Genomic DNA, 1,153,433 nt, shown 5'->3' on the forward strand with positions numbered 1-1,153,433 from the left:
AAGAAACTGATGGACTGAAATTTAAACTGGTTAACAAAGAAAAACACAAGAGGATCAAGTAAATGAAATAACCAGTCAAAGGGAGTCGTTGGGTAAAACGATAGAAATTGTGCAAAGGCCAAAAAGAGTGAGAAGACCAAATCAGAAATACAAGTCACCTGAGTGGACTTATATGATTTTGCCTCCAATAAGTGAAGTGAATAGCAGCCAAGAAAATTTGAGTTGCCAAAACGAAGAAAAAGAAAGTGAGTGTACTGTAACTCAAAAGAAAGAAAAAGAAGTACCTACATTGGGAAACTGTGAAAAGGAGAAAAAGGTGAAGGAACAAGAACTGTTGAAATTTCTGGTGATAAGGACACTTTAAGTGCAAAGAAAAGATTTAAAAGAGACAATATAAGGGCAGAAAGCATTGTGGAAAGCGCAGTGTAAAAAAAATGGCTACTAATGACGTAACAAAATCGAAATGTACCATTTATAGAAAATGGTGTAGAATGTGATTAATATGTACTGGATTATTAATGTTGGTATAGTTGATCTTAGCTATTATAATTCCTTTCAGGCCTGATTTTGAAAAAGCAAGGGCAAATGAGAGATTGAAAGAAAAGACCTATGAGGCAAAAGGTGAAATGTTGCATGTGTATAGACCTGAAGTACATCAAGATAACTCGATTAGCGATTTTTCTCGTAATTCATTTTCAAGATTTTTATCTGAATATGTGAGAACGATGGATGCGAGTGATTGTTATGTCTGTGTGAAATTACCAGTATCTGTATCAGAGGGTGTGACATACCATCATCTTCCATTAACATATGGAGTTACATGTAGTATATTAGCTAGTTTGATTTATAGAACAGGTAAATTGGAGTATTATTATTCTAATTCTGATGATGTTTTTGCAAAACTGAAAATTGTAGCTGAACTGAATCAAATCAAACCTGCAAAATTTTTTGGGGAATATTTTTGGGAAACACAAGAGTTGACCCATGATTATGCATTTAAACATAATTTGACCTGTAAAATGAGAAATGAAGAAAAAGCCTTTTTGGATATGGCAGAAGAAAGGAGAAATCAGTATAAAAGGAGGGAAAAAGCAAAGCAAACAAAATCTACAATGTGGACTATGAGGATGATAATATAGAAGGACATAATGTGAATGTGGCTATAAATATAGATACACCATTATTAGGGAAATTATGTATTCGAAGAGATAACATTGTGTATGATAATTATTTTGTGTGAGCAAGTCAATGAGAGGACATGTACATCATAAAAGGGGGTTGGGGATTTGAATGAGGTAATGACCCAGTCTTTCCTGGGATATATTTTCTGTGTGGGAACAAAGCTTATTATAGAACGCCTGATCACTGGTATGGGACCTGTTATATAGGCCTGGTCTTTCCTAAAATGTTCCATGTAGATAGAGGAACTAATGGAATTCATGAGATAGGTAAACCTTTAAGTCGTAGAAGAAGAGAAAGTGTGATAGAAATAATAGGTGATGTTTTTGGAGCATTGATACCAGCAGTGGGTATTTCCTTTAATGCAAACAGAATTCGAAAATTGTCAACGATAGTAGATCGTTTGTCAACAGATACAGCAGGAGGATTTCTAATGGTAAATACTGAAATGGTTGCTATGAGAGCTATGGTGATGCAAAATCGACTTGCACTTGATATAATTTTGGCAAAAGAAGGAGGAGTCTGTGGAATTTTGAAGGTACAACATTGTTGTACATACATTCCAGACAAAAGTCAAAACATTGAAACATATATTACAAATCTTACAGAGTTGCATAAAGAAATTAAGCCACTGGAGGTTGATGGTGTTCTTGAGAAACTTGGTAGAAGTTTTTCAGCAGTAAGAAATTGGTTTTATGAAATAGGTAGATCCATAATAGGGAAGGTACTAATTCCAGTAAAATTAATAATAGTAGTATTTTTGATTTTAAGATTAGGTTGTAAACTCCGAAAGAGAAGAAATATTAAAAAGTCTATAAAGAAAGCATTTGAAGAAAGACAAGAAAGGGTACGTGAAAAAGGTGACATTGAAATGGAAGAGTTCCAAGAGGAACTTCATCAAGATAGAAAGAAACTAGAGTATAACTCATACTAATTAAAAGAATTTGAAACATGTTGAGATAAAATTTACAAAATGTTGGGTGTTATTTTGTGATAAATCACCAAAGGAGGGAGTTGATGGAGCAAGGGTGAAAACAAACTTTTTGTATACCCCTCGTAAAGTCTCTTCCCCATAACAGTAATATGTATTAATCGTGTGGTTTTGAAATTAACCAACATAGAATAGAATGCACACACACAAATACACGTGGGATACTAACTTGCTTATGTTGCGAATAATAACTTAAGTGAAATTGTTATATTAATCGTGTACGCAAATGTCATGATCTAACCAAAATCTGTGTGTATTTGCTTTTTGTATGTCTAATTGTGGCAGAAATGATGGAGAATGGTAAGTAAAACATGCTTATTTGTGGCTAAACCGCTAGGTAATAACTAACAGGGTTACCTTAGAATGGGGGAGGTAAACAGAAGAGCTATACTTCGAAAATTAACGTTTAATTACGTTTGTTTCTATAATAGTTCCCATTTTGGCCCATGCGGCCTACATGAAAAATTGTGGTTTTGCGAGGCTCCGAGATTGTGATGATCTACGCATGCACGACTGTGCTCGAGAGAAATGCAAGCAGCTTGTGCCTGTACAGCGTGGGTCAAGGTCAGCGTGGTCTGTATGTTCGAGCTAGTGACAACAATTTGTATGTCCGCATCGTGAGCATGGGAAATCAGTCTGAAATAACAATTTAAAGGACACAAGTGAAAAAACTGTTAACGAATTGAGACTTTATTTTTTGATTATAACGATGACTTGGCAGAAATATGGACAATGAGGAGGTAAGGTTATGCTCATCCACCCTTCAATTCGACCAATGAGAATGAACGAGGACTAAAAGTTTCAAATCTTAGATAGATAAGTTAGGATGAAAGGTTATAAAAGAGGACGTTTAGAAGTAAGAAAAAAACGTGCTTTTGATTTTATTTTCGCACCACGACATGCTGTCGGACTAATGAACCTTTGATGGTGCATCGACTTTCACATTTTTCTGGTCTTTAACTTTTTGAATGGGTGAGGAGTCCTGAAGGGAGGTGTACTTCAAGAAAGAATAGAGAGGTGGTTTTTGGGAACTATGCTGTCCTTGCTCTGATGTCTGTGTCCTGAAATCTTGGTAATATCACTTTAATTTATTTTCCTAAACTGTTATGCTAATAAATATAAATGTTTGAATTTAACTTCTCTTTCTCTCTAGGTTATTGAATGTTTAAATGATTATTAAAATAGAGCGAATGAAGTAAGGTCATGCAAGATTTAATCTCTAAATAAAAATTGGTGTCCATTAGTTAAATTTTACTAGCAAATCCATTGATAAATTGGTGGGGTGTTTTAATGTTTTCTTAAGAATAAAACCATGGTAATATTGACAAACTTCAGATGTATATAGAGTATAAAATGTTAGTATGAAATAAGACACTCCGCTAAAATCCAGCAGCTCTCCTCTAGTCTTCACTAATCCTGGGAGCAGGGTGAATGTGTGTATAAATGACTTGCGGTGTTATGGGCCCCACTGACGAGTAATGTGTGAATAGCTCCTAGGAAGTATAGTGATGGGTTGCAGGTTTTGTTTGGAGCCACGCTGGGTCACTGCCCTAGAAGTTAGGTTAAACCAAAGTCTGTTCACGGGACTCCACTACTTGTGGTGAAAGACATCTATTGGCAGAAGTTTCCGAGTCTCTGATACTGATGGTTTTCTAAATGTGGTTACCTTTCATGTTAATACCAAAAGTGGACTGGGTCATCCTTGGCAGTCGCAGCCTTTGCAGGTAAGCGCGGTGCAGCGGTGGAGTGTGGTGGGGGAGGGTTGGTGGGAAGTTGACAGACGACGAAATAGGTTTGATTTATTTAATTTTACCTAATCTGTCCAATTCCACCCTCCCTCCTGCCCGCCCTTGCCACGCCTCACCGCGCTTACTTGCACTGATCCTTGGTAGTGTGAGTCCGGCATAGTAACGGGTTGGTGATCAGTCATCGATCGGGAAGAGACTTATTTATATCTAGGGACAAGGCCAATGATATTACCATGCTTTTTGTTAATTTTATGAAGCCCTAGTGACCACAGAGTAGAGTGATCTACCTAAAACCAGCGTGGTCGGTGTGTGGTGGTCTGAAGTTTTTGGGAACTGTGTAATGTGATCTAATGCACGCAAGACTGAAAAACCGCAGATGTGAAAATGAGGAAATGCTATATAATTTTCAGGGTTTCTTCCTTAAAGTGCCCACATTATCCGTTGCTGTGCAAGATGTAACAATGCAAAATGTCTTTAATGTGCAATGCACAAAGATCATCTGTGCACATAAAATCTGAACGAAAATATGAAATGCCCCCCTTTGTACATATGAAGACAGATGAATACTTCAGCGATACCCAACATGCCTCTTTATCCTCATGCACAGAGCACACCAAGGAGATCCCTGCTTCATAGAATCGCCCCCAACTCCACCCTAGCTCCGTCCCAAACTCACCCCCAGTCCATAGCACAATTTAGTGAGTACCTGTACTTATTTTTCCCACTTAAAGCATTGGCGTAAGTCGTTCTTACGTCTGCACAGTCTTTTTCTGTAGATACACATACACATAACTTTATGTTGCATGCGCTTCTCTTTCTTTCCGGGTTACCTTTCTCACAAACCATTCTTCCTCTGCTCCTCGCAAAGCAACCTCATGACCTTGAGCTAAACCCCTTCCCGATGTGGCTTAAGGGCAGGCTAGAGCGGCCGAGCTTGAAGCAGGTTCGAGTCTGGCGGATGCTCAAACATTCTCTCATTCTGGGCAAATTGCTTAATCTCCATGTGCCTAAAAATTAATGTATCCGTCTGTAATGCAACTGCTGCTCGTGTAAAGCGCTTTGATACCTTCAGATCGAGTTCGCGCTATATAAAACTGGAGAAGAAAAAACCCCAAAACAAAATGATTGATCCTACGCTACATCCATCACTTTCACTGGTCCTCCTCCCACCAATGCATAGTGCCTCCTGCTCCCCCCGCCCCTATTCAACACAAAACCTCCCACGTTTTATCCGACCGTCCTGCTTTCCTCCCACTTTCTGTAGCCCCGTCCCTTTTCCACAGGCTCGCGCCTTCTTTTCTCCCATCCTATCCAGATACTCCTTTTCCCAGTCCCAACCGTTTTCCCTCTCATTCTCGACAGGCCCTCCCTGTCTCTTCTCCCTTATACCCTCCCCTTCATCCGTCCACTGTCTTCCACGAACACAACACATGGCGCCGGGCTGGCAGGATCTGTCGGCCATGCCGGTATTGCCAAAGTAAACACACCGTGCAGACGAAGCTGCGACGAGTGGCCCACTTTTAGCCGTGGTTTTTAATTTAGAACTAACGTGCAGACATATTTTGTATTCGTGAATGCCTATGTACCACCGTGTGCAATAAAATGTTCAGGATAGCACATTTACTGTGCACACACATGCCATCTAGTGGTCTCTGAGGGGTCTCGCGTATTCCATTCATCTGCTCCCCCGGATTGTGGCAGGGTTGCTTCCGGTCTTTATCCAGCAGCACCTAATACAGGAAGTCAGACGTCTCTAATGTCCGAGTTGTTTATGAGAACGAGTCATGTTTACCACCACCAGGTCACACTGCTGGCAGATTCCGCCTCCTGGTTGTTTCCTGTCTGGGCTGTCTACCACTCGCTAGTTCTTGCCTGTGGAGAGTGCTGGTCAAGTAACACAGTTGTATAAAAAGTCACAGAATAGTTGAAGCGACCATGCTCCCCGGCAGAGTCGGATTGGAACAAAAAATAGGCCCGGGAGCCCCCAAAAAGTGGCCCACATGTTTTCACAAAACATTGCTTGGTTAGCATCCGGAGGCTCATTTTTTGAGAAATTTGTGGTACATTAAGCATTTATAAGCTTGAAGGGTCAGTAGTATTCAGGCGCGCAACACCCATTGGGCTCACCCCCCCCCCCCCCGCCACCCCCCTTCCATAGCATAACATTGCTGAACTCAGAAATTGACTTAAGTGTCTACTTTTTAAAGTGAAAAGAACGTATATCTAAAAAATATACTTACCTCAACTAGTTTACTCGAACACTAAAACATATATAAAGATACTTGCTATTTTTATAAATTGGTGTGGATCGCCTTCTTGAGTTGTGATGCAATGCATTAACCATTGCGTTTTTTGCAAATGTCTCACACACCTCTGTTTTAAGCCTAAGGATACTCAACCACACTACGCACCAATAGAGTACTTTGTCCATTAGTAGGGGAACTCATGGACTCTTTTTCCTGATATATCAACTTGATATACCTTGTAAAGAGCCAGCTTCCTACACATACTCATCCTTTAAACTAAACTACTCCCGTCACGCTTCCTAAATTACAACAGACACTGATAGTCTTGTTGGGAATAGTCTTGCTGCGCCACATAAAAGCTTGGCTGAAATGAAAGTGGACCCTATATAATCCCCCCACATCCCCAAAGGAACGTAACCTCATATCAGAAAATGTGGAAAACCTGAAGGGTTTATCAATAAAGACATCTGCCCCTCCAATAATGAGAGCCACAAGATGAATAGGAACAGAAATGGGGGGACTTTGGAGGTCATTTTTCTTAACCACTTGGATGCTAAGGCCCTGGAAAGATTTACTACCAATTTCCATTGAAATCAATGGAAACTCCATGACGAGCTGAGCTCGTCATGAGCGTCGAAGGGGTTAATGCACCATGAACAGGATTTTGAACTCTAGATCTGAAAGCACAGTGTTAAGTTCATATGCACACTAATACTAAAACAAAAGACTAAAAACGATTGGTCTAAAGAGTGCATTAAGATCTGCGACACACTCTACCCCTACTGTGATTACCCCTTCTCGCTTGGTAGAACCTAGTGTTCCGCAAACCCATGATGCAGACTAGAGGTTTATTCTATAACAGAAAAACCAACAAAGCATAAGCAACAAACAAGAGGAGTACAAGAAACCTAGACTATTTAACAGAAGGGACATCCGTCATGTTTGAAAACAAGAACAAGCTAGCGGGCTTGGTAAAAGTTGTCAACCAATACACAGCAGAGAGAGAAAAGAGCCTAGATCAGGACACGTCAATATAGCTGCATTTGTCAATATCTCTCCTCCTACCACTAAGCTATACCCTCCTGCCAAATCCTTTTGTGCAAAAGACGTGGCTCCCTTGGGTGACTTATGGGGCATCATTAGGGCAGCAGCCCTTGAGTTATACAGACAACACAACACCAAAACATTATATATTGTTAGATCTCACTGGTCTGTTTCCGGAATTTTCAAGGAAAAGGTCAGTGAATCGCTCAAATATTTCAGATATTTGTGCTTTGCCTCAGTTAAGTCTACTGCACATCTAGGACATAACTTTTGAGAACCCAATGCTAATACACAATGGTGAAAGCCGTGAACCGCTACTACTCATGTACAATTTAATAGCTACAATGTAGTTCGCTGGTGAGCTACAATGTCTATCAGTTGCGAATAATGGGTATTGATGTGGTCCCAAACTACCCCACTGTCATGAAGGTTTGCGATGTACCAGAGGCTTTACCTATGAATATCCAAGGCACAGAAAGCATCTGTTCTTGGCATGTAGAGCTGCAGAGTTACACACTGTTGCATAGATCGCCATCTAGTATTGGGCCCGGATGTTTGCACTTGTTTTTGTCCTGAAAAGTCTTTGGAAGTTACGAGATAGGTGACTCCTCCTTTGGATCACATTGTGCATGGGCATCGGCTCCATCCTTAGATTGTTTTTCGCCAGCAGGGAAATGATGTAGCTTTGTAAGAAACAGGAAGGATGCCCATGTAAGCTGTAACTAAGATAATACTGGAACAGATAAAGGTAGGTGGGCATGTGTAATTCTGCAGCTCTACATGCCAAGATCAGATGCATACTGGTAAATAGCATTTTCTGTTCGAGGCATATGAGCTGCAGATTACACACTGTTGCATAGATTATATAGCAGTAACCCCTCCTAGCGGTGACCACCAGTATCCGTTGCAGTAGTTTGAAATAGTGTTTTGAGTACAGCCTGACCCACAGTAGCTTGTTGTTTAGTTTGCACATCTACACAATAGCGTTTTGTGAATGTGTGCAGTGTAGACCATGTAGCTGCTCTGCAGATATCATCTAAGGGGATGTCCCCTAAAAATGCCATTGAAGCCCCTATCTTTCTTGTAGAGTGGGCTTAAGGAGGAACATATAACGTATGTTTAGCTTTTTGGTAGCAAATTTGTATGCATTTGACAATCCACCAGATTTTGATATGGGTTGCCTTTGTGTGGTGGTGGGAAAGACATTTTGTGGTGGTGAGAAAGACACGAAAAGTTGTTTGGTCTTACGAAAGGGTTGTGTTCTCTCGATGTAGTAAAGCAATGCTCTTTTGACATCTACGGTATGAAGAGCTCTTTCTGCGACTGTTTGTGGCTGCAAGAAAAATACGGGCAGGTCCACAGATTGATTTGAGGTGGAAGAGAGAACAACTTTCCATGTTAAGATGAACCAGAACCACCACCACCAGAACCACCACCACTAGAACCACCACCACTTGAACAACCACCAGAACCACCACCAGAACCACAACCCACCGCCACACCCCACCACCACAACAACCCACCACAACAACCTACCACAACAACCCACCACCACAAATCACCACCACAACAACCCACCACCACAGTTTGGATAACACCTCTGATGATAGAGGGGAGGGGGGGAGAGCAACACTTCTTGAATGGCGTCCTTCCCATGAGCCAGAAGATAAGGCCCAGGTAGGCCTTCGTTGACAACTGGAATCGAAGACTTCGAAGTTGTTGAGACTCGTGTCGATTGGGGTACGCGTTAGCGACAATACCGTCAAAAAGGGTGAAGGATTGCGTGCCGAAAGTAGATCAATTCCAAACCGGAGCGCAGGAAACATATCCGAGCCTGAATGCGGAAAAAAAAACAATCTAAGGATGGAGCCGATGCCCATGCGCAATGTGATCCAAAGGAGGAGTCATCCGGGCTCAACACTAGACGGCGATCTATGCAACAGTGTCTAATCTGCAGCTCATATGCCTCGAACAAAACCGGTTCTCAATCTATAGAAAACTTCAGCCTACTTAATGAGTTTATAGTAGATAGCAAGCGATTGGTGATGACCAGAACAGAGAAAAATCTAATATTGGTCTATTCAGGAAAAGGACACATTTACTTCTAGGCATAGCACAAATGTACATTATTGGTCTTCACTGCCTTAACTGACTACAGTAAACAAAAAAGTGATGGATTCAAAGCTGGATTTAATCTCAGCCACTGGTAATTACTCTGGGCTGCATCCCAGTCCACCATTATTTTGCACACCATGCCATCTCAGTGCAAGAGAAAAAGCGGCTCTGAAATTCCTCCTCGTGATGAAATACATACAAGTTTCATAGAAAAAACCTGTTATTTTCAGTAGTCCTCGCCCTTGTTTCGGCCCCCTTTTTCATAATACCAGTAATTAATAATAACTAGGGCTCCCAGTTTTATGGTTTTTAGTTTTTGGGATATTTCCGTCTGTATTTATCCATATTTATTTTTAGCCAACTTTATCTGTATTTATCTACATTTATTATGGGTTTTCAGAAAAAATAAGCTGAAACTGGGATATTTCCACATTTATTTAACCAATAAATATCCAGTTATGTTTGAATGCTTGCCGTTTTTCAGTGATAAGAACACCCACATAAGATAAATAAATGAACCTGTATGAAAATATGCACATTTCAATATCAGCCTTGTGCATATCTACTGCTGTTTAAGCCTCTGTACTAAAATTCCTTTTTTAACCCCCTTACCTATCATTCCACATAGTTATTGGCCTGGCAGTTATGGCAAAGTGAATTTAGAATCACTCAAAAAACACCCAATTTCCGTTTTTATCCGCGTTTAAAAATAAATACAGACAAGAAAATAAATGTTTTTCTGTCTGTATTTATCTTAAAAAATCTGTAAAACTGAAAACAGGGAGCCTTAATATTAACCTATTATTCACTAGTATAGTAAAAATATGCCCACCATTGCTGTGGCCTGAGGCAGAAAATCATGGCTGGCAAAGTTGCATTGAGGCACCTGAAATAATCAGCGAGATTGACCAGGAATAGCAAAGTCCTAGCCTCAGCCTCTGGATCCTGCTAGGCCTCAAGACCTTCCCCATAAATGGCATGCTCTAGTGTCACTGGTACAGGTAGTCCTGGGTGCTGTTGTGGTAATCCCTACTGTGCCCAGGGCTACCAGCAGTCATGCTGTCAGCGCATCCTCTCCCATCTCATCACAGGGAGAGGGGTTTGCATGAGACTCATTCTCCACACCATACCTTATGACAAGATGAGGTGAAAAAGCAAGGAACTGAAAGCTGGAGCACATGCATCACTGTGCAGACTCCAACTTTGTGCTTCAGTTCTCGAGGCTGGAAAAAGCTGTGTATCTTCCCTGAGAGTCTATCCAATACCATTATCTGAAGCACAACGGGCCAAGTAGTTGAAGTAAGTAAAATAAAACTCTGTGAAATGTTGTGCGAGTGTATGTGTGCTGTGTATATGAGTGATAGTGTAACTAAGTGAGATTGAGTGAGTCAGAGGGAGTGGAAATAATTGAGACTAAGTTAAAACTAGAGAGTGAGTTAAAGTGAGTGCAAGAGAGTGTGAGCTAGAGTGACTGGGTGAGGGAGGATGAAGGAGAGTCAAGGTGGTAATTCTTGCTAGATTGTGTACCTATTTAAAATGTAAACACACAAGCTGTAATTCCTTGCATATGGAACAGATGTGGCAAAATGCTGGTGCTGACATACTGGGCATAATTCTGGGTACAAGGGAAACTAAGGCAAAATACATGCACTAGCATATAGGAGGTAATTCGTGGCATATAGGATGCAGCACACATGGCAAAATGCTGGAGTGGTATCCATGGTGAACTGGGTGTTGCTGGTGAATTGACTTGCCATATCGCAGATGTAGGAGCAAAAATAGTATCCTTGCAGGGAGTCCCAAAATGAGAGGCAATCCGCCAAACACAGAGTGCACGAAGTTAGGAAATATTCCTAGGACTGCTTCAAAAGGTGCTAACAGTCCAGAAAATACAGTCTTAAATACATGTACAATACTGCTCGTATCAGACATGTTTAAGATACAACTTAACATTTCCGAGAAATGTGTAGGGCAATTTGTAGTTAAGAGTGCATGTATCTCCGCAGAAGTCCTTGCGACTTGCAGTTCATAGGTTTCTTTGGCCAAAGTCAGTGGCACAGTTTTTTGTAAAAGAATGGCTTTCATTCTGCTCAAAGTATCAATTTGTATAGAAGAGATGTTCAGTGAAGGCCATAAAGGCGACTCCCGGTCTGTCTTAGTTTTAGGAAGCAATACTTGCGTACAGCAAGTGACCCTGGCTGACACAGTTACAAGATATGGTATTCCTAGCAACATGCCACAGCAGCTGTGATCGTTCAACATAATGTAACTTCCATTTGAAAGCTGTCCAAAAAGTGGATCAATCACCGCAGCCGGAGAACCTTGCAGGTGGCAGGATAAGTTGTTAGAGGAACCACCGCCGGCCCCGTGTAGGCTTATGCCCTAACAAAGTAGGGAACCGCTTAGTGCGTTTTCACAGTTTTTCCTGCTAAGAAACACTTCACGACCCCCACTCCAACATCTGTAAGTGTATGGTAATTCCCAGGATGTCTTGATGTATTCTTTACCCAACCTTTCATATGTGCCCGCTGGTGTGTGTTTTAGGCAATACTGAAAATGAAAAATTATAACAGGCAGAGCGATTGTTCCATGTATAATCCATTCAGTAGCTGGCTTTTCAGATACAGTAAATGGCAATCTTTCCAGTTTTTTTAATGCTCAGCACCGTATAGTCTGCTCCCCTCTGTGCCAGTTTGATCTGTTTATCAGTGAGATTAAATTCTGAAAACAGTGACGTGGTATTAATTAGATGCCAAGGCACATAGCCTGAATGAAGGTTTTGTAACGTCCAGCCTAATAGCTTGATAGAACGCAATTGCGACTGACCATGTTGCAACATGACCAAGTCCTGTGCCATGATGTCTATGGCAGAAGATACTATGCTGTCCAAAGAATATATCCTGGACGACAGAGTCGTTACCCATTGTCAACTACAGAGAGAGATTTCTCTAAGTTAATACGATCAATTTCTCATATTCTTTCTGCAGTCTTTGATTGCGTACTCTTCCTATATACCGGCATATAAAAAAAATGTATGACTCGGTGTTCTTGGTCCTAGCAAGAATTCTCTAAGATCAGCACCATCTTTAAGTAAAGATAAGTGTTGTTTAACATCCTTAAGTGTAGATCTATGTAGCCAATCAAGGCACAGCTTCCCTACATTGTATGTTGTTACTATTCCTCGATGCTGTCTCTGAACATATCTTGGATCTGGCCTAGTGAATGTGAACCCCTGTGTCTTTTATAGGAATCTATCTTGACAGATGTGTGTGTCTGTGGGTCAGATTAACAATTTTTTCCATTCTGCATCTGTTCTGTTGTGATGCAAAATAGTATGTGCGTCAACCTCCCCCTCTGAAGTGTTATAACTAACAGGTGTAGGTGAAGGTACAGACAGAATGTTTAGGTCTTTTATCTTGGTTAACCCAAGACAAGACGTCTGTTGGACAGTGTCATTCAAAAACATAATTTTCTCAGGGATGATGCAGGCTCTAAATAAAGCTTCTATACCCTCCACCTGCCAATCTTTTGTGCCCCAGACAGTTTTTTGTCTCAATGTTGTCTTTCCAAAAGTCGAAACCTAGTGTAGACAGCTGAGCATAAAAGGCTGCAGAATAAATTTGTTTGGTATTTGTCAATTGGTATTTGAAACCTGAAAAGTATGAAAATGTTCCATTAAATGTTTTTGAGCTACCCTTTGGTGGCATAGGACAATGTTCCCATTGGTTATACATTAATACATTTCTAGGGTTTGCAGATTTGTGCAAGAAATGATGACCATAATGATTATAACAATACATTTGTAAATAATCTGATGAACCTTCTAAGTATTCATGATTTGTAAATACAGCAGACATTATATTATTAACAGTCACGAAGTCCCAATCATCAGAAAAGGTACTAGATGAAACAAAGTCATTTAATGAGTTCTTGAATTGGTGTGGCATCTTCAACAGCTCTACAGGGCCAAAAATGTCATAATCAGTTCTGTCCCAAGCTACACCCCCAGGTATAGGAATGGCTGTGATGTTCACTGACGACAAGTCTCTTTGTTCACGATGAGATGATTTGGGTGGCTTGAGGAGTAAGTTAATGTTCTTACTTGCTGTGTCCCTTTCTACATATCTTCCATTTATCAGCATTCTCAAAGTTATTACCAGAGTCAACCAAAGTAGAAGAAAAAGCACACCCAACACAATCCAAAGTTCAATCCATGATGAAACCAGATAAGTCTTTTCCAGGTGATGAAAAGGGTCTGTTGCTTGTTCTTTAAAAGTTCTTTTTACTTTTTCAGGTTTGCTTGGATCCTCAGAAAACATATCAAAGTTAATGAAATAGCCAGAGGCAGTTCTGTCAATTGTAGGGATTACATCAGGATTCGTTGAAATCACTGGAACCGCTTGATCACTTGTTACATTTGTGTAGTCGGATGCTACTTCGTTGGAGACAGGCGTTTCTTCACAAACTGTTATTTGGGTTTCAAGAGGTACAAGTTCTATAGCTTTGTTGCTTAGTCCTTCATTTCGCACTGCAGATTCTTCAAAGGTGATGAGTCTCTCAGTTTGAACCACTTGGATAGTAGCCAGAGCTGGGTGTCCACTTGGCCTACTGCTTATGATCGGCCACATGATGTGGTTTGACCAGGTCGATGGACACAAACCTGTTCTCCTTTTTACCAGCAAGGGGCGGCAGTAATACTGTTCTTGATATGTGGATTGCTAGGACAGGTACTGGTTGTCTGTAAGAAAGCCCAAATTCCTTCTTGTCCATGATCTTTTCTCTGACTAGATCACCAAGCTTTGGGATCCAGACAGACCTTGCTGGGACGGTCGGTTTCTCTTCAATGGTGGTTGGCTTCAGGAGCACGTTACTTTGTTTCGTTCTTATTTCATTTCAGTCCTGTAAAACAGCCAAACGGTCTTTGATATCAACGGGTTTTTGGTCTGCCACTGAAGTCTGACAATCGAGGTCCCCTACCATCATTATTGTCCCAAAAAGGACTTAATATGGAGTGATACCCCCTAGAGAACTTCTTGGCAGATTGTTAAGACTACGTTGGACACTTATTCGATGTTTGACCCACCCGTCACCCAAGCCTAATACCCTAGCTGTTATAGATTGCTTTATGTCCCGTTTTCTTCTCTCCACTACCGAATTTCCCTCAGATGGAATGGACTAGAGTACCGCAATGCAACACCCAGATTGGCCATTGCCTCCTTGTAAGCTCGAGAGCTAAACGCAGGACCTTAGTCAGAATGTAGCGTGCCGACTGCGTATGTGCCAATAAAGACTCGCAAATCTTTTATAACAGTTTGAGCGTCAGCCGAGCGCTGAGGCCACATCCAAATGAACCTTGAACACGAATCCACTGCGACCATGATATATTTATAGTTACCATCCCTTTGTAAGGGACCGGAGTGGTCCAGGTAAACGCAAGCTAGCGGTTTATCTGAAATTACCAGGGGTGTCTGCGCAGGACGTTTCACAGTAGAGACTTTCATCTTTTGGCATATTTCACATTCCAAAATGTAGTTTCTGGTTTGTTTCCTCATGCGTGACAACCAGTATCTCTGTTTTAATAATGACACTGTGGTGGAAACACCTGCATGTGCAGAGGCGAGCCCTTCATGTGCTGCCAAAATTAGTCCTAATATATGTTCCATGTTTGGAATTACCCTATCCCCCACTCCAGGGATTCGAGCAAACGGAACATTGTTCGCATCAGTTATGTACGAGTATTTGAGTGGAAACCCTTTAGGTAATGTTTTACCACTGTCTTTGCTTGAAGTATTGACAGCTAGCAATATTTCACCGTCTATTTTCGTTTTTGAACGAGTGATTGCAGCTACGGAAGCCGTTTGCACAGCTGCCTTTGCGGCTTCGTCAGCCAATGAATTCCCTACAATGTGAACGCCATCACGTTGATGACTCAGCATATGTATCACGTGAGTGTTTTGTAGTCCTTGTCGTAACTGAACTACTTGTTCCCAAAGCAACTTATGCTTGATTGTGCCACCTTTTGCATCTTCGTAATCGTTTTGAATCCTGTTCTGCAAGTATTCATTGTAAGATTGAACACAATAATATGAATCGCACACTATGAGTGTGGGGAATTCGCGGTTCGTATTTTCAAGTGCCATCTTGAACACTTGTAGTTCAGCTCGCTGAACTGTACAATCTCCTAGAGATTGAGTTTTAGTGACCATTGGTAGGAGTTTGCCATCGCGCTAACGACCTTTAACGATCGCGCATGCCGCACTATAGGCTTGTTTACCGGCCGTAGCGGGTTGAGCTGATCCGTCAGTATAAATTATACATTCATACTGTTCTAGAGGCAGAATTTCAGCAGGCACAGGACATTCTTGTTCATATTGTAGAAATGCTTGTGTTTTCAAATATGGATCAAAACCGTATTCAATGTCTGTTGCAGCAAGAGAATTAACTCATTGTATCCATCTTGGATGTTAACCTTTGTTAAAAGTTAAGTACGTGAATCCGCATTGTCCTGGAATGATTCGATCACTAAGTTGCCTATGTTTACGCAGGTTTGTAAATGTTTTGTTGCTAACATGTCTGTTTGCAATGAACGCAAAATTTTAGTGTGTTTTTGTGTCCAATTATTTGTTTTAAAATCAGTTTTGATTAATTTGTAGAGAGGTTTAACCCTTTCTGCGTAATTTAGAATGTATGTTCTTCCGAAGTTCAGAAAACCTAGAATTGACTGTAAGTTTTTCAGCATTTTTGGAGGTTGGAGCAGTGCACACTTTTCTAAAAAGTTGGCTGCCAGGCTTTTGCCTTCACTTGATAACTCATATCTCAGAAAAAGGATGTTGAGCTGGGCAATTCTCGATTTCTTAAAATTAAATTTAGACACTTCAGAGGCGAAGCCAAGTATGATGGTGTTCACCCTGTTCAACTGCCTGTTCAAGTCATCATCTGTTAGATAGATGTCATATACATATGACAATGCTTCATCATACGTTTGTAGTAACTCTGTTACCCTTGCTGAAAATAACCCAGGACTATTCTTGAATCCCTGAGGGAGACGACAGAAGTGAGGCTGAGTCCCCATCTTTGAGAAAGCGGTCAAATATCTACTTTCTGGTGCAATGTTTTGACAGAAGAAACCGTTAGCAATATCTCAAGTGGTTTTGTACTTTTTACGCACAATGTTATTCATTAATGCTGCACTGTGTGCATTTAGTACTGCAAATGTTTTGCAACAAGAGTTTAAATGTCTGTAATCCAAAACTAGATGATACGTATTGTCTGGTTTGGAGACAGGAAACAAAGGATTGTTCCTTGACGAGGTGCATGTTTTAATCACCCCTGGTATTCAAGTTGATCTAAGATCTCCCTGACCTGTTTTTTAGCTTCTTGCTTAACTGGGTACTGCCTTTGTGCAGTTGGTTGATTTTTCAACTGGATTTTATGGCGAGGAGAATCCTCATCCCATCCTACATGATTTTTGTATAATGCAGGAGCTTGGGCAACTGCCCATTTCCTGGCATAAGTATATTTTAAATGAATTCGAATGTAGTTGGAGAAGGCTGGCATAATGATTTCTTAGCCATGTTGCACTCCCTGACAAATTCTGGTGGCCAGTCTTGTTCAGCTAGAAGAAAGTCCTAACCCTTAGAAAGTTGCTCCCAAAAGAGTGCTCTCACTTTTCTTGGTATGTCTCCCTCCATCCGGAGTGTTACTTCATATAACTTATGTGGACAACTAACCCTGGTGTCTGCAGTTTCAACTTGAATGTATTAATTCAAGTCCACTGTCTCCGGATGATCCTTCAAGTTCTTGTGAGCTGTGGTGACTTCTGCTGCGATGTCTAACATTGTCTGAGCCCATTCCCCGTTCTTGAGTTGTGTCCTCAAGATCCTTGACATGTCGGATTTTTAGACCTGCTACCTTCTTCTTGGTAAATTGAGGTTTCTTGTTTTTGTGAACGTGTTGATCGTCTTTAGACTTCACACGCTCTTCCTTGTGTTCTGACCGTTCTCTTCTTTCTGATTTCTGTGACGAAGTCTGAAAGGTACGAGAGGAACGTGTATCAGTATCTTGATATCAGGTTTTCTCGAATTATCCCTATTCCTGAGGTTTTACCTCCATTCAGAGGGCTCCTCTGGAATGAGAACGCTTCTCTTTAGAAGTTTGTTTAGTGTTTTCCCACTTCTTTTTAGAAGGAGTAGGAGTGTTTTTAGTAAAGACCTGTTTAGGACTTTCAGACAGTAGGGGTTTCACTGGTTTCCCTCCCAGACTGTCTCTGCCTAATTCTTCATAGGCTTTTTCAATTATTCTGGCTAGTTCTTGTGGTTGCTCAGTTACATCAAATTCCCTTAATTTTTGGCAGATTGGCACAGACACTGCTTCACCTTTAATATTAGCTAATATTATTATTGGGACCTGTTTGAAATCTTTCAGTAGTTTCATACCTAAATTTAAAGCAGGCTCTGCCCCGTATTCATTTTGAATCTGTTTCAGGACGTTCGGTATAACCGCCATAGACGGAACACCATGTGTTTTAGTGTAGATTGCAGCAAAGACTGTACCCCAGGTGTCGCAGTCCTCAAGATGTGATGCAATCCCCATTGGTAAACAGATTGTTAAAATTCTGTGTTTCTCATGAGGGGTAGTATTAGGAAATACTGCTTCGATTTGAGTGATTTTTTGAGCTATCCAGAATGGAATTTGTTCCCGTTTTGCGGGTCATTTACCGATGACTGAGTGTAGTCTGTGGTTTAATGTTATGTGTGTCCCCCTGGTGAGGGGGATGTTGTGGAATCATTATTGCCGGTTGGACTGTAAAAGTCAGCATGACATACTGACCCAATTGTCTATAGATTTTGATTAGCTCTTTGAGTTGAGCTCGTAGTGTCACATCTGTTATTTCATTAATTTCAGGATGTGGTGTATAGCTGGCTAAAACCGGCCATGTTGCTCCTGGTGTACCTAGTAGACCGAGCCTGGTAATGTGATTTATATGTATTAGGGCACCTTTAAACCAGAGCGCATGCTCTTGGATGTTAGTGGAATTTCAATGTCCTCAAAAGGAATGTATTCCGTTGGTGGTTCATCTTCTTTGTAGAAGTGAAACCCATTTGTTCTTGGATCTGCTTCAGGGAAATTTATCCATGAGTAGAATACCTCTGTCTGGTGATATTCATGTGCCTCTATCACAAAAACTGCCCAACCACCTCTTGATGTTAGGCTATTTTTTATATGTTTTATAGTGATGGCTCTCCTTCAATTTGGAGGAATGATTATAGCATCATCGTCGGTTTCTTGGAAACCTGAATAGTTTAAAGCTGCACCGACTGGTTCAGCCGCAGCTCCACTGGCCCCAGGATTGTTCTCGTCGGCCATTTTGTTGACTGAAAGTTTGCACAGCAAGTTTCAAGGAAACAAAGATAAGATGCACAATATTTTGGAACACTGTATCCTTCAACGTTGGACAAACCAAAAAGCTAATACATAGGATTTTCGTCCTACTCAGCTATGGCGGATATTATCTCAGACCCTCCAGCATTTCGCGATTTCGCGATTCACGAAGAAAATCACGAAATCGGCAGATTAGCGCGATGGCCGCGATATTTGCTGATATGGCCGCTAAAAAGGGTCTCCCTCAAAAAAGGAAATAATAAAAGCTTCTTATTGGTTGCACGCGGCACACACGTCACTAGGTGTCGCTGTGCAGCCGTAAAATAGCTGCTACCTCTGCATAACTCTGTGTGAAGCTGTAATTTTAGAGCTCTAGGAATGGGGCAGATTTTCACCCACTGCGGAAACTGAACATATCAAAGTGCTGGTTTTCACTGTCTCTGAGTACTTGCTGCATCTGAGAAGTGCCAGTATGTTCTTTTAAAAGTGCTGCATTCCGGTTGAGAAGTTGAGGTTCTAAGTCACTGTGGCTACGCTTTGGCACTACCCGGGCGAGGCCTCCCGTGGCTTGGAGGCAACAGCAGTGAGCGGAACTGAGCCATTCTGTTCCATGCCTTAGAGAAGGTTGTTCCACACCCTTTTACAGCACCCGTGCCACGTCACTGTTTATCCAGCATGATGTGGGTGTATGTAACTTGACGAAGGTTGTGCATGCTGTGCCACGTCACTGTTATAGTGTGTGATATGTGTTATATACTTTGACGAAGGCTGTGCACGCCTGCCACGTCACTGTTTATTGTGTGCGATATGCGTGTATATATATATCTCTTGCCGAAAGTATGAACGCTGTTATATCACCTGAGTCACGTCATTGTTTATCATGTCTGTCATTAATTTCTTTATGTAGCCGAAGGTTGTGCCATGAAATTTTACGCCACCCTGGGCCGTTCCACGTCAATATTTACCATGCTTCTCCTTATCCTGATTGGAGGTTGTTCCATAAAATGTTATGTCACATACACTATATGTGATATGCCATCGTGAAGGATGTGCCATGCCATTTTATATCACGTGTTGCACGCAGTTGTAATGTGTGCCATGCATTTGCATACATCGATGAAGCCATGTCACATTGTTTATTCTATGTGCCATGCATATCAATTTTGATGAAGGTGGTGCTGTGTCATTGCATATCATATGTGCGTGCCATCATGTGGCTTTATGGACATTCCTTTCAAATCTTATTTTACTGATCACACGCCAGTTGTTTGCAACTGCTCAGTCTCATATTTCCCCAAGGCAGTGGCCTGGCAGCACTTCGTAGTCCCCTTGCAGAACAACACAGATATATCTAGGAAGCAAACCATCGCGTCAGCGTTCCAGTCTGATCTCTAAGCTTGCTGTGTTGTTTATCTCTGCCTTGTCTTAACTCAGCCCCTGTAAGCAAAGCACCCAGTGTATGCTTGCAAAAACGCAAAATTTGTAATTACGTGTCCCACAAAACTTTAAATAGTGCTAAAAGGAGGCAAAGTTCTTCCTTTTACCCATCTGGCCTTAACTTGGATTTGCATAACTGATAAAAAAAAATGTGCCCCTAAAATCGTAATGACTACAGCACCAGAGTCAAGAACGTCATAATTTAGTCACACGGTAGATAAATGTTCTTAGAACATTCCGGAAATGAGTGGGGTCATAATAACTTAATCGGCAGCCGTCTGCAAGATCTGGAAAATATTTAGATATTTTAGGAAATTTGCTTCGTGACATTTCTGACAATTACCCTGAGGTGAGAGGTATAAAAGCAACACATCCCTCTAGCGCCGTTTCATCTCCTGCTAATTAGTGGAAATATTTGCAGTATCCCAGAACAGGAAAATATTTCCGGTCAGTCGCCGCTCGCAATTCTCGTGGGGGGGGGGGGCAAGGGTGTCCCGCGGGTATGACACGGGGCGGGGTATGAGGTAGAATGTAACTAAAAATTACCTCGTCCCGGTCCTGTGCCGCCACTGCTCCTGGGCCGTCCAGAACAGGCATGCTCCCTCCCCTCCTGTAGCGAATCACAATGCTGCAATGACAGCGTTATGATAGGTGCGGAATCGCGGGCAGCGCCCCGCTGGGCTCCTGTAAGAATACCAATTTTTCTATGTAGGCAGCCTACATAGAGAAAATGTAGAGTTCGCATGACTGCTTTGGTTGGCCCCAGGGCCGACCAAGCAGTCAGGGCACTCAGAGCGGTGCAAGCCACTCCTCTCCGACCCACCCACTCGCCCACCCCCAACCAGACATATGCTCCCGCCCGACCCCAACCAGGCATACCCCTGACTGCTTTCTCGCAGCGCAAGAAACAGAAAATAAAATGGTATTTAAAATATCATTTTATTTTCTGCTTCTCGCACTGCGAGAAAGCAGTGGAGCTGTGCTTTTGTAGAGCTGCAGACACTTTAAACATGCCTATTGCAAAGTGGAATATTCTGCTATAGCATTTTCAATTGATTTCAGACTGAAAATTAATGATTATGAGTAAAATTAAGTGCCGCAAAAATGCCGCTAAATTTCCATATTTGTGCCGCTAAATTTCCATATTTGTGCCGCTAAATTTGCTAACCCATGCCGCTATATCCTGGGGGGTCTGATTATCCCTTACCCACTCCAGACGTCTATTGGAGTATCTGACAGGAAAAAGGGGGTCTCTGAGAAAAGCACGACTGAGTTACTTTAGTATCTAGCGTTAAATTAGTGCCTTACCAAACGTTGGGCGCCATGTAGTGTAGTTCCTATATTCCCCAATAGGCTCTGCGCATAGTAATAATATATCCTATAGATATGATGTAGGACTTAGGTCAATAGGTCTCTATCGAATATACTAAACTTAATAGTGAGTGCAGCTAGCTCAGAGGTCTCTAGAAACTTTCTCGAATACAAAAGAAGGGATTCGTTTCTGACAACAGCATAAACATGACAGCTTTGTTTCCCTAGGACTGGAATAACTATCTTCAGTGTCGTGGAAACAATAGATAACTTTTTTTACTTAGTCAATCGTGCATGCTTCGTTTCTACAGAGTTGCAGAGAAATAGTGAGACGGGTGTTTTCAATAAAAGGTTTATTGAAAAGTCTTCTTTCTAATGCAAGTGAGGTGAACTACTACAATCGTTAGACAGAATGTAAAGTATAATGCGTACAGCGTAAACAGTAATATGAAGTAATACTGTAATAGCATTGTATGGTTTCTAAGCCATATAAAAATACATACATAAATAACACAGGCTAAATCACTCAACTGGTGCTTCTAAAACACGCCTACCCAGGTACGAGGGAAGAAGTAAGTATGGTCTTTAGCATAGGTTTAGTTTTGCCTTTGCCAAGAATTTGCCAAAGGTTTTTCTAGGTTCTAATCAGCTCCATACCTTGGAATGAAGGAAGTCTGGTATCTCTGTCTCGGGACTCGATTTCCCAACACCCCGCAAGGGGAGTCAGAAACACTGGAGCTGGATTCTCGGCAGAGGAGGGCAGCTTCCTGATCAGTGCATCAGCTGGAGAGTTGGCTTCCTTCGGCACTTGCTGGAGCGAGCTGCGTCGGGCAAGTAGGTCGTCGAACTGCACCGAACCACACCGTGCTTTGCCATAGCAAGTGAAGGTATATTTATACCTTGAAGGTGTTTAGGAATGCCATGTTTGACGTAAAGTCGGGCATATGAACGTCATGAATGAACCCCTAAGGAATAGATGTTCATTGTAAACTGAGTTCTTGGAGAAATCAATATTCAAGCAAGGGGAAGTCCCTAACGGCTTAAGCTGGTTTTCCAAGCAATCGTGGTGACGTTTGGTGAACGGATGGAAGTAGCCATGCCTGTATTTGGACTGCATGGGCTATGTCCAAATAAGGGCTTGATTTCTATGCCTATATAAGGGCAATGTGAATTGTACCTATATATGGGCATGAATCGGGAAAATCCATTCGGAATCTAAAACGCCATACAACAAAACAATTCATGATGACTGGAAGGCATGTAATCTATCCAATCATACCACTCGCTAACACCGCTGTTTCAATAGCAAGTTTAGGAATAAGTTCACAAACACTACTCTTGAATAATGCTGACCTTTTAGCATGCCAAACCTTACCATCGCTCAACAGAGCAGAGTTACACAGAATTTGACTACTTTCATAGGTTCAGAATACCTACTCTCTCCTTTACCTACAAGACTGCCATTTTTTACCTTCACTAAGTCTCCCACTTTGAGGTTCACTTCCCTTGCCTCATGTAAAACATCACATTTTTGCTTGTATTTCTCCCGTCCTGATTCCAGACACCCTCTTTTCTCTATTAGCCGCCTAACTAACTTTCCGGGTGTTCCCTAACCAGCCCATGTTGTCCTTTGTACGTGGAGATCTCCCTCTCATCAACTCAAATGAACTATGATCAGTTGCTTCATGCCGGGTCACTCTGTAAGCACCTATGGTTTTCCTCAATTCATCCTCCCAATCCATACCATTACTGTTGGGCAGTTCAATTATGCCCTTTATCATCCTGCTAAAGCACTCAATGTTTCCATTCTCTTCAGGATGATAGAGGGCAGTAGTTAAATTCACAAACCCGGTTATCTTCAAGAAAGTTTGAATACATCTGAATTAAACTGATGCCCAATTGTCACTAACCTGGGGTAAGCCCTCTCGTCCAAACACCTCTTCCATGAAATTCACCACCGCCCAAATATCATCTTTATGTATAACTATGATCTCTGGCTATTTGAAAAAATGATCCACCAATACCTTGATAAGCCTGGGTAAACTGTTTACATCCTATTTAGGACCAAACACATCAACTCCAATCTTTTCCCACGGCATATGTGGTACCTCAAAAATGTAAAGGTGGTTTAAAAGTCACCATCGCCTTGTCATAGTTGGTACACTTGATACAATCCCTCACCAGTCTCTCAATCTCTTTATCAACACATGGCCACCAATAAGGTTGCTAAAGGTGTATAACCGGATGCAGAAGAAAGCCCGCTCGGGGAGAGGGGGATGTGTTTTCGCAAACTTGAGCAGACTTAGATGCAGTCTTTGCCCCTACTGTATGTAAAGCTATTGACCATTTTAATTTTTATCGCAGTAAACAAGGGGCTAACAAAAATATTAAAGACTGTGTTGCTGCACTAAGAAAGTTAGCCTTGTCTTGTAGATATGATGGGTTAGAAGACGAGTTAGTACTTCATTTTTGGAATGTTCTCATGACCCAGATACACCACTTTCTTTTCTGCAAATTTGCACTTTGAAGTCTCAGCAGTGAAATCTTTATCCTTAAGGATGCCCAGAACCTTCCTCAAGATCTCATCATGATAATTTGTGTTCTTCCCCAGCACCATAATGTCCACCCGAAAGAAAACAACTTCGAGTATATGCCCAAATAATTGAGACATTAGTCTTTGAAATACTGCTGCAGCTGATGCCAGTCCAAACAGCATATGCTTGAACTGGAAACAACCAAAGGGTGTACAGAATACACTGGCTCCCCGTCAGCAAGAGGATCACGTTCAGACTCCTCACCCACGCACACAAGGCTCTCCACGACATGGGCCCCGAATACCTCAACAACCGCCTCACGTTCTACACGCCAACCCGCCAGCTCCGCTCTGCCAGCCTCGCCCTCGCCACCGTCCCACGGATCCGCAGAACCACCACCGGAGGAAGATCCTTCACCTACCTGGCGGCCAAGACCTGGAACACCCTCCCCACCCACCTACGACTCACCCAGAACCATATCTCCTTCAGGAAGCAACTCAAGACCTGGATTTTCGAGCAGCAGCAGGCCCCCCAGCGCCTTGAGACCCTAGCGGGTGAGTAGCGCGCTTTACAAATACTCTTGATTGATTGATTTATTGAATGTGGTCAAATGTCTACACTCTGGTTCCAACAACACCTGATGATAAGCTGCTGACAAGTCCAGTGTGGAAAACCACCTAGCTTGCTTGGTCAACATTAGCATTTTGACGAATCTTGGCAATGGAAACTGATCAATTAATGATAATATTACCATTTAACCAGGGCAAGTCTATATAGCCGGACCTTGCTGTTGGGCTTCCGTACAACCACCAAAGAAGAAATCCATTTGGAGGCCTTCACTGACTCACAAATGTGTTAATTTCCAAAAGTTTTCTACCTCGTTCTTCACTTACGCCTTTACTATGAATGGAATGTTATGTGCCTTATGCACCTTGGGACTAGGCCCTTCTTTGAGTCATATTCTATGTAAAAATTCCTTAGGTTTTCCCATTCAACCACCAAACAGAGATGGATACTTCTGCAAAACCCACTCCCTAGGGTCCAAAATTATATTAAGACTATTCTGATACTTCCACCCCTGAAACGAAGGACCTTTTTAGCTACATACATTTTGCATGAGGCGTGTCTCTCCTTGAATCTAAATACTAAATGTCTGAATTCAACCATACCTATCCTCTCCCCGTGTACCTTTCTGGAGAAATATCTGGTGGTTACAATTGCCCACCAATTTGGCCAGCAAACAGCTTCTTACAAACTGCTTCAGCAACAATGGTGTTTGGTGAGCCTGCATCTGCAGCTACTTGTAACGTAACCCCACCAAATGTCACCCAGCAAAGAGGTTTAGAGGACCCCTCCTCAGAAATGTTCAAAACAACTGTACCACATGTGATATTCTTCGTTTCCACATCCTCAGCACTCATATCTGATGAGTCTCCCTCATCACTTTCCGTCACACAAAGCTACTTTATGAGAAGTCAATCTTTCTTTCTCTGTTTTCTTTTACAGACCCTAGCAAAAAGCCCATATATGCTACACTCCAAACATTTTGCAGACTTGACAGGACATCTTTCAGATTTTGCTGAATGTGAGAAACTCCCATTTCTAAAACAAATAATATTAGTGTTCTTCCCATGTTCAACACTGTCTCCATTCTTTTTAGGTCTCGACTATTCTATCACGTAAGTGATAAATAGACGAGAGTATTGAGGGCAAACCAAGCTCTGAAACCACCAGGCGGATTACGTCGAGTGCATGTGCTCGTGCACGCGCTTGCCATTTGCTCCCCGAGCCGCCTGCCTCCGAGAGCTTCACTTCAAAGGGATCCGCTCCCCCGCCCCCTGCTTCACACTTTTCACGGCCGCCAGGCCGTTTCTCGCATTTCTCCTCCCCCCTAATTATTCACCCCTGCTGTTGCTGCCCACGGCCTCCCCACAGCAATGCCAAGAGCTTGTGTGACTAGATTCTTGTTGTACTCGCTGCAGCGCCATAGTTTATCTTCAGTGCCAGAGGCTTTGGCACAGAACACGTATTTTGAACGCATGCAACTGTAGTTTCTCCAATATGTCTCAGTGAAGAAAAAGGAAACTGTGAGAAATAACCCATCTCCTAGAATCTCACAATTTAGAGAAACGAGCTTGCTCCGAAATGTTCTGGTTTTACTTTGTGGGATCCCGCCACTACATCGGCATTTGATTCCCTCTGCCTGCTTGCGTGACAGGCCTTGTCTTTAAATCTTGGCGCCTGCGTTTAGTGTGGGTGGCAGACAAGTCACATGTAAGCTCGGCTCGTTCAAGAGTACCCTGGGCAGAGCCAGAGCAAGGCATCTGGCTCGAGCTTGTATGGGCTCGCCCTCTACTTTTACTCCCCTGTCCCCCATGTGCAGTTCACTGCCCCAGAGCCTCTTTTTGCTTCCACCCAGTGTGCTCTTGGGTGCATCTTTGCGGCTGCTACATGTCCTATACGCCACATCTTTACAGTATTAACCTCTTGAATGGCCCCTAACATGTATCAGATTAGCGAGACTTTGCGTTTGTTTTTTGTTATTTTAGTTGGGTGAGCAAGCCTTGCTGTTTCTGTAATTTCACGATCGTGGTAAGCGCCATGCTCCCATCCCTCATGCTCATGATGTGAAAAATCCCATGGAACTGCTCCCTTTCAGAAAGGCCCTTAAGACCTTCTGTCATGATCTGCATCATCTGAGGGGCCTCTGCTTTTTCTTCTGCAGTACTGCCAGGTTGTAGCGCCTAGACGCCTTAAGGTATTAGTTCGCACTCTTTAAATATAAAATCAAATCAACACATTGCATCAGTGAAAGTGGCTGCTCGATGTTCCCGAACACGAGTGGCTAAGCTCACACTTGCCCTTGAAAGAAAGGGTTCAGGTCCGCTCGTGCGCTTTTGTCCACTGACACAAAGGAGGTAAAAGTCTGCCTGACAGGTCCTCTCAGCCTGCGTCAACCTCACCCTCAAATCCGTCGTTTCTGGACCGCTTTCACAAAAAAAAACACCACGCCTGTTCGCCCGAGGCGCAGCATTAAGACACATTCCTTTCTTAAACACTTTAAAGCAAAACCAATCATGTGTCAATTAACGGGGAGTTACACCCTCTTATTTCGCTAGGCTATGTTAGCAATTGTTGAAAAAAGGATCTTTTTCAAATAGCAGAATAGAACCGAAAGCAAGTGGAAAGATTGACTTCTATGAGCCAGTTAGTTATGCCCATAGACAAGCAGGCAACCACCCGACCGACTACAGACTTTCCAATAAATGCAATGTAGTCACTGCAGTCCAATCTCCATAGCTGTGTCACAGCATAATTTGTTTGATTCCAAAAAAGCAATAAACCTGTGGTCAAAGTATGTCATTAAAAATGTTAGGATTAAATAAATACACATTGGAAATATGCCATATTCACCAGACATGCAATCGAGCGGGGACTGTGACGATTTGTTGGTCGAACTCGTTGTGAAATCTCGGTGCCCCACCTCACTTGCGCAAAGTTTCTTTCATGGAGCCTCACTAGAATGGACAAAATATTGGAAGGGATCCCCATATCGGACAACACTCCCCAAAGGCGTTCTCTAGGCACGAGGTCAAAGGCAGTCTTTAGATCAATAAACGCCAGATAAAGACTGCCTTTGCCTATGACGACCACTTTCCAATCAATTAACAATAATCTAAAATCCTGCTCTATTGTCCCGGTACCAGCCCTGAAACCCGCTTGATAATCAGAGAGAATCTCGTTTTCTTTAGCCCATTGTAGGATTCTCTCAAGTACCACCTTCCCGACAACCTTCTGAGTGGAATCTATTAGGCTTATTGGGCGGTAATTAGAGGGGTCGTCCCCATGCCCCTTTTTAACAATACGGCAGACCTCAGCCCCCTTCCACGATTTGGGGATGGCGGCACCTTTATCAAAAGCGATAAGTAGAGTATGAATAAGCTTCCCCCATTTCGACAGATCGAAACGAAGCAGATCCCCCGGGATGCCATCCGGGCCAGCTGCCTTTTGGGGCACAATACAGCTAATCGCATATTCGACTTCCTTAATTGTAAACGGGGACAAGGTGTTTTCTCCTAAGGGTATATGGGGACTGCATGGAGCAGGATCGCTAGCAGCTCCTTGCTGGCAGGTGTACAATTTAGAAAAATGGTCGAACCATGCCTGACCGGTAATATTACATGTAATAAGGTCGCTAACAGGCCTATTCCTAGCTCTTATAGTGCTCCAAAAGAGACCCGCATCCCTCCCAGAGCTTGCCTCTTTTAGTGTTTGCCAATACAGGTCCTCCCACTCCTTTTTAGCATTTGCTGTCACTAATTTATACTCTTTCCTAGTGTGCTTGATCAAAGATTGTGATTTCGCCTTAACTGCCTTGATTAAAGCAGACTTCATTTGCCTGCATTTAGGTGTATACCACCCCTGCTATTAATTATTTAAAAAAATTAAAAGCCATTGTTATTTGTTGTAATATCAATACATCTAAGTCACGTAAATACAAAACATGTTGCATTACAAATGCTATAGGTGTCACATTTGCGAAAGTTATAACTATTGGCATTGTAAATGACAAAGCTATTAATGTAGCTATTTAAAAAAAACACATAAATAAAAAAATTGTCATTTACAAGACCAATAGCTCAAACTTTCCTAATGCGAGACCTATTGCATTGCAAATGCTTGTTTTCTCTTTCCTTTGGTCTTTGTGCATGTCAATGTTCAATCTATTCTTATGCTTGCTATCCAAGATCTTTCCCACCACTTCACCAACGTCTTTTACCAGTGACAGTGTAGCTTTGGAGCAACGATTTGATACTTCCGCCTTTCTTACCGTAGCTATTATCGCCCTAAGATTATTTTCTCCCTACCCTCAACCCATAACTTGCCGTGAATAGCTTTGTTTTTAGTATACATCACAATTTGGTCATGCACTAGCTCATCCTGCAAACTTCCAAATCTGCATCAACTAGTCAGATGCTTTAGAGCTGCAACATAATCCTCAATACTTTTATCCTGCTTCCTTTGAAAGAATGCATGTCTTGAAACAGATATGCTCAAATATGGAGTGAAATGATCATCCAAGCCCATCATGGCACTCCTAAATACATCAATGTCACTCTCAGCCGTCTCTGATTTATGTAACTGATTGTAAATGCGCAATCCTTCTGGCCCTAAGCAGTATATACAAATATTTTTTTTCTTTCTGCCAATAAAACACCACTAATGTCCTCCATATTAGCAATTTAAATTAAAAAATAGTCCTTCCATTCATTCCATTTGACCACAGGTTCACCAGGTGACGCTAGAAATTCCTTAGGAGGTGACAAATGTAAGTGCTGAGCATTGCTATGTGTTACACTTCTTTTAAGATAAAAGCAGAGCACACATAACAAACACAAGTGCAAACAAAAAGGAAAAATTACCTTAAATTTACATTAGCTATCTTGTGACTGATCGGAAAAATAGAAACTTTTTTTTCACATTTAGAGCAAAGAGCAGAACAACTCTCCTCGTAGGCAGATTATCGACAGTGTAAACACGTATTTGTGCAGTATTTCCTGTTTCTCCCAAGATGACCACACATAACATGCCTTCTGACTTCCTGGAAGTCACGTTGGGGTCGTGCACCCAGACACCGCTGTATTAGATGAAGAGGAAAGGCTCACAGACAATGCGCAAGCAGATACGACACTCAAATGTCTGCCCGTTGTCGTTGGACGTCCTTGAACACGGTGAGTACTTGCGGATCTATCCATAGCTCACCGCACTGTGTACCACGTAAAAAAAAAAAAAACACGGCAAAGGCAGACATCAAATTTGCCTAATTGGACTAATGCAATAATCCAGCAGTGTCTGTTCTTTTCTTTCTTCCTCTTCTGTTCCTTTTTTTTTTAAAGAGATGCAGGGAAACACTAAGAAATGAACGTCGGGTGTAAGATGAATCGATCCAAAACTCCCGCTTGTTGCCAAAAATTGTGTAGTAACTTCATGTTCAGCACCGGGACACTATTTAAGTAGCTGTGAGCGTTATAAAACCTGCTAACATAACATAACATGTAGTACACATTTATTCATGCTGCCCAGTACAAGGATGCAACAGCAATCAACTGTAATGACTCCTTCTATTCTCCCCCCCACTAGATTCATTACATCATATATATAACATGGAATCTCTGGCTCGAGAATGGAGCCTGGCATGAAAGAAATTCCATGTTAAAGGTGAAACTTACCATATACTACACTTGATTAAACCATTTACATCCTGTATAGGACCGAACACATCAACTCAATCCTTTCCCACGCCATGCGTGGAATTTCAAAAGGATGTAAAGGCGGTTTAAAAGTCACCATCGCCATGTCAGAATTGACACATTTGATACAATCTCTCACCGGTCTCTCAATTTCTTTATCAACACCCGGCCACCAATAGGATTACTAAAGGTGTATAACCGTATAGAGAAGAAAGCCCACTCATGAAGGGGGGGGATGCGTTTATGCAAGAGTTAGCAGACTTAGATGCGTACTTTGTTCCTAATGTATGTAGCGCTATTAACCATTTCAGTAGCCGCCCGTCCCCTGCCAAAGTGGGAGGGCGGGCCGGGCCGAAGAGGTAGGTGGGGAGAGTTTGGGGACAACAACAAAAAAAAATGTTCTATGAAAATAAATTTACCTTAACACCACGCTGCCGTCTCCCACCGTATCGCACTTTTCCCACTTCTGGCGCAGGCTCCCAGCCTGACCTGCGGCCAATCCTGAAGCTGCTATCGCATGAGAGCAGCTTCAGGATTTCCCTGAGCACCATCAACTTGCTCACCCAGGCGGACTGGGAGCCTGTGCCTGCTCTGTCTAGCCCCTACAATGCAGCTGGGGCTAAAGAGAGCTTCACTGCGCATGAGGGGTTTGGCCGGCCTAAGACGGCTGGCCAAACACCTTGGGCCTCAATTATGAAAAGTGACGCATCGCTGCGTGAAAACAGCGATGCGTCACTTTTCACTGCGCTCTCCCTGCGACATGATTGATGCGTCATATTTATAATATGACGCATCATGTCACAAGGAGTTACAGATACGTCAGTATTTCTGACGTATCTGTAGGCGCAAAAGTGACGCATTGCTGGAGTGTGTCACAAAAGTGACGCAACTCCAGCAATGCTTCCTTTCACATGGGGAAAGCCCCATGTGAAAGGGCTTGCGTCAGTCTTACGCCTGCTGTGAGGCAGGCGCAAGATTTTGATGCAACAGCATCCTAAAAGTGACGCAGTGAAATCTCATAGATTTCACTGCGTCACTATTACGAGGCTTTTTGCGGGTGAACGCCCCCTCTGCATACATTATACCTGATGCAGGTATAATGTAGCGCAGGGGTTTACAAAGTGACGCATCTGCTTAGATGCGTCACTTTGTAAATAGTGCGCATCAGGAGGCATGTTTTACGCCGCCGATGCGTCACAAAAAGTGACGCATCGGAAGCGCAAAACTCACGCACGGCCTCATAAATGAGGCCCCTTGTGCGCAGTGAAGGGAGTGCCCACCACTCTCCCACCAACAGTGTCATTACCCTGGACCCGCCTATAAGACTTGTCAGAGTCCTGGGCGAGGGGGTTCAGGGGATTATAATTAAAAGACATTAAAGCCCATTTTACTATCGTTTTATTAGCTGTGGTGACAGGGGGTGTTGCTCCTCTGCTCAAAGGGAGCAGCCGCCTCTGGACCATTAAAGATTTTATCACAGAAAACAAGGGGCTAACGAAAATGTTGAAGACTGTGTTGCTGCACTAAGAAAGTTAGCCTCGTCTTTTAGATTTGGTGGGTTAGAAGACGAGTTAGTAAGGGACCAAGTCATCATGCACTGTAACAACCCCAAATTACAGGACAAATTATAGGTTCATGGCGAATCCAATTTGAAGGAGGTTACTTTGATTATAATCAAATCGGAGCTCACTTCTAGATGCACTAGAGCAGTTATTTTATCCAGTAAAAAAGATGGGAGTGATGAAGTTATTAAAATGGTAAGGAAAATATTTCAAATGAAGAGTAAACAAGAACACAGTAGGATCGAGGTGAAGAATGTAGGGAAGCCTAACAAACCTTGTATAAAAGCGGAAGATTGTAGAGGCAGATATTACCGGTGTGGTGCAGTACTGCACTGTCATTTACAGACAGCACATTCTCCATTGAAATGGCCACTATATGTGCAAGTACATACAGGTTTACTGCAAAAACTATAGAGCCACAAACAATAATGTACGGATAACAGGTTTCAGAAAATATTTATCATTTGTGCATCACCAAGTATCTTGATTTGTTTTGATCCGATTAAAATCATTTTTTACATCATGCTACAGGATTTACAAATGTACTACATTTGTGCTTTTCTTCATGCTGATAGATTTTGAAATATTTGTACAGTTCATTTACAGGTATTTACTAACCCTGGGCTTAATACTACACTTGCACTTTGCTAGAGTACCAAAACTGTGCTGAATCACACAAGCAGCTAAATCAGCAATATCCTCAGATGCTTTGAAAAAGCAGTTTTACATGCTTAAAAGCTTATAACCAAATTCTCAAAAGTGATCTTTAACAAAGAAAGCATTAGGCAATGAGACAGCTGAGGATTTTGGGGTCCCCCCTAACCTAGGGGGAGGACCAAGCAGATGCCTTGAACACAAAGAGCATAAACAAAAAGCACATTTGTTGAACTTCAGTGGTGGTCCCATCATTTTAGGACCACCCCAAGTACAGTTATTGGCAAAAAAAACAATCCCAACCAAAGGCCCTGCAAAGCATTATGGGACAAGATTAGCAGTGGGCAGTGAATATTATAGTATCCAATATCAAAACAATTCTACAAAGAGCTGCAGTTCACCTAGTTGTTACTAGATGTCCCCCATGAGTCAAATTCAAAGCATTGAAATTATTCTTACATCAAGCTGCAGTTCCACAAGTCGTTCCTAGATGTCCCTCACCAGTCAAATGCAAAACCATTGAAACCCTTTCATCAAGTATTTGCATTTGACTCGTGAGGGACATCTAGTAACCACCAGTTGAACTGCAGCTCTTTGTAGAATTCTTTTGATATTGGATACTATATAATATTCACTGCCCACTGCTAATCTCATCCCATAATGCTTTGCAGGGCCTTTGGTTGGGAATGTTTTTTTGGCAATACTTGTGTTTGGGGTGGTCCTAAGAGGATGGGACCACCACCAAATCGTTCAATAAGATGTGCTTAATTTGTTTTCAAGGCATCTGTTTGGTACTCCCCCTAGGTTAGGGAGGATCCCAAAATCATCACATCTCCCACTGCTTACTAATTTCTCAAGTTCACAATTGTGAAAGTACTATATACACTTTAGCAAAAAAAGATAGAGATACTTATTGGCCCTGTACAGGATGCCATATGCAATTATTTTGCATTTTTTTCATAGTGCAGACAAGTACACAGTGACGTGAACTACGCCCAGCCTTAGTATTTACATTTTATATTGTGTTACAAAAAATTATATCCTACAGCATTTCCTATCTCAATTATTTTACTTCAGCAATATTGCCAAATCGTTCACTTCAAAATAATCTCTTACTTTGTTGTCAGAGAATGGAAAGTAGGCACCTGGTAAAACAAACATTGGCACCTCCTTAAACAGCGAGACCCCGTCCACGAGGAGAAAATAAATCATAAACGGGCCTTACCCTGACATCAGGCAGTAGTTTGTATTGACTGGAGCCTGCCTTCGGCAGCGACCGGCTCCTCTGCTCTGCTCTCTCTCTATTCAGTTGCAGGAAGACGCAGAAATGAAAGTGAAACTTTTGTATTTTTTATCGTATTTGCTTGTTGGTTAACAGGCCTCATGGTGGCGCTGTGCAGCAGGGCAAAGAATCGTTCTGAAGAGAAGTTTTTTTGCGGCGAAAAGGCAGATAGAGAGAGCGGAGAGGAAAAAAAACAAGCCCGCGAGTGGCTCGGGCGCGCAGCAAGGAATTTAAGGAATGCAGCTGGCACACTGCGCGCCGCTGCTCGCTCCCGAGACCAATAGGCCATGGGAGTGAAAGTTCACAGAAAAGGCGGGACATACCCCGCCTTTGGCCATTTGCGTGCTTTCATATTTGAAAGCCACACGCAAAGGTCAATGGAATGTGTGGGAGGAATCCGACCCACATGGAGAAGTCTCTTGGAAGTCTGAAGTGATTCCAAGAGGCTCTCTCCCAGAGCAGGGCATGTGCGCTGCACTAGGCTCGACCTAAAAATAAGCTGCAATTAGGCAGAAGTTATAGTCCAACGTTTGAGCTCTCTCATTGAACACTCAACAAATGTGACAAGATAAAAAACACATTTAAAGACATCTTTATTTCTCATTCACCTTTTAACACCAGCATAATTTGTTTTAGGGTGCTGCAGCACCCTCACACCCCTACTTCAAGCGTCTATGCATGATTGATGCTCTCGGGTCATCACTGATGATGATCTTGCATGGGGGCCCACTAAGGTGATCTTGTCGATGTGGTCACTATTAAAACACTTATGATATAAGTTGCTCAGGATGAATTTTATTGAACATACATAGCCCTTACTACAGAACAGGTTGGAGACCCCTGCTCTAGAATAACTAAGTTGTCAATGCAGCTTTTGGATTAGATGTACAAGGTACTTTATGTTCTTGGTACCCATAATAAAATAGCTGAGTTTAAGGTCTCGCCTGATCCACCGCATGCGCTGGCCTGGTCGAGACATTTAGTAGGTGAGTTTTCAAAGTGCTACTGGCTGGCTACTCGCTTGCATTCACGCGAGCGTGCATGTGCGCAGCCGCTATCTGTCTCCTCTGTCATGGGTCATTAAGTTGCTTGTTTTTGTTTCCCGTGCTTTCCCCTCTGCCTTCGTCGGATCACTTTCATTTTCGTTTGAATCCAAATGTAAATTACCATGGTGTGCAAACTTTTTCGAGTTGTATCAAAATAGTCTTAATATTATTAGTCTTATGAATAAACTTATTGGTCTCAAACTATGTAGTCTCTTCCGTGCACGACCACGTATTTACTCTGTTTGTCAATGCCTACCAACTATACAAATTGGTATTGGGCCTAATTAATTTTGCTCCTAACACGCAACTTGCATGGATTACAGTACGCACACACACACAACCACACACACACACACAGCCACGCACACACAACCACACCCACAACCACATAAACAACCACACCCACACCCACACACACAACCACACACTCAACCACACACACAACCATGCACTCAACCACACACACACACAACCACATACACACACAACCACACACACACAACCACAACCACACACAAACAACCACACATGTACAACCGCACACACACACAACCACACACACACACAACCACATACACACAACCACACAACCACAACCACACACACAACCACGCCCAACCACAGACACAACCACATACACAACCACACACACACAATCACACCCACACACCCACAACCACACACACAAACACATGCACACACAACTACACACAACCACACACACACACAACCACACACGCAACCACACACGCAACCACACACATCCACACACACAACCACACACAACAAACACAATCACATACACATCCACATCCACACACATAACCACACACCCATACACACAACCACACAACCAAACACACACAACCACAACCACACACACAACTACACACACAGCCACACACACAACCATAACCACATACAACCACACACACAAACACACAAACAACCATAACCACTCACACACACACACAACCACACAACCACACACACACACACAACCACACAACTAAACACACAACCACACACACAACCACACACACACAACCAGACAAACACAACCACACCCACACAACCACACACACACATCCACACACAACCACACCCACACACAACCACACCTAAACCCACACACACAGACCACACACACACACAACACTCAACCACACACACAACCAGACACAACCACAAACAAAACCACAACCACACACACACACAACCACACACACACACCACAGACACACAACCACACACACACATAACCACACACGCACAACCACACACACAACTACACTGTGAGAAAGTGAGTTTCTGTTGCAGTACCCCCCACTTTTTGCTTGATACCTGATGCACTTTTCCTTGGTGTGCACTGGGTCCCTGCCAATCAGGTACCCAGGGCCTGTGTTCCTGCCCAAACAACTATACTAAAGCCTAAACCCAATTGGCATCTCTGGCCACATGTCAGCCCCTAGTAAATGGTTTCCTAGGTACCCAGGGCATTGTGACCAGAGAAGACCCTAAGGGCTGCAGCACTTATTGTGCCACCCTTAGGGGCCCTGTACCTTGACACCCACACACTGCCTGTGTAGGCTGAGTGTCTAGGGACAGAACTAAGCAAAGATTCGACATGGCACACATCCCTGTGTGCTAATGGGGGTGGGGTCGCACACTACTCACACACCGGCGGTGTCGCCCCTAAGGACTCTGGTCAATGTAGTAAAGTGTTCGCGATGCATCATCTTTCGATCTTCTGCTATCTTCTCTGTCTTCGCCATCCCTGGACACGTGTTTCGGGGTATTACCCCTCATCAGCAGGGATAGGCCGTGTACTGGGGTTGCCGATGGCTGCCAATATCTGCCAGGTATAGTACCACTCAGGCGCGTAGGTGCGGGATCCCAGGCTCGTCAGCCCGCTGCTCAAGGGAGCTTTAAAGTTACAAATGGGGATGGGGTCGCAACTACTCACACACCGGCGGTGTCGCCCCTAAGGACTCTGGTCAATGTAGTAAAGTGTTCGCGATGCATCATCTTTCGATCTTCTGCTATCTTCGCCATCCCTGGACACGTGTTTCGAGGTATTACCCCTCATCAGCAGGGATAGGCCGTGTACTGGGGTTGCCGATGGCTGCCAATATCTGCCAGGTATAGTACCCCTCAGGCGCGTAGGTGCCGGATCCCAGGCTCATCAGCCCGCTGCTCAAGGGAGCTTTAAAGTTACAAATGGGGGTGGGGTCGCACACTACTCACACACCGGCGGTGTCGGCCCTAAGGACTCTGGTCAATGTAGTAAAGTGTTTGCGATGCATCATCTTTCGATCTTCTGCTATCTTCGCTGTCTTCGCCATCCCTGGACACGTGTTTCGGGGTATTACCCCTCATCAGCAGGGATAGGCCGTGTACTGGGGTTGCCGATGGCTGCCAATATCTGCCAGGTATAGTACCACTCAGGCGCGTAGGTGCGGGATCCCAGGCTCGTCAGCCCGCTGCTCAAGGGAGCTTTAAAATTACAAATGGGGGTGGGGTCGCACACTACTCACACACCGGCGATGTCGCCCCTAAGGACTCTGGTCAATGTAGTAAAGTGTTCGCGATGCATCATCTTTCGATCTTCTGCTATCTTCGCTGTCTTTGCCATCCCTGGACACGTGTTTCGGGGTATTACCCCTCATCAGCAGGGATAGGCCGTGTACTGGGGTTGCCGATGGCTGCCAATATCTGCCAGGTATAGTACCACTCAGGCGCGTAGGTGCGGGATCCCAGGCTCGTCAGCCCGCTGCTCAAGGGAGCTTTAAAGTTACAAATGGGGGTGGGGTCGCACACTACTCACACACCGGCGGTGTCGCCCCTAAGGACTCTGGTCAATGTAGTAAAGTGTTCGCGATGCATCATCTTTCGATCTTCTGCTATCTTCGCTGTCTTCGCCATCCCTGGACATGTGTTTCGGGGTATTACCCCTCATCAGCAGGGATAGGCCGTGTACTGGGGTTGCCGATGGCTGCCAATATCTGCCAGGTATAGTACCACTCAGGCGCGTAGGTGCGGGATCCCAGGCTCGTCAGCCCGCTGCTCAAGGGAGCTTTAACGTTACAAATGGGGGTGGGGTCGCACACTACTCACACACCGGCGGTGTCGCCCCTAAGGACTCTGGTCAATGTAGTAAAGTGTTGGCGATGCATCATCTTTCGATCTTCTGCTATCTTCGCTGTCTTCGCCATCCCTGGACACGTGTTTCGGGGTATTACCCCTCATCAGCAGGGATAGGCCGTGTACTGGGGTTGCCGATGGCTGCCAATATCTGCCAGGTATAGTACCACTCAGGCGCGTAGGTGCGGGAATCCAGGCTCGTCAGCCCGCTGCTCAAGGGAGCTTTAAAGTTACAAATGGGGGTGGGGTCGCACACTACTCACACACCGGCGGTGTCGCCCCTAAGGACTCTGGTCAATGTAGTAAAGTGTTCGCGATGCATCATCTTTCTATCTTCTGCTATCTTCGCTGTCTTCGCCATCCCTGGACACGTGTTTCGGGGTATTACCCCTCATCAGCAGGGATAGGCCGTGTACTGGGGTTGCCGATGGCTGCCAATATCTGCCAGGTATAGTACCACTCAGGCGCGTAGGTGCGGGATCCCAGGCTCGTCAGCCCGCTGCTCAAGGGAGCTTTAAAGTTACAAATGGGGGTGGGGTCGCACACTACTCACACACCGGCGGTGTCGCCCCTAAGGACTCTGGCCAATGTAGTAAAGTGTTCGCGATGCATCATCTTTCGATCTTCTGCTATCTTCGCTGTCTTCGCCATCCCTGGACACGTGTTTGCCCTGCCCACAAACCCACTGCCCTGGCATACATCAGCCACCCTTCTAGCTGGGTGCCCTACGCCAGTGGTGCCAGGTGCCTGAGCCCTGTGCCCCTACAGTGCCCAGGGCCATTCCTGGGCACTGTAAGTGCAGTGATGCCATTAAGAGTATACGGCGCTGGGAGGTTGCCATTACGAACTCCACTGCACCATAATGGCTACACTGAACCCTGACAAGTTTGATATCAAACTTCTCAGCACATTAAACCCACACTGATGTCAGTGTGGGATTTATTGTAAAATGCACTACAGAGGGCATCTTAGAGATGCCCCCTGAAACCTAACCTTCAATCCACATCTTGTCTGAGAGGCTGCCTAGGCTGCCACACAGCAGATATGTTGCTGGACCCCTGGGTGGAGAGCTCCCCACTCTCCTGGGCCTGCAACAATGCACATCTTGGGACGAGGTGCCAAGCCTCCTCCCCCAAGATGGGCAGGGGAAGCTTCAAAGGCATTCCGCCTTTGTGAGCTTCTACAGACCACTTGCTGTACTCAGCAAATGGCCCCCACCAGTTCTGAACCCCACTCTGGTGGGAAGACTAGCAGGAAAACCTACGTCAGAAAGGGGGGTGTGCCAGCCTGTGCCAACTCCACCCCTCAGGTGGGAGAGGCGAGGGGATGCACGACCTCGGGCTCCGGCCATCTAGAAGATGGGGAGCCCTGCCCAATCACAGCTAGGCTCCTGCCCCCTCCCACAGGAGGCTAGGTGGTGTACCCACCCCAGGACAGGGACCCATTGGTCCCTGCATTTGCCCTACCTGTAACGCCCCTAAATTTACTATTTAGGGGCATCCTGAACTATTTTCCACAGATCCAGATTACGAAACAAGAAAGAAGATCAAGGAACACGCAGTCCTGCCGTGCAGCTGCTGAAAAGAGGAAAACACCAACTGATTTGGCCCCAGCCCTACCGGCCTGTTGACCCTCGAATCTGCTCCTGTTAAACCCCGGCATCTCCAGTGGTTAGCAACCTCAAAAACCCTGGAGGACCTGACTGCCTTGTGACTATGACTACCTGGGTCTCCCAAGAGCAGTGGTACTGCTCAAAGCAAGTAACAAGCCCTGGCATCAGCCAGGAACCGCGAACCCTGAACACTCTGCACCCACCAAGCCTGGCCTGTGCTGGAGTGAATCAAGACCCTGATGACGTCCCCCCAGCGATTCTGACCTGGAATTCAGTGCCCATGGACCCTCCTCGACAACCCAGACGACGCCTGCAGCCTCAGGACAAAGGACCCCTCCGGCCGGGACCAGCAGGGGGTAAGATTTCCCGACCTCAAAAGACACCCCTGCACCCGGCGCCCCACGGCCCCCTGTGCCCAACTCCTGGGTGCCTACCTCCTCCAAGATCCCAACTTACCCCTCGAAGTGTTGGTCGCTCCAGAAGATCCACCATCCCCGAACCTGCAGCCTTTGTTCCCTTTTCAAGATCCTCATTGAATGACATTGAGCGCCCGACGGCTCAAAAGCACTCTGCACCCCGCCGCCCGAGTGCCCCTGGGAGTGCAACCTTTGTCCTATTCTACTTCCCCATTTGCCCTGAGCAAGTGACCAGGAGCCCAGCTCCCACAGCCGCGTGGCCTGCTAGCCAGCAGCCACCAACCGAAGGCCCCCTGCCTCTCATTGGATAACATTGGGCCTAACTGGCTGGCCGGTAGGGAGGAGGGACATGGCGGCAGCAGGCTAACGGCTGTCGCGGAGCTCTCCATCCAAATGCACCGGAAAATCGGCTGGGATGTCCCCGCACGGAAACCTGCGGTGAGAATGGGTGGCAAGGGAAACCGCAATGTAGTAACGCGGTAAAACAAGTTTTTTTTCCTCTTTCTTCGGTAAAACGAGCAGAGCTGCGGCGGCGGAGACGGCGTTAGGACCCAGGGGGAGATGGTAAACCTGAACGTACACCTGGAGGATGAGACGGGGCTGATTCATGTCAGGGGAGACGCCGGTTTGAAAACGGCCCCGGGAGCAGCAGCCGAGGTGTTGGTGACGGGTGCTTCGGTCTCCCCAAAGCAGGCACAGAAGATAAGTTTGAAATCTGGGACTGTGGTTTGGGGCTCGGGGTGTGTTAATTGGGAGTGAGAAGCGTGGCAGTGCACAAAAGGGGCGTTTCTACACCATTTCAGAGGTCCTGTGTGCTGGGGGCACCTTTTTGCTTCTAAATATTTAACCCCAGTCAAAGGGAGTGTTCGTATGGAGGCAGCCTTGCCTGTAGGAGCACCAGTTTTGTTTCGTCAGAGTCAAGCAAGCTCTGATATCTTGGCACCGGTAGAAACAAACTCTGCAGCAGGGATCTTAGAGACTGGAGGGAAAGAACAGACTGGTATTAAGCAAACTAAAAGTAGAGGGGAGGTGGTTAAAAATAGATACCAACTGAGGTCAAAGCAAGAATTAAAGCAGAAGGGGGTTTGGGACTCAGCTGAACTAGGCGAAAAAGTGAGACCCTCACCACTTACACCGCACAAGAGTAAGAGGAAGTGGTGCGCTAAGAAAAGTGTCAGTAGTAAACTCCCTCAGCAGATTTCAACACAAAAAAACACTCCCACTCTTAAAAGTTACTTTAAAGTGATCGAGAAAATGAATTCCATAAAAGAGGGAGTAAGTGCAGAAGTGGATACACAGTCTACCCAGATAACTCAGATCCCTTCTCTATCTGCTTTAGCCTTGGAGAACAGGTACTCCCCTATCGCGGAAATACAAGCCGAGGAGGTGTTAGAGGTTTCAGAGAGTCCAGTTAGTTTAGATAAAGACATTGCAATGAGCGGTAGTAATAGTGTGACTGGAAACCCTCCAACTCATCAAGACTCTACGATTACACAGATATCAGAAGGTGCAGTGTGTAACCACTCGGATAACACAATTAATTTAACTTCTCAAACTCACGCTAGGTCTAAAAAGGATACTGCTCAGCCTTCTACTTCCCCCCAGGAGCTTGATAAAATTGGGCTTTTATTTCATTCATTGAGGGATGATTTGCTTGAAAAGTTTGAAATCTCCGAGGCAAATCAAAAAAGACTACATGATAGGTTTGATCTTTTGGAAACCAAATTGGAAGGGATAGAGGCTCGGATGACCACACTGGAAAAGAAGGTCTCTACCCTCTCAGTCACTACGGCAGAGAACTCTGAGGATCTCTGCGCCTTAAAAAAGCAAAACAGGGCTTTAATGATGGACATGGAACGGTTGGAGACTCACTCACGACGAAACAATCTTCGCATATTGAAGATACCTGAGGGGGAAGAGGTAGGGGATATTAAAGCCTTTGTTTGCAGACTGCTTAGAGAGGGTGTTCTAAAAGATCGCTTAGATATAGATCTAGAAGCAGAAATACAGAGAGTCCATAGAGACCCTTTTAGACTACACCCAGACCGTAAGGGACCACACACAATCACCACCACACACAACCACACCCACCCACACCCACAACCACACAATCACACACAACCACACTCAACTACAAACACACAAAACCACACACACACACAACCACAACCAACCACAACCACACACACAACCGCAACAAAATGTTTTATGAAAAATTGACTTTTTAAAATTCTGATTCCACCAGATTCCGAGTCCTCCACAACACCCTGTTTTTTTGGCTGTCAGCTGTGAAAAGGAGACCAATATTGCCCCTATTTGTATTATTCTGTATCCTCGGTTCAATTCTGGGGTGCTTTTTAGGGCTCGGACTCCTCCCCAGTGAAACTGGGAGGAGTTTCGAGAACTAATGTTAAAGGAGCAAAAAAAGAAGTATCTCCTAGGGCCTTGGTGAGAGGAATTCCACACATTCCTTAGCGTTTTCTGTCATCTGGTCAGTGATTCGTCTTCCTTGTGTTTTCGTTTTAATAGGCTTGAAGTGATAGGGTAAATGTAGTTTTGTTCCGCCATTTTGGGCATATTTCGTTCGTGCTCGCGCAAAGAAGTACATAAATTATAATTAGGAGCTGTCAGGGTGGCCCGTTAGTGAATCCAGATGGCCGGGCGCGTTCACAATTCTGCAGCGCTCAGCGCGCAGCTTCCTTGTTTTTTTTTGGGAGCGGGCTTTTTTTTGCTTTCAGTGCAGCACCAGCACATGGATCTGTCATGCGGTTTCTTAGCTCACGCTGCTGTCGGTCCCCAGGATGCCGTATGGGGAGGATTGCCCACCCTACCGCTGCCTCGCTCTCTGTGTCTCCCCGGCCCCGTTCCCGCCCCCCTACCGCTGCCTCGGCTCCCGTTCCCGCCCCCCTACCGCTGCCTCGGCAACTTGCGCTTCCTGTTTCTAGTTTAACGTTCAGCAAGTGAGCAGTACAGATTACTTGCTATAAATAAAAGACGCTTTTGCGGGAGAAAAGCAGGCGGCGCTCGGGGCTTCGGGGCGTGCAGCACTCACGCATGTTTTAGCGCAAACCTCCGTGCAAGTGGGTCAGTTTCAAAGAGTCAGTGCACTCTGATTCCAACGCAGGCATACGTCACAAGATCATACATTTATATACTCGCTATACAGTGCCAACGTGCAAATTGACACCTTATGTCACCAACCTGACCACTCATCATTTTAAAGTACTCTGGCCCGAATAACCGGCATGGGCGTTTACAACACCAGATTAGTAAAAGCAGAGGGATTATTTGCGCAGGATCACATGTTTGTGTGGGGTGCAGCGGAAAAAGGGGATTCTAGTATTATCACGGAATTAGCCTATGATGTGCATTTGTAAAGCCCCAATCCTTGTGGCATCTTGACTCTAAATTACAGGTGTTTAAAGTGACCCAGCTCAACGGTACTCCTTTTAGCAACAGTGGAAAGGCTGAGCGGACCCCGGAATTTGAACCCGTGTCAAACACAGGTTTCTGGGGAAGATGCTTTAATTCAGTGAGCAGGCGGAGCCCGCTTGGAGTGAGAGCACCCGAGCCACATCAGTACTATGGGTACAGAGTCGCCTTAAAACACGCGAGCTTTTCATCCGTGTGTTTTCCCTGCAGCGAGTATAAATCCATTCTATCCCAGACCCCGTGACTTTCGCTGGGTGGTCACTACCGGAGTCCAGTCTGAGCACGGGGAAACCAAGTCAAGCCAAGCCTGGTAAATAACGCCCTGACCTGTATACCCGAATCCCGGCTAAGTAACGCCCCTGTCTCTATGCGTGTGATCCTGGGCAAACCCGTTGAGTCGTTGTGTGCCTCATGGGTTCCTCAAGCTTTAAACGTAAGGAGCCCTTGGAAATGAACCGAGTGCCCAACATTCGGCGCTATACAGACCAGAATGATAATGCGGAGCTCTCCGTGTAGTCTGAAGGCATCCATTTCGTGATCTGACTCGACTTGAACGGAAGTTGCCCAGCGTTATAAATAAAAAATAGAGGCAGGGGTGGGGGGAGGACTCCGGGAATCCCACACTGGCTGTCTTTACTGGGCTAGGGGGGGCTCCCTTAATGGCTGCCTGCAGTGCAGCATACATACTAGAGTCAATGAAACATAACCTAGGATCTGCATTGAAAACTATCCGTCAACTAATTACAATTCTAATTTGCGCGCCTCTCGCATCGCCCTCTCTTACTGTGCTAGGCGCTATGCCCCGAGATACGATGAAAGCACCCTCAACATGACATCCAAAACAGTGCCCACTAAAGCTGGAACCAAATATAATACTTTGCCAACCGGGCATTCCTGCCCAGTGTAGGTGCTGCACGTGAGAAAAATGCGATTCAGCAATCAGCACCTCATAACGGGCTACGAGGGACTAGATAAATACAAAACTACTATACAGTGCGTCCAGTGCAGTACCGCGGTCAAAGAGCACCGAACGGAGTGTTGTTGCAGTTTATTTATAGCGCAGATCTGACACGAACCCTGTCATTGGAGCGCTTTACATGAGCACCGGTTTACATTACACACGGACATGTTCAGGTTTTTTCTAGGCACGTCGAGATTTGTCCAGAATCGGGGATGTTAAACTGATGCCGCGACTAGAACCCCGTTCACCAGTTCCAAAATCGGCCATTATATTACGCACATCCTCCCCCAAACCCACTGTTTGTCCTGCTCAGGAGAGCACATGCCTCTCTATATTAGCCCCCATGAACTTGTACTCAGCACTTAGTTGTGGCGTGCAGTCTCGCAGCGTTTGTGAAAAGATGGAGCTGAGAACACGGACATTGAGTCATTTGCCCAGGATCACACGTTTTTACCAAGTGTAGAAAGTCAGGATTAGAACTCTGGCTCAATGTCTGCCTGTAATATTAAGGAGCCGTTCTGAGGGCATACAAGGTCGTGTTCATCGTCTCATTTGAATTAGACAATCACAGTTAATATGCGGAGATTAATCATATTAACGATTTAAACATTCGGAGCTTAAGGGATTCGCCACAAATAAATCGCGTCGTTTAAGCCCAAGTGCGGAGCTGAGATTGGAGCAGACCTGAAGCGGGCAGCTTTCGCTCTTAGACTTAGAGTCTTCCTTCAGCTCTTGCTATTTGATTCTCCCCTCTCCACCTTTCTCTTGCTTCCTTTCTCGACCACTCTCCAATCTCTCTCCCTCTTTTTTCCTCGCCCTCTTTTTCTCCCTGTCTATTACCCCTTTTCTCCCCCTTTATTCTATTATTACTCCCATATTCTTCTATCCCTTTTACTCAAATCCTCTCCTTTCATCTCTCCCATTCCCCCTCTGCTTGCCTTCTCAGTGGCCCTATTTTAACTCGTTCTCCTCAGTCCCCTCTTTTTTCTGTTGCTCTCTCCATTTGTTCTCACTCCACAGTTTTCCATTTTCATCTCCCGCTTCATGCACCATGTTTTACTCTGTTGGTCCTCCTTTCTCTTCCTCTCCCACTTTTCCTCCCTTTCTCCAGTCCCTGTTCTAGCCCATGTTTAATCTGGCTCTCCCTTTCTGTTTGTCCCATTCTCGCTCTCATTTTGTAATGTTCCTCTCTTTATTTCGCCTAGTTGCTCTCTCACCTTTACAGTGACTCTCCCTTTCACTAACTTCTTATCTGTTACACCATTTACCACGATTCTCCCATCTCTTTTTATTCTTTACATGATATCTCTAATTGTAGTCTGGCTTTCCTTTCTGCTGCTTCCCCCTTCCTTTTTTCTAGTTTACTTCCTCTGTTTAAGTGTACCTAATATCTACCTTTACCTTCCTCTCTCCTCCTTTATGCCGGTTCCCCCTAATTTTGAAAAGTCATCTTTCATCACCCTGTTTCACCTTCGTTCTCTTCACCTCTCTCTTTCTCCTATTTCTTAAAGTCTTTTGTCTCTTTCCAAATCCCCCTCTCTTCCTCCTGGCCCTGTTCTCCCTTTGTTTCGTTCTTTCCTGTCTCACCCTGAGCAATGGACTTCCATTTCACAGACTCCCCCCCCCCCACCTCTATTTACTCTTTATCCCGTCCTTCTCTCTTTTTAGGTTTTGCCTAGCAAATGCATGCGTACGAAGTACGCATGCGCTAGGAAAAATCTTATGATCTGTGTGTGGAGTCGGGTAACAGCCCCCTCCTCCCATTGGCTAGCTCCATAAATGGAGGCTAACCATTGGGAGTTGGCTCTGTCCGTCAATCCCGGACCAGATTCGGGGGCGTTCCCGAGATTTTTTGGCTTTTGGCTACGTCAGCCAAAAGCCGGTTCTCGGGAACGCCCCCGAATCTGGTCCGGCATTGAAGGCACCCGGAAGAAGTCCAGGTGAGTGCTTGCTTTTTTTTTTTGCTTTTTACCGCTGCCTCGGCTCCCGTTCCCGCCCCCCTACCGCTGCCTCGCTCTGTGTCTCCCCGGCCCCGTTCCCGCCCCCCTACCGCTGCCTCGGCTCCCGTTCCCGCCCCCCTACCGCTGCCTCGCTCTCTGTGTCTCCCCGGCCCCGTTCCCGCCACCCTACCGCTGCCTCGGCGCCCGTTCCCGCCCGCCTACCGCGAGAGGCTCGATATTTTAGTGGCAATCAGGGAGGCTGGCATCCAACTGATGGACCTCAAGAGATTGGCAGGACAGAATTCCCACTAAAGGTACTGAAGCAATCAGAGGGACTTCCGGCTAAGAAGACTCACGCAAAGGGGCAGGCTTCCAGGTTACGGGCAGAAAGGCCTGCACCTCATGAGGTGCTGGAAGGGGTGCATTACAGATGGACAACCGAAGGGCTGCAGGGTGAGGTGTAAGGGCAGGTGAACTAGATGCTGGGTAAGGCATTGCAGAATGGGGTGCACAGAAGAGGAGGTAAGGGGATTGTAATGGTGTACAGTGCATTCCGAATGACCGGTTGATGTGGTTGACACAGGCTGGTCATTTAATGGAGAGTTGAGAGATACAGAATGGCCGGTTAGTGGTGTGCTGTGGATGCAGCGTGGCTATTTAATGAGGAGTGGCAATCCAGAATGGCTGAGTAATGGGATTCCAAAAGACAAGGATAACCTACTCCTAGAATACCCATCAGCCCCTTTGTAACTGTCTGATGCGTGTGTATACAGGAGCAAACACATACTTTTAAAGCGCCTTACGAGATTGGTGTGCTTATATTTTACCGAAAATTGACATTACTGAATATTTATAATTATAATTTCACACCAGAGCCGGAGCGTCTCGTCTGAACCCAAAAACATGGCTTTTAATACAGCACCGTATGGAGGTCGGGAGTGTAACATTATAAAAAAATAGGTAAATTATAAAATAATCGATATAAGCCGAGGGTTGGACCACAACACGATGCCTTTGTTTACTAGAGACCAGAAAACATGGCTCCACATAGCGCCTTATGGAGGTTGGTGCATTTATTTGACTGAATATTGAAATTCTAATTTCATAAAATGCGACGTGCGCACTTATTGGGATGTGTTTGTTTAAATATAACCAGTATTTTCTAAACTCATCTATACGTTGTTGACTTTAGTAACAAAGAAGATTCAGAGTGCAGATTCAGACTGCAGAGGCAGATTCAGACTGCAGAGGCAGATTCAGAGTGCAGATTCAGAGTGCAGATTCAGAGTGCAGATTCAGAGTGCAGAGTGCAGATTCAGAGTGCAGAGTGCAGATTCAGAGTGCAGATTGTGTGGGTGACTCTGTGTGTGTGGGTGGCTTTGCGTGTGTGGCTCTGTGTGGGTGTAAAATGCAATAGGTCATGCATTCGCGAGCGATTAAGCTATTGGCATTGTAAATTGAATTGAATTGAATTGAAAATTCCATTTATATAGCGCATAACCACCCGAATGACAAGGCCATTTATTTAACGATTACGCTATTGGCAATGTAAATGACAATGCCATTTATTTATGATTTTTTTTTAAAAACACCCCCAAAAAAATGTCATGAGCAATGCCAATAGCTCTACCTTTAATATTGCCGAGACCATTGCATTGTAAATGCTTGTTTAACTTGTATCTAGTTCATAGCGAATCTTACCGTTACTAATTCAAATTGTGTTAGCTTTGGCTTATTTGCAATGCAAACTTTATCTCAAAAAGTGCTGTAACAAGCTGCAAGTCCGCTACAGAAGCCCATTCATTTGCTAATTATTTTCCACATAAGGTTGCAAGACCATAAAGTGGAGTATTCAGGATTTTGAATAGTTTCTTGTTTGAAGAGGTTACTCTTTCCTGCACACCCCACTCCTGTACTAAGGTTACGAGTGAACTGGCACCCACCTTTCAGATTGCTCATGATGAGAACTTCCATGGACTGCCTTTCATACAACATTCATGCAATCTCAAATTCAAAAATACCCATTCAAACCGTGAACCCACACTAGACATTCATCAAGAATTGTTATAACTGGTTCTGATACAAAATCCCTATACATGTGCAAAAATAGAACAATTATTTCTTTAATTAAGCAATCCGGTTGCTGGTGTGGAAGGCGCCTTGCATGCCCAACTGCTGCCAAGCCCCTTCTCTTCCATGAGAGGGGAAATGTGGGCATTGTAGTTTACCTGCCCCTCAAGCCACCAACAGTGTCCAAGGAGTGCCCTTGCACAGCGGGTGTAGAAAGGGCCTTAAATGTGCTGCTGCTGCCAAACCCCTCCTCTTCAAAAGGGGAAAGGTGGGCGATGTAGTTTGCCTGCCCCTCCAGCCACCAACAGAGTCCAAGAAAACACCTATGCAGCTAGTGTCGAAGGCACCTTAAATGCACTGCTGCTGCTAAGACCCTCTTCCACCTGGAAAGGGAAATGTGGGTAATGTAGTTTGTCTGCTACTCCGGCCACCAACAGTGTCCAAGCAGCATCTTGTGCAGCGGGAGTAGGAGGCGCCTTAAATGTGCTGCTGCTGCCAAGTCCCTCTTCCTGCTGGAGAGAGGAAATGTGAATGATGTAGTTTGCCTGCCCCTCCAGCTGCCAACAGTGTCCTTTTTACTGCCAGTGCTGTGTTTAAATACAGTTTATAGACTGAGCAGCATAGTTGCCAACTGTCCTGATTTTGCAGGGACAGTGCCAACAAGTTGTAGACTGTCCCGGGTAATATTGTAAAAAGAATAATTGATGGACAGAATGCAGAACAATTTCATACATTCACCCCAGTACAGAAATATGGGCCTAAATCCATTGTTTTTTGCTCAACATGCCCTTTCAGTTTTGACCCAGCCATATGCAAATCAGTCTTGACCCTGTGCCCAATGGGAACAGCCCAGCCCGAACTGCCAGGCCAGGTCCTCCCTGGACTGAAAACAAGCATGCTAGGACCGGTTTCAGGCTTTCAACTCTCATCAGACAGAATAGCTTGACTCCAGGGGAATGGAGAGCACGGGACCCACGTCGGGGCATACCCGTCCCACTCGGGGCGACAAATGCAAAAAGAACAATTGATGGACAGAATGCAGAACAATGCCATACATTCACCCCAGTACAGAGATCTGGGCCTAAATCCATCGTTTTTTGCTCACCATGCCATTCCAGTTTTGACCCAGCCATAAGCAAATCAGTCTTGACCCTGTGACCAATGGGAACAGCCTGGGACCCAGGTCTGGGCATACCCGTCGCACTCGGGTAATATTGTAGCTGAAACTGTTCCTCTAAGTTACACACAGGTACGCAAACAAGAACTTTCTATCTGCAGCAGCCCTGTGCTGCAAAATGTCACCGGATTTCATTTTCAAATGTTGCCAGCTATGGAGCAGATATGTGGGCAGAGAACTCCAGGCTCTTTTCCGAAGTCTCGGATGGTGAAGATGAAAATCTGATGTCTTAGTTGATGTATGAGGGCGTCAGGTTATGAAAGTCACCACACAAACAGAGGATCCTTCCACAGTTGCTGGAGCCGAAGAAATAGGGCTGGAAGTAGCTGCTTTCACTGCTGGTGCTGTCTCTGCCTTCGCTGACCTGGAAAAGGAAATCAATCACGTGCCTTATTCACACTTGACCAGTGTTCCACAGTTCAAACTCCTTTTAAGTTTTTGAAATGTTTTTATCTTTAGCTTTACATATTAACAGTTGCCTGACACCTGTCAGGATGTAGGCTGCATTGTTAGGTCTCGCCTGGCGACGCAGCGCGAAACGCTGTCGCCAGCGAGATTTAGTGTCACTGACTTGCCTCTTATGGGAGACAGGAGATGGGCACGCGCAGAACACACTGGAAATGTTCTGTCCTGGTTCCTTGCCCGTCTCTTGGCACGCGGCGGGGCTCTCCTCACCACTCAAGAGCCCTGTTTTGCCCCTGGTGCCATGTAGTCTGCCCTAGCTCTTCGCCCGGTCCCTCTGATGGGGCCGGGACTTCAGTATGGAGCCTGCAGGGTTCCGGACAACCTCCCTGGCGGTTCCTTCCTGTTTCTCTGGCAGGCCCCGCCCACGTCCAAACGAAGGCTGCCTGGTTTCCGGAGTGCGCCTCGCGATGTTGCCTCCGTTGTTCAGCTTGTTGTACAATCAAAATATGTGCGCTGTTTGCCTGTCTGGCATCCTGTATGCTCGTAACCAATGTCTACATGATGACGGTTTTCATTCCTTGCTGGAACTGTGTGAATTAAAATGGCTACATCTTGGTAGAACCACCTTTATCAATGTTATGTTGTCTCATTCCTTAGGGGTCGTGAAGGGCGGTTTCGGCGGGGGTGAGCAGCGACTTGCTCGTTGTGAGCGCACTAATACTGAATTGCTCCTGTAGATGCCTCAATGTTCCCAAATTCTTCATCGAGGCTAGGGAGTAGGCTGTGAAATCTTTCCGGGTAAGTTTGAAACTCAGAAGCTCACAACACAAATAATCACACCCCAATAAGAACCAGCAAAATGAACAGAAAAGACAGAGAAGAGGCCATTAATTGTATGCCTAGACTACGTGACAACGATGCACCAGTCACAGAAATTTAGACGGTAAAAACTATTTCCACATCAGGATTATGCACAAAAAAAAGTCACCTGCACTCCAAGGAGGCTTGTTCTATTTACAAGGGCATTCACAGTAAGCCGGCACCTAGATATAGAAAAAAGCAGATTGCCTGGAAGACTCTCCTAGTACAATCCCAGTCCATGTCATCACTCCCCGGCCTCCTCCCCTCGTCCCAGTCAGAGAGAAGTGCGAGCCTCGTCGGACACGCAGAGCAGGCACCTGCAGCCACAGCTATGGGGAACATGGTGGCGAGGAAGGATTTTGAATGGGTCTACACAGAACAGCAACATTCTGACAGAAGAAAGGAGATTTTAGGTGAGTTGGGGACTCTAAATATTTATGTGGGTAGTTATCTTCTGTTGTAAAGAGCTACCAGGTTACCCTGATTGTACCAGTCCACAATTGGTCCCCCTTGTTTTAGGTAAGATGTGAGTGAGGATTTATGATCTAAAAATCTGGCCTCGTTGAGGATACATAAATTAGTCAAATTAATATAACCATCTTGTTGGAGAGCGTTATTTGAAGGACTAGAATTAAATAAAGCTAATCGTTGTCAACTTTTAAATTGAATAATTGTTTTCATTCAATAATTGCTAGTTTACGAATTAAAACGTAGGCGTCGCAGCGCTTTACATAAGTGCACAAGCAGCAGTCACGTTACCGAAGGTCACAACTTATTTTTTTGTAGCAACACGAGTTGGCAGTCTGGTTGGCGTTAGTTGAATACATCGCTTTCCGGCTCAGAGTTTGCTGTTGCGGCTGCTACTTTTGTTCATCTTTCAGCGCTTGTTATTTTTACCGTTTTATATAGTGAGAAACCGACCTGAAGGCGTCGGTGCGCTTTACATAAGTGCACAAGCAGCAGTCGCGTTACAGACGGTTACAACTTCGTTTTTATGGCAACACGAGTTGGCCGTCTGGTTGGCGCCAGTTAAATAAATCGCATTCCAGTTCAGAGTTTGCTGTTATAGCTGCTACTTTTGTTGTTCTTTCAGCGCTTGTTTAATTATGTTTTCTCTCCCAGATGGAAGAGAATTCAGCACTCTGCAGTGGTCATTGTCTGTGTGCAGGTTATAGTGTGAGCAGTGCTGAAGTGCGAACTCATGGGAGGGGAACTCATTGTTACTGGGGCCGGAGCTGCTCTGGTCGGTTTGAGTCGGTTCTCTCGCAGCTTGTATCTCGAGTAGTGGGGTGTTTGAACTATCCCCTTGCTCTCCCCCCTCCGAGGTGGGCCTAAGGCCGTGAGAGGAGAGAGGGAGAGATTGATTGCAAACATCAGGAGTGCAGTAAGGGTTAAGCTCCTCCTTTCCACAGTCTTTTAAAAGTTGTCTCGTAGACTCAAAAGCGAGGAGGAAGACTAACCCCCTCAACCATACCCTACATCGACAAGCATTTGCAATGCAATAGTCTCGCATTGACGCGAGTTGAGCTATTGAAATTACATATGACAAAACCTTTTATTTTTGTTTTCGTTTTTAAAACATAACTTAAAGGCAGTCCTTTACAATGCCAATAGCTTAAAATTGTGTAAATGTGATACCTATTGCATTGCAAATGCCTGTTGTTTATTTGTCGTTAGATTGATTTTGCTTGATTAATACTGTTTTTATTTGCATAAATTGGGGTTCTGCCCAGCTCACATTTGACTGAAGTCTCAGTGGTTGTGAGCCACTTGTTAAAGCGCTGTAAAACTTGCTCATGGTTTCTTATTGTTGGTCATTGCGTTTATTCTCACAATTATAAAATGTTTTTGTTGAATACATTGCACTACGTTTAAACTTTGTGCCCTTTATTTTCAGTTACTAGCTTAATTTGTGTTGGTGCTTGAACCAACATGGACTTCACTTTGATAGGATAAATAGCCCTTATGGACTCAGTGCTGCAATGCTCAGTTTAAGGCCCTGCAGAAGACGTTTTAGTCATTTGTACAGACTATGCAACTTAGTTCACGCACTTTGAGGAATCAGAAGAATCTCATGTGGTTTGATGCCGGATTTTTTCATATAGGCATGGGCATCTATGTAGGCAGGAAAGATTATTAAAGAACGGAAGCTGCTCTGCCCAATGGGAACTTGAAGCTTTACATCTCACAAGGGAAGAGCCCAAAAAATGATATTTATTCAAAATCATGTGTGCATTCAGTTGGGGTACTGGGACAAAGAAAAATAGGCAAATGTTGGATCCTGTTGGAAAGAAATCTAAGCATGAAAATGCTGTACAGGTAAATACTTGGACTGCTTATTTATCTTCATTGTATGGGGAGTCTTCTCACACACAAGCCCCCTGTATTGAATTATAAAAATAATCTTTGAATTGTTTTGCTGCATAAATTGAAACCTTTAAATGAAAATTCAAAACTATCAAAGACTGTTGGCCTGGATGGTTGGTCGAATAATACCCTTAAATATGCTTTTTTATTGTGGTGCATTTTGCTATCCAGAATCGAGACTGTAAAACAAAGAGGTAATGTTAGTACAGCAAAATATGAACAAGCATTGAAAATGCAATAGGTCTCGTCTTCATTTAAGTTAAAGCAATTCTGTTTGTAATTAGGTTGCTTTTTAGCTTTGCTTTTATTTTGTATTTTTAAGTTTTCATGTACATAACAAGCATATGTATGCATATATGTATATGTATGCATGCATTCCTATTTGTATTTATATAGATATGCAGATGTATATATATATATATATATATATATATATATATATATATATATTATATATATGTTTATATATGTATGTATGTAAATATATATATATACATGCATACATATAAATGCATATGCATATATATATATATACATATATAAGTACATATGTGTGTGCGTATAGAGGTAGAGAGTAGTAGTGAGAGAGGTAGAGAGGGAGTGGATAGTGAGTAGTGGAGAGTGAGTAGAAGAGAGTGAGTAGTAGAGTGAATAGCAGTGAGTAGTAGAGAGTAGCAGAGAGTGAGTAGTAGAGAGTGAGTAGTAGAGAGTGAGTAGTTGAGAGTGAGTAGTTGAGAGTGAGTAGTTGAGAGTGAGTAGTAGAGAGTAGTAGAGAGGAGTAGAGGTGAAGTTTGTATTTCCTGTATGGGTTAGCTAGGGCCTAGAGTTGGAACTCCTGCCCTAGACCCTCAGTTACAATGTTCAACCTCTATCACTGTCTATCTTACCTCTTTGAGTGCCCACAGAAAGCTTATTGCATCCCTCAGGATTGACCACCGTAGACATCCACTCACCTAAACGTCGCCTTCCTAACAGAAACCTGGATGAATGCCTCATCAGCTCCGGACATCGCCATAGCCATCCCGGACGGCTACAAAATCATCCGTAAGGACCGCACCAAGCAAACAGGAGGAGGCATCGCCATCGTCCATAAGAACACCATACGCGTCTCAACCAGCTCAGAGGACATCCTTACTACCGCCGAACATCTCCACTTCCAGATCCACACCGACCCCAAGACCACACTAAGAAGCACCCTCCTCTACAAACCCCCAGGACCCCGCACACAATTCAGCGAAGACATCACCGACTTCATCACCCCACACGCCCTCCCCTCCGAGGAATACATTCTACTGGGAGACCTCAATTTCCATCTGGAAAAAAGCAACGACAGGAACACTACCACCCTCCTGGACAATCTCGCCAATCTCGGACTCAAACAACTTGTTAACACCCCCACCCACTACGCAGGACACACACTCGACCCTATCTTCACCTCCAGCAAGCATATCTCCTTTACCCACACCACAACCCTCCACTGGACGGACCACAGTTGCATCCACTTCATTTACAACAAGACCACAATCCACAGCCACCCTCAACCAACTCTGCGAAGAAATTGGAACAAAATCACAATCGACCAGATCTCCACATCTCTACTTCAAAAAACCCCTGCCTATTCGACGAACCCCAACGAAGCCGCCATCAACCTCACACAATGGTTAACCCAAACCGCCGATAAACTAGCACCCTTGAAAAAACATCAAATCAAGCAAGGAAGCAAGAACGCCCTCTGGTTCAATGATGACCTGAAGAAATCTAAGAAACTCTGTCGCTCCCTTGAAAAAACTTGGAAAAAAGACCCAAACACTAGCACCAGAGACGCCTTCAAAAACGCCACCCGCAAACACCACCAACTAATCCGGACAGCCAAGAAATCAGCTCTCAAAGACCGACTAGACAACAACGCACACCACAGCAAGGAACTTTTCAACATCATCAAAGAATTCACCAACCCCACCGCCAGCTCCAACGACATCACACCCTCTCAAGCCCTCTGCGACTCCCTCGCCTCATTCTTTCATGACAAAATCGCCGACATTCATAACAGCTTTGACAACCAACCCGTATACCAATCACCCCCTCTCACCTCCGAACCTGTACCTCCTCCGAATTACCTTCTCAACTGGAACCCAATCACCACAGAAGACACCATTCGCCTGATGAACTCCATCCACTCAGGATCCCCTACCGACCCATGCCCCCATCACATCTTCAACAAAGCAGACTCCATTATCGCACCCCATCTCCGAGAAGTCATCAACAACTCCCTCAACTCCGGAACATTCCCAGAAAAATGGAAACACACAGAACTCAGCGCCCTTCTGAAGAAACCCACTGTTGACCCCACAGAACTCAAAAACTACCGCCCCATCTCGCTCCTTCCATTCCCCGCCAAAGTCATTGAGAAAGCCGTCAACAACCAACTCGCCGCCTTCCTCGAAACCAATAAATCCCTCGACTTCTCACAGTCCGGCTTCCGAGCCAAACACAGCACCGAGACCGCCCTCATCGCAGCAACAGACGACATTCTAACACTACTAGACAACGGAGACACAGTCGCCCTCATCCTCCTTGACCTATCTGCAGCCTTCGACACAGTCTGTCATAGCACCCTGATACAACGCCTCAGCAACATCGGCATTCAAGGAAAAGCATTGGACTGGATCATCTCGTTCCTCGCTGGAAGAACTCAGAGAGTCCGCCTCCCCCCTTTTAAATCGGAGGCCACCGAAGTCATCTGCGGCATCCCACAAGGATCCTCACTCAGCCCCACCCTCTTCAACGTCTACATGAGCCCCCTCGCAACCATCGCACGTCAACACAACCTCAACATCATCTCCTACGCTGATGACACTCAGCTGATCCTCTCCCTCACCAAAGACCCAATCACCGCCAAAACCAACCTACATGAAGGGATGAAAGAAGTAGCCGAGTGGATGAAACACAGCCGTCTGAAAATGAACTCGGTCAAAACGGAAGTCCTCATCTTAGGAACATCCCCTTCCGCCTGGGACGACTCTTGGTGGCCAACGGCCCTAGGAAAAGCTCCCATACCAACGGACCACGCACGGAACTTGGGCATCATTCTGGACTCCTCTCTATCGATGACCAGACAAGTCAACGCCGTCTCATCATCATGCTTCAACATCCTACGCATGCTCAAAAAAACATTTTGCTGGATCCCCACCGAAACAAGAAAAACGGTCACCCATACACTAGTTACAAGCCATCTTGACTACGGAAACACCCTTTACGCCGGCAACACCGCAAAACTGCTGAAAAAACTCCAACGCATCCAAAACGCCTCAGCCAGACTCATACTAGACATCCCCCGCACAGACCACATTTCCAACCACCTGAAAGACCTTCACTGGCTTCCCGTCAACAAAAGGATAACGTTCCGTCTCCTCACCCACGCACACAAAGCCCTCTACGAACTAGGACCTGACTGCCTCAACACGCGCCTTTCCTTCTATTCCCCCACCCGTCAACTGCGTTCGTCCAACCAAGCCCTCGCCGCCATTCCGCGCATCCACAAAACCACCATGGGGGGAAGATCCTTCTCCTACTTAGCAGCCAAAACCTGGAATTTTCTTCCCATCCACCTCCGCCTTACCCAAAATCACCTAGCCTTCAGAAAACAGCTTAAAACCTGGATATTCGATAAGTAAACCTCCCTCCCCCCCTCCTCCAGCGCCTTGAGACCCTCTGGGTATGTAGTGCGCTATATAAATTCTGACTTGACTTGACTCGTAGCACTCCTGCTGTGGGTCATACCATCGCTGTCTCGGGTGACCCTAACAGATGCACTGTGATGGAAAGGGCTAGCCCACTGTCTGACCCATACCGGCAAGTCTCCTCCTCACAAAACTAACCACATTCTTTCCGGCAGAGCCGTAGACCTGTGTACAAATAGCGTTAATAGATTTTTTGAGGTGTAATATCTCAGACTTATGGTAGAGCCTTTAAACCCGCACATGGAAAGTGTCTGTTTACTTTCCTCAGGCTCAACGCTTTCCTCCGTGGGGTGAAGCATGTGGAGCCGTGTTAGAATGACACAAGTGTACTATCCTGGGGTCCAACATCTTCCGCTCCATGGTGAACTCCATAGAGATCCCGCCCTGGCAGAAACACTGCGCATCCGGAGAGCCAGAACGTTTGAAAGAGCCTTCTCCTACATCGCTGCCAAGACCTGGAACAAACTCCTAGTCTACATCAGATGCTCCCCCAACCTGCACACCTTCAGGAAAAGCCTAAAGACCTGGCTTTTCAGCTAATTCCGGAGCTGCACCCACCTCCCCCCTCAGCGCCTTGAGACCCTTACAGGTGAGTAGTGTGCTTTAAAATTCCCTGATTGATTGTATAGCATATTTGGTGTCTTGAATTCCGTGGCAATTTCTACAATCTTAACCTGGAATTTGGAGCTATTGTCAAAATTCTCTAATTTGTACATTCTGGATTGGCAAGGACTTTAAGGGGGAAGTCTGGTCCGTTGTAAGCATTTTTAGATGCTAGCCTGTTGCCATGGTTTTCGTTCTTCCTTTCAATTTGCGCCACATGGTCAGAACATTACATACAGTTATACATTTACCATGTCCTTAAGACATGTATGCATGTGAACTTCTTCCATATAGTGCAAGTTCCCTGTGCTTTGCATTCATTTCTCATGTTGTTTTTTTCTGTCACTTTGGATGACTGTGTCGGGTGTGATTCACCCATTGCTTATGTTATTTTATAGGGTATGGTTGTGGGTGCATATAAATGTATTTCTCACTGATGGTTGGTAGTGTATGTGTGAGAAGGCTTTTAGGTGCTAAGCCTTTCTGGTCTACTACCATTTTTGTGAGTATGAGTTGATTCAGGCAAATCACCTTGATTGTACGGTGTGCGTGTTGACTTTCAGGTGTTGAGTTACCCTAGATGACCACCATGGTGTGCTAGTGTGTGGCTATAAGTGAATCCCTCACTTTGGTCGTGTATGTGTGAGAAGGCTTTTAGGTGCTAAGCCTCTCTGGTCTTCCGCTATTTTTGTGGGTTTTGGATTGATTTGAGTAAGTCACCTTGTTCTTGTAGTGTTTGAGATGACTATTGGTGTTAAATCACTCTGGATTACCACCAATGTTGTGGTTGTGAGGGTAAGTGAATCCCTTACTGTTGGTGGTGTATGTGTAAGAAGGCTTTTAGGTGCTAAGCCTCTCTGATCTAACACTATTTTTGTGGGTGTGGAATTAGGCAGATCACCCTTTTGGAGTTGTGTTAGAGTTGACTGGCTAGGAGTCACTCGCGTCTGCCACCTTTTTGTTGTTGGTGGTTGGCTTCGGGTATCACCCACTTGCATTGGCATTGTGTTGAGTGGTGTATGTGTGCTTGTTCACGTATTCCTTCTACTTGTGTGGTTGGGGGATAGTCTCACGTTAGTGTATTTGTTTTGCTGTGGGGTGAGTTCTACTGCACCGTTGAGGTTTTTTCATCAATTCATATCTTATGTTGGCATTCAAGTCAAATGTTACATTCTTCTGTGCCTTCTTTGCATTTTGATGTTAACTTGCACAACTATTGTACTGTGCTTTCTTTGCTTTTGATCTTAACTGGCAGGCCCTTTTAGTCATCTTCACATCTTTGCAATGGGTCCTCATGCTTTTCTATGCATGTACCTTTTACCAATGCGCACTTTTCCTTGGACCATTGCATTGTGTTCTTGTTCACTGTAAAGAAGGGGGATGTGTTATACTTGCTGCTCAACCAGTGTGAGTGTCAGGCGCGCAACACCCATTGGGCTCACCGGGCTTCAGCCCCCCCCGTCGTCTTCTTCAGCCCGGGCTAATTGACACGCACTGAGATGACTGCGCATCGGAGCCGAGAATGTCATTGTTATTGATGCATTCTGAGAGGCCCGGCAGCCCGAGCCAGCCAGCCTCTGAACAGTATCAGTGAAGCCCCTGCCCCCACCTCTTGCTTTCCTTTACTAGCGCCGAGGTGATATCCTTGCCTGAAGGCAGGGATTTCACCTAAGCACTTGATGTGTTCAGCATGGGGTGGGAGTGGGAAGATGCACACAGCAGGGGGAAAGGGCTGGCCGGTGCAGGTGATGCTTTTCCTTTGTAAAGGAATTTCTGCTGGTGTCATATCCCAGGGTTTGCTGTCTGTGCACTTGTAAGGCTGTGTATTCCATACAAGTGCACAGACAGCAAACCCTGGGCTATGATGCCAGAAGGAATTAATTTACAAAGGAAAAGCTTCACTTGCACTGGACATCCCATTCCCCCTGCTGTCCATGCACTTGTAGGGAATTCACATCCACAGTGCACCTCACCAGATAAATGGTGAACAGGGCCATGTATCTTTCTCTAAAGAGGAGAGTCCCCTCCGAATATGAATATGTAGTGTACGTTTGTAGTGTTCATTTTTTGGGGTGCCAGGGGGTAATTGTAGGATTCTGAGTGGGTATGGGTTTTAGGGTGCCAGGGGTAATTTTAGGGTTCAGGGTGGGTATGGGAATTGGGGTGCCAGGGGGTAATTTTATGGTTTAGGGTGGTAATGGGTTTTAGGGGGCCATGGGGTTGTTAGGGTTCAGGGCAGGTATGAGTTTTAGGGTGTGAGTGGGTGGACATTTTAGAGTTTAGGGTGGGTGTGGTTTTCGGGTGTCGGGGGGCAATTTTAGGGTTCACGGTGGGTATGGGTTTTGGGGTGCCAGGGTGTAATTTTAAGGTTTAGGGTGGTTAAGGGTTTTGGGGTGCTATGGAGTTAATTTTAGGGTTCAGGGTGGGTATGGGTTTTCGGGTGTCAGGGGGGCACTTTTAGGATTCAGGGTGGGTATGGGTTTTGGGGTGCCATGGGGTTCATTTTAGGGTTCAGTGCGGGTATGGGTTTTGGGTTTGTGAGGGGGGGACATTTTAGGTTTCAGGGTGGGTGTGGGTTTTCGAGTGTCAGGGGAGCAGGGGGGCAGTTTTAGGGTTCAGGGTGGGTATGGGTTTTGGCAGTGGCGTCACTAGGTGGGTGCGGGGGGTGCGGACCGCACCGGGTGACACCAACACATGGGGTGACACCAATCTGCACTGCAGCCTCACATCTGCTCTCACCTTTACTGTCGCTCCCTGTGCAAGCTTGTTCTCATGCTGTTCACACTCGCCAGCGTCTCGCAGGAGATCTGCAATTCTTGACTGCAATTTTCTTTGCTCACAAGGCAACTCTATAGCAGCCTAGCTCACCTGAGGGTGCATGGTTTCCTATTTTTCAGTATCTTGCACAGTCTTCAGTTTTCCAGTGAACCAGTTCCAAATTTCAGCTTGCTTTTCACTACAGTGCAACCTGTTGCTCGCACTCTTGTTTATAGAAATCCAGGGAAGACAGATGGAGTAAGAGAGAGAGGGAGACAGAGGGAGCTAGAGGGAGTAATACAGAGAGAGGGCGCTAGAGAGAGAAAGACAGAGAGAGAGGGAGATAAAGGAGTAAGACAAAGAGAGAGGGAGCTAGAGGGAGTAAGACAGAGCGAGAGAGCTAGAGTGAGAAAGACAGGAAGAGAGGGAGCTAGAGGGACTAAGACAGAGAGAGATGGAGACAGAGGGAGCTAGAGGGAGCAAGACAGAGAAAGGGAGCTAGAGGGAGCTAGACAGAGAGGGGGCTAGAGGGAGTAAGACAGAGAGAGGGAGCTAGAGGGAGCTAGACAGAGAGAGGGAGCTAGAGGGAGTAAGACGGTGAGAGAGGGAGACAGAGGGAGTAAGACAGAGAGGGGGAGCTAGAGGAAGCTAGAAAGAGAGAGGGAGCTAGAGGGAGTAAGACAGAGAGAGAGGGAGCTAGAGGGAGCTAGACAGCGAGAGGGAGCTAGAGGGAGTAAGACAGAGAGATAGGGAGCTAGACAGAGAGAGGGAGCTAGAGGGAGTAAGACAGAGAGAGAGAGGGAGCTAGAGGGAGCTAGACAGAGAGAGAGAGGGAGCTAGAGAGAGAGGGAGCTAGAGGGAGTAAGACAGAGAGAGAGGGAGACAGAGGGAGCTAGAGGGCGTAAGACAGAGAGAGGGAGCTAGACAGAGAGAGAGGGAGCTAGAGGGAGCTAGACAGAGAGAGGGAGCTAGAGGGAGTAATACAGAGAGAGAGGGAGCTAGACAGAGAGAGGGAGCTAGAGGGAGTAAGACAGAGAGATAGGGAGCTAGAGGGAGCTAGACAGACAGAGGGAGCTAGAGGGAGTAAGACAGTGAGAGGGAGACAGAGGGAGCTAGAGGGAGCAAGACAGAGAGAGGGAGCTAGACAGAGAGAGAGGGAGCTAGAGGGAGTAAGACAGAGAGAGGGAGCTAGAGGGAGCTAGACAGAGGGAGCTAGAGGGAGTACGACAGAGAGAGAGGGAGCTAGAGGGAGTAATACAGAGAGAGAGGGAGCTAGACAGAGAGAGGGAGCTAGAGGGAGTAAGACAGAGAGAGGGAGCTAGAGGGAGCTAGACAGAGAGGGAGCTAGAGGGAGTAAGACAGTGAGAGAGGGAGACAGAGGGAGCTAGAAGGAGTAAGACGGAGAGAGAGAGGGAGCTAGACAGAGAGAGGGAGCTAGAGGGAGTAAGACAGAGAGAGAGGGAGCTAGAGGGAGCTAGACGGAGAGGGAGCTAGAGGGAGTAATACAGAGAGAGAGAGGGAGCTAGAGGGAGTAAGACAGAGAGAGGGAGCTAGAGGGAGCTAGACAGCGAGAGGGAGCTAGAGGGAGTAAGACAGAGATAGGGAGCTAGAGGGAGCTAGACAGAGAGAGGGAGCTAGAGGGAGTAAGACAGAGAGAGAGGGAGCTAGAGGGAGCTAGACTGCGAGAGGGAGCTAGAGGGAGTAAGACAGAGAGATAGGGAGCTAGAGGGAGCTAGACAGAGAGAGGGAGCTAGAGGGAGTAAGACAGAGAGAGAGGGAGCTAGAGGGAGCTAGACAGAGAGAGAGAGGGAGCTAGAGAGAGAGGGAGCTAGAGGGAGTAAGACAGAGAGAGAGGGAGACAGAGGGAGCTAGAGGGCGTAAGACAGAGAGGGAGCTAGACAGAGAGAGAGGGAGCTAGAGGGAGCTAGACAGAGAGAGGGAGCTAGAGGGAGTAATACAGAGAGAGAGGGAGCTAGACAGAGAGAGGGAGCTAGAGGGAGTAAGACAGAGAGATAGGGAGCTAGAGGGAGCTAGACAGACAGAGGGAGCTAGAGGGAGTAAGACAGAGAGAGAGGAAGCTAGAGAGAGTAAGACAGAGGGAGAGGGAGACAGAGGGAGCTAGAGGGAGTAAGACAGAGAGAGGGAGCTAGAGGGAGCAAGACAGAGTGAGAGGGAGCTAGAGGGTGTAAGACAGAGAGAGAGAGAGATCTAGAGGGAGTAAGACAGAGTGAGAGAGAGCTAGAGGGCGCTAGACAGGGAGAGGGAGCTAGAGGGAGTGAGAGAGAGAGAGGGAGCTAGAGGGAGTAAGAGAGGGGGCTAGAGGGAGTAAGAGAGAGAGAGAGGGAGCTAGAGGGAGTAAGACAGAGAGAGAGGGAACCAGAGGGAGCTAGAGGGAGTAAGACAGAGAGAGGGAGCTAGCGGGAGCTAGACAGAGAGAAGGAGCTAGAGGGAGTAAGACAGTACCTAGCGCCATACATTTCTGACAGAGGTGGTCCATGCGGTAAGTCGTGAGGGGGTGACACCATGAGTTACCCGCACCGGGTGACACCAACCCCAGTGACGCCACAGGGTTTTGGGGTGCCAGGGGAGAATTTAATGTTCAGCATGGGTATGGGTTTTAGGGTGCCAGGGGTAATTTTAAGGTTCAGTGTGGGTATGGGTTTGGGGGGGCAAGGGTGTAATTTTAGGGATCAGCGTGGGTATGAGTTTTGGGGCTCCAAGGGGGTGATTTTAGGGTCCAGAGTGGTAATGGGTTTTGGGGTGCCGGGGGGTAATTTTGGGGTTCAGGGTGGTAATGGATTTGGGGGGGCAAGGGTGTAATTTTAGGGATCAGTGCGGGTATGGGTTTTGGGGTGCCAGAGGTAATTTTAGGGTTCAGGGTGGGTATGGGTTTTGGGGGGTAAGGGTGTAATTTTAGGGATCGGTGTGGGTTTGGGGTTCTAGGTGGATGATTTCAGCTTTCAGGGTGGTAATGGGTTTTGGGGTGTGAGGGGGTAATTTTAGGGTTGCATGTTTTCTCCACTTGACCTGAGCATTAATCGATCCCGTTTATCTGACATTTTAGCCCCGCCCCATTGATTAACATTAGCCACGCCCCTTCATTTGCCATGTTAGCCCCCCCCGAAATTAAGACCTAGTTGCGCCCCTGGTGAGTGTGGTGTGGAATGTTGGTGCGTGATGATGCTGTGGAATGTTGGATGAGTGAGGGTGGCAGTTGGTGTATGGGCTGAGCAGCAGGAAGGCTGCTCCTGGTGTGGGCTCTCTGTACCCTGGAGTTGGATCTTCGTTTGATTACAACTGCTCTGATTTATTCATCCTAAAGTATCACTTAAAAGTAACCCACATATGCAATGAAATGTAGCACATAAATAAGCACACAAAAACAACCTGTAAACTTGGCACAGTGAAAATCCGAGCCTACTAAATTTTATAGGGTGTTATGGAATCAAACCAATTACGAGTTTTAGGGCCAGATGCATCAAAGGGTTTTGCCCATTCTGTGTCTATGGGAAAATGTGTTGATGCATATGGCCCTTAGGGAATAACTTGCCGATTGTTGGTGCTTATGGCACCAAAAACCGCAGGGTCGGTACAAATCTGGACTTGTTTGCCGATAAATAACCGCAGGTTTAACCTGCCGATATTTTTCTCGAAACTTATTTTTTTCACCCAAAACAAACCAATTACGAGTTTTTGGGAGAAGAATAACTTGTGGGTTGTTGGTGCTAATCGCACCAAAACCCGCGTGGTCGGAGAAAAATCTGGATTTTTTTGGTCTAAAAATAACCGCAGGTTTGACCTGACGATATTTTTCTTGAAACTTATTTTTTGCACCCCAAAAACAACCCATAATTTACGAACTAGTAGTCTATTTTCGTTTGTGGATTTATAGGGCTGCCCGCCTCCCGCAACACCCATTGGGTAATAATAAGCCGCGCCCTTCTCAAAGAATGTTCCCAGTGCCTGGCTGTGCTTGGGAGGAGGGGAGTCTTTCACGCCTGCCTTCTCGAGAACTCTTTTCGATTGCACAAGACGTCTCTTTCCTGCTCGCGAAAGAACACTGCGTGGCGCACGCTCAACTGTAACGTGTCCTTCCGGTGGCGGATGAATTCCAGTCCGACGTAGGACGGCGCGCGGCCTGAGGCCTGTCCTTTCTTTCTTGCTGCTGAAGATCCGGAGCGAGAACCCAGCCGGGGCTGGAGCGGAGAAGGCGCTCCGCCTGTTAAGGCCCGTAGTGGAGGCGTCACCGCTAGGTAAGGAGAGGTGCTTATCTATATACAAGCCAACCTAGAGCTTTGGGGCACGGGGAAGGCCTTCGAGCCTCAGCCCCCCGTGATAGGACAAACGCGGCCTTCGCGAGCGTGCAGTGTCGCATTGTAGTCCCCGGACTGCTTCAAATTCGGACCCACGCACTCGCAAAGAAAGCTCGCCGTTGCTATTTGCATCAATCGCCCTTCTCCCTGATTAGTTTTTTTTTAAGTGGCGTGTTGTAGTGAGTCCCCTTGTACCGCGTTAGAAGAGAAGCCCGGACCTCTCAAAAGACGTGCGTCTGCCTTTTTAAGTGTGTTGATATTGCGGGAGGCGAATCGATGATTCCCGTTTGCAACGCGCTGGGTTTCTATAGTGTGCGACTGCTCTTTTACTGCCTCCTCCTTTTCCGGTACATAGTGGCCGTTCCCCGGTGGGCCGGCTCCTGCCACCCACCAACAAAACAAATCCGTTTAGCGCGCGCACGAGATGTTTTTGTTGTTCCACTAGGTGAACCCAGTTAATCATTGTTCCATAACTGACAAAGTTACGCATGGTTTGCCGAGTAGCTTGCCTCATCAGAGGCAGTTTAAATACAATGTGTTCCACTCAACTTGTCCTTTGGTCTAGGTTTGGCCATTTCTGTGAAGCCCGGTAAGTGAGTGCGCATGATCCCTGCCAATAGTCTGTTGTAACTGCCAATAATGGCAATCTCGTTATTACGGAACACATTTGGCCAGATTTACGGACTGGTCTACCACGTCCGTCATTCACTGAAACCGCTTTAATCCCTGCATGCAATCCGTTCCTCAAGTGGATGTTGAGAAAAGCAAGCATGCCCTCTAGGCTCCTTTGGATGGCCCACTGTAAACGATGCAGGCTCTGTGCGAGCCGTGCCCTTTCCCTCGTGGGCGACTGGTTTCGTTTGGTTAGCAAGCGTTTTTTGTTGAGGTAGTTAGTTATACGTGCTCCGTTTGCTGTACCTTGTTGCCACACCATCTTCGGTACTGCGCGTGTCATGTATCCCGGATATTAGTCTGCATTGTCGAACCCCCCCACCTCACTTTTGGGAGTTGTACTCTTTGTTGGTAATTCTACTGTCTGCATACAATGGAGTAATGATTAAAAGAAACAAATGGCTGAAAGTTTATTTTTTGACCATAAACTCAGACCCCCGCCCCCCGAAAAACGGGGGGGGGGGGGGTGACGTATCTTCTCGTGATTAATCTAAACTGGCAACTCTGAACACGCATCAATTCAGACCTCGCTGATATGTTATCCCTTTTATAAATGTAACTGTTAACTGATCACCTTGTGGTCCTTTATTTTATTGGAAATGAGTAGTACTTTAACCCATTCCATCTCCACCTGCACACGCATGCACTTTGACACCCACTTCAAGCCAGGAAGTGAACTTAATTGCCCATCAGTAATAACTTTTTCCAGATTTGTTCACTGCCGTGCCGTTTTAATAAGGTTTGTGTATATTAATGAATGCTCCTCTTGATCAGCAGTTCCCTCTTCGCCCCAGCACACGTCAGACCTAAAAGTTTGCCAAAATGGACACAATTGTGTACTTAACAAAAACAAGCATTGCCAATAGGTCTCTCCTTTGGGACCTTATAAGTGTTTAGCCATGCAGCAGTTGATGTTGTTGCTCAAGGGATATTGAGCTGGATAACTAAACACTTATAAGGTCCCAAAGGCATGACCTATTGGCTATGCCAATGCTTGTTAAATCATTATAACGGACCTGTTTCACGGTAGCTACACCTGTTCTAAAAAGCACGTGACATTATGCTAAAACAAACTTGCCATCCTAAAATAGAAACAGTGAAAACAAGTGAACTAGCAACTGGAACCAGGTCACAGGACCCCTGAAGTGTAGAGCTTGTGGGCACTGCTGTGCCAGGGAAAGCCAAATGTCCTGATGCCCATTTTATTTGGTTCAGGTAATATTTTAGCAGATATCTCCTAACGGTGACCGTTTCAAGGCATATTTGTTCATGAAATGGTGTCTGGTCAGTAGAGTACACAAGGTGGAGTAAGTTTAAACCACTCTCTAGACAAAGACTGCCACTGATTGTAATTGCTTTTAGCTTTTATATGTTTATTCTTAAATTACTAATCCATTAATTACAATGAATAGGACAACCACAACTGGAACATTTGTGGGATATATAAATAGCTTACATCTCAAACAAAGTAGCACGTCTGTTACAGCCACCCACGCACCCCAACATCTTTATAACACAGCAGGCAGAAAAATGACACTTCTGCTATTGTAAAACGGCAATTTATTAAACCAAGGACTTGAACTCAGGCCATCGATTAATGTTGAAGCACAGTACGCTGGCCCATCACCCTCCTGCCCCATCACCCTCCTGCCCCATCTTCTGTGCATGTTAGGAGAAAGAACAACAGATTTACCATCACAAACTAGGAAAACAGACACTATTCACACCAGCAAAACCCTATCATGGCTTCTGCCTTCTCTCTTCATTGGCCGCACCTACTTGCTGGGTTCAGACACCGGAGGAGATGGGGACGAGATCAGAGATTCCCCTACAGTTAGCCTGAAAGATGAAGCCAATGAAAGGCGACGGAGACCAGGTCCTCCCTCTCAATTGAGAGAACCGGACAGAATAAGACTTAGCCAACAGGAAGATAAGGCAGCAGCCTTGATGGGTAATTTCAAGCCATCAATCCGTTTCCTTTTTTCCTTTCTGCCAAGATGCTCTGGTAAACTTGGAGTACCGATCTTGGCTCAGCGACTGTTCGTGTGAACAGAGATCCGAGTCGCTTAGTACTGCCATTCTCCAGCATTGGGCCTTTAATAGATTCATATGCTCGTATCTTTCCACGAAGTGGGAGTCCCACAGAAAACTCAAATAGCAGTAAATCAATTGGTTGTGGGGGAGGCTTCCGCAGTCTAAGGCCTGAGATTCTTTCTCTTCAGAAGATAGGTCAGAACAACAGAAACGTGCAGAACAAAAGGAAAGGCGGGCTGTAAGTGAAAACTCGAACGGGTTTATTCACGCTAGAGAACGGGGGTGTTGCGGTTTAAATTCTGGCAAATGCCAACGTAGTTGGTCTCCTGGGTCTGAAGTTTGAAACTTAAAAACAAAGAAAAAAACGCGGCGCGTAACAAAGTAGCAATCCGCTTGAAACGTAGAAACAAAAAAACACAGCCACGAAACTGAAAGCAACCGCACTGTCATTAGTACTGTGCTGAAAATAAGTTCTGACGGAGTTTATTTATTTATTTATTTTTATTTTGAGAGTTTTATACAGCGCGTACAAGATCTTTGCAGATATCAGAGCGCTTTACAAGTAAAAATACAAAGTAGAAATACAAAGTAATAAAGCGTATATACAAAGTGATATATGAGGTAGTTAGGTACAAGGTGCTAGTTACATAGGTAGGTCAAAGGACATGAGGTAGGTTACAGGTGTGGTAGTGTAGGTACACTGAGAGTAGACAAACAATTGCGTCAATAGCATAAAGTGCGATACCAAGGAGCATATACTTGCTTAAGCGTGTTTAGAGTATTTAGAGTTTAAAGGTGGGCCAAGTTGAGGTGGGTGTGTGCAGGATGTATAGTCCCACAGGTGCGACAGTAGAAGGGATGTAAAGATCGTTGAGGTGGAGAGGGTAAAGTGTGCAAAGTCAACCAGGTGCGTCAACACTATAACAATATACATAATCAACCAGGTGCAACGAGCATTATAACAAAATACAAAGAGTGAGCGTATACAATTACGTAATTCGATAATACGGGTGGTACAATAGGCCAAGGTCGGACAGGCCTTACAGAGCAGATTTATGAGTGATACGGAGTAATAGGTCATGTGTATTTTGCCATGAGGATCGCTTTAACTTCTTTCTTAAAGATTGTATTGGAGGAGATGAGTCTTGTTTCAGGAGGGAGTGAGTTCCAGATCCTGGGTGCCATTCCTGAAAAGGAACGTTTATACGTTTTTTCCTTCCGAAATCTTCGAGGTTTCAGCAAAAGATTGTTTGTGCTCCTAGTAGTTCGGGAGCCACCCGAAATTGTCAACTTTTGAGTGAGGTAGGCGGGTGAATTCAGATGCACAGCCTTGTGTGTCATGCATGCAATTTTCAGTTGAATTCTGGCTTCAAAAGGTAGCCAGTTCAGTGATTTAAAGTCCGGGGAGATATGCGAGTGTTTTTTTGAGCCTGTGACTAGTCTCGCTGCGGCGTTAAGGGACGCTCGTAGGGGTGCCGTTGTAGTTAGGGGGAGCCCGCAGAGGGCGGTGCTCCCGTATTCTATGTGCGGGATGACTATAGATTGAACTGCAGTTTGGAAGTCTTTGGCAGGAAGGAAAGGTTTAAGTTTTCTCAGGGTATTGATTTGGAAGTTCGCTCCTTTGGTTGCCTTGCTGATGTGCTGCTGCATGTTGAGATTGGTGTCAAGTGTTATGCCTAAAGATTTTGCTGAGTCTACTACGATGGGCTGTACATTTAGAGCCGTTAATTGCTTAAGCCATGTTTGAGCCGTGGATATTTTAGCGGGAGGTGAGATCAGGAGGAACTCGGTCTTCAGAGCATTGAGTTTGAGGTGATTCTCAGCAAGCCAGGATTGGGTGTTTCTGATCGTGGTGTTCAGCAGCATGATGTCCTTGGGAGATTGTATTTTGAGATAAAGTTGGGTGTCGTCGGCATACATGTGAAAGTGCACATTAGAAGCCTGTAACAACGTAGTGAGAGGTTCCATAACTAGGTTGAACAGTGTTGGGGAGAGGGAGGATCCTTGAGGGACGCCTAGCGATACAGGTACCGGAGAGGACAGCAGGTTGTTGCTTTTGATTCTTTGTGTCCGGTTGTGTAGAAATGAGGTGAACCACTTTAGAACAGTCCCAGATATGCCCATCCTTGTGTTTAACAGTTCGAGTAAGTTCTCATGTTTAACTGTATCAAATGCTGAGGAGAGATCCAGAAGGATGAGGAGACAGGTATCATTTTGGTCTAGGATTTGGAGGGCATCGTCCACTATGTGAGTCATGGCAGTTTCGGTACTGTACCCTGCTCGGAAGCCTGACTGAGCGTTTAGGAGGTCAAACTTATCTATGTGTTTAGTCAATTGTAGTTGTACACATTTTTCCAACAGTTTAGCGAGAGTGGGGATGTTTGTGATAGGTCGGTAATTGTTTAGATCAGTGGGGTCTGCTGTTGGTTTTTTTAGTAGCGGTGTGACTTGCCCTACTTTGAGGGCGTTGGGGATGGATCCTTGTTGAAGAGAGCTATTGATAATCTTAGACCAGAGTGGGAGAAGCCAGGGGGAAAAGTCTTTTACAGCGTTAGCAGGAAGGGGGTCAGAGAGGTGATTGGAAGGTTTCAGGGCGCTGAGCAGTCTGCCAATTTCTTCTACGGAGTAAGTGTCAAAGGATGACCAAGTAGCATTGTTCTTAGGTTGAGGCACTGCTGTGTGTCGGGGGTTGGAGTACAGGATAGCGTCATTGAGGAGATCGCTTCTTATTCTCTCAGTTTTTTGGATAAAGAAGGCAGAGAAGTCTTCGCAGGAAGGAGTAACGTCCATGGCCCTGATTGTCTGGGGTTGCTCTTTGGATTGTGTTCTGACTAACTCAAACAGTTTTCTTGGACGGTTTTTAGCTTGGGCGAGCTGGAGGCTGAAGAAGTCTCTTTTTGAGCGTTTTATTTTCCTGAAGTAGGCGTTTCTCAGTTTCTTTAGACTTTTTAGGTGCACTGCAGAGGGGGCTGACCTCCAGGTGCGCTCTGCCATTCGCATCGCCCGTCTATCCTCATTGAGGCTTCCGTCATACCATGGGTTGGAAGTCTTCTTGGGCGAGACTCTTTTTAGTTGCATGGGCGCCACCTCATCGATTATTGTGGACATAGTATTTAGATAGTGGTCAGTCAGAAGTTGAACGTCTGTAACGCCGGGAGGGGGAAGTAGCCTATTGCCGCTGTTGGGTGGTAGGGAGTTTGGGTTGAGTTTCCTCAAGTCTCTTTTCCACACTTTGTGCTTAGTGTGTTGAACTGAGTTAAGTCTGGTTTTTTCCTTGATGAGGAAGGAGACAATATGATGATCTGACCAGTCACAGGGTTGGATTGACTCCAGTTGAATAGCGCCCTCTTTGGAGATGATAAGGTCAAGGGTAGAGCCTCTCTTATGGGTCGGGCTGTTGCATATTTGGTTGAGATCAAGTGCGTTGAGAAAGCTTTTGAGGCTGTTATAGAGAGGATGTGTAACTCCACCAGTAAACGATCAAGTCCCGGTGGGCGGGGCCAAAGGTGGACAGGGTGGTAACTAGGCGGGACTATGAAGTTTCCTTTACAATAGAAAGCTAGAGTTTGACCTGAAATATGATGCAAGCCAATGGGAAGAGGGGGCGGGACTTCAAGTCCCCGTCCTCAACCGTTTTGATTACAAGAAGCCCTCGCATGGCGAGGGCAGCGCTGCTATCGCCAGGCAAGACCCAAAAATAGGCATGTTTTATTTGCTACCGTATGCTTTGTTTTTGGGCAACCTGGTGATCTAGCATAACAATGTTTAATATGCATCTGTTTAGATCACGTAGTCAAACGGTTAATCAAGAAATTGAATTATTTCGAATGTAAACATTTTTAGTGTCTAAAAAAGATTTAAGCAAGCACCCCAGTATTAGACGTGTTTTATCATTGGTAATTCGTTTCTTAGGTGTTGCAAATGCTTCTAGGTCTTTGGCTTGTAATTTCTCTTCTCTGCAGGCGACTTTTATCTGAGTCGCTGCTTATTGCTCTAGATGCATCATTATGTACTTGTCACTGTGTATCATAAGTACACCCTGTTTATGACAGTAACTGGTCCAGTTTGTCTCCTACGGTGCCTTGTCTGCTTTTCTTGATGTCTGCCCTGCGTTTTCGTTATTTCGTGAGCCCAAACAGGTGATCTATACAACTGTCACTGATGAGCAGGCAGTTATGATGTCAGTGTTCTTGTGGTAATTTTTGTTGTTAAATGAATGCTATTTCTTTTCCAACAGATTTCCACGATGACGCAGTTCCTACCCCCAAATTTGTTGGCTCTATTTGCACCAAGGGACCCTGTACCGTACCTGCCGCCGCTGGAGAAATTGCCACACGAAAAACACCACAACCAGCCGTATTGCGGTATTGCTCCTTACATCAGAGAGTTTGAGGTACTAATGTTATAATCGTGCTGCTTATCGCATAAAACAATCTATGCCAGAGAGCCGTTTTTCTACTAGTCACTGACTAGCCTACCGTACAAAATCATGGAATTACTGGTTTTGACACTTGACGTTTCATGAGCTCTTTTTTGGGTCACAAATTCATATTAATTTTGTAACCTCAACCTTAAAAATGTTTTTTTTTTAAATGTGGCCCCTTTTGCCTTGTGTAAGTCAGCAACCGTTCCCTCCCCTTTCCCGTACTAAGCTACCTGTACTTGATCCATGCATTTTAGGTCTGTTGCATCCGCCCGCCCACCCCCCCTCCGCACACTTACTTCTTGTCCCAGGGTGCCCCGATGTAGTGTAGCCCCTCTTTTGTGTGAAACCATTCTTACTTTACCGTTTGAGCCACGGTCGCATAAATAGCCCCGCTTTGATCAGATGTATAGGCTTTATCTGCAAATACACATAAAGTGAAGAGAAGTTCTGTTTAGTACAATGGGAATAAAAGTTATGTGAAAACGATACTGCGATGTATCACATCATGCCCCCCACTATACGTGCAGTAGAGACTCCACTTATTTCAAATTGCACTCCTTAACTTAGTGTCTGTTTTACTGGGAAGGAGAAGTCGAGAACCTGTCTCCTCACAGTTCTGCAGTTTGACCGGAAGCCTATGTGAATAGTTTGCCCTCTCTTGAGCACATAGATGAGAAGAGGAGGGCTGCCAGGTTTGGCCTGTCAAGAGATTAGAGTATTAGCATTGTCTGACACCCAGCTGCAGTCCGTTGTCTGGTAGAGCCTAGGCGGCGCTGCTCTGCGAGGTATGCTTTAATAAGGTATGGAATAGGTGCCCCATCCATTTCCCGTCCATCTTTTAATTTGGTTCTGTTACTGTCCTTTCGAAATCGTTGCTTCTGATTGATGAAACGGCTTAATAATCCCTCCTTGGTGTACCGCCTTGTCTACATTTGTACCTCCCATAAGGACTGTTTTTTTCCCTTGTTTTATTGCAGATTCTGCTTTATCTTGTCTGTCTTAAACAGTCAAACACATTTCCGCAAAATTATTTTGCTGATTTTAGACTGCGCACTACTGTCAAATGCAGGTGCTCTGGCGACCCATGCCCACCCCAAATAACATATAAAACTTAGCTAATCTCTGATTGGCATAACTAGTAGGTAGTGAAGAAATACATCCACGGCATGGAAAGTTAATTATCCCCACTGGATTGCAAATTATTGTGCCACCCAGTAGTGTGGCAAAAGAAGGTATGGCTTCATGCCTACCAATGAATACTACCAAAATTTTAACCTGCAGCATGACCTCTCAAAAATAACCATTGACCGGAAAACCCCTTTTTAGGTCTCGGCAACGAGAACTATTGTCGCCGAGTAAGCTCGCAAGGGAGTACAGAGCGGTGCACGAGCCGACCAGGGTCTGTGGACGCGCACACAGGCAGGCAGGCACACACCAGACAGACAGGCACACACACACACACACCCTCCCTCTCTGCCCACTCCCTCTCTGCCGCCCCCCTCTACCCCCACTCACCGGGCTCTTTCCCTCTGCAGCGGGTCAGTCACGGCAGCAGGCAGGCTCGGTGTCTTCTCCGGCGATCTTCAGCTGATGTGCACGCTCACGCTGCGTCTCCTGCGCGCCCACCACGCTGTTTCGCGCCCGTTGATCCTCAGCTTGTGATTACTACTCCTTCTAACCCGGATTCTAAATTACTATTTCTTGGTTCTCTAACTCCACTCTGTTGATTCGTAATAAACTGATATTCAGCACATTTCACAGTCTCGCTTTTGCTGCTCATAAATACAATAAGATTATTTTAAGCAATGTCTACCCTTCTTTTGGTTCTGTGCCTATTATGCTTCGGACTATAGAGTTTTAGAAAGTGTGGTGGACGATTCCATGATCAGTGGTGTGCACAGTGCAGAGTGAGTGTGCAGAGTGGTGAGTGTGCAGAGTGGTGAGTGTGCAGAGTGGTGAGTGTGCAGAGTGGTGAGTGTGCAGAGTGGTGAGTGTGCAGAGTGGTGAGTGTGCAGAGTGGTGAGTGTGCAGAGTGGTGAGTGTGTATTGACAATGTAAATGACAATGCCATTTATTTATGATTTAAAGAAAAAAAAAGTCATGAGCAATGCCAATAGCTCTACCTTTAATGATGCCGAGACCATTGCATTGTAAATGCTTGTTATTAAGTTGAGACATGCTGTATTCGGGTATTGACTAAAATTAGCACTGCCCATTTTACACCTGTCTTTCCAATTGACTCCTGTTAGTGTCCTTTGTAAATTGGTTTATGAAATTGGACAGCACCCTTCAAGAGTTAAGCACTGTTGCAAAACAATTGTCAAAAAAGAACATACATATGAGCAGAATATTGTTTTCCCAAGCGTACATAGAATACACACAATCTTGTAACTTTGATTTTCTTTTATTCAGTTATTATTCTTTATTTTCTTTTTTTGATAGTTGCAAATAGCCGACGCGTTTCGTCCGTGACCGGACTTCTTCAGGGCTTAAAACAATCTTTCTGATTTCTTTTTCTTTTTTTTCACATTAGTCCCGGTCAGGTTTTCCAAAAAATTTCTATTGTTAATTGGAAGGTCATAAACAGGATTACAAATCCTAGTAACAGTCAGTGTAGACAAAGGACAAGAGCAGGTCCACAGTCAGTTCAAAGAGTTCGGAAGTTCTGGAGCCTCGTATTGTGACCAGAAGGCCTGACCGGGACTAATGTGAAAAAAAGAAATCGGAAAGAATGTTTTAAGCCCTGAAGAAGTCCGGTAACGGACGAAACGCGTCGGCTGTTTGCAACTATCAAAAAAAGAAAATAAAGAATAATAACTGAATAAAAGAAAGAAAATCAAAGTTACAAGATTGTGTGTATTATATGTACGCTTGGGAAAAGAATATTCTGCTCATATGTATGTTCTTTTTTGACAATTGTTTTGCAACAGTGCTTAACTCTTGAAGGGTGCTGTCCAATTTCATAAATCAGTTTTCCTGGTTGATAGGTTGCCTATCTTCCGTAAGGCTCGTGTGGGGATCACGTGTCTGGACTTAGCACCTTCTGTTCCTACATAACGCATGGTACTTTAAGAGTAGTGCAGATTGTTCCTTTTATTCCCAGTTCTCTTGTCCTATTTCTCCTTTGTAAATTGGGGCTTTTGATTTGTCAATAGGCTTAGTAGTCACACTTTAGTACTACTTTTTAGGTTGAGCCTGGGCAGCGCATGTGCTGCTCTTCGGCATGCTGCATTGAAGTGTGGCATACACACTTTCCCCGTTTCCCAGCCCATCTTTTTAGGTGGCTCCTATTACTGTCCTTACTTTACATTTGTGAATGGGATTTAGTCCCTCCTTGGTACTGCCATGCCCTCATTTCTACCTCTCATAAGGACTAGGCTTTTTTTTTACTTTTAGTACACGTTCTGCTTTATCTCGTCTGTGAGCTCTATTTTCTTTAATGATCTTCCACTAGTCCACCCACAATGTTATTACTTACCTTCAAGACAGCACGCCACCCGCGTTTATATTTTTAATAGTACTGGCTGCGGGTCTGCTTTAATTATAGAGGCCACGCTGATTTAATTTGCGGGACTGCCCACTTTATAGGGGCTTTGCTTATTTATTTAATTTGCCATCGCAGTCCGCTTTAACTTTGGTGACCGCGCTACAGAACCTTTTGTTTGTTTTGGAGTGAAAGCACCCCATTCCACACTTTGACTTTAATGTTGGGCGCGCCCCTTACTTTAGATGCTGCTCACTGTAACCTGAATAAGGCGCGCAGCGTCTTAAAAGGGGCATGGCCACCATTCAAGTGGTCTCGCATTTGCAAGGGTTTAAGCTATTGGCATTATAATTCTTTTTGGTTTTAAAAGCTCTTGAATGAAAGGCTTTGTCATTTACAATGTAATAGCTTAAAGTCTTGCAAAGGAAATATGAACCCAACTGCTCAATGTCGTTTATGGTACCACTTTTTCCAATTGGGCGCGTGACGTGGGTCCTGCAATTTTCTCTCCTTTCAATCCGTTTCAAGTGGAAGAGATGCATGTTGCTTCCAGGCGCACTCAGAACAATGTATCAACCTAGTGAAACTGTAACATGTATCTCTCTTGTTATGAAGCTGGGATATATATACACTTAGCCAGGCTAGGTGCTAAATTGAAAAAAACACAGTTAAAACGTTTGAAGACAAATGACAGGCATGGTCCATAATATGAAAATGCTGATTCATACAAACATGTTTGGTCTAACTTCTTTTGAGACTTCTAAAACACATTGTTAGTTTTATCCTTCATAAATACTTAGTCCATGCTATTTTGAATATGGTTTCTACTCTGTGGTGCTAATTTCAGATTCGGTCTAAATGTCACCCTTATAAAAATGTCTTAAATGTGACTATTCACTTTACAGGATCCTCGCGATGCCCCCCCACCGACCCGAGCAGAGACCAGGGAGGAGCGAATGGAGAGGAAGGTAAGAGTAAAGTCAAAGAAAAGCATTCGCAAAGGGATCATGTTGCATTTCTTAAACATTATTGGATATATTTTCTGGTTACTCCCTCTGTAATGATAAACGTCTTTATTTGAGGACCAGAAGCACATGTTGACTTATTACTTTTAATGCAGAGTATCTGTGGCTTCGCATTCTTTTTGAACATTTTTCTGGTTTCTTTTCTCTTATCGCAGCTCCTTTTGTCGTTCACTGGTTCAGGGCCATCTAATAACATGCCCTACTGATCTTGAACATTTTCAACGTACCTTTCTTGTCTGTATTTACCTTTTACGCACTAGTGCCAGTTCTGACCAGATATTTAACATCCGCTTTTAGTACGCTGCCTGTTCAGTGTGGGGACGTGAATATCTGGGTATATATTGGGCACAGGCATCCGATAACAGGTTTCATGTTTTGTTTCGTATGTTTTTGCAGCTGCCAAAAATGGGGTCTTGATTATCTTGTATAGTTTCAGCAGACAGGGCCTATTTTCCGCTTAGCTTAAGTTACTGTGCGTTTCTGCTAGGGGAGTTTGTTTACTAGATTAATGCGCACTGAAGACTTAAAGCATTAAGCATACAGAAAACTACAAATGAATCTACATGGTACAGCTCACTAGGAACCCCGGTGCAAACCACTAACTTTTTGTGGATGGATGATGAATTGAGATAAAGTTAAATGAGCATTGCAAGTACTTCTATTTACTGTTATTTTCTGTTATCTTTATAGAGACGAGAGAAAATTGAACGAAGGCAGCAAGATGTGGAGAATGAACTTAAAATATGTAAGTACACTGTGCTGCCCACAAATGATTGGGTGGGTGAGTCTGCAATTCTCAATAGATCAAGGGTTGTGTAGTGTTTTTCCCTGACTTTAAAATTATTAACATGAACTATTTATCTATCTCAGGGGATCCTCACAATGACCCGAATGCACTGGGAGATGCTTTCCGGACCCTTTTTGTTGCTAGAGTTGTAAGTCTGAGATGCTTTAAATTCTTTGAGTTTCAGCCTTGAAAAATGTCTTTACTCTTTTGGCTTCTTTCTTTCCTGGGTGCCTCCTTGTCTTTCATCTGTTTCAGCAGATGTAATTGACCTTTATCTCCTGCCATTTTTTCCTAGAATTTAAAGATGCAGCTGTGTTGTGCGGCTCAACAAAGCGCACTGTGGTGGCAATTTTGAAAGCATTGTATTTGACATGATTATCATGATAGTATAACCTACTTTTGTTGTTGCTAAAACCAGCACTTTTTAATAGGTTATCACATTGCCAAAGCCAATAGCTGCTGCGAAAAATCATTTGCTGTGCCCTAGATGCTGCAGATACTGCCTCAAGGGCAATTAATACCAGCACCCTATGTAGACCTGCTTGGCTGCGTATCTCCGGTTTTAAACCTGAGGTACAAAACTCCAGCCATTTGATGAGACACATTTATTTCGCCTAAATGTTGACGTGTCTTTAGAAAAAATGAAATACACCGATACAGCAAAATCTGTGGGAGCTTTGCAGCAGCAAGCTCCCAGACGTTCTTTTTGTCGCTCATCATCTAGAGGCTACTCCTCCTAAAGTCCCTCCACCTCTTACAAAACCCCTAGCCAATCCACGTTCATTAAGGTACCAGGGTAACAAAGGCAGGCAAAACCAACAACTCCCACTCTGCCTCTACCCTTACCCAATGACTTTCCTCCCCTCCCCCTGATCATTCCACTCCTGTGGGGGAAGACTGCAACAATTCCTTACTGCCTGGACCAGCATCACGTCAGACCGGTGGGTGCGACAAATCATTCAATCAGGTTACTGTCTAGAACATCTACCCCCCAAACATACCAAACAGCGTCCAATGTCCCAAGAACATCTAGCACTGTTAAAGCAAGAAGTAGAATCCCTGCTGCAAAAAAGTGCAATAGAACCAGTTCCTCTGCACCAACAAAACCAAGGGGTTTACGCTCTATATTTTCGGATTCCAAAAAAGGACGGCTCTCTGAGGCCTATTCTGGACCTCAGACCGCTAAACATATACATACAGTCAGACCATTTTCACATTTGCACACCAAGTCCTTCCGCTCCTGTTACAAAGCTACTTCCTTGCTACTTTAGATCTCAAGGACGCATAGAAAGTATCTCAGATTTGTAATAGACGGGCAGCACTATCAATCCAAAGTACTCCCATTCGTAGTCGCAACAGCACCAAGAGTATTCACCAAGTGCTCAGCAGTAGTGGCAGCGCATTTATGAAGACAACACATCCATGTCTTTCCGTGCCTCGATGACTAGCTCATAAAAGCCAGCTCTGAAAACCAAGGCATGGAACATATTCATGCCACAATAAAACTGCTTTACGACTTGGGATTCACAATAAATCACGCCAAGTCCCATCTACAACCATCCAAAGTACAACAGTACCTCGGTGCCACATCAAGCACCTCAAATCCCACTCCAGCAAGGATAGCCAGCTTGCAAACTCTTCTAACAAGGTTTCAGCTACAACACTGCTTTCCAGCAAGAGTGTTCATGCAACTCGTAGGGATGATGGCCTCTTGCATTTTCATAGTGCCCCATGCAAGACTTCAAGTGCGTGCGCTACAAGATGCTTATCACGTCAGTGGAACCAGGCTCCAGGTCAATTGACAGACCAAGTGTTGGTAGACGGTCGGACTCCTCGCTCTCTGCAGAGGTGGAACACCAAAAACCTTTTCAAGGGACGACCGTTCCTAGAGCCAGTTCCTCAGATAATCTTAATTGCGGACACATCGCTCTCTGACTGGGGAGCCCACCTACTGCAACACACCATGCAAGGCAGGTGGACACCGCAACAAAAGTTACTCCACATCAATCATCTGGAGTTACTAGCAATATTCCTAGCACTAAAAGCTTTCCAAAAGCAAGTATCAAACAAAGCTGTGTTAGTCCGCGCAGACAACATGACAGCCATGTACCACATACAGAAGCACGCACTCCCTGCAGCTATCTCAACTAGCACAAAACATGGCCGTGGGCTATACCTCAAAACCTATTCCTTCTAGCCCAGCATGTTCTAGGAGTACAAAATACCATATACCATAGCGGATCTGTTCAGTTGTCAAACGCAACAGTCCCACGAGTGGGAACTTCATATGCAAGTTCTTCAGCCATTCTTTCATATGTGGGGACAACCTCAGATAGACCTCTTTGCCACCCAAGAAAATGCCCAAGCTTCGCCACCAGATATCCACACCCACTGTGGATGAACTGGTCAAACAGATTTGCGTACGCTTTTCCACCTCTACCACTCATGCCACTAGTAGTACGCAAACTACAGCAGCATTCTCTGACCCTCATCCTAGTTGCTCCAACATGGGCAAGACAACGGTGGTACACCACACTGCTACAACTGTCTGTGGCACCACACCAAAAACTGCACCTATCTCCACACCTCTTAACAAAGAACCGTGGAGAGATCAGACACCCAGCTCAGCTCAACTTACGATCTAGCATTCTGAAATCCTAGAATTTGGATATTTAAACCTTCCTCCAGACTATTAATGTCATAAAAGAAGCTAGACGTCCAACCACTAGAGCATGTTATGCAGCCGTGTGGAAACTATTTGTAATCTATTGTCACAACAACAATATTAATCCTTTGGATGTGTCTGTTTAACACATCATAGGATAGTTACTGCATCGCAAAATATGTAACTTAGCCTATACGTCTATTAGACTACATCTTGCCGCAATAGCAGCATATCTGTAAAACAGATATCTATCTCTATTTAGAGTGCCTGCCATTAAAACCTATAGGGAAGGCTTTTAAAAGAATAATTCCTCCCAGAGTACCACCTTCACCTGTGTGGAATTTTAACGTTGTTCTCACGCGGTTAATGGGACCTCCCTTCGAACCCTTACACAAATATGAATAACAATTCTTACTGTGGAAGGTTGCGTTCCTAGTAGCTATTACTTCTGCGGAGAGTTGGTGAACTACAAGCACTAACTATTCAAGAACCCAATCTAATCCAAAATTCTTGCCCAAAGTAATTTCTCCCTTCCATCTCAATCAATCTGTTGAACTGCCAGTTTTTTCCTCTCGCAACCACAGACCGTACCAGAAAGCTCTTCACACATTAGATGTCGAAAGAGCATTGCTATACTACATAGAGGACACAACCCTTTCGTAAAACAAAACAACTTTTTGTGTGTTTCTCGCCACCACACAAAGGTAATCTCTTTCAAAATCTGGGATAGCTAGATGGATTGTCAAATGCATACAGATTTGTTACCACAAAGCTAAACTCACGTGATCTATTCCTCCTAAAGCCCACTCTACAAGAAAAATAGGGGCTTCAATGGCATTTTTAGGGAACATTCCCCTAGATGACATCTGGAGAGCAGCTAAATGGTCTACACCGCACACATTCACAAAACACTATTGTGTAGATGTGCAAACCAAACAACAAGCTAATGTGGGCCAGGCTGTTCTCAAACATTATTCCAAACTACTGCAACAGATAGGGGTGGTCGCCGCTAAGAGTCGGTACTGCTATACAATCTATGCACAGTGTGCAATCTGCAGCTCATGCCTCGAACGGAAGATGCTACGTACCAGTATGCATCTGTTCTTGGCATGTAGAGCTGCAGAGTTGCACACACCCACCCGCCTCCCCGGCTACTCTTGTCTGTTTCAGTATCTTAATTAGATACAAATTACATGGGCATCCTTCCTTTTTCTTGCAAAGCTCCATTTCCCTAATGGCGAAAAACAATCTGGGAATGGAGCCCATGCGCAATGTGGTCCTAAGGAGGAGTCACCTATCTCATGACTTCCAAAGAACTTTTCAGGACAACAACAAACTGCAAACAAATCGAAACACTTTACTTGGTGAGCAAATTTTAATTATATTTACCTAAACCTGAATACCAAACATTGTTTATGCGCTATATACGAACGAGTAAAACTACATGTATCTATAAATGACAGTGCACTCACCACTACCAGATCATGCTTTAGTAAAATATTTATAAAGTTTTTAAACATGAACTGGGAAATATTACTGCTCCTGCCCAGATGACAATACTATTAGGGAACTAGGAGGCAAGGCAGGGATCTTGTGTACCCTTATTATACTTGTAGCAAACGTTTAGTCTAATATTTTTTTTTTTTTTTTTACAGCCGAAATCGTGACCTTGCATATTTGAATGTACTCTTAGGTGATGATAAACAAAAAGGCGGCTCCATGGGGCAAAATATTTGCCTAGGATTTCACTATTTGAGACCAGTTTACTGTCTTGTATATTGGTTGGGTAGTGTAGATTATTCAAGTTAGGAGACCTGCAGGTCTAGTAACATTTTTATGATTTCTCAAGCCCTTCCCTCATTCAAACCACTTTATGAACATGTGGAAGAACAGGGAGCTGACTGCAGTTGCTGGTGGAGACCTGTGAAGATTCCTTAAGCGTTGGGGCTTGCTCCCACCTGTTTCCAGGGCAAAGTAGACTTCAATGGTCAGATGGCTGACTACCTGTGTGGCTACAGGGCCCAAACATGATGCAAGAGGTCTTTTTCCTGAAGAACCCACCTGACCAGTTGCACCTGGACTGGGCCCTCCTGGTGTCATGTGCTAGTGACCCCTGACCCCTAAGTGTAACTGTCTGCAAATTGGTACATCGTTTTAAAAAAATATATATATTTAAACCATCAAGCCGATCTGACCAAGTTGCAGCTTGGTCAGATCTGGTTCCTCCTGTTTGGAACCCTTCTGCATCACCAGCTCTGTTTCAGCGGGCCTTTGAGAAGGTGACCTGCCTAGTGGAACCCTTTGTATAGCAGTCTGTCGCCTCCTCCCTCTGGAGGATTCTGAGCTCTGAAGAAAAGGCTCAAGTCTGAACATTGGAGTCTCAGCGGGGCTCCGTCCAGTGGTTTTTCTCTTTCAAGGGAACTTGCCTGCATCCAGGTCTGTTCTAGGGTTTAAACTTCCAGTTCTGAGAAGTCGTAAGGTTAAATCTGACTGGGATGAACTTGGGTGGCGTGCCTGACCTGTGCTCCATTTTGGTCACACCTAGGTCCTGATTCTCCACTAACCGTTACTACTGATTAGTGCTTTTTCTTTTTCATGGTGCTTGTGCTCTTAAATCTTTTAAAATTCAGATATCCATTTCCCCCGTTTGACTTTTTTCATAGTCATTTTTTTATTACATTTTACTCTTTTTATAAACTGAAGTAGTATTTTTATTGTTGTGATTTCAATATTAATTGTTTTGGCACTTCCTAGTGCGTTAACCTGTTTTGTTTAAAACCGGTCTGCTCTTTGCCATAGCTACCAGAGGTTGAGCTGAGGTTTATTACATTAATTAAACCTTTGCCTAGGAATAAAAGGCTAGTGACTTTTACTATTGGTGGATGGATTGCCACCCAGCGCAACTAATAATTCACTTTCTGACAGCCAGTACTTTGCTGTCGGTACTTTTACATTTACAGGGTAGGGCCATGGTGCATTAAATCACGTTAAAAACATTTCAGTATTAATTCAAGTCTTTTAATATACCAATTTTTGTTTTCTTCCCAGAACTACGATACAACTGAATCAAAGCTGAGAAGAGAGTTTGAGGTTTATGGGCCGATCAAAAGGGTATGAAGGAACTTATGATGCATTGTTAAACAAATATTTTTTTTGTAATGGGAGTTCAGTGGAATGATGTGTAGGCATATCTGCCCTCTTAAGGCACTTATTGTATCCTCTTCTTCCTCACACAGATTCACATTGTATTTAACAGGCGTTCAGGGAAGCCGCGTGGCTATGCTTTCATTGAGTATGAACATGAGAGAGACATGCACTGTAAGTTGCCCTTCCGGGGCAGGCCTTTAAATTTATTATGCATGTGTTTGTTCATAACGCAGTGAATATGAAGCCCAGTTTGGGGTAGGGGGTTGTTAAAACATTCAATTTTTTCCCTCAAGTTTGTGCTGTTCCTGAGCGGGTTACGTTGTCTCTACTATCCACAAGTGTGATGTCAGTTAGGCCCAAGCCGAAAACTGCATCCAAGTATGCTTTAGGCAAAGATGTGCCATAAAACTTATAACAGGATATCCCCTCTCCCCAACACGGCCTCTCTACCGAAGTTATAGGCTATTGCTATCTCCATCGAAGAACCTAGAAAGCAAGGCACTTGAATTCACCACTTTGCTGATGCGGTTTGCAGCTTGTCAAAGTTAGTAACGCCACCTCTAAGGGACCCTCCTGCATAGCATATTAACCGATCTGCCTAATCTTCTTCCTCCACTTCAAAACACCCAATGTAGTACTTTAGTGCATACAAAATTAGTAAATCTTAACACCTACCTCCGCCTCGCTGCACCAAATCCAGCCAGGTGGACCCTGGGCTGAGACTGATAATAAACACCTCTTTGTAGTGGAGCTAATTTAAATGCACAGTTTTCAGTGAAAAAGGTGGGTGTAGTGCAGGCCTGCATTACTTTTGCACTTTCTTGCATCATAAACTGCTGGTGCAGTTCTTTACCAATTGAGTGACTAAAGCACCACATATCCAAATTAAATGTGTCCAAAAATATCCGTATCACCTCCCCCTGTATTTGCGGTATAACCTGTACAAAACTCGCTCTGTGGTATAACTGCTTTTCCAAAACTAAATCCTGTTTCCGTAAGTGACATTGTTGAGATAATCTACATTTAGTTTACATTTGCACCGCTTCATATAAAGCACGAGATGCTGTTTTCAATGCTAAATATCTTAATCATTCAACCTCCACAATTACCCCTTTGAAAGTTAAGATACATTGCTTTTAAAGCAGTTTACATGGGCACGGTGTATACCCCACCCGTTTGCCTCACTGCACACGTACAAATTCTCCCATCTCCCCTAATACACGTACCCATCGTTGTGTTTAAGTCCACTGCTCACATTTATATTTTCTAATGACCACCCTCTTAATCCCCTTTTCTGAAAATCTTGAATTCTCCCCTGTAACTGTAGAGCTAAGACACTCGTGCTAGTGGCTTGGTTTATCCCCGAGGTAAGTTTTGACAATTCAGAATTGTAATGTTACTGGTCTTGGGTGGAGGACCCAGATTCCAATATGTGGCAGCTGTGTAATTGCGGTGGGGGGGTGTACTGGTAGCCTTTTGTAAACTAGGTTACTGGTGATCATCTGTTCCAGAGTTGGAAAGCAATTGCAGTCTGAAATTAAACTTCTATGTAGCTATAGTTTCTTTGAAGGACCAGTTCGAATGGGTCTGTTAATGTTGCCTGCATTTTTTACCTCTTTATTTAGCGGCCTGTTATTGTAATCCGGGTCCCACACCTGATATGCAGGAGATGGGCAACTGTCCTTTATAGCACAAGATGGTCTATTGTATCTTGTGTTCAGTCTAGCCTTTAAGTGCTAATAATCTCTTGGGCGGTGGGAGGGTCAAGGTAGTTAGCTGTTGCATTGGATATCTGTTGCCCAGCTCACATTTGTTTGTATAAATGAGCCTGTTAATGGATTACTGTTTAAGAACTGTACCCAAAGTGCAATATGAACGGGTGTATTAATTGTGTGTTCTTATTGTCACTGCAGCCACCATTGTGATGGCAATTGCCACTGCTGGCTTGCAGCTGATGCTAATGCTCCCCTTTACAACATCTCATTGTATGGTTGGTATATGGGTTTGTATGATGGGTAAGACTTTGCAGCACCAATGCACAAAATATATATATATATATATACACACCAAACACTTAACAGGGAGTGCAAGGTTGCAGTGCAGGCGAGATCCCACATTTCTTCCCCTAGCACAGTGAGCTGGGTAAGATCTGTATGCATGGAGGGATGGGCGACCTTTGGTACTCACAGGCTCCGCGTGTTGCTCTTTACACGGGTATGCGCAAGCCTTGGTGCTGATAAGAGGCTGGTGTGTGGAGCATACTGTTGGTGCTATGCTGAACCGTTAAGGGGGCAGTCTCTGAACTACTTGGTAGTAAGTCGGCTGGGGTTTTGGTGTTGAGGGATAGTTAGTTTAGATAGTGAGCGCATTTTCCAAGTCTTGGCACCCGTAATGCTTACTTTCAGATTGCAGAGCTCAAATGTGATTTACATGTGATCTCTCCCCACTAGTTGTGGTACTTAAAATTATCCTGCTGACTCCCAGAGCGCCACACACTTCTGACTCCTATCTCTGCAGTTTTGTGTTTCTATATCATCTGTAGAGGGAAGACTTTAAATCTAGCTAGTGGAATATCCTTTTAGGGTTCCCATTTTAAAACCACTCATTGCTCCTTTTATCTAACTAAGTTCCCTCCCTCGCGTGCACTTGTCTTCCAAAGAGCCATGCGGCCCCAGCACTCCCGATCAACTGAAATCTGCTTCATTATTAGTCATTGTGGTGACCTTTTCCAGGACTTGCTGTGAGCAAAGGACTGATTAAAGTGCCCTCGAATCGTTGAGTTTAGGAAGCTTTCCTCTTTCTCCTACACATGCTTTGTCATTGATCTGCTCTCCGCTGCACGTATGCTTTCTTAATTGATAGAAAGCATATACTTGGCTCGCATGCCATTTGAGCTCTGCAGTTTTAAGTTTGGTTACGGGTGGGTGGTGTTTGCGGTATTTTAAATCTCCCTGACGGTGAGGGTATATAGGCAGGCTGGGCATTCCCAGTTGCCTGTTCCGTTCGAGCTGCCCCCTGGTAGGTTGCAGTCATGGAAGCCGCCTCAGGATTCTGGTATCTAAGACTACAGATTAGTCTATTGCCAGTTCCCCTCCCACGCCCCAGAGGTTGGGTTCTCGAAAGGACTAGTTTAGGTTTAGAACAGTTGAGGATACTGGTGTAATCCATATTTGGAATCATGCAGTGGGATTTGTCGAGCGTAGTATATATATATATAGTTGTAGTTTAGCTTCCTTGAAGTACTTTATCACCACATACACTTATCTTTTTAATTTAGAAACGTTTGTTTATTAACATTTCTGCTCAGTTGTTGAGCGTTGCCCTTTAAGACTATCATGGTAGGGGCCATTTTCACACAGCCATAGGACTTCGGTCGGAGTGCAGCACAACATCCAAAATAGCTAAAGTAAAGAGTAAGGAAAAACGTGTGAACCCTTTTCAGGGGCGCATATTACTTTCCTGCACAGCAACTACATGTGCGTTGCAGTAACTCGTAAACAGCCAGTGACTGTAGAAAAGGCATTCCCTGCAAATTCTGTTGACGGTTAGCATAGTAAAACTAGGCTCTGCAGTGCCTTCAATGGCAAGAGGCTGTAATCTGCTTTGCTTGAGCAGATCACATAACGGGGACCTGGAGCCCTTACTTTAATCACTCGCTCAAAAGTTTGAGTAGGCAAGCTTACCTTTAAAAGGTAATGCTTATGACAGATGTTAGTCGTGGTCATACACAATATATAATAACGTTCAGTAGTGCCACCAAAGAGTGCTATGAGTACCGCTGACACTAGATTTTTTTTGTTTCGTAGAGGTAGGAAGATAAAAGGTGCACCTCCTAATTAGTGTAGGCTTTATAATTGGTTCCAATCCCAGAGAGTTCTATTCTAATAAAATGACGGCTTTGACCGGGGCTAGAAGTTCTTTAAGTTACTTAGCACCTACAGCACTGTGCAAGGTTCAAAACATATAGTCAACTTTACCTTTTGTTTATTTGTAGCAGCTTTCAAGTAGCATAGACAGGCTAGTTTACATCTTTTTATAAAACCAATTTGATGCTGGTTATAAAGGTGAAGGTAAGATTAAACGGGCTCAGGTAAGCTACCGATATCTGCCAGTGTGGGACATCTTGTCACCTCGCCACGACCTATGAAACACCACGCAAACGGAGGCTTGTATGGAGCAGAAACCAGTCGGCAGTGGTAAAATCCATCTTTTATTTCTGAAACTGCACCTGGAAAGTAAAGCTGTGCTCGGTGGGAGGTGGGCTTGGGAAGGATTGGAGTTTGTGCTACATTTGAAGCCCCAATGTACAATCGGGCTGTTTTCCTCCCTCCCTTTCCCTTCCTACTTGCCAAGGTGTTGTTTTTGGACCGTAATTGAACATCATTTATTCTTCTGAGTGGTTGTGATTTGAAGTGTCGCAATTGTTTTCACTGGATTGTACAAGAGTCCTGTGAGCAGACTTTTTTTATTTTAGAGATCTACTGTTTTCTAGTTTGTGCCTTCATCTTATTCCTTTTAACACTAGTAGTTTTTCTTGGCCTTAGATTGGGTCTTAGCTTAGTGTCTGGCTCTTGGATACGTTCTTTAGCTCCAATTGTAGCTGCCCTTCCTCTTTAAGCCTTTGTAAGTTGCCAATACACTGCTATCTGACTGTGGTTTATAACGACTCAAGGCTGTGGGACTTCCTGCTCCCTGTGCATACCAGCTTTTTTATCCTTTTCGTAAGTGTCGAGTGGTGATTTCTGCCCATCCAGATACTTGTTCATCTGGGACTCTGTAGGTTGGAAAACGATCATTTGGATTGCCTTGAAAGTGGGGAGTGAGGGTCCTTTCACCCCCTTCTGCTTTCCTGCAAGTCTCCTTTTTGCATATTGTGCTGGTAAGATTGGCAAAGGTGATCCTAGTCATTGGAGAATGTTAATGGCCATATCCTTGGGTTTGTCCTGGATAAGGTGAGTGTCAAAGAGGGTGTGGGAGGGGGGGGGGTAGATCTGTGGTTCAAGGGCTTTAGACCAGAATTACCTTCCTGTTAGTCCGTTGAGGCTGTTTGTCCCTTGGAAAGGAAGCTTTCCATTGGCTTTCTTTCCTGGCTGCATCATTCTGACGAGTGACTGCTGGTGAGCATAGGAACGGCCACTCCTTTCAACCCAGGCTGCCGGGGCAGCCCTTCGAACAGAAGGAACATGCTGGAGTCCGTGGCTTGATGTCTTGGAGCAGCAGGTTGTCCTGCCAACATTTCCATCAATCATCTGATATTGCAGTGAAAATAAAATAAACGCGAGCTTTGAAAGCCAGGTATTTAAAAGTAAAATCGTGGCAGCTGAGACAGGTAAGGCCAGCAGAACGTCTCGCTCAGCGGCCAAATATAAACCTCCAGCACCCAACGCTCAGAAACTTCTCTTGCCAAGATAGCATCCTGAATTCGTTTGGCCATAACATGACATTTTGTAAGTAGTTTATCAGGTAAATCTTTTTTGTTTTAGTGGTGCGCTGTTTTATTTTTTTTATTTTCCCCGCCCTTCAGTGTTTTATCAGTTTGAGGGACCTTTAATGGCTTGCTACAAGTCGGTGGGCGGGGGGGGTGCTAGGGATGTTGTCTGTGCGTTGTCTGGGAAGAAATGAGTGAGCGCTTTCCAGGAATAACACTACAATTGGAACTGCAGCCATTGTTAAATTCCATCGCAAAATTCTGTTTGTGTTTGGAACAGTTGTGTGCGTGTTTGAATGGGTCGTGATTTAATTGTGCGAAAGGCAAACTGGGTACGCAAAAAATAAAATGCTTTGCCGGGCGCCAATTGTTACCGGTTTATTGGCATTATAATGTTTGTATGGAAGTGAAGCCTGGCGAAGCCTATGGGCATTGCTCAGGAATGAAGTGTTCTTCCCTTCCTTGCTACTCCGTGTAATTTTTTAGGTTGTACAATTCGTTTCAAAGAAGCATTATGCCAGTTAACTAACTAACTCTTTTCTTGCAGCTGGGTTGTAACTGGGTGCATTCCATGTTTTGTGGGTAAATGATTGGGATGTCTGCCTTTTACTGTTCCTCCAAGTCTTTGTTTTTGGTTAACGCTGGGTACTCCCTTTGCTTGTGAAAAGACTCCAGCCCCGAAACTCCCTGGTTACAAGCATGGGCTTTTCTAACCTGTAAAGCCTTAGTGTTCCCATGCACCGATGCTCTTAAGTGAGTTTTCGATGGAATTGACATAGTTGTCACTTGCACTACAAATTGCCCTGTAGGGGGCGTAGATCTTGAATCATGTGTGCAGTTACGTTGACAAGTAGTGCATCGGTTGTATCATCCCAGCCACTTTTGGTAAATGGCTTTGGAAGCATTATTCATGCTGGTGTCACTTGAAGTGAGTACACTAGAGCGCTTCATCTCATTGGTGTTGCGGCTATTTAATCGCATAAGGCGAGCATTACCTAATGTAGCCTGTGCCTATCGCTGGGTATTTGGCTGCCCTTTTTTGTGCCCAAACCTTTAATGCTTCGCCATCACTCTGGAGGAGCCATGGTGGTTGGTGAGTGCTAGTGATTTTTTTTTTTTTTTTTTTTGCTTCCCTCGTTCATCAGACCTCCTCTGGGCCATTTCGCTTGTGTGATAGGTGTTTTCAGTGGCGATCTGTTTTGAATCACTGTGCCTTTGTTGCAATTTGCGATAGCCTTGGGAGACTGACTCTCTTGGTATCGCCCCACGTTTGTTTGGGTTTGGCGGGGTGGGAGGTGTTTCTCTACTCACTGGCTAATTTACTTCCCCATCCTTCTGGATGCAATCTTACAGCGGCATACAAGCATGCGGATGGCAAGAAAATTGATGGAAGGCGAGTGCTGGTTGATGTTGAAAGAGGGCGCACTGTAAAAGGCTGGCGGCCGCGCAGGCTCGGTAAGGATTTCCAGATTTAATACTTTATGGAACCACACGGTTTAACCTGTACAGGTGCGATTGTATTTCTTGGTTTACAAAGGCTTTTTGGGTTTATATGTTGCACAGTTCTCTACAGTGCAGTCTTCACTAGTGTGGCCTAACCATACAAGAGGTCTGGGACAGCCTTTCACAACTGCTACTAGCTGTATGCATTTTAACTTTTAAATGGGCTAATTTTACTACGGATTTTAAAAGTTCTTTGAAGAAAAAATCTCATGGATCTAGCCTCCGGGTAGAGGTCTTAAACCTCTGGCCTATAGTTTCTTATAGTGAAGAATTGGGTCTAATGTTTGCACAATTAAAATTCCAATTCAGCTAAAGGGTACGTTTACAAAGTCAAAACTTGAATTTGCAGAGTCTCGCACAAGTGGTAGCTTTCTTCAGATTAGCATGCTTAGGTGAGTTCTTTCTCGGCAGGGAGAGAGGGTTGGGACTATCTTTGGGGCGGGAAGGAAAAGCTGTGACTACGCTCGTTTTATATGTACCCCTTAGCACTGCGCCACCGGCGGGCCTACTAAGCGAACTTCTGTTGGCACAATGCTTACTTTTCGCCTTTGTTTTATAGGAGGCGGACTAGGTGGGACACGAAGAGGTGGTGCTGATGTTAACATAAGGCACTCCGGTCGAGATGACGCTTCTCGATATGATGAAAGGTAAGTCCTGTTATCCCTGCAAAAGAGTTTGTTGCACAAATGGTAACTAGAGTCGTCTGCCAGTAATGCACATGAGGCAACCAAACGAAGACTCATCTTGGCTCTTGTGAAAAACTGAAGTGTGGTCCGAAGTTTCAAAACAAGAATTTTCTTAAGTAAAACTACACTGAGCGTAATGGACACTACCTAGATCCTGTAGTATCTTATTGTGCTGAAATCCCAACTCGTTTTTGCCGCCTTGTGTTTAACAGTGTGTGCCATTTAGTTGTAGGATGCGGCCCTGTTGAGTCAGGATACCGAGGAAGGCTGGAAAGTTTTAGACTCTTACATTGAGTTGTTAAGCATGTCATCAAGGTTGTGTGGCTCTGCTTTGTGGATGCTGCTAGTTAAGGAAGCTGTTGACGTTCATAATAAAAGTACATCAAGGTGTAGCCATCCAGGTCTGCTCGCCGAAATGATTACGTGCATCTCCATGTTTGGCAGTAGTACGGATGATCTAAAATAGTAACTTTGTCAATATGATTTTCTATCAATATTTCTTACAAACCGAGATTAGATATGGAATGGAATTTGACTTGATAAGCCAGGCCCAGCAAAGGTCAGTAAAAAGCAAGAAAACTAAGCCATCTCATTTTAACTGGAAGCGAACCTATTGTCCGTATTGTAATAGTCAACCGCAGTGTCTAAAAAAGAAAAGCCTTGACCGCTGCACTCTAGTCGTTAAGGATTGAGTCTGTTAACACTTTAGTGGTTCATAGTGATTATATATTTTTTTATTTACGGTCTGCGAAATCTTTTTGGTAGGGCTGGATTGTAAACCTGGAACATAGATAAGCTATTTCTTTCTCTGCTGTAGAATATCCTTTAAGAGGGGTTGTCCTCAACATCCTGGCACTTCTGGTTAACTAGCGGTTCAACTGTACGAAGCAGGAAGCACCTAGTGACTACAGTAGTTTAACCAGCAGGGAAACTTGGTGTTCGGTTTTAACATACACTTCAAGTCTCTAGCTATTATAATGGTTAGCAAGAGTTCTTGAGTTGAGATGTTCTACCAGGCAATGGAGCCAGATTCTCTTGGATTACTAAATATTAGTCCTTCTGGGGTTTAGGGGGGACAGATGTAGGTATATGATGGATTGGCTTTGACAGTTACCTGCTCACAAAATGGCGAAATTACCACTTCACAGCCATAAGCGGGTCTTTGATCTTTTGGCCATCAGGACAGTGGAGGATTTTGTAGGTCCTGGGTGGTATATGGAAATATTCTCCTGAGAGCAAGGCTTTATTTTTTTAGGATTAGTACATTGCTCCTGGCAGGCACTGCCCTACTCCTCACGGAGGAAGGTAAACTTGGTGTCCACCAGTCATAGCAATGAGGCTTAATTCAGACCTTTTCATAGTGGTGTCAAAGGCAGGAAACCAGAGCTAACCAAGGTGCAGATGTAAAAAAACACCTCCTGTCTTTTGTAATAATAATACCATGTCCTGTGTGTTCGAAGTCTTTTAGATAAAGCAGTTTGAACTTTTGTGAATGCCAAGCTTAGTAGAGGGTCAGCGTTGCCCTGATGTTTGGCACCAGTGCAGCAAAGAAGTAGGAGGCGGAATTAAATCTCTGAGGGTTGGGCTAGTAAGAGCCTCATTCCTTCCCCCAGACTCCTGTAAAACAGAAGGGACAGGGATTGAGGTTTCTAGGAATACTTGTTGGAAAGTGGTTATTGGTACGGGCAAATGTTAGTCTGCCACTGGCAGTAACGGCACAAACACAGTAGAGGGCTCAGAATAGGTCTTAGAAAATTATTCCTATTCTCAACCCTTGGTAACGTTGCTGCGAGCAGGCTTAACTTCAGACAGGTTTGTAAAGCATTTAGAAACACTGATTCAGTAAATTTTAAGACTCAACACAAAATAAAAATCAAACACAAATTTATAAAAATAGAAAATATTTTGATCTTTTAAATGACACCAAAATAAATCCACTGTAGGGAGCCAGAGATATGAATGTTTTAAGATTAGTCACTTTCTAGTGCTTAGAAACCAACCATGCCCCTTTTAGTCATTTTGTTTGCTCCGACAGGGACACTTTCACCTTTATCAATTGTTTTGGAGAATTTCTCGCCACTCTTGGGCAGCCTCCTCCAGCAGGCTGGGTCCAATTAGAACAAAAACCTTACAAATCCACTGGTAGTACTCGAGGCTGGGGATTCTTTGTGGTGATGTCCAGGTGAGCTCTGTTAACCTGTTGCTTGCAGTCCACTCTTTAGTCCTTTTGAAGCAGGTTTGATGCACAGGGCTGTAGTTTCAAATGGTGCAAAAAGGTGCAGTCTTCAGATTCAGGCCTGTGGAAATGCACATAAAACTCTTTAGCGCAGACACTTCTGATTCTCTTAAGTTTCAAGTAACAGATCAGAGATGCACCGCCCCTCTCAGATACTTATTCAGTATTCTCTGGTTCCAAGCAGTGAGCTGCAGGGTCCCTCCCAAAACTCTGACCACTTCCTGCAAAATACTAACCTAGAAACCTCTATTCTTCCGAAACTCAATATGTCAGAATTTTCAGCAGGGAGTAAAGACCTGGCTAGACACACCCCTAGGATGGCTAGTTCCCCCTCCTTGCATTTTCGCATTCCTTCCTTAATCCTAGCATCTGGCTAGAGGAGAACAGGGGTCCTCCCCTTCTCTTGAAGTCCATGGTTTACGACTTCTCCCCCTGCTCTGGCATTCCTATGCCCAGCAACCTCTCCTCCTTGAGAGGCTTCCTAACACCAGGGGTCATTTATCACATCTTCAAAGCAGCCAGACTCACCCACTTATCTTTGACCAAGCAGGGCAGAGCAGTACAGGGTTGAATTTTGGCTTACAAAGTCTTATAACTTCTTGTCTGTACATTTTACAATACCATATTGTTGGATTTATCATTACCATTCTACTGAGTCCTTTAATTCTAGGTTTACAGCTTTTCTTTCTCCAGTTATTAACTAATAACCTTTCCCAATGTTAACCTATGGCACGGGATTTGCAATGGAAAAGTGACTTGGGCCAATTTTCCACCACCAGGGCTTATAAAAACCTCTTTTAGAAGTATGCCGCATTTATCTATAAGACCCCCACTCCAGGTACACCTAGGTGAGAATTTAGGGGTTCTAAATATGTAAAAATATTGCAGTTCCTACCAACAAAGTCGATTTTGGGCAGCTCTTTATCACAATGTGGGGAGTGAAATGTGCAATTTCACGTTACCCAGGGCATATAAAAGTCATTTTATATGATAGGTTACCTTTAATCAAGGCACAGCTAGACAGAAGGCAAGTTATCGGACGTAGGCCTACATAAATAATGACCAGTCGCGTATTTTAAAGAGCACCTCAAGCATTGAGGTTTTGGCATAAGATTTGAGAGCTTAAGGTGTTATATTGCACAAAGTTCAGGAAGCATTGTCTGATGTCCTATATGCCACATTTATTCAAACAAATGTTTCTTTTTGGAGATTGTTATATTCTTCAGTGGTTGACCAGTGCTGTAGTTGTCCATAGGCAGGTCTGTTCTGTGTCTGTACAATGCTTTTGTGGAATGTCCTCCTTAATCTGGTCTGTCTTTTATTAGGGATCGAGAGAGGGAGAGAGGGGAGAGAGATCGAGAGCGGCCAGGCATCGTCGAGCGTAGCCGTGACCGAGATAAGGAGCGCGAGCGCCGAAGAACTCGCTCACGAGAACGCCGACGAAGGACCCGCAGTCGGGAGAAGGAAGAACCTCGCAAGCGCAGCCGGGAAAAGAGCAGAGATAAGGATAAGGATAAGGATAAAGATAAAGATATTAAAGATAAGGATAAAGACAGAGACCGAAAGCGCAGGAGTCGCAGCAGAGATCGCAAGCGAGAAAGAGGAGACCGTGACAAGATTGTGAAGGAAGAGCGATTGGATGGAGAGTTATCTGAAGTGGGCGATGCTCCCCCTGAAGAGGTGCCCATTACAGAGATTGGGGTGGATGGCTTAGAATTGAAGGCTCCTTCTGAAGAGAAGTCTAGAGAGCGCGACAGGGAGCGGGATAGGGACAAAGAGAGGGAGCGAGACCGGGACAGGCGACGTAGCCACCGTGAAAGGGACAGAGACAAAGACAAAGACAAGGATAAGGACAAGGATAAGGATAAAGACAAGGACAAGGACAAAGACAAGGATAAGGATAAAGATAGAGACCGGGATCGAGACCGGGATCGGGACCGGAGACGTGACAGAGACCGAGATAGGGACAGGGAGCACAGAAGGGAGCGAGATCGGGGTGACCGTGTGGTGATTAAGATAGAGAGGGAGGATGAAGAGGAGGTGGCGGTTCCGGACAATGGGTTGACCATGGAACAGTTGGAAGAAGCAAGCCAGGACATGTTCATGGACCAGGAATCCATGCAGTCTGGAGACGGTTATCTGCTGCCAGAGAATGGCTTCCCAATGGAGCCACCTGTCGAGTGATCTCTCTATTTCACTGCTGCCCATTGGACTTACTCTGTTGCAGCTGGACCAATCTATGCTTGCCCAAGCCTTTCCATAGGAACAGTCCTTGCTTACAATTAAATTGTAAAAAGGATTCCTTGTGGATTTCCTAAAGGACTCTCCAATGTTCAAATTGAAGTTCAAATGGATTATGGTATGCATTTTTTTTATTTAGGTGGGTATGTTTTTATTTCTGTAGCTTATTAAAGTCCATCCTTCACTCTATTGTAAAGTTATATTGTTTCTTAATGTTTTGTGCAAAATAAACACATTTTAATGTTTTGCAGCCGTTGTGGTGAGTCTGAATTGCACCCTCAATTTTTTGCTTGCATATGTGCTGTTTGGGTGTGAAAAAAAGTAAGCAGAGAGTCCTTAAATGTTGCCAGTTTCTAGTACAAACAAATTGACAACCTCTCAGAAAAGAAGTTTCCTCCTGCAACTTCAAACCATCGTCCCCCTAAAATGCTATTTCGTCAGACTTCCAGCACCATTCCCAGGCCTTCCTGTTCAGAGGTGGAAAAGGTTCCTTGAAGTTCATTTTAACCCTTTGACTGTTAGACCTCCCAATTCCCGCTGCTCCTTCCCCTGTGCGAAGTCATTTTTTGGCTATTTGGGGTAGTTTACACTTGGGCCCCTGTAACTTTTTTTCCACATAAGGTATCAATGCTAAATTTGCATCCTTTTCTTCCAACATCCTGAGGATTTTGAAGGTACCCAGGGTTTGTGGATTCACTTGGAAGAGACTCAGAAATTAGCCAAAAGACAGCCACATTTTTTTTGTTTTTGTGGGGGAAAATGGGGGTAAAGTGATGTAAAAAAAAAAAAAGCGTCTGTTTTTTCCCCCCCCAAGCAATTGGTATCAACAAAGGGTTTGTGGTGCTGAAATCGCCAGCTTTCAAGGACATGCAGAATTTACCATAAACCCCACATTTTCTACAGTTTTTTTATTTTACTGGGACATAGCTTATTTGTATACCCTTTTTTTTGTGCTTTCAACCTCCTACCAGTTAGTGGTTGAAATCGGTGTGAAAGCAATATTGGATCCTGGAAAGCTCTACATTTCAGAAAAGACACAATTCTGAATTTAGCAACCGGTATTTTGTGTAGACCCTTCAAGGTTTTCCTATAGGAACAGTTGACATAAAATATTGAAATTGAGTTGAGAAAAATAGTTTGTGCCAACGGTTTAATGTCACTTCAAACTATGACAAATTTTTGAAAGCAATATAGTGTTACTTCTGTTGGGCCCTTCTGGTTGTGGTGATGTATAAGATTTGTAGGTTTACCAAGAACCAGGGGTACCCGGAGCCAATAGCTGACCTGCGCCTTGCTTTGGGTTCATTGTGTACCGGGTATGTAGCAATTCATTTTGGTAAAATAGTGAAAAACTTATCATGGACACGTATGTATTGGAACAAAATCCAGTTTAGAGCAGTAGTTCTTTGCACATCTCCAAAATTGTGGGTACCCATATCAGCATGTGAATTAGAGAATATTTTTCACACATTGTCTTGCATCTGAAGGGCAGAATGCATAGAAAGTCAATGGGTAATAGTTCTACAATTGTGTTTCAATAAGTCTCATGATAAAAATGGTACCTCATTAATGTGGTTAGGCCTAGTGCCTGTGACAGGAAACTGCCCGAAACGCAACATGGACATATCAAATTTTTTAGTAAGAACGGGCCCTTTGTTTGCAGTGTGCCTAGCTTGGATTTTGGACCCTAGCTCCCCCGGTACATGGGGAAACCTAGCAAACCTATACATTTTTTAAAACTAGACACTGGGGAATCCAGGATGGGGTGACTTGTGTGGCGCTCACCAGGGTCTATTATCCAGAATCCCTTGAAACCTCAAACTTTGTATTTAAAAAAAATTGGTTCAAATCTGTGATGGAAAGTTATGGAATCTGCAGGGAGCCACACATTTCCACCCAACCAGCATTACCCATAGTCTCATGATAACCAATGGTACCTCACTTATGTGGGTAGGACTAGTGCCCGCAACAGGAAACACCTCAAAACGTACTGTGGAGACTTCAAAATGATCTATTGCAAATCTACCTTGTTTTGTGAGGGAGTCGCCTGTATTTTTGGTCCCAGGCTCATGGGCCATCTATGGAATACCACCAAACCTTTCTGAAAACTAGACACTAGGGGAGTCCATGGAGGATCGGCTTGCGTGGATCTCCCAAAAAACAGGCGACTCCCTCGCAAGACCAAGTAGTTTTACGATCAATAATTTTAAAGTCTCCACAGTACGTTTTGGGCCACTTCCTGTTGTGGGCACTAGGTCTATCCACAAGTGTGGAACCATTTTTATCGAGAAACCTGGGGCAACGCTGGGTGCTAGGACGTTTGTGGAAGACCAGGGATCCCACCATTTACCCACACAGAAAAGAGGAAAAATTGATTTTGGGAGCTAAATTTGAAAAACCAGGTCGTTTGTGATGGGGAATCTGTGTATTTGGTCTTGGGCTTCCAGACCTCTAGGGGAACCTAAAAAGAAATTTATGAAAACTGGACACCCATGGGAGTCGAGGGAGCTGTGGCTTGCGTTGATTTATTTTTTTCCACCCCGCCCCCAACATTTTCCTCAAATTTAGCTAAAAAGTCAAATCTTGCCCATCCTTTTCAGATGACAATGTGAGGTTTGCGCAACTAATCACAAGGGCTGCACAGTATCATGGTGTACAATTGCACTCTAATCCCTTAGAGCAGGGGTCGTTAAACTGGGGACCGAGCCTGCCAGCGGGGCCGTGGAGTGAAACAAAGGGTCGTGCATTCCCACTTCTGCCCAGGACCAAGGGTTTCAGCCTGCTCCGCCCCCGTGTCTCTTAGCAAGGGCTGCTGCAGTGCAATTTGAGCTGCTAGGGGCTCGGCAGGGCAGTGTCTGCAGTCTTAACTCCAGCAGGCCAGAGTTCTTCACAGGTCTTTAAAGACCATTTGTATATTTATATGCCTTTGTAAACTGGTTACATAGGCTTAGTTTCTTTCTGGTTCCAGTACCACCTGGGCCCCCATTCTGCCTATTCCTTACATTTGTATTTTACATTTACTGCTGTAGTGTGAGAATGCATTTCATGAAAAGGAACAAAGTAGGGTTACCAAAAGAAAAATGCCTGCTGTGTTTTTAGGTCTCGCCTATTCCATTCAGCAGGAATGAATATGCGAGTCTAATGCCGCTAAACCAAGACTTGCACCCAAGGCTCTCAAAAGCGGATTTCCAACAGTTCATGAGAATCACGTGACCACAAGCACGCGCATTTCCCCACATGAAAGGCATCAGCCTCCCTCCCTCCCAGTTCTCCTCCCCCAATTATTCACTTCACTTTTCACGGACAAAGGCTGTGACTCCTAATTAACACACACTTCTTTCACGGCCGCGAGGCCGTGCTTCAAAGGGATCCGCTCCCCCGCCCCTAAAAGCTTCTTTCGGCGATGTTCTTTCATTGCTCTTGTTTGGATGGCATTTATGTTACGGCCGCCTTACTTTCCTTTCCTTTCAGTCATTGCTTCTATATTTCTGCCTTTCCCCCTCCCTCCTCGCGATAGCGGGCGCCTTATCTTTGCTTTCCGTCGCTGCTTCTATATTTCTGGCTATCCCCTTCTCTCCTCGCGATAGGAGCCCTCCCCCCACCCTCCGAGGACAAACGCAACTGTGGGTTTCTCGGTACACGTTGGAGAGCTGACACCCAGACCCTCTCAAAAGTGTAGCTGACTCCGAACCACTTGAATGCTCCTACTTGGAAGTGACTGAAGAACATAGAAACGGAAGTTGAATGCGTAGTTCGGACGATTGGTATGCTACTGCTAGTCCATACAGCAAGTAGATTTGTCCTTGGAGGAAGAAAGAAAGCTGATGCGTTTGTTGGGCTGTTATTTTATATTCCACATGTGCGTTTAAAGCATGCATATGCCTTCAAAATAGCACAGTCTATCGGCCATATCAGTTTGCTTATTTTGTTTTTATTCCTTAAAAGAAAAATCATGCTTTACAAGATCCGCTTTAATGTACAGCTTGTTCTTATCTCTCTCCTACTGCCTGATTTTTCTCACCCGCTCTTAGTCCCTCTCCCAGTCATCCTCGTTCTCCTGAACAGTCTTTAGATCTCCCACCCACTTTCTTCACTTGTTGAGCCTGCCTCACCCGTACTTGTTTCAGGAGTGGTTGCATGCACGGAAGTGGGTGGAGGACAGGAGAAACGGATACTATGAGCATGGTTGCCATTTCTGCCTTTTTGAAGGGGGCTCTCCCTCTTTAACCACCAGTGCCTCTCGGTCCTTCTTTTTCCCCTGTCTCCACTGACTCTTTCCTCCTCACCCCCTGTGTGTAGCTCATTTCTTTTCATGTCACTGCACTCCACTAAAGTGCTATAGAGTAGCCTTTCGGAAGTGTGAGCGTTATAGAGACTATCACCATTACCAGACTTAAAGATAGGAGTACAGTGGCAAAGGGAACAAGCATTTGCAATGCAATAGGACTCGCATTTGCGAGAGTTTGAGCTATTGGCATTGTAAACGACAATGCAGTTTTTATACGTTTGAAAACCTGCAAGCTGTGCGTAAACAAGCACTTTGTACTTATAGTCCTTGCCTATAAGAAGCAAAGCTGGCAGTCTCTTTTACTGACCGCCTTGCTTCTCGCAATGACTATACGTACAAAGTGCGTGTTTATGCACCGCTTGTAGGTTTTCAAAACAAATGAATAAAAGGCATTGTCATTTACAATGCCAATAGCTCCAACTCTCAAAAATGCGAGACCTATTGCATTGTAAATGCGTGTTTTAAAGAGCATGCAAAGACCTTGATACTAAATAGTGTTATAAATAAAAAAAAGTATGTTCATTTGTAATGTGACTTTTTGGTCTTTGTTCTCTTTAATTATCAGTCATGGATCATTGAGGCAGCCCTAGAACACAATTAAAAGTGCATTCTATTTATATTTGCTGTTCAAAGTATGCACAGATAAGTGCAGAGAATATGCTTTAGGTGCCTATTCATTTTTGTACTGTCTGGGACATCAAAATAATGAGCTGGCAACCCTAACCATAGGACTGTAAGTTTGTTGTAGGATCAGCACATTATTTATTTCCTCCACCCTTGATCTCTGATTAATGATATAATAGCAATAGTTTACCGTAGCATGTTATTGACGGCAGCGTAGGGTTTCAGATCGAAGTTACTTAGTGTCTGGGAATGCACCCTTCATTCAGACAACTCGTGCCTCATTCTCGCACTTCACTTTCACGCTCACCTTGCACTCAAAGCGATCATACTGCAGTTACTGATCACAATGCACTTGCACCATTCACCCGCTCACCCTGCACTCACAATGCACTTTCACTGTTCACCCTATACCTCACCCTGCGGTCTCCTGAACCCACTACTCACCCTGCACTCATGTGACACTTCACTCACCTGTCCCCCTCACTCCTCCATCTGCAATCTCATTGAAATAAGCCACTCATACATGCATTTATCCCATTCTGAGTTTACATCCGCACCCCAAATTCATATGGCCACCTCACTCACCCTGCAGTCACTCCTCTTACCTACTCTCACTGTTGCATCGCTCACTGTGCACTCACATGGGCCCTCTTGGCACTCACAGTGCAGAGGGTTGATGTGCCTGCTACAATGAATATGTACCATGCAGATCACAGAAATGAGTGCGAGTAAACGGAGTAGTGCTATAAAAAAATGAAATGTTTGTCAGAAAGGTGCTACAGAGAGAGACAAGGTGTTTTTCGTTGGTGAGGGAATTCATGGAGGAGGAAACAGGGGTCGGGGCACCAAAAAAGACTTGCACCGTGTGCGACCAGTGCTAGGGCTAGCCTGGCTGGGAGTGTTCACTCACCCCTGCCACCCTCAAGTTCTTGTCTGGTGGCTCTCTTGCTTCTGCCTATTTACATTTGTAGTGCGCTACTGTTACCAAAAGATGTCCTGGAGCTAATAACCATCTGCTGTCTGAGGGCAAATGAGAAACTCGCAGAAGGTAAAAGTACCAGCCAAATGGGGTAACCTACAGAGCATAGAGAGAGGTTTTGTTCGAGGCATATGAGCTGCAGATTCTACACCTTGCATTAGATCGCCCCCCTGGTGTTGGGCTCGGATGATTGCATGTTGTTGTCGCCTTGAAGCTTTTGTAGTCACGAGATAGGCGACTCCTCCCTTGGACGATGGTGCGCATGGGCATCGGCTCCATCCTTGGATTGTTTTTTTCCGCCACTGGGTTCGGATGAAATTTTTCCGCTCCGGCTCTATCTACTTTTCAAGTACTCCGAAGCACAAAAACGTATTTAAACTTCACCTAACTACTTTCGATATCAACAAACATTGTATCGACTGGGCCTATCCACGCCCTGAGGCCTACCCCTCATGGAAAGGACGCAGTTCAAAAAATGCCCAGAGTATGGAGCAAAGTTTCCATGCAGTGACCATCACGAGGTCTGTAACCTGTGCTTCTCGCCAGAACACGACGAATCCAGCTGCACAGCCTGCACGTCCTTTCGATCCAAGAAAACTATCAGAGATTGGAGGGCCCGTCGACATGACATGCAGAGATCCGCTCCGGAACCAGTGGATATCTTGGAGGAGGTTCCGCTTGTTCCAGAAGAAGATTCTGATCTCCAAATAGTCATATCAGAGGCAGACGACTCAGATGACTCCATACCATTGGGTCAGCGCGTGAGTACTTCTGCTCCTGCACCACACACAGCGCCCAAATTGAAGGCAAATGTCAAACCGCCTCCGGGGCCCAGTCGCGACCGAAAGAACACCTTGAAAGCCCTGCGATCGAGCCCGGCTCTGAAGAAAATAATTAAGCCTTCCGGTAGGTCCTTGCCGAGCAAGCTGCACGTGCCGATCCCACCAGCTCCATCGGCACCGAAACCCAAAGAAGTCTCGGCTCCGAAACAGACTTCTAAAGACAAAACGCAGCCAGCGTCGAACGCCTCGAAGCAGACGAGACCAGCTTCCACTCCGAAGCGATTGTCTTCGGTACTGAAACCTAAAAGGCCTGATTCCGATGCGCCCAAGCCCTCAAAACGGCCTACGACACCGAAAACAACACTGTCGGTGCCGAAAACTACGCCAAAGGACACTTAACACCTAAGGCTAAAGACAAGCAGCAACCTCGTCTGGAACCGAAAAGATTGGCGCTGACAAGTGTTCCACAAGGAAGAGAACTTTCCAACCTGATTCTCTACAAAAGAAGATCTACATTGACCCAGAAACAGGTCATGTATCCACCACACCTCACAAGAAGAGGAAAGCAGGCAAAGCACTTACACCTGTAGTGCCTGCCAAGAAGTAGGACTCTGCCACTTCTCCCATGCACCCATCTTCTCCTATACTTCCTTCTCCTTCATCTCCTCTTAACATTTCACCACAGGTTTCTCCTCCACATTCACCACAAAATGATGAGTATAGTCTAGGGAGAGGGATAGACCCAGATGAGCCTTTCCCATACCCTATAGATGATAAAGACTGGGAGTACCCAAACCCACAGGATGTACCAGATATTCCTGATCAACAGTCCTATCCATCAAAACCTTCTCCCCCAGAAGATAACATTAGTTTTGGGTTCTTGTTAAACAGAGCTGCTATTTACCAAGGGGTCACTATGCATTCTGATGAAGCAGAGGAAGATTTTCTGTTATGTACATTTGAACAATCGCAAAAGTCTGTTCAAATTCTTCCTATGATTAAAGGGGTCATTAAACATGCTCCAGAGGTATTCAAAGACCCTTTACGTGCTAGGATCCTAAAACCTAGAATAGAGAAAAAAATACAGGCCTGCACCTGGGGATCCGGCCTACATTAAAGGTCAACTACCATTAGGTTTACTAGTTGTATCAAATTCTAGGAAAAGGTCAAATTCACAGATGTCCGGTGAAGCACCCCCACCAGTTAAAGAATATGAGGTGATAGATGCTTCAGGCAAAAGAATAGCGTTGCAATCTACTAACATGGCGTATAGCTAATATGCACTCGTTTTTGCTGATGTTTTTTTTTAGTTTTCGTGGTTGCTTTTACTAAGGGCGCCACTCAGCACTGGCAGCATTGTTTGGCAGAGCAGCGCGCTCTTCACAGGCAGGCTCTCCCTGTTAGTGCACTTCATAGAGTTTCTTGTTGCTCAAATGGGTGTCATTTCTGATATTTATATGTTTCTCCATATGTTTCATGCTTGATTTTTGCTTCCGATAAAGTGTCACTCATAGTTGTTGAAGTGTCACTCGAAATTACAATGAAATTATGAAAATGTGACACATAGCAATTTGTGGCGTTTGAGGCTATGAGGGAGGGTGGGGTAGACTCTGGCCTTTTGTTTTAGTATTGCTGTTAATCAGAGCCCCTTCACAGGCTCTGATTAACAGTAATACTTAAACAAAAGGCCAGAGTCTTCCCCGCACTTTCCTAACAAAAGCGTAGGCAGTTTCCAAACACACGCTGTGTTTGGAAACTGTCTACTCTTTTGTTAGGAAAGCGCGGGGAAGACGCTGGCCTTTTGTTTAAGTATTATTGTTAATCGGAGCCCGGAAAGGGGCTACGATTAACAGCAATACTTAAACAAAAGGCCAGAGTCTACCCCGCCCTCCCTCATAGCCTCAAGCGCCTCAAGCCCTCCCACCCCCCACCTCCTTACCTGCACGCCTCACGACCGCTCCACTTCATTCGCGCCGCTCTCTTTCAAAGTGGCCGGCGGCTCGGCTTCCTGACCGTGTGCGCGCGCTCCACCCTAGGTGGTGCGCGGTGAGGTCAGGAGCGGTGCGCGCGCGCCTTAGAGGGAACGGTGCCTGCAACCCTCTCATATACATCAGTATCCAGGAGCTACAATAAACACGTCTACAGCTCTAGCGTATCCCAGCCCAGCAAGGATACAGAGTATTCAGGCCTTATTCACAGTCTTCCAACATCAACAATCTCCAAGCCAGAGTGTTCATGAGACTAATAGGCATGATGGCATATTGCATCTTCATCGTACCATATGCAAGACTGCAGATGCGTCCGTTACAGGAATGTCTAGCACAACAGTTGAATCAGGCTCAAGGGCAACAAACAGACATGGTGTTGGTAGACAGCTGCACACATCGCTCTCTGCAGTGGTGGAACACCAAAAACTTGACAAAAGGGCGGCCGTTCCTCGAACCTGTTCCACAAATAGTACTCGCAGCAGACACATCTCTCACAGAATGGGGAGCCCATCTCCTACATCATACAACTCAAGGGCAATGGACCATTCAACAAAGTTTCCATATCAACCATCTTGCTGCTTGCAATATTCTTAGCACTCAAAACATTCCAAGTACAAATACAAAGCGGTCTTAATCCGGACGAACAACATGACAGCTATGTATTATATACATAAATGGGTGGGTCACACTCTACAACTGTCCCAGCTTGCACAGAACATTTGGAGATGGGCCATTCCACAAAATATATATCTGCTAGCGGAGCACTTTCCAGGAGTTCACAATCAGATCGCAGATCTGTTGAGTCGGTAGACACAACAAATTCACGAATGGGAACTACATTCGCAAGTTTTTCAACCATTCTTTCACAAGTGGTGTCATCCTCACACATGAAAATGCAAAATTCCTAACCTTCGCTGCCAGGTTTCCACACCTGCTGTCCAAGGGCAATGCGATATGGATGAACTGGTCAGGCAGATTTGCATACACTTTTCCGCCACTACCACTAATGCCACTAATAGTACACCAGCTCAGACAAGTCTCAAATTAATCCTGGTAGCTCCCACATGGGCATGCCAACCATGGTTCACCACACTGCTAGAACTGTCTCTAGTTCCACACCAAAAGCTACTTCTCACACCATCCCTGCTAACGCAGAACCATGGAAACATCAGACATCCAGACCCAAATCGACTGAATCTGGCTCCTGAAGTCTTAGTTTAGTTATCCTAACCTACCATCAGACTGTATGAACATCATTAAAGAGGCCAGGAGACCTACTACCAGAGCTTGCTACGCTGCTAAATGGAAGAGATTTGACATTTATTGCAACAATAACCAAATTGATCCCCTGGCTGCTTCTATCCAGAATATCATTTGCTACCATCTGCATTTACAAAGATGTAACGTAGCATATTGATCTATATGCCTACATCTTGCATCAATTGCAGCATATTTACCAAACAGACAACATCTGTCTCTTTTTAGAGTGCCTGCTATTAAAGCATTTATGGAATGATTAAAGAGAATCATTCCCCCCAGGTTACCACCTTCTCCAGTGTGGAACCTAAACGTTGTTCTTACAAGGTTCATGGGACCACCTTTTGAACCTTTGCACAAATGTGAACTGCAATTCCTCACATGGAAAACAGCTTTCCTTATTGCTATTACCTCTCGTAGGAGAGTAAGTGAGATTCAAGCTGTCGCAATACAAAAACCATTCTTACAACTACATCGCAACAAGGTGGTTCTAAGAACTAATCCTAAATTCCTTCCAAAAGTCATTACTACTTTTCATTTAAACCAATCTGTAGTCACCTGTGTGTTTCCAAAACCCTGACTAGCAGAAAGAGCTCTACACACACTAGATGTTAAAAGAGCTCTTCTCTACTATATAGATAGGACTAAATCTTTTTGTAAAACAAAACAATTGTTTGTATCTTTCTCTCTACCTCTCTACTTCATAAAGGCAACCCCATCTCTAAAGCTGGAATTGCAAGGTGGATTGTAAAAAGTATACAAATATGCTATCAAAAAGCAAAGCGTACATTAACAGTTCCTCCTAGAGCGCACTCCACATGCAAACTAAGAGCCTCTATGGCTTTCTTAGGGAACATCCCGCTTGAAGACATATGCAAGGCAGCAACATGGTCTTCAACACACACCTTCATTAAACACTACTGTGTTGATGTGCGAGCAAAGCATCAAGCTGCAGTAGGCATCGTCCAAGGGAGGAGTCACCCATCTCGTGACTACAAAAGACTTCTTCCAAGATGATGACAACATGCAATCATCCAAGCCCAACACCAGGTGGTGATCTAATGCAAAGTGCAGTATTCTGCAGCTCTACATGCCAAGAACAGATGCATACTGGCAAGTAGCATTTTCCTTGTATCTTCTTAAAGGATAATAGATTCTTGGTGGAGCAAAGCAAAGGAGGGTGCAAGTTCCATAACTGTGAGGTCTGCACCAAAACAGCCAGACAGACAACTCATGCCTTCTTGAATTAGGGAACAATAAGCAGAGTGGCACAGGCCGAGAGGAGCATACGGGTCCGACCCATATGCTTGGTGAGGAGAAATGAGAGAGGACAGGCAGGGAGTGAGAAATTTCAATTGAAGAGGTCAGGGATGAGGAGAAATTTGAAGTGCCGAAGAGAAGTGTGGACACTCAAGAAGTGAGTGTGAGCCACAGGTGAGGGCTTCTGTTAGAACAAAGGGGAGATTTGAAAGATGAATGTGGGACTGGAGAGGTGTAAGATACAAATGGACAAACATTTGAATGGAGAGACTAGAGGTGAATGAGAAGTGCTGAGTGGCACGGGAGGGGACTGTGCCAGAGAGGCAATTACATAAATGCGAGAGACTGTTAGAAATGAGGGCAGTGAAAAGACAAAATGGCAAGAGGTGATACAAGGTGAAGAGAGAGGTTGAATGGGGAGTGTTTAGAAGTTGTAAAAAGTGGTGAAAGAAAATGGCCTGCAAAGTGAGAGAGGGATCCTGGGTTGAGAGAGGAGAGCGGGATGGAAGGGAGGGGGAGAGAGGAAAGTGGCATGGGTAAACTACTTAGCTCTGCACAAGACCCCCAGATTTTTTTTAAGGGACCCCTGCTGAGCTTTTAATGTGGCAGCATGTATTCCTGCGCAGTGGAAGGCCCTTCACAAAGGTTGACTAGACATCTGATGTTAATTGCTGTATTTTGGTTATAAACCGGTACTTATGGGGTGAAATATTTCCTCAGTGTTACGGAGTGTAAAGCATGTAATAATAATGAAGCAATGCTATCCCAAAATACGCGGCATCACATAACTTTATTTACATATTCTTCCCATACAATTTAGTCAAGACTTGTGTAATTTGGTCCTCACCTGTCTCATAATTCCAGTAGCCCTGCCTACAGTTCATTACGCCTCAAAATGTGGCCGGGGGGGGGGGGGTTCTCGGCATTCAAAAGTTTGAAGACCTCTGCCTTAGAGGAAGACTTCTTATTAGAAATTCTCGCTCCGCCACAAAAGTCCACATACACCCTACCAATGTTGAAGGGATTGCTTAGACACAAACCAGATGTATTTAAAGACCCGTTGTTTAATTTTTATTTATTTATTTAAACATTGAAGGGCTTGCTTAAACACACACCAGATTAGTTTAAAGACCCCGTCAGAGCCAGGGTTCTTAACCCTTGAATAGATTAAAAAAAATAAGGTAGCTCCCAATGACCCAATATACATCAAAGGTCAGGTCCCTCTAGACTCTGGTGGTGTCTAATGCACTTAAAAGGGCCAATTCACGTACAACAGTAAACACACTACTTCCTGACAAGGAATAGAAACCTTTAGACACATCCGGAAAACGTATTGCGTCACAAGCTGCAAATTATTGGAGAATTTCCTACACCCAAGCTTTGCTGGCAATAAATGACAGGGCTCACTGTGATGAACTTGAAAAGCTTATCCAGCATCTCCCAGACCAAGATAAGGACCAAGCAAATGACCTGATACAAGAAGGTAAAGCAATTACAAATACATCCATTAAGTGTGCTCTTGATGCAGCTGATTCCGCATCTCGTGCACTTAATACCGGCGTTCCATTACGCAGACACGCTTGGCTGTGGATATCTGTTTCAAACAAGAGGTGCAAACCAGTTTTCTCAAAAAGCCTTTTGACCAGGAACATCTTTGGACCTACAATCAACACATCTTTAGAAAAGATGAAAAAAGATAGACTGCAAAATCTATGGGGTCCTTGCAATTGCCTTCCCAGAGCGGTTCTTTTTGTTGCTCCTTTTAATAGGGAATGCTCCAAAACCAATGCATCAGAGCAGCCAGCCTTCTTCATCTTACAAAAGCTCCAATCAAAGTCCCTTTTCCAAAGGATCTTTTAGAGGAGGATACAGGGGTAACAACAATAAGGGAAGAGGACGCGGTAACACCCGCACCTCCTCTACCACCAAGTAATGACTTCCCTCCACTTCCCCACGATCACTCCACACCAGTCAGGGGATGCCTATTACAGTTCCTACCTGTCTGAAATTCCATCACCACAGACCAGTGGGTAAGACAAATATACAGTATGGTTACTGCCTGGAACGCACCTCCAATCCTCCACATATCCCTCCCAAACACAGCCCACTGTCCATGGAACATTTGAGCATTTTAAAACTAGAGGTTCTCTTACACAAAAAACGCAATAGAACCAATCCCCATGCATCATCAGGGCACAGGGGTGTACTCGCTCTTATTTCTAATCCCCCCCCCCAAAAGGACGGCTCTCTCAGACAAATACTGGACCTCAGACCCCTAAACCGTTCTATTCAATCAGACCACTTCCACATGGTCACTCTCCAATGGGTGCTCACACTACTTCAACAAGGCGACTTCCTCTCCACTTTGGATCTAAAGGACTCCTACTTTCGTATTCCTATTCATCCTTCTTACAAAAAAGACCTCTGATTCATAGTGGACGGTCAACCCTATCAATTCAAAGTCTTCCCATTCGGAGTGACCACAGGATCCAGAGTCTATACCAAATGCCTTGCAGTGGTGGCAGCTCACTTAGGAAGGCAACACATTCACATGTTCCCTTATTTGGACGGCTAGCTCATAAAAGCCAACTCTCACAGCTCTTGTGTACAACACACACACACACACAACTATTCAATTACTTCACGACTTTGGGGTTCACAGTAACCCTCACCAAGTCTCACCTTCAATCATCCAAAATACAACAGTATCTAGGGGCCACTTTAGACACCTCAAAGGTCCTAGCATACCCCAATCCAGTCAGGATCTCCACCATGCAGGCTCTAATATCCTGATTTCAGCCTCAACGCTCATTGCCAGCTCAAGTCTTCATGCAGCTAATTGGAATGATGGCATCTTGCATCCTCATAGTCCCTTCTGCAAGACTCTAGATACAGCCATTACAGGAATGTTTGGCACATCAGTGGAACCAGGCTCAAGGTCAGTTGACCGATCTGGTGTTGGTAGACAGCCGCACACTTCGCTATCTGCAGTGGTGGAACACAGAAAACCAGTACAAAGGGCGGCCGATCCTCGACACGATTCCGCAGATAGTGCTAACCCCGATGCATCGCTCACCGGCTGGGGAGCTCATCTACAAAACCAAACCATCCAGGGCTTGTGGACCCATCAACAAAAGCTTCCCATAAATCACCTGGAGTTACTAGCAATCTTTCTAGCACTAAAGTCTTTTCAACTCTTGCTAGTAGGCTAAGCTGTCTTCGTACGTACAGACCACATGACAGCAATGTACCACATACAAAAACGGGGGGACACTTTCTCTCCAGCTTTCACTTGTGCAAAGCATATAGAGGTGGGCTATTCCTCTAAACATATACCTCCTCGCGCAACATCTTCCCCCTGGGAGTACACCATTAGATTGCGGATCTGCTCAGTTGTGAAACGCAGTAGTTCTTCTTTCGTGCTTTCACATGTGGGGCTACCCAGAAATAGACCTGTTCACCACACACCAAAACGCAAAATGCCCAAGCTTCGCCTCCAGATATCCACACCCATTGTCCAAAGGCAATGCCCTATGGATGAACTGGTCTAGCAAATTTGTATATGCTTTTCCACTTCTCCCCCTCATTCCGCTAGTGGTTCGAAAGCTCAAACAACACTCCCTCCCAATTATCCTTATTGCTCCAACATGGGCACCCCAACCATGGTTCACAACCCTGTTGGAACGCTCAGTAATACCTCATCAAAAGCTACACCTATCCCCCAAGTTCCTCATTCAGAACCATGGAGAGATAAGGCATCCAGATCCCAATCAACTAAATCTTGCGATCTAGCTCCTGAAGTCCTAGAATTTGCTTGACGTCCTACCACTAGTGCATGCTATGCAGCAAAATGGAAACTATTTATCTACTGTACAAACGACAAATTCGATCCATTAGATGCTTCCATCCAAAACATTTTCTGTTATCTTTTGCCTCTACAACAATGTAACCTAGTATACACGTACGTCTATACAGCTACTTCTAGCTGCAATTGCTGCTTAACTCCTAAACAATTCAAAAGGGGGTGGTGATGGACAGAGTATCTGAATTAAGCAGAACACTCATACCCAGTCAAAAGATCAGGGCTTGATCCATCACCGTTTTTTAGCTCACTGCACCATCCCAGTTCAGAACCTGGCTACATGCAAATTAGTCTGACCCTGGCCCAGTGCATCATGGGAACAGGGCAGACCAAACTACCAAGCCAATTCTTTACTGGAAAGGAAACAAGCTTCCGGGGACCGGTTTCTGGCATTACAGCCGTCTTCGGCCCGGCTTGCTTGAATCCTGATGGTGCAGTGAGCAAGGGACTCACATCTGAGCATACCCTTCCACACTTGTGGTGGCCAAAACGATTCAAAAGGGGGTGGTGATGGACACCCCCTTTTTGTAATTAACTCCAAAACAGACATTTGTCTAGCTTTAGAGCACCAGCTATCAAAGTGTTTATGGGAGGACTTAAAAGAATAATTCCACCTGCTCCTGTATGAAATCTCAATGTAGTCCTTACCAGACTCATGGGTCATCCATTTGAACCTCTGCACAAATGCGAGAACTAGTTTCTTACTTGGAAAGTGGCCTTCCTAGTCGCTATTGCATCCCTTAGGAGAGTTAGTGAACTCCAGGCATTAACCATACAAGAACCATTTTTAAAAAGACACCATAGTAAAGTGGTTCTAAATTTCAACCTAAGGTAGTGTCTGCCTTCCACCTTAATCAGTTGTTTGAACTTCCAGTATTTTTCCCTCAACCAGACTGTGGCAGAACGCGCTCTCCACACCTTGGACGTTAAAAGAGCGAAACTACTACATCGAAAGAACTAAGTTGTTTAGAAACACAAAACAACTCTTTGTGGCTTTCTCCCCACCTCACAAAGGCAATCTCATTTCAAAAAGAGTAATTCCAAGGTGGATTGTAAAATGGGCAGATATGCTATCTTAAAGCTAAACGTACATTAACTATTCCTAGAGCTCTTTCCACATGCAAACTAGGGGCTTCTATGGCTTTCTTTAGGGAACATTCCCATAGATGACATCTGCAAAGCAGCAAATTAGTCTACACCACATACGTTCACTAAACACTATTTTGTAGATGTGTAAGCAAAACAAGCTACTGTAGGCCAGGCTGTACTAAGCACAGTTTTTAAAACCACTGCAACAGATTTGAGTTTCCACTGCTAGGGAGAAAAAACTGCTGTATAGTCTATGCTAAAGTATTCAATCTACAACTCGTATGCGGCAAACGGAAAATGCTACATGCCAGTATGCATCTGTTCTGGGCATGTAGAGCTGTAGAGTTGTATACGCCCACCCACCTCCCTGGGCACCTTTATCTGTTGCAGTATTTATCTTACTTAGATACATTACATGGACATCTTTTTCTCTTCTCTTACAAACTTCATCATCGCCCTTTATGGCGATGTAGTTGATGCCCATGCGCACTATCACCAGAAGGAGTCATCTATCTTGTGACTACTAAGACTTCTTAGACACCAACAAACTACAAACATCCGAGCCCAACACCAGATGGCGATCTATGCTAAAGTACACAACTCTACATGCCAAGAACAGATGCATACTGGTAAGCAGCATTTTCCTTTTATTAGTAGCAGGAACTTAGAAATCATACATTACTTCAGGGTAGGCACTTTCTTTGTAATAATGAGGGCAAAGAGAGCAGCAATTCTGACCTGTATGAGCCTGCATAGAGTTAATGTTGGCCCGGACTCCTGGCCTACAGTGACACCAGCTGGGCATGATTGAGGCTTAGCTAGTTAAGCTGCACAGTGGGATGTACTCTGCGGGCTGCGGAGTGAGGCACTCCAGCACCTGCTGATATGGTCCCTGGTTCACACAACCTCTGGGAATCACTAAGGTCTGGTCCCAGGATTAATTACTGCGGGGCGAGCTAGGTAGGGTACACCATTGCTTACAAGCAGCTAAAAACTTTATGTTCGAGGCATGTGAGCTATGCAGAGATCGTCATCTAGTGTTGGGTCTGGATGTTTGTACTTTGTTTTTATTCAAGGAAATCTTTCTGGTCACAAGGTAGGTGACTTCCTTTCAGTGATAGTGCGCATGGGCATCAACTCCAGCCTATGATTGTTTTTTTCCCGCCATCGGGTTCTGATGTGTATTGCTGTGTTCCGGTTCGGCACAGTTTCTCTGACCCCTTCGACAAGCAATCCATACCCTTGACGGTATTGTTATTGATCGCGGATCCCCATTCGTCGTGTATCATCTCAACTTTAGCATCTTTGATCGGAAAACTCGTGGAAGGCTGTCGGGCCTACCCACACCGACTGCTCTAGCAGTCGATGGAACGGACTCCCTTCAAGTTATGTCCCGGGTGTCGTGCTAAATTTTCAAGCACCGACTCGCACAAATTGTGCAATCTCCGTCTATCCCTGGACAAGAACGAAAGAGACTGCGAGGCGTGCCAATCATTCCGATCGAAAAAGACTCTTCGTGATCGTCTGGCTCAACGTCACAAGATGCAGCAGCAATGCCGCTCCGCACTGGACATCTTCGGAGAAGATTTCAACTCCGAACATCATGCCCAAGGAGCCGAAGAAGAACACTCAGACATCGACTAAGAGGAGCAAGTTACTCCGGGTCAGTGTACCGTGAGTAAAGACAACCCATTGCCCCCACCAACAACCTAAAACAAAGGCTCCGGTCCATCCTCTGCCTTCAGGCAAAGGTCGGCACCGACAAAGTTTCCAATGCCCCGCCCTCGGGCCAGGCTCCGAAACATAAAGAAAAGCCTTCTGGTTCGAGCTCGAACTGCCCCCCCCCCCTGCCAAACAGAAACACAAGTCCAAACCGACACCAGCCCCGAAAAGCCCTGAACTTAACCACTTCCATGCTGGGCCGATTCTGATCCTGTGCTGCAGATTTCAGCGCAGGTGCGGTCATGACGGCCCCCAGCCGTCATCAGCACACTAGCACTGTAGTGCATGACGGCTGGGGGCCGTCATCAGCATGCAAGGGGTTAAACCTTTGACACCGAAACAGTCAACCAAGACTAAAGACACTCAGTCGAAGGAGCCTTAGTCCAATCACTCTTATTTCGGATCCGAAGCAGAAAAGGTTGGTGATTCACCCTGATACAGAGCATATTCAGGACAAAAATAGACTTACCAGAGGACTACCACAATCCTCTAAAGAAGATCAGTGTGAGGGACTAACCCTTCTCCTCCTTACATCCCACCTACTTCTCCTATTAATCCAAATCTACTCATTTCACCTGAAAACTCACCATCACCAAATCCACAAGAAGATGGGGATGACAATCAGGATCCCCCACAGGACACTGATCCTTGGCAGGATTATCACACTGATCCAGATCAAGATAATGTTCCAGATTTGTACAACTCCAGGCCCTCCCCGCCAGATGACCACATTGGATAAGTAGAGCTTCTTAATAGGGCTGCTCAATATCACGGAGTGGAGTTACATTCAGAACCATTAGGGCAGGATTTCCCTTTTTTCCGACCCTTGGCTCCTCTTACAGTCACTCATACATTACCCTTGCTCAAAGGCATGTTAAAACACACTGACATTTTCAAAGACCTTGTCCGGGCAAGAATTAATACTCCTAGGATGAAGAAAAAATATAAGCCTGCACCCACCGACCCTACATGCATCAAAGGTCAATTACCTTTAGACTCTTGTAGTCTCTATTTGCAAGAGAGCCAACTCCCAAAGGTCAGGTGAAGCTCCTCCAGATAAGAAGTCCTAGCTCATGGACACCTCAGGCATAAGAGTGGCTTCACAAGCAGCTAACCGTTGGCTATTGCTAATACTCAAGCCTTGTTGGCTCTGTATGCCAGGGCTCACTATGAAGAGTTAGAGAAACTCATGCAGTTCTTACCCGATGAACACAAGACTGAGGCTAACTACCTTATTCAAGAGGGTAAGCTCATTACAAATACCTCTATCAGGTGTGCCCTAGATGCGGCAGACACAGCAGCCTGTACAATCTGAAAGAGACCCGTTGGTGATAGTCCTTAACTAAGAATATCCCCAGGCATCAGGCTGTATCTGGAAAGTTTTCTGCTTAGCAGTACCTCTGCGCGCCAGTAGATGGCATCCTGCAGCTTCGTGTCAGTCACTGGTGTCGTAGGTGGCAAGATGACGTCACGGAGAGTACTTAGGCGCCACCCATGCGTGCTGTCAGTTCTTTCTTTTTCCACGCCGAAAGCGCAGATCCGGATTAAGCACGTACCTCTGTCATTTTTTAACCACTTTTTAGAGACTTTTTGTCTCCTTTCTTTTCTCCTGGTACATGTAGGGATGCCTGGCTTTAAGTCTTGTGGGTCGTGCCACCGTAATATGCCGGTGGCGGGCCCCCATGATGTCTGCCTCTACTGCCTAGGACAGGCGGGTTTGCAGGCACTGCGGTCCCTTGTCCAGATCCTGTTGGTCCGGCGGCAACGCCTCTGGCACCAGCCCCAGAGCCACTGGATTCAGCGCCCTCGGCTCCGGCGCCACAAGGTGCAGCACCGCTGGCTCCAGCCCCGGCGCTGCCCTTGTCTCCGGCCCCAGCGCCGCCACAGGCGCCGCTTATCCCGCCACTGCCCTGGCTCCCGGACCATTTTGTTCCGGCTTGGGATGCATCTCCAGCTGGTGCCACTCCCCGCACTGTTTCTGGTACCGCTGGCCCCCTCTGGCTCTGGCCCTGCCGCCGCGGCCAGCTCCTTCTACCCCGGAGCCGGGCGAGGACTGGGACGTCTCTGAGGACCCCCTTGCGCGGCAGTGTGACTGAGCAGGATTGAGTGGATTACCTTCAAGATGCAGGTGAAATTTATTTGTCTTCGGACCCGGGGTTAGTATCACCTCCGCCTACTATGGAGGAGGACGCTTCATACACCATGGTGCTGCGTCGAGCTGCGGAGGCTCTCCACCTCGACCTCCCTACGGTGGCCCTGAAGACCAACCTCCTTACGGCGGTGCTCCAGACGGCGTCTGCGTCGTCTGAACCGCTGCTCCCTTTCAATGAGGCCCTTACCGACGTCCTCTTGGGTACTTGGTTGCGGCTGGCTTTGGGGGCACCGGTGGATAAGAACATCGCTAGGCGCCATCGTCTGGCGCCTGGTGATTTCCCCCCCCCCCCCTTCTTGACCACTCACCCCACACCTGAGAGCCTTGTCATTCAGGCCTCGACATCGCAGATCCGCCGGATAAGGACTCTAAGAGGATGGACCAATATGGCAAGAGGTTGTTCTCCTCAGCCAGTTTGGGGTTGAGATCAGTTAATACCGCCTGCTTATTGCCTTTACTCCCACGCAGTGTGGGATTCGGTGGTAGAGGTTCTGCCTCCGTTCTCTGAGGCGGTCCTGGCTGTCCTTTCCCAAGCGATTGCTGAGGGCAAGGATGCGGCGAAGTTTGCCATCAGATGTGGTTTGGACACTGCTGATTCGTTGGGCAGGGTAATTTCCACGACGGTGGCATTGCGCTGCCACCCCTGGTTGCGCTCCACTGGGTTTTTGCCTGATGTCCAGAGCTCGCTCATGGACATGCCCTTTGATGGTTCCCGTCTCTTTGGCAACAAGATGGACAATGCCCTGGAGCACTTTAAAGACTCACGCGCCACGGCCAAGTCTTTCGGTCTTGCCACGAAGGCCCCTGCCACATCCGGGTTTCGTTTATTTCGTGGCAGGGTAAGAGCACCCAAGCACACTTCTCCGCTAAGCCTGTACAGAACCTGCCCCAGCGTGGCCGCGATCGTGGCTTCCACAGGGGTGGGTCTGGGAACCAGAGAACGGGTCAGTCTACCTCCACCCCGCTGCTTCTGCCTCTAAGCTTTCCTAATCCGAGCTTCAGGGAGCACCCCACGCCAGTGGGTGGCAGGGTACGTCACCACCTCCACCACTAGCGTGCAATTACCTCAGACAAGTGGGAGCTGCAGATAATCTCTCACGGTTACTCACTCTCCTTTCGGTCCTCCTCTCCGGCCATGCCACCCCATTTCCACCGCAAGTCAGAGGACCATTCGGCTCTTCTCCGTCAGGAGGTCACGGCCCTCTTGGCCAAGGGGGCCATTGAGCCCGTTCCTGGTCAGGAAGTAGGGAGTGGTTGTTATTCCCACTACTTCCTGGTCCCCAAGAAGGACAAGGGGGGTCTACACCCCATCTTGGACCTCCGGGATGTCAATCAATTCCTCAGGAAGGAAAAAGTCAAGATGCTAACTCTGGCTCAGGTCCTGGCTGCCCTGGACCCTGGAGACTGGATGGTGGCGTTGAACTTGCAGGACGCCTATTTCCACATCCCCGTCCTGCCGGCCCACCGGCGCTACCTGCGGTTCATGGTAGGCCAGGAGCATTTTCAATTTACCGTGCTCCCCTTCGGCCTTACCAGTGCCCCTCGGGTGTTCACGACGGTGATGGCGGTGGTCGCAGCTCATCTGCGCAGGTCTGGGGTGTCAGTCTTCCCCCTACCTCAACGACTGGCTATTGAAGGCGGGCTCGCCCCAGGCAGTCGTCACCCACCTCCAGACTACGGCCGACCTCCTGCATTTGCTGGGGTTCTCCATCAATGTGCAGAAGTCGCACCTGAGCCCCTCTCAGAAGCTCCCCTTCATCGGAGCGGTTCTGGATTCAACGCTGTTTCGGGTTTATCCTCCCGAACAGCGAGTCCGGTATATTTGGGCTATGCCTCTATCCCGGGTTTCAGTCAGGATGACCCTTCGGCTTCTGAGCCTCATGGACTCCTGCATCCTGCTGGTGACACATGCAAGGTGGCATATGCAGGCTCTGCAGTGGGACCTGAAGTTCCAGTCGGCACAGCATCAGGGCAAACTGTCCGATCACGTCCAGATCTCGGAGGGAGCTGCGCGACAGTTGCAGTAGTGGCTCACGAATCGCGATTGGGTCTGTGGCAGGTCCCTCTCCCTTCCCCAACCGGAGCACACAGTGGTGACCGATGCGTCCCTCCTGGGATGGGGAGGCTACATGGGAGAGGCCGAGATCAGAGGCCTCTGGTTTCCGGCGGAGTCCTGGCTCCCTATCAACCTTCTGGAGCTGCGGGCGATCCGGCTTGCACTGAAAGCATTCCTTCCCTCTGTCCGGGAAAGTGTAGTGGAGATGTTCACGGACAACACCACCGCCATGTGGTATTGCAAAAAGCAGGGCGGGGTGGAGTCGTGGACCCTATGTCAGGAGGCTCTGCGCCTCTGGACATGGATGGAACATCAAGGCATTACCTTGGTGGTTCAATACCTGGCAGGTTCTCTGAACGCCAGGACGGACGAACTCAGCCGGCGGTGCATGGTGGACCACAAGTGGCGTCTGAACTTGGACGTGGTGCCTGAACTCGGACGTGGCGCAAGGTCTCTTTCTGCATTGGAGAGAGCCTTGGTTAGATCTATTCGCCAACGAAGAGAACGCGCAATGTCGTCGGTTCTGCACGTTGGAATTTCCAAGGCGGCACTCGCTCTGCGACGCTTTTCGTTGCGAGTGGAGCTGCGGTCTATTGTACGCATTTCCGCCTATACCACTTCTGCCCAGAGTGCTGAAGATCAGGCGCGACCGGGCCCAAGTCATTCTTTTGGCTCCAGACTGGGCTCGAAGAGTTTGGTATCCCGAGCTGCTCAGTATAAGCATCAAACCCCCCCCCCCCCCGATCCGTCTGCCTCTTCGGAAGGATCTTCTGTCGCAGCAGCAGGAGACTGTCCTCCACCCGAACCTGTCCGGCCTCCACTTCCATGCTTGGAGATTGAGCGGCGACAGTTGACACCTTTCGATCTTCCTCCCGAAGTCTGATGTCATTCTGGCAGCCAGGAGTCCCTCCACCAAAACAGTGTATGCCTGTAGGGGGAACAGATTTGTGGCATGGTGTACTGCTAAGACTGTGGATCCCCCCCCTTTCTGCTCCGCTTTCTGAGGTTCTTCTGTTCCTTCTCTCTTTGGCCCAGCAGGGCTCTGCTCTGGGCACTATCAAAGGCTAATTTTCGGCCCTCTCTGCCTTTCTACGGCTTCCAGATCAGCCTTCTCTTTTTAAGTCTCCGGGTGTTAACAGTTTTCTTAAAGGCATTACAGATACGTTTCCAACAGTACTCTTCATAATGCCTCAGTGGGACTTGAATCTTGTTTTGACTTTTCTGATGTGCGCTCCTTTGAGCCCCTTCATAACTGTCCCTTACGTCTTCTTACTCTCACGACGGCTTTCCTGGTAGCTATCACCTCTGCCAGGAGAGTGAGTGAGCTCCAGGCTCTTTCTTCCAAACCTCCTTTCCTTTCTGTTCATCCGGACAAGGTGGTTCTCAGGACCTGTCCTTCTTTCCTGCCAAAGGTTGTCACGCCCTTCCACATAGGCAGTCCATCAATTTGCCAACCTTCTTTCCGCCTCCGCATCCTTCAAGGGAATAGGAGAGGCTCCACTGTCTTGACCCAAAACGTGCGCTCGCATTCTATCTGCAGCGTACACAGCAGTTCCGGGTGGATGATCAACTCTTTGTTGGCTACGTGGGCGCCAAAAAAAGTCAAGCTGTGCACAAACGGACCATCTCCCGGTGGGTCGTTCTGTGCATCAAAGCATGTTACTCCTTGGCTAAGAAGGAGCCTCCTGTGCGGCTGCGTGCCCATTCGACCAGGGCAACAGCAGCCACTACTGCCTTGGGATGCGGTGTCCCAATGCAGGATATTTGTCAGGCAGCTACGTGGGCCTCGCTGCACACGTTTACCAAGCACTACTGCCTTGATAGTCCGGTCCAGAGAGACGGCTTCTTTGCCCGTTCTGTGCTCTGTGACTTTCTGGTGTAACCCTGTTCGCAGACCCACCACTGGGGTTGTTATTGCTGGGGTATCTATTCTAAGGTAAGTAATCTATCACAACGTGTCTCTTTCAGATGCACAAGTTACTTACTTGTGTAACGATATATCTATAAGAGACATTAGTTAGTGACAGATTCCTTACCGCCCGCCCATCCTCCCCGTTCTGCGAACTGGTTACTAGGGTTAAGGTCATCTCCCTTTTAGGGCCCTAGTTTTATGCATCACTTGTCAGTCTCTTGCATGGCTCTGCGTTTCGGCGTGGAATAGTTGTGTACAGAACTGATGTCAGCGCGCATGGGTGGCGACTAAGTACTCTCCGTGATGTCATCTCGGCACCTACGATGCCAGTGACGGACGCGGAGACGCAGGACGCCACATACTAGCGCGCCGAGGTACTGCTAAGCAGAAAACTTTCCGGATCCAGCCTGATGCCTGGGAATATTCTAAGGTAAGGAATCTATCACTAACTAATGTCTCTTACAGATATATCGTTACACAAGTAACTTGTGCATTAACACCAGTGTACTCTTACGGAGGCATGCTTGGTTGAGAATTTCAGATTTCAACCCCGAGGTACAAACCTCCATCCTCAACCAACCCTTTGATAGGGAACATCTCTTTGGACCAGCAGTTGAATCCTCGCTGGAAAAAATGAAACAAGATACAGAGGTCGCAAAGTCCATGAGGGCTTTGCCGTCACCAACCAATAGAGGTTCCTTTCGCCGCTCCTTTTTAATTTTGATTTATATCGTTATCATTGCAATAACAATACATAGTCACTTTTGGCATGTTCATTAAAAGGATAAAAAAAGACCACAAATGCTCATTCAACTGCCATGAATTTCCATATATAAATGTATTCCAACCTGCGTACCAAATGAACTATGCAGCTGGCAATATCACAATCTAAATATGAGCAGTAGCATTGGGGTCAGGCAACCTGTACATACAATAAATTCAGATGTCAAATCTTGTAAATACAGCATAATAACCTGCAAGCATATCGAGACATGAATCCCAAATGTGCACTACCCAATTTAGGGCCATCTAACCCACTCCAGATGGTAGAACTCCATCTGGCTGTTGCATGGTTGGGCCAGCATTCAACTCTAGGAGGTAGCTTTTTAAAGGGCCACGAATATCTTTTGGCCGAGAGGTCGGAGGCAGCCTGTTAGCAAATAGCTCACTATTTGTGTTACAGTATGCGAGACTGTGCAACCATGATTTGACCCTGGGAGAGGACCTGTGCCCCCAAACAAGTGCAATCTCTTTTTTTGCCAACAATAGCGCAATTGCTGTGAACTGACACACCCCCTTAGGAAATCCAGCCACATTACCCCATCAGTGCAACCTCTGGTAAGGGCTGTACGTCCAAGCCAATCATCTTCTCAATTTCTTTACAAACCGCACACCAGTAAGTCCCAATTTTGACACAATTCCAGACCAATTGTGAAAAGTCAGCATGGTATGCTCTACATTTAAGGCATGTGTGTGGTCTGGGTTAAGCCTATGCATTTTCTCGGGGGTCATGTAAATTCACCATAGAAACTTGAAATATAGTAATTTGTGCCTGCTGTTGTGGGAGTCTTCCTTAATTTGTGTACAGCAAAATTCCCAGTGCGATTCCTGGAGCAGGTGTCCTAGGTCGCGCTCCCATGCTTCTCTAATTTTGGCATCTCTACTGGGGACCAGGGTCATACACGCCCTGTACATTTTAAAGATCAAGTGTTCACCTGCAGAGTTGACAATAACAATGGACAACGGAGTAAGAGGAGCAGGCTCTAAGGGAAACCCAGGAATAACTGCTCGCAGTGCACTGCGGATCCTGTTAAAAATAAAGTGGTCCATGAATATTGCCTCACTAAACCTCCCCTTGTCGGTACTGGAGAAAATGTGTTGCGCTGCGAAAAGGCCCCCAATTGTCGTTATGGCATATTTACTGAGGGTGCGTTGCACTAATTTCTCGTGCATAATGGGGATCCATAGGTTGTTCAATAAAGGGATACCCGGTGAGCACAGTGCGGCTTCCTTGGTGACTTTCTGCAGCTTCCGCCAAGCCCAACTGGTAAAAGAAAGCGTTTGGATATCCCGTGGGTCCCTGGGGTATCCCTGTGGCAATACAATGTTTAAGGTGGCAGGCAAAACCAAGTCTGCCTGGCATAGGGGATCCGTGCATTGGGGTGGTCCCAGGAGCGCACATAGTTACAATGCACTAAAAAATAATAAATCTGTAAGTTAGAGACTGAATCGCCCTCTTGCGTATGGAAGAGTCATAGCATCCCAACAAACCCTGGGGTTCTTGCCCTCCCTCCCCCCTCCAAACCGAATGAGGTGAGAGTGTAGTTTTAAAAAGAAACTATTCGTGACGCGTATAGTGTGAAATAAGTATAAGAACTTGGGTAGTACGATCATTTTTATTAGCACGACTTGACTTGGAAGTCGCGTCTACCTGGTCTTAACGTTTGAGCATTGCAGGGCCGTAATTCAATTGAAGAATCTGTTCTGCATCTTTGTGAATGGGGATCCCAAGTACTTCGTGGAGTCCTCGCACCACTTTAGGGGAAGTTCACATTCACATCTCGTGGTGCCTGAGGTTAGAGGGAAAATTTCTGACTTACCCCAATTGATACCCAGGCCTGAGAAACCACTGTATCGCATAATCTCCCGTATCAGAGGCTCTAAGTTATCACAGGGGGTCCTCACATATAGAATGATATCATCTTCATAGAGGGATATGAGCAGGGGACCAGTCTGGTTTTGAAGGCCTCTGTGCAGATGTCGTTTCCTGAAACTGTCGAACCAGAGGATCCATTACTAAAATAAAAGGAAGCGGGCACCCCTGCCTGGTACCCCAGGAGGGGCTGAAAGAATGAGAAATCGCGTCATTCAGGCTCAATCGGCCACCGGGGGAGGAGTAGAGCAGCACTGTGAGGTTAATGTAGCCTCTCTGCATGCCTACCCTCTTCATCACCTCAAGAAACAAGCATTTACAATGCAATGGTCTCGGCAATATTATAGGTAGAGCTATTGGTATTGCTCATTATTTTTTTATCTTTTGTGTATCCCTAAATAAATGGCATTGTCATTTCAATTGGTATTAGCTTTTTTTTTGCATATGTGATACCTATTGCATTAGCAGAGAGAGAGTGAGGTAGTGAGAGAGAGAGAGAGAGTGAGGTATTGAAATAGAGAGAGAGTGAGGTAGTGAGAGAGAGTGAGGTAGATAGAGAGTGAGGTAGTGAGATAGAGAGTGAGGTAGTGAAAGAGTGAGGTAGTGAGGGAGAGGGATGTTGTGAGGTAGTGAGATATAAGCATAGAGTGATGTGATGTAGTGAGATAGAGAGAGGTAGTGAAAGAGAGTGAAGGTGAGTTAGTGAGATAGAAAGAGTGAGGTAGTGAGATAGAGAGTGATTGAGGTAGTGAGTTAGAGAGAGAGAGAGAAGTTGTGGGCTAGAGAGTGAGGTAGTGATGTTTTGAGAGAGAGAGGTTGTGAAATAGTGAGGTAGTGAGATAGATAGAGTGGAGTAGTGAGGTAGAGAGAGTTATGTAGAGAGAGGTAGATAGAGAGTGAGGTAGTGAGAGAGAGAGTGAGGTAGTGAAAGAGTGAGGTAGTGAGGGAGAGGGATGTTCTGAGGTAGTGAGATAGAAACAGTGAGTGAGTTTGTGAGGTAGTGAGATAGAGAGAGAGTGAGGTAGTGAAAGAGAGAGTGAAAGTGACTTAGTGAGATAGAAAGAGAGAGAGTGAGGTAGTGAGATAGAGAGAGAGTGAGCTATTGAGATAGAGAGAGAGTAAAGTTGTGAGGTAGTGTGTTCGAGAGTGATCTGGAATGCGTGCTAACAATAAGCAACAAACAAACATGCTACAAATACCTCCCACCCCAAGACCGGCACTTACCTCTCATGCCGCTGATCAGCACGCATAAGCTGTCAGGAGAAACAAGAACAATCTATCCCAGGCTCATTAGCGCTCGTTCAACTGCCCATGATGGACCTGGCATAAAAGGCAACAGTTTCCTGATACACTGCAAAACTCTCCAGGCACAAGAGAAACGAGAGCGGCGACCTCATCAGCGGGAGAGGGCGGGAAAAAGACACGGACAGCGGGAGGGGAGCACCCCTGGGAGTTGGTGGGCCCACTTTGGCCTGTCTCTATCGAGAGAGCCTGCTGTCACTTGGGAGCAGGCCTTGGGTTAGAGGGATCCCTCAGAGGCTGCAGCGACTTTTGTAAAGTGATCTCCTCCAAACACATTCCCAAAACCCCAAACAGGAGGTGAGGAAGGACCAGGGCACCACAGCGAACAGGCAAGGCCCAAGCTAGTTAATGGGGCTTTAACGGTCCCTCGACCTAAAAAGGAAAAGACAAAACTACAACCCCAGCATGCAAAATGTTAATTATAAAAGCACAAACAGAATAAAGGTGTCTCTAGCAAAATAAGAGCGGCTGGCTGTTATCCTTTTTCATACCCTATACAAGGGACAGACATTGCATAGGCCAGGACCGGCCAATCAAAAAAAAAAATCATTTTCTAGCTCCAGGAAAGTTGGTCGATGTCCGCTCAGGACAGAAGTCTCTGAAAATGAATATCTTTGAGTCGTGAGAGGAAGTGACAGGGCAAGTGATATTTTCTTTCACAGCTCTACTCACCTGGCCTCGATATGATGCAGTATCTACACCTAGGTCTATTGATCGCTTGTTATTCTCTTGCTTGTTGATCTATTGTTCTGGCCTCTGTGTTTGTCTCCTCCCTGACCTGATCTATTATTACATCTTGTACTGCTCTCGAGTATGCTGTTGTTTTCTCAGCCTGCTTCTCCTTCTTGGCCAATATTAAAGCGCTCTGATACCCGCTAGGATCATGTTCGCGCTATATAAAACCTGATACCTAAATAAATGGTGATGCCATTACTAATACCGTTCATGCTGACGTTTCAAAACACAGCGATGTAACCCTGTTGTTCCTGCACTCGTGCGTGTGGCTGTGCGTGCGTCTGTGCTTTGTCGCCTCGTGGCTCCCCACGCGCCAGGCGATGGGTTGGGTCATGTCTTGGTTGCGCAGCAGGTACGATAAGGTGCGAAGACTGTACGCACAGCTCAGCCGCGGTTGTCATGCATACTGTTTGGATATGCGGTGTTAAACATGTTGTTAGTGGTACGGTGCTATCGAAAAGATCCAAAGGCTGAAAGAAACATCTGCACGCTGCAACCAAGATAATTCTCTTCGAGAAGGCGTGGGAACAGCTGTCCTCAGACACCACAAACCCCGTGACGCAACGCGCTCCCCCTGCGAACACAGCGTGCTGCCCCCGAGGCGCTGAGGAGAAGGAAGAGGCGAGAAGCGGCCAGACTGCTGACTGATCAGGGCGAGGGAGCGAGAGCGGCAGTTGTTGTTTACAGAGATATTAATATCCTATCTCCTCAGTACAGAGTGGAAGCTTCCTCGGGGGAGCCCAAGACAGAGTGGAAACTTTTCTGCAAACGATCCAGTGAGATGCGAAGGCACGGTTTAGGAAAACAGAATTTATTATTTCACACATTTTAGAGTTCTATTGAAAACATAATACTTTGTGCGAGGAGGATAAAGCTATTAACAAATAAGATAGCCCAGCGATGTGTATTATGAATTAATCGTGTTTTAAGAAAATATAGGGGTGTTTATAATTATAGTGATTATGAAGATATATAAAATATGCCTCATATAATTCACATTTTATCTTATCTTGCACTCGCACGAGAATTTAAACACCTTCAACCAACACTTACCAGCTTCATCCGGGCATGTCCCGTTTCTCCAGCGCCACGTCCATTGGCAGCCCACTGAAATATAATCAGCTTGTTCTCGGTCACCTCAGACCCAGTGCAATTTCCACGCCAGTCAGCCCTGAGCACTTTCAGCTCCAAGTGTACCTTGTTACGACACATTTCCGAGTTGCAGCAGCACTCGGCGTTCAAGATACCAGCTGCGATGCTGAGATCCTGTGCAGGCGGGACACGGACAGCGGGAGGGGGCGGGAAAAAAGACGACGGGAACCGGGCGGGACACGGACAGCGGGAGGGGGCGGCAAAAAAGACGGCCACCACTGAATGATTTATTTAGCGGGAGGGGGGCGGGAAGAGACACGGACAGCGGGAGGGGGGTGGGAAAAAGAATACAACAGCACAGCGGCGGACCTAATTAGCGGGAGGAGGGCGGGAACAAACACGGACAGCGGGAGGGGGGCGGGAAAAAGACCACGGCAGGGAAAGAATACAACGGCCGACCTAATCAGCGGGAGGAGGGCGGAAACAGAGACGGACAGCGGGAGGGGGGCGGGAAAAAGACAGAGGGGAAACCAGGACAGCTAGCCTACCTCATCTTAAGGAGCCGTAAAATGGCGGCCGGAAGCTTTCGAATTTTTCGGAATCGGGGGCGTGGTTTTGTGGTTCTGAGTGACAGACAACGTCACTGTCTAAAGAACGCCAAAAATCATGCCCCCGAATCCGAAAAAGACGGAGCTTCTTTGGTGGGACGGCTCTCTCCTCCAATGGCTGGCCTCTGTTTAGGAAGCCAGCCAATGGGAGAGAGCCAAAATTAGAGGCGGGATAAAGAGCCCCACTAAGAAACATAGGATCTCTCTACTTCCGGTTCTGCCGAACCGGATAGTACCTCGACCTAAAAAGGCTCCAGGGAATCGAAGGCCTTTTTGGTATCTAAGAGAATTGCTGCTGCTGGTAATTCGGGTGAAATCCTGTGGATTACTGTGCCCAGCGTTCTCAGATTAAGGGCAGTCGATCTGTGTGGGGCAAAACCTGTTTGAGCTGGGTAGATAATGCAGTCCAGCAATAGGGCTAACCGTAGCGCTATCATCTTGACCAGAATTTTGTAGTCTAGGTTTAAAAGGGCTAGAGGTCTACACGATCCACAAACAAGCGGATCTTTTCCAGGCTTAGGTAGCAGTATTATTACAGCACCCATAGGGGGGAGGGTGGGAGGGGGGAGTAGGTGGGAGTTGCTGTCTCTCTAAAACCTCACTGTAAGCTTCTAAATGATGAGGTGCTAGCGGGTCTTTATATGCCTAATAGAAATCCTCGGTAAAGCCATCTAGGCCGGGGGCTTTGGAGCCTTTCACAGCATCTATGGTTCTAGTTATTTCCTCCGCCAGGAAATCCTGCTTGAACAGTTCCATATAAACCATAGCAAACTCATCAAAGGTGCTCCCAGTTTCTCTGTAGTGTAGGTCGCTTTGGATATGTATAACTTATTATAGTAGTCAAGAAACTCTTCTCCAATTTCTGGGATACTCGTGAGAGTTTGGCCCGTAGAGGACCGGATTTCAGAAATGCATGGTCTACCAGTGGAATACTTCAACAGGCGAGATAGTGTTCTGCCAGCTCTGTCCCCTTCACCATACTGCAGGACCAGGCCATGTTTAGTTAAGAAATGGGTTTCCCTCTCTGTGGCCTCCCTGAATTCTGCTAAAAGAGAAAGATGTTGACCAGGTCGGGCAGGGTTATGGTTGGCTATCTGTTAGCCATCTACCATCCTTAATTGCTGCTCAACATGGGCTATTGTGGCCCTGAGGTCTCTCAACACACCTGAATCCTTGCAGATACACACCACATGTAAATATGCCTTAAATGCTTCTCAGAGGACTGTCCAGGAATTTACAGAGCCAATATTGAGAGTGAAGTACTCTACTGTGTCACACAGCTCTGCCCTCATCCAGAAGGGCCCTTCCCGGGAATCTCCACTACCTCTCGCAACCTTCAGACCTGGGGGATCCTCACCTCCATAACCACCGGGGAGTGATCAGAATACGTTTTCGGCAGTGTTTGAGAGGATCTATGCCAAGTAGTTAGACCGGGGAGACTAACCAGTAGTCCAGTCTGGTCCAGGTGTTGAATTGGGCAGAATAATGGGAGTTCCCAGGGTCCGCCAGATGGTGTAATCACCAAATATCCGCCAAGGGAGTCGCACACATTTAGGAATGCCCGGTGTGCCCGTGGTTTGGAATCTGCGGAGCTAGATGAGCTGTCAAATGGTGAAGGTCACGAGAAAACTCTGGATTATCCACATTGGGGGCATAAACATTCACAAATGCTACTCTGGGACCCATTAGTAGCCTGACACCATTGTGTAGCCCCCGTCAGAATCAATACGTATGGTGTGTTGCTGGAAGGGGAGACGCGTATGTATTAGTATTGTGGTGCCACTGGCATAAGAGCTATAATTCTCGAAATGTCGGTGGGCACCCCAGCTAGATGCAAAAGAAGTGGCTTTAGTTTTGGGCAAGTGGGTTTCTTGAAGGAATGCAATGTCCCTTTCGAGCATTGAGACCTCTGACGTTCCATGTGATGAGACAGGTCGGCATAATTAGATAAGTCATCCAATCATGTCATTTGTAATGAAAAACAATATCAGCTGTTGAATGTCACAGCAAACATAAAAAATAGACAGTTGAGTACGCTACAAAGGCAACTACTGCAGTAAGTAATGAGATCAACCCTTCCCCCTCCCTGCACACCCGATTGCAGGGAAATTCCCAGTGAAATAGGCAACTGTATGTAACCTGCAAACAAAGCAACAAATTCAATAGTATGTAAATCGGGTACATTACCACCATGTTACATAGTGAACATGTTACACACATGTGGGGTGACAATGCCATGCCAGGGAAGCAACTTTACAATAGCTGTTGTGTTTAGGACATTAGGTCTGTCCCACTTCAAGGAAAAATCAAACCTTTAAATCAAAATAGTCCGGTGTGCAATCCAGACTCATTTAGAAGTAGAACAGTTTGACACTGGCCACCGAACCGCTATAAGGAGGAGAGTTAAGTAGAGCGTCTTTGGGTTTTTGATTACTAGAGATCCTATAGTCCCAGCAAAACTCCTGCACAAGCGCCGGGGAGTTAAAGATTTGCGTTCTGCCCTCGATGTCCACTCGGAGCCGAGCTGGGAATAGCATGCCATACCTGAGACCCAGATTCCAAAGAGTCGCCTTGACGCCATTGTATTTACACCTCGCCTCCTGAACCATTGCAGTAAAATCTGGAAATAAGGCCAGCGCAGAGCCCTGCCATGTGATAGCACTGGGCTCTCTTGCCAGCCGAAGCGCAGTATCCCTGTCTCGGAAATTGAGGAGACTAGCAATTATGGGGCAGATTTATGAAGGCCTTGCGCCGCCGGTGCGTCACTTTTTCCCATGTTAAAAATGACGCACCGGAGGCGCAAGGCCTTCATAAATCTGCCCCTATGTGTCTAAGGGGCAGCCTGAGTTCGGGCAGATCCCTAGGATCGGTGTGCACGCTCCACAGCAAAGCTAGTGGTGGAGTCCCTACTGAAGATGTCGACCGACAAGGTTTCTACAAACTGATCCATACGTTTCTGGCACACTCAAAATGCTAATATTATTGCGCCTGCTGTGCAATTCTAAATCTTTAATTTTTATGTGCGACATATTTAAAAATTCTTTCTACTCATTCGAAGCACTTAACTGCCTGGGCAGAGCCGTCCTCTAGGTCGGACACCCTACCTACCACCGTATCAAGCGCCTTTCATGTGAATCCAGCTTGGCACCCATACTGTCGAAGCGTTTATCCAGGGAGTCAAATTGGTTGTCTAGAGCACTAAAGCTAGCCCTCAACTCATAAAGCAATATGGCTGAATCCAACGAGGAGCCTCCTGTAGATGGCGCACCCAGCACACCCTCCGCTATGGTAGTTTCTGAGCCTGCTGATTTTCCAGTGGGTATGGTGAATTCCAGCAATCACTGTTTAGGGTCTTTACGGCCCATGCTACCCTGCAGGGGCCTCAAACAAGCAGCGTATGGCACAAATCCTCTCACATTTCAGGGGCAGGGTACATGCCTGATCAGGACAGGACTTGGGCTGCAAGATCTCCAGCTACCACACCAGCCGAGTGACATAAGGGATGTCAAGACACCGCCAGGGAGCCCCAAATCGTGGGTTAATTGCAGGAGGGATAACTGGGCACGACTTAGAGCTGCTGGATTTGGAGGCTGCTGTGAGCTGTATACTTTCTGCTGGCAATGAGGCAATCAATGGTAATGCTCTAAGTGCGCCATTGGGTGTGGAGCTCACGGTTGTAGTCCCTCTGCTCCATCGCCCAGGAGCTGCACGCAGATGGGGCGCGCCCGGGCCCCCAACCCCGTCGAACCTCTCCCCCAAACCAGTTAGCAGCCGGATGACTGCCTCCCAGGCTCTCCCATAGTCCCTATCACTGCGGGGCCTCCGGGAGCGAAACGGGAGGCACTCGCGCTCCAGGAGAGTTGCCAGGAGTAGAGTGCAATAGTGGGGCTGGGCGGGGGGAAGGCAGGGGTTTTATCCCGCTCACCTCGCAATCCAGGGCTCCCGGCACCATCCGGCTGGATACACCGCACTCCCAACATGGCGTGGATTCACTCCGGGCCCATACTCGTCGCGGTAGCAGGCTCCGCCCACGTATGTTCTATGGCGCTGAACTGGACAATCAGGGCGATTATGGTGGTGGCAAATAGCTCCGCTGGATCACAATCGCTGCCATCACATCGGCGACCGCATTACGGACGGGTTAAGTTGCAGTTGGCTAGGGACAGGATGATCATTTTGGAATCCCCTGGCGGAGCCTCAGTGCTGCCTGGACATCTTGGTCAGCTGCCTGGCCACGCTACCTGCCACTCCTTTTATAGGGGTGGTTCTAAAAACATATCCACAGATACTACCTCCTCCTCTTACAAAGGTAATTCTCAATCCCCCTCACCAAGAGACTATTTCAGGGGAGTTTTTAAAGGGAACAATGGTAAGGGAAGAAACGGAGGCAACTCCACACGCTCTTTCCCATCCAACAACAAACAGTGACGTCCATTCCGTACCCCCTGATCATTCCACTCCTGTCGGGGTGACGTCTCTCCCAATTTCTCCGAGTCTGGAACTCTATGACTTCAGACAAATGGGTACTGCAAATTATCCACTATGGTTACTGCCTGGAACTTACAGCAAGTCCCCCAAATATCCTTCCAAGACCACATGCAATGTCACTGGAAGATCTCTCACTATTAAAGCAAGAGGTTCTCTCGCTCCTAAAAAAACAAAAGCTATAGAACCAGCCCTGTTACAATACCAATGGACCGGGGTATACTCCTTGTACATCTTAATTGCCTAGATGGATGGCTCTTTAAGACCTTTATGAGACCTCTGACAACTAAATCTCTACATCCAATCAGAACACTTTCACATGGTCACACTTCAACAGGTTCTCACGCGCCTTCAGCAAGGCAACTTTCTGTCCACTCTGGATCTAAAGGACGCCTATTTCCATATTCCCATTCACCCAGCTCACTGCAAATAACTCTGGTTTATGGTCGATGGCCAACATTATCAATTCAAAGTCCTCCCATTTGGAGTAACTACAGCACACAGGGTTTTCACAAAGTGTCTAGCAGTAGCGGCGGCTCATCTAAGACAGCAGCACATTTATGTCACCCCCTACCTAGACAACTAGCTAATAAAAGCTATTTCGCAACAGAGCTGCCTACGCCACACTCGAAGAACAGTCTAACTGCTTCATGACCTTGGGTTCACTGTAAACCTCACCAAGTCTCATCTGCAACCATCCAACACACAGGTGTATCTAGGAGCCACAATAGACACTCAAAGCTCTAGCGTATCCCAACCCAGTCAGAATCTGCAACATGCAGACTCTAATATCAAAGTTTCAGCCTCAACACTCATTATCAGCTTGAGAGTTCTTGCAACTGCTAGGAATGATGGCATCCTGCATTTTAATCGTTCCTTACACAAGATTCAAAATGCCTCCCTTACAGGAATGCTTAGCACGACAGTGGAACCAGGCTCAAGGTCAGTTATCAGATCTATTGTTGGTGGGTGGCCGCACCCATCGCTCTCTGCAGTGGTGGAACATACAAAACCTTTCCAAAGGGCGGCCATTCGTCAACCCGGTTCCACAAATAGTGCTAACGGCAGATGCAGCGATCACTGGTTGGGGAGCTCATCTTCAAAAACATACCATTTAGTGCATGTGGACTCGGCAACATAAACCACTCCACATAAACCATCTAGAACTTTGAGCATTTTTTTCTAGCATTGAAAGCCTTTCAACTTCATCTAGTAGGCAAAGTACTACATACAATAACGGGGGTGTTTGAACCGGGGGTCTCTAGTTGGCAGAGGTAAGTACCTTAGACCAAGTAGGGACCCTTGCTTCTAGTCAGGGTGAAGGAATAACCCTCTGAGATAACCCCTGCTCACCCTCTAGGTAGCATGGCACGAGCAGTCTAGGCTAAACAGAGGCAATGTGTATAATAATTGCACTTAACACAACAATAATCCCCAATCCACCACAAACTGAGACCACACAGGTAAGTATATTTTATAAAAATATATAACTTTATCTTTATCTAGTTTCAGCAAGGTAAATCAAGCAGTTGCACGATAATTACTTCATTATAAAAATGTTGCACTTCTTCTTAATGGTTGCAGTTAAATTGTTAGGAAGTTCTTATGAAAAATGTCTCAAGTCTCTTTAATCAGTAATTAAAAATGATGCCACTGATTTATATTCAATTAGCTCTAAAAACGAGCATATTGCGCAATGCCAGAATTATTCCCAGCCCGCAAAGCAATGGGCCTCAAGCGCTGTGAAAACAATGCCAGCTTCTTAAAGTCGCCAAAAGAATCAGCCCCTAGCGTCAGGGGCCCTATGCGCTACAAGCGCGCCTCACCGGAATGCTGGGGGGGGGTTTCCCTTCCCCTCGTCCGGCACTTCGTCAGGCCTCAGACGCTCCCCGCCTTCCAGCGCTCACTCGCGCTCTGGCCCGGCCGGTCTCAGGAAGCTCTCCGCCCCCTCTCAGTCCTTCAGGGAGCAGCGGGGAGCAGAGACGGCAGGCCCGGGCTGGGAGCACTCGCTGGATTCCCTCGGCGAGGTCGGGTCCGTCTTCCCCGGTCCCGGCGGTGATCAGACGGCACTCGAAGAGGTCCCGATGACGGGGACCAATCCTGTCGCGGCAAATGGGGCGAGCCTCCAGCAGCACCCGGGAGTCAGCCAATGGCAGTGCGGCTCCCGGGACAGGCAAGCAATGACGCTCCCCTCCTCCGGCCAATCACGGCCCAACAACACTGATGACGCTGCGCCGCACGGGCCTATCCCGTCGCGGCGTTGGTGAGGGGGCTCGGCTCCTCCAACCAATGGGAGCGCGGCGGCTTCGTTCTTCGGCCCCGCAGCTCCGATCAGGACGGCACTTCGGGAAGAGGTTTTTCTGGCCCCGGGCAGCGGCGGTGATCAGGCGGCAGATGATTTTAGAGGGCGCGGGTCACGGACAGACTGCCCTCTTAGCCTCACAACCGCTCTTGAGTGAATTCCGCGAGGGGAGGCACCACAGACCTCCGACCCTCGCCGGGAATGTGCCGATGAGCACAACGATCCCTTCTTACACTCAGCAGTTGAGCACCACACGCTCCAGGTCCAAAACAACACGATCTTGCAGTAATTCTTGGCAAAGCTTTAGGAACCTTTAACCCTGGGTTCCCAACAGGAGGCCAGCTCTTCTCAGGCCCTTGGAGATTCAGTGGAGACACAGCACACAGCAAAGTCTCTATAGTTTCAATCAGGCAGGGTCACAGCACACAGCAAAGTCCCTTTCTCCTCCTCAGCTTTCAGTTGCACGGCAGAACGGGTCAGCCCTTAGAGCACACAGCAAGGCAATCTTCCTTTAGTTCTCCAGCAGTCCTTCTTCCAGCAGAGGTTCCTTCTTGATTGTAGGATCTTGGAATCTAATCTTCTGTAGTCAGGGGTCCTTTCCTTATACCCCTCAAAGTCTTTGAAGTCCTTTGAAGTCTTTGTGCAAGCGGCCCTGAGTCCGGTCTAAACCAGTTCTGGGGGTTGCTGAAGCACTGAGGTGTTTCTGGTTTTCTTCTTCCTGTCAGTTTCAGGGTCAGAGGTGTCAGTTGGCCGGCAGGGGAGGGAGCCAGCAGGGTGGGCAGGCAGGCACAGCCCGGCACTATCAGGCGCTTCTTCCTCCCACCTCCCTGGCAGCAGATGCGGCCTTTCACCCATGGGCTGACTCCTACCCCCTCCTCTGGGGCCTCTGCAGCCCCCTGTCACACCCAGACCAGACAGGCATTCCACAAACCCAGGCACACAGAAAGGTTTAGACAAGAGAACAGCCACTTTCTAAAAGTGCTATTCTCCATCACAGGATTTAAAAACACCCTTCACTAAAAGGTGTGTCATTAAATTCTGAGTTCAGGGATATCTTTCACTTATGTCCCATCTTGTTCCTATGGGAAGATAGGCTGGTATCCCATGGGACCAGCCTCCTCCATGTTACTCTATGGAGCAAGATAGCCTTACAGCAGTGAGCACATAAAATGGCTGCTGCCCACTACCAGAGCATGTGACCTGCACTAGTACATGCTCTACCTATTCCATACACTGCACCCTGCCCAGGGGGGTACCTTGAGCCTTCCATAGGGGTGACTGATGTGCACAGACAGGGAAGGGTTAGGCCCAGCCAGTGGAGACACTGGCCAGGGGGACAGGCAGTCACTGACTGCACACAGGCCCTGCGCTGGCAGGCCTGAGTCACCTTTTTAGGGCTACTCCTGTGGGTGGCGCAATCTGCGCTGCAGGCCCACTAGTAGCATCTGTTATCACCAGCCCTGGCACACACAGTGCACTTTACTAGGGACTTCATGGTGATGCAAATATGCCAATCAGGTATATTTAATCAATGGCAATTTACAGAGGGAGCACTTACACTCTGGCACTGATCAGCAGTGGCAGAGTGTCCAAAGCATCTAAACCAGCAAAAACGAAATCCAGCACAGCATCAAAAACACATGAGTCAGAGGCAAAAAGATGGGGGAAGAACCACGCCAAAGGTGTCAGGTCTAACACGTGTCCCCTCCAGCTGAAAGTGGGGAGAACTACCCAACCTCTTGGGAGTCCTCATCACTAAGGCGGAAGAATCTGGACAGACCGTCAGCATTGGCGTGTTCTGTACCAGGGCGGTGCTCCACCATAAAGTCCATCCCCTGTAGGGAAATGGACCACCTCAACAATTTTGGATTCTCACCCCTCATCTGCATTAACCATCTGAGGGGCCTGTGGTCGGTCTGAACACGGATGTGAGTCCCAAACAGGTAGGGCCTCAGCTTCTTCAGAGCCCAGACCACAGCGAAAGCTTCTCTTTCAATGGCACTCAATTTCTGTTCCCTGGGGATTAGCCTCCGGCTAATGAAAGCCACGGGTTGGTCTCCGCCCTCATCATTAATCTGTGAGAGTACTGCTCCCACGCCTTGCTCTGAAGCGTCAGTTTGCACAATGAACTCACTGGAAAAGTAAGGTGCCTTAAGCACCGGTGCTGTGCACATGGCAGCTTTGAGGGTGTCAAAAGCAGTTTGACAGGCCTCAGTCCAATTCACTTTCCTGGGCTGATTTCTAGATGTCAGCTCTGTCAAAGGGGCCACAATGGTGCCATAACCTTTGACAAACCGTCTGTAATACCCGGCGAGACCTAGAAAGGCTCTCACCTCCGTCTGGGTCTTGGGGGGCTCCCAAGCCAGAATGGTATCAATCTTCGCCTGTAGGGGCGCCACCCGGCCGCTCCCCACCTGGTGTCCCAAGTACACCACCGATCCCTGCCCTATCTGGCATTTACTGGCCTTGATAGTGAGGCCTGCCTTCTGCAGAGCCTTCAACACTTCAGTGAGGTGTTGCAGGTGTTCCTCCCAAGTGGAGCTGAACACAGCAATGTCATCCAGGTAGGCTGCGCTGAATTGCTCCAGCCCCGCCAGGACCTGGTTGACCAATCTCTGAAATGTGGCGGGGCATTTTTCAACCCAAAGGGCATGACACGGAACTGGAAGTGCCCCTCTGGTGTGGAAAATGCTGACCTCTCCTTTGCCTCCTCGGTTAAGGCAATCTACCAGTACCCTGAGGTCAAATCAAAAGTGCTCAGGTACTGGGCAGCTCCCAACCGATCCACCAGCTCATCAGCTCTGGGGATGGGGTGCGCGTCAGTCTTGGTGACCGCATTGAGCCCACGGTAGTCCACGCAGAACCGGAGTTCTGGGGTGCCACCGGGGGTAGCAGCTTTCTTAGGCACTAAGACCACTAGGCTAGCCCAGGGGCTGCTGGAGGGCTCAATAACCCCTAGCGCCAACATCTTGGAAACTTCTTCCTTGATGCTGGCTCTGACCTTGTCAGCCACTCTGTAAAACTTCTGTTTCACAGGCAGACTGTCTCCAGTGTCCACATCGTGGATGCACCACTTGGTGACACCTGGGGTCAGGGAGAACAGGGGGGCGAACTGACCCAAGACTTGGCGACAGTCCTCCTGCTGCTCTGGGGTCAGGGTGGGGGAGAGGACCACACCATCCACTGACCCATCTTGCTCCTTGACTGCCAGGAGGTCAGGGAGAGGATCACTATCCTCCTCCCCTCCAGCATCCGTAGCCATGAGCATAGTTACTTCGGTCCTCTCAAAGTGGGGCTTGAGGCGGTTCACATGTAGCACTCTCAGGGGCTGCCTGGCAGTTTTCAGGTTAACCAAATAGGTAACCTCGCTCTTGCGCTCCACCACCTCATATGGCCCAGACCACTTGTCACGGAGCGCACAAGGCTCCACTGGCGCCATCACCCACACTTTCTGACTAGGGTGGAACTCAACCAGAGAAGTGTTCTGGTCATAACACCTCTTCATTTCCTCCTGGCTAGCCTCCAGGTTCTCTTGAGCGAGCTTCCTGAAGCGCTTGGTCTGGTTGCGAATGGCCAGCACATAGCTGAACACATCCTTAGGGGTTTTCCCACGGGATTTCTCCCACCCCTCCTTCACCAGAGTAAGAGGCCCTCTGACAGGGTGGCCATACAGCAACTCAAAGGGACTGAACCCTAAGGATTTCTGAGGCACCTCCCTGTAGGCAAACAACAGGCATGGTAACAAGACGTCCCATTTTCGCCTCATGGGCTCTTCCAGGCCCATAATCATGCCCTTCAATGTGCGGTTGAATCTCTCAACCAACCCATTTCCTTGAGGGTGGTAAGGAGTGGTGAATTTGTATGTCACCCCACACTCACTCCACAGGGACTTCATATACCTAGAAATGAAGTTTGTCCCTCTGTCTGAGACCACCACCCTGGGAAATCCCACACGGGAAAAGATTCCCATCAAGGCACGGCCCACCACTGGGGCTGTGACTGTCCTGAGCGGGATGGCTTCCGGGTACCGAGTGGCATGGTCCACCAAGACCAGGATAAACCTGTTGCCTAGGGCTGTCTTGGGGTCCAGGGGCCCCACGATGTCAATGCCCACCTGCTCAAAAGGGGTGCTCACCACGGGAAAGGGTTGGAGGGGTGCCACGCTCTTCCCTCCGCTCTTGCCACTGGCCTGACAAGTCTGGCAAGATTTACAAAAGGCAGAGACGTGCTTCTTCATCTGGGGCCAGTAGAAATGGGTGACAAGCCTGTGATAGGTCTTGTCTTGCCCCAGATGTCCTGCGAGAGGCACGTCATGAGCCAGACCCAGTAGGAAGTTCCTGAAGCACTCCGGTACTACCAGCACACGGGCTGCACCGGGCTCAGCGAACTTAGGCTCACTATAAAGTAAGTCATCCTCCCAGTAGATCAAATGCTCCTTGGACCCCAGGCCTCCTGCCTGGTCTGCAGCCTGCTGCCGCACACCAATGAGAGAAGGGCACTCCTTCTGAGCCTGGCAGAATTCCTCCCTGGAGGGACCACCCTCTTGCTGCCACTGGGACAGCTCAGGCAATTTCCCCAGTTCGGCCACCTGCTCCCCTGTAGGTTCCAGGGCATCCCTCTCCGGGTCTGCTTCCTCCTGGACCGTGGGAACAGTGGGGGCCGGTTTCCCGCGCCCTCTACCCCTTCCTCTCTTGGCAGGTTCCTGGGCCATTGTTCCAGGCTCCAGTTCTGCTAGACCGCCCTCTCTGGCTGTCATTGCACGGGTGGACACACAGATCCACGCAGGCAAACCCAACATCTCCAAGTGAGTCCTGTGCTCCACCTCTTTCCATGGGGAGCTCTCCAGGTCATTACCTAATAGACAATCTACAGGCAAGGCATCACTTACAACAATCTCCAAAATACCGGAGACCCCTCCCCATTCAAATGGAACTTTCGCTAACTTGCAGTAGCGCACTGAACTGTCAGCTGCCACCACAGGTCGGAGTACCTCGGGAACAATTTGCTCTTCAGACACCCACCGACACCTGACAGATGTCACGCTGGCCCCTGTGTCTCTCAGAGCCTCTATCTCCTGTCCATTGATGGTCACCTTCTGCCCGTATTTCTTAGTGTTTTGGGGCAGCAAAGTTTCCTGGGCCATCTCTTGGTCTCCTAGAGAGACAAGGGTCATCAATGCTAACCCCTTCTCCCCACTAGAAATCAAATCCCCTCCCAAAGCTACACTGGCTAACGCCGGAGCTGGAGCTGGAGCACCAGTGGGTGCTGATTTCTTCTTTGGACATTTGGGAGCAATGTGCCCCACCTCCCTACATGAATAGCAAGTAAGTGGGGTCTTTTGTCCTGCGTGCCCTTATGGGGCCAGGACTTCTTAGGCTTGGGGGATTGAGACACCTTCTCTTGGGAACCATTTTGGGGCCCTTAAGGAGACTCCTTTTGATTACCCGTGTCCCCCCCACTCTTCTGCGGGGGACCCTGTCCACCTTTGGCTGGGGTACTTACCACCCCCTTGTGGACCCTGGTGCTAGTCCAGCGGTCCGCCTCTTTAGCAAGCTCACTGGGGTCAGTTAACTTGCTATCCAAAAGATGCTGGCGCAGCTCTGGAACACATAAACTACTTAAGTGCTCCCAACTAATCAAGTGACACAACCCCACATAATCAGTAACTTTGCTGCCCTTTATCCAACCTTCCAGTGCACGCGTGTACATACTCACACACTCCGCCCAAGTACTGGAATCAAGCTTCTTGAAGTTCCTAAACTTCTGGCGGTACTGTTCTGCAGTGAGCCCGTACCTGAGGCACAAAGCCTCCTTCATAGCGGGGTAGGATAAAGCGTCTGCTGCTTCGAAGGGTGCCAAAACATCCCTCCCAGAGGCCTCAAAATGCTTCCACAATCCTGCCCCCCAATTCTTCTCAGGCACTTCATTCATCCTTAAGGCAAGTTCATACGCTCTGAACCACGCATAAATATCCTCACCCCTCTGATAATTCTGTACCAGATCCTTTGGTATGTATACCTTACCCGCCTGTACTGGTTGTGCGCTGCCACCATTAGAACTGGACTCCACCTTTTTAAATTTAATGTCCAGCTCCTTCATGCTCAACTCATGAGCCAATTGGAGTTTCTTCTCCTCCAAAGCAAGAGTATGTCTTCTCTCCTGCGCCTCTCTCTCCTGCGCCTCTTTCTCAGCTTCAAGGCGCAGTCTCTTCTCATCTGCTTGCGCTCAGAGCTTGAAAAGCTCCATCTCATGGGCCCTAGCTCTCTGATTCTCCTCCACTTCCTCTGGAGAAATAATCCTACCGGAGTGGTTGCTGCCGGTCCTAGACGCTGGCTTCCCCACTGGCAATTCACTGGACACAAACGCATTCTCCTGTGTGCCTCCCTCTCCAGTAGTAGCTTCTGGATCACCATGTTTGGCCTCCCACCAGGCCCTCAGAGCTTTCCTTAGCTCTTCCTTGTTTGCGCTGCCCCTTACTGGGCATTCAAGCCGTTTGCAGAATTTTCTCAGTTGCTCCTTGTTATAGGTGAACACCTCCTGGATTTCAAATTCCACTTCTACTTCTCCATTCACGCTTGGCGTTTTCTGAGACATGATGCTTCCTAACCTTTTCAACTAAAAGGTTTCACCAAAAAGAAAAAAAATCTTGCGCAACCTGTGCCGCTAAACTAGACTAGTGATGTACAAGAAATCACTGCCGGTCAAGTGCAATTATTAGTTCAAAATCCGCACCGCTGTCCAACAATGTTAGAACCGGGGGTCTCTAGTTGGCAGAGGTAAGTACCTTAGACCAAGTAGGGACCCTTGCTTCTAGTCAGGGTGAAGGAATAACCCTCTGAGATAACCCCTGCTCACCCTCTAGGTAGCATGGCACGAGCAGTCTAGGCTAAACAGAGGCAATGTGTATAATAATTGCACTTAACACAACAATAATCCCCAATCCACCACAAACTGAGACCACACAGGTAAGTATATTTTATAAAAATATATAACTTTATCTTTATCTAGTTTCTGCAAGGTAAATCAAGCAGTTGCACGATAATTACTTCATTATAAAAATGTTGCACTTCTTCTTAATGGTTGCAGTTAAATTGTTAGGAAGTTTTTATGAAATATGTCTCAAGTCTCTTTAATCAGTAATTAAAAATGATGCCACTGATTTATATTCAATTAGCTCTAAAAACGAGCATATTGTGCAATGCCAGAATTATTCCCAGCCCGCAAAGCAATGGGCCTCAAGCGCTGTGAAAACAATGCCAGCTTCTTAAAGTCGCCAAAAGAATCAGCCCCTAGCGTCAGGGGCCCTATGCGCTACAAGCGCGCCTCACCGGAATGCTGGAGGGGGTTTCCCTTTCCCTCGTCCGGCACTTCGTCAGGCCTCAGACGCTCCCCGCCTTCCAGCGCTCACTCGCGCTCTGGCCCGGCCGGTCTCAGGAAGCTCTCCGCCCGCTCTCAGTCCTTCAGGGAGCAGCGGGGAGCAGAGACGGCAGGCTGGGGCTGGGAGCACTCGCTGGATTCCCTCGGCGAGGTCGGGTCCGTCTTCCCCGGTCCCGGCGGTGATCAGACGGCACTCGAAGAGGTCCCGATGACGGGGACCAATCCTGTTGCGGCAAATGGGGCGAGCCTCCAGCAGCACCCGGGAGTCAGCCAATGGCAGTGCGGCTCCCGGGACAGGCAAGCAATGACGCTCCGCTCCTCCGGCCAATCACGGCCCAACAACACTGATGACGCTGCGCCGCACGGGCCTATCCCGTCGCGGCGTTGGTGAGGGGGCTCGGCTCCTCCAACCAATGGGAGCGCGGCGGCTTCGTTCTTCGGCCCCGCAGCTCCGATCAGGACGGCACTTCGGGAAGAGGTTTTTCTGGCCCCCGGGCAGCGGCGGTGATCAGGCGGCAGATGATTTTAGAGGGCGCGGGTCACGGACAGACCGCCCTCTTAGCCTCACAACCGCTCTTGAGTGAATTCCGCGAGGGGAGGCACCACAGACCTCCGACCCTCGCCGGGAATGTGCCGATGAGCACAACGATCCCTTCTTACACTCAGCAGTTGAGCACCACACGCTCCAGGTCCAAAACAACACGATCTTGCAGTAATTCTTGGCAAAGCTTTAGGAACCTTTAACCCTGGGTTCCCAACAGGAGGCCAGCTCTTCTCAGGCCCTTGGAGATTCAGTGGAGACACAGCACACAGCAAAGTCTCTATAGTTTCAAGCAGGCAGGGTCACAGCACACAGCAAAGTCCCTTTCTCCTCCTCAGCTTTCAGTTGCACGGCAGAACGGGTCAGCCCTTAGAGCACACAGCAAGGCAATCTTCCTTTAGTTCTCCAGCAGTCCTTCTTCCAGCAGAGGTTCCTTCTTGATTGCAGGATCTTGGAATCTAATCTTCTGTAGTCAGGGGTCCTTTCCTTATACCCCTCAAAGTCTTTGAAGTCCTTTGAAGTCTTTGTGCAAGCGGCCCTGAGTCCGGTCTAAACCAGTTCTGGGGGTTGCTGAAGCACTGAGGTGTTTCTGGTTTTCTTCTTCCTGTCAGTTTCAGGGTCAGAGGTGTCAGTTGGCCGGCAGGGGAGGGAGCCAGCAGGGTGGGCAGGCAGGCACAGCCCGGCACTATCAGGCGCTTCTTCCTCCCACCTCCCTGGCAGCAGATGCGGCCTTTCACCCACGGGCTGACTCCTACCCCCTCCTCCGGGGCCTCTGCAGCCCCCTGTCACACCCAGACCAGACAGGCATTCCACAAACCCAGGCACACAGAAAGGTTTAGACAAGAGAACAGCCACTTTCTAAAAGTGCTATTCTCCATCACAGGATTTAAAAACACCCTTCACTAAAAGGTGTGTCATTAAATTCTGAGTTCAGGGATATCTTTCACTTATGTCCCATCTTGTTCCTATGGGAAGATAGGCTGGTATCCCATGGGACCAGCCTCCTCCATGTTACTCTATGGAGCAAGATAGCCTTACAGCAGTGAGCACATAAAATGGCTGCTGCCCACTACCAGAGCATGTGACCTGCACTAGTACATGCTCTACCTATTCCATACACTGCACCCTGCCCATGGGGGTACCTTGAGCCTTCCATAGGGGTGACTGATGTGCACAGACAGGGAAGGGTTAGGCCCAGCCAGTGGAGATACTGGCCAGGGGGACAGGCAGTCACTGACTGCACACAGGCCCTGCGCTGGCAGGCCTGAGTCACCTTTTTAGGGCTACTCCTGTGGGTGGCGCAATCTGCGCTGCAGGCCCACTAGTAGCATCTGTTATCACCAGCCCTGGCACACACAGTGCACTTTACTAGGGACTTCATGGTGATGCAAATATGCCAATCAGGTATATTTAATCAATGGCAATTTACAGAGGGAGCACTTACACTCTGGCACTGATCAGCAGTGGCAGAGTGTCCAGAGCATCTAAACCAGCAAAAACGAAATCCAGCACAGCATCAAAAACACATGAGTCAGAGGCAAAAAGAATGGGGGAAAACCCACGCCAAAGGTGTCAGGTCTAACACGGGGGCACACTCTCCAGCTAGCCCAGGGCATCTGGAGATGGGCCACACCTCAAAAAACGTATTTCTGTCATGATTGCCAGTCTCCAGACAGGTAAAGGACTAGTGTAATAGCGCAAAACATAACACTTTTCTCTGTTGTGCATGTGACACCCTTAGTTCACCGTTTGTCTTGGTGCACTACATCTCCCAGAAGGCTAAGGGGGCCCTTGCGAGGAAAAAAGAACCACGTGATTAAGACAAATCAGTTTCAATATAAGCCCCGCCTTTTCCGGAAGACTGGGCTTGACAAACGACTTCGACCGAGTAGCTGACGGTGCTTCCCCGCTGGATTACCTGGGCATTTCGTCAGAGATACGCTGTGTCTCTGTTTCCAGTGAAGCACGGATGTGCTTCAATTTAATGAACACCGAAGACAAGCCCAGACGCGAGTGATCAGCCAGCGCGTCATTAAGGTATGGTGGCAGCCCCTTGAGAGTGGAAGACTCTCCTCTCGGGGCTTTCTGGAGAGTGTGTTACCCTTTGAGAGTGGAAGACTGCGCCTGGAGGCGCTCTCCTCTCGGGGCTTTCTGGAGAGTGTGTATTTCAAGAAGCGGAAACCTGCGCCCAACGGCGCTCTCCGCTCGGTGCTCCCAGAACCTGTTTTCTTTAGTTGTGGTGTGACGTAGAAACTGATAGGATATTCTGGCTAACTCAGTGTACACGTTTATTTTATTAGGTTTGATACCGTGACACTATTATTGCCCCTATTCCGCAGTTCCGAATATTGGGCTGAAACGTAGTACTTTGGATTGTCGAACTGGTCTTGAGAACTACCATTTGTGAAGAAGCACGATATTAGTGCTAAACAAAGGGAATTGTTTGATACCGTATTTCCTTTATCGCCCTCCTGATTTTAGAAGGACAAGGAGTGTTTTGGCTTCTTCAAGGAAGGCTATTCTTGGAGTTTGTTTGTGTGTATCCTGATGTAAGGATTTCTGGAATTCTACTTAGATTCAAAGTGATTAAGGTACATACCAGTGTGATTGTAACCTGTCATATAAGATTGGTACGGAAGGAATGCTTGCGGGGTCTCTCACTGTCTTCTTACTTTCTCGTTACATACAGAAACCATCCAGAAGAAGATAGGAGAACTAGCCTAGACCAGACTTTGAAGCATACAGACGTTTGTTATTTTGTCCCCTTCCCTTTTCCCTCGGATACTTCTTTTTACTTTGCGCTTTGGACTATTTACAGTGCAGTGAGGGAAGTGTTTTGGGTAAGAAGGAAGTAACTCTTCACGGCATCGCTCCTGCTGGCTGCTGCAGTAGAAGTTAGTGTCGACTTGCTATCTTGCCCTGCTGACAACCGCGACAGATTGTCAAGCCCAAGTTAGACGCCCAGCCTGAGCGATGGATACGAATGTAGTGTTGACCTCAATGCTGGAAAGCCTCAACGCTTTGCAGCAAGAGGTGCAAACTGCACGCCTAGAAAACCAGGAACTTCGATAGGACATGAATACACTAAGAAGGGAGGTAGCGGGTATATCACGACAAGGCAAAGGGTCTTATATCAGAGAAGCCACGTTACCCCCACCTACAACAGGCCTACATACAACTACACCGACACAAACAGGGGGTTTCTTTGCAACTACTCCGGTACCTCCTACTACAAGTGATTCTGTTCCCACAGTCCATGTTGTTCAAAGCATGGGAATCCCTCTGCCCCCCCCCCCCCCAAACGCTTTTATGGAGAAGCCAAGAAATTTGAGACATTCCTGAACCAATATCGGTTACATTTCCTAAGCAAACCTGCAGTGTTTCAGGACAAGGCATCTAAGACCGCATTTATGATGTCCTATATGGGAGGCAATGCTGCCAATTGGACGATACCTTTGATGGAACACAACGATCCAGTGTTACATGACTTCAGTGAATTTTCCCTTGAACTGAGGAAGTTGTTTGACCGTAAATCACATATGATGACCCTAGATCGTGAGCTTATTACCCTTCGGCAGGGATCGCAGGATTTATTATCCTATATTACGATGTTTAACCGATTGATAGTCGAAACCGATTGACCACAGAATAAAAGAACCACCCTCTTTTACCAGGGATTAAGAGGAGAGCTAAAAGATGTCCTTGCTCAGGTGGTCCAGCTGCCACAAACATGCGAGGAACTTATTGATCTCACCGTTCAACTTGATTATAGGCTTCAAGAACGCAAAGGAGATAGGAATAAGGGAGACATGCGTTGTTTTATTCCCCGTCCTAAACCTCGTCCTGACGAACCATCTCAGCAGGTAGACAGACCAGAGCCAATGCAAATAGGAGGCATCAGAGGACCTCTAACCACCGAAGAAAAAGAAAAAAGGAGAAAAATGAAACTGTGGAAAAGGAGGCCACTTTATCAGAGAATGTCGAGCCAGAGCCCAACTCCCAGAACGAAGCATGGGAAGAGAGGGCAGCCTTCACTTGGAGCAATCGAAATGTCGGAAAACTAACAAGCCTGAGTCAGAACGAGGTCACTGACTCAGTAGGCGCTTGGAACACGATCTCGCCGGTAATTGCTAATACCACTCAACCTACAGTGGCTCAACTAACTGTTAGAATTCATTTAACATTCAATGAAAGACCTACCATTATGGTGGCAGCGTTATTGGATTCCGGAGCCACCGGTAAGTATATTGATTTGGGATATCCCAAGGCCATAGGAGTGGAGTGGGAAAAGAAAACGACGCCAACTCAGGTAAAAGCAGTGGATGGAACTTCGCTGACGTCTGGCCCAGTGTGGTATCATACAGTACCGATCCGGATGCAGTTTGGTAATGACCACTACGAACTCATACAGTTTGGTGTAATAGATGCTCCCCAATTTCGTCTCATCCTGGGTATGCCGTGGCTTACGTTACACGACCCCTTGGTCCGATGGGCTGATCGCATCGTGACATTGAATTCAGAGTACTGTAAAGAACACTGTCATCAGCCGGCACACCTTCCAACCAACTTCCACGTTACTGGCATCCGCTTGTAGGGTGCCTTCCTATTGTTGTGCCACATCATTGCCAAAAGAATACGATGAATACCAGTCTGTTTTCAATAAACAAAAAGCCACTCAGCTCCCTCCCCATCGAACCTTTGACTGCCGGATTTACCTAATCCCCGGAACCGAGATTCCTTGCAGTAGAGTGTACGTCCTAACAGAACCCGAGACACTCTATTTACGAAAATACCTAGATAAGAACCTGGCTTCTGGTTTCATACGACATTCTTCATCGCCTGCTTCCTCGCCTCTCTTTTTTATCACGAAAAAGGATTGTGATGAATTACGCACATGCATAGACTTCAGAGCTATTAACAGGGTCACCATAAAAAATCGCTACCCCTTGCCCTTAATTCCTGTCTCATTAGACCAGATAAAGGGGGCTAAATATTTCACCAAACTGGATTTTCGAGGAGCATACCATTTGGTCAGATGAGTGGAAGACCGCATTCAGAACAAAATTTGGGCTTTTCGAGTACAGAGTGATGCCCTTTGGGCTCTGTGACGCCCCAGCGGCGTTTCAATACTTTATGGATGAGGTACTTCGAGGATTGCTGGACACCATATGCGTTGTATACATCGACGATATCATGATTTATTCATCCAGCATTCAGGAACACATTCTTCATGTAAAATCCATCCTGGAACGATTGCAACAACATTCTCTTTACGCCAAATTGGAAAAGTGTTTATTTCACGTTCAAGAAGTAGCATTTCTGGGGTACATTATAAAAGCCAAATGGTTCCAGATGGGAAAATGGCAAGGTGGAGGCCATTACCCAATGGAAAAACCCCCAACACGTGAAATCCGTCCAAAGTTTCTTGGGGTTCGCGAATTACTATCGGCGTTTTATCAAAGACTTCTCCAAGATAATCCATCCCATCTCTAGTCTGTTAAGAAAGAATGCACCATTCATCTGGGGTGAAGAGGCAGAAAAATCCTTCAACCTACTGAAAGAACGATTCACTCAGGCACCTATTCTTCGACACCCCAATCCACGATTTCCTTTTATCATGGAAACGGATGCCTCAAGCAATGCCATAGGAGAAGTGTTGTCGCAACGCCATCCAACTACCGGAAAGATACATCCAGTGGCTTACTATTCAAAGAAACTCACCCTAAGTGAAGTCAATTGCACGATTACCGATAAGAAATTACTCGCCATCAAAAGGGGCTGCGAGGAATGGAGGCATTACCTTATGGGAGCTCATCACGTTATTGAGATCTACACTGATCATAAAAACCTGTTGTTCTTAAAGACTGCAAAAGCCCTCACACCACGTCAGTTGAGATGGACTCTTTTCTTTTCCAATTATGATTTTGTTAATAAGTACAGGCCCGGTCCACAGAATGGGAAAGCGGACGCATTGTCTCATATCCATGAATCCGAAACTGAGTTGTCACCTGAGGGAACATAGCCTTCAGTGATCTTGCCCGAGACATGTTTTCCTACCGAGACAGTAGCCTTAATAGATTCACACGATTTTCTTGAAGACGTCAAAGTTTCCCTGGCGGAGATCAATGTTATTTCCTGTATTCAAGAGCTACCTGAGTTTCGCATAGAAAAAGATGACCTACTATACTATTATCATGCTCTGTTCATCCCAACGTCAACGCTACAGAACTAGGTGTTAGCATGGGCGCATGACTACACGCTAGGAGGCCATCTGGGAAGATACAAGACTATTTCCAACATCGAAAGATCTTTTTGGTGGCCCACCTTGAGAAAAGACTCTAAACGTTACATTGAGAATTGCACTGTGTGTGTACAAGGAAAAGTAATCCACAAAAAACCAACGGGCCTCCTCCAACCTTTGCCTATTCCACCCAGACCATGGCACACAGTCTCAATGGATTTTATCGTCGAAATGCCACCCTGTGAAGGCTCAGTGGTTAGAGGCGGTAGATCCAGAAGCTGAGATTGGCCGTGGACCAGGGTTCGATTCCCCGCCTCGGCGGGTCTCGGGCTCAAAAATTCCACAGACTCGACAATTCTCGCTCCGGTGCCTACTCGACTCACGGGGTCACACTCTGCGACTCTGGGCAATAGCTTGCTTAATCTCCACTACCGCCCCTCGCGGCGGGATGCCTGGCTTTCACCTTGTGGACACCCTGCCGGGGTATCTCACAGGGGAATACCAGGACGGGTTCCCTAAGCAAGCGCTTAGATACCGTGTCGGTGATTTGCGCTATATAAATACATGTACATTTACATTTACATTTACAACCATATTGGTGGTTGTTGATCATTTGACAAAAATGGGACATTTCATACCACTCAAACAATTGCCTACTTCCTCTGAACTAGCCCTAGTGTTCCTACAGAATGTAATTAAGTTGCACGGCATTCCGAGTGTTCTTATCACGGATCGTGGATCACAGTTTACTTCTCGCTTTTGGAGGGCTCTATGCAAAACCATCCAGATAGAAGCTAAACTTTCCAGTAGCTATCATCCCCAGACTGATGGTAAAACTGAAAGGTTAAATCAGACTTTGGAGCAGTATCTCCGTTGCTTCACCCTTCAAAACACATCAAATTAGTATACTCTTTTATGGAAAGCTGAATTCACATACAACAACGCTGAACCCTCGACTCTATGGTGCTCGCCATTCTTTTGTTTAAATGGACATCATCCCAATATGCTTCCTTTTGAGTGGCCGGTCCAGTCCGGACTCCCAAGCATTGCGGAACACCATGCTCATCTCAGAGCGGTGTTACTGGATGCTAAGAAAAACCTCCTAGCAGCCCAACAAACACAGAAACACTTTGCAGATAGGAAACGATCTCCAGAACCCTGTTATCAAGTGGGGGACAAGGTATGGCTCTCCACCAAGAATCTACATCTTAAAGGGGTAAACAAACTAAAACCTAAATATATTGGTCCCTATGGTATAGAAGAGGTTATCAACCCCGTAGCCATGAGACTGTCCCTGCCTGAAGCATGGCACATACATCCTGTATTCCAGGTTTCATTACTCCAACCCTGTCCCACTAGTATGAGAACACCTAAACGACCCCTGCCTATCAAAATAGATGGACAGGATGAATACAAAGTTCAGGAACTCCTTGATTCTAAACTAGTGAGGGGACAAGTACAGTATCTGGTTGAATGGAAGGGGTATGGGGTGGAGGACAGGACATGGGAGCCAGTGCAGAACCTCCACTGCCCTGACCTGCTAGAACAGTTTCACGTGGCTCATCCAGGAAAACCTGGACAACCGCCGAGTCGGCGATCCTTGCAAGGGGATTCTGTCACGATTGCCAGTCTCCAGACAGGTAAATGAGCTAGTGTAATGGCACAAAACATAACACCTTTCTCTGTTCTGCTTGTGACACCCTTAGTTGTTATTGTTATTGTTATTGTTAACTGAAGCTTGTATAGCGCCAAATCACCGTCAGGTCTCTAGGCGCTCATGACAGATGGAGATAACAACAGCAGAGTAGGTGAAAAAAGAGCGTGTGACCGTGGCACTAAGCGGTGCTTAAGGCTTCCCTAAACAGGAGCGTTTTTAAAGACTTCCTGAAATGCAACAAATTTGATTCTTTGCGGAGAGACTCTGGAAGTTTGTTCCAGATCTGTGGAACCAACACAGAAAAGGATGTCCCTCCCTTGGTTGCCAATTTGTATCGAGGACAGGTCAGCAGCTGTGTGTTAGAGGATCTTAATGATCGTGTGGGGTTGTAAACCCCAAGGTGCTCTTTGATATAGGCAGGTGCTTGGCCATAGATTGCCTTATGGGCAACGCATAAGCTTTTAAACGCCACCCTTTGCTTTATGGGGAGCCAGTGTAATCTACACAGCAGTGGAGAAGCATGGGTCCGTTTAGGTAGCCTAAAGATTAACCTAGCTGCATCGTTTAAGACCACTTTTGTCTTAGTGCAATACATCTCCCAGAAGGCTAAGGGGGCCCTTGTGAGGAAAAAAGAACTACGTGATTAAGACAAATCAGTTTCAATATAAGCCCATCCTTTTCCGGAAGACGGGGCTTGACAAACGACTTTGACCGAGTAGCGGACGGTGCTTCCCTGCTTGATTACCTCGGTATTCCGTCAGAGATACTCTGTGTCTCTGTTTCCAGTGAAGCACGGATGTGCTTCAATTTAATGAACACCGAAGACAAGCCCAGACGCGAGTGATCAGCCAGCGCGTCATTCAGGTATGGTGGCAGCCCCTTGAGAGTGGAAGACTGCGCCTGGAGGCTCTCTCCTCTCGGGGATTTCTGGTGAGTGTGTTACCCTTTGAGAGTGGAAGACTGCACCTGGAGGCGCTCTCCTTTCGGGGCTTTCTGGAGAGTGTGTATTTCAAGAAGCGGAAACCTGCGCCCGACGGCGCTCTCCGCTCGGTGCTCCCAGAACCTGTTTTCTTTAGTTGTGGTGTGACGGAGAAACTGATAGGATATTCTGGCGAACTCCGTGTACACGTTTATTTTATTAGGTTTGATACCGTGACACCATTATTGCCCATATTTGACAGTCCCGAATATTGGGCAGAAACGTACTACTTTGGATTTTCGAACTGGTCTTGAGAACTACCATTTGTGAAGAAGCACGATATTAGTGCTAAACAAAGGGAATTGTTTGATACCGTATTTCCTTTATCGCCCTCCTGATTGTAGAAGGACAAGGAGTGTTTTGGCTTCTTCAAGGAAGGCTATTCTTGGAGTTTGTTTGTGTGTATCCTGATGTAAGGATTTCTGGAATTCTACTTAGTTTCAAAGTGATTAAGGTACATACCAGTGTGATTGTAACCTGTCATATAAGATTGGTACGGGAGGAATGCATGCGGGGTCTCTCACTGTATTCTTACTTTCTTATTACATACAGAAACCATCCCGAAGAAGATAGGAGAACTAGCCTAGACCAGACTTTGAAGCATACAGACGTTTGTTATTTTGTCCCCTTCCCTTTTCCCTTGGATACTTCTTTTTACTTTGCGCTGTGGACTATTTACAGTGCAGTGAGGGAAGTGTTTGTGGTAAGAAGGAAGTAACTCTTCACGGCATCGCTCCTGCTGCAGAAGAGGTTAATGGCGACTTGCTATCTTGCGCTGCTGACAACCGCGACATTCTCCTTGCAGAACACCTCGCAGGAGTAAACCACCAGATTGCAGATCTGCTCATTCGCCAACGATAGCAGATCCACGAGTGGGAACTTCTCCCTCAACTTCTCCTCCCAGTCTTCCAAATGTGGGGCTTCCCGGAGATAGACCTGTTGGTCACCCACCTAAACGCCAAATGCCCAAACTTTTGCATCCAGGTATCCACACCCATTGTCCTAAGGCAATACTCTATGGATGAACTGGTCAAGGATATTTGCTTACGCTTTTCTGCCTCTCCCACTCATTCCATTAGTGGTTCGGAAGCTCAGACAGCAGTCCCCGACACTAATCCTAGTTGCTCCCACATGAGCCCGTCAAACCCTGGTTCACAACCCTGTTGGAGCTATCGGTAGGTCCTCACCAAAAATTACACCGTACTCCAATCTTCTCACTCTGTGGAGAGATAAGGCATCCAGATCCCAGTCATCTCAACCTTGCAATCTGGCACCTGAAATCCTAGATTTTGGTTATCTTAATCTTCCGCCAGACTGCATGAATATTATCAAAGAGGCTAGATGTCCTACAACAAGACCATGCCATGCAGCAAAGTGGAAAAGTTTTGTCATTTACTGTAACAATAAAATAAATCTGCTAGATAATTCAATACAAAACATCATTTACTACCTACTACATCTACAGCGTTCCAGTTTAGCGTACACATCTATACGCTTACATCTTGCTGCAATAAATGCATATCTTCAAAACAGACATTAGTAAATCCACATTTGTAAATCTACATTTGTAAAGCGCACAATCACCCGTAAGGGTCTCTAGGCGCTGGGGACCGTCAGGAAGATTAAGCAAGCTATTGCCCAGAGTCACATGGTGCTGGGCTAATCTGCCGCCGGTGCCGGGATCGAACCGTGATCCCCAGATTCCGGAGTCAGTCGCCCTGGCCGCGGTGCCACACCTCTTCCTTTTGTCCATTTGTCTCTTTTTAGAGTGCCTGCTATTAAAGCATTTGTGGAAGGACTTAAAAGTCATTCCACCCAGACTTCCACCTGCTCCAGTGTGGAATCTCAACATTGTTCTTACAAGACTCACGGGTCCCCCTTTTGAGCCATTGCACAAATGTGAACTACAATTTCTGACATGGAAGGTAGCCTTCCTCATAGCCATCACATCTCTGAGGAGAGTAGGTGAGCTTCAGGCACGAACCATAGAAGAGACATTTGTACAAATACACCAAAACAGAGTGGTCTAAGGACTAACTCCAAATTTTTACCTAAAGTCATTTCTGCCTTTCATATCAACCAATCTATTGAGTTGCCTGTGTTCTTTCCTCAACCAGATTCAGTGGTAGAAGGTGCTCTTCACACCTTAGATGTCAAAAAAGCATTACTTTACTGTATAGAAAGGACAAAACCTTTCAGAAAAACCAAGCAACTTTTTGTTGCTTTTGCTCCACCACATAAAGGCAATCCAATATCAAAAGAAAGTATTACACGGTGGATAGTTAAGTGCATTCAGATATGCCACATCAAAGCTAAACGCACATTAACAATTCCCCCTAGAGCGCATTCTACACACAAACTGGGGTCCTCTACGGCATTCTTAGGAAATATACCCATAGATGATATCTGCAGAGCTGCAACAGGGTCTACGCCACACCCATTCACCAAACACTTTAGTGTAGATGTGTTAGCAAGACAACAAGCTAGTGTGGGCCAGGCAGTTTTACGTACACTATTTCAGACAGCTGCAACAGCTACAGGCTAGCCACCACTTTTGGAGATAGCTGCTATATAGTCTATGCAAAGCATGTGATTAACAGCTCACATGCTTCGAACTGAAAATGCTACTTACCACAGTATGCATCTGTTCTTGGCATGTAGAGCTGTAGAATCTCATGTGCCCGCCTGCCTACCCGGGTACCAATACCTGTTGCAGTACTATCTTAATTAGATACAATATACATAGACATCTCGCTTTACTACTCTTACTAACATCACCCTTTGCAGCAAAACAATCAAAGGATAGAGTCGATGCCCATGCGTACGATCACCGAAAGGAGGAGTCACCTACCTCATGACTGAAAAGGCTTATTCGAATAAAAACAAATTGCAAACATCTGGACCCAACACTAGATGGCAATCTATGCATAGCATGAGATTCTACAGCTCTAAATGCCAAGAACAGAAGCCTACAGTGGTAAGTAGCATTTTTCTCTTCCTCAAACTGCAGTTCGCCGCAAGACGTGCCTATGACCGTGAGTCAGACACTAAAGTCCTCAACTCAATGGTGGACGACGTTATCTCCTCCTTAGTAGCCAATGAGCACTGACTCCTGATGTCAGTGAAGTGTATTGTGGGGCATCTAAGTATGTTTTGTACTGCTTTGGCTCCCTCATGTGGCAAGCAGTGCAACAAATGTGAACAAGCATTGGCATAGCCAATAGGTCTTGCTTTTTTGAAAAAAAGTGTTTAGCCAGAGCTATTGGCTTTGGCAATGTGTTTAAACTATGTTGCAGAGCAGCAGTGAATGTTACCATCCAACTGAAGAGTAAAAATGTAATCGACCTGAAAAGGATAAACAGTTGAGTTTACACAAACTGAATAGAATTTGTATTAAGTAAACCTAAATCTCTACAGAAAATTATTTCAAAAGCTGGACTACTTGATCTGCAGATATCCCAGAAAGGCCGAATTCGCACAACTGCCTGCACGTTTGGGTTCTTGGAGAGGCCTCTCCCAGCCCTCTTTTACAAGACAGAGTGGTCCCCTTTCAGGATTGCCAAACAGAAGTTCAAAGAAGGAAAACTCTACTCCCTTCCGCGGCACTTCTCAGTAAGCGAAATGCAGGCATGGTAAGAGGACCTCCCATCTCCTTTTGAGCTTTTCAGGGAGCCCCATATTCATGCCTTTCAAGGTCTTGTTGAATCTCTCAAGAAGGCCATTGGTTTGTGGGTGATAGGGTGTAGTAAACTTGTACTGCACTCTACACTCTTTCCACATGTGTTTCAGGTAAGCAGACATGGAGTTGGAACCTCTGTCTGAAACCACCTCCTTAGGAAACCCTACCCTGGTGAAGACACCAATGAGGGCCTTGGCTACTGCAGGAGCTGTTGTAGTCCTAAGTGGAATTGCTTCAGGGTACCTAGTGGCATGATCCACTACCACTAGAATGAATTTGTTCCCTGAGGCTGTGGGAGGTTCAGGTGGACCCACTATGTCCACACCTACCCTTTCAAAGGGAACCCACACCACAGGCAGTGGGATCAGGGGTGCCTTTGGGTGGCCACCTGGCTTGACAGGTAACGCAGGAGCTGACAAACTCCTTTACCTTTTGGTGCATCTGGGGCCAGTAAAAGTGGCTAACTCGCCTTTCCCAAGTCTTGGTTTGGCCCAGATGTCCAGCTAGGGGGATGTCATGAGCTAATGTTCGGAGGAACTCCCTGTACTTCTGTGGCACTACCACTCTCCTGGTGGCTCCAGGATTGGGGTTTCTTGCCTCAGTGTACAGTAATCCCTCTTCCCAATAAACTCTACGAGTACCACTGACATATCCCTTTGCTTCTGAAACAGCTTGTTGCCTCAGGCTTTCAAGAGTGGGACAGTCTTGCTGAACCTGGTCCATCTCTACCCTAGAGGGTCCCCCTTGGCCCAAGAGTTCAACCTGGTAAGGGTCCAGCTCCATAGGCTCAGTTCCCTCAGGGGGTGTCCAAATCCTCTCCCTGAGGAGAGGGGTCTTGATCCTTGTGCTGTACAGAAGCTGGTACCCCAGTCTTCTTACCTTTTCTCTCGGTAGGTTGGGCCATACTTTCAGGCTCCAACACTATTTTGTCACCCTGCCTTTTGCTCTGTGCTCTTGTTTTTACACACACCAATTCCGGGATATCCAGCATTGCTGCATGGGGTTTTAGTTCACCCTCATCCCAGGCTGAGGTTTCCAGGTCATTTCTAAGCAGACATGCAGCTGGGAGCTTTGGAGAGACCACTACCTGTTTCAGGACAGTAAACCCCTCCCCCCCCCCTGTCTAATGTCACCCTAGCCATTGCATGATTAGTGGTAACACTGTTAGCATTGGTGACTGGGTAAGTACGCCCATTCAAATATTGCTCTGGGGAAACCAGTGTGTCGCTCACCTAGTGACACTGGCACCTGTATCCCTCAGAGCCTCTATCCTAGTTCCATTAATCCAAGGGTACTACAAGTATTCCTTTAAGTTGGGTGGCCATACAGCTACAGTGGCAAATTCAACTTCCCCCACTGAAACTAGAACTGCTTCAGTGAGCACCCTGATTTGCTCTGGGCACACTGTTGATCCCATCTGTAGACTTGCTACACCAGTAGTAGCTGTATTTGTAGAACTGGGGGGCTTATTGCTAGGGCAAGGCTTGTCTACGGTTAAGTGTCCCAACTTCTTACAGTTGTTACACCAGGCCTTTGAAGGATCAAAGTTCTTCCCCCTGTAGGGATGTGGAATATTAGGTCCCAGCCCATGTGCAGGTTTTTCGGGCCCTTTGGAAGACTCAGACTTTTTATCTTGGGGATTCTCACCACCTTTCCCCAGGGGAGGTTTTGTGACCACTTTATTTTGGTCATCCCCAGTGGTTGTCTTGGTCACCCTAGTCTTGACCTAATGGACTGCATTCTTTCCCAATTCTTGGGGTGAAATTAGACCAAGGTCTACCAAATTCTGATGTAACTTTTCATTCGTGCAATTACTTAATATATGTTCCTGCATAAACAAATTGTAAAGTCATGCACATTGTGTCCAGTTAACCAACCACCTAGTGTCTTTACTGAGTAGTCTACAAAATTAATCCTGGACTGGTTATGGGTTTTGTGAGCCACCCTGAATCTTATTCTGTACCCCTCAGTGGTGAGTCCAAATCCTTCAATCAGAGTTCTCTTCATGAGGTCATAGGACGCTGCATCTGGCCCGGAGAGGGTCAAAAGCCTGTCTCTGCAGTTACCAGAGAACAGTTCCCACAGGAGTGCCCCACAGAAAGGTTTCTTCACCTTTCTCATGTCACAAGCCCTCTCAAAGGCTGTGAACCATTTGGTGATGTCACCCCCTCCTCAAATCTAGGGCTACTCCCTTTGGGGATTCTAGGATCATATGCTCTTTATCCTTATTATTTGAATTGCTGCCACCATTGATGGGTGCTAAACCCATCTCCTTTCTTTCTTTCTCTAGAGCCAGGAGTCTAGACTCTAGATCCAATATTTTGGCCATCCTTGCTAAAAGGCTGTCCTCCTCATTGATGTTGTCCCCAATGTCCTCACTAGAGCCTGAGCCATCTGTGTGGCCCCCAGGCCCCCAGTGGTTGATTCTTGGAGTAAACGGTGTGGGGCCCTTTCCTCCTTAGGGATTATTGGGTGTGGGTTACCAGTCCCATCCTCCCCCTCCCTTTCCTCATCTGATGGGTCATCCCCGTTTTCAGATGGGTGGTCCTTGGCATACTCAGCCAGGAGCTCCTGGAGCCCTTGTTCGGTTGGATGCTGGCCCATTAGTATATTTTTAATTGTACATAAGGACCTTATCTCTTTGAAAGACAAGTGAAGATAAGGGGTGAGGCCGAGCTCCTCAGCCATGTCCTGCATGTTAGGGTTATTTTTACTAGTAGCTGGGTTCTGTTTGTGAGACATTCTAAACAAAAACATTCTAACCCCTCTACCCTTGACTATAGTGACTTTTATTTTCTAAAATTCTACAGGTACTTAAGCAAGGCCCAAACAAGACTTATAGTTGTTTGGAAAAAAAATGCCAATATTAAAGTTAGATAGAGCCTTACTCCCTAAAGTGGTATCTTGGTCAAGCAGTAAGGCAGTATCAGAGGACAGTGTTCAGCATTTGATGTACACACTCAGTCAGCAAATGAATTCACATTCTCAAGAACTGAACTCTAGGCCAATTGTTTTTGGATAAAAAAAATACTGTTTTATTTCTAGAACCAAGCAAGCTTGATACAGGTAAGCATACAAATACTTTTCAGATGGAAGATGCTGTTGTTGAATACTTTCAAAATACAGTAGGACTTTGTACCAATTCAAGTTTACAGGGGTTGCAATGCAATGCACAAACTTAGTAAGCTCAGTACATAGGAATTAATAGGCTTTTTAAGTAAAATGCATTTAATTACTTTTCGGATAACTTTTCTTACACAGTGCTGGATCCTAGATTCAGTACCGGGACATTTTCTGAAAACAGTTGAGAAAATTTGTTTTTGTTAGGTGTACGATTTTTTAAGAGCATTCTTGTATTACAAAAGTTGACACTTAGAAACTTTTTCATGTGGATCCACCAATGTTATCCTATGGAAGGAAAGTCAATTCACAGGTAAGTTACTTCTACGTTACTTTTGCTACTCAGTGCTGGATACCTAGATTCAGCACTGGGACCTTTCCTGTAAATAGTTGAGAACATTTGTTTAGATTATTTGTGCGATTTTTAAGGAATATTCTTAGTTTTCGAAAGTCAACACTTAGAAACTTTTGGGAGAAAAAGTGTCAATGTTATTGTCATACATTACTTGTTGCTATTCCTCTTCCCTAGCGTTGTCTTCCCTACTGCTCAGCCAGGATGAGTGCTGGAATGTGTGATGTCATGGAATGCTTTGGTGCTTGGTTATGTGTGGAAGTGTCAGTTGGTGCAAACAGGCTGAGGAGCAGGGAGGCTGCTCCTGGTGGGGCAATTCTACTATCTACTTATCTTCTTCTACAAAACGTACCTTAGAACTAAACCTGAATAAAGCTATCCTGTTTTGTATACCTGGTTCCTGGACTTTCTATTTACAACATTTTTGGCGACAACTTAAAGAACCTACAACGTGAAGAAAATAATTTGTACTTAAAGGACCTAAGGAACTACGGGAACTACTAAATTTACTAAACTAAAGTTACATTATCTGAAACTTTAAGCAAAAGGTAACTCAACTGAGAAGCAATGTCCTGGTCAGTCCCACCAGTATCCCTCATCACATAGACAGCCTGCAGCCCAGGGCGTTTGACTTTTCTTTACCAGTATTCGTGCCATCCTACTACCTTGTAGGACTTTACACTTGGAAAACGGGGAAAAGTCTGGTAGGAGTTTGACTTCCTCTCAGAACCACAAGGGTCCGTGTGTCTTACACACTCTGGGAGCGTTTTGAAGTTCCCCGAAAATACTTTGTCACCTGGCCATTTGGAAGATTTTTGCTGTTTAACACTTTCACTCGCTGTGGAGTATCGGCAGTGCTCAACTGATGGCATTGACAGTCAGTGCCTCTGGAGATATGTGGGCGTAATACTTTATGATAAAGACCGACACTCCTATGAGCCATTATGCTGATGTTAACAAGCAGATGATACCCCCGAACCTGCCTGTGTCACTTTTGGGTAGGTGCTGTACATATTGGATGTTGGCTTTTGGTGGTTTTCACAATTTTTATTTAGCTGCGCAGGAGCGGAGAGTTTAACTGTCATGTTTTTTTTTTTTTTAAAACAATGCGCGAGCTGCGTAATGCACTTGGAACTTAAGTAATGTCTCTGCCACAAGAAGGTGTCCTTATGACGTCCATCTTCTTGCGCCAGCATAGTTGTGCAGCAACACTGAATGCACATTTGTGCCGTGAGCCACCGCCTCGGCGCATATGGTCGGGTACTTACCTAGGACCCCTCTCAACAATTTTTAACCCCTGGTGCAAGGATAGCCCCGCCCCGGTCTTCCCCATGCCCCAGAGATTGGACAACCAAACTAGGTGTACGTTTTTTGGATTAGGGGGGGTGACCCCCCCCGGACGTATTTATTAACAATACAAAACAATATTCAAAACATTTCCATTTACAGAAAAAATAACGCCGAAAGTACAGTTTACATTGATAGACACATGTTGTTTCAAGAGCTAACCTTATCACATTCTAATACAGAAGGCACTCCTACTGTAAATCTAACAATGCATGATATGACTTTCTGCGTGTCCCTTTTAGAGCCTGACGGCAAAGTCAACGTCTGGCAAGCTTCTATCCCCTCCCTCTTTCAGTCCCAGGGTACTGCCACTACTACTCCTGGAGCAAGGTTGCGCAGTGGGTACAGCTTATCGGACGGATCTTTTTCCCCCGGGTCCCCCCTACGCCCTGGCCTTGAACTCCATTAAAGGGGGCCGCGGACGGCTGCGCATGCGCGTACAGGGGTGGCCCCAGGCCCACTGGGAAGGATGACTCCCCCGGCCCCCGACAGCCTACTTACCGGCTGTCACTACCCCCGGAGTTACATTGCTGACCGCTAAGACCGCAGACTATGCTTACCAGTGTTGACCTTACCGCCACAGGCCAGCATAGTTGACCGACTATCTGGCCCCCCTCCTGCAGCTAGAAAGGTCCTGTACTCTGTTTCAAACTCTCGAGCCTAGCTATGATGTCGTCCATAAATGCATGATTCCCCTTATGTGAAAGGTGCACCCGCCTGTAGAAAAAACTGTTCTCTCCTGATGTACCTGTGTGTTATGGTCCTTAATCTAGGGGTCCTAAACAATTTATCAAATTTATTGTTGAGCCGCTTTACCGCGTGATTCAATGCCCTGACTGATTCGCCCCCCCTCAACTGAAACCTCGGTATCTTGTGGGACCACGCTATTATGGACTGAGGACACTGCTTCGCCAGCCACCCCACTTCCCTAAGTAACTCTTCAGTCAGTCCTACCTATTTTTGCCAAATCATTACCCCCCAAGTGCAGGATCCAGATTGCTGGTGGTCCCGAGCTTGTGCATAAAGCATGGTTCACCAGCTCCCTGAATTGTCCCACGCACAAACCCCCCTGCCCAAAAAATGACATTTTTGACCCTAAGCTTGTCACCCTATCCTTGACGGATCCTGTAAAGAAAGAATTCAGACGGCGAACATAGGAGTGTCCTACCACCCAAATCTCCTGGTTCTTCTGGTGCGAAGAGTAAACTTGCGTCACCTCTTAAGTTACTTCGCTGCGAACAGCCACCTCTTGAACAGACGCACGCTTCTCCCCTGAGTCACAGGATGAAGAAACTGCAAGTAACGGAAAGTAAAAAGGCAGGGTCAGTGCAACGCCACGCCGGCATGTCATGCAAAGACTCCAACAATTCCACACAAAGAAGCATCTCATGTACCAACAAGCTTCCCTCCTTCTTGAGTCACAAGAAATCAGGTATAGGGCAAATGGGCCTAAACAAAACTGCTACCTTGATCCTAAAGCATGTGTAGCTGCGACTAGCTCACCCACCCTGAAAGCACCGTAAAATGCTAGGCAGAATGCCGCCTGGAAAAGGACGGCCTCACCAGGTGATGTACAAACCTGTGGTAAGGCCACTACTAGCTTTCCCAGTATTTCTAGGCCAACAGGCCTCCTAACATCAGGCTGGGTCCCCTGCAGGCGTTGCCACCCCTTCAAAACCTGCCGTATCACAAAATGTTTAGTGGGGTCACCTTTCCCATGCAACTTCGCAAAACAAGATATTGCTGCGATATGTCTCCTTGCTGCCGCTACTGTGCGGCCCTGTTCCCACATGAAAGCAAGGTACGCCACTACCGACTCATGATCTAACCATTTGCCGTCCCACTGATCCCCTAGAAAAAGACGAATAGAACCAAAAGCCCCTTCATAGGCACTCCTCGTCCTAGGCGCTAGGCTTGCAGCCACGAGGTGCGGTACTCTGGGGTACCAAGTTGCCAGAGTCGTTCAGAGTCGTTCTGGGAAAGGTGTCGGGTGGGGCGCTGCCTCTGGGATGTGTGCCCTGAATGCCTGTATTTTAAAACGAGACAATGCGTCAGCTGCGTGATTCAACACCCCTGGGACATGTTTTGCTCGGAAGAGCACATTCAACCTCATGCACTGCAACACTATCTCTTTCAGCAAGCGTAGCAACATCTCACGCTTGGCTGACTGGTTGTTTATGCATTCCACCACTCCCATGTTGTCAGACCAAAATATGACTGACTGATCCCTCAATGCGTCTGCCCAGACAACCAAAGCTACCAAAATCAGGAAGAGCTCGAGAAAAGTGATGTTGCTAGTGAGCCCTGAACTTTTCCACCACTCTGGCCAATGCTCCGCCACCCAGTTGTGCCCCAGAAAGGCTCCAAACCCTTCGCTGCCTGCGGCGTCGGTCATTAAACCTAACTCAGAGCTGGACACGGGCGGGCTAGGCCACACCACTTTGCCATTAAAATCACGCAGGAAAGTCCCCATATCTGCATGTCCTGCCTGACTTCCTTGGTCAACCTGGTGTGGTGATGCTTCTCCTTGAGACCAGACATAGCGTGAGCAATAGTGCGGGAGAAAGGACGCGCAATAGGAATGATACGCAACGCAAAGTTCAACTGGCCCCCCGCTTGCTGCAATTGGTGTAGTGTAACCTTCTCTCTGTTAATGCAGCATTACAAGGCGCGCCCAAACTCCCTAACCTTGTCATGTGGCAGTCTGGACACCCCCTGAACGGAGTCTAACTCAATCCCTAGAAATTCAATGAGGGTTGTTGGGCCCACTGTTTTATCAGGAGCCAATGGTACCCCAAATTCCTGCATGAGATCGCAAAATTCCTGCAAGGCTGTCCTGCATTCCCCCGAGCCCAGGGCCCCTAGAAAAAGAAAATCATCCAGGTAGTGGAGGACCCACTGGTGCCCGGACTTTTCCCTGAATGACCATTCTAAGAAGGAACTGAATTTTTCAAAATAGGCGCAGGACACTGAGCATCCCATTGGCATATACTTGTCCACATAGTACTTGCCCTCAAACTGAAATCCTAGGAGGTGACAATCAGCGGGGTGACCCGTGTTTTCCGACATGTAGAATCCTGGCACCGTCGGATTACGCTATTGTAACGCGGTTCAAGTCTATTTTGCCCGAGTCTGGTAAGAATCCTCTCGCGGTCACTCTCTCCACCTAGCTCACGATGGGTTTCCATATCTAACAACTCCCTCATTTTACAGGGCTCACCTGCCTTCATAGGCTAACACCGCCTTGCCAGCAACGGCTGACTGTATCGCCCTGGTAAGCCTGTTAATAAACTCACGCAATTCCACCTTAGCTTCACTCCAACTGCAGAAACCACCCCTCGCAATCACGGAAATCACTTCATCAACCACCCGCACTCGCCGCATTATTGTTCTATGTGCACATGCTCTCAGCTGTCCACACCATTCTCGGCCTCACTCGATCAGCCCAGACCACTGCACCGACCACAATATAGGCACAATTGAGGAATCACTTCTTCGCTCTGCCCGGATTACTGTCTGTACCACTGCGCCAACCACAATATCGGCATAATTTAGGAATCACTTCTTCGCTCTGCCCGGATTACTGCGTACTACTGCGCCACAATATCGGCACAATTAAGATATCACTTCCTCGCTCTGCTCGGAGTATTGAGCCGTCCACTATACCGACACAATTGAGGATTTTCCACACGGCCCTGATCATTAAATAAGTAGCGACCTACCCCCTTAAATCATGCTCTCACCGCACAGAGCGTAGCGACTCTAACGATCCACGTGTAAATAATGTAATATAGGCTCACTACTCACCTCAAGTCACCTTAAAAAGTATGTAAATAATTCTATGATTTTGTTTCTAAAATGTATATATGCTTTTCTCCCAATCTCTCCCTTAGGCAATTAGAGGCTTAATAACGTTAAGGCATTAAATAAATGTCCTGATGATGGTCCCCATGATTAAGTAGGGGGACCGAAACGCCGTCGACCTGTCTAGCACCCTATACAAAACTTGATTTATATCTGATGTAATGGTGCTTTCTTGATACTTCTGTACAATTGAATTTTAAACAGAAAACGTTACTTTTGCCTTAAAAAGCCCTTCTATGTTCTTAATCCACCTTCTGTATTTGATCTAATAGTGTTTGGGCACAGGCTTGTGCACCACACTGGTGAATTGTTGAAGGAATTCTGTATGAATCATTTGTTCATTGAGTAAATTTGAAGACCTCTGTCCGGCTGGATATGTCGCTCCAAATATAGATCTGACTCTGTCTATATTTATTGTTTCGTATATACTTACATGCATGGGACCGCTGTTGTTCTAAAAAGTATGTTCCCCGAGGTCCCCTGCTGACTGAATTGGGTTCCCTTTTTGTTGTTAACATAACTTTGCGCAATCGGTTGATTGCAAGGGCCTTGCCTGCCTTCCACTTCTCCTAAGTGGTTACTTGCCTCCCTACCTTGGCACTGCCAGGTCTTTACATTTTTTCACCCCCTGTCCTTTTTCCTTCACACTTGGCTACACATTGTAATGTCTGACTCAGCCCCCTTATATTCAGTTGAATATATTAAAAAGATTTGCGCAGGACCTTCCTTGTTCACAGACCAAGAAGAACATACTACCACTGGGAGCTCTAGTCTGACTGAAGATCTAGAAAAACAAAAGAAAAAATATGCACAACTTGAATTGATGACTCTTATGCTCACCCAATATTTGAAATCCAACACTATCCCCTTGGGGTTGCAAGTCAGAAATATCCCTGGGGTTTTTACCGACAATCCCAAGTACATCACTGGATTTAGCAGTATTGGAACCACTTGCTCTAGGCATTGGCTAGTTTTAGGAATAGAAACTGCAAGTGAAGAACTTAAAAAACTGGGTGACATCATTAAAGACCTTGAGAAACAAATAACTGATGACAACACGGTTACTGACGCTAAGGTCTTGCTTGAAAAGATTGAAAAAACAGTCCTAGAATTTCATCGCTTTGAACAAAACAAAAAGTCAAATAAAGTAAAGAAAGATATTAAAGCCTTCACTCTTGAACGGACTTACCCCTATCTACAGAAAGATTTTTACACGAATCGCAATTTCAACCCTCACCAACAGACCCCAAGGCCTTGGGGACGTTTCAATAGAAGAAACACTGGTGGGTTTCACTGATTCGTCTGCTGAATCATCGATAGCTCAGACCCTGGTGAGGGACCAAGCGGCCCTACACGTAATCAGAGCCATTTTTTAGCCAGAGGCAACTCCGAACCTCCAAAGAGAGGACGAGTGAAACAGCAACAGAGATGGCACAATCCTCCAGGAGAACGTCAGACAAGACACACGTTTTACCAATGGTAACAAATAGGACCAACATAGACACTATCCCTGTCTTTAATATATCCAACCACATTTTGTCCAATCAGGAGACATCCATCTTAAGTAAAGGCTTATCCTTTGTCCCAACGACCTATCCCAACTTTCTTGATCTTCAGTCCGAACTAATGGGCTTTTTCCGTAAGTTAAGACTTCGGGCTTTTTTTTAACTCAACCCCTCGGAGCCTAAAACAGTGGTTACACCGTTCAGACCCCCATCCACTTTTTCACCCACCTCTAACATGATCCCCAAAGAGATCATCACTTTTGAAAAGGTCATTCTAAAGGAAACTTCAGACCTGGCAAAATCACACCTTTTTATACCATACAACCTCTCGCTGGAAGAAAAATCTGCCATCACCACCTTAAAAAACAATACCAAACTGATTATTAAACCAGCGGATAAGGGGGGTGGAATAGTGCTACAAAATATTGCAAACTACAAAGATGAACTCCAACGTCAAGTCTCTAATACGGACCATTATTGCAAATTACCATGCAATCCTACCAAAGGTATACAAACTTTAATTAAACAACTTACCACGGAAGCCCTCGAGAATGGCTATCTAAGCAAACATGAGTACAACTTTCTCAATATCACTAACCCAAGAACTCCGGTCATTTACACGCTGCCCAAGATTCACAAAAGATTGGACAATCCCCCGGGTAGACCGATCGTTTCGGGGTGCGGTTCTGTCTTAGAACCGTTGGGCCATTATGTCAATTTTTTCTTGAAAGACTTTATGCCAGTAACCAAATGCTACATCCGAGACAGCATGCATATGATTAATCTCATCGAGAATCATCCCTTCAATCACGAAAACGAGACTCTATGTACCCTAGACGTGGAGTTTCTCTATACAAACATACCCCAGAGAGACTCGCTCCTTGTTATGGAAGGCATACTCAACACCAGATCACGCCCACACAGAGTACCCACTCTGTTTATAGTGCAACTCCTTGAGATTTGCCTCACCCAGAACTTCTTTATGTTTGATTCACAATACTACCAGCAGGTACGAGGCACGTCTATGGGTGCTATTTTTGCTCCAACCCTGGCGATCCTATACATGGACTGGTTAGAGTGTAATACAATTCTCTCCAACAGCAACCCATTCCATCTGGGGTTGCATACTTGGAAACGTTATATTGACGATATTTTCCTCATTTGGGGTGGGTCACCTGATGATTTCCCGGGACTCCTGCACTGGCTCAATAACAACTGTAATGGCCTCACATTCACTCTAACTCACAGCAAGACTAGCATTGCTTTCCTAGATCTGACTGTCCAACATCAAGATGGGGTACTCTACACATCCGTCTTCCGTAAACCGACGGAAAGAAACACCCTGCTCAGTTATGGTAGCTGTCACCCCAGGGCTCTGAGGGACAGCTTGCCATATTCGCAATTCCTTAGATTAAGGAGAAATTGCTTCAAGAAGGAAGATTATTTTATTGAGGCAAACACCCTTTCAGATAAACTAAGAACTAGAGGCTACCCAAGACGCCTAATAAAAAACTCAATGAAAAGGGCTTGGTACTGCCCTTGTGAGACCCTTTTGGAGCCAAAACCTAAACTAACCTCAGAAAAAATGGTATGTGTCACTACCTTTTCCACCATTTCCAATCGTGTCAAACAGAGTATAAAAAGGAATTGGCACATACTGAACTCGGGAACACTGAACTGGGAAGTTCCCCTCTTTGCCTTCAAAAAAAGCAAAAATCTTAAAGATCAGTTGGTTAGGGCAGCCCTGCCTCCCACAACCCCACTAAATACCACACTCCATGACCATTGGTCATTACCACCCCCTCGAGGCCACTCCAAGTGCGGATCATGTGTTGTGTGTGACTTTTCAATAGACTGCAAAGAGTTTGTATATAAAGAGGTAAAGAATGAATTAAGAACTTTTACTAACTGTAATATCTGTAACATCATCTATGCTATCTTTTGTCCCTGTGATTTAATTTATGTGGGTCAGACCAAACAGAAAATCAAGCTGCGAATATCCCAGCATCGGAGCCGGATCCGGTGCAGTACTCCTAATGCTCCCTTGGTCGAACATTTTGCCAACAAAGGGCATACAGAAAATGAAATTCGTTGGACTGTAATCACCCAAGTTATCATCCCACCCAGAGGTGGTGACTTGACCCGAATGCTCAACAGAGAAGAGCTCAAATGGATATTGAAAACGGACAGCCTGAATTCTGGACTAAATCTTCAGGAGGAATGGACTGCCCTTATCTGAAGTCTGACTCACTTTTGAACTGAAAAAAACTTTGACCTGGCTTAAATAGTCGCATACAATGTCACCCTTGTGATACTTTTTCTCTCTAGGTTAAATGGCTGTGTTGTTGATTGTTGAATCCATGTGATTTATGTTGAAGTCACTTTCACTATGCACTGTGCACCACTCACTTAGGCTAAGTGCACTCTGTCTCACCCAATATGGCCGCTTAGCAACTTGTCCGTCCTTTATTTCTATGCCCAAATACGTCCTGCGACCGTAGACCAATTAGTTTCCTCCCGTTCATTCATCACCAACCGCCTCCCCCCACCCGAGCACGCCAGGGAACAGACCGAACTACCGACTAACCCGGTAAGTTTCAAGCAGCGCGTGGCTCACCTAACTCGGTTTTCTAAACCCGCACATTTCTAATGACCCGTGTTTTCCGATAGGTAGAATCCTGGCACCGTCGGATTACGCTATTGTAACGCGGTTCAAGTCTATTTTGCCCGAGTCTGGTAAGAATCCTCTTGCGGTCACTCTCTCCGCCTAGCTCACGATGGGTTTCCATATCTAACAACTCCCTCATTTTACAGGGCTCACCTGCCTTCATAGGCTAACACCGCCTTGCCAGCAACGGCTGACTGTATCGCCCTGGTAAGCCTGTTAATAAACTCACACAATTCCACCTTAGCTTCACTCCAACTGCAGAAACCACCCCATCACTTCTTCGCTCTGCCCGGATTACTGTCTGTCTGTACCACTGCGCCGACCACAATATCGGCATAATTTAGGAATCACTTCTTCGCTCTGCCCGGATTACTGCGTACTACTGCGCCACAATATCGGCACAATTAAGGTATCACTTCCTCGCTCTGCTCGGAGTATTGAGCCGTCCACTATACCGACACAATTGAGGATTTTCCACACGGCCCTGATCATTAAATAGGTAGCGACCTACCCCCTTAAATCATGCTCTCACGGCACAGAGCGTAGCGACTCTAACGATCCACGTGTAAATAATGTAATATAGGCTCACTACTCACCTCAAGTCACCTGATTAAGTATGTAAATAATTCTATGATTTTGTTTCTAAAATGTATATATGCTTTTCTCCCAATCTCTCCCTTAGGCAATTAGAGGCTTAATAACGTTAAGGCATTAAATAAATGTCCTGATGATGGTCCCCATGATTAAGTAGGGGGACCGAGACGCCGTCGACCTGTCTAGCACCCTATACAAATCTGTATGAATCATTTGTTCATTGAGTAAATTTGAAGACCTCTGTCCGGCTGGATATGTCGCTCCAAATATAGATCTGACTCTGTCTATATTTATTGTTTCGTATATACTTACATGCATGGGACCGCTGTTGTTCTAAAAAGTGCTTTCAAGCAAAACCTCTCTGGCTGAGGCACTAGACCTAAGCAGAAGATAATTAGCAGGCTTATGGCGTGACAACCTCCCACACTGCGGCCACTTAATGGATGGATGCGGGCCCTGGGATGTGAGGTGAGTTCTCCTACGGGTACCAGACTTCCCCTTGAGCTGTAGTTCTTTGGTGGCCAAAAACACCTTGCCCCTCTTTAAAGGGGAAAAACAGCAGCCCAGAAACACCCGGGCAGGGGATCCCAAACTAGCAACTGCGGAACACAATTTAAAAAAATACCCAATGCGCACTAGCAGAGGCCTGATGCTTTAAATCGGGGTACAACAATGCTGCCAAGCTAATGAGGTCGCTTGCTTTGTTCGCGCCTTAGCCAGGTAAAATTGCCCTCACTGGGGAGCGGCTAATGGGCACAGGGTCTGTCGGCTAATGTTCCCTCTCAAACTGACGCACTGCGTCTCAGATCTCGGAAAAAACCTTGGTGACGAGCTGCCCGCCAGAGCGCGAAGGCGCTGAGCTGTGGGGAGAGAGCCTACTGCGCTATCAGGATACCTGCCGGTTGGAGGTATGACATTACAACGCATGGTTTTACATCGCATGCCTTTACAACGCGATTTTTACATCGCAAACCTTTACAACGCATAGCGCTTTGGGGTGCTGGATAGTGAAAAGTTTAATTTACTATTCCAACTCCAGTCCCCGTGGACACTAGGGAAGGTTGGCTGCCGGGTACGAGGGGGTCCGCGTCACTGATGACGCGGACCCCCCTCCCTCTCCTGTGGGTCCCGGGGTCTAGGGCGACCGCCATAATGGCGGCCCGTCCCATTCTGCTCCTGGCTCTTTCCAGGTGATATGCCTCCATTTTGCCTCACTCATACTGTGCAATTGTCGTTGTGCAGAACAACACTTGCTTATAAAGTTTTGTGAACGTACAAATACTCCGGTGGGCTGCAGTTTATGTCGAAGTCATTATCTGCCTTACGAGGATGTTACTGCAAGACAGGGGATTGCAAGAAGTCCGGAAGCAGTGTTTCAGTCATTATCTGCGTTACGTGGATGTTACAGTTAGCCAGAGGACTGCAGTGAAGTCAGAGAGCAGCTTTTCAGTCACTGACAAGAACATCGCTGTTCGAAGGAATGTGGTAAAAGTGGAAATAGCTTTCCGGTGCTCAAGCCAAGCATGAATGAGCCTTTAGTTTTCCGGTGCTCAGCCAAGGATGAATCAGCCTTTAACTGGGATTCCACGATGACTGATATTTTACTGATATTTTCATTTTGTTTTATTATTTTTTTTGCTCTAACTTCACAGTGACTGCCTGCATACAAACACGATCGGCAGTGACCACTTTATTTATTTCAGTTTCTTTTGTTGCAGATCCACTATTTCACAAATATAATAATTATTAAAACAGTCATGTGCAGAGGTGATATACATTAGTTACTAATGGGAAAGATTCAATTCGTGTAACAGGTACCTCTAGGTTATCTCCTATTGTACACTTTTCTTTTTTTTATGGATGTGTTCTTGAAATTTCTTACAGAACCCTGGGTTGCTATTTGCGGTGGAGAATGTTGCACTTTTGGTGTGTGTGTCGTTTCTGAGTGCATGTAAAGTTTTTCACCCTACTATGGGGTGGTTGTTTATTGTATCCTGCGCTTTTCACTTGTACTCACATTTTGGGTACTTTCTTATACCCTGTTTGGTTACGTTGAGATTGTGGGAGCGAAGTGTCCCAGTCCAGTTTTATGGTGAGGTTGTGGGAGCTTATTGCCCCAGTCCTGTTTTTCAGGGTGGTGTGTACCCTGACACTGTGAGGTTATGGGGTGGTGAGTGCTCCAGTTCTGTTCCTAGGGTGGTGTGTACCCTACTACGGTGAAGTTGTGGGAGCTTGATGCCCCAGTTCTGTTTCAAGGGTGTTTTAGGGATGTTTGTACTCTACTAGATTGAGGTTGTGGGTGGTTAGTACCCAATACTCTGAGACATAGGCTTGCTTGTGTTCTAAGCCATGGTCTTGCAATGCTCTTTTCCTTTACTTTCCCTAAGGGAGGGGGATAGGGCGTGTTTCATGCATATATATTCAGAATGGGAGTGTATTTTTACATGCATACATATTATATGTACATTTCATGCATGTATAGCTTGAAGTGTAACTTTTCATGCATGTATATTTTGGAACGTTCCTACCATCCCTTCTGATGTTATATTTATAATGATGTTTCCATTCTCGTGCTTCATTTTTGCTTTTGTTTCCCTAAGGAAGGCGGATGTGTCATAAATTACTTGTTGCCATTCCTCTTCCCTAGCTTTGTCTTCCCTACTGCTCAGCCAGGATGAGTGCTGGAAGGTGTGATGTCATGGAATGCTTGGGTGCTTGGTTATGTGTGGGAGTGTCAGTTGGTGCATGCAGGCTGAGCAGCAGGGAGGCTGCTCCTGGTGGGGCAATTCTACTATCTACTTATCTTCTTCTACCAAACTTACCTTGGAACTAAACCTGAATAAAGCTATCCTGTTTTGTATACCTGGCTCCTGGACTTTCTATTTACAAAAGTTATCCTATGAGGAAAAACAGGTTATCGGTTTCAAGGTAAGTACTCGGTCTTTGGAGTTAGGGTTCCAGGGTTAGACTTGGGGGTCTCCCAGGGTCAGTGATGCGCAGTTGTTGCACCCTCAGTGGCACTAGGGCGGCCAGGTGAAGAGTGTTGAGGTCCAATGTTCTCCTGTAGAGGATAGGGAGGCTCCGGTTGGTGGCAGCTGGCCACCAGGCCAAGGGGTTGTGGGAGCAAAGCTCCTAGGGTGTAGCTCAGGGCAAGTTGGGGACCAAGTTAGCACAAAAGGGGCACCCTCAGCAGCACTAGGGCGGCCGGGTGCAGGGTGCTGTTTTGAGGTCGGGTGCCCTGTTGATTTCAGTGTAGATTCTCCGGGACAAAGAAACCCTGCAGGCTCGGGGACGAGGATCTTCCAGGAGCGACCACCACTTCAAGGGGTAAGTTGTGACGTTGAGGATTGGTTAGTCAATGCTGGGTTGGGCACACAAGGCCGTGAGACGTCTGGTGCAGGGCTGCCTTGGGACGTCAGATTTTCTTACCCACTCTTGTCGCGGTAGGAGGGGGGGTCCTCTTGATTGAGGCTGCAGACGTCGCCAGGAGGCTGAGGCAGGTCAGGGATCGCCGGATCTCGGGTCAAGATTGCCCTTGGATTCTTTTTTTCAACTACTCAAAACTTTAATACTATTTTCTTTTTCAACTGCTCAAAACTTTAACAATATCACCAATCGCCCAGTCTTTCTACTGTGGCTGTCTACGCATCCTGCTTGAGACAGCGTGCACGCGCGCAGCGTGCTTCCTCTCTTAAAACGCGGCCCGCATACCTCGCGGATGACTTCCCCGTCGAGAGGATTCTACAGAACTCCAGTATGAGGCCGACTCTGACCGAGCTGGAAGGTATGTACTGCCCCAACCACAACTCTTGGTGCATCGCGACCCGATCGGACTCTCAATGCTATTTAACGAACAGTGTTCCCTCCGTGTCCCCCTTTTATCCTTCTTAGAATGTTGCTGACCTACTTGGCGGCTCGATTGTGCTGACCTTTGCGGCGGCTTTATTTATCCTGAATACAGTTTGGATTTTGATTCTATTTGATCCACGTGAGTGCAAGCGGTTTTGTTTCTGTTTTTGCTCTCTATTTGATGTATCCCCATTTTTGAGAGTCTGGAGCTTATGAGCCCACTTTTGTTTTCACAGAAAATTCCCGTTCTCGCTGTTTTGGAGCCGGCAGGCCCAGACTCATCCATGTAATTCCATGGTATAACCTTTTGCTTTAACTCATGTTGCGATTTTAAAAACACTAATTTGCTTTCCCTTTGTATTTACTATGTCCACTATATTTCCCCAGGTAACACTGCGCCACCACACCACCCCAGTCCTGAGGAAGATCCCTCCCTAATGTTCACGGACACCTAGCAGTGTATATGGGTCGAAACGTCGACAACTTACCCCTGCACCAGCTTGCGCCAATTTTTAGGAATAACCACCTAGGCGCTGGAAGCATGGTCTTGTTTAAATACCTAAAGGACATGTATTGTTTTCCCTGGCTCTGTAACAATGCCAGTGTATAACGCTAATGAGATATTGGATCTTATGACTAGCACTTGTTTACCCTTCAACCTTTCCTCGAATCTTTGCACATACTTCTGCACACCTTCCCTTGCTTCTCTCGCAGTCCTGTTCGGGGCACTAATGTTTTTTGAATTTATGATATTTGTATATGATGAATTGCACTTCTAAGGACATTGTGAATAAATAACACTGTACCTTGTAAAAATTGTTGTGTTTATATATATATATAAATAAGTTTCACCTTATCCTCGTTTCCTTAGACACATTTTGTTCTGGGACCCCTTTTTATGTACTAGATACATCACATGGACATCCTTTTCTATTCTCTTCCTAACTCCATCATCACCCTTTATGGCGAAAAACAATCTGGAGATGGAGTCGATGCTCATGCGCACTATCACCATAAGGACGAGTCACCTATCCTGTGACTACAAAGACTTCTTCGACAAAAACAAGGTGCAACCATCCGAGCCCAACACCAGATGACGATCTATGCTAAAGTATACAACTCTACATGCCAAGAACAGATGCATCCTGGTAAGTACCATTTTCCTTCAAGTCTTCCTCTCTTGTGCTTACACTCCCTTTAGCTATATATAAAAAAAACTGAGCCACCATATCAATAATATAGCATCAAGCAGAAAATGGGCACATACTGAATCCAAACGTTTTGCAAATATAACCAGTCCGCATTTACTCGTGGAGATTAACACGAAGATGAAAATGAGTTGCTGGCCTAAGACTCCCATCTCAAGCTCTCATTCCTATCAACTAAAGCTCTAACGCATGAAAAATGGCCTTCAATTCTTGCTCACATTTTAAAACACTGCACCACTGCAATGAAAATAACACAGAACCGTGTCAGTCTGTATTGTCTCAATAAGGAACAAAACGGGGAGTTAAGGGGTGGGTGCCTCTGAAAACGTAGGTAAAAGGACAACAAAATGCTGATCCTTTTTCTGACAGGATGTGCATAGGAGGTAGAGTGGCAGACTGGAACTGGGAATCCAGGTTTGAGCCTCTGCCTAGGCTCTTCCTGTGCCTTAAAAAAATCGCTGCGTGGAGATGGTGTAAAGAAAACATATGGGCACTAACGAAAGGGTCCAAGTAGCGAGGCCAGTCGCCAGGGCATAATCGAAACAGCCATGAGGCGGGATAGATGTACTGCATTAACCAAAGAAATCAATGGAATGCCTGAAGGCAGACCAAGCATCCAAGAAAAAAGTGCTGGGCATGTTCCAACACTGAGAAGATTACATCAAGCCTCGCAGTGCAGCGCATGCTCAGACGCTAGGCTCGACCTAAAAATCAGTGACACACTGTTTAAACTGAGTCAGCTGATTTTGGTCTGGTAGGGCACAATTGTGTTAAACTGTTTTCCGGACATCCTATAGATAACTTATGGACTCTTGGCATACCTGTCTCACTATGATGGTTCTCCTGCTGTAAAATCAATAGAAGCATGAACTGTACACCAAAGCCATGGTCGATACTGTCTGGGCCTGCAAAAAGACCTTCATTCTTTTTGCAGATTAGCTACTATAGGGTCAGTTTTAGTCCTGGAATGGGAATGTCTCCACGTATGGCAAGGATGCGTACCCCTTTGCTGATTGCCTTCATGTGACTTTTTGGCCTCTGTATGCGCAAAATACTGTGCGCGCATTGCAGGTTTGGACCTGAAATTGACTTTGGTTCCCAGCGTCTGACTCTGCTGGTCTTGGAGGGGGAGAAATTGTACCCTATGGCTGGCCATAAAGCTGAAGTCTGTTTTCCGGCCATGTACATGTGTGGGTTTCTTATTTGTCTAATGATATGAACACAATGCCTCGGGACAGTTTAGTAAAGTTTCCATGTGTCATTATAGATCCTACACTGATATCCCTGTGTGAATTTAGTGTATGTATATTGCATGGTAGCGGGACACCACGTTTGCAACTATGCATGAATGCTTTTACCTGTTAAATCCAATTTGGATTGGCACTAGGCTGAAACTGCACAAGATGGAGGTTATGAAACAGCCCCAAACAGTGGAAGTGTATTGCCTTAATTCCTGAAGTGGTTGTAAAGTGAGACCCATGTGTTGAGGGACGGAGGCAAGACTACCTGTTAGAAATTCTGTGACCTATTTAGCAAGGGCTTGTTGATTAGTCAATGGTGTGGGATATGAGAGCAGGTTAGCAGAGACCATTGTTAGTGTGAAGTCTCTAGGTGAGCCTTGGTCCTTCGTTTAAATGTGAGACCTCTTCTAGAAGGCTGATTTTCAGCCTGCTGTGAGGAGTCTACTCGTAGCATAAAGAACCTGTCTGCACAGCAGAGGAAAACATTGAACAGTGGGATTAGAAACCAGTTTGTCCTAGTATCCTTTCAAAAACGGTCTGCATCACATGTTTGAACACAGCGTATAAGTGGGTCCAAAACATCTGTTTAATTAAATTCAAGTTGTTGAGAGCAGCCAATGTGTTCCAGGACTGGTATTGCTCATCGCTAGTCTTCAGTAGGCAGGGGAACTATTCGCTTCAAGCCTTTTTGGGATCATTTGTGGGTCTGCAATAACCCTGGAAGCTACTTGTTGGGAAGGTAAAGGAGAGAGCCTTGTCCTGCAGTAGTGTGGGAGCAGAATCCAGGTGCCGAGCTCTGTGTGATGAGAGAGCAGAGGAAATGGGGTGCCAAGAAGACCTGTGAAGTGCCCAGATTCTCTCTGGTCTCCCAGGTGGAATCCCAAGTCGGATTTAAGTGTCCTCTTCGAAGTAAATAACTGATGGGGAGACTGCTGCAGAGAAGGAAAACATCCAGTGGTGATTACCTTTGTTGCACTTCAGCGCCGCAGAATGGAGTCCTCTTGCCCAGTCTACATGCACTTGGTAAATCCATATCCCTGGGAGACGGACTGTGAACACTAGGCTAACAGTTTCAATCAACAATTTTAGACATCGGTATCGGTCCACAAGAACCTGAATGGGTATTTGCTACAGACTTGTCTGAGTCCAGAGAAGGTAGGAAGCTGCTTTCTTCAACATAGTGAGTCTGCACCTGAGCTTTAATTATGATTACGTCCTGTAGGCCCCGTAGTTTTGCTTTCCCTGTATGTACTGTTAAGTCCCGCTGCAGCCTTAGCCTGAACACTCCGTTACTCGTATTGTATAGACACCAAAGCTCACAAAAGACCTCACATAGAGTAGAAGCACCAAACCCTTCAATGTTGGTAATGTGCAAACCGCAGTCTCGCCAGGCCTGCCACTGCCCTTGGGCCCTGGTTGGCACCGAGGAAAAGCATTAGAGCTGAGAATCCTTCCGTCTCTGAACATGGAGTCCCATTCTCTATGCTTCAGCAGGAGCGCAACGAAAGGCAACAGTGGAATAGTCACCCCGCACATGCAAGATGTCCGCTATCCCAGGGCAGACTTTGCCCGAGAGGAGGCTCACTTTCGAGGACACTCCATAACTGGATGCCCACCCCATCCTATGCCTTCTAGAAGAGTATTAGCCCTCCATTACCTCCTACACTGCCTTCACCTCTTCCAGGTTCCCCCCACAAGGCTCTCTGCAGTCCTTTTCGACCGCAGGCCCTTATTCCCCACTAGAGGACTAGCCCGTCTATCCACACCACACATGATGCATGGCAGGATTACAATGTAGAGTCCCTGGGGACCAAGGCTTCAAGCATGTGGGGGGATCACCTCCACGCCACAACGGCATACCACCAAGTAAATCAACCTGCAGCTGCCTACTGTATAGTACACATGCTCATTATGCCTGTGGATGATGAATTAACTAGTGTAGACACTATCCAGGACCGAGCGTTCCTTCAGTTCCTCATCGTGCTAAAGGGCAAGATTAAAACAGTCTTAGACATCCTTAGAGAGCCTGTAAATCTTGGGTTACAATACTCAAAAAGGAAATGTAAATCGTCACCCTCTTGCCCCTTATACATCAGAGGGCACATCTCCCTGGACTTCCTGGTGGCCTTTACCACCTGTAAGCGAGGTGTGGCCCAAGCTTCAGGCGACAATCCTCCCTTATAACAAGCAGAGTAAACACATTGGCACAGATGGCAAAAGGATAGCAGGCTTCCTGTCACAGTAGGACATTAACTAATGTGAGTAGATGGAAGCCCTACTGGTGCATTTCCGAGATGGTCACAAGAACACTGAGCAGAGAAGTGCAAAGTCATTTCTAACACCACTATATGGTTCGTTTTCGATTCAATTGATATAGCCGCAAAAGGGTAACCACCTCTATTATTCTGTCTCCACTCCAGACTGTATTTCATGTAGAAGTCAAGCAAAAACTCATCGACCTGCCTTTTGATGGCGAGCACCTCTTCTGCCTGCAAAAGAGGTGGGAGTGGCATGAGGGAGGTCCAAAATGTCCTCACTTGACCAACGTTAGTAATACCAGTGTCGACAGCAGGCCTACCACCAGCAAGGGGGAGTATATAGGATACATATTGGGGTACCTTCCGGGTAACGATTATTAAAGACTAAGCAGATGCACTACTCCCCAGGGAGCCTCTACCTCCTCCCTCTAAGGAATCCACTACCTAAAAGTATTGCCTCCCCCCCCTTATCACACAGCACCTGTAGGGAGAGGCTTCAGGAATTTCTTTCCCACTTTCCATACTGATATGGGAAATCACCTCAGATCGGTGAGATTCATCAGTCATCAAGCTCACCTCCACCGCCACCAAACATTCCACTTCAGGCCCCAGAGCAGCTGCTTCAATTACAAGAGGATTTAATGCTCTCCCTTAAAAGTGTCATAGAATCGGTTCTCGCAGCACCAAGAAAAAGGGGTCTACTCCCTATATTTCCTTATCCCCAAGAAGCCGTCCCTTAAGGCCAATACTAGATCTCTGGCCCCACAAGAGGTACATCCTTTTGGAACAGTTTCATATGACTACCCTACAGGATGTTATCGTGCTGCTGCGGCGGCAAGGTGACTTCATGACCACACTTGACTTCATGTCTGCTTCAATATTCCCACCCACCCACCCAGCTCATCTCTTCATTGTAATGGCCATTATTACCAATTCAAGGTGGTACCATTTGGGGCCATCAGAGCACCCAGGATGTTTACCAAATGCATAGCCTTGTTAGTTGACCACATCAGAAGGGGTGGGGGGGGGGGGGGGGGGGGGTTGGCACTATAGTGTTGCTGGCCCCCCGTCTCTACAAATGACTAGTCAAGAGTACAGGCAGCAGTGCTTAGCCCACACCCAGCTGTTATTTCCCTTTTATAAATCCTGGGTTTCAACACTAAGTCCCTCAAGCCACATCAGAGTCACCCTTTTCTAGGGTCCATCCTAAATGCCGTAATTGCCAAGACCTATCCCAATCACCGAAGTGTACAGGCATTCCAGCACCTCCTTTCTCTTCTCTTTTTCAGCACACCTTGTGCACGCTCATGCAGAACAGTGATGTGCCACGTGGGAATGATGGCTTCTTGTATAGTCAGTTCGTCATGCCAAGGTACACATGTATGGGGCAAATAATTTCTGGGCACTGGTCACAAGTGGAGGCTCACTGGGGAATCTAGTGTAAACCGGCACCAGCACCCACCGCTCTCTGCAGTGGTGGAACAACACCATGTGAAGGGTGGGCCCTTCCTGGACCCTTTTCCATAAGTTGAATTGCATGGACGGCTCATACTCAGGGTTGTGGGTTTCATTGTCAGGCTATTGCAATCCAAGGTACATGGTCACCTCACCAACCAGGTATCCACATTCATCACCTAGCTAGCTCTCCGAGTACTTTCAGGTTAAGGTATTTCTGAAGAACACACAACATAGAGGCCATGTACTCTGCACAAGGAGGATGGCATGCTCTCTCCACTGAACCAGCTCGTTTATCATTGAGTGATTCACTATCTGATATACCTCCTAGCTGAGTGCTTCCTTGACTTTCATGACCTGCCCTGGTTCTGTCGTTGGGGTGTTCATGACGTAGACTTCTTTGCCACTCCAGCAAGTGAAAAATACCAAACCTTCGCCTGTACCCTCCTGCCACTTGGGAGCTTGGTTGCATCACAACTCTCAATCGCCATCCCCAAGTCTCGTGCAACCAGTTTCTGGGGCCAAAGGCTGCACCACATCAGAGTTTCACATAGCTATACTCCAGCTCTGTGGATCCCTGCCCCAAGGAGCCTAGAGAAATGCGAATAACCTCAATCACTGGTATGTTTGTTTATCACAAAACATAGTTCATTATTCTTCCAACACCATTACTCTTGGTACTCCTACTTGGGGAAAACATGTATTAATAATCTTTTTTGACATATTACAACGCATATACCAAACATCATGGTGTTCACAAAAAATCAAAAAAATACTCAATCACAGTACTACTATGTGTACAGCAAATACATGAATGGCAGCCTACCTTCTCTTCATTCTGCCAATCACTTTGAACGTGTGTGGCTTTCTCTGTGCTTGAGCCAAAAGTCCACAACCTGAGATAGTCCTTAGAGGGATATATGCACAGAAGACACCTTTGTCCTCTATTCCTTTAGTTTAGGTCCCAAATATTACTCAAGGTCTATCCGCTTGAAAACTCCTCCGATTGAAAATGTTGACATGTTTTTTGGTGCTTATGAGTATGGGCCTCTTCAGGACAGAATGGAAGAAAGCAAAGTGCCTGATGGAATTATGTATACAAACTGTAAGGATATTTCCAGGCACAATACAAACTAAGGTGCACCCCAATAGATATTACATCCCAGGTACCTTAAAAAAAGTGAGAGGCAGACCAAAAAGTGCCACATGCAACCGAAATTACCTTATTAAAAAAAGAAGGAATAATCAAACTCCCTATAACGGTACCCATAGGCGTGTACCATAAAAATAAGCTTTTCGTCTCATCGTTCTAAACACTACCATAGGTGGATCATATGTAATGATGGAGAGGAACTGAGAGGCTCTCCATCTGGAGTACCGCTTTCAGTTTTCCCCTTGATGCCAGTTGGACCACCCAAGTCAGTCTTTCGTCCGGCTCCAGTCATGACTTTGCCTCCTGGCACCCCTACAGACCTCTTCTTAGCCTCTTCCATTTAATGAGGCACTGACAGATACCTTATTGGGGGCTCAGGCCGAACCTTGTTCTGGCACCCAAGTCATATGACAAAATTGCCAGGTGCCATCACCCTGCTTCAGATGACCCTGCTTTTTTCTTGCTGCACACCGTCTGGCAGTCCATGCTTCGAAGAGCGTGTCTAACCCGAACACTGCCCCTACCATTTCCTCAGGTGTGGAATATAAGCAGGTGGAAATGTTTGGGAAATGTGTTTTGCAGCCTGAATCTTTTTCTGAATTTACATGCTGTGCATTGTTCTGCCATCTAGTGGTCAATCGACATAATTGAGACAAGAGAATCTGTTTGGATGCGTATAGTTAACATAGGCAGGGCAGGCGTTATGTTTGGGCCTGTATCGTGACCCATCCACTGCAAAACCCATACGTGTCCAACCATCGTCCCTCCTCGAAGTTAGATTACGTGCATTTGGATAAAAATATGAGAGAGGGACCAGTTCAATAGAGGTATTACCTAAACTACCAAGCCAATTACAGATGTAGGTAGCAACCTGCGGACTCTTAAAACTAACAATTATACAGTCCCCCACACATTTCTTAACGGTAAGCCCAACCCATGGAACCCTTCTAACCATAAGAACTTCTCCTCTTAGGTTAGATGGTAATGGCCTATGGATGTTTAACCAACTGATTACCTTATTGCGTAAAGAATCATGCGATTCCATCACGCCACCAGTAAGCTCTGGTACCCCCATCAGAATCACGGTATAGGCTGCCGCCTCTGGGGGAAGATTTACTGCCTTGCGCCTGGTGTTGGGGCTGACCAACTGGTTAGAACCATTAACTGTCTCGTTGTTTGGTCTCTCCTGGCTGGGTAAAGTGGCCGGAGCAGGTTGCTTCGACCTTCTGGGCACTGGTACCGGAGGCAGTAACCTAGGTGGTGGTACCGGTACAGATTGAAGCGTAGGTACTACGGTATTGTTAGTATTTGTGTTTTCCCCAGGAGGGGTAATGAAGGAATCGGAGCCAAAATGGGTGCAGCAATAGAGGAATGGGTGATCCCAACACTGGCCCCGTGTGCCCCCCGTGTGCTTGCTCCTGTCCCTGACTCAGCGCCATTATTAACACTCAATCTTTCTATAGCCATTAGTCTGGACTCTATGGAATCCAGTTTGATGGTGAGGGGATTCAAAAGGCTTTTGAGGATGTCAGTGAGTGAACTAATAAGGAGCTCTGCGGTGTTAGGGGAGGTCCCACCAAAGATAAATGGCCCGGTGTACACAGGTATGGAGGAGACAGATGACATGCTCGATGTTTCCATATCATTTATCATAGGTGGTATACCAGACGCGCCTGTGTTATCTACAATATCTACCTGAGTGGGCATTATAGAATCAACTTTGGCCCTTTTAGCGCCTTTGGGCTTCCTCGATCTCTTCCTTTTCGATGCAAGATCCCCCCTACAACCCATATGTTCTATCGCTGTTGGGCCCTCCGCCAGAGCCTCAACCTGTACCAACTCAACGGCAGGAGAGAGATCTGCATCAGCAAGAGTGCAAGAGGAGTCTCTGTCCCTGTGCAAAGTCCATGGTGTCCTTAGTTGTTGGAGGACAGACTCTATGGTCTGGTCAATACTATCCATTAATGAGAAGATGGTTGGCATCAAGTAATAAAGGTGTGCTAGTATTGGTTGGTGAGGCCGGGGATGCCAGAGAGGAGTATTCTGCACCCTCTTCAGTTTGCTTATCTAGCAGAGTTAGACCATTGTTAACCACAGATTTTGCCTTATAAAGGAATTTGTCCAAAGTACCTGATACCGCATGAGCAGACTTGCTTCTTGATTCTCCACTGGCCATTATTTAGCAACCAGCGTCAGGACAACAAACAGTCAAACTAAGGTGACAGTGAAAATGAAGCGTTAGGGAGGTGGCCCGGCCCGGCCTCTTCCGTCCTCGAACGGCCTGGAACGGCCCGCCCTTTGCCCGGGCTTAGCCCGGCGCACTCCCGCGCGCGTCCCGCGTGCGCGGTGTAGGGAAGACCTATAAAGGAGTAGGCGTGGCGGGAAGAGTCTCCAGGTCTCCAGGTGCGGCCGGTTGGTCGCCGCACTGACCACTGGGACTCGCAGTCCCGCTTTCCCAAAGCGCCGGTCAGGTCTCTCAAAATGCCCAGGTTGTAGGAAAACAAGAGATTAGTCTCGCGCCTCTGCCCTCACGCCTCGACTGCGAGCGGCTCCTGCGGAGCGGGGGCCGCGAGTCGTGAAAAGGGCTCTGGAGGCGGGAAGAGTCTCCAGGTCTCCAGGTGCGGCCGGTTGGTCGCCGCACTGACCACTGGGACTCGCAGTCCCGCTTTCCAAAAGCGCCGGTCAGGTCTCTCAAAATGCCCAGGTTGCAGGAAAACAAGAGATTAGTCTCGCGCCTCTGCCCTCGCCTCGACAAGATTGTTGTCTTTTTTTTGTGGGCTGCGTCAACCACTATGTGGTGGTAAGTCCATCCCTTGCGTGACGTCAGACAGTGCCCCTGAAGCTCTGTGCGTTATCTTCAGATTCTTTTTTCTGCCGTTGGGTGAGGAAGCACGACCGAGGATCTCCAAAGAACCACAAGAGAAGAGTGAAAGACAAAAGCACAAAAAATCACTGAAGGCCATGAAGATCCAAGGAATGGAGAAGGGGTACCTTCTCAACCCTGAGGGGGAACCTCACCGGTAATACCCACGTGGCCGGAGAATGATGAGGGGAGAGGCAGTAAAGGATCATGGAAAATACCCCCTTTTAAGTTCCGACACCATAAATTTGCACAGACATACCTAAGAGGTATGCAACCTTTGCCTATCGAGGAGCCACAAAGATGAAGGCTGCGAGCCCTGAGCCTCGTGTACTGAAGACACAAGATATGAAGCTGACAGAGGCTAGAACACCACGCAATGGCTAGCACTCATAAGATGCAGAAATTCCAAGAGCTCCATTTATTAAGGGACGAGGAGGAAAACATTGAGGCCAAACCTGCACAGGGAGAGGAGTCTGAAATTGAAGACTCAGAAGCCTTTGCTGAAAAGAGGTAAGAGGCAATGAAATAGCAGAGAAAAAACTGCTAAAGGTGATGAAACCACCGAAAGCCACGGATGCTAACTCCTTGGACTGAATGTCCTCAATGGCAGCATCGGCATCGAAACACCCAAAGGTCCACACAAGCGCAGAGAGCCACACTGGTCCCTACCAGAGAATACTGATTGGGACAGGTCAACCGTAGATGCAAGCAAGTTTGAGGGAGAAGGGACAAGTTTCAGGGCCAGGAGAGCCCTCGAAGTCGAAAATGACACTGCCCATGATCAACGCCAAACAGTGTTCAAGGTTGAACGGAAGAAGAAAAGGCTCTAGGGCGAAATGCTGGCCCTAGTACAGAGGAAGGAGTGCGACGACTCCTTGAGGGAGTTTCACATCCCAACAAAACCTACAGTACACGGGTCGAAGACAAACTGGAATGGAAGCCCCAGCAACCCCAGATCCACACGAGGATTAACAAGTTTTACGAAGGCAAAGATGCAGCAGTCTGCGAGGAACACAGTTCGAGAACACATAGCAGGATGCCTAGTCCCCTGTGGAAGGGGTAGACAGTTACTCCTCAAGGCTTTCACCTCCTGACGACTTGTGCCTGTACAACAGCCTCATCAAAAGGGCTGCAGACACCAATGGGGTGCAACTAGAGGAGGAAGCATACTTGATTTTTGTGAAAAAGTGAACCTCTACCTACCTATGCTCCCCAGCATCCTCGATCAAGGGAAGGTGGCCTTCTGCGGGAATGGAAGACTGCATATGCACCCCTTACAGGAATGGATCTGCAATGGATGGTCACAAGCTGCTGTGACGTTCTAGTGGTTGTCATAACAAAGGTACAGAAGGAAATAGACCATTGGAACTCAGCAAATGTGCACATAGGGAGACCCTTCAAGACACCATCTTCCACTGTGACCTTAACAACAGATGCATCCCACAAGGGTTGGGGAGTACATCAGCAAAAGTTAAGGTCTGAGTACTTTTGAACTCTATGGATGCTTTGAAGCACATAAACTAAAATTGGAGATTTTGTTTTTGCCATGAAACCCTTCCAGGCGCATATAATGGGAAAGACCATATGGACAACACAACTATTCTACCTCAATAAACCACAGGGAATGAAGCCCTTCCATCTGTCCAAACTTGCACAAGAGATATGGAGTTGGGTGATCCTAAGGGAAATCAGGCTACAGACAATCCACCTACCAGGGAAGCAGAACATAAAGGCAGACAGCACATTGCACAAATGGGAGAAGACGCAGGAGGTACTGGACACAGTCTTCAAAATCTGGGGCACAACAAGCATAGACCTCTTCACAAACACGCAAAATGCCAAGATTCACCTCTAGGTTCTCACACTACCAAGGGAAATGCCTTGTTGATAAAGTGGTCGGGAAAATCTGCATACACCTTTTGACCAATTCTCCCTATCTCAAGGGTTCTGGACAAAGCCAGGCAGCCAGGGTCATCGCTCATCCTCCTAGCCCCACAATGGTCCAGACCAACCTGGTACTCTGACCTGCTTGAGACGTCTAAAGGGCAAATGATCTCAATAAGGTCAGAACAGGACCTGCTAACCATGCAAAACTGAAGTGTGTACCATCTGGAACCATCACTCTGTCTGGCAGCATGGCGCCTGAATTCCTAGAATTCAGTAATCTAAGGCTAACCCCCTATGATGGAAATCCTTAGGTATGCTAGTAAACCAAGCATAAGAAAATGCTACATGGAGAAGAGGAACAGTTAAATCTGCTGGTGCGCAGACAACAAGAGGATGCAAACAAGGACAGATTAGGAAACTGTACTAACACACCTCACTCGCCTGATAAATAACGGCCTGACCTATGCATCAGTAAAGGTTCACCTAGCCGGAATAGTAGTTTATCCCAGAGGTTCAGCAAAGAGCAGCCTCTTCGCAGTTCCAGTGAGGAAAAGATTCCTGGAAGGGTCAAAATCGGTGGTGCCACCAAGAGTGGTACAAGCTCCATTGTGGAATCCAAACACAGTACTAACACAATTGAGGAGAGCGTTTTGAACCAATGCACAAGATGGATATAAAACCTCCGACCCTAAAGACAAGTTTCATAAAAGCAATCCCATCCCTGCGCAGAGTCGGCGTGCTATAAACCATACCTGCAGACCCACAAGGACAAGGTGGTCCTTTAGAACAAATACACAGTTCCTAGCATAGGTGCTGGCACAATTCCATGTCAACCAAATTATACAACTATCGGCTTTTTTCCAAGAGCCTAAGAAAGTGCAGTGTACATGGAACATAGGGTTTTCGTAAAGGGTAACCCAATTATAGCCTCTTTTACCTGAGCAAGCAAGAGCTCACAAGTGATCAAGGGAACAATCTCATGATGGATAGAGACTGTAAAAACCTGCTACAACAGAGTGGAAACACATTACCCATACGCCACAGAACACACTCAACCAGAAAAAGGCGCATACTGTTCTCATTCCTAGCAAACGTACCCATTGACTAAATCTGCATGGCAGCAATGTGGTCATCTCCACACACCTTCAGAAAACCCTACTGCGTAGACATCCAAATGAACAAGGAAGCACAGGTGCGACAGAGTACTACAACACCTGTTTGCCAACACATCCACACATCAACCCAAAAAATGGGATAGCGCCACATATTCTGATGCACAGCATGTTAATCCAGATATGGATTCATGCTGCAAAACAACATGGTTACCTGTGTCTAGTATTTGTAAAGTGCACCCTCCTCCCCAAAGGGATATCCTGGAGCTAGATCATACTTTGCTGGTTCCAGTTAAGACCTTAACACACAGCAAAGTATTCGGGTTTCTCCAAAATACTAATAAATCTGGCACTGCGCATACATTCTGGGGAAGATTGTTCCAGTTGGTTGCTGCCAAAAAAATTCCAAGGTCTGCAGCCTATTTTAGGTTTTTTATTCTTCTGCAAGTTATTAAAGCTTGATTGGCTGATTGAAGATTTCGATCTGGCTTATAAAAATTGACTCTCTTCCTTAAAATTGCTGGGCCCTTATTATGGAGTGCTCTGTGCGTATGGCACATTAGCTTAAAGCTTGCTCTTTTTTGACCTGGGAGCCAGTGCAGCTGATTGACACAAGCTAAGGCTGAGCACCTGATCGATTTGTTGCAGATCAATTTTGCTGCAGCTCTCTGAATACTCTGGAGCCTTGTGCATAAATACTCAGCCCTGCTCACATACAGTGCATTTTCATAGTCCATCCTACTCCTAATCCAACTTGAACAATATTCCTTCTCCATGCCACTGGAATCTAGCGAACGTTTCCGCCGGGTATGTAAAAGAACCAAACTGATCCTGCATACTCTAGTTACTTGTTCTTGTAGGGAGAGCGAGTCATCAATTCAATTTGTGGTTCTAGAGCAGAGTCTAACAAAACTGGCAACCAAGAGTCATTCCAGACTTTGCCAGCTCACCAAGAAAGCAGTATTTGCTTTATCTGCATTAAGTTTTAGATAATAAGTCTGTAGCCAGCCAGCCACTTCTGAGAGGCAGTCAACCAGATTTCCCAGAGTCTCTGCCTGCTTATCAAGGGAGATGATCAACTGGATATCAGCGTACATAATCTCAAAACCCTATGCTCTCACAATGATTATTGACGGTGCCAAATAGATTAAATAAAGTGGGGCTCCACGAAGATACCTGAGGCACCCTACAATTCATGTTTCGAGAGCTAGATGGAAACGGGGGTATCTGCTCAGCAAAGGATCTATTACTTTGGAATGAACTAAACCACTGCAAAGTGGACGAGTGCAACTCCATTTCATGCTTTCTTTGAGGCAAACACAAGGAGATGATGGAGGGAGTGCTGAAACTTTTCAGACACTCACCTCCAGTCACAGATTTGGGTTGAATCCATTATCGTTCTTTAGCTCACTTCACCACCCCAGTTCAGACACAGCTTTATGCAAATCAGTCATCACATTGTGCCTCATGGGAACAGTCCTGCCCGAACTGCCAAGCCATGTCTTCCCTGGACTGGAAACAAGCATCCTTGGTCCGGTTTTGGGCTAACAGCCCTCATCAGCCAGGCTAGTTTTAATCCAGTGGCAAAGTGAGCAAGGGACCCACGTCTGGGCATACCCTGCCAACTTGGGTGGACAAAGCAAACACAAGGAGATGATGGACGGAGTGCTGAAACTTTTCAGACACTCACCCCCAGTCGCAGATCGGGGTTGAATCCATCATCATTCTTTGGCTCACTTCGCCACCCCAGTTCAGACACAGCTTTATGCAAATCAGTCTTGACCCTGTGCCTAATGGGAATAGTCCAGCCCAAACGGCTAAGCATTGTCTTCACTGGACCATAAACAAGCATCCTAGGACCGGTTTCGGGCCTACAGCCCTCATCGGCCAGGCTAGCTTGAATCCAGTGTCAAAGTGAGCAAGGGATTCACATCTGGACAAACCCTGCCAACTTAGGACGAACAAAGAAAACACAAGGAGATGATAGACGGAGTGCTGAAACTTTTCAGACTATCACCCCAAGTCACAGATCGAGTTTGAATCCATCATCGTTCTTTGGCTCACTTCGCCACCCCAGTTCAGACACAGCTTAATGCAAATCAGCCTTGACCCTATGCCTCATGGGAACAGTCCAGCCCGAACTGCCAAGCCTTGTCATCCCTAGACTGCAAACAAGTATCCTGGGACCGGTTTCAGGCTAACAGCCCTCATCAGCCAGGCTAACTTGAATCCAGTGGCAAAGTGAGCAAGGGACCCACGTCTGGGCATACCCTGCCATATTAGGGCAAACGCTGCTAGGATACTGTTGAATGCTGCTGACACATCTCAAAGAATTAGCGCAGCAGCTTTGCCATGGTCTACTAGTCCTAACACTGACCATCACTTGGATTCACTTGCGACGCCCCAACATCCCCAGAAATGGAAGATTAACTAAAACTGTGAGAAGAACAATACCTATATTAAAAAAAATAAAAATAAAATGGAAACTGGAAAAAAGTGAAATGAATCTGAAGATGATAACCAATCACCGGACTATCCAGGGCAATTGCTGATGTCACACAAGGGATGGACTTACCATCAAATGGTTGTCGACAGACACTAAAGTTTCCGGACCCAGCCTCTAGATGGAGGAATAACGCGCAGCTTCTGAATCCATAAAATTCTTCAAGCTGTAAAATTACTCCTACTGGTAAGCAACCCCTTCATTTTCCTCTACCAGTCTGGCACGCCAATCAGTTAATGCCAGCTGCTTGTTGGGCCTTTATTCTCACACCCTTTGGGACTCCGTGGCACAAGACTTCCCTTGTGTGCCTCAAGAATTCTGATTGGTTATCGCTCTGGCATTTCAAGACTATCGTGATGCGACCAAGTTCACAATTTAGTCTTTGTGAGGAAATGAGGGTGTACTCACCTTGTAGGACCCTCCAGTTTTGTTAGTTAACTCTTCAGCTCATCCCCAGGTAGCTGTGGCTCTGAGCAGCAAGGCTTACGCAAAGGAACACGTGTTAAGCATTTAAGCCACCAAAACAACTGAAGAATTTGAAAAGACAAAGAAATCAGACACTAGTTAAAACAAGCAATGGCATAGCCAATAGGTCTTGCTTTTGGCACCTTCTAAGTATTTAGTTATGCAGCACAATATCCTTGGTGCAACAACATCAACTGTTGTGTGGCTAAACACTTATAAGGTCCCAAAGGCGAGACCTATTGGCTATGCCAGTGTTTGTTATTTTTTGTTCTTGGGGGAAACCGGGCTAGTGCCAGGAGGGTCAAGGGTGAGTGGCAGGGAGGTGATGAGTGAATGCCAAGAGGGAAGGGGGTGACTGTCATTCCATGGGGGTGAAGGGTGGGTGCCAGAGAGGTGAGGAGTGAGAGCCAGGGAGATGAATCGTAAGAGTCAGGAGGGTCAAGGGTGAGTGCCAGGGAGGGGAAGGGTGAGTGCAGAGAAGGGGAAAGTATGAGTGCCAGGGGTGAGGGGTAGCTGCCAGGCCAGGGGGTGAAGGGTTAGTGCCACAGAGGTGAAGGTTGAGTGCAAGGTCAGGGGGATGAAGGGTGAGTGCCAGGGAGATGAAGGTTGAGTGCCATGGAGGTGAGACGTAAGAGTCAGGAGGGTCAAGGGTGAGTGCCAGGGAGGAGAAGGGTGAGTGCAAGGGGTGAAGGGTAGCTGCCAGACCAGGGAGATGAAGGGCTTGTGCCATGAAGGTGAAGGGTGAGTGCCAAGGGGGCGAGTAGTGAATGCCAGGAGGGACATGGGTGAGTGTCAGGGAGTTGACAGTTGAGTGTCACGCAGAGTCAATGCTGAGTGCCAGAGAGGGAGAAGGGTGAGTTTCAGGTGTGAGGAGTGACTGCCAGGCCTGAGGGGTGAAGGGTGACTGCCAGGGAGGTGAGGGGTGACTGCCAGACTGCAAACAGTAGTGAACTGGGGTCTAGAAGGTGGTGCGGAGATCATCACCCGGTGTGTGCCAGGCTGGGACGCACCAGTGCCAGGCCAGACTTGGGTGGATGCTAGAACCTCTGAAAGACGGGTGCCAAGTCACTCGTAACCTTAGTACAGGAGTGGGGTGCGCAGGAGAGAGTAACATCTTAAAACAAGAAACTATTCAAAATCCTGAACACTCCACTTTATGGTCTTGCAACGATCTTGCAACCTTAAGTGGAAAATAATTAGCAAATGAATGGGCTTCCGTAGCGGACTTGAAGCTTGTTACAGCAACTTATAGAGATAAAGTTTGCATTGCAAATAAGTCAAAGCTAGCACAATTTGAATTAGTAGTGGTAAGATTCGCAATGAACTAGAGACAAGTTAAAAAAGCATCCCAGAATTGAACCGAGGATACGGAATAATAAAAATGGGGGCAATATTGGTCTCCTTTTCACAGCTGACAGCCATAAAAACAGGGTGTTGTGGAGATCTCGGATTCTGTAGTAGGGGATCTCTTTAATAGTCATAATCTTGTGAATAGTCCCGCCCATGTGCGTGGACCCCGGCGCAATCAAAATAGTCTCTTAAGTTGTCTTCTTCTGCAGTCCTGCATAGACACTTAAGAGAAAATCAAAGACAAATAATGCAGCTTAAAACTACAAGGCTACATTGGCCAGCACTTCATCTCAAAGTGAAAAAGATAGCCAAATATTATTAAATTTTACACACTTTGTAAAATTTCACACCTAGATAAACTCCCCTTCACAAAATTCCTTTGTCATGATAGAAAGGAAGGGTTGGACAGACAAGCCCCATAGGCTGCCATTATGTGTCTGGAAAAGGGATACCGTGCCTTTAAGGAACTCTCCAGAGACCCTAGGTATCCCAGAATGCACAGCCAAAGGCAAGTTACTTTCAGTTCTTTTTTCCAGCTCCTGTTAGCAGGACCCTGGAGCATTGAGCACTACCCTTTTGGGTATATCTTAAATTTTTGGAGCTTTTCCAGTGATTTGAGTGTTTCACTCGATGTTTGGGGTCTTCCTCTTCCAGTTGCTGTCTTTTTTTTAATCAGTTTTGCCACCTCTATATTGTCGAAATGACAGCTTTATTCGACAAGTGTCCTGACTGTAGTAGGAAGAAGGCTAAATCTGACCCCCACAGAGTGTGCATACTCTGTCTCCCTTCTTCCAATGTCCCTGACTCCTGTGATATCTGTCACTCTTTCTCCAGGAGGACCCTGCATGACAGGGAGAAGATTTGTCTCCAAGGCCTGGAGCAGAGGAGGCATCAACAACCAGGTGGGACTTCTGGGCATGGAGGGGCTCAGTCATCATCCTCTGCCCATGCATCGGCCTCTGGGGGGCTTCCCAGTCAAGAAAAGGCCCAGAAAAGGCACCGGTCCCGGTCGACGTCGAGAGGTATGACTACCATCTGTTGCCCGTCGACCCAGGGATCTGGGTCAAAGCGACGTCGACGTTCAGCGTCAAGGGGTAGGACGTCGAGACCTCGGACGGGGTCGACGTCGAGGACTTCACCATTTATGTTGTGATGAGTCCCGAAGAGGCAGGAGCTCGCTGTCGAAGCGACACCGCCGTTCGCCATCAACGTCGACGCGAAGCTTGACGTTGAGGAGAGAAAGATCGACGTCAAGGCGAAAACACTCGACGTCGAGGAGTTCATCAACGTCAAGAAGAACGATGTCGAGAAGAGAGACGTCGAAGAGGGACAAGTCGATGTCGAAGAGGAAGTCGAGGCCCAGAACGGTGTCTAGTGCCTCTGTGGTTAGCGTGTCATCATCATCGGCGAGTCACTGGTCGCGGCGGCGCTGGCGCTCATCCTCAGTGAGGTCTACCTCCAGAGCATCCTGCCCAAGGCCTGCTCGTAAGAAGAGGTCACTGGACTCTGATTATTACCCGGCCTATTCGCCCTCATGGCCCAGAACTCCTACGCCTCCTGCTCTTTCACAACTTCCTCCTCCACCACCTCCTCCTCCTCCTCCTCCGCCTCCTCCTCCACCACCACCACCACCACCTTTTCCTCTTCCTCCTCCTCCACTGCCTCCACTACCGAAGCCTTTGGTCCCGTCTCAGCCTCTTCCGCAGCCTTCTGGGCCAGTGGTTCCTGCACGGCCCAGAAAGCCAAGGTCAAGATCCAGAGGGAGGCATTGCTCTCGCAGTGAGCGTTGATCTTCGACGAGGTCACGTCATCGTCGGCGGAGGGACAGGTCACGGTCCAGGTACACGGACTCGTCCAGTGACAGGAGGTATTCTCCCACTTTGTCGGACTCTCCTCGTACGAGAGTGTCGCCAGTGGATGACATTGTGAAGTTCCAGGATGTGCCGCTGAAGGGGGCAGCAAAGTTGGGAATCACACTGACGGGGCCCACCCCTTCCACCTCTGTGATATTTGAAACGTTGCAGCGCAGGCACCTCTCTCGCCCTTTGCTGCCTTTGGTGCCAGGACTGGTAGAACCGGCCATGGAGCTGTTTCTGACGCCGGCCTTGGTGAAGTAGGCACCTTCTCGGCTTCAAAAGAAGTACAGGCCCCCGGATTCGGATCCAGCGTTCTTTAGATCAGATCATGTCCCGGATTCTGTCATTGTGAGAGCGGCCAAGAAGCAGCATTCTATTTCCCCTTCGTCTACGGTTCCTCCCGACAAGGAGAGCCGTCAAATGGATTCGTCAGGGAGAAGAGTCTGCAGTACAGCTGCCATCGCTATGAAAGCTGCAAGTTCGTCAGCGCTTTTGGATTGGTATGACCGCTCCTTGTGGGAGGCCCTGCAGCAATTCATAGAGCTCCTCCCCAGGGACAGGAGAGAAGACTTCCAAGAGATCTTGAATGAGGGCATGATGGTCTCTAATCAGGTTGTTATGAGGAAAATTGAATTTTGCCCTGTCATGTGTCCCTACGTGTTCCCCATCGTATGTTATATGTGCATGATTAATATGCATATTTACCCCCTTGACCGAATAAAGACGCAATTATAGTTGTGTCCAACGTTAGTATGCCAGTTATCCAGTCCTCCTGAGAGCAACGTGATTTAGGCTTTTAGGCCTATGTTGCCAACGTCTTTACATTGTGCACGTTAAATCATCGAGTTGTCCCCGTTTCTAGGCCTCACAGGGCCCGGACACCAGATTCAAGCCTCAAGTCTCCTGAAACCACTCCGAGGAGCGATGCAGCCCCTCCCGCATCCCTGACCCTTCACTTACTTTCTGCCAAGCAGCGCGGTGCCCGGCCTGGCCTACCTGCCTGTCTGCCAAGAATATGTTATGCTTACAGTTATCAGTTCAGCTCCCCGGCTTCACATTCCTAGCTAACGAACTGCATAAACATCTTCATCTATAGTCTAGTCTTCCTGTCTCCATGCAAGAGAATTACTGAATTAATATCCATAGAAGATTCATAGCACACGCAATACATAAAGAAATATATGCATGCACTAGCCTTAGTGACAAGTAGCCTTTGCCCTGATGACTTTTAGATTCAAGCAACATGTACTCCAAACACAAGATATCAGATATGCTATAGGTACAGGTCGTTCTGACATCCCAGACTTTAGTCTCCTCTTCTAGTGCCAGAAGTCAGAGCCCCCAGCTCTCCCCAGTTACACGTCATGGCCCGTTTGCGCGCACCAGTAGGTTAAAGGTTCCAGCTGCCCAGGTAGCCCCCTCCATGTATCCACCCACTTATGACACTTCTGTGACGTTTACATCACATGTCTCCGTGCACGCCCTGTGCACGCCTTCTTTTTACGCCCATATGTTCTTATCTTCCGTTTGTCACTTGTTACGCCTACTGTATTCAATGCAATTATACTGTTTTACTATATATACTGTATGATGTTAATATGACATTGGGCTTTTCTTTTCCCTTTGTCCTGTGTCTGTCCCTTCCTGAACCTTTGCGGGTGATGGAACCCGATGGTCCATTGGCTCGAGCCATCTGATTAAAGCCCGTATGACTCAGATACCACGGATTCTGCCTCTTATTTATTGAGCTATCCTTTTCAGTTAATGCATAGAAAAATAGTACCGGTAATTATTTATTTATTTACCACATAATGGCGCCCGAACAGGGACGAGCCCCTTCCCCACGCGCCGGCGATGTAACGCAGGCCCCCTGACCCTTCTACAGCCGTGACGGACCCCTACTGTGCACGTGCAGATATTTCTGCTTCAAGTCTCCCTCAGGCCCACGGAGGAGACGGAGACTGCGGTCCGGCATCCAGACGAGGCGGTGAGGAAGGCGGATCGTCCCGACCAGAGCCCAAGCCGAGAGAGCAAGGTCCGAGGTATCCGGAGGCCCACCTGTTTCCGAAGCCCGAAGCCCGAGGCGCATGCGTAGTGCGTAGCAGTAACCAGACGTCGTAGCTGTCCAGTCCAGTCCAGTCCGAGGCCTTCAGTTTTGCTTCCCGGTGAGTACCGTTGCTGGGAACGTATCTAGACGGGTTCATTAATTTGTACCCGGTCCGACGGGTTTGGGTACACAGATCCGGTCCGACGTGTTCACCTAGGTGGATACGGTATGACGTGTCTCTTTAGGAGACCGGTATGTTCTGTACTGTTTTAGCAGTGCATCCAGTAATTCTAGTAAGTCTGTTCTCGAGAAATTCAAGTATTATGTTTTCAATGTATCAGGTAGTATTCTGTTCGAACTGTTATTAATGTGTTTTTGATGTCGTGGTATGAGTGATTTGTCTGCTATTCATTACTGTGTTCATTGTGTATTGTGTTCAAGTTCAAGTACGGTTCAAATATGCCTTTGTTTTCGAAGTTAAGTCAGATAAAAACCAGAAAAGGGTTACTCGAAGAATCAGTTCCTGTCCCTCCCAGGGACAGTCCTGGACATTTCATGTATCATAAGCATGGCTTAGATGCCATACTGTATCTAGATTTATGGGTGGACTACACCAAAGATCTCGAAGAGAAATATAGATGGCCTGTTTCAGGAACATGGGATGCCGAGTGCATCATGAGAGTAGAAGAAGCATTATGGAAAAAGAAAGCCAGACAATCCCAGAAAGATGCCATAGAATTGTGGCGTAAAGAATCGCATAAAAGAACTGAAAAGGAATTCAGAAAAGCAGAACTAAGTAGGGAATCCTCAGAAAAAGCCCAAGAAAGGGAATTACTAGAAGAAGGTGAACGAGTTAGAGCAGAACAATCAGACAGACAAAGAAATGCCCTTATTAAAGGTATGTATCCCCTTCTCGCCGAGGGTTTGCCTAAAGCGACCCCGGAAACACTCTGTAATTTACCGCCACCATTGGTCCCGACTAAGCTACGTCATAAACCGACTGCAGCTGAAATCTTCCTTTCTTCCTATCTAGATGACACTGTCCCAGAATATGCTAATCCGAATCCTACTCCGCCTGTTCAAGTTCAACCTCAGCACCCTGTTAATAACGTAATCACTGTGCCTCCAGACGTGGGTCCCGGGAATCCTGTCCATGTGCCAGTACCCCAGGACCAACCCACATTACGTACACCTACTTTACCAGTCACGGCACCAGCAGCCGCACACTCAGTATTAATTGACGATTCTAGTTCAGGAGGAGCAGGGGGAGGTATTCCTATCACCCCGCCTCAAACAAAGCGCCTGACGCTGAGAGATATTGCATTAACATTTAGACAGAATATATCATTTCATCCGAACAGGGGAGAAACCAGAAAGTATTCACGAAGCTATGGCACACAGGAAAGTCGAGATTCAAGACATGATTTTACAATTTCTAATAAATTGTTTAATAAGAGAACAGGATCGTCCTGATAAAAATCCAGAAGAGATGAAAGTCCTGATAAGATGGAGTGACAATATAGCAGACGGAAAACACAAGACACAGAATAGTATAGAAACGATGTACAGAAAGATTCGTAAAGAAATCATAGGTATACACGAGAGGGAGAAAGCAAGAATAATAGCAGAGAAAGAGAATGACTCTTCAGACGAAGATGTAGACAACGAGAATCCCACCAGAATAGCGTATGTAGGTAGGACGAGACCTTCTGATAGACACACACGCCTAGACTACAAGAAAGCTTTTCCTCCTCCCGTACCAGAACAGTGTTCTCTTGAACAATTATTCCAGGCTACCGATAAAGTTCTGAAACTACGAATAGGTTACAGTGAGCTTAATACCATGCATGAACAAGAACTAGCCCGATCAGCAGTTCGATGGACTAGTGATTCTACCACGTTTTCAGACGAAGTAGTGGCTCAAATGTTTCTGAAGCTGCCCCCAGCCGAGCAGCGACTGGTGGGTATGTACATGATCCAGCACCTCATTACACTGTATGAGGATCAGCATTCTGATCCAGGTCCCTTATATAATGTATTGAACGAGTTACTCCTAAACAGATGGAAAGGTCTAGGTACCGATTTAATTAGTGTCATTTTAGAACAGCGCCACAAATACAGAACGTTCCTGACTCCGCATTTTGTTCCTGTTTCACCCCCATTCTACATAGATAGACAGAATCCGTTGCGAGAAGTGCATCCTGTTAAGGGAACGGGGGGTGAGCTCGAACGAGTATTTGTTTACACCCCTATAACGAAAATAGAACTACTCGAAATGAAGAAGTTAGTGCCCTGTCACGATAAAGATCCAGCAGGGTTCCACCGAGAGTTAAAAGACATGCTCCGTATGGGAGAATACACGTATCCCGATATCATCAAAATGTTAAAGGTCCTGTTGCCTGCGGGCATATGTGAAAAACTCAAAGAAAAAGAATGGGAGGTGGGAGAGAAAAAGATTGACTGGACCGCGTTAGAGAACGAAGATAACACACGAGTCCCAGGTACTGGTCTTGGGGATAAAGCCAAAGAATTGCCCGAGTTGTTAATACAAGTCTTGCCAAGATTACTAGCCACGAAAAAGGAAGACTGGGATGCCATCTCAGCCTGTAAACAGAAACAAGACGAAGACACTAGTGATTTTTATTCCAGATTTGAGAAATGTTTCATTATTAATAGCGGTTTGAAAACAAGTAGTGAGTCGTATCCACATCTTTTTGTTACTAAACTAGTTGAGAATTCTTTACCACAAGTTAAAAATCGAGTATTAAAAGTCGAGAGTACCTGGCAAGCTAATACTCCGTCCCAAATGCTACAGATGTTACAGTATCACCAGAACAGAATCAGGGAAGAGCAAGAACACGAAAGGAGACGTATGAAAGACACAAAAATGAAAGTACTAGTTGCACAGTCTGTTCCAGCAGATAGTCAGAAGAGGGGTACGAATCAAACTAGTCATTCTGCAGCTCCCGTTAAAGGGACATGCAATTACTGTAAACAGCCAGGTCATTACATAAACGAATGTGCAGTTCTGAAACACAACATAGCTACTGATAAGACGAAAGAAAGACCGCGTCCTCCTAGACAGGAACATGTTCCGCAAAATTCGCAACCACCGCAGAACGCACAACAGACAGTTACAGTACCGCAGCCTATAGCTGCCACACAACACGTTACACAACAGATGTACCAGTACGCACAGTCAGATTATCCAGAATATCAGCAGTATTCATGAAACAGCCTAGAGAGGGAGGTTGGCTTGCCTCTCATCGAGGTTCCTGTAGATCAAGAGGGTCCCTATGTACACAGTCAAGTATTAGGGAAAGACAGAAAGTTTCTGATTGATACAGGGGCAAGTAGGACTACCATCAGTCATGACGAGGTTCCAGGGGCTCCACTCTCAGGCTCAAGAAATGTTTCCCTGGGATTTTCAGGAAAGCCTATTGTTAATGAAATATCGAAACCAGTTTCCCTAGAAGTTGGTCCATTGTCCCGAACTACAGACTTGTTACTTACGAAATCATGTCCAGAAAACTTACTTGGTATTAAAACATTGAAAGATTTAGGAGCTGTAATTTGCTGTTCTCCGGAAGGAGTGAGATTGTTTTTACGTGACTTTAAAGGTCATTATGTGTTACGAGATTTTGATCCACGATTACTGAATGTACCACAGCATTTATGGGCGCAAGGTCCAACTGATGTAGGTTGTATGCATATTACACCATATCGTGTCACTCTGAAGCAAGGTGTTGTATTACCACGAATTCGACAGTACAAATTGCCACCCGAGGCTGTAGCAGCCTTATCGAAAATCATTGACAAGCTCATTGCTCAAGGAGTAGTTGTAGAAACTGACTCCAATGTATGTAATTCTCCTATCATTCCGATTCTTAAACGTACTGACCCAAATGCACCTCCAGTTTATCGATTAGTGATTGACCTCCGAGAACTCAATAAATGTATCATACCTCAGTACCCAGTGGTTCCAGATATCTCTTCCCTATTGACTGCCATTGATTCCAAAGCTACGTTCTTTACTGTTATTGATCTCAAGAACGCATTCTTTAGTGTCCCCATTCATCCAGACAGCCAGTTCCTTTTCGGATTCTGTTTAAATGGAAGAAGCTATAAATTCACACGGGCTCCTCAAGGTTTCACAGAAAGTCCTAGTATTTACAGTCAAGCACTTAAAAGATAACTAGACAGTATTCACATGCCAACTGACACTGCCCTGCTCCAGTATGTCGATGATTTATTGATCACAGCCCGTACAGAACGTGACTGCGAACGTGCGTCACTGACAGTCTTGTATTTCCTGGCAGAGATGGGGCACAAGGTGTCCCCTTCGAAACTGCAATTCTGTGTCCAGCAAGTGGTATACCTTGGACACTTGCTGTCCAAGAGGGGTAGACAGTTGACACCTGACCGTATCCAGTTAATAGCACATCTTCCACAGCCCAAGACACAGAAGGAGGTACGAGCTTTTATCGGCCTCACTTCTTACTGCAGACAATGGATCCCTCAGTACGCATATCTAGCCAAACCACTGATACAGTTGACAACACAGGAGGCAGCCACATCGACTGTCCTCCCTTGGACCCAGGAACATACACTTGTTTTCAATGAGTTAAAGAAAGCTTTATGTAATGCACCTGTGTTAGCGACACCAAACTACAGTAAATCTTTTACACTTTTTGTTACTGAACGTGATGGTACAGCATTATCTGTTCTCACGCAAGATCAAGCAGGACAACACAAGCCTTGTGCTTATTTTTCTAGCACATTAGATCCAGTAGCCCAGGCTCTGCCTGCGTGCCTCAAGTCATTTGCCGCCACAGCTCTAGCTATCAGACAAAGTGATTCCATAGTGTTAGGACACTCCCTGACAGTACAAGTCCCACACTCCGTGGAAGTTCTGTTAAATCGAACACAGACTCAGCACTTGACAATTGCACGATTAACAGGATATGAACTGACACTGTTTCAGCCACACATAGAAATCAGACGCTGCAACATATTAAATCCTGCTACACTGTTACCTTCGATTACCTCAAATCCTGCCACACATGACTGTGTGGAAGTTATTAACACCATGACAAAGCCAAGACAAGACTTGACGGACATTGCATTACCTGACCCAGACCTGACACTTTACGTGGATGGGTCATGTATGAGAACAAGTACAGGAGAATTAGTAGCCGCGTATGCAGTAACTACCGAAACTGAAGTTATAGAAGCACATCGTATTGACACCCTGTCTGCTCAAGCAGCAGAGCTCATCGCTCTGACCCAAGCCTGCATACGAGCTAAGAACCTGAAAGTAAACATATATACAGATTCACGTTATGCATTCAGAGTCGTACACGACTTTGGAGTACTCTGGCAAGAAAGAGATTTCATGACCTCTCATGGAGCCAAGATTCAGCATGGCCCCCTCATTCAAGCTCTGTTAGAAGCAATACATTTACCGAAAGCCATTGCCATTATGAAGTGCAAAGCACATACGAAAGTCACTGACACCATTTCCCAAGGTAACGATCTAGCAGATCGAACAGCCAAGCTTACAGCTCAGACTCCAGACATCCCAGTTAACACAACAAAGACAGATGTTCCATATCAGACGACTTGTATGACAGTTAAGGACCCTACACAAGACGTACTAGACATCCAGACACATGCTACCCCAGACGAGATCAATAAATGGTCTGAACAAGGATGTGTATAGGCATTTATATAGCGCACTACTTACCCGTAGGGTCCCAAGGCGCTTCGACCGCTGCGAAACCCTTCCTGGCTTCCCTGAGAGATGGTCCCTTAATGGGTATCTCCAGGGTGAGACCAGGCATCCCCGGCGGTCTGGTGGGGCCGTTAGTGAAGATGAGGCAAGCTAATGCCCAGAGTTGCCGAGTGTGATCGCTGATCAGAGTGGCACCGAGGCGAGAGAATTATCGAGTCCGCTGACCCTGGTCCAGAAACCTGCCGCGCCGGGAATCGAACCCTGGTCGCGGGCCGTCCTCTGCTCTCGGGTCTGCCGCCTCTAACCAGTGAGCCACACTACTTCAGGAGGGGTCCAGACAGATCAGGGATGGTTGACGAAGGGAAAAGCCACATGGTTTCTCCCCGACTCTATGGTTCAAGTCATTATTAATACAGCACATAGTCCAGCACATTTAGGAGAAAAAGCCATGTTAGACAGTATCCAGAACCTTTGGTTTAACAAGCATTTACGAGCAGCAGTGAAGCAGAAAGTGCGTACCTGCATGATCTGTTGTCAGTTCAATCCAGGTAAAGGTGTTCCGGTGGAACAAGGTGGATTCCATCCTCCTGACCACCCTTTTGAAGTCCTCCAAATGGATTATATTCAGATGGATCGATGTCGAGGTTTCAAGTATGTCCTCGTAGTTGTATGCGCTTTGTCCAGATGGACAGAAGCATATCCAGTCCCAGATTACACTGCCGCGACCACTGCCAGGCAGTTGGTTCGTGAGTTTTTCCCACGCTATGGTTTACCCAGGGTCGTGTATTCAGACAACGGACAGCCATTCTCATCCGAACTCATGAAACAAGTATCTCTTCTGTTAGGGTACCAGTGGAAGTTCCACTGCGTACGACACCCCGAGGCAGCTGGCCTCGTCGAGAGACACAATCAGACTCTGAAAATACGTATAGCGAAGGTATGTGCATAGAAAGGTGTAGATTGGATGGTAGCCCTGCCGGTTGCCCTTTTCTATATGAGAATGGTCGCCCACTCCCGATCAGGTCTGTCACCTTTTGAAGTTGTGTTTGGTCGTCCCCCAAACATGTGGGGTACACCTATGCCACGTAAAATCACCGATATAGCGGAACCTGCTATACTCCTGAGGCGGAAGCCGGGAGCACCTGATCCTTGTTTTTAAAAATTACTTCACTTGTGTCACGAATAACTCTGTACCTTTTTTTAAAACTCACGCTGCTCCCTGGCAGTTGATAGAATCTCTGTGTGCACTCGAGCGCACCGCACAGCGGATCTTAGCGCTGTCAGCGGAGCCCAGGCACCACATTCATTTTCAATCGCCATTGCCGGCGAGGAAAGAGGCCACGCCCACTCCGAGGCCACGCCCCCCGACCTAACCAGTATAAAACACTGAACAACGAGTGTTTACATTGGAACCTGCTATACTCCTGAGGCGGAAGCCGGGAGCACCTGATCCTTGTTTTTAAAAATTACTTCACTTGTGTCACGAATAACTCTGTACCTTTTTTTAAAACTCACGCTGCTCCCTGGCAGTTGATAGAATCTCTGTGTGCACTCGAGCGCACCGCACAGCGGATCTTAGCGCTGTCAGCGGAGCCCAGGCACCACATTCATTTTCAATCGCCATTGCCGGCGAGGAAAGAGGCCACGCCCACTCCGAGGCCACGCCCCCCGACCTAACCAGTATAAAACACTGAACAACGAGGGGAAGCCGGGAGCACCTGATCCTTGTTTTTAAAAATTACTTCACTTGTGTCACGAATAACTCTGTACCTTTTTTTAAAACTCACGCTGCTCCCTGGCAGTTGATAGAATCTCTGTGTGCACTCGAGCGCACCGCACAGCGGATCTTAGCGCTGTCAGCGGAGCCCAGGCACCACATTCATTTTCAATCGCCATTGCCGGCGAGGAAAGAGGCCACGCCCACTCCGAGGCCACACCCCCCTCCCACTTTTTCTGGCTTAAATTATGTGCATCCATCGTACGCGCAGCGGACGGGCGCAGCGGGCGCGCCTAAGGCAAGCCCGTCTTCGCCCGTCCTCGCCAAGACCTCGCCTTTCGCCAGACCCCCTGCTCAAAAATTGTTTGTGTACGATAGGAACTTACTCGGCGCACTTAACCCAGGCCCTAGATGTTATAATGTAGAAGGACGCATCGGACATACCGCGCTTCAATGTAAAAACTGCAAGTGGGTTGCACCTGAGCCACGTCCAATCAGCCACAAAACGACCGGAAGAAGCCAAGCTTCACTTACCATCTCTCAGCTCAATGTTAGATCCCTGGTCAAACACAATGCGGAGTTAAGAACGCTTTTAATAGACGACAATCCTGATATTCTGTTTCTGAGTGAAACCTGGTTGAGAGACGATCTAACTACCATCCCCAATTTAGCATTACCGGATGGATACTCCATGACAAATATCAATAGGGACTCGAGAGGAGGTGGCATTGCTGCCATCTATAGATCTTCCTTTACCTGCTCCTTTCACAAAGAAAGCATAGCGGACAGTGAATGCGCACGTTTTAAAATAACCACGAGCCCGCAGTACTCTTTCTCGGGCCTGTTTATCTATAGACCCCCGGGGCCTTCCTCGAGATTTATGGAAGAACTCCTTGAGACATCTCATGCTCTAATTATTGGTTCAGCGAATTTTACCATTTTAGGGGACCTTAATCTCCATCTAGACAATACCACGGATATCAACATCAGCAACTTTTTAGCGGACCTAGCAGCCCTGCAACTGACCCCACTCGTTCAAACTCCTACACATATAGCTGGTCACCTACTTGACCCGGTGTTTACTAACATCTCAGAAGCCAGAGCTGATGAACCCAAACCCATGGTCTGGACAGACCACTCTCTAGTCACGGTCCATATTCCTAACGTCTCCCGTCCAGTTAAAATGACTTCCACCTCATGCATGAAGCGGCCCTGGCACAAACTCCAACACCTCAACCTTGCGGACAGCCTTGGTGAGCTTAACTTGGAGGGCAGTAACGACATTGAAACGTCGTATGCAGCCTTCCAGGACTGGCTCATCAAGGGACTGGACGCGATCATACCGGCTAAGTGGACGAAAGGACGTAACACTCCCTCCAACCCTTGGTACGATGACAATCTGAAAAATCTGAGGAAAGCATGTAAGAGGGCGGAACGTCAATGGAGGAAGGATTACACTTTGGAGGACAAAAATGCTTATTTAGACCAGCTCAAATCGTATCATAAAGCCATACGCACAGCCCGCGCAGACTTTTTCGCGAATGAGATCAAAATAAGCCCCAATCCTACAAAAACTATCTTTAAAATCGTAAAAAAATTACAGAATGGAGACAAACCCGCTTCTCACATCACTTCTACTCAACAATGTGAAGAGCTAGCCACCTTTTTCACGGAAAAAGTAAAGAAAATTTATAATTCCTTCAACTACAACCTTCCAGAGGACATTAATGTTCCCAAGGTAATTCTAGACGGCTCTAGGCTCTCCTGCATACCAGCTATCTTTTGCGAGGATCTAACTAAAATATGCAGGAAAGTAAAATCAGGCGCCCCCGCAGATCCTATGAGGCCAGTATACTTTCAGAGAGAACTGGAATTTTTCCTCCCTTATTTAACCTCACTCCTTAATCTCTCTTTTGCCACGGCCACGGTACCCATCTGCTGGAAGCAGGCTTGGATTACTCCGATTATAAAGAAACCCACCCTAGACCCCTCCAAACCGGAGAATTACCGGCCGGTATCATTGCTACCATGGGTAGCGAAACTAGCGGAGGCCCATGCAAACAAAGTGCTTAATAACCACATGGCGGCAAACAACATCCTGGACCCTTCCCAACACGGGTTCAGACCGGGTCACAGTACGGAGTCAGCCCTTCTTACCTCTACAGAACACCTGCGGAAAATCATGGATGCCGGTAAAAGTGCCGCGCTGATATTGCTCGACCTCAGCGCGGCCTTTGATACGGTATCCCATGATATCCTACTTCTACGCCTGGAAAACATCGGAATCACAGATTCGGCACTAGAATGGTTCCGGTCGTTTCTCTCGAACAGATCCTTCCAGGTATCTGCCCCCCCCATTAATTTCCCAACCCCAAGACATAGGACAAGGGGTGCCACAAGGCTCGGCCCTTAGCCCATCACTTTTTAACTTGTATATGCAACCTCTGGCGGAAGTTGCCAAAAAATGGGACCTCACAATGACATCGTATGCTGATGACACTCAGTTGGTCATCAGCCTTAACGAAGCCCCGTCCCCCGATGCCACTAGATTTAGGGATGGACTGACAGCAGTGGCCAATTGGATGACCGCGAATTGCCTCCAACTTAATGGAGGAAAAACTGAGGTGCTGCTCATGGGTAAAAACACCAACAACTGGAGTGACCTCTGGTGGCCCAGCTCATTGGGTCCGGCCCCCTCCCTAAAACTTTGGTAAAAAATCTAGGAGTATGGATGGACTCGACACTCAAGTTCCAGGCTCATACTATGAAAGTCGCCGCAACTTGCACTGGATTATTGAGAAGCCTTAATCCCATCTTAGGCTTCTTCGACTCAAAAACGAGGCAATTGATTGTTCAATCGACCATCCTAGCCAGGCTGGACTATGCCAGTGTGCTGCTATTAGGAGCCAATAAAGCTGAAATTAAGAGATTCCAACGGATTCAGAATTCCGCCGCCAGGGCAATAGTTGGCCTACCCAGAAAGTGCTCCGTAAAAGCTACCATCCATAAACTGCATTGGCTGCCTATGGAAGCTCGCATCCAATTCAAGGCCCTCATTTTTGCTTTTAAAATTCTGAATTTTGAAGGACCAGAGCCCCTGCGCCCGCTGCTCACACCCTACAACCCCCAACGCAACCTTCGCTCTAAAGGGCAAGGTTTAGTCGAGGTCCCCTATACCAAGTTCTGTCGCATAGGAGGTCGTTCCTTCAGACTGCTAGGAGCCAAGTTATGGAATTCCCTCCCCCCCCACATCCGCTGCATCGACAACCTCCTAGCTTTCCGCAAAGCTATCAAAACTCATCTTTCCCCCCCCCTGTAGGTCTTCTTCTTCCTCCTAGTTGGTTATGTTGGTTCTAGCGCCGGGACGCCCTGTTGCTTGGGCAGCTGTTGCGCTTTACAAAATGCTTAACATAACATAACATAACATAACATATGCTGACAGATTACCTAGCTTCCTTGATGTCTGCACTACTCTCTTGTCGTTCACAGGTCGCGGCTGCTTTTCCAGACAACACCCAGGTGACACCGCACGAGGTCGTTCCAAGCGACCTCGTCCTCGTTAGGAATTTTGATCGTTCAAGCCCGCTGGAGCCCCGCTGGAAGGAGCCGAAACTTGTTCTGATGACCACAAGGACCGCCGTAAAGCTGGAAGGCAGGAAGGGCTGGCCACACTCCAGCCACATCAAGCGTTTCCATGGACTCCGTCCAAAGACTTTTCTCAAGGACTGCCCCGATACTGACTCTAAACTTCCCCTGTTAGAGAAAACTCCGCAGCAGGAGTATAAACTCAAGTTGAGGTCTAGCAAGTCAGACAGTTTAATTGTTTAAGTCCCTCTCGGGTGAAGCGGTTAGACAGGTTCCTGACATGTATGAGATAGACCCCCATAGTGAGAGAGATAGAAACTCCAAGAAAATACGTTACTGTAAGAATCTGCGCAGCAGATGTGTTGTTACACTATTGTTTATGTTATTTCTGAGTCTTACGATCACATGTATAAGTTATGTTTTACATGTATTTTTTCCTCCTCTTGGTTCGCATGTACATTTTTCCTCTAATGATACAGTAGAGCACACATTTAGTGAACTACCCCCTCACGAGTTATCCTATCGACTTGCAATGCGCAACAATACTTTTATACGTATGTTACACTATTCACACCAGACCAGCAATGCCACTAATTGTTGGGTGTGTGGTCGACTCCCCCCTTACCAGACACCGAAGGGAGTTCTGCCACTCTTTCCCTATTCGTTTTCACACAATGGTTCGTGTGGAGCATGGTTTACGTTAACATCATCCTTAGACGATAAGTCCCTTTTGAATAGAACATGTTTCCCAGACAAGGAAGGTCTTTCCCATAGGACAGGGTTAGATCTAGAAAATGAAGTATATGATCTAGGTAACTTTTCCTCTAACCTCATGGTTTTGAATGTTCAGTCCGAGACTACTCCAGACTTGCCTTCTATAACAGTTCTACCAGTAAAAGGCGAATTATGTGTTAGAAGGAATGGTTCAGTACATCTAGGACACAGTGATTGTAATACTGTGGTAGAGTATAGTGACAGTGGGAAATCTACTTTCAAAGCATCACGTCATTCATATTTTGTGTGTGGTCAGACCGCATATGTACGCCTGCCCCTAGATTGGGATGGAACATGTTACATTGCCTTCCTACTGCCACCAGTTTTCCTAGCCCCATCCGATTATCACAGAAATACACATCTAGTACACATCAGACATAGAAGGGAGATCGAGTCCCCAATTGTCGATCAGACTGAAACTGCATTAGAACAGTATACAGATTTCAATAAAGGTTTCTTTTTCTTTATAGGTCCTGTCCAGAATAGTAAGCTAATACGTAGGTTAACCAGAACCCTTGAAGCAGTAGTGAATGAGACTACTTCCGCCCTAGGCAACTTAACAGAAGAGCAATCTGCTATGAGATTTGTTGTTCTTCAGAACCGCCTTGTTCTTGACGTCATACTGGCCGATAGGGGCGGAGCTTGTAGAGTCATCGGATCTAGTTGTTGCATTTTCATTCCTAATAACGCACCGTCTGTATATTCAGCAATAACAAGACTTCATAAAATAGCCCATCAGCTACACCAGAATCGAGGCACCTGGACATGGTCCGGTTGGTTCTGGAGTATAGTATCTGCCTGGGGATGGAAAGTACTGTCATTCCTAGGAATAGTAGTAATGATCATATTCAGTTGTTGTCTCTGTTTACAATGTGGCCCTGCGATTTGCGGCTTGTGCGCTACATCTTGTATTCCAAGTCCAAAGTCCCATTCCCAGAAGATAAGAGACGAGCAAATGATACTGTATGAACAGATAGATGGTATCATGAATATTGATGTTTCCTGAAGGAAACGTAGGGAATAAGGAGGGAATGAGGAAAATTGAATTTTGCCCTGTCATGTGTCCCTACGTGTTCCCCATCGTATGTTATATGTGCATGATTAATATGCATATTTACCCCCTTGACCGAATAAAGACGCAATTATAGTTGTGTCCAACGTTAGTATGCCAGTTATCCAGTCGTCCTGAGAGCAACGTGATTTAGGCTTTTAGGCCTATGTTGCCAACGTCTTTACATTGTGCACGTTAAATCATCGAGTTGTCCCCGTTTCTAGGCCTCACAGGGCCCGGACACCAGATTCGAGCCTCAAGTCTCCTGAAACCACTCCGAGGAGCGATGCAGCCCCTCCGCATCCCTGACCCTTCACTTACTTTCTGCCAAGCAGCGCGGTGCCCGGCCTGGCCTACCTGCCTGTCTGCCAAGAATATGTTATGCTTACAGTTATCAGTTCAGCTCCCCGGCTTCACATTCCTAGCTAACGAACTGCATAAACATCTTCATCTATAGTCTAGTCTTCCTGTCTCCATGCAAGAGAATTACTGAATTAATATCCATAGAAGATTCATAGCACACGCAATACATAAAGAAATATATGCATGCACTAGCCTTAGTGACAAGTAGCCTTTGCCCTGATGACTTTTAGATTCAAGCAACATGTACTCCAAACACAAGATATCAGATATGCTATAGGTACAGGTCGTTCTGACATCCCAGACTTTAGTCTCCTCTTCTAGTGCCAGAAGTCAGAGCCCCCAGCTCTCCCCAGTTACACGTCATGGCCCGTTTGCGCGCACCAGTAGGTTAAAGGTTCCAGCTGCCCAGGTAGCCCCCTCCATGTATCCACCCACTTATGACACTTCTGTGACGTTTACATCACATGTCTCCGTGCACGCCCTTTGCACGCCTTCTTTTTACGCCCATATGTTCTTATCTTCCGTTTGTCACTTGTTACGCCTACTGTATTCAATGCAATTATACTGTTTTACTATATATACTGTATGATGTTAATATGACATTGGGCTTTTCTTTTCCCTTTGTCCTGTGTCTGTCCCTTCCTGAACCTTTGCGGGTGATGGAACCCGATGGTCCATTGGCTCGAGCCATCTGATTAAAGCCCGTATGACTCAGATACCACGGATTTTGCCTCTTATTTATTGAGCTATCCTTTTCAGTTAATGCATAGAAAAATAGTACCGGTAATTATTTATTTATTTACCACAGTTAGAAAGGCGATTCCAGGGGAGACAGAAGATGTCTGACTGCCCGCCCCGAGAACCACCTCTCCGTATGGAATTGGCCGAGCGCCGTCGGGAGGCCTCCTTGGCGAGGCTCCTCTCCTACTATCGTAACAGCCGAGCAATCACACCACCACAGAGAGACACCACACGAGAGTAGATTTAAGAGTCTTTATATAAAGAATAAAGGCAAGTTTCCGCAGCAATATGTACAGGGGGATCGTGAGATCCTCAAAAAGTCTCAGTGTCCGGGGAAGGGGGTAGCGGGACAGTCTTGGTACCAACTGGTACTAGGATACCCTGCACACAGCTCTCAATCCTCGAGCTGGGGGGTGCAAGGAGCCGCGACGTCGTCAGCAGGGCTCTGAGGATGGTTCAGCTTGGTCGGGCCCCGACAGCATCAGCAGGGCTCCGAAGATGGTTCAACTTGGTCGAGCCGCGACAGCGTCAGCAGGGCTCCGAAGGTGGTTCAGCTTGGTCGAGCCGCGACAGCGTTAGCAGGGCTCAGAGGATGGTTCAGCTTGGTGGAGCCGCGACAGCGTCAGCAGGGCTCAGAGGATGGTTCAGCTTGGTGGAGCCGCGACAGCGTCAGCAGGGCTCAGAGGATGGGTCAGCTTGGTGGAGCCGCGACAGCGTCAGCAGGGCTCAGAGGTTCCAGGTTCCAGGCACAAGAGTTCTTATCAGGATCAGCCGCGACGAGGTCAGCAGGGCTTCGACCCCCAGATACAACTGACTTCCTGATCCAGGGCTGGCCCAGATATAGGACTGGAGTCCTTTGATGTCCGGACCCTCGCGCCTGGGGGGCAGAGGGGCCGGGATGAAGGTGTCCAGACACCCAGAAGGGGGGTGGAGCCAGCGCCCAGGGAGGCCGGAGGGCGATCGATACCAGGCATCCGGGGACGCCTGGAGGGCCATCGAAACTCCTCTCTTCTTGGATCCGTCAAGTGGCCACTTTACCACCTGGGTTGATCTTGGTGCCACGATGTCGGGGCTTCTGTGGTATATAAATAAATAATACCGGATCTAGGTTTGACTGGACATAGCAATAACAGATAGCTCAATAAATAAGAGTCAAGATTCGAGGTAGTAGGAGTTTGCAGGTTTAATACAGCATAAAGGACAGGAACAGGACAACCTGCACGAGAATGGGATGGCAGCGCTGCCTGGGACAGGATTGGACTGGCGTAACATTTAATAACAGTGTACAAGCATATATACTAAAACAGTTGCATTGCAATACATACAATAGGCGGAGCAGTGGGTGTGGTCAATAGCAGTCGCGAAAGATAAGGGTGAAAGTAGGTGTAACAGGAGGCGTATACATAGACATGTGATGTAAACGTAACAGAATATGTCATAAAGGGGGCGGAAACATGGAGGGGGCTACCTAAGGAGCCGGGACCTCTAACCTAGTGGTGCGCGCAAACTGACAATGACGTGTTACTAGGAGAAGCTGGGGGCTATGAACTCTGTGCTAGGAGCAGAGACTGAAGTCTGGAGAGTCAGGGCGACATGTGCCTAAACAATATCTAGTATCTGATGTTTAGAGAACATGTTGATAGAATCCAAAAGCTATTGGGGTAAAGGCTAACAGACTCTAAGACTGGTGCATGCATTATTCTACATGTAGTGCGTGATGAAGAATATTAGATGACCATTAATACAGTATTTCCCTTATGTGGAGACGTAAAGGCTAGACGATGACGGAAACTATTGATGCGATTCAGTAGCTTAGGAATGCAGAGAAGGAGGGCTGGACTGATAACTAGAATCATAACATACTCTTGGCAGACTAACAGGCAGAGCCAGGCTGGGCCGGGCACTGTGAGGCAGGAAGTAAGTGAAGGGTCGAGGATACAGGTGGGGGCTGTATCGCTCCTCAGCGAGGGCTCAGGAGACAGGAGCTGAATCTGGTGTCCGGGCCCTTTTGAGGCCTAGAAACGGGGACTTTACAATGGAATAACGTGCACACTGAGAAACGTGGCAACGTAACTTTACATAGGCCTGATATTCGTAGTATTCACGAGAACTGGGAACTGGCATACTAGGGATGGACCCAACTATAATTGCGTCTTTAATCGAACATGGGGAATACATATGCATATTAATCATGCACACATAACATAAGATGGGGAACACGTAGGGACACAGAACATGGCAAAATTTACTTTTCCACATTCCCTCCTTGTCACTACGTTTCCATCAGGAAACATCAATATTCATGATATCATCTATCATTTCATACAGTATCATTTGCTCGTCTCGAATTTTCTTGGAACGGGATTTAGAACGGGACTTGGGACTAGGAATACAAGAGGTAGCACAAATGCCGCAAATCGCAGGGCCACATTGTATACAGAGGCAGCAACTGAATATGATCGCTACTGCAATACCTAGAAAGGACAACACTTTCCATCCCCAGGCGGAAATTATATTCCAGAACCAACCGGACCATGTCCAGGTGCCTGGATCTTGGTGTAACATATGGGCAATCTTATGGAGTCTGGTTATAGCTGAATAAACAGACGGCGCGTTATTAGGAATGAAAATGCAGCAACTAGATCCGATGACTCTACATGCCCCGCCCCTATCGGCCAGTATGACGTCAAGGACGAGACGATTCTGGAGCACGACAATTCTCATAAAGGATTGCTCTTCGGTCAAGTTACCTAGAGCAGAGGTAGTCTCAATCACTACTGCCTCGAGTGTTCTGGTTAATCTACGTATCAGTTTACTATTCACAACAGTACCTAAATAGGGAAATACACCTTTATTGATATCTATGTATTGTTCTAGAGCAGTTTCAGTATAATCGACAATCGGGAGGTCTCTCTTGTGTCTAGTATGTACTAAGTGGGAATTCCTATGGTAGTCAGGTGGGGCTAGAAAAACTGGTGGCAGTAGGAAGGCAATGTAACAGGTTCCCTCCCAATCGAGGGGCAGACGAACATATGCGGTCTGACCACAAACAAAATAAGAATGACGTGAAGCTTTGAAAATAGATTTCCTACTGTCACTATACTTGACAATAGTAGTACAATCACTATGTCCTACATGTACGGAACCATTCTTTCGGACACATAATTCACCTTTTACTGGTAATACTGACATAGCAGGTAAGTCTGGAGTAGTATCAGACTGAACATTCAGGACCATGAAATTCGAAGAATAATTACCTAGATTATAAACTTCATTTTCTAGATCTAACCCTATTCTGTGGGGAAGACCTTGCTTGTCTGGAAAACATGTACTGTTAAGAAAAGACATATCTGTTGAGGATGACGTTAACGTGGACCATGCTCCACACGAACCATTATGTGAGAATGGATAAGGAAAGAGTGGCAGAACTCCCTTCGGTGTCTGGAAAGGGGGGAGTCGACCACACACCCAACAATTAGTGGCATTGCTGGTCTGGTGTGAATAATGTAACATGCGGATAAAGGAATTGTTACGCATAGCAAGACGATAAGATAGTTCATGAGGAGGCAGATCACTAAACGTGTGTTCTACTGTAGCATTAGAAGACTTATTTACATGAGAAACTGGAAAATATAAATACAATGCATAACTTATGCAGGTAATCATAAGGCTGAGATATAGCAGAAAACATAAAATAATAATGCAACTTCTAGAGTTCTCACTAACTCTCTCTCTATGGGGGTCTATTTTATACATGTCAGAAACCGGTCTAACCGTTTCACCTAGGGGAGGACTTAGACAATCAAACTGGCTGACTTATTTTACTAGACCTTAATTTTAGCTTATACTCCTGTTGCGGAGTTTTCTCTAACAGGGAGGGTTTTGTATCATTGTCTTTTGCGGGACAGTCCTTGAGAATAGTACTTTGGCAGTCTTTAAAATCCTCGGAAATGTTCTTGGAAACAGTCTTTAGTCCATAAAATTTCTTTACGTGAGACAGATGGACCCACCCCTTCCTGCCTTCCAGCTTGACGGCAGTACGGGTGGCCAGGAGGACCTGCTTTGGCTCCTTCCAGCGAGGCTCCAGCGGACTTGAACGATCAAAGTTCCTTACAAGGACCAAACTTCCGGGAACGATGTCATGCGGTGCCACCTCGGTATTGTCTGGAAATGCGGCGGAAACCTGTGAACGACAAGAGTGTAGGGCAGACATCAAGGAAGCTAGGTAATCTGTCAGCATATTACTTGAAACATCTGTAATACTTCGGGGTCTAGGTGTACCCCACATATTAGGGGGGCGGCCGAATACGACCTCATACGGGGACAGACCTGATCTGGAATGTGCGACCATGCGCATATAAAACAAGGCGACTGGCAGAGCTACTAACCAGTCCACACCTTTCTCTTTACATATTTTGGCAATACGGATTTTCAGGGTCTGGTTATGTCTCTCTACGAGTCCGGCTGCTTCAGGATGGCGTACACAATGGAACTTCCACTGGTACCCTAACAAAAGGGAGATGTGTTTCATCAATTCAGATGAGAATGGCTGGCCGTTATCAGAATATACGACTCTAGGGAGTCCGTAGCGGGGGAAGAATTCACGAACCAACTGCTTGGCAGTGGTCGTGGCTGTGTAATCTGGAACTGGATATGCCTCTGTCCACCTGGACAAAGCGCATACAACTACAAGGACATACTTGAAACCTCGACATCGCTCCATCTGAATATAATCCATCTGGAGGACTTCAAAAGGGTGGTCAGGGGGCTGGAATCCACCTTGTTCCACCGGGACACTTTTACCTGGATTAAACTGGCAACATATCATACAGGTACGGACTTTCTGCTTGGCTGCAGCTCGTAAATGCTTGTTGAACCAAATGTTCTGGATACTATCTAACATAGCTTTTTCTCCTAAATGTGCTGGACTATGTGCGGTATTGATAATGACTTGAACCATGGAGTCGGGGAGAAACCATGTGGCTCTACCCTTCGTTACCCATCCCTGATCTGTCTGGACCCCTCCTTGTTCGGACCATTTCTTGATTTCTTCGGGAGTAGCATGTAACTGGATATCTATGACATCTTGAGTAGGGTCCTTAACTGTCATACAGGTAGTCGGAGCTGGAGTATGTGTCTGTGTTGGATTAACTGGAATGTCTGGAGTCTGTGCTGTAAGCTTGGCGGTGCGATCTGCTAGATCATTACCTTGAGAAATAATGTCAGTAACTTTCGTATGTGCTTTGCACTTCATGATAGCAATAGATGTCGGTAAGTGTATGGCATCTAACAGAGCTTGAATAAGGAGACCATGCTGAATCTTTGTTCCATGAGAAGTCATGAAACCTCTCCTGCCAGAGCACTCCGAAGTCGTGTACAACTCCGAATGCGTAGCGTGAATCTGTATAAACATTAACTTTCAGGTTCTTAGCGTGTATGCAGGCTTGTGTCAGAGCAACTAGCTCTGCTGCTTGAGCAGACAGGGTGTCAATACGGTGTGTTTCTATAACTTCAGTGTCAGTAGTCACTGCATACGCGGCTACTATTTCTCCTGTACTTGTTCTCATACATGAACCATCCACATAAAGTGTCAGGTCAGGATTAGGTAATGGAATATCTGTCAGATCTTGTCTTGGCTTTGTCATAATGTTAACTACTTCCACACAGTCGTGTGTGGCAGGATTCGAATTAACTGACGGTAACAGTGTAGCAGGATTTAGAACGTTGCAGCGTCTGATTTCTATGTGTGGCTGGAACAGTGTCAATTCATAACCTGTTAAACGTGCAATTGTCAAGTGCTGAGTCTGTGTTCGGTTTAAAAGAACTTCCACGGAGTGTGGAACCTGTACTGTCAAGGAGTGTCCTAATACTATGGAATCACTTTGTCTGATAGCTAGTGCTGTGGCTGCAACTGACTTGAGGCACGCAGGCAGAGCCTGGGCTACTGGATCTAATGTGCTCGAAAAATAAGCACAGGGCTTGTATTGTCCTGCTTGATCTTGTGTGAGAACAGATAATGCTGTACCTTCGCGTTCTGTGACGAAAAGTGTAAAAGGCTTACTGTAGTTCGGTGTAGCTAGAACTGGAGCTTGGCATAGAGCTTTCTTCAACTCATTGAAACTAAGTGTATGTTCAGATGTCAAAGGGAGGACAGTCGATACGGCTGCCTCCTGTGTCGTTAACTGTATCAGTGGTTTAGCTAGAAATGCATACTGAGGAATCCATTGTCTGCAATAAGAAGTAAGGCCGATAAAAGCACGTACCTCCTTCTGGGTCTTGGGCTGAGGAAGACTCGCTATTAACTGGATACGGTCTGGTGTCAACTGCCTACCCCACTTGGACAGTAAGTGGCCTAAGTAGATCACTTGCTGGACACAGAATTGAAGCTTCGAAGGGGACACCTTGTGCCCCATCTCGGCGAGAAAATACAAGACTGTAAGTGATGCTCGCTCGCAAGCACGTTCAGAACGGGCTGTGATCAGTAGATCATCGACATACTGGAGCAGGGCAGTATCTGTTGGCATGTGAATGTTGTCTAGTTGTCTCTTAAGTGCTTGACTGTAAATGCTAGGACTTTCTGTGAAACCTTGAGGAGCTCGTGTGAATTTATAGCTCCTTCCATTTAAACAAAAACCGAAAAGGTACTGGCTGTCTGGATGAATGGGGACACTGAAAAACGCGTTCTTGAGGTCTATGACTGTGAAAAATGAGGCTTCGGAATCAATGGCTGTCAATAGGGAAGAAATATCTGGGACAACTGGGTACTGGGGAATAATACATTTATTGAGTTCTCGAAGGTCAATCACTAATCGATATACTGGGGGTGCATTTGGATCAGTACGTTTCATGACTGGAATGATCGGAGAATTACATACATTGGAGTCAGTTTCTACAACTACTCCTTGAGCGATGAGCTCGTCAATAATTTTGGATAAGGCTGCTACAGCCTCAGGTGGCAATCTGTACTGTCTGATTCGTGGTAACACTACACCTGGTTTGAGAGTCACACGATGGGGTGTGATTTGCATATAACCTACATCAGTTGGACCTTGCGCCCATAGATGCTGCGGAACATTAGACAATCTCGGATCAAAATCTCGTAATACATAGTGACCCTTGAAGTCACGTAGAAACAGTCGTATTCCCTCTGGGGAGCAGCAAATAACTGCACCTAATTCTTTCAGTGTCTTAATACCTAACAAATTTTCTGGACACGACTTCGTAAGTAACAGATCAGTAGTGCGGGACAATGGACCTACTTCTAGAGTAACTGGCTTAGATATCTCGTTTACAATAGGCTTTCCTGAAAATCCAAGGGAAACATTTCTAGAGCCTGAGAGCGGAGCCCCTGGAACTTCGGCGTGACTGATGGTAGTCCTACTTGCCCCTGTATCAATCAGAAACTTTCTGTCTTTCCATAGTACTTGACTATGAACATAGGGACCTTCTTGATCTACAGGAATCTCGATGAGAGGCAAGCCTACCTCCCTCTCTAGGCTGTTTCATGAGTACTGTTGATACTCTGGATACTCTGTCTGTGCGTACTGGTACATCTGCTGTGTAACATGCTGTGTTGCAGCAATAGGCTGCGGTGCTGGAACTGTCTGTTGTGCATTCTGTGGCTGAGAAGTCTGTGAAACCTGTTCTTGTCTAGGAGGACGTGGTCTTTCTTTAGTTTTACCAGTAGCTATATTGTGTTTCAGAACTGCACACTCGTTTATGAAATGACCTGGCTGTTTACAATAATTGCATGTCCCTTTAACGGGAGCTGCAGGATGACTGGCTTGATTCGGACTCCTCTTCTGACTGTCTTGTGGAACAGATTGTGCAACTAGTACTTTCATTTTCGTGTCTTTCATACGTTTCCTTTCATGATCTTGCTCTTCTCTGATTCTATTCTGGTGGTACTGGAGCATCTGTAACATCTGGGACGGGGTACTAGCTTGCCATGTACTTTCGACTTTCAAAACTCGATTCTTAACTTGTGGACTTGAATTCTCGACTAATTTAGTAACAAAAAGATGAGGGTACGACTCGCTACTCGTCTTCAAGCCACTGTTTATAATAAAGCATTTCTCGAATCTAGAATAAAAATCACTAGTGTCTTCATCTTGTTTCTGTTTACAGGCTGAGATTGCATCCCAGTCTTCCTTTTTAGTGGCTAATAATCTGGGCAAAACTTGTATTAACAATTCAGGTAATTCTTTACATTTCTCTCCAAGACCGGTACCTGGTACTCGTATCTTATCTTCAGCTTCTAGAACTGCCCAATCGATCTTTTTCTCTCCCACCTCCCATTCTTTTTCCTTGAGTTTCTCGTATACCCCTGCGGGCAACAGGACCTTTAGCATTTTAATAATATCTGGATACGTGTATTCTCCCATACGGAGCATGTCTTTTAATTCTCGGTGGAACCCTGCTGGATCTTTGTCATGGCAGGGAATTAATTTCTTCATTTCTAAGAGTTCCATCTTTGTAATCGGGGTGTAAACAAATACTCTTTGCATTTCACCATCTGCTGTCCTAACTGGGTGTACTTCTCGTAACGGATTCTGTCTATCTATGTAAAACGGTTTTCTTTCTGGAGGTGAGACATGAACAAAATGCGGGTTCAGGAACGTTCTATATTTATGGCGCTGTTCTAGAATGACACTAATTAAATCGGTACCTAAACCTTTCCATCTATACTGGAGTAACTCGTTCAGGACATCGTGTGACGGACCTGGATCAGAATGCTGACCCTCATACAATGTAATGAGGTGCTGGATCATATACATACCCACCAGTCGTTGCTCGGCTGGGGGCAGTTTCAGAAACATTTGTGCCACTATTTCGTCTGGAAAAGTGGTAGAATCAGTAATCCATCGGACTGCTGATCGGGCTAGTTCTTGTTCATGCATAGTACTTAACTTACTATAACCGATTCGTGATTTCAGAATGTGATCGGTAGCTTGAAATACTTGTTTTAGAGAACCTTGTTCTGGTGCTGGAAGATGAAAAACTGACTTGTGTTTTAGGCGTAAATGGCGATCTGGAAATCTAGATTTTCCTACATACGCTATTCTGGCGGGATTCTCGTCCTCTACCTCTTCAGTAGAAGAGTCATTCTCTTTCTCGCTTACTTGTGCTGCTTTACGTTGTTCGTGTAACTTTATTATTTCCTTACGAATTCTCTTGTACATACTCTCTATACTACTGATAGTTCTGTGTTTACCCTCGGCTATATTATCACTCCACCTTGTCAGGATTCTCATTTCGGCCGTATCTTTGGTCGGATAATCTTGTTCCCTTATTAAACAATTAATCAGAAACTTTAATAGCATGAGCTGGATCTCAGCTTTCCTTTGAGACATGGCTTCGCCAATACTTTCTGGATCATCCCCTGTACGGATGAAACGATATATTCTGTCTAGATCTTCTTTCATATTCGGTAGGGTGTCCAAATACCCGGTCACCCGTCTTACACGTATGGAATATATAACCGTACTATCATCACCTGCGACTGGATCATAGCGGCATTCAGTAAGAGCTCGTCGGATATCTGCAACGGACTTATATTTGGGCGTACGCTGTAACGCACATTCATGTAACTCGACTAACGTTACTCGTTGGTGTGGTGGCGGGGTACCAGGAGGACCTCCTCCTGCGGCCCCTAAACTAGAATCGTCGACTGATACTCTTCGTACTAGCGCGGCGGGAAATTGCAATGTAGGCTGGACCGGGGGTACCGTAGCAGGTACTCCGGTGTCTGGAGGAGCAGGAATTGCATGATTTACAGGGACTGGCGGAACAGGATTTGCATATTCTGGAACCGTGTCGTCCAAGTAGGACGAGATGAAAATATCAGCTGCGGTCGGTTTGTGACGTAGCTTGGTCGGAACTAATGGTGGCGGAAAATTACTGGATGCCTCCGGGGTTGCTTTTGGCAAGCCCTCGGCAAGAAGAGGATACATACCCTTAATGCGGGCATGTCTCTGTCTGTCTGACTGTTCGGTTTTGACTCGTTCACCTATCTCGATTAATTCCCTTTCTTGGGCTCGTTCTAAGGATTCTTTACTTAATTCTGACTTTCTGATTTCTTTTTCGGTTCTTTTATGAGATTCTTTGCGCCATAACTCGATGGCATCTTTCTGTGACTGTCTGGCTTTCTTTTTCCATAATGCTTCTTCTACTCGCATGATGCACTCGGCATCCCACGTACCTGATACGGGCCATCTATACTTTTCTTCTAACTCTTTGGTGTACTCCACCCATAAATCTAGATACAATATGGCACTTATGCCATGCTTTTGATACATAAAGTGACCTGGACTGTCCCTAGGCGGGACAGGAACTGCTGCTTCTAACAGACCTTTTCTGGTTTTTAACTGACGTAGTTTCGAGAACAACGGCATGACGGAACTGTAATCTAGACACAGTATAATACACAATGAACACGATAATTACACCACTTTCATACCACGACATTAAAATACATGAAGAACATTTAAAATAACAGTTCGAACAGAATACTACCTGGAATACGGAAAACAGAATACATGGATTTTCTCGGGAACAGAACTGACTAGAACAGGAACTAGATGCACTGCTGAAACAGTACGAAACTTACCGGTCTCATAAAGAGACACGTCAGGACCCGCATCCACCGAAGTGGACACTTCGTTTTGGGATCTGTGTACCACCAAACCCCTCGGACCAGAGACAATTAGATTGACCCTGTCTAGATACTACCCCAGCAACGGTACTCACCGGGCAGCAAGAACGGAAGGCCTCGGACTGGACTGCTTCGACGCCGGACGGACACACTTCGGACTTCTGTTACGGGTGGGCCTCCAGATACCTCGGACCTTGGACTCTCGGCTTGGGCTCTGGTCGGGACTCGCCGCGTTCCTCCACCGCCTCGTCTGGATGCTGGACCGCAACCTCCGTCTCCTCCGTGGGCCTGAGGGATACTTGAAGCAGAAATATCTGCACGTGCACGGTATGGTTCCGTCACGGCTGCAGAGGGTCAGGGGGCATACGTGGCTTCACCGGCGCGTGGGGAAAGGGCAAGTCCCTGTTCGGGCGCCATTATGTGGTATATAAATAAATAATACCGGATCTAGGTTTGACTGGACATAGCAATAACAGATAGCTCAATAAATAAGAGTCAAGATTCGAGGTAGTAGGAGTTTGCAGGTTTAATACAGCATAAAGGACATGCACGAGAATGGGATGGCAGCGCTGCCTGGGACAGGATTGGACTGGCGTAACATTTAATAACAGTGTACAAGCATATATACTAAAACAGTTGCATTGCAATACATACAATAGGCGGAGCAGTGGGTGTGGTCAATAGCAGTCGCGAAAGATAAGGGTGAAAGTAGGTGTAACAGGAGGCGTATACATAGACATGTGATGTAAACGTAACAGAATATGTCATAAAGGGGGCGGAAACATGGAGGGGGCTACCTAAGGAGCCGGGACCTCTAACCTAGTGGTGCGCGCAAACTGACAATGACGTGTTACTAGGAGAAGCTGGGGGCTATGAACTCTGTGCTAGGAGCAGAGACTGAAGTCTGGAGAGTCAGGGCGACATGTGCCTAAACAATATCTAGTATCTGATGTTTAGAGAACATGTTGATAGAATCCAAAAGCTATTGGGGTAAAGGCTAACAGACTCTAAGACTGGTGCATGCATTATTCTACATGTAGTGCGTGATGAAGAATATTAGATGACCATTAATACAGTATTTCCCTTATGTGGAGACGTAAAGGCTAGACGATGACGGAAACTATTGATGCGATTCAGTAGCTTAGGAATGCAGAGAAGGAGGGCTGGACTGATAACTAGAATCATAACATACTCTTGGCAGACTAACAGGCAGAGCCAGGCTGGGCCGGGCACTGTGAGGCAGGAAGTAAGTGAAGGGTCGAGGATACAGGTGAGGGCTGTATCGCTCCTCAGCGAGGGCTCAGGAGACAGGAGCTGAATCTGGTGTCCGGGCCCTTTTGAGGCCTAGAAACGGGGACTTTACAATGGAATAACGTGCACACTGAGAAACGTGGCAACGTAACTTTACATAGGCCTGATATTCGTAGTATTCACGAGAACTGGGAACTGGCATACTAGGGATGGACCCAACTATAATTGCGTCTTTAATCGAACATGGGGAATACATATGCATATTAATCATGCACACATAACATAAGATGGGGAACACGTAGGGACACAGAACATGGCAAAATTTACTTTTCCACACTTCGCTGGGGCCGCGGCCGGGGTCGGGCCGAGGCCACGTGCTCGGGACGCGATGGGCACAAGATTGAGTCGGGCCTGAAAGGGTGGCCCGGGGTGGTGACCGGACCTGCAGAGTTGGGGCGAGCCAGGTTCGCCGGGTTCCAGGGGGGGAGAGCCGGGGGTTGCCAGGGGGGCGGCTCTCGTCGAGAGTTCATTGAGGGTGGTGTCCGGGGGACGACAGCGGGTCGATGGAGGGCCGATGTCGTCCAGGGCCCGCCATGCGGGAGGGGTAGGACCACGCCACAAGGCCGGGTCCAACACAGGTCATCAGTTCTGCGGCAGACGCCTCTCTCCTGGCTGCTCATGGGTACTGCCATGGCATAAACTTGAGCCATCACTCCTGGTTGCGCTTTACTTCTCTTAAACCAGAGGTGCAACAGCGGATTGCTAACTAGCCCTTTTTGGGATCTACCCTCTTTGGGACTCATGCGGACGAAGAGATGGCCCGCATGAAGGCGGAAGTGGAAACGCTGAAAGCAGTAGGTGTGGAGAAACGAAAGGAACAGCGGAAGTCCTTCCGCAACTTCCAGAGGCGTTACTCTTCTCAGAGATTTCAGCAAGGGTAAGGTCACCAAGCTGGCCAACAGCAGCAGCAACAACAATACCAGCAACAACCCTTTCAGAAGCATCAGAGGGGCAGAGGCGGCCAGCAGGCCTCCTCGGCGAATAAGGGCCCGGCCGGGTCTAAGCCCTGAGGAGTTACTTCCCCCTTGTCCATTACCCGCTCCGGTGGGGGGATGCATACAGAATTACTTGGCAGAGTGGAGAAAAATTACTCTGGACAAGTGGGTGCTGAATATTGTTTGCAATGGATACAGTCTTCGTTTTGTCAGCCCTCCTCCAGCTATTCCACCGGTTCGTTCGCAATACCAGCTGCACGAACTTCAAGCGGAGGCCGATACCCTATTAAGAAAAAGGGCGATAGAAGACGTCCCTCTGTCTCAAAGGGGAAAGGGTCTATACTCCAGGTTCTATCTGGCACGCAAAAAGGACAAAAATGAGTTCTGGCCCATTCTGGATTTGCGACAAGCAAACAAATGGATTCGCAGGGAGAAATTTTGCATGCTGTCCTTACACCAGATTTACCCTCAGCTGCAACAAGGAGACTGGCTTTGCGCAATAGATCTGCAGGATGCGTACTTCCATGTGCCCATTGCACTGAAACACAGGATGTTCCTGCTCTTCCTGGTCGGCACCAATCACTATCAGTACACTGTACTACCATTTGGTCTGAAGTCTGCACCCAGGACTTTTTCAAGTCAGAGGTGGCAGCGCACCTAAAAAAGAACAAGGTGTTTGTCTACCCGTACCTGGACGACTGGTTGATCAAAGCCTCCACCTTCCAGGAAGTGCAATTGCATTTCAACAGGACGGCCGTTCTGTTGAATCAGAAGGGTTTGCATATCAACATGTCCAAGTCTGTTCCGACTCCTGTCCAGTGCATGCAGTACATGGGAGCTTCCATCAATACTCTCAGGGCAAGCGTGTCTCCTTCGGAGGAGCGACGCTTATCGATCCTTCGGAAGGCTCAGGCTCTCATGTCCTTTCCATCATGAGACTGCTGCAGGAATGTCTAGAAGATCAATGGGACCAGAAACGAGGGAGCTGGGACGAAAGGATACATCGGTCTCTACACGTGCAACAGTCCCTGAGATGGTGGTGTTCGGCAGAGAATCTCCTCAAGGGGGTTCTGTTCCACAAGGACATTCCCATACAGACTATTGTGACGGATGCCTCTCTCCACGGCTGAGAAGCGCATTGAGACCATCTGCAGATCCAAGGAATGTGGTCCCAGGCGGAAGCCACGTATCACATCAATTTTCTGGAACTCAGAGCTGTTCATTTGGCGCTGAAAGCCTTTCATCCGTCCTTCCAGACCAACTACTTGCTTGTACAGTTGGACAATACAACCACAATGTATTACCTCAACAAGCAAGGGGGCTCAACATTGCGCACACTGTCACAGGAAGCGCAGGCGATCTGGCACTGACTGCTAGCCAGAGGACTGACATTAACGGCTACCCATCTACCAGGTGTGCAGATGCTCAGGCGGACGCACTCAGCAGGCTGGTCCAGGAAAACCACGAGTGGGTCCTAAACGACGAGGTGCTAGGAAACATCTTCGAAAGATGGGGCACTTCAGAAATAGATCTGTTCACCACCGCAGAAAACAGAAAATGACGAGACTTCGCCTCCAGGTTTTACCAACCTGGGACTCTGGGGAATGCGCTATGGATCAGCTGGTCTAACAGCTTTCTGTACGGTTTCCCACCCATTTCTCTGATTCCGGCAGTACTCATCAAGCTGTCTCAGTCCACAGCACGAATGATCCTCATTGCTCCGGAGTGGCCTCGACAATGGTGGTTCACGGACCTGCTCCGCCGGTCTCTCCAACTCCATCTGCGGCTTCCATGTCGGCCGGACCTTCTCACGAAGTTCGGGGGGCAGATGGTACACCCCAACCTCTCATCGTTGAGTCTGGCGGCATGGCTCCTGAGATAGTACAATATGGACACTTGAACTTGCCTGACAACTGCATGGAAATACTCAAGGAGGCTAAGAGACCATCCACCAGGACTTCTTATGCCTAAAAGTGGAAAGGGTTCTGCATCTGGTGCACATCCAAGAATGCTGATCCTACCTCCTTCCATACCTCTTGCATTTAGCTCAATCTGGCCTTAATTTCCATTCTATTAAGGTTCACCTCGCAGCTTTAACTGCGTACAGGAAATGCCCTTCACAAACATCCTTTTTCCAGATACCAGTAATTAAAGATTTTTTGGAGGGTTTGAAGAAGGTGTTTCCCCCCGTTAGGCGTCCTTCGCCTTTGTGGGAGCTGAATGTGGTGCTGTCAAGGTTGATAAAGGAGCCTTTTGAGCCTATTCATAAGGCTTCTCTACAGCATTTATCCTGGAAGGCGGCCTTCCTTGTGGCTATAACATCGGCCCGCAGGGTGAGTGAGATCCAGGCCTTGTGTTGCCAAGAGCCTTATACTGTATTCCATGCTTCTAAGGTTGTTATGAGGACTCACCCTAAGTTCCTTCCTAAAGTGAGTTCTGATTTTCATGTCAATCAGACGATAACTTTACCTAGGTTCTTTCAACATCCTTCTTCTCCGGCGGAGAAGTCTCTTCATTCCCTGGATGTGAGAAGGGTGTTGAAGTTCTATTTAGATAAGACCAAGGACATTCGTAGGTCAGACCAATTGTTTGTCAATTATGGTTCGGTCAGGACGGGTCTTGCCACCTCTAAACAGTACATCTCTAGGTGGATTGTGTCCTGTATCTAGTTATGTTACCAAAAGGCTAACAAGACTTTAGGGGGTAAGCCTAAGGCTCATTCCACCAGGGGCAAAGCGGCTACAATGGCTTAGCTACGTAATGTTCCTATTGCAGATATCTGTAGGGCTGCCACTTGAATGTCGGTCCATACCTTTGCCAAACACTACTGCCTGGACTCTGATGCAAGGGCAGACGCTCAGGTTGGGCAGGCTTTGTTGAGAAATCTGTTTGCACAGTAGTGGTTTTGTCTGTTTCCTCCACCGCTGGTTTGGTTTGTTGGGATGGGCTTGCCATTCTATTTATAAGATTATGACTATACACAGAGATCCCCTACTACAGAAGGAGTAGTTTCTTACCTGTACACACACAATTCAATTCAAAACTGGGTAATACAGTTATAGATCAGGTCAGTACACCAATAAGTTATTGTCCACTTCTTCTTGTATGAGCAATTTTTTCTTTTATTGCTCGAGCTACGCGCCAGCCGACACGTGTTTCGTCAGAGTATAAATCGCTCTGACTCTTCAGGGCTGGAAATCAAACAAAATATATGCAGTACTAAATATTTTGTCAACAATTTTTTCAGTGCACGAAAATACGGTCTACCCATGTGCATGATTGATTCTCAGCGATTGATGTTTTTCTTTTCTGTAAACATGTAGAAAACGACGTTATATTGTAAATTATATTTGTCACGCTTAAGAGTTCGCCGTCACCGTGAATGATATTTCACAGCCACCTTTCCCATGCATGTGCATGCAATAGACACGAGTGCAATATGCAGCAGCACTACGGTTAGAGTGTTTTGTATGATTAGAGAACAACAAATACAATGAGAAATGTAATCTTTCTTATTAGAGACTCGGATGGTCCTCATGTTCCTCAAGACTTCCTTTAGGGCAGACCTTTTCGCCCAAAGATTTAAAACCACTAAAATTATGCACTTATGTATTTTGGGTAGCATCATTCCGCTATGTATAGAGGGATGATGCACTGAAAAAATTGTTGACAAAATATTTAGTACTCTCTATCATGACAAAGGATTTTTGTGAAGGGGAGTTTCTCTAGGTGTGAAACTTTACAAAGTGTGTAAAATGTAATATTATTTGGCTATCTTTTTCAATTTGAGATGAAGTGCTGGCCAATGTAGCCTTGTAGTTTTAGGCTGCATTATTTGTCTTTGATTTTCTCTTAAGTGTCTATGCAGGACTGCTGAAGAAGACAACTTAAGAGACTATTTTGATTGCTCTGGGGTCCACGCACGTGGGCGGGACTATTCACAAGATTATGACTATAACAGAGATACCCCTACTACAGAACTGGAGTTACAGGTAAGAAACTACTCCTTCTGGTGGAATCAGAATTTTTAAAAGAGTCAATTTTTCATAAAATTCTTTGTTGTGTGTTTGGTTGTGGTTGTGTGTGTTTGTGGGTGGTTGTGGTTGTGTGTGTGTGTGGTTGTATGTGTTGTTGTGTGTGGGTGGGTGTGGTTGTGTGTGGGTGTGTGGTTGTGTGTGGTTGTGATTGTGTGTGTGTGTGGTTGTGTGTGTGGTTGTGTGTGTGTGTGGTTTTGTGTGTGGTTGTGTGTGGATGTGTGTGGTTGTGTGTGGATATGTGTGGGTGTGGGTGGTGTGTGTGTGTGGTTGTGAGTGTGGTTGTGTCTGTGGCTTTGTGTGGTCGTGGGTTAGTGTGTGTGGTTGTGGGTGTGGTGTGTTAGTCTGTGTTGTGTGGTTGTGTCTGTGGTTGTGGCTGTGTGTGTTGTTGTGGGTGTGGTCGTGTGTGTTGTGTGAGGGTGTGTTTGGTTATGTGTGGTTGTGGATGTGGTTGTGTGTGTGGTTTTGTGTGTGTGTGTGGTTGTGTGTGTGATTATATATGGTTGTGTGTGTGTGTGTGTGTGGTTGTGTGTGGTTGGGTGTGGTTGGGTGTGGGTGGGTGTGTTTGCGATTGTGTGTGTGGTTGTGTGGGTGTGTGTGATTGTGTGTGTAGTTGGTTGTGGTTGTGTGTGTGTGTGGTTGTGTGTGGTTGGTTGTGTTTGTAGTTGGTTGTGTATGTGGTTATGTGTTTGTGTGTGTATTCAGTTGTGCGTTTGGGTGTGGTTGTGTGTGTGGTTGATGTGGTTGATGTGTGTGGTGTGTTGTGTGTGGGTGTGGATGTTTGAATGTGTGGTTGTCTGTGTGGTTGTGTTGTGTGTGTGGTGTGTGTGTGTATGGTTTTGTGTCTGTGTGTGGCGTGTGTCAGGGACATTGGAAGAAGGGACACAGAGTATGCACACTCTGTGGGGGTCAGATTTAGCATTCTTCCTACTACACTCAGGACACTTGTCGAATAAAGCTGTCATTTCGACAATATAGAAGTGGCAAAACTGGTAAAAAAAGACAGCAACTGGAAGAGGAAGGCCCCAAACATCAAGTGAAACACTCAAATCACTGGAAAAACTCCACAAATTGAAGATATACCCAAAAGGGTAGAGCTCAATGCTCCAGGGTCCTGTTAACAGGAGCTGGGAAAAAGAACTGAAAGTAACTTGCCTTTGGCTGTGCATTCTGGGATACCTAGGGTCTCTGGAGAGTTCCTTAAATGCACTGTATCCCTTTTCCAGACAAATAATGGCAGCCTATGGGGCTTGTCTACCCAAACCTTCCTCTCTATCATGACAAAGGATTTTTGTGAAGGGGAGTTTCTCTAGGTGTGAAATTTTACAAAGTGTGTAAAATGTAATATTATTTGGCTATCTTTTTCAATTTGAGATGAAGTGCTGGCCAATGTAGCCTTGTAGTTTTAGGCTGCATTATTTGTCTTTGATTTTCTCTTAAGTGTCTATGCAGGACTGCCGAAGAAGACAACTTAAGAGACTATTTTGATTGCTCTGCTCCCACACACATGGGCGGGACTATTCACAAGATTATGACTATAACAGAGATACCCCTACGTTACAGGTAAGAAACTACTCCTTCTGGTGGAATCAGAATTTTTAAAAGAGTCAATTTTTCATAAAATTCTTTGTTGTGTGTTTAGTTGTGGTTGTGTGTGTGGTTGTGTTAGTTTGTGGGTGGTTGTGGTTGTGGTTGTGTGTGTGTGTGGTTGTATGTGTGGTTGTGTCTGGGTGGGTGTGGTTGTGTCTGGGTGTGGGTGTGTGGTTGTGGTTGTGATTGTGTGTGCGTGGTTGTGTGTTTGGTTGTGTGTGGTTGGGTATGGTTGGGTGTGGGTGTGTGTGTTTGCGGTTGTGTGTGGTTGTGTGTGTGTGGTTGTGTGTGATTGTGTGTGTAGTTGGTTGTGGTTGTGTGTGTGTGGTTGTGTGTGTGTGGTTGGTTGTGTGTGTAGTTGGTTGTGTATGTGGTTGTGTGGCTGGTTGTGTGTGTAGTTGGTTGTGTATGTGGTTGTGTGTGTGTGTGTTCAGTTATGGGTTTGGGTATGGTTGTGTATGTGTGGTTGATGTGTGTGGTGTGTTGTGTATGGGTGTGGTTGTTTGAATGTGTGGTTGTGTGTGTGGTTGTGTTGTTGTGTGTGTGTGTGTATGGTTTTGTGTCTTTGTGTGGTGTGTGTCTGTGTGGTTGTGTGTGTGGTTGATGTGTGTGGTGTGTTTTGTGTGTGTGTGGTTGTGTATGTGGTCTGTGTGTGTCTGTGTGTGGTGTGTGTCTATGTGTGGTTGTGTGTGTGGCTGTGTGTGTGTGTGGTTGTGTGTGTGTGGTTGTGTGTGTGTGTGGGTGTGTCTGTGTGGTTGTGTGTGTGGTTGTGGCTGTGTGTGTTGTGGGTGTGGTTGTGTGTGAGGGTGTGTTTGGTTATGTATGGTTGTGGGTGTGGTTGTGGGTGTGGTTGTGGGCGTGGTTGTGTGTGTGGTTGTGTGTGTGGTTGTGTGTGGTTGTGTGTGTATGGTTGGGTGTGGGTGTGTGTTTGTGGTCGTGTGTGTGTGGTTGCGTGTGTGGTTGTGTGTGATTGTGTATGGTTGTGGTTGTGTGTGTGGTTGGTTGTGTGTGTGGTTGGTTGTGTATGTGGTTGTGTGTGTGTGTGTGTGTTCGGTTGTGGCTTTGGGTGTGGTTGTAGGTGTGGTTGTGTGTGTGGTTGATGTGTGTGGTGGGTTGTGTGTGGGTGTGGTTGTGTGTGTGGTTGTGTTGTGTGTGGTGTGTGTGTATGGTTTTGTGTCTGTGTGTGATGTGTGTCTGTGGGGTTGTGTGTGTGGTTGATGTGTGTGGTGTGTTGTGTGTGTGGTTGTTTGGGTGTGTGGTTGTGTGTGTGGTGTGTGTATGTGTGGCTGTGTGTGTGGTGTGTGGCGGGTGTCTGTGTGTGGTTGTGTGTGTGTGTGGTTGGGTGTGGGTGTACTTGTGTGTATGTGGTTGTGTGTGTGTGGTTGGGCATTGTCGTGTGTGTGGCTGTGTGTGTGGTTGTGTGTGTGCTTGTGTGTGGTTGTGTGTGTGTGTGTGGTTGTGTGTGTGTGTGTGTGTGTGTGGGTGTGGGTGTGTGTGTGTGGTTGTGTGTGTGGTTGGGCATGGTTGTGTGTGAGGTTGGGCATGGTTGTGTGTGTGGTTGTGTGTGTGGATGTGGTGTGTGTGTGGTTGTGGTGGGATGTGTGTGTATGGTTGTCTATGTGTGTGTAGTTGTGTGTGTGGTTGTGTGTGTGTGATTGTATGTGTGTGTGGGTGTGGTTGTGTGGGTGTGGGTGTGGCTGTGTGATAGTGGTTGTGTGTGTGTGTGGTTGTGTGTGTGTTGTGTGTGTATGGTTGTGTGTGAGTGTGGTTGTGTGTGTGTGTGTGTTGTGTGTGTGGTTGGGCGTGGTTGTGTGTGTGGTGGCTGTGTGGTAGTGTGTGTGTGGTTTTGTGTGGTTGTGGTTGTGTGTGGGGGGTTGTGTGGTTGTGTGTGGGTGTGGTTGGGTAATTGGGTGTGGTTGTGTGTGTGGTTGTGTGTGTGCGTTTGAGTGTGTGTGCTTGTATGTGGTTGTGTCTGTGTTTGTGTGTGCTTGGGGTTGTGTGTGTGGTTTTGTGTGTGTAGTTGTGTGTGTGTTTATGTGGTTGTGTGTGTGGGTGTGGGTATGGTTGTGTGTGGTGTGTGTGTGGTTCTGTGTGTGTGGTTGTGGGTGTGGTTGTGGGTGTGGTTGTGTGGGGGTGTGTGTGGTTGTGGGTGTGTGGTTGTGTGTGTGTGGTTGTGGTTGTGTTTGTGGTTGTGTGTGGTTGTGTTAGTGTGTTTGTAGTTGTGTGTAGTTGTGGTGGTGTGGTTGTGTGTGTGGTTGGTTGTGTGGATGTGTGGTTGGTTGTGTGTGTGTGGATGTGGGTATGGTTGTGGGTGTGTGTGTGGTTGTGTGTGTGGTTGGGTGTAGTTGTGGTTGGGTGCCATGTGGTTGTGTGTGTGTGGTTGTGTGTGTGTAGTTCGTTGTGTGTGTGTGGTTCGTTGTATGTGTGTGGTTGTGGGTGTGTGTGGTTGTGGGTGTGTAGTTGTATGTGTTGTGTGTGTGGTTTTGTGTGGCTGTGGGTGTGGTTGTGTGTGTGGTTGTGGTTGTGTGTGTGGTTGCGGGTGTGGTTGTGTGTGTGGGTGTGGTTGTGTGTGTAGTTGTGTGTGTGCGGTTGTGTGTGGGTGTGTTTGGTTGTGTTTGTGTGTGTGGTTGTGTGTGTGGGTGTGGTTGTGTGTGGTTGTGTGTGAGTGTGTGTGAGTGTGTGTGAGTGTGTGTGGTTGTGTGTGTGTGCGTACTGTAATCCATGTAAGTTGCGTGTTGGGAGCAATTAAATTAGGCCCGATACCAATTTGTATAGTTGGTAGGCATTGACGAGCAGAGTACGTGGTCGTGCACGGAAGAGACTACAAAGTTTGATCTCAATACGTTTATTCATAAGACTAATAATAATAAGAATATTTTGATGCAACTCACGAAAGTGAAAGTGATAGGACGGAGGCAGAGGGGAAAGCACGGGAAATAAAAAGAAGCAACTTAATGACCAGTGAGGAAGGAGACAGATGGCGGCAAAGGAGAGAGATGGCGGTTGCGCGCGTGCATACTGGCGTGCACTCAAGCTTTAGGACACAGGCAGCAATTTGAATATTCACCTACTAAATGTCTTGGCCAGCTTAGCGCATGCGCTGGATCAGGCGAGACCTAAAAAAAGCACAGTTTTTTATGCAGTTTCAGAAACAGTTTGAATGTGTGGTTGTGTGTGTTGTTGTGTGTGTGGTATGTGTGTGTATGGTTTTATGTCTGTGTGTGGTGTGTGTCTGTGTGATTGTGTGTGTGGTTGATGTGTGTGGTGTGTTGTGTGTGTGGTTGTGTGTGTGTGGTTGTTTGAGTGTGTGGTTGTGTGTGTGGTGTGTGTGTGTGGTTGTATGTGTACTAGGTTCCCTCCCACCCGATGACCACTTCTTGCGTAGTGTGGCATCTTGGCATCCCAGGATGCACCATTCTGGGATGGCCGGACCCCTCTCCTGGTGTTTGGAACTCCGTAGCCCAACACAAAGTTGTGGCTAACAAGGGGGGAGGCAAAAAGCCCCAGCAAAGCTAAATTGGCAACAGTTTCCCCTCCACCTTACCCCTCTCTCCTATTCCAAGTGCTAGCCTGTCTGTCTGAACAATTGAGCAGCCCCTCATCCATTTGCCCTTCAAAGGGGGCTTCTCCTTTGAAGCGCGCTATTTGGGCCAATACCTGTGTGGCTTCCTGTAGGAGGGAGGTGACACTTCTTCCAGAGCCGGCCCCTGTTGGATCCTTTCTGGGAGTCATTAGCACATCTCCTCAGGAGGGCAGAAAGCTGTCTCGCCCTCAGGACCCCATGTGCAACCAGTAAGGGCACAGGGGACTCTAGGCAGCAGAGTAGGAACTTCGCTAAAGTTGCACACATACATGTTCTGCCCATGAACTGTTGGCTCCTGCCTTTAGGACTTGCAAGGCCTGCCATAGGGGCACTAGGAGCTGCAAGGGGGCAGTTGTCCTGGGGGGGTTAAGAAAAAAAGAAATGTTCATTTACCTGCCGACCGTCATTTCTTTATCCTCATTAGTTGATGCATGAAGCAGACCCCCCTAGCCAGTCAAGACTCTGTTGTCACCAGAATTACAGCAGCGTTGTGATTGGTCTGAGTGCCGTGATTCGTCGCTCAGACAGGCAGTGCGAGCCTGTGCATGCTCTCCACCCAGCCTGTGCAATAGAGCTGGGTGGAGTACATGCTGAATGCGCATGTCTAGATGGCCCAAGACTGCTAGCCAAACCGTCATGTTCACTTAGACAGTGCTCACCACTACTCCCCCTGCTCTCTGGGCAGCCCCGCCTGCACCTTCAAAGCCTTCTAAAATATAAAATGATAACATGGTGTTTAATTTTTTCTGTGGAGCGACACTCCTCCGCCTTAGCAAAGGAGTTGCCGCTGCTGCATAGGGGTGACCTACACATATACCAAGGGGAGGTCAGGTTTTGTCATTGCTTTAAATGACAAAGTCGGGCAAGCAAGGAAACTGCTCTTCCAGCCTGTAAATGGCAGACTGGGATTCTCATTTACCTTGTGTCTCACCCAGGATGGCACCAGTGCTGCATTCCCTTTGGAGGGACCCTTAAGCTTACATGCCCGGGGTACTATTTAGTAGGGATTTGCAAGTAAGCTAGCTCAACCAATTAGGGAAGAACCAATTCAACATATCAGTTTTTGAGTGAGGGCACAGGTACTGAGGTTTGGTTAGCAGGCCTTTGTTCACTCTGAGTAGAAAAACCAGCAGCGTCATTCCAAAAGCCTGTGGGTGACGTACAAAAAGAGGCATTTCCTTCCAGTTGTCTTGGAGACCCCCAATTCCATTGGGCGAGCCAACGGCACCACTGTTTGCCTTTTTGGCTGCTATCAACTTTCCCTGGATGCACCATTTTTCTTTCTCCCAAGATTGCAGAACCCCTCTCCTGGCATCCAGAACTCCCTAGCACAACCAAGAGTGTGGCTCTTAAGGGTGCCATATGCCGCTGGAAAACTGGTTTGACAACAGGTTGACACTTCTTCCCCCGGTGCCAGCTAGTCTGTCTAAACAATGGGGCTGCCCCTCTCCCAAGTGTTCTCCATTATCCCTCCAAAGGCGGCTTCAGCTTTGAAGCTCGCCTTTTGGACCAACACCAGGGTGGCTTCCTGCAGGAGGGAGGTATACCTCCCTTCGGGCAGGCCCCTATTGTCTTCTTTCCTGGAAGTCGTTAGCACATCTCTACAGGAGGGCTGATCGCTGTCTCTGACTCAAGCTCCTTGTGTAACAGTTAAGGGCACAGGAGATTGAAGGCAAAAAAGTGGCAACTTTGCAAAAGTTGCACACTAACTTGTGGCATTTATTTCGGCTAGAGAACAAAGTCTGGCTTAATTTAACAAGTTGTTGGATACCTCAATTTTCAACTTTGGTCACACTGCTCAGGAGTTGGCACTGGACAACGGAGCAACCAAGTCTATCAACAGTAAAAACAGTTTGTTTTCACTGTCAGAACATGTAGAATACATGTTCTGCCCATGAAATATGCTGCCTTAGGGCTCGTAGGTCCTCCGTAGGGGTGACTTACACAGGTTTGAGGACAGTGGACTTTGCTATGGCTTTTAAATGGCAAAGTCTGGATAGCAGTTCGACTGTCCTTCCAATCTGGAATGGCAGAGTGGGAGACTTATTTTACTATTGGGTTGGCAGCAGGGCTTTAAGTAGGCCGGGTCTCACCGGGTCTGAGCATGAGCAGTTTTTTAAAGGGGGCCTCGAAACGGGTCTCTATCAGGCTCAGTTTTGTGCCCTGGAACAGGCGGTCCGTATTTTTTCGAGCGTATAGGGGAATGGGAAATTCTTTAAAGAGAGTCATTTTCTCTCTGGATTTCCCTTCTCTTTTTGAAACTCAAGAGCAGTAACATTGTCGTGGTGTCACCAGGGCTTTAAGTGGAAGCGTTTTCAGTATTATATACAAGCCACTGTTGCTGCATATGTATCGTATGCAACTAACAACCATTGACAAAGCCAATAGTCCTGACTTGTTGTAGGTATGCTGTTACTTGTGTCATATATCTGGATGCAATGACAGAAACAGCAAAATACCAGTCTGGCGGCACACTATGCTAAGCACACATTTTTAGACTATGTGTTTTTAAGCCACACCCTCAATTACATTGGCCAAGCTCCCTTGAGATGCCCCCCAGTTCTTTCATTCCACTTAAAGCCCTGGGTGGCACAATTAGTACTTCAATCCCTTGGGAGGTGGCTCCCTAACTTAGAGTACACTGGGTACCATATATGAGGGATTTACAGGTAAGTTAGCCTAAGCGAGTTGGTTATAGCCAATGTAACATACACATTTTGGGGTCAGGGTACTGCCACTGAAGTCTGGTTAGTAGGCCTCTGTGTGCACTCAGTCAAAATATCTAGGGGTGACCATACAAAGAGGCATTTCGGTATACCAGCTTTAACAAATGTTGGACCCGGGCTCGTGGCGTGGTCCTACCCTCCCACATGGCGGGCCCGGGACGACATCGGCCATCCATCGACCCGCTGTCGCCTCCACTGTCACTACTCTCCACGAACTCCCGACAAGAGCAGCCACCCTGACAACCCACGGCTCTCCCCCCTGGAACATGGCGAACCCTACTCGCCCCCAACTCTGCAGTTCCGACTGCCACCCCGGACCACCGTTTCAGGCCCGACTCCATCTTGGAGCCCATCACGTCCCGAGCACGTGGCCTCGGCCCGGCCACGGCCTCAGCGGAGCCCGACATCGAGGCACCAAGATCCACCCAGGTGGTAGAGTGGCCACTCGACGGATCTAGGAGGCGGGGAGTTTCGATGGCCCTCCAGCCGTCCCCGGACGCCTGGTATCGATCGCCCTCCGGCCTCCCTGGGCGCGGGCTCCACCCCCCTGCTGGGTGTCTGGACACACTCATCCCGGCCCCTCTGACCCCCAGGCGCGAGGGTCCGGACATCAAAGGACTCCAGTCCTATATCTGGGCAAGGCCTGGATTGGGACAGCAGTTGTATCCTGGAGTTGACGCCCTGCTGACCTCGTCGCGGCTGATCCTGATAAGAATTCTTGTACTTGGAACCTGGAACCTCGGAGCCCTGCTGACGCTGTCGCGGCCCGACATCGCTGAACCATCCTCGGAGCCCTGCTGACGCTGTCGCGGCCCGACATCGCTGAACCATCCTCGGAGCCCTGCTGACGCTGTCGCGGCCCGACATCGCTGAACTATCTCCAGAGCCCGTGCTGACGCTGTCGCGGCTCCTTGCACCCCCCAGCTCGAGGATTGAGAGCTGTGCGCAGGGTATCCTAATACCAGTTGGTACCCAAACTGTCCCGCTACCCCTTTTCCCCTGATACCGAGACTTTAAAGATCCCTCGATCCCTTTGTACCTATTGCTGCGAGAACTTGCCTTTATTCTTTATATAAAGACTCTCAAGCATCTACTTTCGTGTGGTGTCCCTTTGTAGTGGTATGTTTGCTCGTCAGGTACGATTGTACGAGAGGAACCTCGCCAAGGAGGCCTCTCGACGGCGCTCGGCCTATTCCATACGGATTGGTGGGTCTCAGGACAGTCAGTCAGACATCTTCTGTCTCCCCTGGGGTCGCCTTTCTAACATTGGTGGCAGCGGTGGGATTCAAACCCACGCCTCCTGAGAGACTGGAGATCAAGGCCAAGAGCGAAGAAGCTGGCGCCGCTGTGAACCGAAGCCCCCACCTCCTACCGACACAAAGGTCCACATCCCCAAGGATGTCGTCAAAGAGTACTATAAAAATGACGACATCCAGCAGTGGTTTAAGGCCTACGAAGTCGCCATGACTGCGCTCCGCATACCACGAAAAGATTGGGGTGCCGGCTTATGGGGAAAGTTCGTCAGCGAAGGAAGAGATACCCTGCTGGAACTGGCCGACGATGTGATGTCCTCCTATGATCACATGAAGGACGCCCTGTTCACCCGTTATGGTCTCACTCCTGAAATGTACCGGCAGAGATTCCGAGACTGTAAAAAGATCCCCGGTACCACATGGGTGGAGTACGTAAACTTTTATAGCCGGGCCCTGGAAGGGTGGATCAAGGGCAGCAAGGTGTCCACCTACGAGCAGCTGTTCGACCTCATCGTATGGGAACACCTCTCCAACAACTGCTTTGTCGAGCTCCAACAGCATCTACTCGACAGCAAACTGACCGAGCCACGGATGCTCGCCGTCGAGGCCAATCGATGGGTGAGCACCCGGGTCCCCCGGGCCCCGATAGGAGAATCAGGACGGAACGCCCAGGGGCACCCCCGCCAGCGAGGCGGCGGAGGAGGCCAGAACCGGAGCCGAGACTTCCCGTCTGCGCCACCCCGGAGTCCGCCCCGGGGGTCGCCCCAGAATAACACTTCGCCAACCCTGCTCAGAAGAGGGGCCCCCCCAGCCTGGCCGGGGCCCCGCCCGAACATCACATGCCACAGATGCCAGCGACCAGGTCACTTCTCCAGTGACCCCCACTGCCCACTGAACCAGCGTACCGGCACCACCGGACCTCCAACCCGCCAGATCGCGGCCGCCGCCCTGAGGGAAGGAGGGGAAGAAGAAGAAGAGGCCTACAATGAGGACCAGACTGAGTGGGAGCTGGCCGCCATGGCCCTAGTCTGTCTAGGCGAAAGAGACCTGATCCCCCGAGCTCCCCTCCCGAGCAACACCCAAAAATACCGTCAGTGGGTCAACATCAATGGGCGACGGACCGAAGCACTCCGTGACACTGGGGCTAGTGTGACGGCCGTCCGCTGCCACTTAGTGACCCCCGAACAGATCCTACCCAATGTGCTATGCCCCGTACTGGCTGCCGACAATTCCGAGACCCTGTGCCAGATGTCCCGTATCCCCTTCGAGTGGGGGGGTGTCGGGCACCCTTAAGGTGACCGTCCGGGACGACTCCCCCGTGGACTGCCTCCTTGGCAACGACCTCGAGAGCTCCCCCTGGGCCCAAGTCGAGCGGAGAGAACACCTGGGAATGTTGGGACTACCCGAGTGGGTCTGTGCCACCACCCGATCCATGGCAGCCCGGGCCCCACTGGCAACTGAGGCCGCCCCGACCGAAGAACAGGAGTGGCCCGCGCCGCCGCCTCCCGCCGTCGAGAACGAAACCGACCCTGAGTCCGGGCCGCCGGAGCCCCACCGCGACGACCTCCCCGGGCTCGGCGACATCCCCGAACTGGTCCAATGGCATCATGTAGGTGGTCCCACCCGAGAACAATTCCGGCAGGAACAGAAGACCTGCCCCTCCCTCGAGGGGATCCGGCAGCAAGCCGCCGCTCAAGCCGCTGGGGACACCCTAGGGTCCCACTGGGTCTACTGGGACCACGACCTCCTATACAGCGAACAGAAAATTGCCGAACTAGGGGCCAGCCGAGTGTTGGTGGTCCCCCTACGATTCAGAGACTTCCTCTTAAACCTGGCACACAAAGTGCCCCTCGCCGGGCACCTGGGGCAGGACAAAACCTACAGCCGCCTGGTGACCCATTTTTACTGGCCAAAAATGCGCAACGATGTGCACAATCACTGCAGAACCTGTCCGACCTGTCAAGCCAGCGGGAAGAGCGGGGAAAAAGGCAAGGCCCCGCTCCAACCCTTTCCCGTGGTAACCACCCCCTTCGAGCGAGTGGGGATCGACATAGTGGGACCCCTCGACCCCCGCACCTCTCAAGGACACCGCTTCATCCTCGTCCTGGTGGACCATGCCACCCGCTACCCAGAAGCCATCCCCCTCTGGACCATAACGGCCCCTGTGGTGGGCCGGGCGCTGATGGGGATCTTCTCCAGAGTAGGATTCCCCCGAGAGGTCGTGAGTGATCGGGGCACAAACTTTATATCCAAATATATGCGGTCCCTGTGGCAACAGTGCGGGGTCACATATAAGTTCACCACCCCGTATCACCCCCAAGGGAATGGACTTGTGGAGCGGTTTAACCGAACACTCAAGGGGATGATCTAGGGCCTGGAAGAGCCCCTATGCCGCAAATGGGACGTCCTGCTGCCCTGCCTCCTGTTTGCCTATCGGGAGGTGCCCCAGAAGTCCTTGGGGTTCAGCCCCTTTGAACTATTGTACGGACACCCTGTCCGAGGTCCCCTCAGCCTGGTCAAAGAAGGCTGGGAGACCGATGTCCGAGATGCTCCTCCTGATGTCTACCGGTACCTCCTGACCCTCCGCAACCAGACTCGGAAGTTCCGGGAACTTGCCGAGGCCAACCTTGAGGCCAGTCAGGAGGAGATGAAACGCTGGTATGACCGGAACGCCTCGTCAATAGAGTTCGAGCCGGGCCAACAGGTCTGGGTCATGTCCCCGGTCGAACCTTGTGCCCTCCAGGACAAATGGACGGGGCCCTTCAAAGTGGTGGAGCGCAAGAGCCCCGTAACCTATCTGGTGGACATGGAGTCCCCCCGGAACCCCCTCTGGGTTCTACACGCCAACCGGCTCAAGCCTCACTTTGCCCGCACGGAGCTGAGCCTGCTGTTGGCTACAGATGACGGAGCCGAAGATGACTCCGAGCCCCTGCCCGACCTCCTGAAGTGCTCCGAAAAGGACGGCTCTGTCGAGGGGATCCCCCTCTCCTCCGCCCTGACCCCCGAACAGCGCCAGGACTGCCGAAAACTGCTGAGACAATTCGCGGACCTGTTTTCACTCACTCCCGGGTCACCCAGTGGTGTGTCCACGATGTCGACACCGGGGACAGCCCACCCCTGCGCCACCGGACATACCGAGTTCCCGACCGAGTTCGGGCCTGCATCCGGTTCGAAGTTGCCAAGATGCTAGCCCTAGGGGTGGTCGAACCCTCAGACAGTCCCTGGGCCAGTCCAGTTGTCCTGGTCCCTAAAGCCGCTGCCCCCGGCACCGCCCCGGAACTCAGGTTTTGTGTCGACTACCAGGGGCTGAATGCCGTCACCAGGACCGACGCCCATCCCACCCCCCGGGCCGATGAACTGATCGATCGCCTGGGGGCCGCCAGATACCTCAGCACCTTCGACCCCACGGCCAGGTATTGGCAGATCGGCCTCACTCCTGGTGCCCAAGAGCGATCTGCCTTCTCGACCCCCGATGGCCACTTCCATTTCAAGGTGATGCCCTTCGGTATGAAAAACGCCCCGGCTACCTTCCAGAGACTAGTGAATAGGGTGCTGGCGGGGCTAGAAGAGTTCAGTACCGCATATCTGGACGATATTGCGGTGTACAGCCTCCACTGGGACGAGCACCTAACACATCTCTGGGAGGTCCAGACGGCCCTCCGCCGGGCCGGATTGACACTAAAAGCCAGCAAGTGCCAGATAGGCCAAGGATCTGTGACCTATCTGGGGCACCAAGTCGGGAGCGGCCAGGTAGTGCCCCTCCAACCAAAGATTGACGCCATCTTGGCCTGGGAGCCCCCGGTCACCCAGACAGCGGTCCGAGCCTTCCTGGGGCTCACTGGATTCTACCGGCGCTTCATAAAAGACTATGGGAGCATTGTGGGGCCCCTCACTGAGCTGACTTCCAAAAAGCAACCACAGAAGATACACTGGACCCCCCAGTGTCAAACGGCATTCGAGACTCTGACAACTGCCATGTGCACCGCCCCTGTGCTCCAAGCTCCCGACTACAGCCGAGAGTTTGTGGTACAGACCGACGCCTCGGAGCACGGCATCGGGGCGGTCCTATCGCAAGTTGACCCCGAGGGAATTGACCATCCGGTGGCCTTCATCAGCCGGCGCCTGCTGGCTAGAGAACAACGATGGAGCACCATCGAGAGAGAAGCCTTCGCCTTCGTGTGGGCCCTAAAGAAACTCCGGCCCTACCTTTTCGGCACCCACTTCCGGGTCCAGACCGACCACCGGCCCCTGCGGTGGCTGATGCAGATGCGGGGTGAGAACCCGAAGCTGCTGCGATGGTCCATCTCCCTCCAAGGAATGGACTTCACTGTGGAGCATCGCCCTGGCAACGACCACGCCAACGCCGACGGCCTGTCCTGGTTCTTCCGCCTCGGCGAGGAGACTCCCCAAGAAGATAGGTGACTCTCCCTGCCTTCAGCTGGAGGGGACGTGTGTTGGACCCGGCCTCGTGGCGTGGTCCTACCCCTCCCGCATAGCGGGCCCGGGACGACATCGGCCATCCATCGACCCGCTGTCGCCTCCACTGGCACTACTCTCCACGAACTCCCGACAAGAGCAGCCACCCTGACAACCCACGGCTCTCCCCCCTGGAACATGGCGAACCCTACTCGCCCCCAACTCTGCAGTTCCGACTGCCACCCCGGACCACCGTTTCAGGCCCGACTCCATCTTGGAGCCCATCACGTCCCGAGCACGTGGCCTTGGCCCGACCCTGGCCACGGCCTCAGCGGAGCCCGACATCGAGGCACCAAGATCCACCCAGGTGGTAGAGTGGCCACTCGACGGATCTAGGAGGCGGGGAGTTTCGATGGCCCTCCAGCCGTCCCCGGACGCCTGGTATCGATCGCCCTCCGGCCTCCCTGGGCGCGGGCTCCACCCCCCTGCTGGGTGTCTGGACACACTCATCCCGGCCCCTCTGACCCCCAGGCGCGAGGGTCCGGACATCAAAGGACTCCAGTCCTATATCTGGGCAAGGCCTGGATTGGGACAGCAGTTGTATCCTGGAGTTGACGCCCTGCTGACCTCGTCGCGGCTGATCCTGATCAAAATTCTTGTACTTGGAACCTGGAACCTCGGAGCCCTGCTGACGCTGTCGCGGCCCGACATCGCTGAACCATCCTCGGAGCCCTGCTGACGCTGTCGCGGCCCGACATCACTGAACCATCCTCGGAGCCCTGCTGACGCTGTCACGGCCCGACATCGCTGAACCATCCTCGAAGCCCTGCTGACGCTGTCGCGGCCCGACATCGCTGACCTATCTCTAGAGCCCTGCTGACGCTGTCGCGGCTCCTTGCACCCCCCAGCTCGAGGATTGAGAGCTGTGCGCAGGGTATCCTAGTACCAGTTGGTACCCAGACTGTCCCGCTACCCCTTTTCCCCTGATACCGAGACTTTAAGGATCCCTCGATCCCTTTGTACCTATTGCTGCGAGAACCTGCCTTTATTCTTTATATAAAGACTCTTAAGTATCTACTTTCGTGTGGTGTCCCTTTGTAGTGGTGTGTTTGCTCGTCAGGTACGATTGTACGAGAGGAACCTCGCCAAGGAGGCCTCTCGACGGTGCTCGGCCTATTCCATACGGATTGGTGGGTCTCAGGGCAGTCAGTCAGACATCTTCTGTCTCCCCTGGGGTCGCCTTTTTAACAACAAAGTATCCTGCATTTACGAGCCTGTGGTACCCACATCCCCTGCAGTCAAGGTCCTTGGGCCTCTGTCTACCTCTCACAGTCGCACCTACCAAACCTTTAGTGTGCCCCAACATCCACCTGGTGGGAAGCAGAATCCACAGATTTTTACCGGTTTGGCAGGCAATAATGTAGGACAAGTGGGTTCACCAGATCATTAGCAGGGGGTAGACACCTCTCCCCTCTTTCCGGTTACACAGTCCAGTGTCCCTCCAGCGACTGACTGAGGATTCCATTTTGTGGCAGGATGTGCACGCCCTTTTGGGAAAAAGAGCTGGCGAGAGGGTGCCAGCACCAGGAGGATACTGTGGTGGTTCCTACTACTTTCTGGTGTCCAAGAAGCACTGAAATCTTTGGCCTATTTCAGACCTGTGCCCTCACAACACCTTCCTCTTGAAGCTGAAATTCAAAACTATTACCCTAGCCTGTCTTCCCTCGACCTTGGAAACTGGTTGATGGTGTGGGCCCTGTATGACTCCTATTTCTATGTACCAGTCCTGCTGATCCACCGGCACCACCTACCATTTGTTTTGGGACATAGCTTTTTCCGTTTGTGGTGCCCTCTTAGTTCCCACTAGTGCACCTCGGGTGTTCACAAAAGTTATGGTGGTAGCTCTCCTTCAGAGGTCAACGTTGCCAGTATTGCCTTACCCTGATGACTGGCTGTTGATTGCGGTCTTGCCCCAGGCTGTAGTCAACCACCTCCAGACTCCGGTAAACTTCCTGTCATCCTTGGGGCTCACTATCAATGTGTCAAAGTCGCACCTGCCTCTTTCTCAGATGCTCCTTTTCATCTAAGCTATTCTGGAGACCACTTCTTTTAATGCCTTTTCCCCAGGAAAGAGTCAGGACATTCAGGCTATGATCCCGATCTTTCAGCCTTGGTCCTGATTTCAGGGAGCTTGGTTCTTAGAATACTGGGGCTGTTCTCCTGCAACTTGCTGGTCAAGCAGGCCAGCTGGCAAATGCAAGCTCCGCAGTGGGATCTAAAGTCTCACTGGGCACAACATCAAGGGACCCCTTCAACTACGTTTAGATTTCAGCGGATAATGAGAAAGACCTACAGTGATTGTTGCTGGACCTCAATTGGGTCAGCAGCAGACCTCTTTCTATGACACCCATAACTGACAGTGTTGACAGATGCTTCGTTTCTGGTTTTTGATGGCCGTTTAGGAGAGGTGGAGCTCAGAAGCCTTTGGTCTCTGGCGGAGTCTTGTCTCCACATCAACCTTCTGGAATGGAGGGCCACCTTTCTGATGGATACATCTGCCTGTGGATTCCTTATGAATATCCCCTGCACCAGCATTCCGCGGAAACTTTTTCCTAGCTCTCCATGCCGACGAGGTCGTTGTGGAATTTTAGTTCGTGTATTGAACATCATCTACGCCATCTTGCAGACCCACGTACGAGCATACACGACAGCCATTTTAGGTACCATGGTCTCCCTGTTCACGATCACCCGTCAGCACATTTCCCTGACCATGCAAGCCTTCCCCGCGCACCCTGGCTGCCCCCGCACTCGCATGCACAAGTCATGAACCCTCCCCTCCCATGACTCTGTCTCAGGGAATCGCACCCCGCGCCTGACCAACACCTCCTTTCCGTCCATGAATACCCCTCCTTTGATGACCCCTTCCTCTGAGCCTGAACGTCAGCACTGACTGCTGGTCATCCTTTAGCTCGAGGATACAGTTTATTGCCCATTACTGCATGCACTCGCCTCTCCTGAAAGAGGCCACTATTGATCATGACATCCCCAACCCCGGAGATTCGATCAGGCGCACACATTCCAAAGAGATCGGCAGAACACTCAGCTGCGTGATAGCCCCTCCCAATCATATGAGGGGAAAGGGTCTCTACTGTTGTCATGTGTTGGAAGGGGCCGGAACTGGGGGGGTGCCGGTGATGTCGTTCTCATGCTCTACAATGTCCCTGTTGTAATAAAGGACGTTCACATGTCTTAAACCAGTGTATAAAAGACCAGGTCTCAGAGAGGTTGAGAGAGCACCTCGAGACGATACCTTGTTGTCCGATCTGACGTGTTCTACTCCGTCGGAATAAAACTTGTTTCCTGTCTTCCAGTCTCCAGCGCCTGCCTCTTTATTGAATAACTTCGTATGGTATTAGAGGCGTTTTACGCCGGGCAAATTTAACTTAGGAAACAACTACTGAAATCGCCTGACCATTGTAAATTGATCTTTATCAATTGGCGCCCAACGTGGGGCCCATCAGCGACACGTGGATCCAGTGGGAGAGGTCCCGACGACAGAGTGAACGACTGCAACGATCGGAAGAGCTCCTGTCCGATAGACCCTCGTCTGACAGCCGATCATCTGAACTTCACTGATTCCGAGCAGACCTCTCCTGAGTGATCTACGGTCCTGACTGGGAACCACCAGGAGTGCCGCGATAACAACAGAGAATAGAGGACGATCGGGCGCTGGAAGCGGAAGACGAGAAACTGTCCATGCGGTCCGGGTAAGGTCGTGACACACGACAAATTGCGAAATTGATTGATTGATTGTTTGAAAATACTAGTATTACTTATTATCCGTTTCTGAGAAATTCTCTATTTGCAAACAAACACAGAATCACCATACTCTGTTTAGTCTTTGCAGATAGTGAAGGGTAGGCAACGCAAAACTTTAACACGTCGTGCCTATTCTTTTTTTCTCCCCATTGATTGATTGATTGAATCGAGCATTGAATTGTTCGAAGTTGGTTCTCTTAGGGATCTTCTCTGCCTGCAAACGGGGAAGAATAGGAATATTCTCTCTCCCTTTGCAGAGAGTGAAGGGTAGGTAACGCAAACCTTTAACACGTCGTACCTATTTCATTCCTCATTGATTGATTGTTTGTCCAAACATTGACTGTTTGGAATTGGTTCTTTCTGGAGGTATTCTCTGTTTGCAAATAGCGTAGAATAGAATATTCTGTCCAGTCTTTGCAAATAGTGAAAAGATAGGTAGTGCAGGCTTTTGCCCCCCATTGTAATCCGTCATGCCTATCTTTTCCCCATTGGCTCATAGTTGGGTCAACCCGGATCGCTTATTAGAGATGAACCATCCAGCTCCACTGGAGGGCACCCCTAATAAGGACATGTTTACTAAGCAAGGACTAGTCGCTATAGCTTATAGTAAGTTATGGCATAAATATACAAAAAGGGATCCTAAAAACCAGTGGCCACTGATAGGTTCTTTTGATGAAAATAAAATAAAAACACTAGAAGCAGCTGTAAAAATAAATAAGGTAACGCCCACTATGCTCGTTAGTATTGGCATGTGGCGCAAAGAAGCAGACCATCGCAGGAAAAGAGAGGAAGTAAAAACAGTGAAAGAATTACGAAAAGCAGCCCATCTAGCCGCAAAAGAACTAGACGAAGAAATAAGAAGAAGAGAGAAAGTTGAACAAACGCAAGAATCAGGACTGACAGGTCAATGCCCTGTCAGGACCACCGCTGCGCTCTACCCGGAGATTCCCTCCAAACAGCGAGCAAATGACGAGTTACTGCTCGGTCCTCCAATTATCTACATGCCTCCTCCTTATGCTCCCAGCCAACCTCTAGCACAACACTCACCAGTTCAAAATGCAGGTGTGAGTAACCCTAGCGCTAGTGCCCCGGCTCTTACGGCCTTCGCACCAACCGCGTTGGTAACAACAGCAGATGAGCATGAGATCAGCAGGCATCTAACAGCCAGACCAAACAGGTTGAGCAAGGATGAGCGGGATGGAATCGACCAAATAGCAAAAACCCTGGTATAACGAAAAGAGAGCGAAGAATATACGATGAATATGCACAACTCGCATGCCGGTAGTCACAGACGGCATTTTATTTTACGGTTCAGCTACCACACCCTGAACGCGTATGAGGATAGGTACCAGACTAAGGGTCCTGCTAAAGTGACGGCTCTATATAGAAGGGTTGATGTCGGAGATGGGGCTGAAAGCGATGTGACGGACCTCTTCATGCAAACGCTTGAGGTCTTCCGCCACCTCGCGGAACAGAAACCAGAGGTCAAGATCACAGTCCCTGAGACGATTGAGCCCTCATTAGAAGCAGCCAACACCATGATGCCTATCAGAGAAGCCGCCCCCTATTGGGTTCCCCCAAGAGGTCAGGGAACAAACGATGATATCAACCATGCAGATGCCAAAGGGAGGGTTGTGTACAACTGGGTTTACCAACCATGGGATCGGCAAGATATTTTAACTTTTAGACAAACCCTGCCCGATTTAAGAAAGAACCCTACAGCATTCTATACCGAATTAGGCACAGCCTTGGGCTCAACCATAATGACTCTAGCGGACATGGATTTGTTTTTCGGGTTGTGTCTGCCGGCTGATGTGTGGAAGCAAATCCGGAGAGCCGACCACACAGATCTGTTCGGACACACCTGGACAAAACTCGATGAACTAGATAGGCAGCGAGAGCCCGGAAAGAAACCTGTAAAAGACATATTGGAACTCCCCGACAAAATAGTGCAGAAGCTAAAAACGTTGATCCCAGAAAAGAAGGTAGACTGGTCGATAGTCACAGCCTGCCGCCAGAAACCTCAGGAGGACGTATCAGAATACTTCTCACGATTTGAAACAGTGTTCTCCGACTACAGTGGCCAAGACATGACCACCGCAACCGGACAACACCTATTCATGCAGAACTACGTAAAGGGGCTATCGCAAGAGGTCTCCCAAAAGTTACAGACTAGCGAAAGTAGTTTGGGAGCCTCTAAACCTGCAGCTATCCTTCAGATGGCTCAGTATTACGAACACCAAAAGAACGAGAACGAAAGGGCAACTGAGAAAAAGAAAAAAGACCTAAAGGAACGAGTAATGATTGCACAACTACAGGGAGTGACCACAGGGAGGGAACGGTATAGGGGAAACTACCAGTCAAATGCCCCTAGGAATTCGACCCCTAGAGACCGCAACCCCACCCCTGGCGCTCCACGAACCGACCTTGATGAGAACCAATGTGCATTTTGTAAAGAATTTGGACATTGGAAGTCTCAATGCCTAGCCCTTCGGGAACTGATTAAAAATAAAGAGACAAGGGACATGGCAAATGGCCCCAAAACTGGAGGGCAGGGACGAGGACAGACCCACGACACCACCAATGACCGATCTGGTAGACCAAACACATTTGACCGCCCCCGACAGAATCAGTGCCAACAGTCCGATGGCTACAATGATCACGACTCTGCATAGGACTGCCAGGGGCAAGGGAGGGATCCAGTCGAGCTCTGTGTTGACCAGCAAGGTCCTTATGTCACTGCTAAGGTCCTGGGTACAAAGTCTCCATTTTTGGTAGACACTGGAGCGACACGTAGTGTGTTATCAAATCGACTGGTTCCAAGGGCACCCTTGTCTGGCTCACACATTACCTCGATAGGTTTCGATGGGACGCCCTCCACTAATCCCCTGTCTGTACCTATCTCCTTTGACCTAGGAAACAATCCCACTGACACGACGTTTCTGCTCTCCTCCAACTCCCCTGACGCTATTATGGGTATTGATTTACTGAAACATTTCCGAGCTACTATTAGGTGTTCCCCGGAAGGAGTCCGAGTTATCCTGTACGACAACCCGAACATGTCCGGACCCTACCCCGCACGACATATGTACATTTTAACAGATGCTGACCTATCCTTGCTCGATTCGCTACCCCTGCACCTATGGGCCAGAAACGACTCGGATGTAGGACGAATGATGATCGATCCTGTACACATAACTGTTCGACCAGATGCAATACTCCCGAAACTCCCACAGTACCGGATATCGCCCGAAGGCGAGAAGGCATTGGTAGCGATTATTCAGTCCTTGGTAAATGCAGGAGTGGTAGAGGAAGTGGTTAGTAATGTCTGCAATAGTCCTATCCTACCCATTGTTAAGAAGCAAGGTGAGGGGGATGAGAAAGCGTACCGCTTCATCATCGACCTGCGAGAAGTCAACAAAGTGGTGGTGCCACAGTACCCCGTAGTCTCAGACATCGCCACCATTCTGACCCTCATCCCGTCCACTGCCACCACCTTCACCGTTATAGATCTTAAAAATGCATTTTTCTCTATCCCCATCCATCCAGACAGCCGTTATCTCTTCGGCTTCACTTTAAAAAACCGTTCATACCGATTTTGTAGAGCTCCCCAGGGCTACACTGAAAGTCCCAGCATTTACAGCCAGGCCCTAAAAAGGCAGCTGGACGCCGTCCAGCTACCAGATGGAGTGGTGTTGATCCAATATGTCGATGATATCCTTTTGGCGGCCGACACCACTCCACTTGCAATCACAGCCACTGTCCAACTCTTGCACTTTCTCGCGGAGAATGGCCACAAAGTCTCCAAAAAGAAACTGCAGTTCTGTCAGTCCCAAGTAACATACCTAGGTCATCTCCTGTCCAAAGAAGGGAGAAAACTTACACCCGACCGAATCCAAACCATCCTAGACACCCCTATTCCAAAAACACAGAAGCAAGTCCATCCATTAGTAGGCCTTACTTCTTTCTGCCGACAATGGCTACCAAATTTCAGTCTCATTATAAAACCCCTACTTTCCCTGTTGGCCAAAGATGTTACGTTCCCACTCCCGTGGACCCCCGAATGCCAAGCATCCTTTAAGGAGTTGCGAGATGCCCTTTGCTCGGCACCCGTTCTAGGAACACCAGATTACTCCAAGCCCTTCTCCCTCTACACTCACGAAAGGGAGGGATGCGCATTGTCCGTTCTAACCCAGCCCATCGGCACCAAACAGCGCCCTTGTGCCTACTTCTCTGCCACTCTTGATCCAGTCGCCAGAGCTCTACCAGCCTGCCTTCGAGCAGTAGCCGCTGCTGCTGTCTCTATCCGACAGAGTGAGGGAATTGTACTCTCTCACAGTATTAGTACCCCATGCAGTTGACACACTTTTGAACCAGACAAAGACTCAACACCTGACTAGTGCACGACTGACAGGATACGAATTGACTTTGCTTGCGCCCCACATCACTCTGAAGAGATGCACGACATTAAATCCTGCTACACTGTTACCCTTGCCCGAAAATGACCCCGATGTGCCCCCTATACACGACTGCGTGACTCTCACAGACGAGCAGACTAGGAGTAGAATTGACCTCCGAGACGTTGCTTTCACAGATCCTGACGGAGAACTATGGGTAGATGGCTCTTGCATCAAAATCCCAGACGGCACCACTTCTGCTGCCTATGCGGTAACAACTGCTCGAACAGTAGTTGAAACTGCTTGCATCACACAACGATCCGCACAGGCAGCAGAACTAATTGCCCTCACACGAGCATGTATCATAGCAGCAGGAACCACGGCGAACATTTACACGGACAGCCAGTACGCCTTCGGGGTAGTTCATCATTTTGGGATCCTGTGGAGGGAAAGGGGATTCCTGACGTCCCATGGTACACCCATCCTTCACTGAGATTTAGTCTCCGCCCTGATTGAAGCAGTCCTTCTCCCCACACGATTAGCTGTGATCAAATGTCAGGCACACAAGAAGGTGACAGATTTAGTTGGACAGGGAAACGCACTAGCCGACATCACTGCCCGAACCACAGCTGAGAATAGGGCCATGACACGCATGTATGTGACCAGGTCACAAGCAGAAAAATGGACCAACGCTAGGGAAACGATCAGGGATATCCAATCGACCAGCACACCACACAAACTGACTGAGTGGGCACGGGTGGGTCTAAGGGACGATGAAGGCTGCTGGCGGACAAAGGACACAAACAAATGGTTGCTGCCTGATGCATACTTGATCCCCATACTGACAATGGCACATTCCCCTGCACACATAGGTTCTGCCCCCATGATCGAACTCATTTCCAAAGTCTGGCACAACGGCAAGATCCCCGACTCAGCCAAACGCCTAGTCCAACAGTGCCTTATCTGCTTACAACACAACCCCGGGAAAGGAACTGTGGTACCCCGGGGAGGGTTTGGGATCCCCGACCACCCCTTTGAGGTCCTCCAGATGGATTACATCCAATTAGAGAGGTGCCAAGGCTTGAAGTACGTATTAGTCATTGTATGTGCCTTCAGCAAATGGGTGGAAGCCTATCCGACCCGTGATAACACTGCCATGACTACTGCTAAAGTACTACTGAAGGAGTTTTTCCCTCGCTACGGCCTTTGTCGAATTTTATGGAGCGACAATGGCCCCCACTTCATAGCTGAAGTTATCCAACTTATCCTGAAGGGGTTGGGGGTCAAACAAAGGTTCCATGCGGTCTTCCACCCCCAATCCGCTGGCCTGGTTGAACGACACAACGCTACACTGAAACTGAAACTGTCAAAAATAGTGGCCACCACAGGGCTTAAGTGGCCAGATGCCCTTCCACTGGCATTACTATCGATGCGCTCCACCCCCACTAAGCATCACTTGACCCCCTACGAAGTTGTGTTTGGACGGCATATGAACCTCTGGACTGCCCCCAAACCAACCTCCATTCATGACGTCCCGACGTCCTGCTGTCAGATTATTTGTACAAGTTAACTAAGACATTGTCTGTCATTCATCAACAGGTGCAGCAGGCCATCCCCGATACTTCCAGGGGTCCCGGTCACAATATCCAACCGGGGGACTATATCCTGATCCGGAACTTTCAACGAGCGAAGAGTCTGGAACCCCGGTGGACGGGCCCCTGGCAAGTACTGATCACCACTCGGACGGCTCTTCGAGTGGAGGGGAAAAAGAATTGGCTGCATGCGCACCACTGCAAGAAGATTTCCTCGACCCTGGCCACGACAGACAACATCAGCACCCAGGAAGAGCTCCTGAACAAAGACCGACCATCATTGAACTGCTATCCTGATACCGAGGCACTTGAACTTTCAAAACACTCTGATCCCACTGTGCCATCTCGAGAAGGGTATTTCCTGCGTCGAAAGGAGGGAGCTTCGGCTAAGTAGGCCACTGACTAAGTTAAAAATCTCAGAACGGTGACCCAAAGCAACCAAGGGTTACCTGGAGAGAAGCTAAACTAAGTCTGTGGTTCTGCCCACTACCGAGCACCTTGAAGATGAAGATGATGGAAGCGCCAGATAAGAAGATGATGGAAGCGCCAGATAAGAAGACGTCGGAAGCAACAGGAAATACCCACTATAGGAATCCAAAAACTGACAATTTGCACAAATCAAAGACAATCGCCTTCTTCATTATCTCCCTGTTCTGCCTCCTCCTCATGACTTCCTTCTGGATCCTGGAGGAAAGCACACCCGCTCACCAAATGTTGCCAACCACTGTCCAGCCAACCACCGTGAAAGAGCACCACCTGATCACCCTTTCACCTCAGCTTCGAGAAAGGCGTAGGGAATTCTGGAACAATTCCTTTGTACAACTGTTGCATCAGCACAACCTTGCTGCAAATGCCACAAACTGCTGGATCTGTGGGTTGCTCCCACATGCTACCGGACACTCCATCCCCTTTATTCCCTCACCTTTCTCAGTTCACGGCTCTTGCCTCGCCTGGTTGATCCTCATGCAAGAAAGCCACAAGGACAACGATGCTTCTGGTCAGACAGTGTCACACTTCTACTATGGGTTCTGGCTGAACAACACAGGAAAGCCCTTTTGTCCCGCAATTTCAGGTTCAACCTTCCTTACGAACATCCCTGCCAAAGAAAGGGTCGAAATGCAGGTGCTCCACAATCCAGCCAGATCCACCTTCTCCCACCTGCGGAAACAAACGGCTGCCACCCTGACTGCGGCCCTGTCTGTCATCAATGTCACAGGACTCGTATGCCTCGAAGGACAAGGAACGCAGCTGGTGGGTCACAGTTCTTGCCGCATCACCAAAACATTGGCCTCAGCTGACCCCCCTCCTTTGTTGCTTCCCCGAATATGTACTTTGTTTGTGGCACCAAAGCTTACACGTGGCTCCCAAAAGGCTGGAAGGGTACGTGCTACATCGCCTTCATTCTTCCTCCCACGTATGTGGCTCCAGCCAACCACCACCGGCAAAAGCGCGCTGGAGATGTTGAACAAGCCGACTCCACCGGAGCACAGTTCCTGGATGCAGCAAAGGGACTTGTTCCTCTGTGGGGACCAATGGCCAATAGCCGCGCAATCCGACACCTAACTCAGGCATTAGAAACAACCATTAATATCACCGCTGGCATCCTCGCCAACAACACGGCTGAACTTCAGGCAGTTCGCCTGGTGGCTCTTCAAAACCGTCTTGTTCTAGATGTGGTTCTGGCCGACCGTGGAGGTGCATGCCGTATCATCGGCTCCAGCTGTTGCACCTACGTGCCAGATAACTCACCTTCAGTCTACAAAGCAATCGAACACCTCCACAGACTGTCCTCGGAGGTTCACCAGGAACAGGAAGGATGGTCGCTTGGAGGCTGGTTCTGGGACACTTTAAAGAACTGGGGATGGAGACTGTCCACGTTTTTACTAATACCAATCATGATACTATGTGGGTGTTGTTTAGGTATTCAATGTTTACCATCTTTATGTGCACTCATTTCCAACTGTATGTGCCCGAAGACTTTGAACTTTAAACCTGAGCACATGAGTCCCCTATACGAGGTAGAGGTGCGTGGTCTCATGGGGATCGATCCGAACTGACAAGCTGGCGAGACATGTTAAAGGGAGGACTGTGGAATTTTAGTTCGTGTATTGAACATCATCTACGCCATCTTGCAGACCCACGTACGAGCATACACGACAGCCATTTTAGGTACCATGGTCTCCCTGTTCACGATCACCCGTCAGCACATTTCCCTGACCATGCAAGCCTTCCCCGCGCACCCTGGCTGCCCCCGCACTCGCATGCACAAGTCATGAACCCTCCCCTCCCATGACTCTGTCTCAGGGAATCGCACCCCGCGCCTGACCAACACCTCCTTTCCGTCCATGAATACCCCTCCTTTGATGACCCCTTCCTCTGAGCCTGAACGTCAGCACTGACTGCTGGTCATCCTTTAGCCCGAGGATACAGTTTATTGCCCATTACTGCATGCACTCGCCTCTCCTGAAAGAGGCCACTATTGATCATGACATCCCCAACCCCGGAGATTCGATCAGGCGCACACATTCCAAAGAGATCGGCAGAACACTCAGCTGCGTGATAGCCCCTCCCAATCATATGAGGGGAAAGGGTCTCTACTGTTGTCATGTGTTGGAAGGGGCCGGAACTGGGGGGGTGCCGGTGATGTCGTTCTCATGCTCTACAATGTCCCTGTTGTAATAAAGGACGTTCACATGTCTTAAACCAGTGTATAAAAGACCAGGTCTCAGAGAGGTTGAGAGAGCACCTCGAGACGATACCTTGTTGTCCGATCTGACGTGTTCTACTCCGTCAGAATAAAACTTGTTTCCTGTCTTCCCGTCTCCAGCGCCTGCCTCTTTATTGAATAACTTCGTATGGTATTAGAGGCGTTTTACGCCGGGCAAATTTAACTTAGGAAACAACTACTGAAATCGCCTGACCATTGTAAATTGATCTTTATCATCGTCACCATGCTATGGCTCCGCACGCGGCTCCACATGACGGTACTGGAGCCATAAAAGAGCCACGTCGGCGTGATGAGGTCAGTTCCCAGTCATATGTCGACTGTCTGTGGTGTTTATCATCAGATCATGACGTCGAGGGCTGTTTTTGCTGTAGAAAAATGAACCCGAAGGCCTTGAAGGAACGGGAAGCCAAGCTGTACATAGCTAACGTGAGAAAAGAAAAAAGGGGTCAAAAACGTTCGAAGTCGAGGTCGTCGACTTTACATGACTCGAAGAGGAAGCACAAGAAGAAGAAGAGGCATGGATCTCAGCGCCATTTGTAGAAGGCTGAGGTTTCAAGGTCGCCTTCTCCGGGTCCTCGGCATCATGAAAAGGACGTAGGGCCATATGTAGGTAATTTGTGTTTTGCGATTCTCAAATTGCGATTTTTAGGGTTTACAATTAGAGAATCACAAAATGCAATGTAGGTAGGATTAGCAAATTTTTTTGTGAATCCCACTTAGTCCCTATTTGCGACCCGTGGGTCCTCTGGCATTTAATTTGGGTGTGCCTCACCAATATCCAAGGGCACCGTTCGTACCATTCATGCCGACGACACAGCCCCGGATTGGCCAAGAAGGGTGTCGTACACGGACCTTCTTCACCTCTCATTGTACCCTCTGCTCCATCTCCCTCTCAGGATAGACCTCATCTTGCAGTCGGAGGAGCAGGTTCTACACCCCCACCTCCAGCGGGATGTATGACGGTACAACGCGTGCTTTCACAACGCATACCGTTATCACACAGGTTTTACAACGCAAGTCGTTACAACGACTTGCGTTGGGGGGCGCTGGATAGTGAATAGTTTAATTTACTATTCCAACTCCAGTCCCCGTGGATAGTAGGGAAGGTGTTGGATAGTAAATTAAACTATTCCCTATCCTCCAGCGCAAGTCGTTGTAACGACTTGCGTTGTAGAACCTGCGTGGTAATGGTACCGCGTTGTGAAAGTTTCGTCTTAAAGGATGTTTCCCCCTCCAGAGCCTACACCTTCATGCCTGGAGGTTCAACGGGGCAACCTGAATTCTTTCTCTCTCATGCCTGACGTGGTGGATGTTATTTTATCAGCCAGGCGACACTCCACCAAGTCTATTTACTCCTACAGGTGGTCAAGATTTGTTAAATGGTATGGCGAGAGGTCTATTGATCCCTTAAAAGCAAATCTTTCTGATGTTCTTTGTTTTTCGCTACTGTTACAGGTTATTTGTCTGCTTTATCGAAATGTCTTTGTTTGCCTGATCAACCATCTCTTTTTAAATCTCCGATTGTTTTAAAGTTTATTAAGGGCCTTACTAATATGTTTCTGCCCACTCCCTTGGTTATGCCTTAGTGGGATTTAAATCTAGTTTTAACGTTCTTGATGGGTTCCCCATTTGAACTTATGCATAGTTGTCCTTTGAGACTGCTGTCATTCAAAACGTTCTTTCTTGTGGCTATCACCTCTGCCAGGAGGGTGAGTGAACTTCAGGCTTTGAGGTCTAAGCCTCAGTTTCTGACTATTCATGCTGAAAGGATGGTTCTCAGGACCAGGGCTGCTTTTCTGCCTAAGGTGGTAACTCCCTTCCATCTAGGGCAGTCCATTAGCCTGCCTACTTTCTATCCCCCCCTCACCCCTCCAAGGAGGAGGAGAGGCTTCACTGCTTGGATCCCAAGGGGGCGGTTTATTTTTATCTGGATAGAACGAAAGACTTGCGACTGGATGATCAGTTCTTTGTGGGCTACGTTGAACACATGAAGGGAAAGGTGGTGCACAAGCGCACTCTATCCAGGTGGATTATCTTGTGCATCAAGATCTACTACTCTCTGGCTGGTAAGGATCCTCCTTAAGGCATTAGAGCTCATTCCACTAGGGCTAAATCATCTACATCTGCCTTGTCCAGAGGTGTTCCTGTGTTGGACATCTGTAGGGCCGCAACTTGGGCCTCCCTCAACACTTTCGCGAAGCATTACTGCTTAGATTCCGAGGTGAGTAGGGACGGCCATTTTGCGCGCTCTGTTTTGCAATACTTTTTGGTATAGAAGGGTGAACACCCTCCTCTGGAGGTTGGACTGCTGTGGGAGTTACTTACCTTCGGTAACGCTTTTTCTGGTGGATACAGTATCTGCCAGTGGATTCCTCACTTACCCACCCGCCTCCCCATTGTCCACCCTTTTATACCTTAAAAGAGGTATTGGTTAATATGGTTGTTTCATATTGTCATTTTGTATTGCCTCTGTTTGCCTTTGTGTAGGCTTATAGGTAATGTTTGCTTTCTTTTGCTTAGCTATTTCACTTTACACTGTATATATTTGTGTGAATACTGTGTACTATGTATGCATTGTCTCTATGGTCGGTCCGCCCGTTCGCCTCGGAGGCATGGAAAAAATGGGTGGAACTGACGACATCACGCTGACGTGGCTCTCTTATGGCTCCAGTGACGTCATGCAGAGCCGTGTGAGGAGCCATTGCATTGTGACCACCACGTTGGCGTGGAAAGCTAGGAAAAAGTTTCAGCAGAATGCTGGCGTAGGGGATATTCATAAGGAATCCACAGGCAGATGTATCCATCAGAAAGCTGGCCCTCCATTCCAGAAGGTTGATGTGGAGACAAGACTCCGCCAGAGACCAAAGGCTTCTGAGCTCCACCTCTCCTAAACGGCTATCCAAAACCAGAAGCGAAGCATCTGTCAACACTGTCAGTTCAGGAATCCACAGGCAGATACTTTATCCACCAGAAAAAGCGTTACAGAAGGTATGTAACTTGTTCGTTTGGCACTGAAAGCCTTCCTTCTATCCATCATGGGAGACTGGTTGAGGTGCTAACGGACAGTGCCACCTGTGCTAGAAGGCGCTGTGCCACTGTAAATGACTGACTCACCAGGGAGTTTGTTGAAGAACTGCAGAGCACTCGAGAAAACTTGGCGCAGAGACCCAACACCGGACAACATGACTGCCCTCAAGCTCGCCACCCGAAAACACCACCAACTGATCCACGCCACCAAGAAAACCGCATTCAAGGAACGACTGGACAACAACGCACACAATAGCAAGGAGCTCTTCAACATCGTTAAAGAGCTCTCCAACCCCAACGCCGGAAACAACGACATCACCCCTTCGCAAGACCTCTGCAACTCCCTCGCCTCCTACTTCCACAACAAGATCGCGGACATACACAACAGCTTCTGCACTCAACCGACGCACGCCACGATCGAACCACCGCCCCCCACCACCACCCTCCACGCCTGGACCCCGATCAGCACCGAAGAGACCGTCCGCACGATGAACTCCATCCACTCCGGATCTCCGACCGACCCCTGCCCTCACCACGTCTTCAACAAGGCCGACGCTGTCATCGCACCCCTTCTACGGGACATCATCAACACCTCCTTCGACACCGCCACCTTCCCGGAGAGCTGTAAGCACGCCGAACTCAGCGCTCTACTAAAGAAGCCATCAGCCGACCCCACCGACCTCAAGAATTACCGCCCCATCTCGCTGCTCCCGTTTCCAGCTAAAGTCATCGAGAAGACCGTCAACAAGCAGCTGGCCGCCTTCCTCGAGACGAACGGATCCCTCGACTCCTCGCAGTCTGGCTTCCGGGCCAACCACAGCACCGAGACCGCCCTGATCGCAGTGACCGATGACATCCGAGCCCTGCTCGACAACGGAGAAACAGCGGCCCTCATCCTCCTAGACCTCTCCGCGGCCTTCGACACTGTCTGCCACCGCACCCTAGTGCAGCGCCTCAGCAACATCGGAATCCAGGAGAAGGCACTGGAGTGGATCATCTCCTTCCTCGCCGGAAGGACACAGAGAGTCCGCCTCCCCCCGTTCAGATCAGAAGCCACCGAAGTCATCTGCGGCGTCCCTCAAGGCTCCTCGCTCAGCCCAACCCTCTTCAACTTCTACATGAGCCCCCTCGCAGCCATCGCACGCCAGCACAACCTCAACATCATCTCCTACGCCGACGACACCCAGCTGATCCTCTCCCTCACCAACGACCCCGCCACCGCCAGAGCCAACCTTCACGAAGGGATGAAAGAGGTAGCCGAATGGATGAAGAACAGCCGCCTGAAACTGAACTCGGACAAGACGGAAGTCCTCATCCTGGGATCTTCACCCTCCGCCTGGGACGACTCCTGGTGGCCCTCCGCCCTAGGCAACACACCCAAACCAACAGACCACGCACGCAACCTGGGCTTCATCCTGGACTCCTCCCTCTCCATGACCGGACAAGTCAACGCCGTCTTCTCGTCGTGCTTCAACATCCTGCGTATGCTACGTAAGATCTTCCGGTGGATTCCCACCGAGACAAGGAAGACGGTCACCCAGGCCCTCGTCACCAGCCGTCTGGACTACGGCAACGCCCTCTACGCCGGAACCACCGCCAAACTCCAGAAGAGACTCCAGCGGATTCAGAACGCCTCAGCCCGACTCATCCTGGACATCCCCCGTCGCAACCACATCTCCAGACACCTGAAAGACCTGCACTGGCTCCCGGTCAACAAGAGAATCACCTTCCGCCTCCTCACCCACGCACACAAAGCCCTACACAACGAAGGCCCAGGATACCTCAACTACCGCCTCAACTTCTACGCTCCCAAACGCCAGCTTCGATCGACCGGCCACGCCCTCGCCACAGTCCCCCGCATCCGAAGAGCCACCACAGGGGGAAGGTCCTACTCCTACCTCGCCGCCAAGACCTGGAACTCCCTCCCGACCCACCTCTGCCTGACCCAGGACCACCTCGCCTTCAGGAAGCAGCTCAAGACCTGGCTGTTCGAGCAGTAGCGGACCCCCCCTAGCGCCTTGAGACCCCCCGGGTGAGTAGTGCGCTATATAAATGCTTTGATTGATTGATTGATTGATGGCCTCTTTGAATGCCAGGGTGGACAAACTCAGCTTTTGGTGCCTAGCAGATCACAAGTGACAATTATACTGGGAGGTGGTGCAAGTCGCTTCCTCAATGGGGAGAACCTTGACTCAAACTATTCACCATTGTTGAGAAAGAGCAATGTCATCACTTCTACATGTTAAAGTTTGCACAGCATCTCTCGGTCAGATGCCTCTGTTTGCCTTTCTGCTGATACCACTCCTGCCATGAATTCTCAAGACGATCAGGATTGACTGGGTTCAAGTGCTAATGGCTCTGGATTAGGAACAGAGTTTATGGTACCCAGAACTCCTGCACTTGAGACTGTCCTCCGATCACACTGCCCCTAGAGGAGGACCTTCTGTTGCAGCAACAGGGTTGGTTTTTGCACCCAGGCCTTTGCAATCTCTACCTTCAAGCTTGGAGATTGAGCGGTGACAGCTGAACACCTTCGACATTTCTCTGAAGGTGTTTGTCATCTTCACATCCAGGTGTCCTTTTACACAAACTGTGTAGCCTTTAATTAGGACAAATTTGTGGTTTTGTCTCTTGATCAGCAACGCCTTGCTTTGGGGGCAGTTATGGGTTATCTTTAGGCCCGTTGGCTTTCTTATGGTTTCCACATTAGCCTTCCTTATTTGTCACCAGTTGTGATGTGCTTTTTGAAAGGCCAAGTGCTTGTTTCTCCCTAATGGGACCTTCATCTGGTCCTCACTTATTTGATATGTACTCTGTTTGAGCCGCTTCACAGCTGTTCCTTACACCTCCTTACTATTAAGGATATCTTCCTTGTCGATTTCATCTCGGCAGAGCATGTGAGTGAGCTACAGGCTCTTTCTGTCAATCCACCATACACTGCAGTTTTGGGCACAAAAATTGTGACAAAATCAGAGACACTCTGAATCTACTTGCCTCAAATGTCGGTTTTGAGTTTTCAAGCATAGGATTAGCAAGACCCATCCGTGCTGAGCTGAAAATTGATAAAAGCCTTTTATAGCTTGTAGGAGAGTAGGGTCTGCAATCCTATGATCACCCAGATTTTTTGCTTTTTGCTGCACTGGTTTACGACTTTCCCTGGCTGTGGGCCTGCTAATCAGACCCACAGCCTAGCTGTTCTCTCTATCCAAATTGTACTCAGGTACTGAATTGGCACTGGGCCCTCTCCAAGTCCCTGTACCCAGGGCTGAGGTGTACCCAGAAGTCTCCCAGGGGCTGAAGCATGTATTATGCCACCCCTGGGCTGACTAACTAAAACTGACACAACTGGCTGCACGACAGCTGGGGCAAGGTGGTGTACTCACCCTTTGCTTTAGATATAGTATACCTATATCTAACCCTAAAATGGACACACAGATCCCCTATCAGTCACTCCTATGGCAGGCCTTAACAATCCTGAAGGCAGAGTGCTTGGAATCGTGTGAGATGGTGCTCTGGCATGAGCTGAGCCTGTCTGCGGCTTTCGGGATCCATCCCTTAGCCGTTTCCATGATATCGCATACCATATACTCTTAAGTGCCTTATAATCCTCGCGGTTATATGCCAACTCTGGTATCGCTTTATCAAAACATGTCGAGTAAGGTGTCATACGAATTGGAATACTAACCCCTCGCCAATTCTGGCGACGGGGTTAGCATTCCACCCTTCTAGAGGGACACGACATGTATGTAACCCCTAACCCCGGTTAAAGTCAAACAGAGCCTCAGCTCCACAAAATGGATGCTGCCACCGAGACACAAGTCTGCCCTCCTGCTGCTGGGAGTCCTCCCAGAGCAGGAGATAAGGACAAAGGGTTTCCTGCCAGGGGCGGTGCCAGCACCGTCCCAGACAGGGTTTTGTGTATTGTAGGTAGGCAGGGCTTTAGAGGAAGGTGACTGCACGTGGCACCCCGGTGCTCACTGTGCATAGGCTGGCTGGAACCAGTTCCAGGGTCACTCCAGACCCTGTGCTGGGGAAAAGCCCGCCAAGGAAGTGGGTGTAACCACCCCCCTCCTAGTCCCACCCATAGGGCAGGACTTAGTCGCGTGCCAGCCCCTTTTTACAGGATAAAGGTAGGAACTGGCCCCCTTCCAAATCAGATCATCTTTGAATCCTGAAACTACTTTCCACGAAAGGAACTCAAGACTTCTTCCTAAGATTTCTCCCTTGTGACTAAGGAGTAGTCACCCTGCATCCGCAGGCACCATCTTAAGAACACTGCGGTCTGCTGCAAGTCTCTCCTCCGGATCAAGACTGCCCAGCTCGACGAGAACCGGCTTCCCTGGCACCTCTGACCTCTACCTACATCATCAGTCACGCTGAGATTCGTGGGTGTGACGAGACCTCGAGGGACCGGCCATCTTCAAGACTGCACGACTTCTTTCCAGCAAGCCCGCCGAGTAATTTCCTGGTGAGTGCTTTGGGGTCCGAGAAGCCCCGACCCTGAGCAGCTCCAGCACCGAAGTGCAGCCTCCCAGCATCTCCACGATCTGCGTGGGGCCCTTCTGCTTTTTGCTGCTCACCGCGTTGTTTGGCTACTAGCCCGCTGGCTTGTGGCCTTCTGAACGACGCCCGACGACATTTCTGCTGCTGGTCTGGTTGCTCCAGGCTGGCCCTTGCTCCCTTTCAAAAGAGGAGCACCCCGGACCCTCCTGGTCCACTCAAGACGCCATTTTGAGTCCACCGCGTGGGCTTGAATTAGCCAAGGCTTGTTGCCCAATCCTGGGTAACTTCGACGCCGACAGCTTCATCCATCGTGGGACAGCTCGCCTCTCCATCCTGGTCGCCGACAACGCCTCCTGGTCCGTGAGATCTGCAGAGCCAGCGTCGCCCACTCACCTAGTCGAGGTGACTTCGCCCGGTGCCATCCTGGTGCCCACTTAATCACTGGCTAGTGATTCAAGAACTTGGTCCCCTCTGCTTTCAGGTTGTCTTCTTCCTTGATCCAGGCTTGGATCCATCGAACTTTTCTTAACTGGTCGCCTGCCAGCAACTTCCTTCTTCCAGGCTCCTGGTCCGGCACCGAGATCCCCGACGTCTTTTCAGACCTATGCAGCTGCAGCCCCTGGGCTAGGTAACTTCGGCACTTCGGTGTCCCAGCATAGCCTCACTATCCTAGGGTCAGGATCCACTGTCGTTTTCTTCCTACCAGGTCGGGTTCGCCCGTGAACACTAACTTTGCCTTTACTAGCTTCCATAGACTTTGTCCCGCATCCCGCGTGAGAGTGCACACTCTGCACCCGAGTCCCCTGGGCCTCCTAGTAGTAATCTAACGATTCCCTAGTCAAGTCCTAGCGATTCCAAAGCCTATTAGTACTGTTACTTACCTGCTAGTAATTCGCATTCCACTTTTAGAGTATATGGTTTTTCGTGCCCCTCGGGCATTTGTGTATAACGTGCTAACTTAAGTATTTTCATAAGAGTTTTGTTGTGTGCTTAGCACCCTGTCCTCATAAAGAGTACAGGGTTGTTGTGATTCTAATAAATACATTGTTTATTTTCATAACACTTGTGTGGTGTCCTTTCACTGGGTGTTCAAGGGGTAATGTGATGGTAAAACAGCTGGCTTAACACGCCCTCTAGAGTCTTAGCCTTAGACTGCTCGTATCCATGCTACTAGGATAGCTGGTCTATAAGGTTGACTTACAACCAATCATCAATAAGGGTTGTTTGGACTGATATATAGTGATCACTAGAATAGTGAGCACTGCACATCAGGCCAACTTCTCACATAGCTCCAACCACAGTATTACAGCTTTGGATTGTCAAGATACTATCCAAGCCACCTATGGAATGAATAAAACCAACCCCATCAAAACGTAAAAGCTCTGCTAGAAAAACAGACATTTGAGGGGAGCAGATTCAGTGTTGGTGGTGTTGTAGGGTACTCAATATTATGGAGCTGCTCTCCACCGAAACCTGGGAACTACTCGGAATCCCCTCCTTCCTTTTTTGCATGATTTATGTGGTACTCTAAGGCTGAAATTGTATTGTCGTAAGTATACATATGTATTTTTGTGGTTTATGTAGCCATAGATGCTGTACATAGTTGTAACAAAAGCATGGGCACCCCTAACGTTTTTATACTGGTGCTACGAGTCCTTCAGCTCTAAGTGCACTGAGGCCTGCTAACCAGACCTCTGTGCTAGTACCCTGACACTTAAACCTATATATTTAGTTGGCCTATACCCAATTGACATTAAGTAGCTTACTTATAAGTCCCTAGCTTACGGTACCAGGGTTACCTAGGAAAGGAAAGTGAACCTTTTTGCCTGGTTACCCCCCACTTTTTGCCTGACACCTATTGCCTTTTGACCTGCTGTGCCCTGGGTCTCTGCCAATCAGATTCCCAGGGCCTGTGTTCTTTCCCAAAACTGTACCTTTGTACCCACGATTGGCTCCTCTCTGGCCACAGGTAAGCCCCTTGTAAAAGGTGTAGGAAGGTAGATCCCTGACTATGGTTGCCCCCAACTTTTTGCCTGGTGTTTTGCTGGTTTTCTTACTTAGTTGACCTGAGGCCCTGCTATTCAGGACCTCAGGCCCACTGCTCTCTCTGTTAAAATGGATTCCATGTACCCTAGGTACATATCCAATTGGATACTGAGTCACCTTATCAGTCCCTGTACAGTGTACCTTAGGTACCCAGGGCATAGGTGTACCCAGGGCCTACCAGGGGCTGCAGCATGTATTATGCCACCCCTGGCTGGCCATCCAAATCTGACACAACTGGCTGCTTGACAGCTGGGGCAAGGTGGTGTAATCACCCTTTGCTTTAGATATAGTATACCTATATCTAACCCTAAAATGGACACACAGATCTCCTATCAGTCACTCCTATGGCAGGCCTTGACAATCCCGAAGGCAGAGTGCTTGGAATCGTGTGAGATAGTGCTCTGGCATGAGCTGAGCCTGTCTGCTGCTTTCGGGATCCATCCCTTAGCCGTTTCCATGATATTGCATACCATATACTCTTAAGTGCATTATAATCCTCGCGGTTATATGCCAACTCTGGTATCGCTTTATCAAAACATGTCGAATAAGGTGTCATACGAATTGGAATACTAACCCCTCGCCAATCCTGGCGACGGGGTTAGCATTCCACCCTTCTAGAGGGACACGCATGTTGGTAACCTATAACCCCGGTTAAAGTCAGACAGAGCCTTAGCTCCACAAAATGGATGCTGCCACCGAGACACAAGTCTGCCCTCCTGCTGCTGGGAGTCCTCCCAGCCCTGGAGGCAAGGACAAAGGGTTTCCTGCCAGGGGCGGTGCCAGCACCGTCCCAGACAGGATTTTGTGTTTCTCCAGTATTAGGGGTGTCTTTCATAGATTCACATGCTTGAATATTCCCCGTCGTCGAAGTGGGAGTCCCACGGTATATAAAAATAGCAATAATGCTAATATAACATAAATGATAACATCATATATAATAAAAATAGAGATAATACATACTGTAAAACCACTACAATGGTAACTTCCATAGGAAGACATTATAAAGAGAAAAACTCATTTGTAACATATCAGTGTCATTATGTTAGTCCAAACTGCAGCCAATCAGGCTCAAGCACCCTCTAGAACCTTCTCCTCAGAAGCTCAAGCCCTCAGATTTTCTACCGCACGTCGTGTGAAGGGAGTCTCCCTGAGCTCTGCTCAGTTTTCTTCAAGTATTTCACTTCAGTTGTTTTTCTACAAGAATGTCAAGTAAGAAGTCTTTGTTTAGACCTTGCTCTTCCTGTGGGAAGCTACGTTTGTTTGAGAAGGATCCCCACCAAAAGTGTATTTACTGTTTGTATCCTGAACACAAGGTGGATGACTGTAAATTCTGTAGAGCTTTTCCAGCTAAGACTCTCAGAGACAGGGAAGGTCGTCTTCTTCTATGGTTGAAGCGCCTCCAGGATAAAGAGGATGTTTTGTCAGACGCAGAAAGTTTCCAGTCAGGCTGTTCTACTGTTGCTTCCAAGCGTGGAAGTGTTCAGGAGTTACCTTCTCCTTTTTTGAAGAAGAAAAAGATGGCTTTAACAGTGGCACAAGTTCAACCACCAGCTCCTCTGGTTTCTGTGTCTACGCCCACGAGACCTGGCTCTCAGGCGTCATTTCCAGCCTCTATAAGTGTTGTAACAGTTCTGACACCGCGGTCGTCGACGGGCTCGTCGACGACCGTTCCATCAACGAGATTGGCTGTGGTGTCTTCGTCGACGACTTCAGTGACGACGACGTCTGCTTCCTCGTCGTCGACGATGGTTATGTCGACGTCTTCTACGTCGACGAGAGCTTCTATCTCCTCTATCTCGTCGACGATCCCGATTGTCTCGTCGGCGACGAAATTACCGTCGACGAAGAAATCCTCGTCGACGTCGAAGAGTTCATCGTCGACAAAGGTCCCGTCGACGCTGACCGCTCCGTCGACCAGCTCGTCGACGACGGCTTCGTCGACGAAGAAAATGACGACCGTTCCGTCGACGAAGATCCCGTCGACGAAGGTACCGTCGACGAAGGTACCGTCGACGAAGGTACCGTCGACGAAGGTACCGTCGACGAAGGTTCCGTCGACGAAGGTTCCGTCGACGAAGATTCCGTCGACGACGGCACCGTCGACGGTAGAGCCTAAACGCTCATCGACGTCTACTGCTACATCGTCGACGCCTGCCGTGGAAACAACTGCCTCGTCGACGGCGACAGCTACAGCTGCGGCAGTTTCACAGGGATCACGGTCGGAACATGCAGGATCCACGTCAGGAGTGGGTTCTTTCGCCACTATGCCTCTAGTGCCTCTGCCTTCCATGGCCTCTGGCAAGGAATCTACTCTCCACTTGCCACCTCCTACTCTCCAGCTACCATCACCAATGATGGCTACTGATCATGAAACGGAATCTATTGGGGACGACGATGTCCTTGACGATGCACATAGTCCATCGGAATTAATAATTAAATGTCAGGACACAAGTTCTGAGGGCGAGGAGGAGGAGGAAGTTGACCAACAGGACGAACAATATGTACAGGTTCCTATGGCAACATTTCCAGTATCTTTGTTTTCTAACCTCCAGCATATGCTGGACGACTACAATCGAAGATTTCCGCCAACCCCTCAGGGTACACCAGGCCCCGCTCCATCAGACACACCAGGCCCTGCAAACCATCAGCATTCTTCGGAGCACACTGTTCAACCAGAGCGACCCCGTCCTACTATCCCCACGAATCCGCAACCTGTTGCGCAAGAGGAGGAGGAGTCGGACAGAGAAGAAGGGGAAGTACCCCAGGATACTGATGAAGACCAGGACCAAAATATGGCGGATTTCGATGACTATCGGATACAGATACCCTCTCCTCAGCAAGCAGATGCTGGTGATTCACCTCCGGTTGACATCGCAAGCTTCCATGTGCTGATGAATAAAGCGGCGGACCGCTTTAAATTACCGAGAGCACAACGACAGGAAGACTGTTTTCTCTATGATTTCAAAAACCAACCGTACAAACAAATTCACACCATACCTATTATAGAATTTGTATGGAAAGAGGGTATAAAGATCATGCATGCTCCTAACTCCTTGCCTGCACAAGTCCCTCGCCTGGAAAAGAAATATAAAGCTCCGGCTGGTTCCCCCGCTTGTTTGCTCTCGCATCCTAAGCCAGATTCAGTGGTCACGCAGGCAGCGCAGCGACGGTCCCGTAACCCGGCGACTCCTATCACCGCTCCGCCTGATCGAGAGGGTCGACGTTTGGACGCAATTGGGAAAAAATTTTCAACCATGTCGTCTATGTCCGTTCGTGCTGCAAATGCATTGGCCATTTTGGGTCGTTTCGACCGGCAAATGTGGTCGGATATTTCTGCACTGGTTTCGCTGATACCAGAAGCGTCCAGAGCAGAGGCGCAACAGATCCTTCAAGATGGCATGAGGGCATCAGAAGAAATGATCGACTGTGCGATTGACGTGGCAAGCACTGGTTTTCGTATCCTTGCCAGTGCTGCGGCGCTCCGCCGTCAGGGTTGGCTTAAATCCACTTCATTTCGGCAGGAGGTCCAGTCGAAGATACTCGACATGCCATATGACCGTGAGTCTCTCTTCGGCGCTCACATTGATGAAGCGCTTGAATCAATAAAGAAAGACACCGATACAGCAAAATCGCTAGGATCCTTGCAATTTAAAAAGCAGCCCTTTCGTGGCGCACGTGGACGAGGCTCGTCTTCAACCACTTTTCGAGGAGGACACACTCAGTACCGCCAGTACAATCAAGGAAATCAGCGTTACTCCAACCAACAGTCTAATCGCCAGCCACAGTCGAAACCCTATAGAGGAAAGTCAAATTATAGGGGTTCCACCAACAAACGTCAATGACTCTCAAGTTGCGCAAGGAGTTGGAGGGAGAATCTCGCAGTTTTATTCCCAATGGTCTCTGATAACATCGGACCAATGGGTATTAGACATTGTTCGCAAGGGTCATGCCTTGGAGTTCACAGACTTTCCTCCTCATTCTCCACCATCAGGCCCGCCACCTCCCCATTTCAGGGAATTGCAACATCAAGTTCGTCTTCTAATACTAAAAGGTGCAGTCGAAGTGGTTCCTATATCTCAACAAGGGACGGTTTCTACTCACGTTTTTTCCTCATTGCCAAGAAGACAGGAGAGTGGCGGCCCATACTGGATTTGAGGGCACTCAATTTCTTTCTGAAACAACAATCTTTCCGCATGCTGACGTTATCGGAAGTCTTACGGCTTCTCTGCAGCGGAGATTTCCTAACAACAATAGATCTACAAGACGCCTATTTTCATGTGCCGATTCTCCAACACCATCGCCAATTTCTGAGGTTCAAGGTGGGCAATATGCATTACCAGTTCAAGGTGCTGCCTTTTGGCCTGCGATCGGCACCTCGTGTTTTCACGAAGGTCTTGGCCCCTGTCATGGCTTATCTACGTCTTCAGGGAGTGCAAATCTTTCCTTATCTAGACGATTGCCTTCTAAAATCTCCATCCCCCCTACAGCTGGCTCACGACACAAGTCTCTGCCTGCAGACATTCGAGTCACTGGGGTTGACCATCAACAGGGAGAAGTCACATTTTGCACCATTGCAAAGGAGAAACTTCCTGGGAGCAATTCTAGACACGAGCATATCAAAAGCCTTCATCTCCCAAGAACGACAGAGGAAGATAGAACGTCTGGTCACCACCATCCGTTCAAAACAGTCAGTTTCTGTGCGGACGTTGAAGTCATTTCTGGGGACGGCGTCGTCCTGCATCGCTCTGCTCCCGAACTGCAGGCTACGCACTCGTCCTATACAGGAAGAACTAGACCTGCAATGGCGCCAAGTGTCAGGGTCCTTCAACGACCTAGTGCGAGTCTCGTCTCGCATGAAGGACAGTCTGCTTTGGTGGAAAGAACCATCCAACCTGGACGAAGGAGTTTCGTTTCTGGCCCATTCTCCGGATCTAACACTGACTACAGATGCGTCCATGGAGGGTTGGGGTGCTCATCTCCTGGACCTTTCAATCAAGGGCAAGTGGACGGCGACACAACGAACCTGGCATATCAACAGACTGGAGTTGATGGTGATTTTCCTTGCTCTCAGATCCTTTTTGCCCGTAGTGCAAGGGGAGTCCGTGCTGGTTCAAACGGACAACACAACCAGCATGCACTACATGAACAAACAGGGCGGCACAAGCTCTCAGCCATTGTCTCGGCTAGCTCAAAGGATCTGGAATTGGGCTCTTCGTCATCAAATTTCCTTAACGGCGGTCCATCTGCCGGGGGTTTCAAACATCCTAGCGGATTCGTTGAGCAGGTCTGCGTCATCGACCCACGAGCGGGAACTTCATCAGCCTACTCTGGACATGGTCTTCCGCCGTTGGGGACATCCCATGATAGACCTTTTTGCCACTCCACTGAATCGGAAGTGTCCCGCCTTTGCGAGCTGGCATCCTCATTTAGAGTCCAGCGGAAATGCCCTTCTCATGGATTGGAGCGGCCTGTTCGCCTATGCATTTCCTCCAATACCGTTGGTACCGAGAACGTTGTGGAAGATGTGCAGGCAACCCTGCCACTTGATACTGATCGCCCCTCGTTGGCCCAGACAGGCTTGGTTCTCAGAACTTCTTCTGTTATCCCAATGCGCTCCCATTCATCTGCATCCACATCCAGATCTCCTGTCAATGGACGAGGGTCAAATTTGCCATCCAGACCCGACCAAGCTTCAGTTATGGGCATGGAACCTGAATACCTCGAATTCGCAAATTTAAATATGCCCCAGGAATGCAGAGACATTCTGGCTTCTGCTAGAGCTTCCTCAACCATCAAAACGTACAAGCTAAAGTGGAAACATTTTTGCCATTGGTGCGCTGCATCAGATATCCATCCACTCACTTCTGCTCCGGAGCAGCTTTTGCCTTTCTTTCTGAGCCTTGCTCAGTCTGGCCTCTCTCATGCCACCTTGAGAGTCTTTCTGGCAGCTATTTCGCGTTTCAGACACGATGGTTCGACGTCTCTCTGCTCATCCAGAATAATCCGACAATTCTTTAAAGGTCTCTTCAGAAAGTTTCCTCCTGTTAGACGCCCTCCTCCAGCATGGCAGCTCAACGTGGTATTGTCACAGCTCATGAAGCCTCCTTTTGAGCCAATTCACAGGGCAGACACCAAATTTCTTACCTGGAAGGTTGTATTGCTTTTAGCCCTAACATCCTCTCGTCGTGTAAGCGATCTTCACGCTTTCACAATCAAGCCTCCATATTTGCAATTTAAGCCCGATGGCGTGTCTCTTCATACCAATCCCTCGTTTTTGCCAAAAGTGCCTACTGATTTCCATCTGAACGAACCTGTCTTCTTAAAGACTTTTTTCCCGGATCCAAAATCACCGGCAGAACAACGACTTCATTCTTTAGACGTCAGACGTTGTCTAAAGTTTTACATTTCAAGGACTACCCCTTTCCGCAAATCCGATCAACTTTTTGTGGCATATGGAAGGATGCGGAGGGGATATTCAGTGACGAAACAAACACTTGCAAGGTGGCTCTCAGCAGCCATATCCTTCTGTCACCAACAAGCTGGCAAGCCTTTACAGTGTCCAGTAAAGGCGCATTCGACGAGAGCGATGGCGTCCTCCACCGCCTTGTTTGCTGGAGTGCCTCTACACCAGATTTGCCGGGCGGCAACATGGTCAAGTAGGCACACCTTTACCAGACATTACTGTTTGGATTCCATCAATGAAGCGGATACCGCAGTGGGGCAAGCAGTGCTTCGCCATCTCTTTAAATAAGGTGAGCCTCTGTTCCCTCCTCCTTTTCTTTCTGTGATTGCTATATGCTTTTAAACTATATGTTTGCCTTCATTTTAAGAATCTATTAGCAATCCCAGTTCTAAGGAGTTACTGCTATCTATTCTATTCAAGCATGTGAATCTATGAAAGACACCCCTAATACTGGAGAAGAACAATTGTTACTTACCTGTAAACAGGTGGTTCTCCAGTATTGGTGTCTTTCATAGATTCACATGCGACCCACCCTTCCTCCCCTCAGAGGCTCTCTTCTCCTCATGCGCTATTATTACTAGTGCTACGAAAATCTGAGGGCTTGAGCTTCTGAGGAGAAGGTTCTAGAGGGTGCTTGAGCCTGATTGGCTGCAGTTTGGACTAACATAATGACACTGATATGTTACAAATGAGTTTTTCTCTTTATAATGTCTTCCTATGGAAGTTACCATTGTAGAGGTTTTACAGTATGTATTATCTCTATTTTTATTATATATGATGTTATCATTTATGTTATATTAGCATTATTGCTATTTTTATATACCGTGGGACTCCCACTTCGACGACGGGGAATATTCAAGCATGTGAATCTATGAAAGACACCAATACTGGAGAACCACCTGTTTACAGGTAAGTAACAATTGTTCATTCTAGGTAGGCAGGGCTTTAGAGGAAGGTGACTGCAAGTGGCACCCCGGTGCTCACTATGCATAGGCCGGCTTGAACCAGTTCCAGGGACACTCCAGACCCTGAGCTGGGGGAAAGCCCGCCAAAGGAGAGGGGTGTAACCACCCCCTCCTAGTCCCACCCATAGGGCAGGACTTAGTCGCGTGCCAGCCCCCTTTTTCAGGATAAAGGTAGGAACTGGCCCCCTTCCAAATGAGATCATCTTTGAATCCTGAAACTACTTTCCACGAAAGGAACTCAAGACTTCTTCCCAAGATTCTCCCTTGTGACTAAGGAGTAGTCACCCTGCAGCAGCAGGCACCAACCAAGTATCGCGGTTTGTTGCCAGTCTCTCCTTCGGATCAAGACTGCTCCAGCACGACGAGAACCGGCTTCCCTGGCACCTCTGACCTCAACCTACATCATCAGCCCAGCTGTGAACCGTGGGTGTGACGAGATCTCGAGGGACCGGCCATCTTCAGAACTGCCCGACGCTTGTCCAGCACGACTCCCGAGTGACCCTCGACCGAGTGCTTTGGGGTAAAAGAAGCCCCGACCCTGAGCAGCTCCAGCACCGAAGTCCAGCCCCCCTGCATCCACGAGATCGGCGTGGGGCCCTTCTGCTTTTTGCTGCTCACCGCGTAGTCCAGGTCGCTTGCCCGTTGGCTAGTGGCCCTCTCACGACGCTCCACGACAACTAACACTGCTGGTCTGGTTGCTCCAGACTAGCCCGTGCTCCCCTCCACCAGAGGAGCACCCTGGACCCTCCTGGTCCACTCAAGACGCCATTTTAGGTCCACCGCGTGGGCCTTGCATTTGCCAAGACTTGTTGCCTAATCCTGGGTCCAGCGACGTCGACAGCAGAGACCTTCGTGGGACAGCTCGCCCCTCTATCCTGGTCGCCGACAACGCCTCCTGGTCCGAGAGACTGCAGAGCCCAGCAGCGCCCACTCACCTGGTCGAGGTGACTTCGCCCGGTGCCACTCTGGTGCCCATCTAATCCATGGCTAGTGATTCAGAACTTGGTCCCCTCTGCTTTCAGGTTTTCTTCTCCCCTGATCCAGGCTTGGATCACTCCGAACTTTCTTCACTGGCCGCCTGCCAGCAACTCTTTCTTCAGGCTCCTGGATCTTCAACGAGGGTTTCCGACGCAACTTCAACCCCATGCAGCCGCAGCCCCTGGGCTAGGTAACCTGAGTACTCCGGTGCTCCAGCATAGTCCAACACTATAAGTGTTCGGATCCACTCCCGATTTTGATCCACCTAGTCGGGTTCGCCCGAGAACAGTAACTTTGCAACTGCTAGCCTCCATAGACTTTGTCCCGCTTTACGCGTGAGAGTTCCCACTCTGCACACGACGTCCACAGGCCTCCTGCATCTAATCCCAGTGTTTAGAATTGTAGTTCTAGCGATTCCTGAGTCTAGAAAAGTATTACTTACCTGCTAGCACGTTCGCATTCCACTTACTGTGTATATGGTTTTTCGTGCCCCTAGGGCATTTGTGTAAATTGTGCGACTTACAGTATTTTCTTAAGAGTTTTGTATTGTGCTTAGCTCCCTGACTCATAAAGAGTTCAGGGTAGTCTTGTTAGAAATAAATATACATTTATTTTCATAACAACTTGTGTGGTGTCCTTTCACTTGGTGTTCAAGGGGTAATGTGATGGTAAAACAGCTGGCTTAACACGCCCTCTAGAGTTTAGCCTTAGACTGCTCATATCCATGCTACTAGGATAGCTGGTCTATAAGGTTGACTTACAACCAATCATCAATAAGGGTTGTTTGGACTGATACATAGTGATCACTAGAATAGTGAGCACTGCATATCAGGCCAACTTCTCACATTAGTGAGCAGCGGTTGGGATTTGAGCTTGCTGTTGTTTTGCCACACATATCCTAAGAATATCATTTGAAAGATCACATAAGTACTGAGGTACATATAACTTAGCTTAGAATACTCTGAGTTCTACTGAACCAGCTGTTGTAGCTCCTAGGGCCTAGCACACCCTAAACTACAACTCTAGCAAGGGATCAGTAGGTAAACATATAGTGTAGGTAAGTGCACCACTTACACCTCACTAGAAAAGCATGTCTACCCAGGGAGAGTCTACTGAGACCCCCCTTGTGGTTATTGACCCTCCACAGGTCAAATCAAGATATGCAGCTCTCAGTTTCCAGGAGATGAGACAAGTGTGTACCTCCAGGAAACTGAAACAGGGGTCTAACCCCACCATTCCCTTTCTGATAGGTCTCTTAGAGACTTATGATGCTAGGAAAGCATCTCAGGGAGAGGGGAATATGCCAGCCTTAGAGGGTACCAGTGGTGATCCAGACCTCCTTGACACTGAAAATGCAGTTGAGGAGGAGGATCAAGAGGAACTCTCTGAGGGTGAGGCATACAAGGGTCCTGAGTTAGTCAGCAGACTCACTAGGGCCAACTTAGACCTACTTGGGCAAGGATCTGGGGGACCCCCAGTACTGACCCTAATTAGGCCTAACCTTGGAGTTAGGAGAAATAGATCTCTTTCTAGGGACTCCATTAGATCTCTGCACTCTAATGCCTCTTCTCAGGGGAGAAGGAACTCTCCCCAGAGGAGATTGACTTCCCCTCAGAGAAGAGAGCATGAAGCAAGGATGAGACAAGCTAGACTGAGGATTGAAAGGGAAGAACTTGCCCTGGCCAAAGAAAAGCTTGCCTTTGCTAGAGAGCAGCAGATGAGTGGGATAATTCGCACTGGTGGCAGCAATATCCCAAGAGATAAGGAAAGGGGTTTAGATACTAAACACCTGACAAAGATAGTGCCCCCCTTTAAACAAGGGGATGACATCCAGAAATGGATGGCTGCTTTGGAGAGGGCCTGCACTGTGCAGTGCATTCCCCAGAGTCAGTGGGCAGCTATACTGTGGCTCTCCTTGGATGGCAAAGGTAGAGATAAGCTCCTCACTACTAGAGTTGAGGTTGCTAACAATTACCAAGTCCTGAAAAATGCACTGGTTGATGGGTTTGGCTTAACCACTGAGCAGTACAGGTTGCTGTTCAGGGATACCCAGAAAACTCAGTCTCAGGATTGGGCTGACTTTGTTGATTGTGCCACTAAGGCTTTGGAAGGCTGGCTACTGGGTAGCAAGGTTACTGACTTCACAGGATTGTATAATCTTATTATGAGAGAGCAAGTCTTAAATAATTGTCAGAACCAGTTATTACACCAGCACCTGGTAGACTCTGATCTGACCTCTCCACAAGAATTGGGTAAGAGGGCAGACAAATGGGTCAGAACCAGGATTAGGCCTAAGAACCAAGGTGGTGACCAGAAAAAGGAATCAACCAAGCCTCAAGAGAAGGGTGGGAATAAATCTTCAGATCAAACCACAGCAGGGCCCCAAAAGTCCTCTGAGGGGGGTGGGTCCCAGAATCCTTCCAATGCCCAGAAGAAGCCTTATTGCTATCCCTGTAAACAGGTGGGTCATTTGAAAACTGACACCAGTTGCCCAAAGAATAACAATAAGGAGAACATACCCCCAAGTAACATTCCCAAACCTCCTGTTACTACTAGTAGTAATCCCCCAGGTGGTGGGAATGCCCCCAAGAATTTGGGTGCATTTACTTTGGGAGTTCCTGGGGACTCTGGCCTAACCAGGTCCCCTGACTTAGATACTCTTGTCTGTGAAACTGGCATGGGGTTTGCCAACTTCACCACTTGTCCCAACACTTTGAGCAAGTACAGACAGGAGCCCCTCATCAATGGTATAAAAGTTGAGGCCTATCGAGATACAGGGGCTAGCATCACCATGGTGACTGAGAGTCTAGTCCCCTCAAGGCAACTTTTACCTGGTGCCACATACCAGGTGACCAATATTGATGGAGTACAGAGAAATCATCCCATGGCAGTGGTAAATCTCAGCTGGGGAGGTGTCACTGGCCACAAGAAAGTGGCAGTGTCACCAAACTTGCCTGTAGATTGCCTACTGGGGAATGATTTAGAGCTCTCAGCCTGGGCTGAGATAGAGCAAGAAACCCATTTTAAAATGGTGAACCTCCATGGAAAGGTTAGTGGGGCAGTGATAGCCACAGCCCCAGTCCAAGATGTCCTCCCTGAACAGGTCAGGAGGGCTGTGCCAGTCACAGCCCAATCTCAGACAGCTTCTTTCCCAGAAAAGGTTAGCAGGGCTGTGATGGTCACAGCCCATACCCAAACTGAGCCCCCTCCTGAAAAGGTTGGGAGAGTTGTGATGGCCACAGCTCAAACTCAGACAGATGATAGTGTTGTGAAGCCTGAAACTATGGATCACTCCACTCAAACAGAGAGCATTGAGGAGGAAGAGAAATCTCCCTCCCACCAGACTTTAGGAAAGGATCAGCCTCCTCAGGGAACTGACCTGACCCCTTGTGAAGAAACTGCCCCAGAGGTAGTCAGGCCTAGCCTGGCAGAGCCTCTGATGCCAGTGGACCCTTCCAAGGTGGGACCCAGTCTGGAGCAGGTAACCTGCCCCTCTCTACCCTGCATCAGCCAGCCCAAGGCTGTAGAGGTCAGGGAGGCCAGTGTTGGACCCCAAAGGGCCCCCTGTCCAAAAGAATTCCCCAATCAGCAGATTAAGGGCACTGAAGCTAGTAGTCCTAGCCAAGTGAAAATAAAACCAACTCATGAGGGATCCCCCTTAAATTTAGTTAGGGACCTCCCACAGATGGACACTGGTGGGCACAGCCAAACCTGGGACCTGAGGGCCCCAAACCTGACCTGTCCCTCCAGTAAGCCAAACAGAGGGACCCAACCTCCAGCTGTAGGTAGCCAGAGGTTGACCCTGAGAGCCCAAAACAACTCAGTCTTGGAAAGAAAGGCCTCTGTGGTGAATAATGATTGGAGGAAGCTGAGCCCAAAATTAGTGGAGCCTCACTTCAGTACTCCATCTCAGCACCAGCCTTTTTCTTTGACAAAACACACCACAGGTAGAGATGCCCTATGGTGGAGACCCTCAGATACCCTCAGATACCCTTAGGGTGAGGGATTGCTTAGTGGACCATGAGATAGGGGGTAACAATGCCAGTGCTGGTACTTCCTTATATGGCCACTCAGGCAATATAGGCTTACCTGGCAAGGATAGCCTTATCTCCTTTCGTTTGGGGGGGGGGTTATGTAGGAAGGTAGATCCCTGACTATGGTTGCCCCCAATTTTTTGCCTGGTGTTTTGCTGGTTTTCTGACTTAGTTGACCTGAGGCCCTGCTATTCAGGACCTCAGGCCCACTGCTCTCTCTGTTAAAATGGATTCCATGTACCCTAGGTACATATCCAATTGGATACTGAGTCACCTTATCAGTCCCTGTACAGTGTACCTTAGGTACCCAGGGCATAGGTGTACCCAGGGCCTACCAGGGGCTGCAGCATGTATTATGCCACCCCTGGCTAGCCATCCAAATCTGACACAACTGCCTGCTTGACAGCTGGGGCAAGGTGGTGTAATCACCCTTTGCTTTAGATATAGTATACCTATATCTAACCCTAAAATGGACACACAGATCTCCTATCAGTCACTCCTATGGCAGGCCTTGACAATCCCGAAGGCAGAGTGCTTGGAATCGTGTGAGATAGTGCTCTGGCATGAGCTGAGCCTGTCTGCGGCTTTCGGGATCCATCCCTTAGCCGTTTCCATGATATCGCATACCATATACTCTTAAGTGCATTATAATCCTCGCGGTTATATGCCAACTCTGGTATCGCTTTATCAAAACATGTTGAGTAAGGTGTCATACGAATTGGAATACTAACCCCTCGCCAATCCTGGCGACGGGGTTAGCATTCCACCCTTCTAGAGGGACACGACATGTTGGTAACCTATAACCCCGGTTAAAGTCAGACAGAGCCTTAGCTCCACAAAATGGATGCTGCCACCGAGACACAAGTCTGCCCTCCTGCTGCTGGGAGTCCTCCCAGCCCAGGAGGCAAGGACAAAGGGTTTCCTGCCAGGGGCGATGCCAGCACCGTCCCAGACAGGATTTTGTGTATTCTAGGTAGGCAGGGCTTTAGAGGAAGGTGACTGCAAGTGGCACCCCGGTGCTCACTATGCATAGGCCGGCTTGAACCAGTTCCAGGGACACTCCAGACCCTGAGCTGGGGAAAAGCCCGCCAAAGGAGAGGGGTGTAACCACCCCCCTCCTAGTCCCACCCATAGGGCAGGACTTAGTCGCGTGCCAGCCCCCTTTTTCAGGATAAAGGTAGGAACTGGCCCCCTTCCAAATGAGATAATCTTTGAATCCTGAAACTACTTTCCACGAAAGGAACTCAAGACTTCTTCCCAAGATTCTCCCTTGTGACTAAGGAGTAGTCACCCTGCAGCAGCAGGCACCAACCAAGTATCGCGGTTTGTTGCCAGTCTCTCCTTCGGATCAAGACTGCTCCAGCACGACGAGAACCGGCTTCCCTGGCACCTCTGACCTCAACCTACATCATCAGCCCAGCTGTGAACCGTGGGTGTGACGAGACCTCGAGGGACCGGCCATCTTCAGAACTGCCCGAGGCTTGTCCAGCACGACTCCCGAGTGACCCTCGACCGAGTGCTTTGGGGTAAGAGAAGCCCCGACCCTGAGCAGCTCCAGCACCGAAGTCCAGCCCCCCTGCATCCACGAGATCGGCGTGGGGCCCTTCTGCTTTTTGCTGCTCACCGCGTTGTCCAGGTCGCTTGCCCGTTGGCTAGTGGCCCTCTCACAACGCTCCACCACAACTAACACTGCTGGTCTGGTTGCTCCAGACTAGCCCGTGCTCCCCTCCACCAGAGGAGCACCCTGGACCCTCCTGGTCCACTCAAGACGCCATTTTAGGTCCACCGCGTGGGCCTTGCATTTGCCAAGACTTGTTGCCCAATCCTGGGTCCAGCGACGTCGACAGCAGAGACCTTCGTGGGACAGCTCGCCCCTCCATCCTGGTCGCCGACAACGCCTCCTGGTCCGAGAGACTGCAGAGCCCAGCAGCGCCCACTCACCTGGTCGAGGTGACTTTGCCCGGTGCCACTCTGGTGCCCATCTAATCACTGGCTAGTGATTCAGAACTTGGTCCCCTCTGCTTTCAGGTTTTCTTCTCCCCTGATCCAGGCTTGGATCACTCCGAACTTTCTTCACTGGCCGCCTGCCAGCAACTCTTTCTTCAGGCTCCTGGATCTTCAACGAGGGTTTCCGACGCAACTTCAACCCTATGCAGCCGCAGCCCCTGGGCTAGGTAACCTGAGTACTCCGGTGCTCCAGCATAGTCCAACACCCTAAGTGTTCAGATCCACTCCCGTTTTTGATCCACCTAGTCGGGTTCGCCCGAGAACAGTAACTTTGCAACTGCTAGCCTTCATAGACTTTGTCCCGCTTTACGCGTGAGAGTTCCCACTCTGCACACGACGTCCACAGGCCTCCTGCATCTAATCCCAGTGTTTAGAATTGTAGGCCTAGCGATTCCTGAGTCTAGAAAAGTATTACTTACCTGCTAGCACGTTCGCATTCCACTTACTGTGTATATGGTTTTTCGTGCCCCTAGGGCATTTGTGTAAATTGTGCGACTTAAAGTATTTTCTTAAGAGTTTTGTATTGTGCTTAGCTCCCTGACTCATAAAGAGTTCAGGGTAGTCTTGTTAGAAATAAATATACATTTATTTTCATAACAACTTGTGTGGTGTCCTTTCACTTGGTGTTCAAGGGGTAATGTGATGGTAAAACAGCTGGCTTAACACGCCCTCTAGAGTTTAGCCTTAGACTGCTCGTATCCATGCTACTAGGATAGCTGGTCTATAAGGTTGACTTACAACCAATCATCAATAAGGGTTGTTTGGACTGATACATAGTGATCACTAGAATAGTGAGCACTGCATATCAGGCCAACTTCTCACATTGGTGAGCAGCGGTTGGGATTTGAGGTTGCTGTTGTTTTGCCACACATATCCTAAGAATATCATTTGAAAGATCACATAAGTACTGAGCTACATATAACTTAGCTTAGAATACTCTGAGTTCTACTGAACCAGCTGTTGTAGCTCCTAGGGCCTAGCACACCCTAAACTACAACTCTAGCAAGGGATCAGTAGGTAAACATATAGTATAGGTAAGTGCACCACTTACACCTCACTAGAAAAGCATGTCTACCCAGGGAGAGTCTACTGAGACCCCCCTTGTGGTTATTGACCCTCCACAGGTCAAATCAAGATATGCAGCTCTCAGTTTCCAGGAGATGAGACAAGTGTGTACCTCCAGGAAACTGAAACAGGGGTCTAACCCCACCATTCCCTTTCTGATAGGTCTCTTAGAGACTTATGATGCTAGGAAAGCATCTCAGGGAGAGGGGAATATGCCAGCCTTAGAGGGTACCAGTGGTGATCCAGACCTCCTTGACACTGAAAATGCAGTTGAGGAGGAGGATCAAGAGGAACTCTCTGAGGGTGAGGCAAATAAGGGTCCTGAGTTAGTCAGCAGACTCACTAGGGCCAACTTAGACCTACTTGGGCAAGGATCTGGGGGACCCCCAGTACTGACCCTAATTAGGCCTAACCCTGGAGTTAGGAGAAATAGATCTCTTTCTAGGGACTCCATTAGATCTCTGCACTCTAATGCCTCTTCTCAGGGGAGAAGGAACTCTCCCCAGAGGAGATTGACTTCCCCTCAGAGAAGAGAGCATGAAGCAAGGATGAGACAAGCTAGACTGAGGATTGAAAGGGAAGAACTTGCCCTGGCCAAAGAAAAGCTTGCCTTTGCTAGAGAGCAGCAGATGAGTGGGATAATTCGCACTGGTGGCAGCAATATCCCAAGAGATAAGGAAAGGGGTTTAGATACTAAACACCTGACAAAGATAGTGCCCCCCTTTAAACAAGGGGATGACATCCAGAAATGGATGGCTGCTTTGGAGAGGGCCTGCACTGTGCAGTGCATTCCCCAGAGTCAGTGGGCAGCTATACTGTGGCTCTCCTTGGATGGCAAAGGTAGAGATAAGCTCCTCACTACTAGAGTTGAGGATGCTAACAATTACCAAGTCCTGAAAAATGCACTGGTTGATGGGTTTGGCTTAACCACTGAGCAGTACAGGTTGCTGTTCAGGGATACCCAGAAAACTCAGTCTCAGGATTGGGCTGACTTTGTTGATTGTGCCACTAAGGCTTTGGAAGGCTGGCTACTGGGTAGCAAGGTTACTGACTTCACAGGATTGTATAATCTTATTATGAGAGAGCAAGTCTTAAATAATTGTCAGAACCAGTTATTACACCAGCACCTGGTAGACTCTGATCTGACCTCTCCACAAGAATTGGGTAAGAGGGCAGACAAATGGGTCAGAACCAGGATTAGGCCTAAGAACCAAGGTGGTGACCAGAAAAAGGAATCAACCAAGCCTCAAGAGAAGGGTGGGAATAAATCTTCAGATCAAACCACAGCAGGGCCCCAAAATTCCTCTGAGGGGGGTGGGTCCCAGAATCCTTCCAATGCCCAGAAGAAGCCTTATTGCTATCCCTGTAAACAGGTGGGTCATTTGAAAACTGACACCAGTTGCCCAAAGAATAACAATAAGGAGAACATACCCCCAAGTAACATTCCCAAACCTCCTGTTACTACTAGTAGTAATCCCCCAGGTGGTGGGAATGCCCACAAGAATTTGGGTGCATTTACTTTGGGAGTTCCTGGGGACTCTGGCCTAACCAGGTCCCCTGACTTAGATACTCTTGTCTGTGAAACTGGCATGGGGTTTGCCAACTTCACCACTTGTCCCAACACTTTGAGCAAGTACAGACAGGAGCCCCTCATCAATGGTATAAAAGTTGAGGCCTATAGAGATACAGGGGCTAGCATCACCATGGTGACTTAGAGTCTAGTCCCCTCAAGGCAACTTTTACCTGGTGCCACATACCAGGTGACCAATATTGATGGAGTACAGAGAAATCATCCCATGGCAGTGGTAAATCTCAGCTGGGGAGGTGTCACTGGCCACAAGAGAGTGGCAGTGTCACCAAACTTGCCTGTAGATTGCCTACTGGGGAATGATTTAGAGCTCTCAGCCTGGGCTGAGATAGAGCAAGAAACCCATTTTAAAATGGTGAACCTCCATGGAAAGGTTAGTGGGGCAGTGATAGCCACAGCCCCAGTCCAAGATGTCCTCCCTGAACAGGTCAGGAGGGCTGTGCCAGTCACAGCCCAATCTCAGACAGCTTCTTTCCCAGAAAAGGTTAGCAGGGCTGTGATGGTCACAGCCCATACCCAAACTGAGCCCCCTCCTGAAAAGGTTGGGAGAGTTGTGATGGCCACAGCTCAAACTCAGACAGATGATAGTGTTGTGAAGCCTGAAACTATGGATCACTCCACTCAAACAGAGAGCATTGAGGAGGAAGAGAAATCTCCCTCCCACCAGACTTTAGGAAAGGATCAGCCTCCTCAGGGAACTGACCTGACCCCTTGTGAAGAAACTGCCCCAGAGGTAGTCAGGCCTAGCCTGGCAGAGCCTCTGATGTCAGTGGACCCTTCCAAGGTGGGACCCAGTCTGGAGCAGGTAACCTGCCCCTCTCTACCCTGCATCAGCCAGCCCAAGGCTGTAGAGGTCAGGGAGGCCAGTGTTGGACCCCAAAGGGCCCCCTGTCCAAAAGAATTCCCCAATCAGCAGATTAAGGGCACTGAAGCTAGTAGTCCTAGCCAAGTGAAAATAAAACCAACTCATGAGGGATCCCCCTTAAATTTAGTTAGGGACCTCCCACAGATGGACACTGGTGGGCACAGCCAAACCTGGGACCTGAGGGCCCCAAACCTGACCTGTCCCTCCAGTAAGCCAAACAGAGGGACCCAACCTCCAGCTGTAGGTAGCCAGAGGTTGACCCTGAGAGCCCAAAACAACTCAGTCTTGGAAAGAAAGGCCTCTGTGGTGAATAATGATTGGAGGAAGCTGAGCCCAAAATTAGTGGAGCCTCACTTCAGTACTCCATCTCAGCACCAGCCTTTTTCTTTGACAAAACACACCACAGGTAGAGATGCCCTATGGTGGAGACCCTCAGATACCCTTAGGGTGAGGGATTGCTTAGTGGACCATGAGATAGGGGGTAACAATGCCAGTGCTGGTACTTCCTTATATGGCCACTCAGGCAATATAGGCTTACCTGGCAAGGATAGCCTTATCTCCTTTCGTTTGGGGGGGGTTATGTAGGAAGGTAGATCCCTGACTATGGTTGCCCCCAATTTTTTGCCTGGTGTTTTGCTGGTTTTCTGACTTAGTTGACCTAAGGCCCTGCTATTCAGGACCTCAGGCCCACTGCTCTCTCTGTTAAAATGGATTCCATGTACCCTAGGTACATATCCAATTGGATACTGAGTCACCTTATCAGTCCCTGTACAGTGTACCTTAGGTACCCAGGGCATAGGTGTACCCAGGGCCTACCAGGGGCTGCAGCATGTATTATGCCACCCCTGGCTAGCCATCCAAATCTGACACAACTGGCTGCTTGACAGCTGGGGCAAGGTGGTGTAATCACCCTTTGCTTTAGATATAGTATACCTATATCTAACCCTAAAATGGACACACAGATCTCCTATCAGTCACTCCTATGGCAGGCCTTGACAATCCCGAAGGCAGAGTGCTTGGAATCGTGTGAGATAGTGCTCTGGCATGAGCTGAGCCTGTCTGCGGCTTTCGGGATCCATCCCTTAGCCGTTTCCATGATATCGCATACCATATACTCTTAAGTGCATTATAATCCTCGCGGTTATATGCCAACTCTGGTATCGCTTTATCAAAACATGTTGAGTAAGGTGTCATACGAATTGGAATACTAACCCCTCGCCAATCCTGGCGACGGGGTTAGCATTCCACCCTTCTAGAGGGACACGACATGTTGGTAACCTATAACCCCGGTTAAAGTCAGACAGAGCCTTAGCTCCACAAAATGGATGCTGCCACCGAGACACAAGTCTGCCCTCCTGCTGCTGGGAGTCCTCCCAGCCCAGGAGGCAAGGACAAAGGGTTTCCTGCCAGGGGCGATGCCAGCACCGTCCCAGACAGGATTTTGTGTATTCTAGGTAGGCAGGGCTTTAGAGGAAGGTGACTGCAAGTGGCACCCCGGTGCTCACTATGCATAGGCCGGCTTGAACCAGTTCCAGGGACACTCCAGACCCTGAGCTGGGGAAAAGCCCGCCAAAGGAGAGGGGTGTAACCACCCCCCTCCTAGTCCCACCCATAGGGCAGGACTTAGTCGCGTGCCAGCCCCCTTTTTCAGGATAAAGGTAGGAACTGGCCCCCTTCCAAATGAGATAATCTTTGAATCCTGAAACTACTTTCCACGAAAGGAACTCAAGACTTCTTCCCAAGATTCTCCCTTGTGACTAAGGAGTAGTCACCCTGCAGCAGCAGGCACCAACCAAGTATCGCGGTTTGTTGCCAGTCTCTCCTTCGGATCAAGACTGCTCCAGCACGACGAGAACCGGCTTCCCTGGCACCTCTGACCTCAACCTACATCATCAGCCCAGCTGTGAACCGTGGGTGTGACGAGACCTCGAGGGACCGGCCATCTTCAGAACTGCCCGAGGCTTGTCCAGCACGACTCCCGAGTGACCCTCGACCGAGTGCTTTGGGGTAAGAGAAGCCCCGACCCTGAGCAGCTCCAGCACCGAAGTCCAGCCCCCCTGCATCCACGAGATCGGCGTGGGGCCCTTCTGCTTTTTGCTGCTCACCGCGTTGTCCAGGTCGCTTGCCCGTTGGCTAGTGGCCCTCTCACAACGCTCCACCACAACTAACACTGCTGGTCTGGTTGCTCCAGACTAGCCCGTGCTCCCCTCCACCAGAGGAGCACCCTGGACCCTCCTGGTCCACTCAAGACGCCATTTTAGGTCCGCCGCGTGGGCCTTGCATTTGCCAAGACTTGTTGCCCAATCCTGGGTCCAGCGACATCGACAGCAGAGACCTTCGTGGGACAGCTCGCCCCTCCATCCTGGTCGCCGACAACGCCTCCTGGTCCGAGAGACTGCAGAGCCCAGCAGCGCCCACTCACCTGGTCGAGGTGACTTTGCCCGGTGCCACTCTGGTGCCCATCTAATCACTGGCTAGTGATTCAGAACTTGGTCCCCTCTGCTTTCAGGTTTTCTTCTCCCCTGATCCAGGCTTGGATCACTCCGAACTTTCTTCACTGGCCGCCTGCCAGCAACTCTTTCTTCAGGCTCCTGGATCTTCAACGAGGGTTTCCGACGCAACTTCAACCCTATGCAGCCGCAGCCCCTGGGCTAGGTAACCTGAGTACTCCGGTGCTCCAGCATAGTCCAACACCCTAAGTGTTCAGATCCACTCCCGTTTTTGATCCACCTAGTCGGGTTCGCCCGAGAACAGTAACTTTGCAACTGCTAGCCTTCATAGACTTTGTCCCGCTTTACGCGTGAGAGTTCCCACTCTGCACACGACGTCCACAGGCCTCCTGCATCTAATCCCAGTGTTTAGAATTGTAGGCCTAGCGATTCCTGAGTCTAGAAAAGTATTACTTACCTGCTAGCACGTTCGCATTCCACTTACTGTGTATATGGTTTTTCGTGCCCCTAGGGCATTTGTGTAAATTGTGCGACTTAAAGTATTTTCTTAAGAGTTTTGTATTGTGCTTAGCTCCCTGACTCATAAAGAGTTCAGGGTAGTCTTGTTAGAAATAAATATACATTTATTTTCATAACAACTTGTGTGGTGTCCTTTCACTTGGTGTTCAAGGGGTAATGTGATGGTAAAACAGCTGGCTTAACACGCCCTCTAGAGTTTAGCCTTAGACTGCTCGTATCCATGCTACTAGGATAGCTGGTCTATAAGGTTGACTTACAACCAATCATCAATAAGGGTTGTTTGGACTGATACATAGTGATCACTAGAATAGTGAGCACTGCATATCAGGCCAACTTCTCACATTGGTGAGCAGCGGTTGGGATTTGAGGTTGCTGTTGTTTTGCCACACATATCCTAAGAATATCATTTGAAAGATCACATAAGTACTGAGGTACATATAACTTAGCTTAGAATACTCTGAGTTCTACTGAACCAGCTGTTGTAGCTCCTAGGGCCTAGCACACCCTAAACTACAACTCTAGCAAGGGATCAGTAGGTAAACATATAGTATAGGTAAGTGCACCACTTACACCTCACTAGAAAAGCATGTCTACCCAGGGAGAGTCTACTGAGACCCCCCTTGTGGTTATTGACCCTCCACAGGTCAAATCAAGATATGCAGCTCTCAGTTTCCAGGAGATGAGACAAGTGTGTACCTCCAGGAAACTGAAACAGGGGTCTAACCCCACCATTCCCTTTCTGATAGGTCTCTTAGAGACTTATGATGCTAGGAAAGCATCTCAGGGAGAGGGGAATATGCCAGCCTTAGAGGGTACCAGTGGTGATCCAGACCTCCTTGACACTGAAAATGCAGTTGAGGAGGAGGATCAAGAGGAACTCTCTGAGGGTGAGGCAAATAAGGGTCCTGAGTTAGTCAGCAGACTCACTAGGGCCAACTTAGACCTACTTGGGCAAGGATCTGGGGGACCCCCAGTACTGGCCCTAATTAGGCCTAACCCTGGAGTTAGGAGAAATAGATCTCTTTCTAGGGACTCCATTAGATCTCTGCACTCTAATGCCTCTTCTCAGGGGAGAAGGAACTCTCCCCAGAGGAGATTGACTTCCCCTCAGAGAAGAGAGCATGAAGCAAGGATGAGACAAGCTAGACTGAGGATTGAAAGGGAAGAACTTGCCCTGGCCAAAGAAAAGCTTGCCTTTGCTAGAGAGCAGCAGATGAGTGGGATAATTCGCACTGGTGGCAGCAATATCCCAAGAGATAAGGAAAGGGGTTTAGATACTAAACACCTGACAAAGATAGTGCCCCCCTTTAAACAAGGGGATGACATCCAGAAATGGATGGCTGCTTTGGAGAGGGCCTGCACTGTGCAGTGCATTCCCCAGAGTCAGTGGGCAGCTATACTGTGGCTCTCCTTGGATGGCAAAGGTAGAGATAAGCTCCTCACTACTAGAGTTGAGGATGCTAACAATTACCAAGTCCTGAAAAATGCACTGGTTGATGGGTTTGGCTTAACCACTGAGCAGTACAGGTTGCTGTTCAGGGATACCCAGAAAACTCAGTCTCAGGATTGGGCTGACTTTGTTGATTGTGCCACTAAGGCTTTGGAAGGCTGGCTACTGGGTAGCAAGGTTACTGACTTCACAGGATTGTATAATCTTATTATGAGAGAGCAAGTCTTAAATAATTGTCAGAACCAGTTATTACACCAGCACCTGGTAGACTCTGATCTGACCTCTCCACAAGAATTGGGTAAGAGGGCAGACAAATGGGTCAGAACCAGGATTAGGCCTAAGAACCAAGGTGGTGACCAGAAAAAGGAATCAACCAAGCCTCAAGAGAAGGGTGGGAATAAATCTTCAGATCAAACCACAGCAGGGCCCCAAAATTCCTCTGAGGGGGGTGGGTCCCAGAATCCTTCCAATGCCCAGAAGAAGCCTTATTGCTATCCCTGTAAACAGGTGGGTCATTTGAAAACTGACACCAGTTGCCCAAAGAATAACAATAAGGAGAACATACCCCCAAGTAACATTCCCAAACCTCCTGTTACTACTAGTAGTAATCCCCCAGGTGGTGGGAATGCCCACAAGAATTTGGGTGCATTTACTTTGGGAGTTCCTGGGGACTCTGGCCTAACCAGGTCCCCTGACTTAGATACTCTTGTCTGTGAAACTGGCATGGGGTTTGCCAACTTCACCACTTGTCCCAACACTTTGAGCAAGTACAGACAGGAGCCCCTCATCAATGGTATAAAAGTTGAGGCCTATAGAGATACAGGGGCTAGCATCACCATGGTGACTTAGAGTCTAGTCCCCTCAAGGCAACTTTTACCTGGTGCCACATACCAGGTGACCAATATTGATGGAGTACAGAGAAATCATCCCATGGCAGTGGTAAATCTCAGCTGGGGAGGTGTCACTGGCCACAAGAGAGTGGCAGTGTCACCAAACTTGCCTGTAGATTGCCTACTGGGGAATGATTTAGAGCTCTCAGCCTGGGCTGAGATAGAGCAAGAAACCCATTTTAAAATGGTGAACCTCCATGGAAAGGTTAGTGGGGCAGTGATAGCCACAGCCCCAGTCCAAGATGTCCTCCCTGAACAGGTCAGGAGGGCTGTGCCAGTCACAGCCCAATCTCAGACAGCTTCTTTCCCAGAAAAGGTTAGCAGGGCTGTGATGGTCACAGCCCATACCCAAACTGAGCCCCCTCCTGAAAAGGTTGGGAGAGTTGTGATGGCCACAGCTCAAACTCAGACAGATGATAGTGTTGTGAAGCCTGAAACTATGGATCACTCCACTCAAACAGAGAGCATTGAGGAGGAAGAGAAATCTCCCTCCCACCAGACTTTAGGAAAGGATCAGCCTCCTCAGGGAACTGACCTGACCCCTTGTGAAGAAACTGCCCCAGAGGTAGTCAGGCCTAGCCTGGCAGAGCCTCTGATGTCAGTGGACCCTTCCAAGGTGGGACCCAGTCTGGAGCAGGTAACCTGCCCCTCTCTACCCTGCATCAGCCAGCCCAAGGCTGTAGAGGTCAGGGAGGCCAGTGTTGGACCCCAAAGGGCCCCCTGTCCAAAAGAATTCCCCAATCAGCAGATTAAGGGCACTGAAGCTAGTAGTCCTAGCCAAGTGAAAATAAAACCAACTCATGAGGGATCCCCCTTAAATTTAGTTAGGGACCTCCCACAGATGGACACTGGTGGGCACAGCCAAACCTGGGACCTGAGGGCCCCAAACCTGACCTGTCCCTCCAGTAAGCCAAACAGAGGGACCCAACCTCCAGCTGTAGGTAGCCAGAGGTTGACCCTGAGAGCCCAAAACAACTCAGTCTTGGAAAGAAAGGCCTCTGTGGTGAATAATGATTGGAGGAAGCTGAGCCCAAAATTAGTGGAGCCTCACTTCAGTACTCCATCTCAGCACCAGCCTTTTTCTTTGACAAAACACACCACAGGTAGAGATGCCCTATGGTGGAGACCCTCAGATACCCTCAGATACCCTTAGGGTGAGGGATTGCTTAGTGGACCATGAGATAGGGGGTAACAATGCCAGTGCTGGTACTTCCTTATATGGCCACTCAGGCAATATAGGCTTACCTGGCAAGGATAGCCTTATCTCCTTTCGTTTGGGGGGGGTTATGTAGGAAGGTAGATCCCTGACTATGGTTGCCCCCAATTTTTTGCCTGGTGTTTTGCTGGTTTTCTGACTTAGTTGACCTAAGGCCCTGCTATTCAGGACCTCAGGCCCACTGCTCTCTCTGTTAAAATGGATTCCATGTACCCTAGGTACATATCCAATTGGATACTGAGTCACCTTATCAGTCCCTGTACAGTGTACCTTAGGTACCCAGGGCATAGGTGTACCCAGGGCCTACCAGGGGCTGCAGCATGTATTATGCCACCCCTGGCTAGCCATCCAAATCTGACACAACTGGCTGCTTGACAGCTGGGGCAAGGTGGTGTAATCACCCTTTGCTTTAGATATAGTATACCTATATCTAACCCTAAAATGGACACACAGATCTCCTATCAGTCACTCCTATGGCAGGCCTTGACAATCCCGAAGGCAGAGTGCTTGGAATCGTGTGAGATAGTGCTCTGGCATGAGCTGAGCCTGTCTGCGGCTTTCGGGATCCATCCCTTAGCCGTTTCCATGATATCGCATACCATATACTCTTAAGTGCATTATAATCCTCGCGGTTATATGCCAACTCTGGTATCGCTTTATCAAAACATGTCGAGTAAGGTGTCATACGAATTGGAATACTAACCCCTCGCCAATCCTGGCGACGGGGTTAGCATTCCACCCTTCTAGAGGGACACGACATGTTGGTAACCTATAACCCCGGTTAAAGTCAGACAGAGCCTTAGCTCCACAAAATGGATGCTGCCACCGAGACACAAGTCTGCCCTCCTGCTGCTGGGAGTCCTCCCAGCCCAGGAGGCAAGGACAAAGGGTTTCCTGCCAGGGGCGATGCCAGCACCGTCCCAGACAGGATTTTGTGTATTCTAGGTAGGCAGGGCTTTAGAGGAAGGTGACTGCAAGTGGCACCCCGGTGCTCACTATGCATAGGCCGGCTTGAACCAGTTCCAGGGACACTCCAGACCCTGAGCTGGGGAAAAGCCCGCCAAAGGAGAGGGGTGTAACCACCCCCCTCCTAGTCCCACCCATAGGGCAGGACTTAGTCGCGTGCCAGCCCCCTTTTTCAGGATAAAGGTAGGAACTGGCCCCCTTCCAAATGAGATAATCTTTGAATCCTGAAACTACTTTCCACGAAAGGAACTCAAGACTTCTTCCCAAGATTCTCCCTTGTGACTAAGGAGTAGTCACCCTGCAGCAGCAGGCACCAACCAAGTATCGCGGTTTGTTGCCAGTCTCTCCTTCGGATCAAGACTGCTCCAGCACGACGAGAACCGGCTTCCCTGGCACCTCTGACCTCAACCTACATCATCAGCCCAGCTGTGAACCGTGGGTGTGACGAGACCTCGAGGGACCGGCCATCTTCAGAACTGCCCGAGGCTTGTCCAGCACGACTCCCGAGTGACCCTCGACCGAGTGCTTTGGGGTAAGAGAAGCCCCGACCCTGAGCAGCTCCAGCACCGAAGTCCAGCCCCCCTGCATCCACGAGATCGGCGTGGGGCCCTTCTGCTTTTTGCTGCTCACCGCGTTGTCCAGGTCGCTTGCCCGTTGGCTAGTGGCCCTCTCACAACGCTCCACCACAACTAACACTGCTGGTCTGGTTGCTCCAGACTAGCCCGTGCTCCCCTCCACCAGAGGAGCACCCTGGACCCTCCTGGTCCACTCAAGACGCCATTTTAGGTCCACCGCGTGGGCCTTGCATTTGCCAAGACTTGTTGCCCAATCCTGGGTCCAGCGACGTCGACAGCAGAGACCTTCGTGGGACAGCTCGCCCCTCCATCCTGGTCGCCGACAACGCCTCCTGGTCCGAGAGACTGCAGAGCCCAGCAGCGCCCACTCACCTGGTCGAGGTGACTTTGCCCGGTGCCACTCTGGTGCCCATCTAATCACTGGCTAGTGATTCAGAACTTGGTCCCCTCTGCTTTCAGGTTTTCTTCTCCCCTGATCCAGGCTTGGATCACTCCGAACTTTCTTCACTGGCCGCCTGCCAGCAACTCTTTCTTCAGGCTCCTGGATCTTCAACGAGGGTTTCCGACGCAACTTCAACCCTATGCAGCCGCAGCCCCTGGGCTAGGTAACCTGAGTACTCCGGTGCTCCAGCATAGTCCAACACCCTAAGTGTTCAGATCCACTCCCGTTTTTGATCCACCTAGTCGGGTTCGCCCGAGAACAGTAACTTTGCAACTGCTAGCCTTCATAGACTTTGTCCCGCTTTACGCGTGAGAGTTCCCACTCTGCACACGACGTCCACAGGCCTCCTGCATCTAATCCCAGTGTTTAGAATTGTAGGCCTAGCGATTCCTGAGTCTAGAAAAGTATTACTTACCTGCTAGCACGTTCGCATTCCACTTACTGTGTATATGGTTTTTCGTGCCCCTAGGGCATTTGTGTAAATTGTGCGACTTAAAGTATTTTCTTAAGAGTTTTGTATTGTGCTTAGCTCCCTGACTCATAAAGAGTTCAGGGTAGTCTTGTTAGAAATAAATATACATTTATTTTCATAACAACTTGTGTGGTGTCCTTTCACTTGGTGTTCAAGGGGTAATGTGATGGTAAAACAGCTGGCTTAACACGCCCTCTAGAGTTTAGCCTTAGACTGCTCGTATCCATGCTACTAGGATAGCTGGTCTATAAGGTTGACTTACAACCAATCATCAATAAGGGTTGTTTGGACTGATACATAGTGATCACTAGAATAGTGAGCACTGCATATCAGGCCAACTTCTCACATTGGTGAGCAGCGGTTGGGATTTGAGGTTGCTGTTGTTTTGCCACACATATCCTAAGAATATCATTTGAAAGATCACATAAGTACTGAGGTACATATAACTTAGCTTAGAATACTCTGAGTTCTACTGAACCAGCTGTTGTAGCTCCTAGGGCCTAGCACACCCTAAACTACAACTCTAGCAAGGGATCAGTAGGTAAACATATAGTATAGGTAAGTGCACCACTTACACCTCACTAGAAAAGCATGTCTACCCAGGGAGAGTCTACTGAGACCCCCCTTGTGGTTATTGACCCTCCACAGGTCAAATCAAGATATGCAGCTCTCAGTTTCCAGGAGATGAGACAAGTGTGTACCTCCAGGAAACTGAAACAGGGGTCTAACCCCACCATTCCCTTTCTGATAGGTCTCTTAGAGACTTATGATGCTAGGAAAGCATCTCAGGGAGAGGGGAATATGCCAGCCTTAGAGGGTACCAGTGGTGATCCAGACCTCCTTGACACTGAAAATGCAGTTGAGGAGGAGGATCAAGAGGAACTCTCTGAGGGTGAGGCAAATAAGGGTCCTGAGTTAGTCAGCAGACTCACTAGGGCCAACTTAGACCTACTTGGGCAAGGATCTGGGGGACCCCCAGTACTGGCCCTAATTAGGCCTAACCCTGGAGTTAGGAGAAATAGATCTCTTTCTAGGGACTCCATTAGATCTCTGCACTCTAATGCCTCTTCTCAGGGGAGAAGGAACTCTCCCCAGAGGAGATTGACTTCCCCTCAGAGAAGAGAGCATGAAGCAAGGATGAGACAAGCTAGACTGAGGATTGAAAGGGAAGAACTTGCCCTGGCCAAAGAAAAGCTTGCCTTTGCTAGAGAGCAGCAGATGAGTGGGATAATTCGCACTGGTGGCAGCAATATCCCAAGAGATAAGGAAAGGGGTTTAGATACTAAACACCTGACAAAGATAGTGCCCCCCTTTAAACAAGGGGATGACATCCAGAAATGGATGGCTGCTTTGGAGAGGGCCTGCACTGTGCAGTGCATTCCCCAGAGTCAGTGGGCAGCTATACTGTGGCTCTCCTTGGATGGCAAAGGTAGAGATAAGCTCCTCACTACTAGAGTTGAGGATGCTAACAATTACCAAGTCCTGAAAAATGCACTGGTTGATGGGTTTGGCTTAACCACTGAGCAGTACAGGTTGCTGTTCAGGGATACCCAGAAAACTCAGTCTCAGGATTGGGCTGACTTTGTTGATTGTGCCACTAAGGCTTTGGAAGGCTGGCTACTGGGTAGCAAGGTTACTGACTTCACAGGATTGTATAATCTTATTATGAGAGAGCAAGTCTTAAATAATTGTCAGAACCAGTTATTACACCAGCACCTGGTAGACTCTGATCTGACCTCTCCACAAGAATTGGGTAAGAGGGCAGACAAATGGGTCAGAACCAGGATTAGGCCTAAGAACCAAGGTGGTGACCAGAAAAAGGAATCAACCAAGCCTCAAGAGAAGGGTGGGAATAAATCTTCAGATCAAACCACAGCAGGGCCCCAAAATTCCTCTGAGGGGGGTGGGTCCCAGAATCCTTCCAATGCCCAGAAGAAGCCTTATTGCTATCCCTGTAAACAGGTGGGTCATTTGAAAACTGACACCAGTTGCCCAAAGAATAACAATAAGGAGAACATACCCCCAAGTAACATTCCCAAACCTCCTGTTACTACTAGTAGTAATCCCCCAGGTGGTGGGAATGCCCACAAGAATTTGGGTGCATTTACTTTGGGAGTTCCTGGGGACTCTGGCCTAACCAGGTCCCCTGACTTAGATACTCTTGTCTGTGAAACTGGCATGGGGTTTGCCAACTTCACCACTTGTCCCAACACTTTGAGCAAGTACAGACAGGAGCCCCTCATCAATGGTATAAAAGTTGAGGCCTATAGAGATACAGGGGCTAGCATCACCATGGTGACTTAGAGTCTAGTCCCCTCAAGGCAACTTTTACCTGGTGCCACATACCAGGTGACCAATATTGATGGAGTACAGAGAAATCATCCCATGGCAGTGGTAAATCTCAGCTGGGGAGGTGTCACTGGCCACAAGAGAGTGGCAGTGTCACCAAACTTGCCTGTAGATTGCCTACTGGGGAATGATTTAGAGCTCTCAGCCTGGGCTGAGATAGAGCAAGAAACCCATTTTAAAATGGTGAACCTCCATGGAAAGGTTAGTGGGGCAGTGATAGCCACAGCCCCAGTCCAAGATGTCCTCCCTGAACAGGTCAGGAGGGCTGTGCCAGTCACAGCCCAATCTCAGACAGCTTCTTTCCCAGAAAAGGTTAGCAGGGCTGTGATGGTCACAGCCTATACCCAAACTGAGCCCCCTCCTGAAAAGGTTGGGAGAGTTGTGATGGCCACAGCTCAAACTCAGACAGATGATAGTGTTGTGAAGCCTGAAACTATGGATCACTCCACTCAAACAGAGAGCATTGAGGAGGAAGAGAAATCTCCCTCCCACCAGACTTTAGGAAAGGATCAGCCTCCTCAGGGAACTGACCTGACCCCTTGTGAAGAAACTGCCCCAGAGGTAGTCAGGCCTAGCCTGGCAGAGCCTCTGATGTCAGTGGACCCTTCCAAGGTGGGACCCAGTCTGGAGCAGGTAACCTGCCCCTCTCTACCCTGCATCAGCCAGCCCAAGGCTGTAGAGGTCAGGGAGGCCAGTGTTGGACCCCAAAGGGCCCCCTGTCCAAAAGAATTCCCCAATCAGCAGATTAAGGGCACTGAAGCTAGTAGTCCTAGCCAAGTGAAAATAAAACCAACTCATGAGGGATCCCCCTTAAATTTAGTTAGGGACCTCCCACAGATGGACACTGGTGGGCACAGCCAAACCTGGGACCTGAGGGCCCCAAACCTGACCTGTCCCTCCAGTAAGCCAAACAGAGGGACCCAACCTCCAGCTGTAGGTAGCCAGAGGTTGACCCTGAGAGCCCAAAACAACTCAGTCTTGGAAAGAAAGGCCTCTGTGGTGAATAATGATTGGAGGAAGCTGAGCCCAAAATTAGTGGAGCCTCACTTCAGTACTCCATCTCAGCACCAGCCTTTTTCTTTGACAAAACACACCACAGGTAGAGATGCCCTATGGTGGAGACCCTCAGATACCCTCAGATACCCTTAGGGTGAGGGATTGCTTAGTGGACCATGAGATAGGGGGTAACAATGCCAGTGCTGGTACTTCCTTATATGGCCACTCAGGCAATATAGGCTTACCTGGCAAGGATAGCCTTATCTCCTTTCGTTTGGGGGGGGTTATGTAGGAAGGTAGATCCCTGACTATGGTTGCCCCCAATTTTTTGCCTGGTGTTTTGCTGGTTTTCTGACTTAGTTGACCTAAGGCCCTGCTATTCAGGACCTCAGGCCCACTGCTCTCTCTGTTAAAATGGATTCCATGTACCCTAGGTACATATCCAATTGGATACTGAGTCACCTTATCAGTCCCTGTACAGTGTACCTTAGGTACCCAGGGCATAGGTGTACCCAGGGCCTACCAGGGGCTGCAGCATGTATTATGCCACCCCTGGCTAGCCATCCAAATCTGACACAACTGGCTGCTTGACAGCTGGGGCAAGGTGGTGTAATCACCCTTTGCTTTAGATATAGTATACCTATATCTAACCCTAAAATGGACACACAGATCTCCTATCAGTCACTCCTATGGCAGGCCTTGACAATCCTGAAGGCAGAGTGCTTGGAATCGTGTGAGATAGTGCTCTGGCATGAGCTGAGCCTGTCTGCGGCTTTCGGAATCCATCCCTTAGCCGTTTCCATGATATCGCATACCATATACTCTTAAGTGCATTATAATCCTCGCGGTTATATGCCAACTCTGGTATCGCTTTATCAAAACATGTCGAGTAAGGTGTCATACGAATTGGAATACTAACCCCTCGCCAATCCTGGCGACGGGGTTAGCATTCCACCCTTCTAGAGGGACACGACATGTTGGTAACCTATAACCCCGGTTAAAGTCAGACAGAGCCTTAGCTCCACAAAATGGATGCTGCCACCGAGACACAAGTCTGCCCTCCTGCTGCTGGGAGTCCTCCCAGCCCAGGAGGCAAGGACAAAGGGTTTCCTGCCAGGGGCGATGCCAGCACCGTCCCAGACAGGATTTTGTGTATTCTAGGTAGGCAGGGCTTTAGAGGAAGGTGACTGCAAGTGGCACCCCGGTGCTCACTATGCATAGGCCGGCTTGAACCAGTTCCAGGGACACTCCAGACCCTGAGCTGGGGAAAAGCCCACCAAAGGAGAGGGGTGTAACCACCCCCCTCCTAGTCCCACCCATAGGGCAGGACTTAGTCGCGTGCCAGCCCCCTTTTTCAGGATAAAGGTAGGAACTGGCCCCCTTCCAAATGAGATCATCTTTGAATCCTGAAACTACTTTCCACGAAAGGAACTCAAGACTTCTTCCCAAGATTCTCCCTTGTGACTAAGGAGTAGTCACCCTGCAGCAGCAGGCACCAACCAAGTATCGCGGTTTGTTGCCAGTCTCTCCTTCGGATCAAGACTGCTCCAGCACGACGAGAACCGGCTTCCCTGGCACCTCTGACCTCAACCTACATCATCAGCCCAGCTGTGAACCGTGGGTGTGACGAGACCTCGAGGGACCGGCCATCTTCAGAACTGCCCGACGCTTGTCCAGCACGACTCCCGAGTGACCCTCGACCGAGTGCTTTGGGGTAAGAGAAGCCCCGACCCTGAGCAGCTCCAGCACCGAAGTCCAGCCCCCCTGCATCCACGAGATCGGCGTGGGGCCCTTCTGCTTTTTGCTGCTCACCGCGTTGTCCAGGTCGCTTGCCCGTTGGCTAGTGGCCCTCTCACAACGCTCCACCACAACTAACACTGCTGGTCTGGTTGCTCCAGACTAGCCCGTGCTCCCCTCCACCAGAGGAGCACCCTGGACCCTCCTGGTCCACTCAAGACGCCATTTTAGGTCCACCGCGTGGGCCTTGCATTTGCCAAGACTTGTTGCCCAATCCTGGGTCCAGCGACGTCGACAGCAGAGACCTTCGTGGGACAGCTCGCCCCTCCATCCTGGTCGCCGACAACGCCTCCTGGTCCGAGAGACTGCAGAGCCCAGCAGCGCCCACTCACCTGGTCGAGGTGACTTTGCCCGGTGCCACTCTGGTGCCCATCTAATCACTGGCTAGTGATTCAGAACTTGGTCCCCTCTGCTTTCAGGTTTTCTTCTCCCCTGATCCAGGCTTGGATCACTCCGAACTTTCTTCACTGGCCGCCTGCCAGCAACTCTTTCTTCAGGCTCCTGGATCTTCAACGAGGGTTTCCGACGCAACTTCAACCCTATGCAGCCGCAGCCCCTGGGCTAGGTAACCTGAGTACTCCGGTGCTCCAGCATAGTCCAACACCCTAAGTGTTCAGATCCACTCCCGTTTTTGATCCACCTAGTCGGGTTCGCCCGAGAACAGTAACTTTGCAACTGCTAGCCTCCATAGACTTTGTCCCGCTTTACGCGTGATAGTTCCCACTCTGCACACGACGTCCACAGGCCTCCTGCATCTAATCCCAGTGTTTAGAATTGTAGGCCTAGCGGTTCCTGAGTCTAGAAAAGTATTACTTACCTGCTAGCACGTTCGCATTCCACTTACTGTGTATATGGTTTTTCGTGCCCCTAGGGCATTTGTGTAAATTGTGCGACTTAAAGTATTTTCTTAAGAGTTTTGTATTGTGCTTAGCTCCCTGACTCATAAAGAGTTCAGGGTAGTCTTGTTAGAAATAAATATACATTTATTTTCATAACAACTTGTGTGGTGTCCTTTCACTTGGTGTTCAAGGGGTTATGTGATGGTAAAACAGCTGGCTTAACACGCCCTCTAGAGTTTAGCCTTAGACTGCTCGTATCCATGCTACTAGGATAGCTGGTCTATAAGGTTGACTTACAACCAATCATCAATAAGGGTTGTTTGGACTGATACATAGTGATCACTAGAATAGTGAGCACTGCATATCAGGCCAACTTCTCACAAAAGGTACCATGGGTACCAAAGGCACTTTGACCATGGAAGGCCTCTTAGGGCTGCAGCACCTATTGTGCCACCCTTAGGGGCCTGGTACCTTAACACCCACACACTGCCATTGCAGTCTGCTTGTTTTGGTGCAGAGAAAAGTGAAGAGTCGACATGGCACACATCTCTGTGTGCCTTGCCTGCAATTCACTGCCTTTGGCCTAGGTAAGCCACCCTTCTAGCAGGGTGCACTAGATCACAGGTGAGGGTACAGTTGCATGAGCATTGTACCCATACAGTGTGTAAGTCCATTCTAAGATGTAAGTGCAGTAAAGCCATGAAGATGATATGGTCTGGGAGTTGATCATTACGGTCTCCACAGCACCATAATGCCTATAAGGAACACTGGGAAGTTTGGTAGCAAACTTCTCAGCATATTAAACCCACACGGATGCCAGTGTAGGATTGCATATAAAATGCACACAAAGGGCATCTTAGAGATGCCCTTGAAAAACAACCAGCCTTGGTGTGGTTCCTGAATGGTTGTCTGCCTACCATTTGCCACCACCAGACCACTTTCTGGACCCCTGGGTAAAGAGCCTCTACTCTCTGGGTCCAGAAACAAAGCCTCCCTGGGCAGAGGTGTCATGCCTTCTCCCCCAGGATGGGTTGGGACCATGAAGGGAAAGCTTCAAAGGCCTACCGCCTATTATAAGCTGTCCCTTTTTGCTGCCCCCAGCAACTGGCTCCCACCGGTTCTGACCCCCAACTTTGGGCGGAAGAATCATCGAAAAAACTGAGTTAGGAGGAGAGGTGGACCCACCTTTGCCAACCCCACCCCTCAGGTGGGGGAGGCGAGGTAAAGCACACATCTGAATCCCCTCCATCTTGAAGGTGAGGAGACCCAGCCAATTAGGAAGTGGCTCATGCCCCCTCCTACTGCAGGGTGGCATAATAGGGAGTGTACTCACCCCAAAGAAGGGACTTATTGGTCCCGACCTGCACACCTCTGTGAACACCTCTAAATTTAGTATTTAGTGGCAACCCTGAACCTTGCCTCCTCAGATTCGAGGAAAAAGATAAAGGACTGAAGAGCCATTCTGACCCACGAAGAAGAGGACACCACCTGCTTTGGCCCCAGCCCTTCCAGCCTGTCCCAACACCGACCTGCCTACAGCGGACCATGGCGTAGCCAGCAGCCCCCCCAGAGCCTGGCAGAAGTGCCCTGCACCCATCTTAAAGACTGTCTACCGTGAGCACCAGATTTGCTCAACAAAGACTGACCCACAGAATCTGATTGCAGACAATTGTGAGATTTTGAACCACTTTGCACCCGACGCCCATGGCCCGAGTTAGAGTGGCCCAACACCACAAGGAGGTCTCCCCAGCGATCCTGCTTGGGGATCTAGTGACCCCTAACCTCGGTCAAGCTTCAAGGTGACGCCTTTAGCTTAAACTTGAATGGTCCCCCCAACCAGAGCTGGTAAGAAGACCCAACACCAAAAGAAATCCCTGCACCCAACACACCACACGGCCTTGGGTGGCCCAACCGACTGTGTATAGGTATCCCCCAAGTACCCAACTCACCAGCCAGTGGTCGCCTTCAGGAAGTCTACATGGCGGAGCCTGCAGCATATTTTCCAAACTGGAGATCGATATTAAAAACCACAGGGTCTCCTACGCTTCCTTGACCCCCTGCCTCCGTCCGCCCCTGTGGCACTGGTGTTGCAACTCCTGTGTTGATTGTTGGCCCCTGTAGTGCTGATCCTATCCCAAGGAGCTTTGCTCCCACAGCCATGTGGCCTGCTCGCAAGCAGTCCCTGACCGAAGGCCCCATTAGTTAATATTGGGTCCCTGCACTCTGCACCCAGCTGCCCTAGTGCCACTGGTGGAGCAAATTGAGTGCACAACTGGGCCTTGGGGAACCTTGGTCCTAGTCCCAAAAACTCCTACTCGTAAGTCATTTACTTACCTGAGAACCATTAACATGCAGTATGTTTATCTAGGGACCTGTATCGATACTCCTATTTCTGACCCTTGTCCGGTTATAAATCACTAATATCCCTACAACGGCACAGAAACCCGTTTCATAAATTAGTCATAGCGCATGCTGTCACATTAAGCAAGCACTATTCCTCCAGCCCCCTAGAAAGCACACCGAGTTCTTTAACAAATCCAAGCCTCGAGCAACCTGGGAAATCCCCGCCTGCTATGTTTTGATTTTGTCCGAGAACTCCTGTAAAGCACTGCAAGAACGATCAGTTCTTAGTGACATCTTTATTGACGTCTTATGTCCATCCTTATGTCAAACCCAGCACCTCTCAGGTATAAATATACCAACGCTGCCCTAAGCAGAGACACGGTGGTGATGACCCTGGAGCAGCGACTACTTGCCGGAGAGCCCAGCTGATGCGAGAGCCCACGGACGCTGCCCCTCCCCTTTTGACGCGCTGACAAAGACGCTGTCTTTTCTCCTGCCGAGAAATCCAGCTTCCAGCGTTTCCAGCCCACCTTCGCGGGTGACTGGGATACCGAGTCCTGAGAAAGAGATACCAGCCCTCCTGCCTTCTAAATCCCAGGTACTGAACTGACTAAACCCTTACAGAGAATTCTTGAGTCAGATTCTTGGCAAAACAAACTTAACTTAAACTGCTACTTACTTACTCCTTCCCACGTATTAGGCTTAGGTCAGGTACACCGGGGTAGGCGTAGTTAGAAGCACCAGTTGAGTACGATTAGTCAATGTATATATGTATGTATATCTTTTATCCATTTTAAAGTATCAAATGGCTAAGAAACCATATCAAGGCTTTTACAGTATTATTTTATAATCCTGCTTTTACTATATGCATTCTACTTAACCCTAAGTATTGCAATTGTAGCGATTCATTTCTCTTGTATGAGAAAAGAGACTGATCAATAAATAACACCTTTTATTGAAAACGCCCGTCTCTTCTTTTCTCTACAATCTGGTGAAACTAAGTATGCACGTATTGACTGAGTAAAATAGCTGTCTTTTGTTTTCACACGACTCTAGAGATATACTCTTGATCAGGGAGAGAAAAGTTGTCATGTTCTATGGTTGTCAGAAACTAAATCCCTTCTTGTCTATCCAGGGAGGTTAAACTCCTCCTCGCCTATTCGAGAAAGTTTCTAGTGAACTCTGAGCTAGCTGGCACACAAAACTTAAGTCTAATATAGTCAGTAAAAGACCTAGTTAACCTCTGTCCTACGTCTATACTACTGAAGATATTATTCCAATGCGCAGAGCCTATTGGGAATATAGGAACTACACTACATGGCGCCCAACGTTTTGGTAAGGCGATAAATCTAACGCAAGACATTAGAGTAACTCAGTCGTGCTTTTTCACACAGACCCTTTCTCCCGTAAATACTCCAAAGACGTCTGGAGTGGGTAAAAGGTTAAAATCCGCCAGAACTTAGTAGAAAGAGATTTCTATGTATAGTTTTTGGTTTATTCAACGTTGAAGGATACAGTGTTCCAAAATATTGTGCACCTAATCTTTGTTTCCTTGGAAACCTGATCTGCAACAAAAAAACCTTCCTGTCAGTAAAATGTCAGACAACGAAGAAGAAAGGGAGGCAGCTAGAATAGCAGCTCAACTCCTAGCGGATGACACAAGTCTCCTGCAGACTGACCCGGACGCAATACTCATCCCGGTAAACATAAGAAAAACTATAACACTTAAACTTATAGAAAATGGACTAACACCAAGAGGTGGTACAGTCATATTCGTAATAGAGGCACATGAATATCGGCAGACAGAGGTATTCTATTCAAGGATAAACTTTCCAGCAGCAAACGCTGTCACAAAAGAATTCCACTATTATAAAATAGAGGAACCTCCGGATGCGTACACTCCTTTCGAGGAGGTGGAAATCCCATTAAAATACCAAGAGCACCTGCTCTGGTTTAAAGGCGCCCTAAAACATAATGATCACATCACCAGGCTCGGTCCACTAGGTAGACCAGGAGCAACGTGGCCAGTTCTAGCCAGCTACACATCACATCCTGACATTAATAGAATGTCAAGCGAAGAACTCTTAGTTAAAATAAATGAATTAACACAGGCATATAGAGACTTACTTCAATTGGCAACTGAGGATATAACTTTCCTCCAGAAGTTGAAAGAAACATATATAGCAGAACAACCATTTGAACTTGCCAGAATCATAGAAAAATCCTATGAAGAACTAGGAAGAGATAGTTTGGGTGGGAAACCAGTAAAACCCCAAGTAACTGAAAATCCTGAAAAGATATTTATTAAAAATAATCTAAACACTCCAAAAAAGAGCTGGGATGGAAATAAACAATCCACTCCCAAAGAAAAAAAGATTCCAGTCCAGAGGAAGGTCTCCTCGGCGGAGAGAAAGATCTCCGGACCGAGGACACAAGTCTCCCCAGAGGGAGCCCTCTGAGAAAACATACAACCTTAGAAATAGGGATAATTTAAAGAAACCTGATAGATATCAAGATATTGATACACGTCCCTCTCGATCTTTTCAGACTTCCTCGCAGAAATAGGAAAGAAGAGGACGGTCAGAACACAGGGAAGAGCACGTCACGTCCAAAGACAAGGAACCTGCTCATCAAAGTAAAAAATTACAATTTCCAAAAAAGAAGGTAGCCAGTATTAAAATAATCAAACATGCCGAGGATACTGAGGACACAGCTGAAAAACGGAGAGTGGGCTCAGACAATGCTAGACAGTGCAGCAGAAGTGAGCATAGCTCGCAAGATCCTGATGAATCATCTGGAGAAAGTGGACACGAATGAATACATTCAGGTGGAAACTGCAGACACCAGAGTTAGCAAACCTCATAAAATATACGAAATAACATTACGTATAGAGGGAGATAAGACTAGGAAAATAAGGGGTCTATTTTGGGATAACCTCTCCAAAGGCTATGACATCCTTTTAGCTGAAAAAGACTGGCCACCGGAGTTTGTCAGGGAGTGCCCTCATGGCGAAGAAATGATTATGCCTGCCTTCTCAAATAACATTCCAATTCATAAAAAATATACACTTGGAAGAAAGTGGGCAGTAGCCCAGGCTCCTGCATTATATAAAAACCATGTGGGATGGGATGAGGACTCTTTTCCTCACAAAATCCAGTTAAAATCTCAACCAACTGCACAAAGGCAGTACCCAATTAAGCAAGAAGCTAAAAAACAGGTCAGGGAGATCTTAGATCAATTTGAATACCAAGGGGTGATTGAAACATGCACCTCACAAATGAACAATCCTTTGATTCCTGTCTCCAAGCCAGACAATTCATATCGTCTAGTTTTGGACTACAGACATCTAAACTCATGTTGCAAAACTTTTGCAGTACAAAACTCACACAGTGCAGCACTAATGAATAACATAGTGTGCAAAAAATACAAAACAACATTAGACATTTCTAATGGATTCTTTTGTCAAAATATAGCACCTGAAAGCAGATATTTGACCGCTTTCTCAATAAATGGCTCGCAGGAAAATTTCTGTCGTTTGCCAAGGGGGTTCAAAAACAGCCCAGGATTATTCTCAGCGAGAGTAACAGAGTTACTACAAATGTATGATGATGAGGCATTATCTTATGTCGATGACATCTATCTAACAGATGATGACTTGGATACTCACTTGAAAAGAGTGAACACCATAATACTTGGGTTCGCAGCAGAGGGTTACAAATTCAACTTCAAAAAGTCAAGAATTGCCCATCTAACTGTCCTGTTTTTAGGATATGAATTATCAAGTGAAGGCAAAAGCCTGGCTGACAATTTCTTAGAGAAATGCGCTGTAATCCAAGCACCAAGAACGCTGAAAAACTTACAATCAATTCTAGGTTTCCTGAATTTCGGAACAACTTACATTCTAAATTATGCATAGAGGGTTAAACCTATCTATGAACTAATAAAACCAGATTTTAAAATAATCAATTGGACTCAAAAACACACAGAGATTTTGAGATCATTGCAAACAGACATGTTAGCTAAAACAAAATTGCAAACACGCGATAACACACGCAACCTTGTGATTCGGGTCATCCCAGGAAGATGCAGATTCACATACCTGATCTCTAATGAGGGAGAAAAGGTACCAATAGCATACAAATCACATTTGTACACAGAAGCTGAAAAAACATTCAGCATTAAGGAAAACATTGTTCATGCGGTTCAAACAGTTATAGCAAAAGAAAGAGCCCAGGCCCAAGGCAGACGGATTACTGTGTTAACAGCAGAATCAGCCTTTGAGGCATTAACAAGCCCATGTAATTTACCTACTGTGGCACTAAATCCAAAATGGATACAATGGGAAAATTCTCTTGCTACAGACAAAGTGAAATACTATTTTGACCCGGAAATGAAAAAATTAAAAAATCTAGAATATGAAAGAGAATATCCTCTGCCAATCGACATTCGGCCCATACGACAGTACGCCTGTGTAATATATACAGACGGACATGCACAACCCTCAGTTTGGGGAAAACATGCCTATAACGCCACATGCGAAATTGTTAAATACGTGTGGCGCGGAGGGAAATTGAGACCTCTGGTACCTAAAACACATTCAGTGGAAAATAATTCAGAACAACAAACTGAAATAATAGCGTTAAAAATGGCGCTGGATAATACGGATCGCGAATTCCCGACACTAATAGTGTGCGATTCATATTACTGCGTCAAATCATACAATAACGACTTGCAGAAATGGGTTCAAAACGGTTACAAAGATGACACAGGTGCCACAATAAAGCAAAAATCGCTTTGGGAACAAGTAGTTCTTTTACAGAAAGAACTACAAAAGACTCACGTGATACATACACTGAGTCATGAACGTGATGGCGTTCACGTTTCAGGGAATTCATTGGCTGAGACAGCCACAGCGGAAGCAACTAAATCGGCTTCCATAGCTACAAAAAAGCGTTCAGAAAAATACATTGACGGGGAAACAATGCTGGTGATGAAAACGTCATCGAAAGGCGACTGCTCAGCACTACCCATCAACTATCCACTCAATTATACATACATAATAGATGCAAACTCCGTTCCTTTTGCTCAAATCCCTGGAGTGGGGGATAGAGTAATTCCAAACACGAACAGGAAAAACTTATTAGTGGCAGACACACATATGGGTGAGGGTCTAAGACACCTTAAGATCTTGGAATCTCTGAAAGAATTACAATCAATATACTGGTGTCCGGGAATGAGCCTGCAAAACTAAACTACAAATTTGCATTTTACTGTCAAAACTGCAACAAAGACCGCAGTGGCGAAATGCCCGGAGTAGTACCAATGCCCTTCTTTTAGATATCATAAGAATAACAATGAAAAATACCCAGGAAAAATGCGTCCCTATAATAATTATTTGAGACTAGCTTCACTTAAAATGTAGACCCCAGCTCTCGGCTGACGCCAGAACTGTTATAAAAAGATTTGCGAGTCTAAAACTGCACATACGCAATGGGCATGCTACATTCTGACCAGTGTCCTGCTTCTAAGCTCAAGCTTGGGGGGAGGCAATGGCCAGCATGGGCATTGCATTGCGGGACTCTTATCACTTCCTTCCTGAGGGAAACGGGATGGTGGAAAGAAAAAACCGAGGCATAGAGCAATCTATAACGGCAAAGGTATTAGGTTCGGGGGCTGGGTGGGTCAAACATTTAATAAGTGTCCAACGTAGTCTTAATAATCTGCCAAGAAATTCTCTAAAAGGTCTCAGTCCGTATGAACTATTGTTCGGGACTAGAATGCTAATCCAGGACCTCGATAGTCAAACTTCAGTGGTGAAAGAAAAATGCTTTGATATCAAAGATCGTTTGGCTATTTTACAGGACTTAAATGAAACAAGAAAAGACCTGAGCAACATAAAGTTGAAACATCAGCCAACAGCCACTGAAGAGAAACCACCTGTCCCAGCAAGGCCTGTCTGGATTCCAAAGATTGGGGATCTGGTCAGAGAGAAAATCGCGGTGAAGAAGGAATTTGGGCCTTCTTATAGAAAAGCAGTACCTGTCTTAGCTATCAACGGAACAAGATCAGTTGTACTACCGCCCCTTGCTGGTAAAAAGGAGAACCGAGTTGTATCCATCGACCTGGTTAAACCACAATCATGTGGCCGATAATAAGTAGTAGGCCAAGTGGACTCCCAAGAAGTAGCAGAACACCAAAGTTTGCTACAAACTCAGAGGTTCAAACTGAGAGACTAATCACATTTGATAATCCTACAGTAAATCAACAAGGACTATGCAACAAAGCCATGGAACTTAAACCTCTTGAAACCCAAATCGCAATAATGCATCAAGAAACACCAGTCTACAATGATGTAACCACTGACTATGCTAATGAAACAAAGAAAATTCCAAAAGCAAAAAGAAATCCAGAAGCAATTGAAACAATTGACAGAACTGCATCAGGCTATTTCATCAACTTCGATGACTTTTCTGAGGATCTGAGCGAACCTGAGGAACAGCCGACAGCATCAAAGACTTTTAAAGACAAAGCAAAAGAACTCTTTCATCAACTACAAGAAACCTATCTGATTTCTCCATGGATTGAATTTTGGGTGACACAAGGTGAATTTGTCCTCATACTTTGGCTCATCATGGTACTATGCTTGAGACATTTCATTGAGGGAAAATATGTTACAATGGACACAGCAAGTCAGAAAATCAACTTGGTCCTAAAACCACACAAGTCTTCACACATTGAGAAAAGAGAACTTTCTTCAGTAAACTTCACAGCCAATCCTATACCCGGTGGGGTAGCATGGGACAAAACTGATTCCGACATATATGATCCGGTCGAACTCTTGAAGTATCCTCATCAAGTTAAGGTTTCATTAAGTGACTTTGTAAAATCGAGCACATTTTCTGATGATTGGGACTTTGAAAGTATTAATGATATGATGTCAGACCTAGTTATGTCAGCTAAATTTACAGAACATGATTATTTACAGAGTTCATCAAATTATGACCAGATGTACTGTTACAACCACTATGGTAACCATTATCTGCATAAATCTGCTCAACCTAGAAATGTTTTTAATTGTAATCAATGGGAACATTGTGCAACTCTGCCAAAAGGCAGTTCAAAAACATTTTATGATAAATTCTCATACTTCTCTGGGTTTAACACAAGTGATGCAGAAACGTTTTATTTCAAACTGTTAAATAGGACAGGAATGAAAACCATGCTGACAAACACAAAATTAATCTATTCAGAAACATTTTTTGAAAAAATGAATACATTCGGTTTTGATTTCTGGAACAATAATATTGAAACGAAAACAATCTGGGGTACAAAAGATTGGCAGGTCAAAGGTATAGAATCATTATTTAGAGCCTGCATGATCCCAGAACAAATTATATTTTTGAATGACACAATTCAACAGACATCCTGTCTTGGCCTAGCCAAAATTAAAGACTTAAACAAACCGTCCATTCCAAAGCCAACACATGAAAGTAATAGCACTACAGATATTGAGATAGACGTAGCCCATATTTTTAACCAAAACAGAACACATCCTGCTGGAAAAAATGGTTGATCTGCCCCACAGACACAAATAACTGTCAAGATAGATTCCTGAATAAAATACAGGGGTTCAAATTGACCAGGCCAGACCCAAGATACTCCCAGAGACAACATCCAGGGATTGTAACAACATACAGTGTAGGAAAACTCTGCCTCGAATGGCTACGAACATCCACACTGGCAGAAATTAAGCAACACTTGACTTTACTTAAAGAAGGTGCTGACTTGCGTGATTTCATTATGGGACCACGCAAACAGCGTCAAAAACGTTTCATAGCGGCCTCTATATATGCAGCTTACAACGAAGCTTGGAAAGTAACTCAAATTGAGACAGCAGAGAGAATACGGGAAATTGACCGTAGTAATTTGGAAAAATCACTTTCTGTTGTGGACAATGGGTTAATGACTCTGTCTTCCAGAATATATTCACTGGACAGTATTGTATCCTCTGCAATCGATATAATAGAGCAGGACTTACTAATGTTACAACATGGTCAGTCTCAATTGCGTTCTATTGTACAGCTTGGCTGGATGTTACAAAATCTGCGTTCAGGCTATGTGCCTTGGCGTTTAATCAACACAACGTCATTATTCACTATCTTTAACCTTACTGATACACAAATCAGCTTGGCACAAAAGGGAGCAGAATATACAATTCTGAGCATTGAAAAACTTGAGAGATTACCATTGACAATGTCAGAACGACCTGTCATTGAATGGATAATACACGGAATCATAACTATTCCGATAACGACTTTCCAATTTTGATACTGCCAAAAGTATATACAGGCAGGCCAGTATGAAAGGTTGGGTAAAGGATACATTAAGTCAACATGGAACCTACCTTATACACACACATGTTATAGTAAAAAAGGACAGAGTGTATTCCTTAGTGGAAATAATTGTGAAAAATCACTAAGTGGTATACTTCTGTGCCAGGGTATTAATTTGCATGGGGCCTGTGAAGGGACTTCAAATAACCTTTCATGTCACCAGCTCGGCAGACCTGCAACTCGAATAGAGCCATTCTTTAGACGGCTTTCTAACGGGAGCTACATTCTAATTGTGGATCACAGATGTTGTGGCTTGCTGCCAGGAAAACCTTATCTGGTAAGCGTGAGTTCCATGGTCACTTGCTGTGAGCGAGTATTGTTTCCAAATGACACTCCAGACAGGGAGGGAAAAAATTGGCCAAGTTTGAATATCTCTCCTATTCGAATTGATACTTTAAGCAGAATGCAGACTGTGCTTCTACAGACGCCAGTACACTTGACGTCATCAAAAGAAACGTATGATCTCCAAGTTGCAAGGACAACGGCAGAGATACATGCATTATTATCAACAAATTGCCCCCTACACTTCGCAGAAATGCTAAACGAAATCTTAAACATTTCTGATACGAATGGTATCGCAAGTGTATTTAAGCCAATTTTTTCAGGACTACTGACACCGTTCAAAGCAGTCCTGGGTATTTTTCCTAATTTTGTCCATTCTGTCTTTGGCAGACTTCCACTCCTGTTGGGACTTGTAGCAGGCATCTTATTTTTGCTACTCCTGCTTCGTTATGGCAAGCCATGTCATAGACAAGACTCCAGCAACAATGGAAGAAACGATCCTAGCTATACGCTATCGGGACCGCATAACTAAAGTCCTTGGATTAGCCCGGCTACGAGATCTGAATATGACCTGGTTTCTTTCATTCAGACCCATATGGCAGAACTGTCTCTTACCTCTGTTAAGATGTATGCTATGCGGCGAGGAATGCGTGTTGGACACCTGTCTTACACTACAATCAGAAGTACCATTGGATACAGATACTTTGTTGGGTCCAGTAAAGGCTCATGCATCGTGTTGTCCCCAGCGGTTACCTATCCTGATGACGGCATTCGTGGAAACTTCACCACTGCGATTAAAGGGTAGTGAAGTACAAGATGAGAGCAGCATCAGCCAGGTACGACCTTCTGTAAGCAATACTGCTCGAAACATCATTGAAAGCGATCATGCGCACGACTGCATGGTAGCGACATTCTCCAACTTGGTCGAACTTTCACCTGAGACAGTAGACTGTTTTTTTGAAAGTCTGTCTGAAATGATGTTTTCCCCAGAACAAAAGGAATAACTTTAAGCAAACGAGCACACAGCGTTCCCTGAACTCTGAATTTGGCCTTCAGCTTTGAAAAACAAAAGCTACCGGGACTATTTTATTTCCACTTCCCTTGAAAACGAAAACTATTTTCTCGATTCCAAAATATTTACCTTTTTTTTTTGGCACTCATCCTCTGCTTAAAGTAGAACTATTCTTAGAGAACAGAGCTTCTATTTTTAGGAACTCTAGAGACAATACATTACCTCAGCCTCTAGCATATTTACAAATAACTGTATTTACATGTGATTAAGTGGTCTCGCACTTTTCTTCTGTATTAAGAGCCATTTCATGTGTTATTTTCGCAAATCATTCTTGCTGATATAAATGTGCATCTTTTTTGAATGATTACACTGCTTGAAAGCATACAGTACCTATACTCATTTTCGTGTATTTCGCATATGCCATTTTTCAAATGCAAATAATGTATTTTGGGGTGGTATGGTATACACATGCACTATTAGTTATGTTTACTACTGCTTAGGTTAGTAACTATGGACATGAATGCGTGGAGTGGGTGTAGTATGTTTATCTAGGGACCTGTATCGATACTCCTATTTCTGACCCTTGTCCAGTTATAAATCACTAATATCCCTACAACGGCACAGAAACCCGTTTCATAAATTAGTCATAGCGCATGCTGTCACATTAAGCAAGCACTATTCCTACAGCCCCCTAGAAAGCACACCGAGTTCTTAAACAAATCCAAGCCTCGAGCAACCTGGGAAATCCCCGCCTGCTATGTTTTGATTTTTTCCGAGAACTCCTGTAAAGCACTGCAAGAACGATCAGTTCTTAGTGACATCTTTACTGACGTCTTATGTCCATCCTTACGTCAAACCCAGCACCTCTCAGGTATAAATATACCAATGCTGCCCTAAGCAGAGACACAGTGGTGATGACCCTGGAGCAGCGACTACTTGCCGGAGAGCCCAGCTGATGCGAGAGCCCACGGACGCTGCCCCTCCCCTTTTGACGCGCTGAGAAAGACACTGTCTTTTCTCCTGCCGAGAAATCCAGCTTCCAGCGTTTCCAGCCCACCTTCGCGGGTGACTGGGATACCGAGTCCTGAGAAAGAGATACCAGCCCTCCTGCCTTCTAAATCCCAGGTACTGAACTGACTAAACCCTTACAGAGAATTCTTGAGTCAGATTCTTGGCAAAACAAACTTAACTTAAACTGCTACTTACTTACTCCTTCCCACGTATTAGGCTTAGGTCAGGTACACCGGGGTAGGCATAGTTAGAAGCACCAGTTGAGTACGATTAGTCAATGTATATATGTATGTATATCTTTTATCCATTTTAAAGTATCATATGGCTAAGAAACCATATCAAGGCTTTTACAGTATTATTTTATAATCCTGCTTTTACTATATGTATTCTACTTAACCCTAAGTATTGCAATTGTAGCGATTCATTTCTCTTGTATGAGAAAAGAGACTGATCAATAAATAACACCTTTTATTGAAAACGCCTGTCTCTTCTTTTCTCTACAATCTGGTGAAACTAAGTATGCACGTATTGACTGAGTAAAATAGCTGTCTTTTGTTTTCACACGACTCTAGAGATATACTCCTGATTAGGGAGAGCAAAGTTGTCATGTTCTATGGTTGTCAGAAACTAAATCCCTTCTTGTCTATCCAGGGAGGTTAAACTCCTCCTCGCCTATTCGAGAAAGTTTCTAGTGAACTCTGAGCTAGCTGGCACACAAAACTTAAGTCTAATATAGTCAGTAAAAGACCTAGTTAACCTCTGTCCTACGTCTATACTACTGAAGATATTATTCCAATGCGCAGAGCCTATTGGGAATATAGGAACTACACTACAAACACTATTTCTCCTATAGGACCAATGTTACAAGTTTTGCTCCTAAAATATGCCTGTTGACCAACTATTTTGTATGAAAAGAAACTAACTATGCTTTAACTTAAGAATTGTCGTACTTGCCTGTAAGTGACAACCTCCAGTGGTGTGATATCTCAGCATATCATCTCAAGTGCTGAAAGTAACTAAAAAGTCATCAAAAGTAATCTTACTGTATTTTAAAAGTAATACAAACCTGTAAAACTATTCCAATTCAACCCACTATTATAATGTAATGTAATGTAAAAATTACTTATAAAGCGCGGCATACACCGGACGGTTTCTTGGCGCTGTTCAACTTATTTGGTGAGAGGCAGAGGGGGAAGTGAGAAGAGCTTAAGTATAAACACTACGGAAAAGATGGGTTTTAAGGAGAGACCTAAATTGAGAGTAAGAGGAAGTGAGCCTGAGTTCCAGTGGGAGAGAGTTCTAAAATGAGGGGGCCAGAAAAGAAAATCTGAGCCCTCCGTGTTTTTTGCGCCTGAATCTGGGTGCCTGGAGGAGTGCATGGTCAGAGGATCGGAGGTGCCTGGAAGGGACATAGCGATGTAGGAGGGAAGAGATGAAGGAAGGGCCGATACCGGCCAGAGATTTATAAGTAAGACAACCTAGTTTAAACTTGCAGCGCTCTGATACAGGAAGCCAATGAAGGGCTTTAAGCAGGGGGTGGACATGATGATATTTAGGTTGACGATAGATCAGGCGAGCTGCCTGATTCTGTATCAACTGCAGTCGTTTGATTTGATATTGAGGGATGCCTGCATACAAAGCGTTAGCATAGTCGATCCGAGAGATGACTAGGGCCAGCAGTGCCAGAGTGAGGGCTTCGGTGGTCAAGAAGTGGGCTATTTTTCGGATCTTCCTAAGCTGAAAAGAGCAGGAGGATACAGTGGCACTGACCTGATGCTTCATAGAGAGATCGTGGGAGATATAAACCCCCAGGCTTTTCACTTTATCAGCGGGGCAGGGAGGGGGACCGAGTGAAAGGGGCCAGAAAGTGGAGTTCCAAGGGTTGGATGGGCCTCCGACAAGAACAAGCTCCGTCTTGTCGGGATTAAGTTTGAGATGGTGGGCGCCCATCCAATTACTAATATGGCAGAGGGTGGATTGGAAATTTTGGGCCGATTCATCAGAGGAGTCAAGGTTGAAGACAAGCTGAATGTAAACCCCCAGGCTTTTCACTTTATCAGCGGGGCAGGGAGGGGGACCGAGTGAAAGGGGCCAGAAAGTGGAGTTCCAAGGGTTGGATGGGCCTCCGACAAGAACAAGCTCCGTCTTGTCGGGATTAAGTTTGAGATGGTGGGCGCCCATCCAATTACTAATATGGCAGAGGGTGGATTGGAAATTTTGGGCCGATTCATCAGAGGAGTCAAGGTTGAAGACAAGCTGAATGTCGTCTGCATAATTAAATGCAGAGACATTCCTTCCCCGGAGGGAGCGGATCAGAGGGGTGAGGTACAGACTAAAAAGAAGTGGTGACAAGGACGAACCCTGCGGAACACCGCAGGTAAGCATCCTTCTGTCAGCCGAAAACTGAGAGAGACGGACGGATTGGTGACGGTTCGTCAGAAAGGAACGGACCCAGTTAAGGGCCGTCCCGCCGATGCCCGCTTCTTTGACACGGTCGACCAAGATGGTGTGGTCGACCGTGTCAAAGGCCGCCGATAGATCCAGAAGGACCAAGGCTTGGCTGATGTTGGAATCAGCGCCTCTACGGAGTTCCTCCATGACTGAGAGGATAACCGCCTCTGTCGAATGGCAGGTCTAAACCCGGCTTGCTGGGAATCCAAGAAGTTAGAGTCTTCAATAAAGGAGCTGAGGATGCTGGTCACGTGAGTCTCAAGTACCTTACTCAGGTAAGGGAGAAGGGAGATGGGACGAAAATTACCCATAACCCCGGAGTCAGCGTTGGGTTTCTTTAATATAGGAACCACCTCAGCGTTCTTGAACTGGCTGGGGACCTCACCGAGCAATAAGGAGTTGTTCAGGAGGGCCAGCGGAGGGGCGGGGCAAGCCGAGAAGGCTGCCCGGAGAGTCGCAGGAGGGCAACAGTCTGTAGGGGAACCAGATGAAACTTTATTGAGTAGGGAGAGAAAATCATCCTCTAGTATGGGGGGGAGCTGAGTGAGGGAATGGGGATTAAAAGAGGGGATGACCTCAGAGAAGGGCATCGCCGGCAATCCGGAGGAAATACTGTTTTTAATTTTGCTGATTTTTTCTATAAAAAAACAGTTGAGGGAGTCGCAGAGAGCCTGGGACGGAAGGGGTTTAATAGTCACCCTGTCCGGATGTGAGAGCTCCTCCACAATGGCAAAAATTTCTTTGGATTTTTGCGCAGAGTTAAGAATTTTTGAGGAGAAGTAGGCGGTTTTAGCTGCTGAGATAGCCTGTTTATATTCTCCAGAAAGTTTTAGGAAATGAAGTTTCTCTAAAGGGTCGTAATTTCTGCGCCAATGACGCTCGGCTTGGCGAAGTCCCCGTCTTAGGGATTTGAGGCTATCTGAGAACCACCGATGTGCGTCATGGGGACGCTTGGCTCTGATTAGTTTGAGGGGAGCGACCTTGTCGCTGGCGGACTTTAACCATTCCGTTATTGCGGCTTCTTGAGAGTCTTTGGAGCCTAGGCAGGGCAGAGCCGAGGATGTTAAAGAAGTGAGGAAGAGGTCGAGGTCTGCTTTATTCCAATTGCGAGCCAGAAGGCTAGGGCCTCGGCTGTGGGGGGGGGGGGCGATGGAGGGACCAGAAGACAAAAAGAGATTAAAAAGTGGTCCGACCAGTGGCAAGGTAATATCGTGAGCGATTTGATTTCCAGATTATAGGTCCACACCTGATCTAGGATGTGGCCTTTAGAATGCGTGGCTGTATGAATATGTTGAGAGCCATTGAGCCCACTTAGTAGGTCAGTGAAAGCCAAGGAATGAAGGCTTTCATTTGCATCTGATGGCCAGTAATTAAAATCACCTAGGACCAGTATTTTGGAGTTATTAATAGTGAGCTGAGAGAGTAGATCACCAAAAAGGGAGGGAAAGTTGGGCATGGGTTGAGGGGGGCGGTATACCAAAACACAGATAAAAGAGGACACCGAGGATTCAAATCTAATTGCTAGGCAGTCGACCTGGGGGATGCTGAATAGAGAAAGGGAACTGAACCTGAGATTAAATTTGATAATGGCGGCTACGCCGCCTCCTGGTTTACCAGCCGGCCAGTTGGCTTGGAGGATGTAATAACCCGATGGAATGGCTGCCAAAATATCGGGGAGGGAGTCGTCATTCAGCCAAGTCTCCGTTAAAAGGAGAATATCAGGTCGGACTGAGTCCAGGAGGTGGTATATGTCATGTTGATGCCTGACTAGCGACCGGGTGTTGAGATACGTGATTGCTAGTTCCATATTAGCAAGTGCTTGAGCGAACAGGGGTTTAGAAAGGGGGGGGGTGATTGTGAGTTCAGGGGTGAGGGAGGATAGGAGGGTCCCGATCTCGGGAAAAGAAGTGCGGGCTTGGTAGACGCCAAGCTGTTGTAATTTTTGGGAGCTGGCGGAATCCAGCGGCCAGGGTGAGTGTAGAGCAATCAGGTCCCTGGGGGCATAGGATGTGAGTTGGGCAGAGTGGCAGGCCCCAGGCCCCGGCCGGCCGCGGACGGGCGCAGACGGGCTTGCCTTAGGCGCACCTTCGGCGCGCAATCGTCGCGCCCGCTGCGCTCGTCCGCTGCGCTTCCGGTAGGGGCACATCCTATGTACAGGTGAGGTTGGGAAAGGGGCGTGGCCAGCGCCGGTGGGCGTGTCCAGGAAAGTGCGGAAATGGCGGCAAATGTCAATACAAACACCTCGCCCGCACCAGCGCTAAATCCGCCGTGCAGGGGTGTCAGGAATCCAATGAAATGCGCGATGCCAAAAGCAGGTGAGCATGTAGTTTAAAAACACAAATTTCAAGCAGTTTTTAAAAGCACAAACAATTCGAACTCCCGGCTGAGCCTCAGGAGAAATAAATGAACAAAGCCGCGCTAGTGATCAGCGCTTTAATAGGCTTTGGCAAGAAAGGGGCGTGGCCAGCGCCGGTGGGCGTGTCCAGGAAAGTGCGGAAATGGCGGCAAATGTCAACACAAACACCTCGCCCGCACCAGCGCTAAATCCGCCGTGCAGGGGTGTCAGGAATCCAATGAAATGCACGATGCCAAAAGCAGGTGAGCATGTAGTTTAAAAACACAAATTTCAAGCAGTTTTTAAAAGCACAAACAATTCGAACTCCCGGCTGAGCCTCAGGAGAAATAAATGAACAAAGCCGCGCTAGTGATCAGCGCTTTAATAGGCTTTGGCAAAAAAGGGGCGTGGCCAGCGCCGGTGGGCGTGTCCAGGAAAGTGCGGAAATGGCGGCAAATGTCAACACAAACACCTCGCCCGCACCAGCGCTAAATCCGCCGTGCAGGGGTGTCAGGAATCCAATGAAATGCGCGATGCCAAAAGCAGGTGAGCATGTAGTTTAAAAACACAAATTTCAAGCAGTTTTTAAAAGCACAAACAATTCGAACTCCCGGCTGAGCCTCAGGAGAAATAAATGAACAAAGCCGCGCTAGTGATCAGCGCTTTAATAGGCTTTGGCAAGAAAGGGGCGTGGCCAGCGCCAGTGGGCGTGTCCAGGAAAGTGCGGAAATGGCGGCAAATGTCAATACAAACACCTCGCCCGCACCAGCGCTAAATCCGCCGTGCAGGGGTGTCAGGAATCCAATGAAATGCGCGATGCCAAAAGCAGGTGAGCATGTAGTTTAAAAACACAAATTTCAAGCAGTTTTTAAAAGCACAAACAATTCGAACTCCCGGCTGAGCCTCAGGAGAAATAAATGAACAAAGCCGCGCTAGTGATCAGCGCTTTAATAGGCTTTGGCAAGAAAGGGGCGTGGCCAGCGCCGGTGGGCGTGTCCAGGAAAGTGCGGAAATGGCGGCAAATGTCAACACAAACACCTCGCCCGCACCAGCGCTAAATCCGCCGTGCAGGGGTGTCAGGAATCCAATGAAATGCGCGATGCAAAAAGCAGGTGAGCATGTAGTTTAAAAACACAAATTTCAAGCAGTTTTTAAAAGCACAAACAATTCGAACTCCCGGCTGAGCCTCAGGAGAAATAAATGAACTATTGCATTCCTGTGTACAGCTTTGCATTTGAAAGTGTTTCTTTTTTTGCCTGTGCTGAGTCCTGCTTGGTTCAACAAAACAAAATATAAGTATATCTTTTTATACGTTCCCAATTGGTCTGGATTTTGTGTGTGCCATCGGCCTTGATTGAGTGAATACAGTAAATGCCTAACACACCTTCTGGACAAGCCTATCTGCTTGCCCACACTACCACAAAGATAGCTGTTAGTACTTACCTAATTTAGCCTCTGGGGACTCCTTGCACTCTGTTCACCCTATACCTTACTTTAGTATAGTACAATACATACAGAGCCAGCTTCCTACATTGGTGGTTCAGCGGTGGGATGTAAAGCCTTGCATTTATTGGACTAACTTAGTCAACCACACAACAAGAACCCAAAAATTGACTTTAGTACAACATATTTTTTTAAATTGACAATTTTTTTCAAATTTCTAAAAGTCTAGGAAGGGCCTTGTGTTAAGTCCCTGTAGTATTTTCTTTTAGAAACATAATAGTCCCTGAAGACGGGGGTAGAAGTACTTAGACTTGTTGTAAGAATCAACCAAAATGCTGCATCCCCTCGCCAACGTGCATCATGCGTCAACGTAGGCAGAATGACTCGGTTCTTAAACCTCCCGGGTTTCACCGTGATCCCGGAAGAGATGTATGAGTAGGTAAGTCAACAAGTGGCTGACCTTGATGCAGTGAGTAACTAAATAAGAATACTGCTCACTCGGGGGCGTGGCCAAGAGCCGGACGAAGATGGGCACGTAAGACCTCGGCTCCGTCGAGACCATCTCCCCGACACCCATATCCTGCCAATCATCCTGATGCTTGGTTCCCCAATCGACCACGGACAGGGAGCGGTGCCGATCCTCGCAAGTCTGGGCTTCGGGCGGCGCCCGGAGCCGGAGTTACGGGTCCCGTCCTTTTGGGCCTACATATGAGCTCTACGCCGGGGGCTGTAGTGCGGGGACTGGCCACGGCAGTGTGGAGTGTGGCCGGCCGCTCGGGCCACAAATCGCCGGTCGGTGGGCAGCGAGCCCGCTTGCTCCTTTTAAGGGCGTGTCGCTGCCCTCATACAATCCCCCAGGGCTCCCCACAGAAGTGTCAGCACGGCCGGTGCGCGAATCGAACCCTGCCCGGTGACTGGTGTGTCCTCTGGTGAAGAACTTTGTGACGCCGCTCTGCCTGGCCTGGGTGTGAGGACTGCCCGCTGCGTTTCTCGCGCTAACCCACAATGTCAATTGACGAGCCGCGTCCCGGAGCTAGAGGGGTGCCGCTCCCCACCTGCCCTCACCTGCCGGTTCCTGTGAGCCCGTGGCGGCCGGACGCATATCCCTGAAGCTCTGGTGTGCAACGGAGTAAACTTCTCCTCGCCCAGGGATCTGTCTGTGCCGCCTCTGGTGAATGCCAGCACTGGTGGGCTATACCCACAGTAAGTGGCAGCGACGAACTGGTGAGTGCATATCATTGCCCCTGTTGTCCTGCCGGTGGCCACCTCCTGCTCGTCCGCGTGACCCCTTCATCCTCGCAAGCTGCCAGCGGAGCCTGCCACGCGCGCCCTTCGCTCCCTGCATGCTTGACTTTCGCACCTATGTGAGGTAGGCAGCTGTAAGTGGCAACCTTTTCCCCCCTTCTATTCCCCCCGCACCCACAGAGTGACGATCAGCTTGGGTGCAGGCAGCGTGTTTTGCAGCTTGGGTGCGCGATGGTGGGGAGGAAAAGGCCCGGTCAGGGGTCCCAGAAATGCAAAACAAGTCCAGTCGAATAAACTTGACCGGTACACTCTCGCCAAGGGCTCACCGGCGGACCTGCGCCATACCCCTAAGACGGTGGAGGAGCTTGAGGGCGCCACCCCGGACCTGACACTGCAAGACGTTCTGGCAGCCGTTAATGGAGTCAAATCATCCCTGGAACATAAAATGGATACTATTTCCATCGATGTTAACCTCATTAGGGCCGATCTCACAAAAATGAATGAGAAAGTCAAAACTTTGGATATAAAGAAGGCCAGTCTGATAGACCATTTATCCCTACTCCAAGTGTAGGAAGTGCAGGATCTTAAATCCTCCTGTGAGACAAATAAGCGCAAACTGGATGACTATGAAGGTTGTGCGGATCGCAACAAAGTCTGCATCCTAGGTGTGCCCGAAAGAGCGGAGGGACAAGCGCCGGACCTGTTTGTCGAGGACCTCATCCTGAACCATCTCAAACCTAAAGGACTGGGGAAATTTTTTACCATCAAGCGTGCACAAAGAATCCCGAGTGGATGACCCAAACCTGATGCACCTCCGCGCCCACTCATAGCACGTGTACTGAACTTCAGGGACGCAATCCTGCAACACGCGTGGTCTGCAGCCCCTTTGCACTATGAAAATGCTGATATTTCCTTTTCTCTGACTTTGTTCAACGCTGTCTTTGCACCAGTTGCGTATTCATGGCCGTCAAGAAGAGGCTCAGGGAGAGGGGCTTTAAATATGCAATGATGTTTCCAGCTCGTCTCCACGTGGAGGTGGAGGGATGGGCATGGTTCTTCGACAATCCAGCTGTGGCTTTGGACTGGTTGGACAGCAGAGTTGGTGGCAGACCTGGAGGGAGGAGCGGGGAAGGCGATCTGGAGTCACAAGACAGAGGATGAACATTACTGGGGACCGTTATCTTCCATGCAGACCCACTCAGGTAACGGGGTCCGAGTGGCCCCACAGCTGGACGGGATTTCACCATGTTTGATATCATATTATTGACTGGCCGATTGGGGACAAGGGATTCACAGAATATCGGGGGGGGGCGGAGTGTTGGCACCCCTCCTCTTTTCTACTTTTAGTTGTTTTCTCTAGTATTAGATTTTGGGCGGCAGGCACTCTGCCGGTGTGGTATGGGCAGTTCAGAGTCCAGAGAGCAGGGAAGCACGGAGGGGGGTGGGTGGTGGGGGGGGGGGGTTTGAAGTTAGTTTTTCTTGTTATTGTTTTTTTTTTCATTGACACATGATTGCAGGCACAGCGAATGCACAAAAGACTTCTCATATTGCCAATGCACACACACTGGGATAAAAGCGTTAACATTTTAAGTTGGAACGTCAACGGGCTTGGGGACAAAGTTAAGCAGAGCCTTGTCCTGCAATATATTAGGAGACAGGCCCCTGATGTTGTGCTTCTCCAAGAGACAAACCTTATGGGTCAATCCTGCAGAGCGATGAGTAGGAGTTGGTACAAGCTAGTGGCACATGCAGGCTTCACGTCTGGTTCCAGGGGGGTGGGCATTATGGTAAAGACTACGCTCCCTCTTAGGAGCCTAGACTCCACCTTGACGGACGACAGGGGTCGATATGTTGGCATCACCGGGTCTTGGGAGGGACGGGTCCTCACACTGCTCTCTGTTTACGTCCCACCGGGCCTCCAAATCACCACGCTTCCAGACCTCTGTACTACCTTTCTCTCTCTTCCAGAGGGTCTATTAGTGCTGGGGGGTGACTGTTTGATTCTGCTGGCTCGGGGAGCTTGGACCGACATCCCCCTTATGCTCTGGGACCCACTTCCTGCTGGCTACCTGACTTCTTAGAGGCCATGGGGCTCATGGACACCTGGCGTGCGTTCAACCCAGAGACACAGCAATACACGTTCCACTCAGGAGCCCACCACAGCTTCTCCCGCCTAGATTACATTTTGGTCCCCAGATCCCACATCTCACATGTTCACAAGGCCCGGCATTTGGTTAGGGGCATCTCCGATCACTTACCGTTATGGGTACACCTACTTCTGGATCATAATCGTTTCGGCAGAATCGCTCCCATTAGCCCTTGGTATCTCCGGAACCCCAAAATACGTAAAGGTCTTCTAGCTACAATGGATAACTATTTCAAAGAAAACGTGGGTACCGTGACCTCTGATCTTACACTTTGGGAGGCCTTTAAAATGACGATTAGGGGGGAAGCCTAATCTCTAATATCAGGTCATAAACAGGAACAACATAAAGTGGTTTCCGACCTCGAAGACGACATTCACAGACTTAAGGGGGAGCTGGAGGGGCAGGATACTCATGAGACACTCCACCTCCTGCGACTTGAACAAGACTAATATAACTCACTAGTCACAGAGGCAGCTCGGACACTGGAGATAGGGAAATTCGGGAGAATTTATGATCTGGGTTACAAGGCTGGAAAATTGTTAGCTTGGCTAGACAAACGGGAAAGGGCAAGTAGGCTGGTCCCAGTCCTTCACAATGCTACTAATGCTGGCATGGCGAACCTCCAGGACATAGCTCGCCAATTCACCACCCATTTTGAGGCAGTGTATACAACTGGGGTGTCCTATACTGAAGATGACTCAGCCGAACTGTTGAGAGACTCTGTCTTGCCCACCCTCTCCTCGGCCGACAAGCAGCTAATGGACAGCCCTCACACTACGGATGAAATAGCTCAGGCAATCCGATCGCTCCAATCGGGTAAGGCCTCTGGCCCTAATGATATACCTATACAACTGTATAAACTCGACCCAGATCAAATGGCGGTCCACATTAAAGAAATATCTGAGGAGAGCAGGGAGTCAGGTGAATTACCGCTGGATCAGCGCATAGCAAACATTGTCGTCATCCACAAAGACGGCAAACCCAAAAAGGCCTGTACCTTGTATCGACCTATCTCTCTTCTAAATGCCAAACCCAAAATCCTTGTGAAGGTCCTTGCCAACCGCCTCGTTAAAATCATACCTAATCTCACTCACCCCGATCAGACTGGCTTTATTCCACGCCGGAATACAGCATTGAACCTGCACCGTGTTCGTGGGGTCCTTGGTAGGGCGGACACCATACGCGAACCGGCGGTTTTGGTCTCCCTTGATGCAACTATGGCGTTCGACATGGTCGAATGGCCTTATCTCTTTGCTGTGCTCCAGAAGCTGGGGTTTGGCACTGATTTCGTCCGATGGGTCCGCCTCCTATATGTGGCGCCATTGGCAAAAGTCGTAGTTAACAACAACAGTCGAACACCACTTTGAGTCGGGGCACCCCCCAGGGCTGCCCGCTTTCCCCTCTTTTATTTGCTTTAGCACTGGAACCGTTAGCGGCCTGGATCTGGCAGGATCTGATGATCCATGGATTCCGCTGGTCACAAGACTGGGAAGACCGGATATCACTCTATTGCTCTATCTCACAGACCCCAAGAAATCTTTAACTGTTTTACCAGACATCCCGTCTTTGGTTGGGAGATATTCTGGGTTCAAGATTAACTGGACCAAGTCCCGTTTATATCCCCTTCATGGGGGCATACCAGCCTTGCCCCATAACTGCCCAATCCAAGTCAGTACGTTTATTTTATTTATTTATTTTATTTATTTAGCTTATATAGCGCAACAGCTACCCAACAAAGGGTTTCCCGGCGCTATGATTCAGTGGTAGCTGACAGGACAACTGACTTAGATGTTGAATAGCCAGGTTTTTAAGGCTTTTCTGAATTTCATGTAGTTCACCTCAGAACGTAGAGCCTGTGGCATAGCATTCCACAGTGAGGGTCCAAGAAAAGCAAAGGATTTGCCACCCATGCGTGATAGTTTTATTTTAGGGATAACAAAATTGTTGGCTGTTGCCGATCTTAGGGTCCGAGAGGGATGGTAACGGCGGACCAGATTTTGTAGGTACTTAGGGGCTTTTTTGGTGGAAATCTTGTGCATGAAACATAGGGATTTGAATTTGATCCTGTTCTCCATTCTCAGCCAATGTAGCTCACGGATAAATTTAGCAGTGGATGAGAAAATGGGAATTTTACCTAACAATCTTGCAGCTGCGTTCTGCACAGTTTGCAGTCTGCGGAACGTAGCCTTTTTTGCCCCCAGATATAACACATTGCTGTAATCCAGCCTAGATGTTATTAAGGTATTGATGACCGTTTTTTTGTGTGTTCTGGTAGCATCCAGCATATTTTTTTTAGCCATTTTAGAATAGCAAAACAAGTGGCCGATGTTTTCACAGCTTGTTGGTGCATATTCAACGAGTCATCCACGATGAAACCTAGATTACGGGCCTGTGTAGTTGGAGTCGGGGGAATACCCATTTCTGATGGCCAATGTTGGGGTCCCCAAAGTTCTTTATTTTTCCCCAGGACAATTAGCTCGGTTTTATCACCGTTTAATTTCAGGAAGTTTTTTTGCATCCACCCTGCAATTTTTCCCAATCCTAGCTTTAATGTGGAGGGATTATTATTTTCCGACGAGGAGAGAGAGAAGAGAAGCTGAGAGTCGTCAGCGTAGGAGAACATCAGCAAACCAGTCTCTTCTACTACTTTTGCGAGTGGACTCATATACAAATTAAAAAGTAACGGGCTTAAAATCGAGCCTTGTGGTACTCCGTGTTTGAAGGTGAGGGTTTCAGAGCAGGCAGATTGAGAAAAGACTTGGAACGTTCAATTTCCTAGCAATGATTTGATCCAATTTAAGGCAGCACCACAAATGCCTATTGAATGGAGAGTCCGCATTAGTACCGCATGTGACACCGTATCAAATGTGGCACTGAGGTCAAGAAGCACAAGTGCCACCGTTTCTCCTCTGTCTATCATAGTGCGGATATTCTCTGTAACACCTGATAAAGTAGTCTCAGTTGAGAAGCCTGCACGAAAGCCTGACTGATGGGAGGGCAACAAGTCTATGCCGCTCGCCATAGAGGTTGTTGTTTGGAACAGACTTGCCAGCGCTGTTAAAGCCCTATTTGCCAGAGCTGCAGGAGCAGCCTTCATTTGTTAAATCAGCCTGAGACCCTGAGCGAGGCCGCAGAGGAGGCGAGAGGCGCGGCCCCGGGACTGCGAGGGACAGCGTCAGTAACACCAGCTGTTCCCTCTTCCCGCGTGAGCCGCGCCCCCTCCCAGTGCCCCGCCCCCTACAAGGCGTTGAAAACCTCTCGCGGCCCCCGCTCCGCGGGTGCCGCTCGCCATAGAGGTTGTTGTTTGGAACAGACTTGCCAGCGCTGTTAAAGCCCTATTTGCCAGAGCTGCAGGAGCAGCCTTCATTTGTTAAATCAGCCTGAGACCCTGAGCGAGGCCGCAGAGGAGGCGAGAGGCGCGGCCCTGGGACTGCGAGGGACAACGTCAGTAACACCAGCTGTTCCCTCTTCCCGCGTGAGCCGCGCCCCCTCCCAGTGCCCCGCCCTCTACAAGGCATTGAAAACCTCTCGCGGCCCCCGCTCCGCGGGTGCCGCTCGCCATAGAGGTTGTTGTTTGGAACAGACTTGCCAGCGCTGTTAAAGCCCTATTTGCCAGAGCTGCAGGAGCAGCCTTCATTTGTTAAATCAGCCTGAGACCCTGAGCGAGGCCGCAGAGGAGGCGAGAGGCGCGGCCCCGGGACTGCGAGGGACAGTGTCAGTAACACCAGCTGTTCCCTCTTCCCGCGTGAGCCGCGCCCCCTCCCAGTGCCCCGCCCTTTTCCTACACTTAATTTACTTAAACTGGGGCCATAACGCGCATCGCGGGACGCGCGCGGGCTAAGCCCGGGCAAAGGGCGGGCCCTCTGTGGCCCTCTAGGGGCCCGAAGTGGCCGGGTCGGGCCACCCCCCTAAGTACACCCTACGGAAGCCATAAGTCAATCCTACGCTACACTCAGAGGAAAGTGGCTGTAAACACTGCTTAAAGATGACTAAAACCTGCAAAACCCCGATGGCCACACGATCAACCAGCAGATCAAAAACAGTGAGTACACCTTTGCCCACTATTACTGCTATAGATAAAATGCTCCAAAAAACGATTAATGTTGTGGCGGATGCTATCCAGAACACTGAGAGGAGGCTCTCTTTGACGCCTAACTTATGTTTCCCAGACTTGTCCTCACATACCAGTACAGAAGACCCAAATATGGAGGACACAGCCTCATCACAGGAGTCCCTTTTAATGCAATCATTTTCAGAACTACCAAGATCACACATCAAGGAAAAACCTTCTAATTCATCTTCCATCGATCTAGTAGCGAACACCCTGGACAACAGCCTTATGATTTTAACTAGTAGTGCAAATAACATCCAGCAAGAAAAGGATTTTGCTTCCGCACTGGAAGTTCACACCATGGACACTGCCCCATTAGCTACTGCTGTAACTGAAACCCAACCATCTAAACAAAGCAACCCTTCAAATTCCAAGAGAAAAAAGCCCAGATTCTTACTTCCTAAAAGGAAAGTTCATCACATATCAGGCAAACCCAAGCGATCGCTCAAAGACATCTGGCAGAAGAATAGATTAGAGAAACTCCCTGTTATAATGCGGGATGGACCCATATCAATTTCCCCACTAGTCTACGATGCATGTGGGAATATCAATCCCAAAACTGGTATCTCTCTAGTTAATGAGGAAACAGGGCATATCGAGAAGCAGAGTAGTGCAATCTTGCCAACAATGAGAGAGATTGAAGCCTTAATTAAAACAACTCTACAACCCATCAGCCACCAGATTGATAATATAGAAAGGGCGTTGAGTAAATTTGAGAGGGCACAAAATGATATATCCTCTAGTATCCTCAGATTGCTCAAAACAACTAACACGCCTACCACCTTTGTTCCATCTTCATCAACCCTTAATGTGAAAAATTCAAAAACATTGAAAAAAGTAGATAACACTTTAAAGAATACAGGAAAGCTAAACAATCCTCAACTTCAGAGCCTACCCTTAACTGTTCAAACACCAAATTCACAATTAGCTTCCATTACCTCTGTGAACATAACCACACCTATGCTTAACACACCTAACACTCAAACAGATGAGGACGATAGCGAGTGGGCGGCAGAGAGTCACCTGCCTAGTACCAACGTAGGCACACCCGAGGATAAAAGTCGTACGGCCCCTCCCAAAGGTAACACTCAACTCAAAGATACAGGGACACAGCCCCCTAGACCTATTACAACACGTCCACTAACACATATTAACTTGCCACCACAGTCCAACCTTCATACAATAGTGATGATTGGGGTGCCAAAAATTGCTGTTAACAGGGAAGAAACACGAGAGGAACTGAGCAACAAAGTAACGCAATGGCTTACTATACATAGGCCCCTCCCGCCAAACATAATAGGTACCATCCAACAGGTCAAAAGAGTAGAGTGGGTGGGCACTCGCTTTAAATCCACAGAGGGTGACTGTATCGTGGTTACCTTCAAATACCTAGGACCGGCGAAATTCATCGCAGGATGGAGAACCACTGGGACAAAAAGCTTGATTCGAACCATGGGACTTAGCTACTTCTATCCAGTCCGTTCAGATACCCACAGGAACAAATTAAATTACAATCATACCCAAGAAGGATCTTACAGGACACAGCAGAATAATCAACCCTGGCTGGCCTTTGTCCCACCCCGCCCAGATACACCAATGGCCCTAGACCAACATCCATATTCTCATTCATGGGGAAATAAAGTCCATAACTACCAACCGATAGAAATAGCTGAACGTCATGGGCATGGTCACTACCGAGCCTTTAACCATGCCACCTTACAATACAATGATTACGGGTTTCCTACATCTAATCGTTACGATGCTCTTCTCAGCCACGACCAACTGGAAGAGGTCGACTGACTGCCATCTGACCTGTTCCCCGTCTCACTTTCTGTGAAAACAAACAGCCATGTAGAAAATATGAGGACCCCACCAAAAACATCTAATTCCCCAGTGGACAATCCATCCAATACTATCTTCATGACGAAATCAAGACACTCAGTCAGCCCTAAAGCAAATCAAGCCCAGCCCCTCTTAGTGGACGAGGCAGGCATCTTTCCCTTACCAACAGTTTGCCAACCTCATGTATCACCTGCAACTCCAAGGACGAACCCTGTGATAAGGGACAATCTAGATCTGTGCTCTCTATCTGTTATAACACCTGCTTCAAACTTAGTACACTATGTCCCTAATATAATCAAGATATTGTCTTGGAACGTCGCAGGATTGGCCTCAAAAATTATTGACCCGTCGTGGGAAGTTTTTGTTAAAAATTACACCGTTCCTGTGCTTCCAAGAAACATGGCTAATAGATAACAACACCTTCATTGAGGGATATCAAAGATTTTTTGTCCCCGCATCACCCTCCCCGTGCGGCAGAGCAAAGGGGGGGCCTGGCAATATTCACTAGTCTGTCTCTTAAAATGAAGATTAACCAAGTGCAGCTGGATAACAGGAACATGCAGATACTGACTCTTAGTAGGGGTAAGAAAGCTATAACCCTAATTAACTTTTATAACTCTGTCGCAAATTCGAACGATTGTAACCTTGCCAGACTGGAAAGTTACCTAAATGAATCTGGCTCAAAACTACCACAGGACAAAATTCTTCTTGGTGACTTTAACACACACATTTGTGGTAATCCTCTCTTAACCACTTTGGGATCCCTGGGCTGTGGACTCAGAACAGGTCCCCACTTCACACATTGCCACCGTGGAACCAAACTAAATACTCTAACGGATACTATGAACTTGACCATGGCACTATCTATAAAAGACGACTCCTTTTCCTTCAAAGATCCAACCTACAAAGGATCGGAGTCAGGGTCTTTTATAGATCATATTCTCCTTTCTGCTGGAGTTGCCCAACAGGTTTTAAACTTTGACATTCTTGAAAGCATTTATAGTGATCACAATCCTTTGCTCCTTGAACTGCAATGCGGCCCCTCAGTGCTCCATAAAAATATTGAGGACCCTGGGACACTTAAGCTGGTTAATAATAACCGCCGCTTAAAATGGAACCTGGTAAACAGCGACAAATTGTATGAGGCCGTTGCTTTACACTGCGAACATGAACTTAAGCTCTGTGCTACAAATTCTGCACCTCCAGAATCTATTTTATCCGCCTTTGCTGTAGTGTCCAAAAGAATAGAACAACTATTGACGGTAACAACCAAGGGATCTACTACTCAACACCCCCGCTGGTTTGACCATGCTTGTTCTTCTGCAAACCGCAAATTAAAAGCTGCTCTTAAAAACAAACCGAGAGACTCTGCACTTATTAAGGCCCTTCGAGCAGACTACAAAAATGCCCTTGCCTCACGCAAAATGTCAATTAAAACTAAAACATGGGAATCTTTGCTCGACCCCTCTACCTTGGGCAACAGTTCAAAATTCTGGAGTATAATAAATAGACCACTTTTTGGTGACCCAAATGATGAGAGTCTCGGTACAGTTATACCGGAGGATGAATGGATCACTCACTTTGGAGCTATCTTCGAGAGCGACGCCCCACAGTCCTCAGAACCTTTTCATCTCCCTGAGAGCAGCCCGCTACACTTTTCAACTAAAGAAATTGAACTAGGGATACTTGGTCTCTCTAGTAACAAAGCCCCGGGCCCCGATGGTCTTCCACCTGACCTATTCAAATCCAATATCACCTTATGGGCTCCCATTCTCACATCTGTCATCAATGCCGGGGTCGAAGTGGGGGCTCCTAAATCTTGGGGAGCATCTACTATCGTCCCTGTTTACAAAAAGGGGGACAGAACAAAAGCGGCCTGCTACAGACCAATCTCCCTGATAAACTCCGTTGCGAAGGTAGTGGGTGGGATTCTACTAAAGAGACTGAACGCATGGGCCAAACAACACAACATAATGACCCCTGCACAGTATGGATTCCGACCAGGTCATGCAACAACTACACAGTGTCTGAATCTATATCTAATAAGTGGTAAATACACCCAAGCAAGAGAGGGAACTTTGTATATGGCCTTTATGGACCTTTCCTCGGCGTTTGACTGTGTCGATAGGAGCAAATTATGGGAAGTCCTGCAAAATATGGGCGTAGAAAATAACTTGATCAACTTTCTGGCTGACTTACACAACGACACCCGTGCAAATGTGCGTTTTACAAGAGACATGAAAGTAACGAGAGATTTTAATGTTAACCGAGGGGTCAGACAGGGCTGTATTTTAGCACCTTTTCTTTTTAATTTATATATAAATGGACTTGAAGATCATCTGGTAAAAACAGACACGGATTACCCTCGAATTGGGAAAACAGGCGTACCGGTCCTGTTGTACGCGGACGACGCCGTTCTTTTATCCAGAACCGCACTCGGACTCCAAAAATTACTGGTTTCTTTTTTTCAATTCATGTCCTCACGTGGCCTAAATATTAACAATTCCAAATCTTTTATCATGACGGTTGGATTAACTCCCAAAAAACAATACCCCTTCTCACTTAATGGGGAAAACATACCACTAACAAAAACTTTTTCGTATTTGGGAGTACTGTTTGACCACAAACTCAGATGGGGCCCTGCCATAACAAAAAAGAAAGGCGAAATATTGAGGACCAACTCTGGTATAATGGATTTTGCTCGAAAATTGGGTAACACTCCAGTGTCCGCCATATTGAAGCTCTATCAGGCAAAAAGTGTTGCGGTGGCAAGTTACGGAAGTGAACTGTGGGGGTTCTTACCGGTTGATACCCTAGTAACTCTTGAAAATAACTTTCTGAAACAGGTCATGAGCTTGCCAAAGAGTACCGCAAATTTCTCCGTACATGAGGAACTGGGCACCCCATATTTAGCTGACAAAATCGCTGTAAATCCTTTGCTCTGCTGGTTAAGCTGTTGGCGAAATACATCTATTCCATTGACTCATAACATCCTAGCTGAAGCACTTACTTGGGAAGGACAACTCAAGTTACCCTGGCTGAAATACATTCGAAATTGCTGTAAAGATCTGGGCAGATTAGATCTTTACGTAACACCCCAGAATACTACTAAGCAAGATGTCAATTTCGTAAAAAACACTTTTTATCTGAAACGACAACTCGACAGGGAAGAAACTGAGTTTAAAAAGTCCAGCGTAAGGAGCCACGCACTAACAAAGACCTGTGTGTTTTCTGAACCTTATTTATCGTGGAATATATCCAGATATGAACGCTTCCTGCTGAGCAGATTTCGATTTGATCTCTACCATCTACTCTTAGCTGTGCCAAGTGGAGCCCATAGAGGTCAAGTGTTGCCAGCTTGCAGCTGCGACAACATGTCTCCGCAAGACCTGGCTCACTTTTTATTTCTATGTTCTTATTACTCAAGTCCACGCAATATGTTTTTAAAACCGTTGCTTAAAAAGATGAATTTTATACAAATTAAGCCTGCACTTCTATATCTTCAAATGTTGCATGAAGACAGTACTTTTTTTATCTGCAAGTTTTTAAAAACAGCCTTGAAGTATAGATTAAGCATGGAAGGATGACTCCAAACTGAATTACATTACAGATCCAAGTTTGTCTTGATTAAGTAATTGTATATGGGTCCACTGTATTGTGTCTTTCTCTCGCAAAATTGCTTATTACTTTTTTTTATATGTGGTCATGGAAGATAATTCTTTTCTATGATTGAACTGTATATTACTGTATTATGTGCTTTTATGACTGCTCCTCTGTCAGTCGAATAAAGAAACTTTGATTGATTGATTGAAGTAGTCTCAGTTGAGAAGCCTGCACGAAAGCCTGACTGATGGGAGGGCAACAAGTCATGCGTGGTTATAAAATTCGTGAGGGAACGGTGAACGTGTTTCTCCAAAATCTTAGCAAAAATGGGGAGGAGAGAAATTGGCCAGAAGTTAGAGGGCAAGTTTGGATCAGCATCGGCTTTTTTTAACAGTGGATGGATCATTGCATGTTTCCATTCATCTGGCACATGTTCTTCCTGTAAGGATGTATTTAAAAGGTTGGTGATAATGGACATGGCTTTCCTACTAAGTAGTTTTAGGATGGAGCATGATAGTGGGTCTCTTGGTGAGCCTGATTTGATCGTATTAATTAGGTCTATGACAGTATCAATATTGAGCATGGGCCAATTTTCTAGAGAGACGGTATGAGTGTCGCAGACACTGAGGTCTAGGATGTCAGTAAGGTTGCTCGGTCTGTCAAGGGTGCCGCAGACACTGGGGTCTAGGATGTCAGTGGGGTTGCTCGGTCTGTCAGGGGAGGAGTTAAGAACATCCATATGAGCTTCGTTTTGTTCATTCTGTTCTTTTTCGATGCTCTGATATATTTTGTCTACTTTGTTTACAAAGAAGGTAGCTAATTGGTCACATTGTATTTTATTAAGGTCAGGTGGAGTTTGTGAGGTATTTGAGCCAGCCAGCTCTTTCACTATTTTAAAAAGTGTTTTAGATTGATTTAAGGCTGCAGTAATTTTGGTACATACAAATTCGGCTTTAGCTTTGCTACACATCTTTTGATAGTGTTTTAGTTGTATTTTATATTCCTTCTTGGCTTCTATGGAGTAAGACTCGCTCCACTGACGTTCAACATTTTTACATTTTGATTTTTCTTGCTTTAAAGAATCATTGAACCAAGGGGCAGGGGGACGCTGATTTTGACCCTTTAGCTTCGTTTTGGGCAGACATGAGTCAATGGCTGTCATAAGCCATGTTTGGACAGATGTCGAAAGATTTTGCACTCTTGATTTAGTGCAAGGTGTAGTGTCTTCTAGAAAAGTATTCAGAATGTTTAAGTCTAATCTTTTCCATTTTCTAACAACATAAGTTGAAACCAACGATGTGTCCTTATTTGACAGTTGTACTCGAAAATGAAAATTTAATGGGAACTTGGTCTGACCAAGGAATAGGCAAGGCAGGAAAGGTGTCCATATTAGTAATATTGGAAAAAATTGGGTCCAGTAAATGACCAGCGATATGCGTGGGACCAGAGTTCTTCAGGTTTAGGTTAAGAGACGCAAGATCAGCAATAAGTTCGGTGGCATTTATACACTGAACATTGTCCAGGTGTAGATTCAAATCACCAATAATTGTGAAGTTAGCAGCCTTCATTACTAAGGGGCCAATAAGTTCTGGCATATTGGTCAGCCAGTTTGACGTCAATCTCGGCACCTTACAGGTATAAATATTACCGATATTGCCTAAAGCAAACACACGCGGTGGTGACGAGATCGGAGCAGCCAGACTTGCCGAAGCCCAACACAGAGCGGACCCCGCTGGCGCAGCCCCGCCTTCCTGACGCGCTGAGGACGAGACGCTGCTTTCTCCTGCCGAGAAAATCCAGCTCCGGCGCTTCCAAGCAGCCCTTGCAGGCAGCCTGGAATATCGAGACCTCAGACGAGAGATACCATCCCTCAACCATCCTAGATTCAAGGTACAGAACTGAATAACCCCTTGCAGAGAATTCTTGAGTCAGTCACTTGGCAAAACAAACTTAACTTAAACTGCTACTTTCTTTTCCCGCCCACGTATTAGGCTTAGGTCAGGTACACTGGGGTAGGCGTAGTTAGAAGCACCAGTTGAGTACGATTAGTCAAAAGTTTATATGTATGTATCTATTTTATCCATTTTAAACCACCATATGGCTTAGAAACCATATAAATGTTTTTACAGTATTATTTTATAATTCTCCTTTTATTGTATGCACTTTACTTAACCATAAGTATTGCGATAATATCCATTTCTCTACGAGAAAAGAGACTGATCAATAAATAACATCTTTTATTGAACACGCCCGTCTCTTCCTTTTCTCTACAAACTGGTGAAACTAAGAATGCACGTACTGACTGAGTAAAATAAGTTGTCTTTTGTTTTCACACGACTCTAGAGATACACTCTTGATTAGGGGAGAGCAAAGTTGTCATGTTCTATGGTTGTCAGAAACTAAATCCCTTCTTGTCTACCCAGGGAGGTTCAACTCCTCCTTGCCTATTCGAGAAAGTTTCTAGTGAACTCTGAGCTAGCTGGCAAACCCAAAACTTTAAGTCTAATATCGACAGTAGAAGACCTAGTTAACGTCTGGTCTAGGTCTATACTATTGGAGGTATTATTCCAATGCGCAGAGCCTATTGAGATAATAGGAACTACACTACATGGCGCCCAAACGTTTGGAAAGGCGATAAAACTAACGCAAGACATTAGAGTAACTCAGTCGTGCTTTTTCACTCAGACCCCTTTTTTCCCATAATACTCCAAAGACATCTGGAGTGGGTGAAAGGTCATATCCGCCAAACCTCGCAGGAGGAAACTCCTATGTATGGTTCTTGGTTTAGTCAACGTTGAAGGATACACTGTTCCAAAATATTGTGCATCTAATCTTTGTTTCCATAAGAAACCTGATCTGCAAACAAACGGTAAAACCTTCCTGTCGGTAAAATGGTAGACAGTGATGAAGAAAGAGAGACAGCTAGATTAGCAGCTGATAATACTATGCAAGAAGCAGACCCGGATATAATACTCATCCCGGTCAACATAAGAAAATCTATAACTTTAAAACTTATAGAAAATGGACTGACACCTAGAGGTGGCACAGTCATATTCGTAATAGAGGCACACGAATATCGGCAGACAGAGGTATTCTATTCATGGATAAACTTTCCAGCAGCAAACGCTGTAACAAAAGAGTTCCACTATTATAAAATAGAGGAACCACCGGATACCTACACTCCTTTCGAGGAGGTGGAAGTACCACTCAAATTCCAAGAGCACCTGCTCTTGTTTAATGGCGCCCTAAAACATAATAATCACATCACCAGGCTCGGTCCACTAGGTAGACCAGGAGCAACATGGCCGGTCCTAGCCGGACACACACCACATCCAGACATCGAAAGAATGTCTGCAGCAGATGTTTTAGTACAACTAAAACAATTAATTAAAATATATAGACAACTAGTCCAATATGTAATGCGGACTTCAACCATCCAACCTGTAGTTAAAATTCCACAGCAGACCCCACATCAGGGGAACACAAATAAAATTACACCACAGAACATACAGTCCTGCCTAGGTAAAGTACCAGCTAAACGGGAACAAATCCCATTCTGGTTGGCACAGGAAATCACCCAAATAGAGGCGGTGTTTCCAGACACCACCCCTGTGGATAAACACAGGATTCTGACTATCTGTCTTCCAATGGGAATCGCACCACACGTGGAGGACTGTGACACTTGGGGTACAGTCTTTGCTTCCATATACACAAAAACACATGGTGTACCATCCATGTCAGTAATACCAGATGTGCTAAAACAAATTCAAGATGAATATGGTCCAGAACCCGCTTTAACTCTCGGTATGAAACTACTAAAAGACTTCAAGCAGGTCTCGGCAATATTACTAGCCAACATAAAAGGAGAAGCAGCGAATGTGGCGATCCGCCAGAGGTTAAAAGAGACAGATATAGCTGACCAACCAGCTGAAATTGCCAGAATTATAGAAAAATCCTATGAAGAACTAGGTAGAGATAGTTTGGGTGGAATACCAGTGAAGCCCCAACTAATTGAAAGTCCTGAAAAAATATTTATTAAAAATAATCTAAACAGTCAAAAAAAGAACTGGGATGGAAACAAACAATCCAATCCAAAAGAAAAAAGATTCCAGACCAGAGGAAGGTCTCCTCGGCGGAGAGAAAGATCTCCTGACCAAGGACGCAAGTCTCCCCAAATGGAGCCCTCTGTGAAAAAATACAACCTTAGAAATAGGGATAATATAAAGAAACCTGATAGATATCAAGATAATGATACACGTCCCTCTCAATCTTTTCAGACTTCCTCGCAGAAATCGGAAAGAAGAGGACGATCAGAACACAGGGAAGGGCACATCAAGTCCAAAGACAAGGAACCTGCTCATCCAAATAAAAAATTACAGTTGTCAAAGAAGAAGGTAGCCAGTATTAAAGTAATCAACAATGCCGAGAATACTGAGGACACAGCTGAAAAACGGAGAGTGGGCTCAGACAATGCTAGACAGCGCAGCAGCAGTGAGCATAGCTCGCAAAGTCCTTATGAATCATCTGGAGACAGTGGACACGAATGAATACATTCAAGTGGAAACTGCAGACACCAGAGTTAGCAAACCTCACAAAATATATGAAATAACTTTACGTATAGAAGGGGATAAGACTAGAAAAATAAGGGGCCTTTTTTGGGATAATCTCTCCAAGGGCTATGACATCCTTCTAGCTGAAAAAGATTGGCCACCAGAGTTTGTCAGGGAGTGCCCACATGGCGAAGAAATAATTATGCCTGCCTTCTCAAATCATATTCCAATTCATAAAAAATATACACTTGCAAGAAAGTGGGCAGTAGCTCAGGCTCCTGCTTTATATAAAAATCATGTGGGATGGGATGAGGAATCTCCTCCACACAAAATCCAGTTAAAATCACAACCGACTGCACAAAGGCAGTACCCAATTAAGCAAGAAGCTAAAAAACAGGTAAAAGAAATTCTAGATCAACTTGAATACCAGGGGGTGATTGAAACTTGCACCTCACAAATGAACAACCCTTTGTTTCATGTCTCCAAACCAGACAATTCATATCGTCTAGTTTTGGATTACAGACACCTTAACTCATGTTGCAAAACTTTTGCAGTACAAAACTCGCATAGTGCTGCACTAATGAATAACATAGTGCGCAAAAAATACAAAACAACATTAGACATCTCTAATGGATTCTTTTGTCAGAATATAGCACCAGAGAGCAGATACTTGTCTGCGTTCTCAACAAATGGCGCTCAAAAACAATTCTGTCGGTTACCCCAGGGGTACAAGAACAGCCCAGGATTATTCTCAGCGAGGGTAACAGAGTTACTACAAACCTATGATGACGAAGCATTATCGTTTGTCGACGACATATACCTAACAGACGATGACTTGGATACTCACTTGAAGAGAGTGAACACCATAATACTTGGGTTCGCGGCAGAGGGTTACAAATTCAACTTTAAAAAATCTAGAATTGCCCATCTAACAGTCCTGTTTTTAGGATATGAATTATCAAGTGAAGGCAAAAGCCTGGCTGACAATTTCCTAGAGAAATGTGCCGTACTCCAAGCACCTAGAACACTAAAAAACCTACAATCAATTCTAGGATTCCTAAATTTCGGAAGAACATACATTGCAAATTACGCAGAAAGGGTCAAACCCCTTTATGATCTAATAAAACCAGATTTTTAAAAAACCAATTGGACTCAAAAACACACAGAAATTCTGAGATCCTTACAAACAGATATGTTAATTAAAACAAAATTAGAAACATGTGATAACACACGCAACCTTGTGATTCGAGTCATCCCAGGAAGATGCGGATTCACATACCTGACCTCTAATGAGGGAGAAAAGGTACCAATTGCATTCAAATCACACTTATACACTAAAGCTGAAATGAAATTTAGCCCAACGGAAAAATTTCTTACTGCAACACAGACAGCTATAGCAAAAGAACGAGCCCTTTCACAAGGTAAACGAATAATCATCGTGAAACCAATACCAGCCCTGGAGGCGGTAACAAAGGCAAGCATTCCGAATGCTAAAGCACTCCATCCGAGATGGATACAATGGGCTAATTCTCTTGCTGCAACAGACGTGGCATACGAATTTGATCCTAACTTAAAAACACAAGAGTTTCTCCAATACGAATTTGAATGTTCACCGCCGACCGAAATTCTGCCTCTAGAACATTACGGCTGTTTAATATATACAGACGGATCAGCACAACCCGCAGTAGGGGGTAAACAAGCTTACAGTGCTGCATGTGCGATTGTAAAAGGTCGCTGGCACGATGGGAAATTCAAACCAGCGGTCACTAAAACACAATCTCTAGGAGATTGTACAGCTCAGCGAGCAGAACTACTGGCATTTAAGATGGCGCTTGAAAATACCGATCAGGAATTCCCCACACTCATAGTGTGTGATTCGTATTATTGCATTCAGTCTTACAATGAATACTTACAGATCTGGCTTCAGAATGGTTTTAAGGATGCAAAAGGAGGCACAATCAAGCATAAAATGCTTTGGGAACAAGTAGTTCTTTTACAAAAAGAACTACCAAAGACTCACGTGATACATACACTGAGTCATCAACGTGATGGCGTTCACGTTGCAGGGAATTCATTGGCTGATGAAGCAGCGAAGGCAGCTGTACAAACGGCTTCCGTAGCTGCCATCACCCGGTCAAAAACAAAAATAGACAGCGATATATTACAAGTTGTGAGCGCGACAGTAAAAGATGGGATAGAAACACTCCCGAAAGGCTTTCCAGTAAAGTACTCATACATAACTGATGCGAATAATGTTCCATTTGCTCGAATCCCTGGAGTGGGGGATAGGGCAATTCCAAACATGGAACATAGGTTAGGACTTATCATAGCGGCACACGAAGGACTCGCTTCTGTACATGCTGGCGTCTCAGCCACAGTATTGTTATTAAAACAGAGATACTGGTGGCCACAAATGAGAAGACAAACACGGAACTATGTTCTAGAATGTGAAATATGTCAAAAAATAAAAGTATCAACAGTGAGACGACCAGCACAGACGCCCCTTCTAATCTCGGATAAACCGTTAGCCTGTGTTTACCTGGACCACTGTGGTCCCTTACAAAGGGATGGTAACTATAAATATATCTTGGTCGCAGTGGATTCATGCACGAGATTCATATGGATGTGGCCCCAGCGAGCGGCTGACGCCAGAACTGTTATAAAAGATTTGCGAGTCTTTATCGGCACATACGCAATTGGCGTGCTGCATTCTGACCAGGGTCCCGCTTTTAGCTCTAGAGCTTATAAGGAGGCCATGGCCAGCATGGGCATTGCATTGCGGTATTCTTGTCCATTTCATCCCGAGGGAAACGGAATTGTTGAAAGAAAAAACCGTGACATAAAGCAATCTATAACAGCAAAGGTATTAGGTTCGGGAGCTGGGTGGGTCAAACATCTAATAAGTGTCCAACGTAGTCTAAACAACTTGCCAAGAAATTCTCTGAAGGGATTCAGTCCGTACGAATTATTGTTTGGGACTAGGATGCTAGTCTTAGATCTTGACAGTCAGACTTCAGTGGTGAAAGAAAAAAGCTTTGATATCAAAGATCGTTTGGCTATTTTACAGGACTTAAACGAAACAAGAAAAGACCTGAGCAACATAAAGTTGAAACAGCAGCCAACAACCACTGAAGAACCACCACCTGTCCCAGCAAGACCTGTCTGGATTCCAAAAATCGGGGATCTGGTCAGAGAAAAGATTGCGGTAAAGAAGGAATTTGGGCCTTCTTACAGAAAAGCAGTTCCTGTCTTGTCCATCAACGGGACAAGATCAGTTGTACTACCGCCACTTGCTGGTAAAAAGGAGAACCGAGTTGTATCCATCGACCTGGTAAAACCACAATCATGTGGCCGATAACAAACAGTAGGCCAAGTGGACTCCCGATAAGTAGTAGAACACCGAGGTTTGCTACAAGTACAGAGGTGCTAACTAAAAGGCTAATCACATTCGAAACGCCTACAGAACAACAACAAGGACTATGCAACAAAGCAATGGAACTCACACCTCTGAAAACCCAAATAAAAAAATTTAGTAGAGACACACCAACCTACAATGAAGTAACAAATGAATATGCTGAAGCTGCAAGAAACAGTAATCCTGAAGCAATTGGAACAATAGACAGAACGGCATCCGGCTACTTCATCAACTTCGAAGATTCTTCTGAAGATCTAAGTGAATCAAAGACACAGCCATCAACAAAAACTTTTAAAGATAAAGCTAAGGAACTTTTGAAACAACTGAAAGAAACCTATCTGATTTCTCCATGGATTGAATTTTGGGTGTCCTTTGGTGTATTTATCCTTATACTTTGGCTCATCATGATACTATGTTTGGGACGCTTCATTGAGGGAAAATATACTAAAATGGACACAGCAAGCCAGAAAATCAACTTGATCCTCAAGCCACACACGTCTTCACACGTCAGGAAAAGAGAACTTTCTTCAGTCAACTTCACAGCCAATCCTATACCGGGTGGGGTAGCATGGGACAACACTGACTATGAAATTTATGGTCCGGTTGAAATCCTCAAATATCCACACCAAATTAAGATCTCGTTAAGTGACTTTGTAAAACCAAACTCATTTGCTGATGATTGGGACTTTGAAAGTATCAATGACATGATGTCTGACCTAGTGATGTCTGCTAAATTTACCAAACATGATTATTTGCAGGGTTCGTCTAATTATGATAGTATGTACTGCTACAACCACTATGGTAACCATTTTTTACATAAATCAGCACAACCTAGAAATGTTTTAAATTATAATCAATGGGAACATTGTGCAACCCCTCCAAAAGGAAGCTCAAGAACCTTTTATGACAAATATTCATACTTTTCAGGGTTCAACACAAGTAATGCTGAAACATTTTATTTCAAATTGTCAAATAAGACAGGAACAAAAACCATGCTTACAAACACGAAATTGATATATTCGGACTCATTTTTTGAACAAATGAATACATTTGGTTTTGATTATTGGGACAAAAATGTTGAAGTAAAAAGTGTTTGGGGTACAAAAGAATGGCAAGTACAAGGTATAGAATCATTGTTTAGAGCCTGCATGATCCCAGAACAAATCATATTCTTGAATGACACTATTCAACAAACTACCTGTCTTGGATTAGCCAAAATCAAAGACTTAAATAAACCGTCTATTCCAAAGCCAGCAATGAACAGCAATAGCTCTACAGATGAGGAGATAGACGTAAACTATGTATTAAACCAAAACAGAACACATCCTGATTGGAAACAATGGTTAATCTGGCCCACAGATACTAATAACGGTCAAGACAGATTCCTGAACAAAACACAGGGGTTCAAATTGACCAGGCCAGACCCTAGATATTCCCAAAGACAACACCCAGGGATAATCACCACCTACAGTGTGGGCAAACTCTGCCTTCAATGGCTAAAAACTTCCACACTGACAGAAATTAAGCAACACCTAACTTTACTTACTGATGGTGCTGACTTGCGTGATTTCATTATGGGACCGCGCAAACAGCGTCAAAAACGCTTCATAGCAGCCTCTATATATGGAGCTTACAACGAGGCCTGGAAGATAACTCAAATTGAGACAGCAGAAAGTATACGGGAAATTGACCGTATTAATTTGGAAAAATCGCTTTCTGTAGTGGACAATGGGTTAATGACTCTGTCCTCCAGAATTTTTTCATTGGACAGTATTGTGTCTTCAGCAATCGACATAATATCGCAAGACTTACTGTTGTTACAACACGGTCAGTCTCAATTGCGTTCTATTGTACAGCTTGGCTGGACGTTACAAAATCTGCGTTCAGGCTATGTGCCTTGGCGTTTAATCATCACAACGTCACTATTCAATATCTTTAACCTTACTGATAAACAAATCAGTATGGCACAGAAGGGTGCTGATTATACAATCCTGAGCATTGAGAAACTCGAGAGATTACCATTGACAATGTCAGAACGACCTGTCATTGAATGGATAATACATGGGATAATTAATATTCCAATATCGACTTTCAGGTTTCAATACTGCCAAAAATATATACAGGCTGGCATGTACGAAAAATTGGGAAAAGGGTACATTAAGACAACGTGGAACTTGCCCTATTCACATGCATGTGTCAGTAATAAAGGACAGAAAGTGTTTCTTAGTGGCAATAATTGTGCGATGTCACTAAGCGGTACACTTCTGTGTAATGAAATTAGTTTGCATGGAGCCTGTGAAGGGAACTCAAATAACCTTTCATGTCACCAGCTAGGCGCACCTGCAACAGAGATAGAACCATTCTTTAAAAGACTCTATAACGGGAGTTACATTCTAATTGTGGATCACAGATGTTGTAGTCTACTGCCCGGGGTTCCTTATCTCGTAAGTACGACTGCGAAGGTCATGTGCTGTGGACGCTTATTGTTCCCCAGCTCCTTTCCAGACAGGGAGGCAAGGGCATGGCCTAACTTGAAAATTACTTCTATTCGAATTGATACTTTAAGCAGAATGAAAACAGTGCTTCTTCAGACGCCGACCAGGCTCACGTCATCAAAAGAAACGTATGATCTCCTAGTCGCAAGGACGACTGCAGAGATTCACTCATTGTTATCAACTAATTCCCCCATACATTTCGCAGAAATCCTGAATGAAATCTTAAATATTTCTGATACCAGTGGAGTCTCAAAAGTTTTTAAGACAGTATTTTCGATGGCATTAACACCATTCAAAGCCATACTGGGTATTTTTCCAGACTTCGTCCATTCGATTTTTGGCGGACTTCCCCTCATTTTGGGACTAATTGCAGGAATCCTATTCTTGGTCCTTATATTTCGTTATGGCAAACCATGTCACAGACAAAACACCAGCGACAAGGGAAGAAACAATCCGAGCCATTGGATACCGGGACCGGATATCAAAAATCCTGGGACTTTCCCGGCTTAGAGACCTAAACATGACCTGGTTTCTTTCATTTCGACCAATGTGGCATCGATGTGTTTTACCTGTATTGAGGTGCTTGCTGTGCGGAGAAGAATGCGTGTTGGACACCTGTCTGACGCTACAATCAGATGCGCCAATGGATGCAGAAACATTGTTGGGTCCGGTAACGGCTCATGCATTGTGCTGCCCTCAACGGCTGCCAATCCTGATGACGGCATTCGTGGAAACTTCACCACTACGATTAAGGGGTAGTGAAGTTCAAGATGAAAGCAGCATCGATCAGGTACGACCTTCTGTCAGCAATACTAATCAAAACGTCAATGGAGACAATCATGCACACGAATGCATAGTTACATCTTTTCCCGAGTTAGTGGAACTTTCACAGGAAGCTGTTGACAGCTTTTTCGACAGTCTCAATGATATGATGTTCTCACCAGAGCAGAAATAATGACTCTTGAGCAAGCTAGCACACGGCGTTCCCAACACCCTGAATTTGGCCTTCAACTTTAATAATAAAGTAGCATGAACAATTTTCCCTCCAGTTCACGGACAGCAATTTTTTCAGCGGCCCCAAAATATTTTTTACGATTTTTTCGGGACACTTATCTTCTGCTTAAAGTAAGAACTATTCTTAGAGAACTAAATTTTTAGTTTTAGAAACTTTATAGACATTAGCTGCCCGCTGGTATGTTCATAATTATTTTATTCTGTGATGAAATGGTCTCGAACTTTTCTTCTGTATTAAGAGCCATTTTCATGTGTAATTCTCATATTTGATTAATAATAATGTATACATATGCGTGATTACTTTAGCATTATTCTACAGCTTGAGTGCATATAATACATGTGACTGTTTTTCCGTATATTACATAATTTCGAAATGCATTATATGTATTTTGGGGTGGTAAGGTATACACGATACTCTACAGTGTGTTTTACTATGCCTAGATTCGTAAATATGGCCATAGTTAGCGTGGAGTGGGTGTGATGTATTCCTATAGGTTCTGTATCGATCCCCCTATTCCTGACCCTATTCTGGTTAACAAGTTAACTAGCAGCCATCCCATGATGCAGAAACCGTTATCTGATTACGCCAGACCACGGCACAGGAGCGCGTTATCTGATTAGGTCATAACGCTTGCCATCTAATTAGGCAAAGTAATATTCCTCCAGCCCCTGATAAGGCATACGGAGTTCTCAAAACAAATCAAACCTATGACAACCTGGGAAAAACCCTGCGGCCATTGTTTTGATTTCACCGAGAACTTCAGCAAAAGAATGTGCTAACGACCAGTTCGTATGACATCCTTATTGACGTATCTATGTCCATCCTTACGTCAATCTCGGCACCTTACAGGTATAAATATTACCGATATTGCCTTAAGCAAACACACGCGGTGGTGACGAGATCGGAGCAGCCAGACTTGCCGAAGCCCAACACAGAGCGGACCCCGCTGGCGCAGCCCCGCCTTCCTGACGCGCTGAGAACGAGATGCTGCTTTCTCCTGCCGAGAAAATCCAGCTCCGGCGCTTCCAAGCAGCCCTTGCAGGCAGCCTGGAATATCGAGACCTCAGACGAGAGATACCATCCCTCAACCATCCTAGATTCAAGGTACAGAACTGAATAACCCCTTGCAGAGAATTCTTGAGTCAGTCACTTGGCAAAACAAACTTAACTTAAACTGCTACTTTCTTTTCCCGCCCACGTATTAGGCTTAGGTCAGGTACACTGGGGTAGGCGTAGTTAGAAGCACCAGTTGAGTACGATTAGTCAAAAGTTAATATGTATGTATCTATTTTATCCATTTTAAACCACCATATGGCTTAGAAACCATATAAATGTTTTTACAGTATTATTTTATAATTCTACTTTTATTGTATGCACTTTACTTAACCATAAGTATTGCGATAATATCGATCCATTTCTCTTGTACGAGAAAAGAGACTGATCAATAAATAACATCTTTTATTGAACACGCCCGTCTCTTCCTTTTCTCTACAAACTGGTGAAACTAAGAATGCACGTACTGACTGAGTAAAATAAGTTGTCTTTTGTTTTCACACGACTCTAGAGATACACTCTTGATTAGGGGAGAGCAAAGTTGTCATGTTCTATGGTTGTCAGAAACTAAATCCCTTCTTGTCTACCCAGGGAGGTTCAACTCCTCCTTGCCTATTCGAGAAAGTTTCTAGTGAACTCTAGAGACTGATCAATAAATAACATCTTTTATTGAACACGCCCGTCTCTTCCTTTTCTCTACAAACTGGTGAAACTAAGAATGCACGTACTGACTGAGTAAAATAAGTTGTCTTTTGTTTTCACATGACTCTAGAGATACACTCTTGATTAGGGGAGAGCAAATTATTGGGATAATAGGAACTACACTACACTACACTACTACGCCATGTAGTGTAGTTCCTATTATCCCAATAGGCTCTGCGCATTGGAATAATACCTCCAATAGTATAGACCTAGACCAGACGTTAACTAGGTCTTCTACTGTCGATATTAGACTTAAAGTTTTGGGTTTGCCAGCTAGCTCAGAGTTCACTAGAAACTTTCTCGAATAGGCAAGGAGGAGTTGAACCTCCCTGGGTAGACAAGAAGGGATTTAGTTTCTGACAACCATAGAACATGACAACTTTGCTCTACCCTAATCAAGAGTGTATCTCTAGACCTAAGCCTAATACGTGGGCGGGAAAAGAAAGTAGCAGTTTAAGTTAAGTTTGTTTTGCCAAGTGACTGACTCAAGAATTCTCTGCAAGGGGTTATTCAGTTCTGTACCTTGAATCTAGGATGGTTGAGGGATGGTATCTCTCGTCTGAGGTCTCGATATTCCAGGCTGCCTGCAAGGGCTGCTTGGAAGCGCCGGAGCTGGATTTTCTCGGCAGGAGAAAGCAGCGTCTCGTTCTCAGCGCGTCAGGAAGGCGGGGCTGCGCCAGCGGGGTCCGCTCTGTGTTGGGCTTTGGCAAGTCTGGCTGCTCCGATCTCGTCACCACCGCGTGTGTTATCACGTGTTTCTAATTTTGTTTTAATTAACATATCTGTTTGTAAGGATCTCAGAATTTCTGTGTGTTTTTGAGTCCAATTGTTTTTTTTTAAATCTGGTTTTATTAGATCATAAAGGGGTTTGACCCTTTCTGCGTAATTTGCAATGTATGTTCTTCCGAAATTTAGGAATCCTAGAATTGACTGTAGGTTTTTTAGTGTTCTAGGTGCTTGGAGTACGGCACATTTCTCTAGGAAATTGTCAGCCAGGCTTTTGCCTTCACTTGATAATTCATATCCGAAAAACAGGACATGTTAGATGGGCAATTCTAGATTTTTTAAAGTTGAATTTGTAACCCTCTGCCGCGAACCCAAGTATTATGGTGTTCACTCTTTTCAAGTGAGTATCCAAGTCATCGGCTGTTAGGTATATGTCGTCGACATACGATAATGCTTCGTCATCATAGGTTTGTAGTAACTCTGTTACCCTCGCTGAGAATAATCCTGGGCTGTTCTTGTACCCCTGGGGTAACCGACAGAATTGTTTTTGAGCGCCATTTATTGAGAACGCAGACAAGTATCTGCTCTCTGGTGCTATATTCTGACAAAAGAATCCATTAGAGATGTCTAATGTTGTTTTGTATTTTTTGCGCACTATGTTATTCATTAGTGCAGCACTATGCGAGTTTTGTATTGCAAAAGTTTTGCAACATGAGTTAAGGTGTCTGTAATCCAAAACTAGACGCTATGAATTGTTTGGTTTGGAGACAGGAAACAAAGGGTTGTTCATTTGTGAGGTGCAAGTTTCAATCACCCCCTGGTATTCAAGTTGATCTAGAATTTCTTTTACCTGTTTTTTAGCTTCTTGCTTAATTGGGTACTGCCTTTGTGCAGTCGGTTGTGATTTTAACTGGATTTTGTGTGGAGGAGATTCCTCATCCCATCCCACATGATTTTTATATACAGCAGGAGCCTGAGCTACTGCCCACTTTCTTGCAAGTGTATATTTTGTATGAATTGGAATATGATTTGAGAAGGCAGGCATAATTATTTCTTCGCCATGTGGGCACTCCCTGACAAACTCTGGTGGCCAATCTTTTTCAGCTAGAAGGATGTCATAGCCCTTGGAGAGATTATCCCAAAAAGGCCCCTTATTTTTCTAGTCTTATCCCCTTCTATACGTAAAGTTATTTCATATATTTTGTGAGGTTTGCTAACTCTGGTGTCTGCAGTTTCCACTTGAATGTATTCATTCGTGTCCACTGTCTCCAGATGATTCATAAGGACTTTGCGTGCTATGCTCACTTCTGCTGCGCTGTCTAGCATTGTCTGAGCCCACTCTCTGTTTTTCAGCTGTGTCCTCAGTATTCTCGGCATTGTTGAATACTTTAATACTGGCTACCTTCTTCTTTGGAAACTGTAATTTTTTATTTGGATGAGCAGGTTCCTTGTCTTTGGACTTGACGTGCCCTTCCCTGTGTTCTGATCGTCCTCTTCTTTCCGATTTCTGCGAGGAAGTCTGAAAAGATTGAGAGAGACGTGTATCATTATCTTGATATCTATCAGGTTTCTTTATATTATCCCTATTTCTAAGGTTGTATTTTTTCACAGAGGGCTCCATTTGGGGAGACTTGCGTCCTTGGTCAGGAGATCTTTCTCTCCGCCGAGGAGACCTTCCTCTGGTCTGGAATCTTTTTTCTTTTGGATTGGATTGTTTGTTTCCATCCCAGTTCTTTTTTTGACTGTTTAGATTATTTTTAATAAATATTTTTTCAGGACTTTCAATTAGTTGGGGCTTCACTGGTATTCCACCCAAACTATCTCTACCTAGTTCTTCATAGGATTTTTCTATAATTCTGGCAATTTCAGCTGGTTGGTCAGCTATATCTGTCTCTTTTAACCTCTGGCGGATCGCCACATTCGCTGCTTCTCCTTTTATGTTGGCTAGTAATATTGCCGAGACCTGCTTGAAGTCTTTTAGTAGTTTCATACCGAGAGTTAAAGCGGGTTCTGGACCATATTCATCTTGAATTTGTTTTAGCACATCTGGTATTACTGACATGGATGGTACACCATGTGTTTTTGTGTATATGGAAGCAAAGACTGTACCCCAAGTGTCACAGTCCTCCACGTGTGGTGCGATTCCCATTGGAAGACAGATAGTCAGAATCCTGTGTTTATCCACAGGGGTCGTGTCTGGAAACACCGCCTCTATTTGGGTGATTTTCTGTGCTAACCAGAATGGTATTTGTTCCCGTTTAGCTGGTACTTTACCTAGGCAGGACTGTATGTTCTGTGGTGTAATTTTATTTGTGTTCCCCTGATGTGGGGTCTGCTGTGGAATTTTAACTACAGGTTGGATGGTTGAAGTCCGCATTACATATTGGACTAGTTGTCTATATATTTAATTAATTGTTTTAGTTGTACTAAAACATCTGCTGCAGACATTCTTTCGATGTCTGGATGTGGTGTGTATCCGGCTAGGACCGGCCATGTTGCTCCTGGTCTACCTAGTGGACCGAGCCTGGTGATGTGATTATTATGTTTTAGGGCGCCATTAAACAAGAGCAGGTGCTCTTGGAATTTAAGTGGTACTTCCACCTCCTCGAAAGGAGTGTACTCATCAGGAGGTTCCTCTGTTTTGTAATAGTGGAAGACCTTTGTTACAGCATTAGCTGCTGGAAAGTTTATCCCTGAATAGAATACCTCTGTCTGCCGATATTCGTGTGCCTCTATTACGAATATGACTGTGCCACCTCTAGCTGTCAGTCCATTTTCTATAAGTTTTAAAGTAATAGATTTTCTTATGTTGACCGGGATGAGTATTATATTCGGGTCTGCTTCTTGCATAGTATTATCAGCTGCTACGAGTTCAGCTGCTAATCTAGCTGTCTCTCTTTCTTCATCACTGTCTACCATTTTACCGACAGGAAGGTTTTACCGTTTGTTTGCAGATCAGGTTTCTTATGGAAACAAAGATTAGATGCACAATATTTTGGAACAGTGTATCCTTCAACGTTGACTAAACCAAGAACCATACATAGGAGTTTCCTCCTGCGAGGTTTGGCGGATATGACCTTTCACCCACTCCAGACGTCTTTGGAGTATTATGGGAAAAAAGGGGTCTGAGTGAAAAAGCACGACTGAGTTACTCTAATGTCTTGCGTTAGTTTTATCACCTTTCCAAACGTTTGGGCGCCATGTAGTGTAAGTACCTGTGATGGGCATCTGGGAGGCAAAGGATTCTGAGCCATGGCCGTCGGGCTCGTCCGAGGCGCGGACGGGCGCAGACGGGCTGACTCTGGCATGACTCCGGCGCTGACGCAGGCGCGTCCACAAATCGCGACCGCTATCGCGGAAGATTGCCGTTTCCTTATGTAGGGCTGGCTAGAGCGCTGTTGAAGCTCACGCCTCCCACCTAAGATGTCTGCCGTTTACGAGTGAATTCCCTTGGACTCGGTGTTCAGCCCGCAAATCGGCTGTTACCGTTAATGTGCAGGGTAAAGGTCTGGTGAGGGCAGAATTCTGGTAGGTGCAGAAAATAAAATTAAATGTTTTAAAAATCGCCGTTTAAAATGCTCACATTCAGCAAGTTAACAAGCAAACACAGTTCAGTACGTTGGGGTTTAAATACTTAGGGATATTTGTCTGCTTAGACCCCATGCTCCGCTACAATAATAGTCTTCTTCCCCCACTCCAGTGCCTAAAACGTGACATAGCCAGCTGGAGGACCCTCCCCTTGTCCCTCCTCGGGAGGGCCGCACTTTTCAAAATGATGTCCCTCCCCGCTTCCTCTACGTCCTGCAAAACTTGCTTGATGCTGTCCCCATGGTTTATTTCAAGGAAATTGAACAACTCCAGAGAGAGCTATTATGGAATGGACCTCCCCGTAAACCCCTCAGCAAACTAACCTTGAAATGGTATCATGGAGGCATTGCTCTACCTGACATTAAAAAATACTATTGGGCTGCTCACCTAGCGGTCATCAACCAGGGCACATATGGGGCCCCTGACGATCCAGGCTATTGTATGGACAGGTGGCTTCTCCCGGGTGGGAACTACAATAGGACATTGTTCTTCAGACCGGCTCGACCTCCATTGTCTGGCCCTACAGGGCACTCAATAACAGTTTGGCACGCTGCCAACAGATCCCTGGGATGGGAAGGTAAACTGACGTTAGCCACCCCCTTATAGGATTCCGAAAAGCTGGGAAACCTGTGGCAAACAAAGGGATTCGACAAGTGGGGCATGATTGGTATCTCTTGCATCCAGGACCTTTCGGAGAAGGGCGACATAAAAACGTTTTCGTCCCTCCAGGATCACCATGAACTGGCTGACACGGAACACTTCCGCTACATACAAATACGACATGCCTTGCGCTCGGTCTTCCCTACGGGCTCCTCTCCCCCCAAGTCCTCTCCACTGGAAAGTAGGATCTGGGATGGATCACTTTCCAGAAAGACTATTTCCCTGATTTACAATAAATTAATTCATAACATGGACGACCCTCTTACACAGCTACGACACAAATGGGAGGCGGACGGTATTGAATTGGACAACGAAGACTGGCAGGAGGCTGTGTCATCTCCCAGGGTGGTATCTATACCAGCAAGACTATGACTGGTCCAACTTAAAACCCGATGTTGACAGCTGGGCACATTCCTGCACATCATTTGAGAATGCCCTCTCATCCAGTCATACTGGAGGGAGATACATGGAGTCATGGGGACGGTCCTGGGAGTGCCTCTACTCTTGGAGGCGCGCAGGTGCTTATTGAATATATGGGAACCATCCGACCTAAACACACACCAAGCACACTGGGCCACACTTGGGTTTATGGTGACAAAAAGGAACATAGCCCAGACCTGGGAAGCAGCAGCCCCTCCTACTTTGGATGCATGGAGGACGAGCATGGATTGGTGCATGTTCCGCAAAAAATCTGTATATGTAACTCGAGGCTGCCCTAAGAAGTGGTCCCGGATATTGGGCCCTGGACCTCCTACAGAGGGAACATTTGTGCCCACCACAACATCTTGCCCACGAAGACTTGCCTTCTCCCTGATATGTTCCAGATGTGTATAATGTGCATTACTTTTATTGTCAAATTTGAATGTGCCTGACCAGAAAGATAATATCACTCCTATGCATATTTGTAGTCGATGTTTGTTAATAAAAAGAGTTTAAAAAAGAAAAGAATACTGCTCACTCGAAAAGCCACTTTATAGGTACCTTTTGTGGTGATACCTTTTCCTTCTTTTCTTTTTCTTTTTATCCCTGTTAACATGCACAGTGTGACTATAGGCACCACCTCCCACAGGGATCAATGTTATGAAAAATATTTGTTCATTAAGGAGGTGGTATCTATGCTTATAATCATTTGCGCACACTTGCTGAACTGCATTTTGACAGTCTGCAATATCGTCGAGCACCTCCTTGCCTTTTTAATTGACGTGCCGGCACTTTGTGAGATTTCACCTTTTAATCTACAGTAATGGGCTAACTCCTAGTCGGATGACTCCACCATCCATCATAATACCCAGAATATTCACGCTTACTCTATCGATGTCAGAGGATGAAGCAACGCCAGTTGTGTTCTCTGAGTCGGCGCCATCTTGACCTTGACTGAGGTTCTGAGTCCATGGAGCCGCAGCCCTTGCCTACTCCAAATGAGCCTCTCACGGTCCTGGTTCCACAGGATACTCCTCATATGCTGCATTCCCAATTTCGGGACAGACACTGACAATGAGAATAAGGCCGAAGATGAAGTTGGGCAACCCTACAATGAAGTCTATCGGTATGAGGACCTCCAAGAGCCAGTGGCCTCGACACCTCTCCTGATACTAAGACCTTTCTCCCATTTAGACCCAAACCATACAAGATGGCCTTGACGCTGCAAAGTTTACTATCTGTTGTGGCCTGGATAACGCATATTCTATTGGTCAAGCTGTTCGCACTGGCATCTTTATCTGTCGCCACGCCTGGTCGAGATGTACAGTTTTCTCTGGCTATGTACAGCCGTCTCATATGGATGTGTGCTTTGACGGTACCCTTTTGTAGACATAGCAGACTCCCCCCAAGTTTTTCAAAGAAAGCAGGGTCACAGCACAACCCTTGGGCTTTTGTGTCTCACAAACTGCACCAGATTTTTCGACCCTCAACCACTTCAGCTGCGTTCCCTGCCCTTTTGTGACTGTGGCTGTGGCACTACCGATCCCGTTGTCAGGGAAGGTGTGCCGGTCAGTCTACTATTCCCCCTCCCCCTCCAAACTCGTTTAGTGTGCCCTTAGTGGAGCATAGCCATCCGGTTGAAGGCAGTATCCATGAATTTTTACCGGGCTGGCAAGCCTTAAAATCAGACAGTTGGTTCCTGCAAATTATATCGAAGGAATATGCCCTACCCTTCCTGGCTGCTCAGCCACACCTTCAATTATCCTCGGAACAACTGACGGAGGAACATCTGCCATCTTGCAGCAGGAAGTGCAAGCCCTTTTGGCCTCAGGGGCGTTTGAGAGGGTGGCACATTGGAAGTGGGTCAGGGCTGTTTCTCCAACTACTTCCTGTTGCCGAAGAAGGTCTGAGGTCTATGTCCCATTTTAGACCTGTGCCCTCTCAACACCTTCCTTCAGAAGGAGAAAAATCAAGAACAAATTCAAGATGCCCCCCCTACCCAAGTCCTGTCTGCCCTCGACCTTGGAGACTGGATGGTAGCGTTGTATCTGCAGGACACCTATTTTCACATCCTTGTCCTGCAAGCCCACAAGCGCTATCTGCTGTTCATTATTAATAGTTCACTGTGCTCCCCTTTGGTCTCACTGCTGCTTTGTGGGTGTTCACAAACGTGTTGGAGGTTGTGGCAGCACATCTTGGGCCAGATGTAGGTGTCTAAATACCGGTCGGAAACGGCCGAAAATACCGATTTTCGGCCGTTTCCGACCGGTATTTGGACATTGGTATGTAGGGCATTGAAAAACAAACAGATTCGGTAATTTTACCGAATCGGTAATTTTACAGATTCGGTAAAATTACCGATCGGTAAAATTACAGAATCTGTATTTTCTTATGTAGGTAGCACTTTAAACAGTGCTACAGGGCCTTTAGAATTCGTTATTTACCATGGAATACTATTCCATGGTAAATAACGAATTCCAGTGTACATGCACATCTGTGCATATACACCTGTGCCATGTGGCACACAGACATGCCCTAAAGGCATGTCTGTGTGTCACATGGCACACAAGCCAGGAACAGGGGTGCAACAGGGTGTCAAAGTGACACCCTGTCACCCTTGCAAACTCGGTAATTTTACCGATTCTGTAATTACAGAATCGGTATTTTCCATTGATTCCTATGGGCTTCAAAGCCCATAGGAATCAATGGGCAATACCAATTCGGTATTTACAGAATCGGTAAATACCGAATCTTAACAATTCGGTATTTACAGATTCTGAAATACCTACATCTCCCCCCTTCATATTTACCACTTCTTAAATACCAAATCGGTAAAATTCGGTATTTAAGAAGTGGTAAATAAGAATTACCTACATCGGGCCCCAAGAGAGGTCAGAGTCCTAGTCTTCCTCCTACCTCAGCGACTGGCTGCTGACGGCAGACTCGCCCAAAGCAGTTGTCGCCCTCCAGACTACGGCAAACCTGTTATCTTTGGGGTTCACTATAAGTGTGCCAAAGTCACAGCAGACTCCTCAGACATTCCCTTTTACTGTGGCCATTCTGGATACAGTCCAGTTTCATGCTTTTACTCCAGGAAAGGAAAAGTCCAACACATTCAGGCTATGATTCTGATCTTGCAACCTCGGCCCTGGATTTCATTGAGACTGCTCAACATAGTTGGATTCTGTTTCTATCAAATATGTTAATAGTCATTTTTTGATCACAGTAGGGCTCTGAGAATGTCTTTTAATATGCCAGTGGTTTGAATATAGCGGTGTTCATGACATATCATTCTTCTAAATGTACTATTGTGAATGCTTTGCTAAAATTACATTTAAGCATTCACTTGCTTACACAAAATGTTACTGTAAATAAACTTAGATTATATGTGCGATACAGTGCTTAAGATGCCATCTGAGGATCAACTAGACCACTCAGTCTACCCATTTCAGCACATTGTTTAATCCTGGCAAATCGCTTCCTCTCTCTGTGCCTCCGTTTCCTTATTTGCCCAAATTGAGAGCAAATACCAAGTCCTAGATAAATCACTGATCTACATTTACAACTAGATGAACACTGCAAGTTATTGTCCAAGTTGAAACTTTATGGGCTTGATGTGGCAAATGTAGCTTACTCATGCAAAAGTTGGATTTACATTCATAAAACGATTTTAATGTGAGAAAAGTTGCTCACAAGGGCTGAAAGAGGTGTGTAGTGGTCGTCATGGGCAGGAAAGCCCTATGAGTTTGTGAATGTCCTCAGACCTCCATGTTCAAGGGTATTTACTAATTCCTATAAAACTGTACTGAGATGGCTGCTTAGGACAGAGTTCATCGAGGAACATGGCGGCGGCAGGCTGACGGCTGCTGCGGGGCTCCGTAGCCTGAAGCACCACAATAGCGTACGGGATGGTTCTTTCCCCCATTAAAGAGCGGAATTTCCAAAATTAATGCGGTGAGGACGGGTAGGCTTGCTTTTTTTGCTAACGTTTTGGGCATTATTAAGTCTTTTCCTCGTTCTTTTGTCTCTGGAGGTCGGGCGACTTCTGACGAGCGCTCCTGGGCACTAGGACCCCGTGGGATGCCTGAGCGGTGTTACGTCAGGAGACCTGAGACGGGAGAGCTGAGCCTTGGAAACAGCGGGTCACGGAAGTTTGCTCCTGTCGGTGTTTGGATTGCTGAAGATAAGTGCAACCAACGAGAGACTCAAGTCACCCGCAGGAGTCTCTGGCTTCGCTCCAGGGGGGCGCTCGTTTTCCGGACAAGAGGTCCGGTTTGCTGGGGTGTTTCTGCAGCTTTCACTAGCGGTAAGGTGGTCTCAAGAGGGGAGGACTGCATGGAGGCTGTCATATCGGGTGTATGCTCAACTACAATTTGTCAAACAAAATCCGGCAAAACAAACCAAGCCTGTGTCTTCAGGGGTAGCAGTGTAGAAGGAAGAGCGTCACCAAATCCGGAGAGCCCCATTGCTGATTCCTGTCAAGCAGAGGGCTCTGCAGTTAAAGGAAGAAGGGGAGAGATAAGGATCAGATACCAGCTCCACTCTAAGCAAGACCTGAGGAGGCAGGGGGTTTGGGACCTTGCTGAGATTACCGAAAAAGGGGGACCAACACCCTTGTCTCCTTACAATCAGAAGAAAGGGGGACTAAGGAAGGGCAGGATAGCAAAGGTAGTTAAGCAACCCCAAGCGCAGAAAAGTACTCCCTCGCTTAAAAGCTATTTCAATATAATTGAGCGAGCTGTAAATTCCAAGGGGGGTCTGAGAGATAATCCAGGACCAAAGCAGGGTGACATCGAAACTGTGGAGAAAGAGACCGTAGAGAAAGGGAGCGAAAGGGCAGAAGAAGAAGAAGAAGGGGCCACCTCCCAACCTTATACAGCGTCTACTCTCTCTACGGTACACCCGGAGAATAGGTATGCAGCACTGGAGTTGGCTCCTAATGAGGGGGACCCAGAGATTCCTGTTTACACTAATCTGGAGAGTGGCCCTATCCTCGGGGTGCCATCACTAGAGACGCCACTCGTGCCACAGGTGTCCCCTGTTTCAATTACTCCAGGAGCATCGTTACCTATGTTGACTGATGTCCAGGTCTCGGCTTCACAGAGCTCTGTGGCTCAATCCTCCCCCTCTATGTCCCACATAATTCCCATTGAACCCCTATCTCAACCCCCATCTCGGTCCCCCCCCCTCTACTAGTGCTGTACATAGTTTCGTCCTTCATCCTGGGGGTAGTGGTAGGTCGGGTGAGGCTGAGATGGAGAGGGACAGACTGAGTCTATTGCTTCAAACATTGAGAGAGGACTTGCTGGGCAAGTTCGAGATCTCCGAGAGAAACCAAAGGGGGCTACATGATAGATTCGATATTTTAGAGACTAAGCTAGAGGGAATAGCGGCCCGAACCAGTGTGCTGGAAAGCAAAGTCACCACGCTCTCAGAAATCTCAACGGGGAACTCCAAGGATATAGACGCTATCAAAGCCCAAAACCAAACCCTTATGATGGATCTAGAGAGGTTAGAAACGCAGAGTCGGCGGAACAACCTCAGAATCCTCAAAATACCAGAAGGGGCAGAAGTAGAGGACATAAAGGGATTTGTCTGTAGGCTACTTCGGGAGGACATACTAAAGGATCATCCAGACATCGACCTAGAAGCCGAGATCCAGCGGGTGCACAGAGACCCTTTTAGGCTTCATCCTGATCGTAAAGCACCAAGGAAGATTCTGGTTTACTTTCAAACATACAGGGTCAAGGAACTAATTCTAAGTAGATGTCTTGCACGTTCTTCTCTCCATTTTCGTGCCAATCCTTATCAAATCAGATCCGACATAGGAGGAAATACGGCTCAAAGGCAGTGGGAGTTGGGTTCTAGGATGCCAGAACTTCGCTCACTGGGAGCCCAAGTCCAGATGAAGTTTCCTGCTCTACTTTAAATTATGTGGAATAACAAGATGTTCACCTGCAACTACCCAGAGGAAGTTGATGATCTACTATCTAAAATGAGGAAATAGTTCACCCTGCTAGAATTAGTTGCAAGGTTTAAAAAAAAAAAAAGAAAAAATATTTAACTCAAGAAGGTGTACGTACCACACGCCCTTAACTACTAGATGGTTAGTAGAAGAGACAGAACACTCACATATATGACAAGTTTGTTTTCTGAAAAAATGGGGGGGAAAGGGAAAAAAAGAAATATATATATATATATATATATTCCAAACAGCTTAGCGAAAATCACCGGCGCCTCTTCGTTTGTGGCGGGCCTCGACGGGGTTTCGCCACACCCCTTTCAATCCAAACAAATTACCGTCTTTGCTTCACAGACAGAGAGTCGAGGCCCAGATTAGCTTTTCAAGTGTTTTTATTCCGCAACACTAGCACTCAACGCGTTTCGCAGCCTCCGCCGCTTTCTCACGAGTGAATAGCAGTGTAATACAATAAAGTTTTATACAATAACAAAAAGGCTCATCATGTGACTTTTCAAGTGAAAGTGAAAACATACTCTTTTATCTCGTTTTAAACTTTTTGCATATTAAGTCACGAGTTGATTAAATTAACTAAACATAAACGTAAAACATATTTAGTAATTTAGCAGTACATTTCGGGAAATTCAGTCCGTTTACCATTCACGGACTACTGTTCCCACAAGTCAGTGTTTCTAGAGGTTTGCTCGCCTCACAAAGTAATTATTCCTGAATTTCCTCATTCAGAATTAAAACTGTAAATTTGCTGAGTATTGTGCATTTATTTACGCAGTACCTCAAACGTTCGCATTGGCGGATAAACGGTATAGCTTTTCATTTACTCATGAACGCATGGTACCCGTTTCTTCGCGTGGGACTAGATTGAGTTCTACCACCCATTCTGCACACACTGTAACTACACTGATATTTCGTCTCAGTGGGTTAACTTTCTAGTGGTGTTGGCTTCTTGCATAAAGCCCCAGTGGGCATAATCTGCTAAATGCTGCTGCTGCGCGCACATAATTCTCACTAATGATTACCAGTTCATAATCACACCATCATAGGGTAGTGTCCTCTTGCATAAAGCCCAAGTGGGCTTGATCCATCGGTATACTGCTATTACATTTAATGCTTGAATCATTCCATGTTGTGCTTGTAACTTTCATTACATTCATGCCATTTGCTCACCCCTCGTGACCTGCAAAATAAGAGAGCATATTCATTAAAATCATAACCTCGGTTATCATACGTGCATTAAAACAAACATATGTCATAGAATACTCTGTAGGCTTAAAGATTAGATTTAACATCAGTTTCAACTAGACGCTTCTTAATGTCCTAAGTGAGATGCCAGTCCTTCATCAATATTGTGCCCTAAAGGAGACAATGTCTGGAATCCAATTATAAATCTGGATTCAAGTCTACGTAATTCTTTCATCCTGTCTCCCCCTCTCTCTCTTTTGGGAACACAATCCAACACCATAAATGACAGGAGGTTCGTATTTTGGTTGTGCTCACTAAAAAAGTGACGGGCAATGGGGTATTGTTGGTCATGGTGGTTAATGGCCCTCAGGTGTTCAAGTACTCTTTTCTTTGCTTTGTGAATCGTACTCCCTATGTAAAACAATTCACACGGGCATTTGAGGGCATACACTGCGTATTCTGTCTCGCATGATAAATGTTTCTGAATCCTGAAAGGCTTAGTGTTCTTGGATAACCTGACACTTTTGCAATTCTTGCTGTTTTTACAAGCTTTGCACTTGCCACAAATAAAAAACCCCTGAACTGGATTCATTTTTTTGGGTACAAGTTTGGGCAGGTTGGCTGGGCTTACTAGGTCCCTGATCGATTTACCTTTTCTGAAAGTAATTTGAGGATAATCTCTAACTGACTTCCCAATCTCAAGGTCTGTTTGTAAAATGCTCCAATGTTTTTCTAGGCATTTCCTAACTTCATGGGACTTATTGCTGTATGTGGTAACAAATCTGATTGTTTCCTCACTGGATATGCTGCCTACTGCTGATTCTTTTGTTAGTAAATCATTTCTGGTTCTTAATTTCACTTTGGAACAAGCTGTTGATATATTTTGGTCACTGTATCCCCTTTCCTTAAACCTTTTAGTCATCACTCTGCACTCTTCTTCATATCCCTCTATCGTGCTACAATTGCGTTTAGCACGCAGCAACTCTCCATATGGGATACTTTCTATAAGGCTTTTAGGGTGGCAGCTCCACGCATGCAACATACTGTTGCCAGCCGTGGCTTTGCGATGTAGTACAGTCTCAATATTGCCATTCTGTACTTTCAACAATGCATCTAAAAATTCCATCTGGGTTGGGTGCACCTGATGTGTGAATGATAGATTCAATTGGTTATCATTCAAATTTTTCACAAAGGTGTCTGCTTCATCTGCTGTGCCTTCCCACACACAGAACACGTCATCAATAAATCGTGCCCATTTTTTGACATGTTTTTTGTATAAGGTCTGGGGTCTCACAAATTGTTCCTCCCACCATCCCAAGAAGAGGCAGGCAAAACTCGGGGCAAAACAAGTGCCCATCGAGGTCCCCATCAATTGCCTATACACCTGATTGTCAAACAGAAAATAATTTTCCGTTAAGCATGTGTTAATCATGCTTAACAGAACTTCTGTGTGCCTCAGGTAGGAGATGGATCTTTCATTCAAATAATGTCTGCAGGCCTGCAATCCTAAATCATGAGGGATGCTAGTGTAAAGACTAGTAACGTCTAAACTTAACATCAAATAATTGTCATTCCACACAAACTCATTCATCATTCTCAAGAAATCGCCTGTGTCCTTAATATATGAGGGTAATTCTTTCATATATTGTTGTAAAAAATAATCTGCATACCTAGATGTGTTTTCAAGGCTGGACCCTCTGGATGACACTATAGGTCTCCCTGGTGGATTGTCCTTATCTTTGTGGACTTTTGGTAACAAATACAGTACCGGCAGTTTCGGATATTTACAAAATAAATAATCATATTCATTCTGCTCAAGTAAGCCCTTTTGTTTCCATTCAAATAATTCATCAAAATATTTTTTGTTAGACTCTTCAAAACATTTCTTGGAACTTTTTTCATATTGCCTAACATTGCTCAATTGTCTCAAACCTTCCATCACATACCTGTCTCTTCCCCATACCACCACATTACCCCCCTTATCAGATTTTTTTATCACAATGTTGAGGTCATTCTGTAATGTCTCGATGGCTGAGGTCTGTTCCTTGGTCAGGTTTCTCCTTGCTTTGGAGGTCATGCCGCTTATTTTTTTGAGGCCATTTTTTACTCCTTTCTCAAAGACATCTAATGCCTCATTCATTATTGTATTACACTGCTATTCACTCGTGAGAAAGCGGCGGAGGCTGCGAAACGCGTTGAGTGCTAGTGTTGCGGAATAAAAACACTTGAAAAGCTAATCTGGGCCTCGACTCTCTGTCTGTGAAGCAAAGACGGTAATTTGTTTGGATATATATATATATATACAACAACAATAAAAAACAAAAAGTGCAATTGTTAAAACAATACCCAAAAAAAACAAATTTAAAACACATGGAAAATGTAAAAGTGGGAGTTTTTAAGAATAAATAGGGGGGAAAAACCTTCATTTTTTCTCACTTAGGGTGGTGGTGTTCTAAGGGCGCGGGCCCCCTAAGGCGTGTTAACGCCAGACAGGACGGGAGGGTTCCTCGGGGGGTGGCTGGGGTGGGGTCACAGGGGGGAGGGGAAAAAAACAATTTAAATGTCCTCATATGCCATAGGTTTTAATGTCTTTAGGTTTAGTTGTTGTTTTAGGCCACTACAGGTACTATTTGATAAATGGCCCTAAGTACGATACCTAGTAGTAAATTCCTTTCCTGGAATTTGAATGGTTTAGGAAGCCGAAAGAAGCAACAAAGAGTTTGTGAATTCTTAAAAAATACTGAGGCTTATGTATACCTCCTACAAGAGACCCACCTGGAAGCAGAAGTATGTAGTCAAGTATTCGCTAAACTCAGCTGGGTTCAGGAAATTCTGTGTTCCAAGCAAAAGGGCTCCACTAGAGGGGTAGCCATAATAGTACGCGCAAATAAGGGAATCAGGGTGCACAACTGGGGAACTGATCAGTCTGGGCGGTGGCTGGCGGCAGTCCTCTCTATTGGTAGCTCATGTTTTCTATGTGCAGTTTATCACGGCCCTAACGAAGACAACTCCGGCTTTCTTCAAAAGTTGGAGCAGTATATGATACAACACACAGCTCCAGCAATACTAGGAGGAGATTTTAACCTTATTTTGGATCCCCAATTAGATCGTACCTCTAAAGCTAAATATAATTCTCCAAATAAATCGCTTCTAGCTCTTAAGAACATAATGAAGGATTTTACATTACAGGATGCTTGGAGAGTTAAGCACGGTAACCTTAGGGAATACTCCTTTTATAGTAAAAAGTACAGTCAGTTTTCCAGAATAGATTTTTTTCTTTTAGACCAAACATTTCTGTCTGATATTGTTTCAATCTCGCATATTCCAGTAGGACTGTCGGATCACTCTGTAGTCGAACTGAAAATTATTTTTAAGCCTTCAGAGTACAGGTGGACCCTTGATAGAACTATCCTCCTAAACGACGAGATTAAAACCAAAATTAGGGGGAGTTTGTTGGAGTTTTTTCAATTTAATGATGGAACAGCTTCAGAACAAACAGTATGGGACACACTTAAGTCCTATTTAAGGGGAATTTTTGGCTCGCACATGGCATTAAATAGGAAACTTAGGAAAGAAAAAGATATTCACGAGCTTGACTTAATTAAAAAGAAGGAGCAACAACTGCAGCTACCAGCTCTTGAAGATAGAAATAGAATTTTGGCCCTTGAAAAAGAACTTTTAAAGCTACTTTAAAGCTAGAGCTGACAAGTTGAGTAAGGATAGGTGGGAAGTGAGCAAGCTCCGTAATTTCGAATATGGAGAGAAGTGTGGCTCTTTGTTAGCCTGGAAGGCAAGAACGGAGAGAAGTAGGAACAATATCAGCTCATTGATACAGCGAGGTTCAGGGCAGCTTCTTACAGAAGATGCAGAGATCAGGAGAGAGGCTAGAAGTTTCATGGAGGAACTGTATCAAGAGGAGAATAGTCCAAGGCTGGAAGAGCTGGTAAAATGGTGGGCCTTGAGAGAATTACCTCAGCTGAGTGAATCTGACAAGGCCTTTTTAGTCACTGAGATTACGGAGGGGGAGGTACGGGCTCAGCTGAGAAAAATGTCCAGGAATAAAGCCTCCGGTCCGGACGGATTACCGAATGAGGTATATAAAGACAATCTAGAAGAAGTCCTAGCCCCATTACTGAGACTCTTTAATAAAATATTCTTGAAGGGGGAACATACACCAGCCTCTTGGTCAGACGCCACAATTTCTTTATAGCAAAACCTAATAAAGATCTGAAAAAAATAGAGTCATATCGGCCCATTTCGCTCCTTAATTCAGACTTGAAAATTTACTCCGGCATACTCACATCTAGGCTGGCGAAAATAATCAAGTCTTTAATTCACCCAGATCAGAGGGGGTTAATACCGGGTCGCCAATTGAACGAACTTACGTTTCCAAGTCATAGGAGCTATAGACATAGCAACAGAGAGGGGGCTGCCGCTAGCCATTGTCGTGATCGACGCAGCAAAAGCGTTTGATCTAGTGAACTGGTCATTCTTATGGAAGACTATGGCACAGTTCGGGTTCCCGGATATATTTATCGAGGGGATTGAGACATTGTACAGGGGTCCCCGGGCCAAAGTATTGGTTAACGGTGGCCTGACTGAATGGTTGAACATCTCAAGGGGAACGAGGCAGGGATGTCCCCTGTCTCCTCTTCTCTTCGATATTTATATCGAACCCTTTGTTTTCTCACTGAGACAAGATCCTGCAATTACACCATTTAAAATTGGAAACCTGGAGCTTAAGACGGCTCTTTATGCCGACGACCTTCTTCTCTATACATCTAACCCGGTCGAGGCTATCCCCAGGCTATTCGAACTGGCCGAAGAGTTTGGCACAGTGTCGGGGTATAGAATCAACAAAGATAAAACTGACATAATGAGCTGGAACAACCCAACCCCGATACCAGAAGCTAAATCCAAAATTAGGTATCTGGGGATTTATCTCACTCACAACATAGAAGAAGTCTCCAAAACCAGTTGGCTAACGGTTGTAAAGGAAGTTAGGAAGCTTTTGACCAGATGGAACACTCTACCTCTTAACATCTATGGTAGAGTGAATCTAGTAAAGATGATAATCTTGCCCAAGATAACCTTCCTATTTAATTCAATCCCTTTAAACTTCAATAAAAAGGATATTTCAAATCTTCAAGGGAGGATTGGCTCTTTCATCTGGGCTACCAAGTACCCCAGGATTGCCTGGAGGAAATTGAGAAGGGGATTAAAATTGGGTGGGCTGGCTCTCCCTGATTTACTCTTTTACTGTTACGCCTTTCAGTTCAAAAACTTCAGACTCCTGGCAAATAAGTTGGACTCTACTTCACATGATAGACTATTTCGGGCTATGCTATCAGACCTGCCATATGGCCCTGATTTTTTCCTTTATAAATTTGGAGATCAGAAGTTTTTTAAGAAGGTACGTCTGAAGCTCCTGCGGACAGCCTTAAATATTTGGCAATCAATACGTAGAATTTTGGACATTCCTTACTATCATCATCAGGCCCCAATATGGGATTCCCCGGGCACACCAGACTGCTTATTAGATCGGCTGGCCCTCCCACTAAGATCAGCTGGCCTTACGAAGTGGGGGTACTTGTGTAACAACTCAGTACTACTAAGTTGGGAATCCCTGTCAAACCTTACAGAAGGCTCTATTACAAGATTTTAATTTTATCAACTATCTTCCTGGTGGGGGAGGCAGCGTTGGGTCAAGGATGATGAGAGCCATATTTTGGAACATATCAGTAGAGGGATGGGACTGAAGGGGGAGGTTGCACTTTGGTATAACATACTGGTGGGAGCAAAAGACAATCTGGGAGCTGAAATCATTAAGCTTTGGGATAATTCTTTAGTTCGGGACCCTGATGAGATGCTAAAGGTCTGGACGGATTCTTTCACACTTTCCCCAAAAATTATAAAACCATCTAACCTTAGAAGAAACCACCTGTTCACGGCATACAGGGCCTATTGGACTCCAGCGAAACTCTCCAAGATCTCAGCAGAAAATTATTTCTGTCCCAGATGTGGGTTTCCAGCAGCAGACGACGGACATATGTTTGTTGACTGCCCTGAAATCGCTAGTTACTGGAGACAGGTGTGCGGGTTCTTAGAAGAGGTTGTGTTATCACCAATAACCTGTAGTCCCAGATTGGTTCTTTTCGGTCTTCCCCAGGACTATGACATCAGACATAGTACCTCTCAGTTTATTTTTTACGTTATTGTTATTGCTAGGAGGGAGATATGTAGGGAGTGGAAGTCGGTAAACCCGCCTAAATTTGCTGACTGCTTAAGGAACATCATGGCAGTGAGTTGTCTAGACACAATGTGCGGTGGGGAAAATACTATCAAGGTTTGGTCCGCATTGAAGGCATGGTGCGAAAAATAATCCCAAATGAGTCCAATGATTATGCCAGAGGTTGAGTGGTCCTGTCCTCCCTAAGGGGTAAGCTACATCGAAACTGGGAGTTGGATTTGGAAAACAACCTACCTCTGGGTGATCTCTGTCGGCTATCCACAAACTCCAGGGCGGGAACAGCTAGTTTGTGTCAGTGGCCCAGAGAAAGCCTATCTAGAGTTGACATTTTCTGGTGGATTAAAAAAAAAAAAAGATAATGCAAGAGCAAAATTATAAAGAGATAAAAAAAGAAAAAAAGAAGAAAAAAACGGTACTGAGACAGAATATCGAGTAGGAAATGTCAACTTACACAAATATCGAGTCTGAAATATCATGATTCAGAAATATCAATTTGCAAGAATCTCGTGGGCAAGAATATCGAGTTTAAGGTAAGAAATATTGTTTAAAAAAATATAGAAGTCATTAATATTGTTTGCAAAAATATAGTTGTTTAAAATATTGATTTTCTAATTAGTTATGTATTTTAGTTGGTTTTAAATGTATGTGATGTATGTTTTTTTACATAAGTATTGTTTATCTTTTTCATGTATGTCTTACATTTTTAGTAGTTATCAATTTTATTTTAATTCAATGTAGCATTTTTTAGTCCCATAGCAGGTTGTGGGTTTATGGGGGAATAATTAAATTACAATAAATTATTATTTGTTATTTATTACATTTAGATTTTATAGTGTTAATTGTGGGAAGTAAATTATTTGTAATTAATTATTATTTGGTTGTTAATTAATATTGATTAATTAACTAATTGATAACTAATTATGGTAATTGTGTAAAAACAATTAGGTGCGGGTTGTGGGGTTTATGGGGTAAAGGGTGGGAAGTAATGTATTATTAATTATTTAATATTTGGTTGTTAATTTATATTGATGAATTAATTGAAAATTAAATATGGAATTTGAGTAATTAATTTTAGATGTAGGTTATGGGTTTTATAGGGGTGAGAAGTAATTTATGTTTAAATAATAATTGGTTAATCATTAATGTTAATTAATTAATTGACATTTAATTAGGGTAGTTGTTTATATTTTTTTGTGTGTGGGTTTTACTTTTTTAGGGGCAAAGGGTGGGGAATAAAATTATTTTGCTTACTTTACAATTAGTTTTTTTTATACTATTAGTTTTTTAATTCAAAATACGTTTTAATTGTGTAATTCATTTCTTTACAGTTTAATTTTACCAGTGGATTGTGGGGAATATATGGGTAAAGTGTGGTAAGTTTATTAATGTTTATTAATTAATATTTCTTTAATTGGTAATTAATTATGTTAATTATGTAAGTAAATTGTTTAAAATAGAATTTAGATGTGGGTTGCGAATTGTGGGGTGTTATAGGTTAGGAAATAAAAAAAGTATATTTATGTAATAATTAATGTTTTTGATTCTAAATAATTAAAAATATGTATTTGTTTGAAAATGATTTTTTAAATGTATTTAATATAATATTTGTAGGTATTTGTCATATGCAGTGAACATTATAATATGTTTTTTTTTAATTTGTAATATTAATATATATTTGTATTTTAATTTTCAATATATTTATATATTTGTTTATTTATTTTGTTGTTTAAATATTTTTGTTGGTAATATTTTTTTTGTTTTTGTTTTTGAACTGACTGGAGAGAGAATATTAATTGGTACCCCTTTGAGATCCAACCCTTTCCCTACTGTTGCACTGACTGGAGTGGGAATAGTAAGTTCTACCTCTCCGGTTATCCAACACATTCCCTACTGTTGCACTGGTTGGAGTGGGAATAGTAAATTTTACCCCGCCACTATCCAACACTTTCCCAACTGTTGCACTCATTGGAGTGGAAATAGTAATTTTTACCTCTCCACTATCCAATACTTTCCATACAGTTACAATTATTGGAGTGGGAATAATACATTTGATCTCTCCGCAATCCATCAATTGCTCTACTGTTCCACTTACTGAAGTGGGAATAGTAATTTTTACCCCTCCCCTATCTAACACATTCCCTACTGTTGCACTCATTTGAGGGGTAATAGTAATTTTTACCCCTCCACTATCCAACATTTTCCCTACTCTTGCACTTGTTGGAGTGGGAATATAACATTTTATCCCTCCGCTATCCAACACTTTCCCTACTGTTGAACTCACTGGCGTGGGAATAGTAATTTTTTACTTCTCCGCTATCCAACACTTTCCCTATTGTTGCACTCACTGGAGTGGGAATAGTAATTTTTTACCCCTCTGCTATCAAACACTTTCCCTACTGTTGCACTCATTGGAGTGGGAATAGTAATTTTTCCCGTCCGCTATCCAACACTTTCCATACTGTTACACTCACTGGAGTAGAAATAGTAATTTTTACCCCTCCGCTATGCAACATCTAATAATATAATAATAATGTCATTTATAAAGCGCCTGCATACACCAAATGGTGTGCCTCCGTTCTGTACTCTGCAAATTCGAAGAAATAAAAGTATAGAGGAATTCAGGGAATATACTACATGGAGCTGACTAGATTAGAAGGCAGGTGCTGTAGATCCAAGTTTTCAGTCTTTTTCTGAAATCAGATCCCCCCAGGATATAACGGCATGGATTAGCAAATTTAGCGGCACAAACATGGAAATTTAGCGGCACAAATATTGAAATTTAGCTGCATTTTTGCGGCACTTTATTGTACTCATAATTGTTCTTTTTCAACCATAAATCAATTAAACTGTTTTAGCAGAGTATTTCAAGTTGAAATAGGCATGTTTAAAGTGTCAGAGAGTGTTTGTTTACTATATTCTCCTGTGTGGTAACATTTTGAAGCATAGTTTAATCCAAGCACAATAGCACAGACTAGCTGTTAATCCTGCTGCCTCTGTGGGAGTGAGTCCTAACCCCAAGGGCTGTCCTTGAGGTCCTGGATCCTTGCTTCAAGTTAGAGTGTACTCTCCCGGCTGACCTGAGGGTTTCACCATTTCCCCCGCAGATTGATGCAGAGCCATACATCACAGCACTGCGTGGCTCCTCATTGGTGGCTTCACCAAATCCAACATAGAACCTTGATTTCAGTACACCTCAGCTCCTGATTGGCGACTGCACAGGGCCCAATGCAGAGCAATGCAAAGACTTGCTTCACGGCACTGTGTAGTCCCTAATTGATCAGCGGCTTCAACGGATTGCAGCACCAAAAAAAACAGACAAGAATCCAAGGCAGGCATAGTTACAACAAAGAGAGACATGCAGACATCCAAGTTGTGCCATGTGCCCTAATACCTTAAGTGCCTCAAAGAGTAAAAATGAAAAATAGTGAAAGACCCTATATCAGGCTGGGATTGCCAAGGATGAAAGGGAGCGAACACTAGTGGCCATCCTAGTGATAGTAGGAGGGCCATTTGGAGATAGAAACACATTGAGCTAAATAAAGCTCTTATACACTGGTAAAGAGCAAGTAGCCCAACCATAAAACAGATTACTGTTGAAAGAGACAATCAGCACAAAAGGAAGCAAGCCCATGGTGTGCCAAGTGCACTTGGCTTGTTAAGAAATAAAGAGTGGCCCTGCAGAAGTGAGCTTTTGGCTAATAATTTACTGCGAGACAGCAAAAGGCACAAAGATGATGGACGGAATGGCGAGCTAATCAAACATTCACCCCCGGTCAAGAGATCTGTGTTAAATCCATTGTTTATCGTAGTGGACGTAAGCCAATTCAAAGAGATGTATGGTATTGTTCCAAATGCCCACTGTAATGAATAACGGGACTCCAGCAGAATGCCTGTGAACATGAACATTACATGAAAAGAGAGGGCAGACTAAATACATTTATTTGAAGCCGAAAAAAAGACTCACTGACTCAACAACAAAATCATCACTCTGGAAGGAACAAATGACGCGCGCCACTTCGTAATGTTAAATTGTCTATAATGTCTGGTATTTGAATAAATATCCCAGATACCTATTATTCTGAATAACAGAGCCCGCAAAAAGCCTGTGAAAATGAACATTGTAAAGAGAAGCAGAATGCACGGGAGCAGACTGATTTAAGCCTATGGGGATGGACATTATATAAAAGGCAACACAAAGGTAAACTGATTGAAATTATATAAATTCGGAAAGGAGGTCAACGGGTCAACAAGAGCATACAGCATTCTGAGACTGGTACTTGCTAAGCCTCGCAAAAAATATTCTGAGTGAATTAGATACAACCATGTGAAAACTCACAAGCCCTTCAATAATGCCATACTGAAAGAGTCAAATGTTTGGTGCCAAATACGCCAAACGTCAAGAACACAACCACGATGTAAGTACGCCTGAAGAAAAGTTAAAAACGAATAATCCCTATTAATAATCAACTAAACATAAAGGGTCCATACTATCCTTATTAGAAACGTGGGGTATACATTTACCTGTTCATAACAGATGCAGAAGAGGCAGAACCACTCCGAGCTGTAAAAACACGCCGTCTGCGAAGAGAAAGGGAGTATCATAATCTCAGTGTAGGCTTCAAACTTTCGGGGCTGTAAATCACTGCCCACGAGTGTGCGAAAGATGGTTGATTAATGCACTGCTAAACTCAAATGATTTCTGTAGACTGAATGTCTTTCTAACAGCGTCAAAACGAAAACAGACACGTGGCAAGAAGCACAAAAAAAAACACTTTTGGACAAATGTAAAAAACACCACTTTCTTATCTTATTATGCAAGCTGCATCCAACCAGACCTACCACGTGCCCAGATTATGTCCACAATACCATTTAACAGTGGCTTAAAACTATCGGTTTCGAAACCCTTCCTGCTCCCAGTGACTCCTGGTGTCCTCTTATCACAGCGGTCTCTTTGATGTGAACTGGAGGCGCTGGGTCCTGAGGTATGTTAACAATTGACGCCGATTACCACTAATCAGCCCCCAGAGGTGCTTGCAACACCCGATTTCGCTGGCACTTTTGTAAAAAGTGCAGCCTTTTTGCAAAAGTGCAGATTTCGTGATTATTTTGCAATTCGCGAAATCGCAAAATTCTGGAGGGTCTGTGAAATCCATTTTGGAAAGGGAGTCTCTGAGAGCCCTTGGGAGAGAGTTCCACAGTTTGGGTGCTAAATGGATAAAGGATTTTGCTCCCATTCTGGCCCTATTAACCTTAGGCACCCAAGCTAAATTCGCATCCGAGGATCTAAGACTGGGCATGGGCACATACATTTGCACCAGGACGCAGAGGTAGCTAGGACCCTGTTTCTTTAAGATTTGTCGGCAAATGCATGAAGCTTTAAAATTGATTATTTTCGTCACTGGAAGCCAGTGAAGTGAATTAAAAGCATTAAAAGCTGATGATCTTTTTGTGAGGTTTAAGACTAGTCCAGCTGCTTCATTCTGAACTCATTGCAGCAGTTTAAGGGTCCTCTTGGGAGCACCTAGATAAAATACAGCCTATAGTCCAGCTGTGAGATTATAAGAGCATGAACTATAGGTTTTCCTGATTTGGTGGGAATTAGATCAAGAATTTTCCTTTAAACCTTCCATTTCCCTGCTTGCTACCTAATTTGATCTTCAAAGGTTAACTTTGAGTCAAAGATTTCTCCCAAGTTCTTAACCTAAGATTTAGGAGCAGGGGGATCGCTCAAATATGCTGGCCATCAAGCTGATGTCCCTATAGTTGCCCTCATTGGAGTGGGAATAGTAATTTTTACCTCTCTGCTATCCAACACTTACCCTACTGTTGCACTGACTGTAGTGGTAAATTTAAGTTGTAAGATTTTTAAATAGTTTAATGTTTTAATTTATAATAGAATATGTTTCTTAAAATAAATGTTATGTTATTGGTGTATATAGAAGAGACAATGTCCCAATAGGTAGCAAATTGATAGGCAGTTTAGTTGTGTATGCAAAAAACATTACATAGGAAGGAAACAAAGAGTCTCAATTTGTCAGTACTTAGCTTGTAATTCACAAATTAGTTGAAATATTTACACATGGGAATACAGTTGAAAGCAGCACTGTACAAGAAAAATCATGTGACAACCCAAAGGGCACTTGGTGACAAGGTGATAGGTGCAAGTGAAAGAGTGACGACGCAAGTGATGGAAGTGAACAGCGTGGACGGCGCAATGTGACAAATTTATATACAGTGATGGCTCAATGAAAAATACGTTTTAGTCATTCAAAACACAATAGATCCTAGTTATGAGCCAAACGCTAAAGTGCGCCAAACAGTTACGCTGTAGTGTCGACGGCGTTTCGATCCACAATGGATTGGGATCTTCTTCAGGACTGGGCTGACGAGTAGGTATAGTGCTGGGTTTATGAAGGACGCTGGTCTACAAGGTACCGACGGCGTCAGGGAGCAGTTGAATCCATGGTTAAATCAATATAGTAAGCTGCACGGTTTCTCAGGACAACGTTATTGATTCATGTTCGGCATATCTGAATTCGAAGGGCGTCACTGCCGGGATGGACGAGGAGCAGCGTCTGAATATATCCGCGTTGCTCCCGGGAAATAAATCACCCGATGTCGTTCCGATTGATGCAATGGTGTATATATATATTTTTATCTAATTCAAAAATGATAAAATACATTAAAATTAATAGTTTAATAATTGTTTTAAAGTAAATATATATATATTTATTATGTATGTGTTTAACTTTTTTAATTATGTTTATTTGTTATTTTTGTTCAAATGTATATTAAATCTACTTTAATTTAAAAAAAGTAATTTTATTATTTAATATATTTAATATTTATTTTTTTCATATATATATATTCGATATTTTGAACAACTATATTTTTAACATCAATATTTTTTAGATCAATATTTTTGTACTTACCTGTTTAAGTTTAGGGAGTCAATATTTTTTGCGCTCTATATTTTTTCATCTATATTTTTTAGATCAATATTTTGTCCGTGAACCCTATAAAATACATTCCCACCCTGGAAAGGTCCTCTGGACAAGGACAGGAGCAAAATGTTCACCTAAAAAATGAAAATAAGGTTGAGATGTGGGGAAGGGAGTTTCTCCATGGAGGAAAATATATTCCCTAACAATTGAAATTGCGCTTGCTCTGGAGTTTTTGTTCAGGAAAAGTTTGTGTATATTTTCTCATGTCAAAATTGAATTCACAAGTTTCCTTCTTCTATAAACTCTTGTGAATGTTTTCAAGTCCTAATTCTGCACCAATGTAAGGCGATAGAACTGCGGCTGTACTTTTGTGACTTTCCTTAAAGATATGCCCCCACATGCATCAACCTATTTAGGAAGTGCAAACGGTGCGAATCGGTAAATTCGGCCGTTTGCGCTTCCTAAATACGTTTTTGGATGCATGAAACATTTTTTCAAAATTCGTTTTTTTTTTGCATTTCCTACAAATGCAAATGCATTTAAGGAATCGCATTTGTGCGATTCCTTAAATGCAATGCATCAATTTTTAAAAAAATGCGAATTTTGAAATAGGAAGTGCAAATTAACACGAGGTTGACCCTCGTGTTAATTTGCGAAATTGTTTAAAAAAGCACAAAAATGCATTTTGAAAAGTGTCATGTTACAGACACACATGTCCTTAGGACATGTGTGTGTGAAACATGCACTTTAAAATACATTTCAGGGGTGCAGGGGGGGGTCCTTTGGACCCCCCTCTGCAACCTTGCAATGCATCAACAAATTGCGATTTCCTAAAAAAAGAAATGCAAAACGGCATTGATTCCAATGGGCCTCTAGGCCCATAGGAATCAATGTAATGCCATTCCTTAATTGCGATTCGCAATTAAGGAATCGCAAATTCCGAAATTTAAGAAATCCTAAAAAACTTTAGGATTTCTTGATGCATAGGATTTTGAAATTCCTAAATAGCGATTCCTTAATTTTCGCTATTTAGGAAATGCAAAATCCTAGATTGATGCATGTGGCCGATGGCCCCTAGTTACATTCTCTACCATCTTAATGGTTTTACTGATTCTAGCATTATTTTTCAGCTGATGTCAGTTGATGTCATGGATCAAGTATGCATTATGGGCTGATGCCTTCGAGAAATTTTATTTAAAGTTGTGTTTTTAAAATTGCATGATCGTTTAGCAAAACTGCCTGTGACTTTTTCTGTTTTTATCAAACTGCAAATATTTCTTGGATATGTTTTTTATCAATATTGCTTTCATTCTTCGGCATGCGATCACAATTTCTCAAATTTTAACAAGCATTAGCAATGCCAAAAGTTTTTTTGTGACTTGTAGTGTTACTTTGTATCCTTTCCCGTAGTTCCCTCTTCCCTGCTGCTCAGCCAGTATGAATGTGATATGTGTAGAATGTTGGAATGCTTGATGAGGCAGTGGAATGCTGGAGTGCCTATTGTAGTGGACAGAGAGACATTTGGGGTGTGTGGGCTGAGCAGCAAGGATGCTGCTGTTGGAGGGGCTGAACTCCTTAGCTTACTTACTTCCCATCTGTATATCCTGTAACTAAGCTTAGTAAATCTCTTACTTATAACCTACTTCATGGCTACCTTTGAACTTCCTTTGGACTGTAACAGTTTCCCCTACGCAAGAGCTATTGGCTTTGCCAATGTGTTTTAGCCATGTTGTATACCAGCGTGACTGCTGTTCAGCATGGTTAAAAGTTAGTGAAGTGGCGAAGAGTGGAGTGTTGTAGAATATCATGGACTGGAGGGTTATAGAGTGGAATAAAGTGTCAGAGAGGTGTAGACAGGAGTGGCGTAGTTTCATGCGTTGAGTGAACTATTATGGAGTAAAGTACTGTGTCAGAGTGGAGGGATGTTAAATGAAGAGACGTAAAGTGCGGTGGAGTGGTATAGAGCGGAGTTGCATAGTGTAGAGTGGAGTGGCATAGCGTAGAGTAGAGTAAAGTGTCACAGAGTGAAGTAGATTGAAGTAGGGTGGCCTAGAGTGAAGTGGCATAGGGTGGAGGGGAGTGTGGTGGAATAGACGGTTGTGCGTAGAGTAGAGTGAAGTAGCTTAGAGTTGAGTATACATGGTGTGTTAATGCACTGCCATTACAGACAACACATTTTCAATTGAAATGACTTTTACAATTGGACATACAGGTTTTGTCAGGAACTGATGCGGGCCGTCACCGCGCCTACCTAATTTGAGGAACTACAAGTCCCACAATGCTGAGGAAGGAGGCGGGGACAATAAAATGAACGCTCACCCGGTACTCAGGTTGTATTGGATTTTGGAAATCAGTATCAAGCTCACCCGGTACTCAGGTTGTATTGGATTTTGGAAATCAGTATCAAGCGGTGCGGCTGCCCGCTAGTTCGTTCTTGGGCCTGTGGTGCTTCGCTGTTCTTAGCGAAGACACGGGCGGCTTGTGTGGGTTTTTGGCGTTTCTGTGTGTACCCGCTCCGGAAGTATGCGGCGGCTGCTGCATACTGCTTGCCGTGGTGCTTCGCAAAACTAGTTCGCGAAGACACAGAAGCATTTTTGCTTTTGCTTAAGGTCCGGACCCGGGGCAGATCGTCGGACGTGAAGCTGCGGCCATAATCAAACCGTGTTTTTGTGGTGCTTCGCGTTCCTATTTGCGAAGACACAAACACTCGGCCATGAGGCAGGCGTATTGTCAGAGGAGGTAAGACTGAAGCTTCCCTGAGGTTCAGGCGTCTCCATGGGGGAGAAGAACTTTGCGCCCACGAATTCTATCAAGAGGCTATTGTTTGGAAGAAGTTAATTATAGTCTACGGTTGGAGAGGGTTATCCAGCTGTTCCGGTTTCATGGCATTTTCTCTAAGACAAATAAACACGCGCTACGAACCTCTAGGAGCCCAGTTGAATTGTTGACTCCTTTGCTAGAGGTGGGCGCGCTGTGTTAGGAAAGGCCTTGGTTTGGCGAACATTTTTGTTTGTTTAATCCTTGGGACATTATCGTTTTTCTTTGGGCTCTGGTGCTGAGCTGAAGGAGGAGGTCTTGAGCTTCTGTGACTTAACAGAGGCAGACAGTCTGGAACTTGGTATATTTTTGTCTCTTCTTTTATAGAGAAGACTGGCCATTCCTTGGGGTCTCGTGTGTGAAACCTGGTACGTGATTGTTAAGTAATCAGGAGACAGACATTGAATGGAACATGGTATGGTGTGTAATCTGTGTTTGTGTCTTGTAGGTCGATCGCAATTAGTTCTTCACCTGAGAGGCCATGTGGTGACCCCTTCAGTCCTACACTAAGGTGATGGTAGCAAGGTATGTGACTCGTTACCAGAGAGTAGTGATAGTAATAGACAGCAAGGGTCTAGCTCGTTTTAACGAGTTGTTCCTTTGTCTTTCAGGTTGCCTGACACCCGAACAGCATCATCCTGGCCCCTCCTTTTTTCCCTCACCTGATCTCCTCTAAGCTCTGGGTACTCCTTAGAACCGAGCTTGGGGAGATCTGGAGGTGGACCCCTCTTGAGCATCACCCGGATCCCGGAGAGCATTGTGATTCCTGACAGAATCCAATACCCAAGATATATTGCTCTTCCCGGTCTGGTTGATCCGTCAAGATGGCAACGATGGATGATGTCTTACAGGCTTTGTTGTTAGTTCAACAGGAGCTGGCCGCTTCTAAAGCAGAAACGGCAGCTCTGAGGGAGAGGGTGGACAGACAGGCTCGTAATCCATTCGATGCCTCGTCCTCCACCCCCCAGATTCACGTTACGGTGCCCCCACCGGTTCCCTTGGCGTCACCGGAACGTTATTCGGGGGATCCGCATAAGATACAGACGTTTCTTACACAGATAGCCCTACACTTCTCTTGCAGGCCCGCGTCTTTCCCTAATAATCTTTCAATGGTCGCTTTTGCGATTTCGTATCTTACAGGGGATGCGGCTGATTGGGCTGTTCAATTGGTTCGGAACGATGACCCTTTACTTTCTGATTGGGAGGAGTTTAGAAATGAGTTCGAACGGGTGTTCGACCGCAGGGCTACCACGTTCAGCGCAGATAGGGAACTCCTAGAGCTGAAACAGGGAAAAAGGGATCTAGTGTCCTACATGACGGCTTTCAATCGCCTAATAGTAGAGACCGCATGGCCAGCGGAGAAGAGGATGTCGCTCTATTATCAGGGCCTGAGCGAAGAGATGAAAGATGTATTGGCGCAGATTGACCCTCAACCCACGTCTTGCATTGACTTAATCAATCTCACAATGCGTTTGGACCATCGCATCACCGAAAGGCATGGGGGAAGTCGAAGGGGGGATCGGTCTTTACTAATGAAGAACAAGAGCATCGTTCTCTGGCAAACCCCAAGGATGTAGGGTCTGATCCGATGGATGTAGGGGCTGTTAGACCACCCCTAACACGGTCAGAAAGGGAGACCCGCAGAGCCCAGGGGCTCTGTATGTATTGTGGCAAAAAGGGCCATTATGTTCGTGAGTGTCCGGCCAAACCCAAGAAAAGGAACACCTATTTTCCTGGGAAGAAGTTGGCAGTGAGCGTGGTGGGGGACATTGAAAAGGGCTCGTCGTCCATGGCAGACAGTGGAAGAGAGATACAGAGACCGGAGTGGCAAAATCCTTCCTTGACTACCCCAGAGCAAAAGAATACCGAATCCCATGTAGTGTTAGATATGTTGTTGTCAGACCAGCGAACAACTTATCCTGTTAAGTCCATGATAGACTCCGGTGCTACGGGGAATTTCATAGATCATGGTTTGGTACAGCGAATGGGGTTGATGCGGGTGCGTAGTGAAAAACCTGAACCAGTCCTGGCAGTGGATGGCACCCCACTGAAGTCCGGCCCCATAACTGAACATACCGAAATGCTGGAGTTAACGCTTCCTGGTGATCCACATGATCACGTGGAAAATGTTGTCCTTAACATCATTGAGGCTCCCCAGTATGAACTCATTCTGGGTATGCCGTGGTTGTGGCGACATTGCCCCTCTATGGATTAGAGACAGAAAACAATCCATTTCCAGTCACAGGAATGCCTAACGCAATGTATGAAAGAACACCAGTCCATTGCTTTGTCTCTTGCCATGGTACAACACATGGCCACAGCCGCTGAGAAAGAGGTTGTACTACCTGCAGAATATGCAGGGTATAAGGATGTCTTTAGTGAGGTAAAGGCAGAAACCTTACCACCACATCGCGAATATGATTGCAGGATCGATTTGGTGGATGGAGCTGTCATTCCGTCCTGCAGGGTATATGCTTTATCCGAACCAGAGAATAAACACCTCTGTGTATATTTAGATCATTACTGTGCCATAGGGTTTATTCGTCCCTCTCGTTCTCCTGCAGCGTCTCCCCTTTTCTTTATTTCGAAGGCGAATGGAGATCTACGAACGTACATAGACTTTCGCGTCTTGAACAAGAACACCGTGAGGAACCGATACCCGCTACCACTTATCCCCATATTGTTGGACCAGGTGTGAGAAGCTAACATCTATACTCGCCTCGATCTTCGAGGAGCCTACCACCTGGTCCGTATACGGTAAACAGACATAATATCGACTACAAAATATCGAATGGACATAATATCGAGTACAAAATATAGTCTGGACAAAATATCGAATGGACAGAATATAGTCATCAAATATATCGTTTTGAAGGTAAGTAATGTAATATCGAATGTTAAAAATATAGTAAGTTAAAATATCGAAGTATATAATATAGGTTATAAAAATTATCGAATTGTAATAATATCGAATTTTTTATAGTGTTTGGTATGTTATTATGTGTGTGAATAGTGTGTATTTATGTTATAATTAATTTTAATTATTGAATTTAGTTTATTTATTTTTTGCGTAATTTAATTCTGTAGCGGGTTGTGGGTTTATAGGGGAATAGGGTGGGAAGTAATTTAATTATAATTAATTAAATATGGAAATTTATATATTGGTATTCATTTTTAATTAATTGTTAATTAATTTATATTTGGTAATTAATTACATTTTAATTGGCAATTAATTTTAATTAATTGATTAATTGCTAATTATGTTAATTTTTCTAATTCATTTTCTGTAGCGGGTTGTGGATTTATAGGGGAATTGGGTGGGAAGTAATTTATTTATAATTAATTAAATATGTAAATAATATGTATTGGTATTTTTTTAGAATTAATTGTTAATTTTTTATGGGTAATTAATTACATTTTAATTGCCAATTAATTTTATTTAATTGATTAATTGCTAATTATGTTCATTTTACTAATTTATTTTCTGTAGTGGGTTGTGATTTTATAGGGGAATAGGGTGGGAAGTAATATATTCATAATTAATTAAATAATTCAATTTATTTAATTGTATTAAATTAGAATTAATTGTTAATTAATTTTTAATTGTTAATTAATTAATTGTTAATTTGTAATTAATTTGAATAGGTAACTAATAGTAAAAATTAATTTTAATTTGTAATTTTAATTGATTAATTATTATATTATATTAAATTGGTAATTACTTTTCATTATTTTTTATAGATATTAATTAATATTTTTTTAAATAATATGAGAAGTTTTTACTTTCCCTACTGTTGCACTCTGGAGTGGGAATAGTAATTTTAACCCCTACGCTATCCAATGCTTTCCCTACTGTTGCACTCTTTGGAGTGGGAATAGCAATTTTAACCCCTACGCTATCCAACGCTTTCCCTACTGTTGTACTCTTTGGAGTGGGAATAGTAATTTTTACCCCTACGCTATCCAACGCTTTCCCTACTGTTGCACTCACTGGAGTGGGAATAGTAATTTTTACCCCTACGCTATCCAACGCTTTCCCTACTGTTGCACTCTTTGCAGTGGGAATAGTAATTTTCACCCCTACGCTATCCAACGCTTTCCCTACTGTTGCACCCACTGGAGTGGGAATAGTAATTTTTACCCCTACGCTATCCAACGCATTCCCTACTGTTGCACTCTTTGGAGTGGGAATAGTAATTTTTACCCCTACGCTATCCAACGCTTTCCCTACTGTTGCACTCTTTGGAGTTGGAATAGTAATTTTTACCTCTACGCTATCCAACCCTTTCCCTACTGTTGCACTCACTGGAGTGGGAATAGTCATTTTTAACCCTACGCTATCCAACGCTTTCCCTACTGTTGCACTCTCTGGAGTGGGAATAGTAATTTTTACACTTCCGCTATCTTACGGTAATAATATTGATTATTATTTAATTATATTATGTTACTATATATATCTGTTTTAACAAATATGATTGTAATTTTTTTTATATAACTTTCATTAATTATTTAATTATTATAAAGTAATTTAAGTATTTTTAAGTATATTTTAGTAATTAATTTTTAATATTAATTTAATTTAACATGGTTTTTAATAAAGTCGATATTTTTATAAACTATATTTTTGTAAACGATATTTTGTACTCGATATTTTTGTACTTACCTGTTTGTAGATACAAAGTCGATATTCTGTCTGTCGATATTTTGTCAACGATATTTTTGATACTCGATAATATGTCCGTCGATATTATGTCCGATCCCCGTATACGTAGCGGAGATGAGTGGAAGACGGCGTTCAAGACGCGATACGGACTCTATGAATATTTGGTGATGCCGTTCGGGCTATGTAATGCCCCCGCGGCATTCCAGTACTTCTTGAATGACGTTCTGAAGGAATACCTGGACCGCATAGCGGTCGTATATATAGACGACATACTTATTTATTCAGCTTCCCCCGCTCAACACACTACACACGTGTGCATGATCTTACAACGGTTGCAGGAGAATAACTTATACTGCAAACTGAGCAAGTGTGAGTTTGGTGTACAACAGGTGGAATTTCTGGGAGTGGTTTTGTGTCCCCAGGGGTTCAGTATGGCTGAAAGGAAAGTGGCAGCGGTGCAGGAGTGGCCTATACCAAGGAATGTGCGTGAAGTACAACGGTTTCGTGATTTCGCCAACTACTATCGGCGATTCATATCACACTTCTCACAGTTGGCAACCCCTATAACCAGGTTGTTGAGAAAAGGCGTTCCTTATGTTTGGACCCCTGAGGCTACGAAAGCCTTTGAACAACTCAAGGAGGCTTTCTGTACTGCTCCAATCTTGCACCATCCTCAAGTGGATATCCCTTTCGTGGTTGAAGCTGATGCAGCCATAGGTGCAGTTCTGTCCCAAAGAGAGTGGGAAACAGGACAGTTACACCCGGTGGCATTTCTGTCCAAAAATCTGAACCCAGCGGAAAACAATTATACCGTAGCGGAGAAGGAACTTTTGGCCATAAAAAAAGCCTTCCAGGAGTGGAGACACTACCTGTGGGGGGCTCAACATCCCGTTACGGTATGTACGGACCATCGCAACCTTCAGTACATGAAGACAGCGAGACATCTAACGCAGAGGCAGATGCGATGGACATTGTTTTTTGCTGAATATAACTTTGTTATAACTTTTCGTCCCGGCTCTGATAACAGGAAGGCTGACTCGCTGTCCAGGCAGAGCGACAAAGGTGTTGTGCAGTCAGCCACTCCCGAGGCCATTGTCTCTCCTGAGAAGGTTCTGTGTGTAGTCACTGTGGGTAGGAGATTTTGGAAAAGCAAGAAACTGGTAAGTGGCCTTATCAGGAATGACAATGATGGTCTGGTGATTGGCCGTCAATGGGACGTTGGAGGGCTAACATAGAAAAAGTTTGTGTATTGCTGGACAAGATAAAGATTTGTAGGTCAGCAGTCGATGCTGTAAGTCAGACAGTGGCTGGATGTACGGCTTTGGTGTGGGCCCGACCCTAAAGAAAGGTGAGGAAAGCATTGACAAGGTGTAATCTTTGGGGGTTGGGGGACAAGGTTGGAGAACATGGGGCTGCTTCTCTGTGGAAGGGGAAATACGCGGTGGACAAACGGTACAGGCATGGACATTAATGAGGAAAATTTGGAAACCATTGATAACGCAGTAAAACAAAGAGAAATAAAAGGTTCGAGGGACAACAAGGAAGGTCAAGAACAGGAAGGGTGAGGGAGAGCAAGAAAAGCTGGAGAGTAAGGAAGTTAAATATAGAAAACTCCCTTATATGAGAATTTCAAACCCTCTGAAGCACAATTGATGATTAACACCAAAGAGAAAATTATGGAAAAGGGGAGTACATGGAAGTTTTAAAGTTATTACAAAGAGAGGTAAGGGCGATGAAAGGGTCCAAAGAGGAAGAATTCAAGTTGGCAAGATGTCCTCAGTTACCAGTGACTATTGAAAACTGGACAGTCGTCTTTTTAATTTATGCCAGTGTGTATTATGAGACATATCCACAAAGATGCATAGCACTTTCAAGTATATGGATGTTATTAGGAAGGCACAGATTATGTTTGGGGGGTTCGGTGTGGCTTAGTCAAGATGAGGGATTCCAGGCGAGGCTCTCAGCAGATGCAGAGGGTAAATGGGGAGAGCTGGACAATGATCTTTGGCTACTTACGATGGCTCCTAGTAGACCTGCGCCTACAATTTACACAGCAAGCAGATTACCATTGATTTGCCATCCTTTTCCAGTGTGTCTCACCCTAGCAGGGGTGCATTCTAATTTTGATTTACAGGGTAATGCAGGACCGCAAGGGATGTGCTGGAGCTACAACCAAGGCTACTTCATTTGGGAATATTGCAGTTTCTGACATGACTGTTACCGTTGTGGTAGCAAACACCAGTTACACATTGTGGATTTCGAGCAAACACATGCTCCACAAACCAAGGAGGTCAGAACGCAGCAACGATTCAGTGATGCCCAGAGCAGGGAGGTCACCATCAGTTGGAGGGAAATGTGCATACAGCAATTAAATTGGACAGGTGGTGGGTGTGGTTGCAGCACTATGGGGAGAGGGAGGAGGCAGACAGATTTTAGCAGGGTTTCATAGATTGCTTCAGACAAGGCAGGGTATGAGGGACAGAGGGAAACTAAGTGGTCAGAAAATCTGCGTTCAGCGAAAGCAATACCTGGCGTGGTTTGGACAAAGAGTTGAAAGAGGTAAGTGAAGGGAGGATGGCAGGCACATTTTTGGAATGGCTGACACAGAACCTTATCATTTCTCTGAGTAGGATGGTACCTACAAAAAGAAAACGCTGAATACAGGCTAATACAATATCTCTCATGGCCAGAGCGTAATTCGATCAATTACTACATCTCTGAGGCGTTAACAACTGTCTCGTATGCTACTATTGATATTGCATTCCCTTTGGTGGTACAGGCGATTAGCGCGGCTTACCTAAATCGGATATAAAATCTGTATTTCGGTTACTACTAGTGTATCCAGAAGACTTTTCACTACTGGGAATTCAGTATCAAGGTTTTTTCTTTTTTGATAAAACATTGCCTATGTGCTGTTCAGTTTCTTGTGCATTATTTGAGAAGTTCGGTTGTTTCTTACTGTGGGCGTTTGAACAGTTTTCAGGGAGCAGGGCAGTGACACACTATTTAGATGACTTTTTACTGGTGTGTACACAAGAGCCTCAAGACTGTGCCGCGTTTCTGGCGAACTTTAAGACAGTGGAGCCTCAACATGTGTTATTGTAGTTGGGCAATAAACTTGCCATAGACAGGATAGAAGCTAGGTTACAGAAGGCAAGAAAGACACTATTGCAATTGATAGATTGCATGCTGTCGAGAAGGAAGGCCACAATGAGAAAGCTGCAAGTGGTACTGGAACACTTCTACTTTGCCTGCAAGGTTGTTCGAGCAGGATGGACATTAAGCAGAAGATTGGATTTAGTTCTATTGGGAAAATAGTTTCCACACCACAGAGTACGACTCGGTAAAGGAGTGAAGTGTGGAACATTTTCTGAATAGATTCTATGGTGTGCCATTGAAAGGCATAGGAGAAAAAACTGAATGGTTCATTCCGATATTTTCAGCTTGAGCTGAAGGTTTTGGACTCTATTGACAGGGGAGATGGTGGGCTGAAGAGTGGACAGAAGTTTGGAACCATAGTGGCGGCTCATAACAAATTTTTTAAACTCTTTTTATTCGTTTTCAGATTACATATAAGAATCACAAAACAATACGCATAACATTGCTGCAACAAACCCGAACCCCAAAATGCCTAACAGGAGAAATAACAAAAATGTGCTTTATAAGAGCTAGATTTCAGGTGATAGAGTCTCCGAGTATGCCAACAAACCATCACATACTTGATGGTCCTTTTCTAGGCAACCCCTAGATTTTTATACAAATCTCTCTGGTGCGGCAGCATCATCCATCTCCCGGGCCCATTCAATAAATGGCAGGGCAGGCCTTGAGTCCCAGTGTCGGGTGAAGTCCCTTTTTGTGATGATTAGGCATAGCTAAACCAGGCGTCTGGTATGACGATTCCTCCCATACCTCCAGCATGCCTAGGAGAGTTAGTTTAAGATCCGAGGTACTGTCTGTTTATAATCTGGGAAAAGGGTGTTTTCAATTTGCTCCCATTAAGCTTGGATAATCGAACATTCACAGACCACGTGGAAAAAGGTGCCCGCTGGATATCGGCATCGTCAGCACCTCAGTGGTAGGTCGCCCTTCATCCTGTTTAGCCGTGAGGGACTTTAGTACACATGATGTAAGTATTTCAACTGGATGAGGTGAAGTTTCGTAGAGATTGCCATTGACCTAGGGGCCATTCTGGCCTCCATTTAGTCGTCCTCATCCAGGGGCCCACATTGAATTAATGAAATCTGATTTGTATCTCGCTACTAGGCCCAATGGGCGTCAAGGCGCCTAACCAAAAAGATGCTAGCTGGAGAAAAATACTCTCTTACTGGTAGGCCTTGACAAAGCACCAAGTTTTGAGCGCCTTTTTAAAAAGGGACAGAGACGGTTGGGCCTTAATCTCCAGTGGAAGGGCATTCCACAACTTAGGGGCAACAATGGAAAATGCTCTGCTGCCCCATCTAGCCTTCCTTGTGCGGGGGACTACAAGCAGATTCATCTCCGACGATCTAAGGGTCCTACAGGGAACATGGCGAGTTAAAAGGGAGCCCAGAGGGTCCAAAGAACCCGCCGTGAGAGCTCTATAAGCCAGGCACAAGATCTTAAATGAGATCCTCTGTTGGATAGGAAGCCAATGCAGGCTCTTCCTGGCCATTGTAGCAGAGGATGCATTGGGTAGAGCCAGAACGAATCTCGCTGCCGCGTTCTGAACGACCTGGAGCCGCTGGATGAGGCCCTTGTTGGAGTCTGCATAAAGTGCATTGCAGTAGTCCAACCTGGAACCCACTAATGCAACCACAATCTGCTTACGTGCTTGGGTAGAGAGGTAGTGCAGGATTCTTTTAAGAATCTTGATGAACCCCCAGCAAGTGGCCACCGTTCTGTTGACCTGTAGAGTCATGGACAGTGATGTGTCAAATATAACGCCGAGGTTCCTGGCCGATTGGGAGGGTGATGGACAAGTTCCCAGAGATGGAGGCCACCACTCGCTAGACCAGATGTCCTGGTCTTTACCAAAGACCAGGATCTCTGTTTTGTCGCCGTTCAACTTTAGGGAGTTTTGGATCATCCACTCCGAGACTGTCTGCATACAAGTCCTAAAGTTGACGGCAGAAGTAGTAACAGAGTGCGCCAGGGACACCATGATTTGGGTGTCATCGGCGTATGACACAACCTCCATCCCCTGCGATTTTACTAGCCTGGCAAGGGGAGCCACATAGATGTTGAAAAGGGTCGGACTCAAGGCCGACCCCTGTGGCACCCCATATTGCAAGGATTTAGCAGGGGAGAGGAACTCTCCGAGCATGACTCTCTGCTCTCTTAGATGTAAGAAGGAGTGCAGAAGGCTCAGGGCCGGACCCGCAATCCCTGCCTCCCTCAAACGAGATGTTAAAGTGGAGGGAGACAAGGTGTCAAACGCTGCTGTGAGGTCAAGTAAGACCAACACAGTTCAGGCGGATGTTATTCACCACCATAGTAAGTGCCGATTCCGTACTATGGGATTTTCTAAATCCATGCTGGGAGCTATCTAAGAACCCAGAAGAATCCAGAAAAGTAGATAGATGTAAGTTCAGATGTGACTCGAGCATTTTTGCTGGGGCAGGTAGTAAGGAGATGGGTCTAAAGTTCTTAAGCTAGTCGGGGTCCAAGGTGGGTTTCTTCAGAAGGGGCTTCACTATCGCCTTTTTCCAAACCGAAGGGAAGGTACCCTGAGCCATGGCACCATTCATCACTTCAAGAAGAGGCGGAAGAAGAATATGCCTACATTCCTTCAGAACCTTCAAAGGACATGGGTCCAAAGGTGAGGCCGATTTTGTCCTGTCCAACAGGAGATCAAGCCCGTCCAGAGAGAGCGGCGGAAAATGAGTGAGGGTCTTGGAGGGGTCTCTCAACCAAAACTCCAAATTAACTAGAGTTTCAGAGGAAGAGTCCCCCAAAGTATTCCTCTGAGTTTCCAGAGTGAGATAAATATCCTCTATTTTTTTATGGAAAAACTCTGAGATGTTGTTACACAATTCCTGCGAGCCCACAACTGGATCAGGCACTTGAAGGGAACAAAGAGAGTCCATGATCTTAAAAAGTTCCCTGGATGTAGTAAGGGATGTAGTGAGATTTGAAAAAAACGTCTGTTTTTCCCCAACTACACTAGCCTTATATTCTCGCAACAGGCGTTTGTATGCCTCTCTTTCAATGGGATCCCAAGCCTTCCTTTATCTTCTCTCCTGTCTCCTGCAACTCTGTCTCAGAAGTCTTAACGTCTCCGTGAACCAGGGAGCAGAAGGTTTACGCCGTGCCGAGTATCGAAGAGATGCAGGGGCTAGCTCATCAACCGCTTTGATGATGGAGTTAGCAAGCTCTTGGGCAGCCTCATCGGCTTCTCTCGGGAAGGAATGCTCGCTAGCATTTATATAAGGAGCATGGGCTTCGTTGGTGATATTCCTATAGCTCCTTTTGGGACCTCTATTAAAAGCAACCGGAAAGGACAGCTCTGGCGGGGCAGATGCTAATTCAAGGGGCACTGCCAAGTGGTCTGACCAGACTAAAGGCATCGGAGGGCCAGCTGAAAGTCTAGGGTCATTAGTGAACACGCCATCCAGAATGTGACCCGCCCGGTGGCTTGGGCTATGCACCAATTGGATAAGCTCACAAGCTCCAAGTGAGTCCACCAACATGGCAGTGTCAATGGCCCCCAAATCATCCAAATGGAAATTAAAATCCCCTAGGATGGTAAGATGGGGTTTGCCAAAATAGGGTTCCAGAATTCTCAGAAGTTCGCCGCTAAAACAGGCTCTCGGGCCAGGCGGCCTATAGATGAGAATACCAGTAAAAGAGACCGAGGGAGCACATAGAATAGAAAAGTACAATGCCTCAAAAGGGTCCGAGGCCTCAGACAGAGCTTTTATAGTACAGGGCAGAGAGGCTATACAGAGAACGGCCAGCCCCCCCCTCTGCGTTTAAATCTATCCTGTCTAAGCAATTTAAAGCCATCGGGAATTGCCAACAATAGATCATGGCCAGACGAGTCAGAGGCCCACGTTTCCGTCACAAACACCCAGTCGGGTTGTCTATCCATCACCAACTCGTGAAAGGCGATGTTGTTTTTGACAAGAGACCTAGCGTTGACCAGAAAACCCTTTCTAAATGGGATGGTACCCTGTGACATCGATGAGGTCTGAGGACTACTCCTAGAGGCATCAGAGGGCAGAAAAGCCGACTTGCAGGTATGGCAAAGGGAGGAGTGTAATAATCCCTCCGGAGAAAATCTATGGTGACAGGGCAGAAGGGCCGGTTTACAGGCCAATAACTCCAGAGAAGTGTAAAAACAGGTTACCTGTGAGATAGGAAGAGAGGGTCCTGCGTCCAGCCCGTCCTTGGCGCAGACGGGCTGAACTCAGGCGTAACTCCGGCGGAGATCCGGCATACCCGCTGCGCGTGACCGCTGCGCGTCAGCATGACCTCCTTTTCAAGACGTCTAGCGTCCTTATGACGACTAGAACGTCAGAGCTCCCAAATGGCGCCGGCAGGCGTCCCAAAGTACACCCAATATGGCCGCCACGGAATCAATACGAACCGGGAAGAGGGCCCGCCCAACAGCGGTGGGTTTCAACTTATTATAGTGCAAGTGGGGGGCTGGAGGCTAAAAACAGGGGATAATGCACAAATAAAATTATTAACGCAAATACCCAACTAGGAACTTTAAAATCTCAAGGACGACAACTATTCAATCAAGAACAACATGCAGCGCGCAGGTAACGCTCTGGGTGAGCTAGCAAGACTGAGCACCTAATTTTCCCTCCTTTTCAAGACGTCTAGCGTCCTTATGACGACTAGAACGTCAGAGCTCCCAAATGGCGCGGCAGGCGTCCCAAAGTACACCCAATATGGCCGCCACAGAATCAATACCATCTCTCCCTCAGTGTCGTCAAGGGGTCTGGGGTATTATTAACTAATGAGCGATACAAACAAGAGATGTCCTTTCTGTCTAGCCATGATCCCAGCAGGTTTGCTTCCAACAGGTTATATTGGGGAAAGGGCTCTGAGGGGTCGAGGGAGGGTTTAAGGGCATTCTGCAATTGTGAAAAATAATAAAATTGTGTCTTGTGCATAGTGTACGTTTCCAGAAGGTGTTGAAGCGTGCACATAGACATGCCTGTCCAGACGTCCCCAACAGTTGAGATGCCTATGGAGGCCCACGACCCTAAGCCCTCCAAGGTGGCTATGTGACTAAGCCAGGACCTGGCCCAAATCGGCGTCAGTACTGTTGCCACTTCTTGCCACTCAATCCACGTCAGCTCCTGGTGCCGACCAGGTAGAGAGCAGTAGAGTTGCGGGGACATTGCATCCCTTGAGAAGGCTTTGTATGCCATGGCAGTCCAACTCACCGAGTTCCACTGCTTTGGAGGGGTTGTCTCGGCTGCAAATAACCAGTCGGTGACGGGAATAAGGTGGTTGGCCCAGTAAACCTCCTGCCCATACAAAGTACGCCACGTCAGATTGTAGCCTGCGGAAGAAGGTGGGTGGAAAGGGATATGGGTAGTTCTGAAAAGTGTAAAGAAACTGCGGTAGCACAACCATTTTGAACAGCGCTTGCTGTCATACGCCTTCTACTTTCTCAGTAGGAACTGTGTGTTTGTTGGACAACATAAACATTGGGAAGGTGCAAGACTGATTCTGTGCACCCCCTAAGGGTATGATGGCCTAGAGTCCTGCTAGCTCACAGTGCAACCATAAGCACCCTTAGACCGAGGAAAGTATCAAATGTATTGTGCAACCCCAGAACATGACAACCCTGACTCCCCAAGGAATCATGGTAACAGATCTAGAACCTCTTCTCTCAGCCACACATGTCTACCCAAAGATATATACATGAAATTCACAAGGAATATTTATGGATTCATTGCAAGTCTTGTATAAAATATATGTACTGCAATGATTAATAAACAAAATCAGATGAGGGTTATAAGCATCACAATAACAATGAAAAGGATTAACATTTCCACCATTGTGCTAAAGCAGTCTATCTATGCTGGCATATAAGTAATTTGTATAGTGTACTCCTACTACGCATTACCTAACCTAGCTGCCTAGGGTGGGGTGATCTGCCAAAATCCCCTGCTGGGTGATCTGACTCCACATTACGTGAGGGTAAGTGTCTTCAGGGGCCCATCTTGGTCACAAATTGGACATCCCTCCTCGCAGAAGGAAACAGGAACAGCAAGGCTGGAATTCCAAACAGCAACTTCGCAGTGACAGCAGAGTGCTTCTCTGATCTGAACACAGAAGTACTCTTGTTTATATAATTACCAGATACATGCTACCGTCCCGAGACCTCAGCCAGGCTGTTGTTGTTTATCCAATTATGATAGCTATGTCACCTAATGGATGATCAACAAATAACTTTGCGCAGCAAACTTTATTCCTTGTACTAAATGATCAAGGTGTTGTAGTAATATTTTGATGAAGTTGAAATGTAAGTAAATGTTGTTTCTAAGAACCATATTCAGCACAGTCACGGAAGCAAATGTGTGTCAAAACTAAGTCAACGTGTAGAAAAGAAGGCAACTTAAGAAATGTGTGTATGTAAAATAACAGCTTTCTCCCGGGCCTAGTCCAGCCATGTGACATTACCACGGTGAGCGGGAGTGTTGCCTGGTGAGCCATATCCTTTCCGGCCCCGGCAAACAGAGGCGTCACATTGAGGTCCCAGGCCTGCAGCTGGGGGAAGGCGACGTGCATCTCTAAATACCTACAGTGTCAGGAGAACCATTGGAGCGGGGTTGCTGCCTTGATGTTCTTGTGAGAGCCTCGGAGGGGGATATATTTGGATTTGGGACAGTTCACCGTGAGGCCAGAGGCCTCTGCTTAAGTTTATAACGTGGTTGAGAGGTTTGGGACAGAGGACTCAGGCTCTTTTATATAAATCAGTAGATCATTCATGTACAGCTAAACTCGATCGTCACATCAAACTGGCCAGCTGAATACATAGAGTTGCATGTCTTGCCGGATCCATTCCACCATAGGCTCAATGGCAAGCGGAAATAATAATCTAGGAAGTTATTCCATTCACCCGGACTCTTGCTAAGGGCCCTGAGTAGAGCGTTTGGACCCAGCGGCAGAAGAGGGGGCCAAAGTTCATGCATTCCAAAAGATGGAACATGAACTGCCATTGAACTGAGCCAAAGACATTCTCAAAGTTAATCGAGATGAGAGCCCGGTGGTCCCTGCTGGCGTTGGACAAGGTGATCATGTTATGTACCTTTCAGAGGCAATGGCGTGTGCTGCATCCCAGTATGAACCCATTCTGGTGGGATTAGGGAAGTGATGACTTTCACCAGTCGGTTTGGCCAGGATTTTAGGCTCCATGTTTAAGATGGAGATAGGTCTGTATGAGCTACAGTGTTCCAGGAGTTTCCGTGGTTTCAAAATGACAGAAGTATTTGCTCCCCGTATATAATAAGAGAACTTGCCCACCTTCAATGATTCTTCTTATATTGCGAGCAAGGGGGATTTTAAGAGGGAGGCATTTTATTTTAGACTTCAGTGGGAAGCTGTTAGGTCCCGGCGTCTTCCTGATGGGGAGCCCCCTGTGGCCTCTGCAATCTCCACTGTTGTAATGGGTTTGTCACTTCCCTGTCTGTCAGTGTTGGACAGGCTGGGGAGGAGCAAATCCTCCACAATGGGATTAAGGTGCTCAGCCTCGGGCACTGGGTGACTGGTATAGAGGTGTGTGAAGTAGAGTGCAAATTCCAGGGCAATTAGTTGAGGGTCTGATACCTCACAGCCCACGGCGGAGGGCTAAATCCCTGCTCAACAGCCAGTGTAAGAGTTTCCCGGCCTTGGACAACATTTCGTAGATCCTGCCCTGTGAGGCAAGGTGTGCTGAGGTTGCCGTGGAGCTGCTTTTGGTGAAGCATCAGCCTTCTCAGGTCCACCATGTTTTTCGACTGTGCGGTAGGATGTCCTCCGCAGTGTGCAATTAGTGATTGAGGGACAAAACCTCCTTGAAACTGCGGATCTGGCAGCTGTCTGGTAAGATATTATCAGGCCACAGAGGGCTGCTTTTAGGGTCTCCCATAGTGTGGTAGGGGAGTAAGCATGGGCGGATTTTGCGAATTGGCAATCCGCGAAATTGCGTATTTACGGATTCGCAATCCGCAAAATCCGCGAACTCTCGCAAATTTTGCGGATTCTTTCTTTTTGTGTGTTCGCAAGTGTTTCTGCCATTTCGCAAGGGTTTTTTACCAGTTCGCAAACGCAAACTTACTTGTCGGGTAGCAACGGTCGCGACCATGTTGTTTCTACGTCTGGTTCATCACAGCACCCTCTGTTTCACCACTGCCACCCTCTGTTTCACCACTGCCACCCTCTGGCTCACCCATGCCACCCTCTGGTCTCACCCATGCCACCCTCTAGTTCATCACTGTGTTTATGGGGGGAAAAGCACACCTGCCCTGCCTCCACTGACATGAATGAATTAGGGGCTGATTAATGTGTCACTGAATTTGAACTTCCAGGCTGGAACCTGCTTCCTTATCTGTAATTGCTTTCTGTTGAGGGTCAGAGCAGGGTCATAGAATAGTTGCAAGTAGGCAACTGTACTCTGAAGGGGCCCCTCAGGAAGCACTACAGGGAATGGTTACTAATGATAAGATTGAACTTTTGCACCTGCTGAGTGCTTTCAGTTTTGTCTGTAATTGCTTTCTGATGCAGTGTAATTTCTTTAACAGGACCTTTGTTGTATACTTGTAGCTATTCTCTGAGCCTGCTGTGAGGGTCAGAGCAGGGTCATAGAATAGTTGCAAGTAGGCAACTGAAATCTGAAGGGGCCCCTGAGGAAGCACTACAGGGAATGGTTACTAATGATAAGATTGAACTTTTGCACCTGCTGAGTGCTTTCAGTTTTGTAAAATTCCAAATATCCAGCAGCATCCACAAAAAGTAATCTTTCCAGGTCAAGATCCAAATCAAAGTGACCAGCACATGAAGAAAGCACTGGGAGGAGCCTGCTGGACAGGATCAGGAAGTTGGAGACTGTGGGGCACTTCCTTCCGACCACCCCACCCCCCAAAATGGACTCCTTGCAAAAGAAAAGTGCAGGCAAATGTCAACCTGAGGAGTTATTCTGATAAAAATCATAATTTTAAAGGTTTATGCTGCCTGCTGGTGGATTTCTTGTGCGAAATTGCAAATTTTGCAATCTCGCAATTGCGAGCTTGTCGCTGCCCGCCGCATCTACGTGTTCGCAAGTATTTACTCCCGCGAAATTGTATAGTATTCTAGTTGGCAAGTGCGACCAAGCAAAAAATCCGCTTCGCACGGATTTACGGATTCTCGGCAAGTTTGCGAGAGTTCGGGGATTGCGAATTTGCCTAAAATCCGCAAAATCCGCGAGCAGAACGGATTTTACGCCCATGCTTATAGGGGAGTCGACCGATTGTTTATTGGTGTCAAAGTAGTATGAGATCTGTTTACGAAGGACATCTGCAAAGTCAGCAACAGTCAGCCACCATGTGCCAGTGGAGCATTTGCTGATGCCTGGAAGACTTGAGGGCAAGGTTGATGGGAGCGTGGTCTGCCAGTGCGAATGGGAGGATATGTGAGTTGATCAACCCAGCCATATCCATGAAGGGTATAAATAGATAATCAAGTGGAGCATAGGAGTTATGAGAGTGGGATTATAAAGTATATTCCTTAGCCTTGGGGTGGAGTAAGTGCCTTATGTCGGACAGAGCCGCAGAGGAGGCCCTAGCCACCAATATGTATGTACAGCATGTAGAAGGGTTGCTGGAGTCTATTTGAGGATCCAGCACAGAGTTAGTCACCCCCAGGAGGTTAGGACCAAGAAGGGACTGAAGGAGTAGGGGTGCAAGCGCATGTAGTGGAGGGGACACATGGGGAGGAAGGGCATAGACGGAGGCAATTGTCCAGTAAATGCCCCCCCATATCGCCCTCCCCGATGTCAAAGTGGCCCAGGGCATCGTTATGGGACCCCATATCCAGCAGGGGGAGCCATTTATGTAGTAGGATGGCCGTGCTCTGGGAGGTGGCAGTATAGCCAGCATGGTAAACCCGGGCTTAGCCCCCACGCTGCAGTACTGGCCAGTGATTGCCTAGCTGGAGCAACACAAGAGTGGAGTGGTGTTTCAGGTACCAGAATACAGAACCTCATTTGAGTTTATTATTGAGGCTATTTACATTCCAGGAGAGGACAATGAGCAAGTCAATAGAGTTTGTCATGGAGGATGAGCTCTAAAGGGACAGGCAAGGGGATCAGATGGGAAGTGCAGCGATCAATTGGGAGCCAAAGCAGAACAGAAAACAAAACCAGTGTAACACTAGAACACCCCAACATAACTCCCCCCACCCCACACTTCCACCCCAGAAGCATCTGTTGCCCCACTACACAACAACCAGGAGCTAGGTGGAAAGCAAGCCAAAAACTCAGAGGGCCAACCAACCGAACCAGATCTGATAAAAGGATATAGTGGCCCTGGCAATAACAAGTGAGGAAAAGAGACAGTAAAGACTGCCAGGTCGGATAACAGCTGTAGGACCCTGGTCATCCAGGAGCGGCAAGCCTAGGAAGGTGACATGATCCGAAAGGTGGTAGAGGACACCCTCACGCATCCCTTCTCCCTTCGAGGTATGAAGAAGGGCCCCACCGGGGCTTCTGGCTTCCCCGTCGTGTCAATCTTCTGTGATTCTTGGGAGGGAGACCAGATTCCGACCCCCCCACATCAGTCGAGCCCCATGTGGGTGGAGTGCTGCATTTAAATAACAGTTGTTCCATAGCTCAGTTGGGAAGTCCAGCGATCAATTGGGAGCTAGAGCAGAACAGAAAACAAAACCAGTGTAACACTAGAACACCCCAACATAACTCTCCCCACCCCACACTTCCACCCCAGAAGCATCTGTTGCCCCACTACACAACAACCAGGAGCTAGGTGGAAAGCAAGCCAAAAACTCAGAGGGCCAACCCAACCGAACCAGATCTGATAAAAGGATATAGTGGCCCTGGCAATAACAAGTGAGGAAAAGAGACAGTAAAGACTGCCAGGTCGGATAACAGTTGTAGGACCCTGGTCATCCAGGAGCGGCAAGCCTAGGAAGGTGGCATGATCCGAAAGGTGGTAGAGGACACCCTCACGCATCCCTTCTCCCTTCGAGGTATGAAGAAGGGCCCCACCGGGGCTTCTGGCTTCCCCGTCGTGTCAATCTTCTGTGATTCTTGGGAGGGAGACCAGATTCCGACCCCCCCACATCAGTCGAGCCCCATGTGGGTGGAGTGCTGCATTTAAATAACAGTTGTTCCATAGCTCAGTTGAGGGCCTCCTCCGAAGTCTCAATAAAACAAGATTTGGCGTTGTAGAGCACCTTGAGCCACCCCGGGAAAAGGAGCATGTAGTGAATCCCCCCGGACCAAAGTTGTTTGACTCCCATCATATGTTCTGGCCCATTGCAGAACCGTGTGGGTGTAGTCCGGGAAGATAATTACATGGCTTCCCTAAAAGTGAAGCACACCGCCCCCAGGCTTTTCGGAGTATGGTGTCCTGGTCTCAGTAGTTCAGGAATTTGGCTATCATAGGGCTCGGTGGGCTCCCTAGGCGGAGGCCGCTGGGTAAGGGAGCAGTGCATCCTCTCCACCACAAAGCAAGGTGACAATGAGGAAGCAAACATCCAGGAGGTCAGCCAAGTATCCAGGAATTGCTTGGGGGATTGCCCCTCCTTTACCTTCAAGAACCCCACAAGGTGTAAGTTGCAGTGGTGGGCCCGGCCCTTGACGTCCTCAGCACGGGCTTCTAATGCCGCTGATATCATCGAATGGCATTGAACCGCCAACTTGAGTTCCCTGACTCTGTCCTCTAATATAGAGATCCGGCCTTCCATTTCTGTGACCCTGTCTGTCACCCTCCTAAGGTTCTGGCGCAAAAAGGAGAAATCCAATCCCACCTAGCCAATCTTGGATTCTAGTGCAGATCGGGAGGCTTAGAGGGTCTGTAAAATGGCGTCAGTGCTATCCGGGGCTGGAGTCAAGGGAGGTCGGTCTGGCGGGCCCGAGGATCCCTTAGAGGCCATGGTGGGGGCTGTGTATTGGTCGATCTTGGTCTGCGACTGGGAGGTCATGTGCTTGTCACGTCCCATGGTGACTGTAAGAGGCTGGCTTCGTATATGGTGCACACTTACTTAAGTGAAGCACCCAGCACTAATCCAGACAACCCTTATAGTGATTTTATTGGTCTTTGACAACCATACAAAACTCTCTAAGTGGTAGCTGTGGAGAGCTGCCTTCAGGCCTAGTCCAGAAGGACTGTTAAGCAGCTTGTTTTACCAGAACCAACCATGTAGTGTAGGTTAAACAAAAAAGAACCGCACAGTGTAGTAATAAAAATAGTTATATTTATTATACACACTCACTAACACATTGGTATATCTCCTACCCGGAGATATGAAAACAATTCACACAATATTTCAAAAGGAAACTGGTAATTAAGCACAAATACACAGTGGTCTCCAGGGGGAGCCCAAACCATAGACTAAGGAAGTGGAATGTGAACTGCGCCCGAAGTTAAGACTTGACCCCGAAGACTCAGAAGAGTTGGGGACCCAAGGAACCAGCCATGGTAAGTACCCAGGAAACCCATGGAGGCTGTGTGCAGAGTGGAAACACAGCTGAGTACTCAATGCAAATCAACGAGAAAGCCGCGGTTGCAGTTTTGAAGAAGAAGGACCCTTCCCAGTGGACCCTGAAGAAACCTCATGGAAAATAGAAGATTGTAGAGTCATCCCACCCGTGGATACCCTAGGAACCAGGATACCTACTTGAGGGAAGCTAGTGCATAGGTGCGAAGTGATTTTGGAAACCGCCGTAGACCACAAAGGAGGACTTCAGTGAAGAAGGTGAAAGAGTCCGGTGGAATCCAAGGATGGATTCTTGAAGAAGAGTACCTGCAAGCAGAGGGGACAGAGTCTATGCCACTCGGGAGTGACCAGGAGTCACGAAAGACCAATGACCACCGATGAAGGAAGATGCAGAAGAGTTGACGGTGACCTTGTCGCTACCGCTGTGAGGACCAGGCGGCAGTGTGGAAGACCAGGAGCTTTTAGCATGCTGTCGCACGCCGGAAGTCGAGAACCAGGGAGTCATGTCCGGCGGGAGCACCATCAAGCCTTGGCAGCAGCAACAGACGTAAATGTAGTCACGGTTTACGTGATCTTTCTCTCATAGGTGGCATAATACATGCTGCAGCCCATGAGAGAACCCTGGTGTACCTATGCCCTGGGTACCTTAGTACCATATACTAGCGACTTAGACTTAGGTACACCAGTGACCAATTGGGAAGGTACCAAAGTACTTACCATAGTCAAATGTAAGGAGAGAGCACAGTGACTGGAGTCCTGAATAGCAGGATCCCAGTCAGACTAGTCAGAACATAAGATGACACCAGCAAAAAGTGAGGGTAACCATGAAATCAGATCCTACTTTCCTACAGTGGCCATTCAAGATAGAGGAGGTGAATCTAGGCAGCAATTGAGTCCGCAGGTAAATGTCTCAAGGGGGTTTTCCCCCGTGGAAGAGGAGGGCAAGAAGAAAAATGGGGAATATACTCCCCTCAAGTCAGATGATTGGCCGCACCGAGCAGTAGAAGGGGTGGACCACCAGGTGGCACGTGCGGGCTGTGATGGATCTCACCCTTGTCCCAGCCCACTTGCCCCACCAGAAATCCAGAGGGGACAGCACGAGCAGCCAGGCTACAGTTCCCAGGGAGCAAAGGGTTGAAGAAGAACTGAGGAGGGAGAAGAAGGGCAAGTCAGCATCCTCCAGGGGGTCCGTGTCTTAGGACCCCGTGGCACAGGGTAATATGTGGACCCTTTTTACCTCTCTGGCCCCGGCCTGCAGAGGGCAATGTAGGAGAACGCCGTTGACAAGGCATGTGGTCAACGTGACATTGACCGAGCCTCAGTGTGTGCAGGCACGGTTTCCGCCCTCCGGCCATGTAAAGGGTGGGAGAGGGAGCCTGGTCCAGGGAGAAGGTCCACTGGTGCCTCGGGCGCACCCCGCTGCCCCAACTGCAAGCCCACCCTTTATTTCACCTGCACCACGGCGAAATTCGCGCCGCGGTAAACGGGTTAAAGGAAACAAAGACAGAAAAGCATGCCTAATCTCCACAACGGCCCCAACAGCGCTGGGATGCCTGGCTTCACCTTGGGGGTGCCCAGGAGTGGACATTTCACAGGGAAAAGCCAGGAAGGGTTCCACAGCGGTATGAGTACAGCGCCAGGACTCCCCATTGCTGGGGCAGCAGTGCGCTTTACAAGTAGAAATTAATTTCATTTCATTTAATTTCATGTTTCAAATGAATACATACCATTTTATTTACAGCCCTATTTAGTGTCAAAGCCAGGCCTTTGCAGATTCCTTAAACAACAAATGACTGGTATTTTTCTATAGGAAAGGTGGTATCCCTATTCCTGAGATGCCTTTTCACGAAATGCATTCTCCTTCTGTGGCAGTAAAAATAAAATACAAATGATTTGATTTGATTTGATTATAGAATTTATAGAGCGCGCGAATGCCCAAGGGAGTCTTGGCGCTTTATCTGATGTTTGACTATAGGCTGTAGTGGAAAGGTTACTGAGTGGTGAAAAGCCATGTCTTTAGTGCTTTTCGTAACAGTAGCAGCGATGGCATGTTTTTTATAGATAGTGGAATTTGGTTCCATGTCTTTGCTGCATGCAGCAGGAAACTTCTCCCTCCCCATCTGAGCTGTTTTACTCTGGGGGTTCTGATCAGCTTTGCATTACCTGATCTAAGATTCCTGATTGGTACGTATTGTCTGAGGTTAGTTTTCAGAAATTGGGAGCCTATCCCTTGGGAGGCCTTGTATGACAGGCAGGCTGATTTGAATTTTACTCTTTTCTCCATATTGAGCCAGTGGAGATTTTTGAGTCTGTGAGTCACCGACTCAGACCTGGGGATGTCCAGCACTAGCCTGGCTGCAGCATTTTGAAGGCGCTGTAATTTTGCCATCAGTTGGTTTTGTAGCCCGGCATACAGTGCATTCCCGTAATCTAGCCTAGATAAGGCCAGCATGGTTACCAGTGTTTTGCGCATTTCTATGGGAACAAATGGTGATAGTTTTTTTATTAATTTCAAGATATACCACATTGATGATGAGATTTTATTGATCTGGTCACGAAAAGTTAATTTAGAGTCAAATACAAAGCCCAGATTCCTAACTTTGTCCACTGGTGACGGGCAGTTGCCCAGACTATCTGGCTACCACTTATGAGACCAGGTGTTGGGTTCCACCCCTAGCAGCATTACCTCGGTTTTCTCACCGTTCAACTTTAGGCAGTTTTGTTGCATCCACTTGTTGACTTGTTCCATGCAGTTGCGGAACTTGTCAGCTTGTCTGTGTTGTGGGAGATTGACACCACTATTTGGGTGTCGTCTGCGTAGGACGCGGGAAGGAACCCACAATTCCTAATGATGGTAGCTAGAGGGGCAACATAAACATTGAAAAGGGTGGGGCTCAGGGACGAGCCCTGAGGAACCCCCCATGGGGACTTAAAGGACTTGGAGGTGTAGTCCCCTATATTGACTGAGAAGGATCTCTCCTTCAAGTAAGATGAGAGTAGTTCCAAGGCAGATTCGTGTAGTCCAATTCCAGCTAGACGTGTCAGGAGTATGTCATGATTCACAGTGTCGAAGGCTGCCGATAGATCTAACAGACTCAAGGCAGCCTTCCCTCCTGCATCGACCACACTCCTGAGCTCTTCTGCTGACATGATAAGGGCAGTCTCAGTCCTATGTTCCTCTCTGAATCCATACTGTGAATAATCTAGCGCATGGGTAGATTCAAGGAATCCTGCTAGCTGTGTATTCAGGATTTTTTCTAGACCTTTCGCCTGAAAAAGTATTCTGGATATAGGCCTGAAGTTTGCTGGGTTTTGAGAATCCAGGCTTAGTTTCTTTAGTAGTGGCAGGACCGTTGTGGCTTTCCACACCTTTGGGAAGTGGTTATCCTGTAATATTTTCGAGAAGAGCCGATGAAGTTGTTCACTAAGCAACTCTGGGACAAGGTGTAGTATTTTGGGAGGGCATGGGTCTGACAGACCGCCTGGTTTGGTTGTCAATATTATTTGGCGAATTTGTTCCACTGGGGGGGTGGGTGGGGGGGGGGGGGGTGGGGTTAAACTGAAAAACTGGATTTGTGACCACTGTGGTTTTATTGGTTATGCTATTTATCTCAGTTTGCAGGTGATTCTGATTGTTGGCTATCGCAACTGAGTCGTACACTGATTTTACCTTGTCAATGAAGAATTGACCTAGCATATTATATAGTTTGGTGCTACCTTCTAATTGTTTGTTTGATGCAAGGGTAGATAGTTTTGTGACTGTCACGAACAGTTCTTTAGAGAGTTTTTAGCCTCATTTATTTTTTTTATGAAATAAGCAGATTTTTCTTTGATAATCAATTTTTTATAGGTCGCCAAGGTGTCACAGTAGGTTTCCTTAGTAGCTGCTTCATAGTTAGTTCTCCATTTTCTTTCAGCTCTCCTGCAAGCCTGCTTTTGGAGCCTCAAACGTTCGGAGAACCATGGTTGCGATCTGTTAATTCTTCTTGATTTAGAAATTTTTTCGGGGGCTACCACCGCGGCCGCCGATTTAATCCAAGTGTTAACTTGTTCTGTGGCTGTGTTAATATCTCCTAAATCCGGGATGGTCGCAGTGAGGTGTTGATGAAGTTGGGGGATATCGATTTTTGCCCAGTCTTGGTATGTGCAATGTCTTTCTAGGGTTGGCCTAAGTATTTTTGATTGTTCAGTTGTCAAAGCAAATTTTACAACTTTATGGTCTACAAATGTAGGGAATAGTCTGAGTGCGGACCTAGGGGGTACTGGAACTAGAAAAAAACACTAAGCTTCCTTAACTAGTTCATAAAGGCATGTAAATGTTCTCTTAAAGACCTGTGCAAAACTCGGGTGTGACGGAGGTAAGACTCCAGACACTGCCCAGCCGAGCCTCCCGGACTGAGATACACAACAGGGGGACTAAAGCCCTTTTAGCCCTATGGGAGTTACATGCTTCACACCTATCAGAATTGGCGATGGAGCTATATTTGCAACTAAGGGAGAGCTTTGCACAACTATTGAGTGAAAAAGTATTTTCATTGGATTGGTATATAATTTAGTTCTATGGAGTTTGAGTTGAATTAAGAAAGGTAGGTGGGGTAAGGGTGAAGAAGTCCATGAGAGGCTTTTTATGAGTGTCAGGTTTTTGCTGTAGGTAAGGGTACAAACAGGATTGATTTAACTGTGGCACGGGCTGATCAGCTTGAGGGTGGGTGTGTAGTGAGGTTACAGGCATACAGGTCACGTTGGCCACAACAGTTGGAGTAAGACAAACCAAAAATGGGTTCATTGTGGGGGGCATTTGAGAGGAACAAGGAGAACTTTTGGGTAGGGGAGTTGGGCGGGGTTTGTGCATAAACACAATGTATTTGACGCATCGTCAGGGGTAGTAAGCGCTAAATAAATGCAATTACATTTAGTGAGGTCTAGTTAATAAGTAGGATGTATTGGTTAAAGTATATATGTGATGTGCACCTGTCTCATTAAAGTGCCTTTTGAACACACTGTGTGTCAGTGGAAAACTGGTGTTGGCCCTCTCGCCCAATGTCATGTTTTACTGCAGAGTGGGAGCCCTAGTTGACAGAGCTAGATAGACATGTTGCTTGCCAGTCATTGCTCTTGTTGAGGTTCACATCGCAGAAGTGACTTGGGGCTTGGCTTCCAATTGTGATTGAGACTGTCGACAGTCTCGTCAACTCCATGAAAAAGTCACCTTTCTTAAGCAATATTTATTTAGCTCTGTGATAATGTTTTCTTAATGACTCATTGGAGCTGACGTTTTGGTTATGAATTGTATGCCCTAATTCAGTTGTACATCTCTGTCATAACTCTATCTGCTGATATTAACTGTGTTTAAATTGCACCCTTCTCAATTTTTTAAGTATATGTTAAAATCAGGTAAATAAAATTTCTATAACTAGAACCTTCCGTGTATTGTGTGTTTCTTTTTCTTTTCTCCTTCTTTCGCTATTGTAATTGGATTGCCTTTGGTTGTCCAGTAGGACACGTTTGAGTCTGATTTTTCTAACTAACTCCAAAGTTTTGTTAATTTACCAAAACAATGTTGGATAGCTAGTGAAATCCCTAGTAGACATCTTCACTTTGATTTGATTTATTGCCCAAGCCTACAAGGGTATATTGGGTCTACCATTCCTCTGAAACATCAGGGGCAGAAAGCATATGTCCTACGCGTCACCCCACTATTAATTTCCCCGCTAACTACTTTTTTCCAGCTGCAGATCAGACAGCTCTGACGGGTGTGAATCTCCTCCTGCAAGGTCTCTTTAACCATTCTCCGATAGAGCTGCACCTATGCTGCACCAGGGGAAGCCCCGAGGGTAGTATTGAACACCTGGTGTTGACCAGATGATGACTTTTCTGCATTTCTGCAAGAACACACCGTAGCCTACTTAAAACTAAACTTGGGTTTAGTCAAATTGGAAATCATGATATGCAGTAGTGGCCGGTGTGTGGATAGAGTGGAGAGGCAGGGGCGACGGACAGATGACGGAAACATAATTTTTTTGCCCTGAGCACCAATGATTTGGACTCCCAGTTAGACTGGGAGCCAGTGCCTGCTCTCTCCAACACAGCAATGCAGCTCGGGTCGGAGAGAGCTTCAGTGCACATGACATTTTAGTCAGCCTGATACGGCCAGCCAGACCGTCTTCCTCATGCACACTGATTAGCAGTGCAAAACACACCTCCACCAGCATGTCATCGTTCTGGCCCTGTCCCCAAGCCTCGACTCCAGAGCAAAAATAAAACGATATTAAACAAGGGTAAAATGATATTAAACAAGGGTTTATTATCGTTTTATTTTTATTTTTTTTAGCTGCTGGCAGGTGGGGTGATGCTTCTCCGCCATAGCGGAGGAGCCATTACTGATGATATGGGAGGTGCTGAAGACAGCTATCTGGAAACAGGCAACGTCTTTTCTTCACGGGCAATGTAGGGAATGGGACTGGCAGGTCACAATACAGTAGACAAGAATTTGCAGACTGGCGTGCCTATTCAAAAACTACCCAGGAGGTTAAGGTGACCTTGATAAGCCAAGTCTACTGTCCTTTCCCGGAGTGCTTGGGGTACGATGGTGCGCCACCCCGCATGATGATGAGCTCTGTGGTATCACTGAGATCATATCCTTCAGAGTTGGACATTATGGCCCAATTCTCTGGGGTCCAGTGCTTAGCCCTATTTAGTAATTTCTTCCATTGGTATCTCTGAAGTACTTGGATTACCTTTTGCAGGCAGCTGTCTTCAGCCGTAGCCGTAGCCTCTCTGATCTCTTCAATGGACAGGGCCTTTGGGTGGGCGGCTCGCAGGGCCACGTTAATGAATTCTTCAGCCGCATCGACATCTGGGTACTTCACTGCTTGGTAGGATGTGGGTTGCCTGGAGAGGTAATACACTGGGTTGCTGGCGCCACGTCGATAGCTCCCTGTATAGTCATAAGGTTGCAGCTGCACTACCCACCGCTCATTTAGCAGGGGCAAGTTCCGCGATACGCCCCCAAACAGGGCTACCAATGCATTGCTATCAGTCACAACTTAGAATTAGCCCCCCTTTTTCGCCTGGAAAATGATGGAAGTGCACAGGGTCCCTGCCACCGAGGTCCCTTGAGCCAGATCTCGTTCCCAAAACGGTCCCTGTTGTATCAACGATTGGCACCCATTTAGCTCACATGTAAGCCCCTAGTAAAAGGTTCCCCTGGTACCAAGGGCCCTGTGGTTAACGAAGGTTCCTAAGGACTGCAGCTCAAATTGTGCCATCCTAAGGGAATCCTCACCAAGCACATGCGCACTGCAACTACAGCTGCGTGTCTTGGTGCAGACAAAACTGAAGAGTTGACATAGCACACATCCGGTTGTGCCATGCTCATAGACTCTGCATGAGATATAGGTTAGACACCCCTCTAGCAGGCTTTAAACTTAAGGCAGGGTGCACTATATCTCCTGTGAGGGCATATCTGCATAAGCAGATATGCCCCTGCAATATCCTTGTCAATTCCTGGATATTCAAAGTGACCAGGGAAGCCATAGTAAGTACATGGGCTGGACACTTGTCATTACGAGCTCCCCAGCTCCATGATGGCTTAACTGAAATATGGGATGTTTGGTATCAAACATCTCAGCATAATAAACCTACACTGATTCCAGTGTCAGGTCTAATAAACATTGTACACAGAGGGCCCCTTAGAGGGGCCCCACGAAATCTAACAATCCTTAGTGTAGTCACTGACTGGCCTGAGCCAGCTTGTTACCACCAGACAGTGTTATGACCTCATTGGGAGAGGGCCTTCTCACTCTGAGGTCGAGAACAATGTCTTTGCTGGGTAGAGGTGCTCACACCTTCCCCTGGTCAGGAAGAAATATCCATGGCGGGGAGCTTCAAATGCCTTGCTGCCTTTAACATGCAACCACAGCCTCTCCTGTTAGATGGAGCAAGCTCTCTTCCTGTCCTCACCCCTTTTTGGCAGATAGACAGCCGGGGGAAAACATAGAAATAATAATGTGTGCCCCCCTCTGCCAACCCTCAGGTGCTGGAGTTGAGGTGAAGTTCACTTTTCAGTGTCCACCATCTTTAAAATTGTGAGATTTATCCAATCAGGGCTAGGACGGTATCTACATCCCTCAGGAAGTGAGCATAATTGAGGGTGTAGCCACTCCAGGGGAAGGGTCCATTGGCTACTACCTTGCAACGCCCCAAAATCTAGTATTTAGATAGCATCCCCAGACCCTGAACTTGAGTTCCTGATTACCTACGAAGAGACGGACACCACAGAGTGGCACTAGCAGAGAAGACTGCAGAGAACTACTGACCTGGCCCCAGCTCTACTGGCCTTTCTGCAGCCCTCGATGATCCTGCACTAAAAGAGGACTCGTCCTGCAGCCCAGCGACCTCCAGAACCTAGGGAGGACTGTCTGCCTTCGATAAAGACTAAGATCTCTAGAGAACAGCGCGCCTGTTCACATAGCAGCCATCTTCAAAGTAAAGGCTCTGCGACCTGAAGAACCGCGAACCCTGCCCCAGGTTCCACCTTTGCACCCGATGCCTCTAGCACAAGTCCGAGTGTCCCACTGGTCCAGCAAGGTTCCCCAGAGACTGAGTCTACCATGAGCTGAGCTCTCCCGGACTTCTTGACATCGCCGACAGCCTCTGCGCGAAGACCTTCCTCAGCAGCGACCTGCTCCGTTAAGCTGTTTCCCACACCAAAAGGCACACTTACTCCTGTCCGTCCTGGGCCTTGGTGAAGAGGACAAAATATGTCCCCACGCATCGCAAATTATCTCCACAGCTGTTGGTTTCCTTCAACCGGCCTCCTTGCATGAGCCTGCAGCCCTTTTCTGATTTGGACTGCCACCATTGTTTTTCATTGGGTACCCGATGCTGAGCTGGCACCTTGCACCTAGCCATCCCTTGTGCCACTGGTGATGTTGTGTTGGTGCTGCTTTGGGCCCTTTCCAATGTTGGCCTCATCCCCTGGAGACAAGTCCCCAAGCCACTGCTACTTACTTGTAAGCAGCCACTGTCCGATACCCCCAGTTCCCATTGATTTGTATTGGTTGCCCGATCTCGAACTTGCACCCTACACCCGGCTTCCCCTGTGCGGCTGGTGGTGTACTGTTAGTGCTGAACAAAAGTTTGTCCAATACTGACCTTAACTTCCGAAGACTGGTCTTGTAAGTCAATATTGCCTATACATATGTTGAAAGTTTTCTTCCTCCCGTAGGTTAACATTGCAAAATCTGAAAATTGCACTGTGTCCACTTTTTACATTGGAAAGTATTTCTATTACAAAATGTATTTACCTGAGATTATGTTCTGTGGTTCTACTAAATGAATATAAGCAAGTATTATTTTTATAAATTGGTCTTCGTTTTATTCATCGAGTGGTTGTCTCATTTATTGTTACTGTGTGTACAATAAATGCTTAACACTACCCTCTAAAAAGCCTACTGGTTCGCCCAAAGTACCACAAAGGATAGCATTAGTATTATCTACTTTAGCTTCTGTAAAGCCTCTGGGCATCCACTGGACTCTCTACACATTATACCTCTTTTTGGTACAGAGATATAGAGCCTGCTTCCTACAATAGGTGAAAGTGTTTGCACCCCCACCAGATGGTAAGGGCTTCCTGCTTTATTTGGATGTTTCTGGTCTTGGTCACTGTCAACGGCCAGCTGGAATACGTAATTGGCACCCATTCCCCTGAGGCCTGTTCTTGAGTAAGTACTGCATCTTGGGCCTACCAGACTGGCAGCCACCAATAACTCCATGAGACATTGTGGGTTAAATTAGGACATGGTGGCATCTCTAAGCAGCGCTTTCTTTACCTCTTCAAAAGTCTTCTCGGCCTGTTCAGTCCACTTGCATACAGACTATCCCTTTGTTAGCACCTTAAGAGGCCCTGAGATGATCGCTTAATTCAACAGAAACCTCCTACAGTTTGTCGCCATACAGAGGAAGCTCCTCACTTCCGTTGGTGTCTTGCTCCTGCTTGTTTAGTTTGGCTTCCACTAGTGGGCAGAGGTAGATTCATACTCTCCTATGCCGCAGGACAGTCGGTTTGACAGTCTGGTCAATGTGGAGCCTAACTTGGGCACCCTTTAGGCACCCAAGTGTGGGAAGTCCTGCAGGATGTCATGAGCTTTTACCCCATTAATACCTCTACCCAGGGGCCCACGGGGCATTAATAAACCTTGGGAGCAGTCTACCCCCCCTTTATTTTATAAATGCCCTCAGGACCAATATAATCCATAATCCCCAGGGAGCTGATAGTCTCTGGGGCATGGAGGAGTCTATGAGGCCCCCCTGATTTGTTGTTGGTTTATGGCCCTGTGGCCCAGGGTGGTCCAAGAGCCCCCCCCCCATTTTTCAATGAACGAACCCTGGAGAGGTGGTGGTCCCCGGGGCATTAATAAACCTCAGAAGGGGGGGCCTTCTGTCCACTGCTTTATTTTGATAATGCCCTCTGGGCCCTGGCAACCCAGGGGCTGATAATTACAGAATTGCTGAAGCATGAGCTTCATTAAAAAAAAAAAATTCACGGGTTCAAGGAGGCTCCCGACGGAATGTTTTGAAAAGAAAATGCTTTTTGACCCTGCGTGGTTCCTGTGCCCCACTCCACCCCCCAAGACACTTAGGATGTTAGGGTATTTCTACCCCACCCCTTTTCTTTTTTTAAACATTTTGCCTGGGGTTCGGATCAAGCCAAGTTCCATGATGGCTGCCAACACTTCATGGTTTGAAGAGTTGGAAGCCAATCAGATCTCAGCATGAGATTGGGAGAGTTTGGGAACTGCAGCGTCCCTATATGTACAATTTGAAATTTCTTTAAATAATTCAGCAAATACAGAATGGGTTTACACCAAATCACAAAAAGGTAGTTCTCTGAACCAACATCTACCTTTCTGACAAATTTGGTGTAATTCCGTTCAGCGGTCGGCTGCAGTCAGGTCTAAAGTTCCTATGGAAATGAACAGGCGTGAAATGTGTTTTTGGACTCCCCCTTTTTATGCACTCCAGATTGACGGATCACCCTGAGACTTTCAAGAAAGCGGCTGACCTGAGTGACAAACTAGTTTTGACAATTTAGCGAGGATTCATCAACAACTCCAAAGTTATTGGCAAATGAAAATCGCTTTTCCTATGAAAACTAGGTCCTAACTACAATGTATATACGCATGACAATGTTCAGTGAGGAAGAGAGGATGGAGGCGGCTGCCTCATTATTTACAGTGGGACCCCAAGAGACTGCAGGGGTAAGAAATAGACCAGGAGGAAGTGTAACTCTGAATTCATTGAAAGGGCTGTTCCAACTACTAAAAAAAACCTATGAAAAAGAAGTACATGAATGGTGGGAATCCACATCATTACGCAGATATCTGGAGGTTGATCACATTCCTCGAGGTCCCCGCATATACACGGTGCCATCATACGAAAACTCAGATCCCAACCTATTATTAGAATGGTCAGCTCATACAACTAACTCGGCCAAGGGGATGGTGGAGATCTTCATAAAATATGCTATAAGCGACAGATCAATGCTGATGGAAAAGAGTAAAAGATTGGAAGATCTAATCGCAGAAAACTCCACAAAAGAGACAGCGGCTAATCTTAGACAACAAATGAAACAGAGACTGGTCAAATATGAGGAAACGGTTAGAAAACGAAAACATGAAAAATTTGTTAGAGACCAGAACCATTATGAATCTGGCAGGGTCCAAAAATTTGCCAAGAAATTGACCTGCCAAGAAAATTGATCCAAGAGGCAAAGAAAACAAACACAGCATCAGCGAGAGACACATCAGAATCAGAGTTGGAAAAAGAACATTCGGAAACAGTAGGAGGGCGCACCAGTACAATGGAGAAAGTAGGAGCAACAATACATTTTCCTCAGGGATATCAAATAATTCAACAATCATGGCAACAACTACCACAAAGAACAAGACCAACTGTACAAGAAAAAGGAAAGCCAGAAGGAGCAAGAAAAGAAACACAACGGTATACTCCCAGGGTAACCAGATGCAAGAGAGGAACAAACATGAAGTAAACCAAAAGGATCTGACCATAGTGAATCTATCCAAAATTCAACTGACTAACATAGAAATACAAGTGCTACGCAAGGGACTGTCGTTTGGTCCAACTTATAGATGGGATTATGTGCAAACACACATTGATCTTTATCTTTTCATTAGAAAGTTGAAATTAAAAAAAACTATTCCAAGGACGAGTGATTGGACCCATATCTAACATAGAATGAACTCCAGACCCCACAGATATATTACTTGAAAGCGATCTTCCATCCTTAAGAACACTTCAGGAGTTAGGGAGTGAAACTATGGACGCAATTGATTTTCCAGCTGTAGATGACAGGGACTTCTTGGAGCAAATCAATCTAGCCCAAGCAGGAATGACCAGCAATCTTAAACAAAAGTCCAGATTCATACCGAGGACGGCTTTTGACATGATCATTCCATGAAGTTGTTATAAAAAATATGGACAAACTATGAAGTAAATCGAAAGAAGAGAAGAAACAACAACATAACTTCACCTTAGCGGAACGACAAGCAATAAAAAACTTGCCAGGAGATCAGACTATAGTGATAAAACCGTCAGATAAGGGCAGAAATATCGTCTTGCAAGATGCCACAATTTATGAAGTAGAAGCCTTGAGACAATTAAGTGATCATAATTGTAATACTAAGATCTCCAAAAAAGAATATAACCAAAGCATATTAGAGTTTTATTCTATGATTGACTTTTGGAGGGACAAGGGCATTTTAAGTCAGGATGAGCACAAGTACATAAAAGTTGATCATCCAGTCACTCCAACGTTTTATCATATGCCTAAATTACATAAAGATGATGAAAGGCCACCAGGTAGACCTACAGTGTCTTCAAAAGGTAGTCTTTTGGAGAACACTTCTATGTTAGTTAATATGATTCTTTGCCCTTTTGTCTATGATTTGGTCTCATTTGGATAGTACTGATTTTATTATGAAGATTGCTAATATCAACTAGGAGGACTCATTTTTTCTTGTGACTCTAGACATTTCTAGTTTATACACCTGTATTAACCACAGGCAAGGAGAAGAAGCTGTGAAAACTTTTTTGAAAACCAGACCACTCAAATACACAGAGCAAAGTCAGATGATAATTGCATTTATGTCATTCTGCCTACATAATAATATTTTTACTTTTGGAGATCAACTGTATATCCAGAAGCAGGGTAATGCGATGGGCACATGCCTCGCCCTCAGCTATGCAAACTCGTTTGTTGTCTGGTGGGAGAAGCACGTGGCCTGGGCAGGCACCAATTAGGTCTTGTCACAGAGAATAGCCATTTGGACCCGTTATATTGACAACATATTTTTTGCCTGGACAGGTACAAGAAATGAACTAGATGAATATATAGATGATCTCAACATAAATGAAGTTAACCTACATTTTACTTGAGCCATTAGCAGACAGGAAGTAGCATATCGATTGATGAAACAATCGCAGGGCTCAAAGACAGACTCACCTTTGGGAGCTAATAGTTTTACCTCTTCAGCCGGTACGAAAAAGGAACGCTGGTAGAGGTCAGAGAGAACAAGGTGTCCAACTCTGGTTTGGTGACAAGGTGTCAGCCCTGATGAATCTGCCATAAAGTGCGAAAGGCAGAGAAACATTTTGGCATTAGGTAATGGTATACAAAGCTAGCTACCAGCCTTTTTAATTTAACAAATCATGCCTAAACATTTAGAATAAAGTTGTGTGTAAGGTGTGGCTGTTGATTTTAACCACTTGTTGTCACACAGGAGTGAATGTTGGTTACTCCTTGCACTTGTTCAGTTGTTTTGTTTTTTGTTGGACACATTTATTTTTGAACAAATGACTACAGATGATGATAAAAGAGGCTTTATCTGGTGAGTACCAGCCAGTAACCCCGTTGGTGGTGCGCCCGTGAGGGGTAATTTTGTTCTTCACACATTTTTTTGCACGATTGACTGTTGATGTACTGCGAAAAGAGTGGGTGCAGACATCATTTATGTGTTCATCCTGACTGTCTTTTTGAAATTTCACAAGGAACTTCTCCAGTTTTTAACGAATTCGGACGTTATAGGTGAGCACACCTGAAGATTAAAAATTTTGGTCTGGTGGTGCGGCGGTAGAAACTGACATTTGGTCGTTCTATTGAAATAATATATTAAAGTAGCAACGTCTTAGGGACAAGTTTTTTTTTTTATTTGAATGGTTTTTTTTTTATTTGAATGGTATTTGAGTGGAGGACGACTTTGGTTTCCCTTTTCCCTCTTGGCTCCTTTTTGGAATAGATTTGTTGATAATAGCCAACTGAAAACTAAGTTATTTCGTAAACCCACAGTGGCCAATGCCACACAACAATACACAAGCCAGCACCCACATTGTCTTGTCAATAGCATCCCCCATGGGGAGTTATTGCGCTTAAAAATGAACAGTGCGACAAATGAGGATAATAACACAGCTGCTAAGCAAGCAGTGAGTCGCATTGTGCAAAGAGGCTATCCTCAAAAAGTTCTACAGCCAGCGGTAGCAAGGGTTGACCAACGAGATAGGGAAGAACTCTTGAATAAAATACCCCGAGCCAGCGATGAGGAGGCTACTAGATCGATACTGACATATTCTACAGACCGTGGAGAAATCAGCCAGATTTTAGGGAAGCATTGGAATATCCTTCAATCGGATGGGGTGATTGGTAAAACTATCACACACCATCCGAGCATAACATATAGGAAGAACATCTCTCTAAAAGATATGTTGGTACATAGTCATTTCAACAAGACAGATGGTATCCTATGCAATGTGAAGGGGTTTTACCCACACCTCAAGTGCAATGCTTGTAAAAACAACGGAGTAGTGAAAGAATTTCAGGTTCCAGCCAAGGACCAGATCAGATATATAGCAAAATCATTGAATTGCAACTCAGAATTTACTGTGTATTGTCTTGTGTCTCCGTGCAACCTCCATCGAGTGGGGAGCACGATACACCAGACAAAAAAGAGAATTTTGGAGCACATGCGTGCCATAACAGTTACCCTGTTGAAAGACATTTTTCAGAACACCAGAACAGCAACAGCCAACAGTTGCATTTTTTTGTATAGATCAGGTGCCCCCTGAAGAGAGGAGGGGATAGAATAGGAATTGTGTGACAGTTGGAGTCTAAATACATAGTGGATCTACGAACACTTACCCCCCATGGCCTTAATTGTGAAGAAGAATCATGGGTTCATGTAGGCTGACACAAGTTGGATGTATTATGAATATAATATGAACTTGCTATCAATGCTAAAAAGAAAGAAAAACAAATGTGTGTGAACAAGACATATGATGTAATAGGGAGAATAATTAGATGTATATTGGATAGCCCTATGACTCTATCATATGAGTTCACTTTACCCTGTCTAATCTTTTCCTCCTCTTCTCCTTGTTCTACTCTTTTCTGTTCCTCAATCTTATTTCTTCTCTCTTCTCACATTTTCCCACATCTTTCCATATGAGTTTTCAAACATTTCTCCTTAATCACTCTCTTCTCTCATTTTGAGTTATATTTGTTTGAATATATGTTTTTATTGTTCGACACGTCATTATTGATTTAACGTGGAATTATGGCAACGTAAACACATAGTATGATCTTCAGGTGGCCCAATCGGACTTATATTGAGCTCATTCAGGGCAGGATTGTCGGTTATTTTGTTTGTTTGCCAACATTAGTTGAGATTTATATGAATTGAATCACAGACTATTATATCACATATGCCCATCCAGGGCTCAATTCTAATTTGTAGGATATTTATGATATTTGTTATATTTATGATATGTATGAATATTTATTGATATTTATTGGTATTTATCGATATCCATTTACTTTTTTATATAATATTTTTATTGGGTTTTTACAGACATGCAAAACACTAAACAATTATGCAATTCGCGTTGTCCATACAGGGTGGTGATCACTTTAGGTTTAGGTGTTGGTAGCCTGGTTACAGAGGCTTGAGTTCCCTGTTACAGCCCTTGTCAAACAAATAACATATAACATAGAACATATAACCTGCGGCGTTATGTGTTAGGGGGTGCCCGAAGGTTCTGGCTGGCTACCTTGGGTCATGGGCTTAGATGGGCACCTGCAACCTAGACTACTCTGTGGAAAGTAAGGGTGGGGGGAGAGAGAAAAAGAGAAAGAGGATAAGTGGGTACAAGAGTAGTGGGGGTGTCCTGCTCTGACTAACGGGGCCATGCTTAGTTATGCCAATGGAGATGGCTTACCCTTCACAGTGGGTCATATGGGTCTAGGAATCTGTCCAGGGAGGTCCACAATCCCCTATTAGGGTTTCTCCATGGAGTGTTGCGAAGGGTTGTGATGTTGGCTCCCCTCAAAAACGTTACCCAATTCAGTCACCCCTTGAAGGTGGCCTTGGAGGTGTCCTTCCAGTTGGTGAGGACTATTTTGGTTGCTGCTGTTAATAAGAGTCTAGCTCAGAAATTATGAATGCAGTAGTGAGTGAGGAGAACTCTTATTTAAGAGTACATCCTAAGGTAATGTTTATGAAGGAGAAGACTTTGTTCCAATATTTTTTTACTTTTGTGCAGTGGACGATGAGGTGTGCCAGGTCTCCTTGTTCTTGTTTGTATGTCTTGTCCGTCTATTTTGTCCCGTTCCTCTTGTTCATCCGGACTGTCTTTCACAAACTTCTTATGTCTCTCGACTTCTCTGTCACACACTACTACATATTTCCCCTTCTACAGCCTGCTATACAACTGCCCGCACAAACCCAAGTATACGGGGTAAAGTCTTATGGGGCGTTACACCAATCTAGGGAGAGGACTCCTAGAGGGAGGCCGACCTGGACACAGGGGTCACTAGCAGAACTAATAGGCAAAGCGCGCAACCCACACTGGGGGGCGGGGAGGAAACGCGATACGCACACAGAATAAGCTATGTCACACAACAACTACCCCTCACTGGTATCTAACCTGAAGATAGTCTCCCTCAACGTTAAGGGCCTCAACCACCCCGTCAAGAGGAGGAAGATCCTAGACTATTTAGCCAAGACTAAAGGTGACATCATACTGCTACAGGAAACCAAACTATCTCTAGAAGACGCGTCTAGAGTCAAGGCAAGATGGAAAGGATAGGCTGCATGCTCACCAGCGACAGGGAAAGAAAGAGGGGTCATAACACTCATAAACAAGAAATCTAGAATAACAATAGAAGACCAACAGCATGACGCTGAAGGTAGGATACTAGTAACACAGTTCAAAAGAGACAACGAAACAATCCAAGTAGTGAACCTATACGCCCCAAACACAGATGACACCGCATAGTGGGAAGATGTCGCCAGGAGCAACATGACAGTGCTGGCAGGGGACTTCAACCTGGCACTCGACTATACCCTAGACAGACAAACACAGGCGCACAACCTCCCCCCTGCCTCATACAACATTTTAAAGAACATTTGCAACAGGTTCAACCTCAGGGACCCTTGGAGACTACAACACCCAGACACCAGACACCAGAGACTATACGTTTTACTCCAACCCACACAACTCCTACTGTAAGATTGACTATATACTAATATCAGGCTCTCACACCCACCTAATAGACCACATGGAGATAGCGGCCAGGACAATCTTGGACAAACTCATGCATCAGCTTGCAATTGATGGGCCGACACAACGAACACATCACACACAGATGGAGGTTTAATAATGCTGTTATTACCAACCAAGGAGACAAGGCTAAGATAGAGCAAGCCATTAACGAATACATAAAACATAATGACATGCTAGACATGGACCCCACCATTGTGTGGGACGCCCTAAAAGCCACAGTCAGAGGCACACTAATCGACATCATGGCAAAACTAAACAAGATAGCGAGAGCACACCTAGACCGACTAGAATTAAACATCAAAACTCTAGAGGGCTCCCATAGCAAGGATACAAGGAATGTAAACGTATTAACGGAGCTGACAAAAAAGAAATACGAATATAACAGAATTCTGAGTGAAAGGGCGGGTCTATGGATCAACAAATACAAACAGATCAACCTATGCGAGGCCAACAAGGCAGAGAAATCCCTTGCGGCATACCTGAAATACAAACAGAGATAACATACTTTATCTTCCATCACGGACGCAAATAACATCACACACAACAAACACAAAGACATCCTGCGCACGTTCCGTGAGTTTTACCAAGAACTCTACAGAAATGACGATGCATTAGACCAGGACGGGGTCGCCGAGTACCTAAGCCGACTAAATCTGCCCAAGATAACTAACTAAGAGGCACTCACATTAGGGAGGGAGATAAGTGCTTCCAAAATTGAGGTGGCTCAAAGACAACAAGGTTCCGGGCCCGGACGGCTATACAGCCTCCTTCTACAAAACTTTCAGGCCTCAACTACTCCCAACCATGAAAAAGGTCTTCAACCATTGCGAGGGGGTGGGAAGAGACTCAAACACTATGAAGGAAGCAAACATTATAGTTATCCCTAAGGAAGGCAAGGACTCGCAAAGCCCCCATAACTACAGACCCATTTCTCTTATCAATTTAGATTGCTAAATATACGCCAAAATCCTAGCCACAAGACTCAACGCGATACTCCCAAAGCTAATAGGGAACACACAAGTAGGCTTCATGAAGACATGCATGTCACATGACAACACAAGCCTCCTTTGCCACGTCCTCGAAAAGTCATCCACCTCTAACAAACCTGCGGTGGCAATCACCCTAGACAGTGCTTAAGGACTTACAACCTGGGAGTTGATTTCATACGGAAAGTTATGGCACTTTATGCAAACCCCAGGGCACACATAGCGATTAACGGGGGAGTCTCAGAACAATTCACCCTACAGTGAGGGACAAGACAGGGCTGCCCCCTCTCACCGAGTCACAAGAAAACAGTAGAAAAAACATTATGAAACAAGAAAAGGGGGCAGGGTAGAAACACCCTGACCCCTCAGGGGGTCCCCAAAATTTTAAAAAAAAATAATTTCGGCAGAAATCGCAATGGTGTCGCGAATCCCACCACAATTATTTTTTTAAACGATGCGCTGCCTCCTGCACTACATTTAAAAAAAGCCCCTGGGTGGGCCAGGTCCCGGGGGCACTGCCAATTTATTAGCCACCTCCCCAGGGCTCTTTTATTAAATAAAACCTGTGTGGGGGGCTCGAGCCCCCCCACATGCGCCGGTGACCACCACCTCCCTGGGGCACTAATTATGTAAAGCCCGAACCCCGGGGACCACGACCTGCCCTGGGCTTTGTAATGGTAGGGAGGGGGGCAGCACGGCATCCCTCCTGGAGCCCTTGATGGGCCTGGGGACCGCCATCCCGCAGGGCCGGCTCCTACAGTGTCCCGCAGGTGCCCAAACCCGGGACACTGCTGTTTGCTATGGCAGGGTGGGAGCTGTGCGGCTCTCGCCCTATCATAGCAAACACTGCGTTGGATTTTGGAAGCAAGAGCAGGTTTCCTGCTCTCACTTCCAAAATCCAAACCAGATTGCTTTTCCACAAGGGGAGCTTTATGTTAGCAGCTCCCCTTGTGGAAAAGCCATGCCGGCTCCCGGAGGAGGCGGGGAGCCGGCGGGACCATGGGGGAATTGGGGCTCCCCCACGGTACCCAACAGAGAGGCCAGGCACCGGGCGATGGGGTCCCCGGGGCCAGAGGTGGCCTGGGAGGGGGGGCACGCAGCTCCCCTCCCAAATATGAATTTTTTTTTAAAAAGGAAAGGCCGGCTAAGGGGGATTGGGTCCATGGGGCCATAATTGACCCTAGGAGGGTGGCCAAGCGGCCCCCTCCCTTAAAAAAATATATAAATAAAAAAAAGAGGGTGGCCAGGCCCCGGGGATAGGGTCCCCGGGGCCATAATTGGCCTCTGGAGGGGGGCCACGCAGCACCCTCCCTTTTAAAAAATATAAATAAAAAGAGGGTGGCCAAGCCCTGGGGGATGGGGTCCCCGGGGCCATAATTGGCCTCTGGAGGGGGGCCACCCAGCCCCACTCCCATTTCAAAAATAAAAAAAGGGGTCCGGCCCTGGGGGATGGGATCCACAGGGCCACAAAATTAGGAAAAGAAGCGGGGCCACACGGCCCCCCTTCTAAAAAAAAAAAAAAAGAAAGCTGGCATAGCCCCCCACCCTGCAGCATTCTGCAAACGCACCCCCGATGCGTTGTAAGTTGCGGAATTAATTCCCCTTGAATATTGAGGGTCCCTTCGGGCCAAATAGCCCACCAAGTACCTCCAGTATGCACCAGAGAGCTGCATTGCAGAGAGGTGGTCCATGGTCATGCCCCCTTTTTACACCACTCTGCAACGCAGCTCTGTGGCGCTTACCGGAGGTACCTGGTGGGCTAGTTGGCCCACTGGGACCCACAGAATTCAAGGGGACTTAATCCCCCAACTTAGAACGCACCAGGGGGCCCATTTGCACAGTGGTGCAGGGAGGGGGCGGGCCTGATATGTCAAGTGTGCAAACACAGCACCTGGCACATTGTAAGTTGGAGAATTAATTCCCCTTGATTCCTGAGGGTCCCTGGGGGCCAAATAGCCCACCAAGTACCTCCAGTATGCGCCAGGGAGCTGAGTTGTAGAGAAGTGGTCCACGGCTACGTCCTCTTTTTACACCACACTGCAAGGCAGCTCTGTGGTGCTAACCAGAGGTACCTGGTGTACTAGTTGGCCCCCAGAGACCCACAGGATTCAAGGGGACTTAATCCCCAACTTAGAACGCGCCTGGGGGCGCGTTTGAAGAGTGCTGCAGGAAGGGGGTGGGGCCAGTAAGTGCCACAGAGCTGCGTTGCAGAGAGGTGGTCTTGGACCATGCCCCTTTTTACACCTCTCTGCAACGTAGCTCAGTGGTGCTTAATGGAGGTAACTGGTGGCCTAGTTGGACCTAAGGGACACTCAGGATTCAAGGGGACTTAATCCTCCAACTTAAAACGCGCCGGGGGCATGTTTGCAGAGTGCTGAAGGGAGGGGGCGGGCCTGATATGTCAAGTGTGCAAACACAGCCTGTGGCATTATTAGTTGGGAGATTAAGTCCCCTTCAATCCTGAGGGTCCCTGGGGGCCAACTAGCGCACCAGGTACCTCCAATAAGTGCCACAGAGCTGTGTTGCAGAGAGGTGGTCCGAGGCCACGCCCCTTTTTACACCTCTCTGCAACGCAGCTCAGTGGCGCTTAATGGAGGTACCTGGTGGCCTAGTTGGACCCCAGGGACCCTCAGGCGTCAAGGAGACTTAATCCCCCAACTTAGAACGCACCAGGGGCGCATTTGCAGAGGGCCGCAGGAAGGGGGTGGAGCCTGATATAACAAGTTAGCAATCCTGCTGTGTGAGACTTACTGGAGGTAATAAAAGGGGCAGTTGGCCCCAAGGTTGACGTTGGGGGCTAACTATCCTTCCTGTTACTTCTGCTAAACCCCACACAGTGGGATTGCTAAAATGTGTATGAAGGCCACGCTCACCTTTCTCCACCACTCTGCAAACGTGACTGCTATGTGATAGGTAGAAATTAGCATTTAATAAACCATTGAAATTCACTGAAAAAACCATAGGTTTCAGGCACGTTATAGTTAGTTGGACATTTCACTCGTACAAAACTAGAGAAATTCCGCTGTTATAGTTAGTTCAGCTAACTATAACTCACGCCCCCGCAATGCACTGCTGATGACATCACATATTACATAATTCATGACATGGTCAGTGACATCACTGATGACATCACTGATGAAATCTCAAATTACGTCACTGATGACATCATCCAGTGACTGTGTGTTCCTGTAAAGTTTAAATATGTTTTATATATATAAACCAAGGTGTATATATATATATATATATATAGATATATATATATATGAAGGCTCCAAAAAAGCACCAACAACGAGTCACTCAAGCAGCGGGTGCCGTTTTTCGCGGTGGTGCCCCGCGACGTATAACAGTTGCTCAATATTCCCAAATAATCCCAGCCGGGTTGGAAAAAATACAGCACTCTCGGGGTTCCAGTACTCAGCAATGAGGATTTATTATCCAAACAAACGCGTTTCGGGAGAAACTCCCTTCGTCAGTGTTTACATGCGAACACGCGAAGCGGCACCTTTTTTATTACATTGATAAAATGTAACTTGACTGATACACGGTACGATTATGAAGGATAATGTATGTGATTGGAAATGTATTCAACATCCACACTGTTAGATGCGACATAAAACACACTTTAAGATGGTGCTGGCGCAGCAATGCTCACAGTAGTCCTATTTTTATGTCTGCCACCAAAGATGATGTAATAAAAAAGGTGCCGCTTCGCGTGTTCGCATGTAAACACTGACGAAGGGAGTTTCTCCCGAAACGCGTTTGTTTGGATAATAAATCCTCATTGCTGAGTACTGGAACCCGGAGAGTGCTGTATTTTTTCCAACCCGGCTGGGATTATTTGGGAATATTGAGCAACTATATATATATATATATATTACCTACTGGCGGTCGCCAGTAGGTATATATAGTTAGGATTTTTTCTCTATGGGTTTTTTGAAAATTCTATGTCTAATAACTTTGGCGTTTGTGGACGGAATTGGCTGAAATTTTCAGGAAAATGGCACATTTTGTTTCTGAGCAGCCCTTGAAAATTTGGGGGGGGTTCGTCAAGGGGGGGCCGAGAAAAAAGGGGGGTCCCAAAACGTGTTTTTAACATTGAGTTTTCCATAGGGCGGTTGGCCTCACTTTTAGCCCGAACGGCTGAATGGATTTGCACGAAACTTGGCAAAATTGTAGGGACTGGTAGCCCGATGTGCCTTTTGTAGGTCTCAATATATGTGCTCCAGTGGATTTTGAGAAATTAACGTTTAAAAAAAGATATATATCTGTAACAGCGGACCAGGCAGCGCTCCGGTTCGCGTACTTTACGCGCAACGGAGCTTTGTGAAGCGAAGCTGATTGGTTCTCCGGCGTCTGTCAACATTCCAAAAAGTCCGTAGCGGCCGCCATCTTGTCTCTCGGTAGGATCGAGAGACAAGAGGAGGTCAAAACAAAGGGGGAAATAACTATAAGGGGGCATAGTAGATCCTCGCTGACCCCCTAGGTTTGATGTGGAGGTTTTAAAAGGGCCCCGCGGGGCAAAAAAAAATAATAATAATAATAATCGAACGGCTGAATGGATTTGCACGAAACTTGGCAAAATATTAGGGACTGGTAGCCCGATGTGCCTTTGCTAGGTCTCAATATATGTGCTCCAGTGGATTTTGAGAAATTAACGTTCAAAAAAAGATATATATCTGTAACAGCGCTCCGCTTCGCGTAACGGAGGTTTGCGAAGCTGATTGGTCATTCTGTCACTGGGCTATAGTTGGGCTACATCTGGCTGATATTTGGGCTACATTTGTTTTTTTGTGTGTCTGGCGGCCATCTTTGGGCTACATTGGGCTACATTGGGCTTCATTGGGCTACATTGGGCTACATTTGGGCTCCAACATATATATAGGCCAATGTAGCCCAATATATATTTTTCAAAGTAAATTTTCGTAAAAACCACTGGAGCATATATCTTGAGACATAGCAAAGGCACATCGGGCTACCAGTCCCTACAATTTTGCCAAGTTTCGTGGAAATCCATTCAGCCGTTCGAGCTAAAAGTGAGTCCAACCGCCCTATGGAAATGAAGGAAATGAATGGCTAATTTGTAATTAGCAAATAGCTAATCGCAAACTAGGAATGGTAAAGAATCGCTATTTATTCCTTAAAGTTCGCTATTTAGGAAATGCAAAAAACGTTGATGATACATATGGCGGTTCATCTCTAACAAGATAAGAAGCACAGGGATACATTTATGATGACTGGCGCATCACCAGGGATGTGTTAGTCATTCTGTGCCGCTGTTCCGTCACCTATGGTGTGCTGCATTTACAATGCGGCGCATCATGGGGCAAAAACAGCACAGATGCGTGATGTATCTGTGCCGTAAAGGTGGCGCATTGCTGGAGTTGTATCGCAAGTGTGATGAAGCTCCAGCAAGGGTCGGGGGTGCCCCTGTCGCAGGGTTTCTGTTCTCACACAGAACTGTGGACAGAGGATTGGAACCTCGGCGAATTAGGGTGTCCCAAAACTCACGTTAGTAATCAAAAACTCCTTAGCAAGCTAGGTACAGTGTCACATTGGATATAACAAACTCTCAATGTTTAGACAATCCAGAATATGAACTTATAGTACCTCAGGATACGTGGAACTCATGAACAGTCGGTCGTTATATATTTCTTAGAAACCAGAACATGGAGTTAAGAAGAACACATGTGTATTTGAAATGTTTATTTACTAATGCCGTCTTCTCAGGCGTAGTATCTTAGATAATAGAAGTACACATATTATCAGTAGCAAAATTACCAGCATAGTTACTAGTACATAAAAAGCGAATGGTGACAGTATGTTAACATGCTGTAAATGAATAAGAGTTAGCAACACTTATAAGCAGCCGCGGGCCGTGGAGGGAGTTACGGTGGGGCAGGGAGGCGGGAGGGGGAGGGGCAAGGTAGAGAGGGCTCCACCCTGCTTCTCCCCCTCCCCGCCTCCCTGCCTCACCGTAACTCCCTCCACGGCCCGCGGCTGCTTATATCTCACCCTCCCTAATACACATATTATATTATTTGCTAAGAAGGTCTCTTTGTGTTGGTTTAGGGCGTGCCCATACTTTAGTGTCTTAGATTTGAAGGAATCACATCAGCATACACCAGCTCTCTCTTCATGTGAACCGCATCAACTGTTGTGTATGTGTGTTCGGCAAAGCAATATAAAACTCGCCTCATGCCCAGAATTGGCAGAAGTTGCACTTATGTTATGAGTATGAAGTCGTGGAGATCAGACCTCATAACAATTCTGTATCGTGTTGTTCTTGAAACTTTAGCACTCGCTGTACAGATATAGTTTAACAAGCAAAGCAGATAGTAGAGCAATAACATATTATTCTCATGTAAACCACGATGAACTACTAGGTGGAAAGCTAAAGCAACAACTAAGTGTCGTGTGCAGAAGTTGCAAAAAAGGAAAAATGGCGTTTAAACCGGTAATGAGCCCATGCTAACTTAACACGGTGTAAAGATATCCAGGACCTAGATGACACCTCCCCATGATCCGGAAACGAACTGAATAAGATAATAGAAGTGCCATCTCATGAGAGCAGATTGCAAGTTTATATGTGGACGGTCCGCAAGGTAAAGCATTAAAAACTAGGAAAATTTAATGCTAAAGAAAAATAAAACAGCCAAGTACTTTATCGAGTCTTAAGCCAATAGGCAAGGTAAATAATAAAAACTTGACAAATAAGTCAATGAATTGTCAATGAAATGCTAGTACTCAGCATATCAAACATGAAAAAGGTCTATGACATAACTGTGTATACAAAATAAGCTGCAACAGCCTCCAATAGGAAGTCACCGTCTTCATCCGAAAACAGTTCAGCCATCCAATTTAAAAGCGGAAAAGAACATACGTGCTCTCCCAGCACCGGATCCTCTATCACCATCAGAGGACAGCTCGGTGGGTTTTCAAGAAAGCTCTGTTCCAAGAAAGACTGTGCTGCCGCCAGTAAATTCCAGGGACCAAGTAGTCCATGCATCAATGCCACAGCCATAATCCTTTCGCCAGGACAAACCAACTCGTGAGTAATGATAGGAGTCATCAGCTGATTAAAGTCGACGTCAGGAGAAACCGGTCCGCAGAGACACAAATCAATGGCCCAATCGAAATCACAGGTCAGGCAGTGAAATACAGGCTGGACACAGGTGAAGTAGGAGAATCGAAAAGATAATCCATATGCCGTGCTTAATATCGCCAACGGCATTGTGCCATAATATTCTAGCATGCGATTGCGGAACAGTGTCAGCAGCTGCAGGGTGGGAGGTTGCATAGGAGGGACATCCATATTTAAAAATGTAAAAAAGCACAAGAGCGTCCGCTGGTAATGCAAGTAAAAATGCCAATCCACGAACCGGAGTGGAGAAAATGGAATGAAAGGAAGCAGGGATGACTCCAAAGATTTTCTCAAATGAAGTCACGAGACCACTGGTAACAACTTTAAAAAAGTGCGCCAGGGTCTTTGTGGAGGATGCGTTAAAGATAGTCGGAACCATCTTGCTGAAATTGAAAGGCAAATCTGAATTAAAAGTATTCCTTTTATCGTAACAGTAAGTGAACGGGTTATTTGCTGCAGAAATGTTCTATTTCCTCCCACACATGAACATAGGGAATTTTCAATCTGGCCACAAATACTAACCTTGGGACAGATTTCAACGGCATGGCAAGAATAAGAGCTCTTTTGTCTCAGAGAGAGGTGGCCTTGAGTTCGGCCCGTGAAACTTTCGTGCTTCACATAGCGAACACCCGTACAGAGGTGCAGACCCTTTTCAATTAACTCAGAACAATCTTCATTATTGAGCATCAAATAACTACCATTTTCCAACAACTTGAACGTGGGGATGATAGCAGGAACTGGCGTGCCTTGCAACACGCAAGCCATATTTGGTCGGTGTTTGTTGCATGAACCGTGTAACTGTATGTGCCTACACATTAGTGAATGATCTGGCGTCTCAGTGCATTCCTCTCCATTCAGATAAACTTCTTGATCATCTTTGAAACATCTGTATGTGTATGGAAGCGACCAGACCTCATGAAGAAAAGCACTACCTAAAGGTTCATAACGACCTATTGGTATATATTTCATACAATTTGAAAACTTATATAAAGCAAAAGGCAGCGTTATTAAACCGTGGATAAGGCACGTTGCCAAAAAACCCGCAATCCTCTGCTGATGATGTCACTGAGCATGTCATGAATGATGTAATATGTGACATCATCAGCAGTGGATTACGGGTAATAGTATCTCTAGTTTACTCCCCTATAGCTGTCTTTCTTTTAACATAAGTGTCTGTTTCCTTCCCTTATACTTACTGTTTTTGGTTCGCTTCTAGTTCGCGTACCGGCGAGCGAACTGGGAAGCGAACTAAGAGAAATAGAGGTTGGCACAGTTCCAAATATTGTACCAATTTTTTAATAACGGGGAGGTAGTTCTGAAAAGAACTTTTTTTTTAATTGTTTTTGTTGTTTTATATTTTTTTTATTATTTTTCGGAACATTTTTTTACTTTTTTTGAATTTTTCTGAAGTTTTATATTTTTTTGGGTTTTTCTTGGAGGGGGCAATGAAAACGATTCATTGTAAAGGGCTCAACAGGAGCAACAAAACAAAAAAAGAAGTATTTATTATTTTGGGCGTTTCGTACAAACTTGCATATGATAGTCAATAGCTCTGTTGATCAGAGTGATGCTTTTTTCTCCGTAGGAAATGAATCCATCGCAAAATACGCAGGTGTGTTTTACTTCACCAAATTTCATTTGTATATTTGGCACCATCTCCCTGCCCTCTGGTCCCGTTACTTCCGGTACAACAGATCTTCTGGCCATAATAGGGAGATTATCTAGGTCGTTCCGAAACTGTGCAGCACTGTAGTTGTTAGGATGCCACCTAGTCATATGGCGATGCATTGTGTAGTTTCCGAAACTGTATTTTTTCTCGGTTCCTCTGGACAGTCTATCTTGACATATAAGGCAAGTTACGTATCTTGCATTTACTTTTTTCTGACCTTTGGGAATTTTAAAAAATTGCCAAATGAAGTTTTCTTTCCGGTGAGACGTCCTGGGCTGCTCAGGCAAAAACTGCCTCTCTTCGTGCTCGTCGTCCTGTTCCTCTTCTTCTTCTTCTTGTTGAATTATAACTTGAGCAGGTGGTCCACTCTTCCTTGGATGTGGTGGAGGTGGTGGGGAAGCACCAGCAGAAGCTACTAAAGAAGCCATTGCTCAGTGATCACAAAGGGTCTTTCTCTCACAATGATGAAAGTCAGAGTGAGGAAAGAAGGAGGGATTTTCATCATTTGGGAAAAACAAGAGTTCTCAACCAATCAAAAGTGTTCATTTTAGATTATATGACCTAGTCTTACATCATTAGGAAACCAAAAGTGAAATGAACCAATGAAAAGTGTTATTACCAAGTCACATGACTTGCTGTGTTTACGTTACGCGCTTTGCAGGGCCTCCCGGTTTGCTTCCAGAAACCTGCGCTTTGCGACTCGCTTCGCGTACCAGTTCGCTAACGTAGCACGTCATATGACGTATCACGCGACAACGTGAAACGTCATGCGGACGGGAGGCGTCACGATGTTGTTTTCTAACGCGGCACTTGCGGTAAAGAAACGTTTACCGGCTCGCGGTCTATTTCGCGGCATCAAGGTCAGCTAACGGGAAGCTTCCCGATTCGCGAAGCGGGAACGAAGAAAAAAAAATATTAAAAAATAAAATTATTCATAAACATATAAAATATATTTTTGGATTTAAAGAAGAATACATTTTACAGCTACAGATATTAGCTGTTAAAAAACCAATGAAATTCACAGAAAAAACCATAGGTTATAGACCATATATAGTTAGGAATTAGCATTTACAAAACCTTGAAAATTCACTGAAAAAACCACAGGTTATAGACCATATATAGTTAGGAATTAGCATTTAGAAAACCTTATTTTACTCACACAAAACCATTGAAATTCCATATATAGTTAGTTGCACTAACTATATATCGTGCACCCGCAATCCACTGCTGATGATGTCACATATTACATCATTCATGACATGGTCAGTGACATCACTGATGACATCACTGATGACATCTCAAATGACATCACTGATGACATCACTGATGACATCTCATTTGACATCAATGACCACATCACTGATGATATCATTCATGTGACAATACAATGCATCTCCTCACATTTTAATATAACCTCTGTTTCACCCAGTGTTAAAAAGAGAGTATAATTTTTGAAACCATTGACACACCAATACTAGTTACTACATACGCACTCACTGATTGCTACGTCTACACACACCTTCACTCATTCACCCATACAATCATTCATACATACAATCACTCATCTTTACAACACTATCATATGCACTCATACACCTATACAGACACTCACAGTCTGCCACTCATCCATGGAGTTACTCACACACCTAGTCAGTCCTGTAAAGAATCAATGACACTTCCATTTTCTTGTCTATACAGTTAAACATAGAGCACCTTACATTTTCAAACATATACTAACACATACTTACCTTCTTATACAATCATTGATACAAGTACAGATTGATCTGCAGAGAGTCACACACCTCCCAGCTAGCCACACACACACTCAGTCTCCCATACAAATACTTGGGCAATCAATCAATAACCCATATAGTTACTCATATAGCTACTGATCAACACATGCAGCAGTTTACAGAACAACAGACATAATGATGCACAAATTAAGACAGTTTAGTCACTAACCCATGCAGTCAGTGAGACACATTTAATCACTCACTCATACAGTCAGTCATGCACCTACTAAATCCTTCGTCCAGACACTTACACATCCACTCATTCTTCAATATGTAAGACATATTTAAACTTTATAGAAACAAAAAATCACTGGATGTTGTTATCAGTGATGTCATCAGTGATGTCATTTGAGATGTCATCAGTGATGTCATCAGTGATGTCACTGACCATGTCATGAATGATGTAATATGTGACATCATCAGCAGTGGATTGCGGGTGCACGATATATAGTTAGTGCAACTAACTATATATGGAATTTCAATGGTTTTGTGTGAGTAAAATAAGGTTTTCTAAATGCTAATTCCTAACTATATATGGTCTATAACCTGTGGTTTTTTCAGTGAATTTTCAAGGTTTTGTAAATGCTAATTCCTAACTATATATGGTCTATAACCTATGGTTTTTTCTGTGAATATATATATATATATATAAATATATATATATATATATATATATATAAATGCAGTTCATCAAATTCCCAACAGCAGCTGGCTGAAAAGTGGGACACAGACACCAGTTAAGTGCATGAATGATCTTTATTTACTGACACTGATCGGCATGGCAGATGACGCATTTCACCCAACGAATGGGCTTGATCACATGGATATATATAGCCTCATTCACTCAGTCTGGTGAGACAGACTGAGTGAGGGGATATATATATATATAATATATATCCTCACTCAGTCTGTCTCACCAGACTGAGTGAATGAGGCTATATATATATTCATGTGATCACATGGATATATATAACCTCATTCACTCAGTCTGGTGAGACAGACTGAGTGAGGATTTATATATATATATATATATATATTTATATATATATATATATATATATATATATATATATATATATATATATCCAAAAGGAATTACGCACAGCCATCAGCAGCGTAAAAACCGACCACACCAGCATGTTCAAGGATCTTTATTTCCAGGCAAGGTAATATTCACAAGCAGGACAGCATAACGCGTTTCGAGGTCAGTTACCTCTTAATCATATGCATGGTTTCAGGGGTGGGTTCGTTAGTCTTTTCAAACGTGGCTAAAACACTGACCCTCGAGGGACAACTGTCCATTAATTTAAAGAGGCAGTCCTTTTAGATAATTTTCCGAGTATTGTTCGAGTTTAAGGATAAGAGTACCCATTTTCATTCTTTTATAGTGCTTAATGCAAAAAGTCACTTCAAATGTTATTCGGTTTACCTTAACTCTTTCTTCTCCCAATGAACTCCTTTGTTCGGACTACAAGGTCCACAATGCCTCTTGCTGCATACTCAGCGTTACTCTTTGCTCCAGTGTTGATTTTGGTAAACAATCCACAGTATCATTCACAGCCAGATGCTGCACGCTTTCAATCGGTCGAATTAGTTATTCATTTTATCCGATGGCCGGAGCGACACTGGAACAGGTTACAACCACTCCAGATTCCAACCTTTTCTTGCTTGCCTTCATGGAATAAGTTGCCTCTACATGTTGTGCTTGAGGAAGTCCTTTAGGCAAACTCTAGCTGTCTCAAAAATTCACTTCCATGGAGAGGCGGGCCTCTTAACGTGGCCCCTCCATTCAGCCTTTTCCGTAATCAATGTTCCAGCCGGCGGGCGCTTTTTAATTTGTTTCTCACAAAAACACCAAGGATCTGACAGGAAAAGCGCCACTACCTTACGAGTCGGGGTCGGTTACGGGATGTGTCAGACACCCCAGAAAATCCAAAAGGAATTACGCACAGCCATCAGCAGCGTAAAAACCGACCACACCAGCATGTTCAAGGATCACCTATGATTATATATATATATATATCTATATATATATAGATATATATATATTTATATATATATATATATATATATATATATATAGATATATATATATATGCCAAACATACAGTTCAAATCCTCAAGAACCGCTCCTCAATTAAGGACACTCCAGTCATTCTTCGTAGTCCCATTGCCATATTTTAATCATAGCGTTCACATATGCCAAGTCAACAAACGCGTTTTGGTGTTGCCGCCTCACTCTGCTGTAATGTGTAGGTGAAGGTGTAATGCAAAAAAAATAAGAAATAAACTGGTTCTGGATACCAGGCTGGATGTGCCGCGTTCTGTTAATTTGAGCCCAGTGGAAGCCGGGTGATATCAGCATGGGAATTGGCTTGATGGTGAGACAGACTGAGCCTCATTCACTCAGTCTGGTGAGACAGACTGAGTGAGGATATATATATATATGTGATGTCATGAGTGATGTAATATGTGACGTCATCAGCAGTGCATTACACGCGCAAGTTATAGTGAGTCCAACTAACTATAACGTGGAATTTCATTGGTTTTATATCAGTAAAATTTCCAGCTAACTATAACTGGTGTCAAACCTATGGTTTTTTCAGTGAATTTCATAGGTTTTGTAAATGCTACTTCCTAACTATAACGTGTGTAAAACCTATGGTTTTTTCAGTGAATTTCATAGGTTTTTAAAATGCTAATTCAGAAATATCTCATGTATACAACCTATACTTTTGTCAATAAAGTTCTGGCAATATTTTTTTCAGAAACAAGCCGTTTTCTTCACTGTTCAAGTTGCATAGAGACTCCTTGTAAAGCGATACAGAATTAGAAAGTCTGTACCTTGCCTTTTTTTCAACGCATTAAAATTTGCCTGTAAATAAAAATAGCCTTTCTAAACTTTCGTGCACGACCCGGTGTGCGCACTCTCGGCAACAGTTCTCAATAAAATGGATAGCGCATTTCCAGGCTTTCGTGCGCGACCAACTGCGCGCACCCGCCTATATATTTCGGGAAAACTTTGCAATCTGAACTTATTGAATTTCTTCATAGACCCATCAAACAACTTATAATACGTCAAAGAGACTAAACCTAGGCTTCTTTTTTAATATTATGAAAATTTTCATTAAATGGAGCCGAATGTCTTTTTAAACTTTCGTGTGTGACCGAATGTACACACCTTGGTATTTTAAAAAAAAATATAAAAGGTTTTATACTTTAACAATTGTATGCTTGAATCGAGCTCAGAAGATATATTAAATCCGGATATGTTTGGATTTACTCCTTTTCACGTTTTGAAACTTCGCTGAATTAGACCGCTACTTCCAAATGGCGTACGTGGCCAGATACTATCACCGCGTACACGTCCTGAGACGCGCATGTGAAGTCATGTGACTTGAAAACAACACTTTCAATTGGTTCTTAGTAGTTTCTATTCTGCAATTTACACGGAGGACTCCACCCACTCCTCTCACTATCTTTTCTACTCTCAAAAGAGAACAACGTTCAACACCCTTCGGAAGACTTTGCTGAAATGGCTGCCGCCCCGCATTCATCTTCCGAATCTGAAGGAAATGAGTGACTACCTTTAAAAAGAAAAAAGGTATCTTTTATTTGGCAATTTCTCACTTATCCTGAAGAACAAAAGAAAGTGAATGCGTCAAAAGTTACCTGCACGATATGCAATTCGGTTCTCTCAAGAGGAAATCCAAGAAAAAAATATTCCTTTTCCATACATACCATGGTGCGGCATGTCAAACAAGTGCACCCTGTGGAATTTGCACAGGCATCGACAAGAGCCCTGGCCACGCTATTACCATCACAGGTGGCCAGCACATCTTCTGGTGGACGACCTGTATCTCCATCGAGTGCTGTGATGGACTTGAGACCATATCTTGCAAAGGTGCACATGAAATGCAACGAGTGTGGAGAAATTCTTCTGTACGGAGAGCAGAGCCTCATTCTTACTAAACTAAAAATTGAGAGTCATAAATGCCCCGAGAAAAGATACATTTCTTCATTTCATTTTGATCCTGTGTCACACATGAAAATGTTGTTGCAAGTTAAAAAAATCAAAAACTGCATGACACTGTTCCTGTCAAGGTAGCATAGCTGGCGGCCTAGGGGTGGAGGACCGTTGTGCAAATACCCCGGGGAGGACTCTGGATATGCTTGGTCCCTGAGATTCTTAGATGTCACTGCCTTCCACAAATGGCATAAGTCCTGGATGTTCGGTGCCATACTTGAGGGTTTGACCTAAAGACACGTCCTGCGGTGCCCTGGTCCAAAATCAAACAACATAACACTTGTTTAAAAAAAAAAAAAGTTCTTTTCAGAACTAACTCATTGTACCAAAAACAGCTCCAGGAGCATTTTATAAAGGGGGTTTATCTCCCCTTTTTTGGCTTTCGTTCGTGCGCGACCGTGTGCGCGCACCCGCCTATATATTTCGGGAAAACTTCGCGATTGCAACTTATTAAATTTCTTCATAGACCCATCAAAGAACTTATACTACGTCAAAGACAGTAAACCTAGGCTTCTTTTTTATTATTATGAAAATTTTCATTAAATAGAGCCGAATGTCTTTTTAAACTTTCGTGTGTGACCGAATGTACACACCTTGATATTTAAAAAAAATATATAAAAGGTTTTATACTTTAACAATTGTATGCTTGATTCCAGCTCAGAAGATATATTAAATCCGGATATATTTGGATTTACTCCTTTTCACGTTTTGAAACTTCGCTGAATTAGACCGCTACTTCCAAATGGCGTACGTGACCAGATACTATCACCGCGTACACGTCCTGAGACGCGCATGTGAAGTCATGTGACTTCACAACAACACTTCCAAATGGTTCTTAGTAGTTTCTATTCTGCAATTTACACGAAGCACTCCACCCACTTCTCTCACATCTCTACCCTGTTATCTGCAATTGTGAACATCAAAAGGAGCTGCGCTACGCCCCTGTAAGAGGCCTCACTCCCACTGCTGCAACGGCTTGGCAGTCCTCCAGATGCACAGGAACAGCCCCTCCGATCCATTGAAGTTCTCTGTCGTGAGAGGCCTCACTCCCACTGCTGCAACGGCTTGGCAGTCCTCCAGATGCACAGGAACAGCCCCTCCGATCCATTGAAGTTCTGTGTCGGTCTCAATGCCACTTACGAAATGAAAATAAGCACTGAAGAATATTTATGCTGTAGCAGGAGGAGTACTACATGCTTGCAGAATGCATTCTATTACCTATAAAAAAGTGAAACACCCATGCTACAATCATATAGAATACTTCCTCTAAAGAAGCCTGTGAATAACTTTCGAACATCAGGTTAACCTTTTTTTACTCTGTCATCATTGTTAAAGATAAGTATTTACAATACTATATTAAACAATGCCATGATTTTTCCTTTTTAATTTTAAAAATCTTGCAATCTTTCACAAACCCAATACTCATGGCTTCTTTTTCGTGACAAAAATCTTGCAATATTACATACCTACATAGAATAACAGAAAAAACATAAAACTACAAAGGCCAAACAGTCTACTAAACGCGGATTTGTAACCTATGGGGCAGATTCATGTTAACTACTTCATACCCAGATATGCACCAGTTAATGTGCACCACAGTATGGTAGTGCTCTGTTACCCATGATGTGCCACATTTGAAATGTGGCGCACCATGGTACAAAAACACCATACATGCGTAACACATCTGTGCTCAAAAACTAATACATTGCTAGAGTTGCATCGCAACTGTGATGCAGCTCCAGCAAGGCTCACCAATGCACTATATTCACAATGCTACGTCAATACCTACGCCTGCTTCAAGCACATGCACTGTTTTGAAACAGCATGGGCCTGAAAGTCACTGAGTGAAATATCATACATTACAGTCAGCCACTTTCAAGACGCATTCCTTCAGAGGAACACTTACCGGTTATTAGAGGTAGATCGTCCGACTCCACCGGAGGAGACCCCTAATAAAAAAGACATATATAAAATGCGGACTAGCCACTGTATTGTGCTAGCAAACTTTAACTTAAAAATCGTTAGAAAAAACAAAAGGAATCGAGCAAAATTAGTAGGCCACTGATAGGATCTCTTTTTCACCTCGCTAAAATAGAAACATTAGGAACAACCCCTCATGAGAAATATGAAACTAGTGAGAGAAACCGAGCTCTACGCCATGATGGCTGCAAGATAGCTCGGCTCCGCCGCCCACCCCGCCCAAAATAACGACAAACCCTATACAAATATTATAAATAAATACAACACACCAGCAAAGTAACAGGGTAAAACGTTTTATTAAATAACTATTTACATGGCAGCCTGCTGCAACATCGATCCAAATGCATGACACTGTTCCTGTCAAGGTAGCATAGCTGGCGGCCTAGGGGTGGAGGACCGTTGTGCAAATACCCCGGGAAAGACTCTGCATATGCTTGGTCCCTGAGATTCTTCGATGTCACTGCCTTCCATAAATGTCATAAGTCCTGGATGTTGGGTGCCATAGTTCAGGGTTTCACCTAAAGACACGTCCTGCGGTGCCCTGGTCCAACCATCACATATACCTGCGCCAGGAGACGGCGTGGGGTGCACTGGAAGGGAGAGGCGGCGCGAACGAGCCTCCCCCACCTCCCCAGGTGGAGGTTTCTCAGCTACACCCCTAAAGACACGTCCTGCGGTGCCCTGGTCCAACCATCACATATACCTGCGCCAGGAGACGGCGTGGGGTGCACTGGAAGGGAGAGGCGGCGCGAACGAGCCTCCCCCACCTCCCCAGGTGGAGGTTTCTCAGCTGCACCCCAGCACTTCACTCGACATAGGCGGCCGGCTCCCAGGGTCCGGCGGAACTTTTAGCCTTTTGGTGACTCTTCCATTCTGGACCTTGTCCCACAATCCGTTTGACCTGAAGACACGTCCTGCGGTGCCCTGGTCCAACCATCACATATACCTGCGCCAGGAGACGGCGTGGGGTGCACTGGAAGGGAGAGGCGGCGCGAACGAGCCTCCCCCACCTCCCCAGGTGGAGGTTTCTCAGCTGCACCCCAGCACTTCACTCGACATAGGCGGCCGGCTCCCAGGGTCCGGCGGAACTTTTAGCCTTTTGGTGACTCTTCCATTCTGGACCTTGTCCCACAATCCGTTTGACCTGAAGACACGTCCTGCGGTGCCCTGGTCCAACCATCACATATACCTGCGCCAGGAGACGGCGTGGGGTGCACTGGAAGGGAGGGGCGGCGCGAACGAGCCTCCCCCACCTCCCCAAGTGGAGGTTTCTCAGCTGCACCCCAGCGCTTCACTCGACAAGATGAGTTGCGCCCGCTCCTGCGGCACAGTGCCTCCCTCGGCCAGCTGAATTACGCCTGCTCTTGCTATTACAGCGTCTCACCCGCCATCCGGCTGAATTGCACCCACTCTTCCGGTACAGCGACATGCGGCTGCCACGGAGCTCAGGAAATGGCGGTCGGCTCCACAGACTTGGGCCTGGCCTGCAAGGATGGCTCTGGACAACCCTGGAACTCGGACGCTTGACTGCTACGGCATGGGCCCTATTCCCAAAAGCGTCCCCTCAGCCTTGAAGATACTACAAGAGTCACCGGGGCCCCCGACTCCCGCACACTTCCGGTGGGCAGCTTCTGCCATGATTGCTCGCAAAATGGCCACGACGTAGCCACGGGGTGCTCTCATGCTGATGCCAGCTTCAGTCTGAAACATCCAGAAACACTGTAGTATCGCGTTGTCGCGTAATACGTCATATGACGCGCCGCGTTAGCGCATCCGGTGCGCGAAGCGCAGCTTCCCGGAAACGATCCGGGGCGCGGCGCGAAGCGCGTAACGTAAGCATAACAGGTCATGTGACTTGTTAATAAAACTTTTCATTGGTTCATTTCACTTTTGGTTTCCTAATGATGTAAGGCTAGGTCATGTGACCTAAAAGTAACACTTTTCATTGGTTTAGAACTAAACCACACCTCCTCAGGTGGTGGTTGAGCAAGAGGTGCCCCCCCCCACCTTCATGTTGCCTGATTCGGCCAGCTCAATCGATCGAGCATGAGACTCTGTTGTGATCTGAAGAACAGCTGCCTGCGGTGCCTCACAGAACCGCTTAATGAAGGCCCCCGAGGGGCGGTGTGGTGGCGCGGACTGGGAGGGGCCGCTTATCTCCTACCCCGTCCCCAAGTCTCGCTTGGCCAGCTGAGTTCCGATCACTCTTGCGGCCTACGACATGGAGAGGCCGAGGCGTTGACTAGGCGGGACCTCCGGCCGCAACCACAGCGCCAACGATCGCTGCTGACGGAGGGGAGCCTTGCCGGTGAGAGCCACTGATCTAAAGAACCGCTGCCTGCGATGCCTCCCTGAACAGCTTAACGGAGGCCCCCGAGGGACGGTGTGGTAGCGCGGACTGGGATGGGGCGCTTGGCTCCTGCGCCCTCCCCAAGTCTCGCTCGGCCAGCTGAGTTTCGCCCACTCTTGCGGCCTACGACATGGAGAGGCCGGGGCATTGTGGATCAGTATGAGCAAATTGATCTCAGTCTTGTTGCCCTGGTGTGGCCTGAGATCGCCCCCGACATAAGCGGCCGGCTCCCGGGGTCCGGCGGAACTTTTAGCCTTTTGGTGACTCTTGTCTTCTGGACCTTGTCCCACAATCCGTTTGACCTGAACACACGTCCTGCGGTGCCCTCGCAATGCGGCCTGGTCCCTGAATGTGTGCAGGGGGACGGTATTGATTGGATCAAGATGGCGGCTTCACACAAAGCTGACTCAAGTGTTGCTGCTGATGCTATGCAGACAAAAACTGGTTTTCAGTTTGTACATTCTTCAGGCTTTTTCTTCATAAATGTAACAATATGAGACTCACTAGGAGAACGGCCATTTATGTTTCCTTTCAAAATGCTGCCAACAATATTTTCTGAATTGAAGACACCATCTGAGATCGCCCCCGACATAGGCGGCCGGCCCCCGGGGTCCGGCGGGACTTTTAGCCTTTTGGTGACTCTTGTCTTCAGGACCTTGTCCCACAATCCGTTTGACCTGAAGACACGTCCTGCGGTGCCCTCGCAATGCGGCCTGGTCCCTGAATGTGTGCAGGGGGACGGTATTGATTGGATCAAGATGGCGGCTTCACACAAAGCTGACTCAAGTGTTGCTGCTGATGCTATGCAGACAAAAACTGGTTTTCAGTTTGTACATTCTTCAGGCTTTTTCTTCATAAATGTAACAATATGAGACTCACTAGGAGAACGGCCGTTTATCTTTCCTTTCAAAATGCTGCCAACAATATTTTCTGAATGGAAGACACCATCTGAGATCGCCCCCGACAAAGGCGGCCGGCCCCCGGGGTCCGGCGGGACTTTTAGCCTTTTGGTGACTCTTGTCTTCTGGACCTTGTCCCACAATCCGTTTGACCTGAAGACACGTCCTGCGGTGCCCTCGCAATGCGGCCTGGTCCCTGAATGTGTGCAGGGGGACGGTATTGATTGGATCAAGATGGCGGCTTCACACAAAGCTGACTCAAGTGTTGCTGCTGATGCTATGCAGACAAAAACTGGTTTTCAGTTTGTACATTCTTCAGGCTTTTTCTTCATAAATGTAACAATGTGAGACTCACTAGGAGAACGGCCGTTTATCTTTCCTTTCAAAATGCTGCCAACAATATTTTCTGAATGGAAGACACCATCTTGTAGCATAAAGGGCTGCGTCAAGAGTGGTTTTGCCCAGAATGTCTTGTTTTCTAGTGCTCGTAATGACGAAGCCAGAACTGTCGAAAGGGATTCTGGTCCTGCCGCTACTTATTGGACACATTGAACTATACTCTGGTCCTGCCTGACCTCGACCAAAATGGCGCCAGTATGGGAGCAAATTGCAACTCCTTATGACGTTCTAGTTACTTAGCCTTGACGTTATGGGGGATGTATGCGGTCTTTATGCACATTGCGGGCGGGGAAGGGTACTGACTAGGAATAGGGACAACCCTATTGATGTCGATTTTTCATTATTGATTATTGTATTAATAAAGCTTCGAAATAATGTTACCCATGATACTCGCCCATGGTATGCGTATTGACGATTTTATTGTAACTGATCCTGTTATACTTTCAATTAAAAAATCAACCTTCACTGATCCTGCAACCGTTTGTCACGTTTAGTTTTTTCAATTAAATGGCTCGCTTGTTACATACTCCTATACCCCTGGCTTTTGAAAGACACCATCTTGTAGAATAAAAGGCTGCGTCAAGGATGGTATTGCCCAGAATGTCTTGTATTCTAGTGCTCGTAATAACGAAGCCAGAACTGCCTTGGTATATTCCAATATATGCCAAAGACAGAAATGGAATTAGTCCAATCAACATTGTGCACAAATTGAGAAAGCAAGGAGACATGTTAATAAATCTGTTTCTGCTTTCCTCAGAGATTATAGCATGGGTTCTATTTACCACAACAACTTGCGTTACCACATGCAAGACATCTATAGGACAGATGGTGTTAATTTCACGGATGAGGGAAACAGAATCTTCCTCTGCAACATCAGACTCTGCATCGGTACTTACTTATAAATGCAGAAAAAACTCAATTAACACAAGGGCTCTTTTCAGAGCCACCTTATATCAAAGCACTCAAACTTCTGATTTATCTCCATTTTCACACTCTTGTAAATAGGTGAGCGCGCCCGGGTGCGTGCACCCCGCAACTTTAAAAAAAATATATATATATATATTTTCGCGTTTAAGGGCCTTACTGCACACCCTGAGAGAACCTATGCAGCAAAACAATCTCTACCTTCTCCCCTTTCCATGTTCCAACGCTTTGAAATGACAATATATTTACTCGCAGTGACAAAATGTCGGTCAACACTTCCTGATTTCCTTCGAATCGAACGTTAACAGACGTCACGCAGCAAAAAAAATTCCGCTCGCGCGCAGCCGCTTGAGTACGCGCACCCGTCCGCGCTTACAGATATATAATTGACTTTAACTTTAATTTTCTCATCAACTACTGAACGGATTTACACCATTCCAAAAAAAGCGTAATCTGCGAGCCGGACTCTACAGTTTTGCCAAATTTCTTATAAATCCATTCAGCCATTCGACCTGTAGCCGTGTCTAAACGTCCTATGGAAAATAACATGGAGAAAACACGTTTTGGGACCCCCCTTTTATCTCAGCCCCCACTTCACCAATCCCCCCCAAACTTTCAGGGAAGGAGCGCAGCAGACCGAGCCATCTTCTTTGAGAAATTCGCAAAGATTCATCCACCAGGGCCAAAGTTAATCCAAATAGAATGTTGAGGATTTCCTATGGAAACTAGGTCCTAACTATAACTACCTACTGGCGACCGCCAGTAGGTAATATATATATATATATATATATATATATATACACATATATATATATATATATATATATATATATATATATATATATATGTACATGGCCGCAGTTGTGACCCACTGGCGGTGCCGGCGCTCAATTCTTGGCGTGGTGCGTATTTTCTACGGCTGGGTCAGTCGTTAATTATTTTTGCTGTTCCATAAGGGAAATGAAAACGCACACACTCGTCTTGGTGATTAATTACAGGGGTTCATTTTCCCCCTTAACCCAACGCGTTTCGCTTCACATGAAGCTTGCTCACGGGATCTTGAGCTAATTTACAAGTCCTTCTTTTAACACTTTGGTGCTGGTCACTTCCTGTATTTTCTACAGATGCATTCTGGTTAGTGTAGTATCCACTACACTTTCCTCATCAGGATGTTCAAAGTATGTGTCCTGTGATTTAATAAAAGAGAGTGCACTTTTGTGAATTGCAGATATAACTATAATTGATAGAGCAAGAATTTGCATATTACGCGACTTGCTCGAGTCATGAACCTCGAATCTGTTATAACCCGGTAATCCAATTTGTATGTTGTACTAATTTCCCTTTATTTTTGAATGCGCGTGTATCTTAGTGATGCTTGCCTATGTATTTTACTACTACGAATAACCCTTGTCCATAATATGGTCGCTGTTTTGGATTTTGCTTCTGCGCATGCGTTAGACATACTCACGTGATGAGACGTAATTGCAATTCTGGAGGGAAAGGGTGCGCATGCATAATAGCCATAAAATGGCCGCTTCTGTATTAACGTGGTGAAGCTCGTGCAGTTGCTCTCGTGTTATTGTGTGTTGCTCTAATCTATAACTGCATAGTATATTTTTAAAATGATAAACCTGAAGTACAAAATCATGATATGTAGTACATTATTTATTTCTATGTTTTAATCCGTTTTCGCTTACTTTTTTATGTATCCTCGGCATGGAGGGGTGATGGGGTGCTTGGGAGTCCATTTTGGAGTGCAGTACTGCGCAGGACCAGAAGTGGCGAGGTCGCATTGACACAGCGCCAAGAGAAAGTCGCTGCCAAGACGTGCCTGGGAAGATGCACCTTCACCCAGCCAGAGAAGCTGAAATGTGTTACATTATTAACAATCTATTTCTTTCTATTGTATTCAGTGCGACTTCTCATGGGAACCCCAATCTTGCTAGGCGGTACCCTAGAATGTAAATTAGGCCTTAGAAAAGTCTGTTCTGATTGGTGTGTTAACCTAGCCTACTTTGGGACCAATCGAAATTGGGGATTCTGACACTTTGCAACATTTGGGGGTGGTACACTGACCCAAAACAGTATATCTAGCCTAGGTTCAGCTAGAGAAATTGTCCGACTTGTATGAATAGCTGACCTGTCACTGACCCAACGCACTCAATAGGTGACTGAATTCACAGAGCGCTGCGGAGCACTCTATCCGAATCTGACCATAGACTCTAAGGTTTTACTAAACCTTAAGTGCTGGCGGAGCACTTTGCTGGGGAGTTCGCTAACTCAATCGGGGTTCTGACTGATAGCTGCAGAGAGGGTGGAGCGCAGGCGTTGCTTCCGAACTGCGGGTGCTGGTCGTATCCTGGTGGTCCTGTCCTGATCCTAATCTGGGTTTCCTGTCCGGTCCTGGGGTGTCCAGTCTGCACCTGCTGTCCCGTTGATGACTGTGCTTCCTGGGGGTATCTCCTGTCCCTAACTGACCCGTGGCCAGGGTTGGTTTTCACACCAGTCTAGGTAAATATCTTGCTGAAACTCTAAACTGCACCTTTCTATTTTCCTGTCTTTGCTTCAATAAAGACATACCTTTGCATATGTTACATTTTCCATGCTTTCCGCAACCATTGCATATCCTAAAGTCATAGCGTGTTCCTATGTTACCCTACCTTTTCGAAATCATTTTCTCCATTGCAGTTTGCAATTTTCTGATGTGGTCTATAATTTTCTCTTATAAAATTGACTGAAGTACTTTACTAGAATTATAGCGTGTTCCACTTTTCACCCTTACTAGAACTGTTTAGGATTCCTAATTTCCCATTCATATTCATGAAATACGTTTCCCATAGTATAAATTTTTACTTGTATAACCTTGCCCATCCAATTTTTAGCGTGTTTCCTGTCTCACTATTTCTAGAAATCTAAATGATTGCCCTTACACTGTTCCTTTATGGTTATATGCTTTTCGTCATCTTGATTATTGACTGCCTTTTAACTGTAAGCCCAAATGCTCTCGGAAATTGATTACTAAGATAAAATTCTTAAAACTTCCCAGTTGCCCGTGGTCATTTGATAAATATCAAAGTTATTTAAAGTTGGGTTTGTATTTTTCCTGCCTTTCCTTTTACAGCTAGCTCCCTGACCCATCGTGGTCATAGGTATCCGTAACGGTGGATGGTAAGTCGGGTACACTAGAAACAATCGAAAGGACTCATGGTTATTGGTAGTAGATTGTGAGGTCATCTGATCAATGTATATGATGAATTAAAGTATATGGGCCCGAAACCTAAGTGGTGAAATTATTGGTCGGGTGACCTACGATCTCTATCAGTAATTTACTGGTAGCACAGAGGATGGTTAGGGAATAGTTAAAGGTTAGGTAGGACTAGTTAAACTAACTAAGTTGGATACTGCTAAGTAACGAACCTTATTGCTGCTACGAGGGTAGGCAGTTCAGGTGATTTGATCACTCACTTGGAATGTTTGCTTTGAAATATTATGAAATGTTTTTAATTTGTTATTCTTGTTATTATATTGATATATGTACTAATCCATTCGTTTGTAAAACGTCTTCTATGTTGTTGGAAATCCCCGGGGAATTGAATAGCGAGTGGTGAAGAGAATCCACTTGCTTTGAGGTCACTGGCCCAAGGAAAGCTGGTGCAGGTTAGGCAGAACTGGAAGCACTAACTAGGGTTTTCTAAATGTATGTTTGAATAAATGTTAGCAACGAGGTTCATTGGCAAAATTCCTATTGTGGCATAACCTAGTGAGGGTCACACCGGAAAAGTAGCAGGTTCATCGGAGCTTGGGTGAAAGCAAAGGGGCTCGCTGGTGAAACTTTAGACTTGGATATATCCCGGAAAGGTGGATGAGTCTAGGGAAGTAGCAGGTTCTCCAATGCTAGTGTGAAGGATAGGCAGAAGAGATCTATCCGTAGTGTGTGAAAAGTAAATGGAAGTACTTTACTTGCAGTGAAACAAAATTCTTTCCTGTCTAGACACTTGAGTACAGTGGCGAATGTGTATTTGTTGTAAAATAACCGAGCACTAGCTCTTTAGAAAGAAAGAAAGTTTCCGTTACCCTGTAGAGGAGGGAGTCAGTTGCGAAGCTGCTCTGACGTCACTCTGTGCCGCGCTGGGATTGGTAGACGCAGCGGGTGTGTAGCGGAGCTGGAATTGTAAAGGAGGGGTGAGTGCCGAAGCGTGAGAACTGTCTCGCGAAAAGGCCGCGCACCCATTGGTCGAAATTATTTGAAACCGTGCATTTCATTAGTTGCACGAAAATAAAAGACGCACTTGGATTGGAAGTGATTTTGTAAACAAAAGTCACTCGTAGGAATCGTATGTGGCATTCATATAGACCGCATACTCGACCTGATCCACGGCATATGGGATTTGAGAACGATCAGTGGAAAGGTGTTAAAAACGACATAATGTACGGAAATAAGAGAAAATTGTCCCTGGTAAACAAAGTAAAGAATTATTTCAAAAAGGACAAGCCGATTAAAACTAGAGAAGGTGTTGTCATACCACCACCCAACACTCCCGCATCTTTCATGATGTTCGATAAAGGGTACAACACATGTGTATGGTTGAAAAACTGGGCGGAATACACGAAAGATGATGGAGTATTGGCTTTTCCGTTAGATGGGACATTTAACAGCAGGATTCTATTTAATTTAAGAACCCGAATGAACGATTTACATCCCAGACCTAGATTAATGCAGTACGAAGCCCTAGAAGAATGGGAGATTGAGGCTTTTGAAAGGGATAAGCCCCGAATGGATAAAGGGTTAACTAAATTTTATCCAAAGTTGAAGCAGGAAGCCCGAGCCAAAAAGATGAAACAGTGGAGACAAAATATGATTGTAGAAGGACTGTTTCAAATGATGCCAGTGGGTGGCCCTCCTACAGGGGAGAAAAAGACAGAAAAAACATTGGGTGCCCATTGGGGAGTCGGATGATGAATTATTAGACGATATGTTTATAAGAAGTCCACCTCCTTATAATGAAGGACATCGACCTTGCATTGAAGGGGATAATTCTCGAAGACTTCATCTCCAGGATGAGGCCAGATCTGCCAGGGTAGGAGGGGGTTGCCTCATACCTCCCTATACAGAGAGTTTAGGTCCCGTAGATACAAGAGATATTTATCCAAGAATACCCGCTAGTGGGGATGTAAGATACTCCCGTGAAAGCGATTCTTTCTTGAGACCTCCCTACGAAGGTGAGGCGAGACCATCAGGTTCAGGAATACCGTTCTTACAGCCTCTATATGAAAAGGAACCAAGATCCCTAGGTACAGGAAGTTTGTTCCCAAGACCTAATTATGGTGAAGGACCAAGTGAGACACATCCCACTGCCCCGAGTTATGCTCCCACTCTGACCCCGCAGGTGTTACATGACAAATCCTTAGAGAGATTATTGGAAGAAAAGGAGCGAGAAGCTCTAGCAAAACAGAGAGCAGAGATAGTTCAGAAAATCTCCCAGTTAAACACCAGTCCTGAAGCCTTGACAATCCCAGTAACTATTGGACCAGTGGTTCCGTTGTATGGGGACCGACAAGAGAGTCCAAAACCTCCAGTCATTACCCCAGTCATAGCACAACCCAGAACAGAACCCTTAATCGTAGATGACCAGACAAGCGAGTGCGAGTCTGAAGTCTCACTATTGGATCTGCCCATTAGGAATACAGGAAAAAGGATGCAGAAAAGACATAATCCTTTCAATATGACGGAGATTCAAATGGAATCGACTTCGGGTACTAAAAGTGTCACACTAGTTACACCTGAGGAAATTGAAAGGTGGAGTCAAGAATTAGAAAAACAAACTCCGCAGACGAAACCCTTAGATCTCTACAAATTGAGAGTAGAAATAGAAGAATTAATGGCAGGAAATGTAGGATTAGACAGATTAAATACCTACTCTGAGGAAGAACTGTTGTTTATTTGCAAAAGTCTTACCCGCAATGCCCGAGTACTACATGAAAAATTGACAGACATTGCTGCTAGCATGGGAATAGATATTTCTAAATCGAAACCCTTGCAGAAACCATACAGAGCAGATTTTTCAGACAAAGATTTGGAAAACCTGAATGTGTCAGGGAAGAAGGCACAGGTCAAAGAATTGCTGACAGTACTGCAGAAATGGGGAGATGTAGAAAGATGGAAAGCCAGGTGGGCCAAAAAGAAAGATGAGGCTAGATCCAAACAAGCGACCCCAGAATTCGTTCTAAAAGAAGCTGACCAACCAGAACAGTTATACCCTATGCGTGAAGTGCCAGGGGGAAAATATGTACATGTTCCATGGTCCAGACAGGATATTGTATCCTTTACCAATGATTTTCAAAAATTACGAGAGAAGCCTGTGGATTGGTACAGGCAAGTGGAAAGGTTTGTAAAGGTGCAAAAATGCCTGTGGAAAGATTTGGATGGGTTCTTCGATATTGTGGTCCCGGTAGACTTATGGACCGAGTGTAAAATAGCCATAGCTTGGCCTAGTGAGGAATACCCGAGGGACTCTAAAACAGGGGAACCCTCTAAAGAAGTGATGAAAAAATATGAACAAGTAATTCAACATCTAAAGCTAAAAGTGCCTGCAAAGGAAACTGATTGGACCAAGATAGATAGAACCACGCAGGAAAGGGACGAGACTGTACACTCCTTTTATGAAAGACTGTTACAGGTGTTCAAAACATACAGTGGTATAGATAACATCGAGATGAAGGACATGACCCATTTTATTTACAGGTTTGTAAACGGTTTAAGACCCGAAATTTGTCAGTGGATAAAAGATAATAAAATCTGTTGGCAGTCTAAGAAAATGGATGAGGTCCTACGGTACGCAAAGTACTGTGAGGACGAGATGGCAGAAAAGCAAAAGGCTTTGAAGGAGAAAGTTATGTGGGCACAGGTAAAATTAGCTGAACAGCAAGAAAAGCAATTGAATAAGTTAAATAAGACTACTCAGAACCAAGACCCAGGGGGTGGGGGAAAGCCCCGAGCAAAAATGAGCAGAGAGGAAGCTAAAAAGATATTTCCCTGCCACCAGTGCGGAGAAATTGGACATCGGCGAGAAGAGTGTCCGTATTTACAGCATGATAATACCCAAAACCCTGATTTAATTCCACAGACGCAGAATGAAAAACCAAGAAAGACCCAGCAGCAGGTAAAATTGCCCCGAGCGCCAAAACCTAATTTTAAGGGAAAATCACCGCAGGGTGACGACGTAGAGATCTGGGGAGGCACTGAGAACAGAAATGCAGCAACTTCGCAGTATTTGTTAAATGACACCTTTTTCTGTGACAACCAGTACTGACGGGGCCTGAGAGGGGAGGACAAGGAGTGTGTACTTGGCGCCTCCTTGCCGGTAGACCAGTCAGGGCCATACATTGAAGGAAAGGTTGATGGAAATGATGTCACCTTTCTGTTGGACACTGGTGCTACCCGTTCTTCTGTGAGAACAGCAGACGTTCCGAACCTATCCCTCTCGGGAGAAGCAATCCAGGTAGTAGGTGTGTCTAATCAATTGATTAGTACCCCAGTTACTGAGCCCATGGAAATTTCGATAGGGAACTTTAAAGAAATGCACAGATTTGTTGTCTGTGACACCAGTCCAGTGAACTTACTGGGACGTGATTTGCTGTGCAAAATGAACTGTACCATCTTTTGCACACCAAAAGGCGTCGAAATACAGACACCAGATGAAGATGGCATCTATAAATTAATGTTAATCAGACCTGACTCAGAAATTAAACGAATAACTATACAAGACTTACCTGAAGAACTTCAACAGACAGTGAAACCAGAAGTATGGGACTTTACTGGAAAAGATGTAGGATTAATGGCAAATGTAGATCCCATACAAATAGCCACGAAAGAAAATGCAGTTTACCCTAATACCAAGCTCTACAGGATGAGTGCCGAAGTAAGAGCAGGAGTTGCCATTGAAATACAGAAATTACTAGAAGCAAACATCATACAAGAAGTGATGAGCAGCCCGTGTAATTCCCCCATAATTGGAATCAAGAAACCTAGTGGCAAGTACAGAGTAGTGCAGGACCTGAGAAAGGTAAACAAAATTGTGGTTCCTTGCTGTCCTATTGTCCCGAACCCAGCAGTGATCCTATATCAGATTCCCTGGGATGCTGAATGGTTCACTGTGATTGACTTGTGTCATGCATTCTTTTCGATCCCATTGCATCCAGACAGCAAATTTATTTTCTCATTTGCTTTCAACAGTCACGTGTATGTTTGGAATCGTGTCCCCCAGGGGTACACAGAAAGCCCCTCTATCTTTAATCAGATCTTGAAAAAAATGCCTTGAATCTTTAGTCTTACCTGGAAAGTCTGTGCTGGTACAATATATTGACGATCTCTTAGTGGCGTCCAGAAGTCATAGGGATTGCGTGATTGACACCATTGCCCTACTGAATCACCTAGGTGAAAAGGGACATAAAGTGGCCCCCGAAAAATTGCAGTTCTGTTCAAAATCGGTGAAATATCTGGGGCACCAGATAGAAAAGGGAATCAGAAAAGTCACCTCAGAGAGAGTCAGAATAATTCAAAAGATGCAGTTACCCCGTACTCAGAAAGAAGTCAGAATGTTCCTTGGAGTAGTAGGTTACTGCAGGCAATGGATTGTGGGATTCGCAGTCCTAGCCAAGCCTTTGATAAAGATGACAAAGAAAGGTGCAGAGGACCCAGTGGAATGGGATAATGAGAGCTTAACAGCATTTACTAAGTTACGAGATTGTCTGTGTACAGCCCCTGCTTTAGGGATGCCTGACTATTCTAAGGAGTTTGCCCTGTTCTGTGACACACGTGATAATTGTGCATTGTCAGTCCTAACTCAGGAGCATGGCTTGACCAGACGACCCGTGGCATATTTCTCTGCCACTTTGGATCCAGTGGCTGCTGGATTACCTGGGTGTCTGAAAGCAGTAGCTGCAACTTGCACGAGTTTAGAACAGAGTGAATCCATTGTAATGGGACATCCTGTCACTGTATATGTTCCTCATGCAGTTGTAATTTAGCTGACCCGAACCAAGACTCAGTACCTCACCCCTAGTCGGCTGACTAAATACGAGAGGATTCTCGTGGGTGCTGCAAATGTAGTCATCACTCGGTGTAATATTTTGAACCCAGCCACTCTACTCCCTGACTCAATGGTAATGGAAGCCGAGGGAGAGAATGAGCATGACTGCATTAACCTGACAGAATTCAGTACTAAACCTCGCCCAGACATTAAGGAAACACCTTTGCCTGTACATGATGAGGAGTTCTTTGTGGATGGCTCATGTATGAGACACAAACTTGGAGGCCTAAGCGCTGCTTATGCTGTAGTCACCTTAGACAGCATTAAAGAAGCATCATGTTTATTTGGAATAAAGTCTGCACAAGTAGCCAAATTGATAGCATTGATAAGAGCTAGTAAAATTGGGAAAAACCAAAGAATAACAGTGTACACTGACAGTCAGTACTGTTATGGGGTTGTGTATGACTTTGGCCAATTATGGCTACAAAGAGAATTCCTGACTTCATCAGGTACCCCCATTCGAAATGGAAAGGTTGTACAAGACCTTTTAGAGGCAATCCAATTACCAAAAGAATTGGCAGTGGTCAAGTGTGTTGCTCATAAAAAGGGCCTTGACCCTGTATCTTTGGGAAATGATTTTGCTGATCAGGTGGCAAAACAATGTGCTAAGGATCGCATGTCAATAAATATCAAACTGGGAGGGACTGGAAACAGCTGCCAACTTATGGTGTTTGAAGAAATGCCTACCTGGGATGAGGTGAGAGAGTGGCAGCATGCTGTGCCATCGGAAGTGAGAGAGAAGTGGAGGAAACTTGGTTGGATGGTGTCATTGTGGGCCCAAATGGTATGCCTGTGTTACCTAGGCATCTACTTGCCACTATGGCCAGACTGATACATGGAAATTCACACACTGGTAGGGATGCCATGGTTCTGGTGTTTCAACAGACCTGGTATAACCCGAAGTTCAGGAAGGTAGCAGAATCACTCTGCCAGAGGTGCTTGACGTGTCAACAGTTCAACGCTGGCAAAAGAACAGTAGTTGAACTGGGAAAAATTGGGAAATCAGGGGGTCCCTTTGTAAGAATTCGTATTGACTTCATCACCATGCCTCGTTGTGAGGGAAAAAGATATGTCCTTGTCATTGTCTGCCTGTTTTCAAAATGGGTGGAAGCTTACCCTGCCAAACAGAGTGACGCCATAACCGTAGCCAAACTGTTACTGAAAGAATTGATACCTAGGCTCGGGGTTCCAGTCACTATTGAATCAGATAGAGGCAGACATTTTCAGAATGAGGTAATCGCTCAGCTCTGTAAAGCATTTGGAATCACACAAAAGCTGCACTGTGCACATCGTCCAGAGGCTTCTGGAGTAGTAGAGCAAATAAATGGCACTATAAAATCGAGGTTGGCAAAAATGTGTGACTCTACTGGCATGAATTGGATTACTGCCTTGCCTCTTGTTCTGATGGGACTCAGAAGTATTCCAGACCGGAAAACAGGCCTGAGCCCCCATGAAATCCTAATGGGAAGAGTGATGAGACAAGCATGGGTACCAGGATACAAACTGTTAAGCATTACTGATGATTTGGTACTTGAGTACTGCAAGCAACTGGTTGACCAAGTGCGTTCTATCTCTCGCCAGATTGGGGAAGACGCCGTCGCCAACCCGACAACTCCAGTTCACAAATTGGTTCCTGGTGACTGGGTTAGAATCAAGAAGCATACTCGTTCGAGTTGCCTTGCACCGAGGTGGGGAGAAAAGCGCCAGATAATACTGGTGACCACGACAGGGGTGAAGTGTGCAGGCGTTCCCAAGTGGATCCATGCCAGCCATACACAGAAGGTAATTCTGGACAAAGAACCTGGAGCTGAAGGTTGTCCAGCTGAGGGGTCTGCAAACGTCGGTCCTGAAGTAGCTGATAACGAACAGCCGAGCACCAGCCAAGAAGATTGGATACCTATAATCGACCTAACTGAAGACCCAATCAGAACAAGAGAGCGAACCTACGAAGACAGAGAGTGGAATAGAGAGGTCGAGATAGGCACAGGCGAAGACCCTCAGATCATTGAGATTCACGTCAAGTCTGAGGACGAAGAGGAAGGTCAGACAGGGACAGAACAGGTGATTGACACACCTCCACTAACTCCTGAAATCGAAAAGGGACAGATTAGAACTAGTGTAAAAGTTCGAGCAGAAGAAAATCAAGGGATCGAAGTGCTTGAACAGGATCAGATAGAACTAGAAGAACGTGTTCAGGACATAGAAACAGAGACATTCGAAAGCCAAAACCAAAATTCACCTGAACCAGGCCAGCTTAGTAACCAGGCAGAAGAAATAGATACAAGACCTGGGACTAGTCAGACAGGAATGGAAGAGACAGAAGCAGAAGTGCCACAGACAAACGATAATAAAAGAACGTTAGAAGAAAGCCAAAACACAGTGCCAACTAAAAGACTCAAGAAAAAGAAACATATCGAACCAAGATACATTAAAAGACTGAGACTGAGAATAAAAACAGTAGAAGAAAAGCTTGCAGAAAGAAGGAAAAGTCCCCGAATTGCAGAACAAACTGGAGAAAGCTCCAAAAGAAGAAGTGATCGAATAAAAAGACTGAACGAAAAATACCAAGATCCTGAATGGACATTTTTAATTTTGGAGGATTTTGAGGATCTTGATATAACTGACGAAAGTGACGGAGAACCGATTGCTGATCAGTCTACAGAAGAAGAAGACGAATTAACCTGAAGTTGCGCAGAGTAAGCTAACTGTGCAAAGTTACAAAGAGGGGTTGAGAAATCTTCTTCTGAGCGAAAATGTCTGATTCAAACGTGAATGGAAGGCCTAGACGCAGTTGTTGCAAAACATGCTGCAAAGTATGTATATGTAGTATAGCTATAGTGATAATAATTTGGATAGGACTAACAGTTTTCATCCCTTATATGGTACGCAAAAATACTAATATTGACCCTACTCAGACTGTGACTACTGACACTGAAGAACTGACGACACGAAGTGTAGAAAGACGTGAAAAAGCACTCAGACAAACAAAACGAGACTTAGAAGCATCAGATGAGGAAGGACTGCATTATCATGGAGTTAGAAACCAGACACAGTTAAATGTTTTCGCTAATCTTTTAGTACACTATGTAGAAACTATGGAAATAGAAGACTGCTATGTCTGCATGAAGCTACCTACTTCTGTAGCTGAAGGCGTGACTTATCATCACCTACCTTTGACCTATGGAATTTCCTGTAGCATTTTAGCTAGTTTATTTTACAAAAGAGGACCATTACAGTATTACTATTCTAATTCAGACGTGATATTTTCTGAACTTCCTATACGTGGAAATCTGAATCCTGGACATACCAAAAGTGACGTTACACGTTATATGGGAGAATACTTTCTGACTATAGGCTTGAATGAAGCACACAGAGATAACTTGACCTGTTCATTACATGAACAAGAAAAAATGTTTTTAAACATGGCAGAGAAAAGAAGGGAGAGTTTCCAAAGAAAGGCAAATGATAAGAGACAGAAAACTCCTAAATGGGCTGAAAACATGGAAAGCACCTCAAATGGTGGGAGTGGTCCTGCTTTGTTGCTGGATTTCGAAAGGAAAGGGAAACTCTGTCTTCACCGCGAGAAGACTAGTTATTATAATAACATTTTCATTGGTTCCAGTCAATGTGAACACAATTACAAGGTAATTGGAGGTTGGGGTTTCAAAAATGGGTCAGAACCTGTGTTTCCCGGAATTTATTATATATGTGGAGACAAGGCTTATTTCAAATTGCCGGATCACTGGTATGGAAGCTGCTACTTTGGCATTGTTTTCCCGAAAATATACCATGTGAAAGAAATTGCTGGAAACAATGAAAACACTAATGGCTTAGTGCGTAGTAAAAGAGAAAGCGTAGGAGAAATAATGGGTAGTATTTTTAGTGCACTGATACCTGGAGTGGGAGTGGTTCTGAATACACACAGAATTTGCAAATTATCCACAATAGTGGATGTGTTGTCTACTGACACAGCTCATGGATTCCTGCTGGTTAATACCGAAATGGTTGCGATCAGATCAATGGTTTTGCAGAACAGACTTGCGCTTGATACATTATTAGCAAAAGAGGGCGGAGTCTGCCGGATGCTGAAGGCGCAACATTGTTGCACTTACATACCGGACAAAAGTGTACAGCTCAAAAGGTATGTGAAAAACATTACTAATTTGGAAAAGGAACTCAAACCACTGGAGGTTGACAGTGCCTGGAAGAGACTGGTCGATGGTCTCTCCAATGTAGGTCATTGGTTTGCTAGCTTAGGTAAAAGGTTATTGTTTAAGGTACTGATGCCAATTGGAGTGATAGGTTTTATCCTATTTCTCATATTGTCTGTTGTAAATGTCACTAACACACAAAGAAGTACCCAGTGAATGCGAGAGGTGTGAAAAGAAGTGTGGATGAACTCGAATTGGAAGAAATGAATAATCAGATTTACAAAAGGGTGAAAAATTCTCACCCTACCAAAGATGCGAAAGAAAAATTGAATCGCCTGTTGGAAGAGATAGAGTTGTACAAAGTGTGAAAGAAAAGTAGGCAACTGGTTCCGTTATTTGTGATGATAGTAAATATCATCAAAGAGGGGATTGATAGAGCAAGAATTTGCATATTACGCGACTTGCTCGAGTCATGAACCTCAAATCTGTTATAACCCGGTAATCCAATTTGTATGTTGTACTAATTTCCCTTTATTTTTGAATGCGCGTGTATCTTAGTGATGCTTGCCTATGTATTTTACTAATACGAATAACCCTTGTCCATAATATGGTCGCTGTTTTGGATTTTGCTTCTGCGCATGCGTTAGACATGCGTTAGACATATTCACGTGATGAGACGTAATTGCAATTCTGGAGGGAAAGGGTGCGCATGCGTAATAGCCATAAAATGGCCGCTTCTGTATTAACGTGGTGAAGCTCGTGCAGTTGCTCTCGTGTCATTGTGTGTTGCTCTAATCTATAACTGCATAGTATATTTTTAAAATGATAAACCTGAAGTACAAAATCATGATATGTAGTACATTCATTTATTTCTATGTTTTAATCCGTTTTCGCTTACTTTTTTATGTATCCTCGGCATGGAGGGGTGATGGGGTGCTTGGGAGTCCATTTTGGATTGCAGTACTGCGCAGGACAAGAAGTGGCGAGGTGGCATTGACACAGCGCCAAGAGAAAGTCGCTGCCAAGACGTGCCTGGGAAGATGCACCTTCACCCAGCCAGAGAAGCTGAAATGTGTTACATTATTAACAATGTATTTCTTTCTATTGTATTCAGTGCGACTTCTCATGGGAACCCCAATCTTGCTAGGCGGTACTCTAGAATGTAAATTAGGCCTTAGAAAAGTCTGTTCTGATTGGTGTGTTAATCTAGCCTACTTTGGGACCAATCGAAATTGGGGATTCTGACACTTTGCAACATTTGGGGGTGGTACACTGACCCAAAACAGTATATCTAGCCTAGGTTCAGCTAGAGAAATTGTCCGACTTGTCTGAATAGCTGACCTGTCACTGACCCAACGCACTCAATAGGTGACTGAATTCACAGAGCGCTGCGGAGCACTCTATCCGAATCTGACCATAGACTCTAAGGTTTTACTAAACCTTAAGTGCTGGTGGAGCACTTTGCTGGGGAGTTCGCTAACCCAATCGGGGTTCTGACTGATGGCTGCAGAGAGGGTGGAGCGCAGGCGTTGCTTCCGAACTGCGGGTGCTGGTCGTATCCTGGTGGTCCTGTCCTGATCCTAATCTGGGTTTCCTGTCCGGTCCTGGGGTGTCCAGTCTGCACCTGCTGTCCCGTTGATGACTGTCCTTCCTGGGGGTATCTCCTGTCCCTAACTGACCCGTGGCCAGGGTTGGTTTTCACACCAGTCTAGGTAAATATCTTGCTGAAACTCTAAACTGCACCTTTCTATTTTCCTGTCTTTGCTTCAATAAAGACATACCTTTGCATATGTTAAATTTTCCATGCTTTCCGCAACCATTGCATATCCTAAAGTCATTTGCATTTAATTTCATAGCGTGTTCCTATGTTACCCTACCTTTTCGAAATCATTTTCTCCATTGCAGTTTGCAATTTTCTGATGTGGTCTATAATTTTCTCTTATAAAATTGACTGAAGTACTTTACTAGAATTATAGCGTGTTCCACTTTTCACCCTTACTAGAACTGTTTCGGATTCCTAATTTCCCATTCATATTCATGAAATACGTTTCCCATAGTATAAATTTTTACTTGTATAACCTTGCCCATCCAATTTTTAGCGTGTTTCCTGTCTCACTATTTCTAGAAATCTAAATGATTGCCCTTACACTGTTCCTTTATGGTTATATGCTTTTCGTCATCTTGATTATTGACTGCCTTTTAACTGTAAGCCCAAATGCTCTCGGAAATTGATTACTAAGATAAAATTCTTAAAACTTCCCAGTTGTCCGTGGTCATTTGATAAATATCAAAGTTATTTAAAGTTGGGTTTGTATTTTTCCTGCCTTTCCTTTTACAGCTAGCTCCCTGACCCATCGTGGTCATAGGTATCCGTAACGGTGGATGGTAAGTCGGGTACACTAGAAACAATCGAAAGGACTCATGGTTATTGGTAGTAGATTGTGAGGTCATCTGATCAATGTATATGATGAATTAAAGTATATGGGCCCGAAACCTAAGTGGTGAAATTATTGGTCGGGTGACCTACGATCTCTATCAGTAAATTACTGATAGAGATCGTAGGTCACCCGACCAATAATTTCCTCTTTGGTGAGAATGTTAAATAATTAAATCTCTCTGGTGAGATGCAATTAGATTAGTCTCATTGCGTGGGTCCGGCTGTTTGTTCAAACTCAAAACTTAGTTCATTCCCCTCTAGTGGGCCAATAATTACAGAGTTTTAGGGTCTTGGTGCATTTAATTCTTGACTTCTTGTTTTATTAAAGATGTACATACAGCCTCGGCTCAAGAGTCCTGAAATGTATAATGTGTTTCGACTCCTTTCTCCTCAGTTTTTTTAGACGATCACCTCCCCTTTCTGTGATGGGTATCTGTTCTATGGCGCAGTATTTGAGTAGTTCCCAGTTGCTGTTACGGAATTGTTCCATATGTTTTGCCACAGCATTGGATCGATCTTTATTGGTCGTTGCTCTTGTGTGCTCATGGATTCGTTTTGGCTTCAAAGGTTGTGCTGCCGATATATCTCTTCTGGCACGGACATTCTATTAAATACACTACATGTGTGCTCTTGCAAGTCAGGTGCTGGTGTATAATCCATTTTGTGCCGTATCTAACTTGAATCTCTTTCGTTGTCATTGCAATTTTGCACACTTTGCAGTGTCTGCAAGGAAAAAAGCCTTCTCGTTGTAGCCAATTATTCCTTGGTGTTTCCTTGTAGTGGCTATTGACCAATTGATCTCCCAAATTCCTTGTTCTTCTGTACGTGATGTTCGGATGGTCACCTATGATTAGTGCCAACGTTGGATCTGATTTAAGGATGGGCCAGTGTTTTTGTATGATTTTCGATAGCTTGTTATTTTCAGCACTGTGAGTTGTAATCAGTCTTATTGTTTCTGTTTCCTCTTTCTCTTGTTTTACTTTATGGAGAATCTCCTTCCTATCCTGTGTTAGAACTCTTTGTAGACTTTGTTCCACTACTTTTTTAGGGTATCCTCTTGTTAGGAACCTTTTACTTGCATTATTGCTGTGTAGTTGGAATTCTTATATATATATATATATATCCTCACTCAGTTTGTCTCACCAGACTGAGTGAATGAGGCTATATATATCCATGAGATCAAACCCACTCAGTCTGTCTCACCATCAAGCCAATTCCCATGCTGATATCACCCGGCTTCCACTGGGCTCAAATTAACAGAACGCGGCACATCCAGCCTGGTATCCAGAACCGGTTTATTTCTTTTTTTTTTGTTGCATTACACCAAGTGCATCATAGCAAACAAGTGGCCTGCGCGTTTCGTCAGTAGCCTTCCATTGTGTATCTGTATATATATATAGATACACATACAGAGGGGGGTATATTTATATGTCCTCTCACCCTTTTGTCCTAATGCTATGTCTGGCCTGTCCCGGTTTTTGCTTTTCTAAATCTGGTCTCCCTAGCTCCCTCCTACAGCTCTGCACAAGGTTAAGGTCCCTGAACCCTCCTACTGAGGTAACATGCATCGGTGTTCGTGTGGTTGGAGTGTATGCCATTTATTGCAGTATTATCCTTGTACCTGTGTTTGGTACTCTTTGTAACATGCACACGCCACTTTTCTCTTGTAACACACTGTTTGCTACTTCTCACATTTTGTTTGCTTTTGTTACTTGCACAAGTGCCACCATTGCCTACGTAACGTTTGTTCTTGTGCCTCAGTGTCTAGCATATATTGCAGTATATTACCTCTAATTGTACTTTGTTTTCTCTTGTACCCTGCATACTTGTCACTCTTTCCTCCTGTAATGCACTGTTTGCTACCTCATGTATTTTGTTTGCTCACAATTGTCACTTTTACCTCATGTAACTTATCGTCTGCTTTTGTAATTTGTTCACTTGTAATTTCATGTTCCTATTGTGAAGCGCTCTGACGCCTTCGGGTAAAGTCCGCGCTATATAAAAACGCATAAATAAATAAAAGTAGCTCAGGTGCTTGCCCATCCAGTAGCTCGACCCTGAGCCGAACGAAGCATGTGTCAGACCCCTCTGTCTTGCAGCAGCCTTCACCCTGCCTCTACCTCTAGTCTAAACCATGCAGCTCTTTTCAACCTCGGTCCCAAGCCCAAGCCCATCTCCTGCAGCAGAATGTCCCCTATCTCCTCACATGGCATAATAATGCAAGTACTGTCTGCACTGTCTCAAGCCCCACTCCTGAAGTCCATCCACCACCCAGCCCCGCCCTTGATTCCCGCAGCATCCCTGCAGCATTTCTCCCACGCAGCTCGGCGCGCTCCTGCAGCATCCCCATCCCTCCTGCCCCTCATCTGCAGCCTGTCCTTCCATCCTGCAGACTGTCCATCCTTGTAGCGTCTCCACCCTGCGCGTCTCCCGCCTGCACTGCGCCTCCCTCTGCAGCAGCCCTCCACCCTCCTCGAGGTCTGCTCCTCCTTCTGCATCATCTCTCTGCCCTCAACGCAGCCTGCCCCTTTCCTCTCACAGCATCTACCTGCCCTCCCGAGTGTAGCCACCCCTCCCCCTCATACGCGTGGTCCATTTTCCATTCCACCCTCCGAGAAACACCTGCCTCGTCTCGCCGCTCACTCCGTCCTCCCTAGCAGCGTCCCTCCCTTTACACCACCTCACCCTGGCACTCCCACTGATCCACGACCGGGGCACGTGATCCCGCTGGAACGAACATGGCAGCCTTGGCGGAGCCCCTGGGTCTGGAGAGGGGTGAGCGTCGCAGGGTGTGGGTGTACGTCGGGGAGGAGGGAGAGGGGTGCGGCAGAGCGGATGGGTGAATGAATGGATGATGACATGTGCGGGAATTGCTCTTGTCACGACCCTTCTTCCTGGAGGTGCCTCTGCCCAGGGCTTGGAGGTGATGAAAGATGCAAGGGACAGGTGGGTGGATGGCGTCATTCACAGATCACTCCATCTGTCCGTTTCAGGGCCTCTGAGGGGGCACCGTCTGTGAGTAGGGTTTTATTATCAGAGGTGCCCCTCAAACCGGAATGTTCCATACTGTGGTTGGAGGAGGCGAAGGTGTTACGGAAGCAGCAACCGTCCAGCATCTAGAAAGTTACGGCTGTTTCTACAGGACTGAGGTGCATTACTCACTGCATGTGCTGAATGTCTGTGTCTAAAGGAAGGAGGCGCTGCATCCTTATAATATAGCCAGGGGGAGCTATATTCCACAGGTAGGGGTGCTGTTGTGCTCCAATGTTACAACGCATCTTTAGATTATCTTATTGACGTAGGGGAGGGATGCACAATGCAGGTGAGAGAATCCCCACAAAAGGAGACGTGGAACCCCACAATATAGCAGAGGGGTCTACACAGTGTATTAAGTGGAATTAAAAAGACGGTGGAGGGGCGTGGCCAAAGAAGCGTAAGTAGTAACCCTTTACAAGAGCTTTGGTCTGTGTACTTATGGGCGTGGCCTAAAACGTGAACTAGAATGATGTGCTTGACAAAGTGTGCTCCCTGAACAGTGTTCAGGCAACGCATCATTGTTTTCTGCTAGTGAATCCGAAAATCAAACGCTACATCAAACATACCTAAAACAAGTAAGGCCTGTCATTGGTTTGTGTTCAGTATCAGTATTTTTATTCAATATTATTCTCTCCTTCACATCACTTTCCGTTATAATATCCCTCTCTGTGTTAGGTACTTTTCTCCAGCCATCTTTCTGAAGTTCCTTCATCTGCACGTCTCCTGCTTCATCTCCTTCCACTGCATCACTGTTGCATCATGCATGCATTTCCTTTTGTCCACTCTACTCACCATCCCTTCCCTCAAATGCACACTGCATTTTTTCCATTTGAGAATATCTATATTCCCACATCTGGGTACCTCCTTCACACACTTTTCCATGAAACACATATTATAATGAGTACATTTGGGACCACTGATCGGTACGCTCTGCAGAGAGGCCAAGAAATGGATGAGCATGTAGGTAGACCACCTTTTTTAAAGAGGCTGCGAAAAACTTGCACTTCTTCATCTTCATCATCGAACCTCTTAATCGTGTCTTGTCATCGGCACAAATCCACACCCAGACACCTAGGTGGTCGGTATATTCTGACTCGAGGATAAACTCCTGTTGGTTGACATTATGAGTTAGTAGGTATTTAACATATCCAGTAATTATCAGACCTCAACTGTTGTTAAATTTCAGCAGCTCATACCTGCCAACATTTACCGGGGGAATATTATATGGTATTTACCGTACCATGCAGATTTTGCGTTAAACACAAAAATCTGCATTTTATTCCCCAACAACTCATAATAGGTAATATTTATTGCAACCAATAAGTAATGTTCCCTAGTCACTAGAGGTGACTCAGTGTGCAGTATTCAAAACTCATATATCACACTAAGAACAAAACTCCAGAAGCCCATCTGAAAAAAGGAAATACTCCTATGAAATAGGCACACATATACATAGCACATGAAGTAAAACATGAAATGCTACAGAGATTGTTTCACTAACTTGGATCACCATATAGGTTTTTGAACACACTTTAGAGAACGAAGCCAGTGTTTTTGCTTGCAATTGTAAGGAATATATGTAGAGCCCAGGAGAAAATCCTTTCAATGTCTGTTTATAATTACAGCTGGTGCCTGGTACTGGCGGGACCCACCCCACATAAAGTCATATGTCTACATCACATAACAAGCATGGCATTGTCGGGTTTCTATTGGGCTGTACCGAGCTCTGAGGAGTACCGTAACTATGCTAAGTTAAGCCACTTTCTTACACCTTTGTAAACAATAACAGATTCCTTCAGAACACATGGGACATCACAAAGTACACACACATTACACAGTTCAGGGGTATCATATTGTTGAACTTTACCAAGCCTACTACAATGCCCAACTCTCCACAAAACAATATAACTGTCCACAACTAAACAAGATATCGTAAATCAGCAACCTCCCAACGGTCGTATGATACAACCACACATGCCTTAACCACGCATGCCTTAACAACGCGGTCTGAACTACGACCGTGTCTTTATCAGGCATACCTTTACAATGAATTCCGTTGTAAATGCATGATTGCTAACGGAATGTACGTGTTAAGTTGCATATTCCACCCCCCTGCCCTGTGCCCTAACACCTGATACCCCAGCCCTGTAATCCACCCTGCCTCAGCCCCTAAAACTACCCTAATCCTTTACCCTGAGTCCTAACACAGGGTCCCCGCCCCAAAAACTACCTCAACCCCCCTCCCTCGCCTTAAGACCTAAAACCCTGACCCCTACCAAAAACCTACCCTGACCCCCACGCTCTGAGTTCTAAAACCCTGCCCTCTGCCCAAAAACTCCCCCACCCTAACTGCCCTGAGCCCTAAAACTGATCCTCATCTCTGATAACTGTCCCTCTCTCCCCCGCCCTGGTACAGGACTATTACTCCAACATTCCAATGTTTGTCTTTCTGTTTCTCCCTTTATCAATTTAGAAATCCTCAACCTTAAGTGGGCAGAATGTTTTAATATCCCTTCTGGCTCGGTCTATATTGATTGCTAAAGGGCCTATAACGTGGGCTCAGGGCCTTTCACAACCAGCATAGTCCTTGGCACCTGGCTACGACAAATATCACTTTAGTTTCGTTAAAAAGACCACACAGTCAAAAATTTAGAAAAATGTCAAAAGAGATCACAATAAATAGTTTAGATTACTCAAAGGGAAACATTGGGTCAAGTGACAACAAAACTATGCAATTCTATTAGCCTCAAATGGAATATCCTGCAGGACTACAAGAGCTCACCTGATTTAGGACAAAGATAACAATAAAACTACTCGACTGCATGTAGGAAGTTTTAACTGGTTACTCTCATTACGGTACATTTCACAGAGGTTGATAAAACAAACACTTCAAGATATTACACCTCTATCCGTATTTCTACTCAGTTCTATCTCGACCATGGGCGATATACAGATATCGCCTCTATAAACGTTCCACTTCATCCATTTTTGTCCCATTTCTTCGGGCACCCCCTGGTTATAAACACCTCCTTCTCTGCAATCATACCTCTATCTAGTTCCCTCAACCATATCTATACGGAAGGCAGTGTCACTCCACCCCATCCTCGTGCGAATTCTCTTTTTACCAGTGTGTACCCCAACGTCACCAGCTGCTGTTCAATTTCAGTCAGGTCAGTGTCCGCCCATATGTTCAGCAAGCCCAGTTGCGGTGTCATGTCTACCATCTTTCCCAGTGCAGACTGTATATGGTGTGTTGCTCTCTCCCAGATGTAGTGTACCCGTGGGCACTCCCATAGTGTGTGATAAAAGGTAGCCGGCTGCTTGCAACCCTTTAGACAGAGGTCATCCTCTCTCGCACCTATTTTTGTGAGGATTATCCCCGTCATATATGACCGGTGTAAAACTCTGAGTTGTATCAGTCTAAATCTAAGCGTAATGGCCGCCTCCCTTGGTGACATAAGAGCCGATCGCCAATCTTCTTCTGCAATTGGTCCCAGGTCTCTCTCCCACTGCTCCTTGAGCTTGACAAAATTATCTGTAAGATTATTACTAAGTTTTTTGTATGTTAAGGATATGGCCTTAGATTGCAGTGGCCCATCAAGCAAGCGGTCCTCTAGAGGCAACGAGTCTGGTATGTCCTTGCAGCTCGGGACAGCCGCCTGTAGGGCGTGCCGTATTTGCTGGTACCTAAATACCTCCCCTGGATCCATCTTGTAGATCCTCTGGAGGTCTTCAAATTTAAGTATCGCACCCTTTTTAACTAAGTCCCACACTACCGAGATTCCTATCGTATCCTACCTATCAAACCCTGGTTGATAGCACAGCATGCCGAGCTTCTGAGTGTACCACAATAGTGTTATGTTGGTGAGAACGTTAGCCCATCCGAGCCTCGAGTTTGCCAGCCACCAGATTTGTATCTTGTGCAGTGTGGGACCAATATATCTTTGTTTCTTAGTGCAGGAATAGGGGGCGCCCAGGTATCCCGAGCGATCCATCTGATATCTATCTAAGGCGTACGCCAGGTCAGTCGGTGGGGCGTATATCCATTGATTCACGGCCACCAGCTGAGAGGCCCAGTAATACAGCCTACGGTCTGGCAACGCTATCCCCTGTAATACCACCCTTTGGTTAGTTTCCTAAATGCCACTCTAGGGGTCCCACCATCCCACAACAGTGTCCGTATCTCTCCTTCAACCGCTACAAAGTACGCATCTGGGATTCGATGCAGGCTATTCTGGAGGATATAGAAAAATCACGGGAGCGCCAACATTTAAAAAAGATCAGCCCAGCCCACCAATGACAGAGGCAGCGACCTCCAATGTTTTACAGTCGCTCGCAGTCTGGTCAATGGGGCTGCCAAATTACGACTATAGAAGAGGGCCGGGTCTGACGTAATAAAGACTCCAAGGTATTTAAATCCTTCCACAGCAACTACTAACGTGCAGTCCTTGGGGAGACGAGGAGTATGTCCCTGCAGCACAAACAGCACAGACTTACCCCAGTTGATTGCATATCCCGAGTACTTCCCAAAGTTCGTAAAAATATTTAAAACGGTGTGTATGGACTTATACGGGGAGGCAAGATACAGCAGTATGTCGTCGGCATACAGGGATACTCTACCCTCACATTCTATTGTCCATCGCAAACCCCTCTCCATCACATCTCGACGGATACAGGCCGCCAGCGGTTCCAGCATAAGGGAGAACAGCAGTGGGGACAGTGGACACCCCTGTCTGGTGCCCCTCGCTAGTGTGAACGCCTGAGATGTATAATTATTAACACTCACCTGCCCCTGTATGTCGGTGTACAACAGTTTCACCCATCCTATAAATTTAGGGCCAGGCCGACCCTAGCCAAAACTTCAAATAAATACGGCCACTTTAAGGAATCGAATGCCATAGAGGCATCGAGGGACAATATGACTGCGTCTTCCATCAAAAAGTCCCTGCGCGCCATCACATTATGCAGTCGGCGAATGTTAAGAGCCGTATTCCTTCCTGGCATAAAGCCAGTCTGGTCTGGATGCACCAGGGAGGAGATCACCGTCCCAAGTCGCATGGCAAGAACTTTCGGCAAGATCTTTGCCTCCACATTAATCAACGAGATAGGCCTGTAGGAGCTACAGTCATCTACAGGTTTCCTGGTTTTGTGGGGGATTTATTTTTAATCTGAGTTCCATCTGTCCTGATTCTTTCTCTTGCCAGACTCGAGTTGGCCGTAAGTTGTGATCCACCTCACTCCATGAATAAGAAAAGCTACAAGCGGAGACTTGGTCAGGACATGTGGCCAGAGATCTTCATGAAGTAACCCCTCACTCCAGCCCTAGATTATCTTCTTATCCGATGCCTAGCCTGGCATCCAAAGAAACAGCAGACTTCTAAGGGCGTCTACCTGTAGTGTCTTTCCTATTTCACCCAGACTCTGTTTTATCTAAATCTGTCAACTTCCTCCCACAGATGTCCTCTGCCAATCAGAACAAGCATTGGCATAGCCAATAGGTCTCGCTTTTGAGACCTTATAAGTATTTAGTTATGCAGCAAAATATCCTTGGTGCAACAATATTAACCGTTGCATGGCTAAACACTTATAAGGTCCCAAAGGCAGTGAACTCGACCCAAAGGTATTGGAATGCTTTACATGAGCACCGGTTACGTTACACATTCAAGCACGGGTAGATTAAGTGATTTGCCCAGAATCACAGGATGTGGACCCAACCCGAGGCTCGAACCGTGGCTTCCAGCACCAAAGTCGTCAGTCTAGCCGACGGACCACATCCTCTCCCTTAAATATTTTTGAGCCTGACTCTGCCCTCCACCCCCTCCCACACAGTTATAACCAAAACAGGTCCTAACCTTTTCTTGTAGTGCGGTTTAGAGCAGGTACACAGGCGTTCCTGTGCCCCAGCCCTCCAGCCCCCTTCTGAAAGTGTGCAGTGAGTGAACTCTAGTATGCAACAGTTTGGAAAGGGAAGCAGCCAGCAGGGAGGAGGGGTGTGCCGATAGATGTCTGTATCCCGGGTATTGTATTGCTCCTGTCTAGGTGCTTTAGAAACTGATGATGGAGGTGTGACCCCCTAGGAGCTGACAGTCTGAGGTGTGCTGACAGATGTTGGGTCCTTGGTTGTGGTGTTTGAGGGCTCAGTCTGTGCTCCCATGTGGGGACGTTGTGCTCCCAGGTGTGCATCTGGAGCTCAGAAAAGTGAGTCATAGGGTTTTTATGGAGTGTTGTGGAACTTCTGGTGTTTTCAGAGGACTGATGATTGGTTCTTATGAGTGATTCGGTTGTATGGCATGTTGTTTTGTTTTTACCATATGGACGTATATGGTTGTCATGTACGTCAATGTCCCAAAATGGCAGGGTTAGTGGAAGGGACACTGTACACCAAATAATCTCTATGACATCACATCACGTCACTTCAAGGAAGTGGTATCTTAAGAAGTTGACCTAGACGAGAGTACATAATTGACATAATTGAATATGGGTAGGAAACCAATAAAACATGCATGATTATGATAACGCAACTGAAAAAAGCCAAAAAGAAGAGCACCAAAAACATATTCAGCACTCAAAAAAATGTTTTCAACTGGCAAAGCATTGGCATGACAAAACCCGTAAAATCAAACTAGGCTTCTGTGACTCCCTTACTCCTAAAGTGGTCCGAATGTAAATCTATAACATGCTTACTGGAATGTTTCACCAACCCCCTACCTTACCAGGTATTGGAAGCACTCGAATAATCAAATGCCACTCTTGAACCATCTAGATGCGTAGGCGACTTCTTAACTCATACCTAATGTAGAATTTCCAAAACTTAGGCCAGTGTTCGCCACAGTCGAGGTGCTTGGGAGGGAGGCTGCGGAGGGGGGACTGAACCCTAAAAATAAAAAGATTCCGTTCCCCTACTTTTCCGTTTCAAAACTGTGTCCTAGAACCGCAGAAATAGCAAAGACATTCAGATAAGGCTCTGCTTGCATTCGGGGACGGGCAGAGAAGGAAAAGGACTCTGTCTCTTCCTTACAGCCCAGCAAAGACACGGACAATGTCCTCTTCTTTTCTATGCTGGCAGCTGCTCCCCCCCTTCCTATTATTCCCTCTCTTTCTGTCTTGCTCCTCACTTACTGAAAACCGTGACTTGAAGAAACGGTTCACAACCTCTTTCCTTCTTTCATTTAGTTGCTTCCCTGTGAAATGGTTCCAAAAAAGAAAAGCACGCGCCTCGCGCTGATGAGGAGAGGAGGAGGCAGCAGGGGGAGGGGAAGAGAGGAGGGGGCCTGCGCCGGATTCCCTTGCGGGAGCGAGCAGGAACCATATGTCAAAGCTCGATCCCGCAAGGGAATCGCCAAACGTGCACGCGTTGCCATTGAAGGCAATGCAATGCGTGCACGTTTTTGGCAGCCAAACTGAATCGATGGCTAAAGGTCTTTATCCTATGCAGCGCATGTGCACTGCGTAGGCGAGACCTAAAAAGGTGAAACGTACATTGTAGGCTAGAATATGTTGGCACTTAAAATATTACTCATGGCTAAAGAATGCCTCCTGGGATTCTGACTCTTGCACTCCTGGATGGGGATGGATCCTACATAACATTTTAACCACATGTGTGCGGCCGTTTTTCCCGCTGTGTGCGGCATTTTTGTAATTACCGCATTACATGATGAGCTCAGCTCGTCAGCACACGGTAGGTAACGCTGATGACGAGCTGAGCTCGTCATCAGCATTGAAGGGGTTAACTGGTGGCTTAACAGAGATGTGAGACTCAATTGCTATAGGGTGGCCTGTTTTACTGATGGCTTAACAATCTCTGCAGAGATCAGGTTCTATGTAACATTTTTACTGGTGGCTTGACAATGCCTCTAGTGATTTGGGTCTCCAGTGTGCCTGGGAGCTCTCCACTTTGGATCGCCCGCCAGTTTACAAGGATTTCTTGTGTCTGACGTTTCTTTTTGGACGTTCCCATGGAGGTGCCCTGAAAATAGGCACCGCAAAGGGAAAGCCAAAAACAATTCCTACACACAGGGGGGCACATGTTGTACCCCCTACATGCACCCCTTGGCACAGAGGCACAAGGAGGCCCTGTAGGGACCCCTTTGTTCCATCTCCACCACGGTTTTCATAGAGGAGGAACTGTCATGAAAACCATGGCTGTCCTGACAAGCATACTGCAATCTCCTGACCGCCACAGCACTGCCAGGGAACGGCGGTTCCCTGGCGGCTGTGGCGGGGCAATGGTGTTCCAACCATCTTAATTGTAATAGGGCGGTTGGAAGACCGACACTGCCTGGCCCCCATGAGTCTGGAGTCCATGGACCGCCAGACTCGTAATTAGGCCCTTACCCCCAGATTCATCAAGAACACATTTTACTATTCCTTAATAGCGAAAAATACTGATTCGTTATTAAGGAATAGCAAAATGCTATTCATCAAGAAATCACTTCAAAAATAGCGATTTCTAATAATTCCTTAATTGCGACTCGCAAATTGCGAGTCACAATTAAGGAATGAGTGGGAAGACAATCTCAATTTGCTAATCGCAATTAGCATTTCGCAAATTGAGATTGCGATTTCAAGGGTGCAGGGGTGTCCAAAGGACACCCTGTTGCACCCCTGAAATTGATGTGTGCACATATGTTGCGCACACACATGCCCTTAGAGCAACATGAAACTTTGAAAAATGCACTTTAGTGCATTTTTCAAAGTTTTTGCTATTTACCACGTAGTTAGACTTCGCGGTAAATAGCGGCCCCAGATTGCGAATTCGCAACTTTAAAATGGTTCATGAATTGCATTTAAGGAATCTCAAATTGAGATTCCTTAAATGCAATTAATCGCAATTTAGCGATTTCTAGAATTGCGATTTTTGCATTTGGGATGATGAATCCCAAATGCAAAAATAGCGCTCGCAAAGGGCCAGATTGTCAGAATCTGGCCCTTTGCGAGCCGATTTTAGTTTTATGAATCCGGCTGTTAATGTTTTACTGTTACTTAAAGGGTTGGGTCCTTATTTCTCCTGGGTGGACCCTGTATGTATTTTTATTTGTGACTTAACAATACCTCAGAGAGTTTTAGGCCTCCATCGTTCCTGGGCAGTCACCACATATTACATCATTAGTGGCTTAACACTATTCAGTTGCACCTGGGTGGACTTGCCAGTGGGTTAAGACTGTCACTAAGAGTTTGGGCTCCTTTCGATACTGGGTGGACCCTGTATGTAGTCTTTCACATGGCTTAGTTGGGCCTCCAGTGGTTTGGCTTTTTTCATGCCTGGGTGAAACCCCACCAAAACCCATGTTGTAGGAGCTCTTTCACTATCCGGACACGCTAGCTTTAAACCCTCACCAACAGAGGATACGGATCATGAAAAGCCATCTTGAATTCAGATTATCACTAAAACTTTAATGTTCCTAAAACTTGGATACAGCGGAGTGCAAATCATGCAGGTAGTATAGGTTGCATTTTGCTTCATGGCAGTGTACACATTCTGGAGCACACTACTCTGGCTTCATACATGACACCAAACTGAACATTAATAGATGACACAACGACCAACACCTTTCCCCACTAAATGCCCAGGAAGAAAGTGTAAGCTATTTGGGGATCATACTGGGGCTTCAATTCAATAAGAAGTAGGAAAGTGCTATACAAATGCTACAGTAAACATTAATACAATACTAAACAACAGGCCCTATAGCAGAATAGCTCATCTGTGCTTGTCTGGTAATTGACACTGCATAGTCCTACTCCAAAAAGTTCCATATCGACAGCATGAAGGCACCATTGTTCGAATATAGGTGGCACTGTGCCGTAAATGGCAAAGGAAGCTCTTAACGCAGGTATGATTTTCTTCAGTTTTACTCGGGCTCACAGCAGCCGTGACCACATCCCAAGCTGGCCAGAGCAACTGTCTTATCATAGAATCATGCACAGCAAGGGCAAGGATACCATAGGCACATGAGATTCCATACCTAGGATACAGAGCAAACCGAGGCATAAAGCAATTTATAACACATCCCCTTTCCCCCTAAAGAAACCAAAGAAAACAGAAATACAACAAAAAGAAATGATAATGAAAGAAAACAGAGAACGAAGCCTATTTCCCAACTCTCAATAACCAAGCAATGGATTGTACATAATCCTTTAGAAAGGTGGGTGGCTTGCGCACCCTAGCACATCTCTTCCCGCCAGTAGACTCTTGAACACCCGAAGGTCCATCTGGGAAAATCATACTGGCAGAGGGACAATAATCCCTACCCATCCTGCTCTCACCTTCACAACCTTGGGTGTCAGGAAACACAAGACTGATATTAACACACTCACCATCAGTCATTACATAAAACCACTACTTTTGTCATGGTCCTCAACTCTACACTCACCCCTCCCCCTTCTTATACAACACCCCTCTTCGGCGATTCCACCTCTCACCATTATCAAGCAACACATGGGAGCCGTACACTTATTTGATTTTATAGGGACCTCTGAATTTACAAAACCCTTTCACAAACCTGCCCGATCTGACCTTTACCCAATCACCCGCCTTCAAATTATGGCTCACACACTCAGTAATATGCACACTACCGCCTCTGCCAAGTTTATTACGCCTAATCTCCTCTTTCAACCTCGCTGGAACCATTTTAGAGCCAGGTAACCTACCCCTCATGATTTCAAAAGAAGACTTTGAAGTAGGTTCTTGCACGCCGGTGCAATATGCCGAAACCATTTTTTGAACTTGTTTCTCAACATACTCTCCACTCTCAACAGCCATTTGGATGACACCCTACACCATCCTAATGGCCCTTTGTGCAATGGGTTGTTTACTCTATACTTATGAGCCTTTGTGCGATGGGTTGTTTATCCTATACGTTTACTGCTATGGTTGAGCATGTGTGGTGTATAGAAGGGGTAGTGGTTAGGGATTTACACTTCCTTATTGTCCTCCATTCTTCCAGCCCTGCACAATCCACTTCCCCATAGGATTATAAAAGGAGGTACGGTGTTGTGAAATCCCACATTCTCTTAAAAACATCATCATCTCATCTGAGACATCTCATCCACCCAGACGCTTCCACAGGTTCTATAATACCCTGATCTAACAACTCTTGAATGAGTTTTTTGACTTCATCATGTGCCACTACTGGGACTTTCCTAACTGTGTGTTGTACGGGAATGGCCTCCTCTCTCAACTCAATCTTGTGGGCATACCCCTTTAATTCTCCCAATGCATCACTGAAAATGTGCTCCACACCCGTCAAGATATCATCAATGGGCTCATCATCCACCACCGTGATGTGTGATGGAGCCCTCGGGTTCATAATGATATGCAGATCGTATTGGTGTATCCAACCCAAAATAGTTGGACCTTGATCTGCCAAGTACACTTTCCCTGGAATTCTCCCATCCTTGAATTTGACGTTGTCATCCACATATCCCAAAATATCAATCGATTGACCCTGGAACCCACAGGGGAAATATCTTTAGGACACAACTCTGTTATGCCACTCACCATCAAACAAACTCCGAGGAATAATGGTGTACATCGACCCTAAATCCACCATTAGTTGTACATTACGCCCATCGATCTCAAACATGGCTTTAGGTCGATTGATCCTATTGTTGTTACAATCACTATTCTCTCCCACACACAAAATCTTATCATATTCTTGACCACACTCTGGAATATCAGGCAATACAGTACAAACCATCCCTTGACCCATTGAGCTACACATTTTAGCAAAATGCCCTACACGTCCACATTTCCGACATTCTTTGATGTTAGCCCAGCAATATTTGCCTCACTAGAGTGACTTAAGCTTCCACACTTAATGCACATTTAATTACTTTGCTACGTTTGACTACTACTTTGAGTATTATTTTTCCAATAAGAATGTTGGGATCTTACATCTAAAACAGATGTCCCATCATAGCTCACCGTTGCTCCAACCTCCGATGTTTCATGGTTTCCTGCAATGTTATTTTTCTTTTCCATTTCTTTCATGTAAAAAGTAGATTGTTCCACCACCTTAGCAATATCAATAGCATCCTTTAGGGGCGGATTTTTTGCTGCCCACAATCTTTCCTGTATTTTCTTCATAAATCACTGGAGGATTAGTTGATCCCCAACCAACTCACTCATCATGGTACCAAATTTATACTTGGTTGACAGCTCTCTGAGTCTAGCAACAAACTCGCCAATGGACTGTTCTTTGGTTTGATGTTGCGTGCAAAACTTAAACCTGGTCATGACTAAATTTTCTTACTTTTCAAATCTAATTTCCAATCGTCGTTTGTCTTCTTTATATTCATTACGTATCGACTGATCGTTGACACCTACAGCTTGTGGCAAATATTGAAAAATACTTTACCCTTCCATCCCCAAAGTACTTAACAGTAAGGCTTTTCTGCATGCTGCAGAAAAATCAAGACCATCAAGGGCCACCAAGTAATTTTCAAACACTGGCAACCAAACTTCCCAGGTAATAGGAGACTCACCTTGCTGTTCTAAGAAACACGGTGGTGTTATAATTGCCACCTGAGACGTTGCCATTATGGTAAATAAATGCAGGCTAGATAGTGCAAGAAACACACTTATTGTGTGCGAGTGTCATATACAATTTGTATAACCTGAGATAAGAAAGCCAAAAGAAACATGAGGAAAGTTTTATGCCAAGTTGAAAGTGTGCGTGTCACTGTTTAATATTTGTTGTAGTACACGCTTTCCGTTGCAGGATTGTGTGTGTCACCATGAAAATGTGCTCTTATATCTCTAAGTCTCAAATGTTATAGCCAAAAGGTGTGCGTTTCACCATATAAGAACACACTAGTAAATATGCTCTTACGTGTGTACCATAATCTCACCGTGCTGTAGGATGCACCGTAGCTGAAGGGCAATCTGGAAGTTGTACCCTTTATACCCAAAAAGGTGTGCGCATCACCGTTACAATAAGCACTGAAGCCACAGATTACGCGAGAGCAAGAAAGATGGCCACTACGTTGTGCATCCTTGCGTGAAGTACGCCAAATGACTAGAGCGGGTGAATGCTCCTTCCTTTAGATGGCCGTCAGGGAGTGCACACTCCGTGCACTCAGAAGCCAGAAAGGTGGCCACCATGTTGCGCGTCCTTGTGTGAAGTACGCCAAACAGCTAGAGCGGCTGAATGCTCCTTCCTTAAGATGGCTGTCAAGAGCAAGAAAGATGCACGCTTGAGTGCTTATCGCACTGACTTAAATGATATTAAAATTACTTGCCGCTTTTATGAACGCAGTAATGGCTTTACCCGTGACACCTGTGCACACCAGTGTCACTTCCAGGATGACCTTCATATCCAACACAACCTTTATATGGATTCGCTGTGGTCACACGACTGCTGACTGCTCCTGTCACTCTCTCCACCACAGGAACTCGCCTGATCAGCTCATCGCCAAAATTGACGCAAATGGCAAAGAAAGCTCTTAACACAGGTATGATTTCCTTCAGTTTTACTGTAGCTCATAGCAGTCGTGACCACATATCAAGCTTGCCCGAGAAACTGTCATATCATATGATCATGCACAACAATGGCAAGAATCCCGCAGGCACAAGAGATTCCATACCTAGGATAGTGTTGTACCTTGATTGCACTTTTCCCTGCTGCTCAGCCAGTATGAATGTGATGTGGAATGCCTTGAATTATCTTTGTGCAATGGGTCGTGTACCCCATACTTTTGTGCCTTTGGTCAATGGGTCGAATACCCTATACTTTTGTGCCTTTGTGCAATGGGTCGTGTACCCTATACTTTTGTGCCTTTGTGCAAGGGGTCATGTACCCTATACTTTTGTGCCTTTGCGCAATGGGTCATGTCGCCTATATTTTTGTGTCTTTGTGCAATGGTTCGTGTACCCCTTTACTTTTGTGCCTTTGTGCAATGGGTCGAGTACACTATACTTTTGTGCTTTTGTGCGATGGGTGGTGTACCCTATACTTTTGTGCCTTTGTGCGATGGGTCGTATACCCTATACTTATATGCCTTTGTGCAATGGGTTGTTTACTCTATACTTATGAGCCTTTGTGCAATGGGTCGTTTATCCTATACTTTTATGCCTTTGTGCGATGGGTTGTGTACCCTATATCCTTGTCTCACCTAGGAATTTGTTCATGTGTGGTTTCCTCTTAATTTTTATTAACCTATGGTTGCACATGTGTGGTGTACAGAAGGGGGTGAGTGGTTAGGGATTTACACTTCCTTAGTGTCCTCCATTCTCCCAGCCCTGCACAATGTTACCACTGTGGAATTTCTATGTTTAGTTAACATTGTTGGGAAGTGTACAATTCTCCCATTCTTCCTTCTTTTACTCTTGTAATTTTTCATTTGTCTATACATATTTCTTTCATACTTCCTTCTGCACTTCTTGTATATTTGAAGTTATCATATGCTCCTGGTTTGTTTCTCCTCCATGCTGTAAATCTGTCTATTGGATCTGTATTTAGTTATCTCCATATGTACATTGCATATTTCTCTGGTTTTGTACTTTTATGGTGCAATGTTGTAACCTTCTTTATTTATTGTGTTTCTAAGGGAAGGGGATGTGTTTTACCTTGATTTCTCTTTTCCCAGATCAGGTTTATACTATGCGTAGACCTATACGAACAACATATGTGTATCTGGATGTGACCTGTAGGTGGAAATAAGTAAATAAGTGGAAGCCCCATAACAGGTCAAACATCCTGTCATTATTCTCACACTGCAAGGCACTGGAGGCGGTAGCATCACATGATATAGAATATATGTTGTTCACTCAGTCTAAAGCAGAGAGAGGTAACGAAAGTTTGCTTTACATCACCAGTGTTTGTTGACCTTTTCCTAGGAGCTAGTGATGAGTTAAACCACTTAGGTCTAAGATTAGTGCAGGAAATGGAGGTGGAAACTTACCGTTCAAAACTACCAATGTTTTCAAACCATGCGGGCTTAAGCCAAGCACAGCAAGATTTAGTGACTGGGAGAGAAATAAACCATCCACCACGGCAGGTGGGGATAAACTGCTGAAACCTAAAAGTTGCTATCTTATCACAGGAAAGAGAGTATTTTTCTGTTTGATCCCAGTACGCAATAGGTTTGCGCATTTAAGCGTTGATGGGGAGTCAACTTTCTCATGAGAGGAAGAGATAGACTAGGGAATAGATACATGTCCGGGACCAGGGGCCACAAGCCCTGGACAAATAGCCCAGAATAGAACGGTGCTCTCATCGGAACAACTATTGGCACTCCGGCACCCACCTCGAAAAGGATGTAGAACTCTTGGTCAAGCATACTGGTAATGAAACATGTTATAACTGTAATCTCTCCCTTTTAAACTTTCAGCCTTATCCCCCAAGACCACTAGAGACACCGCACCAAAACCTAAGACTGTCCCCCCCGCTGAAAACTTTTTGTTTCTTAGTTTGAATTGTCGTTCATTACCTAAACACAAACTAGATATATTTAATCTCCTCTGTGATGAAAAGCCAGATGCTCTTTTTCTCACTGAGACGTGGTTACATGAGAGCGCCGGACCTGATATAGCAGCGGCCCTTCCATCTAACTATGCCATCACTCGGAAAGACAGAACTTTGAAAACTGGAGGTGGCATCGCCATTATTTTTAAAAACAAGCTACAATGCAGATTTGACCCTTTGGATATCCCCAATTGTGAAGCCGCTCTTTTTAAATTAACACTCAACCCGAACTTCACACTTTCTGGAGTGCTTGTCTACCGACCTCCTGGAAACCCGACAGCATGGGCAACCGCCTTCCCTAGCCACATTACGCCTTTACATGTGAGCTCTAGAAACTTCTCTCTTATCGGAGACCTAAATCTACATCTAGATGATCTCTCAAACACAACATGTAGTAATTTCATGGCCGATTTAGCTGCCTTAAACATCAACCTTCTTAATTTGGGCGCCACACATATAGCAGGTCATTTCCTGGACCCCAATTTTTCCAGCCTTTCCGAAATTAAGTGTAATCCGGCTATCCCTATAGGCTGGTCAGACCATTATCTCCTAAAATTTAGTCTTGCAATGTCAACCTCCGGTACTCCTCCCCTTTCTCCTCGGAAGGTCCCTAATAGGAATTGGAACGAACCTGACCTTGAGGCCCTTAATAATGCTCTATGCTGCGACGCCCCTTCTGCCGATCAACAAGTCGACGCTCTCGCTTTAAAGACACAGAACTGGCTCCTCACTGCCGTAGACCACTGTCTTCCTCTATCACATAAAAAACGTAACATCCATCGACCTCCAGCACCCTGGTTCAATGACCATCTGAAAATTGAAAAATCCAAATGCAAAGACTTAGAACGCAAATGGCGTAAGAAATATGCTCCCGATTTGAAACTCGTATATAATAAGGCAAAAAATAATTACCACAAACTCTGCAATACGGCTAAGGCTGCCTTTGTTTCCAAAACTATTACAGAAGCCACCAATCGCCCCAAAACACTTTTTGGAATAGTGAAAGAACTGGCAGGCTCTAAAACAGTCGCAAGCCCTCTACCCCTTACTCATCAGCAGTGTGATAATCTTGCACAGTTTGTCACAGGAAAGATTGAAAAAATTCAGCTGGAAATGGCCAAATCTAACTTAAGTAGACCACCACAGGCCCTCATTGCTACTTCAACCCGTGACTTACCCTCACCTGTCATCTCTACTCTCTCAAACGCTGAGTGTACCCCTAACTCCCCTACTCCCACAGCCCATTTAGACTGCTGGCCTCTATTAAATATGGAACGACTCAAAACTATCTTTGGTAATATCAAATCTGGCTCACCTAGAGATCCCCTCCCTATTTCCATTCTGAAGCAATTAGACACCCCCCCCATCTGCTGGTAATTCTCAACACCCTGAATGCGTCTTTGCTAAACTCCTCCGTACCGTCACTCTGGAAAAATGCAATGGTCACTCCTCTTCTGAAGAAACCAACCGCTGATCCTGATGTTCTGGCCAACTATAGACCAATTTCCCTCCTGCCTGTCTTCTCCAAAATTCTGGAAAGACATGTTCACTCTATTCTCTCACAATACACTGAAACTAATAATTCTCTCCATCCTTCGCAGTCAGGCTTCCGTGCCGGTTTCTCCACAGAGACAGCATTATTAGCAGTCACCCAGAGGCTACGTCAGCACCTCGATGCCGGACAGATAGTCGCACTTATTCTGTTAGACCTTAGTGCGGCTTTCGAAACCATCTCCCATGAAGTACTTATCCATACTCTAAAATTGGCTGGCATCTGTGGTGCTGCCCTGGACTGGATCACTTCTTTCTTAAATAACCGTACTTTCCAAATTACTTCGGCCTTATCTTTTTTTTTTTTTTTTAATTCTTTATTGACAAGCAGGGCAAGGTGATCAACAAATACATTTTTAACAAAACATATAATATAAAATAAAATAATGGTACAGATCAAAATACAAATAAAATAACGCCAGACTCTTTGCATTACACATCCTTCAAATGTGGCCATAAGACAGAACAAATAGCAAATGGATAAATGATGTATAGTCCTGTATCAATAACAACAAAATGGAAAAACACAGATATATTCCCTGAGGCCTACTACTATTAGTGTCTTCTGTAGTCATGTACTATTCTAAAAAGGTGCCCCAAATTTTAACAAACTTCCCGGTTGCTTTTATTCCCCGGTTCCTTGCAATTGATCTCTCCATAGTATAGATCTCATTAACTAACGCCCACCATTCCATTGTATGAGGAGGGTTCGGGGAGATCCAAGCTCTCGCAATAACCAATCTAGCACTAGCCAGAAGTATATTTAACAAATCTGTGTTGGTAGTGCTAGATGGATATATAGCAAGTAAAATTGAGGCTGCTGATAATGCAGAACTAATCACTTTTTGTTTATATAAAATGTTTTCTATTACGGACCAATACCCCGTTAATACCGGACATGTATAGATCATATGTACAATATCTGCAGCCACCAGCCCACACTTAGGGCATTTAGTACGGTCACTGCTCAGATTGTTTTGTGCCCATTTGGAGATTCTCAGTGGTGTATAGTATAGGTGAGATATTGTTCTGTACGATTGAAGCATTAGACTAGATGAATGAGTCACTTTATTAATGTTTACTAAAGCGGCTGTAATATTCTGAGTTGTCACATTAAATCCTAATATGGAAGTCCATTTTATTGCTAACGAGGAGCTTCATCCAGCTTGTTTTGATTTAAACACTTATATCCCATACTAATTAATGATTTCCGATTTGTTAAATAAAAACAACTCCATAAATCTGAGCTACTTACAGATATCAAGTTCATCTTACGAATTAAATAGTCCCTTATTTGAATATACCTAAAACGCATCATTTCCGGTAATTTGAACAAAAGTTTCAAAGTTTCAAATTGTAAGAAGCCACTTGAACCATATAAGTCTCCCAGTTTCAGAATACCAATTTAGCCCAATCTCGTCCAGTATTATCACTAAAAATCCCTGGAAGTCCAGGATTACCCCAAAGTAACAGGTCAGTGTGAAAAAAAGAAGTCTCACAATTAATCATAATCATATTCCAGATACGTACTGCATCCCGTGCAGTCTTAAATTTTACACGTTTAAAATAATTCGGGTCCTGCACTTTTGCCAAAAATTGTTTTGCCTCTCTGCCAAGCATAAATTGATGAAAAAAAAATTGATTATAACTAGTAAACAGACTACGAAGCCGGTTCAAAAAAGAAGCAAAAAAGTAGGCTCTAAAATCAGGGAAGTTAAGACCCCCTTTTTCCAATGGTAATTTCAGAATTGCCATCGATCTTCGAGGCTTCTTATAGCCCCACAAAAAGCTATTAATAATGCCGTCCAACTTTTAAAAAAGCAAATTATTAACGCGCAGAGGAATACAACGAAAAAGATATAAGAATTTAGGCAGGATATTCATTTTAATCAAATTCAATCGTCCCAACAGGTTAAGCGGAATCTTATGCCACTTTTTTAAAAGAGCTGCCACTTCTTTCAATAAAGGTTCATAGTTTAATGAGTTTATATCCGAGATCTTTGAAGAAATTTTAACCCCTAAATAAACCGCAGCCAGACAATATCCTGGAACTTGAGGATTAGACTGGTAATTCATTATAACTTGCGTTTTATTCATGTTAAGTTTGTAACCTGCAATAGCCCCAAAATTATTAGCTTCTTCTGAGATCCCTACCAGTGCTTCTACCACATTGGTAGTGTAAATGGCTAAATCATCGGCATAAGCAGTGATTTTCAAAGTTTTGTCTTCATGATACATGGGTTTTATTTTAACTTGCTCTTGAAGGGCATTAATAAACGGCTCCATGGAAAGAGCAAAGAGTAGGGGTGACAGAGGGCACCCCTGCCGTGTCCCCCGTAAGATTGAAAATCTAGATGAGACAGCCCCTGCATAGCTGATCTTGGCATTAGGATCTTTATACAAAGCTTATATACTTCTTAAAAAGCGTCCTTTAAAGCCGTATTGTTTCATCACCCCCCATAAGTAATCCCACCCCACTCGGTCAAACGCCTTCTCTGCTTCTAAAAGTATCATCCCGAGTGGGGTGTGATTAGTTGCTGCAACATCAAAGGCGGTAATCGCCATGTTAACATGGGTAGTAGTGTCCCTCCCAGCTACAAAACCATGTTGTTGTTCATTTACCAACAACGGCATAAGTGGGGCCATACGAAGAGCTAATATCTTGGAATACGCTTTAGCGTCAGCATTAATCAATGATATAGGACGATAAGAGCCGCATTCCGTTGGTAATTTATTTTTCTTAAGAAAAAACATAATTTTAGCTGTATTCCACGATTCTGGTACCTGCCCAGTGACGCCAATTAAATTAATAACTAAGCATAAAAGTGGTAAGATTTCATCTGCACAAATTTTATATAATTCTATGGGGAGAGTATCCTCACCAGCAGCCTTATTAGAGGGGAGAGAAGTAACGGCATAGTGCAGTTCCTTTAACGTAACTTCTTCCTCGAGCCCATTAACACATTCCTGATCTAAGTATTCACGAGCTGGAAGATTTTTATTAATATACATTTGTATCTGCAATTCTGTACAGCTACCCTCTGGAGTGTATAGATTTTTATAGTATGTTACAAACTGATCCATTATTTGTACTGGCTGAGTATATAATATATTATTAGGGCCTTTAATGGATTTGACTAATGTTGTAGCTCAGTCATCTATAGCAAAAACAGTTGTGGTGAGATGCACACCTTTTTTCAATTCTTGTTTTTCTTCATATATTCTATATTTGATTAGTTCATTTCCATTAGTTATTCACCTTTGTTCGGCGTGCAAAACCTCTCCGCGCTCCGCCCAAATTGCGCTGCAATTATGAAAACGAACTGAAGTGGAGCCTGTTTAGACCCCGTTAAGCTGCACAGCCATATACTCAAATAAGTCCAATAAATCAAACTTACATATTTTTTCTTTCTTTATCCTTATTTTCTCCATACTTTTATCAATCCTTTTATCTGTTAATTTCTTCAATTTATTTTACTCATTTCGCTTTCTTCTCAACACTTTCTTAAACAACACAGGAGAAACGTGTTTCCACAAATCACCGTTTATTCCAGAATACCCAATGCATTTCGGGATTTCCCTTCGTCAGGGGTTTATCTGAGAGAAAAAAATGTATACTTTCAATACAACCCGACTTCTTAACATCAGTGTACAAACATTAAACGTTAAAAATATCGTCAATTAAACATTGTTCTCTTAAAATATTTTAGCAGTATACAACATTTATTGCTCATTTTCTCCTAATTTTGATATATCGCGTAGCTCATTTATAAAAAAGGAAACTGCAACTTTCTTCTGCATTTCTTGTTAATTCCCTCTATTACGACAACTTTTAAGTTAATCCAAACCCCCAGCTTCCACTATCTGCTTTCTATTCCAGTCTCAACTAAACAATTCGTCCCATGCCCTGCTTACCGTGACTCGTGTTCGTAAAACTTTTTGCCTTCATCATTCTGATCTGCTTACACATTTTATCGAACCTTGTTCCCGCCGTCTCACGGTCTAACTGCGGTTACTCCCGCACTCTTGTTACTTGCACGACTGCGCACTGTTTCTGCCATTTTTATCCTGACATCCCTTCCCCCGGTGTTCTGAATTAGTGCTCTGCCTAAGATATGGACCGAACACTCCTCACTACCCCGAGTTCTAAATGCAAATGCCAAATTGATGTATCTTAATAAAAATACTCTCTAATAACCACTTGTCTGAGATTACATACAATATGACTTGGAGAATTAATTGGACACAAACAAGTGGTTATTAGAGAGTATTTTTATTAAGATACATCAATTTGGCATTTGCATTTATTTGTTCATGGCATTGAAAGAATTTAGTGTTACATCACATAGTGTTTAAACGAAGAGAACTCGGGGTAGTGAGGAGTGTTAGTACGGGGTTGGTAACTGTCTCAGGAAAGCATTCTGGGTGATGTAGTTTTACAAGGAAAGCTCGACACAGTGTATGTGTGTATAGACTCCTATTGAAGTATCAACGAACAAGGCGTATAGCGGGAGGGTTGAATTTCGGTCCATATCTTAGGCAGAGCACTAATTCAGAACACCGGGGGAAGGGATGTCAGGATAAAAATGGCAGAAACAGTGCGCAGTCGTGCAAGTAACAAGAGTGCGGGAGTAACCGCAGTTAGACCGTGAGACGGCGGGAACAAGGTTCGATAAAATGTGTAAGCAGATCAGAATGATGAAGGCAAAAAGTTTTACGAACACGAGTCACGGTAAGCAGGGCATGGGACGAATTGTTTAGTTGAGACTGGAATAGAAAGCAGATAGTGGAAGCTGGGGGTTTGGATTAACTTAAAAGTTGTCGTAATAGAGGGAATTAACAAGAAATGCAGAAGAAAGTTGCAGTTTCCTTTTTTATAAATGAGCTACGCGATATATCAAAATTAGGAGAAAATGAGCAATAAATGTTGTATACTGCTAAAATATTTTAAGAGAACAATGTTTAATTGACGATATTTTTAACGTTTAATGTTTGTACACTGATGTTAAGAAGTCGGGTTGTATTGAAAGTATACATTTTTTTCTCTCAGATAAACCCCTGACGAAGGGAAATCCCGAAATGCATTGGGTATTCTGGAATAAACGGTGATTTGTGGAAACACGTTTCTCCTGTGTTGTTTAAGAAAGTGTTGAGAAGAAAGCGAAATGAGTAAAATAAATTGAAGAAATTAACAGATAAAAGGATTGATAAAAGTATGGAGAAAATAAGGATAAAGAAAGAAAAAATATGTAAGTTTGATTTATTGGACTTATTTGAGGATATGGCTGTGCAGCTTAACGGGGTCTAAACAGGCTCCACTTCAGTTCGTAGCTCAGTCATCTGCCACCTTGTAAGCCAGGGCCTTTCCTACCTTATCCCCACATTCATATTGTGCCAATTTATATTTAAGCAGCTTTCGACTATTATTTTCCCTTAAAGCACATTTAAGGGTCGAGCGTGCAGTCACTAATTTAGTTTCTAATTGTTCAATATCTTGCGCCCCCAAACCACCAGCTCTCAAATTGTTGGCTAATTGTTTTTCCAGCTGCAAAATACCATTTATTACAATCTTATCCTTTTTCCTTTGTTCTGCGTTTTGTTTATATACATACTGTTGCACGAGCCCCCTGATAAGAGGCTTTACAAGCGTCCCAGACTGATAAAAGTGATGCACTTCCTAAATTGATTTCAATAAATTCTTTAATATGCGCCTTCAACGTTCCGACAACAACTGCATCTGCCAATATATATCTAGGAAAGGTAAACAGTCTAACATCCGGGTCCCTTTGTATTATACTGAATGACAATAAAATTGGATTGTGGTCCGACGAGACCTTTGGAAAGATCTCCATACGTCCAACCTCAATAACCTCATCTGATGCCCATGCCAAGTCTATTCGTGAATACAGTTTGTGGGGTGAAGAGCAAAACGTATAGCCCGGTTGATCTGGATACAAGCTCCTCCATACATCTTTTACATTGTGTATCCGAGCTAGTTCTAATATCGCCGCCCTAGTTTTACGCATGTGTCTAAATAGACCTCTCTTAGTCACATCCTGTTCATAGTTTAGCACGCAGTTATAATCCCCCATCATAATAAGTTCCCCGTCCCACGAGAGCAATTCAATATTTAACCAATCAAAGATGCGCGGGTCATCAATATTTAGCCCGTATATGGCACAAAAAACAAATTTACGGTTCTCAACCTGCATTTGAGTAATGGCCCACCGGCCTCCATTGTCCGAAGCAGTTTTAATCACTACCCCCCATGGTTGCTTTTTTTTCAAGATTGCAACTCCCCTAATGGGAGCGTTAAAAGTAGTGCACACCACCACCTCGTATCCCAGTTGACTCAGTATTTTCTTGTCTTTAAAGGAAATATGCGTTTCTGTTAACATAATTAAATGTGGATCATACATTTTAAGTTCCTCATACACCATATGCCTTTTGTTCTTGTTATTCAAGCCCGAAACATTCCAAGCTAAACACCTAAATTGCAACATTATAAATTCTTAATAAAACAAAACGTTCTGCACCTCTCATTAATTGCCATAACATTCCCTGTCTACAGTTTCTAACGTTAACCACCTTAAACCTTACCTTGTCCTTTTCTTTTTCTCCCCCCACACCCTCCCCCCCACCCTTCCCTCCCTTCCATTCTCCTAGATCCCTCCCCCTGTACCTACCCGGAAGCATCCCACTATCTTCTGCTGCCGCTTGTGGGGCAGCCAACCAGAGAGGATTCCCTAGGAACCTCAACCCTCTGTATTGCTCTCTTATTCTGTTAGACCTTAGTGCAGCTTTCGAAACCATCTCCCATGAAGTACTTATCCATACTCTAAAATTGGCTGGCATCTGTGGTGCTGCCCTGGACTGGATCACTTCTTTCTTAAATAACCGTACTTTCCAAATTACTTTGGCCTTATCATGCTCAAAAATCCATGCCTCCCCACATGGGGTGCCTCAGGGCTCTATACTCAGCCCCCTAGTGTTCAACTTGTACGTCAGACCACTAGCTGACATTGCTGAACAGGCTGGTCTAACTCTCTTCACTTATGCTGATTATTCACAGATCATCTTTTCCCTCTCCGATTCTGACCCCCTAGCTCCCTCCTGTCTTAAACAAGGCCTCAGTAATATCTCAAACTGGATGACTCAGAATCATCTGAAGCTTAACAGAGAGAAGACAGAGGTCCTCATCCTGGGTAAACAGAAGGATCTCTGGTGCCCTGCTCACTGGCCGGCTGAGATGGGTAACCTCCCCATACCTAGTGCCATGTTCGGAACCTGGGCGTCATTGTTGACGACTCGCTTTCCATGAACCAACAAACCGTTAAAGTAACAGCGCTTTGTTTTACTATCTTGAAATGGCTCAGGAAAATACTATGTATGTTGCCTGTTTCCACTAAAAAAACAGTGGTCCACGCCCTAGTTACATTGCGGCTCGACTATGGCAACATTCTTTACCTAGGCTCAAACAAAGCTGTTATCCGTAGACTTCAGTTAGTCCAGAATTCTGCTGCCCGACTCCTCTGCAGAATCCCCAGGGCCTCCCTCATTTCTGGACATCTACGCGATCTACACTGGCTCAGGGTGGAGAACCGGAATAAGTTCAAAGCCCTGAGCTACATGTTTAAAATCAAGGCAAGTACAGCCCGCACTACCTCCAAGCACTTGTTCGTCCCCATTTTCCCGCCCGCCACCTACGATCTTGAAACATGAGCAATTTTGTCGTACCCAGAGTTAAACTCTCCAGAATGGGAGGCAGATCCTTTTCTTACCTTGGCCCTTCTCTCTGGAATGCTTTGCCTACTAACATTCGTAAAGAAACTGACTACTCTCACTTTTGCCGAACTCTTAAGACCTGGCTTTTTGATCAATAATTCCAACGGACTGCCTGAGATTGTTGCTCCACGTCCGCTATGGCGCCGGGAAACCCTTTTTGGGTAGCTGAGCGCCTTACAAATCCAATAAATAAAAAATAAATACATCCGCCGGCTTGGGGGTTGTCTCCTGGAATGGACATTGACTAAATAATTTTTTAAGAACAGTTGATCTTGCAGAGTTTTGGGAGGGGAATGATATAATTTACTTCCAGGAGACATGACTGGGAGGTGAGTATTTTCATCAAAATGGTTTCATGAATTTTCAGAAAGATGGAACCAAGTTTGGTACAGGGAGGGCGAAAGGAGGCCTAATGACTCTGGTATCTACTAAATCTAGTAAGGGGGCAAAGGAAATGGAAACAAGTAGTGATTGTGTCTTGGCATGCCTACTGGATCACTATGCGGGGGGCCTGCAACAAAATAAACTGATTGTCGTGAATGTCTACATAAATCAGAAAAACTCTAGGAAATAAGAATGGGAAATGTTCAAGAGAGATCTGGTAAATCTAATAGAGCTCCAGGGGGAATATCCGATTCTGTTATTAGGGGATTTCAATCTGCATTTAGATCCAAGGAAGGCTGACTCTGCAATCCCAGATATGCTAGAGTGTTATAGTATCACCACCACAAATTTTCCAAAATGTGTTCAGTCGAAGCTTGATAGGAACAAGGTGAACTTTTTGGCAGAACTAGGGCTTGTATGCCTCAATGGCCGTTTCAAAGAGGGTGACCCAGCAGTCCAAACTTTTCTATATGGGAAACAACAGTGCCCCATTGACTACATATTCATACAGGCAAGGTATTTTAATCTCTGCAGGGAATTTATGGTACTAAGACTAAAGGGAAACGATCATTGGGGTCTAAAATTAGACATAGCGATAGCCACATTAGTGAGAAATCAAGCTATTCCAATGGCTCTAGAGTACCCCAAACGTTTAACTACAAGAATTGATGGGAGATATATTGAGCAGTTAATGCAGGATCAATTAATCAATGATATGATCCAGGATATGGCCATGGGAGAGCCAAACGGTGCTTGGTATGAAACTAAGATTGCAGAGGTAATAAAGAGATTGATACCAGTAGCAAGGGTATGTTATAAGAGGGGGGAAAAGGATCAGCTGTGCCAAACTTAAATCAATGGTTTGACAAAGAATGGGCTGTAGCCAGAAGGAGTTTAGGAAAATAGGAAGGGTAATCAAATGATCAAGCAAACCTAGTTGAAATCTACTGTTGCAAGAAAAGGGAATATGAAGCTCTGGTGAGGAGGAAGAAGTGGGCTTTATTTGAGTTGAACTGAGATGTGATGATCAAGAAGCTTCAGGAAAAGGATATGAGAAAATTCTGGAAATTGGTTCAGAAGGGTTGTGGTACGGATGTCCCTCCAGCTAGATGTATGGTGCCAGAAGCAGATTGGGTACACTTTTTAACCAATATTTATAAGCCAAGTGGGACAGTGGTGAAGAAGGACTGGCCAACTGTGGGTATGGAGGCCTTGGAGTCATTCTCTATTCAATCAATTGATACTTTGATAACTTCCATTATAATTAAGTCAAATTATTTGTGGTGGGCTGGATTCTTTTCCAAAGTTTTTATCCACATAACGAAGACCGGGATATTTCCTCTGAGTGCAATAATTAAACCTATACATAAAAAAGGTGCTTAGGAAGACCCAGGGAATTACCGGTTAATAAATCTGTTGGATGTGGGCGCAAAGCTGTAATCCAAAGTAATACTAAGGGCTTTAAAGAACTGGATAGACAGAAATAGTATTATCCCAATGGAGCAGGGAGGCTTTAAAGCCGGACATTCCACAATAGATCACTGCTTCCGTTTATGGGCTTTGGGGAAGAAGGCAAAAGAAACAACAGGGAATCTTTTCTGTTGCTTTATTGATTTTATTTCAGCGTTCGATTTGCTCGATCGTAGAATACTTTGGGCGATTGGGCATTCCCTGTCCATTAATTGAAATTCTGCAGGAATTGCATACTGGGAACTGGGCCCAAGTAGAACTTGACTTAGCTGGGGCTCTCTCTGAGAAATGAATTAAGGCAGGGCTGTGTCCTTGCTTCCACATTGTTCTCCCTATTTTTAGCTGATCTACCAGGAGAGTTGGCAGCAACACATTCGTTCTCCCCTAAAATGGGAGGAAAACATGTGTCATGTGTACTTTATGCAGATGATGTGGCAATTCTGGAGTAGGCCTTCAGAGGAAGTTAAAAAAGTTTAATCATTATTGTGAGGCTAACATATTGAAGATAGACATGGAAAAAACATAGATAATTATGTTTGGGAAAAAAAGTAAATTGTATAATTGGTAGCTAGGCAACAGTAGAGTTGAAGTTGTGTCCTCCTATACGTATCTGGGCATGACATTTACCAACCAGTTGAGTTGCACCTTACATAAAGAATCAGTGGAGTCAAGGGCATTAGCTATGACAGGGGGACTTGTCCGCTTTAAAAAGACTTATGGCGGCTCCTTCTGGTCACCCCTCTTAACCGCTTATAACGCAATGGTCCCTATGCAATGTCTCTACGGGGGCGAGCTGTTAGCCATTAGTACGGAGGGAAGCTGGGACAGGTGTGAAAATAAATGTCTGAAAAAATTGTTGGTCCTCCCTCCAGGTGCAATGCCCCAGGCAATAAAATTAAAAGCAATGTTGCAAGCCTGGTACTTCCTAGCCTAATAAATTAATTCTACGATTTTGGGATAAATTATTGGTCCCAAATACCCAGAAGATATCAGCCTGCTGTGCCACTTAAAAAGAAAGAAGTGAACTACAGTGGGCAAGGAAGGTAAAGAATAGTTTGGAAGACATTGGAGGAACCTTAAAACTAGACTTAAAAAGAGCTGACGCCCCAATCCCTAAAGCAGAATTAAATTAGCCTGTAAAAAACAATCTAGATTGGCGAACCTGAAATACGTAAGGAACAAACCTTCCGCACAATACATGTTAGATTCATGGGAAAATATTAACGTATTCTAGCATCTATCAGCATTACTGAATGCCCGGTTACGATTATTACTATTAATGTTCCATGCAGGATTAAATATGCGTTATGTAAGAGCTGAAAAATTCAAAGCCATTTTAGATCAAGAGAATAACTGTACATGTGGGCTGCCGTATCATAACCTTAACATTCATGTTCTAATTGATTTTTGTCATTTTTATAGACCACGCTGCTTGATTTTAAAACCTCTTTTAAAAAAATATAACATCAATTGTCGGAATGATATACTAGAACTTCTCTTAAGGATGGAATTTTTTAATGTGACTTGTGTACTAGCCAAGTTTCTTAAAAATGGTTTGGATTAGTGTCTTATAGTTTAAATAGTAGGGGTTCAGAGCTTTTAGTGTATTATGATGAATTGGTATTTATATGGTGTAATTATATAATTTTTTTATTGTTTTTAAGGACTGTATGTTTTAAAGACGTTGTTTAAACATTAATAACAATTCATTGATTAATTCATTCATGAACTGATGCACCTTAGTAAGTATTGGTTATCATATAGCACAAACCTAACTTGGGATCAGTAGACCGCTGCATATCGGGAGTTTGCAGTTGACTTGGAATTGTGTACATCAAGTGTTTGTTTTTTTACACGTATTGACATTACTTAGGCACATTCAATTTAACATACGATAGTTGGAGGGAGATATATTTTGGGTCAGAAACAAACAATAGGGCAGTTTTCAAAGGCACTTTCGAACATAAACATACGTTAATGGGTGAAAATGCCTTCATTTGCGATTGCCAGAATTAAGAAGTCTGCAATAGCATCTCCCATGCAAGTGAGGAGAACAAGGTGAGGTTAGGCTCACAATGCTTTACCTACCCACAGGCCCATCCAGTCATGAAAGGACTGAAGTAACTCTCTTTCCAGCATGGGAAGAGGAACAGGTGGATCTTCCAGACTTGGAGATGTGGAGAAGAGGTTTCTCCACTGGGAAAATTAGTTTCACCATCGAGAAAATAAACGTGCACAATACATCGGGCACCATTTCCCATTGCTTAAATCTAGTCTATGAAAAATCATGCATTTGGGAAATTGGAGCACTGACAGCGTCTTATATGACCTACCCAGTAACATTCCTGCAATTTGGAGTCGTTTTTCATATGAACTACTAGGAATGTTTGGATTTACTACTTTGTGAAGGGCCACCACCAGAGAGTGGTAACATGCCAAAGTGGCAATTACAACTCCAATTTCCAGATTCCAAAGTCAGCAATTTAGCTGCTAGACGTCATCTTCCAGCAACAGGTCATACATGCCTTTGAAGGGTCTTCGGTTACTCTTTTATACACTGATCACGCTTATGTACTACTTTATTTACATGGTACCATTTGTGTCCTGCCAACCTCTCTAGAATCACACCCACAGCTTAAAGATGCTCAAGCCTGCTATAGATAATTGTCCACACACCAGGATTCCAATATGGAAAACACCACCCTGGGTTGATGGAAAACCTGATTGGTTTGAGGCAGGTCACTTCCGTCTCTATTTTTGTCATCAGTTTTAGATTATTCCATTCTTCTAATTAATATAGGTTTAAGGAGATTTTGATCACTTCTCCCAGGCCCCCACACAAGGATAAAGATGTTTGTCATTTTTAGTGTTGGTTCCAGCATGGAGATATTGTGGATCACACCACCAACCTCGATCTTGTCCTCATTATAGACCTGTTTATCTCTAGACCACCTTCTGTACCCCACACCAGGCAGACTACAGGCTCACCTGGGCCTGGTGTCCTATATCAAGTGGTCCCCAAGGCATAGATGAAAGACGGCGCAGTCTATGGAGGTAGCCGTGTTCAACACATCCTGTAACTTTTATTGCAGCTAGAGTAATCTACTGCATCTTGCATCCCTAGGAGCCTCAGATGGCAGTAATCTATCAGCAGGTGGTCGAAATACAGAGTTGGTTACTTAACCTACACATGGGGTAAAATTCAAAGGGATGAATCCTGCATGGTGGGACGGCACCTCGATTTCATGGGGATTTCTCACAGGCGGGAGGCATGGACATTCAAAAAAACGTAGGAAAGGCGTTATCACAGATGAACGAGAACACTGCACACTACAAAGAATAATGGGATTTTCTCTGCAAATTTTAAGACGCATGCCAAATTCAATAATGTGGGGTCCAGGAAGTGTCAGATAACATTCGGTTGAGAGCAAAAGCCATCTATAAGTTTGACTATTCACCTTCTCCTTTTTTTGTTGCTAGATGTTGCCCGAGCCATAGATCTGCTGGAGCGACTGCAGCGGAGCGGAGAGGTGCCCCCCCAAAAACTGCAAGCCCTTCAGCGAGTCCTGCAGAGCAAGTTCTGCTCAGCTATAAGGGAGGTCAGGTGACCGGCGAACACCGTCTTATTCAGTCTTCTCCATATTAGCCGTCTCTGTATGCTTTACGTAAAAAACATTTCCTTAAACCCCACCTGTTACCTTTGTCTACATCCCACTACAACGTAAACCTTCAAACTCTGTCTTCTTGATTGGATACCAAAGTGCCGCTTACTTTGTCTTCTTGATGTCATTTCACTGTTCTTTTTGGCCTTATGTTCATTTTCACCTTGCAATTAGTGGTTGTGTTCATTTTTCTTTTCTTTACTGTTTGCTGTGCTACTGTTGACCACTCTGTTAGGGGTTGTCACAGAATCATATGAATACAGTTATTTATACTTCACCATCAAGTTAGAAAGGGAAGGCTGAGCTAAACTGGGTAATGATGGGTTAGGTTGGCATTCTCTGCGTGAGGTTGCTTTTATCTCAGTTGGATTGAAGTGGCTGGTGTGTAGTTACAGTGTGTTCTAGTACTGTCATACGGCACCTGGTAGATTTTTAAAGTAACTAGTTAAATTAGTTAATAACTTAATTGCCTGGTTAATTAAACCCACTGCAAAAAAAATGGTAAAGGATATCGACACATGCCTTGGCATGAGGCTCGAGGAACATACACTAAAAAGTGGTAATTTCCCCACTGCTCATAGTTACTCTAGTGAAGAGCTACTTCGATTCAGACCTCAACGCTGTGTGAACTGTGAGCCACTGTTATTAGACACTATTACAGCCTGTTGCCCGACCTGTAAGTACTCCCCCTCCTATATGCAATTAGGCATTACTGGGGAGAATGGGAAAGCACTGAACATGACTATGGACATGAACACTGCTTATAACAAACAGTTCAATTTCCTCAGTACGAACTGTAGATCACTGCCTAAGCACAAAGAGGATCTTTTTAACCTTTTAACCGATGTACAGCCGGATGCACTCTTTCTAACTGAAACATGGCTGAATGCTAGTTCAGGGCCAGATATTGCTTCAACCCTCCCCCCTAACTATGCTATAGCAAGGAAAGATAGAGAAAATCAAGTTGGGGGTGGCATAGGGATAGTATATAAAAAAAACTATCAATGTAAATGGGTAAATCTTGACTGGGCCAATTGTGAAGCCGGCCTCTTTAAACTCACCTTAACTCCCCAAATTACCTTTTCGGGTGTTTTGGTTTATCGGCCACCTGGGGCGGCCGGTGGTTGGATGGCAGCCTTGCCCGACTTGCTTGCTCCATTTTTAATGGAAGCTGCTATGTTCTCCTTTCTTGGAGATTTTAATTTGCATCTGGAAGATAGTAGTAGCCGTATGATCCTCAATTTCCTCGCGGACTTAGAAGTACTTAATGTCCAATTGAGGAATAATGGTCCAACGCACTCGGCGGGTCATTTATTAGATCCGATTTTTACCAACTTCAATCGCATAGCATGTAAACCCACCATTCCGACTGTATGGTCGGATCACTTTCTTACCCATTTCGTAATCTGGGCTCCCAGCACCAAAAATGTGGTCAGATCAGAAATAAGGTTTCGGAATTGGCAAAGAATCAGCATAAGTGACCTGAATACCCAATTAATACACTCCAGTCCTAATATAGCTCCAAGTGATCTTAGAATTAGCGACCACAAAACCATTAATACCTGGCTAGCGACTGCTGTACAGACCATAGCTCCGCTCACATTAAGCAAACACTCCTCTTGTTATCCCCCTGCCCCATGGTTCACTCAAAAATTATGTGATGAAAAAAGCTATTGTAAAAAACTAGAGAGGCTGTGGAGGAAAGATTATAATCCTACAAGCAAGGAAACTTACAAGCTTGCGCTTAACACCTACCATTTATCCTGTAAAATAGCGAAGGGTAATCATATTAAAGATACCATTTTAACGGCACAGAGTAACTCTGGCACTCTTTTTAAAGTTTTGAAAAATTTGGCAGGAGCGGCCTCTCAACCAGAACCGCCGATTTTATCTACTATGAAATGCAACAATATAGCCAATTATTTTAATGAGAAAATCACAAATATCTACTCTCAGTTTAGCAAAAATGAGAAGGACATAGTCCCTACAAATAACACCTCCCACCCTGGCGAGAAAACTAACAAAGTAATCACCAAGGAGAATGTACTAACAGACTGGCAATCTATGGACATGGTGACCTTTGTAGAGATCCTTAACAGCATTAGATCTGGCTCTCCCCAGGACCCTATCCCTGTGTCTATCCTAAAGCACCTGGATTCCTCCATTTTGGGCATAATTAGATCTTTATTAAATGCTTCACTAGAGGAGGCTGTGATTCCAGATGACTGGAAGCATGCTATGGTTGTCCCTCTGCTGAAAAAAGCAGAGGGGGACCCAGAGATCTTTTCAAACTTTCGACCAATATCATTACTACCCATTTGCTCGAAAGTTTTGGAAAAGCATGTCCATAACCAGCTATCTAAATTTGTCAATGATAACAATCTGTTGCATTTCTCACAGTCTGGGTTCAGAAAGGGACACTCCACGGAGTCAACCTTACTGGGGGTCACTGAAGCCATCCGAAAGGAATTAGATGGAGGGGGCACGGCGGTACTCATTCTTCTAGACCTGAGTGCCGCCTTCGACACCATCTCCCACCAGACCTTGATTCGCACATTGGAGGATATAGGGATACAAGGGAATGCCCTGAGATGGCTGGAACAATTTCTGCTACACCGAACTTTCCAAGTCTTCTCCAAAAATAATTCCTCTGACTGTTATAAATCTCTATATGGGGTACCTCAGGGTTCTATATTGAGCCCACTTTTATTCAATATATATGTTACCCCACTAGCTAAGGTTGCGGAAGAAATGGGTCTTACTATTTATTCCTATGCGGATGACACACAATTAGTGTTCTCCCTTGCATCCACAGACAAATCTAATTTCTCTCCCCTCCGCTCTGGACTTCTGAGAATGGCTGACTGGCTCTATGATAATAAACTAAAATTGAATACAGAAAAAACAGAGCTACTCATCTTTGGCAATCATAATGATCTATGGGGCCCCATTCATTGGCCAGTTGAAATGGGCACACCCCCGGTCGCAGTCCAATCTGCCTGCAATTTAGGTATAATTATTGATAACAAATTATCAATGCGTGCACATGTCACAAAAACGGCCGCAACTTGCTTTGCCATCCTTAAATGGTTAAGGAAAATACTTTGGCAACTGCCTGATGGGGCACAAAGGACAGTATTACAGGCCTTAATAGGGTCTCGGTTGGACTATGGAAACATTCTTCTCCTAGGAGCCAACAAAGATACTATTAATAGTCTGCAGATTGTACAGAACGCTGCGGCTAGGGTGCTTCTTCATCTCCCAGGGCGTACTAGCATCTCAGAGCACCTGAAGAAACTGCATTGGCTGAAAATCGCCAACAGAGTGAAATTTAAAGCACTCTGCTATATGTTTAGGATCAGTATGAATGAGGCTCCTTCCTATCTGTGTAGACTTGCTCTGAAATATGTACCATCACGCGCTCTTCGATCCATGACACAAGCTAAATTTGTTGTCCCTAGAGTAAAGCGAGTACGTATGGGTGGACGCTCATTCTCTTATTTGGCCCCTGTCCTATGGAATGCCCTTCCCCTTAACCTGCGGTTGGAATCCAACTACCTCAGATTTCGTAAGGGAGTGAAATCTTGGCTTTTTAATCAGTAGCTTTCCCCTCATACAAGTCTCAGTTCCCTCAATCAGATCCAAGGTGCCGGGAAACCCTCTGGGTAGCTGTTGCGCCATATAAATGCACAAAATAAATAAATTAAATAAAATACGGGGAGAAATACATTAATAAAACTGGTAGATAAGATTAAGTGAACAGCCAGCTTCTTCAATTAGATAATACATACATTGTAACAGTTTTTAGAACACAAATAAAGTAGCCAGGTGGGTGAGAGGTAAAATTGACGGCCAAGTTACTGCAAATATGTCAGTGTTTTGTCCATTACCTAAAAAAAAGTGACCGACCAAATGGAAATTGCCACTGGTCAGGCATGCTAAAACTGCGTTGCTGTGTCTCCAGAGCTCCTCCTGAAACCCATAGTATTAATAATAGGTTTCAAAGTGCTTCCCATATCTGTAGACCAGGCCTTGCAGTTGCACAGCATGTGGTCAGTGGGTCTACCCCGGCGGAGCACATGTGGCAGCCTAATTTCCCATCAGTTTCCTTCCTGCCTGATCTAAAATCCAGTAGTGGGAATAAAAAGAACGGATGCTTTACAAAGTTACGCTTTTCTAAAAAGTTAGCGGAAGGCTTAAGGATTTCTGAACCTGACTGTATAAATATAAATCAGTAGTCAGACAGGCTTGTTTTTCTTTTGCTAGCATGATGACCCTCAGAGAAAGAGTTGAATTTTGCTCTAGTTACAGATGGGTGAGTTAGTTAGATGCAGTGGTACTTGTTTAGATTAGGTTTCCAGGTAAGGTTGGGGTGGTCTAAAGAGATAACAGTATCATCTGGTTAGGCTGAGTAGTTCTGGACTAGTTAATGGTGTGAGTTAGTTAAACTGGGACATCATCGTATTTACTAGGGGTGCATTCAAATTGGGTTAGGGTATTGTCATACCAGGTTAAGGTGTACCTGAAATAGACTATGTGAATCGACATTTGTCAGGGCATTGCTGGATTATATTAGTGAGGTGATGTATCTGGTTGGGTTTAGTCTTATATTAAATTGAGTGCAGCACTGTGTGAAATGTGGCAGTGGACCCTAAGTCTGAGAATCCCTGGTCAGATGAGTTGGTAGATACCAGTTTAGGTTGTTGATACTGTGATAGGTTGAGTTTCGCTGGGTCAGAATAGGGATGGTGCTTGGTTTGATTGGGGTTCCACCAGTCTGTTTGGGGTTGGTACGAGGGTAGGTTGGGTGGTCCCTGAGTTACTCTCGACAAAGTGTCAGATCCTGGCTAAGAAATTGTCAACAAGTTGAGGACTCCACTTCTATGTGCCACTTTATTGATGCTTCTGTTCTGTGTTTCTGATGGCTTATTTCCCAATATCACTGAGTGATTTTGTATTTCCAGGTTTATGAGCAGCTGTATGACACCCTGGATGTCTCTGGCAGTGCAGAGATACGGGCCCATGCTACAGCCAAGGTACATCTATCAGCGTTGTTTTGAAATTACATGGCCTATATCTCAAATTGAAGAGCTCTCCAGGCGCTCAGATAACTTTCAGTTTAGACCCCCGTAGTGTTCCTTTTCTGGCATACATATTACAGATGTTGAATAAGTTTGGAAGTGAGGGCTGAACAACTGGCACACTGTCCCGTTAAGAAAGTACCACCCTGTAAAGGTCTAAGTCTGGATGGCAAAGTCTGGCTAGAGGTACACAACTGCTCTACCAATTTGCAGGGGTGGAATGGGGGACATGTTTTACTCGGGGCCCTCCAGGGAGGTACAATCAGTGCATCAGTGCTGCAAGTCCTGGGGTACCCCACTAACTTATATGTCCAGGGTATCAGGGTACCATTTACTAGGACTTACAGATAAGTTGGCCAATTCAAAATGGGTACAGCCAATTCAACATATATTTTCGGGTGAGGGCACTGGCACTGAAGTCTAGTTAGCAGGCCATAGTGCACACTCACAGTGGAATTCGGCACAGTGACAAGTCATTTGGTTTAAGTGAACAACTTCACCCTAATGGTACATATCACCAAGAAAACCAAGACAGCCTGGCACCAACTGTCTAAAGTAAAGAAAATAAAACCATTCTTTCCAGAGAGTGACTTTAGAACTGCAATTCAGTACTCTTGCATCTGGATGGTGGCAATGCCTTGAGCCATGCCCTCCCAGCCTCCACAATGACTCCTTTGATGGCATCCTTCATGCCCCAGCAAGCTTTATCAAGGACCTGAAGAATTTTGACCACATTAGCCTAACCTTATGGAACTCCGGTTACTCACCTTTCCGCCTGACATCATTCTCAAACCCTTTGGCACCATCTACAAAGCAATCAAGACCGGCACCCCTGGCTATCTGGTTAACAAGCTCTAGATCTCTGGCAGCTCTTAGAACACCCACAACCAGGAATCCATCAGATTGTAAATAAATAAGTGCAAAAAACAGAACAAAAAAAGAGAACAGGCCTTCCCCATCTATGCATCCAGTAACTGGAACAACATCGCTGTATCCATCAGAACCTTCCCTAATTTAGGAAACAGCTGAAGGCACATCACAGTGAAGTAAAAGTCCCTTTTTACTCTGGGACTCCAGCTATCCCTCAAGCCACTTGTTGCCTGTATCTTTGCTCTGCTACCTTACAGCCACGTTTGTGCTATACAAATACCACATGCATACACGCATACATATGGTGGCCCCACACTGACATTTGTTTTGCTAAGCTCAAAATAATTACTTTATTTAAGTTACATCGTTGCCTGAGTTCTGACCATCTTTGCTTCTATTCTCTCTCCCTGCTAATACCTCAGGCTACAGTTGCTGCCTTTGCTGCCAGTGAAGGCCATGCCCACCCGCGCGTGGTGGAGCTCCCCAAAACTGACGAAGGGTTGGGGTTTAACATCATGGGAGGCAAAGAGCAGAACTCCCCCATCTACATCTCTCGCATCATTCCTGGAGGGGTTGCCGACCGTCACGGAGGGTTGAAGAGAGGAGACCAGTTGCTGTCCGTCAATGGCGTGGTAAGTACCATAGCTTCTCACGAGGTCTTGTTCACTTGCATGCCACAGCTTGCCTATCTGCCCATTTCTACCCGGGTCCAGTAGATTTTCGGGTTACCCCATTGATACTTAACTCAAATTTATGGGTAGTCCCGTGTTTCTATACACACAAAATACCCGAGGGTCTAAAGAATACAGCTATGAATGATATGAACACCTGAACAGGCCTAGATGTATGCGCTAACTACCTTTGTGACAGTTACTCCTTTTGAAAATAATTCTCATTTTAACGGATTCCCATCACTCACCCTTGGGTGACATGCTTCATCATCTGGGTCTCCTCATTCATGTCACAGTGGGGACGCTAAGGGCTGCAACCTCTTCAGAAGGATGAGGGAGCCCGAGGATGTTTTTTTATGAGTCACTACCTGTGCTAACAGATGAGAGCAAAAATTTTCTTTAAGGCTTGTAAGGGGAAAAGATGCAGTGCACGCAAAAGAAAAAACAACAGTGAGTTTAAAATTGACCTATGGGAGACCCTATTTTTATTATTGTCTCTCACAAATCAAAGCTAAAAACAGTGCAACGTGATAGTTTTAACAAATAGCTGTCTCTTAGAAACTAGAGGGTCAATATGTTTCAGCACCTACGGACTGTATTTAGTCCAATGCCTTCTTCAGGACCACTACTTAATTGCTACTGTATATATGTGAAAAAACTACAATGTAAAACTACTTAAGAGAAACACTAGAGAAGGTTGGAACGAATACAACCTAATCACCTGTACTCAGGTTTGTGTTAGCCTTCCTCGGCATTTCCCGTGCAGCTCATGGTTTCTGTAAGAAAGTAAAGGCAGATAAACACAACTATCTTAGAATGTACAGAATTACACCCATTCACAGCAAAAGAAAACTATTCACATTGTGGGAATCAAATCTTAATCCTCCACAAATTCTCACAGGTAGTGACTCATAAAAAAACATCCTCGGACTCCCTCATCCTTCTGAAGAGGTTGCAGCCCATAGCGTCCCCAGTGTGACATGAACGAGGAGACCCAGATGATGAAGCATGTCACCCAAGGGTGAGTGATGGGAATCTGTTAAATTGAGAATTATTTTCAAAAGGAGTAACTCTCACAAAGGTAGTTAGCGCATACATCTAGGCCTGTTCAGCTGTTCATATCATTCATAGCTGTATTCTTTAGACCCTTGGGTGTTTTGTGTGTATAGATGTTGTATCGGGGCTATATATCCAGGCTTGGTCTTTAAACATTGCCTCAGACCCTCCTTTAAAGTGTGTGTATATTAGTCCCATGTTTCCACTGAAAGGGGAAATTGAGTCATAGACATACTCCCCAATTTTGGAGGACGTAGTCATTTATAATTCCAATTTAAGCGTCCTAATGGTAGTGGGAAAATATCTTACTGTAGTCTTGGCAAGCAGGGAAGTTGACCATGCAAGCATGTAAGTCTACATTCAATGCGTCTGAATGTGCCATAAAGGTGATCAGACCCCTTCGAAAATGCAAACACTTGTTTTGACCAGTTCTGTACAAATGCCTGAACAATTAAGAAAATATTTAAAATAAATTCCATCTTTTATGAAAAGTTAAACAATTAGCATATGGCTGGTGTCTGTTTAGATTGGCAGACCAGACAAACCAATGGACTGGACCAATCTCAAGTAATTAATTACCAGAGGCTGAGATTATTACAAACATTCCATCGATTATTTTTATTGTTTTTCTCAGATAAACGATTCATTACAGTGTATGTTGAAACAGCAACACTGCATTTTCTGTCAAGACAATTTTTATTGGATTTTAGCAATAAATCAAGGCCTAAACGGCCCACAAACATGTACAGGAGATTGTAATAAAACCCCCCCGTGAACAAATACAACACAAAAACTTGCACAGTCTATCCTAAACATCCCACCCACGTACCACGTGCCACTAGTAAAGCCCTATATCAGATTTCAACACTGCATTTTTGTTAACAAATGAAGGATTTTGTTGTTTTCTTTTATAATATTAAAGATTTCAGTTCTTTCGCTTTTAAAATAAATTGATGGATGTGGATGTTTAAATTAAAAATATCAGTGGAACAAGCCGGCAGGAGTACCTCATAAAACAAGACTTGGCAAATCAAATAGGTCTTGTCTTATAAGACCTATTGGCTTTGCTAATGTTTTTAGCCATGATGGACAGCATTTCAGCTGCGGTGATGCATGGCTAGAGGGGGAAAAAAGCATTTATAAATGCAGTAGGTTTCACTTGTGTGATTAATATTAATTTCTTGTTGTAAGATTTAGCTTGGTAAGCAGTTGTGCAATTTAAGTTACTGAAACTCCATAAAAGTGTTCTAACTTGTTTATTGAGAAAGTCAATCTATTGTCCAGTAACTGGTGGTAATATAATGCAGAGATTAGGTAAACGGTGGAGGGCAAAGGAAATAAAACATGTAGTCTCCAAGCATGTTTGCTATGCGTGCCATACTCAAGCAAGCTTGTGAACTAAACTTGCAAAGAGCTGTGAAATACTCCCACCCACATTAAGAAGAGAACTGGAAAAAAGAGTAAATAATATAAAACACATAATATTTTACAATGAATTGGGTCACATGTAAGTGTCTGCGCTAGCTCATATTGTGAGTGGCTGTTTATAATGCAGCAGGCTTGAAAGCTCTGGAGGTGAGGACAAACGGCAGTGGGAATATCTGGCAGTGCCTGTCATTGGTCCATCACCACCCCCTTTTCTGAATCGTTTTGGCCACTATAGGAGTGGCAGGGTATGCTCAGACATGAGTCCCTTGCTCACTGCACCATCAGGATTCAAGCAAGCCGGGCCGAAGACGGCTGCAATGCCAGAAACCGGTCCCCGGAAGCTTGTTTCCTTTCCAGTAAAGAATTGGCTTGGTAGTTTGGTCTGCCCTGTTCCCATGATGCACTGGGCCAGGGACAGACTAATTTGCATGTAGCCAGGTTCTGAACTGGGATAGTGCAGTGAGCTAAAAAAACGGTGATGGATCAAGCCCTGATCTTTTGACTGGGTATGAGTGTTCTGTTTAATTCAGATGCTCTGTGCATCACCACCCCCTTTTCTGAATTGTCATTGGTGCAGGGCATAGAGGTGTTCAAAGCCTTTTCCTGGCCTGGAAGGCAACAGCCTTTTTTAGGTTGAGGCTACCGACGCACTGCGAAGCAGTGCGGGGGCGGAGCCGAAGATTTCATGACTTCAACAGTGTGGGGCTTTAACCCGCCTCTCTCTTCCATTGGCTAGCTTCGTAAATGGAGGCTAGCCATTGGAAGAGATGTGTGTCAATTACTCTTTTCCCCGGCTTGATGCGATCCGTGGGCGTTTCTGTCTCTTTTTTTAAGTCCCGCCCCCCACACCCTCCCTCTCGCCGAGGTCCCATACTCTTTTCCCCGGCTTGATGCAATCCGTGGGCGTTTCTATCTCTTTTTTTTTTAAGTCCTGCCCCCCACTCCTTCCCTCTTGCCAAGGTCCCAGTCTATTCCTCCTGTAATGTACCTTTTGCTACCTCTTGTATTTTGTTTGCTCACAATTGTCACTTTTGCCTCATGTAACTTAACGTCTGCTTTTGTAACGTGTTCACTCGTCTCATGGATCATTTCTGTTCCTATTGTGAAGCGCTCTGACCTTAAGGGGCCGCCGCGCTGCCCGCTGCGACCCGGAAGTGCTTCCCTCCAGGACCCGGATCCAGACCGGGTTTTCCTCTTTAACAGCATTTGCTGGACGTGTGCGACCAAGGACTGCCTCATCAGAAGTCCATCTACTACTTAAAGATGGCGCTCGAGCATAAAGCCGCTACATTGCTGATCGGGAGTCCCTTTATATATATATAGGTGATGTCGGTGCTCCTCGAACCCTGGCAGTGGACCCTGGATGCGCGCGCACATCTCATTCTTTGATTAAAAGCACCGCAGATTTCACAAACGGGCATGTGGCGGCCAGAAAGCACCCTCCCGTTTCACCCCGGCTTTAAACGCGGTCTGCACTTCGGCAGACCGCTCCAGCTCCTCTCGCGCAGCACTTTAGTGTTACCTCTCTTGCCAGACAAGACACTTTAATAGCCCCTCTCGCAGCCAGGCGCAATCTGTTAATAGGCTGCCATAATTCCCCCCCGCCCGGAATGTTCCTGCCTCTCCGGCGTTTCCGATGCCCTCCTTACAACTACGTCCCTTTCATTTCTCGCAGGGTAACTTCACGCAAATATCCAGGTTTGTCAAGTGCGTGCGTGATAGAAGCAAAACGTGCATAAGGAGGCATTAAATAAAGCAGGCGCTTTAGTTTAAGCATTGCAAAAGTTAACAAGCCTCACAATTTGCCGGCTCCATATGCACACCTCATTGTTTAGAAAGACGTCCCCCAAATGAATCATGGCGCCCCTGCAACAGCCGAAGCCTCGCTATAGCACGATTCTGTTTACTTGCTGGAGGCGCACAGATGCAGCTCTCCAAGAAAATTGTGACAAAAAAACAGTCAACTGAGTCGCCTTGGCTGCAATGTAAGATGCATTGTAGCTACAAATAGGGAATTCTGTAGACACGGATTTGTACAAGGAAGTCCCAATGCCGTTTTCTTAAGAGGATACTACTCAGAAGATTAGAGACTCACATCGCCCCCTCCCCCCGTCCCCAAAACAACCTAGGAGTGACGTGTCCGTGGTGTGTAGTATGTGGGTCCCTCACAAGACTGACGGTGCCTAGAAGCTCCCTTGGAAGGTGGCGGGCGCTCAGCAGGGTGGCTGACAGAATTTTGAAACATTCCCTCACAACTGCACAGCCTGTGAACTAATCTCATCTGTAACACAACACGTCGAACAGCTTCAGATAGTTGACACCTAGAAAATGGTTTTGCCACCCAGAAGCGCTACACAGTGAGCATAAAAGTGGCCCCACAGCATGTTGTTTGGAATAATTGTATTAATAAATACAGGAGTGCAGAGGAAAAAATCCATGTTATTATAACAGTACAGTGTAAGTTGCTGGAGAATACACTGTTTTTTGTGTGACAGAATTCATATGACACGAGAGAAGGAAACAATCCTGCTAATAGTCACATGAGCTAATCAGTGTGGTTTTCATCTCAAAGTATAGATGTGACCTCTTATACGTTGGTTCTGGTTAAACATCTTTTCCCAATTCACGTGAATCGTGGTCAATTATGGGCCAATAAACAAACAAAAATGAACAGCTCATGACCGTATATGTTGGAAATTACATTGATGATATGACATATCATGTTACCTTTGACAAGTATACAGTAGAATATTTTTGTTTGCATATGTGTTATTTAATGATTTTGTTTTGTTAGATCTGTTTGTTTATTGGTTAAATGTTGTGAGTTCACAAACATACAATTTCAGGGCAATCTTTTGTTTTGATGGTTATGCTTTGTGCAGTGTTCAACAACTTGTGACTTTCAAGGATTTTTAGATTTTGATGTGGAACTATACTGTCACCTTAACTATAGTCTTTCAGGGAAACTCCTAGCTATTTTAACATCAGTTGCACAGTGCTTGCACTACCTGAACCATTACGCTATTTTAAATGCGTGTTATCAGTGATTTTTTTAGTTTGCTTAAATGAAATATTAGTGATTGGATCAAGGCCCACCACGTGTGTGCCCAATTTCCATTGTGCAAGGCCTCCAACCTGGTCCAGGACTCAACCAACAGCGCATCAGAAGAGGCCATACAGCCAATCACATGCACAATTACTCAATCCTTTAATCATTTCTCTTTTTTTTGGGATGAATTCAGCATTTCTTTAAACTCTTGATTTCAGACTCACACATTTGAATTTACTAAGGAGCTTGGGCTGTATGCAGGGCCCCTAGAATATGCAGCAATGGAGCACCAATTTATGTGGCACGGTTGACTAAATTATGCGACAAGAAAGAGCAAATTATGTGGCATACTTTGGCACCATTTTTGATACTATTGCTTTATTATTTTGTGACTTTTACACATGGAAATACTGAGGGGTGTGTGTCTTAAACCCTGGGTAGCAGCAGCAGGCTGTGTGTTGTTGCACATCTGAGGTGCCTCAGCGGAGCTGTGGTTTAATCGGCACTGGCAGCTCAGAGTGTGTGACTGAGGCCTCTGTCTCGCTATTATCAATACACTTGGCTCTCGGCCCCTGCCTGGGGAGGGGCTCTGTGTGGGTAGATTTTTTTGTAGGTGGGTCTGTGTGAGGGCGGCTCTGTGTGTGTGTGGGTGGCTCTGTGTGGGTGGCTCTGTGTGGGTGGCTCTGTATGTGTGTGTGGGTGGCTTTGTGTGTGTGGCTCTGTGTGTGGGTGCAAATGCAATAGGTCTCGCATTTGCGAGAGATTAAGCTATTGGCATTGTAAATGACCATGCCATTTATTTATATGTTTTAAAAACAAAAACATAAATAAAAATAATGTCATGAGCAATGCCAATAGCTCTAACATTAACAATGCATTGTAAATGCTTGTTTTAATTGGCAGTCAATCAAGTTGCCTGACACACAGATGTTGGAAACACGGGCTCACTCATAGACGTTTGCTGTAATTTTGTAACACAAAACATTTACCACAACAAAACCACATCACCATTAAGGAATCACATGATCATGGCAGATTGAGAAGTATAAATAAGTTAATGTTTTTAGGGCTCGACCTCTGCCAATACGCAAGCATTGCAGATGTCGAGACATATTGGGGCTTATCCAGAGCTTAACTAAAGGGGCGATTTGATGCTGTGCCCGTGAAAAAGCGCGTGCACAGCATCAAAGCCACCAGCCTCCCTCCACAAGCTTACCCCAGCGTGCGCTCTGGCATTTCTCCTCCCCTAATTATTCACTGCCCACGGCCGGCCGGCACATCAAAGGCTGCTGCTCCCCGTGCGTCTCGTCACCCTTACTCTCCCCTATTCTTCCCTTCTTGCCTCTCCCCCCTCCCCCTCCCCACCACAGCAATGCCGAGGGCTTGTCTGCCTTCTCCCAGACTCGTTTACTTAACGTTCCCTGGCCTGCACACTAAACTTTCCCTAGCTCTGATGCCTGGGACTTCATTCCGCTTTTTTTACAATGCATTTACCAATGCTTGGCGAAAATGATTGCATTTACCAGTGCTTGCTATGTCTGCGTGTCCCTGTGCTGTGTAGGCTGCCAGTAGTCAGCGGAGCATATCTGTGGGGGTCCCTCCTTCTCCTCCTCGCTCCCAGAGTCCAGAATCAATAAACAACAAACTGGTTCTAATCTCCACCCTCAGAGTACGGCATCTCACCCAGGACTAAACACAGCAAACTACAACTCCCGACAGGCAGGACGCAAGCGTTGCACATCATGGCAGATGAAAATTCAATATAGTGTCATGTGCTGTCCAACTAATGAGCAGCATGGTACGGTATAATGTTCAGCATTATTCTTAAACGTCACATGGTGCCTTATGTTATTTCTAACTGTTCAGTCACACGCATGTCTCGTGGTGCCCAACGTTGCTGTGTTGGTGAACTGAGTCAAAAGCAGGCGTGGCACATTGGGCACCTTTCTCAGAAAAAAACACCGGTAGTTTATTTGCATTCTGATTTAGGAGAAATATATTTTTACATAGGAACTATGCATGTTTGCTACTTTTTAAGTGAGTTCTTGTTTTTGCGTTTCAAACTTTATGCCTCAAAGACTCGTTTTAACTAGTGTTACCGTACTTTTATTTGAATATAACACACTTTTATCATTTCAGGGGGCTTTCTGTAACTTTACATGGCTGTGAGCATTTGCAGGCGTATTTTCACTCATCGTCCTACTTTGCCTAATACTTTCTAACTAGTAAGCTTTCTTTCTGCGTGCATTTCAAGCATGGTGGCAAGTTGCATACTTTTATCTTGAAACAATGAGTGTGGGATGCAACCGATGCACCCACCACACAGCTCCACTGAGGCACCCACCACACAGCTCCACAGATGCACCCACCACACAGCTCCACAGATGCACCCACCACACAGCTCTACCGATAAACCCACCACACAGCTCCACCGATGCACACAGCTCTGCCGATGCACCCACCACACAGCTCCACCGATGCACCAACTAAGCTCCACCGAGGCACCCACCACACAGCTCAACCGATGCACCCACCACACAGCTCTGCCGATGCACCCACCACACAGCTCCACCGATGCACCAACTAAGCTCCACCGATGCACCCACCACACATCTCCACCAATGCACCCACTAAGCTCCACCGATGCACCCACCACACAGCTCCACCGATGCACCCACCACACAGCTCCACTGATGCACCCACCACCCAGCTCCACCGATGCACCCACCACACAGCTCCACCTACACAGCTCCACTGATACACCCACCACCCAGATCCACTGATGCACCCAACACACAGCTCCACCGACACAGCATCACCGATGCACCCACCACACAGCTCCACTGATGCACCCACCACACAGCTCCACCGATGCACCCACCACACAGCTCCACCGATGCTCCAACCACACAGCTCCACCGATGCTCCAACTAAGCTCCACCAATGCATCCACCACACAGCTCCACCAATGCACCCACTAAGCTCCACCGATGCACCCACCACACAGCTTCACCAATGCACCCACCACAGAGCTCCTCCGATGCACCCACCACACAGCTCCACCGATGCACCCACCACACAGCTCCACCGATGCACCCACCACACAGCTCCACTGATGCACCCACCACACAGCTCCACCGATGCACCCACCACACAGCTCCACCGATGCTCCAACTAAGCTCCACCGATGCACCCACCACACAGCTCCACCAATGCACCCACTAAGCTCCACCGATGCACCCACCACACAGCTTCACCGATGCACCCACCACAGAGCTCCACCAAGGCACCCACCACACAGCTCCACCGATGCACCCACCACACAGCTCCACCAATGCACCCACCACACAGCTCCACCGATGCACCCACCACACAGCTCCACCTACACAGCTCCACCGATGCACCCACCACACAGCTCCACCGATGCACCCACCACACAACTCCACCGAGGCACCCACCACTCAGCTCCACGATGCACCCACCACACAGCTCCACAGATGCACCCACCACACAGCTCCACCGATGCAGCCACCACACAGCTCCACCGACACAGCTCCACCGATGCACCCACCACCCAGCTGCACCGATGCACCCACCACAGAGCTCTACCGACACAGTTCCACCGATGCACCCACCACACAGCTCCACCGATGCACCCACCACACAGCTCCACCGAGGCACCCACCATACAACTCCACCAAGGCACCCACCACACAGCTCCACCGATGCACCCACCACACTGCTCCACCGAGGCACCCACCACACAGCTCCACAGATGCACCCCCCACACAGCTCCACAGATGCACCCACCACACAGCTCCACAGATGCACCCACCACACAGCTTCACCGAAGCACCCACCACACAGCTCCACCGATGCACCCACCACACAGCTCCGCCGATGCACCCACCACCCAGCTCCGCCGAGCACCCACCACACAGCTCCACTGATGCACCCACCACACAGCTCCACCGATGCTCCAACTAAGCTCCACCAATGCACCCACCACACAGCTCCACCAATGCACCCACTAAGCTCCACCGATGCACACACCACTCAGCGCAACCACAGCATCAGTCAGCGTAATCACAGCATCACTCAGCACCACCACAGCATCACTCAGCGCAACCACAGCATCACTCAGCGCAACCACAGCATCACTGGTTCAAATATGTTCTTTCAATGTTTCAAGCTGTTTTCAAGCTTTCACGCTTTATTACAAATCACAAAAAGATGTTAATATTTCACTTCTGTTCTTGGATTTTCGTCACAATAAAAAACACTGAACATAATCTTCACAAAAGTTATTTACAAAAGTTTAAGCTATTGCCATTACAAATTAAATAAATTATTTAAGTATTAATTATTTAAGAAAATTAAAAGCCATTGTTATTTGAAATATCAATACATCTAAGTCACGTAAATACAAAACATGTTGCATTACAAATGCTATAGGTGTCACATTTGCGAAAGTTATAACTATTGGCATTGTAAATGACAAAACTATTAATTTAGCTATTTTAAAAAATAACACATAAATTAAAAAAAAATCATTTATAAGACCAATAGCTCAAACTTTCCTAATGCGAGCCCTATTGCATTTCCAATGTTTGTTTTCATTTATGTCTCTGTCCTCTGTCGATTTCACATGTGAATAAACATAAAGAATGTTTCTTCTCGTTCATCCTTGTTAAACGTAAGAAAAACTGGATCTCATTGCATTGCTTGCAATGAGCAATATGAAACAATTATAAACCAGTGGAGAGAGGCTTTTTAGGTTGAGCTTTCGAGACCTATTGTTTCTTCTTTTGCAGATAAACTCCACCCACTGCTTCTCATTTGTTTATTTCAGGGTCCTTTAAACATCTTCTGTTGCTGCTGGTGGTCAGTCATTCCTCTTGTCCCTCCCTTTTGTCATTCGTTTCCTCCCACACAGCACCACCTAACTACTGTATCTTTACCCCTTGCTGCGTCATCTGTATTTTGTGGGACTATTTTTAGCTTCCTTTCCTGCCCGTTTTTCACGCACGTTCGTGTGGTTCCCTTTTTAATACATTTTTACTGCTCTTCACATGTGCAAACTTTTAATTAAATGCAGCTCCTAGTTTAACTCTTCGCCCTTCCCCGCCCACACACGTAGGCTTAGTGGACTGGGCTGTGGATGGCTCCGATGCGGGAGTCCAACAACAAGCAGTAACGGTGCATTAACAGGCAGTAATATCCCTTCCTGAGTTTCCGATTGTAGGTTGTGTGCACTTTTGTTTCATCCCCAACGCAATATTTATTTACAATAGAAAAGTTCATCCAGCCATTTTTTCTTTGAAAAATATTCCCCCCAGATAAAATTTCTCAGTCTTCTCCTAGTCACCCCCCTCCCACCCCCGCGCCCCACCACCCGTCGGTCTACTTTACTTAATCTCTCCTAAAAGCTTAGTTTAATGTGAGCGTGTTCAGCTTCGACACCTGGCTGTGCCGTCTCCAACCATCCCTGCTAATAAGGAAGCTGTTCTGTATACTGGGGGTGCTAGTTTTAAATTCCAACAAACCAGACATTTTAAGTTGTCAATTCAACCCCTACATTTCATCCCAAGTTTCTCCCCTAACAGCACTAGATCAGATCACACAATGCAGTATAGCGGGGTTCAAGATTCCTCCATGGTGTAAAGCAAAATGATTGGGCCTACTTCAGAATATGACCGGCGAGCCTGCGAGATCTGGAAGGGGTGCCACGACTAGGTCTATTCGATTTAAATTATTTCTTTAATTTTTAGATTCTAAACTTTCCAGTGCACAAAATGCTGCTGTGTACTACACTGAATGTATATAGTTCCCACTCCGTTGACAAAGCGCATTACACAGAACCGGCATTTGTCACATGGGCACAGGGCCGGGTCTATGATTTGCGAGGTCTTGAGCCAAAAGTGAATTCGAGAGGCCCCTCTAATTTACTTAAGGGAATGTGTGAGGCCCCTCTAATTTACTTAAGTGACCCCTTGCAAGGAAACTATTCAGAGACTCCGAGGGAGGCCCATTGTACAGGATTTTACCACCCCCACAGTTTTAACTTTCAGCCCACAAGCAAGTCTCGCACCTCCAGCCTGATAGATGTAAGAATTGCTTGTGGGCTATGAGTTAACACTGCAGGGGCGCTAAAATACTGTACAATGGGCCTCCCGCAGTGTCTCTGAATGGGTCTCCTTGCAATTGGGACAAGGGGAAGCGTCTCCCACCCCTATGCCTCCAGACACCATCCCTGAGAGGGCCACGAAGGGGACCCCTCCCATAGAGCCTAATTGCAAGGAGACAGGGAAACAACAGGGCACACGATCGGTTTGGGGCCCCATGCTGCTGGGCTGAGTGCGAGGCCCTGGGCAGCTGCCCACGCTGCCCATGCCTAGCGCCAGCCCTGCATGGGCACACAGTAAAGATGCTGTTGGAGGGCCCAGCCATCCCAAGAATTAAAACTACTCCCCTTCAGAACAAAAAGGCAATGTCCGCTAGCTGCATGCATGAGAATGGACTGCAGGAGAATGAAAGCTATGGTCGGTGCTTTACAGACTGACGTTTTAACTTTCACAAAGTTTTTGGCACTACCAATTGTCTGTAGAGCTGAAACTGCATATTTGCGGCGTTCAGATCCAGAAGAAGGCAATTTATTTCCAAGTCAGACACGTCAGAGATTTTTCCAATACTGTCTGGCCAGTAATTGGTTAAATGCATGAGTATGTTTTTTGTTAAAACTGGACAAATACTTGAAGACACATCGTCGCACTTTCATCCTGAAGAGTATGACTCGTCATTTTCTAATTGTAAATAGAAGTGTTATACATTCAAAGCATATCTATCTGAAGCCATGTAATAGAACATTCCGGATCCTAAAGTAGTCCACATCTAAACTAGCATTCTGTTGTCAGAAGAATGAAAGGACGAGTTTGCCACGCCTTAGTTTTGAAACTGCACTGAAGATGGCATACATGTGGTCATTTTCATAGGGTAGCAGTATTCATGGTTAATTCAAGAAAAGCTGTCACTCTCCCTTCAATAAAAGAGGCTAGTAAACAAGCATTCAAGTCTACATAATTAAACACAACGCCACACAGTTAAGTGCCATGCAATGCTACAACACACTGCATAATTTCACTACACACAACAAATTTTAACATCTCATAATTCCACGCCACACAATTCCATTCCACATCATTCCACTCCATGCCACATAATGACATTACATATAATACCACTCCATGCAACATAATTCTACTCCAATCCACATAATTGCACTCCACATAATTCCACACCATGCCACATAAATCCACACAAAGCCGCACAATTCCACACCACATGACATATTTACACTCCACATAAAACCACATAATTACACTCCACATAATTACACTCCATAACACACAATCCCACTCCATAGAATTCCAGTACACTCAATACCACATATTTACTATCCACATAAATCCACTGCACACCGTGCCACATAATTTCACTACACAAATCAACTCCACCCCACACAGTACCATTCCTCACAATTCCACAACTAACAATTCCAAACCAACCCATATAATTCCACTACACACCACATACATACACTCCATAACACAGATACATTGTCATTTACAACACTAATATCGCTAACTCGAGCAAATGTGAGGCCTATGGCATTTCCAAAGCTTGTTTTATTTGTTTGCTGTTTTAAACAGTGCACAGTCGACCCGAAGTTCATCTGACAGGCTAAAGGCGAAGGGGCAGATTTTCAAGCATCCTGCGCCACGAGTATGTCACTTTTTGTGACGTACTGGTGGCGCATGTTACTGCTCCATATTTACAAGGACATGAAAAGCCACCCTGTGTGGCTTTTCCTGTCCTTGTAAATATAGCCCCTTTACACACAGCGTGAAAGGGGCGTTCCATGGGTGTTGCTGTTGGTGTTCCCACGCAACACCCATGGAACAAGACACCCCTTAGGGATGGCATAGCTAGGCGCAACGAGGAGAATTGTTTTAATTTCTCCTCATTTTTTCCTGTTTCAATGCGTGCTGCATTCTACAGCACCAATTGAAAGAGGAAAATGCCTGTAGTGATTGTTTTTGTGCAGGAAGGGGCACCTTCCTGCTCAAAAACAATCTCCCCATGACGCAGGCATCCTTGCCCCATGGTGCGAGGGTGCCATGGCAGCAGTTTGTGCACCAGCGCAGGGGAGAGCACAGTAATGTGCTATATTATTGTAAATATGTTGCATTCCTGTGCTTCGTAAGTGCCGCAGTGTGGCGCAGCCAAAGGGCTTGCGTTGCCACGCTGAGGCACTTCCTTGTAAATCTGCCCCAAAGTGCTTTCATACCTTCGGGCCGAGTTTGCGCTGTGTAAGACAGCAAATAATACAAGCAAAAATTGTTAAGGAATTGAAAGTGCTGATCACATAATGAAACTCACCGGTGAGAGGAACTAAGGCAGAGGATAGCCACAATGTGTGGGGCAAGAGTCAGGCAGCCCATGAAACCTCCACAAACCCATTTCTATTCAGAGTAGGTCGAGTAACTTATTGGAAAGGGCATTTTGCATCCATAAAAAGAAGGAAGTTATATGGCGAGGAAGGGACTTTGTTCGATATGATGGGATTGATGAGAATGAAGTTGTTAGTGTTGAAACCTGAAGTAAGCAGATAATGCAGTGGTCTGAAAGAGTGGATGGAGGGACTGTAGTTGAGAGGAGACTGCAAGCACAAGTTGGCTTTAATAGAGTGTTCAGTGAGGAAAGAAAATAAATTAACGGAAAGACTGCCAAAATCTATGGCCAAAAGTCTCATTCATCAGTATGGTTGTAAAGACGGGTGTGGCTTGGTTAACTGGAGACAATGCTACCAAGGCCACTGCTAGCGATTGATCAGCAGGTGGCACTGCAGGGTCACACAAGAGAAAAATGGTACGTACTTAGTTTTGAATGTATGACGTTACAACGCATGCTTTTACCACGCATGCTGTTACAACGCAGGTTTTACCACGCATACCATTACAACGCATTACACTTGGGGGTGCTGGATAGTGAATAGTTTAATTTACTATTCCAACTCCAGTCCCCGTGGATAGTAGGGAAGGTGTTGGATAGTAAATTAAACTTATTCCCTATCCTAGAGCACCCCCCAGTGTAATGCGTTGTAATGGTATGCGTGGTAAAACCTGCATTGTAACAGCACTGCGTGGTAAAAGTTTCGTTGTAATGGTTGTAAACCCTTAGTTTTACTCGAAAGTCAGAAAGTAAGACAGGCAGTGTGCTTTAATTGTATTGTAATTGTATTTATTTAGCGCTTACTAACCTCAACGAAGTATCACGCTACTCCAAAACCCAAAGAGAAATAGAGGAGCACGAGCATAGGGAAATATGAAATTAATTTGAGCGGTGGACACGTGAGTTTGTTATTTTTTTTTTTTTTTTTTTTTTTTTTTTTTAAAAGACCTTTATTGTCCAAAACAAACACAATACACAGCGTCTAGCCAACAACCCCGGGGCAGGCCGCCATCAAGTTGTCAGATACTTTGTTCAATTTTGTACACAGCCTTTCAGCCGCCATCCCTGGGGCGCGGCGGCAGTTCACTATCACTCCTGTGGGTTTGACTACCGCTCAATTCGAATCGTAGAGGTCCATTTTTTTTTTTTTTGTTTCTTAAAACATTGAACGTTTAACCAACTAGCAGTTACCACTTGCGGTCCCCTATGTTCCCGGCTTTGTGAATTGTGCCCCCGTCTAGTCCCGAACAGGCTCCCCCGTACCAGCGCGTGCTTGCCCAATATCTGTGTGCCTTCTGATCCCCCCACCGCGTGCAGTGTTCTCCCCCTTGCCCCCGCTGCCTTATGTCCCCCCCACACCTCCCAGCTGTGAGTTTGTTATTTTGATTGGAAAAGGATAGTGCAGGGATAGAAGAGGGAATGCTTTGAATTCATTCCAAAACACATGACAGCAACTGGAGCCAGTAGACTTATTTTAACTGGTTTAATGGATTTTTCTGACAAAGCTCTTTACAAACCTTTGTGGATTTTAAGTAGGCAAGTCTGGTCGTTGGAACGATACATAATAATAAACAGGATATGGTGGAGCTTAACAAATAAACAGGACAGACAGGGAAGGGTGGGATCAGCTAGTTTTCCAAGCAGTGTTAGGATGTTCAGACAAGTGACAACAGAGACAGGTTACAGACGGACACAACATGTTTACTAAATGCTAAGACAAATGGTGTGAAAATTGACAGGGTGCCTTTGCTGAGCAAGAGGTAGTTGAAAGCAATGATCAAGCTTGGATGCTGAAAGATACTGATATCTACATATTGCTATGAAGCATACTTTCACAATATTTTTCTGGAACGCATAGAACATTCATGAGAATAAAAAAAGCGATTTCCGCACCCATGCTGATTGAACATGATGTGTCCAATTAATCAAGATTAAAAGGTTTACATCGCCCCAAATGTGATTGAACCGCACAATGTTGAGCACAACACTGCAATCCATTTATGAATAGCTGGTTCTAAATTTACAATTATCACTATATTTGGTTTGCTGCCCGTTTGGGGCATGGCTCGAGGTTTCGTTGCAGGTAATAGAGCAGTGAAGTAAGAACATGCTACATAGCCAGCTTGGAAATGCTAAAATTAAAACTATTCCAAACATGCCGGCTTCCAACTCACTTAGGTTACCCAGTGACATTTATTCTGTGATACATGTCAGTTTAAAAAGTGCATACAATAACCAGTTTTGGGTTTATCGTGACTAATGATGAGGAAAGCGGCACAGTGGGTCCAGGGCTGCAGTAGATTATTGTGTTATCCGCTCAACATTAAGCCAACACTTCAGGTGATAGTATTACAATTTGTGAACATGGTTTAATAGTGTTGTTGATACATTGTCACTTTCTAACCAATCTTAATAAAGTATTAACCTATGAATTAAATAAAATGATAAAAACGGATCCAGAACTTCAGGCACTAGTCTTAGGATAATAGATAGATCCATGGGTGTATCTATGACGTGCTGAAAACGGATGTATGACGTTACAACGCATACTTTTACCACGCATACCTTTACAACGCGATATTTACAACGAATACCGTTACAACGCATAGCGCTTTGGGGTGCTGGATAGTGGTAAGTATGATTTTCTATTCCAACTCCAGTCCCCGTGGACACTAGGGAAGGTGTTGGATAGAAAATTAAACTTATTCCCTATCCTAGAGCGCCCCCCAGCGCAATGCGTTGTAATGGTATGCGTGGTAATGCCTGCGTTGTAATGGTAGTGCGTTGTAAGAAATTTGTTGTAAACGTTACATACCGCTGAAAACCCCTTGTGGAGAGGCTCTGTGGTGAACATCAGTCTGTGATTAGGTTCTCTGCAAGAGGTGAAAGGACGTATATATTTAATCTGTTGTAAAACAGAACCAAAATCAACTCGTGGTGCAACCCACACACCAATACGTGCTTCCATAATATTGTGAGCGGTTGAAACCGTGTGTGCGTAGAAAGCCCATGGTGCTCGTGGCGAATGTAATCACATCTACAACATATTAACGCATTTTTATATGCTCATGAAATTTAAAAATAGGTGAAGTTATGTATAATGCTCTCACGTGAATAAGTGGTTAGAGACAGAACAAAAACAAACGCAAGCACTCTCTTTAACATACAATTGTGGGCTGATATACAAGTATGTGTATATCATAACCATAGGGTGCTCATTAGTTTAAACTATAACAGTTCTGACATGCACGACCCTCTTGTGTGATAATGTGATTAGAAAGGAACTTTCGATTTTATCATGCATTCACCGCATGAAAGTTTCAAAACGTTTCTAACTCTTTGCCGACGGCGGGTGTGATAGTCACCATATTGGAAGATTGAAATACCCACAGGTTGATTTCATAAGCAGAAAGGAAAGAAAAGAACGGGCTAAAGCACTAAATTCAGCACCATTGTTAAGTGATCAATACAAGATATGTAAGTGAGTATCACTGTCTTATTGAGAACCCAGGTGCGTAAGGCAAAATTTGATAAAATAATAATAAGAAGAAAGAATTTGTTTATGTGTCCTTCGAAGGCATGTAAACAATCTGTACGTCAACACAGTCCATAAAATAGTACCATGGGATACAAGAATCACAGCAGTGTAGATGATGTGGCACATTCGCCAGAGCTGCTGAATCGAGAGCTGAGGATCCCGGTTCAAGTCACGGGCTTGACAGCACAACATCCTGAGATTCTGGGCAAATCACTAAATCTCTCTGTGTGATAAATTTCTATATATAAATCTGCTGCAAGATGGAAAAGCAGAAAGAGGCAATCTTTATGGAAAAATAATTCCACCAAAGCGGATGTTAACAGTATTTCAGTCACAGGAAATTGATAAGAGACGCAGACAAGGTACAAGAATTTGTAAATACGGGAAAATGTGCAACAGCCAATAGCAATGGAAGAAAAGTAAGTGGCAATCCCAGGAACCAATAAAAAGTCAAGAAAGTGAGGGGGCGGGTTGCAAGCCCCTTTTAAGATTTATATTAAAAACAATAGATTTCACAAGCACAGCGCAAGTGCTGTGCAGGCGAAACCTAAAAAGATGTGATGATGCAGCCGAAGCATGCATTTTTAGGTATACACATGCGTTCAATACGCATACACATGCTGGCAAAAGGTCTCTTTTTATTTATTTACTGATATGAGACGGATCGGTTAATTTAAACAAAGTAATAAGGAAGCAGAATTTTTCCAGTTAGCTTAAAATCACTTTATCAACCAAAAAATAGATGAGACGGTTGTGAGAGCTGATTCGGGAGGGGGAGGAGGTGAAGTAACACAGAAAACGTGGGAGAAGCAACATGGCTTGCGGGTGGGGAAGACTCAACAAGAGGGAGAGAACATGAGCAAAAGAGAGCGATGTTCAGTGCCAGGGAGTGGGCAAAAGCACACAGGTGAGAGAGAGCAGTATGAGTGCAAGTGGAGGGAGAAAAGCTAATGGGCAGAGAGAGTGAAGGGGAAAAAAATCACATGAGGGAGACCGCTTGAAGGCATATGCACTCTCATGGAGTGTTTAGACAAAAAGCAAAAAAGTAGTTTTCTCAAACCGAGCTGATGGAGCATTTAAGCAAGCCAACCAACGAGATGGTAATGAGGTAATGCCTCATGGGTGGGGGAAAACAGAAGATTGATAAATAAGCCATCAAATAAGAGGCAACCAAATGAGAGTGACAGGAACGCCAACCAGTGGTAAGCAATGGGTGGGCCCTAGCCACTGTACGTACTTGGTAAGCCCACAATATGTCTTTCTCAGCAAGAGAGCTTGCACTGCCTGGTAGGGTCGGCCTAAAAAAAACAAATCAGCTAGCCATTGAAGGGCATAACATTATGCTCTTTGCTTCAGTCTGGAGTCAGCAACCAATCTAGCCTGTGCATCTGCTAACGTCAGGGATCCATCTCCACCATCACTAAAACACAAAGCAAGACTGCAAAGTTGCATGGGGGAAGGGACGGGAAGCATCCTGGTGCCTCCTGCACAGAGAGCTCCCTGGGTGCTTTGTTCGGCATAAAATCGGCATCTGACACGGCATGCCAGTCATTCTAAAAGCAAATATAATGTCCCTCCCTTCTGCTGAATACAAAGCATGTGATAGCATAATTCAAAGCTGTCTGGGATCATGGTTGCAGACTAAGTCATCCAACTTGCCATAATCCTGAACTCAGCAGAGCCCAAGCAGATACGAGGAAAGTAAGTAGCACAGTTGGCACTTGGATAAGAGTGTTTACAACCCGTTCGAAGCTCTGGCTTGACAGCACAGTCCTTATGTGATCAACACATGAAGAGCTTTCAGGAGTGGGAGAGGGGGGTTTTGGCTCTAACCATGGCTGGCTCTAGGGCAGTGCGCCCGGTGCAACAGCACCTGGCGCTGACCTAGGGGGACTCTGTGTTCAGAAATAACCCCAGTTTAAAAGGCACCTGCTGCAGAGTTTCTTGTGCGGCCAGCAGTTTTCAGGCAACAATACAAAGGCAAGGATAACTCTGGTGATTAATGCTCGTGCTGGAGAGAGAACAGAGTGTTGTCTAGTGCCAGCTTCCACTCATGATAAAGTATCTCAGAAAGTTGCTGCAAAGAACGTGTACTACGCAAATCACCAAACTTTATTTTATGTGGGTCGCTCAGTGGTTTACTGTTTTTGTCACAGAAATCCTTTTGTTATTTGCAGACAGCAAGTTACAACCCTAATAAAGCACAGTGACCTATGAACTGTCATCAAAAAGCTTCATGCAACCTATAATGATATAGGTTAAAATGTTATGTTTTTTCCTCCGTCTTTCATTATCCTAATGTTGCTAAGAAGGGTTCATTAGGATACAAGCACTTAATAAAGCAATCCTTATTTTGTGCTTCTCCAGATCAAAACACTCTTAACATATACTGCCTGCTAATATGAATGACATGGGATTCCTATTCCTTGTCACCATCACTGTCTTATGTGACATTGCCTATAGACATATGATTCATTGGTTCTTTATATTGTGTGTGTGAAGCAAAGCGCACTGACATCCCAAACTGATGATATGAGTAGCGCTATAAAACAAATGCATGTTAGAGAAGGGCACTGGTGGAGCGTGGTTGTGAGGGAATCCCGGGAGAAGGAGGTTTTTGTGGGGGCACCAACAAAGACTGCCGCACTGGGCACCGGGAGCACTAAACTGTGCATCCGACCCTGACTCCATCCACATGTTGATTGACAGGAGCCTTCATTGGGCAGAAGGTGTGTGCTTCCACAGAATAAGTGCTTACCCTCCAAGATCTGGAACCATTTTTTTAACAAGTTGTCATAGCTCCTTATCAAGTTTTGATAGTGTTACAACAGTGCTTGACTCAAATCAAACACATGTTACTACAATGCTGTACATCTTCTAGATAATTAGATAACTATGGTGTTTATTCTTCTCTGGCAGCAGTACACTTGGGAGGAAGGCAGTCAGGGGGAATGTGTTGCTGAGTTGCTGTACTAGCCACCTCCCACCTCCCCTTTCCACTATCAAATTAAGAGATTGTGGAAAAGTGAATTTTGCCTTGCCATGTGTGCCTACGTGTTCCCCATCCTATGTTATATGTGCATGATCGATATGCATATATCCCCCTATGATCGATTAAAGACGCAATTATAGTTGTGTCCAACTCTAGTATGCCAGTATCCAGTTCTCGTGAAAGCAACAAGTATTAGGCCTATGTTGCCACGTTTCACAGTGTGCACGTTAATTCACCGCATTGTCCCCGTTTCTAGGCCTCAAAAGGGCCCGGACACCAGATTCAAGCTCCAGTCTCCTGAACCCACTCCGAGGAGCGATGCAGCCCCCACCTGCATCCCTGACCCTTCGCTTACTTCCTGCCGCGCAGCGCGGTGCCCGGCCTGGCTCTGCCTGCCTGTCTGCCAAGAATATGTTATGCTTCTAGTTATCAGTCCAGCTTTCCTTCTCCGCATTCCTAAGCTACTGAACCGCATAAACAGTTTCAGCTATAGTCTAGTCTTTCTGTCTCCATGAAAGAGAAATACTGTATTAATATTCATAGAAGATTCATAGCACACGCAATACATGTAGAATATATGCATGCACCAGCCTTAGTGTCAAGTAGCCTTTGCTCTGATAACTTTTAGATTCTATCAACATGTACTCCAAACACGAGATACCAGATATGCTATAGGTACATGTCGTCCTGACACCGCAGACTTTAGTCTCCTCTTCTAGTGTAGAAGTCATAGCCCCCAGTTCTCCCTGGTAACACGTCATTGCCCGTTTGCGCGCACCACTAGGTTAAAGGTCCCAGCTGCTCAGGTAGCCCCTCCATGTTTCCGCCCCATTCATGACACTTCTGTGACGTTCTCATCACATGTCTACGTGCACGCCCTGTGCACGCCTTCTTTTTCCGCCCATGTGTTCTTATCTTACGTTTGTCACAAGTTACGCCTACTGTATGCAATGTAATAGAAATGTCTTACTATATATATGTATCCTGAATTGTGATGAAGCGCGCTGCAGCTGCCTTCCTTCCTATTTTATTTCAGGCTGTCCCGATCCAGTCCCTTCCCTTTTGCCTGAATAAAGCCTGTTCAACTCGGATACATCGGATCCTGCCTCTTATTTATTGAGCTATCTGTTATTGTTAATATATTCAAAAATAGTACCGGTATTTAATTATTTATTTACCACATAATGGCGCCCGAATAGGGACGAGCCCCTTCCTCACGCGCTGGCGATGTTACGCAGGTCCCCTGACCCTCTGCAGCCGTGACGGAACTCTACTGCGCACCGGCAGATATTTCTGCTTCAAGTCTCCCTCAGGCCTACGGAGGAGACGGAGACTGCGGTCCGGCATCCAGACGAAGCGGTGTGGAATGCGGTTCGTCCCGACCAGAGCCCAAGCCGAGAGAGCAAGGTCCGAAGTATCCGGAGGCCCACCTGTTTCCGAAGTCCGAAGTTCGTAGTCCGACGTCGTAGCAGTCCAGTCCAGTCCGAGGCCTTCCAGTTTCTGCTTCCCGGTGAGTACCGTCGCGGGGGAAGTATCTAGACAGGATCATTAGTTTGTTCCTGGTCCGTTGGGTTTGGGTACACAGATCCAGTCCGAAGTATTCACCTAGGTGGGTACGGTATGACGTGTCTCTTTATGGGACCGGTATGTTCTGTACTGTTTTAGCAGTGCATCCAGTAATTCTAGTAAGTTTCGTTCTCGAGAAATTCATGTGTTCTGTTTTCAGTGTATCAGGTAGTATTCTGTTCGAACTGTTATCAATGTATTTTTATGTCGTGGTATGAGTGTTTTGTTTGCCATTTAATTACTGTGATTATTGTGTATTGTGTTCCAAGTGTATTACCGAAATGCCTCTGTTCTCGAAATTACGTCAGTTAAAGACCAGAAAAGGGTTACTCGAAGAAGCAGTTCCTGTCCCTCCTAGGGACAGTCCAGGACATTTTATGTATCACAAGCATGGCTTAGATGCCATAATTTATCTAGACTTATGGGCGGACTATACTAAGGAACTAGAAGAGAAATATAGATGGCCCGTATCAGGTACATGGGATGCCGAGTGCATCATGCTAGTAGAAGAAGCATTATGGAAAAAGAAAGCCAGACAGTCCCAGAAAGATGCCATCGAGTTATGGCGCAAAGAATCTCATAAAAGAACCGAAAAAGAATTCAGAAGAACAGAATTAAGTAGGGAATCCTCAGGAAAAGCCCAAGAAAGGGAATTAATCGAAGAAGATGAACGAGTTAGAGCAGAACAGTCAGATAGACAGAGAAATGCCCTTATTAAAGGCATGTATCCTCTTCTTGCCGAGGGCTTGCCAAAAGCAACCCCGGAAGCACCCTGTAATTTTACCGCCGCCATTGGTCCCGATTAAGCTACGTCATAAACCGACCGCAGCTGAAATTTTTCTCTCGTCCTATTTGGACGACACAGTCCCAGCCTATGCAAATCCTGTTCCGCCTGCTCCCGTTAATAATGTAATTCCTGTCCCGCCAACTACTGTTCCCGGGGGCCAAGTTCATGTTCCAGCACCCCCGGACCAGCCCACAGTACATGCACCCGTTATGCCAGTCACTCTACCAGCCCGTACAGTATTCACCGACGATTCTAGTTTAGGAGCCGCGGGGGCAGGTTCTCCTCGCACCCCGCCTCAACCGAAACGTCTGACGCTACATGACCTAGCGTTACAGCGTACGCCAAAAGTGTCTACATATGTAGATATCACGCGAGGTCTTACTGACTGTCGTTATGATCCAGTTCCAGGCGAAGATCACATGGTCATATATTCATTACGTTTAAGACGGGTTGCCAGCTATCAGGTCACCCTGCCCGACATGGGAGAACATCTAGACAGAATATATCGTTTTATTCGTACAGGAGAGAATCCAGGGAGTATTCACGAAGCCATGGTTCAAAGAAAAGTCGAGACTCAGCTCATGATTTTAAAGTTCCTGATTAATAGTTTAATAAGAGAGCAAGATTATCCAGAAAAAGATCAAGAAGAACTGAAAGTCCTGACCAGGTGGAGTGACAATATAGCCGATGGAAAACACAAGACACAAGGTTGTATAGAGAGTATATACAAGAAAATTCGTAAGGAAATAATACGTATACACGAGAAACGAGAAGCAAAAAGAGCAACCGAGAAAGAATATGACTCTTCTACTGAAGAGGTAGACAACGAGAATCCCTCCAGAATAGCGTATGTAGGTAGAACTAGACTTTCCGACCGACATTCACGCCTAGATTACAAGAAAACTTTTCCTCCTTCAGTACCAGAACAGTGTTCTCTTGAGCAAGTATTTCAAGCAACCGATCACATTCTGAAATCACGAATAGGTTATAGTGAGCTTAGTACCATGCATGAACAAGAACTAGCCCGATCAGCAGTCCGATGGACTAGTGATTCTACCACGTTTCCAGACGAAATAGTGGCTCAAACGTTTCTGAAACTGCCCCCAGCCGAGCAACGTCTGGTGGGTATGTATATGATCCAGCACCTCATTGCACTGTATGAGGAACAGCATTCTGATCCAGGTCCGCTACATGATGTATTGAACGAGTTACTCCAATCCAGATGGAAAGGTCTAGGTACCGATTTAATTAGTGTCATATTAGAACAACGCCACAAATACCGAACGTTTCTGAATCCACATTTTGTTCACGTCTCACCCCCAGAAGGAAAATCATTCTACATAGACAGACAGAATCCGTTACGAGAAGTACATCCAGTCAAGAAAGAGGGTGGTGGTCTAGAACGAGTATTTGTTTACACCCCTATCACGAAAATAGAACTCTTAGAAATGAAAAAGTTAATTCCCTGTCATGATAAAGACCCAGCAGGGTTTCACCGTGAATTAAAGGATATGCTCCGTATGGGAGAATACACGTATCCTGATATCATTAAAATGTTAAAGGTCCTGTTGCCTGCGGGCATATATGAAAAATTAAAAGAAAAAGAATGGGAGGTGGGAGAGAAAAAGATAGATTGGACAGCATTGGAAACTGAAGATAATACACGAGTACCAGGTACCGGTCTTGGGGATAAAGCTAAAGCTTTGCTCGAATTATTAATCCAAGTTTTGCCAAGATTACTAGCCACGAAAAAGGAAGATTGGGATGCCATCTCAGCCTGTAAACAGAAACAAGACGAAGATACTAGTGATTTTTATTCTAGATTTGAGAAATGTTTCATTATTAATAGTGGTCTGAAAACGAGTAGTGAATCGTACCCTCATCTTTTTGTTACCAAACTAGTCGAGAATTCAAGTCCACAAGTTAAAAATCGAGTACTGAAAGTCGAAAGTACCTGGCAAGCTAATACTCCGTCACAGATGCTCCAGATGCTCCAGTATCACCAGAACAGAATCAGGGAAGAGCAGGAACACGAAAGGAGACGTATGAAAGATACGAAAATGAAAGTACTAGTTGCACAGTCTGTTCCACAAGACAGTCAGAAGAGGGGTCCGAATCAAGCCAGTCATCCTGCAGTTCCCGTTAAAGGGACATGCAATTACTGTAAACAGCCAGGTCATTATATAAACGAATGTGCAGTTCTGAAACACAACATAGCTACTGGTAAAACAAAAGAAAGACAACGTCCGCCTAGACAAGAACAAGTTTCACAGACTTCCCAGCCTCCGCAGAATGCACAACAGACAGTTACAGTACCGCAGCCTATAGCTGCAACACAACACGTTACACAGCAGATGTACCAGTATGCACAGTCCGAGTATACAGATTATCAGCCATATTCATGAAACAGCCTAGAGAGGGAGGTAGGCTTGCCTCTCATCGAGATTCCTGTAGATCAAGAGGGTCCCTATGTACACAGTCAAGTATTAGGGAAAGACAGAAAGTTTCTGATTGATACAGGGGCAAGTAGGACTACCATCAGTCATGACGAGGTTCCAGGGGCTCCGCTCTCAGGCTCTAGAAATGTTTCCCTTGGATTTTCAGGAAAGCCTATTGTTAATGAAATATCAAAACCAGTTACTCTAGAAGTTGGTCCATTGTCCCGAACTACAGACTTGTTACTCACGAAATCTTGCCCAGAGAATCTGTTAGGCATTAGAACTCTGAAAGAATTAGGAGCAGTCATATGCTGCTCCCCAGAAGGGGTACGATTGTTTCTGCGTGATTTTAAAGGTCATTATGTATTACGTGATTTTGATCCAAGATTATTGAATGTACCGCAGCATTTATGGGCGCAAGGTCCAACTGATGTAGGTTGTATGCATATCACACCCCATCGTGTCACCCTGAAGAAAGGTGTTGTATTACCACGAATCCGACAGTACAAATTGCCACCTGAGGCTGTAGCAGCCTTATCCAAAATTATTGACGAACTTATTGTTCAAGGAGTGGTTGTAGAAACTGACTCCAATGTATGTAATTCTCCTATCATTCCGATTCTGAAACGTACTGATCCCAATGCACCTCCAGTTTATCGATTAGTGATTGACCTTCGAGAACTTAATAAATGTATCATACCCCAGTACCCAGTGGTCCCAGATATTTCCTCCCTATTGACAGCAATTGATTCTGAAGCTACGTTCTTTACAGTTATCGATCTCAAGAACGCATTTTTCAGTGTCCCCATTCATCCAGACAGCCAGTTCCTTTTCGGATTCTGTTTAAATGGAAGAAGCTATAAATTCACACGAGCACCTCAAGGTTTTACAGAAAGTCCTAGCATTTATAGTCAAGCACTGAAAAGACAACTAGACAATATTCACATGCCAACTGACACTGCCCTGCTCCAGTATGTCAATGATCTACTGATCACAGCCCGTTCTGAACGTGACTGCGAGCGTGCGTCACTTACAGTTCTGTATTTTCTGGCCGAGATGGGGCACAAGGTGTCCCCTTCCAAATTGCAATTCTGTGTCCAGCAAGTGGTCTACTTGGGACACTTACTGTCCAAGAGGGGTAGGCAGTTGACACCTGACCGTATCCAGTTAATAGCACGTCTTCCACAGCCCAAGACACAGAAGGAGGTACGAGCTTTTATCGGCCTCACTTCTTACTGCAGACAATGGATTCCCCAGTATGCATTTCTAGCCAAGCCACTGATACAGTTAACAACACAGGAGGCAGCCGTATCGACTGTCCTCCCTTGGACCCAAAAACATACACTTGTTTTCAATGAATTAAAGAAAGCTTTATGCCAAGCACCTGTTCTAGCAACACCAAACTACAGTAAGCCTTTCACACTTTTTGTTACTGAACGTGATGGTACTGCATTATCTGTTCTCACACAAGATCAAGCAGGACAATACAAGCCCTGTGCTTATTTTTCTAGCACATTAGATCCGGTGGCCCAGGCTCTGCCTGCGTGCCTCAAGTCAGTTGCAGCCACAGCTCTAGCTATCAGACAAAGTGATTCCATAGTTTTAGGACACTCCCTGACAGTACAAGTTCCACACTCCATGGAAGTTCTTTTAAACCGAACTCAGACTCAGCACTTGACAATTGCACGTTTAACAGGTTATGAACTGACACTATTTCAGCCACACATAGAAATCAGACGCTGCAACATTTTAAATCCAGCTACACTGTTACCGTCAGTTACTTCAAATCCTGCCACACATGACTGTGTGGAAGTTGTTAACACCATGACAAAGCCAAGACAAGACTTGACAGACATTGCATTACCTGATCCCGACCTGACACTTTATGTGGATGGTTCATGTATGAGAACAAGTACAGGAGAACTAGTAGCCGCGTATGCAGTGACTACTGAAACCGAAGTTATAGAAACACATCGTATAGACACCCTGTCCGCTCAAGCAGCAGAGCTTGTCGCTCTGACCCAAGCCTGCATACGTGCCAAGAACCTGAAAGTTAACATATACACAGATTCACGTTATGCATTCGGAGTCGTACACGACTTTGGAGTGCTCTGGCAAGAAAGAGGTTTTATGACTTCTCATGGAACCAAGATTCAGCATGGCCCCCTCATTCAAGCTCTGTTAGATGCAATACATTTACCGACAGCTATTGCCATCATGAAGTGCAAGGCACATACGAAAGCCACTGATATAATTTCCCAGGGTAACGATCTAGCAGATCGAACAGCCAAGCTCACAGCTCAGACTCCAGACATTCCAGTTAACACGACACAGACACTCACTCCAGATCAGACTACTTGTATGACAGTTAAGGACCCTACACAGGATGTAATAGATATACAGTTACATGCTACTCCCGATGAAATCAAGAAATGGTCCGAACAAGGAGGGGTCCAGACAGATCAAGGATGGTTGACGAAGGGAAAAGCCACATGGTTTCTCCCCGACTCTATGGTTCAAGTCATTATTAACACCGCACATAGTCCAGCACACTTAGGAGAAAAAGCCATGTTAGACAGTATTCAGAACCTCTGGTTCAACAAGCATTTACGAGCAGCAGCCAAGCAGAAAGTACGTACCTGCATGATCTGTTGTCAGTTCAATCCAGGTAAAGGTGTCCCGGTGGAACAAGGTCGATTCCATCCTCCCGACCACCCTTTTGAAGTCCTCCAGATGGATTATATTCAGATGGAGCGATGTCGAGGTTTCAAGTACGTCCTCGTAGTTGTATGCGCTTTGTCCAGGTGGACAGAAGCATATCCAGTTCCAGATTACACAGCTGCGACCACTGCCAGGCAGTTGGTTCGTGAGTATTTTCCCCGCTATGGATTACCTAGGGTCGTGTATTCAGATAACGGCCAGCCATTCTCATCCGAGCTCATGAAACAAGTATCCCTTCTGTTAGGGTACCAGTGGAAGTTCCATTGTGTACGACATCCTGAAGCAGCCGGTCTCGTAGAGAGACATAACCAGACCCTGAAAATCCGAATCGCAAAAGTATGCGCAGAGAAAGGTGTAGATTGGATAGTAGCACTGCCAGTCGCCCTTTTTTATATGAGAATGGTTGCTCATTCCCGTTCAGGTCTATCTCCGTATGAGATAGTGTTTGGTCGTCCCCCCAATATGTGGGGTACACCTAGACCTCGTACAATTACCGATGTTGACAGTAATATGCTGACAGATTACCTTGCCTCCTTGATGTCTGCACTACAATCTTGTCGTTCACAGGTTGCCGCTGCATTTCCAGACAACACCGAAGTAAAACCGCATGAAGTCGTTCCGGGGGATTTTGTGCTGATTCGCAATTTCGATCGTTCAAGTCCGCTGGAGCCCCGCTGGAAGGAGCCCCGCCTTGTTCTTCTCACCACCCGGACAGCAGTGAAAGTGGAAAACCGAAAAGGCTGGCTACACTCCAGCCATGTCAAGAAGTTTCATGGACTTAAAGCTAAAACTTTTCTCAAGGACTGTCCAGACACTGAATCTAAACTTCCCCTGTTAGAGAAAACTCCGCAGCAGGAGTATAAACAGAAATTAAGGTCTAGTAAGTCAGCCAGTTTAATTGTCTAAGTCCCTCTCGGGTGAAACGGTTAGACAGGTTCCTGACATGTATAAGACAGACCCACATAGTGAGAGAGTTAGTCAAAAGTCTAAGAGAATACGCTATCGAAAGAATCTTTGCAGCCGATGTATAGTTACTCTGTTCTTTCTTTTATTCCTGAGTCTTATGGTTACTTGCATAAGTTATGCTTTACATTTATGTTTTCCTATTTCACATGTACATATGTTTTCTAATGTTACAGTAGAGCACACTTTTAGTGACCTGCCTCCTCACGAGTTATCCTATCGTCTTGCTATGCGTAATAATACTTTTATCCGAATGCTGCACTATTCACACCAGACCAGCAATGCCACTAACTGTTGGGTGTGTGGTCGACTCCCCCCTTTCCAGACACCGAAGGGAGTTCTGCCGCTCTTTCCCTATCCGTTTTCACATAATGGTTCGTGTGGAGCATGGTCCACGTTAACGTCCTCCTCAACTGATATGTCCCTTCTGAATCGAACATGTTTCCCAGACAAGGAAGGACTTTCCCATAGAACAGGGTTAGATCTAGAAAATGAAGTATATGATCTAGGTAATTATTCCTCGAATTTCATGGTTCTGAATGTTCAGTCCGATACTACTCCAGATTTGCCTGCTATTTCAGTTCTACCAGTCAAAGGTGAATTATGTGTCAGAAAGAATGGTTCCGCACATGTAGGACATAGTGATTGTACTACTATGGTCGAGTATAGTGACAGTGGGAAATCTATTTTCAAAGCATCACGTCATTCTTATTTTGTGTGTGGTCAGACCGCATATGTTCGTCTGCCCCTCGATTGGGATGGAACATGTTATATTGCCTTCCTACTGCCACCAGTTTTTCTAGCCCCATCTGACTATCACAGAAACACACATCTAGTACACGTTAGACATAGAAGGGAGACTGAGTCCCCAATTGTCGATCAAACTGAAACTGCTCTAGAACAATATCAAGACTTCAATAAAGGTTTCTTTTTCTTTATAGGTCCGGTCCAGAATAGTAAGCTAATACGTAGGCTAACCAGAACCCTTGAAGCAGTAGTGAATGAAACTACTTCCGCTCTAGGTAATTTAACCGAAGAGCAATCTGCTATAAGATTTGTTGTGCTCCAAAATCGTCTCGTTCTTGACGTCATACTGGCCGATAGAGGAGGAGCTTGTAGAGTCATCGGATCTAGTTGCTGCATTTTCATTCCTAATAACGCGCCGTCTGTTTATTCAGCTATAACCAGACTTCATAAAATTGCCCACCAGTTACACCAGAATCCAGGCACCTGGACATGGTCCGGTTGGCTCTGGAGTATCATATCTGCCTGGGGATGGAAAGTATTCCTAGGTATAGCAGTAATGATCATATTCAGTTGCTGCTCTGTTTACAATGTGGCCCTGCGATTTGCGGCTTGTGTGCTACCTCTTGTATTCCTAGTCCTAAGTCCCGTTCCAAGATAATTCGAGACGAGCAGATGATGCTATATGAACAGATAGATGGTATCATGAATATTGATGTTTCCTGATGGAAACGTAGGGCACAAGGAGGGAATGTGGAAAAGTGAATTTTGCCTTGCCATGTGTGCCTACGTGTTCCCCATCCTATGTTATATGTGCATGATCGATATGCATATATCCCCCTATGATCGATTAAAGACGCAATTTTAGTTGTGTCCAACTCTAGTATGCCAGTATCCAGTTCTCGTGAAAGCAACAAGTATTAGGCCTATGTTGCCACGTTTCACAGTGTGCACGTTAATTCACCGCATTGTCCCCGTTTCTAGGCCTCAAAAGGGCCCGGACACCAGATTCAAGCTCCAGTCTCCTGAACCCACTCCGAGGAGCGATGCAGCCCCCACCTGCATCCCTGACCCTTCGCTTACTTCCTGCCGCGCAGCGCGGTGCCCGGCCTGGCTCTGCCTGCCTGTCTGCCAAGAATATGTTATGCTTCTAGTTTTCAGTCCAGCTTTCCTTCTCCGCATTCCTAAGCTACTGAACCGCATAAACAGTTTCAGCTATAGTCTAGTCTTTCTGTCTCCATGAAAGAGAAATACTGTATTAATATTCATAGAAGATTCATAGCACACGCAATACATGTAGAATATATGCATGCACCAGCCTTAGTGTCAAGTAGCCTTTGCTCTGATAACTTTTAGATTCTATCAACATGTACTCCAAACACGAGATACCAGATATGCTATAGGTACATGTCGTCCTGACACCGCAGACTTTAGTCTCCTCTTCTAGTGTAGAAGTCATAGCCCCCAGTTCTCCCTGGTAACACGTCATTGCCCGTTTGCGCGCACCACTAGGTTAAAGGTCCCAGCTGCTCAGGTAGCCCCCTCCATGTTTCCGCCCCATTCATGACACTTCTGTGACGTTCTCATCACATGTCTACGTGCACGCCCTGTGCACGCCTTCTTTTTCCGCCCATGTGTTCTTATCTTACGTTTGTCACAAGTTACGCCTACTGTATGCAATGTAATAGAAATGTCTTACTATATATATGTATCCTGAATTGTGATGAAGCGCGCTGCAGCTGCCTTCCTTCCTATTTTATTTCAGGCTGTCCCGATCCAGTCCCTTCCCTTTTGCCTGAATAAAGCCTGTTCAACTCGGATACATCGGATCCTGCCTCTTATTTATTGAGCTATCTGTTATTGTTAATATATTCAAAAATAGTACCGGTATTTAATTATTTATTTACCACAGATACCTTAACATGGTACTACTCCTTGAGAAAATTGTGTTTTTTTCTGTCCAATTCCTAGTTTAAAGATTTATGGGCCGGAGAGATTTTAACAACATTACTGATATATTTAATTTACTTCAAAGTTCATATTTCTATAAAATAAATTCAATTCATTTACATATTTAATATTGTTAATTACCAAACTAAATCCTAAAAATCCCTTGGCGGCTCATAAGGCTACATCCCCTGCAACCTACAAACTACTTGCTACCCTGTAACAGTTGGTGCTCCAACAGATTGATCGCAAACCACCACCAGCTTGTAGTCTGACTCTGAGGAGCTGACACATAATACAATGCCTGTCTGCTTGTTTGAAAAAAGACAGCTGCCCACCTGCTTAAGCAACCTTTTATACGGCGTGGGCCCAGTTCTGTTAGGCCAGGGAAGCTGACAGTGCAGAAAAAGGCACCCCACATTAAAAAATATTTTGTTCTCTTGTGTTCTGTTTTACTCTAATTATTCTTCCTTTCTTACTCCAGTTCCTCCTCTTTTTCTTTCATTTGTTATTTTTTCCTCTTCATGTTTCATTCTCTACCTTCTTCATTTGATGTTTCTCTGCTCTTTCTTGTTGCTATTTTTTGTTTCCTTGTACCTGCAAACTTTCTATTTCTTTTTGTATTGTCTTGTTCAGTTTTTCTTTGTCCTCTGTCTTTCTTTCTCTTAATCTACTTGTTTTTACCTTTTCTTACTCTTCTCGTTCTCCCTTTTCTCTCCTTTTTCTGTTTCTTTCTCAAGTTTTTTGTTTCTATCCTCTTCTTTTTTCTTATTCTATTTCTCTTTTTCGTGTACCTATTTTTCTATCTTTCAACTTGATCTACCCTTCTTTCTTAGGTTATTAATTGTTTTAATGGTCTTCTCTCTTTTGTTCCTGTTTTCTTTTGCCTTTCTCTTTCTCTCTTCTTTCATTCATATTTCATTTTCATTTCATAATAAGCCCCAGTGAGACACCCACCTCTTAGTGCTGATCCTTACACAACAGAAAAGGTACAAAGTTAACTTTTGGGAATCCCACATGTAAATCTTTTGCAATACAAATCATGTACTGCTGGTAGTGTATGCACACTGGAGTGGTAATCCAGAGGTGGCGTTGAAGGTACTTGGCCTTTGTGTACCATTCTCATATCCCTATATTGGACAGTAGCTCAGTACGGTGTTTAATGATTAGACGTAGCTCTCACTTTTGGTAAGAGTGGAGATCCGTGCTGTAACGCTACAATGAACTAAACCCTAAAAACCTTTACTACCCGTTAACGCTGCAGTTCCATGAACCGTAAGAAAACCCTTGCTACACCTCAACTCTATTTTTCCTTGAAGCATAAATACTCATTATCAACCATTATTGATGATTAATGCTGCTGTTCTCTTCCCTGAACCCTAAAAACCCTTTACTACCCAGTAACGCTACCCTTCCCTGAACCCTACAAATCCCTTAATGCTATCTTTCCCTGAACCTTACAAACCTCTTACTATTCCCTAATGCTACCCACCCATGAACCCTTAAAATCCTATCTAAGTCTTAACTTCCTTGAACCCTAGAAACTCCTTACTACCATTTAATGTCACCCTTAAAACGCTTTCTAACTCTTAATGCTATTCCTCCCTGAAACTTAAAAACCTTACTACTCCTTAATGCTACCCATTGCTGAACCCTAAAAACTGTTACTATCACTTAACACTACCCTTCTGTGAGCCCTAAAAACACGGTGTCAGGTGCCAGAATACATATGTTGTTGTTGCCTAATTTGGCAGGACTGGATAAAGGTGTCATGCAGTAAAAATGTCCTACACCCAATTTAAAAATAGCTGTTGTTATGACTATATTTAATTATGCTCAGTTTGTCGACCGTAGAAGGATGGAAGGTTGAGTTGGTTCTGTGAGGGTTCAGATCTGTCATGCAGGTTACGCACAGCCCGCAGCGAGCAGCAAGCTAAGGCTCGGAGCTATCTTACAGGGACTCAGACCAGTTGCCTGCAGGTAACAAGAAGATCTGCGTGGCGGTCACATTAATCCCTGAGCTATCCTACACGTAATGTAATATGTGACTTTTCAGAATGCACCATTTCTTGCAGTAGTCCCATTAAATAGCTTGGGGACATGCACCTTATACGGATGTATGACGTTACAACGCAGGCTATTACAACGCCTGCCTTTACAACGCGGTTTTTACATCGCAATCCATTACAACGCATAGCGCTTTGGGGTGCTGGATAGTGAATAGTTTAATTTACTATTCCAACTCCAGTCACCGTGGACACTAGGGAAGGTGTTGGATAGTAAATTAGACTTATTCCCTATCCTAGAGCGCCCCCCAGCGCAATGCGTTGTAATGGTTTGCGTTGTAATGACCGCGTTGTAATGGTAGTGTGTTGTAAAAGTTTCGTTGTAAAGGTTGTTCACCATCTCCTTATACATTTCAAAATCATCTCTTCAACTGCCAAATTTACTAACAGTGGAACCTGCCATCAGCAGCTTCATTCTTTGGGTGCTGACCTGTGCTTCTTGTTTGCCACTGAGAGCACTTGCTATATATATATTGAAATATTTTAGGCCGTGTGAAAATACAAACGCAAGATTCTTAATTGTCTTTTTAACTTTTTGACAAATTGGAATATTTCCTTACTAACCCTTCAGAATCTTTGGAAAAAAGCCATTTATATGTGTGGATAATGCTCTGCATAATGAACTATTTAGCTCCTTTTTTTCCAAATAATTTTCAAAATGTACCAGTTGAAAGTAGTTATAGTAACTTGCGTGGTCCAACTTGAGACGTATGTTTATGTCCCACCACCTTTAACATTAACCATCTTCCACTGGAACATTTTAGAATGTGTACTTTTTATTTTGGGAATTCTGTGGATCATAAGATTTACTTTAGATTAGATCTTCATACACTCAGAAGATCTCGTATATTTACTAAGATGCTCTGCTAAGAAACTAGCCCTGAGCTACCATGTTTTCCCCTAAAATATGATACTCTGAATTACATATTAGAGCAGCATACCTTCTGAAGGTGGAGTGGCAGCTGGAGGGAGGGAACAGCTGAGTAATTCAGAAGAAACTAATGTGAATCTTCTCCAGTTCCTCAATCTCTCAACATTATTCTTCCTTTGAGATTGACCCACGCTGTTTCCCTCCTTGACTTTCTTCCATGATGCATTCTCTGTGACCTTTACCCTGCTGTCTCCTGCTCCCTGATGTTTTCTCTCCTTTGACTCTCTCTTTCTCTCACTGTTTGTCTTTCTTCTGCAGAGTGTGGAAGGAGAGCAGCACGAGAAGGCAGTGGAACTACTTAAGGCTGCGCAGGGCACAGTGAAGCTAGTGGTACGCTATACTCCCAAGGTCCTGGAGGAGATGGAGGCACGCTTTGAGAAGATGAGGACCGCACGACGCCGGCAGCAGCAAAACAGCTACTCGTAAGAGGACTGCATGCCACCCTATTCACTGCATCACTTCTCCCAATATAACCCTATATCACACAACACCACACTGCTGTCCCCCATCGCAAAGGTTGTGCTTATATCTCATGCCTCCATCTCACATCTCTCCCACAAGAAACCACCTTCAAGGACACAGAGTCTTCCTAAAATTGGAAAAAAGCTCACTCACAGTCGATAAAACTTGTAACCCCTGTCGAATGTATGACGATACTACGTGATCATGTTGATCGTGGTATCTTACAATGCGGATTTTACAACCCAAGTCGTTTCAACGACTTGCACTGGAGGGCGCTGGACTTGGGGATAGTATTATTTACTATTCCAACACCAGTCTATGTACAGTAGGGAAGGTGTTGGATAGTAAATCGTACTATTCCTTAGCTTACAGCACCCTCCAGCGCAAGTCGTTGAAACAACTTGCATTGTAAAACCCGCATTGTAAACCTACCGCTGTGAAACTCCCGCGTAGTAAAGGTCGTCTCCCCCCCTGTCCAATAGCAAGAGGTCTCTTTTAGTTGAGACATGGGCTTAAACCACATTATCTTGGGACGTCTTCTCAGAAGTTGCCTACCAGGTTCTTGGAGTGTATTAGTTGGCAGTTCTTGTATAGGAATGTGAGAACTTATCTTTCCACATTCTCTGCCTTTGAGGCTGGTACTTACAATATTTGGAATTCAGTCAATGGGGACCATTATTGATTAATGAGGCTTCTATTTTTTTCCCAAGATTGGTAGAGCTGGGGCACACTCATGTACATATCAGAGACTCCTATCTCATGAAAACGGTAGGTTTGTTAGCATAGAGAGTCACCAGTAAGGATTTCTTAGGGGAATAATGCTGTAATTATGAATGTCTCTCGTGACAAATGATGCGTCCTTCCACATGGCTGCTGACTTGTTATGCAGGTAGGAGTTTCTGCAGGCTGCCATTTTGAGCAGTTGCCATTGCTTACTGTTGTCAAGTTGACTCAAACTCTGGCCTGCAGTTGATTTTGTCTATTAAGTGTCTTATGTGCATGGAATCACTTGTCAAACATTTGGCATCCACCCTGTCCAGGATGAGCTGATTTGGACCAATAGCTAGTCATTTAAAAGCGTCTGCAAGTGCGGGATGTGTCTCTGAGGTGGCATCACTGTTTGACCAAAATGCTCCTGGGAGGAATGTGAAATGGTGCCTGATGAGGGATTGAAAATGGTGCTGGTTCACATGAAGGGTCGTTTTAAAAACAAACATGCTTCTTATTCTGAAAGGACAACTGTTTCTGTGGAAACAAAATATTCTAGAGATGCAGGTTCCTCTTTAACTTGCCTCCTTATAGATCTTACATGTTTGATGGGAGCAGGTTTGATGTGAGAGCTACATCCCTGACTACAGCCGCTAATGAAAACACTATGGGGCCGATTCCAATTTTGGCCGGAAGGGCTCCGAATTATGTTCGGAGCCCTTCCGAACGAATTGGTCAGTTCCCAGACGGATTCCTTCCTGATCGAGCCATTCCGATGGGCTCGGTCGGGAAGAAATCTGACTCTGATTTCCAGATTGCGTATGACTGGCTCTCCGCAGTCCCGAAATCCTCCAGTACTCCCCCGGTGGCCTCTGTGCGACTGAGGGAGTACGATGGCAGCTTTACACTGCCTTTTCATGCTGGTCTGTCTGGCATGAAAAGGCAGTCGGAAGCAGTCTCTGGGGGCTCCCAGCAGGTCCCCCATGTGTGTGAGGCCCCCGTATGGTGCCCCTTCGTTGATCCCTGCACCCGGTGGCAGGCACCTTCGGGTGCCAGCCACAGGGTGCAGGGATGAACTGCACCCCTGCTTTCTACATTGCAAGCATGCTTTCCGGTCGGAAAGCAAGCTTGCATTGTAAGGTATACGAATGCGACCGAACCCTGTTCAGTCGCATTGTACTAGCAGGGCTGTAACCGACGACAGCAGGACGGTCGGTTACAGCTCCTGCCCGATGTCGAACGGACTTAGGTCCGTCCGACATCGGAATAGGCCCCTTAGTGTAGACCCTCCTGAACACAAACTCACAAAACTCACACTAAAAGTAGACGAGAAGCTGCAGGTTCACTAGAGGCCAGATAGTCTCTCTTAAACTTCTGCATTCTAATGGAACAATTTAGGTAGAGCCTGGCTTAAGGTTTGTGTTTTCTTTCTCAAGCAAAATACGGTTATTTTCAAACTAGTAAGTATCTGCCAGCAGTGTATAGACAGCTTAGCATGCACACACACAAAGGAAATGTCAATGAAATATTAAAAGAAAGCAATATATTTGTAGTGTTTGTGGCTGTAGATACACATGCTCTTCATACTCCCACCATCTAGTGTTGGGCTCCGACGTCACAACTTATTTTGCTTCGAAAAAGTTTGGAGTCACAAAATGTGTTGTGGCTTAGGCCTTGGTCTACAAAGCGCATGGGCGCTGACTCCACCCTGGATCGTTTTTTCCACTATTGAGATTCAGAAATGTCCAGCAAGGGCTCAGAGACTGTTGTGTATCCTTGCAGCTTTTTCGGGGCCCTTCAGTTCTACTCTTCAGGACCAAAGACAGGGAAGACAATTACGGTGCTGTCGGCGCTTACTGGATAGTTCTTTCTGAAAAACCACCCAACCTGCTTGACCAATGATGGTTGTTGCGCCTTGATATCGCATTATTGGACCTTCCCTGAACTGGTCAAATCAGTGTACGTTCATTGGGCATTGTTTCAGGGAATAAATAGTGGAAATGGGTTGATGGAACATACGCCCTTCCAGGTCTGACCAAGATGTAACGGTAAATACCATTCATCAGATTATCTCGATGTTTGCAACCTCTGCCTCGCGCCTGATCATGAGGACACCGCCTGTGAATTCTCCCATACCTTTAAATGCAAAAAACACTGAGGCATCAAAGGGAAAGGGATTGGGTGTATGGGAAGATGCAATAGCAATCTACCTTGGAAACCCCCAACATTTTCTTGACATGGTGGAGTAAGAACCACATTTCTCTGGAGTCCCAATGGCTCAAGCAATGGGCAGCTTGGAAATGCTGTCCTTGAATACTTATGAAAAAGGGGAACAAGGTGGGGGCTCCTCGGCATTGAAACCAGCAGGCCCTAAAACTGTCAACAGCCATGACAGCCGCTGACTCCCCTTCGGCCCAAGGGTGGTGACCATCCTACATCAGAGCCAAAATCAACACTAAGTGCACCTCGAAAACCCAGCACCAAGTCAGTGCAGAGGGATCCTTCGGCACCATATTGTAGAAGCTGGCAAGAGAGGTTAGTGCCAGGCAGAAATGGCTTTCATCCATGCAAAAAACTGGGCAAATCACCAGTGGCGTAGATAGATGGGTTTGGGCAAAGCAGAATTAGGGGGTCCCCTCACTAGGGTGACATTTCAGTTTGTCTGTTGACCTGTCACTCCTCAACCTCTTTCAACAATGTCTGCATCTGCCATATCAAAAATCACTACCATTCTCCTACACAGTCTATTGTATTTCCACTCCCTGGACCGTATTTCTGGAAGTCAAAGCCATAACCCTAAAAAGCATGACCAATGCCAATAGGTTTGGCCCTTGCAAGGTGCATGAACAGTAAGACATAACATGCAAGGGCCCCATTCTGAAATTTCTGCCTTCACATAGGCACATCCCTCTCACTGCACTCACACAGACATATGCATTCACACAGGCACAAAACTATCAACCTATAGACAACTTACCCTGCACTCAAAAGATTCAATGTTAATCCTACATTCTCACAGGCACATCGTACTCAATGCACTCATAAAACATGGTGAATATCCTGTACCAATTTAAGTACACAGCTCACACAAAGGCACAGAGCTCACTAGGAAAGAGTGGCGTTTGGACAGATGATGCCATCGAAGACACAGGTTAAATATCCAGTGCATCGGTTCACTAGTGTTATTCAAAGCTCTTGAAGAAACTACACTGAAGTATGAATGTACATTGACATTATCTAATCTCCCATAAGGCCAAACTTGGACCAGCACTGCAGACTGTAATTCTGATCTTTGTAGACTTTTCAGCAACAAAACATAAAGTTTCACTTAACTTCTAAAAACGAGGTAGGGCAAGAATATGCTAAAAAATAAATAAAAAATAAAAGAAAACTATGTTAGCTAAAGGTGGAGGGCATGTCCTTCATTTTAAAGAATAAGGAGCTTTGCACTGGTCTGCTATCTTGTGGCAGAATATCACTTCAAAATGGTGGCATGGTTTTGAAGCTTGCAGAATGATGCCTGGCACTCTGCATAAGAAAGTTGTGGTCAGGGAGCAATGTCAGCTAAGCAGCTGGTACTCCCATTACTCAATTAGAATAAGTCTGCATTTGCAGGTGAGCTGCTGGGGGATGAATTTAAGGAAATATCTCCTGATGGTGGACTTCTCGCATGCAAAGTAGCACAGCACAGAAAAAATACTGTTACTCAGAATACCTGGCATCCTAAAGACCAGTGGCTGTCTACTAAGCAGAACCATACTTTAGAGAGAGAACCGATGGTTGAAGAAGACTGATCTACTGTCCTAATGTATGTATACTGTTCTGAAAGACTCGACGAATATGTGAATGACACTCTGTCTGATGAATATCTGAAGTGGATTTTTTCTAAGTAATGTTATGTATTATTTTTGCAGAAACATAAGGCTGGTGAGACAACTAAAACAGTCTTTTGGTTAGGCAGAAAATACACAGAAAAAGATAGAGCACAGGGAGCGGGAGCGCAGGAGGGTCCTTGGGTCAAACTCATAAGACATACAGGACTGGTCAGGAGCATCACAATCTTATCTTTCCTAAAAGACCTTGAACACGTGTGATACTGCAGGAGCAGTGCAAGTTCCTTTAAAGACATAGAAAAGATGTGCTACTGCAGAGTTAGTCAGTGCAAGCTTCCTTCAAAGACAATGAACAAATGTGGTACTTCAGGGCCAGACATGGCACACGTGTTGTATGCAGGGCCAGTGCAAGCTTGCTTTGAAGACATGGTACAAGTGTGGCATGGGGCAGCACTATATAACGCCTCCCTTACATACAACGAGAAAGCAGCATTTTAGATGTAGTACAAGTGTAAAGAACAGAACTGGATGTTTGAGTGCAAGCTTGACTCACACAGAGAGTACGATTTCCACACAAAAACAGGTACAGAACCAGGCAGGTGTTTATGCTTTCCTCACACCTACAGAACACATCCCGATCTAGTATCAAACACTGCATGCTTCCCTCATATCTACATGACACGGAGAGCATCTGCAGCAGCAGTCCAAGTCTGTGTGTAAACACGCAGGCACACAATGTGCAGCATTTGGAAGCAGTAAAGTTCCTCACACACACATCACAGGTACAAGATGGCCACCAGCAGTGAAGGCTAATGTAGCCTCACATGCAAGACAGGTATCACATTGGCAATCGCATTTGAGTTTATTTCAGACACAAATTAGCCAGATTGCATAATAGAGGCGGATGAGGCACTTAAGGCTCCAGTCAGATGGTAGGTTCGGATTCAGCTCAAGGTCCTCTTGAATCTTTGAGGCCAAAAAGAACTGAGCTTTCTTGCGGCTTCTGCCTGCTACCCATGCTCAAATCTCATGCACTGAGATCGAAAGACAAATCATTAAAGTTTGATGCCAAACAGGAGTGAGATGGGGATACCTATCTAGTGGCCAAATGTAATCAGTAGTTCACTCTTTATCTGCAACTAGCCTTCAAAAATAAAAAAAAAGGTGGAGTATCTTCTTTAAGCATTATAAGCTGCTGCTGGAGGCAATTATGGATGTTAATAGCTCCAAATAGGCCTGAGCCAAAGGCAAGGGCTTATAACGAGGGTCAGGGTCTTTACCAACTGTTATTTGCCTTAGGCTGATGGGGTATTAAGGCTGCTAGATCATTTCACCCCTAAGGGTAGAATGTTATAAATTAAAAAGAGTGAAATTGAAAGACAAACACTGAAATATTGTAGCAAAAATGCTTTAATAGCCCTTATAGTCCCTGAGCCGGTCCATTGTCTTCAGCGGAGCTCTCAATATTTCAGTGTTCTAATATAGCCTTATAGCGCGCCACAGCGGGCTATACCGGCTATTAAAGGCTCGCTCCAGTGTTAAAGCCCCGAGCCGAAGGCGAGGGACTTTAACAAGGGAGCGGGACTTTAATAGCCGTATAGCCCAGCTACGAAGGGCTATAAGGCTATTAGAACATTCTGCTACTAGAGGGCAGAATGTTCCAAAAGATAAAACAAAGGCCTTGAGGGCTTTAAATTTCCTGTTATGCCAGTAAATCATAAACCAATGTCTATCCTCAGACTGAGTAAATACCTCGGTCCTACTATTAACGTAGACATCCAAACTATAAATACAGCCTCAATGATGCTAACATAATTTTCTTTAAATAGTTTTCTGGGCCTAGTACAGTTTTCAGTTCTCTGTAGAATGACCATGAGAACCACGTCCTCCTCTCTATTTTTAGCTGTTATATGTATTGTTCTGACCTTCCGATTAATTTTACGCCAAGACGGTACCTATCCGGGGGCTTATTCTTGCTTTTCATACTGAGGATCAAATGTTGGCAATGCTTCCATCGCCAAAGAGCTGATTGCATGCTATTCTGAACAGCTACTGCTGAAGAATTGAAGCGGGCCACCGCTAGCGCATCTGTAGGACGAGCTAAGGCAGTAAGTAGTCTCTGGCCGCCCATGCTAGGTGGTATCAAATTAAAATAAAAGGACTAAACTACTACTTTTCTATATGTAAAGTTCTGTCAGCAGCGAAATGCTATTTTATCTGAATTGCCAAACATTCTTGCACTGTTCCTGTGTGGGTGTTCAGTTCTGTGGCATCACTCCACCCCCTTCTCCAAGCATCATGCTGTCCTACGCACCTTTAGTGGAGGGCTCCAGTTGTATGTGATTTCATAGACAAAAGAATTCTTAGGATACCTATCCTGAGAAACCATTTCACCTAAACTGTTTAACCGAAAATCTGAAGGTGACCATGGACCATTTGTTAAAAACGAACTTATGGGATGTTCTGTTTTTTCGAAATTGCTAGTTACATTCTTTTTCGGTGTTATGAAATTAATCTTGCAAATGGGTTTGCGGTTGGTTTTTCTACAAGTTTTTGTGTAGGTCGTTTTTTCTTCACCCCTTCCCCAACCGTGATATCACTATCAGCCTGATTCATCAAGCTGATTTGTGCTCACAAAGGGCCAGATTCTGAGAATCTGGCCCTTTGCGAGTGCGATTTTTGCATTTGGGATTCATCATCCCAAATGCAAAAATCACTATTACCGAAATCGCATATTTGCGAGGAATTGGATTTAAGGAATCTCTAATAGAGATTCCTTAAATGCAATTCATCAACCAATTAGAAATAGCGAAATCGCAATATTTGGTCTCAATTTACCACCAAGTCTGACTTGGTGGTAAATTGCGAAAATAGTGTAAAAAGCACTTTAGTGCATTTTTTTCTTTTCCATGTTACACACACACATGTCCTTTGGACATGTGTGTGCGCAACACCTGTTCAAATGTGCATTTAAGGGGTGCTACAGGGTGTCCTTTGGACACCCCTGGCACCCTTAAAATCGCTATCTTATTTGCGAGTAGCAAATTGCTACTCGCAAATAAAGGATACTCCCCATTCATTCCTATGGGCCTTCAGGCCCATAGGAATGAATGGGGAGTTATTCCTTATTTGCGAGTAGCAAATTGTTACTCGCAAATAAGGAATGTGTAGGAATCGCTATTTATTTAGCAATTCCTACATGAATACCGTTTTGCGAGTCCTCAATAGCGATTCGCTATGAATCGCTATTAGGGGCTCGCAAAACGGCCCGTTGATGAATCAGGCTGTATGTTACATTTCAATTTTATTTCCAGTTGCTATTCCGAGGCTACCCCCAAACTTCGTTCTCGATTTCTGCTACTATTATTCCTCCCACTTTCTCACCCCTCTTCTTCATCCTCTTCCATCCTCTGTATTTTTTGGTGAATACACCTAACACCCCAGTGTTTTTTTAAGGAGCTTATTTTCTCTCCAACATGTTCCTCCATTTCATACTTTTTATTTTTTGTTGGTCCCCTTTCCGTGCCCTCATTCATCCTGACAATCAGTTCTCTATCTCGAATCCCTCTACCTTTCTCTCCTTAACCTCTTTATTCTGCTTTAAAATTTAAACTATGCTCTCTAACACGTTATCATTTGAGCCCACAATTTTTTTTAATTACTTGTGGTTTTTTCTATCTTCTTTTTTCCATTTTTGTAAATTGATGTTATATTTTTAGCTGTTTTTAGGTTTTTGCTATCATTTTCAAATAGACTGTATTTCTTTAAAAATTTAGTTTCTCCTCTAAACGAGTTTTTATTTGTTTTTCACAAATGGGATTCTATTATCTTATTTTTCTGTTAATATGCATAGTACACCAAGCTCATCCTCCCCGTGTCACTGTCGGCGAGCTGTGGTGCCCTCACATGCTGCCTCTGACACATCTCTTCTGAATATGTTTTTCCTGACTTGGTGCACCTCACTTGCTACTCGAACATCTCAGTTTCACTTTAAACGCCAATTCTTTATTTGTTTCAGTGTAAAAACATCACTAATTTTCGTTCATTGAAAAAATGTGGTTGCAACTAGTAAGCAACAAATATTTTCATTTTCGTTTCAAATCAACTCAATCATGAATTGTAACTCTTATAATCCAGTATAGTAACACTCAGAGACACTCCCTGATACCTTGCAAAGAGATCACTGGCATGGTCAAGGCGGATTAGTAGCTGTTTTCTGTGCTGTGTTTAAACTGACTTTCCACCACAATCGAATTGTGTGTCAGTAGGGTCAAATGGGGACACACATAAATGGTGTATATAAGTAGGAGCTGGGTATTGGAGCATCCAAGGGCCTCCACAGCAAGATCCAACTGACAACCAACACTCTTAGAACTTGGAATGTTCTATGAACAACAACAAAGCGTAACCAATAGAACACAGGACAATTACATCAGTGTTAGAGTGGTTCATACAGGTGAGCATGAATGTTAACAATGCCAGAATTAACAAACAGCCCATGCGATAGCTTACCACAAGATGTCCACAGGAGGTGGGCCAAAGTGTCCTTATGTACTCTTGTGTCTCCACGGAGACCGTGAGCTGAGCTTAAGGCCAACTCCGCCAAAGATTCTGTCGGTGTAGAGTAATTAAGCGTTAGCAATTTTACAGTCGATGCACAGGTGGATATAAAATCCTAAATTCTTTTGAACTACATGCTGCTAAAACTTTAGGAATCCGAATTAGAAAAGTGTTGATGAATGTATACTTAATTATTCTACAATTAAAATCGATATGACCTTTGTTGCATTGAAGGGTTTTCCAATGGGGCGCGTTTAGGTGTATGGGACGATTTGTCACAGGTCAGGGGACACCCAGGGCATGGACTCACTTTTCCCTTGCTGAAGACCTTGTAAAGCACAATGTTCACCATCATTTTGTTCGTTCTTCAGCCCTCGGCCCCTCAGTTCTGCCCACTTCAACCTGGACTTCCACCTGGACCTCATAGGTTTTTTTCGCCAAGCGCGCCTGCTTCTCCACAAAACCCTCACTTGTGCACGGGGCACGTATGCTGCACGTTGGTTCCCCTCTGGTTACAAACGGCTTACTGGTTCCCTTTTGATTACTTTCACTTACCTTCAAGGTGGCGGATGTTTCTCCATTAGGATCTCTATGAAATGAAATCTTATGACATTTTTGGTGGTACTTGTGCTGGTCCACAAAATGGCAGCTGCCATCTAGTTAGCGTTGGTGCCTCCATGAGGGGAAAAGGAGCATCGCCCCGCTGCTGAAAGTGAAGGGAAACATGAAAATAAAATGGTAATAAAACTCATTTATTCGCATTTTATTTTTCATTCTGGCAAGCAGCCGAATCTTAGAGGGCGGCGCCAGCAGCAGGAAGGAACAGCGGGCACTGTGCCCTTCAGTTTAAAGTGTGCATGTCACTTTGGCAAGCTGTCTTCCGACAGCCAGCCTGCCATTCACACATTAAAAACTCCAACCCGAACTGTCTTAGACAGCTGGTGGAGAGCAAGCACCGGCCTCCAGTGTCTGAAGGAGCATTGGACCAGGGCGCGCCACCCAATCCTGACGCTTCTCTCATGCTGCCTGAGCAGAATGAGAGCAGTGCCAGGATCAATAGAGGTGAGTAGGATGAGGCTCTGGAAGCTTGCTCCCTGTGCTGGAGGAGCCAAAGATTAGTACAGGTAAGTAATTCTTTATTTCTTCATATTAATTTAAATCAGCTCACTGACACGCTCCGTGAGAAACTCGCAGTGCCTTCAGCCTCAACTCCAAAGCTCTAATTCGTGGCCCATTATAAACACTGTTTCAAATGGACCATGATTGAGAGCCTTGGCACTGAGCCTAAGGCATTGCTGTGTTTGTTACCAGTGCATGACAATGAGTTAAATATTCTCCCCATCAGTTTTGTTTGCTGCTATCCGCCACTGCATTTAGTACTGGTTGACTGACCCAGTGCTGCAGGATGAAATTAAGGGCCTCATTTATGAGGCCCCTTGCTGCACTTTTGCACCGTCGAACATGACTTTTCTGAAGTTCCGGTGGCGCAATGTGCAATGCCATATTTACAAGGCAATGTAAAGCCACTTTGCGTAGCTTTTCATGGCCCTGTAAATATGTGCCCCTTTCACGCAGAACACTGCATGAAATGGGCGTTCCATGGTTGTTGCTGTTGCCGTTTCCACGCAACATCAATGTGTAAGACTAAGGTCCTATAATGTCCTATAAAGTCCCATAATGATTATGTGAATATTAATCACTTCATGAAATTATACTACTACGCTAATCAGGAGTGCAAGGTAGGGACGTTGTTCTTCCTCAAGACAACGCAATTGGTGTGTACCCACTTTCACCATAAACAAATGTACACAGATGAAAAGAATACCAGTACGTTAATAGGAGTTCCACAACTCAAGTCTTACACATTGATATATCGTTTCTGATCAACCATTGTGTGCACCCATCTTTGAAGATGTCGTACGAAGAGATTTCAAACATAACTAACAATAGAGCGGACACTTTTTGGTTTTCTACCAATGAGGCACAATGTATATATTCTTTGATCCAAGAAATGGATACAGCCACGACCAGTACAGGAACTATTCAGAGTAACATTAAGCAATTGCTTTATATTACCAAGAGGGAAGTAAATCAGTGCTCACAAGCAAGCACTCTCATTAAATATCATAGAGCTCACCGGATTCCAAGAGGCTTAATAATTTCCCTAAAAGCCACTCTATGTAACAAGCATTGGAAATGCAATAGGTCTCGCATTAGGAAAGTTTGAGCGATTGGTATTGTAAATGACACTTTTTTTATTTATGTGTTGGTTTTGAAAATAGCAAAATTAATAGCTTTGTCAGTTACAATGTCAATAGTTTTAACTTTCGCAAATGTGACACCTATAGCATTTGTAATGTAATGTGTGTTGTATTTACGTGGCTTACATGTATTGATATTACAAATAACAATGGCTTTTAATTTTGTAAATAATTAATACTTAAATACAATTTATTGTAATTTATAATGGCAATAGCTTAAAGGTTTGTAAATACATTTTGTGAAGATTATGTTCAGTGTATTTTTTTGTGACGAAAATCCAAGAACATTGCATTTGCACCTACACACACACAGAGCCACACACACAAACACACACACACACACACACACATATAGATGTGGTGGTGGATCTGGGGGATATGGTGGTGGTGGATGTGGTGGTGGTGGTGATGGTGGTGATGGTGGATGTGGTGGTGATGGTGGTGGATGTGGTGGTGGTGGTGGATGTGGTGGTGGTGGAGGTGGTGGTGGATGTGGTGGAGGTGGTGGTGGATGTGGTGGAGGTGGTGGTGGATGTGGTAGAGGTGGTGGTGGATGTGGTAGAGGTGGTGGATGTGGTGGAGTTGGTGGATGTGCTGGTGGTGGATGTGGTGGTGGTGGATGTGGTGAAAGTGGTGGCGGATGTGGTGGTGGATGTGATGGTGGTGGGTGTGGTGGATGTGGTGGTGGATGAGGTGGTGGATGTGGTGGTGGTGGTGGATGTGGTGGTGGTGGATGTGGTGGTGGTGGATGAGGTGGTGGTGGTGCATGCGGTGGTGGTGGTGCATGCGGTGGTGGTGGAAGTGGTGGTGGATGTGTTGGATGTGGTGGTGGATGTGGTGGTGGATGTGGTGGTGGTGGGTGTGGTGGATGTGGTGGTGGATGTGGTGGTGGATGCGGTGGTGGATGCGGTGGTGGTGCATGTGGTGGATGTGATGGTGGATGTGGCGGTGGATGTCATGGTGGATGTGGAGGTGATGGTGGATGTGGTGGTGGATGTGGTGGTGGATGTGGTGGTGGATGTGGTGGTGGATGTGGTGGATGTGGTGGAGGTGGATGCGGTGGATGTGGTGGTGGTGGACGCGGTGGTGGTGGAAGTGGTGGTGGATGTGTTGGATGTGGTGGTGGATGTGGTGGTGGATGTGGTGGTGGATGTGGTGGATGTGGTGGTGGTGGATGCGGTGGATGTGGTGGTGGTGGATGTGGTGGTGGATGTGGTGGTGGATGCGGTGGTGGTGCATGTGGTGGTGGATGTGGTGGTGGATGTCATGGTGGATGTGGAGGTGATGGTGGATGTGGTGGTGGATGTGGTGGTGGATGTGGTGGTGATCTTGGATGTGGTGGTGGATGTGGTGGTGGATGCGGTGGATGTGGTGGTGGTGGTGGATGCGGTGGATGTGGTGATGGTGGATGCGGTGGTGGTGGTGGATGCGGTGGTGGATGGGGTGGTGGTGGATGGGGTGGTGGATGTAGTGGTGGTGGGTGTGGTGGTGGTGGGTGTGGTGGTGGTGGGTGTGGTGGATGTGGTGGGTGTGGTGGATGTGGCGGTGGATGTGGCGGTGGATGTGGCGGTGGGTGTGGCGGTGGATGTGGCGGTTGATGTGGCGGTTGATGTGGCGGTTGATGTGGCGTTGGATGTGGCGGTGGATGTGGCGGTGGATGTGACGGTGGATGTGACGGTGGATGTGATGGTGGATGTGGTGGTGGATGTGGTGGTGGATGTGGTGTTGGATGTGGTGGTGGTGGATGCGGTGGATGTGGTGGTGGAAGTGCTGGTGGATGTGGTTGCATGACTACGAACACAGATATGCCACTTTCGGTTTATGCTGACATCAATAAAGTGAAGCATAGTTATTTTTGTTCAGAAAGAGAGATCAAAATTTATATCCAACTACCCTGGGAATGTGCTTGGTTGAGTTAATTTACACGTGATGGGAAAGTAGGAAGAATGTTCCCGAACATGGTCTAGAAAAAATAAATCTTTTGTCACCGAGCAAACGATAGCTTTCTAATTAGGCTTTTATGTCCAACTTGGAAGCGTGTTAGTAAAGAAAAAACATCTTATATCCTAATCCTTCGTTTCCATAGTAACACTTGACCAGTAGGATGCATTTCGGAAAACTAATGTGGCATGTCTCCTACAATCAGCGAAGAAGGCATAAGTAACTGTACCAATTGCGAGTCTATGCAAGTAAGTTGATATTTTAAAGATATATGTAACAAACCCAATAGTCGCATGCATCGGATTCCGGCAGCCACACAACTCGTCCGGGTGTTGTGTACTGCTGATAAGAATCTGCGGGGAAAGGAGGGGAGGCGGGCAGGTTGGAGCTCGACACAGCGGCTGATTATTATGGCTGGAAGAGGCTTTTGCTGCTGGTGAAGACGTAGGAGGAGCGTCAAATGGGCAGCCTGTTTTGGGTAGCTGGAATGGGAGCAGATGAAGCTGCAAATAAAATAAAGCACTGGGCTTTTAAAATCAGCACCATACTAATGCAAATTTGAGCATTTAAAAAAATGGAGGTTGGCGAGCAATAGTGAAAAAAGCGCATTTACATTTGAGCATTTTTAGGTGGATCAGCAATTTTTTTTAAAAGCGCTTCAATCAGTACGTGTGTAGCTGCCAGTAGCCTTGTTAAAACAAGGTGCTCACGCACGCAGTTGTTGCGGTTATTTCAGACGGGAGGGAACTGCGAGCAGCAACCTCGGAGAGAAAGGTAGTGGTGGGGGCGGGCTTTAGTTTTGTGATGGGGTCAGGCTGCAAATCACATTAAAGCATGGCGCTTGTTGCAAAATCGGCGGGCAATGATTTATATTTGAGCATTTTTAGGTGGAACAACAATCGGGGAAAAAAGTGCAGCGCTCACAAATATAATTAAAGTGCAGCCTTTAGAAGCTGCAAATAACAAAGCATGGTGCTTGTAAAATCGGCTCCGCATTCATGTACATTTGGGCATTTCTAGGTGGAACAGCAATCTTAAAACAAGACAAGGAGAAACACGAGAGACGGCCTGCGGCCGTCAAAGTGAAAGTACGGCCGGCGGAGGGCATTGCTGTGGGGAGGGGGTAGGAGAAATGCGACACGGCGGGCAGGGGAGGGGGCGGAGCGGGGAGAGCGGCATGAGGGTGTGAAAGCAGCAGGGGCCTTTGAAGTGAAGCTTCACTTCAAAGGTGTGGGAGGAGTGCTGCTGGTGATTGACTGGCGATTTGATGATGTGCATGCGCAAAGCGCACGGGCACAGCATCAAATCGCCAGTGGAATCGCCAGTTAGGTAAACTCTCGATAAGCCCCTATATATCTCGCTCCCGCTCAATGCGCATGCGCATTGAGATAGGTCGCTCGACCTAAAAACATCTCTAAATGTACTGAACGTTGGTACTCTATTTTGAATAAATCCTCCCTCGATTTAATTTTGCTGAGTATAGAAGAGCTATCTAAATTATTAGAAGAATTGAATAAAGAAATCATTCAGTTGAAATGTGAATTATCAAACAGAATACCAAAAGACGAATGGGATACAACATCAACTTACATCAACAAACAACTTGATCAGTACACAAAGGAAATGCATAAGAGGAAAATCTGAAAATTCAAGCACGATACCATAGATTACAAAATGGGTGAAGTTTACAGTTGGCTAAAATTTATGCCTGGAGGCGTCAACAAAAACCATTTTCTACAAGATTCACAGATGGTGAAAGTTCTACTTCAAATGAATCAGTCGATAAAGTCACACACACAGGAGACAATACGAACCAAAAGGCGTCCACCTCCAAAGATTATTCTTCTACCATTTCCATCCAGCCGGCCACAGATGTGTCGTTTTTAGGGAGACACCGTCATCGAACCCGGAGGGGACATGGTCACAAAAACAATTGATCATCCTATAGCGAAGTCAACAAGGAGGCAAAAAGCTAGTCATAAACATTTCCAGATGTCAGTTGACCTACTTTCAGATAAAGACTTTACAAAAAGGCACTTCATTTCTCCCTACCTATGATTCCACTGAATATGAAACTCAAAGAAGTTTTTACAAATTCCTGAGAAATGTGCGACTTAGACATTTCTTTGACAACGTGATAGAATCCCGCCATGGAATGTAGAAGGGTCGCTAATGCATCTAAGAAAAAAAAGTACATTTGTAGTACCTATTAGTCACAAGATTTTGGATTCCTTTGAAACCAGTGTCTTCAAAGATCTTCATGAAATTTTCAAGAAACACAACTCTAAAAGTTCTAATTTAACTAAAAAGAATGTGAACCTATTACCTCAATCGCAAATATTTCTACCATCACCAACTGCGATACTGACTTTTACTTGAAGAATGTTGACGAACATGTACATGACACTACAACAAACATGAAACTTAACTCAAACCCGAGAATTTTTTAAGATACTTGTAACCATTCTGAATAAGGCATTATCAATGGGTACAATCACAGAAGCCGACAAACAATATCTTATTCAAGACCATACAAGTGTTCCATACATATACATGTTACCAAATATCCATAAAGATTATCAGAAACCACCTTACCGACCAATTGTTTCTACAAGAAACTCTATACACAAACCTATTGGCAGATATTTGGATAGACATCTCCAACCCATCGTCCAACGTATGTCTACCTATTCGAAAGACACAACTGACTTTCTCAATAAAATAAAATCTATTGAGTTTGATGAAAATATTGTTCCCATACTTTGTACAATAGATGTACGATCTTTATATACTTCCATTCCTCATGACTAAGGATTACATGCTGTAGAATCTTTTTTGTTGAATGACAGGATGAATGAAGACTTCAAAATATTCTTTTTGGAAATAGTAAATTTCACGCTCTACTACAGCTACTTAACACGGAACGAAGAATTCTACTTACAGCTCTCGGGTACGTCCATGGGAATTTGTGCGTCAATATGCTATGCAAATTTGTTTATGCATCATTTCAAATTAGATAATATTTTTCAAAAATCCGAATAGTTAAAAAATCTTATAGCCTTTTGGAGATACATTTATGACATATTTTTAATATGGAAAGTTCAAGAATCAGAACTTATTTCTGCAATTCACGATCTGAACGTCATAGATGAACATATCAGTTTCACCAACAGCATGAGTAAGAGTCAGATCGCATTTTTGGATGTTGCAATCATAGTACAGGGCCAAAATCTTGAAACTAATGTATTTGCCAAACCCACAGATAGAAACAATCTATTACACTACAATAGCTGTCATCAAAGAGCACTGAACCAACATCTATCTTACTCCCAACTATCAAGAATCAAAATAATATCATCCAATGAAGAAAATTACAACATGAATTGCAATAAAATGGTTGAACATTTTAAACAAAGAGGGTACCCCAACAGCATTATAACTAGAGTCATTGAAAGGTCAAAGGTTAAAGACAAAAATCTGCTGCTGACAAGTCAAAAACTTTCTAACAATTCAAAAAGATCAGTATTTGTCTCTAAATTTTCTACCCAGATTCATCAGATAAGGAGGATTGTGTTGAAACATTGGTCCATGTCACAAACAGAAAATGATTCCAAAGGTATCTTCAGTCACCCAGCACTTTTTGCATACCAAACCTAAAAACCTTTAAGAATGTCTAACGAAATCAGGTAAATCAGTAACCACTTTCGACTACAAAGGAACCATACCATGTGTTAATTGCAGACATTGCAATAATATTTTCAAGGGGTATCATTACACACCGGGTACAAGGAACCTCCACCAAGCTCCACACCACTGCTACTTGTGATTCCAAAAATGTTTTTTCCATGCTGAAATGTCCATGTGGACTCGTCTATGTGGGCAAAACTGAACAGAAAATGAAAATTCGACTCACTGAAGCAACATTCAGAATCATAACGAAAAATCGCCAGTTGCTGTACACTTCACTAAACATAAACACAATATACGCCAACTGAGGTTTCTGATCTTAGAAAGTGTACCCATCCAAGAAGGAAGAGACAACAAGAAATGGTTACTTCAATGAGAAACAGATGCACCCGTTACCGTGGAACGCTCAGCACAGCAGGGGAATTATCCCCACGTGTGAGCGTTCCACGGCTCATGACGAGCTCAGATCGTCATGAGCACCGGAGCACCGTGGCTCATGACGAGCTCAGCTCGTCATGAGCATGTAAGGTGCTAACTAGGCTCCTCCACTTTAATGCACTCCTCTTGGCATTTCATTTATGTGTCACTGTTGCCACACAATCTTGTGTTTTAGGCTCTGTGTTCCAAGTAATTTTTTGGTTTACTGTATCATTTCATTGCCCTGTTCATAACCGTTACCCCTTACGAGTTATGCCTGGTCTGTCTTATCTAAGATGGCGTTGACTTTTGTTAACTTTTGACACACCTTTGGAATCTAGCTCTCTTTCATTCTCCATACTCATTGAGCGATAACATTATAAACAGTATAACACGTAACCGCCAATTATTGCCACTCAATCTTGTGCTTTAAGTCCAGTGCTCAGTGTTATTTTTGGTTTACTGCATGATTTCAATGTCCTGTTCATAACTGTTATATTACCCTTGACGATGTTGGTCTTATCTAAGATAGCACTGACTTTTGTTAATTTCTGCCACCCCTTTGGACTCCACTCCCCTTTCTATCCTTTACTCGTTGAGTGGTAACACTATAAACTGAATGACACGTAACCGTGCACGTACACGCTTTGGGGGCATTGCTACATGCACAAACTCACTTTAAAGTAATGGTATGTAACGGATTCCACTCTGCTTTAGCTTTCGCTCGCCCACTCTATTCACGCTATGTTACTTTGCTGACACCTCCTTATCGGTGCACACGAGTTTACACCGACTCCGGTGTAATGCACTTTAAAGTATTTGCGTAGCAATTCACTAACTAGTCACCAGTGAACCAGTTCATTACTACTTGTATGCATGCAATTTTATTTGTCTGGACTCCACTTTTGTCTCTTTCTGAGTTGTACTCTTTTCATCTAACAGATTTCCAACATGGAATAGATCTCACGATACGGCGTTCTTTTAATTCGCCCTTCACTTTACCTTAGTGTTTTCTATCCATAATCACTCGAGAACTATCTAGTTGAGTTGCATGTGAGTTACAACGCTGATCCTTTTAACACGTGTCACTAACCAGTAGTGTGTACTTTTGCCATTAGAGTTACGACTTTCTTGAGACGTTTTTCACCATGTAACGTTTACATTTATATTTACTTTAACCACCGTCATCTAGCGGCGTTTTGCAGTTTTTACATCCGGATTAAGGTTTTTTGTTTTTTTTTAAATCATATATTTTCATTAGATACTCCATTAATTATATATTGGCTACAGATTATTGTAGGACACTTTCTCCTTACAAAGGGTTTGTCCCAAAATGCATTGGGATTTGTAAAAAATGAAAAGGTAATTTATTCATCAATGTTTGATGATTCAACACCACGAATACGAATACTTAAAAATTGAATAAATGAAGATGATCATTTCAAAGCAATGATGATTGTGTGATTAGTAATCACTTCACGAAATGATACTACTACGCTAATCTGGAGTGCATGGTGGGGACGATGTTCTTGCTCAAGACAACGCAATTGGTGTGTTTCTACGCAACACCCATGGAATTTGACATATTCCCAGATTTATGAGAAATCGTAAACCTAGGAATGCGTCAGAATCTAACGCCACCCCAGGGGTGGCGTTAGAGAGGTGCAACCATGAGAATTATTTTAATTTCTCCTTAGTTTTTTACTTTTTCTATGTGTGCTACATTCTTTGGCAAGGATGACTGCGTTGGCGGATGGCATCCCATTGTGCACCAGGGCAGGGGAACAGGAATTTGCCATATCTCATAGATACCGCGCATTCCTGCCCTTTTCTTTTGATGCAGGGCAGTGGAGCAAGATTCCTTGCGGGGTTTCACTGTTCCAAAATCTCATAAATGAGGCCCTAAATTCTTTCAGGGGAGGAAAGAAAGCAACTAATTCCTATAATGAGTTCATAAATTTGATGTGTTATTTGTTGTGAGCCTATCATCTTTTCTCAGTTTCTGATAATCAAAGCTGTATTCATGCTACTGGTTCTTCTACCCTGTATTACTTAATGTTGTTAATCACTTGGTTTAATATGGATTTTAAAGCCTCTCCATGCAGGCTCCTGCAGAGGTGCTCTAGATTCAGGAGCATCTGGTAGTGATGTTAATGAAGCCTGGCTGAATAACTGTTTTGTAAACAACAGTGGTTCACTTTGGCTATTAATCTTGTAAGTGTAAAAACACATATGGTCTTAGTTAATTTGAGGACCAAACAATACATAGTACACCAGGGTAAGCATAGAAGAATATCTAATAATCTTGCAGGGCTCATTCGGGTTACATACATCTGACCTCGTTTTCTCTTTTATTTTTGTAGATACTAGGTGCTCACACACTTTGTCCTGATGATGATCTCAATTCTATAGAGATCAAAGCGCCGCCGACTATAAACATATCAACTCCTCTTTCATTATATAAAAATAACATAGGAGTCACAACATCTTGTTATTTTGAGTTGATGCATGTTTTTACGTTTTACCTGCGAGCTCCTTCTACTAAACTGTCAGCACCAGATCTTCACATTCAATATCAAAATGAATTGCATTTTATTTATTTATTTGAAAAGTTTTATAAAGCACGACCATGACCTAGCAGGGTATCAGAGTGCTGTCCATCATCGCCCGCTTGTTAGGCTTGAGTGGGAAGTTTAACTTTGCGCCTTGCTTCTATGCTTACCCTGGTGTTCTATGCATTGTTTGGTTGTCAAATGCACTAAGACCATATGCCTTTTTACACTTACGGGTTTAATGGCCTTAGTGAACCATTGTTGTTTACAAAACAGTTTATTTACCCAGGTTTTCTAAAATCTTCGAGTTCCCATGTTTTATAATATACTAGCAGCCCGTCCCGACGTTGTACGGGTATGAATTGTTGCCGGCCAGTAGTATATTGTTTTGTAGGATTTCGTTTTGATAGCATTTCTTATCTGTGACAGGCCTGTGAAATGCTCCAATTCACAGTGCACTTTTGATGCACTTAAGAGTGCGCGTTCAGTAGTGTGTGAACTCGAGTTTCCCTACTTTATTTTTCCTTGCAATATTATATAGCGCAAACTCGACAACATGGCATGAGCACAATTTACATTACAGAAGAACACATTCATTTGTGGTAGGCATGGGGAGACAAAGCGATTTGCCTGGAATCACAGGATGTTGAGCTGATGCCGAGATTCGAACGTAGCTCCCCAGCTCTAAAGTTCGCAATTCTAGAACTTGTGGCGGGAGGTGTGTCTAAAAGTGTATGTCGGTGCTGGCCATCAATGAGAGAGACCTGTGCATTTTTCAAATCGGTGGTGAAAATCTATGAGTATGTTGCTGGAGATGTGGGCCGCCGTGCCACCAATGTACTTACCGGGGGTGGGTAAACACCCATTATTCCGCAACTTTCTTTCCGCATACCATCACTCCGCATACTTTCATTACGAAAGTACCATGACTCTGCAATGCCATTATGACGCATAGCATTACATTTTATCTGCTTTTACCACGCATACATTTACAAAGATATTTGTTGTAAATGCATGAATGGCAAAAGCATTTTTTTCTTATGTTTGGATAAGGTAAGTATGGGTATAGGGGTATGTGTTTTGGGGTACTGAGGTATATGTTTTGGGGTGTTTGGGTATTTTAAGGGTTCAGATATAGTTTTGGGTTATGGGGTACAGGGGTAGTTTTAGGGTTTAGGGATAGGTATGGGTTTTGGGGTACAGGGGTATTTTTAGGGTTCAGGGCTAGTTTTGGGTTTTGGGGTATAGGGGTATTTTTAGGGTTCAGGGGTAGGTTTGGGTTTTGGGGTACAGGGGTATTTTAAGGGTTCAGGGCTAGGTTTGGGTTTTGGGGTACAGGGGTATTTTTAGGGTTCAGGGCTAGGTTTGGGTTTTGGGGTACAGGGGTTAATTTAGGGTTCAGGGGTAGGTTCGGGTTTTGGGTTACAGGGTTATTTTTATGGTTCAGGGCTAGGTTTGGGTTTTGGGGTACAGGGATATTTTTAGGGTTCTGGGGTAGGTTTGGGTTTTGGGGTACAGGGGTATTTTAAGGGTTCAGGGCTAGGTTTGGGTTTTGGGGGACAGGGGTATTTTAGGGTTTGGGGTAGGTTTGGGTTTTGGGGTATAGGGGTATTTTAGGGCTCAGGGCTAGGTTTGGGTTTTGGGGTACAGGGGTATTTTTAGGGTTCAGGGGTAGGTTTGTGTTTTGAGGTACAGGGGTATTTATAGAGTTCCGGGCTAGGTTTGGGTTTTGGGGTACAGGGGTATTTTTAGGGTTTAGGGATAGGTTTGGGTTTTGGGGTACAGGGTATATTTATAGGGTTAAGATGGGTTAGTGTTTAAGGGTGTTGGGGTATTTTAAGGAGTAAGGGTGGGTTATGATTATGTGGTGCAGGGGTATTTAAAGGGAGCAGGGTGGACACCCGGAGCTGGAATGTACAGAACCTGGGAAGAAAAAACAATGAAATATTGGGCACAACGCTCGCTTTTTTTTCCGTAATCCCGCGCCCTGCACACGCCCACGCCCCCAGTACACACCCACAGCACACGATATGAGACATGGCATGAAGGGCGGAACGTACCACACACCCCCAGCGTTGGTCACGCCCCCAGCACACGCCCACACCACAATGCAGACACGCCCAGACTACTTTGCTGGCACGGTTCTTTTACCTTTTAAATGTATATGATGGGCATCTGCATAGCCTATGTCCTTCTGCTGCAACTGCCCTTTCCAACGCTGTATTGGGTGTTGTGATTGGTGCTGCGGTTCCTGAGATTACCCGCCTCAAAGGTTTGGTCTCTCTCTTTATTATATTAGTATGGATGATGAACAGTCAAGTCATAAAGAGAAGCAGGGGATTCTGGTGTATGCCTATGATAATATATTGCTTGTGTTCCAGTCAAGCCTCTTTGTGGCGTCTGTGCAGACCATAGCACAATATTTCATTCATTCTTATCGATATTCCTAATTACTATTTGTTCTTTGGTATTACTTGGGTTCTACATCATAATTCGCTCATGTATGTGTGTAGGAAGGTGGCTACCTGACTATGGTTACCCCAGATTTTTTGCCTTGTGTTTAGCTGGTTTTGACTTAGTTGGCCTGGTTACCTGCTAATCAGGGCCCCAGGCTATCTGCTCTCTCTGTAAAATGGATTCCATGTACCCTAGGTACATACCACAATTGGAAATGGACTCCTTGTCAGCCCCTGTACCATGCACTATAGGTGCTCAGGGCATAGGTGCCACCAAGGCCTACCAGGGGCTGCAGCATATCTTTTGCCACCCCTGGCTGGTTCTTAAATTGACACAACTGGCTGATCACTCAGCTCGGGGAAGGTGGTGTAATCACCCCTTGCTTAGGTATAGTATATCTATATCTAAACCTATATCTGGACACATATAAACCTGTGAGCCACTCCTATGGAAGGCCTCAGCAATCCTGGAGGCAGAGTGCGTGGTTTAATGTGAGATGGAGCTCTAGCATGAGCTGTGCCTGTCTGCAGCCTTCGGGAACCAATCCCTAAGCTGTTTCAGGATAATGCCATACCATATACTATTAAGTGCATTATAATCCTTGCGGTTATATAGCAACTTTGTATTTGGCTTTATCAAAACATGTCGTGTAAGGTGTCATACGAGTTGGAATACTATCCCCTCGCCAGTTCTGGCGACGGGGATAGCATTCCACCCCTCTAGAGGGAGAAGACATGTTACTAAAATGCGGTTAATTTCTAAAAGGGCCTCAGATCCACAAAATGGATGCTTCTGCCACAGACACAAGTCTGACCCCCTGAAGCTGACCGAAACTCAGCCAAAGGGGCCTGGACAAAGGGTTTCCTGTCGCAGGGAGGTGTCACACCCCCCCCAGACAGGAGATAGTGGATTGTAGCAGGGAGGTTTGAAAGAAACCAGACACTGCATGGTGAGCACAAGGCTGCCCCTTCCATAATCCGGTCAAACCGGTTCTGGGGCACACCAGCCCCAGTCCCAGCGCGGCCTGGATCAAAGGAAAGGGGTGTATCCACCCCCTTCCTGGGTCCCACCCATAGGAGGGGACCTAGCAGGTAATCCAGCCCCCAGATTCGAATAAGAGGGAGAGCAGTGCCAATGCACTTCAGATTATCCTGATGAAACATAAGAAACGAAACTCTGGACCCTTCGACATCCTACTCAACGTAGAAGACTGAAGAATCTCCCTTGTGGTCAAGGAGTGACCACCCTGTGCAAACAGGCACCATCCAGCACCTCGACGTCTGCTTTGTTGCAGTTCCCGCCAGAACTCGAGCGACAGAGATCAACGAGATCAAGCTTGCCTGCCTTTTAACAGCCCGATCCACAGTCCCTGCAGAGCTGAGACCCGTAGAGGCGACCGGAAGCGTGGGGCACGCCATCTTGAAAAGACCACGAGACGCTGACCGTGCAGCCCACGAGTGACCCTTGAAGCTGTACACCGGGGTTTGAGAAGCCCCAACCCTGAGCCACTCTTGCACCGAAGTTCAGCCCTCCACACACGATGAGTGCTGCGTGGGGCCCTTCTGCTTCTTTTGGCTCAACGCGTTGGCCAGTCCCTTGCCAGGTGGCTTGTGGCCCCTATGCCGACGAAAAACGAAATACAACTTGTGATTATGGTTGCTCCAGATTTGCACCCACTCCCCTGAAAAGGAGTACCCACTCTGACCCTCCTGGTCTGAGTGAGAAGCAATCTCCTGGTTCTGCGTGGATTGCTTTTGCCAAGTGTTGTTTGCTCCAATCTTGAAGCCGACAGCGCCGACGGCGAGAGCCTTCATGGGACAGATTGTGACCCGCTCCTGGACTTTGTAGATGCCCCAGAGCCAACGTGACAGCGGAGAGAAGCTCCTCAACAATGACCTGATTGCGCCCGACATTGCCTGGTTCCATCCTGGTTCCACCCTGGTCACTGCTGAGTGACCCAGACACTGTCCCCTCTGCTTTCAGGTACTTTTCGACTTCGATCCACCCTTGGATCCCACCGGACACTTCTCCTGCACAGCGCCTGCAGCCTCTTCAGCTTCAAGCACCAAGAACCAGCGTGACGAAACCCGACACTACTTCGACCCTGTGCACCCGCTTCCTGTGGGTGAGGTAACATTGCAACGCCGGTGTTCCCACACTGGTACACACCTCTAGGGTCTGTGTCTTAAGTTTTGTCTTTCTAGATTCAGCGGAAGTGTCCTAAAACTCTAATTGCTTAACTTTTACGCACCATTGACTTGCATTGGTGCATGCGTGTGCTTTCAGCACTGCACCCGAATCCCGCGGGCTTTTCACGACTTCAGCATTGCTTGTCCCGACTGCTCCCAGCGATTCCCTAGGCCCTAGGCCTAACCACTGTTCAATTGGTATCTCTTATACCACTTTCTTAATATATGGTCTGAGTGGCCCCTCGCCGTCATCCATAATTGTGCAACTTTGTATGTTATACTGTGCTTTTGATTTAACGCTTGTGCCCCTTTGTTCATAAAGAATACTGGGGATTATTTGGAGTAATAAATACATATATTTTTATAATATATACTGTTGTGGTGTCCTTACATTTGATATTACAGGACTGTGATTGGTAAAACAGCTCGCTTAACACGACCTCTTGAGTTAAGCCTTTAAGGCTGCTTAGTCTATGCTACCATTAAGATAGCTTGTCTACAAGGTTGACTTACAACCAGACACCATAAGGGATAGCTTGGACTGATACAAGGTGGTTCCAGAATTGGAAACATCATATATCAGGCCAACTTCTCACATTGGTGCGCAGCGGTGCGGATTTGAGCTTGCTGTTGTTTTACCATTGCAATCTTTTTATCAAATTGAAAGATCACATCAAGTACCTTAGGTACATATAAATCAAAAGCTTAGCATATTAAGTTCTACTGAACTTAGTAGTTGTAGATTAAAGGGATTAGCACACCCTGACTACAACTCACTAGCAAGGTACAGTAGGAAAACACTTAGGGAAAACACTTAGTGTAGGTAAGTGCACCACTTACACCTCACTAGCAGTAATGTCTGGCACAGGTGAAGCTCCAAGCTCTCTGCCTGTGACAGTTGACCTTACCCAGGCAACTTCCAGCTACGACAAACTTAGCCACAAAGACTTGTGTGCCTTGTGCATATCAAGAGGGCTAAAAAGGGGCAGAGGTCCCACCATTCCAACCCTGATAGCCATTCTAGAACAGGATGACTTAGCTAAGGCGAGTGCAGCTCCCCTAGATTCAGGAGATGGAGTGAACCCCCCTGTAACTGATACCACTCCAGAGGAAGAAGAAGAGGAGGAAGAGGAGGAGGAGGAGGACTCAGATGTAGAGGACCCTGAAAATCAGGATCAGAGGGGTAACCAGGTTATAGTTACCAGCCTTAACCAGGCCAACTTAAACCTACTTGGGAATGGAGAGGGCCAGCACCTCCCCAGATCCCAAAATATCATTCTCCCAGGCAACAGAAGGGTGAGATCTCCATCAGGGGACTCTCATATTTCTAGTGCCTCAAGAGAATCTCAGAGAGGGATGACTTCCTCTCAGAAGATAGAGCATAGGGCCAGGATGAGGGCTGTCAAACTCCAGATAGAGAGGGAGGAGGTAGCCCTGGCTCAAGCTAGACTTGCTTTGGCAAGAGAACAGAAAATGTGTGGCTTAGATTCCACTGGTGGCAGCAATATTCCTAGAGAGAAACCCAGGTCCTATGATAGTAGAAACCTGACAAAGATTGTGGCCCCCTACAAGGAAGGGGATGACATCCACAAGTGGATAACTGCTCTTGAGAGAGCCTGCATGGTACAGCAGGTTCCTGAGGAACAGTGGGCTGCAATCTTATGGTACTCCTTTTCTGAGAAAGGGAGAGATAAGCTCCTCACTGTCAGACATGAGGATGCTAACAATTACAAAGTCCTGAAGAGTGTTCTGATAGATGGGTTTGGCTTAACCACTGAACAATACAGGTTAAGGTTCAGAGACACCCAGAAGACACAGACTCAGGACTGGACTGATTTTGTAGATTGTGCTACTAAGGCTCTGGAGGGTTGGCTACATGGCAGCAAGGTACATGACTTCACAGGATTGTATAATTTGATTATGAGGGAGCAGATCCTAAGTAATTGTCAGAACCAGCTCTTACACCAGCACCTGGTGGACTCAGATTTGACCTCTCCCCAAGAATTGGGAAAGAGGGCAGATAAATGGGTCAGAACCAGGATTAGGCCTAAGAATCAGGACAGTAACCAGAAGAAGGAGTCTACCAAGCCTCAAGAAAAGGGTGGGGATAAAAGTAAGGAAAAGACTTCCCCAGGGCCCCAAAACTCCAAGAATGGGGGTGGGTCCCAAGACACTTCCTCAACTGAAAAAAAGCCTTATTGTTATGCCTGTAAACAGGTTGGACATTACAAAACAGACAACTGTTGTCCCAAGAATAGCAATAAAGAAAATATACCTCCAAAACCAGTTCCAACCCCTCCTGTTACTGTCAGCAGTAATCCCCCAGGAAGTGGGAGCACACCCAGGAATCTGGGTGGGTTTATTTTTGGAGCCCAGGTGGACCCTGGCCTATCCAGGTCCCCATCCCCAAATAATCTTGTTTATGAGACTGGCATGGGGTTTGCCAACTTCCCTGATTGCCCAAATACATTGAGCAAATATAGACAAGAACCCATCATCAATGGTTTGAAAGTTGAAGCCTTTAGAGACACAGGGGCTAGCATCACCATGGTGGCTGACTGCATAGTCCCCTCTAAGCAACTTTTACCAGGTGCCACATACCAGGTAACAAACATTGATGGAATCCAAACAAATCATCCCATGGCAGTAGTAAGTCTCAGCTTGGGAGGTGTCACTGGCCCAAAGAGAGTGGCAGTGTCATCAAACTTGCCTGTGGACTGTCTACTGGGTAATGATTTAGAAATCTCAGCCTGGGCTGAGGTTGAACAGGAAACCCATTCTAGAATGGTAAATTCCAATGGAAAGGTTAGTGGGGCTCTGATGGCTATAGCCCCAATTCAAGATGTACTTCCTGAAAAGGTTGGTAGGGCTGAACAACTCTCTGCCCCATCTTTAGCAAAAGCTCTTCCTGAACAGAATAGCAAAGCTGTTATGATAACAGCAGAAACCCAAACTGAGTCCCCTCCTGAAAAGGTTGGTGGGGCTGTGATGGCCACAGCCCAAACTCAAACTGATATGTGTGTTGTGAAACCTGAAATGATGGATAACTTCACACAAACTGAGAGCACAGAGGAGGACGAGAAATCTCCCCCTCACCAGACTTTAGGAAAGGATCAGCCTCCTCAGGGAACTGATCTTACCCCTGATGAAGGAACTGCCCCAGAGGTGGTTAGGCCTAGCCTGACAGAGCCTCTGATGTCAGTGGACCCTTCTCAGGTGGGACCCAGTCTGGAGCAGGTAACCTGCCCCTCTCTACCTTGCCTTAGTCAGCCCAGGGCTGCAGAGAACAAGAAGAACAGTGAGACCCAGAGGGCCCCCTGTCAAATAAAGCACCCCCATCAAAAGATAAGGGGCACCAAAACTAGTAGCCCTAGTAAGGTGAAAACTTAAAAAACTCCTGAGGGAGCCCCCTTAAAAATAGTTAGGGACCTCCCACAGATGGATTCTGTTGGGCACAGGCAAACCTGGGACCCAAAGGGCCCAAACCTGAACTGTCCATCCAGCAAGCCAAACAGAGGGACCCAGCCTTCAGCTTTAGGTAGCCAGAGGCTGACCCTGAGAGCACAGTGCAACTCAGTTGAAGAAAGAAAGGCACACATGGTGGAAGATAATTGGAGGAAGCTGAGCCCTAAATTAGTGGAGCCTCACTTCAATACTCCATATCCAAACCAGCCTTTGACTTTGCATAAACACACCCAAGGTAGTGATTCCCTATGGTGGAGACCCTCTAATACCCCAAGGGTGAGGGACTGCTTAGTGGACCATGAGACAGGGGGTACCCATGCTAGTACAGGTACTTCCTTATATGGCCACTCAGGCAATATAGGCTTACCTGGCCAAGGATAGCCTTATCTCCTTCCGTTTGGGGGGGGGGGTTATGTAGGAAGGTGGCTACCTGACTATGGTTACCCCAGATTTTTTGCCTTGTGTTTAGCTGGTTTTTGACTTAGTTGGCCTGGTTCCCTGCTAATCAGGGCCCCAGGCTATCTGCTCTCTCTGTAAAATGGATTCCATGTACCCTAGGTACATACCACAATTGGAAATGGACTCCTTGTCAGCCCCTGTACCATGCACTATAGGTGCTCAGGGCATAGGTGCCACCAAGGCCTACCAGGGGCTGCAGCATATCTTTTGCCACCCCTGGCTGGTTCTTAAATTGACACAACTGGCTAATCACTCAGCTGGGGCAAGGTGGTGTAATCACCCCTTGCTTAGGTATAGTATATCTATATCTAAACCTATATCTGGACACATATAAACCTGTGAGCCACTCCTATGGAAGGCCTCAGCAATCCTGGAGGCAGAGTGCGTGGTTTAATGTGAGATGGAGCTCTAGCATGAGCTGAGCCTGTCTGCAGCCGTCGGGAACCAATCCCTAAGCTGTTTCAGGATAATGCCATACCATATACTATTAAGTGCATTATAATCCTCGCGGTTATATAGCAACTTTGGTTTGGCGTTATCAAAACATGTTGTGTAAGGTGTCATACGAGTTGGAATACTATCCCCTCACCAGTTCTGGCGACGGGGATAGCATTCCACCCCTCTAGAGGGAGAAGACATGTTACTTTACTAAAATGCGGTTAATTTCTAAAAGAGCCTCAGATCCACAAAATGGATGCTTCTGCCACAGACACAAGTCTGACCCCCTGAAGCTGACCGAAACTCATTCAAAGGGGCCTGGACAAAGGGTTTCCTGTCGCAGGGAGGTGTCACACCCCCCCAGACAGGAGATAGTGGATTGTAGCAGGGAGGTTTGAAAGAAACCAGACACTGCATGGGGAGCACAAGGCTGCCCCTTGCATAATCCGGTCAAACCGGTTCTGGGGCACACCAGCCCCAGTCCCAGCGCGGCCTGGATCAAAGGAAAGGGGTGTATCCACCCCCTTCCTGGGTCCCACCCATAGGAGGGGACCTAGCAGGTAATCCCGCCCCCCAGATTCGAATAAGAGGGGGAGCAGTGCCAATGCACTTCAGATTATCCTGATGAAACATAAGAAATGAAACTCTGGACCCTTCGACATCCTACTCAACGTAGAAGACTGAAGAATCTCCCTTGTGGTCAAGGAGTGACCACCCTGTGCAAACAGGCACCATCGAGCACCTCGACGTCTGCTTTGTTGCAGTTCCCGCCGGAACTCGAGCAACAGAGATCGACGAGATAAAGCTTGCCTGCCTTCTAACAGCCCGATCCACTGTCCCTGCAGAGCTGAGACCCGTGGAGGCGACTGGAAGCGTGGGGCACGCCATCTTGAAAAGACCACGAGACGCTGACCGTGCAGCCCACGAGTGACCCTCGAAGCTGTACACCGGGGTTTGAGAAGCCCCAACCCTGAGCCACTCTTGCACCGAAGTTCAGCCCTCCACACTCGACGAGTGCTGCGTGGGGCCCTTCTGCTTCTTTTGGCTCAACGCGTTGGCCAGTCCCTGGCTTGTGGCCCCTGTGCCAACGAAAAACGAAATACAACTTGTGATTCTGGTTGCTCCAGATTTGCACCCACTCCCCTGAAAAGGAGTACCCACTCTGACCCTCCTGGTCTGAGTGAGAAGCAATCTCCCGGTTCCGCGTGGATTGCTTTTGCCAAGTGTTGTTTGCTCCAATCTTGAAGCCGACAGCGCCGACGGCGAGAGCCTTTGTGGGACAGATCATGACCCGCTCCTGGACTTCGTAGATGCCCCAGAGCCCACGTGACAGCGGAGAGAAGCTCCTCGACAACGACCTAATTGCGCCCGACATTGCCTGGTTCCATCCTGGTTCCACCCTGGTCACTGCTGAGTGACCCAGACTCTGTCCCCTCTGCTTTCAGGTACTTTTCGACTTCGATCCACCCTTGGATCCCACCGGACAGTTCTCCTTCACAGCGCCTGCAGCCTCTTCAGCTTCAAGCACCAAGAACCAGCGTGACGAAACCCGACACTACTTCGACCCTGTGCACCCGCTTCCTGTGGGTGAGGTAACATTGCAACGCCGGTGTTCCCACACTGGTACACACCTCTAGGGTCTGTGTCTTAAGTTTTGTCTTTCTAGGTTCAGCGGAAGTGTCCTAAAACTCTAATTGCTTAACTTTTATGCACCATTGACTTGCATTGGTGCACGCGTGTGCTTTCAGCACTGCACCCGAATCCCGCTGGCTTTTCCCGACTTCAGCATTGCTTGTCCCGACTGCTCCCAGCGATTCCCTAGGCCCTAGGCCTAACCACTGTTCGATTGGTATCTCTTATACCACTTTCTTAATATATGGTCTGAGTGGCCCCTCTCCCTCATCCATAATTGTGCAACTTTGTATGTTATACTGTGCTTTTGATTTAACGCTTGTGCCCCTTTGTTCATAAAGAATACTGGGGATTATTTTGAGTAATAAATACATATATTTTTATAATATATACTTGTGTGGTGTCCTTTCATTTGATATTACAGGACTGTGATTGGTAAAACAGCTTGCTTAACACGACCTCTTGAGTTAAGCCTTTAAGGCTGCTTAGTCTATGCTACCATTAAGATAGCTTGTCTACAAGGTTGACTTACAACCAGACACCATAAGGGATAGCTTGGACTGATACAAGGTGGTTCCAGAATTGGAAACATCATATATCAGGCCAACTTCTCACAATGTGGTGTACCGGTGCATCGTTATGGGTTCTATCATAAAAATTACTCGTTCTACTATGGTTCATGCGGCTCCTATTGACTTGGCTGAGAAAGAAGGTATTTCCAGACCTGCAACTTCTCAGACCTGAAAGTATGAGATTGCGACTTCTGTTGCTCATTTCTTTTCTGTTTTATTGGACCATCAATGTTTTTGGTGATGTTCAGACCCAGGAGTTCTTATGGATGGGTGTACAATTGAAACATGTCACTAACATATATTTTTGGAACATAATCAGCAAAGGTTGCTGCCTTACCATGAACATGATTTTACTGCCAATCTGGAACCTTGGTATATTGTTCCAATAGGACGTGCCTATCCCTTTTCAAGATCACACTGAAGATAACTGCGCCGCTCTCTTATGGTTTTCTCTCAGTCTCCTGTGGGTGCTTCTATGTTTTTGTGCCCAAGAAGACTGGCTTGCACTATAGCATTGATTACAAAGAACTGAATAGCAGTTGTGGCTGCTAGGGAACGGTGATGATAGTTAGAAAAAAGAAAAAAGACAAGATGACTTACCTGCTGATTGCCGGTCACTGGGCTTCCACTTCACCTCCATCCTCCCTCTGTTCCTGGCTCCCAGCAGCACCCAGGCTCCTAGACTTCCCTAAGCCAATCACGACCTGCTGTCACCAGCATGAAAGCAGCATTGGGATTGGTCTGTTAGGCCTGTTTAGCCACTCAGGCAGTGCCTAGGACAGTTCTCCACCCGGCTGAGCAACACAGCCTGGTGGAGAAATGCTAAGTGCATATAACGGTTTGGCCTGCCCAAACGGCCAGACAAACCATCATGCGCACTTATGGTGCACAAACAACTCCTCCTCCCTGTGAGGAGACTCCAAGCTCTACCAAAAATAAAATGATGATATCGTTGTGTTATTATCACTTTATTTTTTCTGTGCACTGCCCAGAGAGCAGTGGGTGATGCTCCTATGCCCTAGCGGAGCAGCCAATGCAGGATATCGGGATGCACACCCTTGTATTCAATTTTATCAAACTTGTCCATTCCTGTAAGAGAGATGCGTGCAGCATTGGTGTAGTGCCTTGCCCCAATGGCACTTAAGTGAACAATGTAACAAGATGAGGCGAATTTTCGCCCCAAACCAATTGCACAGCTTTGAATGCCTCCTTGGCGAATTCATTCATCTGTTCAACCATCAATTAATCGTTTTTATCAATTTACTCCAAAAACTTTTTCTTTTTCATGATCCTTATGACTAGTTTTATGCTCTACATGCGGGATTAATACAGCTATTTTCCAGGTTTCTCATGTTTAAACTGTGCCCATCCGAGCTTCTTGTAAAAACTCGACAAATGCCATGGTTCGTTCCAAGCAGTGTTTATTGATAACCCAATGCATTTCGGGCGGGATACGCCCTTCGTCAGGGGACACTGTAAAGTAACAATAAAGCCATTACTGCCTTGCATAGCAAGGAATTGGACTTAAAGTATGTATGGTTTGTCAAGCAGAAAGGGAACATAGATGCATTGCATATACCAAGTTTTCGCTGAAATAATGAAAAGTAAAAAATAGACCATTATTTATATATGGATCATAATGTTGTTTTAAAACGCACATTGTATTTCTTTGTAATTACATTAGATAGCTATGCAAGGCAGTAATGGCTTTATTGTTACTTTACAGTGTCCCCTGACGAAGGGCGTATCCCGCCCGAAATGCATTGGGTTATCAATAAACACTGCTTGGAACGAACCATGGCATCAGTCGTGTTTTTACAAGAAGCTCGGATGGGCACAGTTTAAACATGAGAAACCTGGAAAATAGCTGTATTAATCCCGCATGTAGAGCATAAAACTAGTCATAAGGATCATGAAAAAGAAAAAGTTTTTGGAGTAAATTGATAAAAACGATTAATTGATGGTTGAACAGATGAATGAATTCGCCAAGGAGGCATTCAAAGCTGTGCAATTGGTTTGGGGCGAAAATTCGCCTCATCTTGTTACTAGCGGAGCAGCCGCCGCTGCTGAATAGAGCAACAGTGCTTTCTATCCATTACATACAATTGGTGGTATGTTGGGCTAAGTTTGACCTGACCTGAGTGTATAACAGATGGCATATTGAGGGAGTCAATAAATGGAAAATAGCCTTCGATGCATGGTTTGGACATACACATACTGGGCATAAAAAATCACTCATTATAATGGTTACATGGAATATATTTAGATTTTGTTATGTCATTGTTTCAGAGGTACTTCACTGAGTACGTCAAAACTGGGTAGCAGTGAATTTAAAGATGAGCCTGAATTATTAGAGCAATATACGTTTCAATTAAAAAAGAATCAAAGAACAAAATGAATGGTAGTAAAACCAAACTGTAAAAACTTGCTGCTAGTAAAGACCCAACAAAAGGGCATCACTGCCATCTAACCAGAGAAGTGCTAAACACTGAAATACACTTCGAGAGTCAGAGGTGTGAAAAACAAGACTTTGCAAAGTAAGTAGGTCCCGCCATTAGGAGCTACTGGCTGTGCCTATGCCTTTTGGAAATACTGTACAGCATCAGTAAGATGCAGTGCAGCATGGCCAAAAAGACTTTTTTTTTTAAAGCAAAAAATGACACAATGACCCGACCACCGCCGCTATGTCATTTTGCAGGTGCGGGCATGCATGATTATGCATACATGCTTATGGCATAGGCTCCATTCTTTTATTTACCGATCCAAGCTGGATCACCAAATAAAACAAATGAAAGAGAAGAATTGCAAATGCACCTTTCTTTAAGGCAGAGGGGCAGGCAGCAATTTCCTGCTTGATTTTCTCCTCTCCACCAAAAAGGTATACAATGTTTACAACGCAATTTTTACAACGCACTACCATTACAACGAAACTTTTACAACGCAAAATCCATTACAACGCATGCATTTACAACGCAGTCATTACAACGCATGACACTACAACGCACACCACTACAACGCATACCATTACAACGCAGTCATTACAACGCATACCATTACAACGCATAAATTACCATCCAACACTTACCCTACTGTTGCACCCCCTGGAGTTAGAATAGTAATTTTAACCCCTACACTATCCAACACTTACCCTACTGTTGCACCCCCTGGAGTTAGAATAGTAATTTTAACCCCTACACTATCCAACACTTACCTTATATGCAATGTAGTGTAGTGCGTTGTAATGGTATGCGTTGTAAATGTACTATGCGTTGTAGTGGAATGTGTTGTAAAGGTAGTTTTAAAGTATTCGTTGTAATGGTATGCGTTGTAATGGTGTGCGTTGTAATGGATGTTGCGGTGTAAAAAATGCATTGTAAAGGTAGGCGTTGTAAAAGTATGCGTTGTAACGTCATACATCCCACCAAAAACAGTGGTGGACAATGGAGGAGGGGGAGCAACACGGAGTGGGCAGGAGAGGGGAAAGTAGCACACTAGTGGGAAAGGAACACTGAGCACAGGGGGAGGCAGGCAGTTTGGTAGAGGGAGTAGTTCAGGAGATAGAGCTTGGAGGAACACAAAGGAGACAGTAACATGAAGCATGGGGTGGCGGGTCTTTGGTGGCATAGAATCGCACAAGAGAGAGAGCTAGAAAACAAATGCACTCTCATTTAATGCTTAAGCGAAAAGAATAAAGCAAGTTTTCTAAAAGTGAGCATTGATAGGATGATATAAGCCAGCCAGTCAATGAGATGGTAATGAGGCCATGCTTCAGGTGGGGGCCAAACACAAGATGGACAAGCTGGAACAAGTAAGCCATTGAAAAGAAGCAAGCAAATGAGATAGACAATAAAGCCAACCAATAGTAAGCGATGCGAGGGTCAAGGCTGGACTGGCCGTACCAGGCATCGACATTACCATGGATGGCGGGGGGGCCAGTTTTGTTACTGGGGGCCGTTGTGGTAGCTGTGCAGTGGTTTTGAAAGCACCCGCTGCAGAGTTCCTTGCATAGCCAGTAGTTTTCATGCAACAATAAAAGTGTCAAGATAACTCTGGTGATTAATCCACCTGCTGTAGAGACATCGGAGCTTTGTCTAGTGGCAGTTTTGAATCATCTAAAGTAGCCCAAACAGTTAATATGCCTACCACAAAGGACGTGTACCATGCAGATCATAAAACAGTATTTTGTGTGCATAGCTTAGTGGGTCACTGCTTTTGTCACAGAGATCCTTTTGTTCACAAGTTACAATCTTGTCTAGCACAGTGAGCTATGAAGTGTCATCAAAGAGCTTTATGCAACCTACATGGTACAGGTTAGTAAGTAGTGTTTTTTTCTGACTCTTTCTTTATCCTAATGTTGCTAAATAGGGTTTGTTTGGGGAGAAATACATTAGTAAAGTCAACCCTAAACAGACCTCCCACTGTACCCCCAGGACAGAGCTGGGTGTCATTGGGAGATGCATGTGCCCTCCAGGAAAACTCCCACAACACCCCCCAGAACAGACCTGGGGGTCATTGGGAGATGTTTGTGCCCTCCAGGAAAACTCCATCAACACCCCCAGAACAGACCTGGGTGTCATTGGGAGATGCGTGTGCCCTCCAGGAAAACTCCATCAACACCCCCAGAACTGACCTGGGTGTCATTGGGAGATGCTTGTGCCCTTCAGGAAAACTCCATCAACACCCCCAGAACAGACCTCGGTGTCATTGGGAGATGCTTGTGCCCTCCAGGAAAACTCCATCAACACCCCCAGAACAGACCTGGGTGTGATTGGGAGATGCTTGTGCCCTTCAGGAAAACTCTATCAACATCCCCCAGAACAGACCTGAGGGTCATTGGGAGATGCTTGTGCCCTTCAGGAAAACACCCACAACACCCCCTCAGACAGAGCTGTATGTCATTGGGAGAAGCTTGTGCCCTCCAGGAGAACTCCCACGACACCCCCCAGGACAGAGGTGGGTGTCATTGGGAGATGCAGACCTCCTGGTGCTTTTATATAGATGTTAGAAAAAGTAAGTGCCTGGCTGAACCCCTGAGCCATCCTAAAACAAGCATTTACAATGCAACGGTTTCACCTTTGCCAAAGTTAGAGCTATTGGCATTGTAAATGACAACATTTTTATTTATGTGTTGGTTTTGAAAACAGATAAATAAATGGCATTGTCATTTACAATGTCAATAGCCATACAACTTGTAATTACATTATGCACACAGAGGGTCACACGCACACATACAATCTTACTACCACACACAAAGTAACCTCTGTTAGTTGTAGGTTTTATTCAAATTTTAAGTAATGTTATTACCGGGTTAATATGGCATGACATTGAATGGTGGACTCCTCAAAACTTGTTAAAGGGTGTCTCACATGTTGAATGAGTCACACAGACAGCCACAGAGGCGGTCACATGTCTATATTAAGCACATACAAAGTATGTCACAGACACACACTTAGAGGCTGTCGCACTTTAATGTCCATGGAGGTTGTCAAATCAATCTACTTAATCTATTATAACCACGTCACCAGACCCCATCGAATGTCTGTCAAAGACCCCTGTATATGACATCTGTCAGACTTCCTGTCCAGAGGAGCGGTCACATACCTTGGATCCAAACAAAGGCATCGAACCAACTCATGAGGACAATCACATTATCACACCACTCCCATCCTCGGAAAGAAACGCGTTCAAGGATGCTGGCTTGAAGGCTGCCAAAGGTGTCTATAAAGGGAGGCTGTCTAAGACCACTCTGAGGTCGTCACAGACCTCTTCAGCTCCCACAGACGCAGTCATAGAGCATCACCCCCACATATACTGATACAAGATGCGACGAATCTGGTCAAGTTTGTGCCGAATTTGCTCTGAGTGCAGAAACTTACACGGATACAAGGTACAGTATCATGTATGCATCCTAGAATGTACGCTATACCGTGGCACTAATCTGTACATCCTTGTAAAGATGTCTGAGAGAGAAGTACACCCTCCTCACAGCCCTGCTGGCAGTGTTGACGGAGACCTCTTTATCAGTTGTGTGGATTTAATTCCCAGACCCAATAAAATGTTTGACTGTCCCACCCCCGGGGACAGTGTGGCGCAGCGTGCGTATGTGCAAATCACTGCCACATAATAGCGTGAATACCACCTCCTCCCCAACCCGGCAGGGAAGTAAGTGTCGCTGCTGGCTTCACAGGTGCATTGTGTGAAATACATTTAGTAATGACTCAGTGCCCCCACGCCGAGTCTGTGGATGTCCCCGGAGTAGTGCAACGCTACCTCACCTCTGGCAGTGCTGCGGGCCCACACCCGCTTCCCCCAGTGGTGCAGTACAACAGAATCCTCAAACCGGGTCTGTGAATGACCTAGTATAAAGCCCCGCCACCCGGACTGTCCTCTGAGCCCACTTCCCCTCCACCTGCAGCCCCTCAGCGCCCTCACACTGGGTCTGCGGAGGCCCCTGCCGTGCTGCACTGCACGGACACCAGACAACGGAGCCGGCAGGGTGTGAAGGCGGAGAGACGCCCTCGGCCGGCCGGCAGCCCCCGCCCCTTACCGTAGATCATGGCCAGGCCGGTCTCATGCAGGAAGTGCGCGCGGCGGTGCTTGAAGAGCCAGATGGTGAGGATGGTGAGGGTGAGCAGCAGGGTGAAGGTCAGCAGGCTGACGCTGTCCTGCCGGTGGCTCTCCTCCGCCTCCTTCTCCGTGGCGATCTCCTCCATGGCACTGCTGCTTTCCTCCTGCCCCAGCAGCCCAGGCGGTGGCTTCTGCTCGCCCTGGCAGAAGCCGCCGCCGATAATAACTGCCGCGTCCGAGTCCCCTATCCCGGGAGCCTACCAGGGACAGCGCCAGCACGGCCAGCCCCCTCTCCCTCCCGGCCTCTCAGAACACCCGAGCCTGGGGCTTCCTCCGCCTCACTGGGCCGCCCCTTCGCGGCGCTCGACGCCGCCCGCCCCTCGCAGGGCTCTCTCTTAAATCTCACACTAAAAAGACATCCCGAGCCGCAAACGCAGCAGCCTATTCAGGAGGGACACCCTAGCCAAATAAGCACGTAAAAAATGTTGCTTTCTAATAAGTCTCCTCAGAGACTCAGTTCGTTGAGAGCAAAGTAATAGTCAATATTTATAAAGCCTAAATGAGCTGTCTCTAGGCTCTTAGATAAAATGTGCGATTACTCAGCTTAATGGTGCTCACTTTATTGGCATAAATATATAAACCATGCTGGAGTTCAAATCTGTCATTTAGACGCACTTTCAACGAGCCATGTTATTTAGGCTGTGTTGAGGTGTTTGACTCGACTCTATCAATAATGTTTATAGTAGCGGTGAACGAGCACCTGGAAGCTCGAGCCTGATTTTTTTTTATTATTATTTATTTAATGCGATTTTATATAGCGCAAACTTTACCCGAAGGTGTCAGAGCGCTTTACATAAGAACCAGTTGAAAACATAAGGACTAAGGATTACATGCGTTACATAAAAAAGATACATACAGAAACAAGTCAGGTCCCGGGCCGGCAGCCAATCTTAGCACGGCCCGGGGAATGACGTCACGGAGGTGTCCCGGGCCGGCAGCCAATCACAGCGCGGCCCGGGGAATGACGTCACGGGGGTGTCCCGAGCCGGCAGCCAATCACAGCGCAGCCCGGGACACACGGCAACATGGGGCGGGACTTAAAAAAAGAGTCAGAAACGCCCACGATTCGCGTTCTGACCGGGAAAAAGTGATTGACAAGGATGTCTTCCAATGGCTAGCCTCCATTTATGGAGCTAGCCAATGGAAGAAGGGGCAGGTTCAAGTCCCCCATACCGTTCTAACATTAGATTTCGCCTGCGCGAATGCTGCCGCGCAGCGGATCGCCAGGCGAAACCTAAAAATGGGTTAACCGTGAAACGCCTTCCATGCATGGTGCCAGGTAGAAATATGGAGAAACAAATCAAACCTTTCTGGACCATTTGCCAAGGAATATCCTTTGTATTTCTCTGACGTCAACGTTTTTGCAGAAAGAAAATATTCAGAAATATTTCTTGGACAGATCCAGACTTTCAGAAATGCGTTCCTGCTGAGATTAACACATTTAATTGAGCACTTATCACTCTGTCTTCATACACATTCAGGATAATACTGATCAGGGGAAGCTCCTTCTCCACCTACTGGCCCCTCTCTACAGCATTCACTTGCCCAAGGAATTATTTTACACACACTAGAACCATTCCCACAAGTACTTATTTACGGGTTGTAAGTTCTTCAGAGAATGGGCCGCCTTTTCTCATCTTCCTTCGTTCACCAGGAACATGGGACATACAGACACCAGACCTGTCAGTGACATGTTCAAAGAAAACAATAATCATTCGAGCACATACTATCCAAGATCTAAAAGTGGAAATAAAATAAATATGTACAAACCTTAGTAGGGAGAAACCGGTTTCACAAGTCTACCTAATAATTACTAAGTGCCTGGAGTTGTTTGTCTAAGGATCCTAGTTGAAAAGTTAATTTAGGTGGTGGTTTCTGCAAATCTTAACAAATGTAATGTTTTTGTCTGACACAGTGCAAAAACACCCTTAGGTCTGTAACCAGAGCCTCAAACTCAGTTTTAAAATGTTCGTCTTTGATTGCAAGCTATGTGAGCCCCGTGAAGGCCAGCTTCCCAGCAAAGCACAGCATTTTATCTATGCAGACACAGATCCCTGCCTTGTAAGTCCTTTTTTATTTACCTAGACATCTTTTAAGGTTCATACATGTGTAGTGTGAACTGATCTGAGAGAGAAGCAGAGAGATATCTGTAACATTAGGCAGACTCTCCCTCTGTAGGGAACAAATGCCACAGCCTGGACCCCTAACCCTGAAAGACAGAAATCTAAAAGCCTTGCCTAACACAATAGTCACCCTATTATAGCCCCTATTAAATTATACTGCAAGCACCTGTCAGAGACCGCGAGGAAGATAGAGACTGAGGGCCTCATTTATGAGGCTGTGCATCACTTATATGCCGCCGGTGAGTCACTTTATGTGACGCACCAGTGGTGTAAAAAATGCGCTTTGTTGAGCCATATTTACAAAGTTACGCATCTAGGTAGATGCATCACTTTGTAAACCCCTGCGCCACATTATACCTGTGCCAGGTATAATGTATGCAAGGGGGGCGTTTTGACGCAAGAAAGGTCATGGAAGTGACGCAGTGAAATTTATAAGATTTCACTGCGCCATTTCTTGGCTGCTAATGCGTTAAAATCTTACGCCTGCTTCATGGCAGGCGTACGACTGACGCAGGCACTAACAACATGGGACTTGCCCATGTGAAAGTACACATTGCTGGAGTTGCATCACTTTTGTGACACACTCCAGCAATGCGTCACTTTTGCGCCTACAGATACGTCAGAAATACTGACGTATCTGTAACTCCTTGCGACATGATGCGTCATATTATAAATATGACGCATTAATCTTGATGCAAGGAGTGCGCATTGAGAAATGACGCATCGCTGCTTTCACGCAGCGATGCGTCATTTCTCATAAATGAGGCCCTAAATGAGCAAGCATTGGCAAAGCCAATAGGACTAGGTTTAGTGTGCAGGAGTGGACAGAGAGGGTTATACTGGCCCCTCTCTCAGTTGAGTGCAAGAACTCGACAGACGTCAGAAGGATGCACCCAGACGGCCAATAGCGTTAGGTGAGAGATAAATACTTCAATGGGCTTATCCAATGCATGGTTGGCAAAGACATGAGCCAATGGTTGAAAGAGGCTCATCAAAGAAGGTCAAGGGTTGAAAGAGGTGGACCAAAAGCCTACTCTAGGTATATGGTAAGCAGTAGATCTCATCGACAGTTACACTGTCAAATCCCAGACCTAAAAAGGAAACATGTTCTTTGGGTAACTAAATTATTCACATTGGATTGAGAGGCCTTAGTAAAAAAAATAAAACAGACGTTGTCCTCACTCCACACGTTCTTAAGACAGGCTGTTTCACATGCTCTGATCCTCTCCTCCTTGTTTCCTCTCACAGGTCCCTGGAATCTAGGGGGTAACCTAGAAGTGCCCTTCATCACCCTACAGCCCGAAGGTCAAGCGGTCCGACTAGTCATCCTCCAGGACACAAAAGACGGGTTTATAAAGATGGAATGTATTTGTTTATTGCTTGACTTTTCAATAGTTCTTCAATCCACATACATGACTTTATTTTCCTCTCAAGCCACCAACTGTTTATTTCATGTAGTTTTTATTTTTACTTTTTTCCTTCTTTTTTCTGTATCTCTTTTTAAAAAAATCATTTTTGGTTCTTCCTTCCTTTTATCTGGCCATCTATTTCAACATTCCAATGTCTCTTATCCCCTTATTTTTGTCTCTTGATTGAATTACTCCTTCCGTCCTTCTATCATCCCTTCTTTCCTCCACTTCTGCCTTACTCCTTGTTTTCTCTCTTTTCTCTCCTTCTTTATTCCTTCTTTTCACTCCTGTCATTTTGCTTATTGTGTCTCTCTTTTCTCCTGTTCCTGTTTATCCTTTCTTCATTGCCTCATTTACACCATCCCTCCACACTTCTTAACCTTCTGTCAGCAATTTCCTCCCTTCATCTTTCCTCAGTTGCTCCTCTTTTACACGCTGTTTTCCTCTGTCCATCTCTGTTTTAATCATCGTAAATATATTATCTTCAGTATACTGGTGTATCTTGTACTACAGCTTCTGTGTGTGTGTGCACGTACTTGTGCAGTGTATAAATTAAATTATATTTATTGATGTACAGTTATCATTCTTTGGCCATATCCAAGTGAGACACACTAGCAAGAGAATTTGCATCAAATCTGATTTCCCTATGGCCGGGGAATCTCCTCGGAGTCCTAATATCCGAAAAGGTGCCCCATCGACATTGGAAAAGGAGTGGATCCCTGTGGAGCTGAACCCAGGCGGTGGGGTGTATGGATGACAAGTCTCGCTCAGTTGTTGTGATCCTTTCTCAGCCACACCGTGGGGTGTGTTCTGAGCTTCGAGTGCTTACGCTCTTCCATGACACGCAAACGAGATAGGCCTTGTTGTGAGGTTAAACGTGGAACCAGAGTGGGTTTCAAACTTACTGTGAGGGTCTGGGCTGAGCTGCTGGAATCAGACCTTAGCCTTAGGAAAGACCATTGCTATCATTAGCAAAACTATGCATTGTCTAGGGCTACACAAGCTAGGGAGAGCCAGGTTGACCCAAAAAGCAAACATGAACCTTACCACAGGGAAAGGATGCAGAAAATATTACTCCGCCTAGTACTAAGAAATAGGCCATAGGGGCTGGCAGTATGATGTAGTTTATGTCTGGTCTGAACAACAGATAGAATCCAGGGGAGTAGTTAGCTTTCCTTATCTCCTGGGGTCTAGATCCCCACCACAGTGTTAGTGGGTGTCCTCCAGCCCCCTTCCTCCCTAGCAGAAGGCGATGTGTGCATTTTAGATCAACATCAGTGCTTCATTTAGCAGATTTTAGCACTTTAAATAGACTGTGCTTGACATCAAAATGCTGCTCTCTAGTAGCCAGAAGCATCAAGAAAAATAAAGAGCAGAGATGTTAATGCACAATACTTGTTCTAGGGGTGTCTAGAAATGCAGAGGGATATGAGAGTGCAGTGTTATGCAGGTACGTGAGTCGCTGATGTGGACACAGGAGGTTGGGGAAGTGAGGGACAGGTTAGTTTTAGACTTGCTGGTGTAAAGTTCCCCCTAACACCATTGACAATTTAAGAGAAAGAATTGAGGGTAATGGGGCAGAATCTATCTACAAAAGAGTTCACAAAAGAAACCACAGTGGGTTTTAAAGCCAAACAAAATGGCAAATCACACAGCACACAACTAGCCATAAAGGACAATAGTGGTACATTTATTCCAATTATATAAACTTGACTATAACACATTTGGGTAAACCCTGCCTTACTCTTTCAGTGTCTATCACTTCACTGTATTTTTCTTCACTGCGACTTCCAGGTCCATTTTACCTCTCCTTTACAAGACTCCATGCAAAAGACTCCTTGGGGCACAGTCTACGGCGGCAAGTAGAGCCTTGGATTGAGTTCATTTGAGCCGTGTTTTACTGGGCAACGCATTGTTTCGCAAGGACATGTGTGCGACTCATAGTTCTAAGGAGAAAAGTAAATCCGGATTCTGCAGCAACCACAGCACCGAAATCGCCCTCATCGCCTCCACCGACGACATCAGGAGCCTGCTGGACAATGGCGAAACTGCTGCCCTCATCCTCCTAGACCTCTCGGCCGCCTTCAACACCGTCTGTCACCACACCCTACCACACGCCTCTACAACGCAGGGATCCGCGACAAAGCCCTGGACTGGATCACCTCCTTCCTCAGTGATAGAACCTAGAGAGTCCGCCTCCCTCCATTCCGGTCCGGAGCCACCAAGATCACCTCCAGCGTACCCCAAGGATCATCCCTCAACCCGACCCTCTTCAATGTCTACATGACACCGCTCACCAACATCGTCCGATCACACAACCTCAACATCATCTCATATGCCGACGACACCCAGCTGATCCTCTCCCTCACCAAAGACCCCGCCACCGCCAAAACCAACTTCCACAAAGGAATGAAGGCCGTCGCACAATGGATACAGAACAGTTGCCTGAAAATAAACTCGGACAAGACGGAGGTCCTCATCCTCGGCTCCACCCCCCTCCGCCTTAGACGACGCCTGGTGGCCTGCTTTGCTTGGAGCTGCGCCGACACTCACCGACCATGCACGCAACCTGGGGTTCATCCGGGACTCATCTCTGTCAATGACCCAGCAAGTCAACACTTTCTCCTCCTCCTGCTTCAACACCTTCCGTATGCTTCACAAGATCTACAGATGGATCCCCACCAGAACCAGAAGGACGGTCACCCAGGCCCTCTTCACCAGCAGGCTAGACTACGGCAATGCCCTCTACGCAGGAACCACGGCCAAACTCCAGAAGAGACTGCAACGCTTACAGAACGCCTCCGCACGCCTCATCCTCAACATCCACAGCCACATCACTGCCTACCTGAGGGACCTACACTGGCTCCCCGTCAACAAGAGGATCACCTTCAGGCTCCTCACCCATGCTCACAAAGCACTCCACAACGCCGGACCAGCATACCTCAACAAGCGACTTACCGTCTCCACCCCCAACCGCCAGCTTCGCTCCACTGACCTCGCCATCGCCACCGTTCCACGCATCCACCGAACGACCACTGGTGGCAAATCCTTCTCCCACCTCGCCGCCAAGACATGGAACACCCTCCCCATCCACCTGCGACAGACCCAGGACCTGCTGACCTTCAGAAGTCTCCTCAAGACCTGGTTGTTTGAACAGTAGCAGCTCCCTCTCCCTCCCTCTCAGCACCTTGGGACCCTCACGGGTGAGTAACGCGCTCTACAAATGTTTGATTAATTGATTTACAAGAACCAGAATGCAAATGTCTGCAGTCTAGAAAGCCAGGATTACCTTTAAGGGTAACATGGGGCATGTCGTCATTTCAACTCAATGCTATTAAGGCACAAAAAACATACAACAGCCGTTTTGGGACCAAATACATCAATCAAGTATTTTACCTAATCATGACAGTGTGCACCTAATGTGAAGAGAGTAATAAAGAAATGTAAACAAGCCTGTCTCTCCTCTTCTCCCGGCCCCAATCCTTGTAGCTTTTACTCTTAGGCCTTGATTCTCACTGAACTGAGTGTATAATGATTGACAGAAGACAGAAAATGGGCACGTGAACTGAGGGCAAATGCAATACTCTCACTCCCAAGAGAGTGGTTTATAATGGGGAAGTGTAAAAAATAAAACGGATACAGTGCATAATACCTACCGTTTGTGCTGGCTCAAGCCCTGGAAGGCTGTGACACAGTGACCCTTGGTCCCAGGGTGCACACACACACCTCTGTGACCACTATTACCATAAATTAAAATATACACGATCACCCCCTTCCTATTGCTGCATGACAGTGGATGTGCTGAAGGGCTCATCTCCTTTCGTGGCTGTAGACCAAGCAGTGCCCCCTGTGGGCCTCTTGGGATGCCTGAAATTCTACAGCCTCTTGTGAAAAATAAAGACATGAGGCACTTCTGACACCCCATAGCATCTGGCTATTCAGAAACCTCTTTTAAAGACGCCCTAGAAACCGGCCCGTTGAGAAAATGTAGGTATGCAGTTCCCAACAGTTCTTACCCAATTCGATCTCTGATCGTAAGCCTAGCCACATCACACAACAAGCTGTAATGTATTGTATTGTATGGTATTGTCAGCGATTTAAATGGAACTACCAGTGCTTAATTTAAGCAGGTGGTTTCCAGTGCTCACCACCGGCACTTAATCATCCGTCCACACCAACGCTTGTGACAGTCTGTCAGAAGATGGGGCTGTCTGGTTAGTTTATATATCACCACAACTGTTAATCATTAATTCAATATACATTAAAAATACTTTTACCCAATGCCCAAGCAATGCTTCTACCTTTGGAGGCCTGAACTAGTCCGAGTTGTCACACTTGTAGGAGTATGAAGGTCAGTTGTTGTGCTCTTACAATTATTGGTAGCATGGCAGGGTCAATGTGTGGTGCCTCCTAACAGCAGCCCTGTCACTTATTATTATTATTTAATGTATAAAAATTAAGCACTGGGAACTACAGAGGTGCTGGTACTCTCTTTTCAGAATACCTATTCGCTACTGAGAAGTGCTGGTACACTCTCCCATTAAATGTATCGCAGTGAAGGTGAAACGTGCAGGTTTCACCCTTTCAAATCAAAGATGTGCAGGTGCCTACCAACAAAAATTAATGTGTCCTTGTGTAACGTAACGGTGCTCATGTAAAGCGCTCTAATACCTTCGGGTCGAGTTTGCACTATCTAAATCTGCAAAAAATAAATAAAATAAGTGCAGGTACTCGTGTATTGTGACAGCATTTATATAGCGCAGCGCTTATTAACCGATTCCAGCACTCGCCTCTCGTGTCAACGAAGGCTAAGAAATGATAGACGTCTGGTAATATCCCAGTTATCCCTATACATGACATCCAGTCCCTCCTTCGGGGAGCGATGCTGTCAGCTTCGGCGCTGGCAACAAACAAGTATCGGGTTTAATGCTGAGTTCTTGAATTTTCAATCATCACCGCTAGGTGGTAATATTGTACAACAGTTGCTTCATAACCTCCAACTCTCGGGTGGAAAGCAAAGAGAGAGATAAAGAGTGAGAAAAAGCAGTGTTCGCCAACTATTCAAAAAACAGTTTTACGTTATCAATCTTCGAAAAACGCCTGATCCCGTAATTTGATATTGAGTAACCATGTAATTAACCTGAGAGATGGTTCAGTTAAATTTAAGCTTGTTTTGCATAAATCTGTGTGCATTTTTGCTGCATTTTTTTGTTAATTTCTATCGGAAGATCTATCTATCTATCTATCTGTCTGTCTATCTATCTATCTGAAACAATTGCATCTGTGTTTCTGTTTCCGTGCTGTAGCTCATTAACTACAGACGTTGCACGCAGCATGAGCATTGTCACTTATGTAAGAAATGTAAGCATATACAGAATAGGATGGGGGTAAGCAGAACTTCATTTGAGCCAGTAGTTTCGGTGCTTGTCAAAGGCATTTAAGTGTCAACACTTGTGGCAGTCAGCCAGAAGGTGGCGCTGTCTCGATAATTTAGAGATGACCACAACAACAGTTAATTATTAAGTCAATATACATAAAAAAAATTACTATTACCTGGGGCCTAAGACATTCTTATAGATTTGGTGCCTGAAATAGTCCGAATTGTCACACCTGTGGGAGTGTACTGGTTAGTAATTGTGTTGTTACTATCATTGGCAGAATGGCAGGGCAATGTGTGGTGCAAGCTACAAATTGATAAATTAAGCACTGTGGAAAGGGGGGGGGTGGGTAACCGTAGTACAGTACAGTGTACTCATTATAAAACAGGAGTGCTGCCACACTTTGAAAGGCTGGTGCATCCTGCCTGGCTGAGTGCTGAGATACCTAGGGAGATTTTCCAAATTCCCAATTTTCGCCTTTCATAAGCTTTGAAAAGTTTCCCCACTAAAGCTTTTGTTTACCCATGCAATGATTTTCTGAACACTGCAAAAATAATTTCCAAGACCGAGTAAGATCTTTTTTACTGTGAAATGTAATCAGGCTTTTTCTCAAAGTTTTTTTTGGAGAGTTTTAAAATGCACGACGGCAAATGTAAGAGTTTTTTCTTCACACAACCTGTTGCAAAAAATCTCCACACAAGTGTGTGGAAGCCTAAATCGTTGCAAAGATTTCTGTATAACTTCTCAAGTTGTGAGACAAAGTCTTTACAAATTCACACCCCTCCTAGACAGGTATCCTTGTGGCAAAGAAGACGCCGGTGAGAAAGCAGCAAGGGATTCAGACTGTGATAGACTTTGAGTGATGGGTGAATGAAGACACCATTATCCTTAACTCCTTCGACGCTGATGACGGAACTGCTCCGTCATCAGCCGCTGTGATGATGACGGAGCGATTCCGTCATGGCCCGTCCGACGCGCCTGCGCGGCGATGATTTTGCGCCTGCGCGGCGCGTTCTATTGAGCGGGCGGGGCCATGACGGAACCGCTCCGTCATCAGCACAGCTCACCCGAGGCTGGTGACGGAGCGGTTACGTCACCAGCGTGTGAGCGCCGCGCGGCCCCCCCACCCCCTTAGCGCTGCGGCAGAATATCCGCCGCAGCGAAGAGGTTAACCTCATTTAAGTGGCTCCATAAAGTAGCCAGTATCATGTTCTACATAGTGGGCCAGATTTATCAACATTTGGCACAATGCAGCAAGACAACTTGCTGCACTCATCAAATGGAGAGTTCATCATTGCACCATAATTACTAAGATATGGCGCATTCGTGCTCTATCTCTGTGCTGGCGCACTTGTGGATGTCAAGCGCCAACGTAGGCACACGTGTGCTATGGTGCCTTGGTGCCTGTGTTACAAGTAGGATTGATTTTTGTGCAGGGAGGCCCACCTTCCTGCACAAAAACAATCTATTCAGCAGCACACATAGAAAGTGGATATAACGAGGAGAAATAAACATATTTCTTCTTGTCATGCCTCACCCGAGAAGGCGTAGCATTTTGACATATTTCCAGATGTAGTAGTCTTAGTAAATCAGGGAATGCACCAAAAACCATAAGTGGAAGCATGGAAATACCCACGCTCCCCCCATGGAACACCTTCCCAATGCAGAGTAACCCAAAGCAGCGACTTGCACTTCCATGCGTTACTCCAGCTTTACTACGCCACGCAGAGCCACACAAAGTGGCTCAGCATGGCATAGTAAACCTGACTTAAGAGCAGCAAAAGTCCTAGATAAATATCTGACTTAGGGGCAACACAAGTCCCTGATAAATCTGGCCCAGAATGTATGCGCTTGTGTAAATGTGTTTGTATTTATATAGCAAAATGTGATGTGGGGAGGATCACCTTCCCACCTAAATGAGCGCACAGTATCTCATGAAACGCTATGTTTCTTCACAAGGTTCCAATTTTATTTGATTCAATGTTCATGAAACAATCCAAACATTTAATTCAATTCCATCATCAAGTTAAATTCCATGTGCAAACATAATCATAGTCTTATGTTGCGATTCCTTAATATTGTTCACAGTTTTCCATAAGTACCCAATGCATTTCGGGTCAACAAAGCAAGACCCTTCGTCAGGGGTCTATGGAGAAAAGAAATGAATCAGGACCTGATCACTTACTCCATTAAACAATATATGACAATTGTAAATACTGTGTTCGTGCCCAACGTGAAAATAGTGAAAATCTACTCGCAAAATCAACTCGTGGATAAGGAGGTGCAAATTACTCCGAGTGTGAATTGCTTATACTAAAGAAAAGTGCTCGGCAAAAGGCATCGTGTGATCGTTAAATCAAACAAGAACGATGTGAAATGCTCAAACTGGCAAGCGAACATTGGTTCCGACGAAACACAGATTAAGAGCTGAATATATTTGGATTAAAAAATTAAACTCCACCCTTCCAGTGGGGTTGAATGATCGGATAGAATATTCGTGTTTCTTGTAACACGAGGTCTTCTGATATGCACATTGACTATGGACCGATTCTGTACTCCTCATGCTCTTTATGATGATTAATAACATTGTTGTCATGTTTACTGAACTCGAGTTGCTCTAGAATATTACTCATGCTTTTTCACATGCACTATTTTATTGTCATATATGTTTATATTTTTGATTTCATTAGTTTATGTTTATATAGTGTTTCAACATTACTTTATTTGTATGGATGCTCACTTCCGCATGAATCATGTCACATGATACGCATATTCCGCGTTTCTGCGATGCGCAATGGCTGTTACCCCGATCACGTGATTATTTTGAGTCCGTTTTTTAATGCATGTATTTTGCGCGCAAACCAACCTTGCTAATGCTTGCTCCTATGAGGAGAGTAGAGACACGGGCTGTTCCAGTACGCTGTAAGTTATTTATGCCAGTACTTGAGTATCGTGATTGACTGCATACGCTTCAATATGCAGAATATAGAATCCATTACCAATGTTCGCTTGCCAGTTTAAGCATTTCACATCGTTCTTGTTTGATTTAACGATCACACGATGCCTTTTGCCGAGCACTTTTCTTTAGTATAAGCAATTCACACTCGGAGTAATTTGCACCTCCTTATCCACGAGTTGATTTTGCGAGTAGATTTTCACTATTTTCACGTTGGGCACGAACACAGTATTTACAATTGTCATATATTGTTTAATGGAGTAAGTGATCAGGTCCTGATTCATTTCTTTTCTCCACAGACCCCTGACGAAGGGTCTTGCTTTGTTGACCCGAAATGCATTGGGTACTTATGGAAAACTGTGAACAATATTAAGGAATCGCAACATAAGACTATGATTATGTTTGCACATGGAATTTAACTTGATGATGGAATTGAATTAAATGTTTGGATTGTTTCATGAACATTGAATCAAATAAAATTGGAACCTTGTGAAGAAACATAGCGTTTCATGAGATACTGTGCGCTCATTTAGGTGGGAAGGTGATCCTCCCCACATCACGTTTTGATATTTAAAGGCACGGTTAGACGACGTGCGACAAATGAAGCGCCGAATCCTACAAACTTAAGTATCAGATTAACCGAAGAAAAATAGGAGTGCACGGGGATAATACTAATTGCTGTATTTATATAGCGCCTTCTACCCTGAGGTCTCGTAGCGCTGTATTCATACCGCTGTGGAACCCTTCCTGGCTTTCCTGTGAAATGTCCACTCCTGGGCACCCCCAAGGTGTAGCCAGGCCTCCAAGCGCTGCTGGGGCCGTTGTGGAGATTAAGCAAGCTATTGACCAGAGTCACAGAGTGGGACCCATGATTAGACTAGGCACCGAGGCGAGAATTATCAGGTCTGGGGAAATTGTGTCCAAGAGCCGCCGAGGCAGGAATTGAACCCTGGTCCCGGGCCAGATCTCTGCATCAGTGTCTGCCGCTCTAACCATTGAGCCACGCTTCTCCACCTGTATACCTCTGTATAACACACAAAATCCTGCACTGTGGTTCTCCAAGATACCTGGCACACAAAGTCACCGCTCGGGGAACAGCCTGTCCCTGTAGAGCAGTATCATAGACAGTGTGTCATGGGTCAAGGTGCAGGGAAGTGAATGGGCCTTTTGGCTGCTGTTTGAAAGATAAAATACAGCAATAATCAGGATTTGGTAGTCCTCTTGAGTCTCTGGGCTCCAGTGCCACTGCACCTGCTGTACCAACAGAAGCTACGCCCTAGCTGTCGAGGGCAAAATCCAGGCTCCTTGACCCTCCAGCATTCGTGAACAAAGAATGCTTCTCCGATATGTTCAGGTAAAACACAACCCACCATTTGACATGTTCAAACTGGACCTGGAACAGCCCAATGTTTCTGCGATACCTCCACCTGTAACATTATATTTAACGCAAGCACTGACCCAGGTCTGAAAACCTGAACGGTATTCAACTTCTTTTTGTAATGAACTATCGTACGATTTGTCCCCTGCATACATTTTGTCGTCTTATATGTTCTCTTGTCAGAGATGTTTTAAGGCATGGACAAAGTAGACAATTGCCCAAGGCCCCCACCCTCCATGGGACCGTTGAGAAAGTTAACTTTCTCTCTAACTTATGCCTGTCTATTTCTCCAACTTTACGTTTAACATATTATTCTATATTGTTTGATAGAATGGAGGTGAAATTAGAAGAAAATGGGTAATAATGTACAAAGTTGTTTTAAAACGGGACCCTTAAGGTATACTTTGCTCAAGGCCCCCAAAATCCTTAAAATTATATTGTGTCTTGCATGTGCTACAGCTGTGTACATACCTTTTGTAAAGAGGTCTGACACAGCTGGTCTAGTACCTCTGATAGCAAAATGTTAATAGAGAAACTGCAGAGCACTTTCAGTGGACAGAGGCGTTCAGTTGAGGTCATACATAGGCTTCGGCAATGCAAGGGAGCACACGTCCAATGACATCTGTATATCTATAAGGTGTCCAGGCTAAGTAAAACTGTATGGGCACCCTCACCAGTTTTTGGTGGGGGCTCTTCAGTCAGTGTTACACCATGGAGACTGATAGAGAAGATGGGGGCTGTTTTAATGCACCTCTTTGTGTGGGTGGAAAGCACAGCACCTTCTTGGGGGAAGAGGGGGGCTATGGGACAACAATGCCCTGCCCTGAACGATGAGCAGTAGAGCATTTCAGCATTGGCTGAAGTGAGCATAAGGCAGTTTATGCTGAATGCAGAAAGTGAGAGGGAGGAGTAAAGAAAATCTGGGTGCTGCCCACAAAGGATTGTTTGGAGAATCCAAAAGAAGAGACAATGGGCCATATGTATCAAAAAAGAGTTTTGCGATTCTTAAATTGCGATTTTTAGCGAATCGCAATTAAGAGAATCGCAAAATGCAATGTATGAAGGATTTGCTAACATTTTTGTGAATCTTTCATATTCCCTATTTGCAAATTCCAAATTGAGATTCGCAATTAAGGAATAACTTCCCATTCATTCCTATGGGCTAGGAGGCCCATAGGAATGAATAGGAAGACATTCTCAATTTGCGATTACCAATTAAAGAATTGCAAATTGAGAATGCAATTTCAAGGGTGCAAGGGTGCCAAAAGGACACCCTGTTGCACCCCTGAAATATGCCTGTGTGCACATCTTGCGCACATACATGCCCTAAAGGCACGTATGTGCGACATGTGGCACTTTTAAAAAATAAAAAAGTGCTATTTAAAAGAAAATCGTAAATTACCACCAACTTGAAGTTGGTGGTAATTTGCAATTCCTTAAGGCCAAATAGCACATTTCTGGTGCTTCCAGAATTGCATTTAAGTAATCGCAATTTGCAATTCCTTAATTGCATTCGCAAAATAGAGAATCGCAAATTTTGCAATTCTCTATTTTGCGATGGCCTTTTGGGATGATACATCCCAAAAGGCTTTTTCCAATTCGCAAACGTGACGATTCTGAGAATCTGCCCATTTGTAAACGGGAAAAAGGCTTGATACACATGGCCCAATGTCACTAAGGGTGGTTGTGTAAACCAAGAAGTGGAGGGGAGAGAGGACCAAGCCTTGGGATACTCCTATTAGAAGTGGAGAGGATGGGAAGTCAAAGGAGAATTAGAACACCAACTAGGAACAATCAGGCATACAGAAGGTGCCTGGGGCCCAGGAAAGCAAGGAGAATCAGTAGAGTTGTGTTCCAAAAGTAGAAATAATAGTGGTAGTGAGATTTAGATAAACACAGCCTCCATAGAGGGGATCCAGGCAAATTCCAAAAGAATATGCTGCTCCAAAACCTAAAATACAGAGAGGGAAAGAAGGGGATAATTTGTAAAGATGGTGGGAACTCTTGCAGTTAGTATTTAAATCAAGAGATGACAACCAGTGGTTAGGAGAGGGGGTAAATTAGAGTATTTACTGATAGAGGTTTGATACCCAGAGCAAATGATCAGTCAAGGTGTGCAAAAGACTGACCGAGCAGAGGATGGCAGTAACTTCTCAATAAGATGTTGTGAAGAGTAGGCTTTTTGCATCAAAACCCAACATGGCTTCCCTGACCCTGTGTGTCTTTCTTGTGGCTATCTCCAAGCTGTTGAGGACGACCCAATATTCTAAAGACCCTGGACTCTGACAGTCCCAACTGATGCGTCACAGTCTGAGCTTGTCCAGGGGCTGGAAACCCTACCTGTTCTTCACAGTTTGTGGTCATGAAATAATCTAGAAACTAACTTCAAGGGTCCTCATGGCTGTGGCAGTACTTGATATCTCATCATGTGGGGAATCACATTGAACTAACTACCTTCCCCTCTCCATTGTGCAAAGAGCTGCAAAGTGTCTGCATAACACTACAAGTGTTTCAATGACTCTGTAACAAGTATTTAATGCATATGTTCACTGCTGTGGAGGGTTTTGAGGTTGTGCATGTATTCAAGGAGAATGGAGTTGGGAAAAAGGAGTAGTGTGAGAGAATGGTTTTAAGGGAGTGAGTAGGGGAAGTGCATCCTTCAATGCTATTGGGTGCAGCATGAAGCAGAGGGCAACCATCTTGTAAAGGATAAACAGTAAAAGAATCACATTTGATGGGAGTTTGAAAGTTTTGAAGATAATACGTATTTAGATGTCTTTAGGATGTAGGTGATATTAAAAACCAGGGACAGGCCACAAATAGCTGCTACTATTGGTCTCTCTGAACAAACCATTCAAACCTTTCCAACCAACACCAGTTTGTTCACACGGGTACCTCCAATTCCCAAAATATCTCTATAAGGTTCAGAGTCTTCCAGGGTTATGTACTCTCCCATGTCATCTTCAACCATAACATTGAGCCCCTTGGGCTCTATTTACAGATAACAGCATCAAAGTTCACAGATATACTGAAAATACACAATTCTACTTGAAAGACTCCTCTGCTCCAGATGTCCTGCCTACATTATGGAGGCCCAACGCCTTCTCGAAGTTCAAGTCAGCCAAAGTAGAATTCCTTACATTTGCCAAGAACAACAAGCAAAAACTAGTACAATGCTAGCACAATGACATGAACCTTGATGGTTTAAAACTCCAACTTACACCAAATGCCATGTCACTCGGATTTGGCCTGAACATCAACCTCACCCTCAAGGAACAAACTGATGAAAAACACAAAGACAGCTTAGTCACAGTTCTCGGTTCTAAAGAAAATTAAAAATGTTCTTCCAAAAATTCAAAACTGCTGTTCAAGGCCTCCTACACTTGTATCTCTGTTGTGGATACGCCCTGCTCTAAGGCCTCCCAAAGTCTACATTGGCCCCCTAAGGGGCATCCTACACGCCACAGCATGTTTCATCCAGGATATGAAGAAATATGATCACATCACCCTATTCTTATGGATGCTTAACATGTATATAGGTCACAGGGTAGTTTACATATACATTATTTGATTATCTGTTTATGGGTGTCCGTTTTATTTTGATTTTATTAATCACAATGTTCGATAAGTTATATCAGTTATTTGATTATATGCTTATGGGTCTCTGCTTTATTTTATCTATCACATTATGTAAATATGGTGATAACAATTGTATCTGTAAGTGCTTCAGTATTGAAATATTAGTGAAAATATAAAATACATGAAAAAATTATACAAATAAATAAATATATTAGCTTCATGTACAACAACACGTGAAAGTCTGAGTTTCTAAATATTTATCCATACATATGCATATGGCACTTTATATAATACAACTTTACATCTCTTTATTAATTTCCATGTGGATGTATAACTTTTATGTAGTTACCTATCTATATGTTTATTACTTTACTACCACTGTAGATTAAAAAAAACCTTCAACTCTCTCCAACTCACTACTGTATCTCATCAAATACCGCTTTTAATATATTCTCTACCTCCACTCTCTGACTTATACAAACCTCATTTTACTACTACGATCTCTCTAAGAACCCTTTCTAGACTCTTCCCTCCTCTAGGCCTTCTTTGACTCATCCCAAACCTCATTTTACTACTATGGTCTCCCAAGTACCCTTTCTAGACTCTTCCTTCCTCTAGCCGTCCTTTGGCTCATACCCAAATCAAATTTTTAATACTATAATCTCCCAAATAACACTTTCTAGACTCTTACTTCCTCTATCCCTCCTTTATCATATTCAATTCAAGTAACAGGCTCACATGTCAACTGCTCCAATTAATGAATTATATTTCCCTATACTGATCCACCACTAATCCACTTTGGGTTCCGGAGTAGTGTGCTACTCGCCGAAAAGCGCTTCACCACCTCGTTAGGGGTAGTAAGCGACACTACTCCATCCACTGTGCCCCACTCCATTCCTCTATATGCCACTCTACACAACTCTACACCACTCTACTCCAATTTGCACCATCTACTCCACTCGACTCTATGCCACTCTACACCACTCTACTCTAAGACACTCCAATCTACTCTACGCAGCCACATGCCACTCTAGTTTCCGCCACTCTACTCTATATCACTCTACTTCAGCCCACGCCACCCCACTCTATGTCACGCTAGTCTATGCAACTCAATTCTGCACCACTATACTCTATGCCACTCCACTCTGTGCCACTCTACCCTGTGCTACTCCACTCCATGCCACTCCACTTTACACCACTCTAACCTACGCCACTCCCTTTTACACTAGTCTGCTCTTCACCACTCCATGCCACTCCAATCTACACCACTCTACTCTCCTCTATGACACACCACAAAATTTTAGCAATGCTAAACAGCAGCCACGCTTCTGTACAATACAGCTACAAAGCATTAGCAAAGCCAAAATAGGTGAGACCTATTGGCATTAATGGAAAGGGGACCCCCCCTAAGGAAAACTGTAGGTCAGGGAGAAAAGGGGGAAAACTACAATGAACACAGAGAATAATATGTCTCCCTCTCGACCTCTATGTCTTTGCTTTCTAGAATAAATCTGAATGAGTTACACATTCATTTTGTGAAACATCATGGACGCAGCACCATCTTTTAATTCAAAAATTGTACCTATTCATTTTAGTTGGTATTTGCATTTACTTGAATTTATAATTTCAAAACATAAAGAATTTTTATTCAAAAGAGACATGCACATTCATAAAAAAGTTTTTAGCACAAGTGTTGGACCTGGGGTTACCAGATCACAAAGGTAGCTTGACACAGGGTAGAAAGGTCCTTCCAAAGGCAAAAGTGTTAAGCTTGCGTCACACCCTCACAGGAACCCAGCGTCCATCCACTCAAAAAGGACACTACACCGTAATTTATAAAAGTAGGAAAAGCTTTATCTTTCCTTAAATTAGTTTAGTCGTTGCACGCAAATTATTAAATCAACATCTAGATTGTTTTCCTGTTACATTTGTATTTGTGGACACATGCTTAAAACATAGGAACTCAATTCAAGAGCGATTCTTCCTTTTCACTTAGATTTTTATGACGTAAATTAATTATACTCATAAATTCATTACATTTCCTAACAGGAAATAAGTAAGCTCTGGTGTTAATTCTGCACACTAGGGCCTTGATAAAGGAATTAATCAGCTGACTGCCTAGTATGCTAACTGTAATTCAAAACAGTACATTATTTTGTTTCCTCAGTACAATCAATTCACATTCGTTTGAGATCAAGGATCAGGTTTTCTTTACACACAGGCTTTGGAATCTCTGGAAGGAATCACCCACTTAAAGGAGGCAACTCTTGAATTAAATCAATCACTGGAGAAGTGAGCTTATCTCCTTAATGTATACTGGCTTCTCATTTTTCTCCACACAAGCTTCTACTCCCTTCGATTGTCTTTTTAAGAATCAGACTCAAGTTAGTCCAAATCTTTATTGGTATGGCTCCTGAGCACTTAGTTCAGTTAGTTTCTCTCCCCGGCTCTCCTGTCAGTCCTCCTATTTGAGCCGAGGGGGGTGGGGGGGGGAGGAAAGGCCGAACACCTCACGGCCAAACCGGGGACCCAAGAGTACTGTCTAACCTCTTACAAGCCCAATTCCCCCACCTTACTTGTAGTAGGAGGCGGCCACCGAAGATCCTGGGAGCTCTAGCAGTCGGTGAGTCTGAGTTCCCACATCCAACGTTCACCTCAGCTGAAAGGGGCCCTTAGCGGCTGGCACACGGAAGAGAATTTTCCGCTGATTTCAATTGTCAAAGCCGTCTTCTGGTGTCCCCTTCCTTCCGCTTTCCTGAGGTAGGGAACCTCCCCGGGGTCGGCCTCCTACAAGTTCGTCCCGCCTCCCTGCGCTCTTTCCTGACAGCGCTGAGCGGGACTTCACTCGTTTATGCTGCCGCTTCCCTCACGGAGAGTGAAGTACCTTTCCTGCCTGCGCCGATCCACCACAGTGGGTCAGATGCTCCGGCGGTTGGCGGCCACTTTTCCCCTTCTCCCACGCTCGCCAGATCTAGCGACAGGACTCCAGCGGGTCTGGCACCTGGCAGCACCAACTCCACCACAGGGCTGGAAGCAAGCCTGCGGCAACACAACCAGGTACTCGCTAAGCTAGTCGGGGCTGTGGCAGTCGGGGGAGGGGAACCCGCATTGGAGGGCAAGTTCGGGGGAGTAATGACAGTATGAAAGGATTCTGGGTTTCCGATGACTCCTGAGGCAATTCGACAATATCAAGGGGATGATGAAAGAAGAATAGTCACAGTCCCCTTCAGGGGAAGATAGTTCTCACCTCCCCTCCTGTCGGCTTGTATGCCCTCACACCCTAACACCAGTCCAGATTTCCTCTCAGGGGCGTTAAAGGGTGATAGATGCGCTGACTCCCAGTCGAGGTCAGCAGGGCTAGATCCACATACAGGGGGTAATATCAATCGTGGGGGGATAGCAGCCCCAAGGGGTAGTCAAACCCTCCCACAATGCACTAACCTCCCTGCTCAGTAGCCTAAACTCCTCACTGCACTCCCACTCCAAACACTTCTAAAATGGCCGCCCTTGTACTGACCCTTTTATAGGCTAACCTCATGCTTACAGAACCAGCTGGAAGGTTCTGGAGTTTTCCTATATTGTCCTATGGGTCCATTCCCTGAGGTAACAGTTATGGCAGTTACTAGCCACCATTTTGTGTGACTGAGTTTCCACCATTGTAGGAGTCACCCTGGCCTAAAGAAACTATAGGGTCAAGGAGTACCTAACCCCTAGGACAACACCTAAAAATTCCAGTGGACATAAAAAAACAAAGGTTAGGAGGCAGAAAGGGGACAGAAATAAATAAATAAGTAGGAGGGACCACCCAAGGGCTGACAGGTCTAACACGCGTCCCCCCCCGCTGTAAGTGGGGAGAGCTACCCAACCCCTTGGGAGTTTTCATCACTAAGGCGAAAATACCTGGAGAGACCGTCTGCATTGGCGTGGTCCACTCCAGGCCGATGTTCCACCGGGAAGTCCATTCCCTGTAGGGAGATAGACCATCTCAACAACTTGGGATTCTCTCCCTTCATTTGCATCAGCCAACGAAGGGGTCGGTGGTCGGTCTGAACCAGGAAGTGCGAGCCAAACAGGTATGGCCGCAACTTGTTCAGAGCCCATACCACTGCAAAGGTTTCCCGCTCAATTGCACTCCACTTTTGTTCCCGGGGAAGCAGTCTCCTGGACAGGAAGACAACAGGTTGATCCAGACCCTCTTCATTGAGTTGCGATAACACTGCCCCAATGCCATGTTCTGATGCGTCTGTCTGGACAATGAATTCTTTGGAGAAATCCGGGGCCCTTAGGACTGGTGCTGCACACATTGCTTGTTTCAACTTATCAAAGGCTTGCTGACAAGCCTCCGTCCAGACTACCCGTCGAGGTTGCTTCTTGGATGTGAGCTCAGTTAGGGGTGCTACAATAGTGCCATACCCCTTCACAAAGCGACGGTAGTAACCTGTGAGGCCCAGGGAGGCTCTGACCTCAGTTTGGGTCTTGGGGGGCTCCCAGGACATGATAGCCTCAATCTTTTCCTGGAGGGGCTGCACCGTTCCCCTGCCCACCAAGTGGCCTAGGTACACAACCGACCCCTGCCCGATCTGACATTTACTGGCCTTGATTGTCAAGCCAGCCTGTTTCAGGGCCTGGAGAACAGCTTGTAGGTGACACAAATGGTCCTCCCAACTGCTGCTGAAGACGGCAATGTCATCCAGATAAGCAGCGGAGAAGGCCTCCATCCCTGAGAGGACCTGGTTCACCAGCCGCTGAAAGGTGGCAGGGGTGTTCTTGAGCCCAAAGGGCATTACACAGAACTGGTAGTGGCCCTCAGGCGTGGAGAAGGCTGACCTTTCCTTTGTTTCGTCTGTAAGGGAGATCTGCCAGAACCCTGAAGTGAGGTCAAAGGTACTCAAGTATTGGGCAGCTCCCAGCCGGTCAATAAGTTCATCCACCCTAGGGATCGGGTGTGCATCAGTTTTGGTCACTGAATTCAGTCCCCGGTAATCCACATAGAACCTTAGGTCTGGAGTGGTGCCCGGTAGGGCAGCTTTTGGTACCAGAACCACCGGACTGGACCAGGGGCTACTAGAAGGCTCAATTACTCCTAGCTCCAGCATCTTAGTGACTTCACTGTGGATGCTGGCCTTCACCTTGTCTGACAGCCGGTAGGTCTTAGACTTCACAGGTGGGCTGTCTCCTGTGTCCACATCATGGGTACACAGGTGGGTTCTTCCCGGGACAAGGGAGAACAACGAGGAGTACTGCTCCAGGACCTGGCGGCAGTCCTCTCGCTGCTCAGGAGTTAGGGATGGGGAGAGAATCACTCCCTCCACCGACCCATCCTTTTCCTGAGACAAAAAGAGATCAGGGAGAGGCTCGCTTTCCGCTTCCTCTGCTCCGTCAGTCACCATCATCAAGATGACCTCGGGCCTCTCATGGTGGGGTTTGAGACGATTAGCATGCAGCACCCGTAGGGGCTGTCGAGGGGTCTTAAGATCCACCAGGAACGTGGCCTTACCCTTCTTCTCCATCACCTCAAAGGGGCCTGTCCAGCGATCCTGGAGGGCACTTAGCTCTCCAGGTTCCATCACCCACACTTTCTGGCCAGGCTCCAATTCCACCGGGTGAGCATTGTGGTCATACCACTCCTTCATCACTGCTTGGCTGGCTTCCAAGTTGTCAGAAGATTGCTTCCACAACTTAGCCATTTGGCTCCGGAAGGCCAGAATGTAGCTCACCACATCCTGGGGAAGCTTCCTGGGAGTCTTTTCCCATCCATCTTTCACCAGGCTGAGAGGTCCACGCACAGGGTGCCCATACTCCCTTCTGTGGAACTTCCCTGTAGGAAAATAACAGACAGGGTAGGAGGACGTCCCATTTCCTCCGCAGGCTCAGGCAGACTTCTTATCATGCCTTTCAAGGTCTTGTTGAACCTTTTCACCAGACCATTGGTCTGTGAGTGATAAGGAGTGGTAAACCGGTAGGTAACTCCACACTTCCACATAGCCCGCATGTATGCTGACATGAAGTTGGTCCCTCTGTCGGACACAACCTCCTTGGGAAACCCACTCGGGTAAAGATCCCCATCAGGGCCCTAGCCACTGCAGGTGCAGTAATGGTCCTCAGAGGAATTGCCTCTGGGTACCGTGTGGCGTGATCCACCAAAACCAGGATAAACCTGTGACCAGCTGTAGTGGGTGGATCCAATGGCCCCACAATGTCGATGCCCACCCTTTCAAAGGGGGTGCTAACGACAGGAAGTGGTTCCAGGGGAGCTTTCAGCTTCACCCCTGTTTTCCCACTGGCTTGGCAAGACACGCATGTCCAACAGTACGTGTCGGACGCCACCCTCATCTGAGGCCAATAAAAGTGGGGGACAAGCCGGGCAAAGGTCTTGTCCTGCCCTAAGTGTCCTGCCAAGGGTATCTCATGAACCAATTCTAAAAGAAAGGCTCGGTAACGTTGAGGGACAACCAAGGTCCGTGATGAACCGTGCACGGGTGCCTTAGGTTCACTGTAGAGGAGTCCATCCTCCCAGTAAATATGGTAATTCCCAGTAACTTTCCCTGCTGCCTGGGCTTCGGCCTGTCGCCTCAGTCCCTCAAGAGTAGGGCACTCCTTCTGGCCCTTACACAATTCCTCCCTGGTAGGCCCTCCTTCCACATGCCACTCGGCAGGGATAGGTAGGTTCTCCAGGGAGACAACATCCCCCTCCGCGGACTCCTGGTCCACCACCACAGGTGGCCTATCTGTCTCACGGGGCGTGGATGCCGAGGTAGGCTTCTCCTGTCCTCGGTTCCTTCCCTTTTTGGCAGCTGGCTGTGCCTTTGTTCCAGGCTCCAGCCCAAGCGAACTCCCCCTCCGGGTAGTCGCGGACCTTGTGCTAGCACAGGCCCAGTCAGGTGTACCCAGCATCTCAGAATGAGTCCGGTATTCCACCTCCTTCAAAGCATTGTGCTCCATATCATTCCCCAACAGACAATCGACTGGCACGGCAGGGCTTACGGCAACTCGAAGTGAACCTGCAACCCCTACCCACTCAAATGGAACCTCAGCCCCGGGGTAGTGGCCCAATCTGCCGTCAGCCATCGCGGCGGGGTGGAGTACATGTGGAATCACCTGCTCTGGAGACACCAGTTGACTCCTTACCATAGTCATACTGGCTCCTGTGTCTCTCAGAGCCTCCCCTCTTTGGCCATTGATGGTGACCCACTGCCCATACTTAGTAGTATTTGAGGGCACCTGGATCTTAGGAACCATCTCCCGATCTCCCAGGGACACTAAGGTGACACCCGCCCAACCCCCCCTTATCTAAGGGCAACTCCTCCCCGAGCACTACACTATCTACTCCCGGGGCTTTTCCTCCAGTGGGAGGGGGTGGTCTTTTTGGGCACTTAACATCACCTTTATAGTGCCCAACCCCACCACACTCATAGCAGCGGGCAACCCTTGGCTGCTGACTATGGTCAGGATGAGGGTTTCTTGGTGGGTTAGCCTTGGGAATGAAACCTGTTCCCTTTCTCTGGAAACTGTTTTGGGGACCTCTTGAGAACTCCCTCTTTTTATCTCCCCCCTCTTTCTTCTGGGGAGCGCCCTGTCCGGTCCTTTGGGAATCCCCTCCAGTCCCCTTTGAGAACACCCGGGTACTAGCCCAGATGTCCGCCTCCTCAGCAAGCTTCCGGGGGCTGGTCAGCTTGCTGTCCACCAGGTGTTGTCGCAGCTCGGTAAAACATTTCTCGAGTAGGTGCTCCTTGAGGATAAGGTCATACAACCCCTCATAGTCCCTCACCTCTCTGCCTTGCACCCAACCCTCTAATGCCTTCTTTGCGTAGTCCAAGAAATCCACCCAATTCTGTGTGCCTAGTTTGTGACTACCCCTAAACTTCTGTCTGTATTTTTCTGGAGTCAATCCAAACTTTCTTATCAGCGCCTCTTTCAAGGTGCAGTAGTGGGTCTGCTCTCCCTGCTCTAGGGCCAATAATGTATCCCTTCCTGCAGGAGGCATGTATTTATACAAGCCACCCCCCCCCCCAGTGTTTCTCCAGTATCCCATGGGCTCTTAAGGAGACCTCATAGGCAGCCAGCCACTTGGCGATGTCATCCCCTGCGCTGTAGCTGGTGACTACGTCCTTTGGTAAATAGGGTCTGAGTTCCCTGGTTGTATCTTTAGATTCGCTGCCACCATTAGGAGTACTGGGAGTCCCTACTTGCAGGGCCTTAAAGTCTAACTCTCTGAGACTCAACTCATGAGCTAGCCTCTTCTCCTCCCTCTCGTTCTCTAATTTTGCCAACTCCCATTTTAACTGCCTCTCCTCCCTCCTGTCCGCTAGTACAGCTTCAGTTAGACTCCTCACGGAAACACTGCTACCCTCCCTTGAGAGTGTTCTGGGACCTGTCAGTAGGTTCTCCTCCTCAGGTCGGTACAATACATCTACCCCGATGACAGTGTCCCGGTCTGCCTCCTCCTCCTCCTTCCCATCTGGGTGCGCTGCCACCCACGCTCTCAAGCTGGTTTGGAGTTCCCCCTTTTTAGCACCACGCTTGAAGAACACTCCCATATTTTGGCAAAATTCTCTGAGTTAGGCCACAGTATGGGTCTCCAATTCTTCCAGAGCAAATTCCATCTTGCCAATGAGAGTCAGGGACAGCCACTTGGCAGTTAAAAGGAAGGGCGTTAAGTAAGGGCTACCTCCACCCACCACCAGGAGTAAATTTGGAAAAGCACAAATATTGATCAGGGAGTCCGCTAGGAGAAAACTCCAGGTGTAGGTCTGTGGAGTACACCAGGCTACTGCTAAGTGGACGCAAGCACAAGCTCCATCCCACCGCTGAACACCAATTATGTTGGACCTGGGGTTACCAGATCACAAAGGTAGCTTGACACAGGGTAGAAAGGTCCTTCCAAAGGCAAAAGTGTTAAGTTTGCGTCACACCCTCACAGGAACCCAGCGTCCATCCACTCAAAAATGACACTACACCGTAATTTATAAAAGTAGGAAAAGCTTTATCTTTCCTTAAATTAGTTTAGTTGTTGCACGCAAATTATTAAATCAACATCTAGATTGTTTTCCTGTTACATTTGTATTTGTGGACACATGTTAAAACATAGGAACTCAATTCAAGAGTGATTCTTCCTTTTCACTTAGATTGCTATGACGTAAATTAATTATACTCATAAATTCATTACATTTCCTAACAGGAAATAAGTAAGCTCTGGTGTTCATTCTGCACACTAGGGCCTTGATAAAGGAATTAATCAGCTGACTGCCTAGTATGCTAACTGTAATTCAAAACAGTACATCATTTTGTTTCCTCAGTACAATCAATTCACATTCGTTTGAGATCAAGGATCAGGTTTTCTTTACACACAGGCTTTGGAATCTCTGGAAGGAATCACCCACTTAAAGGCAACTCTTGAATTAAATCAATCACTGGAGAAGTGAGCTTATCTCCTTAATGTATACTGGCTTCTCATTTTTCTCCACACAAGCTTCTACTCCCTTTGATTGTCTCTTTAAGAATCAGACTCAAGTTAGCCCAAATCTTTATTGGTATGGCTCCTGAGCACTTAGTTCAGTTAGTTTCTCTCCCTGGCTCTCCTGTCAGTCCTCCTATTTGAGCCGAGGGGGGGGGGAGGCCGAACACCTCACGGCCAAACGGGGACCCGAGATTACTGTCTGACCTCTTACAAGCCCAATTCCCCCACCTTACTTGTAGTAGGAGGCGGCCACCGAAGATCCTGGGAGCTCTAGCAGTCGGTGAGTCCGAGTTCCCACATCCAACGTTCACCTCAGCTGAAAGGGGCCCTTAGCGGCTGGCACACGGAAGGGAATTTTCCGCTGATTTCAATTGGCAAAGCCGTCTTCTAGTGTCCCCTCCCTTCCGCTTTCCTGAGGTAGCGAACCTCCCCGGGGTCGGCCTACTACAAGTTCGTCCCGTCTCCCTGCGCTCTTTCCTGACAGCGCTGAGCGGGACTTCACTTGTTTATGCTGCCGCTTCCCTCACGGAGAGTGAAGTACCTTTCCTGCCTGCGCCGATCCACCACAGCGGGTCAGACGCTCTGGCGGTTGGCGGCCCCTATTCCCCTTCTCCCACGCTTGCCCGATCTAGCGACAGGACTTCAGCGGGTCTGGCACCTGGCAGCACCAACTCCACCACAGGGCTGGAAGCAAGCCTGCGGCAACACAACCAGGTACTCGCTAAGCTAGTCGGGGGCTGTGGCAGTCGGGGGGAGGGGAACCCGCGTTGGAGGGCAAGTTCGGGGGAGTAATGACAGTATGAAAGGAGTCTGAGTTTCCGATGACTCCTGAGGCAATTCGACAATGTCAAGGGGATGATGAAAGAAGAATAGTCACAGTCCCCTTCAGGGGAAGATAGTTCTCACCTCCCCTCCTGTCGGCTTGTATGCCCTCACACCCTAACACCAGTCCAGATTTCCTCTCAGGGGCATTAAAGGGTGATAGATGCGCTGACTCCCAGTCGAGGTCAGCAGGGCTAGATCCACATAGAAGGGGTAATATCAATCGTGGGGGGATAGCAGCCCTAAGGGGTAGTCAAACCCTCCCACAATGCACTAACCTCCCTGCTCAGTAGCCTAAACTCTTCACTGCACTCCCACTCCAAACACTTCTAAAATGGCCGCCCTGGTACTGACCCTTTTATATGCTAACCTCATGCTTACAGAACCAGCTGGAAGGTTCTGGAGTTTTCCTATATTGTCCTATGGGTCCATTCCCTGAGGTAACAGTTATGGCAGTTACTAGCCACCATTTTGTGTGACTGAGTTTCCACCATTGTAGGAGTCACCCTGGCCTAAAGAAACTATAGGGTCAAGGAGTACCTAACCCCTAGGACAACACCTAAAAATTCCAGTGGGCATAAAAAAACAAAGGTTAGGAGGCAGAAAGGGGACAGAAATAAATAAATAGGTAGGAGGGACCACCCAAGGGGCTGACAGGTCTAACAACAAGCTTTTCTTTTTTATAGATTTTTTTCATAAACCAACAATTTTGTATCTTTGTGTGCACATTCAATATAGGTCTCATCACTGGACCCCTATGATAATACCATAAACTCTAATCACATGAACAGAATCACATTCATACTCACTCACACCAATCGAACTGGCAAACAACCCCAAAACAATACATAAACATCCTGGTCAGAAGGGAATATAGATTTTATAACTCTCCATGACAGAGTGGTGGGTTGGGCGCATACGGTATGATCGATGCGCGTTTCGGTGGAATATGTCAGATGTGGACCACCTTCTTCAGGACCTTCTCAAAACCTATAACCTTCATCTAATGGTAGGGGTACAAAAACTAATGATGCAAGAGGAATGCTCAAATGGTTGCCGCCTTTCAAGTTATGTATTGTAAGCAGGGGAAACCCAATCAACCCTTGTAGGCTTGGGCACTATATAGTTCAGGTCAAGGTGTGCTACAAGGGACTTAATTCAAACAATAATTGAACTTAGTTGTGAGTTGTACTAATGTAACACACTCAAAGGAATCCACAGGATATCTAGCTGAATATACATTTGAAATAAATAAAAGGAAGGGTAAGTATAGAACACACAGAGATGAAAGTTTAAAGAGATATATATTTACTCAAAAGGCATTCGGTCGGGAAGACAAATACATGAAATAAATCAAAGCAATAGTTATGAACAGAGGTAGATGATAGTTTCTCTACAATTCACAACTAAAAAACATCAACCCTATGGTGGATTAAACAGACAACCAAAATTAATTGATAAAGAGTGGTCGTATGTTGGTGCCAAAGCAACGTGACTGGAGATGATGGAAGAAGTGTCGACGTTTCGGTCTAGAGGGCAATCGTCATGTAGACCATCATCAGGACAGAATATTTCATTGCAGAAAATACTCCCTTAGAAATGAAGAAAGTGTGACCACATTAATTGGATGACAGTTGGGCACGATATCGGAATGGAATCTTAGGTTAAGAGAAAGCAGACCACATCAGTTGGCCAATTCTCGAGAAGCACTCAGTTAGAGCGGCGTTATACACTCGTTTTCAAGACGGTCTCATGGGTAGCGTCCTGTATCAGCATGTGGATTCATCAGCAACGAGTTAGACAGCTATTGGTACATTTACTGGATCAGTTCTGGATGACTCCTATTGGAATAGGGTTCTGTTGAACCTGCGTTTACAAGAAGAATTCTCTCAACTTATTGTTCCAAGATATGTTTCTTTGTCAATGAGCGCCACCACTTCTGAGTTGGCGTTATTACCTGTTGTCTGGTATGGTGCCACTACACTAAGGAACCGTACATAGTAGGCAATCTTATGCTTTGTTGTAGACTACTATTTTGATAATAAGGGCTCCGGCTTTCAAAACAGAATCCAATTCGCAATTTTACTCGATGTGTCTCATAGATTCTCCTGGCGGGCTCGGCTGCAAACAGCCTATTGGCCTTGCCACTGCTTGTTGGCTTTGTTTCCTTTTGTGTAAAAGCACAGTTAATTTGTAGTATATTAGCACTCATTAAAGCAGACGCCATGGTTTACTGGATAAGTGCTGATTGTTGCAACATGACTAATCAGTAAGTCACGCGTTCGAATCCCAGCAACACTGACTCAACCATTCATACTTTTAAGTGGGATAAACCGTTTGTCTTTACAGTAGCTAACAGTAAATCAAATGCCAGTACAAACTGAGGAATTTCACGATATTTACAACCAAATTAATGCAACCACTTTTTCTATAACGTTTAATGCGTCAGAAGGTCTGCCTCTGCTCAAGGTCGAAGTTACTAGGCTTATTGTTGTAGGAAACTCCCTTTTAAAGCCTCATCCAGGAACTCTGGGAACACATTGGCAAGAACATTCTGATAATTAAAGCAGATGGCTGCCAGCATTAATTAAGTTTTTAGCCACCCCCGTAGTCCTTAAATTCTTTCCACCGTTCTAGTGTAATGCACTCACACGAGCGTTAGGTACAAAAATGTTTGGTGACAAATGATCTTGGGGAGAACTTTTAGTACAAACACCCCAGAAGCAGTTTTTAAGTCCCACAAAGTGTTGGCTTCTCCCGGGCACGCGCGCAGGTTGGAATACAAAGAATGCGCGCGCCCGAAGGAAGCCAGGAAGACACTTGACTGTTCGACTTCTAGAAGCTCCAAGGGAAGAAGAAACAAAACATGTTTTGCTTTGGCCTGGAAACTGGGAGAACCTGCTGCGAGGCGGTGTGAATAACCTGTCCTGTCAGAGGCGCCCTCCCTGCTCCAGATACTGCTGCGCGCCGGGCGGCTCTGCCACCGACGCGAGGTGTGTTCCGCGTCAGCCCGTGGCATGTGTGGGCACCTCTGCTTAAAGGAGAGGTCCCGGAATCATTCTTTTGCAATAACACCCTCCCCGGGTTCTGATGAGTAGGAAGTCACTCTCAGTTTTACTACAAGCATCGGCAAAGCCAATGAACACGGTCTAGGCAGGGCGGTGCAGATGGTAGCTTTTTTATTGCATTTTTTTATTGCAAGGGCGTGACGCGCAAATACAAAGGAAGAAAAGAAAACATGCCTGGTGGAATAGAGGCGGAACTTGGTTTAGATTCGAAACCAAAACAACGTGTTACAAGGCAAGACCGCAGGGAAGATAATAGTAGAGATTCGTGTCACGCAGTTACATGTACCGTGAGTGTACTGTCCCGGACTGGTGGTCGCGCGCCCTCTGAAAGTCAATATTGAAGTAACACAATTTTAAAGCATATCCGCAGTATAGGAAAGGGGAACCCAGCACATCATTTGCAGAGGAGAGAGAGAAGGGAGACGCTGGTCTGCTACCTCTAAAACCAGAGTGGGGGGACATGAAGGGCCATGGGGCAGACACACCTAGACACTGCAGAGGAGATTTTGGAAGGGCCACGGAGAGATTACATAAATAAAGGCGCCATGGGCTTCGTTTATGAGGTTTTGGCGCAGTGCAACGGCCCAAGGAAACTTCCTGTGCTGCCCTGCGTCAAAAGAAAAAGGCCGGAATGTGTTGTATCTATGAGATACAGCGCATTCCTGTCTTTTTCCCCTGCACTAACGCACAGTGGGCTGCCACGCGCCAATGCAGGCACCCTTGCGCCATGATGTAGGGTGCCTGATTTGCGGGAATTATTGTTTTTATGCAGGAAGGGGCACCTTCCTGCACTAAACAATCATAATAGGTGTTTTCTGCTGTCTATGTGTGATGCAGAATGCAGCACATGTAGAAAAAGGAAAAACAAGGAGAAATAAAGGTATTTCTCCTGATTGCGCCTCAAAGGCGTAGGAATCTCAAGCATTCCCATGTTTACGAAAACTTGCAAGTCTGGGTATGTGTCAGATTCCATGATTGTTGCATGGGAACACCCACAGCTACACCCATGGAACATCCCTTTCACGCAGAGTACTATGTGAAACGGGACCTTATTTACAAGGGCATGAAAAGCCAATCAGTGTGGCTTTGTGTGGCCTTTTAAGTATAGGCCAGCATACTGTGTCACTGAGTGTAAAAAAAAAACCTGACAATTTGGTGGCACCAGAAAATGAGGCCCCATGTCTTCTATGATCTACACTTATACAAAGGTAGAAGGGTGTAGTATCTTCATAGATTACACTACGATTTTATGTTGAATTAAATATCCTTTATTGGATACAATAACAAGCATCTGTTCAAGTCAAGAGCCAGCTAATGAGTGGTAACTGAAAACATACAGAATCCTCAGCCCCACACAGAATTCCATGACATAAGTATATTCTAAACTCTATTGAAATAAATAAATAAATACTAACAATACTACACATCTTCCTTTTCACAAAAAATAAAAATAAATAAATAACTATTAATAACAAACAAATTCATTGTATCTTTCTGGTTTTCTTACAACCCTCCCAAAAGATGTCTAAAAAGTTGACAAAGGTTCAATCCTATCATGGGATACGTTGCAACTTTCATTAACAGAATCATCATTGGAATTATCAATATTTTCATCCGGAACAGAAGGTTTAGCATCATAACAACAAAATGGAGAACGAGATTGAAAAGATGGAGTTGAGTCATCATCATTAGAGTTAGCCAAAGCTAAACGACTCATATGCCATGTTTCTCCATTCTCCATATTCCACCGTGCTTTCATGAATTTTAGAAATTCTTTTAGGTGAAGAGAACTTACTAAATCCTTTAGACACTTTCCTTGGATTTTTCATACAGACCCATTGACCAACCTGCAATTTAGCATGTTGTGTGCCATGTTTGTTATCATAATACACTTTATTCTTAATTTGGGATTTAATTAATGTACCTTTAACTTCATCTAAATTGCAAAAAGACATACCATTGCGTTTCATCCAACCAGGATTGGTTTTAGAACAAGGTATCCTGCAACGCATTAAAGAAAAAGGACTTTTTCCCAAAGAAGGATGAGGTGTAACACGATAAGACCATAACATTTTTTTAAGCTCATCATTCCAAGATAATCTTGATTTCCAGCATAATTGCACTGTGTCTTTTATAGTTCTATTCAATCTCTCTACAACACCATTACAAGATGGATGATAAAGTGGTGTGAGGTTTTGCTTAATACCATTAGTAGAAAGAAAATTCAACATCTCATGTGACTTAAACTATACACCATTATCAGTTAAAATTTATGTAGGGAATCCTTCTTGAAGAAAAATAGTTTCCAAAAATGTAATGACCGATTTAGTATCCACTTTGTCCACTACACTTAATTCAAACCAACGTGAGAACAAATCAACTAACACCAGAATATATTTACTTGAATCATGAAACCATATAATAGGTCCCATGATATCCAAGGCTACTTCATCCCAAGGTAAGTCTGGGGAATGAACATTACCTAAAGGTGGATTGAACGTTTTTTAGACTTATCCGATGTTTCACAATTAATACAAGCCCTCACAATCTCTTCAACTGCTCTGTCCACTCCAGGCCACCAATAAGAATCCTTGACTCTAGATTTGTTACGAACATTCCATCCATTCATTACTTTAGACTTGACTTCAGTCAACACCAAATCCGAAGAATCCGCATCAACCCAAACTTTTCCAGAAATACTACTATCACGACTCACATCAATAATGATATTGGCTACAGAAAAATCATTCCAAGAACTGGAATCAATTTTCGTCACAGGTAAAGACAGTCTGCTCAAACAATCAGCAACCACATACTTAACTCCAGGAACATACTGAATGTCAAAGACATAATCCTGAAGGCGCATAGAAAGTCTGGCAAATCTTGCAGTGGCTTTGTATAACCCTTCAGTTGTCAATAGCTTCGTAAGTGGTTTATGATCACTCCTAACACTGAACTTCTTTCCCCACAAACATTTTCTATAATGTTCTAAACTCCACACCACAGCCAAAGTCTCCCTCTCAATAACTGAGTACTTTTGTTCAGAAGGTGTGAGAGACCTAGAGGCAAATGCAACAATTACTTCTCTGTTATCCTCTTGAGTCTGAGTTAAAACACTACCTAATCCACTGGCATTTGCGTCAGTAGTTACAATCGTGGGAAGATCAGGGTCAAAACCTTGTAGATTAGGAGCATTGCAAATATCTTTCTTTATGCAAACAAAGGCTTGTTGGCACTCATCAGACCATGAGAAAGGAACTTTATTTGTGAGCAAGCTTCTCATGGCAAGTGTTTTACTAGAAAAATTACTCACAAATTTGGAATAGAATTCCGCCAAACCAAGGAAGGATCTTACTTCCTCCTTGGTTTTGGGAGCAGGTGCATCTAAGATTGCTCTGACCAGTTTAGTTTTAGGTCTTATTCCAGATGCACCAATTTCATGGCCCAAATAAACAACCTGGTTTTCAGAAAACTTACACTTTGAAGCTGCAGCAGTCAGACCATGATTATCAAGATCCCGAAGTACCTCTCTAAACCTAGAATCATGTTGAGCAGAATTTTGACCCATAACAAGAATATCATCTTGGAAAAATGCCACACCAGACATATTCCCAAACAATTGTGCCATCAGTCTTTGAAAAACCGCAGCCACGGATGCTAGGCCAAACGGCATTCTTTTAAAGCGAAAGCATCAAAAGGTGTACAACAGGTTGTAAGCCTGCGACTGGAATGATGTAACACAACCTGATGATAAGCTGACGATAAGTCAACTGTTGAAAAATATTTGTACTCTCGTGTTAAAGACAACATTTCATCAATCCTTGGTAAAGGAAACTGGTCAACGATAATGTTGTCATTTATATGCCTTAAATCGACGCACAAACAGATTTTTCCATTAGCACGTCGTGCGACTACTAATGGAGAAACTCATTCAGACGCCTCAACAGGTTCAATGATTTTGCATTGTTGTAGTTTAAGCAATTCATTTTTAACTTCTTCTCTCACAATCAAAGGTAAGTGTCTTTCCTTGTGTATTTTGGGTACAGTATTGTCCTTTAATCTAAGGCGGTGGGAAAAACCTGTAAGCTTACCAATTTTCCCAGAAAATAAATTAGGAAACTCTTTAACAACCCAATTTTTTGTTGTTTCACTCTCGCATGCCACAATAACTTGTTCTGGACTGTTTGGATCTAAAATTGTGTTCAACGCTCTTTGGTCTTTCCAACCTAAAACGGAAGGACCATCTAAAGCAACATACAGTTTACAAACAGCAGAACGGGTTTTAAAATCAAAAACCAAAGACCGAAAACCTAATAAATCAATTTTGTTACCTGTGAAGCTTTCAGGTGCAATATCAGGAGGTTCTAAATGTGGACCAAGAGCATTGACCAATTTAGATTCCCACACGTCCTTAGCAATAATTGTGAAAGGAGAACCTGAATCAGCAGCCACTTGCAATGGAATTCCACCAAATTTGACAATACACAAGGGCTTATTACTACTTTCACCCTTGATATTCAACGCAATATTGCATTTTTTGTAATCAGGAACATCAGATTCACATGATTCTGAGTCAGAATCACTTTCATTCAAACAAGAAACTTTAGGAGTCTGAGTATTTTTCCTTTTGCAAGACTTTGTAAAATGTCCTACAATACCACAATTGGAACATTTGGCAGACCTAGCAGGACATTTATCAGAACTGGCATTATGAGACTTCCTCCCACAACGAAAACAAGCAAAAGAAGTAGAATCAAACTTATTAAATTTAGCCCTAGATGATTTTTTAAAACTGGAATTGTTGTGAAATACTGTTTCTTCTTAGTAGAAGCATCTTTTCCTTTTTTTGCTGAAACAATATTAACTGAAGAAGTAGAATCATTTTGTTCAGAAATGGCTTTTGCGCTTCTTTCAGATAATTCGGCTTTTTTCACAAGAATAATGATATCCTTGAGGCTGGAGTCACCTTCAATCCATAATCTGTCTTGAATGCCTTTATGTTTTGAACACACAACAACTTGATCCCTAATCAAATCATCGTGCAAAGTACCAAATTTACAAGGAGCAGCGAGAATTTTTAGTGCAGAAACAAACTCTTCAACAGACTCATGTTGTAGTTGCTTCCTTTTAAAGAAAGGTCTTCTCGTAACCCCATTGCAAACCACAGGCGAATAATGATCAGAAAGATCCATTAAGGCAGCTTTAAACACACCAATGTCACCAGCTCTTTCAGGCTTCTGCATTTGATTGTAAACTCTTAAACCTTCAGCTCCTAAACTGTATAGTAAGAGTCTTTTTTTTCTTTCTGGAGGTAGAATCCCAATATTGTCCTCTTGAGTGACAAAATAATTTAAAAAATAGTCTTTCCACTCAAGCCATTTGACTACAGGTTCACCAGGGACTGATAAAAATTCCTTTGGGTTGTTAACGTTAATAGCAAGATTAGCGAAAACAGCTGTTGCCGAAGATGTAGCATTGTCAGTCATTTTGTCACAAAAAAAAATAACAATCTAAATACAGTATAAAATGTAAGCTTACTTGGGTAGAAAGGTTTGTTTCAATGTGCAGTTAAAATCCAAATTGCGCACCGAATTACTTCCAATGTGCACTTTACCGATATAAAGTAACAAATCCAAGATGGCGGCTTCCAAGGGTCACGCAGCGTGACCCCAACGTGATGACGCGATGCCCTGTATGCAGCATGATGATGCGGTGCGCTGACATCTGGTATGTTGTATGCGGTTTGATGATGCAGAGCGCTGACATCAAGTAAATAAGTAGTTAAAGAATGCGCAACAACACACACACGACAAGAAGCGGCAGAATTCAAATGATGCGAAGGTAAGTTTAAAAGATGCACACTGTTGGAAGGGAGGTTACAGAGGATCACTGAAAGTCACGAAATTACTCACGTTTTCGAGATAAAAAAAAAATCCTCTGCCGTTGGAACAGTCCACCAGATCAACAGTAACCGCTACAATTCTTTTGTAGTACTCACAAGAAAAGCGGGGTAGAAAGTGATCGAACGTCGCTCACGCCACTCACGAAGTCCAAATTAAAACAAAGCAGAGTAATCGGTCTTCATGAAAAATACTATAAGATGGTTTTTACTTAAATCCGATTTGTTGCACAAAATTTTCTCAAGTAGTGACAAAATAACGACAATGATGAAGGAAAAATAAAAAATAAATGAAATCAGCTTTTTTTCTTCATGTCTGAAGTCCCAAATCCCGAATCATCGCCAAAATATTGTAGTATCTTCATAGATTACACTACGATTTTATGTTGAATTAAATATCCTTTATTGGATACAATAACAAGCATCTGTTCAAGTCAAGAGCCAGCTATTGAGTGGTAACTGAAAACATACAGAATCCTCAGTCCCACACAGAATTCCATGACATAAGTATATTCTAAACTCTATTGAAATAAATAAATAAATACTAACAATACTACAAAGGGCAGGGAGGCCTCTGCAATGGAGTACTACCTAAAAGAGTGTATTGTAATCTGATTGATGTCCCCCTGCTATTGCCTCAATGTGCTGTGATGTCACAACACTGGTATATTGTGGCCACATATAGGGTTGGCAGCTGGCCATTTAAAAAGAAATGCCCTCCGGGTAAAAAAAAATCGGAAAATCATATAAAGCTGGTAGTTTTAACCTTACATACTTTAAAAACTCAGGGCCATATTTATGTAGGGGTCGCATCACTTTTACGCCATGCAACGTGGTGCATGCGTGACGCAACCTTAAAATGCCATTTATCAAACCATGCAATGCCACTTTGCGTGGCCCTGAGTGAGTTGATAAATCCAGAGTAATGCAGCGCAAATAGCTACGTTGTGTTACTCTGTCCCAGGGAGACGTTCCATGGGCATTGTGTGGGTGTTCCCATGTAACACCATAGATTTTGACGCAAGCCCAGATTTACCATTACTGGTAGACTAGTGAATGCGCCAAAATGCTACACCTTCCCAGGGGAGGCGGAACACGGAGAAATATCTTTATTTCTCCTAGTTGCTTCCTCTTTCTATGTGTGCTGCAATCTGCAGCACCGACAAATAGAGGGACATGCCTCTGGTAATTGTTTTTGTGCAGGGAGGTGCCCATTCTTGCACAAAAACAGTTCTATATTCAACAAAGGCACCCTTGCACCATAATGCAAGGGTGCCTCCTGCGTTGGCACTAGACAGACCATTGTGCACCCGTGCTGGGAAAAGGCTGCTGTGTGCTGTATTGCGATAAATATGCACATTCATGTCCTTTACTTGTAATGCAGCGCAGCACAGCAAGGTGACTTGCTGCACTGCGTTACTTTTTGATACGTATGCCTCAAAAAGTAAGAAAAAAATGCTTGAAAATATGTCTTTTTTTAGCTGTCTTATTGACCCCTCACTGATAATTACAATAAACAAAAACAGAAGGGCCATGTTAGAAATAAATACAGATGATTCCATATACTGTTCTACTTGAGAATCATGTCCGGGCCTTTGCAGATTCTTAAAACGTGAACAGATGGCTGGTATTTTTCTCTGGGAATGATGGAAACCCTAGCTTTATTGCTAATAAAAATGACAGCAATAACATGTGACTGCTCTGTGTAGAAGATTGTAAAGAGAGCCTCAGTTGTATTTAGCAAGCTGGGATAGTAAGGTTTGCACCGGTCATTGTGTTCTTTATTCTCTTGCTGAGGGTCTTTTGGTGAGATAGCCATATCCCACCAGCCCCAACACCCCCTTTACCACCACCCTTCAGAACTTCACCTGGAGCAGCATCGTTAAGATATCAGGTGACAGTGACAGAGTAGTGTTTAACATAGAGTTTATGTGATAGATACATTCAGGTAAATGGGGATCATTAACAGCTATTTCCTGCTTGACCAATTTATTGCAAATTACTCCAATGTTTATGTTTTAGTACTTTTATTAACATTTTTTTAAAAATCAATACATACAGATTTGTATAAAATCCATTTAGTAGTACAACCCCTCCCTCTTCCCTGGTCCCGATTGCACTGCTGACTAATCTCATATCAACCTAAATTGGCCCGACGATATAACGGATGAAGCAGGGCTTCTCATGAGTAAGGCATTCCCAAAGTTCTGGACAGAGGTCAGTAAATGCAATGGTAAGAATGTGCAGATAAGCATATTCATCCCACCAACCTGTAGGTGATTTTCGATGTTTAAGACCAGGACATTTTTGGGCAAGTGAGTTCTTTAAGGCCTTGTGTTATATACTGGATAAGGGATCCTCATAAGGCTTCCCCATCAACTTTGCATCAGTTCCCAATGCCCAGTAAGGTCATATTTCTATCCCAAACAGATGTGAGAACATTTCCATGCATGACAAAAGTGTAGTTTTTATGTCTCGCCCCCTACAAGTCCAAAGATTGTCTGTCTTGTGCTTCTAAAACAATTTTGTCCCAAGTCGTACGTATTTATTTTGAAGGTTTTATATAGCGTGAACAAGACTCTTGCGAGTATCAGAGCGCTTTACAAGTCATATGTAGAAGGCAAGATGTAGCATATAGAGATCTATGTGAAGATGCTATACAAAGCTCCTAATCGAGAAAAAAAAAACAACCACTGTATCAGCTGGCACAACAGAACTGCCTTAGTTTCATCCCCAGGGTTTGAGAAATCTCACCCAGGATTTTCTCATAGAGTGACTTTAATCTGGACAGGAGATCAGTATGTGTGTCTATTGCAAAGTTACTGGCACCAGGCTCGTCCCATTCAATCTCTCTTCCAGTGTTATTCCTAATTCTGAGTACCATGCTTTAGGATCCCTGACTTGTCTATGAAATGTGAAGCTTGTCATATTTTATGGATGAGGGAGAGGCGTTAGTAAGTATCAAATATGTCTTACTCTGGGAAGCCCTAAGAAAAAGGTCTGAACTGTTTCATAGTTGTTCGTTTCTTCTACGGATGCTTTGTCCAATGTTTTAGTTGAGTGTATTTAAAGCTCTCATTCTCCAGTATGTCAAAGTTCTCCTAATCTGTTAAAATAATTTGATTTTGCTCTTAGAGAAAAGATCTCCAATTTAATGCTGCTGTGTCCTTCCACGGTTTACTGTCGTTTCTATAAAGGCCTGACCAGAAGTCTATTTTTTCAAGTAAGAGCATGTGAGGACTTGGATGTAATATATGGTATAGTCGGGCGAGCTTACCTTGTAATACACTTGCAAAAACTGTCTTGGCTCCAGTTTGGCTTGTTTGTAAAATTTGAGCTCTTGCTCTCACAATAGAGCCCCTTAGCTTGTCTCATCCAGGCGGACATCCAGATACCAGGGTGGCACTGGCAAGGCCCACATGAAGATCCCATTGCTTTGTATGCGGATGACATCCTGCTCTTCCTTACTAAACCAGCACGCCTAGGCCCTAGATACCTTCAGATCCTTCAATCATTTGGGAAAGTATCGGGCATGCGTCTTAACCCGGCCAAATCAACCTTGGTGCCCCTTCACATTTCACAAGAATGTGTAAATTGGCAAACAACTATCCCCCTACGACGCCTCTCCTTCAAATATCTCGGTATCTGAGGAGCGCTCCATCCGGAGTTAATCTGGTCCCTCAATGTTAACCCCTTGCTTAAACGTACAAAAGAAGACCCCCGTCGGTGGCAAACTCTTCCCCTCTATCCCCTCGGTAAGATTACTCTATTCAAAAGGATGGTGCTCACTCGACTCTTATGTGTGATCCAGAACCTCCCACTCCATTTTCCCCACAGCTGGTTCTGCGGGTTTGATTGCATGATCACGTCCTTCTTCTGGGGTGGCTCGGGGTCGCAATTAGCCCTTATACATTGCCAGAGGGCTCCATACGACTGAGGGATAGGGCTGACAAACTCTTTCCTGTACTATTTGGCCACCGTCTCCTGGTGATCCACAATTGGTTCAACGGTGGATGGTGCCTACCGATGGAGTTGGAGAGCCTCGGGTTTCCCCGGGTCCAAGCCATGCTCTATGGGGCCTTGGTTCCTCATACACTACCGGCAATAACTCAAACGGCCCTTGTGGCATTCAGCACTGCTGCACAGTGGCAAAATCACACTACAGACGCCCCTCTGGCATGGTACCTGGCTGAGGGAGATGGGGACTTTGATGGCATTCCGGAAATGGGACCTTATAGCAATCACACACATAGGGGATGTAGGGAAGGGAGGACATCTGCACTAATTCCAAGACCTACAGCAAGCGAATTCCCTACACTCCAGTCAGTTCTATAAGTATATCCAGCTCCGGCACGCCATCGCTTTCCACATTCACAAGAATACTACAATCCCAGAGTTCAGCCAGTTTGAAGCTAGGCTCCTCATTGGTAATTTAGGGACAGGGGGAGTGTTTAAAATCTACCGCTCGCTAATAAACATCCCCCCGTCCACCCTATATTCTCTCAAGTCCCACTGGGAATATTAGGTCAGCCCTCTGGAGGAAGAGGATTGAGGGATGCATTGATGGCCCCTCGGGTACTCACCACATTTGCCAGGCTTTGTCTAGTTCAAATTTACTGTCTCCATTGCCCCTACCTTAACCCTGTCCAATTGCACCGAGCGGGTTTCCTTCCAGCCCCAAGATGTCCACGTTGTGCGCTTGAACCTGTAGATTTCTACCATATGGTCTGGTACTGTACCTCCCTCTCCAAATATTGGGCTACGATAGTGGACGAACTGAGGGATACACTTGGCTGGGAGATCCCCCTTAGTCCTCTTGCCTTTCTCCTAGGGGTGATGGAAGGGATGGCTGGCTCCAGAGCTGATAAACTGTTCCTAGGGACAGCCATCATGGTGTCCAAAAGGGACATTGCAGCCCCCTGGAAAGACTTTGCACATCCGTCCATTGTGAAATGGTGGGAAGGAGTAGACTGGTGCGCCATCCAAGAAAAATCAGTGTACGAGGCGAGAGGTTGTTCGGCCAAATATGAGCGTGTGTGGGGAAATTAGCTGGGCTTGGTGAACTGAAGATACATTGGCAGTGATCAGATAAACTGGAGGTGGAATATGGGTTCAATCCGAGTATATGATTTATGGGCAATGTCTGGGGAAGTGATTAGCTGTATTGTATGTCACGGTGATGCACTGTTCTATGTTGTTGTTTTCACAACCAATGAAATTAACCCAACAATTTTTTTTTTAGCTCAACGCTTTGTAGCTATGGCTTCGAGCAGCAAGGCTTAAACAAAGGAACTAGTGCAAAGCATTTAGAAGCACCAAACAACGAAATAAGAAAGTCACACAACAAGAAAGAAATCCAACACCAATTTATAAAAATAGATTTAGAGTCTAAGATTAACAAAATCCAACCAATGGTTCTGGAGATATAGATCTTCAAAGGCATTATGAATCTCAGTACTTTTCAGAACAACCACAAACAAGCATTGGTAACTGCAAAGTTTGGAAACTTTTGAAAAGTTTGTAAGAGTTGTGTTCTGCTACTCAGGCCTGAATAGGGTTACCGGATCCAGCAGGGAGAAAGTCAGGGGGCCACTAAAGAGTATTTGGGCAGTTACTTGGTCACCAAAATGTTCAACAGTCCAGTTCTGAACTTAACATCACTAATACCGTAGGCTTTAACAGAGTGGTCTTGATGCTGAGGATGCAGGAGATGGCGGATGCTCAAGGATGCTCTGGGTGCTGTGCGATTGACGGGGATGTCCTTGCAATTACTCCTTGGTCCATAGGTCAGGTGGGGCGACTTTGGCCACAGGGGTCGGGGCCCATCAAAGTCATCGTTGAGCCAGTAGAAGGCCAGCTGGTGCTGTGTTATTAGTCGCCGTCCACAGCAGTCCTGCGGTATCCTTTGTAAAAGGCTTGTGTCCCTCTTGGGCAACCAATCTGGACTCAGATGACACTACTAGGTATGGTAGACTTGGGTGCAACTTTTGGCCATCAAGGGCCGATCACTTGGGGAGCTTAGTGACGGTCAGTGGTGACTCTCCAGAAGTGGCTACTGACTTGCCGAGTTGGGCTACTTCAGCTTTGATGTCCCTGGTGCTTGTTCCATGGGGTCAGCCAACTAACACTTCGCAGTCACTTCTTTGGTATGGGGCTCAGGAGTGTCCTTTCTTCGAGCTAGGAGCCACAGGCACAATCCTCTCTTCGCTAGCCTAAGGTGCGTCAGGTGCAGTCCAGCAGACAGGGCACCCATTTTTTGCCAGGTTCAGCGGTCAACAGGGCAGTCCTTCTTCAGACCTTTCTCCAATTCTGTAGTGATGTGAGGTTCAGGGTGCCATGTTTATGCCCAGAAAGTGCCCTAGGGGGATAATGCAGTCATTAGCCAATGGTTTACCAGGATTATTTCTGCCCTCTGTCAACTTCTGCTATGTGTGGCATCTAGCAATCTCAGGGTGCACTATTCTGCCCAATCCTAAGATGCCTGAACCCTTCCTTGGATGTTAGGAGCATGGTAGAGCCCCCTAGAGATGTGGCTATCTATGGGCGATCCGTCCACAAGAAACTGGTTTGGACGCTGTCTCACCTCTCTGTTCCTGCCACCAGCCTGTCTGCATGAACAAAAGGGCAACCCTTCAGGAGTGTGATCACCATTTGGCCCACAGAGGCAGCTTTACCTTTGAAGCTCACCTTGTGAGCCAACACCCTGTGTGGTTACACCTCTTACATATCACATATAAGTAGGGTGCCCTGCAGGGAAAATTGCAGATAGATGGAGATGACCATGGCCTGAGTTGTCAAAGGGGTCATCCGATATCACTAAATTCAGTGGGGGTCAGATTAAAATGGGAAGGCCATCCTTAGTGGAAGAGGATGTCTCACACACATAATAGTGTCATGGTTCATCATCGGCATCCGCTCCCCACCCCAGTAAGATGTTAGTACCTGTGCAGATGCAACCGTCGCAAAGACTTGGCAGTAGGAGGGAGTTCTCACATAAAGCTTACTGGACAGGGAGGGATCCAGAAAATCTAAAAATACCTCAACGTTCCTCGGTTGTCACCCTTATTCATTAGGACTTTATGTATGACTAAAAACAATTAGCACAGCAAGTTGGTAGAGCACAATGGCTCAAACCCATCTGTTACCAGTGGCATGGAGCGGGAACAATTAGGTTCATTGGAGTGATGCAAGTGTGACTACAAAGGACACCATCCCCTCCCGGACCAGCCTACTGATATCCCCTAAAGTTAGGGTTTTCTACGAGATTCATTTGAAAAAACCCCAGGTAGAACTCTCTAGGGCAGAGGTCTTCAATCTGTGGGGCGCGACCACCAAGGCGGCCGTGGAGCCATGTAAAGGGGGTCGTGCACTTCATTTGCTAAAAGAAAATGTCCCAGACTGATAGTTAAAAAAACTTCCTGTGCTGGGAAATCAAGGCCAGGCAGACCTCTAAACATGCATTTCTACCAGTGTGTTGCTGGCCTGAAAGAAATACAAATGTGCACAATGAGTTAATCTGTAAATGTAAAGAATTTGCAGATTAACTCGTTGTGCACATTTTCATTTCTTTCAGGCCAGTGGCACACTGGCAAAAAAGGTATGTTTAGCAGTCTGCCATGCTTAATTTCTCAGGACAGCAGAGTGCTGTTGCAGTTAATTAAATCACTTGAAGCATTTTGAGTGGTAGAGCTATGAAGTGCTTGTGTGTAATTTTCTTTGCATTTACTTAGTGCTTACTGTACCTGATAATGTGTTAAACGAACAGATTTGTAAAATAAAATTGCATTACATAGGGTCCAGATATTATTAAAATCGATGGGCGTTATTTACAATGAAATGGTGTGGGGCAACTCCGCGAGTTTTTTGCTGCGCTGCCCTATGCCAATTAAAAAGAGCAGAATGGACTTTATTTATAAGACACCGTGCACTCCTGTCCTTTCTGCCAGCACACAATTTGGTGCCTAGGGCCAACGCAGGCACCTTTGCACCATGGTACAAGGGCGACTGCATTGTTGGCAGGATTGTTTTTGTGCAAGAAGGCACGCCTTCCTGCGCAAAAACAACCCATGGAGGCGTTTTCCTCTTTCTATGTGTGCTACACATTGACAGAGGAAACAAATGAGGCGAAATAAAGATATTTCTCCTCGTTACTTATCCCCTGAGGCTGCTTACAGTTTTGACACATCCTTAAGTTTACAGACCCTTGTAAATCTGGGAAAGTGTCAAAATCCAAAGGAAAAACCACCACAATGCCCATGGAACGACCCCCCCCCCCCTCCTTCATGCAGTGTACGGCAACGCATCGACTTGCACTGCGTTGCTTTACACCATATCTAGGAGGCCAAGAAAAGCCATGCAAAGTGACTTTGCGAGGTCTCATAGATATGGGTCTGCACTCTGCACAACCTGACAGTGAAAGACCTAAAAAACATACGTATCTTATAATTATGATGAATGATGTTCAGCTATCTCCGGTTACATGCAGTTGTAAATTCCAACTGTCAGCATCCCATGAAATGTAGGGTTTTTCTCTAATGCCATGAAATAACATTTCAGCCCATGCATTACAGATGTTATACCAAGGGCCACTGGAATTATGTGATTGTGCAGCTGCAGCGATTTTAGCATAGTTATGGATATGCTGCATATAGCCACATAATCCATCATCTGTCGCCTAATCTGCTGATGTTAACAAAACAAAATTATTTACTCAAAAGATTCAAATGTCACTAAAAGGGGCAACAGGTGTTTCCGCTCTGTAGAAGGCCTTTGGTGAAGCTGTACTGGTCACTTTTTTGTTGCTTATTGGAAATATTTGGGTGTTAAACTGGTACTTATGAGGTGCAACCACAGATGGAGCGTTTCTCTGGAGAACATTTATGGTTGTCAATGATAAGAAGTACCAGGTTCTAGAAATTGTTGTAGGGAGGAGGTCCTTATGCCTAAAACATTTTGATGGGGGGGTCTCAGCATCAAAAAGTTTGAAGACCACTGCTCTAGGGTGATTATATTGCATGGTGCGGCACTTGCATTACCAGGATGAATAAACTGAGCTTAGTGGCGATCTTTATAGGGATCCTTGTCCCCTGATAAATGCCCCCGACCAGGCAAGCTAATTATTGAGGGCAGAAACTTGTTGGTGACTAGCAGATGCGTTTGAGCCATTGCGCTCTACTAACCCGATGTGCTAATTGTTTTTAGTCATACTCAAAGTCCTCATGAATAAAGGTGATAACCTAGGAACTTTGAGGTATTTTTAGATTTTCTGGACACCGGGGTGGGGAGAGGATTCCAATGATGAAGCAGGACACTATTATGTGTGTGAGACATCCTCTTCCACTGAGGATGGCCTTCCCATTTTAAACTGACCCCCACTGAATTTAGTGACATTGGATGACCCCTTTGGCAACTCAGGCTGTGGCTGTCTCCATCTATCTGTGATTTTCCCTGCAGGCACCCTACTTATATGTGATATAGGGTTTGTGTATAGGAGGGTTGCATGTGTGCTTTATCCTCCTCCTCTCTATTTCGTGATACCTGAGATAAAATCTCTCCCTGTAGCAGGCTTCTATTTTTACTGAGATTGGTAGTCGTTCACACTACTGCCCATGTGAGCAAAGAGCTGTCTGGTGGCCCCCAGCTTTGTGTGGCCACTAGACAGACTGGGCAAAAGAGTGCCAACTTTCTAAAAGTTGCCTTTCTGTAAAAGTGGCATTAAATTCGACTTGGGCATCAAGCCCGGTTCAATGCTATGATTAATTTGATACCTTGAAGCATCTATTTCAGTAGTCTCATTCAGAACTTTAGTGTTGGTGAGGGGTCAGCCGGTAACTCTATGTTTGCCAACTGGGCCATTAACTCTCCCACCGCAAAACGAGAATTTGGAAGTTTTGCTGTTAGGGTATATTAAAAAATATATGTCTTAATAATATACAGCTCCCTGCCTTAAGCCTCGGTGGGCCTTCCTTAGGGGAGACTTACATTTATTGTAATGGGAAGTGGGGGCTTTGCCACTGGTTTGAATGGCAACGTCGAACTAGCAGTATAAAAACTACTCCTCCAGTCTGCAGTGGCACAGGCTGGGAGCCAATTTATGCTTTGTCACACACAGTGTAACACAACCAGTGCTGCAGCCGTGGGCGGATACTCTCTCTTATCTGCCCCGGGTAACCTATATATACCATACTAGAGACTTACAAGTAAGTCAGTCTATGCCAGTTGGGGTTAGACAATTCAACATACTTTTTGTTGGGGGTTAGAAGACTGGCATTGAGGTCTGGTTACCAGGCCCCAGTGCACTCTCAGAGTCGAAAAGCAGCAGAATCAGTCCGAAATTTGTGGGGGTGTTCATGTAAAAAGAGGCATTTCCTTACAGGGTGTGAATGAGTAGTGGAAAGAAGTCACTCCTTTTCTATGAGCTAAATTGTCCCAGGCCAGTAAAGTAGTCTTTGTTGTGGGGAAGTCTCCAGCTGGCTCTTCAATACTTACAGGCCCTCCTGCAGGGGTGCGCCGAACAGCATGTGGTTCATGAAACATGAGGGTCTCTTTATCTCTTTCACACCCAGACTGGTTGTTACAGCACGCGTATTTTATACTAGAGTGACGCGGGTTCAATAAATGCTTATTGAAAACGTCCCCACCGTTTATTCTGCACATCTCTCTGAGACCGAGTGAGCACGAGTAACTGAGCAAAAAGCACAATACTGTTTCCACGATCCCTGAGGGGTCAGGGTTGCATGTTCGATAGTTGCCAGAAACTATTCGCTCCTTAGTAAGGTTGTGGGGCTTATAGTGGCACTGTGAGCTAGTTGGTATACAGACTAACATATCCTTTGGGGGTGTCTGGAATCAGTCTGGACACCAATCCCTTAGTTTATGTTGTCTAAACGCACAGATCCTATATAGATATGTAGAAACTAAACGACATGGCACCAGCAACGTTTGTTTGGTTCTTAGTTAACTATCAAATCTGAGTAGTTCCGTTGTGCTTTATCAGAGACCCCTACACACATATAACCAGAGACGTCAGGAGTGGGGAGGGGCAATACGCTGTAGTTGAGTAGGTATACCCTATATATTGGCTGTAGGTCTATGCAAGCTTGAAGGATTATAGTTCCCTACATTGTGAATAAACCTTATCTCTTTTTCCATGAAACTCCTTTGTACAATGTCTATCCAAGATGAAGCTGCGGATGAATTAAATGCAAATGAGCAAAGGAAGGAGAGCAGGAAGGTGCTGTAAAAATATCAGAAAATTGCAGAATTGCACTTACTTTAAAATTAGCAGATTTTGGAGTCCCATCATTAGGTGAGACTGTTACCTTCGTGATTTAGGCAAACCAGGCATGCAGAACAGAGGTGTTCTATTCTTGGGTAAATTTCCCACCTGCAGATGCATTTCATTCTTACACTCAGGATGAATTACTGGATGAATACTCTCCATACGAGGACATAGAAGTCCCGCTCACTTACCAAGAGCATATAATTTGGTTTAAAGGTGCCCTCCCCCATACCATAAATAAAGTGAGACTCGGTCCGCTCAGCAGAGAAGGAGCTACTTGGCCAGTTCTAGCTGCTTATACACCGCATCCAGAGATAGATACATTATTAGCAGCAGACGTACGTCCACTTCACCAAGAAATAATAAACTTATACATAAATCTTACACAATTTGTTATGAGAACACTCACACTTCAACCTACAAAGGTCACTCCAGCTGGTCAACTACCAGGGACAGCAACTAAAACCACCCCACAAATGCTGAACGCAATCATGGGAAGAACGCCCACTAAACGTGAGCAAATGCCATTCTGGAAAGCACGGAAAATAGCACAGCTTGAGGCAGTGTTTCTACACACAGGCCCACAAAATAAACACAGAATACTGACGACCTGCTTGCCGATGGGGATAGCTCCCCCGATAGAGGATTGTTCCTCTAGGGGGAAAGTCTTCACTGTCGTCTATGCCAGGACTCATGTTACCCTCTCAATAGCAGTCATACCAAAAGTATTAAAAAAAAATACAGAATGAGTACCGGGCAGAACCTGCCCAGGACTTAGGGATGAAATTGGTAGGCAATTCTGCCCTGGTATCTACAGTTAAATTAGCAAACATAAAAGAGGAGGCAGCAGCGGTGGCTATACGCCAACGCCTGAGGGAATGCACTGCGGCACAACAGGAGCGGGAGTTACCTAAAATTAACAAAGAAACCTATGCTTCACTGGAAGGAGATCATTTGGGAGCTAGACCTTTGAAACGACAATTAATGGGTAATCCTGAGATGGATAATTCGAAGCACGCACCTGTTTTTTCCTAAAAAGAAATGGGATAATAAAAACAAGCAGAATAAATCACGGGGTGGGTCTCCTCAGCAGGAATCCTCTGACAGGAAATATAACCTGAGAGAATTCGATAATATTAGAAAACCTGACAGGTATCAGGATACTGATACACATTCCTCTTGTTCCTTTCAGGGTTCTTCAAAAAACTCAGAGTGGGAAGGGTAGTCATAACCCAGGTCAGAAGAGCAAGCAAAGCCAAGAGATACACATCGCTTTTCAGACTACATTATCGAAAAAGAAGATAAACCCAAAATAGCTGGTCTTAAAATAAGAACTACCCAGGCTACTGAGGACTCAATTTCTGAACGGGGAATGGGCTCTGACGATGCTAGTCAGTGCAGCAGAAGTAACAATAGCTCGCCAGAATCTGATGGGATTCTTGGTGACAGCAACATTGAATGAGCATATCACGGTGGTAAAACCTGATACTAGGGTAAGTTTGCCTCATCAGTTATATGAAATAACACTCCAAATGGAGGGGGACATCTCAAGAAAAGTGAAAGGTCTCTTCTGAGAGAACCTGACTTTTGGATCTAATATCCTATTGGCTAAAAAAGACTGGCCACCTGAATTTGTCATGGACTGCCCAAAAGGAGAAGCCATAATATTACCAGCCTTCTTTCGACCTCGTTCCAGAAGCACTTAAACATACATATGTACAGGAGTGGAGAGTAGGGCTAGCAAGCTAGAGAGATCTTAGATCAACTTGAATATCAAGGTGTGATTGAGAATTGCACCTCTTCCATGAATAATCCTTTGTTTCCAGTAATGAAACCCGACAATTCATACAGTCTAGTTTGACTACAGGCATTTAAACACATGTAGGAAAACATTTGCAGTACAAAATGCACACAGTGCTGCATTAATGAATAACATTGAGCAGAGGAAATACAAAACAACACTAGAAATCTCAAATGGATTCTTTTGACAAAATATAGTGCTTGAAAGCAGATATTTCACAGACTTTTCAGCACTAGGCTGTTAACGCTAATTTTATAGACTGCACCAAGGGTATAAGAATAGCCCTGGGTTGATCTCAGCAAGAGTATCAGAGTTACTTCAAAATTTTGATGAGGAGGCATTGTCCCATGTAGATGATATTTATCTGATAGACGATGAATTATTGGATCATTTGAACAGGGTGAACAATATAATTTTGGGATTCGCCTCTGAGGACTACAAATTTAACTTTGAAAAATTGCCCACCTCAATGTCCTATTTTTGGGATACAAGCTCTTAAGTGAAGGAAAACGCCCAGCAGCTAATTTGTGTAGAAAAATGTGCACTGCTCCAACCTCCAAAGACTCTGAAAAACTTACAATCCATTTTAGAATTCCTAAATTTTGCCAGAACATTCATTTTGGATTACTCAGAGAAAGTGAAATCTTTCTACAACTTATTCAGACCTGATTTTCCAGTACGACATTGGATACAGGAACACACAGAAATTCTCCATTCCTTACAAGCTGACATGATAGCTTCCAAACATTTATACAGACGTTTAAACACCACGAATCTGGTGATCCGTGTAATAGCGGGTCAATCAGGATACACGTACCTAACCTTCAATGAAGGCGAAACTGTACCGATTGCATACAAATCACATTTGTACAGAAACGCTGAAATGCGTTCTGCATCCACAGAAAGAAATACTGACTGCTGTAGTGAGAGAAAGAGCACTAGCCCAGGGGAAATGCATAATTGTCGTGACTCTAGTACCAACCTTAGAGGCTGTTACAAAAGCAAGCATTCCTAATGAAAAAGCACTGCATCCATGATCAATACAGTGGGCTAATTCTCACACTGCAACAGATATAGACTACAAGTTTGACTCTACATTTAAAACACAAGCATTTTTGCAATATGAACAAGAATATCCTGTCCCGAATGAAATAATACATCTAGATCAGTATGAATATATCATTTAAACTTACGGATCTGCCAGGCTGGCCGGAGAAAGTGAACAGCAATACAGTGCCACATGTGCGATTGTAAAGGGACGTATGCGGGACCGCAAGTTTCATCCCAGGAATCCGCAGAAGCAGTCTCTAGGAGATTGCACGGCACAGCAGGCAGAGCTAAAAGCACTAATACTGGTACTAAAAAATACAGATCTGGAACTCCCTACACTGATTTGTGCGATTCATTTTACGGTGTCTAGTCTTATAAAGAATACCTTCACTATTGGGGCCAGAATGGGTTTAGAGATTCAAAAGGTTGCACTATAAACCAAAAGTTGCTTTGGGAACAAGTGGCAGAGCTGAAAAATGGCTTGCCACAGGCTCACATGATTCATACGCTGAGTCATCAACATGTTGGTGTGCATGTTGAAGGGAATTCATTGGCTAATGAAGCCGCCAAGGCGACAGTGAGAATTGCTGCCGTTGCTGCAATCACTTGTCCTAGCACAAGGATAGACAGACAGCTCAGACTTGCCAAAAGGTTTTCCACTCAAATACTCCTACAAGTTAGATGCACAATACATACTGTATACTCTAATTCCAGGAGTAGGGGATAGAGTAATACCAAATGTGGTTAGCAGATTAGGTATAATTCTAGCTTCACACGAGGGTCTGGGTTCAGCACATGCAGGTATTACAGCAACGGTTTCACTACTGAAACATTTATTATTGGCGAGGTCCTACCAAACAGACCAAGGGCTTTGTCCTTAAGTGCGACATTGTCAGCAGATGAAGGGTTCCACCGTAGCACGTCCACCACAGATCATCATTACAGATATCAGACAGACCTCTCGCCTGTGTTGTTTTTGACCACTGCGGCCCCCTACAATCAGACTGGGCTTACAAGTACATCTTGGTGGCAGTAGATTCATGCTCTAGATTCCTGTGGGTTTGGCCCCAGCGCTCTGCTGACGCTCGAACTGTTATAAAGCATTTGCGAGTCTTTATTTGGACATACGCGATTGGCACATTACACTCTGACCGTGGCCCTGCGTTTAGCTCTCGGCTTACAAAGAAGCTATGGGGTGGTCTTGCGGTACTCCTCTCTGTATCACCCCAAGGGAAATTTGATTGTGAAGAGGAAAAACCGGGGCTCAAAGCAATCCTTAACAGAGAGGGTATTAGGCTCGGGTGGAAGTTGGGTCAATCACCTATTGGGGTCCAGAGGGCTCTTAGTAACATGCCAAGAAGTTCCCTAGGAGGCCGTACTCCATATGAAGTCATGTTTGGGACTAGAATGTGGGTACCCGATCTCGATTGTGGCAGCACAGTGGCGGATGAGAAAGCATTTGACATCAATGATTGTTTGGCTGTTTTACAGGAACTCAATGAATTCTGGGAATTACAAAGCAACATCCAAGTAAAACGCACCACCACTGTTGAAGTGTAAGCTGTTCCGGCAAGACCAGCCTGAGTCCCAAAGATTGGGGACCTGGGACCAGAGAAAAGATTGTGGACAAAAAGATTTTGGGCCATCTTACAGAGCGCCTATACCCGTCCTGGCTGTCAAAGGAACAAGAACAGAACTTCTTCCACATCTTGCCAGTAAGAAAGAAAAGAGATTTGTCTCCATTGTTCTGCTCAAACTACACTATGTGGCAGATACTGTATAACAGGCCGCGTGGGCTCCTGGGTAGCCCTTCGATCTCCTCTCGCTACCATTAAGGAAGTTCAGACCGAAGGACTAATAATGTTTGAAGAGTCTACTATACGAAGTAATGAAGTTACAAAAAATGGAATGGAACGTATGCCTATTGAAATTAAAGAGCAACAAAACACAAATAAAACACAGATCTCAATTCGGCCTAATACCGATATATATGTGAATATTTCTCAAAACGAGCCATCTGCCAGTTCTACAAAAACTGCTGAGCTACCATAGATAGATCGAACTGCATCTGGCTACTTCATCAACTTTTCTCCAGATCTGAGTGAACCTGAGTCACTGCCAGCTTCTGTTTCCCACAAAAGAAAAAATATATGATCTCTACCTTTGGCTGAAAAAGACTTAACTTGTTTCTCTCTGGCTGCAGCTCTGGATTGCAATTGGTCTACTTTTCCTAGGCCTTTGGATAGGTGTAGTGACTGTCTTTTTTCTGCTCCTAAATGGACACTATCTCCCAGAATGCTCTGCAGTAACACATGTGAACTTGATCCTGAAACCACATACATTACCTCACCGTGAACAGAACGACCTCTCCTTTGTGTACATTACAGCAGTTACAGTTCCTGAAGCAATAGTTTGGGATTGGGTTTCATATGATGTATTTGGTCCCACTGAACATTTGAAAATACCATATTTGTCTAAAATTTCTTTGAATAAAATTATCACCTCCAGTACTTTCTCTGTTGATTGGGACTTTGAAACTAAATTCTATGCTGTCTGATTTAGAGCAATCTGCTTCATTCTACAGTAATGAATTGTATGATGATACATCTGATTTTGACACCATGTATTGTTACCAACAATATGGTCATCATTTCTTGCACAAAGCAAGTATTCCACGTAATGTTTTCACTTATCATCAATGGGAACATTGCCAAACCCCACGAAATGTAGTTCACAAACGTTCGCACAGAAGTTTGCTTATTTTTCTGGGTTTAACACTTCAGGCCCGCATCTTATTATTATAAGGTTGCACCTACACCTGCAAGGAAAAATATGCTCACTAACATGAAACAGATATACTCTGCGTCCGTTATTTCCCAGCTGTCTTTACAGGGTTTCAAATTTTGGAAAGAAACCATAAACATAGAATTAGTCTGGTGGACTAAAGATTGGCAAGTTAGGGAACTGAGGCATTATTTCGAGCTTGTGTCATACCTAAGCAAATTATTTTCCTGAACAGCACTGTGCAACAGACTTCTTTTCTTGGACTAGTCAAGATTAAGAACTTGAACACCTTGGATTCCTTCACTCACACACTTTGAGGGGTTGCGTAACTATAAACAACATAGTGAAGATACGCTAGGTGACATTATATATGATAGTTCATTCAATTTTTCAGAATCTTTTTTATTTATTTTTATTTTTGGAGTTTTCTATAGCGCTAGCCAGACCCGGAGGTATCGGAGCGCTTTACAACATTTGTTCAAAACAGTTTATTACACCAAGAGTGTCCGGGCAAATAGTGAGTCTAAGGAGGTTCATTAATCCGTAATCGTCTGGTAGTCATCGATGCAATGTTGAGAGTTTGATGTTCAAGTAAGGGGGAGTATTGTTCAGAATAGGGGTGAAGTGACGTCAGGAGTGACTTTAACGTAGTTGCTTGGTCTTCTGTCTTGTGGTCGGGAATTAAAGCAGATCCGTTGTTACTTTGTGAGGACTCGATTGAGGAAAAGCGCTTTGAGCTGGCTCTTAAGGCTTTGTAGGAAGAGTTCGTCCTAATATGTATGGGGATGGCATTCCAGATTTTGGGTGCATTTCCGGTGAAGAGCCTAGAGAGGGTCTTTTGTTTGCAGGTTTTCGGAGGGATGAGTAGCAGAGAGTTGGTGCTTCTGAGGTTTCTTGTCTGTCCCGCTTTCTTGAGTTTGGCAGCTAGATAGGTGGGTTTGCCAGTGTGCAGAGCTGTGTGTGTGAGGCAGGCGGTTCTGAAATTGGCTCGCAATTCTACTGGGAGCCACTTAAGTTCTGTTAGCGCGGGAGTGATGTGTTCATATTTCTTCATTCCTAACACCATTCTGGCTGCTGCATTTAGTGTTGTTCTTAGTGGAGCCAGGTGAAGTTTCGCCGTGCCTGTGAGGGTGGCGATCCCGTAGTCTATTCTGGATAGGAAAAGGGACTGTGTGGCTTGTTTAAGGTCCGTTGGTGGGATGAAGGGTTTGATTTTGCTTAGTAGCTTTAGGTTGAAGAAGGCACCTCTTGCGGTGCTCTTGATGTGTTTGATCATATCCAAGTTGGGGTCCAGAGTGATACCCAATGACTTCACTGAGTCTGCTCGAATGAGAGTACAGTCAAGAGCATCAATAGACTTTATCCATTCCGTGATTTGCGGGGTCTTTTCCTTGCTGGCTAAGAGAAGAATTTCTGTTTTGTTTTGATTTAGTTTCGGATGGTTAAGGGACAGCCACTTTTGTACTTCTCTTAGGGTGATGTTTAGTCTTTGCATGTCTGCTAGGGAGGAGGTTTTTAGGTATATCTGGGTGTCGTCGGCATAGAGGTGGAAGGGTTTAGTATCCATAGGCCTGATCAGCGCTACGTACAACGAAAACACTCGGGGTGGTGACATCCTACTGTGTTGGGAAGTTATGCCTAGTGTGGCTAAAAACCCTCAACACTGCCCAGGTGAAACAACACTTGTCCTTACTTTCAGATGACATGTATTTTAGAGATTTTTTGTTAGGTCCCCAGAAATCACGTCAGAACCACTTCTTATATGCTATTTATAATGATGTATGGAAAATCTCTCAACAGGAAGCTGCAGGGAGATTGCATGAGATTGACAGGATTAATCTAGAATGGCTTTGGCAGTGGTCTACATTGGTATGACCACACCAATGTCCAGGATTTATTCACTGGGCAACATTGTGTCTTCTGCAATAGATATAATAGATCAGAAATTGTCTATTCTTCAGCATGAGCAATAACGGTCCATTCTATTATTAAGATGGATGCTACACTCATTGCACTCTGGTCACGTGCCCTGGCGGCACACCAACAGCACGTCTCTGTTTTCTGCATCTAATCTAACAGAAAGACAGACAACAATGGCACAAAGAGATGTGAAGTGTACAATGCTGCACATTTAAAAATTGGACCAATTACCTTTCACCGTGGCTGAATTACCATCCACAGAATGGTTAATCCATGGCCATATTACACTGCCAGTCATGTCATTCCAATTTCAATATTGTCTACAGTACCACCAACTAGGCAGGTATGAAGCCGTTGGGTAAGGAATACATACATGAATGTTGGGAATTACCGGACAGATTTAGATGCAGGCATGGGGACACTGAAGTCTTTCTCAGTGGTTCAGACTGTGAGAATTTGTTAAGTGGGTCTCTAATTTGTCAGATTATTGTGCTACACCCAGCTTTTTATGCTTTGGTTGCAACCTATCATGTCACTTGAAAGGATCCCCAGCTGCCATGATTTATCCTGTGTTCTAATAGCTCTCGAATGGGAGTAGTTTGATGCTGAGTGATCAAGGCTGTTGTGGAATGCTGCCAGGCATCGCATATCTTGTCACAGTAAGTTCCAGGGTTACTTGTTGTATGCAAGTATTGTTTCCACCGACCCACTCAGTCAGGGAGGCACCTCTATGGCCTTCATTGAATGCTTCCCTTATACGGTTTGATTCTCTGAGCAGACTGAAAGCCATACTTTTACATAAGGATGTGGCCTTAATCTCAGCCTGAGAGACTTTTGATCTCCAGGTTGCAAGGTCTTCGGCTGAGATGCAGGTATTAGTCTGAACTAACTTCCCCCTCCATTTCAGAGAAATGAAACATCGTATCTTTAACATGTCTGATACGAGTTGGATAATACACCTATGTAAGAGCATAGGTTCTGGACTATTGAGTATCTTTCAGACGATCTTCGGAGTTATTTCATCATTTATGCACTCCGTATTAGGCAGCGTTTTTGGAGGGCTTCTCTGGTCCTACTACTTGTAGTGGGTATCCTGGTTTCCAAAGAGATGGAAAAAGCACATCTTGTGCGACTGTGCCGTGAAAGCATGGTACTCCATCTGGGCACACCTCGGCTTCGGGAGCAAAGCGAGCACTGCTTCCTATCATTTAGGTCAGTCTGGGTTGACTGCGTCTTGCCTGTGCTACATTGACTATTCTGCAGATAAAAATGCATGTTGGACATATGTCCAACACTTCCAATGGTTGCGCCTCCAGATGTGGATGTACTACTGGACCCATTAAAGGCCCATGTATTGCACTGTCTTCATTGCATTTCAATGTTGATGTTGGCATTCTAAGTGGCCTTACTGGATGCTTCAGCTCCTGTTGGAAAGGACGCCGGCTCTGCGACAGGCTCACAGGTTTCGAGTACTTCTTCAGCAACGGCTATGGGAACTGAAGAAGATCGTGTACAACAAGGAGAGCCTCTAGGAACTGCACTCTCCTTGTTCTACACGTTCTCCTTGAGCCACGTGTGCAGGACCTGTTTAAAGAATAGGCTCCCGGCCCCAAAATCCCCCTTTTTCTCCAACTGGAGAAGATCACCTTTGCTCTATTGACCTGATCCAAGAGGTGTTACAGGGCAGTCGTCTGCAAAAGCAAGCAGCAATGATGTTGCGTCTCCCACACAGGACACATAAACATGTGTCTCTCCATGTGATGGGAACAATTCGGCCTTTTTCCAAAACAATCCAAATTATAATTTGACATAATTTTTGTTTTATTTTTCTCTCTTGCTCTCACTGAGAACTATGGCTTTCCACGTGCTCAGTTGGTCTAACAGTATATTGACTATTTAGAGAACATATAGAGCTTTTGCATAGTTTTTAACACATGTTTTTATACTCATATTTTAGCAATGTCTTTTATGATTTTAATAAAAGGCATATTTTAGCATTTGTTAATTTTGTCGTCCTGTCGGATGAGGAATGTACCCCAATATAAGCCTAGGTAGTTGCACGACCTTTTACCTACATTTGTCCTACGTTGCTCTACATAACGGCTCTGGTGCTGACCTTTTACCCAGTTAGGTGCCGAATAAATGTTGTGTGGTTTTCTTAAAAAAACTAGCCTCATTTATTATGCACAAAGATTCTTAGTATCACAGCAGGATTACCATCTTCTGCATAATAACTCTGTACAAAAGTCACCACTATCGTCATCCTTGGCTGACAAGCCCACAGTACCATGACACATCTAGGTAGAACCCCTGAGGGGACCTGTCAGGTACCGCATCTCTGCTGGGCAAACCAGAGGAGAAGCTTCCCTGCTGACACGAGACGCTGAAGTCCCTGACCACAGACACTCCAGCACGGCGTGGTCTGACATCCCTTGCAGGGGTCCAAACTGAGACGAAGATGGCGTCCTTTATTCTCTCCCATTAGGTAATGAGGCTGGCTCTTTCCTAGCGGGATTCTGGTTATACACCTACATAGATGCTTGGTACACCAAGGTACATCTAGTTAGTGTTTGCATCTTAGGAGTACTCATGATTACTGCCATGTATCTATATGCCTGCATATATTCATTGTTTTAGCATCATGGAAGAATTCTACCTTTTATTTACTCAGTTTTTTGGTTTTGTTGCATATTTGTATAGCGCAAACTCGTCCCAAAGGTATTGGAGTGCTTTACATAAGTACCAATTACGTTACACAAGGACACATTAATTTTTTGGGTAAGAACGAGGAGGTTAGGTGATTTGCCCAGAATCACAGGGTGTGGAGTCGACCCGAGGCTCAAACCTTGGTTTCCCAGCTCCAAAGTCGTCAGTCTAGCCATGAGATCACACCCAGCTCATCCTCTCCCTCACCAAAGAACCCGACACCATCATACTCAGCTTCCAGGAAGGAATGAAAGATGTCGCATCCTGGATGAGAAGCACCTGCCTGAAGCTCAACTCGGAGAAGACACAAGTCCTCGCCCTCTGACCCACCCCCAAATCCCTGATTGATTGATTGATTGACAATTAGCCGAATTCGCCGTGTGATGCCTCTACCTTAAAATGGCATTTCTGGTGTAGGAAGACCCCCACTCTGGATTTGTTTTTTTAGGGAGTCAAGGCCAGAAAAAAATGGGACTGCAGATAGAACTGGCCTCTACAATCTATCTGTTAAAATATGCACCACACTCCAATTTCAATATTGAATGTAAAATATCCAAGATTTAATTACCATTTTTGGACTCAGGCATACATGTTAACTTTAATATCAGATATAAAATTTCTGCAAATGCTATTTGCCTCTTGTCCATCTTCACTCGCTATTTCCCCTCTCTCTCACAGTTTTATCCATACACATTTGATGTGTAATACATAATAACCCATCTCCCTCCCCACTTACCACTTTAAAGAAAAAACTACATCTAACTCTGTTAAAAATGGGTGCAGAATTTAGATCTAACTCTCCCAGTAGCCTCTCAGCTATCACCTTGCTCGCTCACTATGATAATTACAATCTTTACCCCGACACAAACCCCACTTCAGGATTAACACACGACTGGACTCTATGTGACTGTCAATCAATTTGATGTGCCTGTCTAGAGGGAGGTGCAGATATCTTAACATCTTACCCCCTTCCTCTGACCCTGGATGGCATATATTAAGTGAATGTATGACGTTACAACGCATACATTTACAACGCATGCACTTACAGCGCAGTTTTTACATCGCAACATCCACTACAGCGCATTTCATTACATCGCATGACACTACATCGCATTTTTAAAAACTACCTTTACAACACATTCCAGTACATCGCATACTACCTTTATAATGCATACCATTACAATGCATACCAATACACTGCATTTAAGGTAAGTATTGGATAGTATAGGGGTAAAAATTACTATTCTAACTCCAGGGGGTGCAACAGTAGGGTAAGTGTTGGATAGTGTAGGGCTAAAAATTACTATTCTAACTCCAATGGTATGCGTTGTAATGGTATGCGTTGTAATGACTGCATTGTAGTGACATGCGATGTAGTGTCATGTGTTGTAATGGTATGCGTTGTAATATCTGCGTTGTAGTGTCATGCGTTGTAAAGGAAGTTGCGATGTAATATCTGTGTTGTAAGTGTAGTGCGCTGTAATGGTTGCGTTGTAAAGGTTGTTTCCCATATTAAGTCAAACTGTAAGCATCTTCCACATTTTTCCTTTACTGCCAATCTTTCTGGCACTGCTACAGAGGACACCCGCCTTGTTTTCTCCACCGTCTGCTTGCGGGGTTAAGGTTCATTGGTGACTTAGCTGAACAGCTTCTCAACGAATGGCTAAAGCAATCTCAACCCCAGTGGTAAATCTGCACGTACATGCAGGCAAGTGGTAACTCCTCCCTTTATTCGGACTGTCAAACTGACCACAGTGGTTCCCCTAATTTCATTCGAGTGAGGATTTAACACTCACATTTATGAGGAGAAGCAGTATCCCACTTGGGGATACCGCTCTGCCTGTCTCGTAATGAGGGTCATAGTGCGCTAAGAGGACTTTTGTGCTGTAAAACCAATGACTAAGACCTTACTGCTTGAGGCAAGGGGAATGACTCTTAGGATCTGATTACTAGTTCAGCCATTTCAGGGAGCATCAATTCTTCACTGCGGCCAGAAGATTTTGGGTAATCCCCTTATGTAAAAATTTAGGGTTTCGTAAATGCTCTGAGGCCTTTAGAATCCTCAAAACTGATTTATCTAAAGTAACTGTGTTTGCAACGGCTAAATTTCTAGAGGCAGCCTGGCACAAGAGACTGCTCCTAATTTCTAGGGCACCGCAATTCTAATTCTTGACTGTGCTACTAAGTCACAGCTCAGACTGGCGCAATTAACAGGGGGTATAATTAGGCTAGCAAATTCTAACAGATCATCCATTAGGCCGCTAGCCCCTCCACTGGAGATTTATAGACTCCAGGCCAGAGGAGCGATCCTCTATGGTAGTGAACTTTGGGGGCATGCTTGTAAAAAAGATCTGGTTACCTTAGAAAACAAATTCCTTAGGCAACTCCTAAAGTTACCGGTAAGCACCCGCTCCTGCCATTAAGGTTGGATCTGGGTCTAAAGCCCTTGGATGAAGTGGTGGATGTGAAACCTTTAACCTTCTGGAGTAGAATATGGTCCACTCTGGAGTTAGCCAACTATAGGCAGGAACTGCAGGGAATCCTTGTTCTACCTGCTATAGAGAATATTCCATAGTTCAAATATATAAAAAACGAATTTGACCGGCTGGGCCTTTTGTCCCTGTGGAGCGATCCTGTAGTCGCCTGCCAGGGTATCTCTCGGAAACATCTGGTGGCAACTTATTATGCATGTAATTTGGCAGCTCACACACAGGGTACACGCCCAGACTCCTTGGCTAACATATTCCTGGGGGTGAAAGACTCTTACAAGTTTGAGCCAGTTTTTGATGATATCTTCCCAAATCTGGCCCGGAAGTTATTCTTCCAATGGCGATACAGTACTCTTCCGTTAAGAGCATTTACGAGTAAATGGAAGCAGCCGACCCTGGAGAACCGCCCCGGCTGCAATTGCAGGCTTGAAGACTAACTGCATCTAGTCTTCTTTTGTCCTGCTTATACTGCGGCCAGAAGATTTTGGGTAATCCCCTTATGTAAAAATGTAGGGTTTCGTAAATGCTCTGAGGCCTTTAGAATCCTCAAAACTGATTTATCTAAAGTAACTGTATTTGCAATGGCTAAATTTCTAGAGGCAGCCTGGCACAAGAGACTGCTCCTAATTTCTAGGGCACCGCAATTCTAATTCTTGACTGTGCTACTTAAGTTCATAACCACGGCACTTTATGTAAGATTTTAGTTTTATAGATGCATCAGCCTGATTCATCAAGCCGAATTGCGCTCGCAAAGGGCCAGATTCTGAGAATTTTTGCATTTGGGATTCATCATCCCAAATGCAAAAATCGGTAATTGCTAATTCGCTAAATTGCGAGGAATTACATTTAAGGAATCTCTATTTGAGATTCCTTAAATGCAATTCATCAACCATTTTTAAATTGCTAATTCGCAATTTTGGGCCGCTATTTACCGAGAGGTCAGACCTCTCGGTTAATAGCAAAAACGTAGAAAAATGCTTTTAAAAGCATTTTTCTAAGTTGCATGTTGCACACACACATGTCCTTTGGACATGTGTGTGCGCAACACCTGTTTCAATTTGCATTTAAGGGGTGCTACAGGGTGTCCTTTGGACACCCCTGGCACCCTTTAAATCGCTATCTTATTTGCGAGTAGCTAATTGCTAATCGCAAATAAGGAATACTCCCCATTCATTCCTATGGGCCTTTTGGCCCATAGGAATGAATGGGGGTTATTCCTTATTTGCGATTAGCAATTTGCTACTCGCAAATAAGGAATATGTAGGAATCGCTATTTATTTAGCAATTCCTACATGAATACCGTTTTGCAAGTCCTTAATAGCGATTCGCTATGAATCGCTATTAGGGGCTCGCAAAACGGGCCGTTGATGAATCATGCTGATACTGTTTTATTGTAATTAGCAATATTTTAGACTGATTGAGGAAATAAGTAGTGATTTCTATGTTTCGCTTTCCCGAAAATGTGACGGCTTCTTTTTTTTATCTTCTGCTATTTCGATATTGATGTAACAGTGTTGTTGTTCGTGTTGTATCAATTTTATTGTATCTTTTATGGCAAACTGCCGAAATAAAGATTAATGAAGAGAATTCTTCATCTAGGAGATGCCATTTTTGAGAAATCCATGGTGAAACCCACAATTACGACTTTTTTCCGGGTCCCGCAGTATCAGATTTACCAATTGTAAATTCCCCATGTGATTTTTATGCCTTCGGTTTTTCAATGCAATAATACCTGCCCATATTACTGCATAGATAAACCTTCCATGTGCAGAAAATGCCTGTCAATAGGAAACTACTTGTCAAAACAGGAAATATGCAAGCAATCTTTAGTTGCCTTCTTTGCTACCTTTGCATCATAAAATCACAGTTTGTGCCTTTTATTGGAGAAAAATACGTTTTTACAAAGTTTATTTTCAACCGTTTGGCTACCACCTTTGGATTTACAATCCAAATTAGTCCTTGAAAAACAACTGCAATCCAGGCAAGAACATGTTTAAAACCTCCACCATGACCTCTGAGTGGAAAGGTGAAGTTTAGTGAGGCAGAACTGCAAGTTCTTGCAGAAGAAGTTGGTAAGAACCAAGACTAATCAGGCACTTAAGGCCTCATTTATGATGAGTTGACGTAGGGCTGTGCAGCAAGTCACCCTGCTGTGCTGCCCTACGTCAAAGTAAAAGGGCAGGAATGCACTGTATTGATCTAATATGGTGCATTCCTATCCTTTCCCCTAACGCTGGCACCATTGGGGTAACCTAGCACAAATGCAGGCACCCTTGCACCCTGGTGCAAGGGTGCCTGTGTCGTCGGCAGGATTGTTTTTGTGCAGGAAGTAGCATTATCCTCTTTCTTTGTGTGTTGCAGAATGCTTGGAAGCACTACCATTCTGACCACAGTTTCAGTTGACACCACTGCCCTTGTAACAACCACTGCTTGTGTGTCCTCTGAAGGCTGTCAAGAAAGTGGACCACCTACAACTCTGTCACTATGGCCCTTACCTTGGAAACTGTATCATTCCCTCTTCCACAATCAGAAGAAGAAATACCAATGCATGAACGGGATGAAAAGGAAGGTGAGGTTATACCAATGCCTGATATTTCTCTTGGTATTCCTCTTGCATAGGATGACATTTAACCACCAACCACAGTATGACATACAACTGACAGTAGCAACAGTAACACCATAGGAGAATCTCTGAAATGGAGACTGGTCATATGCAGCTGCTGAACAATGAAAGAGAATCAATGGATGCCATAGTAGGAGGTTTTTTTTGTGCAGAGTTTTATATAGCGCGAACTAGACCCGAACCGAATCAGGTATCAGAGCGCTTTACATAGCACCAGTTATGTTACATGAGGACACACTTTCATTTTAGGCACGGGGAGATTAAGTGATTTGCCCAGAATCACAGGAGTTTTTGGCGTCGTTACCGAGACTCGAACCCAGATCCCCAGGTCCGAGGTCGAGTGCCTTAGCCGTCCTTTTGGAATTGGCAATCAACAACTTTTGGAATTGGCAATCAATTCCAAAATCAGATCACTTCCCAGTAAAGCGAGTATCGATCAGCCGTATATCATCTCATCCAGACCTGATGTGATTTGCATACAGCACAAAGGCAATGCTGGCCCCCGTCTTTTTCTGAGACGGTGTCAGCTGCACAATCAGCGCGCAACTTGGGTGTCAGCTTTGGGCCCAACTTGCAATTAGATCTGCACGTAAACAAGGTCATCTCGACGTGCATGATGCTGATCCGCATGCTGCGCAAAGTCTTGCCCCTTCTTCCTGAGCAAGCCAGACCAGAAGTAGTACGGAGTACCATCCTAAGTCGTCTCGACTACTGTAACGGACTACTTCTGGAGGCCCCGATAACACTCCTGGGTAAGCTACAAAGGGTGCAAAACATAGCGGCCAAACTCGCCCTCTCCCGCCCTTACTACAGTTCATCCACGGCAGCGCTACAGGAACTCCATTGGCTGCCGGTCCATCTACGCGTGCATTACAAAGCAGCTTGCATCGTGTTCAGGGCTATTCATGGTCTTGGCCCGGTCTCTTTGTGGAAGATGTTCGCTTGGTACCTTCCATCCCGAGCCTTACGCTCCTCTTCTTCAAGGCTACTTGTAGTTCCGCGCTTCCAGAGAGTGAGGATGGGTGGTCGATCCTTTAGAGTAGCGGCGGCCAAGCTCTGGAACTCCCTGCCGATATCTCTAAGGAATCTTGAGGACCTCCTAGCCTTTAGGAAAGCCCTAAAAACTTATCTCTTCCCAAGGTCAGGCTAAGCTGCTGTATTCTGCTGGCTTACGGTTCGAAGCGCCAGGATGCCCTTTGGGTGACAGGTCTGCGCTCTCTAAGTATACCACAAATACAAATACAAATGATGAACTTAGCAGAAGATAGCAAACAGACAGCAATACATTGTCGGACCCATGCAACCAGAAAATTGAGCAGAATGGTAGCAGATGGTCATGTGGCAATTTTAGCTTCAACGGTGATATATACCCATGCCTTGAAACAAGGACAACTATGCCATCTTCCCAGATTTCAAATACCTCCATCAGCTACCAGTAGCAGCAGCCACCCATCTACCATTTCACCATCTCACTCTTACCTACAAGTGCCCACAATCAGACCACAAAAGAGATCTATCCATAATGTGCAGAGTCATGACCCAAAACCTACCCAAGCCAAAAATAGTGCATCTTGGTTTATCAAAGAATGTTGAAACAATGTCAATTTTTTAGGATAAGAAAGGTATTTCTATAAGTAGTTTGTATTATGTTTTTCTGTTTAGTTGAGTTGTTGGTGGGGGTGCTAAGTTGATGCCAGGGATTTGGTTATGGTTAATCTTCAGATCTGTAGGTGAGATATTTAATTGTGAAGGAGTTAGAAAACAATTATATGATGTCAGACCCTATTCAGTGGGGAAGTACAATCCCTCCAATCCCTTCAGCTCTTGCCTCTGGTGGTTGTGCTGGGGAGCAGTCACAGGCTTCTGGGTTATTGTAGGGGTATACAAGCTCAATAGGCACCACTCAGCAGCACAATAACTGAATGTCCAACTCAGTGCTTTGATAAAAAGAAAGTTCTTTAATCTATGCATTCAAAATGTAATACTCCACAGCAATCAAACACAAACAGTTCTTGTCTGGGCACTGAGGCTATTGTTACACTTAGGAGAATCTAACTAGTAGGTATTAGGGTTAAGTCCATCTCAGGCACGTATCAAAGCTTAGGTGCAGATTGCCTTGATGTCCATTCTCAGTATACAGTTCCTCTAGCAAATCTCAGATATACAGTCTCAACCAGTTCAGGCCTCAGAGTCTAAACCCAACACCAACAGTGGGGCTTGCAGAATGTGTCTGTCATCTCTCCAGCTTCTGGGAAAGACATATCTTAAATCCCACTTCTGGGAGAGACACTCCAGTTGGAGCCTTGATCTAAGGTCCAGGGATGACCACAGTAGGGTGCCAGAAAGATCCAGCATCTGCCATCCTCAGTTGTAGGTGTTTGTTCGGGGAGTGAAAGACCCTCTTAAAGGGTCACCAGTGAACAGTGAGCGGCAGACTGCCCAGATCAAAGGTCACAGCAGTGCAAGAGCAGCCACCACAACAATCACAGGTACAGTGGCAGAGCACTTCGGGCACAGTTCCTTGAAAGGTGGTGGCATAGCCTATCTAGGCACAATCTTTGTAAGAGCAACACAATAACGTCTTGAAGGCGGTACTCACCGCTGTGGTCCAATTTTTTGATGGCAAAAATCTACACCTCAACACATGCTTCTGGTCAGTGGCACAGTTTCCAGGCAGCGACAGCAACAATCCATGATTCCTGCTGGATTCGTCCTCATGGTGAGTCTGCAGCTCACATGATTCAGGGCACACAGATCACTCTCATCAGTTTTCTTTCTGTCTGTGGACCCACACAGTTCTTCTGGGGGTTGTGAGGGAGGTGGGACCTTTCTGCACTTACATCATTAACAGCAACACTGATCATAATCACTGAAAGATAAAAAGACTAGCTCACCAAAAGGAGTCTTCACACGTTAACAAGAGAGAATTTAATCCCACACTTCTACCCACTAACTACCAAATAGCAGTGCTCTGAGAAATTAATTAGCAACCACTATCAGCACAAGACCTAACAGAATTTCTAAAAGAGCCCTGTTTTTGTTACCCCACTTCATTGTCCAGTTCTCCTTCCACCAACTTCAGGAATGTCAGCAATACATTTCCATTGTCTAGGAAAGCACCATCACCTCCATTTTGTGCACATGGACAATCCAGGGGCTTCCAAAATAGATCCCCAGGCCTCCATTGCTCTAGTTCACCCAATCACCTAATGCATGGCTCACCCAGGCCACACACGTGAATAACATACACTGGGGATGACAGCGCTAAGATCTGGGTTAGTGCATAGAAAGAAAACTTTAAATGAAAACCTCCACTTCAGTAACACTGATAAAAAGGTCTAGTCTCAATTACTGATTCACAAAACACGTATGACACCACCACTCTACAAGCTAAACCTATGACAGGGACAGTAGTCAAATGAGGACAAGGGACATGTCCAGAATGAGAATCATGGCAAGGTACAGGCATAAGGCTGACTTTATGGACACCATAGATTAGTGTGAGGCTGGGGTTAAAATAAACAACCAGGTACTATATATTCTCAGTAGGACACTTAGGGCAGAGGAACATGACTGTACACCATACTGGGGACATTCCTGTCCCAAGATATGACATGTCATTGTTCAAGATGATGGAGGTTAAGCTTGAATCTCTTTTTGACTACTTTCTGAGACTCCTGTGTATTATCATAGTTTGCATTGTTGTTCTGCCTGTTCTTATAAGATATGTTTGATTTCTTAATTAATTTCAGATAATTTAAAGATGTAACTATACAAAAAATGTATGCTCTTCAACAAATACAACATGCTGTGGTAGTAGGAGTTCCTGTTTTTAAATCCTCATGTGGAACTGGGTACCATACCACTTTCAGATGTTTCTGCGTGAAGACTTGCCGCAAGGTATTTTTTTCAAGGTTTCTTGCATTCGATTTATTCGACATGTGAATTTAACACATGCAGAAAAATAGCATGCGGAAAACTTGTGTTTACGCAGTGCAGAATGAACACGTTAAAACAAGCGGAAATTTCCCTCTGCATAGCTCATAATTGGGGCATTTACTGGGCAGAAAAAAAAACAAATAGTTAACTCACTGTATTTCACAAGGCAGTTTTTTGCACTCAATTTTTGTAGCCACTTGGAATGAGGCTGAAAAACTTTTTTACACAGCTGCCCTGTAAGGGAAAGTGCAATCCCACGTGCCTTGATAGCTACAGATGCAATCTCTGTAGGAACAGTAGGGAGCCATGAACCTGTGGCCTTTTCAGAGAATAGAAAACCTGGCAGGTGTCTCTCACCCCTTCCCGTTATGCTGTTTTGGAGTAGGAGAGTCAGACAAACCTGTCAGAGAATATTTCATATGGAGTTGATAACGTGGAGCCCAACCCTGAACCCTCATAATCAGTGAATACACAAGCGATGGTATTTTCTAATTGTGTTGTATTTATTTTGTGCCATTCCTATACAAAACATATAAGAATGATCAATTTAGTAATATGCACCTCAGCAATTAAAAATAAGATCAAAATGAAATAAACACCCCCAAACCGAATCTATTTGTCTAAAATCTCTAACAGTATTCTGCTAAACTGCCTGGCAAAATCATAAAATTATATATCAATTCATAACATTTGCAGAGTTGTGTAAAGGCTCCGCCTACTTTTTGCTAGTAGATAAGACAGATGACAGCACCTCTCCCCGCAACTAGTCAATCCGTTTGCCTTTAACCAGTAACTAGTTTTCTTTATAATCAATTATGCCTTCAAGAGTCTATGGAGCAAGTGGGAGCTCACTCTGCTCAGATCCTGCATTTGCAGCACAGCACTGAAAGCAATGCTCCTATTATTACATTAAGAAGCATGCAGAAGCCCCAAATCTTGTATATCTTCGACTCTGCCAGCACGTAACTTACACAAGGTGCAAGCAGACTTTTAGTTCATACGAACACTACAGCAGAGTATTTAAAAACCCTACTTTGGCTAATCCAATGTAAGCTGCAGAAAATATCTGACACTTTGGCAAATATAAACTCTGAAGCACCAAAACTCTCAATAATGGAGGCCCCAAATTCAGCCCTAGCATATTTTGCTAAATTGAGCAAACACCAGAATTAAATTTACTACACAAACATGGGCTATTTTCTGGGTTTCTTCCCAGTCAATTGGCAGGTTGGTCAAACAGGCTACCATTCAGGCTTATGCTTCTGACGATGTGTGTCCTTCTTATGTACAGGGGTGTTCTGCTTGTGCAATGGCTGCGTCCAGGACTGAGGCTAGAGGACCTTCTATTCAGGAGATCTGTTGTGCTGCAAGGTGGTCTTCTCAGCTGACTTTTGCTCGTCATTATCGTTTGGATTTGACTAGGGCGGATGTATGACGATATAACGCGATCATTTAGATCGCGGTACATTACATCGCTGTTTTTACAACGCAAGTCGTTACAACGACTTGCGCTGGAGGTCGCTAGACTTAGGGATAGTGTGATTTACTATTCCAAATCCAGTCTACGTACAGTAGGGAAGGTGTTGGAATAGTAAATCACACTATTCCTTAGTCTAGAGCGCCCTCCAGTGCAAGTCGTTGTAAAGACTCGCGTTGTAAAAACAGCGATGTAAATGTATTGCGATGTTTTGACCATTGTAAAGGTCGTTTTCCAACTGGGGCTGAGCGTTCTTTTGGAACGCTTGTTTTGCAATCGGCAATGGAGTAATTGTTGTTTCTGTTCAATAAAAGCTTTTGTATCGGAATTTTGTATGGGTGTGCTTCTTGCTTGATATATCCTCACAAGTTAGGACTGGCATGAGGAGGATGGAGATGAGGCGGTAATGTCCTAGTACTTACTGGCAATCTTCATTACACCTATTCAGAATCCTCCTTGTCCCAGTCCACTTCCCTCCCTTCCGCCCTTATGTACACCTCCACAAGTTTTTCTCTGACTTGGTATGTTACAGGAGGATGGGCAGGAGAGGTGGACTTTATACTTCTGTAATAGAGATAGAAGACAGCTTCAAGCTGAAGGGATCTACAATCCCTAGCATGGAAATCTCTATCGGAGATGAAATGCCTCACAAGTTAGGGCTGGGACAAGGAGGATTCCGTATTGGGGTAATGAAGATTACCGGTAAATAATAGGACATTACTGCAAATTACCCAGTGCTTTAGACCAACCCAGTCTTCCTGGTCTCTTTGTCAGAGAACCATTGAGCACTGAGTTGTGTTCTGGGTACAAGCATTCATTTTTCTTGTTTTTGTTTGAAAAAGCAAATCTCTACAAAAATGTTCATGTAGGAGGGATGTACGACATTACAACGCGTTCCATTACAACGCGTGCTTTCACAACGCGTCCCTTACAACGCAAGTCGTTACCACGACTTGCGTTGGGGGCGCGGATTGAGAATAGTATAATTTACTATTCTAACACCAGTCCCCGTGGACACTAGGGAAGGTGTTGCAACAGTAAATATACTATTCTTAATCCTCTAGCGCCCTCTACGCAAGTCGTGGTTATGACTTGCGTTGTAACGGACGCGTTGTGAAAGCATTGCGGAGTAAAATCCGCATTGTAAAGGATGTTCCCCATGTAGGAGCAGTCCTAACTGGGCTCTAAATAAAACATGGTGTTTTAGAGCTTAGCACTGCCCAATCCTTCTGAGTTCTTCAATGTCAGCGGAACACCGAAGGTTGAACCTGAGGTGCAGGAGCTGCTTCCATGGATGTGATCTGAGTTTGCTGTCATCACGGGCCATAGAACAGCCTCCTCCCTCAGCCGCATATGTTTCCAAGATGGCACCTGCCAGCTCGTATCTTGCAGATATGGGAGCTCTGGGCTATAACCGAAGAGTAGAGGCTATGCACCACTGTGCCTTCTGAAGCATCAATAGGCATGAGTGCTCCAATGAGCCAGGCAGCAGACATCAACTGCTTGCATCATACATCTGGCATTCTCAGGGCTGTGGCAGTAGGGTTGTTTGAAGCACACGTGGTGCCTGGGTTAACGAGCCTAGTCAGAGCTGCCTGACATCATCACTGACCAGGACTCGGAGGCCCATGCAGGAAGTGATCAATGTGTCTGATGAGGTAGGCACAGTTTAAACTAAACAGAGACACATACAGAACCTAAACATCATACAAACTAAAGATGATAAAGGAGCAAAGAATAAAGCTAAGGACTTCTTCAGCCCACCACTTCAATAATCAGAGGAGGATGATGAGACAGCAAAGCACGAGAATGGAAGCTTCTGTGGCAAAGGGCCATCAAAGAACAACAATAAAATCCTGGTAATGTCATAGAAGCTGATACTACCAAATCCATAAATACAAAGTCACAACAATAGCAGACACCCCTTCCCACTAAACGGACAAGTAATGCAGACAGAAAACGTGGTTGAGAGGGTGACATCAAAGTCACCATCTTAGAGTCTGTGGTGGAGAACTTTGGTGGCATATTCACAAAAGAAGTGACAGAGCGTGGCATTAGACTTGTTGGCTTAACCCTGCGCTCCACCAGTTCTGAAAAGCAGGGCTGCACCATATTTACAAGAATACAGTGAAGCCATGTGTTTCTCTATGCACTGGTGCTATGTTTAGCAGCTTAGCTCTAACGCAGGCACGCTTGCACCATAGTACAAGGGTGCCGGCATTGAGGGGAATGTTTGTTTATGTACAGGAAGGTGCCCCTTCCAGGTGCCCCTTCCTGCAGATGAACAATCTGAAATGGCGTTTTGTGCAGCACACATAGAAGTTGCAACTCGTAATTTTTTTAATGATTGTTTATGTGCATGGCGTTTTGCAGTTTCTATGTGTGATGCACAATGAGACATAGGAACAGCAAAAAGGAGGATAAATAAAGAATTTCTCCCAGTTTCACCAGGGCAAGACCAGGTTTTCCCTGGTCCCAATGTTGGCACTGCCCCATATTTAGGCCACCCTTGTAAATATGGGTCAGCATCAAAATCATTGGGTGTTGCTGTGGAATGCCCACCACAACACCCATTGCCCGCCCCTTTCACACTAAGTATAGCATTAAAGGGTGCCTTATGTGCAAGGCTTAACACTGCCTTGTGAAAGGCGAAGCACTATTGCCAGTGAAACGTCACAAAAAGTGAGGTTCCTTTGGCGATAGGGCTTGTAAATATGCCCCTTGGTGTCAAACAAGAAGAGTTATCAGAGTTCAAAGACAGTGATGTTTCATCCTTGGTACAACTAGAAGGACAACTGGAACGGCTTGTAGATGCATCAGGATGTTGAATATCTGGATCTTTGGGGCTCCTTGAATGTCAGAGGTTGCATCACATCTGACAGCAGTGCAGACCTTCCTGCATAAGGAGGTGCTAATGCTTTATGCACTCCCCTGTGTGATGATATGCACGGCTTATTGGCTTCCAATGAGGTAGTGCAAATAAAGTAAAAAAGTAAAGTCCACATTTGTAAAGCGCACAATCACCCGTAAGGGTCTCTAGGCGCTGGGGGCCGTCGGGAAGATTAAGCGAGCTATTGCCCAGAGTCACATGGTGCTGGGCTAACCTGCCGCCGGAGCCGGGGATCGAACCGTGGTCCCCGGATTCCAGCGTCAGTCGCCCTGGCCCCGGCGCCACACCTCGCCCTGATCATAGGGGCCTTGTGATTGCCAAAATAAGCAATCCCGTCAAAACCGAGGTGATACATAGGGCTGTTGACCGACCAGGAAAAATACAGCTGGAGGTTAATGGAGCCAAATGTTTCCATACTTCTGTGAAATGCCTATGAAAAGACATCATGACAGTGGGTCAATGATTTGCTTGGTCTCGCTGGGCGGAGGCATACCTATTGCACCGGGTGAGAATGAAACTCATCTATGAGGGCAGGACCCATATCTTCTCACAGTTTGAAGAAGCAGCTTTGTTTTTCTCAATGTTACCTATTTACCTGAGCCAAGTTTTAGAGTGTGGGGTGGATTAATGTTACTGACTACGGTGCTCAACATTTCTTGGGCGTGATGAATATCATTCCATATTGAGCCAGGAGATGTGCCACTGAAAATTGTGTGCGTTCATTCCTATTGCAGCCGCGGCCCGTGGAGGGGTTGCGGTAGGACAGGCAGGCGGGGCGGGGCAGGGTGGGGGGGGGGTGATAAACACCGGAATCTGGATGATTGCAGGTAAGTATTCGTTTTATTAATTTAACTGTTTACTTAGCTGCAATCATCCAGATTACGGTGTTTATCAACCCCCCCCCCACCCGCCCTGCCCCTCCCCCGCCCCGCCTGCCTGCCCTACCGCAACTCCCTCCATGAGCCGTGGCTGCAAACAAAGCAACATGGTTGCTATCTTTGGCAGTAGTAGTCACAACATAACGTTCAATTCACTCATTCACAGCTACTACATACCTGATACCTGCTCTTAAAGAATGGCATGCTTTTGCAAGAAAAATGAAATATGGCCAAATGTTTAAAAAGTATATTCGTCAAAATGGTTTGATTTGGAGACACAGTTATTGAATATTTACTTTCCAGAACTGTTGAGTAATGTTTTGTGTGTAGAGTAATTTGTTAACAAATTAAAGCGGTTCACAATATGCTAATGTATTCACCAGTGTTCACAAATACAGGATCATTATCTGCCAAACAGTGACAAGGACATTTGCTATCAAAAGTGCATAGTGACATTCATTCTAAAGTCACATCCTCCAATGTCTTTTAATTCTGAATGGCTTCCAAGTCTTAATGCATCTATTGGTAATGAAAATGTCATGGATGATCCAAGTAATGCTAGAACTTTCATATGGATAGAGTGGAGCCAATTCAAAGCTGGTTTTGAGAACAAAGAATACGATGCCTTGTGTTTGCTCTTTGCTTGTTGTTTAGAAAGCATATGTCTGATTAAACTTGTATAATTAAGAGAATTCCATGGTACCTAATGTGCCTTCAATACCTGTAAAGTAGATAGCAATGCAAACACTCAACCACATTGTTCTTTCAAGTATGACTTATATTTCTTTTATAATCCTACATGCGGATTAGTTCTGAAACAGATTACACCTATTCGTTTCTTATAGAAAGATCACCCTCTAGAATCATGGGTAAATGTTTGAAATTCTCAACATAAGCATAAATGGTTCCTTTTTAGCACATGAGGATTTCTGTAAAAGTGCCAGTACTGCAAGTGTAGCTGAATATCTCTTGGATCTCGTTGATCTGGTTGGATCCGTGAAAGAGACACTTACATTTATATTTTCATTGAAAGATTCAATATGTTGTTTGGTCTCATTGAAAGATCATGAGGCTACATTTAGAGTAATCTATGTTGATAGTTTGAATACACCTTATTGGCAAGTGGACCTGCAACTCCTTTGGCAAGTCGTTGGTGACACTCATTTGTCTGTAATTTTCCAAATACATGTTACTAAGATCCATTCATTAGTGTGAGAAACATACCATTTGCTAATATCACTTTTAACTTTGATGCTTTTCAATGCATAGGCTATTTATAAGTACAAATTTGTAAGTAATTCTGGTGTGGTTTTAGAGGAACACTAAGGTCGCTAATAGTAAGGTCGCCAATAGTAAGGTCATTAATAGTATCAAAACCTAAACATGTAGTTTGTTATATAATAACATTCAAAAACACAAACTCTCTTGGGTACTAACATGAAGGAAGAATTGAGGAATGAAGGTACATACACCATTTGATGGCTAGAAGAAAAGACAACTCAAATGCTCATACCTTTATTTATAAAAATTAGGGTCAGGAACAAACCGGCCTTTAGAATATTAGGCTTGAACTCTGGTGAACTGTTCCAAATTGCAATCAAGCAGTCTTCCCACTGTAAATAAGGAAACAAAACCTCTTAGTATCTGATATGTCTAAGAACAGTGTGCATACCTAGTGTAACAATACATGTCTTTGTAATTATCTGTGTTCAAATGCATATCATAATAAATTAAAGAAGCATATGACTGTAGACCGGTGGGAAGATGCCTGACAGAAGCTATATCCAATGTGTCATTGTCTATATTCCGGGGAGACAAAGTCATCAAGATTTAAAAGAAAGATGTGGGGTGCCTTCACTATCTGTAGTGGTTTTAGAATTTGACACCAATTTAGAGTGGGAGGTGTGCCGGTTAAGTGAAGACACACTGGTGAAGTGAGGAAATGAGCTTTGCTACCATAATTGCTCTGTTCCTGGTTATAGCTCTTGAAAGCCTGTCAACTACTGTCCAGGCATTACTTGAGCAAGAAACAGGACACATTACTTGAGCAAGAAACACCCCCATTATTATCCAAATTGAAAATGTGATGATTATTAGAATTAGCGAATTAAAAGCTCATGTTGGCTGGGTGCATTTACTAGTGTCAAGCCTGTATGCAGCCATCTGCCTCTACAATTTAGGGCTTCATTTATGAGGCCTTGCGTCAGTTTTGTGCTTCCTATGCGCCACTTTTTGTGACTCATCGGCGGCGTAAAACATGCCTCCTGTTGCTCACTATTTACAAAGTGACGCATCTAAGCAGATGCGTCACTTTGTAAACCCCTGCGCTACATTATACCTGCGTCAGGTATAATGTATGCAGGGGGGGCGTTCCCCCGCAAAAAGCCTTGTAGAAGTGATGCCGTGAAATCTATGAGATTTCACTGCGTCACTTCTAGGACGCCGTTGCATCAAAATCTTGCGCCTGCCTCACAGCAGGCGTAAGACTGACGCAGGCCCTTTCACATGGGGCTTGCCCCAATGTGAAAGTACGCATTGCTGGAGTTGCGTCACTTTTGTGACACACTCCAGCAATGCGTCACTTTTGCGCTTACAGATACGTCAGGAATACTTACGTATCTGTAACTCCTTGTGACATGATGCGTCTTACATTAAATATGACGCATCAGCTATGTCGCAAGGAGTGCGCACTGAGAAGTGACGCATCTCTGCTTTCACGCAGCAATGCGTCATTTCTCATAAATGAGGCCCTTAGACTCTATCTCAAATCTGGATGTTTGTAGTTTGTGTATTACCCCACTCTTCTTCACTTTGTTACTCTATGAAATAAACTTCGCACTTCAACAGTTTTGATTCCAATTCCAGCTTGGAGACTGCAATAAAGCAATAATATCCTTTCCAACTATGAGAGACGCATTAACATTTTTGAAAGGCACTCTGGCTCAGTTGTAAGTCATGGAGAAACATTTCTGGCTGTGGGGCAGTCTGTGATCTTCTTGGCAGCAGCACTGGGTGACTTGAATGTGGAACACCACCAGTCTGTTCTTCTTTTATCCAGGTAATGGTAGTAAAATCACAGTTGTTGTACCTCTTAATGCTATCACTCGCATGGATTCTCTATAGGTGGGTCCAAACACTTTCTTTTCAGCCTGTCACTGTGCAATAACTTCCCTGTCCTTGGTAACCAGTCAGCAGCAGCAGACCTGGGGGCATAGCAGCATGTGCTTTTAACAAACCTTGTCCTATTTGTTGCAAATCCAGTAACAGATCAAGGTGAACACTTTCACCCCTCCCCCTCCCCCGTTCGAAGCGCTGCATTATATATCTCACTTCCAATCAATATTTCATAAGGCATATGGTTTAGCAGTACATGTCTCGGCAAATCATTTAACGCTCTCTGTGCACTATATAGGTTGTTTAAACAAGATACATTATTAAGATCGTCATGCTCAAGGCATATTTAATGATGCTGATGATTGTCTCTTTTACACCCTTCAAATTGGTTTGCATGGGTCAAAGAAAGGTACACAATCCACCCATTGCTAATAAGCACAACAAAACATTTGCAACTGTGCAAGCTGTGACTAGGTGCTGTGGCCACATCCATATGAAGCGATACTAGGAGTCTATCACTACCTGTATGCAGTACAAGCTACAACATGCTGCCTACTTGCTTTCATCACACCCAACATAAATTTTCTTGTAATACAATGCAGAGTGGCTGAAACTGGCATGTGTTAAACCTATCCCTTCCAGAGCAGCTTACACTTGATCTGTTGAGTTATATGCATTTGGTGTGTGATCACCTTCTCCCGGGTAGTGTGATTTTAGGAGCCCTTCCTGTTTTAGGGAATAAACATACTTCGCAGGAAAGCCATGAGGGAGTGCCTTTTACTGCGGGATGATTCTACCACTAAGACTATTTCTAGGTCACTTGTAGGTTCCAAACTTGTTACTGCTGCTGCTTAATGTATAGGAACCTCAGAGTTTGAAGCCCTCTTTGCAGCAGAATTATCTTATGTGTGAATTTCGTCAATCCGGAGAGCTACAGTGTGCTGCACATCCACTAGCTGACGACGACTTTTCAAGGCAGGTATCTGTACCCCAAACTGCTTAGCCTTTATCGTTTTCCTTCATGAGTCTTTGTAATCATAGAATTCCTGATGTGTCAAATCAATGTTCTACCCTTGAACGCAGAATGAAGAGTCAGTGCTGAAACTGAATCTATTTTTTATAAAACTAGAGATTTGGGGCCCGATGTAGGTCACCAAATACCGGTCGGTATTTGGTGATTGAGATGTAGGGGCCAGTATTTTGCACAATCGGTAAATTTACCGATTCTGTAAAATACCGAATCGGTAATTTTACCGATTCGGTAAATTTCAGATGTAGGTTGCACTGTTTACAGTGCCACAGGCCTTCAGAATTCGGTATTTTACCATCCAATCCAATTGGGTGGTGAAATACCGAATCCAGGTGTGCATGCACATGTGTGCATGCACAACTATGCCATGTGACAGACAGACGTGCTCTTAGGGCATGTCTGTGTGCCACATGGCACACATGCCTGTATTTGGGGTGCTAGAGGGTGTCAAAGTGACACCCCCTTGCTGCAATCGGTATTTACCGATTCTGTAAATACCGATTCTGTAATGCCCATTGATTCCTATGGGCATTGAAGCCCATAGGAATCAATGGGCATTACCGAATCGGTATTTACCGAACCGATTCTGAAATACCTACACCCCCCCCCCTCCATTTTACCACTTCTTAAATACTGAATCAGTATGATTCGGTATTTAAGAAGTGGTAAAATTAAATTACCTACATCGGGCCCTAAGTATTTAATTCTGCAAATTCTGCAATAGAATCTTCCAAGGGTGTTACACGTATGCGTTTCATTTTAAAGTCCACATACTAAAACACTCCATTGGCCACTCCATAGACAAATTAATATCGGTCTTGTGTTCCCTGTAGGTTGCATGGATTGGGCTGTATAGAACACTGTGTGAGTCTCGCTCATATTCTGGCCTGCAGTGTTTGTTGGGTTGCTTGTTGGTCCTAAAGAAACTATTCTTATTGTCAGAACATATTTGAATCTAATGTATGAACTCATTTCACCTCTGGCTTATTGCACCAATGTAATGTGTAATGCTCTAGAATTAAGCATGCTAGCTTCAGTAGATGCCTTCAGTGTCGGTAGGTGTAATCCAACAATAATCTTTTTAACTGCTCTGTAGGATTTTCTTTAATTATACCTGTCTATACTGCAGTGATAACTTTCTCTACCTCTCAAAGTGCTCTTATGCTGCTGATTAAAAATTAGCTATAGATGCAGTCTGACCTTCAAAATACATTATGAAAGCACACTTGCAAGTAAGCTACCTTTTTGTGTTGTAGCTACCTAAGTATACAGGCATGCTTCTCCTGCCTGCCACTTCGAACTGGGAGTTATTGGTTGATACAGTAATTTAAACCTTTCTGCAGATGTGGAAGGTATATCAGACCAAAATATCAAAACCCTATCAATGCTTGTAACTTTTTGAGTGTGTTAAGAGGTTGAAGTTTTCCAGACTTTTCTAAAAACTCATGGACGAGTATTTTTTGACAACTCATATCCCAAGAAAATGACATCCAAAAGTCTAATTTTGTATTTTTGAACAATTTTTGCTAGAAAGTATTATGGCTACTCTACCTACAGGTATCAGATGTTCCACATTATCATCGGTGATGTATATGTCACCAACAGAAGATGTAACCCTCACATCTTTCTGCAACAGTTCAATTGTATATACCAGGGATTTTTAATACTTCTGTGGTAATAGGGTGAATCCATGGTGTTGCCGGACAAAAGAAAAGACCATGGGCCAGATGTACGACCATGACAATTTGCGACTCGCAAATTCCGTTCGATTGTGAGTCGCAATTTGCGAGACGCAAAATGCCTTGTACAACAGTGTCTGAGACAAAGTTTGCGATTCCCAATGGGGTTGCAAATTGCATGCCTCTTGAATATTCATGAGGCACTTGCAGCTTGCGACCCCATTGGGAATGGCTTGCCCTCCCAGGGATGGTGGCCTGTTGGGCTCAACAGACCTCCATGTCTTGGACTGCTTTTAAATAAAGCAGTTTTGTTTAAAAATGCAGCCCGTTTTCCTTAAAGGAAAACAGGATGCATTTAAAAAAAGAAAATGAAACGTTTTTGTTTCATTTTTAAAGGGCAGGTAGTGGTCCCTGGAACCACTGCCTACCCCTAAAAATATTTTACCCTACATTTACAAAGGGGAAGGGGTCCCCTGGTGACCCCTTGCCCCTTGCGAGTGCATTACCACCCTTTTAAAGAGGGCGGTAAATTGCAAAACATTCATACATGGAATAGAGAGTTGATATTAGGAAGGGATGCCCTTGAAACACCCCTTACTAATAGCGAGTCGCAATTCCTATTTAGCGAGTTACAAATAAATTGTGGCTCACTAAATAGGAATTGTAAGTGCGCATGCAATTTAGGGTCGTACATCTGGCCCATGACTTCTGTTGGCAATATAGTGCACAGTTTATAAGAAACGCTCAGATTTAATATGCTCTTGTAACTGATGTAACTCAATGATCCACATGTAAAGCGCTCTGATACCTCCGGGTCTAGCCAGCGCTATATAAAACTCAAATAAATAAATAAAGAAATAAGGTCAGTCAGCTCCGTGGAAGTTAAATCTGTACTTCAGCTTACAATGTGGCGGAGGGTTTCTTTTATACATTTATAGCCGTAAATATGTCATACATTTGCATATTTAATCTAGCAATTGTTCAAGGACAATATTAAATATCAAAAGGTTATACATTCTTCAAAAACAGCTGACACACATGTTTATGGAATGTAACTCGTGCACATTATCGTTACATTTGCACACCACCACTGCACTTCCTGTGTCCTTGGCTTGTCTAGTGCTTTGAAGCCTAGCTATGGTCTACTCCCTACATGTCTACTGCTCTACAAGGCCTAACCTCCCATTTATTCTGCACCTCTGTTCTGCCTTATCTACATATTTTCTCAGATATGCATTCTCGCAATGTGGACCTGTGACCTTCCCATTTCTGCTGTACCTAATTATACTTCTCTATTCTACTAAAGCTAGTGTCTTCGTCCCTCCCCTCAAGTCCTGACTCCATTTGGGCTCTTTTTTATTCTGCTACTAAAGACAGCTCAGGACTGTATTTTTCCTTCAACACATACATCCTTACAAGTCTTTCTGCTGATGCTTGCATTGACATGAATGGACCATCTTCAATTTCTACATTTATTATAACATTCCCCCTTTAGTTGAATTTTTAACTATTTCCTCACCTTCCCTTTTGCTTGGAGTCATTAATGTGTATACATTCTCTGCAACATCCTGCATTTTATTGACTCATCTACTAGTGAACATCACTCCCAATTTCTGACTTACCCTTTTACAACATCCTATCACTATCTGGAGGATACAGAACATCAAGAGTACTATCACAATAACAGGCAACAAGGCCTGAAATAGTCCTGACATCCAGGATAGTACCCAAGTGAACCACCCTGAAAATCATTCTTCAGAGGCCTCTCCCTCATCTACCACCTTCTTTTACAAGGTATGCAGAGTTTGTATGGCCTCTGATACCATTCAGTTATCAGCGTCATTAGCTGAAATATACGTGCAACGGGCAGTTTCAATCTTGGCACAGACTCCTTTTTCCATCGCTGTTCTTAAGTCCAACACATATCTATGCTGCATAATCATTACTCGCATAGCTTGCAGATTTTCTTTAATTGCGTTGAAGCATTCCTCTGTAGCATTGATGGCTTACATCTGGTAATCTGAAGCCAACGTGCAGTTGCTTTTGCCTGAACGAATGGAAGGATGCTACCGAAGAAGATTTGTGCATCACTGAATAGCCTGAACTCTTGTGGGATGTCTTCCCAGGCTGTAGTACCGTAATACTCTGCAGCTCTCTTCCTCTGATGATGATGCAGCAACGTCGTCGGATGGCAGCTGGGATGGTCATGCAGTACGGAGATGTCAACTCCTGGAATCACCAGGGAGGGAGTGTGTACGGTCACCATAGAGCCCTTGACATTTTGAAGAAAGTCACGTATATAGCCACTTTCCAGAGTTCCAGTAAAAATTCATTAGTGTGCCCCATTGCATGTCAGCATTATATTTTATAACATTTCAATTGATGTTCTTTCCCACTGGGACTAATCAATTTACTCATAAACACAAAGAGAAAAGAATGGGCTTTCTACGTGCCCGAAGAGTTGTAGGTGTTTCTAGATACGTTCTCAAAATCAAAAAAATCAAAAGAAGACCCCCCCATTAACTGTATGCTTATCAACAGCTGGTCCGCAGTCAAACATGCAACAGAAATAGCTGAATCCATCCTCTCTCATGACCTGGATGTAGCTTTCATCACGGAAACGTGGCTAAATACCCTATCCCTCCCCATTCTGGACATGCTGGTGCCGCCCGGTTTCTCAATTATCCGCAAAGATAGGCCCGAACACAAAGGTGGCGTCATAGCAATTATCCACAAAAGTGACCTCTCCATCTATGAAACTATCACCTGCCTGTACAATTCCTTCAAATGCCTATCAGTCAACTTCAAATCTCCCACTCATAGTTCACTTCAATGCCATCTCCTTTACCATCCTCCAGGTAACTCCTACGAATTTGGAGCTCAGCTTTCGGATCTGATCACGCAATCCGCACTCAACAGCGACCACAGAATAATTCTGGGCGACCTCAACCTAAGATGGAACGAATCTAAAAACCCGCTCATTCAATCTCTCAACACCCTTCCGCAAGACAACGATATGATCCAACACTGCTCAGAGGAAACGCACCATGGAGGAGCGATCCTGGATGCAATCATTGCGGACAAAAATGCAATCACGATTGATCACATCATCCCGGTGGACTGGTCAGACCACCACATCATTCTCCTTCATAGCAACCATTCGGCCCTATCCCTCCCACCCACTCAAGCCTCCCCAAAGTGGGTCAGGAACACATCCAGAGTCCCCCTAGACAAGCTAGAAGAAAGACTTAGCTCACACCTCCTGAACACGACGGAGCTCCTCTCAACCACGGAACTCACCTCGCTCTACCATTCCAAGTTGGAGCTCACCCTGGATCAGCTGGCACCTCCGAAACAAAAAAAACCCAGAAGCATCCCCTCTAGGTCTTGGTTCTCCACTGACATTAATGAGGAAAGAAGACACCTCAGATCCCAGGAAAGAACTTGGAGGAACAACCCCACCTCCCTCCACCGGAATCAACTCAAGGCAGCACGCAAAAACTACTATAATCATATCAAGAGCAAAAACTCATTCTTCTTCTGTTCTCAAATAGACAATGCCAAAAACCACCCCAAAGAACTCTTCAACATCATCAGGAACCAAACCTCCAATCCAGTGACAGCCAACTTGGCGGCGTCCAAAACCCAGTGCGACAACTTTGCAAGCTTTTTCAATGAAAAAATCACCAAAATTGATCGATCATTCAGCTCTAAGCCCTCCTCTCACACAGAAACCCGGATTCCTGCAACTAACCACAACTCCCCAGTAACCTCGTCTATCCGCTGGTCATCCTTCCGGCCTGTCCAGGATGAAATGATAAGCAATCTTATTGCCTCCGCTAAACCCTCATCTCACTCCCTCGATCAGCTACCCTCGAGACTGTCCAAAGAGCTGAAGCTTACTCTAGCCCCAATCTGGGGCAAGATCATCAACAGCTCTTTGAGTGAGGGTTCCATTCCTGACTGCCTCAAATTAGGACAAGTCACGCCACTTCTAAAAAAACCTGGCCTTGACCCCATGGACATGAAGAACTTCAGACCGGTTTCGAACCTTCCGCTCTTATCCAAAATTCTTGAAAGATGTGTGCTGTCACAGTTAACCCAAAACCTAGAGAACACTAATCTACTTGACCCACACCAATCAGGGTTCAGAAAGGGCTGCAGCACTGAAACCACAATCCTAAATGTCCTAGATGATCTGCACATGTCACTCGACTCCAACCAATGTAGCCTTCTCATCCTCCTAAACCTCTTGGCTACGTTCGACACAGTTAATCATACCCTGCTACTCAATGTCCTCCAGGAGAGAGCGGGCATTGAAAAGACGGTCTTAAAATGGTTCTCCTCTTTTCTCAACAACCGCACTCAAAGAATAAAAATCAACAGCTTCGAATCGGACCCCCTCCCCATTAGTAGAGGAGTTCCACAAGGGTCAGTACTCTCCCCGCAACTTTTCAACATCTACATGGAACCCCACACCTCACTTCTAAGGAACTCCAACATCCCCTTCCACCTCTTCGCGGGTGACACACAACTCTATCTGGAAAGCACATCGATCGCAGACATTCACAGAATAAATGGTACACTCATGGAGGTCCAACATTGGCTTTCATCCAATCACCTCATACTCAATGAAGAAAAAACAGAAGTGCTCCTCATCTCGAATGAAAACCCCCAAATAGTTGAATGGATCAAAGCCTTAAACACCCTCAATGTTTCTCTAGTGCCAACGGACTCCGCAAAATCCCTAGGGATCACTCTCGACCCCAAACTGGACATGAAAAAACACATCTCAAAAACCGCCAAAAGTGCGTTCCTTAACCTGAAACTTCTCTACAAAATAAAACCCTTCCTTCCCCCAAAAGATCTGAAACAGGCCACTCAGGCACTGGTGCTCTCCAGAATTGACTATGGCATCGCAGCGCTGACTGGAACAGCCAAATCTCACCTGGGACCTCTTACCTCCACCCTCAACGCCGAAGCAAGAATGGTCACAGGAACAAAGAAATATGAGCACATCTCTCCGGCACTCAAGGAACTGAAGTGGCTCCCGATAGACCAACGAGCCAGCTTCCGTACAGCTTGCCTCACACACAAAACCCTGCATACAGGCAAACCAGAATATATGGCCACCAAACTCAAAAGGGCTGGTCAGTCCAGGAACCTCAGAAGCTCCAACACGCTCCTACTTATCCCTCTGAAATCACAGAAACACAAAACCTCAAATAAATCCTTTGCAGGTAATGCTCCCAGGATCTGTAACTCCACCCCCCCATATCAGAATGACCGCCTCCTTCCCGAAATTCAAGACGCTACTCAAAGTCCTCTTCCATGAGCGCTCCGGTTCATAACGAGAACCCCACGCCTGACTGTGAAAGACCGCTATCTCTTTGAACCCAGTGCCGGATGATTTGCTCCTGATCTCCGTCCCGTAGTGCGCTCAAGTTGATGTGGTGCAGACTTTACTTCCCGCCTGTGTTCCTTGTTCTTGTTTTTCTGTCCACATTTTCCTTTGTTGCACATCTGTATTTGCTGTGAAGCGCTCTGATACCCTCGGGTCCAGTCAGCGCTATACAAAACTTCAATAAATAAATAAACATTGCCTGACACTTCTGTCATCTGCTATTGTCAGTCTGGTTACCCTTCCATAGAGTAAGGGCCCTGCAACCAAATGTAGCGCCATGGTGCGAATGACCATGAAAGTATACTGATCCATTTACCTGGAAATATGACCTTTCCTGACAATTGTGGGGCCAGGGTGTGGTGGGGTAGTCATTGCAGAAAAGTGTAGGATGGGATACTCCTAAAAAAATCCCTGCTGCCATATTTGACCTCTCCAAGTTTATCCTAATACCTCATAATCCCTGTCTTGGACATTGCATCTAACTTCACTACTAGCTCTTTGTGGTGTGATAGGAATGTTCCCTGTTTGACCTGCAGTTGTTGCATCTGCGCTCATAATCTACAAAAGGAAAAGATGTAACAGACACATGGTAGTATTTTGAGGTACCTCTTTAGACGAGTGTAACCTGAGTCAGTGACGTGTGGAATCAAAGAGAAAACAAAGCAAGAGGGGTTAGAAGCCTGCGTACCTATCTCCATCATATGCTGATTCCACATATTATCTAATAAGCCAGCATGAATACTATGGGATATATTTTTCTGCTCAGGTACTGCTCTCTGCAAGCACGTAATGTGGTTACATAAGCCCATACATGGGGTTAAATACCATTTTAATGTAGCCACCAGCATAAGAAGACATAAAAAAAACAGCAATACGTAACTGTCCACTAGTAGAGTTGACAAAATACTCCACTTGCGCTTTGAAGGAAGACATCATTACTCTTGCATCTCGTTTCTCCCTCTTTTCTTGTTTCTTTCTCCCTGTGTTGGCAAGGTAAGCAAGTACGGAGCTACCCTCGGCCAGTTTTAAAATGACCTTGGCACAAATTGGATTCAAAGGACTGTCAGTACTTACTGTCAAGCCATAAGCCTCAGCTACCCCCCAATATAGACGTGGCTAATATGCTCTATCATGACTGGCTGACTAAAGCCCTGGACAGCTGCATCCCTGTTAAACTGACTGCAAAAAACCGAAGGAAATCCAAACCATGGTTTGACATTTGTTTGTCAAAAGCAAAAAAAAGCTGTAAACAACTGGAGTGAGCTTGGAGGTGTACTTACGATGCAGAAGCAAAAAACAAATACTGCTCTGCGATCAAGGTGTACCACAAGCTGGTTCGGAGAACCAGAGCAGAGTTTATTGCGGGCAAAATATCGGAGAGCAACAATCCCTCCAAAACAATCTTCACTTAGCTATGAAGAGTCATAGTTTGAGGGCTGACTCACCTGTCACTTCAACCATCAGTGTGACAAATTGGCCAACTATTCATAGAGCGAAACAAAACTCTGGATCCCTCACAAAATGGCTTCAGCGCCCGCCACAGCACCGAGTCGGCTTTGTTAGAGGTAACAGAGGAAATGCGTAGTATTCTTGATGATGGTAACTCTGTGGCTTTAATTCTTCTTGACTTAAGTGCCACTTTGGACACTGTTTCCCACAAGATACTACTGAGCCGCTTGCAGGAGATAGGGATCAGGGGTTCGGCCTTGGAATGGTTTAGAGCCTTCTGGCTGACAGAACCTTCCAGGTCATCGTGCAACCCTACCATTCCAGAGAGTATGCTCTGCAACATGGGGTGCCACAGGGTTCTATACTGAGCCCACTGCTCTTTAACGTTTACGTTCAACCCTTAGCTACTGTAAATAAAAGCAGAGGGCTGTCACTGGTGTCTTACGTTGATGACACCCAATTAGTGATCGCTTTCTCCAAGAATTGTTAAAACAACATCATTAAATTCAAGGAGAACTTGGTGGCGATAGCTGATTGGATGGCCCTGAACTGCCTGCACTTGAACGCTAGCAAGTCAGAGATTGTACTGCTCGGGAGGAATAATGATCTGGGGTTGGTGCAGTGGGGGCCAGATAAGCTAAAACCGGCTCCCACACCCAAGGAGGCAGTTAAGAACCTGGGAGTCTGGATTGACAGTCGACTGTCATTTGACGCTCAATCTATATCAGTTGCAGGGACGTGTTTTCGACCCCAAAATCCAAAAGACCATTATCTAGGCCACAATTTTGTCCAGGCTGGACTATGGAAACATTGTATTCCTGGGAGCCAACAAATCTAGTGTTCAACGGCTCCAAAAAATACAAAATGCGGCAGCCTGTACTCTTCTGGCGCTGCAAAAATCCTGCTCAGTGTCCAAGTTTCTACCTAAGCTACACTGGCTGGCAGTAGAAAAAAGAATCCAGTTTAAAACACTGTGTTGCCCACAAAATTATCACCCAGCAAGCACTCCCGGTTTTGGCAGGACTGATAACGCTCTAATCCCCAAGGAGCCTCCTGCGATCAGCGGACCAAATGCTGGCTTGCACCGCCGTTTCGTAAGAGTTAGAGTGGGCGGGCGTTCGTTCAAAGTTTTAGCAGCTAGACTGTGGAATTCGATCCCTGTCTCCAATCAACGGGATTCAGAACCATCTGACGTTCCGTAAAGCCGCAAAGACCTGGCTTTTCCTAGCATAATGTCTCCCCTTTGAACACTCTCTAGTCATTCGATACTTGATTGCACTGGGACGCCCCGTTGCTGGGGCAGCCATGCGTGGTATAAATTATTTTCAATTCTGTGGAACTGTCTGGAGCAAGGTGGGGCCAGTCGCACATCTGTCACATGGATCCATGGTTTCCTGCCATCCACTTTCACTGCAGTGGCGTACAGTTGTCACTGAGAAGGGACAGTTGAAGTTGGGATCCTTCCATTTCTAACAAAATTCCGCAGGTAAACTTGCTGGCCAACAGGTATCAGACTGGTCTGCTGGGCTGAGGCTGTCTTCTCTTTTTGCAATACCTGCTAACAGAAGAACTTGACAGACTTCATTAACTTGGACAAATATCTCATTTAATCCCCTAAAACCTAAGCTGTCTTATAAGCACCTGTCTTTTGCCATGTTATTGTTAAAGGGGTTGGCATGGGACGTCCTCTTGCTATTTGATATGGTGATCGCTTCCTGGCTGCTTTCTGAGGGCGTACAACGCTATTGGTAGGCAGTACAGGCGTTTCTTTTGCAGAGTAGCACATAGTTTGCTTATTTTATTCTTGTGGAGGCTATTCAGGCATTCTACGATACCATTGCTTTGAGGGTGATAAACAAATCACAGTTTATGTTTTATTCCAAAAGTGTTGTAATATTGCATTGACAAAATGGGGTCCGTTATTGCAGCGAATCGCTTCCACCACGCCCCACCTTGGTATCACCGCTCTTACCAGAAAATTGGCTGCTGCTTTAGCATCATTATGTACACAGGGTTCTGCCTCAATCCATCATTAGAAGATACAAACAACTACTATAAGATACCTGTAATTGTTACATCTTTCTATCATGTTGATAAAATCTAAGTGTAGATTTTTAAATGGATCTGTTGGGCACGGTATTGTTGAGGTGATCACCTTTTAGGGTCGTTTTGGGGCTATCCTGCTGGCATATTTTGCATTCTGCAATGTACATAGTGATCATTTCATATAGTTGTGGAATAAACACATCTGCATGTAATATATTATTTTGCGGTGTGTGCTGGGAGGTGTAGATGCTCTAGAGCCGTATACAGCAGGGCCTGTGGCCTTACGGGCTTTCCTGTATTTTTTGCCTGAAAATGAAATCTGTTGGTGACTGAATGCAACCTTTCTGTTCCCACAGCTCCCTTTCATGAGGTAATGTTTGTTATTGCAATTCGCTGAAATTTAATTTTGCTGTTTTGGTATATGGGGCGTTAATTTCGAAGCATTCTGTTGCCCGCTTGTCATCATACCTAATGTGTGTTCATCACTTTGATTATAATTTGAGGATGCTTTTGCTGCTTCTTTTGCTGCCCAATCTGCCAGAGCATTACCCCTGGAAATAAGGTTTTGCTGATTTATGTGAGCCGTACACTTTATCACTACTACTTTAGATGGAAGTGTTAAAGCGTTTATTAATTGTGCTAATAAACCTTTATGCATCACGGGGGAACCATCAGGTTTAAGAAATCCATTTATTTCACGTTTGTGAATGCTAGAATGTACAGTAGTAGTGACGTATGCTGAATCTGAATAAATGGTGACTTCTCGACCCTCAGCCTGATGCAGTGCGTCAATGATGGCCACTAATTCAACCCCCTTTGCTGAAAAATAATAAGGCTTTCGCATCTGGATTTGCAATTTATCAGATGATCCCTGCTGTTCAGCTCTTACAACTGCTGCTCCTAAATGTCTAATCCCAGTTTCCTGATCTATGAAAGAGGACCCATCAACAAAGAGCAACATGCTCCGTGGGATGGGATCTTCTCTTATCTTACTTTCTTCATCGGTATGTAATTAGCACAGCCATGTACTTGTTCGTCGTCAGTAACTGGGTGTGCAAAGAATGTTGCTGGATTTACTATGTGGCAGCGAACCACTTGTAAACTGAACTGGGACTGAAAGTATTACTTCGTACCCAGATGCTCTCTGAGTTGTGAGGGTGCTCTTGCCTCCTTATAAAATAGCAAATACCACTTGCTCTACATACAGCTTTAAAGGTGATCCCATCGTTATTGTGGTGCTTTTCTGGACTGAAAACGGTGCTGTAGGCAGTGCTTGCTCACATGGCTAGTGACCTGTTATGAGGGGATCTAACAGCCCTCTGTAGTAGGGAATTGGTTTGTGTTCCATGGATGTCTTTTGAGTCAGGACGACCATCATCGTCTTTCCATTACAATGGCTAAAGAGGTAGAATGGTTTACTGCAGTCAGGTGTACCTAACCCAGGAGCATTTGTAATTGCGTTCCTTAGCTCCCGAAATGCTGTATCTCTTTCATTAGTCCAGTTTATATTTTAGAGCAGTCAGAAGTGGTGCAGTCAGGGTGGCATAATCAAATACCCACACTCACATAGCTGAGTCTTAGGAACTGCTGCATTTGTTTTGTGGTGGCGGTCTTGGGCATGTTTCTGATGCTCTCTGCTTTGTCAGATGTCACCCTCCTTCCATCTTTGGATATTATCTGTCCTAAATAATGAACTTCTGTCTGCACATATTGTCATTTGTCTATGTCCACTCTGTATCCTTTTTCTGAAGGCATGCAAAGGAGGCCAATAGTTTCCACCCTGCATATGTTTCAGTGGGGCAACATACCAAAATGTCATCCACATACTGTAAAAGGGTACGTTTGCATTTTATGTTTGCTAAATCCTTTTCAATGTCCTGTTAAAGATACTCGGGGACTCACAAGAGCCCTGGGAGAGCCTTCTAGAGCAGTATTGAGTTTGTCTGTATGTGAACTCTGTTAAATATTGACTGTCTGAGTGCAGAGGAATGCACAAAAATGCATTTTTCAAATCAGTTACTGAAAAGTAGATGGCATCTGCTGGAATGTTTGTCAATATGGCTGATGGGTCTGGTACTACCAGAAATTCTGGGATCACTATATCATTCAGGGTACAGAAATCTTGAATCATCCTCCAAGTTCTGACCTTAGCCTTTTTTTTAGGATAAATCGGTCTATTACAAGGTGATGTTCTCTCATATATTACTCCCTGCTCAAGTAATGCCTGTATTGTGGGAAAGATGCCTTGTTCAGCTTCTTTGGATAAGGGGTACTGACATACCCCAGGAAGTATTGGCCCGGATTTCAATGTTATTTTCACAGGCTCAGCTCCTTTAACCAGTCCCACATCGTGTGGTGCCTTTGTCCACAGACTCTCTGGTACCTTTGCCAAATCCTTTTCTTGTGCGTGTTTTGGCCCCATCCTGTATTGCAACTGTACTTTAATGGGAATATCAATTTGAAATACCCATGTCTCAATTGTTGGGTCATCATCAAACATTTCTTCATCTAATATGTCTCTCAAATTGACCTCTGCATACGTGAATACTACTGATGTCCATGTTGCTTGTCTCCCTGTCAAATGCTATCAATAATGTGTAACATGGCTTTATTTCAAGGGCCATTATCTCTAACACCATGTAAGGTTCTTCTATGAGAGCCACAGGTCTCTCGGGTCTGAACAATAGTTATTTTGGCATCTGCACTATCTTCCCCTGCAGCGCTGGTGTATCTGCTATCAAAACATATATACCATGCAAAAGGCCTCTGTATCCACAGGAATTGCTCTGACCTGTTGTCCCAAGTTCTCATGAGCCATGATTGACAACATCCTACCTGGTGTGATACCAGGTGCGTAACATACCATCGACCCATCTTCCAAAAAAGAGATGACATATTCAGCTTGCTCATCAGGTCTCTTCCAAGAAGATTGAATGGTGCCTCTGGAGAATAACACAATAGTCCTTCAATATGCGTGTCTGTATTTTCATGCTCAGTGATTCAGTAAAAGGAATCCTCCTGACAGCCTCAGAAAACCCTTGTGTGTCCATTGATTTGGCAGAAAGTGGTAGCCTACACAAGATTTGGTGGCCCCAATATCGATTAAAAAACTATAGGGACGACTTTCTATGGCTACCGTCACAGTGGGTTCTTCATCTGATCTGTGGGTTACCAATAGTATTGCACACATAGTGGTTGTCTGTGGGCTCTCTCATTGTGTATAGCCACTGGTTGGTGTCACTCTTCACATTTGGGGTTGTACAGAAAAGGGATTACTTCCTTGTACCATTACTCTTCCCATCTGGATCTGTGTCCGGCACTATTTCTGACAACCTGGGGCATATTATGTGGCATTTGCCCCTGCGGTGCGGTCCTCTGAACCTGAGGTACCTGTGGGGGACCCTGTGTTCCTTTTTGTTGATGGGCCCATCGTATCTGTTGTGGACTCAACTGCCTCTGTGGAGCGATTCGTCCCTTTGATTGCTCATCGTTCTTTTTTGTTCTACATTCCCTTGCAAATGGCCCATATTGCCACAATACCAACACTGTTTTCCTGCCCTATGTCCCCCTTCTGTTCTTCCCTGCACTGGCCCTTGGCCTCCTGGAAAACCTCTTAGTCTCTTTCCCATATTACCTGGCTGCCCTCCTGGTGCCTGCACATGCACTGGTGTTTTAACACCCATTTGTGGTGCTTCTACAAGTGCCCCATCTGTACTTTTTAAGCTTCTGTTGCACCAACTTAGCTGTGGCCTTCTCTGCCTGCTCTGTCCTTTCTTTTTTTCCGCTTAAAATAATGTATTATATGTGCTTGTATTTCTGGCCACGGTTTAGCCTCTATTCCCACTACTTCATCTAGCTTTGCTTGTATGTCCGTAGGCAAGCCCTGTTTTAATACATTATAAAATATAAACTAGTATTGTATTCTCTCTAGTATTTTCCCAGTTACATCCTACTTCCTGTACCCATCGTTCTTTAACTCTGGTGACGAATTCTGTAATGTCTTCAGTTGGTTATGCTCTCTGCCATAAAGGCTACATTGTCTGGTCTACCTGGGTATGTCTGCTGTAGCGCATCCCAGACATGTTGACAGATATTGTTGAAGGATGAGCCGTCTAACTGTGCATTTATCAATGATATTTGAGGGAATCTTGCTCTGGTAAACATTGTATTTACTTTGTCTCCCACCAGAGGACTTAACAAGCTTTTAACATTGCCCAAGGCAAGGTTCACCCCAGAAGTGTGTTTCTCAAAGAATTCTATCCATTTTACCGCTTTCCCAGACAGCAAGGGTTGTGCCCTTTCAGTTATCTTTATCCATTTGTGGCCATGGTACATATGTAGGCAGTTGTCCACCTTGAAAATGAGGGGCAACTGAGTTATTGGTCGAGGATTTACTGGTCTTAGGCTAACCTCAGATCTGGTCTATTACTTCAGATCACTTCAGTTGATTTGTCTATAGCATACTCCTCCCAGACCGCGAGACACTCTTGCATATGGGAATAGTTCCAATCTGGGTTCCCCTGTCCTTGCCGTACAATCTTTGGCAAGTCGATGGGTTGAAAAAATTATTCTCCGGCTATTGCTGCTTCTTCCCCTATTTTTTAGTCCATTATGCCAATTTATTCGAAAAGGGTTGGTAATAGTAACTACCCTCCTTATATTCTATAACCTTTATGTGTGTCAGATCTGACCTACTCTTTTTTTAGAATTGACTTCTTCCATGTTTATGAGGTGTCTCTTATTGCAATTAAAGGCCCCCACAGAGGACATGGGCAGAAGTTTTATGGTCTCCGGTTAGTGTCCTGTTCATTTATACCCATTAGGCCTGTCTTGCCACTCCTCATCTTCTTCTGCCCACTCTATGTCTTGTAACTCATTTGGGGGTTCATGATATTGTGGCGTCTCTATGTTCCTCTCCCACCGTTCCTCTTCTCTTATACATTCCTCGACTGCCTCTCTGAAAGTCTCTGCAGAAGTATCACCCAGTCTAAGAACAAAATGTCCCGTAGTCCATTGTCCTTGAAGAGGACCAGGGTTCCTAGAGCTTTCTGCCTGTCTAACAGTGTTCTACAATTCATTTATGAATCTGTTTCTTTGGTCCAGTTCTAGACTGGCCCGAGGAGTTGTAGGGCTGCAGTCTGAAGGTGTCTTGTCTCCCTATGATTTTTGTCTCTCTTCTTTAAACGGAACTCTTACAGGATCTTAGTACCCTGCCGCTGGCAGAATGGGATAAAGACCATTAGGCGGAGGCTTCTCTGGGGACTGTGCCTTTTTTGGGTGCTGTTGGTTTAACATTTGTTTTTGCATCACAGAATACCGATATAATGACAGAGTGGCTTCCCTTTTCTGTCTTTTCTTTCTATTATACTTAGAATGAATGTAAGTCAATGTGTGTTCAATTATGTCTAAGTCGCATGTCCCTTCCTTAGGCCATAGCTAGGCATTGCCCTTGGTACCTTTGTACCATTGTTTACAATATTTATGTATCTTCTTATCTGAAGGAAAGGTTTTTCTCACATGTTCTAGAGGGGTCTCCATGGTCCCGAAGGATGTGTATGTTTCCTATGTGTATGTAATAGAAGTGTTACTCTTAATCTCTTGCTCATTTGCCCACTATGGTATATCCCTTTTGGACCTGTCTCCTTCACTAACATATTTGTGGTCTGGGAATATCGCTAACCTATAGTAGTGGTGAACACGTATTGCTGTGAGGCACTGTTACCTGAAATCACATTTATTACGTGAGGCCAAAGTGGTGAACATCAAGCACATTTATCGTTAGTCCGTGTAACACTCCTTCCATGGTTATATCTGGAGCGGGTGCATATTGGGGGTCTTAGAGGATTTGTGCTTGACCCAATACATTTTACAATATTATCGTGAACATCGACAACATATTTGTAGTGCTCGAGGATGTGGACTCCAATTCATATTTAAAGCTCCTGAATCATTAATATCTGTGATGAATGCATTAAGAAGGGCCTCTTACATGATGGGTGACTGTTATTATGTGAATTTGAGGGGTATTACATAGACACAGGGGTTCTCCATGGACTTTTTACATGTAAATTCTAACTCAAACTCATCTGCTGCCTGCCCCTGTGAATTATCAGTATCACTCATAGGGAACTAATATTAATCTTTAGGCTTGTCTTGGAACATTTTATATTGATTCCCTGTGTTTTATCTGAAATAATGTTTCCCCATTTCCAGGACACATCAGGAGTCTGTGTTGAAATACCAAAAAATCGCAAAGATCTTGCGGCCTTTTTTTCTTCGGTTACCCACCACTCAAATTACTTTCATATTTCACTATACTAATTCACCACTAATCCTTTATGGGTTCCGGAGTAGCATGCCACTTGCCAAAAAGCACTTCAACACCTCATCAGGGGTATCAAGCGCTATATAAATGCAAACCTTTTTCTCTCTTCCTTCCTTCCACTATACTTCTAAATCCAAATAACTGACTAACATAGCTACCACTCAAATTACTTTCATATATATATATTTTTAACAGTTTTATTAGTTTTCCACCACAATGTAATCATTCAATTACATTATCATAGCAAACAAACAGGCATGTCATTAATAGCTTGTTACAATAAAATCCTTCCTTGCAGGAATGTCTCTTGATAGGCAGTATTAGCGTCAGGGTTCAGACAGTTGTGACAGTGATGTCTACAGTACAGTATTATATTACATTCTTGCGTGTTTTGTGCAGCATAACATGTAATATTCCATCTATACATTAAATGCGGTTACCAGCCTTGGTGCATTTGTATCATCATAATTGCATCAGCCAACCAATTCGCACCTATAGCAGTGCACAATCTATATCAGGATGGATGATAAAGCTGTGGGTTGAAATGTAGATAGCATGGCCCATCAGCGGGATATCAGGTGAGTGTGTGTTGGGGATCAGTCTCATCAGTGTGCGAGGCTTGCGTAATAAGATAGATGTTCAGGGGATCCCATATATCCCTCGGGCGGGATGGCCTGGGTAGCAAGTCCGCATAGTGAGTCAGTTGCTCCTGGCAATATAATAAATCTGTGAACCATTCCTTGAATTTCAGTGCTCGCCCCCTACCCCAACGGCATGCAACACGGCGTTTGGCCAGTAGTAATGCAACATCAAGGTATTTGCGATATGATTTGACAATAGGTTTCGTGTATCCTAGCAGGGCTATCAGAGGAGTACACTCCAGGGATAGTATAGTCATTTGATTCAAGGCAACAAACACTTGCTCCCAGTATGTGTACACTTCAGGGCATTCCCATGCTAGATGAAGAAAATTGGCCTGTGGTGCTTTACAGCGTGCACACCGATCATGATCTTTCAGTTTAAATATATGCATTTTTACTGGGGGATAGTATTAGCGATGTAGAAATTTGCAGTGTGTGATGCGCAATCTATGGCTTGCCAAGATTTGCTCTGTTTGCATGCAGCTGTATGCCCACTGGTCATCTGTGAGCTCGTGATCAAGATCCGCGTTCCATCGCTTTCTGGAGGGACATGCTGACATCTCTTATGTCATGCGTATTGTGTGATAGAGACTAGAGACCATATGTCCCGGGGATGTGGCCCCCAGCACCTGGTGCAGAGTGGCCAATGTAGGAGCTTCATGTGGGAATTCTGGTGTGATAGAACGTAGGCCCTGCTGTAGCTGCACATACAGGAAGACATCCAATGGGGAAGACTGGTTGTCTCACAAATATAAAAATATAGCCCCACCAGTTGTGCCTGTGCCTTCCCCTCTGCTACCTCCTGCCCCGTGAGTTCGCCACTGCTGTGCTGCGCTGAGCAGCACTGCTGGTTCGTTGTCTCTGCCATACTTGTGGTTTTTGTGGTATTTGTATTTGTACTGTAACTATATCACTGCCCTTTGACTGTTCCTTTTGGGCCCCCTGTTTTTCCAGTATCCCCCCCTTTGCTTTCTGTACCCCTCGCCGTTGTCCCTGCTCCAGCCGCTGCTCCCCTGCGGCCCGCCCCCTTTTTGCCTTCTGTATCCCACTCGCCGCCCTGCTCCCGCCTCCCAGCTGCTCCTCCCTCCCACCTCGCCTTAAATGGCGGCTGCTGCGCTGGCACGCCAGAGGCAAGCCCGTCTGCGCCCGTCCACGCCTGGACCGCGCCCAGTGCCAGAACCCCTGGTCCCCGGAACCGCCACGCCACCAGACTCCGCTACAACGCCAGCACCCTCCACGCTCTCAACGCCGGCTGAGATCACCGCTGCATCCAGGCCGCCCCGAAATGTACCCACAGACCTTTCTCCTGCTACACCTGCAGCTTCACCTGCGACAGAGCCACCAAAGCTCCCAGGACCGGACCCAACCACCTTCGCTGCATACTCCTCAACACCCGTTCCGCACGCAAACATGTAGTCGAGCTCTGGGACCTGCTCGACACCTCCACCTCCACCTCAGACGTCGCCTTCCTGACCGAGACCTGATGGGACGACTCCTCGGCGCCCGACATCGCCATAGCCATCCCGGATGGCTACAAGATCACCCACAGGGATCGCGCCAACGGAATTGGAGGAGGAATAGCCATCGCCCACAAGTCCACCCTCAAGGTCTCCACCGACGACACCCTCAACACCGCCGAACACCTTCACTTCGGATCCACACCGACCCCAACACCACCCTCAGAGGAACACTCATCTACAGACCCCCCGGACCCTGGGCAAGGTTCAGCGACTCCATCGCCGACCTCGCCAGCACCCACGCACTGGCCTCCACGGACTAAATCCTCCTCGGGGACCTGAACTTCCACCTCGCGAACAACAACAACGCCAACTCCGCCACCCTGATCAACAACCTGCCAACCTCAGCCTCAGACAACTCGTCACTGCAACCACCCACGCCGCCTGACACACACTGGACCCCATCTTCACCACGTGCACCCACATCGCCTACCACCACACCACCAAGCTCCACTGAACCGACCACCTCTGCATCCATTTCACCTTCAAGAAACCAACCACGCACCACCACACCCAACTGCTGCCCACCGCTGCTGCAGCAAAGTCCCCGAAGACCAGCTGACCACCACCCTCGCCCAGAACCCACCCACAGACCTCACTGACCCAGACGCCGCCGCCCGCAACCTCAGACAGTGGATCAATGACTGCGCCAACACCCTCGCACCGCTCAATAAACCCTCCAACAGTCACATCAGCAAGAAAGCCACCTGATTCACCGAAGAGCTCCTGACCTCCAAACGCGCATGCCGGAACCTGGAGAAGAAATGGCCGCTCCAAAAACGCACACCGGACAGCCACGGAGCCCACAAGGACGCCACCCGCAGTCATCACCACCTCATCAGATTAGCCAAGAGATCTTCCTTCAAAGACCGCCTGGAGAACAACACACATGACAGCAAAGAGCTCTTCAGCATCGTGAAGGAACTCTCCAACCCAAGCGCCAACATCAATGATATCCCACCCTCACAAGAACTGTGCGACTCACTGGCCACCTTCTTCCACCGCAAGGTCGCTAACATCCACGAAAGCTTCAACCCCACAACCGCCCCGACTACGCCAGAACTCACCCCCCCTGCAAACATCACCCACACCATCCGCCTGACCTCCTGGGCCAACGTCAACGACGACGAGACACGCAAGGTCATACACTCCATCCACTCAGGATCTCCGTCAGACCCGTGCCCACACCACGTATTCAACAAAGCAGACGCAGCCATCGCACCCCAACTACGAAAGGTCTTCAACACCTCCTTCGAAACAGCTAGATTTCCGGAAAGCTGGAAGCACGCCGAAATCAGCGCCCTCCTCAAGAAGCCCAAGGCGGACCCCAAGGACCTCAAGAACTTCCGGCCCATCTCCCTACTCCCGTTCCCGACGAAGGTCATCGAAAAAATAGTCACCGTACAACTAGCCCGCCACCTCGAAGACAACAACATCTTAGACCCCACCCAGTCCAGATCCAGACGAAACCACAGCACCGAGACAGCCCTCATTGCCGCCACAGACGACATCAGGCGCCAACTAGTCAACGGCGAAACATCAGCCCTCACCCTCCTGGACCTGTCAGCCAACTTCGACACGGTCGCACTCTAAAGACACGCCTCAAGAAGCCGGAATCCAAGAGAAGGCCCTCGACTGGACCACGTCCTTCCTCTCCAGCAGAACCCAGCGTCTGCCTCCCATCCTTCCGATCTGAAGCCACCGACATCATCTGCGGCATCCCCCAGGGCTCATCCCTCAGCCCAATGCTGTTCAACGTCTACACAGCCCCCTCGCACAAATGGCCCGCCAACACGACCTCAACATCATCTCCTACGCCGACGACACCCAGCTCATCCTCTCCCTCACCAAGGACCCGCACACCACCAAAACCAAACTCCACGAGGGAATGAAGGCCGTCACCGACTGGATGAGGAGCAGCCGTCTGAAGCTGAACTCGGACAAGATGGAGGTCCTCATCTTCGGACCCACCCCCTCAGCCTGGAACGACTCCTGGTGACCGACCACGCTGCGAACAGCACCGACAACCACCGACCACGCACGCAACCTAGGATTCGTCCTCAACTCCTCCCTCTCCATGTTGAAGCAGGTCAGGGCCGTCTCCTCTTCCTTCTACAACACCCGCCGCATGCTCTGCAGGATCTACAAGTGGACCCCGACCAATACAAGAAGAACAATGGCACAGGCCCTCGCCAGCAGCAGGCTGGACTACGGCAACGCACTCTATGCAGGAATCCCAGCCAAACACCTGCGTCGACAACAGCGCATCCAAAACGCCTCCGCCCGACTGACCCTCAACATCCCTCGCCACAGCCACATCACCCCCCCACCTGAGAGACCTACGCTGGCTCCCTGTCGACAAGAGGATCACCTTCAAGCTCCTCACCCACGCACACAAAGCACTCCACAATGCCGGACCAGCCTACTTGAACAGCAGACTCAGCTTCTATACATCCACCCGCTAGCTCTGCTCCTCCAGCCTCGCCCTCGCCGTTGTCCCCCGCATCCAACGAACAACCTTCGGCGGCAGAGCTTTCTCCTACCTCGCCGGCAAGACCTGGAACACCCTCCCGACCCACCTACAGCAGACCCAAGACCTACTCACCTTCAGAAGACTCCTCAAGACCTGGTTCTTCGAGCAGTAGCAGCACCCACCCGCCCCCTCAGCGCCTTGAGCCCCTCACGGGTAAGTAGTGCACCTTACAAGTACTTTGATTGATTGATTGATTGAGATATGGTCCGAAACTGTACATTATGGTAGAGGTCGCTCCATGTGGTGATTCTTGTCCGCCTCAAGTGTTTGTGAAACCCTTTTTCCTGCAGGAGTTGCATGATGGGATGATATGCCAGGGGAAGTAGCAGAGAATAGAGCATAGGGCATTGTGCTATGTTTAATATGCGATGCCAAGCGTTGACCGTGCAGGTAGCTGTAGTTGATGTCTTATCTCGGGGTGACGGGGGGTCATATAGTGCGCCCTCCAGGGGTATGGGGTGGGCCACCAAATGTTCTGCTGTGATTTGTGGAATGTATAGGGGAGGGTGAAACCAATAGAATGCGTAATGGGCTTGGGCACATGTATAATAAAGCTCGAAATCCAGGACGTCGAAGCCTCCCTGCACTTATGGCCTGGTTAGTATACTCTATTGTAGGCAAGGCTGTTTGCCCCCCCATATGAGTCTGATTATTTCCGTGCGTAGGGCCATGAAGAAATGTCACCCAGGATTATAAGAGATGTTAAGAAACAAGTATAGTATCTGTGTGAGAACCATTATTTTACTTAGAGAAGTGCGTCCTGTCAGCGAAGGGATAATGAGATCCATCGGGTAACGTTGTCTGTGATGTGACTCAGAGCTCTACCATAGTTCAGATGCATGAGTTCTTCCCTATCTCTAGTAATTCGAATTCCGAGGTAGCGCAGGTCAGTGTGACACCACTCTGGTGGGAAATCTAGGGGGAATGGAGCGGCTGCTGTGGTGAGGGGGAAAATATGCGACTTGCTCCAGTTTATATGTATTCCTGACAATTTCCCAAACACTGTAAATTCACAGAGGAGTGGATTGACATTTGTTTGTGGGTCACGGACATATAGTGTAATGTCATCGACATACAGTGATAGGAGAATTTGCCGTAAATAGCAGCACAGTGCTTTGTCCTGATGGTGTTGTCGCAGTTTGGCTGCTATGGGTTCTCTTGCCCGGGCAAAAAGCAGGGGGGAGAGTGGACATCCCTGTCGGGTGCGTCTCTAGATGTGAAATGCCGGTGATAGATGTCCATTGACACATACCTTAGCCACTGGGAGAATATATAGTAATCTAATCTAGGAGATGAATACTGGGGGAAATCCCATTCTCTGCAGGATCCCTATTAAATAATTCCATTTGACAGAATCAAACGCTTTAGTAGTGTCAAGGAATACCGCAGCGAGCGGTAGATCAGGGTCTACGTTATTCAGCACCGTGAAGAACGTACAGAGATTATGTGTGGTCGCTCTACTGGGAATGAAACCACCTGCCTGTTCAGGGAGAGACAGTGTGTCCATGAGTAAATTTAGTCTAGTTGCTATTACTTTGGCCAGTATTTTGGTGTCGCAATTGATAAGGGATAGTGGCCTGCAGGAATTGTAATGGAGTGCGGATTTCCCAGGCTTTAATAGAGATGTGATGTGGGCTTCTCTCATAGTTGGGGGGAGTATGCCATTGTCAAGGGCATCTTCATACACCTCCTGGAGAATGGGGGCCAGGTACTCTATATATGCTTTATAAAATTCTATTGGAAGCCCATCCGAGCCCGAGACCTTCCCCGATTGTGTGTGCATTATAGCTTCCTTTATTTCATCCAGCTCCAATGGAGCGCTGAGAAACTCTCATTGGGTATCACCCAGCCATACCAGTGCCACATCCCCCAAGTAGGCGTCAAGGTCTAAGTCGTTGTGACGTTGTGATGTGTATAGGGTTGACTGCCCACTGGTCATCTGTGAGCTCGTGATCAAGATCCGCGTTCCATCGCTTTCTGGAGGGACATGCTGACATCTCTTATGTCATGCGTATTGTGTGATAGAGACTAGAGACCATATGTCCCAGGGATGTGGCCCCCAGCACCTGGTGCAGAGTGGCCAATGTAGGAGCTTCATGTGGGAATTCTGGTGTGATAGAACGTAGGCCCTGCTGTAGCTGCACATACAGGAAGACATCCAATGGGGAAGACTGGTTGTCTCACAAATATAAAAATATAGCCCCACCAGTTGTGCCCGTGCCTTCCCCTCTGCTACCTCCTGCCCCGTGAGTTCGCCACTGCTGTGCTGCGCTGAGCAGCACTGCTGGTTCGTTGTCTCTGCCATACTTGTGGTTTTTGTGGTATTTGTATTTGTACTGTAACTATATCACTGCCCTTTGACTGTTCCTTTTGGGCCCCCTGTTTTTCCAGTATCCCCCCTTTGCTTTCTGTACCCCTCGCCGTTGTCCCTGCTCCAGCCGCTGCTCCCCTGCGGCCCGCCCCCTTTTTGCCTTCTGTATCCCACTCGCCGCCCTGCTCCCGCCTCCCAGCTGCTCCTCCCTCCCACCTCGCCTTAAATGGCGGCTGCTGCGCTGGCACGCCAGAGGCAAGCCCGTCTGCGCCCGTCCACGCCTGGACCGCGCCCAGTGCCAGAACCCCTGGTCCCCGGAACCGCCACGCCACCAGACTCCTCTATGACGCCAGCACCCTCCACGCTCTCAACGCCGGCTGAGACCACCGCTGCATCCAGGCCGCCCCGAAACTTACCCACAGACCTTTCTCCTGCTACACCTGCAGCTTCACCTGCGACAGAGCCACCAAAGCTCCCAGGACCGGACCCAACCACCTTCGCTGCATACTCCTCAACACCCGTTCCGCACGCAAACATGTAGTCGAGCTCTGGGACCTGCTCGACACCTCCACCTCAGACGTCGCCTTCCTGACCGAGACCTGATGGGACGACTCCTCGGGGCCCGACATCGCCATAGCCATCCCGGATGGCTACAAGATCACCCACAGGGATCGCGCCAACGGAATTGGAGGAGGAATAGCCATCGCCCACAAGTCCACCCTCAAGGTCTCCACCGACGACACCCTCAACACCGCCGAACACCTTCACTTCGGATCCACACCGACCCCAACACCACCCTCAGAGGAACACTCATCTACAGACCCCCCGGACCCTGGGCAAGGTTCAGCGACTCCATCGCCGACCTCGCCAGCGCCCACGCACTGGCCTCCACGGACTAAATCCTCCTCGGGGACCTGAACTTCCACCTCGAGAACAACAACGACGCCAACTCCGCCACCCTGATCAACAACCTCGCCAACCTCAGCCTCAGACAACTCGTCACTGCAACCACCCACGCCACCTGACACACACTGGACCCCATCTTCACCACGTGCACCCACATCGCCTACCACCACACCACCAAGCTCCACTGAACCGACCACTTCTGCATCCATTTCACCTTCAAGAAACCAACCACGCACCACCACACCCAACTGCTGCCCGCCGCTGCTGCAGCAAAGTCCCCGAAGACCAGCTGACCACCACCCTCGCCCAGAACCCACCCACAGACCCCACTGACCCAGACGCCGCCGCCCGCAACCTCAGACAGTGGATCAATGACTGCGCCAACACCCTCGCACCGCTCAATAAACCCTCCAACAGTCACATCAGCAAGAAAGCCACCTGATTCACCGAAGAGCTCCTGACCTCCAAACGCGCATGCCGGAACCTGGAGAAGAAATGGGTCCAAAAACACACACCGGACAGCCACGGAGCCCACAAGGACGCCACCCGCAGTCATCACCACCTCACCAGATTAGCCAAGAGATCTTCCTTCAAAGACCGCCTGGAGAACAACACACATGACAGCAAAGAGCTCTTCAGCATCGTGAAGGAACTCTCCAACCCAAGCGCCAACATCAATGATATCCCACCCTCACAAGAACTGTGCGACTCACTGGCCACCTTCTTCCACCGCAAGGTCGCTAACATCCACGAAAGCTTCAACCCCACGACCGCCCCGACTACGCCAGAACTCACCCCCCCTGTAAACATCACCCACACCATCCGCCTGACCTCCTGGGCCAACGTCAACGACGACGAGACACGCAAGGTCATACACTCCATCCACTCAGGATCTCCGTCAGACCCGTGCCCACACCACGTATTCAACAAAGCAGACGCAGCCATCGCACCCCAACTACGAAAGGTCTTCAACACCTCCTTCGAAACAGCTAGATTTCCGGAAAGCTGGAAGCACGCCGAAATCAGCGCCCTCCTCAAGAAGCCCAAGGCGGACCCCAAGGACCTCAAGAACTTCCGGCCCATCTCCCTACTCCCGTTCCCGACGAAGGTCATCGAAAAAATTGTCAACATACAACTAGCCCGCCACCTCGAAGACAACAACATCTTAGACCCCACCCAGTCCAGATCCAGACGAAACCACAGCACCGAGACAGCCCACATTGCCGCCACAGACGACATCAGGCGCCAACTAGTCAACGGCGAAACATCAGCCCTCACCCTCCTGGACCTGTCAGCCAACTTCGACACGGTCGCACTCTAAAGACACGCCTCCAAGAAGCCGGAATCCAAGAGAAGGCCCTCGACTGGACCACGTCCTTCCTCTCCAGCAGAACCCAGCGTCTGCCTCCCATCCTTCCGATCTGAAGCCACCGACATCATCTGCGGCATCCCCCAGGGCTCATCCCTCAGCCCAACGCTGTTCAACGTCTACACAGCCCCCTCGCACAAATGGCCCGCCAACACGACCTCAACATCATCTCCTACGCCGACGACACCCAGCTCATCCTCTCTCTCACCAAAGACCCGCACACCACCAAAACCAAACTCCACGAGGGAATGAAGGCCGTCACCGACTGGATGAGGAGCAGCCGTCTGAAGCTGAACTCGGACAAGATGGAGGTCCTCATCTTCGGACCCACCCCCTCAGCCTGGAACGATTCCTGGTGACCGACCACGCTGCGAACAGCACCGACACCCACCGACCACGCACGCAACCTAGGATTCGTCCTCAACTCCTCCCTCTCCATGTTGAAGCAGGTCAGGGCCGTCTCCTCTTCCTTCTACAACACCCGCCGCATGCTCTGCAGGATCTACAAGTGGATCCCGACCAATACAAGAAGAACAATGGCACAGGCCCTCGCCAGCAGCAGGCTGGACTACGGCAACGCACTCTATGCAGGAATCCCAGCCAAACACCTGCGTCGACAACAGCGCATCCAAAACGCCTCCGCCCGACTGACCCTCAACATCCCTCGCCACAGCCACATCACCCCCCCACCTGAGAGACCTACGCTGGCTCCCTGTCGACAAGAGGATCACCTTCAAGCTCCTCACCCACGCACACAAAGCACTCCACAATGCCGGACCAGCCTACTTGAACAGCAGACTCAGCTTCTATACATCCACCCGCTAGCTCTGCTCCTCCAGCCTCGCCCTCGCCGCTGTCCCCCGCATCCAACGAACAACCTTCGGCGGAAGAGCTTTCTCCTACCTCGCCGGCAAGACCTGGAACACCCTCCCGACCCACCTACAGCAGACCCAAGACCTACTCACCTTCAGAAGACTCCTCAAGACCTGGTTCTTCGAGCAGTAGCAGCACCCACCCGCCCCCTCAGCGCCTTGAGCCCCTCACGGGTAAGTAGTGCGCCTTACAAGTACTTTGATTGATTGATTGATTGAGATATGGTCCGAAACTGTACATTATGGTAGAGGTCGCTCCATGTGGTGATTCTTGTCCGCCTCAAGAGTTTGTGAAACCCTTTTTCCTGCAGGAGTTGCATGATGGGATGATATGCCAGGGGAAGTAGCAGAGAATAGAGCATAGGGCATTGTGCCATGTTTAATATGCGATGCCAAGCGTTGACCGTGCAGGTAGCTGTAGTTGATGTCTTATCTCGGGGTGACGGGGGGTCATATATTGCGCCCTCCAGGGGTATGGGGTGGGCCACCAAATGTTCTGCTGTGATTTGTGGAATGTATAGGGGAGGGTGAAACCAATAGAATGCGTAATGGGCTTGGGCACATGTATAATAAAGCTCGAAATCCAGGACGTCGAAGCCTCCCTGCACTTATGGCCTGGTTAGTATACTTGTAGGCAAGGCTGTTTGCCCCCCCATATGAGTCTGATTATTTCCGTGCGTAGGGCCATGAAGAAATGTCACCCAGGATTATAAGAGATGTTAAGAAACAAGTATAGTATCTGTGTGAGAACCATTATTTTACTTAGAGAAGTGCGTCCTGTCAGCGAAGGGGTAATGAGATCCATCGGGTAACGTTGTCTGTGATGTGACTCAGAGCTCTACCATAGTTCAGATGCACGAGTTCTTCCCTATCTCTAGTAATTCGAATCCCGAGGTAGCGCAGGTCAGTGTGACACCACTCTGGTGGGAAATCTAGGGGGAATGGAGCGGCTGCTGTGGTGAGGGGGAAAATATGCGACTTGCTCCAGTTTATATGTATTCCTGACAATTTCCCAAACACTGTAAATTCACAAAGGAGTGGATTGACGTTTGTTTGTGGGTCACGGACATATAGTGTAATGTCATCGACATACAGGGATAGGAGAATTTGCCGTAAATAGCAGCACAGTGCTTTGTCCTGATGGTGTTGTCGCAGTTTGGCTGCTATGGGTTCTATTGCCCGGGCAAAAAGCAGGGGGGAGAGTGGACATCCCTGTCGGGTGCGTCTCTAGATGTGAAATGCCGGTGATAGATGTCCATTGACACATACCTTAGCCACTGGGAGAATATATAGTAATCTAATCTAGGAGATGAATACTGGGGGAAATCCCATTCTCTGCAGGATCCCTATTAAATAATTCCATTTGACAGAATCAAACGCTTTAGAAGTGTCAAGGAATACCGCAGCGAGCGGTAGATCAGGGTCTACGTTATTCAGCACCGTGAAGAACGTACAGAGATTATGTGTGGTCGCTCTACTGGGAATGAAACCTGCCTGTTCAGGGAGAGACAGTTTGTCCATGAGTAAATTTAGTCTAGTTGCTATTACTTTGGCCAGTATTTTGGTGTCGCAATTGATAAGGGATAGTGGCCTGCAGGAATTGTAATGGAGTGCGGATTTCCCAGGCTTTAATAGAGATGTGATGTGGGCTTCTCTCATAGTTGGGGGGAGTATGCCATTGTCAAGGGCATCTTCATACACCTCCTGGAGAATGGGGGCCAGATACTCTATATATGCTTTATAAAATTCTATTGGAAGCCCATCCGAGCCCGGGACCTTCCCCGATTGTGTGTGCATTATAGCTTCCTTTATTTCATCCAGCTCCAATGGAGCGCTGAGAAACTCTCATTGGGTATCACCCAGCCATACCAGTGCCACATCCCCCAAGTAGGCGTCAAGGTCTAAGTCGTTGTGACGTTGTGATGTGTATAGGGTAGAATAGTGCTTGGAGAATATACATCAGCGTCCCGGTATATAGTGCCCCCTGGTCCTGTGATTTCTAGTACATGGTTGGAAACGTGTGGTTTGCGAATCGCGTCGGCCAGTGACTTCCCAGCGCGTTCCCCCTCCACATACCATCTGGCACCCCAATGTTTACTCCTAAATTTAGCTTCTCTGTTAGCGGCATCAGTGTACTCAGTTAATTTATTGCGAAGCTCTCATTGGATCTGCCTATCGGTGCTGGCAGTTAATCGTGACGCCAAGTGCTTTATTTCAGTCTCTAACCTTTTTAGCGAGTTCTGAATGTCTCGTAGTACCCCCAAACTTTTAGAAATGCAGAAGCCCATTATCATGACCTTAAAGGCCTCCCGTACGGTTCCTACGCTGTCTACAGAGCCTTTGTTTCTTTGGAAAAAATCTTGTATTTTTTGGCCTAGCTCTTCATGGAATACAGCATCCAGCATCGCTAGAGGCTGGAGGCGCCAAGTCCTGTGGGGGGTATCGTATCCTGGGAGCTTAATGGCTAGTCTTACTGGAGAGTGATCCGAGAACGTTCCCGCTAAGTGCGTGACTCAGGACATCAGCGGCCCCATCCCTCTTGTGAGTAAAACATAATCTAGTCGGGCCCATGACGAGTATTGCATAGTGTGTACCTTCGGCGACATGTGGATGGAGATGGCGCCAGGAATCTTTTAGACTATAAGACGTTGTTATGCCCTGTAGAGCTTTTTGTGAGCTAGTAGAATGGGGTGGGGCAGGGTTAGACCTATCTATGGCAGGGTCTAGGGCAACATTAAAGTCACCCCCCCATATTAGAGTGGGTGGAGCCTATCTCAGCTATCTTCCCCCAGAGTGTGTTGAAGATATCGGGTGGGTCCACATTGGGCCCATAACAGCAGGCCAATGTGACGGAGTCTCCGCCTAATCTACCCCATACAATGCAATATCTGCCATTCCGATCATGCGCTGAGCCGGCCAGAGCAAATGGGACTCTTTTTTAAATGAGTATTGCCGTCCCTCTAGAACAGGAAGAGAAAATCTTATGTTCTGCCCACCTATGGGTGAAGGTGTTGTTGTGAGTTGGATTAATATGGTTCTCCTGGAGCATTGCTATGTGTAATTGGTGCCTATTTAAGTATGCCAGGACTTGACGTCGTTTTCCTGGGTCCCCCAGGCCCCTGACATTCCAAATGAGTATGTGTACCATGGGAATCGATGCTAGGCGAGCCATGTACTTTGTCGGGTAGCAACTAGGTTTATCGGTTGTACTCTGTGTCTGTGCGGAAGATAAAGTTGGTGCAAAAGCTTTTGGTCATCACATGTGGTCGGTGCATCGAAGGTAAACTCGCGAAACACCCCTGTACCCCCCCACTGAATCATCCCAATCATGCCAGGTTGGTGTATCCCTCCCCCTCCCAAATCCCGCAAAACTTCAACATAAGGCTATATATCAGTCCGCAGCCTGTAACAAAGGGGGAGCGCCCTTGAGGGAGAACTCCTAGGGTCATGCATGTGTCCTCCTCGCCCTCAGAGAGACCGAACGGTGGAGTGGCTCAGCTCTGAGAGGGCAAGGGCTCTTGGGTACCTTAGTGTCCTATGGCCCTTCATGGAGTCTTGCGTCCGTCATTTGTTGGTTCGTGCTGCTGCGTAGTTCATGTCTGCGGTGTTCAATTCTCTCTGTCAGTGCCTGTTATGTCGACCTCTCCTTCTCCTTCGTGTCTGGATAAAGTCACGCCACGTTCCTGGCAGCATTCAATCTGAGGTCGGTGATCTGAATCTTGGTGGCATACGTGGCGCAGTCGATGTGTTGTTTTGATGCTTGAGTCACTTGAGGAAGTCATCAACCTGATGTGGCTTGGTGAAGAAAGTCTACTTTCCTTGGTGTGTGACTCGCAGTCGCGCCGAGTAGAGGAGTGCATAGTCTATTTGAGCCTCTCAAAGTTTCTTTTTGGCTGGCATGAATTTGCGCCGCTCTTCTTGCACAGTGGCAGTGAAGTCCGGGTAGATCGTGAATTGATTGCCTTCAAAGGTCAACTGTCATCTCTCTCGAGCTGCTCTGAGGGCTACGTCCCGGTCCCGGTAATTTAGCAACCGGGCAATGATTGGGCGAGGAGTACTTCCCAGAGGTGGTCTAGCTCCTAGTGACCTGTGGGCGCATTCAATAATGAATTAAGTTGAGGAGGATTTGGTGCCAAATGTTTCGCCAATTGTTTCGCGTAGAAGTCTCTCAACATACATACTCTTCCATCTTCCCTGTGTTGGTGCTCCCAGGAATACCCAGGACCCTTATGCTATTCCTTCTGGGGGTGCTTCTAAATCCTCATTTTTCGCCGCAATCACTTTTAACAATTTGTCCATATGGTCTACCTTCGTCAGTAGTTGAGTAGTGGTGTCCTCAGTATCAGAGATTTGCCTCTCAGTTTCTTTGATGCGTTCCTCATGGCCTTCAGGTTTGTGGACTATGACATCCATTCAGGTGGACATGGAATCCATCGTATCCACTATTGTTGTGAGACCTCGGCGCACTTCTAAGAGTATCATCTTCATGTCTTTATCGGGAGCGTTAGTGGGGTCTGGAGTAGGTACGTTAGCTATTGCACCATTTTCTTCCTGTTGCGTGCGGCTACACCTTTTGGCGTCGAACACCAATCGCGGCTGTTTAGGATCCGCCTTTCCCATATGTACTGCGGTGTGTCCTTGTAGTTTTGTCAGATAGCAGCTAGATACTCTGCAGATCCGCCCTGGGTTGTGCGTGGCAGCTGGTAATGGCGATCAGCGTTGTGAGTGGCACTATGCAGCTTGATTGTGCCTCAGCTTCCGCCGTTATCCGCGGCCACGGTCTGTTTCTGTATTACCCAGTGGGTCGGAGCGCTCTGATTGTGTGGCACGTCGCCTGGTATTACTCAGGATAGCACGGGAAGGGGTGATGTCCGTTTTTGTGGCTTGGTGCCTGGTCTTGTTTCCCCACCCGATGTCCAGGTATTCCGGCGCTGATTACACCTTACGGGAGGAGGATAGGGCCCTCTATATACATTTTCTTGATGCTTGTGCGGCGTGCAGCGGCAGGCGGCGTTGCGTTGCACATATTTATATGCAGTTCTTTTCTGCACTTAGCGGATCGTAAAGGGTATGGGGCCACTTCTCATTTTAGCTGGCTGTGTCTGGGCCGGTGCTGGCGTTGGGAGGTGGTCGGGGTTGCAGCGGTGCCACCGCTTAAGATGGCGGTGCGGCCCTTATAGGAGAAGTGACGAGTATGATGATCGCGGAGTTGCGGCGAGGGCCGCGCCATGCCGTTGGTGGCGGGGTGCGCTGGCTGCCTCAGTTTGGTTACCCAGAGGAAATTGGGCGTCCGTGGGACTCACCCCAATTGTACTTCGATCCGGGTCTTCTCCTGTGCAGCCCAGGTCCCTCGTGGGCGCCGCAGTGCTCGCGTAGCGAGGTCGGCCCAGCAATAGCTCCAGACTTACAAGTCACCGACAGCGGAGGCTTCTATACGGTGTCGTTGCAGCGGCCAGGGATCACCTTCCGGCACCAAACTTGCTCTGGACAGGCACGATCTTGTAGGCAGTACAGCGCTTCTGTTATTCGTTGACTGGGACCATTTAGACAGGATATTTTAATGGATTAATTCTTTGAGCTGCAGGAGCCTCACTACAGTGCGGCCATTCTGCTTGTGCGCCACCTAGAGCCCCCAAATTACTTTCAAATTCCACTATACTAATTCACTACTAATACTTTATGGGTTCCGGAGTAGAGTGCAGCTTGCTGAAAAAGCACTTCAACACCTCGTCAGTGGTAGTAAGCGCTATATAAATGTAATTACAATACAATATGATACCAGGTTGTATGACAACTGGCAGGGAACCCTGCCACCTCTCTATGATGTGCCACTTGTGATTATGCAGTACTGTACTCTTTATATCATCCTCCTTACTCATGGAGGAATATCCACTTGCAACTAATTGGCACTAGCAATTTGCTGCTGTCCCATTACCCAACCGTCAGACTCCCCACCTAATGTCTCAGCCTCAGTCACTCTCCCTTAAAGACGCCTTCCAGACATCTTAAATCTGAGTATTTGGGAGCCAGGCGTCTGACTAATTCAGATTAAGGCCTGCCAGTGCCAGACTTCACACATTTGTTACCCCACCCCGTCTTTGTATTTCTACACCAGCCCTCTGGCTATAACCAAGATTCCTGTGGGCACTCTCCGAAGAAATGCTCCTTTCAGAAGTATCTTTCTGGGTAATACACTATTACCTGCTAGATCCCTTTCCGAGATAGTGTCTCTTCCTCTAGCTGTTTCTTAGGTTTCTACTGCCTGCTAGATCACTCCCCAAAGGAGTGTCCCATCCAGGAGCTGTCTCCTGGGTAATTCACTACTGCCTGCTAGATCAGTCCCCAAAGAAGTGTCTCTTCCCTTCTATTTCAAAGAGGAATTCACACTAGCTAGTCTTCCGGTGTGTACTGGGAATCACCACATTTCGTTTCTCAAAACATATAATGCTCCTTTCAGAAGTATCCTTCTCGTTAATACACTACTACCTGCTAGATCCCTCTCTGAGGGAGTGTCTCTTCCAGTATTTGTCTCTTGGGTAATGCACTACTGCCTTCTAGATCATTCCCCAAAGGAGTGTCCCTTCCAGGAGTTGTCTCCTGGTTAATTCACTACTGCCTGCTAGATCACTCCCCAAATGAGTGTCTCTTCCCTTCTATTTCAAAGAGGAATTCACACTAGCTAGCCTTCCGGTGTGTACCGGGAATCACCACATTTCATTTCTCAAAACATATAATTTCATCCTAACAAAAAAAAGAAAGAATCAAGCAATTAAAAATTTTAAGGTACGAAGTTCGATCTCTTCTGGCCACTTTTGAATGCAACCTGGGAACTATCTGGCAGTTCCAGAGCATCCAGAAGCTCCAAAAATGTCTTCTGAAACACTCCAACAGTCAACAAAAAGAAAACCTACAACCGTGCCTTCTCTGGGATTGCCCCAAGAATCTGGAACTCTTTACCTTCTGAAATCAAACCGAATCCCTCGATCTCATCATTCGAGAAAGAAGTCTAAGAATTCCTAATGAACACATTTCTTCCCTAGATCACACGACTCTGGGGCATATTACCAAGGGCCATTATCGCCGCCTTAGCGGGACTTTTTCCCGCTAAAGCGACGATAATTTTATAGCCCTATTACTTAGCTGTCGCTAACACCAGTTAGCGACAGCTAGTAGGAGATAGCGAGCATGTGGGGGCCCACTTTGCATGTCAGCGATATATATCGCTAATGACATGCAAAGTGGGCGTGCCAAGATGTTAGCGACTGGAAACAGTCGATAATATCGCTATCTTCAATTATCAACAAAGCCTTACTTTTGGAAATATTCGCGCTAAGCGCGAATATCTCCAAAAGCTAACGCCTGCCAAGAGCAGTTCTTAGCCATGTTATCCAATGGAAGGTGGATAACATGGCTAAGAGCATTGTCACAATAATGCATGAATATCGCTGATTTTCCAGCGATATTCATGCATTTAGCTGGATTTTTACCGCGTTTGAGATAAACGTTGATAATATCAAGATATCTAAGCGGTAAAAAATCGTCGGAGCGCGGCGATATAATTTTAGCCGCTAACCATGCATAGCGATAATTATCGCTTCTAATCTTCTCAGTTGCTCACATGACTAATTATCTCTGACCACCTAATGCATGCTTCCATGCAATACCGACTTTTTCCCCTGCTTCTCAACACTGCCTGGTATTTGCATTGGTTGAACTATGACATTATGTTGTTATTATTGACGGAACTATGTTATTCAATTGTTAGTGAATTTGTAGTGAATGTGATATTACTGCGCACTGTGATTCTGTAAAGCACTCTGATAACCGCAAGGGTCATGTTTGCGCTATAACAAATGAATAAAATAAAAATAAATAAAATATACAACTTTCCATTCATTCTGCAACTCTGTGCTGCCTTATCTACATATTTTCTCCAATACCTACTCTTGCAATGTGGGCCTGTGACCTTCCCATTTCTGCTGCACCTAATTATATTTCTCTATTCTACTAAAGCTTGTATCTACTTCTCTCCCCCAGGTCCTGACTCCATTTGTGCTCTTTATTATCCTGCAACTAAAGAAAGCTTAGGCTTGTTTTATCCTTCAACACTTACATCTGTACAGGTCTTTCTGCTGATGAGTAGGCCTTCTTCATTTTCTCCATTCATTATAACAGTGTGTCCCTCCACATATAAGTGAAGTTAAGTATTGTGTTTAGGGGCAATACTCAGATTTATTAAATTTATTGTACTCTTGTTTTTGTATACGTAAGTTGTTCCATAAATCCAATACTATGAGCATCCTGAACTGCAAATATTTTATAGTGCTGGTTCAGGATCTAATAGCAAATTCCAGGATCTGCTGGGCCTAATTTTCAGAAAAATCAAGAGTTCATGGTAAATGGGCAAGGTGTAATTCTTCCCTGACATAGCAATTCATATAGAATACATTTGAAATTCCTCTTCGCTTCTGGCTTTAGACGCTACCTGCTAGATCACTTTCCGAGGGAGTGTCTCTTCCACTAGCTGTCTCTTAGGTAATGCACTACTGCCTTCTAGATCATTTCCCAAAGGAGTGTCCCTTCCAGGAGCTGTCTCCTGGGTAATTCACTACTGCCTGCTAGATCACTCCCCAAAGGGGTGTCTCTTCCCTTCTTTTTCATAGAGGAATTCACACTAGCTAGTCTTCTGGTGTGTACTGGGACTCACCACATTTAATTTCTCAAGTGATATAATTTTACCCTAACAGAGAAAAAGAAAAACCCCATGCATGCACTTCCATTCTATGATTGCCAAAGAATCAAGCAATTTAAAATTTTAGGGTATGAAGTTCGATCTCTTCTCTCCCATTTTGAATGCAACCTGGGATCCCAACCTGCCCATTTCTTGAATAGGCAGACTTTAGTATAACACTGCTTACCTGTTATTTGCGCAGTATCTGTTGAATTGCGGGCAGGCAGGATCTCCCTCGGGTGCAGTCTCGGATAGTCGAGATGAACTCCTGGCTGGCTCTGTCAAATATTGCCTGACGAAGGAAAAGACAACACGACTTCTGTTGGCAATATAGTACAGAGTTAATCAGAAGTGCACAATAGGTCAGTCAGCTCCGTGGACTTGGATTCTGAACTTTAACTTACAACATGTCAGGCAGTTTCTTTTATACATTTGTAACCATAAATACATCATACATTTGCATATTTAATCTATTATTTGCTCAAGCACAATATTAAATATCAAAATGGTTACACTTTCTGCAAAAACAGCTAATCACGTGTTTATGGAATGCGACTCATGTGCATGTTATTGTCACAGTTCCACCCAACGCTACACTGCGGTGTCCTTCGCTTATCTCGTGCTCTGAAGCCTTGCTATGCTCTACTCTACATGTCTACTGCTCTACAAGGTCTAAGCTCGCATTGGATTCTGAGGGCAAAACGTTACCCCAAAGCACCTTCATAACCAACTAGATGTAAAACTCCCCTATCCAGCAGCGATCTCCAAACCCTACTACTATCATAAAATTTATCTCACCCTCAGAACTTGGTCAGGAAACTATCCAAGTTGTCATGACTTACCCTCTCTGAGCCCCTAGACTCAACCATAAACCTGTCAACAAACTTGACCTCAGATGAATTAACCTCACATATTCTTAGCCAGTACTGCACAAATACCAACTCAAATGCAAGATTACAGCCCTCAACTGCACTCCACAAATCATTGACTCTACAAAATCACTGGGCTTTACTCTTGACAAGAATCTCAACATGCAGAAACTCATCAAATGAGTATCTTAAGAAAATTAAAAACTTTCCTTCCCCCAAAGGACTTCAAATATGCTGTACAAGCCTTAGTGATTCCTAGGTTGGATTATGGTAGTGCAACTCTATCTGGACTGCCCAGATCCAAACGTGCTCCTCTAAAGGCCTTGCTCAACTCTGTGGCTTGACTCATCGCTGGGCGCTGGCTCAAACAGATACAACCACATCACCCAGGATCTCAAATCCATCAACTGGCTCCCATATGAAGCAAGAATGCAGCTAAAAATTGCCTGCTTGATGCACAAAGCCCTCCACCCCTACACCCCTATCTATCTTGTCCAGAAGCGCAAACTCTCTGGCGGTTCTGGAGCATCCAAAAGCTCCAACACATTTCTTCTGAAACACTCCAACAGTCAACAAGAAGAAAACGTACACTGTGCCTTCTCTGGGATTGCCCCAAGAATCTGGAACTCTATACCTTCTGAAATCAGAATGAATCCCTCAAACTCATCATTCAAGATTGAAGTCTGAGAATTCCTAATGAACACATTTCTTCCCTTCCCTAGATCACACAACTCTAAACTCCTCAGTTGCTCAAATGACGAATTATCTCTGACTGCCTAATGCATTCTTCCACGCAGTACCGATTTTACCCCCCCTGCTTCTAAACATTACCTGGTATTTGCATTGGCCAAGCTATGACATTATGTTGTTATTAATGACGGAACTATTTTATTTATTTATTTATTTTTCACATTTTTAGAGTGCGCTGTTACCCGGAGGTGTCCTGGCGCTGACTGACTGACAATAGTGTGAGAGAGCTGAGAAATTAGTGTGTGAAAATCCAGGTCTTTGAAGCTCTTCTGAATGGTAGAAGTTCAGGCATCTGTCTGAGGTTTAGCGGCAATGTGTTCCATGCTTTCGCAGCGCCCAAGGAAAAGCTCCTACCCCCCCAGCGAGCTTTCCTGACTCTTGGGACTACCACCAGCCCCTGCTCAGCTGACCTAAGGGATCTTACCGGTATGTACCAGTGAAAGAGCAAGGTCATACAGTGGGGGCCGAGGCCATTCAGTGCCTTGAAGACCATGCACAGTGATTTAAAGATTATTCTTTTACGAACTGGTAGCCAATGTAGCTTCATCAAGTCCCATGCAGCCGAGGCAAACTTGGGTGTACCTGTAATCAGATGGGCAGCTGCGTTCTGCAGAATTTGGACCTTGTTTAGAATCCCCTGTTGCGCATTCAGCAGAAGGCTGTTGCAGTAGTCCAATCTGTTCATCACCAAACCTGAGACCACTGTCTTCTTGTGCTCCTCCGCAAGAACCGGCAAGACTTTCCGGATGGTTTTTAGCACATAGTGGGTAGTTGAGGAAAGGGCATTTATTTGAGGCCTGAAGGATAATGAGTCATCCATCAGTACGCCCAGGTTTTTCACCTTCGTGACCGGTGATGGGGGGGTCCCCATTTCCTCTGGCCACCAGCGTGGGGACCAGAAGTTATCTTTGGACCCAAACAGCATCACTTCAGTTTTTAGTGAATTCAATTTGAGGCAGTTTTCAGCCATCCAGTTGCTGACCTCGCACATGCAGCCTCTGAACCTATCAGCTGTGCTGTCACTAATAACTATGTTATTCAATTGTTAGTGAATTTGCAGTGAATGTGATACTACTGCTTTTACTACTCTGCACGCTGTGATTCTGTAAAGCACTCTGCTACCCGCAAGGGCCATGTTGCGCTATAACAAACGAATAAAATAAAAATAAATAACATCCCATTTATTCTGCGACTCTGTGCTGCCTTATCTACATATTTTCTCCAATGAGTATTCTTGCAAAGCGGGCCTGTGACCTTCCCATTCCTACTGTACCTAATTATATTTCTCTATTCTACTAAAGCTTGTGTCTACTTCCCTCCCCCAGGTCCTGACTCCATTTGTACTCTTTTTTTATCCTGCTACTAAAGACAGCTTAGGCCTGTTTTTTCCTTCAACACAGACATCTTTAAAGGTATTTCTGCTGATGAGTAGGCCTTCTTAATTTTCTACATTCATTATAACAGTGTGTCCCTCCAAATGTAAGTGAAGTTAAGTATTGTGGTTTAGGGGCAATACTCAGATTTATTACATTTATTGTACTCCTAGAGGCATATTCTCGAGGATTTATCGCTGGGTTATCGGCACTTTATCGCAGCCAAAGTGGCAATAAATGTATCGCCCCATTCACAAGCTCGTACTAACAGCCAATATCACCAGTTTTCATGCGATAGCAGCCGCAAAAAACATCTTCACAGATGACCCTGGCAACTATCGCTAATTAGATGCAGTGTAGACGTAGCCATGCAAAAAGCTGTGACAACTCACAGCCAGCCCTATCAAAGGGGAGAGGGGTTGGCCTAACGGCTAAGGCGCTCGACCTCGGACCTGGGGATCTGGGTTCGAGTCTCAGTAACGACGCCAACAACCCCCTGTGATTCTGGGCAAATCACTTAATCTCCCCGTGCCTAAAATGAAAGTGTGTCCTCATGTAACGTAACTGGTGCTATGTAAATCGCTCTGATAACTGATTCGGTTCGGTTCGGTTCTAGTTCGCGCTATATAAAACTCTGCAAAAAAAAAAAAAAAAGTTCAACACAACTGTCTTGGATGCCATCATCAGCTTGATACCCCAGCACCTTCACTGCCCCCACACTGCGCACGAACAGCTGGAGACCAAGCAAGGCATCTACGCCATAGCTGGCTTCACTGCATGTGTTGGGGGCAATTGACTGCAACCATGTCCTACTTGTGCACCCTGCCGAGACTGTACACAATTACCGCAACAGAAAGCACAAGCATTCCATCAATGTGAAGGCAATAGTGGACCACCGGGAACTCTTGATACCTACATCTTCCGACAGTCCAACATCAACCAGCGCTTCCTGGATGGCACCTACGCAAATGCTCTGCTCGTTGGAAAGTACCAAATGAACACACCACACACCCCAACTCCACACAATCATGCAACTCACAACTCTGGGAATGCACACATTACAAACTCACACACAACATACCAAACAACTGCCCACCCACAAGACACGACAGCAGAACTTACTGAGGTAACCTGGGGTAACCATGTACATGAGCCAACAACGGCATGGCTCCCCAGCCACACAATAGCAGAATGTGGGGAGAAGTGGGAACGAGGCATGTGCGAAGGACTAAAGTGACCCATGAATGAGAATGTACACAATGCCAAGTGTGAAGTGGATGTGCTGGACAGACTGCAGTATGCAGACCACATACATACCCATGTCGATATACACTGCTTCTGTTTGGAGTGTAGTGGACGCAACAATGTTACCCCAACCAGTGGGGAAGATCGTGGATATGTAGCTTGTTACGCCCCCCTTGGAAGCGTGAGCGGAGTCGGCTGGCCCGGCGTACGCCAGGCTAGCGTAGTGGTGTGAATAAAAAGCACGGAGCTCTGGGCGTGGTTCTCTTTCTTAATGCCCAACGTGTCCGTCAGGGCGGTGCCTCTCACACTGCCTCGAGGCTGATGCTGTCGCCGTGAGCGGTGTTGCCTGCGATCCAGTGCATCTGCTGCACCATGGGCCACTGGTCCCCGGACCCGTCTTGGCCACCCCTGAGCACCCAGGCCCCACTGCACACCGGCGTGTCTCCAGAGGGCCCACCACTTGCCGGTGCAAGCTCCAAATCCGAGGCCGCGACCTTGGTAGCCTCCTCCGACCATCACGGCCTCCGCAACACAGGCCCGCAGTACTCCTTTCTTGATGACGTACTCCACCGCTGCCTTCGACCTACATCATGGTCAAGTAGGTCACACATTCGGAACTGAGTCTTGATATCCTGATGGCCGAGTTCAAATGTTCATGGGACGTTTGATATCACTGTACTCCCTTTGATGTGGTGCCACCAAGTCTGTGTATAGCATTCCAACCACATGTGTCTGTGGTCCCTCGCTGACTACTGCCCTCGGCCCACACTGCGGTACAGTAGGTTACACATTTGGAACTGAGTCTTGATTTCTCAATGGCAGAGTTCATATAATTGCACAAAAGGAGAGGTGTAAGAGGAAGACACATTTGAGTCCGGAGGAAAAAAGAATCATCATTACGGAGGTGATCGAACACTGCCAACAACTGCTCTGGTGTCACTAACTCTGTGCATCGCGAGCCAATGACACGTGGCTAAGGGGCCTTGCTGACTGCTGCCTCGGGCCTACACTGCGGTCGAGTAGGTCACACATTTGGAACTGAGTTTTGATTTATTTATGGCAGAGTTTATATCATTGTACAGGCCTCATGCAGACTGCATCCCCTTTCAGCTCCGGTGCCACTAAGTCTGTTCCCAGACATTCATGGACACTTTCTGGTTGAACTTTGGTGGCGACTGAGTCTATTGACTGAGGGTTGTCTTCATCATCATGTCGGTGATACTGACTTGGTGGTAAAAACGAGGCTGTAGCATTCGACTATTCTATTTGCCACTTCCGGACGGCTTCTGCACTCTGCATCATGCCCGGGAGGACATCTTCCACTGTCCCCCGCAACTCTCTGCTACATTCACCTTCCACATCGACGAGGACCTGCTCAGCTTGCGTGGCCCTACCTCAGTCCACCGCAAGTCACCGTCCCATGGCAGTGTGCCTGTGCTGGCGGTAGAGAATCCGGGATCACTAACTCTGTGCAGCTCAAGTCATGGACCCTGTCTGATACAATATTGGATGGCCTCTGGGTCGATGGACTGGCGGTCATCAACGCCATGTGTCTGTGGCCCTGCGTTGTCCACTGACTCTGACCTCAATTGTGGTCCACCTGGGCTCACACATCAAATCGAGTCCTGACCTGCCTGGACGTCGCATCACCGCAGAATGCACACGCCACCACCGCCAGGACCAACTCCAAACAACAGGTGCCAGAGTCAGAAGTGTCTTACAGACTATCAGAGTTGCTCACACCTGTTGTGGGTGCCATCATCAGCTTGATACCCTGCTCAGCTCTTCAGGTGCCACTAACTCATTGCACCACTACTCATGGGCCATTTCTGATTGATTTCTGTGCTGTGGACAGCTCACGCAGCAATGTCACCTCAGGTAATGTGGAAGACCTGGGACGATGATGAGGAAGATGATGCAGGTGTAACACACCTCACTGCAGCTGCAGCAGGAATATCCCAAAAGGACACAATGCTAGACAATTTGTTGACACGAGCCCCCTCAGCTCTTGTGCCCCAACCTCAGTGCACTGCAACTTTCGGACCCTTCTGATTGCATATTGGGTGACCTCTGTACTTGCCCCGGCTACCACCATGAAGCTTTGCAGTTAATTTTTGTTATGCTTGTGTTTTCTGTTTCCACTTTGATTGTGATCACTGATCAAGTTGTTGCCAGCACCAACCACTCCATGAGGGCTGGCTTACACTCACCTCGCACACATCCAGCACAGGCGTCACTGTACATGTGACCCTGGCAATAAATGTGCCAGGCGCATGTACCTGTAACCAGTTCCACAAAATATCTGAGTGTGTCCATGTGGTCATAGTGTCTGCATGAGGGCTTCGGGCCCTACAACATTATATTGTGCTGTGTACAGAGAATGCAAATATGTCACTGCAGGCAGCGGGGAAGACCTTGGACATGTAGCTTTTTCATCCCCCAATCAGTACATAAGAGGAGTGGACTGGGCCGGCGTATGCAAGTCCGCATTGTTCACTTTTACATACAGACTGCATGCCAATGTACATTGTGACTGTTTGGGAGGAGCGGACTATGTGATGCTGGACAGTGGACATTTGGACTACATGACGGATGTGTGGTTGTACACGTACATTTTCATCTCACAGTTTCCTGCTTTTTCAGGTGTGATTGGCCAGTTTCAACGCACAAGCGGACCCAGTTGTGTCCTCTGTTCTGCAGTGCAAGTGTTGAAGCTTGTACCACATTGTCGTCAATGTGAATGTGCTGTAATTGCTATGTGTGTGTGCTGCAATGTGGGGGATTCGCCCTGCAGCAGTGATTTTGCTGCCCCTTATCCCTTTGAGGCGGTGTGCCTTTGACTTTAGTGCTTTTACGGTGCTGAAATGTTGGCGACTTGGGTCATTTGTGCTCTTGGATGGTTTTTGTTCTCTTGTGCATTGTTTGTCTGCAGATGTATTGTTGACGTCAGGGGTTGTTTGTGCACATGGATGTGTCAGAGTGTGACCTGCTCCTTTCCGGATGTGGTCCACTCTCAGCCACCTCAGTGTTGTGGTGTGCACCATGTCATGATGATTGTACTGCAGCCATGCTGATCCACTTGCATTGTCAGTTTGGCTCACAAATACGCATCTTTGCTGTTTTTGTCACCTGTGCATGTGTTGGTTGTGAGACTGGTGATGTGTGGGGTGGGACCCCTTTGGGCACATGTTGGACGGGGGCCTACTTGGTGTTGGTATGCGTGCTGCAGTGTGCCACAGGGATCAGGGATATTCACTATCGCCCTAGACACATAGAATTAACACGGGCATGGAAGTGACCATATCGTTAGTTAATCATAGGAAATGCGGAAGGGCTATCACAGTTATCTGACTACCGCGCTAAATACAAGGTGCATTCCAAAGTTTTGAGGGGCATTAATGCTATGCGCAGTACTCGAGTGATCAGGTTCAGTTGTCATGAACCGACGAGCCTAGTTAGCCTTAACTAAATCGACGAGCTAGTCTTTACAGTTGGTGGCTATATGAGATGAAACTGATACGGAGGTAATACAGGCAAGTGTACTGGCCACGTGGTTCCTCCAGATGCATTGATTACTGGAATAACGGAGACCAAGGGGCAACATAAGAGAACTAATTGTCCTTGATCAATTTGCTTGTTTTTTAATAGAGCGGTGCTCTCGCTACCTGAGCCGCAGCCAGGTGAGGCGCAGCACCTACGTCCTACCTATAAGGTAAGTGGATGACAGCCTCTGAGTGAGGCCTAGCACATCATTGTTGAGTACTCAGGGTACAAAAGATTTATTCGTGTACCTACCACCAAATGTGATGTTATCTTACAATTACCAATGTGTCTTTGTTTCTTCTTTTTATTTGTTGTTGTGTTTGTTGTGTTTGTCTGACACGCTGACCTTCGCCACATGTATGCCATCTCCTTCAGTAATTTGGAGGACGGTTACTCTACAAAGACGTCCAGGTGACATGTTTGTGTTTATCTAACACCTTTAATACCTTCAACACCTTTTGATTTTCCTTATCACTATGCAGTAGCGAAGTTACGGTCCTGAAGAAAGCAGCGGACACCTTCCAGGGTCCATTAAATGCTGAAACATGTTGACCTTTTCAATAAATATAGCAGATATTTGTTCAAAACTGCTATGATCCCGCACTGGTCTATTAGTTTTGGAAGTATGAGAGGCATCTAATAAATTTCTTTAGCTCTCTACCATCCAATTTTATATCATTCACGTTTCCACCTTTTCACTCACATTTTTCACACACTGCTTCTCAGTCTCCATTAGAAGGTTACCCCACGCACACTTTTAGTCACATTGGGGCATCCATGTACATACTTAGCACTTGCAATCGATGCAGGAGCTCTTTTCTTGGTGAAAGGAGTCCCAAATGATGACAAGGGCGGAACCGAGAGATGACTGATGGGTACTTTTACATCTGAGAAGTATCATGTAGTTATTAGTTCTTAACATTATGTTTCAACTAGGATAAGGTTGGTGGTCAGACTCTTTCAACAATTCACGTCTAGACCCACAGTCACTCCGTGTTTTGCAGTTTGTGTTCTATCTCCTCTGTGACGAATATCTGGTTTTCCTGAGGACTGAACCCCGTCTTCCTCTTCTCCTTGCCCTTCTCCGACCCCGGGGTTCCTTGCAGGTGGTCTGTCAGGCTTGTGCGTTGGCCTCTGCACTTGGTCCGGGTGCATCCATGGTGCTAAGCCGTTTCTTTTTTTGTCCCTTTTTTTTCATCTGCTTTGCTGGTGCATTTTCCCGCATGACGCGTGGGAATTGCAGGCCTGTCGCTAGTTATCGCTGTTTTTTGTATCGCAGTTGGGGACATCGCTACTATTTTTGTGTTTCGCGTTTTTGCGGTGTTGCGTTGATTTGAACGTGATCATTTGACATGTTATTGTGAGACTATTGCATGGTACCGCCGTGTTGAGAATACCACATTAACACTGCGATATTTTCCCACAATTGACTGCGATGTGAAGAGTTGCTTTAAGCTAATTTTGTGATAATTATCACACGTTCTTGAGAATATCCCCCTTATATTTTTATATGTAATTTGTGCCATCAATCAAATACAATAAGCATTCTGAACTGCAAATATTTTATAGTGCTGGTTCAGGATCTAATAGCCTAAAACCAAACTCCAAGATCTGTTGAGCCTCAAATTTAGAAAAATGTGCAAAGTGTAATTCTTCCCTGACAAAGCAATTCATATAGAATACATTTTAAATTCCTCTTTGCTTCTGTCTTCAGACGGTATTGTTTCTGTGCCTGTGGTTCCTCATGTAATAAAATTATATGGGGAATTACTTCTTTGTCCTAATCTACTTGAGTTTTATATAATGCTGGTGCCATTTGTAATGCTCATTTTGAGGCATAATGGTCCTTACTATGCTATGGCACTAGTGGAGAAAAGGCTAAACTGTAACTTCTTCCCCATAGTGGTGCTCATTTTCAATTTGTGGAGGCCATTCTTCTTCGGCTAATATTTTATGATAAGAAACTGCTAGTTGTGTCTAAAAATCATTTAACTAGTGTGCTTTTTGTCCACTTCAATGTATATTGAGTTGTATAAATAAAATCTGACTCTCTTAAATGCCCATCTGGAGATTCAAGCTGATTAAAGTAATTAGTTTCGTCTATTTTCTTTATTACAATTTCTGCTACACTATCTTTTGTGAGAATTCCTTGTCTCTTAGCGGCTGCTAAAAAAAATTTTTTTAAAGTACTTCTTCTGTCCTGATCCATTTTATCCCTCTTCCCTGGCTGATAAACTTTTCCCTTATGAGGACCCTCAGATGACTGGTCCCTCTACTGCAAATATGACCTCCTATCTCCAAGATCCTGCAGATTGAGAATAAAACTCATGAGAGTTGATCTTTGGGGCTCTAATATCTTTCCTATTTTTTCAAATCATAACCTCCTTAGTCTTTTTCACTATGGTAATACTGAAACATTTCTTTCTGGAATCCACTCCCTGTTACTAAGCCCTCACCCTGGGATTTCTGCGTATCATATTTCTTTTCTTGTGTTTTCAGGTTTAGATTGTAATTTGTGGATTAGTGGCTTAGGGGCTGATTGTGATGGCAGTGGGTTAGACTATTGCAGCAATCAGAAGCCTGCCTGACAAGCAGGCGGCAGACAGTCCAACTGCCCTATTTCGATATGACCCTGGGCAGAGAGTGCTCTGTATCATGGCTCTGTATCATGCAGCCACAGAAAAGGATCACAGCACAAGCCGCCATTGTACGGAGCACCTCCAGCACCTCAATGTACTGTGTACCAAGCACCATGTTGTGCATGGCACACGGTTCATAGTGGTGTGTGGGAACACTACATGTGGGCCACGTCAGACGGGGCCCTCTTTGGGGGTCCATATATCCCTTACCAACAGCCTTTTCAATGTGGTCTTCATGCCATGAAAAGGCTGTCGGAAAAGGATATTGTAATCCCAACAGCAGTGCCTGGTTCAGCACCGCCGCCATTCAAGGATACAACCCCAACCGCCCCGTCGGGATCTCTAATCCTGGCACAGAGGGCAGTCTTTCTTATGACCGCTGTAGGTTCAATCGCTGGAATTGTAATCGTATGGTCGGACCAAAGGGCTGTCAGCGGTCGAACCATCACCTACGGCCTGTCGGTGGTGGTCCGACCGTCATCATAATCAGGCCCTTAGTTTCAAGAATGTTGCTCCCCATAGGGACATAAACTTGAGATATAATTTTTGGCAATTCTGTTTCCTTTTGATCCTGTAGAGTGGCTGCGCACCATGGGATTATAGTCAAAAGCCCTGAATAGCTCTTTATAATACCAAGAACAATTTCTGCAGTGGTTTCAATATTGTCTATTAATTGCATGCCAAGGTCTACAGCCAGACAAGTGCAGTGATCCTCCTAAATCTGTCTAAGGACCTCTGGCAACACCACTATTGAAGGGACTGTCATGTCCTTTAGGATAGCCCTGTCATGTATACCCCATTTTACATAGATTATCCCATCCACACGACTATAAAGATTCTAAACAGGTGGGCTTTTACCTAACAGCTTGCTCCTGTCTCTTCGACAGCAGACTCTTAGGGGCATATTATCAAGGAACGGCGTTAAAATTATCGCCGCTTTAGAGGCAGGAAACTGCCGCTAAAGCGGCGATAATGGGCATGATAGTATGCCCTATTATCAAGCCAATTATCGCCATTTTAGCGGCAGCTTCCTGCCGCTAAAGCGGCGATAATTTTAACACCTTTCCTTGATAATGTGCCCCTTAGTTTTCTATCTGAATCCCTGTACCTGGCATACATAAACATGTCCCCAGGCACAGCAGATTTATTCTGTATAAGGGTCACCACTTTATTCATCCTTGGCCAACAGCCAGCTGCGCATCATCACACTTGTTTAGAAAAGCATCAGTGATTATTTGCAAAACATTTATGATTGTTTTCAAACATCCCTGGTTGTTTTAAAAACATATTGATTCGAGAAAAAATCCTTGAGTGACGACTTTAGTATAAAAGTCCCTCACTCCCCCCTACAAATTAGAGGAGAATTCCTTCCAAGCTGAGACGGGGGTCCTGCATGCCGAATCTCTGGCAAGCAGCGTTCTGATATCCCGTGCGGGTAGTCATCCTCAATGCAGAGACGGGGTCTTCATTCCCAACCATCAGGTGAGGGGGCTGCTTCTTCCCTGGAGGTTTCTTGGTGACAGATACACATAGCTATACGAATATACACTTACACATCCAGGTTAGGATAGGTACATTTAGACAAATTACATAGGGTGAACATTTTAGAAATATGCAAGTGCTACTGTTTTTATCTAAACTGCTCTGTTCATCTTATTAGCACGATGGTAGAAATGTAACTACTATTTACGATATTGGTACTAGCAATCTCTTTCATATGCTTGTCTCCTGATTGTTGCAGTCCATATGTTTTACACAAGGCTGTCACTGGACCAATAAATTCTATTGAAACGTCCTAATCGCCATCCTGTGTATTTTCTGAGATAAAGCAAGCACATACTGTACTGTTTACCACGATCCCTGAGGAAACAAGGTTGTGGCACTTTAGAGCTAGCTGGTATAACGGCTGACATATCCTGTTGGGGTGTCCGGAAGCGGTTGGGAAACCAAGCCCTCAGTTTAGGTGATACAAAACACGCAGTTCCTGGGGGACTCCTAGGAACTACAAAACAGGACATCATGTGCATTGATAAACAGGGGTACAAATATGGGGGCATGGCCAAGCTGGCCAAGATTGCGGTAACCCAGTGCTAAGCTCCTGGTCGCCGCAGCTTAGTTGTCAACCATCCTCTGTGCTGGCAGACATGATTTATTTCTCTAGCGGTCCCAGCCCTCCTCTGAGGACCTAGAGGTGCTGGATACCACCTTCAGGCATGACACCTGGCTGGATACAGGCCAGCTGCCACCCTGCAGCCATGGCAAAATGGCGACTGCAGTTTAGTGCTCTATCCCGAGCTGGGCCATGTCTAACTAACCACTGCAACTGAATATGCCTTGTGATACAAAAGGGAGCTTTAATACCCTGGGTCTCAATTACCTGTTCTGATATGGGAGTATAGATTATTATTGGTATGGCCCTGAGATGAACCTAATCTGAAAGTACTGAGGCCCTTGGATTCCCCATGAGACCATGAGGCACAACAAACCCTGCTCCTCCAGGTGCAAACTAAGATGGACAGATTCATAGCCCCTGCAACAAGCCCACAGGGGGCTACAGAGGGAAGAAACCAGCCTGTCTGCTCCCCAGAGGCTGGTGTTCCTAGAGTGATTCTTCAGGATATTTGTGATTAAAAAACAGATCTGCATTCCAAGATTCGCGAGGTGTGGATTGATGTTGCTCTGCTGCAGAACGTTCAGCGGAAGTTGGTGGATAGGGTATCGGAGGTGGGTCTTGAGACACTTAGTGAGAGTTCAAATGTAAGGCCTCCTAAATCTGGGCGATAGAAAAGACTCTAATAGACCAAGCGAAGGATGTAGAGAAACGAGTTCGTAAAAGCAATTTCCGCTTTGTTGACTACCCAGATGGTGCAGAAGGCTCAGCATCAGAGAAGTTCCTTGAGCAATATATCCAGTCATGATGACCATGGACCAACTCTCACCATGCTTTAAATTATAACTGAAAGAGTGCACAGACCACTTGTGCAGAAATCTCCATCTTGCTTGCCAAGCTGTTATACTACAGAGACAGAGACGCAGACCCTGGGGCAGGTCTCATTCCAGTCCGGCCACATCCTGATCTTTCTGGATTACACATGAGCTGTACAGGAACAACAAAAATCTTATGACCAGGTCAAGTGGAAACTCTGAGCCAAGAAGTTCCAATACATGCTTTTATACTCAGAAAAGCGTTGGGTTATTCATAACTCTAAGTCCCACTTCTGACTGACGGAGCAACACCCCATAGATGAAACCCGGTCTGTCGTTCACCTATCCATGGACCACAAACTCGCCTGACACAGAAATCCAGCTGGCCTTGTGGATGTAAGAACTACTGCAGGAGGTGTGGAGGGACCCCAGACTTGTGGGAGTTTTCCGGCTCTGAGACTGGGCTTGTAGGAGCGGGATACACCTTGGACCTTGATCCTTCGGGGGACTCTTCATCTCCTACAGCCCTCGGTCAGGAGAAACAGGGATAATATATTTCCGCTCCAACGCCTCTGTACTTCCCTTGTGCCAGCACTACTAATATCCTTCGAATACTGTTTTTTTCAGCAGGGCATGTACCCAAGGGAAAGGGCTAAGATTTCTGCCTTGTTTATCTGTTCCTAGTTTTGGGGATGTCAGATGCGTCAGGGGAAAAATTATTAAGGGGAGGGAGGTGTTGGGAGATGAGAGGTTTCCTTGCCGGTTAGACTGTTCTGGTTTTCATTAGATTTGGTTTCCACACACCATCCATCTTTAGTTTGACAGGGGTCCGTCGGACACATCATGCCTTGCAACTACACATTCCTCAACAGGCTTGGCTGAGTCCAGCCTCACACAGCTGACCAACAGTCATACTGCCATTACGAGCATACTCCATAGATCTAGCCACCTGTCCCTATGTATGCATTCACTGCTATGAAATGGAATGCCAGTGGACTGATTGACTGGATTAAAAGAGGTATGTCCTCCAGTTTGCAAAGTGCCAAGTTCCAATGGTATTTCTGCTTCAAGAGACCCATCTTTTGAGAACTATATGATCATTGCTAGCTCGTTATGGCTATGACAGGGAATATCATACAGGATACAAACGGGCTCCAGAGGGTGGCAATTTTGCCCCACTGGAATGTCTTTTTCATGGTTTCCCTTACCTTCCTTGGCATCCATAGGAGCTATATGGTTATCGAGGCATCTATGGAGGGCCCTCAATCTAACTTCCTGAGTTTGCATGTTTCCGTTTCTCTCAGCAGTTCCTCCCTCTAGTTAATCAAAGGGCTGCTATCGGGCCTGCCACAAGGAGTCATGGTTCTTGAGGAGATTTCAGTGTTATTATGGGTGCACTTGACTCAACCGAGCCCTCAGAAATGGGGCAGAAAGGGGCCTAGCAGACAGGGTGCATGGACAGGGATTGTGCCACAACTGGCAAGTTTGGAACCTCAACCTGCAGACCCAGGGATACACTCATGTATTGGCAGCCCATAAATCACTGTCCCCTACTGCTGCTTCTTGCCTCTAACATCATCTACATCATGGTGTCCGAGATCTTAATGTGGGACTTCTCTCACCATGACCCTGTAACGGTCTGCTCGGAGGCTGACAGAGAGGGCTGTAGACTGGTATGATGCCTCAACACCTGATGTCTGGTTGATACGCAATTTACATACCTCCAACTGCAGCAGCTCAAGGCCTTTTTCAAAGCAAACCAGAAAACAAAGGACTTTCATGGAATACTATGGCAGCATGAAAGGTTATCATGCGGGGCAAAGCTCATACATACCTAAGGGGTAGAGAGTGGGAGAAACATAACTTAATTAACAAATTGGAAACTAATATCTTAGCCCTGGAATGGAAAACCATGGGTGCAAACCTGAAGAGGCGAGGCATCACCTAGTTGTCGACAAAGCTTCTCTGAAGCAGCGGTGATCCCAATGAGGCACGCCAGTGTTGGATGGCATCCACTAGATAGTTGTATGAATGGGGAGATAAATCAACTAAACTCCTCTACTGGCTAGCAACATGACCCACATGATTCCCCACCTTACAGTTGATGAAGGGAGACAAGTCTCTCTGGAGAAAGATGTTACAGGTCTGATTTAGAGATGTGGCAATAAAGGACATGCCCAAAATCGTCATCCTCTTTGTCTATACCTCTGGCAGTCAAACTACTCTATTTGGAAAGGCTGCCATGGTGGATATTTCACGATTGTAGACACCTCTTTCTCTGCCTTTGGATCCACCTTCATGGAATCCTTCTGTCACCCCAGCTACAGTGTCATGTCTACCAACATTTTGAAGGAGTTAGCCCCATGCAAGCCCACCATGGCAAGTATGGTGGATGATTATGCAAGAGAGACAGGATATCTGGGCACTGACGGATGAAAAAAGAGTTGCTGAAAAATCTGACCCCTGCCATCACTGGCGGATATCCAAAGAAGTGCCTTGTTCTCAACTGACCACCGAAGCAACCCTTACCTTAGCTATATGTGAGAAAACCTTCCTGCGGAAAGCACTTTTGATGATTAATATAGCTCTGTCCCACAAAATAAAAGCTGTAATGTACTTATTTGACTTCGACAAAGGAAAGACAAAAATACGTTCTCCCGCCCTTGCTCCTAGTTCAAAGAAGCCAAATCAAAAAGCCAAGATCTAATTAGGTAAGGCACCTTTGCATCTCTCTAAACTAATAATTATATTGGCATTATACAAATTACATGAATCTCTGAGGCTAGCCTTGAATAATGTCAGGATACATAGAGGTTTGGTGCACTAGGATTTACCAATGGCTTTAAACATTGTCATAGTTGGGGCACTTTTAATTAAGTTCTCCTGATGCTGTTGATACTTTTTGGGGGCATTTGCAACATTGCTGAAGAAGAAAAGTTATATCCATGTCTAACTCTAAATCATAGTAACTTTCTCTTCAATAGATTTAGAAAATTCAGCCCTAAACTTTGAGCAACCAATTCCCTAGAGTCAGACAGCTCTATATTTGATTAATTTACTTGTCCTCTTACAGGGGAACAATCACTTCTAATTCAAAAAAGTAGGACAATACATTGATGTTGACAAGAGAGCTAAAGTTAACAATGTTTCAATTTTAGTTTTTAGAATTCTGAAATTCCAGGTACTTGTGAGAGGGTCCAAAATACTTTAAAGCATCATGGGCCAGATGTTATACAAAAGCCAAAGTGGAAGGTGCACTCGAATCAAAGTCAATAGAGCAAAAAATGTTTAGATGATTATTTCTTCTTTATTCAGTTCGAAAGAGTGTTTTCATTGAGCACAGGCACAGCGAACGCGTTTCGTTCCCTACGTGCCGTGGGTACTTCGTCAGGGCATCAATAGAAATTGCGACAACTAAGATGGCTGGAATAGCAATTAGCGACGTTGTTGGAGTTTTTTAAAGGATATGTAAGGAACACGACCCAAGTTCCATGGGATGTAGGTCCGTTGTGAAGTATCACGTGAGCTCAAAATTCGGGCAGAGATAATCAAAAAGCCGAATTAGTGAAGAGGAAGTAACATTCAGAGACTGCGTGCCCCGAAAAACATTAATATAAGCTCGCATAAAAGTAAATAGTGCGTAATATGTAACATCAAGGTATGTCGAGAATTATACATCAAGCATCAAGGGTGCAAATGCGACCAGTTCCATATGTGCGCCAAAAGTACGGCACCTATATTCGGGCGCCAAGTACAAAAATAACCGCGAGTCGGAACAGCAAGCCAGATGTAGGAGGCCAAATACCGGTCAGTAACGGCCGATTTCGGCCGTTACCGATCGGTATTTGGAGTTTCAGATGTAGGGGGTCATAAATTTACCGATTCTGTATATTTACAGATTCGGTTAATATACCAATTCTGTAAATTACCGAATCGGTAAATTTACCGACTCACAAATTTGTGATGTAGGTGGCACTGAAAACAGTGCCACCGTCCCTTAAGAATTCGTTATTTACCATGACATACTATGTCATGGTAAATAACGAATTCCTGTGTACATGCACATCTGTGCATGTACACCTGTGCCCTTAGGGCATGTATGTGTGCCACATGGCACACAAGCCAGAATCAGGGGTGCAACAGGGTGTCAAAGTGAGACCCTGTCCCCCTTGCAAATTCGGTAATTTTACCAAATCGGTATTTACAGATTCGGTAATTGACATGGCAATTACCGAATCGGTAAATACTGATTCGGTAATTACAGAATCATACAGATTCGGTAAAAATTACCGAATTGTTTCCTACATCTGATTTACCGAATCTAGAATACCGAATCGGTAAAATTCGGTATTCTAGAGTCGGTAAATCAGATTTACCTACATCGGGCCCCATGTATTATGGTTGTGCAAACACCTGTTTGTTCTTCCTTCAGAAAATACTTTGTTTACTTTAAGTTAAATAAGGGCCAGATGAAGGTAAATACTATTTACCTATTCTTAAATACCGAATTATACCGATTCGGTATTTAAGAATAGGTAAATAGTATGTAGGTCATTTTTCTGTAAATTTGTAAGGGCATGTATGTCTGCAACATGGCACTGAAGAAATTTGCATCAAATTGCTTGTTTTTTCTCGTTATTTACCACCAACTTGTAGTTGGTGGTAAATAATGGGATAAGCACTCATTTAAGTGGTCCCTACATTAGGAATTCGGTAATTTACTGAATCGGTATTTAAGAAATCGGTAATTTACCGATTCCTTAAATTACCGAATCAGTAAATTACCGAATCGGCCCCTACATCAGAAAAGCCTATTACCGGTCGGTAACCGCCGAAATTCGTTAATTCGTTAATAGCCTTCCTACATCTGGCCCTATATCTCTTAATGGGGGGAGCCAGAGAACCAGACTGCAAGACGGCTGCCACTTAGTGAGGCTCTGCCAGTTGTGGAATTAATCCAACAGTTATCCTAGCATTAAGGACTTAATCCCACCAATTTACATCCTTCAGTGCTGTTGGCACCCCCCACATAGGTCCGGACTCGCATGGGGGCAACTCTGGAGGACACCTCTGAGTAAATTACTTATGATGGTCTCAAATCCGAACCTTCAAATACACCCCCTGGCAAGTATGGACTGTTCTTTCATTGAAGACACAGGGAGGTGATGCCTTTCATTGAGCCTTCAGAATCCTTGTATAGCGACAGCGCCCCCATGATTCGGCATTCGATGGTTGGACTGCAGCTTGCACTATTCAAGGTTTCAGAAAATGTTTGTCTCCTTACTTTGCCTTTTGTTGATCTCCACTTTTGTTAATTTTTGCCCTCCACTACCCAACTCTTACAGAGCCAGGCTGATTGCCGTGTCGTCTGGTTGCCCTCGGGATGAATCCATATGTGTCATTCATTTGTTGCAATGTTGGGCTGGGGTTGTGGCCAGGATGTTGTTCTTCAACCAGTTGGGAGCATTGGAGTGGGCGGGGGGGAGGGTTTTTGGATTGTTCTACATCCCTGGTTTAGGAGACTGGCTTAGTATATGGTGCACACTTATTTAAGTTAAGCACCTTGCACTAATCCAGACAACCCTTATAGTGATTTTAGTGGTCTTTGACCATAGAAGGCTCTCTAAGTGATGGCTGTGGAGAGCAGACTTCAGGCTTGATCCAGAAGGTGTGTTTAGCAGTTGTTTTACCAGAACTAATCATGTACTGTAGGCTAAATGTAAAACAACCACACAGTGTAGTTATAAAAATAGTTATATTTATTATACACACTCACTAACACATTGGTATGTCTTCTACCCGGAGATATCAAGACAATAGACCAAACCATATACTAAAGAAGTGGAATGCGAACTGCGACTGAAGTCGGGAGTAGGACCAGAATACTCAGAAGAGGTGGAGACCCAAGTAACTACCTGAGGTAAGTACCCATGAACCGCATGGAGTCTGTGTGCAGAGTGGAAATACAGCTGCATACTCTATACAATCAAGGGGAAAGCCGCTGTTGCAGTTTTTAAGAATAAGGACCCTTCTCAGTCGACCCTGAAGAACCCTCGTGGAAGACAGGTGGGAAGTTTTATTTTTATTTATAAAGGTTTATATAGCGCGAACTTGACCCAAGAGGGTATAAGAGCGCTTTACATTTAGGATTGTTGCATTAAAAGTTGCATCAGATACAAGAGCAAAGCAAGGTACAGCACACATAAACAATGTTTCAAGAATTCGTAGGAGGGAGGGGAGGAAGGAGTAATAGTGGGGAAACTAGGAGGAACTGTGCCCAATGTCCGGCTGGGTAGGTGGCGGTCAAGGGGGAAACCAGGGCCAATCTCCTCATTAGCTGTCAAGCAGATCCACCAGGCATCAGTCATGTTGCTTAGGTCTTAGCATTCAGGAAAACCAGTTATTTAGTTTATTTGATTTGAGAAGGTTATACAGCGCTGGCTAGACCCGGAGGTATCAAAGCGCTTAACCAGAGGATCGTTGCATTACAAGGTACATCTAAAAAGGTTTATATAGCGCTGGCTAGACCCGGAGGTATCAGAGCGCTATACCAGAGGAACATTGCGTTACAAATTACATCAGTTACAATAGCGTAGTAAGGTACAGTAAACAAACAACGAGGTTGAGAGAATTTGTAGGAAAGGAGGGGAGGAAGGAGCCATAGCAGGGAGACGAGGAAGAACTATGTCCAGTGTCCGGCTGGGTAGGTGACGGTCGAGGGGGACACCAGGGCCAAGCTCCTCATTAGCTGTCTAGCAACTCCACCGGGCATCAGCCATGTTGCTCAGGTATCAACGTTCGGGAAAAACTGTTTTGAATAGATACATAGGCTATGAGGCTAGAGGTAACAGAAGGAGACGGGGGAGGGAGTAAAAACAAACCAGAGAAGGAGCCGCGAAGTGACGTTGGAATCCGCCATAGACCTTAATGGAGAACTTCAGAAAAGATGCCGCTGGCGAAGAAGGGGAAAGAGTCCAGTGAAATCCAAGGATGGATTCTTGAAGAGAAGTACCTGCAAGCAGAGGGGACAGAGTGTAGGCCACTTGGAAGTGATCAGGAGGCACGGAAGACAAATAGCCACCAATGACAGAAGATGGAGGTGTGATGACGGTGACCTTGTTGCGGCAGCTGTGAGGACCAGCAGATGCTGTGGAAGACCAGGAGCTGTTCACGAGCTGTCCCACATCAGAAGTCGAGAACCAGGGGGTTTTTGTCTGGCAGGAGCACCAAGAAGCCTTGGCAGCAGCGACATACATGGTAAATGCAGAAGGTGTTGTGTCGGGACCAGCAAGGTCCAAGGCACTCACCAAATGCAGGAGAGTCAGAGCAGGCCCCAAGCAAGCAGGGGAGCCCACTGAAGCCAAAGAAGACTCTCAAGATGACCCACAGGCCGAAGGCTCAGGAGTCGCAAGAAGACCTCGAGCAGCTCACTAAAGATGCATGCCCACGGGGCAGAGGATGTGATGAGGTGAAGTTCTTGGAAGGAAGAGATGCTGAAGGCTGGAGCTTCTTGTAGCCCGAAGGTCTCTGGAGGACAGAGGCAACAACCATTGGCAATGGCATGTCGACGCGGTGCACAGGGGTTCTGTTGTAGCGATTCTTACGAGGGATACTGACCTCAAACTTGCTGACAAGAAAGTGTGTTGCTGATCTTTTTGGAGTCAGTAGGATGTTAGGAGCAGTTCAACAAAGTCAAAAGTGCCCAGACGGTAGAAGTTGAAGTGGTTCCAGGTTTGAATCTTGTCGCATGGATAATCTTAAGAGCCACCCAAAGGTAAGCCCTTAAGTACCCTAGGGAAAGGGTTAGGACGATTCAAGGGACCCTCCCAGAGAAGGGGCTGGACAGAGGGGAAGATACTCCCTTGTCCTTTGTCCATTTTTGCACCAGAGCGGGAGCCAACGGCTCGCTGAACTGGCTAAACTGCAGTATGCAAGCACAATACACTAAGTCCTGTGGCAGGGAACATATTGTTCTGCCTTCCCCTGCTCAAGCTCAGCTTAGCAGCAGGATGGCAGAAATGTGTCTATGGTCTGCAGCAGCACTAGCTTGCTGTCAGACCCTAAAAGGCTGGTACCGGGAATACAGGGGACGCCTTAGTGAAGCCCCCAATATATGGGATCCTACATCCAACACTGGAATCAGTGTTGGGGTAGGATTCCAACATGTTTGATACCAAACATGACCGGTTTCAGTTCAGCCAATATATAGTTAAGTAGAATCGACTACAGGGTTTGTAGTGGGGCCCTGCTCATGCAGGGGTACCTTCACACTTGTAACCAAGCACCCTGCCCTCTAGTCTAAAGAGCCTGCCATAACATAACACTTGTATTAGTAGAGCGCACTTATCACCTATGGGTCTTAAGGAGCTGAATAACAGATTTGTATTAGGGGTGACTTATAAGTTTTAAGTGCAGTGACCTCAGATATAAGGAACCATATATCTGTTGTAAGTGGTGCTAGCACTAACCTCCACAGGCTGCAATGGCAGGCCTATAGTCACAGTTTGAGTGATCTCCCTTGGATGGTATAATACATGCTGCAGCCTATGGGAGACCCCTGGTGTACCTATGCCCTGGGTACCTTAGTACCATATACTAAGGATTTACATGGGTACACCAGTAGCCAATTAGGAAGGTACCAAAGTACTTACCCCAGTCAAATTTAGGGAGGAAGCACAGTGACTAGGGTCCTGATTACCAGGAGCCCTGTCAGACTACTCAGAAAACAGAATAACACCAACAAAAAGTGGGGGTAGCATGAAAGCAGATCCTACTTCCTACACAACCCCCCCCCTCCACAACACAAGGAGATGAGACTAACCTTACCCAGTTGAGTCTTCATTTTCTAAGTGGAAATATTTGGAGAGTCAATTTGCATTGGCATGGTTACTATCATGTCTCCGTTCCACGGAAAAATCCATCCTCTGTAGGGAAATTGACCACCTCAAAAGTTTGAGATTTTCACCCTTCATCTATTTAAGCCATAAGATGGGCTTATGGTCTGTCTGAACAATGAAGTGAGTACCAAACAGGAATGGCCTCAACTTCGTCAAGACTCAGACCACAGCAAAGGCCTCCCTCTCAATAGCTGACCAACATTGTATCCCAGGGGGTCAACCTTCTGCTTATAAAGGTTACTGGTTGGTCCTGGCCCTCTGCATTAAGTTGTGACAAAACAGCTCCCACCCTTAGCTCAAAAGCCTCTGTTTGGACAATGAAGGTTTTGGCGCAATCATGACATTACAGAATGGGAGCAGAGCACATAGCCTGCTTCAGGTCCTCAAATACCTTCTGACAACTAACTGTCCACTGCACTTTCTTAGGCATCATTTTGGAGGTGAGCTAATTAGGGGAGTCACTATGTACCCATATCCTGTAGTCCCCAGTCAGGCCCAGGAAAGCTCTGACCTGAGTCTGGGTAGTGGGAGCAACCCAGTTCTTTATGGTCTGGATTTTGCTTTTTATTGGTTGATCTTGGCCTCCACCTACCAGGTGATCTAAGTACCAAACCCTGCTCTGCTGTTGCAGTCGCGAAGGGCCGGACGGTGATCGAGCTTTTGCAGCGAGGAAATGAGCAGGCTGCAGGGCCGGTGAGCGAGACTGCTATGCCTGAACCTGAACCACCGGAAAACAGAGAAATGGATTCCGGGGTAGAAACCAGCACCTGCGCCTTGGTAGTAAGTCCGGGGAATACTGGCATGACATTGCAACCAGCCAGGGAGGTCCAGATGGCTGTAAGACCCTCGAGGATGGATCTGGCTGGGGTAGGGGGGGAGAACTCAGGGAATTCTGTGCATCATGAACAGTTTTCTGGGAAAGATCTAACGCTGAATCATCCATCAATGATTGTTAGGGAGGACCCTGGTAACAATATTAGCAGTACCAACGGAGTTAGTTCGCATAATGTGCAGGTACCTGACCCTACCAGGCCTCCTATGATTAAAAACCCTGTGAGCCAGTCTGGGAGACAGAACATAAATATCATAATGGCAGCTAAGGCTCCCATGGAAGACAAAAATAAGGATGAAGCCGAGACGGATTCTAGTGAATGTTTTTTTCTGTGACAGAAGAAGCAGAATGGTCAGATGACGCATTAAGTACCTCGCAGGGAGCAAGCAGTTTAGAATCAGACCACGAGGATAGCGAGGAGGACCATCAATCATCAATTAAGAAAACGTTGACTCAAAGGGGAAAGGAAAACAGAGGGGAAAAAAGGATCTTTCATGGGATTATTCTGCAACTACTCCACTCTCAGGTGCATCTGGAAAAACACCCCCAGGTTTAATGGCCCTCACCCACTTTGGAGATCATCCATCAAGCTATCCTTGCCCATAGGGAAGAGGCTCGACAAGATAGCCGCAAGGCACAGGCAGGGATGCGGAAAATGCAGGGGATGGTAAGGAAGCTGGCATTTTCTAATATGGGAGAAGAGTGGTGACTTTGGAGGAAAGAGTGATGGTTGTTGAAGCTGATGCAGCTAATTCGGTAACCTTGGTGGAATCTCATGAAGAACGGATTAAGGACATCAAATGGAAGCTAGAAGAGTCTGAAAACAGACAAAAAAGAAATAACTTAAGAGTTCTAGGAATCCAGGATGGCCTAGAGGGGTCTGACACCAGGGCCTATATGGTCACCCTTTTCTCAGCAGCCTTTCCAGAGTTATCTGAGTGGAATTGGGCCTCTGAGATTCAGAGAGCACATCGCATACCCTTCAAACAAAGAACACCGGTAAAAGAGGGTGATAAACCACGTGCCATATTAATTTTTTTCTGAAACTTTTTGTTAAGGCAGGTCATAGCTAATAAGGCCAGGCCGGATGCCAGGAGGACAGTGGGGGGGCTTCATTCTTTGTAAGACCAGACTTCTGCCATGTAACGGTAGAAAGGCGGTGGAGACTAAGGCAGCTGTTGAAACCCTTCCAGGACATAAAGATCCAAGCGTATCTGGTCAATCTGGCACAGCTTAAAATCATCAATCAGGGAAACCACTCGATATTTCTTTTCGGAGATAAAGGCAAAAGAATATCTGGATTCCTTAGATAAATAATCTGTTTAATTTCTGATATGCCTAGCCAGTAGGTTTGCGGGGGAATGGGGGAGATGGTGATAATCATCTTTATTGAACTTACTGAAGAAATTGCGTGGGGGGATAAGCTTGGGTAGGAAACAGGGAGGGGTAAGCTAAATTTGTATGTTTTTTATTAACATATAGGAAGAATGCTGACTTACCTTACTTTTTCCTTTTAAGTGCAAAGGGTCAAGTGGGGAAATTTGTTAGCTCTCGGCTGCACTTAAAGGACTGTGGTCTGCTTAGACTGCGTACATCTTATGCACAGACCTAGGTCTGAGCGTCCTGCTGGGGGGGTAGGTAGACTTAAGAAGGGGCTGGGGGGTGGGGAAGGGGTCCACGGAGGGGGGAGGGAGGGCAAGATGGTGGTTGCGGTAGGGTTGCACGGGGGGTGGAGGGGTAAAGGGGGCAGGATAAAAAGGAGAAAAAAGAAAAAGTAAAATGTATCCGGTGCATTGTTGCGATCGGTAAAAAGTATGCAGTCTTAATAACTTGTCGATGCTCAGTCCTAGGATTTGTTGGGAGCTGTAGAACAAAAGTCCGATGATGAGAAAACTTGTACGCTGAACACAGGGGGATGAATGATTGGCATAAAAGACAAAGATTAGGGCACTTTGTAGGGATGAGCCACCTTGATATAATCTGTATACAGGAGACTCATCTGCCCTGGTCTAAGAAACATCTTTTAAATGTTAAGGGGTTCGAGGCACTGGTATGCTCCACGCAGACCTCCACTGTCAGGGGGGTCGCAATTTTGGCCAGGAATAACCTGGGTGGTAGCAAGCGTTTTTTGGCAGACACTTTCGGAAGATGGGCGATCGTGGAATTGAAGATAGGGGTAACCCTGTGCACAATTTATGGATCTAATCCAGACAAATCTGATCTTTTTGATAAATTAGAAGTAGAAATATTGAACTTGCCGCAGCCCCTAATAGTATGCGGGGATTGCAATATCGCAGCAGACTTTATGGGTGGTAATAACTGGCCAGTATATACTGGGCAGAAACCCAAAGTGTTTAGAGCTCTGTCTGCTTTAATTAATACACATAGCTTGGTACCTATTTTTCTTGCCCCTTCAAAAAATATACTAAGCTAGATTAACATTTTCATCTTCAGAGGTGGGCAAGATTGGGATTACTAAAATGCCAAAGACAATATCTGACCATAACCCCTTAATTTTAAGTTATGAATATCACCTGGCTAATAATCCCCAATCTAGATGGACATTTGAGAGAAGGTTGCTATTGGATCCCGAATTTGTAGACCATTTTAGGAGTTGGGCTCAAAGCTATTTTGATATGAATAGGTATAGCACCCCTCGTAATTGTGTATGGGATTCTTTTAAGGCAGCACTACGGGGTGAAACAATCATCTTCTCTGCCAGTCAGAGGAAAAAATCTAGACAGGCGCATGAGGTGTTAATGAAACAACTAGCCCAGGCAGAGGAACAGCATGTAAAAGATATCTCAGGTGGTAAGGATGCTGAGGAGAGCTTATCTAAGATCTTGGCTCTCAAGGCGGAAGTGTATAAAGGAACAGCTCAGAAAAGCGCTGATGACTATCAAAGGCAGAGGGGCAGAATGTATGAGACAGGAGAGCAGGCAGGAAAGCTTTTAGCATTAAGAATTAGACAAGGATTCAGCAGAAATATGATAGATAAAATTCAGATTGCCAACCGGGAATACACGGAAGTAGAAGACATTAGAAGGTTGTTTAAGGATTTTTATCAAAAATTATATCAGGAAAAGGATAGGGCAGTTCCATCCAGTATGGCCTATGAAGATCTGGGCCATAGTCTCCCTGACCAGGAGAAAGCTGAGTTAGATAAAGAATTGGAATTCATTCATTCATAAAATCTTTATTTCGGCGATTAGCCATAAAAGAGTACAGAAACAAATAAAAAAACAGTATACAAGGGTGATAATTCGATTCAATGTTACATACTTATTAATTATTTAGAGCATGGGTTCTCAAATAGTACATGATTTTTGTAAGACAAATCTTGTCAGCTGAAATCTAATCACTATCATGGCAAAACCAGTAAAACATCAATTTTCCAGTTCGGAGAATCAATTCATTATTACATACATGTCAGATAGTTAAAGGGATAAGAGTTGGAAGTAATGCATGATTTTGATGGAACAGGTCTGGACAACTAAAAAGTAATTGCTATCATGCACTACCGATTAAATACCTACGCTTATGCCACATAGCTGCCAGGAATTTCGAAACAGCAAATACAACATGCCTGTTAGTATCAGTTTTAAAACTCTAAAGGCATGCATGCACTGCACAAAACCCAAATTCTTGCACAGAGGTACAAGCCAATACTTTCTTGATTTACAGTAAGCTGGACAAAAGAAGAGAACGTACAGTTCATTTTCTATGTCACAACTACACCCTGGACAATTTCTCGCTGCAGAGGCAGACCATTTACCATATCTCCATTGTACATAGAGTTTCCTGGCTTGAATAGGGTAAATATCATCCATGAAGTGCTCAAAATGATAAAATACTTTAGTCATTAAAAAAGAGTCAGTTAATGTGCCGACATAAGGGTTAGACAAAGCAGCAGTAAGTTTGTTGTCATCAAATGTCCTAGTGAGAGACTTTCGCAATACCAATTTACAACTCCTCTCAGGGTCATACCATAGGGCGGGTAATCCCAATCTTGTGCATTCGTTCTTTGTAAACATGAACCAGGGGATTTTGATGGCACTATGAAAGGTTAATATTTCTTTAAGTTCTAGCCCATATTGTAGCAGCTCTGGCGTTATCCAGATCCTGTGCCAGAACCTAAGGGGCTTAAGTGCTAGTTCATCGTCGATAGGTTTCAGCCCTAGGTCAAACCTCAAGGGGAGGAGCGGGTTACTGAGTGGGAGGGCCAATAATTGTCTTAAAAATGTGTTCTCTGTTTTGACAATTTCGGATCTGCAAGAATATCCCCATAGCTCACCGCCATACAGAACTGCACCCCTTGCTTGCATTTTGTAAATCCCAAGAGGGGGACTGACGGGTTTGAATGTCGGCGTATTAGAGAGCTTGAGGATTCCCCCAGCAAGCTGAGCCAATTTCATTTGCGACTGGATTTGCTGGGGGCCCCATGACAAATTCTCATTGATGGTAACCCCCAGATATTCAAAAGTCGATACCCTTTCTAATGTAGTTGAGCCCAGGCTGGGATTTGGACGAGTACTTGCGGGTGGGTTGAAGATCATGAATTTTGTTTTATTGGCATTTATCTCCAAACCACGACCTCTACAAAAATCCTCAAAACCCTCTAGTAAGGGCTGTATCCCCATGGGGGCCTTAGACAGCAGGAGGGTGTCATCCGCGAACATAATCGCTGGCACCCTACTGCCTGCCAGCCTCGGGGCATCATTATGATGTACTTCATCTAACCTACTTGTAGGACACCCCCGCGCCGCACGGCCACCAGCTGCTGCGTGTGCCCCCGCCTGCGATACATCCTGCCTCGCAGAGCCTTCCCGCCCTCGGGTCCGCCCTCAGGCCACGCCCCCCCCTGTTGTTTATTTCCGCGTTGTGTACCACTGTCTTCCTGTACTAGTTTCTGCAGTATTTTATTTCTACAGTCTGTTCCCTGTTACTTTGTTTTTTGTCCCCGTGCTGCTCTCTGTACCTGCTTTCCCCCCCGTGCTGCTGACCCCTGCACCCGCTCCCCGCTGCCGATTCCCGCCGCCGGGGAGTGTAGCCACGCCCCCTTCCTCCCCGCTCCCGCCTCCCAGCTGCCCCTCCCTCCCTGCACTTCGCCATAAATGGCGACCGTGCGCACGCGCAGCGTAGACGCGCAGCGGGCGCGCCGATTGTGTGCCGAAGGCGCGCCAAAGGTAAGCCCGTCTGCGCCCGTCCGCGCCTGGACCGCGCCCAGTGCCAGGACCCCTGGCCCCCACCGACGGAAGCCGACCCGACGGACCTACGACGCCGCCGAACTCAACGCACTCAACACCGGCCGAACCCCGGGCTGCTACCGAGCCACACCGAGACGCACCCACGGACCCTTCAGCTGCCACTCCTGCAAGTTCACCTGCAACCGGACCCACGCCACACCAGCAGCCGGACCCACCAAGCCGAACACCAACAGCAGCCACCTGAAGTGCATCCTGCTCAACACCCGCTCCATCCACAGACACGCCGTCGAGCTCTGGAACCTGCTCGACACCACAGCCCCAGACGTCGCCTTCCTCACGGAAACCTGGATGAACGCCTCCTCAGTGCCCGACATCGCCATCGCCATTCCGGACGGCTACAAGATCATCCGGAGGGACCGCGTCAACCAGACAGGAGGAGGCATCGCCATCATCCACAGGAACACCATCCGCATCACGACCGACACTGACGATACCCTCGCACCCGCCGAACACCTGCACTTCCAGATCCACGTCAACCCCAAGACCACCCTCAGAGGCACCCTCATCTACAGACCCCCGGGACCACGCACACAATTCAGCGAAGACATCACAGACTTCATCAGCCCGCACGCCCTCCTCTCCACCGACTACATCCTCCTCGGGGACCTCAACTTCCACCTGGAGAACAACAACGACCGCAACACCACCACCCTGCTGGACAATCTCGCCAACCTCGGACTCAAGCAACTGGTGACCACCCCCACCCACTACGCCGGACACACACTCGACCCGGTCTTCTCATCCAGCAAGGACATCGCCTTCAGCCACGCCACTGGACTCCACTGGACGGACCACAGCTGCGTCCACTTCAGCTTCAGAAGGACCACGCTCCACCAACACCAGCAACAGGTTCCCCGCAGAAGCTGGAACAAGATCACTGCAGACCAGCTCGCTACTTCCCTGAGCAAGAACCCTCCCACCAGCACAACGAACCCCAGCCAAGTGGCCACCAACCTCACGAAATGGATCAGCAACTGCGCAGACGACCTCGCCCCTCTGAAGACCCCGCCGAGCAGACCCGGCAGCAAGAAAACCCCATGGTTTAACGACGAACTCAAGAGCTCCAAGAAGAACTGCAGAGCACTCGAGAAAACCTGGCGCAGAAACCCAACACCGGACAACATGACTGCCCTCAAGCTCGCCACCCGAAAACACCACCAACTGATCCATGCCACCAAGAAAACCGCATTCAAGGAACGACTGGACAACAACGCACACAACAGCAAGGAACTCTTCAACATCGTGAAAGAGCTCTCCAACCCCAACGCCGGTAACAACGACATCACCCCTTCGCAAGACCTCTGCAACTCCCTCGCCTCCTACTTCCACAACAAGATCGCGGACATCCACAACAGCTTCAGCACTCAACCGACGCACGCCACGACTGAACCACCGCCCCCCCACCACCACCCTCCGCGCCTGGACCCCGATCAGCACCGAAGACACCATCCGCACGATGAACTCCATCCACTCCGGATCTCCGACAGACCCCTGCCCTCACCACATCTTCAACAAGGCCGACGCTGTCATCGCACCCCACCTGCGGGACATCATCAACACCTCCTTCGACACCGCCACCTTCCCGGAGAGCTGGAAGCACGCCGAACTCAGCGCCCTACTCAAGAAACCATCAGCCGACCCCACCGACCTCAAGAACTACCGCCCCATCTCACTGCTCCCGTTTCCAGCAAAAGTCATCGAGAAGACCGTCAACAAGCAACTGGCCGCCTTCCTCGAGACGAACAGTTCCCTCGACCTCTCGCAGTCTGGCTTCCGAGCCAACCACAGCACCGAGACCGCCCTGATCGCAGCCACCGATGACATCCGAGCCCTGCTCGACAACGGAGAAACAGCGGCCCTCATCCTCCTGGACCTCTCCGCAGCCTTCGACACTGTCTGCCACCGTACCCTAGTACAGCGCCTCAGCAACGTCGGAATCCAGGAGAAGGCACTGGAGTGGATCATCTCCTTCCTCGCCGGAAGGACACAGAGAGTCCGCCTCCCCCCGTTCAGATCGGAGGCCACCGAAGTCATCTGCGGCGTTCCTCAAGGCTCCTCGCTCAGCCCAACACTCTTCAACGTCTACATGAGCCCCCTCGCAGGCATCGCACGCCAGCACAACCTCAACATCATCTCCTACGCCGACGACACCCAGCTGATCCTCTCCCTCACCAACGACCCCACCACCGCCAGAGCCAACCTGCACGAAGGGATGACAGACGTAGCCAAATGGATGTCGAACAGCCGCCTGAAACTGAACTCGGACAAGACGGAAGTCCTCATTCTGGGAACCTCACCCTCCGCCTGGGACGACTCCTGGTGGCCCCCCGCCCTGGGCAGCGCACCCAAACCAACAGACCACGCACGCAACCTGGGCTTCATCCTGGACTCCTCCCTCTCCATGACCAGACAAGTCAACGCCGTTTCCTCGTCGTGCTTCAACATCCTACGCATGCTACGCAAGATCTTCCGATGGATCCCCTCCGAGACCAGGAAGACGGTCACCCAGGCCCTCGTCACCAGCCGTCTGGACTACGGCAACTCCCTCCACGCCGGAACCACCGCCAAACTCCAGAAGAGACTCCAGCGGATCCAGAACACCTCAGCACGACTCATCCTGGACATCCCCCGCCGCAGCCACATCTCCAGACACCTGAGAGACCTGCACTGGCTCCCGGTCAACAAGAGAATCACCTTCCGGCTCCTCACCCACGCACACAAAGCCCTACACAACCAAGGCCCAGGATACCTCAACAGCCGCCTCAACTTCTACGCTCCCAAACGCCAGCTCCGATCGACCAGCCACGCCCTCGCCGCCGTCCCCCGCATCCGAAGAGCCACCACAGGAGGAAGCTCCTTCTCCTACCTGGCTGCCAAGACTTGGAACTCCCTTCCGACCCACCTCCGCCTGACCCAAGACCACCTCGCCTTCAGGAAGCAGCTCAAGACCTGGCTGTTCGAGCAGTAGCGGACCCCCTCCCCCCCAGCGCCTTGAGACCCTCCGGGTGAGTAGTGCGCTATATAAATGCTTTGATTGATTGATTGATCTAAGTCCGTTAACGTAGAGGCAAAACAGGGTGGGGGCCAATACACACCCCTGCCTTAATTAATTGTGGGTTTCTAAAGCGCTAGAATCGACTCCCGAAGGAGTATCTCTGCACTGTAGACCGCTGGGGAGCCCGTCCTGGCTTTCCCTGTGAGATGGTCCCTACTGGGTATCTCCAAGGTGGAACCAGGCATCCCCGGCGTATGTGGGGGGCCTTTGTGGAGATGAGGCAAGCTAATGCCCAGAGTTTCCGAGTGTGATCCCTGGTTAGAGTAGGCACCGAGGCGAGAATTATTGAGTCCACTGACCCTGGTCCTCGACCCTGCCACGTTGGGAATAGAACCCTGGTCCCAGGCCGTCCTCTGCTTCCGGGTCTGCTGCCTCTAACCAGTGAGCCACACCACTCCACTGTCAACGGGGAATCTAGCTGATAACCCCCCATTCTTCCCACACCTAACCTGGGCGAAATTCGCCTTGTGTAACCTCATCAGAATAATTAAGAGTTGACCTGGTATCCCCAATTCAAGGAGCACGGACCATAGTTTCCCCCGAGGCACCAAGTCAAAAGCTGAGCGCAGGTCCACAAACACCATTTAGAGGCTGCCACCCTCTATCCTCACCGTTTTCCAGGATAGTAAAGCTAGGCTGAAAATTTGATCCATGGTGGAGGTGTTCTTCCTGAACCCAGCTTGGTACGGGCTCAAAATGGCGTGCTCCTCCATCCAGTCCTGGAGATGGTCCAGAATGAGACGCACAGAGATTTTTTGCGGGACATCAATCAGGCTGATAGGCCTGTAATTGACTGGAAGCAGAGGAGAGCCCTTCTTAAATATGGGAACAATTTCTGCTCCCAGCCAAATACAGGGAACCGCCATGCCCCTCAGGATTGCATTAAAAAGTATTTGTAGGGGGGCGTGGCCAAGATGGCGTCGGAGTAAGACGTACTTTTGAGTCGCGGTGTTGAGCGGAGGGGTCCGGTGCTCTCGGCGCACCCAGGCGCGATCATAAGGTGCCGTCGGGTGCCCTTTCAGATCTGGCCTACTGAGCACCGGCTTGGCGTGGAGACGAGGCCGCCGAGGAGTGCAGCGGCTCGGCGTAGGCTGGGCGTGGCCTCACGGAGCGGCGGCTCCATGCCTTGGACTACACAAACGGAGCCCGCCCGGGTCCATCCAGAGTGACCCCCATTGAGCGGAGGACGGCGGAGCTTGCAGTGCAGCCCGAGGCGACCAGGAGCCCACCCTGTACCTCGAGCGCCGGTGCCCGGCTGCCCCGGTGGAGGCGTGCGGGGGAAGGGCGGACTGCCGGAGTCCGTCCGATTTGCAGCGGAGCCCACCCGCGTGGTGAGTGACGGCCCGTGGGCCGACGGAGAGCCCGAGCGGCGGCCCCACGTTTCGCATGTCCTGCGGAGCCCACCCGCGGCCTGCTGAGGGCGCCCGCGACATGAGGAGTTCTACCGGGTGCTGTGGATGAGTGCGGAGCCTACCCGCCAAGCGAGGACTTTGCCCCGCCTGAGACAGCGCCGGGCCCTGGAGTGGTGGTGGAGCGCAGGGCCGGGCTGCCGTACTTCCAGCCGCCGCTGCACAGTGCTGACAGGGGAGGAGGAGTGAGCGAGGGGCCCAGCGCAGCAGCGAGCTCCTCGGAGTGTGCAGGTGAGCTTTGGCCGGCGGGGAGGACCCTGGACTTTGTTGCCCGGGCGGCATCGGACGTGCTTGGGGTGGCTGTCCCTGCTTGGCGCCTTGTCGCGACCCCTGAGGCCTAGGAAGTTTCCCCTATCTTTGGACTTACGAAGCCACGCGGGGGGGCCCCCTGGGCACTGCGCTACCTGCGACTTGGGACTGTCGGTGTGTGCGGAGAGTTTGGGACTGGACGTTGCCGTGGAGCCCTGCACGGCCTACTTCTTGGACGGCCTAGTATCCGAGGCTCCGCCACGATGTCGACCTTGCCGCGCAAAGGGAGGACGGTGAAGGAGGGGGCCTCGAAGGGGTCGCAACCGCCGAACTCCCCTGGGGCGAGTGGCTCGACCAGGCAATCGGACGAGGAGGCGCCAGCCACCAAGGCTTTCATGGCGGAACTCTTTGCCTCGATCAAGGAGGACATTTCTGAGCTTCGTGCTCAGTTGGCGTCGGACCTACGTGAGGTCCGGAGAGATGTGGACGGCGTTGGGGAGCGGGTAGCCGTGCTGGAAGATCATGACTTGACTATGGCAAATGACGTTCACCAGTTACAGCAGGATGTTCTTCGCCTTGCGGATCAAAACCTGAACTTGCAGGCATATGCCGAGGACCTGGAGAACCGCTCCAGAAGAAACAACATCCGTGTCAGAGCGGTCCCCTGGGATGGCGAAGCTGGTGACCTAAGGGGGTATGTACATGCCCTTTTCCTCCAGGTGCTGGACGAGGAAGATGTTCAGGTGATTAAGTTGGACCGAGTGCACAGAGTTGGCCTACCCAGGCGGGGTGGCCCCCCCCCAGACATTCTTGCGTGTGTCCATGATTTTCAGATTAAGGAACGCATCCTCCGGAACGCCAGGACCCTCGGCTCCTTGAGCTTCCGTGACCATCAGCCTCAGCTATTCCAGGATTTGGCAGCATCGACGCTGCAGAAGCGAAGGGACTTCCGGCCTGTGACTGCTTATTTGAGGGAACAGGGTGTCTCCTACTCCTGGGGTCACCCTTTTAGGATTATATTCCGGTGGCAGAACAGGTTGGTGCAGCTCCGCTCTCTGAAAGAGGCGAGGGACCTGTTGGGATTAGAGGAAGATTCGTCATCGCAGGCGACACAGTCCTCCTCTTCGCGGCGCCGACGTCGCTCTTCATCCTGGCACCGAGTTGGAGCTTCCCCGGAGCGGCTGAGACCGGATCATTCTGTCCGCCTACAGGAGAGGGGATCAGCGGTGGCGTCGGTGGCATCGGCCACTCTTACGGGTACTCAGCAGTCCTCTGGAGCGGCGTGATCCCTGCCTTCTTTGATGATCGGGCGCCGGGGCGCCTCTGTCCCTGCGGCCCTGGGGTACTATGGTACTTTTGGAGAAGACACCCCGGGTCCTGGTCCTGGGGACCCCTGATCTGGAGTCCCCACCCCGATGCCAGTCTGATGTGGACCCTGTGCCCTGTGGCCCATTGGAACTGCCGAACCTACGTTTCAGGTTACGGGCCTGGTGCTCTGTTTTTTTTGTGTTGGGGTTGTTTCGGGGGGGCGGGTTGATTGGTGTTCTGCAAGTAGTTGTCATGGCAGAGCGCTTTGGTTTGGGGGTGGTGTTGGGGGGGGGGGGTGGTGGCGACCTTGTGTGTTAGCTGTATGATGATGGTGTCTTCAACGCTGTGTGCTCCTACGGCTCATAGTTTGACCTGTGTGATGGCTCCCTCTGCTCTTACACTGCCTGGAGGGATGGCCGCCCTGGGAGGTTCGGAGAGTAGGCGGGCGGCCCCCTCAATATGGTTCTGGCTGGGGTCTTACCCCTGGTTCCCCTTGCTTGAATGTCCTCGATGGTCTTGGGCTCCACAGTATGTCGGAGGGCTGCCTGGGCTGAGTGCTTTTCCAGACGTGTGCATGGCGTGGTGTTTTAATTTCCCATTATGCCTATTAGCATAGGCACTTGGAATGTCAAAGGCCTCAACTCCCCGCAAAAGCGGCAGAAGCTTTGGAAGTACATTGTGGACCATCACTTGGATGTGGTTGCTCTCCAGGAAACCCACTTGGCTAGGAGGGACGAACTGAGACTCCGTCATAGACAGTTCCCTCTTATCTATAGGGCGTCCGCAACCACGAAACATAGAGGGGTGGCCCTCCTCTTCCGGGCTTCCCTACACTTTCAGCCCGTGGGTGTGAATGCTGATAAAGACGGCCGCTGGCTTATGGTGAAGGGGATGTTGCATGGCCGCCTTTGTACTTTTGCAGTGCTGTATGCCCCAAATACAGGTCAGAATGGCTTTTTGCAGGATTTGCTGGATAAAATGGGGGACTTTATAGAGGGGCATTTGTTTCTGCTGGGTGACTTCAACATGGTATGGGACAGGGACTTGGATAGTTCTGGAGCGCGTAGGGCGGACACTGGCGTTTTCACGGAGGAAACTAAGCGTCAGGTGGGTGTTCTGGGGCTCATAGACAGTTGGCGCTTTGTTCACGCGCAGGCTAGGGACTACACTTTCTATTCTAACGTTCATCGCTCGTACTCTCGCATTGACTATGTCTTGGTTAGCCAGGCTCTCCGGGGGGATATACAAATGTCGGCTATCTTCCCACTCTCGTTATCTGATCATAGCCTGGTGGTGCTGGGGCTACATTGGACCGCTGGGGGGGACGGTTGGCGTAAGTGGTACTTTCCGGCCGCTCTAGCGAGAGACGAGATGTCCTGTAAGGCCTTGCGCAAGGCCATTGGCGAATTCTTTCTCCTCAATCCTCCTTCAGACACCTCGGTATATAACACGTGGGATGCGTGCAAGGCCTCCTTAAGGGGCACGTGCCTTGCTCTTAACGCGAACCTGAACAAACTGAGGCGTGAGGAGAGGGAGGCCCTCGAATCGGAACTTGCCACCTTGGAACAGGCCCATAAGGCGAATCCTTCCAGGGTGACTCTGCGCCCCCTGACGGCAGTGAGAGGGAAGTTGCGGGCCCATTATAACAACAGAGCGGAGTTTACTCTTTTGCGTCTTCGGCGTGCCTCCTACTCCCAAGGCAACAAAATTGGGCGCCATCTTGCCCGGCAACTTCGTGACAAACGCGAGCGAGATTATATAGGTGGTATACGTGACCACGCGGGCTCTGTTCAGCACAGAGATGCGGACAAAGCAGCCATCTTTGGGAGCTTCTATACAGCGCTTTACTCGGGTGATGCTCTCGATCCGGAGGCGCAATCCAAGTTTCTGGAGGGTTTGCCTCTTCCGAGAGTCTCTCCGGAATGGAATGACTTGCTGTCCTCCCCTATCACACGGGAGGAGGTCCTGGATGCCATCAAGGGCCTGAAGCTGCATAAGGCCCCTGGGCCTGACGGCTACACGGCCCTCTTCTACAAGTCGTTCGCAGCTGACATTTGCGACTCTTTAGTCTCTCTCTTCAATGCGATGGCGGCTGACGGTAGGACCACGGACTCTATGGCCGAGGCACTGATTACTGTCATCCCCAAGCCGGGGAAGGACCCCACTTCTTGTACGTCTTATCGCCCGATAGCGCTTCTCAATCTAGACGCTAAATTGTACTCCTCTATACTGGCGGGCAGACTGCAAGACCTGATGCCTGCCCTGATCCACCCTGATCAATCTGGGTTCATTAAGGGTAGGCAGACTCACGACAATCTGCGCCGCGTCGTCCACCTCATTGAAAAGGCGGAGCGATTCCACGTGCCTGCGGTACTAATAGGACTTGACGCGGAGAAAGCCTTCGATCGCGTCGATTGGGGGTTTTTACACATGACTCTGGAGGCCTTTGGGTTTTCGCCCCACTTCGTGCGTATGATCGAGGCCAACTACAGTAGCCCTACTTCCAGGGTGTTGGTCAACGGCCACAGATCCGGAAGCTTCTGCCACTCCAGGGGGACACGCCAGGGGTGTCCCCTCTCGCCCCTCCTCTTCGCTCTTAGCATAGAACCATTGGCGTTGGCGGTGCGGGAGAATGAGCGGATTCTGGGGCTTCCTTTTGCGGGTGAGCAACATAAGATCTCGCTCTTTGCCGACGACGTCTTGTTGTCCGTTCGTGACCCGGCGTCGTCACTCCCCTTTGTTCATTCGGTACTCTCCGCCTACGAGGAGGTTGCAGGATTTAAGGTTAATTTTGATAAGTCCTACATCTTAAATCTGACCCTGTCATCAGAGGAGGTGCAGCGGATCCGGTCGCTTACTCCGCTTACGTGGGCGTCGTCATCCTTGCTCTATCTGGGAGTGCGATTAACTCCCACCATCGGTGCCCTGTTCCAAGCTAATTTCCCGCCGATCTTGACATCAATCCGGGCTGAACTGGAGCGATGGAAACCCAAATTTATCTCATGGCTGGGCAGGATCCATGCACTCAAAATGGTTCTACTCCCCAAGCTCTTATATCTGTTTCAGGCTTTACCCATCCCGATGGGACTGGACTTCTTTCGCCAATTGAAGACCCTGATGCTGAAATTTGTCTGGCAGGGTGGCCGAGCGCGGCTTCCATTTGTGGTTCTTCGACGCCCACGATTGGAGGGTGGAGTGGGCTTTCCGGATATGCAGCTGTATTACAAAGCTGCCCAATTGAGAATTTTGGTGGAATGGTCCCAACAGCTTTCGGAGAAGCATTGGCTCCACATGGACCGGAGTGTCGCGGGCCGCTCCATCTGGGATCTAGCCTGGAAGCCTAAGATGGACCGACCCAGAAATGCGTACATTAGCACCCCCACGAGCACGGTTTTGAAGGTTTGGGATACGGTGAGCGGCGATGACCGTTGGACCACATTCCCATCCCCATTCACCCCACTTCATTTTAACCCGGCCTTCCCCCCGGCTCTGATGGAGGGTCCGTTTGAGACTTGGAGGGAGGGTGGCTGCAGGGCCCTCACCCACCTGTTCCATGGCACCGTACCCCTCACTTTCCACAACTGTATGAGGGACTATGGAGTTCTACCGACGGAGCGATATAGACATCTTCAGCTCCTGCACTGGGCGACGTCGCCTGCAGTTGTGGACGCCGCTACCAGACCTCTGACGAAATTCGAGTCTTTTCTTCTTCGCACTTCCACCATGAGAGGGGCGATCTCTTTTCTGTATAGATTACTCTTAGATACTGCTATGTCTCCGCGGCCGCGCTATCACGATCACTGGGAGTCCGCTCTAGGGAGGGATATCTCCGTCAACGAGTGGCAGGGATTATGGCGGGACGTGACGGCACATAACCACTCATCTGACCTCAGGGAGGCCCACATGAAACTCATCTTTGATTGGTACTTATATCCGTCTAAATTGCACCGCATATTTCCAACTACCTCGGATAGATGCTGGCGGGGTTGTGGGATGCTAGGGGACTTTAGCCATATATGGTGGGACTGCCCCTCCATTCGGCCGTTCTGGGCCGAGATTCTCTCCCATTTGAAGGATATTTTGGGATACCCTATCCCTGACTCCATGGCCTTTGTCCTATTAGGTCTAAGGGATCCAATGCTTGAGCACCAAACTAGGGCGGATAAGCGTGTCATGTGGTTGTGTTTGGGTGCGGCTAAGATGACTTTGGCAGCTGCTTGGAAGTCCCCATCTACCCCTGCTGTTTCCTTGTGGCATGCCCGGTTATGGCGTTTGTTGAGCATGGAACGTCTCTCTGATATATTCCGGGGGAACTTTAAGAATTTTATGTGCAATTGGGGTCCACTTGTGAGATTTCTGTCCCGAGGCCTGCCTTCGGCGGTATGCCCGTCAGCGCTGAGGTCCTTACATCTCTTCCAGATTTGAGCACCTTAGGGATGTCATCCTTGCATTGTGGGAGTCACTGTGTTGGTTTGGGAGCTTGAATGTCGCCACCACTGGGGGGGGTGGGTGTGAGGGGTGGACGAGGGTGGGGGGGTAGTTGGGGAAGTTAATTCTGGGTTCCTTCTTATGTTGCGACTTGCCTGGCTCTTGGGTGAGGCATTAGACCTCGGCTGAGGTTGGGGCTGTCTTTCTTAACCACGAACAATGCATTCACGACTGGGGCGCCAGGACTGATCTGAACGCTTTGCTGGGCGGCCTCCTGGCCCGGACTCTGTTGCTTTGCCTGGCTGCTGTCATCTAGTGGTGGACTTTGGAGTTCTACTGCCCCTTCCTTTGCGAATGTTTCCTCCCCATTTTTTGCCCCCCCTGTGTGGGGATTTGTGGCGATATGTCGCCTGTTCTTCCTTTCTTCTTTTCTTATTCCTCTTGCTCTGTTCCCCTTCCCCCTTTCTGATTCACTGCATATTACAAAATAAAAATTTTACAAAAAAAAAAAAAGTATTTGTAAATATGGGCCCCAGATCTTTGGATCATGTCTGAAAAGGTCTCCCGGGAGTTTGTCAAGACCCGGGGCTTTTCCCACAGCAAGTTTATCAATTGCATTGCACACCTCCTCTAAGGTGAACTCTAGTTCTTCAGATCGGGAATCAGCAGCGGGGGTGCCAGTGTACATTCCATGCCTACTTCTATAGAATATAGGGCCTGAAAATGGTCTTCCCAGAATTTGGCATCTATATTTGGTTCGATGGCTGATTTCGGTTCCCCACAACCTGTGTTGACTATCGACCAGAATCTCCGTGCATCCCTTGTTTCAAGAGCGACAGTTAAGCTAGTCCACTTTTCATGATCCCATTCTTGCTTTGCAAGCTTAATTAACTTGTTGTGCTCTAATCTCCTGGCTTGAATTTTGGTTTTGTTGCTACTTAACTTTAGCGCCTGGACTAGCTCGGTCTTGGATTTTCTGCATGCTGCATTGTACCATGAGCTTGCAGGAGCCCTTTTTCTTCTATTTGCCAATTGAAGATTAAATACCTCTACTAAATTGGATACTAGATCTGAGTGGAGAGCCAGCAGTTTAGCATCATGATCGAGAGGCGGGGTTGCATGTTTAGGGCCTCAACCTCCACAAACAGGGGAACAATTTGTTTGTATAGTTTACGGAGCTCCTCCGGGTTTGCCACAATTTTGTCCCACCTAACTCTACGTCTATCGTTTGATAGTGTGATCCCTGCACCCAATTCCCCCAGATTTATGGTACCGTTCTGCTTGGGGCCGGGAAAGACCAGCTCCAGAGTATTATGGTCTCTCTCAACTCTGGGACTTACACTGAAGTCAATGACCTTAGGCCACAACCGCGTCTCGACCACAATATAATCGAGATGAGCCTCCTGTCCAGTTATATTAAATGTGCACTTAGCTGGAGTGTCGGAGGGCGTGCGACCATTGCAGGCCCTGATAGAATGATTTAAAGTAAGGGCCGTGAACTGAATTTCTAGGGGAGACCATGACTTTGGTGGTGGAGACTGAGTCAATGTTATTGCCCAGTATTCGTCGTCCTTCAGTAAAGCGCTATCCTTCATCCCTGGTAGGGGCTCAAAGTGACAGTTCAGGTCACCCCCTACCATGAGATGGATGTCACTAGAGAGGGTATGCAAAAAGAGCGACAGCTCCTCAATAGTTCTTGATTCGCTGGCTACACTCACCAGTCGCAAGTAAACATTAACAAGGGCAAGCTTAAAAGCATTTGGCCAGACAAGAACTGTACACTGGACATCCTCCGAGTCGGTGTTAAGACTTTTAGCAGTGCAGCCCAGATGCACACCCACCCAGGTGGTAAGGCCTCCTGACGGTCGCCCCTTCCCCCCCCAACGAGCGGGGACATGGAATGCAACATATCCTTGGTGAAACTGTTCCTCTTGAGCTCAAGTCTCCTGAAAGAGACAGATGTCGTGCTTATCTATGAGGGTTCCCCACTCTGGGCAGCCTATTTTATTTGGTAGTCCTGCAACATTCCACGACAATATTCTTAGGGGCCCTCTGTTGCTATACCTGGCACTCATATCACAACTCCCCAGTGGACCTTCTTCACACAAGCTTATCCTCAACAGTTCCATGTAGCAACCTATCTCAGTTCTACTAGATGTTTGATCAAAACTGCCTGTTGTAGTGCCTATAATAGGCGAGTGTGTATCTAGAGATTCCGGGTTGCTCGGAATATGCCGACCTCCACATCTCCGCCAGAAGATGCGTAGCTCGTTCCTTGGGTAACCCCTGGAGAACCCTCCCATTTATTCTGTAGTCAGTCTACCGTATCCAGGGAACTGTATCTGTTTTGAGTGCAGATATAGCTAGGTGCGTATGAATGTGCAAATCTACCCCTGTCCACCCTGCCCACTCTACGAGACTCTACTAGGGTCCAGTCCCGCTCCGTGTCTAATGTATCAGATGGAGGATAAAAATAAGACAGTGGGAAGGGTTGAAAACTGACCCAGGGCTGTGACATGTCCCCTCACAAATATGCGCCACAATCCAAGGGTCTCTAAAATTTACCAACACACAATCGCCCCCTATAGACTTTGATCTGCGCCCCACCCAGGACACCCTATGTACCATCAAATGTTTGCTACTGATGTGCCCCGAGAGCGGTCTGTTTTTATTGAGCCAGTCAGAGACTTTGTTTTTTAGAGAACTGAAAGATTCCCTGCTGGCATCATTTAATTCGGGGACCCCTGTTAGGACCACAAGATACGGGCTCGATTCTGGAGGCAAGTCTATTCTAAGTTCCTTAAAGGAACCTCTATCGTGCTGATCTTGGCGATCCTCCTTTGACTTTTCAATATTGGCCACCGTTGGTGCATTATCAAGGGAAGCCACTGGCGTTACCTGCTTAATACTAGCTGTATTATCAGAAGGTGGCTCAACTGCCAAAATGGCATTTTGTGTTGGTATCCCCCACTGGCCTTTATTAGGTTGCACATTACCCGGAATCACTTGATTAGACTTTAAGCAGCCCACAGTCGCCAAAGTAACTTTTTCAATATTGGACAACCGTAGCTCAATCTGCAAAAATTCTAGTTTCAAAAGGTTGGAGTGATGACCTGAGGAGGGCACCCAGTCTTATAAAGAGCGGATCCTCCGTTACGGATGTTGTGGTGGTGGAATTTGCCAGTCCTGGAGTATTTTCAGTTAAGGATGGTATGTTATTTGTGTCCACAGCGCTCACGACCTCTGGGACCTTAGACAAGGAAGTGGTCTCCTGGTTATTAGTGCGCTTTGCCTGGTTGGGCATCCTGCCACCAACAGCAGCAGCTGCCCCTCGCTTCCTTTTAGGTACCGCCTCTCTTCTCCCCGGTAGCTGGCGAGTGTTAGGCCTTTCCGGAGTACTGTCCGCAATTGACACTTTGGTAGACTCTATTGATAGTGGTTGGAGGGACTCGTCGGTTTTAGATGGATGCTCCTGAACCTGAACATCCTCTGGGCTAAGTACAGACACCAGGGCTTCCGCATTACCCATTTGCGGTGTGGGCTCTGGTGTACGAGCATTTGCAAGGCGGCCCAAAGAGGATTTTTTTGCAAGGGCAAGATCTTGGGAAAGGCGACGCTCCATCAGGATCAGTTTGTGATCGATAACTAAATTGGCTCTAATGATGTCCCCATTATATATCTTCCCGAAGTCACTGCCTTACTCCTGCTTTCACGGCCCGCCATTTTGCTGGCACTGATGGTAAATCAGACAGGTACTTACAGTGCGCCAGGACAGCACCAGTATTGTAGGCCAGATGAAAGAGGGGTGGCCCGGTCCGGTCTCCTCCGGACTACAACGGGCTTAAAAGGCCCCGCCCTTGGCCCGGGCTTCGCCCGGCACACGCCCGCGCGCGTCCCGCATAGCAGAAGGTGTATTCAAATAAATACCAGCAGGTAGTGGGCGGGAAGAGGACGCAGGTGAAGGCAGTAGCGGGCTGCTGGTCCTCGCAGTCCCGACGTGAAAAGCAGCAACCACCAAAGTCCAAGGAAAAGCAAACTGCTGCGAGCGGCTCACGCGGAGCGGGGGCCGCGAGCAGTATTAATAGTGGCAGGCAGAAGGCGGAAAGAGGATGCAGGTGAAGGCAGTAGCAGGCTGCTGGTCCTTGCAGTCCCGATGTGAAAAGCAGCAACCACCAAAGTCCAAGGAAAAGCAAACTGCTGCGAGCGGCTCCCGCGGAGCGGGGGCCGCGAGCAGTATTAATAGTGGCAGGCAGAGGGCGGGAAGAGGACGCAGGTGAAGGCAGTAGCGGGCTGCTGGTCCTCGCAGTCCCGACGTGAAAAGCAGCAACCACCAAAGTCCAAGGAAAAGCAAACTGCTGCGAGCGGCTCCCGCGAAGCGGTGGCCGCGAGCAGTATTAATAGTGGCAGGCAGAGGGCGGGAAGAGGACGCAGGTGAAGGCAGTAGCGGGCTGCTGGTCCTCGCAGTCCCGACGTGAAAAGCAGAAACCACCAAAGTCCAAGAAAAAGCAAACTGCTGTGAGCAAATTGATTGAAGTAACCCAGGCGCTGGAGTATTTAGCTGCAGGCAAGGCCACAGGGCCTGATAATATTCCACTCGAAGTATATAAATGCCTCCAGACAGTTATAGCCCTGGTTTTACTTGATCTATTTTGTGGTATAATTTGTTCAGGGGCAGTGCCAGATTCCTGGAAGGAGGCACATATAGCTGTCTTTCATAAGAAGGGTAAGCCCAAGGAGGACCCCGGGTCATATCGCCCGATATCCCTCATAAATACAGACACCAAAATATACGCGAAGGTTCTGGCAAATCGGCTGGGAGGGCTCATTGGCGGTCTGGTCTCTCCGTGGCAGCATGGGTTTATCCCTGGCAGAGGAACAACAGACCACATAAGGCGAGCTATTAGGCTCTTTGATGCACATGCTGTCACGGGGGAGTGGATTGTCATGATCCTTCTCGATGCCGAAAAGGCCTCCGACCGGGTCACCTGGTTGTATTTGTGGGGGGTACTGGAGCGAAGGAGCTTTGGTCCCATAATTATAAAGGCAATTAAGGCAATGTACTTGGATCAATGTGCTAGAATTCAGCTAATGGGTGGAGGGTCAGATAAAATTTACATCTCCCGGGGGACACGTCAAGGGTGCCCCTGCTCCCCTATCCTATTTGCCCTTTACATTGATCCCTTTCTTTAGAAAGATATTGGGGCATGAGGGCATTAAACCAGTCATGTGCAAAAGATTTGAAACCAAAGTACTTGCATATGCTGATGATTTGGCAATAATAACCCCTGAACCGGGTGCGGGTATGCTGGTATAAAGGGCAATCATTTCTGAAGTTCGAACGACATTCGGGGTATCTCTTGAATGAAAATAAGACACAAATAATATGCTCCAGTAATATTACTAAATTGGATGGTAGATACACGGACTCAGAAATTTATCTCCGGGTTCAGGATTAGCCCTTCTATGTAGTTTATAATTAAAGAAAATTTCGAGCCATTGGTTGACTCAATGTCAACTGAGCTAAAAAGAATAGACTCCATCCATCTGTCCATAAAAGGGAGAGCAAACGTGCTAAAAATGGCAATGCTTCCGAAAGTACTATAACTCTTTCGTGCGATCCCGCTTATGGTGGGTGAGAGCGTGTTAAATTACATCAAGTCAGTTTTTATAAAATGTATCTGGCATTACGGGAAAACAAGAAGATCCCTTAAATATTTGTCTTTACCTCAAGAAAGAGGAGGACTAGGGGTCCCAAATATTCGGTTTTATCTGGTGGCTTGTCTTTTTAGTCAGATGGCGATACTTCTGGATACTATTACAGATGTGACGTATAGCACACCTGGGAATATATATCCTCCTTCTATTTTTTAATTATTACTAGGAAGGGAAGCATTTGGGTTCCTATTGCGTAGAACAGAACGACGATATTACAACAAAAAAAGGTACATGGTACTTGACAGCGTTTGGAGGGTATGGAAGGAGATCCAGAAAATTTTAGGATTTCCCAAGTTTAACTATTACACACCCCTGTGGAAATCAAACCTTTTTCCTCACTTAAACAGTGATGGATCCTGGGCAATCTGGGAGGTTCAAGGGATTAGGAGTATCAAGCACATCTGGGAGGGAACGGCTCAGATGGCTTTCATAGATATACAGCGGAAATTCGGAATAGCATTGAATCAAGGCTTTAAATATCTACAGGTCTCTCAAACCTTAATAAGTGTCAGGCCCCGGATTACACCAGGAGGGAAAATTAACATTCTAGAATATATCTTGGCAGGGGGTACGAAGATTGGTACGATATATGAAGGCCTGATCCCTATGTTACAGGATGATATGGAGAAGTTTGAGGCCTACTGGGCCCTGAAACTAGATGACCCTGACATTGATTTGGATAGAGCCTTATTGATGACAGGTAATCTATTCCGTTCTTCAAACCTCAGGGCTCAGCATTATATGACACTATACAATCTATGTTACACTCCAGCCAAGCTATTTGAGTGGGGGAAAAACGATGATGATAAATGTCCAAGATGCTCCCAGGGCCTGGCATAACTGGTACATATGTTTTATCAATGTAGTGCACTTTGGAATGTAGGCACAGAGATTGAAAGATTCTGGGAGGTGCTGCTAGGGGCTAAAATTACCCTATCCCCTGCCCTTATGATCCTGGGCACTGATTCAATTTGAGATTGAAAAAGGAGGAGGAAGCCTTTGTATTCATCTGTGTGGCTGTTTTAAAAATAATATTGGCCGCGGGCTGGAAAGACTCTTCAGCTCCCTCATTTCAGATGTGGCTGTCAAGATTATTGGGGATCCATAATATGGGAGCAGCACCATACTCTCAAAGGGGTAAAAGGATGAGGGAGCTCGGTCAGAACATCTGGGCCCCCCTCAAAAACTGGAGGGAAGCTAGAGTATAAACTCCCTTTAATGATTTTTTTAAATTAGGTATGGATAATGAAATTTTAGGTATACTACTGTATATTGTTGTGTTTTACTGTATCTCTGATTAATTTATCATGGTCTATTTTTCAAATGTACTGTGTCTCAATCATATGGATGTTTAAACGTTATTTTTAGAAATGAATGAATTTTTGTATGCACCAGATCTAATAAAAACATTTTTTTTAAAGGAATAATGAATTAACAAATTAAAAATCTGGGCTACTGATAATTATTTTATTATATTTTCTTGTTTTCCCTTGTGTTTTTTTAATAATGTTCAGCCGGTTACTTCAGTGAAAAAATGTTGGTATTGCAGTATAGCAGCCATCAGAATGTTGTCTGCTGGCAGGAACATTTAGTTTTCTCTCTTTCTCCACCCGATTCTCCTTTCGTCACTTGGTTGTTTATTCCCACAATCTTTATTTCGTTGTGACAAACAGGCGAGGATTGATTGCTATTATTATTAATGCCTATGCATACTTGTCAGTTTAAAGCTACATTATTATTTATAACCAATTTATTATATGTATTGACTGATCAATCCTTTTTTATGTACATCTGCAGCTTCTGTTTTAAGCGCTATATTGAAAACAATAACATTTATAAACAAGCATTTGCAATGCAATAGGTCTCGCATTAGGAAAGTTTGAGTTATTTGTCTTGTACATGTCAAATTGTTATTTATGCGTTATTTTTGAAAATTGTGAAATTAATAGCTTTGTCATTTACAATGCTAATACTTTTATTTTTTGACAATGTGATACCTATAGCATTTTTAATGCAACATGTTTTGTATTTACGTGACTTAGAAGTATTGATTTTACAAATAACAATTTTTTTTAAATAATTAATACTTAAATAAAAGTTATTGTAATTTTTAATGGCAATAGCTTAAACTTTTGTAATTAACTTTTGTGAAGATTATGTTCAGTGTATTTTATTGTGAATAAAATATAAGAACAGAAGGGAAATATCAACATTTTTTGTGACATTTGTAATAAAGCTTGAAACATTGAGAGAACATATTTGAACCAGTTGTTGTTGAATGTTTGCACAGATTGATACTGTGGTGGCGCTGAGTGATGTTGTGGTGGCGACAAGTGATGCTGTGGCATTCAGTGATGCTGTGGTAGCTCATAGTGATGTTGTGGTGCCCCTGAGTGATGCTGTTGTTGTGCGATAGATAGATAGAGTGAGGGCGATAGATAGCTAGAGGGAGTGGGGAAAGATAGATAGAGTGAGGGCGAAAGATAGATAGAGTGAGGGCGATAGATAGATAGAGTGAGGACGCTAGATCTATAGAGTGAGGGCGATAGATCTTTATAGTGAGGGCAATAGATAGAGTGAGGGCGATAGATAGAGTGAGGGCGATAGATAGAGTGAGGGCGATAGAGTGAGGGTGATAGATAGAGTGAGGGCGATAGATAGAGTGAGGGTGATAGATAGAGTGAGGGTGATAGATAGAGTGAGGGCAATAGATAGAGTGAGGGCGATAGATAGAGTGAGGGTGATAGATAGATAGAATGAGGGTGATAGATGTGTGTGGTTGTGTGTGTGTGTGGTTGTATGTGTGTTGTTGTATGTGTGTGTGTGCGTGGTTGTATGTATGTGTGTGTGCGGTTACAGAAGGATGTATGTGAAAGAGAGCAGCAGATCAGCATATTATAAGAGAACAGAGAGTTAAAGAAGGATGCGTGTTGAAGAGATCAGCAGATCAGCACAGGAGAAGAGAACAGGGAGTTAGAGAAGGAGGCGGGTGGAAGGGAGCAGCAGATCAGCACAGGAGGAGAGAAGAGAACAGGGAGTTCAAGAAGGAGGTGGTTGGAAGAGAACAGCAGATTAGCACAGGAGAAAAGAACAGAGTTAAAGAAGGAGGCGGGGTGTTTGAGAGCAGCAGATCAGCTCAGGTGAAGATAACATGGAGTTAAATAAGGAAGCGGGTGGAAGAGAGCAGCAGATCAGCACAAGAGAAGAGAACATGGAGTTAAAGAATGAGGTGGGTGGAAGAGAACAGCAGATCAGCACAGGAGAAATGAACAGGGAGTTAAAGAAGGAGGCGGGTTTTAGAGAGCAGCAGATCAGCACAGGAGAAGAGAACAGGGAGTTAAAGAAGGAGGTGGGTGGAAGAGAGGAGCAGATCAGCACATGAGAAGAGAACAGGGAGTTAAAGAAGGAGGTGGGGTGGAAGAGAGCAGCAGATCAGCACATGAGAAGAGAACAGGGAGTTAAGTAAGGAAGCGGGTGGAAGAGCACAACATATTAGCACAGGAGTCCACGTTGTTCCTACAAGATTTAGAACTGCTTTTCAGGTCACCTTTTTTCCATGACAGAATGATAAACCTATAAATGTTTATCTTGCCCGGGCAAATGGCCCCTCATAACAATTACCCTTGCTGTCCTAGCTAGCATGTATATTAGAGGATAATCAGTCCCTTTGTAGAGAACATGCACAGAATCAGGCTCTCACAGTCTCTTAGGCACAAAGATTAGATAATGCTCAAGGAACTACCAGTCAAAGGTGCCTTGCCCTCTCCAGTAGTTTCAAGGTTTAGTCCTGTTCTCTGTCCAGCTACTTTGCGCCCATTAAACCTCCATCGTCACCTGTTTCCTAACATGCAAGTTCTTGTAGTACTCCTTCACTACTTGTTTCCACATCATTTACGAGTCATTCCGTTGTGACTGCACCATCTGTGCCTTTGGCACCTGCAGAACGATTTCAGGAAGATGTGAATACAGTTGCAATCTTTATTACACAATGCCAATTGCAATATTTATGCTGTGCTAGTAATTTTCCGAATTATCAAGCAAAGGTTGCCTTTATACTTTGTTATCTCAGTGGAGCGGCTCCTACATAGTCTGTTTGTTTAACCCTGTAAGTGCTGACCCCTCCCTCATTCAGTCTTGGGCCCTTTTTTGTGATGATTGTTCACACTTTTCTCCATAAGGTATCCAGAACAGATCTGAGTTCTTTTTTCCCATATGTAGGGAATTGTAAAGGTATGCGAATTTTGTGAAATTCCCTGGAGGGAGCCAAGTAAATTGCCAGAAAAATCAATTTTTTTGTGGGGAAAATAGGAAACAGTGCAGCATATTTCCTAAAAATGCTAACAACAACAGATCTGCTGTACTATGATCATTGTCTTCCCAGCTTTCATGAACTGGCAAAAGTTGCAAAAGATCCTTTTTACCGCCGTGTTTTGCATTCCAATTACATTGTTAATATCCACCTACTCATTGGAGGCAGCAATTCAATCAGGAGAAGAATGGGAACACAGGCTGGCAACATTTTGAACATTGGCTGGAAATGCATGACTTTTCTTTTTCTGTCAAATCAATATGGGAAATTAGTTTTATTGACTCATACTTTGACGTTCACAGGGCATTCTGTGTAAGAACATGTGCTGGGATCCATACAAACCACATCACCGTGGACTCATGTAGGTCTCTAGGTTTCAGAAACCCCTATGCAGTGGTGTAACAAAACTTGAGGGGGCCCCCTGTGAAGTACATGGAGGGCCTGACCCACAACCTATCACTTTGCCCGACCACCACAAAATCTGGTATATTTTTATTTGAAACCTCCATTTAATGAAACGCCTCTATATTGTCTTGCTCAGAGCTCTAATTTGTAGGTGTAGTCGTACTCACCAATAGCAGGCGGCTTCTATACCATGACACTAGCAGCCGTGGCAGACACAGATCATTGGTTCCGTCGCACCTGCAGTTTACATTGTGCAGTGCGAGCATGACCCACACTCCTGTGCCCCACCCTGAGGACCACAGTTCATGGTGGTCACCACGAAGGAGTGGCACAAGCGGTGCTGTGTGCCTCGCAAAAAAGTGAGCAGGCAGCACAGCGGCCTTTGTCTCCGAGGGGCATATTAAAATAATAATGGCCTGCCGCCCAAGCCATACACAGAAAGTTCGGTGTACGGGCGCGGCGGCAGGCAATTATTAAAACACGGAGAGACTGTACGCTAAGTGTGTAGTGACAGTAACACTGTCTACATGCTGCTTCTAATTTTTAAACTAATAGGCCCGTTCCCCAACCCAATCGCAGAATCAGAAGCTCTCGTGCTTGGAACCCGTTGTATTTGTGCTGAGGGGACCCCCTAGACCACAGGGGCCACCCTGGACAACGAGGGCGGCAGGAGCCAATATTACGCCAGTGCCCTTTGGGTTGTTAGGAATCCCTCAGTGCAGGCTGACCAAAAGCCTGAATAGTGCAGCTATTCACCATGGCAAGTGAGAGGAAATAAGCATTTATTTGGGCTTAGTTTTGATACATAGGCTGGCAGAGAGGCAGTAAACCCCTATTCTGGCTCCTCCTGGGGCAGACATGTTATCTGGTGCTAGATCACAGGGACTATTGCCAAGATGGTCCAGCACCACATCCCATTCATTTTGTCACTTTTTTCCCTAGTAGCCTGTGGGCTTCCAGGTCTAGTGGGTGTACAGATTGGGGTTTTTAACACTGATCTCCCCGTCCCAGGGGGTCAGCAGGCCCACCTAATTAAAAAAAAAGTGAGAAAAAGAATAGGGTCTGGGGTTGCTCATCCTGGTACTGAACTGCTTCCGCCATCCCCAGTCACCAAACTGTCTGAGGCAGAATGGAGGATAACCCCATATGCTGGCCCATATGTCAAAACTATGCCCAAAAGAGTCTACATTTCCTCTTGCTTGCCTTCAGGATAGTGATCCTCTCTGTAGGCCTATGGGAGGGAGGTGATGTCAGAAAGATTGTGGGGAGCGGCCCAATGCCTAGGCAGGCCAACACCAACCCATCTTTAATAATTAAACAATCCCTGGTGTCTAGTGGGCTTTTTGTCCCAGCCTGTCAGGTAGGGCAGACTAGGCTAATACCACCAATGTGGACCACTATGGTGTGCAAAAAGACTGTTGGAAATGTTACGGGCCACCGTGCAGCCCATTGTCAGGGCAGGCCACCACCACCTCATTTAATAGAATATTTCCCTGGTGACTAAGTGACTTTCTGATTGAGAGGGCAGTTTAGGGGTAATGTGTGTGAATATCTTCAGGGTGAGAGAGAGGCCGAAAGCCAGGGCAGGCTGCCTCACCTGCTTAAAAATATATATATATATATGTATATAGGCGACCTACTGAACGAAAATAAATTAACCTGCACTGATTCTGTGGTCCGTATCCGCTTCTTTGCCTGTGAGAAAACTGCGGCAGGAAATCGGAGCTCTCTGGATATGTATATATATATATATATATATATATATATATATATATATATATATATATATAGATGTATATATATATATATATATATATATATATATATATATATACACACACACACACACTGGAAGGGATTCTGGGCATTGTAGTTTTTAATGGCAGAAAGAATGACTGTTGAAGATCTAACAATACCGGAAGGCTGTCGATAAGTGATTTGCAGTTCTCGCATTGAGACGCATTCGATTGAGCACCTGGAGGTAATTGGCGTGTTGTGATAAGTAGATGAACCTCTGAGAAGCAGTGGATTTTATCATTAAGGGGAGAAAGACGTGCGCCTGTGCACTTTGAAAATGTGAACCCGATGAAATGGCATGGAACACGCTTGTTGAAATATAAGCTGGTAGCAAGCGAGGTCGTGTTGCTTTTTATCTTGAAGGATCAACTATGTATGTCACGGTAAGCGTAGTAAGGCAGTATTATGTAAGGGATTTGAATAGCGTTTTTGTTAAAATAAGGGAAGAGGTGCTAGTTGAGTGTAGGTGGCCTACTGTGAGAACAGGGGAAGGTAACCAGGATGTGGGAGATTTTGTGAGGGGACCGTTGCAAAGGTTTTTTTTAATTTTTTTACATTTTTAGGACTCGACCTCTGGCAATGCGCAAGCATTGCAGATGTCGAGACATATTGGTGCTTATCCAGAGCTTATCCAAAGGGGCGATTTGTTGCTGTGCCCGTGAAAAAGCGCGTGCACAGCATCAAAGCCCCCAGCCTCCCTCAAGCTTTCCCCAGCGTGTGCTCTGGCATTTCTCCTCCCCTAATTATTCACTGCCCACGGCCGACCGGCACATCAAAGGCTGCTGCTCCCCGTGTGTCTTCTCACCCTTACTCTCCTCTATTCTTCCCTTCTTGCCTCTCCCCGCCCCCCCTCCCCACCACAGCAACAGTTCTCATGAATGGTACTGCAGCAGAGGTAATTAATGGGCTTTATAGGGATTCGTGTTGTTTTTGTCGTGATAGGACGGCATCATTTCAGTTGCTGGCTTTTTGGAAAAGGACTGGTAAATGAAAAGCGTGCACTTATGTATTGGTTCAGGATTGCTTGCATAGCCCAATCTTCTCTTTTGTGCTGATACCCTTTTGTGAAACTGTTAATGAAAAGCTCAAGAAGTATATCTTTGCTGCTTTAGAGGTTTGTTTGATTTCGCCATGTTTTTGTACTCAACACAATATTTTGCCTTCGAGCATAATACATTTCTTTAAATGTTTCACATCACAACTCTAGGTAATTTTTTTGTTGTGCGAGTAGTTCCCAATGGTACTTTTCCTACTGTTAGTGTATGCCTTAAATGCGTACCAGCCTGAATGCCTTTCTCGTTTTAATACCGGTGTCCCTCAGTTCTCTCAGGGCGTTTTGGTGTCAGTATTTATCTCAGGCTTTGCTATCAATTATTTTTTCAACATCTGTTGTGCCTATCTAAAGCAATCTCTCCGTCACTGTTTCTTTACGTGTCTAATTATCTCTTCCTCTGGCTGTACTTCATGGTGTGTTCTGATTAGTAGTTGTAAGTATCTGTTTATATATGTGTGTGTGATTCAGTCTGTCTTTTGGTCTGCCAGTTCTGTCCGTATGTTTTAAGCTCTCTCACTGTGTCTGCTGTTAAGCTGGCCTTTGGTCTTTCCTTGTAGGTTTATTATTGCTTCAGTGGATAAGAGCACTTATTCTAAGGACTGTCTGTCTGTGATTGTCAGTCTGTCCGCTGCTGTCTAGGACTGTGTAGCTGTCCTGCGCTCACCCTGACCGGTTACCAGCCAGTCATCTCATTTGACGGATTGTCTGCTGTGTCTTCCCCTCAGAGATCCCCCGTGTCTGCTGCTCGTACAGACCGCACGTCCGCTGCCTTCAGTGGCTGCCTGTCTTTCTTCTGCCGGCGTCAAGGCCATCTGCATCCCTTTGGTCTGCACTCCAAGGCTGCCTGCCCCCCTCGGCTCTCCAGAGATGTCTCTTTGTCTGCACTCTGGTCTTCATGTCTGGTGTGTACTCTTCCACTTTCCTCTGCTCTCCAGGACTGTCTCTCTGCCGGCCCTCTGCTCGTTATGCCTGTGTCTCTGTCTGATCTCAGTGCCCGTCTGTCTGAGTGCCCTGTGCTCTCCAGGGCTGTCTCTCTTTCTGACTTCTGCTCTTCATCTCTGACTTTCTCTGCCTGTCCTCTTCCTCAGTGACCGTCTGTCTGAATGCCCTCTCCTCTCCTCCAGGACTGTCTGTTTGCCTTTTGCTCTTCATGTCTGGCTGTCACTTTGTCTGTTCTCTTTCTCTTCTCTCAGTGACCGTCTATCTGAGTGCCCCCTCCTCTCCAGGACTGTCTCTCTGTTTGCTCTCTGCTTTTCGCGCCTGGCTGTCTCATTGTCTGTCCTCTTTCTCTTCTCTCAGCGGGCGTCTGCCTGCCTGTCTTCTGCTCTCTATCGTCGCCGTCGCTTCTCTGTCTCTCGACAGCTTGGCAAGGCTTACTCATTGACACTGTCCCATCATTCACCGTTCCCCAACCACCCAGCTCCACCGATGCACCCACCACACAGCTCCACTGATGCACCCACCACACAGCTCCACCGATGCACCCACCACACAGCTCCACCGACACAGCTCCACCGATGCACCCACCACACAGCTCCACAGATGCCCCCACCACACAGCTCCACCGATGCACCCACCACACAGCTCCACCGAGGCACCCACCACACAGCTCCACCGATGCACCCACCCCACAGCTCCACCGATGCACCCACCACACAGCTCCACCGATGCACCCACCAAACAGCTCCACCGAGGCACCCACCACACAGCTCCACCGAGGCACCCACCACACAGCTCCACCGAGGCACCTACCACACAGCTCCACCGATGCACCTACCACACAGCTCCACCGATGCACCCACCACACAGCTCCACCTATGCACCCACCACACAGCTCCAACTATGCACCCACCACACAGCTCCACCGAGGCACCCACCACACAGCTCAACAGATGCACCCACCACACAGCTCCACCTACACAGCTCCACCGATGCACCCACCAGACAGCTCCACCGATGCACCCACCACCCAGCTCCAACGATCACCCAGCACACAGCTCCACCGACACAGCTCCACCGATGCACCCACCACACAGCTCCTCTGATGCACCCACCACACAGCTCCTCGGACGCACCCACCACACAGCTCCACCGATGCACCCACCACACAGCTCCACCTATGCACCCACCACACAGCTCCACCTATGCACCCACCACACAGCTCCACCGAGGCACCCACCACACAGCTCAACAGATGCACCCACCACACAGCTCCACCGATGCACCCACCAGACAGCTCCACCGATGCATCCACCACCCAGCTCCAACGATCACCCAGCACACAGCTCCACCGACACAGCTCCACCGATGCACCCACCACACAGCTCCTCTGATGCACCCACCACACAGCTCCTCGGATGCACTCACCGCACAGCTCCACCAATGCACCCACCACACAGCTCCACCGATGCTCCAACTAAGCTCCACAAATGCACCCACCACACAGCTCCACCAATGCACCCACTAAGCTCCACCGATGCACCCACCACACAGCTTCACCGATGCACCCACCACAGAGCTCCACCTACACAACTCCACCGATGCACCCACCACACAGCTCCACCGATGCACCCAGCACACAGCTCCACCGAGGCACCCACCACACAGCTCCACCGATGCACCCACCACACAGCTCCACCGATGCACCCACCACACAGCTCCACCGATGCAGCCACCACCCAGCTCCACCGATGCACCCACCACACAGCTTCACCGACACGGCTCCACCGATGCACCCACCACCCAGCTCCACCGATGCACCCACCACACAGCTCCACCAACACAGCTCCACCGATGCACCCACCACACAGCTCCACCGATGCACCCACCACACAGCTCCACCGAGGCACCCACCATACAGCTCCACCAAGGCACCCACCACACAGCTCCACTGATGCACCCACCACACAGCTCCACCGATGCACCCACCACACATCTCCACTGAGGCACCCACCACACAGCTCCACAGATACACCCACCACACAGCTCCACTGATGCACCCACCACACAGCTCCACTGAAGCACCCACCACACAGCTCCACCGAAGCACCCGCCACACAGCTCCACCGATGCACCCACCACCCAGCTCCACCGATGCACCCACCACACAGCTGCGCCGAGGCACCCACCACACAGCTCCACCGATGCACCCACCACACAGCTCCACCAATGCTCCAACTAAGCTCCACCAATGCACCCACCACACAGCTCCACCGAAGCACCCACCACACAGCTCCACCGATGCACCCACCACACAGCTCCACAGATGCACCCACCACCGAGCTCCACCGATGCACCCACCACACAGCTCCGCCGAGGCACCCACCACACAGCTCCACCGATGCACCCACCGCACAGCTCCACCAATGCTCCAAATAAGCTCCACCAATGCACCCACCACACAGCTCCACCAATGCACCCACTAAGCTCCACCGATGCACACACCACTCAGCGCAACCACAGCATCACTCAGCACCACCACAGCATCACTCAGCGCCACAGCATCACTCAGCGCAACCACCGCATCACTCAGCGCAACCACAGCATCGCTGGTTCAAATATGTTCTTTCAATGTTTCAAGCTGTTTTCAAGCTTTCATGCTTTATTACAAATCACAAAAAGATGTTAATATTTCACTTCTGTTCTTGGATTTTCGTCACATTAAAAAACACTGAACATAATCTTCACAAAAGTTATTTACAAAAGTTTAAGCTATTGCCATTACAAATTAAATAAACTATTTAAGTATTAATTATTTTAAAAAATTAAAAGCCATTGTTATTTGTAATATCAATTATTATTATTATTATTAAATTACACTTGTATAGCGCTATCTACCCGGAGGCCTCGTAGCGCTCATGACTGACACTTTATTAGCGCGGGCTCAGGGCAGATCAGCGTACTTTCAAAACATCTAAGTCACGTAAATACAAAACATGTTGCATTACAAATGCTATAGGTGTTTGCGAAAGTTATAACTATTGGCATTGTAAATGAAAAAGCTAATAATTTAGCTATTTAAAAAAATAACACATAAATAAAAAAAAAATCATTTATAAGACCAATAGCTCAAACTTTCCTAATGCGAGCCCTATTGCATTTCCAATGCTTGTTTATTAATTGTTAAGGTTTTAGTATGGTTGTTGATGAACTGAGCACGAACTATGGATACAATGATTACACAGAACACATTAGTGTATTACAGAGGTTGATGTGTAACAACGATGTTAATATATATTAATTTTTGCATTTTAGATACCCCTGACGAAGGGATTCGTCCCGAAATGCATTGGGTAGTTTAATAAAAAATACGTGACATTTGGAAATCATCTTGCTTCCTGTGTTTGTTTGATCCACCTCCTATTGAACTAAAATGAGTAAAATGAATTGAATATAACGAGAGAAATGGCAGAAAAAAGTAATGGTTTAAAATAAGGGGGACAAGAAGAATAAGGATAACAAGATTTAATTGATTGGACTCATTGAGTTATGTGGCTGTGCTGCCGGTTTTGGAACTCAAATAGGTTCCTGAGTGTTTGGTTAAAAAAAGATTTTGGGCCATATGCATGAACACATTTTCCCATAGACACAGAATGGGCAAAACCCTTTGATGCATCTGGCCCTTTGTGCCTCTTTGCCTCACTTTTGTGACGCAAACACGGCGTACAATCTTAGAAAATCTCTTCCAAAGACTGTTATTACTGTCATTGTCGCCATTCAACGGTACATCTCATACTTTGATCAGTTATTGGGGGGATTCATATATGCCTCCAAGCACTGATCAAAGTTAAAGCAGTCATTGCCTAATGTGCCCACTGTTTTCACTTTCAATGTGCGAAGTCAGCGTGCTGATCGTCACACAATGAAAATAATAATCATAACCTCTTTCCTCGCACCCTAGAGTTATTTTTAAAAAAATGCTTCCAACCCAAACATCAGAAGGATTTTATCCCCCATTGTGGAGGATGAGACGTTCACATCCTCTGCAATGCAAAGTTAATAAGGAGGTTGTGATTATATCATCTTTCAAGTTTAAAAGGTTCATTGAACACAATCACCCTTTACTGTATAATTATATTCTGTTTAAAGCAGAAATGAAAACAATATTTTCTTAACATATATTTGTACAATTAGTGCATAGTGAACTCCTTAATTTAAAACAGGGTGATCAGGGCTTTTTTTCATACTTAACTTCATTTAAACCTCCTGGTGACAGAGGCAAAATGGCCAGAGGACGGAAAGACGAGCTATTGGTTCAAGTGGTAGATCCTACAGAGAACTGTTCTGAATTAATTTATTTTGTTAAAAGATTAGATGGTCTCTCAGAAAATCATATAGGAGATTATAAAGTTGTAGTAGTGAGAGAAACTTGAAACATCTACTAGAGGGGATGATGCAGAGCCTATGGAAATAGGTGGAATCAGAGGCTAGGTTAGTAAGGAAGAGTGAAACAGAAAACAAGCACAGAACCTTGCGTCTACTGTGGTGCATAGGCTGCAGTGTCGCACTGCTGTTGTTAGACCTCACTGCACTCTTCGACACAGTCTTTCCTACCATCTTGTTACAGAGACTATGTAGAGCAAGCGTCCAGGGAAACGCCTTTTAGTGATTTACTTTCTATCTAACAGGACTCAAACTTTAAATGTATCCTTTTTCTTGTCAGGAACAAAGATGGTGCCTTGTGGGGTTCTCCAGGGCTGGACCCTGAGAAAAACCGTATTTAACATTTATATCTCCCCTTTGGTTAAACTAACTGGTTCAGAGTTTTAGTCTTTGCCTAATGTCATATGCAGATGACACACACATTGTAGTCACCTTGACTGAGGAGTCTGCCACAGCTGCAAACTTTCATACTTGTCTGGTTATGGTGACTCTTTGGATGCAAAGATATGCTTTAAAGTTGAATGGGGATAAAGCCAAACTCCTTCCTTTTGGCCCCATGTCAATTACACAAATGCTGAAGTGATAGCCCGTGGAGCATGGCATACCTCCTACCCCTGTCCATTCCCCAAAAGGCTTGGATGTTTTTATCAATGGGGAACTTAGCCTGGAAAAAAAAAATCAATGTAGTGTCTGTGTCATTTCTTTGTTACACATGATCTATGATGTATTTCCTATGCTGCTAATTCATGCTGGTAAGAGAGAGGTCCAGGCTACCATTCTTTCCCAGCTGGACTACTGAAATGCACTATACTGTGGCCCACTTTCAAAATCTTTAAGCCGTCTGCAATGTATACAGCAAGGGGCGCTTAGAATTTTGACTGGCCTGCCATGCAGCAGACAGGTGACACCGAAAAATAGGGTGTTGCACTGGCTACGAGTGAATATGCGAGTGATTAGGGTATTGCTCATAGAGACTTAGAAAAAAAGCCACTGAGATAATTTACTCCTGATTTAGGCGATATACTCCTAGCAGACCCTCAACTTCTTCTGATGCTCTTCCATTTGATCTTCCCCATTTCAAGCACCCAAAATGCTCTTAATAGTGGTAGTTTTTTTTCTTATCTGGCCTCCATACTTTGGGACACATTTCCCCTACATTTGCATGCTCAATGTAATCACACCAAATTTTGCAAAGCTTTGAAAATATGGCTATTTCAGTAAGATGCTGTTTTTCCAGCGCCAGGGCAAACTGACGAGGTAACTGTTGAGCTTTATTCACATGCATCACCATCATTTTCTTTGAGACTGCTGTGTGAAGCCCAAAAATAGAAGTCTTTTGTTCAGAATTTTCAGGGGGAAACGGCAGCTCAATAGTAGTTAGGACTGCACTTCTGAGTTTTAGATTGTTATGGTCTCCCACAATTGGGCTAATATTGATAGAAAACCTGGTTCACATCTTTTGATACATGCATTGATTAGCACTACAGACATGGATACAATTCTTCAGGGTGTAGTTTTGACTGATTCCAGGGCCACTAAGATTTCTAGGGATCTTGTTTTTACTAAAACTACTCATATGCCTACAGTATCTAATGCTAAAACTGAAAAGGTCTATTGGAACAGGAATGTCCCCTACATGGTGAACAGGCATTTATCACTAACCTGATTGCCCAAATGCATGTGAAAATGATATTGTGACATTGTCTTTGCCCCTCATGCTACTCCAGCATGTGCACAGGGGTCTTGGGCTGTCTCTGGTAATGCAAGGTCCAGAACCTGGTCTGTGACCAGGAGGGGTGCACGAAGTCACTGGGTAAATCACACAAAGTGATGGTGGTAGTATGCCAGATGTGTGAATTATTAGTGCAACCAGACCTTTTTCTCTCTGTAATAGAGACTGTAGTCTCCTGACCATTGTCTTGTAAAGTTCGACTGTTTTTTGCACCCCAGATCCTTGTGCTGACATTCCATGTGCACGTCATGTGCATATATTTGCAGTGTGTGTGTGTGTGTGCATGCGTGTGTATGTGTGTGTGTGACACATGCATGATACCAGGAGTCTGCATGTGGGAAGAGTTTGTGTAGTGGGACCAGTGTGATCCATTTTCACTGGCCTTCTGCTTATCATGGAATAGGATGGAGGGTTAACACAGCTTCTCCATCCAGTGAAAGTTTATGGACTGCATTTCTGTAGCTGGAGTTTTGAGACCAGACTATGAAGTGAAGGAGGATGGAGCTAATAAAGACCTCGCTAGCAAAGGGCTCCTGCCGCTTAGTTCTTTCTCAGTGCTGCCATTTGGGAGATGGTAGGGGTAGGGGGTGAAGCTACAGTTTCTGTTGTTCAAGATTAAGGAGGTTTCTGGGCATGGCCCGTCCTTTTGTCTGTTTCTGATTAGTGCTTCAGGAAGGCTGTTAAAAGCCAGACGCAGAGATCTCACACTTCATGTGACCTTGTTTTGAATACTTCTGCTTGGAGTCAGCATCATCACTAACAGCTGCTGAAGCCATCACCTTGCACAAAGGCTGTGCATGAACCAAAAAATGACATATGAAAGGTTTCACAACCCAAACTGGTTGTTGAACCTTGAACAGTTGATCTAAATCCGAAAATGTTCATACAAAGTGGGATCCAATCCACAGCAGCTTGTTACTGTTCTAATTTCTTCACACTGAAGGAAGTAAGTACTTTGCAGATAAACCTGTGGGATCCTGACCAGCTGTATGTATGATCCCAGTCCTCCAGGGTTGAGGGAACATCCCCTGAAGTCTAGGCTTTCTGTTGGAAGAACTGAGGGTCTGCCTAGAGGCATGTCTGTCTGCTTCCTGTGAGAGGGAAGGGGTGTGTTTGGCCCTGGAGGAAGGAAGACTTTTGAGAACCCCAGTGTGTACCTTGAATTGGGAACGCCAGAGGAAGTGAGAGACTGCAGGGGGCGAAGCCAGAAACAGGCCGTGTGTGGAAGGAGTTCCATCCACACAAGGTGAAATGTATCAAGTCTTCTGCAGAAATCAAGTTTTAAGCAAGATTGGCAGCCGACCATGACTGAGAGACTAGCAATGCCGACACTGGAGCCCGAGCACTCCATCAATGCCGAATTGTCTGTGTGTGCCCTGATCGGCCTAGAGGTTGCATCTGCTGAAATCATTCATGAGGACAAGATCAGCTGAGACTGCACCTGCGTCCTATCTGCACCTGTCCAACGTATGCTGCAATTGCCGAAAATGAGAACTGCCAGAGGTAGCTTCCCCACCAAAGTTCCTAAAGTTTTTAAGTTCCAAGTGAGGTTGCCTGAGGTGGCCAGAAACAAGTGGAACGGAGGCGTGAGATAGTGGGGGAATGAGATCAAGAAGAAAGATGGGAAAGAGAGAAGAGAGAAAAAGAAAAGGAAAGGCTAAAATACGAAAGAATTGGAGAGAGAAAGAATAGCCTTAGATACAGAGAAGCTCAGAAGTGCAGAAGCAACAGCTTCATATTAGAAAGGCAATTCACCGCCCTATTGTGCAGGAGTATCTTCCAAGGTTCCAGGTGAGCTTATGAACATGTATGAGGAAGGCCAGGATATTTTGGAATAGGCTGTGAGTTTAGTTTTGAGATCACAAGTAGAAAACAGTTTTAGAACAATATGTCAGTGGGAGCCACAAGATGCCCTTAAAGAAAACTGTATTTACTGGGAGAATGTCTGTAGCTGAGCAAATAAAAGAAGCCCTGATCATACGGTTTGAGCTGAAGCCAGCAAGGACCTTCAGAGATTCAAAGAAAGCAAGAGAGTGTATACCGCTCAAGGAAAGCTGTGGCAACTACCACAGCTCCTATCTGCCCTGTGTCCCACTGTCACCCAAATGGAGCTTGATATTGTCAAAGGAATCAATGGTACTGAACTAACTTCAGGACACATCACATTGCAAATGGTAACAAGGTTAGTGCATTTCCAGGGAAATCATAAGGAAGAGATTAGTTATTACCTTTTTGAAGCCCCATATTTGCAACCCTCATTCGGAATTTCATGTCGTTATCAACATAATCCCAATGCTGGTAGGTTAACTCATACTGTCACTTTGTCTTCCTTCTATTGTCAGTCTATGTGTCTTTCACTTGAAAATGACAATGTTCAATGATCTGTGGTTCCAGGAAATTACCAATGAAGAAACACTTACATTACCCCGTCAATATGAAGATTTTCAAGATGTATTTGCCTACACCCTGAGAATTTGATTACAGGGTGGGGAAGTCGTATTTATGGTCAGACTGAGAAGGAAAAAATTTGAAAATATCAAGATAGATTATCGGCTATTGGGTTTATAAGACATTCTAAATCTCCTATTTCATCACCTCTGTTACTGTACATAAATCAAAGGAAGTAAATTGAGAAACGGTATCAGTTACTGTGCTCTTAATCATATTAATATTAGAAATTGTTACCCATGGAGGGCGTGTCGTCCGTACCAAGCAAAATGTCAGCCGTCCCATGAACCCCGGCGATACATGGGGCTTATTTTTCTTTTAAAAGCTATTGACTGGACCTTTCAAGACTTCTTTTGGTCCTGCCTGCAAATTAATAATGGTTCTGTTGCTGTGTAACCTTTACTATAAATTCCTGGTGTCCTTAACTTGTCGAGATGGTGACTTCTGGGTAGTGCGCAGGCGGACGTCATTTTATGCAGAGCTCTGCTCATGTCTTTCTCTTTGTGGCGGGGTGGTTATGAACAGCTCAACTAATCACTTTCTTCTTCCGATTCTGCCACTCTTGCACTTTCTGGATTTCTCATGACTCTAATATGTTACTTAATATATCTGTTTGGTGCCATTTTGAGTCATACTTTTGTTCACCTGACTGATTCTTCTGGTCACAGAAGTGAATATTGTTTCTTCTTTATTGGATTACACTTCAAGAACTAGTGTTTGGTACTTACATTTAGTATTTTGTCGGCAGAATAAAACCCATCTTTCAAAGCACAACGCACCACGTCAAAATGGCAAGTGATCTACTTGTTGGGGCTAAAGCCACATCATCTGTTATGAAATACAAGAGGGCAAAAAATGATCCTCTATCGCCTAACATGTCATCTAACAATTCAGTTTTGGATAACATCCTTGATGAGGTGAGTGGCCTCCAGCCTTTTGTGTGTGGTGCTAATAAGAAATTGCAACAGACAGAGGATAGGTGGTTTATTACGGAAGGCAAAATGGTTGAAATGGACAGTGTGTTAGTTCCCTTCAAAATACATCTACAAAAATGTCAATCGTTGAAAAATAAATCCTGAAACTCAAACTTCACACAGAGGATTTCGGGAACAAGAACTGCCACAATTTTCTCCATTTGTATGATCTACCGGAGGCTCTTGAGAAACGTAATCTTCTATAATGTTTCAAGAAATTCCAGCCAGTCCTGCTTGGGTTGCTCTTTACTCTGCATCTTAATTTGTAAACTTGCCCATTATCTAGGTCAACTTAATCATTATTCTTCTAAACCTAGAGACATAATTATGCTTTTGCTAGAATTTACTGGCCGTCTTTGTGTCTTAAAGGAAACTAGAGACAAAATGCAACTTATGGCCACAATATACCCATATCTTAAGATATCTCCAAAGCAACTAAGGCCAGCTGTAATACATTTCTCACTCTAAGGCCTCAAATGAGACTCTTCAAGATACGCTATGGCATTCTTCATAACGGCTTATGTTAGATAACCTACAAAAGCACTATTAAATCTTTTGATAATCCTCTTTAACTGAAAAAGTTTCTCCACAACATTACGAAGTGCAAAGCTGGGTTTTGTTTTCTGATCTTTTTCTGTGCTTGCTTTTTCTTATCCTTATTTTATTTCATTTTTCTCTGCCGTCATTCTTGCTATGGTGTTAACACATCTCATTCTACTCTTCCCTCGTTGTCCATTCAGATCTGGATACCTATCCTTGATCTGCTCTTTCTTCTGTGTTCCTATGTTTTACCTTATCTCAGTATCTCTCTTCTTTTCCTTTATGTTCTCTGTGAGTGCTTGTTTGATTTCTATTGGTGCACGTGTTTTTATCCCGTCTTATATAATCAATGTTGTTCTTTTGCGTCCTCTCCTTATTTTGCAGCTTGTCGCCCTTGTTCCTGCATGCCTATCCCCATGTATCAAATATGTTTTCATTTCATTCCACAAGACAACGGGTTGGTTAAGTAATTGTTCTCTCCAGCAGTGAATCGTAAAGTAGTGTCGCTATTCTCTGTCAAAAAACCTTCAGATTACTTGCTGTTTTCACTGAATCTGACACTACTGGAAGATGGGCATGATAAATGTTATTGTAGACATCACACATATTACCTTATGTAATGTTTATGTCCCTGTTAAATCTGACCACGAATTTTCAATTAAGGTAGTATTTGCTAATATACCTAACCCTAATATCACAGGGCCCGATTCACAAAACTAACTTAAGACAAAATCCTAAACGTACTACTTTTGGTATTCACAGAATGCACTTACTACTTTTGCTATTCACAGAATGCACTTACTACTTTTGGTATTCACAGAATGGATTTACGACTACTAACTTTACGTCCACACTCTGGCCGGAGGTGGAGCTTCCGGCCAGAGGCGGGGCTTCCAGACCAGAGGCAGAGCTTCTTGCCCGGAGGTGGAGAATTTGGCCATGGCTAAATCTCCGCCACCAGCCAGAATCCCCACCTCTGGGACAGAAGCTCCGCCTCCAGGCCGGAAGCTCTGCCTCCTGGCTGGAAGCTCCGCCTCCAGGCCGGAAGCTCCGCCTCCAGGCCAGAATCTCCGGCCCGAGTGCAGACATAAAGTTAGTAGTCGTAAATCCATTCTGTGAATACCAAAAGTAGTAAGTGCATTCTGTGAAAACCAAAAGTAGTAAGACTATGAAGTATGATTGTGTTAGTATTTTGAATGGGGTATGACTGTAGGGGATGATATTCATTAATTTCTGTGTTTAATTATTTTTGTGTACAAACAAGTGGACATGTAGACAAGATTGAAAACTGTGATTAGTTCATAAAAAGTATAACCTTGTCCAAACTAAGTGTGGATTGTGAAATTGTGGAAATGTGTTTTTGATAATATGCACATAAAAAGAATGAATTTTGAAAAAATATAATTACAATTTTTTTTGTTATAAATAAAGAACAAAATAAGAATTATTTAAGTTGATGTGTTGAGACAATTGTTTGCAAATGCCCCAGTGTGTTGAGCTGTAGACAACCAAAGGTAAAGTAATAAAGGTCGGGTGGGAGCTTGCTTTTGTAATAGTATATTTGGCATCCACGACAGGTGTGAGCAACTCTGTCAGTCTACCAGTACGACTGTTTCGAATCTGGCAGTTGGCATTTGGAGGTGGTCCTGGCAGTGGTGGCATGTGTCTCCTGCGGTGATGTGACGTCTGGGCCGGCCAGGACTCGATTTGATGTGTGAGCCCTGGTGGACGGTAGTTGATGATGGAGGCAGCGGACAGCGCAGGGCCACAGACACATGGCGTTGATGACCCCAAGGCCATCGCCCCAGAGGCCATTGAATATCCTGACTTGAGATGCACACAGTTAGTGGCCCAGGATGCACTGCGGCCAGCACAGGCACACCGCCACGGGACGGTGACTTGCGGTGCACTGAGGTAGGGCCACGCGGACTGAGCAGATGCTCGTCGATGTCGAAGGTGAATGTGGTGGAGGGTTGCGGGGGACAGTGGAAGGTGTCCTCCAGGGCATGATGCAGAGGGTAGAAGCCATGCAGAAGTGGCAAAAGGAGGAGTGGAATGCTACAGCCTCGTTTTTGCCACCAAGTCAGTATCACCTACATGATGAGGAAGACAACCCCAAGTTCATAGACTCAGATGCCACCAAAGTTCAACCAGAGAGTGTCAGGAAACAGACTTAGTGGCACTGGGGCTGAGAGGGGATGCAGTCTGCGATGAGGCTGGTACAATGATATGAACTCTGCCATGAAGAAATCAAGACTCAGTCCTAAATGTGTGACCTACTTGAATGCAGTGTAGGCTGGAGGCAGTGGTCAGCAGGGTCCCACAACCACATGTCGTTGGCTTGCGATGCACAGTGTTAGTGACACCAAGGCAGTTGTTGGTAGTGTTCGATCACCTTTGTAACAATGATCCTTTTTTCTCCTGAATGAAACGTGTCTTCCTCTTACACCTCTCCTTGCGCGCAATGATATGAACTCTGCCTTGAAGCAATCAAGACTCAGTTCCAAATGTGTGACCTACTCGAGCGCAGTGTGGGCCGAGGGCATTAGTCCGCGAGGGCCCACACACACGTGTGGTTGGAATGCTATACACAGACTTGGTGGCACCACATCGAAGGGAGTATACTGATATAATCTCTGCCATAAAAATGTACTCTGCCATAGTGTAATCAAGACTCAGTTCCAAATGTGTGACCTACTTGTCCGCTGTGTATGCCGGTGGAGTACATCAACGAGAACGGAGAAATGCAGGCCTTGCTCACGGAGGCCGTGATGGTCTGAGCAGGCTGCCAAGGTCACGGGCCTTAGGCTTGGAGCTTGCACCGGCACGTTGTGGGCCCTCTTTACACACGCCGGTTAAGGAAGGTGAGCAGTGAGGCCTGGGTGCGCAGGGGCACAGGATCGCAGGCAACACCGCTCTTGGCACAGCGTCGGCCTTATGGCTGGGTGAGAGGTGCCGCCCTGGCAAAGATCTTGGCCATTCTGGAAGAGAACCACGCCCAGAGCTACGTGCTTTTTATTTACACCCCTTCGCTGGCCTGGGCTGGCTGTGAGACTCCTCCGACTCTGGCTGTTGTTGGTTGGAAGGTACCAGAGGCCAACAAGTGCAGCACGGCTAGCAGCTTTCTCTGAGGTGGGGTGTTGGTTGTCTGCTGTGTTGGGACTGTCAGCCTGTGGGCAATGATGGTCAGGATGCGGAGGATGGTTGTCCTTTTGAGCCTGTAGTGGGCAATGACATTCTCTGGTGTTGGGTCTGTGAGATTGGTGCGTTTTCTGAAGGTCTGCTGTCTTTCTCTGCGCTGCCTCCGGGGTGGTCTGGGGGAGGTATGGGAGTTGCAGGGGTATCAGGGGGTGGGGGGGACCTGGGGGTGGTGGCGGTGGGTGTTGTATCCCTGCTGTGGCTCTGAGCTGCATGATCAGTGGCTACATGGCATCTGTTGATCTTCAGGTGTGGCTCTGGCGTGGGATACCTTCTCTGGTGCAGGTTGTCTTCCGACTTTACACCAGGTCAGAACAGGTGTTAACGTGCCTTATCGCCTGTTTTGGGTTCTTATCGCCGATCTGGCTGGTGTTGTGAATGTTGCAGAGTGGTGCTGTCGCGGCTTTTTGCACAGGAACGCCTCCTCTGCATCTCATTAGTGATAGTTGCCGGGCTCATCTGTGGCAATGTATTTTGCGGCTGCTATCGCAGGTAAACTGGTTATATGGGCTGTTAGCACCAGCTTGTGAATGGGGCAATACATTTATCACCACTTTGGCTGCGATAAAGTGCTGCTAACTCAGGGATAAATCCTTGAGAATATGCTCCTGTGATTTCCAATGAGATAAGGAAGGGTGTGTGACTTAAGACAGACCCCAACTAGCAGAATTGGCTAACTAGGATGGGGGCCCCATCTCCAAAGGGCTCCTCTTATGAGACAAGTTTATAACAGAAATGGGCAAATATGTAGGGATGTTTAGCTCCATTCAGAAGTCCCAAAAGTGTTTAAGGATAGGGTTTTGGCAGGGCCGGGAGAATGCGGGGTTGGTTCCTCAACAGTGGCCAAGCATCAACAAGACCCTCCTGGGCAGTGGTGCAAAATTCTCCCAAGCAGCCTGTGCCAGCCTCCAACCCTTCTACCCACAAAGACAGCGATGCCGTGGGAGATCCTTCAGGGGTGAGCAGAAACAGAGAGGATTCTCCACAGGTAAGAATCATGAAAGACCTTTCAGATACCCCTATAAAGGTGGGAGGCTGACTGGCCCAATTCTGTGGGAATTGGAATCTAGTGACACAGGATCCCTGGGTTCTGAGCACAGTCAGGGGATACTCAAATGAAGAGACCACAGGAAATGGTGTTCTCGTAGGAGGACAAGAAGATGGTGTCTCAAGAAATAAAGGAATTTCTAGCCAAAGGGGCAATCAGAGAGGGGGCAGGTTGTAAGCAATATCTTTCTTGTGGAGAAGAAGGACAAAGGGCTAAGACCAGTAATAAACCTGAAGGACTTAAATGAATGGGTAGTCTATCACCATTTCAAGATGGAAGGGGTTCACCTTTTAAGGGACGTACTGAGAAAAGGGAACTGGTTAGACATAAAGAATGTATATCTGACCGTTCCAATCTGGGGTCCACTTTAGAAATGTCTCCAATTTACTTGGGAGGGAAAACTCCGGGAGTTTTGCAGTCTCCCCTTCGGGATGTCTTCTACCTCTTAGTGCTTCACCAAGGTCCTACGACCAGTAGCGGCCTTGTTCAGGAAAAGAGGAATAAGATTGATAATATACCTGGAAAACAGATAACCTAATAATGGCTTAGTCTTATAATAAACAAGAAAAAATTATGTTTGGTACTGAGCCAGAAAACACAATTCCTGGGGTTTGCTGTAGATACTGTAAGAGCAGAACTATAGCTACTGGGAGAGAAGATAAGAAAGTTACACAAAGAATTGAGGAGAAAATATTTGTGAAAAAAGGAATTCCCCTTAAGGTTTCTAGCAAGGATCCTGGGTACTCCAAAAGCCTATATCAAAACATACATGGATACTACTGGTCTGGTGACATGTGACTATGACCGAAGGAGCAGTGATGAAACGTGTGTTTAAAACTTAGATGTGTTGATACACAGATGGAAAGGAAGAAAGAAAACCCATCAGCCCACCCAATGGCCGGGCATCATCATCTGGGATTTTGTAAGAAAACTGGTATCTACTAGGTATCTCACTCAGTATTCACGTGAGGACAATCCTAGTATAGATCCACCAGTGATGAAAAGCCAAAGAAAATAGTGTTGTGGTGCTGAAATTTGCAGTGCTTTAAATGTGTGGCAATAAATCATAAGTGTAGGACTTAAAATTGACTATTATAATGCCAAAAAGACCAATTTTATTACGGGGTCATTATAATGTCAAGACTAAAAACAGCGTGTGGATAGTATGGAAAATAGTAACTATCATCTGGTAGAAAAGGTCGACATGTTTCAGCCATCCAAGGTCGAAAGGTAGACCCGAGGCTTTCTTCAGGACCGGTTAGATAACACTACTGCAAAAATAGTTATAAAAATGTGTATAAATGTAACAAAAGTTCATCCTACCATGTTTCGAATTCCAGCGGGTAGGAGAATTATCTCTAGAAATGGATTTCTTTCCTGAAAACTAAACAAATAAGTATATACACACATAAACACAGGCAGTACGTTACAACTACGAACATGTAATAGCCACATCATTTTTACTATAAATTGTTTAATCAATAACAACTCACCCAAAATTTCTTGGGGAAAGACCTCACCTCTCCTGGCACTCGCTCAGGTAATGAGGCCCCGCTCTACAAAAAATATAAATGGTATGGAACAATCCTTATCACACCATCTTGAATCATATTGTCATAAAACCTTGGTGCCATAATTTGCGAACAAGAAAGCAGACTGTAGCGAACCCAGCAGGGTTCGATATATTTTCAAAAATCATGTGAGTGTATTGTCCATGAACTGAACATGTTGATACTAAGCTCAAAAATGATTAGAATCCAACGAGTGGGTCTCTAAAAGGATTGTAAATGTTTCCTTGCTAGAAAACATAAATCGGGAGACTCGGTATTGCAAGCAGTTACCTTCGTATTTCTAAAGTAAACTAATCTCCAAATGCAACAAGCTGATTACAATGCACCCCGTAGCCATTAGTGAAAGTCAGCTCAGCGAGCGCCAAAAAGTGCCTCAGATGTGTGGACCAGCATGGCGAGTTGATGATAGTCGAAAGGAGCCGTTTGTAGCGCTGCATGTCCTTACCTGTCCGTCGGTACCCCAGGCTTAAGCCTAAGCTGAGTGGGAGGTACCTGACGTGACAGGAAGGCTGGCTTTTGTATCCGGTTGTTCGCGCCAATCCTAAAGTGGCTGCGGACCAGAAGGGGGCCTGTCAGTAACAGGAAATAGTAAATGTTTCCTGTCTGCACGCAGCCAGAATGAGTCAGCGTTAGGAAGGCGGACCAGGGAGTACTCCAAAAGCCTTCCAGATCTAGCATAGGGTTTCTAGGGATATTTCTTGAGCAAAGGACTTTTGGTTGCGGCGGAACACATTCCAGATATAAGCAATGGTATGGCGGACTGGTTCTCCAGGAATTTCAAGGACTTCAGTAACTGGAGGCTAGACAGAAATATTCCTGCCTATCCAAGAGAAATGGGGTCCCTTCCGGACATACCTCTTTGCAGACAGACTGAACACACAGCTGAATAAATTATTCAGCTGGAGACCGGAACTTTAAGCTCACGGCTCGATGCATTCCTCCAAGACTGGAAGGGCTTACCACCTTAAGCATTCCCTCCATTTACCATGGTGCCACGACTACTCCTGCATGCACGGCGGTGGGAGAGAGCCTGATGGTAATAATACCCCTTTGGAAATCGCTCTAGAAATGACCATAGATTTCCCCATTCTAATACCGTAATTCAGGGAAATACTCTTAGGCCCAGAAGGAGAGTCACACCCCCTCGTAGAACAAGGCCTAATGGTACTGATGGCCTAGAAGATTTCAGAAGACAGTGGCAAATCCCAGAACTTTTGCCAGACGCTTTCCGACTCATATCTGAATCATGGGCTTCTGGAACAAGGAAAACATATCGAATGGCTTGAAACAAATGGTTTCATTGGTGTCTTAAATGAAACTACGATCCCATTTCAACTGATTTAGTATATGTAGTAAACTACCTATCAGAACTCTTCACATTAGGCCTACGCTACAGAACAGTTAAAGTTTACAGATCGGCTATAGCCGCAGGGCACCCCTTCGTGGACGGCCGGAGCTTATTGACTAAGAAAATAATGAGAAGTATATAGGTACTAAACCCGCAGACTGCAAAATACACAGCTTTATGGGATGTTAAAGATGTCTTACAAGTTCTAGTTTGCTGGTGCGACAACTCAAATGAGTCTCTAAAACGTATCACTTATAAACGTACAGTGTTACTCGGGCCTGGTGTCTTTTAGGCGGACTCCAGACGTAAAAGCCTTAAATGTCACTAGCAGGGCCTATCAGCCTGAGAGAGTTTGCTTCTACCTCAAACAGAGAACAAAGACCATGTCATTTTCTATTTTCTATCCTTTCTTTCCACAGAATGAAAGACTTTGTGTTGTGAAATGCTTGAAAGATTATTTAAGGAGCACTGAAAGCTTGAGAGGAAATGCAACATAACTGCTAATTTCCCATAGATGTCCTAATAAAGAAGTTTCTTCTCCTACTACAATGAGATGGCTGAAAGAAGTTATGAGTGAGAGTGGTGTGGATGCCTTTATTTTCGGGGCACACTCCCTTAGGGGTGCATCAGCTTCCAAAGTATTTATCTTGGGCGGACGTCTGCAGGATAATCTTAGACCTTCAGACTGGTCAAATGAAAATATGCTTAAAACTGTTATTTCAGTCCAATCACGAAAGTGATTGAATATGTGTTAAATACACTTTAAAGTTGCAAAATGTTAGCCTCTGTGTCATGCCATAAAATGTAGATTTGTCACAGCCTGATGGGCAAAAAATCTGGATTTTATGAAAGATACTGAGGCTAAGCTTATCCCTCCACATAACATTGTTGACCACCTCAGTGGCATTAAAGATCTTTCCTAAATTTTAGTTTTTTTCTTTCAGAATGTTAACGTTGATGTTACCAAGACTTCTAAAGTGCTCTGTTACCCTGGGGTGTCCTGGCGCTGGACGCAACCTACATGGAAATAAATTGGATGGAACTGTTCATGTAAATAGCCATGTTTTCAATTCTTTCCTGAATGGGATGGAGCTCAGTTGAACTTTTAAGATGGAAAGGCAGGCTGTTCCATGCCTTTGTGGCACAGTGACGAAAGCTCCCACCACCCCAAATGGCTTTGGGAAAGCGAGGAACGATCACTTGTTTCGCTTGCGAGGAGCTCAAAACTCTTCCAGGAACATACCATTGTATCGCATGTTTCAGAAAGTCAGGACCAACACCCTTAAGGGCCTTAAAAACTGTACACAAAGCCTTAAACGTGGAGCCAGTAAAGATTTCTAAGTGCCATCCTCACCAAGACCAACCTGGGTGTACCTATTAGCAACCTGGCTGCCGCATTCTGTACGATCTGGAGTCTGAACAAGTGTCTCTTCTGGATGTTGATGAAGAGACTGTTGCAGTAATCCAAAAGTGACAGAACAAGCGCAGTGACTGCTGTCTTCAGGCTGTCTTTCCTCAGAATTCTAGGAATGTAAAAACAGGATGAGACGACCCTACTGATTTGGTCACCAAAAGAGAGTTTCGAATCAAGGATCACTTCCAGATTATTAGCCTTTTCCAGACACTGGAAGCATGCCCATTGCAGTTGGCCACCAGTCAGGTGTCCAGAGGTTAGGGTTGTTGCCAAATATGATCACCTCTGTTTTGCCTGCATTACGTTTCAGGCAGTTTGATGCCATCCAGCCTGCGATCGCCTGCATACAGTCATGGCATTTTGATCTGGTCTCTACCTCTGCCCTATTCTAAAGGCACAACACAATTTGCGTGTTCGTCCACATAGGAGGTTAACTGGAACCCAGAGGATCTAATCAAGACTGCCAGTGGTGACACATACACATTAAATAATGTGGGACTATGAGAGGACCCTTGCGGCACTCCACAAGGGAGAGAGAAGGGCCTAGATCTATCTCTACCAATGCCCACAGTTTGTGTCCTACTGGTCAGAAAAGATTTCAAAAGATCCCAGGCCTTGCCTTGGACCCTGACCATAGATAGACAGTCCATCAAAACTTCATGATGGACCATATCAAAAGTGGTCGAGAGGTCCAGCATAATAAGTATTGCGGCACCTCATTGGTCCAAGGCCTCTCTAATCTCCTCCGTGGATTTGATCAGTGCCAGCTCAGTGCTGTGTTCCACACGGAAACCAAACTGTGTGGAGTCCAACAAAGAGTTGGTTTGAAGAAACATGCTGAGTTGGTCATTCATGGCCTTCTAAATCATTTTTACTGGAAAAGGGAGACGCAAGATGGGTCTGTAATTACTTAGGTCCTCTGGATCCAGATTGGATTTTTTTAATAGAGGAAGGATCGATGCTGTTTTCCAGGGCCCAGGAAAATGACCAGAATAAAAAATGGAGCAAAACAATGGGGTAAGGGCTTCCCCAATGATTTCTGGAATCTGTTTCAGCACAGAGGCTGGGCATGGGTCCAAAGGGGAACCTGACCGAATTTCTAGCAGTAGTTTGGTAACCCCATGTGAGTCCAGCGATGTAAAATGATCTAATATAGGGGCGTGTCTATTATCCTTTAGAAGCCCTGTTGTTAAGGCCTTCTTAGCGACAGTGGTCATAAGGATAAAGGAGGAAAAGCGGCCAGAGTCTCACATAGATCAGGGTTACTGTCTTTCTTGGGACTAGAGGAGGTAGTAAGCGTGGAGATCGTTTTAAATAAAACTTTGGAAGAGGATCCAGTGTTCCTAATTTGTTCCCCGAAATATATCTTTTCAGTTTCAGAGAGCATTTTTTTTATAGTTTGAAAGGCTTACTTTATAGGCCTCTCTATCAGAATTATTGTACCCTCTACTCCAAGCTCACTCTAGACTCTTATAGTCAAGTTTATGAGCTTTTAGATTTCCTGAATACCAAGGGGCAGATCGATGCCCGCTTGGGAATGCATCGTTTGCCCATCACTAATTTCCTGCAGGCGGAATCAACCCATTCCGTGTAGATGACCGTAGCTTCCTCTACATTAGATGATGGTGAGTGTGATGAGGGTTTCAGGAGATTTCCTAGTTCTAGGCTATCAATAATTTTCCAGGCCCTTGTAGTTGTAACGGCCTTAGAGAAAAGTTTATATTGGTGGCGCTTAGCCTGTTTAAAGTCGAAGAGAATCGCCGCAAGGTCAGTCCAAGTAAGTGGTAGCGTTTCCATATATACAAGATTAGGGTTATTGGAGAAAATACCATCTAATGTATGCCCCGCAGAATGAGTGGGATCTACCACAAGCTGCTTGAGCTCGCCCCCACAAAAAATTTGTAGCAGTAGTATATTATCAGTATTGGTGAGATCCTCAAGGTGGAAATTAAAATCTCCCATAATTGTAAAAAATTTAGCACACAACCCTTCCTCTAAAAGTGTTCCAATGGAATCTAAAAACGCACCCCTAGGACCCGGGGGTCGATAGAGGAGGATGGCATTGAATGTGTCATGGTCAGATGTTTGAATATTGATTGACAATGTCTCGCATGCATGATTAATAGCCTTAACAAAAGAGGGATCTAAGGAGTCATGATAAATAACTGCCAGCCCACCACTTCTCTTGATAGAATAAGAAATTTCCTCTGGTTGGGATTGCTAGCGGTGAACTGTTTTCCACCGAAGGTTAAGTTTTTCTCTGGTTGTGCTTGGGGGGACTTTATAGTGTCTTAGAATGTTCCTTGAAGTTCAGTATTCTTCAATTGTTGCTGCTGTGAGCTGGCAATTAAAGAGATTTGCTTAATCTAAGCCTCTGTGTCTTTAATAATATCCAGATTTTCTGCCCACCAGGCTGTGAAAAATCTAAATTATCAATTACCTGACTCCTTTTTAGTGGAGTATAATTTAATGTTGTCCTCTATTCAATTTTTTTCTACAAGTACCACATGATTCCTGACCCAGTACCACCTGTGTCAAATGGATCTCTAGATATAATTTTACATGTCACTATTCCCAGGGCTGCTCTCATTTATAAAACGTTATTATCTCCAAATTCCACTAGATCTAAAAGTACTTTGGAACTGTTATGGGAAGCTAACTCATCTGTTTCCTTTTTTCACATATTTTGGGGAAAACATGGATTAAACTATTCAATACTTCTAAAATCGCTCATTTTACACAGTCACACTTTTTTATTTATTATAGAGCTGTTAGTACCCCTGAACATATTGCTAACTTTTACCCCTCTGTTTCTCCTTCATGCTGTTCTTGTTCTAAATATAATAGTTCCTTGCTACATTGTTATACAACTGTTGCCACGTTAATGCAAAGTTGATGTTAGTTTGGCCTAAATGCTTAATTTCTTTCAATGTAACATTCTGCTTACATTACAGAATGTTTTATTAGGTTCTCTTTCACCATATTTTGATATTTTACTGACTAGACCTCTATTGTTAGATCTTTTTATCGCTATAGCTTTTGAAGTAATACTCTCTTGTTGGAAAGATTGCTCCAAGTTTTCTGTACTTACTTGGTGGAATTTTATATGTAATGAACAGAGAATACACACTGTTTCATCTCCTACTATACATTAAAAGGTTAAATCTGATTAAAACTAGTTATATTTACTATTTTTCTCTGTTTGCTGGGATCACATGCTTAATCTTTCCCTCTCTGCCTTTTTATCCCTTCCTCTTGTTCCTTCTCCCTTCCTCTTGTTCCTTCTTCTCTCTGCTATTTTTCCTATTCCTTCTTTTCACCCTCTTCTTTGTTTCTCTTTTTATATAAAAAATTAAAAACACAAATTTTTTAGGTCTTAGCTATTTCTTTCTCTCATATTTGCAGTCCTTATATTATGTATTGCATTATATGATTATTGTTCTGTACACTGATCGCTTAATGAACTTGCCATAAAAATTATGACAAAAAACAATCGTTACTCATAACCAATATTCCCAAACGTCTTTTCTAGGCTTGTAATGCAGGTACTATGCATGTGTCTAAGCATGATGTACAAAACAGTGTACAGAGCAAAATGTGGGTAGTTTGAATATCCCATTCTGCTTTTCAAAATTTGTAATGCTACCACAGTGTTTCAGTTTTGTAATTAGTGAGTTTCCACAAGAATTCTTGGATGTGTGTACAGCTGTCTGGCTGCATGGAATTCTCATCTATTAAAATTCTTTGCAAGGATATTTTAGATCAAATTTTCAGTGTATTTGTGATACTTATTTGAATGCTAAACTAGAGAAATGTGCCTTTTATGCAACTGCTGTAGAATTCTTTTAAAAAGCAATTCCAAACTAATGTAACTATGAATTCTAACGAGGTGAGGGCTATTCTTGGTTGGAAATATTTCACATCTGTGAAAGAAATTCTGAGTCTATTAGGATTTGCACATTTGGACAGATGTTTTATTGATCATTTGTCTACTATTGTAGCCCCTATTGTTATGCACAGGAGTTAATTTTACATCGTCAGAAGGAGCAAATAAAGCTTTTCACTTATGCAAACGTTTCACAAGTGCTCCTATTCTTTGTCATTCAGACAGTAATCCACTTTTTATAGTCAAGGCTGATATGTAACAGGCGTCTCTAAGAGATGTACTTTACCAGCATTACTCACAAACAGGTTATTTGCAATCTGTGACGTGCAAAAACTGTTGTCATCCGAAAGAAAATTTTGTAATTGCAGATAATGAACTATTTGCTATCAAGCTAGCATTCCAAGAGTGGAGGCATTATATTTTAAGAACTTGTCATACAGTGACTATTCTGACAAATGATCATAACCTTCCATTTTTAAAGTCAGTCGACTTTATTGTAGAATTGCTGTGGCCAAAGGTGGTTATGATACAATTTTGGTGGTGGTAGACCAATTTACTAAAATGCCACATTTCATGCCTTAATCGAGTGCCTACTACATTCTCTTTAACTTCATATTCTCTATAGTCAATGGAATACCATCAGTTGTTATTTCTGGTTGAAGGTCCCAATTTATTTCTGGGTTTTGAACAACCCTTTGAGGTCTTCTGGGTATTCATGTCCACGTGTCTTCCAGTCACCATCCTCAAACTGATGGCCAGACTGCAAGAGTCAATCAAAGTTCAGAACTATATTTACACTGTCACATTTGGTGATAGAACAGGTACCAATATAAAGTGACACAGAAATATTTAACAAAGTTATACATTAGGGGCCAGATGTAGGAAGGCAAATACCGGTCTGTAACGTCCGATTTCGTCCGTTACCGACCGGTATTTGGAGTTTAGGATGTAGGGCCAAGTTAAAATACAGATTCGGTAATTTTACCGAATTGGTAAAATACAGAGGGCCCGATGTAGGTCGGTCGGTAACGGCCGAAAATCGGTATTTTTGGCCGTTACCGATCGGAATAGAGACAACGGGATGTAGGAGGCCGAAATCCGGCGAAATCGGCGATTTTACCGAATCGGAAAGTCACCGAGTCGGTAGAATCCCGAATCGGAAAAAAGTAGGAATCGGAAAAATCTCCGAATCGGTAGAATACCTAATCGGAGATTTTTCAGATTCCTACTTTTTTCCGATTCGGAATTCTACCGACTCGGTGACTTTCCGATTCGGTAAAATCGCCGATTCGGTATAAATACCGATTCGGTGATAATCCGATTCGATGCGAAAAGCTGAAGAATGAGATGTAGGTAAGCACTGAAATACCGAATTTGCTTCAAATTCGGTATTTCAGAGTCGGAATTTACCATGGATTGGAATCAGGTGGTAACCAGGTGCAACCTATAAAAAAGGACCCAAAATGCAGTTCTACTTGCAACATGGCAGCTTTCTATGTCATAGCAAGACGGCTACGGCTACAGCAGGAAGGAGAGAGGGAATGGCTGAGACAGGAGCAGGTGTACAGACAGCGGATCACCCTGTGCATGCTGACAGATCCAGAGATCCTACAGAGGTACAGGCTGGACCCAGAGACCTCATTAGGGACCTCCAACCCCTGTTGCAGCACCCCACCCCAAGGGCACACGCAATCCCTGTGCAGGTGCAGGTGCTATGCTGCCTACACCTGCTGGCGTCTGGCAGCTATCAAAGTGTAGTTGCTGTGGCAGGAGGGGTGACCCAGAGCAGCCTGTCAAGGTTCTTCCACAAGTTCCTTGATGCCATGATTCAGAGGATGGCCCACTACATTTCCTTCCCTTCCACCCATGCAGAACTGGCACAGACAAAAGCTGAATTCTATCAGATGGCAAGATTCCCCCACATCATTGGCTGCATAGATGGCACACACATTCCGATTTGCCCCCCTGCTGACACGGAATACGTATACCGCAATCGGAAGTCACGGCACACCATAAATGTGCAGGTGATATGCAATGCTAAGTGTGTCATCACTGACCTGGTTGCAAAGTTTCCGGGGAGTACCCACGACTCCTATATCTTTCAGAGTAGCGGAATCTATGCACGGCTGATGGCAGGGGATTTTGGTGAAGGATACCTCCTAGGTAAGACACAGTGTCAGACCCCCATAACCAAAATTGCAGTGTGAAGTACATGTATGCATGTGAGTAATGTTACCCCTTTTCCTCCTAGGCGACAGTGCATATGCCCTACGCTCGTTCATTCTCACCCCCTACCTCAACCCCTCAACACCCAGCCAAAGGAGGTACAACCGTGCCCACAAAAGCACGAGGAATGTAGTGGAAAGGACCTTTGGCATCTGGAAGAGCCGGTTCAGATGTCTGCACAAGAGCGGAGGTGCAAGGCAATATACCCCCATCACCTGCTGCAAGATTATTGCTGTCTGTGCAATGTTGCACAACCTTGCAGTCAGGAAAGGCACTGAGGTTGAGTTATCCGACTACGAGGACCCTGATGATGACAATGCTGTGCCACTACCACAACCTGCTGGAGTCCCTGCACCAACTGACGGCAGATACAGGCGTCAGGAGATAACAGACAACTATTTCTGAGTGAGTACAGATGCACAAACAGGTCAATGTATGTTTTCAGAAATGAAATTTAATAATGTTGCATCAACGTTACTGCACTGATGTGCAACAAAAGAAAAGGTAAACAAGAAGTGTTGAAATGTCCATTGTCCGGGTTGCCTCACCCTCACTGCCAGTCTTATTTTTTGCTGCGCTTAGCAGCCCCACTAGGATGAGCCTCACCCCCTTCTGTATGCCCAGCAGCCTCAGCTGAGCGCCTGCTGCTTCGGCGCGGCTCTGACACTGCGCTGGCCGGGCTGCTGCGGCTGCTGCTGTCCCCAGCCTCGCCCAGGACGGGATTCACAACAGTGTTGGAGATCAGTAGTGTCTCCATGGCGGTGGTAATACGGCCCATGCCCCTAGTGACCTCTGACATGTTCTGTGTGAGGCTGGCCTCCATGTTTGCCCCACGTTGGCATAGCTGGGCGGTCGCAGCTGCAAGGCGGTTGAGTGACCTATTCTGTATACGTGCATCCCTGCGACGACATTGCTCATGGTCATCCATCCTGTTGCAGAGCTGGGTGATGGCAGTGGTCATTCGGCCAATAGATGTTGCAATCTCCTTGTTGCTATCTACAAATGTCTTGAAGCCCTGTGCCATTTCCCCCATCTGCAGGTTGTGCAGGCGCAACTGGCGATGGCAGGCCATGATGGATTTTGCCTGCATTCTCTGAATCGTCACCATACTGGTCTCCAGCCCTGCGAACACGCTGCCTCCCTGTGCTTGTATTGGACTGCTGGTTGCACGTGGCCTCCGTGGATTTCTGCTGCCCTGCTGTGTGTGCTGGGGTGACGCTGGTGTCACAGGGTCTTGTGCAGGAGCCTGACCCGCTGCTCCCTCCATGATGATTAATGGAGCAACAATTCTCCTCCTGGCAGGGGATGTGGCAGGTGCAGGGTGGCTCTGTGGTGGTGTGATCTCCGGGGAGAATTGCAATGTGGGCGACTGAGACAGAGACAGTCGGGGGGAGTGTGGATGTGTGAGGGAATGTCCAGTGTCTTCCTCATTGCCCAGGGCACTGCTGTTGTCCTCCTCCTGTGCTGCTACACTGGTGCTTGCCACCGCACTGGCTGTTGGTGCTGGAGCTGGTGCATGAGTTGGTGCTGCTCCCCCGCCTGATGGTGCCCCTAGGTACAAAGAAGCATTTGTCAACTGAGTGCTAATGTGTTCCAGTCACTACTATTAAAGCATTGCACATCTCATTGCAAAAACGTAGATGCAGTATTACAGTTATTTTTCTTATGCTTCTGCAGTGGCATTATTGGGTACTTTTGATGACTACATTTAGCAAGATGCATTGCTCATGTCTGTTGCTAGCAGTACTGGCCTGGGGTTTGGCTGTGCATTGGGTCTATAGGGGAGGTGGCTGGTATGGTGTGTCAAGTTGCGCATGCTTCTTACCTGTAGCTGTAGCTCGGAATGAGCTGTCCAGGTCCCCAATTCCCACGACACTCGCCCTCTCAATGGTCGTCGCCACTAGTTCCTCCAGCTGAGTGAGGGGTGGTGCCCGGTTTGTGCCTCCTCCAGTAAGTCCAGCCTGCTTGTGCAGGTCAGCCAGTTTTCTCTTTGTCACGCCACGGATATCGTAAAACCTCTTCTTGAGGTCGTCTTGGCTCCTGTGGGTGACACCAACAGCGTTGACTTTTTCCCCGATGTCTATCCACAGCTTCCTCTTGGTGCTCTCCGGAACAGTGAGGGACAGCCTTCCATAAAGCTGCCTGTGCACCCTCACCACCTCCTCCACCAACGTTTGCAGCTCCATGGTGCTGAATTTGGTCTTCCTCTTGCGCTCTGCCTTCTGGCTCTCAGTGCTGTTTGCCATGTCTCACAGGGATCCTGCTAACACTGCTGCTCACTGTGTTTGCTCAGCTCAGGCAGCTTTCCAGAAAGTTCTGATGAGTTGCACCTGCCTGGGTTGCCACTCCCTGTGGGGGAGGGTGCTTCCAGCTCATTGGCTGATGTCTTCAGTGTCAGTTACCCTGCTCGACGAATCGGCATTCTCCGAATCGGTATTTTCCGATTCGGAATATACCGAATATGTTCGGTAAATACCGAATCGGTATGTATTATGCGTTCCTATTGGCCTTTCGGCCCATGGGGCGTATTTCTATTTCCGATTCGGCGTTTACCGAATCGGTAGGATCCGAATTTTTATTTTCCGATTCAGACGTGTCCGATCCGGGCTATACCGATTCGGTACTTGGCGAATCGGTACGTATCGACTCACGATACCGATTGCTACCGAATCGGTATTGTTCCGATTAATTTTTGCTACATATCATTTTCCGATTGTGAAATACCGATTCGGTACGGATCGGTATTTTAAAATCGGTAAATGCGTTTTACCTACATCGGGGCCAGAATCGGTAAAATTACCGAATCTGTATTTTGACATGTAGGTAGCAATGTAATCAGTGCTACAGGGGTTTAAGAATTCGTTATTTACCACCAACTAGAAGTTGGTGGTAAATAATGAAAACCCTTTAAAAAGCATTTCTTTTGCTTTTTAAACAGTGCCATGTTGCAGACATACATGCCCTAAGGGCATGTATGTCTGCAACATGTGCACCCATGCACAATTGAGGGGTGCAACAGGGTGTCAAAGTGACACCCAGCCACCCTTCAATGTTTCTCCCAATTTCCGAATCGGTATTTACCGATTCGGTAATTGACATTCCGATTCGGTAATTAAATCGGTAAAATTACCTACATCCCGATTGCCAGTTCTTAAATACTGAATCGGTATGATTCGGTATTTAAGAATCGGTAATCTGGGATTACCTACATCTGGCCCTAGGTGACTGATAAATATTGTACACTATTGTCTTAGTTTCCCTTTTTTTAAATATAGTGTAGATCCAGGCACTTCAGTGACAAAGTGTTTGAACCTATTGAAGTACAACATCACTGAACATGGGCAGTCAAAGTAATTATTGTTATAACACAATAACTTGAAGAAGGAAGGAAAATATTCAACTGATGCCTGCCGCAACCAGCAAAGAAGTGAAGTTGATTGTGGATAGCTATGTATCACCTATGCCTCTTTTGCATATTGCTTGTCATTTTTAGTTCATTCTTGGTCACTTTGTTCTAGGCGTTCTGTGACTGGTAATTTTGCTCCATTTATATATTTTTTTCTTTCTGTTGCCAGCATAATATAAGAAATAAGTTAACCATAATACGAGCCTTCTGTATTGATAGAAACTCTTTTAATATAAAGACATTCGGTGGTGCCTAGGAAGAGCTGATCTCGAATGGGCCCTATTTCTCAGGAGCACATAAACATACACAAACCACACAATACTTATCATCTATCACCCAATCATCCAACACATTAAAGAACAGGGGATCAAAATGAAGCTTTGTATTTAACAGTCTTTGCAATGACAGGCAATAGAGTCTTTAAATAAACATACAGGAATAAACGTAAGCTACGATTCACACCTATTTAGGACCCCATTTTTAATTCATTAAAGCATTTCCAATATTTTACCACTAACCCAGACGTATTATGTAATTAACCCGTTATAAGTAAGTTAACCCTTCAAATGTTGAAGCAGGTCATGATTCTACAAAGTAAATGGGAAAATACTATCTGAGTTCAAAAAGTCTTATAAAAAGCAGTAATGGCCTAATAATGTTTTTCTGAACACACATTCTATGAGGACACAAGGTAATTATCGGAAAGAAGAGTAGAGGGCTCGGGGCACTGAATCTATGTGACAATATGTTTAACAATATGGAAAAATAATATGTTAATTTCCATCATTCAGAGACACTTATAATGGGTTTATATGTATTAACTCAGTGAAATAACTTATCCGAGTAACTCATGTAACTAATGGTGTCTAAACAGCCTTGCATTAAACACAAAATAAAACTTAGCAAGCGGGCCATCAGAAGAATTTGAGGATAGAAAAATAAACTCTGCAAGCAACATTCCATAGGTTGAGTTGGGTCTTAAATTGTACAAACATGGGAAATAATTGAGATTCAGAGATAGTATAAGAACATACAGTAGGAAGCAGGGATTTGCAGAGAATAGATGACCTCAGATGCTCTCCGAATTATAGGAATGATTGATTGGTAGAGGATTTGGAAAATTTCATTTCTGTGACATTTGGTTAAACCAGACAAAAGAGTCATATGTTGATTTTAATTGGATGCAAATACATATAAGGGTTTATATGGTTTAAACCAATTGGCATTACCCATAATATGGACAAGGGAACCACTTTACATAACATGGTCATACAGTAAAATGAGCCATTACAGTTAGAAAATAACTCATTCCCCAGCACAATACGGATAAGCATTTTTTTTTTTATAAAATGAAAAAGGGGCGGGGGCTTGGCCTTCTGAGCTACTATTATGACACCATTCTTTAAAAATATATCAAAATTCTGCCAAATTCCAAATCAATGTAAAGGATGAATACTGCCCTTCATATATTAAAAATGAGCAAACTAGAGTTTTAATGCCCCTTTTGAACAGAAAGGGCTAATTATTTGCTAATATTATTTAGCAGATCCTCCCCACCTCTTTACCTCACTCATTCCCCGTTTTGGCTGAGGGTAATACTTTACTTTCTTTAAACAAAAAGGATTTAGAAAAAGGTATTCTACAATAGGCAAAGTAATGGACTTCACATTTATATCAGAAAATGTACAACTGAAGGGTACTTCCAAAAAGCCTGCTATGTAGACTACACCACTGCCTTCACAGACCGAGCAAATACCTTTTTTTTCATAATGACATTTTTATTAGGTTTTCATATTTCTGTAACATCAAAACTGTTAACAACCGGGCAGCACTCTATATCACTGAGGTAGCCCGCAAAACATCATAAATCACATGAACAGTTTGTAGACTCAAGCTAACATGTAAGGGGAGAGACACTTCAAGATTATGAGTATTCCCACCAACAGGTCGATGTGTTTGTTGCTGGCTCCCCAAGCCTTGTAAACCAGTTCCTGAACCTATGCACACAATTCTGTACCTCTAGTCCACTCCTTTAATATAGGGTCTTCTGCCTCCTGCCAGTGGCGTACATGGGCTCTCTTTGCCACCAAGAAGCCCATGGCTACAAGTAAATGGGTAAAGCGTGAATTCCCATTTCTGAAGCAAGCTCAGTAGCCTCTGGCTGAGTAGTGCGAGTGATCGGTTTGCTGAGCGTGGAACATGTTGCACCCCAGTATCTCACCACCACTGGGCATGTTCATGTTATATGAAAAACAATTCCCTTCCGTAAATATACATCTGGTACAGTTAGGGTATTGCACCTTTCCCATGTACCAAAATTGCATCAGTAAGTAGTAATATTGATGGAGATCTTTAAATTGGATGAGGCGCAGATGCAATGACACAGCGGGCCATGATAACCTGTCATCATCGTCCAGCTCACTAACATCTGATTCCCACTTACTACGGAGCTGTGTGAGAGGGTCAGGGACAGTACTCACTAGAGCTCCGTTGATTCAAGAAATAACTTTCTTTCCCAGTCTGCTTATGACTGATGTAGCCTAGAGCATGTTGCAGATGAAGATGCCAAAAAAACAGAGAATTGGCAAGTGAGAATTTCACCTTAATGTCTGCAAGGATCTGTTGTGGTTGTAAGTTCACGCATCCCCCTGTGTAGAGATCCTGATAGGATCCCAGTGTGCAAACCCCTGAAGGTGTGCTATATGCAGGGGCCACACTCCCTACCAAAGTGGCATGGTCGCCGTGGGAGTTCCATGGTACTGAATGGATTTCAGTGCTTCTCGCCAACACAATGGTGGTAGTCTAGATACCAAGATGAGAGAGTGTGGATTTGAACCCGCATACAGCATATGTAGTGGTCCATGTTACTCAATTCATGCTAATTCCAATTTCTGCAAGCGGTCATTTTTGTCTCCATGTAGCCAATCATTAATGGGAATAATTTAGTGGCCTAATAAAAGAGCTTTACAATCTCCCTGCCCACTCCTGTTTCATAATGAGAACGGTAAACCAGACTCGGTGGGTTGTGCCCGCTAATAAAACAACAGAGGTTACAGATTGTATGTTGGTGAAAAAAACAGGAGAAATTATAAATGGGTAATTTTGAAGACTATATAGGAAGGGGAAGAGGGTTATCATTTTAAATAGGGCCACATGTCCCATCAACGAGCAGGGCCAGGTCGCCTAGGACTGAAGCTCATGCCTTATACTCACTATGAAAGGGGAAATAATCAAATGCCAACTTCTACTTTGTAAATGTGCAATCTCCATAACTAGACATCGAAAGTGGTCACTCGCCATCTGGAGCTTAGAGGCATACAGGCTACATGGAGTGTTTCGCCTAATGAGGATATAGGTCAATTTCACCCAATTCACCCATAAGCCTAAGGTCTCACCATAAATATCAAGAATCTCTGTTAACCTCAGAAGAGAGATAGCTGGCTTCCAAATATGTAGGAGGATGTCATCTACACATAACACTAGTCTGTCCTCATGGCCATTTCCCCAAATCAGTCGCATAACCCTTCTGTCCAGGCGGATCAGCTCTGCCAGTGGCTCTATAGTAAGCATGAATAATATGGGTGAGAGTGGGCTCCCCGAATGGGATATAGTGTCATTAACTCTTTCTTGAGCCCAAGGAGAGGCATAGAGGGTACCTACAAAATGGGTAAAAGTGGGGCAAAAATTTGTTTTAGCTAATAATACTAATTAGGGAAATGGGGTGATAGGAAACACAAAGATCTGGGGCTTCTGCGGGTTAGGAACAACTGAAATGGTCGCCTCTTGTGAGTCGTATGGTAACATGCAATTCCCATATGCCTCTTTGATCAATGCCTTTAATTGTGGTGCCATGGGGGAATGTATTTCTTTAAAGAAAATCAACTGTGATGCCGTTGGGACCCAAGGTCTTCCCGGAGGCCATGGCAGTGATGGCCCCTCTAATCCCCTCTTTGGTGATGGGGAGATCAAGCTCGTCCCTCTTTCCCTCAAGAGTTTATGCATTAGGAGGTCCCTGGTAATGGGGCTCTGAATTTCTACTAAGGGAGGTGGGACATATCCTACAAGCTCCTATAATAGGAATCAAACACCTCTACATTTTGCTGCGGGCAACTTGCTTGCCTCATCCTGAATAGAGGGGACAATTCTCTAGATGTAGTCTTTGTTTGCCGGCCAATACAGAAGTTTCCCTGTCTTGTTCTTGTTGTCCAGTTCATACAATCTACTGTGGGAGGATAACCAACCGGGCAGTGCAGTGTCTAGCAGTTTCTGTTTTAAAGTGGCTCTAGCTTGCTGGAGAAAACGATCCCTGTCCAAGGTGTGAGGGCCCTTCCCCTTACTCTCCAAATGAAGAATACGATGTTACAGCTCTGCAATGTCTTTCTGCCTAGTAGTCAGTCTACCGCCAATCTGGATCACAGCATGGCCCCAGATCATCTTAAAACCCTCCCAGACCGTTGCAGCGGAGTAGACGGAGCATTCATTGATCTCAAAGTATTCAATAATCTTCATCCAGAAGCCATCAGGCATTCAATTGTCATATCCCCGGTAAATCTTGCCGCTACTCTGAATGGTTAACTGGATTGGTGAATGGTCTGAAAGCCCCCTGGGGAGAAAGGCTGAGGAGATCACCAAGTGATGCTTCAGAGCTGGTATAACTAAGTCTATTTAAGAATGTGTGGCATGCACCAGGGAATAGTATGTAATTTTCTGTGTCCTCACATGGTAAATGCACCAGGTGTCAACAAGTATCATTGAGGAGATCCACTGGGAGAGATGGACAACACTAGAAGTTGTTGAGTGGCCACTAGTATCTAATGCACTTAATTCACCTCTCACTATTGTCATCCCTGCCGGGAGAATCTGCGAAGAGCGGAGTTTGGGCAAGCAATATAGCCTTGATTAAAGAGAAGAGAGCATAAACACTTGCTAGTGACCATGGATACTCCTGACGTTGACCAGTGATCATGACACATAAGCACCAACTTATCACTGTGAGTTTGCTGTATCGAGAGGGGGAACTTTCTACAAAAAAGAATTGCAATACTCTAGATCCTCTAGTGAAGTCTGAGTGGTAAACTCAAGTGTAACCATGTCTGCATAGGAACCCACAATTCGTACCCAAAAGGGGAGCCTCTTGGAGGAATAGGATATCAGGGGTGTGATGCTTCATATATAATATGACCAGCCCCGTTTAATTTTGTTTTCAGTACATTCACGTTTCAGGACATTAGACAGTATCCATCCCCCCTCCGCCTCCCCAGTCCCTACTAACCCATCAGCCATCATGGTCAGAAAGTACTTGAGAACCTGAGGGAGCATCTGCCTGAATGCAGCAAAACAAACACAACTGAAACAACCCTTCCCCCAGTGACCCTTACCATATACTTCTACCACAGAAGCATCCGTCACCCTAAAATAACCAAATAATTCCCTTACGGGTCGCAACTAGTACAAAGGAAACAAACTGGGCGAGCCAACACATGTAAGGAGACCCACATATGCCCCCAACAGCCCCATGCAAATATCAAAGATAAACAACATACACTATTCAATATCAGATACAAATTATGAATGTGGATCCAATTCTGGCTGTTACTGGTATGCCTGCGACATGGATTCTGGCTCTTTTGCGGATAAACTGGCGTTCCTTTGGTCCACTCATTGGGACAGACATGGGCTGCAAGCACCCAGATCAAAACGTTAGGCAAGTGGAGGGCCATTGAAGCACCACCACCACGCTCACCATGGTCAGCTCTCCAAAAGATGAACACTCTGAAAAAATCGTGGTTCATCATGATGCTCCTTGTCGCCTGATGTGGTTCCTAAGAGTCCCTGTAATGTGTGCATGTGACTCCTGAGTTTCCTTGGGCAAGATCTAGGACGTGTAAGTTTCCATTGCTTCTTCAGACTGTCCAGTGACACAATGTCTTAGGGTAATTAAAAATAGTCTCCAACTGAACACTGGATGTGCCCAGGCTTGCACCGGATATTTGAAGAAATTGGCTTATTCGTTAAAGAGGACTTTTAGATTTAATAGGACCATAACACATATTGCAGACCCTAGGTTCTTACCTTCTCCTTCACTTGGAGCGCAGCTGCTACTGTACAATTTGAGTGTCATCATGGAAAATCGGGATATTAGCAGCCTTGTAACGAAGACCTTCAGCCGCCCTGGCTGGGTGCAGTACTGCATCGACAATCTCTATAGTTGAAAAAGGGGGCAATTATAGTGTGCAGCAATGCATCAGGCAGCGGCTGAGTGCCCTGTTCTCGATGAGTCCCCTCAATGAGTAAGAAAGGGGAGTACTGGGCTATGGGGAATATTTTCTTCAATCGTTGTTGCAGAAAGTGAGTCAAATCCTCACCCTCCACTGCCTCAGGAAAGACCACTAGCCGTAGGTTGTTGCGCTGGGATCATCCTTCTGCATCCTCCATCTGGCCACAAAGCCCCAAGTTAGGTGTCTTGAGCTTTTGCACTTCAAATCAAAGACCTTTCAGTTCATCCAGTAGGGACGAAATACACTCTTAAGACTCCTTGACACAGTCAACAGCGAAGTAAGTTCACATCACACCCTACAGAGCCGATTTTGGTGTTCGTTGCTAGTTTGTCTGGTATCAGTGATTGCATGCAGTATTATGTCAGAGGAAGCACCGCTTCTGAGGTTCACACAAGAAGCGTCCTGACCAAGTCCATGCCACTGGCTCCTGTGGGTCATAGTTTGGACACATTTATCAAGTTTGGCATGTTTCAAAAGCGCTGTGGCACTGTCTCTCATCATCTCAACTGAATGAGTGCATACATGGTGAGTATAGTCTGACTCATATGGGAACAGGGAAGGAGTAGAGAGAGTCACTAGGCCAGAGCAACCTCCGTGTACACCAACCAAGCCCACCAAATCCGGAATCAAGGCAGCACGAGCGGCTCACTAGTTTATCAACAGTGTTCAAAGGCCCCCAGTCAGTTTTGGCCCCCAGCTGGTGGGCAATCCAGTGGCTCAGCCTAGGACCCGGGCAACCCCCGAAGCCCAATGTGCCACTCACTGGGCTGACTGTTTCACTCTCTACCGGCCCCAGCAGCATCTCTCACTCAGGGCTTGGTCCCCGCAGCTGCACAATGTCTGCAGGTGGGGCCCAGGTCTCGGGGTTCACCAGTGAAAGGCCAGCAGCCCCACTCTCACACTCCGGGCTTCAAATGTCTCATTGAGCTAAGCCATCAGCTGGCCACCATCTCCATCTCAGGCTCCTTTCATAGCACGGGGGCTGCCTCCCGGTCAGTGAGTTTCGTGGCCCCATGGGCCTGGTACTCTCCCCACCGCTGTCAGTAAGGCTCATGACACACAGCCCTATGGAGGTGGTGTGCGAGCAATGGTCCCTTATACTCCGCCCCTGCAGCTCGACCACGCAGCTCCCAGTCCTCCTCTGAAGGATCAGCTGAGTGGTGCAGCAGCCTTCCGGCCTCTGTTGCCATCAGCACCTGCGTGAGGGCTGCACCATGGTGGGCTTGTCAGATGGGTACTTCCCAGGTACAACAGTTGTCCTTGTCCTTCTGAACACCGTCAGGAATCTTCAGCCAACACCCTGGCCTACGCAGCCAAGGGTACCATTGCTGCCACGGCCCTTCACTGCACCATCTCGGCTGGACAGACAGCTCCAGTAACCAGCCACTGCAGTCTTCAGTGGAAGCAGAAATGCTTCAAACGTCGGATGCCTCGAAAGAATTATGGTGGAGTTTTGGGCTGTCAGTCCTGGAACTCAAGGATTCATGTCTGCCATCTAGTGAGCTGTGGCCACACTCCCAGGGTGCGCAGATTTCTTCTGTTTGTGCATTGAATTTTGGGGGAATTGACTGCCCAAATTGACTCTGTTGTGAGAAAAGAATTCAGAAACATGGGTGAAGTTTACAATAGGGTATAATATTCTACCTCAAAAAATACCTTGTACAAGTCAGAAGCACTCAGTCCAAGTTTACATAAATATAGCTGTACATTTCAGAAGGGCAATTTGTCCCTTACAAATGCGGGACCACATATGCTGACCCATCAAACCCAATTCATAATCAGTACCTATGTGGGAAGGAAAAGTTCATGAGAAGAACTTATGCGCTAGTATTTTGCTGGCAGCCATCCTTGCATACTAGAGTAGCGGGCTACTCTATGCATTCACTTCCATATACCATATGGAGGAGGGATTCAGGGTTTGCTGATATCAGTAGGCTTATGCCCCATTACCCACATTACCCTTGGGAGCATAATTAATATTTGTGCGCTTAAAAGTCCTTTGAAGGTTAATAAACTGAATTACTTTCTATCCCTATGTCAGGGGTCAGAAGAAGAAGAAGAAGAAGACGAAGAAGAAGGCGATGCAATTGGTGCAGCTGCACTGCACTCCATGCTCGGGGACACATCATTTTAAAATGTGTAAAGGCACCTGCTGCCGAGATCTCTGTGTTTTCAGTAACTATTCATCTCCCCCCGAGTGGTCGGGAAGAAAACTAATCTATTATCATGTCATAACCCTTCAATATATAAATTTGGGATTGGTGAATAAGTCAATTGTTGTTTTCTAAAAATTGTAGAGCCAAGCTACTATAAAAAAAACAAGTTTAAAATTCTGAAAGCAGCATACTCAATTTGGAGACGGGTTAAGCGACATCTAGGATTATCTCATATAAATGGCTATACTCCTTTCGAAGCCGCTGGTATTCTACCTATCATTTTTGCGTGATTCAACAACTAGGAAGTGGTGCCAGAAAGGGATTAGCTGTTATGGGGTTTTATTATTGCTAGACTCACAATTTTCGTCCTTTACAGAGTTACAACTCAAATATGATTGTGTCACTTTTACAAATTTATAAAACACAATGTCTACCTGTGGGCACCTACGGTGCCGAGATATGGGGTTACTCCAATAGCACACAATTACAGAACGAAGAAAATAGATTTTGTCGGAAGATTTTAGGGGGGTTATAAGTGCACCAACTTACATCTGCCATAGGGAATTAAACCTTCCTTATATTGAAGATTTTATTAGATCTAGACCGGCATTGTTTTGGATAAAAATCTGGTGTAATTCCGCTGCCTCCCTGTCACGAGATATTATTAGGGATTGCCTAAAATGTGAGAAGGCTAACTGTATACCCTGGTTTAGGGCTGTAGAAAATAGTTTATCAAGTGTGGGCCTGGGTCATCTTTTTACATCCCCACAACTGATTGATAAGAACTTAACAAAAAGGGCTCTCTATGAATGTTATCGCAAGGAGAGGCTAAGGTGCGACTTGACAAAATCGACTAAAATTAGATACACCTCCTTTATGGAGTTAAGTGAGAAACCATCTGCCCTGCCTCAGAGTTATCTACGCTTAAAACTAGGCAGATGGAATAGGAGTTTGCTATTCCGATTCAGGGACGGTAGTATTATAAACTTACTTTGTTTTCCGTTAGGTTTTAATAAATATGTGGGAAACTTAAAATGTCCCTGTAATCTTGGTGGTACACAAAGTTTTCTCCATTTCATTTTCTTTTGCGGTTTTTATAGAATGCACACTTTGCACTTTTTAATGCCGTACTGTAGGAAAAACGCTTTGACCGATTTTAATCTAGCTTTTAAAGATTTTTTAATGTTAAAGACGGATGAGGCCATCTTCAGCATGAGCAGTTTTCTTAAAGCAGCCGTACGATCACGTGCTTCTTTGCTAATTGATTGAAATATTTGCACTATGCAAATTTTTGCACACTTGCCTATTGCACAATGTATACTTTGCACTAAGAATTATACTTTTGCACATGATAAAATTGTATACTGTTATGAGTTTGTAATAAGTGGGACGGAATCTGTGTTTTATACTATTGTTGGATTTTATGTGTACTTTTATGGATGTTTTACAATCCGAATAAAGATCATTTGACTTGACTTGACTTGAACTCAAATATGGTTTACCTAAGCAGGATTTTTTCAAATACTTGCAAATCCATAGCTTCTACAATACGTTAGGGCGTAATATTACCCAGCTCAGTAAATTTCCCTTAATCGAGGGGATTGGAAAAGAAATGCCGATAGGATTTTATTATTCAAATCTAATACAGCTACTACCAGATGACATAGAGCAATGCCAGGATAAAATGGAAAAGAAATCTAAACATAGAGGGAATCGATATAGATGCCTCTATTACTTTGGCAAACGAAGTCTTGATTTCAGGCAGGATGCGGGCACAACATTACATGGCCTTGTATGATTTATATTATTCTCCCCAAAAAATTTCTAAATGGAGTAAAGGAGCTGGAGCAAAGTGTAGCAGATGCGGCTTCTTTGCAGCCGATGCGCTGCATATGTTCTATTCCTGTCCCGAATTGACAGACTTCTTAACGTCAGTCCAACATTTCTTGGTAGAATTACTGGGCTCACCAATATGTATTACAGGGGAGTTGGCAGTATTAGGAGTCAAATCTAATGTGCAAACTAGATCTGAATCAATGGTCTCCTTTCTGTTAATTTGTATGGCTGTCTTACGTGCCTGTATCACTGAGGACTGAATTTCTCCAGATCCTCCTTTATTCTCTTCCTGGAGGGCTCAGCTCTTGGCGATGTATAACATTGTGGCTGTAATCTATAAGACTAAGAATAGTCGAAAGAGGACAAGAGGGTTAAAAATATGGGCCCCGATAGCAGAGTGGATTTAATGAATTAGATTTTTTTTTGTTTGCTCTCTTGTCTCAATTTATTATATGTTGAATCTACTAATCTTAACTGTTTTCCCCTATATTGTCATTACTTTGTCTTTTGCCCTCATTTGGAAACTTTCTAGAATTTATTTTCATCTGACGCTGTGTGTATATTACTTCTGTATCACTTTTTGTTCCTTGCATAAAAAAAAAAAAGGGAACCTACCTGGCATCAGTCCGTGAGGACTGCAACGCTATACACACTGCTCCTGTTGTGACGATCTTCCCGCTAGCCAGGACGCGGGTTGTTTAGGACCACAACTCCCAGCATCCTCGGCTGGTGCACACCACCGGCATCACACTTAAGCGCCAGGAGGCGTTTAAAAACGCTCTGAGCCTCCCGCAGCGCGGGTCTCTGTTGAACACTGCTGGTCACTTTCCTGTTGGGAACCTACCTGGCATCAGTCCGCGAGGACAGCAACACTGTCCACACTGCTCCTGTTGTGACGATCTTCCCACTAGACTGGACGCGGGTTGTTTAGGACCACAACTCCCAGCATCCTCGGCTGGCGCACACCACCGGCATAACACTTAAGCGCCAGAAGGCGTTTAAAAACGCTCTGAGCCTCCCGCAGCGCGGGTCTCTTTTGAACACTGCTGGTCACTTTCCTGTTGGGAACCTACCTGGCATCAGTCCGCAAGGGCTGCAATGCTGTCCACACTGCTCCTGTTGTGACGATCTACCCGCTAGACTGGCGGGTTGTTTAGGACCACAACTCCCAGGATCCTCGGCTGGCGCACACCACCAACGTCACACTTAAGCGACAGGAGGCGTTTAAAAACGCTCTTAGCCTCCCGCAGCGCGGTCGTGCCCGGGCGCTGCCCGGGCCAAGGGCGAGCCCATCCGCGCCCGTTAGGGTCCAGAAGAGTCCGGGCTGGGCCACCCCTCTAACATCATCATCAGAACTCCAAGGCACTGTCTATCACAGGAGCAAGACGCACGGACTGGGCGCAAGTGATAAAACGTTGTTTGCATCACACCAACAATCAAACGCCGGGAGGTGCCCGAAGGGCCCTTTTTGACATTAAGAGTCCAGGAATACACAGAGGTCATTGGGGCGGAACTTAAAAAGTTAGTTACCTATCTGCGAGATGAGCAAGCGTAAGGCTACGGGCTCTCTGGTGGGGACGGTGTAAATGGGACTCTCGACGCCTTCCTCACGAGAGCAGAGTCACTATTAGTCCATGAAATTCAGCTTGCTGATAAGAGACTCTCTCTGGACTCGATTGAGGCGGAAAACCATCTTCAATGGGTAGTATAGCCATGTTCCAATCACCCAATGTGGGGGCTCCTCTAGGTCAAGTTAAGCCAAAGGGTGGTAATAATGCAAACGGCTGAACCTCCACTATACTATCGCCACAGGCGGCCGGCTCGTTAACTCAAACCAACTAGTCGTTATCTGACGATCGAAGCCCGTCACAGATTAATGTAGAAGTTGAATGAGGAGGGCTTTGAATTAAATGCTGTGTCATCACAAGGCATAGAAAAACAGTGGTCCTCAAACCAATTATTTGTACATTCAGCTCTAAAAGCAGTCCCTAAAGACAAGATAAGAGTGACTACATGTAGGGCCCTCTATAAACAGGCAGTAAAACGTTGCAAAACCACCTTGCAACAGCAGGCGTGGGAGAACTTGAGGGAAGCAGTTGAGTCAAAAAACTCGACCGCCTTTTGGAAAGTTATAAATGGCCCTTGTTTCCAAGACGCAAACAAACCAAAGGTAGCAAACCATATCCTGCCAGAGTCTTGGTATGAGCACTTCAATGGCCTTTTTAATTACGGTAGGGCCGATGACCCGTCTGAAGCAGAGGAGAGGGGCGACACTATTACCCGGATAATATTTTCCTTGGGTGAGATAAAGGCGGCATTGAGGGTCTGACACGGAATAAGGCCCCAGGTCACGATGGGATTCCTCCAGACCTTTTCCTGAGCCAGGTAGAACCTTGGGCGCCTATGCTGACCAGAGTTGTTAATGCAGCAGTGGAATCAGGCATGACAGCATCCTGGTCCACAGCTACAATCGTCCCCATTTTTAAAAAGGGAAATAAGGACAGCCCACTATGTTACCGGCCAATTTCCCTTATCGACATGACAGTGAAAGTATTAGGTAGGGTTATCCTTTACCGGCTAACGGACTGGGAAAAAGAACATTACATATTCACTGACACTCAGTATGGATTTAGGCCAGGCAGTCAACCACCGATCAATGCCTCAATTTATACCTATTGGTAGCCAAGTACACTATTGCCAGCCAAGAAACTGTGTACTTGGCGTTCATGGACTTGACAGCAGCATTCGATAGGGTGAACTGTGGGAAATTGTGGGAAGTCATGGGGCTCTCGAAGTGGACCCGGGATTGGTAAACATTTTAAGAGCATTGCACCTGAACACTTTTGCCCATGTTAGATACAATGAGGAGGGGAGCACTACTGATCCTTTTCCATGCTCAAGGGGGGTGAGACAGGGTTCCATCCTGGCCCCTTTCTTATTCACTTTGTATATAAATGGCTCGGATCAGGTGCTTGGTACTTTAAGGGTGGACTCTCCATGGATAGGATCGAGAGGGATCCCCGTTCTGCTTTACACGGACGACGAGGTGCTTCTCGCACGGGCTACAGTGTCTGATAGAAGGTTTCGTCCGTTTTATGGAGAGTTTAGATCTGTCCCCCAATCTTTTAAAATCGTATATTATGGAAGTAGGGAAGACACCGAAAAGGAAATATACCTATATGATTGGCTCTCACCGTTTGGAAAAGGTGCACTCGTTCTCTTATTTGTGGATTATTTGACCCCCGCCTCAGTGTTAAAGCCCTGCTAGAAGTGAAATGCCGCACACTAGCTCGCTGTTCTGGGGCAATTATGAACTTTGCACGAAGGCTGGGTCGTTGGTCCCCGGAGCAAATTTTGAGATTGTACAGCTCTATGTGCTGTGCCAAAACTCTTACGGCAGTGAGGTCTGGGGTTTTATTGATTCACAACATCTACAATTTGAAGAGAACAAATATCTACGGCGGTTGCTGAAAGTGCCTCAGAGTACACCTTCCCACATTATCCATGAAGAATTGGGTGTTAGCTATATTAGAGACAGGTTAGAACTCAATTATAATGGATTGTATTGCCCGTGACAGGGGCAGGAACATCCCATGGCTCAAGTATGTGAGGGAAACCCTAACAAGCATAGGATGTGCAGATTATTTTAATTACCACACAACATTGTTACCAAGGGACAAGGCGTATGTTAAGGCTGAATTCATGAAGCATGTTGTAACGCTTAGGGAATGTAGGGAGATGATCAAACCATTTGTGAGAGCACACCTTCTGACCAAATCCTGTCTGGGCATTGAGCCTTATTTGTCTTTTTTTCACAATGCCCAAGACAGATTCATAATGACACGCTTCAGGCTAAACCTAATACACCATATTTTAGCGGTTCCGGCAGGTTACACTACATCTATAGAGCTGAAGGGCCCGTGCGGCTGCGACCACCGGTCTCCGCAGGATACCCTTCACTTTGTCTTATTATGTCCCCACTATGCGCACCCAAGGAATCTATTTTTTTTAAAAGGATTTCAAAGAACGCTGGTTTTAAACTGGCAAAGGTAGCCCTATTGTTTCTGAAATTGTCCATAGAGGCTTTAACACTTTTCTGTACTGTAAACTTTTTACGGTCTGCTGTGAGACTCTGAAACACAAGAGGTGAGGGGTGAATATATATGGTTGCAGCATTAGTAATGAATTGGGTGGGGAGTGCTATTTTAAGCATAAATGGATTATTTGGGTATTTTATGTGGATGATTTTATCTGTTATCCCTCTGCAAACTTACTTTGCCGTATTTAAACCCAGGACATTTTATTAGTGACCCTAAAGATGAATGATATAGAAGAGGCAGCAACACCTGCGAATGGATTGCACACATATTTTACCTCAGCCTTTTCATATTGTGATGTACCTCTTTTTTCTGTATCTGTACTTTTATGGTATTGTGTTTTATGCCGAATAAATTATTTTGAAATGAAAGATGAATCAGAAATCCACTTGGGCTGCAACCAATACACAACCCACTGAGCAATGTTTACATAGGATATGTTTCTGGTAATGATCAGACACATAAGATGAGTTAGGGGCTGTTTGTGGACACTCAAACCTTCTGTCGTAAAGGAATGACACACTCCAAAAGCACAAAGCAGAATATGCATTTACAATGTTTATTTTAAGACCCCTATCTAGTGTGTATGTTATGAACTGTAACTAATAATGCACAAATGCAAACTGTTGCAAAGCAATATATAAGTAACGAGAATTGCTAAAAAATGCTTAGATGATTATTGCATTTTATGGTCCTAAAACCCACTTTGTGCTCTCTCTATATCCTATGCTAGGTCTAGCAGATTAGTAAATAAACTGCCCAATTCTCAGTTGCAATGCTAGTTTGCCTTTCCAGGCCTGTTTTCAGAACAATGGGCTCGATGTAGGTCGCCAATTACCGGTCGGTAACGGCGAAAATTGGTATATTCGGCCCTTACCGACCGGAATCTGAGTTACGAGATGTATGTGTCAAAACATTTTCCGAATCGGTAAAAACCAGTCGGTATAATACCGAAACGGTATTTACCGAATCGGAATATACCGAATTCTAATCTACCGAGTCGGAAAATAAGAAATGGCTATTTACCGAATCGGAAAATACCGAATTCTTATTTATCGAATCGGTAAATAAGAAATGGTAAAAATGGCATATCGAGATGTAGGAAACACAAAAAATACCGAATTCCATGAAAATCGGTATTTAAGAGTCGGTATTTACCATGGATTGAAAGCAGCTGAAACCAGATGCAGGATATAAAAGAAGGCCCCAAAATGCAACAGTGTAACCACAATGTCGGCTTTCTACGTAATGACAAGGCGGCTACGGATACAGGCAGCAGGAGAGAGGGTCTGGCAAAGGGAGGAGCAGGTATACAGGCAGAGGATCACCTTCTTCCAAATGACTGAAGCTGAGATCCTGCAAAGATACAGACTACACCCCAGAACCATCCTGGACTTGATCAGGGACCTCCACCCATATCTGGAAAACCCAACCCCAAGAGCACACGCCATCCCCCCCCCCCCCATGTGCAGGTGCTGTGCTGCCTACACCTTCTTGCTTCTGGGAGCTACCAGAATGTGATAGCTGTGGTAGGTGGGGTGTTCCAGAGCTGCCTTTCACGTTTTTTCAGAAAATTCCTGGATGTCATGATGCAGAGGATGGGAAACTACATTGAGTTCCCCGACACACCTGCAGAACTATCTAAGACCAAAACCGAGTTCTACCAACTCGCACACTTCCCGCACATCATAGGTTGTATCGATGGTACGCACATCCCACCATGCCCACCTGCAGCAACAGAACACATATATAGAAACCGGAAGTCTACGCATTCAATCAATGTGCAGGTGATCTGCAACGCTGCCAACATAATTACGGACATTGTTGCCAAATATCCAGGGAGCACCCACGACTCCTACATCTTCCAGAATAGTGGGATATACAGACCCCTTGTTGCTGGTGATTTTGGGGATGGATACCTGCTAGGTAAATAATTATGAGACACCCTGATAGTCAATGCAGAAGGAGCAATCATGAGTATGTGACTAATCATCATTTCATTTTCCACCCAGGTGACAGTGCATATGCCCTGCGTTCATTTCTACTCACCCCCTACCTGAATCCATCCACCAGGAGTGAAAGGCGTTACAACGTGGCACACAGAAGAACACGTTGCGTGGTGAACACACTTTTGGACTGCTGAAAAGCAGATTTAGGTGCCTCCATAAGAGTGGAGGTGCACGGCAGTACACGCCAATTACATGTTGCAAGATAATAGCGACCTGCGCCATGCTGCACAATCTTGCCACCAAGGAGGGAACAGAGGTAGAAATCACATATCATGAGGACATAGATGATGGCACAGAACAAGCCAATCTCAATGCAGCAGGAGCCGCGCCAGCAACAGATGGGAGACTGAGACGCACAGAAATCACCACCAGATATTTCTAATAGAGAGAGGAGACACATGCATCTTAGTTCTTGAAGCACTCAGTTTAATTTGCACTAATGGACTTCACATATACCAGTACATATTAACTAAATAAAATCCACTTTTCACACTGGGTGGCCAGAGTTGACATCACTGTGACCTATCCTGTGTTCAGGAATCTTTGTTAATGTTTGCGCTTACGCATTATGTTGTGGGAGCTACGGGGCAGGGGGTCAACTTGCGCATTGGTGCCAGGGTCATCTGCATGGAGCCTGGTGCTCCGACGAACGTCCTGTACAGGCGTGGTGGATCCACTCCTGCTTGTGGACTCCTCTGTGTCCCTGGCACACGTGTTACCATCAGTGGCTGTCTGCTGTGTCAGCAGTACCTCCATAGCAGAGGTCACTCTCCCCATGCCCCTGGACAAGTCACTGCAGCAGTGCACAATTTCAGTCTGCATGTTCACTGACCTGCGGCATAGCAGGGTGGTTGCAGTTGCCAGACGGTTGATAGACTTATTCAGCTGCTTGAGTTCGTGCCTATTACTGCGCCTTTCTGCCCGGTCACGCTCCAGCATGTCACATAGCGAATCCATAAGCGGTACAAAAGGGGGTGGTGATGGACGGAGCATCTGAATCAATCAAACACTCACACCCAGTCAAAAGATCTGGGTTTGATCCATCACCGTTCTTTAGCCCACTCTGCCACCCCAGTTCAGACATGGCTATATGCAAATCAGTCTGACCCTGTGCCTCATGGGAACAGTCCAGCCCGAACTGCCAAGCCATGCCTTCCCTGGACCGGAAACAAGCCGCAACTGGGGTGGCAGAGTGGGCTAAAGAACGGTGATGGATCAAACCCAGATCTTTTGACTGGGTGTGAGTGTTTCATTGGTTCCGATGCTCCGTCCATCACCACCCCCTTTTGTATGACTTTCATATATGGGCACAGGTGGCAATTAAAATCGCCGAGTAACACCAACTGAGGCATCATCGCCCTTGTATATCTGCCAGCCTTGCGCACACCCATTTGCCTCACCCCCTCTGCCATGGACTCCATTCCCTTTCCCATGGACTTCATTCCTAGGGACATGGAGCATATCCCCCCAATCAATGTTTGACATCCTGCTGTTCAGGATGCGCACCTGTCTGTGCACAGCCATGATCCCTTTGGCCTGCATACGCTGAATCTTCACCATGGTGGATTCTAACCCGGCAAAAACCCCCTGCATATTCTGCCCCTCGTCGCGCTCACGTGCCCTACGACCACGGACACTGGCACGCACAGATCCTGATGACCTCTGTTGCCCTGCGTTGCCAGCCAGTGGTGGAGTGCTAGGTGTGTCTACCTCCACCTCTTCTTCATCAGAGCTTGCAAGGATTCTGAGTGGTGGAACGTCCTGCCTCCTTGGCCTTGCATGCACAGGGGACCCTGAGGTTGGTGTGTCCGGAGGCTGTGTCCCAAACAGCAGGGGTGACATTGGCTGTGCTGTGGTGTCTTCCTCCAATGCTGTGGGTGCCTGCGCTGTGGAAGTGTCCTCAGGGTCCTGACGTGTCAGTAGGCTTCTCCCTCTCAGCCGTTGCTGGTGCACTCGCCTCCCCTCCCTGCACTGCACTGCGCGATGACTCTCCTGTGGGCAGACATGGACAATGGTCACCTGTGTGTCTTCATTACACTCATTCCTATCACACTATTTGCTATACCTAATATGCTTGTGTATGGGGAGTGTGGCATGGCATGCAGGATTCTGTGTTGGCTGCTTTGATGTAAGTTCCTATGACTACGGCTACCATGATGCATTGCAGGTGAGTACTGACATGTGTACTGGATTGTGATTCAGTCACCCACATTGGGGAAGGGGCCAGGGAATGGGTGGGGATTCACGTCCATGCAGCTTACCTTTCTTTCTTGCAGCGAAAATTGGTATATTCGGCCCTTACCGGCCGGAATCTGAGTTACGAGATGTATGTGTCAAAACATTTTCCGAATCGGTAAAAACCAGTCGGTATAATACCGAAACGGTATTTACCGAATCGGAATATACCGAATTCTAATCTACCGAGTCGGAAAATAAGAAATGGCTATTTACCGAATCGGAAAATACCGAATTCTTATTTATCGAATCGGTAAATAAGAAATGGTAAAAATGGCATATCGAGATGTAGGAAACACAAAAAATACCGAATTCCATGGAAATCGGTATTTAAGAGTCGGTATTTACCATGGATTGAAAGCAGGTGAAACCAGATGCAGGATATAAAAGAAGGCCCCAAAATGCAACAGTGTAACCACAATGTCGGCTTTCTACGTAATGACAAGGCGGCTACGGATACAGGCAGCAGGAGAGAGGGTCTGGCAAAGGGAGGAGCAGGTGTACAGGCAGAGGATCACCTTCTTCCAAATGACTGAAGCTGAGATCCTGCAAAGATACAGACTACACCCCAGAACCATCCTGGACTTGATCAGGGACCTCCACCCATATCTGGAACACCCAACCCCAAGAGCACACGCCATCCCCCCCCCCCATGTGCAGGTGCTGTGCTGCCTACATCTTCTTGCTTCTGGGAGCTACCAGAATGTGATAGCTGTGGTAGGTGGGGTGTTCCAGAGCTGCCTTTCACGTTTTTTCAGAAAATTCCTGGATGTCATGATGCAGAGGATGGGAAACTACATTGAGTTCCCCGACACACCTGCAGAACTATCTAAGACCAAAACTGAGTTCTACCAACTCGCACACTTCCCGCACATCATAGGTTGTATCGATGGTACGCACATCCCACCATGCCCACCTGCAGCAACAGAACACATATATAGAAACCGGAAGTCTACGCATTCAATCAATGTGCAGGTGATCTGCAACGCTGCCAACATAATTACGGACATTGTTGCCAAATATCCAGGGAGCACCCACGACTCCTACATCTTCCAGAATAGTGGGATATACAGACCCCTTGTTGCTGGTGATTTTGGGGATGGATACCTGCTAGGTAAATAATTATGAGACACCCTGATAGTCAATGCAGAAGGAGCAATCATGAGTATGTGACTAATCATCATTTCATTTTCCACCCAGGTGACAGTGCATATGCCCTGCGTTCATTTCTACTCACCCCCTACCTGAATCCATCCACCAGGAGTGAAAGGCGTTACAACGTGGCACACAGAAGAACACGTTGCGTGGTTGAACACACTTTTGGACTGCTGAAAAGCAGATTTAGGTGCCTCCATAAGAGTGGAGGTGCACGGCAGTACACGCCAATTACATGTTGCAAGATAATAGCGACCTGCGCCATGCTGCACAATCTTGCCACCAAGGAGGGAACAGAGGTAGAAATCACATATCATGAGGACATAGATGATGGCACAGAACAAGCCAATCTCAATGCAGCAGGAGCCGCGCCAGCAACAGATGGGAGACTGAGATGCACAGAAATCACCACCAGATATTTCTAATAGAGAGAGGAGACACAGGCATCTTAGTTCTTGAAGCACTCAGTTTAATTTGCACTAATGGACTTCACATATACCAGTACATATTAACTAAATAAAATCCACTTTTCACACTGGGTGGCCAGAGTTGACATCACTGTGACCTATCCTGTGTTCAGGAATCTTTGTTAATGTTTGCGCTTACGCATTATGTTGTGGGAGCTACGGGGCAGGGGGTCAACTTGCGCATTGGTGCCAGGGTCATCTGCATGGAGCCTGGTGCTCCGACGAACGTCCTGTACAGGCGTGGTGGATCCACTCCTGCTTGTGGACTCCTCTGTGTCCCTGGCACACGTGTTACCATCAGTGGCTGTCTGCTGTGTCAGCAGTACCTCCATAGCAGAGGTCACTCTCCCCATGCCCCTGGACAAGTCACTGCAGCAGTGCACAATTTCAGTCTGCATGTTCACTGACCTGCGGCATAGCAGGGTGGTTGCAGTTGCCAGACGGTTGATAGACTTATTCAGCTGCTTGAGTTCGTGCCTATTCCTGCGCCTTTCTGCCCGGTCACGCTCCAGCATGTCACATAGCGAATCCATAAGCGGCACAAAAGGGGGTGGTGATGGACGGAGCATCTGAATCAATCAAACACTCACACCCAGTCAAAAGATCTGGGTTTGATCCATCACAGTTCTTTAGCCCACTCTGCCACCCCAGTTCAGACATGGCTATATGCAAATCAGTCTGACCCTGTGCCTCATGGGAACAGTCCAGCCCGAACTGCCAAGCCATGCCTTCCCTGGACCGGAAACAAGCCGCAACTGGGGTGGCAGAGTGGGCTAAAGAACGGTGATGGATCAAACCCAGATCTTTTGACTGGGTGTGAGTGTTTGATTGGTTCAGATGCTCCGTCCATCACCACCCCCTTTTGTATGACTTTCATATATGGGCACAGGTGGCAATTAAAATCGCCGAGTAACACCAACTGAGGCATCATCGCCCTTGTATACCTGCCAGCCTTGCGCACACCCATTTGCCTCACCCCCTCTGCCATGGACTCCATTCCCTTTCCCATGGACTTCATTTCTAGGGACATGGAGCATATCCCCCCAATCAATGTTTGACATCCTGCTGTTCAGGATGCGCACCTGTCTGTGCACAGCCATGATCCCTTTGGCCTGCATACGCTGAATCTTCACCATGGTGGATTCTAACCCGGGAAAAACCCCCTGCATATTCTGCCCCTCGTCGCGCTCACGTGCCCTACGACCACGGACACTGGCACGCACAGATCCTGATGACCTCTGTTGCCCTGCGTTGCCAGCCAGTGGTGGAGTGCTAGGTGTGTCTACCTCCACCTCTTCTTCATCAGAGCTTGCAAGGATTCTGAGTGGTGGAACGTCCTGCCTCCTTGGCCTTGCATGCACAGGGGACCCTGAGGTTGGTGTGTCCGGAGGCTGTGTCCCAAACAGCAGGGGTGACATTGGCTGTGCTGTGGTGTCTTCCTCCAATGCTGTGGGTGCCTGCACTGTGGAAGTGTCCTCAGGGTCCTGACGTGTCAGTAGGCTTCTCCCTCCCAGCCGTTGCTGTTGCACTCGCCTCCCCTCCCTGCACTGCACTGCGCGATGACTCTCCTGTGGGCAGACATGGACAATGGTCACCTGTGTGTCTTCATTACACTCATTCCTATCACACTATTTGCTATACCTAATATGCTTGTGTATGGGGAGTGTGGCATGGCATGCAGGATTCTGTGTTGGCTGCTTTGATGTAAGTTCCTATGACTACGGCTACCATGATGCATTGCAGGTGAGTACTGACATGTGTGCTGGATTGTGATTCAGTCACCCACATTGGGGAAGGGGCCAGGGAATGGGTGGGGATTCACGTCCATGCAGCTTACCTTTCTTTCTTGCAGCTCTGGCTGAGCTGTCAGCATCCCCAATCCCGTGTACACATTCCGGCTCCATGGTGGATTCTATCAGCTGCTCAAGTTCAGTGAGGCTTGGTGCACGGTTCTTCCCTCCACCTGTGACTGAGGACTCTTTCCTCTGCGCAACAATCTTCTTTTTGGTGATGATCCTCAGATCATTCCACCTTTTTTTATGTCTTCAATTTGACGATGTGTGACCCCTAGGGCATTTACTTTGCTCTGGATCGCCAGCCAGGTGTTTCTCTTGACAGACTCTGCTACTTGCAGGGAGTGTCTCCCAAAAAGCTGGCTGTAATGCTGCACTACCTCCTCCACCAGCACCTGGAGCTCAGTTGTGCTGAATTTCAGCTTCCTCTTTCTGTCACCTCCATCCTTCTGGGCTTCCTGGGACTCCATGGTGATGCTCTGCTGGGCTCAGTGCAGCCTGCTCCTCTGTCTCCCCTCCAGCTCTCTCTAAAGTTCTGATGCTCTGCACCTGCATGGGTGTGGCCACCTCCAGGAACTGGGGTGTGGTACTTACATCTGATTGGTTGCTTTCTCAGTTGCTTTGTTGTGGAGTGTGGTGGGTGTCACTGATTGGTTCACTGGCTTACATGTCATCCATTCGAATTTTCGAGATCGGATTTTACCGATTCGGTAAATACCGAATCAGTAAATACCGATTCGGTATTCTCCGAGTCGGTGTCTCCCATTCATTCCTATGGAACTGGAGGCCCATAGGGTTGAATGGGTGATACCGATTCGGTGATTACTGAATCGGTATTTACCGATTCGGTATTTACCGAGTGTGGTTTCCGAATGTTACCGAATCGGTATTTTTTACAGATTTTTTTCCTACATATGGTTTTCCGATTCTTAAATACCGATTCGGTATGAATCGGTATTTAAGAACCGTTAAAAATAAATTACCTACATCGGGCCCAATATGTTCTTTTTTTGTCTGGATAGCATGCCCTTTTCTTGGGCAAATCCTGTGGATAAACGAACAGCACACAGGTCGTCTCAGAAGGCCACCCCCCACACAGCATCTTTTGAATGGAGTCAGTGCTGGAGACATGCTCATTCTCACTGATGTAGCTGGTGCGAGTCTGTGGCCTGATACCTAAATTTTTTATAAGAGTTGGCCTGAGAACTCATTGAAAATTGTTAAAATAAACTTAAAAACATGAAACAACATTTAGCCTCAGCTGGTTGAACATTGTTAGCATAAACAAATAAACAAGACTTACCCAGGGAACTTACTGAACATTAGTAGAATTAACAACACTTTGCCAGAAAGCTTTTTGAAAAATGTTACAATAAACATTAAACAAGACTGTGCTTGCAGAAGCTGCTGGATTGTTTTGCAATATTCTTTTCTGAAAGTTAAGAGGGACCATGGCCCAAGAACTGAAGATGAAAGTTACTAACCTTCTTGAACGTCTGTGGATTAATAACATCTAATAATTATATGCTCAAACAAAGATGTTTAACCATCATAAATGTATTTGCATAAGCTTTATTATCACCACTTTATTACACGTTTGTAATACGGTCAAACATGCTATGATTATGCACTCAAGGTAATCTCAATTATTCACTTGTCACTTATTTGAAAAAACACATTTCATATTGGAGAAGTGTGACTCAATGGTTAGAGCGGCAGACCCTGATGCAGAGGTCTAGCCCGGGACCAGGGTTCAATTCCCCGCCTCGGCGGGTCTTGGGCTCAAAATTCCACTGACCTGATAATTCTCGCCTCAGTGCCTATTCCAATCATGGAGTCCCACTCTGCAACTCTGGGCAATAGCTTGCTTAATCTCCACAACGGCCCCCACAACGCTAAGGATGCCTGGCCTCCACCTTGGGGGTACCCAGGAGTGGACACCTCACAGGGAAAGCCAGGATGGGTTCCACAGCGGTATTCGTACAAGCGCCTTGAGACCCTTGCGGGTGAGTAGTGCGCTATACAAGTATCAATTTACATTTACATATTGAAATTAAAGATCTCTGAACTACAAAAAAACAAGATTTTTACAATAGGAAGAAGGGTGGGAGCACACTGCCTCACACCCCAGCACTCAATTTGCCCCAATACACCATGGTAAATGCAGTGCATGATAACACTTACTTCAGTAGTAGTCTATAACTGTTCACCCTTGTTGGTGCAGCCTGAGCTGTGTAACTCTAGAAACATGTTTCTGAATTCATTCAATCATCAGTAGAGTACACCAAGTTGTTTTGGGATTACAGGAAATGCTGCCTCAAGTCTTCTCAGGTCTCTGTACCCCTCACTGGGCGGAGGTGCATCAACATAAACTCGTCCGCTCAATATCTCAAGGGAGCCTTTACTAACAGAATGAGGGTGCGAGCACACTGCCTCAGATCTCTCACTTAATTTGCCCCAATGCATCATGGTAAATGGTGTGCATGACAACACTTACTTCAGTACTAGTATTTAATTGTTCACTCAGTGGGTTACTGTTTTTGCCACATGGGTTCAGATCACCGCGGATCCTACCATCTGCCCGCAGTCAACGCCGTCACCTCTTCCTGCTTCAACACCCTCCGCATGCTCCGAAAGATCTTCCGCTGGATCCCCACTGGAACCAGGAAGACGATCACCCAGGCCCTCGTCACCAGCCGGCTGGACGTCAGGAACGCTCTCTACGCAGGGACCACTGCCAAACTTCAGAAAAGACTCCAGCGCATACAAAACGCATCTGCACGACTCGCCCTGGACATCCCCTGACACAGCCACATCTCCGCCCACCTGAGAGACCTGCACTGGCTCCCCGTCAGCAAGAGGATCACGTTCAGACTTCTCACCCACGCACACAAAGCTCTCCACAACATGGGACCCGAATACCTCAACAACCGCCTCTCGTTCTACACACCTACCCGCCAGCTCTGCTCCGCCAGCCGCGCCCTCGCCGCCGTTCCACGGATCCGCAGAACCACCACCGGAGGAAGATCTTTCACCTACCTAGCGGCCAAGACGTTGAACACCTTCCCCACTCACCTATGACTGACCCACAACCATCTCGCCTTCAGGAAGCACCTCAAGACCTGGCTCTTCGAGCAGTAGCGGACCCCCCCATCCAAGCGCCTTGAGACCCTCACGGGTGAGTAGCGCGCTCTATAAATTTCATGATTGATTGATTGATTGGCCTTGCAGAGACGATATGAACCTGACTTCACCATTCCTTTCCCTCCACTTTTAAACATGTAGTACCAGACAAGAAAGAAGGCTGGGATACAGAGAAGGAGATCTTAGTAGTGTGGTGTGTGTTTTTACTCTTCGGAAAAACACTGTCTAGTACCTTAAAATATAAGGAACAGGGTCATTAGAGTAAGGAACCATATGATATTCTGTGCATCTTCTTATACCTACCTGAAAAGGAAAGTGAAGTGTATGAAGGGAGTGTTGCTAGTGGCTTGAAACAACTGGACAAAAGGTTATTTGGACTAGGAAGAACAATGAAAGAGATAGGGTTCTATATTGCACCATACATAATCACCACACACCATATCATAACAGGTAAGAGGTAGATAAGGAAAGGATATTAACCTTGTCACAAATAAGTAAACCTTGGCCCAGGATAACGTTTAGAGACTCTGTTGAACCATCACTGAGTGACTTCTGTGGTAGTGTGGAGTCTCTACTTAAATGAAAAAAAAAAGATCAACGCTCCATTCGCTTTATAACATTTTCCCCAAATGGTGCTCGAACCAGGAAAGCCAAGGTTAACCACATGCACGCTTCCACAAGTGTGCCGATCCCCACAAATAAAATGCGCCCCATGCATGAGACAACAAATGCTATGAGCACTTTAAGACATGCTTCCACTGCCTGCCATCATGAAAGGAAATCAAGGTTTAGACACAAGCACGCTCCCAATTGCGTGCTGTATTCCCCAGAGAAATACGCTCAGTGCGTGAGACAACCACTGTAAAGTGCACTTTACAACACGCTTCAACTGTGTCCCGTCATGAACGGAAATCAAGGTTTAGCCATAGATACGCTCCCAAATGCGTGCTGTATTCCCCAGAGATATGCGCTCTGCATGAGGCATCAAGGTTTCTGCACTGTGCACACGCTTCCACTGAGTGCTGTGCTTTACAGTAAGGTTATGCAAAAAGAACAATTGATGGACAGAATGCAGAACAATGTCAAACATTCACCCCAGTACAGAGATCTGTGCCTAAAGCCATCGTTTTTTTGCTCACTATGCCATTCCAGTTTCGACGCAGCCATATGCAAATCAGTCTTGACCCTGCTCCCAATGGGAACAGTCCAGCCCCAACTGCCAGCCCAGGTCCTCCATGGACTGGAATCAAGCATCCTAGAACTGGTTTCGGACTTTCAGACCTCATCAGCCAGGATAGCTTGACTCCAGTGGCATGGAGTGCATGGGACCCACGTCTGGGCATACCTGTCCCACTCGGGTGACAAATGCAAAAAAAATAATTGATGAACAGAATGCAGAACAATGTCATACATTCATCCAAGTACAGAGATCTGGGCCTAAATCCATCGTTTCTTTGGTCACCATGCCCTTCCATTTTGGACTCTGTCATATGCAAATCAGTCTTGACCCTGCGCCCAATGGGAACAGTCCAGCCTGAACTGCCAGGCCAAGTCCTCCCTGGACTGGAAACAAGCATCCTAGGACCGGTTTCGGGCTTTCAGCCCTCATCAGCCAGGATAGCTTGACTCCAGTGGCATGGAGAGCATGGGACCCACGTCTGGGCATACCCGACCCACTTGGGGTGACAAATGCGAAAAGAATAATTGATGGACAGAATGCTGAACAATGTCATACATTCACCCCAGTACAGGAGATCTGGGCCTAAATCCATTGTTTTTTTGCTCACCATGCCATTGCAGTTTGGACTCAGCCATATGCAAATCAATCAATGAATCAATTACTTATAAAGCACGCTACTTACCCGTGAGGGTCTCAAGGTGCTGAGGGGAGGGGGGTGTAGCTACTGCTCGAAGAGCCAGGTCTTCGGGAGTCTTCTGAAGGCGAGTAGGTCTTGGGTCTGCCATATGTGGGTAGGGAGGGTGTTCCAGGTCTTGTGGCGTGGTAGGAGAAGGATCTGTCGCCGGAGGTTGTTCGTTGGATGCGGGGGACATCGGCGAGGGAGAGGCTGGAGGAGCGGAGCTGGCGGGTGGGGGTGTAGAAGCTGAGTCTGCTGTTCAGATAGGCTGGTCCGGCGTTGTGGAGTGCTTTGTGTGCGTGGATGAGGAGCTTGAAGGTGATCCTCCTGTCGAGGGGGAGCCAGTGTAGGTCTCTCAGGAGGGGGGTGATGTGGCTGCGGCGGGGGACGTTGACGATCAGTCGGGCAGAGGGGTTTTGAATGCGTTGTAGTCGTCGTAGGTGTTTGGCTGGGATTCCTGCGTAGAGTGCGTTGCCGTAGTCCAGTCTGCTGCTGACGAGGGCCTGTGTCACCGTTCTTCTTGTTTTGGTCGGGATCCACTTGTAGATCCTGCGGAACATGCGGAGGGTGTTGTAGCAGGAGGAGGAGATGGCGTTGACCTGCTTGGACATGGAGAGGGAGGAGTCGAGGATTAATCCTAGGTTGCGCGCATGGTCGGTGGGTTTTGGTGCTGTTCCCAGTGTGGTCGGCCACCAGGAGTTGTCCCAGGCTGAGGGGGTGGGTCCGAGGATGAGGACCTCCGTCTTGTCCGAGTTCAGCCTCAGACGGCTGCTCCTCTTGCAGTCGGCGACGGCGTTCATTCCCTCGAGGAGGTTGGTTTTGGCGTTAAGTGGGTCCTTGATGAGGGAGAGGATGAGCTGGGTGTCGTCGGCGTAGGTGATGATGTTGAGGTCGTGATGGCGGGCTACTTGTGCGAGGGGGGCCATGTAGACGTTGAACAGCGTCGGGCTGAGGGATGAGCCCTGGGGGACGCCACAGATGATGTCGGTGGCTTCCGATCGGAAGGGTGGGAGGCGGACGCTCTGGGTTCTGCCGGAGAGGAAGGACGTGGTCCAGTCAAGGGCCTTCTCTTGGATTCCAGCTTCTAGGAGGCGTGTCTTTAGAGTGCGATGGCAGACCGCGTCGAAGGCGGCTGACAGGTCCAGGAGGATGAGGGCTGATGTTTCTCCATTGTCTAGTTGACGCCTGATGCCATTTGTAGCGCCGATGAGGGCTGTCTCGATGCTGTGGTTTCGTCTGAATCCGGACAGGGACGGGTCCAGGATGTTGTTGTCTTCCAGGTGGCGGGCCAATTGCATGTTGACGATTTTCTCGATGACCTTTGCCGGGAACGGGAGCAGGGAGATGGGCCGGAAGTTCTTGAGGTCCTTGGGGTCCGCCTCGGGCTTCTTGAGTAGGGCGTTGATTTCGGCATGCTTCCAGCTTTCCAGGAATGTCGCTGTTTCGAAGGAGATGTTGATGACCTTCCGTAGTTGGGGTGCAATGGCTGCGTCTGCTTTGTTGAATACGTGATGTGGGCACGGGTCTGACGGGGAACCCGAGTGGATGGAGTTCATCATCTTGCGTGTCTCGTCGTCGTTGACGTTGGACCAGGAGGTCAGGCGGTTGGCGCTGGTGGTGTTCACAGGGGAGGTGGAGTCTGGCGTAGTCGGGGCGGTCGTTGTGTTGAAACTGTTGTGGATGTCAGCGATCTTGCGGTGGAAGAAGATGGCTAGTGAGTCGCACAGTTCTTGTGAGGGCGGAATGTCGTTGGGGTTGGCGCCTGGGTTGGAGAGTTCCTTTACGATGCTGAAGAGCTCCTTGCTGTCGTGTGCGTTGTTATCCAGGCGGTATTGAAGGAGGATCTCTTGGTTAATCTGATGAGGTGGTGATGTCTGCGGGTGGCGTCCTTGTGGGCTGCTCTGCTGTCCGGTGTGCGTTCGTGGAGCCATATCTTCTCCAGTTTCCGGCATGCGCGTTTGGCGGACTGGAGCTCATCGGTGAACCAGGTGGCTCTTTTACTGGTGTGGCTGTTGGAGGGTTTCTTGAGCGGGGTGAGGGTGTTGGTGCTGTCGTTGATCCATTGTCTGAGGTTGCGGGCTGTGGCGTCTGGGTTGGTGGGGTCTGTAGGTGGGTTCTGGGCGAGGATGGTGATCAGCTGGTTTTTGGTGACTTTGCTCCAGTAGTGGCGGGGCAGCAGTTGGGTGCGGTGATGCGTGGTTGATTTCTTGAAGGTGAAATAGATGCAGCGGTGGTCGGTCCAGTGGAGTTCGGTGGAGTGGTCGAAGGCGATGTGGGTGCCTGTGGAGAAAACGGGGTCCAGCGTGTGGCCGGCAGCGTGGGTGGGCGTGGTGACGAGTTGTGTGAGGCCGAGGTTGGCGAGGTTGGTGATCAGCGTGGCGGAGTTGGCATTGTTGTTGTTCTCGAGGTGGAAGTTCAGGTCCCCGAAGGAGGATGTAGTCCGTGGAGGCGAGTGCGTGGGTGCTGGCGAGGTCGGCGATGGAGTCGCTGAGCTGAGCCCAGGGTCCGGGGGGGTCTGTAGGCAAGTGTTCCTCTGAGGGTGGTGTTGGGGTCGGTGTGGATCCAGAAGTGGAGGTGTTCGGCAGTGTTGAGGGTGTCGTCTGCGTGGGTGGCGACCTTGAGGGTGGTCTTGTGGACGATCGCTATTCCTCCGATTCCGTTGGCGCGATCCCTGCGGGTGATCTCGTAGCCGTCTGGGATGGCTATGGCGATTTCGGGCGCCGAGGATTTGTTCCACCAGGTCTCGGTTAGGAAGGCCACGTCTGGAGCGGCGGTGTCGAGCAGGTCCCAGAGCTCGACGGCGTGTTTGCGTGCAGAGCGGGTGTTGAGGAGTATGCAGCGGAGGTGATTGGGTTCAGTCCTTGGAGGTTTGGTGGCTCTGTCGCAGGTGAAACTGCAGGTGCGGCAGGAAAAAGGCCAGTGGGTCCGTTTCGGGGCGGCCTGGATGCAGGTGTGGTTTCGGCCGGTATTGAGTGCGTGGAATGTGCTGGCCTCGTAGTGGAGTCTGTCTTGACCTTGCACCCAATAGGAACAGTCCAGCCCGAACTGCCAGGCCAGGTCCTCTCTGGACTGGAAACAAGCATCCTAGGACTGGTTTTGGGCTTTCAGCCCTCATCAGCCAGGATAGCTTGACTCCAGTGGCATGGAGAGCACGGGACCCACATATGGGCTTACCCGTCCCACTCGGGGTGACAAATGCAAAAAGAACAATTGATGGAAAGAATGCAGAACAATGTCATACATTCACCTCGTACATAGATCTGTGCCTAAATCCATTGTTTTTTTGATCATCATGCCATTCCAGTTTGGACTCAGCCATATGCAAATCAGTCTTGACCCTGCGCCCAATGGGAACAGTCCAGCCCGAACTGCCAGGCCAGGTCCTCCCTGGACTGGAAACAAGTATCCTAGGACCGGTTTCTGGCTTTCAGCCCTCATCAGCCAGGATAGCTTGACTCCAGTGGCATAGAGAGCACGGGACCCACGTCTGGGCATACCCATCCCACTCGGGGTGACCAATGCAAAAAGAACAATTGATGGACAGAATGCAGAACAATGTCATTCATTCACCCCTGTACAGAGATCTGGGCCTAAATCCATCCGTTTCTTTGCTCACCATGCCATTCCAGTTTGGACTCAGCCATATGCAAATCAGTCTTGACCCTGCGCCCAATGGGAACAGTTCAGCCCGAACTGCCAGTCCAGGTCCTTCAAAGACTGGAAACAAGAATCCTAGGACCGGTTTCGTACTTTCAGCCTCATTGGCCAGGATAGCTTGACTCCAGTGGCATGAGAGCACGGGACCCACGTCTGGGCAAACCGTCCCACTGGGGGTGACAAATGCAAAAAGAACAATTGATGGACAGAATTCAGAACAATGCCATACATTCACCCCGGTACAGAGATCTGGGCCTCAATCTATAGTTTTTTTTGCTCACCATGCCATTTCAGTTTGGGACTCAGCCGTATGCAAATCAGTCTTGACCCTGCACCCAATGAGAACAGTCCAGCCTGAACTGCCAGGCCAGGTCCTCCCTGGACTGGAAACAAGCATCCTAGGACCGGATTCGGGCTTGCAGCCCTCATCAGCCAGAATAGCTTGCCTCCAGTGGCATGGAGAGCACGGGACCCATGTCTGGGCATACCCATCCCACTCGGGGTGACAAATGCAAAAAGAACAATTGATGGACAGAATGCAGAACAATGTCATACATGTATCCCAGTACAGAGATCGGGGCCTAAATCCATAGTTTTTTTGCTCACCATGCCATTCCAGTTTGGGACTCGGCCATATGCAAATCAGTTTTGACCCTGCACCCTGGGTCCAAACTGGGGTGGTGTGGTGAGCAAAAGAATGATGGATTAAACCCAGATCAATGTGACTGGGGGTGAATGTTTGCATTGTCCAGCATTCCGTCCATTAATTGTTTATTTTGCATTTATTGTAAGGTTATGTCAGAGGAAAAAAGTGCAGAAACGCGCTTCCAGGGTGTGTACTTATGGAAAAGGGGGAGGAGCCTGAGGTGAAGTACCAGACGTCTATCAGGCAGGACTGTGGCACGAACAATGATGCCGAAATGATTTGATCACAAATAGTAGAACAACAGCTCTAAACACGACCTGCAGCTTCCAGGAATCTGGGTCAGATACAAAGCAGCAGCTGATGTGTGAACGGGATATTAATACCCTGTGACCTGGATGCACACACCAACCTGCAGAGTTCAGGCAGTCTTACAGGAAGTGAACGACTACACTGCTAACCTCACAGTGAATTGTTAAGTTTCTTTCATGTACTTGCCCACGGTACAGGAGATTGCTGCTTAGGGTCCGGCTGAAGGAATCAAGAGGAGGAAAAATGGCAATGGCAGGCACCCAACCTTCTTTCACACAGCATTCACCCATCTACTCTATCTGGGTGACGTTGCTAAAGTGGAACCCAAGCCCTAACCATGACACATGGATACTTTTGTTACCCATAGAATATAAGTTACAATCCTTCTAATATAGCACAGTGATCTATGAACAAGCATTAAAGAGCTGCATGCAAACTGCAAGGCCTATGTTTTGAATGCTATTATTTTTTCTCAATCTTTTGTTATTCTAAGGTTTCTAAGAAAAGGTTGTTTTTTTATGAATTCTTAGTGCAGCCAATGCCTACCAGCGTACTACATTTTAAATCCTACGTTTGTATTCCCTCCTGACCAAATATTCTTAACATGAAGTTTCTTTCACTGTGGATGATATGTGACTAATACACTCTGTTGACCTCATTATTTTATGTAACATTTCATCTACATTGATTTACACACTTACATTATTCATTGCCTCTGTATGCTATGTGTGTCTGATATAAAGCTGTCTGACACTCCACAGTGGGATAAGCAGTGCGCTATGTTTGGCTCACGCCTTACACACCCTTTGTGTGTAGGACACGTGCCCAGTACACCTCGCGGACTACGGAGGTTTTATAATGCGGGAGGGTATTTGATGCAGGGAGGCAGTGGGCACCAACGGATTTTCCTCTAGCCGGCCAAGTGAAGGGAGCGCTTCTACACATGTTCGAGAATAAATCCCCGTTTCTCTGCCAAACTGCGTTGCTGTGTCGTTGTCGTGTATTTCTATAGGTTCTGATTCGATCCCCCTATTCCTGACCCTATTCTGGTTAAACTTACTAGCTAGTTAACTAACAGTCAGCCCATGAGGCAAGAAATCCCCCATGATGCAGATACCGTTATCTGACGCAGTCACACTACGGCACAGGAACGTGTTATCTGATTAGGTCATAACGCTTGAGATCTAATTAGACAAGCGATATTCCTCCAGCCCCTGATAAGGCATACGACGTTCTCATAACAAATCAAACCTATGACAACCTGGATAATCCGTGCGGCCATTGTTTTGATTTCACAGAGAACTTTAGTAAAGAATGTGCTAACGAGCAAGTCGTATGACATCTTTATTGACGTACCTATGTCCATCCTTACGTCAATCTCGGCACCTTTAAGGTATAAATATTGCCGACCTTGCCCTATGCAAACACACGCGTGGTGACAAGACGGAGCAGCCATACTTGCCGAAGCCGAGAGCAGAAGCAGACCCCGCAGGCAGCAGCCCCGCCTTCCTGACGCGCTGAGAGACGCGCTGCTATCTCAAGCCGAGAGACCCAGCACCGGCGCTTCTGGGCAGCCCTCGCAGGCAGCCTGGAATATCGAGAGCAGAGAAAGAGATACCATTCCTCATTCATCCTAAATTCCAGGTACAGAACTGAATAACCCCTCCTAGAGAATTCTTTAGTTATTCACTTGGCAAAAACAAACTTAAACTAAACTGTAACTTTCTATTCCCGCCCACGCATTAGACTTAGGTCAGGTACACGGGGTAGGCGTATTTAGAAACACCAGTTGAGTACGTTTAGTCAAATGTATATGTGTATGTAAATATATTTTAATCATTTTAAACATCATATGGCTCAGAAACCATATCAATGTTTTTACAGTATTATTTTATACTATTGCTTCTAATGTATGCACTTTACTTAACTATAAGTATTGCAATAATATCGATCCATTTCTCTTGTACGAGAAAAGAGACTGATCAATAAATAACATCTTTTATTGAACACGCCCGTCTCTTCCTTTTCTCTACATTCTGATGAGACTAAGAATGCACGTACTGACTGAGTAAAATAATTGCCTTGTGCTCACACGACTCTCGAGATTGACTCTTGATTAGGGGAGAGCAAAGTTGTCATGTTCTATGGTTGTCAGAAACTAAATCCCTTCTTGTCTAATCAGGGGAGTTAATTCCTTCCTTGAACATTCGAGAAAGTTTCTAGCGAACTCTGAGCTTAGCTGGCAAACCCAAAAATTAAGTCTAGTTTCGACAGTAGTAGACCTAGTTAACGTCTGGCCTAGGCCTTTACTGCTGTAGGTACTATTCCAATGCGCAGAGCCTATTGGGAAAATAGGAGCTACACTACATGGCGCCCAACGCGTTTGGAAAGGGCGATAAAACTAACGTAAGACATTTAGAGTAACTCAGTCGTGCTTTCTCACTCAGACCCCTTTTCCCAAATACTCCAAAGACGTCTGGAGTGGGTGAAAGGTTATTATATCCTCCAAAACCTCGCAGGAGGGAACTCCTATGTATGGTTCTTGGTCTAGTCAACGTTGAAGGATAAAACAGTTCCAAAATATTGTGCACCTAATCTCTGTTTCCATAAAGAAACCTGATATGCAAATAAAAATAATACCATCCTGTCAGTAAAATGGGAGACAGTGATGGAGAAAGAGAGGCAATTAGATTAGCTACTGAAATAGCAGATGCTGATGCTACCATGCAAACAGCAGACCCGGATATAATACTCATCCAGGTCGCCAAAAGGAGATCTATAACCTTAAAACTTATAGAAAATGGACTGACACCTAGAGGTGGCACAGTCATATTCGTAATTGAGGCACACGAATATCGGCAGACAGAGGTATACTATACATGGATACATTTTCCAGCAGCAAATGCTGTAACAAAGTACTTCCACTATTACAAAGTAGAGGAACCTCCTGAAACGTACACTCCTTTCGAGGAGGTGGAAGTACCACTCAAATTCCAAGAGCATTTGCTCTTATTTGATGGCGCCCTAATACATAACAATCACATTACAAGGCTCGGTCCTTTAGGAAGACCAGGAGCAACGTGGCCGGTCTTAGCCGGATACACACCACATCCAGACATCGACGAGATGACTGCACCAGAGCTATTAATACAGCTAAAACAACTACTAAAAATTCACAGACAATTAGTTCAGTATGTAATGCGGACTTCAACAATTCAGCCAGCGATTAAAATTCCACAGCTGACCCCTCACCAGGGGAACACAAATAAAATCACACCACAGAACATCCAATCCTGCCTAGGTAAAGTTCCAGCTAAACGGGAACAGATACCATTCTGGTTGGCACAGAAAATTACCCAAATAGAGGCGGTGTTTCCTGACACCACCCCGCTGGAAAAACACAGGATTCTGACTATATGTCTCCCAATGGGAATCGCACCACACATTGAGGACTGTGACACTTGGGGTACAGTCTTTGCTTCCATCTATACAAAAACGCACGGTGTTCCATCCATTTCGGTAATACCAGATGTGCTTAAACAAATTCAAGATGAATACGGTCCAGAACCTGCTTTAACTCTTGGTATGAAATTACTAAAAGACTTCAAACAGGTTTCGGCTATATTACTAGCCAACATAAAGGGTGAAGCAGCAAACGTGGCGATCCGCCAGAGGTTAAAAGAGACAGATATAGCAGACCAACCAGCTGAAATTGACCTTGATAGTCAGACTTCAGTGGTAACAGAAAAAAGCTTTGATGTCAAAGACCGTTTGGCTATTTTGCAGGACTTAAACAAAACAAGAAAAGACCTGAGCAACATACAGTTGAAAGAACAGCCAACGACCACTGAAGAATCACCACCTGTCCCAGCAAGACCTGTCTGGATTCCAAAAGTCGGGGATCTAGTCAGGGAGAAGATCGCGGTAAAGAAGGAATTTGGGCCTTCTTACAGAAAAGCAGTTCCTGTATTGTCTGTCAACGGGACAAGATCAGTTGTACTACCGCCACTTGCTGGAAAAAAGGAGAACCGAGTTGTATCCATCGACCTGGTAAAACCACAACATGTGGCCGATAACCAACAGTAGGCCAAGTGGACTCCCAATAAGTAGCAGAACACCAAGGTTTGCTACCAGTACAGAGGTCCTATCAAAGAGGCTCATCACATTCGAAACGCCTACAGAAGAACAACAAGGACTATGCAACAATGCAATAGAACTTAGACCTCTGAAAACCCAAATAAAGACATTTAGCAGAGACACACCAATCTATACAGAAGTACCAAATGAAAATGCGAGAAACAAAAATCCTGAACCAATTGGAACAATTGACAGAACTGCATCCGGTTACTTCATCAACTTCGATGATTCCTCTGAAGGCTTCAGCGAACAAAAGACACAGCCAACATCAAAATCCTTTAAAGACAAAGCGAAGGAACTTTTGAATCAACTGAAAGAAACATATCTAGTTTCTCCATGGATTGAATTTTGGGTGGGTTTTGGTGCATTTATCCTCATACTTTGGCTCATCATGGTATTTACCTTGGGACGCTTCATTGAGGGAAAATATGCTAAAATGGACACAGCAAGTCAGAACATCAACTTGGTCCTCAAACCACACACATCTTCACACGTCGAGAAAAGAGAACTTTCTTCAGAACTTTCTTCAGCCAACTTCACAGCAATTCCAATATCTGGTGGGGTAGCCTGGGACAACACTGACTATGAAATTTATGGTCCGGTCGAGATCCTGAAATATCCACACCAAATCAAGATCTCCTTGAGTGACTTTGCAAAACCAAACTCATTTGCTGATGATTGGGACTTTGAAAGTATAAATAATATGATGTCTGACTTAGTAATGTCTGCTAAATTTACAAAACATGATTATTTGCAGGGTTCTACAAATTATGATAGTATGTATTGCTATAACCATTATGGTAACCATTTCTTGCATAAATCTGCACAACCTAGAAATGTTTTAAATTTTAATCAATGGGAACATTGTGCTACACCTCCAAAAGGGAGCTCTAGAACCGTTTATGGCAAATATTCATATTTTTCAGGTTTTAACATAACTAATGCTGAAACATTTTATTATAAATTGTCAAACAAGACAGGGATGAAAACCATGATAACCAACACAAAATTGATATATTCAGATTCTTTCTTTGAAAAAATGAATACTTTTGGATTTGATTATTGGGACAAACATGTTGATTTGAAAAGTGTTTGGGGTACAAAAGAATGGCAAGTACAGGGTATAGAAGCTTTGTTTAGAGCCTGCATGATCCCAGAACAAATGATATTTTTAAATGACACCGTTCAACAAACCACCTGTCTTGGCTTAGCCAAAATCAAAGATTTAAATAACCTGTCTATTCCAAAGCCAACAATGTTTAGCAATAACTCTGAAACAGATGAAGAAATAGACATAAACCATATACTTAACCAAAACAGAACACATCCTGATTGGAAACAATGGTTGATCTGGCCCACAGATACAAATAACTGTCAAGATAGATTCCTGAATAAAACACAGGGTTTCAAAATGAACAGGCCAGACCCTAGATATCCCCAAAGACATCACCCAGGGATAATAACAACCTACAGTGTGGGCAAATTATGCCTTCAATGGCTACAAACTTCCACACTGCCTGAAATTAAGCAACACCTAACTTTACTTACTGATGGTGCTGACTTGCGTGATTTCATAATGGGACCACGCAAACAGCGTCAAAAGCGTTTCATAGCAGCCTCTGTATATGCAGCATACAATGAGGCCTGGAAGGTTACTCAAATTGAGACAGCAGAAAGAATACGGGAAATTGACCGTATTAATTTGGAAAAATCACTTTCTGTAGTGGACAATGGGTTAATGACTCTGTCCTCCAGAATTTTTTCATTGGACAGCATTGTGTCTTCAGCAATCGATATATTATCGCAAGACTTACTGTTATTACAACATGGTCAGTCACAATTGCGTTCTATTGTACAGCTTGGCTGGACGTTACAAAATCTGCGTTCAGGCTACGTGCCTTGGCGTTTAATCAACACAACGTCACTATTTCAAATCTTTAACCTTACTGATAGACAAATCGGTATGGCGCAGAAGGGTGCTGATTATACAATCTTGAGCATTGAAAAACTAGAAAGATTACCGTTGACAATGTCAGAACGACCTGTCAGTGAATGGATAATCCACGGAATCATAAATATTCCAATCTCAACCTTCAGGTTTCAATACTGCCAAAAATATATACAGGCTGGCATGTACGAGAAATTGGGAAAGGGGTACCTTAAAACAACTTGGAACCTGCCCTATTCACATGCATGTGTCAGTAACAAAGGACAGAAAGTGTTTCTTAGTGGCAACAATTGTGCTATGTCACTAAGCGGCACGCTTCTGTGTAACGGTATTAGTTTGCACGGAGCCTGTGAAGGGAATTCATACAACCTTTCATGTCACCAGCAAGGCGCACCTGCAACTGAAATAGAACCATTCTTTCAAAGACTCTATAATGGGAGTTACATTCTTATTGTAGACCGCAGATGCTGTAGTCTTATGCCCGGGACTCCTTATCTCGTCACTACGACGGCGAAGGTCAAGTGCTGTGGACGTTCTTTGTTCCCCAGCTCCTTTCCAGACAGGGAGGCGAGGGCATGGCCCAGTTTGAAAATTACTTCTATTCGAATAGACACTTTAAGCAGAATGAAAACAGTGCTTCTTCAGACGCCTACAAGGCTCACGTCATCTAAAGAAACGTATGATCTACAAGTCGCAAGGACGACTGCAGAGATACATACATTATTATCAACTAATTCCCCCGTACATTTCGCGGAAATCCTGAGCGAAATCTTAAATATTTCTGATACCACAGGGGTCTCAAAGGTATTTAAGACAGTATTTTCGATGGCATTAACACCATTCAAAGCCATACTGGGTATTTTTCCAGACTTCGTCCATTCGATTTTTGGCGGACTTCCCCTGATCCTAGGACTAATTGCGGGAATCCTATTCCTAGTCCTTATTTTTCGTTATGGCAACCCATGTCACAGATCAAACTCTCGCGACAATGGAAGATACGATCCTAGCCATTGGATACCGGGACCGGATATCAAAAATCCTGGGACTATCCCGGCTTAGAGACCTAAACATGACTTGGTTTCTATCATTTCGACCAATGTGGCAAAGGTGTGTTTTACCTGTACTAAGGTGTCTGCTATGCGGAGAAGAATGCGTGTTAGACACCTGTCTGACGCTACAATCGGATGCGCCGGTGGATGCAGATACACTGTTGGTTCCTACCAAGGTTCACGCACTGTGCTGCCCTCAAAGGCTGCCAATTCTGATGACGGCATTCCTGGAATCTTCACCACTGCGATTGAAGAGTAGTGAAGTTCAAGATGAAAGCAGCATCGAACAGGTACGACCTTCTGTCAGCAATGCAAATCAGAATGTCAATGGAGACAATCATGCGCATGAATGCATGGTTACCCCTATTTCCGACTTAGTGGAACTTTCCCATGAAGCTGTTGACAGTTTTTTCGAAAGCCTGAATGATATGATGTTCTCTCCGGAACAGAAATAGAGACTTTTGAGTAAACTCGCACACGGCGTTCCCTGAATTCGGCCTTCAACTTTAAAAATAAAGTCACATGATCAATTAAAAATCCAGTTCACGGACAGCAACTTTTTTCAGCAAGCCCCTAAAATATTTTTCTATATATTTTTTCCCGGGACACTGATCTTCTGCTTAAAGTAAGAAACTATTCCTAGAGAACTAAGATTTCTATTTTTTTAGATACTTTATAGACTTTATATAGACTTTAGCTGCCCGCTGGTATGTTCACAATATATTTTATGTGATGAAATGGTTTCGACTTTTTTTCTGTATAGCCATATTAAGAGCCATTTCATGTGTATTTCTCATATACCAACAATCAATAATGCATAACAATGCGTGTTCACTTTTGCATCTAATTCATAGCTTAAGTGCATACAATATATATGACTGCAATTTTTCAGTATATTTGAAAATTTCGAAATGCATTTATGTATTTTGGGGTGGTAAGGTATACACTATACTCTATAGTATGTTGTACTATGTTATACTATGCATAGATTAGTAGATATGACCATAGTTAGCGTGGAGTGGGTGTCGTGTATTTCTATAGGTTCTGATTCGATCCCCCTATTCCTGACCCTATTCTGGTTAAACTTACTAGCTAGTTAACTAACAGTCAGCCCATGAGGCAAGAAATCCCCCATGATGCAGATACCGTTATCTGACGCAGTCACACTACGGCACAGGAACGTGTTATCTGATTAGGTCATAACGCTTGAGATCTAATTAGACAAGCGATATTCCTCCAGCCCCTGATAAGGCATACGACGTTCTCATAACAAATCAAACCTATGACAACCTGGATAATCCGTGCGGCCATTGTTTTGATTTCACAGAGAACTTTAGTAAAGAATGTGCTAACGAGCAAGTCGTATGACATCTTTATTGACGTACCTATGTCCATCCTTACGTCAATCTCGGCACCTTTAAGGTATAAATATTGCCGACCTTGCCCTATGCAAACACACGCGTGGTGACAAGACGGAGCAGCCATACTTGCCGAAGCCGAGAGCAGAAGCAGACCCCGCAGGCAGCAGCCCCGCCTTCCTGACGCGCTGAGAGACGCGCTGCTATCTCAAGCCGAGAGACCCAGCACCGGCGCTTCTGGGCAGCCCTCGCAGGCAGCCTGGAATATCGAGAGCAGAGAAAGGGATACCATTCCTCATTCATCCTAAATTCCAGGTACAGAACTGAATAACCCCTCCTAGAGAATTCTTTAGTTATTCACTTGGCAAAAACAAACTTAAACTAAACTGTAACTTTCTATTCCCGCCCACGCATTAGACTTAGGTCAGGTACACGGGGTAGGCGTATTTAGAAACACCAGTTGAGTACGTTTAGTCAAATGTATATGTGTATGTAAATATATTTTAATCATTTTAAACATCATATGGCTCAGAAACCATATCAATGTTTTTACAGTATTATTTTATACTATTGCTTCTAATGTATGCACTTTACTTAACTATAAGTATTGCAATAATATCGATCCATTTCTCTTGTACGAGAAAAGAGACTGATCAATAAATAACATCTTTTATTGAACACGCCCGTCTCTTCCTTTTCTCTACATTCTGATGAGACTAAGAATGCACGTACTGACTGAGTAAAATAATTGCCTTGTGCTCACACGACTCTCGAGATTGACTCTTGATTAGGGGAGAGCAAAGTTGTCATGTTCTATGGTTGTCAGAAACTAAATCCCTTCTTGTCTAATCAGGGGAGTTAATTCCTTCCTTGAACATTCGAGAAAGTTTCTAGCGAACTCTGAGCTTAGCTGGCAAACCCAAAAATTAAGTCTAGTTTCGACAGTAGTAGACCTAGTTAACGTCTGGCCTAGGCCTTTACTGCTGTAGGTACTATTCCAATGCGCAGAGCCTATTGGGAAAATAGGAGCTACACTACAGTTCCCAACAATTTTGGTGACGATCTTGGCCGGAGTCGGGACCAGCCCAGGCAGCGGGAGAACGAGCAGTGGAACAGTGTGAGGAATGCTTCAGCAGGACACAGTGGCTGTTTGATTTAGAAGCGGAAGAAACCCACATGACTGCTGATTCCCTGCAGCAGAGGATATTCGTCCAATCCATGGAGCAGGACACGCCCCAGGAAGCAACATAACTGGAGGGGCCGATACTGAGTCTTCCACTCATCTATTCATCTCAAGCAGGAAGTGGCTGTGTGCCTTAGCTACGCCGGTATACGTGGGGGTGGAGGCTCTGTATTTACTTGCTTAACGCCGTTTTTAAAGGCTTCACCAGCATCTTGTGTGCGATTTTTCCCGCTCGTTTAAGCGGGGAACAGCCTTTACAACGCGGGCATTACCACGCGCTGCCATTACTACGCTGCTTTTACAACTCAAGTCGTTTCAACGACTTGCACTGGAGGGCGCTGTTGGACAAGGAATAGTTTAATGTTCTATTCCAACACCTTCCCTACTGTAACGTGGGCTGGAGTTGGAATAGAAAATAAACTATTCCACTATCCAGCGCTTACAGCGCAAGTCGTTGTAACGACTTGCGTTGTAAAAACAGCGTTGTAATGGCACGCGTGGTAATAGCCCGCGTTGTACTGTCATACAACCGTTTAAGCATTAACCGAAGGTCGATTCCTTTTGGCCTGGAGCTCAATGGTGATGTGCACACTGAAATTGCGATCCTTGGCTTGGTATGCACATCAACGGTGATGTGCACACCTGGTAACATAACTTTGTGCACGCACAGTTACATCAGTGATTCGTACACCTTAAGTATACAACTGAAAATGCGTAGACTTTAATGTACAATGGTTTTTTGGGGATGTTTATTCGTTATAGTTAATTCTTAAAGTGTAACCTTGTGATTTTAATCTTGCCAACGGATTGTGTAATCCCTTGGCTAGTATTCTATCCATTTACTCAAACAACTAGGTTCTTGTTTGTGCATTATATATACACATTTTCTATTTCCATCTGTTATATCCGGTTTACTGGTTCTAGTCAGTACCTACCTCCCTTTGACCATGGAGGCATCTGGGGATAGTCATACTGTTATATTACTCATCCCTGCCAGACCACATGTTTCAGTAATTCCCTCGCCTTCCTTTCTGATGCAACCTGACACACCATGCATGCCTTGGGATGATTGGATTTTAATGTTTGATAATTACTTGGAGGCATTAGATGGAGGGGAGTTTAAGCCTTCATGCAAGAAAGCCTTGTTATTGAGTGCTTTGGGTAAGGAAGGTCAGAGAGTGTTTAGGTATATGCCACCAGCTATTGAAGATAAGGGTCAAGTTATTGAGGATGTGTATATGGAAGCCAGACGCAGATTGGAGATTTGTTATGCTAAAGAAGAGAATTTAGTTATGACTAGGTACAAGTTTTACACCCAACATCAAAAGGTTGAGGAGAGTTTTGATGAATTTGTATCTAGACTTTGGGAGTTATCCACTAAATGTCATTTTGGAGCAATGACAGACAAACTTATAAGAGACAAAAGCTTAAGGGTTTTCAGGAATTTCAGAAAATGGCGCTCTGCCTGGAGTATACGTTGGACAGTATGTGGAGATGAGTTCTTGAGGGTGGCGCGTATAGAGCGAACGGATTAACCCAAAAACCGTTCCAAGACAATCAAAGATTACCCAAACTGTAACACAGCAATGCTCTCGCAGCCACAAAAACAGTGTGAATTTTTTTTTAAAAAAAGGACAATTAGTAGCAATACAGATGAAAGAAAGCAGCAGATCTCTCTGTTCAAGTTCTTTTTCAATGATGTTTTAATTGGATCCAAGCTCAGCCGACACGTGTTTCATCGCGTTAAAGTGGAGTCAACACGACTCTTCAGGGCTAGTGGATAGCTTCAGGCATCCACGGTTGGATGCGGGATTTCAGCGCGGTAGATGGCGTGTCCTGATAAGATATTGGCGAGTCTGCCAATATGATTAATCGATCAAGGCCCTGGTTCCGGGTTGAGGAGTATGTCTTACACAGGTAAATACGAAGTAAGCACACAAATTGTTGCACGTCTGATTTCAAAGAAGACTATGCACGAGTGCGTGAATAGCCGTACCGTGAATAGCCGTTGGTTCCCGGTCGCCGTGTTCCAAGGTCCGTCCTTGGAACACGGCGACCGGGAACCAACGGAGGAGGGACACCGGCTGTCAGTCTGAAGCTACCCGCGAAGAATCCTATACTAAAATTTGAACTCGCAATTCCAGCAGTCGGGTCCCCTCCCGGTACGGCTATTCACGCACTCGTGCATAGTCTTCTTTGAAATCAGACGTGCAACAATTTGTGTGCTTACTTCGTATTTACCTGTGTAAGACATACTCCTCAACCCGGAACCAGGGCCTTGATCGATTAATCATATTGGCAGACTCGCCAATATCTTATCAGGACACGCCATCTACCGCGCTGAAATCCCGCATCCAACCGTGGATGCCTGAAGCTATCCACTAGCCCTGAAGAGTCGTGTTGACTCCACTTTAACGCGATGAAACACGTGTCGGCTGAGCTTGGATCCAATTAAAACATCATTGAAAAAGAACTTGAACAGAGAGATCTGCTGCTTTCTTTCATCTGTATTGCTACTAATTGTCCTTTTTTTTAAAAAAAATTCACACTGTTTTTGTGGCTGCGAGAGCATTGCTGTGTTAAACTTATAAGAGACCAACTTATTGTACAGTGCTCCAACAAAAAAATTCAGGAGAGATTATGGGCAGCTAAAAATCCCACCTTAAGTGAGGCTATAGGAATAGCTAAAGTTTTAGAACAATCAGACTTATGTATGAAGGAATTAGAGAAGAAAGAACAGGAAGCGGATATTTTAGAATTGGGTGCTATAAGTATGATGGCCCGGACTACTTCCTCTTCTACCAAATAACTTGTTCGAAAAGACAGAACATTTGCCCAGTCTGCTCCTGTTAAGAGTTGCAATTGCTGGGGCAGTTTCAATCACAGCTCTGATTCTTTTTTGTTTTGCCCAAAACAGGCAGTGCAGGAGAAGTGGTCGGATTGTACATTTTGCAAAGATATATAGATTAGCTCGGAGAGACAAGGTGGCTTGTGTCACTGAAGAAAATACACTACAGATTGAAACCTCTGATAGGATTTTAAGTGTAGACAGTAATATTGATGATGTAGCAAATGAGATACACAGGCTTAACAGGTCCAAGGTGGTGTTGAAGGTTAATGGTAGTGGGGTGTCACTTATGATTGACACTGGTTCTAAATTATTCCATTGTTTCAAAATCGATCTTTACACGTATGTGGGGAGGTACAGTGTTAGAACCCAGGGACATTACACCTACTGGTTACCAAGGTGAGACAATCAACATTTTAGGGTTCATGGAATCCAACATAGAGTTCGGGGGACGGTCTGTGATTGGAAACGTTTTAATGTCTGAAGATGGACCTGCTATTTAAGATTGGGTTCATCACTACGGCCTTCACATATTAATTGATCCAAGGGCACCTATGCAGGTAATATTTGTAGAGGATGAATCTATTGATGACATTTTGGACTCAGTGAAGCATGTTTTTGATAATAAGTTGGGCATGCTCAAAGGTTATGTACACAAGAGTATGCTAACAAAAAAAGGATTCCAGTGCAACATAAGCTCAGAAGAGTCCCTGTCATTGTCAGGGAAGGAGAGAAAGAATTGTTAGAGGACATGCTAAAGGGGTGACCATCGAGCCAGTGGAGGCTTCTATCAATCAATCAATCATGCCATTTGTATAGCGCACTACTCACCCGGGGGGGTCTCAAGGCGCTTGGGGGGAGGGGTATGCTACTGCTCGAACAGCCAGGTCTTGAGTTGTTTCCTGAAGGCGAGATGGTCCTGGGTCAGCCGAAGGTGGATGGGGAGGGAGTTCCAAGTCTTGGCAGCCAGGTAAGAGAAGGATCTTCCTCCGGCGGTGGCTCTTCGGATGCGTGGTACGGCTGCGAGGGCGAGGCTGGTGGACCGTAGCTGGCGGGTGGGCGTGTAGAAGGTCAGGCGGTCGTTGAGGTACTTGGGGCCCACGTCGTGGAGAGACTTGTGTGCGTGGGTGAGGAGCCGGAACGTGATCCTCTTGTCGACGGGGAGCCAGTGCAGGTTCCTCAGGTGGCTGGAGATGTGGCTGCATCGGGGGACATCCAGGATGAGTCGGGCGGAGGCGTTCTGGATGCGCTGGAGTCTTTTCTGTAGCTTGGCTGTGGTTCCGGCGTAGAGGGCGTTTCCGTAGTCCAGTCGGCTGGTGACGAGTGCCTGGGTGACAGTCTTCCTGGTCTCGGTCGGGATCCAGCGGAAGATCTTGCGAAGCATACGCAGGGTGTTGAAGCACGATGAGGAGACGGCGTTGACTTGTCTGGTCATCGAGAGGGAGGGGTCATGGATGAAGCCCAGGTTGCGTGCGTGGTCGGTTGGCTTGGGTGCGGTGCCCAGGGCTGGGGGCCACCAGGATTCGTCCCAGGCGGAGGGCGAAGATCCTAGGATGAGGACTTCCGTCTTGTCCGAGTTCAGTTTCAGGCGGCTGTCCTTCATCCACTCGGCGACGTCTTTCATCCCTTCGTGTAAGCAGGTTCTGGCGGTGTCGGGGTCTCTGGTGAGGGAGAGGATCAGCTGGGTGTCGTCGGCGTAAGAGATGATGTTGAGGTTGTGCTGGCGTGCGATGGCTGCGAGAGGTTTCATGTAGATATTGAAGAGGGTGGGGCTGAGTGAAGATCCTTGCGGGACGCCGCAGATGACTTCGGTGGCCTCGGAGCGAAACGGGGGGAGGCGGACTCTTTGTGTTCTTCCGGCGAGGAACGAGATGATCCACTCCAGTGCCTTCTCTTGGATACCGATGTTGCTGAGGCGCTGGACTAGGGTGCGGTGGCAGACCGTGTCGAACGCAGCGGAGAGGTCCAGGAGGATGAGGGCCACTGTTTCCCCCTTGTCGAGCAGGGTCCGGATGTCGTCGGTGGCTGCGATGAGGGCGGTCTCGGTGCTGTGGTTGGCTCTAAAGCCGGACTGCGAGGGGTCGAGGGATCCGTTCGTCTCGAGGAAGGCGGTCAGCTGTCTGTTGACGATCTTCTCGATGACTTTAGCAGGAAAAGGGAGGAGCGAGATGGGGCGGAAGTTTTTGAGATCGGTGGGGTCCGCTGTAGGTTTCTTCAGGAGGGTGCTGATCTCGGCGTGTTTCCAGCTCTCCGGGAAGGTGGCGGTGTTGAAGGAGACGTTGATGATGTTCCGGAGTTGGGGTGCGATGGTGGAGTAGGCCTTGTTGAAGACGTGGTGTGGGCAGGGGTCGGTCGGTGATCCGGAGTGGATGGTGTTCATCATGCGGGCTGTGTCTTCGGTGGTCACCGTGGTCCAGGTGCGAAGGGTGGCGGTGGGGGGCATTGGTTCGACGGTTGGGTGCGTGGGTGGGGCGCCAAAGCTGTTGTGGATGTCGGCGATCTTGCGGTGGAAGAACGAGGCGAGGGAGTCGCAGAGGTCTTGTGACGGAGTGATGTCGTTGGTGCCGGTGCTGGGGTTGGAGAACTCCTTGACGATAGTGAAGAGCTCTTTGCTGTCGTGGGCGTTGTTGTCCAGTCGTTCCTTCAGGGATTTCTTCTTGGTGGTTCGGATGAGCTGGTGGTGCTTGCGGGTAGCGTGTTTGAGGGCGGTCATGTTGTCGGTGGTCCGGTCGAGGAGCCAGGCTTTCTCGAGGGTGCGGCAGGTCTTCTTGGAGTCCTTGAGGTCGTCGGTGAACCAGGATGTAGCTTCTTGCTTCTGGGTCTGCTGGGAGGGTTCTTTAGTGGCGCGAGGTCGTCGGCGCAGGCGGTCAGCCACTGTGTGAAGTTGCGGGCTGCTTCGTTGGGGTCCGTTGTGTTGGCGGGTGGGCTCTGGCTGAGGGAGGTGGTGAGCTGGTCTGCGGTGATCTTGCTCCAATTCCTGTGAGGTACCTGTTGCGGGTGGTGGTGGGTCGTGGATCTTTTGAAGCTGAAGTGGACGCAGCTGTGGTCGGTCCAGTGGAGTCCGGTGGCGTGGCTGAAGGTGATGTACTTGCTGGAAGAGAAGACGGGATCAAGTGTGTGGCCGGCGTAGTGGCTGGGGGTGTTGACCAGTTGCTTGAGTCCGAGGTTGGCGAGGTTTTCCAGCAGGGCGGTGGTGTTGCGGTCCTTGTTGTTCTCCAGGTGGAAGTTGAGGTCCCCGAGGAGGATGTAGTCGGTGGAGGGGAGGGCGTGCGGGCTGATGAAGTCTGTGATGTCTTCGCTGAATTGTGTGCGTGGTCCCGGGGGTCTGTAGACGAGGGTGCCTCTGAGGGTCGTCTTAGGGTCGGTGTGAATCTGGAAGTGGAGATGTTCGGCTGCGGCGAAGGAGTCGTTGGCGTCGGTCGTGATGCGGATGGTGTTCCTGTGGACGATGGCGATGCCACCTCCGGTCTGGTTGATGCGGTCCCTCCTGATGATCTTGTACCCGTCCGGGATGGCGATGGCGATGTCGGGTGCAGAGGAGGCGTTCATCCAGGTTTCCGTGAGGAAGGCGACGTCCGGTGATGTAGCGTCGAGGAGGTTCCAGAGTTCCACGGCGTGTCTGTGGACGGAGCGGGTGTTGATCAGGATGCACTTGAGGTGGTTGCTGCTGGTGTTTGTCTTGGCGGGTGCGGGGCAGGTTCGGAGGCAGGTGAACTTGCAGGTGCAGCAGGTGAAGGGTCCGTGGGTGCGTCTCGGGGTGGCTCGGCAGCAGGCGTGGGTCCGGCCGGCATTGAGTGCGTTGAGAGTGGCGGCGTCGTAGGTCAGTCGGGTCGTCTTGCCTCGGCGGGGAGGGCCAGGGGTCCTGGCGCTGGGCGCGGGCCAGGCGCGGACGGGCGCAGACTGGATTACCTTTGGCGCACCTTCGGCGCTCAATCGGCGCTCCCGCTGCGCGGTCGCTCTGGGAGCGTCATAAGTAAGGAGCCGGGAGGGAGGAGCAGCTGGGTGGCGGGAGCGGGGCGGCGAATGGAATCACAGGGGGGCGGGGCCGCAGGGAGGCAGCGCCGGGAAATTCCAAGAAGCATCGGGCAGCGGGAAATTCCCAGGAGCAGCGGGAAATTCCCAGGAGCAGCGGGCAGCGAGCGAACGAATCTGCAGGCAGGAGGCGGCAAAGGCAGGCAGGAGCAGCAGCAGTGAGTGGGGCGACCAAGCCCTGTGGAGGGCTGAGCGGTCACGTTCTAACTGGGTTTCACCAGTGGTCATATAACGCAAATTTGATGGCCACTAGAGATTCTGTGTGGACGTGAGGTCACTAAATCAGAATATCATAGCTGACACCTATCCTCTACCAAACATTAATGAATTAGTTATGCTATTCAAAAGTGGAAGATTCTTTTCAAAGTTGGACCTCAAGTGTGCATACCACCAGATCAAGCTCCACCCAGACTCAATGCCCCTCACTTCCTTTATCACCGTGGAGGGAACATTTCAATTTACTTGCATGCCTTTTGGTCTCTTTTTCACGGCGAGCGTGTTCCAACGTTTGATGTCTGAAATTTTTAGAGGAATGGATCACATTCTCTACTTCCAAGACGACATCTTAGTCTTTGGTGAGACAGTTCAGGAGCACAACGCTGTGTTGAAACAGACCCTACAAAGAATAGCGGATGTGGGGATTACTTTGCGATGGAAAAATGTTTCATTTCTCACTGAAAGTGTTGAATACCTGGGTTATGACTATCTGCGGATGGAGTCAGACCTAAACAAAGCTTACTCGAAGCCATTGAACAAGCGCCAAGACCTGTTGATAAGGACTAATTGAGATCTTTCATGGGTCTCATAGAAGATTATGCGAAGTTCGTTCAGTGTTTTGCAGACAAAACAGAAAATCTCAAAGCCTTGTTGAGGAAAGGTTAGAGCTTCATCTGCGGGTTCGAACAACAAGAATGTTTTGATATCATTAAGAAGGAAATTTGTGGTGCTGGGCTCTTGGTTCCTTTTGATATCAAGTTAAAGTCTATATAAACTGTTAATGCTAGTGTAACAGATTTGGGTGCTGACCTTACACAAAAACATGGTTGTGCTGAGAAGACTGTAGCCTTTGCATCCAGAACGCTAACCAATACTGAAAGAAACTACTCAGCCTTGGCTGCGGCTTGGGGTGTGGAGTACTACTGTACGTATGTGCGGGGCACAGAATTTCAGTTACGTTCAGACCATAATCCCCTACTCAAGATTTTATCACCAGGTGGAGCTGGCAAGGGATTTGCACGATTAGCCAGGTTGGCAGCCAGGCTGCAAGAATTTCGTTATGTTTCAGAGTACATTCCTGGTTGGAAAAACTTGCAGGCAGACTGTTTATCCAGATTAGAACTAGAAGGTACACATATTAATGATGCTGTTGACTCTGACAAACAAGATGAACCAGTAGCTTCTGTTGAGGATGTGGTGTGTGAGTGTGCGGGTGCATTTTCCTTGGAAGAGTGGAGTGAAGGAATGGTAAAAGACAACACCCTCATTGAAGTGATGCGCATTGTGATCTCTGGGAGACGGAGAGAGAGTTGTGTAGTTGTGTCTGTATGACCTTTTCTCAAAATTTTAGATGAACATTCTACATGTGGAAGTAAAGTGTTAATGAGAGGTGACAAGTTCATACCTCCTTCAGGGACAACGGGGTGAATCATAAAAAAGTCACATGAAGGTCACCTTGGTCAGGGTTAGACACAACGTAGGGTCAAAGCTCAATTTTGGTGGTCAGGCATGGATAACCAGATTTCCGAGTGGGGTGTTGGTTATAAAATTTGTAAAGAGGGAGAAAAGAGGCTCAAAGTGGGCAAGCAAGCAACTATGGGGCACATTTCTAATCCAGGGAAAGCTTAGCACCGTGTTTGTATTGACTTCATTGGTCCCATGTCAGAATTAAATGATGAGTGCAAATTTGACTTGGTGGTGGTAGATGTGTTTTCCAGGTGGCTCTCTGTGTCCTTCATGAAATAAATTTCTACTATATCCACCATTGTGTGTCTTCATAAAATATTCTTGGAAGGAGGGACTCCCTCTATTCTTATCACTGATAATGAGACTCAATTAGTCTCTCAGGACATGGAATACTTTCTCAAAGCAACTTCAAACTCATCATTGTACTGCATTCTACAACCCCCAAGGTAATGGTATAGTAGAGAGGGCTAACAGGATGGTGAAAAGTGTGATAGAGATGGTAGTTGCTGCAAAGTTAGATGTCAAGAAATCAGTGCAAGATTTGTTTGGGTCTATTGTACCACTGAACAAGAAGCTATGTCCAAGTCTCCTTTTGAAATCATGAGAGAAAAGCCTCCTGGGAGCAAGATGGTACCTTCTGGGTTGAGAGAGTGGGTAACTAGAGGTGGTACTCAGGTCTCTGAGTTGACAAATGATGTGATTTCAAAGGGCAGGATTGTTAAAGGAGACTGGGTCAAAATCAGGTCTGGGTGCATAGTTAAGGGACTTTCTAAATGTATAGGTCCTTACAAAGTTTTACGTGCGTTTAAATTCTTTGTCATTCTGGAGAATGGTGAGCGTCGGAATATGCGCAGAGTAGCTTTGTATCAAAGGGGTGGTGAGTGTGTTGTAAGGGAGTAGAAGAGTTGTTCATGAATGATGGAGTTTGCTTAAGGTGATCCGAGCTCCATGGTTTACAGCAGTCAAGGTGGCCAAGCTCCTGCAGTGCCATGAGAAAATGCGCTGCACAGGGAGTATGCCGTGAAAAGGGCCTCTGTCAAGGAACTCGATAGTGGTGCTACCACCGTAGATGTCAGGGTACGCAGAACAACTATATACTTAAAAGACTTTGTTTTTTAAATGATATGTTTAAACTGTTTTTTTTGTTTTTTTTAATCCGGAATAACCTGCTTTGTGTTTTGCTGTTCTATTAAATTCTGTTTGTAGTCTTCTCTCCTTATAGCTTTATCTGTAGGGAATATCGTACCGCATTGTTTTCTCTTCTTCTCTATTATGTTTCCTGGAGTTCTATTATTGTTCCCACAGTTACAGCATTTTTCTTTGTTTGGCTTCAAACCCTGTTTTGCTGAACCAAAAGGGGATGTGTTATGTTTGGCTTGTGCCTTACACACCCTTCATGTGTAGGACGCGCGCCCAGAATGTCTTGCGGACTACAGAGGCTTTAGAATGTGGGAGGGTATTTGAGGCAGGGAGGCGGTTGGCGCCAACTGATTTACCTCTAGCCAGCCAACTGAAGGGAGCGCTTCTGCCTGTGTTTGAGAATAAACCCATGTTTCTCTGACAAACTGCCTTGCTGTGTCGTATGTTCACAACACAGTGCAATAAGAGATATTAAAAAAGAGAGAGGTCCTATGGAGACATGAGGTACACCGTTGAAGAGTGGTAATGTGGTAACCCAGTGGAGAAAAAGATAATTGGAGGGTGTGCAGCGCCAACACAGATTTTCACACCGGGTGCCACCAATGCTACTGCAAGCCGTTCAGGACCTACAAAAAGGGGAGGAAAACTTGATCAGAGGCAGATAGTTTGCACCAGAGGTAGCTGTGGAAAGAAAACACAAATTGTGAATCACCAGTACATTTTATGCATGTGTAAATCTGTTGATGAGCAAAATATCCGTGCAAGGGAAACACTTCTTTGAGACTCTGCAGATTCTCTTTTTCTGGCAGGTCAAGAGTTATATACACTTGCAGAACCATTAATCATTTTTTTACAGCGTATTCAAAAAGGTTTTAGATATTGAGACAATGAAGGAGGCATATTGGCTAATGATTAAAGACAAGGCAAATACGACTCTTAAGGGAAAAATACTTAAGTATGAGAAGTAGAAGAATGTAACACATGTACGATGTTTAATTGAGTATGTCTTTTGTCTTTATTTGCACAAAAAAATTGGATTTGTGAATTTAAACATTCATGTGAGAATAGGCATTAAAATGAACCTGCGGTCATTTAGGGTTACAACAGTGGTACTTTTTAATATCTAAAAAAATTACGTTTTTTATGAGTTTAATATTTTTTATAAGACTTTGCAAAAAGAAGTTAACACTACATGAAAAGAGACAGGTTGCAATGCTCCATGATACATATACAATCCTGCACAACGTGGAAGTTATAAAAACTGGTCATGGTTAAAAGAGACAATGGGGATGCAAAATATTTGAAGCACATCAGTGTGGTGGCGTAGTGAAAGATTGAGGTTGATGCTGAAGATCCAAAATGTAGAGCGGTGACCAACCAGGCTACATACAGGATGCTGAGGAATGGTAACAAGTTGGGGAAGGGGAACCATCCTAGACCAGGGATCCGCCCTTTCCAAGTCTTAAGAAAGTGTGTGTATACCACAGAAATATAATATGAACATGATGCTAAGATAGGAAACCAGGCTGTTGCCGGCAAAGTTATTAAGTGCTATTTGAATAATAATAATAAACGCTAATAATAAAAAGAAGCAAGCGTGCACCATTGTATTTTAAGCCAGCTCTATTTATTATTCTGATTCTATGATTAGACATCTCTTTAGATTCTGTGAATAAGGGCCACCAACACCAACCATTATTGTACTGGGATGGTATATCATATAATTTTACAATTGTTTTTAAATTCCATGCAATTTATCAATCAATGGCGAATGTTAGAACGTGTTAATGATGTTTTACCTTTACAGTTGTGAATGTTGTAGTTGTTGTCTTACTTCAAGAAACGATAAAGCATATGCATCAAAATATATTACAGTGAAAGGGTTTTTTCGTTATTACATACTTGTATCTAGTTGTATAGCTTAACAATTTCAATTTAAAAGCATGAGACGAATGTACTCAAATCATCACTGGGTGGTCGTTAAGCTATAGAAAAAAGAAAACGCCTTTATCTCACTGTGAAGATATAAAGAGAGTGTTGTAGTTTCTGACTGCAACGAAACTTCCGGTCTTAAACATGTAAGTGCACTTTGATTTTGGACCACATTTACTTTGATTTTGGACCATATCTTGCTATTTTCTTTGGAAATTGCTAAATGTTCTGCTTTTATTTAGTCCTCGGGAAGATTAAAAAATATCAATACAGTATATACGCTGCAATATTGAGATCATGGTTTACTTCGTGACAGAAAACCAACTAAAGACTAAACGTATAATAACGTAAGAACGGAAATCCAAACCTAAAACTACTACAATTTGAAAGATACTGTGCATAGTTACACCAATATAGACGCTGCTCCCTCCAAATGGAAATGACTCGCTCCAAGCTTTGGAAAAGCTTCGCCGAAGCCCCAGCCCGGACTGGTCCATTCATATTACAGAGGGATCAGAACCGCAGCTGTCACAATCTTTACCTGTACCTCGTCCCCTCCCCTTTAAGATGGCTCACACACACCGGATGACATCATGCTCAAGGCAGCCTCCCGCCCTCTATAAACGTCTGATTGGATAACCTGTTTCACAGATACTACCATACTATTGGTTACTGAGCAAGTCGCTCGAATTCAGAGCGAGCCCGACCCACCTGGGAACGGTTGCGAATGTGGATTGGAGACAATGGATGTCAGTCTAACGGCCCATCCTTAAAGGGGAGGAGCTGTGGTCTCTTCGGTCGGAGGGTACCAATGGTAGGCCCGCCCCTCAGTCTCGCGCCGCTGCTGTCGGTAGCGAGCGGCGGGCTCCGGGTTCCGAGGGACAGCGAAGGAGGGAGGATGGGGCGGGGACCCGCCGGCCGGAGAAGCATCCAGCCAGGTAGGAGGCAATGGGACAATGCTATTATCATTATCCCATGTCCGTCATTATGCCCTTATCCATCATCTTCGTCCCTTTTCCCCATCTTCATCCTTTAGTCCATCTTATCACCATCCCTCTGGTGCATCGGCTTCTACCGTGGTTCTTCCTATCCCTGTATGCATTAACCATCCCTTAGGTCTACAGTTCAAGTCTTCCTTTTCCCTGTTCGATTTCCTGTTCTTCTTGGTCTCTCGTTTCCATCGAGCACCTTCCCTTTCCCGTACAATCATATTCACTTGCATCTCCCCAAAATTTTCTCAGCCCATGTCACTCATTGGTCGTCAGTATCCTCATTATTTTGGTCATTCGTTATCATTCTTGTGGTCCAGCTTTATCATCATCAGCACCGTAAACCCATTCCATTTTTTTCACCATCCCCCACCACCCATCCATCAATGTCCTCGTTATCCCATAGTCCATCGTGACCAATCACCCATCTCCTTGGCAAATGCTCATTATAATAATGCTCCTGGTCCATCACCATCACCCAAAAGGTTCGGTACAAGTCCATCACCCTGGGTCATTGCCTCATCATCACCCCTTTATGGTCATCAACATCTTTATCTTAACATGTTCTGTCTTCATCACTCGCTTTATCTACCATTAAGGTTCTGATACTCATGGTCTTTATTTTCTCACCCTTCACCTCGTCCCCATTCCCATCATCTTTTTCATTGCCTCGCTGGTTCATCTGTATCACCTGTTCCATAAATTTCCTCAACTACCAGACCATTCACATCATATACCTATATCATCATTGCACATATGATGTTTTGTATATCTGGAATCAAGCAACAAAACAATGGAGGTCTTTAGAATGAAGGAGTAACATAATATGGGTGGGCGGAAGAATGAGAGCAGGGAGAAGGTGTGAGCAGGTGCTGTGTGAATGCTCTTCTGGAATGCCATGCGGTAGGGAGTTTACATATTGACAAGAAATTCCTGAGTTTTTTTGTTCCTGAAGTCAAGGAGAGGTCTTGGCAGATTTTGACAAGGATATTACTTAATCTGTTTGGTACTTAATGCAAAAAGGACTGGTTTAGATGTTTTCAAATGTTGTTTTTCTTTTCATTGCATGTGTTGGTTTTAAGTCTGGTGGTGCAGCTGTTGCGTGTCTTGTGTGGTACTCCTAAATTTCTTGATCTTGGCAGCCTTATTCTCACTGTCTCTTTGGTTCATCATTTATATCCATCACCCCCGGTTCATCGTCTTCCTCATCCTTTCGTTTGTCTCCCTGGTCCTTGTTTTTTGCCCCGTCCACCTTCATCATTGCCCTTAATCTTCATCTCCATTCCTTGGTCCATCTTTTACCATCCTGGTCATCTGATCTCCCATCATTGTCCTGTCCAATTTCCCTGCATCTTTCCACACAATGACAATTTTCAATGGCATGCTCCTTTCCTATGTTTTTCGGCCTTACGGTTTATGCCATCATCCTAATCTCATGTTTTTTTTCTTCTGCCGCCATCATCCAGCCCATTGCTTCTTTTCAGAATCTCGACCCCTCGCTCTAGTCATACTAATAAAAGGTGCTTTGTCATCCTTTTTGCCCTGGTCCGTGACCAACTTCATATAAATATCTGGGCTCCTTTCTCCTCATCAACATCTTGTTTCCTTTGGTCTTTGCCCATCACTCTCATTCCTCTGGTCCATCTTTATTTTCTGAGCCTCTTTCTTGTCCTATTTCATTCATATACCACCTAATCGTCTGTATGTCCTATTTCCCTCCTCAACTTCAACACCTACCCCTTTATCATCATTGTTCTCTTCATCCATTGTTTCCCTTCCACATCGTCTGCATCCTATTTCCAATCTCTCCACCGTCCTCTTTTCCCTCTGGTATTCTTGCCTTTGTTTTCTTAATTCCAACACACTTTACCCATCTTTTCATTCCTCACTCTCCACTCCATTAGGAATGTATGAGAGTTATATCTGTCTCATGTCTTTTCTGGGCATTTGAGTGGTAGCTGGTTAACTATGAAAGTGAAAAATAAATGATGACCAAACCGTTTATAGGGAAACTATTATGAGGATGCTACCTAGGTACATTCTGGTGGATCATTCCGAGTTGCAGGCTGGGTGCTGCTGATTTGAATTGTTAAAGGTCATCTTTGAGATGAACAAGTAGGGAGTTTCTGAGTTGGATACATAGAAGAGTGCTGCTGAGTGATTTGTAGAATGCTGCTACTGATATGACTGCTTTAGGGGATTCTGCTGAGCACATAAGTGGTACTGCTGAGATGAGCTTATATGAGAGTGCTTGTGAGAATAATCTTGTTTTAAATTGCAGAAAGCTGCCCTTTATTTTAAAAAGGTCACAAATTTAGCAATTTGTATTACATTTAACTGTTACCTGTTCGTTTACCTGATGCAGCTTTTTCATACGAGTTGTGTTTGGTAGAGAACTGGTGAGCCCAGTAACAGACAAGACAAATAATGAGTAACCTATTGCATTGTTATTTGGAAAGCAAGACTGAAAGGCATCATTTATGGACCACTGGGTGTCTTAGTGGATGCACTGTTTAATGTGGGTCAATGTAGAAATGGCATGACAAGTGTGGTCCCTGAGTTTCGATCTCGGTTTCTGATGGAATGGCGCTGTACTTTCAGAGTTGCCTATTAGTCTAGTTGTATGATGCCGACCTTATAACTGAGTAACTGGCTGTTTATGTGTTTGCTCTTTATTAATTTTGATAGCGCCTAAAGCCCTATTTGGATGCCAAGTTGCCACCGACGAGCAGCTACATTCCAATATGTTGACCTGCATAGTGCTGGACTACTATGCACAATTTGATTTCCTGCGTGACGTTGCTTATCTGTAAATTGAGGTACTGTCAAAAAGGAACTGTATAGAGCTATGTGTGGGCCACTTTCTTCGACTGATTTTCTTCCTCTCTAAACATTCTTCTGACGCTCTACTTTAATGACTCTCGTTTTTTCCTTATAAATCCACTCTCTTGCTCCATATAATACTTGCATCTTCTCTATCGCTGCCTTCCCCAAGCTCTATATAATCCCATAACGTTCCCCATTGCCTACTTTAGACTAATTTCCTCAGCCTCTCTTTCTCCCTATTACTTCTTTCCTGTGACTTGCCTTATTTGTCACCTTGCTCACCTGGCTCGCTACATACCCATCACATTGGCCAATTTCTCATCAGCTACCTATCACAAGTATCTAACGCTCTTTTCTTGAATTTGATGGGACTTATTTTTCTCAATCTCCTCCTACACTATACTGTCTGTGACTCTCTTCCACTCTCTTACTTCCCTTTCCCTCTTTGTAACTTACCTTTCCTACCTGTCTTTCTTCTATTATTTCCTTCCTTGTGTTTTCTTTTTCTTTTTCACTGTGACTTTCTTCTTCTGGCTCACCTCCTTTAGAAGTCTCTCTTCCCGAATATCTGTTCATTCTCCTTGTTAAATTATTCTCTGTAGCTTCATTTGTTTGTCTTACTCATTTCGTTTCCTTTTTGTGTATTTTATCTTTAGCTGGATTTTCTACCTCCCTATCTTTTGTTCTCTTGCCTTCAACTACTTATTTTTTCAATGTGCTAATTCTTTTTTTCACTCTTAATTCCTTCTGGTCCCTTTCTGTCCGACATTTCCCCATAGAGCTCTTCCTCCTTTTTCTTCTCCCCTTGGTTTATTCCTTCCCTTCTGTTTCCGTCCCAGGTTTGATTTATATAACTCAGATGTTTTATGTAGCGCTGCTCTCGCTAGGATGCCTGCTAGTGTGCTTTAGAGAATAAAACACATTCAGTCTTCATCTCCTCTCTTTTTCCCTCGTATTGCATGTTTTCATTCTCTAGGCTTTCTTATGTAATTTGTTTGTTGTGAGCCCTCGTTTTATCTGTTCTTAAATTAGCGCTCTTCTCATTTTAAGACCTATCCCTACATCACCTATTTGTTATCTATTAAATCCACAGGATGCCCCCTTTCTAATAAATACTTCCCCTGTCTCTGTTTCTTCCTTCCTCTGGCTTCTCATTGTTTGATCACTTCATTTTCTTGTACCTCTTTTCTCTACTCTGTTTCATTTTCCTGCACCTTCTAACTTCTTCATTATCTTGCCTCCGTTCCACTGTATGATTTCATGTATAGCTTAATTTCCCTTGCATTCTCTTGATCTCGTATTTTCAGTGCCCAGACTCTTTTTTTCGTACGACTTTAGGTAGCTCTCCTCTAACACTTTCTTTCCTAGCTTTTTTCTTCACCATTCTTTTCCTTGCTTCATTCCCCTACTCTCTTCCTTCCTCTGTGTCTTTTACTCTCACTTACACACACACACCCCCACTCCACCCTATCACTTTTTTGTTCTGTGGCTGTTTTCCTCTTTATAACATTTTTCTTTTGCAGCTCCTGACATTCCTCGCTTTCTTTTTAGATCTGGTATTAACAAAGACTCTATATACATATATATATGCAGCTCTCTTTATGTAGTGGCCTATAACGTGCCTTTCAAATATTTGTTCAGCCCAATAGAGCATGGGCACTTGTTCAGCACTTCAGCCATTGGCTTATTGTGTGTGACAGCATTTTGCTCGTGCACAACATGCACTTACCCGCAATAAGTAGCTCACTTACATGGTTTATAAAAAGCATTCACAAAACACACATTGGCAAAGCTAAACGTTGTCAGCCCATGTCGGAGCAACTGGCTTTGCCATCGCTTGTTTATATAGTACACCTTGTGTAACATCTCATACTTCAGTCCTTCAGAGATGGTACTTCAGAGAGGGTATGCTGGATCAGTGTTTTACTGTTCCTGCTCTTTATTCCTATATGGTGTCCGATTTGTCATCTTCTTTCAGCCATAGTTGGTGTCCTGTCACATCCTTTCTGGTATAACGTTCCTCCCTTAATCCATTCATTATGTTATGCTGAGGCTTTTGTGGTGTTCTGGGTTCTTGAGGGACTTTTGGACGCATTGATGTTGAATGCATAATTAGAGGGAGGCTCTTTCAGATAACTGCAGGTGTAATTAAAAGTCTTGTAACGATTTACCTGTGAACCAAAGATATTCTCTTTTCCCAGTCCTCATCCTCTCTTTAAACTCATCTATGATGTAGAACTTCTTGTAGCTATTTCCTGTCTCATTTCCTCATTTTCATTTGATCATTCCATGTGTTTGTTATGTTCCAGCTCTTTGATTGCTCTGAGATTAATCACAGTTGAATAGTCACGAGGTGATTCATTTTGTTAGCATTTTGAGGTGACTATGCTAGGGACACCCTCTCTTAACCTTGTGACCTGCCTTCGAGCTTTAACTTTGCTGTTATGCTGTACTCGCCGAAAAAGCTTTTCAACCCCTTGGTAGGGGTAGTAAGTGCTATATAAATACAATTACTATACAATACTCTACTTTGCTCATTACAGTTGCCCATAACCTTTATTAGTTAGGTGACACCTATCCCAATTTTGCAATGTTTTTATTTTTACGTTTTTTTACCCAAGATTTGAGGTTCCTGCGTTTTTTTCAATCTTAAAATGGCACACCCTTTTGATGCCTTCATAGGTCATTTAGAAAATCTTGTATTAGGTTTACCTCTGCCCCTTCCTATAGTTTCCTGTAGTGACCTCCTTTCCACCAGGGGCATCTTTTCAAGTGTGCCTACCACTCTTTACTTGTCTTCTGCCTAGAGCTTTGCAAGTTTCTATCCTTCGAGCATGACTGAAATGAAGAGCATGGATAGCATTGTCTTGGAGCATGCAGAGAAACTGGCAGCATGTGTAGGCCCAGTTTCCTTAACCACAGGGAAATAGGAAGACGGTGTCGGCCTTTCAGTTTATCTCGATAGACAATATGGTTTCCACGTACTTGTCCTTATTTGCAGAAGTATTAGCCTGCAGTTTTAGGCCACACGGACTGGGTTAACTGTATGGACCTGGCAGTCCTATCTGTAAACGAAATAACTGGCTCACTGGAACTGCTAGCCCAAATGTGGGATTGTGGGTAGGCTTGATTAACTTGCCTGTCTGTTTACCTGGGGTGTGGCATGACTGTAGTTTGTGGTCATGCTAGATGGGCTTGGCTGCACGTATGTTTCGGGTTGTGCAGACTGATTGTAGGGCCCATTTGTGCTTGGTTGCCAGTGTGTGTGTGTATTGGTGGAGTGTGGCAGGTTGGTTGCACTTAAGGAGCAATAATTTCAGAGATGTAGGCAGGCAGGGTGGATCTTGTTGCCTGTATAATTGGGGGTGGCAGACTGGGCCTAGGTGTGTCAGGGATGTGGACAGGCTAGAAGGACCTGGCCCTCAGCTGCAGTGATGTGGCAGACTTCATAGGCCTGGCTGTTGGTATCTTTGGGGTGTGGCAGATTTCGTGCGTCTAGGGTTCATACATTCGGACATATCTTTAGCGGTTTGTTCAACCCCCAGAGATGTGAGTGGAAGATGGGCTGAGAAGCAAGGCATATGGCGGGCAGAGGCTTCCCATCCTTGGAAAGTCTAAAGGGCTTGTAAGTGTGTGGTGCCAGCCTGAGGTCCCCTGCTACCTCTGTCCAGCAGGTGTGGCAAGGACCATCATCGCACGGGGCAGCTCCAGGCCTCCATGGTACATGAATCGAAACCGTCCCAGTCTGCAGGACCGCGAGATCCTGCCCACTCGGTGCCCCCAGTTCCACAAGGCTTCCAGCGCGTCTGCATCGAAAGTAAAAAAAAACAGAAAACGTGCGATTATCAGCACCGCGTGAGAGGGGGAGGGGCAGAGATCTCCCGGTTCATAAATCACCGCTGGAGACCGAGGGCTGAGCGGGCGGCCCGGCCCTGACGGCTGCCTGCTCCGCCCTGGCTGCTGCCTGCTCCCCGGAGTGGGGCATGGGGTGATGCTCTCCGAGCAGTGTATTCCCGACCTTCGGCAGCCCGGGATTCCTCTAGCTCGCCTTATTTCGGGCCTAGGCAGGGAAGGTGTCTTATCGTGACATCACTGCCAGCCCGGATTGCCCAAGGTTGGCGAGCGATTTTCCATTCCATTGGCCTTTTCTCATTAAGCCAATTTGTACCGGCTCCAACCTACCTCTCTGCATCCCTGAGGGAATTCCGGGCAAGAATGGATATGGTTTCTTTAGAAAGTCCCGTACTCTGCTGGAGTGGGAGCATTGACGATCCGAGGTGATAACACCCTCCTCTCCTCCCCATCACCCCAGGCCCCTTTCTGCCAAGTCTTCGCAGCCGCATGATCGCTCGAGCTTGCACCCTTCGAGCGTGAAAGGAAGCGAAGGGTGGCTTGATGTCGCGGCCTCGCCTTTTTCTGTGGTTTGCTTCCCTGGACACGATCCACCGGCAGCCCATCCTTGGACCAGTGGCGTAACATATAATGACACCCCCGCCCCTTTGCAAGAGGGGGCTCCTGAAGGGGTTATTCCCACGTAGGCTTGATTGCCCTGCCTCCGGCAGCCAGATCATTTCGCTACCTTCCTGCTTCCCGTCGCGGGGGAGAAGGTGGGAAAAGGGTTGTTCTGACAGCCCTGCCTTTCTGTATCTATATATAGCACCTTTCGTTCCCTAAATGCTAACAACCTGCGCGTGAGATCTATCGTGCCACAGATATGTGCGCAAAGCAAGGCTGCTGTGCGACGCCTGTGGATGATGTTAGCAGTCGCATGTTGGCCTGAACCCCTAGCCCCCTATTGCTGGGCAGCAGAAGATCTTCTTGGCTTCAGTAATGTAACGTGCCTGGTAGGTATCCCTCCCCCCTCTACCCCCCCCTTGCGATCCCTGGGTACCCAGGGCCCTAAAAAGGGCCCTCTGTGAAAGGGCTATGCAAACTCCCAGCCACCTTGCTGTATTGCCGCTGTCTTTGTATCATTCACAGCCTTAGTGTGATTATTTATGATCCTCAATCATGGTAGAGGTGGAAGGTATTTGGTTCATGGGAAAAGCATGGTCAGGTGGTTCATCCAGCAAGGTGGAGGCATGAGGCACAAGGACAAAGTGAGCAGAGTGGGCAGGCGATGATGCATGGATCTGGGCAAAGGCTGGGGGCAGGATGTGCAGACACAGAAGGTTGACATCTACACATAAACACGGGTTGCACTCCATTCTTCTTCCACCAAGATTTCTTACTTTTTTTCATCGCTTTTTATAATCCATATTTAAACCCATGCGGCGTGCTCACTGCTTTTCGTGCCAGCCCACACTGCATGTGTCGAACATAAACACCATAGCTGTGGGGCTTCTTTTTAGCCCCACTTCAGTGGCAACAGCCTTTTCTCCTATTTGCATTTGCTTCATTGTCTTCAAAATTATCCTTTTTCACTCAAACTTTTGCACTTATCATCCTTGGTTAGCCTAATCCTTTTAATTCCTTCTTCAACGTTTCCTCGTGCAAGGGAATGCTAATTTCCCAAGTTTCATATGTCTTGGTGGGCCCTCAGAACCTCTCTTCCCAAAGACACGACTGAAGCATGGTTCATTTCTAGCAGTTTATAATCTTCCAATGCATTTCGGACCTCATTGGTCCTTCGTCAGGGAACAAACTGCAAATAACAATGGGACATGTCTTACAAACTCATTTTAAAACCATGCATATGTTACATTTTCTGTCATTTACCCCCCATTTCACGCCTGGTTACCACTAATCTACAACTAAATCGGTTCTTCGATTACCCGCCCTTTCCTGTGCCTTTCACGACTCCCCTCTGGGTTCTCACTAAATGTTTTCCCTTTTTAATTGGACCATTCTGTGGGTCTACCCCCCTCGCGCAGCCTACTCACACCCTGCTTCGCTTATACTATTAATTTTGACCTCCTTCAGCCAACCTCGAACGTCTCCGTCCGTTTCTCCCGTTATTCCTGCTTCACTGCGGCGTGCCTACTCGTTTCTATATCCTCCCTTCCCTTTGGACTCCCTTCTGTTCTTTCCCGTTAGCTGCCGCTCATACCTGCTGACTGGAGAACTTCCTTCTTTCTTCGTGAATGCAAAAGCCCACTAATCCTCGTTACTCCCATAAACTGCTAGAAATGAACCATGCTTCAGTCGTGTCTTTGGGAAGAGAGGTTCTGAGGGCCCACCAAGACATATGAAACTTGGGAAATTAGCATTCCCTTGCACGAGGAAACGTTGAAGAAGGAATTAAAAGGATTAGGCTAACCAAGGATGATAAGTGCAAAAGTTTGAGTGAAAAGGGATAATTTTGAAGACAATGAAGCAAATGCAAATAAGAGAAAAGGCTGTTGCCACTGAAGTGGGGCTAAAAAGAAGCCCCACAGCTATGGTGTTTATGTCAGACACAGAAGGTCTAAGGATTAGGGAGGAAGGGGCAGAAACAACCAAAGAGAGGGCAGAGACTGAAGGTTTAAGTACCAAGTGAATGGCATGATTGAGAGGTGTGTGGTCCAAGTGAGAGGTGGGAGCATGAGGTTAATGATCAAGTGTGAAACGGAGGTAGGCGCTCTAAGGTGTAAAAGAGAGACAAAGTGAGAGGGTGCATGGACCACTGGAGAGGTGATGCTGTGAAATTTGGGGGCAAACAGAAGCCTGGCCAGGAGGTATATGGACCAAGGAACAAATAGATGCAGATACAAGAGAGTTATATGGACCAAGGAAGAATTGAGCATGGAGATCCCAGATTAAAGTAGCAGTGAAAACAAGAGGTCTGGCACTAAAAGAGAGGCAAGGGCCAGGAAGTGTTGGAATCAAGAGGAAGGTGAGGAAATAAAGTGTATGAATAAGATTTATGGATCAAGGGAGAAGTGGGCAAAGGAGGTTAAGGGCCACAGAAGAGACAAGAAGTTTGTAATATGAAAGAATGCTCGACGTAACCAAGCAGATGTGTTGTATAGAATGCTGCACTTACTGTAATGTTAAAAAATTATAAATGCCAATAAACAGATTTGACAAAAAAAGAAGTTTGTGGGTCAAAGGAGAGAGGTTGTGGCAAGAAGTGTGTTCATCTATTGAGGTGTGGCTGGAAGAGTGTGACCCAAGGGCTTGGAGTCAACAGGTGGTGTATAGATCTGGGACACTAGTGAGACTCAAGAACAGGTGAATGAATCCAGGCAGGACCATAATATTTGTTAACCATGCAAAAGTTGCATGCGAAAAGAGGCAAGTGCAGGAGGTATATTAATCCAAACAGAGGTGGGGCCATTGGGAGATAATGGAGAAGATCAGTGAAGTAGAGGATTGAGACAAAGATACCAGCTGGATACGCAGTGTAAAAACAAGCGCTGCTCCTGGAAGAGAATCATTTGAGTCCTAACCCCAAGTCCTTATTGGCCGATAATGGCCCAGCATTAGCTGCACATCACCAACAAAGTGAGGCCAGTTGTTTGCACAGCTTTAAAAGTGCAATCTAATGAGTCCTTCCAGGAACTAATCAAAAACCCAACTAAGCATCATCCGGAAAGAGAAATTCTGGTATCCTCACCGTAGGTGATGCAGGATTGTGTTAAGGGAAATTGACTATTTTCTTTTCATTCAGAGGGCCTTTTTTAAGGACTGCCACAGAGGGGTAGTTGTGCTGTCCAAGGCTGAACCGGGAATTTCTGTGTAATGTGAGAGCTAGTTCTGTTTTCCAAGTACAGAGCTAGGAAAGTCTAACCTTGAACCTTAACTACTCTGTCCAAGACCATAATCCGCATTAGCTCAGGCGAGCTAAATGTAGAACTTTTAGGCACAATCCTCCTTTCATCCTCACAATGGAGATAAAATGAGGACTATTGGCGCTAACTAGATATCTTGTATGTAATATGTTTTGGACTTTCAGTGAGTTATTAAGCTGATTTAAATTTATTTTTGTTTCATTTATTTCCTTTTTTCTATAGCTCTGCCTTGACCATCAACTGACTGGTATTATACATAGAGAGGTGATAATAAATATGAAAAGATGGTGCATACAGTAACAGATTTATATTGGGGTACGTGTAAACATACACCAAGCATTGGCAAAGCTAAAGGAAGTCCTGGCTAATAACTGAAAATGCCTGGATATTTGTATGCACGCAGGTACTCCTCCATCCACCTACGCAAGTACACAGTCCCTATTAAGTCGTATAGTCACTCATTCTTGCAGTCACTCATATGTTCTTCCACCCATTAATTAATAATTGTTTATTCCGACTCACCTGTCTTCGTGCACAAACTAATCAGTGCAGAGGCACTTTCAGTTTCAGATAGACTTATTGACTTTGCTACTAGTTTGTGAAGGGTGTGAGTGCTTACGGGACTGTCTTTTAGGCTGCGAGGGGTGTCCGTGCAGTTGCTATGTGACTGCTAGTCTGTGAAGAGTGTGCATCAGCTTACATTAGGTATAACTCTAGAACAGTTTCTCTTGTATTTTCCATTAAGGCCATGGATGGAGACCTGCTGTGTGCCTGTTTAGTAAAGGACAAGTCTTACCCTTGAATCAACTCTGCATCAATCATTCTAAGTAGATTCCTCTCCCTTCGCTTGTGAGTCCTCACTGTTTGCTTTCCTTAATGAGGCTGCCAAACGACCAGGGTCATTAATGTCTATTTACTTTAGAGATACCTTAGCCAGTTACCCCTGGTAGGCTGACATCACCCACCTAACCAATTCGCTAATCACTGACACCCACGTCATTTGCACAACTCGTGTTTATCTTCGTCACCAGGCACCTGTTAAACCAATCTCCGCCACCTCCCCTGCACCACTGGGTTCTCACAAACCTACATTCTACTCTTACGCTGTGCCTGAGCCTCCCATGATCATCTCCGCAGCTCTGCCTGTCGGACACTGGTCTAAGTGCATCCATCCTGAAGCCATTCCACCTCCAATTCATGTGTGCACGTATAGTGTGCATGTGCAGCACAGTGCAGTTCATGCCCAGGACTCCTCTGCGGTAAAGTGAGATTAGCAATAGCTGTTGATTCACCACCAGGCAGAAACACCATACAGAACCAATGCCGAAGAACACGTTCCTGTGTTTGCACCAAAGAGTAATATGCTCTCATATTAGATAAACCAGCTTATACCATCAGGAAAGTGTCCCTTTTTACATGGTTACCTCCCACTTTTTTCCTGACACTTGATGCACTTTGACTTGATGTGCTCTGGGTCCTCCCAATCCGGTTCCCAGGGCCTGTGTTCTTTCCCCAAAACTGTAGCTTTCTACACGCAATTGGCACATCTCTGTCCACAGGTGAGCCCCTTGTAAAAAGGTACCATGGGTACCAAGGGCAGTGTGAGCAGGGAAGGCCTATAAGGGCTGCAGCACCCATTGTGCCACCCTTTGGGACCCTGCACCTTAACACCCACACACTGCATTGCAGGCTGCATGTTTTGGTGCACAGAAAAGTGAAGAGTTGGCATGGCACACATCCCTATGTACCATGTCTGCAACCCACTGCCTATGGCCTACGTAAGTCACCCCTCCAGCAGGGTGCACTAGCCCCCAGGTGGGGGTACAGTTCATGAGCACTGTACCCCTCAGTGTCTGAGTCAATTTTTAGACATTTTAAGTGCAGTAAAGCCATAAAGAGTATACGGTCTGGGAGTTGGTCATCACGATTGCCATAGCTCCATAATGGCTTTACTGAAACCTGGGAAGTTTGGTAGCAAACCTCTCCGCACATTAAACACCCGCTGATACCAGTGTGGGATCTCATGTAAAATGCACTCGGAGGGCATCTTAGAGACCCCCTGAAAAACGACTGGCCCTGGCGTGGTTCCTGAATGGATGCCATTTGCCACCACCAGACAGGTTTCTGGACCCCATGGGCCTCCGCTCTCTGGGTCTAGAAACAAAGCCCATCCTGGGCAGAGGTATCATGCTACCTCCCCAGGATGGGCTGGGTCCACTAAGGTAAAGCTTCAATGGCCTGACACCTTTGTTAGCTGACCCTGTCTTTTGCTGCCCCCAGCAACTGGCTCCCACCAGTTCTAACCCCCACTTTGGGTGGGAGAATCGGAAGGAAACCAAGTTAGTAGGAGAAGTGTGCCCACCTTTGCCAACCCCACCCCTCAGGTGGGGGATGCGAGGTGAAGCGCACATCTCAGTCCCCTCCATCTTGAAGATGAGGGAACTTGGCCAATCAGAGAGAGAGACTCCAGCCCTCCTCCCACTAGAGGGTGGCATACTAGGAGGTGTACTCACCCCAAGAAAGGGATCTATTGATCCCGACCTGCACACTCCTGTAACTCCCCTAAATGTAGTACTTAGAGGCGACCCTGAACCTTGCCTCCTCGAATTAGAGAAGAAAGAAGGACCGACAAGCCGTGCTGAAGAGGACAACAACTGCTTTGGCCCCAGCCCTACCAGCCTGTCCCAACTTCGAACTACAACCAGCGAAACCCCGGCATGTACTGCAGCCACCCAGAACCCAGCGGCCCTGCCTTGCCTTCACCAGAACAACTCTGTCTTCTGTGAGCACCAGAATCGCTCAACCAAAGACTCCAACTAAGAACCCTGTTCCAGAGGGCTTAGCGGTTCTGCACCCGATGACCACTGCCCTAGTTTGTGTGGCCCAACACCACAAGGAGGTCTCCCCAGCGATCCTGACCTCGGATCTGGTGATCTCTAACCTACCTCGATCTTCAGATCGATGCCTGCAGCCTCAAAAGGAGGAGTCCCCCGACCATGATCGGAGCTGGTAAGAATATCCGATGCCTAAAGACACCTCTGCTCCCGACACCCCATGGCCTTGGGTGGCCCAACTGACTGTGTCCAGACATCCCTCAAGAACCTAACTTACCTCTCCTGGGGGTTGCCTTCAAGAAACCTCCTTGCCCGAGCCCGCAGCGTTTCTTTCAAACTAGAGATCTCCATTGAAAACCACAGGGTTCCCGATGTCTTCTTGGCACTCTGCATCCGGCCGCCTGTGTGCCGCTGGTGGTGCAGCTCCTGTGCTGATGACAACTGCAGTGCTGATTTTGAACCCAGCAGCTTTGCTCCCACAACCGACTGCCCTGCTTGTGAACAGACCCTGACTGAAGGCCTCCCATCCCCATTGGCTAACATTAGGCCTCTGTACCCTGCATCCGCCCACCCCAGTGCAGCTGGTGGTGCAACTAGAGTCCTTCCTTGACCCTTGGGGAACTCTGGTTCTATCCCCATACCACGATTCTTGCTGGCCGTTTACTTACCTTTTCTCCCATAGGAATCAAAGTTATGATTTTTGTCCCAAGAATGGTCTGTTTCACTGACTTTTGTATTGAAAACAAAGTAACTTTGCTTTAAAGCCAAAACAGTTGTACTCACCGGTATTTTGTAAGATCCCTTGTGTGATATCTTGGCATATCACCCAAAGTAGTCACAGCAACTAAAGTAATTTCTATGTATTCTAAACTGTTTTGAAAGCAAACACAGACCTGTACCAATTCTAATTTCAACTGCACTTGCATTCCTGGTACAGCCTTGAATTTCAAAGTATACTTTACCTACCTGTGCCAAGTTCTGCTTGGTTCTAGACATAAAAGTTAAGTATACATTTTTATACTTGCCTAATGGGTCTGGATTCTGTCTCTGAGTGTGTGCTATCAGTCTTGATTGAGTGTATACAATAAATGCTTAACACACCATCCTGATAAGCCTAACTGCTCGACCACACTACCAAAAATAGAGCTGTTAGTGATGATCTAATTTAGCCTCTGCTACATCTCTGGGGATCCACTGGACTCTGTGCACACTATACCTTACTTTGGTATAGTATATTGTGAGCCAGCTTCCTACAATACCCAAGCACCACTGTTCTCGCCACCTGGGATACCGGAACAGTGGTTCTGGGTTCAGCGTGGAAGAAGTCTGTAAACAAATTATAATATGATCACCACTTGGGGGGGGGGGGGGGCAGGGAGCACACAACAGCAACTCATCTGTTTGTTTACTGCAACACAAACTGTCCACCAGTCGACTCTATACCGGATTGTGTTGTTGCATTTGAATGAGACAAGCATCTTAGGAGAATGGATTCTACAGAGATTCTTTCTGCTGTCTGGCCTTGCTGTTGCTGGTACAGGCATCATGAGGCCCTATTACTGTTTTTTAGGGCTCGGACTCCTCCCCACTGTAAGTGGGGGAGGAGTTTCGAGATCCTAATGTTATAAGAAAAAAAAGAAGAAGTATCCTTAGGGCCTTGGTGAGAGGAATTCCAGACATTCCTTAGCGTTTTCTGTCATCTGGCCAGTGATTCGTCTTCCTCGTGTTTTCGTTTTAATAGGCTTGAAGTGATAGGGTAAATGTAGTTTTGTTCCGCCATTTTGGGCATATTTCGTGCGTACTTGCGCAAAGAAGTACATAAATTATAATTAGGAGCTGTCAGGGTGCCTCCGTTAGTGAATCCAGATGGCCGGGCGCGTTCACAATTCTGCAGCGCTCAGCGCGCAGCTTCCTTGTTTTGTTAGGCACGGTGAGATTAAGTGATTTGTCCAGAATCACGGATGTTGAGCGTCGTTGCCGAGACACGAACCCCGTTCTTGTTTTGAATGGGACGAGCAATTAGAGGGTGGAATATTATTGTGATCTTAACGAGGCTCGTTAGAGCTAAGGAGCTGCAGGGGGGTGCCGTGTGTACGGGGGTAGATAAATGGGCACCACTGGAATATACACGCCGGGATAAAAGCCCCCTGGCTGAGGCAGTTTACACATGACTTGCACGTACTTTCACTTCATTCTGCCCATCTGAGCATTAATAGTGTCGGGGAAGAAAGGAGAGATGAGATCATTTGGAAGCTGCCTCCCGGAGCCGGCGACCCCGGTGTCTGCGTGCGCGCGGCGGACCCCGGGGTGGCAGAGGGCACCGCTCTGCCCCTGCTGGGAGCTCGCAGGCGCCCCTGCACTCAGCGCAGGACACCCCTCCCCGCTGTTTGGTTTAACCCCTTGGTGTCCCGCGCCGCCCATGCCCTTTTTGGCCACCAGTGGGGCTGACAGTGTTGATCTTAGCGTGATGTCTCTTTCCAGCTCTGTCAGCTGGCAGTGCCGTGTGTCTGTGCGCGCTACGCCGACGCCTCTCCCAGCGCTCAGCCCTCACTCCAGCTCAGCTCAGAGTTACACTTTTAGTTTGTTTTAGCCGCTGCTGCTGGAGTTGTTTTCGTTGCATACGTGCAGCCAGCTCCAGCGTCTCGGCGTTTAAGGACCGGCGGCTTAGAATCGGGCTGAGACGACTCTAGCGGAGGCAGAGACTTCATAGCACGCAAATAGTTACATGTGGATGAAGTGTGGCTAGCAGACACGTGCACACCTTCTTTATAAACACCCCAGATCTTTCCATCACACACAGTACCCATACCGCACACATTCAGAATCAGGGACGCATGCACCCCTCCCCCCCACACACACACACACATACACAGGGAGACCCACACATGCGCACACAAACAGAAACATACAAAAACACAGCCACACACTGGCCCACACAGGTGTCCACAAATACGCAAACATCGACACTGTAACAACTCAGGCAAACACATCCACCCCCACGCACACAGATGCCCACACATGCCGAAACTCACAGACGCAGAAATGTAGGCACACACAAACACGCTGACAGACACACAAGCCCTTAACACAAGGGGGCCGATAAACATAAACAGTGTGTGACTATGCAGGGTGACATTGGGAGTGTGCGGGTGAGCAGTGTGTGAATGTTACGGGGCAGTGTGTGAGTGTGCAGAAAACACCACACACACATACACCACACACACATAACGCACACACAAACCACACACCTCAGTCTCTCAACACCACACACTTGTCACCACTCAACACAACACACTCACCACCACACTCACTCCCCAGGCTCACCCCCACAGACTCACCACCACACACTCACCAGCACACAGAAAACAACACACACAACAACACACCCCCAGCCGTCAATTAATGCTTTCACCATGCACAAACACCAACAACCATCATCCATCTGTGCACGCTTTTACCAAGCACACACCCACCAGCCGTCAGTGCACCCTTCCACCAGGCACACACACCTCCAGCCGGCAGTGCACTTTTCCACCAAGCAATCGCAGTATGGTACACTTTACTTTTAAACATATTCATATAAAGCACAGCATGCCACCATTGGTAAAATTACAATTCAACAAACATACTTCCACTACACACCACATGCAGACACTCCATAACACATGGCAAAAAGACATTGGCATTTACAATGCCATTAGCTCAAACTCAAATAAATCCGAGCCCGATTGCATTTCTAATGCTTGTTTTAGTGGCATTCAGTACTGAAGCTGTTCGAGCTTGCTGTGTCAAAGCAGGTGACTATGGAGATGGACAGTAGCAGGACTGGTTTGTTCTGGGACAGAAGGCAATAATAAGACACCTGTATTTCATTTCATGAGGATTACTTAGAAGTGGTTTGGGTGGACCCCGGGTAGCAGCGGCAGTGCCTCCATGAGAGCGGAGGAGCATCGCCCCTTTATTTGAGAGCGAGAAACATGAAAAATAAAATAGTAATAAAACAGATTTATTACCATGGTCTTTTTCATGCGGGCAGCACCCAAGTTTGAGGGTGGCGCAGCAGCAGGGAGAAATAGTGTGCACTTCATTTTAAAGTGCGCATGTCACATTGGCTGACTGTCTTGCAACGGCCAGCCTGAAATGTGCACTTTAAGCAACCAGTCCAAGCTGTCTTAGACAGCTGGGTGGTGAGCAAGCACAGATTCCCAGTACTTTAAGGAATGTCGCACCCACGTACTCCAGCCAATCCTGCTGCTTCTCTCGTGCTGCTTTAGCGTCATGAGAAAAGCATTTGGATTAATAGAGGGGAGTTGTTGGCTGGAGCTCTGGGAGCCTGTGCTGACGAGATTAAGAGGAGCACTGAGCACAAGGCTGTAATTGAGTCCATCTTCTTTGTTTTTTTAAAAATGTTGTTTAACTCTGTGAAACTCGGAACACCTTCAGTCTCCACTCCAAGGCTCTTAGTCATGGCTTGTCATATACACTCTTCAAAACGGACCACTATTGAGAACTTTGGCTTTGAGCCTAAGGACACTACTGGTTTTTATTAGTGGCTGTCAGTGGGTTCTATATTTGCTCATCACCCCACCGGTTTGCCGCTGGCCACCACTGCAAGGTAGGCAAGGGATAAAGGACTCCAACTGTGAAAACTAGATTGTTTTACTTCTGGTGTGTTGAGGTCACAGTAGCATTGGACCCAGAGTAGACCCCGCTTAGATGGTCCAAGGCTTATTTCATGGTGGGGGGTTAAACATTTGAAACTCTGTAAAACAAACCACATTTAATGAATCAACACAGAGGCAGGGCTTTTAATGTTAAAAAGGAAAAAGTACTTTAAATCATACACAACCCAATGCTAAACATAAAGTTGCAAACATACACCATAAAAAATTGAACTCTCTAGCTTCTCCTGAATTAGCGATATATGTAAGAAGGTTTCAATTTGTTACAGTGTAAAGTACCTTCCTAAACTGTTAGTACAGAATTCACAATGTAAACCCCATTCCTGTTATATTTACTAAACAGTTTACAATATAAAATCCCTTCTTTTTTATTGATTTTTTATTAGTTTCAAACTGGCATATCATGTACATATCACAAGTACATTTTACAATGCAAAAGCTTCCATCAGAACAACCAACCCCCACGCCCGAACCCCCTTTCTGCGGTCTATAGCATATACTTTTTGGTGCTGGTATCTGGACAGGTAAGTACAGCAGTTCAGTAGGATCACACATGGCTGGAATCACCACCCTGAAAAGGAACAAAGGTAACAATTCCATTTAATGACATTACATGGGCCAACACGTCCCTCAGTACCCGCAATGTCGCTCAGGTTGCTTACTACGTTCCACCAAGTATTCCCGCAGTGGGGCCCAAATATCTTTAGGTCTAGATGTTTTCGGCATCCTCCATATATAGTTCCAATTGTTCTTGGCAGTACACCATGTCTGTAATCCATTTGGCAGATCTTGGGCTCTGACGCCCATCCCACGTGAATAGCACTCGTCTTTTAGCCAGCAGTAGAGCCACTCTCCCAAAGCGACCCAGTACACCTTTTACCTCAGGCACGTATCCCAACAAGCATTCCAGCGGCGTGCACTCTAGCGAATGGCCAGTCATGGTATAGAGCAGCTCCACCACCTCTACCCAATACAAGTTCACCCTCCGACATTGCCAGGCTAGATGCAGAAAGTCCGCCCCTTCCTGCCCACACCGCCTACAGCAATCCGTTTCTCTAAGCCCCATTCTATGATAGATCTGGTGCAAGAACTTCAGGTGAATAATACGTAGGTTGCTATTAGATGACAGTCTCCCTGTTACCACACAAATCTGCTCCCACATACCCGCTGTAATCTGTGGGTCCATAATCTTATTCCACAGCCCCAGGCTTTTATCTTCTGGAAGCACCGTCTCTTCCTGCACCGCCCTGTACAGCCTGGTGAGCAGGTGTTTCTTGGAGGCAGCTGTTATAACCATTTGCAGAGCCTTGGGCACTGCTGGCTCTTCTGGGAAACAAGTATAGTGATCTCTGACAGCTCTGCGCAGCCTATAACAAGTATACGTAAACAGTGGAGTAGGGTTAGAAATATAGCTCAGATCATCCCCAGTAAGATATGTCCCCTCTCTATATAGGTCGCCCATAATAGAGATGCCTGCCTCCCTGAGCGAGCGGATCGAGCCACGCTCACTCGCCACCGAAATAGCACCATGTCCCTCAATAGACATATCTGGAGCGTACAAGGGCAGTCTAGCCGTCCGCCTACCAATTTCTTGCCATGCCGAGACCGTGACATCAATGGTGTTGATCTCTGACCTAGGTGTTAGCCTGTGAACATGTGTGATGATGCTTCGTAAGGGCACATCTCCTGCGTCTACCTCCTCAACCGCCACATGGGGAATAAAGCCATGTGGACGAAACCAAAAATATGCATATTGGGCCTGCCCACATAAGTAGTACACGAAGAAATCCGGAGCACCAAACCCCCCCTTGTTGAAAGGCAATGTCAGCGTGGCCCAGCTAATTCTCTGAGGTTTCGCCCTCCACACCAGACGAAGCAGTTGAGTCTGCACAGTTTTGAAAAATTGTTTGTTCAAACGAATGGGGATATTACAAAATAAATACAAAAACCTAGGTAGAATCACCATTTTGATCACCGCAATGCGATCTGCTAGCGACAGGAGCAAGCCCACCCACCGATCAACTTGCTGTACCAGATCTGTATAGGCCCTCCCGTAATGTTCCCGTACCACAGTCACAGGATCCCGATGGATCCAAATACCCAGATACTTTACTGGGTCCTCCGTCTACACTAATGGATATTCCACCTGCGGTGATACGGTGGCAGGTGTAAGAGGAACGATTACAGACTTCTCCCAGTTGATGTGCAGCCAGAAAATAGACCAAATCTGATGTATTCCTGGATGACCCGTGACAAGTATGTCTGCGGCTCTCGGACATATAGGACCATGTCATCCGCATAAGCAGATATACCCACGGGTCTATTATTAAAATTCAGAGCAGCTGCCCTATGAATTTGGCGGATTTTGCACACTAGGGGCTCCAAAACAATGGCAAAAAGAAAAGGAAAAAACGGGCAGCCCTGCCTAGTGCCATGCTGGATAACCAGCGGAGCCGAGGTGAGTCCACCCACCCTAACCCTCGCCGAAGCATTCTGCCGTCAGCCCATCGGGCCCGGGGCTTTTTTATTAGGCATTGATAAAATGGCCTCCTTTTATATCCGCTTCACCTACGGGAAGGCTAAGGTACTTTCTGTGCACATCCGACAGCCAGGCGCACGATGTATCAGCCAGGTACTCCTGCAAAGCAGGTTCAGACATATCCCCCCGAGAGGCATAAAGTGTCTCATAAAATGCGAGGAATAGGTCCAATATATCTTCAGGAGAAAAATGGTCATCTCCCACGTCATCTACTATATGGTCTATCAGAGGGGCATCAGTTCGTTCTCAAAGCCGGCCGGCCAGTTCCCTACTGGGCCTACCACCCTCCCCATATGCCCTCGCCATATATCTATTTGCTAAATATTTTATCTCCATATTCGCTAGGGAATTGTACTCTTCGATAAATTCCCTAATGTGTGTTAATGTTTCGGGGGTGAGCGACTCATCATAAGAAGCCTCCAGCTCTCGCAGTCTATCCTCAATCCGCTGTAGTTGTCCCCGTAAATCACGTAGGATTCCCGCCGATGTATTTATGCACTCCCCCCTTATCGTAACTTTGAAGGCTTCCCACAGGGTAGCAGCACTGTCAATAGTGCCAACATTAAGATCAAACTATTGTACCATAGCCTTCCGAATAGTATCCTCATATACAGGATCTAGGAGTTAGTCTGCCCGAAACCGCCAAGTGAAGGGGCGCTGCACATTAAGTGGAACCCTTAGCTGAAGCATGACTGGATTGTGACCTGAGAGAGTCCTCAGCAATATGCATACCTCTTCCACCCATCCATTGGCTATACCATCAAGCAACCAATAGTCCAGACGTGATCATGTATTATAAGCTGGAGTGATATGTGTGCCCTCTAAGACCTCACTATGTCTCAGACGCCAAGCCTCAACCAGACCCATTTCTTCCATAAAGTCCCGGACACATTGGGCGACCTTAACCATGCGTGTGCTAGTGGAGGCAGACTTGTCCAACTGCGGATTAATATGTGTGTTTAAATCCCCCCCGAATAATAACGCTGCCTCTGGCCATGTACGCAGCACCTGAAATAATGTCAAGAACGATGCCGTCTCGTCAATCACCGGCCCATAGATATGCACAATAGTCACCATCACCCTCCCCAAATTTCCACGCACCATCACCTATCGGCCCTCGCTATCTACACAAGTGTCAATTGGTTGAAATGGCGTCCCTCTCTTGATTAGAATCAGACCCCTCATGCATAATTAGAATAAGAGGAAGCCAGTCGAAAGGTTGCCCATCGTCGTGCTACCGAGCCCTCGCTTTTCTTGGTCAAGTGGGTCTCCTGCAGTAAAGCGATGTGCACACCATGCCTATCCAAATGTGCTAACGCCTGCCTAGTCTTCTTGGGTGTGTTCAGACCACGCACATTCCAGGTAATACATTTGTACTTCTCACCCGCCATTGAAAAAGCCACCATACAGTCTCAAGCTAGCATCGTCCCACAACAACGAGAATAATACCACCTGCGCACCACACTGCAGAAAGTTAGCACCATCCCAAATCCAATCCCTCAAGCAGAAAGAAGGCCCTACCCCCTAACCACCCTCCCACTTGGCAACCCCAATCCGCCAAAGACATGAATCACTCGCCCCCCCCGTCCCAACATCAACAATAGAAACCAATGTACTTGGTGGTTCATACCCAACGGGGACTGTAGCGGCTACATCCACTCCCAACACCAGGCGGGAGCGAGCCACCACGCCCATTGCACTAGGACCCTCCCCCAGAACCAGCCCCCAGAAGTCAGTACAAGTATTAGCCAGGGAGCAGCCATCCAATAAGCATCATACCCCATTCCAACCAAACTGTTTTAGACCTTCCCGAAACCCCCCACATTATAACAAATCCAGTAACAGGTATCCCCAGGCATAGCATCCAGATCTAAGCAATCCCCTGGGCGTCCCAGCATCAGCACTAACAGCCCTGGAATCACAGGATGCAATCAACACAGTATACGATGCAGACCAAAACATAACATAGTCATGCCGTTAGAACATTTCTAGAACTCAGTCCTCAACATCTGATGTGGTGCCAGGAGATTTGCGTCGTCTCTGCAAAGTTTTAGCGTACGCCATTGCCTGCTTCAGTGTTGCAAAGAATTTGCCCCCCTCAAAGTCCCCGATGCGCAACCTTGCTGGATAAAGCATGGCATAAGGGATCTTCTCCTGCTGGAGCAACTGCTTCACATTTTGGAATTCTTTCCGCGCCGCCTGCACCTGCGCAGTGAAATCTGGATAGAATGAGAGGGGATTATTTTGATATGTGATCTTGCCCTTCTGTCTGGTGATAGGTTGGACAGTGTCCCTGTCCCTGTAATTTAATAGACGAACAATTATAGGTCGCGGCGGAGTACCAGGAGGTGGGCGAGCCGCCAGCAACCGGTGGGCGAGCCTCCAGCAACCGGTGAGCTCGGTCGACCGCGAACATGGGGGATAGCTCGTCCGCACCACAGACTTCACAGAGCATAGTCCCGATGTAATCCTCCAAGCGTCCCACATTTGTAGTCTCTGGCAGGCCTAACACGCGGATATTGTTGCTTCTCGATCTCGCCTCGATGTCCTCATTCTTTGCTTGAATGACCGCGAGGAGCCTCGTAATGTCCGACGTTTTTTCTGCTACTTGTTGGAGCCCATCCTCTGCATCAGTTATCCTCTGTTCCGCATCCCCTATTCGCGCCGCCTGTTTGTCCAGCTTTGCAGAGAACTGGTCCATACGACCATTGAGAGCTTCAATCTTTCCGTCTATCGCCTGCAGGCTAGACTGTATAGCAGCCAGCGATTTTCTCCAAATTTGAGGGGCCCTGTGAGGTGGCGTCCAATTCAGAGTCAGAGGCCACATTTTGGGCCGGCCTACCGCTCTTGCGGAGCTCAAACGCGAGCCTCGGCTGAGATTTATCCGGCTTGCCCATCCTGCACATGCACACTGACGATCAGCAGTACTGAGTAGCCCAGCAACAGCCTCGTCCCACGAAGTAGTCCAAGCTGCCCCACACATGTCTTCACGATATAGGCAGATAGTCCTCAAGCACACTCCACAGGCCCCAATCCCACTTCTGCCAACCGTCGCCGGGATCCCCAACTACGTGGTAGTAAGATGGGCCAACACGTACCACTTCTTGCCAGACCAGAGTCAGAGAGGCTCACACCGGGCGGCAGGATCCCAGATGATCGCCCACAGTGTCTGCCCCCGCAGTCTCGTCCGTCCGGAGGCCCCCTCTTATCAAATCAGCACGATATGAAAGCTGCCAGGCCATCAAAGTTTTCTTGGGGGACCAGCACTACAAGCACCTAGCCTCCAGCGTCTGGATGCCGCTCTTCCACCGCAGCTGCCACACCTCAGATCCGCCTCAACCTCAAGCAGCAGAAAAATACATTTTTCTTTTCGGCTAACAGAGGTTGGTTTCCACCCAACTGGTGAACCACCCGTATGTCCTTGGCTAGGTTCTTTTGATCCATCATCCACGGATGCTTTTTGCTACACTTTTCTCATAGATTACACAGTGTTAAGCCTCTTCCTATTGTATTTGCCAACGTTCACCATTTAAAGCCCTTCCTATTAAGTTTGTTAAAAATGTCACTATGTAAACCCATTCCTTTTGTATTTGTCAGAGTTCACAATATAAAACCTCTTCTTACTGTATTTGTCACAAAATTAAACCTGGCAAAGACCCTTCATTTTGTATTTGATACAGGATCTGTGTTCGCAGTGCCTCTATTGGTTATGAGCTATGAAGCAACTGCATTGGAGGGCTAACTCAAATGCTGCCCAGTCAAGGTTCTGTAAAGAAGATCAACAAAGTGGCTGAGCCAAAGCCCATCACTCTGTCCTGCTTTTTAATTATTTTTTTTGTGGTTACTTGAGAGCCATTAGACATCTAACTGTGTCCCTAGCTAGACCTAAAATGGGATGTTTTCTATTATCACAGGGTAGGGCAGAATACACTTTAATTGAAAGGATTCCACCTTCTGAATACTCGGGGTTGGGTATAGCAATATCATACAACGTATGCAGTGAAGTTCCGTAGACTAGGTAGTAAAAGAGTTATGTTGAAATTAATTGTTTTCAGTAGAAAGTACATGACTTTTTAAGGTTTGACTTGAACTCTTACAGGGAGGTAGTAACGCGAATGTGGCTTGAGCGAGAGTTCCCAAACAAGGCATTTACAAACAAGGGTTTCAAACCTTTCTTGAATTGGGGTTTGAAATCTGAGGATAGAGGCATACATATCTTAAAGATCTCACATGCCTTCTGCCACCACAATGGAAGTACTCTAGCTTTATCATGGCTTTTCTTTCTAGAGCTTTCTGGTATATCTGAAAGGCACAGCAGACCATTGTGTATAATTGATGTGCAGCAAAAAGAACATTCTCCATATCGAAGTTGCTCTTTTCTTTTCCCATCTGAGGGACCTACATTTTACAACTTTTTCTTCCTATATTTGTGAATCGCTAAATGCTGGTTTGCAGGTATTGGGCTAAAAATTGTAGGGATGTCCTAGAATGGCAACACCCTCAGTGGAATGGCTGGCTCTCTACTGTAAGATGAGGCTATCCTTTGAAGGGCTCTTTTTGAGAGGACAGTGTTCTGTTTGGAGGACATGCAGAAAGACCAGGCTTTCTTCCGTTTAGTAAGGCACTACTCCTCAGTAGGGCAAGACTTTTTGGCAGGGAAGGATTTTTTTTGGCAAGGTTCATGCACTGCTACATATTTTTCATCATACCTGATATTGTTCCGGAAATGAGAGCCCAGGGTAAACTCTTAAGTAAGAAAAATGTGTTAATGGACATGTGGAGCCTCTAAATTCCTCTATGTTGAGTAGTGATGTCCATTTTGTCTAGAAGGCTTGACATTCATAATTTGCAGGCTGGTAGCAGGTGAACCTTTAGTCAGCAAGTTTTCTTGATACTAAGAAGGTAGCAAAGCACAGTGGGGAAAATGCCAAATGTGCCAAGTGGAACTTGTTTAAAAAATTTACTATGGGCAGGTTGAAACTAATTCAACTGAGGTCCTGGGACTTTGACTGCATATGTTATATGATATTTGCCCACCTCCAAAAAACAAAAAACACCATCAGTAAGGGGGATGGCAAGAGGATAGTTCTGTGGTGTCAGTAAATGATACAGCCTGTAGGAAATTCGAGGTTTTGAGTTCTAAGGGCAGGCATGCTCAAGAGCATGGGCAGGCATGGGTCTTGACTTGTAGGCGTGGGGCAGGCATTGGTGTTGGTTTGTAGGCGTATAGGGGACTAGATACTCATATTGCAGGGTGATGTGTGTATACTGGTCTTAGAGTAATGACTGTAAGTGGGGATGTGCATTTATAAAGGTCCAGACAGTAGTGCTACTATGGGGTAGAGACGATGGATGAGATTGCTATTATGTTATGGTAGTTTTTATAAAGCACTGTTTCACTACCAATAGTTCTCTATTTTGCTCTGAATAAGAAAGAAGAAACACACATGGTAGTTTCCAGATTGTTATAAAGAAAACAAGAGTATCTCAAGAGAATGGAAGTTGCTGGTCTTTGGCTCTCATGGATCATAATGCAATATTCTAGAGCTTTAAAGGCTGCAGTGAGAAAGCAGGTCTACCAGACCATTTTTTAAAGACTAGCGATGGAGCCGCCTTTCTTGACTCCGTCACCCTGCCAGCTTTGACTAAAGCCCAGGCTGACTATCTTGACAGAAACATTCAAACGGAAGAGGTCATTGCCGCCATTGCTCGTCTCAAGCTGGCAAAAGCCGCCGGACCGGATGGCTTTTCTGCTATTTTTTACAATACGTTTTGTGCCCTGGTTGCCCCTCTCCTCACTCAGCTTTTTAATTCCTTTGCCGAACCTGGAGCGATCCCCAGAGACCTTCTAGAGGCCTCCATAGCGGTGATCCGCAAACCAGGGAAAGACAAGACCAAGTGTGGAGCATATCGCCCTATCTCGCTTCTGAATGTTGATCTTAAATTGCTCACAGGGATCCTAGCAGCCCGTCTTGCTCCTCATATGCCTGGCCTTATTGACCCGGATTAGACGGGCTTTATCCCTGAGCGCCAAACTTCTGACAACACGAAACGTGCCCTTTATCTCATCAAGAACCACCCGTACACAGGGAGAGCATATGATGCTCGCTATCGACGCCGAAAAGGCTTTCAATAGGGTCCACTGGCCTTATTTGGAGCAGGTTCTGGAGATAATGGGGATAGGGGAGAGATTTCCCATGTACATTTTTATATGCTATAAGTTCCCGACAGCTACAGTTCGCTGAAACGGTCACACGTCCTCCCGATTCACATTTGAGGGAGGCACAAGACAGGGGTGCCCTCTCTCGCCCCTTCTTTTTGCCGTCTATATGAAACTTCTGGCTCAGAGGATGCAGCAGAACCCAGCGATCACCGGGATTACATTTGGCGGCTATATACATACGATCAGCCTCTACGCTGATGATGTGTTGATATCATTATCTAACCCAAGGAGAGCGCTACCGGCAAGCCTAGCAGAATTGGACGTCTTCGCACAGGCTGCAGGGTTAAGGTGAACATAGATAAGTCATTAGCCCTAGATCTATCCCTGTCACGATCCACCCGGGAACATCTTCAGGGCCTGCTTCCCATTCAGTGGGCGGCGGACACGATCCTGTATTTGGGGATTCAGCTGGCCTCCTCTCTCCCGAAAGTAGTTACTACGAACTACGCACATTTGCGACAGAAGATTCCCCAAGAGCTTGGGCACTGGAAGCATTACCCTCTCTCATGGCTAGGCAAAATAGCAGCGGTCAAAACGACCATTTTACCCCAGATCCTCTATCTCTTTCGCACCATCCCTCTCCAACCGCCTGCAGGTTGGATACAGCAAACGCAATCGGATCTTGCTCGGTTCATTTGGAATGGTCGAAAGCCACGATTGAAGCAGACACTAGCGACGCTCCTGCCGGAAGGGGGTGGACTTGGGATCCCTGATCTCCAACTCTACTTCCAAGCAGCGCCACTGCGGCATTTGGTTGAGTGGAGTCACTGGGAGTCGGAGAAACACTGGCTGTTTCAAGACCAGGCAGTAGCAGCGCGACCCTTGCAGGAAATCCCCTTTCTACGTAAGCGCCAGAGACCCCCCAATTTATATGCCTCATATGTTACGCTAGTTCCCCTTGAAGTGTGAGACTGTACTAATATCAAGCACGAACTCACCACCTTCCCATCTCTGCTCACTCTTTTGATGGACAATCCCGACTTCACCCCGGGTACGGACACGGTTGCCTTTGCAGGATGGAGGCCCGCTGGATGCCGCTTTCTGTACCATATGTACAGCGATGAAGGACTCATCCCGTTCCACCAATTTAAGCAGGAATACGGGCTACCTGAAATGGAGAGACTTCGGTATTTACAAGCACAGCATTGGGTGCTCCAGGACCAAGTCCGCTCCGTGGCTGATAGACGTCTTTCCCCTTACAAGCGGTGGCTAATTACATGCACGTCAGATAAAAAGTTAATCTCCGATTTGTACAAGATGCTACAGGCCAGATATACTCACACTTACAACTCCGGCAGGGTGTGATGGGAGAGGGAACTGGGCAGAATACTCAGTCACAAGGAATGGGAGGGGATATATTATAGGGCCCGACATTCAGCATATCACATGGGGCTCACTGAAACCCTCACGAAGGTAGTAACAGACTGGTATTATACCCCGGAGCGTCTTCACTCAATGGACAGTACACGGGATGCGACATGCTGGAGGGGGTTTCGTACATGTAGGCACTTTGTACACCTGCTATGGGAGTGTGAACACGTCCAGCCTTATTGGACTCCGTATATAGACGAAGTGGATAAACATTTCGGCACAGAAATTCTACATTTCCCAGCATATATCCTGTTGGGTCTCCCAAATCCTCTGACTTACCCACTGCGATCCCGTAGAGGCTGGCAGAGAGCGATTGCGCTGGGGTCAGCGATGCAAAATATACTCGCACACTGGCGCACCCCCACTATCCCAACCTTCACGGGCTGGCTATATCGCCTGTGGCATGTTCTCGGTATGGAGAAGCTGACATTGACAATGGCAGGCGAGGGGTCCAAGTATGTGGAATTGTGGCAACCCTTTCTATCCCTCTTAGCCTCCGAATTCCGGCAGGTCACCTGTCCTCGATATCTTCGCTTATTTCGCCTTGCTGATGCACAGCGGACGGAGGGATGATTGAGGTCCCGTTCGCTTTAGACAGCTTAGGTAGTGGACATGGAACACGGGGAGAAGGTGGGGTGGGGGGGGTTCCCAGTGTCCTTTTTCCCCTGTTAATTTTCCTTTTATGTATGGTTCTTCTGTCTTGATACGCGCCCACTGCTATGCTCACGCTCCTGATCTGACCTGTTAAGTTATATGCTACGCAATATCAGTGGTCTGACCGCTCACCCTGCATGGTTATATTTGTGTGTTCTGAAATTTCAATAAAAGAGATTTAAACCATAAAGACTCGCGAAAACACAAAGCTAGCATGTTGAGCAGATTCCTGAGGCCACTAGTAAAGTACACTTTTTTTTAACCAATAATGCCTTGTGAGTGAGTTGTGTTCGGCTGCTGCTAACCAGTGCAGTTTTCAGAAAGACTTGACCACAGGAGTTTATGTGAGTTTATGTGTGGCCAAGCCTTGTTGCAGCATTTTAGTAGTTCTCTGTGGGGGTCCCTGATAGGCATCACTAGCGTAGTCTAGTCCAATACACCATGCACCCTTCATGAAACAAGCATTGGAAATGCAATAGGTCTCGCATTAGGAAAGTTTGTTTTATTGGTCTATAAATGACTTTTTTTTTTATTTATGTGTTCTTTTTTAAAATATCTAAATTAATAGCTTTGTCATTTACAATGCCAATAGTTTTAACTTTCGCAAATGTGACACCTATAACAGTGGGGAAGAAAGCAATGCAAGAAAGTGAGCACAACAAAAGAAAGGAGACTGGGAGAAAGGGAAGAGAGAGAAAGAGGAATAGTGAGAGATAGGCAAAAAGAGAACTGGAGAGTGAGAATAAGGATGTAGGGACAGGTGCAAAGGAGAGAAGTAAAGAGAGGTACACAAGAGAGTGAAGACAGTGCGGACACTAGTGAAAGAGAAAGTAAAATAAAAACGGAACACGATGTGGAATGTATGGGAAACACCGAGGCAAAAAATAAATGGGGGCACGGAAAAGGAGAAAAAAGACTTATCAAGAACAATCCATTGGGTGCCTCTATGTCACCTTGACAGCATGCTTCCTGTATGCAAATGCCATCTAACATATCAGCGCATTCTGGGAGATGTAGTCTTTCCTTGGTTGAAAGGAAACCATACGATTTAACGAACCTTGTAATGATGCCACCTAAAAAGGAAAGGCCAGGGCTGCAACAACGTTGGCCCCTTGGCGTGTTGCTATCCGGGCACCCTAAACATACCTGCACTGAGTCATGCGTGTAGAACTGGAGGCAGGCGGTGCCCTTTGATGCAAGGCATGCAATAAAAAAAATAAGGCTGTGGTTTGGAATGGCAATAAAGTTTATCAAAATGGATCAATTTGTTTGCTTTGGAATTCCCAAAAGTCAACGTAATGCATCCCTCGCTTCAAAGAAAAGTGCACTTGCAGTGGGAGAGCTGAGGGTCTCACAATAAGATACAGCGTGCCAAATTATAATAAATAACAAGACGGAGGGAAGGCAGAGAAGGGGAGGGGGGAGGAGCGCCTGGAGAACAGGAAGACAGAAACGACTGCGAGGCACCGGGTAAGAGAGGAACGAACCGCTTGTTGTATGCGTCTATTTTGCCTGCATTTGGAAAAAAGTCCGATACTGAGTGCCTGGAAGCGAGTAATAGCGCCCCATATAACAGTGTACCAACACTGCCTATTTTTTCTCACTTAAAAACTGAATGTGTTACCAACGACATAAAGAAAGAAATAAAAAGACGGAGGAAAGACAGAGAAGGGGAGGGGGGAGGAGCGCCTGCCGAACAGGAATAAAGAAACGACTGCGAGGCACCGGGTAAGAGAGGAACGAACCGCTTGTTGTATGCGTCTGTTTTGCCTGCATTTGGAAAAAAGTCCGATACCGAGTGCCTGGAAGCGAGTAATAGCGCCCGTATAACAGTGTACCAACACTGCCTATTTTCTCTCACTTAAAAACTGAATGTGTTACCGACATAAAGAAAAAACGTGCCAAATTGAATAAACAGTGCACTCACAGTGGGAGAGCTGAGGGACTCAAATAAGATACAGCGTGCCAAATTATAATAAATAACAAGACGGAGGGAAGGCAGAGAAGGGGAGGGGGGAGGAGAAATGTGACACGGCGGGCAGGGGAGGGGGCGGAGCGGGGAGAGCGGCGATGAGGGTGTGAAGCAGCAGGGGCCTTTAAAGTGAAGCTAAGCTTCACTTCAAAGGTGTGGGAGGAGTGCTGCTGGGGAACAGATGGCGATTTGATGATGTGCACGCGCATTTTAGGTCAATGCGCTTGCGCATTGACCTAAAAGCGCACGGGCACAGCACCAAATCGCCAGTTGGGATACTAGTTGGGTAAAGTCTGTTTAAGTCGCTATAGTCTCGCTCTGCTCAATGCGCATGCGCATTGAGAGGCGAGACCTAAAAATGAAGAAGGGCAAAATCATTTGTAGGCCTGTAAGATGAACGTGACCATAGCCATGCCTCTCAGCTTCCTCCTGTATCCAGCTTTCCTATATACCTGGAAGTAGTGAGGATCACCTAAAAGTGAACTTTTTAGGACCTGACTGGCAATGTTGGCTTGGGTTTCCTTTTGATCAACATGCTGCTTACTTGATTTGAAATGGAAAGTTGGGTATCTAAATCCTTGTCCCCTTTCTATGGAGCTTTGTCGAGCAGCTAGCAGCAGTTTTCGAAGGGTACTGTGAAAGTATAAAATAGTTATAAAAACTTACACACACAAAGATTTATGTGAAGTGAGGGTTATGATTCTAAATGGAAATACCACTTAAATAGAAGGGCAGAGCAGAATTGTTGATTGACCAAAGCCAGATGGAGAGCAGCAAAGGGAGGAATGGTGGAAGGAGTGTGGATTGTGCACAGTCCTATTCACAGCACTGGTTGTATACAGACCATATGTTATCCTTAGTACCATTTTCACCATTAAAGGGGCCCACTTTAAGGGAAACTATTGGGGTAGATAATTACAGTTGCCACGAAGTACAAAAAAAAGCTTATCCCTCGAAATAAAAAAATGCCACAACCAACTAGGCATCCACCGTGGAAGGTAGTTGAAGGGAGTGTTTGCCTCCAAGGTGATTTTGAGTGACCCTGGCCCTTTGCAATAGGCCCCAGGCTCTTGTTGTAGTTCCTTCTTTGTGTCCCATGGATTAGGTGGTTCCAGAGACACCAAACCGTGAATCTTCAGGAAGGAAAAAAATGGTTACTACCAACCATTGTTAGTCCTATAGGAGTCACCGATAACTCCCAATAAATCATTACCTGTAGGGTTTTCTCCGGATTTACACAAGCTGAACTGGGAAAACATCTGCCAATCACGAGATATTGAGTGTGCCCACCCATATAATTGTTTTCTGATAGGGTTAATTTTGAGATTGCTATGCAACATCAATTTGTTTTATTTAAATGAGAATCTAAAAATGAATTTTATTCACCAAAAGACACGAATAATAGCTTGAATAGTTTTTAGATATTTAACACGAATTGTCCTAGCATGGAAAGTATCATAGACCTATTCACAGGTGTGTGTGCCTTCAGTAAGGCTGCCTTCATTGAAAATCGAAAGTATTTTGGAAAAGGAAATGAAAGTTGCGCGCACACATTGGAAAGTTCTCTGCGTCTTTGTTTGTATGGTACGGTAGTCTGTGTTCACACCCATGAAAAGGGTGGCTTCTAGAACTAGTGTCCATTGCTGAAATAGATAGTTGGGTAGTTTACTATTTGAAGTGTCCCGCAGCATTAAAAGTCAACCATGACTATTACTTTTAAGTTGCTCTGAAGAGCTTTAAAGAAAGCAAAACATCCTGTTGCCAGTATATTACCTCGGTGACAATTGAGCAGTGTTTTACTGCTGAATTAATGTGTAAAGAAGGAAATGAAAGATGCAAGTGTTACATTCTACCACAATGCTGCAGGGCCTTCCTGGAGGCACACACCAGTAAAACGTCATGTGCTTTGTTTAAGTGCTGCCAGGATCTGTTTATAGATTTTAGGAGATGCTGGTGTAGGTATAGTTGGCATAGCAGTGGAGGATGTTTGCCATTGGTATAGAAATGTGGGCTAAAACAATGAATGGGTCAGATTAGGGGAGCCATATTAGTATATAAATGCTGAAGTGATTACGCTGATCAGTGTGGTAGGCCGCAAGGAATAATTTTTAGTATGGATTGGAAACTTGAAATTCCTATACATTGGGACTCTTCAGATAGAAAGTGTTTTACCCACATAAAAGAGGTGTCTCTGACCCCTAAAGGTGAAATATTTTAAGATGAATGGTGTGATCCATAGTGTAGTAGGCTGAAAATTGCTTACAGCATTACATGGCTTCAACACTTTCCATACAGCCTTGAGATGCATTTGGTCTAGGATAAAAATGATACAGTTTAGTGTTCCATATAGCCAGAACCTGCTCTACACATTATTTTTAATATACATCACATATATCGTGCATTCAGCCAATTCGGCAGAGACTGATGCATTAAACATATAACACTGTTTTTCCAGGCCAAGTGGGCTTCATGGAGCACCTGGCAACATCATACGTCTCCATTTCACCAAGCTGCTGAATACTAACACAGCAGTGGTAAGCCAGGAATCCTTTAATTCACTAATGAAGGCTGCAGTCACAGTGGAGACTTACTCATAGGAGATGGCGTGAAGTTTGGTATGAGATACCTTGTAACACAGCCTATTATAACCAAATACATGAGGTATTGTGTTTTAAAAATAATGCATTTTATTTAATCTTTTATTAATAGAGCCATTAAATTGTGAGCAATTGTGAGAGCTAGAAGTCTGTAACCATTATGGTTTAAAAGCTCTAATTCTAAACATCTGTAACAAAACTTCCAATTTAGGGGATGAGCTCCTGGTTAGACCTGCTCAAGGATTATTGGGTATCATACCCCCTCCAGAGAAAAGGAGAGCAGTCAGTTTTCTCTTCCGCTTCTCTATGACCAGGAAGACTCCTCTAGATCGAGGGTTATGGGTCAGTCAACCCTGCCAGAGAAATACTTATCTGTAAAGACTACAGGGTCCAATCAGGACACTTCTCCAACTACATGTCTACAAACGGGATCTGCTTAATCTGGTGCCCCTGCAATTTAATCTGTGGAGGGCAGATCACAGAAGGTCAAAGACTGTATCATTCAGCACAAAATTATGATTAGACATCACAGTGTGACTGCCCAACTGGTATCCCATTTCTCGTTAACAGCACATTCTGAATCTGAATTAAAAGCAAGTAATTTGACAAATCCAATTACCTTCAAGAGGTGGCAATATACCATTGTTTTTTTTTAATGGAATTGAATCGCAGTGGATTATGAAATGTGCCTCAGTCACTGCTGGTCTGAATACCATTGAAGAATGGAATACTGTGAACTAAATATCTATATTGTTTTCCATACATTCTACTGGCACCTACAAGAAATTGAGAATACGTTGCTGTCCTAACTCCTGTATCTTGTCTCAACCAGGTGTATTCCAACAATGCCCTTTATGTGCTATTTTCCTTGCTTTATCATTGTTTCCTAATGGTTCTCTCTGAAAAGTGTGATATAAATACTCCTTGAGGTTCCCAATCATAGCCTACATATGATTACTATATGCACATTTTGATATCACTCTGAGCACTCGCTACTCCTTGATAGTAATGGCTGCCCTGTCGCTAATCTTGAGCTTTTCTAAAATAGAATTGAATGTGTTCTCTTAATTGAAGAAATAATTTCGACTTTGCTTTTTAAATCTCTATTTTTCAACACACATCACTTCCCCTCTATTACTGTGCTATATTACCAGTAGGCCATTGATTTGTATAAGTTTGACCATTATGCAAATATTTCCAACACATAGGCACATGTTTTAACCTGCAAAATATCCATGTGTTCAGCTATGAGATGTATTGTGTTCACTATTCTTTCTTTTGCTTGATTTATATCAATCTATCTATCTATCTATCTATCTACAATGGCAGCGAGGACGCATAGTTGTTCTAAATATATAGAAGTTAAAGTTCGGCCATGTTTCAAAAAGAAAAGTTTTTTTTTCAACTTGCCTATATCTTTGGCACAGGTTGATGAATCTTCACAAAATGTTCTGAAAAAAGTGCCCCAGTAAATCTTGTTCTGCATTGAAAGTTTCGGGGTGATCTGTGAAGTAGGGGCCGAGCATTTGTTGAGAAATTTAAGAAAATAAAGATAGTGATATCTGTGGCTGTGGGGCCTTCGCGAGTAATTGTGAAAAATGACTCGTTCGTGTAGGAAAATGCAGAGCTCTGTTTGGCTGCCAGCAATTTGACCAGGAACGGACTCTGCTTTAGCCGAGTCCCAAACAATAGAGTGAAAAAAGGGGCAGTGTAGGAATACCCTGACCCCCAAACCATATATACACACATACGTAGGAGGGGGACGCGTGGGGCCCTATCCTTGGGCATTTTTATGCTCCAGGGACCACCACCTGTCTTATGTTTGTATTAGAGGGGTCCACGTGGACCCCCGGGGACTGCCACCTCTCTGGGGCTAATTACCAAGAAATCCGAGGTGGGGGAGGGGGCTCACAGACCTCTCCGGCGATGACCACCACCTTCCAGAAGCAAAATTAACATTGCAACCTCGTTGAAGGCCTTACCCCCTTTCTCAACCGTTGTGCAAAAGGGCCTCCCGGCACAATACTGGTTGGGGAATAAAGACTCATTGGCTGCTGAGGGTTGTTGGGGGTCAAAAATCCTTATTGCTGCCACAAGCAAGTCCCCTACAGCGATATTACTTAGACTTCATTGGAAGCCCCAACCCTCTCTCAACCACTCTGAAAAGGGGCCTCCTGGTGCACTAGTGGTTGGGGGATGAAGTCCCCTTGGCTTCTCAGGGTCGTTGGGGCAAGAACCTCTATTGTTGCCACGATTAAGTCCCCTAGAGCGGTATAGCTCAAACCTCGTCTAAGGCCCGTCCCTTTTCTCAACCACGCTGCAGAGGAGCCTCCTGGCGCAATATTAGTTGGGGGATGAAGTTCCCTGGGCCGCTGAGGGTCATTGGGGGAAGAACCCCCATTGTTGCAACAGATAAGCCACCCACGCAGGATTGCTCAGACCTCGTCAGAGGCCCCTGCACCTTTGGCGGATGTAGTCTAGGGTTGAGCGTGCCTGTAAACAGTGCTCCGCCAGCGGTTGGATGAGTTTTTGCTGAACTTCACGTTCCAAACAAAGTGGCAAAACTCTGCGAGCGGAGTTTATCGCCCAACCCTATCAGAGACTCACAGACCCACTCAGACGCTCATACTCTCTCACACCCACTTCCAAACCTACTCAAACACTCATACACCCACTCAGACACTTATGCACTCACACACACACACTTGGGGCCCTATTATGAGTCTGGTAGTCTGAGGGCTTCCAGACTCGTGGTGGCGCGGCGGTGGCAAATCCAGTCCACGCTGCACCGGCGATCCGACCGCCCGATTACAATTCTGGCAGTCCGACCACCCTGGTACCACCGGCTTCACCAGGGATCCGCCGTTCCCAAGCGTAGGAGCAGTAGCCCGAGGCTGCAATATGCTTGGCGGTACCGCCACGGTCCCGCCAAGCATATTATGAGTTTTAGGGCCCCCATTGTGCCTCAAACATATGTGTATGCGCAAGGGGGCATAACATGTGCCTCCCTGTGTGCATGCACATAGGTTCCCGCATGGCATGGACTATCGAGTAAAAGCCTTGCAGGAACCTTGTAGTGCGGTCCCATCGCGATGCATTTTTGAATGGCACCGCCGCCTTTAAAAGAGGCACCGCCATGGGACCGCTACGCTGCCCGTGTGCCAGACTACAAAAAAATCGTAATCGGCCAGGCCGGCGCAAGCTTTGGCGGAGTAGTGGCGCAGCTGTTTGTACTGCCGCACCACCGCACCGACAAACTCCTAATCCGGGCCTAAGTGTCAAAGGTTATGGTTACAGTTAGTTTTGCAAACCAATTTTGAACCATATTCTAGAGTAGATGGGGGAGAAAAATCACCAATCCGAGTTCCAGGCAGGGTTTAGGAGCGGAATTAGCAAAGTATACCATATGTTACGCTTCACCTGTCTCTTTTGGAAGACTGTGATGATAAATAGGGGACGACTTTTTGTCGCATTTGTTGATCTACACGCAGCCTTCGACCTAGTACCAAGGGCTATGCTTTAGAAAATATAGGATAGGATAGGGTGGGCATTCCACCAAATTTACTGGCTATTCTGGTAAGGTTGCACGAGGAGAACTATGCCCGAGTAAGGCGGGGGGATAGGGGGCAGCTCACCCCACCCTCAAGTATCTGGAAGGGAGTCAGACAAGGATGCGTACTGGCCCCCACCCTGTTCTCCCATAAATGATGTTGTGAGTAGGCTGGGCAGGGATGATGTTATACTCCCAGGGTGGGGGGTCAGGAGAGTGCCTGCTCTACTTTTTGCAGACAACACTCTCCTGATTTCCAAATCACTACGAGGTCTGCAACAATTGAAGGATGACTTTAACATTTTTTGTCTAGAGCAGGGATTAGAATTTAACAGTGCAAAAACTAAATTTATGGTTTTTAACCCCCGCTAGAACTCAATCTTACAGCTGTAGACTCTGACACAACCCCAATAGAGCAGGTATCACATTTTTATTGTTTAGGGCTAAGGCTAATCCCAGGCCTAGATTGGGGGCATCTTTATACCGAGCTGAGATCTGGGGCTATCTTAACTGTAGCACCCTCTTTCACGCAGAGAATAGGTTTATTAGGCACCTATTTGTGTTCCCAAAGAGCACTCCATTGGTTCCAATACACTTCGATTTGGCATTCAAGAACATTTCTTGTAAGGTTGATCCTCGCCTATTACTGTATTGGCATAGGATTTAGACCTCATCTGCCTAGGATGCTTATAGACACACCCTCAAATATATTTTTGTCCTTCCGGGCATCCAGCAGATACCGTGGCTCTTGCACATTATGGCCTTGTTTAGGAAGTTGGGTCTGGGAAGTTTCTGGGAAGCACCGGCGACCCTCACTCCTGGGTCCAAAATGTTAATTAAATCTACCTATTGGCAGATGGTACATCAAAAGGTGATAGGTATCAGTAGAGGCACTTTGACTCTGGATTTGCTGGAGTATAAGTTGTTGCCCAGTTATGAGGATACGATCGGTGAGATCACTCCCGCTCTGGCAAGGAAATTGTTCTTATAATTTAGATACCGGTCTTTACCCATTATGGCCTTTCGTGCTCGGTAGGCAAATGCGATCAATCGGAGCACAGAATGCCCTGCATGTAAGGGGCCCAGAGAAGATTTATCCCACTTTTTATTCTTCTGTCCAGCGAATGATTCCCAGGGGAGAAAATGGTTATTACCCCTGTGTAGATCTTTTGGTATTAGGAGTTACGTGGTTGCCACCAGGCTCTTCTGATTTGACACCTCTAGGCTGGTGGTGTTTGCGGTTGCAAGATACCTCCAGGCAGCCTGGGTATGGTGGCCCATGTGTGTTTGTTCACTGATGTCAGTACATCCGAGGAGAAGCATTTAGGGGGGCTGGAGGTCTCCAAATGCGTACGGCCAGACGTGCCTCAGCCCAGGGGATTGGAAAACAGATTATCATGTTCTTTTCCATAAATTGTGTTTTAGCTATTGTTTTAGTTGTCTTAAATACAGCTTCAATCCTAAAATCTTTTGAGCTTCTAAATCTGCTTTATTCAGTATGTTGCTTGACAATTTGCTCTATGCACTTTAATTCTCTGGCGATAACTAACATATCTGGGTTCCCTCCTATTGGTCCACAGAACCACTCACAGACCCACATACAACCTATCATACGCCCACTCGCACACCCACTCCCATACCCATTCGAAGACCCATAAAAGTACTTACACAACCACTCACTTATCCATAGAGCCACTCACACACCCACTCACGGACCCTGATCTTACAACCAGTCACCCACACAGCTACTGACACACCCAGTTTTTAACCAATACAGCCAATCGCACACCCACTCACTCCCCTATACAGCCTCTCAACAGAGCCACTCACTCATACAACCACTCGCACACTCACTCACACAAACACTTATGTACCCATTCACACATCCATATAACCACTCACCATTCACACATCCATATAACCACTCACACATCCAATCACTCATCCAACCAATTCCACTGCCAGACACTCTTCTATTACAGCCTCTCACGCACCGACTCACTTAACCAAGCACTCTCTCACCCATACAACCACTTATACACAAAGTCCCTCACTCATACAGCCATTCAGACACCCACTTACTCACCCATACAGTCACAGGCACACCCACTCACCTACTCACACAGCCACTCACACAGCCACTAACAGGCCTAAAAAAATCCACTCTCAATGTCGAGTGAGATTTTGAGCAGGTTGAGCTATTTTTAGGTCTCGCCTGAGGCAGCGCATGCGCTGCTCTGCGAGACGTTTAGTTAGGGCTTTTAAAAGTGCTGCCACACGGCCTAGCGCTTGCCTGCATACGCGCAGCTGCCAGCTTTCAGCGCCCTCGCCTCTCTTTCATTCACGCGCACCACTTGCGTGTGGTTTTTTTTGACGCATTCTCGCGCGCACAACTCCCGGGCTTGTTGCTCGCGCTTCTTGTATTTTTTTACTTGTGGGTGACTCTTCATGTGCAGCAAAATGAGATCTGTCAAACATTGGCTGGAAAATGCAACCAAAAAGCTTATTAGCACCCCAATCTGCACACGCAGCATCTGCTCCTGCGCTCAGCAGACAGCCGTCCTAGGGCACCTTATTCCTTCGTGTAGCAGCCTCAGCAAACTAAGTACTGCAGGCCACTCATCTGCCTCCCTCCCTTACGTATATTACAGCGGAGACAGAACTCGAGCCATGGAACCACCTGTCACCGTATCCCAGCAGGTAGTAAATGTATGGGACACCTTCTGTTCAATGTGCTTGTGAAAGATTATTCATGGCGGAAGACAAATCAGAGAGGATCTTTCAAAGAATTGTTCACTTCATAGAACGTGTAATGAATGGTTGAAATGCATGCATTTTTAACTCATTTAAAAATACGTCTTTCGTTTCTAAGGAGGCAGCTCCACGCGTTCTACTTTTCCACGAACTCTACCTATTCATTCACTGCCCATGTTCCCCAGAACAACTTCCCTTGTCACAGAAACTCCTCTATATATGACAGGGGTCCTGGCTCTGTTCTTCCCAAGCACTCTTTCAGTCTTCGTGCTCTTCTGACTCCCATTATCTCATCCTTCTTGCTTCTTCCAAACCACTGTCCATCTGTACTGCTTATATATCAATGCTCCTTCGCCTTTCTAAGTCTCTCCCTTTGTCAACCAATCTCCCGTTCACCATTCCTTCATTCACAGACACCCTGTGGGCTCTTGTAATCTATACTTTCGCTTTCTCTCGTAGATGTTCTCTTACAAGTTTTTCACTTAGTATGTTTTTCAACAAATCTCTCCTGTTTCCCTATCACAATCATTCTCCTTATTTCTGACTATTTCTTTCTCGCCATTTCTCACACTTGCCAGTAGCATTTACATATTATCCTTTCTACCAGTGCTCCCTCTTTACATTTAACACACCACATTTAGAGCCAGATGTACTAAGCTTTTTTGAGATAGCAAACAGCTCAATTTGCAGTATTAGGCTGTTTGCTACCGCTAAAAAAACAAGCATTGGCATTGCCAATAGGTCACGCTTTTGGGACCTTATAAGTATTTAGTTATGCAGCACAATATCCTTGGTGCAACAACATCAACTGTTGCATGGTTAAACACTTATAAGGTCCCAAAGGCGAGACCTATTTGCTATGCCAATGCGTGTACTGACCGTGCTGGCAAGTTATTTTAAACTGGAAGGAACAGATATTTTGCTCATTCAGAAAGTGAATGAGCATTAAAGACACCTTTAAATATTTTTCGTCTGGACACGTTTGCTGTCTGTTCAAGGACGGAGGTCAAATTCCCGTTTGTCTTTTTACTAATTGTTGCTTATGTGTTCATTGAAAATGTGTTTTACTTTTCTTTCCCTTATTATAGTTGGTGCTTTCTGTCAAGTGAGTTATCTGACATTGTGAAACAAAAGAAACTGTAAAATATCAGTTTTTCTTGTAATAGGACATTTAAACATCTTGTAAATGAATAGCTCAGTTATTTCAAAATATATTATGAATTTCTTTTTGTAATTCAGAAGTGTGATGCAAACAAAGTTTACATAGGAGCAAAACCAATCACAACACTTGACTTGGTGATGTGCAAATGACAAATATTTGCAGAAACTGGATTTCCAGGCATTGTACTCTATATAGCTTTAAAATCACATGTCAATGGGGAGTTCTGTGGGAATTTCAGTGTAAAATATGCTGATTGCAAATTCCAGTGTGCTGCTACTTTATGCTTTCGTTATGTATTTATTAAAAGCCGCAGTTTTTAAACCCGAGTTTAGAAATGATCCTGCCCCTGCACTAATGACAATGCGGTTAATGAACTGAGGCAAGTCGACGGTCATGTGTATCTTATATGTGGCTAGATTTGTATTATATATGAAGCAAAAGTTTAGTCTTTAAACTAAACAAGAGTTTTCTGTACAGCACACTCACGGGCTATAAGAAACGTCTAGACGAACTTAATAAAGAACAAAATGAATTCAAAGATAATCTAGCGCAATCTAAGGCCCAGAAACTGCAAAAATATTTGAAACGTTGGTCCTACCTGAAAACCTATCCATATGCCAATCCGGATTATGTAACTCCTATTTTTTTTTTTAACATCGTTTTTATTGCAGAACCAATTCTTACATATATCATACACTTTAAAGCACTTTACCTTCTATGAACAGTATTAATTATTTGCTCAGGTGATCCGTCTACACAGCCCTTGGGCCCACAACCCGGAGGTCGGGCGGCGTCAAACAATTGTTCACCCATCTCAACAGCCCCATAGCATTTAAAATCCGCGTGCAATTATGTCTGCAATCTGCTGTTACATTTTCCGCCCCCTCCCCCCCCCTAATTATGTACCTCCTAGTAGCAACGATTATAACTCCGATACCTCTGTTGACTCTAACAATAGCGGTTCCAGCTCAGGAAGTACAGGCAAAAAAATAGAGGCAGAGGAAGGGGCCGGGGTAGAGGCCAACAAAATTTTCAGGCATGGCAACCTTACCACCAACAACAAGGTGGTGGTATGTTTCCACCAAACGCTTTTCAACCCCCTTTTCCACCAATGATGGGATGGAATCCACCTTTTTCCCAACACCCGCAATATTACCAAAATATGTACTCAATGCCTTTTTTAGGCAGGGGACGAGGGGGAAGGGGGAGACAAAAAGGTTCCAACCAAGTACACTGGGAACAATCAGAAACGGTGGGGGACAATACACGGAGAAAAACAGCGGAACAGAGAGCAGGTCCAAGCAACATGAGACCCTAGTGACCAATTTATTATCACTAACACTGAGTCCAGCTGAAAATTCCGTCTTGGAAAAAGGTTTGGGGTTTATACCCACCCCCCGCCTTGACAAATTTAGATTGCACTGTGAATTGAATGATTTTTTCCGAAAATTGAGGTTAAAAAGTTTTTTTGAAAACCAAAACTCGGAGATTCCTCCAAGTAATGTGAGTGACACCAGTTTTAAGTTAAAGTCTAATTTTACTCCCCCGCCACACACTATACCTCCGGAAATTCTGGCTTTTGAAAAAGCAGGCTTCCATGAGGTAGAGGCGATGGAAGATCCAAATCCTTACAAAAACCTAATAACTGCAGAATGCCAAGTTATTCAATCACTTAAAACCAACAGCAAAATAGTGATTAAAAGCGCAGGCAAAGGGGGTGGCATAGTGGTCCAGAATGCGGAGGATTATGACCGGGAATGTAAAAGATTACTCAATAACAATTACACAGTATTGAGAGAGGATGCTTCAGTTATGCTTCGTGATGATATTTGTGAACTAGTGACAACAGCTGAAAGAGACGGCTTGATCACTAAACGTGAGGCAGACTTTCTGATGACATCTGAGGGGAAAGTGCCTTATTTCTATACTTTGCCTAAAACTCACAGACGAAAACATATTATAAACCCACTTCAAAAAACAACCTTTTGCTTTTTTCGAGCTTTCATCCTCGACCGCTGAGGGATAATCTCCCCTTCGGCCAACATCTTCGGATTAGGAGGAACTGCAGTGAGTTGCCTGTTTTTAAGGCACAGGCAGATGACTTGACCACTAAATTACAATTGAGAGGTTACCCAAACAAAATACTAAAGAAAAGTTTCAAAAGAGCAAAGAATCAGAACAGGGATGCACTTTTGGATTCCTACCCTAGAGAGAAGGAAGTTGAAGTCCCTTTAACATGTGTAACCACATACAATCCAGTGTCCAACGCAGTTAGCCGATGTATTAACAAACATTGGAGCATGCTGACGAGTACCAAACATGAATGGGGGAAACCTCTGTTTTCCTACCGACGAACTAGGAGTTTGAAAGACTCACTAGTACATACTCGCCCTAGAAACCCACGGATTTTGAGTGAACCAACAATTTTAAATGCTTGGGGTTTACCTGCAGTGAGTGGACACTACCCGTGCGGCAGTTGCAGTGTGTGCCATTTGACTTACCACACAAAAATATTAAACATTGAACCTGGGAAACAATGGGTTCAACGCAGTCACACTAATTGCAACACTGGCAATGTGGTATATCTAATAGTCTGCCCGTGTGGATTGCAATATGTGGGAATGGCGCGAAGAAGGATCAAACTGCGCATCTGCGAACATCGCAGTAGTATCCGCTGTCAGAGAATTACCACTAAATGAACAAACCATTTCTTAGAGAAAAAGCATACACCCAATGAAATCAGGTGGACTATTATAGAACATCTAACCAATAGTACACAGGCAGTTTTGTTCGAAAAAGAGCAGAGATGGATCTACCGTCTTTCTAGCCATCGTTCAGGCCTGAATGATGACATACCCTGGGGTTCTGTAATGAGACATTAAAAGTCCCTAGTCAGTCTATGACTGATAAGGTATTCTCTACCCAATTCTGATCCTAGTTGTTATTTAAGACAACCTATTGCCCCTTACTAACGGGTGGGTTAAGTAACATTTTTTTTCAAATGACATTATGCACATTAGGACTCCCTTTATGAAAAACCAACATGGGCTAGATTCTAGCGTGAGTCTATGCACTATGGTGCTTAATGCTGTCTTTTTGTTATTTGCCTGACTGACAATGAAGCTATAAAGTTTTTGTTTCTCAACACACAAAAAAAAGGGTAAAGAACGCATACAGGACATTGATAGGAATAACTTGGTTTGGTGCGCTTCTCACATTTGTATGCAGTTGTGTATTGCCCAATTATGCGAGTTTGCTAGCGTATTGCCAATTTTGGCTTTTATCGAGTTTGTTTTGTAGTTTAATACTACGTAGCTCGCTGCAATTTACCACTGTCCCTTTAATTCCGGGCTCACATGATGACGCCACTCTGCTTTTGCGTCACGTGACCGGAACCGGCATGGAATTTGGTGAGCTTGCCTGCGCGTTGTTTGTATCATCCGCGCCACGGAAGTGCTATTGAAATAGGTAGACTACGGGGAGACGCTGGCTTGCAAGTAAGGAGGAGACTGCCTTGGGACAGTATTAATATGCCTGATCCCCTCCAGTATAGACAAGCTTTTAAAATTATATCTTTTCTCCTTTACTTTGTTCAGGTAGAGCACTGCGTGAAGAATACCCCTGCCGTTTGAGCCCATGTTACTCGGACTCTGTCTGTTTAAAGTGAGTCCCTTCCTTACTTTCTGTACAATTTCTCGGGCCACTATCCTCCAGTCTGATTTTTACAATCTTATTTGTTAGGGCATGCACAATATATTTCTAAACTGGACATCGGAAATTATAGATAATCTTCGATGTAACCTAGATTGATGAGACAAGACAATAATATCGGGAATTACCGATTTGCGCTTTTTAAACACAGAGAGTGCATGGTGCTTTGTCTTACTCAAACCCAAGTCCGGAATAGGAGGGATACACAGTCATAATAATTCTTAAACGGCATGTTCATGTTTGAAAAGGTTTTTTGTTTGCCACAAGGGTGTTTGGGAAAACAGTTGATAATTCATTGACAAAATGTTTATATACTAATGGAACGTGAGTTCTCCAGGGGACTGTGTAGTGTTGCTTGTTTATTACTGTTTTCTCTCTTTTCAACAGATTATGGGCCCTAGATAATTCTAGGAGAGCCCCCACGGGCATTTTCCGTGAGTAACACTGGTTTTGTTATCACATCCTCACGGTAGGGTGCACCTTAGCGTGGGCATACCGCCGATGGATCAATGTATAGGTCCTGAAGAATGCTTGGCGAATTTTTCCTTATTTAAGCAGAAACATGTTGACCACTATTACCTAGGACACAGGGTTTCGAACTAATGAACCCGAAATGGTCCACTTTTCACTTGCTTTTAACAGATGCTGTTTGACCATGTATTAAAATGAATATAGGTTACAACCAGCTATCTTTTTAACTCACTCACTTTAGCACTTTTTCTTGTTACTTTTTGCACATAGAAAAAAAACAGCTCCGCTGTAATACAGGTGTAGTAGCATACTGGGGTGACATTTTGTTGCCCTAGTAGAACCCAATGAAGAAGCATGTCACCGACCAGGTCGGTGAGTGAGGGTTCTTTTTTATAAAAGAATGTTTTTTTCTTCCTGTTTATATAATTAAAAAAAACATTATTTTCACCCTATCAGTTTCTTGGTGGCTATTGGTTTGGGATCATATATTTATGATCTTGTAGTATTTATCGTCACTCTTCTGTTGTTGTTTAATAATTTTCTGTACAGCAGACATGCTGAAATTGCGTATTTGATGGTACTCTCATATGTGATCAAGAAGAAGAAAATGGCATCTCCGTGAATTAAAATACTTGCCCAGGATCACACATTTTGAAACCAGTTTAAGGGTCAAGAGCATTATAATTAGGTTGAGTAGATTAATCATGTCACTAGACTTGCAGGTCTAGTAACATTTTTAGGATTTTTTGAGGCCTAACTAAGTCACCCACACAGCTACCCAGACACCTACTTACACACTCACACACCCTGTACAGTCGCTTAGACACCCACTCACACAAGAATACACACAGTGACTCACATAAACTATGTTAAATAAAGGAATCGCTCATTAGTAGTACTCAAAGTATACAAATTTAACTTTTGTGGTACCTTAGTCTATATGTTTAACAGACAAAAACTTTTAGAAAGCACTCACAGTCACTGGATGATATAATCAGTGATGTCATTTGAGATGTCATCAGTGATGTCAATGATCATGTCTTGAGCGATGGATTATGTGTGGTCATAAGCAGTGCATTGCGGGGCGTAAGCTATAGTTAGCTCAGGTAATTGCAACTGTTGAATTTCACTGGTTTGGTTCGAGTGAAATTTTGACATATTGGTAACATCCCTGTAACATCATTTTTTTTCCTCAGTGATTTTATATATATCTTGTTTTATTCGGGGACCCTACAAAGAATAATTGCCATCTGAGTGCTGACAACACATTCTGCAGTGATGCAAGCCTAAATTATTGGCCTTGTTCTGGCCACACTACCCAATTCCTGTCTTACTCGGGCAATCCACCCGGTGACTGTTTAGCTTACTCATACGGTCCTCAATACATTCATCTGTATAGTCTCTCGTATTTCTTTTCTATTTTGTAGGAACCCTTCACCCTACTTGAAATTAGGTAATTTATGGAGAGAAGTAAAACAATGCAGGGGCCCGGGAAGGCCGAGATATCCATGCCAGTAGGTACACAAGACACTTACTTGTAGAGGTCGTTATTTGCAAAGAGCCAAGACAATCCTGGGCATGTCGAGATGAAAAGTATATCAAGAAACGGTAGATAGCACTCAAAGCCTGAGAGGTTACTTTAAGGCTCACCATTTAGTGCCCAGTTGAATCCGGAAAATGTTTTCAACTGGAGGCCAATAATTTAGTTCTGCACTGCTGTGGAATGTGTGCCTGGTTCTCAAATGGCAATTATTCTTTGTAGGGTGCCTAAATCTACACCCGTAGAGTAGACATACATGTATAGTAATAGACGTACGACCACAATTCTAACGAGCCACTCCATTTTAAGGAGATAAAAATGGCTGAAGACTCCTAGCATAAAAAACAAGTGCAATCTATCCTGGTAAGGCCATAGATAGCTTGGGCGAAATACATTGGCCTTTCGCCAGAGGAGTTTGTAAATAAGACAATTGCTACACAAATAGGACACTTGCAAGGAAGAATTTAGAAAAGTTGAGTAATGTTTGCCTTCATCCTGCTGGATTTTAATTGAACTACCTCCCGGTGTATTCTAGACAAATTACAATGATAAATTCCCACCTCGTTTTAAAAATTTAGGTGGATGTTACTTGAGACACGACTACTATTGCAAAACAGAAACATCTACTTTTGATAAACTCATCATAATTTAATACCGTTTTCTAAACGTTTATTTAATATTTTATTATATGTAACGCTTTGATTTTTTTTTTGTGTGACTTTTTTGTCTGGGGTAATAAAATGAAAAATGTTTGCAAAAGAAATGTGTTCAGATTAAATCTGTTTTCCAGTCATAAATGGTATTCTAACTGTTGAGAAATTATGCTGTGCTATTCTTTCCATATAGAGAACCCTTTCTCATGTATTCTAAATGAATGGAAGTAGCTTATCGTATGGTGCATGTGTTGTGCAGCCTGGGAAGCATTCGGATTCCAATTGGTCCCAATGTGTAGAAAGCCCTCAGGCTTTGGTCATTTGGATGATCCACTAAGACAGTGTACTGTTTGGTAGACAGTCAGTAGACTCTGGTTACAATGGGGAGTTCCACAGTAGTAAAATCTGACAGATTGTTGTACAGTTTGACACTGATTGGATTACAGTTGATGGGGTTCTTTTGCTATAGTGGCAGCAATCCATTTCAATATGCGAAATTTACTGCTACTAAAAGTTTTACTTGATATTCTTTGATCGTGGTCAGAGTTTACTTTTGGCCAGCTTTTTCTCCCGTTCCCTATCAGTTTGGGAGATAAGGGGGCATAATAAACATGTGTCTGGAAAACTAACTAACTTGATTGAACCTTGAGAGAATATAGAGTGTATTGAGTTCTTAGCACTTAACAGTTTGACTTTGTAGTGAACTCGGCTGGTTTACCAACCCATATCTTAACATCTATCAGTTGCTATTGGGATGTTTCAGTGTCCTGATGGACCCTGACAGTTCACAGGTAGGGCTATTGAAGGAAAGTGACTTTAATAGTTCACATCACAAAATCTACCATGGTGGAAGATTATTTATTTTACTGCAGTGCCTGTGCCTAAAGCGCCAAAGGCAAATATGTAGAGCTGACTTTGGTAGGCAGTGTGAAAAGTAACTGGGGGCCAATTCAGAGCAGCCATTGAAAAATACAGGGTGCAACTGGACATTTGCTGTAAATGGTCACTGATACCTTGTTGCTGAAAACTATCAGATGCAAACTTCAACGCATAGTGTCATCAGAGATGGTTATTTCATCCAGGGGTGACTGGTGGGCACGGCTTCTCCTATCCCTCCCTTACTCACACCTGGTTCATAGCTTTCTCCAAGCTTTACATGCCAGGCCACCTCCCACCCAATTATTAGAAATAAAATCCGAAAGGGCGTTAGAGGTAGTCCTCTTAAAGACTTCCAAATCCTCCAAGAAAAACTTTTCTAAGGTTGCCCCAGCGTTCTTCATCTCATTTCTGTAAGCTCGAGAAAATACATTACTGTCTCTTTTGCTACTGCAATCCTGCTTAACCCAAGTGGCTCCATGTTGATCAGCTAAATTCAAATTCTACTTAACGACTTTGGCTGGCTAAATCTAAACAGAAGAGCTCTTGAAAGATTGTGACCTAATTCCCAATCACAGGTTACACCTTCTTGAAACTAGCACTATTATCACACTATTCATTACCTGTCTTTGTGGAAAAAGGCTAGTTCTTAATCATGAATTTCCGCAAATTACAACAGGTCTCTTATGCATCACCAAGGAAGTCAGTAGCTTCTGAATCGATGTAGCTCATTGTGCCTTTTCCACCAACCTATGAAAGGAACCTCATGGTGTTCTTTTAAAATCATATTCAAATTGACTCCATTTGATAAAGCTCTGTACATGCAACCACACCATCTGGCAATGGCCAATCCATTGTTTGACAAACCATTGCTGCTTAAAATCGGGAAACATCCTTTACAACGCAACTTTTACCACGCAGTGCCTTTACGACGCAATCATTACAACGCATGTCATTACAACGCATTGCGCTGGGGGGCGCTCTAGGATAGGGAATAGATTTAATTTACTATCCAACACCTTCCCTACTATCCACGAGGAATAGTAAATTAAACTATTCACTAGCCAGCACCCCAAAGCGCTATGCGTTGTAACAGCATGCGTTGTAAAAACTGCGTCGTAACAGCATGCGTGGTAAAAGCATGCGTTGTAATGTCATACAACCCTTAAAATCAACATGGCCATTGTGAAAACTTCATAGATTTATTCACATTCAGAAATCAAGAAAATAATCAGCCAGGGTAGAGTTTGCATAGCAGCGCTACGCGAACCTCTGTGAAGTGGCAAAAAAACTCCGCAGCGCTACGTGGAGTTCCGCGAGCATGCAAAGTTGCTTTTTCTGCATGCTTGTGAGAGGTTTCTGATGTTCTGCAACGCGGATTGCATGTTCGGGAGGAAATTTCGCACAAACTTCACCATGCGGTCGCCAATGGGCGCTGCCATCTTGTCTTCCTACTCTTTGTATGGTTCTGGGGCCTGTTCTTGAATCCTCTCGAATCTTTTCAAACCCTTTGTTTCTAAAACTTTTTTCTGATTTTGTAATTGTTTTTATTATCTAGGCCTCTCTCTACCTAAGTGTATATTTTGCGTTTTATTTCTATTTTTATTGCGTTTTTGTACTGTTTTTCTATTACATGCTCTTTTTAAATTTTTATTTTTTTACTTCCCTACTTTTATTTTTACTTCTACATTTTCTTTTCCGTCTCCCCCCCCTCAGAACCATGGCTAAGGGTAGTGCAACCGGGAGCCGCCTTCCTTGCGGAAGATGGTGCCCAGAATGGGTGCTGACCCAGGCCTTCTTTTCAGAGATGTAGGTGGCCGCCCTAGTTTTGTTTGTGCAGTTCCACCTCCCCTTAACCTTGGCGGCAGGCCTGGTTCTGGCTATGGGATTAAGGAGCGTCACCGCCAGTTGGCGAGGGTGTGCTGGCCAGTGTTTCGCTGCTCTGAGGTCCGGCGCACCCACAACCAGCTGACTCACCAGTGGTCTGACATCCTGGACCGGGAGCAAGACCTGCTAAGTGTTGAGATCGTGGGGCTTGGTGAGTAGCTAATTATATTACTATTGTGTGTTCTGTTCTGTTCTGTGTTATTGCGAATATGATTTTTTTTCCTAAATAGCAAGAATGCTATTTACGTTTAAAAATCATAAATTATGTTACGCAACCGGAGATAACGATACCGGTGCTCTTCTCCGAGCTAGAGCGCTATGGAGCGCATTCAGGGTATAAAATTAACTGGCATAAATCGGTCCTCTATGACCCTAGTGGTAGGAAGCAGTGGACAAATCTGCCAGACAGGCTGGCGACGATAGTAGAAGGGTTCGTCTATCTTGGGGTTTTTGTGACGAAGGATAGAAAAATCTCGTGCGATAGAAATGTTAGGCGGATAATACGCAACTTTGTGGAGGACGCGACTAGATGGAGGTTACTGCCTCTGACGCTCTTAGGTCGCGCGGCCATGTTCAAAATGGTGACGCTACCTAAACTTCTATATGCGTTCCAGAACGAATATTACCCCCTTCCAAGACGAGTATTCTTAGACATAAATTCAGAACTCCGGACCTATCTGTGGTTAGGTAAACAGCCTAGAGTAGCACTGTCGACCCTGCAGATGCACCAATATAGCGGAGGGATCTCTCTCCCGGATGTTGAGGCCTACTACTGGGCGGAACATTTGATAATGATTAACAACTGGGCTCACGCCTCTGCTACTCACCCTACATATGCCCTGGAAAGGAGTGTTATGGGTAACCGTCCATATACTTATTATTTGTATGGGGGTACGGGGAGGAGCCGATTATTGCCGGCCACTAGACTGACGTTGGTACTGTGGCACAGAGCGACCAGGACTATAGGGTGGGAAAAAAAGCTTACAAGACAGACACCACTGTGGCATTGTGTTTGGCAGAAGGAGCTGAATAAATTGAAGGGTTTTAAGAAATGGGACGATATAGGTATATCTACGATAGGGGACGTGACTGTTAGAGGGGTTCTGAAATCTTTCTCGGTTTTGAGGGTAGAATTTGGATTGCTTCCCACGCAATATTTAAAGTATGCTCAGCTGAGGCACGCATGGTAAGCGGAAGAGATATCGGAAGACACCGTACCTGAATATGCTCCCCTGGAGGGTAGGTTGCTTCAGGAGCACATACCAGAAAGGGTGGTTTCACTCACATATCGGACTATAATGAACAACATGCCGGACGGCCTAGCAACTCTTAGAACTAAATGGGAGCGAGAGGTAGGTGAGATGGACTTGGTGGACTGGGACACTGTGCTCATGCATCCGAGAGCGGTAGCCATTAAGTCCCGGTTGCGACTTATCCAATTTAATGTACTGCATCGAACCTATTTTGACAGGGTGCGGCTACACAAAATGGGGAAGATAGGAGATACGAACTGCCTCCGGTGTGGCCAGGAGGGAGGGGATTTTTCCATGTAATCTGGTCCTGTCCAACGATTCAAATGTATTGGGGGGAGATCCTGAAAGAACTGATGGCGGTATTAGAAGCGCCTCTGCCAAGAGATCCCAAGTTAGTCCTGTTAGGTATGACTAATGATGTAGATTTGGCGCGTCCATTATTGATTTTCCTGGCTCTGGCCCTGGTAGTGGCTAAAAGGGATGTTGCGAAATACTGGGGGGGCGAGCTCGGCACCACATATTGAGGAATGGAGGAGGGGTATGGACCTCTACATGGCTGCAGAAAGGGTCCCCTACAAGGCAAGAGGCTGCCCAAAGAAGTTTGGAAGAGTTTGGGATAAATGGCGAAAGTATCATGGCCTTGATGGGGGATTGTAGGGAGGTACGGATGGATGAGGCAATTTCGGGGAGGGGAAGGCTCGGGGTGAACCTGGACAATGTGCTATGGGTGATGTTGGCGGCGGAGTCATTGAGCGGGACTACAAAACAGACTGATGTATATTTGGGCATATGGAGGGGGGGGGGGTGGGGTGTGGGTAGGAAACTGTGGTTTGATGATGACGTGACTATGGTTGTATTAATGTTACTGGACCAAATGCAAATACAAATATTCCCCCCCCCAAAAAAATCATAAATTATGGGATTGTTATTCTTCTAGACGGGTGCTCAGCGCTACTAATCTTACTTTTTTGCAACTTTGAGCTCGCTTGGGCTGATTATGTAAAAGAGGTTAGAGAGCATAAGTTAGTTAATGCTAGAAAGACTACTTTGTCCTGTCACTAAGATAGTGGTGGTAGGTAGTTATTATAGTTAGTTACTTAGTACTAGTTGGCAATTCTTTAGTGGTCCAGGTGATTCGTCCTCTGTAGGAAGAGGTGTGGCGCAGCGGCCAGGGCGACTGACGCTGAACGCTGGGGATCATGGTTCGATCCCCAGCTCCTACGGCAGGGGTCTGCCCAGCACCATGTGACTATGGGCAATAGCTCGCTTAATCTTCCCGACGGCCCCCAGCGCCTTGACACCTTGTTCGTGCTTTACAAAACTGGACATTTACTGGACATTTTACATTACGTACTGCTGACTCCAGTCCTTAGTAGAACCTGTTGTAGTTTGTTAGTGAGGGCATAATGTAGCAACTCAGCACATCAGCAACCAACCAACAATTTGGTAAATGCAACATGCATGCGTCCATCTATGCATTTTTGAGGACTAAAATTAATGGAAATGCAGACTTAGTGAACAATTGGCCTGTGAAAGGTGGTTGATTAATTGATGATTGCTTTTTTAAGTTCCAATCTCATTCGCAAATATAATTTTTGGCAATTCATTCTAATGTCTTTGGAATAGGCGAGCTAGGTTTAGGATTCTGGAATCTGAATGGAACACTGGATTAGTAAATAAGGAGTTAGGAAGGTCCGTGATCGCGATACTACTTGTCGATCAGATCAGATTTGATAGGTCAATTTTATTGCAATTGTCGTGTCCTATCAAAATCTTTTTAGAGCATTAAGAATAATATTTATTATTTGTTTCACACTAATCAATTTTTGTCTCTTTATTATGTCTTACATTATCAGCATCCAGGGGCAAGAAGAAGAGGCGGGAGCTGGAGATGCCTCCCAGGGCCAGGATCACTCCTCTACTGCTGGCCCCAGTAAGTCCTCCTGTTGTTAATATTAATATTTATATTTACCTAATTTTACTGCACCTTATTTTTTTAACTATTATTTCTGTTTCCTAATTCTTCTTTTGTGTATTTTTTACCAAATCTTCTTAGATCTGTTTCTAAATTCTTGTTATCCCTGCATTACCTACCTACTTAGTTATTATATTTCTAGTGTTCTTTTTATTTGTTATACATTAATCTAACTGACTCTGTACTACTATTAGTCTCTCTGTAGCTTGCTTTATAATTTATTTTGTTTTTTCAGTCAGCTTTCACTCTCCCTTTATATTTTGTGGACTGCCTAGTGGTGGCACTACTGCAAGACTCAGAGAACACATTGGTCCTTTACTACTACTAGTACTCTGCTGTGCAGATTGCAAGCCCAACTAAGGTATTCTACGCATGTTTGTTGAGATTAGAACGCTTTCTTTTACTTTCTTTCTCATGCTCAATCAGTAAATAAAATGATGGTCACGTTGGACACCCCAAAGTGGTGTATTTCTACTTTTTCTCATCTAGGCCTAGTACAATTATTATTATTAGCAGCAGTTGATTGTGAACAACTGATTACCGTGCACCATGGCTGGAAGGAAGTCTGAGAAGGATGCAGGCACAATTATATTTTCCAACCAAGAGAGAGGACTCAAGAGACCTCATGTACCATTGTCTGCCCAGTTGGCCACTCTTTTTCTTTTCAAAATGTTTTAAAACTCAGATCCACCTAAAGCTCTAGCCACTGAGTTCAGTCTTTCGGGTTGTCCTCTTCTTGAGAGGCTTTTTGAAAATTGCCACCAACAAAATGCCCAACCAGATATTTTACTATTTTTGATAGGATATGACATACTGCTGTCTACTCTAGATCTAGTACCCTATTTGTGCTAGTGATGTGTATGGTGTATGTACGTATTGCATTTTCAATCTTGGTAGTGAAAAAAGATAAATAGGTGGAGGCGTGTATGGCATCTAAAATATTTGTAATGTTTTTTTCTAGGCATACTGACACCAGTGCCGGGGCTAGTGGCGGGGCAGGCGACGCCAGCCAGGAGAGAGCAGATGCAGCAGCTGGAGGTGTGGACGAGCCAGCAGAAGTGGCGGGTGGTGATCAGTTACATTCATCACATATTGACAATACACACTCGCTGCAAGGGTGTACACTGTACTGTTTAGAGAGACTAAGTTGTTGTGACCAACGGTTGAAGAAGACACACTTTATTTGGCATTATCAATAGCATTAGCGGCGGGAGTTGAGAAACTAAGGGCCTCTTCTATCTGACTTCAGATCCGCTGGGAAATGTTTATGAAGAAAACTAAGAATCAGATAACCATGATGGATGGGTTGAACGAAAAGGGAAAGAAGGATGAAGGCGGGTGATATGTGGTAAATGACTGGCAGAGAAGCATGCTGGGTGAAGGAAGGGGGCACGGATGCATAGGTGGCTGATAGGAATCGGATGCATTGAGGTGTTGAAGGATGGGTGAAAAGTGAAAGAAAGGATGCCGGACAGGGTGGGTGAAATTGTATGGGTGATATGAATCCTCCGGGGGTGGGGGAAGTTGATGGGTCAAACTCAAAGGCAAGCAAGGATGCATGGGTGGTGGTTTAAAAAAATTACAAGTGTATGTTGGTGAAAGGTTTGTTGAGAGATTAAGAAAAATTATAGCCATGTTTACTTTGAATGGATGGATGCCTGGATGGTATTCAATCATAGCATAGGTGGAGACTGTCACTGGAAGAAGAGAATGTAAAAGAAAAATAAACTGTGCCAGAATAGCACAGCCAAGGGTGAAGATAAGAATATGATTAGGATAAAACACTATAAGGCTAGAAGAGCAATGCAATGATAAATGGGAAAATGTCTGGGAAGAGAAACAAGCAAGTTTTCTTTTCAAGGTTTTTGATTCGTTATATTTCAGAATACTCCCTTGACTCACAGTAGTTTGCAAGCACAAAATATATATTGTGTATGTATGTACCCATACCCACCCATTAGCAATCGCCTCCCTCCGACGCAGAGGCCCACTCCCTACCTATGTAATTTTGACCGTGTCAGCCATGTGTGGCCTCTCAGCTGCATGGTTACACAATCATTAAATAGTACCTCACGTCATCCATATAAAATCATTCAAATCAGTTATCATCTGCCTTGTTGTAGTAGTCCGGGTGAAAGTGAGATTCAGCAGTTGCCATTGATGTAACAGATTATAGCCTTAATAGAAAAATAAGATAAGTGTGTCGTTGTAGACTACAGTTGCCCCACCTGCAGACAGTAGTAAATAAAAGTAACTTGGGTCTGCGACACAAGTATGTCTGTCTAGGGCGCAAGCTGACTGAGCTGGCATGCCTACAACGTTAATTCAGCTAAACAAGAGAGAGAGAAGACTTGTCTACTCCATAGTGCTTAGTAATGTCTGAAACTCCCACAAATATTAGAGGCTGAGGAGGTGGGAGGATACCACAAATGTAATGTAATGTACTGTGCTTGCTATTGCTACTGTGCCACTAAATTGTTATGTGTATAATTAATTCAGTGTTACTGTTTTGCTAAGAGTATTGGTTACAATTATCTTTTTTTTTTCTTGATACAGGTACTCCTTCCCAACTGAAACAACCAAACAGGAATGAGTTAGCAGCCGTGGTCCGGCAACGGAAGCTGGAGGCCTTCCTTATGGAATATCAACAGCTGGTGGTTCTGATGGAGGCAGCAGCAGCAGCAGCTGCAGCCTCCTCCAATGCCCCGGGCCCCAGCCAGCCTCCCCGTGCCTCCATTGGTACGGTGCTGTGGTCTGGCAGCTGCCCACCGCACTTCTTCGAACACTGCTGTCCACCCCTGTGCATGGAACTGCAAGGCATTGAAGCGCCTCATACTCCTCCAGGTGGTGCGCCTAGAGGAGCAGATAAACGCCCTGGAGAGTAAGAAGATCCGGCGAGCCCGCCACTAGAACTCTGTTGCCTTGCCCCTTTTTTAATCTTATTTTTGGTGGGTGGGAATTGGGCGTTGGGGAAAAGTTGGTGTTTATGGACATTAAACACTTATGATGGACATGGTTGGGGTTATGGAGAGGGGTGGATCAGGTGTTGTGTTTTTTTTATTAGTTTATTTGTTAGTGGAATAAATTATTTATAGTTTACATATGATGCAAATGTTTTTTTTGGGGGGTTACTCTTTTACTTCACACGGTTTTCTATGCTGCAGCAGGGCAGCAGCCAGTTTTTGATTGAAATAGTCTGCTGATAGTGTAACACACCAACAGATAGATGCGGAACCCCCACTTGTGACTTGTCCTACTAATACTGTCAGTCTCTCCTCCTAGTCTATGCAGTCTGCAACTAAAACACCTATGGACTCAGAAGAGTATGGGTGTGCGAATTAATGAATGAATTTCCATATTATTAGTTATGCCTCCCCCAAACTTCTTCTCTGACCTGTGATAGATGTTTATTTATACTTAGGCGAAGCGATGGCTGCATGGGGATGGTTTGGTTTCCCAAGGTGCCATGGTGGGGGTGATGGTAGTAGACACTGACAGTAGGTTTTGCAAAAAAAAGAAAATGAGACAATCACCTGAGGAAGTCTCTGGAACGAGTAGTAGAAGTACAGTACACAAGAAGACTGCCAAACAAGAAACCATGATAAGCAATGCTAAAGTAAAATAAAAGAGAATGCCGGGAGGGCTAGCCTAGTACAAGTTACAAACTGAAGTCGACTCTAGCTATGCTGATAAATTGGACAAGCGGCTTTGTAACCTTTAGTGCTGGAACTAGGATGATTGATGACTCGATGCTGGCATACAATTATATTATTATGATGGATTATTTAGGTTCCTCTGGACAAAAACATTAATATTGAATATTATGCATGGGTGGGCAATCTAACATTGCCAGAGTGGGCTAAAGTGAAGTATATATATTTAGAACAGAAGAAGATCCTCACCCTGCCTTGAGTTAGTGTTGCTTTCACCAGATCCGCCCCAGCAAGTGTGTGATCAATAATTGGTCTAAATTTAAATTAGTCACACCTCAATATAAATCACACAGCAGGGACTAGGGTTTGATGAATGGTTGGGAAGGGGGGTGGTTTGAAGGAAAGGTTTGGCAAAGACAAACGCTACACTTGGACAACACACAATCTTGGCAGCTGACTGTCATAAATCTGTTAAAGGAAAAAAGGAAATGCATGCATGATGACTTGATGAGTAGTACTAGACTAGTAGTACAGGCCAGACAGCAGTATATTATTATCCAATTTCCTTGCCTGTCTGCCCCTAGAGAGACCTAAATTACATACATTCTATATTCTGTTGTACCAGGGCTTCCTTTTAAAGCTAGCAAAGAAAATGAAAAAAATATCTGTAGGAGTCCAATATAAGCAAACATAATAACCACACACACAGTCGAAATGATTGAAGAGAAAAAATGATCAAATGAAATGATAGTATAATTATTGTCAATTTGGGAGTTGCATCTCGGCATTCCTCTTGGTCCTTCCTTGGACTGTCCGTCCTGTCAATCTTGGGTGCCTGCCTGGCAGATGCAGTTTGGTAAGGTAAGTGTGGGATGTTTTTCCCAGTATAGCACAGGGTAAAGGTCAGCCTGTAAGTGTAGATGGAAAAACTAAAAGGATATTGAAAAATCGAGGAGAAAAGTGAGGTTAAACCGCATAAATTAAGGAGGAGTGCAACAAGAAAACTTTCAGAGATGGCATGGCTAAATCATATCTACTCTGTTTCCAGCAGATCGCTCCAACAACAGGAGCAGGCCCGCCCACCCACCCAACCTCCACTTAGCTTAGATTTTTAGCCAGATAGCACTGAGCACACATACACGCACACACAAATAGCAACTTAGCATTTTCCAAATTAAGTAACAAAATCAATGCACGGCAGTCGGTCATACCACCACACTCGCCTCCACCACTACACAGACATGGAGGTCTGGTGTTGTTGTTTACCTTTAAGGCCACTTCATGAAACACCCGAGTTATTCCATCAATCCTCTTCGATCTTACCGACTGACTAAGAGTATGTTATGGTGTCCAACTCTGTAGTGTCCCGATTGAGTCCAGAATCAAAAATGCAATGGATCGGCCTGCAGAAGAACAATTTTGTCATTAAACAACAAGAAGGGAACCATTGACTTGAGTCCCTTTTTTGTGTGTAGATTAAATACTAGTAGACATGCACATTATCACAAACACCCATCACTCAGAGTCTGCGTGCAATGCATGCCATCATTTACCTGTTCTTCCAGGGCAGTCCCTCTAGGCTCAGAAAGGAGTATAGATATATAGTCAGGTTTTTTGGAGGGACTCGAGGCAGGCACACATTTCACATTTGTTGTACTATTCTCCATGCAATGTCTGGCTTGAGGTAAATGGAATTAGGGCGAGTCAGGACTTGGAGGACATTACTACTGCACTGATTGCACACAGTTGCAACTCCAATCCGGCAATCAAAGAGTAAGACAGCGGTGATGGATTTGTTGTGATTTGAACCAGAAAGACAGTGACACAAGCAAATAATAAAAGTAGATAATGTTACTTAGCTATATCTTTTTGGGGGGCTCTTTTTTTTTGGGGCGTCAAAGCAAGAAAGAAAGTAAATCGAAAGCCTTGTTGTCAGGGAAGTTGAGCTTGTCCTCAAACTCTGGTGGTTCGCCTAGAAGTCGCCATCATCATTTTACTGCTGTGCTACTTCAGGTATGGTGTAATCTTGTGGTATAAAGTGCAGATTCATTTTGATCATGGTTAACCTCTCCACATTTTGGGGCGAGAGACTTGTCCTTCTCACTGTCAGAACGGCACCAGCAGCACTGAAAACACACTCAGAAGAGACACTTGCGACAGGGCAAGCCAGATAGTTTATCGCCAGCCTGCTGAGCACTGGCCATTGATGCCTTTTCCCCATACCAATACAGCAATGGGTTTAGACCAAAATAGACCTCTGTTGGGTTATCCAGATAGGCCTGAACCATCTGCTCAATGCTCATTGGCTGCTTCATTCGGCCTCTTTTTCCTTTACCATCCGGGCTGGACTTAAGCCCTTGCTGTAGAAACCATGCCTGTGCCGATTTTATGGCTGATGCTCTAGTTGTTGATGTTGTTCTTGATGTTTTTGGCTGTTGTGAGCTAACCGCACTGCCCTCAGACTCTTAAGTTGAACTTGAAGCCGCTTGTTGTGCCCTGGAGTAGCGGGCCTCTAATTCCCGGCCATTCTTTTTCTAAGTGACTGGCTTCCACAGCTATCCAAGTTTTGTAGTTGACCACATCCCTGTCTGAAAAAGGAATGAAAGTTTTCAGTAATATTTTGTACCGGGGATCCAGAATTAAGACACAAATGTAATAGTTGGATGACACAATGCCTCTTTGCACCCTTGTATTTTCAGATAAGTGAAGGGTTAAGCTCTCCACCAAATCATATGCGTCTTTTTACCTCCACACCTGCGTACATTCCAGACACCCCCTTCAACTGTTCCTGTAACATGTGCAACAATGGGATGCCATTGTCCGTGGCAACAAAACCAATGTTAAGCCCTCTTTTTCGCTACCCTTTCAAAGACCTTGCTGTCAAAGTCTTCCAAAATGTTTGCAGCAGTATGAGATTTCTTCATGGCTACAGTTGCATGTTTCAGAGCAGCATTAAAAATCTCAGCAGCAACAATACCTGCTGCAGATATCTTTTCTCTAACCCCACAAAAGAGATCCAGTGTGCAGTGATGCACATGTAATCAGTGGCTTGGCAACTGGTGCACATGTTTGTTGTAGGGTGGATTGTGTGAACAGCACTCTGCTGCTAAGGTTGTCCAAGCAATTCTAGCACGTCGTGATGTAGTGCTGGAACAGCAACTCTGGCAAAATTGGACTGTCTGGGAACCTTCCATTTCGGGCAGATGGCTGCCACAAATTCAAGAAAACCCACCCCTTCCACAAAAGAATAAGGGAGGAAGTCCAGCACTAACATTTTAGCCAGCTTCGCATTGTACAAACGTGCTGTTGAGTGGTTGCGTTCGTACTGCCCCTCCGACCTAAACATGCTGAGCATGGTAGCCAGGATTTTTTTTTCTTTTTTGGTGCCACTGATTAAGGTGACTGCTTGACACCAGATGTTAGGCTCAATGCACGTTTTTTTCCATTGCAGTACTCTCGTGCCTTGGACCCCTTGGTGTCTCAGTTTGACTTCTGTGCCAATGCAATGTTGATGATGTTGATGATGATGATGATGTGGACAGTACCACTGCACTGCTGGGGATATGGCTGTTTTGTGTAACAGAGAAAATGTCTCCCTCTTATTCTTCATCCGCTCCACCAACCACATGTGCAGTTTTTTGGCCGCTAGGGTGCGCCTCCCACTGGATCAAGTGGTGTTTTCTCAGATGGGTTGTTTGGCCTTCGGCACCATAGTTTGTACCAAGTTTATCCCGACTAACACCTTGTCCACAAATGGAGCAGGTAGCAATGTTCACCTCCTTATTGCTAACGGAAAAAAAGTCCCAAACTGGGGAGATAAATATTCTGGCGCTGCTGGTGCAACGGCAATGTCGGATTAACTGGTAGATGGGCACGACTTTTGACTCTCTGCAGTACCTACTTCTACGTAGGGAGTTTTGGTGGATGTAGGTTGCTGCTGGGCCTTTGCAAATATGGAAGCTGCAGGTGGTGGTGGTGTTGGTGGTGTCTGTGTTGGTGGTATCTGTGCGACATCCCTCACAGCCATTTGGGATGGGGTAATGTCGGTCTCCACAGGGACGGGACTAATGTCCATGATAACTGGCTCGTCATCATCATCATCCTCCTCTTCTACATCTACCTCCATAACTCTAAGGCTTTCCGGAACCTTCCTTTTTGGGTACTACTTTGCATTGAGTCAATTTCAACATCACTGTTCGCCTGCATTGAACTTGTGATTAGACTGCTTGCAGACATGAGCTTTGGCCTAGGTTGGTGGGGGTGGGTCCACTGATGCAGGGGTGCTGCTCCCAGCTTGGTGCCCAGACACCTCTGCTGCAGGTGCAATTTTTGGTTTCTCAAAAAGGTCTTTGGTGACATCCCGGTCTTGGTAAGCGGCAGTGCCTTCTTCTCACTGGCAATGTTCTTGGTACTGGACCTGGTATCTTTCTTTGGGGCCATCTTGACCATCTCAGCAGCACGCAGTGGCATAAGTTGAAGAGATGTATGTAGTCACATGTCATGTGACGTCGTGCACAGCAGGACTTCTGTCTGGCAGTACAATGGGTGATGTTGTCCTTTCCTCTTTTGTGCACCTAAAAGAAAAAGAAGCAAGAAGAACATCAGTGAAACGTGGGATACATTTGGTGTGGTTCAATTACTACTAGTACAAACAAACACACATATATAACTTAGTGTGTGGTTACACTTGTTAGTGTTACCACACACTAAGATTCTTTAGGACACAACTGAAAACATGGTTATTCCAGCAATAGTATTTGAGCCAAGCCTATGGTCAGTTATACTGTTAATGCCTGTCCTGAGGTTTTACTGCGCCTGGACACTCTATTTGAGTAGCTGTACGCTCTATAAGTACCAAGTTTCATTTAATTTCATTTCAATATTATTAAATGTATTACCACAGTTATTAAAAAAACATAACAATACAGTGTAGCCATTTTTAAGACTTTGACAACAAGCGCTTTCATGGTGTACTGTACAGTACACTCAGGAAGGATAGGAAAGAAGATGAAGAACAACAACAAAAATACAAATACAAATGTAAGAGTTTGGCATTGTGCATCATGTGGGATGCAGCATTCAGGGAGCTGGAGCTGGAGCTGACAATGGATAGGAGAAATAAGCCAAGAGGAACAAAGGAAAGACATGCAGGCCTATGGCAAAAGCACACTAACTGCCATCACAAAATGGCCACAATAGCCACAAGTCACAGCAATAACAAGCAGGAAGCATTGAAAACAATGAACTCAAGCAGGTCCGTATGGACACAGACTTTACAAAATGGCCTCTGGCCAAGGCAAATGCTGGCCCACTATTATTTCAAACACACTCACACGCTGGCCAGACAAAGGAAGCATGCTAAACAACACAGCTTTAATGCAACAATGCTAAAAACGAAACTCCACAGGGCTAAATAAAGATTTGTCAGTTACAACCACCCACATCCAACAAAGATATTTATTTAACACACAAGAAAAAAGTGAAATGCCCCCAAAAAAATTTGCATTTCAATCCAATGCCATTCATGCCCTAAATAATGTTTAAATTCAACAGACACCACAGAAACTGTTGTTTTATGCACCCGTGAGTAGCTCTGGGACTATTGGTTGAAAAGCCCATTGGCAGACTAGGCCACATAGTGAATCAGTTCAAATCAATAATATTGCACATATAGTTTTTGCACTCTCAAAGATCCTCCTAGCAATGTGGTCTAAAAGATGTTCCCTTATCACAGCGGTACCCAGGGCCGTTTTTATATTGTGATTGTATAATTCGTTTGCTAAATCTGTTAGATGAAATATGTTTTTATGAAATGATAATTTTATGCACAATTGTTTTTATTGCAATCTGTTATGGCTGAAAAATGTCGAAATAAAGAATCAATGAATGAATGATAATATTGCAAATTTATTAGAAAACATAGTGAACTGTGCTACATATTTTGCTGGATAAAAGAAGAAAATATTGTGTGCAAAACAACAATCCGGAAGAAGGCATGGGCACCACAAAGAAGGCTTGTAGGCCTAATGCAGAAGCACACTGGCTGCCCCTTCACAAAATGGCCGCAAGCCACATGGCCACAACAACAAGAAAGGTAAGACAGACAATGCAGGCCTATGGCAAAAGCACACTGGCTGTCTTCACAAAATGGCTGCCAGCCACATAGCCAGGCCACAACACCAAGAAAGGGAAGACCGACAATGCATTCCTAGGGCAAAAGCACACTGGCTGCCTTCACAAAATGACCAACAGCCACATGGCCAGGCCACAACAACAAGAAAGGGAAGACAGACAATGTAGGCCTATGGCAAAAAAAACACTAACTACCACCACAAAATGGCCACTAGCCACATGGTCACTCAAACAAGCAGGAGGCCTGGAAAACAATGAACTCAAGCAGGCCTATATGGACACAAACTTTACAAAATGGCTCTGGCCACATTGGGTGGCTCAACCAAGGCAAATGCTGGCCCACTATTAAAAACGTACTCACACACTGGCCAGACACAGGAGGCATGCTAAATAACACCGCTTTAATGCAACAATGCCAAAATGAAAATCCACAGGGCTAAAAACGGTTTGCAAGTTACACAACAACCACACACATCCAACAAAGGCATTTATTTAACACACATGAAAAAAGTGAAAAATACCAACAAAAAAACACACATTTTGTATTTTAATCCAATGCCATCCATGCCCTAAATGATGTTTAAATTGAACAGACACCACAGCAACAGTTGTTTCATGTACCCATGAGTAGCTCTGGGCCTACTGGCTGAAAGGCCTATTGTCAGACTGCTGGGCTAGTGAATTAAAAAAATATTGCAAAGTGATTTAAAAAGTTAGAGAAAATGTACTGAACTGTAAAACATGTTTCCTTTATATAAGACAACCTAGCAGCCCGTCCCGACGTTGTCCGGGTATAAATTGCTGCCGGCCAGTCGGATATTGTTTTGTAGGATTTCGTTTTGATAGCATTTCTTATCTGTGACAGGCCTGTGAAATGCTCCGATTCACAGTGCACTGCTGATGCACTTAAGAGTGCGCGTTCAGTAGTGTGTGAACTCGAGTTTCCCTACTTTATTTTTCCTTGCAATATTATATAGCGCGAACTCGACAACATGGCATGAGCACAATTTACATTACAGAAGAACACATTCATTTGTGGTAGGCACGAGGAGACAAAGCGATTTGCCTGGAATCACAGGATGTTGAGCTGATGCCGAGATTCGAACTTAGCTCCCCAGCTCTAAAGTTCGCAATTCTAGAACTTGTGGCGGGAGGTGTGTCTAAAAGTGTATGTCGGTGCTGGCCATTAATGAGAGAGACCTGTGCATTTTTCAAATCGGTGGTGAAAAAATATGAGTATATTGCTGGAGATGTGGGCCGCCGTGCCACCAAGTACTTACCGGGGGAGGGTAAACACCCATTATTCCGCAACTTTCTTTCTGCATACCATCACTCCGCATACTTTCATTACGAAAGTACCATGACTCCGCAATGCCATTATAATGTTATGTTATGTTAAAATTTGATAGAACGCGAACAGCTGCCCCAGCAAAGGGGCGTCCCGGCGCTAAAGAACCACAGAAACTCCACAGGGGACAGAAGCAAGAGGCAAGGGATCTAGAGGGAAGGGAATAGGTGGGTTTTGACGGCTCTCCGGAAGGCAGACAGATTTTCCAGTGAGCGAATGTTCACTGGCAGGTTGTTCCAAAGGTTGGCTCCTAGCACTCTGAAGGAGCATCCACCAGTACGAGCTAACTTTGTTAGAGGGACCGTCAATAGTTGTTGGCCTAGTGAGCGCAGATTGCGCTGTGGCACATAAGGTGTAAGGAGTGGCCGGAGAAGTTCTGGGCATCCAGTCTTAAGGATTTTAAAGATCATGACGAGAGCTTTAAACCGGATTCGGGACTCGATCGGTAGCCAATGCAGCTTTCGGATTGTAGCTTTGGCTGAGCACCTGCGGGGAAGCCCGACCAAGGTTCTTGCAGCGGTGTTCTGCACGCGTTGCAGACGCGTTATCTATAACGCATGGCATTACATTTTATATGCTTTTACCACGCATACATTTACAACGAAATTCGTTGTAAATGCATGAATGGTAAAAGCATGTTTTTTTTAATGTTTGGATAAGGTAAGTATGAGTATAGGGGTATATGTGTTGGGGTACTGAGGTATATGTTTTGGGGTGTTTGGGTATTTTAAGGGTTCAGATATAGTTTTGGGTTATGGGGTACAGGGATAGTTTTAGGGTTTAGGGATAGGTATGGGTTTTGGGGTACAGGGGTATTTTTAGGGTACAGGGCTAGGTTTGGGTTTTGGGGTATTGGGGTATTTTTAGGGTTCAGGGCTAGGTTTAGGTTTTGGGGTACAGAGGTATTTTTAGGGTTCAAGGCTAGGTTAGGGTTTTGGAGTACAGGGGTATTTTAGCGTTCAGGGGTAGGTTTGGGTTTTGGGGTACAGGGTTATTTTTATGGTTCAGGGCTAGGTTTGGGTTTTGGGGTACAGGGGTATTTTTAGGGTTCAGGGGTAGGTTTGGGTTTTGGGGTACAGGGGTATTTTAAGGGTTCAGGGCTAGGTTTGGGTTTTGGGGTACAGGGGTATTTTAGGGTTCAGGGGTAGGTTTGGGTTTTGGGGTACAGGGGTAATTTTAGGGTTCAGGGCTAGGTTTGGGTTTTGGGGTACAGGGGTATTTTTAGGGTTCAGGGGTAGGTTTGGGGCTGAGGTACAGGGTTATTTATAGGGTTCAGGGCTAGGTTTGGGTTTTGGGGTACAGGGGTATTTTTAGGGTTTAGTGATAGGTTTGGGTTTTGGGGTACAGGGTATATTTATAGGGTTAAGATGGGTTAGTGTTTAAGGGTGTTGGGGTATTTTAAGGAGTAAGGGTGGGTTATGATTATTTATTTTATTTATTTATTTAGCGATTTCTAAAGCGCCTGGTGACCCAAGGGCATCCCCGCGCTGTGAGGGTTGTGATCCTGATGAGGGGGAGGGCGAGGGGAGAGATATTTAAGGGGGGATTCTATTTAGGGAATAGATGTGCCTTCAATTTCTTGCGAAATGGCAGGTAGTTGGGTTCCAGTCTCAGGGAGCGGGGAAGAGCGTTCCATCCAGCGGCAGCTTGGACGGAAAATTGTCGTCGTATGGGGTGCAGGGGTATTTAAAAGGAGCAGGGTGGACACCTGGAGCTGGAATGTACAGAACCTGGGAAGAAAAAACAATGAAATATTGGGCACAACGCTCGCTTTTTTTCCCCGTAATCCCGTGCCCGCACACGCCCACACCCCCAGCACACGCCCACAGCACACGATATGAGACATGGCATGAAGGGCGGAACGTACCACACGCCCCCAGCGTTTGTCACGCCCCCAGCACACGCCCACAGCAGAACGCAGACACGCCCACAAGGGACTACTTTGCTGGCACGGTTCTTTTACCTTTTAAATGTATATGGTGGGCGTCTGCATAGCCTATGTCCTTCTGCTGCAACTACCCTTTCCAACGCTGTATTGGGTGTTGTGATTGGTGCTGTGGTTCCTGAGATTACCCGCCTCAAAGGTTTGGGCTCTCTCTCTTTATTATATTAGTATAGATGAAAACGACTTACAAAGAAACAACTAGGCCCCTACTGAAACTAGAGGCCACCCACCACATTAAGATGAAAAAAATAATGAAAAGTACAAACAAAATGTAGGTGCAATGCCCCAATCAAACAAATATCCCTTTTCAAACTTACTTGTGAAATCTCAAATTCAAAAGTCCTCAAATCCAATGATATATATGATGCAGCAGACACAAAGAAGGATCCTTCCTGCTCAAAATCCGAAAAGTGAACCGGAGATGGACAAAGCACTGGGAGGAGCCTGTTGAACAGGAAGTTGGAGACTCTGGGGCACTTCCTTTCTCTTAAAAAAAAATTAAAAAGAAAAAGGACTCCATCCACAAAAAAATACAGCCAAATGTCAATCTGAGGAGTTTTTTTTAATCCATATCGTCATTTCGAGAAGGTTTTGATGCTGCTTGGGAGAGAACCTTCTCCAGATTGCAGATTCCATGTGTTCGGGATTGCGTTCCACACAAAACTTGCGGCGAAAGTCCGATGGCGCACCCAAATGACTTGTTCGTGATCGCAAACTCTTGCGGGACCGTGCAGCCGGCTACCATATCTCGTGGCGCTCGCGAACAGATGGGAAATCTCGTCGGCGATCGCAGACACCCGGTAAGTCGCTCCCGGACAAGCGAATACACATTTTGGGCGCGCGAACACAAAAACACCTTCGCTCCGGAGTGCAGAGTGTAGAGTTTTCCGGCAACTCCGCATTCTACGCAGAATGCGGAGTTGCCAAAAACCCTCAAACTCTCCAAGCAGAGCAGAGTTTTACGCCCAGGGTTAGAAAATAACTCCCAGCTGATGTCTAACACAGACCACCAATGCCTCTGCCGCCTCCCCTGGCCCTTCCCACACTGGTATCCTTGCCAGCCATGTTAACAGCGTGCTATTCAATTTGGTAGTTCCCAAACAATCAAAAATGCATTTGTTGTTCCCCTCCTGATGAACTGTAACACAGATCCTACAGTCTTGCATAGATAGGTACTGTAAATATCAGTCCGCTCTTGTCTGCGCATGAAAGTTTTTGGAAAATGTAGTAACTGCCCATCTTCCCAAATACCTGTGCCACAATAGCCTGCTAAGGGATTTCCATTTAAAGTTCTATAAGGGTCTGAAACCGGGCTTCTGTAGATCAGAGAATAACTGCTTCATGCCCTCTGCAAAAGCCAAGCACATGCATTGATGGTGCTGGACCTCTGCACTATCTGATACTATTGAACATAAAGTGCTTTTGGGTCTTTTTGCAACTGTCATTGGAGTGCGATACGTCAGTATACCATAGGTTGCTTGTTTATGCCCAGACAAAGCAGGTCAGACTGGGATTTTTCTCCAACACCATTGCCATCAACTTTGGCCCCTCAGAGCCTACCTGTCTCACTGAACCACTTGAACACGTACATGTTCTTGCTCACAGTTTTTCAGAAAACACACATAATTTCTCTGTTCTGACAGTCAGATCTCCTCAAGTTGAATGGGGGATCAGGGTGATGGGCACCATAAAGCAAACTTCTTGAAAGATGACCAGAGTGCTATAAGCTTTGTCTTAGCCAAAAATCAGAGATACTACGCTTGGGCCCTGTTAACCCATCATAATTACTGCTCTCATGACATGGTCTGTTGGGGCACCTCTATGCATCCTACCCTGAAGGTACAGAATCTAGTACTGCTGTGTGGCAATGACTTGTTTATTGTTCACATAAGCGCAACTATAAAGAGTGCATCCACCATTTACGCCCACTACATTGAGTCATGCAACTATCACACAAAATCACCTTAGTTACAGTTGAATCTCAGCAGGGCTTCTGCATTGATACTGGACTGCAAAAAGGGCAGCTCAGTTTTTAAGAATCCCAAGCTATATGGTTTAACCCATATGTTTAAGGGTTCAATCAAATCATATCCTTTCCAAAGTCAAAAGTTAATGACCCTATGCGGTGCAGCACTCATGGCTAGTTAGCCAGCGTCTTCGAACCCTGACACTTCTCTTGGTGATCACATTTGACTACCTTCCACTTTGAACTGAGTAGGCATATCCCCTACAAAATACAGAAGTAATTAATTTTTTTTATTTTTATTGTTTCATAAATAGACAAAAAGCAGCAGTAAAATAGTGTATAAAGGCCACAGTGCATAAATACATGTCTCAGATTATTGGACGTTCGAGAATCACAGTACACATCGCCATACACAATCACGTTGGTATTATCAGACTTGTCCATTGGGTAAAATAGGGCCTGAAATCACAGGTACGATATGCATAGATATGGCACCTAACAAACTGTATGTAGGATATCCCATTATTCGCCCTCATGCAAAATCATATTATGAAGATTTGAAACGTTCATTAATGTAAGTCGTTCACGGCGCAAATCAACTGTCGGAGATAGGCATACGTCTCCTCTGTACCTGTTCCACCTGCCCCATTTGCGCTCCCATTTTTGGGGCAGCCTCTGTATTTAAAAACGTCTTTGTTTCAGCAGTCATGGCTCTATCCATGTCGGCAGCCCAGTCGCGTACAGTAGGAACCACTCCCACCTTTGTGCAATATTCCGTTTTGCAATAGCCCATCACAGTGAGGCCCATGTTTTCTTAGTTTGGGTGAGATCAGTGGCATCCCAAATATTTAATAGGCAGAGCTGGGTGGAAGCCGTCAGTATCTTACCTGCTGCCCTTCCCATTTGCTTGGTAATATTATCCCAGTATTTGCACACCCTGGGGCAATCCCAGAGGATGTGGAAAAATATCCCCATTTGATGACATTGTCTGAGACAGGGAAGGTCCGTTCTTCCCATCTTGACCAAGAACCCCCGCGTATAAGTGTACGCAGTGAAGGAGATTTAATTGGACCAGACGTAGTCTCATGGGGATGGCGACCTCCCTGGGAGAGGCAAGCGCGTCTCGCCAGTCCTCGTCCTCTAGGTCTCCCAAGTCCGTCTCCCACCATTGCCACAGACCTATTAAAGGGTCAGTGCGGTTATTCAATAGCTTTTTATACGTAAAGGATGTGGCTTTTTTATTCATAGGCTCAAGCACCAATCTGTCTTCTAGCGGAGAGGCCTCGGGTAGTGGGCCATGTTTAGGCAGCACCGCTTAGATTACATGGCTGATTTGTAAATATTGGAATGTTTCGGTCTGTGCAAGGTGATACTTCTGCTGAAGATCCACAAAGGTGGCTAATTTCCCCGCAAACCACATATCCCCAACCGTAGAGATGCGTGTAAGGTCCCATTTATCGAAGCCAGGGCAGGTGCTGAGGTGGCCCAGGAGATCTAGTTCCCATAGTGGTGTGGCTCGTGTGAGTGTGTTGTGCCAGCCCATTTGCCTATTCACTCTGTGTCATGTGTCTACTATAAGTGTAGTGGGCCCTGTGAGGTTTAACTTTCGGGGGTTCGTGTAGAGTGCCCTATTATATCCCCCCTGTCCCATGAGCCAACGTTCTGTGCCGAAATTTGGATCATTGTGGTCCCCGTATACCCACCTATTGACCGCAGCGTTTCACGTCAGCCTATAAACGTGTCAGGGGTTCAAGCAGATTAGCCTCATAGAAGAGGGTCGAGTGTGATATATACCGTATTTAAAGCCCCTCGATGCCACTGGTATGTCATGTCCTCTGGGACTGCACGGAGGCGACCCCCCGCCCCAACACGTAGAGCTGGGACTTGGTCCAATTAATTGTGTATCCAGAGTGGGTGCCAAAGATGTGGAATATGTGCAGGATCCGACAGAGGGACTGCGATGGGGAGGCCAAATATAGCAGGATGTCGTCTGTGTACAATGAAATACGGTCTTCATGGCAAAATACAGAGGTTTTGATTGGAGATCGCTATATATCAATTATGAAACTTCTTCCCAGCACACCTGACTGAAGGCAAACCTAAAAATGTATAGTTTTGAACATCTATATGTCCGGTAGCTCATTTAACTAAGAAACCACATTTTGATCCAACTCCTGTCAACTTTAGGGTCCTTTGGATTAGTCACATGCCTAAGATTATTCTCAACTCCTGTACGTGTGGTGAAAGCCCAAGGGTTTCCATCTGTTCAAAACTTTGTGTCTAAAAGCCTCATTATGATTATCCCTGGTAATCTCAACAGGACCTGGTACAGGAGTTCACTGTCGCTTCTTTTCTAAGATTGTATTTGTAATTACATTTTTTTTCATTTATCCAGGCAATTTTTTTTTTACTTTTTTAGTTTTTCTTCCTTTAAAAAAATGTTTTAGGAAGGCCATTGGCTTCCACAGTGTGTGATCTTAATGTTGTATCTTGACATATCCTCTCTATTTAATCTTCTCTACGTGCGTTTTTTTGGTCATTTACTGTCTCTTTTATGCCTGTTTAATTTGTACCTGGGTGTCCAAAAATAGGACTTTGGTGATAAAATAACATAATCTCTGCCAAAGTATGAACTGATACGTTTGTGTTATTTGAACAATATATAGTAATTTAACCTTTGTGAAATGAAATATTTCTGTATTTGGAAGATGGGTCTAAGCACTGCTTACGTGTGCTCTAATTGCCCAAAAACAGCCTCTGAAAATGCCAAGAACACTATGATTTTGTTTTTAATATGAAGTCAGCAAACAGGTCGCAACTTGCAACACAGTCTACGTTTAGATGGATATCCTAGTTTCCTAGCTCATTGGTGAGTCTCAGTGGATAGCTTCAAGTCCTTCAGCTAAGGTGTGGTTTAGCTATTTTTTAAAAAAAATAATTAAAAGTTTGTGGGATCTAAATTATTCAGCATGGAGGTGGAGTCTTTGTGGTGTTATGGATGTGGTGAGCAGATGGAATGGGGAGTCCGGAATGTAGAATGTGTGTGAAAATGGAATGGATGATGTATGTGGGGAGAGCGGTTGGTGCTGATGAGTGGAGAAGTTTCTGCATTGCGCCTTTTTGGTGCACTCGCTCACCTGAGTAAAGTCTATAGTCTGCGCAACATCATTCCTGTTTTTTCCTTTTTACCCGATACCACATGATGACAACGAGGGAGTTTGAATTAAATTAGAAGGAGCAGTTGATCCACGCTGGCTATTTATTTCAGGTTTTCCTAGCAGTGCTGCACTTGTCAATACTATGAGCAGTGGTTGCTGTGCTCACTACATCCTCAAAGGAGAGAATGATATAAGATTTTAATATTGTTTTAACAACCAAGCTGTGGTCCTGCTGTGAAAAGCATGTGGCGATCCACCAACGGCTGTCGTTTCAGTCTTGCGTGCGCATTGGTTGAAGGTCATCCGCATACTTAACCAGACATATAGCAAGACAGCGTGGCTTCTGTTTTCAGCCATTGGGAGCCAGGCGCTTTAAACTAATTGCAACATATGTGTACTGCCGCCTACTGAAAGTAAGGTACAGGAAGGCAACAAGGTGGCTATTTTAAGCCTTTGGAATCTTCACAAATGAAACAAATTGAATATATGTGGAGTACTATAGAGTTAAATGCATACTCAAAACTGCTTGGAGCTAGTCGTTTTGTATTTCAGCAATTGACAAAATCTGCAATGTTTGTAAAAAAAACAAAAGAGGCCATTTTGGGCATATTTATAGGAACGTGAGCAAACTAATTAATTGTGTTACGGCTGAGGAAATGTAATTTCAGCGAGTATAGTGTGATACTGTGTTTGTGAACGAAACGTGTGAATGAAGAAGTTATAAGGTATTACCAAGGTGTAATTTGATTGTTGATGTTATACAGATCTTTAGAGTGCACCTGGGTATCCTGCTGCTGGGCATGTGTGAGTCTAGCCAGACCTAGTGCCTGGTGGAACTACTTGAAATGCCAGGTCTTCAGCTTCTTGAGGAATTCAAGCAGTGAGGAGGAGGCTCTTATGTGTAGCGGTAGGTTGTTCAGTGCTTAAGGAGAAGGCTTGACTGCCAAATCTGGTTTTCCGTATGCTTTGATTGTGTGCCAGGAGTCTGGGTAAGCAGGTGTCTGGAAGGCTTGTGAAAGCAGATGCGATTAAGTTCTGCTGAGCCAGTGCTATGTAGTGCCTTGAAAGTATGGGCGAGGAGTCTGCAATGTGCTCGGTAGTGTATCGCTCCTTCAGGTGTGGTGTGGTGTGATGTGAGTGCTGTGTGGGAGGTTGTGATTGCTTCTGCAGCCGAGTTCTGTACAGTCTCTTTCCCTCTTGAGTTTTTTTTTTATACCGGCATAGAGGGTGTTCCTTTAGTCCAGCTTGCTTGTAACAAGGGTGTGCGTGACGGTTTTCCGAGTGCTGATTGGGACCCATGAAGTGGTGAAGGCGTTGACTTGTGCGGGCATGTTGAGTTTACTGTTAATAATGATCCTGAGGTTCTTGGTGTGGATAGTGGTCGGGAATGGGTGTTGGTACTAGTTCTTTTGGCCACCAGAAGTAAGCCCACTGTGAGGTGCTCTTCCTAAAGATCACAATTTCACTTTTGTTGGTGTTCAGCTTCAAACAGTTGGTGAATTCAATCATGCAGGCATTGAACTTGATCGGAGTACTGGGTGTCTTTTCCGTGAGGGAGAGAAGCAGTTCTGTGTAGTCGGCCCATGATGTAATGAAAGCAGATGACGCTGGCTAGCGGGATAATGAATGTGTTAAAAAAATCTGGCTCATGGATAATCCTTGCGGAACTCTGCAGATGAGGTCGCTGGCGTCCAAGGAGCATGATGCCAGGTTGACTGACTGATATGCTCCTTCTTCAACAGAAGGACTCCGCGTTTGTGTCCTTAGATCCTGATGCCTGCAGGTGAATGAGTAGGGGGTCAGAGACCATGTGAAATGCTGAGGAGAGGTACAAAAGGATGTGGGTTGCCGTGTCTCCTCTGTCTAGAGTCAAGTGGATGTCCTCTGTGATGGCGATGAGGGCAATTTCCCTACTGTGCTTGGATCTGAAACCAGACTGAGTGGTGTTGAGGATTTGGTGGTCGTAGGCGTCTGTTGATGATTTTCTTTAAGATGTTGGTGAAGAATGGTAGCGGAGAGAGGGGTCTCTAGTTGGCATTTGTTGGTTTGCTGTGTTTGAGTGTTCAAGGAGTCCACGCCAGAGGTGAGCCAACTGTTTAAATTCGTGATGGCTTTGGGAGGGCTATTGCTGTATTCAAGTCCATGGGCTTTGAGAATGGTGTTACAGTCCTTGTCAGTGATGCTTTTCGAGTTTGGCCTGGTGATGGTGCCAGCGCGTTGGACCGGGATGGAGATGCTGAACTTGATAAAGGCGTGGTCTGTCCGGGAAACTGGTGTGAGCTTGTCAATTCTGATATTGTAGAAGGGGGTGGAAATAGGGTCCAGGTGTTGTCCAGTGATGTGGGTGGGGGTCCTTTTACTCATTGTGTGAGGCCCAGGCTTCCAAGGCCTCCAGTGAGTGAGTGTGTAAGGTGTGTAAATCTTTATTGTTTAAGTTATTTAAAACCATAACAATGTCATAGTACAAATATGGTATCCCTATAAAATGATTAAAAAAAATATTTAAAAAAAACAAGAAAAAAAACATGTTAATTGTTTAGTCCTAAAAAACGGAAACGGTATTCTTTTCATGAAATAATTCTGCAACATCATAGTGTTGTCGAGTTATAGTTTTCGGAGCTAGTGACATATACAACATTTTAATTTTTTTTATAAAATTGCAATAAAGTTCTAAACATTATTATTATTGAAGTGCCACATAGTTTTTCTCAGAAAACAATAGGAATTTCATCATTTTACAGGTAAGCTGAGGGTCTGTAGTGCCAAGTCCTCTAATGATTGCAGATCTACAAGTTCGAATTCCTCTGTCATTAAAAGCCTTTTTTAGTAGAGCAACACGTTTCATTTTTAGGCTGGGGCAGATACATATTAGATGGATAATATCTTGCCATGCTGCACCACATAAGCTACAAGATCTGACGCCGGTATACTTCCAAGATGGTTGTTCAGCCAGGCTTGGTAATACCCCAAATCTAGTTGCCATTAGCTTGCGTTTCAAATGGGGCGAGTATGTTGCGCCAAGATATTCCGCCGGTCGGAGTGATGTATAGGATTTCAGAACCATCCAGCCATGGGATCTTTTTGCTAAGGTATCTTTGTCTTCCAATAATGATTGTAGTTTTGCCGCCTTTTTTTTTTTTTTTTTAAACTTTATTTATCATTTTCCCAAAAAAAGTAACACAAACAAAAAGGAAGCATACATGTTGCAATATATATCCGAGTCAGGTGTCATCACAAAGGTCACATATACAAAATCATAGCAGTATGAGCATAGCCAAAGGACACTACTAAAACAAAAGATAAGGAGCGCGGTGAAACTCTGGCACAATACACCCCTGGTCATTGCATAGGCAGTAGGGAGGGAGCAGAACATCGCACATCAATTCTCAATGAAAAAACAAGAGTCGAATAAATCTAATCACCCTTTGCCCCTCAGCCAATCCCCTCAGGAGCCATCGTAGGAGTGGACGGAGGCTGGGTACCATCTACTGTGCCAGCTACATATGTGCGATACGGACCCCAGATGTCAACAGGTCTGGATGAAGAGGGGACCATGTCCGAGTACTCAGTGCTATTCGTGTTGCATTGCGCCAGGCTTCGGAGCCAGGAGCTGTGTGACGGGGGGCGTCTGTCACACCACCGTAGTGCCACTTCCCGTTTAGCCAATAAGAAACTGAGTGCAGCCAGTTTGCGTAAATTTTTCGGGAATTCGGCCATATATCCCAAAAGGGCGATCTCAGGGATCGGAGCCAGGTTCAGGTGCAGCATAGCGCTAAGTGTAACGTGGACCTGGGACCAGAAACTATGGAGCGCGGGACAGGACCATGAAAGGTGCGCAAAATCAGCAAAAGGGCCGCTGCACTTGGGGCAAGCATGGGGGCGCGAGGGGTCTATTCTGTGTAGTCTCGCTGGGGTGAAATACAGTCTGCGTAGAAATTTAAAGTGCAGAAGTTTATGTTTACTGTTAAGGGAAATGTCTTTGGTCGCTCTGCAACACCACTGCCACTGGTCGTCCGTAATGGTGGAGCCCAAATCCGCCTCCCAGGCGGCACGCACCAAATGATCCCTGGAGGGGAGGAGCTCGCAGCACATGTGATATAGCTTGGAGACCAAGTGCGTGCCCGAAGTGTGCTGAATAATGAATGTGAGGGGAGCCATCTCCTCTGGAGGGAGCGGGAAGGAAGAGAAAGACGCACGCAGGAGGGAGTGCAGCCTGGTCAGCACGAAGGAGTCCATGAAGGTCCGCTCCAGGAATCGGGGATCCTCCGTGAGCGTGAACGCATGGCCATCGGGGAACAGATCCCCAATGGTAGCAATGTGAAATTTGGACAGCGTGTGTTGCACTACTGTTTCCCCAGTAATTGGTAGCCAGGTGGAGTTGGGCAACGGGAGGCACGGGGAATACAGTTGAGGAAGGCCAACAAGGCGGCCCAGTCTACCCCACGCCCAGCAGGTCGACGAAACCGTTTGAATGTCTCGAGGGTCTCTAGGTAAGCCCGACGGCAGGGTGGTGGACAGCGATCCCGGCAGGACCAGATCGGCCTCCGGCCGCAAATAAGGAATCCGGGCATCTGGGTGGAACCATGGGTGCGCATAGGAACACTGCGCCACTAGAAAATAAAGATAAAAATCAGGGACGCCGAGTCCCCCCCTCTCATAGGGGAGCGTCAGTACCTGCCAGGACACTCGCGGCGACCTGTTCCCCCACACAAGTTTCAACAACAATGAGCGTAGTTGTGTGAAGAATGTTTTCGCGAGGGGCACCGGTATATTATTGAATAAGTATAAGAACCGCGGCAGTACAATCATTTTAATGATGGCGATACGCCCAACCATGGACAATGGCAGACGAATCCATCTGTCAATCTGTCCCTCTAGGGCCGTGAGAGCCGTACCGTAGTTTAATCTGATAATGAATTCCGTGTCTAAGTGTACGTGGATGCCCAGGTATTTTACATAGTCCTGGCTCCATGTGAGGGGGAAGGGGCACGAACACTCAGTCGTGACTGGCGTGAGAGGAAATACTACGGATTTATGCCAGTTGATGCGGAGGCCAGAGTACTTGCCAAATCTGGTGATTTCTAATAGCAATGGTTCAAGATTGGACTGGGGCTGTCGGACATAGCTCAGTCCGGTGGCACCGGGCGCAACTCTCGTGCAAGGAGGCAGTTATCCGTCGCTGCGTGACTGCCAGGTAGCAATGTGACCCTTCTGGGAGCCAGGACTCGTCAAGTGGCGGCAGCGTAATTCACAGCCAAAAATGGCCGGCCAGGGTTGCAGGTGCTAAGCCTCGCCAACAGCCGTCCCCTCTCTCCAGTGGGAATCAGGGGGGGACACCAAGGGAAGGCGGGGCCGCCCGGCCGCGCAGCAGCGCCAGCCCCCGGGGCGGCCACCGCCAATCACCCGCCCCTCCCGCAGCACCCGGGTCGGAACGTCCCTCGCGCCCAGTCCGGGGTAGCCGGCACCCAAGGCCCCGGCTCCGCGTCGCCGTACAGGCCCAAAGGCCGCCGCGAGACGCGGAGTTCCGGAGACGGCGCAGCAACCGCCTGGGCCAGACCCCAGCGAACAGCCCCAAGCCCCCAGCGCCACAAGAGGCCGCGAGCAGACCAGCGGTGCGCCCCCAGCGCGGCACCTACCAGTAAGCCGGGCGCAGTGAGAGCGGGCGCCGATGGGGTGGCGGCCTCGCTCCTCCGCCCCGGAACACCCCTCCGGTGCCTCCGCAGCCCCAAAACCGGCGTCGGATGGCGGCGGGTCGCCGCAGTTGTAGGATGGAGTGGAGTTACGGGGTCAGGTCCGCCTCAAAGTGACAGGATGGTGAAGGTCGGTCGCCCGGACGGCGGAGCTTCACTCGAAAGCGGCCATCTTGGTCGCCTCCGTGACCACGCCCCCCCGTTTTGCCGCCTTGTTTGTTAAGCTACGGAAGATTTGGAAGGAAGGGTTATTCTCCCATAGCTCCATCGTCTCGGTGTCATTCAACGCCATTTTCAAGAATTTGCCGTAGCTTGAATTTGGATCATCCTGGGCTTGCCACAGAGCGTCATTTAATAAATTAGAACGATTCTGCCACAGTTTATACCAAGTTTTGATCACAGCATGTTTTCTCCCAATTTCCTGCTTGATAAGGACCTGTGCCGGAGCTGCTGATTGTGGTAGACTGAAGACTTTTTTGTAGGCCTTTATTCGTAGAGAGTCTAGGATTTTTCCATCTTTACCTTCTGGTCTTCTAGGTAGAAGTTTAGGTCTCTGAGTAGGATGTACTTACCAGCATCGTCGGTGAGTGGTGCGACAATGTCTGTGATGGTGTTGGTGCTTGGTCCTGGTGGTCTGTAGAGGAGTGCCACTTAGGGTGACATTGGCTGCGACATAGACCTTGAATGACAGGTGTTACATGTTGGAGGTGGGTGGAGCAGCTGATGGCGTTCTTGTGGATGATGGCGTTTCTGAACTTGTGAAGTCTGTCTTGCCTGATGATCTTGTAGCCGGGGGATTGAGGGTTCATGAATGCAAGCGTGGTGTGCTGTGTGGGTGGTTACAAGACTGTGAGTGGGAGGGAGTGGGGTGTTGGGTGCTGTTTGTGTGGGTGCAGTGAGAGTTGGGTGTGCATGAAAACTTGCAGTAAGTGAATGAGAACGTTCCCTCTGTGTTGTGTGGTGCGGCAAGGCATGGCAAGGGTTGAGGGCATGCAGTGTCATAGTGGGGGTAGCAGTAGGAGTGGGAGGACCAGGTTTCTTTGCGCTGGGCATCGTCCAGGTGCAGACAAGCTTGCGTCTTCTGCACTTTCTGTGGATGTCACTAAGTAGATCCGGGGAGGTGGGGGGGGGGGGAGTAGTGATATCACTTCCTGTGCATATGGATGATGGGAAAATCCAGTGATTTCACTTGGCTTCTTCTGCTTGATGAGAAGTTGTTAAAATTGTTGATGATTCATGTTTTTGGTATGCTGTAGGTAGATGCCTTTTAATATAGTATGCCAAAGGGAGGTATATTATATAGAAAGTCCAGCTGACCCTTATTGGTTTACAGGGCTTAAATTAATAATCCCATAGCTCTCTTTTATGGCAATATAGGCAAGCAGTTTAGGCTTATCAGAGGGTAGTGTTAATGCATTTGTTGAGCATACACAGAGTCATTAAATGAGACATGGATTCAAGAATAAACTTGATACCAATTTAGAACAAGCATTTGCAATGCAATAGGTATCGCATTTGCGAGAGTTTAAGCTTTTGGCACTGTAAATGACAATGCCTTTTATTTATCTGTTTTTATAATTAACACATAAAAAAGGCATTGTCATTTACAATGCAGTAGCTCAAACTCTTGTAAATTCGAGACCTATTTAATTTCAAATAAGCGGCCTCCATTGTCCCGGGCTGCTTGGAAAGTGAAAGGGTGCATTGCGCGCTGAATGTTGCAGGAAAGCATGTCGTGCCTGCAGTAGGAGAAACTCATTAAAGAAAATAGTGCTTCCAGACTAAATAATACATACCGTGTAACAACTGAAGTAAAAGTGCCAGTCTTCATGGGAGGTTACCAATTAAGAAAAGGAGGGACTAAGTAGGGATCAACAAGCCTATTAATGAATTTGAAGCCAGAATTTATAAAGGGCAATGACACAAGCCAATTAAAAATATGGGCGGACCTTCACGTCTATACTCGAACACAACATGCCTTGCAGAGCAGCGCATGCGCTGCCCAGGCTTGAACTAAAAAACAGACAATTTGGGACCATGCAACTGTAACTTAAGGCTAGAACCTTCGGAGTTAGCATTTATTTCAATTCACTGTGTTACACTTGTAAGGTGTTATTAACGCTTAGTTTATTTTTTAAAGTAATAACTCTGGCATGTGTTCACTGTTGCCTGTGTACCTAGTGCTCACTGTGTCTCCGCATGTGCTCCACCTCTCATGAGCTTTCTTTCACAGACCCAGTACTTAGGGGTACTGCTGAGTAGAGGGCACGCGTAGGCTTCACCTATCACATGCCTAGGTAGTCCCAATGATGCCAAGTAATACTGAAAAGACCAGACAGGGGTTTATGTTACGTTATTACCATTTGTATAGTGTATAGACTGCCACAGGTAGGGCCTCTTAGAGCTGTGAGTGCAGTTCCATACGATTTTCAGGTTTCTTTCCATTGCTGACCAGTATTTAGGCCATCCTGTGACAATGTGTTTTTATGTAACATTCTTACTCATGTTGTTGGGCAAAGGATTCAGATGAAAAGGGACCGATTGGGTTGCTTAGGTTTGATGGCCAGATCGCTGCGGCTCCACGTTGTGGTGTTGGACAAGGGCGGGTTTTACCACTTTTTACGCATTCCCTTGGTCAGTAACATGCCGGCTGCTGCCTGGTGGTCAGAGGTATCGCTGCCAGGGTGCAGTGCCTGAGCTGTGTTGAGATGTGTGTTGTTCTCTAAGGTGTTATTTGGAGGTGCCATTAGGATGTCTCCTTAGAATCTACAGTTCTTGCTGCTTCTCTGTTGCACATCTCAGATGTTTGTGGGAAGAATAGTTGTGTTAGTAAGGTATCTCCTAGGCCCTGGTACAGTAAGCAGCAGTATGGCTGCCACATATTCCGCACATATGTGCTTTTTTTGGTGCTGGTAAATGTTGTGTTGGGTGTGTTTTCAGGTGTTAAAATAGTGGGAATGTGTATTATGTTCTGTTGTGTTTCTGTGTGGTGTTGCTGGTTGCCAGTGACGGGGGAAGAATGTGCTGAGTGTGTATGTGTGTTGCTGTCGCTGTGTTCAGTTGCTTGTTTGTGTGCCCCCTGTTCTTGGATGTGGGTGTAGTTTGGGTGACAGTGGTATGGATTAGATGTCATCCCTCTGCTGTGCCGGGTGTAGTACAGCTGTTTGGTTTGGTGTGTTCTGGTGCAGGTTTGTGTCTGAGAAAAGAAAGAGTTGCTGAGACAACAAAGCAGATGACTACGAGGCTCATCTGTGCAGTGTTACATGAAGAATCACTGTCTGATGCACTGGTCTACAAGATGTTTAATGTCGTGCCACCTTGTGCACAAAATAAAATTAACTGTTGCCCACCCAAAAAGGATAAGCAGTTTCTCACAGCTATCTATAAAATTGGTTGCTCTGAAAGATTTAACATGTCAAACATTGTAGTTAATTCCACTTATCCTTTTTAAAAATGCAATTAAAAGCATGATAAATTAATAAAACTAATTTCGTAGCGCGCCCTGCATCACATTTTGCGATCCAGAGCGCGCAACAAAATTTGTTTATTTAATTTAACCGTTTACTTACCTGCAATCATCCATATTCCGGTGTTTACCACCCCCCACCCTGCCCCTCCCCTTCCCCGCCTGTCTGCCCCACGGAACTCCTTCCACGGGCCGCGGCTGACCCCGGGTATTGGTGCAGGGAAGGTCCGATTGGTTGTGGCGTCTTCTCACTGACAGGGAGACTTATTTGACTTGTAGGAGCACTGTGACCTTTTCCTGGGTGGCTGCTGTGGCGGTGGACCCGGTGAGCAGCAGAACGTCATACCTGGACATTGCGGTCAGTGTTTGCAGGCTGCAGAGAAGTAGCTCCTTCCCTTCAAGGGAGCTGCGAATGGCTTGGCGAAATGCTTGTGGCCATTTGAAGCTTTTGGAGGATGCACAGCTTCAGGCAGAGTCGGGTTGTTGCAATTGTCCGGACGGGAGCAGGTAGGCAGTCAGGGTTTGGTGCTAAAGTCCACCTGCAGTCCACAGTTCTTGCTTTTTTTTGGCTCTTCTTTATCATCTCCTTTCTTCAGTCAGACGACTGAGTGCCTGGTATCGGGGAACCACCTACATACTCAATTTAGGGGTGTTAAGGGGAGTGAAGGTTAGTAGCCACTGGGCTACTTACCCTTGGAGATCACTACACCCCCTATATGACCACTTCCTGTGGGGAGTGGGCATAACCCTGTCCCAGAATTCCTATTTCCACCAAAATGAAAATGGTGGAACCCCTCTTTCTTGGGGCACATCAGGCAGCCCACCTCAGGCCTTGATGTGCACTACGCCTTCTAGCATAGCAAATTTCCAGCATGTCCAGGTGCCAAATGAGACTCAGGGTAGGTGGTGGTATCTCTCAGGTCTGGGGTAAGCCGGATCGCATATCAAAGACGGCAGGGGCTTTAAAGTCCTTGGCCTTGGTATACAGATTCACTAGCCATCCTGCTGGAGGAGTTGTGAACAACTTCCTGTAGAGCAGGCACTGTTTCTGACATCAGAGAGCACAGACGGTCACCTGCAGGGGGTCAGAAACATGTCTGTGGTGGCAGGCTGGACTATGCGAGTCAGCCAGCACACTACGAGGCTGGTAGGTTTTCAGTGGGCACCTTTAAGGTCCCCTCTGGGTGCATATTTTAATATATCCACTGCTGGCATCGGTAGTGATTTATTAAGACTAGATGTTTGATACTAAACACCATAGGTTTCAGTGAAGCCATCATTGAGATGGGGAACTCGTAATGATCAGTGCCAAGTACATATACTGAAGATGATTTCCTGTTCACTTGTAACATCTAGCAATTGAACTAGATAGCAAAGGGGCATATCTGCTCATGCAGATATGTCACCACATGTAACATAATGCACTGTGCCTTAGGGCTATAAGGCCTGCTGTAGGGGTGACTTACATATATTGCAATCAGTGTCTCTGGGTATGTCACACAGGGTGTTTGCCATGTTGTTTTTCACTTTTGTCTGCCATTGCAAGCTGCATGAAACTGTGCAATCGGTATGAGTTTAGTGGTGGGTGCCATGCTGCAGCCGTTAGGGATCCTCTTTAGTACCCATGCCCTATCTACCAGGGGTACCATTTACTAGGGACTTACAGGGATGTTAAAGGTGTTGCCAGTTGGGGCGCAATTGCACAGTTCATATGATTTAGAGAAAGCACTGGCACTGGGGACCTTGTTAGCCAGTGCACTTCAGTCAAAATATCATCTAATACCAGGCAAAAAGTGGACATGACCATGTCAAAAAGGGGCACTTTCCTACATACGCCATAGTGGATAGGGAATTGTTTAAGAAGTTGTGCCTGAGCAGACTCTTACTATGTACAGAACTGAGACCACAAGATCTTGATGGTTATTTTTTAGCCGACTTCGAATTCAAAAAGAGAAGAACACGTGTTAAAGTGTATGTGGCTGAGAAGGGTGAGACTATTTCAGGTGGTGTATATCAAGAAGGGTTGGGGTCAACTTGAAGCCCAGGGAGGACCTGCCTGGTTATGTGGTCAATATTGATGTTGAGCGTATGAAATAACATCAGGAAATATTTTATTGAGGTCCTAAACTGTATTGTGAGAAGTTAAGAAAACTACAGGGGTTTAAACATAACATTAAATGAATATAATTACCATTAGACAATGTATGCAGAATATTCAGGGCCTCGAAAAATCCAGTCGCCCCCTCCCAATTGCTAGTGAAATTTTAGCAGGTCAAGCTATTTTTAGCACTTACTCTGGTGAGTAAATTTGAGCTGGATGAAACAGGTGTTCTTTTTGTTCTGAAAGTGAATGAGCAATTAAAATGCCTTTAAATCTTTTTTTTTTTATAATCAACTTTATTAGCTTTTTTAAGAAAAACAAAGAAATTCATTGGTTGCAGTTCATTAAGCATTGAAGGGAACATGCTAAGGTACATTGGTGCCCTAAAGAGGGCGTTCCGTCAGAGTATAACACAGCAATTTGTGCAGTGGTTACAGTGCGACATAGGTTAAAGAGGGAACAGATCATCATGGTGGCAGCATATTAAACCATTTACCCCACACTTTGTTAAATAAAGCAGGACATCCCCGAGCCTCGAATAGGGCCTCTTCCTGGATCCCACACCAGTCCACTCCCCTCCTCCATCTCCGCACCGTAGGGGCCTTGGCTTGTGACCAAAGCGCTGCTATGTCCCTTTTAGCCACCGCCACCGCTGTCCCTAAGAACCGTTTGTCCATCCTGGAGCCATCCAGGTCATCGAAGACCCCCAACAGCATACACATTGGATCGTGTGAAACCTCCCATCAAAAGGCCTGCGTACGTTCGAATCCCCCCCCCCTCCAAAACGGCGCCAGCTTTGGACAACACCACACCATGTGATAGAAGTCAGCAGGGGTTGCGGCACATCGCGGGCAGGCTGAGGAGGGCTTCAATCGGGCCTGGAATAGACGCCCCGGGGTGAGGTATGCCGCATGGAGGTAATATAGTTGGATCAGGCGCAGCTTGGAGGACGTGGTCAGGGTTTTGGGGCCATAAGGGCATCCCTCCAGTCTGCCTCTTCTAGGGGGCCCAGCCAACCCTCCCAGCGGGCCCTAAGCCGATCTAGGGAAGTGGGACCATTATTCACCAGGGACCGGTAGATGCGGGACAATCCCCCTCCATCCCCCCCCGCCCAGGTCCCCCATCATCACCTGAGCCTCCAACGGCCTGAACTCTGGAAGGGAAATAGGGGGTGAGACATGCATGTAGAAGGCGTGTCTGAGCTGCAAGTATCGATAAAATTGGGAGTGGGGAAGAGCATAGCGCTGCTGCAGGTCTGCAAAGGAACGGATGTGATCTCCCACCCAGACATCCCCGAGCACTGAAACTCCAATGAGATCCCACCCACGGAACCCCCTCAGGGACGAGACCTCCAGCAACCAGGACCCATGCCAGAGTGGCGTTTGCCGGGAGAGTTTACGGTCCCATCCCACATGCCGTAGAGCCATGCGCCAAGCCAGAAACACCATTCTGGTGACCGGAGCCATCGCCTGTGGTACTGGACTTCCATATAGAAGCGCTTGAACTTGTGGGAATTCCAGCGTGGTAAGTTCCACACGATAGGCAGGGTCGGACCAGCCGCCCGTATACCAGTCGTGGATGACGATGAGTTTCGTGGCCAGGAGGTAGTAGAGGTGAAGACTGGTCACACCTATACCCCCATCAAAGGGGGGAATGCAACAGTGTGCCAGGGATATGCGTGGTCTCCCTCCTCCCCAGAGAAACCTGGTGAGGACTCCATCGAGCTCATGGAACCAGCCACTCGGAAGGTGGATCGTGGTGTTTTGCAGTTGGTAGAGGAAACTGGGGAGGACCATCATTTTGAACAGCGCACTTCTGCCGAGGGGGTTTAGGGGAAGGGTCTGCCACCTCTTGAGGTCCGTCTTCATCCTAACGACTAGGGGCCTAACGTTCAGGGCCCACTCAAGCTCCGGTAGTAGAGTTACCCAGATGCCAAGGTGTTTGACCGAGTGCCTCCTAAGGGGGATAGCCGACTGCCAGTCGTAACACTCTCTGGAGGGGTGCAGTGGGACCAGAGTGGGCTTTGCCGCATTAAGTCGAAGCCCAGAGATCCTCTCAAAATCGGAAAGGACCTTCAAGCACCTGGGTCCAGAACTCTCGGGATCCGCCAGATAAAGCAGCATGTCTTCTGCATATAGTGCTATCTTGTCCACCTGGCTCGAATCCCAGGTAAAGCCCCGAATAAGGGGTTCCTGCCGGATGAGCGCCGCCAGGTGCTCCATCGCCAGCACAAATAGGAGTGTCGAGAGAGGGCACCCCTGACGCGTGCCCCTGCGGATCGGAAAGGCCTCGGAGAGCTCACCGTTAATGAGTACACGGGCTCAGGGGTTGGTGTAGAGAACCTTGATAAAATGGCGGAACGAGGAACCAAAACCCATCCTGTCCAGCACATCTTGCAGGTATTCCCAATTCACCGTGTCAAAGGCCTTTTCAAAGTCTATGAAAAGGAGGGCCAGGTATGGAGTTAGCCGCTCCCGGTGAGCTAGGGCCAGGTGGAGGCGACGAATGCAGTGGCGAGTACCTCTAGCCGGCATAAACCCGCATTGGTCGGGGTGGACCAGGTCCTGCAGGAGCGGGCAGAGTCTCTTAGCTAAGACGGTGGCGAAGAGCTTAACCTCCCTGTTGATCAACGAGATCGGGCGGTAGTCCGCACAACTCGGGGACGGCTGTTGAGTCTTCAGAAAAACCACAATGATTGCCAAATCCGATTCAGGTGGGAACGCGCCCGTCTCCGCCACATGGCGGAAAAGATCCAACAGGTGAGGGGCCAAAATATCCCCGAAGGCCGCATAATATTCCTGCGGGTATCCGTCGGGCCCAGGCGTTTTACGAGGGTACAGGAGGGAGATGGCATCCCGGACGTCCTCCAGGGTGAAGGGGCGATCCAGAGTGTCCGCAGCCTCCTGAGAGAGAGAAGGCAGCCGGGTACCAGTGTCGGCCAACAGAGAGGCCAGAGGAGCGTCCGCGGGTCACTCACCATAAAGGTGCACATAGAAGCCAGCAAAAGTTTGCGCTATGGCGTAGAGCCTTTAAATCTTGACACCTTTGCCATCTGCTCAAGGACTGAAGGTCAAATGTCAGTTTGTCTTTTTACTAATTGTTGCTCATGTGTTCCTTGAAAATGGTGTTTACTTTTCTCCTTTTTCAGTTAATGCTTTTTGCCAAGTGAGCTATTTGACGTAATTTTGAAACAAAATGCAGTAAAATGCCTGTTTCTTTTCTCCAAAACAACATTTGAAGAGCTTCTAAATGAATAGTACAAGTAGATCGGAAATTATGACAGAACTTATTTTTGTAATTCAGAAGTGTAATGCAAACCGATTTAAATTGGAGCAAAACAAATCAGGACACTTTACTTGGTGATGTGCAAATGACAAGTATTTGCAGAAAATTTATTTCGAAGCATCGTACACTATATAGTTTTAAAACCACACGTCAGTGAAAAATTCTGTGGCCATTTCAATGTAAAATCTGCTGATTGTAAATAACAGTGGGCTGCTACTTTATGCTTTTGTTATGTACTTATTAAAAGTGATAGTTTTTAAACATGATGTGAGAGACATTCCTGGCCAAGCCCTGATGAATATGCATTTAATGAATTAAGAGGCAAGTCTGCAGTCCAGTGTATCTTATATTTGGGTAGATTCACATTCTAAATGGAGCTAATGTTTAGTCTATTCAATCAAACAAAAGTGGTTACTGCACAGCAAACGTGCTGAACGTGCGTATTTGAAGGTGCTCTCATATGTGTTAAAGAAGAAAATGGTGCCTCCGTGAATTAAAATACTTGCCCATGATCACATAATTTGATACCAATTTATGGGTCAAGAGTATTATAATGAGGTCGAGTTAATTATTTAAGTCACTAACAGCCTGATTCATGAAGCTAAATTGCACTCGCAAAGGGCAAGATTCTCAGAATCTTGCCTTTTGCGAGTGCAATTTTGGCATTTGGGATTAACAATCCCAAATGCAAAAATCGCTAATGAAGAATTAGCTAATATGCGAGGATTAGCATTTAAGGAATCTCTATTAGAGATTCCTTAAATGCTATTCATGACACTTTCAAAAATTGCGATTTTGCAAATTTGGGCCGCTATTTACCGAGAGGTCAGACCTCTCGGTAAATAGCAAAAACTTAGAAAAATGCTTTTAAAAGCATTTTTCTAAGTTGCATGTTGCACACACACATGTCCTTTGGACATGTGTGTGCGCAACACCTGTTCAAATGTGCATTTTAGGGGTGCTACAGGGTGTCCTTTGGACACCCCTGGCACCCTTAAAATCGCTATCTTATTTGCGAGTAGTAAATTGCTACTCGCAAATAAGGGATACTCCCCATTCATTCCTATGGGCCTTTTGGCCCATAGGAATGCATGGGGAGTTATTCCTTTTTTTGCGAGTAGCAATTTTCTACTCGCAAATAGAGAACATGTAGGAATCGCTATTTATTTAGCAATTCCTACATGAATACCGTTTTGCGTGTCCTCAATAGCGAGTCGCTATGATTCGCTATTAGGGCCACGCAAAACGGCCCGTACATGAATCAGGCTGTATGTCTAGTAAAAAAAGTTTTGATTTTTCGAGACCTGTATTTTATTAAAATATATAGGAAAACATAAAGAGATTTTGATAGATTTGTGTGAAAAGGACAGAATAGAACCAGTCTTGTGTCTCCTATCCTAATTTCCTTTAAGAGTTCTGGAGAATTGTTTGAGGTTATGTGTGGACCTGAGATGTTTGGATGATGCCATTTAAGTTATTTATCCTCTTCCTAATTTACAAGAACTACTAGCATTGTACTGCATTTGCTACCCTCAAATACTTTTCAATTTGAAAGCAAGCTATTAAGCTTGGTGCCTTAACAGTGCTGCAAAGATTGATGACTAATGTACTGGAGGGATTACCAGGTTCAAAAGTCTTTCATAATGATATTTTTGTTTATAGGGTAGATAAAAAAAGCATAATGAGAATTGGAAAGGAGTTGTGGTACATTGGAAAAAGTGGGCTTAACTGTTAAATATTCTAAGTGCAAATTTGGTCAGCAAGAGGTCGAATAATTGGGTCACACAATTTCACCTGATGGTATTCTTCTAAAAAGAGACCATGTTGATGTTATTTGTAAAGCACCAGATCCAACCTCAAAGAAGCAACTCATGTCATTCTTAGGACTTAATGAGTTTTACCCAAGATTTGTGAAAAACTAGGCAAAGTTGAAAATCTTAAAAAAAAAACATTGAAAGAAATTATAAATGTGTATAGACCCAGGAACCGAGGAAGTGTTTTAAGGTGATCAGAAATTAGGTTTTGTATGTGTGCCATGTTTGTAGCAGTTTGTCTTGGGGTCCAGGAGTGTAGGGTCCATTGATGCGAGCAGTTATGGTTTATGTGCTGCTTTGCTGCAGTAACAAGAAGGTGGGTGGTATCATATGCATCCTATACACTGTGTGCTGCTGAAAGAAACTACTACGTAATTGAGTGTAAATTCCTGGTGTGTACATGGGCTTCTGAGTATTTCAGAATGTTTGTATAGGGGAATAAATTCACACTAAGTACTGATCACAATTACATTTTTAATATGTTGACTCCAGAAAAAGGCATAAACTTCTTTCTAGGTTGGTTTCAAGAGTACAGGTGTACCTGAAGACTTGGCTTTTTAATGCTTAGCCTGTTTTTTATTAAATTGTTTTCTTTCTATTTTTCTTTTTATGTTTTTGGTTTTAGCTGTGTTGTGTTACCTTTTTATGAGTCACTGGTGGAAAAGCGTCCGGACACTCCTAGTGAGTAGCCGTACGCTATACAAAAACAACGTAACATAACATAACATAACATAACATTGTGAAGTTCAGTATGTTCCAGGGGAATTTAATGGTATGCCTGTTGGATTGTCCAGGTTCCCAACTGTTGGAGAAGATGAGGGTGTAGATGGGGAGTTTGAAGTCACTTTTCCATATGATGTCCTGGAAGGTGTTGTAGTACCGAATGAGGAGGATTTCAGAGGACAAGAGGAAGAAATTAACAATAATGTTGGTCTAAGGAGCGTTAAGGAGTACTTATCAAGTGGATGGCCTAAGGTAAAGGATTTGAAGGGTGAGTCTGCGGCGTACTAGAAAGTCAAGGATGAGTTAGTTACGTGAAGAGATTATTGTGTAAGATGACAAGATTGTTCTACCATTTGGATTGCATAGTTATTTAGCTAAATTGTCATGAAGAGGACAGTAGCATTTCCAGAACAAAGAGAAAGAACAGATACTGTTTTTGGTGACCAGATATTGGCAATATGATTGACTGATGGGTATGAAACTGTGGTGTGTGTTGTAGGAGTAACAAGTTTCCTAAAGCTTGTAGCATGCCTGCTCCATCTGAGGAGTGGCCAGAATGGCCATGGTGGCAACTGGTGATTGACTTGATGGGACCGTTTTATATGGTTCCTTAGAAAGTTACACTCATTTGTTATTGTTTCTTATTCTAAATGACGCAAGGTTGTGTGGTTGGCAGTATAATGATCAATGTAGTGATTGAATTTTTGGAAGGTGGTTTTTGCAGAGAGGGTTAACCAAAAAAGGTAGTTGGATAAAGGTGTTCAATTTGCATCATAAAAGATGCAGACCTTTTTGAGGAGTTGTGGAGTTAAATATTTAAGGCATTCATTGTATTGCTCATAGGCAAATGACCAGGTGCAACGATTCAGGGGAGTAGTGAAAGAATCAATCCAGTTGGCTCTTAAATCGGTAATAATTTGGAGGAAATTCGGACAGCCTAACCTGTAGTCCTATTCTGCAATGGGTAAAACACATTTTGAAATCTTGATAGGACATAAGATGGTGACCAAGTTGGATCCGTGCTAACTCATTAATAGACAGATGCATAAGTGTAGCAGGCCATCAGCTGAAGATGTCAAAATTAAAGGCTGGATGAAAGAATACAAGGAGAAAATGAGGTCTTCTGTGGATTGTAGACATGGGGAGATCTTAGAAAGCTTCTAGCTTTGTGGTTAGACGGTCTGTGAAAGTGAAGGAAACGAGTTTTGCTGAAGGGATTACCCTTTTGGTCTGAATCTCCGAAAATGGTAGATCTAATATGTTATGCTGTCAGGCAGGAGGGTGGCAAAGTATGAAGTTTGCTACAAGATCTGTTGACAGTGATGTTATGGGTAGGGAGGAGGTATGGTAGGTGGTGAAGTAGAATCAGAAGATGAAGGTGTATTTGGTGGCCAATATTGGAAAAGTGAGTGTGGATGAAATTGTGGCAGGGCTTTTCACTGACATTTTTGGATGAGCAGGCAGAATGCAGTATTAGAATCACTGACTTCAATGGAGTATGCTGGTGTGGTGGCTCAGTGGACTCATGTATCCTCTCCATTGATCTGTGTTTGACTTTATGGTCACAGGTTCGAATACCGGTGGGTCCAGCATTTCATCTTTCTGAGGTTAATAAAATGTGCAGCATTGAGTTGAGTAGCAAATGTTAGTTATTGCAATACCAACAGACCTACGACTTGGGTGAACATTCGCCTTACAAATACATGTTATGTTAAATTGTATGGGTTATATCATTACACACTAAGGGACCCATTAGTATGGCGGGTGGACCATACCCTCGGGAACCCGGATCGCCCGCTGAGGGTGCGGCGGTCCCGCACTCCTGATTAGCATGCTCCCGCCACACTGGCGGGCGCATAGGGTATCTGCAACATTGCGGCGGGTGGTGCAGAGAGCAACGCCCGCCGCAATGCCACAGAGGCAGGTTGTGCGTTTCAATGCACAACGTGACAGGCACCGTGCGGTGCCTGCCACGTTGTTCATTGAAAGGCAGGAGGTTGTCATAGGTACCCCCCATGTGAACCCCCACCCCCCAGAGTACCGGAGGTCCGCAACGGGCCCCTCAAGCTGACAAACCGAACTCCTGAGGCGGAAGCCGGGAGATAGCGAAATTGTGATTTCTTTTAAACTTGTTATACTTGATTGTATTTTATTTACTTACTTCCTTCTCCTGGGCACTTGCACTTTAAACTTTCTAGGCTCTGGCAGTCCCGCACAGCTGATTGCAAGCTGCAGCGGGCCACAACATCCTCGCTGCCATTCTCCAGAGGCCATTGGCCATGCCCCCCTCCAACAGGCCACGCCCCCCCCGCCAAAGCCTTTAAAACGCGCTGAAAGCGAGCGCGAGGCAGAGACAAACCGAACTCCTGAGGCAGAAGCCGGGAGATAGCGAAATTGTGATTTCTTTTAAACTTGTTATACTTGATTGTATTTTATTTACTTACTTCCTTCTCCTGGGCACTTGCACTTTAAACTTTCTAGGCTCTGGCAGTCCCGCGCAGCTGATTGCAAGCTGCAGCGGGCCACAACATCCTCGCTGCCATTCTCCAGAGGCCATTGGGCACGCCCCCCTCCAACAGGCCACGCCCCCCCCGCCGAAGCCTTTAAAACGCGCTGAAAGCGAGCGCGAGGCAGAGACAAACCGAACTCCTGAGGCGGAGGCCGGGAGATAGTGAAATTGTGATTTCTTTTAAACTTGTTATACTTGATTGTATTTTATTTACTTACTTCCTTCTCCTGGGCACTTGCACTTTAAACTTTCTAGGCTCTGGCAGTCCCGCGCAGTTGATTGCAAGCTGCAGCGGGCCACAACATCTTCGCTGCCATTCTCTAGAGGCCATTGGCCACGCCCCCTCCAACAGGCCACGCCCTTACCTCACTTCTCTCCCTATTAATTATGTGCTTTCCCCGTACGCGCAGCGGGCGCGCCGTCAGCGCGCCTAAGGTAAGCCCATCTGCGACCGTCCGTGCCCTCCCGGGCCCAGGGGCCATACCCCCTGGTCAAACTGTACGTCCTCGATTATGCTACAACGCTGATCAGATCCTCGCTCTTGGTTCTGAATTTGACCATCCGACAGCTACTCTTAACATGCTAGATCAGTTTCCACAATGCTGTCCCCACTGCTCTTTTGGTTTGGATACTCCACAACGATGCTATAGTCTAGCTTCCCGAACAGCAAACCACTCCGCTTCAAGCTATACTTTCCTCAGCTTGAACTGCCGTTCCCTGCCCAAACACAGACGTGAGATTTTCGATCTTCTCACAGATGAATCTCCTGATGCAGTCTTCATTACTGAGACGTGGCTCTGTGATAGTTCCGGACCAGATATTGCAGAAGCTCTCCCTGCTCAATATGCGATTGTAAGGCACGATCGCCCAAAGAAAATTGGAGGCGGTGTTGCAATAATATTTAAAAATACCTATCAATGCCACCTGGATCCTGCTCCGTTAAATGGCTGTGAGGCAGCGTTTTTTAAACTGGCTCTCCAACCCAAATTCACCTTGTCGGGCCTACTAGTGTATCGCCCTCCAGGTCTCGGTAACGCATGGCAGTCACAACTCTCTGAACTCATAGCCTCGGCCTTACCAACATCTAGTAACTTCTTCGTCATTGGTGACCTGAACGTTCATCTGGACGATCAGAATGACAGCCTGGCCTGCAACCTTATTGCGGACCTTGCTTCCATGAATCTTAGCTTATCTAACAAGGGCTCCACTCATAAAGGCAGTCACCTCTTGGACCCAATTTTCTCCAATAGTATCCATGTAAAGTGTTCCACGGCGATGCCAATCATTTGGTCTGATCACTTCTTAATTAAATTTACCGTCACAAACAATGTGAACTCACCCACTTACAAACCTGATACCTACTCACAGAAAAGGTATTGGAAAAAGTTCGACCCTGCTGCCTTTAATAAAATCCTATCTGATCTTAAGCCAGAAAGTATACTTGCGTCCAATGATATGGATGTGATGGCCTGTGCTGCAAACGACTGGCTTTTTGAAGCTTTAAATACCTGTCTTCCCACTACCCACAAGAAAGGGACTATTCACAAAATCCCTGCTCCTTGGTACAATGAGACGCTCCGTTCGCACAAATCAAAGTGTAAGAAATTAGAACGCCTATGGAGGAAAGATTACTCTTTTACATCTGGTACCGCCTATAAAACTGAGCTGAAATGCTATCATAAGGCGTGTGCTACAACCAGAGCCATCCACGTCAACAAATCCATCAACGAAGCAATAAATAAATCAAAAACTCTGTTCACCGTGGTGAAGGAGCTTGCCGGCTCACAGACCACGGCAACACCTCCCCAATTAACCAGCAAGAAATGCGATGAGCTTGCCCGGTACTTTGTTTCCAAAATCACGAATATACATCAGGACATTCTTGCTCAAAGCAAACTACATGTTTCCTCTATTTCTCCTCTGACTAGGGAAGAGGCTGTGGACTCGTCCAGGTCATCTTCGCCTCAGCTGCTGTCTTGGCCCGATCTCTGCCCGAAAACTCTTATAGAAACTTTGAGCAAGTCAGGATCTCCGCTGGACCCTTTGCCTGTCCCGATTCTACACTCTCTGAAATCTTCGCATCTATCCATCATCTGCAAAATGCTTAACCATTCACTTGACACTGCAACCGTTCCCAGCTGTTGGAAGCATGCCATGGTCACCTCGCTATTGAAGAAGCCACTGGCGGATCCCAAAATAACCGCCAATTATCGTCCCATTTCTTTACTACCGGCCTTCTCTAAAGTCCTGGAACGACATATCCATGTCCATCTTTCAACATTTGTAACAGACAACAACCTGTTACATCCATCTCAATCTGGATTTTGCCCCGGTTTCTCTACAGAGACGACTCTGCTGGGCGTGACAGACAATCTCCGGCTGCTCTTGGATCGAGGAGAAACAGTTGCGCTGATCCTGCTCGATCTCAGCGCAGCATTTGATACCGTGTTACACAGTATCCTTCTCAAATCCCTCGCTGCCATTGGTATTGGCAACAAAGCATTGGACTGGCTCGCATCCTTCTTGTCTGACCGCTCTTTTCAAATTTTTTCGAAATCATCTTCCTCTAAGAGCTACTCCTCCCCCCATGGGGTACCCCAGTGGTCTATCCTTAGCCCTCTTCTTTTTAATTTATATGTCACACCTTTGGCTTATGTTGCACAATGTTCTGGATTAAATCTTTTTTCTTATGCCGACGATTCACAAATTGTTTTTTCACTTTCTCAAATTGACCTCACGACACCTTCCCCTTTGCAAACAGGACTCAGTAAAATATCTGAATGGATGAACAACAACTTACTCAAGTTAAACGGTGGAAAGACTGAGGTCTTGATTCTTGGCAACAAACCCGATCTCTGGAACCTGAGACACTGGCCCACTACCATGGGTCCTCTTCCAACTCCATCTGAACAAGTGCGAAACCTGGGAGTAATTATTGATAGGGGACTATCCATAAAAGATCAGGTCAACAGAGTTACAGCCACCTGTTTTACCATTCTACGATGGCTGCGTAAAATCTTCTGGATGCTCCCCAAAAACACCCAGAGATCTGTTGTGAATGCCCTGGTGACCTCCAGATTAGATTACGGCAATGTGCTCTATCTGGGGTCCACAAAGCTTGTCATACGGCGCCTTCAGCTGGTCCAAAATGCCGCAGCTCGGCTTCTCTGTGGCTGTCGTAAACGTGATCACATTACAGAACGCCTGAGAGAGCTGCATTGGCTTCGCATCGAAAACCGGATAAAGTTTAAAGCTTTGAGCTTTATGCACAAGATCAAAATCGGTTCAGCACCCCTATACCTTCAGGCCCTAGTCAGCCCCTACATTCCAGCTCGCTCTCTTCGGTCCTCATCCCATCATCTTTTTAATGTACCAAAGTTCAAACTTACCAGAATGGGCGGTAGTTCCTTTGCGAACTTAGGACCCAGACTGTGGAATTCACTTCCGTTGGCCATACGGATGGAAAACTGTCACATGCGATTTCGCAGAGCGGTGAAGACCTGGCTCTTCGATCTCTAAAATCTTCTGCCTTATGTTGTCAATGTGTCTCTTAGCGCCGGGAAACCCTCATGGGTAGCTGTCGTGCTTAATAAATTTAATTAATAATAATAATAAATAAAAATAACTCTGCATGCCTTTCCATGGCGGCAATGGCGCCACGGAAAGGCATGTTCACGGCCACATTCTAATATGGCTGGCGGTGACTTTCAGACCGCCCCACCATATTGAACCCTTTTCTGCCCAGTCGACTTGTCAGAAAAACGGCGGGCGGTCTTTCCGTCCGGCGCGGACCCCCCTGCCATTGTAATATGGCGGGGGGTCTTTTCTGCAAGGATGGCGGGTGGATCGCCCCTGCCGGGCCGGCGGTGACCATCCGCCCGCCATCCTAATGGGGCCCCAAGTGAGATAGGGGATGAAAATGCAAGCATGTCCTCCTAACTCAACAAATAAATCACAGGAAAGAGCTTTGGTTGTAGAAAGACCAGTGGCAAAGTTTTACCTGAATCACTAAAAACCTAATCAAGAGGGATCAAACAAAGATTTGAAAGGTGGCCTCACTCACAACTTATCGTGGCATGCTTAATCCTCGGCAGCCCCCACACCCCCACTCCAGGGTAAGGTAATACCACTCTGACGGACTCCACCTTAAAGGAAGTTCTTAAAACCCTTTCCTAGTTGCATGGGTCCAGATAAAATAATTAAAAATACCTAAGGGTATACCCAAAATATCATTTTATTCAGAGGTACCCTTGGTATATCTTAAAAACAAATCTGCATGGTTCAATGATTAAATATGATGGTTCACCTAGCAACATGCCTGCCAACATGTTTTGACTGATTATTGTGCCTGTACAGATTCAGTCTTCCAGGCTTGGGAACTCCCTGCATCCATACAAAATGTGAGGCATACGTCTCACATACATGTCTAGTGCAATTCAGCAATCCTACCGTATTCTAAGATATATCATAGCATCATGGTAAAAAATGCGGGGCAGCTTACCTGTAGTCACACATTTGTCAAGGAATAAACACAATTTGCCATACCTATATTGCCACATTCTGCCTTATAGTAGACCTATATGTATGGGTTACCATCAGGGAAATGTACATGTCTCGAGGTCCATGTGTTCAGGAGCTGGAGTTGTGAGATGATGTACATGGGAACTTAAGGACCTAAGAGTTTTGATGATTTCATTTTAGGCTAGAGTTTTTAAGATTTCATTTTAGGATTGTTAGGTTTAATGTGTTTGTTGATTGTGTTGTGTCTGTTGGAAGGGAGGTGTGTAGTGGTAACAGATGTGAAATAGGGGTGCATGGAAGATTGAATGGATGGTGTATGCATGGATAGTGTTTGGTAATGATGAGTAAATACGTTTCTGCGTTCTGTTTTGGTATGCTCACTTACTGAATAAAGTTTTCAGTGGATATCACATTGGTCCTGTATCAGTCCTTTGTAATTGCTACCACAGTCTTCTATTCATAGTGTATACTAAACATAATGTCCAAATTAATGTATACAATCTTGTTGTTGATCTCCGATCTGAGTAGACTTTATAATAAGGATGGCAGTAAAATGTGCAATTATGGTGGATGAGCAAGTTTATGATGAGGATCGTAAGGGTGATTTTTCTATATTTGTGATTGTGCATATGTGAATTGATTTGAGAATTGTAGTTGCCATAAATATATTTTTGATTAATGAGATATGCATGGATTAGTGCCTAATGGTGTTAGTAAATTTGTATTTCAGTAGAGGTGTGAACAATTGTAACTTGGAAAGCGGGGTAGAATTGTGATTGGTGCTGGGAGGTGGAATTTGATACTGGGATATTGCGTGGAATTTTGATTCAGAACCTGTGAGTTATTTGTGTGCATTACTATAGGTATGTTTGTTATTTGCAAGGTTGGTTTTGGTTCATTCATGATGTGGTCTGAGGTGTCAATGAGGTAGCAGCAGTACTGCATTCCATGGCATCCTTTAGATGTCTCGCAGAGATTGGTGGCAGTGTGATTGTGGGTAGTGTGTGTCATGGTACGGTTTGTAGGTTTCAGATAAAGGACAGTAACCCAGGACACAATTGGAAGTGTCCGAGTATGATTGTGGTGTAATTCGTTCCAAGGGTTAGAGTTAATGTTGAATTCGCAGGAAGTGTAATATATGGCGTTATTCTGAGGTTTTGGTGAGATTAATGGCAGTGCTGGGTTGGGTTATTGAGATGGAGGGCAGTGTAATTCGTGGCATGGTTTGGAATTCACTGATATTTGTAGACGACCTGGATGAGATAGAAGGTAGTGCTGGGAAACGTGTACGCATTGTTCTTTGAAGGATTTTGGGTGGCCGAGTGCAAGTAATATTTTGGGAGCCCCTGTTTGGAACAACGTTGCATTTTATTATCCATTTTTTGCTAATTCAAGCCCTTTGTTGGAAGGTTGGAAGCAAGGGGGCCCTAGCAGTTGACCACTTTGTCCATTCCTTAACACGTCTCTGCTTGCTCAATTGCGAAGGGCGGATGCAGTTGCTTCCTTCGTCTGTGTTCCTGCTGTCAGTGAGCTTTTTGGCACTGGCTTGTGTTCCTCCGCCTTCGCAGTTGGCATTTCTGTGCTCGCTTCCCTGCAGAACCTGCTCCCTTCCCTGAGTATTGCACGGTCTAGGGCTCCCCCACACAGCACTGTCACATTCAGCCAATGATTCCCATACTGTCTCCCTCTAGAGCTCTCGCGCTACTCTGTCCTTTTTTTCGGGCTCTGAACCCCAAAGACGTGCACTCTGCAGCCTCACCGCAGGACCCCCCACACTGCACACTCGCCCAAACTGCACTGTCGTGCCTCATTACACTCACTTCCTAACACATAAGAACGTGCACACTGTGCAGTCTTACTGCAGGCCTCCTTCACTGTGCTGTCTCGCTCTAGGACTCCCGTGCAGTGTCTCGTTCGAAGGCTCCCATGGTTTACTAGGTCACCCTGGATCACTCGTGGTGGCTCCTAGATTGTTCCCAGGGCTCCGGAATCCCAGGGCTAACACACTGCAGTCTCACCGCAGAAATCCGTCACTGAGCTGTCTGACTCGAGGGCTCTTGCACTGTACTACCTTTCCTTCAAGCTCCCACAGTGTGCTGTCCCACTTTAGAACTTGCACACTGCACTGTGTTTCCAGGATACTCCACATTACAGTGTCGCACTTGAGGGCTAGTACACTGCTCCGCCTCAACCCTCAAGGTCTCACATTGCGCTTAGTGCCTAACACCCCTGAGCTTAACACTCTTGTTTCACTGCCGTACTCCCACATCCAGCTGTCTCACCTTATATAGCCTCACTACAGTACTCCCACACCCAGCTGCTCACCTTATATAACCTCACTGCAGTACTCCCACACTCGGCTGTATCACCTTATATAACCTCACTGCAGTACTCCCACACTCGGCTGTATCACCTTATATAACCTCACTGCAGTACTCCCACACTCGGCTGTATCACCTTATATAACCTCACTGCAGTTCTCCCACACCCGGCTGGCTCACCTTATATAACCTCACTGCAGTACTCCCACACCCGACTGTATCACCTTATATAACCTCACTGCAGTACTCCCACACCCAGCTGCTCACCTTATATAGCCTCACTGCAGTACTCCCACACTCGGCTGTATCACCTTATATAACCTCACTGCAGTACTCCCACACTCGGCTGTATCACCTTATATAACCTCACTGCAGTACTCCCACACCCGGCTGGCTCACCTTATATAGCCTCACTACAGTACTCCCACACTCGGCTGTCTCACCTTATATAACCTCACTGCAGTACTCCCACACTCGGCTGTATCACCTTATATAACCTCACTGCAGTACTCCCACACTCGGCTGTATCACCTTATATAACCTTACTGCAGTACTCCCACACTCTGCTGTATCACCTTATATAACCTCACTGCAGTACTCCCACACTCGGCTGTATCACCTTATATAACCTCACTGCAGTACTCCCACACTCGGCTGTATCACCTTATATAACCTCACTGCAGTACTCCCACACCCGACTGTATCACCTTATATAACCTCACTGCAGTACTCCCACACCCAGCTGCTCACCTTATATAGCCTCACTGCAGTACTCCCACACTCGGCTGTATCACCTTATATAACCTCACTGCAGTACTCCCACACTCGGCTGTATCACCTTATATAACCTCACTGCAGTAGTCCCACACCCGGCTGTATCACCTCATATAACCTCACTGCAGTACTCCCACACCCGGCTGTATCACCTTATGTTCGAGGCATGTGGGCTGCTAAATTCATATCTGTTGCATTAGATCGCCGCCTAGTGTTGGGTCCGGATGATCGCACATTGTTGTCCTGGAAGAGTCTTCGAAGTATCCTGAGATAGGTGGCTCCTCCCCTGGACTACAGTGCGCATGGGCATCGGCTCCATCCCCAGATTGTTTTTTTCCGCCATTGGGTTCGGATGCGGTCTCGACGTCTCTCTGTCTGAACCGAGAAAACTAGCTTTTTTACGGCCAAAAGGCCTTAGTTTCATTACGTCGGTATTGTTTGCGTACGGTCTCGAGTTCTTCCGTCTCTTTGAGTCGGAATCTGCGGAGTCGTATCACTCTTCGGACATCGAGGCCTTCTCATCGCAACACGACCAGAACTTTTCAGCATGGAGCGGAGCCCGTTTAAATACTGTCCCGTCTGTGGGTCCAAATACCCACATATCGACGTGCACCCGGTCTGTAACAAATGCCTTTCGCCAGACCATAACGAGGACAACTGCAAGGCCTGCTCCAGATTCAGGTCAAAGAAGACGCTCAAGCTTCGGCGCGCGGTGCGCCTTGAGGCCAGACAAGCGGCCAGACAAGCGGCCCCGGCTCCAGAGAACATCTTCGGCGAACTGGAAGAAGAGGGCCTAAGCCATCATCTTGAAATCTCGCCGCCCGCGACGGAGGTCGAGGCGGATCCGGAAGACGACGACGGAGTCGTGGATCAAGGCCTTGAATACGTCGACGAGGTAGGGGACGTCGAAGAAGTTTATGGGGCCGCGGAAGATAGCTCAGGGGATGAGCTATGCCCCGAAGGTTACGCGGATCAGGCTCGGGTCACGGGATCGCCACTCGGCCTTACCCAAGACCCCGTACCGCAAGCCGCGGCCCCGCCTTCAGGCCCGGCCACGGACATACTTGCTACGCAGCCCGTATTGAAACCGAAACCGAAACAAACGGTATCGACTACACCTAAAATGGCCGACACGAAAACGAAACCGAAACTAACGGATTCGAGTGCATCTAAGATGGCGGCCGTTCCACCGAAAACACCAAAGCCTGCTACCTCATCGACTCCGTCGGCCTCCGGTCCACAGAAGTCGAAGAAAACTGTCGATTCGACAGTGCCGAAGTCGTCAACGGAGGAGGCATCCTCTAAGAAGGTCGTCCGGCACGGGTCGACCGGGACGACGCCGTCAAAGTCCGCCAAAGCCAGCGACAAGACTCCGGTGCCGACTGAGACGTCGCTAGTCGGACGCGTGGTTGACACGGAGCCTGTGCGATCCCACGGATCAAAGAGCGGAAGCTCAACACATCGGTCCAAGGACTCGGTGTCTACGGCTGCAGCATCGACGTCTAAGACTCCGAAGGGACCACAAGACGTCGGTTCCGAAGGCAAGGTGAAGGCCTCCTCGTCGGCGCCAAGTGATGCCGTGGGTGAAGCATCCCTCATCGCCGTTTCACTCCAGAGAATTCGGGATAAGGCCTCTACGACGTCGGCTCCGGCGCCGTCGCAACAGAAGCCGATGGACATGCCGGCGAAGCCTGCTAGCAAACTTCTCTTCCTTCTGCCGCCAAAGGAGGCACCGAAGGCCTTTGCGCCAAAGACGGCGCCAAAGACATCGGACTCGTCCACGTCTGCTGGAGTATCGGGTCGACAACTCGACTCCAGAGACGATTCGGAGCGTTTTATCGACGCACACACGGGCAAGTTGACCCTTTACAAGAGGAAGATCACTTCCCACCCAGTGGACTCTTATGTTATCCCACTGAAGAAGAAGAGGCTTGCACAGGACGCTCCAGTCCTGATTGAACCTATCCAGCCTCCTCCTAGAAGGAGTCCGACACCTTCCCCCGAACACTCTGAGGGAGAGGACTATGGACAAGATGACCAGTACACTTTCCCCATCAATGAACCCGATGCACAGCAGGATTCCTATGACGACATAGGCGACCAAGGGATACAGATTGTGGGGCAGGACCCACTGCCTTTCAGTGCACGTGCATCCCCAACAGAAGACTCTGCAGGTTTTCATGCACTCATTGAACGGGCAGCTGCTAATCATGATGTGGACATGCATGCTGACCCAGTGGAGGAAGATTTTCTGTTTGACACTTTTTCAGTCTCCGAAAAGACAGTAAAGACACTGCCTATGCTCAAAGGTGTCCTTAAGCATGCTGCGGACATCTTTAAAGAGCCTACCAGGGCGAGGGTGGTCAATCCACGCATCGAAAAGAAATACAGACCAGCACCTGCAGACCCTGTATACATTCGGGGACAGTTGCCACTAGACTCTCTTGTGGTCGCGAATGCCCGCAAACGGGCAAACTCCCAGACGACGGGTGAAGCTCCTCCCCCAGACAAGGAGTCTAAAGTGCTTGAGGCAGGGGGCAAAAGGGTAGCTGCGCAAGCCGCAAATTTCTGGCGGATTGCGAATACACAAGCACTGTTGGCACGTTATGATAGGGCGCATTACGACACCCTAGAGCAAGTTTTAGAACACCTGCCTTCGCAGTTTCAAGAGGCTACCAAACTGCTTATAGAGGAGGGCAAACTCATCTCCAACGCAGCCATAAAGTGTGCACTTGATGCCGCTGACACAGCAGCTCGGGCTATTAACACTAGCGTCATGCTGAGACGACAAGCGTGGCTACGCATATCAGGGTTTAAACCGGACATTCAAACGACCATACTCAATCAACCCGTCAATCCTGATAGACTGTTTGGTCCTGATGTTGACACCACCCTCGAAAAGATTAAGAAAGACAACGAAACAGCTAAGTCTATGGGGGCCCTTCAATCACAACAATTCCGGGGCAACACTTTTCGTCGCTCAGGTGCACGTGGAGTCACCAGAGGACAGATGGGTCAACAATCACAGTTCACTAGAGGTGGAGCACAGTCCTCCTACCCAAAGCAGAATAAAGGGGGTTATCGAGGAAACAGCACCAAAGGACGTGGCAGAGGAAACAACAACTCCCGTTCCTCTGCCCCAAACAAACAGTGACTCTCTGTCACTGCCCCCCGACCATTTAACACCTGTCGGGGGGAGACTACAGCAGTTCCTGCCGCTCTGGACAAACATCACCACAGACAGGTGGGTACGAAAACTTGTCCAGTACGGTTATTGTCTAGAGTTAAAGTCCACTCCACCCAACATTCCACCAAGGCAGCGGCCTATGTCCGCAGAGCACTTGCACTTATTGCAGCAGGAGGTAGTGGTGATGCTGCAAAAAGGCGCAATCGAGCTCGTGCCAGTGGAGGAGGAAGGCACAGGGGTATATTCCCTGTACTTCCTTATTCCAAAGAAGGACGGATCTCTCAGACCCATTCTGGATCTGCGTCCCCTCAACCTGTATATACTGTCAGAACATTTCCATATGCTTACACTGCAACAGATTCTTCCCTTGTTAAACCAAGGGGACTTCTTAGCAACCTTAGACCTCAAGGATGCTTTTTTCCACATACCACTACACCCATCCCCCAGAAAATACCTCAGGTTCACTATCCAAGGCAGGCATTATCAGTTCAAAGTCCTACCCTTCGGAGTGACCACCGCCCCAAGAGTGTTTACCAAGTGTCTGGCGACGGTGGCGGCGCACCTCAGGAGGCAGAATATCCATGTCTACCCCTACCTAGACGACTGGCTCGTTCAAGCCAAGTCGGAACAACAGTGCGCCGCGGACATGTCAACTACCATTCACCTCCTTCACAATCTGGGCTTCTCGCTGAACTACCCGAAGTCGCACCTTCAGCCAGCACATGTCCGGCAGTTTCTGGGCGCGACGATCAATACCCTGACGGCTATGGCTCAGCCAAACCAGGTCAGGATAGACAGCATGCAATCTCTGATCCAAAGGTTCAGACCACAACACTCGCTTCCAGCGAGAGTGTTCATGCAGTTGATTGGCATGATGGCCTCCTGCATCTTCATAGTCCCTCACGCACGGTTACATATGCGTCCGCTCCAGGAGTGCTTAGCAAACCAGTGGACACAGGCTCAGGGACAATTGACAGACCTAGTGTTGGTTACCAGTCGGGCGTTCAACTCTCTGCATTGGTGGACTCCACACAACCTTTGCAAGGGCCGACTGTTCCAAGAGCCAGTGCCACAGATTACCCTGACGACGGACGCATCTCTCCAGGGATGGGGAGCTCATCTGCTCACTTACACAGTGCAGGGACTATGGACGACGCAGCAACAGAAGATGCACATCAACTATCTGGAACTGATGGCAATCTTCATGGCGCTCAAGTCCTTCAATGTACATCTGTGCAACAAGGTAGTGTTAGTCCGGACGGACAACATGACAGCGATGTACTACATTCAAAAGCAGGGAGGCACCCACTCGCCACAGCTGTCTCATCTGGCTCAGAGCATGTGGAAGTGGGCCATTCAGAGGAACATTTTCCTCATGGCAGAACACCTCCCGGGCAAGGACAATCAGATGGCGGATCTGCTCAGCAGATACAGCCATCAAATTCACGAGTGGGAGTTACACCCATCAGTACTCCGCCCGTACTTCCAGCAGTGGGGTCATCCGGAGATAGACCTGTTTGCCACAAACGAAAACGCAAAATGCCAACACTTTGCCGCCAGGTTCCCTCACCCACAATCGCAGGGGAATGCGATATGGATGAACTGGTCAGGCAAATTTGCGTATGCTTTTCCACCAGCCCCTCTGATACCGCTGGTGGCGAGAAAACTAAAGCAGCACTCGATGACACTCATCCTAGTTGCTCCAACGTGGGCACGCCAAGCATGGTACACCACGTTTCTGGAGCTCTCGGTGGTGCCGCATCAAAGGCTGCGCCTAACGCCCAGGCTTTTGACGCAGAACCATGGAGACATTCAGCATCCAGATCCGCAACAGCTCAACCTGGCGATCTGGCTCCTGAAGTCCTAGAGTTTGGCTACCTTCACCTACCTCCAGAATGCATGGACATCATCAAGGAGGCAAGGAAGCCGACTACCAGAGCATGCTATGCTGCTAAATGGAAGCGTTTTGTTCTTCACTGTACAGCCAATAACATAAACCCGCTAGATGCATCTATCCCTAACATCATTTGCTATCTGTTACATCTTTACAAGTGCAATCTAGCCTACACTTCCATTCGGATACATCTATCCGCCATAGCAGCTTACCTTCAGAACCGGCAACATCTCTCTGTCTTCAGAGTGCCTGCCATTAAGGCTTTCCTAGAAGGTCTGAAACGAGTCATTCCCCCAAGGACACCGCCAGCTCCGGTGTGGAACCTCAATGTGGTCCTCACCAGGCTGATGGGACCACCTTTTGAGCCACTACACTCGTGTGAACTCCAGTTCCTAACATGGAAAGTGGCTTTCCTTATTGCTATTACGTCACTGAGACGTGTTAGTGAGCTGCAAGCGCTCACAATACAAGAGCCATTCATACAAATTCATCCAAATAGGGTGGTACTACGTACTAACCCTAAATTCCTTCCGAAGGTGGTGTCACAGTTTCATCTCAACCAAACTATTGACTTGCCTGCATTCTTCCAAAACCCACAAACGGTGGCGGAAAGGATGCTCCATACTTTGGATGTTAGAAGGGCGTTGATGTACTATATTGACAGGACACAACCCTTTAGAAAAACAAAACAACTTTTTGTTGCCTTCTCGCCACAGCACAAGGGCAACCCTATTTCCAAAGCAGGAATAACCAGATGGATTGTTAAGTGCATCCAGATCTGCTATCAAAAGGCTAAACGCACCTTAACAATACCCCCAAGGGCACACTCCACACGCAAATTGGGGGCATCCATGGCTTTCCTGGGGAACATTCCTTTAGAGGACATTTGTAGAGCAGCCACATGGGTTACACCACATACCTTTACAAAACACTACTGTGTTGATGTGCATTCCAAACAGCAGGCAGCTGTTGGGCAGGCTGATCTCAAGACACTTTTTCAGGTTTCTGCAGCTGGCACGGGCAACCGCCGCTAATGGAGGGACTGCTATGTATTCAATGCAACAGATATGAATTTAGCAGCCCACATGCCTCGAACTGAATATGCTATTCACCAGTATGCATCTGTTCTTGGCATGTAGGGCTGCTAACATTCATATCGCCCACCCTCCTCCCCGGTGCCTGTCGCAGCTGCAGACATACTCTTGCATTCAATCATTAGCATGGACATCCTTTACACTTTACACTCCATCTCTGCCACAATGGCTAAAAACAATCTGGGGATGGAGCCGATGCCCATGCGCACTGTAGTCCAGGGGAGGAGCCACCTATCTCAGGATACTTCGAAGACTCTTCCAGGACAACAATGTGCGATCATCCGGACCCAACACTAGGCGGCGATCTAATGCAACAGATATGAATGTTAGCAGCCCTACATGCCAAGAACAGATGCATACTGGTAAGTAGCATATTCAATAACCTCACTGCAGTACTCCCACACCCTGCTGTATCACCTTATATAACCTCACTGCAGTACTCCCACACCCGCTGTATCACCTTATATAACCTCACTGCAGTACTCCCACACCCGGCTGTATCACCTTATATAACCTCACTGCAGTACTCCCACACCCGGCTGTATCACCTTATATAACCTCACTGCAGTACTCCCACACCCTGCTGTATCACCTTATATAACCTCACTGCAGTACTTCCACATCCAGCTGTCTCACCTTATATAACCTCACAGCAGTTCTCCCACACCCGGCTGTCTCACCTTATATAACCTCACTGCAGTTCTCCCACACTCGGCTGTATCACCTTACATAACCTCACTGCAGTACTCCCACATCCAGCTGTCTCACCTTATATAACCTCACTGCAGTACTCCCACATCCAGCTGTCTCACCTTATATAACCTCACTGCAGTACTCCCACATCCAGCTGTCTCACCTTATATAACCTCACTGCAGTACTCTCACACCCGGCTGTATCACCTTATATAACCTCACTGCAGTACTCCCACACCCGGCTGTATCACCTTACATAACCTAACTGCAGTACTCTCACACCCGGCTGTCTCACCTTATATAGCCTCACTGCAGTACTCCCACACCCGGCTGTATCACCTTATATAACCTCACTGCAGTACTCCCACACCCGGCTGTATCACCTTACATAACCTCACTGCAGTACTCCCACATCCAGCTGTCTCACCTTATATAACCTGACTGCAGTACTCTCACACCCGGCTGTATCACCTTATATAACCTCACTGCAGTGCTCCCACACCCGGCTGTATCACCTTACATAACCTCACTGCAGTACTCCCACACCCAGCTGTATCACCTTATATACCCTCACTGCAGTGCTCCCACACCCGGCTGTATCACCTTACATAACCTCACTGCAGTACTCCCACACCTAGCTGTCTCACCTTATATAACCTCTCTGCAGTACTCCCACACCTGGCTGTATCACCTTGTATCACTACAGCACTCCCACACCTGGCTGTATCACCTTATATAGCCTCACTGCAGTTCTCCCACACCCGGCTGTATCACCTTATATAACCTCACTGCAGTTCTCCCACACCCGGCTGTATTACCTAATATAACCTCACTGCAGTTCTCCCACACCCGGCTGTATCACCTTACATAACCTCACTGCAGTACTCCCACACCCAGCTGTATCACCTTATATAACCTCACTGCAGTACTCCCACACCCGGCTGTATCACCTTACATAACCTCACTGCAGTACTCCCACACCCAGCTGTATCACCTTATATAGCCTCACTGCAGTTCTCCCACACCCAGCTGTCTCACCTTATATAACCTCACTGCAGTACTCCCACACCCGGCTGTATCACCTTGTATCACTACAGCACTCCCACACCTGGCTGTATCACCTTATATAGCCTCACTGCAGTTCTCCCACACCCGGCTGTCTCACCTTATATAACCTCACTGCAGTACTCCCACACCCAGCTGTATCACCTTGTATAGCCTCATTGCAGTACTCCCACACCCGGCTGTCTCACCTTATATAGCCTCACTGCAGTACTCCCACACCCGGCTGTATCACCTTGTATCACTACAGAACTCCCACACCTGGCTGTATCACCTTATATAGCCTCACTGCAGTTCTCCCACACCCGGCTGTCTCACCTTATATAACCTCACTGCAGTACTCCCACACCCAGCTGTATCACCTTATATAGCCTCACTGCAGTACTCCCACACCCGGCTGTCTCACCTTATATAGCCTTACTGCACTACTCCCACACCCGGCTGCTCACCTTATATAGCCTCACTGCAGCACTCTCACACCCGACTTTCTCACTTTATATAGCCTCACTGCAGTACTCCCACAACCGGCTGTCTCACCTTATATAGCCTCACTGCAGTACTCCCACACCCTGCTGCCTCACCTTATATAGCCTCACTTCAGTACTCCCACATTCGGCTGTCTCACCTTATATAACCTCACTGCAGTACTCCCACATCCGGCTGTCTCACCTTGTATCACTACAGCACTCCCACACCCGGCTGTCTCACCATTTATAGCCTCACTGCAGCACTCCCACACCCTGCTGTCTCACCTTGTATAGCCTCCCTGCACTACTCACACATTCGGCTGTCTCACCGTATCTAGCCTCACTGCAGCACTCTCACACCCGGCTCTCTCACATTATATAGCCTCACTGTAGTACTCCCACAACCGTCTGTCTCACCTTATTTAGCCTCACTGCAGTACTCCCACACCCGGCTCTCTGACCTTATATAGCCTCACTGCAGTACTCCCACACTCGGTTGTCTCACCTTATATAGCCTCACTGCAGTACTCCCACACTTCGCTGTCTTTAGTTCTCCCACACTGCCTTGTGAACCCCTTGACTCATTAGTGTCTAATCCCTGGGATCCCATCTTGGATGTCTCATTATAAGGCTCCCATACATCACTGTCTGGCCAAATGGCTCCCATCCTTCATTGTCCTCCTACATTGCTTTCATCCTGCTTGTTCTCATCCTGCAGGACTTGGTGACTCCTGTAGGCAGCCGGCTCTTTATATGGTATACCAAAAATAGTTATACTGTGCAAAGAGTCCTGGTATTCCCTTACTAGCAGACAGGGGCTTGCTCTAGCAATCCCCAGTTGCTCTTTTAGTGTAGTCAAGCAGTCTTCGGCCTATCAGAGAGGAGTGTTAGACATTTGCAAATGCACACAATAGTCAATAAAGGATGCACACTACTCAATGAGGAGATCCACATCAATTTATAAAACTATCTTTATATAACTTTAGGCACCAAGATCATCAAAATCCGGTAAGTTCTTTTTTAAAATAGCATGTTTGTAGTAACCAGGTTTTTGATACTTTAAATCGTAATTGAAGTACTTTGCAGCAATGTTAACCCAGGGAGAAAACATAAGCTGCATACAGTCACTTAACAACGACTTACGGGTCTTAAGGTGTGTTCAGGGTAGGGTCCAAGGCAGCACCAAGAGGTCACACTGGGGTTGCCAGGTGCAATGGTGCAATTCAGCGTCGGGTTCATGCTGTTAACCTATGGGTACAAAAAATGTACTGCATTTGGGTACTTCACATCGACATACAGGACCAATCGCCTGGACTTAAGGTGTGTATGGGGCAAGATCTGATGGGGCAGCAGTGAGTCACCTAAGACGGCACTGGGGCAGCCAGGTGCAGAGACGCTTTCAGCATATGGGTCCCAATGCGGGGAACATCCATGACAAGGCGGTCAAAACACCGCGCTGCCATTACCACGCGTCTTTTACAACGCAAGTCGTTACCACGACTTGCACTGGAGGGCGCTCTAGACTAAGGAATAGTAGATTTACTATTCCAACACCTTCCCTACTGTTCGTAGGCTGGAGTTGGAATAGTAAATCTTACTATTCCTAAGTCCAGAACCCTACAGCGCAAGTCGTGGTAACGACTTGCATTGTAAAAGATGCTTTGTGATGTACCGCGATCTAAAAGATCGCGTTATAACATCATACAACTCCCAGTGCTATCCTACGGGATCGGTCCGGTCGGAAAGAGGCTGCAGACTTGGACCGGAAACCAGTCGGGCTGAACCAGTAAGTGGGCTCCGCTCTCATGATGCTAGGGGCCGTTTGTACACTTTTGGTCCTCTACTCCAGGGGCGATGGATGCAGAGGTGTCTATTGGTGTCAGATTTTTGTCACCGGGAGTAGTCTCGGTAGAGGGAGCCAGCAAACAGTGGCTGCAGGCGGCGTCAGGAAGTCCACAGTGGGCAAGTGCAAGGTGGGCTTTGTCTCTGGAGGGCTGGGAGGCCACGCTGGCACCGTTGGTCCACTTCCACTCGGGCATGTAGTGACGGGTGCAGTGGTGCTTACCGGTGTCAGGTTTTCACGTTCTTGGAGTCCTCTCAGATCTCATGGGTGCCTGCAGGAAGCAGGGAAGCAGCTCCACTGCTCCATGGGAGTTCTTGAGTCTTAATTGACGGCTGACAGTCCTCCAGGCTTTGGAGGCAAGACAGCTTGCAGGACGAGACGACTTTGGCACCAATTCGATGGGGAAACAGCAGACAGACTGGCAGGGCCGGGCCCTTTCAGTTTCTCTTCCTTAGTCTTTGCTTTTGCAGCTCTTCAGTGTCCTTCTTCGTAGATCGACAGGATCTGATTTCCTGGTACCAGGGTTCCTCTAAATGAATTTAGGGGATTATAGGGTAGTAGCAAATGAGCTACTTACCTCTGGGATCACTACACCCCCTATATGACCACTTCCTGCGGGAAGTGGCAATAACCGTGTCCAGAGATGTTAAATTTGCCATCACAAAGATGGCTACTTCTGAAAAGTTGCATCCACTTTAGGTAGCCCAGTACAGGGGTGGTGCTCGCCTGAGGGGAGACCCGCCTGTCTTGTCTCACTAATTTTCCCGCCTGCCAAGGTCACTGGACAAGGGGGTCAGTTTACTGTCCTGTGAGAGACACCAGATTCGCATACCAAAATCGGCAGGCTTCCTTGAATCTCCCCGACCTTGGAATGCTAATCCACAGGTCATTCTTTGGGCAGGGTTGCGAGGCATTCCCTCATCGAGCAGGACTGGTTTATGGGCCCCGGAGAGCAAAGGCTTCACCCTTGTGGGTCAGGCACTCCTCTCTGGTGGCAGGCTGAAGAAAGCCAGTCAGTCAGCTCCAAAGGCTGGTAAGTTTCAAGGGCCAACTCTAAGGTGTCCTCTGTGTGCATGTATTACTAAATCCGACACTGGCATCAGTGTGGGTTTATTAATATCAGATATTTGATATCCAACATCCTTCTTTTCAGTGAAGCCATCATGTAGCTTGGCAACTCGTTTTCACTAGTGTCCAACATACGTTTTAAAATGGCTTACCTGTTCCATTGTATGGGCAGTAATGGAACTGACCAGCACAGGGGCATATCTGCTCATGCAGATATGTCCTCACGTGTAATATAAGACGCGCTCCCTTAGGCCTGTAAGACCTGCTGTAGGGGTGACATGCAAATATTACATGCAGTGTAGGGAGCATGGCACACAAGGATGTGTGTCATATCGTGTTTTGACTTTTGTCTGCAGCAAGACCTGCTTAGGGTCTCTCTTCAGTGCCTCAAGCTCTAAGTACTAGTGGTACCATTTACTAGCGACTTGCAGAAGGTACTAAAGATATTGCCAATTGGGAAAAACAATTGCACAGTTTTGGGGAAGGGATCTGGCACAGGGGACCTGGTTAGCAGGAACCCAGTGCACTTCCAGTCAAAATCACATTGTGTACCTAGCAAAAAGTGGGAATGACCATTTCAGAAGGGGCACTTTCCTACAACTCCTATCTTGCAGTACTTGGCTCCCATCCTGCAATGTCTCATTACTTTGCTTCCATGTTGTGGTGTCTCCGTATGTACTTCCTGTCCTGCCCTGTCTCAAACGTGGCTCCCATGTTGCACTGTATTATAACTTGGCTCACACCCCCTCATTGTCCCATCACTTGACCTCCATCTCTCATTCCAGGGTAGCTCACCGCTTTGTCTCATCACTTGGCACAGAGGCTGCTCTCTCCCATGGGTCCACAGATTTCACAACTTCATCTCTGGTTCCTGCAATACTTTACACTGGGACTCCTCGCGCTGCCGTGCTTCACCGTCAGTGCTCACACACTACACAATGCCACTGCCTCACTTTCCCACTGCAGTGTCTCACTCCATGCTCCTTTACACACAGTTTACCAACCGTGGATGCACTTTCCAGTTCAAGACTGGCAGGTCTCTTAGCAGTAATGGAATAAACAGAGTGCTGTACATAGGTGCTCACTGACAGGGATACAATGTGTTGTGTGGGGCTACTTAGTGTGGATGTGGTGTACAGGCCTTCTGTATGCTATCTTTGTGGATGAGGCATACAGTAGTACTGTATGCTGTCCCCCACAGAGGAGGAAGTATGTACATATCTGCAACACAAGCGTGCTTTGTGCTTCACTGAGGGCGAGGTCATCCTTTCACCGAGGATGAAATATCCAAACATACTTTATACAACCTCTTACTGAGAAGCACTGTGTCAAACCTCTCCGAGCAGGAGTTATCCAGATTGTTATACTCTGCTTTTCTCAGAGTATGAAATATGCCAGTGCGCATTATGCACAACCGTGTAGCAGTTTGTTCTTCTGGTTTTTGCTCACAGTGAATGAAACCCACAGCCACTCTTAGAATTTGTGACTGTCTTTACTCGTCTTCTTTTTTTGGGGGGGAGGGGGTAAAGGTGGCGCATCTAGTATTTGCTCTTCATAGAAGAAAGGCCAAAGCCACATATGCCAAATTACGCCAGATCTGGCCCATCACGTGGCAGAAGCTCCAAGTCTCCCATACTTGTTTTGACTACTCTTGTCAGTATTGGGGGAAGCACACTGTCACTCGTAGAAATATTCGACTGAGCTCTGCTGTCCCTTTCAGTGAAGCCCATGGTTACCCCTACAGATTTGTCTGATCCCTTTTTTCTGTCGGATTGAGCCCACAATTGCCAAGTGGCTTTTAGTTGGTCTTGCTCTTCGTGTGGCGATGCACACAGTACACTGCCTTTATGTAGGACTGATTTTCGATCTATGTAGAAAGAAGCCAATTCTTGACTGTATGAATGCTTGAATTTTATTTTGTTCTATTGATTGTAGTGGACAGTACTCCTATAGGATAAATGGTTGGTTTCTGCTCTCTGCAATCAGGTCATGAATGCCATATACATATGCGGAAACGGTGATTTTCAACTTTAATCTTATTGTGGACTTTTGAGTTGCACAACTTGCCTGTAAATGCAATCTCAAGATTGGTTCTATGATACTTTGCTCGGCATTGGTATTGTGCTAGCCTTGAAAAGCGAGAGCATCTTACTCGTCTGCTGTAAATCTGCATATGGTACAAGAAGATTGGAGGATATTTTGAATTATTGTGTGAAGAATATGAGATGCCAACCTGTGTGATTTGAGAAGAATGCAACAAATAGAACTAGGCCAACTGTAGAACTTTTCGGGACTTCTGTACCTCTTTTTATGTATATGTAAATCTGTACTCGTCTGGTAATTGACGTAATGTATTTAATTTCACTGCACAGTTTTAAGGTTACTCTAGGAAATTTGCTGTGTGTTGGCTGGCATTTTATATTTTTGTGCAGCCGTTAATTGCCCATTATTTATATCTTTACTGTAAGAAGTGCCAGCTAGTCTTTGTGTTAGGAGAAACTAGCATATTCCATATCAGTGTTTGACTGTTTAGTCTGTTGAGTGAAGCCTGCATCATACGGATGATCTCTTATCATCTTATCTCTGAATGAAATCTTTGGTTGTCTACATGAAATGTTACTTGGCCTTTGTTCTTAGACTGAAGTCCACAGCCACCCACATGTATCTTTGAATTTTTTGCTTCTCGCTTTATGATGTTGGACCTAACTATATTAATTTGTTGCTGGTCTTTGCTCATTGTTTGGTGAAGCCCACAGTAGAATGAACTTTGGGATGGTGTCTCAGAGCCGCCAACATCATCGCACCCATGCTCTGCCACACCATCAACCGTTCCCTGGCACCCGCCTCGTTCCCTGACGACTGGAAACACGCTGAGATCAATCCCCTCCTGAAGAAACACTCGGCGGACCCCACCGACCTAAAAAACTACAGACCCATCTCCCTGCTCCCGTTCCCAGTGAAAGTCATTGAGAAAGCCATCAACAGCCAACTCGCCACATTCATCGAAGAGCACAACATCCTCGACTACTCCCAATCCGGATTCAGAAAAAAACAGTACGGAAGCCGCCCTCCTCGCTGCAACAGACAACATCCGTACCTTACTGGACAAAGGTGAAACAGCAGCCCTCATCCTCCTCGACCTCTCAGTGGCGTTCAACACAGTCTCTCACTGCACCCTAATACGCAGACTTCACAATGCAGGGATCCAAGACAAGGCCCTCGGCTGGATCTGCTCCTTCCTCTCCGACAGAACGCAGCGAGTCAGACTCCCCCTTTCCTCTCGGACCATACACCTACCACCTGCAGAGTCCCCCAGGGGTCCTCCCTCAGCCCAATGCTCTTCAACGTCTACATGGCTTCGCTCTCCGCCATCGTCAGAACCTACGGACTCAACATTGTGTCATACGCAGATGACGCCCAACTCATCCTTTCCCTATCCAACAAACCCAACACCGCCAGACACAACTTTAGAGAAGGCATGGATGCCGTCGCTAAATGGATGAAAAATAGCTGCCTACAACTAAACACCAACAAAACGGAAGTACTCATCATGGGCCGAAACCCACCGCTCTCGGAAGCCCGCCCACCCCCACGGACCACGCACGCAACCTGGGAATCATCCTGGACTCAGAGCTCAAAATGGACCGCCAGATCAACTCCGTCTCGTCCTCCTGCTTCCATACCCTCCGCCTCCTACATAAGACCTTCAAATGGATCCCCCGCGAACACAGAAAGACCTTCACCCACGCCCTGGTCACCAGCAGGCTCGACTACAGCAACGCACTCTATACCGAAATAAACCAAAACCTCACCCGCAAGCTATATAACATCCAAAACTCCACCGCAAAACTGGTACTCAACCTGCCAAGACACTGCCAGCACCTGCGCACACTCCATTGGCTCCCCATCGAAGCTATAGTCCCCTTCAAGATGCTAACCCACACTCACAAGGCCCTCCACGACACTGGACCAGCATATCTGAACAGCCGACTCAAATTCCACACACCCCAAAGGACCCTACGATCAGTCCAGCTCTCCTATGCCGTGGTTCACCGCACCAGAAAGACCAGATTGGAAGGACGCTCCTTCTCCTTCCGCGTGGCCAGAGCCTGGAACGACCTTCCGCTCCACCTCAGACAGATAACATCGCTCCCCATCTTTGCAAGAAACCTCAAAACCTGGCTCTTCGACAAACCCCCTCCTTGATGGTCTGGAATCTGCGAGCACCCACACCCCCCAGCGCCTTGAGACCCTTACGGGTGAGTAGTCGTGCTTAAGAAACACCTGATTTGATTTGATTTGTCTGCTTTCTAATTTGATTATCCGGATGGATTTGTGGAAAAGTAAATTTTGCCATGTTCTGTGTCCCTACGTGTCCCCCATCTTATGTTATGTGTGCATGATTAATATGCATATGCATCCCCCATGTTCGATTAAAGACGCACTTACAGTTGTGTCCATCCCTAGTATGCCAGTTTCCAGTTCTCGTGAATACTACGAATATCAGGCCTATGTAAAGCTACGTTGCCACGTTTCTCAGTGTGCACGTTATTTCATTGTAAAGTCCCCGTTTCTAGGCCTCAAAAGGGCCCGGACACCAGATTCAGCTCCTGTCTCCTGAACCCTCGCTGAGGAGCGATACAGCCCCCACCTGTATCCTCGACCCTTCACTTACTTCCTGCCTCACAGTGCCCGGCTCGGCCTGGCTCTGCCTACGAGTCTGCTAAGAGTATGTTATGATTCTAGTTATCAGTTCAGCCCTCCTTCTCTGCATTCCTAAGCTACTGAATCGCATCAATAGTTTCCGTCATTGTCTAGTCTTTACGTCTCCATGTAAGAGAAATACTGTATTAATGGTCATTTAATATTCCTCAACACGCACTACATGTAGAATAATGCATGCTCCAGTCTTAGAGTCTGTTAGCCTCTCCCCTCCTGACTCTTAGTTTATATCAACATGTTCTCTAAACATTAGATACTAGATAGGGTTTAGGTACATGTCGCCCTGACTCTCCAGACTTCCGTCTCTACTCCTAGCACAGAGTTCATAGCCCCCAGCTTCTCCTAGTAACACGTCATTGTCAGTTTGCGCGCACCATTAGGTCAGAGGTCCCGGCTCCTTAGGTAGCCCCCTCCATGTTTCCGCCCCATTTATGACATATTCTGTTACGTTTACATCACATGTCCATGTATACGCCTCTTGTTACACCTACTTTCACCCTTATCTTTCGCGACTGCTATTGACCACACCCACTGCTCCGCCTATCGTATGTATTGTAATGCAACTGTTTTAGTATATATGCTTGTGTACTGTTATTAAAGTTAGCGCGCTCATTCCCTGTCCCCCCCTGCAGGGCCCTGCCATCCTGTTCCCGTGCAGGTTGTCCTGTTCCTGTCCTTATGCTGTATTAAACCTGCAAACTCCTACTACCTCGAATCTTGACTCTTATTTATTGAGCTATCTGTTATTGCTATGTCCAGTCAAACCTAGATCCGGTATTATTTATTTATATACCACATAATGGCGCCCGAATAGGGACTTGCCCTTTCCCCACGCGCCGGTGAAGCCACGCCGGCCCCCTGACCCTCTGCAGCCGTGACGGAACCATACCGTGCACGTGCAGATATTTCTGCTTCAAGTATCCCTCAGGCCCACGGAGGAGACGGAGGTGGCGGTCCAGCATCCAGACGAGGCGGTGGAGGAACGCGGCGAGTCCCGACCAGAGCCCAAGCCGAGAGTCCAAGGTCCGAGGTATCCGGAGGCCCACCCGTAACAGAAGTCCGAAGTTCGTCCGTCCGGCGTCGAAGCAGTCCAGTCCAGTCCGAGGCCTTCCGTTCTTGCTGCCCGGTGAGTACCGTTACTGGGGTAGTATCTAGACAGGGTCAATTTAATTGACTCTGGTCCGTGGGGTTTGGTGGTACACAGACCCAAAACGAAGTGTCCACTTCGGTGGATGCGGGTCCTGACGTGTCTCTTTATGAGACCGGTAAGTTTCGTACTGTTTTAGCAGTGCATCTAGTTTCTGTTCTAGTCAGTTCTGTTCTCGAGAAGATTCATGTATTCTGTTTTCAGTATTCCAGGTAGTATTCTGTTCGAACTGTTATTTTAAATGTTCTTCATGTATTTTTAATGTCGTGGTATGAAAGTGGTGTAATTATCGTGTTCATTGTGTATTGTATTGTGTCTAGATTACAGTTCAGTCATGCCGTTATTTTCCAGACTACGTCAGTTAAGAACTAGAAAAGGTCTGTTAGAAGAAGCAGTTCCTGTCCCGCCTAGGGACAGTCCAGGTCATTTTATGTATCAGAAGCATGGCATAAGTGCCATATTATATCTAGATTTATGGGTAGAGTATACCAAACAGTTAGAGGAAAAGTATAGATGGCCCGTATCAGGTACGTGGGATGCCGAGTGCATCATGCGAGTAGAAGAAGCATTATGGAAAAAGAAAGCCAGACAGTCACAGAAAGATGCCATCGAGTTATGGCGCAAAGAATCTCATAAAAGAACCGAAAAAGAAATCAGAAAGTCAGAACTAAGTAGAGAATCCTTAGAACGAGCCCAAGAAAGGGAACTAATCGAGATAGGTGAACGAGTTAAAACCGAACAGTCAGACAGACAGAGGAATGCCCTTATTAAGGGTATGTACCCTCTTCTTGCCGAGGGCTTGCCAAAAGCAACCCCGGAGGCATCCAGTAATTTTCCGCCACCATTAGTTCCGACCAAGCTACGTCACAAACCGACCGCAGCTGATATTTTCATTTCGTCCTACTTGGACGACACAGTCCCAGAATATGCAAATCCTGTTCCGCCAGCTCCTGTAAATAATGTAAATCCTGCTCCTCCAGTCACCGGAGTACCTGTTACGGTACCCCCGGTCCAGCCCACATTGCAATTTCCCGCCGCGCCAGTACGAAGAGTATCAGTCGACGATTCCAGTTTAGGGGCCGCAGGAGGAGGTCCTCCTGGTACCCCGCCGCCACACCAACGAGTAACGTTAGTCGAGTTACATGAATGTGCGTTACAGCGTACGCCCAAATACAAGTCCGTTGCAGAAATCCGACGAGCCCTTACTGAATGCCGCTATGATCCAGTTGCAGGTGATGATAGTACAGTTATATATTCCATCCGTGTAAGACGGGTGACCGGGTATTTGGATACCCTACCGAATATGAAAGAAGATCTAGACAGAATATATCGTTTCATCCGTACAGGGGATGATCCAGAAAGCATTGGTGAAGCCATGTCTCAAAGGAAAGCTGAAATCCAGCTCATGATATTAAAGTTTCTGATTAATTGTTTAATAAGGGAACAAGATTATCCGTCCAAAGATCCGAGCGAAATGAGAATCCTGACAAGGTGGAGTGATAATATAGCCGAGGGTAAGCACAGAACCATCAGTAGTATAGAGAGTATGTACAAGAAAATTCGTAAAGAAATAATAAGGTTACACGAGAAACGTAAAGCAGCACAAGTAAGCGAGAAAGAAAATGACTCTTCTACAGAAGAGGTAGAGGACGAGAATCCCGCCAGAATAGCGTATGTAGGAAAATCTAGATTTCCAGATCGCCATTTACGCCTAGAACACAAGTCAGTTTTTCATCATTCAGCACCGGAACAAGGTTCTCTAGAACAAGTATTTCAAGCTACCGATCATATTCTGAAATCACGAATCGGTTATAGTGAGTTAAGTACTATGCATGAACAAGAACTAGCCCGATCAGCAGTCCGATGGATTACTGATTCTACCACTTTTCCAGACGAAATAGTGGCACAAATGTTTCTGAAACTGCCCCCAGCCGAGCAACGACTGGTGGGTATGTATATGATCCAGCACCTCATTACTCTGTATGAGGGTCAACACTCTGATCCAGGTCCGTTACATGATGTCCTGAACGAGTTACTCCAGTATAGATGGAAAGGTCTAGGTACCGATTTAATTAGTGTCATTCTAGAACAGCGCCATAAATATAGTGCGTTTTTGAACCCGCATTTTGTTCATGTTTCACCTCCAGAAAGTAAACCGTTTTACATAGATAGACAGAATCCGTTACGAGAAGTACACCCAGTCAGGACAGCAGATGGTGAAATGAAAAGAGTATTTGTTTACACTCCGATTACAAAGATGGAACTCTTAGAGATGAAGAAATTAATTCCCTGTCATGACAAAGATCCAGCAGGGTTCCACCGAGAATTAAAAGACATGCTCCGTATGGGAGAATACACGTATCCAGATATAATTAAAATGTTAAAGGTCTTGTTGCCCGCAGGGGTATATGAAAAACTCAAGGAAAAAGAATGGGAGGTGGTAGAGAAAAAGATCGATTGGGCAGTTCTAGAAGCTGAAGATAAGATACGAGTACCAGGTACCGGTCTTGGAGAGAAATGTAAAGAATTACCAGAACTGTTAATACAAGTTTTGCCAAGATTATTAGCAACTAAAAAGGAAGACTGGGATGCAATCTCAGCCTGTAAACAGAAACAAGACGAAGACACTAGTGATTTTTATTCTAGATTCGAGAAATGCTTTATTATAAACAGTGGCCTCAAGACAAGTAGTGAGTCATACCCTCATCTTTTTGTTACTAAATTAGTCGAGAATTCTAGTCCACAAGTTAAGAATCGAGTTTTGAAAGTCGAAAGTACATGGCAAGCTAATACCCCGTCCCAAATGTTACAGATGCTCCAGTACCACCAGAATAGAATCAGAGAAGAGCAAGAACACGAGAGAAAACGTATGAAAGACACGAAAATGAAAGTACTAGTTGCACAATCTGTTCCTCAAGACAGTCAGAAGAGGGGTCCGATTCAAGCCAGTCATCCTGCAACTCCCGTTAAAGGGACATGTAATTATTGTAAACAGCCAGGTCACTATATAAACGAATGTGCAGTTTTGAAACACAACATAGCTACCGGTAAGACTAAAGAAAGACCACGTCCGCCTAGACAAGAACAAGTTTCACAGATTTCTCAGCCACAAAATGCACAACAGACAGTTCCAGCACCGCAGCCTATTGCTGCAACACAGCATGTTACACAGCAGATGTACCAGTATGCTCAGTCCGAGTATCCAGAGTATCAGCCATATTCATGAAACAGCCTAGAGAGGGAGGTAGGCTTGCCTCTCATCGAGATTCCTGTAGATCAAGAAGGTCCCTATGTTCATAGTCAAGTACTAGGGAAAGACAGAAAGTTTCTGATTGATACAGGGGCAAGTAGGACGACCATTAGTCACGCCGAAGTTCCAGGGGCTCCGCTCTCAGGCTCTAGAAATGTTTCCCTTGGATTTTCAGGAAAGCCTATTGTAAACGAGATATCTAAGCCAGTTACTCTAGAAGTAGGTCCATTGTCCCGCACTACTGATCTATTACTTACAAAGTCATGTCCAGAAAATTTGTTAGGTATTAAAACACTGAAAGAATTAGGTGCAGTTATTTGCTGCTCCCCAGAAGGAATACGACTGTTCCTACGTGACTTCAAGGGTCACTATGTATTATGAGATTTTGATCCGAGATTGTCCAATGTCCCGCAGCATCTATGGGCGCAAGGTCCAACTGATGTAGGTTATATGCAAATCACACCCCATCGTGTGACTCTCAAACCAGGTGTAGTGTTACCACGAATCAGACAGTACAGACTGCCACCTGAGGCTGTAACAGCCTTATCCAAAATTATTGACGAGCTCATCGCTCAAGGAGTAGTTGTAGAAACTGACTCCAATGTATGTAATTCTCCGATCATTCCAGTCATGAAACGTACTGATCCAAATGCACCCCCAGTATATCGATTAGTGATTGACCTTCGAGAACTCAATAAATGTATTATTCCTCAGTACCCAGTTGTCCCAGATATCTCTTCCCTATTGACAGCCATTGATTCCGAAGCCTCATTTTTTACAGTCATAGACCTCAAGAACGCGTTTTTCAGTGTCCCCATTCATCCAGACAGCCAGTTTCTTTTCGGATTTTGTTTAAATGGAAGGAGCTATAAATTCACACGAGCTCCTCAAGGTTTCACAGAAAGCCCTAGTATTTACAGTCAAGCACTTAAGAGACAACTAGACAACATTCACATGCCAACTGACACTGCCCTGCTCCAGTATGTCGATGATCTACTGATCACAGCCCGTTCTGAACGTGCTTGCGAGCGAGCATCACTTACAGTCTTGTATTTCCTTGCCGAGATGGGGCACAAGGTGTCCCCTTCGAAGCTTCAATTCTGTGTCCAGCAAGTGATCTATTTAGGCCACTTACTGTCCAAGTGGGGTAGGCAGTTGACACCAGACCGTATCCAGTTAATAGCGAGTCTTCCTCAACCCAAGACACAGAAGGAGGTGCGTGCTTTTATCGGCCTTACTTCTTATTGCAGACAATGGATTCCTCAGTATGCATTCCTAGCCAAGCCACTGATACAGTTAACGACACAGGAGGCAGCCGTATCGACTGTCCTTCCTTGGACATCTGAACATACACTTAGTTTTAATGAGTTAAAGAAAGCCTTATGCCAAGCTCCAGTTCTAGCTACACCGAACTACAGTAAGCCTTTTACACTTTTCGTCACTGAACGCGAAGGTACAGCATTATCTGTTCTCACACAAGATCAAGCAGGACAATACAAGCCCTGTGCTTATTTTTCGAGCACATTAGATCCAGTAGCCCAGGCTCTGCCTGCGTGCCTCAAGTCAGTTGCAGCCACAGCACTAGCTATCAGACAAAGTGATTCCATAGTATTAGGACATTCCCTGACAGTACAAGTTCCACACTCCGTGGAAGTTCTTTTAAACCGAACACAGACTCAACACTTGACAATTGCACGTTTGACAGGTTATGAATTGACACTGTTCCAGCCACACACAGAAATCAGACGCTGCAACGTTCTAAATCCTGCTACACTGTTACCGTCAGTTAATTCGAATCCTGCCACACACGACTGTGTGGAAGTAGTTAATATTATGACAAAGCCAAGACAAGATCTGACAGATATTCCATTACCAGATCCTGACCTGACACTTTATGTGGATGGTTCATGTATGAGAACAAGTACAGGAGAACTAGTAGCCGCGTATGCAGTGACTACTGACACTGAAGTTATAGAAACACACCGTATTGACACCCTGTCTGCTCAAGCAGCAGAGCTAGTTGCTCTGACCCAAGCCTGCATACACGCCAAGAACCTGAAAGTCAATGTTTACACAGATTCACGCTACGCATTTGGAGTCGTACACGACTTTGGAGTGCTCTGGCAGGAGAGAGGTTTCATGACTTCTCATGGAACCAAGATTCAGCATGGTCTCCTTATTCAAGCTCTGTTAGATGCCATACACTTACCGACATCTATTGCTATCATGAAATGCAAAGCACATACGAAAGTTACTGACACTATTTCTCAAGGTAATGATCTAGCAGATCGCACAGCCAAGCTTACAGCACAGACTCCAGACATTTCAGTTAATCCGACACAGACACATACTCCAGATCCGACTACCTGTATGACAGTTAAGGACCCCACTCAAGATGTCATAGATATCCAGTTACATGCTACTCCCGATGAAATCAAGAAATGGTCCGAACAAGGAGGGGTCCAGACAGATCAGGGATGGGTAACGAAGGGAAAAGCCACATGGTTTCTCCCCGACTCTATGGTTCAAGTCATTATCAATACCGCACATAGTCCAGCACATTTAGGAGAAAAAGCTATGTTAGACAGTATCCAGAACATTTGGTTCAACAAGCATTTACGAGCTGCAGCCAAGCAGAAAGTCCGTACCTGTATGATATGTTGCCAGTTTAATCCAGGTAAAAGTGTCCCGGTGGAACAAGGTGGATTCCAGCCCCCTGACCACCCTTTTGAAGTCCTCCAAATGGATTATATTCAGATGGAGCGATGTCGAGGTTTCAAGTATGTTCTTGTAGTTGTATGCGCTTTGTCCAGGTGGACAGAAGCATATCCAGTCCCAGATTACACAGCCGCGACCACTGCCAAGCAGTTGGTTCGTGAGTTCTTCCCCCGTTATGGACTCCCTAGAGTCGTATATTCTGATAACGGCCAGCCATTCTCATCTGAATTGATGAAACACATTTCCCTGTTGTTAGGGTACCAGTGGAAGTTCCATTGTGTACGCCATCCAGAAGCAGCCGGTCTCGTAGAGAGACATAACCAGACCCTGAAAATCCGCATTGCCAAAGTATGTAAAGAGAAAGGTGTGGACTGGCTAGTAGCTCTGCCAGTCGCTTTGTTTTATATGCGCATGGTCGCACATTCCAGATCAGGTCTGTCCCCGTACGAGGTCGTATTCGGCCGCCCCCCTAATATGTGGGGTACACCTAGACCCCGAAGTATTACCGATGTTTCAAGTAATATGCTGACAGATTACCTAGCTTCCTTGATGTCTGCCCTACACTCTTGTCGTTCACAGGTTGCCGCCGCATTTCCAGACAATACCGAGGTGGCACCGCATGAAATCGTTCCCGGATGCATGGTTCTTGTCTGGAATTTTGATCGTTCAAGTCCGCTGGAGCCCCGCTGGAAGGAGCCCAAGCAAGTCCTCCTGGCCACCCGTACTGCCATCAAGCTGGAAGGCAGGAAGGGCTGGGTCCACCTGTCTCATGTGAACATTTTTTACGGACTAAAGACTGTTTCAAAGAACATTTCCGAGGATTTTAAGGATTGCCAAAGTACTATTCTCAAGGACTGTCCCGCAAAAGACAATGATACAGATTCCTCCCTGTTAGAGAAAACTCCGCAACAGGAGTATAAGCTAAAATTAAGGTCTAGTCAAATAAGTCAGCCAGTTTGATTGTCTAAGTCCTCCCCTAGGTGAAACGGTTAGACCGGTTTCTGACATGTATAAAATAGACCCCCATAGTGAGAGAGTTAGTCAAAACTCAATCCGATGTATCGTTTTTCTAAGTTTCATATTGTTTTTCAGCCTCATGATTACCTGCATAAGTTATGCATTTTATTTGTGTTTTCCAGTTTCTCATGTAAATAAGTCTGCTAATGCTACAGTAGAGCATACGTTTAGTGATCTACCTCCTCATGAACTCTCATATCGTCTTGCTATGCGAAATAATTCCTTTATCCGCATGTTACATTATTCACACCAGACCAGCAATGCCACTAATTGTTGGGTGTGTGGTCGACTCCCCCCTTTCCAGACACCGAAGGGAGTTCTGCCACTCTTTCCTTATCCATTTTCACATAATGGTTCGTGTGGAGCATGGTCCACGTTAACGTCATCCTCAACAGATATGTCTTTTCATAACAGTACATGTTTCCCAGACAAGCAAGGTCTTCCCCACAGAACAGGGTTAGATCTAGAAAATGAAGTTTATAATTTGGGTAATTATTCTTCGAATTTTATGGTCCTGAATGTTCAGTCTGATACTACTCCAGACTTACCTGCTATGTCAGTATTACCAGTCAAAGGTGAATTATGTGTCCGAAAGAATGGTTCCGTACATGTAGGTCATAGTGATTGTACTACTGTTGTCAAGTATAGTGACAGTAGGGAATCTATTTTCAAAGCTTCACGTCATTCTTATTTTGTTTGTGGTCAGACCGCATATGTTCGTCTGCCCCTCGATTGGGAGGGTACCTGTTACATTGCCTTCCTACTGCCACCAGTTTTTCTAGCCCCACCTGACTATCATAGGAATTCCCACCTAGTACATACTAGACACAAAAGAGACCTCCCGATTGTCGATTATACTGAAACTGCTCTAGAACAATACATGGATATCAATAAAGGTGTCTTCCCCTATTTAGGTACTGTCGTGAATAGTAAACTGATACGTAGATTAACGAGAACCCTTGAAGCAGTAGTGATTGAGACTACTTCTGCTCTAGGTAACTTAACCGAAGAGCAATCCTTTATGAGAATTGTCGTGCTCCAGAATCGTCTCGTCCTTGACGTCATACTGGCCGATAGGGGCGGGGCATGTAGAGTCATCGGACCTAGTTGCTGCATTTTCATTCCTAATAACGCGCCGTCTGTCTATTCAGCTATAACCAGACTTCATAAAATTGCCCATATGTTACACCAGAATCCAGGCACCTGGACATGGTCCGGTTGGTTCTGGAATATAATTTCCGCCTGGGGATGGAAAGTATTGTCCTTTCTAGGTATTGCAGTAGCGATCATATTCAGTTGCTGCCTATGTATACAATGTGGCCCTGCGATTTGTGGCATTTGTGCTACCTCTTGTATTCCTAGTCCCAAGTCCCGTTCTAAATCCCGTTCCAAGAAAATTCGAGACGAGCAAATGATACTGTATGAAATGATAGATGGTATCATGAATATTGATGTTTCCTGATGGAAACGTAGTGACAAGGAGGGAATGTGGAAAAGTAAATTTTGCCATGTTCTGTGTCCCTACGTGTCCCCCATCTTATGTTATGTGTGCATGATTAATATGCATATGCATCCCCCATGTTCGATTAAAGACGCACTTACAGTTGTGTCCATCCCTAGTATGCCAGTTTCCAGTTCTCGTGAATACTACGAATATCAGGCCTATGTAAAGCTACGTTGCCACGTTTCTCAGTGTGCACGTTATTTCATTGTAAAGTCCCCGTTTCTAGGCCTCAAAAGGGCCCGGACACCAGATTCAGCTCCTGTCTCCTGAACCCTCGCTGAGGAGCGATACAGCCCCCACCTGTATCCTCGACCCTTCACTTACTTCCTGCCTCACAGTGCCCGGCTCGGCCTGGCTCTGCCTACGAGTCTGCCAAGAGTATGTTATGATTCTAGTTATCAGTTCAGCCCTCCTTCTCTGCATTCCTAAGCTACTGAATCGCATCAATAGTTTCCGTCATTGTCTAGTCTTTACGTCTCCATGTAAGAGAAATACTGTATTAATGGTCATTTAATATTCCTCAACACGCACTACATGTAGAATAATGCATGCTCCAGTCTTAGAGTCTGTTAGCCTCTCCCCTCCTGACTCTTAGTTTATATCAACATGTTCTCTAAACATTAGATACTAGATAGGGTTTAGGTACATGTCGCCCTGACTCTCCAGACTTCCGTCTCTACTCCTAGCACAGAGTTCATAGCCCCCAGCTTCTCCTAGTAACACGTCATTGTCAGTTTGCGCGCACCATTAGGTCAGAGGTCCCGGCTCCTTAGGTAGCCCCCTCCATGTTTCCGCCCCATTTATGACATATTCTGTTACGTTTACATCACATGTCCATGTATACGCCTCTTGTTACACCTACTTTCACCCTTATCTTTCGCGACTGCTATTGACCACACCCACTGCTCCGCCTATCGTATGTATTGTAATGCAACTGTTTTAGTATATATGCTTGTGTACTGTTATTAAAGTTAGCGCGCTCATTCCCTGTCCCCCCTGCAGGGCCCTGCCATCCTGTTCCCGTGCAGGTTGTCCTGTTCCTGTCCTTATGCTGTATTAAACCTGCAAACTCCTACTACCTCGAATCTTGACTCTTATTTATTGAGCTATCTGTTATTGCTATGTCCAGTCAAACCTAGATCCGGTATTATTTATTTATATACCACAGATTTTCAGGCTGTCTTTGCTTTTTATTGTTAGCACACAAATTTACAATGCTTTTTGATCATAGTTGGTTGCTTGTATACATCTTTGCTCTTCCTTGGTGACGTTGTATACATCTATGTCCAGTCTTTTCTCTTCCTTGATAACGTCTGTAGTTACCCTTGTTTAATCACATTTTTAAATGCTCTTAACACTCTTTTGCGTGAAGACTACATCTGCTTTGCTCTCCATGATTGCCTATCTCATTTGTTAACTTCATGTTCTTTGTTGGATAAGGTATGGTTGACTGTCTTTAAAAAAAAAAATGTTTTACTACTTCCCTTCGAATGAGTAAAGCCCAAGCCGCTGTTATCTTTTTAACTGATCTGGCAGCAGAATACATGAAGATGGATTCGCTATGATCTGTGGAACATTCAGATTTATGTTTGGTACATACTAAACGCATTAAAGTGGACGCTGGTGGGGTAAACAGAGATAGGTGCACTGACAGACTTACGACACACACAGATAATCATGCCAATATGTATTGATGGAGATGTGCACAAACGCGCACACATAGACACATGAATGCACAGACCCAAGCCGGCTTGAGCATAGCATAGTCTGTGTGTGCAACTACCGAGATGCTTGGGTTATTTTAAAGAAACTGTGATACACAGTTCAGCACTGCTTACATTGAACATCACAACAATTAGCGGGAGCTGGAAGATAGCAATTAGGACTTCAAGTGGGTTTTCCCGTCCCTTGTAAACAAATATTTAGAATTCATGTGTAATGCATGCACACCCCTCGTTCTGATATTGTAGGCATTGGAAGCCTACAGAGTCTTAAGAAACTCCAATAACTACCTTCACATGCATAGCCTACACGTGTGTGGAAGCTGGGTTGATGTGTAAGTCCAGATTCGCAAGGAAGTTAAGGTCCTGTTCCACTAGAGTGAGTGAGGAAACTGTGAACATATGAGAAGCCTCCGTATCTGGGAGATCTCAGAACAGAAGAAAGCATTTGCATACGAGAAAGCCAACATAAAACCTAAGCCAATGACTGAGCATGCCATTGTACATCTTCTATGGGATTTTTCAGCATGCTTCTACACTGGTTTCTGCACAAATGGTTGTCTGCCTTTTTTTAGGCCTGCTCACGAGGCATGGATTGCTGATGAAATATACTTTTTTTTGTACACTGCCAATTATCAGCAGCATGTCTACCCGGAAACAGAATTGCATATATTGGGAACGCCGTACAAGATGGGGGTATGTCGTGGGGCTCCCACAGTAAAATTCTGAGCTCCACGGCTGGCCCTCGGCCAATCCAACATATTCCTGCACTGGAGGACAAGGGCTGGGGTAGAGATATGAGGAAAGATGTTATTGTCTTCCCAAGCCAGGAAAAAATTTCCTGCCCCCCCCCCACCACCACCGCACAAAGTGCAAACTGGAGCACTGAGCGGGATAGCGTCCCAGAGTGTTTGGGGGTGGCCCAAATTGTTTTTTGACACCCCGGAGAGTGCCAGATGCTGGGCTGAGGAAGTCCTGGAATTTGACTGGAGTGGATCCTCGCCTCTTGCTATCCCATGTAAAGACCCTGATGCCACTTCATGGCGTCAGCTGCCAAGGCACACCAAGAGAAACAGACGCAGACACAGATTGAAAGCAGTGGCACCATACTTTACCTAAGCAACCATGACTTATGTTGTTGGAAGGCTCCCCCCAGGCTGGCTGTGGAGGAGGAGGCAGAATAATCTTCATTGGTCACATGGGCCCTTAGCACCCTTCCTAGTCTGTGAACACAACACATTGAACTGCTACTACTAATGGGGGGCGTGGGAAGCATACCCACGTTCTTACTTGTTGATGGTAGTTATTTTTGAGTTTTTCTTTCGGGTGACAGATGCTTCATGGGAGGGGAAGTATAGGGAGAAGGCTGGAAGGGGACTTCATGTGCTGCCAGTTGCTCCAGATTGGGATTTTGGTTTGGTTCCTATGGTTTGATTCACCATATTCGATGTGCCAGGCCTAATCCAGGTCAATCTTCAGCTATACCTCTTGCAACACCACTCACAATGGTCTCCAACCAGGTGGCGGGACCCTCAGGGCGGCACACCACAGTCACTTGGGATGTGAACGGGCTCAATGATAAAATTAATTTGAGTGCTGTCCTCAAATATACTAAATGACATCGCCCGTCAATTCTTATGTAACCAGAGACACATGTGGTAGGCGCAGAATGCTCCTTAGGAAGGCACGGCTTCTCGAGGATATATCACTCAAAATACACTAAGGGCTCTAGAGGAGTAGCAATATTGTTTAAGAGGACGCACACCGTGACGGTACACGAAGTCCACACTGCCCCCCTTGGAAGGTTTGTGATGATATTTTGAACCATGGAGGGGTTAGCCTGGTCACTTTGTAGCAAATATGCACCCCCACACATGCTAAAGTCGGTACTGGAGGCACTATCACATCTGCTAGCTTCAGTTATACCAGGCTGTACACTGATAGGGGTGGAACTCTGTTGCGGTGATGAATACACTGTAGGACACAAACTCTTGTTTCACAGGCTCCCCATCCACGCGCCTTCGGGCATGGGCAGACGGGATGGCGCTGGTGTATGTCTGGTGAACACACCATAGAGCAGACAGACAATATGCATATTACCCCTCCACCTCCGTGGCACCTCTTCCTGAATAGACTACTTCGTGATCCCTTCCTCCAATATTGTACGCGCCAAACAGGTGCGTATTCTCCCGAGAGGCGTCTCGGAGCGCACACTGGTGTTGCTGACACGGAGTGGGTGGTGGGCTGATGGGGAGAGGGGAATGGAGCGACTTAATGTCTCGTGGTTCCTAGATAGAAATTGTAGTACAGAGCTGTTCCCTCAAGTCACGGAGTACTTCAACTTAATGGGGGGTACTTCCTCCTTATGGCCCATGCTCTTAAAGGCTTTCAAAACTGTCCTTAAAGGGAGAGCATTCGCATGTGGAAAAACTAAACGCAGGTAGAATGAATTCCTCGTCTTGAGAATGAGATCACACAAGCAGACTGTGCTTTGCTGGTCTCCCTCACATCGGAAATGCAACGTCATCTTGATCAGGCCTGTTTCACATTACGACAGAAGCTTTTAGGTACAGCATGGTTGTGTATGGCTCCACTTCCATGGGAGGGTACATGAAATGGGATATAAAGCGAGCAAACTGCTTTATTGTCCTGCAACTACTGGCTGCCCGGTGGCTTGGTGGCTGAGCTGCGGACTCCGGATGGGCTGATAAAGAGGCTGACCACCTGCGAGGGAGTTTCCTTCACACTTCAAAACCTTGTACACTCGGCGGGAGCCTCACCTCTAGAGAGAGATAATCTCATCATCAGAGGTCTGCCACTGAGAGATCAAGGATTTGGATCTCCTAATTACGACGGAGGATCCAGCAAGCAATCTCGTCTGTGGCATCCAGGAAGACTCTAGGCACCAACTAGTTCGTCCTCAAGTTCTTCGAGCGATTCTCCACCCTATTGACCCAACGCCTACCGGTGTTGTATGACGATGAGTTTGATTGGGGAAGGATAACCGAAGACCTTTGGGGGGGGCAACAATTGTAGTGATCATTAAGCTGGACAAGCCTCCGGAGGACTGAGGTTATACTTGCCCCATCTCCCTTATTAATCTCGAAGTCAAAATCTTCACTAAAGTATTGGCCAAAGCCATAGCTTTACTGAGGAAAGATTATCCTCCTTAACCACTAACCTTCTAGTCACTATTGACCATTTAGCCCCTGTTGTATAGCTCCTATATATCCTTATATCGTGTTAAGTTAGCATAAGTACATTTGAGATTTAAACGCTATTTTTCCTTTCTTGCAACTTCTGCACACGACCCTTAATTGTTGACTTAGCTTTCAACCTAGTGGTTTGCCGTGGTGTATGTGAGAATAATATGTTATTGCTCTGATATCAGTCTTGTTTAATAAACCATGTCTGCACGGAGAGTGCTGAAGTTTCAGGAGCAACACGATATGGAATTGTTATGAGGTCTGATCTCCACGCTTTCATAGTCATAACACAAGTGCAGCCTTTGCCAACTTGGGCTTGAGGCGGGATTGATATTGCTTTGCACGAGAATTGTTAACACACTTGATGCGGTGCACATGCAGAGAGAGCTGGTGTATGCTGATGTGATTCCTTCATGCTAGGACACTAAGGTATGGGCCCGCCCTAAAACAACCCAAAGAGACCTTCTTAGCTAATAATATAATATATGTGTTAGGGAGGGTGCGATATAAGTGTTGTTAACTCTTATTCATTACAGCATGTTAACATGCTGTCACCATTCGCTTTTTATGTCTTAGTAACTATGCTGATAATTTTGCTACTGATAATAAGTATACTTGTATTATCAAAGATACTGCGCCTGAGAAGACGGCATTAGTAAATAAACATTTCAAATGCACATGTGTCTTCTTTACTCCATGTTCTGGTTTGTAATGATAATATAACGAAAGAGTGTTCATGAGTCCCACGTACCCTGAGGTACTGTAAGTTCATGTTCTGGTTTGTCTAAACATTGGGTGTTTGATATGTCCAATGAGACACTGTAGCTAGCTCGGTAAGGGGTGAGTTGGTTGCTAAGGTAAGTTTTGGGACATCCTAATTTGCCGAGGTTCCACTCCTCTGTGCACAGTTCTGTGTGAGTACAGAAACCCTGCAACATGGCGCCCAACGTGGGGCCCGACGGTTTCGGTGGTCTTATATCATGACACTCGAGTAGTTTATCATTCATGCCTTAACCCCTTCACATCCGTTTCCGGAAAACGGGGTGTTGGTGAAACCTACCTATTTTTTGAAATAGGTCTTTATTCAAGCTTGATTCTTACTTAAACGGTTTCTTTGAATTACTACCCAGTTGTGCTACAAAGTATTCTTTGTGTTTTCTTGTTTCCAATTCTGTGATGGCGGCAGCGGTGGCTATTGCGCAGCATAGTCGCGTAGCGGTACGCAACCATCTTCAGACGTACCAGGTCCCAGTAGATGGGATGGCTGTGATTTTCGTGGTAAGTGCAGATCCGGCGTTTCCTTACGAGTTGTTTTACTCTTGGGTTACGTTTCCGGCTGTGGACGCTAATTCTGGTTTGTACCACTCCTACACCGCCTCGGATGTCCCGGCTGAATATACGCCTTACAGGGCATTGGAAATACCTATTGATCATTGGCAGCATCGAGTTTGGTTTGATGGCGCCCTCCCCCACTCTTTGTCCCGTGCGAGGTTAGGTCCACTCTCAATTCCAGGTACTAATTGGCCTGCGTTGGGTGGCTTTACCCCGCACCCGAATCACGGGGCTTGTACCCTGGCAGAAATTCGCAGGCTACATGTAGTTTCCATTTCCGTGATTCGTGCTTTAGTGCAATACATCGGTCGACATCTTCCTGGTGGTCCCCAGGGGGGTGCGGCCGCTCCCATGGAACGAGGCGGAATGCGTCTCAATCCAGTGATGGTAAATTCGGTTTTTGGTGCGCGTCCTGTTGACAACGATGACTTCCCATTCTGGCTAGCAGAGAAGTTTGATCAACTGGAGGCGGTTTTTCCGAATTCTACTCCTGCTGATAAACATAGAATGTTGACGATTACTCTACCGAAGGATATTACTCCTGAACTTGCTGACTGTGACAGCTGGGGAAAAACATTTGCGGCAGTTTATACAAGGTGCTTCGGCACCCCGTCTATGACTGCCCTGCCTGAAATCGTTAGACGTGTTCAGAATGATCACGGTCCAGAGGCAGCGGTTGAATTGGGTATGCGCCTGTGTGGTTCTTTTGAGATTGTAAGTGATCTCATTCTCTCCAATGTTAAAGGAGATGCAGTTAACTTTCAGGTGTCGAATGCTTTGGCTGCTCTGCCCGATGCCGACAAACCCCGCCAGTTAGCAAAGATTGTGGTGGCCGCTTATAAAACGATTGGCCGCACAAGTAGAGGTCTGAAATATTTTCCAGTGAAAGAGAAAAAACAACCACAGGGACAATCTGCAGTGACAGATGCCCAGCCCAAGTCCAAGAAACAGAATTGGCCTAAAAACAGACACAGGGGAAGCTGACTACGCAGACTCAGGGTCCTTTTCCTGCAATACAAGCTCCTGCGCCACCCGAAAAAGTTTATGATTTGCGCGACCGCGCGATGATTAAATCGCCTGATCGTTTTCAGGGTTCTGATCAACGCTCTCCTCGTTCCTTTCAGGACACATCGGCCCAGAAGACCGGTGGAGGAGGAGGGGGTGGACGTGGACGTGGTGGCCAACAAGGACGTGGCCAGTCCCGCCAGACGGACGGCGCAGTGAAGCAGGAGGATTCTACGCCTAGGCGTCCGCAGTTTGCGAAAAAGAAAGTCGCAGCCTTATCAGCGCATCGATATGCCACAGATTGAACAATTGGAATATCAGGGAGTTATTGAAACGTGTGTGTCACCGATGAATAATCCCCTTTTTACTGTGAATAAACCTGACGGATCATATCGTTTGGTTTTGGATTACCGGCATTTAAACTCGCATTGCCGTAACTGTGCTGTACAGAATACCCACGGCTCTGCCCTAGTGGATAGTCTAGTGCGTAAGCGTTTCAAGACAACGCTTGACGTATCCAATGGTTTTTATGCCCACAGATTGGACAGCTTTAGCTCCCAATGGACCAGTTTTACAAGCGCTGGAGTCCAAAAGCAATTCCGGCGTCTTCCAATGGGCTACAAGAATAGTCCTGGTGTATTTACGGCTCGAATTGTCTCTATTCTGGAGGCACTAGACCCTGATGCTTTTTCGTATGTGGATGACATATATCTCACAGACGACGATATTTGGGAGCATCTGTGTCGTGTAAATTCTCTTGTTTGCAACTTCGCAGACATGGGTTACAAATTCAACTTTGCAAAATCGCACATTGCTGAACACACAGTGTTGTTTTTGGGCTATGAGCTCAACAATGAAGGTAGAGGTTTGGCTCCTCACTTCTTAGAGAAGTGCGCACAATTGCGCGCACCAACGACACTGAAAAAATTACAGTCTTTACTGGGCTTTTTGAATTTCGGCAGAACTTACATTCCGGAATATGCCCAGCGTATCAAGCCTTTGTATGCTTTGATACAACCAACTTTCTCAAAATCATGCTGGCTGCCTGAGCATTCAGCCATTTTGCAATCCTTGCAGGCTGATCTGCTCGCTTCTAAATATTTACTGACTCGTGATAACCACACCAACCTGGTAATAAGAATAATTCCTGGGACGGTGGGTTTCACCTACCTCACTTTTAATGAAGGTGACACAGTACCTATTGCTTACAAGTCACACTTGTACACCTCGGCTGAGATGCGGTTTCCCACCATAGAAAAGGTTTTAACTGCTGTACAGATGGCAATTCTAAAAGAACGTGCTCTGTCGCAGGGGAAGCGCATGCTAGTGGTAACACCCTGTCCTCATTTAGAGGCAGTCACGAAAGCCAGTGTACCAAATTCAAAGGCTTTGCACCCTCGGTGGATTCAGTGGGCTGCGTCATTGTCATCCGCAGATGTCATGTTTATTTTTGACGCTTCCTTACGGTCGCAGGAGTACTTGCAGTATGAATTCGTTCATCCTGCTCCTCTGGCGATGCGACCTTTGGAAGAATTCCATTGCATCATTTACACTGATGGGTCGGCGCAGGTTGCGCATGGCTCTAAACATGCCTACGTTTCCGCATGCGCCATTGTGGTCGGTGCTATGTTGAATGATGAGTTCATTTCCAGGGAGGTACACACGTTGCCCCTGGGCGATTGCACCGCGCAATTGGCAGAGCTTCGTGCTCTCTTACTAGCTTTGGAGTACGCAGATCCAAGTGTTACTACTCTAATTGTAAGTGATTCTTACTACTGTGTCCAGTCTTACAATGAAAACTTGTTCTTTTGGATTCAAAATGATTTTCATGATTCCAAGGGTAGCACAATAAAACATAAAATGATCTGGGTTCGAGTGGCAGAGCTTAAGGCTACGTTGCCACTCGTTTATGTGATTCATACTCTCGGTCATCAGCGCGTGGGAGTACACGCTGTTGGCAACTCGCTTGCTGATGAAGCGGCGAAATCAGCAGTATCTACATACTTAGTTGCAGCAGTTACTAGGTCTAAAACCAAGATTGATAGCGACATCTTGGCAGCGGTTGCTGCCTCTGAGAAGGGAAGTAAACATCCTTCGGGATTCCCTTCGAAGTATAAATACCACTTAAGTCCCGAAAAGGTTCCTTTTGTGACAATTCCTGATGTTGGGGAACGGCTGATTCCCAACTCGGATCGCAGAACAGACTTGATTACGGCGGCTCATGAAGGTGTGGCGTCTGCGCATGCGGGCGTCTCGGCCACTGTAACGTAACTACAACAACGTTTCTGGTGGCGGGGACTGTACAAACAGACGCGTGATTATGTCCTTCTTTGTGACATATGCCAGCAGATTAAACCTTCCACTGCTACGCGTCCGCCTCAGACTCAGTTGTACATTTCTAATAAACCACTAGGCTGTGTTTATTTAGATCACTGCGGTCCATTTTCATCTGATACTGCGTATAAATACATCTTAGTAGCAGTTGACTCATGCACACGCTTTGTGTGGGTATGGCCACATCGCAGCGCTGATTCACGGACTGTCATTAGAGATTTGCGTATCTTTATAGGGATTGTTGCCTGTGGTACCTTCCATTCGGATCAGGGTCCGGCTTTCGCCTCTAAGGCGTATAAGGATGCCATGACTTCGATGGGGGTCCAAGTCAAGTTTTCGTCACCCTACAGACCCGAGGGCAATAGTGTAGTTGAACGAATGAACCGTGATTTAAAGCAATCTTTGACAGCCCGAGTTATAGGCACTGGCAGAAACTGGCTGGCTCACCTCTATGGCGTGCAGCGTGCTCTTAATAATCTCCCTAGAAGGTCTCTGGGTGGGCGGACCCCATACGAAATGCTCTTTGGCATCAAGATGTTCGTCCCTGACCTTGACGGTCTAGACTCGGTGGTTCGCGCCACTTCCTTTGACGCAGATGAACATTGCAATGTTTTACAGAATCTACAAAAGACGAGAGACACTCTTGCAAGGGAACATTTGCCCTCCACATCGGATGATGCGTTGCAGATCCCGGTAGTTGGCTGGCTACCCCAAGTTGGAGAACTGGTTCGAGAGAAGATCGACAACAAGAAAGAGTTTGGTCCCTCCTATCGAGCTCCGGTCCCAGTGCTTGGAGTGAAGGGCACAAGAACAGTCATTTTACCACCACTTCCAGGTCGTAAGGAAAACAGGTTTATTTCTATTGACAATGTCAAGATACACAGAGTGGCCGATTCTTCTTAGCATGACACCGGCTGTTTCCTGTCCTTCCATTGTGAGAAATTCAATTATGCCCACTGCTTCTAATAATGAACCTGAGGTGGCCATCGAATTACCTGCTGTTTCCAGTCCATTATTGAATAATTTACCAGGAACTAACCTTGATGAGACAGACTATACATACCCCACTGATTTGTCCATGCCTGACCTGCAAGCTCGTTTAGCCACGGAATCCAGATTTTCATTTGACTCTGCTTCCCTTGCCTCGAAAAAACCCTCTGAAATTGCAGTATATGCTAGCCTGTTTAAAAAACATTTTTTGATACCTCCTTGGATATACATTTGGCTGGTCCTTTTTTCACTGTACCTTTTTATGTCAATTGGTTTTGTGTTTTATTTTTTCCGGATTATGAATGGACACTATGTCGAGGAGAGAACTTGCATTACTCATTTAAATGGAACTTTGGCCCCACTTTCCTCTTCACATTCTACACATAGATTAAAAAGAGACTTGACTTTGGTTAACATCACAGCGTGGCCTGTTCTGGATGGAATCGCGTGGGATGCAGTTCGTTTTCAGATTCATGGCCCAACGGAAGTCGTTAATGTCCCTAATGTACTAAGAGTTAATATGGGGGATGTGGTGAAACAAAACATTCGTTCTGATGATTGGGATGTTAATGCTGTGGAGAGTTTGTTTTCTGATTTGAAATATTATGCTGCTTTTGATGCTGAGGATTTATATTTAGAATCTGCTAATTATGGTGAATTGTTCTGTTACCAACATTATGGCAATCACTTCTTACACAAGACATCTTCCCGAAGGGATGCGGTTAATTTTACTCAGTGGGAACATTGCCCAGCACCTACACAAGGGAGTTCAGAAACGTTTCTTAAAAAGTATACTTATTTCACTGACTTTAATCAGTCCAATCCTGAGTCCTTTTATTTTAAATTTAACAAACAGCCACTGTCCAAGGTTCGACTTACAAATACAAAATTGTTGTATTCGAAGGCCTTCCTGGATCGATTAGTTACTGGGGGGTATGAGTTATGGAAGGATACCATAGACCTTAAATCAGTTTGGGGCTCAAGGTCCTGGCAGGTACAAGGCACTGAGGCTTTGCACCGTGCATGTCTCATCCCAAATCATATGATGTTTTTAAATGAAACCATTTCCCAGACCACATGCTTTGGATTGGCTACATCTAAAAGGTTAAACACCCCGTCTTTCCCGGAGTTGGAGGAATATGAGAATTGGAGTAATTTTACTAAATTGTCCATTAGAGATATACAGGCTCTGCTTCTGAATTCCTCCTTTAACATTTCCAGTATGAATCCCAAGGGTTGGCTGCTTTGGCACCGTAGTGCTGATTCTTGCCAAAAGAGATTTTTAAATATAACTGACGGTTTTAAGGCTGTTAGATCTGATCCCCGTTTTGATTTGAGTCATACTGTCACCTCTTACTCTGTTGGCAAGTTGTGTCAAGCTTGGCTGAAACATTCAACTTTACCTGCGGTTAAGTATCACCTTTCCAAACTGAATGCAGAAGTGGATTTGAATGATTTCATTAAGGGCCCAGCTAGTGGCAGGCGAATCTTGAGAAAGTACTTGCAGTTGTTGACAATAGCATTAACGTGCTTTCCTCTAGAATTTACACATTAGATAATATTGTGTCGTCTGTTGTTGATATTGTACATGATGAAGTATCTGTATTATACCATGGTCAAAATCAATTACGTTCGATCATGCAGTTTGCATGGACACTTCAGACTCTGAAAATGGGTAAAGTTCCCTGGGGATACATGAATGTTTCTTCTTTATTTGCACCGTTTAATTTGACAGACAAACAACGCTTGCTTTCAATGCGTGATGCTTCCTTTTCTATGCTCCATATTGAAAGGTTGGAATCTTTACCTTTTTCTGTGGCAGAGGCCACTGCTGCTACGTGGCTTATCCACGGTTTAATAACACTGCCTTTTGCTTTATATAAGTTTTCAAATTGTATGAAATATGTGCCTATAGGTCGTTTTGAACCCTTAGGTAGCGGTTTTCTTCATGAGGTCTGGTCACTCCCATACACATACAGATGTTTCAAGGATGAACAAGAAGTTTATCTGACAGGGGATGAGTGTACTGAGACGCCAGATCATTCTTTAATGTGTAGACACATACAGTTACACGGTTCATGTAACAGGGACAGACCGAATATGGCTTGCGTTTTACAGGGCACGCCGGTTCCTGCTATAATCCCCACGTTTAAATTGTTAGAGAATGGTAGTTATTTAATGCTCAATAATGAAAACTGTTGTGGTTTGATTAAAGGTATAGCTTTCATAGTAACAGTTAGTGAGCGAGTTATTTGCTGCAGAAATGTGCTTTATCCTCCCACACGTGAACATAGGGAGTCTTCCATTTGGCCACAGATACCGACCTTGGGAGCAGAATTCAGCGGCATGGCTAGAATAAGAGCTCTATTGTCCCAGAAAGAGGTGGCCTTGAGCTCGGCCCGTGAAACTTTCGTGCTTCACATTGCTAACACCCGTACGGAGGTTCAGGCTCTTTTAAACACTGATTTGCCCTTGCATTTCGGAGCCATGGTCCGTTCTATCTTTAACGCATCCTCCACAACGGGCCTAGCACATTTTTTTAAAGTTGTTAGCGGTGGTCTCGTGACTTCCTTTGAGAAGATTTTTGGAGTCATCCCTGCTTTCTTCCATTCTATTTTTTCATCCTTATTTGGAGGGTTCCCGTTTTTACTTGCTTTAGCGGCTGGCGCATTGGTGTTTTTTTGCCTTTTTAAATATGGATGCCCTTCCTGTGCAAGACCACGCACGGCTACTACTGACGCGGTTTCGCAACCGCATGCTTGATTACTATGGCACACTGCCGTTAGCGACTCTAAGCACGGCGTTTGGATTATCTTTTCGGTTCTCCTGTTTCACCTGTGTCCAGCCTGTATTTCGCTGTCTGACCTGTGATTTCCTTTGGGCCATTGATTTGTGTCTCTGCGGACCAGTATCTTCTGACGTCGATTTTGATCAACTGATGAGTCCTATCATTGCTCACGAGTTGGTTTGTTCTGACGAAAGGATTATGGCCTTGGCGGTGGCACATGGACTAATGGGTCCCTGGGATGTGTTGTCGGCAGCGCAAAATTTCTTGGAACTAAGTTTTCTTGAAAACCCACCGAGCTGTCCTCTGATGGTTATAGAGGATCCGGTGCTGGAAGATCACGTATGTTCCTTTCATCTTTTAAATTGGATGGCTGAACTGTTTTCGGATGAGGACAGTGACTTCCTCCTGGAGGCTGTTGCAGCTTACTTTTCATATACAGTCTTATCATAGACACTGCCTCAAATTGACATGCTGATTGATAGCATTTCCTTGAATTTATTGACTTGTGGTCAAGACATTTTATTTTTTGCTTGCCTATTGGCTTGAGCCACATTATATTTGTGGGCTATTTTTTAGCATTATTTTTTATAATTGAATTTTTATTCATGCTCGTTTATAAATGGATTCTGCTCTCATGTGATGGCACTTCTGTTATCTTATTTAGTCCGTTCTCGGATCATGGGGGGGTGTTGTATAGCTCCTATATATCCTTATATCGTGTTAAGTTAGCATAAGTACATTTGAGATTTAAACGCTATTTTTCCTTTCTTGCAACTTCTGCACACGACCCTTAATTGTTGACTTAGCTTTCAACCTAGTGGTTTGCCGTGGTGTATGTGAGAATAATATGTTATTGCTCTGATATCAGTCTTGTTTAATAAACCATGTCTGCACGGAGAGTGCTGAAGTTTCAGGAGCAACACGATATGGAATTGTTATGAGGTCTGATCTCCACGCTTTCATAGTCATAACACAAGTGCAGCCTTTGCCAACTTGGGCTTGAGGCGGGATTGATATTGCTTTGCACGAGAATTGTTAACACACTTGATGCGGTGCACATGCAGAGAGAGCTGGTGTATGCTGATGTGATTCCTTCATGCTAGGACACTAAGGTATGGGCCCGCCCTAAAACAACCCAAAGAGACCTTCTTAGCTAATAATATAATATATGTGTTAGGGAGGGTGCGATATAAGTGTTGTTAACTCTTATTCATTACAGCATGTTAACATGCTGTCACCATTCGCTTTTTATGTCTTAGTAACTATGCTGATAATTTTGCTACTGATAATAAGTATACTTGTATTATCAAATATACTGCGCCTGAGAAGACGGCATTAGTAAATAAACATTTCAAATGCACATGTGTCTTCTTTACTCCATGTTCTGGTTTGTAATGATAATATAACGAAAGAGTGTTCATGAGTCCCACGTACCCTGAGGTACTGTAAGTTCATGTTCTGGTTTGTCTAAACATTGGGTGTTTGATATGTCCAATGAGACACTGTAGCTAGCTCGGTAAGGGGTGAGTTGGTTGCTAAGGTAAGTTTTGGGACATCCTAATTTGCCGAGGTTCCACTCCTCTGTGCACAGTTCTGTGTGAGTACAGAAACCCTGCAACAAAAGTCTCAATCTAGTTCTTGTAAACGCAACCACGCCCCATGGTACTCCCCTTCCCTCAGAACGGAGAAATGCTTGTGCAAAAAACTTGAACGTATCTGGCGTCTCTCACATAGCCCCCAAGATAAAAATCGTTTCAAAAGCACACTAGCGGATTATCATAGAAACCTGAAATCAGCTCGTAAACAACATATTGCTCAACAGATTGACAAAGCAGAAAACTCTTCTTGCACCCTATTTCAGATATTAAACTCTTTCACCAACCCTAGAGCATGTAATACAGAAGAAGCTCCTTCCCAAAATCTTTGCGACAATATCGCAAACTATCTCTTTCAGAAAATTGAAAAAATATACAGAAAAATCACCTCGGTATCCCCCCGTCATTCTGAGACCCACATCGATGTCCCACCCATCAGAGCTGATTCCCTTACATTATAAGTCTTCCCCGCTCTCACTAATACTAAAACAGACTCTCTTATAAAAACGGTCAAATCCGGGTCCCTATTAGATCCTCTACCGGCCAAGATCTCTGCCACCCTGTCCAACGCTCTTGCCAGGCCTATATGTTCCATCTTTAATAGCTCCATGAAAGAAGGCACCCTTCCAACTGAGTGGAAGGCAGCACAGATCATTCCTATAAGAAAAAACCCGAAGGTCCCATCAGAGGACGTTACCAAGTACCGTCCCATCTCTTTGCTCCCCCTTTACGGTAAACTCCTAGAAAAACATATAAACAAACACCTATCGGAGTTCATTGAATCCTCTAACGGCCTCAACCAATCTCAGTCTGGCTTTCGCCCCAAACACAGTACCGAATCAACACTGGTGAAGGTTACTGATAACATCTGAATGGCTGCAGATAGTGGTCGGGCAGTCATTTTGGTGCTGCTCGACCTGTCTGCAGCCTTCAACACCATATCTCACCAGGTCCTGCTCCAACGTCTTGAGGATATAGGCGTTCGAGGCAAAGCCTTGAGCTAGCTGACCGATTTTCTAACCAGCAGGACCCAAACAATCAACCTCGGCCCCTACCGCTCCCAGACTACCTTAGTCATTAAGGGGATTCCACAGGGCTCTTGTTTGAGCCCCACGTTGTTCAATATCTATGTTACCCCTTTGGCAGGGTTGCTGAGGAAATTAGGCTGCGGTCCCATTTCTTATGCCGATGACACGCAACTCCTCCTCACCTTTGACAAATCCAATCCACATATACAGGACATATTCTCTGAAGGGATGAAAGGCATTGCCCAGTGGATGCGGGATAATTATCTCCAATTGAATACTGAAAAATCTGAGATAATGCTGTTCGGAGAAGCAAAATTGAGATGGTCCCCCAATTGGTGGCCTGGGGAATTAGGACCAGCTCGGCCCCCTAAGAAGACAGTTCCTGGTCCATTCGCACTCCTAAATTTTTCACTAACGTTAGAAGAACATGTAAACATCACAGCCAGGACATGCTTTCATACCCTTGGCATTCTCCGAAGAGTCTTCCCTTTGTTACCATCAGTAACCCGTAAAACCTTAGTCCAGGCTCTGATCATCAGTCGCCTGGATTATTGTAATGCTTTGCTGATCTCTGCTAAGGAAAAATCCTTAAATAAACTCCAGATAGTTCAAAACACTGCTGCCCGCCTAGTGCACAACGCCCCTCCCAGAACACCCTCTGCTCCCCTTCTTCGTAAACTTCATTGGCTCCCAATAAAAAAGAAAATTACATTGAAAATCTGCTGCATGGTGTATAAATCATTACATAATATGAGCCCCAGCTATTTAGCCCAAAAATTGACTAGATATACACCGGCCAGACCTCTCAGATCCAGCCATCAAGCACTTCTTTGTACTCCCCGTATCAAACTGGCACGTACAGAAGGCAAAATTTTCTCTCATTTGGCCCCTAAGTACTGGAACCAACTCCCCATACAGATTCACCAGTGCACAAATTTCTTGAGCTTCAGGAAACTTCCAAAAACTGAACTGTTTTAGTCCTCTGTGGCCTGACCACAAGCAGTCTGAGCACAGAGATACCCCGTACGGGGTGATTTAAGCGCTATATAAGACACATAAAATAAATAGCAATGTGTTGTGATGTGCTCTCAGCTCCATGCCGACCAGAATGGCTTAATTCGCAACAGGAGTACCAGACATCCTCTCCGCCACCTACATCCGCTTTATCCCCCGCTGAATAAATATCCCGTAATACTTCATTACTCCTAGTGGACATAGAACAGGTATTCAATACTGTACGCTGGCCCTTCCTATAAGCTGTGCACCACAAAAAGCATTAGGACCGCTGGGTATCTCACCTGTATATGGACTTCTGGACCCAGGTTCATGTAAATGGAGCCTTATCGCCTGCATTCCCCATAAAAAGGGCACCTGCCTTCTGTCTCCTTATTTGCACTTGTGTTGGAATCCCTCGCGGAGCTCATCTGGGTGCTTGCTAAACTCCCTGGATTCAGGTGTGAGGGGGGAGCTGAAGACTTAGTCTCCTTGTACACGAATGATATGCTTCTCTTCATACAGAGACTGCGGTACACAATCCCGCAAACATAAATCACCAGTTTTCTCTGGGCTGGGAAATTACTTATGGTGTCCTTTGAAAAATGTTGTTTTGCTCCATATGAGGTGGCACTGGGTTGGGCGGTACTATCAATATTTTTGACTTGATTTAGGCAGACACGAGAGACCCCGCTCATGGACTAGAGCTGGACTTGCTTCAGTCACACGGTGTACTCACACTGTTATACAGCATGACTATCCCTGGTCACCCTCGTTCCCATAGGATGCTGGTATGCGGCTTTGTAAAAACTGTAACAACGTAATTCCAGGAAATATTCTATTACATCCTAGAACTGGAGTTAATATCAAATTGCGACATACTACCAACTGCAACTCGGAACATGTCATATACATGATCAAATGCCCCCGCGGGTTGTTATATGTCAGAAAAACTGAAATAAAAATAAAAATCAGACTATCTGAACACAAAAGTAGAATTCGGAACAAAAACACGACCTCAAAGTCTTGCTGTACATTAGATTGAAGAAAGACATACAATTGCCCAAATGAAATTCCAGATCATTGAACAAGTACCACGTACCCCAGGGGCAGATAATTCAAAAATCCTTCTCCAAAGGGAAGTCTTTTGGATAAAAAAACTACAGACTTTAATACCCCACGGGCTCAATGATAAATTAGAAATGTCATGTTTTTTATAATCATGTAATTGTGCCAGTCGAAGTCTAAGTGCAATTAATCACACGTAACACTAACATGTCATGAGCAGTATAGACATTCATAATCACATCACATATTATTATAGGCACACATTACAGACACGTACATAGGAGTAATTTATATCATGCTTTCGTGAAATAGTCATCTTTTCAATTGAATTTACTGTGAAACTTCCATGTTTTGATAAGTACATATGTAAGAATCCTCTCAATATGTCAATACGCAATGTAACTCTGAGGTTGTAAACATACATAGGATAAGATTGTGGACACGGTTGTTGCCCAAAAAAAGCTTGACACATACTTAGGTTGAGGTTCTTCTTTTTAATATTTTATTTTTCACTTTAAATTTTAATCCTTTGGTCAAGTCTGAATCATTTATTTAGCGTCTTGTAGAATACTGTTGTTGATAAAGTTCGATAGTTGAATCGAAGTTGAAGTAGAGACGAGACGAGAACGTTGTCCACTCTTTTTGTTTATGGAATGGAATTGAAGTCCATCGTCGATGTTTGTAACTCACGTACAGTCGTCATCACGCGTGTGAATTGAAATAGCTGAAGGACTAGTGGCGTGTTACGAGCGTTTCTGGTACACAGTCTGTGCTGACAAGTCTTTAGGTGAGCTTCGAGACACTTTCGTGTTCGTGAGCATGATTGAGTAGGAAAGACCGGTTTCTGATGGTTATTTTAATCTATTTTTCAGAAGAGAGTGTTCCTGATTACTTGGTCCAAGGAAAGTGTATTTTGGGAGACGAATATCCAGGTGAGCATTTGAGAGCTCCCCTTAGAATTGATGTCCGTAAAAATAGAGTTAATTCAATTGTGACGCTGATATGGATTTATTTATTTTTTGCAGTCGTTCTTTCGCTTGGACGTACTTTAATTGTGTTGTTTTCATTGACCATTTGGCAAGGTAAGCCATGACAAATGGGGCACATGTGGTCATTACGATTAATTTGAAAACTTAGTATTGATTTTGATATTCTTACAACATCCTCAGAGCTTGGCATTTTGTGTACTCACGATTTATGGTGAACATTGTGGTATGATACACAGTTGAGAGGTGAGCATTATTCGACGATTGGTATATACGCATTGGAAGTCATGAGTAATCCGTTTTCGCTCTTATTAACGTTGAGACTCAGGGTTCGATCTTTAATTTATTGCCTGTCCAAATGTTATCAATAGGTGATAGTACATTAACACAAGCCTATAAACAGAGCAATGCAGAGTGTTGATTAATTCAGAACTGTTTGTGGTATTTAAATGTTAGTGAATTTTCACTGAGTTCCCATTGAGAAGCACGTAGTCAGGACTTCACAAATTTTTGTACATATCACTGAATAATGAACTTATAATGTGCATCGGTTGAAAATGTTTTCTCTTTTCATCAACAGAAAAAAACCCTGACGAAGGGACATCATGTCCCGAAATGCATTGGGTTAAAAAGAAATTTGCATTGGGATATTTTTGTTTATGTTTGTACTTACATTGTGAAAAATGCTGTAGAGCTCATGAATAGCTCATTGAATACATTGATTTAAAAGAGTAAATACCTCTTTGACATAAAATGAATTAAAATGTTTATAAATATTTCAGTTGAACTTTGTTGATGCATGTTGGAGTCCTAGCAGCCAGGTTGGGGCTAGGCCGCTTTCATTGGTATGCAGCTCTCCGCCATATGAAAGGGTTTGGCATTATTTCCGGGGCAACCAAGGCGATTAGAAAAAGCCTGGAGGTCATCAAAAAAGGTAGAGCAAAAGGAAATTTTTCTAGCGGCCCAATCAAGCTACTATAAAAACATCAAGAAAGCAAGGAAAAATAATATTTCTTTACAATTGGCAGAGGCAGGTAATTGCTCACGGGAATTGTTTAAAATCCTGCAGGGCTTTGTAAAACCTACAGCTACCGAGAGCCCCGATGATATATCACAAGAATTGTGTGATGAGGTTTCCATGTTCTTTGAGAACAAAATTAACCTCATTTACAACAAAATCAGGGCCTCTAGGGATGCAGGCGCCACAACTTCCCCCCATAATAAACCACTCTCGCAGAAAATAAATCTTCTACTCACTATTCCATCAGTCAGTGATCAAGATCTTCCACCCCTTATCAACCATATAAAAACCGGCTCTCCGAACGACTACCTCCCTGCCAAAATGGCTCCCCCTTTGATCACCCTCCTGGGACCTTCTATCCAGGCGGTTATGAATACCTCATTGGCCAAGGGACAAGTCCCAAGGGAATGGAAGATAGCGGTGGTAAACCCAATTAGGAAAAAAGCGGCCTCTCCCTGGACAGATCTCTCTCACCTCCGGCCCATCTCCCTCCTACCTTACATCGGTAAGATGACAGAGAAGCACGTGAACACCCACGTATCTAACTATATCGAAGCAACGGAAGGCCTGGACCCCTCACAATCTGGGTTCAGGCCTAACCACAGCACCAAATCAGCCCTACTAGCAGTGACCAATAACATCAGGATGACACTGGACGGCGGGGGGTCTATGATTCTGGTGCTGTTGGAGCTATCCGCTGCTTTTGATACGGTGTCTCACGAAGTGCTTCTCGACCGTCTGAGGGAGGTGGGACTGGGAGGTACTGCTCTGTCTTGGATGGAGAGTTTCCTCTCCGACCGCTCTCAAGAAGTCAGGATGGGCTCCCATAAATCCATCTCAAGAGAGCTCACCAGGGGAGTGCCACAGGGCTCATGCCTAAGCCCCACATTGTTTAATGTGTATGTGGCCCCCCTGGCTGACTTGGTGAGGTCCTTTGGGTTTACCCCGGTGTCCTACGCCGACGACACCCAACTTCTATTCCCTTTCAAAACCTTAACACCTGCCCTGAAAAAATCCTTTGCAGATGGCATGAGGGCAGTCTCAAAATGGATGACTGAGAACTGCCTCCAATGTAATGTGGCGAAAACAGAGGTATTATTGTTTGGTGATGCAGTGACTCTATGGTCTGACGAGTGGTGGCCCTTAGAACTGGGACCAGTTCCCATCCCAAAGCAGACCGTGAAAAACTTGGGAGTGTTATTCGATCAATCCCTGACATTCAAAGATCATGTCAACCAAGTTGCCGGTACCTGCTTCAGGGCCATTGGGCTATTGCGAAGAGTTTTTCCTTATCTCTCCGACAACCATAGAAAAACCCTTGTTCAGGCATTAGTCATCAGTAGATTGGACTACTGCAATGGCCTTCTTTTATCCACCAATGAAGGCCAATTTAACAAATTACAAGTAGTCCAAAATACGGCGGCGAGGTTAGTCCTCAACGTACCATCTAGGACCCCCTCGCGCCCACTACTGGCTGAACTTCATTGGCTACCAGTGCGACAACGCACCAAGTTTAAAATTTTATGCACAATTCATAAATGTTTGTCAGGAAATGGCCCAAAATATCTCAAAAAAGCTTTTCTACCCTATGTCCCAGGTCGCTCATTACGCTCTAGTAACCTTCAGTTATTACAGACCCCCAAAATAAAGAAATCCCGACAAGGAGGCCGGGCTCTGGCTCATGCTGGGCCAGCTCTTTGGAACTCCCTTCCCCTCACATTAAAATGCATAACCAACCATCTGTCCTTTCGAAAATCCCTCAAAACCTACCTTTTCAACAGCAGTTAATCTCCCCCCATGACTCAGCTATTATATGTAACGACTTGGCACTGCACATGTTTCCTTCTGTATGGCAAAGCGCGGAGATACCCCTTCGGGGGTCTATTCATGCGCTATATAAGCACATAAAATAAAATAAATAAAATAAAACCACCCTATTGCAGGGAATGTGACCGTTGGAGACAGCAGGCTTGGAGTGGTTTTGCTGTTGGGACCTTATAGGTATATCCACAATGGGAGATGTCTAAGGCGCAGGCCATATGAAATCGTTCCAGGAATTAGTGAATGAACTCCATCTACACTCTTCTCGGTTTTACAGGTATCTACAACTACGGCATGCTTTGGAAGGATACAAAGAGAAACTGAGGGCGCTTCATGAGTTCAGTCCCCTGCAATGTAACCTAATAACTTATGACTTGGGAAAGGGTAGTATCTCTAGACAATACAAATCCCTATTTTGTTTTCTTTTTAGAGTTTTATATAGTGCAAACTAGACCCGAAGATATCGGGTATCAGAGCGCTTTACATAGCACCAGTTTTGTTACACAAAGAGACATTCATTTTTGTTAGGCACAGGGAAGATTAAGTGGTTTGCCCAGAACCACAGGATGTTGAGTGTCATTGCCGAGACTCAATCCCGGGTCCCCAGCTTCGAAGTCGACCGCTCTAGCCGTAAGGCTACAGCCTCTCCCCAACACACCTTCCCACTGACGAGCCTGAGGGGTAGGTGGGAGACAGCGAAGATGGGTACCCTTGATAATGAGGATTGGACCGAGGCAAATATGGCACCTAGACTATTGGCAATTTCCATATGCTTTTGCATCATACAATTCAAGTACTTGCATGGATCTACTAATCCCCATCCCAGTTGTGGCATATAGGACCCGGAGTGCCTTTGGCGTCGCCGGTCACCCAGGCTCCTTCTACCATGTAACTTGGGACTGCCCGAAGGGCAAATCTATTGGGATGGGGTCAACAATATTGTGGGGCATTTTATAGGGAGGCCGATAACCCTTGATCACATGGTCATACTGTTGGGAATTATGGATGCATTGAGGGGATCCCATGCCCATGCATCACGCTCATTCATCACTAAGCCATACCTGGTGGAATAGAGACACTTGGCCAGGCATTGGATGGACAGGACCCTCCTCCCTTTGCATCAATAGATTAGGGGTATGGACCAGTGTGCAATAATGATAAAAACTAGTGTACAGGGCTTGAGGTGTGCCCAAGAACATGAAAAGATATGGGCTCTCTGTACTTAATCTGCTGGGAACCTATACTAACTGCGAACCTGTTACGAGAAGAGAGACTAACTTTATTATTCCTGTGTTACAGAATGGGGCGGATTACATAACCATTAATATGATTATTTTGACTGTACTGATTAACTGGCACAAATTCTTTGATATGGTTTATTTTTGTATCTAAAACAATAAAAGATGTTAAAAGAAAATTATGATCAAGCTAGATGGCAACCAAACTCTTATCTGTCTGACTGTATTGCAAATTAAATGAAAACCCGCTGAATAATTTTGCTGGCCCAACTGCATATCTATGCTAACCCCGTTGAGTCATTGTTCCATTTCATTACTCGCACAAGATCATCAACGGTACAGTTGGATCTCAGCAGGACTCCTGCAGCATAATATATACTGAGCTGCCATAAAAGGGCCGCTCCCAGATTGACAGAATATTAAACCATATCCCTTAGCTCATATTTAGATTAATGGGGTTCAAATAAAAACATTTGATCTGAAAGAAAGCGCACAGAACATGACCTAATGCACTTCCAGACCTCTGGCTAGCTAGGCAGTTTTCTCCCAATCCTAGCAACTATCCTGATGCTTGCATTTGACTACATGCCACCTTGACTTGAATTTACTAGGAATGCAGCCATCAATATAGAGAATGTTTGATTGGAGATCCTGCCACACCTATTATATAATATCCTTCCAACTCAACTGATACCAAATGTTGATGTAGAGAGAGGACTTTACAGGGACTCGCTTATTGAGGTGTAAATGGCTCACACTGCACAAACCTTTGTTTGTGCTGCATACTCTGGCATGCTCTAGACAAGAATCAAACATTGAATAACTAACCCTTCCTCTTTGATATTCATGAACTCCTGCTGAACTTCTTGTATTCAAGCTCATACTCCTCCATCTGGCTCTAATGATTCCAGGCCAACCTCGAATTTTGCTTCTCCATCTTTCCCTTTTCTCTCTCCGTAGTTATCCTCACCTGTTAAGCCAATCTTTTCTATAGAGGCCTTAGTGTGCTACCAGAATCCCCCACCCCTCGAGGTGTTCTTTCTGTCCCCCCTACAGTCTTTCACAAATGACCGGTCCACCAGCCCTCCAATATCTTTCACACCTTCTCCAAATTGATTCTGTTTCACAGCAGGGGCAGGTGAACCCCATCATGTCGAAACAACACCACCACCTCTATTCCCTTTGCCAAGCAAAATCCTGAAACCTCCCTCACCACTGCTGGCTTCCTAGTAACAGTTCATCTGTTTTGGGTAGCAACTGCGTCCAAAGCAAGGCTACTTCATCAGATCTGTTTTTATTTTCCACCCAAGCCATTTTTCCCCTTGTGAATTAGGACTGCTTCCTAGCATGTCTATTTGTCCTACAGTTTTCACAATGTGGATATTAACTGACCCCACCACATTTCTCCCAAGCCATACCATTACATCGCCACTCTATAAAAGTTCAGCCTAGTTGTTGCCCATAGCACTACCTCCCTGCTTGGAACTTGGCCCTTATCACGATATAATTGCAAATTCAATCCTTTTTTCCCCCTTAAGACGCCTCTCTATTGATCCTGATAATAGAAAGAGCACCAGCAATGCTCTCCGATGTGGCTGCTCACAACCTCACCCACAAGCACTCCTCCATCTGCCCTACTTCTTCAACTCTCCTTCCTCAAGACTCAATCTAAACTCCTTGGTGGCTACCCTGTCCAAAAGGAAAGGGGCTAAATCGCTTAGAATCTTACCTGCCCTTGCTCCGACATATCCTCAACACTCCAGCACCTATCTGGCCGTCACTCGCTTACCATTTTTATAACAAATAGGAGGCACTTCCTAGCCTTCTTTGCTGCAGCAAATTCTCACGATTTCCACTTCGCATATTGCTCTCACTCCTGTTGCTCCTATCCTCATTTTGATCCCCGCTGCCTTGTGATTCATCTTACTTTTCTTTACATAGATTCGTATGTCATCCTGTTTAAACTGCACCTCCTCCCCGTGCAACCTACATACTCCTTTGTCCGCACCACTTCAGGTGAAACTCCAAGTTGGATGTGCATGTAATTCTCGCCTAAGTCACTGTACCCTCCAAAATGTCCACTATAATTTTCTTTCTAGTATCCACACCCTTCCCTTTCTCCCTGGCCCACCCCATACGTATTCTCCATACCAGTTCTTTGCTCTCTCCTCTGCTCTCTCTCTGCATGTAGCTCCAGGTGGTCTTCCCATAAAGTGCTATCCCTCCCAACTTTCCAATATTGTTATGGGAGCCATCCCTTACTCTGTCCAGCCCATCAGAAAGTTGTTTTTAAAAAAAACTTTATTTAGCATTTTATTAAAGGCAAAAGCAATGCACTGAGTTCAGCCAAGTATCAACACCAGTACAATTACAGGTTGTGACATTTTCTCTCAAGCACAGTTGAGGACTCGAAATGTGATGTACAATGTGATTAGTTGCATAACCCATCTGAGGCGTCCCGCTACTTCTCCTATCCCTCAACACACCGAGGACAAACCCCCCATCCACACACCCCAAAGCAGAATGAGTTCCCAGCTCCGCAAACCGTATAATATATAAGCGTTGTTGGTGCGCATCCTTAACCATTTTAGCCCAAACTTGTTGGGACTATACCCTGTTCCCGTTGAGTGGAGGGGTCTTGTTGCTGTGCAGCTAGGAAGGCTCTGAAGGGGCCCTATATATCTTTAGGTCTTGAGGAGGGAGGGATTGTATTGGCATATAACTCACTTTTCATAGAGCAGGATGCCAAACTGTGGAGCCAACCCTTTTTCGTAGGTATACGCCTGCCGCCCCAGTGTATGGCAATTTCTCTTTTAGTCAACAATAAACAAATGGTAACAAATCTGCGAACATAGTCTAAAAGGGCTATCTCTGGCAAGGGGTCCATCAGCACCTTTATCATACTGCTTATTGTCTTGTGTATTTCTGCCCAAAAAGTATGTATGCCTGGGCATGTCAAGGCAAGGTGCAAAGTGTGCGTGCAGGGAGTTGCATCTCTGACAACAGTGTGACCTAGAGGGATCTATCCTATGTGTTCTAGCTGGAGTAACATACATCCTTCGTAAAAATTTAAAGTGGATCAATTCATGACGACTATTAAGGGAAACAGTTTTCGTTACTGCACAGCAGGCCGCCCACTGTTCATCCGTTATTGCGTTACCGAAATCTGCCTCCCAAGCACTGTGTATCTTGTCATCGTTAACTGGGATGATGTCGGCACACGCCCTGTGGAGCTGGGATATAAGATGGACCCCTCCTGCTACTACCTATTACTATCGTGAGTGGGGGGAAAGATGCAGGTTCTAATGGATAACCTGGAAGCCTTGCCCGCAATGCCGAGTGTAATCTCATTAGAACAAATCTATCCATAAATGTAACGTTGGGGAATAAAGACTCATCATCTGGATCAAAAATGTGGCCTGCGGGATATAAATCACCCATTTTAGCGATGTTAAATTTAGTACAAGCCTTCTGCACCAGATTCTCGCCAGTGATAGGTAACCATTTGACGTTAGAGGGGGAAGGGCAGAGTAGTAAAGCGACAGTGAGTTCGTAATGCGTCCCAACTGAGCCCAAGCCCAGCTGGTAGTTGAAACAGGTTGAATATCTTTTGGGTCTTTGGGGATTCCCAGGGGCAGTACGGTTGCTAAGGTATCCGGCAGAACAAAATCTGATTCCGGACGCAGGAACGGAATCCTAGCGTCTGGATGGTACCATGCTTGCGCAAAACTGCATTGTGCTGCCAAATAATACAGTTGCAAATCAGGGACCCCCTACCCTCCTCTATTGCAGGGAAGTGTCATGATCTGCCAGCGTACCCTGGCACTCCTGTTACCCCACACCAATTTAATTAAGTGAGAGCGAAGAGCAGTAAAAAACCTGTTAGTGAGTGGGATTGAGATGTTCTGAAATAGATATAAAAATTTCGGAAGCACATTCATCTTGATAAGGGCCACACGCCCTGCCATGGGGAGTGGAAGCTTAAGCCATGTGTCTATTTGCACTTCTAATTTGGAAATTGCCACCTCATAGTTACGACAAATAATCTGATCCGTCTCAAGATGTATATGTACACCTAGATATTTCACTGCGTCTGAGCACCACTCCAACAGGAACTCTAAATCCCACTTGACTAACCGTGAGAGGAAAAATCACCGATTTATGCCAATGTATTCCCAGTCTGGAAAAAGTACCAAAACGGAGTATCTCCCGGATAAGGGAATCCAAATTTACCTGAGGGTCACAGACAAATAGTATTGTGTTGTCTGCATATAATGAAACTAGCAGCGGGCCTGTGGTGAATTGTAAACCTCTGTGTAGGTGCTTCTCCTGAAAATGCCTTACCAAGGGGTCCATTGCCAATATAAATAACAAAGGCGATAGCGGGAAGCCCTGCCTCGTGCCCCGCAATAGGGAGAAAGGTGCAGATAATGTACCATTCAGCCAGAGCCTAGCAGTGGATTGACTGTATAACAGGGCTGTAGTGGCAATGAACCCATTTGGCATCCCCATTCGCTGCAATATGGACAAAATAAAAGGGCCATTCAAGGGAGTCAAATGTTTTTTCGGTGTCTAGGAGGATCGCTGCGGCGGGGGTGTCCGTGTTTATTCTATGTAGGGTATTAAACAATGTGCGGAGGTTGAGGGCAGTGGAGCGATGAGGAACAAAACCAGATTGAGCCAGGGAGATTATAGACTCCATTAGTAGGGAGAGACGACATGCAAGAGCCTTGGCAAGGATTTTGTAATTGAGGTTTAGGAGCGACCGGGGTCGATATGAGCCACACAATAGGGGATCCTTTCAGGGCTTACGGAGCAGTATTATAACAGCTTCATGGAGAGTGGGTGGTAGAACCTGTCTCTCCAGCGCTTCAGCATATACCTCCAACAGGTGAGGGATCAGTAGATCTTTATATGCCTTGTAGAATTCGCCCGTGAAACCGTCGAGGCCAGGGGAAGTGGAGGAGTTTAGGGCAGAAATGGCCTCATCAATGCTGTCTTCCGAGATGGGCCCCACCAGGAAATCTTGCATGAATCTCTCCAGATGTACCAATGCGATCTTCGACAGTCTCCTGGTCAGCTCGGTTCTGCCCCAGCCTAGTGGTGTACAATGTTTTAAAATAAGAGAGGAAATCCAGCGGGTCTTTGATTTGCTGACCTGACACTGTTTGTAGCTTGGTAATGTACGCCTTAGTGTGAGGGGGTCTTATCATCTGAGCCGATACCCGCCCGGGGCGGTCTCCCTCTCCGTAGACCTTTGTGTTATGGTATTTCCCCATAAAAAGGATTTCCCTCTCGGCAGTGTCTCTGTATTCCAAGAGCAAAGCTGTTCGCTCTTTGTCTAGTCCCAGGTCTGATGCCAATGACTGTCTAGGGTCTAGGGTTCCAAGTTCTTTTCCCAAGTGGGCAAGAGTACCGCGCAAGTCCCGCAGCACTCGGCGCTCTTGGAGATGCATACGCCTCTCATGTATGCCTTAAAGCCCTCCCACAACATTGCTTCGGAATGCACTGACCCAGTGTTTATGGTAAAGTAGTCCTCAATCGCCTCTCGGAGTTCCTGCCTGTACACCTCATCTTCCAACGCACGATTGGGGAAACACCACGGTCTCTCGAAAACCCTCGTGTGAGGGACCCTCAATGACAATAGAACGGGGGAGTGGTCAGAGTAAGTCCTGGGAAGCGACTGTAGCCCATGAAATCAACATAAACATTATCTAGGAAGGCTGGCTCGAAGCCCTACGGCGCCTGTCATTCAACGGTGTTGGACTCGCACCGTGTGTGCCTCTTGTGCCTCGAGCGCAACCATGACGTGAAGTCCTGCATCTACTGTCATGCGATGGCTCCGAAGCCCTTGAAGGAGCAGTCCCTCAAACTCGTTGCGGCTCTACGTTCTACGGTCTCTATCCTGGCTGAGTTTCTGGGAGCTGGAGCTACCTTTGCTCAACTCCAAGAGTTTTATGAGGCCCCTAAACGTTCCACGGCAGCAGCTCCAGTGCCCCTCAGGTCCATGGATGGATTCAGACTGACTCGGGTTGTACCACATCGACTTTGCCTGGTGGCGGTCCTGATGCCTCTGCTCCCGGTGGCTTCATCCCCAGTCTGACCCCCAACACAGAGCTGGAGAGCGGCGTCTGATTCTGGCGCCAACTGGAGCCATGCCTTCCAGGCCTGAGCCCTATTTCTATAGGGAGGATTGAAGGGAGTCGCTGTTCCCTGAATAATACCAGCCTTTAGATCCACACAAGTACTGTTGTGAAAACCTGGTGAAGGCAAGTGGACTGAACACTACTCCAGACATTAGCATGCTTTCTCCTACTTCCTTGGCTACGAAGGAGAGAGCGTCCTTGGCAGTGATGGAGAGGAGGGCGGCTGAGGTCCTGGACCTTAGCTTGTCCTCAGTGGCAGTCAATATGAACTCCTTGACTAAGGTGCTTCCGCTGGGAGTAATACCATCAGAACCGTTTCTCCCATTTAATGATGCGCTTACAGACGTCCTGCTTGGGAAATGGTCCAAGCCCTGCACAGGTGCTCCTGTGAACAGGACGATTGCCAGCCGCCTCCACCCCGCCCCAGGGAACCCCAGATTTCCACACACAACAACCTACTGCAGAGAGCTTGGTGGTCAAAGCCACTACCTCCCATGTAAATCCTGATGCTTTCCGTACTGCCTCACCAAATAGGGAATCCAAGAGGCTGGGCACCTTAGTCAAGAAGACGTTTTCTTCCACCAGCCTGCAATGTGGTCTGTGAACACTGTGTGCCTTTTGTGCTGTTACTCCCATGCTCTATGAGATTCAGTTGCGCAGATGCTGTCATGATTCTGGAGGAGGCTCAGGCCATGCTCTCCCAGGCTGTTGCAGACATTATGGATGCAGCTAAGTTCACGATCAGATGAGGACTGCATACCACCGTCTCGCTGGGCAGAGCAGCTTTCTCAACGGTGGCCTTATGGCGCCATGCCTCGCTGAGAACTGGCTTTTCAGGGGATATCTAAGCATCGCTTATGAACATGCCCATTGATGGCTCCTGTCTCTTGAGAGATGAGGGTAATTCAGAGCTGGAGCGCTTTAAGGTCAGCAGGGCTACGGCCAGGTCCTTGGCCCTGGAAGAGGTGTGGCGCCGCGGCCAGGGCGACTGACGCTGGAATCTGGGGACCACGGTTCGATCCCCGGCTCCGGCGGCAGGTTAGCCCAGCACCATGTGACTCTGGGCAATAGCTCGCTTAATCTTCCCGACGGCCCCCAGCGCCTAGAGACCCTTACGGGTGATTGTGCGCTTTACAAATGTGGACTTTACTTTTCCGTGGCCCCTCGCTATTCCCAATCCACCTTTCACTACTTTTATAACCAGGGAAGGGGCTTCCAGCCGCATCTATACCCTTCCAGCCAGTGTTGCTTGCATGCTTCCCAGCCTTTGCATGTCTGATGATGCGGTTCCAACAAACAGCAGCAAGAGGTGGGGCCAGTCCCCGCCACCCCCTGGCAGCTGCAGTCTCCAAACCCTTATAGTCTGCCCTCTTACCATCATAGGCACCCAGTGGGAGGTACAATACACCATCACCTGCCTCACTTGAGGGCTATACCATTGGACCGATGGGGGTAGTTCCTCCCCTTCGTGACTATCCCTACACCCGTGTCACCTGTTTGCAGTAGGCTGACGAAGGACTTTCTCTCCTTGCTCCGCCAGTAAGTGACAGCTCTCTTGGACAATAGAGCCATCAAGAGGGTCCAGATGCAAAAAGTTGGTTGTGGTTGCTAATTCCGGCTACATCCTAGTGCTCCAACAAGGATGGAGGACTTCGCCATATCCTCGACAACGCCCTCTTAATTTTTTCCTCAAGAAGGAGAAGTTCAAAACACTCGCTCAAGTCCTGTCTGTCCTGGACCCAGGAGACTGGATGGTAGCATTGGACTTGTAGGACGCATAAGTTTACATTCCCGTCCTGCGTGCCCACAAGTGTTACTTATGGTTCACTATGGGCCACGAGCACTTTCCAGCACCCCTCAGGTGTTCACCATAGTAATGGCGGTGGTTGCAGCTCATCTGCGGAGATCCGGAGTGCCAGTCTTCCCCTATTGTCACTGGCTGTTGAAGGTTGGCTTGCCCTAAGTTGTCATCTCCCACCTCTAGACTACGGCGAACCTCCTGCAGTCACTGGGGTTCACTGTCAAGGTGACGAAGTCGCACCTGACTCCCACCCAGAAGCTCCCTTTCATCAGGGCAGTTCTGGAAACCATGCAGTTTCAGCCCTATCATCCCAAACAGTGAGTCCAGGATATTCAGGCCTTGAGCTGATGTTTTCATTCTCTATCCTGAATTTCGGTGAGACTGACTCTGAGGCTGTTGGGCCTCATGGCCTCCTGCATCCAGCTTGTGACACATGCCTGCTGGCATATGCGGGCTCTGCAACCTAAAGCCTCAGGGGAATCTCTCCGACATGGTCCAGATCTCGGAGGGAACTGTGAAAGATCTGTACATCTAACAAACTGTAATTGGATCAGTGAGTCTGCCTTCAACAACATCCTCTCCCTTCCCAAAACTGATCTGGCAGAGGTGACTTCTGTGTCACTCCTGGGATGGGGTGGGCATCTGGCAGAGGTGGAGATCAGAAGCCTCTGGTCTCCGGTCGTATCTGGACTCCACATCAACTTCTGGAGCTCCAGGCGATCCGGCTGGCATTCAAAGCCTTTATACCCTCCATCAAGGAAAGGCTAGTGCGGATGTTTACCAACAACTCCACTGCCATGTGGTACTGTAACAGACTGGGCAGGAAGGGGTCAAGAGGCCGTGCATCTCTGGACATGGCTGGAATGTCAGGGCATATCCCTGTCGGTTCAACACCTGTTAGGCTCTCTGAACGCCTGGGTGGATGAACTCAGCCAAAGATGCCTGGTGGATCACGATTGGCGTCTCCATCTGAAGGTGGTGCAAGGTCTCTTTCAACAGTGGGGAGAGCCTTGGTTAGATCTGTTCGCCACTGCCGAGAATGTCAAATACCAGCAGTTCTGCATGCTGCAGTTTCCAAGGCGGCTTTCACTCAAAGAAGCTTCTCATCTCGAGTGGAGTTCAGACCTCGTGTATGCCTTCTCCCCCCCTCCTCACCCCCATACCAATCCTGCCCAGAGTTTTCAAGAAGATCAGGAACGACCGGGCCCAAGTTAGCCTTTTGGTGCCAGACTGGGCTCTGTGAGTTTGGTATCCCAAGCTGTTGAGCATGGCCATTGATTCGCCGATCAGGCTGCCCCTTCGGGAGAATCTTCTGTCGCAGGGGAATGTTCTCTACCCAAACCTGTCAATGCTACACCTTCTTGCATGGAGATTGAGTGGTGATAGTTGGCAGTCTCCGACGCTTCGCCAGATGTCTGCAGAGTTATCTTGGCCGTCAGATATCCCTCCACCAAAATGGTATACGTCTGCTGTTACGGCAGGAATGTGGTATGGTGTGCAGAAAAATAGGTTGCCCCCCCTTTCTTCTCTCCTTTCTCAGGTTCTTCTTTTTATTCTTTCCCTTGCCCTGCAGGGCTCAGCTCTGGGCACATTAAAGGGCTACCTTTCTGCTATGTCAGTCTTTCTGCGGTTGCCTGACCTGCCATTTCTCTTCAAATCCCCTATTGTACATAATTCTTGAAAGGTTTACAACGTATATTTCATCCTTATTCATGCCTCAATGGGATCTTAATCTAGTCCTAACGTTCATGATGTGTACTCCCTTTGAGCCCTTTCATAACTGCCCTCCAAGACTCCTTGCTATCAAGATGGCCTTCCTGGGGCAATAACATCTGCTTGAATGGTCCGTGAACTTCAGTCTTTGTCATCAAAGCCTCCATACCTGAACATTTACCCAGACAGGCTGATTCTACGAACTAGAGCTTCTTGTGTGATGAAATTCGTCACCCCCTTTCATGTAGGCCAGTTTATCAACCTGCCTACTTTTTACACTTTGCCACATCTCTCTACAGAAGAAGAGCAACTTCACTGACTGGACCCAAAAAGAGCATTATCATTCTACCTTGACTGCAAAAGAGTTCCGGATGGATGACCAACTCTTTGTGGGGTATGTCGGAGCGAAGAAGACAAAGGCCATGAAGAAGCTGGCTGTCTTCCGGTGGATCATATCTGCATTAAAATCTGCTACGCATTGGCCAAGAAGCAACCCCCTGATGGCCTGCATTCTCATTCCATTCTGTGCTCATTAGCACGCAGAGTCCTGCTCTTGGACATGTGCCAGGCAGCAATGTGGGCCTCTCTGCACACATTTGCAAAACGCTACTGCCTGGATAGTCCAGGTCCGTCTGGATGAGCTCTTTGCCCGTTCGGTCTTGCAAGACTTTTTGGTGTGAAATTGTTTCGCAGACCCACCACTTTGGAGGTATTGCTTGGGTATCTATTCTAAAGTATGGAATCTGTGGCTAGAATTCTCTATCAGTTGAACTAGTTACTTACCTTCGGTAATGTCCTACCTGGTAGAGAGTCTATCTAGCTGCAGATTCCTTATTGACCCACCCATCCATCCTTCCTGCTCTGCAAACTGATTTTTAGGGACTGGGCTTTTTCCTTTCATGGCTATAGTTTTCCACACCAATGGTCAGTGTTCTTGGCTCTGCGGTCCTGGCATGGAAAGTTGCGAAAAGAAGCTGACATCAGCACGCTGGGGTAGCGCCTATAAAGGCACTGTGCATGCCATTTCTGGCACAAACATCGCCACCTAACGGCACACTAGGGTACTGCTACAAAAAAAATCCCGATCCAGTCTGACGACTGGAGATAATTCTATGGTAAGGGATCTGAGGCTAGATAAGAGTCTGTACCAGATATTTTGTTACCGAAGGTAATTAACTTCTTCTTCAACGGTTTTTTTTATGTAATGGTATTAACATTAGTACTGTAGCTTCTGCTATTAGTATGGCAATATAGAGTTTTTTTAAATCTGTGTGTCTTTTGTGTTCTGTTCTAGGATTATCATCAATCGGGTGTTTGTTTGTTTGGCTGTCTATCATTAGCAGTGAGTTTTTAAATGTCTAGTTTGGTAATGGCTTGTGTTGGACAATGTGAAAATCAAAAATAAGTTAAGCTTACTTTTGAATTTTGTAATCTGTTGGTATAAATGGGTCATATGACTTTGTTTTGTGCTCAGTGGTCCGCTGTTCATGATTTGGCCTATGCAGATTCCTTTCTACAGACCGCTAGCTAGTTTGGTAGGTAGCTATGATGCAATATTCTGCATAAGTTTGAACTAACTTTATCTTAATGGTTCTAAGACGTGTGTATACTGGTGGTAAAGTGAAGTTGAGTTAGCAGTGCTTTTCCACAAGTCATGATCATAGAATAATGAAAATTATAAATGACCAAATTAGCCACAATAGTAAAGCAGTATACATCAGCATAACATTGCACATTTTATTAAATGAAACAGACAAAAAAAACTAATTTATGAAAAAAGAAGAAACCCACTCCTAGCTCCCTCCTTGGCAGCCAACTCAAATATTACTGGACCAAGCTTGTCTAAAAACATAACCCTGTTACATGAAGTGATTGCAAAGAAAATGTTGGCTGGAGCAAGAATAAAAAGAGCTCAAGTATCTGTCATCATAAAGCAGTAAATGAACTCCCGTATAAGATACTATTATACATCATGTATAAAAAGCACTGTTCCATTGAATACGTTGATAAACGACTAGGGGGGAAATAGCTATGGATTGTGAAAATCACTCTTGGCTAAAGGTTTAAGCTCTTCTAATAGGAGGTCCCAAATTTGTGCAATTTGAGGTTTCTGAAGGCGCACCCTCTCTTCCTGTTTAAGTGTGTGCCATGCTTCTACTGAGGGAGGAGCTGGGTTTTTCCTTTGATAGTGGTAGTTCGTTTAGCCAGAAGCAAAGCAAAATCTATGATTCGAGTAGCGGCGTGATCAGTCTTAGGACAATGGAAGAGACCCAATATGACAGACTCCAGAGTGCTCACAACTTTCCACCCAGTAACATGGAATTATATCTTACACTTGCAACCAGTACACTGAAAGGGATGGTGCTTGACCACAGCTTATGCGCTAGGTCAGCATACAAAACACAGCACTTGGGTCATTGTGCCACAGTATTGGGATAAATGTTATGTAGATGTTGTGGCATCAGGTAAGCTCTATTTAATACATTAAATTGAATGTACTTAAACCGCTCATTACAAGAGAGACATTTTGCTTGGGTATAAAAGGACTCTTGCAAAGTCCTTGTTGTCGTGCTCCTACGTGCTGTGTGATGTCACGTGGTCAGGATAGGCCTGGTAAGAGACACCATCATTTTACATACTCACGTTTCTTAAGTTGCCTTCTCTTTTACACATGATGACTTTTGGCATACATTTGCATGCATGACAATACAGGATAATGTTATCGGAATTGGCATTAATTACCTTTCTATCTCGTAGGCACACTATCACGACACCTTGAACGTTCATACAAGGGATAAAGTTCACTGCACAAATGTCATCATTGTTATTGTCGGGAAGGCGACGACGTTATCCAACTGGATTAAACAATTGTGGCCTGACAGAGTTTGTGAGATCGCCTCATTGGTGCAGTTTGTTATATATACAGAACCACTTCCTTGTTTAGGGAGAGGAGCACTCAGCTGACACTGTGGGGTCACTACATGCCAGTATTCCAGCTCAGCTGATTCATGGTTACCAAAACGAGGGATCACCGGCTCTACATCAAAACTGACAGCCTGATGACATTTACCCGTAGGTAATGGGGAGTTAGACCACCCGGGCAGGGATTTGGCAGATCACCCACCCTAGGCAAGACTAGTTTAGGGAGTGCTAGGCAGGAGTACATTATCCACAGTTCTTATATGCCCGCATATATTCATTTTCTTAGCACAATGGTGGCAATGTTAATCTTTTTCACTATTCTTGTAATCCTAATTATGCTAATCTCTTTCATGCTTCTGATTATCGCATCACACATATTTTATAGAAGAATCACAATGCTTCAATAAATATTGAAAGGCCTTGCTGAGCACTTATTGTGTATTTCTTTGGGTATGCACAAGAGTCCAAACAAAAGGGTTCTAGATCTGTTACCATGATTTTCTTGGGGGAATCAGGGTTGTCATGTCATGAGGTCACACACACCTTTGTCGCCTTGTAAGGTTAGGGGTGCAGATGGTCCACTGTGGGCTAGCTGGAATATAGCCCAACGTATCCTGTTTGTGTGCACCGAATTAGTCTGGTACAATCCTTGTGGTTTTAATGTCCAACAAACGCACAGTTTTACCGGGGAGGTACAAGCCTTACAACAGTAATTTACTCTGGGAAAAGTCCCACAGTTGTACATAAGCTTTATAAAGCCATTTTATTAGTTTTGCACCTTCTCCCATAGTTTGTAACGTCTGTATCCCTGGGGTTCAGATGGTCTAAAACTGAAAAATGCTTTGACCACGCATTTAAAATGACCATAAAGGAGAAACTGATACGTGGCCATGTTGTGCTCAGAATTGAGAAACTGACTCCTGTGAAGTTTAGAAACAAGTCTCTGATCATGGCAAATCCTAAATCGGACCAGAAACTAATATATTGTGAGCGTACCCAGCGAATACATGTGGGTAGGCCTAGAAGGGGTGTGGCTGTTGCAGAGAAGGACTGAAACCTGGTTAGCCTGCAAAGCAGTATTGAGAAAAGTTGATGAGGAGGGCAATTGACGTTGCAGAGGGAACATCAACCGAAAACGAAAACCGTTCATACGGTTTCTGGTGGACACACCCTTTTCAGGAAGATTTTGATCTGATAGCCAACAAGATTCCCGTTAAAGTTGCACTGCTAGAAAATAACTCTCAAGATCAGGAGTGTAATACCCCGGCTTCCACCGGTATTTTCGGGGTGGAAAGAGCCAACTCTACTCCTACCACTTGCACAGATAAAATCACCAGTCAATTGAACTAGTTCCTTAACGAGGGAGAAGAACAGATAAGTTAGTGAAATAATATAAAAAACTAGGGAGCACCAACATTATAACAAGCGTTACCCGGCCCACCACTGCTAAAGGGAGCGAAGTCCAAGAAGTCACCTGAGCGCACACTGAGCACGGTACGATCGGCCTAGGGTACCGCCACGTAAATCCTCAGCTGAGGGAAAATGTTGACCCGTAAGTAACGAAAGGAGACCACTTCCCTGCAGTGCCTTTCTAACTACTGGTTTACTGGTCGGGTGGTTGTGTGGTGCGTCTTGCTTATAAGTGATGTTTGTAATTCCTAAACAATGTGGGTGCAATTCACAAAGCCACTTAAACGTAAAACGTAAACGTGGTTACTTATATAGCGCACGTATCACCCCCGCAAAGGGGTCTCACGGCGCTTGCTTAGGGAACCCGTCCTGGTATTCCCCTGTGAGATAACCCCAGGCAGGGTATCCACAAGGTGAAAGCCAGGCATCCCGCCGCGAGGGGCCGTAGTGGGGATTAAGCAAGCTATTGCCCAGAGTCGCAGAGTGTGAACCCGTGAGTCGAGTAGGCACCGAAGCGAGAATTATCGAGTCCGTGGAATTTTTTTTTTTTTTAGCCCAAGACCCGCCGAGGCGGGGAATTGAACCCTGGTCCAGGACCGATCTCAGCTTCCCGGTCTGCCGCCTCTAACCCCTGAGCCACACTTCTCCACTTACTGTTGTACACTTATGTTGTCATTCCCAAACTCCTTCTTACCTTAGAAATGGTAGGATATTTGCTCAGGCAAAGGGCTGGAGTAGCTTTGGGAGGGTGACGAAACATCCCCTAAACTTGGTGAGGTATATGAGATGGGGTAATTCTCCATGATGAAAAATGTTTTCCTGTGGAGAAAGAAAACGAAGATTGTGGGTATTGCACATTGGCTGCTTCTCGAAAATTCAGTTTTACTGTGTGCATAACAATGCATTGGGGAAATAGCGGATGTCTCAGGACATTCCGAGTAGTACACATTGGAATCAGACTAGTGCAGCTTTCCAACTGGAAATGTTTGTGAATTCATACCTTTTTCATTGGAGTATGTCTATGGGTGCAAATGTATGATTTTTCTTTGTACATTGGGTCATATGTCTTTGGGAAGCACCAGGGAGATTACTAATATATGTGAAAACTAACTTCAGGAGTCTTTTTTTTTTATATAACGTGCGAGGGCACACCAGGGAGGCGTTTTGTGAGAAGACGTATGTTTACGGGTAGGCAGATGAGATGCCTTGTGTGTAGGAGTAAGGAGTAAGTGCGAAATATCTTATTGCTGTTTCAATGAGCAGTAGGAAGGCCTAATCTATCCAAAGCTCAGCAGACATCTTACATATGTCCTGAATCCCAGGAACACAAAGGACGAATATATGATATTACCACGATTACAAGTTCCACGCATGGCATTACCACGCGAATTTTAGTTCGCAAGTGGCTTTACCACGCTGGAATTTGCAACGAAGGATTATACCACGCATTTTAACGTCCTTTAAGCACAAACGATAAAGATTAATTTCTTACCTGACACCTTCCTGTCTTTCACCAGCAGCCCGTACTTCAATTCACCATCGAAACAAGCGTCAAAACACGTCTACCAAAACTAAAAAAGGACTGCTATTTTCATGTACACGGCACCTCTTTGGGGGAGGCACTTTCCTTTTTCTTCGGTGGTACTGAAGTTCGTTTTTTTAATTTAAGTAATCCGCTCCTTTGTTTGTTTTTTGGGGGGGAGACCCCCCCCCAGCCCCCCTCCGAGCCCCCCCCCCCTGCCCCCCAAGCCCATGCCCCCCCCTGCCCCCCCCAAGCCCACGCAGAACGACTTGAAGGAATACCACGTCTCCCCCCCAGCCCGTGTTAAAGACGTCGTGGAAGGCACCCTCGTTGTAAAGACGTTTGCGTGGTAAGTGTCACGTGGTAAACGTTATTAGTGGTAATGCCTTCGTGGTAAATGATGTTTCCCACAAAGGACCAGTGGGAGCAGCAGCACTAGCCGCAGCCTTCCCAATGTGCCACAGATGGCCCAGCAGAGATCACAGCAGCACTCCAACCTAAGCAGGTTGGTGATGTCAGCTGTTCCTCCTTCACCACTCACCTGCCTGTTTTTCTTCCCCTCCCCACATACAGCTCCATTCCTCAGCCAATCTACCTCACACAGCTGACAGTACCCCATATCCCACGCAGGACTCCATGCTCTCGTTTCCCTCCCCCTCCGCATACATATGCCTGTTTCTGCCGGTCTGTGTCACACAAATAGCCCACAATTCTCCGAACAGAAGATAAGCAACCCCCTTCTTTTCACGGCGTACCCTGTTCTACTCTTCGTGTTTGGTAAATCATCAAAGTGGAGCTCAGAAAAAAGGTTAAATGATATATAGTGTGCCTCCTATCCAATTTACACATGGTCTGGATAATTGTGCAGTACAGGACTTTGGGAACAATTTAGTAATCCATCGCTCACCTTCTTTGGATACTGTTACATCCAAAAAATCAATTGTCTTAGTCAGTTTTGTGAGTGAGCCTTATCTGTTGATGTCGGTTGTACAGACATTCATGCTTTATGACTTTCACATTGAGATCATACATATGGACACAGTGATTGTATGCAATTCTACAGAAGTGACTTATGTGTATCTGGAGAATTTTTCCAGTGTAAGATTTTATGTTTTCAGGAGAAGATCACATCATGGATTTACATTACAATATCGTTGAAAGAATTGTGGATAGGAGACCCGTTTGAAACTTGTATTTGGAAAATTCACATATGTTAGGAAGACTATTCCATACTTATTATACGGCCCTTAATGTTTTTATTTTGCTGATTTGCTTTTCACCCATCTGTGTTTCCTAATATTGTTATACCATGCATATTCATTACTATTCCACAACGTGACTGGAAGTGTGCAAAGACCTTAAGTCGGGTTCCATAGGTTTCATCGGTATTATCGGGTAGTTTTGGTGTTTGTGTTTCAAGTAACACTTGTAAAGTTTTGCCCCTCAAGAATGGCTCGCCCTGAAATGCACTGCGTGATACTTATGTTAAACTGTTGGAAAATAATATTGTGTGCCTTGGATCTTTAGTAAAATACTTGTTAAACATTGCATCAATGGGCTGTTTATTGGAGTTTATTCAGTAAAAGGGCTAATAAAATGCTTTCTATAAAAACGAATTACCTGAAACATTAATGAATGTTTATGGTGAAATTTTAATCAAGTTTATTTCATAGTGGACTGTCTGGATTCCCCAGATTGCTCTTCAATATGTGCTCACCTTTCAACCACACATATATCTACTTCTAACTGCCCCTCCTTTCCCGGAGACTGCACTGTTTCAGCTTATCTACCTTGTACAACCGGCTGTTGGCACACATCTCAATGACACCACTCCTTGCCTATATCTACCTCTCTCTTCCCAGCACACTGCTCCCTCGTCAGCCCATCTTCCTGAAGCAGCTGTCTATATGCACATCTGCCTACCTGACTTCCCCTCCCAACTACATGCATCTCCCTGATTCAACCCACGTGCCCACAGCTCTAGTCTGCACCTAACAGATCCCCGCATGTCGTCATGCTCAGATGTGCACATCACGTTTACATGGTCTCCACTCATCTCTAATCGTCTGAGCACACTTTATTCTTCTAGACCACCACACCCTGTCTGTGCTTTTACCTCTCCCTCCCCACCACACAGAGCTCCCAGACCCATGTACTGTTCCTCAGCATAAACTAACAGTCTGTTAGAAACACAAAGCCAGATGTACGACCCACCAATTTGCGACTTGCGAATAGCGCCGCATTTGCGACTCGCAGTGTGCGACTCACAAATTGGGATGTACAACAGCGTTTCAGACAATGTTTGCAATTCCCAAAGAGGTCGCAAATTGCATCCCTCATGAATGCGTTTGTTTTTTAAAGTATCAGGTTAAATTAAACTAATTAACATGCTAATTACTACATGTTTTTGTGCATATTCAAATATGTAAAAAGATGTAAACACATTTTAGCACACTATATTTATAACTATAGCGCTAGATGTCGAAGAATAGCAATAGCGATTACCAAATAGTGATTTTTTTGCAAACTGCCATTTGGTAATCGCTATCACTAATGTACAAAGGGGTTATTTAGCCCCTATTCCTTAAATAGTGATTCGTAGTTGGTTGCGAATAGACCTACCACATGAATATTAATGAGGCATGTTGCAATTTGTGAACTGCTGCCATCACAGGGATGGTGGCCTGCTGTAGTCCGCAGAACACCATGTCTGTGATTGCTTTCTTTTTTTTTGTCAATACATTGCCTTTTTATTAAAGGAAACTGGTTGAATTTAAAAGGGAAAAAAAAACCTTTAAGTTAAATTGTTTTCCTCTTTCTCATTGTGGATTAGGTCCCTTACTTTCCTCCTAAACGAGAAAAAACTAATAGTGTTTTAGAATTCATTGCAGGATTAAAAGCAAGCATATATACAGATAACAGGTTACATATTGGTTAGATGTTGTACATAATGTTCCTGTCACAAGGTAGTCTCTCACTCAGCAGTGGAATCTAAGAGAAAGTAGTGTTAAAAATAATACTAGGCGTGGCTCAGAGATGATAGTGAGATGGTAATGAGTTAGAGCTACTACTGAGCAAGAGAGAGCGAGGGATAGTCTGTCCTAGTTCTCCTGAAGGTGGACCCCCAACTCTTATCTTGATTATGACCCATAGGACTCTTGGTTTGTAGGTCTAGTATTTACCATGATTCTTGTTATCTGAGTTGCAAAGTTTTGTTTCCTCCTCTACCATTTGGTTTATTCTGCTCTAATATGAAATATTTGTGGAGGGAGCTGTTAAGAGAAATGGTATTCCTCAAAATGCCTGGCAACTGGATAATGTGTATCTTTGTGGTTTATAGCTCTCATGTGTTCAAGCACACTTTTTTGGCTGCAAAGGTGGTACTACCCACGTATCTAAGATTGCATGGGTACTCGAGAGCATAAACCACATAGTTAGTGCTGCATGTGAGGAATGGTTTTATGTTTTTCTCGCCACTAGGGGTTTCGTATGTTTCCTCATATGACTGTTGCTGCAAGCTTTGCAGTGTCCACATGGGAAGAAGCTTTGCAAAGTATGTTGTATACTCTGTGGTTTATTGGTTATGTCCCCTTTAACAAGGAGGTCTTTCAAGTTTCTCCCTCTCTTGTAGGTCACCATAGGACCTGACAGTAGGCTTCGTCCTACAATGGGATCTCCTGTTAGGATATTCCAGTTTTTGGCATGTATCTTCTGTATTTTATTAGAATCAGAGTTATAAGTGAGGATCACCCTCATGGTGTTCTCTTCCTCGGCTGGTACAGTGGTAATGTCACTCTCTAGAAGTGTTTCTTCCATCTGAATGGATTCGACTCTCCTAGTGGCTTTGTTTAAGACCCACATCGGATAGTCTCTTTCTCTGAATCTTTTGATTATGGATCTCTGTTCTTCTCATACAGGTCATCTGTGCTACAGTTTCTCCTTGCCCTCAATAATTCCCCAAAGGGGATACTCCACTTGAGAGTATCAGGGTGACTACTGAGGGCATGGAGCAAACTGTTACCAGCTGTAGTATTGCGATGTAGCTTAATCTGTAACTTACTGCCTTCTTTGTCCACTATGACCATCACATCTAAGAGCTTAATTGATGTTCTACTCATGTTGCATGTAAGTGTGAGGATGCTCATATTGTTGCTCAGTTTGTTTAGGAACCCCTTTGCACTTTCCTCACTACCCTTCCAGATGACAAAAAGGTCATCTATGTAACGGAGCCATACTGCTACTTTTTTAAACATAGGTGTGAGTGTCTAGTCTTTCCTGATTTCCTCTTCTCATGCTCCCAGGAACAAGTTGACAAAACTGGGAGTGAAACATGTACCCATGGCCGTCCCTAGTGTTTGTTTATATAATGTACAGTCAAACATAAATTTTTTATTGTGGAGGCAGAATCTCATCATCTCCACAAGTACATTAGTATGTTTGAAATATCTCATGGGTCTGTTCTCCAGGAAATGTCTGCAAGCACTAGTGCCTGAGTTGTGGTTGATCATTGTGTATAATGGATTGACATCCATAGTGATAAGGAGGAAGTTATCCTCCCATACAATTTTGTCCTATTTACCCAAAAAGTCTTTGGTATACTTAATGTATGATGGTAAAGACCAGACATATTGTCGCAAGAAAATATCCATACAATTTTGTCCTATTTACCCAAAAAGTCTTTGGTATACTTAATGTATGATGGTAAAGACCAGACATATTGTCGCAAGAAAATATCCACATATTTTTTTTATTTTTTTTTATTTAAGGTGTTTATTATTTCCAGTCAATGATACACAGCTGGATTGAGCCTACAACCCTGAGGCCGGCAGCGTGAAATGCCATAAAATTATAGTTAAGTACACAGCTTAAATGCCGACATCCTGGGGGCCGGCAGATTTTGCAGAACAAATCAGATTCTATAATAATATATCTTCATCAACACCAGCAGAATGAGTGACTAGAAATAGTGTACAATAGCAACTTGCCAGAAATAAATAAACCTATTCATAACTCCCTCCCCCCTTCCATCTGCCAACAGCATGGTCAGTCTGTCCTCATCTAGTGCCGCACGTCTTGCCTAGCCACACCCAATGGTCTCCCGTCTGGGCTGAAATCCGTAGCATCTCTCCCCATCCAATGTCCCGAGCTACCTCCCAAATACCTCCTTCATTAAGTGCACAGTCAATCTCCACACTCGGGTCACTGCAGAACTATGCCCGTCACATGTCGACTCCCGAACCATGATCAACACCCCCCGACTCTAGCCATGAAACGTATGGTTCCCAAATATCTACCGGCTTGGAGCGGCTAGGCATCAATTCCCAATACCGGGTTAATAGGTCTTTACAATACGCTACAGCATGTACCCAGCCAGCCACCTCAGGTGGACACAATCTTTTCCAGTGTATCGCTACTTGGCGTATGGCCAGCAACAGCAGCATTGCCACCAATTTCCGAGAACCTTTTAGGACCTCCTGAACATATCCCAATAACACTACCAATGGTGTGGGTGGAACCTGAACAGCGGTGATATCCCCAATGTGCCTAACTATCTCCAACCAGAACTTTGCTACCAGTATACAGGACCATGCCAATTGGAGGAACGTTGCGTCTTGACGTCCACATCTCCAACATGCAGTGTCAGTATACAGGCCCATCCGGCATAGCTGTACCGGTGTGCGGTACACCCTATGTAAAAAAATGAAGTGTATTAGTCTGAGTCTGTAATTCGGTGACAGATGTTTCAGCTGCGAGCAGCTATACTCCCACTGCTTATCTGTGATCGATGTTTCAATGTCCTGCTCCCAATCTGCTTTCGAAGTGTGCGCCGTTAGTGGAGCTGTACTCCGTGTGATGCTGTAGATACGTGTAATCAATTTCTTTGGGGAGGGGTTAGACAAGACATTTTCAAGCGCAGGAAGAGCCTGCAGCTCTCGAGGGTAGTCAATATAGCGCGCCTTACATGCCGCTCTAAGTTGGTAGTATAATAATGTGTCCGATAATGAGGGCGTCTGTTCGCCGCACATGTGCTGTATCGTTGAAAAAGTGGCATCTGGATATAAATCACTTCCTTGCACTAACTGGTGTGCCGCAGCTCTCAGAGTGGTAGCCTTGTCCGTCAATGGAGGTAACAGCGGGTTGCCAGCTAAGGGCATAGATGGTGCATATAATTCACTAACTCCTGCCCTTTTTGCTATACCGCACCATGCCCATCGTGTCGCCTCAACTGTGTCTATTTCCTGATGAGGACATTTGTAACACTTATATACCGCTACATTCAGTGGGGTTGGACCGACTCTGTCCATCTCTATCGCCACATGCGGCTGAAATGGTGTTGGGTGATGCCAAAAATGCAAGAACTGTGCCTGCTCACTATAGGCATAGAGTTCAAAATCAGGGGCACACAGCCCCCCTTGTTCAAAGGGCAACGTCAGCAAGCTCCAAGAGACTCGAGGCTGTTTGCCCGCCCAAACAAGCTCAGCACCACTGTCCTGAGTCTTCTAAAGAAGTGAACATTGAGTGGCATCAGAATATTTACAAAGAGGTATAGCAGCTTAGGCAATATGATCATCTTCACAATTGCTTTGCGCCCCAGAAGTGAAAGTGGCAGCCTCTTCCATCTCTGGACCTTTGTTTCGATCCAGTCCATGACCCAACCGTAGTTTGCCGTCCATAGATCCTGTAGTGATTTACTCATGATGATGCCCAGATATTGCGTCTCTGAATCTACCCATCGTATGGGGTAGTCAGTGTCGAATTTGTTGGTCTCATCCGTGAGTGCTAGTATTGTGGACTTTGCCCAGATCTGGATCCGTGTAAGACCTCCATAGCGGATCACCTCCCTCATTAATTCGTTTAAGTTATCTTAGGGGTTAACCATGTATATGGTCATTTCGTCTGCGTACATTGAGATTAGAAGTCCGCTGGACGTAAAGCCTATGCTCCTGTGTGTGTAATGTTGGTGAAGTCGGTCCGCCAAAGGTTCAGTAGCGATGGCAAAGAGCAGGGGCAACCCTCCCATGTGCCGCGTGTGATACTAAAGGGATCCGACAACTGGCCATTAATTCTAACTCTCGCCGTGGGGTTTACATATAAAATTTGGATATGTTTGATGCATGTTGGGCTTAGTCCCATGCGGGCCAACAAGACAAACATAAATTTCCACTCTAATGAATCAAAGGCCTTTGTGTCGTCAAGCAATGCCGCCACGGCCTGCACATGAGGGTCCAGATAATGTAGGGTACCGAATAATGTTCTTAAATTATACGCGGTGGATCACCCCGGGATGAATCCGGGTTGATCTGGGATTGCGATATGTGGGAGCATCGGCTGTAATCTATTTGCCAGGAGCTTTGCATAAATCTTGGCGTCAAGATTTATCAGCGATAATGGTCTATATGAGTCAGGGGAGGTGGGATCTTTATCAGGTTTCAATAAGTCTATAATCATTGCCTCTCGCAGGGTAGGGGGGAGTATGCCCGTCTCCAACGCCTCCTGGTATAAGAGACAGGGAGCGAGGACATCAGCATACTCCTTGGAAAAGGCAGCCGTTAAGCCGTCAGCTCCAGGAGCCTTGCCCGCAGGCATGCCGCTAATTACTTGGCGTATGTCCTCCACCGTGAACGGTAAGTCCATGTATGCACTGGGCCCGTTATTGAACCACACAAGCGCCACCGTGTCTAAATAGTCTGTTATGTGTTCCTCTGAGGGGTTTGTAGTGGACGTATATAGGTCTCGGTAATAGCTGGAGATAGTGGTCAGGATATCTTGCGGCATCTTGGCCATCGCCTCATCAGCGGCCTTCAGTTCCGTTATGTACTCTGCACCTCTCAGGTGTGTAAAAGGCCCGCCAGCGTCTTTCCTGCCCCGTCTCCTTCTCCATACCTCCTAGCTTGGGAATAGTTGTGTAGGTAGACCGTCTCCCTCTCTGCCACCTCCTGAAATTTAGTCAGGGATGACCTGATCAGGGCATTTGTGGAAGGGGAGGGGTTCGCTTGGAAGTCCCTCTCTAATTCCCCGATTTCTGATTCCAGTCTTCGCAAAGTGTTTCGGATGTCTCTAAGAACCCCAGTCTTTAAAGCTATGCATTTTCCCCTGATTACTACCTTGAACTACCCAGAGTACTCCCGGTGAATCTACCGACCCATCGTTCAACGCAAAATATTCCTCTATTTTGTCCCTTTGGTCCTCCCGAAAGACCTGGTCTAGCAGTGCTCCCGATGGAAACCTCCAGGCAAACGGCTGTATGTATGAATCAGGGATCTTCAACATCAGCGCCACAGGCGCATGGTCAGAGAAAGTTCTCGGGTAGTGAGTGACATCTAAGACCCAAGTGTGTATATCTCTCGATACCAGCCAATAATCCAGTCGTGACCATGACCCCCTGTGATGTGTCACACATGTGCCCTCTCTTACAGTCGGATGCATCATCCTCCTGGAGTCGATCAGATGTAGGTCTAATATTATATCTGATTACGCCAGTGCAGCTCTAGGATGATGCTCTCGAGACACCCCTTGCCTATCCAGTGTGGCCGACAATACCACATTGAAATCTCCACCCCAAAGGATCGCCATCGAGCCCAATGACTGTATTTTTTGACAAATATGTTGAAAGAAATCTGGACTGTCCGTGTTCGGGCCATAGACGTTCACTATCAGCAGGGGGGTATTGTATAGCGTGCCCTGCAAGAGGATGTATCTGCCTTCCTTATCTACATCTAAATTGTGTGTTTTCCAGTGAAGGCCCTTGCGTAGAAGTATGGCTACCCCCCTAGAGTAGGTTGAATAGCCCGCTACCGCAATCTCACTCCATCTGGCGCTCCGGAGAGCATTCGCCGCCGGTAGATGCGTCTCTTGTAGCAGACATATTTCAACCCCACGTCTCATCAGGTAGGATTGGACCAATCTAACTTTCCTACGATCATTCAACCCCCTGATATTCCAGGATAGACATTTAAGCGATGTCATGTGGGTATTTGTTGCACTAGAGCCCATATAATCTAGATGTGTTCCTGTACATGTAATACCTTCTGGTTGGTGTGTTCGACCAGGCGGTCGCATTCGCGTCACACATGCGAAAAGCAGTCAGACCGTTCAATGCAATACGTGGCAGATTCAACTTACGTAACTTAACACCCCAACCCCCCCCCACCCACACCAACCCCCCAAGCAGGTTGTGACGTCTCCCTCCCCAACCCCCAACCCCGAAAACCAAAACCTAACCGTCCACAGTTGTGAACACATGGGACTCATCCCGTTGTGGTATGCATGAGTTCGCCGGCGATATTCCCCTGCTCTCTTGGCAGGGTGGCTGAAGTTGTGACGTGCTGTCCCATTTCCCCGCATCACAATGTAAATGTGCCCAATTAAACACAACAATCTTTAATCCTCCTTACTTGTCAGTGGCCATATTACCGTTTGGTATGTATATTCGGCCATGAACAGTCTCAAACCTATCACACCATTAAATACATCACGGAAAGCTATATATACACTTATCTGCAGTTCCATCGACTTGTCCGTCTCTTCAGTCATTATCGCTCAAAGTTCTTTCAGAATGCGATTCAGCCGCTGGTGTTTGTTGTCTATGATCTTTTGCCATCTGCTTTGCGTACGCCAGGGCTGCCTTAGTGTCGGTGAAGAACGTGGGCTTACCGTGACTTTGAACTCTCAACTTGGCCGGGTAGATCAGGGTGTACCTGGTGCCGATCTGTTGGAATATTTTCTTGGCTGGTAGAAACTCTCTGCGGGCGACCTGCACCTGCATTGTAAAGTCCGGGTAGGGCTATGTTGTTTCCCTTGTATTGAATGGCGCCTCTCTCCCTAGCCAGTCACAGGATCATATCTCTGTCCCTGTAGTTTAATATTCTCGCCAGGATCGGCCGTGGACCCAACTTATGGTGTGCACGTTCGATGAGGAACATTGCGGAGAGGTCCTGTCCAGACAGGTCTTGCATTATCTTCTCTTCATACTTCTCCAAATTTTGTATGTCTGTAGTTTCCGCAACTCCCGTAATGCGGACATTGTTCCTCCTCGATCTCGCTTTCAAATCCTCGTTCTTCTGTTTAATAAGTTGTAGAACGGCATCCATTCCCCTCAGCTTCTTGTCCATCTCCGTCTGGCCTTCCTCAGTTTCCGTGACTCTGGTCTCAAGCACACTCACACGCCCTCCTGCTTTTCTACCCAATGGGTGATCCTGTCCATTCTTTCTGCAAGAGTCCATTTTGGAATCAATCCCCTGCAGGCCGGTTTTCAATTCTTTGAACATCGTTTTAATGTCCTCCTCAGGTAGTGGAGTTGTTGTAGTGCCTTCTGGCTGCTCTTGCTGTCCGGCGTCAGAGTATGCGGCCTTGTAGCTTTCTTGTCAAAGTTAGGCTTAGGCTGGCGTGTTTCAGGTTTCCCCATTGCGATAGCGCACGTGCTCCGGAACGTGCTGTACCCAGTGTTGACAGCTGCGGTCAGGCCCTCCGTGAGTGCTCACCCCCTGCAGCAAGGAGAGTTTCGTTGGAGTGAGAGTTCCAGTGCAAGTACTTGTGCCGAGGCTGCCGCCTCCTAACCCCGTTGGTCTCGTTACAGTCACGTGGGGCCGCAGCTCAAGCAAGCAGTCCTGGGATGTAGCAATTGGCTTGGTGTGTGCAATGGTAGGACCGTTGTGCCACCTCAGATCTCCATTCGACCAGTCCCCGGCAGGGGTCTATTTGTCTGCAGTCTTTCTGGGTATAGACCAACATGCTTGTATCTGCACTACTGTGGTGGCTGTGGTGTCGAAGATACAGGTCACACCGCTGCCGCAGATATTCCAGCCTCGTATCTCAACAGCCCATCTCTTTCCCCTGAGGGCGATGACATAGGGACAGAAGGGGAGGGTGTATTCTTGCGAGCCACCCTGGCCTAGAAATGTTGCTGAGAAACTACCATATCGACCGCAATTAGCATATAGTGCTCCAGGCACTCATATGGTTTCAGGGAGAGTGCCCATTCGCACCAAGTTGTCTGCCAGTCCATGCACAGTTTTTAACCCCTGCAATGAGCACCGGGCTGTAGCCAGCATGTGTCTTCCGGCCAGGGAGGCTCCAACCGCTAGATATGGCCGTCCCTTGTGCCCTGATGCGTTACTCTCGTCTTTTCCAAAATGGTGGCCTGGCCGGCATATCAGCAACTGTCCCACCAACGTTGGCCAGAGCAAGGGGCCCCTCCGTGCCTGCAGGTAATCAGAATTGGGCTTAAGGGCACCGCAGCTGGGATCGCGCTGTATCGCGGCAACTAACAGCTCGCCAGCCGCCTGCGCCGCACCTCTATACCGGCGGTGCTTGGGAGCAGTTTCCAACTCCCCGCGCACCGCTCTAGCACTCGGGGACGACTGCTCCCTCCGTGGCTCGCTCACCTCAGGCTAGGTCCTCCAAGCCCTGCCGCCACAGCCGCAGGCAGTCCCGAGGCGCAGAGCCGCACCCCGATGCAGCTCCACAGCTACGACACAGATCCAGCGTTCCTCTGTCCGTGCCACGATCGCGGCTTCTGGCGGCAGCTCCTACCTCAGGTCCCGGCTCCGCATTTGCAAATAGGGCAGGAGGCTGCACCACAGCAGCGCAGATACGCCCGTCACCTCACAGCGAGTTCAATTTGTTTGCAGCTGCAAAGCAGGCACCAAACGTGTCTCACAGCATTTCTGTGACACTGGGTCAAGATTCTGCACGTCGGTGGCGGATAATGTCGGATTTTTTAGCTTCAGCCGGCGGAGCGGCTCTAACAAGCAGCCATTCCACAGCTCGGCGAAGCCACGCCCCCAAATATCCACATATTTAGAGATCTTCTCCGATACACAGCCAATAGATTATATGAAAGTTCTACCAGGCGGTGTATTTTTGTCTTTGTGGATTTTGGGAAGGAGGTAGAAGATGGGCAGTTTGGGGTAGTCTTGCGTGAGATAGCAGTATACTTCCCAAAATAGAATGCCTTTAACTTTCCATTGTTCTAAGCTGTTCCATAGACTGAGAATACTATCATTGAATTCATGAATATCTAACTTGGTGTCGAATTTTGTGTCTTCCAGTTGTCATAGGGCTTCCTTTCTGCACATTCCATTGTCCCACAGAACAGTGTTCCTACCCTTGCCTGCAGGGTGTATGACCAATGTTTCACCTTCCGAAAGTGATTTTATAATTTGTCTTTGGGCATAAGTTAAGTTTTTGCGTGTTGTATTTTTCGTTCTGTGTTGCCCGGCTCGGATCAGGTCATCTATCACTGTATCATGAAAGGTGCCTATGTTGTCATGATTGGTGTTGGGCATGAAAGTGGATTTGGGTTTAAAGTTAGTGACAGCCGGATGGTCAAGATTGACGTCAATGGTGTCTAGCGAGGTGTTCTCCTGTAGTCCGGTTTCTACTAATAGTTCCTGCAAAGCTAGCAATGCTGGAAGGTCTTTGACCCTAAGTTTAGTGTTCCCGGTTTCCTCTCCGGGTTTTCACCTATTGTCTTGTTTCCCTCAGTGGATCTAGAATTTTTTAAATATGCAATTTTTTAAACTTAAATTTTCTGATAAATTAAAAAATATTTATCCTGGTTTCGGGGTAGGTAAAAAGGCTTGAAGGGCAGAAAGAGAGCCCCAAACAGTGTTCTTTTTTTAAGCACTGTGAGTGGTCTGTTTGAGAGATTAACAATGTTTTTTGTACTGTTTCGTCATCCATTAAGGTTGTTTCTCTCCCCTCAACATTTTTCCCACTGGTCCACTTCCCCGTCCTCTGCCTCTTCTGATATCTCTGTTTGTCTCGCTTTCTTCTCCACTTGTTTCATCCTGTCCTCTTCCTCGGCCTCTTCCTCTCTGTCCCCGTCCCCGTCCTCTGCCTCTTGTCTTTGGTGCTGGTGTCGTCCTCGGTGTTTGTCGCCCCATTCTTAGGAGGTGGTATTCGTCTAAAAAAGTTGTGGAAACCCTTTAGTGCACCGTCCTGTGAAGCTTGTTGAACTGCCCCTGCAGTAGAAATAGTCTCACTGTCACTGCTGGTTACAGATTCTGTTCCACTTGTCATGATTGTAGTCTCTTCTATTTGTTCTCCGGCACAATATCACACATACAGAAAACTTTATTGACAAATGGATTTCCAACACAGTACAATCTCGTTTTCACTAAACACTTTGTGGTACTTGAACACATAGTCTAACGTAGTCTAGTGAATTAAAATATATTAATTCATATGTATGCGAATGCGAATGCGGTTTGTTTCAGATATAACTCGATAACCAAGCTGCAATGTAGGCATGGTAGTACATAGAACCGTGTCAAGGGTGCCTGCCTACGCTATTTAAAGCATTGAGTAAACTTTGCAGTACAGTTTTAATATTAATATGGCCCATCTAACAACCTCCCAGAATGATCTATCACTGTTGAAAATGCTAAAATACACAGAGGGTCAATGCTTCAGTAAGAATAACACACTAAGATGTAAAGTATTATTTACCATTACCAAATGGATGCATTTTTAACACTGTTTTAAGTGCATTATGGCTTGTCATCTGTTTATGTCCATGAACATGTGTGTAAAACAGGTGCTGACTTAAAAAAAAAAAAAAATAATATATATATATATATATATATATATATATATATATATATATATATATACATATATATATATATACATATATATATATATCTGTCACAAAGTGATCCAGCAGGCTGCGAGAGCGCTCCACAGTGTGTGCTCGGCTCAGGGGTCGGATCCAGACCCAATTAATTACTTTGTCATACAAATGGACCAAAGCCTTGTGTGGCTGAAACGCGTTGGTGGGGTGAAGCGCTGAATAAAGGCTTTTGAAACTCTCTGTTTGTGCCGCTCCATTTGTATGACAATATATATATATATATATATATATATATATATATATATATATTTCACTGAAAAAACCATAGGTTTCAGGCCTTATATAGTTAGGAATTAGCATTTAAAAAACCTTTGAAATTCACTGAAAAAACCATAGGTTTCAGGCGTTATATAGTTAGGAATTAGCTTTTAAAAAACCTTTGAAATTCACTCAAAAAACTATAAGTTTTAGGGGTGTTATAGTTAGCTGGACATTTCACTCATACAAAACCATTGAAATTGCTCCTATATAGTTAGTTGTACTAACTATATTTTGCGCACCCGCAATCCACTGCTGATGATGTCACATATTAGATCATTCATGACATGGTCAGTGACATCACTGATGACATCTCAAATGACATCACTGATGACATCATCCAGTGAATGTGGTTTGCTTCGTTATTTAAATATACATTATATATATATAGCAATTTGCATTGAAGAATGAGTGGATAGATATAAATAAATATTTGGATGGAGGATTTAGTAGCAGTGTAATTGACTGTTTGCTTGACCAATTTATAATGTCTCACTAAATATAGTGGATAGTGACTAAACTGTGTGAATATCTGTATCACTTTGTCAGTTGTTGTGTAAACTGATTCTACAGTTGGTTACTAGCTATGTGAAAGTCTATATTAGTTATTGATTAGTTAACTGAGTATTTGTATGGGAGTGTGAAAGTGTGTGTGGTTCGGTGGGGTGTGTGTGACTGTCCAAAGATGTGTGAATAGTTGATTCAGTAGATATATGAAGTTAAAACTACATGTTCTAACAGTTTGGGCGAGTGAATCTCTTTATGGGTGTGGTGATGAGCAAATATATTTCTCAATGGTACACTTCCAACAAACTAGAAAAATAAAAGGCAGTGTATGTGTCAGTTGTTGTATATAAATAAGTATACATAAGACTCAATGATTGTGTGAGTGACTGTATGGATAACTGTATACTTGTAATAATGATTTTATAATTCACTAAGTATGACTTACTATCTAAATGAATAGATGAAGTGGTGTTTGTATAAGTGTTTTGCTAAGTAAATATGTAAGTATGATCCATTGTTTGAATAAGTGAGTAGGATGACTTCATATGTGAATAGGATGTGTGCTGTTGTTTAATGTCGATATAGGTGTATAAGTATTTTTGATAGTGTTCTATTGTTCATTGACAGCATGTATGAGTGAATCCACAGGTAAGTGATTAGATGTGTGTATACATCTATGAATCACTGAGTGGGGTTTTAGGTACTTGTATTGCTGTGACAATGGATTCAAATATGATACCCTGTATTTTACAAAGAGTGATGAAAAATTGTAATAGTGTATGAAAAGGTGTATGTGATTGTCACGTGGATGATGTCATCAGTGATGTCAACAGTGATGTCATTTGAGATGTCATCAGTGATGTCACTGACCATGTCATGAATTATCTAATATGTGACATCATCAGCAGTGGATTGCGGTTGCGCGAAATATAGTTAGTACGGAGCAATTTCAATGGTTTTGTATGAGTGAAATGTCCAGCTAACTATAACACCCCTAAAACTTATAGTTTTTGAGTGAATTTCAAAGGTTTTTTAAAAGCTAATTCCTAACTATATAACGCCTGAAACCTATGGTTTTTTCAGTGAATTTCAAAGGTTTTTTTAAATGCTAATTCCTAACTATATAAGGCCTGAAACCTATGGTTTTTCAGTGAATTTGCAAGGTTTTTTAAATGCTAATTCCTAACTATATAAGGCCTGAAACCTATGTTTTTTTCAGTGAATTTGCAAGGTTTTTTAAATGCTAATTCCTAACTATATAAGGCCTGAAACCTATGGTTTTTTCATTGAATTTCAAAGGTTTTTTAAATAACAATTTTTAAATCTATTAATTGTTATGTTTTTTATACTGATTTACTACATTTTTGAAGGCAGGTGTTCAGAGGGCACGCCCCCTTTTTACAACGTTCTGCAGCGCAACCCCTGGCGCGTTTGCAGGGGAGGAACAAATACCCTTGCATACTGGGGGTCCCTGGGGGGCAACTAACCCACCAGGAGCCTCCAGTATAAGCCAGGGAGCTGCATCACAGAGAGGTGTAATGAGGTCACACCCTTTTTTACACCTCTCTGCAACGCAGCCCCCGGGCGTGTTTGTAGAGGGGGAACTAATTCCCCTTGCATACTGCGGGTCCCTGGGGGCCAGCTAGCCCACCTGGAACCTGCAGTATGCGCCAGGGGGCTGCATTGCAGAGAGGTATAATGAGGCTACACCCTTTTTTACACCTCTCTGCAGCGCAACCCCTGGCGTGTTTGCAGAATAGGAACTAATTCCCCTTCCATACTGGGGGTCCCTGGGGGCCAAGTAGCCCACCAGGAGCCTCCAGTATGCGCCAACGGGCTGTGTTGCTTTTCCCCGGGGGCGGCGGTCCCCGGGGCAGTGTTGGGGGGATTGTGGACCCCCCACACTTCTTTATCACTATGCCGCCGCGATTTGGTCCCCCCGTGGGGTAATTTTAAAAAAAACAGACCAGGTTTTTAAAAAAAAGAAATGTGGGCCTTTTTGGTCCTTGTGGGACCCCCTGGGCAGGCCTAGGGGGTCAGGGTGTATCTACCCTGCCCCCTTTTTGTGTTCTTCACGTTTGTTTTTCTGCTTTCTTGTGCCTCGGTCTATCTACACACACACATATACACATATATATATATGCATATATATGCATTTATATATATGTATGTGTATATATACACATACATATATATATACATACATATATAAACATATATAATCTGCATATCTATATAAATACAAATATAAATGCATGCATACATATGCATATATGCATACATATGCATGTTATTTACATGAAAGTTTGAAAAACACTATTAAAAGCAAAGCTAAAAAGCCACCTCATTACAAACAGAATGGCTTTAACTTAAACGAGGGCGAGATCTATTGCATTTTCAATGCTTGTTTACTTTGGTTCCATCAAGAAGGCATTCAGGTGTGTCACACATTTGCCATAAATTCTGAATGTTAGCACTCTAGTTGCTCAATATATCACTGTAGTAAAGCTACTGCTAACCAGGGAAGTCTGCTGCTGGTATTCAAAGTGCATGTTTCAGTCTGCATGTCAGAATTCTTTTAATGAAATAAAAGAGGATTTGAGAAGTCACTCAAAATGTGCCCTAATTTTTCTTTCTGAAGCACTAATCATACTTTCTATGGCAAAATGAACCCCCTCATTTTGTTCCTTTTTAAATGAAATGTTTTCAGACTTACCACTTCATTCCAATCAAGATGGCTTCTGTTATGCCGTACTTTTGTCATAAGTAAGACTGTTAGCGCTCTAGTTGTTCTTTAGAACACTCTGGGACATTCTGTCATTGGGCTATACTTGGGCTACATCTGGGTGCTATTTGGGCTACATTTGGGCTCTTTTGTCTCTGATGGCCATCTTGGGAGACTGCATGTCAGAATTATTTAATGAAATAGAATAGGATTTGAGAAGTCACTCAAAATGTGCCCTAATTTTTCTTTCTGAAGCACTAATCATACTTTCTATGGCAAAATGAACCCCCTCATTTTGTTCCTTTTTAAATTAAATGTTTTCAGACTTACCACTTCATTCCAATCAAGATGGCTTCTGGTGTGCCATACTTTTGTCATAAGTAAGACTGTTAGCGCTCTAGTTGTTCTTTAGAACACTCTGGGAAGCTGCAGTAGAACACAAAGGAATCAACTGACAGTCTCTGTCCTTGTTGGATATACATGTTTTACTGAGAATGTCAGACTTCATTCTCACATGACTGAGAAAGATAATGTGAATTTACAGAAAATACAGAAAATATGCTTTTAGTTTAGCTTATAGATCCCCTTCCAAACCACTGTGGGAAAAGATGAGATAATAGTTTTCTTTCAAACATGATTCATGATATCCCAGCAGAAGGCTTTTTCACATGGTAAAATCACCTTAGAACACACCACAATTCCTAAAATGAATATGGTACCATCAACAAATGATTTATAATTTAACTAAAGTCCTAAAACCCTCTATTAACTACAATGCTTTTTAATGAGGTGCTATCATGTATATTGGTCCCAAGATGACTGCCAACACTTCTTTGATGAAGAATTTGAATTTTGAAAAAAAATTGTTTTGTTTGCCTTGGGGGTCCTTGTGGGACCCCCTGAGCAGGTTTAGGGGTCAGGTTGCTTCTACCCTGCCCCCTTTTTGAGTTCTACACGTTTGTTTTTCTGCTTTCCTGTGCCTCAGTCTACTGAGGCACAAGATGGCTGCCAACACTTTCTGGTTTGGAGTGTTGACAGACATTGGCAGCCAATCAGAATGCAGCTCATGCTCGGAAAGGTAAGCTTACAGTAAGCTTACACGTAAGCTGCTATAGATATATATATTTTTTCTCTTTTGATTTTCTCAGGAACTACTGGAGGGATTTTCACCAAATATAGCAAAGGCACATCTGCGTACCAGTCCCTACAATTTTGCAAAGTTTGGCGTAATTCCGTTCAGCGGTTCGGGCTGTAGACTTGTCAGACCGTCCTATGGAAATTAACATGGGGAAAACACGTTTTGGGACCCCCCTTTTTTCTCAGCCCCCACTTCACGAATCCCCCCGAAACTTTCAGTGAAGGAGCGGCGCCAGAATTATTCCCAATAGAATGTTGCAGATTTCCTATGGTAGCCAAACCTAACTATATATACCTACTGGCGACCGCCAGTAGGTAATATAATCTCATAATTATTTCCCCCCTACCCATTACCACTTTACTAAAGTGATAATGGGTATGGGTAAAATATCAAACATAATACTTACCAAGCTTCAAAGGCGTAATGCAGAATACAGGGAAACTTGAGCTGAAAACAACATGGCTGCCTTTAATTTTTGTAAAGACAGTCATTAGCCAATATGCTAATGACTTGTCATCGCTGTACACCTTGGTAGTACAATGGTACTTAACAAATACTTACCCTACTTATCTGCCATATTACCACAGAATTGTCTGCACACCATAATATATAATCCTACCAAATTTTGTAAAAGTCTGACCGACGGTTTTCACACTACGCGAAATACAAAAGTCCTTGTAAAATGCACTGAGTTTCGGCCCTATTTTGGGACCCACTTTTTTGACCCCCCGCCCCCTTCACCAAACACCGCAAAAATGTCAGTAGCCCGACAATGACAGCTGAACATCCTGTGATTCTGGACAAATCACTTAATCTCCCCGTGCCCCACAAGAATGAATGTGTCCTCATGTAATGCAACTGGTGCTGTGTGAAGAGCTCTGATAACCGATTTGAATCAAGTTTGCGCTATATAAAACTCTGTAAACTAAAAAAAATGAAAGGAGACAGCAGGTCTAAAAAGTTTAATCAACATTCGTCAAATGGATGCAAAGTTCTTAAGGGACAAAAAAAAAACCCTTATCTCTGGCCACCCTAACTATTACTACAGAGTGACTACTGCCAATCTGGGGGGGAGGGAAGAGATGGAGAGAGAGAGAGAGCAAGTTTTAGTTACCTAGTGGCGCTCGCCTCTAGATAGTTCTAGTTAACTCTGCTTTTCCATCGAAAGAACCATTTTTGGCTTGCCAATAACTTGGGCCCAGTTTGACGAATATTCACTAAACTTTCAAAAAAGAAAAGTTCATCCACCTAAGCTCCTTCCTGAAAAGTATTGCGGTGATTCGTCAAGCGGGGCAGAGAAAATTGGGGGTCCCAAAGGGCAAAATGCATTTTCCATAGACTTCTTTAAGACGGGTTACAGCCAAAACTGCTGAATGGAATTACACCAAATTTGGCTGGAAGCTAGATTTTGGTTTGCAGATTGTGCTTTTTGTGATTTGGTGGAAATCCGTTCAGTAGTTTTTGAGAATATAAAGGGTTAAACATAATAGTATATTTTGGCAGTTGGGCTTGCGAGCGTCCCGCGAGAGTAAAAATTTAAAATTAGAGGCCCGTGAGTAGTCGAGAGGCCGATTTTTCCCGTGAGCCTTCCCTCTCTCACTGGAGCGAGAGCTTCCTGCAAGTCCCGCAAGAACAAGCACTCTGATTGGCTGGCTGTTCGATTTTTAGAAAAGAAAGGGCCAGCATTACTGTTTACTGCGAAAAATTGGAAGTGTTGTGGAAATGAAGTAAAAAGCTATATCAGGGGGCAGTAAAAAAGCACGCTGACCCCCTAGATTCAGAGAGGAGGTGTCTAAGGGATGGTGAGGGTGTGAGCATATGTTTCTCTGTTCCGCGTAATCGGATTCAGCCAGTAGGATAATTCATTGTTTGCAACACAGGACAATAATCAAGAAAAGTTTGAATATAAGAAGTAGTTTTATTGGCATCAGCCTCTTTGTCATTTCTTTGTGCAAGAATTTCACTCTTTTAGAAAAAGGAACAGCTGACACGTGTTTTGCCCTTTGTGACAAATCAAACCAGGGCTTTTTCAAGGCTAGGTATTGTAATGGACACCAAGAAAAATTAGCAGTGAGTCGGAAAGGCCAATAGAATTATGTACCCAACAGACAAGAACAGAGTATTAAGAAATAGGGAGAAGCTATCAATGTGAGCGAGTTCCCATCAGTCCACCATCTAGACCGCCCTTCATCATCTGGGATCTCTTATTCCTTTCGAAACTGGTAAACCACAACAGACCGGCAGATTTTTGTTAACCAGGTCAAGGGTATCCCAAACAAACTACCTCAGATGTGAACAGGGTATGCCTAATGAGGAACTGAATAGCAGTGCTAAGAAATGAAAGTATTGAAGTGAAAAAAGAAAAGAGAAAAGCTCTAAAATTAGGTAGTGATAGGGAAAAACAACTTTTAATATGCACCCTTTCACTCCCAAATCAATAAAAACAGTGCAAGTAGTAGTGTAACAAATAACTACCAACAAGAATATTAGGTTGACATGTTTCTGCAGTCACTGGAGCCTATCGGTCTCCTGCTGCTTCCTCGGGACCATTAGTGCTACTGCTATGTGTTAAAAAGGTAAAAGATATCACCTGAAAAGTGCAATATATACTCGTCTTCCCAACTTTAAATCCAGATGTTCAGCCGGGGAAAATGTATGGATACATAAAAAAAGGACTAAAAAGAAAGCACAGTCAGTAATTATAACACCGTGCTTTGATTGTAATGTTATCTTTTAAATAAACAACATGCTGGTTGTTAAATACCGGCCAATTCTGGAAAATCACAATTTGTCACATATATATAACTTTTATTCTCACTCACCCATTTGCTGGGAAGGAACAGCCCCACCTCACCTGGCACCAGCTCAGGTAGTGGGTGCACCGCTCTACAGTAAAAATGGAAAGGTTTTGTTTTAAATAGGTTGAAAGTACCACATACTCCACATATCACCGGTCTCTCTCACGCCGCATCCGGCGCCGCACTCTCTCACAAATTCGATCGTATTCATTACGTTTTCAAAACACAGCGTATAGATGGTAAAAATCGCTGGTTATACTCTGTGTGTGACTAATAAGACTCCTGGACCGATATCTCTGTTTTATACTTGGGTCACGAAAGGAATCATCAGTATCCCCCTTTGGCGAGGATTGTATAAAAAGAGTATGTTCAATAGCCTACAAAGACGCAGCCCCTTAATGTTAATTTATTTCTTCTATAGCGCACGGCAACTCCGAGGAGCGTTAGCCTCTTACCTCTTACCTCTCCGTCGGTACACCGGTCGTCCCTCTGAAGCTGTTTCGTGGGGAGGTACCGATACGGTGTACCGGCGGTGGCTATATTGGTTCTTACTTCCGCGTCGGGCGTAGGCTGCGTACGTACGCGTGACGTAATGCAGTCATGACGTATAGCGGCAATCGGGAGATGTAGTTCCTGTTTTGATTAACCGAGACCCGAATCGAATCCCAGCTTGACAAATCATTATGGGCAAGTTTATAACAAGAATGCAAACATCATGCTATCATATCTGTTGGTCACAATAGTAACAATAGAGTTGGCAAATCCGAATCTAACAGGTTAGATTCCAAGAATAGAAAGACACATAGAGTTAAACATCAGGCTAAAATATAAGACAGTGTGATGGATCCTCAGAGTGACATCCAGGGAATTTCTTCATTCAACCCCGATTTGTCTGTCTTAAGTTTAAAGACCCATTTTTGTTCACATGTAAAAAGAAATTTGGAAATGTCAGTGATTGTTGGTGGGATCCACGGTTGGTCAAGTACTGTCCAGAACAGATCAGAGGGTTGATGTCCTACTTCTAAGAAGTGGTTAGTCAATTTCGTCGCTTGTCTACAGCATCGAATGGAACTTTTATGCTCAGAGATTCTTAACTTAATTTTCCTCGTTGTCATCCCTACATAATTAATTTTGCAGGGACATGTAATTAAGTAAATGAGATTCGAGCTGTTGCAGTTTGTGAATCTTCTGAGTTGCCACGGTCGGTCAGTGCCTATGTTGATAGTGTGTGTCCTAGTTGTTTGTGGACATGCCGCACAGTGGCCACATGGATGATGTCCCATGACGGCAGGCAAATCCCACAGGGTACCGACAGCTCGTGGGATGCTTGTTTTGGGTCTGGTATGCACCAGCTGGTTCTTTAAATTCTGTCCTCTTTTAAAAGCAAACAAAGGAAGGGGCAACGTATCAGTTCCCGTATTTAGAATCTTCCAATGTTTCTTTATAATTTTTTTAATTCTGTTGGAGTATGTACAGTACGTATTGACACTCGTGATTCTCTCTTGTTTGGGTTTTGGGGGTGCCAACTCCAAAAGACTCTCTCTGTTATTATTGGAGGCCCTTTTCTTAGCATGTCGAATCAGGCGTTTTGGATATTGCTTGACCAGCAGATTTTTTTCAAGTGCTTTCGAGTGTTCATTGAATGCAGGTTTTGTTGAGCAATTCCTCTGAATACGGAGGAATTGCCCAAAGGGCAAATTATCCCTAAGGGCTTTCGGATGAAAGCTTTCATAGTTTAGCAAGGAGTTCCTTGCCATTGGCTTACGGTACAACTCCGATTGTAATCCCCCTCCAGATGAAGAGATCAGTAAATCTAGGAAAGGTAGTTGATGTTTGTCGAATTCTATGGTAAAATTAAGAAAACGATTCCTACCATTCAACCACACATGGAATTGGTGGAGTTCCTCAACAGTGCCCCGCCACACTACCAGGATGTCCTCTATATACCTCTTCCACACCCGCAGACACCGAAGATGGGGATTGGTGTCTGCGAGTATGTGGGCCTGCTCAAATTTGTGAACATACAGGTTAGCGAGACTAGGAGCAAAAACGCTGCCCATGCTATTCCCGCTAACCTGTAGATAGATCGACTCCTCAAACCGAAAAAAATTCTCAGTCATGGCCAAAGTGGCCATGGTCATGATAAGTCTGACAGGCGTGATGGAATTGAGGTGTCTGTTGGTCAGCAGTTCTTCAATCACCTGGTGATCGTTTTCTTAATTTTACCATAGAATTCGACAAACATCAACTACCTTTCCTAGATTTACTGATCTCTTCATCTGGAGGGGGATTACAATCGGAGTTGTACCGTAAGCCAATGGCAAGGAACTCCTTGCTAAACTATGAAAGCTTTCATCCGAAAGCCCTTAGGGATAATTTGCCCTTTGGGCAATTCCTCCGTATTCAGAGGAATTGCTCAACAAAACCTGCATTCAATGAACACTCGAAAGCACTTGAAAAAAATCTGCTGGTCAAGCAATATCCAAAACGCCTGATTCGACATGCTAAGAAAAGGGCCTCCAATAATAACAGAGAGAGTCTTTTGGAGTTGGCACCCCCAAAACCCAAACAAGAGAGAATCACGTGTGTCAATACGTACTGTACATACTCCAACAGAATTCAAAAAATTATAAAGAAACATTGGAAGATTCTAAATACGGGCACTGATACGTTGCCCCTTCCTTTGTTTGCTTTTAAAAGAGGACAGAATTTAAAGGACCAGCTGGTGCTACCAGACCCAAAACAAGCATCCCACGAGCTGTCGGTACCCTGTGGGATTTGCCTGCCGTCATGGGACATCGTCCATGTGGCCACTGTGCGGCATGTCCACAAACAACTAGGACACACACTATCGACATAGGCACTGACCGACCGTGGCAACTCAGAAGATTCACAAACTGCAACAGCTCGAATCTTATTTACATGTCCCTGCAAAATGAATTATGTAGGGATGACAACGAGGAAAATTAAGTTAAGAATCTCTGAGCATAAAAGTTCCATTCGATGCTGTAGACAAGCGACGAAATTGACTAACCACTTCTTAGAAGTAGGACATCAACCCTCTGATCTGTTCTGGACAGTACTTGACCAACCGTGGATCCCACCAACAATCACTGACATTTCCAAATTTCTTTTTACATGTGAACAAAAATGGGTCTTTAGACTTAAGACAGACAAATCGGGGTTGAATGAAGAAATTCCCTGGATGTCACTCTGAGGATCCATCACACTGTCTTATATTTAAGCCTGATGTTTAACTCTGTGTCTTTCTATTCTTGGAATCTAACCTGTTAGGTTCGGACTTGCCAACTCTATTGTTACTATTGTGACCAACAGATAAGATAGCATGATGTTTGCATTCTTGTTATAAACTTGCCCATAATGATTTGTCAAGCTGGGATTCGATTCGGGTCTCGGTTAATCAAAACGGGAACTACATCTCCCGATTGCCGCTATACGTCATGACGTCATTACGTCACGCGTACGTACGCAGCCTACGCCCGACGCGGAAGTAAGAACCAATATACCCACCGCCGTTACATCGTGTCGGTACCTCCCCACGAAACAGCTTCAGAGGGACGACCGGTGTACCGACGGAGAGGTAAGAGGCTAACGCGTATTAAGGGGCTGCGTCTTTGTAGGCTATTGAACATACTCTCTTTATACAATCCTCGCCAAAGGGGGATACTGATGATTCCTTTCGTAACCCAAGTATAAAACAGAGATATCGGTCCAGGAGTCTTATTAGTCACACAGAGCGTATAACCAGCGATTTTTACCATCTATACGCTGTGTTTTGAAAACGTAATGAATACGATCGAATTTGTGAGAGAGTGCGGCGCCGGATGCGGCGTGCGAGAGACCGGTGATATGTGGAGTATGAGGTACTTTCAACCTATTTAAAACAAAACCTTTCCATTTTTACTGTAGAGCGGTGCACCCACTACCTGAGCTGGTGCCAGGTGAGGTGGGGCTGTTCCTTCCCAGCAAATGGGTGAGTGAGAATAAAAGTTATATATATGTGACAAATTGTGATTGTCCAGAATTGGCCGGTATTTAACTACCGGCATGTTGTTTATTTAAAAGATAACATTACAATCAAAGCACGGTGTTATAATTACTGACTGTGCTTTTCTTTTTGGTCCTTTTTTTATGTATCCATACATTTTCCCCGGCTGAACATCTGGATTCAAAGTTGGGAAGAGAAAGACGAGTATATATTGCACTTTTCAGGTGATATCTTTTACCTTTTTAACACATAGCAGTAGCACTAATGGTCCTGAGGAAGCAGCAGGGGACCGATAGGCTCCAGTGACTGCAGAAACATGTCGACCTAATATTCTTGTTGGTAGTTATTTGTTACAATACTACTTGCACTGTTTTTATTGATTTGGGAGTGAAAGGGTGCATATTAAAAGTTGTTTTTCCCTATCACTACCTAATTTTAGAGCTTTTCTTTTTTCTTTTTTCACTTCAATACTTTCACTTCTTAGCACTGCTATTCAGTTCCTCATTAGGCATACCCTGTTCACATCTGAGGTAGTTTGTTTGATATACCCTTGACCTGGTTATCAAAAATCTGCCGGTCTGTTGTGGTTTACCAGTTTCAAAAGGAATAAGAGATCCCAGATGATGAAGGGCGGTCTCGATGGTGGACTGATGGGAACTCGCTCACATTGATAGCTTCTCCCTATTTCTTCATACTCTGTTCTTGTCTGTTGGGTACATAATTCTATTGGCCTTTCCGACTCACTGCTAATTTTTGTTGGTGTCATTAATATTTAGGGGGTTTAGCAGTCAGGGTCGTCAAAAATTCCCCTGGGACCTCCTTCAGTGTTCTAATAGTTATTGTAATCAACAGACATAAGGTCTAAAGGTACATTTATACATTCCTATTTGCTTCAAAAGACAGGTATCAATATCCAAGACATATAGTGTCCATATACTGTTTGTAAATTCGAGAGAAGTCCCGGGCGGTAATCCTGTGTGAGGGTTGATCGAGCGATATTTAATCAGGAGGTGTCTAAGGGTTAACTACTGTGAAGGAAAAATTAACAAACTTTTACCATCTTGCGGGACTCTTGCTGGATTGTGAATAGTAAAAAGGAGTAGATGAGTTCTCAATACACACTACTAGTAGGAATGCATATTGTGGTCTTTGTTTTTTAAACCAAGTGTGTAACAGATAAGTACTGTCATGAGTAGAAGGTGAATTTTCTTTTTGTAAATGTTACAATCTCGCTAAATTCTCACTGGATCGTGAAAAGTAGGAAGAAGTAGGTCATGTTTGAATACACTCTAGTATGCACACTTGTTACTGAAGGTGGTGTTTATCAGAGTCTAATATGTACACCCTTTGGCTTGTGAAGATTTGTGAGTAGCGTTAAGGCTCTTCCCACACCCTACTATTATATCCATCGTCTTTGAGAGAGTGGTCTGAAAGGAGAGGCCAGTCCATCCACACACCCTACTAAGCACACCCGTCATCTCTTAGAGATCTGACAGAAAAGGGCAGTCTCTCCCCACACACTATTACACCTATTCGTCATCTGAGAGAGAGGTCTCAAAGGAGAGGCCAGTCCATGAGCACACCCGTTATCTGAGAGAGAGGTCTCAAACGAGAGCCCTGCCCTTCACACACTACTATGCACTCCTGTCATCTGAGAGTGGTTTCAAATGAGGCCTGTCATTCCCCATTCCCCATACACCCTATTACACACACCTGTCATCTGTGAAAGAGATCTGAAAGGAGTGTGCAGTGTCCCCCCACTCACTACTACGCACACCTGTCATTTGAGAGAGAGAGAGAGAGAGAGAGAGAGAGAGAGAGAGAGAGGTCTCTATGGAGAGGCTAGTCCCTCCCCACACCCTAGTATACATTCATCCGTAAGAGTGGTCTCAAAGGAGAGCGAGTCCATTCACTCACTCTACTATGCACATCCGTCATCCAAAAGAGAGGTGTTATACAAAAAAGGCACTCTCTCTCTACACCCTACTATGAAAACTAATACTATATAATATCTTACAACTTTAATGTAAATTCACATACAAAGGCTATGAAAAGTCTGGTATTAGAATATTTATGAACTTGCTGGGATGATGTCTTAATATGACACTTACAAGAACTGAGGAGATAGACAATCCCAACACAAATATTGTTGTATTACTCAATTTTATTCTCAGACATAATTGTTTATAAGCATTTTGCAAACTGTGCACCCTTCCCTGCTATGTTACAATACAATAGCCATACCTTTTCAAAACAATTTCTGCGCACAGGCTATGTTATACAATTATTCTACCATAGACCCAAGAAATAGTGCTGAAAAAAACAAAAGGTTACATTATAGTTGAATGTAATAAAAAGTTCTGTTTTCGTTAAAACAAAGCAACACAAAAACCCTAGAGCTTCAGTGAAAAAAACGGTTAACTTAAATTTATAGTTGAGTGAATTTCTCAGTGCAAAACATTAATGTTGTGAACTAAAAAAAACACGGAAAATCACCAGTTCTAGTTAGCAGCGCTAACTATAGCTTTCAGCCCCGCCATTCACTGCTCATGACCTCCCATATGACAAGACTCATGACATGTTCTTTGATATATTGTTTAATGACAACTGACAAAAAAAGCCCAATGAATGGACTCATCAGTATTTGAATATGGGATATTGAAGTCAGACACAGATTGCAGCAGTAGATGTATAGTTCACTTTGCCACTAGACCCTGGGAAGCCAGTATTAAAACAAAAAATGATGTCATGCGACCCTGCTGGTGGAAAAACGAAAAATCTAAAATCATTTAATTGGAAAAAAAGTGATATATGCAAGATTATTAAAATAATTTAAGGAAAAATCAGATTCATTCTAGTTTGGTTAGATAGTACTATGTGTACAAATGGAAAGCAATGGGGAGCTATATATTGCAGCTTTTTACATAAAATACTTTTACATATTTGTTCTTTTATGAAATTAAGCGTAATTGTGTACACAAAGTTCTGCTTGATTTCTATCTATATTCTTGCTAATGCTTTGTGACCCATGTTAAAAAGTTTTCTTCAGATGCCAGTTTTAAGGGCCTTAAATCCTTCTCTGAGTATCTTTCGCATTTTAAGAGGCCTTCACCACAGGGTCCATAGATTGCTATGTTTAATTTCGGACTTCTTTATTAAAGAAAAAAATGTATGTTTGTTGTAGGTTATACATTTTTAGATCTGGTGTTCGCTAAGACCTTATGGTTTTACTAAGTTTCTATGTATAATATACTTTATCACAGAGGTGTTTGTTGTACATTGGTCGTTTGTGGCATTCTGATTTTTCTTCAGCATACAGTCTGGGCTAATGAGTCAGCCCCTTTCAGCCATTCGCTGACTTCAAGTGATAGAATGTTGATCTTTCACATCCTGGTCATTTACATACATAGTAGTTCTCTTCAGTCCTAGATACTACTATAGCTGTGTGTACTTTTTGACACCGAAAACATATTTTTGCTTTTATTTTACTTTTCCGCTAACATTTTCTTGTAAATTGGCTGAGGGCGCAGCATCTCCTCCCTTTACCCAAGAAGAATTTATTTAAAACATCCTTGCAAAAGAATGATAAAGGCCAGACCTATTGGCCATGCCAATCCTTCTTTAAATGTGTGTTACAGATTTATGCAGTGAAGCTGTTTTTTGCTTGGCTGTGCTCTATTCTGTTAGGAGGCAGAAACGATTACTGCAAATGAAGGCTTAAAACAGGTGGAGGAAAACATGTTTTTGATTTCATACTGGTTTAATAATATACCTTTTTGTTCTTTTTCAGGATTTGGGCTTTTCCATCCAGTGTCCCAGTTTGGTTGGACAGATGACCTTTGTGGCTGTTCCTGCCCTACACCTCTGGATTTGATCGGCTTACTCCTTCCTTGGGAAATTTCAACTACCTGATTTCATCTCTGAATTACTGTGATTGGTTTTCCCAGTTGACCATACTTGTAAGCCTCCTCTCCCTTTCTGCTCCTGCTGCAATTGCCCCAGAGAGTGTTGGGCACGATGATGTGCGAAGTCATGCCGACCATTAATGAAGATAATCGCCGGGGGTCCTCCTACAGCTCGGATGATGCCAACTTTGAGCAGTTGATGGTGAACATGCTGAATGAGCGGGAGCGGCTGCTGGAAACGCTGCGGGAGACACAGGAGAGCCTTGGAACGTCACAACTACGCCTGCGTGAACTGGGGCATGAGAAGGAGTCTCTCCAAAGACAGCTGAATATTGCTCTGCCTCAGGTAAGGAGAGAAGAAGGGAGGAGAGCTACATGAGGCAATCCTTAAAAGAAATGTACACATGGCATGTGTGATGCAGTGTAGTGCTATGTAGGGTAGAGTAATTTCCCTGAAGAAAGCCAAGCTGGTGATTTTACAAAAGTAGCTGAAAGATAATGTGTGAGACCGCCACACAGGGTTGAACGGCTTAAAAAAGGGCCCTGGGATGGTATATACAGCTGGAGAATGGCCAAGGTTCTAAGACTTTTCTGTAAAGGGAATGACCCACAGGGGTTGGTCCTGAAGAAAGATTTGAAAGGAGGGAGGCAGATACACTTGACACTTGGTAAATAATCTTGCAGGTGGTGCACAGAATGTGGGAGAATACGATCTCTAGGGAGATGTGCAGGATGTGTTGAGCTAGAGATATCTTGCAAGATAAAGTAGTTGGTGGAGTTCTATAGGTAAATGTAAATAGTGCATTTGATGAACTACCCAAGGGAAATATGGAGTGCATGTGTGATGAAGCTCTCAAGTAACATTTACAGTCTTCAATGTGAAATATGGTGGCCTTTGAAGATTATATATTCCTATTACCAGGGCATACTCCACCTGCACCATTTCAGTGAGGGCAGGGAGCAGAGGGGAATACGGTCTGTGTGAGACATACTCCTGAATCTTGAAGGATCCTAAGCTGTCAGTGAAGTGTGTCTTATAGGTAACAACTGTGTAATAAAGTGCCTTTCTCCAGCCACCAAGGCTAGAAACATTTGATTGTGGACAGTTGATACAGCTTTGTGTATGCCCTGCTATTTGTATTGACTGTTCTTTCTGCCTTTTATTGCTCCCGCTTCAGATTGATTTTTTTGTATTTGTTTTTTTCCCTTTTAAATAACTTGGGGTTCTAAATATTGCGTTGTACGGCTGACTTCATTTATGTATTTGGAGCTGTGTAGAGGCTAAGGTTGCAGCTGCCTTCTCTCACTTCTGACAAAACTCTTGCCACCTTCCTGTGGGACAAGTTGTCTCTTTCCCACCATCCGTCCCTCCCATTTGGAGGCGTCTGGCAGTTGTTGACTGGATGGGGCTACCGCTTAGCTACTTCTTCTCCTCCCCCATGTAAGCCATGCTTGCAGGGCCTCTAGATAAAGTGTGCTAGGTTAAGATCAACGTCCTTCAGCAAATTCCTTGTTTTGGCCTGGAAAGTACATTAGGGCCTGAAACTGTATGCTAAATCTTATTATAACTTTTCCTTCCTTTGCTGTTATTAAGATACTAATTTGGTCCTGTTGGTAAGCCTTTCCGGTGCTCGAAGGATCCAATAAACTAATACAGTTATTGCTATTGCAAGGTGTTACACTTAGCCCTCCCTACTGTTTGACCTTTCATACTGTAATTACTTCCATCAACAAGGGCTCCACCTCCTAACTTCCCTAACCACTACCTTCCAGCTTTGTTTGGATCCCAAATCCATCCACAGACCAATTTACAGAACATACTTTGCCCATCCAGGCTAAAACGTATGTCATGAATTCAAATTACCAGACTTCGCCTTATCAGTTGCCTGTGCATCTGCTGCCCCAGGAGCTAAGTACATAATCTTATTCTAAAATGTGCAACCTCTGCTAAATATGTCCAGACACAAATTTCCATAATGTGTTTGTAGCTTAGCTTCCACTGTATTTGATCTTTACACTTAAAGATACAAAGTTATATCTATATATAGACCCTTCTGGAAAGAGGCTGTGCTGCTCCAGCTTAAATCATTACTTCATGTAGAAAAGCTCCTGCCACACTAAAATGAAGAACTTCTGGCCTGATTTAGAGCTTGGCGGATTGGTACTCTGTCACAAACATGACAGATATCCTGTCAATTTTATTAGACGTGGATTATATCCATTATTTCCATTATCTTGGTTGTTGAGCTTCCACTGCTCCAGATCTGGCAAACATTCAACAACTCTGTCAGAACCGCAAGCATAGATCTTGATCTCTGTTCCCCCAACCAGATATATCACGGTAACTAAATCATTGAGCATAAAAGTCTCAACCTTGTGTTCTCGGAAGTAAAAACATTCAAAACCCCCTCTGGAACTCTCTGAAAGCCGAGAACTGCTACACAGTATATTGCTAACTACGTCTTCTTTAAATAAAAAATATGCAAAAAATCCCACCACTTTTGCCTTCTATGCAATGTGTCAGAATGGCTAAATATTTCCTAACTACTTCTACACTCCTCCTCTACCTTCACCTACTTTTCCACAACCCACTGTGCTGTCCCTAGCCTCTCCTTCAACTAACCCATATCCATACGTTAAACCTGTCACTTTTCTACTTCTTCTCATTCTAGCTCTTCATCCTCATCTTCTCCCATCATCCTTACTCTTCCACTCCGCCAAGGCCTGCTGACTTCTCGCTTTTTCACAATCACACCTCATCACATGCTGATAACACTAACCTTTCAGCTCCTGAACCCTCCACACCCACTATTTCAAATCCTGCTGCCCACCATTCTGGCATTCACAGAATTCGTGCCAGTAAATTCTCTTATCCCCTTTAAAACTCAATTCTTATTCCTCCTCTTTTTCACTCCTCCCCTTAGCATCTCATTGTGCTGTTAGAACTATCCTTTCTGATGGATACTTGTAACTGCATATTTCTTACCTTGTGAATAACCCAGGTGCCAAAATGGATCAGGGGAGTTTTCTTCAGCAATTCCCTTGTGCTCTGGTAGGTAGCATTGTGCTACTACGTATTGGGTCTGTCCCGCCCTGAAAGTGATGTTGGGGCCACAATATAATTGTCACAGCCGCACGTCAATGTCCGTTCTTTCTTTTGACACCTTTTGACATGGATTTAGAGCTCGCTAACTCACTTCGGTCACAAGCTCGCCCCAAACAGTTGTAAACCACCTCCAGACAATGAGGTTTCTGGGATGTTCCATCAACATGCCAATATCACACCTCACTCCTACACAGAGGCTCCCTTTCATTGGAGCCTTCCTGGACATGGTGCTGTTCAGGGCTTTCCAATGGTTTTGTATTTGACCTGGGTCACAGTGAGAGTGGCTCTGATGCCTCTTGGTCTTCTGCACCCTGCTAATGGACATATCAGGTGGTACATGTGGGCTCTGCAGTGGGATCTGAAGTCTCAGTGGGCTCACACCAAGAAAACCTTTTGAATTCCATCCAAGTGTTGAAGTAGACTGTGACAGATTTGCAATGTTGGCTGCTGGACCGCAATCGGATCTGTGGCAGACCCCTCTCCCTGCCCTACCTAGAACTAATGCTCGTAACAGATGCATAATTGCTGGATTGAGATCAAAAGATTCTAGTCTTAGGCCAAAACCCACCACCACATCAAACTATTGGAGTTGCAGGTGATTCGCTTTGCATTGCTGGCCAGCGACCGATCTCTACAATGGAAGCAGGTGCAGGTCCTCACAGGCACCATCACCATATGGTACTGGAACAAGCAGGGACGAATGGGATTGTGGGGCCTGGCAGAAGAGACTTTATTACGTAGATCCCGAGAGAGCTCCGGGTCTTTACATTCATAGTACCAAAGACCATCAGGTAGACAATCTTCTCTTGTCTAGCCCCTAAGCTGTGGAACTCCCTCCCTCTCTCACTCAAGTCTTCCTGCTCCCTTCTTTCTTTTAGGAAATCCCTAAAAACACTACTTTTCCCTCTCCCTCACTAATTTTTCCTTTTGTCTTTTCCTCTTTTCTCCAAATCCGATTAGCGCCAGGAAACCTATGGTGACAGTGCGCTCAAGAAATTTGTTATAACATAACATAACATAACAATCAGCTTTTTGTGGGGTTCTCAGTGACAAAGAAGAGCAAAGGTGTGCTGAAATGGAGGTGGATTGTCCTGTGCATTAAAATCTGTTGTAGACTAATCAGAAAAAGAGCCTCCAGAAGGCTTTCACGCACATTCTACCAGAGGTAAAGTTGCTATCACTGCACTAGCATATTGAGTACCAGGCTTGGATATTAGCCAGGCTGCAACATGGGCATCCGTTCGCAAAGCACTGCAGTTTGGGTAGCTAGCCCCAGTGGGAAGGACACTTTGCTATTTCAGTCCTGCAGGATTTCCTGGTCTTGGTCATTCCACAGACTCTCCACCTTGCAAAGTACTGCTTTAGAATCCATTAATAAGGGAAAGGAACCTGCATTTAGAAGTATCTATCAGAAGAACAAGTTACTTACCTTCGATAATTCTCTTTCAAGTATACAATATTACTAACCTCAGATTCCTCACCACCCTCCTGCCTCCCCGTTCTGTGAAATGGCCTTTTTTTACCATTTAAAAAGGTCCCAAGTTAGAGATCCAGAAGACATTTTGGAATATTGTATCACATTTATGATATACACGTCTTACTAATTTTTGGAGATCTCTTTTTTCTAAGAAAATATTTTTTAAACTTCAGAAGTGAAAGAAGTATTCATCAGAAGAACAGGTTACTTAACTTAAGTAACATTCTTTCTTGTGGATATTCTATCTAACCGCAGATTCTTGAACAATCCACCTTCCTCCTCGTTCTGTGGACTGGGATCTTCTCGTCCATGGTGAAAAGATCTGCACACTGGAACAATCTGATTACTGAAGGCTCCGCGTCTGACGACGTGGACTGATATCAGGAAGAAACTGACATTGACAAGCTGAGATGGTGAATATATAGTGGCCGCCATATCTCTAGTCCCGTACACAGAGCTGCATAATGCTACCTACAGGCATGCAAGGGAGTTGCTGAAGAACAATCTCCAGATCCAATCTGTAGCCTGGGGGTATTCACAAGATGAGAAATATGCGGATAAATGAGGTATTCGCCAGAGAGCGTAACCGTAGGTAAGAAACTTGTCATATTTCACCTCACCCCCTCTTTCTATGCTTCTATTAAACCTGATTTTGCATATCCTCTTTCTCCCTCCCAACCCACCATACTCTTTTCAACCTCGGCTCCTTTCCTTTATAATCCTGCAGTGTCACTCATCTTGCTTGAACCAGAGAACGACTCAAATCTAATCCCTCATTACTTCCTTCACGTCACCATCTAACCTACTCTACTTCTCATTGCCATTAAAATTGACTTACCAGAAATGCCTTAACCCAGGGGTTTGCCCTACCTGATGGTACCTAAGATTTTGAATGTCTGACATGGTGTTAGCTTTCAAATGTGCACAAAACATTTTCTCCAGACTAGCACATTTACTATAAAACGTGTAATGTACACACAGCAATGTGCAATCAAATGGCCGATGCACTACAGTGTTTAACAGATGGACCTGAAGAGTAGATTTGTAAAACATTCTCCGAGTTCCTGTCCAGAAAGCTACAGTCCTCCGCTTTGGCCTTAGGCACACCACTTTCACTTCCACAGTAGAAGGAAAATGGACGAATGGAAGATTTTAAGAGTATGCTAAATTGGGCTATACACTTTAATTTGTTTGCAATGGAAGATGATCTCACTGGCCTTGGGAGTTACAATTGCCTTTACGGGGCTGTATTACCGAAAGTGCTCCAGGGGCAGAAAAGGCATGTGCACCTGCTTTATGCACCCAAGCACTTTGGGGTTAAAGTGTCTGCAGACTCTTCTGTAATATTGATGGCTCTGGTGCACATTTGGAACCTGCGCTATTGTGAGAGGGCGCTCCCCTCATTTGCATGGGCCATGCCCGATCACTTAGTCTCTGCACCCGCCGAATTAAGGATGCACGTACAGAAGTAAACATGCCTTTAGAAGGCACACTGACGGTGGCCATAAAAAGATGATGCACTGTCAGTGAGGACAATCCTCTGGAGAGGGGCAAAGTGGTCCCATGGAAACCCTCCCTCCCTAAAATCCCCCAGCAGACGGGTGCAATCACTCACTGCACCTCCTGCAAGACCTTTCTCCCCTCTCTAAAGTGCAGATGGGTTGCCGACTGCACAGAGAAACACGGGGCGGCTTTGAAGCAATTGCTCCATATTTCACTGAATGCGCTGCCCCGTGGCAGCACAAGATCGGGGCTGCCGTGTGGGCAGCGCATTCATCATGCTAGTGTGCACTGTCCCTGTTTAAAGTGTGCGCTGTAGTGCAAACAGGGAAACTGCGCCCTATTTCTAATACGGACCCTGATGGCACTGTATTAACCTTATAAAGGCGTACAACTCAAAAGTGCATCTAACACTATTATATATAGGTAGGAAGCATAGCCTGCAGATGAATGTGACACTAAAGATCTTTGACAGCTGCAATACAACCTTATGAGTGTACTGGAGTTGGGCTTAGTTAACAATAGACATACCTCTTGTGCCACTAAGTAGACCAGCTTGCAAGAGATAGAGGGGAGCTACCGACCTTTACTCTACCACCTAGGGTTGTGGCACTCATGTTGACTGCCAGGAACCCCGCTAGAAAATCCATTATACAGTAAGTTTGTTCAGTGGTGTAAATCAGACGGTATGAACTATTATTATTCGTGTTAGACCTGACACCTTTTGGCGTGGTTCTTCCCCCATCTTTTTGCCTCTGACTCATGTGTTTTGATGCTGTGCCGGATTTCATTTTTGCTGATTTAGATGCTTTGGACACTCTGCCACTGCTGATCAGTGCCAGAGTGTAAGTGCTCCCTCTGTGAATTGTGATATTGATTGAATATACCTGATTGGCATATTTGTATCACCAGAAGTCCCTAGTAAAGTGCACTGTGTGTGCCAGGGCTGGTGATGACAGATGCTACTAGTGGGCCTGCAGCGCAGATTACGCCACCCACATGAGTAGCTTTAAAATAGTGACTCAGGCCTGCCAGCGCAGGGCCTGTGTGCAGTCAGTGGACTGCCCTGTCCCCCTGGCCAGTGTCTCCACTGGCTGGGCCTAACCCTTCCCTGTCTGTGCACATCAGCCACCCCTATGGAAGGCTCAAGGTACCCCCCTGGGCAGGGTGCAGTGTATAGCTAAGGTAGAGCATGTACTAGTGCAGGTCACATGCTCTGGTAGTGGGCAGCAGCCATTTTATGTGCTCACTGCTGTAAGGCTCTCTTGCTCCATAGAGTAACATGGAGGAGACTGGCCCCATGTGATGCCAGCCTATCTTCCCATAGGAACAAGATGGGACATAAGTGAAGGATATCCCTGAACTCAGAATTTAATGACACATCTTTTAGTGAAGGGTGTTTTTAAATCCTGTGTTGGAGAATAGCCCTTTTAGAAAGTGGCTGTTCTCTTGTCTAAACCTTTCTGTGTGCCTGGGTTTGTGGAATGCCTGCCTGGTCTGGATGTGACAGGGGGGGCTGCAGAGCCCCCGGAGGAGAGGGTCGGAGCCAGCCCGGGGATGAAAGGGCACATCTGCTGCCTGGGAGGTGGGAGGAAGGAACGCCTGATAAGTACTGGGCTGTGCCGGCCTACCTCCCCCCTGCTAGCTCCCTCCTGGTGGTCAACTGACACCTCTGGCCCTGAAGCTGACAGGAAGAAGAAAACCAGAGACACCTCAGTGCTCCGCAACCCCCAGAACTGGTTTAGACTGGACCCAGGGCCTCCATGCACAAAGACTTCAAAGGACTTCAAAGACATTGAGGGGTATAAGGAAAGGACCCCTGACTACAGAAGGGTAGATTCTGAAATTCTGCAACCAAGAAGGAACCTCGGCTGGAAGGAGGACGGCTAGAGAACCAAAGGAAGATTGCCTTGCTGTGTGCTCTAAGGGCTGACCTGTTCTACTGTCTACCTGGAAGCTGAGGAGGAGAAAGGGACTTTGCTGTGTGCTGTGACCCTGCCTGCTTGCAACTGCCAAGACTTTGCTGTGTGCTGTGTCTACAATCTTGAATCTCCAAGGGCCTGAGAAGAGCTGGCCCCCTGTCTGCAACCCAGGAACATAAAGGTTGCCCAAGGACCACAAGACCCTGCTGTGCCCCCTGAAGCTGCTGTGTGGCGAGGAGATCGTGAAATCCTGTAGGTTGCCCGATCAGTGCGTGGACTGCTCTCTCATCTGCTTGAGAGCGCCGCGCTGACCCAGCCTGCTGAGGGGCCAAGATCGGCGTGTTCATCGACACGCGTGTGTGTGTGGCAGCCCGGAGACTTGTGGGCCTTCCCAGTGCTAGGCGCACTGAAAACGACTGTGAGCTGTGTCACCACCGCGGCCAGGAATACCCCCCCCCAAGATCGCCGATCGTTGGGGAGCTGAAGCGCCAAAGAACGAAGGCGCCGCGCTCCCATTGGTGGAGGGAGCCGAGCCCCCTCACTAACGCCGCGATGGGATTGGCCCGTGCGGCGCAGCGTCATCAGTGGTGGTGGGCCGTGATTGGCCGAAGTCGCGGAGCGTCACGGCTTGACTGTCCCGGGAGCCGCTCTGCCATTGGCTGACTCCCGGGTGCGCCAGAGGCTCGTCCAGACGCCGCGACCGAATTGGTCCCCGCCCTCAGGACCCAGGGAAGTGCTGCGCGATCACCGCCGGGCCCGGGAAGAAGCGACCTGCCCTCTCCGAGGGATTCCCCCGAGTGTCTTCCGCCCCGGCCTGCCGTCCCAGCCTTTAAGCGCCTGGCCCGCTCCCCGCCGCTTGTTGGATTGTCGAGAGCAGGCGGGGGAGCAGGAGGGACCGGCCGGGGCCGTGGACGAGTGAGTTCTGGTCGGCGCAGGGCGCCTGGGGGCACACAGAAGAGCGTGGTGGAACCCGGGGAGGAAAAGAGCCCCCGGGCCTCGCGAGAAAGCGCACTTGCAGCGCTTAAAGGCCAAAAGTAAGATTACACGGGGCATTGTTTTCCTTGCTCGTTTTTAGAGCTACTTGAACAGAAATCAGGGGCATTATTATTTTTAGCCACTGATTTGAGAGACTTGAGACTGCTTTTGGTTCTGAGAACTGCCTATGTACAAGTACCATCAGAAAGATTAAGTGCAACCCTTAAGATAAAATGCAACATATTCTTAACAAAGTGATTATCGTGCAAATGCCTGATTTACTTGCTGAAACTAGATAAAGTTATATATTTTTATAAAAATACTTACCTGTGTGGTCTCAGTTTGTGGTGGATTGGGGATTATTGTTGTGTTAAGTGCAAATGTTATCCACATTGCCTCTGTTTAGCCTAGACTGCTCGCGCCATGCTACCTAGAGGGTGAGCAGGGGTTACCACAGAGGTTATTCCGTCGCCCTGACTGGAAGCAAGGGTCCCTACTTGGTCTAAGGTACTTACCTCTGCCAACCAGAGACCCCGGGTTCTAACAATTCCCATCTTTTCTAAGTTCTACGCTTTAAACTATCTGTCGAATATTAAGACCTGTCAGTAGCTCACTGTAAAGGGTTATTTTGCTGCTCTATCCACATAAATGTGTCTCTCTCACTACTTTCTTTATTGAATGCATCATTGGTAGTGCTTTTTTCTGAAAGGTTTACTCGAATAGTTTTTTCCTACTCTTTACATTTCCTCCTTGTGATTTGAATTCTGTTTTAAGGTTACTCTTGGCGAACCGATATACAGTTGACTGGTTCAACTTCTTAGTCTGAAAACTGTATTCCTAATGGCAGGAAGTTGGGCCCCTGTGGCCAGTGAACATCCGGCGCCATCACCCTTCACTTTATTCTACTAGATAAATTAGTACTTTGAACCTGTCCTTCATTCCTATTGAAAGTGATAGCTGACTTTCACATGGACCAGTCCATCACTCTTCTATCTTTCTTCCTCTTCATTCAAAGAAGGAAGATGAGTGAGGACAGAGACTTGAGCCCAGCCATACATTATCTTATTATATCAGCCGCACAGAGCAAGACAGAGTAGAGATCAGTTCTTTGTGGGCTTTGCTGGAGCTAAAGAAGGGCAAAATGGAAACTGAGGGCATAATCTCACGTTGCTTTACCCTGTGTATGAAGATCTGCAATGCCGTGGTCAAGGAGGAACCTGCAGCTGGCATTTTTTACTTCTCCATGAGGACCATGGCACTTTCATGGCTCTCTCAAAGTGTTGCGGTGACTGATATCTCCTGGGCGCCACTTTATCATGATTGCATACATTTCCTAAAATGTATTGCCTCATAGCTCACTCTGTTGGGGAGGGATGCTTGAACAGGACTCTGCTGCAAGGTTTTCTTTGGTTTATCTGCACTCCCAAATCCCACCTCCCCAGAGTATATATATATTTTTTGGAACTTATTCATGAGGTGAGGAATGTGCGGAAAGTGGTATGCATCAGAAGGAAAATGTGGTAATGATATTTCTGATGAATACTGTCCGTTGCCACAGTTTTCTAGCTGTTTATCCTCCTCCTTGGATGACTTAGTTCTGTGTTAAATAAGATCACAAGATATGAAAATATGAGGCACTTTATTTCTTCATTCCTCGCTGCACTCCTTGATGGGACATGGAAGAAGTACCAAAATCGGACTCTAGCCTGGTGCATTGCATCTTTTATGTCTGGATGGAGTCATATCCTGGGTGGAATGGGTGGTTGATGAGGTCGCATGATATCATCTGGTGACGTCATTGAGCTATTTCTGGAGTAAACTTTTCCGGATTTAGACTGGCGCCTGGAAGATGCTCATAGGGTGAGGAATCTGTCATAAGATAGTGTATCCACCAGAAATATGGTTACCCTCTTATTCTTGCAGGGTCTTGAGTTCCATATTTTATCCACGTGGAGTGCAAATGAGCTTCCTCTATTGTGAGATTTATTAAAGGAGGGGACAGATGCTGGGATGGGGGTTGAGTATAGCCAGCCTAGAGCATATGGCTCTGGATTGGTAGTAGGTACTGAGTTTTGCTAAGGGAAATAGAGATCTGAACCTTGAATGGCACGATGAGTTAAGCACATTCCTTCAAGTGCCTCTACCCACAGGCATAATGTCCAAAATGTCCAGTACCTATTCAGTTTCAAAGTGTCCTAATATATACAGGAGTGTAACTGACCCCCTAATATTCCCTCTAACAATTCTCAGACTGCTAATAGTCTGCTAAATGTAAAGGTGCCGGAATATATTACCATTAATCCGAGTTTTTCTTTTCCCCTGAGCGCATCTAGCATAATTCTTTACTCTGGTAAGAAATCTTCCCAGTGTTTGTCATCTAAATTGATCCCTAGCTCTCTCTCCCACTCTATCTGGCAAATAAGTTTGTTAGTGATATGCCTTATCTTGAAGATTGTGTATTGTCTGGTAACTAGGAGTGGTGTTGATATAAGGTTTTGTTTGACCCGCTCCCCCCATTCTCCACACCCCCTCCCAAAGCTGTGAAGTCTCTTGTTGTTCCTTTGTTAACCCCTGTTTGTAATGTGCAGTGTCTGACTTGTGTATATAATAAATACTTTCTGTCTCAGGAACCATGTATACCCTTTTTGTGTGCTTAAATGAGTCAATGACACCCTTGGAAAAGATCTCTCAGTCGAAAATTGCTCCCTTACCTATCAGTTGGTCCGAAATTATCAACATGACTGACAATTTATATAGATTTTGCCCCCAATTGCTTTTTTGGCATCTAGGGGACCTTATCTAGTCATCGGTTAGCCAGATTCAGGTCTGGAATGCACCATTTTGTCTGTTTTTCTCGCAGCCATTCTATCAACTACCTAAAATGGAATGTTTGATACTTGATAGTGCAAAAGGTGAGGCATCATCAGGTCCTCCTGTTTAGAGTGCTTAGTACATTGCTGCCTGCATAGCACAGCCACCTATAGGACTGGATTAAATTGTTACAGAGTGCCTGAAGTAGAGAGATAGCACTCAGCATGAAGGGCAGCAGGGGGGCCTGAAAGGCATATTAGGATCTTAGATAGATTCAGCATTTTCAGGGTCATAGCCTGGCTTACCCAGGAGAGTGTGTGGTGACACCACTGTCAGATCCGCTTCCTAACCTGGCAAAAAGGTAGAAAATGTCTCGGCGGCATAGTTAAAAATAGGTTTAGGGTCACCCTGAGCCCCAGACTGAGCTCCAGATACCTGTCACCCAATGAAAGGGGGATCAAGGGTGCAGTTTCGTCATAAGTCTAGCGCCATCCTCTATAACCAATACTTCAGTCTTATTGAAGTTGACCCAGAAGCTTGCGACCCTCTGAATGCTTGTTAACTCAGACGAGTACTGTCGGGTAATGCTGTGGGACCGCTGGGGTTATCTGCAAAAGCTGTCAGCTTAAATGTGTCTGTTGTGAACTGTACACCTTAATGGAAGGGTTGTCTCAAATGTTTTTGTAGAAGGGGCTCGAGAGTGAACACAAATAACGGGGGAGAAGAGGGAGAGGGCACCCCTAACCCTCTCTGTGTCAAATCACAACCGGCCCTCAGCACTGCCAATTTACCCTAACTCTAGCCCATGGTGTCTTATTGTTGGTTAATACGGAGACTTGGAAACAAGGCCCCAACCCAGCGCCTGAAAGGTATTTGCCATCATGCCCCAGTACACACTTCATTCCTCCCTCTCTTCCTCACTATATTAATGAAGTTCAATGTCTTTTTGGTATTATTTCGCTCGTTGCACCCTCTGATTAACCCTGTTGGATCTGCATGTTGTAGAGGCAGCATCACCTTGTCTAGCCTGTTCTATAAGGCTTTGCTAGAAATGCTTGTGTTGATATTTCTACTTCTGCAAATTGATGAAAAATAGTAGTCTAGGCCTCTGTCCTGGCCTCTGAATTGAATGAAGTAACCCATCAGTTTGCATGAAAGTACTTAAAGACTTCAGGCAAGGGTGGGCAACTGTAGAGTAAAAGTCATGTAGAAGATGACAGAGAAGTCATCCTGCCCCCGGAGCTTTAGGTTGCTAATCTCCTAATGCCCTTCCTTTTTTAGTAAACTCCCAGTGATGCTACGTTTTTGGAGGGTTACAGAAACTAAATAGAAATATCTAATATGGGGGAGGGGGTCAGAAGCATCTGACATGTATAGTGTCTCATAAAAGGTTTGGGAATCTTAGTTTCTCCTCCTCAGTCTGTTGGACCCCCCACCCACCTATGTATAACTTGTGCCATGTAACTGCACATTTGGTGTGCTTTCAGTTTACTTGCCAATAATTTGGTTGCTTTGTTGCCCTGTGGAACTTGGCAAGCACTTTTGCTAAGAAATACTTGTCCTTGTCATATTCAATCGTATGCATCTGCCCCTTAGGGCTGCGAGTTCCCACCATACAACGATGGATAGATTACACGTGTGTCTCTTTTCTTTTTCCTTTAAAATCAGTCGAAGGTGAGCCAGGAGTGCCTCACTCCTCGCTTTCAGGTGAACAGCCTCCTGTATGAAGGTGTGCCAAATCACTGCTTTCAATACATCTCCGAGAATCCTTTTATCTACTTCCTTTGAGTCATTAAGTGCAATGTATTCCATTATCTTTCTATTGACAGTATCTAACTATTGGGTTGTGCAGGAGTGAATCTTCTCCTCCACCCCCTGATGTATCCCCATATGCCAGTTTACTGTCTCCAGCACTGGCTTGCCATCGGGTAGTGTTTGCTCGCCTGGTCCACAATTCAAGGATGTTTAGAAGCCATTTATCCATTATCCTAACATAGTTATTGTGGGCGTCTGAAAAGTGGGTTGTAAACCCCTAATGGGTGGCAGTGATGCTACATGTTGATCACACTCAAGTCCTCCAGTTCTGTCTTCTCAGCCATATATAGCTTAGATTGTCTTCTGTTCCTATTTGGTGCAGACCCAGTGGTCACACACCATTGAATCGAGGCCCCCACTTGTAATCAGAGCCTGTCCCAATGTCTTTAGGCTCCTGGATGGCCCTCATCAGATAGTCTCATCTGTGGTGTATATCGAGGTATGGAAGAGAATTATGCTAACTGCCACCCTGCATCCTTCTCCATCCCCTTTGATAACCCCCCCCACCACCCCAGGATAAAAGTATGATGAGCTTTCATCAATATCTACATTCCGACCAATTTTCTCAAAGTGGATGCATAGTACTATAGGAGTAAGAGACTAGATCTCATTCTTATCTGATCCTTACGGAGGAGATGCATTGACAGTAGCAAGCGTATATCTACTCATAGATCGGCCAGCTCCCGCAGCATACTCAAGCACTTAGCTGTTGAGACCTCAAACATTTTATGGCTTGGCCTTTAGGTATGTAAATGATCCATGTTCTGAGTCACCCAGGTGCCCATCCCTATTTGGCTTTGATGCATCTACAGACCAATGTTCACTACATGTTAACTGGGGTGTGTACATCCCCCCCATCCCACCTCCACCACCATGACTTATGTTAACTCCCTGATTAAATTAAAATTAATTGGACACTTCTAACTTCTCCTTGAGATCTGCAACCCTCCACCCCCAACCTTGAGGAAAAGGCAGCCACAAGTGTTCTCTGGTACCAAACTCCTCTCACTGGTCAAACCATATACTCTTAATCTTAATATTTTTCTTGTTTCAAGACTGGAGTAGAAAAAGTTAGCAGTGGAAATTGGCCCTGCCAGTCCCCACCAACCCATTGCCCTACTGCCACCCCTGTTTAGCCCTGCACCATACAACTCTGACCTCCCGAGGCCTCCTATCTGCCCTGTTGATAGTCTTTTAACTGTCACCCACACATTTCCAGCCTCAAGATACCCATGGCTCATTTTCTGCATTCCTGCTGATATCCTGGGGGTATTATATTACTTGTTCCTTGCCTTTGGAAGGCTCTGCTGTGTTTGGTTCATTCCCACCACATCACTGGGAATCCTTATGCCATTTTTCTTGGATGGGTTACACCATCTCTTCTGTTGAATGCAGCAAACCATCGTTTTCGTCAATTGCTATTTTCAGAAGTGCATGACCTTCTCCGAGAGATTAATGTGTTTGCTGTTGACCCTCATGAAGGTCTGTTGAAATGGGAGGTCCCATTTATAGTGGGTATGTTCGGCATGCAGGAGGTCGGTAATCAGTTTGGATACCTTACGTTTAGCAACAGTCACCGAAGAAGAGTCTTAAAACTGTTGGATTGACAAGCTGTTATAGGCGACCAAGCTCCCTCCCCTTGGTCATGATGCATGTTTGACTGGAGAAGAAGTGGACTGTCACCAAACCATGTGGCAGGAGGTTTCTGTTTGAAATCTAGGCCACCTTGCGTGTTCAGTCAGTGTGTACCTAGGTTTCCCATGTGCACTCCAGTAGTCCAGCACATATTGGTGAATGCTTTTATCTTCCAGTTTGCGTGGGTGCCCCAAATGCAAATGTTATTCCGTCACAACTGATTTTCTAGGTCCTTGCTTTTGGCATGTAGTATGTGTTGCTTTTTGAGTTGGGAACTAAGGTGTTTGCAGTAATCATGCTGTTCACCCATGTTTTCTTCCAGGGAGTAAACCCTCTCCTTCAAGTTTTCCACATCTCTCCAGAGCACCTTCAGATCACCCAGGAGCTCATGGTTGCTATTCTCTCATCTGTTACTTCATGGAATGCCTGCAGAAAAAAGGAATTGGTGACCGCCAGGGCAAGATCATTGCGGCTCCCACTTCCACTGGCTGCCTTGTCTTTCTCTCCTATGCCCCTCTCACTTTCGACCTTACAGCTTTCTCCAGTCTGTAGAAAGTCTTTGATGTTGTTTTTTTGCTTGTCCCATCCACCCTGTCCATAATAGCAATAGTGGAGTTTCAGAAACTTGGTGGTGGCTAGAGGATTGCCAAGGCAATCTCCTGCTCCCTGCCTCAGTACACCAGAGCTCAGGTGAAGCTGCTCACCGTGTCCCACTTTGTGAAATCACAGACTACGTTCCTCAGTGATTTTTTTTTTTCAGGGCCCTCAGGCCGCAGCAGGTAAAACAGAGCACAGTGGCTGCACAACTGAGTTCCTAGGCCACTCAGAGATTACTACAAAGAGTACACATGACCCCACTTCTGGCTGCTTGTTTGGATCACTGTCGGGGCGTGGGGAATGTCTTCAGCAATATAGTATGAGGCCCTTTACTTCCCTCTCAAGTGGGGAGGGCTTTAACAAGCTCCTCTATGTCATGCTCGGCTACATGCTTTCTGCCTATTGTCGGCCTCTGGTGCGTAGAGTGCCACATTGCAGTTTTAGTTAGCTGCCCTGTCGGCAGACCACCCCTCATACTTCATGATGAGTATCCAGGGGTGCACCTCTCCTCTGCAGCCCTAGAACTACAACCATGCAAGATGGGCACTGTATGATGATGGGGCTACCAAGCTCCTGTCCGAGGCTGCACCCATGATAAGAGAGGGGTTCATCTTTTTCCCCTCCTGAGGCTGCTGGCCATGGTAAAGCATCTGTTTCCGAAAGCCTCTAGGGTGCAGCTCTGTCATTGCTGCTCCACAGTCTCCGAAACAGGCAAGAAAGGCCCCGTTTCCACCACGTCATGCCATGAGTCACAGCTGTGGGCGCAATGGACAGTGATGCAGGGGAGGCCAAGCAGGATACTGAGATGACCACCATCTTTCCTTGTTCCTTAATTTATTTTTTGCACCTGTTTGAGAACTTTCTGTTAAAAGAAATGGCTATGCTTATTGGAAGTTTGCCAGTTGAATATTTGTTGTTCTTATAGGGAAGAGGTGTGGCGCCGCGGCCAGGGCGACTGACGCTGGAATCTGGGGACCACGGTTCGATCCCCGGCTCCGGCGGCAGGTTAGCCCAGCACCATGTGACTCTGGGCAATAGCTCACTTAATCTTCCTGACGGCCCCCAGCGCCTAGAGACCCTTACGGGTGATTGTGCGCTTTACAAATGTGGACTTTACTTTATTTGGACTGTGTTAGAATTGTGTTGAAAATCTGTTTTGGTCTGCTTCAGGCGGAGATTTTTTTTGTGTGAATTTATTTTCCTTCGTGTGTTTGTAGTGTCATAAGTAAATGACTGCTATTGCTGTAGTTGCACAGCTAGGATTACTTCTGTGACACCGTATGAAGACCTAACCTCCTTATGTAGGGGGATACATGAGCTGGACCTTCCTGTGCTCTTGTGTAACATACAGACTTTGTGGGAATAGTTCCTCCCCAACCAAAGTGTTGATGCTCAGTTGCCCGACTTCTAATCCTGTGTATAGGACTGGCCTTATATAGGACCTGTATGTTTAAAATTATGTAAGGAATCGTTACTGTCTGAATGTCTTTTTACCTGTTTTATTGGACATCTTTCTTAAGTAAAACGTCAACATGTTTCTGCCCTATCTTTTAATGAGTGAGAATTTGTCGTCCTTTTTTGGAAAGTACATCTGTTGTGTGATCCTGACGCTGATGAATAGATGATATTGCAGTGAAGAGAATCTTGGAATAGGTTCCATGAAAACTGGTGTAATAACATTGTGTTTTCAGAGGATATGTCAGAGGCTGTATAGTAAAACAAAACACACAAAAAAACGCTTGCATGCTTCAAGAGGTTCAAAAAAGTTATTATTTTTTACCATGAGACCCAGTATGAAACACTTTTTTGAGTGATGAAATGGTAGATTTTGCTTATGACTGAAGACTGCACAGGATTTAATTGTTACAAACTCCTAAATGTCTGAACTGTGAACTCTAATTGTAGTAATCTACCTTTGGCTCTTTCACCAGAGGACTCTGTCTGACATTATTCATTGCACTGATAGAATTGTCTGAAGTCTCTGACGTCCAGGGTGTTTGCACATACACCAAAAGTACATTGACTTGACAGATGTCAACAACATCATTTGGGTTGACAAACACCCTATCCCTAGCATCTTTTGAGAGGATGAGTCCCCTTAACAAGATAGAATCAGAAAGAGGGGTATCTCCCAGAAATTCAGTGGCCTTGCTATGCATTTAATCTCTTTTGTAAATCTCCTTTATTGGCGATTACAGATTCAAAGGCATGCCTTTTTAACAATTTTCTCATGAGCAGTGTTTTAGTGATGATGGAGGCCTGTTACAAGATAAATGGGGTAATGTACTCAAAAGAAATAGATTTTTCTAAATATCTTGAGAAATTCGGTTTATCTATCAAAGTGTCTGAGACCCAACTCAAGGTCAGAAGCCTGCCATATTTGAGGCTTAACCGGTATATAGAGCATTCCCCTCAAATGGCCTTATGTACTTTGTGGGACCTGAGATGCCAAAAGACAAGGCCCAGTTGTAGTAATTTGTTGACCGCGCTGTGTACCATTTGAATTTCCTCCCCAGTGTTTCAGGGAAATGTCAGGTTTAGGGGGTTTGCTAAAGAATGTGAAAAAATATCAATTGAATGATGAATGTTAAAAGTTTTCCACTACTCAGAAAGAAGAATGAATGGTACATCAATGCTTAACAATTTTGATGTTCGCATGGACAGCCGTGTCTGGGAGTTTCGTACAGTGTTAAATCCAGTTTAGATTGATGAGGACGTGACAGTAGCATTTGCTTCTCATGCTCTAAAAGACGCAGATATACACAACTCCAATTGAACGTGAATCATACTAGAATGAGGTAGGTTATTGCATATCATTTCTGTAGGGACTACCTGTCAAGTTGAGGACCAGTAGTAAGCCCTGACTAACCTCCTAAACTCGAAAGTGTCCAGATATCCTACTACATGTGTACTGAGATTGACTATCAGTCAGTCAAATTACTTTATTGCGATAACTTAATATCATATAAAGACAATGGCAATACAAACATACATATATAACAAATACATTCTTCTAAAAACATTTATGATACAATACTATAAAAATCATACATCAGTTTACAATTCATAGTGATGTAATGATACAAAGTGCAAAGTGCTAAAGTGCAGAGAATGCTAAGATGCAAAAAACTAAAAAGCTAAAAAGGGGAAATCCCCGAAAAATAGGCGTTACAACCACAAAAGTCCCTGAGAGAAAATCATGCATGATTACAGGTCCTAATATAGACACATATAGATACATGTAAATACATAGAAGGTATCTATATAGGAAGAATAACCGCATTTTTGAATCTATCATTCCTACTCCTGATAGCTCTGACCAAGAAACTAGCTACGCAAAACATAATCTTGGGAGTCTGTAAAAGCTGTAAATAAATAAGAGCAGGTTTAACCTGGATAAATCCAGCTTCCTTAAGAATAGGCACCAAAAACTTTCTCCTAGCATCAATGTAATGGCTACAAAACATCACAAAGTGCATAGTATTTTGTTCGGAGAAATGATCGCAAGTACATGGTAGCGCCTTATCAGGGGTACTCCATACAGGATAAAAACCAAGGTTAAAATGTATCAAATTAAAACGAAAACGAGTTAAAATAAACCTGTGGTAAGGATGGGTCACTGTATTCAAATAATTCTCTGGGCCGTCGGGTATAGACAATAATAAACTAACCCTAACACTGGGTTTTTTCAACTCTCGTTCTTCTCTTTCCAAAGATAAGAGCTCTTTCATTGCAAGTTTTCTATCATTAAGAAGGAGTGCAACTTTGCAGTGGTATATGTTTGTGGGAAGAGAACTATTGTGACAGATTTCCTATTCAGATCAGTGAACCAGAGGAAGGCAGAGGATTTGAGCAATGATGGGGTAGGTTTAGGAGGTGCGTTGATCTTCACTTGAAGGGGTAAATGGTATTTATCGGAAAGGAATGGTAAAGCAGTATTGATGTGGTGAGATCGGAAAGGAATGGTAAAGCAGTATTGATGTGGTGAGGTTTGTGAACGTTAAAGAAATATGCAAACTAAGAAAGGTGAACTCTTTTTGAACTTTGTGTTGCATTTGATGCACAACATCATTTATTGTAAGACTGTAAACTGAGAACGTACTTGGGATATAATTTGTGTTGCTCAGTCTCCTACTGTTACATAAAGAAGAGAACAAAACTTAGCATTCAAAGGTATTGCTTGACAGCTCAAACAATATAGAATGGATATCTATACCAAGAATTGATACTCCACTGAATGATACTTGCGCATGTAGACAGCGCATTAGTAAATAAGCACAACATCTATAATTCATCGTCCTCAAATGAAGGGCTTTATGCTTAAAACCTTCTGATGAATTTCTCCTTGTTAGACTAGAACGGGGGTGGACGTTGGTAGGTTCGGTAAGAGCAGATAAATGCCAGATTTTTATCATAGACACTAATAATGCAAATAAGTTATGCTAAAGGTTGGTTTATATGCAGTTATGCCTTCTGTTGACATCTTGAAAATCTGCTGTTGACCCACTTTTCCTTGGCCTGTGTTGGTCTCCTGGTTTAGAGAGATCTGCAAAAGCAACTTGATACTCCTAGAGGTGGAGGATGTGTTAAGTTGTTTTTAACCAGGTGAGAAGTATGCTTAATACTAATTAAAGAAAGTACATACGCTCACTGGCATGAATTACTTATTTTTATTTATTCAATTACTCAAAATTGATACATAGTCAAATTAACTTTATTCAATTTGAAAAAGCAAATCATAAAAGTGCAATACACAATAAAAACGCTTCACAATACCGCAGTTAAATTACATTGATACACACCTGCTAAAAAACGTGTGACATAAAAACATACATTCCACATTCTCTAAAAATTGCAACCATAGTAATATTGGCTTAGCTTATTTAAAATCCAGCAGCAAAAGAAGGGGGCGAATATACTTGTCTCAGACTCGCCCACCTGGGCAAATAAGAGTAATATGTAAAGTATCTTGTGCAACACCCATGTCACATAAACAGGACGGGGAGTTGGAGGATTTGTGCCAAACCCTTAGAAGTTGAGGAAACATATTCAACCAGAAGTATGTTGGGAGCCTTCTGTGCAGAACCAGCATATCTAACGTGAGATACAGTTCTATGTTACTTGGAGAAGACACCATCCCATTTTGAGTACACATACTTTTGGTCAGAGTGCTTTGTCCCAGTCTCCCTGTCCATATGCCACAAAGGCCCCCTTGACCCAAGCAAAATCTGTATTAGAGATCATCCTCGGATCACTATACAGTTGCTGTTTGCCCAGCACCTCCAACGTAGCCTTTATGTACCACAGTCACGGTAACTATAGACAATGGTCCATTCCCAGGCAATCCTTTGATTTTCCTGTTAAAAAATCTAGGTCCCTGTTTAGCCAGACTGAAAAACATAATAGTATAGTGCGTAATCTTATAAATTCCTCTATATAACCAATTCCTTACTCCTCATAAACCCTATGACAGCACACTCTGGTGTAACTAATATCCTCCTAAAACAAGCATTAGAAATGCAATCGGGCTCGGATTTATTTGAGTTTGAGCTAATGGCATTATAAATGCCAATGTATTGTTGCTATGTGTTGTGGATTGTGTTCATGTGGTGTGTACTGCCAGTGATCTCCTTGTGAGTGTGAGAATATTGCACTGTTACTGCCTGTGATGTCCTTCTTGTGAGTGTGAGAATCTTACACCTCTGCTAGCTGTCGTCTCCTTGTGAGTGTAAGAACTTTGCACTGGTGCTGCCTGTGATGTCCTTCTTGTGAGTGTAAGAAGCTTGCACTGCTGCTGCCTGTGATGTCGTTCTTGTGAGTGTGAGAAGCTTGCACCGCTGCTGCTTGTGATGTTCTTCTTGTGAGTGGGAGAAGCTTGCACCTCAGCTGCCTGTGGTATCCTTGTGAGTGTAAGAAGCTTGTACAGCTGCTGCCTGTGATGTCCTTCGTGTGAGTGTGAGAAGCTTGCACCGCTGCTGCCTGTGAGTATGAGAAGATTGCATCGTGCATCTCTGTGCTGTGCCTGTTCTTTGTAAGGGACTCTTGCTCTGTTGCTGCTGCTGCCTTGGCACAGTACCTGCTGTGAGTGTGTAAGGGAAGTTTGCACCACTGCTGTTTGTGATGTCGTTCTTGCGAGTGTGAGAAGCTTGCACCTCTGCTGCCTGTTGTCTCCTTGTGAGTGTAAGAAGCTTGCACTGCTGCTTCCTGTGATATTGTTCTTGTGAGTGTGAGAAGTTTGCACCGCTGCTGCTTGTGATGTTTTTCTTGTGAGTAGGAGAAGATGCCACCTCAGCTGCCTGTGGTCTCCTAGTGGGTGTGAGAAACTTGCACTGCTGCTGCCTGTGATGTCGTTCTTGTGAGTGTGAGGAGAAGGTTGCACCTCAGCTGCCTGTAGTCTCCTTGTCAGTATAAGAAGCTTGCACAGCTACTGGCTGTGATGTCCTTCTTGTGAGTGTGAGAAGCTTGCACCACTAGAGTTGGTGATGTCCTTCTTGTGAGTGGGAGAAGCTTGCACCTCAGCTGCCTGTAGTCTCATTGTGAGTGTAAGAAGCTTGCACATCTGCTGCCTGCGATGTCCTTCTTGTGAGTGTAAGAAGCTTGCACAGCTGCTGCCTGTGATGTCGTTCTTGTGAGTGTGAGAAGCTTGCACCACTGCTGCTTGTGATGTGCTTCTTGTGAGTGGGAGAAGATGCCACCTCAGCTGCCTGTGGTCTCCTAGTGGGTGTGGGAAGCTTGCACTGCTGCTGCATGTGATGTCGTTCTTGTGAGTGTGTCAGAAGCTTGCACCACTGCTGCTTGTGATGTCCTTCTTGTAAGTGGGAGAAACTTGCACCTCAGCTGCCTGTGGTCTCCTTGTCAGTGTAAGAAGCTTGCACAGCTGCTGGCTGTGATGTCCTTCTTGTGAGTATGAGAAACTTGCACCGCTGCTGCCTGTGATGTATTCTTGCGAGTGTGCTGGTCCTGTTCTTCGTTCTTGCGAGTGTGAGAAGTTTGCACCTCTGCTGCCTTTGGTCTCCTTGTGACTGTAAGAAGCTTGCACAGCTGCTGCCTGTGATGTCCTTCTTGTGAGTGTGACAAGCTTGCACCACTACAGTTGGTGATGTCCTTCTTGTGAGTGGGAGAAGCTTGCACCTCAGCTGCCTGTGGTCTCATTGTGAGTGTAAGAAGCTTGCACAGCTGCTGCCTGTGATGTCCTTCTTGTGAGTGTGAGAAGCTTGCACCACTACAGTTGGTATTGTCCTTCTTGTGAGTGGGAGAAGCTTGCACCTCAGCTGCCTGTGGTCTCATTGTGAGTGTAAGAAGCTTGCACACCTGCTGCCTGTCATGCCCTTCTTGTGAGTGTGAGAAGCTTGCACTGCTGCTGCCTGTGATGTCGTTCTTGTGAGTGTGAGAAGCTTGCACCACTACAGTTTGTAATGTCCTTCTTGTGAGTGGGAGAAGTTTGCACCTCACCTGCCTGTGGTCTCCTTGTGAGTGTAAGATGCTTGCACAGCTGCTGGCTGTGATGTCCTTCTTATAAGTGTGAGAAGCTTGCACAGCTGCTGCCTGTGGTCTCCTTGTGAGTGTAAGAACCTTGCACAGCTGCTGCCTGTGATGTCCTACTCACTACTCTACTCACTACTCTCTACTCACTACTCTACTCACTACTCTACTCACTACTCTGCACTCACTACTCACTACTCTATTCACTACTCTACTCACTACTCTGCACTCACTACTCACTACTCTACTCACTACTCACTACTCTGCACTTACTACTCACTACTCTACTCACTACTCACTACTCTACTCACTACTCTACTCACTACTCTACTCACTAGTCTACTCACTACTCACTACTCTACTCACTACTCACTACTCTACTCACTACTCTACTCACTACTCACTACTCTGCACTCACTACTCACTACTCTGCACTCACTACTCTACTCACTACTCACTACTCTCCACTCACTACTCTACTCACTACTCACTACTCTACTTTCTACTCACTACTCTACTCACTACTCACTACTCTACTCCCTACTCACTACTCTACTCACTACTGGGTGTGTTGTTTTAACACAAGTGCGGTGGCCGAAGGAATGTCTGGACTTCGAATAGCAAACAACATGGCTGTGACGTTTGCCATAAAAAGTCGCCAAACTGCATAACTATAAAAATAACCGGACTGTGTTCGCGTCGGTCGTTCCCTCGCAGGGCGAGCTGTGTGCAGGAGGCACTCATGGAGTACTGGGTGTGCCCAGTCAATCAATACAGGGTGTGCTGGTGAGATGCCAGGTCGCTTATTGCAGAATTCGACCAATACCAGCAGAGTCACTGTCAGGCACCGTGAGGGTTTCCGTGAAAAGGTGGCTGGCTTTCACAGGTACGACTGACCCCTTGAATCTGACATTGCAGGCGCATACTTTCACAACAAATGGCATAGAGGATGATGGTCACAGGCATAGTTAGCTGTGCACCCAGCACGGCGAAGGTCGGACTGGCCTAGAGGAGAGCCTGGCAGTGCTAGGAGGGCTTTTTTGGTAGTTAAGTGTGTGTGTGTCGGTTTTTGTGTGTTTGTAGGCCTGTTTTTTTGGTGCGAGGGTGGATTTTTACTGTTGGTTTCCTTGATATTATCACAAACCTTGCCTGCAGCAAGCACACATACATGTATTCTCCCACAACATACCCACAAGCTCTACTGCATGTCTTTACAAGGTAAAAACTTTCCGTGACTGCCAAATGTTGCACAGTGTTTTAGCGATGTAATTCATTACGATGCCCGGGCCTATTTATCGTCCTTTTCCGAGCCTGTTATAAGGTGTGGCCTCTCCAGTAAGAGTGTTTTCAATACACACGAACATACTTTTGGTCGAGATATTCATATCAGATTATTGAGCTTTTCAGGCTGTCCACGGATCAATAGGTGTAAACTCGAGCAGTTCGGTCACACAGCATGCAGGGGGGCTGGCGCGGCAGGTACAGTGGCACCGAGGCCCAGCGGCGTGAGGGGTCCAGTGCACCCCACTTATGGATGTATTTTGCTACATAAACCTGTGTTAGCAGGACCTGTGGTCCTTGCCTGCATTAGGGAACATACTGCCATCATTGCTATGTTACTGTCTGCATCCTGCAGTGGGACTGTGCAAGGGGGTTGTACAGTTCGGGGAGTGTGCACCTGTTGAAGGGTTTGTTGCGCAAATAACGGGCACTGGAGTCAGACACACCTTTATTCCCCTGTTTACGAAGTCAAGGATGGTAGATTTTTTCTGCCATGTCTTTGTTTGCGGATGCAATATTCTCATTAGCGAGAAAGAAGTGGTAAAATTACAAACTATAGAGTTACCAATTTCAGATCGACAAGCGCAAACAACGTCTTATTTCGTAATGTAGTGTGTGCGCGTGCGTGTTAGGGGTAATACGCAATATTCTTCACAGGAAGTGCAGGGAATACCTCAGATCCTAGCCGCGCCGGAGCCGTTGTGACAAAACGGCACATGATTTGAAAAGCGCCCTGGGCTAGGCGGCGGATATGGGCCCGGCAGAGTACATCTAGAAAGTGCACAGAGTGTCTCGAGCCTGCAGGAAATGAGCAAACTGGGTAGGCCTGGCGAGTTTCTCTTGCATGCCCACGAATTCTTGTTAATATGCATAGAAGAGTTGTCAAAAGTATAATAATGTGCCGCCCACCTCATGCCCTCTATTTTCGGCCCACAACTACTCGGCTGTCAAAACTTCTTGAACTCTGCCCCGTTTAGTAGTTTTCTTTATTTTCTGATGCTGCGCCAGCCTTCGGCGTACTTACTCGAGAACTAGAACAATCTCGGCTACTTCCATGATAACAAAATATCCATGCTTTGCTTGGACTCTGATTTAACGGCCAGATACCGCTGCGTTTCGTGCTTAAATGAACCACTCTGTGGCTGTGTCGCCGGCAGCAGGCACGCCCTCCATGTGCAGCCTGCACGCTGCGTCTGCAGTATATTTTTAGCTGGATCACACCGAATACATGTCTCGTAAGGGGTTTGAGAGTATCCGTAATCCGATTGCGCAGTCAGGCCAGACCGCCCAGTGACTGTGATGTGGAAGATGATGGTGCACAAAGACCCTGCTCTGACCGGCGATAAAAAGCGCTGTTAGCCGGTGGGTGTAATTGTATCCGCCGGCGGCTCACGTGCTGGTGCCCATGTGGTGTGGGTTTATGTGGGGAGTCCACAGTCCGCAGCAGACTGCCTTCTCTGGAGACAATCAGCCCAGGCTGTAAATATTCAACATTCCTGCGCGTCAGCCAGACCGGGAGACTTAAATGTTAAACGCGCGCATGATACATGCAATGCAATGGTGAACGCGCTCGCACCATCTGGATTGCATTACACGGGCACTCTGACAGCTCCTAATTAAGATTAATCACTCTGCCGTGCTCGTTCTCGCACAGAATATGCCATACAACTGCAATAAATGAGGGACGAAAAGTAAAAATACCCTATCACGTCAAGGCTAATAAATAGACAGCACAGCGAAGACGAATCACTAGGCAGATGCCATAAAAAACGCAGGCGCGCACTAAAGAATGTGCCAGCCAGACCCCTTTCAGAATTCTTTTTTTTTCTAAATGCATAAGAGCTCGGAAGCTCCGCCCCCCACTTCGTGGTGGCGTAGGCCCGAGCCCTAAAAACAGCTATTTGTATTAAGGAGCAGAGCCTGTACCCCCATATATCCCCCCCACCCCCAATGGCACAGTGGGCATACACTTGACTTTATATAAATGTAAAATAGACTGATTGAGACTATAGCCTAGACGTCTGGTAAACGCATCAGTGTATTTGTATTTGTATTTGTATCTGGGTTTTATATCGCGCCAAATCACCGACAGGTCTCAAGGCGCTTCTGACCAAGTACAGCAACAAGGAAAGGGTGAATGAGATGCAGATTGCCGGCCTATCTTACAGGGATGTAAATGCGTCCCTGAAAAGCAATGTCTTCAGGGATTTCCTAAAGCGGAGAAGATTAGATTCTCTATGAAGCACCTCCGGTAGCTTATTCCAAATGGTGGGGGCTTGGACTGAAAAGGATCTGCCCCCTTTAGTCGCCATTTTAAAGCGTGGACATGATAGCAGAAGGGAGTTGAAGGATCGTAGAGCTCGCTTGGGTTTATACACTTCGAGCCTCTCTTTTATATAGGCCGGCGCTTGCCCATAAATTGCTTTATGGGCAATGCACAGGCTCTTAAATTCAACCCGTTGCTTTATAGGGAGCCAGTGTAGCCTATAAAGTAGAGGGGAAGCATGGGTCCGTCTAGGTGATCCAAAGATTAGCAGTGCTGCGTCGTTCAGGATGACTTGTAGACGATTGATTAGGTTTTTTGGAAGACCTAGGTATAATGCATTCCCGTAGTCGATTCTGGAGACTATTGTAGCTGAAACAATGGTTCGAAGCATGTTCGTGGAAAGCAGGGGGACTAGCTTTCGCAGCTGCCTAATCAGGTTGGTGCATGATCCGACCACAGCGGATACTTGGTTGGTCATCGAAAGCTCCTGGTCGATTTTAACACCGAGGCTCTTTACACTGGGGCATGGTTTTGGGGTGGGTGCAAGTTCTTGGGGCCAAAACAGATCATTCCAGGGAGAGGCAGAGGTTGAGACTACTAGGACCTCTGTTTTATCCGGGTTGATTTTTAATAGATTAGATGTCATCTAGTTTACTATAAACCGCAATGTCTTTTGGGCCATGGACTGAGCCGATGTTGTATTTTCGATACTCAGCAGCAGCTGGGTATCGTCGGCGTAGTTGAAGACTTTACAGCCCATGTTTGCCAGAGAGTCTATCAGTGGCTGCAGGTATAAGTTGAATAGGAGTGGCGAGAGTGCGGACCCTTGCGGGACTCCACATTCCAGGACGCCAACGTCAGATACACGATCTGCTAGTTGGATCCTCTGCGTCCTCCCCAATAGAAAAGACGTAAGCCATTGGATAACTTGTTCTTTTATCCCGGACATAACTAGTCTGTCCAGGAGCAGTGCATGGCTGACATTATCAAACGCCGCGGAAAGATCTAAAAGTATCAGGGCGCTTGGTTTTTTACTGTCAGCCATGCATCTAAGCTCGTCCAGCACCGACAGCATTACTAATTCGGTGCTATGGTGGGCACGAAACCCAGCTTGCCGCTCCTGGAGTAGATGATGTGATTCCAGGAGGGGTGACAATGATTTTAAAACATGCTGTTCTAAAATTTTAGACAGAAAAGGCAGCTGGGAAATTGGCCTGTAATTCTTCAGACTAGTTGGATCGGCCCCAGGTTTTTTTATCAGGGGTTTAACGCGTGCCTCTTTAAAGCTAGCTGGCAATAATCCTGTCGCTAGTGAGTTATTTAGGAGGTCTAGGATCTGGTCCTCCAGGATAGGAATTGCCAACCGAAAGATTTCAGGAGGGCAGGGATCTGCAGGGGAGCCTGACTTGGTTGATGTGGCAAGTTGTCTAAGGGAAGTTGAGTCAATCTTGGGAAATCTAGAGATAATGGGGGTCGGGGGGGATAGAGGGGGCAATGGGGTGGTGGACATAGTTGGGATTTCTTTCTTGATATCTGACAGGATGGTAGCTACTTTTTCAAGAAAGTAACCTTGAAAGATGTTACAATCTATCCCTGTATCTACCTTTTCTTCCTTCTTACTTAGTTCTTTTAAAATTTTGAAGGTTTCTTTCTGGACATTTGCTGCATTTGTTATGCGGGTTTCATAGTAGTCCTTTTTGGTTGATACAATGAGCTTTTTGTACAGCTGAAAGGATGTTCTATACAGTTCGCGATCTGTATCATTTTTAGATTTTCTCCAGCATCTTTCATGATAACGGAGCTTTCTTTTTTGATCCCTCAGGCTTTGAGTAAACCAGGGGGCCCCTTTTTCCGCACCCTTTATTTTCTGGATCTTTTCCGGGGCTATCTGGTCGATTGATTGTCTGAGAGTGGTTACTATAGTATCATAGTTTGAATCTAAATCTACGTCATCAGATGAGGTCATTGATTTATGTATGTGGGTTGGAGCTTCCACTAGTTGTTCCAGGCCTAGAGCGGTCATGGAGGTCTGTAACTGACGTGTTGGTAGATCTTTATCTGTCTTATCCCAATGGACATTGAAGTCACCCGTCACCACGATGTTTTTATATCGTGTACATAGATCCGATATTATGGGGAAAAAGAGATCATTAAATGTTGATGTACATTGTGGTGGACAATAGATTGTTAGGATGATAATACAGGAATTGTTCATAGTAATTTTTATCCCAAGTAGATCTACAGAGTTTATTGTCTCAGTTAAGATTTTCGTCACTGTGAGCTGTTTTTTAAAGATAGTTGCTACGCCTCCACCCCGAACACCGTCCGGCCGATTGTGCCAAATCATATCGTATCCGCTTGGGAGGGCGGCTATGATGTCGGGGGAGGAGACATGGCTCAGCCAGGTTTCGGTAAGTGTCAGTATATCGATGGTCTCATCCTGTAAGAGGGTGAAAATTTCCAGGTGATGTTTCTGTAGTGACCTGGTGTTTAGAGTAGCTAGCTTTAGTGGGGGTGGAAGGCAAGTATCTCTACGGCTGGCGGATCGACAGATGTTGCATTCCTTAAGGATGGAGCGCGTGATGGAGTTTACGCTATGCCTGCCTGAATCCAGTGCTAGAAGGTCATTAACAGAGTAGGAAATACGTCTGCCAGATTGCCTGGTCCCTGAGCCCGATCGTGCGCAGACGGGCAGGACTCTGGCACGACTCTGGCGCAGGTCCGGCGCGTCCGCTGTTCGCGTCCGCTGCGCGGAGTCATCACCGTCTGTTTTTGTAGCGCTGCCAATCGCGTCACCAGCCCAACCCGACCCAAGATGGCCGCCGAAACCGGATCCCTGCCCTCGGCGTCAACACTCAGCCGAGAGCAGGTCCAGAGCTGAAGGGAGGGGGGTGAATGAGCCTGAAGCGCCACGAAGCGCAAGGGAGTCTCTGCACACCTCTTGAAATCAGGTGTGTACAGATATCCTGAAATGTGCAAGTTTCGATTTCCTCAAGTTAAAAGCAGTTTTTAAAAATTACAGGAAAGATAGAAGAACCTCCCGGCTTCCGCCTCAGGAGGGGAAAGAATGCTGTGTCAGTATCACCTGCTCGCCTGACACGAGCCCCTTTTGTAGCGCTGCCAATCGCGTCACCAGGCCAACCTGACCCAAGATGGCCGCCGAAACCGGATCCCTGCCCTCGGCGTCAACACTCAGCCGAGAGCAGGTCCGGAGCTGAAGGGAGGGTGGTGAATGAGCCTGAAGCGCCACGAAGCGCAAGGGAGTCTCTGCACACCTCTTGAAATCAGGTGTGTACAGATATCCTTAAATGTGCAAGTTTCGATTTCCTCAAGTTAAAAGCAGTTTTTAAAAATTACAGGAAAGATAGGAGAACCTCCCGGCTTCCGCCTCAGGAGGGGAAAGAATGCTGTGTCAGTATCACTGCTGTGGGCAAACCAAATGAAAGATTGAATGTGTCTAGTCATCAAGGGGCCCCAGTTAATTTTACTGTCTAGCAAGATACCCAGATAAGGAAATGCATCCACTTTTCCAATGTGATGTTCTTTGATATGGTGTAACCGGGCTTAATTTTTTTTTCGGGCCTAATGACATCATTAATGATTTTGAATAATTAATTTTTAAGCACAAACAAACAACAATGATTATTATTAAATATACATTGAAATTCTGTTCCACTGTGTCTCAAACTGCTCCGAAACCGTATTGGTTATCAGATAAAATGTCCTTATCAGCCCAGTACATTAGTCTGTTGAGCAGGATAACTACCCAATAGTTTCACTTCAGCTTATATCAACGAGATTTGTTGATAATACGCTGGGTCCGCTCGGTTTCCCTTTTTAGGTCTCGTTGGAGACCTATTGCAGTTGAGTCGGCTCTCAACGGAGACAGGCCTGGGGACGAGCGCTGATTGCACCTCGGGGACGAGCGCCGATTGCACCTCGTAGACGAGCCCCCCCCCCTGCACATCTCTTGCTCCACATTCACAGCGGAAGCCTCTCACAATCACGCGCGCACCCACACTCACGGAAGCACACACCCACAGCCACACTCACGGAAGCACACACACACACACACACAAACCCCTCCCCCGTACTTACCTGATGATAGTTAGATCTTACCTATTCAGGACTGCAATGGAAGTCCAGAGTGCAATCCCTGAGTGTAGCTTCTCGATTTTTGTAGCCCCATGCATCCAGAGTAGACTCCTATAGTCTCCTAGGGAACTCCGGGGTGAAATCTGGAGCTCCTTACTGGTTTCGGTTGAGCTAGCGCTGGCGATTCCTGTTGGGGTGGGGTGTAAAAAAAGGCATCAGGAGCTGGCCGCACGCCGACAAGTGCTGTGAGCGCGTACGGCGCCGGCGTCAGCTTCCCTCGCGTTAGCACAGGACCTGTGCACGAGCCAGCCGACAAGCGCTGTGAACGCATGCGGCGGCGTGCGCTTGTTTTACTATCTGCGTGCCTTTCACTTTCCTTTTTGTTTAACAATGGCGGCCACCACATCATTCATGGGACGCTGCCCTTGAGGTAAGTGACTATTTCTTCGTTGCATTGAGAGTATTTTCACCAGGTCTCTCCCTTGGCCACTTCTCTCGTAGTCTCAGGGTGCCAGGCGGGAGAGTGTTATCTAGGGTCTCTCTCTCCCCTGCTTACTCTCACGCTGTCTCTTGGTACTGAGCGGTGAATGTTTCCCCAGGTCTTCCTCTCTCGTCCATGTCTCTTAGTCCTGAGCGGGAGAGTGTTTCTAGAGGTCTTGTTCTCTTGATGTCGGCCGCTCCGTTTCTTCCCTGGCCGCTCTGCTCCCCCTTTCTCCAAGTAGTGGGACTGTGCAGCGACTTGAAGACCGTGGGAGCGCAAACAGAAGAAGCCGCAGTTCTGGAAGCACTGGCCGCTGCAGCTTCCTGAGGCTGTGAAGTCCGGAGCACACAACGCAGTAGCTAGTCCCTTAGAGACTATGATGCCTAGAGGGCACAGGTAGCCTTTAATGTCTGGTGAACACAGGCCTTTTTAGCACCTCGAAGCTATCGCTAAACAGGGAGCACAGGCCACTGTGTTCCTTGAAGCTGCTTTAAGCAAGGAGCACAAACCTTGGACAGCTCATTGAAACCCTTGCTGACCATAAAATATACACCGCTGCAGCACAGGCCCCTTAACCCTTGCGCCAGCCCGGGAGCACAAGCCGCTGCAGGCTCCTTGAAGCTCTTGCTTCCTGGAGAGCGCAAACCACGCAGCTTCTTAAAACCCATGCTGCAGAAAGAGCATAGGCTGCTGTGGCTCTTTGAAGATCGTGCTGCCTAGAGAGCACAGGCTGTGCAGCTCGCTCATGCAGACTTCAGGTCCCAGGCTACACAGCTTCTTGAAGGCCGCGCACCTGCGTGAAGTCACGCAGAGAACATAGCCAGCTGCAACTAATTGAAACCATTGCTGCCAAGAAATTACCCTCCGTGGCCAGGCAGCACAGGCCAGTGAAGCCTTTGCTGCCAGGAGAGCACCAAACATTTGCAATGCATTAGGTCTCGCATTTGCAAGAGTTTGAGCTATTGGCATTGTAAATGACAATGCCTTTTATTTATGTCTTTTGAAAACCTGCGAGTAGTGCGTAAATACGCACTTAAACACATAAATAAAAGGTATTGTCATTTACAGTGCCAACAGCTTAAACTCTCACAAATGCGAGACCTGTTGCATATGCTTGATGTTATTTTGGCATAATGCAGTCGCCTAAAGCATGCATGTCCTAGAACACTACTCTTTTCTGGGGATCCTGATCTTGAATAAAGAAGTACATAATAACATGTTTCAATATGGTTTACTTTGCAACACAGGGGCTCCAATAAGAGGTTCGTTTTTGCAACTTTCAACCAAAAGCATAAGAGTTATTCAGTATCTATTGTTTTGTGTGGGTTGCGAGTGGGTGTGTACATGTTCTTGTCCTACAGGAGAAGACAGATGAAGTGTCCACGTCGTTGCCGGTCTGTACATTCTTCATCTCAGTGTCTATGTAATCAGTTTCAAGAAAATCCCTATCCCTGTAAGCATGATACTTTGTCTAAGTACTTACTGCCCTGGTGTTTGTGGATTCCATGTCTTAGTGCAACATCACATCTACTAGCATTCCTGTCCCCATCTCTGTCCCCCTGTGTAAAATGACCAAGATGTTTTGTCTTTGGAACACCACGTCATTGATCTAAGTAAATCCATGTTGGCACTCCTTTGCTCCATTACCTGCGTCTCCATCTCAAAGGCAGTTACCCACAATCCTAAATAAGGTACATGCCCTCCCCGTCACAGTGTACAAGTGCACTATCCTAAACTGTTCCCAATCGTAGTGTAAGAGTGACTGATATTTAGAAGGTATATTTATGAAGTAGAATGGGAGGCTGCCTGTGTCAGGAGACTGATTAAAGGGCACTGTTTATTTTAAGGGGAGTACGGATACCTGAATGCATGTAGACAACCAAAATAGGTGTTAGCCAGTTTTGCATCAGGAGCATGCTGCCACTTAGATAATCGTGCAGTGCGTCCAGATACCGGCTGGAGATGAGCCAGCAATCTAGACCGCAAGTGCTACAGGAAGTAACTTACCTGACAAATGAGGCGATATCGGCACCACTGAGGAAAATGCAGACATTTGAAGAACAATCCCTTCATTCCAATGAACCTGCATCAGAACCTTAGGGAACAATGTGGGAATAGGTCCGTGGGAACACAGTGTCCTGATGGAATACAGTGAATGGTTCTGAAATGCAAAGGCTTTGCAGTTTGCTTATGCATCCATTTGGCATACCAGAAACTTAAGAAAGTAGGCTTCTAGGAAAGCAGCTTCTGAAGAGGAGTGTGTAAGAGAAAAAAACATTGTAAGACTACTCTTGGCTAGAGGCAAGTTTACAAAGTTAAACATGAGAAAACTAAGAAAGGTCAGGATTTATTTTACAAACATGGAAGGGATGGAAGTACCATCCATGGCATGTTCATATGTGGCACAAACCTTTGAAGAAGCTATTTTTCAAGCAGTTTCCAATACCGTCACTAGGTGGCAGGATACACGAAGAATGACAAAGCCAGGGCAAGGAACCAACGAGAATTTTTATGAACAGTGCAATATCAGAACTACAGGCATAGCCTTGATCTTCCTGCCTCTAGTTTTGCAGTACTCCAGGACAAGTAACTGAGTTTTTTCGCAGATAACAATTAGTGCTACTAATAGTCTACATTTTTTAGCAGTATTGATTTTAAGTCTGTTCTTCTGATACACTAGCATAATCCTGGTTATGTGAATGCCTAGTGTTCAACGAATCAATCCTTGAACTGTAAAAATGCATTCCCTCACAAAGTGAACAAGTAAATGTCAGAATAGCGGAGGAGTTGGCCCGCCCCTCCCGCATGCACTGGCACAGCACCAGTTCCCAGGATGGGGAGCGCAGATGCGGAGCAGCTGTGTTATGGTCTGCTTGACTTGGTGGAGGGTTTACGTCAGGGACTTATTACAGAGAGACGATCTGGGGCCAGATTTGGCCAAGCTCTTAAGTCCCATGGGCCTTATTTATGAAGGCCTTGCGCCGCCGGTGCGTCACTTTTAACATGGGAAAAAGTGACGCATCGGTGGCGCAAGGCTTTCATAAATGAGGCCCCAGTGATCTAAAGCAAGAGAACAAATCTCGTCCTCAAAGTAAACAGCTGCTCTTCAGAGACCAAGGGGCAGAATTATGAAGGCCTTGCGCCACTGGTGCGTCACTTTTCCCCATGTTAAAAATGACGCACCGGCGGCGCAAGGCCTTCATAAATCTGCCCCCAAGAGCCTTAGGCCCTTATTTAATACAGGTTTGCAGTTAGCAAAAACCAATAGAAAGTGTAATACATTGTCTAAATTGCAGAAACTTTTAATTATAAGGGTTGGGCTTTGTAAAAACAAATGCACTTGAGCTGCTTGCTAAACATATTTTTAAACTAATATACGGCAAGATTGTTTTGACAGAATAGTTTAAAATCCTTACAAATGTAGGCTTCGTAGCTTAAAGCATCGTGCGCTCTCTCCTCCTTACTGGCAAGAGCAGTGACTCTAAAACAGGGTTTCCTTGCCCAGAGCCCCGCTTTCTCTACAGCACACAAATGGCCCTCAAGACAATGTGCAGCAGGGCCCTGCCGTGCACAAACTAAACTGATTGAACATGCCCCATGATAAGCTCCTGGTAACACGCCTCCTACCCAATGCTTCAAGTTCCAGAGACCACTGCAATTTGATGTTTAAATGAGTTGAAATCTTCCGACCTTTAATTTCCTTAGTAGTTATTTACTTTTAAAGGCAATGAGTGTGTGGCACAGATGTTAGGAGGTTCGCTTCTTTCATAAAATGCATCTAATGATGTACAGCAGGTACCCTGAATGCCAGCACGGAGCCCGAAAACACCTGTTAATAAATACCTTAGACTGGTAAAAAACCCTGACCTAAGCCACACACCTGTAAAGGGCTTCATATTAAATGCTGAGGGTGCATTTTAACATTAACCAAGCTAATACAGGATCAACTTTGTCTTAGCTGATTCCTTAAAGACTGGCTCCAAGACAGCTTAGAAAGGCACATAGCAAGCACAGAAATCAGAGCAACCTATTTGCATACACTTGAAGTAGGGACCACTGAACCAAAGCCTAGCAGATGAAAATCAACTAGTTGGCCTGTGAAGCTTACAGATTGTGAGGAAATCTGAACTCTTTTCTTGGAACTAGGACCCTCTGGGAACGCACAAACCCTTCTAGAGGTTTCGCCCTAAAAGGCCCAATGGTAACTCTTTTTCGATTTTATGCGGAGCTGCATTCCTTTGTGCCAAGGACTCTTGGTTTATTACAAAATATGCCCCACCTTGTCCCGCCAAACACTCCACTCCCACTGTAGGTGTTCTAACACCATAGCAGAAGCCACAGTAAAGTTGTTGAGCAGCCTTTCAATTGGGATAAGAGTTAACCCATGGGATCTTAAAGCAAAACTGGGGGGGAGCCTTGCTAAGCAAACCAGTCTGACTCAATTTTGAGCTCTCATTTCTTCAGATTTCTTAAAGCACTTTATTTGGGGTGCGCAGGGAGTTATGTTTGAATTTGCAGATCCCAGGTAGGTGTGTGCATGCTTTCTTATTATAGGATCAAACGCACCTTTTTTCCTCTGCCACTTCATGGAATCTTTTGGCTTCACGACTCTCAGTTTTTCAATAATTAACACAAAAATGTCTACAAAAACCACTCTTAGTCTTCTCGTTCATCTCCTCTCTTGGCACCACCACCCCACTTCCCTCCATTCCCTAATCCAACTACTCGGCTTGAAGGGTCTGGGATCCATTGCTTTTCTGCAGTCAGCAACTCGATCAATCTTCTGCCAGAACCTTATCTCGCCTCAGTAGTCAAAATTTCCCCTCGAGGTAAATCCCGCTAACTTTGGCAGCCAAGGAAGTGCCTAGGCAATACTGGCGAGTAGCTCTCCATTACCAGCCAAGGACTCTCCATCGCTTCCTTCAGTTGAGGATCGGGGGCCAGCTGCGCCCAGGCTCTCTGACTGCAGTACTTCAATCACTTCTGGTAACCACAAAGGCATCCTTTTTATAGTGGGAGAAAGGTGCCTTGAATGGCACCACAGCTCTGCGAGGACGCTCTTCCCCAAACTGGGGCACCATGTGTGGGTTGAGGGCAAATATCAGGGTCTGGGTCAGGCATAATGATGCTAGCAGCTCCTTGTTAGAGTCTAACCTCCCCATAACCAGTGTCGTATCCACATCCCTTCCCCCGCATCTTTCCTTTTCATGTCAAGTGCCGTGCCCACCCAAGACTACCCCCATGTTAGACTGTACCCAATTGCTAGTAATGGACTCCCACTGGCGCTTAATAGGTCGAAAAACTGACCTACTGATGACCCCAGTTACTCGTTGGTGCGAGAAAGTGATCCTAAGACACACCAAATTGCTGGCACTGGCAAGACCTGCAACCGTAGGCCTGCCCAACCCAGCAAAATGGCCTTGGCTGATCACAGCAGCACTTTGCACACTGTTTTTAGTCACGTCACTACTGTATTTCGTCAAATTCGAAATTACATCAATGGAAACACAAGCACCCCACCCCCTTCATACTGAACTGAAATAACCTGCTCATCAAGTACCCAACATTTATTTTCTACTTGTTTTGTGTTGTGGTCAAAGGGTTTAGTCACATTATAATGGGCTAGATTCTGCTGGTTTCCTCCCAGCACCAAGACGTGATTTTCTCACATTTTAACAGAGATATCTCATTTGTGATTGAGGCTTTTGGTGATATTTGGCTACCCCAGTTGTCGTTTAGATGGTTGTGAATCTGTGTCCCAGCGGTCTAATGCACACCTTCAATAGTGGTGGTGTAAGGCAGGATTCGAGCGCCTGGATACCCTCTCGGGTGACAAGCAGGGCTCTATAAATGCTTCTTGAGTGATTGTCCTCCACGTGTCCCCTTATTAGAGAGTGATCCCAGAGATCTAACTATACACCTGTGTGCTTCGGTCAGAGTAGAAGAACTAGATATCTTTTTAAAGGCAATTTCAAATACCCGTGCCCATTCTCTATCTTAAGATGAACAGTGGTCCGCTGCATCGTATGTTTAGACGTCAGTGGCAGTGTCTGCAGCAAAGCCTGTGCTTGCTTCACATGATGGTGCAGACTAGTTCTGTGCTGCATAGTTCACTCGGCAGCATGTTGCTACGTTATCACGTGCTTAATGCCAACATCTGCACTGTCATCTGTCAATTTGGTCCACCCAAATGGGTTAATTTCTGTACTGGGTGTTAATTCCTTCTCATTTTGTGTAGTGATCTTAACGCTTCATTGTTTGTGGGGGTGTTTTTCATTTTTAGCTTTGGCATTAAACAAGACATTTTGGTAATTTATCAATTGGTCTATTAATGTGTGGTTGACGTTTTTTTCCACCCACCACATCATACAGCGTAGGGCACAGTCCGCTCACATCAGCCATTGGCTTTTTAGGTCTCGACCTAGCGTACACTGCGCAGCAGTGTTGGCGCAGGCTGAGATTTTATGTTATCTCAATACTGTGTACTTTAACCCGCCCCTTCTTCCATTGGCTAGCTCCATAAATGGAGGCTAGCCATTGGAAGAGATGGGTGTCAATTACTCTTTCCCCCGGCTGGATACGATTCGTGGGCGTTTCTGTGTCTTTTTTTAAGTCCCGCTCCTTTTTTCGTCATGGCATTCTGTGGGCGTTTGTAAGCTTCTTAATCCCGCTGTGGGCAGGCCCTGCATGGCCTCTCCCCCCCCCCCCCCCCCCACTCGCCTCCCGATTGGTGACACCGCCCGGGCGAGTGGCACAGCCCGCACCGGCCCGAGCCCTGCTCTGATAACATGAACAAATCGGCATTTAGTTTGTTTTTGAGCTCGCGGGGCTCTCAGGATCACGCAATGTGTAGAAGTGGGGGAGCCGAGATTTTACACCGGCTGGATCCGATTCGTGGGCGTTTCTGTGTCTTATTTAGGTCCCGCCCCTTTTTTCGTCATAGCATTCTGTGGTTATTATTCAGTGAATGTGTTCATGTATTTATTGGCGCCTAATTGAAGATGCTGTGGGGTTGTGCTGCATCCTCAGCTCTGAGCTGTGACCGGGCAGTGCAGAAGATTTGAGACAAAGACTTATGCTGGAGCTGAGCCCCTCCAACACACAGTGGCAAAAACTGAGCGAGAGTCAAATATACCATATGTACTAATCGCTATAAACATGGCTGCCACATTGAAATAGTCTTTCTTGGGTGTCGCTAATTCGAAACATGATAACGCTTATTCAAATCATATGCCCATTAGGGATTTATGTGATCTTTTTTTATTATTTTTCAGCCCGTGGCAGTACGAAGAAGAAATGCACCATTGTTTCGTTCTTGCAGTTCACATGCCTCTTTTATCATCTAAAATACATTAGTGTTCTTATGTTGCCACTTTAAACATAAACATTATGCCATATTGTACTCTAGTAGAAAGTTCCTTCCTCGTAGCCACTGCCCTCGGTTAACGTACACACATTTATGTTTTGAAAAGATGTGGATGCAGCACCATTTTGTTATTTAATTTGAGAGGTGGCAGTGCTAGCATATCTCTTCAAGTGTAGTCCTGTAAGATATTAGAAAGTCACTGAAATGTGGTATCAGCATTTTCAGCACGTGCTGCAGGCAGAGAGCTGGAGTAGATTGGCTGCTCCCCGGCATAGTTATTCCTCGTAGACTAGAGAAGAACGTGTTAATAAAATCAAGCATTGGCAAAGCCCATAGGTCTGGCGTTGCTTCCAACCTTTTGTTTTTGCGAATGCTTACTTTTTTTGTTGGGTTTTTTAAAACTTTATTTAGATAACCCTTTTTGCTTCACCGATCTTGTTAATAAAAAGTCTACACCGAGCCACTAGTCGCTGAGATTACAGGACCTTACTTTTTCTAAATTAGTGCACATCGTGCAGGAGCTCTCGGTGAAGTTAGCCAATGGCTGAAGTGGGCTAACACCTTGCACTATGCTGTACCAGTAGTGAATGAAAGAAAAATGGGAATGACACAAAATTAGATCAATGCACGAAGGTGACTGGTTTAAGGCACCACTAAGCAAGGCCTCCTTGAATTATGTGGCGGAGGAGGACCAAATTATGCGAGATAGTTGACTAAGTTAGGCAGCCAGAAAAGCTATTGGCAATGTAAACGACAAAGCCATTTATTTATCTGTTTTCAAAACCAACACATAAATAAAAAATTTGTCATTTACAATGCCAATAGCTCTAACTTTTGCAAAGGCGAGACCGTTGCATTGTAAATGCTTGTTAGGTCTTGCGCCTAGCATTGCAGTGCGCAGCGCAAGACCTCTTGAAGGGGCTTCAGAAAGCTAACCACACGCTTGTGCATGGGGTTTTGCTTTCTCAGGCTGTTATTTGCTTGCGCATTATTTTATTTATTTTTTAAACGGCACGCGATTGGGCAAAGGCGGGACAATGTCCTGCCTTTGAAACGCCCATTCCCGATGGTGGCTAGCGCACGCTCTCCCTCCCACGCTCCTTAGTGGTGGGTGCGGGACAAGGAGGCTTCGACTCAGTGTGGCGCAGTGGACTGTCGATTCATTCTCACCAGTGCGGCCATCTCCGTGTCCACTAGTTCCAAAATGCCTGTGGAGAGAACCCCAGCCAAGCCACGCCTTCCAAGCTTCTTTAAATGGTTGGACGCGCTGACTCGGTTCAATATGGAGCTGGTAAACACATTTTCAGCGCTGCGTTGGCTTGCACTGCGGTCCTTTCTGCGAGTATATTTTTCCCCATGGCTCTGAGATGGCAGAACTCGTTCAGTGCACTCAATTCAAATGAGAGGCTTAAAATAATGTGGAACAGGTTCAAAAGCATCGGAGCAACATACGTAATCCAAACTGACAAATGTACAAAGTACCACTTATCCCATCTCATTAAGTGTATCGACACTTGACTCGCCCTCGCATTTCATGCCACCCTGCCCCCCCAATACTTTACCCCACTCACATTCTGACCTGGCATACTCCTGGTGCACCCCATCCCCTCCCTCCCCCACCCAGCCCGGCTTTGTAGTACTACCCACCTCCCTACCCCCGTTAGTCTGTTACTTCCACTTCTGTTGGTTGTAGGGACTCTGTCCAGGGTCACAGGTGACACTGCGCCTTCTGACTGCGAGCCAGGACCGCGGAGCCTCTTTGACTCTCCAGTGGTAGCGGGGCCGCGCAGGCCTGTGTAGCTCATGGGTGGTAAGTGAAGCTCATGGGTGGTGGGTGCACCTCCCAGATCTAACACAGTTGATTAAAGGCCATGCCCGTCAGGTGGAATTGTTTTTAAAACAAATGGGCCAGTGGCGGTGATCACCTGGGGTAAGAACCAGGGCTCGCTGCTCATGAGTTTTAAATGTCAGGAGCCCTAGCTGGTCTACTGAGCAGCGGTTCTTGAGAGTGTAGCAGGGGACCCCTGAAAACGGCCTGGGGCCCCGTTGATGCCACAGCGTAGACCATGGCTCGGTCAGTACAGAACAACCATGGACCTGTCCTGACCAGTCAAACCGTGTCTGGAGCTTTCGTGTATTGCGGGGGTGCTGTGGGGTCCAGAACCCCCTAGGGCAAGTCTCATGAAATGGCTCGTACGGGGAGAGGAGGCGTGGCAGGCAGGCCCCCCTCCTGCTGCCCACATGGCCCTTTCGCCGCTGGTGCGCTCCCTCTGGCTCGGCCAGTCCAGCTCCCTGTACGGGGCCACTGTCGGTGGTAGACAGGGCGTAGGAGGTGTCTCCCCTTCTCACCCCTCTTCTACCAGGCGACCCCCCAACCCCCTTTGTCCAACCTGTGGCTTTCATCCTGTGTATCCCTTCCACTTCCACCACCCTCTCGCCTCTCTCCTCTGCTCTCCCTCCCCCGCACCCATCCTTTTTTACACTCCATTTTCCCCCTCTCCTCTCGTGAGCTCCTCGCCCCTCCTCGTTTAACCTGTCTTGTTTCCTCAGCCCCGCCGTCTCCCTAATGCGTGCTTCACTTACAGATTCCCCCCAAAACCCCACAAGCATCTATTGCTCTCTTGGCCTCCCCGCCCTTTTATCCACCCGCTTCCCACGCACAGGAGCGTGTGTGGGAGGTGCGGGTGGAAAGTCATTGAAGCAAACGTCACGGTTAGAGATTACCCCGCCCCTCCTCCCATCCCATGGAAAGCTTTCTCTGACTCTTGGGGTGTCTCCTCTGCTCTCCCCCGCTCCGGGCTCTACTCGGACTGGTCACTGCACGCAGAGGACTGGCCTGGTCCCTAAAATCACGATTCGAGAGGGGGGGGCAGGGTACCATGACACCATTAAGAGGGATGACTTGCACATGAATCTCTGAATGCCAGGCAGAGTCTATGCCAGGGCAGAGTCCATGCCGGTGCCCTGGTGTGCCTGGGTAGCTCCTGGCTGGCCTTGCTGTGCGGCGAGGGTCCCTGTAACTCCTTTGCCAAGTAACGCTGCTTCGTTCCTGATGCCGTGAAGCGTTTAATGAGGGCGGGCACGCGCCTTGTCCCCAAAACTACCCACGCCCTCCTGGGTGGCACGCATTGACCATTTGTGGCTGGAAAGGGACTTCTTTCAGCTGACCTCTTGTAGGGGCGCCTTTCATTAGAGGGTTACTTCCTTGACCCCTAGTGTTCAGAGGTAGAGGGTCAGCCAGCGAGTTTGATGTGCCCCTTGGCGGCAGTGTGTGTTATTACCTGTGTAGATGTATGAACACAGCAAGGAGGCACTGTGGACACGAGTGACTTCAGGCGGTCCCTTACCCTCCCAAGAGGTGTGTTACACACTGTGACACCACACAGCTCCCTTCAGATGCACAAGTCCACTCCTGGTTACCCTGCCTTATCTGTTGTGGGCGCCAGGCAAACCACTTCTTTAATCTTCTGTGGCACCTGTAATGTCGACACTGCCTAAACACACCTTCCCTAATCCTACTGATTCCAGAGCTAGCAAAATCTCTTCCTAGTTATGGCCATTTGTAGTGTCTGGACACACCTCAAAAAGCAATCACCAAATCATAAAGACCCGAGAACGAAGTTGGCTCTGATGTCTAATATGTAAAGTGAAAAAAAATGCTGCAACACTATATGCTGTAACCACCCACAAAGAAACAGATTTCGAAATCCGTCGCCATATTGGGAATTCTGAGCAAATTCAGTTTAGGATACAGCATTAAACGCAACTGTTTATTGCGCAGTCTGTGTAGCCTATCCAGCTCATTGTTTGGGCCTTTTCTCAGACTAATGAAGAAGATAGGCTTGAAGTCCATACTTGGGGGACATCTTCATGTTTTTACCTCTTCTGCTATGTTAGGGAATTGTCAACCCCTCCTCTACTATGTTGAACATTTCTATATATTTAAAAAGAAGGGCTTGATAAAATATGTATTTGCTGTGTTTTGCGAGGGCTGGTGGGGACGGGGGCTTTGCTTTGGCCTTTCTTGCACAGGGCATGTGTTGTAAAGTGTATTTTAATCTACTTATATATCATCTATCTACTCATGCTTTCCAGCTTGCCTGTATTTAGAATGTTACATATGTCATAGAATGCTTGCTATGAAATGTGTCTTCACTTGGTGATGGAAGGCTGAGCATCCAGGAGGACAGCTCCTGGTGGGGCTAACTTAATTACTTGTTTAACTATTTAACTACCATCTTGGTTCACCTGTACCATCTGTAACTTCAGCTACAATAAATTACAACTTGGAACTACATCCTGACTCCATGAAGATTATTACATTATTACAGGATGCAGTTTCTGTGAGAGTGAAAACCAGGCACACTTTGTATGTAATTCATGAAACAGCCCTCAGAGACCCCACAATTTCAGGTCTAGTAAAGCACCTAAGTAGAGCTTGGAGCGGGAGGCTCTGTGAATGCTGCCGAAGGGCCACTAAACAAACATGCATTTACAATGCAATAGGTCTCGCATTATTAAAGTTTGAGCTATTGGCATTGCTAAATAATGCAACACCAATAGCTCAAACTTTAATAATGCGAGACCTATTGCATTGCAAATGCTTGTTAAAAATTGGGTCGATTACTGATTGTTTGCACGTAGTGGGAATTTGGCCTCAATCAGCAATATTAAGGTGCAGAGTAATTAGTGGGGCCTAGAGGTCTATGCATGATTTAAAAATATCCCCTGGGACTCCATCTGGGCCAGGTGCTTTCCCTGCTGTAATGCCTATTATACCTTCCCTCACTTCAGTCAGATTAAAGTATAGTTTAGGCACTGTGCTCATTGTTACAGTGCATAAATATTTGCATTTCTGGTTTGGCCCATAAGTGGCATTGTTACCTCATTGAAGAGAGGCTGGTTCACAACTTGCAAAAAGCTGAGCTACCTCTCCTACTACAAGCCTTCTTAAGTTCTTCCCAGGCTTCTCTTTTAAGGAAACTAATCCTATTCCTGTGTGTCATCTTCACTGCGTCTTTGGACCTTAATTTCTGTTTAAGGGCAGGTTTGAGGGTTTTATGTACCTTAGTACAATCCTATCAAACTATTTTGATTCTCCTCTATCTAATCTTTTGCTCTTACTAGTGTTAGTGCTCTTTACCTCTATACAAATTTGGGAGAAGGAGTCCTAGATGGCTTGATCAGGAACATCAGGTTGCAAACAAACTTTGAACACCCTATTATACTTATTTACAAGGTTCTTAAGGAATTTGGCAGGAAGGATCTGACCCCAACCTATTTGCCTGCCATGCTTCTTAGGAACAAGCGTTTCTTTATATGTTAAAGCGCTCTTATTCTTAGTCATACCAACGAAACTCAGCTATAGGATAGTCACTAAGGGTGCTCCATACAGCTTTAAACTTTATGAGGCAAAGACTTAAACGTGCAGAAACAAAAATGAAGTCAATGGTTGAGCTAATACCTCTACCCTTAAATGTAGGAATTGAGTCCTCATATTCTCCAGTATAGGGGTGTCTTTCATAGATTCCTTTGCTTGAATCATTCCCCGTCGTCGAAGTGTGAGTCCCACTGTACATAAAATAGCAATATATATAATATATATGAAATGGAGAAAGGTATTTCAACCACTTTGCTTGCCTGCTCCATGCAAACACCTCATGGCGCTGACGAAGGCTGAACCAAGCCGAAATGCATTCGCCCTAATGCTGGTGTCCGTGGCAATAAAATCCCTCCAAAGAATCCTCTGTGTGGTTTCCGCTTCTTGCTTCTGTTGGAGAAGATTCCTGCTCATATTTCAGCGCGACTGCCAGTCACGCGCTTGGGAAACCCCTGCACCCTCGAGGGACACGGTCAAAACTGGCTTCTGCTCCGCAGTTTGTATCTTTGCCCAGGGTACTGGGAGGACCGTATTCCACCCTTGGACACTTCAAGACACCCGGCAGTGTTGGAGACATTGTGCCCCACGTTGGGTGAACCGGAGCCCCGGTTCGACCCCTGCTTAATGGACGGTTGTGTTTGAGGGTTGGTGCAGTATGGGGAGCTGAGGAGGGAGCCGCCACGCTGAAGCCAGGTTGAAGTGGCCCGCGCTATGTCATCACCCCCGTGGCTGTGCAGAACCAACGCACAGCATTGTGGTATCTGTAGTACAGACGCACTGGGCGTCCTACAGATGACACGGACAGCAAACTACATTTCCAGGCTGACCAACCGAGGGGCGGAGCTGACTCACCTGACTGAAATGGAGAAAGGTATTTCAACCACTTTGCTTGCCTGCTCCATGCAAACACCTCATGGCGCTGACGAAGGCTGAACCAAGCCGAAATGCATTCGCCCTAATGCTGGTGTCCGTGGCAATAAAATCCCTCCAAAGAATCCTCTGTGTGGTTTCCGCTTCTTGCTTCTGTTGGAGAAGATTCCTGCTCATATTTCAGCGCGACTGCCAGTCACGCGCTTGGGAAACCCCTGCACCCTCGAGGGACACGGTCAAAACTGGCTTCTGCTCCGCAGTTTGTATCTTTGCCCAGGGTACTGGGAGGACCGTATTCCACCCTTGGACACTTCAAGACACCCGGCAGTGTTGGAGACATTGTGCCCCACGTTGGGTGAACCGGAGCCCCGGTTCGACCCCTGCTTAATGGACGGTTGTGTTTGAGGGTTGGTGCAGTATGGGGAGCTGAGGAGGGAGCCGCCACGCTGAAGCCAGGTTGAAGTGGCCCGCGCTATGTCATCACCCCCGTGGCTGTGCAGAACCAACGCACAGCATTGTGGTATCTGTAGTACAGACGCACTGGGCGTCCTACAGATGACACGGACAGCAAACTACATTTCCAGGCTGACCAACCGAGGGGCGGAGCTGACTCACCTGACTGAAATGGAGAAAGGTATTTCAACCACTTTGCTTGCCTGCTCCATGCAAACACCTCATGGCGCTGACGAAGGCTGAACCAAGCCGAAATGCATTCGCCCTAATGCTGGTGTCCGTGGCAATAAAATCCCTCCAAAGAATCCTCTGTGTGGTTTCCGCTTCTTGCTTCTGTTGGAGAAGATTCCTGCTCATATTTCAGCGCGACTGCCAGTCACGCGCTTGGGAAACCCCTGCACCCTCGAGGGACACGGTCAAAACTGGCTTCTGCTCCGCAGTTTGTATCTTTGCCCAGGGTACTGGGAGGACCGTATTCCACCCTTGGACACTTCAAGACACCCGGCAGTGTTGGAGACATTGTGCCCCACGTTGGGTGAACCGGAGCCCCGGTTCGACCCCTGCTTAATGGACGGTTGTGTTTGAGGGTTGGTGCAGTATGGGGAGCTGAGGAGGGAGCCGCCACGCTGAAGCCAGGTTGAAGTGGCCCACGCTATGTCATCACCCCCGTGGCTGTGCAGAACCAACGCACAGCATTGTGGTATCTGTAGTACAGACGCACTGGGCGTCCTACAGATGACACGGACAGCAAACTACATTTCCAGGCTGACCAACCGAGGGGCGGAGCTGACTCACCTGACTGAAATGGAGAAAGGTATTTCAACCACTTTGCTTGCCTGCTCCATGCAAACACCTCATGGCGCTGACGAAGGCTGAACCAAGCCGAAATGCATTCGCCCTAATGCTGGTGTCCGTGGCAATAAAATCCCTCCAAAGAATCCTCTGTGTGGTTTCCGCTTCTTGCTTCTGTTGGAGAAGATTCCTGCTCATATTTCAGCGCGACTGCCAGTCACGCGCTTGGGAAACCCCTGCACCCTCGAGGGACACGGTCAAAACTGGCTTCTGCTCCGCAGTTTGTATCTTTGCCCAGGGTACTGGGAGGACCGTATTCCTCCCTTGGACACTTCAAGACACCCGGCAGTGTTGGAGACATTGTGCCCCACGTTGGGTGAACCGGAGCCCCGGTTCGACCCCTGCTTAATGGACGGTTGTGTTTGAGGGTTGGTGCAGTATGGGGAGCTGAGGAGGGAGCCGCCACGCTGAAGCCAGGTTGAAGTGGCCCGCGCTATGTCATCACCCCCGTGGCTGTGCAGAACCAACGCACAGCATTGTGGTATCTGTAGTACAGACGCACTGGGCGTCCTACAGATGACACGGACAGCAAACTACATTTCCAGGCTGACCAACCGAGGGGCGGAGCTGACTCACCTGACTGAAATGGAGAAAGGTATTTCAACCACTTTGCTTGCCTGCTCCATGCAAACACCTCATGGCGCTGACGAAGGCTGAACCAAGCCGAAATGCATTCGCCCTAATGCTGGTGTCCGTGGCAATAAAATCCCTCCAAAGAATCCTCTGTGTGGTTTCCGCTTCTTGCTTCTGTTGGAGAAGATTCCTGCTCATATATATATATATATATATATATATATACCTTTATACAAAGTATAGCAATAGCAAAACAAAAAAATGCCATAGTCAAGTCAAGTCAGTGACATTTGTATAGCGCACATATCACTACAAGAGTCCCATGGTGCTTGCAGATGGCCCTGAACAAACTACTGGCTTAGTTATCGAATGGCCATGTTTTTAACTTCTTGCGGAAGCAACTATGGTCAGAGATGTAAGGGCATTTTGTCCCAGGATGCCGGTACAAGAAAGGAGAAAGATCTACCCCCTTTTCTAGCAGTTTGAATTCTGAGGGGAGTAAACAGAGCCTCATTACTAGATCTAAGTGCCCTACGTGGCTGATACCAACGTAGTTTTTTTGACTAATATCTTGGACCATTTCCGTACATGTGCCTATGAGTCAGACAAAGAGTTTTAAAAAGAATTCGTTTTTTCACAGGAAGCCAGTGAAGGGTTTTTAAACAAGGAGCAGAAGAAGATCTATGTGGAAGATCTAGGACAAGCCTAGCAGCTGTGTTCTGCAGGATCTGGAGCCTGTTCAGGAAGTTTTCATTTATTGAAAGCAATAAGGCATTGCCGTAATCCATTCTGTTTATAATCAATCCCTGAACTAATGGTTTCCACGCCTCAATAGGGATCCATTTGAAGACCCTCCGCAAACTGCACATTACACCAAAACAGGTGCCAATGACATGGTTTATTTGGCTTTTCATGGACAGTTGGTTGTCCATGTAAAAACCAAGATAGCGGACCGTTTCCTTAGTGGTTGGACAGGGGCCTAGATTGGCTGGCCACCAGTCATGTGCCCAGTGTTCTGCGGCCTTGCCAAAGAGCATAATCTCCTACTTACCACCATTTAATTGAAGGTGGCTGGATCTCATTTATTGATCCACAGGGGACAGACAGTTTTGGAAACGCTGCTTGGTTTCGATATGGTCCGGGCCGATAAGACATCTAATCCGCAGGCTCTGATCACCTCAGCCGGGGGAGGGGGAGGGGGGGCAGGGGGGGGGATTTGCAGGTCATGTACAGATTAAAAAGTGTCGGGCTCAAAATAGAGCCCTGTGGCACTCCCATCTTGACAGGTCTCTCACATGAAATGCTGTTTCCCATCTGAACAGTTGTTACACGATCAGATAAATAGCTTTTAAACCATTTAAGGGCATTTCCTCTAACACCAATCTCCCAAAGCCGATGTTCTAAAATGCTGTGGGAGATGGTGTCAAAGGCGGCGGACAGGTCAAGCAGGACGAGGATGACTGACTGATGTTTGTCTAGGGCCAGCCTGATGTTATCAGTGACCTCGACCAATGCTGTCTCGGTACTGTGCGCCGCCCTAAAGCCAGACTGTGATGGGTCCAAAAGGCCATGCTTCTCGAGATGGTTAACAAGCTGTTGGTTAATAAGGGATTCCAGCATCTTCCCAAAATAGGGAAGGAGAGAGATGGGACGATAATTTAAGAGAAGTTTTGGGTCGGCCGTCGTTTTTTTTAAGATAGGTCTCACTCTGGCTGCTTTCCATATTGTAGGGAAGTCCGCCTCTGCGAGTGACTTATTAAAAAGACTGATTAAACTTTCCAACACTACCGTAGCAATGGTGACGAAAAGTTTGGGAGGTACAGGGTCAGTGAAAGAGCCAGATTTTATCTTATGCATGACAGATGTAGCTGACTTGATGTCACATTTAATAAATTCTCTCAGAATACGGGGCAGGTCAGGAGACATACAGGGTATATCTTCAGAAGGAAAAATGTTTTGTTGAGATGAAAAATAATGATGAATAGCAATAATTTTTTCCTCTAAAAATATAGAGAGTCAGTCCAATCTTGAGAGACAGGGATTGACAGCTGAATACTAGGGGTTGTAAATTCCTTCAAAATTTGATAGAACTCTCTTGAGGAATTTTCTGCCTTGTTTATGCGATCTATGAGAAATAATTTTTTTGACAATTTTATTTCGTTCATGTAGCCGTGATGTAGTTTTTTGTATTTTTGGCGGGCAGCTAGGTTTTTGCTTTTGCACAATTTTCTTTCTGTGGTTCTTCTCCAAAACTTTGTAATTTCTTAATTGGTCGGTAAACCATGGGGCAGTCTGGTCTTGATCTTCACATGACTAAGGGGGGCGATTTCGTCAAGTGCGACCGAAATAGTTTGTCAAGACTATATGCCGCTTGGTTTACACTAACTTCTGAACTTGTCTGATCAAGGCAGAAGTGTTTTGAAAAAAGAGGCAAAGTAACTTTACGCCATGGCCTTCGCAATACAAGATCGCTTTCATGATTATTTTTGATCATGACTGAAGGGATAACGAATTTCAGTAAATAGTGGTCTGTCCATAGTAATGGGACTGGCGGTTCTACTATGATTCCAGACGAGTTGGTGAAAAGGAGGTCCAGGGTATGCCCAGCACTATGTGTGGGTCCTACGACCAGTTGGGAAAGACCAAGGGTATTCATATTAGAGATCCGCTTGTCAGTGTCCGGATTAGATAACATTTCTGTGTGATGATTAAAATCTCCAATTAGGAGGAAATTATCTGAGGCCAGTGTATGCGGTGCAATGGTCTTGAGTAATTTGTCAGAAAAATCGCCTTTTCGTCTTGGGGGGCGGTAAATTAGGGCCCCTCTCCGGGAACTGTTGGAAAGGCCATTTATCTTAAAGACAATTTTTTCTGTGTGGCTATGAGCCAGACTTTCTAAAACAGTGATGGTCAAGTCATGGATGGAAGCAATTAATAGACCACCCCCTCTTGTCTCTTTCCTATCTGTTCGGATTACATTGTATTGCGGGGGAAAGGCCACATGCACATCAGGGGAGGCATGTTCATGTAGCCAGGTCTCTAACGAAACAGACATCCGGAGCCATTGAATCCACGAGGCTTCATATCTCCACTGAGTGTTTGGGAATAGTACGGGCGTTGAAATAGATGGCACTCAGTGGATTAGGAGCACTGGGCTGATTGAGACAGTGAGGTATAGTGACTTTCTTGGAAATAGTGGATACAACTGGGCAAGATATATCTGGGATACTAAGTATTTCCATTTTCCGTGCTTCAGTGAGTTCTATATTAGAGGTATCTAGATCTTTTAATTCTTTGCTTGAATATTTTAAGAATGCCATATTGTCACAGAGACGCAAAATGCCCCAAGCAAAAAGATTGCTAGGATGCGGAAAAAAAGATGCAGGGGTCCTGGCATCTGGCGGCGGTCAGGCACAGACGGGCTTGCCTGTGGCGCGCCCTCTGTGCGCCGCTGCGCGCCCCTCTCCCGTTAAAGTTGGGAATGGCAAGGAAGAGCTAGAGCACTAACTGTAGCTTCCGGTAGTGCAACCAGAAGCAATGACTGCCAAAAATGACCCTCCTTTAAAATGGCTCAAGACGTGACGGACCGGGGTCAGAGGCAGCTGCCTAAACAGTGTGATGAGGGGAATAGGAGGCGGGTGAGTACGGCGCATAGGAAGTATTGTAACATAGCAATAAATAGGAAAAACTTGTCACTTTACTAGCTCATTCAAGTCATTAGATATAGTCAAAACTCCGGCCAATCAGGCGTCAGCACCCTCTAAAACTTTCTCCTCAGAGGCTCAGTCCCTCAGATTTTCTACCACACATCATGTGTAGGGAGTCTCCCGGTGTTCTGCTCAGTACTTGAACTTTTCTCTTCAAGAATTCTGCTTGCATCTTCTCTACAATGTCTACTACAAAGAGATCACTCTTCAGACACTGTGAGTCTTGAGGGAAATTGCGACTTCACTCTGAGGACCAACACAAAAAGTGTATCTACTGCTTACATCCTGACCATCAGGTGAGAGATTGTAAAATATGCAGGACTTTTCCTCAAAAGACCTTAAGGGACAGAGAAGGACGACTACTTCTGTGGCTACAGAAGCTCAAGATGAAGGATGACCCATTATCTGATGAGAGTGATTCCTCTCTCAAGACTGTTGCCTCTAAGAAAAGGGCTAGTGAGGGGGATATAACATCTCCTAAGGCTAAGGTGCTGAAGAAACACCACTCTTCTAAGCATGTAGACCAGTCTTCCTCATCTAAAGGGACTCCAGCTCTCCCTAAGGTTCACTCTTCACCTTCTACACCTCCGATATCTAAGTCTCAGGCTTCAAAATCTCTGCCTGAGAGACCTTTACCACAGAAATCTGACACCTCGTCGACGAGCTCGTCCACGATTCCGCCATCGACGAAGTCCTCCATCTTCACAACTACGACCACGACTGCTACCTTCTCTTCGCCTAAACCTGCTATGGTGATGTCGTCTGTGTCTTCTCCGTCGACGCTGATCTCAGTGACGGTGAGGCCTAAGCCATCTACTGCCTCTCTCTCTTCGTGGATGACAAAAAAGAAGAAATTTTCGTCGATGGACGCTTCTTCATCGACGGGATCCTCCAAGGATCTATTGGGTCCGTCGATGCTTGCCTCGTTGACGCCTGCCTCCTTGACGCCTGCTTTGTAGACGCCTGCTTTATCGACGCCTGCTTTGTCGACGCCTGCTTTGTCGACGCCGGCTTTGTCAACACTTGCTTTGTCGACGCCTGCTTTGTCGATGGTTGCTTCGTCGATGTTTGCTTCGTCGACCACAGTGAAACCTTTGCAAATGGAGGAACAAGTATGTCTTTCGTTGACGGCTGCAGCTTCGTTGGCAGAATCTCTGGTATCACCTCCAGGTTTGATGCCTCTAGTGCCTTTGAAGCCTTCAGCAGTTCTTTTGCCACCTTCAGAACCAAGGAAGGTTTCTTTACTTCTACGCAGACAGTCTTCAATGGACCTTTTATTGCCAATGCAAGCTTCTCCTAATCTTCCAGTACAGCTGCCACGTTTAGGTTTGCGCCAAGTGCGCCCCCCGTGACCGTCGCTGCATTGGCAGCGCGCCCAGACTTTTTGGACAGAGGGCATTTGAGCCCCTTATAGATGGCCAGTTGGCCCAGGGGGCTATTAGGCTTGTAGGGCGCAAGGCCCTAGTTTACTTTTTATAGGTGCTAGGAAATGTAATGTTTGTAGTGTGATTTATGCACCTTGATTTATGCTTATAGATGTGCTTTTATGCTTACTAGGTTTTACCTTCTGTCTTAAGTTTTCTACTTTGGTCTAGGTTTGATTTATCCCCTAGGTTATGTTACTAAGTTTAAGTTTATTTCCTAATGCAAGTAATGTTTAGAAGTTGTGGTCTACTAGATTTAGGATTATGAGGTTGGTGCAGAATAGAGTTCTCGCCTTATGTGCTACTGTGCCTGTTCTTTGATGTAATTATGTACGCGAGGAGCTTGCATGCTCTATGGGGCTGCAGAACTGGAGGGCTCCCTGATTGTTGCAGAATGACTCTGGAGGCGCCACGCCAGACCGGCCACTCACCCCCTCTGGAGACATGCGAACACTGGCCCTGTCCTCCTGCCGCTTCACGGCATAGATTACACCCCCTATGCTTTGGGAATTTTGGGGACCGACTGAACTTAACACCAAGGTCTCAACCCCCCTGCCTAACCTCAAGCTGGCAGCCTCAGTCGGTCTCTCCACGATGCTGTAATGCTCCCGGATAATAGAACTGGTCAGCGTGATAAGCTTAACTACATCCTCACCCGACCTTGATCCTGCTCTCCCTCCTGGACATGTACTCTGAACCTTCCCTCGACCGTAAAGACCCTGCTATTTGTCGGATGTCCGGTGGAGCTAACTGTTAGCTGAAGAGGAGATGGGTTGTGGAATCCCCCTCGGCCGTCACCTACCCAGCCGGATTTTGGGCAGACTTTCCTTCGTCTCTCTGTCATTTCCCCCTCCTACCCTTTCACCCCACCCCTTCCCCCTCTACGCTCCCTTCTTCTCGCCCTCTTCCCCTTTAATGTTTTTCTGAGACCTAGCCATTTGACCGATGCCCGGTGGACCTACCTGATAGCTGAAGAGGAGATGGACCGAGGATTCCCCCTCGGCCTCACCTATCCAGCCGGACCTTGGACAAACTTTCCCTTCGTCTCTCCGCTGTATCTATACACTACCCCTTTTGCCTTCACCCCCTTTACATTCCTCACCCCATTTTCCTTTTCTTCTATGCTCCTAAAAAGTTTTTTCTGGTATCTTTTGTAACTATTTTCCCCTCGTCTCTACGTCCTGTCTTCCTCCTACCCATTTACCCTATCCCCTTACCCTTCCTGCTCCATTCACCTTGTTCCCCTATGTCCTTTAAATGCTTTTGTTGATACTTATGTAACTTTTAACTGATGTAATTTGCAACATTATTGTCCCTCATGTAAAGCGCTCTGATTTCATCGGGTCTAGCCAGCACTATATAATAACTCATTAATTAAATTTGTTCCCATTTAAGTACTGGTTCTCCCTTTTGTCTATCTACCTAGCTCCTCTCCTCTCTCCCCTGAATCTCTCACCTTACCTGCTAGTCTGCCTAGGCCCCTGTCCTTTGTGCCCTTTTACTAAGCACCCCTTCTCCCCTTGTTGGGGAAGGATCCAATATTTATACTCTGGAGTCTCAGCATACCCGCTGAGAGAGTCCACTGCGCCAAGGGAGCCACTCACAGCTGAGGTATGGTATGGCACCCCTTGCCAAAGCACTCCCTCTCCTCTTTTTGGGGAAGGATCCAGTATGTGGGCCTGGAGTCTCAGAGACCCCTCTGAGAGAGTCCACTGTGTAAAGGGAGCCTCCCGCAACAGAGATAGGGAAGTGATACCACTTCCCCTGGGATCACAGCTTACTGGACTTTGGACGTTGCTTTGACTCGTCTACCGGTTTGTGTCCCCGTCGCCCTTCCCCTCCTCTTTCCTTGACATGTCCTTTACCCTCCCCTCCTCTTTCCCGCCTTCATTACCCATCTACTTCCCCAGCTCCTTCCCCCTCCCCTGAATCTTTCCCCTTGCTTGCTTTTCCCCTTTTGTATTTGTGCTTATTGTTTATCTTGACCTTACAAGTAACTATTTTGCCATGCTCTAATAACTGTGTAACCTTTGTAACGATGTGACCTATAACTGCGATCTGATGCTCATGTAAAGCGCTTCTCTTCGCCTAAACCTGCTATGGTGATGTCGTCTGTGTCTTCTCCGTCGACGCTGATCTCAGTGACGGTGAGGCCTAAGCCATCTACTGCCTCTCTCTCTTCGTGGATGACAAAAAAGAAGAAATTTTCGTCGATGGACGCTTCTTCATCGACGGGATCCTCCAAGGATCTATTGGTTCAGTCGACGCTTGCCTCGTCGACGCCTGCCTCATTGATGCCTGCTTTGTAGACGCCTGCTTTATCTACGCCTGCTTTTTCGACGCCTGCTTTGTCGACGCCTGCTTTGTCGACGCCTGCTTTGTCGACGCCTGCTTTGTCGACGCCTGATTTGTCGACGCCTGCTTTGTCGACGCCGGCTTTGTCGATGGTTGCTTTGTCGACGCCTGCTTTGTCGATGGTTGCTTCATCGATGTTTGCTTCGTCGACCACAGTGAAACCTTTGCAAATGGAGGAACAATTATGTCTTTCGTTGACGGCTGCAGCTTCGTTGGCAGAATCTCTGGTATCACCTCCAGGTTTGATGCCTCTAGTGCCTTTGAAGCCTTCAGCAGTTCTTTTGCCACCTTCAGAACCAAGGAAGGTTTCTTTACTTCTACGCAGACAGTCTTCAATGGACCTTTTATTGCCAATACAAGCTTCTCCTAATCTTCCAGTACAGCTGCCACGTTTAGGTTTGCGCCAAGTGCGCCCCCCGTGACCGTCGCTGCATTGGCAGCGCGCCCTGACTTTTTGGACAGAGGGCATTTGAGCCCCTTATAGATGGCCAGTTGGCCCAGGGGACTATTAGGTTTGTAGGGCGCAAGTCCCTAGTGTACTTTTTATAGGCGCTAGGAAATGTAATGTTTGTAGTGTGATTTATGCACCTTGATTTATGCTTATAGATGTGCTTTTATGCTTACTAGGTTTTACCTTCTGTCTTATGTTTTCTACTTTGGTCTAGGTTTGATTTATCCCCTACTGCAGGTTATATTACTAAGTTTAAGTTTATTTCCTAATGCAAGTAATGTTTAGAAGTTGTGGTCTACTAGATTTAGGCTTATGAGGTTGGTGCAGAATAGAGTTCTCGCCTTATGTGCTACTGTGCCTGTTCTTGGATGTAATTATGTACGAGAGGAGCTTGCATGCTCAATGGGGTGCAGAACGGGAGGGCTCCCTGATTATTGCAGAATGACTGTGGAGACGCCACGCCAGACCTGCCACTCACCCCCTCTGAAGACATGCGGACACTGGCCCTGTCCTCCTGCCGCTTCACGGCATAGATTACACCCCCTATGCTTTGGGAATTTTGGGGACCGACTGAACTTAACACCAAGGTCTCAACCCCCCTGCCTAACCTCAAGCTGGCAGCCTCAGTCGGTCTCTCCACGATGCTCTAATGCTCCCGGACAATAGAACTGGTCAGCGTGATGAGCTTAACCACATCCCTCACCCGACCTTGATCCTGCTCTTCCTCCTGGACATGTACTCTGAACCTTCCCTCGACCGTAAACACCCTGCTATTTGTCCGATGGAGCTAACTGTTAGCTGAAGAGGAGATGGGTTGTGGATTCCCCTTCGGCCGTCAACTACCCAGCCGGATTTTAGGCAGACTTACCTTCGTCTCTCTGTCATTTCCCCCTCCTACCCTTTCACCCCACACCCTTCCCCCTCTACGCTCCCTTCTTCTCGCCCTCTTCCCCTTTAATGTTTTTCTGAGACCTAGCCATTTGACCGATGCCCGGTGGACCTACCTGATAGCTGAAGGAGATGGACCGAGGATTCCCCCTCGGCCTCACCTATCCAGCCGGACCTTGGACAAACTTTCCCTTCCCTTCGTCTCTCCGCTGTATCTATACACTACCCCTTTTGCCCTCACCCCTTTCCATTCCTCACCCCATTTTCCTTTTCTTCTATGCTCCTAAAAAGTTTTTTCTGGTATCTTTTGTAACTTTTTCCCCCTCGTCTCTACGTCCTGTCTTCCTCCTACCCCATTACCCTATCCCCTTACCCTTCCTGCTCCATTCACCTTGTTGCCCTATGTCCTTTAAATGCTTTTGTTGATACTTATGTAACTTTTAACTGATGTAATTTGCAACATTATTGTCCCTCATGTAAAGCGCTCTGATTCCATCGGGTCTAGCCAGCGCTATATATAATAACTCATTAATTAAATTTGTTCCCATTTAGTACTCTTTCTCCCTTTTGTCTACCTACCTAGCTCCTATCCTCTCTCCCCTGAATCTCTCACCTTACCTGCTAGTCTGCCTAGCCCCGTGTCCTTTGTGCCCTTTGACTAAGCACCCCTTCTCCCCTTGTTGGGGAAGGATCCAATATTTACACTCTGGAGTCTCAGCGTACCCGCTGAGAGAGTCCACTGCGCCAAGGGAGCCACTCACAGCTGAGGTATGGTATGGCACCCCTTGCCAAAGCACTCCCTCTCCTATTTTTGGGGAAGGATCCAGTATGTAGGCCTGGAGTCTCAGAGACCCCTCTGAGAGAGTCCACTGTGTAAAGGGAGCCTCCCGCAACAGAGATAGGGAAGTGATACCACTTTCCCTGGGATCACAGCTTACTGGACTTTGGACATTGCTTTGACTCGTCTACCGGTTTGTGTCCCCGTCGCCCTTCCCCTCCTCTTTCCTTGAGATGTCCTTCACCCTCCCCTCCTCTTTCCGGCCTTCATTACCCATCTACTTCCCCAGCTCTCTCCCCCTGCCCTGAATCTTTCCCCTTGCTTGCTTTTCCCCTTTCGTATTTGTGCTTATTGTTTATCTTGACCTTAGAAGTAACTATTTTGCCATGCTCTAATAACTGTGTAACCTTTGTAACGATGTAACCTGTAACTGCGATCTGATGCTCATGTAAAGCGCTCTGATACCTCCGGGTCTAGCCAGCGCTATATAAAACCTTAATTTTTTTTTTTTAAACTGTTGGATTATGGGGCGTATGAGGAGGATTCAGAAGAGCAAGATAGGTTTCGAGCTGCTCATAGTCATTCAGAGCTCCTTATTAAGTGCCAGGACATAGAGTATGACTATTACTCAGAGCCAAATATTCACAGTCTGAAAATCCAGCTGCACAGATGCCTTTGTCACTCATTTCCAACTTGCAATATATACTGGATGACTACTACCGCCGTTTTCCTCTTTCGGAGCCAGCTTCTTTGATCCCTCAGACGCCTATTCCTCCGCCTGCTTCTATCATTGGGCCGCCCCCTCCTGCTTCTCCGGTGGCATTGACTCCTCAAAATATAGAGGACATACAACTGATGAGGACAGAGAAGAAGGGGAGTTAGATGATAGATCCCTACCTACTGAGTGGGACAATGACCAAATCCAGACTCCGTCGCCTACCACATCTGACTCCTGTTGACTCTCCACCTTTGGATATAGGTGGATTTCATGTCCTCATGGACAGAGCGGCCAAGAGATTTCATCTCCATATGGTCTCAAAAGACGAGGATTGTTTTTTGTACGGTTTCAAAAGTCAGCAACAGAAACAGGTTCGCGCTATTCCTCAATTTGATTTCATCTGGCAGGAGGGTTTGAAAATCATGAAGACCCCTGCCTCCATTCCTGCAGTTCTGCCACGCTTGGATAAAAGGTACAAGGCAGCAGACAATTCCCCAGCCTGTTTAATTGGTCAACCAAAGCCGGATTCAGTCATTTCTCAGGCGGCTTGAGGTTGTGCCAGGAATCCTTCCCCGACGTTTGACGGCTCCTCCTGATCGAGAGGGCAGACACCGTGGTGCCATTGGCAAAACATTTTTCACCATGGCGGCAACTACTGTCCGGGAGGCTAATTCCCTTGCCATTCTAGGCCGCTATGATAGGCAAATGTGGTCAGACATTTCTCCTTTTATCGACATGTTGCCTGAAGACTCTAAAACCGAAACTTTAAAGATTCTCCAGTAGGGTGAGAGGACTGTGCAGTGGATGTCTCTTCCATGGGTTTTTGCCAACTGGCAGGAGCAGTAGTCCACCGAAGGCAGGGCTGGTTATGAGCTACCTCCTTTCGCCAAGATGTGCAAACAAAGATTATCGATATGCCTTTTGACGGCGAATCACTTTTTGGGCAGCACATAGACGCCGCCCTCCAAGCAATTAAAAATGAGACTGACACTGCATGTTCTCTTGGCACTTTACAAATTAAGAAACAGCCTTTTCGTGGTGCGAGGGGGCGTTGTTCCTCCTATTCCTTTTGAGGAGGCTACAATCAGAACACAGTACCAATCTTATCAGGGACAACAACGTTATTCTTCCGCACAGCTACAGCAGAAGTATCGTCAACCACCGGATGCCTCTTATGAACAGTACAGAGGAAAATCTTCCTACAGAGGCAGAGATTCCTCAAAAAAACAGTGACAACCGCTACCTGCCGAACACTCTTCTTAGCAACTCAGCCAAAGTTGGAGGAAGAATCTCCCATTTCTTATAAAATTGGTCTGTCATCACTACAGATCGATGGGTTTTGGACATAGTGTCCAGAGGACACACCCTAGAATTTGTCAAATTTCCCCCAAATTCTCCTCCCAGAGGTCCTCCTCCTGCTCATCTGAAAGAACTCTTATGCCAAATCAAAGTCATGTTACAAAAAGGAGCGATCAAAGTGGTTCCAAACATACAAAGGGGTGCAGGTTTCTATTCAAGATTCTTCCTCATCAAGAAAAAATCGGGCGATTGGCGCCCCATCCTGGACCTTCGTTCCCTCAACAAGGTCCTCATAAAGCAATCATTTCGGATGTTGTCTCTCCAAGAAGTGCTTCAACTTTCTATCTCAAGGAGATTACATGACAACACTGGACCTTCAGATGTCTATTTTCATGTCCCCATCCTACCCAGACACAGAAAATTCCTGCGCTTCAGAGTGCTGGCAGAGACTTCCAATTCAAAGTCCTTCCCTTTGGCCTCCGCTCTTCGCCCCGAGGAGTGTTCACCAAGGTTTTAGCACCGGTGGCAGCACACCTTCGTCAAGCGGGCGTCCAAATATTTCCCTATCTCGACAAATGCCTTATAAAGGTGCAGTCGTTTCCAGTTGCAGCGAGACACACTCAAATATGCCGGTCTCTGTTTCAGTCACTGGGATGTCCATAAATCTGGAAAAGTCACACTTCACCCCCCTCTCAAGGTCAGACTTTCTTGGGAGCCATGATAAATACTCAGATGGCAAAGGCGTATGTATCAAACGAAAGGCAACAAAGAACTTCTAAACTGTCATCTCTTCTACGTGCAAGGAAGTCTGTTTCTGTCCGACAGTTCAAGTCGCTTCTGAGAATGCTATCTTCTTGCATCCCTCTAATTCCCAACTATGGTCTCAAAATGAGGCCCTTACTGGAGGAAATCGACAAACAATGGCAACAGGTCTCAGGATCTTTCGACTATGTAATCGTCATCACATCTTGGATGCGCAAAGCTTTGCTATGGTGGACTCACAGGACAAACACCTCAGCAGGCCGCTCCTTCGTAGCAGACGATCCAAGTTTCATCCTTACAATAGATGTTTCCCTCGCGGGATGGGGGGACGCATCTTCAGGGTTTCACATTCAAGGGAAAATGGGATGCTCCGCAACAAACTTGGCACATACACTTTTTGGAATTACTGGCGATATTCCTGGCGCTAAAATCCTTTCGCACCCTTCTTCAAGGGGCTTCAGTGTTGATCTGCCATCCATTTCCAGCATCTCTGAAATTGGCGGCTTGGCGCCTGAACACTATGAGTTTGTCAACTTAGTGATTCCTTTGGACTGCAGGGAGGTCCTTGCTAACGCCAGAGCACCTTTCACTATCAAGACCTGCAAACTTAAGTGGAAACAGTTTTGCTTTTGGTGTGAAGCCTCAAACGTTCACCCGATTCATTCTACGCCAGAACAACTTTTGCTTTTTTCTTGCAATTGGCAAAATCTGTGCTATCTCACGCTACCCTTAAGGTTTTTCTGGCTGCAATTTTCAGGTTCCGACAGGATGGTTCCAACTCTCTTTATTCTTCCAGAATAATACAACAATTCTTCAAGGGTTTGTTTAGAATGTTCCCACCAATTCGACATCCAACTCCGTCTTGGCATTTAAACGTTGTGTTGGCTCAACTCATGAAGTCCCCATTCAAGCCCATTCATAGGGCTGATCTCAAATTTATCTCTTGGAAAACTTCATTGCTTCTGGCTCTTACTTCTTACTATTAAACCGCCTTTTCTTCAATTCACCAAGGACTCAGTGGTGCTCCGCACTAACCCGGCATTTATCCCAAAGTGCCTTCTGATTTCCACTTAAATGAGCCGGTCATCTTAAAGACTGTTTTCCCTAATCCACAGTCGCTGGCGGAAAATGCTTTACACTCTTTAGATGTTAAAAGGTGTTAAAGATTATATCTGCAAAAGACAGCCAGTGTTCGAAGAACTGATCAACTATTTGTTGCTTACGGTACGATGCGTAAAGGACATCCAGTAACCAAACAGACTATCACACAATGGATATCTAGTACAACTTTTGTCATCAACAAGCGGGAAAGACACTTCAAACGATGGTCAAGGCACACTGTACCAGAGCAGTCTCCTCTTCGGCTGCACTTTTTGCCGGTGTACCTCTTCACCAAATTTGTAAAGCGGCAACCTGGTCCAGAAGACACACCTTTACCAAGCATTACGGTCTGGAAGCTGCAGACAATGCGTACACAGCCATGGGGCAAGCAGTGCTATGTAATCTCTTTAAATAAGGTGAGCTTCTTTTTCTTCCCTCCTCCTACACGGAATATATATATATAATATATATATAACTGGCTGGGTACAATTTTGGAATTACTGCTATCTACTCTGATTCAAGCATGTGAATCTATGAAACACACCCCAATACTGGAGAAGAACATCAGTTACTTACCTGTAAACTGTGGTTCTCCAGTATTGGTATCTTTCATAGATTCACATGCGACCCACCAACCTCCCCTCAGAGGCTCCCCTGGTTTACTTGACTATTATGTCACTCTTGTGCTAAAAAAGCTGAGGGAAAGAGCCTCTGGGGAGAAGGTTCTAGAGGGTGCTGACGCCTGATTGCCTGGAGTTTGGATTATATCTAATGACTTGGACGAGCTAATAAAGTGACAAGTTTTTTCCTATTGATTGCTATGTTACAATACTTCCTATGGCATTTTTTAGTTTTGCTATTGCTATACTTTGTATATATGTATATATATTGCTACTTTATGTACCGTGGGACTCCCACTTCGACGCCGGGGAATGATTCAAGCATGTGAATCTATGAAAGACACCAAAATTGGAGAACCACAGTTTACAGGTAAGTAACTTATGTTCTTCCTTGGTCAAGAGACTAATTAGATCAAATTCTGGCAGCGTATTATTCAAAATATTTCCCTGGGTGGTATGACCAAACTGAATCCGCTCATGTACCATAGGCTAACCTTGTTCTCTCCTATTATACTACAAGGAGCACATGGATGGATGTTAAAGTCACCTGTTACAACAATAATAGGTGAAAACGACCAAGCGAATAAAGTTGCCTCCCATAGGCTTCTTAACTCTGCTTCCAATTCTACTGCAGACTGTGTTGAATGATATATATTAATTACCAACACTCTGACCATATGTGGAAAAGATTAAGGACACTCAGAATATTTTGGGGGGCAAAGGAAACCAATTCTGAGTCACATCCTTGCTCTAGGCTCACGAAAGTCACCAAGCCCACCTTTGCCTTACCATATGTGGAAACTTCAGTGTTGAAATGCTGAATACCCATCTAAGAAGGAGATACCTCTGAATCCCAGGTCTCCTGTAGACAAACCACTTCACGGGACTTATCACAAAACTCAACACAGTGATTACCACCCATCAACTTTTTTTTATCCCTGCCACACCCAATATTCGGCAAGTTCTTTGGTGCCCCGAAGTGGCCTGCAAGCCTTTAAATCGATCTATCATACTATTGACTTTTCAGTTCACTTTTCCTCCAGCATTCACAGATGGAGCCCCGTGTCCCCTCCCAGTGAGTCAGTCTACATCTGCCAAAGCCTCAAACCCATTATAGGTAGGAATACTGTAGGAGCTACCTTTGCCTCTGTTTTGTACTGCTGAGTCCATTATCACCCCCCCCCCCCCATCTGATTGTGTACACAGGCTGACATACCTGCTATCTGATGACTGGGTTATAAAAATATCCCAAAGGCAATAGGGCAAGGTTGCTATCTTCAGACTGCCTACTCATGTGGCCGAATAATAAAATAAGCTTTTGGCTAATTGAGGAGAACTAAAGTTAACTATAATGTAGTCCCGCTGCCAATCCAACCCACTATTCTAGTCGGCAATATCCTAGGGTGCCAATATGGGTGGGAAATTTCTATATCTGCCCAATCAGTTCACAGTCTTGTTACCCAGTTCTTCATGAGTCTCCTTTTGCCCTTTTCTTAATCCCGGAACCCCTGCCAGAACTATTACATATGGGCAGGAGGCAGTGGGCAAGCTGATGACTGGTTGCTTTTGCACCTCTTTGTCCCCTCCTCTGGCCCCAAAGTTGTCCCTCTGGCATCCCCCTGTAGAAGGTTATGAGATTGTCCTCTCTCTTGATATCTGTCGGTGCCAGAGGCAGCGCCTTCTTGACTCAAACTAGTAACTTGATTTAACCCAGTAATGAGATTCACACTTAGTATGTCAGGTGGTGACCTTCTAATGGGGGTAGGTAAGTTATTAGGGAGAGTACCGCTAATTTTCCAGTTTCCACTCCTGAGCTCCCATGTTTGGCAGCCACATCAGCCGGTGCTAGAGAGTAACTAACAGAAATCATGAAGAAAAGTGACAGTGCCGTAACAAGCTAAAGTCCGATCAATGGAATCCAAGCGTAACAATATAGGCACTAATTCAACCCCTTTTTGTTCAGTCACCTTCGCCAAAATGTCATTCACCAAGCTCCTTAAATCTCCGTTAGCATGCACCTCCTCATATATCTCCTTATCTGCCTTGTCCTCCTCTGACTTACTAGGCTGGACAACCTCAGACAATACTGATGTTGCTTTCGGTCGCTGGGAGGGCTGGGTACGCCAAGTCACCCTTTTGTTTACATTAGCCCTGGGTAGACACTTAGGGCGTTTGGTCTCCATCCTGAGCTGAGGGCTCGCAGGTGAACAATCACTCTGGATTGAAGAGGGGTCCTCAGTGAGGGCAGAGGGAGCGCCCAAAGATTAAGGCTATTCAGCAAGGGATCTGAACGACAGGTGAAGACACGAGTAGAATTATTAAGGCTCACTCTCACCGTTGAGGTAATGAGCAGTCTCATTTCAGTCTGTTCGATTTCTTTAGATGTCTGGGTGTAACATTTTATCAAATTAAGTGGGTGCAGAGGGTAAAGTCCCCACACTTGAACCCCCCACCCTCCCAATTTCCTTTTAGCCATGGTCAGTCTTGTCTTTTTCACACTCTCCTCCTTCTCTATCCGTGACAGAATACACCACATATGTGTAAAGTCATCAAACCAAGAGGAGTGGCCCAGTACAGCCTCCTTTGGTCTCTGACGAGCGCAGACAGGCCAGCCCTTGGCCCAGGCTTTGCCCACGCGACACGCGCTGTGTTAGTCCTTCGCCGGCTTTGCAGTGTTGCGGTCTCTCCTCCTCATTGGAGCAAGCTGGGGCACCTAGTCCCACCCCAGGAGGAACAGTAACAGCAGCAGTGAGAGTCTCAGACGGCCTGGAGAAAGCGTGTAATTTATACAACAAACACAGTAAAACCAGATAGAATTCATAGGGATAGAATTCATAGAGATGATATGAAATAAAAGTAAAATTGATACAACAAACACAATAAAACCAGATAAAGTTAATGAAGATAATAAGAATTAAAATTAAAATTAAAATGAAAATCAGGCCGGCCTGTAGGTAGTACGAAGGCGATCAGTAATGATGCATAGTTCCTTGGTCTGCTGTGAGTCAACACTGCACATTTAAGTTGGATACGGTAAATATTTTATTGATAAACTTGCCAAACCGTGCTGTATCCGTAGGGGTTGTAACCCTGAAGCAGAGGTCTACGTACCGGCTTCTTTACATGTTGAAGTCCTGTACTTTACAAACATTAGTTTCAATAAAGTGTGATGTGCTGCTAATATCTAATATCTGGATAGCGGCAGAGTTAGTGCATCATTGATTCTTTCTTGTAAGTGCAGAATCTGCATTTAGTTATAGCAGCTGCTGATTTCCAATTTCGTCTCAACTTGTTTATTGGAAGAATCATAATTAGAGCACGCAAAATATGTAATATACAGTCACTGCTTAGAGCCATTTTCAGATATGGTTACATTCTTGTACCATCATACGATTTGGCGATTAAGGGAGCATAGAGAGCTGTTTCTATTTTATCTAAATCCGCCTTTCAGGATAGCGAAATTTTTTATTTTTTTAAAGTAGCCATTTGGCTCTTGAAACTGGAGTCTCATCAACGCTTCCTGGTTCACTTACAGATCCTTTGTAACAACATTTAGATATAGGGGCAATGGATTGTTAATTTAAAAAATAAAATCTTCTATGGAGTTTTAAGGCTCCAGGTTCGTCTTGCTGAATGGAATTGAAGTATTTGAGAAAGGGGCCGTACATTCAAGGCCCTGTACTATTAAACTGAACTCAAGTTGTAAGAGGGATTGTGGAGTGTTCCTCGGCAAATTGATAATTCTTCTGTACGCCTTACATTGAAGATTGTCCAAAGCAGGGGACAGTTTCCCTGGGTAAACTAGGTGCCCATATTAGATTGTTGCCAATAGTTTTGCTTTGATGGTTCTTATTATGGTTCTGCAGTTGGACTAGGTGGATGGTTGTGTAGCTTGCATAACGCAAATGTTAAGGCTGAGGTTTTAGGTGTGAGGTGTTTCAAATGTAGGTTTGGTTTGCAGTTCCCTAAGAAGTGGACGTCTAAATAATTATAGTTTTAGGTTGATGTCATTTTAAAATAGCCCAGTGTCCAGCTGTGTGTTGATTTTCACTTGTATTTCCTGAAGTCCATTACCATCATCTTTGCAGCATTTACCACCAACTTATTGTCTGAGTTGTAGTTATTTAGTTCATTCAGCACATGAAGCATGCCGTTTTTTATGGTCCAGGATAACAATATCATCCGCATACTGGATAATAGGCAGTCTATAAGGCCCTATCCTAGGGGAAAATGTGTATGCCTTTGAAAGTGCGTCGCCCAGATCAGCTATATAATATAGTATAAGTTAAATAACATTCAGGCCAGTGCGCACCCTTGTTTGAGGCCTGGCCTTGTTGGAATTTGTTTTCTGGCTGTGTTGTCTGCCCCTAACTTGATGCGAACCCATGTCTATAAGTAAAAAAGAAACAATAGCTTTAAGTAAAGGGTTGGGTATGTGGAAAAGTCAGCCCATATCACACCTGATGCCCAGGCTGCTGGCGCAGGACGCCTCTTAGTTCCCATCTTGAACGATTACCAAATAAAGAGACAGGCGCTGGAAGCAGGAATACAAGAATAGAGTTTTATTTCTCATGAGGAGAGCCTGTCATTTCGGACACTCGCATAGTGTCTTCAGGAGGTGCTCTAACAAGTTTCTCTGAGGCTTCGTCTTTTATACACAGGTTTATGGCACACAGACATTCTTCATTACAATCAAGACATTGTGAAGTACGAAGATATTCCAACACGTGGCTACAGTAGGGGCCCTGATCCTCCATACAATAGGAGGGGGCTGTCACGCAGCTGAGTGTTCTGCTGATTCCTTTGGAATGTGTGCGCCTGATCGAATCTCAGAGGGTGGGGAGGTCATGATCAATAGTAGCCCCTTTCAAGAGAGGCGAGTGCATACAGTAGTGGGCAATAAACTGTATCCTCAGGCTAAGGGATGACCAGCGGTCCATGTAGACAATTAGGTTCAGAGGAAGAGGTCATCAAAGGAGAGATATTCATGAAAGGAAGGATCAGTGTGGAAAATCGAGCGTAGAGAAAAGGGTTTATCAAAAGAGGGGTATTCATGGAAGGAAAGGAGGTGTTGGTCAGGCGCGGGGTGTGATTCTCAGAGACAGAGTCATGCGGGAGGGGAAGGCTCATGACTTGTGCATGTGAGAGCGGAGGGGCAGCCAGGGTGCGTGGGGGATGCTTGCAGGGTCAGGGAAGTGTGCCGACGATCGATCGTGAACAGGGAGACCATGATACCTAAAATGGCTGTCGTGTACGTGTGTGCATGGGTCTATGCTAGCGGGATAACACAGTCAGTGTTTTAGCGATATCCGTTCTGCTTACAACAAGGGGTACAGTGAACACACATGAACGCCGCTTATGTACACATACATTGCCATTTTCAACAGTCGCCGCTTTTTTACATAAGCAAGTTCAATTTCTACATAGTCGATGCGATAGGCAGAATGCAATACATGTTAATTTACATTTGTTGGGTTCTTCATACAAGTCTAGAGATCGGCATAAAAGAGGTTCCGAAGCATTATAGAATCAAGTTCAGACTTTCTCTCCGGTGACATCAACATACAGTAAGAGTAATCTGATACCTTCGGGTCTTATCAGTGCTTTGGAAAACTAGATACATGGGTGACCGATGAAACATTTTAGAAAGCAAAAAAATGGCTGAGGGAGGAGTTCGAGTTGATACAAGCAATTTGGTCAAGGGGGTGAGTAGAAAGTTCAGGAAGGGGGTTTTTCGTCACAATGTCTTTTTAACGGAGTCCGTCTTCTTTTGTTGGCGCTGTTGAGCACCGGCGGTGGAGCTATAGGTCCAGCTCGGATTCATCCTTACACGTTGCAGGGTGCGATCAGTCCTCTGCTGTTAGATCACAGTCCTGTTTCTTAACTCATTGTCTTAGGGGTGCCTCATGCTGGGCACCTGCGTGTCTTTCTTTTTCCGTGGTAAAACCTCATTCCATAGTCAAAAGTTTATGCGAAAAGGGTGATGTTGTTGAATAATCAAGGGAAGAGAGGGCGGAGTGGGATCAGATCTTTGAGCACATCAAGGGACCAAAAGGAGCAAAGGATAATCGAGCAGGCAGGCCCATCGGTCGGGCTCAAAAAGGACGGGGACTTCAGGCACGAGTGGGGCAGCAAATCGAGGGCTTCAAGGCAGCCCTTTATTCCTTATTCTGCCGAGTTTGAGAGTGGTGCCTCGTCCCGCGTCTCGTTGCTCGGTGGCTCCACCTTTGGTCGCGGTCACACGTGCTTCACGATCTGTGGCCAGGCTGTGCGTCACGTCCAGCTCCTCTCCTCCGGTGATTGTATCTTTGAATGGGTAAAAACAAGTTTTAGAAAGACTGGCAGGAGAAGATATTTATACATCTCAATTCCGTCCCCATTCCTATATAGGTGGGGGATAAGTTCACCGGTCACAGTCAGAAGTCATTATTTATGGAGTATGTAGGAGGGCATTACCATTGAATTCATAAAACCTGTTTGGCGTTCATTCGTGACGTATGTGGAGAGAAATTGGACCTTTATACACAGTGCATTATATCAAAACTCAAAATCGAGTCTTTATGTAGAGACTCGTCCTTCCCTTTAACCCAAGTATCGACAATCTTGCATTTCCCTCCGGGGTCGGCTAACTCTTGTAAGCAGGGGCGTTATTGTCATGAAGAAGGGGGAGGGGGCAGATGTTAAAAATGCTTTTCTTGGGGAGCGACCGTTAATCAAGGTCATCAATTACGCTTCGAGGGTAGCTGACATGAAGCTGGGGTTGATAGGGGGAAACGGGGACGCTTTGGACAGGGAGCTGGGGTCGATCGGGAGAAGTGGGGTACTCTGGACATCCGCACTTAAGTGCAGAGGAGCGAAGTAATCTGTGCATTGGGAATTGCATTTTTAGCGAACCGAAAAACAGAAGGCCATTGACGTTATAGTCCCCCTATAAAAAGGCCAGATTAGGGGACATTCGTCGTCTTACCTGTCCTTTCCTTCATTACCAACTCGGGTTCTATCGTTTTGCAGAAAGGAGAGGTAGTAATATGGCAAGTCACAATCGTTTTAGTTCCTGTCAATTTTGCCGAACACTTTTGTGTTAGAGGAGACCCAATTAAGTTTTGTGCCGGGGGGCAGAACGTCATCATACAAGGAAAGAGGGAACAGGGGGCTTTTGGAGAGAGAGAGAGAAAAAGAGAGTGAGAGAGAGAGAGAGAGAGAGAGAGAGAGAGAGAGAGAGCGCACTCTTAATGGTCCATTCGGTACACGTATGACATGGAGAGAGAAAGAGAGAGAGAGAGAGAGAGAGACGTGTACAATAATGGGTCATTCAGTGCGCGCACAACACAGAACAACAGGGATTAAGTACTACGGAAACACAGGCAGAGGGATGACGTAGATCCACACATTACGTACATACATACTCAGGTGAGGGAGACAGTACATGTATTATATACAAAAATCCAAGACAAGACATATAACCGTTATTGGCCATAATGATCTCTTCCTGTATGCTGCGTATCTTTAGCATCCTAAGCTCTTTTTACCCTTTTCTTTCCTTTTATTGTCGGCTGCCTTTACTGGTCTTTGTTGTTTTACACACTTACGCCTTTGGCAATTGGTCATGAACTAACCTGGTCGGGCTAATGCTCACGGTGGTATTTTCGAGTCATTTTTAGTAAATGTGTTTCCAGGCTGAGACAACAGCTGGTGTCAGTTGGGAGAACAATAGGGCAGCTCTGAGTTTCCGGTCCATGAGGGTGTGGAAAGGACGCAGTAATTTCTATACACTGATAACATTCCTAGTCCTCCAAGCGGAGTGTACTAGAGTTTAAACCTCACCTCAAAATATTCTTTAAACCTTTCCCTATTTAGTTAAGTGTGAAGTGCTTAATCATGAGTGCACATTATTTTTGGTTGTATTATTCGGGGTGCGTAGGCACCATAATCGAACGCCTTTTTCCCGTCTCTTCGTCCGTTAGATCACCTTTTTCTTTTTTTGTATTTTTAATCGATGTTCCAAAGTGACCTGCAGAAAGAGGGAAAAAAGAAGGGGGGCGGGGGCAGCATTTAAAAACACATCAGCGCGCATAAACCCGAAAAGGCTTTTACTTACTACATACTCGGTCTATCTCCACGGAACGCAGTTCTTGCCAACTCGGCATTTAAGCCCAGATGGACCTTTTAGTGTGGGAGAGATGATTATCGGAAGCCGGTGGGTAGCATAGGTCACCCAAGTGTGGTATTACGGACCGTATGTAGGGAGGTCAAGTGGCACTCCTTCGGGGCGACTTAGGGGCTTTTTAGCACAATTTTCCTGATACAGGTAGCATATAAAGTATAGGCTGAATTCCAGCGTCTTTCTAGCGGTTGCTTTAGGCTGCACAAAAATGTGCAAAGTACATACAACAAAAACCTGGACCGTTCATATTTGCAGTATTTCTGCGTATTATACTTTTTAACCCTTAACTAATCGAGCTGAGCCATTTCACCTGTAATTCAGTTATATCGGAAACAGTGATCATTTATTCGAAACGTACCAATTTACACGTGACAACTACGTACGTTTTTTCCAAAAATCTTTAATAAAAATGTCGGTGCATAAATACGGGCCTACAACCCAGTGGGCCGGCCAAAACTGTATATGTGGGGATACTTATCAGTGGAAAACCTAATGGAGTCGGTGATCGTTGATTTCATAATGAAAGTGCGACAAGTGCAATAAAATCATATCGAAATTTCAGTGTGGGCGAGTATCATAAGTGTTGAAATTCGAACTTTCAATAATCATGATGCGCCAAACTTAACAACAATTCATTGTCCGAATGTTCAATCAGCACCCATCTCGCTTCAATTCATTGTCCGAACACATAATCAGTACCCATCCCATATCAATTCATTGTTTTTAAAAACTGTATGCATATTTCATTGACACCAAAGTTGAGCAATCGGGGTACAACAAGGAGTTGAAAGTTTCATTTGTACCAGCGCCATTTTGGGTGCGGCCAGGCAGATCCAGGCATAGTCAAATACCTCCACCACTCGTGGTTGGCCCAGAACCTCTTTCGGCAGTCCAAAAAGTTCCGTTGAAGGGCAACAGAAAGGGATCGGCAGTATGAACCATCAGTCAAAAGGGGGAGGGAGGCAACAATTTTCCCTACCGGGTCATACTGGGTTTTTCACCGGAACTGTTCCGAACTGTAGTCTGCAGGATTTTAGTCATTCAAATTGAGGCTGGCGTCAGCATGGGAGCGCCGACGTCCTGCGGCTACATTTCCATCGTTCCGTGGGCGATCATGGCAGTCTTTCCCCATCAGGGGTATCTGCGGGAGTCGGGGACTCCCGCGGCTCCTCTAGAATCTTCAAGGTCGAGGAGAACTTTTATGATGGTGGAATCAACAAGCAACCGGGCCATTCCTTCATGCTGGGCCCGCTTTTGCAAGGTCGACCGCCATTTTGAGAGTTCGGCAGCTACCGGCAATCGCGGGGTCAAATGAGCAGACGGGCTCCAACCTGCCGGGTGAGGTGTCGCAGCATCGCCATAGTGGATGAACCCTTTGCCGGGTGCGTGGAGCATCGAGGGTGCAGCTGGGGAGCCTTCACCTGGGGAGGTGGGAGAGGCTCGTTCGCGCCGCCTCTCCCTCCTGGTGCACCCCACGGCGTCTCGCTTGACATTTGTTATGGCCGGACCAGGCGATGAGGACGAGGGGGGGGTCGGAGGCATGTGCAAGACATCCCCCCCCCCAGTGTTGTCGCAGCCATTATTGAAGAAGTGGCGCCTAGTACATTTCGGGCCGGGCCTACAGCAGATGGCGGCCGGACGCTTCTTCGCCCTGGCCCCAGGAACGGGTCCCTTGGTTCATCCGGGGGACAGGCCTTGGCGTGTGGTGCCGCCTTCGGGCTATTCGCGTAGTGGTCCTTCCACCCCACCGCCCCTGACGGTTTTTGTAGACTTTAAAACACCCAAAAACTACTAGAAAGTAGCCCAAAGTAGCCCAATATTGCTACTTTGGGGAAGGAAGGACTGGAACGGCGTCAGGCAGACGGCGAAATGCATTGTGGGTTTTCGTTTGCCGTTGCAGCCGTTTGTCCTGCAAATAGTTGCTTAAATGTTTTTTTTTTGTTTGTTAAAAAAATAAAACGTTTTCACCTGTTACTTCGCTATAGTGTTGTATATTTTCTATTATTCGCCTAAGGTTTGTCGTTAATTGGGTGGGGTGGGTGGCGAAGCCAAGCTGTCTCGAAGTCATAGCGTTAAGTTCGGCTTTCCTCACCAGTTTCATATTTCCTGAGGGGTTGTTCCCTATGTTTCCATTTCAGCGAGGTTGAAAAGAGATCTCATCAGCGGCCTACTGATTTCACTCTATTCCTTTTCTTTTCCCTAACGATTTTTATATATATATTTTTCTCTTTTATTTGCTAGCATGATACAGCGGCTAATCCGCATTTTTATATTTGTCCTTTTGTATTAGGGGTACCCTCCTGGTCGAGCCAGATGATCTACCTCCAATAAATGGTCCGGGTGGAACTGGTTTACCAATCAGTGGGGAGTAGATAGGCATGACAGATTACAACGGGGGACAAAGGTCCGCATTACCTACCCTTCCTTATTTGCAAAGACTAGACAGAACATTTCTATTCCACGTTATCTGCAAACAGAGAATGCCTCAAAAGAACTATTCCTTGAACAATAAATGTTCAGACAATCAATCAATCAGTGGGGAGAAAAAAACAGGCATGACGGATTACAGCGGGGACAAAAGTCTGCATTACCTATCCTTCACTATCTGCAAAGGGAGGCAGAATATTCCTATTCTTCCCCGTTTGTAGACAGGGAATATCTCAAAGAGCAATAATCGATAAAAATCGATAACAAACAATCAAATGCGGAGAAAAGATAGGCATGACGGATTACAACGGGGACAAAAGTCTGCATTACCTACCCTTCACTACCTGCAAAGGGAGACAGAATATTCCTATTCTTCCCCGTTTGCAGACAGTGAATGTCTCAAAGAGCAACAGAGCAACCAATCAATCAGTGGGGAGAAAAATAGGCATGACGGATTACAACGGGGGACAAAAGTCCGCATTACCTATCCTTCACTATTTGCAAAGAGAGAGGAACGTTCCTATTCGTCGCTGTTTGCAAACAGAGAATGTCTCCAAGAGAACCAATACTTCAAGTAGCAACCGAGGCTAAATGAACCAATCAATGAACAATACCAGTATCTAAATACCGTTTCCAATATCAACAATCAATCAATCAATCAGATGGATAAAGCCATCCTACCAATCAGACGTAAAGACGTCCTACTTAACCTTACCCGGACCGGACCATGTGGGCAATTCTTCGCCTTCCTTCCTCCAGCGCCTCATTTCTCCATGTTTTTATCGCAGCATTCCTGTGGGGTTCCAGTCAGGACAGTAGGTCACTTGAGAGAGGTCCGTTCAGAATCGGTGAAGTTTGTTCAATCGGCAGCCGGACGAGGGCCCTCTCAAGGCAGGTATACTCCAATCGTTTAGATGTTCACCCCATCGTCTGGACCTCTCTTACCGGACCTTATGTCGCTGATGGGCCCCACGTTGGGCGCCAATTGTGGAAAAGTCAGCCCATATCACACCTGATGCCCAGGCTGCTGGCGCAGGACGCCTCTTAGTTCCCATCTTGAACGATTACCAAATAAAGAGACGGGCGCTGGAAGCAGGAATACAAGAATAGAGTTTTATTTCTCATGAGGAGAGCCTGTCATTTCGGACACTCGCATAGTGTCTTCAGGAGGTGCTCTAACAAGTTTCTCTGAGGCTTCGTCTTTTATACACAGGTTTATGGCACACAGACATTCTTCATTACAATCAAGACATTGTGAAGTACGAAGATATTCCAACACGTGGCTACAGTAGGGGCCCTGATCCTCCATACAATAGGAGGGGGCTGTCACGCAGCTGAGTGTTCTGCTGATTCCTTTGGAATGTGTGCGCCTGATCGAATCTCAGAGGGTGGGGAGGTCATGATCAATAGTAGCCCCTTTCAAGAGAGGCGAGTGCATACAGTAGTGGGCAATAAACTGTATCCTCAGGCTAAGGGATGACCAGCGGTCCATGTAGACAATTAGGTTCAGAGGAAGAGGTCATCAAAGGAGAGATATTCATGAAAGGAAGGATCAGTGTGGAAAATCGAGCGTAGAGAAAAGGGTTTATCAGAAGAGGGGTATTCATGGAAGGAAAGGAGGTGTTGGTCAGGCGCGGGGTGTGATTCTCAGAGACAGAGTCATGCGGGAGGGGAGGGCTCATGACTTGTGCATGTGAGAGCGGAGGGGCAGCCAGGGTGCGTGGGGGATGCTTGCAGGGTCAGGGAAGTGTGCCGACGATCGATCGTGAACAGGGAGACCATGATACCTAAAATGGCTGTCGTGTACGTGTGTGCATGGGTCTATGCTAGCGGGATAACACAGTCAGTGTTTTAGCGATATCCGTTCTGCTTACAACAAGGGGTACAGTGAACACACATGAACGCCGCTTATGTACACATACATTGCCATTTTCAACAGGTATGCCCTAGTTTGCAAGCTTTGCCCAAAGCTTATTGCGGTCCACCCTGTCAAAAGCAGCGGAGTAAAGGACAAGAAAGTGAACAGTGAGCGAGGTAGGCTAGTGCAACAATGTTGTCAATAGTAGATGATTTTTACTGGAGACCTGTTTGATAGAACTGAAACAGATTCACTCCTCAAGTTCGTTCAATAAAATGTTTGCGTATTCTTTTGCCTCAATGTCTAATACGGCAATTAGTCAATAGTTTCCCGTTTTGTAGATGGGGTATAGAATAGATCCTCTCCAAGGCTGAGGGGCCTGTGTGTTGACAAACCTTTCATTGAATTGAGGTGTAAGAAGATCTGCTCAAAATTCTGAATCAAATTTGAACAAAGTGCCTGGAGGTCCGCTAGGCCTGGGTGCTCCGTTGTCTTTGAATTACTTGATTGTCTTTTGTACTACCTCTTTAGTAATTGTAGGTTCCCGCCATTGGGCCTGGTTGTTACACTCAAGTGAGGAGTGGATGTATATTCATTCAGTTGCAATGTAACCGTGCTTTGTGCTCCACAGAAGCGCTCAGTAGGCCTTTTTTGCACTGCAGCAGCACTTTGATATTTCTGCGTTAGATTTGTCTTTTTTATACTCTCTAGCGGCCGTCCTTAAAAGCAACTTACATTTCCTTAGTTCAGGAATGCCCCACATGGTTTTAATGGTCTCCGGTCTATTTGCTATCTTTCGAGACTGGGCTCCTTTGCCACTTGTCAGTATAGAGTCAGTTAAGATGTCCCAATTTAGGTGTGGCTCGTGCATGCGAGAAAGTCAGAGTAGAAAAATTGAAAGTCAAGGGATTGAGTCTCCTTACTCATGTGTTGGTTTCTGCCCCTGTTCGAAGCCCCAGTAATTAAAGCAGGGTGGCTCTATAGTGATTTAGTTTTAGTAGTGTTTTAAGTGATAGATGGTCACTTTCAGAGCAATCAATTATTATTATTTTTTTTTTTAAAACCTTTATTGTACAAAGAAAGCTCACAAATACGGGCCTACAACCCCACGGGCTGGCCACCACACGGTAAAAAACGTAGCAAAGGAGAATAAGTTCTTCACAGGATATGACACCTGGAGCACAGGAGAAACAGCAAAGGCCATCGAGCAATCAGCGAAAACAGGATAACAAAAGGTTAATTTTCTAATACGGGGCGGGGGAACAGAAAAATAACGGTCCGTGGAAGGAACAACAGGGGAGGGGCCGCGGCAAGCCGCCATTTTATGAACACAGGATGAAACAAAAAGCCATACAGACATAGCTACCAGAGAATATACACATAATCGGAGTACAAAGAAGCTACAATGGCATCAGTCAAACCGCGCTCACCCTTCACCGCCCCCACCCAAATTGTAGAGACAGAACCAAAAAGGCCCCCATTGCAAAATACAATACGATATGCACCCCAACGGAAATAAAGAGACCCCCATAAAGGAGGAAGGGGAAGAGGGAAAAAGGGGACAAAAGAAGGGACTCCCACCAAATCACGCACCCCCAGGAGACAAGACAGAACAACATGACCCGGCAAGTGATATACCAAAAAGTCGACACCAAGAGAACCAGCGGACCACATTCAGACACACACCGGAATACGAACGCCACAGAAACTCCCCAGGGGGACACATGAGGAGACAGAGTCCCGAAAAGGTGAATACACAAGAGCCATAGAACAAAAAAAAAAGGAAGAAATGAGGGGGGAAAAAAGACCCCCCAATAGAGACAGACCCCACCCACCCACCCCTAAGCCCACCCTGCACCCCTGCAGAAGGCTACGGCCTACCCCCCCCGCAGCGTGCCTGTCGCCCTAATTAGAGCCCGAAATATAGCGGAGTAAAGTTAAGTCGGAAACAGAAGACAAAAACGGGAAGGGCAGGGGAAGGGAACATGGGACGGGAGACACATACATACACATACACGGGGGAGGGCCGGAAAACAGGAGCAAACGCACCCGGCCACCCGCCTGAGCCGAAGGTCCCAGACCCCGGGAAGCCAAAGATTATCAGGTTAAAGTCCAAGAGCACCAAACAATCACACATAACCATACCAGGACACATTGACCATCCAAATCAGTACAAGACTACCGCACCCAGATGCCAGTGCACATCAGCCCTGTCCCTGTTTGTCCAAAGTAAGAACAGTCCGGTCCAGCGAGGACCAGGCCACGACGAACAGAAGGCAGACAGCAGGAAAATACAACGGCAGTCCAGAAAATACACGGGAAGTACAACACGGAAGATCCAGGAAAGTCACGAAGTGTAGCAAACGATGCAGGCACAGGTCCAAGGATATGTCCCAAGAAACCGACCCATCTGGGCCAGCACAGGAGAGATCGCCGGGCAGCGGCGGCAAAAAGGAACCGGGAGAGTCATGAGAGTCAGGCCGAGCAAAATCCAGCTCCCGGGCCAGAGGCAAAGGAGGCAGAGCCGGAGGAGGAGGCATCATCAAGTTCCGCACACCCACGGACGCGGTCGTAGCCGGGGCCAATTCTGCCAGGATAATTCCAGCCGTACCCCGCAACGGCAAAGCCACATCCGGTCGTGGGGGCCCGGGAGGCCCGTAGCGAGGAACCATCTCCGAAGTAGTGACAGGCGCGGCCACCAAGAGTCGCCAGGAGAGCAGGGCATCCAGGATCTCCTTAAGTGTAGGAAAACCTTTACAGTATTCGGGACCCGGGCCATGCGGCGGGCCTCCAGCGCTCGTCCAGGCCCGGCCGAGACAATTGGGGTCGGTCGCCATTCGAGAGCCCAACAAGGCCGCGCGGCCGCCAACCTCCGCCGGGGCGACGGAAAGGCAAGTATAGTCGCTCCGACCAGCGGCAGAGCACCCCGGGCAGGAAGGGGGGCCACCAGAAGAAAGGGACCTCACCGGCCACCCAACGCCGCCGGTTCCGTTCTCCGAGTCCGGGCGGCAAAATCAAAATGGCCGGGCCGGAGAACAAAGGGGGAGCAAGCCGGATAAACGAGGAGCTCCGGCAATGGAAGGCAGCGCCTCCACCAAAGGCCTCCTCCCCACGGGAATCAGCCAGGAAGGACCTCCGGCCCACACGAACAACAGCCTTCCGACCACCTCCACCGTGCCCCGAAGGGCAGCACCGCAGGCTCCGTCCGGCCCGGGAGCCAGCAAGAAGATCCAGGCCAGTCCGCCTCCAACGCCACCAAACGATCGGGGGGCACCGCTACGGATCCACAGCAGCCAGGACAACCGGAACAAGAGGTAAGTGCCTGCAGGGCGTCGTAGCACTACCACACAGCAAAGAGGGCTTCCCGGGGCAGGATAACAGCAGGATAAATGTGAAAATACAGGCGGGCGAACGGAGCCGAGCTAAAGCGCGGCCATCTCGGTCGCGAGCTAGGCTCCTCAGAGCGATCAATTATTGAAAAGGTTTTCGGGGACTCAAATAGGGACTTGCTCACAAATGTAAAGTCTATGGTCGAAATATCCTTAAAAGTGAATGACGAGTTCAAAGGAGGCCCCTTTGATTGTAGGGGAACAAATGATGTGCTTTTAAATAGTCTATCAGCTTGGATTAATTATCCCTTAAGTGACTATCCAAGTTGAGTATGTTGAAGTCCCCTGTTACTATTATTTAAAGGTTGCGAATTTGCATAAACGGTCCTCCAGACCCTCAACAAAGATTACTACTTTGAGTGTCTTGCAGATTTAGATAAATATTAATTAACAAAAGAGGGCTCAAGCAGTGATGTAAACGGCATCCACCAATTAGGACTGCAAGAAGTGTGGGGCACCCTGCGCCGATTACAGTTGTTATGACCTTTAGATCTGTCGACATATAAATAGACAGGCCTCCGGAGGGTCTACCAAAGCGTTTTTCTTTATAAGCTGGTTGTTGAATCTCGTGATACCCAGCTAACTGAATCCGCTCTAAAATCCAAGTTTCCTGTAAGCATAATAAAACCCCAGATTTTTAAAAAGATGAGTGATTCTTGTTGATTAAAGACGTGATTTAAGCCTCGGACATTCCAGGATATTATGGTATTAGGATATCAGGGTGATCTCACTGTTATACTGCCATGTGGCGCGAGCTGGGAATAGTTTGTCATTTTGGTCGCCAATGCGGAAGCAATCCAGCCATAGTTATTATTTTATTTATTTATTTGCAAAGTGTTATATGGTGTGAACATAACCCGTCAGGGTATCAGAGCGCTGTACAGAGAAGTACAGAAACATTGCACATATAAGAGGATAACATACAGAAAATGTTAAAGAACATCCAGAAGCATAGTAATATAAAATGACGAAAATGCAAAGCCGAATGAGAGACCCTGGTGCAAACCAAGATATTATAGTCAATTAGAGTGTCAACAGGCTTATTGTTGAAGGTGATTGTTCAGGAGCAGCCGTTTGACTTCCTTTTTGAATGAATAGGTTGAAGAGTTGGATCTGATTTTTGGAGGGAGAGCTTCCATTTTCTCAGGGCAAGACCGGAAAAGGTGTGGTTCTCTTCTTTTTGTATTTTTGTGGTTTCAACAGGAGAATGTTAGAATTTCTTAGGGCCCTATTCTTACCAGATAGTTCGAGTTTTTGTTTACCAGGTAAATAGGAGTGTTCTAATGAAGTGCTTTGTACGTCAAGCAGGCTATCTTGATCTGAGTCCTTGGTTCAAGAGAGAGACAATTGAGTTGTATTAGATCATGATATGGGGTCTATTGCAATTAAATTATGTGTTTGCCTTTTTGGCTTCTGTCAAGTTTAATGGAAATCTGAGTGGCATTTTCAGGTGTCCGATTGGTTGTGCTACATGCTCCTTTCAGAATACTATAAGTTGTTGATTATGTGAAAGGAGGGGCGGATCTGGGGAGCAAGATGTGTGGGTAATTTCTCAGGTGATATTGGTCTTAGTTCAGTGCCCCACTGCACGAATATTGACTTTTCGCTGAGGACAATAGCTGCTAGCCCCTCTGAGCGCCAGGTTACTATGTTTGATTCAAGGTTAGAAACGTGGGGTGATGATACCAATTTTACCCTGATTTTGTCCTCAGATTTTATGTGCTTTAAAGAAGGAATATGTTGCAAAAAGCAGAGGATGTTGGCCCTGTTCATTATATCGTTTTTGCCCCTAGATTTGTACTGTAGGGAAAATATAACTGTTGGGCATCTCTGCTGACGCTATCTAATCCCGGCTGGAAGACCGCCCCCGTCTCTGTTTGAGGATACTGGGGTGGCTGGGGTAAGTTTAGAAGTAACAGTTGAATAGTTGCTGATTATTAGCCTTGGTGGAAGGTTGATGTCTACGTTCAGGTTGGGCCTTTTATTGAGAACTCCTGCTAGTCACTCATAGATTGGACCTTTCAAGAGTTAACCTCAGATACAGGTAGGTGAGGAAGGGTAAATTGTCTGCTGTGCGTACCTTTTTATACACTTTCATTTTTCCATGAGCTGCTAGATATTTTTTCCCTAGTTTCAATTCTTTGTTGGAAGGCCTTTAATGATTGAATCTCTTTTGGGTGGTCGGGATTCTTGCTCTTTGGAGGCTTAGAGTGGCGATGTGCTATTCCTGGCAAGGGCCCCTTCGGCTTCAATTTTGTTGAAAACATTGGTTGGTGTTAATGTAGTGTTGTGACGTGGCATGTTTGTTTGTTCCTTCAACCCTCTGGGCAGTGTTGGTTTCTTGCCTTCCTTGACGCTTGGCTGACTTGCAGTATCCATTGCTGCATTACTACTTGACATCATGTAGCTTCTTATTTGTGTCAGCTGCTTTTCACAGAATATTGGGAAGAGGTTATGCTGCACAGGTTCATTAGTAGTGCCCCTTGTGTTTGCCTTTGAGGGTCATATGCCAGCTCACCAGTCTAGTTGGATTTTTCTTGTTCTTCTTTATCCTCTTTTTTTTTTCTCTTCTGGTTAGAACTTTACCTGGAGAGGCTGGTCAGTTCGACTCCCCCATCTGGGATACCTGGCTCATCGAATGAGGGCTCTGTCTGTCTTAGTTGTCGTTCTTAAGTCCAGAAAAATCTTCTCTCCCTGGATAGATTGTGTCTTCTTTTCCAAGAAGGTCGCTGCGGGGTTGGGTGTGGCCAAAAGACTCTCTGCCTGCTCATTAAATTGTTCCTTGACTCCCTGTTCTTTAGTTTACTGATTTATTTTCTTCAGGCTAACCACCCGGAGGAGCAGAAGTTCCGGTAGAGTACAGAGTTTATCAACGACTGGCGTGAAGGTGCAATTCTTTGCCACCTTAAGTTGTTGGTGAGATGGCAGACTTGACTCTACTCTGTGAATCTTTGAGCAGTCTTTGTCAGTTAATAGGTTTGCCAAAGATTGCATAATGTCATTCTGGAGTTCAATTTGCTGGACTGCCACGTAAGCGCGTTGGTGGCAGCTAACAAAGTAGAGTTAATTGACATAAGTACAGTTTTTGTTGGTTTGTTCCGGTCAAGGGTTTGGTTGGTTACCATATTTGGGGCCCTGTGCTACATTTGCTCCATGTCTTCTAGTAACTTTGCACCTGAGTCATTTAGTAGAAACATTTTGAGTTTTTGTGCTGGCTTGATTTGTCGATCCTTGGCGAGGAACTCAGCTTTGTGGGAGTCCACTGTTACAGCTTTTTACTCTTGCCTTTTTTTGTACAGTTCATTCCTTAATAGTAAACACTAGACTTGCTCATTTAATGAGAATTTCTTCAAAGCTTTATTGTCCGTGTCGGAAGCTGGCTCTGTATATGGCTTTACCACCAGGTGGTTATACCGTGCCTAGAGTCCAGGGGTTCCCCCGAAAGTGTACAGGGCTTAATGTAAAAACCAAAGTGCTCTATTAGTGGTAGTGTGGGCGAGCAGCCTGAGGCCTAACGCAGGAGTGTAAGACATGTATTGCTCAACAGTGATCAATAATGGACACACAACTCAAGAAGGAGATCCAGACCAATTTTAGAAAAATATGCTTTGTTTGTATTTTATTTAAGACAAAGATCTTCGGATTAAGGTAAGTATGTTTTAATTAAAAATACTTCTATCTTCGAAAAAGAGACACTTAAATACTTTTCAGCCCAGTTTAGTGTTATCCTACGGGGAAATCAATATTGCAGTTAAATAGTTAAGTAATGCACTCACAATCCCAGTCTTCGGAACCAAAGGTCAGCAAGAGGCAAGAGTTAGGTGAGTACCAAACTACACCGTCATCGGCACAGGGGTGGCCGGGTGCAGAGGTCCAAATCAGAGGTTCGGCCCAATGCTTTTTAACAGAGACTGGGGTCGGCTGGAGCCACACTGCTTGAACATAGGTAAATCGGTTGCAGGGGTCAAGCTTTGGGGGATAGCACAGCACATGGGGGGACCAAAGCAGCACCAAACATATACCACCTGCGGCACTGGGGCGGCAGGGTGCAGTGTGCTGAAACAGCACTGGGCACCCAATGCTTTTCAATGAAGATTCTTCTGTTGGTAAACAGGCTGCAGGCGTTGCACCGGAGGTTGGAGGAAGAAGACCAATGACAGCCAAGGTAAGTGGAGATGTAGGAGGTCTTCGGGTGCAGGAGTGCCTTTTGACATCAGAGCCTTCTTTCCGGAGCAGGTCGTGAGGAGCCTCGGGATTCTCACTGCAGTTGCCTCCGTGTAGATCAAGAGAGGTCAGCTAATGCTGGATACTAGGTCAAAATTGATGAGGAGACTTCACTGCACAGGTGAGCCACTCCGACTTGGGCCGTGGGCATCTGGTGCAGGGTAGGCAGGGATAGCGGTTCCAGCTGGATTCGGAGCCTGGACCTGACCGGGACCTGACATCGCCATCCCCCAAGGATACCAGATCTCCCGGAAGGACCGCCCCACCCGTCCTGTGGGTGAATCACTGTCGTCCTCAAATCCACCCTCCGACTGAGCACACTTTCCGACGTGCCCACAGACCTCATTGTACACCTACACTTCATAATACATGACACCCCTGCCACCTCCCTCCGGGGAATCCTCATCTACTGACCCACCCGGGCCCTGCGAACCATTCACCAACGCCATCACGGACAGCATCACCCTGCAGGCCATCGCGCCCACCAACTACACCTTGTTGGGAGACCTCAACTTCGACCTCGGCAACCAACAAGACCCCAACACCACATCCTTCCTGGACAACCTCCACAGCATTGAACTCTGCCAGATCGTGACTGAACCCACGCAGTCAGCAGGACACATCCTTGACCCCATCTTCACAACAGGAAACTCCATTACGTTGAGCAACACCACCGAACTCCCGTGGACAGACCATTGCTGCATCCATTTCACCTTCAGTACACCTTCCACCCACAAAACCCAGCACCTGCTCCCATGAAGAAATTGGACCAAAATCACAGACGACCAGCTCACCACCACACTCGGCAACTCCACCCCAACCATCACGGACAACGATGGCCCTGACACCGCAGCCCGAAACCTGCACAGATGGATCTCCGACTGCGCCAACACCTTAGCGCCTCCTCAAGAAGAACAACAACAACAACAAACACACCAGGAAAGCCAGCTGGTTCACCACCGGAACTTCGAGAGTCCTGACGCAAATGCCGCCTCCTCAAAAAGGCCTGGAGAAACTCCAAATCTACAGAAGCCCACAACAACTTCAGAGCCGCCACCAACGCCCACCGCCAACTCATCAGGAATACAAGAAAGAAAGCGATTGAAAACAGAATCTCCACGCATGCACACAACAGCAAAGAACTCTTCAGCATCATCAAGGAGTTTGTCCAACCGATCAGTGAGTCTACAGACATCCCTCCCTCACAAGACCTCTGCGACAAACTCAGCACCTTCTTCCACCACAAAATCAAGAACATCTACGACAATTTTGACGAAGATAGCCAACACACAGAACCCACACCAACCACCCCGACACCTTGAAGCCAACGATTGACAGCTGGACAACCCTCACCACTGAAGACACACTGAAGATGATGAAGTCAATCCACTCCGTGGCCCCCAGGGACCCCTGCCCCCACCACATCTTCAACAGAGCTGCCGACACCATCGCTTCCATGCTACGCCACACCATTAACCGCTCCATCGCTAACCCCTCCTTCCCCTATGACTGGAAGCACACCAAGACCAACCCCCTCTTGAAAAAACCCTCGGTGGAACCCACCGACCTCAAAAACTACAGACCCATCTCCCTACTCCCGTTCCCAGCGAAAGTCAATGAGAAAGCCGTCAACAGCCAAGTCGCCACCTTCATCGTAGAGCACAACATCCTTGACTCCTCCAAAGACAGCTTCAGAAAGCACCACAGCATCAAAACCACCCTCCTGGCCGCAACAGATGACATCCGCTCCCTCCTGGACAGAGGAGAGACAGTGGCCCTCGTGCTCCTTGACCTTTCAGCAGCCTCCAACACAGTCTCTCACTGCATTCTAAAATGCAGACTGTACTACGCAGGGATCCGGGACAAGGCCCTCGACTGGACCCGCTCATTCCTCAATGGCAGAACGCAGAGAGTCAGACTCCCTCCCGTCCTCCCGGACCCTACACCGACCACTTGTGGAGTCCCCCAAGAATCCTCCCTCAGCCCCACTTTGTTCAACATCTACGTGGCTCCGCTCACCCCCATCATCAGAACCCACAGACTCCCTATCCAACAAACCCAACGCAGCCGAACACAACTTTCAAGAAGGCATGGAAACAGTCGCCAAATGGATGAAGAGCAGCTGTCTACAACTCAACACGAACAAAACGGAAGTACTCCTCATGAGCCAACACCCTGATGCATGGAACAACACCTGGTGGCCCCCAGCCCAAGGAAGTCCGCCCACCCCCACGGACCAGGCAGGCAAGCTCGGAATAATCCTGGACCTCGGACTCAAAATGGACTGACAGATCAACTCAGTTGCATCCTCCTGCTTCCACACCCTCTGCCTCCTACGCAAGACCTTCAAATGGATCCTCCTTGAACACATAAAGACTGTCATACATGCCCTCGTCACCAGCAGACTCGACTACGGCAATACACTCTACGCCGGAATCAACAAAAACGTCACCCGCAGACTTCAAAACCTCCAGAACACCGACACCAGACTAGTTCTCAACCTGCCATGACACTGCTACATCACCCTGCACCTGCGCACACTCCACTGGCTCCCCATCGCTGCAAGAATCACCTTCAAGATTCTCACCCACACACACAAAGCCCTCCACAATACCGGACCAGCATACCTGAATAACCGACTCACATTCCACGCACCCCAAAGGACCCTACGATCAGCCCAGCTCTCCTACGCTGTGGTCCCACGAACCAGGAAGTGCACATCAGGAGGACACTCTTTCTCCTTCCTCACGGCGAGAGCTTGGAACGCCCTCCCGCTCCATCTCAGACAGACAACCTCACTCCCCAACTTCACGAGGGACCTCAAAACATGACTCATCAATAGACCGCCTCCTTGATGGACTGAACCCTGCGCCTCCCAACCCTCTCCCCCGCCCCCAGCGCATTGAGACCCTTACGGGTGAGTAGTCACACTCAACAAACCCATGATCGATTGATTGTTGGAGCCCTTTGAGCCAGTTTCTTCTGGACAGGTACGCTGTCCACGGGACATTGGAGTCTTTTTTGAAGACATCAGTCCTCCCAGGTTTTTCAGAGATCGCTGGCTGCAAGACGGGTCGCAGGTTCACAGAAGCTTGAAACAGGCTGGTAGGGCTGGGGCCAAGGCAGTCGTCTTCAGTCTGTTCTGCATGGTCGTCTTCTTGCTTCTTAGGTCGTCGCAGATCTAGTTTTCAGGTCTGGGGGAGCCACCTAAATACTAAATTTAGGAGGCATTTTTGGGGAGTAGTAGGTAGGGCCAATGGCCACCTTACCCGGGGTGACTATATCCTCTAATATGCCACCCTCCTGTTGGTCGGTGTATAGGCCTAGCCCTGATTGGAGGGTTCTACTTTTCTTCATGATGGCGGGGACTGAAAAATGTGCATCATCTCCTCCACCTTAGGGGTGGAGTTGGCAATGGTGGCCACGAGTCCTATTCGTCTAAGTTTTCCCATCCAAAGTGGGGGTGTAAACAGGGGGCTGCCACCTGCTGCTATCAGCAGAGGCTGGGGGTCGCATTACAAAGGCGGCAGGCCTGTGAAGCTTCCCCCGTTGCGCACTGTCCCATCCTGAGGGAGGAAGTGTGACACCTGCCCAGAATGTGCAGGGATATGGAATTCCTCTAGCCCGAGGCCCAGCACATATTGTTTGGGTTCAAGGGCGACAGGTTTTCATGTGTATTTTGTCCTTGGGAAAAGAAGGCCCTACCCCCTGTAGCACAAACACTTTGGCTGCCAGTTTGCAGTACCACATTATCGATCAGGGAAGGGCACTGTCTGCAGTTAAGGTAATATGTTTGTCCGTATGTTAATGCTGTTCAAACTTGTATTTATGGTTTATTAATTGAAAGTCTTTATTATTAGGATGAACGCTCTAAGGAAATATTGTAAGCTGATTTCACTACTGACAGTGGTTGCAGTATACAAATGTGTACACACGTTTTCAACGTTTAGAAAGGTGAGGCTATGTATAATGCTCCCAGAATGCTCTCTGAGTTGATGCAAATATGTGCAGAAGCTGGAAAGCAAGAGTGACGATTCTTTACTTTCAAAATAAAATGTTCATAAAAAAATGAAAGCAGGAAAAAAAAAATTCAGCTAAACTACTGTAAAATTTCAAGTACCATTTCTTTGCAGCATTATTTAGTAACATGTGTTAATGCATGCTAGTATTATCCAAAAATCAGTGTAACCTGTTTCAATAAGATTATGGGAAACAAAAATAAACAAGCATTAGCAAAGGCATGAGGACGGGAATTGGTGGTCAGCTTTTTAGTTTTGTCAATGTGTGAATTGTTTTGGCATGGTTTTTGTAAAACCTTATTGGTGCGGGAGCTGCTGGGCTCTCATCATTATAACAATAATTGGCAAAAGCAAAATCGCATTTGGTCTCAACAAGCACACACTGCCACAGTACTTACTGGCACTAAACAAAACGACTTTGTGTGCCGGTATGCTCCTTGTGAAAGAGCAGAATGCTGTCACTCACAGTGAAGCCAGCCGATACAGAGAGAAAGACAGAATTTTAATAAACGCAAAAGGTCATGGTCAACGCCAGACGAAATTAGGGTTCAAAAGTACACTCATGGTATATGTTCTATAATTTCCATGAGCAGGACAAGAAATAGTACTTCTAGAAAATATTTGTGAACTGCATTTTAGCATGAGCAAATACGCATGTGTAGATTTGCTCATGCGAAAATAAATGTTTGTAGGTTCACTTTCCCTCCAGCAACTTATTTCCCAACCCTGGAAAAAGGTTTACTTCTGCCGTTGTCAGGAGTAAATTTCTAACATTTCTCAGTATGGGAAATGATTAGAGAAGAGTTGTTGAAAACCCTTATAAAATGCAAATTAGTAGGTTTGCACAGACTCAAAAACGGCATTCTAACCCTGGAACTATTGCTTCAATCAGCCCCAATATGTAGATCTGCGCAATCTTGGCAACATAAGGGGATTGCAAGTATTCAAACACTTCTATGGTATGGTATTAGAAAGGCTCTATATGAGCTCTTATATAATGAGATTGCGGCCATAATGTGTCGCTGCACTTTATAGCACCAGAGGGACAAATGGATTTTGTTACAGGACAAGTAGATTTATGAAGCAACCTACCCCATGGACAAGTAGATATTTTATTACATTATACACCCCTGATGTGCATTGGTTCTGGTCTCAGAGAGCAGGGGCTCTCCATCCAGATGTCAAGAAACATGTCTGGTGGCTAGCTGCCTACAGCTGGTCAGAGATCACACCAGGGTCGGTAGGTGTTCAGGGGGCATCTCAGAGCTGCCCTCTGGTTACATGGTTTAATAAATCCCACATCTTAAAGAAACACATTAGTTAGATTGCTTACCTTAGAATATCCCCAGGCGTCAGACTGGATCCAAAAAGTTTTTGTCCGCAGTACCCCTGCGCGCCGGTAGGCGTCGTCTACGGCTCCGCGTCCGTCGTCGGCGTCGTGATTGCCGGGATGACGTCGTCGGAGTACTTAGACGCCGCGCGCTGACGTCCGTTCTTCTTTTTTCCTCGCCAGCAAGCGCAGATCCGGGAAGAGAAGACCCCTTAGTCACTTTTTGACTAACTTTTTGGTCTTTTTGACTATCTTTTTCGAGTCGACTTCGACTCCTGGTGCCGGTAGGGATGCCCGGTTTCAAGCCATGTAACGCCTGTCACCGACTGATGTCGGTTACCGACCCCCACCGCCGGTGTCTGTACTGTTTAGGGGCCGACAACGAAGATAAGTCGTGCCCTGACTGTCGGCTCTGCGCCCTTCGAGGTCCAGGTGGAGGAGGAAGTCGAGCGACCGGTCGCGGAGTCGTAGCCATTACCGCTCGTTGGGATCCAAGTCCTCACACTCAGGTAAGTCGAGGCATGGCAAGAAGAAGTCGAAGAAGTGACATCGATCTTGTGACTCCCCTCGCCGGTCGCGCGACTCGGCCGAGGGTTCAGGTGGCACCACCTGCGCGGCTCCACCGGAGACGCAGGAGTCACATCCGGCCCCATACCCTCAGGTTCCTGGGCTTCATGCGACTCATGGCGAGTTTCGAGACTTCCTCGTGGCCATGAGGACTCTCTTCCCGCCGTCCAGGCCCGCCGTCGCGCCTTTGAGACCCGCGGGTCCGACTGGGGGTCCTAGTGTGCCGGCAGCTTTGGACCTGGCGCCATCGGCGACTTCAGTCCCGGCGCCACAGGACCCCCGGGGATCCGATGCCAGTCGACCTCACGACTCCTCCGCTGGTGCCACTCCCGGCGCTGTCCTCGGATTACGTCGTCCCTGGTTTTAGTCCGGGTTCGGCGTCGGAGCGGTGCCGCTCGGTGCAGTCTTAGGCGTCGATGGGTGAACCCTTTACCTATGACCCAGCTCCGTCATTTATGCCTGTTTATCAGGACACGGATGAAGGGGAGGACTGGGAGGGGTCTGAGGACCCTCTGGCACAACAGTGCCAGTTAAGTCAGGACTGGGCAGATGAGCTGGGGGAGGTCAGTGGTCTTGACACATCGCCTCACTGATGTGCTTCAACCGCCAGTAAGCTCTTCGGAGCCTATGCTGCCATTTAATGAGGCCCTCATGAACGTTCTGATGGGCACTTGGTCCAAGCCCTCCACAGTACCCCCTGTGGACCGGAACGTGGCCCGACGCCACCGCCCTGCTCCTGGCGAGCCCTGCTTTCTGTCCGTACACCCCATCCCCGAAAGCCTGGTGATCCAGGCCTCCACGTCCCAAACTGCATTCCCATCCGCTCCCCCGGATCAGGACTCCAAAAGGCTAGATCAGTTTGGCAAGAAACTGTTCTCCTCGGTTAGCCTTGGGTTACGGTCCATCAACATCACATGCCTTTTGGGCCGTTACCCCCACTGTTTGTGGGATACGGTGGCGGACGTGCTGCCCCAGTGTCCGGAGGAGGCCCGGGCATGGCTCGCCCAGGCTCTTGCTGAGGGGCGGGCCGCAGCATGGTATTCCATCCGATGTGGACTTGATACCACAGACTTGCTAGGCAGAACGATTTCCACGAAGGTGGCGATCCGTCGGCACGCCTGGCTGAGGTCCGCCAATTTTTCGGGGGATGTCCATAACACGCTCATGGACATGCCTTTTGATGGCTGTCGCCTGTTTGGCGACAAAGCAGACAGCGCACTTGAGCTTTTCAAGAACTCCAGGGCTACGGGCAAGTCCTTGGGCCTGTCAGGCCAGCGCCAGCAGACTTCTGCTTTTTGTCCCTTTCGTGGCCAAGGAAGGGGCGCCCCCACACGTTCGTCCAGCCACAGGCTGCACAACCAACTTCAACGCGGTCGCAGATGTGGTAACCGCAGTGGCGGTGCAGGGGGACAGCGGCCTGGTCAGTCCACATCCGCTCCCGCAGCATCCGCCTCAAAGCCTTCCTAGTGCGAGCTTTCAGGCCCATTCAATGCCAGTGGGAGGCAGGGTTCGCCATCACCTACTCCACTGGCGTACCATCACTTAGGACAGGTGGGTGCTGCAAATCGTCCGAAGGGGCTACTCCCTCCCCTTCGAGGGGACCCCTCCAGCCATGCCACCGCAGTTCCACCGCCTGTCGGGAGATCACTTGCGACTTCTGCAGGAGGAAGTTATGGCCCTCATGGCCAAGGGGGCCATCGAGCGCGTTCCTGGGCCAGAAGTGGGACGTAGTTGTTATTCCCACTACTTTCTGGTTCCCAAGAAGGGAAAAGGGGGCGTGCGTCCTATCTTGAACCTTAGGAGCGTCAACGGCTTCCTCCGGAAGGAGAAATTCAAGATGCTGACTTAAAATCAAGTCCTGGCTGCCCTAGACCCTGGAGACTGGATGGTGGCGTTGGACTTGCAGGATGCTTATTTCCATATTGCCGTCCTGCCGGCCCACTGGCGCTACCTGCGGTTCACGGTAGGCCATGAGCACTTTCAGTTTACCGCGCTCCCCTTCGGCCTCACTAGTGCCCCTCGGGTGTTCACAAAACTGATGGCGGTGATCACAGCCCATCTGCGCAGATTAGGGATTCCAGTCTTCCCCTTTCTCGACGACTGGTTGTTGAAGGCGGGCGCGCCCCAGGCAGTCGTCTCCCATCTCCAGACAACGGCTGATCTCCTGCACTCGCTGGGGTTCTCCATCAGCGTGCCAAAGTCACACCTGAGTCCCTCTCAGAAGCTCCTCTTCATCGGAGCAGTTCTGGACTCGGCGCAGTTTTATTTTTTCCTCCCGAGCAGCGGGTTTGGGATATTCAGGCTCTGATTCCGATCTTTCAGCCTTTATCCCGAGTTTCGGTCAGGCTGACATTGCGACTCCTGGGGCTGATGGCCTCCTGCATCCTGCTGGTGCTTCACGCCAGGTGGCGGATGCGGGTTCTGCAGTAGGACCTGAAGTTCCAGTGGGCACAGCATCAGGGTAAAATGTCCGACCGCGTCCTGATCTCGGAGGACACTGCAAATCAGTTGCAGTGGTGGATCACGGTCCTCGATTGGGTCTGTGGCAGATCCCTCACCCTACCCCAACCGGAGCACACAGTGGTGACGGATGCGTCCCTCCTGGGATGGGTAGGCCACATGGGAGAGACGGAGATCAGAGGCCTCTGGTCTCCGGCAGAGTCCTGGCTCCATATTAACCTTCTGGAGCTGCGGGCAATCCGGCTTGCACTGAAGGCATTCCTTCCCTCTGTCTGGGGAAGTGTAGTGCAGGTGTTCACGGACAACCCCACCGCCATGTGGTACTGCAACAAACAGGGCGGGGTGGGGTCGTGGATCCTTTGTCAGGAGGCTCTGTGCCTTTGGACATGGCTGGAACACCAGGGCATCGCCCTGGTGGTTCAACACCTGGCAGATTCCCTGAACGCCAGGGCGGACGAACTCAACCGCCGGTGCATGATGGATCACGAATGGCGTCTGAACTCGGACGTGGCGCAAGGTCTCTTTCAGCAGTGGGGAGATCCTTGGGTAGATCTATTCGCCACCAAAGAGAACGCGCAATGTCATCAGTTCTGCGCGTTGTAATTTCTAAGGCGGCACTCTCTCAGTGACGCTTTTCGTCGTGAGTGGAGTTGCGGTCTGTTGTACGCCTTTCCCACTATACCACTTCTGCCCAGAGTGCTGAAGAAGATCAGGCGCGACCGGGCCCAAGTCATCCTTGGCGCTCCAGATTGGGCACAAAGGTACTGGTATCTCGATCTACTCAGTATGTCAGTCGATCCCCCGATTTGTCTGCCTCTTCAGGAGGACCTTCTGTCGCAGCAACAGGGGACGGTCCACCACCCGGACCTGTCTAGTCTCCACCTACATGCATGTAGATTGAGCGGTGACAGTTGAGGCCATTTGACTTGCCTCCTGAAGTCTGTGATGTCATTCTGGCAGCCAGGCGTCCCTCCATAAAAACGGTATATGCCTGCAGGTGGAACAAGTTTGTGGCATGGTGCACAGCAAAAGCTGTGGATCCACTATCTGCCCCTCTTTTACAAGTTCTCCTCTTTCTTCTCTCTCTTGCCCAGCAGGGCTCTGCTCTGGACACTATCAAGGGCTATCTCTCAGCCATTTCAGCCTTCTTGAGGCTTCCTGTCAGCCTTCTCTTTTCAAGTCCCCTGTTGTAAATAGATTCTTGAAAGGCATCACGCACATGTTCCCTCCTGTTCCTTTTGTGATGCCTCAGTGGGACGTGAACCTGGTTCTTACTTATCTGATGTGTGCTCTCTTTGAGCCACTTCATAATTGGCCTCTTCGCCTTCTGACTCTCAAAACTGCTTTCCTGGTTGCCATTACCTCTGCCAGAAATGTGAGTGAGCTCCAGGCTCTTTCATCTAAGCCTCCTTTCCTCTCAGTCCATTCGGACAAAGTTGTTCTGAGGACTCGTCCTTCTTTTCTGCCTAAGGTTGTTACTGCCTTTCTCATCGGCCAGTCCATTACCTTGCCCACCTTCTTTCCCCCTTCGCATCCCTCGAAAGAGGAAGAGAGGCTCCACCGTCTGGAGCCAAAACGTGCACTTTCCTTTTACCTGAACCACACACAACAGCTCCGGGTGGACGACCAACTCATTGTTGGCTGCGTGGGCACTAAGAAGGGACAGGCAGTGCACAAGCGGACTATCTCTCAGTGGGTCCTGTTGTGCATCAAGGTCTGTTATTCCTTGGCTAAACAGGAGCTTCCTGTGGGGCTGCGCGCCCATTCCACTCGGGCCACGGCGGCTACTACTGCCCTGGGTCGGGGAGTCCCTTTGCAGGACATTTGTCAGGCAGCTACGTGGGCCTCGCTGCACACGTTTGCCAAGCACTAAAGACTACGCGGCTCGGCAAGGCTGGAGCAATCGCACTGCTGGTAATCTTAGAAATATAAAGCATTTTTTAAACAAACCAAGTTCACCGTACTTTTAACTTCTTGCCACTGCTTTTAACTTCTTGCTACTCATAATTTGTATCAAGCCTGCTGCTATTTCCTCAACGTACCTTGCTCTTTGCACATCCCGCACCCCTGTTGGAGCTCCGCCCCAGGCACCCCGGTCCGTCACGGCAAGTGCCGATTGAACGGAGGTGCCGAAGGGGTCAGAGCGGACACACTTCCGGGTGGGGTGGCACTTCCGGCGCTGAGTGGTCTAGTCGCTCGCCGCCCTATACGTATTTATTCCATGTCAGGACAAACGCGCAGCGGACGAGTGCGGAGGGCGCGCCAAAGGCAAGCCCGTCTGCGCCTGGACCGGGCTAGGAGCTACTCTTATTGAGACCAAAGCCCTTCTGCCCCACACTACCGCCACTGTTGGAAGTTAAACACTGCCCAAAGTTTCAGCGCACTTTTGAGTTTTCACATTGCGGTAGACTGACTACACCCTCGGCCCTCTCTACCAGACCAGATAACAAAACATACGAGGCAGTACTAATCAATTCACGTTCATTAGTGAAACATAATTCCGAAACGGCAGAACTCATAGAATCGCAAAACCTAGATATTATCTTCATCACTGAGACCTGGGCTGATGAAGCTTCAGACACAGATCTAGTATTCGCCATTCCTGAGGAATATGCAATCATCAGAGCAGGTAGAAAAGGGAAATAGGGGTGGAGGGTTGGGGGGGGGAGGGGTTGGTCTGGCCATCATTGCCAGAAACGAACTAAAGGTGAAAGGCTCAGACCAAGGCAGCAATCCGGACTGCGAAACTCAATTCTTCCAAATTCATATTACGAGCAACTAAACATTAAACGGCCTTCTGATCTACAGGCCGCCAAAACTCCTCTGACACAACTACTCAGCCCATTCCTGGAATCCAGTGTAAGGAGCTCAGATTTTAACGTACACCTAGAGAAGAGTGCAGATGCAGGCACGGCCACCCTGATAGATGCATTCACTAATTTAGCCTTGGAACAGATCGATGGAATTTTTACTTCCAACAAGAACATTGAGATAATTGAAATCTTTCCTTTTCCATGGTCAGACCACAAGGCTATAACCTTCTCCTTAAAGGTGGAAAAGAATGTAGGGACAGTCTCCCCCACCTCCAGGCCTACGTCATATTTAGATTGTTCAAGATTAGACCCCCTTAAACTAAAAGAACAACTCTCTTCTACCATTCCTGAATTAATACCAGAGAGTAACGGCGCCACTTCTCAAATCTCAAACTGGAAAACGGCTGCCATTAGAATAGCAGTACCGCAAAAAAAAGCTACCTTTAGGAAAAAAAGCTGTCCCAACCATGGTTCTCCGAGTCGCTCAAGGCTCAAAAACGAAATTGCAGACAATTGGAAAGGATATGGAGAGTCAATTACGACCAGGAGAGGAAAACTGAATATAAAACTTCACTGAGCGTATATAAAAAAATTATTTTTACAGAAAAAAGTATCTACTTTATTCAGAAAATAGAGGAGGCTAAAAACTCTAGTAAAGAACAGTTCACTACGGTAAAAGAATTATCTAAAATAAGAACCGACAAACAGGCTCCAATCAGCTCTGACTTCCATAACATCTTAGGTACATTTTTTATAGATAAAGTGACCTCAGTGTATGAGTCATTTAAATTTGCTGACATGCAGCCCCCTACATCTGCAAAACCCGAACTCAGTGAAGAAAATTCTCCAACAAAACCAAAACCACCCTCTTTAAAACAGGCATATCAGGCAGTTAAGATCACTAAATCGGGGCACTGGTTGACCCATGTCCACCGAAAGTACTTCAGCTATTCCCTGAGCTCCTAAGTGAAAGGGCTAGACAAATCTGAAAAATTGTACTAGTCCTGCAGGTCTAGTAACTTGGAAAATCCCCTCGACCCAACTGCAACCTACTTGACCTCTGTCTCTGAAAACGGAGCAAAAGTGACAAGTTAACAAGATTTAAAGGCATCTTTATTGCTCAGTCCCTTTGTGAGCAATAAAAATGCAGTTAAATCGTGTTATCTTGTCACTTTTGCTCCGTTTTCCAAGACAGAGGACAAAAGTTAGTTTGTCTTCCTACTCGCCAGAAAGGGCGAGTAGGACCTAAAAATAGCTTGTCCTCATCCATTCTCCCTCGCAAATGCGAGAAGGCGAGTGGATTTGTCGAGCCCTGGTCAGGCTTATGGCCCAAATAGTGAACTCCGGTCACTTCCCTGATCTATGGAAATCCACATCAGTACTACCACTTCTAAAGAAACCCAACTTAGATCCACAAGAACCAGGGAACTATAGGCCTGTTGCCAGGATACCTTTTGGTGCTAAGGTTCTGAAAAAGATTGTTGAACAAACAACTGGTCCAATTTCTCTCAGAGACAAACGTCCTTGCCCACTCTCAGTACGGCTTCCGAGAAGGACACAGAACTGAAACAGCCCTGCTGATGGCAGTAGAAGAACTCAGGAGTGTACTGGATGACGGTGGGAGGGCCTCCTTGATCCTGTTGGATCTCTCGGCGGCCTTCGACACGGTCAGCCATGATACACTCCTGGGTCGACTTGCAGAGGTCGGAGTACATCCGGACGCAAGAAAACTGCTGGCATCATATCTGCACAATAGGACCTTTACAGTCGAGCTCGGAGAAGCAAAATCCAAACATTTCAGTTCCCCCTGTGGGGTTCCACAGGGCTCATCGCTAAGCCCCACTCTTTAATTTGTATGTAGCGCCTTTGGCAGGAATCATCAGGACCTTTGGCTTCCTTCCAGTATCGTACGCAGACGACACCCAAATAGTGGTTTCAATCACAAACGACACCACAGATACAGCATATACATTCAAAAACTGTATGCTGCAGGTCAGCCAATGGATGCAGAGAAACTGCCTGAAATTGAATGGTGACAAAAGTCAGGCCATGATACTAGGAGCAAATAATGAAGTCTGGTCTCCGGAATGGTGGCCTGCTAATCTCAGCAAATTCCCATCCCGGTCAATAAAGTGAAGAATTTGGGTATGACATTGGACAACAGATTAACGTTTGACGCCCAGACTAACAAACTAATATCCACCATGTGATACATCCTGAAAATGATCAGGAAGCTCCTGCCATACATCCCCATTGACTCCCGCAAAACTGTGGTCACAAGGCTTTCTCTGTCGAGGCTAGACTGGGAATGCCCTGTACGCCGGGATGCAAGCCCAGCACCTAGCTAAACTACAATGCCTACAAAATTCAGTAGCAAGGCTGGTACTGGACATTCCCAGGTCTGAACCCATTTCTCATCACCTGGACACCTTACATTTGCTTCCCATGGTAAAAAGAATAAAATTCAAATCTGTCTGTCTAGCTTACAAAGCCCTTCATGGCTCTGGCTCTCTGTTCCTGAGAACGCATCTCAAATCATACGAGCCACCTAGGGACCTGCGCTCCAGCCAGGCTAAACTGATCCAGATTCCCCGCTTCAAACAGGTTAGGATGGGGAGGAAGAAGCTTCCTACTACCCGCAGCTAAATACTGGAACCGGCTCCCACTTGCAATCAAAAACAGCACCTCCCTGTTTTCTTTCAGGAAATCGATAAAAACATGGTTGTTCACTTCCGATTAGCTGGTATCTCACTGCCGCACCAGTCTTTCTGTATCTCCAGCGCCTAGAGGCCCACGGGCATATGCACGCTTTACAAAACCATAAATCAAAAGCAAATCAAAAATGAAGCATTACTGCCTGGACAGTCAAGTCCGGAGAGATGGCTTTTTTGGCCGTTCTCCAGGACTTCCTGGTGTGATCTTGGTTCGCAGACCCACCACCGGGGTTGGTATTGCTGGGGTATCTATTCTAAGGTAAGGAATCTAACGAACGTGTTTCTTTCAGATGCACAAGTTACTTACCTCCGGTAATGATATAACTGTAAGAAACATTAGTTAGATTCCTTACCGTCCTACCCATCCTCCCCGTTCTGCAAACCGATATCTAGGGTTAAGGCATCTCCCTTTGAGGGCCCTAGTCTCATGGCACCAGTGTCGGTTTCTTGCATGGTTGTGCGCTCCTGGCGCAGAAAGCTTTGTACAGAACTGACATCAGCGCGCGAGGGCGGCCTCTAAGTACTCCGACGACGTCATCCCAGCGATCACGACGACGGACGCGGAGCCGCAGACGACGCCTACCGACGCGCAGGGGTACTGCTGACGAAAACTTTCCGGATCCAGTCTGACGCCTGGGAATATTCTAAGGTAAGGAATCTAACTAACTAATGTTTGTTACAGATATATCGTTACCGAAGGTAAGTAACTTGTGCACTAGCATCAGTGTGAGCTTATTAAAAGGAGTAGTGTGGCACCAAACACTCCTGGGTTCAGAGAAGCTTTCATGGTGCTGTGGAACTAGAGTTGTCAAGTTCCCAGCCCGTGTACACTCTATGGCTTTCCTTGCTCCTACAATGTTAAGTAATATACTTTAATACTGTAGGGGCATATCTCTACATACAGATATGCCCACATCTGTGATAAACTGCACCCTGCCTCAGGGCTAGTACTTTATCTTCACCCTGTTCGTGGACACCTTTTTAGTAATTGATGGTGTCTTTTTATATAAAGTGTTGTACATTGTGTTATTATATGTATTAATTGCATATATTTTTTAATTGAATTGTCATATAGTCTGATTATTTTCAGTTATCTATATGATTTTTACTATGTGTATTAAAAACATGTTTGCCTTTTACAAATAATTATATCCTTTTTCCTGACTGTTCCTTTTGCATTTGGGTCTAGTTACTTGTTTATCTACTGTTAAGATTGCCTAGGATTTTTTTTGCATACATCAGGGCTAGTAAGGCCTGCTAGAGGGGATGACTTACCTTTATCTTAGGCAGTGGTAGCTAGCATGGCATATAGGCAGTGTGCCATGTCCACATGATAATTTTTCTACCTCACAGCAGCATACAAACTGCACAGATAGTGGCATGGTCGTAGTGAGGGGGTCGCAGGGGATCCTCTTCAGCCTCCAGGCCCTAGGTACCCAGGGTACCACTTACTAGGAACTTACAGGGGAGGGAGACAGAAGTACCACTGTAGACAGACTATTAGGGAAAAACACTGCACCTGAGAACCGGAACAGTACTCTACTGTCAAAGTTGCATCAAAGCCAGATAAAAAGTGTGTGTGTGTGGGGGGGGGGGATGAGGGGGGTATACTGCAATAAAACCCAATTTTTTCACAGTCCGACATTAGGAAAATAGTTTCGATGAGATGTATTGGACAACGCGTTTCAACCTGAAAAGGTCTTCGTCACAGCCCCATTTGCACATATTGCCCCATTGCCCATAAAAATAAATTTTGTGCAACATAGAAAAAATACTTTCACTGTTGGTCTTCACGAGAGGAAATACTGGTATAACCCAATTTATACCAGATTAACCATTTAGTGTGATTTATAAAATTCCCAATTTATAGTCATGGGAATGCTGTTCATGCATGAATAATGTGAAAATAATTATAATTGGTCATTGAAAAAACAATGTGGAGAGCATGCTTATCACATCTTAAAGGGTAAATGATATTTCATAGCAGCTCAATAAAGAGGAGAAGTGGTCATGTCATGTCATGAGTGATGTAATATGTGAGGTCATAGGCGGTGCATTGCGGGGGCGCAAGTTATAGTAAGCTCAGCTAACTATAACTGCTGAATTTCACTCGTTTTGTATGAGTGAAATCTGAGCCTAACTATCACGTCCCTGTAACCTTTGTTTTTTTCAGTGAAAACAAAAATCATATATGTATATATTATCCCAGTGGCGGTCGTAACTGGGTAGTTCTAGTTAAGACCACGTTTCCATAGGAACTAGATTTTTTTGTTTGCTAATAACTTTAGCACTATTTTGACAAACTTTCACAAAACTTTTGAAAAAAGTCTCATCCACCTCAGCTTCTTCCTCAAAAGTTTCGGGGTGATCAGTAAAGTGGGGGCTGATAAAAATGATGGGGGAGAGGGCCCAAATCACATATTCCCCATGCAATTTTCCATAGGAAAACTGAACAGTGATCTAGCAAAAATGGTCTTGAACCGGAAAACGCGCTTTCTCGGATTTGATGTAAATATGTTCTATAAATTTTGAGAAATTAGGACACAAAATGTATTTCACGTCTTGGTTTCACTGCGGTGGATCTGTGAGCTCAATCGTGCATTGTGGTTTTCTGTCTGCAACCTGAAAGTTGTGTCCACCATCTTAGTACTTGGGGATTTGGTCCATGAGTCCTAAAAAATAAGATATAAGTGGGCAGAGTGGGGGCTACCCTGACCTGCTGGACCGTGTGGCAGGGTCAAAGAGAATCCCAAACAGCCAGATTGTTTATTTAAGTATTTTGTTGTTTCTGGTTCTGTGGCTTCACTGCAAGCCACAGTGCGGCTCCCCCTAGAGATTTGCGGCAGATCCATGGTGCAATGCAACAAAATATTAAAAAGGGGCGGCGGGATTGGGCACCCAACCCTACGTTGCACACTGCCTTTGGCATTACTGGAGTCAGGGGGTTGGAGGAGAGGGGTTGGCAGTCTGCAGGCCTTCAGCCTGGCGCTGCGTTCAACCACACTCTGCTTTCAAATAAAACTGCTTTAATGCACGGCAAAGTTGGGTATAGCCAGTCATGCTTCAGGAATGGATGATTGATAGTGGTCTAAGTGCAGTCACATAGCATACATGCCAGCACTCCCGATTCAGGTGGGAAACTACAGATTTCAAGGCTCTCCTCCCACCTCCGGTATTCAAAAACTTGATACCTTGAAAGAGAAAATATGAGACCAAGAGGCTGAAAAACTATCAGGAAAATTCTGACCGCTGACGTCGCCCATGTTAGTACTCCTGACTATATAAAGAAAATGTAATTGTTTACTAGCGGTAGTTATCAGTTGGAAGAGGCAAATGTGTCGGTCATCTTCATTTCCCTCTCTTATTTTAAGTACCACTGTATCCAAACCCCCTCCACTAATAGCCTCCATAATTATCCATCTCGCTGTGTTTATAAGGTTAGGAGAGTTACTGCTGAGTTGAGAGAAGGTTTTAGGAAGTAGGTAGATAGATTGTTGGAGTTGGATATCATTGAAGGAGTTGAAGGCTGTGAGTACTTTAACCTTATGGTCCTAGTGTGCAAGTCTAGGAAAGAGCTGAGGATGTGTATGAACTTGCACGATCACAAGGGTGATCTGAAGGAGGCTACAGCACTTTCAACGTTAGATCTGTCATCTGTATACCACAAAGTGGAATTACATCTGGACTTGTCATCTCGTGTACTTTGTGACTCCTGTAGGTACTTCTTGTTTTCAAAAGGATGCCTTTCGGACTTGCGCCTGCTGTTTTCTATAGGCAATGCAAGTATTATTTAAAGGAACACATTGGGATATTTTTGGCCATATCATTGAACATGATAAAAAATTCAAAGGGTTGGCAGGGGTATGACTGATTAGGGAAAAATGTAAAATGGGAGTGGAAATTATAGACTATCTGGATCAACAGGTGTTGGAGGCTGGAACTGAACCAAAATGTTTGAAAGCTATGAGTGATGCACTGAGTCCCATTTGCAAATATCGTCTACTGTTTCTCGGCCTGGCTGGATTTTACCCTTGTTTTTTACCTAATTTTGCTGAGATAACTGTCCACATATGTTCTATCGAAATAGAAAAATGAAAACTTCGCTTTGGGAAAAGAGTGTGAGGATGTCTTCCACAATGAGAAAGGGACCATTTTATATGTCAAACCATTTTAGCCGTTTGATAGTACCTGCAAGAACATTGTTCTCATAATGCTAGTGGGTGCAGTGTTACTTTAAGTGAGAAAGAGATGTGAAGAGGTGGTCCCCTGTGCTTCAAAAGCCTTGAGAGAGGCTGAGACCACTTGTTCTGTCATTGAAAGAGAGTCTTTGGCATGTTGTCGGAGAGTGCATCATTTTAAGATGCGTGTTTGGGACATAGTTTGTGCTTTGAACGGATCACAAACCACTGGTATGGTTATTCAGTATAAAGGGAACTGACAAAGCTATACCACATATAGTCAAATGAAGGAACCGTTTACAGGAGTACTTATTTCATGTAGAATATGTTCTTGGGTGTTAGCATATGATGGCAGACAATTTTCCCTGGTTGCCTTTACTGTTGTAGAAGACAGTAAAGGTGTAGAAATTAAAGAGGCCTGAGTTGTCAGTAATGGTGTGAGTTTTCATCACAAAGGTCCTTGCGAAAAGTATAATAGTTGTGAGAAGTACATAGTGAGTTCTGATTTTTGTGCAGTAAAAACGTGCATTGTAGAGGGATAGCGACAAGTGAGAAGCTAGCTGTGGAGATGGGCGCATACAAGCATGCGGCTGGTAAATTAACCATGATACATTTTGGCTATAATGGGTTGAAAATCCAAGTATTGGACCTGGTTTATGATTGGGAGAAAATGGGGCCCTGAATAGGTTTTGCGAAGAGTTTTGGTGGTCTACCATGACAAGTTTGTGTAGCATCATGTTAACGGATCACTGAAATAATATCGAGGGACAGAATATCGACCAACAAAAATATCGTTGAGAAAATATCGAGAGACAAAATATCGAGTTTCTATCTACAAACGGGTAAGTACAAAAATATCGAGTTAAAAATATCGTTTACAAAAATATAGTTGTAAAAAATATCGACTTTAATAAAAACAATGTTTAATTACATTAATATAAAAAATTAATTACTAAAATATACTTAACAATACTTAAAATAACTTTTAATAATTAAATAATTAATGAAAGTAAAAAAATAATATTTTTTTAATCATATTTCTTAAAACATATATATATATATAGTAACAAAATTTAATTAAACAATAGCCAATATTATTAACGTACAAATACAAAAGAGTAAAAATTACTATTCCCACTCCAGTGGGTGCAACAGTAGGGAAAGCGTTGGATAGCGTAGGGGTTAAAATTACTATTCCCACTCCAAGGAGTGCAACAGTGGATATATGACGTTACAACGCAACTTTTACAACGCACTACCATTACAACGTAAGTATTGGTAAGTATATAATAATTTTTATAATTTAAATTATTTAAAATTAATTTAATATAATTTAATTTAATTTCATTAAATTAATGTAAATTTAATTTTACTTTATTTTTACACTGTACCCCTGTACCCCAAAAACCCAAAACTGATCCTGAACCCTAAAAAAAACCCTTTACCCAAAACCCCAAAACTGACCCTGAACCCTAAAAATACCCCTGTACCCAAAAACTAAAAACTGACCCTGAACCATAAAAATACCCCTTTACCCAAAAACCCAAAACTGACCCTGAACCCTAAAAATACCCCTTTGCCCAAAAACTAAAAACTGACCCTGAACCCTAAAAATACCCCTTTACCCAAAAACTAAAAACTGACCCTGAACCATAAAAATACCCCTTTACCCAAAAACTAAAAACTGACCCTGAACCCTAAAAATACCCCTTTACCCAAAAACTAAAAACTGACCCTGAACCCTAAAAATACCCCTTTACCCAAAAACTAAAAACTGACCCTGAACCCTAAAAATACCCCTTTACCCAAAAACTAAAAACTGACCCTGAACCCAAAAAATACCCCTTTACCCAAAAACTAAAAACTGACCCTGAACCCTAAAAATACCCCTTTACCCAAAAACCTAAAACTGACCCTGAACCCTAAAAATACCCCTTTAATTTAACATAATTAGCAATTAATCAATTAAATTAAATTAATTACCAATTACATTTTAATTAATTAACAAATACTTTTTTATTAACAATTAATTAAATATTACTACCAATTATTAAATTTACATATTTAATTAATTATAATTAAATTACTTCCCACCCTATTCCCCTATAAACCCACAACCCGCTACAGGAAATGAATTATTTAAATTTACACAATTAGCAATTGATCAATTAAATTAAATTAGTTACCAATTAAATTTTAAATAATTAACAAATATTATTTAATTATCAATTAATTAAATATTACTACCAATTAATACATTTACATATTTAATTAATTATAATTAAATTACTTCCCACCCTATTCCCCTATAAACCCACAACCCGCTACAGGAAATAAATTATTTTAATTTACATAATTAGCAATTAAATTAAATTAATTACCAATTAAATTTTAAATAATTAACAAATATTATTTAATTACCAATTAATTAATTATTACTACCAATTAATAAATTTACATATTTAATTAATTATAATTAAATTACTTCCCACCCTATTCCCCTATAAACCCACAACCCGCTACAGAATAAAATTACACAATAATTTAAAAAACATCATTAATTAAAAATAATTATAACATAAAATGACACTTTTCACACATATTATAACATAAAAACACTATAAATAATTAAATATTATTTAAAAAACGATATTTTTTACTATCTAGATTATATACTTGGATATTTTCACTTTCTATATTATTTACAGTCGATATTACTTCACTTACCTTAAAAACGATATTTTGACTGTCGATATTCTGTCCTGTCGATATTTTGTCCAAACGATATTTAAAACTCGATATTCTGTCCAAACGATATTTTGGAGTCGATATTATGTCTGTGCACCCATGTTAACGATTGTGTATAATGTTCTGTGAGCAATTGATCTCATGTAACAGTGCCCCTGCCGGGGAAGCTGCTGGAGGTATTGGAGCACCCATGGCACAAATTCGCCTTGGATAAATTGGGCCGTTATGGAATTAATGGATTTCCTAAACAATGCAATAGTAACATTCGCTTTGTTCTCTTTATGAAGTTGTCTGAAGCAATGTTCATTAACAATATAACAACTATAACTATAAAGGTTTTCATGCCATTTGTTATTAATAGTGAAGGTTACCCTGAGAGAAGATCTAGTGTCAGACACTTGGCCTCAGGTGATGAGCCATGAGATGAAGAGGTATGCGTGCCAGGTGGACATCAAGCACATCAGGACTTCATTATGGCATCTCTGGACCAATGGATTAGTTGATCATTTCAATAGAGTGAATTATTTAAGTGGTAAGAATGTCTTAGGAAGATGATGGGGTGGTACACACCACACCACATTTCTGCAGCAGTGTTAATCCATTCGCATTACTGAGAGGTAAAGTCACTGCTAGTTTCCTCAACGAGGAATGGGTAGAAGGGAAATAAGTGGATGAGGAGAAGTTGAGTAATCGGAAGAGAGTACATGATACACATAGGGGCGTTCAAGAGATTTTGTAGAGTTGAAGTTGGTGATTGGTTAAGAGTTAACATAGCAGCTAGATTGGTAAGAATACTAGCATGTTTTCGAGGCCAGTTTGGGTGAAGGAAGTCTGTGATTGTGTTGTGGTGTTTGATAAAGCCAAAACTTGAAATAAGAGGTAGCACCTGGTGCCAGCATGAGTGAGAAGCGAAATGATTGAGTAGAGAGTATTTCTTTGTTCAAGATGTGAACATTGTGAAAGACAAGGAGACTGGTGAAGACACCACCATATTTGTCTGTGTAATCTGCTATTTTGATGGTGTAAATGCCCTTCAGTAAAACCAAGTTAATATTCTTGGAATGTCAAAGTACCTTTGCAACTATGAGTACATGTCCGTTTTATGATGTACATCCATTAGGATTGATTTCATATTCATATTATTAGTTATGCATGTGCTCTTATAAATAGTTTATTATGTTTTTGAATGAAGAAAGGGGGAAATGTTGCCTTTAGAGCTCTCCATTGCCTATGGAGCTCTCAGTTCGCTATGGAGCTCTTCCTTGCCTATGGAGATTTCCATTGCCTGGAGCTCTCCATTGCCATGGAGCTATCCACATGGACATAAACGCTTTATACAAAGCTCTGTAGTATTGGAGATTCAAGGGACAAGTTGCTCCTGTGCATTGAAACTGCTACAAGTATCAAAGCTTACATGTGCAATACAGGTACTCCAAAATGGTCTTTGACTGGCAATGCAACAAAAATGTGGAATGTCCTACCAACTCGTATCAAGTTTGCTCCTTTTCTTTCTCCCTTCTGTAAGTATTTTTTCAGCACTCATCTACTGAGAAATTTTAACAAATGAGAGGTCTGGTAACCCTCTTAACATTTTCTAAATTGTATGATGCCGTGTGTGAGCTAGCAATTCTATTCGCAATACCTTTAACTTAATATTTATACCATCTGCGTTTGCGGATATTGGTTTTATCAATCACTGCTAATTTGTTGTTTTAAGCTATTGTAACTACTATGGCTGCTTTTGTTTTGTTTTACCAGCCATTTGTATAAAAGATTTGCAATGTAAAGTACTTTGATGCCCTTTCTTTGGGTGGGGCTTAGCATTATACTAAGAACAGAAAGAATGGGGGTGATGTTGAGGCTGCCAAATGAGAAATAGAGAATTTTGTCACTGATTCCTAAGGATTGTTGTTACTCATTACCTTCCCCAGACTGGGTGATTAGAGACCAACATTGATTGGAGCACAATGATAACTGTTATAGCACAGATCAAAGTGATATGTTTATTCGTGTGACTCGATGTAGTGATGTATCAACAGGCACAAAAACCATAATTGAAGCTGATACTGTTCGCCTGATAAAGCATTAATGCGTATCAGTTACTGTATTGCTATTACAATCAGCATTTTGGACAGCTCGACTTCTACACTTATATTCGATATTTACACTAAAGGGGATTATCCATAGCTTCAATCTTGGTAGTTGTTAGACCTGGCATCTTTGCCGTGGGTTTCCCCTGTATTTTGCCTTTGCCTCCTGAGTTTTTGCTGTGTGTTGGACTTTGTTTTGCTGGTCTAGATGCTTTGGCCACTTTGCCACTGCTGCTCAGTGACAAAGTACAAGTGCTCCCTTTGTAAATTGTTATGAATTAGTGTTTTCATAATTGGCTTATTTGATTTTCTAGTCAGTCCCTAGTACAGTGCACTGTGTGTGCCCAGGACCTGTACATCAAAGGCTGCTAGTGGGCCTGCAGCACTGGTTGTGCCACCCACATAAGCAGCCTGTAAATGTAACTCAGGCCTGCCATTGCAGTGCCTGTGTGCAGTCTAGAACTGCTATGTCGACTTGGCAAGTGCACCCACTTGCCAGGCCCTGACCTTCCCTTTTCTTACATGTTAGGCACCCCTATGGTAGGCCCAAGGTGACCCTATTGACAGAGTGCAGTGTATGTGAAAGGTAGGACATGCCCTAATGCGTGTGGCATGTCATGATAGTGAAATACTGCCAATTTCGTTTTTCACTATTGCAAGGCTATTTGTTCCCATAGGATAGAATGGGGAGTTTGCTTATAACATCATATACACATAACTACCCCTGGGAACAAGGTAGGAAAATAAAGTTTAGTACCCTGAATTCAGAATTTTAAAATGCATCTTTTAGTGAGGGTGATTTCTACATTCTGTTTTTGAAAATACCACTTTTAGAAATGAGGTACTTTCTTGCTTAGCCAGATAGTGTGCCTCTGCTAGGATGTGTATTGACTTTCTGGATTTGGAGTGACAGGGGCTTGGGATGTTTTGTGGTTCCAGAGAGTCTGGATGAGTTGGGGCTGGGCTGAATAGACCTGGGCTGCATTTAGAGTAGGGGGAGGAGATTTCCTTTCACCTGAATGGGCCTGGTCTGCATTCCACAATGCTGTCCCCACCTCCTGTCAGGAAGCGGCACCAGAGCGGACAGACTGGTTTTGGCTGGGCAAAGAGCTTCTCTCACTAGAGAACAAAGAGATTTACTTATAAAAAGAGGGCCCCAGACCCCATTCGTTTTAGATCACTTCTGGGAATCAGGAAGAACCTTTGCCAAAGAGAAGAACCGGAAAAGCTGAGGAGGAACACTGCCCCTGTGCTGTTTGCTGTCTGGGGTTGGCATGTAGTGGCTACTTGCTGCCAAGGAAATGAGAAGGACTTTGCTGTTCTGAAGACTCAGTGACACAAAGACTTCACCCCCTGTGCCCCCTGAACTCCTCTGCTGGGAGTTCTGACCTGCTGAGAGGTGCATGCCAGTGTTCTGGACCTCTGGAGGTTGTTTTGGGACTGGAAACTGCAAGAACTCTGAAAATTGACGCATCACCTGTTTCCGGGGCATAGCAGCGGTGCTAGAGAGCTTCTGACACATCGCCGCCAAAGAAAAATCGACGCAGCATCCGCTTGCGGCTGAAGTGTCTGCCGTGCAACGAATCATGGCATCGATAGCCAACCTCCGAGATCACCACACCGATTCTGATGCAGGCTCGGTTGGAGAAGACCCGACGCATCGCACTGGATCATCACGCATCGCATCAAAGCACCAAGTCTATCGCATTGTTGGGGGCTGCAGTAAGAAACGGACGCATCACTTCACCACGCAATAAGAAAACAACGCATCACCTCCTCTCCGGTAAAGGAACCGCCGCATCACCTGCCCCGGAGCAAGGAACCAACGCATCACCTGCCCTTCGACCCTTTTTGCTTGCATTTTTTGGCGCACCCAAGGTACTTTGTGTAAAAGTGTCGCATTTCACATTTTCTTGGCACTGAACTGGTTCTACCTTTTAAGAATCATATTTTTAGTATTGTATTGTGGATTTAGGTTGTTTTGGTCTTGTTTTCGTTTAGGTAAAGATTACTTATTTTCTAAACTGGTGTGGTATCCATTTCTAGTGTTTTCACTGTATTACTGTATGTGTTCACAAATGCTTTACATACTGCCTCCGAGATAAGCCTGTCTGCTCGTGCCAAGAAACCAATGGGGTGAGCAGGGGTTATTTTAGAAGTGTATCCCCCTTACCCTGACTAGAAGCAAAGGTGCCTATTTGAACAAAGATACCTACCACTGCCAACTAGAGACCCCCATTTCTAATAGTAGTCACTTGGTGCCCGCCTATTGGAAGGATGCGAATAACTACAGTGTTTCACCTAAAAACCCTACTAATCTGTGAACACAAACTAGAAGCATTTAGATTCTTGAACATATTTCTATTTAGATAACTTAATCATCAAATAATGAAATTACTCTTTCTGCTCCCAGGGCTGAAATAATTGCTATTGGTACTATAATGGTATTGTGCTGCTTAGCAGAAAAAACATCTTGCTTGAAGAAAAAGTTGTATGGTGGGCTATTCAGCTATAATTGATTGTGTTAGCAGCCAATGCTAATGATCAAAATGAAGTGCCATAAGTATGGAGCCAGGCCATTTTACAATAGTTTATGCTTTCTACCTACAATGAGAGCTGGGTATCAGTGTCGATAGTATTGAAAAGTCATCCTGCCCCATGGGCACCCCCCAACATTTTGCTGAATGGTACTGCTGGTATCTGACTCTGACTGACTCTGGACTCTGCCTAACCTGGCCCAGGGTCAGTGCTATGCTGAAAGAGACACATTTAGAATACAATGAAAACACCTACATACATCAGGGTACACTATGGTATGGGGTACCCCTGTGATTGGCATGACCTACCCTATCAGACCCTATTAAATAATAGGGCAGGAGGATTAAAACTATCTAGAAGTCCCTATTCCACAATAGGGCATGGCAGTTTAGAGGCCAGCAGCTTTTTCTGCACTTACATGTGTGCACTGCTGAAGCCGGAGGTCAGTTTAAAAGCAGCCCTGGGTGGCAGGACGGCTTTTAAAAAGTAAATTGCGCCCACACTCGACTTTGGGGTTGGGGGCACTTAAAAACCTACAATGTTTTGGCATATTAAGAACCCCCAGGGTCTCCCCTGAGTGTCCTATGGGTAGGGGGGGAGGGGGGGAGGGTGTCGGGCATTTATAAGGTGTACCCTTATAAAATGAGTTTTATATGCCCTGGGTTAAGTGAAATTTCACATTTCATTCCCCATATTGTGATAAAGTGCTGCCCAAATTCAACTTTGATGCTAGGAGCACTGTGGAGGGAGGATCTGCAATATTTCTACAGATTCAGAACCCCCAAAGTCTCTCCTATTTGTTCCATGGGGTAGGGGTCCTGTAGATATAGGCGGAGTACTTATAAGATATGTTTTTATAAGCTGTAGTGCTGGAAAAAGGGCCACAGTCATTTTTCCCATTGCAAAACCCATACCACATAGGTTAACATGGCAAGAGGTTATTAACTAATAATTCCTGAGACTTCCCAGAATGGTAGTGATAAATCCAACACTATGATATTGTTGAATTTCTCCTAAAATGTACAGACAAGAAGTTATAAGACTTTCTTGTTTGTAGGTCCAGATTCAGCCTTCCAGTGGTCTGTCCTGATTGGTCAAAGTTAAGTGGATTAGCCAGGCTGCTTTGAAGAGGTGATAAAGATCCCCTGGGGTGAACCAGCTCTGCTGGGAGGGCAGTGTGCTGCTACACAGAATTGCCAGAGCTGGGGGGGAAGTCGTAAACCATGGTATTCAAAGGGAAGGGGAAGGCCTCTGTGTCAGTTACCACTCTACTCTTTTGACCCCAAGCCAGAGCTAGGATTAAGGAAGGATGAGCAGATGCAAGGGGGAGAGTCTATGAAAATTAGCCATCCTAGGGCTGTGTTTAACCATCTCTTACCTCCCTGTTGGAAAATCAGCCATTATGAATTTAGAGGATTTGGTGCACTCTGGGAACAAAATAATGCGACACTCTACAGGATGTGGCCATACCCTTGGGGAGTTGCCCTGCTCTCATTGGTCAGGAGTGACCTCCTGCTTGTCCCAAAGAACTTGGAATAAGTATCTGAGAGGGGCAGAGTCTCAGATCTGCTGCTTGAAACTTAGGAGAATCAGAAGGGTCTGCACTGAAGATTTTTATGTGCATTTGCAAAGGCTAGGACTCTGAGACTGAGCCTTTTTTTCACCATTTGAAACTACAGCCCTGTGGCTCAAACCTGCTTCAGAATGGCTAAAGCGTAGATTCCTTAAAAGCTACAGATTAACAGAGCTCACCTGGACATCACCACAAAGAATCCCCAGCCTGGAGTACTACCAGTGGATTTGTACGCATTTTTCAAGGAGTTTTGCTAGGGTGGGGATGTTGGACATAGGTCGTAAGTTATTGAGATCAGCTTTGTCAGCTCCCAGCTGCTCCTCCCTCCCTTAGCCCTTCTTATGGAGGCCGTGCAGCGGCCGCGCCGCTGGCGCGCCAAAGGCAAGCCCGTCTGCGCCCGTCCGCGCCTGGACCACGCCCATTGCCAGAACCCCTGGCCCCCGCCGAAACCAAGCAATCCGACTGAGATACGACACCTCGACCCTCCAGAACAACAATGACAACAACACCACCACCCTGCTCGAAAACCTCGCCAACCTCGGACTCAAACAAGGTGGTGAACCCCCCTACCCACTATGCCGGCCACACACTCGACCCCATCTTCTCTGCCAGCAGCCACGTTTCCTTCAGCCACTCCACCGGACTACACTGGACCGACCACAGCTGCATCCACTTCACCTTTGAGAAGACCACATCCCACCACCGCCCGCAACAGATCCCCCACAGATGCTGGAGCAAAATCACCGCAGACCAGCTAACCACATCACTGATCCAGAAACCACCCATCACCACCACGAACACCGACGACGCAGCCCGCAACCTCACACAGTGGATAGTCAACTGCGTCGATGCCCTTGCACCACTGAAGAACCCTCCAGGCAAACCCGGCAACAGGAAAACAACATGGTTCACCGACGACCTCAAAGAATCAAAGAAATCCTGCAGATCCCTCGAGAAAACCTGGCACCGCGAACAGACGACAGAAAACATGACAATCCTCAAGAACGCCACCCACAAACACCACCAGCTGATCCGCATCACCAAAAAGACATCTTTCAAAGAACGACTGGACAACAACACAGACAACAGCAAGGAACTCTTCAACATCGTAAAAGAGCTCTCCAATCCCAACGCCAACAGCAACGACATCACACTGTCACAAGACCTCTGCAACTCCCTCGCCACATTCTTCCACCGCAAGATCGCCGATATACACAACAGCTTCGGCGCCCAGACTCCCCCCTACCCCCCAGCCACCGAACCAACGCCCCCTACAACCATCCTCAGCGCTTGGACTCCCATCCGCACCGAAGACACCGCCCACGCTATGAACACCATCCACTCCGGCTCTCCCTCCGACCCATGCCCTCACCACATCTTCAACAAAGCCGATACCATCATCGCTCCCCACCTACGGAACGTCATAAACAACTCCCTCGCGTCCGCCACCTTCCCAGAGAGCTGGAAGCACGCAGAGATCAACACCCTACTGAAGAAACCCACAGCGGACCCCAAAGACCTCAAAAACTTCCGCCCCATCTCCCTTCTTCCCTTCCCGGCGAAAGTGATCGAGAAGATCGTCAATAAGCAGCTGACCGCATTCCTCGACCCATCCCAGTCCAGATTCCGAGCCAACCACAGCACAGAGACTACCCTCATCACAGCCACTGACCACATCAGGACCCTACTCGACATCGGGGAAACCACCGCCCTCATTCTCCTAGACCTCTCCGCCGCCTTCAATATAGTTTGCCATCGCACCATAATAACCCGCCTCCACAACGCCGGGATCCAAGACAAAGCCCTGGACTGGATCACCTCTTTCCTCTACGACAGAACCCAACGAGTCCGCCTCCCTCCCTTCCGCCCCGCAGCCACCGAGATCATCTGTGGCGTACCCCAAGGCTCATCACTCAGCCCAACCCTCTTCAATATCTACATGAGCCCCCTCGCCACCATCGCACGCAAACACAACCTCAACATCATCTCATACGCCGACAACACCCAGCTGATACTCTCCCTCACCAAATACCCAGCCGCCGCCAAACTCAACCTCCAGGAAGGAATGAAGAACGTCGCAGAATGGATGAAACTCAGCCGTCTGAAACTGAACTCAGACAAGACAGAGGTCCTCATCCTCGGGCCCATCCCCATCCGCCTGGGACGACTCCTGGTGTACCGCAGAACTAAGTACCGCACCGACACCCACTGACCACGCACGCAACCTGGGATTCATCCTGGACTCCTCTCTCACGATGGCCAAGCAAGTCAACGCCATCTCATCCTCATGCTTCAACACCCTGCGCATGCTCCGTAAGATCTTCCGCTGGATCTCTACCAGAACTAGAAAGACGGTCACCCAGGCCCTCGTCACCAGCCGACTTGACTACGGGAACGCCCTATACGCAGGGACCACAATCAAACTTCAGAAAAGACTCCAACGCATACAGAACGCATCCGCACGACTCATTCTCGACATCCCCCGCCGCAGTCACATATCAGCCCACCTGAGAGACCTGCACTGGCTCCCCGTCAGCAAAAGAATCACGTTCAGGCTCCTCACCCAGGCACACAAAGCGCTCCACGACATAGGCCCCGAATACCTCAACAACCACCTCACGTTCTACACTCCAACACGCAAACTCCACTCTGCCAGCCTCACCGTCCCACGGATCCGCAGAAACACCGCCAGAGGAAGGTCATTCTCCTACCTGGCGGCCAAGACTAGGAACTCCCTCCCCGCCCACCTAGGTCTGACCCAGGACCACCTCACATTCAGGAAACACCTCAAGACCTGGCTTTTCGAGCAGTAGCGGTACTTCACCCCCCCATCCCCCGCCACGCCTTGAGACCCTCACGGGTGAGTAACGCGCTTTACAAGTGTATTGATTGATTGATTGATTAGTACTGGTTATATCTGAGCTGCTTTTAGGCAGTCGGGGATTGTGCCTTGTGATATACTTTGGGTTCCGCAAGAAGAACTTCAGGAAGGACTTCTAACTGGATCCAGCCTGCTGGGGAAGGCTGCACAACAGTGGTGAGAAATTGTCCAGAAAATTGCTAAAGGTGAATGTATCCCTGTTTGAGCAAACAAAATGACTAAAAGGGGCACTGTTAACTTCTAAGCACTAGAAAGTGACTGATCTATAAAAATTCATATATCTGGTTCCCTACAGTGGATTCTTTTTCGTTTTGGTGTCATTTAAAATAGAAAAATATTTTCTATTTTTATAAATTGGTGTTGGATTTTTATTTTGTGTTGTCTTAATTATTTACTGAATTGGTGTTTTTAAATGCTTTACATACCTGTCTGTAAAGTTAAGCCTGCCTTCTCGCAGCCACGTTACCAAGGGTTGAGCATAGTAATAAGACCTATTCTGAAGCCCTGTACGGTGTTAGTGGCTTTATTGCCATTGGTAGACCTACATTTGTCCCTACCAATAATCCACTTATCCACAACAGATAGGATTAAAACAAGAAGTGGCCAAAACAGGGCTGCATATGGGTGCCAAACAATTTTAATTTTCTTGTAGTAAACCTTCGATAACCTTGCAGGATGTAAATTGGTATCATGCCAAATTTATGTGATTATAGTCTATTGTAATGATGTACGCAGACAGTCTGGTCCCTTATAATTCGTAGAGCTTGAAAAATCTGCCTGTTTGTAACGATAAGACCATGTTATTAAAATTTGTTTTGAAAACGTTAAAAATCATTTGGGCAATGAATGCCATTAAAGTGGAAATACAATGGAATATAACTATTCAGGAGTGATATTTACCCTGACTTGGAAATGGGGATTAAATTTAGCAGCTGTCTGTTAAATGGTTAAGGTAGGTGTTTCCTCGTTAACATTTTTGTATCCACTATAGGGACTTGTCTGTTACAAAGATGCGGCCTGCATTTGACTGTAAGGTGATAGAGAATTCCAGCTGCAGACTCCTTACCTTAAAATATTCTCCAGGTGCCAGACTGGATGCGGAACTCTTTCGAACAGTAGATGGTGTTGTTCGGTTCCACGTCATCCCTGTGGTGTCTATATAGGCGGTAATCTACTGCACTGACGTCAATTATTTTCTTTCCGTGCCAGATCCAGAGAAAGATACCCCCAGTAATTTCTTTTTGACTGACTTTTTCGTTAATTATTTTGCAGATATTTTGAGTTTTTCATCTTTGTGTCAGGGATTTCCCCTAAAAAGCCAACAGGCTTTAAACCATGTGGTATCTGTCACAGGCAGATGTCTTTGACAGACCCTCATTGGTTTACCTACGGTGCTTGGAGCATGAGCATGACCTGCAAGGGTTGCTGTGCCATGAATCTGAAGGAGCCGAGGAGACTGTCTTTGAAGCTTCTTGCCGCTATTTGTCAGACAACCTGTGACTCTCGATCCTGGTCGTACGGAACATCCTGGGACTGCTTGTCTGGTAAATTCCCACAAGAAGTTTAAGAGGTTGACGCCGTTTTAAACGTCATGCGCCGGTCCACGTTATCAGACCTGGGCAAGAGCATCAGTACTCTAGTCCTCCTTCTGCCGGTGAGCCTGTGCCAGGGTCCGCTTAGCATTGTCCAGAGCCGCCCCTGCCCAACTCAAGGAGTTATGAGGGTATGTATCTCATATTTGGGAAGCCCTACCACTCTGAGCCCCACGTCTGTGGGAGGGTCCCCTACTGGTTTTCTGTCGGTGGGTCCGCCCTCTGCACCATTCTGACCCCTTAGATCCAGTGCTCTATCAGGAGCGGCTCCACCCGCAAGACCGTGACCTTCCTAGTTGCCAAATGGGCGTCGTCTGGCACCGGCTCTGGGGCCGACCAGTAACATGCCTTCCGTGCAAGTGCCTTTTTGCTTTGACAGGCCTGGAGAGGATGAGGATGAGGATTGGGAGGGGGTCAAAGTCTCACCACCCCTTGATGACACAGGAAAACTGTTATCAGGAGTTGCTTTATCCGGGAGTCACCCTTTATGAACCTTTTACTCTGATTCAATGAAGCCCTTACAGGTGTCCTCCTTGGGATCTGGTCCATGCCCTGCACAGGGATGCCTATGCACAGGGCAACTGCCCACCGCAATAGCACCGCTCTCAGGGACCCCAGTTTCTTCACCCAACAGCCAACCCCAGAGAGCTTGATGGTCTAAGCCTCCACTTCTAGGGTCAGTCCAGGGGCGTTCTCTACCACTCCACTAGATAGAAAATCCTAAAGGCTGGATACTTTAAGCAAGAGGATATTCTCTTCCGCCAGCCTCGTGCTGCGGTCACTGAACACTGCATGCTTTTTTGGTGGATACCAACACACACCGTGGGATTCGGCTGCACATGTGCTGCCTATGTTTCTCTGAGGAGGCCTAAGCCTTACTGTACCAAGCTATTGCTGATGGGTGAGATGCAGCAAAGTTCACCATCAGACGTGGACTTGACACAACCGACTCACGGTCCAGAGAAATATAATTGTCAGTGGCACTGAGATGCCACGCCTGGCTGAGAACCACTGGCTTCTCTGGGGATGTCCAAACTTCGCTCGTGGACCTGACCTTTGATGGCTCTCGTTTCTTTGGTGAGAAGGCGGACTCAGTAATAAAGCTTCTTAAGAATAGTAGAGCCACAGCTGTCCATGGCCCCACTCCAACCCCATTCTGCCTTTCACCCTTTCCATTGCTATGGTAGGGTCTACCAACTGCGTCTTTTCGTCCCCAGCCACCAAGGCCAGCAGGCTTCCCAACCTTTTTGTGGTCACGTACACAGTTCCTACAAATCATCTGAACTAACCGCCAGAGGTTGGGGGTCAGTCCACCACCCCAGCCAGCAGCTGTAGCCTCCAAACCCCTTTAGTTTGCCCTATAACAGTTCAGGCACCCAGTGGGGGGGGGGGGCAGGATTCATTATCACTTGACTCACTGGAAGTCTATAACATCAGACAAGTGGGTTTTACAAATCGTGCAGAGGGGCTACTTCATCTCCTTTCTGGAAACCCATGAAACCCACTTACAACCAGCTGACAGAGATCCAGGCCTATTTTCTCCATCAGTGAGTGTTGGCTCTTTTGGCCAATGGATCCATCAAGAGGGTACCAGAATCAGAAGTAGGTCATGGTTTGCTATTCCTGCTACTTTCTGGGGCCCAAAAAAGACTAAGGTCTTCCTCCTAGCCTAAACCTAGGCCTTATCTGCTTCATCCGTGAAAAGGAGAAGTCCAATATGCTCACCTTAGCTCAGGTCGTGTCTGCCCTTGAGACTGGATGGTAGTGGTGGACTTGCAGGATGCGTATTTACACATTCCTGTTCTGCCTGCCCACAGATGCTACCTTGTGGTTCACAGTTGGCCAAGAGCGCTCCGTTTGCTGTGCTCTCCTTTGGCCTCACCAGCGCCCCTCTAGTGTTCACGAACGTGATGGAGGTAGTTGCAGCACATCTGTGAAGGTGAGGGATTCCAGTCTTCCCCTACCTCAACAATTGGCTTTTGAAGGTGAACTTGTCTCAGTCAGTCGTATCCCATCTCTAGACTATGGCAGACCTCCTACATTCACTGGGGTTCACCATCAACCTGCCGAAGTCACACCTGACTCCCTCTCAGATGCTTCGTTTCAACAGGGCCATACTGGACACATTGCAGTTTCGCCTATTCTCACAAATGGCGAATCCAGGATGCTCTGGCTATGAAACTGATGTTCCAGCCTCTAGCCTGGATTTTGGTGAAATTGACTCTGTAGAGCCTCATAGTCATGTGCATCCTTTTTGTGACACATGCCCATTGGCATGTGAGGGCTCTGGAGTGGGACCTGAAGTTCCAGTGGGCACAACATCAGGAGAATCTCTTCTACTTGGCACAGATCTTGGAGGGAACTGCAAAAGGCCTGCAATTGTGGCTGACAAACCGCAATTGAGTCAATGGCAGACTGCTCTCCCTTCCCTTACCAGAGCTGGCTGTAGTGACAGATTCATCACTTCTGGGCTAGGGTGACCAAACTCAAAATGGACCGCCAGGTCAACGCCATCACCTCCTCCTGCTACCACACCTTACACCTTCTCTGCAAGACTTTCAAGTGGATCCCCCCTGACACTGGAAATCTCTAACACACACCCTCATCAGTAGCAGACTTGACTACGGCAACACACCCTACGTCGGGATGATCAAAAAACTCACTCACAAACTCTAGAATGCTGTCACCAGACTAATCCTCAACCTACCAGGCCACTGCAACATCAGCGAGCACCTACGGACTCTACACTAGCTCCCCCTCGAAAAAAGAGAATCACCTTCAAGCTTCTCACCCACGCACACAAGACCCTCCACATCAATGGGCCCGCAACTTGAACCACCACCTCATGTTCCATGCTTCCCATCGCTCTTTCCGCTCGGCCCAGCTCTCCCTCACAGCAGTACCTTGGATCAAGAAAAGCAGAACAGGAGGGTGTTCCTTCTCCCTCCTCGTGGCGCCTTGAGACCCGTTCTGGGTGAGCAGCCAGCGCTTTACAAACCCCTGATTGATTGATTGACCATTTGGGAGAGGTGGAGATTAGAGAATTTGGTTCTCCTGTGGAGCCCGGGCTTCACATCAACCTACTGGAGCTCAGGGCGATTCTGTTGGCCTTACAAACCTTTCTTTCTTCAATCAAGGGAAGTCTAGTGCGGGTGATCACGGACAACACCACCGCCATGTGTTACTGCAACAAACAGTGCAGGGTGGGGCTGTGTTCCCTTTTTCAAGAGGCATCTGCCTCTGGGTATCGCTGGAATGTCGGGGCACTTCCTTGGTGGGTCAACATCTGGTGGGCTCGCTGAGCACCAGGGCAGACTAACTCAGCCGGGGATGCCTAACTGTTCATGACTGGCATCTTCAGCCAGAGGTGGTGGTGCAGGATGTATGACGTTACAGTGGCAAACCTTTACAACACGGTCTATACAACGCAAGATCCATTACAATACATGCTATTACAACACAATCTATTACAATGCATGCACCATTACAATGTAATTTATTATTCTAACACCGCGCCCTGGTGAATAACCTCTATGTAACGGAAGAAAACCATACACTCTACACTCTATAGACCATTCATCAATAGTAATGAATGGCATGGCAATAGCAAAACAAAACCTACAAAAACAACACCAAACTGTTTGTTCAATCACACCACTAAGTAACATAATTCATAGTGCCAATTAAAGATATGATGATACTGACCAAGGACTTTCAAAGAAAAGAACAAATAAATCAATACTGCCACTGTTGTCAAATCCAGTGTGAAAGAGAAAACACACACCCACCCTACCGACCACACACATTCGGAAATGGTTGGTATGGTAACATCCAAACATAAGCTATGTGGCCAGGTCAACATACGTTGAGATAGTGATACTGGTACATAAAACCAGAACTGAAAAAAGGGTATAACCCTAGCCTCATAGGTCATTCACAGATGAGGATGGGCAGGGAGTTAATGAATCTGAGGCTAGACTGCGTCTCTACCAGATATCACAATACCAAAGGTAAGTAAGTTTTACATCTGATAGAGATATCTAGACTAGGATTCCTTAACTTTTGGATTAAATCCTATAGCTATACTCCACTGGAGGAGGGTCTGCAAACTAATCCTACGAAAATTCTCAAAGAGAACCAGCCTGTCAAAACTAACAACCAACCAAATGTACGTAGAAATGGCATAACAAGAACTTGGCTATTAATACCATCCAGGATCCAGCGACCCTTGACCCTTCCTAATAGGTCGCTCCCCCTCCGTACAGCACCGCCTGTGTGTCCATGCCCCAGCTGCCGCTGCTGAGGAAGTTCGAGGCCCTCCTCCACCCGCAGGCTACCACCTGCACCTCATCACTGGTGGCCAGTGGTAGGTCGTAGGTTTGCTCATCCTCCATTGTATTGCCTGTATTTTCTTTCAGTGCTCCCGTTGTAGTGCCTGCATTTTAATTGTTGTGTCTGTGACTACTGTTGTCTGTCTCCCCCGCTGCCTGTACGTGGTCTGTGCCCGTTCTCTTCCTCTGCTCCCCTCGCGGCCCCTGTTTCTCTCTGCCCGGTGTCCCTTCTGCTCCCCTCGCTGCCCCATGTCTCTCTGCCCTGTTTTTCCTTCTGCTCCCCTCGTGGCCCCCGTGCCTCTCTGCCCGTTTTTGCCTTCTGTTGCTTAGCTGCCCCTGTATTTCTGTGACCTTTCTGCCCTTTCTTGTGACCTTTGTACCCTCTGTGCCACTCATTTCCCCCTGTTTTTTTGTGACCTTTCTGCCCTTTCCTGGAACCTTTCTGCCTCTGTGCCACTAGTTTCCCCCCGTTTTTTGTGACCTTTTTGCCTTCTGTGCCACTAGTTTCCCCCTGTATTCTTGTGACCTTTTTGCCCTTTTGTGACCTTTCTGCCCTCTGTGCCACTTATTTCCCCCTCAATTGTCGTGCCCTTTTGCCTTCTGTTTCCTTCGTCGCCCCTCACCGCCCACGCCACTGCATCCCCTGCAGCTCCGCCCCCTGACTGCCCACTCGCTGCCCCCGCCTCCCGCCTCCCAGCTGCTCCTCACTCCCACCTCCCCATACATGCCGGCTGCTGCGCGGTCGCGCTGCTGGCGTGCGGCAAGCCCGGCTGCGCCACTAAGACGCCAGCACTCTGCACGCTCTCAACCCCGGACGGACCCACAACTGCTTCAAGGCCGCCCCGAAACGCACACACAGTTCTTTCACCTGCCGGAATTGCAGCTACACCAGCCACAGAGCCGACGAACCACCTGCCAAGAAAGACCTCAACCACCTCCGATGCATACTACTGAACACCAGCTCCGCACGCAAACACGTCATCGAGCTCTGGGACCTGCTCAACACAACCTCCCCGGACGTCGCCTTCCTGACAGAGACCTAGTTGAACAGCTCCTCCGTACTGGACATCACCATAGCCATCCCAGACGGCTACAAGATCACCCGCACAGACCAGAGGAGGAAGTCAGAGGAGGAATCGCCATTGTCCACAAGAACAGCATCAGGGTCTCGACTAGCACTGATGACGTGCTCAGCACCGCCGAACACATGCATTTCCAGATCGACACTGTTCCCAACTCCACCCTCAGAGGCACCTTGGTCTACCGACCTCCCGGACCCTGCCCCCAGTTCAGCGACTCCATCGCCAACTTCATCAGCACGCAAGCCCGGACATCCACCGACTACATCCTCCTCGGAGACCTGAACTTTATCCTTGAGAACAACAACGACAGCAACACCACCACCCTGATCGACAACCTCGGACTGAGGCAACTCGTCACAACGTCCACCCACTCCGCCAGCCACAGGCTCGACCCCGTCTTCTCCTCAAGCCCGCATGTCTCCGTCAGCCACACCACCGAACTCCTCTGGACCGACCACCGCTGCATCCACTTCACCTTCCAGAAACCCACCACACACCACCGCACCCAACAGATCCCCCGCCGGAGCAAAATCACCGAAAACCCACTACATGCAAACCTCGCTCTCAGCCCACCCACCGAACCCTCCATCACCGACGTTGCTGCCCACAACCTCAGACTCTGGATCGTGGACTGCGCCAACACCCTCGCCCCACTGAAGAAACCCCCTCACAGAGACACCAGCAAGAGGGCCAGCTGGTTCACCCCAGAACTCCTAGATTCCAAGCAAGCCTGCCGGAAACTAGAGAAGAAATGGCACAGTGAACAAACTCCGGACAGCCACGCAGCACACAAGGACGCCGTCTGCAACCAATACCACCTCATCAAGGCTGCAAAGAAGACCTCCTTCAAAGACCGCCTCAACAACACACACAACAGCAAGGAGCTCTTCAACATTGTGAAGGAATTCTCCAAACCCAGCTCCAACATCAACGACATCCCGCCGGCGCAAGCTCTATGCGACTCCCTCGCCACCTTCTTCCACTGCAAGGTAGCAGACATCCACGACAGCTTCAACACCCAGACAGCCCCAACAGACAGCAACACAACAGACCCTCCACACACCATCGACCACGTCCCCTTGCTAACCTGGACCAGCATGAGCATCGATGACACCATCAAGACCATGAGCACAATCCACTCCGGCTCTCCGTCAGATCCATTCCCGCACCACGTCTTCAAAAAAGCAAGCAGCTCCATCGCACCCCACCTACGCAATGTCATCAATCTCTCCCTTGAGACCGCGACAGCTAGAAACACGCCGAGATCAACGCCCTACTCAAAAAACCCAAGGCAGACCCAAGAGACCTCAAGAACTTCCGACCCATCTCTCTGCTCCCCTTCCTGGCCAAGGTCATCGAGAAAATCGTTAACAGACAGCTAACCCGATACCTCGAAGAGAACAGAATCCTGGACCCTTCCCAGTCAGGGTTCCGCAGCAACCATAGCACCGAGACCGCCCTCATCGCCGCCACCGATGACATCAGGACCCTGCTAGACAACGGGGAGACTGCAGCACTCATCCTCCTAGACCTCTCCGCCGCCTTCGACACCGTCTGCCACCGCACACTACGCGCACGCCTCCACGCCCCAGGGATCCAAGATAAGGCTCTGGAATGGACCACCTCCTTCCTCTCCGGCAGAACCCAGAGCATCCGCCTCCCCCCGTTCTGTTCCGAAGCCTCCGAGATCCTCCCTCAGCCTGACACTGTTCAACATTTACATGGCCCCGTTCGCACACGTCGCCGACAGCACGACCGCAACATAATCTCCTATGCCGACGACACTCAACTGATCCTCTCCCTCACCAAGGACCCCATCACCGCCAAAGCCAACCCCCATGAAGGAATGAAGGCCGTCGCCGACTGGATGAAGATCAGCCGTCTGAAGCTGAACTCGGACAAGACGGAGGTCCTCATCCTCAACTCCAACCCATCAGCCTGGGACGACTCCTGGTGGCCAAAGGCACTGGGGGCAGCCCAGACCCCAGGGACCACGCACGCAACCTGGGAATCATCCTCGACTCAACGCTCTCAATGACAAAGCAAGTCAAGGCCGTCTCCTCCTCTTGCTTCAACACCCTCCGCATGCTCCGCAAGATCTACAGATGGATCCTGACAGATACAAGAAAGACAGTCACCCAGGCCCTCGTCAGCAGCAGACTTGACTACAGAAACGCCCTCTACGCGGGAGCCCCGACCAAGCTCATCAATCGACTACAACGCATCCAAAACGTCTCGGCACGACTGATCCTTGATGTACCACGACACGGCCACATCACCCCCACCTGAGAAACCTGCACTGGCTCCCCGTCAACGAGAGGATATCCTTCAAGCTCCTCATCCATGCAGACAAGGCACTCCACAAGACCGGCCCAGCCTACCTCAACAGACGGCTCTCCTTCTACACCCCCAACCGCCAGCTACGCTCCGCCGACCTCTCACTCGCCACCGTCCTGCGCATCCAAAGAACAACCACCGGCGGGATATCCTTCTCCCACCTCACCGCCAAGACATGGAACACCCTCCCACTGAGCCCACGACAGACCCAAGACCTGCTGACCTTCAGGAGGATACTAAAGACCTGGCTGTTCGATCAGTAGCAGCCACCCCCCCACCAATGCCTTGAGACCCTCGTGGGTATGTAGTGCACTTAAGAAATGACTGATTGATTGATTGATTGATTGATTACAGAACATCTAGATGAAAAACAACCTTACAGGTCAGAGAAAAATTTCTCTAGAGGGAAAAGGGGAAAACCCCTAAAGAACCATCTATCAGATATCAGAAATTATCCCCTATCCTCCAAAGAAAAAAGAAAACACGATGACCAAAAGCATGACAAAAGCCATGTAATCTGCATTGCTCATGACAATAAAGAAAATCAGAGAAAGAACTGTCCTGATAAAATCCCAAAGAAGGACTTTCAGAACCCATTTCTCCAAATGAAAGATGAACAACACCTCCTTGGTATAAATAATTTAGTTTGGACAAAATGAGCATTCATATTCATCAAATGCGCCAATTCCGTAACATCTTGCCACAAAGATGTATATATGGACATAAATATATATGCAAACATAAATGTGTCACCAGATACTCTGATTGGTCCGGCAAATCACATAATTTCACTGGCCAATAACTACTGCCAGACTGCAAGGACGTATAAACCTTGCCCTCGTACGGCCTTCAGTGCTATAGTCTCAAAGACTGAACACAATTTTGAGCCATAGATAAGCTCGAAATACCAAGGCAAGCGAGAAAAAGTGAATGAACCACATCTTGGAATGAAACCTGTTTCTTCTCTCTCTTTTTTTTTTTTTGAAGAACAAATAGGTTTAACACATATGACCCAGCCATGTATACTCTGTATACCTACAAAATAACTGGAAATGAGTAACCAGTTCTAAAAAAAAAAGTTACTTGACTTTGGTAACACATTATCTGGGAGAGACTCTATCTAGCTGCAGATTCCTTACTGGATCCAGCCGGACACCTTGGAAATTTAAAGCTTAGGAATCTGATGTTAGAAGTCTCCACCAGATAGCGCTCTACAATTTTATTGAAAATGGTAACGCACATATTAGTGCAGTACCAAAATATCTCAAAATAAATCCTTATCAACAAGCACATTCAACACCTGTGATACAAGACAAATATGATCGTAAGTCCAACAACTATGTGAGCACCGAACACATTTTATCATGTATACACGGTATACCAAAAAGCCACTCTAAAATAAGTGGTTCTCCAAAAATACACAACACAGTGAAAGAAGGGTACTACGCCACCAACACAACACCGTAGGTGACTTGCTGCAAGAAAATGTGCCTGTCAGATGGTATCATAAAAGACTGACACCACATGAAACAAGTCATGATTCCTTACGAATTGAGACTGCTGAAAAGAATAAGAACATCCTCTCCAGAAGACAGGTAATGTTGATCAGACAGAACCACGTATATCAAGGAAGGAAGAAGAAAAAGCTTACTATAAAGTAAAAAAATCCTCCTATTATCAAAATGTCGCCAATACATTTTTGGATGATTGGTATCCTTGCCAGAGACAAAAACGTTCCGACACCTAGGACATTTGTCTTGAGGTTTAGGACAACAAGCCATCAAATTTACATTGGTTTTCGGACAAGTTGGCCCAACCTAAGCATCACAAACCTTTGGCTGCCAATTTACCGCACCATAATATGGAGCAGGGATAGGACTTGACTGCAGTGGAGGTAATATTTATGCCTTCACTAGACACTGTTCCCTTACCATAAAGGAAGACCTCACAAGCAAATAGCATTAAAAAGAATGCAAAGCATACACTCTGAGCCAGAGTAACTCTTCAACTTGCTGAAGCAGCAGCTTACTTCAAGATTAGAACCCAAAGTTCCTGTACACTAGCCTAAAACTGGCATAGCAATATGTCTCTGAAAGAAACACTGAAGAAGAAAGCTGTGCTACTTGCATACTTAACTGCTTTGAACAGGCTTGCAACAGGTCCGCTTTCATACAGGAATTTACCTCTCTTAATGATAGCCTCTTGAGCAGCAAGCTCATCTTCAGAGGCAAGGGAACAAAGGGAACCTCCCTCTGTCATCTGAACCAGTACACAAAAAAATAAGAAAAGGTACTGAGGTTATAACCAGCGCTCCTACCAGAGTAAGCGTTGTAGAACTGAAACCGAAAATGGACATATACAATGTCTTAACATTGAAAACATATATCCTAAGCCTAGGGACAAACAAAGCAACACAGTGACAGAAAATGTAGGACTACGACTCTGTAGTTCTCCGCCTTCCATGGAAGCGTCTTAACGCCGCGTCTGCCTGATCCCCCAATAAACAGGAACCATCAAATGGTATCTCAACCAAAGCCGACTGGACAGCTTCCGAAAAGCCCGAAGACGCCAACCAAGCTTGATGCCTAGCACCACTGCAGCTGCCATGCCCCGACCCTCAAAATCCGTTGTGTCCATGCCACACCTTATGGTAAGACTAGCAACCTGCTGGCCATTTCTACTCAAGTTGCCTACCTCAACATGGAGGTTATCCAGAAGAGATGGGAGCGTGTTCTGTAAAGAATCCCATAAAGCATGGGAAAAACATCCCAGCACACAAGACGTGTTGATGGCTCTCAATGCTGAGCTAGCTGAAGCATATATATGCTTACCACAAGCATCAGGACCCCTGGAATCCTTACCCACTGTAGTCTTAGGGGTAGAATCTACATCCTGCGAAAATGTTGCAGCCTGAGGCACTAGGCAACGAGTAGAAGGATGTCTATGTAGACAAAGTGGGTCCTCAGGTGCAGGCAGAGGCCTACGTTCAATATCACAGTTCACTGAGACCCCCAACTCAGGCTTGGCTCAAGCACCGAACAAAATGTCAAAATGCTCTCACTATATGGACGAACAGGCTTGTCATCCGTCTGTTCCTGAAAAAGGATTTTGAACACTGGGTCTATAGAACTCTGCACCATGGACAGTGCCAAGTCTAAAACTGCAGCCACTTTCCTCAGCATGTCCGTGACGGAGGAACTTGCCTATGTGGCAAGACTTGGGGGCGCAAGCAACCCCGAGGCTGGTGAAGAATCCAACACACTAGCCTCACCAAAAGCTGTAAACTAGATCTCCTCCATCTGAAACACATTGGTGTCGGAAATGGGCCGAAGGAGTTCTGCCCCAGTTGTCACAGATGGACCTCTCAATGCCTGAAAAGGGGCCACACACTGTACAATCGACTTCGCATCCAATGCTGAAGCGTCGCCATCACAACGTAGACTGGGAGAGGAGCGGTGCCTTCGACCGGAACTGCCGACATCAATGTCTGAGTCGGTTGGTCAAAGACCGGCGTTGTAGACAAAGACCCTGAAGGACTGAGCCTGCGCCAAAGCGATGCCAGCCGTCGTCGACCGCCACTAATGCATCGCTGCCACGAGGACAAATCCTCCGCCACCCCACTCACCTCCTTGGGCCCGAGAGGCGCTCCAGAGGAAGTCCCAAAGATGAGGTGCAAAGAATCATAATATTCCTTCATCTGGGCCATCACTCCCCGGCTCCCAGAAACACGGGGACACGTGGTGCTGAGTTGCGTTTGGCCTCAACCGTTGTGCAGGAGGAGTCATGGGACAAGGAGTCTCCACGCGGTAAAGTCCGAGAATGCCGTGACTTCTACTGCCCCTTACCTTTTGACTTCCCTGGAGAACGACGTCCTTCAGACCGGCTTTGGCTCCTAGAGTAACCCTGCAAATACTCTTCTCGGGACAACGAAGACCAAGGCTGAGAAGACTCCGTGGACCGTGACACACGTGCCACCAACAACTTCAAACGCTGTTCCTTCAAGGACTTCGGTTTAGGCTTCTGGCAGGAGCCACAATCCTTGGCGTCTGGGTGCTTTATTAAACATCACATACAAATTGTATGCAGGTCAGTCACCAACATATGTCGGCTACACAACCCACAAGGTTTGAAACCCGTAGATATTAAGCACACTGTTCACTGACACAGTGTCGAAGCAGGTCAAAAAATCGACCTGAGGAACCGCTTCTCCGGATCCACGTTACAGCGCCGAAAAGGAGAAACTGACGTTCGTGTGCCAGACTTACATGTCTCCACTGATGTCCCGACCCGAGTCGACGTCATAGCGGAGCCCTACGACGCCGTCCCCCAGCACGCAGAGGTACTGCTGAAACATTTCTGGATCCGGACTGGCACCTGGGGAGAATTCTAAAGTTAAGGAATCTGCAGCTAGATGTCTCTATCAGATTTTGTATGTTGGGCAACAGAACCTTAGACTATTTGTGAATCGGGATTACATTTGCCTTCAAAATGCATACTATAAGTGGCATGTTAATATTATACAGCACTAGTATAACTAATTGTGTGCCTCTTTGGTTTGTTCTCGATCTCACTCCAACCATCTTCCAGATATAAATGTGTCCACGTATGTTTCCACGGCAGTAGGAACCAAAATTTTAAAGTTTATATCTACAGAGTACTATCAGATTCTGAGTATCAGCAGGGGCCATTTTAAAAATATGACCATAGTTAATTTTTATAATAACGTGCCCAAAAATAATGCGGATAAATTAATGGACAAACTAAAAAGTAGTTTATCTACTGTCCAGGACCACTTACGAGGTGAGATGGTTCTTATTTGGATGGGAGATTTTAACTGTACCATCTGCCCGTATCGTTCGTCTGACGTGCGGTCTAGCCGAACACAAAGAGGACTCTTCCACCCATTTTATTCATTCCAAATTTGGTAATGTATGTTATTCTACTTTAATTTGTCCTACATTAATGAATTATGTTCCCCAGCCACTCCGTTCTGTCCTACTTTTAACGGCAGGGGATGTAATTCAACGATTGATTTTACATTGTTAACAATTTCCCACGCGGCTTTGATTTCCTCATGGGAAACTCTTCCGTTAATTTTTAGGGACCACTATCCTATTTCCTTCATCTTAAAATTCAGAGGACACACTAAGACTCCCAAAGAGAAATTTTTATACCATCCGGTAATTAAACTAGCTACTTGCAATGGATACACGTTAAAGTGGGATAAGGTGAACCCAGCTGATTTCCTACTAAAATTGGAATCGGCCTGTCATGAAGATCTACTTGTCTGCTTATCTCATACAGAGGAACTTGCTAAAGTTGTGAGCGCTTTTATTAAAGTTCAGGGTCAGATGAAGAATTTACTTACTAAGGGACATCGACCAAACTCTAACAAACCGCACGGCTGGTTTGATAAAAGCTGTACAAAAGCACATACTTCTTTGAACAGGGCTTTGCACGCATCATCCAGGTGCTTGCTTGCGATTCGGCTAGCCAGGAAACAATATAAAGCGGCCGTTAAGAATAGGAAAAATCAGCTGAAACAGGAGGCTTGGTCAGCTTTATGCGATGCTTACAAAAGCAGGGATAACACCGCTTTTTGGAAAATCGTCAATACCCCTCATTTAACAAACAGGGATACAGATATCATAGACCAAGCCATTGATGGGGAAACATGGGTTAATCACTTTACACACCTTTACGACAAAGTGACCCCTCCAGACAATGCAAATTTTGGAATGGGCTTGCCGAATACACACTCTGACATTTTCCCACCTACCGTATTTTCCGTTAGATATTACTTTTAACTGCGGGGAGGTCTTAAAAGCTATTAGCGACAGCCCCTCGGGTAAAGCCCCGGGTCCTGATGGAGTCCCAATAGACGCATATAAAAACTAAACCGATCTGTGGGCTCCACTATTAACAAATGTTTTAAATAAAGTAAATCAACAGGGGCTTATACCCTCTTGGACGGAAGCTATAGTGGTCCCAAATATTTAAAAAAGGCAATCGAAATGACCCCACCTGCTACCGTCCAATCTCATTGCTTGATGCCCTAATGAAGGTAGCAGGTCGGATAATGTTACACAGGATTCAATCATGGGCTGAGGAAAATGATATTATATCAAATTTACAATATTGTTTTAGAACGGGGAAAGGCACAATAGAACAGGGTTTAAATCTTGCATTGACAATATCGAAGTACACTCAGGCCAAGAAGGGAAACCTTTTTATCGCCTTCGTTGACCTGAGTTCTGCTTTCGATTGCGTCAACCACAACTTTTTATGGGAAACATTAACAGACCTGGGCCTGGACAATCAAATTCTCCAGTTTATAAAAGAACTTTACAGGGGTGCAGGTGCTAGGGTCCGTTATAGCAGATTGTGTGAATGCTCAGGAAAATTCCCCATCAAGAGGGGTGTGAGACAGGGGTGCATTCTTGCACCCCTTCTCTTTCCACTTTACATAAACTCGATCAGTCAACATCTTAGGGATTTCCAACACGATGATCCATCTATAATGGGAATACCAACACCATTATTTTTATATGCGGATGACGCTGCCATTATGTCCCGTACTAGGATTGGACTGCAGAGAGCTGTCCTTAAATTCGCCAACTACATGACAGACAGGGGTTTAAAAATGAATATTCCCAAAACATACATAATGTCATGCGGTACAGCGATTAAGAGGACTCCCTGTCCTATTTTCCTTGATGGTAGGCGTATTGAGTCCACAGATAGATTCACCTATCTGGGTATACACTTCGATAGAAAAGGAAGCTGGCAGCCTGCTGTGACAGCTAGACAGCTAGCTTTTTCTAGGACCATTGGCGCCCTGAATAACTTCGAGGCTAAAATAGGGGGTAGACCAGTGAGAGAGCTGATCCATATTTACAATGCTAAATGTGTCTCTACAGCTGTATATGGTTCAGGCCTCTGGGGAACGGAAAATGCCCAAAAAATTCAGTACAGCGAAAACCAGTTTATCCGCCATTTATTGGCTGTACCTAAATCAACACCTACCTACCTTGTACATATTGAATTGGGGCTGCATTACATACTGGACATTATTAAAACAGCGCCCATATTATTATGGCATAAAATCTAGGTCACGCCCGAGACCTCATTAAACCGTGATCTAATTAAGGAGTGCCTCAAACTTGAAGGGGTAGGAAATATCAAATGGCTAACCTACGTGAAGAATATGATGACTGAGCTTGGACATTCGGAATTTTATACCAGCCCATTGACCATGGAATTAGTACCCAGGAAATCTTTAAAAAAGATGGTTATGGATCACCTAAATAGCAAGAGGTAGGGCAGGTTAAAAATTAAGCCTACAGTCATAAGATAACAACAAATTACTACTTCTGAAGGGCTTCAAAAGTATCTTATGTGAAACCCTAGCTGTTATGCCCGAATGCTACTCTCTCTTTTTAGGTTTGGTACCTTCTTCTGTTTGATTACTTTCCCTTATGTTAATAATTGGGCTATGGAAAATATAATCTGTCCTTGTGATGATATATCCGTCCAGTCAAACATTCATTGTGTCTTTTTTTGTAAATTTTATGAAACCCCACGGAGGACTTTTTTGAAACCGATCTTAAAGCAGTGGGACATCCGCACTTGTAAACTTGCCTTTATCAGGCTTCAGCAACTAGAAAACGATTCTGTAATTTATGCTGTTTCTGGTTTTTTTAAACTTGTCATAAAATTCCGGATTTCAATACATTCATTTGTTTGATGAATCCTACTATTAATTGTAATAACTGAAAAATATTTGTTCTTATCTATTTATTATCGAATTTTAAAAAAAATCATGTATAATTATTAAATGTTTAGGGCACTTTTTACTGTAATGCTCGCTTTTATGATTTTCTTTTAAAAATCGAATCTGAAAATGTGTTGTTTAATATAGGTTTTTGTAGCCTCTTTTTTAAGGGACCGTAAGTGACAGTGGAAATTGTATGCACATTGACTGCATTCCCGTCGGCTCCGCCTGACAGGGAATCCAAGAGGTATAAGCAGTATGGCAAAAAGATATTCTCCTCCCTAAGTCTGGGACTGCGGTCTTCCAACACCACATGCTTCTTGGGCCGCTACACCCACTCTCTGTGGGACACGGTCGCGGACGTGCTGCCAGAATGCCCGTTGGAGGTACGGGCTAAACTCGGCCAGGCCCTTCTGGAGGGCCGGGATGCAGCACGGTATTCTATTCGGTGTGAGCTGGATACCACCGACTCACTGGGCAGGGCGATGGCAAAGACGGTGGCGATTCGTCGCCACGCCTGGTTGAGGTCTGCCAACTTCTCGGCCGATGTCCAGAATATACTCATGGACATGCCGTTTGATGGCCATCGCCTTTTTGGCGACAAGGCAGACCATGCGCTTGAGCGCTTTAAGGACTCCAGGACTACGGCCAGGTCCTTGGGCCTCTCGGCCCCGCGCCAGCAAACGGGTGCCTTTCGCTCCTTTCGTGGCCAAGATAGGGGCGCCCCTACACGTGCTGCCAGCCACGCACCGCAGACTAACATCCAACGCTGTGGCAGCCGTGGAAACCGCCGTGGCGGCGGTCGGGGACAACGGCGAGGCCAGTCCACACCTTCCCCCGCAGCGTCCGCCTCAAAACCCTCCTCGTCCGTGCTTTCAGGCCCATGTGACGCCAGTGGGGGGCAGGGTTCGCCATCACCTCCTCCACTGGCGCACTATCACATCGAACAGGTGGGTGCTACAAATCGTCCAAAGGGGCTACTCCCTCCCCTTCGAGGCGACCCCTCCAGCCATGCCACCGCAATACCACCGCGTATCGGGGGATCATTTGCGACTTCTGAAGGAGGAAGTTATGGCCCTCTTGGCCAAGGGGGCCATCGAGCGCGTTCCTGGGCCAGAAGTAGGGTGTGGTTGCTACTCCCACTACTTTCTGGTACCCAAGAAGGGCAAAGGGGGCCTAGGCCCTATCTTGGACCTACGGAACGTCAGCAGCTTCCTCCGGAAGGAGAAGTTCAAAATGCTGACACTGGCTCAGGTCTTGGCTGCTCTGGACCAGGAGACTGGATGGTAGCGTTGGACTTGCAGGACGCGTATTTCCACATCCCCGTCCTGCCGGCCCACCAGCGCTACCTGCGGTTCACGGTTGGCCACGAGCACTTTCAGTCTACCGTGCTCCCCTTCGGCCTTACCAGCGTCCCACGAGTGTTCACAAAGATGATGGCGGTGGTCGTAGCTCATCTGCGCAGGTTAGGGGTTTCAGTCTTCCCCTACCTCGACGACTGATTGTAGAGGGCGAGCTCGCCCCAAACAGTCCTCAGCCACCTCCAGACGACGGCAGACCTCCTGCACCAGCTGGGGTTCTCCATCAATGTGCCGAAGTCACACCTGTGCCCCTCTCAGAAGCTCCTCTTCATCGGAGCGGTTCTCGACTCTGCGCAGTTTCGGGTTTATCCTCCTGAACAGTGGGTTCGGGATATTCAGACTCTGATTCCACTCTTTCAGCCTTTATCCTGGGTCTCGGTCAGGTTGACGCTGCGGCTTCTGGGGCTTATGGCCTCCTGCATCCTTCTGGTGCATCACGTCCGGTGGCGGATGCGGGCTCTGCAGTGGGACCTGAAGTTTCAGTGGGCCCAGCATCAGGGCAACCTATCCGACCATGTCCTGATCTCGGAGAGCACTGCGAGACAGCTGCAGTGGTGGCTCACGGACCGCGATTGGGTCGGGGGCAGATCCCTCTCCCTTCCCCAACCGGAGCACGTAGTTGTGACGGACGCGTCCCTCTAGGGCTGGAGAGGCCACATGGGAGAGGCGGAGATCAGAGGCCTCTGGTCTCCGGTGGAGTCCCGGCTCCATATCAACCTTTTGGAGCTGCGGGCGATTCGTCTAGCACTGAAAGCATTCCTCCCCTCTGTCCGGGGGAGTGTAGTGCAGGTGTTCACGGACAACACCACCGCTATGTGGTACTGCAACATACAGGGCGGGGTGGGGTCGTGGACCCTTTGCCAGAGGGCTCTGCGCCTCTGGCAGAGGCTGGAACATCAGGGCGTGACCCTGGTGGTTCAACACCTGGCAGGTTCTCTGAACGCCAGGGCGGACGAGCTCAGCCGTCGGTGCATGATGGATCACGAATGCCGTCTACACTCGGACGTGGCGCAAGGCCTCTTTCAGCAGTGGAGAGAGCCTTGGTTAGATCTATTCGCCACCGAAGAGAACACGCAATGTCATCAGTTCTGCGCGTTGGAATTTCCAAGGCGGCACTCGCTCGGAGACGCTTTTCGTCACAAGTGGAGTTCCGGTCTGTTGTATGCTTTTCCGCCTATACCACTTCTGCCCAGAGTGCTGAAGAAGATCAAACGCGACCGGGCCCAAGTCATCCTTGTGGCTCCGGACTGGGCACGAAGGTACTGGTATCCCGAGCTACTCAGTATGTCAGTGGATCCCCCGGTTCGTCTGCCTCTTCAGGAGGACCTTCTGTCGCAGCAGCAGGGGACGGTCCTCCACCCGAACCTGTCCAGTCTCCACCTCCATGCTTGGAGATTGAGCGGCGACAGTTTAGGCCATTTGACTTGCCTCCTGAAGTCTGTAATGTCATTCTGGCAGCCAGGCGTCCCTCCACAAAGTCGGTATACGCCTGCAGGTGGAACAAATTTGTGGCATGGTGCACAGCAAAGGCTGTGGATCCTCTTTCTGCCCCTCTTTCGGAGCTCTTCTCTTCCTTCTTTCTCTTGCCCAGCAGGGCTCTGCTCTGGGCACTATCAAGGGCTACCTTTCTGCCCTTTCAGCCTTTCTAAGGCTGCCTGATCAACCTTCTTTGTTCAAGTCCCCTATTGTAACTCGTTTTCTGAAGGGCATCACACACATGTTCCCTCCTGTTCCGTTTGTGATGCCTCAGTGGGACTTGAACCTTGTTCTTACCTTTCTGATGTGCGCTCCCTTTGAGCCACTTCACAACTGTCCTCTCCACCTTCTTACTCTGAAGACTGCTTTCCTGGTTGCCATCACCTCTGCCAGGAGAGTGAGTGGGCTCCAGGCTCTTTCATCTAAACCCCCTTTCCTTTCTGTCCATCCGGACAAGGTTGTGTTGCGGACTAGACCATCTTTCCTGCCCAAGGTTGTCACGGCCTTCCATATCGGACAGTCTATCACCTTGCCCACCTTCTTTCCGCCACCGCATCCCTCTAAAGAGGAAGAGCGGCTCACCCGCCTGGACCCAAAACGTGCGATTTCGTTCTATCTGGATCGCACACACCAGTTCCGGGTGGATGACAAACTCTTTGTTGGTTACGTGGGCGCTAAGAAGGGACGGGCGGTGCACAAGAGGACCATCTCTCGGTGGGTCGTCTTGTGTATCAAGGCATGTTACTCCTTGGCGAGGAAGGAGCCTCCAGTTGGGCTGCGAGCCCATTCCACTCGGGCCACGGCGGCTAGCACTGCCCTGGGCCGGGGAGTCCTCTTGCAGGACATCTGTCAGGCAGCTACGTGGGCATCCCTGCACACGTTTGCGAGACACTACTGCCTGGACAGCCAAGTCCGGAGGGATGGCTTCTTTGGCCGTTCCGTCCTCCAGGACTTTCTGGTGTGATTGTTGGTTCGCAGACCCACCACCGGGGTTGATATTGCTGGGGTATCTATTCTAAGGTAAGGAATCTAATACTAACCTGTTTCTTTCAGATGAACAAGTTACTTACCTTCGGTAACGATATATCTGTAAGAAACAGTAGTTAGTATTAGATTCCTTCCCGCCCCACCCATCCTCCCCGTTCTGTGAACCGATATCAAGGGTTAAGGTCATCCCCTTCCAGGGCCCTAGTTTCAATGGCACCAGTGTTGGTTTTTACCATGGCTCTGCGTTTCTGGCGCGGAAAAGCTGTGTCTAAGAACTGACGTCAGCACGCGGAGGCGGCGTCTAAGTACTCCGATGACGTCATCACGGCGCCCACGATGCCGACGACGAACGCAGAGCCGCAGACGACGCCTACCGATGCGCAAGGGTACTGCTATGCAAAAATTTCCGGATCCAGTCTGACGCCTGGGGATATTCTAAGGTAAGGAATCTAATACTAACTACTGTTTCTTACAGATATATCGTTACCGAAGGTAAGTAACTTGTTCGTCAGGGTGGCAGTGATGGGAATGTTGGATGAGATGTCAAAAGTGTTGACAAAAGAGGAGATCTGGAGAAATTTCCTTTATTGGAATATGTGTGGTGATGGAAAACATATATTTGGAGGTGTAAATGGTGTGGTTGACAGATGAAATGTATGTAAATATGTTCAGAGTTGAGGGGAATATAAGGTGTGGTGAGGAAAAAAGGTCTCTGAGTTAAATAGGCTATACATGAAATAGGTCTTAGGAGATATGCAGGGTGTGGTGAGTTTGTGATCTCTGAGGAAGTGTACTCTGGGTAAGGGCAACGGTGTTCTTGCAGTAGATATACAGTGTATGTGCAATGGTGTTACAAGAAAATTTATATTGTGGTTGAATTAGGACATCAAAGTAGATATGTTATTGCTGATAGAGATTAGAAGTGTATGGTACCTCTATAGGGGTGATCAGCTATCTAAAGATATCTAAAGATATGTGGGGATATATGGGTAAGGTATACCTGTGTGATAGCAGTGTTGAAGGTGGCTTCTGGAGATCACAGTTTAATGGGAGGAAAATGTTTGTGTGTATCTGTACAGGTTGTTGCTGAAAGAGAGCGGAGGAGTTGTATGGGAGGGATCTGGACAATGGAGGAGGAGATTGTACAGTATTTAAATGATGGAAATCTACGGTAACTTACAGGGTGTGGGTGATGTGACTATATGCGGAAATGTACAGGGTTTAATTGATTGAGATAGGAGGATGGGTGGAGGCTATGGAGATCTGTGAGCTCTCTTTGAAAGTATATAGACTGAATAACCATTTATGAACATATTTTGTGGACGATGGAGGTCTCTGAAAAGATGAACAGGCTATGCGTAATGGAGAACTCTGATAATGTGCAACATGTTTGGATGCTGGAGATGCCGGGTATGGGAGAAGGATATCTGAGTTGATGTATAGGGGGTGAGTGACCAAAAAGAATGATTAAGGAGGTCTCAGTGCAAATTAATAGGGTGCGGGTAATGGAGAGAAATGTGGAGACATGTACAGGTGGGCATGGGTGATACCTTTCTATGGATGTGTACAGTGTATTTGAAAGGAACTTGGTTATTGCAAACAATGTGAGTCCTCCACATGTAATAAGTCTTTAATTGTCTTGTTATTGGGAACTAGGTATCCTATTGTAGCACTGGACTCTCTCAGGGTCGCAAAGCAGAGCAGTCCAAGTCCTACACAGGGGACGTGGTGTGGGCCAGTAACGCCAGCTTGCTGGTACGCAACCACACTCAATAAATCATTGTCCAGTCAGTGCATTTTCTATTCAAAAGGAAAGGTACGTTTATTTCACACACATTACCAACTACTATGCATTACATTTCAAACATATTCTGTCAGGTAATTGAAATAACATTTTTGACACCAGCTTATCATGTTACACCCCTACTGAGCCCTGGATCCTATAACCACAATATCCCACACCTATATTAGATGCAATATCATAATGTAAGAAATTTAATTACCAAGAAAAAGAGGCCTGCTGGCTTTGACAGGGGGTCGCTACATCAGTAAAAGCGGAGAACATGTTATATTTCACAAGTGAAATTAATGGGGATAGTACCAATATGCAATACATGTTATAACCTACCATTGAAGTCAATGGGGGTACTGCCAACAGTAAGTAACAATCATTATACTGCGAAACCTTGCAATATCAACTATCAACATCAGTAAAACAATGCATTCAATAACTTGTGCCCCAGAGCCTTTCTTTTACTCTTCTCAAGCTGCTACGGCAGTCTTAGGAGCCACCACTATGGGGGCCTTGGCCCTCTAGAGCCCTTCTGCATAAGGACAGGGTACAGAGGGTGTTGAAAATTGCACAAAATTCTCATAGGGACATTTTTACCACCCCATCAAAGACTTAGGGCAACTTATGAAGAGGGGCGGGGAGGTTCTTCTAGGAAGCTGCCGCAATTTCCTGCCCACAACACTCTTGGAAAATGTGGGTGGCTAAGTAAAGCGAAACACTACTTTTGTGTAGATTTTACCTATAATGTGTAGTACAGATCTGATAAAGACTTCTGGCAGCAGATTCCTTAACTTAGAATATCCCCAGGCGTTAGACTGGATCCGGAAAATGTTGCCATGGGCATTCTGGCTCTGTGCTTCCCTTTTACAAACCCTGTATACACAAAGTTTTTTTTTAATGCTGTTCTTGACAACTTCTGGTGCCTTTGCCTCCCATTGTTTTCCGCTCACTTAGAGCTTCATGATCTGGTGGTTAACTGCGCTAACAATACTGTCCTCACTATGGTTCGTCCCATGGTTGATGGTGCTGTTTTAGTCACCTTCTGGATGACTAAGTTCTCTCTGGAACTTGGTGGGGTTCCATCGCAGAACCACCTCCTCCAATGGTATGGCTTTGGTATTTCTTCTAAATTAAAGAATCTGCGACTAGACATCTCTATCAGATGAACGAGTTACTTACCTTCGGTAACGATGTATCTGGTAGAGACATAGTCTAGCCGCAGATTCCTTAACGCCCACCCGTCCTCGCCCTTCTGCAAGGGCCTTTTCAGGTTGGGGCTTTCTGTACTCGCCTCCCTTAGGGTGGCTTGCCCTTTGCAGAGTGACATTCTCTCTTCACTCCAACACAGACTGTTTCATTCTGTTTCACTGCTCCATTCCACCCATTCTCAAGTGTAGGCGGCATGTTCATGGATCATGCTTTTTCCAGTCCTCGGCCTGGATTGTATGGTGTGAAATCATTTCAGTCTGTTAGCTCTGTCCATTTATGTTTTTTTATTGGGGTTGCGACGTCTTTTTCTAGTGACGTCTTGTGGTGAGCTATCCTTAATCTTGTGTTCCGGACTTGTTCTCCTTCTCGGTTTTACTTCTGGATGTGGACTTCCTGTCCTTGGCTTGGCTGTTTTTCCACATCCTTGTCTCTCTTAACATTGACTTAGCCTTCGCTCTTGCGGAGTTGCTTTGCAGAGCGCTGCTCTGTCTCACATGTCAATTTCTTTCTAATTTTTCATAATTTTTGCACACTGTTCCCATATTCTCACAGTTTTTTTAGTGGTGGCTCCGCGTTCTGATGCGGAAAAGTTTCTCCGATGAAAACTGACGTCAGCGCCGGGAGGGGCATGTATGGCTCCGCTGACGTTATGTCCGTGGATGACGTCAGGGTTCAGTCGGATGACGACGACCCCCGGCGCGCAGAGGTGCTGCTGCGGAAAATTTTCCAGATCCGGTCTGACGTCGGAAGATATTCTAAGTTTAGGAATCTACGGCTAGACTATGTCTCTATCAGATACATTGTTACCGTAGGTAAGTAACTCGTTCTTTAAGCATTACAGACCTTTACTAAGCTCAGCAGACCTACACAATGAATGCCCATACAAATAAGGCCTTTCCTGGGTCAGTGCTGATCCCTGAAGTGTCCTTTCTGTAACATGTTGCCTGTGCGCATATACCGGGCTGCACAATACGGTAGTCTAACACATAGTCAGCACTTACGTGTGCGCTTACTTATAAAAAGCTCAGAGCCGTTAACCCTAGCTGCCAAGCAGTGACGTTATCATTCGAAGTGGTTTGCACTCTCAGTGAGGTTACCATGAGTGTGACTCGGGTAGTGATGCTCACTCACAGTAAAAAGTCTGAAAACTGGGTTACGAAAACACAATAAATTCGAGGTGATTTAATGGGTGGAACCCACTTTACAACGTATGGGATGAAACTCGGAAGTAATGTGCAGGATGGAGGTGAAGAAAACCTTGTAGGAGTTGTGATGGGCGCAGTAAAAAGAGATTAAAGGAAACCAGCAGGGTGTGGCTGATAGTTTGGATCTCGGTGGAGATGTATAGGCTCGGGTGATAGAGATGAACTGAACTTTGAGGATATGTGCAGGGTGTGTGTGATGGGACTGTCTGAGGATATCTACCGTTTGAGTGTTGGATTCTGAGAAGATAGAGAGCGTGTGCATGAAGGGGATACAATTAGATGTAAAGTGTGTGAGGGATGAGGAACATATAACTCACAATGCTGGCCCTCTTGGTCTATATGTACAGGCAATGAGTGATTGAGGTCTCCGAGGACTTGGGTAAGCTGTTGTCTGTAGAGTTCTGAGGCAACTTGCAGACGTGGGGAGATGTTCAGGTTTTTGTACTAATGAGGAAGATGTGATCACATGCACTCTTTTGTCCAGTCCTACTCCCTGCAGAGTATTGAGGAGGCGAGGACAAAAGCACCTTTGAACAGTAAAAAAACCATTATGATGAACTGATCTGTTTACAATAACAAAACAGACTGAATGGAATCCGTGCTGACCACCTTGCTGTACATTACGATGTTTAGCTGCACATTGAAATGATCTACAAGCACAGTTTTGGTGAAATAATAACTAAGATTGGGGGTCAAGATCGAGAGCTTCGCCCTGCCCTAAACTCCATTTGCAGCACCTGAATACCAATCTATGACCCTCACCTTTCCGCCACAGGTTGATGATGATTTTATGGGCAGGGAAGTCAGAGTAACAGGGAGGGCAGGTTTACTTTCCGGATAGTTGAGCACTAGCTTGCCCATCTGAATTTCAGCCTTGTTGACCTTGATTGGGTATGTTTGGTTGCTGTTACTTTAAAAAAAACTGTGCTGGCATTTCAAGAGTACATACAGAAGCATTGTCTGATATAAACCAAACAGTATCACAGCCTACGGACACGTTGTCCACTGGTCTTTTCAGTCTTATGCATCATTTCAGTTGTATTATGATTCACTTATGTGGCGGACTTTTGACAATGTCCCTGGTGTACAACGTGTATACATTTGCTTCTAGGCCGATTACTATATTCCAACAAATCCCTCAACTCCCCCCACCCCCTCGTCGGTCGTCTGTTTTCCTTTTGCTGTCTATGTGATGTACCTTCTGCTTATCTGTCCTAGGTGTATTTGATTTTGACTCAAGTCTTCTAGGGGTGTATTCTCCATGTCTGTGACTACTCTGTTGGGGGCCGCAGGTCAGCTATCATTACTGTCCATGCTTGGAGGTCATCTTCTAGTTTGTCGTCTTTTTTGGTTGCTGTTACTTATGATATTATTATGGCATAATATTTTTATTGGGCTGGTGGAAGCAGCTGTCGAAGTACTCGGTGGCTGATTGGCAGACTTTGTTCACTGGTCAAGGTGGTTTAGCATCTGCCAGGGGTTTTGGATTCCTGTGCAGAGATTACTGGGGTTGCCTACAGTGGGGTGATAGGGTGAAAGAGGAGCAAGAGCTGTACCATCGCAAATGGTGGAGTGATAGGTGGAACTCTTGGTCCCAGATTTGGGAGTGAGAATGATTCTTCAGTTTGCACAGTGCAGGTGGAAGTGCCTAACTTGGTCCTGTCTCCAGGGCTCCTGGGTAATTCCCGGCTGGTAGCATCCATGAAACAGGCGGGAAGGTGTATCATAACAGCAAAATGTTTGAATGGCGTAGAAGTGAGCAGGTTTTGAGGCTGAGGGAGGGATGCGTTTGTGGGTGAATGAGATAAGGGAGTGTCTGGGATGCTGTGGCATGACTATTAAGTTTACTGGGATGAAGTGGCAGGTGATCTTGTCGTGGTGTCTCTCGGCGAATAGTGGGACCAAACTATGGTTGAACATGTTTTCTTATATTGCTGGCCTGACGCATTGCTTCAAAGCCCAAGCTGAACAACCGAGGAGCGGCCTAGACTATTGGTGATGGGGATTACAAAACCTTCCACAAAGAAAGCAAGAACACATTATTATTTGAGGTGAAGTTGGTGGTGGTTACTCATTTAGGTGCACAATTACGGACCCTGCTGTTAGTCTACATTCACCAATATCCTGCATGGGTTTTGACTTCATATCATAAATCCTCTCTAAAGGCATTCGCTAATTCCACGAATTTCCTTGTATCTGAATCTGTCAAGATTGAATAAGTCCATATGGTCTTTCAAAGCTGTAGGAACAAATAGAGATTGCATAGGAAGCATTAGCTTAAAAGTTAAGTAAATACAACTGTCTTGTTTGGTGTGTCTGGCTATTTATCAGTGTTTTCATAGGTTTTAGCACTCCTTATTTCACGAGGTTTCTGCTTTCCTACACTAGAAACATAAATCATGTTGTCATCTATGTGCTTTTTTTTGGTCATTGGTGGTCTTAGTAGACTCCAATATGCATGTGCATGGTAGGTAGTTTTTTTGTTTAGAGAACAAAACAAAAAAATAAGGTTTTAGGAAAAGCAATAGCATCGTGGAGTGGTTTCATTACATCTTTGAACTAAAACCTATCCATGCAACCTAGTGTTGAGGCCGGACGCTGCTTCTATAGCTGTTTTAATATGGAACTTTTCTTTTTTAACCGAACAGTATATATACACCATGCCTCCCAGACGCGTAGATTTTCATCTGGATAGTTTGTTTTGCTGTTCTTTCCATCTACAGTCTCTTGGAAACTGGGTGTGGTGCCAAGTACCCTTGCTGACAGGGAGGCATTCCTCATCGTTCAGTGGTCCAACCTAAGTGTTATGAGTAATCCCAAGGAAGGGGAGAGTCCCAGGTTGACTGTCTGTTTTCCTAGTATTTAATGGCTTGTCCTGTCAGACCCTCCTGTCATAGTTCCTTGAATGGGCATGTACTACTATCGCGGAGAAGAGGATCAATAAAATAATAATTCAGTCAGCCCTTGCTTGATCTTGTAATACGTTTGAACGCTACCTTTCGTAAGCAGTGATGATGGTACTCAATTTAAATAAAATAGAGAAACTGAGCAAGAACAAGTGCGTAGAGCATTTGCAGAAATCCGAATTTTTGTTTTAATATCTGATGCTATTCTAAACCAGCTTGGAAACGAGCATTCCTATTTTACTCTGGATTCCTCAAAGGCTTCCCTTGAGGATAAAGTCAAATCATTATGAGACTAATTTGATTCAAAATCATTGAGCTATGATTGCCTGACCAAAACCAGAACAAAGTCGAATTATTGTAATGCTCTGGTAGGTGTTATAACCCAAGTTAATTTGAATAAATTGCAACTATACCATACGGTGGCTAGAATAGTAATGGATGTTTCAAGAAAATACGGCCTAACATTCTCTCTTGAGGGAAATGCCTTTGCTCCCAGTTGATTAGAGTCACAGTTAAAATTGTAATCTTTATACATAAATCATTATGTGGTAAGGCCCTTGAATTTGTCGAGTGAAGACTTTAGATATACCAACCAGACATTCTTTCGATCAAGTTCTGAAAACCTGATTGATATCCTGCCTGGAAATTCCTCACCTGTTGACTATCCCAAAGCATCAGACAGTGTCTGGAAAATTTTCGTAACTCTCAATGTGGTGCATACAGTTGTCACTGACAAAGAAATCTGGTTTAATCCCTGTCACTCCTGCAAGGGACAGATGCCCACCTTAGACCCTTATACGGTCTGACTGTGGTACTTGGGTTTTCAGCAGAATCCAAAGTTGTGCGACAAAAGCGGCCTCATGCACCTTAAAACAATCAGCTATAATGTTTTATGGCCCGCACCTGTGACAAACGTTGGATTCAATGGCAGTCGGGTTTGAAGTCGAGGTCTCTCTGTAAATTGTGTTCCTCTCCTTTATCGAAGTAGGTGAGAGTGAAGATGATAAAGCATAGAAATAAGAGGAGACAAGACGACCACGCTGCCCAAAGAAAAGAGGTAGGTCCCTTTAATGCACCCTTTGAGTTCTCCTCTGAGTTTTTGGACATCACTTTGCATGACAAGGTTCCCCCAACGTCGTTGAAGATTGCAGGCTACCTGGCTCCCAAGAATGCTTGTGGGTTAGATATTCTTTGTTGTTTGAGAAGGAGAGTCCTATAAGCCCTGTTCCTCCGAAAGTGACATCCTTAAGACAACAAAGACCTTAAACCTACCTTACTCTTTCATGATACCCTGCTGGAACCACTTCTGCCCAGGCTGTTAACTGCCTTATTACGAGGAGGAACAGACCTGCAACAGGGACCCAGATTTCCTTTAAATCCACACAGCAAGCCTAATAGTGCAGGCTACATCCTGTGACAAAAAGAATCCGGGTGCATTTCAATCAGTCCCTCTGCACAGAGAATCCAGAATTGGGAAAAAGATTTTTCAGATGACAGCAAGTCTTTGAGCTCAATGAACATAGCCTCCCTGCTCATATGATACACCGATGCCTTGTGGAAGATGGCTAACATAGAAATTATAAGTCTCCCAGACCACCTTAGGGACAATTTTGCTGATGTGTTGGTCGATGACCAAGATGCTTACCATCAAATCTTCTCGGGGCAGACCTGGATATTGTGGATTCCATAGCCAGAGCAATGGGTTACTTTGAGGAGGCATACTTGGTTTCGGTCCACTGTTTCCTGGTGATGTGAAGGCGAGGCTCATTGATGAGCCATTTGACAGGACTCTCCTTTGGGGACCAAGCTGGCGTGATACTTGAGAGATTTAAGGTGGGCAGAGCTGCTCCCCAGTCTCTTGGTTTCCTAGTCCTATCCTGGAACTACAGACATTTCTGGAAGTTTCTGGGATTTTCAGAGGTATTGCTGTTTGGCTGCACCAACCCAACCGGCTGCTGCATCAATACAGGTAGGGGTTTTCAGACTCAGTTACCCTCCTCCTCGTCTTTGCCTGCACCCCCAGGAAAGCCAGTTTATCTTCCCTTTGGTTCTACTCCTACTCCAGCTTCTGCAGGTAATCTCCATATGGCCCTCTCATATGAGGTCTCATATATGTCTGTTAGGCAGATAAATCGCTGCATAGTTTCCCACCATTGTAAAGCTTGGGGTATGGTTCCTGAAGCGTGAACCTGTTCAACCGTAGAACTACCCGCGGGAAAGGAGGTCCTGGCGACTACCAGAAAATCCTCTGCTAGAAAGTGGTAAAAGAGCAAATAGATGAGTTTCTGGCTTGGCTTTATTTTAGCACAGCATCCCTTTCTGTTTCTTGTTCAGTAGCTTATGTGATGTCTTTTTCACACTACCTGATGCATGCAAGATACCTGCAAGCCATACTGTAACAGATTTGGAAAATCCATTTCAAAGGCTAACAAGGCTTGCAGAAACATTGCAGAAACCTAATGCCTTGTGTTTTTTACAAGGCGGCTTCCTGTCCATTGAGTTCTGAATCTGGTTGTAGCCGGATCCATGCATACGACTTTAAGACCAAAGGTCTTGCGAAATAAAACTTTCGAAGGCGGGTTTCTATGCTAGCCATAACATCAGTGTGGCATACGTAAACTGCAATCCTTTTGTACCTCAGAGCCTTCACAGTGTACGACAGTCAGTCATTCTATGAACGATGCCTTCCATCATTCCGAATGTTTTGGTGGAGTATCATTTGATTAAGGAAATAGTTGATTATGTATCTTTTCCCATGACCACAATCCTTCTCATCTGAAGAGATCCTGCACAATTTCGATAAGTGTGCCTTGTGCCTATATCCAACTCAAATTCCAAACTGCGTTAAACAAGTACACTATTATTGTTTAATACTGTTCACACCAGTTTAAAACGACAACTGTATACTTATGCATACGTTTACAACGACATGCCTCTGAAGGTGCATAAATTATGTGCTTGGAAAATTAAATTTGTGCATGTTTGCACAATTGTAATGCTTTAAAATGCCTTCATGTGCGACTTACATAGTGGACTTTGTGCAAGTAATTTGTATCAGCAGTTGTTTGTTTGCTTTGCGATCATTGGGTGAGGGTAACTAAGATCATTTGTTCTTATGTGAAAGATATGTGAAGGAAACTGGTTTATTTTCACTGGCTTTATGACAACTGGGTGAGTGTAATTGACATTTTGAGGCTAATTGTTCATTAGAAGGAATTGCCGGAGTTATTAACTTTTTATGCTCGTATTCAGCTATTTAAATTACTAGTATAGCGTTTATTAAGTGAGTGCTTCTTTTCCCAGTAAGTCACACCTTGGTGTCTTCCTTTATGAAATATGAACTAAACATGCCTCCCAACATGAGTCATGAAAGAATTTGGGCACCGCCCTAACTATAGCTGGAATTGTGTTCAGAACCTCAGCCCATAGCATTTTCCTTCATCTACCAAGTGAATCATGCTTTGGTTTCTTTAAGTGCCTTCCAGCTGGTGATCTGTGTTGTTTATTCGCCGCACAGTTTGTAATGTTCTTATGTTCTCATTAAATTCTGATGTTTGGCTCCTTTCTTATATTTGCCTTTTGTTCCACATCACCTGCTGCATCAAGTAATTATTCTTAACATTTTATCTATTTATGTGCTAATAGTGCTGTTGTCCGAGGATGTACTGCAGATTAGTCTTCCATTGAGCTCTGTTCTGGGTCTTAGTCGTTTACGCTGTGTGGACAAAAGAGCTGTTTCATTGCTTGGATACTTGGTAAGAAATGTTATATCAGCACATCAAAGTTGTTATTGGAGACCTTTTTAGCTCAACTGCTGTTGCAGATTCTGACATTCTGAATATTCCTGGTGCAGTCCGAATACATTTTGTAGCTTGAGTTCTGGCTTATGTATGTCTTGCATAGACCAAGAAATTACAGTAACTGGTCCTTGTTCTTAAGTGCTGGAGCTTTGATAGGCTGTCCTCTTGAAAAGGGAACCAAGACCAGGTATTTTGCAAAGCTCAGCCAAATAACAGCATCCATCCTTCATCACACATGCATACAAGTCATACATATATATATATATATATATATATATATATATATATATATATATATATATATATATATATATATATATATATATATATATATATTCATTTTGTTTGGAGTTTTATATCGAGCAAACTCGATCCAATGGTATCAGAGTCCTTTACATGAGAACAAGTAGCGCTACAGATGGACATATAGATTATGTTAGGCATGCAGAGATTAAGTGATTTGCCCAAATTCCCAGGATGTTGAGCATCCCTACGGAGACTCTAATTCGGTTCCCCAGCTTCGAGAACACCTGCTCTGGCCGTTAGGTCACATCCTCTCCCATTTCATGAAACTTTCAAGGTTAGCTAGCTTAAATCTCGCACCTCTCACACTCGCAACATTGGATCTTGGCTATATATCTGGTTAGTGATGTCTGTCACAAAAACAGTCTGCACAGATGTTTAGATGCATCAAAGTCAAACCATTAGTGTACTAAGTTTTAAAAGCATCTCTACTTCTCAGATACAACCAGTTATACACATACGATTGGTGACAATCCCTTAACTGTATGATAGGAGAACCCAGTGAAATCACCACTGGGCCTTACTAATTAATGGTTGAAAGCACCAGACAAATACAATAATATAACAGAAGTGCATCCACTAAGGTGCTGGAACATATGAGGAATCCACATTAAGCACCACTCTTGTGAAACAAGTGCTTACCATCAAGTGACCATTGGCACATGTGATATAATGTCATTAAACTTGTATGTCTATGAAATTGTAGCAAATACTCTTCATACTATATAACTAGAGGCAACATAACTCTTGCTGCGTGTCATTTAACTCACATAGTAGCAACCAAACAAAATCATTTGTATTGATATTTAACGAGTTTTGAGAAGATAGACCGGATTGGTAAATAGGAGCTGCAATTTTGATGCTTCCAACTTAATAAGGTGTAAGTATATAAAATACATTGATCTGGAAAGGTTTAATGACAGCTGTTGCCTGCGTCTACAAATTTTGTGCCTGATCACAAAGGTAAACTTACACGTTTGTGTATGTTTACGATTGTTTGCTATTCCCAAAGGGATTTACTAGAAGTATCTTTAAGAGTTCCCAGTCTCTCCACATAGAAAGATGTGTTGTTCCTGCTCAGTTCCTCCATTAAGTGAGTGGTTACCACAGGTTTAGTGATCCCTCAGACCAGGGACTATTTAATTGGTAATAATTATTTGGTCTGCAGTATATCTGTGCATTTCTGTACTGTAAACGTACCTGTAAAAGAAACAGTGTATTGTACAGTGTTAGGGAGGAAATGATCAGATTGACTTAGTGCAGCTTTCCAACGGACAGATGTTTTTGTTTACGTAAAATCTCAGGTCAGGTGTAGTAGTCTCTGTACTTACAGATGAGATGTTTTTTGAAGAGATGGCCTTCAAATTGTATTGCATGTTTTCGACCTTGCAGTCTTTAATTCATGAATACATCAGTAGCGGCTGGCATATCCCAAGGGTGGTAGGGCGGGTGAGATTTAAAAAAAAGAAATTAAAAGTACTTACTTGCAAGCGCGATGTCCTCCTCGATGGTCTTCTCTCCTCGAGGAAGGCAGGCAGGCTGGCTTCAAACTCCTAAACCAATCCTAATGCTCCTCTCACCAGCATGAGAGCAGTGCTAGGATTGGTGGGAGCGCCCTCACTCGGTGCTCCACAGTGCTCTGGAGACTTTGGCTTTCTCTAACCTAGCTGTCTTAAGACAGCTAAGTTAGAGAGGTTTAGAATACGCATGTGTGTCTGGCCATTGAAGGCATGCGTACTTTAAACTGAAAGTGCCCTGCTCTCTCTGCTGCTGCCAGTCAGCAGCAGCCTCGCCCCCGTCCTGAAGCTACGTTCGGGACGGCATGAAGAAAATTACAATGGTAATGAATTAATTTCATTGCCATTTTATTTTTCTCCATGGGGGTATTTCAGTGAGGCAATATTCCTCCGCTCAAACGGAGGGGCCACCCCTGAAATACATGTAATACAGGATATTTAATGAAAGTATACGTTTTGAAAAATAAAAGCCAGGAGCAAGAGGAAATGAAGGAAATAAATGCACATAAGTTCTGATTGACAGCTGCCCTCATCCCGCTGATAACATCCAATTGCATGATCGCAGAGTTTGGACTTCTGATCCCAGTAATTGGGTTTTATTTCCTTTGCTTTGTTTTTTTTGTACAAAATACCAATCGTTATCCAGGAATTTGGCAGCTTTTCACATCTGAGCTTCTTATTGAGACTCTAGGAGGAGGAATTTCATTACTGGTATGCACCGTCTGATGCCAGATTCCTTGATGATTGACTAAATTGTTCTGCTTCATATCTATTTGTAAGAATTGCACAACAGCAAAAAATATATAATTAGTTCCTGGAATACCTGCAGGTCAATTCGTGGATTAAAGTCGTGAGTGATTGGCCATGATTATGTTTCAGTAGGTTGTTTGGTCTAACCAACTGCATTAGTCTTTTTGGTTTGTTGGTTTTGGGGACGAAATATATCAGTCAGGATCTCTGCGTTTTAAAAGTATATCTGGCTGATGATGCTGATTTTAGAGTTTGTTCCATATGAAAGACGTGTGCCTCTCTCACCAGGAAATGTTGTTTCATTAGTGCGTTATATAGGATTTCTCCCATGTCTTTTGTATGATGCCATTTTAACATGTCTGCTAAGCGTGGATAAAGGAGCACTTATATCTTATTTAAATAAGGTGTTTTGCTGGTTTGTGCCACCTCTACCTCCATGCTCTATTAATTCAGCTGATTGATAGAGCTTTCTTCCTTTTTTTGCCTCATAGAATAGAGATGTGTTTCTTGTTCTATCTTCACTCATGTCCTAAGTCAGCTTCTGGGAGCACCAGTTGTGTTTCTGGAATCTACGTTCTAGGCCTCCAGTTATTTCTGTATCCACTTGGAGTTTTGTTGTTAAGAAGCAATTCCTAGACTGGCTCTGTCAAATCCCTCTGCAGTGGTTTCCACCATAATCTTTTTCTGCAAAGTTTATCTGACAGGGTAACTCCCATGATTTTCCAATGTTGGCGTTAAATAGGGTAGGAGGGTTTCTTAGCAAGCATTTTGGCTTAGGTCCCTCAAATCATCCCCTTTGGTTTAGTATGCTAATATATAATTTCCTAAATGTTTGCGGACCCTCTGAGTAGAAATCGTGAAACTCAGGTTAAGAACCGCAGGTATGCTTCATATCACTTAAGACATCCCTGTTGAGTTCCGGTTTTGTGACTGATGATCTAAACATCCCGGTTTATTGACTGGCTGCAAGTGCCCAGGAATTTGCAACCTCCTGTCAAATTCTAGATTATGTATTGTTATAATTAGCCATATCTTTGAGTATTGTTGTATGAAGGGTACATTGGGGGTACTTAAATGTGAGTTTGCCAACTGCTGCATGTGACAACTTGTGTGTCCTTAGGTGAAAATCTAATTTGCCCCTTTCTGACAATTCAGGGTGGGGCCAACAAATGACATAAAGAAGAAAATACCCAATCGATCATGAACTCACAAATCACTTGTTATTCATTGACATACAGACTTTTTTGTAGGTCGAAGGCAACAGCTTAGTTGCGAAAGACCTGTTATGGTCTTACCGAGAACTTTCAGTGGGTTTAAAGCCACCAATTGTTTACTGTTGGTTGGCTTTTTTTAGTAGACTACTTTTCTTTTTGATTAAGCAATGCAAGTGTGCATGTATTTTCAGCTCTCTCCCTCTCGTTTGCGTGCTCACCCTCGGAGGCCCTCCCTCTGCTACGTGTTTCTTTCTTGTGTAATTCTTCCCGATGACTCCCTATTGTAACCCTTGTGTGCTTCTCCCATCTTTCCTGTATTGCTCTTACCCTTGGGTGTTGCTCGCTAGAGTGCTTCTCCCTAGCAACTTTCTCCAACCACCCCCCCCCCCCCACCAGCTGCTCCTTTCTTTTTTTTCATTTTATATTTTTCATTTTGTGTTTTGGTGCAAACCAATATAATTTGTATTTTGTATTTTGTATTTGTATATGTTTTTATATAGCGCATAAATCACCCGTAGGTCTCAGAGCGCTTAGCAGATGATTGAGGGGAGTAGCCAATAGCCAGGTAGCTAGAAAAGCCATGTTTTTAAGAGTCTTCGAAATTTCAGGTGGTTGGCTTCGATCCTGATGTATAGGGATAGGGCATTCCAGGATTCTGGGGCTACTTTGGAGAAAGACCTATCCCCATTCCTGACAGTGCGAACTTTGGGGATGGTTAGGAGAGACTTTTTGGTGGACCTGAGAGTTCTGACCGGGCAATGGTTTATAAGTTTCTTTTCTAGGTATTTGGGACCTTGTCCACTGATGGTTTTGTGGACTAGGCAGCAACGTTTGAAGTTAATGCGCTTCCTTATGGGAAGCCAGTGAAGTGTTTTGAGGCTGGGCAAGGAAGGGGTTGGAGGGGGGAGATTAAGCACCATTCTAGCTGCAGTGTTTTGCAGGACTTGGAGTTTAGTCAGGAGACTCTCATTGATGGATGCAAGTAATGCATTGCCATTTTTATTTACCGATCCCATTAGTGTCTGCCAGCTTGGATTGGTAAATGAGAAACAAAAAAATGGCTCCTGTATCAATCCTCTCCCGGCGCATGCTTTGTGATGCAAGCCCGTACCAACATAATGACTTTGCTCGGATGCTGTACAGTATTGTAAAAAATTAATTGGCAAAGCCGATAGGTCCCAGAGGCAGATCTATTGGCTTTGCCAAAGTTTGCTTCTAATGCCAATAGTACTTAATTTTCCAGCAATTATAAACCTTTTCTTTTTTTTATAATTCTTTTTATTAACAATCGTCGACATAAAACATACAGCACAAAGGATTAGGCATGTGTTCATACAGCAGAGTCAGACAATGAGTACAAATGCAGCATTACTTTACATTGAATGCTACGGAGTAGGTCCCTCATCATCATTAACACCCCGGGCGGGTTACATATATTTCCCTGGTACAAATTCCAGGGGTCCCAGATTTTGGGCCACTTTTGGGGGAAGCCTCGTGCTATGTAGGCTGTCTTTTCCCTGTACACGCACCAATCTAGGTCTTTTTTCCAGTCTTAGGTGCATGTGCCGCTCCCCAGAGCTGCACGATATTCCTCTTGGCTACCATCAGCCCAAGTGTGACCCATTGCGTTAGGTAATTGTTGAGGTCTGTCGGCTACCAGATGTTCAGGAGGCACCTACGAGCTTCTGGGCGAAGAGTAACTGCCAGCACTTCGTTAAGTATATCCTGTATCTTTCCCCAGTAGGAATGAATGTGCTTGCATTCCCAAATTATGTGGATAAATGTGCCTAACTGTGCACAGCCCCCTCTACAATCCTCCCCCCCCCCCATCCCTCCTCCCTCCCCCCTCGGGTACTCCCATGTGTAGCAGCCGTGGTCCTGTTACATAGACTCTATGGAGAATCTTAAGTTGCACTAGCCTGAGACGTGCTGGAATTGCGACCACCTTCTGGGAGGACACTGCTACCTGCCACTCCTCATCATCCACTTCGATACCATCCCGACCCATTTATCTCGCAGTGCTTGTAAGGGATTTTACATGTTGTTAATTAGCTTTTTATAGATTAGTGATATTGTTTTTTTGGGTAAATGACCATCGAGAATCCTGTCTTCCGTTGGGGAGGTTTCAGCAGGGGAGGAGCCCCGTGGGAGGATTGATTGGAGTGCGTGTCGAGCCTGAGTGTATCGAAAGTGTTCAGAGTGAGCCAGTTTGTGGTGTTGTTGAAGTGTGGTAAAGGGCTTCACCTCTTCCTTATCCCAGAGGTTCCTGATACGCGAGATCCCAATAAGTTCCCATTTGTCAAATCCCTTTGATTTCCATAAGTCACCCAGCATTTGGGAATCCCACAATAGTAAAGCTAGTGTGGGTTTTTGCCCCCATTCAAGTGATCTGTTGGCCGCATGCCAGACAGCAACTGAGTGGTTGGTAGGACCTGAAAGTGGGTATCTACCCGGTTTTCAATAGAGCACTCAATGGTAATTGCCCCCTGGGAGGAGCCACCTGTCCATGTGGCATCCAGGGTCGTCAAGGCGACCATAGATGCCATGATTAATAGCCACCAAATGTGCCGTCCGATAATATTTCTTGATATCATTTAGACTGATAACCACATCATACCAGTTAAGAGTGAGTTTATGCAATGTGATACGTGGTTTTCCATCCCACAATAGATCTCTTGGGAGCCCTTCGATTTCTTTAAAGTACGAGTTTGGGACCGGGTTGGACGAGTTTTGCAATACATACAAAAATCGGGCTAGCGACATCATTTTAAAAAGAGCTGCTTTGCCCAGCAGCGATAGAGGAAGTGACCTCCAACTGGTTATATCTTGCTTGAGTCTCTGCAGCGGTGGAACAAGATTACGATTATAGCGGAGTGTCTGATCTAAGGAGACAAAGATTCCCAAATATTTAAAACCATCTGTAGCAAGTTGTATTGGGCAATTCCGCAGTGGTCGGGGCGGATCTCCCATGAGGACATAAAGGAGAGACTTCTGCCAGTTAACACTGAAACCGGAGTATCTGCCGAATATAGCCAGGATGTCAAGTACCGCAATAAAGGATTTCGAGGGGGAGGCTAGATTCAGCAGTATGTCGTCCGCATATAGGGAAATCCGGTCTTCCCATTCCAGAGACCACCGCAATCCGCGGATAACCGGATCTCTTCGGATCCATGCAGCGAGAGGTTCTAGAGCCAATGCAAACAGTAGGGGTGAAAGGGGGCATCCCTGGCGAGTACCCCGGCTAAGTTGAAATGCGTCCGATTTCTTGTTGTTGACTACGACTTGTGCCATAGGCTCATGATAGAGGAGACTTATCCACTGTATAAACCCTGGGCCAAACCCCAGCTTCGCCAGCACTGCAAAGAGATAGGGCCATTCCACAGTATCAAATGCCATGGTGGCATCAAGAGAGACAATTACAGCCTCTTCTTGGAAGGTGACTGCCCTGCCCAGAACACCATGGACCCTGCGTAGGTTCAGAGCTGTATTTCTATGCGGCTTAAAGCCCGATTGATCCGGGTGCACTAGGTCCCCTATTACTTTTACTAGCTGGTTGGCTAGAACCTTGGCCAGGATTTTAGGTTCCACATTGAGGAGCGAGACAGGACGATAAGACGCACAGTCAGTGTTAGATTTACCTTCTTTGTGGATGGTAACTATAGTAGATATTCCTCTGGTCTAACATTAATGATAATAATAATAATAATAATATCCACATTTGTAAAGCGCACAATCACCCGTTAGGGTCTCTAGGCGCTGGGGGCCGTCGGGAAGATTAAGCAAGCTATTGCCCAGAGTCACATGGTGCTGGGCTAATCTGCCGCCGGTGCCGGGGATCGAACCGTGATCCCCAGATTCCGGAGTCAGTCGCCCTGGCCGCGGCGCCACACCTCTTCCTGATCCATGCTCCCGGCTCTCCCCGTACATGATCTTTAAATATGGGGCTAGGTTATTAGGTCTGAGTTTGTAGAGCTCAATAGGAATGCCACTGGGACCCAGTGCCTTACCAGAGTTTAGCGATCGTATCGCAAGTGCTATTTCATCTACAGTCAGGGCGCTATCCAAACATTTTCGGTCAGCGACCGAAAGCGTGGGGAGAGAAATATCCCTCAGGAGTTCGGCTGAATCTTCTTCATTAGTTGGAGCTATGGATGTGTACGCTGAACTCACCGCCCTTCTGAAAAAACCAACAGCAGACCCCACCGAACTCAAAAACTACCGCCCCATCTCGCTTCTTCCATTCCCGGCCAAAGTCATCGAGAAAGCTGTCAACAACCAGCTCGCCGCCTTCCTCGAAGCCAACAAATCACTCGACCCCTCACAATCTGGCTTCCGAGCCAAACACAGCACTGAGACCGCCCTCATCGCAGCAACAGACGACATTCGAACTCTACTGGACAATGGAGACACAGTCGCCCTCATCCTCCTCGACCTCTCTGCAGCCTTCGACACAGTCTGCCACAGCACCCTTTTACAACGCCTCAGAAACATCGGAATCCAAGGAAAGGCACTGGAATGGATCACCTCGTTCCTCACCGGAAGAACCCAGAGAGTCCGCCTCCCACCATTCAAGTCCGAGGCCTCTGAAATCATCTGCGGCGTACCACAAGGATCCTCACTCAGTCCCACCCTCTTCAACGTATACATGAGCCCCCTCGCGGCCATCGCCCGCCAACACAACCTCAACATCATCTCTTACGCGGATGACACTCAACTGATCCTATCTCTCACCAAGGACCCCAGCACCGCCAAAACTAACCTACACGAAGGAATGAAAGAAGTCGCCGAATGGATGAAACAAAGCCGCCTGAAACTGAACTCAGACAAAACAGAAGTCCTCATCTTAGGTAAATCCCCCTCTGCATGGGACGACTCCTGGTGGCCGGAAGCCCTTGGAAATGCACCCATCCCGACAGACCACGCACGGAACCTTGGCGTCATCCTGGATTCTTCACTCTCAATGAACAGACAAGTCAGCGCCGTATCCTCTTCCTGCTTTAACATTCTTCGCATGCTCAAAAAAACTTTTCGCTGGATCCCCACCGAAACAAGGAAAACGGTCACCCACGCTCTAGTCACGAGCCGACTGGACTATGGAAACACCCTCTACGCAGGTACCACCGCTAAACTCCAGAAGAAACTACAACGAATCCAAAACGCCTCAGCCAGGCTCATATTAGACATCCCACGCAACGAACACATCTCTGGTCACCTTAAAGACCTCCACTGGCTACCCGTCAATAAGAGGATTACTTTCCGTCTGCTTACCCACGCACACAAATCACTCTACGACATCGGACCAGATTGCCTCAACTCTCGACTGTCCTTCTACACCCCCTCCCGCCAACTTCGCTCTTCCAGCCAAGCCTTCGCCACTGTACCTCGCATCAACAAGACCACCATGGGAGGCAGATCCTTCTCATACCTGGCTGCCAAAACATGGAACTCACTCCCCGCTTACCTTCGCCTCACCCAGAATCACCTAGCGTTCAGAAAGCAGCTTAAAACGTGGATATTTGACAAATAATCCTCCTCCCCCTCCTAAGCGCCTTGAAACCCTCTGGGTATGTAGTGCGCTATATAAATTTTATGACTTGACTTGACTAGATGGTGTGAAAGTGGTCGGCACACTGGTTGACAATGGCCTGTGGGTCCGTTATGGGACTCATTTCTGTGTTTATGAGCTCTGGTACCAGTCTGCTGGCCCACTCTCAGGCTATCAGTTTCCCTGCCTTGTCACCCAGCTCATAGATTCTGTCCATCTTGTCCCTCCCAAGTGTTTTGGCCTTATTGGTCACTAATTCCTTATAGGTGTCTTGTATAAGACGGAGTGAGTTGGAGCGCTTCAGGTGTGACGTCCGCTTTCAACTCATTTTCTATTCGGTAAATCTCTGCCCCAGCATCTGAGATATCTTTTTGCCTGTCCTTTTTCCTTCCTGATATTAATGATAGGGCTTGTCCCTGGATCACTGATTTAAAGGCTTCCCACAAAATTTGAGGAGATTTCACCATCCCCACATTCTCCAGGAAGTAATCCTCAAAGGCCTTGTTAATTTCTTTACGAATTTGGTAGTCTCGTAGATATCATGGATTGATGGGGGCAATTCTTACCACCTGTGTTTCACTGAGAACTTGATGCACCCACAGCGGGGAGTGGTCAGAGATACCCCTGGCTAAGGGACTGATTTCATGGCTGTTAGTGATCTGTGGTGCGGGGACTATAATGTAGTCCAGTCGGGAGAGACTATTGTGCACCCCGGGGTAAAATGTATGTTGTGTTTTATCTGGGTTGTACGCTCTCCAGACATCAACCAGCTCCATGGCCTCCAAAAACTCCGGCAGCCAACATGACGACTGTCCCAGTTCCGGGGGTGTCTATCTAATGTGCCTGAGACTATGGAATTAAAATCACCGCCAAGCACTAGCAACCCATCCGGTAGTTCATGTAGAATACAGCTAAAGTCTTTAAATGTGGTGGCTTGCAGGCCCGGCCTGACATTGACATTAGTGTAATAGTTTGTCCCTCCCATGTGCCCGTGACCCCGATATATTTACCCCGATCATCAGACCAAGTGGAGTTTACCTTGAGAGGGAAAGATGTTTTCATCATAATGCCCACACCTCGTGAACTAGATGTGAAGCCCGCGTGCGCTATCATTGTGTAACCCCATCTATGCATCACTTTACACAAGTTCCCAACCAGGTGTGTTTCTTGGAGCATAACAATGTCTGGTGCGTATCTCCTGACCTGCTGGAGAACAACACTATGTTTGATCTTGTCCCGAAGTCTGTTAACATTCCAACTTAATATTTTAACACTCTTTTCCCACTGCGCACATATGTCTAAGCCCCCTACAGTGAGGTCTACCAGGATTGTCGATGTACAAATCAAAACAATAAACAAACAACAATCCCCCACCCAAGAACCAACCTCCCTGCTCCCCTGCGCATTGGGCGTGAAACTGCCCATTGACAACTTGCAGAGTGCCTGTCGCCCTAGTAAATAACTAAAGGTAGTTAATTGTGGAGCGTATTGTCCCGTCCCCCTATGCCTCCCCTTCAAATTGTCATTGTATAGTCCCCACAGGAATGGAAGGAGTCAATTTCAAAAAAGGTATCAGGTGGTTGGCTCCAAAAGTGGCTCCCCAAACGATCCATAACCACTATCAGTCTCCAATACCTGAACATCAGTCTCTGTATCATAGGTGCCCTTGAGTGTTGGTCCGCATGCCATGTCTATTCAGCCCCGTGGCTGGGAGGCCGGGTCGTCACCATCGCCATGGTTGTCAGTGGGTCGGATCATCCGGCTCTCCAGCCAGTCAGAAGCAGCCTCAGGGTGCTCGAAGAACCAGGCTCGCCCCTCAGATTCTTCACAAAGGTGCGCCGGGAAGAGCATTCCGTATTTAAACCCCTTCTCCCTAAGTTTCTTTTTCACCCCCAGAAAGGATCGTCTCTGTTTCTGCACCATTTGGGTAAACTCTGGGAAGAAGCTGATAGGGGTGTTGTCGATATGGAGCGGTGGCGCTGTTCTGGCAGCTTGAAGGATCACATACCTATCTCTGAAGTTTAGGACTCTTGCCAACATTGGGCGCGGGGCCCCCTGGCCTAGGGCGCCCCCCCCCCGGACCCTATGCACTCTCTCGACGACAAAAATTGTTCTGAGGCCTTTAGGTTCTAGGCGTTTAAGGATGAGTTCCTCTACCTATAAATCCGGTGACTGTCTTTCTGCTTTCTCTGGCACACCCAAAATGCGCAGGTTATTCCGCCGAAGCCGCCCTTCGTAGTCCTCCAATTTTAATTCAGTGAACTTACGGAACGACTGGAGGTCTTGGATGTCAATCTGGATCTGCGAGGCATCCCTAACCAGGCTTGTTGCTGTGATTTCCACTTGCTTGACCTTTTGTTCACTTTAGTAAGATCTGCACAGATTAGGTTTACGTTGATGGAGAGAGTGTCCATCTTGTGCTCTGGGGAGGTCTTTATGCCCGTGATAGCTTCCATAACACCTTTGAGGGTCAAGTCTGTACTCTCACATGCGGGGTCAACCATAGATTTACTTCTGGTGTGGGGGTCTTGCTGTGACTCACTGGAGAAGGTGTAGTGGTCAAGTTTGTTGGTCTGGACGCCTTTGGAGCCCTTTGACCCAGTGGGCTTGGTCCTGTCCATGACAGCGCTCGTCCGAGCCAAATGCAAATTTCGTGGTGGTGCAGGCCTAGGAGGCCGATGGTCGGCGGGTCCGTACGGCCCGAGGGTCTCAAGATGGCAAAGCCCTCTTCTTGTTTCCGCACATGAGTAACCACTCGCCCGATGTACTTGCGAGAGATCGTGCTGCACAGTGCAAGTGGCCCTAGGAATCCTTTAGAGCCAGCCCTTTCTCAGCTGGCTAATGGGTGGCATTCCAGGTGCAGCATGTGGTCAGTCCAGGAGGGGTATGTCCCCCTCAGTTTATCCCCCTCACGCCCCGATCACTGGAGCGGTAGCTTGGGCCAGAAGTGGGGGAGGGCCCGGGGGGAGGTGGGGCTGTTTGGCGACGAGAACCACAGTAACGTTCCCCACTGTAGCACCTCTTCCTACTCACGTCCCTCAAGGTGCGCCACAGCAGCGTCCGCGCCGCCTCGGTATTGCTGTGGCTCGTCAGTTCTGTGGCACACTGCAGCATGTATTGGGCCCCTCGACTATTGCTGTGTCATAGGGGAGGTCCGCTGATCGTCCCCCCGGCTTATACGTTCTCAGCTGGCCGCTAATATGCCTCCAGGTCATACCGCCATGATGATCCGCTCTCCCCAGCTCCCCGGCTGGCTACCCACAGCACTCCAGGCCCCGGCTGCAGGGTTCTCACAGGCCCAATATGATCGGGTCTCGAAACTGCGGCCAACACGGAGGTCGAAACTCAGGAGACCCCGATCGCGGCCCGCACACCTTCTGCCACAGATTACTTCCCGTGGACGTCGGATTCTGTCTGCGGATAACCGTAGAGGAGGCACGGGTGCCGGAGAAGGCGAGTTAGGCGGCCATCGCGGTCCGTTGCTTGGCCACGCCCCCTATAAACCTTTTTTGAGCATAAACGTAACCTGTATGCCTTCACTATACTTAACATATATATCTATCATTACTAAAGTGCCAAGGAGTGTAACCAAAATCACATCACAATTTGGTGTCGCACACAAAAAATTTCTTTTTGTTATTAAACTATATATACAGAGGATCGTAAAAAGTATAAATACACAAATGGGGAGCACGACGCCCCTTCTTAAGATTTGTGAATCACCCTAAAAAGAAGATAATGTATTAATCACTCCACCGGAAGATGAGTGAGAAAACAAAGCCAATTGTTGTTAAAGTCGTTTTAAGTTAGGTTAGTATTTTTAATATTAAATAAATAAATGACACTATGGCCCTCATTACCATGTCGGGCGGAATCATTTCCACCTGACACCGCATCAAGGGACCGACCACCACCCAATCGGCGGACCCGACCGCCTCTCATTAGGATGCGACCGACTACTGTACAGTCACATTCCTACATTTTACTATGGGAGCATGCATTCCGGCTGTGTAACGGATGCTCCCATAGTAAAATGGGAGGTGCGGTTCATATCTGCACCCCGTGGCAGGCACCTCATGGTGCCTGCCACAGGGTGCAGGAATCAACAGGTGGACACCATTGGTCACCCCTCGGCCTCCAATTGAAGGCTGTACACCCAAGGGAGCCCGGCTGGGGGCCCCGAAGACTCTTTCCGACATGGTTTCATATCAGACAGACCAGTATGGAAACCATGTCGGAAACCGTTATCGTAATCTCAAGGGCGGAAAGGCCTGCCTTTGAGATTACTTGTCGCATTCCGACTGGCGGACCGGCTCTCCGAGCCCGTCGGAATCCAGATGAAATGACTGTTGGATTCCTTTCCGACCGCCTCCATCATAATGAGGTAATCGGAAAGAAATCCGACCGGCCCATTACGAAGCAGCTAGGAAGGCTCTGACCAACCAAATGGCATCGTAATCTGCCCCAAAGTTACGGAGTGGTTTTAGCCACACTCCTTGGCACTTAAGTTATGTATTAAATATATATATAGTCTGTGAGCAAGGGCGGATGCCCGAAACACGTCAGATTTGGAAACTCCTACCTAAATAAACTTTGTGCCAAAAGGAACGTTGGACTTGCGTGGTTTTCTCTGTCGTGGTAATCGACGTGTTGAGAGACTGCAGCTGTTGGATATATATATATATATGTATTTGGAATAAATATCCTCCTTGAAACACATCCCACGGAGTCGGTGCCTGATTTGGAACGGTGTAAACCAGGATTGGTAGAATGTATATATATACATATATATATATATATATTTTTTTAGGTAAGATATGACGGCATATAAAGTTAAGTTTACACATTTTTTGAAAATAAAATAATATTGCCTTTCGAAAAAGGTCAATGTATTAGAAGTTACAAATTCATGGTTGATAGGCAAACGTTTTCTTTATGGATTTAGATTTAATCAGTCAATTTTAGTATGTACGTGCTTTAACTGTCACCCCGTATCTTTGTCTCTTTCTGTCCTCCTTTCTTTCCTCCTGTCTTTTTCTTACTTGATTTCGATTTTTGTCTCTTTTGTTCTCCTTACTCTTTCTCACCCCTCCTTTGACTTTCAGATTGTAAACACCTTAATTTGTGTGACAGATTATATTAGTGTTCCTACATGCATGTCATGTAACCAGAAGACAAACTCTTCAGAATGGTAGATTGTTATTTTTTAACTCTGTCACATCATTGAACTTTTGTTTTCTGGGAAGGTTGTTCACCCTCTGGCATGTGGATTAGTTGGCTCAGTTTGCTGAGTCTGCAATGCTTTGAACTGAAAAGACTGTAGCTTTTAGGATATATCCATAGTTTTGTGGCTTGTTTTGCTATATCAAACAGTAACAGGTGTCACCCTATTTTTGTCTAGAATGCATTAACAGTGAATTTTCAGTACTTGTTTACAGAACTGCATGTGCATGTTTTTTGTTGGGAAGTTGTTCCGCTTGGTATACACTTGTGTGGGAGGAGCCTCATACCTCACCGAAGCAGGAATATTGGTTTAACTATCCAAAACATACATTTTATTTAGCGCTTCACTCACAGCTTCAGCCAGCTCATCATGAGCTAGACGTTCATGCATTACGTAGCCTGGTTGAAGAGTCGTGGGCAGTATTTTATAGTCAAATGGCGGTATTCTGAAGAATGTTCACTGTTATTGCTATATTGCTTGAGTTTGTATAGTTGGTTTTGAGCTGTTGGATCCGTATTGATATATATTAATATTGAATATCTCAGTACACAAGACTTTGCACGGAAATAAAGTTCTCTATATTCTTTTCCCAGGTATGAATATACCTATCTAAAGGCACATTCTTTTTTTAATGCATCCAATTTTTACGTTAAAGTGATACATCTGAGTCTTCTGCTGTTTCTTTATTTGGAAACAAAAGAGATAGAAGGAGGCGGGGCATAAATATACATTATGAGGACGCTGTATGTTTTTTGGCCAATTAAAAAAAACAAAGGTACGGGTTCGAAGTCGGGTGTGAACTAATGTGAAAACAGGAAAAACCTTAGCTACAAGGCAACATGTTGCCAGGCACTGTGTAGACCTGGATGTAATACTCTTACTTCAGAAATGCTCACCATAACTAGGAAGTGAGGGTCTATACCAAAACTAAGTGTGCCGTGTAGTTGTTATGGACATGCAGTTTCTAACTTCATGTTCTCCGGGTTTCAGTTCTCTGCTTATCCAGTGATAAGCTTGCTCTCCATATATGCTCCTAATTCTCGCAGTTCCCTAGTCTTCCTTGTTCTCTCAAATCGATTGATCCCTCATTGGAGCTTTGCAAGTCTTTGCCTACATTTTTAAAGGGTACAAAATTCAATTCATCCATGATTTAATGTCAGATTTTTTTTTTATCTGTGCCATTCATTTGCCAGCCTTTACCGACTACTCAATCCCTCCATTATATGTACTATCCGCCTCCCCACAGTTGTGTTCCGACTCGCATAATCAAATTGATTAAAGTAGTTAAATCTGGTTCTCCTGATGACCCCATGTCCTACCAGAATTTTTCATCATTTATATGATGCATAGACAAGCAGGAAACAAATGCGCCTATTGATTAAAGCTCAAACCATATGGCACATACTTACAGCCAGATGTCTAAACATTGAAGTAAATAACCTGACGGTAGTCTTTGCTCCAATGCTGTTTGGCTAGGTTCAAGCTGCAGAAAACCACTTACATACACGAGTACAAAATGTACAGCTCAGCACACTGACCATAACCATATTCGAGACCCACAAATGCTTCATTACCATCAGTGTCCTAAATCAAATATTCAGTGATTGGGGAAGGCCACAAATGTATCTGGTCAGTACCTGAGTAAATGTAAAATATCCAGACTACAAATTCCATTGTTATACACCCAGATTCCAGAGGAATGTGTTATTGGTTGATTTGGTCAGAGATGTATTTGTATTCATTTCATTTAGTCCCCTTGATAAAGAGGAGCCATAAAGCAATTACAGGCAGTATGATCTCCCCAGCTCCTGGGGCTGTCGGCACACTGTGCCAGGGCACTGTCAGGCTGTAGCCAGAGCATCGATATAAAACAAAATGCCTTCTCCATTTATGCATCTAGAACCCTGTACAACATTTTATCTCTATCATGACCACCCCAACGCTGCTTCAATGTAGGAAAGAACCAACACTACATCATGACGAAGTACCAGTTGATTTCCACTTTCTGACCCCAGTACCACCTGTAGCTTTGCCTTTGACTCTGAATGCTCTACTGCTAGGTCATGATGTGCAAAACCACATGCATACATACATACATATACTCTCAATCTCTCAAATTCGTGTAAACCCCTAGGATTCACCCTGGATAAAGACCTGTCAATGAAGGAGCACATCAAAAATTAAGCCAAAGGAGCAATTTACCCACTAAAGCATCTAAAAAAAATCAAACCATTCATCATCAAAATCTTTATTTCGGTTAAAAAACAAACCATAAAAGATACACATACAAATACAGATCAAACCATTCAATCCCTTGTATGATTTTAAAAGGGTCGTTCAATCTCTGGTCCTCTCCAAACTTGACTATGGGAATGCCATCCTCACAGGGATCCCGAAATCACACCTTCCTCCCCTCAGATCAGTTCTAAACATGGCAGCCAGGCTCATTACATATATCAAACAGTATGATCACATCACGCCTGCACTCAAGATCCTTCTTCTTATAGAAGGAAGATGCAATTTCAAGACTGCCTGTATCACCGACAAAACCATTCACTCGCACACCCCGGAATACTTATATAACAAACTCATCAAAGCAGGAAGAACCAGATCACTGAGAAGCTCCAACATACTTCTTCTCGTCCCTCACAAACTTAAAAAGAAATCTACCCAGTCTTGATCGTTCTCTGGTAACGCCACCAGCATATGGAACTCTCTCCCGTGGGACTTACGGTGCAACCCTCCTTTACTTGCTTCAAAAGAGACTTTAAACGCCATCTCCTCAACAAATACTGGAACACTTGAGCAATTTCTGGACCTCAGTTACATTAGTCTCCCTTTAACCCTTAAGCTGCTGGCTGTTTTATTTCTGTTGCTGCCTCCGTCTACCTTGAAGGTATTCCTCTCACTGGACCCAAACGGGCAACTTGCCCGTTAAACAGTTACTGCCCTCAGGGCCTAGCTGCTGTCCGTATACACATTGTATTCCACCTGCTTTGCCAAATATTTCCTTGTGTATTTACTGTTTGTTTGTACTTGATACTAGTTTGTTGTGCGTCATTTACGAAGTGACTGGATTATAACCTGGCTCTTGACTCTCTAAAGCGCTTTGATACCCCTGGGTCTAGCTAGCGCTATATAAAACTTTTTAAATAAATAAATAAATGAATAATACAGTGATCCTGAAAGCCTCTGTGTGGTCACAGCAAGGGTAGTTCATGGATGAATTGCATTAAACCATTGAAGCAACTGCACAGGAGGTAACTGCATAGATTACAATACCACCACTTTGGCGCTCATATTGGTAAATTGGCTGTATAATTCCTTCAGATGGACATTTGAATTTTAGATCTAAAACTATACCATAAGAAATGGACATTGGCAAAGCTAATAGGTCTCACCTATGTGAGATCTATTGGCTTTGTGAATGTTTTTTTTCCCAGCCTTCTTGTTCGTCATGGCAGAAAGTGAAAAAAATAAAGGCACTGCTGTACAATATGGTTAACAAAACAATTGACAAGGCCAAATATCACTTGCACAAGCGAGAGCTATTTGGCTTTGTCAATGTTTT

General features: G+C 45.9%; 2 protein-coding genes and 1 pseudogene across 7 annotated transcripts in view; 2 read left to right on the forward strand and 1 right to left on the reverse strand.

Annotated features, from left to right (window-relative positions):
- Positions 1-64,248: 64,248 nt before the first annotated feature.
- LOC144770555 (protein lin-7 homolog B) lies at positions 64,249-557,603 on the forward strand. 6 transcript variants are annotated; one of them, XM_078655164.1, is made up of 12 exons: positions 64,249-64,519; positions 71,523-71,678; positions 76,101-76,163; positions 76,911-76,965; positions 77,091-77,155; positions 82,721-82,783; positions 82,909-82,990; positions 473,701-473,819; positions 478,847-478,918; positions 480,256-480,465; positions 515,500-515,663; positions 556,873-557,603. In XM_078655164.1, the coding sequence occupies exons 2-12, from the start codon at positions 71,532-71,534 to the stop codon at positions 556,892-556,894; spliced, it is 1,062 nt and encodes a 353-aa protein (XP_078511290.1). In that variant the 5' UTR covers positions 64,249-64,519; positions 71,523-71,531; the 3' UTR covers positions 556,895-557,603. The 6 variants fall into 6 exon arrangements, with proteins under 6 accessions (XP_078511290.1, XP_078511289.1, XP_078511293.1 ...); XM_078655163.1 differs by lacking the exons at positions 473,701-473,819; positions 478,847-478,918; positions 480,256-480,465; positions 515,500-515,663; positions 556,873-557,603 and adding exons at positions 89,601-89,702; positions 90,310-90,397; positions 93,998-95,163 and having other exon boundaries at positions 64,254-64,519; XM_078655165.1 differs by lacking the exons at positions 64,249-64,519; positions 71,523-71,678; positions 76,101-76,163; ... (2 more) ...; positions 82,721-82,783; positions 82,909-82,990 and adding exons at positions 443,163-443,305; positions 456,956-457,018.
- Positions 557,604-632,587: 74,984 nt separating this feature from the next.
- On the reverse strand, positions 632,588-633,497 carry LOC144769591 (uncharacterized; annotated as a pseudogene).
- Positions 633,498-844,799: 211,302 nt separating this feature from the next.
- PPFIA3 (PPFI scaffold protein A3) overlaps positions 844,800-1,153,433 on the forward strand; it is a 963,828-nt gene continuing 655,194 nt past the window's right edge. The window contains exons 1-3 of the mRNA XM_078655169.1: positions 844,800-844,887; positions 844,987-845,053; positions 992,330-992,790. Of these exons, the coding sequence (XP_078511295.1) occupies positions 992,557-992,790 (234 nt within the window). The 5' untranslated portion in view covers positions 844,800-844,887; positions 844,987-845,053; positions 992,330-992,556. The remainder of the gene's footprint in view (positions 844,888-844,986; positions 845,054-992,329; positions 992,791-1,153,433) is intronic.

This window comes from Lissotriton helveticus, chromosome 7 (assembly GCF_964261635.1).
Source record: "Lissotriton helveticus chromosome 7, aLisHel1.1, whole genome shotgun sequence".
In the NCBI taxonomy this organism is placed as follows: domain Eukaryota; kingdom Metazoa; phylum Chordata; class Amphibia; order Caudata; family Salamandridae; genus Lissotriton; species Lissotriton helveticus.

What these genes read in the sequence shown, in the direction of transcription:
- LOC144770555 (XM_078655163.1), top strand. Translation starts at nt 71,532, where the DNA reads ATGACGCAGTTCCTACCCCCAAATTTGTTGGCTCTATTTGCACCAAGG. An exon ending in GGAGAATGAACTTAAAATAT is followed by an intron (nt 76,966 to 77,090) that starts GTAAGTACACTG and finishes TATCTATCTCAG; the next exon opens with GGGATCCTCACAATGACCCG. An exon ending in CTGGCGGCCGCGCAGGCTCG is followed by an intron (nt 89,703 to 90,309) that starts GTAAGGATTTCC and finishes TTTGTTTTATAG; the next exon opens with GAGGCGGACTAGGTGGGACA.